The 1153433-nt window shown below is 42.8% G+C and overlaps 20 protein-coding genes, 1 long non-coding RNA gene and 99 other non-coding genes across 130 annotated transcripts; 33 read left to right on the plus strand and 87 right to left on the minus strand.

Moving 5' to 3' along the window:
• Positions 1 to 61410: 61410 nt before the first annotated feature.
• Positions 61411 to 654164, minus strand: LOC134633038 (glutamate receptor ionotropic, delta-1-like). Of its 2 annotated transcripts, XM_063481896.1 has the most exons (18): positions 653698 to 654164; positions 635292 to 635447; positions 320073 to 320357; positions 241848 to 242053; positions 154687 to 154740; positions 139714 to 139887; positions 133536 to 133697; positions 130432 to 130551; positions 102500 to 102601; positions 100646 to 100768; positions 99301 to 99375; positions 98875 to 99214; positions 98015 to 98153; positions 87401 to 87596; positions 82233 to 82399; positions 71653 to 71893; positions 68004 to 68142; positions 61411 to 61904 (listed from the first exon to the last, which is right to left on the minus strand). In XM_063481896.1, exons 1-18 carry the CDS (start codon positions 653777 to 653779, stop codon positions 61438 to 61440), a joined length of 3228 nt encoding a protein of 1075 aa, XP_063337966.1. In that variant the 5' UTR covers positions 653780 to 654164; the 3' UTR covers positions 61411 to 61437. The 2 variants fall into 2 exon arrangements, with proteins under 2 accessions (XP_063337966.1, XP_063337967.1); XM_063481897.1 differs by lacking the exon at positions 68004 to 68142.
• LOC134633030 (microfibril-associated glycoprotein 4-like) lies at positions 246176 to 252253 on the plus strand. The gene is made up of 9 exons (XM_065471609.1): positions 246176 to 246218; positions 246309 to 246489; positions 246655 to 246662; positions 248067 to 248143; positions 250271 to 250429; positions 250515 to 250553; positions 250668 to 250764; positions 250847 to 251014; positions 252000 to 252253. The coding sequence occupies exons 1-9, from the start codon at positions 246176 to 246178 to the stop codon at positions 252251 to 252253; spliced, it is 1026 nt and encodes a 341-aa protein (XP_065327681.1).
• LOC134633383 (sterile alpha motif domain-containing protein 3-like) lies at positions 299202 to 302174 on the minus strand. Its single transcript, XM_063482241.1, has 4 exons — positions 301350 to 302174; positions 300927 to 301079; positions 300662 to 300754; positions 299202 to 300043 (listed from the first exon to the last, which is right to left on the minus strand). The coding sequence occupies exons 1-4, from the start codon at positions 301911 to 301913 to the stop codon at positions 299726 to 299728; spliced, it is 1128 nt and encodes a 375-aa protein (XP_063338311.1). The 5' UTR covers positions 301914 to 302174; the 3' UTR covers positions 299202 to 299725.
• A 100957-nt stretch (positions 654165 to 755121) lies between the features above and the next one.
• Positions 755122 to 789015, minus strand: LOC134633578 (wings apart-like protein homolog). Its single transcript, XM_063482438.1, has 20 exons — positions 788704 to 789015; positions 787568 to 788031; positions 779136 to 779871; positions 777479 to 777852; positions 775559 to 775683; positions 768867 to 768962; positions 768602 to 768772; positions 768378 to 768514; positions 767860 to 767971; positions 767328 to 767573; positions 766908 to 767019; positions 766706 to 766803; positions 765153 to 765229; positions 761932 to 762068; positions 761713 to 761828; positions 761369 to 761542; positions 759986 to 760199; positions 759801 to 759889; positions 759314 to 759409; positions 755122 to 757955 (listed from the first exon to the last, which is right to left on the minus strand). Exons 2-20 carry the CDS (start codon positions 788007 to 788009, stop codon positions 757890 to 757892), a joined length of 3618 nt encoding a protein of 1205 aa, XP_063338508.1. The 5' UTR covers positions 788010 to 788031; positions 788704 to 789015; the 3' UTR covers positions 755122 to 757889.
• A 3501-nt stretch (positions 789016 to 792516) lies between these two features.
• Positions 792517 to 793920, minus strand: LOC135933532 (nuclear factor 7, ovary-like). Its single transcript, XM_065471618.1, has one exon. It carries the CDS (start codon positions 793918 to 793920, stop codon positions 792517 to 792519), a length of 1404 nt encoding a protein of 467 aa, XP_065327690.1.
• A 6165-nt stretch (positions 793921 to 800085) lies between these two features.
• Positions 800086 to 826438, plus strand: LOC134633579 (pleckstrin homology domain-containing family A member 1-like). Of its 5 annotated transcripts, XR_010094770.1 has the most exons (14): positions 800086 to 800176; positions 807689 to 807874; positions 809491 to 809547; positions 810673 to 810718; positions 811429 to 811526; positions 813296 to 813421; positions 814408 to 814545; positions 815010 to 815078; positions 816912 to 816976; positions 817058 to 817121; positions 817490 to 817579; positions 820155 to 820195; positions 821845 to 822031; positions 823275 to 823384. XR_010094770.1 is itself a non-coding variant. In XM_063482440.1 (13 exons), exons 2-13 carry the CDS (start codon positions 807734 to 807736, stop codon positions 823504 to 823506), a joined length of 1200 nt encoding a protein of 399 aa, XP_063338510.1. In that variant the 5' UTR covers positions 800086 to 800176; positions 807689 to 807733; the 3' UTR covers positions 823507 to 826438. The 5 variants fall into 5 exon arrangements, 3 of the variants coding, with proteins under 3 accessions (XP_063338510.1, XP_063338511.1, XP_063338509.1); XR_010094771.1 differs by lacking the exon at positions 820155 to 820195; XM_063482440.1 differs by lacking the exon at positions 821845 to 822031 and having other exon boundaries at positions 820155 to 820228; positions 823275 to 826438.
• Positions 826439 to 838186: 11748 nt separating this feature from the next.
• On the plus strand, positions 838187 to 869487 carry LOC134633581 (serine protease HTRA1B-like). Its single transcript, XM_063482442.1, has 10 exons — positions 838187 to 838790; positions 845710 to 845809; positions 846578 to 846692; positions 847533 to 847622; positions 861372 to 861566; positions 862441 to 862473; positions 862855 to 862969; positions 865031 to 865088; positions 867428 to 867523; positions 868850 to 869487. Exons 1-10 carry the CDS (start codon positions 838331 to 838333, stop codon positions 869016 to 869018), a joined length of 1431 nt encoding a protein of 476 aa, XP_063338512.1. The 5' UTR covers positions 838187 to 838330; the 3' UTR covers positions 869019 to 869487.
• A 26713-nt stretch (positions 869488 to 896200) lies between these two features.
• On the plus strand, positions 896201 to 923313 carry LOC134633432 (ankyrin repeat and SOCS box protein 3-like). Its single transcript, XM_065471619.1, has 14 exons — positions 896201 to 896294; positions 900420 to 900590; positions 900694 to 900806; positions 901223 to 901355; positions 901505 to 901682; positions 901761 to 901850; positions 901969 to 902209; positions 902425 to 902536; positions 902657 to 902836; positions 903382 to 903437; positions 903523 to 903848; positions 906366 to 906504; positions 907210 to 907350; positions 923287 to 923313. Exons 1-14 carry the CDS (start codon positions 896201 to 896203, stop codon positions 923311 to 923313), a joined length of 2001 nt encoding a protein of 666 aa, XP_065327691.1.
• An 8589-nt stretch (positions 923314 to 931902) lies between these two features.
• LOC134633370 (uncharacterized) lies at positions 931903 to 933549 on the minus strand. The gene is made up of 5 exons (XR_010094727.2): positions 933476 to 933549; positions 933211 to 933362; positions 933063 to 933095; positions 932575 to 932758; positions 931903 to 932115 (listed from the first exon to the last, which is right to left on the minus strand). It is a non-coding gene; the product is annotated as an uncharacterized LOC134633370 (long non-coding RNA).
• A 2728-nt stretch (positions 933550 to 936277) lies between these two features.
• On the plus strand, positions 936278 to 936350 carry trnav-cac (transfer RNA valine (anticodon CAC)). The gene has a single exon. It is a non-coding gene; the product is annotated as a tRNA-Val (tRNA).
• Positions 936351 to 937304: 954 nt separating this feature from the next.
• Positions 937305 to 937377, plus strand: trnav-aac (transfer RNA valine (anticodon AAC)). The gene has a single exon. It is a non-coding gene; the product is annotated as a tRNA-Val (tRNA).
• Positions 937378 to 938070: 693 nt separating this feature from the next.
• Positions 938071 to 943381, minus strand: LOC134633586 (gastrula zinc finger protein XlCGF57.1-like). Its single transcript, XM_063482446.1, has 3 exons — positions 943102 to 943381; positions 942577 to 942710; positions 938071 to 940491 (listed from the first exon to the last, which is right to left on the minus strand). Exons 2-3 carry the CDS (start codon positions 942677 to 942679, stop codon positions 939131 to 939133), a joined length of 1464 nt encoding a protein of 487 aa, XP_063338516.1. The 5' UTR covers positions 942680 to 942710; positions 943102 to 943381; the 3' UTR covers positions 938071 to 939130.
• A 1057-nt stretch (positions 943382 to 944438) lies between these two features.
• On the minus strand, positions 944439 to 952123 carry LOC134633583 (zinc finger protein 880-like). The gene is made up of 5 exons (XM_063482443.1): positions 951911 to 952123; positions 949900 to 950005; positions 947862 to 948956; positions 946167 to 947648; positions 944439 to 945903 (listed from the first exon to the last, which is right to left on the minus strand). Exons 2-5 carry the CDS (start codon positions 949976 to 949978, stop codon positions 945476 to 945478), a joined length of 3084 nt encoding a protein of 1027 aa, XP_063338513.1. The 5' UTR covers positions 949979 to 950005; positions 951911 to 952123; the 3' UTR covers positions 944439 to 945475.
• A 2637-nt stretch (positions 952124 to 954760) lies between these two features.
• Positions 954761 to 960670, minus strand: LOC134633585 (gastrula zinc finger protein XlCGF57.1-like). 2 transcript variants are annotated; one of them, XM_063482444.1, is made up of 3 exons: positions 960457 to 960670; positions 958941 to 959214; positions 954761 to 957670 (listed from the first exon to the last, which is right to left on the minus strand). In XM_063482444.1, exons 2-3 carry the CDS (start codon positions 959200 to 959202, stop codon positions 956058 to 956060), a joined length of 1875 nt encoding a protein of 624 aa, XP_063338514.1. In that variant the 5' UTR covers positions 959203 to 959214; positions 960457 to 960670; the 3' UTR covers positions 954761 to 956057. The 2 variants fall into 2 exon arrangements, with proteins under 2 accessions (XP_063338514.1, XP_063338515.1); XM_063482445.1 differs by lacking the exon at positions 960457 to 960670 and adding an exon at positions 959399 to 959494.
• A 2390-nt stretch (positions 960671 to 963060) lies between these two features.
• Positions 963061 to 975943, minus strand: LOC134633433 (zinc finger protein 271-like). Its single transcript, XM_063482278.1, has 7 exons — positions 975721 to 975943; positions 974611 to 974759; positions 972214 to 973635; positions 971307 to 971426; positions 970345 to 970683; positions 965456 to 965892; positions 963061 to 963114 (listed from the first exon to the last, which is right to left on the minus strand). Exons 2-7 carry the CDS (start codon positions 974717 to 974719, stop codon positions 963061 to 963063), a joined length of 2481 nt encoding a protein of 826 aa, XP_063338348.1. The 5' UTR covers positions 974720 to 974759; positions 975721 to 975943.
• A 4107-nt stretch (positions 975944 to 980050) lies between these two features.
• LOC134633041 (zinc finger protein 892-like) lies at positions 980051 to 988450 on the minus strand. The gene is made up of 4 exons (XM_063481899.1): positions 988097 to 988450; positions 986458 to 986544; positions 983460 to 983599; positions 980051 to 983032 (listed from the first exon to the last, which is right to left on the minus strand). The coding sequence occupies exons 1-4, from the start codon at positions 988276 to 988278 to the stop codon at positions 981582 to 981584; spliced, it is 1860 nt and encodes a 619-aa protein (XP_063337969.1). The 5' UTR covers positions 988279 to 988450; the 3' UTR covers positions 980051 to 981581.
• A 4544-nt stretch (positions 988451 to 992994) lies between these two features.
• wu:fb74b10 (uncharacterized) lies at positions 992995 to 1003064 on the minus strand. 2 transcript variants are annotated; one of them, XM_063482448.1, is made up of 6 exons: positions 1002876 to 1003064; positions 997349 to 997494; positions 997199 to 997273; positions 994310 to 994853; positions 994024 to 994193; positions 992995 to 993846 (listed from the first exon to the last, which is right to left on the minus strand). In XM_063482448.1, exons 1-6 carry the CDS (start codon positions 1002994 to 1002996, stop codon positions 993313 to 993315), a joined length of 1590 nt encoding a protein of 529 aa, XP_063338518.1. In that variant the 5' UTR covers positions 1002997 to 1003064; the 3' UTR covers positions 992995 to 993312. The 2 variants fall into 2 exon arrangements, with proteins under 2 accessions (XP_063338518.1, XP_063338517.1); XM_063482447.1 differs by having other exon boundaries at positions 997199 to 997494.
• Positions 1003065 to 1007616: 4552 nt separating this feature from the next.
• abca5 (ATP-binding cassette, sub-family A (ABC1), member 5) lies at positions 1007617 to 1025543 on the minus strand. The gene is made up of 38 exons (XM_063482449.1): positions 1025412 to 1025543; positions 1024147 to 1024316; positions 1022967 to 1023153; positions 1022699 to 1022872; positions 1021290 to 1021387; positions 1020804 to 1021030; positions 1020578 to 1020719; positions 1020230 to 1020418; positions 1019783 to 1019930; positions 1018867 to 1019044; positions 1018501 to 1018559; positions 1017993 to 1018279; positions 1016785 to 1016904; positions 1016558 to 1016696; positions 1015969 to 1016059; positions 1015684 to 1015823; positions 1014968 to 1015087; positions 1014663 to 1014864; positions 1014178 to 1014344; positions 1013593 to 1013720; positions 1013236 to 1013373; positions 1013040 to 1013153; positions 1012688 to 1012858; positions 1012478 to 1012591; positions 1012174 to 1012311; positions 1011971 to 1012039; positions 1011790 to 1011881; positions 1011448 to 1011571; positions 1011161 to 1011278; positions 1010976 to 1011067; positions 1010618 to 1010793; positions 1010366 to 1010441; positions 1009951 to 1010045; positions 1009643 to 1009762; positions 1009403 to 1009555; positions 1008345 to 1008424; positions 1008205 to 1008260; positions 1007617 to 1008113 (listed from the first exon to the last, which is right to left on the minus strand). The coding sequence occupies exons 1-38, from the start codon at positions 1025422 to 1025424 to the stop codon at positions 1007973 to 1007975; spliced, it is 5046 nt and encodes a 1681-aa protein (XP_063338519.1). The 5' UTR covers positions 1025425 to 1025543; the 3' UTR covers positions 1007617 to 1007972.
• A 4624-nt stretch (positions 1025544 to 1030167) lies between these two features.
• Positions 1030168 to 1036611, minus strand: LOC134633589 (ankyrin repeat and SOCS box protein 3-like). The gene is made up of 9 exons (XM_063482450.1): positions 1036320 to 1036611; positions 1033924 to 1034094; positions 1033708 to 1033820; positions 1033157 to 1033289; positions 1032830 to 1033007; positions 1032533 to 1032751; positions 1032140 to 1032442; positions 1031397 to 1031530; positions 1030168 to 1031307 (listed from the first exon to the last, which is right to left on the minus strand). The coding sequence occupies exons 1-9, from the start codon at positions 1036519 to 1036521 to the stop codon at positions 1031075 to 1031077; spliced, it is 1686 nt and encodes a 561-aa protein (XP_063338520.1). The 5' UTR covers positions 1036522 to 1036611; the 3' UTR covers positions 1030168 to 1031074.
• Positions 1036612 to 1036763: 152 nt separating this feature from the next.
• lg8h10orf88 (linkage group 8 C10orf88 homolog) lies at positions 1036764 to 1044956 on the plus strand. The gene is made up of 9 exons (XM_063482451.1): positions 1036764 to 1036913; positions 1038195 to 1038379; positions 1038538 to 1038735; positions 1038843 to 1038912; positions 1038996 to 1039187; positions 1039441 to 1039569; positions 1040499 to 1040622; positions 1040762 to 1040969; positions 1043867 to 1044956. The coding sequence occupies exons 2-9, from the start codon at positions 1038231 to 1038233 to the stop codon at positions 1044087 to 1044089; spliced, it is 1293 nt and encodes a 430-aa protein (XP_063338521.1). The 5' UTR covers positions 1036764 to 1036913; positions 1038195 to 1038230; the 3' UTR covers positions 1044090 to 1044956.
• Positions 1044957 to 1054727: 9771 nt separating this feature from the next.
• On the minus strand, positions 1054728 to 1054800 carry trnav-cac (transfer RNA valine (anticodon CAC)). Its single transcript has one exon. It is a non-coding gene; the product is annotated as a tRNA-Val (tRNA).
• A 614-nt stretch (positions 1054801 to 1055414) lies between these two features.
• On the minus strand, positions 1055415 to 1055487 carry trnav-aac (transfer RNA valine (anticodon AAC)). The gene has a single exon. It is a non-coding gene; the product is annotated as a tRNA-Val (tRNA).
• A 219-nt stretch (positions 1055488 to 1055706) lies between these two features.
• Positions 1055707 to 1055778, minus strand: trnad-guc (transfer RNA aspartic acid (anticodon GUC)). The gene has a single exon. It is a non-coding gene; the product is annotated as a tRNA-Asp (tRNA).
• A 151-nt stretch (positions 1055779 to 1055929) lies between these two features.
• Positions 1055930 to 1056001, plus strand: trnaq-cug (transfer RNA glutamine (anticodon CUG)). Its single transcript has one exon. It is a non-coding gene; the product is annotated as a tRNA-Gln (tRNA).
• Positions 1056002 to 1056475: 474 nt separating this feature from the next.
• Positions 1056476 to 1056548, minus strand: trnav-cac (transfer RNA valine (anticodon CAC)). Its single transcript has one exon. It is a non-coding gene; the product is annotated as a tRNA-Val (tRNA).
• A 614-nt stretch (positions 1056549 to 1057162) lies between these two features.
• On the minus strand, positions 1057163 to 1057235 carry trnav-aac (transfer RNA valine (anticodon AAC)). The gene has a single exon. It is a non-coding gene; the product is annotated as a tRNA-Val (tRNA).
• A 219-nt stretch (positions 1057236 to 1057454) lies between these two features.
• trnad-guc (transfer RNA aspartic acid (anticodon GUC)) lies at positions 1057455 to 1057526 on the minus strand. The gene has a single exon. It is a non-coding gene; the product is annotated as a tRNA-Asp (tRNA).
• Positions 1057527 to 1057677: 151 nt separating this feature from the next.
• Positions 1057678 to 1057749, plus strand: trnaq-cug (transfer RNA glutamine (anticodon CUG)). The gene has a single exon. It is a non-coding gene; the product is annotated as a tRNA-Gln (tRNA).
• A 474-nt stretch (positions 1057750 to 1058223) lies between these two features.
• Positions 1058224 to 1058296, minus strand: trnav-cac (transfer RNA valine (anticodon CAC)). Its single transcript has one exon. It is a non-coding gene; the product is annotated as a tRNA-Val (tRNA).
• Positions 1058297 to 1058910: 614 nt separating this feature from the next.
• Positions 1058911 to 1058983, minus strand: trnav-aac (transfer RNA valine (anticodon AAC)). The gene has a single exon. It is a non-coding gene; the product is annotated as a tRNA-Val (tRNA).
• Positions 1058984 to 1059202: 219 nt separating this feature from the next.
• On the minus strand, positions 1059203 to 1059274 carry trnad-guc (transfer RNA aspartic acid (anticodon GUC)). Its single transcript has one exon. It is a non-coding gene; the product is annotated as a tRNA-Asp (tRNA).
• A 151-nt stretch (positions 1059275 to 1059425) lies between these two features.
• Positions 1059426 to 1059497, plus strand: trnaq-cug (transfer RNA glutamine (anticodon CUG)). The gene has a single exon. It is a non-coding gene; the product is annotated as a tRNA-Gln (tRNA).
• Positions 1059498 to 1059971: 474 nt separating this feature from the next.
• Positions 1059972 to 1060044, minus strand: trnav-cac (transfer RNA valine (anticodon CAC)). Its single transcript has one exon. It is a non-coding gene; the product is annotated as a tRNA-Val (tRNA).
• Positions 1060045 to 1060658: 614 nt separating this feature from the next.
• trnav-aac (transfer RNA valine (anticodon AAC)) lies at positions 1060659 to 1060731 on the minus strand. Its single transcript has one exon. It is a non-coding gene; the product is annotated as a tRNA-Val (tRNA).
• Positions 1060732 to 1060963: 232 nt separating this feature from the next.
• trnad-guc (transfer RNA aspartic acid (anticodon GUC)) lies at positions 1060964 to 1061035 on the minus strand. Its single transcript has one exon. It is a non-coding gene; the product is annotated as a tRNA-Asp (tRNA).
• Positions 1061036 to 1061186: 151 nt separating this feature from the next.
• trnaq-cug (transfer RNA glutamine (anticodon CUG)) lies at positions 1061187 to 1061258 on the plus strand. Its single transcript has one exon. It is a non-coding gene; the product is annotated as a tRNA-Gln (tRNA).
• A 468-nt stretch (positions 1061259 to 1061726) lies between these two features.
• trnav-uac (transfer RNA valine (anticodon UAC)) lies at positions 1061727 to 1061799 on the minus strand. The gene has a single exon. It is a non-coding gene; the product is annotated as a tRNA-Val (tRNA).
• A 614-nt stretch (positions 1061800 to 1062413) lies between these two features.
• Positions 1062414 to 1062486, minus strand: trnav-aac (transfer RNA valine (anticodon AAC)). Its single transcript has one exon. It is a non-coding gene; the product is annotated as a tRNA-Val (tRNA).
• Positions 1062487 to 1062705: 219 nt separating this feature from the next.
• Positions 1062706 to 1062777, minus strand: trnad-guc (transfer RNA aspartic acid (anticodon GUC)). The gene has a single exon. It is a non-coding gene; the product is annotated as a tRNA-Asp (tRNA).
• Positions 1062778 to 1063468: 691 nt separating this feature from the next.
• On the minus strand, positions 1063469 to 1063541 carry trnav-uac (transfer RNA valine (anticodon UAC)). Its single transcript has one exon. It is a non-coding gene; the product is annotated as a tRNA-Val (tRNA).
• A 614-nt stretch (positions 1063542 to 1064155) lies between these two features.
• On the minus strand, positions 1064156 to 1064228 carry trnav-aac (transfer RNA valine (anticodon AAC)). Its single transcript has one exon. It is a non-coding gene; the product is annotated as a tRNA-Val (tRNA).
• Positions 1064229 to 1064447: 219 nt separating this feature from the next.
• trnad-guc (transfer RNA aspartic acid (anticodon GUC)) lies at positions 1064448 to 1064519 on the minus strand. Its single transcript has one exon. It is a non-coding gene; the product is annotated as a tRNA-Asp (tRNA).
• A 151-nt stretch (positions 1064520 to 1064670) lies between these two features.
• Positions 1064671 to 1064742, plus strand: trnaq-cug (transfer RNA glutamine (anticodon CUG)). Its single transcript has one exon. It is a non-coding gene; the product is annotated as a tRNA-Gln (tRNA).
• A 474-nt stretch (positions 1064743 to 1065216) lies between these two features.
• On the minus strand, positions 1065217 to 1065289 carry trnav-cac (transfer RNA valine (anticodon CAC)). Its single transcript has one exon. It is a non-coding gene; the product is annotated as a tRNA-Val (tRNA).
• A 614-nt stretch (positions 1065290 to 1065903) lies between these two features.
• Positions 1065904 to 1065976, minus strand: trnav-aac (transfer RNA valine (anticodon AAC)). Its single transcript has one exon. It is a non-coding gene; the product is annotated as a tRNA-Val (tRNA).
• A 232-nt stretch (positions 1065977 to 1066208) lies between these two features.
• On the minus strand, positions 1066209 to 1066280 carry trnad-guc (transfer RNA aspartic acid (anticodon GUC)). Its single transcript has one exon. It is a non-coding gene; the product is annotated as a tRNA-Asp (tRNA).
• Positions 1066281 to 1066431: 151 nt separating this feature from the next.
• On the plus strand, positions 1066432 to 1066503 carry trnaq-cug (transfer RNA glutamine (anticodon CUG)). Its single transcript has one exon. It is a non-coding gene; the product is annotated as a tRNA-Gln (tRNA).
• A 468-nt stretch (positions 1066504 to 1066971) lies between these two features.
• On the minus strand, positions 1066972 to 1067044 carry trnav-uac (transfer RNA valine (anticodon UAC)). Its single transcript has one exon. It is a non-coding gene; the product is annotated as a tRNA-Val (tRNA).
• Positions 1067045 to 1067658: 614 nt separating this feature from the next.
• Positions 1067659 to 1067731, minus strand: trnav-aac (transfer RNA valine (anticodon AAC)). The gene has a single exon. It is a non-coding gene; the product is annotated as a tRNA-Val (tRNA).
• A 219-nt stretch (positions 1067732 to 1067950) lies between these two features.
• Positions 1067951 to 1068022, minus strand: trnad-guc (transfer RNA aspartic acid (anticodon GUC)). The gene has a single exon. It is a non-coding gene; the product is annotated as a tRNA-Asp (tRNA).
• Positions 1068023 to 1068173: 151 nt separating this feature from the next.
• Positions 1068174 to 1068245, plus strand: trnaq-cug (transfer RNA glutamine (anticodon CUG)). The gene has a single exon. It is a non-coding gene; the product is annotated as a tRNA-Gln (tRNA).
• A 468-nt stretch (positions 1068246 to 1068713) lies between these two features.
• On the minus strand, positions 1068714 to 1068786 carry trnav-uac (transfer RNA valine (anticodon UAC)). Its single transcript has one exon. It is a non-coding gene; the product is annotated as a tRNA-Val (tRNA).
• A 614-nt stretch (positions 1068787 to 1069400) lies between these two features.
• trnav-aac (transfer RNA valine (anticodon AAC)) lies at positions 1069401 to 1069473 on the minus strand. Its single transcript has one exon. It is a non-coding gene; the product is annotated as a tRNA-Val (tRNA).
• Positions 1069474 to 1069692: 219 nt separating this feature from the next.
• Positions 1069693 to 1069764, minus strand: trnad-guc (transfer RNA aspartic acid (anticodon GUC)). Its single transcript has one exon. It is a non-coding gene; the product is annotated as a tRNA-Asp (tRNA).
• A 151-nt stretch (positions 1069765 to 1069915) lies between these two features.
• On the plus strand, positions 1069916 to 1069987 carry trnaq-cug (transfer RNA glutamine (anticodon CUG)). The gene has a single exon. It is a non-coding gene; the product is annotated as a tRNA-Gln (tRNA).
• A 468-nt stretch (positions 1069988 to 1070455) lies between these two features.
• Positions 1070456 to 1070528, minus strand: trnav-uac (transfer RNA valine (anticodon UAC)). The gene has a single exon. It is a non-coding gene; the product is annotated as a tRNA-Val (tRNA).
• A 614-nt stretch (positions 1070529 to 1071142) lies between these two features.
• On the minus strand, positions 1071143 to 1071215 carry trnav-aac (transfer RNA valine (anticodon AAC)). The gene has a single exon. It is a non-coding gene; the product is annotated as a tRNA-Val (tRNA).
• Positions 1071216 to 1071434: 219 nt separating this feature from the next.
• Positions 1071435 to 1071506, minus strand: trnad-guc (transfer RNA aspartic acid (anticodon GUC)). Its single transcript has one exon. It is a non-coding gene; the product is annotated as a tRNA-Asp (tRNA).
• Positions 1071507 to 1071657: 151 nt separating this feature from the next.
• trnaq-cug (transfer RNA glutamine (anticodon CUG)) lies at positions 1071658 to 1071729 on the plus strand. Its single transcript has one exon. It is a non-coding gene; the product is annotated as a tRNA-Gln (tRNA).
• A 1145-nt stretch (positions 1071730 to 1072874) lies between these two features.
• Positions 1072875 to 1072947, minus strand: trnav-aac (transfer RNA valine (anticodon AAC)). Its single transcript has one exon. It is a non-coding gene; the product is annotated as a tRNA-Val (tRNA).
• A 232-nt stretch (positions 1072948 to 1073179) lies between these two features.
• On the minus strand, positions 1073180 to 1073251 carry trnad-guc (transfer RNA aspartic acid (anticodon GUC)). Its single transcript has one exon. It is a non-coding gene; the product is annotated as a tRNA-Asp (tRNA).
• A 151-nt stretch (positions 1073252 to 1073402) lies between these two features.
• trnaq-cug (transfer RNA glutamine (anticodon CUG)) lies at positions 1073403 to 1073474 on the plus strand. The gene has a single exon. It is a non-coding gene; the product is annotated as a tRNA-Gln (tRNA).
• A 468-nt stretch (positions 1073475 to 1073942) lies between these two features.
• Positions 1073943 to 1074015, minus strand: trnav-cac (transfer RNA valine (anticodon CAC)). Its single transcript has one exon. It is a non-coding gene; the product is annotated as a tRNA-Val (tRNA).
• Positions 1074016 to 1074629: 614 nt separating this feature from the next.
• trnav-aac (transfer RNA valine (anticodon AAC)) lies at positions 1074630 to 1074702 on the minus strand. The gene has a single exon. It is a non-coding gene; the product is annotated as a tRNA-Val (tRNA).
• Positions 1074703 to 1074921: 219 nt separating this feature from the next.
• Positions 1074922 to 1074993, minus strand: trnad-guc (transfer RNA aspartic acid (anticodon GUC)). Its single transcript has one exon. It is a non-coding gene; the product is annotated as a tRNA-Asp (tRNA).
• Positions 1074994 to 1075684: 691 nt separating this feature from the next.
• Positions 1075685 to 1075757, minus strand: trnav-uac (transfer RNA valine (anticodon UAC)). Its single transcript has one exon. It is a non-coding gene; the product is annotated as a tRNA-Val (tRNA).
• A 615-nt stretch (positions 1075758 to 1076372) lies between these two features.
• Positions 1076373 to 1076445, minus strand: trnav-aac (transfer RNA valine (anticodon AAC)). Its single transcript has one exon. It is a non-coding gene; the product is annotated as a tRNA-Val (tRNA).
• A 232-nt stretch (positions 1076446 to 1076677) lies between these two features.
• Positions 1076678 to 1076749, minus strand: trnad-guc (transfer RNA aspartic acid (anticodon GUC)). The gene has a single exon. It is a non-coding gene; the product is annotated as a tRNA-Asp (tRNA).
• Positions 1076750 to 1076900: 151 nt separating this feature from the next.
• Positions 1076901 to 1076972, plus strand: trnaq-cug (transfer RNA glutamine (anticodon CUG)). The gene has a single exon. It is a non-coding gene; the product is annotated as a tRNA-Gln (tRNA).
• Positions 1076973 to 1077446: 474 nt separating this feature from the next.
• trnav-cac (transfer RNA valine (anticodon CAC)) lies at positions 1077447 to 1077519 on the minus strand. Its single transcript has one exon. It is a non-coding gene; the product is annotated as a tRNA-Val (tRNA).
• A 614-nt stretch (positions 1077520 to 1078133) lies between these two features.
• trnav-aac (transfer RNA valine (anticodon AAC)) lies at positions 1078134 to 1078206 on the minus strand. The gene has a single exon. It is a non-coding gene; the product is annotated as a tRNA-Val (tRNA).
• Positions 1078207 to 1078438: 232 nt separating this feature from the next.
• On the minus strand, positions 1078439 to 1078510 carry trnad-guc (transfer RNA aspartic acid (anticodon GUC)). Its single transcript has one exon. It is a non-coding gene; the product is annotated as a tRNA-Asp (tRNA).
• A 151-nt stretch (positions 1078511 to 1078661) lies between these two features.
• On the plus strand, positions 1078662 to 1078733 carry trnaq-cug (transfer RNA glutamine (anticodon CUG)). The gene has a single exon. It is a non-coding gene; the product is annotated as a tRNA-Gln (tRNA).
• A 474-nt stretch (positions 1078734 to 1079207) lies between these two features.
• Positions 1079208 to 1079280, minus strand: trnav-cac (transfer RNA valine (anticodon CAC)). The gene has a single exon. It is a non-coding gene; the product is annotated as a tRNA-Val (tRNA).
• Positions 1079281 to 1079894: 614 nt separating this feature from the next.
• On the minus strand, positions 1079895 to 1079967 carry trnav-aac (transfer RNA valine (anticodon AAC)). Its single transcript has one exon. It is a non-coding gene; the product is annotated as a tRNA-Val (tRNA).
• Positions 1079968 to 1080199: 232 nt separating this feature from the next.
• trnad-guc (transfer RNA aspartic acid (anticodon GUC)) lies at positions 1080200 to 1080271 on the minus strand. Its single transcript has one exon. It is a non-coding gene; the product is annotated as a tRNA-Asp (tRNA).
• Positions 1080272 to 1080422: 151 nt separating this feature from the next.
• trnaq-cug (transfer RNA glutamine (anticodon CUG)) lies at positions 1080423 to 1080494 on the plus strand. The gene has a single exon. It is a non-coding gene; the product is annotated as a tRNA-Gln (tRNA).
• Positions 1080495 to 1080968: 474 nt separating this feature from the next.
• trnav-cac (transfer RNA valine (anticodon CAC)) lies at positions 1080969 to 1081041 on the minus strand. The gene has a single exon. It is a non-coding gene; the product is annotated as a tRNA-Val (tRNA).
• A 614-nt stretch (positions 1081042 to 1081655) lies between these two features.
• trnav-aac (transfer RNA valine (anticodon AAC)) lies at positions 1081656 to 1081728 on the minus strand. The gene has a single exon. It is a non-coding gene; the product is annotated as a tRNA-Val (tRNA).
• A 455-nt stretch (positions 1081729 to 1082183) lies between these two features.
• Positions 1082184 to 1082255, plus strand: trnaq-cug (transfer RNA glutamine (anticodon CUG)). Its single transcript has one exon. It is a non-coding gene; the product is annotated as a tRNA-Gln (tRNA).
• A 468-nt stretch (positions 1082256 to 1082723) lies between these two features.
• trnav-uac (transfer RNA valine (anticodon UAC)) lies at positions 1082724 to 1082796 on the minus strand. Its single transcript has one exon. It is a non-coding gene; the product is annotated as a tRNA-Val (tRNA).
• A 614-nt stretch (positions 1082797 to 1083410) lies between these two features.
• Positions 1083411 to 1083483, minus strand: trnav-aac (transfer RNA valine (anticodon AAC)). Its single transcript has one exon. It is a non-coding gene; the product is annotated as a tRNA-Val (tRNA).
• A 219-nt stretch (positions 1083484 to 1083702) lies between these two features.
• Positions 1083703 to 1083774, minus strand: trnad-guc (transfer RNA aspartic acid (anticodon GUC)). The gene has a single exon. It is a non-coding gene; the product is annotated as a tRNA-Asp (tRNA).
• A 151-nt stretch (positions 1083775 to 1083925) lies between these two features.
• trnaq-cug (transfer RNA glutamine (anticodon CUG)) lies at positions 1083926 to 1083997 on the plus strand. Its single transcript has one exon. It is a non-coding gene; the product is annotated as a tRNA-Gln (tRNA).
• A 468-nt stretch (positions 1083998 to 1084465) lies between these two features.
• On the minus strand, positions 1084466 to 1084538 carry trnav-uac (transfer RNA valine (anticodon UAC)). The gene has a single exon. It is a non-coding gene; the product is annotated as a tRNA-Val (tRNA).
• A 614-nt stretch (positions 1084539 to 1085152) lies between these two features.
• trnav-aac (transfer RNA valine (anticodon AAC)) lies at positions 1085153 to 1085225 on the minus strand. The gene has a single exon. It is a non-coding gene; the product is annotated as a tRNA-Val (tRNA).
• Positions 1085226 to 1085444: 219 nt separating this feature from the next.
• Positions 1085445 to 1085516, minus strand: trnad-guc (transfer RNA aspartic acid (anticodon GUC)). The gene has a single exon. It is a non-coding gene; the product is annotated as a tRNA-Asp (tRNA).
• Positions 1085517 to 1085667: 151 nt separating this feature from the next.
• On the plus strand, positions 1085668 to 1085739 carry trnaq-cug (transfer RNA glutamine (anticodon CUG)). The gene has a single exon. It is a non-coding gene; the product is annotated as a tRNA-Gln (tRNA).
• Positions 1085740 to 1086207: 468 nt separating this feature from the next.
• On the minus strand, positions 1086208 to 1086280 carry trnav-uac (transfer RNA valine (anticodon UAC)). The gene has a single exon. It is a non-coding gene; the product is annotated as a tRNA-Val (tRNA).
• Positions 1086281 to 1086894: 614 nt separating this feature from the next.
• trnav-aac (transfer RNA valine (anticodon AAC)) lies at positions 1086895 to 1086967 on the minus strand. The gene has a single exon. It is a non-coding gene; the product is annotated as a tRNA-Val (tRNA).
• A 442-nt stretch (positions 1086968 to 1087409) lies between these two features.
• Positions 1087410 to 1087481, plus strand: trnaq-cug (transfer RNA glutamine (anticodon CUG)). The gene has a single exon. It is a non-coding gene; the product is annotated as a tRNA-Gln (tRNA).
• Positions 1087482 to 1087955: 474 nt separating this feature from the next.
• Positions 1087956 to 1088028, minus strand: trnav-uac (transfer RNA valine (anticodon UAC)). Its single transcript has one exon. It is a non-coding gene; the product is annotated as a tRNA-Val (tRNA).
• A 615-nt stretch (positions 1088029 to 1088643) lies between these two features.
• trnav-aac (transfer RNA valine (anticodon AAC)) lies at positions 1088644 to 1088716 on the minus strand. The gene has a single exon. It is a non-coding gene; the product is annotated as a tRNA-Val (tRNA).
• Positions 1088717 to 1089704: 988 nt separating this feature from the next.
• Positions 1089705 to 1089777, minus strand: trnav-cac (transfer RNA valine (anticodon CAC)). The gene has a single exon. It is a non-coding gene; the product is annotated as a tRNA-Val (tRNA).
• Positions 1089778 to 1090391: 614 nt separating this feature from the next.
• On the minus strand, positions 1090392 to 1090464 carry trnav-aac (transfer RNA valine (anticodon AAC)). The gene has a single exon. It is a non-coding gene; the product is annotated as a tRNA-Val (tRNA).
• A 455-nt stretch (positions 1090465 to 1090919) lies between these two features.
• Positions 1090920 to 1090991, plus strand: trnaq-cug (transfer RNA glutamine (anticodon CUG)). Its single transcript has one exon. It is a non-coding gene; the product is annotated as a tRNA-Gln (tRNA).
• A 778-nt stretch (positions 1090992 to 1091769) lies between these two features.
• trnav-cac (transfer RNA valine (anticodon CAC)) lies at positions 1091770 to 1091842 on the minus strand. The gene has a single exon. It is a non-coding gene; the product is annotated as a tRNA-Val (tRNA).
• A 614-nt stretch (positions 1091843 to 1092456) lies between these two features.
• trnav-aac (transfer RNA valine (anticodon AAC)) lies at positions 1092457 to 1092529 on the minus strand. The gene has a single exon. It is a non-coding gene; the product is annotated as a tRNA-Val (tRNA).
• A 455-nt stretch (positions 1092530 to 1092984) lies between these two features.
• Positions 1092985 to 1093056, plus strand: trnaq-cug (transfer RNA glutamine (anticodon CUG)). The gene has a single exon. It is a non-coding gene; the product is annotated as a tRNA-Gln (tRNA).
• A 474-nt stretch (positions 1093057 to 1093530) lies between these two features.
• Positions 1093531 to 1093603, minus strand: trnav-uac (transfer RNA valine (anticodon UAC)). Its single transcript has one exon. It is a non-coding gene; the product is annotated as a tRNA-Val (tRNA).
• A 615-nt stretch (positions 1093604 to 1094218) lies between these two features.
• trnav-aac (transfer RNA valine (anticodon AAC)) lies at positions 1094219 to 1094291 on the minus strand. Its single transcript has one exon. It is a non-coding gene; the product is annotated as a tRNA-Val (tRNA).
• A 455-nt stretch (positions 1094292 to 1094746) lies between these two features.
• trnaq-cug (transfer RNA glutamine (anticodon CUG)) lies at positions 1094747 to 1094818 on the plus strand. The gene has a single exon. It is a non-coding gene; the product is annotated as a tRNA-Gln (tRNA).
• A 784-nt stretch (positions 1094819 to 1095602) lies between these two features.
• trnav-cac (transfer RNA valine (anticodon CAC)) lies at positions 1095603 to 1095675 on the minus strand. Its single transcript has one exon. It is a non-coding gene; the product is annotated as a tRNA-Val (tRNA).
• A 614-nt stretch (positions 1095676 to 1096289) lies between these two features.
• trnav-aac (transfer RNA valine (anticodon AAC)) lies at positions 1096290 to 1096362 on the minus strand. The gene has a single exon. It is a non-coding gene; the product is annotated as a tRNA-Val (tRNA).
• Positions 1096363 to 1096804: 442 nt separating this feature from the next.
• trnaq-cug (transfer RNA glutamine (anticodon CUG)) lies at positions 1096805 to 1096876 on the plus strand. The gene has a single exon. It is a non-coding gene; the product is annotated as a tRNA-Gln (tRNA).
• Positions 1096877 to 1097350: 474 nt separating this feature from the next.
• On the minus strand, positions 1097351 to 1097423 carry trnav-cac (transfer RNA valine (anticodon CAC)). The gene has a single exon. It is a non-coding gene; the product is annotated as a tRNA-Val (tRNA).
• A 614-nt stretch (positions 1097424 to 1098037) lies between these two features.
• On the minus strand, positions 1098038 to 1098110 carry trnav-aac (transfer RNA valine (anticodon AAC)). Its single transcript has one exon. It is a non-coding gene; the product is annotated as a tRNA-Val (tRNA).
• Positions 1098111 to 1098565: 455 nt separating this feature from the next.
• trnaq-cug (transfer RNA glutamine (anticodon CUG)) lies at positions 1098566 to 1098637 on the plus strand. Its single transcript has one exon. It is a non-coding gene; the product is annotated as a tRNA-Gln (tRNA).
• A 474-nt stretch (positions 1098638 to 1099111) lies between these two features.
• Positions 1099112 to 1099184, minus strand: trnav-cac (transfer RNA valine (anticodon CAC)). Its single transcript has one exon. It is a non-coding gene; the product is annotated as a tRNA-Val (tRNA).
• A 614-nt stretch (positions 1099185 to 1099798) lies between these two features.
• Positions 1099799 to 1099871, minus strand: trnav-aac (transfer RNA valine (anticodon AAC)). The gene has a single exon. It is a non-coding gene; the product is annotated as a tRNA-Val (tRNA).
• Positions 1099872 to 1100837: 966 nt separating this feature from the next.
• Positions 1100838 to 1100910, minus strand: trnav-uac (transfer RNA valine (anticodon UAC)). The gene has a single exon. It is a non-coding gene; the product is annotated as a tRNA-Val (tRNA).
• Positions 1100911 to 1101525: 615 nt separating this feature from the next.
• On the minus strand, positions 1101526 to 1101598 carry trnav-aac (transfer RNA valine (anticodon AAC)). Its single transcript has one exon. It is a non-coding gene; the product is annotated as a tRNA-Val (tRNA).
• A 442-nt stretch (positions 1101599 to 1102040) lies between these two features.
• trnaq-cug (transfer RNA glutamine (anticodon CUG)) lies at positions 1102041 to 1102112 on the plus strand. The gene has a single exon. It is a non-coding gene; the product is annotated as a tRNA-Gln (tRNA).
• Positions 1102113 to 1102586: 474 nt separating this feature from the next.
• On the minus strand, positions 1102587 to 1102659 carry trnav-cac (transfer RNA valine (anticodon CAC)). Its single transcript has one exon. It is a non-coding gene; the product is annotated as a tRNA-Val (tRNA).
• Positions 1102660 to 1103274: 615 nt separating this feature from the next.
• On the minus strand, positions 1103275 to 1103347 carry trnav-aac (transfer RNA valine (anticodon AAC)). The gene has a single exon. It is a non-coding gene; the product is annotated as a tRNA-Val (tRNA).
• A 442-nt stretch (positions 1103348 to 1103789) lies between these two features.
• On the plus strand, positions 1103790 to 1103861 carry trnaq-cug (transfer RNA glutamine (anticodon CUG)). Its single transcript has one exon. It is a non-coding gene; the product is annotated as a tRNA-Gln (tRNA).
• A 474-nt stretch (positions 1103862 to 1104335) lies between these two features.
• On the minus strand, positions 1104336 to 1104408 carry trnav-cac (transfer RNA valine (anticodon CAC)). The gene has a single exon. It is a non-coding gene; the product is annotated as a tRNA-Val (tRNA).
• A 3489-nt stretch (positions 1104409 to 1107897) lies between these two features.
• On the plus strand, positions 1107898 to 1112359 carry LOC134633594 (gastrula zinc finger protein XlCGF57.1-like). Of its 3 annotated transcripts, XM_063482458.1 has the most exons (4): positions 1107898 to 1108201; positions 1109184 to 1109322; positions 1109431 to 1110439; positions 1110893 to 1112359. In XM_063482458.1, the coding sequence occupies exons 1-4, from the start codon at positions 1108047 to 1108049 to the stop codon at positions 1112245 to 1112247; spliced, it is 2658 nt and encodes an 885-aa protein (XP_063338528.1). In that variant the 5' UTR covers positions 1107898 to 1108046; the 3' UTR covers positions 1112248 to 1112359. The 3 variants fall into 3 exon arrangements, with proteins under 3 accessions (XP_063338528.1, XP_063338527.1, XP_063338529.1); XM_063482457.1 differs by having other exon boundaries at positions 1109184 to 1110439; XM_063482459.1 differs by having other exon boundaries at positions 1109184 to 1110435; positions 1110893 to 1111028.
• A 5226-nt stretch (positions 1112360 to 1117585) lies between these two features.
• Positions 1117586 to 1126894, plus strand: LOC134633596 (inner centromere protein A-like). The gene is made up of 6 exons (XM_063482460.1): positions 1117586 to 1117914; positions 1121819 to 1121923; positions 1123656 to 1123751; positions 1124056 to 1124160; positions 1124551 to 1124687; positions 1125108 to 1126894. The coding sequence occupies exons 1-6, from the start codon at positions 1117724 to 1117726 to the stop codon at positions 1126436 to 1126438; spliced, it is 1965 nt and encodes a 654-aa protein (XP_063338530.1). The 5' UTR covers positions 1117586 to 1117723; the 3' UTR covers positions 1126439 to 1126894.
• A 5876-nt stretch (positions 1126895 to 1132770) lies between these two features.
• On the minus strand, positions 1132771 to 1143394 carry LOC134633601 (zinc finger protein OZF-like). Of its 2 annotated transcripts, none has more exons than XM_063482473.1 (2): positions 1142895 to 1143394; positions 1132771 to 1134770 (listed from the first exon to the last, which is right to left on the minus strand). In XM_063482473.1, exons 1-2 carry the CDS (start codon positions 1143013 to 1143015, stop codon positions 1133308 to 1133310), a joined length of 1584 nt encoding a protein of 527 aa, XP_063338543.1. In that variant the 5' UTR covers positions 1143016 to 1143394; the 3' UTR covers positions 1132771 to 1133307. The 2 variants fall into 2 exon arrangements, with proteins under 2 accessions (XP_063338543.1, XP_063338544.1); XM_063482474.1 differs by lacking the exon at positions 1132771 to 1134770 and adding an exon at positions 1135966 to 1138923.
• Positions 1143395 to 1153433: the final 10039 nt, after the last annotated feature.

Consider the following 1153433-nt stretch of genomic DNA (forward strand, 5'->3'; position numbering starts at 1 on the left):
CGCTTCCCAGCTGCACATGTCATTACTTCTGGTTGGATCTCATCTCTCCAGAATATTTCTGTCTCATTTTTATTCATCATTGAAAGTCTCCGTATTTTAATCATAGTTTTTGTCCTCGTGCATCAGTTTTTATTCCTTTGACCTTTTTTTCCTGACCATCGATGAAAACTATGATGAGTACGATGGATCAGTGAAATCAGCACTGCTCCTAACTTTCTACTTTAACACAGACAGCTTTCAAGATGCTGCTACAGCAGATTCAGCAGCACTGTGTTGGGTTTGGGATGAACTGTGAGGTGTGTTCACGACTCGTTCAGACACATTTCGGATGCTGAACAGTGACACCGACATCACTGACTGGGCCTGAATGCGTCTGGCTTCAGATTCTGTGGTGCTTTAAAGCTGGCTCGTTTGCTGTGATTTGATTACTCCGTCTGAGACTGAAACACAACTCGAGAGCTTCAGGAGCCCTTTGAGGAAAAGAACGATGCTATTACAGGTGAGCTAACAGCAGTATTTTTGTCCAACAGTAACAGTGTGTAGCGCAGCTGCACACAGTCCACTGTGTTTGACCCTCTGGGCATTACTTCACTCTGCTGGAGTAAAAAATGTTCGCGATTCTCAAGAGGAAACCGAGACAGAGTTCAAAGACCGAACTGCTTACAGTACAGCTTGGAACCAGAGCTGAGCGAGAGGAGGCCCAGGCGGTGAGCATCACGCCGTCAGAGTCGATTATGAAGCGATCACGTGACCCGGTGTGGGGCTGTTTACTCCCAGAGTTTTTGTGAGGATCGTTGTGTGTGATATTTTGTCCTGCTCAGCTTTTCAAGCGTGAGGAGCTGCTGCTGGCTGTGAGACATAAACACCTCTACCCATAATCCCCTGTGTTTGCAGGTTATTTTGCTCTGACACCTGACAAACAGCTCTGCGGCTCTGTTGTTTGTCGACTCACACTTTGGGCTATTTGGAGCCACCAGCCCTCAGACTGCTGAACATAAAAAACACCTTTCATGTATAGCAGGCTGACTTCTTCCTCAGTTTTCCTTTCATGTTTTCTGCTTTTATTACACTTCTTTTAACATTTCCATTCCTGGTACATCAAATGGAAACAGCAGCAGTGTATTCTTCTCCACGTCTCAAACACCTTTTGGGTCCCTGATCTTAAAAAATGTGAAAGCACTGATGAGTATTTTTCTCTTCATCCTTATTGTATCATCTTATCAGCATCAGTATTCTGTTTGTTAACATATCAAAGAGACTCAGGCTGAAGTTTAAAGTGTGCTCATTTTGGATTTGGATTTGAGCTCAGTAAAGTGTTTCCCAGCTTGATTTACAGGCCCAGCTGCTGAGGCCTCAGTCACACAAGACCGGTTAGCAACCAAAGTCTGTCACCTGACTGGTTGGCAAGTGGTTGCTTGCTGTTGCTAGGTGAAATTGGCTGCAAAGAGGTTGACAGTGCTGGACCGAAAAGCTCTTTGCAGCTGTTTTAATAGAAAATAGATCCTATTTTTATAGTGCCAACAACAGAGGTGACAACAGTCACCTCCAGGTGATTTATATTGGAAGAAAACACCAACAATCAGATGTGAGGAGCAGGATTTTAAATTCTGGACTTAACAGGGAGCCAATGAAAGGAAGCCACGCCTCTTTCTAGTCCCTGTCAGGACTCTTGCTGCAGCATTTTGGATTAACTGAAGGCTTTTCAGGGAGTTTTTAGGACTTCCTGATAATAATGAGTTACAGTAGTCCAGCCTGGAAGTAATAAATGCATGAACTAGTTTTTCAGCATCACTCTGAGACAGGATATTTCTAACTTTAGAGATGTTGCACAAATGGAAGAAAGCAGTCTTACATATTTGTTTAATGTGTGCATTGAAGGACATGTCCTGGTCAAAAATGACTCCAAGGTTCCTCACAGTGTTACTGGAGGCCAAGGTAATGCCATCCAGAGTAAGAATCTGGTTAGATACCATATTTCTAAGACTGACAATAACCTCCGATGTTGAAATTTGAACCAAACAACCTTCTTCTTTAATTTTTGAATGTTCTGTCACAGAGTGCTGAGAGTCCCGGGTTCGAGTTCACAGGATGTGCCGGTTGCACACTTTCTGCTCAGCCATGCGATGGATTCCTTAGTATGATGATGTCGACTTGACCATTAACCTAATCCTTACATAAACTCCTCCTATGCATAAACCCGCGTCTGTGGGGAAACGTGGAACCGCGTCGCTGTAAATACAAACGGCTGATTCTTCACCACAAATACTTCCAGAGACACGTTTCATATTTCTGTCAGCTGTTTTTGTGATATATGAGAAAAGCGAGCCGCTGTGTTGTTTATTCCTGGTTTGATATTCAAGAGCAGACGGCTCACACATCAAGCATCCGACACTGGGAAGAAAAGCCCCCTGTGGGTGCGACTGAGAGCCTTTCCGGGATGCTGTTTTTGTGTCCGGCACCGTCACTGCTGAGCTTGTTTCAGATGTATTTTTTATTACCTGCAGACAGAAGTCTTTTGTTGACCCGTCCAAGCTCGAGATGCGTTTCTGGCATCACATCAATGCAAAATGAGCCGTTTAGTTTTTTTTTTTTTGTTCTTTTTCATTTCTCTGCTTCAGTATTTCATGTTTTTATAGAAATTTCAATCAGATTTGGGGTTTAAATGATTTGCAGATCATTCAGACTGTGTCTGCGTTTCACACGGCATCGGAGGCTTGTTGGGAACGGTGTTGTATAACATTCCCATTTGTGTCATTTTTAAGACATCCTTTCCTCACTGAGCTGTAATAAAACCCCCAGGAAGGCCAAATAAAGCTGCTTCTAACCCTTTTATCTGACACCATGCTGATGACAGGTATTCTGTGACTCCACTGTAACTCTGAAGCGTGTGTGTGTGTATAAGCACCATAATCCAGGCTGCGAGGAGGTGGCAGCAGGTCAGCGGATGCTGTTAAAGTGCTGCTCCCCAGTGCTTTCTATTCCAGGGCCGGGCCGAGCTTCACACGGTGCGCTGCCGAGTCCCGAGGGAGTCTGTGAGGACTGCTGGCCGCAGAGCTCAGCAGCGTCTCGGTCAGAAACGCCACAGAAGCTGAAAGATTTTCTTTTTTTCCATCCTTGGAGAGTCGTGTAGGAAACGATCGGTTCCAGTCGCCTCACAGAACGCAGAGTTTAGGCTGAAAATATCAGAAATGAAAGGTTTCTCTCAGCCACTCGCCCTCCACATTACATCCATCGAGGCCGAGTGTCCGACTGCCAGCACGTCACTCGGCTCATCAGTCACTCAGCTCGAGGCCCACAGAGCAAACCGTCTAATCGCTCAGCCCTCCCAGCTGCCAGCTGTATCAGCCGCTCGCCAAGCCAGCTAATTAGCAAGTATACCCAACAACCCGACTCGCCGGCCTGTCCTCCAGCTGGCCTGCAGGCGGCGAGCTAATCAGCTGCCGCAGCCAACCAGTTAATGTAAGCCGGCGTCGTCCCTGTCGATAAGAGAGCCCCGGCTCCCCCCCGAGGCCTGAATTATGGGCTGTTGGAGGTTAACAAGAAACAAGTGGGCAAACATCCCCTCCTCTCCCCTCCCATCCTCCTCCTCACTTCATTACCTGCCCAGCCGTCCTTACTCTGCCTCCCCTCCAGTCTCTAATTTATGAACGGCGAGCCCCACTCTTCCTCTCTGCCCCGAGAGTCTCCTCCTCCTCCTCGCTCTGATAAAACATGGCCCCTGGCTTCTTTGCGTCCTACAGGTGGAATAAATCGACTCGGCCACCGCCCTGCGCTCCGTCCCTCTGCGCCGCTCTCGAAGCGATGCCTCGAACTGCTTCATTATCCTGTCTGCTGATGGAGAACCAACAAAAGCACCCTGAGAGCCTGTTTAACGCTGCGCTGGATCGCTAACCTGCGGATGTGAGGTCACAGGTTCGATTGGTCACAGGTTTGGTCTTTTTGAATATGTTGGAGTTTCACATGGAAAGATTATGTTGTCTTTTTGTGTATTTATAGTTTTAAATGGTTCTTTAAAGTCTGGATTTGAGCTTGTGCTGCAGGAATCTCTTTGCTTTGTTAATCAGGAGTTCACAGCGTGGATGTGAAGCGCGTCACCTGTCTGATTATCTGCAGGTGTAAAAATAGAACGGGAAGAACGACAGCGTGATGATCGATGGAGGGAGTCTAAGACAGCGAGAAATGAAAAGAAAGTTTAGTGATTGCCAGGTCCTGATGAGCTCTCATCAATCTTATGCACACACACGCGCACACACACACACACACACACACACTCTTGCCGTGGCTCCTTACCTGCCTGATGAGAGCGAGTAATGAAGGATGCACCCTCAGATAAAGATGGGTGACAGTGAGCTCACACACAGATATGAGCATTCATCACTTTGTGGGGACCAGAAGCCGGATGGCCGTGTTCTCATCCTGGGCAGTAAAATAACACCTGCGTCTCCCTGCTATGCACAAGGTGACCTCTGGTTGGTACCTTGACCTTCCGGCCACATCCACGGCCATAACGCTCAGCTTTATAAGGCAGGATGCTGTCGTGTTGTTGGGGGGGACTGTTTCTGTTTCATCTCCAAACACAGGCACTGTCATTGTTTGACCTCTTTAAAACATTATTTTATCACTACACCATTATATGACTTCATAATAACACAAAACTGTTAATAAACGGCTCCAGATTTCCATGTTACCAATGCTGACATCAGCATAAAACACCACAGTGTTAGTACAGCTGTTTGGGGAGTCTGCTTCCCCTCATTGGCTCCCTGTTAAATCCAGAATTCAAAATCCTGCTCCTCACATACAAGGTCTTAAATAATCAGGCCCCATCTTATCTTAATGACCTTGTAGTACCATATCACCCTATTAGAGCACTTCGCTCTCACACTGCAGGCTTACTTGTTGTTATTTAAAAGTAGAATGGGAGGCAGAGCCTTCAGTTTTCAGGCCCCTCTTCTGTGGAACCAGCTTCCAGTTTGGATTAGGAGACAGACACTATCTCTACTTTTAAGATTCATACTTTCCTTTTTGCTAAAGCATATAGTTAGGGCTGGACCAGGTGACCCTGAATCCTCCCTTAGTTATGCTGCAATAGGTGTAGGCTGCTGGGGGATTCCCATGATGCACTGGGTGTTTCTTCTTCACTCACTATGTGTTAATAGACCTCTCTGCACTGAATCATATCTGTTATTAATCTCTGTCTCTCTTCCACAGCATGTCTTTATCCTGTCTTCCTTCTCTCTCCCTAACCAATCACAGCAGATGGCCCCGCCCCTCCCTGAGCCTGGTTCTGCTGGAGGTTTCTTCCTGTTAAAAGGGAGTTTTTCCTTCCCACTGTCGCCAAAGTGCGGAAATATAAGATGGGTCCAGATCTGATGTAAAACATGCGAGTTCTTCTTGTGTACATGACGAGATGTCAGCTGTTCTACACAGATTCAGGTTTTTATAATCAAGTATCCTGCACTTGTCCTGAACGATCCCTGAGCTGCTACTCATGGGTCTCCCACAAACATGTAACGTGTAATTTTGTTAGTATATCATTAGACATACATAAATACACACATGCTCTTACTGTGCCTCACTCACACACACACACACACACACACACACACACACACACACACACACACACACACACACACACACACACACAGTCCGTCTCCTCCTGTGCCGGCCCATTAACGCCCATTCCCAGAGTGACGACGCAGGATGCGAGGCTATCCATTTTGCTCTCGCGGTGTTGGTGGAAGTTAATGATGAGGTGCTGCCACGGCGCAAGCCATCGTTGTGCTGGGGCTCAGATGAAGGATGGAGGGATTGAGGAGGAGGGAAAAGAAGATAAAAATGCATCGTGGTGAGTTCCTCAGCAGATTAGGACCCTGCCTGGCGCACATCGCTCCTCACATGCAGGTCCAGGAACTTTCTGGACCATTAGCAAACAGAGCGATGTGCCGACTCCTGAAGCGTTTGGCAGCACGTGTTTGCAGCTGAAGCCAAAGCTGCCTGTGTTTGTGTAATCCACAGAGGTCTGGTCACTGTGAGGGTGGAGACCATCGACTGTGGGCACATGCAGGTGGAAAAACGGGACGCTTCCTTTGCTTTCACCTGTGAAGCATTAATATCCAAAAGTGAGCGATCACCTCGTGCAGTGACTCTATATAAAATGAACTGCTTCACAATTGGTTTGCAAATTGATTGGTCACATTATTTATATCACAAAAGCCAATTTAATTTCATCTATTTGATTTTTGGACTGTTGTTCAGGCAGAATGTGTAAATTTGCACCTCCAGGCTCTGGGAAACACAACATGTGCTTTTTAATCATTTCTGAAACACGTTTATCCTTTTTCAGTGAAAATAACAGCTGATCATAATCTGAGTAAACTTCTCTCTAAATGCAGTAATTCAGTTTTGAGTCCGCTGAGCAGAGAAATGTGGAGTCTTTCCTCGTCAGTCTGAGGACATACGTTAGCCTGGATAATGAAAGTCAAATCCTAAAGGGAAACACATTTTTGTGTGAAACGGGATCTTTAATATTCAAAGACTTTTATTGCCTTCTAGCCCCTGATGGATGCTGATCTGATCCTTTCATCTAACTTTATCTGATCGCTCTGTCTCAGGAGGGTCTCCTGTCCAAAGACTCCAGGAACTCTCCTCTGATTAGGGAACTTTCTAACTGATGAGGTGTGTTTGCACTGAGCTGCACGGAAAGTAGGTAAGAAAGAAAAAGTACAATAGCATTTACAGTTAAGCAAACTATGCAGTAAGGCAGGTGGAGAGGCAATCAGTGCATGACATTTGGTTTTACGTTGGTGTTGAAGATCTTGATCCAGTCCTCTGCCTCATCCCCGCAGCTTTGGCATCAACTGGAATAGCAGCGATGAGCCAGACCTCACTGAGTCGTTGGCTGAATGGTGACAAAAACTTGCAGGAATAACTCGTAGCAGAAGTACGAAGGCTGAAGAAAACGTTTGAAGCCTGTAGATGTTAAAAAATGTGAAAAGAAAAGGGGAGCTAACAAAATAGTGAGGAGGAGCGTCTGAACATCCATCATCCATTCATTTTCTTCAGGTTATCCAGTTCAGCATTGCTGTGGTTCGATCCCAGCTGCCGTACGCTGAGAGACAGGTCTCACTGATACGTAGGCAGTCTGTCGCAGGGCTAACACAAAGAGACAGACAGCCAACAATCACATCCTCAAACCTCAGGACAGGGACTTTGCTGGCTGGAAGCTGAGCCTTTGGTCAAATAAGGCAGTGAGTTAACAGAGAGATTATTAGACTGAAGGACTTCCTTTGTGATAACACCTTAATGATATCTGAACGTGCCCCCAGGTGGGATTTGTTTTGTTATAAATATAAGATAGTGCCCCGGGACACTGCTGAAGAATCCTCTGGTGAAACATTGTTACTGAAATCACTGGAGAATTTGTTGAGTCCGATTTATGAAGCTGTGCATTTTCCCTCTCGGTTACTTTGCAGAGACTTAAAGGTACAGAGGAGCAGCGTGAAGATGTATGCAGACATGCTAAATCAATTTCAGTCACGTTAACACGGCACAGCTGGAGGTTATACACAAGGATGCATCCCAACCTCAGGCTTCATTTCAACCCCACTTTCACCCAGGTGTCTTTAATTTAGGACAGAAATGTCACGCTAAGTCACTGTCTTTGGTCTTTATCCACACACGTGTCCTATTTATTCTCTGAAATAAGAAAAATGTTGGTGCTGAAGATGGACTGTACCCCCATTCTTACTCTATTCTTATTCTCCAGACAACCTTTCTTTGGTTTTATCCTGAGACAGCTTCAGGCCAGATGACATATAAAATCTGTCCAGCATTGTCCTCCTTATCTCTAAGGCGGAGTCCGGACACCATAGAGAAGCTGATCTGAGCCACAGCTTTGTTCTTTCAGTTACTGCTCAGGCATCATGGCCTCAAGGTGATGGCAGTTCATGAGTAATGAAAAGTGTTTCCTCTGCATGAGTCTTTACCCCACGATACAAAGAGGTGACTGTTGTTGTGATTTGGTGCTTTATAAATAGAACTCCATTGAATTGAATGGAAACATGATTTGTAAACACAAGCACAGACTGCATGTTTGATTCGTGAGCTTATTGTTGTTTACTTTGAATATCATAAATGGCAACAGTCGATTGTGATTTTGCACCTTTGTGGGAAAAAACTGCTCAACAGTTTTTGTTTGTTTTATTTTTATTCATATTTTTAAGAAAATCTAAAATAACTGTGACACTCTAACTTAAAGACAACAGCTATGAACAACTCCGGGCCAGGCTACACTGTGTGTTACTTGAGCCTGAGAAGAGCTTCGACTCCCGTCTCCATGTTTGTTGTATATTTAAGGCTGTCAATGATCTGACCGTTGAATTGACTGATGATATTAATCCCACCAAAGGCTGGAGGCAGACGGCACAGCACAGGCTTTCTTTTACATTAACCTCAGTCATTAGTGAATCCCGCTCCTCCAGTTTTTCCTCTCGGCTGCGACAGCAATTAGGATGTGCCAGACTAATCAGCCAGGCATTTCAACGCTGCTGCTGAAATACTGTTTGGCAGAAATACATAAATATTCATATACAGCACCAGTTAGTTCAAAGATGTAATGCAGCCACCCACCTCTAACTGGTTCTGCTAAATAACCACATGGTTGGAGCAAAGGGCAACTACATATGAGCCTGAAAATAAAGATGGCTGCTGTTACCAGAGCTGCAGATGTTAGCGACACACTGCTAGCTAAAACATATCTTTACTTTGGCCCTGTGGCCATTCATGCTACTCCATTCTCCAGAACATCACTATATGAATCATTACTTCACGAAATGCTGCTTTAATACTGATTTTAAAGGTGGAGTGGTTTATTTGACATGCTGCTTCTGCTAATGTGCTAACACGGTACTGAAGGTGCAGCTGTTGCAGACGCTGATTTATCTTAATAACTCTATGATGATGAACAATGTGACGGTCTGCCTCATATGACAGAGACGTCTGAAGGATTTCTTCGAGTCTCTTGTGCTGTTTTTGCTGTCACCAGAATGTGCACATAACTGCAATGAGGTGACCACGACGATCACGCCAACTCGTCCTTTAGATTGAGCTCAGTTTGGACTCCTTTCCTAATTTTAGCCTTCAAAGTTAGTCTTCTTTATTTCTTTGATTTTACTGTTTAAATGAATAGAAGCATCCATGCAGGAACCTTTTTAGTCGCCTTTATACCACCCAGCCTGCACTTCAGAGCTTCTGCTGGATACACCTGCTGTGCTGCTGGGTGGAAAGAATGCAGAAGGCATAAAAGCAGGAAATAAAGTTGGAAGAAAAAGGAAGTGCTTCCACTTTAATTATCTCTTTAACATGTTCCACATCCCTCTGGGCTTTCTTTCACCTCCGCGCGGCTCTTTGTTAACATACAGCAGCCGGCCGCTTACTTTAATCAGCAGCGGTATAATCAACGTCTCTACAGAGCAAACAAAGCTAATCCGTTGTTTATCCTCTACTAGGAAATGATGTTTATTAATGGGAAAGTAATTCTGGCCTCTGCGGCCGCTCCTCTCCTTCCCTCTGTTCATATTGATATCTCATTACTCGACTTCATCAAACAGAGCAGCGGATGATGAACGAGCCCCACACGATGCAAACATCAGACAGCAGTTTAGCTCCAGTCCAATTATGAGTTCAGGACTGTTGGTGAAGTGTCAGAGGTGATGGTGTTGTCTTACCTACTGCTGCGCTGGCTGGGAGCAGGCATCGTTTCTTGGACTGTTTGTTAAATGACCTTTTCTGTTCCAGCTCGTAAAACTCTGGATTTATGTGTTTGTTTGCTTCGGAACGAGCATCCTCGGGGAGGGAGGCTCGTTCTGTGATGAGCATTCATTAGATCTTAAATCTTATAAAAGATTTTACTGCTTTATTTTTTTCCTATTTGATGGTCCTTCAAACTGCCTGCAGGTGGCAGAGGTTTGAGATCTGGTGCTGAACATTAAAGCTTGTCTTGTTTGTTTGGATGGCGTCACGCTGGTGTTCAGACCAAAGCCGAATCATTTTTACAGGAATTAAAAAGTTAAGCCTCGCCGCTTGAAGAGCGAATGATAAAACCTCTGTATTTGTGGCTGCGTGACCAAACATATCCAACAGTTTGATGGATCTGCACTGTTGGACATCAAAGCACCAAGAACTGGAATCAAACTGATTGCCAAAGATCTTCACCAACGAATCATCGCAAAGCAGCACATTTATCAGCTGTGCTCGGGGTACTACTCTGCACATTGATCCAAACTAAAAGCATGACTTCATTTATCAATCAGTCCAATATGCAAAAAACTGATTAAATAGTAAAACAGTGACGTGTTTCTCGTATGTCATGTCCTGGATGTGGCTCTTACTCCCATCCCAGCATGCTTTGGGATGCTAAAAGGCAAAATCAAATCAATGACAGAATTCTGAACAGCTAAGATGATGGTTGGCCCCACCCTTGCCCCCAAAGAGCCAATCAAATGGCTGAACCGAGAGACACAAGCCAATCAAGTTATTCATCTAGGATGAGGCGATGTCTGGTTATCTTATTAAATATGTAGGTAAGTTAAGTTATTGTTTCTTTATTAAGTCTCTGGTCCAGGTGGAAGGAGCATCACTCTGAGACGGAGCTGTAGGTGAAGCTGCTGAGATACTTTGTGCATCCACAGCTCAGAAAAAAGCCAACGCTGTGCTTTAGTGACGCAGTGACCCAGTTCGTCAAACTGGCCTTCACACCAAATCGGCAGGCACTGTGTCCATCTTTGATATACAGTCTGTCACAGTACCAGGTGTGTGATTGGATATGAATGAACGCCTCAGGTGTTCCTGTTTCCTTTCATAAATCTGAGCTGAGCTTTTAGCTGGGCGGGTGACTGAAAGTTTCTCGATGCTAAAGAAACTGATTTTGTGGCTGAGCCAACGCTGAGACCTCACCACGCCGCATCACTCGCGCCGCAGCAGAGCGCCCCTCTGAGCTGCCCCGTATCTCTGAGAAGCCACCGGCAGCAGCTGCTTTTTTCAGCTGCATTTTCAGTTTTTCCAGAGGCCAAATTGTTTTTAAATGCACTGTCTCTTCCTCTTATTGCTTTTTTAATACCCTGTTTGTGAGCGTGTATTCTATTTGTTGTTGTGCCCTGCTGAATCCCATTACTCCTGCTACTGCAACAGCCTAATTTCCCTACGGGGATCGCTCAGGTTCCATCTCATCTCATCCGAACAGTGAAAGAAAGAGTGCAGGTGATCAAGATGCCCGTCCACGATACAGTAATTGTGTAAACTAGCAGATTTGTGATTGGAGCCGTGTTAACCCTTTGAACCTCTGCTGTCTGCTCATTTTCGTCTGTCTTTATTAGCAGGTTTCCACCTCTGTCCTGCAGGCAGGTGATTGCTGTTTTCAGGTTAATCTGCACATTTCACTTTGGCAAAATCAAACCAATACAGGGACATACGCTTAATGTGAGAGACCCAGTTCCACCAATAATACTCCACCACAAGATGGTGATGTTTGAAGGGCTGGAACCTCTGACTCCAGCAGCCGTGGGAGGAAAAACAATTCCCCCGTGATTGGCCGATGCAGCCCCAGCTCCTGCTGGTAATGCTACATAATAATTAGTTTTAAAACCAGTTGGTGGGGAAAAAAAGTATAAGATGAGTATTTTTGTTGTTTACAGGTGAATCAGGCAAGCTCCTTCGATGAAGTCCCAGAAAATATGAGAACGAGTAGCAAACAGAGTCGGCTCGTTTTTAATGGAAAATGCCTCGATCGAGTGCTGAGGGTTGAAACGACCTTTTCGTTTCTGATTCTGAATCACAACATGCTCGTTTGGAGAGATCCAAACTTCCCAGAATCGTAAAGTCAAAGCGACCTTGCGTGGTTACAGAAGCCATCATCACGGTTGGACATCATCCTGAGAGCGTCCCGAGATGATGCTGCTGTGTTCACGCCGTCTCTTTATGTGAGGAAAACAGTGGGAAGCAATTATACAGAGTAAACCGGAGTGGCCGTGTAATAATTACACCACATCCCCGGACATGAGACGGAGCAGCCGTCCAGGTCTGAACCAAATGAAGTGGGAGATTCAAGAAGCTGAGCTGAATTTTAATCATGTCATTTCCCACGATATTAAGGGCCTGAACACATCGGCGTCAGCGACAGCTCCCAGTGATTAAATATTATCAAAGATAGTGTTTCCCATCTCTGAACCTCACGACCTCCGACCCCTCTCGCTGTCGGTCCAGCTGTCTAATTAGAGGCTGATTAATGGCGAGCTGATGTTTCCACTCAGTTTCCACTGATACAGCTCCCAGAGGATGGACCCAGTTCATGTAAAAGTATTTTAAATTGTGGAGACTGTGAACATCAGAAGAACACTACATTAGAATATGTGTGATTACTGACAGAGGAGTAAAGAAATGCTGGCTGCTCTCAGGCTTCAGAGACTGAGTGTGACTGCTGATTCAAAGAAAAGGAACATTGGGCTTAGTGGATTTAACTACATTTGTTTTTTCCAGTGTAAGAAATGAACACCAGATAAACAGCTTTAACACGACGTCCATGAATATCTCATTTCAGTGACAGCTGCTCACTTTGCTAAGTATCCTGTTAAATGTTTCTTTAAAAGGAGCTCAACAGGTAAAACTGTTTATCCAGTTTTACCTGTTCAGCTGATACATGGCCCACATTAGCGTCACTTCACTGACACGCTGTTAAATTAAATTTAAAGAGCTCACAGTATAACATCATCTCATTAGTGCTCTTGGCTGTCAGACTGTGGACTTACTTGTGTCTCCTGGAGTTTTAAAATGATCCTGAAAATTCTGTTTTAATTTGATTTCTTTCCTGTTTCTCTTTGTTTGAGCACATTTTGTAACATTTTCGGAAGCTACTCCACCAACACTCCTAAGACTGACCCAGACATCCACAGACTATAAAATCAATCGCACATTAAAGAGTCTGAAAAACCTTTTCAGACATCAAATCCAAGAAGTTTCCACGTGTTGACTGATCATGCTAGCTTCATACAAAGTGTTTAATGGCACACGCCGAGTCAGCAGAGTCATTTTTGCAGTGATATCAGCCGTGTGCAGAATCACGTTTTCCTGACTGAAACGTAGCTTCGTTGATGTTGGTGAGAAGAATAAAAACTCCCACTCCTCCCTCTAAAACGCACCTCATCCCACTCTGAATTGCGGCTGATGGCACAGAGAGTCCCCGGAGTTTCCTCGTCAGAGCTCTCCAGCATCCGCTCTGCGTTTGGCGGAGCGAGCAGCTCTCCTGCATGACAAATGGGCTCCATCAGCTCATCGGTGCAGGAGGGGAAACCCCCTGCAGGCTGCCCTAATGCCCAGTCAGCACTCCTCACCATGATGAATTCCACTTCCTGGATAGAGGAAGGAGCTCCAGTCCCCACACACACACACCCAGACACACACACAGAGAGGTCTTCGTATGTGAGTTGGAGGAACCAATTAATTTGGAGATGCTGCGATGAAAGCGATGTTAGCGTGAAGTCTGATCTCTCGTCGGGAGTTGTACGATTTAATTTAGTCTGATAAAAGAAAAGTTGTTCAGTTCGAGGTTTGAATGAAGTTCAGCAGGTCGTGTGAAACATCTTCCCGGTTAAAGGCTGACATCATTCTGTGCAGCAGGTCGTGTTTGCAGCAGACAGGAAGTGCACCATCAGTTTAACATCAAACTGTTGCAGAGAAGATCCACCCGACATGTTTTTCCAGTGTTGTGATCATTTTTTAATCCTGGAGTTTCTGCTTTTCTTTGTCTTTCTGAAATACGGGGGGTTAGAAATCAAACTCCTTAACTCCTCCAAGCTCCTTAGACCCTAGTGTCTGAATGTTGCAGCAGAACTTGAGAAACATCGGACCAGGAAACATTTTTCCATCTTCTGTTGTCCAGTGTTGTGAACCTGTGTGAACTGCAGCATCAGGTTCCTGTTCTCAGCTGACAGGAGAGACCCCCGGTGTGGTCTTTGCTGCTGTAGACCAGCTGCTGCATAAACCCTACAGATGGCCGTGTGGGAAAATCCCAGCAGATCAACAGTTCCAGAAACACTCACGTTTGTCACTTCTGTCACCTTCTCCATTCTGATGCTCAGTTTGAAGACCCTGCAGCATCCTGTTGACTGAGCTTTGGTCTGTTCTGGTAAGAAGGTGTAATTATTCCTGGTGTTCACATGTTTCCAGGTTTTGTATAAAATCGGACTGACTGAGTGGGTTTGGAGTATTTGTTGGTCAAACATTTGCTAAAGTTACACTGATGAAGTCAGCGTCTGACCACGATGAACCCTTCGTACTCACTGATGGATTAACCAGAGTCAGTCTGTCCTTTGGAGCGTTTTCCATTAAGATCAATTCTGCTGTGTTGATGCAGTGAGCTGTGAAAGTCATCTTAAACTGAGACTGCTTAGATTCTCAAAATCAATGTAAAGTCAAAGGTTTGTTGACGATGTGAGTGCTACAGCCCAGCGTGGCGCCGAGGTCCTTAAATATTTTGAAAAGCTTTTTAAAAGCCATGAAAGTATCTTGATTTCAGCTCCAGGAGTCCTGCGTTAGAAGCTGTCACAAAGGTCAAAAATGTTTCAAGTCTTCTCACGTGTCACCTCCTAATCATGAAGTCTGAGTCCTGATAGAAAGTCAAGTGAAGCTGACGGGACTTTTCTTCTCCTTGCAGCTCCTGGAGGCATCGCTTCCTCACCGAGACCACGCAGCATCTGTCATGAAGGCGCAGCTTCCATCCACATGTTTGCAGCTCGGGCAGCGAGCATCTCCTCTTTAACTGCCAAGGTTAGTAACCACCGGCAATGTCAGAGCCCCCCCCTCAGCTCAGATGCAGATATGGATTATTCATGGTGTCGGTTTTAAACAGTACTTAAAAACCCTGCTTATCGACGGAGCGTGTGCTTTCTACCCTGAATCTTGTGTGCTGCATGTTTTTATGGTGCGGTGAGTTCTGCACAATCTGACTCTCTAAACATAATCAGAAGAGAAACAGAGGAAAAATCAGTAGCAGTCCCTGCGCTGATTGTCTGTTTGCACTTAGATTTGATTTTCTTCAAACTCCCCCAGAACCCAGATTTGATTCTTATTCAGCACTTTCACTGATTTTATTTTTCTGTTTGAGAACAATTTTGATTTTCTGGATGTAGATCAAAAAGTTGCATGGCAGGCGTCCACAGTGGAGCTGAGCTGCTCATTGGCTCTGACGGTTACTGAATTCACTGTTAACCAAATAGCATCGCTGCTCCTGTGAGACCTCTCGGACGTCTCTGCAGAAACACACATTTCTTTGTGTTTTTCACTGAATCTTTTCCGTGATGCAAACTCGACTCCTTTCACATGAATCCGGTCAACTTGTCAAGTTATTAACCATCTTCATGTACCTGCTAAACATCTGTGATGGTAGGTTGAGTTTAGTTTTCCACAGCATGTCTTTATCCTGTCTTCCTTCTCTCACCCCAACTGGTCGCAGCAGATGGCCCCGCCCCTCCCTGAGCCTGGTTCTGCGGGAGGTTTCTTCCTGTTAAAAGGGAGTTTTTCTCTGTATGTATTATTGTAGGGTCTACTGACTGTTGTTGTGATTTGGTGCTGTGTAAATAAAGTTGAATTGAAGAGCACGGGCGCCTGGTGATGGTGTGGGCTGAACACTGACTAAAAGCTGTTGGTTCTCACAAACATTCAGGGACAGTTCATGATGGTTTTCTGCTCTCAGCCTCGTCACATGCTCATTTTCAGTGGCTCTGTGAACAATCACAGATTTAACCTTCTATAAATGTGTCCGTCCGGGAGTCCGTACATCCATCCATCCTCTTCCACTATCAGGGTTGTGGGGGCTGGGGCCTATCCCAGCTGCCATAGCTGTGCTCCACACAGAAAGACGGTGATGGATTAGAACCCAGGACCTTCTTACCATCAGGTCACGGTGCTCACCTGCTGCCCTAGACTTAACTGATTCCTGGCAGTTTGTGGGAGTTTTCAGGCTTTGAATCGGTGCACAGTTTCCCATGAGCAGAGCCCGATCTACTTATCTGAAGATCATGCTATAAAATAAATGTTTTTAACTTTCATGCTGCTGGACTCTGAGGTCTCAGACTTCACGCAGTGAACCTCGAAGTGTTGTTGATGTCATCCACATCAGCCAAACCTGTCACATGACTGCGTTTGTCCGATGAAAGCTTTTCATTCATTTTTCATACTTTTTTGTTCCATGTGTGTTCGAGGGCTTCAGGGTCGCTCGGCTCTTGCTGCGATTACGCGACGTTCTGCATAAGAGCTCCGGTGAAATGTCTGAACACAGTCATGAGCTCTGTCACCAACATGACCCGCGTGCTGCTGAGTGCCTCCCCCAAACTGAAATATTGACGACATGCACACAGGGAACATTATTCTGCACTTTAAGAAAAGCAGTCGAAGCCTCAGCGAGGGGAAACAGCCCCGAGGTCCCGTCCATGAAAAATGGATGCACATTAGCTAATGTGGCTAATATGAATTTAAACATGGCCGGTAGCTGTAGAGCCCCCCCACCCCCCACCCAGGAGGTTTATAGGAACTGTTAATTGGCAACGAAGGTAAAAGAGCTGCTTCTTGCATAATTGCATACTGGCTGTGTTGTTTTTAATCTCCTCAGGCTCTCATTTGTGGGTCAGTTTTTCCAGGACTTCCCTCTCTGTCACAAAGGTGGAGAAGTTGTTTTTTAGTCAATACCTTGACGGCCAGCAGGATTCCTGCCTCCAGCCTTCGATTAAGGGAGAATACAAACTTGTGTATTTTAGCTTGTGTTTTGAATCCGGTCCTCCATCCTGTCAGCGAGTCTGTGAAGTGACTGCAATGTGAATGTGATGTTGGAGGAGGTGAAATGATTAATATTTATTCCCCCCAGGCTCCTGATTAAATTGGAATTGGAGATATCTAATTTTTAATTTTTCAGTGGCGGTTCACAGCGAGGTGAATTTGTTTTACAGCGTTTAGAAAATTCCCCGCTCTTCTTTGTCTCTGTCAGGTGTGGAAGAATTTATCGAGCTTGCTTGAGGCGTGGCGAGGTCACGCTGCTGAAATCCAGCTGAAGAATAATTTAGATCCTTTGCTTCGGTAACAAAAAGAGAAAGATGGGGAGGAGTTCCTCACTCGCATAAAAGAAAAAAAAACTGTGAGGGGAAGAGTTCAACAATCCTTAAAGTTGAAAGGGTGAAGACATTTCATCATCATCATCTTTTTTTAGGGGTCTCCACAGAGGATTATCTGCCTCCACCTCCTCCCAGCATCCTCCTCTGTCGCACCTACCCTCTGCATGTCCTCCTTCACAGCATCCTCTGACGTCTTCCTCTTTTCATCCTGCCTGGCCCGACCGTTCTCACTCCCGAGGCGTAACATCCTGACGCGAAAGCCGACCTTCGGTGTTCTTAAGGTACACGCCGGGTTATGGGTGAAATACAGTAGAATTACGGTCCCGTGGTGAAAGACGTTCCAGCCACGTATTCCAGGATTCTGGATTCTGTTTTGCTTCCGCTGACTATCGCCCCTCTTCTTTCCAGAACACACCTCCACCTCTCCTCCACCTGCTCCCTGCTCTCACTACAGATCAGTGTCCATCTGCAAACATCATAGTCCACAGAGACTCCTACCGCATGCCTCAACGCTGTCTCTCTGTCCTCTGACCTTCTCTAAACATCTCCATCAAAGCTCTCAAAGCAAACATCACACCTGCAGTGCCTCTTTATCATCCAGACATCCTGGATTTTCTAACTGCACGAGTAAGAGAAGCAGGATAACTGCACAAATTACAACTTGAGCGAATGTTTCTGTCGTACCAAGAAGGGAACATGGAGAGAGCAGCCATCCGCTGACTCCAGCGTGCTGTCTTTGATCCAGATCCTCACCAGCATTAATGAATCCTCTCTCTTTCTGATGTCTCGGCTCCCCACAACGTTAAACTCATGAACATGCCAGTCAGTCCATTTGACATGTGTGAAACCAGACGATGGATCTTCCAATACTTAAAACTTGTTGGTGCCTTACCCGTGCTGTTTGTGAGGATGTCCTTTGCCTTTTTGTCCCATCACTCTAACATAACATCACATCCCCATTCTTCAGACAGGTTCAAACTGTGGTCAGCAAGCGTTAGCAAAGTCATGTTCAGGAATAATTCCACTGTGAATGAGACGCTGTGTCCTGAAGACGTGAATGAACACCGACATGAGAAACAAGTGCTGCTCTGCATAAGAAAGGCAGACACGAAGTGATTCTGATTGGACGGTGACAGTCCGACCCTGACAATGCGGCTCATCCTCACTGTTTCATGCACAGTGATCTTTACGGAGTAGAATAGAATAGAATAGAATAGAGTTTATTAACCCCTCAGGGAAATTATGACTCCAGCAGAACAACACCAGTTCAGCTTAAATACAAATAATGGAAGAAAAAAACACTAAGCAGGTACAAATAATTAAAAATAGAAAATAAAGAATAAAATATCAGCAGCAGTAGAATTAAAAAGTCACTATTAAAGGAAGTCCAGTGTATACAGTTACAGCTGTTAGACAACTGTCAGAACTGAAGAAGCTTCTCGGATGAAACGTCCTCAAGAAACTTAAAGAAGTCCAGTCGCTTTTCTTTCCAAGGTCCTTAGTGCAGAATGAGGTGTTGATGTCTTTTGGAGAGAGTCCTCTGTCCAAGGAGGAGGGGAAAACCCAAACCTGGCAACGCCAGTGTTGTGCCAAAAAGTGATCGTCTGCCAAAAACTGATTTCCGGTATTTGCCAAAAACTGATTGCTCGTATTTAAACTGCTATAAGTAACTTGTTGGGTTATAATATGTGAAACATGTGTCAAATGCGTCCCTCATGGATGACATAAAGTCATCTTGAGCCACAAACAACATTCGTGTAACAAGGTAGAAGCCGCAATCAGTTTTTGGCAGTGACTTTTATAGAACCTTTATTTATGCAGTTAAAAAAAATCTCATTAACATTAAAAATGTCTTTTGTAAGAGTAAGTTGGCCAAGAGGACAGCAGCAATGGCAGCAAATATTACAATAGTTCTGTAAAAATATTTTAAGTGGGGATAAAGGACCAGATTGGTTATAATGTAAGTACAATAACACAGAGTTGTAAAGATACTTGAAAAACAGATAATTTTTTAATTCTATATATAACCCCTTTGTAAACCCTGTTCACAGAAGTCTGTTTACAAACATACATAAAGATATTACACATAAAAAATACACAGAAACATTGGAAATCAGTTTTTGGCAGGCAATCACTTTTTAGCACAACGCCGGCAAAGTCCTTCCTCAGCAGGAAACATCGTGTTGAAGCCCACGTCTGGCTTAATCTGAATCGTTGTAATTTATTCCTAAACTGCACCAAGTTCAGGAGAACGTGCTGGAGCAACTGACAGGTGAGTCCCAGTTTCTTGTGTCTCTGAGTCCTCGAACAAAGAGACGAGACTCTAACCTCTCACTAATATGTCTGCAGCCCACAGTCATGCTTTGTTTTGTCTGAGTAATTGTTCCAAGCTGAAAACATTCACTTTAGAAAGCTATAAAACAGAAAAGAGACAGCTAAAGATGGGAAATGGAATGAGATTTTAATGCATTGCATGTTTATTAAGTGTAATAAACATTGAACCATCCATAATGTGTAAAATGATTCCAGTTATGTTTAAATATACAGTATCTTGTCGCGGTATTGTTACTTATGGAGCGGTTTCTGCCTGCAGTATCTCAGGTTGTGTTTACTGTCTCCTCACCGAGCAGCAGCTGTTTTCATGTCACAGTTTTCCTGCCCTGGTTGATTTTGTATGCGAAAAGAGTACAAAAAAAAGTTTGTAAGCGTCAAAACATTTCACACTCGCGGGACATTTATCTGAGCGGCTGCTCGGCCGTCCACCGGGCGCTCCAGAAGTATTTGATGGCATTTGTCCTGAAGACTCTGAGAGCTGCAGAGGCCGTTAAGCCTTCCCACTGTGGACAGCGCTGTCAGAAAAATAAGACAGAGGCGGTTTAGTCGAGCGCGGAGAAACAGCCAGCGATGCTATTGTTTCCAGCAAAACAGCAGAAAGACGACAGAAAACAAATGCCGTGGAGGAAGAGCAAAGATCGCGTTGGATCTGTGTAACTGTGCCTGTCGGCAAGCATGTAAGAGGGAAGCGACAAAACATCCACAGTGTGCAGATTCAGTGAGAGTGGGACTCTCTGCAGACACAGAAAGAAAACAGCTGTTTTTAAGGATAAAGTTCATTTTAATCTGAAGGTTTTATCATCAGAGCTGCGATCACATCAGAGCTGTCCATATCACAAAGACCGACCCCTGTTTACACTGGTTTATTGAGTAGTGTAGTATTTATTTCATACAGCACTCTTCAGATTTATTTTGAAAGAAGCATCGAGCCTTGGGCCTTCCTTTCCTGTCCCTCCCGGATAAATCTGTCCAGGTCGAGGCTGTGGTGTTCCTCGATGTCCGTGTTGACTGCACCTCGTGAGGGTGGTCCCTGTTCTGCTCTGGAGGAAGTTTAACCTGCAGCTGGTTGGTGTGCTCCTGATTACGTCTCTGTTATTAATCTGTCAAAAATAACTTAACAAATAAGATATTTGCAAGAATCTGAATAATGGTCTTAAGAAAGCGTGCATGTTTCATCATTGTGATACACACGTTCATTTAACTGAGCTCAAACTGGACTGTTTACTGAGAGTTTTCTTATTTTTAGAATAACACCACTGATTTTTTTCCTTTCTAATTAGTTAATTAAGGCAGATTGGCTGCTCTGTGGTTAGCAGAGAAAGAAGGTCCTGGGTTTAAAAAAACATGCTAGGTTAATGCTGCCTCTCTCAGCCCGGTGCAGTTTTTTAAACGAGATTCTTAATCTCAGTGTTTTCACTTCCTGCTTAAATGAAGTTAAAAAAAAACAACAACAACAACAAAATGTAATTACCAGAAACCTCTGCTTTTATTTTGTGAACTTTTGCAGTGCAGACTTCCAGCTTTAGTCCAACAAGTTTTTATAAAAGTATTAACACAACTAAAGAAGCTTCACTGTTGTGGACAAAAAATGTGGACAGACACATGTCCCATCATCTGTCTGACATGGTGGAGGTGGTGTTATGGTGTGGGCATGTATGGCTGCCATACTTGCCCATGTATCTTTCCTCTGATCAGATCTCCTCTCATCACCTTTATGTCCTTTATGTCCAGGTTCATCCATAAAAAATCTCCAGAAATGCTGTCTGATCTGAGGACACCCGGCGGGAGGAGCCGTCCTGTCTTTCTGCACTAATTTGTTGGATTTAAAATCAGGAATCTGAGCAGGTCGAAGTGGAGGCAGCGGTATGGTATCTGCCATACATGCCCAGTAAGTTCTCAGTGATGATTATTGATGATGTGACTGCTGATAGACGCATCAGGACAAACTGCAGTCTGCTCACATTCAGACCAATACTGCAAAACTGCTCAGACAGAGCTTAATAGGATAATGAGCCAGAGAAATGGGATATTCTTCAATGTTTTTGTACACATGGCATTTAATTATTAGTTATTATTAGTTGTTATTTATCTCTGGCTCTCTTCCACAACGTGTCTTTGTCCTGTCTTCCTCGCCTCCAACAGTCGTTTCTTCCTGTTAAAAGGGAGTTTTTCCTTCCCACTCTCACCAAAGTTCTTGCTCATGGGGGTCATATGATTCTTGAGCTTTTCTCTGTTTTCTTTGTATTATTGTGGGGTTTTAACTGTTGTTGTGATTTGGGGCTATATAAATAAAATTGAATTGAAATTCAGTTGAATTCAATGGTCGAGTCAGCCACCTGATCTCGACCCAGCAAAGCAGATTTTCAGTTATTGAAGATGAAACGTAAACACAGAGAGACCCACAACAAGCAGCTGAAGGTGTCTACAGACCCAGCAGTGCATCTCAGAAGAAACACCTCATTTGGTGATGTCCACGGTGTGACATCCCACTCCACCCACACTGGAGCCCATTGTTGTGGTAGTTCTTTCTGCAGACATTGGGAATGGACACATTTCCAGTCAGCAACACAGGGAACCCCTGAGCCCAGCGTGCTACTGCTCTGCAAAAGCCATTAGAGTGTAGCTGCTGTGTGAGAGACACCTTCAGTTTGGTTTCTTGCACTAAACAACACAACATGCACCATTTCTTCACTCATGCACTCACACCACTGATCATACTGCCTGCACACAGCGTCCTCATTTTAAGTTCTTTCTTTAATTTAAGACAAACAGCGCTGAGCAGCCGGTCCTGTGACAGTGGGTCCAAGGCTTCAGGCTGTCAAAGCATTTTCATCCAAGCAGTTTAATATTTATAATTATGTTTTTCTGATTATGTTCAGGTGTCTGAAAATGAGGCTCTTCTAAAAATGGCTTTAAATCCTCAACAGTTGCTGAAGTCAGCACTGCACTGACATCCTGATAGTTTGATTTAAAATCCACTGTGGTGGTGTGACAGACAGAAGCTACAAAAAATCATCATGTCCAAATACTTCTGGATTTAATTATCTGGGTTTTTTCCTACTTTTCATTTGTATTTTCAGTTTTAAATGAGAGATTGTGTCATTAAAACTGTGTGAGTCCTGGTTCGTCATTAAGAATGAAAACCTGTTGGTTTATTCACCGGGCCTGACCAGCTAAAAATATCAGGCCGCTGTCCTCGACTGTCGAGGGAGGCGGTTGATAATTTAAGCGGTGGTGAGCTGAACGTTCGGGCTGTAAAGTGCTTCTATACTGTAGAAAGGAAATTCATATTTTATTTGTAGACGAGACTCCGGCGAGCTGCGGCTTGCAGTTATTTTTATCCCTGATTAATGATGTGATCTGTGAACATTAGCAGTGAAGTTTTCCATGCTCGCATCTTCAAGCGTCCTTACATCGTTACAGCTTTGTCTCAGACACACCTGTGCGCTGAGCGGTGCAGAGGCCTCACGTGTGTCGGCGGCGCGAGTTTAAAAAATGAGTTTGTCAGAGTCAGAAGCGAAGACGTCTGGAGGAGTTTGGGACGCGCGGATGTTGATATTTCACCTCCAGACTGAAGCCCGGGAGACTCAAACATGAAAGTTTAATGTTTTCCGTCTGAGCGTGTTGTCCGAGCTTCCTCTCCCTGTAGGTTATTGATCACCGTTTCCTTGTTTGTTGCTCGCCCTTCTCTGCTCTCCTGCGACAGCCCGAGTGTTGGAACAAGACCTTTCATCACACACTAGCGCAGACGGGCTGACGCCCTGCATCCTAATCTGGAGATCAGAGGAAAGCTTTGCCCGCTGGGGGGTCGCCTTTATGTCCAGGTTCCTCTGTAAAAAGTCTCCAGTGAGATCGGAAATGCTGTCTGATCTGAGGAAACCCAGAGGGAGGAGTCGTCCTGTCTTTGTCAGGTCGAAGTACGCCTCAGCTTTAGTGTGCATCACAACGTAACCATGGAATACATCACGTTTATGATGTGGCATCACTTTAGTTTAAAAGCAACTTTTTAGGGATCATTTCAGCTGTTACAGCTGTAGACGACACACCTCTCCATCATTCAGGCAAGTATAAAGTGAATTCCAATAATCCAATCAGGAGGAAATGAGGGCACGGGTAAGCTGTTCAGTTACAGCAATGTGCAAAAGTCTTGGATCACCACTCATTTCTTTATGTTTTACTAAGAAAACAAGAAATAAATGCAGTCATTTATTGCAATATGTGAAACAAAGATACAAATACATGATATAAGGCACAAAGGTCCAATTCTACCACGCAGCATGAGCTCACTGATGCAGCGTTCCTTAATTTCTTCAGGAATACTTCTCCAGACTTCTTTGAGTGCTGGCTCAAGACTTTTGCACGCTGCTGTAAATTATTCAGTGTTGGCCTAACCTTTGCAGTATTTCCGATCTGTACAAAGCAAAACATTGACGGGACAACAGACCAAACTGGACTCGGCCTTTGAGGCGCCAATATTGAGTTGTGGATTGAAAATAACGCCTGTGTTTGTAGCAGATTGCTTTGGGTCAGGTTTAAGTTGTCCAAGCTGAGCTGAAGTGACACGAATAAAATACGATCAGGATCAATAACAAAGACTTCAGCTTTGTTAGAGATTTGTCTGCGATGCTCGTGGTGGAAGGCGTGGGTGTGATTAACTAAACCCTGGCTAGTTTGTTAAATTGTACAATCATAAATGTATAGCAGCAGTTAACTGTTGTGTTACGCAGCCATGTGTCAATACAAAAGTTCCTCCACTCTGCACTTCTATCCATGGATTTGGATCTAGCATCCAGCATCAGTTTTCTAACAACTCCTCAAATGTCTCTGCAAAAGCCAACCCTGAAACTGGCACAAGGAATGAATTCATCAGTAATTAATTGTGTGGCGATGATTCATGCCAGCCAACTTTCCAGCATGGATGTTCACGTTGTAAAGTGCGTGTGCTAATGTGTGACCTAATGACAAACTCTACTGGAGCCAAAGTGTTTAACTGTTGCCATAAATCTGTTCATTCCCCTCCTCGGCTTTCACCCACCTCTCACAGTTTCCAGCAGATTAGCGATAAAGACGGTGCTGGCAGAGGGGCACTCGTGGGTACACAGAAACCTCCCTCAGCATCACAGCACCACTTCATTAAGAAAATGCCATTAAGTTCACGAGGTGGCGGAGAGCATTGGGCGTGACAGAGGCACTCCTAAACTTGAAGGAACCATCGAGGGGTCCTAATATTTATGGTTTTCTCCAACAGTGTCTAACATGTGAGACCTGTGTGTCAGCAGGTTTTCATTTCAGCCACATCACTGCTGCTGGAAAATGGAGAAATCAATAGAAACAAGTCTCGAGTCCACAGCTGGCCGGAAAATACATAAAACCTGCAGTGACTGTGGAGGACTCTTTCATCACTTCAGAGTAAAGATGTGACTGTATGCATCTGTGACGTGCACACAAATATGATTGGTCTCACGGTTCAGGCTGGATCAGGTGACCCTGAACATCCTTGAGCTATGCTGCTGTATGCTCAGCTGGAGGATTTCCCATGATGCACTGAGCACCGCTCACCGTGTGTTTCTACAGTGTGTTGCCTTTGTCTTCTGTAGCCTGTGTTTTTTGTGTTTTGTGACTCTCAGGTTCTTCTTTTGAGTCTTTTTGAGTTATTTTGCGTCTCTTTGTGTTGTTTCTGCCTCTTCAGGCTTGTTTTGTCTCCTTGTGTCTGCTTATTGAGCTTTATGGCAGTTTTCAAAGTAATCTTTTAAATCTTGTGGTCATTTGATGCTTCTAGCCAACTAGTCTTCCAGTCGGTCAACACCCTCCATCTTTGGGAGACCACTTTCGACTGCAGGTTTGAGTGCACGGTTTGCCTGATGGGAGGCAACCAGTCTCCAAACAGTTGCTGTCTTGACTGCAATCAGACTGGCAAAAAACCATTAATGGACCAGTTCTTATTTGTGTTTTTCTGCTCCACCTGAGCACTCAAGGTGCTTCATACAGCCTGCCTCATTCACCCATTCATACAAACACATGCTTTTTTATCTTATGCCTAACAAGTGTGCTCACCTGTTCACCTGTTATCACAGTTAATCAGCTATTGTCTCCAACAGGCTGCATGTAATTGCTGTTGTATAGGGCTGCCACGATTAGTTGACTAGTCACGATTACGTCGACTATCAAAATCGTCGACGACTAATTTAATAGTCGACGCGTCGTTTGAAGCTTTGTAAGATCACAAAAGACGCAGGAATAAGTAGTAGGATTTAAGAGTGTAATAACGGACTGAAACAGAAGATGGCAGCACTGCATGTACAAGGATGCCAGCTGCTGTTAAACCCCAAAGAAGAAGAAGCAGTGTCCCAGAAATCATAGCGCGGCCCTGCTCAGTTTCCAACAATGGCGGCAGCTAGTTAGTTTTAATATTACTCTCATTATTATGTAGCTGTGTAAACTTGAAATATCTGCTCAGTTTATCAAGACACCACATATTTTCAAAAGCACTCCGACGTTTTCGGAGACGTCTGTTACCCACCAGCTCGATAGCTAGCCGGGGTTCAAGGCTCACTAGAGCCGGTGAGAACACCGGACTCCCGGCAAATCGTTTTCAAACCCACCGCCGTCTTTCGCCACTCAGGTTAAACATACATAAGTCACTTAGATAACTTAAAAATGTTATTGTTTGGCTTTTTTCAGTATTTTATTTGTTCCTGAGTAAATCGGTTTGGCTGAGATTAAAGTTATAGTTTGTACACAGCTGAATAAGCGCCAAGCAGACAGCTGATTATCAGAAGTGTGAGACGGTCGAGTACTCCAGTGTCCTGTTATATTTTAGATAGCAAGGAGCAGACGGCTGAGTTTATTAAACTCCAACGAAACAATCTGCAGATTTCATTAAAATTTAATAAACTATCATCTTGTCTTTATTTTTAGTTAGCACATACCTTTAAACACTTAAAGCTGTAAGCTAATGATAGTTATATAAGAGCAGATGCTGCTGGTGCAATAAGCTGTACGTTTTACGTCCAATGGTCCATGATCTGATTAGTCGACTAATCGCAAAAATAATCGTTTGTGGCAGCCCTACTGTTGTATCGCAGTCCTGAAGCACCAGAGTCACTTTGAGAACGCTAACTGAAGGCGAGCAGTGGCCTCTGTTTTTAACGTCACGGTGGCGATGATGTTACTCATGCTGTGGTCTCCCACCACTGTGAGCTGTGAGGTTACTGCAGTCAGTCTGGAATCACTTTTTTAAGGTAGACTTCTCTTGTCTCTATTCTTGAGGTTGTTGTGGCGATTTTGGTACTTTGGTCATTTTACATCATATTTGATGGTCATTTTTTTACAGTCATCATGTGATTTGATATTCTAATTATATTTGACGACATTCTCAGGTCCGTTTGTGCTGGGATTGTTACTAAAAAAGTAATATATTACACTTGCATTACTTTTCTTAAAAGTAATACAGGATGTTACTGCCTGAAAACATTACATTACTTTGCATTAATCTGTAACATGACATGTTACCAGTTAGTATAATATAATCCTGAAGCTACAGTCCCACACACCAGCACAGATTCTTATCCTAACGAGTACATGTGATCATCTTTTAGTGTGAAGCATGAACACTGCTGATCCTGACTGCTCATCGCTGCTTTTGTGACTTTGTTAGCGTTGTGTGAGCTCGCTGTCTGTGCTGATGCTTGTAAAGAGCAGCTGTTGTGTTAGCAGTTGTACTGCAGTTGTTTGTGCTGGATGCAGTTTGCTCTGTGTTGTGCGGTGCTGTCAGAATAAAAGCATGAAGGGAAATCAGCTGAGTGCACCTTTCTGTCCATTAGACATGGAAACCTTTTGTAACAGAAGTGAGGACATCATTTTGACAGTGATGTGAATTTGGTCCGGTGACTCGTTACATGACTGCATTACTGAAAAATGTAATGTGATTACAGTAGTGTGACCGGGGGAAAGGATGAGCTCTGATAGCACGTCCTTAATGAAGCCAAACATTTTGTGAGGCTTGTTTGCTTTGGGCCTGTTGTTAACCCGCTCAGCTCACTGATTGGTTTGCTGATTTGTGGGAAGCAGCTGCCGTTGTGCGTGGAAACCTGCACATACTTGAGACCGTAGCTCTGATTTATGGCAGCTCCTCCACCGCGGTCCTTCCTCTCGAGCGCCGCGTCCCGTGGTGTTTATTGGCTTCCGTGGATCTTAGAGGAGTCCCGCTGATCGACCCCGACGCTCCAGATTTTGGATTCAAAGAGGGCGTGAACTAATTAACGAGAGCGAATGGGAGTTTAATCAGCGTCAGAGCAGCAGGTGGGTCACGAGAAGTCTGGATAGCAGGAAGGGGAAAAGGGCGCCGCCCGTGCTGTGTTTAATTTGGAGGTGATTGTGCGGGTAATGGTGTGGGCAAATGTGCAGGGAGATTCTCCTCCCGGGCGTTTTGACACTGAGAGGCTTCCCCGCTGAGATTCGTCGTCTCTGAGCACACGGCGACACGAGCGGCCTAATGATCATTTATTGCTGTTTGTATCAGAGTCGACCAAACAACATCTGTGCCTGCGAGCTCGTTTGGAGCTCGTTGTGATGGATAGATGTGTGTTAGACGCCATCTTCACTGCTGGTGTGACATTTCAAGCCTCCTCATCAGTGGAAGGAGAACGAAGGAGCGACGTGATGCTGAGCATCATGTCCTGATGATCGTTTGTGTCTGATTTTGTTTCATTTTTGTAGTCTTACACCAGGTTTTTGTGATTTTGTGCTTTTTTATGTCTCTTTGATACCTGTTTTCTTCTTGGAGGTTGTTTTTATTCACCGTGTCCCTCCTCATTTAATATCTCTTTGTGATTATTTTCCATCTCCCAAAGATCACTTTGTGGGTTGTTGTGGTATTCTTTGCATACTTAATGTTGTGCTCTGTGTCTTTATGGATGTTTGTGGACATTTGAAGTGATTCTGGGCGATTTTGGACCTCTCTGTGATAATTTTGTGCTTCTTTAATATCGTTTTTGTTTTCTTATTTTCATTTGTGGTGTTTTCATGGTGATTTTGATGATTTCACATCTCTGGATCATCATTCTGAGTATTATTACATAAATAGGGGGTTGTGTGGCACTTTAATACTTCTTGAGTCATCCTTTGCACATTTGGCAGTATCCCACATCCTGTTTTGGTCGTTTGCAGTTATCTTGTCATCCTTTAGTGTGTTTAATAGTTTGTTTTTTTTATATTTGTGGTGCTTTTGTCTGTCTTTGTGCTTACTTTGGGTCATTTTGTTGTTCTTCAAGGTTGTCTTTTCTGTCCTGCTTTGCTTATTATTATTTCTCTGCTCATTCGTGTCTTTGTGGACTTCGCTGAGGGCGTCTGTGGCAGAGGGCATGGACGGTTGAGTCCACATGTCCTTGGGCAAGAGACTGAAAAAAACTGCCACTAATTTATCATCTGTGTGTTTGTGTGACAGATAAAGTGCTGTATGTCTGTGTATGTGGACGGCTGAATGTGGTCATTGAGAGGACTTGAAAAGGCGTTCATGACTGTCCTCCGTTTACCACTCAGCTCTTCAGCAGCTCGTTCACATTTACAGAGATGTAGAAATTATCCTCAGAGAGATTTTTTGTGTGATCCACACAGAGAAGAGAAAGAGCGAGAGAGACGTCTTCTCCCAAAACTGCGTCGGAGCGCGACGGGCGGAGACGGATCTCTCCCCTTTAGGCCTCTGCTGTGAATGATAATTAATGGAGCTGCGTTCCAGTGCTGCAGCACTGCATGCTGGGTAGGCGGCGAGGTTCCCCATTCATCACTGCTGACATCGGCATTTATCTGGTTAGCACCATTCGAGGCTCAGAGCGGTGAGTCGCTGCTGAGGAGGTCGAGGAACAGGACGGCCGACGGTAAAGGAAAAGGAGTAAACGAGAAGACGGCAGCGTGAGGGAGACGACGAAGGGTCGACGGGCAATAAATGCAACTGTGATGGTAAAATAATAGATTGTTTGTAGTCAGGAGTGTACCAGGATTTAAAAAACAAACCACAACATGGCTCAGCTGAATAAAACACTTCAGAATCTGAGCTCCTGATTGGCTTAAATGAGTCAACAACTGATCACAGATTCAGGTTAGTCCATTTTGCCAACTCAGAAGGGTACTCAGTAGTATATGTGGTTGTATCCATGCCAGAAGATCTCATTAGGGGCACGCTCCTAATGAGACAACAGATGGCGTCCCGCAGGATCTCCTTCCAGATCTGCACCAGGGTGCCGCTGAGCTCCTGGACAGTCTAAGATCCACCTGGATGGCGTCGGATGGACTGAAACAAAATGTTCCAGAGGTCAGGCGAGTGTGGGGGCCGGTCACTGTTATCAAATCCTTCATCCTCCGGGAGCTTGCATACCTTTGGCTCAGGGTCTGAAAATAGGTCCAAGGATTTCAACCCAACACCTAATGGCAGTCAGGTGCTGTCGGCTCTGTGCCTCTCCATCACTGACCCAACATCAAACCAATCAGGCTGAACGATGTTACAGACAGCATGACATCACACGGCTTTTCCCGACCCTTTCACATCAGTCACACGTGTGAACCTGATCTCCTCTATGAACAGCACAGCGCAGCAGCCGTGGACCTGCTAACTTTGGTATTCTATGGCAAATGCCAATCAGGCTCCACGGTCTCGGGCAGTGAGCATAGGGCCCACGAGATGACATCGGGCCCTCAGGCCTCCCTCACCAAGTCTGTTTCTTTGTTTAGTCAGAGACGTTCACACCAGCGTCCTGCAGGAGGTCATTTTGTAGATCTGGCAGTGCTCATCCCATTCCTCGTTGCACAAAGGAGCAGATACCGGTCCTGCTGATGGGTTAAGGGCCTTCTATGGCCCTGTCCAGCTCTCCTAGAGCAACGCCTGTCTCCTGGATTCTCCTCCATGGTCTTCAGACTGTGCTGTGAGACACAATAAACCTTCTGGCAATGGCACGCATTGATTTGTCAGCCTGGAGGACTTAGGCTACCTGTGCAACCTCCGGAGGGTCCAGGTATCACCTCAGTGGCACTCACCCTGGCTTCCACCTGTAACACGGTTCCTGTTCCATTCAAACCAAAGCAGCTGAAACTGATTTACAACCTGCTCTGCTAACTAACTGACCAGGTACGTTTACCTGACGATGCATGTTAGATGATTTGGTCCAGTTCTTTTGTTGGTCATAAGGTCCAAAGTCTTTGGATATTTTGGATAATTATGATGCACATATTTTAATGTTTTCTGTAAAAACTAGACAGTAGAGAAGCAGGGAGGCAGATTTTCTTTACGTGGCGTTGTCGTTAGAGACGACTCAGAAGAAAAAAGTAGCTTGGAGGAGCAGGGAATTGGTATTTAGCTCATATTTCAGGAGTTCATGAGGCACAAAATAGCGCTTCACACTTTGTTCTGAGGGCGTCGAAGGTTTATTTTGATCGCAGCGGTCGATTCAGGAGCGGAGGCATGAGGAGAGGTCACAGAGAGATGCGAACAGCTGGGAGAGGTCACAGCAGGTCGTTTTCAGGAGAAAGGAAAGATTACAGAGGTGAACGGGAGACACAGGAGGTTCGGCTCCTCTTTTCCTCTATGCGGCAGCTCTGCATGTTTTCACCTCTTGGGGCAAACACAGCTGAAAGGTGAGCAGGTTCAACAAAGAGCTCCATGCTCTAAAAGTTTTTCAGCAGAGAAAGTTTAAAATATTCGAGTATATTATGTGGATGTTACACTTGTTATGGACATGAACTGTGGACAACGTCCATCCATCAGAGTAAAAAACATTAATACAGGGTCAAAGTTATACATACTGCAGATGTAATATTCTCTGACTGACCCTCAGCAACCTGGACTTTAATCAGACGCCTTCTGTCATCGCTGGATCTTTGAACCTTCTTCTATCCAGAATTTATTAGATGGTCATCGTCTTTGCACAGGCCTGACTTTTAAGGATTTTTATCTGTCTGCATGGCCAGCTACAACTTTGAGTTTCATGGCGTTGATTCATCAGGTCTGCACGTAGTTCCTTGGACTTTAGGAACAACAAGCAGCACAGCTGCCAGCTGTGGTCAGCCTTTACCACACGAGTACGTTCGGCTTTGGCATCGACAAGCACCACGGATTATATAACCTAACCCTGGGTCATCTCGTGGTGTCGGCTGAGGATAGAGGAACTTTAAAAACTTCTTAGTCCAGCAGAAGTCATATCTGTTTGACTTCCAGGGAGAAAATAAAACTCCTCATCCTCCTCGCTGTAAAAGCTTCAAAGTGTTTTTCCTTTAAAGCGTTGCGCCCCCGTGACTCCTCAGCCTGCCACAAAGGAAAAGGACACGAGGTGACAGCACCCACTTTAGCCTGTGGCGAGGAGTTCTTGTCGGGCCACTTGGAGGAGAAAGGAGGCGGAGGTGAAGGGGCAGAAAGTGGAACAGAAAGAAGATGGAAGATGGGAACAGGATGAACTCTAATTAGCTTGCAGCATGGAGGTCAGAGTAGAGGGGTGACGGTGAGGGGGCAGGGGTGAGGACAGGGGAGGAGGTGCCACTATCTCGTTAGCCTGCAGCAAGAAGGTGAAAGTCAGTGCTCGGTAGGAAGGAGGTTGTGCTTCTCTGATTGTCACACAAGCTGCAGTGTTTCTCTGCTTTTTCATCCTGGCTTAACTGCATCCTGTTGGTTTGAGACTCTAAGACTTTGATGACGGTGTGTTACCAAGTGTTTGAAGGGTTATAGAGGGCTGTGATATCCACTGTTTGGCTCACATCTCTGACTTTTGGAGCTTTTCTTAAGTTTAAATAATCTTCTACATGATCCCTGCTGCACATGCATAGCATAGCATTTCCTCCTCAGTTTTGGCGATCTGACCGTGCAGGTTGGTTCTTAACCATTCAGGAGCCAGAGTGAAAATCGCATCTCAAAGACTCTCAAACCCAAGAAAGTTGTGTTTTGTTGGTGGTGTGTTTGTTGATGCCTGATCCAGAGCCTGGTCCGTAGTTTCCCCACTAATAAAGAGCTGAGGCCTGAAAGCTAGCAGAGTTAATGGGCTAGTATCACCAAGAGCTATGAATTTGGCAACCTCTTTAAGTCTGACGTCATTAGCCTGCTGATAGAGCAGCCACACCAGGTGTAACAATGAAGTTTAACATCCAGGCATTCATGAAAACAGAACTGACAAGTTTAACGGAGTTTGAAGTTAACAGTTAGCTCGCTAGTTTCCACCTAAACATGATATAGCATGTTCTGACTGACAGATTTCAGAAAAATTCAAACGTACAGCTCTGCTATCACTTCCAACGTAAATGAAGACAGAAAACTAAACAGCAGTGACGTTTGTAGGGTTACTGAATTTGGGCTAGCTGGTATATAATGATGTGCTACGTGATCGCTAGCGACACAGCTATGTTAGCATAACATAAACACAGTGAAGCTGGAGAAGCTGTTTTCCACTCGATAAAAGTTAACGTGAGGGTTCCTGATGGTTAGGGACAAATGCAATCGCATGGCAGGATGCTGTAAACGGACCAAACTTCAGTCAGGAGACCAACTGAGATAATCCATCCACAGTACGAGGTTAGTCATTAATATACTGCTGCATGGGCTGGGCTGGAGTTACATCGTAAGGTTTTAAAAACTGAGCTTTAAAATGAACAGTGGTAATGAAAACAGGCCGACAGTGATCACTGACTGTTTTTAGGTGCTTGTTGAGATTAAATAGATACAAAACATTAAAATATGATAAAAACACAACAGCCTTAATAAAAGCAGAGTCGTTTGGACCCGGATGCTGGGTTCATACGTCATCACTTAAAGACCGGGTTGGCCCTCAGATCCTTCCCACCATGATTCTGTTCGGACTTCTGCGTTAACCCTGCATGAGGATTGGGTGGTGAACGTGTTGAAACACAAACTGGCTCTGCAGCAGCTCGGGCACAGCTGTGGGTCGAGTTTAGACCTCGTGTTTGCAAATAAATCCTGGAGTGAATACAGCAACGCCACAAACTTGTGCATTTACAGTAACGCTGTATCTCTGAATTAGTTATACTAATAAACACCAGGATTAAAGATCTTTTAAAGAAGGATAATTCAGTTTGAAAAATATGAACTTGTACAAATATGTCACAAAATTTACGCCAAAGGGAAACATCACCCAGAGACACATATGATAGGTTTATATTGTGTTCCCATGAGGCATTATGCACCTGATGGGGCTGTTTTTTTGTTTGTTTTTTAGCATTTTGAGAGCAAAGAGGAAATGGTGAAATGTCCCAACATCTAAATAGTGCCAGTAAAAACAGTGAAGGTAGCAGGAGTGTGCAGGAGGAGAGAAAAAGTGAAACGATGAGAGACAAATGGAGCAGGACGAGGAGGTGACAGTATTAGGTTAGCCTGCTGAGGTGGGATGAGGAGTGACAGGGAATTGAGGTAAACAGGGGCAACAGAGGGGCAGCAGAAACCAGGAGGTACATGGAGGAGCTGTCAGGGTGGAGATGACTCACTGCAAGAAGGTCATCGCTCTCAGACGAGCGAGAGGAGGAAGAGAATGATGGATGGAGCTGGACGAGGATGCGACGAGCAGGAGAGAGGAGGAGGAGGCAACGCTGTCGGGTCGATGTGCTACACAAAGTAAAAAGAGGAAAAGGAAGTGAGATTTTGAGGGAGGGGAGAAGTTATCAGGTTGGCTGTGAGGTGAGCCGATGTGACAGAAAGAGGAGGAGAAGCGGCGTCAGGAGGAAAATGGAAGGCGCAACACTGAAGCTGGCAGATGAAGCTGCGGTGAAAACACCGTCCATGACATCAAAGTGAAGCCTCTGACTGCTGCCTGGGTTTGTCCTGCAAGTGCAAGGAAAACATTTGCTGTTCAAAGCTTCTTTATCAGTCGTATCTGATAAGAAGTCCTTATTATTTCTTTGAGTCTCTTGGCAGGTTACATGGAAGCATAAATACAATAAAATCTCAAATAACTATAAATCAAAGCACCAAACAAAGAAAAAACAGGCATCAGGTTACATTTTGGTGTGGATCAGATGGTTTTATTGATCCCTGCATTTCAGATTACTGTGGCCTCTGGTTGGAGTCGCTACGGTTGCCCTGATTAAACACACATTTAAAGCTACAACATTTGGTTGTGGAAAAGTAGCCCAATAATTTATCTCTGGAGGGAGCTGACTGGAGACCAGCAGATCAAATCTGTGAGCAACACAACATTTGTACAGGTGCAGGATGCGTAACACTGGCTCCTGACATCATTACTGTGTGTAAATGAGAGAAAACCACAGAAAGCACGATGTGTCTGCTTTCATTTGCTCTGTCTGTCTCTTTCAAACTCTTCCATACTCGAATTCAATCCAGTAAATCACATCAAAGAGGAGAAAATGTGCCCTCTGAGAATGTGAAATGCTTTCACTCAGGTAACTTTATATATCCTCCTCTCTGGTTTGCTTCCTCCTCTCCTCACTCATCCAGCTGCTGCTCTCATCCAGTTGCCCCCGAGCAGCAGATTAATCAGATAGAAACTCTTCCTCTCGTCCTCCTCTGATATACAGATCACCTCCCGAGGAGTCTGACTAAACGGTTCCTGTCTCCTCAGTTTGGATCATTTCTCCTCGTCCTTTCTGGGCGTTCAGGTTGAACGTGCTTTGCTTCAGGTGCAGATCCAGAACGAGCAGCACGCTGGCGAGTCTCAAGGCTTTAGACATAAACAGAAATTACATGGCACAAATTCACAACGCTGAATCATTTCTTTCGGCTGGTCGGCCTCTCTGACACATCTGTCTGAGCTGCTGAGGTTATCATGCTCAAAGCAGAAATGCAAACCCAAGCCTGTGAGTCAGCAACATGACCCATGAGTGTAACTCCATCAGATATATATGCAAACATATTCATGTAATTATAGTTTCTTAGACGGCTGGATTCTGGTTCGTGTGCATTTCCGGTGCACGCTGTGTTCTCTCGAATGGGTGGGGATTAAAAACAGTGGCGAGCACACCACGTCCACAGTCCTGCCGGCACTTTAAACAGCTCTACTAGTTCCAGTGAGCCAATCAGGCTTCAGCCCTGCAGTGTGTGACTGTAATCTTAACACAGTCCGCACAGCCCAACCTGGAAACCACATGTAGTCACAGGAGTCCATTATCCACCTGTAAGGTTCCCCAATAAGTCACACCTGCTGACAGGTGAAGTTTCAAACGCTCATCGGTGAGTGGGACGTGTTAGTGTGTGTGTGTATTATTACAGCTGTTATGATGGAAGCAGGAAAGATGGATGTATTAAATCTAATAGCAACTCTACAGAGGGCAGATTAGCATTAGCACTGGACCATGGAGCAGTGAACGCAGGTGGCGTGTTACATCACGCTCTCGTTACACCACATGGACGACAGAGAGACCGTTTACCTTGAAGTGGTGGCGGCACGATGCCCACATGATGACGGTCGACGTTCTGCCGGGACATTTGGGTTTCTGCACATCTTACTTTGTCGTGCACTCCTGACCTCAGCAGTTTTGCAGACGGTGCACGCTTTTGTTTTGCCTGTTTTGTTAAACTGGTCAAACAGACGCCGATGAAACCCTCTTATGAAAATGCAACACTGAGAGAAATAGTTGACCGCCCTGGAAGAAGATCTCGTCCTCATCCAGTTAGCACCGTTAAAGGATGCAGAACATCCTTCATAAAGTCCTGACAGGAGGAAGAGGAGGAGCTTTCTAATGGGTCCAGTGAAGGTAATGGCATCATGTGCAGAGAAGTGGAGCATCATCGGTGATGGATGGAGAAAATACTGGAGATGGAAGAAGAAGAAACTGTGAGGACTGGGATGTTTGTCTGAGAAGATTTATTATTAAGAGAAAAGAGGTGAAACATGAAGAAGCACCAGCGCTCCCTCCTCATGCTGACTCCCTGTGGGCGGCCTCCTGATGTGGACCCAGTCAGTCCCATACGTGCAGCTGGGGGAAAACACGCTGATTAATTCAAAGGATTTCTTGTAAGTCGGTCGACCCCGGGTCGCCGCCAAAAAGCCCCGTCTCTGCGTGCTGCCCTGCAGGATACGCCAAACTCGTTAATTAAACGACCACTTTAATTAAGAGGTCAGCGCTAATCTGGCCTTGTTTTGGTAAAACGTTGTGAAAGGACGGGGATTTCTGTAATGTGCACGCTTAATGGGAAAATACAAAAAAGCTGATTTGCAGGTTTTTCAATTATGAGGAAAAGTCACGAGAGCTCGGTTTGTGTAAAAACAGAAGCATTCATGTCACAAAATATCTGATTTCAGTTGATAAAATTAATCATGACTTTGATTTTTATTCACCTTAAATTAACCAAGAATGGAACGTCATGATGAAGAGACTCTTCATCTCAGTCTTTAGTTTTCTTCCCTCCTGTCGCCGTACTCTGGGCCTCCTCCACCTCCATGTCCTGTGCTATCCTTCCACCTGCAAACACACACACACACACACACACACACACATGTCTGGTTTGCTATCCTCGTGGGGACATCCCATTGACATAATGCTTTCCCTAGCCCCTTACCCTAACCCTAACCATTAAAAATGAATGCCTAACCCTAACCCTTACCCTAAACCTAACCATAACCTAATTGTAACCCTGACAGTAAAACCGCATTTTGAGTGTGAAAATTGCTTTCAACCCCAAGGGGACCTGGATTTTGGTCCCCACGGTGCAGAAAGTCCCCACCAGGATAGTAAAAGTCAGATTTTGGTCCCCACCAGGATAGTACGAACCCGTACACACACACACACACACACACACACACACACACACACACACACACACACACACACACACACACACACACACACACACACTCACACTCTCTTTTTCACTCTCGTCCCTGTAAATGTGTGTCGAGCCACATTCCTGCACCTCTCTCCTCAGGCCCTCCCCTCCCTCTCACGTCCCCGGGCCTCATTCTTCTCCTCCAGGTAAATATTGATCCTCTAAATTACTTCTCAAGGTCGTTAGTGGCTCAGTGGCAAGTGGCACAGCGTCACGATAAGCCCGCAGCTGTCGGTTGGCGTCACAGGCTGAAGGCTCCCGGGGTGAATGCCAAAGTCTTTGCCGTCGATACAAATGTCAAGTGTCAGAAGGAAAGGGTAGCGCTACAGGTGGTGGGAAGGCATCTATCGAGGGGCAGATACTGGGTCTGTACTTAAGTCTGGCGTGTCTCGCGTGTTGTCTCACACCAGGAAACCGTCTCCGGACCGCACACGTCTATTAAACGAGCTCCGAGGCGCGGCTCGTGTTTTCATCGACATTTTATAGAGCTGTTAAACACGGCCACAAACACCCAGGTGTCCCGCTGGATTTCACTGCGCTTTATTGTTCGGTATCTGCCTCAGGCACCCATTAAAAATACAACAGAGGACACGCAGGGCATAAATACATAAGCACATAAAATATATAGCAATGAGGATGATCTGGGGGTGGGAATATTTGTATTTTAGTGTCTAAACAAAGGCCTGGAACTTGCTCCATTATTTTAATTCTGACTGATCTGCACATTATCTCCTTGATTAATTGTTGGGCCATCAAAAACCATCAAGTGGCTTGATATTAAAGTGCAAAATCAGAACCATAATTAGGATAAAATACGAAGTAAAAAGGAGGGATTGAAGCCAGGGCAGATTTAGAATCGCTCGCATCTGTGCAAGCAAAACATGCTCCAATGAAATGATCTGTTCACTCCCATGTTGGAGCTCAAGGACCACATCAGAAGTGTGGTCACTTTGAAAGTCTGTCTGGAGTGTAGACGCCACAAAAATTAGATATAACTGGCTCTGAAGAAGCGCTTTAAACTGCATTCTTTTCAATGGCCAGCAGGGGGCAACAGCTCGTGATGGATGAGTGTGTGAGTTTTATTAGTCTTCTGCTAACTGATAAAAGAACTCGTATTTACCGTGTATGTAAACTGTAATTTGTTAGTTTCTTGCTGCATTAAATTATAAACACGGCACTTAAATAAAATTCAGCGTGGATTTAGACGAGATGTTTAACTGATACAGAACCAGCTCTTCGTGGTTACCACAGAACCAGTCCCAGGATCAGAGTCAAGTCTTGAACGAGTTCTGCAACCGATTTATTTTACTGTCTTTGAACTTGAGCTGATGATTGGAATCGCCCCCAAAATGTATTTGAGTCTTCAGTTTATGTCAATGATGTTATGTCAGTGTTTATGTTATGATTCACTTCTTGTGTCTGATTTAGTTTCCAGACAAGCCTGGAAATGTGCAAACGAAGAACTTCCCAGATCAGGTACTGCTCTCTGACCTGCACACACTGCTGTTACGTACGCTTCAACATTATAAGTCAGCCAGCTTCACTTGGTTTTGATCAGACTTTTCTGTGGACAGGTGGACCTCGTCCCTTTAGGCAGACACGGTGGAGATAACCTGCTGACATTTAAGCAACTCTGAATGTCCCGTGTTTGTTGGTTTGTTGCTGTGTAGATTTATTGAGAATGGTCGGAAAAGAGAAAATATCCAGCGAGCGGCAGTTCTCTGGGAGAAGATGCCTTGTTGGTGATGCCAAAGGTCAGAGGAGAATAGCCAGACTGCCAACAGTAACTCAAATACCCACTTCCTACAAACGAGGTATGCATGAGGAAGCAGAAGGGCTCCAGCAGCTGAAGACTGCACCGGGCGCCTCTCCTGTCAGCTAAGCTAAGAGCTAAAATTCACACAGGCTCACTGAAACTGAACAACAGGATGGAAAAATGATTTCTGCTGTGGCGTTCAGATAGTAGAGTCCACATGTGGTGCTCAGTCCCTGCTGGTATGTATTGTTCAGACTGCTGATGGTGGCGCTGTCTTCACCACAACAGACCAGTCAGTCTGTCGGTCTCCTCTCTCGCCTCATTTGTGAAGAAGACCCTGACATACTTGAACTCCTCCACTCTCCCTGCCTGACTGGAGCACGTTGTTTCCTATTGTGTGCACAGAGTCTGTGTGTGTGATACTGAGCTGCATGTTTCCTGTGTACAGGCTCTTTGGATACTTTGTGTTTGCAGTTATTTCTCAGTGTTGTGTGTCATTCATTCCATGTTGGTCTTGTTCACACAGTGCAAAAGTAAAGGAATTGCAAAGACCCACACAGACAGACACACACACACACACATACGGGCAAGAGGCTAATTATACGGTTCATCATGCTCAGTCTTGCTGCTCTCCCTCCTCTCCTTCCTCTCCTTTAAGCCCGGCCATTATCCTCCTTGATATATCACCTTTTCACTTGCAAATGACTGACACCATTGAATCCGGGCACTCACACTCTGCAAGTGGCACTTTCTCCTCCAAGAATAGAGACCATAATAAGTCTCAGTGTGGTCAAGGACAATAGACGGCTTTTTATCTCCATAATGACCATCACTGCTGCAGAGGGCCAATTTCTGTGAACTTTTAACATGACTGTGTGGCTGCACTGCCGAGTCTGAGAGAAGTTACAGCTTTTATGGTGGAATTACACGATTTATGGTTTATACTACAGAAGACAGCAGGAAGGCTGGGAACTGAGTAGTTTTTCTGTAAATGTGCCAACACGTCTATGTTCTCGTGTGCATATGTAACCCAGGTTATTTTCCAAAGTTTGATATTTCTGATCATTTGGCAGTCATTGAACGCACCACAGTGCGGCCTAGTCCAGCTCCAGGATCTCCTCCCGTGGATCTGAGGAGGAGCGTGCTGTTCTCGTGCCCTCTGCGAGCTGGAAACTTGGATACATTTAACACGAGTCGCTGTCGATAAGTTTACGAAACATTTGCAGTTGAAGCTGATGTTTTAATGTGTTGTTAGAGAGAGAGGTCATGTAGCACTACGAATCACATGATCTCCTGGTGAGTTAGCTCGCAGTGCATGTTCATATTGAATGTTCTGTGCCTTGTTACGCTGCAGCGAGGTGTCAGCTCAGCTACTGCGATGTTTTTTGTTACAAGAAGAAGCTAAATGTTGTAGAATGTGTGAAGGAGGTTATTAGGCTGGATAGCTGATTGTTAGCAAGCTAGCGGCTAAGCAAGCCAGGCTACGTCCTAATGTGGCGGCTGATACAAGGTCAGTTACCCAGTCGTGTTTATGTCTAAGAGATTTTGTTTAACAGTATTTATGTTTATCTGTTTATATTTTTATGATGGTAAGACTGTTAGTGTGATACTGACACAGAGTTAGTGATACTGGGAGTCATATGTTTTGGTTAATTCCTCTGCACACTCATGTGTGGGCTGGTTTTTCCTTTAGTATCCTGTTCCTGCTGGATGAACCATCCTCATCCAGTGACTCCGATGAACCATCCTGAGATGGTCGTTGCTGCGGGTGGATGCTGTTACTGGATACTACAATGTTCCAAGGAACAAAGTGAAGGCCCCAACAAAGTGCTTGACCTTTCCCTGAGCTCAGGTGTTTGGTTTGGCCAAAGGACTTCCAAAAGTTTTGGGGCGGGGGACACTTAAAGGAAAAGGTTACTTAAAGGATATTGTTCTATAATTGTGTTGTAATAAATGTTTTGTATTGTTGAGTGTGTGGTGTGTCTCGTTGTGTGCTACCCTATGGTGGAGCTAGGTGCTACCAAGGTCGTTTGAAGAAACCAGCTGCTAGACAGGATTGTAACCTCGTTCTAGTAGCAGCAGCTTTTTTATTTTTTATTTTTGTGTTCTTGTTGTTGTGGGCCCAAAAAAAACATTGTGGTATCATTGATGATACAGATTTAGATTTTTAAATCGCAGAACGACACGAGGTGAGGTCCAGGTATGGTTGTCTTCAAGGACAAGGAAGCAAGCAGTAGTCGACGAAGAAGCAGAAGCACAACATGAAGCTAGGCTAGGAACAACATCACCCCACGCACACCCCAGCCACTAATACAAGAGTACACAAGGTCCTAGTGGAAATCTCAGCTTCACTAAACCACAGTCAGCTTCTTTGTAATCGTGCTGTACATGTGTGAAGTACCAACACACTGCTACAGTGTAACCCTGTGATCATTTTCTTATGCAAATTAACTGCCTCCTAACCAACTACATCTATCTAGCTTAAAGGGGGGGAGGGGTGATGATACCTCCCCCCTGTCCTGGCGTCCTGGCTCCCCCTTGCCGTAGCATATGTGTTGTACCTCATCCATGAGAGCAACTTCCCTTACTGGACGCCCCACGTGGGAATCAAACCTGTGACTCCCAGCTCCAGAGCCATGTAGTCTTACCACTACGCTATCCAGCTGCTCTACGTCACCTGACCTTAATACTATATATATATATATAATACTAAATATAGTGGAAAAAAGAAGCCAGTTTCTCTGTTTCCCACCATTGTGTTTTTAATTTAAATAAAATATTTCTTTATTTTCCTGAACAGAAGCTGCTGCCTTTCTTTCTGTTATGAGTTTGAGTACAGCTGGAAGAGAGTGCCATTAAAACAGTGCTATTATTTTTCATGCTGACTCCTTTCTTAGCTTCAACCAACATTATTAGCTAACTTACTCATGGACAAATAAATAAATAATCACTCTTGTAAAAGTGAACGGGGAAAGGCTCAGCCTATTGCAGATCATCGATATATTCATCCAATCACCCGACCTTAACGTGTATATGTATATAATCATACATGTTTGTGGTTATATGGCAAATAACTGTAATAAATCTGTGAAAAACAGAGATCTGTTTTCCATCTACGCACACAGAAATCCGAAATTCATATTAATCACTTACATACAGAGTCTTGAAACAGATACAAATAGTGATGTTTAACTGCAAAACTACACATACCTTTGTTTTATACAGTAATATAACCAGAATGTAACCAGCTGGCAGCCAGTTTAGTCGAGTCTCTTACTTCAGAGTCGTGCAGTTTGGTAGTTTGTCATCATTATTTCCCCGACAGGCCCGTTCTTTCATCAAACAATAATAAAATGTGTTTTAGCGATTTGTGCTACATGTGGCTAATTTTACCAGCTGCTTTGACCACGGCCGAGAGCCCTGCGGAAAATGTTTTCAACTGTGACACATGCAAAACTGCCTGAGTGGAGTCTGACTTTACATATGGAGCCAGAAATGAGAAGAACAGGTGTGCTGTGAGCTGTCAGTCACACCTTGATGCTGCTCCGACCATCACAGGCTGTTAAACTGCTGAAGGTAGTCAGAAAACCCAAAGTTCCCTGAACGCTGAATCAATCTGATTACTACAAACCAACGCACAAAAGGTTTCCCTGTGGTCTTAAAGTGAAACAGGTGATGGTTGCTGACAGGTGAGGAGATCCACGTCGTGTCTCAGTAGACCTGTGGGGGTGGGACATACTGCACAGCAGGTGAGCAGTCTGTTCCTGAGAGCCTGTAAAGAAAACAGACAAACTCATGAGCTGACCCGCAAAGCAGACCCCACGAGTCACTCCCATATCACACCAACCTCTGTGGCACACAGTTCTCACCATGAGCTGGACCTACTGACATCAGCAGCCGTGGGAGGAGCTAAAGATTGGCAGATGCTCTCGGGTTCCCTGTGCGGTTTTCTAATATGTAAATTACTCCAACCTCTGCCAGCTTCACTGTGGTACAGCTCAAAGGACCCACGGCTTTTATTTCATAGCAGATATACAAGCTTATTTCAGATATACGAGCTTATTTCAGCTGTGCAGCTGAGTCTATGGGAGTGGAGACAGCCTCTAGTGGCCATTAAAGGAACTGCAGTTCATTAACAACTTTCCTTTGTAGTAATGAAGCCTGGGTGGTGTTTGTTCTTTGTTTATATGTGAACAGCTGATGCACACCTGCCAGGATGCTAACACGTAGCTGAAGCATCTGTCGGTCCTTCTCCGTGTGTTTTTTTTATGATGACAGCACTGATGGAGCCTTTCATGGGTAACTACACCCAAATCAGTCCGCACACACAGAAGCCATGAATCGGTGTTCCTTTGACACAAATCTTTATATTTGTGGTTAATTGTGAACACACACGTCTGTTATGTTCTGTCTGTTTTTAGCTGAGTCTTATCGACCGCCGTAGAGGAGGCCGTGCTCCACGTGCTGTCGCCGAGCTCTGCTCTCCTCTAAGAGGCAGAGATGAGGCCGTGAGGGTGGAGGCGCTCAGCCCACTCGCTCAGACTAACCACGGTGCTTCGCCCTGTTACTACGCAACTACCTGCTGGAGTCTTTATATGAGAGCTCAGTCAGCAGGAGCGGTGGGAGGGGGCGCGCTGATGGATGTACAGTATGTATAGCTGCAGAAAGAGCGTGAATAGCTTCAGTAATAAATAGATATAGAGATTAATGAAGGGAGGCACTCCACAGAGGCACAGGTCGAGTCTGTCGATGTGTTTTCAGGAGTAAGACGAGGATGGATGCAGCTGCAGCCTCTCGTTTAAGAGAGGACAAGCTGCATTCATGCTCCGATAGGCAGATGGGAATAAAACAAAGGCAGAGTAAAGCACAGGCGCGGGATGACTCCCACAGTTTGGGGCTTTTCATGCGGAACAGACGACGTTGAAAGAAGCGAGACAAAGCTGCAGAACGAGACGGAGACGACTCCCTCGCCGTCTTTGCGTGTGGTCAAAAGCTTTGTGGTGATCACGAGTGAATACTCTGAAAATTGCAAAGGCGGTGAAGAAGAGAAGAAAAACAGACGTGTGTCTGTTATTGTGGCCGCTGCATGATAGGAACATGAGCAGAAACACAAAGACTGAGCTCTCTGAAATGTGTTTGAGTGTTAGAAGCCTCTTATTTTTCTCTAATATAGATCCTGCTCGAGCTTTTACATCTGCGGACTTGTGAGGCTCAGAGTGATGGATGTGACTGCTGTGGCCGTATTTCTCCCACACTGGCTTCTCTAAAAAATCTTTTTCATCATATACAAGATCTTAATGACCTCTCAGACTGATGGTTTACTTCTGGTTCCTGGTTATTTACAAGTAAGACTTTTACAGATTAGGCTTAAAACGTTCCTTTTTTATGAAATACAGTCAGGTGACCCTGAATCCTCCCTTAGTTATGCCGCAATAAGTGTAGGCTGCTGGGGGATTCCCATGATGCACTGGGTGTTTCTTCTTCACTCACTTCCTCCCCTAACCCCAACCGGTCTCAGCAGATGGCCCCGCCCCTCCCTGAGCCTGGTCCTGCAGGAGGTTGCTTCCTGCTAAAAGGGAGTTTTTCCTTCCCACTGTCACCAAGTGCTTGCCCGTAGGGGGCTGTCTAATTTTGGGGGTTTCTCTGCATTATTGTAGGGTCTCTACCTTACAATATAAAGCACCTGGAGGTGACTGCTGTTGTGATTTGGCGCTATATGAATAAAACTGGATTGAATTTGGCCAGCAGGTGGACGGCTGCAGCTTCTAGCTGTCAGCCTGGCTTTACCTCAGCCAACTGGAGTCCCTGAAGTGGACCTGTGGACCACGTTTGTGCTGTTTCAGGTGTGACCAATAATATGGCTCCTGTGAGGTTATTATAAACCTCTTCTCTAAATATGGTCACGTCTTCTGTCTTCATTGCCAGGGCTAATGGTGTGCTGCTTCGGTGTTGTAGAAAGGATTGTTCTGATAGTGATGTGCTTGTGCAGCTGATGATGTGTTTTCACCATTATTACCGCTTCAAAAAGACATAAGACAAGAATAACATGATACCGGTAATCCCTCTGCAACCATACAGTCATTACTCTGCAATTACTCATCAGCCTGAAACATTAAGTGCCATGGTGCAGCTACAAGCCCTGTGATCTAAACTAGCAGCTAAACTTCTCCAAAACAAAACCATTTAACTCAAACTCACAGCTACAGATTGTTTCACGGAGCGCTAATGAGAGCAGAGAGACACATGTTAAGAGCTGAAACACATTAGAGGCAGATTTGTTTCAGTTCTCCAGCCTACGGTGGAAGATGAGGGTTGACGGAGGATTATGAGTCACGCTTGTGCGGGGGTGAGAGTTGAGGATGATGATGCTGACGATGAGGCGTGGAGGGCGTGATTTAAGCAGACGGCTGTGATGGAAGCTGCCCGCCTGATCACCTCAAGGAGACGCCCACTCCTTCTCCACGGACACACGGAATGCACTCGGTGTTTCTTCTTCACTCGCTTCCTCCCCTAAGCCCAACTGGTCTCAGCAGATGGCCCCGCCCCTCCCTGAGCCTGGTCCTGCGGGAAGTTGGAAATGTCGGAGCCTTGAAAACCAGGAACCGCAGCCGTTTAGTGAATCGCACTAATGTTAAATCCATGTGGAGCACTGAAAATATTAACCCCACTGTCATTTATTCAGTGATTTGTTCTCATTTAACAGGATCCACGATGTGAGAACGTCAGATTGCCGACCTGTGAATGCTTTTTATTGTTTCCCACCATCAGACCAAAGCTCACAGGTCGACGACCCATAAACACAAAAGCTTTAGTGCATCACATTCATGCCTTAGCTTGGCGCGGCTGTATATAGATATAAAAAAGCCCAAATTAATGTCTGCTATCTTCAGAATAACAAAGGATGTCACTTTGTTTCCTGGGTGGAAAGCATCCTTCTTCATAAAGCAGTTGTGTGCAAATTAAATTGGCCGTCAGCTATAATCTCTTATTCTTTTCTACATAACAAAACTGCAGCTCATCTTTGAGGCCTTTTATCACGGCTTAGAGACAAATACTGCAGACACAGCCGCAGGCGTCTCGGTTTGTCAGAATCACAGTATTCAGCAAAATCTGGCTGCTTTTTGTTCCCCTGGCGGTGTTGTGCAGCTCCAGCAGGGGTGTAGCAGTATGAGGCGCCGTTACATGGGTGTTCGGTGAATGTCTCCTTTGAGGATTTGTTGGGCTGGAGGAGGTTTGCTCGGATTGGAAGCTGTAATCCGTCTGAAGAATGGGATTTAGGAGACCATCCAGGTGCTACAAGGCTTAGACCGAGCCGCAGCGATGCAGATCAGGGTTCTGGCATCGACACCGGCCGAGTGTCGGTTTGTCTGTGTGATGGTGTGAGGGCGTGATGCTGAAACAAGGCAGAATCACCAAAGAACCGGGTGTTTCGAAGGTCAAGTGACTCTTAAGATACAAAAGGACAAATCCTCGAACGAGATTGACCAGCTTCCCTGTCGCCTCTGATTCAGTGACTGAGCGTGCACCAACCCCGAGGCGGTCTCCACTGCAGTTGATCACGAGCGAACGAGCAGCAGCCTCCAGGGCTGGACAATGAAAGCAAACACTGCAGCTCCTCTAATGCCCGGTCGAGCCTCCTAACTACAGCTCTGCTTTTTGTTACTCACTCATTTGCAGTTTTAAAGTTTGGATTATTAGGGGCGTGGCTTCTTTGACTGAGAGGTGGATAGGAACACGGGCAGTTGTAGCTGCGAGCTGTCTGACAGGTTTCACCTCAGCTAAATGGAGTCCCTGAGAAAGACCATGTTTTACATTTCTGATAAATAATATGGCATCCTGTGTGAATAATTACACCAACAGTCCATCACCCGTGAGCCATACACACCTATATGGATGAAGCTTGCTAGCAGAGCTAGCTGGTTAGCACCACCCCGTCCAATCACGGTGACTCCTGCCTCCAAACTCTACATGGCAGCAGCCACAATGCCAACACTGATGCGTGGAGTTCAGAAACCATCTGTGTTTGTGTACCGTCTGTGGGAGAGAGTTAAGACAAACGTTCACCATCACATACAAACACACTAACATCGTGATGTCGTGAAGTTTCCACAGCTTTGTGATTTTTAATGGCAACTTAAAATGTGAAACAAGTTAAGAAGAGCTTCAATGAACGATCAGATCCTTTGAGATGAAAATATTTTAGTTCTTTTTGTTTTAATTGACGTTTTTATTTATCCAAGAATATGTTGCACTACAGAAGCTAAAGACAGCCGCTGCTTCTCACTGAGCCTTTAAAACTGACTGCAGACATAAATACCATCTGCTGGGACGTGAAGGAGATGAACCGACTTCTTGTTATAGGCAAAAGACAGAAATGTAATCTAATTTATGGTTATTTTAAGGCATTTCATCAAAAAATGACCAGCAGAGTTACTTTTATTGTTGACTGTTCTTATATGATCATAACATTAACACGATACACCCATACTTACACTCAGATGACTCCAGTATAATACAATAGTGCTCAACATATGAATGAGAGCGCGTGATCATGTGATGTGACAGCGATCTTACTGAGAACATTAAAGAACGGTCAAACACTACAGAGAAAGAAAAATCAACGTCAAAGTGTTGTTGAAGAAAAACCGTAACTAACTGTGCCTGCAGCCAAACCATCTCCACTGCAGGGGCGTCAAATACCGCCATCGTGTCCGTTGTTGCGTCTCAAGATAAGGTGGTGTTTGCCGTGCAGCAGCAGCAAAGACTGTACACGGAGGATGGAGATCGAGGGTGGATTCTGCTTGTTCTTTGTTTCAGTTTGTTTTCATCCACTCTTCGAAACGATCACGAATTGTTGTTAAATTACTCGATTCACTGCTGTGAACCTGCACGTTAACACGATCGAAGGCGTTCGGGTTTATCATTCAGTCGACATTCGGCCCCTCCCCTACAGCCGTGAGCTCTGGGCAGTGACCAGGAGTATGAGTTTGCTGACACAAACTGCCGAACTGGTCTGTGGTTGAAGAGCTGGGAGCAGATCTACTGGTCCTCTGAGGTGAACAGAGGAAGCTGAGGTAGTTTGGGCATTTGATTAGGATGCTTTCTACGCCCAACTCAGAGGAAACCCTGGTTAGACCAACAACTACCTCTAAAAGCATATTCCTCATCGGACCTGGAGTGCCTGGAGATGTCCCAGGAAAAACTGGCCGACGTTAAGGGGGAAGGGCATGGATCAGTGGAAGAAAAAGGATGGATAGTGGAAAAATGAAGCTTACGTGACACTGAGCTGAATTTTAAAGAACACCTGTCCCTCACTAGAAGATGATCCATCGTGACTTTAAAGAACTTTTAACCAAACAAACAGCTTTTCTCCATCAATGCAAACAATTCCAGTCTGGAGTTGTGTTTGAGCCTAGGACAGGGAAGAACAGGACAGAGTCGGTCATTCCCACCCACAGCCAAATAAGAGTCACCAGAAGATGCAAACTCCACACAGATTCAAAGTTTGTTGCTGTGAGGTTGTGATTCGAACCATCATATCGAGCTGCCGCTCTGCTGCACATACAGCAGCAGAGAAGGGGGGGAGGTGGAGAGTGGAGACTGACGGCTGAAGGGCGGAAAAAGATGTTCAACACAGACTGAACACCACGCTCTGCTTTGAAACACATTTAAAAATCTGATTGTTCCTCACTGAGGAGCTGCTGCAAGTTTCAAATAAAAGCTTTTGCAGCCTGCTTTCATTCTGTGGGGTGCCACCAGCTGGCACAGCGGCTAAACCCCTCAAAGAACCAGTATGGGGTTAAATGGAAGCTATCTTTAGAACATTTTCACCACTTCACCTGCACTCAGGCAGTGCTGAGAACGAAGTGAAGCCATTAACCTCCACCAGACTTCACTGACAAAAACAGTCATTTTAGAGTGCAGAGTCCAGGAGGTGTTTGTTTCCTGCTGCCACTTAGTTTGTGTTAGCGTTTGATTTTTTTGTTTTAATTTGCAGGTTTGGATCCAGTGGGGCCACTTAGCAGCAACAAATTGATGAGAACAGGGATTTATGCCATTTCCATAACCAGTAATAAAATGCAAAGCACAAAGGTATAAACTGTCTCATTTATTTTTGTCGCGGTCAGGTGCATTCATAACGAGCAGATATCCACGATGCAGTAAAAGTAAAAGCAAAATAATAATAAAAAGCTCAAATGTTTCCTCTTCTGCAGGGAAAACCCTTATTTCTCCCTATTAACAAAAAGGGAAAACAAAATATTTGTTTAGCTAGCTACACTTTCCAGTTTGCAATTTAAATGTCACACATGACTAAAGCAGATGAGCCATAAAAAACTGTCATGTACAAAAATGTAGCAAAGCATTTGATAAAATATCAGAAACAATCCTGATATATATGCAGACCTGCAGTGGTCCTAGTATGGAACCCAGGGGGACTCCTGCTAACTAAAAGCTTATTGGTTCAAACCAGTGTTCCTCCCTTGTGTCAAATACTGTCCGTCTATCCAACCATGGATTATCTGCTGTTTATCTGGGTCTGCGTCACGGGGGCGGCAGTCTGAGCAGAAGTGAACATCTATGGCTTCAGGATCTTCTGTGGGGGCACCGATAATCTCTCCAGCATCCTCTGGGTCTCCCCAGGGACTCCTTCTGGTATGACATGCCCAAAACAACTCATGTATGAGCCGGAGGCAACATGTTCAGATGAACCACCTCAAGTGGTTCCTTTGAGTGTGAAGGAGTGTTGATGTCCCCTGATTTCCTTGGAAATGACAGAACTCGTCAACCTTTCCCTGAGGCTGGTCCCAGGGGTCCTCTGGAGGAAGCTCATCTGCCCTGCTTATACCCAGTCTGATTCTGTTGGTCACTACGCACAGCTTATGGCCACAGAACAGCTTTACTAGAACTTCTTCCATTGGGGCAACAACATAGGTGTAGTGCTGCGAGTGCCCACCAGGATGGACCAATGCCAACACTTTGTTCTTCAAGAGGGGAAATAGAAGATTTGCACTTTGCACACTCTGATTAACCTTATATGTTTTAAAGTATTAGAACCCCGAAAAGTTGATTCTGTTCATCTGGACGTTTTCAGTGGGAGAAACGTTTCGTCACTCATCCAGGTGACTTCTTCAGTCTCAGCTGACTCCAGGTTAAACGGTCTCCTTGACTCAAACCGGCGTTCTAATAAAGTATTAGAAGACCAATCAACAAGTAAGCATATAAAAACATATAAAGTTCGATTTAAGCTTTGATTTGACTCAGTCACGCATTCTTCTCATGCACAGAGTATGTTATCTTGGTGACCTGCTAAATAAGCGACACCTCTCACTGCTGAATAGTGAACGCTGAAAGACGAGTGACTTTGCATACCGATGGCCTCCTTTAGTTAAAATCGATACGCGGTGTTAGAGCGATGATGAAAATGCAGCACAGACGGGAAGTGTTCACGCTGCTCTCCTGGCTGTGGGTGTGGGAATGTCTTTACCTTGCAGACAGAGCCCAGCTGCACAGAAGAATCATGGAGGATTCTGGAAATACCTCCAAACTTTGCTAACTGCTGTTAAACCGCCTCGTGGGCTTTTCAGAGATTCTCTGGGATTTCTTTTTCGTTTTAGAAAAACAGATATCGAGAATACAGAGCGGAAATTCCAGCTGGTTTATTTCCCCTCCCGAGCTACTCGTCTTCAGTAAGTGCACTGTGGCCGAGCGATGGCAGGGGTTTGCAGCACTTTCAGTGAATCTGCATATTTATGGCGGTGAAGCAGCCTCCATTTCATGCCCGTGTGGCTTCAGAGTCCCTCCCCTGTATTTCATGTGCACAGCTCAGCCATGATAACATAACCTCACGGCTTCACGCCATCCCTCGCTTGATTTACACACGCTGACCCATCTCCCTGTGTGACAGCGGCTCAGCCTGTAACCATATAATGGCCCATAACTGCCCGGCACAACTGGACTCTTACAATCATATTGGCTTTTATTTCTTCCAGCTGCTGGAGGTAAAGTGAGTAATGAGCTGTTTTATCCAGAAGGCACAACTCAGCAGCAGGGGAGGAGGAGGAGGGATGTGCCATACAAACGCACTAAGTGCTCTGAAACTTAAGTAGTACAAGGAAAGCAGATTATCCATGTATTTTTAAGCAGGGTTTTGCCACAGGGTAGCTGGAGGTTTGGGTGTAACCGACACTGAAAAAGTGAAAAAATCCTTTCGGTGAGGAGGAGAGAGGAAATCTGTGCTGCTGCTCTTCTTCAGCTCAAGCCAAGAATTTATATATGATTGTACAAACCTGCAAACAGAAAGGCCTCAGCCGGCCAGCGGAGTCAGACCTGGAGCTTCTTAGTGTGTGGGTGGGGTTTGTGTTGTCTGGTGATTCGAAATTGGCTGTAGGTGAATGTGGGTATGAAAGGTTGTTGTTCCTGTGAGAGACTGTACCACGGCTCTCACTCTAGCACAGCTGGGACAAACTTCATCCCCAAACTGGATAACGAGGATGGACGGGTGGACAGGCGAACCTCTGTCTCAAAAAGTATCGAATGTGTCAATAAAAATACTTAGAACTATGTATTAGATCAAAATTAGTACAAAGGCAACATATGAAAGGACAAAATTGTGAAACCAAACAACAGCAGGAGATTGAGCGGCCCGTAACCACAGGGTTTTGGTCTGTACTGTCAACTGGATGGAGCAGGTCTGCAGAGAACGCCACTCCAGAATGCAGGCTTTGTGTGTTTTAATTACATGATTCATGTGATACTTAGATACACAGTTGCTGTTAGCTGTTTACTGTTAGCATGTCACTTCTGTGACTTTTCTGTGTTTCGCAAAAATACTTTTGCTGTTATCTGAGATATTGTTTTCTTTTTGTGAGCTTTTACTGTATTTTTTTCTATTTCTGTTGTGTTTTGTGTGCTTTTGCAGTATTTTTCTATTTCAGTATTTTCTTAAGTCGCAGTGTGTTTGACCTTTCAGGGCCACCGTACCTGTATATCTATTCCAATGTCATGCTTGCCTGTAGTCGTGACCGTTCACCTTTCAGCTGCAGTCCTGGATGGGAAAACGTATCTTTAAGAAAGACAGCAGCGCATCTGCTCAGATTTCAAACAGTTGCAGAGCTTTGGTAAACGAAGGAGTGATGTAGCAAAGTGTTTCTCTGTTCCTCCACCTGCTCTTTGGAAAGTTGTGTCAGTATTTGGGGGAAACAAATCCATGTTAATATCACGTTTGCTGCTCAGCCTTATTGTGCATTTGCTCTGCCAGGAAAGCTAAATTTTCCTTGTTGAATTCTTATAGGCTTAAAATTTGATTTGCAGAAATTGACAGATACGCCACATCCATCCATCCACCTATCATTCAGTTAGCAAGAAAGCTAACAGCCAGCTAAGCCATCTTTCACCTCTGGCGTCACTTCGTGTACCCGTCACTTTGTCATATGTCCGACTGCTCAGCAAAACACGACGCCAGCGAGGCACCTCGCCCGTGAAAAATCAGATATTCCATCTGCCGGCTCGTCAGAGCAGGTGGCACATGTAACCATTTAGTCAAGTCGGGCTGTCTGTCTACCCCGACAGTCGCCGTGGTGACAGCCAAACGTTAAAAGCCAGGGGACAGCTGACATCCTGCACATCCCGGTGTGTCGGTTTAAATATTCCTCGCGGTGCATCCGACTAAATCTTCCCCCTAATTGACAGAGCAGAGGATGTTTTCTGCCAGGCGCACTGACGGCTGGATGCAGCAGAGAGAGGGAGGGGGAGGCTCGAGGATCCACAGAAATGTCTCCTCTGCTCACTGGCTCACTGTTACTTATGAACCAGTGATGTTATTTTACCTTACAGAATATGCCAGGGATGTGAAACACGAGCAACATCACCTTACATTCATTCAGACGCAGCAGCAATGTGTGCTGCCGAAGAACAGTACTGTTTCCTGCTGCAGTTTCTCTCACAGCAACTAGTTTTACTAGTTTTTACTTACTAGTTTTACAGTTTAACATGGAAGTGAGAAAACACAGGGCAGCTTTCTGAGAATAACTTGGATGGACTTTGAATAAGGAATATGGATCATGGAGTAAATAAACCACTGTGGGCAGATCCGACTGGATCTGAACTGGATCCAGGCTTGATTCAGTCTGAGCGTCATTCAGCAGCACACACTGTGGGAGGAGTCTGAGAGAAACATGGTTTGTTACCACGGTAACTAACTCAGAGTTTTAGCTACACTGGCATTGTTTACTTTTTACTTAGTATTTTGCTCCTTGTTGTTTTCTCAGGTTTAAGTCACAAAACTGGTTGTTTTGGTTTAAAGACGCACTTTGCTTTAAGTACACAATGCCTGAAACAAGCTGCTTAAGCTCCTCCCACTTTAAGGTAATTTTCTTCTGATTGGGTGCCCCTCACAAACAGTTTGAACAGCAGTGCGTGTTTCTGAAATGCAGCTAGCTTAGATGAAGGAAAGTATCTGAGAATAAACATGATCTCAAAACCCCGAAGGATGATTCCTGAAGACATCCGATCAAACCGGTAAGAAAAGACTTCTAATGTGGTGAGAGCTGCGGAGAATCTCCAGAGAGGAGGTTGGAACAACCACATTTTAAAGGATCTCAAATCACTCTGCATGCATTTATGGGAGGGGTTGCATTATATGGCTCAGAGAAAATCAAAACAACAGAAAAAGTAAAGTTGTTTCAAAGCTGTGAGCAGTGTGGATGAAGCTGATCTCCAGGTTGTTGAAAACAGACTCAGTGCAAGTGCTACATTTTCAGGTTGCTTGGAGTGAAAAGCATTAAATGGCTCCAGGGACCGACTAACACAGCTTCAGCGTCCACTGAAAATGGTGTTGATTGGAAGGATTAGCCTTAGACGAAATAATCTCCCCTTAAAAACAGCTTACAGGCGCACAGTGTGAGACAAATTAAAGTCCGCCCATCTGCTTTCTCTTGGTGAACAACTTGTCCAGCTTCACGTCCCTCCTGGCGTCGTTCCCTTTGCCCAAATAAAATTTCCTGTCTGTTTAACTCCAAACTTAAACCCCCAAAGATTTCAGACTTCTTGGTGACATTTTTCCTTTTGTCTGGCAGTGGAGCGTGACGTCTCTGATCACACGCAGGTGAGTTTGTAAATTAGTGTTTCGGAGATCACGTCTTCGGATATGACACCAAAATGTTCAGTTCGGTGTGATATTTAAAGAGAAAAGCTGAAAAATCTGGCAACAGATCACACATGAAATGATGTGTTTGGCGTCATAAGCAGCGCTCAGAGTCATTGATCACATTTGAACTGGAGATGAGGAGGACGTGTGCGGACCAATATCTCATTAAACGCTGGCAGATCCAGAGACCTTGTAGCTTCGACTGCTGTCATTCTAGCTTTTAAACACCAAAACATTTCTATTATGAGTTTGTAACTGTTTGACATGCACGGAGACTTTAAGGGGAATTTTTAATGTGTTAGTGGCGTTCACCTCTCAGAGAAGAAAATGTTGGTTTCCTGTATCGGAGAGACGTCCTGCTGTTATCAAAGCACGGACTCTGGAGAGGATGCTCACGCTGGGCAGCCGTTACCTGAAACCAGGAGAAAGTGTTTCTGAAGAAAAATTTAAAAATAATCTTTAATGTTTTTCTCCTCGGGCAACAAGACACAAACTTCCAAATCGCAAATGATGTGTACACTTCTGATACTCACCTGTTGGCCTCTTCTACCTCCCTCCCAGTCAGTGCTGCACAAAGCTGCGTTTAAAACCCAAACCTGCGAGGTCAGAATGTATCAGTTACTTTATGAACAATTTGGTTCATTTTCAATTCATTTTCATTTTTAGCACCAAATCATAAAACAGTCTTTACATTGTGAGGTAAAGACCCTAAAATATAACAGAGAAAACCCCCAAAATCATATGACCCCCCTATAAGCAAGCACTTAGCAGAAGTGGGAAGAAAAAACTCCCTTTTAACAGGAAGAAACCTCCTGCAGAACCAGGCTCAGGGAGGGGCGGGGCCATCTGCTGTGATTGGTTGGGGTGAGAGAAGAAAAACAGGATAAAGACATGCTGTGGAAGAGAGACAGAGATTAATAACAAGTATGATTCAGTGCAGAGAGGTCTATTAACACATAGTGAGTGAAGAAGAAACACCCAGTGCATCATGGGAATCCCCCAGCAGCCTACACCTATTGCAGCATAACTAAGGGAGGATTCAGGGTCACCTGGTCCAGCCCTAACTATATGCTTTAGCAAAAAGGAAAGTTTGAAGCCTAATCTTGTAGCTGTATTTTAGTCCAATTTTATTCGATGAGTAATTGTCTGGGTATCAGGTAATGCTGCTTTATCTCAGTTAGACACAAGGTGCCTTTGACAACAGCACGAATCCCAGCATGTTATAGCAGCAGTGACAGGACAAAAACCTGTAATCTCTGTGGCCTCTAATATACTAATGTCAAAATGCATGCAGCATTGGACTAAAGACAACATGTGACACCAACATGTCACAACAATGTAGATTTTCTGGCATCAGGACCCGAGGAAAGTGGTTGTTTCTTAAATCTGTGTGCGCCCAGTGTTTTTAGCCTCTTGATTTGCCTCAAATGTAAAAAGCTAGATTTGAACAAACCTGCTGATTTTGTTGGAAGTCTTTGTTGATGGCTTTATTGAAAGTTGTCTCCCGGTGCTCTTCGACCTCCTCCACCACAGCCACAGGCACAGGACAGATTTATTTCCAGCACCAATCACCAAACTCAATTTCATGAAAATCAGTGGAGAACTGAGCAAAAACTCCAACCTTGAGCCGAGTGTACGTACAGACTACTGAGAGGCCTGGTTTATTTTACTTTCCTTCTGTTTCTTTACACATTATACAAAATATAATCTCAGAATTTTTTCACAGCTAAACGTGATGCATTTATTTTGATTCAGTTAACAGTTACAAACCCAATCATTTTCAGTTCAGCCTGCAGTGGAGGACAAAGAGACGCATTCAGAGCTGATGTTGGAAAAGCTGGTGTTCAGTTTTACTTCATCTTAGCAGCTTGGACACACCGAGGCACTCACAGAACACAAAATGCATGGCTGACATTGAATTATGACATAAACATGTCAGACCTTTTGGTTCCACTTGTCAAACATGATGATTTGCTACATGATGGGAAACTGAGCTGATTTGGACATTTGAAGATGTCACCTTGGATACTGATGGCCACTTTTATGCAATTTGGGGGAATTTAAATTAACAAGGAAAAGTGTTACCTGCTGATTGCTTTAAAGTGGGAAAGAAAATGAGATGGTTCAGAGTTTAAGTTTGCTGGTGTAAGTGTCAGAGTATAGTATATAAAAGATACCATTAGTTTCAGGACTGTTTTGGCTGCTTACACACATTACACATAACACTTTCTTAAAAGTAATGCAGTTCAGTACTTAATTACTCCAAGGAGAATGTATTTGCATTTCTCTGTAAAATGACCTGAAACAGTCTCATCGTTACCAGTTAACAGTATAAACCTACAGGCTACGTAACATACACAACACAAACCTCTATCATAATGAGGACACACACAAAGATGAAAACACAGCACAAAGACACTTTAAAGCCGTTGCCATGGTGATTCTGTTTTAGAAACATGAACAGGTAGAAACGGCGGCTCCAGCCTGGCTGCTCATCAGTTTGTTACCTGTTGAAGTTCAGGGTCTGGCTGCTGGCGTCGGCACTCGCTCAGCTTTCACTCTGGGTTTGTGGCTAGCTTAGCGTTAGCGTGCTGTCTGTGCAGATGCTTGCAAACAGCTGAAGTTGTGTTAGCAGCATAATGCAGCTGTTTCTGTGATAGATATAACAGTAATGTCCATATCCACTGTAGACGGCGCCGCTTTTTCCTCCTGCAGCACACAAACTCAAATCATGCGATTGTGGTGCAAGTGGAACCGATAAGTGGGATAGATACACAAGCAGATACCAACCGGTCTGCTAACACTCTCCAACCACCGAGCAGCAGTGAAAAAGTCAAAGCACACCAGAAACTGAGACCATTTGTCTTCAAAGTAAAAGCCATGCCTTACTGCTTTTACTTTGAAGGCAAACAGTCTCTGCTTCCTGTCGCACTCTTCACATTTTCACAGTTGGCTGGTAAGTAGTTGTCACATGTTTGCAGACCATTTGCAGACTACTGATGACAGCAGCAATCTGTGAGCAACCAAAGCGGTGCAGCACATTTAACAACAGCAAACAACCTCCTGAAAACACTCGCCAAATGGTCACACATTTTTACCCAGCAGCTGGTGGTTACCATGGGGTCCCTGACCAATCTATAGGCCTGTGTGACTGCGGCCTAACACTAGCAAGGTATGGGTACAACGAGCAGACCCAGATACCTGTTAATCAGTGGCAGTGATTGGGGCCATGCCAATAAATCACTGGAACTGCACTCGCCAAACAGACATTTTAATATACAAGTCTACGGGGACTGATTCTATTGGATATTAGAGGAAGTGCCGCTTTTGGCACAGTTTACCCTCGGAGGTTGCTGCTTCTTGACAATATCACAGTAACAGTTTGCATTAAGTAGAAGAGACGTGTTGTCAGTGACACATATCAGAAACAGATTTGTAAACCATATTTCTTTATTAAAGTTTAAGAAACTCCAAGCAGCATATTCATAAATAAAATAAGGGTCTCCCTTAGATGTACTGTGACAGTCTGTATGCTCTGACAGTTCATGTTTTCATCCTCTGTCGGGGTGTTGGAGTTCGAACATAAACAGGACACACGTAGGCCCCTATCGCCCCGCCCTCCCGGTCACTTCCTCATTGCTGACCAATCATAACCTCGCTCTCTGTCCGTCACGTGGTGGAGCACAGTGTGAAAAACAAGTTGGTTCACGACAGAGAAGCAACTACTGACACAGTATGAAAACATCCATATAGAGTGTGTTCAGATGGGAGCTGCGTCAGAGTCGAGGACCGTCACGTTTCTGCGTGTCCGTTTACGCACAGGATGAAACACATGGCAGGTTTTACTTGGTGTCACCGGAGAATTCGTTTTCACACAGACACAGAACATTAGCGTTTCAGGAGAGCTCTAACAGAATTATGGTGAAACTGAATAATGAACATTTCTGCTTGGCACAACGTAAATCTTCACAGTCACACGTTAAACCTTTTCTTCCCAGTTCAATGACTCAGATTTAATACAGCTATGAAAAACAAACCTTGGTCCTATGATCTGAGTGATTCGGCACAGTGCTTTTACAGTCACATTTCTCAAGTGATCAAGAATTAGGAGCATGAATGAACAGCAACACAACCAAGTATTTTATCCACACTCTAAGGTGTTACGTGAGAGCGGTACTGCGTGTATGCGTAGTCAGGGGCAAACTGTAAATGTTACCTTTAACCTGTCATTGATAAGAGCCATAACATGCTTTTGCATGGTGCGAAACAAAAAAGCACATCGGCTTGTCATTGGTGTTGGAAGAATTTATTCCTAAATTTCTGTGTTTTGTGGTTGAGCCTTTAACCTGCAGGACACCGGCCCTCGAGGCCTGGAGTTCCCCACCCCTGGTCTACAAGAATATCAGGACCCAAGGTTTATAAAAACAGAGGCGTTTAATCACATGTCATCTTTTCTAAGGGACTGCCCAAAAACAACTCGCTGTTAGAAGGCTTCAGCTCCAGTATTTCTGCTGTCTGACTGTCTGTTTGTAAGAATAGAGTGGACATACATGATATGGACACTTAAAAATCTTTCAGTCTGTGAGTCTGGGTTTCCCCAGTGTGGAAGAAATGCTGTGCGACAGAACCGGACAGTAAAACTTCCACAGAACGCTCGTGTCTGTAGTTTAATGAACGATTTAATCTGCCACCTGTCCAACAACCACAAACCTACCAACAACACAAGATTCGATGTCCGATCTACAGAGTGAGTTTTGGAACTAAAGCTCTTCATTCTGACATGTTAAGGTTCCTCAGTTTCCTCTGCCCACGTACACGTTCTATAAATGGAAAGATGAGCGGGTCTGCGTTTTGCTGCTAATGTCCTGAAAACTGTGTGTGATCGACATGGATCCGAACAGCCAGCGTCAGGCTAATGAAAATGAAGTCGACAGTCATTAGGCCCATAGATGCACGTTAATCGCGCTTGTGAAAGCAAAAAGGTGGGGGTGATATGGTCGGTTTTATATATGTCTGCTGAAATACTTTTACCATAAATGTTCCTCTTACAGTATCCTATAGAGAAAAAAACAATCCAGTGTTTAGCAAATATATTTAACTTCCCTCTATTTTACAAGCAGTTGAGGTATGGCACCTGCAGAACGGCCATCATCATGAGCCTCTGTCTGCACTTTGGGTAATGACGCCCTCTGTCATCCCTGCAGGTGATAATGGATCTCATTAGGAATGACTTGTGGAAATACGATGCCTCTCTGAGTCGCTCTCTCACTCCTCATTAGAGTAACTGCACTGCTTTGCAAGAAGAAACTTGCGTACGAGAGCGTGACGTTAAATTCTCTAGTATAAAAATTAAAGACATATATATTTAGTACCTTTATATTTTCTCTTAAGGTTAAGGCTGCGTTCACACCGACCGCTGTTGGAACTCGGCCGAGCTTCAATATTTGGCCCCAAACGAAGCATTACGACTGCCTGAAAACAAAAGTGTCGGCCCTCCTTTAGGAACTCAGTGGGAGCGGTTAGTAAGAATGGAAAGGCGAATACGTTTGATTTGTCACAACTTTTCATGTGTTTCAGGTCTGTAATTTCAGACTTCAACTCTGGCAACAGTCGAAGTTTGTTTGAATAAATTAGTAACCATCAATCGTTCTGGCACCAATTTGAATCTGACACTTCCTTCAAATTCAAACAGAAGCTCAAAAATATCAAATAAAATGAATACCAGGCTGGCTGATACTCTGGAGCCGTTTCTGGGTTTTTTTTGTATATATTTGGCTAACAAGAGGGTCTGTCTCAGAGTTGGGAAGCATACCAGTACTTGTTTTAAATTGGTGCCAACTTTTCATTAGTCTAAAAGCATCTGCACAGAGTTTCATAGAAAAGGACTGTAACTGATTTTCACTTGTTTGCTGGCGGTGCGATGAAGAAGACGTACTCTAAAACTATTCATCATTTAAAAGGTGCAAGCATCTCTCAGACCTGAAACCCAGAACACGTGTTTTTGTGTTCCCGATTTCCTCATCTCAAAGTCGGGTTGGTTTCTGTTTGATGTCTAAAGGTTTGTGGTTCATCCAACCCTAAACATGTTCATTTTTTTCCACAGCTTAAAATACAGAAGTAATTCTCTTAATTTTGAAGCTTTAATGTGACCCAGAAAAGGTTTTTGTAATAAGTGGTTAAACGGGACTACAGAAACTGTTGGGAGATTTCATCACGCGACTGCATTTATAGTTCAAAAATATGATATTTGACTTTAAAATTAAGGCCTGTACCGCGTGGGTAGGGAACCGCGGTTCTACACCCTGTCATGTTCCACAAAGAGGCCAGGCTTGCATGATTGCATCATCGTTTGACCTAAAGACAGCGGCCGGTGCGCTCGCAGCCGTGCGTACTCTTCTTCGCTCATTTGCTCGTCACAAACTGAGACTCTCACCTGGACAGTACTGACGCCAAATAAAAACTCGCTATAAAAACAAACCATTGAGCTGTGTGTAAAATATGAACCCAATAAAAACCCACTTGTTTCCCCTCAGTGTTTGAATGAACATCATTTACAGTCAACGTAAGAAAAGAATGTAGACTTTTGCTTGGAAAAAACTATGTATATTATATATTTAATACAAATGGGGAAAAAACAAAGAGTGATTATTTTGTTGTCCGATGCTGAAGATATATATAGGGTTGGTACAGAGGTGCATAACAGTAGGTGTCCAACACTAAAAATGTCCCTACAGCGGTGCATCATGGGTAGTCGTTTACATCAATGAGTTGTGGAGAGACATCGTTTAATTTCGGCACTTAGAAAACAATCACAATGAATTTCGCGTCATTGTTTAATTGAACAAAATTTACAAAGCCATTCAAACAGTCATAACTTTTTCATCAATGTTTATATTTTTTTTTTATCTCGTTTTGTTTGTTTTTATAACTCAACTTCAAAAATTGAGAATATTCAAAATACACTTTAACCTCACTTCGTTCTCTTGGTATTTACAGATATGTACACGAGAAAAATTACACCCTCCAGCCCGCCCGCCCGCTTTTTGTTGTTTTTTGTTAGATTTTTCGTGTGTGTGTTTCTGAACAGATAGTGAGATACAAAATCTTTTTACTTTGTACATATATGTTTTTTTTCCTCTATAATAATTTTCCTCTAGAGTTCCCCAACCCGCCTCGCATCCGAACCTGGACCCAAGTCCAGAGAGCAACCTCCCTCCCACCCCCCCACTGCCCCCTTTTACCCCTCCGATCTTATATCGATGTACTGTGGGTGGCCTCAATGGCTTCGGGTATGGGTCCTGCGGAGACTGCCTGGTAGGACATTGGCATGGGTGTCTTGCCAGGGCTCTGCCGGAAGAGCCCCCCGTTGGGCGCCCTGTGTTTGCACTGCATGGTGCCGCTGAGGCTGGTGCTGCTGAGCGGGTGGTGTGGGGGCAACGTGCTGCTGCCAGGGCCCTGGGATGGGGGTAGCGTCCTGCCTAGGGTCCCCCCATGGTGAGGGTGGGGAAGAGGAGGAGGTGGTGCCCCCTCCCCGGGGAGGAAGGTGGTCACAGCGAGGCCCGAGGGTGGGTAGTCCCGCCTGGACTCCGGGCCCGGGACCAGAGAGGCCTGGCTGGGCTGCATGCTGCCGATGTCCAGCGCAGAGATCTCGATAGAGGGGCCGGGGATCTGCTTGTGGGCCAAGTCCTCGTCCAAAAGACTGTTCATACGACGATGCACCTGTTCCAGATTCACCTCCTTGTCCTATAGGTTGAGGAGTGGGGCGGTGGGGTGGGGATGGAGGAGGACAGTGGAGAGACAGGGGGAGGGAGAGAGGGAGGGAGGGACACAGAGGCTGAGATTGGCGATGGGCCGATTTCTCAGACTTTTTCAGGTCAGCGTGTGCTCCATGCATTCTCAATCTGATATGGGTTTGTTTTTTGGTTTTTTTGAACTGACGAGCTTCTATCAGCGATCCAGCTGATAGACCGGCCCGGTTTCATTTTGTAGTCTGGTTTGAAGAGCCCAGTGGGAACTGAGGCCAGAGAAACCAATCTGAATGTGCAACTTGAAATCAAACTTGGCCAGTGAGCAGGCTTGATGTATGGAGGAAACCGATCCTGGAGCCAAGCTGATTGAAGGTCACGTGCTGTAGAGCTGTTGGAGGCTTGAATATGTCGAGATTGTCATGAATCACATCTGAGATCAATTTTAGATTTATAAACTGAAGCTATGTTTGTGCTTTCTCTGCCCTCGCCGCCCTTGGAGCTGCTACGCTCGTCGCAGGAGGATCAGAGAATTGGTTTCCTATCAGAATAATTTAATCGCCATACTGGCTGACGATGCATCTCCTGCTGACTGCAGACATGCATACTTGTTAGATATTAATAGACCACCGAGTGTTTCCCTGTTGAAGCGCGGGTCTGCTTTAGTACACTGGTCAGGGGAAGGTAAAGGACGAGGGGCAGGAGGAAGGAGGCGTGATTCGCATAGTGAAAGCGAGGCTTCGAGTCTGAGGCCAGATTCTCGACACGTCCGCGTGCGACTGCTGCAGCGCGGCCGGCTGATGATGCGGGTTTTAGGAGGGGGTCTTAAAGCGACCAATCGCTTTACAGCAAACCAGTTAACGTTCCTGAACGCAGCCTGGCCTGGCTCCAGCATCGGGCTCGCTTCAGTCCAGAAACACAGTGAGATTAGTCCCAGGAACTCATCACAGTGACACCGGCGACACTCAGCACAATGCACACGACACATTACAGATTAATACCACATACATATTCAGTCATGGTGCAGTGTTAGCAGCATATAATACAGAAGGCATGCAACTACCCCACCCGACCCCCACCCCCGCAGGTTTGATCATTTCGAGTTTGTGTTACTGTCACACTGTTGGGATTACTACTGGCATGGACTAAAAATCGCTGTTCATGATTTTATTCCACTGATAAACAGATCATGTGACTGTTCAAAAAGTTCTGGGCAGTTTTGTTAAATTCTGAGAGATTTTATGAGCTCAGACTGGATCAAGGTGGATCATTTTAGAAGCTGCTCTTTACAGCGACGATACGTTCTGAGCAAAATCAGACCGTATTCTGGATCCAGGGACTGGATGCATGACGCAAAGTGAATTTTCAGTCTTGGTGAAAGGATGCAGTGTCAGACTGCTGTGTTAAAAATGTTAAACCAGCAAACCAGCAGCCGGCTTTAACTGCAAACAGTGAGAGGGGATGGAAAGAGCTGTTTCTCTGCAGAGCACTCGAGTTTACGCGGTGTTTGGTTGTGGTGTCGATCTGACTGAGAAGCTGAAGGACGCCGCCTGCTCGTACGTTGGTGACCTGCCGATCACAAAGCACACGCACTATCACGCCCTGCTTAATCTTTTCTTCTTGCTCGTAGATCAAATGAGCTGAAGCCTCATTCTCTGAGAGATTTCTATCGACATCAGGAACAGATGCTCCTGTTGGCCATTAGAAAGAATCGACACTTTGTGTCACCAAATCTACCCAGGACCCTGACCTCTTTGTGCTCGGGTGACAGGATGAAGACTTAAAATGAAATAAATAAGGAAGAAGTTTGTCTCTGAGAGTCATTTAAAGTAAAGTGTGAGCTCTGCTGATGAACATTTCTTCATGTAGAGTAGAGTGGTGCAGAGAGCCAATCTGGTGGAAACCCACTAGCGAAGCCTCCGACTCTCAGAGCGTCTCGATGTGCTGCGGTGGAGCAGCGCCGAGGCTAATCGGATACCTTTGTTCCAACCTTTAAGCAACACATGAACATGCAGTGTGTTTGCTTTGAATGATCCCACTCCAGCCTCTGAGAGCTCCTCTCAAAGCCAATTAAAACATCTCAGCTCAGGTTATTGTTTCAGCCGACCAGCGCCTCATTAAAATATGTTTTCAAACTGGCAGCTAGCCTAAATAAATAAATGCCAGGGATTAAACCTCAGCCGGTCGTTAAAGGCAGGCTGGTGATGTAAGTGCAGAGGAAGAAAACAACAGCCGTCTGAAAGTCTCCATTAATTTGGAAAACAAACAGCTCTTTTAATGAGTGCTCCCACTGGGGGGCCTTTTAAATCACTCTGCCTCCTGCTACTTTGCAAATACTGTGACTGTCGAGTGGGTTGTGCTCAAGTGCGATAAGAACAGTTACTGATTGTTTCTGGTTCATTTTCGATTCAAGTGGCCCTGCGAAACATAGCAGAAGATGAGCGAAGGCTGTTCTGCACGGCGATCGCCTCTAACACCGACATGTTCCATCCGATAACATCTTATTAACCAAAGGTCACCATCGACTGTGTCTCTACATCCAACCCAGCTGAGGAGAACTTTGCTAGATGTTGAGATTTGGTGGAAAGATGAAAGGTCAAAGTTGTTTTTTCTGGTTGTATAAGGAGATAATTTCAACTCAAAATTTAGTTGAACAGTGAAAGTACACCTCTTCCTCCTGAACACCTCTGCACCTCTGACCAGCAGCTTATGACGAGGACACCAGTATGTTTTCACTGTCCAGAGGCTTATTATGAATAAGATCAGCAAAGGAGAATAATTTCCATTTAGATGGCGTATACACTTTTATATAGTAGGTAATACTTGACTTTGTAAGTTGGTGACATGGTTGTAACCCACAACCGTGTCAGAACTGCCAATCAAGTGCAATAAAAAAGATAAAAGACAAGAACGTGTGTTTGCATTTCTGTTTTCAAATTAGCAGCAACGCATGAAACTGTATCCTAGTGTTTTCATTGTTGCCATCTCAGCGTTCTTTAAGAGCACTCGACTGTCCAGCTGCATGCTCATTGGCAAGTTTGTGGCCTGGTGAGGGTTATACCCTGGGTAATCCTTCTTTCTTAAACGTAGAATGACCAAAATTTACAAAACTTTGACTTTTTTTTATCCTTTGTGACTTGAAAGTAGCCACTGAGGTCCAGGCAGAGGGCTGTGATCTTCACTCTGATAGGACCAGATGCCTTCGTGCAGGACTTTGTGCAAGAGTCTTTCTTTTCATCTTAATAATTGTTTTTCTGATATCTTTCCAAAATCCTGGAAAAGCGTTGTCACCTTTCAGTTTTCAACCAAATCTCGATTGTATAGTGACGCGTTTTAAAAGCCGCAGCTGACTGACTGACGGATCTGTGCGCTTGCTGGAACCCAAACAAGCCTTTGAATCTTTGATTATTCGTGAGGGGCTCTTCTTGTGCCATGGTCCCGCTTAGAGGGAACCGCCACTGTTGCTCGATGCAAAGTTGTTCAGAGTGATTCGATTTATTGGTGACGAGTTATTTCTATTCCAGAATTAATGGGGTGCTCTAATTTGTAGATCATGAGGGCTGCGGGTGACAATTATGTTAATAATGCTGTCACCTCATCTCAGTCCAGCTAAATGTCTGTGGAAGATTTTGGAGTAAATGTTGGACCAGCGTCTCTCGCACCATCAATAAACACTAGATGAGTTCATCTCCCCAGCAGACTTCTAGAAACTTCTAGAAAAGTCAACGAAGCTGTTTAGAGAGCACAAAGTAGCCCGACATCTTACCAACACGTGTTTCCCATCAGTGCTACGACAGTTCTGTGTAGGTACCAAAAACAGTCCGTGTTTCAGCAGGTTTGAGGAATTTTATGTGGCAAAGAGACGAAGACCAAAATAATCCTTCATGTAGCCATGACTTTAGACCCAGAGTTTCCTGCCAGTGCCAGCTTTCCAGGTGTGGTTTAAAGGGATCGTTGGTTTGCTCTTTAGTTGACCACCAACTGAAGTTAGTTCTCCTGATGACCAGCCAGCATCACCGAGTGCATTTAAATGGAAGAGAATCCTGTTTTACTGCAATACTGATTTTCAAAAACAGTCAGTTGTTTAATGAAAGAGTTAAATTTGCTCGGTCATCACTTAAATAACAAACACAGAAATGCTGAACAAAAGCCACAGACACTTGTTGTCTGGAAACATGACAGATGGCATGCAGTCCTCAGAAAGCAGATAATAATATTTATCGTGCAATGAAATCCAGAACAACATTTCTGTGTCTTCATTTAATCATTGAATCCACAATGTGGTCAAAGCCTCCAGATAAACACACTCGGTAAAGCCGCAGTCAGGAATCATCTACAGCCACGGCAGTGCTTCTGACAGAAAAAACGTTCGCCGTCTTAATTTAGGCTTAGAAACGAGCAATGACCGATAGGTCAAAATTTTATTACCAACTACTGACACCATAAGATGAAAGGTCAAGTGAGGCAAATCGTTTTTTTCAATTTAGATTCAGCTTGGCAAAGCAAAACCATATTTTCTGCGTTCTTCACTGTGGTTTTCAGTCGATCAATGGACATCTTAATCAATAAAGTGCTGTTGACCCAGACGCTTAGGTCAGAAGGTCTTGCTACAAGTAATTAGATGAGTGCATGACTTTCTTAAGCTGTTATTGAGCTCTCAAAGCATGGATCAGAACCTGTGCAGAGGAAAAATGATCCAGGCGCAGGTGCATCATTTTTTTAAGGAGATCCCCGGGTTCACGGGCGAGTGACATCACATGTGAACGCCACACTGTTCAGATTGAACACTTCAGGTTCCAGCTGCCACTTCAGTTGATTGGATAATTTTTACAATGACATCTGAAATGGAGTCTGGCTTTGTGAAGCTAATTTGCTGTTAGCTAAGTGGCTCTCCAAAAGTCTTAAAGTCAAACTTTTTCTAATGCAGTCTGGCTCCATCAGGGAAATTTGCCAGCTGCCACTTTCACACAGCAGCTACTTTGAGCTGATTCAGACGGAGATAATCATTTCTGCCAAAGAGAAACAGAAGGTACGATCAAAAAGACTTTGCCTGTAAAAAACAAAAAAGATTTTCTTACATTTGGGAGTTTTTCGTGTGAGCTTATGTCAAGGATAAAAGCTGGTTCTCCAACTACAACCCAAAGACTCTTCCCCTGAAAACCCAGAGTTTTCAGGGGAAGAGTTCAGTATCCAGGGCTGAAAGTGGCGTAACCAGAAGCATCTTATACTCTCCAGGGTCAGGTGCAAAATTCTGCTATGACTTCCTGAACTGTTTCCTGAAGCTTCTCAGTCACCTCAACACGATTCACACTCACTCCTTGTCATGTTAAAATTAAATTCAAGGCAAAGGTTTGCAAATGCACATGCAGGCCTTCCATGGAGCTTCTTGCTGGTTGTAGGCACGATCACCAATATTCTTAGGGCCACCAACTCAAAACTATCCTTATCAAGCTTTCTGATATTTAGCTGTTCCAATTCTCGTAGATGTCTTGATGAATTTTTAAAGGTTTATGCAAACACTGCTCAATAAAAGCTGTGTGAAAGGTGTGAATTTGGAAGGCACTGAGTTTGTCGTGGACCTTGGTGATTCTGTTCTCCCGAAACAGGTCAAACTGAGGTGTGAGGTCAGCCCTTATGAGATGTGTTCAAACAGTTAAAGATGACCAAATGAGAGAAAGCAAGGAGAAACAGAAAAGGCACCGTGAGAACCGGGAAGGTTTCTAATGATGACGGGATGCAGCGTTAGTAGCGAGTTCTCAGAAGGTTACAACTTTATCATCTGCATAGAGCAAAGTCCTAATTCTTTATTTTATTATTATTCTACACTCCTCTAATTAGCAAACTCTGCTTAATAAGCATTATACCAGGGGAAGAATGAGTTCTAACCTTTAAAATGATCACAGACATAATTGAATTTGTGCTGGAAACTGACAAAAATGACTTCCTGTATTCCTGCAGATTTAGTTTCAGAACATCAGAAAGACTTTAACCCCCGAAATGAAAAAACAAAAACAAAGAGGAGCTTGGCGACGGCACAGATGTGTTTGATTTCTTTTGTCGTATTTTAGAAGGTTGTATATAGGAGGTCTATTCTGACCTGTATCAATAGCTTCTGCTTCATCCCAGCCTCTCTCTCTGTCTGTCCAAATGTCCCTCCTCCCCTCCGATGAAGCAGTTGTAATGTCATTATATGTCAATGGACCAGAAACCCTTGCCAGCCTGTAATCCTTAGTAACCTGCACGAGATCATAGACAGTCAAGTGTAAATCAAAAAATGAAAAGGATAGATGGAGAGAAGGAGAGGAGATAGATAACAGGGGTGTCCACATTGACATATAATTTGCAATAAGACGTGACACAGTGATAGAACCAGGGGTTACGGACGGGGATGTCGGAGACAGATCTTATTGCTAAAGGGTGACACACCCAGCGTGCACACTGCCTGCTCACACTTTAGTTTATGGATCCACATCGAGGCCTTCCTGCCTTTTTGGCCCCTGTCACATGACTGAAGCCTGTCTGGTGGGGATGTTCGCACAGTGAGGTGAGGTCAGCCCTGTGTAGTGCTGGGAGGTGTATGTTGTTGATGTCTGGAGGTAGAACATGGAAAGGCAGGTCTGAGGTCAGTTTCGTGTTCGAGCGGTGTCTTTGGTAGCGCCCGTGTCCCCGTTTCAAACAATATACAGACCACACAATATACTACTGTAACACACAGCACACACGACACGTCAGTGTCAGTGTAACTCCAACATCCATTTTCCTCCTTGTTGGCTCAGACTTTTGGATATTTTTGTCCCACCATCATTTTTAACATTGAATACTTGGTGGTTCTCAACCAACAACAAACGTCATGTATGACTGGAAGGAGGAGTCAAAGGCTGAATGGAGCTAACTCGGGTTTAGCATCGCGGCTTCTGTCATCGTACGTTTTGTGGAGTCAGAAGCGACCACATCGTAGTGTGGAGCGCCAAGCTATCAGCTGATCATTAATATCTTTGTCCCGCCTTCCTCCCCTCTCTCCTAACCAATCACAGCAGATGGCCCCGCCCCTCCCTGAGCCTGGTTCTGCCGGAGGTTTCTTCCTGTTAAAAGGGAGTTTTTCCTTCCCACTGTCACCAAATGCTTGCTCAGTGGGGCTAATCTGATTGTTGGGTTTTTCTCTGTATTATTGCAGGGTCTTTACTTTACAATTGTCTTGAGGCAACTGTTGTTGTGATTTGGGGCTATATAAATAAAACTGAGTAACTCTGGTCACTCAAAGCTTATTCAAATGATGCATGTGACATATTTTCAGTTTCACAGAGGATTGTGGGTTAGAAGGACCAAAACAGCCTCTTTTTTTTTTTTGGTAATTTGAACCCAGCGTGGAAGTGCCAAAAGCTGCAGTTCCTCTAATGTCCACTTGGGGCTGTCCCCATCAGTGAGTCTTACCCCATAGACTCCAAAGTTGACTGGCAGGTGGATGGTGACACAGGCAGCTGCAGCTGCTAGCTGTCTGCTATTCTCCACCTCAGCCAACTGAAGTCCCCGAACTGGACCCGTGGACCATGTTTGTGCTGTTGGAACATTTTTAATGACATTATCTGACCAACTATACGACTGCTGGGACGTTATTGTACTAACAGACCTTTCTAGAAGTCTGAGCTCCAGTTTTGGTGCACGGGGAGATTCTAGGACGTTTATTAGCAGATGTCTGGGTGGTAGAGATTTTTCACTTTACAGGATGCTTTGTGCTGCTGGTCAGTGCTTTCTGATGGGCTGCTTGTTGAGTTGTGATGGGGCAGGCAAATTCATCTGTAGTTGTACGCTGCACTGTGTTGATATTGTGTTAGGTGAGGCCAACTGATCTTTGTTCAAAGCTTTTATCCTCTGACGCTGACGCAGAAGCTGTTGCTGCCTCACCTGTTTGAAGGTTATATCAGGTGTACCTCACTCTGTTCTCTGCAGGCTGATGTCTGTACAAAGAAAGATGCACCGCTCTGTAGCATCACTCTACAGCCACGAGTACAGAAATCATCTGACTGAAGGTGTTTCAGGTGTCAAAATGTCCCATTTAAACTTTCACTCATATCCATATTTCATGCTGAGTGATGTCACAGCTCTGGTGTGAGGAGATTGGCTGCCGCTAACGATTGTGCATGACACCTGATTATTAATAATTTAGTTTGTAATTGGATATTTATTTTAATACTGACTGAAAGTACTGATCTTTGTTACTGGGGTTTCCTGCACGTTTGCTTCTGTGGCTGCAGACAGAGTGAAAGGTTACGTTGATAAGCTCCCTGCATAAATCTGTTGTGGCCCTTTCAGGGAAAAAAGCTCTAAAAAGCCACTTTGCACAGCAGCCAGTTGGAGCTCAGTGAGGTGAGCAAAGTGGAACATTTAGCAGCTAAAGAGCCGCACGTTCACGACTCCAATGGGACAAAACTCGATGAGCTGATGCTGAATTTGTTTTGGAGTCAGATTTCTTATTGAAGCTTTATGGCCTGTTGCAGATGTGCAGCAGCAGTCACTGAAACTGTCAAATTCTCATCTGCAGAGCCAAAGTTTCCACATTGACACTTTGGAATGGCAGCAGGGAGCGTAAAATTACACGGAGCACTTGTATGTCAGAGCCGGTCCATTGTTTGGCACAGGGACAGCGTCACTCTGAGTCTGCTGAGAGGTTAACACCTCGCAGTTTGACAGATTTGTGTTTTTTAATGACGTCGTGTTAAATCGGAACAATATGATCCTGTTGTGACGGGAGAAGTTCCGGATAATTATCCACTAAAGACGTTTCAATTATGGGATGTTTCCAGCTTTCGAGGAGGCAGCGGTTCATTAATATCGATCGGGGGTGCGTTCATCTTTCACGAACCGCAGGTGTAACTATTAGCTCGGCTGCAAGAGCAGCGTGTGTTTCATTAATAAAAGAGCGAGGTGGTCGCTGAGTTCTCAGTGATTTTTATTCAGCAGGCACTTGGTGAGGCTCCAGTTTCCAACAACAACAGCACACGGTTGTTAAAACGCAGGTCGAGCTGCGTTTAATGTGACAAACAACTTTTTTTTCTACACTAAAATGTCCGTAAGTGTCCTTCTCTGCCTGAGCAAGCTCCCACCCTCTCTCCTGCTAATTATAATCTCTTTTAACAACCCCTGGGTGCAGAAAATTACCAAAGCCTTACCACACAAAATGAGTTTATAACAATAATTCAATACCGAGCACTTGAATGGCTACAGAGCCGCCGCTGTGGGAATTAATCATTAAAGTCTGCGGGTGTTTCCACGCTGGGATTTGTCGGGAAGCATGCGGATTGTGCTACGAGCCGATTCCTGACTGGCTGAGCTAATTCGGCACCGTTTGCTCGTAAGGCCTCGTCGTTTTATGAGCATATTAGTAAAGGTAATGGTGAGGTGGAGTGTGCCCTGGATGAGCTCTGGTAGTTCAGGACAGGGTGGGTGGGGAGCGATGCACGGGTAAAATAAAAAAACATGAAGGGGGTGTAGTAATAATAAGAAGGAGAAGAGACCAAATTTGATTTCAGTCAGCGGCACAGAGCACATCTACCTATTCTGCCCTGCCTCCCCGCCCTCTGTCCCCCAGCTCTCCGACACTAGACTGACTCCTAAATCTCTCTCCTCTACAGCTGGGTGTACTGGAGCTCCACTAAGTCGGGGCTCGCGTCTGCGGCTGGATCCTTAAAGTAGAGTGTGGCAGTGTCTTCCCCCCGCTGGCCCGTCCGCCGGGCCCTGTGCTCGGTCACCTCTTTGGGCTGCTCCTGGCGGCAGTGGTTGCTGTTCCACCAAGCCTCCAGCCCAGCCACCAGGCAGGCCAGCAGCAGGCCCGCGGCCAAGATGCAGAAGATGCCGGCGAAGCTGTGCAGCTTGAGGGAACGGCCGTCTGGGTGGGCACTGGCGTGGCTGCTGAGGTCGCAGCGGCCGGCGCGGGGCCACCACTTCTGCTTCATGATGTCCAGGTCGCCTTTTTCCTGCAGCTCCAAGATCCTGGAGGAAGAGACGAGAGCAGGAGGTGAGACGCAGAGAACACAAATTCATCCTTCTTACCTGAACGCAACAAGAACAGTCTGTGACCCTCGGGCGGGACGTCACGCTCGCTGCTATGTCACACAGTCTTACTGCGGCGTCTCCTGCACTCACGCAGCAGAGTTAGTCGCTCTGCAGCCTACTGTGAGAACGCACCTCAACGTCTTGCTTTGTCCAGCTCACATAAATAGAAGCAATTCTCCTGATTCTCCAGGTTTTATTTAAATGAAGTTTTTTAACTGTTAATAATAAAAAGTGTGAGATGTGCCGAAGCACGGCAGACCAAAGGTCTCCGCTTAACACTGATTCCCTGCTTTTCAAAGACAAATACATCCAAACATACGTTTACGGACGAGTCGTGACCACTAAAATGAAAATATGTTTCTTTTTGTCTTTACTGGCAAACAAACTACAAAGAAATAAAAGCTGGTGTTGACTTCTTTAAACATTTCCAACCTGTTCTAGCTTCCTTTGTGCTGTTAGATCTCCCGCTACTGATGCACGGCGTTTTAAAACAGAACGACACAGGAGCGAGCGGACCGACCCACTGACACGTGTGCACTGATCATGCCTACTCCTTACAACAAGAACATACAGTCCCGATCCAAAGTTTAAGATCACCTGAAAAATGGCAAAAAATCATATTTTGCATGGTTGGATCTTAACGAGGTTCCAAGTAGAGCTTCAACGTGCGTCAAGAAGAAATCGCGTTCAAATAGGGAAACACTTTTTTGTCATGACAGTGTGACTACCTGACAATAAATCCACTTTTTTGGCCTTTTAAAAGCACGTGGTCCTAAACCTTTGATCAGCCTGTTTCAGTTTAAGTGTTGTTTTCAATAAACTGCATGCTCAAAAACGTGTAGTCTCACTCCCATTTCTTCTTGTTGCACGTTGAAGCTCGACTCTGAACCTTGTTAAGATCCAACCGTGCAAAATAGGATTTTCTTAAACTTTTGACTGGGACTGTGTTAGCAACATTACACCACTTTGCACCTCTGAAAACAAAGCAAAAGGGAGAAGGTGCAAAAGTTCAGACTGAGTCAAAGCAACACAGAAGAAAGGTGCAGAAATAACAAGAGAGAGACAAAGTGCATAGACTCAGCTTTAAGGATGCTGTAAAGGAAGCACAGTCCCTGAAGGGGACGCTCCATCTCAGCCCTCCACTGTCAAACGATTGAAACCAAATTCAATCATTCGTTACGGTCGGAAGCTCTCGATGCTCTCAGCTTTTCTCGGTCTCCCGTCATCATTGAAGGCATCTCCACTCGACCTCGCGCCCTCTTTACTCAGGAATATCTCCTGTTTCTGAAGTCATGGGAAAACTGGCCTGCAGGCCTGTGAACGTGACTTCAGACTACGTGACTTGCGCTCCGCAGGCTCTGAATAGACACATTTCCAGCTGAGAGAGGCATCGATTTTTTTTTTTCCATTAAGATCTGTTGAAGTAGATCTGATCTGCAGAGGCAGTCACTTTTATTTTTTACACATGGAACAGATTTAAACTGATGATTCAAAACTAGAAAAAGCATCACAGCGAGCAGCTGCGTGTCCGCGTGGCCCGGTTTACCTCACAACATCAGCCTACGACGTGACGAAGAACAGACAGCTCGAGGCCGAGACTTTCTCGCTCTAATTATTTAAATTCGCCAAAAAAAATCCCACAATAGACCCGCGATGTACCTCGGTACGAAGCAATTTACCCCCAGCTCATCACGGCTGTAATTTTGTCATTGACAGGGGGGTCATTATGGGCCATTACACGACGTGTTAGATGGTGCTAATCAATGTTATAGATGAGGGGAGGGGTTCCAAGATTCAGACTTTTCCATAAAATGAGATTGTGAACCATCGAATTTAACATGATGGGGATTTTGCCATCGTTTAAAAATAATCACGGCGCATCAATCGTAATCTTCTGCACTGAGCCCCTTTCCCCTGCTGAGGCTGAATGCAGGTGATGATTTGTGGCTTCATCCTTTCAGAACAGCAGCTGGAATTATTTGTTTCTTTTTCTTTTTTTCGTCCCGGCCCACGATGACTCAACATTTAGTCTGAAACCAACCAAACGGCAGAGAATAAGGTCTTTGACGTGATCTCCGGCGTAGGGATCATGTGACAGGGTCTTTGCCTACAGTGTACGGTGGGGGGATAATTATTTCCTCTCCTGCTGAACGTCCAGAGAGCCTCTAAGTTTAAAGGTAGTTTCATTTTAATGGAGAGACAGAATATCAACCACGAGTCCAGAAAACCCTGTTGCGATACGTAAAAGCTATAACCTGATGTGTATGTGACGGAGCGACCCACAGATTGGCCGTGTGCTCATGTGGCAGAGTTACAGTCAATCAGTTAGAAACACTCCTGATATTGACTCGTCGTTTATGAAGCACACATGACAGAATCACTTTCTTCCAAAGAGCTTCTTCCAAAGTCCAACAAGCTGTTAAAGGATGTCAGGGAGAAGATGCAGACCTGCACAAGGCTGGAATAAACTACAAGACCATCAGCAGGAAGCCTGGTGAGAAGGTGACGGCGGTTGGGGTCAGACGCCCTCGGTCTGGAGCTCCGTTCGAGATCTCGGTTCATGGGGCGAAAATGATCACGAGAGAGGTTTTGGATCAGCCTAAATCTACATGGTAGGAGCTTGTTAATGATTTGAAGGCACAGTCACCAAGAACACCACTGCTAACACACTGCACCTTTCTGTTAGGGGTACAGGACACCACATTGAGGGGACGGGGCCATGTACGGTAAAATCTTGGACAAGAATCTCCTTCTCTCAGCCAGAACACTGAAGATGGGTGGTGTATGGATCTTCCATCATGACAATGACCCAAACCACAAAGCACACTAAGATATGGAGTGGTCTCGCCAGTCCCCAGACCTCAATCTGTGCATGGAGCTGAAGCTTCAAGGGTTCAGAGAGTTTCTCTACAGCAAAATGTGTTTTTACTGAGTCTTTGGTTGAGATCTGCATTAAAATAAATGTAACTCAGCAGAGACTGTTCATTTCTTTGTAAGTCCATCCATCCATTCGCTTCTGCTTATCCTTTTCAGGGTCGCAGGAGGCGCTGGAGCCGATCCCAGCTGTTCTTTGTAAGTGAGGGTATCAAATAATTATTTACCCAACACAAAGCGCCCTGACGCGACTGTCGTTGTGATTCGATGCAGCTGAAAATAAATCATTTATTCTTCAAACTCTGATTTAGCTGAATATCGTTGCGCAGTTAGTGGAGAGGCCGACTTCTGTGACAGGAAAATGTCCAGTCATCCTCCTCTCACGCCCAACTGGTCGCTGCAGATGGCTTCCGCCTCCCTGAGCCTACTTCCTGTTAAACAGGAGTTTTTCCTTCCCACTGTTGCCAAAGCACTCGCTCATAGGGGGCTGTTTGGTTGTTGGGCCGTTGTCTGTATTGTTGTTAGGTCCTTAACCTTACAACATACAACGCCTTGAGGTGACTCTTGTTGTGTTTTGGCGTTGTATAAATAAATCCTGACTGATGAAAAGTTCTTATTGATGAGTTCTTCAGCATTTTGTGTGGAAATGAGAGCGTGACTGTATTCCAACAACCAGGAGCTCGGAGCCTCTGGAAACCTGGAACATGTGGCTGGGTACATGAACGTGTTCACATGGCTACGCGTCCTGTACAAAGACCTCCTGTAGTAGCTGGTGACAGTTTCAGCCAGCAGGCCTGGTGCTGTTGTTAATTTATGTAGTTAATTAAGCAACTCTGCCATGACCACAGAAGTCCAAACAACTTTCAGCTACAGTAAAATCAGAGCCCAATTTGCTATATTTAATCTGCTCAGCTCAGCGTGAACACGCTGAAGGTCAGAGCGCCGGCGTTTCCATCTGTACCCCCCCGAAACAGCCTGAGGACAAAATAGTTTCACAGCACAAATGAGCGGCAGAAGCAACAAAGTCTGCAAAGGTTATTAATGGCAGGATTATCACATGAGGTAATACAGCAGTTATGGGACGAGGTATTAAAATGATGGTTGGAAATGTGGAGATAATGGTTTTTCTGCTGAACAATAGCTCTGCCCTCAATTTAACACCCGAGCACATTATTCCTACACGTCCCCGAGCGCCGTGCTGCCGGGGCGCCTCGGGCTGCCGGATGCTTGCTGAGCCAGGCCGGGAAGGAGCGTTTTGTCTCCATTCAGGGCGCAAATTAATCCCTAAATAAACACCTTTAATTAAGGAGGAGGTGCGAGGAACAGAGGGAGGAGGAGTAAAAGGTGATGCCAGGATGGAGAAGCAGCTTCACCGATCGAACCGTGCTGGAAACACAAGAGGAACAAAACCAGGACGGCAATCATACAAATCCAGCTCCTTTTACAGACTCACACCTCAGATCACAGGTGATGAGGCCCAATCAAAACCTTCTACTTTAACTCTTTTTGCTGCTCGTTGAAGGTTGAATACGAACATCGGCATCGCTCTCAGATCCCAGAGTAAAATATTAAAACACTGCTAAACCCTGAAGTTTAAGAGTGACGACGCGGGGTTTGCTGCAGGTCTGCAGACACACATAAAGTGAACTGTCCGATGCTTCACAGCTGATGGTCGGGTGTCAGTGGATAGTCCAGGTTGTGGTAGCCTCAGTAAGCTGTACAGTAAACCTCTGATGCACAGCGAGTCGCCTCGTTGTGGAAGCAGGTCTGAAATAGGATGGACACCGCTCAGGTCAGTAAGGAGAAGCCCTCCAGGAGTCGTCCAAGGGGAAAGAGCTAACCGAGAGAACTCGGTGGATATACACATGAGGATGTGACTGAGAGGATTCATCCTCTGTGAAATCATGAGTGGAACTTGAGCTGCTGGGTACGATCATTTTCCATCCGCAGATTCCTCTCCTGAAACATTTGGACTTCCTAGATTTGCTCTAATCTGGTCATCGTTGTGTTTTATGGTAAAGTCAGAAACGTTTTTAACATTTAACTGAATAATCATCAGTTCTTGTGTCTCGATGAGTGAAGGTACTCCCCATCCAACACAGACCTCTGTAAAGCTTACTGGTAAACCAAGAAGTCGCGGTGCTGCTGTCAGTCTGTGCTGCTGAGCGGAGGCTGGTGGAGTTTTGACAGTTGCTGGAAGCACACTGAGGTGGTGTTGTGTGGTACCTCCATTACTGCGAGAGGCTCTCTGCATGTAACTGTGAGGGAGACTCACACATGCCAGCTATCACCCCCAAACATCTTGTTAAGCTTTAATACGGAACGGTTATCCGCAGGCAGAGGAGGAAATCCCATCCATGCGCACTTTGATCCGGCTTACTGAGACTCACAGTAAAGCAGCTGCTAGAAAATGTGCGGCGCTCAGAATCACGTGGCTCTTTAATCATTTCTGCTCAAAGGAAAAACTTTCCAGTGTGACATTAAAAACACGATGTGCACAAACGAGTTAGGTTTTTCCCTGCTGCTCCTTCGCCCATCAAACATTCCTGTAACTGGACATCAGCTTTCTCTTGGAGCAGCTTCCTGCTGAGGGTCACCTCTCAGCCGGGTTCTTACAAAGACCAGAGGCAGATTAAACTTGGATTCATCTGATTTATTATTGAGCTGTGCAGGTGTTCCCTGGATTTCAATGGCTGTGTTATCCTGTCCTGTGGTCGCTCTTCGGTGACAAAGCGGACAGTCTTAAAGCTTTAAAGAGAAACGGGATTAGCCCGCTGTGTGAACACGACCTGAGAGGATGAGGAAGCAGAGAGCAAAGGATGAAGAAGACAAGACAGGAGGAGGCATAGTTGACATTTCATGGAGTCGGGCCCCGGGCAACCCTCCCACGCTGCCTCTAACGCAGCCTGAAGAACCCATTTCCCCTGTTCTCTGGTGATGAAGCACTCGCAGCACAGCGGTGCAGCTGTTAATGCTTTGTGTTAAAATCTCTATTAACGCTCACAGCTCACAGTGGCTGTTTGTGGGTTCCTGTTTGTTGCAGGATTACACAGAGAGTCACGGCAGCTCCAGTGTAATCGCTTTCCTTCTCCCAAACTTCACGCGGTCAGTTCAGACCCTTTCAGAGCGGCTCCTCGGACTCCAGCTGCTTTTCATTCCCCACGCCAAATCACAGAGCCGTGCACACCTGGGAGGCCAGGTGAGGAGGCCTGCTGCGACACAGACGAGAGGTTTCATTGAAGTCAGCCGGCGGTTGGACCTAACTCAGATTCCTTAATATGAATTAAGTCGTTCCCTGTGACATTCCCGTGTCTGTGACAGTTGGAGGGGAAACATCTAATGGTTTGAATTCACCACCTGTCCGGCTGGCCTGTCCACTTTCATTTGCCGGTTAAATAAAGTTAAGAAAAGTCTGGAAGAAATCATCGTGAGCTCTGCTGTGCTTTCTGCTGCTGCTGATCTAATACTTGTGATAGACCCACCAGATGTGCTGGAAGCTCACAGCATGGATAATGTGGTTTGAGTTAGCAGTGGATGTTAACAAAGAGCCAAAACCACAGTTAAAGGAATGTGTTTAAATCCGAGTGCAGCATCGAGCCCGTTAAACTCCTGGGATATTGATCCGGTCAGTTAAGGAGCATGAGGTGATACCTGGACCTTCCAGAGTTTCCACAGGTAGTCCAACTCCTCCAGGGTGGCACATCGAGGTTTGCTGTGTCTCCCAGGACCGTCTCCAGAGCCTGGAGCCAGGAGAGCTGGACAGGGCCCACCAAGAGGACCGGTATCTGCTCCTTTGTGCCAGAGCACACCACAGCAGAGGAGGGATGGGCTCCTCTAATGCGTGTGAGCTGCAAACCTCCAGCAGGCCAGTGCAGAATGCTGAGGTGAAAAAATGTTCCATAAAGATGTGGAACACTGTACACGTGAGACCAAAGGGTGATTTACAGCTGCCCAGCTGGAAGCTGCTGTGGATAATATTACCATCACTGCAACTTGATGACTGTTTACCTGAATCTGGAGGCAGCCGTCAGACACTGACTCAGGCTAACATGGCTAACAGGCTACAAACAGCTGTTAGCTTCCAGGATCCGCTGACGTCTGTGCACATTCAAGGAGCAAAAAACCATTTTCACACAGTGTAAAACCACAAGTCTCATACAGCAGGGTCAAAGGGCATTTTGTGCATAAGGTTAGACACAAGAACTCTGGGGTGAGGCTCTCGCACAGCGGGGAAAGGGCTTTGACCGCATTTGCACACACTCAGTGCTGCAGGGGAGGCGGAGCTTATTTGTGCTATAAAAACTTCAGATTGTTTCCTGAGTCGCGACCAATCATCCCTCCTTCACCGTCGACCTGGTTTTGTCTCAGCCTCTGTTTAACGTTTGGAGACAACTTTAAGGATAAATCAAATCTTAGGTTTTATTAAAATTCTGGATCTGCAGACTCAGTGGCAGACGGGTGTTTTCTGTCCATCTGCTCCACTTTTACCTCAGTATTAACGATTTCTTTTCTGGAATGACGTGTGAAGCTCTTAAACCCCACGAAAACTAGCTTCCTGTGATCGGCGGCCACTTTGTCGACGTGGGTCGCCTCTTACATCAACTTCCTTCCTCTTCGTTCTCGGAGCCGATCGATACGAGACGGATGAGAAAGTTTTGAGTTTTCGGGGAGCTCGGTGTTAATTTCATGATGTAATAATGTGGAGATTTACTAAATGATCTACGAGGTGTTTAAACTCGCTCTGGGATCAATTTGCGTTTGGGGCTCTCGGCCTCGCTCATTTCATCTGGAGGGAAGATTGAATTTCCTCAAAATTCGCAGCCCGTGTTGAGACATCTGCCTCGCAAAATCGAGTGAGTAATTAGCACGCGGCCTTCTGTTTACACATCGCACCGTGAATAATCCCATTTGCTTCACAACGCTGCCCTTAATACGGGCTCGTTTCATGTGAGCTTAATTGACTTTAGCGCCGAGCGCGGTTATTGATTTAATGGTGAGCAAACTCTGCCTGCAGGAGGTGTTCCTCACCTCGCACTGCGGCACTTCTCCAACTTTCAAACACCTGCACTCCTCCGTATAGTTTCAGATTAGTCGGCGTGACACCGATTCATCCTCCAGTCAAAGTGTCGCCTCGTTAACGTACGTTTAAAAGCAGCCTGCCGTAATTGGCTCAGACGGCGCCGCTGTGAGGACTCTTCACTCACATCGGAGGATTTACAGCAAGATAATGAAGCCTTAATGTCAGCAAAGGGGATCAAACTCCTGACAAAAGCCTCCAGCCTTCATCATTAACTCCTCCTCAGGCTCACTTTCACTGCACAAAACAAACGGTTTTATTCAAAGTGCTGCTGCACAGTCGCGCCTCCTCCCTCCGACTGTTGTTTAAGGCTCAAACTCAGAGCAACGCCATCACGCCCCGGCGATCGTGTTTACGGCCTCCGTGGAAACAGAAGCCTCATCGGAAAGCAAGAGAGCCCGTGTTTTCAGCACGTACGCATTATCTGCTTTATGAACCCATATCTAGTTTAAATAAAGCTTCCTGCACTCGCAGCGGTGAGCGTGGGCTCCGTGCACCTGGACTGATCAAACATGTAGAAACTGCAGATGTAACATTTACATCACAGCAGCTCAGATCTGCACTTTTTTTATTGAAAACAAGGACAGAAAAATGTTTGAGCCTCCCGGGATCAGGTCGGATGGGTCAGACATCGGAGCGGGCGTTGACATTTCCACGTATCAAACATCGATGATGCAGTGTGGACATCGAATCTCAGGTGTCATCTGGACCCGTGCCACGTGTTCTGCCCTCATGAACGTCTGTTTGTGCACCTCTTGATTTCTGTAATCCAACACCAATGGGGTAACCATAATGTTCCCTGAAGGTACAGTCAGTACACAAAGACTAGTGTGTAGTTACACCTTCCAACAAACTGATGCATCCTCATAAACTTATAATTAATGTAATAAAACCTCCAGCAGCAGGTTTGTTGTTTGTGGAAGCCGCCATATTTGAATGCAGTGACTGGACTCCGCCTTCTGATTGATTGTGTTTTAAGTATGTGGCTGGAGACACACATGTGGAAGGAGAAGCTGGAGACATTTGGAGGCGTATTTAAATTCTGGTATTAAAGATATGAAGGAGACGCCACCGAGCATCCTCTTCCTCCTCATTTACTCCCGATAATGTCACTGTTACTAACGTCAGCAGGTTAGACATGTGACGCTCACATGTCCGGACAGCTGGCAACAACAACAGCTGGTTATAGGCTAATATTAATCCAGCTTAACGTTAGGCTCACGTTATCACAATGTCAGCAGACCCATCAGATCATTCTCTCCCACCGGTACAAGGCTGCAGGAATTAGACCGCTCCACATCAGAATGAAACACGTTTCAGTCGCTGTACAGCTGGACTGCACTCTGCACCTCCGACAGTCATTCACTGTGGCTCGGCCTGCTCAGGCAGATATTAGTCTGAACATCTTCTGTTAGCCGCTTTAACCCTTTAAAGCCCACCATAGAACCAAGTCTGCAGAGCTGATCTTTTTTACTTTTACCTGCTGTAGTGCCATCTTTGGGAGCATGTCAAGTTGTTATGCATCAATACAACAGCTATATCTCAAAATTTAATAACATGCATGCATTAAGTCCATATTAATTACATAAATTGCAAAAAAGTGCAATAAACTACAAAAAACTTTTTTTTACACATGTCTATGAAATTTCAGATGTTGTCCCTCAAAACTGTAAATGCAATAAAGTTGCACAAAATAGTTTCCAAGAACAGGAAATTTACAGGAAAAACAAAAATAAATATTATTGTGCACGATTTGCACAAAAAACAGCATCAAAATAAACGATTTCCAACAGTGCAGTTTGAGTTCTGAGTCTCCCAGAAACTACACAGAAAGGCACAAAGTCACACATGACTCCAGTAAACACCAGCAAACCTTTGAAAGGCCCTGTAGGGAAAAAAACATTTCCCACGGAAAATGACATCACTTCCTGTTTTGGCAGGTAATGGCAGATATGTGATAGCTATGAACAGCTGATCGGATCTGCAACGCGTGTTTCTGGATTTTAATGTTTTTGTTGCTGCGGCACTTTTTACACCATTAGTGGAAAGAAACAAGCTGAGTGCATGTTATGTAAGTTCAACTCCTCCGGTTTCATACGCACCTCCACCCTGACTCCACCCTGACTCCTGCCACCTCCACCCTGACTCCTGCCACCTCCACCCTGACTCCACCCTGACTCCTGCCACCTCCACCCTGACTCCACCCTGACTCCTGCCACATCCACCCTGACTCCACCCTGACTCCATCCTCAGTCAGTTCAGCTTATCACAGGTGCAGTTTGGGAATAAGGAGGTTTCCCTCCTCGGCATCACGAGCTCACTTACTTCTGTGAGAAGAGGTCTCTGTAGGGGCTGCCGTGCTGCATGGCGATGCCGTAGCCTTTACTGCTCATGCTGCTTCCTGACACGGTGACGGTGCAGTCGTCATCCGTCAGGGCCGCGTACTCCAGCACCGCCATGTCCCACAGGAAGGCGTACGGACCCTTCTTTGCCTGCAGACACAGAGGGGGGGGGGGGGGGACATGGTTAATTTGATGGTTTAATATTCGTCATCATCAGCGACTCTCAAACGCCTCCACGGTTACATTACTGGATTCAGACTTTTCTCCGGTGGAGCTTCATCCAGAGCAGAGCTAAACCTGAAGTCTGCTGCAGCTGACCTGACGTTGTGCACAAGAACACAGACCGTATTTACCCTCAGATCCTGATTCCACAGTGACTATGTCACGTGTGGAAATGCACACGGCACCATGGGTATTTATTAAAGTCGCTGTCGGCTTGTGTCTCGACTGCACAGTCATAAATATTTGATAGTGCCTCAGATATCCACGCTTACAGCCTTTTTCTTGGATATATTCTTGAATCCATTTGTTTTCTTCACTTGTATATTTGAAATGTTGACATAGAAACACATTAGCTTATAAATCCTGCAGTGTGATGCGGTGATTTCCTCCCGTGCATGCATATATCTCTATAAATAACATGGTGCAGCCGCAGACAAACGCAGCGCTCTGATGCGCTCTGTAAATGTGTCAAAGTTCTGTTTGTGATGCTAAATACCTGCAGGAGTCTTAGTCAGGCTGGTGTGCTCCTCCCGGCTGGGTGAGGAGGTGACAGTAACATGGATACAGCAGGTGGGGTTTAAGTGGATGAGGTTGTCGGTGTTTTTTTCACTGTGTCAGCAGATCTGCTGCATCTGCCTCCTTCAACCTGTTCGCTGTAACTGAGAACTGTGTGCGCTCCTCTTTCTCAGATCCTCCCCGCTGTTACAAACTAATGACGACGTCACGTCTGTCTGATGATCTGCTGCGCGCAGGTGCTGCTGTTAGCTCCGTCCTCTTATTTAAAGAGAGCAGGGAGGGGGGGGGGGTGAGGATGTGCACCGTGCTATGCTAGGAGAGGACACAAGGACAGCAGAGGAGACGTTCCTCTGAATCAAAGGAGGACGAATCAGGGCACCAAGCACAGAGAGACCCCCGACCCGCTCCCACAACCCCGAGAAGAGCTCACAGCTCGTCTGTATTCAGCCAGCAGGACAGCGAATGCTGAGAAGTGATGTCAGGATTTATCTGAAGACTCTCATCCATCCATCAGTTCCTTTTACAGGAAAGTTCAGTCTCCAGGCTGACTTACAGGAATCACGCTGCACAATGCATACAAAATATGTACCAGGATTTATTTTTCCAGCCTGATAATCCTGCAGAGATCAGAAACTTTCGCTGACCACACAAAGCTTACTGCTTCGTTTTAGCCAATGACTGACTGTCATCTCTGCTGGCCCCGCCCTCTCACCGAGCTGTGGCGAAAGCAGAGCAGAGATTTGCCAGAAATAACACGATGTCACTGAGATCTGATGCATTTAAATGCAAATGAGAATTTCAAACTTGTGCCAAAAAGTCGACTTCCTCCTCGATCGCTCTCTTAGTTTAAACATTAAATCCGTTTCTTCAGTTATGCTGAGGTGCTCTTTAACCACTGACATGTTCATCCCTAACATCCCAAAATATACATGAGTTACTAAAAACATGTATTTAAACATAATATTTCAGATTAATCAGTCTGGATTTTTACTATTCTGTTTTAGTCAGAAATCTCCCCGTCAGAGTTCGTCCCGTCGTCACTCTCCAGGTTTTCACAGAGCGTTTGTTTATCGTTGTTATTCAGAGTCTGATTTATAGAACGATTCTTCCTCCTCAGGTCAGACACTGTTTTCTGATTCGTACAAAGATACCTGCAGTAAAAAGCTTTCGCTCTACGGTGTGAACAAAATGAAGATTTTGAACTCGGAAATTCATTCACGTCACAGTTACTGTAGTTTTATATCTGTCATCAGTTTTTATTCATGAGAAATGTTTGAGTTTTATTCAATCTAAGATTTAAGATGATTAGGATTCATATTACAGCACAAACACTCGGCTCACGCTGATGCAGACATCCCAGCAAAGCGAGCGCTGTGTCTGCACATAACAGACAGTTTGGCAAAGAACCAGGTTTCTATGTCTTTAGGCTCTTTGTTAGTAGCTGCTTATTTACAAACCACATCATTTGTTCCCATTTCTGTAGTTTATCTATGAAAAATGTCAAAGACAACTCAGTTTGTCAGGAAAAAGTTAGTTTGTTTTTCCAGTTTTCCAGCTCAGATCCAGCATTTGACAAACAGCGACTGGATGGGAGCCATAAACGCTCCAGATCATTCAGTCCCTGTGGTCACCTCAGTTCATGGAAAGCTTCGCAGTCGATGCTGATCAAAGCTGAGGATGTCCTGGTTATGAAGAGTCATGCATGAGGTCGTCTTACAGTTTGCACTGGTGCCTAAAAGTCCTCTGACTGCAGCTTCTGGATGTGAGTCTCAAGCAGAGTGTGGGAGGACTGCATTGGAAAAGCAGTCGACAATAGCAATAAAACTGATTAGAGTGTGTGTGTGTGTGTGTGTGTGTGTGTGTGTTTGGGGTGACTGTGGGGAGAAACCGTCAAAGAATCTGTGGGGATGTTTATCATGCAAATGGCTGAATAATGGATGCGCTCGGAGACGATTTGTCTTTGACGCTAATTTGTCATCGGCTTTTTGGGAGATCTATGAGCACAACAGTGTAGAGCAGTGAAACACCACCTCTCTCTCTCTCTCTCACACACACACACACACACACACACACACACACACACACACACACACACACTAATTGGGATATTGTGAAACTGCTGTTGCAATTAAGTAATGGGTAAACAGAGGAGTGTCTTTGCATGCAGCCTGCTGGGAATAACGCAGGAGGAGCGTGTGTTTCTGTTTTCACCATTATTGATATGCGTGTATCAATATAACACACAGACAAATGGTGTCCTTGGAGGAACGACTGCTGCAGGGTTTACTGCAAAGAAAAGGGGAAATAGCAAAGAGTTCAGCTGCTCAGCACGGCTGCTTGAGCTTCATTAGAAAGGGTGAAACTTTGAGCACGACTTCCTGTTACTTTTACCTCGGGGTCTGGGACCCCTCCAATCTGAAGTTGCCCCTGATGAGAAGTGCAGAGGTGGGTACACGTGTATCGCCCTGGTTCATTGTTCTTTGCGCCCTCTGCTCGAGGGACGGGCCCCGACTGCCATTTGTGCTTCTATCAAACAACAGGTCGGAGCATTCAGCCTTCCTCGGGCCACTGAGTGGAGAGTGTCCTATTAAGAGATTCCATCGTCCTGCAGCGGGACTTCAAAGCTCTCATGGACGACGACAGTGAGACCTGGAGGGCTGTGACTGGGAGGAACGGCCTGTCTGATCCGAACCTCAGTGTTGGTCTGTTATTTGTCCATAACAAGCATCACAGCAAGCACATGTGACACCAGCACAGCCTATTTTGTAATCCCTTCATCCGATCTGTGGCCTCTTTGGACACTCAGCAAAGAGAGGAGCTTTCAGCTTGTCGCCACCTGGTGGTGAGTTAAAACAGGTGGGGTAGGATGCTGGGACCATCTGGCAGTGGATCTGGTCTCCCAGGGAAACCGGGGACATTTGGTCCAGTTAGCAGCTACAGCTGCCCGTGGCACTATGGACCTGTCAATCAAAGAAATGTAACAGGAACGCCCCCTTATTTCCCACAGACCCACCTGTGTGGCTGGATATGGATTTTTACAGGATACACTTCAGGTTATCCAGGTTTGTGTTTCCTCCCAGGCTCAAACTGAGGAGATTTCACATGTCAGGTGAATATGCTAACTACTACAACATGAAGGCCAGTGTTGGCCCCCACCTGTCCAGCACCATCACACTCAGCACCGGGTCTCCACAAGGATGTGTTCTGAGTCCCCTCCTGTTTACGCTCTACACATCCGACTGCTCCCCTACCCATCTCTCAAACACCATCATAAAGTTCGCGGATGACACCACCGTGGTTGGACTCATCTCAAGGGGGGATGAGTCTGACTACAGAGATGAGGTCAACAGACTGACTGAGTGGTGTTCAGTTAATAACCTCCAACTGAACACCACGAAAACTAAAGAACTTATCTTGGACTTCAGGAAGGGCAGAGCAGACCCGGCCCCACTTTACATTCACGGGAACTGTGTGGAGAGGGTGCACTCCATGAGGTTTCTGGGCGTGCAGATCTCTGACGATCTCTCCTGGACTGCAAATACCACGGCAGTGGTAAAAAAGGCCCAGCAGCGTCTCCACTTTCTGAGAGTGCTCAGGAGGAACAACCTGGAGGAGAGGCTGCTGGTGACATTCTACAGAGCCACCATAGAGAGCATCCTAACGCACGGTATAACAACATGGTATGCAGGGTGCTCAGCTGCAGACAGGAAAGTACTGCAGAGGGTCATCATCACAGCCCAGAAGATCACTGGCTGCTCTCTGCCCAGCCTGGAGGTCATTGCAAACTCTCGGTACCTCAGCAGAGCTGGCAATATCATCAAGGACTACTCTCACCCCAGCAATCAACTGTTTGAACTTTTACCGTCAGGCCGACGGTACAGGTCACATAAAACCAGGACAAACAGATTCAGGGATAGCTTCTTTCCCAGAGCTATCACCGTAGTAAATAAGCACAAAAACAATTGAACCTGCTTAGCTATACCATACTGTCACTGCCATTATATTATGCTGCTATTCATACTGTCATTATATTAATGCTGCTATCCTGTATATATCATACTTACTATTGTTTGAGTACTTACGATTGTTTTATTGTACTTTTTATATTTTACATTTATATTTATTATTGCATTTTGCACCATGGGAGTGGCACTCCAATTTCGTTGTACTCTGTACAATGACAATAAAGGCTATTCTATTTGAACACAGCTGTTCTCAACTGACTCAGATATTTCATCTGGGTTTTCATTGGATGCCGCTGGTGTTTGACCCCTGCTCTCCCACTAAATCTGCATACTTCCACTGCACGTCCGTGATTTATGAGATATTTGCAGGCCAAACCATGGATGTCCGTTAGAACCAAACCTGATGATTTTACTCCATTATAATCACACACTAGCAACTCTGCAGTACCTTGCGTATTCCCTCTGACGGGCTGGACACGGAGTAATCCATGCCGTTGTTCTTGCTGATGGTCCTCCACAGCTCTGAGTAGGTGCTGTCCTGCTCCAGAGGGTTGGTGCCTTTGTTTCTGAAGTAGTCGTAGACCGCCGAGTCCCTCACAGTGCCGTAGTCCACGTCGATCTGCCTCGCGAGGTCCTGGAAAGACCTGGAGGACAGAAATGGAAGGGTTGTTGAAAAACAAACTAGGTGAAGGTAAGAGGTGAAGCACAGGTGAAGGACATTAGAAACTCTTAGATCCAGATAACTGAGAACATTTGTTAAACTGGAGGAGGCTCATGTAGGTCCAGGTGTTATGTTTCCGTGAACTTTAGGCCATCTGAGGCTCAGTGCACGCGTCAGCAGTTTGCAGCCGTGACTTCAGTCATACAGCAGTGGGAGAGTCCAAAGTAATTACCAATCATAATCATTCACATGTTGTCATGTCATTACATTGTTTGGTTATGTTCATATTTTTATACCTTTCTGGTCTAAAGTCTGTCTCTGTGTTTTCTTTCTACAGTGTGAATAAAAAACTGTAAATTAACTGTAAGTGTGTGGATGTCTCCAGAAGCCTGGTGTGACGGTGAACTGATTTCAGTGTTTTACAGGTTTGTGGAGACGTGGAGCCTGTGGACACTGAAGAGGTGGGAGACTGGTTTTAATCAACGACACCCGGGAGAAGAGCTGATTCGTTTTCCCACCGCCTTCAGGTGTTTGAGCGGCTCGCAGTTTATGTCATTTTAATAAGAAAGTACAAACAGAGCTCCACATAGTTCAACAGGAACACAAAGGCAATTTTAAATCTGTATCAGCAAACCTATGACAAAGAATTCAAATGTCATGAAGAAACAACATCAGTTGAATTTAGAGCTTGCTAGTTGTTCCCACAAGTGTTCAGCTTGGAACGCTAACCTTCAGGATGAGGTCCAAAGAGATGTTGTTGCAAGTGAAGGAGGCCTAAAGACCTAAAAGACCACAGGATCCTCTGAACTAAACCTTCACCAAGTCAAACACACTCTCAAAGAGTTCAGAGTCTTTACAAATACAGAGTTTACAATGAGGTGCAAACCACTGGACTTACACCCAAGAACAAGAAGACATCTGAAAGAGGCAGCCCAGGTCCAGAAAGATGGAACCAAGATGACCTTGTACCAGAATGATGGGAAGAGAAAGGCATGGAGAAAGACAGAAAATCTCAGGATCTGAAGTTTACAACATCATCTGCCAAACATGGAGGAGGTAACATGACAGTATGGAGCCCAAACATGCCCATGATGCCATATTACTGGTTTGCATCAGGTTGGGACCTTTGTAGTTTGCTTTTTGCTTCACTTGGTCATTTCTTCTGTTTTTATTTTTTTTTTCTGTCCAGCTTTGGTTTCATGGTTTGATTGCAGCACTGAAATTAAATTAAATTCACTTTCTTGCCAACAGTAAACCTGCACATGAAGAAAATGACAGACACATCTGATGAAGCAGGGACGTTAAACCCACTGAGCCCACAGTGGACAGAGAAACTCCCCTTTGTGTGTGTGCACAAACCTTTAACTGCATATTTACAGAGTCTCAGTTTTTCTACATGATACAGAAAAGCTGCTGCAGTAAATGAAGGAGACTCTTAAATGATAGGAAATAAATATATTACAGAAAATGTTCTGGTCCCTCTTTACCCACACTGTCCCGTGAGCTAAAAAAACTAATTAATTTTTCCAATTATTGATGGGCTGGTTGTAAATAACAACATGTCTATAGTAGATAGGTAATAGATAAACAATTAATTTATTGATATGAAATATTGTGAAACATATGAAAACGTAGGTTAAGATCCAAACTTTTCCTTCACATTTCCCAAAGCCACCCAGTGGGCCAAACTGGAGTCTTCTCACGGCTGATTCCAGCCCCTGGGCCTTATGTTTGACATACCTGCTGTAAACCAATAGGTTTATTAATGTTTCCATCATAAGACTTTAAAGGGAGGCTCGGTCTGAGGAGGCTTTTGTGGCTGAAGGTGCTGCAGCTAACCTAATGTGGTCCAAACTGAAACAGCTCGATCGCAGATGAGTGTTCGGAGAATTCCCCGCTAGGCTAAAAATACTTTAAACACATTTTCTGCTCAGATACAGTTACACACTAATTTGGCTGTTTTTGCTTTGTTAAAGTCTGTAAATCGATGTGTTTTGTTCTCTGGAGAAGTCGTCTCGGGCCAACGAGGCCTCGCGTTTATTTGTTCCTGCTGTGATTGATTCCATCTCGTTTGTTCTGTAATTATATTTAAAATATAATGTGTGGAATAAACAGAGGTCAGCGTGGGCCATTGGTTGGTTCCCCCGCTCCTCCCTGCAGACGGCTGGGATCTGAGACCGCTTCAGACCAAAGATCGTTGTTTTAAACGAACCGAGAGGAAACTGCAGTCTGACGAGTGCGCTAACAAACGCTTGGTTAAAGTGCCGATCTCTTCAGCGAGGGGTCTATTTTTTTGCTGTGTGTCACCCAGCCAGTGTAAAAGGTGATTTCTGACCTGTGGAGCTGGAGATATGTCCTGTATTTACACCTTCATATTTTATATACGAGGCGAGAGTGGGCGGGAGTTTCACTTCCACTTGAAATCTGAGAAACATCCTCCCCTCGTCTGCAGCTTTGGAGGCCCAAAATGTTACTGTAAATCTGACATTTGTCACTTTCTGCTTGATTGTGTCATGTTTGTTCATATTCTTTAAATGTAACCTCATGCTGTCTGCTGTCATCTCCTCCGTGGCTCTGGTTGATTTAATACGTTTTTGGGGGTTTTTTTTAACATACAATCAAACTTAAATGAAATATTCTTATTGTGAGTAATTTAAAGTCATTTGTTGAGCTCAACACAAAAATTTACTTCAATGTTATTTATGTAGCACCAAATCACAACAACAGTCACCTCACAGTGCTCTCTATTGTAAGTTAGAGATCGTAATACAGAGAAAACCTCAGCGATCAGACGGCCACCTGTGAGCAAGCACTTTGGCGACAGTGGGAAGGAAAAACTCCCTTTTAACAGGAAGAAACCTCCGGCAGAACCAGGCTCAGGGAGGGAGGTGGGACAAAGCCAGGCTGTGGTAGAAATCAAGGAGAACTCATAAGGACTCAGGACAAACGACCAATCAGACGGCAGTGACACTAAACTCCTGTTGCCCTGTTAGATGGACGTTGGTTAATTAATAAACTGGTAATCTGAATAAAGAAGTTTTATTTCAGCTTTAAGGCATTTTCTGCACTGACTTCATCTCTCAGGCCTCAGTATTGATGACAAAGTTGGAGATGAATCGATGGTTTTAAAATAAAAAGTCTTCTTTACGTTGTGGAGTGTGTACTGACCGTTTGTCTTCAGCTGTGAAAATGAAGGTAAATAAAGTCCTGCTGCGCATATCAATAATAAATACTCTGAAATGACCGGCGGGCGTGAGTATTCACTGCTGTTGGTTTTGGACTGAAGGTGAAGCAAACGTAAACGTTTCCTGAAAGGCAGCGAGTTTGATTCGCTGCGCGGTTCGAGGCGTTCGGCGTCAACGAGCTAAAAGGGAAAGCCTGAGTTTGTTAAACGATATTTATCATTATCATATTTTACTTTCTGTTCCTCATAACTGTTAATGTCCTGATCTATATTCCATTTTATAAACAGAGCCTGCTGAGCCTTTGAAATAATAAATCCTGCACAGACATGCGTCATAAATCTGAGCGAGGACGCGGGTTCACGCGTCGCTGTGTCCACACGCGCAGCTGCAGCCGCTGGTTTGATGTTTGTAGCTCTGAGAGGAGACCGCTCTGTTGTCTGAGGAGATTTTAAAGGAAGTCTGCATCACATGCAAATCTGCGAGTGTCAGTAAAAGCAGCATTTCAGCATTTAGGCGTCACGCTCTTCAATGAGCCGCCCTTCACGGAGTGACGCCGCCGGTCTGCTGATGGAAATGTCAGCTGGGATTTGATTCTCGGACGAGTAAAGACAGAAGAGGACGGAGCTGAGCTGATATTAAACAGCTGTTTTGAACCTTCAGACAGGAAGTGAGAGATAACGCTCCGCACGCAGCAACCAGATAAACGGCGACGTACCTGAGCTGTGCATTTGTGCCGAGGGTGTCACAAGTGTACTCGTGCATCCAGAGGGTGTGTGTGTGTGTGTGTGTGTGTGTGTGTGCACGCACGCAGTGAGGACAAGCTAAACTCCTAAACAGAGTGAGGAGCTGCAGGACGCCATGCTGCGTCAGATACTCTGATGGATGGAGCGATCTGAAGGGAGGAGGTCTCTGTTTGATGTTCACATGTAAAGAGTCTGGATCTGTCAGTGGTCAGCACCGTCACCTGTACCTGTCCAAGTTAAAGCTCCAGTTTGATCAAACGCTGATGGTATTTCTTTCTTTCCCCAAAGTTCTCCGTTAAACGATTTCCTCTAATTGCATGAAATCTGCTGATTACAACGCTGATGACTTTTAATCAGCAAATTAATTTCTACTGTGTTTCATTTGTGCACCTGACCTTCATACGGTACATTTTATTTACATGTTTTCTCATCTCAGGCGTAAAGTTTAAAACTAGAAAGAGTTTTGAACCGTGTCTCTCTGCACCTGCTGCGTCGTTACTCACTGAAACACAAAATCACGTGAAACATGTGTCCACTCGTCTGCACGGATCTTCAGAGACGATGCTCACCTCCAGCTTTGTTTCATTGCTCTTGAACTTCTAGAGCAGCTTTCAACTACTTGCAGTGCAGAAGAATCCAGATTCACTTTTTCTCTGACTGAAGTGAGCCGTTTTACTTCCTGTCTCTTTAAGGACCCCGCCCCTTCCTAAAAGCCCACTTTCTCATGATTGGCCAGTTTGCTGTAGCCTGCTGAGGGGCAGTCTTCGGTGTTGATGAGCTGCTCGTTTTGTACTGGAAGCCAGATGTGTTGTACGTGTGATGAAATGCACACACTTCCTGTCAGCACGATGGTTTGACTTTAAACTTTCTCTTGACGTTGTATCAAAATCCTTCGAAATAAAAACTAATTTGAATAAAAATCTGCTTCACTTCAAATTAGTAACGAGAGATTTCAAAGCCTTGATTTCTCCAGTTGTCTAACAGCATTGTGCAACATTAAAGATGACTACAGCTCTAAATAATGATTTCAGGCAGGACTGGCTGTGAGTTAAAACTGAATTTTGGACTTTTGGAGTTCAGGATTGATCTCCGAGATGCAAAGTGAAGGTCGGCCACTGTGAACACCCTGCAGTCCTCCTGGAAAGCCTTCAGACTTCCTGATTAGTGTTTCATCTTCAGTAGCAGTGGCAGCACAGACCCCCGTGTGATCGCCGCCTCGCTCCAGTAGCTAATCGCTGTTCTGATCTGATTGGCTCCGATCGAGCTCGTCCACTGTTGATTGTGTTGTTCGGCCGTGAATGCAGAGCAGCATTAATGGCCACTCCGGATGCCGAACGCTTTAAAGGGAAACGAAGCTGCTGTCCGGTGAACAACAAGGGCTCGGAAGCCCGTTTGTGCCTCAGACTGCAGCAGTTGGGTCTTTGAACCTGAAACCTAGGCAGAGCCGCACACAGAGGGTCGATGATGGCTGAATGACGAGATAAAAAGAGGCTCCGGACTTTGATGTCGGACCACTCGGGTTTTATCGAGGTGAAGACGACAACAAAAAAAAAGAGAAAAAAATGAAATATTGCTTTTGATCTGATGCCTGCGGCGCTGGGTGGGAGGCAAACACTCGCCAACGCTGTTGACACCACTCACGCTTCAGCACTCGAGTGTTTTTGGGTTTCAGTGAGAAAAAACCCACATTATCACTGCGGTACAAAGAGCCTGAGTGGAGGTCTCATACCTGACTCCACTCGGGTCACTGGGATGTGGATTTTTAAGCGATATGCTAAAAACTTTGACACTTGAATGCTGAAAGTCACTAACTAGAAATATTCTTTCAATTAATACATAGACGACTAATTAACCACCTTTACCTCAAAGCAACAAGCTGGGACTGAAAGAAAGCTTCAACAGAAGCTCTTCGATGACATCACCGCGTACTGCATCTTCTTCTTCTGCAGTGTTTCTTTCAGGAATCTGCACAGCTCTGCCAAGATGAAAATTCCCTCCCAACATGCATAGATCAAAATTTTCTTTGAAAATCAAGACGACCTTTTTATTCAAGGCATGGCTGAGTGGCGTGAGGTTAACGTCCTGCGGCCTCAGGATCTCGTCTGCTTTTGTCTTCTCACTTGACTTGACTGGTCAGGTGATGGGAAAGAAAATCAGCACCTCCAGTTCGGAGGTCATGATTCTCAGCCTGAGCACTCCGGGTCGGGGGTGAGGTGCTGCGCTGATCCAGGGAGCTGAACGAGCTGAACGGTGAAGCACAGTTGTTGACTTAGCGGTCGGTTGGGGTGAAGAGTTTCTTTAGTTTCATCACACTCTGACAGACCCTGATACTAAAAAGCATTTAAAACATGAGGAAAGTTGTACTTCTGAATATGAAGAGCTGCTCCAGGCTTCTCTTTATGAACTCAGATTTTATTTAAATTTAAATCTGAATTGTGAAGCAAACGAGGTGAAATATCCTGGAGGATCAAACTCAGGAGCCGTGTCTGCTCAGGCAGGCAGATTTCTTCTGAGTGTGTGGCTCCTGTAAGCGGACGCACTCCTGATCTATGAGCAGTCGCTCACCGATCCCATCTGTGCACATCTGCAGAAAGAAGTCTGAATCTGTTCATTTGATCAGTGAGACAAAGTCAAATATTTCCCACTTTTGCGACTCTTCTTGTTTTTCCAGGTTGTTTCTTTATGAAACGAGAGTTTTTGACCCTGTGACGGGTTCGTGTTCGCCTGTTTGTTCAAACAACACGACTCACGGTGAGCCCTGCTCGTCTGGAACATTAAATTACCGTCGGTTGGTTCGCTGCGATGAAGGGGGTCAGCATTATCCGTCCAGCTTAAAAGCTGCTCATTAGATGTCTGCAGGAAATTTATTGAGCTGTGCAAAAGTTCTCAGAAAGGTTAAAGAAGCCGAGCAGAAGTTTGAGGAGGTGGAAACCGGTAAAATAAATCGTTGTTATCACTCAGAGCAGCTTTTTCCTTTTGGTCATTAAACAAAGACTTCAGTGAATTTTGGTGATGCTCTGTGAAATCAGGACAGTTTTATTTCTGTATTTTCGATGTTTGTTCTCTTCACAGATCACAAGCAGCGTGTGCTGAACTCTGCAGCTCAATTCAGCTAAAGCGAAGAAAGTGCCAGATGCCACAAACTGCAGTTCCTCGAATGTCCACTTGAGGCTCACTTCAGCCCTGAGTCTGTTTTGTTTCCTGTGGTAAATTTTTTCCATAACTCACCTGTTTAAACTGTATTAAAGCCTAAAGTTGGCATTATTAGGGGCGTGGCCTCAGAGCAGACCAAGGACACGCTGGAGGAGGCGGCTCAGGACCAAGACCTGGTCCCGGATGAGCTGAAGAAAATGGACGGATGCTAAAACTCCAGTGGGTTTCCAAACTGACCCGTGTGAGTCGGTGGTCTCCTTCATGCTTCGAGCCTTTTACTACAGTTTCCTGTTGAACAGCAGGTTTCTTCTAAACAGCCTTTTTTTAATTTCCTGCCTCATATTTGGTGAACGTGATGGACGAGTTACTCGATCAGCTCGAGCTCCTGTGTTCGCCCAGAGCAGTCAGCAGCTATCGTTGCATTTCTTGCGTAACACACTTCACAAACCAAACTGAGTATTTTTTTTTAAGTATTTATTCAAATCACACGTGAACTTTCAGCATCTCCAAACTTTCCCTCTCCTCGGCTTTTGGACGAGTTGCAAAATCCGCCAGCGCTCCTCGCCACGAGGTCAGCGCGTTCTTCGTCAACAGCGAGAGTGTTAAATGTGAAAAAGACTGAAGCGGCGAGGCAGCCGGCGCTGGTTAGACGGGCTTTCTGAGGTTTTTTTTGCAGTGCATTAAATACTTGAACTCAGCCGCTGCAGTGTGGCTTCTTCATGAAGAAATATTCAAGCCGAGAGCCTTTTCAGCAAAACAGGTGAGCCTCTCAATCCATCCGCAGATCAGCTGCACCTTCACACCCTCCTCTCTCGGGGTTTGTTAAATCAGAGAGGATGAGCAGCCCCTCTCTGGCCTCCCGCAGCACTGATTTAAATCATCAGTTTCTTTAGTTCCCTCCTTAAGATTAAGAATCGGCGGGAGAAGCTCCCGAGGTCGGCCGAGCAATTAACACGGTGCTGCAGAGGAGCGGCGGCCACGTTCAGCCGAGTCAGGCGTCTCTTTAAGAGACGAGCTTCCCGTGGACGGAAAAACGCTGTGCTCACTGCTAATTAGCCGCCGCAGAGCCCGACGAGGTCACTCAGTTACAATTTTACAGAACTCGTCTTTAAATGTTATAATTTATTCAGCAGAAATTCCAATGTGTTTATCAGCGTAATGAGGAAACAGCTTTAATTAAGTATCCACAAATTTGCTTAATGTCTGGTCTCTGTTTTTAAAACCGTTACATGCCCACGGCTTCTTTGTGGCGGGAAAAGCCAAATAAATCATGGCTGGTAAACACAGTGGGACTCCCACCTCGCAAGACACGTGTGGAGACTGCAGTGACGGCTCCACGCCACATCAGCTCACAGAGACTGTATTTAAAAGATGGACAGAGCCATGTGACATCACTCCTATTAGCATTTTGTCCTCTACTGTGTGTCATCCACAGTTGGTCTCGTTCAATACATGTTCAATACAATAAAAGGCTATTCTATTCTATTCTATTCTATTCTATTCTATTCTAATCTACTCTATTCTATTCTGTTCTATTCTATTTGAAACTGTATGTCACAAATGAGGAGCAGGTGAAGAAACTGAAGAAGCAGTCTGTGGTCGAGCTAAACCTGTGTGTGGTCTGATAGTGGTAAATGGTTAACGGGCTGGTAGTTACAGCCTTTCTCTCTGAGTGTGCTTTTTGTTATTGGTGTGCCTTCTTCACCCAATCATGCACGAGCCCATAATGGCCTCGTCTAACATCGTGCATGCACTCACACTCCGATGGACACAGCATGCAGACTGCAGTAGATGGGCATTGAACCACCGACCTTCTGACTGCTGGACAACCCGCTGTAGCTCAAGAACCACAGTTGCTCACTAACTTTCAAAAGATTTCAGCAATTAGTTGTTCTGCAACGCACAAATCCCTGACCCAGCAATCAATCAATACAAGCGCCAGGTTCTCCACAAACGGCGGGCCGGATATCCGAGACCAACCCAAGATCCACAGCGCTACGGCATCAGTGGTCGAGGCAGGATTCTGATTTAGAGGCGTTCAGTCATAATCCCGCAGAAGGTAGCTTCGCACCATTGGCTCCTCAGCCAAGCACATACACCAAAGATCTGACCCTGCGGTTCCTCAGCACCGCATCATCAGCAGGTGAGACTAACCTCTGTGACGGCGGTCTAAACCCAGCTTCACACTTGGTGAATCCTGCTTACACATCCTGCTTAAAACCCAAAAAGTCAGAAGGATCATGAGGCTCTGCTTTCACCGTCTCAAACTGAAAATCAAGTTCAAGCGAGCGACTGCCTTTCTGCTCCTCGGGAGGTTTCTGTCCTCTGCAGTAAAGAAGTGGCGTGGATAGTGTCTGATACTCGGATTTACTCTGTGGGTTTTGTTGAATCAGGACGTACTGTTGCAGGAACAGTTTAGCTGCAGCTGCAAGTCTTTAAAACCCTGAACCCTATGAATGTACTCTTACTGGACAGAGCTCAGCCTGACCTCTGAGATCATAAAGACTAAATGAACTTCCTCCAGTCCAGCTGCAGAGTCCTCGCTCCCTATTTATCGTCTGAGCGCTGATCCTGACAAAGTGCTGCTGCTTCACAGAGTCCGAGACTCGAAGAACCGGACACAGAACTTTTTCCTCTCATGTGTCGCTTTTTGCAGGGTTTTGGTTATAGTTTAATTTTTGCTTGAGAGCCAGAAACTTGTGGTTGAGTTGGAGTTTGGTTCCCTGGATCCATATTTGGATCTGGATTGGCTCTGGTAGTTAACCCCTCCACCTCTGCTAACATCTGGCTGTAAATCTGCTCAGAATACTTGGAACAATCCTGCTACAAACCAGACAACGAAAAAAATTCACATAACATCATTGGTGGAGATGAAAAAAATCAAGATCCAAAGTGTTAATGAAAATCTTTTTTAAAGTCATTTTTCAGGAAGTGCAACTCTTGTCGGGGCATTAGCATGTTTCTCAGCGATGGGAGAAATCGGCACTCCGAGGAAGAGCTCGAACCTCTGAGCCGTCCAGCAGGATTCTTTCATTAATATTAGCTCAGTTCATTTCTTCTGTCCCTGATGTCTGAGCTCGCTGTGCTTTAGAAGCAGGTCAGCGTCACCGACCCCGGCAGGAAGTGCAGATTGTGGCAGAGCGTGTGATTGGCTGATGGAAGAAACCCATCACTGTGGCAGGAATTCAGATGCTGTGCGTGTCTGCTCGGAGCGCGTGAATGAAAGATGTATGTTTGCAAAGTCGGGAGCTGCAGACAAACACGCTCAGCAAGCTGTTCATGTCAGGGCGAGTGTGTGTGTGTGTTTATGTGAACCTCACCGTATAGCGTGATCCATGCGTGACACGGTGAGGTACGCCGCCAGGTTGGCGGTGTATGATGAACAAACTATGAGCGTGAAGAGCCACCAGCTGCCCATGACGATCCTCAGAGCGACCGATCCCACCACACCGTCCCCACCTGCGCACACACACACACACACACACACACACACACACACACACACACACACACACACACACACACACAGAGGTCGTTATTCAGACGTCAGGATCGGAGTGTCGAGTGCCCATTTTTAGATCACGCAGGTGTTTGTGCCCACGAGCTGGAGCGGGCGTCAGACCTGCGACCTCTCAGTTACAGGTTGCTCTCGGCGACCAGGAGCCCGCCTGCCACCTGATCCAACCGGCAGGTGAGAGCGATGCATCATCACAGCGAGCCGAGAGGCTGCGTCTAATCACACACCGTTAGGCCTAAAAGGTTTCCCAGGCAACCTGCCAGCCCGTAATAGATGCAGCTGGATGCATCTGCAGGGAAAGCGTGCGTGTGTGTGTGTGTGTGTGTGTGTGTGGTTGTGTGTGTGTCTGCACTGTTATACGTCCACACTGAGGACATTTCAGGGGCAGAGGTGACGTTTAGAAACGACAGAAGATTTTGGAGCGAGAGGAAGTTTTTTTTCTGTTAAAGAAATTCTTGGAAAGTGTTCACAGAGAACTTTTTGGAAAGTCATGACATTTAAAACACTGAGGACAAAGTCACAGTCAAGCAGTCGACTGATGATTTCCTGATGACTGCTCAAATTCCTGAAAGAGGCTTTTTATTGAAAATTCGAACACGGGAACGCCTGCCTGCTCCGATTCATCCCTAACAGTGTTTCTCTCGATGTCACCTTTTCGCTCACCTTGCTGCACGAACGCTCCGTAAACGATCCAGATGGCGCTGTGCAGGGTGCCCGACCCTGCTCCGTTAGCTGGCTGACCGGGAGGTGCATTCTGGGACGAGGAGCGCAGCGCCTGCAGTCTGTTGAGGAGGAATATGAGCACTCCCACCACGGGGATTGCGGCGGCAATGCAGGCCCAGACGGCGAGGTCGAAGGGCGCGAAGAGAGAGAAGATGTTGATCTTCTCTTCGGGCTTTCGGAGCAGGATGCCGACGCTGTAGTCGAGGTAGCGCTTGCTGAAATCGACCACGTTCTCCCGTTCTGGCGTGATGGTGATGGCGGACACCGCCAGGTCCGCTCTCTGCAGGACGAGGGAGAGGAAGGGTTGTTGCTCACGCTCCAAAAGTGGCCGAGTGTAAGAGAACAGAAAGGTGGTACAGTCCCTACCTTGTTGATTAGATCACCAATCATGCCGTTCCACGAGCCGTTGGGAAGCCGACTTCCATATTTACTGTCCGCTACCTGAGAGGAAGGAGAAAGAGAAAATCAGCGAGTTTATTCCAACATCTCAGAAGCTCGCTTATATCAGCCCAAAAACAAAAGTCCACATTTCAGAGGCTCGGCCTCATGAGGAACTATAAAATGAAAGCTGTACGTCATCCAAAGCTCAACATGCCCCAAGACCTTTAAACAGTCCGTGGTGGCGTGAGGGAAACATGGCGATTACATTTGAAGGATGGTCCTCGATTTCAGCGTGAGACACGTCTGCCAGCAGCCAAGAACAAACTCTGCAGGTCAGAATCGTGCTGCTGGTATCACGCAGCAGCCTCAGGTGCTGTGCGCTGAGTCAGCTCATGTTTTTGTTCAGTTTAATCCAGTTTTACTGATATAGCACCAAATCACAACGACAGTCACCTCCAGGTGCTTTATATCGTAAGACAAAGACCCCATAATAATACAGACAGGACCCCAACAATCAGACGACCCCCTATGAACAGGGAGAAGGAAAAACTCCCTTTTAACAGGAAGTAATGTCTGACAGAGGTCAGAGGACAAAGGTCCAGGCTCAGGGAGGGCGACCTCGATCTGCAGCGACTGGTAACCTTCACTAAAGCTGTTTCTGTGCTGTGATGAGCTCTGAAACCTGACTTCAAATAAGCCACTCCTCTGCAGATGATCTGTCAGCTGTTTGACAACTACTCTGTCAAGAATCTTTGAGATAACAGGAAAGTTGGAGATTATAATCAAACTATTTCTAAACTCCTTCTTTGTTCAGCCAAAGGTCACAGAAGGTCATGAGCATAACAAAGCTTATCACTCTATTAGAGCACTTCGCTCTCACACTGCAGGCTTACTTGTTGTTCCTAGAGTATTTAAAAGTAGAATGGGAGGCAGAGCCTTCAGTTTTCAGGCCCCTCTTCTGTGGAACCAGCTTCCAGTTTGGATTCAGGAGACAGACACTATCTCTACTTTTAAGATTAGGCTTCAAACTTTCCTTTTTGCTAAAGCATATAGTTAGGGCTGGACCAGGTGACCCTGAATCCTCCCTTAGTTATGCTGCAATAGGTGTAGGCTGCTGGGGGATTCCCATGTGCTTGCTCATAGGGGGTCATATGATTGTTGGGTTTTTTCTCTTGGCTCTACCTTACAATATAAAGCTCCTTGAGGCGACTGTTGTTGTGATTTGGTGCTGAATAAATGAAATTAAACGGTATTTTAAATGGTGAGATTGGAGCTGAAGTGAAGCTGAGTTAGTGCTCAAACCAAATGACAGACTGCTGGTCAGCCCCACCTGGTAGATCTCGTATTTGAAGCCCAGGATCTTGGCGAGGGCGTCCAGGACGTCGATGGAGAAGCCTTTATATCTCTTCGGCTGCCCGAGGATGTTCTCCGCCACCATGACAAAAGGATCCTCCTGCAGTGAGAAAGAGCGACTCAGCAGTGAAGAAAAGGGCCGAGTGATGCTGCGCGTTCAACAAACTGCAGCTCCGAGCAAAAACACGAGAAACAAAGAGAGCGAGATCAACTTTTGTCAGCCTTTAGGAGGAGAGCGCACAAACAGTGAAAACTCTCCAACTGAGTTTGACTAGCTGAAAGTTTCATTTCATGCATCTTAGAAATGGACCTAAAAAATGCAAAAATACCCCAAAGCTGAAGTTATACTCGGTGCATATACTTCACTGCACTGAAGAGAAAATCTGCTTTGCAAGCCCAGAGTGAATATTCACAACAGGGCGATGTGACGCTGCCTTTAATGTGCTGCTCTGTGGTTTTCTCATCACCTGCCTCTTCGTGCCAAAGCAACAAGACAACGTTTCTCTCTCTGTTCAAAGCTTTTCAGCCGTTCGGTCTCAGATATTAAACAGAATCATCTGGATTCATTTTGTTGTTTTTTAGGCTGCGTGCAGAGGACATGTTCACAGGTAGTATAACTGCACGTTTAGCAATGATGCTAATACGGGGCAGGTGACACAATCTACAGGTTATTCCCAGAAAGGCGTCGTCTCTTCATCTTCTGAATGACATGAACCGCCATATTTAATAATCAGGGACTGCGGGGGCTGTTCCCACAGGCCACCCTGAGAGGCTCGCTTTCACTCTGAGCAGAGCCTAAAACAACAGCGTGCTCAGGATAAAGAAGGTTCACAGAGGTACATGCTGTGTTTCTCCGTAGAGAAGCACGGGTGCCGAGTATTGTGGTTAAAGTGTTGTGTGAGCGCAGGTTTCTGGCAGCGTGAGACCTGAAGTGTTGCAGCTGCAGTGGATGAATGGCAGGGTAAAGGTATTAGTCTCGCTCGGTTAGACCTGCGTCTCCACGCCGCTGTGCCGGCACAAGAGGAAGTGCTGGAGGAAGTTGCTGCTGGTGTTTCTAATCACAGCGACCGGAGGAGCTGCTTAGACCGAGGTGCTGAAGGAGGAAGAAACACGAGCGAGCGGGGAGACTCGAAGCTGATTCAACAGGAAACCTAAAAACGTACAAAGCAGTTTTTCTATTGACAGAGCTTTCTGTGGATTCTCTGGGGTTTATTTTGTGCTGTTATTTTTGAGATATTCACAGTTGAACCGACGCTTAAAGGACTGAATTGAAAATGCTGTAATAATAACAAGTACAACAACTCTGGAGTGGATCTATCTATCGTAACGCAAGCAGCACGGATGTAAACACGGAGCTGCGATGCTTCACTGTTTATGCTGTTGATTTTCTCGCGATGCAGCGCCCGGCCCTCCTCTGGATCGCACGCTCTTGGAGCTGCAGGGAGCGTCAGTGAATGCTAACAAGAGATATTCAGCTACTGCAGATCTTTATCATGCACAAAGCATCTGAGCACCAAACCTCGGATTCCAACAAATCACTTATATCTCATCTGACCCAGGACACCAAACACTGCTGAAGGAAGGGACGTCTGAAATACCCTGATTACTCTGATTACCCCGATTACTCTGCTGTCACCGGGACCCTTAAACCTGCTTCTTTCTAATGATCACAAAGGACCACTCCTCTGCTTACAATAAGAAGACTATGAGGAAATGAAAAGTCTTGACCTTTGACCTCATGTTTTCTGATCAGCTTATGGTCTCAGTCACTGCTCTCCTTTCTTACAGGAAGATAGATCGACTGATTGTGTCCATGACAGCGTCCACTTACCAGTAACGTGACCACTTTGACCGTGACTCCCTGCATGCCGTTCTCTATCCGGCTCTCCTTCAGGCTGCCGTTCAGGCCGTGAACCGAGTCCCACGTGGCGAGCTGCGGGGCAACAGGAGACAGACTGTAAACAAACAATGTACAGTGGAGACATCAGCCACAGCACACTGAGATGCGATCGGTTCGTGTGTCCGCATGCGAGCAGCCCTCCTGGGGAACAAAGCGCGGTGGAAACATCATGCCGAGCCCCCGCCGATTAAGCAAACGCTGCCCAGCTCACAGGCTGCAATTTTACTATTTACTCCTCGGCCTCATCAGGTTTCAGAGGAGACGGAGACAATGAGGCCAAAAAATATATTAAATAAATCAAAATAAGAGCCTGCCAGAAAACCACTCCGGTGTGGCTTTATTCAGCACATTTTCAGCCACACACAAAACCAACCTGACCTAATTAGGTCCACAGCCCCCCCTAAAAACCTACCGCCAGCTCCAGCAGAGCTCTCAAAGGCCCAAACAGCCTCTCAGAGAGCATCACGAGTTCATCGAGCACACTCAGACCGTCACACATCACGTCTCACTTAAATGAAGTCCTCTTATAGATTCTTCCCTTTGAAGCTTAACAATGAAAATGAAGTGTGTTAATACAAGCATTCCATAATAGCTTCAATGTAATTCCTATGCCTGCATAAAGTAATCTAATTACAGCAACACCTTCTTTTGAGTAAATTTAAAAAATATAAATACTGCCAGATTCACTGACGGGTCACAAACAGGCGACAAAGTCACAATTCAGATTTTATGAGAGATGAAAAACATTTATTATTTCATGATTTCATGAAAAATCAGTCGATAAAGACACTCCTCGCTCACAGGTGCAAACTCACCTGTCCATCCAGGAAGCACCTGAACACAACTCAGAGCCACAGCAAAGAGTGAGAGGTTCACATTAGTAATCACTGAGCACAGTCTGAGGAGGAGGCGCCATCATTTTAAAAACTTTAACAAAAACCAAACAGGTCAGACAGTTACTGGTTTTTCTTTTGGTCAAATCAAAATAAATACATGAATTAATTAATAAGACAAAAGTCTATGTTGTATTTTATTGGCATAATTACCAATCAGTTAGTCAGTGAGAGACGAGCCGGGCACAAAGTATTCATATCTGTACAAATACTGTAAAAGTCCTGCTGTTTGCACTTCCTTACTTATCAAACACAAGTTTGAAATCAAGTCTTTAATAAGAGCTTCAGATTAAGGTCTGCTCAAAGCCCCGAGGAAAGAATGCAAGCTAACTGCAACACCGACCTCCAGAGACCTTGCTGACTGTCCTCCATGTTTGCACACGTATGAGTGTAGTGTCACATGTTTCATTGTCAGAATCTGGAGACTCACAGAAAGTGAGATTACCTTCTCGCACTTTCTACTTGAAAAAAATAGATGCATCCTGACATTTTCTGCCTTAAAATTTGCAAAACTAAAATTACACTTTTTAAGTTCATCTTATTCTCCTTTAAGCTTCACGTTTGAAGTAAAGACTCAGGCAACTTCAAGCTGAGCGCCCACCTTCATCTCTGAGCTTCAGACCAGACTGTAAGTAGTTACTGTCAGCAAAAGATATTTGACTTTATCACAGTTCATGTGTGACTATCACAAACAGATTGCTTATTACCAAAGCAAGTATGTTAAACGCGTTGAGATGAGAAGGTCACTGAAACTGTATTTCCTCCTGTTAGGTGTGACTGCAGTATTATGTGCGTCTCTAGAGTTTAACCTTAAAAATCTGATTTTTCATTCCATGTTAAATCTGATTCTCTGACAGAAACATCTCTGTGAAGGACTCGCTCTGACTTCTGGGGACAGATTTTCAGAGCAGACCGAGGATCGATAACCTCCCTCAGTCAGAGCAGGCGGCATTTTTCACTTTGATTTTTAGCTCTTTGCTTAAAATAAATGTTTGCCATTAGAGCCTCTCCATCCATTTAGCTCTCTGCGTTCATCCGTGCCTTTTTCAGTTGTTTCAGTCACCATGGAAACACACATACACAAACAGACAAAAGCAGCGTGTGTTGTCCTTCCTGTGCAGGGAGTCGGTGTGTGGGTTTCTGTTTGTTATTGAAGTAAGACACACACACGCACACACGCATGCACACACACACAGATTTATCGATCAGGTGGGATGGTGGAGGCTGAAGGTTTGACTCTCTTCCACATCACTTTGCACACGCTCAGTTTTGCTTCTTGTGAAGGAAACAGAGCTTCATTGCAGCTCCGTGATGAGTGCACGCTCATTGTGTTGCACAATTACACAAATCAGTTCACGAGCAGCTTCATGCATGATTATAATAAACGAGGAAAGAAATCTATAGAAGGAAAAAACAGGTCACTGCTTAGAAACCGGAGCGATGAGCCGTGCAGTGTCTAATATTAGACGGTGGTTAACGTTAGCATGCTCGCTAACCTCTGACAGGACGTTTTAATTAGCGTTGTTGAGCTAAACACGCGGCGTGGTTTGTCGTGTGTGGAGCTGTAAACATCCAGCCGGGGTCGCACGGTGACACGCTGCCAACACGACACGAACGCCTGCAACCAACCGCTTAATGATGGTGCTGCAGTCACATGTAACCGCCAAAGCGCACAAGCAGCTGAAAGCTGCACGACTGAATCTTCTGTATTCAGCATTCACTTTGGACACAGTTTGTTAAAGCATTACTGAAAGACTGGAAGTTAAAAATGTTTTTGTATTTGAACTGCAATAAAACAGCAATGAGACAAAGTCAGTCTGCTATCAGTCTGCAACTGAATGAGTCAACCTGGCAGTCATCTGTTTGGAATACAGGTATTACATCCAGCATCCAGCCAGAACCTCACAGATCTGAACCAGAAGTTTAAAAATCTGCAAATAGTGACGTAAAAGCTGCAGGACAGCAGTTTAACTAGATAATGACTCAGAATACAACCAGCTGAGCCCTCCACTGCAAAGAGACGTGATCCATATGTAAACTGAGCGGGATTTTATGCCACGTCTTAACCACAAACCTTTTTCCACACCCAGTGACGTGACCTGCGGCGTAACTTTGCTCACACTTACAGAAATGTAACAACACGTCAGGTCAATGCGGCCCAAAACTGTTGTGATTGGTCTGTTTGGTACCGCTGAGTTCTCATATGCATTTCTGGCTGCTTTTATTGCAATAATTTTTTAATTTATCAATAAAAATCATCAGAAGTAATAATCCTCATATCAATGAGGACTCACCACTGTAATCAAAGTCCAGGGAATGAAACTATTGGAATGAATTAAATTTTTTCTGTCGTGATTGGCGTTGCAAAACACCGAGACGCGATCACACAGTAATTAACACAACTTACTTACACTTACGTAAGTTACATGGTAGGCTGTACAAAGATTCACCGAAGTCTAAATCAGGCCCGACTGACTGCAACACGTTGGCGATCAGTCTGAGAGTGACTGCCCAACCCTGATGGTTGGAGACAGGTTGCCTCTTACCAGGTGACCAGAACATAAAATAGTCATCGCTGACTTCCTGTTGCAAGTGTTTGCCTTCATTCTGACCAAAAAACTGACTTCTTAGATGTTGTGTTACAGTTAGCCTACAGCTAAGCCAGACTGAACCACAGCCATGCCGAACTTTCTCTTTGTTTGGCTCCAGCCTCAAGTGGACATTAGTGGAACTGCAGTTCTGGTTTCTTCTCAGGCCTTGGAAAAATCCAGCTTTTGATGGTTGGATTTAGCTTTGCACACCAAAAACTGATAAGTGGTACCAGGCGTCAGACACAGCTGGTGTTTATAGTTTAAACAGAGAATGAGGACAGAAATGAGGAAGGAGTCTGTCTAATAATCTGTGTCACACAACATCACGTTAGTCTCAAAGGGCTTCACAGCCTGTACGATCCCCACTCTGTGCTCACGCCCTGCAAACAAACACGATGTCTACACGAGTTCAGGATGAGACGAACAGAACGAGCGAGGCGCCGAGCGAGGCGAGGCTGATGGGGAAGCGGAGAGAACGAGGCTAAATGGAGATGAGAGGAAGGAGGCGGAGAAGGAAGGAAGGAGGGAGCACTTGTTTAATAATCATGGAGCTATTCTGAGCAGCGATGTCCTTTAGATGATCTCAAACCCTCGTTTTTCTTTATGTGTGTGACACAGTGGGGTGGTCTTCATTAACTCACAGACACATAAATAATCTCCACAGTTTGAAGCACCAGCTCCGCTTCAAGTCTTTTCTTATTTGAACTGTTGGACCATCGCAGCGGGCGCTGAAATTGACCAGAAAAGAAGAAGAAGAAGAAGAATATGACCCCCCCCCCCCAGCAGCGATGAAGTGCTTTTTGTTCCCTCTGGATCGTCAGTGACAGTAAGACACAGCAGAGCTGGTGGGACGTCTGTTGCCTGCAGGGCAGAATGGGACATCGCCGTCCCTGTCGCATTATTAAGTGTGTTTGCAGCACAAACTCGTGTACAGATTAGGCGGCTGTGGTTGAAATAAGTCCACGATTCATGTTTGGTGGTTCTTTTAATGTCCTACAAATGCAATACTTTAGGCTTTGCAGGCTCTTAAATGGCATTAAATGTTAATGCTACAATGGAAAGTGTGATTTTCTTTTAAAGGCAGTGTCATGTAGCCTGCACGCATTTTATAATCCTTCATTTAACTTTTTTCCTTGTCCCGCTTCGCTTGAGTAAACACATAGCCAACACACAATTATATTTAATGCCTCGCAAATCAAAACTGATATGAAGACATGCACCAGAAGTTTAAAGAAAAAGCAGAGTGAGGATGATTTCCCCTGGAAGCTAAACACGCACAGCTGTGGTCTCTGCTGGGATTTGGGTTTGGAGAAAGTGCATCACGTGCTGTAAATCAAAGGGAAGTCGGGTGTGAAAGGGAAGACATGATTGGATAGAAGAGAAGGCTCCACAGCAACGGTTAGAGCGCGAGATGCCACATCATCAAGGGAGGAGTGGCATGCTGGGAAAACTGAAGGGTCTAGGACTTGAGATGGCAGATGGCTTTATAAGCTGCTGTGTCTCCCTCAATAGGTCAGCTAACTGAGCCAATGGAAGCTAACAACACGGGAAGAAACAAATATTGGTTACATAGTTACAAAAGCTAGTTTCAAACTTTCAGACAGGAGCGCGACGTCTATGTGAGGATTTAACGCAGCAGTTCATTTAGTGATAGACTGATGTGGGAGAGCAGGCACAGCAACACAACCCAAGCATCTCATTACAGCCCTGCTGTAGTTCTGGGACCGGCTCACTCCCCGGCAGCACTGGTCTCTGTAAACAGGGCACTGCAGCACACCATTGTTCAGGACTGACACAAAGCTGCTGCCAAATGCTAATGTGATAGATGGCCTGCAGGACGGAGAACAAGCCTGAGCCACACAGCCCGAAGGAGAAGGATCCTACTTTTTATTCTGAGCTCGAGATCGCTGTGGAAATGTTAACTGCTGCTGGGAGATCAAAAGAGACAAAACACTTTATGCTAATCAGTGCTGTGAAGGAGCTATGTTTGAGTAAGAGGCAACAGTGACGGGAAACCAAGCATGAACGACAGCAGCTGTAACAGTGATACAGTCTTGGCTGAAGGGGGGTTGCCAAGTGGTTTGCAGAGGCTGCAGTAACTGTATGGATGCCTAAACAGCTCAAATGGCTTAAGTAGCATGATCTATAGTTAAGGTTTGTCAAAAGGCTACGTAGAAGGCTAATCAGTGAGCCATCAGTTAGCTGGCACCCAGGTCAGCTGATCTGCTGGGGTTCCTGGCTGAGGACGACTTTACGTCCCAGCAGAACAAATGCTGAAAAATGTTTCTTTTATCTGCTTTTAATTATCGATAGAAAAGAAAATGGTCTTTTTTCTGGCTATCAACACTTTTTACTGCACTTGAACAAAACTAAACTTTGAAGAAATAACGAAGGCAGTTTGTTCTGCACCAAAGAGGCCCAGCTGCACATCACCGTGAACAGACCACCTATAATTCCTGACAATTATTAGATTATTAATAGCAGAAATAGATTTTCCAAAATGCCAGACAGTCCCAGGCGAACGGCCTGTCTTTCTAACTGCAGCTCGTTCTGCTGACTTACGGCAGCCACGTTGCTCTGTGCTGTGAGGGGAGTCGGTAATGAGAGCACGAGGACACAACAAAAAAATGAGGCGTGCTCCGAGAATGTGCCGAGGGACGTTTGGTGTTTCAGAACAGCTTCAGCACAGAGCACAACCATATCTGACGCTTCTTTTTATTCAATTAATTCATATTTATGTCCCCTGGATTTCTTGAAAACACTCTTAAAGTAAACTGATGATTCAAACTAATATCCACAAACCTAGCTGCACTGTGTGCAGAGTACAGGGATTATATACTGTAAGGATGGACTCAAGCATTACTAACGGACCTGATGTTATTTATCTTTCTGCAATGACAATAAAACAAACGAGTTGGTAAAGGTTACATTAAATGTCGACACACACAAATAGAGAGCAATGCTGCCGAGCATAAACCTTTTAAGGTGTTAAACTCACAGCATAGCTCACACTTTGTGTGCTTTTCTACCATTTGTACATCTGCTAACACTTGGCTAAAGACACATTCCCCCCCATCATCCCTCCATATATCTGACAAACACCAACAATCTCAGTCTAAAAGGCCCAGACCTCGGCTTTTCAGGAAGGTGGCGCCACCCACTGGTTTGTGACATCCAGGCCTCAAAGTGTAACAACGTTACGGTATTACGAGCCAAAGAATTAGGCTAATCAGCTAATGCCAAATGGTTTAAGCAGGGATTATACGTTCTGTGGAAACGTACCCAAGCACACCCTAACCCGGTGACGTACATTTTGTCATGGATGTGATGCACGTGCCCTGGTGGCCACAGCAGAGTATAAGCTCGGCTTTAGATGCGAAGCTACACCCGTGAATCAAATAAATGGAGAATTTCACTGAGCAAAACTGGAGGTCAGACTTCCTGGACGGTCCTTTCGCACCATTAAGCGCACAGCAGATGTATTATTTGTCCAATAATTGCATTAAAACTGCTGTAAAAAGCTCCGGCAGCACCAAAGAGGTCTTTTAAGGTTCATCCACTCACTGTATTGCCCACATACACAGCAGTAAAAAAGAGGGGACTTGCATTAAAACTGCTTGATTTTGACCGAGCATGAAGTGATGAACTGGCTGCTTTTCATTCAGCTGCAGTGTCTGCAGCCTTTCATGCCTCCTGCCATGGAATGATTAGGTTGTGAAACTCGACCTTCATCTAATTCTTCAAAACTCTGAATGTGAACATGTTTCCAAAGGAAACTTCATTACGAGGCTTTCATTCTTCTTTTTTTTATATCCCCGGTTGTCAGTGTAGTGAACCGACCTCAGCAGTAATTCGGTGATTACATAATGGACGTATGAATCTTCACCAGGTGCAGCTTTACCACATATTATTTTATTTCCACCTACTCTGCTCATGATGGCCTTTAAATAACGATAAATGTGAGCAATGGGGATCTTTGGGAGGTGAAGCTGGGTCTTGGATGGATAATAGACATCTGGGGAAATTAGAGGCCAGGTCAACATTTTCTCTGTCGTTGTGCTACTTGAGCCATCCCTAAGCAGTTTCTCTGCATTGTCCAGGGGGTTTCACCACCACGAGGAGGCATATTCTCGGTCTTCAATCATGTTTACCCGGGCGTCCAAGTAACATGCACATGGAGACGAGGCCACAAGCTGCACACTGCCACTGATGGGCCGAACGCTAAATAATGAGAAAAAGGCTCCTATAGCTGCGTCATTGTTCTGCAGTGGTTGGATTCTGCTGGCAAGCCGGTGTTTGGACTCGACTCGGTGACTTTTAGTTAGCTTTTCAGTCTCTAGAGAGGAGGTTTCAATTTAAAACAGACTATCTGATGAAGTGAGGCTTAAATCAAATCCCTGTCAATTCAGGAATCCTCAGAAACACTCCACACAGTGTTCACTTCACATCCGCTTTCTGTCTTAACGTCGTGCTCTCCTCCCCGTGGAGGTCAACGTGGCGGATAAATCTCTCCCTCACTCGCAGCGCCGGCGCTCATGCATTATTCCCGTCCTCTCGGCTTCTTTCCTTTTCCTCAAATGTCAGGCCTCTCCCCCCTCCTGTCATCCGAAAGGCTGCACTGGCTGTATTTCTGTAGCTCACTCCCCCGTGGACAGCAGAGTGAAATGCCAGCGTTTGCTACCATTTCTCACCCCCCACCCCCCCATTTTTTTTTTACTTCCACACCTTCACCTTCACCTCCTCCACATCCCTTTTCTGATTAAAGATTTAAATGGACTTTTATAGGGTGAGATTTACAGCTCTGGGCCTATCTTCCCTCGGCTGTCACTGCAGTTATATATGTCCCAGAGATCCCCCGTCAGTCACACCGTGTGGGCGGCTACTGTAACGTCTTCTTATTTCTGTAATTAAGTGTGGGCTCCTTGTTTGTTTATCTGCAGTAAATCATCTTTTTCCGTCTACCCAGCGGCACTTTGCCGAGCACGTACGGCCAGGATAATCAAAGGAGCCCTGCCTCTTCATTCAAGCCCATTAAGAACCGAACGACCTCTCTGATATCCAGAAAACGTGTCTGCGGTCATGTTTGTTACTGTTGCACGCACCACAGAAAAGCTTATCGGCTGGACTCTTTGTGCTCTGAACTTTCTGCACACAACGATTCAGCAAATATGGACAAAGATAAAGTGATCTCCAGTTAGTGAAGGAGGCCGACCGCTAGAGTAGCTGTGCTGTGTTCACTGTCTGTGCATGTGTTTGTCATCATGGTAAAAATTAGGCACGTGTTGATCCTGTCAGTCTGACGCTGACTAAAAAACGTGTCCTGTTTCATATAATTTTATGTGGATCTGTGCTCATTGCACCACTTTAACACCACCACGCTGGTTTTAGGCTCGAGGCACTGACACTGAACTGAAATTATCATCAATAAACTTCACTCTGAAAGTAAAGCACTTCAAGACAAAGCAACTATGATGTTCCACTAATGGGAGACAGTGTGCAGTAATAACCACGCAGCGTGCACACATGAAGTGCGAAGGCAAAGGCTGGATGAGGAGATTTTGCTGAAGTAAACAGATTTTCTCCAAGGACAGACAAACACAGTAAGGTCAGGTCCACACACACACACACGCATGCATGCATGCATGCTGAGCAGGATTTCTATTTCACACTCTTCACAGGAGACTCTCTGATGCATTTTACTGTTATAAAACCGCTTTGATGTTTCTAATCTACACAAAGTTACGCTCTCCGGGGCCTTTTCAAAGAAAACACAGTGATACGAATGGTAATTAGTGCACACGTGTGTGTATTTGCCAGCTTTTTATTTCTACCTTTTTTGTTCATCCAAAGGACGATTGGTGGGTGGCGGATAATTTGTGCTGCTGCAGGGACTCTGCAGAGCCGCGCTTCATATTCAACCTTGACTGGATTACGAACATTCGGAAAATCCCGTTTTCTGCCGTGTGAAGTCGTCTTAGCTGACTTCATCACAGAATACGTTATGTAGCTGATTTAAATAAATAATGGAGGCCATCAGAGAAACAGCTGAAGGTCCCACTGTGACCTCTGGTCCAAAGCAACTCAACAACTGCTAACGTCAAACTTTCCCCAATTCAACATTTTTCATCTGCTGAACTTTTCGTCCATTTTTTCCTAATTTTTCTGATCGAGTTCACCAAATGAAGCCAGACATGCAAAATAATAACAGCACAACCAGTTTTTATTCTCAGGGCATCAAACATAAGTTTCATAAATGCTCACAGTGTGTCCTTTGGCAATAGCGCCATAACACACCAGATTTATAATACTGAGATGACTCAGTATTGCCACAACACTTCCAAACTGTCACATATGGATGCTCGGATCTCTTGGTGTCATATTTAAATGGATTTCCAAATGTTACTGTTGTAACGGAGCATCATGTAACCCAAACCCAGCCGAGCAGTTTTTACAGCCAGCGAGAGTAAAGAGGGGAGCACAACTGATCACTGATTGGAAAACCAAGTTCCTACATGGGACAATGATGGGCATAGTGACACTAAGGAGACCGAGCAGGGACGGTAACTGAAGCGACAGAGACTGAGGGATTTCACAGATGTGAGTTATGCCTAAAACCTCCAGACTGGTAGCAGGACCGAGTGTTTTCTTAGCTGAAAGGGGAGTTTAACAGAATCCAACAGAGCGCTTTGGAGACTGGATCAAACACAGGCGGACTGGTTTTACACCTGAACATTAATTTAACTCCGACCCAGAATCAGGATTCAGGGATGGATGAATGGGGACGATTTTGAATACGTCGGTGATGTCGGCTTTTGACAGACATGCTGTGCAGCGAGCTAACTTAATCAGCCTGATGGCATTATTGACTGAGCGGCCATTGAGCAAGAACAGCTCAATGGGAATTATGGCAAGCAGAGAAGGAGCAGCTGGGCTTGTCTCACCCAAAGTTGTAAAGGGTAGTTGAGGGCTTAGAGAAGCTCGGAGCCCGACATGGCCGCAGGTGGAGCAGAGGCTTGTTGAAAATGAAGTGTAGAGGGTAAATTTGCTGGAGAAAGCTTTGTGATACCAACAGAGCACCCTCTGTACTGGATAAGCATCCAGGTCTCGCCTTCGCTCTCGATAAACTGTGCAAAAAATGTCAGTAAATGCCAAAGGCAACCGCAAACTCACTGCTGGACAAATGTCTGCACAGGGATGGATCAGATGATTGGAGAACAACTGCTAGGCTAACGTTGAGATCTTTACATTTACGTCAGTTTAATGTTGGAGACACTATGTGCACAGCTAGCTGACCCAAGCGAAGCAGGGATAGTGCAGTGGGGAAGTGGGAGATCTGGATGACAGAGTACACTGTGGTGAGGATGCGGAGGCTGGAGGTCCAGGGAGAACAGCCCCCTGAGTGAGAGTCAGAGATCTGAATCAGGTGCTATTTGTAATCTCAGGGGCTAACGGGGGAGGATCAACAGCATGAAGAGCTGGCACAAAGGCCTGGAGAGACTGTGCTACTGGACAGGCGAAGAGAACCTCCGCTGTATGGACCTCTTTACCTTTACTAATACTGGAGTCGGTTTCAGCAGACTTCCTGGTTCTTCTACATCTATCAGCGATGGTCTTTGATGGAGCAGCGAGAGCAGGAATGGAGGCTTGTTGAGAAAGTTTAACTAAGAGTACACTGGACCTCGTTAACCTAGCATGTTTCACAGGTGAGGAGTCAGATGACTTCCTGATCGTGGCTGGAGATGACAGCAGCATTGAGCATGTCGCTAGCAGAATGAGACATGGTTTAAAAGGCGAGCGAAGCACAAAAAATGCAGATATCATTGCCCGAAAGAGTCGGAGAGCCAAAATGGCAGAAGAGCGCTGAGATTTAAGGGATGCAGAACAGAATCTGATTGGCTCAAAGAAGGCAGGAAGGACAATAACTACACTAAAGCAATGATATCAGCACTGAGTTTGACTGCGTGAGAAATCGGTAGTCATGTAAAGAATAGAGCACGACCTCAAAAACACAACCATTGGTTAAAATCAGGTAACAGCAGCATGTTTCTCAGAGCGCACAATCTCACTTTCTTCTTCCTGCCTCTGAAATCGACCCGTGCAGCTTCAGCTGCCCACAAATAGAAGCAATGAGCTCATCCTCTCTTTGTGATGGTTGGTGGTGTCAGGAGACTCTGTGGGAGAGATTCTGTTTTTAAGCTCTCGTGCTAAAGATTTGTTGCAAAAGGTGAAAAATAGCACGTAGCTTGAAGATGGCGCTTTGCACGGGTAGAACGCAGATGACTTTAAACGTCTGCTTGAACAGAAAAGGAAGATACATGAAACACTTATCGAAGATAAAATAAGCACAAACAGTGCAGTGAAATGATGTGTATGTTTTTTACTTCCACCTGCTCTGCAGCTGATGCTGGGCTAACACTGCTAGCTGTTCCACATCGTTGCTAACACTGGTAACAGCATGTTTCTATAAGCTCTACATAAACCATGAAACCTTCTGTATGTGCTGCACTGAGGTCCAGTATTAGATAAAATAAATACAGATTTTTTTGAGCTGCAGATCACACAGCGACACCAGTGCAGTGCAGAATAAAAAATATGGAGCTGGAAGAAAGAATAGCTGCTGTTTTAGAGAATTATAAGTCTGATCTGACATTTTCTCGCTGCTTTCAGAAGTCTTCAGTATTCTTACCCTTAATCTAATTCATTTAGTCTAATTTTCAGTGCTTTTTTTGCATTTTGCAGGTCATTTCAACCTTTTGCGAACACAAAAATGTCATCGCTTTCAAAATGGACACATTTAGGCAGCTCGTCGGTCTCGGACTGCAGAATTGAAGCCTTTTGATTTCTGCCTGTATTTCTTTTCATCTTGTTATCACAAATGTGTCCGAGATGAATCATCGAGTGCTCCGCAGCGAGGCTTAACATTAGCTTTGTTTGCTCTGAGGATATCTTGATGAAGTAAGAGTTTATTTATCACATATAATCTGACAAAAGGCGTTTGTTTGACAAACGTAGATAAAGAGTAACAGAAGCTGGCTAACTGAGGGGATGGGCTTTATCCCGGGTCCCATCTGAAATCCAAACATTACATCTGCTTTTCATCATTCTGTTTCATTACAGCTTTTTCCTTTTCAGCCCTTCCATTATCAGCTCCCCTAATTTGGTGTCTCTCTATGGGATGTCCAAGATCTCGGCGGTCATTCATCACTGCCCACGCCTTTAATAGAAAAGAAAAAAGACTCCATCTTAGAGGCTTTGAAAAAATAGAAAATAAAAAGGGAGTGAAATATCTATCTTCTCGCTATGTATTATTCATAAAAATTAGGAAGCTTCGAGTTTTCAAAGGCACAAATTGTTGTTAACGACTCCAAATTACCTCAGGGATTAGAAATTAGTACCGTCTGAGGCTCATTTTCGTTCTCCGACATTTCTAATGGATTCATTTCAGAAGGGCCGGTAACAATGCGGTCCCCATTATGGACAAATGGGTGGGTAATTTCTATCCTCCACAAAATAACTGCAAACCTCTTTAGCGTTTCTGTGAGAGAGCAGAGGCAGAGAAGAGCAAACAACAACAAAGACACGACACAGAAAACAGGGAAATGATCAACAGGAAACATGTATATATGATCACGATTCATGCTTGAACACAACAGCATGTCACCCAGCCTTTGCTGGGTGACACAGACAATGAAATCATATCATGCTGAGGCTGGTGGGCATGAGTCTGAATCTCATTTAAAAACAGCTGCTTTATGCTGTTTGAAAAATTATAGAAACAAACATTTTTCTGGGTAAACTGTTGATTGAAACAATAATACAAAGAAAACAGACGAAACCCCAAAATCACATGACATCATATCAATAGTACGTCCTATGAGCAAGCACTTTGGTGGCGGTGGCAATGAAAAACCTCCGGCAGAAACAGGCTCAGGGAGGGGCGCGGCCATCTGCCCCGAATGGTTGGGGTGAGAGAAGGAAGACAGGATAAAGACATGCTGTGGGAGAGAGACAGAGATTAATAATAACTAACCATTGAATCCAGAGAGGTGTATAAAAACATAGTGACTAAAGAAGAAACACCCAGTGCATCATGGGAATCCCCCAGCAGCCTACACCTATTGCAGCACAACTAAGGGAGGATTCAGGGTCACCTGGTCCAGCCCTAACTATATGCTTTAGCAAAAAGGAAAGTTTGAAGCCTAATCTTAAAAGTAGAGATAGTGTCTGTCTCCTGAATCCAAACTGGAAGCTGGTTCCACAGAAGACTAAAGGCCAGGAGAGAAGCCAGTATAGGAGAAATATGCTCTCTGGATGACAGGATGTTTCTAATTTTAGAGATGTTGCCCAAATGGAAGAAAGCGGTCTTACATATTTGTTTAATATGTGCATTGAAGGACATGTCCTGGTCAAAAATGACTCCAAGGTTCCTCACAGTGTTACTGGAGGCCAAGGTAATGCCATCCAGAGTAAGAATCTGGTTAGATACCATATTTCTAAGATTTTCAGGGCCGAGTACAATAACCTCAGTTTGATCTGAATTAAGAAGCAGAAAGTTAGCGGCCATCCAGGTCGTGTGTGTTATCTGGCTTTGTGGACAGATAGAGCTGGGTGTCATCTGCATAGCAGTGAAAATGTATGCTATGTCTTCTAATGATGCTGCCTAAGGGAAGCATGTATAATGTAAACAGAACTGGACTCTCCATCTACGTGAACAAATTTGAGTCTGAAACAAATTAATGACGAAGCCGCTGGCGTGGCTCATTTATGCACACGGCTTCTTTGAGTGGGGGAGCTGAATGCACTGTGTGCAAACATGCAAGCATGTTTCTTCTGAGTTTCATATGTTTTTATATGTTTTAGAAAGTCTATACAGTGTTGGGGGAAGTCATTGTCGCTGATCGGCTTAATACTAAAACATGGTCTTTTTTTAGTAAAAAAGTAAGTAGTTTTGATGTTCATCACTTAGAAAGAATATTCTTTGTTGCCTGATTGTCACAGCTTGAAAGAACGAGTAAATAAAAACCAAAATTAACTCAGGTTAGAATAAGAGTTAGGGTGGTCACGGATGACCTCTCAGACTCTGAGTTCACTTAGAGTCAAACAAAGTGATCGGCACCTCTGGTTCTCTGTTAGTTCATTTATTAATGGCGTCTGGTGGCGCTGGGGTCGTCAGTGGGGGATAACTTTAAAATGATACAATGCATTAATTTAAACTGAAATGAAACTGCATCAAACGACATAAACGACATCGTTCAGCAGCACTAGTCTGCATGTGACAGTAAGAAACTGAACCAATTAACAGTCATTTAGTTGTAACTGAATAGTCCTTAACGCTCCTCGTTTTGCTCCACGACCCGTTAGAACTTCGGGCAGGGCCCCTGACGGTCCTCACACCCTACTTTGATAACCACTGCAGCTAAATTGGGCCCCTATTAGAAGCTGAAGAGGTTATCTGTCTGCTGTAGTAATCCCAGCGGCTGTCCAGTGTCTGATTAAAAACTGCGACTCGCAGACACTCCCTCCGAGGATTGTGGGCGAGAGCATAATGTCTTCCGACACACGTTCAGTCGCCGCTGCCCATCGAAGACGACGGAAAGAATACCAGCTTTTTTTTCCTCCCCCCGTCTTTCATGGGAGGGCGATTTACTGGCAACAAATTGCTGGGAAGACACATCAAAAGTCAATGAGATGAGAAAAGTGAGGACGGATAGATGGGATAACACGCGGGGGAGGTCTGAAGACGCCGAGTGCTGCGGCACAAGTTTGAGGGGAAAGAGGGAAATAACATTTCAATCTCTATCAGTCCTGATCTGGAGGAGGGAGAGGGGAGTGGTGCGTTTCATCTGCGGGGAAAATTTGCTTTGAGAAATGGCCCTGGGAGAGAGAGAGGAGAGGCATGGACAGCACAGAAAGATGGAGATGGAGATTGGGATAACACCAACACTGTGGGGGGAAAATGAATTGAGTGCGAGTCGCTCTTATCGCACCTCCAGCCAGGAAAAAAACATCTACCTGTACATTGGAAACTCCGGAAAACTTTCCTGTGTGTGATCAGCCTCATCTTTGTCCCCCCAAACACATTTAGACTGCCTAAAGAAATGAGATGTGAGATAAACAGCGCCGTCCTCTGTCTGCGCTTCCGGCTCGGTTAAATCCTCCTGAATCGGACAGATCAGACAAACGGGCGGGACAAGATTACTGAGACTGGGGAGGGACGGTCTCAATTTCAGCTTGTAATTAATTTTGTTTGCAAAACAGATGTCAGCTTCGTTCTGCTCTGACGTAAAAACAGGAACAACACGAACCGCCGGCACCAGCAGCCTCGCTGTTACCAGCCAGCCGAAAAGGGAATTCTGATGTTTCCATGTGTAAACAGACTGTAGTGAGCAGGATTTATGAAGCACATTTATCCTACAGTATCATCAATCCAGTCCTTTTTGGTCCCTGTTTGTAGAACTGTCGTGTTATATTTGTTTCAGTATCTGCTGCCCTCTAAATTTCTCTTGAAAAACACATTTTTAATGTTTTAATGACACTTTTTGCTTTTTAAAGCATCGGTATAGTCCCGATCAAACGTTTAAGATCACTTGAAAACTGGCACAAAAAACAATCCTATTTTGCATGGTTGGATCTTAACAAGGTTCCAAGTGGAGCTTCATCATGCAACAAGAAGAAATGGGAGTGAGACGAAGCATGTTTTTGAGCATGCAGTTGATTGAAAACAACACTGAAACAGGCAGTTTTAACAGACAGTAGATGTCTTTTGTGCGGCCGTCTTCACCACTTGGAGAAATATTCCCACTCGTGGAAACGCTTGCATCAAGCACACCACAACATACATACGCTCAACAATAACGGTGGAGCTGCTCATTACTGGGTTCATGTTTGGAACTTTGATTTCTGTTTTGGGGGGTTTACGAGGTTTTTTTGAGGCGTGGTCCTAAGCCTTTGATCAGCTGTAAAACAGCCTGTTTCAGTTGTTTTTAATAAACTGCATGCTAAAAACATGTTTTGTGTCACTCTCATTTCTTCTTGTTGCATGTTGAAGCTCGACGTGGAACCTTGTTTAGATCCAACCATGCAAAATATGATTTTGGGCCATTTTTCAAGTGGCCTTAAACTTTTGATCGGGACTGTTTATCACTTTACCCAAAACTGATTTCAGTTTGCTGGGTTAATGTTGTGTGTTGTGGAGGTTTTTTTGTTGCAGTGTTTGATGAAAAGCAGTAATTGATGCCATGGGAGGAGAACATGTTGGGTTAACATTACAGTAAGTTTTGATGGTTTGCCCAGTGAGTTGCTGGAATCACTTGTGCTTCACTGGAATCTAAACTAAATGGACTGCACTCGGAGAGCAAAATCCATTCACAGTTTCAGAGAAATGATCTTGGTGTGCACCGAAATCCAGTCCACAGAGCTTCAGAAATCCTGACCTATAAATTTTCCAAACTTTCTGGAAGGCAGAAAAGCTCCACTAACACTTTACTTTCCCTCCATCTCGGCTCTCAGCTCGGTGGAGGGAGGGTTTAGGAAATGTGTTTGGTGTGATGTTGCTTCTCCTGAAAATCTCAATCTGAATCTGTTTTAAACACGAACCACTAAACTCTGACATTTTTCTTATGCTTCAGTCACAGCAGGGAAAACAGACGGCAACAGGAATGAGTCAGTCTGTTGCTGCTCTGTGACTGAATGGGGTCAAGTTGGCAATTACATACAATTTGTTTGCTGTTAACTTGAATAAATCAGCAGCAATAATAAATCTGTTGCTTTCTACATAAACAGAAATTTAAAATAAAATTCAGAAACTAAATACTAAAGTATGTAAAAGGTGATGTATTAGCTGCAGGACGAGGATTTATCTACAAAATGACATGAAAGAGGTTGCTGTCCTATTTCTACTGGAGTGTGTCTTTTTAGACAATTTTCAATAAAACAGCTTGAGATGAAATCCAATTTTTAGGTTTTCCCACAGATTTATGTTGGTACATCACAGGACCATGAGCCACTTTACATCAGGCACAACCAACCACTTCTCGTGAACACCTGGAAGTTGCTGTTGTGGTTTAAAGGGACAGTTAATTGTCTCCCAATGTTGTTTAATGCATGTGACTAGACACCGGCCACATATGACAGCTGAGGTAAACAGCGGACTGACAGCTTACACTCACTGCAGACACACAGCTGATGGAGTTGTTGGTCTGACAGCAGCTATCGTAGCTAAGATTAAGCTCTTGAAATGAGAGAGGAAAAAATAGAACTCAGAGAATTCATTCTGCTGACATCTAGTGGTGAGACTTTACATGCTGTACCTTTAATTATTGTCTAGAAACACGCATCACAGCGAGACAAACTTAAGGCTATGTTTTTTTGTTTAGAAGCTGTATGAAGCCTGGAGTCAGTTTCTGTACTGTTTGATTAAAGGAAGTAAAATAGCTCCCAGAGACTGACTCTGCAGTCGTTGTAACTAATCAATACTTCAGGTAGAAGGTAGAAAGACATGCAGCAGTGACACACAGCATGAAAAAACATTTTTATTTCCTCTGAAGATTGAAGAACGTAAACAAAACTAAACCGTGGATCATGAAAGAGCACGATGTGGACACTTATAGAGTATTAGTATAGAGTAGGTACAGCACACAGCCGGGAGGTCAGCATAAACATATAGGCTGTACATTTACACAGTTAATGTGTGTGGAGGCTCTACATATCCATTTTAGATATAGTGTGCACAATATCCATCAGCATATATGTATATGAAGGTACACAATAGATCGCACATGTATTAATATTAATATGTCACAGTGAGAGGGTTACAAAGCAGGGGGCTGCATTATATGTTAAGTGTTTACCGTATATTAGAGATAGATCTCTCTTCTTGTTTGGGGAGGGGGGGGGGGGTGTATTGATACATATTGGTATATGTGTGTGTGTGTGTGTGTGTGTGTGTGTGTGTGTGTGTGTGTGTGTGTGTGTGTGTGTGTGTGTGTGTGTGTGTGTGTGTGTGTGTCAGAGAGTGCGAGAAGCTCTGTGCTTGTTTTCTCCTAATGGCCATTATGCAACACAGGGGGACTCATAACTCAGAAGGAGAAGCCAGGAGATTAAATCTTCATTACTGCAGCAGCAACTGCTCTCACAGTGTGTGTGTGTGTGTGTGTGTGTGTGTCTGCGAGCTGCTAAATCATCGAAATTGTTATGCGTGCTTGTAAAAGTGGGGATAAATAAGAGCGTTCATACGTGTGCATGTTTCCTGCGTTTTGCTGCTTTTTTTCATTCACATTTATTTGATGCAACGTGGAGTAAAGAAATGAAAAATGTGGGTGTTTCATGTTTTCAGCTCAAATCAAAAGCTGATTTGAAGTGAGACTCCCCGGAGCGATTTCCCACTCAGTCAGAGATCTTTCATTTAAAGTGAAAATGGGGAAAAAAATCACCTCCCTCCATCTGTAAACTTATTTTCAGGAGAAATTAAATATTAAAACCACAGACTTGTCTTTAATAGATCAAAGTGTGTGACTGTTTGTGTTACTGAACACGATGGATTCGAGCCCCACGTTCATTTTCATCAGTCCTCATGTCTTCTCATTTTTCATCATCATCATCGTCTCCAGTCGTCTCCTTCGTCCAATCATCAGGCAGCTTTAACCCTGGTTTCCCTCCTTGTGTTTTATTTCATGTCCTTTCTCTCTTTCCTTTCCCATCTTTATTTCATTTCTTTCATTTTCTTTGTCCTGTCCTCATTCCTCCTGCTTCCTCCCTTCCCTGCTGTCCATTCTGTTTTACCCTCCCCTCTCCTCCTTTTGCCATTCCTTTAATCTTTCCTTTCCTTGATTCATTTCTCTTATTTTTATTTTCTTTCATTTCCTCCTTCATTTATTTTTTATTGCCTTTGTCTTTCTATTTTTTCCCCCTTTTTTACTTTGTTTCCTATTTCCTGATTCTTTCTTTCCTTGTTTATGTTCCCTTTTCTTTCTTGCTTCTTTTCTTCCTCTCCTTATTGCCTTTAGCTGTCTTTTTTTCTTTTTCTCTTTGTTGTCCCTTTGTGCCTTTTACTCCTTGTTTTTTTAATCTATTTATCTTTTGGTTCCTTTTTCCTGTCCTTTCTATTTTTTCTCGTCCCTAGTCTTTCCTTTCTTTTTGCATTTCCTTTTTCTTTTTTTTCTTTTTCCCTTTCTATGCCTCCAACTCTTTCTATTATTTTTTCCTTTTTCTTTCTCTCCTCCATTCATTCTTTCCTTTTCCCTTTGCGCTCCCTCTCTTTTTCTTTAATTCTTCTTTCCTTTCAGAGTTTTCCCCTTCCTTGTCTCCTTGTTTCCTTGTCTCCTTGTCCTTTCAGTGTTACATAATAAAGTTGGACCTCTTGAAGCTTCTTAAAGGCAGTGCTGATGTCCTGGTGCATTTCTACATACATTGCTGTGTCATTGAGCCTACAGTCAGACATAAATTACTACGATCGTGTAACACTGTGCATAACCACACACTACATACTGTTCTATCAGTGAATGTGGTTATTGTGCAGGTGAGAGATGACTTCACTTATTCAGGGAGCTAATCAGGCTTTCATGATGTGAAACACCGGCAGCGCGCTGCTGCGGAGGTCAGGGTGACGCAGTGATGTCACGCATGTGGTTTCATTATATCTCCTGCTCCTCTGTGCTGATTAATCTGCTGTAAGACAGCACCAACATGTATTTACAGGTTTGAAATTAAAACCTCATCCATCCTGTTAAATACTAAGTGGTTTGATGTGGAGGAGTGCTCGCTGTTGTGAACGGGGCCGCCGTTAATCGAGGTTACCGTAACATGGTTAACAACTTTTCACTGATTGGAAAAATTAATGAAGTGAGCGGCGTTCGCACACGCTCGCTGTCGTGTGAACGATGGCTGCCTTCTTTCACAAAGGACGGCGCAGCGCTGCACAGCCGACTGTGAAACCGTGAAACTTAAATATGCGACCATGCTGCTGTTGACGAACCGTTTTCACTCTTTCTCAAAGCGACTGTCGAGTGGAGGGTCGATCCACTGATGCTAATGCTAAACAAGGCGTCCCTGGACTATGTGTACGACTTCTTCTCTGCATCATGCAGCCTGGTGCAGAGTTCCTGAGCTCGTGCACTGATTTCATCACACAATCATCTGAAGGCTTCAACATCACGGACATCCAGCACTGATTATCAGTCTTTTCTCTTCTGATGACGTTATGAACTATGTTGAGGGACATTATTTTGAAATGTTTCCATAATCAGTTTGTAGTTTTGGTTTTAATCTTTACTTTTGTTAAACTCGGCCTCTCTCCGATGCTCTTTTTTTACCCACTCATGTTGCTGACCTGCTGCCAGTTAACCTGATTAGTCAGAAAGTTTTCCTCCAGCTGTTTCTTCTTAGTGCCGCCTACTTGTTCCATCCTGTTTCATACACTGTAAAATGTAATATTGTGTTTAATTAAAAATATTAAATAGGCTGAACTCAATTTTTATCAATTTGTTATTAGAACTCAATTTAAATAAGTTACCAGTACTTTTTATGCAAAAATGCTGATAAACTCGATTTATTTGAGCTGTCCTAACTTAGAAAAACTAAGTAAGCTGGAAGTTTTGCTTCTCAGGGCGGAAGGATGAAAGATGTGTTTTGAAAATGCCACGTGACTGCCGTTCTCCTCCCTCCCGGATCAGTCCGCATGTTCATGGCGCCAGCATTTGTTATGGAATATATTGAGCAAACCTGGAGATATTATTGTTGTCATTGCTGTGGATCTTTACTGACTTGGTGAGTAAATGTTTACTCTTATTCAAACTGATTTTGTGGCTTCTCTTAGTTTAGCACCAGGTTTATAATCTTGCTAGCTAGTTAGTGTTAGCCTAGCGTTGCTGCTGCCGCTGTGCTCATGTTACTTAAAAATTAACACCACAGCCTTAAAAACCTTACATAAAACTACGTCGGTGAATTTTTTTGTTGATTGTTTGAAATAAATAAGTGAGATAAGAGCCCAGACAAAATTCTTTGGGAGGTGCAGCCGTTAGGGGTGGGATAGGTGTGGGTGTGGGGGGTGGATAACGGAGCTCTCCGAAAACGTGGAAGCACTTTTGCAAATATGTGATATTTTGATAAATTAAGTAGATATTTGAGCATTATACAGCTACATTCTCGCCTGAAAATATCTTAAAATGTTATTTTGTGACCCAGAAAGGGTAGTCTGGTGAAAAAGAGGATCGCATTTGTCGGCCACGGTTGTCGGAGCCTGTGCGCACTTGTAAGCGCGGCAATGGCGGAGGAGCACTGCTGAAAAACGTATTACTTTTTCTGGGTCACAAAATAAACTTTTAAGATATTTTCAGGCAAGAATGTAGCTGTGTGAATTTCAAATATCTGCTCGATTTATCAAGACATCACATATTTGCAAAAATGCTCCGACGTTTTCGGAGACGTCTATTTTTTCATGCTTTGTGGCAGCTTTAGAACATCTGTGGCATCTATTAATGCCAAATCTAGCCTTTATTTAACAACATAAGCGAACTCTATGTTACAATGATTGCACAGCCATTAAGGATCAAATCAGTTTCTGAAAAATGTTCTGTTTTTTCTCCCTCTGCTTGCTTCTTACTGTCTTTGAGGCTCGGGACCAGCACTCCTGTTGTTGGACAGAAAGACATCAACTCAGTGGTAAGTATTTTGGTTTTCCAATATATTAGCAACTGTCAGTGACATTTATATTAATCAGGCTGAACTTTAATCATACTTTAGATCAGCCTGTCTTACTTATTGTTTTATTTGTGCTTTGGTTTGGGGAAGTTGTTTCTTTACTGATCTTTACCTGTCTTCTGTTATTAGACTTGAGATATGACTGCACTGTGCTGTTGCTGTGACTCCAGTTAATTCTACAAGACATGCTGTGTAAGTAAACAAACAACAACAGTTTGGTCTGCATTTCTTGAAAGATCACATCCCCCAAACTTAGTTTAGAGGGTCTACACTGTATATAGTGAAGTCTGCAAGTTTTCTAACAGCAAAATTTGTTTTGTGCCCAAAATCATTTTGCACATCATTAGAATGAAAGTTATTGCCCATGTTTGCATAGCCCTTTTTAAAATTATTCTTTCATGACAATATTGTGTGTTGCGTGGTGGTCACGGCTATCCAGACTGACAATTTGGGACATTGAATGTCACCTCTCCGGCGGGGAGGGAGCCTGAGATTGTCTAAATTGGAGTCTGTTTTATACCAAATGCAGAAAAAATGTTTTAAGAAAGCAATTAAGTTCATGTTCCAAAAAATATGATTGTTTGCTTGCAGGACAACAGGAGAGATGAGTCCTCCGTCACAGATGGTGTGGTCAGTGAAGATGGTCGCCTGCAGGTTCAAGCTCATTGCATCTCCAACCCACATCCACTGCGACTGTACTTAAGGGAAGTTAAAGACTTTCTTCTGCACTTACATTTGGATCACCTTGATCCATGACAGTCATTCAGGCAGTAATGCCTGGACTGGAAACAAGCCATCCTTAAAATATTACAACATTCCAGCTCCTGTGTTGGAATGAAAAACGAATGTGTTGTTTAAATTAGAGACTGCACTTGTGACAGAACAATAAATATTTTATGTTGATTATATAAATAATGTAAGTACAAAACAAACTTGTGGTAGGCCTAAACTTATTTTCAGAATAATTACATCTAAGACTTTGTTTCGTTGTAAGATTATAACAGTGATGGCAATATCATTTTTATTCAGCAGAACAGTGTCCAGTATGTTGGCTGTTGTACTTTGTTGTGTTTGAAAATAAAAGTTGTGCTCATTTTAACATCATTACAAAAGTGTTGTTAATTATTTTTAATGATATTCATGGTACCACAAATTGTTTTTTCATTTAGTTGAACTTGAAATGTTTGTCAGTAGGTAAAAAATTAGTATTGTCAGAAAGTCAGAAATATCAAGTTATTCTTAATACTGCAGACTTGCAATGTATAAGTTGTCCTAACAGTCATCCTAAGTAAGCTTTACTTAGTTTTTTTGAGGCAACGAGTTTCCATAATTTTTTTGAGTTCTGGGAACTAACACGGCTGTGTACATTTTGAGTAGGGTGTACTCAAAATGAGTAAGTTGCCCAAACTTGGTCATCTTACGTAAACTTGATCCAATTTTTTTGAGTTCTGGGAACAAATGAGCTTGTACAGAATACTCAAAATAAATACGTTGTCCTAACTTAGTCATTTTTAGCTAAGCTTTACTCAATTTTTTTGAGGCAACGAGTTTCCATAATTTTTTTGAGTTCTGGGAACTAATTAGATTTTACAGTGTAGAGACGTGTTGCTGCAATCAAATTCAGAGTCAGCCATGTCTCTCTTAAAGCATGTGTTCAGGTTACACATCGGATATTTTTGGTGTTCTGTTGTGAACAGAATTGAGGAAATTTTTGCGTTCTGTTTGTGTTTTGTTTTTAACATTTTACCCAGTGTCACAAGTTTTTTTGGAACCGGGTTGTGTAACACTACTTGGTGTACGCATATCCAGGCACTGGCAGTACAGACATGAAGCCAGCGTCCTGACAGAAGAGCTAAAAAAGGAAAAAGTCAACACGAAATAAAAAAACCTGCCGTCTGCCGCCGTAACAAGAAAAGGAAAAAGTGCAGCACAAACATGAAAACATACAGACTGTGCATGAAATGAGCGAGCAGATTACTTTTCTGGCATTTACTCAGCCGTCCGTAGCCTTCATGGACACAGACGAGGGAAACGCATCAGAAACAGCGAAGGTTAGAAAAGAAAATCTCTCTGATGATGTTTGGAAGCTTTATAATGTGTAAAAATGTGATTTATAATAACAAGTAAAGAAAAAAATCAGATCAGGACGGATTGATTTAGCTCAGCTTGAATTTTGGATGTTGATGCACCAAAGAGCAGGTAAATAAACACATTTGAATCGTTCTGCAGCGTCCTAAACGATGAGTCACTCCGCTGAGTTTGTAATGCTGTTCGACTCGATCGTCTAAGGCAAAGACTCCAGTTCAGCCAATGGACAGTTTGGAAAATATGAAGGCCATCAGTTTTGGACTGAACTGTGTTTTCATGAGTTTCACAGTTTTTCGTTTCACCGTGTTCATTCATGCTACACTCGTGACATTAAGTAACAGGTTACTAACCGAAACCTTCTGATGATTACAGCCGAGGGTGGGCAGAGAGCTACCACATCTTTTTCTGCACATTTATTTCCTACGAACTATGCAGTTAAACACAAAGTTAAACACAAAGTTTCCTGCAAACAAGCCTTTCATTTACAGTTAAAGTCTACAGTTTCATTGCACGTGTACAATAAATACGAATAAGGGGCTGTTCTATTCTAATTTACTCCAGCAGCATTTTTTTTCCTGCAGATGAAATTATGCACTTCTTTTTCTTGTTCTGAGATATTTCCGGGATCAAACATGTAATTAAATTTCTTTAGAATAGTTTCACTTTCTGGGTCTAAGCCTCGACAGACTGCTGCTCGATGAAATCGGTGACAAAGAGCGATCGCTGCGGTCGCCTGTAGTTTACCTCGAAGACGCCAACGAGACTGAAAAGACTGATCAAACTAAACCAGAAACAGTTCGCCTTCAAAGTAAAAGTTCTGCCTTGGCATTGTAACCAACAGGTTTCAAAGGGTTCCACTTTTACTTTGGAGGTGCACTCTTTCTGTTTCCAGTCTGCAAGTTTGATGTTTTACATTAAAATATGGCAAACTAGCAAAGCAGCAACACTCAGTGATTGGCTGGCTCGGGCGTCCTGGACCTTCATGCTTCCTGATCTCCACCTCTGCGCTGCTCGTTTCAGCACACAGCATAATGACAGCTGCTGAGACGGCGTCACAAAATCATAAGGTTTCTGTGGATATTCATATTTTCTTAATTCATTGGTGCAGATGTGTGCTCTAATGATAAATATCACATTTTGATAAATGTAAAACGCTTTGCTGTGGGTTCATAAAGCAACGAGCGCTCCATCATTAAACTATGCAGTCGTGCGTTTCAGGCAGAGAGACATATGTTTCCTGGTTGACAGGTGTTGACTGGCTCTTCGAGGAAGGGGCGGGACCACAGATTTCTATCAAACATACTTTGAATGTTTCTTCTTTGTAATATCTCCGACTGCTTTAACTTCCTGCTTTGGTTTTCCTTAAATTACAAAAGTGGATTTTAAAGGGCAACGCTCCAGTTTTAGTCTAAATATAATTTTAACCAATAACATCAGACAGGAGCCGGTTTATGTTTGACTGTCAGTTTTAATTTTTCACTTTTTTTAGATCCTTTTCTGCAGATGACAGGTGCCTCTGTAGAGGAGCTATACAGAGACACGAATCAGGCCGATGATTCACTGCAGTCGCTAAATTCAAACGCACGTTTTCTCGTTAGAGTTTAAACTGCTCTTTCTCTGCTTTCGCTTGCTGTTTTTTCCATCCTATAAAGAGTTGATTGTGTTTTTCCTGCCAGCTCAGCAGCAGCAGATGAAGTCAGCTGACATTCATATCTGTGTCATTACAGAGAGCGCCGTTATCAGACACCGATCGTGTAGCGGCAACATTAACAGCAGGCCGGAGGACATCCTGCAGCACTGTATGTGATTCTGAAAATAACCCAGAGTGGGCTGTAATGAGCTATAGCGCTTATAATGTGAGTCGCTGGATACTGATACATGTGCCTGTTATGGGCTTTTTGCACTTTTGCTACTATAATAAACCTTTTGTTACTAACAAAGCAAATCTTATGCTGTCTCCTGCACAAACATGTCACTACAAAACCTGAACAGATTTAAGAAAGATTTCCTTCCTGGAGGCTTATGTAGCAATCAGGCGTAGCATTACCCTGAAGGTGTGCTGTGGTATCTGCACCAACATGTTAGCAGCATGTCCTTTAAGTCCTCTAAGCTGTGAGGCGGGCCTACATGGATCGGACTCGTTTGAGCTACAGCAGCTCGCCTTCGATCTCTACGTGCATCAATGAGCCTGCAATGACCCCTGCAGACCAGAAACACCCTACAAGAGCTGCAGTTCTGGAGACGCTCTGACCCAGTCGTGCCTGTCTGATGGGTGTAATAACTAGCGACCAGCTATATGTGGAGTTTGCATGTTACCCCCTAATCTTGCGCATCATCAGCAACACTGAAAAACACGCCATCATGACTCAGGACCAAAGACTGTATATAAAAGGCGGACATCGCCACGATGCAACACTTGTGACAGTAGTCGCATTGATTCCTGTTCGTTGGGTTAAAATTCCTTCTTTGCCAGGTTAATGCGTTCCACCTGAAGAGTCTCACAAATGAAAACAGAATAAATTACAATTAAATGAAAGGAATAAACAGTGTTCATTTAAGGTCATACAGCCGTTAGTTGCTCTTCTATTGAATACCAGTTCAACCAACTGGGAGTAAAAAAAACACCAATGGTTAGTTTTCACCATCCTGGATAAAGCGAAGCAGCGCCTCAGTTTCCAAACCTGATGGGGATCCAGGTGTGTTTTCCTTCCATTACATCAGCAGTTGTTTTCTCCTCTCCAAGATAAAACTTCAGCACAGAAGCTGCACATCCAGCCCCAGCAGGGCCCAGGTGCAAAAACACAGTCTGAGCATTTAATGTCGTAGCAATCCCCACGTTTAATGAAGCAGAGCCTTCGTGAGGATATTAAAAACGCAGACCTGGCTGGGAGGGGTGGGCGCCAACCGCAGCACTCCACTACGGCCAACGCAACGACCGATGACGCTGAACTCCACCGACAGCAACAACAGCAGCTAACGGCGCTCCTCTGTGCGCCACAGGCTAACGCCGCTCTGAACAAACACGCCGCAGCGACGACGACGGATGAGTCTGTGGTGTGGATGTTTGTCTGAAGCCATTTCCACAAGTTTAACCCCAGAAACGTGTGTGTGTACATGTTTAGACATCTTTGTGAGGACAGAAAATTAGCATGCCACTATACTTGTGGGGACAAAGTGCCCGTCCCCACGAGTTTCAAGACATTTTTGAGACTCAAAATGTGGTTTTAGTCCCAGGGTTACAGTTGGGTTATGGTTAGGTTTAGGCTCAGGGTTAAGGGTCAGGGCACCTAGTGAAACCATTATGTCAATGAGATGTCCTCACTAAGATATGAAAACCAGTGTGTGTGTGTCAGACGGTGGATTATCTGGTTCTACTTCCCCAAAAACACACGTGACACAAACACATGAAGAATTGTGACGTGGAAAAAGGCCTGATTGTGTTTTCCTCTTTACTGAACACAGCGACGTGCTGAAAAATAATCAAAAATCGAATATTTTAGCTTTATTTTTTCCTCCCCCAGGAGGAAAACGTCTTCCGAGATCCGACACACAGTCGGGCGATGTCGACTGCTCATCTGTTAAAGTGTGAACTCACCCTCTTGATGTCCTTGCCGAAGGTCTCGCTGAAGCTCGAGCCGAGGATCTCAAACTGGACGTGGGAGTTGGAGCCGCTGTCCTTAAAGTCCATCGTACCTGTCAGACCTGTGATATTTCCCTGAAGAGGAGGGTGACAGACAGAGAGGAGAGAGACGGGGATTTAGAAGTCACGCAGGATGATCTGTGCTCGCCGTCTGACAGAATCAGGTTTTTCCCAGAACCTTTAGATGGCCCACTTTCTTCTTTTATTACTTTATGACGATCTTTAACTCGAGCTGCTACCTTCTTTGACTCTTTCTGTTGGCGTCTCAAGCTTGACCTGCAGTGGGTTTTTGAAGAAAGACAATCTGAGGCAGACATTATATTAGGTTTGATTATATTTGGTTATTTCAGGAACAGTTTGTAATCCACAACAGCTCGTGTTCAAACGAGACACGAGCTGAGAATGACAACTTCCTGTGCTATTGATGGATTTATGCTCCAGAAATCTGTCAATTTACCTGAACAATGACACAGGCAGCAGCCGTGCTTTTATATACCAATGGCAACCAGTTGAGTCTTCTATATCAAAGACATGTGATTCACATGAGTTGCCCCTGAATTTCTCAGTGAGAGATTAACAATCATAGCATCAACATAAGGACTCATAAATGTCGGCAAATTCTTGGAGGGCGTTTGTGGACACTGGGAATGTACAAAGAAGTGGAAAAACTTGAGGGACAAATATGTTTCCCCCCTGAAAAAACTGACGAGGAACCAGGAGGGACAAAGTCCCAGAACTTTATGTGTTTCTCTCACTAAACGGGATGTAGAACATGCGGTCATTTCCACCAGCACTAGCATAAATCCCACCAACCACAACAGCTATGCTGCTGTGTGTAGGAGCTCCAAAGACCTCCGTCAGGAGTCTGAATCCGGCCTCAGGCCCCTTTTGTACTGGGAACCTCGCAGTAGGGGCAGCGTGTATCGGCACCCATGCCAGGGGATAAATGCAGCAATACTACAGCCGTCTCAGATCATTGACAAACCTTATTTTGATTCTTCTACGCTGCATAGTACACGTCTATGTTAAATATGAACACATGACTATGAGATTTCTTTTCACTTTTGAAGACAAATCCTAAAAGCCTCTCCTGACTGAAATAATGAAAAACATGAGTCATCCACAAGATGACTCTTTCAAATGAGGATAACTTGTATGCCTTTTGGCCTTAGAGTCATGTTTGGGTGCCAGAATTATCCATAAAGGGTGGAGAAGGGAACATAACCCTAACCCCCGTCCCAGCAATCAGGCGGATTAACAGGTTAAAGGGGCAAGAAAAAAGGACCCAGGTGACCTCTAAAACACCTGCTGCTACCCTTCCTGCATCTTTAATACCAACACAGAAAATGTCACGAACGCACTGAATGCCAGAAATCCCAGGGTGCAGTGGGAGCCAATAAATATAGACCTAAATATTTAATGACCATCTTTATCAGTTCCTTTATCAGTTCTGGCTGCTCTGCAGAACGATGAGGCGCCATATAGAATATCATCAGAGTCTGACTGAATGAGTTCAGCTCATGACTGCTGTGCCGCTGCCAGGAAAGGCCATGGATGAAATGTCACTTCATGACTTCCATCAGTTCATGTTGGATGTAAAGCATGACTGAAGACGGTCATCACAGCAGGCCAGCAAACTAAATGTTCCTCTGTCAGCAGCAAAGGTCGCGTTCGTCGTCACCTGGAGGAAATTAATGTTTGAAAATGTTTGGCTCTTTCAAAAATGTGTCCGAGTAAACGCATTCAATACACACACCTGTCAGAGGAAGGAAGGACGACGGTTTTCACGTCTTCGGATACGCGGAACATAAAAAAGTTCTCAGCTTCTGCCATTTTTCACTCAGCGAATGTCGTCCTGTCTTTATCGTCCATTTCATCAGCAAAGTAGCCCAGACTCGTCTGGGGGTAATGACCAACTCTGAGGTGAGATGCAGCAAAAGTGCGTCCATAACAATCAAACTGACAAATGACTGCCTGGTGCACGAAACAGAAGATTTGAGGTTGGACGGGGAACGTCAGAAAGGGCGTGTTTGAGATGGAACAAGACTTCAGATTTCTCCTGAATAAATGTTTCCATCGCTAATCAGCTGGAATAATGGCTGTGGCAGTTTGAGGATTGTACAACTCACACATTCAGATTCATTAAACTTGATATATCCTGCAAGAGTCCGTGCAGTTTACTTTTGTTATTTCCAGAGCAGTTTGTGAAACGTTAAATGCAGCAACCTTGACCTCTGAGCGATGCCGGTCCAGTGCAGAGGCTGGACGGTTGGTCGTGTCGGGAGTCACAGCCTCATCAGCTCGGAGATGAGGCTATTCCTCCTCCTCGTCGGAGGAACTGCTGTTTTCGGCAGCTTTTTGGTATGAAATGAGAATTTTAAGCGACCGCGTGCTCTGTCTGGCTTGTCCGCATATAAAGATAACGTCCACGTTAGATTTGCAGTCATACATCACTGCAGGAGTAATAATCCTTTGGTGGATATTTCTGTCAATATCATTCAAAAACATGATGCATTATGACTTTTCTACAGGAATCTCCGGCAACTCAAGAAGGAGCGCTAATGAGCTCGGCGGTCGTTACTCTGATGCGTGTCAGAAAAGCAGACTCGTGTTTTTTAATAAAACACAACCACGCGTGCTCGGAGGGACTCATCAGCCCAGCCAAAGAGCATCTTTCTCCAATTAGACTGTGAGAACTGACTCCAGGTTGCTGCGTGCAATTTAGCTGCATCTTTGATGTGCGATTGATTTTCTGTTAACAAAGGAGCTGTTTATTCTTTTATTTTGAAAATTGTACAAATCAAATGCTCCTCTCGCTGTGCTCGCCTCGACTTTCTTTAAATAAATAACAGTTATGAGAAAACTTTACTATTTTGAACCAAATTGAATAAGAGGCTGTACAGGTGCTAAAATAAAACTTCTTATTTGCACAGTTTTTTTAATTTTAAAAAAGACGAGTACTCGATTCAGAGTTAAATTCTTCCATCGTAATGAGTTTGATATCAGGGCTTAAACCAGTGGGCATGTTTTGGTCTCCTCTTACTCTGAATGTGTTTTACCTTCTGGATGGTCTCCAGCATGGACCAGCCTCCGTTCCAGGGCTTGGTGGACTTCTTGATGCAGTTCAGGCTGGCCATGCTGTGCCACTTCCTGTCCTCCAGCTTCCTGTAGAACGCGTTGGCAAGCATCAGCACGCTGTCGTACAGGTACAGGTTGGACACCTGAAGGCGAGACACGGGCAGGATGAATACACGTGATCGGTTTTTCTTTTGAACAGTTTTTCATGTCCGACCTCGTTGACTGTTACGTAACATCTGTCGAACGTGACGTGTGAAACAAACGTAAAAGAAGAACGTAACATCACATCTGCAGGGCGATAAAGAAAAATCAAAAGAATATAGATGTTAATATTTACTGTATGTGTGACAAAAATCTACATTTCCAGAATTTTCACTCTGGATCTCAAGAATGAAATCGTAGGTTTCTGTGACTGAACCCTCACACACGTGAACGGGAGATGTGACGTGATTGGTGGAAGGAAGAGAAAATTTATGAACATCTGCAACGAATATCCACAGCAAGCACAGACACTGAGCACATGTGTGACACAGCTGGATGCTGCACTAATGCCACCACCAGCACGGCTGACACACACACGCACACACACACGTCAAATACAGGGCGACAAAATGAGCATCGCTCTCTCCACATGAGCAGAGGTGAGTGGCATACAGCTGCCTGAGGCACACACACACACACACACACACACACACACACACACACTTTTATCATGAAGTGACAAAATCAGCTGAGAATAAATTTACGTGACAGAGGACAATCTGCAGGTTTGTTTTGAAATTTGTGTTCAGAGGTAAATCGAAGCTCCAACATGTCTTCACTCTACTACTCTCTTATTCTACTTTTATTCTACTCTGTAATGTAAAATTATCATTATTTTAACTTTCATGATCAGCTGCATGTTCTTCTTCTGTTGGTCAGGTGAACGATCACGCGAAGATTTCATCCCTCTGTGATGGGAAAGAACATCAAAATTTATGGATCAGACAATAAATGAATCAAGTAATAAAGTTGTTGTTACATCTTATGGCTTCTATCTCTTGTATGTGGTTAGAGTGTGTTACATTTATGAGAAAGCTTCACACTTCATAAGCACCCTCACATCATCTGTGACAGCTGAACTGTTACATGAAGCCTGCAGCACGTTTCCATGTGTCACTGAATCACACATCACAGCAGTGTGTGTCACAGCACACACCTGCAGCGACCTGCTGTGAGGCTCATGTGCTTATTTGTTGGCTTTCTTCCCTAACATGTAGCACCTACGTTCAGCTGTGCTTTCCTCAGTCGCTCTCTGATCCTCAGAGTTGTTCCTGTTACACTTTATTCATGTCTGCACGTGTAGTTTGTGCCCAGAGGTCACAGAAAGCGGGCATGGACGTCCACCTGGAGCCTGACGATGAACTGTATGTCACTCAGATCTTTCCTTGGTTTGCTCCTCTGCCTGCTGTGTGCTGAGCCCAGTTTGCCCAGTAAAAACCCTCTGAGTGCTTATTAAGGCTTGACTCCCGCTTATATTCACCACATTGACCTGGGCCTGACTGAAATATAGATTAAGATGATCTCACCCTGTTTGCATTGTACAGGTGTAACCCAAATTTCTCCTAATCTTCACTTTATCCTGATGGGATTCACATTATCCTCTCTGTGCAGCACCAAAGAACATTTAACCCTCTCTTACACAAAATAGTGAGACACCTCCCTCTGAGTGAACGCACAGCGAAGAAGAAGAAAGTCACAGCTGAGGAGGGAATGAAGCGGAGCGTGGGATGGAGACGAGACTGCTTATTTGGTTTAAAATGAGAGAAAATCAGCCAGAAAGGATGGAGAGGAAGAAGAAAAGGGAACAGGAGAGGAAACAGGTGAGGAAAAGGACACAGTGAAGAAAAATACGACGACGCACGCAAATGTACAAAAACAGGAAGATAATATTCAGAATAAAAAGAAAAATTTTATAATCAAAAAAAGACAAGAACAAGGTGAAGGAGGAAATGAAGGTTTAAAAGATGAGAGAACGACACCTGAGAGAAAGACAGGAGACCGAGAGCGTGACCTCTGCGGGCCGATGCCGCCGTGATGTCGGACGTTTGGTGAAAACTACAATCATCTCCACAAATGTCAAAATCAGGCAGGGAAAGACACAGCATTTGTCCTGAATTACAGTAATTGTTCTGTTTGCCGTCTTTAAATGTCAGCTGCGCGTCACGGTGCTTTTTCACAACTGGGAATAATAGTCAGTTACTGTGTGTGTGTGTGTTCGAGCTTACACAGAGTTTATTGTGCGCACTCTGTATGTCAGCGAGATAAACTTGAATTTGATGGCTTATTTTTCATGAGGCAAACTGGCGTGTAAACTGAGACGCGGGGAAGCGGCTCAGCTTTCGTACATGATTCATACGTGAGAAAAAACTACAGCTCTATGAGGCTGTTTAACTGTGCGTAGTTTGAACGTAAGCAGCGGCCTTTGTGAGGCACGTCCTGGTGAACTTTTACTGTGATCTGATGTCCATAAACCAGAAAGTCCAGACTTTGTCACGTGTCTGCTGCGTCCCCTCGTTGTCCACAAGGTGTCCTTTGGCATCACTGGTGCTGTGGATGTGGCTGTAGTGGCCACTGAGATGTAACGGACACGTTTAACAGGCACACGTGGTCCTCAGGAGGAGGTTGGAGGGGTGTGCGCGGGTCAAGTCCTATTGGAAATGCTGCCTTCTGATCATAAGTTTTTCCTTTGCTTCTTACTCTCAGTTCTAATCACTGGTTAGGTTTACGTACCAAAGACAAAATAAATGTAAACTTTATTTATCTCAAAGTTGGCAAACTCTTCGGGAACTGCTTGTTTGGGGTCAGGCACTAAGGCTACGTTCACACGTACGCGGGTATTTTTGAAAACTGAGATTTTCCATTTTCGTTTTTTAAAAAGAATCCCATCCACACGTGCAGTTTCGAAAAAATATCTCCACATGTAAACGCTGTCAAGGACATGCCAAATCCTAACTGTGTAGAAATGTTGGCCAATCAGAAGTCCAGAAGCCTGGGAGGGAAAGCGTAAACAGGTACAAGTACTTCTGAAAGGTTTTTGTGTTTTTCTGGAAAAGCAGCTAATTTTGTGGAGCTTTTCAAGTGCCTTCATCATTTCAGATGTTATTAACTAAAGACAGTATTTTAGATTTTGTCTCAGTGGCTCAGTTGGCCTGAACATTTTACGTTAGTCTGAGTGATTCATAATCATAACTCACAGACTCACAACTTAGGAATAGACAAAATACATACAGCATACATACATTTAATTTAAATTTAAAAAAACAAAAGAACAACAACGTTGGGATTTGGGTTGTGAGAGCGTCTGTGTTGAATGTAGAAGTTCTCTGTGACGCCTCTGTCTTTGTGGAGGGACAGTAACTGCGTGTAAAAACTGCAGATAGTCAGATTATAGAATTATAGAAATTCATCTCATGTAAACAATAACGTGGCGCATGGCGCGGCGTCAAAAAAGGCGTACACCTTTGACGTTGCGTGACTAAATCTCCATTTTCCTCGTCCACACGTAAATGCAAATACTGAGTTATTAAAAATCTCCGTGTTCAGTGACCCAAAACACTGTTTACGTGTGGACGAAAGCCCCGAACGCGTAGAAAAAGCTGTGTTTTTAAAAATACTCCTGTACGTGAACGTAGAATATATCATTTTTGATCTTTTTAAAAATTATTTTCTTGGCAGTTAAGGGAGAAAAATACTTCTAATCATATTCATTAATGCTATTTACATCTTTCACAAAAAGAGTCATTTATGATGGTTCCCAACACTTGGGGGTTAGGGGTCATCTCCAGGGATGTGTTAGACCTCTGAGGGTTAGGGTTATGGAAAGATGATGGTTTGGGTTAGTATATGCCTATTAACAACAGTAACCTTGACGACATGGGAGTGACCATTATGGCATAACCCACCATGATGCCAAAGGACACCTTAATGCATAAATTAGCCACACCAGAGGTTTGACAGAGTAGGGCTGAGCGACTCCCCGGGGATGAGAATAGGCTGGAATGTCCTTGCCTCGAGGTATATGGAGTACGTGGGTCCGTTACACAAAAATCAATCAAAAGATCTCAATATTTAAAGTCCTGCACGTGAATGTAAAGTACAAACTTTAGTTTCTCAGTAGTAGATATTCTGTGTTTGTCCACAGAGTACACCTCGACACACTAACTGTGGTTTTCTGCAACAACAATAAAAAAACTCGAGGTCGTTTGGGAGAAGGATGATGAAGATGGAGCTAGTGAACAAGGGGAAAAGGAGACGGGCCCACAGGAGGTTTGTGGCGAGAGAGGACATGCAGGTGTTTGACCTGACAGAGAAAGAGTCAGAGGGCAGGAAGTGATGAAACAGATGGTCTGTGATGTCCTCGTGGTTGTTTTGGGTCATCAGCGAGTCTCTGGTAGTGAAGTTTGTCTAAAAGTTCATGTCCTCATTTAACATTAAGCTGATATTTGGATGCTGGAAGCTGATCTGACAGCCCTGGTACACTCGGTGTATGTGCACAGTATTTGAGTGGGTGGCTGAATTTTATGAATGCGCTCATGAATTTATGGATGTGCATCAGTGATTTGTGCAGCAGAAAAAAGTTTCAACACCACAAGTTAAGACAGGCCCTGTGCGTGTATTTGCCCGGGTCGCCATCACAAAACAGGACGTACGACAAGTGGAGAGAATAGTTTGACCGAGGAGGTCTAGAAGACAGGAATCGAAACTCTTCTTCAGAGTACTGATTTTGCTACTCATCACATTTCTCTTTTTCACTTAACTGAATAATTTGCACCCACTAATTACTCAATTCATCCCATCAGATTAATAATTAGTCCCTTTGAATTACTGCTTTATACCCTCAAACATTTTAATTCATTCTGTAAAACATTCATTCATTCAGCACTCTCATTATGGACCCCTTTGATGAGCGAAACAGATATATGTGAATCTTCATGTTTGACTGTGAAACACATCTCTGTGGTATTTTTGCCTTTGTTTGATGAAGGTCTTTGTGACAAAAGGCTGAGGACAGATGGAGCCATTTGAAAGGAAAAAAATGGAGACAAATTCCTCAAAATAAATTAAACACTGACCACACAAACTGTTTGAAAACACAAATTCCTAAATTATAATGACTTATCCAAAGTGTTCCTCCAGACAGAACCTGGACTCCAGTGGATATTTCAGTGTTTATTCCCACTATTGTTGTTTTTAAAGTATCCTAACAGGGAAAAAGTGCTGGTAAAGTGCATTACATGTTGCAGAGGTACCACTTTGTATCAACTCAGGTCTAAGTCATCATCAGTGACGACCTCAACCCTAATCCTAACTCAAACCCATTCATGCACACTCATCGTGTGCAGGGATGTCAATTAATTCTGGTGATTCTTTGCACTGTTCTTTTGTACAGTGGAATGATGGTACACCATACATCTTTAATAAGTTTAAAAAACAAGAGTTGGGTCCCCAATTTTGAATTTATTTTGGATTTTCCCTGATCCACACAGGTTCAAAAGTATGCATACAGGCTAAAATATATTCATAGACACTCAGAAATCTTTGGGTAAATGTCCCTTAGCAAGTTGCACCAAGCTTCTGGCATAATCCTGGACTCTTCTTGGCAGAATTGAGTTAACTTACACTGGGTGGTTTCCTGGCAGAGACACATCCAGATAACTTTTATTTACGTACGGTTGTTTGAACTGATGATCTTGGAATATGCAAACCTTCCAAACTTGTGTAAATGTAAAGTTCTCCTTCTGCAAGCTTCACTGAGTTCCTTGGACTTTCTGTCGTTCTAAGTCTTGGTCAGTCCAACGAGTGCTGTCAAACAAATCCTTTTTATAGTGCAAAGACAGACTACCAGCTGCAGCCAGTCATGATCACTATGAAAAGGATTTAGGCCTTGGCCTCGTTGGGTTAAAAGACACTGCAGAACCTTCAGCACCACTTATTAAAATATTAAAGCGGGCGTTTGTATGTATATATCTGAGTCTGTGTGGATTAGAGGAAACCCCAAATACACTTGTCCACATTTATAACAGAACTCAGGGAGGCATGACTTGAAAGCTAGCACTACTTTCTGCCATACCAGAACCTTTACTGCACACTGAGCTGATTTTTTAATTTATTTATTACCTCCAGGTTCTGCAGGTGTCCTTCCTGTGGGTCACACAGCAGCGAGGAGATCCGGTGGTTCTGCCTCATGCAGCGGGTGCTGCTGTCCTTCAACAAGGGGAAGATCTGCCGGATCACCGTCATGCGCCCCAGTGCACTGTGGGTAAGCTCCAGGATCTCTGTGTCGCTGATTTCCTGTGGCGATGAGACGGTGGGACAAAGTGAAGGAGACGTTATTGACCTCGCTCGGTCTGTTTGTCTGCATATTAACTGCTGGAGGTTGAGTGTTTATTGTCTCCTGAGAATCCGGATGAGGGTTTGGTGAGAGGCAGATGCTGATTGTGGCAGATTTCTCGAGTGTTGTGTGACGAGTGTTTGTTTTCGAACCCAGCGCCCGATGAACAAAATTATGTTTATTTCATCTGCCATGTTAATTAATTACAGAGAATGTGAAGTTTTACGAAGAAAACCAAATGTCAGTGTCAAGCCAAACGGGAAGGACGGTGCACGCGAGCCATTAAAAAGCTTCTTTTGTGCCTAATTGCTTTGACGAGAAGAAAGCCAATTATTTTCTGTGAGGTGTAATTACAGATAGCCTTGGCCGAACTCTAAAAGCATAATTAAAAATATCTATGAAGAATATTAGGTTTATTATGTTTTATAACACCGAACATAATTACAGTCTACATCTTAAGTAAAAGCGAACCCAGTGAGGACTTGCTGCAGTTTATTTTCTATTAGAAAAGTCCACTTTCTTCTATTTCTGTATGTAAGTCACCTTCATCCAATTAAAAGTGAACCTGTAAACAAAAGTCATGCAGACTTGTAGCTCATTTATTGCACGGGTTTGAAAACATGTCATTCTGTCAGGCCGAAGGGTTTAAAGTCAAAACAAGCTGGATTCCAGGTAATTGCAGCGATGGCATTAAGTTCAGTTTGCTGGCTGAAACATAGCTCCTCTCCCTCCTGCTGAACACACAAAGACATACGAGAGCCTCTGTGCTGTCTCCGTACACGGCGTTTCAAAGGTAGACAAAGCCTCCGGGCATGAAAGGGAACCTTAAGCTGCTTAAACCTGCTTTCTTTCTAGTGGCCACCAGGGGGCGATTACTCCTGCTCCAAAAAACATGTGAGCTATGCGACCTATGACCTCGGTTTGGTATTCTTGGGCAAAATGAAAATCATGCTGGCATTTACAGCAAACTGGACATGTTTGTGCTCTGGACTGTGGAGATGCTCACAACTGATTAAACCTGTGGAATTTACCAAAAGTACTTTTTATGGCCTAAAGAACAAAAAATTTAAAAAAGGCAACATTATTACTGAGCTCCTGACACTGCTAATATAAATCATTATTCCACGAATGTTATTTATTAACATGCATCCTGTCAAACTATGACTGAAGTGGAATCAGACTAGTTGAGCCAGGCGTTACAGCCGCCCTCTCTTCGTTCCTGTTTACATCCCAGTCTGGAATAATGTTCCTGAGTAGGTGTGAAGCTTCAGATCATCAGGTTCATTGTTTACTTTCAACTCTTTTCTGTACATTTTTGTGCTGGTCTGCAAAAAGCGCTCTCAGTGAAGTCAGCAGGATGATGCTGGACGCGACAATATCGACATTTCCCCCTCAGTCTGTTTGAGCTAAATGTGATGAATAAAGTCAGATATTTGGGTCACATCATCAGGAATTATCTGCCTGATGATGACCAAGTGTGGCCCCAACAAACCAACAGTGTGCTGTGCTTCACTTTGTGCAGCTTGTTTGGGGTGTGTGGAGGTGACACAAAAGTGTAGACGAAACGTTTGCGACTCGTAAAGTTCTCATGTTCTTTGCAGATTTGGATTACGTTGCTTAACACATGAAAACTGATTTTATGGTCAGCTCTTTGGCAGATACTGAAGCAGAGACTAAGTGGAAGCTGTACAGACGCTGGTATCTGCAGCAGAGTACGAGCTCGGCTATGATGGAACAAAAAACTTTTAGGCCAAAATGAGCTCTGTTCAGATTTGACTGGTCAGTGACATGAGTGTTCATTTAGAACAGGGGTGGGGGAGTCCAGGCCCCGAGGGCTGGGGTCCTGAACAATGTTCCCTCTAATTTTTCATGTGTCTGAGTGAACACACAAACTCCCTGAGCGGTCCCTTGGACCACTGTAAGCGACATCAGACGTGTGCACTGTGGTCACGCCAGCATCGAATGCATCCAAGTTACATGGTTTATTAAAATAATCAAATTACAGCATTTACATTTATGTTAGACTACTTTTAATTAACTGCTTTAGCCCACTTACAATGAAAACGTAAAAAAACCTTGTTCATGACTTGTGTAGTATGTTAACACTAACTTGAACTCCAATTTTGAAAACACAACTTTTTTTTTTTCTTCAGGGGGTTGGGAAGCTCATCTTGTAACCGTTCGATCCCCGGGCTCTCTGTCCTGGTCGTTGTGTCCTTGGACAAGACACTTCACCTACCACCTACTGGTGATGGCCAGAGAGACCGATGGTGCGATATGGCAGCCTCGCTTCTGTCAGTCTGCCCCAGCTGTGGCTACAACTGTAGCTGCCTCCACCAGTGTGTGAATGTGAGAGTGAATGAATAGTGGGATTGTAAAGCGCTTTGAGGATCTCGAAAAGCGCTATATAAATGCAATCCATTATTATTATTATTAATTCTTTGACCTATTTTGATATCTAATTTTAAAACATGGCTTTTAGCTGCGACCGAGTGTTTCGTGCCACGCTTTGATGCTTGATTGATCGCTGAGTGACTGCAGGGACTCGAAGAAATCCAATTCAGACCATTTGGTGGCACTTGGCACCACAGAGCCGAGGCGCCGAAATGGATGCAATATTACAGGGCATGGTAATGACCTGCATTCAGGCACAAGCAGATTTAATGGGAGGGGGGTGCTGATTCTGACAGCGACTGGGAGGGAAGCTGGTGATCAAGGAAAGAATCAGATAAGAGGTTTGGAGGGTAGTTATTTGGTGAAAAACAGTGTGATGTAGCTTTCAGGAACAGGTAATGGTGCTGTGAAGAAAGATGGCATCCTGACCGAGAGCACACGGCGCACAGCTTACTGCAGCTTATTCAGAAGCAATGAGGCTGTCGGTTAACACTTCAGATGATAGAAAACACGCCATGGCGAGCTGTTTATCATAGCCTGCCGTTAGACCGGTATTATACAACTGCTGTTAGGCGTTATTAAGCAACACAAGTTTCTACCATGAGTGCAGCTCATTACACAGCAGAAAACAAAATTGTCACACTGATGAAAAATGGGAGGGCTCTGCAGTGTGGGGATGAGCTGTGTGTGAGCAGTGCAGACATCAGCAGGTTCACAGGAGAGAGCTGCTCTCATACATCCTTACATGATTACTGTGGGATATTAGCATGCTAACACGTCAGCGCAGTTTATTCAGACGGTGCCGGCTCATAAGTTTCCTCAAGGTGCTGCATAATGCGAAGGTTCAACATCAGAGTCGTGCAGGACAGCTTTGACCTGATGATGCACTGCATGAAATGTCAGAGAATCAACAATATTATTATGATGCTTCCTCAGGGAAACATGAAGCTCTGTGTTAGAGTTCATGGTAATCAACTCAGCTGATCACCAGCAGGGTCCATCCTGTGGGGAGCACGCATGACCTCACGGACGCCAAAACAGTCGGCATGTCAGAGCACTCGGGTCTTAAACCACACAGTCCAAGACTACCTGTGCTTGGAAGTGTGGAAGTGAAAATAAATAAGACTGCAGTTCCTCAAATGCCCACTTGGGGCTGACTCCAGTGTTAAAATGTGTTTACAGCCTGAGACAAAAGACTTTTAGTTTTAATGGATAGTTTAGTCAGGGTCCGGGTTTTTTGACCCAACATTTTGAGTTTTATGCCTTTTTCGTATTATAATGTTCTTTTTTGTACAGTTTACACTTCAGTTACTTCTGTCCATAGTGAGTTCTGTTTCCCTGTTTAGTTCTCGTCTGCCCAGTTTCATCCCAGGTCTGTGTTGGTTATGGCGTCGTGTCTTTAGTGTCGCGAGTCTGTCAAGTCCCTTGCGTTTAAATCTCCCTCATCTTTAGGTTAGTGTTTAGTTTTGTATCCCTTCCCCTTTGTTTTTGTACCTTTTCATCAGCCTCTAATAAACAGCTCACTTTCTTAAAATATAGTTTTGTTTCCAGGTGTCTGCATTTGGGTCCTCTTCCTCTCACCACACGGTGAGGGAGGGCACCGTGTGATTACCAGGATGGTGTTTTCATAATGTTCAGAACACTGAGTGTAGAAAGCCGTGACTTTTCACCCTAATTTACTTTGTAGTTTGCACTTTAGTTGCTCAGGTGTAAGGCCGTGTCCAAAGTTCTTCACATGTAGCCGAGGCTAGCATCCAACACCGGCCCCCTGATGGGCATTATTGGTGTAGTTGTGTAAAAGTTGCAAAAACAAGCACCTGAGACAAACCAGCAAAGACAAGTAGCTAATACAAGCAAAAACACACCTGGGACGTGACAAAGAGCTGTTATTAGCTGGTGCTAGTTGTTGCTAAGGCAACAGATATTAACCTTCTATAAACCGGCTGATTCTCTGAAGTGAACTGTAGTTATAAAAGCCGTCAAAAACTCTGCTGCTGGAGACTTTTAAACATGTCAGATTGGACTAATTAAACGAATAAAACTGAGAAAATTAAATATATTTTTTTAAAATTACAATGATGAAATCTCTGTGCTCTTCTTGCTTTGACAGCTTGATTATAGAGGGATGAGCCTGGTTTAATAACAGACACTCAAAAATCATGGCACGCTTCAACACGAGAACTTGGAACCAGTGTCTTACCCTCAATTTATTTGGGTAAATGCAGAGTGAATTTTGATTAAAATCACACTAAAATAATACATTATGGAGTGTTTTTTGCAGTTTGTAAAATAGAACTTGGGGACTAATCGGGTGCAACTTTATTAAATGTCTTTATTGTAATAAATGAGCTGAAATTAACTCACAGTTTGGAGTAGCATGATTAGTCTTCAGTTTGCTTTTTACCTACTAATCCACTGCTGGAAGACTTTCCCTGCTCTCATTACCTGCACTCCATTGGCCTTGGCTTCCCTTCTGTGTGGTGATGGACGGAGATAAGAGGAAGAAAAAGAAAACCGGGAGAAAGAAACGGGTCTCTGATGGATTTAGCCGTCGATGCAGATGGATTGTTTAACAGTCACACCTGCAGCAGCTGTAATGTAACCTGGGGTTGCTTCATGTTCACAAAGAGTCTGATTTGCATTTCAAAGAGAAGAACGGGTGTCATTTACAGTTAGAGTCCATTTTCATCTCATTTGCACCAACTGTTTTCCATTGTGTACTGCAGGTAATTAGGTTTTGTTCAACATGAACTCTTTTTTTTAACACAAATGACTGTTCAGACCTACAAAGACTAGAAAAGCACAAGTGAGGAGGTGGTGAGAGCTCCTTTTGTCAGTTTCTTCTACTCTATGGTGTCAGTTAGGGGTGAAAGGTCTCTGAAAGTTCCTCTGTCCCGGGGTAAGTGAAGAGTTGGAGTCGGTACGCTGTTACAACAATCAATGTCCCATCAACAGCTGATGGGAACATTAACCGATGCTAAATTTACACAAAGCTGGTGAGTGGACTAAAAACCAGAGAGAGCAGAATATTGTGACTGGACCTTCTACAGGTCTTGATGCATGCTCAGTCATTCAGCTAAGTAAATCCCCAAAACTTGATTCTGTTCATCTGGACGTTTTCAGTAGGAGAAACATTTTATCACTCATCCAAGGGACTTCTTCAGTCTCAGCTGACTGCAGGACTGAAGGACTGAAGTCATTATGCAAATGTACTGTTTATAAGATTGGGGAAACCTGCAGTCAGCTGAGACTGAAGAAGTCACCTGGATGAGTGATGAAACGTTTCTCCCACTGAAAACGTCCAGATGAACAGAATCAACTTTTGGGGACCTTCTACAGTTTCTTCTGAGGTATGGCAACAGCACTAAGCAGCACAACATTACACTGTATTATCTTTAAACAGCTAATTGTTGCCATTGTGTTTGGGAATATTGGGATTAGTACTCCAACATGAATTTACCTTGGTAAACCAGCCTAATGTTTACCATCAACATAGTCTGAGAGTGCAGTGGTCGGTACCCATGCAAGGAAGGAACTGTGGTGAACCAGCCATCGAGCATCTGTGGGATGTGCCGGATACACAAGTCTGATCCATGGAGGACCCACCGCACAATGTACAGGACTTAAAGGACCTTCAGCGTTTAATGAAGCTGCTTTGGCATCAACACAATATCAGGCAGATCGCTTATGATATAAAATAATATTTTAAATTCACCAATAGGCTGATTTTTTGCCATACATTAGCTTCCTCTTGGTAAAGTTTGAGGAAGTGGTGGGTGGTCTGGACTGGACGTACGTATAGAGTAGATTAACTGGCTGTTTAAATTTGATACGTGAATCATAGTGAAAGAAAACCGACGCCTCACTTTGGATTCTTCACAAGATCCTGTGAAAACACAAACCTGTGAGATTTCCTAACTTTTTCTCATCTTGTATCTTGTGTCTGTCAGTATCAGCTGACCAAAACAAGTAGAAAGGATTGATTGGCTCAACTTGGAGCAGGTTTTTTTTCCCTTTATTGCCAACACAAGTCATCCAGTAGCTTACAAACCAATCTGGAAGCTCATTGTTAGATACCACAGTGCCTAATTACAGCCTGTACTTTCAGCCTGTTAGTTTAGTTCAATATTTAAAATTTCTTATCAATTCTACTCGTAGGATTGATCGTAGGAGACTAACAGCTACACCATACAGGTTGATACCGACTCATGTTCAGTATTTCTCCACCTGATTTGTCAGTGCTGCTGCTGCCCTGCTGTTTCCACCCGTCATCCATCTGTGTTTTCCAGGGAGATCTTTACTCACTGCTCTCAACAGTATCTGTAAAATAGTAGCCAGGAGTGATGAGCTGCAAATGTTTTCTGTCAGCAGATTAGTTTATATCTGTTTTCTTCAACTAATGACTGAAAAAGCACGGGACTCTTCTTTCAGCTTCTTCTAACTGACAGATGTGAGGATTTTTATTCTGAAGCTGATCACAGACGCTTTGTGACGAGTTATTAATGTTCGTCGGATCAAACTCGACCGTCCGACCGCTAGGCTTCACTGCTGTGCCTCTCACTGCCAGCCCTCCCTCACTGCCCGCTCTTTTCCCCTCTGGTTAATTGTTGCCCTCATCGCTCTTCACCTCTTTCTCTCATTACCGTTACACTGCCTCCCTCTACAGCTCTGTTTGTTCTCGATTCTCTCCTCCCTTCTGCTCTCTCAAAGTCTCTGTCCCTCTCCAGGTCTTTTTAATTGGCATCAGTGGTGTTGTCTGGCTGTTTGTGTTGCCAGCAGACAGAGGGTGAAAAGGCCATTCTCCTTCTGTTGACAGCATGCCTCGCTTTGTACTTTAGTGCCACCCAGCATTACGCTGACTGTGTGGTTATTTGAGCAGGGCTTTCTGGCAAAGATTACAATACCTGGGAAAAAAAGTGAAATTTATAGCTGATCCCTGGACATGCAGAAGCCTTTACGTGCTGGAAACAACCTAAAGTGCTATAAAACAAACTTTTCATGGAGCCGTTTTCTGCACCAGCAGATTTTCTTGCTTTGCTCAAAATGCACAAACAGACTTTTGATAATTCACCGATCCAATCAGTGACATCAAACAGATTGTTATTGGTTGTGTTTACTGAACCATTCATTGTAATGCAGGTCTCTCAGTCGTGCACCCATGCATGGAAAAGCTAGATCTGCGCACGGTGATGTCACCCACAGGTTTGTAGACCGTGGTCGCTGTTTCGAATCCTTGAATTTGGTATTTTGGACCTCAGGATCTGAGTTTGTTGAAGCCAGAAGTATGGGCTCAAATTGTGGTCATAAATATTTTGTACTTGTAAAACAGATTTGTGTGTGTAAAAAGAATTTGTGTGTGTGTAAAAAAGATTTGTGTGTGGACTTAGCCAAAAAATACGTGTGAAACTCTGCACTCAAGTTTCAAGTTACAAGTACGAAATTGTTGTTGAAATGACACAGTCTTCACTAGTGGGGATAGTTACAAAGCTTTCTTCGTTATGAATGAGCATACATGTTTTTACTGAATATTTGAAGAACCAGCAAAAAAAACAGAAACTCTTGCAGAGGACATAAAGTCAGAGATAGAAACGACAAGGAGCAGGTGCATCTAGTACAGGTAGAGCTGCTGCAAAAACCCACAGAGCCCAGCAGCCAGGGCAACAAATTCTGGATCCTTGGCTTTTAGCTAGCAGTTAGCATTAGCAGCACATCCTGTGTCCGATGTGAAAGGACCTTTATGCTGCGCACTGTGACTCACAGCCATGGTCCCGGGTCAGCCCTGACTTTGTGTTAAACTAATCCTAAAGTAATGATGGTATTTCTAACCACTGACATACCACAACTTTATCCTTTCAACAGCTGCTGAAAGTTAGCGGACCTAGCTGCTATCGGATATTTATATAGAGATCCTCCAGCTTCAAACTGTATTACCCTTCAAGGACCTGCAGTTCAAAAAAGCACCCCTCCAACAGCCAAACCCATCTGTTCTCTGATTGGATAGTTACATTTGTGATTGACATGACATTGGCCAATCAGATGAAAGGGAGAAAAACAGTGTTAAAATTCGTATTTTTTGGCTAAGTCCACACACAAATCTTTTTTACGCACACACAAATTCTTTTTACACATACAAATCCTGATTTACAAGTACAAAACTGATTTACAAGTACAAAATATTTATGACCACAATTTGAGGCCATACAGAAGACACTGCATCTTTGAGGGGGTGGAGTGCGAAGTTATCAGCTCATTAGTTCTAAAATATAAATAAGATAGTAGGCACAGACTTTTGGATGGTCTCTTAGCGCAATTAAAGATTCAGTGATTCATTTATGTGTCACATTAATGCTATAAAAACATTTCAAAGGCGACCAACAACACCTCCTTCATGAATCATCACCTTATGGTTGTGGAGGGGTTTGTGTGTACCAGTGACAGCAGGGGCTATGTTGTTGGAGGCCTTTGCCCCTAATAGGGTCTCCCCAGGCAAACTGATTTAAGTGCCCCCCATGAAAGAAAGTCAAAGAAAAATCAAAGGACCAGTTCATGCTGTCCAGGTCAGGATTACCAGGCCTACACTGTGGAGCCCAGCCTGAGGGACCCCACCTCCAGGCCGGTCTTCATCTATGAGGTGCAGCCCTTAGAGCTGACGTGGCCTTCTGTATCCTCAGCACCAGCAGGAGGCGCCATCAGGGTCAGGTGCAAAGTGTGTTGGGCAGAAGCTTAGATTATAGATTATACTCAGTTGCTGACACAGACATGGAGAGCTGGAGGTCCTACAGCAGTGGTGTCCAAACCCAGGCCTCGAGGGCCGGTGTCCTGCAGGTTTTAGATGTGTCCATCACAGCTGATTTAAATGGCTAAATGACCTCCTCAACATGTCTTGAAGTTCTCCAGAGGCCTGGTAATGAACTAATCATTTGATTCAGGTGTGCTGACCCAGGGTGAGATCTAAAACCTGCAGGACACCCGCCTTCGAGGCCTGGAGTTTGACACCCCTGGTCTACATAGTGTTTTGAGTTGGAGTTGGCCAAGCCTATTCTACAGCCATCATGGTTATCCTTGGTTATGGTTATACCCCTTGAAGTTTACTGCAGCATCACTGGGAGCCAAGTGAAGACTGGCAGACAATTTCAGGAGATGGATGGATGGATGGATGGATGGATAGATGGGTGGATGGATGAATGGATGGGTGTATGGATGGGTGGATGGCACCAGAGAGGTCCGGCTCAGGGACTGCAATGACCTGAGGAGAAGTCTAGCAGATAGCTAATGGCTCTTAATGGATAACTTTAAGCCTTAGAACATTTTAAACAGAAGTGTTATATAAACACTCCTGTACAGTTTTTATAAAGGGGGAGATTAGCTATAGAGACCAGCCGTAAACATAGCAGTCTGTGGAGATTGATTCACTTACACTTCGTTTGCACTTTGTATTTTTCAGCCCTGCGTTTGCCATCGATGAGATAATCGGGAAATATCTGCCAGCATCTGAATGGAGATTTTTGGAAACTGTTTAATCTAAATGTAAAATCTGACCAGAAGTGTTATGATAATAATTTTAATTTAAAATGGCAGCTTAAATGATGAATTTATAACTTGTGTGTTTGTGGGTCTGTGTTACACAATGAAGGTGAAAGTCTTTTCCGTGTACCTGAACACTACGCGGGGAGGTGCTGACAGCAGACGGGAAGAAGGAAAGAGGAAGGAAATGGAAATTAGCTCGTTGGCAGTGTCTACCTGTCGGCAGGACATCTGACATCTCACTGCGCCACCACCCAGGACTTGAAACTACCTCTGTTACCTGCCTGAGCTCGGTGACACACTACACACAGAGGCTGCTAAAACTTTAGAGCAAAGTGGGGAACAAGGACAGAACGGTATTTATGAAGCAGGTTGGAGGCTGGAGAGCTGATTTCACATGATGTTTGTGTGGAGGAATGAGGGGGAGGAGGCACCATGGTAACAAGGAAACTGGTGCTGCTCTTATCTATGGAAAAGGTCAATCTTTACCTGTAAGGTTCACACCAACACGCTTCATGTGGTTTGCATTCATGAAGAAGTAAGAAAATGCTCTGGATGTCATCGCTTCATCAGGTAGTGGACTTCTGCTTACACTAGAGCCCACCACCATGAAGCCCAGTGTGACACAGCCAGAGAAGACTGGGGTGCAAACTCCAGGTTGGGAATGAGTTGCTGCTCCAAGTGGAGGAGTTCAAATACTTCAGGATCTTGTTCACAAGTGAGGGGAGAGCGGAGCGAGGGACTGATGGATGGATAAATGTATGAATGTGTGTCAGATGTGATGAAGAGAGAGACGTGACAGTGAAGCTTACTGGTCAATCTGCGGTCCTACCCCCACCTATGGTCATGAAGGCAGATAGAAGTGGATGGAAATAAATATCCTCCGAAGCGCAACTGGACTCCTACTTAGAGACAGGGTCAGTCATTCATTAAGGGCTCAGAGTAGAGCCGCTAGTCCCCCACATCGAAAGGAGGTAGCTGAGATGGTTCAGGAAGCCTCCTGGACACCTGGATCTATCCCTGGGGTAGATCCAGGGCAAGCAGGAGATATTATGTCTCTCAGCTTGCTTCGAAATACCTCAGTGCCCCCCCAGAAGAGCTGGAGGAGGTGGTTGTGAGAGACGGCGGTGTCGGGGTCTCTGATTAGACTGCTGCCCGGTTAAGAGATGAAACTGGAAACCCACAAAACTCCTATACCAAATAAGTGAAGGATCAAATCCCCACTAGGGATGGGTACCGGTATCCGGTGCCATTATGGCACCGGTTCTGACATAAACGGTAGTAACCAGACCGAAAAGCAGCGCACATTTCGGTGCTTTATTTCGGTGCTTTTTTTCCCCCCTGAGATGTCATACACTTTGGATTCTAGCCAATCATTTTACGTTTCCGAGGATAGTAGGCGGGCCCAGGTATGTACGTTCTTTTAGAGCAGAGCTACAGATTAAAAACGCCCAAGGCGAAGCGGTCAAAAGTCTGGCTGTACTTCACAGCAAAAGATGCAAACTCAGCAGCCTGCAACAAGTGCTTTAGGGTGATACTGTGATACTGTGCAAAGGAGGTAACTCCTCGAATCTGATGAAACACCTAGCGACGTATAGCACCGTATTTGATAGCTTGCTGCGAGACCTCACACCGAGCACATCTACTGCGGGTGTGGTGCCTGTTATCGGACCCGGAGTTAGCAACATCCCCCAAGAACCCGAAGAGTAGAGTCCTGGCCCCTAGCCCTGCCAGTGTAGCAGAAATGATGACGATGGCAGCAGCAGCCGTTCTTCTCTGCGTGAGTAGCTTAATGTTGTTCGTGTGTAATTTACGTTGAGTAGGCTAACCACGTTATTACATTAATGCATGTAAGGTGAACTAGCAAACATCATCATAGCTACATGCGGCTGTCTTCTTGTTTGACGGCAGATACCTTCACCCTGGCCAAAAAGGCTAAAATGACCAAAGAAAAAGAGAGAAACAGCTAAACATGAGAGGTTTTTGGACAAAGTTTGTGTTTTTTTCCATTGTTTAAGCACTGCTTCCAACCAAGAGTGATACCATATATGCCCTATAGCTGATTGTTATCTTTTTACAAAAAAAACAGCTAAACATGAGAGGTCCAAAAACCTCTCATGTGTGTTCTCCATTCTTTAAGTACTGGTTCGAGCACCATTTAAGCACCGGCACCGTTTCAAAAGTACCGGTTTGGTACTGGTATCGGATAAAACCTAAACAATACCCATCCCTAATCCCCACCAGTAAAGTGTACATTTTAGGACATCCTCAGGTCTCAGGAAAAAAGTCGTCAGGTCTCAGAGACCTGACAACTTTTTTCCTGAGACCTGACATTTTTTTGTCTGAGACCGCTTCCCAGTTTTACTTCTGAAATGGTGCCTCTCTAAGATGCTCTTTTTATATCCAATCACTGACCTGCTGCCAATGAACCTGATTGGCTGCAAATGTTCCTCCAGCTGTTTCTTTTTAGGACCACTTACCTTTCCTGCCTTTTGTTGCCTACCATGATCTCTCCAGCAGTGAAAATAACATGAAAAAATAATTTAAAAAAAACTTAAATTAAATTTGGATAATTAGGAAATCCAGAAATCATACATGCAGTAGACTGAGTTTCCCCACTTCTTTTCATGGGAAGTTTAAATCCCACATTAATGAAGATAACTGGAATATTTTGAGGAATATTTCTATGTAAACATCATAATTTGCTGTTAATCTAATTAAAAGCATATTGGAAGGAGAAGAGGAGGTGGCAAAGTGGAGAAAATGAGCAATAAAAAATTCTGAATGATTAAAATAATTTCCTTTGATGGGTACAGGATATTATACTACATACACAGTGTGAAAGGACGAGACGCACGGGCGTGTTTATCAAAGGAAATATGTGTGATCACAAAGTCTAACGTGCCAAAAAGCCCAAACACACGCTGCAGGATCTGAACATTGTTTCAATCTTCTGGTTAATTAAAAACGCAGTAATTAGCTGAATGATGACTTTGAAATAAAGGAGATAATTTGAAGTGAATGAGGAGGCTGTTACCAAGCTGGGAGCTGAAAAATGGGGGAAAAAGGGAATCTGGCATTGAAAGTAAAGCTCTGAGGTTTTTGTATTCAGCCTTCAGCAGATGACACCAACAGCCATCTCTGAATTATGCTGTTAACACTTGTCAGCTCAGTTAATTGGCTGGGTCGCTGCCTGAATATTGATACTGGGAGAGCAGAGTGAGCAATTAAAAAGGAAAGATAATTTAAAACTATAAAAAAAATAAACCTGTAACCAGTTGGCAAGAGCAGGCAAGTCGGGAGAAGTCGCGGCTCTGGAGATGTCGGTATTTTGTGACTGAACACAATCCCGGCTGCGGTGGAGGGTGCTGTCATTTTCTCTTTTCACCTCCACTCATTTCAATTTTACTTCCAGCATGGAAAGTTGCCCACGCTCGCCGATCCCCGTCAGAGGGGAGAAAAAAGGCCAGCCGCTGGAGAGAGGCGGCGTCAAACCCACTCAGCTTGTGTTTGTATCCCACATATAAATGTTTTCCATCAGAACAAGCACACAGGACGGGGCTCTTTAACTTATCTGCCTTTTTGTTCTCTGTGCAGCCCGTCCCCGCTGTTCTGGTCCAAAATCAGCCGTAATGAAAGCAACATCATCAAAACTCAAAGCCGACATGGCGAGAAAACCTTTCCAGAGGAAACCAAGTTTGGTAGTTCGGTAGTTTTTGGCGCGTTGTGATCTAAATGATGCTTTAAAGGAGCTCATTTGTGTTCTTTTCAGAGCAACATTTAAATCGAGCTGGGATTTTATCCAAACTGATGCAGACGTGTGGGGAGAAATGGTTAAAGCAACAAGCTAAAGAGGTTAGCACAGACGCCGCTATTGCCCCAGTTAGACCAGAACTACAGAAGATTTGTTAAAGAGCAAAGAAAGGCACAAAGCATGCCATGCAGGAGGCCATAAGTCTTTGTCAAAGGAGTCCGACATGAGTGGAAGAGTCAGTGAAGCTCACTTCTGTCCGATGACAGTGATACTGAGGTGAGGCGTGGCTGTTTTAAGCGTATCTAACGTCGGTGGAATCAAACTGAATAAACTCTCATATCATCTGGAATGTACTCAAACTGGTTATCAGAGGGAAAGTTTGATATTTAAGGGCCTCACAGCTAACACTAACTGGTTTAACCAGCTGTTGTGTAGCCGGCTCTGGTCAGCTGTCTGGAGACGGGAGGGTCACATGTCTAATCTGCTCGCAGTAAGTAATCCTGACAATATCGGGATTAAATGAGCGTGTTCATGTGTTACAGTCAGCTTCAAACTAGCTGCCAAAAAAGCATAAATAAGTATTTGAAAAGCTAAAAACAAAATTCTAAAACTGAAAAAAACCCAAAACAAACATAATCGATAAAAATAAAAAAATATTGAGGGATGCTTGAAAAAAGGCTAATTGATTGACAGCTGGCATCTTATTTCTATTCTTGGACTCTACTAGAGTAGCTTTGCATGATTCCCTGCTTCAGTCTCTTGATCCATCTGGTGTCTGAAACAAGCCGTCTTAGTTTCATTAAAAGCCATTCTACCTTTAAGCCATCTTACTCCTGATTGGCTGCCTCTTGTAAACAAAACAATAAACAATGTAATTTACTCCAATCTAAACTAGTCTGAAAACTGACTTATATCTAATGATTGGACCTCATCTATCAAAAGCACGAGTTCACATTTCCTCAGGGCCCCATTGGTTCTGCACTGTTTCACAGCACCAGGAGTCGGGAACGATGGACTTCCTCCCATCAGAAGTTCACTGATGGAGAAAGTTTGTGTCACATGCTCTGAATGTCTCGGTGTGACTTACCTCGTTGACGAACACCCAGTGACTGTCTTTGGAGGCCAGATTTGTTTCCACTGCCTGCAGACACACAGAGACAAAGAGACGAGGGGTTAATAACGGGGACCGCCCAAAGCCGATTTAATCACACGCTGCTTCTCAGAGGCTGACGCAGCATTTTATCACACTTCAGGTTCAGCAGCCAGATCTTGCAGTGTGGCCTCCGAGGAGCAGCTGCTGTACCGACACCACAGCCGCCTCGTCTGCCTTTGTTCTCGCCTGTGTCACTGCGGCGTGCACGTTTGAAAAGTTCAAGTCGCCCTCCTCCTCTTCCTCCTCCGCTGTCACGGCTCGTCCTGCCAAAATGTCGCACAACAGAGGCTTTTGAGAGAGCAAGTGGTTTGCAGTTATCAAAGCCCCCGGAGCTCGGCCGGTCCTCTGCCACCATGTGATAATCCTAATAACACGCAGCGTCCTACAGATGACGGCCAGCCTCGCAGCTGATAGCACAAAGTGGAGCAGAGCTTAGTCCTGCAGGTCAGCCTGGACCAGCTGGAACATGTACACAGAGGAAGCTGCTAATAATGCAAACGCCCCCAAACATGACAGAACTGTGGAGTTATCTCAAATAATGACGAGATATCATGAAGAAGAAGTAAAATCACTGTAAAACACCCATAATGCTCATTGCTTCATGATTCACAGTTTTAAAAATAAACCTTTATTCTCCCTGAGTGACCCTTAATTCTGACATTTACACTTGGCTCCACCCGAGATGGTTAAACAGCAAACCCTGTATTGTCTCAGAGGTGAAAGGTTGATGGAGGCAGGGATGTATTTGAGTGCGTGCCCACACGACGCCGCACGCCAGCATATGGTCTGACTGCAGAGTCGTGTGGGTGTTGTTCTGCCTTCTGGCTCCATATTTAGAAACAGCATATTTAAACCAACGAGCTCACAGAATCGTTAACTAATGATCGAAATTATATGAAATATGAATATTTCATAGTGATAATAAAAGAATGAGAGGAAACATCTGGTCTGAACACACACGTGCTGTACGTCTCAACCCATCGGAAAAATGTGATCGTGCTACTGAATGAAAAATGAAATGAGAACATTCCTGTTTTATTATTTTTATTTATGCTTTGTAACAAATATCAAAGTTTGTTTGCCGAGGAAAAACTGCTGCTGTATCCTGATAAAGGTTTGAGTGTCTATCTGCGTAGGACTTCAGTCCAGGTCACACTAGTCCTGAGAAGAACTGGACTTCTTCAAGTTTCACCTCTCATCCAATCAGCTTCTTCAGTCCGAGGTATTCAGCCTCTCGTGGGGGTTGTCCTCTGAAGCCATCGATGTCCACTGAATGCCGACCAGTGACCAGACGTGGTGGCTTACGACACCAGCGATCAGCCACTGAATCCCTCCCCAGGTGCTTCAGCCTGAACAAGTCTAGTTGCCTCCTGTAGAGAGTGCAGAGGTGTTCACACCTCGATGGAGAGCAGCTGTCAAAAAGTTGTGTGTTTCATTACACACCAAGTGTGCTGCAAAAAACAGCACGAAGTTCACATTTTTTTGAGATGCAAAAATAAAAAAAAATAGAAATCGTTGAGCTTCTGCAAAAAAATCGTCTCCAAAAAACACTGAAAAAAAATGAAGTCGATATCAAATGATGAAGAGCTGGTGCTGATGTTTCTGAACAAGATCAATAAGTAATATTGGGTTCATCCAATCGTCAGGAGAAGGCATCAGCAGGGAGAATTTCCTGGTATGATCCAGAAGTTTAAAGTTTCATACATATTTCAGGATGTCAGGTTGAGCTTTTGTGGGCAGAATTGGAACCACATCTGAGGAGGCAGAGGAATCGTTTCAGAGAGCCCACTGACCCGGAGTATCATCTAGCTGTGTGTCTGTGTTGTTTCCATATGATTGTGAGCTACAGTGCACTTGTTGCCACATGTGGTCTTATTGGTCATATCTGTTTATTTGCCTTTGAAACATCAGAAAAATCTAGCTTGGTTTGAAAAACTAAATGCCGCAAACTCTTACAGCATAATTATGCAGTCATTGCGAACGGCCAAGCCCGAAAAAGTCTGGTGTGTAATGGCCTTCTTGGCTAAGTTGGGGGGTAGGGACCACCAAACACTTTTAAAGCACTTTTCAGAGGATAGCCAACAGCTAGCTACCAGTAAACAGCTAGCTAATTTTTCAGCCATTCAAAAGATATGTTGCTAAAAAATCATATATCTCATCAAATGCCACAAAGAGCACAGAAGATTATATTTTTAAATAGATATACACACTAATTTTTATCATGTCAAAATTTAACGTGTTACCTATGCTAATGCTAATATGTCTGCATATAGCATTCTAAAAGCCTGCTGCCTGAAGCCTTTTCAGACCTTTTTCACGTGTCACATCAGGTAAAGCTAATTTCATTTCCAGTGGCTCCGTTCCAAGAAGCTAACCGTCAGGCATGATGATGAGCCAGCATGCCTGAAACTAGCTCACCTGAACGGGGAACGGTGCCAAACCTGCCTGCTGTTCAAAAGCTCTGCGTGCTGGATTCCTGTCATAGCTCCGAGCTACACCTGAATACAACAGAGCCATCGCTCGTTCATCATTAGCATTTTACAGACATCCTCTAATGAGCAGGACCAAACCTCGTGACAGATTATAACAAAACCAAACTGTGTCCAGTCCTGACTTTGGGAACAAATACCTGAGACGAGGCATTTGAAACAGGTTTTCCATATTATCCATATTAAGACAGTGGAACGCAGCCAGGAAGCTGGTGGAGACAGAAGAAAAATCTGTGTTTGGGATATTACATCACTGAGTGCATTCACTTCACACACACACACACACACACACACTCACACTAAACAAGAGTATTCCCACACAGCGTTCGGCCATGAATATCAGTTCGTGTCACGTCTTTGCTCTCTGTCCTCGGGGCTCGGACTGACAGATGTTTTCTAACAGGTTCCACATTCGGCTTCCAGATCAACAAACGCTGACACACTCGTGAAGCTCCACACAAGCAACAACCTCGAGGATAAACAGCTCGTGAACTGCATGTCCACAGAGCTAACGCGCACAGACGTTTTTAGAAAGAAGTGTTTTTCCCACATTTTATTTGTACACATCTGCTATGAGCAGATACACCAGTCAGCTGCACGATTCATGTGCAGAGCGAATGAGGCTGATCGTCATGTGACAACGCAGCGTTCTGCTGGGAGTTCTGCCCTTCATGTGGCATACATCTCATTGCACCCCACCCACCTTAAAGACTTACAATCAAATAATGAATGAGAAGTCAATACTGATGCTCTGTGAAGTGATGGAAACCAGTCTGTGTGTGTACATGATGTCAGGTTAACCTATAGCAAAGGCCACAGCACCTGTTCTCATAACACACTTCACATCTCCCTGTGGAGATGTCACCATAACCTTTATTGGACCTGGATTGAGTGCGAGCGTTCTCACGAACGCCTCGATCGCCTCCGTCCTCCCATCCAACTCCGTTCTTCCTCGCTGGTGTTATTTAGATTCTGCCTCTGGGTCCTTACTTCCTGCTCGGTCATTAAAATGCAGCCCACATTGCCCTCTGGTTTATTTTCTGCTACTGTGGGCACAGAAATTGGTTATCAACAACAATTACCCGTCAACCCTGAAGGTAAAAACATGTATATTGTAGCTTTTAATGATGAGTGTGGGTGAAGAGGGGAGCTTGCAGAAACACGATGAAGCAAAGGCTGAAAGGAAAATAAGAGAATAAAAATGTATGGAGTGGAATTAATTCACGATATAAGAACTGGCAGAACATGCTGACCTTGTTGTTCCCGACAGACTCGCCGTGCACCGTTCATATAATTGCATTATCCAAAATATTTCTTACATCAATCTCGCTATTTTTTAAGAGCCGTCTTCGGTTAGTTTGGCTGCCGTTCAGATGTAATAAATTTATGCTTTTAACTCACGGCGAGAATCGACAGCTGAATCAAACAACATGGAGGCTGCGAGTCTAACCAATCAGAGAGGAGTTTCAAAATTCAAGCTGCGTTCAGGAGGATTTTTTAAACCACACTCACATTCTACCATTAAAGTTTCTCAGCATCCTTGAGACCAAATAATTGGCTTTTCTATGTTTCTTTACTCATAAAACATTTGTGAAAGCTATTTTTGGGGTTTCTTTTTTCTGTCTGGCTGCCAGAAGCCATCTTCTTCCTGTTTTTGGCGGTTTGCTGCACATCTTGGCACAAACCTCCAGCACTAACTGTAGATCGCTGGAACAGTGTCGTCGGCAAAGTGTGCCTCACCACAACACAGGAACGAACACTGATACTAAGCCTTAAAAACACAGGTCCATGATGGCGTCTTCAAGTGTTTAAAACCTGCACAAAGCTGCTGTGTTTAATCCTCCAAAGAAAATCAAACAGAGTTGGATTTTTCTTTCTTTCGGTCACTTAAAATTTTTCCCGTCTCACAGATGCTCGGATGGAGGGTGATCATATCGTAACATTGTGGATAATGAGTCCAGTGTAATTAAAAGCTCAGTTTCACACAGTTTTTTTTCTATTCTTGACGTCAAAAGCCAATCAGATTAAAGCTGTTTAAGGGCCTCGCCCCTCGGTAGGCTCTTTAGACCAGCAGGATAAACACAACTAAATAAAATGATACGACCAAGACAAAAACTGTGGTATTTTGTAAATATAATAATAAACGTGAATTTACTGTGTAACTTTATTAGCAGCTTCCTCCTGAAATGCGCCAACAATATTGAGAGTAACATCCTCCTCTCTGCCCCTTAATGCTCTCTGGTCGCTATGGTAACGCGTAAATATTTCTTTCAAAATAAGACACACAGCTACAACACGGGAAAAGACCCATGGAAACCGAGTTAACGATAAAAACCCTGAAAACCATAAATTTCACACCAGAGCCTCAACTCTCGCAGCCCGGTCCGCGGCCCGGGGGGTTGGGGACCGCTGACTTAGAACGACCTGCTCTTTTACAAACGTTAGTACAGGCGGACTGTGTGGCTACACATTTTATATACCTGTGGTAAACTTGTGGCTATAACTCATATTTCCACCATCTGAATGTTCATTCGTGTCGTGCTCAAAAACAAGAGTCCGATGGTGCTCGTGTCCCATCACGAACTAACTCAGCTGGTAGTTTAGGGATCGATGACTATCAAGAGACCTGCCATCATGTCAGTCAAGCTAGTTCGGGCCACAGGCCCAAAACGGTGACAGACTGATGTCGCCATTTTCTGGGTACTCGGGGGGGAAAGCGACACTGTTTTGATTGTGAATATTTCCTGGAAGGTCAGGACGGTTAAGCAGCGACGCACGAGCCTCCGCCTGCTCGCCCCGTCTCATCCCTCTCGCTGAGCTGTCTGATGAGGTTACATCGTGACCTCGACCCATCGTGAAGAGCAGTCGGCCCGGGGGGACAGTACAGGGGGATGACGATGATGAAGGCTGACTCACATGACTGACAGCTACACAAATGTGCGAGAAGCTCAATGCGACTGAGAGCAGAGAGGCAGACGACACGCTGAGGAAATCATACAGACACGAGGCCCGGGGAGAACTGTGGCTGTAAACAAAGCGTCCTCTTGACTTTAGACAGTTAGCCTTTTTTCTCCTTCGTCTCATACGTGACATCACACAGGTCAGGACTTTTGATCACTTCGTCTGTCTGAGGAATGAAGGCAGTCGCTGCAGGAAGCATCCGCTGCACATAACAAACTGAAATACTGACTGACATCCAAAAGCATCAGATCAGAACTGCATTCAAAGGGAACAGTTGTACTGTGCTAACCTAAACTCCAGGTTGGAAACACAGACACATCTGCAGGCTTAACCCTTTCACCATGACTTTAGAGCACCAACACACAGTACGAGATACAAGTTAGGATAATCCAACTGCTGAGCTTGCTGCTAATCATCATCAGTGTCCAACGACCCAACGGGGACACGCAGTCATGCATCACAAGACTTTTTAACCTCTTTGACACACAAGGTCTTGAATAAGATAAGAACAGATAGATCTTTATTGTCACTGTAACCAGAACAATGACCTCTCTCCGTTGGCAGCATGTTGGTCGAATAACCAGAACCCAATGTATCCTTAAGATCTCATAGTCCCCTGTTGTCCCTGAACCTGGTAAAAGGGAGTCCTTCCACTGCTGGAAGAAACCCCAACCCCCCCGTGACCATTTAGCTTCAGCTCATGTTGGATGTTGACAGGCTAAAGTTGCAGGATGGTTACAGCAGCTGGCAGTTTGGTAGTTTTTAGTTTGTGTAAGTTTTGTGGAGTTGTGTCTCGTCGCTCTACAGCTGACTGCTGTATGGATTGCTTGCATCTTTTTGCATCACTCCTAGAGCGGTGCTTCTGCTTTTATTCAGTAGTTGAAAGCACAAAGTCAGATGGGAAACATGTCAAGAGAGAGAAAAGCAAGATATAACAGGCTGGGAAACAAGTGAGTGTCTGTTGGACTGCAGTGGGTTGTGTTCTGTGGTTTTGACAGCAGCTGGTTTCTGATACCCAGGATCAGCACAATCACTTCTGCTTGGTTATCAGTGTTTAACAGTTTCTGTACAGACCCATACTAAACAAATCATGTGAGAGCAGTTTTACTTTTTACTTTACTAAATCATCTTTCTTTTTTCCATAGGTTCATAAAACTCCACAGAGAAGACTTTTCAGACTTTACTGAAGTTTTTTCTTCATATTTTAGAAATATTCTCAGTCAGCTGCAAGAAGGGAATGAGCTCGACCTCGGGAAACCATCACTGGCTCCTCAAGATTACCCCAATCTTGCCAAATGTGATATCCATGTGCTCAGCTAATCACTGTTTATTCATTTTAATCTCATACGGTTATTATTTAAAGGTTAATTTTTGCATTATGATGTTATATTGTATCAGATATATAACCTGTTACACTGTTTAAAGGCAGTCAAATTAAAACTGACCAAACCACACAACTCTGAGCGGTCTTAGAGGTAACTCGCCTGAGTTTGAATTGGCCCACACCTCTGAGCAGGTATGCCAACATCCAGTGGAGACCAGTTAAGAGGAATAAATAACCAAATAAATAAATATTGTATCAACAGCCTGCAGCCAGTTCTGTACCGAGGAGCCAGCGCAACAATCTTCTGTTGTTGAAAGATTGTGTTTGAATCTGTCTTCACTTTCCATCATGCAGAGCAACATTTATATTTAACGCACTTCAGTTAAGAGTCCTCTGACCCTCTGAACAAATAACTTTTAGAGCCACTCTCCGACTCGTTAAGAAAAACATTTAGTTTTTATTTGCAGGTTTGACACCGGCGTGTTATTACCAAGCACAAACCCTTCCAAGTTTGCTTTAGATTATAAGCCACACCGTCAGTGGCACTGTGAGGTTGGCAGGCTAATTAAAGAAGCCGCTCGGCAGCCAAAGATCGTTAGGATTACAGCGAGGCTTTTTCTCCGGCTGACGCGTCGCCTCCCAAAGACGCCACCTCGGCACAGATTAAACCGTCTTCTCCGGGTTTAAAAACGCCTCCCGTAAACTGATTTTACTGAAGAGACAAATTAAACCATTATCAAGAAAACCAAGAGATCCTGCACAGCCAACAGATATAACAGGCGTGGTTAACGTTCCACACAAAGAGTCTGCAGTGCTGGACGTATTAGTAAGAAGTACTGCAGTTTTTTGTGAGGGTTTCTTTGGCCGCAGATCAAAAATGCTGCCGATAAATATTCAGACAGAGAAACAACAATAAGAGCCTGAAGGCTCAGAGAGAATGAAGACAGCGTGGAGTTGGAATAGCAGTATTTTTCCCTCCACAGCAGACGGTCCAACTATTCGTTAAAATCCACCAGCAGCACCTCGACCTTACAAGGTGCTAATGACGTATCGATCGGGAGAGCAGATATACATGGAAGCTGTGAAACAGAATCAAGGTTACTCTGCTAAATATCGAGTGACGAAGCGCTTCTAGGTAAAGACGGTTGTTTATTTTTGGCTGTTAACTTGTCGTGTTTCTGAATGTTGATGAACGAGAAGCTGCTCTCCTCCCTGAAATGTACTACTGGGGTACTTTTATTATATAGTATTAGAAATAAATGTGGGTGTCATTACATAATGCAGTACCCACGAGCTAATTGCATATTTCCTATTAACAAGCCTGTGTGTGTGTGTGTGTGTGTCAGAGCCTTATATCTGTTATTCCTCTGTGCCACAGGACTATTTAAAACACCGAAGAGCCACACTGTTGTGCTGGATGACATTTGCTTCATTACCGTGGAGTTGATTAATCTGTCACTGGAAAATAATAAAAATTCTCCCCTATTTGCTGAAAATAAGTATTTTTGCAGCCTTCAATTTCAGAAACTGTGAAATTGTGAGGTGTTTAAAAGGCCTAAGCAAAAAACCAACAGGCTGAGCGCCTCAGACTGTTCTGGTGTCAGAATTTGCTGACAGTGAGAAAAATACTGAAAACAACATTAACTTCCCAGCTCTTGTGTTTGGATTTAGCTCAAGCAGCTCATCTAGGAGTTGTTGGGGAACCTGGTCAGACGCATAAACCACCTCAAACTGCTGTTTTCAGTGAGGCTCGTCTTCTGGGTCAGAAGGAACCAGCTGAGGAGGTTCAGGAATCATGGAAACCTGCTATGTGAGAGGAGATCCTTGGGGATGATCCAGCACATGTGAGATTACTCCTGGATGACACAGATGAAGGCAGAGGCTCTGGACAGGAAGTTCTCAGCTTGGACTGTGATAACTAATTAAACGTGGATGGATGGATGGATGCTGACAATCCAATGTGCTGAGTTGTTAGAAATGCTCCTGCTTTATATCTGAAGCCAGCAGCAGAGCTCAGGGGATGCGAGTGGTCCAGTGCAGCGGGGATTAGGGAGTTAGCTGGTTTATATTTCGCTCCACTGCCTCGCAGCCTCTCTCCTCTCTCTATGGGTTTAATATCCCTGACAGCAAACATTAATGGGTGGTGGGAGCAGTGGGAAGCAGGGCCATTACACTTGAGACAGGATGCTTTTAACACCATGTTAATGTAAAAGACTCAGATCAGGCTCGTGTGGATGGACCTCCGTGTGGGACATCCCCCCAGGACTCTAGAGGTGGAGGGGAAAAATATTCCCGTCAAAGCACAAAATTGAGTTGTTGCTCCAATATGATGGAGATACAAATGGAAAACCGAGTGAAACAGCCGTCCGGTCCTTTATGGTCGGTCTCTTATCGACTCTCTTTCAATCCTTCCAAAAGAAAAAAGAAAAGTTTTTGAGGGAAGCTTTGAAGAGCAAAGACGACTAAAAGCTCAAGGCTGACTGAAGAACAGAGACAATATTTAGTTTGAAATTAATACCAGAGAACATCTCCACACTGAAACGAAGAATAAAGAACATCGGCGGTCGACTCAAGAAGGCAGACTGACGGCGCTGTGTTTCACTTCAGATCAAAGGTGTGTCGGCGTAGTGCGGGGGCTGATCCACGCCGATCCGGAGACGGAGGTGCTGAACCAGAGGGAGTGCTCAGTGTGCACGTTACTCTGCTTTCCAACCCTTACTCAGCACAGATGAAGACGGGCTCAGTCACACGTGTTCTTCAGTTATTGTGAAGTTTGCCACTATTACACACAGATGACGCTGTCCAGTGTGTTTGCCCACTCTGTGAGCAGTGTGTGTGTGTGTGTGTGTAACGAGAATCAGCTTTGCGAAACATGAAAACCCTCTTCAGGTTGAAATGAAAAGCAGAGGATATCATCAATCTTCGATCTTTGTCTGCTTGACATCGCAGAGCTGATGAAGATGAAGTGTTGTTGACATTCAGTCCCTGATGTGGATGGTACTCTGCCGTGACATCAGGCTCGTTATCCGTCTCTATTTCTGTACCACAGTGTCCTTTACATTCAGTTTACAGACTAACAAGCATCAGGAAGGCGCACAAAGAATAAACACAAAGAAAACCCATCCACTGCAGCCAGCAGCGATGCTCACATCTGCACCTGCACTACAACGAAGCACACAAACACTTTTTCCAATTTCATTTGAAGACGAAGGATGCGGATGCCCACAATCCAGGGTGTCACTGTACTTAAGGGAGCTCTGCTCTTAACAGCAACGTCATGACCTCCGTCCATCCAGGCCGCTGAGACTCCCAGACTGACTGCAGGTCGAGTTGATTCTGTCAGCACTCATCCCGCTCGCTTTGACAGTGTACGGGAAAAAAACGGCCGCCTCGCCATCCTTCTGAGTGTTAAAGCCCACGAGAGTAGCGCTAAAAGCAGCTCTTCACAACGTGAGAGTTCAAGAAGAAAGCTGAGAACGAGGAGGTTTCATGTTTTTGGTTTTGTGATATGATGTTTAAAAAGTCAAGATGGTGTCAGTTCACCGAGAACACTAAAAAAATAGTCAGGCAGCATCTCCTTCACGGCTGCGAGAGCTCTGCTGCTTCGTCGGCACAAACGCTGTGAGGCTGACGGCTCTGTGGAGGTGAGTGGAAGCAACAGCTCCGATATGAAGCTCCAAATGGGCTTCAGAGTAACTCGTCAAGGTTTTTGGTCCTATTTCTTTATGAACATGCAACAATCAGTGCAAAGATGCAGGCCTCAGAGGGCTGTTTCTGCTATTTCAGCTCATATGTTACAGAAATAATTCAGTTGGAAATGATCTGATTTGAATACTTATTATAACTCCTGGCCAGTTTATTGAAATGTACTACTTGAATAATTAAGCGCTCGCTGTCGTGGATATTTCCTATAGGTATTTGCCTGCCGATGGATCGTCTACACTGCAAACCTTAAATACCCCATCTATGCTAAATCACTTCATGGTTGGACCGGGGAGGTACGTGGTCTCAAAGGCCAAGTGCAAATGCATCCAAGATGAATTCAAGAGGGACTGAAATCTGATTGCTCAATCCGCATCAAGAGGAGCTTTAAATGCCTTTTAGCCTGATTTTGAAAAGGTCCATTTCTCTGTGATGGATATGTAATGTTTTTTCCCCTTCTGAGTGTAGCTACATCATTCAGCAGGCCTGTGGAAATACAGCCTGTGTTCTGAGATAACAGCAGCTGGATTTCCTGTGAAATCATCAGCACCTTTCTCTTTAGCTGCAGACAGAAAAGCAGCGTGTCCGTGTTCCCAGAGACCTGTGTTTTATCGTATTATGTCTTTAGCTGTGCTTTAGTGTGTCCTTGTGAGGTTATTTATGTCTGTCTTCTTTAGGTAAAGCTCTTATGCTGTTACAAATTTCACCTCGAAGACCATAAATGTTACTGCGTTACATATTTTGTTGAGGGACCCTCGTTCCTCCAGGTAACATGCGTCACATTAACCCTCCCATAACCCCAACCCAACCTTCCATCATCCTCTTGTCCCAAGAAGAACAAGAGCTGACCGATGTTGAGGGATATGCTGTGGTTGGTTCAAGTCTTCCTCTTTATATGGAAATGTAACCATTTTTTGCAACCAACCAGTAGGATTCCTGCCTTTGGAAAGGGAGGTCCAAAGGTGGGGACCTCCTGTTTGGACCTCCCGTTTCGATTATCCCAAGTCAGCCAACATAATCTCTCCATCGTGTCCTGGTGTTTTCTGGGATCTCCTCGTAGTTGGGCGTGCCCAAAGCACCTCACTTTGGTGGCATCCAGGAAGCATGCGAGTCTGATGCTTGCACCAGCTCCTTTCACTGCCTTTCATTTGAATGTTTGAACATCTCGGCCTCAAGCCAGACATCCTCACAAACTCTACCCTAGGTTTGGTGATTGAGGAAAGAGTTCTAGAAACTATCTTCACCCTCAAGTCTTCCAAAAATGGATGGTATTTCCTCTAACAGAACTACAAAAAGATTCCTCTCGTCCAAAAGAAGTTTAGAAAGAAAGCAGAAAAACAAGGATTTTGACTTTTTGTGTCTCTAATGCGACAATCTTGAAATGCAAAGTCTCACAGTTTAATTTGAAAAGCCTGTAAGCTTGGTAGAAGATGTGGAAGGTGAGAATGAGAGGAAGGTTTTGTGGTCACATAAACAAATGATATCTGTCTGTAAAGTCACATTAATAGTCAGTGTTTATGAATGCTATTTCTCACTGAAACTACAAAAGAAATGAGCTCCTGAATCACCCAGAACATCTCATTTATTTGGTCGGACAGACAAATATGACTTTCTCCAACATTTGACACATCTTATCAGAGCTTGTTGCAGCACATAATGATGCTGATATTACAATGAATATTAAACTGATAATTTACTGACTGCAGCGGGCTTCGATGACATGTTTCCCATTTTTTGTGAAGCCTGCAGATAAATTTTTATTCATTACTTCCTTCAAAACATCTTTCAGATAAATGGAGAAAATACTAATTTATCATCATCTGCTGTAACAGACGCTACCTTTTCAATTTAAGCTTCTGTGGAAACACAGACAGTGGAAAGCAATTTGATAGTTTCATTCCAAGTGCAAACACTTGAGCTCAGAACTGAGTCGCACTGGGCAGTAAGTCAATTAGCACTTTTTGTCCACAACACAACCAGCTTTTTGAGAGGCCTGGGTCACGTTTAAGGAAGACTGAGGAACTTGGCGGACACGCATGTACTTTAATGTATTAACAGGTAGGTGCAGGTAGTCAAGACTTCTTTCAGATGTACCCAAGAGCTTCTTCAGTTCTAAGGTCAATTGGTGGAGGGTCCCAGATTTAAGCCCTCTGGGAGTGTCCCCCCAAGAGGGACATGGACCCCCTAATGATCCTCTACCTAATCACATGAGCCAAGGTCTGAAACGTCTTCAAGCAACTTAAAGAAGTCCAGACGCTTTTCTTTCCAAGCTCCTTAGACTATGATGACCTGGATGACTGAGAACCTTCACAGACATGCCATCAGATAGATTTGCTGTGTCTCCCTGTGTAGTCTGAAGAACATGGAGGAGATTCCAGGAAACAGGAAGTTACTCTAGGAGGCTTGGACAGGGCCAACAGGAATATCCATAGAAGGATGCACAGAGGTGAACAGGCTAGGCAACGGCAGCCTGACTGCATTAAGGTGTTGGGATAAAATTCTTGGACCCGCTGTCAGACTCTGTGCTGGGTCCTGGCTTCCTCCTGCTGCACAACAATGCCCGGCCTCGTATGTATGCAAGAAGATCCTGAAGGATGGAGGATTTAAAACCAGTGATTGGCAATGTGAATGGTGAGAATGACCTTGCAAAGACTCAGCTGAAAGTTCAGCTTTATAGTGAATAATTAGCTCATTGTTTGGCCTTCCACTTGTAGGTTTGGTTCTCTTGCAGAGCTTCGAATATTCCTTTAGGAGCTGGTACTGAAGGAAAGCACAAAGAAAAGCGAGAACTGCTGTACAGCCACAAAGTGGAAACACGCAGTTAAATGATCGTGTTGCTCTATAGCAATAACGTTCCATTTGGAAGGTTATTATGTAAATATCAGTGTCATATATATATATCATAGTTTGGAAACTAGTGTCACCACATTAAAGTGGAAAAAGATCATCTTAAAAATGATGTTGTTTCCACTGTTGCATGTTATTCTGAGCAAAAACAGACTAACCTTTGATCCATCAATCAAAATCAGAATGCTTTATTAATCCCAGAGGAAATTATGCAAGCTCGTAACTCATTTTCAAGAACACCTGAAGCTTTACTGGATTTATCCTGCTCAGTCCTGAGGGGTGTGAGCAGCCTCTGCAAAACTCACTCTGAGACCCGGTTTTAACCGTTTGCTGCGTAGGCATGGAAACCAGTCATCTCCGCTACCTCGGAAGCTGTTTCGGTCTCACGCCTCCTCTGCTCTGCTGGAACGCCGCCGAGTACAAGGATTGTTCTGACACCTCGGTGAGCGAAGCAGAGAAAACAGAGGAATGTGAGGATAGATGTAAGACGTGTGCAGATGCGAGGAATTTTATAGATCAAAAAAGAGCAACCTGATGATTAATAGATTCACAGTTCACAGTTTAGAGACTGAGGGATTTAATCCATGTGTGAAAAGTGTCAGATTCACTGTGAAGTCAAATCCACGATGAGTCATCAGTGAAGGGATGTTGCTGCTGAGCTTTAGAGCTCTACGGGGTCAAACAAGATGTTCCAGAATGTGTGCATCCAATCAGACGCCTCGTCAGCCAACCTCCTGACTGCTGGTTCTGATCTGCTTCACTGTGTTAGCTGTTGTTCTCAGGATGGAGAGATGATGTGAGTGAGTTCAAGCTCGTCTGATAGCATCTTAGTTCAGATTTTGTTGATATTGGTGCGAACGAGTCATTAAAACAGCTGTTCAGCTGCAGGCGCTGCGAGTAGTGTTGCTCCAGGAAATGAATGTAAGTCATTGTAATGTTTTCTAAAACATGACAGCTGAGCTTTAAATTGCCTGACTTGTGCGCGTCGGCTGAACGGAGGAAAATAAAAACAATATCTGCAAAAATGCGAGCCACTTGGTGTGAGATCCAATTTTTCACCTTGAAACAGGTGAAGAAGACGACATGTAAGGTGGGATATTTCTGTTTTGAACTTGCTTTATAGTTTCACGTCGATGCAAACAAACACACACACTGCCTGTGGCGGCTTGTTTCATGTCGCGGGGGCTCGGTGTATCTGAGGTGAGAGAACCAACCGACTGACCCGCAGCTCAGAGGTTTTCCCTCTCGGGCTTTAATGTGAACAACAAACCTGTTTCAGTCACAGAGTTCTGCACGCTGCCATCGACCTGTTGGTTTAATTATAGCCTAACCAACAGCTGACGGGGAAGTAACTGAAAGAGTCTTGATGTGTTTGGATTACAACAATCAAAATATGCCAAAAATGGCTAAAAATCTACCCGACTGTGTCCCAAATCATACTGTCATTCCAAACTGGGTATGTAGGGAATCCTGTGCAGACGAATGCTTAGTGAGGGTTTTAGCACGAGCCAACACTTTTGGACACTGCAACCTTTGGCTGAAACTGCTGTTCGGGATAGAGACACATTATACCAAGCACGATCCTCCAAATGATTTTTTTTCTGCACAGTGCATACAAATATACAACCAGCGAACATTACAGTACTTCCTGTAGTTATCAGGAGATCCTCCACTGTACAGCTACGGTTCTACCATCTGTGCATTCACACATGAACACCAACGCCTAAACACCAGCTGGTAACATAACATTTTACCCTGGGTTTGCTAGGTTTTGTTCTTGATAACCATAATAACTCCTGATCATACTGATATCTTCAGACAGTCGTTACATCACAAACAGCTTTATTGGCCAAATGTGTACAGAAACAAGGATGGGCTCTGTTTTTCTTTAGTGTACTTAAACAGAAACACAATACAGTTGGATGTTGGACTAAACTATGGAATAAGTATGGGATGGATAACCAGTTACTATGGGAACGTGACAGTATTATATGGAAATGCTGTAATTTTCACTATTTAAAAAAACCAATGATACCATAAACATGAGGCCTGCATTAAATCTTGACTGAATTCTGTACTGCTCACTTGATTGTCAAATATTGATTAATCTGCCACTGAAAATAGTCACCAATCAAAGCACTGCAAACTCCTCTTTGACTGTTTGGTAAAAACTACAGCGTCCATTTGTTTTTAGAAAATCATATACTGGCCCAGGTGTTCTTCAGTAAGATGAAAGATTATGTTTGGTGTTTTCATGGTGTTTGTCAGTATCATTGTCCCTATTACAGAGTTTTATAGAGTGAACCACCGCACTGCTCAGTACTATGATTACATTAAACCATCGGCTGCTTGATGGAAATTAGAAACTAAAAACTGAAAGTAGTCTTTGGGGAAACAAAGCTAAAAGTTAAAATATCACATTGATTAGTTTAACATTGCTAATCAATAACACGTCTTCACGAAGCCGGCCTGCTGTTTGCTGTGGAGCAGCTGAGGGTTAAATGCCATGTAGTGGATGTTCTTACTCATTTACCTGCAGTTGAGATTTTTGGGCCATTCTCAGAAGTCTGCTTCTTAAACTTCTGCTCTTACAACAAAAAGTGATTAAATTTAATATTCCAGCCACTCTGCCTTTGATTATAATACTGATATGAACCCAGCATCACATGCACGGCTTTGGAATAAGTGATTTTTTGGGGAAAGTATTTTGTTCGTCTGTATTTAGGATCAATGTGTGAAAGTCAAAGACTTTATTTTTGAATCGTGAGGGAAGAAAAACAACCTTCAGAAATCACTGTGGCTGTCTGATCAAACAGCTCTGAAGCTGATTACTAACAGCTCTGAGATCTGAGACCAAACGTGTTTGTCTTTGGAGCTTTGCCCATAAAAAAAGAAAAAAATATCTTGTTTTAAGTGTTGATTTTGAAAGAACTGGCTTCTGTAGTCTGCTGCTGTTCTCAGACTACAAGCTTCAGGCTGCAGAAGCTGCTCCTGTATTCTAACAATGTGAAGGGTAAAGGTCGAGTATTCGATTAATTGTATGACTACTTACCAAATATCACACTTGGCTGTAGTTAAATTAACAATATGCTGTAAAAAACATCTCAAACTGACTGGCATTCTGAATCCTCAGACCCAACTAGATTGTAAAGCAGGCAAATCTTGTGATCTGGCTACATAAATCTGTGATTATCACTATTATTTTTCCTTTACGGGAAAGTCCTGGGACTGTTCTGGAAGGCTTATTGGTACAACCCTCCACAACAGTCCCAGTATGTGGCTCCACCCCCGCTCGACACCTTTCACATTACTTCAAGTTAAAGTCTGAAAGTAGTCAGAATGTAACAACCTAGAAACAGACAGGCAGCAGTGCAGTGTTGCCCACAGAGATGACCATGACATGTTTGCACCGTGTAAGAGATGCTCTGTATCTCATTGTACATCCGAATAGTGACAATAAAGGCATTCTATTCTATTCTAGTCTATGAAGGTGAGGTTAGTCAAACTAGCTAGCTTTAGTGCCCTTTGTAGCTCATACCAGCATGAAACGATGAAAACCAAAGACGTTCGAGTGACTTTGTTCTGGTTTTTTTACACCTTTGTTGTCGAACACGTTACAGCTTTCTTTTTCGTGCTCTGTGCAGAACTTTGAGCTGCACGTTTGGTTTAATATCGCTGCTTAAATAAATCCATACAAGGCTTCCTTGATTTTTGCAGACAGGTGTTTGATACTTTGCACCTGAATGACATTTATGGGTTTTTTTCTTCCTGATTAGTGAACAAGAAAAATGTCTGCCATCTGTTCTGTTCATGCTTTCAACTTTTTTTGTCCTCATAAAGTAATTTCTAAAAAGTGAGAGATCCATCGGGACTGAAAGCTTGCAGTGCAGAGTGCCTATATGAAGAGACATATGGAGGATAATGATAGCTCTTCTGAACATGCTGTTATTATTTTTATACATTAGACGTCGTGATGGCCTTCAATTGTCCGTTTTCGCTGCTGCAGACGCATGCATGACGATCCTTTCTCTCTCTCTCTCTCTGACAGGACGAGCCGGGCCTCGATTGCCCTCAGCCACTCTCTCATATTTATTTCTGCCTCTCTTCTTCTTTATTGTCCACCGCCGTCACTCATCCCTTGTCCTATTATAACTGCTCGCACTGAGGATGGAGATAGAGATTGAAGAGGGACTGAAGTGTCCCATTTTAAAGAGCAGGTAAAGGTGTGCCGCTGCATGATAATAAGGTCTGGAGAGGGCGATGGCAGTTCATTACATCGTCTGAGGAAGTCTGTGTGTGCATGTGTGTGAAAGGAGGCAGATGGAAAAAACAGGTGTGGTTTGTGTGTTATGTAAAGGGATTTAGTTGGGCTGGAGATTGCCTTTTGTCACTGTAACATGACTGATGGATCATCATTATCCAGTTAGGAGCAGCTAAACTTTAAGAATCTGAGCCAAAATCTGAAAACCCATCATGTTTGTTAGATTTCTCTCACTACAGTCTTTCCTGCCACTGCAAACCAAGACAAAGTGTCCAGGATGCTAAGGAGTGCTGACGATGGCATGATGTGTCGTTAGTTTTCAAATGTGATTCAGAACGAAGGCAAAACACACAAAGTCCAAAGGGAAGTACTGAAGACATAAAGCTGGGAAACACTGAGGAGAGGCGAACACGCTCTCACTCAGGAAGAAGAGAAACAGCAAACACCCTCTCCTTCTCCCAGGAGAGGTGTGATTGGAGCAGAGAGGAGACACCTGGGAGACACAGCCGAACTAAATCAGAACAACGTACATCGACACACGGCTATCAAAGTAATACAGGAAGTGAGTAAACAGGAAGTGAGTAAACTTCCAGTAAAAAGCCCAAACATAAAATAACTAGACCCAAAAATCTCACAACATAAAAAACAAAAATTAAAGCAACAACCCAGAAATGTCAAATGATACACAAGAAACAACTCAAACATAAAATACACTTAAATCCAAGCGGAAACTAAACTTACAAACCGCATCAGAACCTTTCAAAGCACACGGCTGTCTTTTAAGTAAGAATTAAAATGCCTTTATTCACGTGGCACTGTCACATTTAACACAACTCATCAGGGTGTTTTCATAGACACAATGTGCTCTTCCACTGCAAACATTTCTGTTCTTTTTAGGGACGTTCTTGTCTTTAGAAAACAAACAAGCCGTTACAGCTGATTCAGTCATTAATGCTAAACCCCTGATCGTTCTCTAAGTTTATGCAGCGTTGCAGTGACTGCGCTGCAGAGTTTTACTGGGTGTTTGGCTGAAGATGGCTGAGTACCCGTTTATCTTATTAAAGGGGTGCTGGGCATTAACACTGATTAATGCTTCCTCTGGGAAAATCTGACCGAGCACAGCGTAACTCCCAATAACACCCCAGTTTTTATTGCGATGTATTTGATCTCTCACCAGTCACCAGGTTTAGTTTTCTCATCATCAGTACGAATGTACCTGCCGGGTAAGCTGCTGTCTTTACAGTCAGTGTAAAGTTTGTGAGCAGTTCCTCTCACAGTGTTGTTCTAATGTGACGTTAATCTTAGACGGTCACTGGGCATCGCCTGGAAACAGAGCAGGAGAGTCGGAGAGTAATTTGCGAAAGGGAATTCGAGTCGGTGTCAGAAAGAACGCAGTTTTTAACCAAGCCTTCATTAGTGAAACTCCAACTTTTCAAGGATTTATAGATGCGTCGTAGCCCATCTTATGAAGCATATGCAAGTCCAGTAATGAAACTTCTGACAAATCAGTTGTGAAACGCTCACGGTTTCCCTCTGACACACACAGACACTGCACAGTCTTTCCCCGCCTGCCGCTGCTTCTCTAGAACAGCTTGAGCTCTAATTATCGCGGATTCCTGGAAAATATATAGCAGGTAGTCAAATTGTCAGATGTTTGTGTGAGAGCGTAACATCCGGCACACAGAGGCACGGCGTGTTCTTTCTATAGGCGAAGTGAACAGGTTGCAATCGGTTTGCTAATAGATCACCATCCTGCAGAACAGTAACTGTCAGACTTTTACTGGTCTTACTGGGGTTGGTTGCTTCTGCTCAGTTGGAGAACCACAGCAGTTCTGGGGTGAAATACAAACTGCCCGTATGAGTTTCAGCTGGCAGCGGGCCACGCACGGCCTGAATGACGTCACATCGGGCATTCGCGGCGGCTCCGGTCGAGCCTAATGACAGAAAATGTTTCAGGAACTGGGCACTGACTGGGAAGTGTGGCATCACTTTCCAACCTGTCTCCCTGCTGGAGAAACTCCCTACAGGACGAGTATTACTCGATCCAGCTGTACGAAAATGGCACATGGAGGCATTCTGGGACTTGTAGGAAATGAGGGAATTCTACATGTCAGCTAAGTCACTCGTTTAGAGGGAGGAACCTGATAGCAGCTCATTCAACATCCCACATGGAAAAGCTTATAGCACAAGAACCACGAGGCGAAAATTAATGACAACTTCGTCACGTTAGCACGTGGCTAAACACAAGTTACCCAAAGCATTTCAAACATGACTTAAAAGCGATTGCTTTCTCTTTTAATCATGCCTTTAGCTGGTTACAGCTGAGTTATATATGATGTCACTGGTTCCCTCAAGCCTCTTCAGAACGTCTTATTCCAAATTGTCCCGTTTGTTCTCACTGACTGCTACAGCAGCATTTTGACTATAAATCATTTTACTATTACTCTACTCATTGATGGTCTGCTTCTCTTTCTGCTAATTATGCTGCAGACATCTGCTGCTAAAAGGAGCAAAATCACCACAATGAGCTTGGATGAACTCCAAACCAAAGTGTCCATGATTGCTGCTGCTGGAAAGGAAAAAATTAGGAATAATGAATGTGTTCAAAACCAGTGACATCTTATTCTATATATGGCCACAAAGGACGCGTGACAGGCTAATTAGCACCTGCAGAATGGTGCTTGCTGTACTTCTTAGGTTTGCCACACTGGGGTTGAAACTGAACTTTGGCCCAGAAACAAACATGTCAGCAACAGGACACGTTTGCTCTGACATGCAACATCTGATCTGCATGATGTTCTCACTCAGATTCTTTAGGTTTAATCGGCTGTTTGGAGTTAAATTGAGCACAAACAGAAACTTATAATTGGACAAAAAGTCTTTGAAAGTGAACCGATAACAACTTCTCAGGTTTCACACTTTCCTTCCACTTCACCTGCGCTCTCAGGTTAAATGCTGATGCGTTCAGACTTTAGAACGCGTACAGAGTCAAACTGTGTGTCTTATCCTGAGTGGGTGGCTAGCTGACAGAGTGCACATGGGTAATTACTGTGGAAATAGTTGCTCAGAGTGAAGGATATTTCCATCTCTGACACGTCTCTGACATATCTTAGACTTCGTTTGGATCTTTTTTTTCCCTGACTCAACAGTTTGTGTTTACCTCCACTCAGTTTGGAAGAACCTGAACGCAGCGCGACCATCAACCCCGTCCAAAACCGCTGGGATAAACTGGGCAGTCTCTGCAAGTCTTTGTAGCATCAATCGGAGGCGAGGGTGTTCTTGACTTTTACAGATAATTTTAATTAAAGGGGTTGTTCCTCATTACTGAGCAAGTCACAGCTCTCAGGCAGAGAAGTAAGACTTGAAAGAGAAAGTGAAGGGAAAAAGTTCTCTCTGGATGAAAGCATGGAATAAAGTGAAATATCATGCAAGAGACATGGAAACCATCGATATTTTGTGGAACCTGAAGGGAGAAGCTCGACCTGTGACACAGAACTGACAACGTATAGAAACAAAACAGCCGCTTTGGACCAACCTGGGAGCTTATTGGCTAATTTGGGCACAAATCTTTTTGGGCCAAGACTTTTTGTTGGTCACTGTTTCAAATGCAAATTATATTAAAGCAATATCTGAGAAAATCTGAGTATTCTTTTGACACTCTACATGACCTGACATCTAGATCTGGAGTAGTTAGTAATCTTTTAATTGAACCACAAAGCTGATATATCTCAATTTTACTCATTTGAGTTTACTATGGAGTGAGCTCTTTAGCAAGCAGGTGGCTGGAGCCAGAACTCATCCTTACATCAGTGGGAAACGGTGGAAACGTCTCTGAGAGACATCTCTGCACATTCTTGAGACAACGAAGGTGCTTCTGACGGCAGAAGGGGTTCAACAGGGACTACCAGGTTCAGCTCAGGTGTGCTTCAGGAACATTTGTGCTTGTATTCATTGATTTTTAGTCTACAGTTTGCTTAATAGGTTTTATTTTTCAAAATTCAGGCTTGTAAGTTGTAAATGTTCTGTGAGTGGGACACACACACACCAGCCCGTTAAAAGTACCCTCTGTGAAACTCATGAACCTGACATCTTTGAATAAAAGGTCTGTGAGAAGGAATCGAGCTGCTGCACAGGCGTCATGACAGACACACGCCTGTACTGTGTGCACGTCAGTGACCAGCAGCACATTTCCGTGCTGCATCCTCGAAACTCGTCGCAGTAAAAAATATACGGCAAAGAAAGTAAACTTGTTGCTGCATAAATTGGACAAGTGAAACTCAAAGTAGATCCTCTTGAATCCAAAACACTCAACCAACACCCCAAAGTCCAATCACAGCGTTAAAGCCACTTTGGCATTCATCAGGCTCGATTTATTCATAGGAGTGCGGCGGCGGCGTGCGAGACAGACAGAGGCGGCGGCAGCGAGGGTCATTACCAAACATCTCAGACAGACATCGCGGAGATCGTCGAAGTTATTGATCTGTCTCCAGGAGCCTCACTATCGCGCGGCCTCACCCTCCGAAACTTGGGCTTCGATTGGCCGAGGGCGTCCAAGGGCCAGCTGTCATCTCATTTGCATACAGAGTGAGGCGAGCGAGGCGCGTAATGACCACAGAGGGTGGGTCGCCACGGAGGAGCAAATATATACAGACAGAGAATGTTTTTGACCTCAATTATAATATGCAGATGGGACAGTGCTGAAGAAAGACGGAGGCAGAGGAGGATGAGGAGGGAACGAAGAGGGCGGAATTTATGAGCTGGATCACAAAATAAGTTCAGACCTTTAAAAGAAAGACAGGAAAATTCAAAGAAGACTGGGAGAAGGAGAGGCTATACAGTATATGGCATCATCTGAGCAGCATAGATTTAATCTCAGCAGCCATGCAGGAGGTGGTGCACAGGTGCGCGAGGAGATCACCTGAAATCAGCCAAATTTACACATCGTGTAGAATTTTATGAAACTAAGAGAAGAAAAGCATTACAAAGTCTGTTTGATGAAGCAGCTGCTGATATAAGTTAGTGCTGAACTGTCAGTCTTATCATTAGTTGGAGTTGTTGTGCTTTATAATCCATTTTTCAGCTCAGTGTGAATTTAAAATGATTCGAGGCTAAGAACGGACGTTTGAAATATTGAAGTGCACTGATGATTGATGCTTCTGTGTGTGCAGAAAACTGTACGAGCAAGGACAAAAAATTCAAACTCTCAGAGAACTGAATGAACTCATTTGGCATCCCAATAAGAGCTTTGATGGATTTTTTTTCTCCTATTACGGGACCTTGCATGTTTACGCCGCAGAGCCATTTTCTCCCAAGGACTGATGACAAAAATGTCCACCGCAGAGGCAAACTGCTCGGCGCCGACACCGAGGCCTTCATGGCTTTGAAAAGAAAAAAGACATTGGTCTGTTTTTGTAAGGAGCGAATATCAGACAGGACGGTGACAGAGTGGGAACGTTTTGAAATGCAGAGATCCGGATTTTGTTGAAAACCTGAACATTTTTGGAAATTCAGATAATTTATTTATATAGTGTAAATCCAGAAAAACCCCAACAATCACACGACCCCCTATGAGCAAGCACTTGGCGATAGTGAGAAGGAAAAACTCCCTTTTAACAGGAAGAAACCAACAGCAGATCCAGGCTCAGGGAGGGGCGGGGCCATCTGCCACGACTGCTTTTTGGATTTTGGACGGTCCGTTTACTTTGACATCTATGAAGTGTAGAAAGACTGGATTTTATTTAGAAAGTAAGGATAATGTGACACTTTTAATATCTACAGATTTATTTTGCTTTTTTGAAATGTCTGGTTGTTTTTCACAAGCAAACTTTGAAAGTTTGGGTTGTTTCGGGTGGAAATGGGGGCAAACCCATGAAATAAGAACAAGACATGAAGCAGGAAGGTTTTGGGAAACTGAGCACGTGTTGGAGAGTGAGAGCACATCCGAAGGTTACGTTCAGGAATAAGGGAATTGGTTATTTCAGTTGTGTAGGAGTCCACAGTTGTCGGTGAGCGTTTGCATGTGCACTGAGACCTGCTCGCCTCAGAAACAGATGCCTGAGGCGGGATTCAACACATGCCTGTTGTACACTGGCACATCGCCTCCGAGTCTCTGTGCCTCTCTCTCACCGTGTGATATGCATACAAACACGCACCTGTTGAATTAAGCAGGACATTAAAATGCGTGCCGCTCCTTTACGCTCAACCACCAGCGTCACTCTGCGAGAGGACAAAGACATCTGGGACGAGTACCTGGAGATAAGCTGGTGCGTGCACGTTATTTAAGGCCGCAGCTCTGCCTCTCCTCGCCGCTGTGCTCGGAGTCTCTGGTGAAATCAGAGCGCTCACTCAGCCCGCGTACGTGGGGTTACAAAAACAGACATTCACCTCTACTCGAACGCCGACGATCCTCCAGTGGACCCCCATTACTCTGCCGCACACAGTTGCTAGGAGATACGTGATGCAACTGCAGGGACTCCGTCCACATTTGCATGCAGCGCCATGAGCAGCGGGTTTAATTTAGAGCAGCTCTGCCTTTCTTACGAGCCCACTGATGCTTTTAATCTCCTCCTCCTATCTTCGCTTTAATCCTGGGGTATTTCTCTGTCTTAGCCATTGGCTTTCCTTTGGAAAAAGAAATTCGTGGCATGTGTGTGTGTGCTTACTTCCATTATGGGGCCTGGGTGGCTGATTACACAATATGGGCAGAGACAGAATGGGCCATTGATTCCCGGGGTAGAGCAAAAATGGCTGCTCTGGTACGACTTGACACCATCTGAGTGGCTGTGTTCCCCTGTGTGTGTGTGTGTGTGTGTGTGTGTGTGTGTGTGTGTGTGTGTGTGTGTGTGTGTGTGTGTGTGAGATGGAAGAGATAATGTGGATAAAGAGGGCCAGAGAAAACAGAATGGTTCTCTGTGTTTTGTGGGCTTTTACGTGCCACTCCACAGCCAAATATCAAGCTCCATTAAAATTAATGCTTTCAGTGTGTGAACATATTTTATCTCACGTATAATTTTATATTTGTGCTCAGAAGTAGGAAGAAAAATTCTAAAAAGGAAGTGAAAGAGATGCTCCTGATCATTTAATCATGAATATAGATTACATTTGTTTTATAGTCTTCTTCACATGTAGAACTTTTCATTTTCCACCAAGATGCAAAGATGAGACGCTCTTCCACCGACACCAACAGGCAGCAGAGCTGGGCTCACGTACCATTTTGCTAGATTTAATATTGGCTAGGGTACACGCAACCATTAGCCAACTAGCTGCTACTTAGGGTGACTAGCTGCTTGTCACCCTAAGTAGCTAGGTTAACGATAGCTAACATTAGCCAGGAAAAAAGGCACTGGGGCATCCCAGTGTGAAGTAGCCGGGATGAGAATTAGCGCCTCCAATCTGACGCCACCGTTCTCACCTGGAAAGGGTGGAGTGCATACTCAAGGAAGCAAACAAGTAAGGAGTTAAGTATCTCAGAGTGAGTTCAGAGGGGAGGGAGACACTGACAGAAGGACATGTACAGACACTGTACTGGTTTGTTGTGGTGAAGAGAGAGAGGAGCATAAACGTGAACCTGTCGATGTGCACCTGTGCCCTCACCTATGGTCCAAAGCTCTGGTTAGCGACTAACAGAGATCAGTGATACAAGAGGTCGCAGTGAGCGTGCTCTGAACGGTGAATCTTTCAGAGCGCTGAACTCAGTCATTTGGGAGAGGCTTGGAGTGGAGGTGCTCCTCCTCCACATTGAAAGGAGGCAGCTGAGGTGGTTTGGGTATCTGACTAGGACGCCTCCTGGATGTCTCATATTTGTTCCGGGCATGCCCTGCACGGAGGACGCCCTGGGGCAGAACCAAGACACGCTGGAGAGATTACATGTCTCGGCTGTATTGGGAACGCCCCAGTGTACCCCGGAAGAGGTGGAGGAGGTGGCTGTGAGTCGGAGGTCGGGTCATTCCCACTTAGGCTGCTGCATGACTCGGTCCCAGACAACTGGCAGAAGATGGAAGGACGGTCTTGTAAAATGAGAATATCATTGACATCAGGGCAGAATTAGAGTCAGCATCAGCAGGGTATTCGGTTCATGGAGGGACCTCAGTGTTAGCTAATACAACAGTTAATATAGAAGCCTCTACAATAGCAGGCAAGCTAGGTTAACTGATGTCATAACTGTTAGGTCTAATTGTTGAATGTTGCCATTGTGTTTCTTAAATTTGTACAGTCTTATTTCAAGCAGTATTATCAAAGCCATTCCTTTGATCCTGAACACCTCTAACCACTTTGTGTTGGGGGAGGTTTTATTGTAGATACATCCTATCTGAAAGATCTGTTTCTTGTGTTGTAAGCTTCCTGCTTTTATGACCCTTTTGGTCAGCAGGAGGTCACACACACACACACACACACACACACACACACACACACACACACACACACACACACACACACACACACACACACACACACACACACATTCTTACTTACATACAGAAGTTCACACACAATGCCTTGTCTTAGAAACTATGTGGGCGTTACTTTTTGTGTGAACTGTCTCTCAATAAAAGGCAGCGAGAGGAGGCCATCGTCGGGGTCATTCGTGATGAGCTAAGATACCGACGAGACCTCCCTTGCGCAAGTAATCGATCGAACGCTGTTGCCTTGTTTTTCTTTCACGGGAATAAGACCTGGATACAGCGGGGTCTAAGTTTAGACCCAACAATAACTACTGTTAGTGAATCATTAGTTTAAATGGTTGTTGGTTAGTTTGCCAAACTGGGTCACCAGCTAAAGATAATTACTTTTTTATCATGTCAAAAGTTGATTGATCTTAGCCATGTGTAAGGTGGTTACACAGTACTAAGTAAAAGCAATGCTATAGAGGTGCCGTTAGCGCCCTCTGCTAACTTGGTCACACCTGAAGAAATCTGCTGTCTTTATACTGACAGTGAGCCATACAGTATGCAGGTGTTGTTACACACATGACTTACAGTAGTGCAACACACCACTGCAGGACAGTCTCATGCATGTCTCGTTGCTGTTTTGGCCGATGCTAGCTCATACATGAAGTGCAAACATGTGCTGCAATCAACAGAATGCTGACAGATCACCAACATTTCGCCCTTTAAGGAAAAGCAGAGAGAAGATTCTGGAAGTGCAAACTTCTGAGCTCTGCTGCAGTGCTGTGACTATGACTCATGGGAGCTGCAGCAATTGAATGCTAACATAATAATCACTTAATGCTATGAACAATGGTATCATTGTAATAAAGGTTTCTGCGAACAGCGTTAGCAGGAAATTACACGAATCAATCAGACTGCACAATAGCCCGACACAGTTCGGCTTCTTTTAATGGCTTGTTTTTCCCCCTGACCTTAATTGTTCAAGTCCAGGATTCAGAAATTGCATTTTCAGCACAAGAACTGTGCCCAACGTGCAGAGAGGAATCGATTAGAATAGAAATATTATTAGAAATAATAGAGTTGTGCACAGGCTGGAGATGAACCAGGTGGTGATCTCAGGCCCCCAGTGGAGGGGAGGTGATGAGCTGTATGCTTCCATTGTGCTGGCATACAGTGAGTCCAGCTTTTTATTGTCTCTGGTGTGGCAGGTAACATACTGGCTGAAGGTGGGCCGAGTGGAGGACTTGCAGACATGATTTAAATCCCCGGAGATCAGGAAAAGGGCCTGGGGGATGTTCGGAGTCTGCTGGTAACAGTATGGATATATCGCATTAGCAGAGGGGCAGGGGCATACACTGGTATCATGATAACATGTGTAAAGTCCCACGGCCTCATGCTAACAGCTAGCAGCTGATTGTCCCTGCAGAGCATCTCTTTGATAGTTAAGTCTGTCATTCAGACAGACACCCTCCTGTCTTCTCACGGCTCTCCTTGGTTCTGTCACTGCAGAGTAGATAACAACCGTCCATGTTTATGCCTGTGTCCGGAGTTAGCACGGTTAGTTAAACTGCTCTCTCTGTAAGCTCGCCGATGCGGGGTAAGGATTCACTTTGTTCCCTCGATGATGGACGGGATGACGAGTCTGTATCTTCTCTGGTTTCGGCGTTCGATGCTGGCGCGGGTCCCTCGTCTCTTCCTCCTCAGCTCCTCGGAGGCGGGGAACATCAGGCCGCTCGGTGGGATGCAGCGCCGCAGAGCTACGGCGAGCTAACAGCTGATCCTGGTATAAATAAAGGGAGCGTGGCGCCTCACACAAGAACCGTAAAAAAGAAAATGAAAACATTGTCCAGACAAAGTTCCAATGTGCGTAAAAGCAGACCGGAAGCCAAATTTAAAAGAGAAACTTACTGAGCACGAGCTCCTGAAACAGGCTTCCTGCTCACGCGGAGATGACGGTGCTGTTACAGCTTTATGGCAGAAATAAAAGCAAAATACCTTTTAAGGATGCTTCTGAAGCGCAATGAATGCACCTCACTGACGCTTATTCACACTGAATCTTTTCACCGCTGAAGCCCTGATACAAAGGAGGCTGTTGTTCTGTGTCATGAGAAAACAGCCACGCTGACATGTTAGACGGAGTGCTGCAGATAGGCTGTTACTGCTCAACCTTTTTCCTTGCCTCGATGTTCTGTGGAAAACCATTTACGCCATGCCAGCACTGTTTTTTCTCTCTCTCTTTCCTCCCCGCTCTCTTTATTTGCAGGCTTTTAGCAAAATGGTTGCCTGTACTGGTCAGGTGTACCCTGTAATTTCACTTCCTGGAGAAGTTGTACTGCACATGTTCTGGAAAAAAAATCTGTGCTGCTGTGTAGATATCTGCAGAAATTCATCTGTGGCACAGCAGGGGGCGCTTGCAAAATATTCCTCTGTGAATAGAACTGAGTGAATTATTATTATTTACAGCCGTACATGAAACTCCACGTGTTATGTATGAGTCTGATTCAGTCGCTTTAGCAGCAATAATGCAAAGTAATGGTTTCCTGTATGACTTGTTTCAGCCAGGCTGAGGTCTGGACTTTGACTGGGTCATATATATGTATGTATAGGGTTGTGACCATGTTGACTAACAGGTGGCATAAGTGGGTGTAGTTTCTCACCTCGGCTAATTGGAGTGAAGTAGATCTCAGGACTGTGTTTGTGCCTCCTGGAACATTTTGCATGCAATGACCGATAACACGCCGTGAGCTCTGTTTTACCATCAGTCTGAGCTGCGTTTGAGTGCAAACTGCTGCTGCAGCTGGTTACTCGTGAGTCAGCTGTGCACAAGTACCCCTCAGCTAAATATGTCAGTAATGCTGGAATAAAATGTCCAATTACTACACATGCAATTATATATTTAATTTCTATGAATTATTTATGATCTGATATGGCCCATTTAGCGATGCTGTTTACAGATAAGTTGAGCAGATTGTGTCCTGCTGCGATCTGAGTCATTACCCGTGATGATCCGATTTAACGAGAGATATTCAAACGAAGGATTCTTGTAAGCACTTTGGGAAAATGTGTGACACCGAGACTCTCAGCGTGCAGTCACCTCCACCTGATCCTCACACACACAGGTTGTCTCGCCCGTGATGATGGAAGCTACTGGGCCAACAGTCAAAATGCAAATGAGCAGCCAGCGCTGACGGACACTCGACCTGACCACCGCCGCAGCATCGCAAACAGCACGGGGAACACACTTAACCAACAGACGGTTTATTTCACCTCAGACTCAAACATAAAGTCAAATGTGGTAATCTTACCGCGGGCCAAATTCTTCACCAAACATGAAATGAACAACGGAGAAGACGGGACGAATGTTCGCAGCCAGAGGGACGAGACAAGATGGATAAATAACAGGCAGGCTAACGAGAACAAAAAACAAGGTTTAAAGAATTAATCTTTTATTCTCGGGTGTTTTAAATCCTTCATAAGCTGCTAATGAAACTCAGATCATCTGCAGACAACAGGTTTCATCCATCCAGAGGGCAAAACCAGAGTATTTCTGTGCCAACACGAGAAAACACAGAGACGATTCAGTGGAGAAAGCTAGTAAAACACGAAGGCGGATTATTGCTCAAAAGCAGCATGACCGAGCTTCATTATCAGCTATAGATTTACTATAAATTCCCGAGAGCAGCAAGGTCACCCTCTGCGGTCAGAAGTGTGATCAGGAAGGGTTCAGGGAAGTCGATAAATTTGTATAAACACACAACACAGCCAAAGGACGTTCCCAAAGAGCTGTAATTTACAGGAAACGCCTGAAGGCACCAGCAGCAGGAGAGTAATCTGGATCCAGGAGTCGCCGAGTGTTACTGGTTCTAATTTGGTTTGCGGTCAGGTCACTTAAGGTAATGAAAATCCTCCACGGTCCGGGGAGCCAGAGGCAAAACATCCCCAACTACTGAGGGAGGCTCGGCTACAGCCGTGAGGGTGAAGAGAAGCCGGCACCAAGAGACGAGGAATCTGTTTGCTGCAGCGAGGTTCATTAGGCTGGAAACAGACTCTGCTGTGCGATGTGTCATCTAAAGGCAATAATACAGTAGGCGCGCTCTCAGGCCTGCTGTCACAGACTCTCTCCAAGAACTCCCGCCGCTGTGATGAATGGGAGCAGACACGGGTGTAAGACGGTGCGCTCGGCTGTTCAAATGAAAAGTGACGGAGAAATTGGCTCCAAGAGAGAACTTCAAAGCTTCATTTAAGAAACACATCCCGATAATGAGAGACGTGAAATCTGCTTTTAAGTTTGAGATCACGTGTCGCCGTCATGATGTTTTTACCCTCTATTTGAATCCCCTGAAGCCTAAACATTTAGACAGTAAGTGTATTTTTTTAATAATAATAGTAATTTTGAATGATTTCCACCTCTGATCCAGGCACCTGCATCCCTCTGTGGGAGCAAAATGAACCTGCAGTTCCTCTAATGTCCACTTGAGGCTCCAGAGAACTCCCACATTAAAATATTCCAACTTTTCCAGGAGAAACAAAGATGTTCCCAGCCTGATGCAGACATCTATCTTTACACGTCACCCCTGACACGTCTGTTTCCCTCCACTCACGTAAAACACACAATAAAAACATTAGAATTCAGCTGTTTCATCAATCTGATCAGCTGATCACAGCACTTCAAACATTGGAGTAAACATCATCACTGTCAGCGTGAATTATCATGTGATTAGGGTTAGGGTGCGGCAACAGGAAGTGACGTCGTTTTCCCGGGAATCCTGCTGATTGACTTTGTGCCTGTTTGTATACGAGGACACTTTGAACTACTGGAAATAGTTTCTTTTCATGCACGTGCTGTCTTTTTGCAAATTGTGCAAAAATTGTGCAAAAAGACAAACATTTTGTGTGGTTTGAAAGAATTTTGTGTAACTTTGTTTCCCTTTACTTGTGGCATTTCTGTAAAATGTGTGTAAAAACAGGGTGATGTCACAGTGGCTACCTCTGTCGTCTATATACAGTCTTTGCACTGATTTAGAGACGAGTGATATCGTCTGGCTGGACGTCAACAGGACAACTGAGTAATATGAGTGAATCAGCCGAGAGGCGTAAGAACAAAACTGACAAACAAAGAGCGTGGAGCTGAACGCCTTCAACCCTGGACGAGGAAGCAGAGGAAGCGTGATTAAAGCCCGTATTTCCGATCACTTACTTCTCCATTAGGGAGATTAATGAGGGCCGTGCGAGCTGGGGACGCCGGCTCTGCTGTGAAAAATGACGCTATTACCTGTTTGGGATGAAGGAAAAAAAAGGTGTGTGTGTGTTTGAGAAAGTCTTCATGCTCTACTATTCAGCGCCGCTGCTCGGAGGAAAACTGGATTGGAAATCGTGTTTGTGTGCTTTGTTTGTGTGAAGCGTAGCTGTGTGCAGGCTGGGCGGCGCACAGTACGTCAATCAATCTGCCCCGAGTGTGGCAGATACTTTAAATGCAAAGTTTCTATTCCGGGCGTCGACACACATTACTCTGTGACAGACTGCTGCGGAGGCCTCAGGTAAGCGAGCGAACTGTAAGAGGAAAACTCGAGTTCACTTCGTTCGAGTTTATCCAACCAAGAATTTTAATTTCTGCTGAGGGAATCACCATCACAGTACCACAGATACCTGTGCGGTACACACAGGAAGTACTGCAAACATCTGTGAACTTGCAAATCTGACTAAAATTACATAAAAATAGAGAAAAAATATCCTTAGTTTGAGTTAGTTTGGTAAAGATGTGACTACAGCTGTGCCGATGAAGCACTGACAGACGTGTTTAATTAGTCTGTGGATGAGACTGAGTCTGCTGTGTTCTGTGTTTCTGCTGTCATACCTCTGACATGTGCTCTGCATACAATAATAAAACAGATTAATTAATATAATAACGAAAATGACTAAAATCAGCACTGACATCAAACATTTTCAAATAAAAAAAACTAAAGTGAAATAAGAAAATCCACTTTGGAAACTAAACTGAAGTGAAAATAAAACCTGTTAAATTTCCGGTTTCACATGAGAATTAATGGTTTAATTCAATGGTCACTCTGTCTGTCGTTGCTACAGACGCTCCATAATCTCTGCATGTTACTTTGCTGAAGTCTCCTTCTGCCATGCTGGAGGATCTCCCAGCTGTCACAGGGCGTCACATCCACACCCACAGCTTCAGAATCACCATTAACCACCACCCATGTGTTTGGACTGTGCAGGGAAGCCTGAGAACCCAAAGGAGAACATGCAAACTCCACACTGAAAGGATTCGAACCCAAGACCTCCCTGCTGTGAGACAGCAGTGCTAACCTCTAATATTTACTCATGGTTAAACACAACAGTGTTATGGAAACATGTGGTGAGTGGAGAGGAAACGCTCAGCGCATCATCCCAGCGGCCGGAGCCGCTTTACCAAAGAGAGAGATGGTGTCTGTCTCCTGAATCCAAACGGGAAGCTGGTTCCACAGAAGAGGGGCCTGAAAACTGAAGGCTCCGCCTCTTTTTGGATTAACTGAAGGCTTTTCAGGGAGTTTTTAGGACTTCCTGATAATAATGAATTACAGTAGTCCAGCCTGGAAGTAATAAATGCATGAACTAGTTTTTCAGCGTCACTCTGAGACAGGATATTTCTAACTTTAGAGATGTTGTGCAAATGGAAGAAAGCAGTCTTACATATTTGTTTAACACACTAAGGTAATGCCACCATCTGGTCAGTCTGCTGGTGTTAGAGAGATTTATTTAAGAACTTCCAAAAGCCTCTTCAGATCATTGTAAATAAAAGACTGCAGGTTCGTCAGATGTAAAAATGATGTTATCTCGTAGAAATAACCTCCCTCTCTCGTGCACTGTTCATGCACATACGTGAACGGTGCACGTAACACGTAAACAGCGATGCGGCTGTCTGTGTGTTCGTGCTGGAGGTGCCCTTGAGTGCTTTAAAAGGACGGGCACGAGGGAGCGGAGGGTCATGTTCAGCAGCTCAGCTCATTATCTGACTGACAAGATGCTGGGCTGATAAATGAATAGTGGGGGGGTGGAGGTTGGGGGGGGGGGGGGGGGGCTTTAAAAATAAGCCTCCATTGAACCTGCAGAGCTGACAGAACAGCAGGAACATCCACTTGAATGAAAGCAGCTTTATGTGCTGTGAAAAGGCTGAAATGATAAATGTGATAAACGTGTGCTCGGGCTGCGCAAATTAAGCTGAAAAACACACTCTGGGTAATGAAATGAACAGAGAAAGAGCGAGTTATGAAATAAACTCGAGATGATGGGGAAATAATGGCTGGGACCCGAAAATGTCAAAAACAAAGCGAACGATGGCAGCAAGAAGAAAGGGAAGAGGACGAGAAGATGAAGATGGACAGAAAGCTCTTCGTCTCCGGCAGGCACCTGGATTCAGTACAGCTTTGGGCGGTGTGCTCATGGTGCATTATGGGTAATGTAGGCACACGAGTGAATGTGAGGCGTTATAATAGGGTCCCAGTACTTTAGAATCAACTTGTGGCCTCCTCTTAATAAACACGCATAATCTGTGATCAGCTTCAGCGCTAATAAAGTCTTAGAGAGACACCTTGAACCAGATGTTCACTGCAGTTTATTCACCTGGATGCAGCGAGTACATAATTACTGCAGAGCGGCAAATCACCCAGTGCTAAACCTCTCACACGCATGTCAAGCATGTAACATACATGAGCATTAAAGCAGCGCGTGCTGGTTTGAAGACTCAAGGTGAAAATATATGAGCCTAATTTGCTTAATGACCAAAGACTCGATGGGTTATCGCAGCTGGAATTCACACACACGTGCACTTCACATGTTTTTAACAACTGACACAGGACGGATGTCTGGGCATTGAAACCAGTGAAGTGAGAGTCACTGCAAATTGAAAACGGAGGGAGGAGAGAGCAGGAAGCTGGTCCTGCAGCTCGGTCGGTTCATCCAGAGAGCGGACGGGCCGCCGGACGCTGGGGGGAAAGAGAGACCGGATGAAGCAGAAATCCAATAAAAGCAGCAGACAGGTTGAAGGAGGCACCGCTCCCAGCTGTCAGGAAGCTTTGACGGCTGTTATTGCAGACGGCAGCAGAGACGAGTCGGTGGGAATCCAGAGAGCTGGTTGCGTCAGGTGGTGCTTGTGGTTAACCGGGCTGTCTGCGCTGCGTCCTCCTTTAGACTCTGTGAAAAGCCACAAATCCACAGAGTGATGTGTGAAGTGCGCTGACTGAAAGGACTGCACAGCATCGTGGAGTCCTTTAGATTCCTCTGAGCCGCGGGGGGTCTGAGAGCAGTGATCTGATGAAGTGTTGTTGATCAGATGCAGCCGATTACTCATCATCATCATCGTCATCACCAACACTGAGGTCCTGGACTCATCACAATCTGTCCCCTGTTTATTTGGTTTATTCATGTTTGTCTGTGTGTGTGTGTGTGTGTGTGTGTGTGTGTGTGTGTGTGTGTGTGTGTCCATCTGTCCTTGTTTCACTGCATGGTGTGTTTGTGTGTGCAGCTCAGTGCTAAACAGCAGGAAGCTTCAACAGCAGGGGGCCACTGTGAGGAGAGAGCAACATGTCCTCTAAATACCACACACACACACACACACACACAGGACACAAACATGGATGTAGCCACCGTGACGTTACCCGTCGGTTAGTTAAGTCTCCTCATAAAGCTGAGAATTTCTGCTGTCGCCATCTTTGTGTGTTTGAAACGGACACGAGTGACGGATGTGACTGAGAACCAACGGCGGGTTGTTAAAGTAGCCATTTGTTGATGATGTCATATGATAATCTCAGATTTGTCCTAGTGTGGAAACAACGGTTGATGACACCTGATATCAAGGAGAACAGGAAGTCATGGTCATCCAATGACCATGCTAATGAACATGCTATGCTAACATGCTACGCTAACATGGTTAAGCATAAAGACTGGGGTGAAACTGCGATTCTTGCTCCAACATTAAAGAAATAAAAGTATAATGTCTGGTTTACAGATGGTGGTTGGACACAGTCACTGTGCCCCTGCACAACCACCCCCTCTACAACCCCCCCTGCTGGCTCAACTCCTCCTATACAGTCCTGACACAGTGTAGGAGGTTAAAGGTCACACAACAGAGAATAAGAGAGTACACCTAAATAAAAAAATAGATTGGTGAGAGACAGCGAGTCAGCAGGAAAGAAGTTTGGATAAGTGTGAAAGAGGAAAGATTAGATAGAGCGCGAGAAAGGGAGTTTGTCATTGTGTGTGATTGCCAGTCAGCAGAGCAGCAGCCATCTGGCTGATGGGTAAACAAAAGCGATGATTAGAGCCCCGCTAACATCACTAATGACACCGGGACACTCAGCACGCCACAAAGCGACTGTGTGTGTGTCTGTTAATGCGAGATTAAAGGATGGTAGCAGCAGAGAAAGAGACAAAGCAAAGAAAAGATAGAAGCTGGCGCTCAGCGGGAACGTTTACACAGAGCAGTCAAAGAAAATCACATGTAAAAACTTTACCTTGGAAACTTCTGTGATGAGCTACAGTTTCAACCTCTTAACAAGCAGCAGCCTGTTGCTGGGTCATTACGCATTCATGCTGCGCAGCCAGACTCTGGCCAGAACAGTGTTTCACATTCAGGTGGAGATCCCAGCGTCTCAGACGTGTCAGGAGACATCGGGAGGAGTTTTAGTGAGGTGGAGTAATGCAGCCACGAAAACACCAATCCTCAGCCGAAACACGCTGGATCTAAAGCATGCTGTGTTCGATCATGATTTTAAAAACGCCATGTTGTTTACGCCCATCGAGGCCTGGACTACACACGTCTTTTACGGCGTCCTGTATTCAGATGCTGAGATGTCAGCAGCAGATCTTTCTGCAGCCTCCATTAACAGGACATGTTCTTTCAGAAAATACAACCAAAGCTCACTCAGGCTGAGAAAGGGGATCTCCTCAGAGAGGTTTGACTTGCTGACAGGGAGCACCATCGCTCTGAAAGAGGCAACTGTGCAGGGACCGGTCTGCAGCAGTGTTTATGCAGGTGGTAAACATCACAGTAACATCCACAGAGCCCAAGGTTTCCCAGCAGAACATCGCTCAGAGCGCTCCTGTTCGTGCATCTTGCATTTTTTTCCTTTCATTTCTCAACTTCTAATTTTGCTGTTTTCTCAGAGCCCATGGTCTCTCCGCACAGAGAGTCCATGTAAGGAGGCAGGGACGCTGAAGGCGATGTAAATCACAGGACTGGGCCTAACTTGGATTTGTTCTCACACCCTGTTTGTTTCAGTCAGGACTAAACTGTATCTGGTGCTGTTTAGGAACACTTCCTGTTTGGGTTTCAGAACGCCTGTTCGCAGTTTTCAAAAATGACTCAAAATGGTATCCAATGAATTACAAGCTGGTTTAGAAGCCGAGGATTGGAGGACAGGAGGACCTCAGCCCCCAACTTCCACCTGATCCACACTGCAGCGGTGGAAATGAGTTTCCTTACAGACAGGATGAGGAAGTTGGTCATTTGAGAGGGATTCATTGTAGAGTCACTGCTCCTCCACATCAGGTTGTCTCAGGTCTCCTTGACACTTCCTAAAATTGTTCCAGGTAGACCCAGGACTCGCTGGATAAATTATATCTCTCAGGTTTCTTGGGATTGACTCAATGTCCCCGTGGATGAGCTGGACGTGGAAGCTGGGGTGAGGGAAGTTGGAGATGTGGCTATGCTTCTCTTCCCCACGATCCATCGGACCGAAGCGCCTTCTTCCTTTGCGCTGGTCCAGTTCTGTGATCACATGCCCACTGGAGTTACTCGCAGTGATGGACGGTATTTAACATGGACTCTGTGATTGGTCAGCAGCAGGTTTTCAGAGGTAGCTCTTTGGTAGGAACATCCGAGCCCCCACAGTCATCACAGGTCAAAACGACAATATATTCTATTGAATATATATATGATCAATAACTTCAAAATATTCTGAAGAATCAGGATGATTCAGCTTTCTGCCTTTTCTTTGTAAAAAGAACTGTGGACAAATCAGTGCTGCCATCCCAGCATTCGAGCTGAGGTGTAGAGCCAATCAGACGGAGCGGATTAGTGGAGCTGCTGTTCGGGAACACGAAACCATCAAAAGGCTGTACTGGGAGAGAGAGATAGTGGAAAGTCTGTTCCAGAGGAGGAGAACTTGGAGTCTTGTGTGTGTGAGAGGTGGAGATGGAGAAAGAGATAGAGGAAGGTGGAGCGAGGGACAGTGAGATAGCGTGGAACGGGCTCGGCACAGCAGCCAGAAGTCTTTTCAGCCCCGAAGGGGGCAGAGCAATCAGTTTAATCAGCCTCTGATTGGTTGGAATGGAAACCTGCTAACAGGTTGGCGTGATTGGAAACTGAAGGTGAGGATGGAAATGTGCTCATTTGTTGATAACAGAAACATCCTGTGGACACTGATGGCTGTTTTTGGATGTTGCACTCTGAAATCTGACTTTGAACTCTTTTTTTTTTCTTATCTTCTTTGAAAAAAGTCGGCACACAAAAAATCTCTTTGTAGTCATTCTTTGTAATTTCCCTCTACTTTTGTATTTGATGAAACTTTTCACCACTTTTAACTGTAAGATGTTTGAGTTTCCTTACGATGTGCTGTTTTAAATCCACCCACAACCTTTCAGTGGGATTCAAACCGAGGCCTCGCCCACCCCGTTCTCTAACCCTTCGATTCTTCTTTGGAAATCATTCCTTGGTGAATCATTATCCCGGTGAAAGGTTCACTTCCTCTTCGGCTCTTCAAACTAACTGGCCTCACATTACCTTCAAGCTGTTTTCAGTGCGATGCAAAAATCTGAGCTGACCTGATTGAAATGCAGAAAGCTTGCTCTTTGCTACACGCTCGTTGGTGAACGCTGTTTTTCTTGGCATTCTGATTGCACACACATGAACGCTGAGCTACCTGCAGAAATGTTTGGATTTCTGTTTGCAGATGGAAAGAACATCGTTCAGCATGAGGTCTAAGGCAGGTCTTATTTATGGATTTTCTCATGTAACAATTGGATACAGTTCTGGATCTATCACACATGTTTTTAATGTTCCAGTCCTACAAAAACACAAACTACTCAGCATCAGACCTGTCGGTAGTATCTTTGTAAGAAAATCAAGCCTTTTTTGAAGAAAAATGAATAAAATAACATAAATTGCAATAATAAATTCAACTAAAAGGTTCATTTTAGACTTTTTCAGTTCTCCCAGCGTAAAACATGAAGTGAGATATCACACTAATGCCATCATTTACTTCCAGGTCACATCTGGTTTTTAAACTTCCTCCTGAAGAGCCGCTGTGCTTCCGTCTCCTTGTCTTTTTTCCATGCGCGAGTCTAAAGCTCATTGTGGAAGTTTCCGGAGGTGCATCCATACATGAAGTTTAATTGCGAGGATGCTCACAGTACTCGAGCGGGCGAGCGGAGCTAAGCTACAGCAGTTTTCACTAGTTTCATGCAAGGCTGCCTTTAATAGCTGCTGCTCGACCAGTTGCCCACTGGGACAAATAAAACTTGAACTTCAAAGTGCAAGTGAGCAAAACAGGGAGAACGAGGGATTAAGAGATGGCGAAAGAAACAGAAAGAGACAGACGGAGCCTCCGGGCATACAGCTGATTTAAATAACAGAGCCGAGCGGAGATGTTGAGGGATTACGACTCACTATCAAACCTCCCCCCACGTCTCACTGTTGATGGAAACAGAGAGGGAAGCAGGGGCAGGTCAAGAGGTCGGTAATGGATGGATGGGGAGAAGATGGCGTTCACGGAGCTGTTCCTGCTTTTTATTCAACAACTTGCTATCGGTTTAGAGGAACAATTGCACCTTCAAGGCAGGTGTGCTTTTTAATTGGCTGGATTTCAGTCCTAACCTGCACCAATCAGCATTATGAGGGAGGAAAAGTGAACAGAGAAAATCTGCACATAAGCCCAAAAACCCAAACCAGACTTTAGCAGAACATAAGAAGCAAAGGAACTTCCTGCTGTAGAGTCTGAATGCTAAACAGGAACCAGAGCCAGCAGGCAGTTAGGTTAGCTCAGCACAGACAGGAAATGCAGCGCGGGTGACACGTGCAGGTACGTTTACCTGCTGCTTAATGAGACGCAGCTAATAATACGTCCAGCTGCATAACACCTGCAGCTTCGGAGCTTCAATGTTTGTTTGACTGTTTGGGACAAGATTATAAATTACAATGAAATTTGAATGAAAATAACATTTTCTGCCTTTCAGGCTCAGAATTTCATGTTAAAAAGTATTCTCTGTGTTTTAGTTTGCATTACTGTGAAGTACAACTACAAAGGACAACCTGATTCGTTCTGATGGGAGGAGAAGACAGTGGAAAGTTCAGCCTTTTATCTTTGGTAGTTTTTGAAATATTCACGTTCAAACATGGTCTCAGATTTCAATCTGTGGACGTCCTGGAGATGAAGAACACCTGATTTACTCAGAAGCAGATCTGGATCAGTTACATGAGCCTGAGACTGCGAACAAACCTGCAGACCTGTGCACAGGTGTGCCACTAAAGTCATGAAGGCTTGAACTTAAAATAAAGAAATGTTAAAAATGTCCAGAATAACAACACCTCATCACCTGGCACAATATCGCCCCGTGTGGTCATTTACAGAACTACAGTCCTGTAAGTTTTTACTTTGCTTCAGCAGCCACAGACAGTCACGTCTTTCAGGAGTCACACTGAGATTTTGCCCAAAACTCCAACTTTCTACTTTCATCCTTTGAGGGACGGATGGAAGTCACACAGCACATCAACTACGGAGCAGAACCCCCCCCCCCCCCCCCCTCCCGGTTCCTGCAGGCCAAGAGGCTCAAGTCAAGTCAAACTAGTGAACATGTCAGACGCCCCCCTGATCCTCGTGCTTGAATCTGACTACTTCCTACTTTCCTGTCCTCCCTCTATCAAAATAGAAGACAAGGCCGATGAATCACCCCGCTTCAGTGTTCCCGGGTTAAATTTAGATTCCCAGAACCTGGATCAAACTGTAATGCAGCGCTGTACGCACTCCGGGAGCACAAATGTGCACGTAACAGCCTATTCATAGAGTCGAACCACTGAACCTTTCAAAGGAAGACGCCGCACGTCAGAGGACACTCGTGTTTTTCTGCTTCCTCTCACGCTGGTGCAGACCTGATGACAGACGTCAGAAAACATCCCCAGAAGAGCTCATTTCATCGCTTCCTGTTGTTGTATGAAGAACGACGGCTTTTAATGCTCAAAACAAAATGACACACTGTGGGGAAAAGTACTGTGGAAAAAGCTAATGCCATGAGAGGATACCAAATGGCAGCAGGGTGGGTGTTTACACGTGACAGCCTGGAGTTGAGTTTGGTATGAAAATGCAGACTCGGTGGGAACGCTGAGTGGAAACACGGCTCGTTCCCTTTTTAAAATTTGGATTACAAAAAAGGCCCCGGGGCCAAGATGTGGGGGGGAATTAAAACCCCGTTCCCGAGGATCAAGGAATGCCGAACAGAGTCTGGAAGTGTCACAGTCTGACTCCAGGGCTTTTTTTTGTAACCAGCTTCTGAGAAGAAATAGACGAAAAGACAAGGTCAGACATTGCTGGAGAAGAAGGAGCGCGCCACAAAAAGAGAGGAAGGATACAGTGAAACTGATATATGTATGAAAACAAGTCTGTAACCATCAGCGTAAACACAGACTTCATATCCAGCAGCAGCCCTGCAGACCCTCCAGGCTCCTGTCAGCTGTGTCCCCAGCACCGAGGCCTCCAGCTCAGGCAGCGGCATGGCCACGCCAGCCGGGTCTGGACAGACAGTCAGGCTGTGTTTGCAGCCACCGCTAACACAGACGCACAAACTAGGCCTGGAAACCAAACCAGCACATCAGAGTTCTCAGGATGTTATTTTGTGCTGCTGTTGTCGACTTGTAACATCTATCAAACCAGGATTTAGGAGATTCTCTCTTATGGAAGAATGAAACTTAGTGTTATTTCGACCGCCATCACACCCCTGGCAGTAATGAATGCTCAGTCCACATGTGGCCCACATGTGTATTTTTCTCTGGGCCACATTTGACCTTGACCAGTGTCGCTGACTCAGGGCATGTGTGGGTTTGTCAGACAGCATCTGCAGTGCTACAACTGAAGCATAAGTGGCCGACGTTAGGCCTGCTGGTATCTGTAACTGGGCCCAGGAAGGTGATTCTTGTTCTCAAGGCCAAACCTCCAAAACAGAGCGGGTAATGTTAAAATCACTCATTATTTTCTCTATTTCCATTACAAATCTGTTTTATTTTGAAAGGATCTTACAGACCACATTACTGAAAATGTTGTAAAAACAGGGAGCAACAGGTCAGACCAACAAGAGGTGCACAGGACTGTAAATACACACAATCACAATGGAAAGAGGAAACAAAGACACACGAGACAAATGACTCAAACAGAAATATCAAACAGGAAACAGCTAAAACAGACAAGTATATGGACACACGCACAAACACGGATATGTGTAAACACACACACATCACCGGGGCATATCACTCATGAAGAGATGCACAATTTTGTGTACAAACTATGAAGAGAAGGGCTGCTGAGGATTAGGGAATCAGCATCTATTGCTGTAAGGTCGGGGCGTCCAACTCCAGGCCTCGAGGGCTGGTGTCCTGCAGGTTTTAGATGTGTCCTTGATCCATCACAGCTGATTTAAATAGCTAAATGACCTCCCCAACATGTCTTGAAGTTCTCCAGAGGCCTGGTAATGAACTAATCATTTGATTCAGGTGTGTTGACCCAGGGTGAGATCTAAAACCTGCAGGACACCGGCCCTCGAGGCCTGGAGTTGGACGCCCCTGCTGTAAGGTATCTGATATCAAGAACAACCTTCTGGTGTTCGTACACTGCCAGCAGTTGTTTAAGATGAGATGATGGACAGCCTCAACATGCCTGGCATCTCTAAAGACAGCATCCACCCCAGCTTCTCTCTTTGACTTCCCTGGTGCATTAATACGGCACCTAATTCCAGGCAGTGGCTCCATGTGTAATCAAAACATGGGTCAGGCCGGCTCCCAGGAAAATGGGCACGCTAACAGTTTTCCAGCATCCTTGCTCATATCCGGGGCCAAAAGGTTCAGAGATCATATGCTCATCTCAATTTTCCACCTCAGAAGAGAAGATATTGCCTGACCGGCCTTTAATAGTCAGTCACCTGGCGGGTGAATGAATTCCCTCTCTGCAGGATCCCACACACAACAGCCTTATTTGCTTGAGAAGTCAAAAACCAGCAATGCTTTCTAAAAATAGGAGGGTCAGATCTCTCCTCTGTGAGACCAATTACACATCAACAGCAGACTCCAGTCGCTCCACATTTCTGATTCTTCTCTACATCCGAGTGCACGTTTCCGTACATTTCCCAACACTAAACCTCTCCGGCCTGGGAGGGAATCTGAAGCCCTGCTCTATTAATTTTTACTCCGGATCTGATTCATCTCGCTCCAAAATTCCTCACAGAGTCTCTGCAACATCTTGTCTTTCCGTGTTTTCAAAGCTCTGAGCATGTTTCCACGCGCTCTCTCGTTTTCCTCGCCATTTTCATATTTCATTCATATCTATTTCCTGGCTGGCGTCATCAGTGGCTGCACAAACAAATATAACAGCACTACAGTTTGTGATTTTCAACACAAACTGTTTGAATTCAATAACAGAGCTGCAGAAAAGACGAATGAGCTGATTATGGAGAATATTTCAGTTCTGATTTTGTCATCTGTAATCATTAGATGAGTCCTCGCAGGCTGTTAGCTGAAGTGCTCAGATGGAAATCATCCCCCCCCAAATATTATCCAGTGTCTTTGGGGAAAATGGAAAAATGAGCCCCTCGAGATGACGTGCCTGTCCTGAGAGGCAGCAGCTGAGAACACAAAGAGATCCACAGAATCAACAGAAAACCACTGATGTGTGACGGGTTCTTAATTAAGATGTGCTTAACATGAAGCTTTTGTAACCCACAAGTTCTCAGGTACAACCGACAGGTTAGCGACGTGTGATGGTGTCAGAGGACGGCCAAAGGAGCGAGCGGCACCTGAACGTGCTGAACGGTGGTGAAAGTTTCTGATTTGTTTCTGCAGCGATCAGCGAGGAGCTGTTTGTTCTGCAGACATGTTGGTATCTTTCATTTACAGACCATCACGGCAGTCCGGTCTGTCCTAAGGACTCACAAGGAGGTTTTCAGTGCACCGCCTTCTTTGTGAACAGCTTCACCTAGCAACCGCCAGCAACCAATCACCAAACGGTTAGAAAATATTTTTCCCTAGCAACTGGTGGTCGTTAAGGTCCCAGACCTGTCTCCAGGCCTTAGGTCTAATGTATACCAGCCTACTCGTCATGTTTCTACACAGTTGATACAGGTTTTAAAAATCCTCTTTATAAATACTCAGTACTTTAATAATGATAAAGTGTTTGATAGTCTTTGTGTTTACTCAGAGAACAAAAGGTAGAAAGTGTGTGAACATGGATTTACACGATAAATGCACATTTTTGTGCTTTGCTACAAAAACTTTAACATTTCTAAATGTGGCAGTTTATAGTTTATCCTGCATACCCGGGATCCACCCTCAAAACCACAACAAATACTTATAGATATATAAATTGGTAGTAACAGATAAGAATCCTGTCACACAGTCCCCGTTGTTTTAAATATTAATATTAATTTCTCACTCATTTAATTTCTGTTTTTTGGGGTTAACAGATGTCCACAGAATATCTAAGAGAGTTGACCTGTGAAATATTGTGATAAAACACAGGAAACAGCAGGACTAAATTCAGTTTTTCCAGCAGAACTGAGTGAAAGTTGTTAAACCTTCAGATCTGTGTTGGTTTCTGCTGAGCCGCAGATAAACAGAACGGAGCCAGATGAAGGGGCTGAATCTTTAAATGTCAGTGTATGCTGACTCATCTAATTATTTGAACCTGACTCAAAGTTCACCTGCAACCGCTAATCTGTGAGGCTGGCTGATGACGGGTTGTATTTATGAACAAAGAGGCCGTCTGAGCAGCGCAGTAGCTGCTGGGACTGAGAGTAAAAGTCACGATTACAGCTGTGTTTCTTTAATCATTATCTGCAGAAGACGTGTAACCTCGGTTAGTACGTAACCAGGGGTGGACAGAGGGTGTTTATCAAATGTCACTAGCTGAGCAGTCCCTACTCCATCATCCTCCACTCCAGTCATCTCTTCCTTACATCTGTTTCAATTCCTGTTTTAGCCTCAATGGAAAATTAGCCGCTCTACCTTTAGCTAGCAGACACAATATGATCCCGACTGCACAGAAATGTGTGGCTGGTGATATTTAGTTTGACATCACTTTCGATTCAAACTTTAAAAAGTTTACTCCGTGTTTGTTTGCTCCTCTTTGCTACAGCTAGCTACAGTCACTACAGTCACAACTTTATTGACATCTAGAGCATTAACAGGTGACAGGGACGAGCAGGAGCGTGGTCATGTGCAGGCAGGACCACGTGCTGACTTACAGTAACTGTCCCCACAGCATCAGTGCTTTTTATTAAATGTCCAATCACATTGAATTACTCATTATTTGATGGGAGCTGGAATTCTGTTCCTTTTTCCTGGCGCTCATTAAACAAAGTGAAATGAGTTTCTTATGACACTGTTATCCAGTCCAAAAAGGATCAAACCTGCTGTGCAGTTTTTTGGTTCTTCTTGCTTAACAAAACCAGTCAGCCTTTGTGTGCTATGTGAGTAGCTCCCAGTATGACCCAGAGCCTGTAACCTGCACACTATAAAAAACTCTGCACATCTTTTAACGTTTAAAACTCCTTCAGAGCCAACAGATCATGACTCCAGTGACATCGCCTCAGGGTGTTTAACAGACGGCACTCACCCGTGGAGACACGAAAGGCTTGTTGCTCTGATACGAGGGTTACAAGGGACAAGTCCAGAGCTCATACCTGGACTTGAAGACAAGTCTGGCTCCAAAAACCACGATGACTGCAGCTTAAATGCTAACACTGAGCTCCATGGGCTCCACCAGCCAATAGGGGCAGGTTATTGTTCTTTCAGCAGCTCGTGGGCAAACATACAGCAATACAATCTGCAGTGTAAACTTGAAACAATCTGAAGTTTTCTGAAGATTGAAGTTTCAATTTGTGTTTTCTAACTTTTTTGAAATACCGCAGCAATCGTACGTCGCAGAGCGACAGAGTGTGGAAGATGGAAACGTCTCAGCTCGAGGAAGTGTGTGTGAATGACTTCAGCTTTAATTAAAAGCATCAACATGTGGTATCATATGAGACGTTCAGGGTTTACGCACAGCAAACAGGGCGATGGTAAACCCTGATGACTCTCACCTGATTCTGGGTCCTTTCCTTTTTTCCCTTCGATCGTCTGTTTCTGTGTAAATTCAGTTTTTTTCTTCACTTTCCTCTTTGTTCAGGCTCTGTCTTCCTCTGTCTGACATGCTGCACCCTCTGCTTTGTGTTCTTTATCTCCTGCCTGTGTTAAATCATTTCCACTCCTACATTACATCTTTTATACTGGGACACCCTCCTCTCCCTGAATTTACTCCATAACTCCTCTTTTTCTTTGTATGCACTTCCTAATGTCTCTGTCTGATGCCCATTGTTTCATCCACCAACATCTCTTCCTGTCTTTCTTTCCCTGCCTTTGTCTCTCTCTCTCTCGTGCTTTCTTATCGCCTTCATTCGATGTCAGTCTTCTTCCTTTCTTATCTTCACTCAGAAGCTCGAGAAGACTTGTGTTGGTTTTCTTGTCTCTTTCTTTTGTTGTGTTTCGTTATCTGTCAGTAAGCTTGTGAGCAGATTTCAGTGACATTTGGAGAAAGGTGAAGTTCAGCCATCGCAGGAGTGTCTGGATGGAGAAACATCGTCATCCTACCTTTTGTAGATTACGCTATAGTTATGTTCCCAGTTGGGATTTTTAGGTGGAAGTTAAGTTGTTAACAGACTCCTAACAGTGTTTCAGCAAACATCAGGATGGACAATAGGTGGCGCAGTCCCCGGGTCCGATAAATGACGCTGGCAGGAAGTGACCAACATTGTAATTCATCTGACGTCCACTTGAGGCTCCAATGTTAACGTTGGCGTGACACCAAAATCATGCTAATCATGAACTAATTTCTCTCTTCATATCAGTTTTATGGTGGACAAATTGTTTTTAAACTATTTTGGCATTTCCTGAGGGTCAAAGTTAGCCGTTAGCAGAGAGGCTGCTGAGACTCACAGGTGTAGCTGCGAGCTGTCTGCTACGCCCTGATTCACAGTGTGTCTGTTGTCCCGTCTTCCTGAGATGGCTTCAAACCGCCACACACGAGCCAGAGATTTGTTCCTGTCAGAAAGGAGTTTTTTCTTCCCACTGTCACCAACTGCTCTGTCATAGGGGGTCGTCTGATTGGTGCGGTTTTCTCTGTATTATTGTAGGGTCTACCTTACAATATAAAGTGCCTTGAAGTGATGTAGTGTTACACAAGTAAAGTTCAAGTGAATTTAATCCCCACCCTGTTTGTTTCTGCGTTTCCTCTCTCCTGTCTCTGTCCATTGCCCACCCTTATTTCTCTCCCTGTTTTTCACGTCTCCACCTCTGTCTCAGTGTTGTTGTTTGTGCTGAGGGCTACAGAGGCAGAGAGAGCGGAGAGGTCGGCAGATGAATCAGCTGCTGGAGGGCAGATAAACATGGTTGTAGAGCGAGAAGAAGGAGAGAGCCGTCCGTATGGCCCGTGGCCTTCGGAGAGACAGAGGGAGAAACGAGCACTTCTGCTTTTTAATGTGGTAACGCCTTTATTTTTAGCACTGTGCTATCACTACTGTAGTGTTCCTGCACTGAACTTCCCAGAAATCACTTTGAAATCATGTCTGTAGAGAGTATGCTGCTGCTGCTTCACCCGTCTGCGTTACTGTGGCTGGTCAAATGAGATCAAATCAGTGATTCCAGACACGGGGCCAAACGATAAAGCTTGTAAAGAAAAGTCATTTTTCACAGTTTTACACGAATAACCTCAGCGCAGAGAGGACAAAAAGTATTACTGAGTGAGGTTTGTTTTAAACATTACAGTGGACCTGCTCTGCTTCTCCTTATTTTCTACATGCAAACAAGTTCATGTATACAGATACACAGAGGCAGGCATTGCGCAGGGCTGTGAAAAAAGTCCACCCCAGGATTCTGCAGCTTGTAGGACCACATTATGCAGCAGCAACCTGCAGTAACAGTTTTCTGTGTGAGTATCAGGCCCTCACATCACTGTGGATGAATCCAACTTAATTCCATTTATACAGCACCAAATCACAACAACAGTCACCTCAAGGTGCTTTATACTGTAAGGTAGACCCTACAATAATACACACAGAGAAAAACCCAACAATCATATGACCCCCTATGAGCAAGCACTTTGGCGACAGTGGGAAGGAAAAACTCCCTTTTAACAGGAAGAAACCTCCAGCAGAACCAGGCTCAGGGAGGGGCGGGGCCATCTGCTGTGATTGGTTGGAGTGAGAGAAGGAAGACAGGATAAAGACATGCTGTGGAAGAGAGACAGAGATTAATAACAGGTATGATTCAGTGCAGAGAGGTCTGTTAACACAGTGAGAGGTGTTTGGTTCCCTCCAAACGTGCTGCTGATGTTTATGGACAAACATCTCCACTTTGGTCTCGTCTGTCCAAAGGATGTTGTTCTGTTATTAGAGGTAACAGTTAGCATGTTACCTCTAACATGCTAACTGAGGCCTGCAGAGTTTGAGAAGCAGCTCTCGGGCTTTTTGGCCAGCCCGTCACTTTGCATCATCGGACCATTTTTTAACTACTATTTTTCCACAGTCGTGTGAAACCTTTTCTCGCATGACTGTATATACCTCGCACAGAGACAGCTTTCATGGAGTAATTTAAAAAGCCAGAGCAGACCCTGCTGCAGGTCATTTACGAGCACTCCGACACAATCAAAAGCTGAAACTCTGGACTCATCCGAATCTTTCTCCAAACCCATATCAGATCGGACTGAACAATGGCTTCTGTCAGCCTGTAAAAATTCACTTTTGATGAGTGAAATCAGACATTTAGAAGGCTGTGCTGCGGTGGTGGATTCATCTAAGTGCTGTCTATTTTCAGCTGTTTGCCATCACAACATAAAGCTGCTGAAGTCTGACCTGAGTGCTCCTCGGTGAGGTGCAGATAATGAACGACTGTGTGCTGTGCTCATTTGGTGACATTTCAGAGGACGAGGCTTTCACAGCCACAGACACACATTAATGGCGACACTACAGTCACATCCACAGACTGTGAGTGGCCGTGAGGAGTGCTGCGATACAGGATGCAAGCATCTCTGCGCCCGTCTGTCCTAGCAACGCTAACGTAGTGTTGCTAGTATGATTCGGCTTTGCTGTTTCACAAACCTCGAGGAAGAGCAGAGAGTACGGCATCGACACGCTGAGGGACAAAGAGCTGAGGAGTGTGTGGGTGCACACAAGTTGTAATGGTGTCTGAATACTGATGAAGCACCAAGCTGGTTAGTGAGAGTCCACGGGGTCATTTTTGGAAACAAGGGTCAGAGTCTTTATCTTCACCCACTGCAGCTAAATGCAGCGTCCACTTGAATCTACTGCTTCTTTTGAAAACCTTACAAACATCTACACTTAAGGCCTCATTCATTTTGGCCTAGCTCAGAAATGTCCTGCTGAAAGTCCAGCGAGTGGAGATCTTGTTGGATAAATTTGTCTTTTTTTCACCAGCGTGATCTTTCATTCGCCTAAATGTGCGCGAGTAAGAGTGAGCTCACAGCGGTGAGACGACTGAACTAATTAAAATCTAAAATAATGATAAAAACCTGATGATAGAAAGTTCAATAACACAGAGAAAACCCCAACAATCAGACGACCCCTATGAGCAAGCACTTTGGGGACAGTGGGAAGGAAAAACTCCCCTTTAACAGGAAGTAACCTCCGACAGAACCAGGCTCAGGGAGGGACCTGCTGTGGGAGAGTGGAGGAGAAGGACAAAGACACGCTGTGGAAGAGAGCCACAGATAAATAAGGATTAAATGCAGAGAGGTGTACGAACACAGAGAGAGCGAAGAAGAAGCACTCAGTGCATCATGGGAAGTCCCCAGCAGGCTACACCTAGTGCAGCGTATCTAAGTTGTAGCTGGACTCAACACAAACACTGTGACAATGAGTGAGGTCAGCAGCTTCCTCGCCTAAACGACAGGAAGTCTTTCCTGTACTGCAGATGAGTCTGAGGTGGATACTTCCTGCTGTGAGCACAGGTAAGAAAGAATTACCAGCAGCTCAAAGTTCATGTGTGAAAAAGGTTTTGTTTTTCCTGTTTGGCCATCTGCCGATCTCTCGTGTCGCACTCGAATCTTTACGAGCAGTGCGCGTCGGGTTTAATCGGGTTGGACGGCACAGAGCTGCTCCACATGGAATAAAGCGGCTTAAACATTCCGGTGTCTTTAAACAAGGATAACAGTTTATCAGCTGTGACCAGGATTCACTGTTTACGCTGGCAAATATGTAAGCAGCAGACAGAAGACTGATACAAGTGACACTGGAGTGCATGTAAACACACTCTGGTAGTGTTTGTCTTTATGCTCGACACACACACACACACACACACACACACACACACACACACACACACACACACACACACACACACACACACACACACACAGAGTGTAAGAGGTTGTAGCGGTGTATCCGCCCTCGGTGTTATCAGCACTATGGTAAACATTTGTCATTCAGCTCAACACCTCGGGCTGCGTTCGCTTTACATGGGTGCTGCTCTGTGTGTGTGTGTGTGTGTGTTGTGGTTATGCTTATAATGTGTGTGTGAGAGCTCTCTGAGCTGAGCAGGCTGCTGCTCCAATGTCACTCTGCGATTATTGGAGGCAAAGCGTCTAACTCACACTCACTGACAGCATCATAAAGCTGCCTACCTGACTGTCTGCGCAGACAGTGGGCGGGAGGTCAGAGGTCAGCGCTAAATCATGTGGCAGTGCCAGGTGTTGGTGATTTCCTCCTAATCACAGGGACAGGACAGGCTGACGGGAGCCCCTCTGACAGATTCATGCAGACATAAAACTTTGATTTGATCGGGGATATATTGGGAATTTTCAGGTGTTTGATTCACAGTTGAACTCGACTCCTGTCTGCGCATTAAAGAAAGGACGACGCAGACCGCAACAGTTCATACAGAAGGCTGCAGTCAATCAGCCCGCCTCGAGGTCAGACTCAGGGTACAAGTATCCCTTTAACTCGTCGTCCCATGACCCACAAGCTTCACAGCTCATACAAAAATTATAAGACCAACAAATCATTTGCAAATGTGTCAAGAAGAAAAGCATCCGCTCCCTCCCTCCCGCCACAGCAGCATGCCCTCCTTCACTCCACCATCCTCCTCTCAGGTCTTCCAACCTTGCTCCCGCCTCTCCATCTTCATCATCCACTCTCCCTCCTCTGCACAAACCATCTGAGCCTCTCTGACTTTGTCTCTGGAATAAGGACGACATACTGGTGTTTTACTGGAATAATACAGTTTCCTGTTCAGAGACTTCCCTTTATAAACCAAAAGCATTGAACCAAGATTCGGGAAATGAAATCCAATCACATGGCTGTTCTTGAAATAGTCACAACTTCTAACCTACTGCTCCGTGTTTGTTCGAGCTTCATGTTTTCTAAAAGTATTTTCATGTTTTTGAACACAACTTTTTATTGTCTATTTCTGTTGGATTTGCTTCTGTTTTCTGTAGTTTCAGTGTGTTTGACCTCTCTGGGCCACTGTAGTTAGACTGGTTTGGGAAAAGTGCCACTTCTCATAAGGCTTCCCTTGTTTGATTGCCGTACTGAGGCCTCCGCGTTCTCTCTGCACAGAATAATCCCTACTCATGCAAAAATGTTCCCTTGACATGAATTATTTACACATTTGTGTTCATCGATTTAAAAAAACGTGCTGGTTTGTGTCCATGAGCATGTTTTAGCCTCTCTCTCGTTCTGTAAGTCTCACAGTGAACGCAGCCCGCGGACTCAATGGTTCATGAGAACACGTGGAACTCCTGCCAAACTATATCATCAAAATGAGAACATACATCAGACACATGGGGTCAGTGCAGAGGGGCTACAGGAGCACTGTGTCTGTGGAAACATTCAAAGGGTTTTCTGCTCGACTCAAATCCAGAAGGACATAAAAACATATGCAAACATTAAAGAATCTCAAGAAAAGAGACATCAAGAGGCCAAATGTTACTCACTGAATAAGACAAATTATGCAAAACCGTCCACTACAAGCAAAACAGACGTGTTTAAAGGACAAACGCGAGGTCGGGGAACCTTTCTGTGAACATTGTGGGAAATAATTGCTTGTTTTAAACCTCACAGTTTTTTCTGGTTTTGTTTTATTTTCTGAATTGCTCGCATTTTTTAAAATGAATAATTCTATTTAGAAAAGTCTCTCCATGAGGAAAATGAGTGTTGTGTTAATGAGTCTTGTTGCAGGAGCTACTTTGAGCTACGTCTTAATCGCTGGCCAGTAACAATCCTCGGGGATTTCAGAGGTCTGAAGTGGACCTGTGGGGTAATTCTGCCACCCTGACACAAAAATCAAACATACCCACAGAGACTTCGAATTAAAATCCTGTGGAAACTCGCAGCCAGCGTGAGTCAGCTCCGGGTCACGCTGTAAGAAAAGCCATCAAAACGTTACGGAGCTGCCATCCTGCCCAGGTTGGGTGAGGAAACGATGTGTCACCATGGTGATGCAGATGAAGGGTGACGTCACCCCGACCTAAGCGCTGTCCTCTCAGCCGGGTCATCGGACACAATCAGGATTCATCAGCAGAGGCGCTCTGTGACATTTCAGCTCCTCGGCACTTTGTGGGAAAAAATTTGTTGGCGCGGCCGAAAAACACAATTTATTTTTAAAGGCAAAGCTGAGACGTTCCTCAGACAACTCATTTCTCTCTCCAACATAAAGAAAACACAAAGTGACCTGCCGGGTTTTCTCCCAGCCCACAGAAGGAAAGTCTCTCGTTAGCATTGTTCAGTAAATTAGCGAGTACTTCCAGTGAAAAGTCTCCCTGCTGTTACTCTGCAGACTGCCGCAGAATCACAAAGGACAAATTCATTTTTTCTTTGCTGCTGTTAATCAGAAAAGAGCAAAAGTTTCTGCATTCAAATGAAGTCGTGACAGCTGAGAGCGAGATGTGCCGCATTCAAGCACCTGCACCCGACGTCCCCGCTGCGGCGACAATTCATGTGCAGCTGCAAGATGATGTTTCGATAAAAACGCTCAGATGTAACACATTATTTTGTAGGGCAGTCTGATTAAATTACTCTTACACGACGCAATCAATAAAAGTATTAATCGTAAAATTCCTCGTCTGAATTTAAACATACTGCCAGAATGATCCGGAGAATCTGAGAAACAGTGACACCAAAATCTTGTTTTAAAGAGGTCAAAACGCCCACAGCTCCTTCCTTCCCAACAGCAACAGCAGCTACATCACCGAGTGAAAAGCCTTGCAGTGATAAATCTCGAGAGAATTCGCAGCTGAATCTGCTTCTGCCTCACGGAGCTTCGCTCTGATCGCTGTCTTAGCACACTGGTTTGGTTTACAGCACTGTTTTCAACTTTCAGTGTTTGGCAGGAAAAACATCTAAACGTTCTGTTTCACAGCTGCAAACATGAGAGTTAAAGAGCAGCTGGTGAGCAACGTGGAACAGCTAGCAACTAAAAAGGCAGGTATTTGATTTAGGATGTGGTGGAGCCCAAAACAGAGCTAAAAGCAGAAGACACATGTAACTGAAATAACTAACACTATCACCGTCTCAGCTGATGATTTCTCAGTGCTTTCTCCACCTGTTTAATACGTCTGCACCATAACCTCTTTGCTTTCCTTCAATATCAACAATTCAGTTTCATTCATCAAGTGCACATCAACATTTGTGTCAAGGAGCTTTATACTGTAAGGAAAGTGCCTAGAATAACAGAACGAAAACAGTCATTTGAGCCCCTATGATTCAAACGCTTTGGAAAAACTCCCTTTTATTAGGAAGAAACCTTCGGCAGAACCAGGTTCAGGGAGGGGCGGGGGCATCTGCTGTGACTGGCTGGGGGTGAGGGGAGAGACACGGGACGATTCCACAGTGGCTAAAGCAGAAGAGCATCGGTTCATTCTGCTTCTCTTACATCATGATCAATGGTTAATCTGTCCCACCTGCCACTGTCTCTCTCCACCCGACAGCAGCCTTTCTGTAACACTCACACAGCTACACTCACTGCTTGTGTCTTGACTTGTTGTTTAATTCATTAAACCTCTGTGGACTTCTGAACGGTCACCTGAGCCAGCTTGTAACATGCTGTGGTATTCCACTGTAAGCAGTACGATGTCACCTGATGGGTCTGAATTACAACCCCGTCTGGCTCACAGTCACCGCTGACTCAAAGCCAATAAGGAGAATGTGAAAAGTTTTTCATTTGTGCTTTTCAGTGAGTTTTTGAACACAGTGTGTTCTCGACTGACAGAATAACAATAACGAGAGCCCACAGAGGATCACGGAGGAGCTGGAAGTGCATCAATACTGAGAAATGGAGGGAAAAAGTCAAAAAAGAAGCACAATAGAGTCTGGTGGTGTTTTCTGTCTGATGTATGCAGCTGCTGTAAAAAGCGATCAGACTGCAGGAGAGCAGCAATATTAGAATTCTGATCAGCTGCTGGAACAAAATGCTCTTATTTTGATTGAGGGTGCTGGACGCTCAACATCTGAACAACCAGTCAATATTTATCATTGGTCAGAGAACGCAATAGAAAACATTTACCAGGCAACCGAGATTTTTCCTGGCTGCAGAGGTTTCTGTCCTTTTTTCAACCTTTAGCTAATGTTAGCTGCCTTAGCATTAGCTACAATACAACCGGAGCTTCTAAACTGAGTTATGCTAGCTTAGCTTTGCCCTTAAGCCCGCTAATTAGCATCCATTTATCTGTAGTAGTTGTAGTAGTCGGCATGTTAGCTGTGAGTGTTTTACTGTGTCCGAGCACCATAATCGGCTTCACTTCACTTTCTCACTTTTGTTTTCACACAGTTGTTCATCTTGTATTTAAATTTTAGAAGTGGATGCACTGACCTCTTACGTTAAGTATAAATTTACTTATGAGCAGTGATTTTCATGCAGGTAGCTGTGTAACAGCTGTTTCTTTGTTTCTTTAACAGCTGTTAGCTGTTAAGGAAACATTTCTTGGGAGCAGTTAGCAATCACACATTTAAAGGTAACTCGTTGGGGTTTCCAGGTATTAATAATGCAGCAGTCAGTTAATTTAAGCTAGCCCTATAGAGCTTGATATTTCTAAAGAATATCGTTAACGTAGGTGACTGTGAATAATATCAATCTGAGTCAGCTTTAAAGTGACGCTAACATCACAGTGTTTGTTGGGCGCACTTTACCAACTGTATTTGTTTTAGAAGTTAGCATATGAGTTATATCAGAAACAAAAGCTAATATAACAAAGGCTATCATATTACCTTAATCTTACCTCTAAGCTAACTGGGGTGGCTGTAGCTATAAAAAAAGAACCTGGGTTACACTCTCCCATTTTTCCACATTTTATCATCCACTGGAGGAATCATTTAAAAACAATCTGGTTCACCACTTTCCTTCTACTGCAGCTTGCAAACAAACCACGGGGAGCTGCAAAATCCAAAATAATAATGTGAGTACTAGCAGACTGGTAAGACTCATGCAGCTGATCAGGTGATTTAAGGACAAAGGCAGCAAGTGGCAGAGCAGGAAACATTAACAGTATTAGTGCATGCAAACATGAAGCAACCAGGCTAACTGCGTGACTAAAGGAGGATAAAAAATAAGAAACTACAGTTTCTTGTTGTCATATGTGTAAGGTCAGAGAAAAACAAGCCTCGTGCAAGGAATCTATGCAAAGGATTTTCAAGCTAAACTTAACAACAGCTGTTTCTAGCTTTCACAAAAGACAGAAAACCAGACGATAAGTTAGAAGTTAAAAAGCCTTTTGATAAAAAAGGAATCAGCATGTTGTCTCTTCTATGATGTGCTCCGAATCTGTTTAGGTTACGTAGGAAGAACAGATGCTGCACAGCTTCTTTTTTTTCCCCACACCACATTTTCACTGAATCTCAGTTTATTTTCAGCACACAGTTTAAGGCTAAACGTATGCCAACTTTAAAATCTCTGAACCTGGATCTGCTGCACCAGAACACCTGAGTGTCATGTGAGCACGTTAGTTTAGTTTGTTACCAACTAAAATTATTGGTCATATGTAAATTGTGACTGGGTGTTGGCTTCATCCTAAGAATTACCTAAACTTATGTAAAAATAAAAAAAAGTACAGTGTATTACAGCTCATTCAGAGTCAGTGAGATGAAAATCAAAGCATGATTACAGTCTGTAGGATTCATCCTCTGAGGAGCATGAGTGTGTCATCATCAAGTTTCACTGGAATCCATCTAAGCCAGCGGTCTCCAATCCCCGGGCCACGGGCCGGTCCACGGCCCGGGGGTTGGGGACCGCTGGTCTAAACTGTGCATCTGTATCAGTGTCCTCAGGTGTGCCGTACTCATGCAGCACAATGAAAAATTAAGTTTGAGTGCTCAAATGTCTGTTTTATTTCCTGTGTGCATAATTAGCCTCCAGCATGCACACACATAAATTCCTTCTCGGGTTATGGTTATTGTAACTGGCCAGGCAGTATTTCAGCCTGGTACCCTCAGACCATAAACACTGGGCTTTTTCTACATCAGTCTAATTCTCCATAAACAGTGAAGGGCATGTTGTTACTGCAGCTTGTGCTAAATGGAATCACATAAGCAATTAAACTCGTCCTATTAATCTAAACATATGTTCTCTCACATATGCTCTGTCTGTCTCTCTCCTGAAGTCGATAATCTTCCCGGCAAACACAGAGATTTGGAAGGCTGAATGAAATAATTTAATTAAACTTCAGGGAAATGGGCTGAATGACAGATTTATAAGAAATCACTGTTCAACGGTTTCTGCATTGTGAGTTTCCAAGTATAACACGTTCAATAGTACATGTAGATGTAAGCAAGTCTTGTCTTTAAATATTTAGTGCTGTGTAAGCCTGCTGTATATGACCTGTGTGTGACAGCGACATGTTAAAGGAGGGAAAATACAGTCAGGGTCGGAGCCTTTAGTCATGCTCGGTGACGTATGTTGTCGTGTCTTTTCAGACCTTTTCTGCAGAGTTTGTAGAGCCTCAGTGAAAACGAATCTCAAAGACAAATCTTGGCTCTCATAAGGAATAAAGTATTCATGTGGTATTTGTATCCCAAACGCTTCTGTTGAATAAAATATGATGTGGCGTAAAGATTTCTGCAGACGGGGAGAAGTGAAGTCCATTTATCAGCTGGAACTTCCACATTTCCAGAGTGCTTAGTCATAGGAGTTTCCCATGAAGCAATGAGTCAAGCTCAGTCCAGGCTCACGCTCACTTTAATCTTACACAAAGAGGTGAAACCTTTTCTGCTGCGACTCTGATGCATGTCGCTGGTTGTTAGACTCTGCCATTGTTTGCATAGTCTATATAAATGTAGCCAGACTTCCTCGATGAACTGGTTCCATTTATTTTATACTGGTTGCAGCTCTAAATTAGTTCTAGATTGCTTTTTTTAAACAGGGCTAACACCGGGTCTTAAGCTAAGTCAGGTTTGTGTGAAAGCAGAGTAACAATGCATGGTGCAGCTGTGACGTGCGGTGGAGATGATGGAGGTGTGCAGGTGGATGAATGAGCAGCAACTTCTACAACAACAGAGATGGTACACACCGAAGAAGAACACAAAGGGGGTCAGTCATAACACAAGAGGAGCCACAATGCTGCGCTCCACTGCATTACAACAGCAACTGTTACACAGCGTTGCAGATGGAGAGATGGGGCGTCTAGCTTTCAATATCTGACTAAAGGCTAAAAAGATCTGGTGTCTCTGTTTATGCTTCAGAAAAACCTTTAAACTAGTAATAAGAGTTTGCTATCAAGCTGCTAGGTTGGTTAGAGGTGACCGTGCACGTGCAGCTCAGTGTCTGCTATGTTCTAAAGCAGCAGATACTCACTAGTGGCATCGACTGTTCACTGTGCAAGTGCAGCACAAACTCTCAAAAACAGTCTTTGTATTTGACTCGCCATCAGTTTTAGCAAGGAGCAGATCTGAGGTCAGAATCTTTCATTTCCATGAATGCTTGTAGTCTCTCTGTGGTGTTCACACTTCTCGTACCTGTTTGAAACACCAACACGGATCTACTAATGACCTGGTGAATGTCAAAGAGGGTAACAGCATCAGAGGTGTAGAGGAGGGTTTGTGAATATAGAGGCTCTCGGCGATGGCGGCTCTGCTAGCATTGGTGTGCATGAATTGGTGAAAGAGTCTCTTTGTAGACGGCTCAGATAAAAAGCTCAGCATAAGTGCAGTCCATTAACCATTTAGTATCGTCGGGAGCAGATTTGTGTGATTGAAACAGCCGTGGATATTCTGTTCACTGAGTGCACCAGAAGAAAAGGAAAGATCAGGCAGAGTCTGTGAGACAGACGTCAGGAGCGTATAAATATTCACCATCCACTTTTATTGAATCAGTGTTTGTTTTCACTGATATACAATAAATGACTACATTTTGAATGCAGCGTGGCCCACGAGCAGTGGAGTCCACAGAGGCAGCTCTCTGTTGCACGCCTCCACCTCTCTGCTGTTTTATGCAGTGCTGAGTGCTGAGAAGTTTGCACCTGTAACACCGTTGTTCTGTCAGAGCTGCGAGGCTCAGCGGCATCCTGCCCGAGGTTAACAAACTGCCTGAGCCTTTGTCTCCTTTTAAATGTTTCCTCACAACACATTTGTATTGTTTTGTGTTCTCAAGTTTTATTAAAATGCCCGCTGGCCTTTATTCTGCGTCGTTCATTGCTCTTTTTTCCTCTGATTTATGCTCGGTGGTCTTATCTGACCTGATTTTATTTTCTAACTCGTGTTCCACGGAGGCCTCGCTGTTAAAGCGCTCTGTAATCTTTGTGATTTTGAAAAGTGCTACACAAGTACGGTTTTATTATAACTAGTCCACAGGAGCAGACCTGAACACAGATTATTTTTACCTCCAGATGAAACAACGCGGCTGGAAAAATATTAGATTGCAAACGTGACACGAAGGTTCATCTTCCAGCAATAACCTGCACAATCCCCCGTCTCCTGCCTAACTAGCAGTTTGTCACACGTGGTCCCTCTTTACTCTGGAAACTGTTATAGAAAAGCTGTTGTAACTAACGCTTGGCAGAAAACATGCTCTGAGGGAAAGTCGACAGCATGGTTACATTTTACACACAGAATCAGGAATTGCAGTTAATTTGCATGCTTGGGAAGTCGTACATTTCTGAATATTGGCCTACTTTACAGATAAATCTGCTGTCTAAATTCAAGCGAACAGGAAAGATGACAGATGTGACTCTGGATATGATTCATGCTGTTGTGAGGTTTCTTTGCCAGCCATCCGCCCCAACGTCTGACGCCAGGAACCCCGATGAACATTCATCCAGAAATGAGCCAGGCACCACTCAGCAGTCATGTTGCCACTATCATTTCTTTAGCAGTATAAAGGAAGGAGATAAATAGCTTCTCTACAGTGACGTAAAGTCGGAAAATGCATGAAGCAAATTTAATTTGACCAGATTACATAAAATGTAACGTTTCTATACGTAAGCAAAAAACATTACATAAGTTTAGCTCGTTGAAGGCAGCAAGTTTTTGTTGAGTGTGTGCTCCTAAAGCATCCTGGAGATCCACACAGGAGGCTTCTTGACAAATGTGGACGGAGGAAACGTGATTTATACAGGCCTCACTGTGGGAGTCTCTGAGCAACCCACCTCCACCCTCTCCTTTCCTTCTTTTCCTGCTCCTGGAGTTTTCTCCTTGTCAGTATTTTATTCTTCCCTCCCCAGACTGACCAGCGTTCCCTCGTCTCCGGTCATCAAAGTGACCCGAGAGAACAGAAATCACATTCATGAGTGAGCGTGAGACAACTCGATGAATAAAATATTAACGAGGTGAAATGAGAAATCTGTCCTCCCAATTATCATTTTTATATTTTTCTATGGCCATTTTATGATCTTTTATGGTTATTTTCTCCCAGAGGCTGCAATAATCTGTGACCCCGTTTAGTTCAACGGACCGCTCGCTTCCCGTTTCTCGGAAACTTGCTGATTCTCTTCCAACGGAGCAGAAATAATGAACAACTGAATTTGGCGTCTCACCTTGTCGGCAGGCCAGATGTCAAAATATCAAAATTCACAAAATGTAAAAGGAAAAAAAAACCCACCCATGCAGAGAGGCACGGAGCTGCCTGTGCCAAGCCACTGATGTGCATTTTATAGTTCATGCATCGCTAACTTCCTGCGCTCAGGACAAATCCCACCATCTCCATCCAAGCATTTTTATTTGGTTTCAAAAGTTCAGTTTAAAAAGCCTCTTCAAATTCTGCCTACATGAGAAAAGATGTAAGTGGAGCATCCAAAAACTGCTGCAAAGACCGAGTTCACCGAGTTCTGCCAGTCAGGGAACCGTGTGAGGCGCCGCAAGGAACAACTGAAAGAAGTCCGGAGAGGAGGATGCACGAACATCAGCGGAAACTCGCACTGAAACCGGCCACATCGCCGACTCCATGAGAAGCAAAGGAATCAGCCAACTTCAAACACGACGGCAGAGACAGAAGATCGACGTGACCAAAGTTTCATCTTTAAGAATCACCAAGTGATGCCAAAGACACTGAAGACAGGATCGGGTATTTACTGTAGTTTCTATGAAAGCAGCACCTTTAAAAGTAAACTGAACAATATGACCGAGTAAGAGTAATTTCATACGTCACATCTTAGCAGATCATTTCTCCATTAACCCCCAAACATCCTGGTGTTTAGCTCAGCTGTCTCTCTTGATTATGATTGGTGGGACGGTTGAGCGTGACGTGGAGTGGCAGATTGGTGAAGTGTCAGCAGTAATTCGGACACTGTTGACGATTGTTGTGGTGAAGAGTGAGCAACAGTCGCCTCAAAGTGCTTTATATTGTAAGGTAGACCCTACAATAATACATGCAGAGAAACCCCAACAATCATATGACCCCCTATGAGCAAGAACTTTGGCGACAGTGGGAAGGAAAAACTCCCTTTTAACAGGAAGAAACCTCCGGCAGAACCAGGCTCAGGGAGGGGCGGGGCCATCTGCTGTGATTGGTTGGAGAGAGAGAGGAAGACAGGATAAAGACATGCTGTGGAAGAGAGACAGAGATTAATAACAAGTATGATTCAGTGCAGAGAGGTCTGTTAACACATAGTGAGTGAAGAAGAAACACCCAGTGCATCATGGGAATCCCCCAGCAGCCTACACCTATTGCAGCATAAAAAACTCAAAAAAACAGTCTTAACAAAGAACGAGGACCCATGACACTAGGACATGACCGAAAGGTAAATACCAGGTAATACACCAGCACAAACGTAAATGCCAGCGATGATTCGGCCACTTACGAAGGTTATGTCATAGTCTCTCTGCGGACGCTGGAATTACTATTATAATAATAACTTTGTGTGGTTTCTTCTTCTGTGGTTATTCTTCTTGCAGGACAGCAGACGAAAAGAAGTGAAGCTAAAGGAGAGAAATTTAAGCTTCAAATGAACTAAAGTTAAAATTAATCAGACTAAATTCTGATGAGCTCCAGCTTGTGTAGCGCCGCCTTAAAACATCTTTGGATAAGACCTCTCTCTGAACTCTGCTGCTTTGCTGTCTGCTGTGTAAACTCAAACTGCTGTGCTAGCCTGTGCAATTTAATAATGATGTGGCATTTTATCTGCTGCTGCAGGGAAGCACTCCTGCTTTTCTCTCACATGCAGTTCAAAGGTCACCCACAGTGCAGCGCTCCAGAAGCCAGCCCAGATGGCATAAGGTACTCAAGGATGGCTCAGCAGGTGGATGCTGGATTTCTGCGCCTCAGCTGCAGTTACCTTGCTTCCCTGCCCCCCCGTCTGTATGCAGCGGCGGTCGCCGTGTGTCTAATTAGAGCGTCCCACTTTCAGCGGCATGCGGCCGTGCAGTGCGAGCTCTCCACAACACATGCAAACAGCCTGAGGTGCATGATTAAGTGCAGTCACACTCAGCTGCATGTTTACATGAAACAAGACAAAAAAGTCTTAACACCCATTATTCTGAAGTGTTTTTGGATTAAGTCATTAAATGATGCATAAACGTGCAGTGGCCTTTCAGTACTACACTCCCACACAGTGTTCAAGTTCTCTTTATAAAGTGCCAGCTCACAACTGCTGTGTCAGGCTGCTTTAGATATTAACAAAAACATCCTACAATATTACAGAGAACCCAAACAAGCAAGAACTTGGCAAAGGTGGGGAAGAAGAACTCAAACAGACGCAGGTTTGTGGTGGGATGGCCTCGACTGGTTGGAGAGCGAAGGGGAAAAGAAGGAAAAAAGAAGAATGGAGCAAAAGGACAGAACTACAGGAAGGAGTAATGACATGAGGTAGTGACTGCTAAACGAGTGAAAAGAGGGGACCAATGCATCATGGGAAATTCTTCAGCTCTGTGCACAGCTTAAAAAAAACAAAACACAACAGTAGCTGCGACTGGAAATCCAAGTTGAGGGGGCGTTCCAGATGGAAATTCCAACTGTGAACTTTGTAATACTGACTTAATCTGGAAGGCCCTATAAGATTCAGGGTCACCTGATCCAGTCCTGGTTTATAAGCTTCATCAAAAGGGTTTGAATCCCAGTCTTAAAAGCAGAGAGGGTGTCTGTCTGCTGAAAGCTCCCATTCTACTTTTTAGAAACATTAGGCAGTACAAACGAGCCTGAAGGCCTTTTCACGCACACATGTTAAATTTTCTGTGAATATTTTCTGTGTTAAAAATACTTTTTGGACTCGCCTACTTTATTCTTGCAGCTGTCAACACCGTTCATCTCATTTCACTGGACGATTAAGCCTTTATGTTTTTAAACTTGAAGCTTCATTTTTTGGATGTGAAAACATTTTGGGAACGTTCTCAGTGTGTAGTGCCCTCAAGACTGAAGCGCTCTGTTGGGATAACGTGAGACTACGAGGCTTTTAGGATATGACGGAGCCGGATTGTTCAGGAATTTATATTAAATTAAACTCTAAATCTGGCAGAGAGCCACTGAAGAGGAGCTATTAGAGAAGAAAGACTGTAGAGTCATACTGTGGTCTATATGACTAGTGTAGTAACAAAAAGCAAGAAAACCTGAGGGAGCAGAGTGTGATGGATGACCCCGGGGTGAGTTTAGCTTGTGAGGTCGCGGGTGTATCAGCGCCGGGCCTCTGGTTGGACGGGACGAAGCAGCAAACTGGATCTTATCAAACGCTCGCTGAGCGGCAGAGGACGCGGTGGCAGCTCTCCGGGTGTCCCTTTGCTCTGAATGAAAACTGTCAAGAGTTTTGGAACTTGATGCTGAGATAATAGGTGAATAGAGAAAAGATAGCAGCGCAGAAATAACTAACAGGTCTGTGCTGTGGAGCAGAGGGTTGGGATAAAACCTCCATCTTTGTATCATGTTGTTTTGCTGTCTCTCAGGCTCTCCATCCTCCCCTCGACCAACGATACGAGGTCTGCCATGCTGTTTTATGCCCATTTTTGTCGTTTCTGTTCAAAGGGAGACAACTGTTTAAGAGGCCCATTTATTTATCTGTGGAGAGTCAGATATGCCGCCACAAATCTGCCAGCAGCTCATGTAAACAGGCACAATGACAAGCCTTTGGAGAGCGGGGAAACCGCAGGCTTTTCAAGCTTCGACATCACTGTTTGAATAGTGAAACACCTCGCTCTCCCCGGGGACCACAGCCAACTTTGTGCTGCGAATCGATAGAAAATACAAAGCTCACTGTTTCATCCTAAATCCTGATTTCATACAGCAAGCGATGCTCCAAAAATGCTGGAAATGTTTGGGTTTATAAAGCGAGATCGGATATGTCAGTGATTTTGTTAATCTTCTCTCACCGGCCGTGTTCGAGTCCTGACCTCACACAAAAGAGTCAAAGTGCATCTGTTTGATCTAAATAAACTGTGACCATAACCAGCAGGTGCTCAGAGCGGTGGCACTTTCTCAGAAGCCTTTTTCTCTCTGTTGTTCTGTATATCCTGTAATGAATGGCCAAATGTATGTGGACGCCTGAACAATGCAGCCTTATGGGATAAATATGGAGTTAGGAATGGAAACTAAATATATCAACAACAACTGTAGACAAGTACTACTTCCAGGCACTTGTACTTGTACACAGCATTTCCATATATATTTTATTCATGGAAACATATTGCAGTTTTTAACTGCATGATAGTTTATTATATACCTTACTGTCCTGTAAAGGAGATACAACTCTATCCTATCCACTGCTATACAAAATCATTTAAATTAGCCCCGCCTTTACCAGCTAAACCAATAAAAGGTGACAGAATTATTACACAGTAATACAATGCACACTAGCAAAGCCATATAATATGGCTGCTGTGGGGTTAACTGGACTAACAAATTAAGTCTAAACTCCAAATTTGGTGAATAGATTTTAAGGATTTCATTTGCATGCTAGCTAGCAATAATCTAGCTAGCAGCAGCTTGCTAGCCAAACTTGCTAAGTGGAACCTAGCTAGCTCCATCTGTGACTTCTGGCTCCAAACATGGCAGCTCCCAAAATGCTAATGTGTGGTTTCTAAGCACAGTGCGTGACATCTTGGTGGTTTTGGTGATCTTTTATATGCACTGTGCGCTGGTTGACATGAGGGGTTAAAATCTGGACTTCTGGAGTAAAAGGGGAAGAAATGTCGTGTGGGCAACACGTGAGAAAGAAAAACTTTGGCCAACGTCTATCAATCTATCGTCTATCAAACTAGATTAGTTTGTAAAACTTCTATTAGTTTGTAACTTTGTACAAACTAATAGAAGTGCAATGAAACATTGTAGAAATGCACTGACGTCTTGGTCTACTGAACTAAATGCTTACTGCAGGCAATGATGGGTTTCTTTGCTACATTGAAGAGAAAAATAAAATCAATAATTATATTAAAATGTATATAATGCAGGTGGAGAATGGTAGAGAAAATACACATTAATGTGGACACGTCGGCAGCTATAAGTGATCAAACCCTCCCGTCCCCTGAAGTTTTATTCCAGAGACTGTCGTTGCGTTACTCCTGTGTGGGACTCTCATGTCAATCGATGCCTTTCTCAGGATGCTCCTGAAACTTAATCCCAAGAGTTTCAGGCAGTGATTGGATTCTCAGCATCATCTCAGATCAAACATGACAAGCTGCACGCTTACGAAATGATCGTTGAGATTTGCGACTTGTCGACTGCCGGCAAATACAATGCTAAACTGTTGCACAGTAAACAGTATATGCAGTCTAATGCACACAGTGAACATGTGCTACTGCATGTTTAAGAACAGTGTCTGGAAGCATCTGCAGCTAGCCTGTTAGCTAGCATTAGCACTGTGGGCAGAGCTGATGATGTGTCTCAGTAACCTGGTTAAACACTTCTGGGTAATCCCTCCCTAAGAAAGCTACCACCTCGAGTAAGAAAGGCAGAATGTTCAACACTCGGCTTTTTGACTTGAATGGCAATCTGGGTACTCGTAGTGCCAGATGGTGCGCTCCAACCGTACGCAGCCAGAAGCCCCTTGTGCAGTCAGAACAGTTGGTGCTTGTGTTAGAGGGCGTGATCTGAGCCACAGACAAACATGAAAGACACGTGACAATTGACTGACGCTAACAGAAGAATGCACGGCTGTAAGGAACGGCTTTTGCTTCTGGCTTCTGGACCTCTGGAGACCAAAGTGGAGATGTTTGTCTGTAATGCACAGCAGCACGTTTGGAGGAAACCAAACACCTCACAGTCATAATGGTGGTGGAGGGATGATGATCTTGGCACCTTGCAGTGGCCGAGTCAACCACGAACTCCTCTGTAATACTGTGGGAAGTATTCTAGAGGCCATCTGTCCCACAGCTAAAGCTTTGCTGAATTTGGATCATGAACCAGGGCAATGATCCAATCACAGCAGTGACTCTGTAGAGCTGCAATGGTCCAGTCCAAATCCAGAACTCAACATGATTGAAATGCTGTGATGGGGCCTTGCATGAATGATACCTGCAAAACTCAATGCAATTTATTACTGACAAAAGCGGTTCTACATGCTGTGACTCGTAGGCTGTGTTCAAAGTGTTCTGTCTGAACTTTTCCCCCCAAAACAGAAAAACAACCCAGAAACCGAAAGGTTTACAGTGAACTGCTCCACACAAACACTGCCGTAACTTCTGTGGAAAATAACAGTGACCAAAAATGAAATGTCAGCTCAGGGTAATCATCAGTTTAGCCACAACACAACAAGAAAGAGGTAATTAGAGAAGACGCATATGGTGAAGAGGACAAGGTGCCACCCCACTACTTTGTGTTTCTGTCCTTCCCATATGCTGCACTCTGTCCCTTCCGTCCTCTGTCCTTTTCAGAGTTTCAATAATAGATGGACGATGACAAAGAGGCGGTGGGTGGAGGTGTTTGAAAGAGCGGTGAGGCTGAAATGGTGAGAGGTGGGCTGTTTTTGTTCTCTAACACTGAAGGGAGGCAGGAGACAAAGAGTCTGGAACGCCAACATTTCAGAAGTTTCAGCGCTTACGAAGTGGTTGATATCGATCAACAAAAACATCGATCTCGGTCCCACAAAGGTTTCAAACTATTTAGAACAGCTTTGTTTGAGCCGCGAACAGCCTAAAATGGGGAACATCAGCAGAGACCGGCCATGTAATAGCAGATATTAAATGCCCTTGAACAATACGCAAACCGTAACAAGGGGAAAGATATCCATCTATCCAAACTTCCACACACTGAGGAACAAATGCAAAGATGGCTTACGCTATCAAAAGACATGAAAAAAAATGGGGTTGAACTGAATAACAGCCAGAGAGGAAGAGATCAAGTACAAACTGAGATGAGTGGCAGATTTTGGATCTTTGAGCTGATGTAACTGATGCAGACGGAGTGAGCTGAAAGAGACCTGACATAAGACAGAGTGCACTCTGTGGGCTGATCTCCGGAGGAGCTGCTTTATAAAGGATACAGGTATGGGCATGAAAAGGGCATGAAAGGTCCTGCTTGGGCTTAAAAATAGACAGTTTGACTGCTGAGGGTTGAAAACAGGAAGCATGATTTATGCTTCCTGTTTGTTTCCCGGCTGGTTGTGATGTTATTCATCTGTCCATGCAAGAGGACCACTTAAGGTTGATGACCTGTGGCTTAATCGTGGTGTTTTAGGATCTCTTTGATGAGAGTGTTCGTCATGACAATAGGCAGCACTAACTTAGCACGTTTGCACACCTGAAAGACCAGAGCTCACAATCCAGGTGGTACATCGCTGATATCGCCATGGTAGCAACAGTAGCAGCATCCATACGAGCCCACAGTTTGCTGTGCACATTAGTTTCCCTGTAACAGCCCATTAAAGCATCTATTTCCAAGCTTTCAATATGTTGAATTTAAAGTCAGAACTTTGGGCTCGTTATCATGTTCTATGTTTCCAAGCAGAGACCACTGCCCCTGGGGAGTGCCTGTAGCTTGGGGCAGCGGTGGGCTTGGATTACAGCAAAGTCAGGGAGGTGAGCTTTCCCAGCAGGACATCGGGTTGTGATCAGTGTTACCGCAACATGTTTGTCAAGGCGGCTTAGCTGCACAGCTAAAGTAAAAATCAGTCCACGCAAGAACTTTTTTCTAAATCAATCAGTGTTGGATTATTTAAGGGGGAAATCCCATTTCCCTGCTCCCCGTGTGAGTTGGAAATGGGATGCATGTTGGCCGGTATGGAGCGGTGGAGCAGCAGGAGGGAGGCGCAGCACGGCCTTCAGGATGCAGAGCGAGCACACGGGAGGAAACATGATGACAGCAGCAGAAAACAGTGACGCCGCTCAACCTGACTGACTCATCTCCCTCTGACAGTGTGACCAATCAGGTCCTCTGTTGTTCGTACACTTTTATTTCTCCATCCTCTCCCTCCGTTCGCCCTCCTCCCAGCCCTGTTTGCCGTTTTCTGTTCTTTCCCCTCTCTCTGCAGCTCAAGTCGTAACAAATTGCATTCACATTATTACATTTCAGAATAATTGCCAGGAGCTGCCATCCAGAGAAAGTCACAATACCTACAGCCCTGAGATTTAATTCTTCTGTCAGCAGCGTGACAGACAGCATAAACGGGAAAAATGGGCCAAAGGACGATGCAAAAAAAGAAAAGCTGCAGATCTGCCGCTGGATGCCTTTTCCCTCTGATCCCACTGTGACACCAGGGGAGGTCTTGCTGTTTTACGCAGCGCTGCTACCTTCTAAGAAGCCGTGTTGGTAACTCTCAGACAAACAGATGGTGGAAACGTTTCTGCAGATAAAAGATTGAGGGTGTATTTATGACGCTGCCTTACAGCATAAAGTTTCCAGACTCTGGGGGAGAGAGGAGCTATTTTGGGAACCAGACTGCTTGCTGGTGACAAAGCAGATAACACAGCTCAGCATCACGGAGGTGTGATGTCATCACCGGAGGTCAGAGATTGGCCACTTTAGTCTGAAACATCGATATGCACACATTTGCTTTTTTTTTTTTTAATATTATTAAGGAACCTAAGCTTCCTTTAAATGTTGCCCTGTATGCTGTGACCCAACATTTTAGCCCACTTGTTCCCACCCTTACATAACATGAATGTCTTTAACGTCAGCTCCTCCATAATATTCCAGCCACTAGAGACTGCTGCTGCACTGAAACAACAGTGGGCCATACTAACATGTGACCTATAAGGTGGAGACGGACACCAAACATGAACATGGGTTTTATTCTAAATGACTTCATAAGCTCAAGGAAAACAGCTGTGACCCAAAGGACATAAAGGCAAAACGTGGTGTGGCTCCAAAGCTCACTGCGGCATGCCTTTATCTACACCCAGGCAACACCTGAAGACTTTTGCATTGGGTGCAACACTATTTAAAATTTGGAGAAACATCATCAAACTCGGGCAACTTGTGAGAAAATAAAGACATAGCAGACAGAAGGTCCTCAAAAATGAGCTAAAGTGGAACAAATCTTATTGCCTGTTCTCATTCTAGCAGAGTTTTAACGTTCAGTCCGCAAAGATAAAGAAAATGTTAAGTGCAAGAACAACCAGCAGACTTCTGACCCATGCATCCGCCCCAATCACCTCCCAAAAGAGACTCGAGGGACAACGTTTTTCAAGAACGACCTCCAAACTGACCGTGCAAAGACTTAAGACATCCGCTTTGAGCAAATGAAGAAAAGGTAACTTATGCATGTATCTATGGCTCAGAAAGATGAAATGCTCAATGTTAGTGCATCAAAATATGACTGTTGCTTGGAAAATTATAGCTGCTGTTGTTGCCTTTGTTGAGTTTATTAGTCAGCTTCAAGCCCTATCCAACAGCATGCATCAACAACAGGGTTTGGGGAGTACAACTACTGCTATAAAGCTACAATGTTACTGTTATTAGCATTTAAAGTGGCTCGACTCGTTATCTGCACCATAGTGACAGCTACAGCTCAGGCTTCACTCTTTTATTATTTGGTGCTTCCAAAAAAGAGCCTCTGCTATATGCTAACAGAAATAAAACTCAAACATTTTTATCACCCAGCCTCTTGGTTTAAAAGTAGAGCTGGAATAAAAAGTCTCTGTTAACAGCCGATCTGCAATCAGCGCGTAATTACTTTGTTTGTTGAAAGCTATGAAAACAACAGCTCCACCAGCAACAGAAGAAGAAGCCTAATGAGAAATAAGTGCTGTTTTGGAGGAATACGAGCTGCAGCTGCATCAACACAATCTTTTAAAGAGACATATTCGCACAGCGCTGCCTTCTTCTTCTTCATGAATGCAAATGAAGATGACATCCTGGTGCACTTTCTGGGAGCAGCAAGAGGTTACATCCTGACAACAAGTGTTAGCTGTTGACACTGAATAAAAAAGCCAAAGAACCAGAGTGCGTTTGTTTTTAGCTCCAGCGTGCACCTCGGTGGACTCGGCTAAAGGATGATGTTGTCCAGAGAAACTGCCAGAGTCTTTCTGTGTGGAGTTTACATGTTCTCCCTGTGGGCTCTCTCCGGGTACTCCAGTTTCCTCCCACAGTCCAAAGACATGCAGTTGGTGGGGTTAGGTCACCCCATCGACAGTGACCGGTCCAGGGTGCAGCCTGCCTCTCGCCCTAAGACAGCTGGGTTAGGGGTTTATAGCAGGCACATTTTCCTGAATGAATAATTATTTGAATAAATAAACCTTTGATTTGATCATTTATTTAGGAGAGCAGGTGGGGTTAGGTTTTCAGCCACATGCTAAACAAGAATACTTCCAGAAAATAGAAGCAGTCACATTTCCAGTGGAAACGGACGTTAACCAAAGCCTAAACTTCTTCCTCAATGATGTATCCGTAGCACATATGCTTGAAAGTTGGTCCACAACGTTAACCAGTCACTGTAACATCACTGGAGACACTTAGAGGATCAGGGGAGGTGAACATCCACCTCTTTATGCAGAATGTTCATGCATCTGAAGACAGATTAAGACAAACTGTCGGCTCCATATTGACGATGATAAACAGACACAAAACTGAGTGCTTTGTAATTGCTTGTCATTTCTGCCATCTCAGACATTTTAATTAATGCTTTAAAAACTAACCAGAGGTCTGCTTTTCATGTTAGAAATCAACAAATGGAAAAAGATTTTTTAATGCCGCGCCTCTCTGCACCTCAGTGATGCTGAAAGACACACAGCAGGCAGCAGCTGCTCTTCATCTCCTCCATGTTTCTGTTAATACTACAGCAGCACAGCGACAGCACATCAGGAGTCTTTAAGCCACGACTGAAACTGTTTGCTTTACACCGATTAACGTTCATTAAAATTATTTGTTTGGCCCAGAGAAACGTTGTTGGTTGCAGTTTTCCACACTCGCTCATCATTTGAAAGTCTGGAATATCCGTCTGTACGATTATGGAGCGTAAACCATGATTGCATTTCAGCTGCTTTGGTGCAAATGAAAGTGACAGGTGCAGCAGAGAGGTAACAATAAGACACGCCCGGCAAAGGGAATGCTTTAGCAGCCCATTGCTCTCTCCTCACGGTTCCCGACTGATTTTTCTCCAGTTTGCTCTTTGCAGGGGTGGAAATCACACAAAGGTCTGCTGCGTCTGGAGGAGACACCAGGAGAAGCTGGACGGGGCTGTAGCGGTGCATCGGCCCAGCAGCTGATAACAGGTACACCCTGAGCTCGTGTGACAGATGTGAGAGAGTCTGGAGACGCTGTGGCATCTGTCACATGTGCTCAGCGTGCTCTCATCTGTGAAGAGAACAGGGCTTCGGCGGCAGACCTGCCAGTTCTGATGTTCTCTGGTGAATGCCGATCGAGCTGCACGGCGCCGGGCTGCGAGCGCCGGACCCACCAAAGGACATCGGGGCTGAGAAGCATGCACACGATCTGCCTGCAGGGCTCTGGCAGTGCTTCTGGCTGTTCCTGCTCACACTAAGTAGCAGATACTGGCCATGCTGCTGGGCTGCTGCTCCTCCACAGCCACGTCCAGCTCTCCTGAAAACAATCAGTCAGGACGGGTAAGGAGGGAGCAACAGTCTGAGGCCAACACTTGGAGTGTTGTCCCCTCTCCACTGCACCTGTTACCACTTTGATTTGCACCAAATCAGGTGAAAGGGACCAACACAGTTCAGCCTTCATGATATCCCTGATGGAGCTGACTGTGTGTTCTACTCTGTACCTGCTTAAAAAGAGCAAAATACCACAACTACATGTGCAGTAAGGAGGTCAGACACGCTCCTCACTACATGTTTCCTTGAATGCAAAGGTGTCATTGCCCCGATATGACCCACATCAGTACCAGGCATGCTGATCTAAACAAAGCTTATACTGCAGCGTAGCTTTGCTTACGCGTATTCAGCCGTGCATGCGTTCAGACGTGCGTGCTGAGCTCTGTGAGCTGCGCTCCATTCATCCTCTCTCTGCTTTGGGACAGATATAAAAAGAAGTGTGCAGTACGTACACGCGTGTGCACACTCTGGAGTTACAAGACAGATGGAATATGACAAAGCAAAGAGAGTGCACAGAGAAGTGTGTGTGAGGGAGGCGGAGTGGGCGCGAGAGAGAGGAAAATAGCGAGAGTCACAAAGTGGGCGGGCAAGGCTTGAGAAAAAAGTGTGGCGAAGAAGGGGGGGGGGGGGGGGGGGGGATGAGGAGACAGAGATGGATGACTGAAGCTCACAGCCTGAAAAAAGATGAAGAAAACAACAGAGAGGAAAACAATAAGAGAGGGACATGTTTCCAGGGTCCTGTTATGTGGAAGCTACCAGTGTGTGTGTGTGTGTGTGTGTGTGTGTGTGTGTGTGCGTGTGTGTGTGTGTGTGCTGAAAGAAGCAATCTCTGTCTCGGCAGGTCGGCGTCGAAATGTTACCCAAATTTCCAGCAAAATCCCAGAAATAAGAATCAGGTTGTGTTTCCATCAGCTGGAGATGAGGACGGATTATTTTTGGGAACGTGTCTCTCCACACGTCAGATGAATATTTATTTATTTTGAAGTTTTCTTTGAGGAAGTGTGTGCGCGGTGGGGTTGGGGGTAACAGTAGGGGGCGGGTGCTGGAGTGAAAATATGATGAAACATTAAAGAAATCTGTCTCATTCATTTTTCATCATTTGGCCATCCAATCACATGAAGAGTGAAAACAGAGACATGAAGGCCCACGTCTCGTTTGCTCTTCATCCAATCCTTAACGCCCCTCACAGCGGACGCTGTGCCTGAGGGTCCAGAGGAGACTCAGCACGACTGACAGACCTGAGTTATGTCAGTCAATGCTTTGTCTGTGAATATAGATCAGGTGGTGCCCCGTACACCGCCCACTGTTACCCCAAATAACAGTTTAATATCACACAAGCTGAACATGGAGATTTTACAGGTGTGCCTAATAAAGTGTCTCATTAATGTATACCAAGTGCGTGCCTTCTATTGCATTTCTGAACTGCTTCTAGTGTTTTGAGGAGGAACATCAGGAATTCTGGTGGTCCCAGTGTAAAGGCCTGACCCTTACACCAACACGCAGCATATGGCATGAAATTCCAAATCATTCCCCTGGCAGCAGAAACCTTCACATGTTTTCTGCGTGTTGCGGTGCAGGTGTGAGTACTGTACACAGAAAGTCCATGTGCATAAAGGAAACAGTCCCTGAAGCAGACATGAGACCTACAGTTAAAGATGTCGGTGCCTAATAATAATAAGTAAGGTTTCTGAATGCGAACCAAGTTCTCATAGGGAGGTGTCAGCACTCATCAGCTGCCGTGGTAACAGCCGTTATTTCAGGGTAAATGAACGAAATGCTGAAAGTTGCAACTTTATTCCTACATTAAAAAAAATGATAGAAACTTGAAGCCGGACATCGTTCGCTCTTTCATGGTACGCGCCCCAGGGCTCCTCTGGTGTCCGCTTTTAGGACTCGGCCCTCGTCGGCGCACAGGTGCGTGTCTACAGTTCGTGCTCCGAGAGATGATTCGATACGTTCCCCGCACGTCACTGCCCCGGGCGCCGCCTTGTGTTTCCTCGGCTCTCTGGGCCGATATCAGATTAGCCCTGTCAGACCGCTGCTTTATCAGCCGCGCTGTCCGCCAGCCAAACAAATGACAGCACCCGCCGCCACCACTCCCTCAGTGACAAACGACACGTCAGCCCATCTCCTATCCATCTCTCATCCATCTCCTATCGCTGCCAAGGGAGAGGTTGTCACGCGAATGCCCTTACATCAGCTGCCGGCCGTGAACACGGGCGAGCGGGTCGTCTCTGCAGCTTTTTGGCAGCGACGTGCTGCTACTTTCACAGCGACGAGTCGACGGGATGGAGCGGAATATTACGGGAATATAGATTAGATGCAAATGCATCAGCTCAGTTTCACATGCTATATTTGATCTAAGCAGGCTGAGTGTGGCTACACACAGTAGAGGTCCTGGATGGTGTTCAGCACAGAGCATGCAGCCTTATGCATTTATTTACTTTACAAGTGGGAGACTAATTTTCTACAGTCATTACTTATGTATTTTTGCATTACGGTGATATTCCCGTGTCCTACCACTGACAGCAGACAGTGAAGCCCTCTCATCTTACTTCATTGTATTTTTTTAATTGAACAAAAATAATGGCCTAATTCAGAGGTGCCCAACCCCCGGCCCTCGGACCGGTACCGGGCCGCGAGAGTTGAGGCTCGGGTGTGAAATTTATGGTTTTCAGGGGATGTTACTCTCAATGTTGTTGGCACATTTCAGGAGGACGCTGCTAATAAAGTTACACAATTATATAGTGAATTTGTGTTTATCATTATATTTACAAAATACCACAGTTTTTGTCTCAGTCGTATCATTTTATTTTGCTGTATTTATCTGCAACACCTTAAAGGCCGGTCTGTGAAAATATTGTCTGACATTAAACCGTGCTTAAAAAAGGTTGGGGACCGCTGTACTAAAATAAGGAAGTCAGGTTCCTACAAAATAAAATTAAAAAGCAGTCAGTTATTATCCCAGAGGAATGATTTTCACTTTTCCTCACTCGATATTTTGACTTCATTAAGTAAAACTGTGTCCATTAGTTAAGCATGCTACTTTCTTCCACTTTTTACTTTATGTTCACCAGTCAAGGAGCCACACTGGGACCATGTTGCTCTATTATCAGTGCATCAGTGTAGTATCATCGTGTCTTACTTCTGGAGGTTTTACCAGGACAGACAAAATACATCATCTCTGCAGTGGGTCCAACCCATCCTGATCATATTCACCTCAGCTCCTTCCGACAATCATGGTCATTAAGTGAAGATGTTCCAAGTGGAACTGCTAGCTTTGGTGTGGGAGATTCTCTAGTCCTCTGCCCATGTACCAAGTCAGGCGCCCCCTAGCATGACCTTCAGCTGTAGCTGCCAAAGACAGCCTTGGCTCAGCGTTTGAAGTCTCACAGTGCACTGAGTTATCAGGATGTTTCTGCCTTCCTCGTTTTTATGCTTGATTCTTTCTCAGCGTCTGCACAGAACAACGTCAGCCCGTCCAACAAGTCCTCAGACAAAACTGGCATCTTTTCCTCGCTCTTTAACGCGTGTCCTTTAGCAATGACCTGCCTGAAGCATTCAAAATTACGCATGCAGGTCACCTTTCGCTCTATAATCTCAGTTTGCATGAAGGCTGTGACCCAACCAGCCAAAGTTGACGTCTGCTGCGCTGATCTCCAATCAGCGGTAATGCTTGTCAAGTATTCTCCACCTCCGCCTCCTTCCAGGCAATTAGACAGAGGCCGGGGCATTTACAGTGAGTGCTCCAATTATAGCAGAGAGGTGATGTGGGTGAGATCAATTATCGTGCCGCACGCAGGATGACTACTCGCTTTTCTTTTGCTGCACGTCACTCTCTGCCCTCTCTCCTCGCCTGATGAAGCTTTAATTGGTTTGTCAGCAGCAGAATAAACAAAAAACTGTTAAAAAAAGACAAAAAACTGGAAGGTGTGTTTAAAAAAAATGACAAAAACGAGAAAACAACACGAGTGACAGGAATGATAAGAAGTACCAGAGGGTCAAAGTGACCTTTTCTGCACATACCCAGCCCAGATTATGTTTTATGTTTTTAATCTGCGAGCGTGAGGTTCTGCAGGAGAGGAGTAACCCAAAGAAATATTTGATGTTCTCCCTGAACTCAGACAACACTATTTTATTTATCCACAGTTTGTGTCATAAGATAGGATGATAAAAAGGAAGCACTGCTATGCCAGTGCTGAAGAGCCTTCAGCCTGCATTCTTTCTCTCGGCCAGCAGGGGCAGTCATCCCATCTGCTGTCCTCACTCAACAATAAGCTGGGTCTGTGGCATCTGTTGCTAACTTATTTACAACACAAATACAACGTGATGCTAATTTCATCAATTATGTTTTTTATTACAATCAGAAAGCTCGATTAGACCGGGTAATCTGATTGGCTAACGAGCTGTCAGTCATAAGTAGTTATGCAATGAGTAAGATAAGATAAGATAAGATAAGATAACCTTTATTAGTCCCACACGTGGGAAATTTGTTTTGTAATCAGAGTAATCGGTCCATCTGGCAGCCCCATAGCTCTCTCCACATCCAGCCACCTACATCACCAACAGGCTTTACAACAGGACTTCACTAACCAATGGATGGTGTCGGTCTTGCATAGGAACTCCATCGCTTCTGTTATAAAGATCACTGGTGTCACGCGTGTCAACGAAAGCCACCTCTCTAAATAAAACACATATAAAAAACCACAACACAACACGAAGCCAGTAACCAGTTGTGCCATCACACCCCATTAACACGAGCGTGCATGTGTTAAATTTATCCACTGTGTGTCCAAACGTCAGTCCACTTCCTGCTGGTTATCCGTGTCGGAGGCCTTGAAAGAATTCCTTTACTGTAGACACCAGATGATCTCTGTGCATCCCAACAGCTGGAGAAATCAACTATTATAAAGAAAGTGTTCTTCACACGATTTTATTGATCTTATTTTGCATCCTTTAGGCACCAAATACTTTCACGTTTAACCTTTTTAAAAGTTCCCTACGCACCCATGCAGGCACTCTTTGCACTGCACGTGATGTCCTGCGGTTATGTCAACGACGGTAAAAGCTGTGACGGCGTCCGCAGACCGCTGCTGACAGGGTCGGTGTAGGCCGGACACCGAGGGGCGTAGACAGCCACAGGTTACCTCCACTGTTTTTCCCCCCTGGTTCAACTACTTTAACTCGCTGCCGCAGCTGGCCACGAAGCCATGGCAACGACTGAAACCACAGTGGGGGGAAACAGTAGAGGAGCTGATGCTACAGGTAACTTGAGTTTCTCCTCATCACCAGCAGCAGCAGCAAAAACAGGCAGATCGATGAAGAGAAGCAGGACTGGAAGAACATCGGCCTTCAGTCTGATCCTCCCATCGGGGACGAAAATCACGTCACACAGATCTGTTTTATTCACTTTAAGCTTTAATGTGCTCAGCTCCATGGTTGGAGCACAGGTCACGTCTGTAGTGTGCGAGCCTGCCGAGCCGGCTCTGTGTCGACGGCCTCCAGGGACCTACCCGAGGCACCGCCGCATCACCTGCACCGCTACAACATGCACAGAAGGACGAGTAAGTCACAGTAAAGTGACGTCACAACGGCAGCGTGTCAGGTTCGCAGCAAAGAAGCACTTCTTGTTATCGGGGAAGTAACAGCTGCCAGGAACACGAGATGATGGGGCCAAACAACAGTTACAGAATAATAACTGAGGCTCGAGGGGGAAAGTCCAACCTCGGAGAACACGAGCCTGAACACAAATACTGCTGTAAAGACCGTTATTATACTGACTCATTTGTTCTTGGCGAGCACGTCTTCGAGTTGTGATGACTGCCCGTTATTACAGAATATTTGTGTGGCGCTGCTGTTTTCATGATTAGAGGGTGAACTTTCACCCCCAGCCCACATGGACGGAGAAGACCTAGCCTGGTTCCAGATGACCGAGTCACAGATTTCATTGCTGATTCAGCTGATGTGTTTCCAGTGTCGGCTTTACAGCTTTGTAAGATGGATTAAAAACGACAAACAGGAGACGAGCACGGACGCGTGAAGCCTTATCGGCAGATTCAAGGAGTGAACGTGACCGAAACCTGAGACAGGTTCAACGCTGACACTCATCCATCACTCAGTGGGAATTCATTATGGGGACAAAGTTTGATTTCATATCCATGATGGATGTTTGAATCATTCTAAACATGAAGCAAAGCTTTAACAGGACTCTTCTTTAGTCCCGTGCTGAGGCAGACGTCACTCCTGATTATTCCTGAAGTTTCCTCCTCGCTGAGATTCAGATCAAACTCGGATTTTTTCCTTTGTCTCGTTTTCTCTCTTCTTGTTCTATTGAAGTTACACACAGTGGTGTGTGTGTGTGTGTGTGTGTGTGTGTGTGTGTGTGAGAGAGAGGTTTTTCTCCTTGTTTCCTGCTTCCTATGGATGCTGAGAGGGTTTCGCCTTTTCTTGAATTCTCCTCTCTCCTCCTTTTCTGCACTTCATTAGCGATGCCGTCCTTCTCGCGTGTCCCACGAGGACTATCTTGACGGGGAAACAAATCTGAGGGCGATTAACGATGATTAAGAAACACGCTCGAAAAGTGGAACTAGCAACCTTGTCTTTGAAAGCTCTCTAATCCAAGAATTTACACGCCTAACAGCTGGGCTGCTCTTTGCATCCGAGTCGTGCTGAGGACAGACTTGCCTCTCAGAAACACACGAACTGTACCGACTCTCCTCAGACACCAAACTCTGAAACTCAAAAGGTCAAAGTAACGCTGAAAGAGCCTCATTGACTGTGCAAAGGTTTCTTTGTGTTCAACCTTTTAACTTTTGTTTCAGGAGGCAAGTCAATTAAGACCGACCTGTTGTTCACGAGGCAAAGCAAAATGTCTCGGCAGGAGAGGAGGAGACGGCCAAGCTTCTAATCATCACAATAAAAGGTTAGAAATGCTCCTCAGCTGGAAAAGTTTGACTTCAAACTTTGCAACAAAAGGGCGGGGCTGTGTAGTACACTGAGCATCAACGCTGAGCAACAGCAGCGTGGTTCAGCGACACGCCGTCATCACCACAGAGGAGGTCCAAACACCAACAAAGACAACATGACTGCCTCACAGACTCCATCGCCAAGGAACTCAAAAACAACAAAAATGAATAAACTGGGATGCAACATGAGAGCAAGAGCCCACCAAAATAAAACAGGAAATAACTAATACTGAGACACAGAATTGACATGCAGACAAACATGGAGACAGAGGCTGACTTCATCAAAACACAGAGAAGAGACTAAGCGAACTAATAATCCAACTAAACTACAGAGACAAATATGAGAAGAGGACGGATCAGAAATCTGCTCAATCTTACGCGCACTTTCATACATCAAGCTACTTTTTGCACAACCCACTGTCATTGTTGCACTTTTCTATTGCACTGTTGTATCTGCACTGTGCTGTATCATTCTGTTCTGTTTAGTGTTGCACTGTTTCTTTGACAAATTTTGCACACTTGCACTTTATGCAGTACTGTGTCGATTGCCTGTTACATGTCATAAGTAGCACCATGGTCTTGGATGAACCTGGTCGCACTTCACTGTGTGCTGTACCACTGTATATGGTTAAAATGACAATAAAGCCACTTCACTTGAAATCCAAAAACCCGTAACGGCATTACAGACCTCAAAACCATGACTCTTTGTGTGATGATCAGAGTTTAAAGTCTGAGTGACCCTGCAAACAACCTGAATCTACACAGGTGAGTACATGCGGTCAAACTAAATCACATCTCCATAATTTATCATTCATGGACAGAGCTCAGACTCCTCAGACGTGAGGAGAGCATTGAGGTCTGAGAAATCATAGAAGAAACCATCTGTCAGGCTGCCTGAAAGATGAATAGTTTGTGCAAAGATGAAAAGCTTAAAAATCTACTAATGGAATTAATAGTAAAGGATCCTTTCTTTACTTTTAGTGTTTAATATAAACCTTTGCACAGATTTCTTTCTCCACCATGAGAAAAAAAAACCTCACAGCGTCCCTTTAACGAGGAGAACAAACAACAGTGTGCGAGTCTGTGAGGAGAAAATGGCTGTTTGTGTTTACTGAGGTCATTTTCTATTTGCTGTAGGAGGGTTTATTGCCCCGAGGACACACACACACACACACACACACACACACACACACACGGAGTAGTTGTCGTCACCCATCATTGCTCAGCAGCGTGATAGGATCCCGTCAGTCAATGTGTCTCCTCTGGCGACCGAGAGCTTCGTCCCACCTCCCAATCTAAACTTCACTCCTCTGGTGATTTATCCTCTCTGTCTCTGTCTCATACTCTTCACCATCAGATAAAAGTCAGAGAGAAGAGGAGAAGGAAAAATAAAATAACATAGTGAGAAACAAGGTGAATTCAAAGGAACAGGGAGGAAGGCAAGAGGGCGAGGAGGATGCAATGGAAGAAGGATGTAAACAAGGGCATGAGAAAGGAAGGAAGTGAGGGATGAGGAAGAAAAAATAAATGAAAAATGGATAAAAAGAAGATGAGAGAAGATGGACATGAAAACAAGAGGAACAAGGAAGAAAGAAGGGAGAAAGGACACAACAGGACAAAGAGACGCGAAGCAAGAGTGCAAAGAATAAACAGGAAGCCGAAATGTTGGAGAGGAAGGAAAATAACTGAAACAGGAACGAGAGGAAGAAAGGAAGGAAGGAAGGAAAAGCTAAAGGAAAGGTCAGAAAGGCCTGGAGGTAAATAACAGGAAGAGAGGAGGCAGACAGAGCAGGGACTGATGCCACAGCAAAACGCTGGCACACATGGCAGCTCGCAGTGTGCGCACCTCTGCATGTGTCTGTGTGTGTGTCTGTGTGGATTCACACACACTCTGTAATGATTCACACAGTCTACTCACAGCTGACTGAGAATTATGGAGGCGCTAACAAAAGCCAGCGCAGCGTCCTCGTGATGCCGCCATCATTGTTATAACAAAAAGAAATGACACATATTAGGATTTATGAGCAGCGCCGGCGCCACCTGACACGTGCCTCAAAATGTTTCTGCTCCGCCAAAGCAGCAACGGAGGACGGAGGCGTCAGCTGAGGCTGCCGGTGTTTTCATCAACACCGTTCCGCTGAGAGTGAAGTCAGGAGTCGTGCACGGTGCCTTCTGCAAGCCGCTTGGCAACCCACCACCATCCTGCTTCCTCCTCATGCTGAATTATTGTCTGTGTGACGTCACTGATGGTTCCATCTTTTCCCCAATGGTACCTGCTTGGCTTGACTCGACTCAACTCGGTTTTTATTGTTTTCCATTGCAACTGAGTAACATCCCAGTGTGCATGGGGTTGCTATAGCAACGTGACATGATCTGGATGATGATGTTGAGGCTGCTCGAGCTACGGCTACAGCTGAGCCGCTGTTTTGGTTTGTGTTTCCCCCGTTTGCAGGTTTCAAACAATGGCGGTTTTAGTTTTTGTGAACGCTCTCATGACTCATCGCGTGATGCTACTGACTGGCCAATCGGTGGCATGCGGTCTGTTGACCTTACAGATCAACTGACTCGTCCTAGATCCAACCCTGGCCAAGCAGGTATTAAAAACCTTCTAGATTTCCAGTCAGCTCGAGTCGAGCCGAGCTGGGAAAAGAGGTATAGACGTCCCTGTGATGTCAGAGGTGTACGCAGAGAATCATGTGATGACGGGAATAACAACGTTTTGTTTGATCAGCGCGATCCCGACTGAAGTGCGTTCCCGTAAACTGGATTTGCAGCATGTGCAGCAGATCTGTGGTACACATTTGCATAATTTTCGAACATTGGCGATGAAGGCAGTCAAACTCAATGAAGGAGGAGTGAAAGCGACAGGCTCAGGTTTGGGAATCAGGCTGTTGAGCACCTACTGACTAAAAGCGACTCTCCTGCTGACTTGTGTTTGCTGGTAGAGGAGAAGAATGTGCAGGGACATGTTTTCAGTGTTTCAGTGTCAATAAATCAGAGTTTATGAAATGATTTCATGCAGTTTTTATTACATTTTAGCCCCAAACCTTTAACTATGGCATAGCCTCACAGTCTACATGCACCTAACAGTGCATAAAACATCTTGAAAATGGAAGATCACGTTGGGGTAAAAAATGTGGTCTGTTTGTTTTTTCTTTATGTTTGTGCTGCATTATGAAAATAAGCTTTCATGTTAAATATTACCAAAGCTTAAAATTTTAGCCAATCGCTCACAGGTACATCTCTAAATGTTTACTTTCTGAGTAACACAGACGGTGGAGAAGCTCCGCCCACCTCTTGATCACACCTTGTGTTTGTAAGAAGCCACAAATCAGAAGAAGCAGGAGCTCAGAGCTTTTTCCTACAGACGATGAACTGAGCAGCTACACCAACTTTTTAACACCGAGTCTTTGAATTAAAATAGGAAAAAAGCAGAACTTCCACCTTAAGGGAAAAACTCTCTTTTCTCTTTTTTCCCCCCACCCCCAAACATCTAACAAAGCAATTCCCTACTCACCACGCTGCACCCACAAACCTGTGCACGAAGCTGCAGGTAAAATCAAACAGCACAGGCTGGAACGAAACTCCATGTTCAGTGTAGCGGAGGACGAATCCACAGGTGACCCTCAGCAGTGAATCACATCCTAATCTAATGTGCAGATAATTAACAGTGTTTGTTCAAAGGAGAGGCGAACCTTTGAATCAGCCATGATTACACACCTGTATTCGATAATGACACAAGGTCATGTTAACTGTTCTATAAGCAAATGAACCACAATCACAGAGAGAGGGACTCACTGTCATTAAAGCGCGCCACGGTCTCATTAGGTACAAACATGGTGTTATAATGCCGACTTTTACCTCTTAACATCTACAAGGTGACCAAACCCTGAGCTCCAGGGTGGGGTGAGGGTCTGGGCCACATGATAAAAAAATCAGGTGATGGTACCTTTGAAATGAAGTCTCTTACATGCATTCACATGCCTCATAAGTGTCCTGCTGGTGGATTTAGATTAGGGTATGCAGACCTGGTGGAAATCCTGAAAATGACCTTAAACTTGCTCCGTTCACTTTCCCAGATTTTCCCAAAGCCTCCACCCTCTTTACAGCAGAGCGGGGGCACCCTCTGGAGGACGTGCCATCATACTCTCCCAGTATCATCACCACAGGTGAAGGCAGAGATGTAAACAGGCCGTTTCACACTCGGCTCTCTCTTCACCAGCATCCACAGCACTGCTGATGCTGCACCGATCGCTCCGTCACACCATACTTTAACTCCTCCAATCAGAGGAGCAACTCAGGCCCAACCTGGAGTGGGTACTAAAACCCTTCTCAGCCTCAGACTCGGAGGTGCTAATCTTCATCTACGCCACTTCACACGTGGCTGCAAACAGCCTCACAGCGTGCTGGAGGTCAGCGTTTCATGAGGCGAACACGAAAAGCAAAGCACACCAAACTGGAATCCTCCGCCCTCCCGGGCACATCCAGAGGTTTACTCATAATGTGATCACCAGTCACATTTACCAGACACTAGCCCACTTCTTTCACTTGTGTGCTCTGCAGCTCTCAGGTCTCTGAGCTCAGAGCAAAATTCACAAGAAGATGCTGAGAGGAAACCGAGTTTATCCCAAGCCGACTGTAAACAGGCAGGAAAAACGCAACTGAAAGGAACAAGCTCTGGCTGCAAGATTCATGGATACAGTTTTTTTAATTGTGTGTGTGTGTGTGTGTGTGTGTGTGTGTGTGTGTGTGTGTGTGTTTGGCAGTGTGAAAACTTGGCAAAGCTTTTAACAGGTTTCCATGACATTACTGAAGAGTGCAACTTTCATTCAGCTCTGTCTCACCCTCCTACGCCGTCATGTCGCGGTGCTAATGAATGTCTCAGCATCAAAACACACACACACACACACACACACACACACACACACACACACACACACAGAAGCCATTTGTGTTTCTGAGCCCAAGCCTCCCACTCTTTTACAGACACATGCTGTCAACCATGGACATTAACTCTATTAGATAAACACACCTGAGAGAAGTGTCTAAGCGCGCACACACACACACACACACACACACACACACACACACACACACACACACACACACACACACACACACACACACACACACAGCAGCAGTATGTGTGTATGTTTAGTGTGTGTATTTACAGTGTAGTGTTTCTCTGTAGTTGTTCAGTGTTTTTGTTTTAGGTTACATTTTATTCTATTTATTTTCTTCTTTTTTCACTTTGCTGCTATAATAATAATGATCTCAGTTTATCTTTAAATGATATTTTTCTGAGTTGAAGCAACAAATCGCTCTGTTTTGAATAGTAACTAGGTTTTTTCCTATCACACCTCCACCTCTCCCGACTCGTGTTTGTGCACGTTCGAGGGTTTGATGAAGCTGAAGCACGTAGAGGTGAAACGAGTCTCTTTGAACTATTTGCAGCATAAAGGTAAAAAGAAGCACAAACACACACTGTGCAGGCGAAATATTTTTAAAAAGGAGCAGCTTCTTCTCCCTCCATCTTTGCGCTCTCTGAATTCCCAGAGTGCCGTGTTTCTCCGTGACAAAGCCTCGGCCTCAGAGTGCCGACACGGCTGCACATTCTTAGCTTTGTTATCAGCGTCCTGCGAGCGGGCAGAGGAAAGTCTGACTGTTTCATCTGTGCAGATAAAGAGGGCCGAGCCGCTGACTGACAGCTCGGGACATTTATAACACACCTACTCATTGTTAGCTCTCAGATAAGAAGCTTCCAGCTGTGGCCGTCCTCCCTCTCTGTCTGTCCGTCTGTCTTCACACTCACAGGTCAGTGTGTACAGTATGACCCAGAGGAGCACCTGACCACGGAGGCAAACAGGGGGTTTTACGACATAGCCTTATATCACCCTGTGATCACTGTAATGACTGACACTTACAGTAAGCTTGATTATGAAGCTCAGATGTTAAACACCAAAGATTAGAGCCGGTGCTCCAAGCACACGCATCACGGAGGAGCCTTCATGCTGCACCGCGTGCTGGTTCCCCGTCCCCGCTCTGCACGGTGCATCTCTCACTGCCAAGTAACAGCTCTCACCAGAGTGGTTTTCTTTGTGCGTGTGGCCAACAATCACACATGAATTATGATCACTCACCCCGGATAAATATTGACCGGATCAAAGGCAGAACATCACAAAAATACAGTTTCATTCCTGATCAGAAACAAGCCTTAAGATCAAACTCTGTGTCTGTAATCAGAGCTTTTGTTGTTTGATCAGCTGCAGGTTTTTGGTGCTGTGTCATGTGCTCAGACACACACACACACACACACACACACACACACACACACACACACACACACACACACACACACACACACACACACACACTCCTGGGAGGCAGAGCTGTGTGAGATGCTCACATCTATGAGGTCAGAGGTCCTGAAGACTGAGTCACACACACTGCCACAGAGAAGAATAAATCATACAGTAAAGTGCTCACACACACACACACACACACACACACACACACACACACACACACACACACACACACACACAAACACAAACTGAACACACGACTTCCTTCTTTATTGTTTTTTATTCTTTTCCTCCTTCCCATTTCTTACCTTTCCATCTTTCTCTCATTCTTCATTTTTCACACTTTTCCTCCTCTGTCTTTCTTTCCTCATGTTTTTCATCCTTAACTTGTATCTTCATTCTTGACCTTCTTTATTGCTTCTCCTTCATTTCTCTCTCGTCCTCTGTGCATCCTGCTCCCTCATTTTCATTTTCTTATCTTTGTGTATCTTTACTTTTCTCTCGCTCGTCTTTATTCTGCACACAAACGTTGGATTTTTTAGAAAGAGGATCACTGAAAAGTGTTTCAAAAATTACATACTTTTCTTCCTTTAAATGATCACGTTAACACGCTTTATTGTCTCCACACAGAGATGAAACACTTTAAAGCTGCAGTCAGCACACATATCTGTATGTCACATAGATATCATGCCTCATATCTGCAGACTTCCTGCACAAAATGATGCTAATGCATGTCAAACGTTCCAGAAATCCATTAGCCGCTGCTCCGCAGGTGGGGATGCTTCAAGCGGCTCTGCTTCCCGTCCGCAGGGTCCAGAATAAACACGTTGGAGCAGCTTTCACTTTTTACATCTATGGAGGAGATTTGCTGATAACTCGACGTCTCCTCGCACTTGCTTCTCTTTGCTCTGATGCTTCCTTTTATTAAGCCGCACATCTAATGATGTTTTCATCACTTACACTGCTCTGTGCTTCATCATCCTCCCGAGTTATTGTTGTTATAGTTTAAGTGTAGCGGCTTACACATTCACCTCACAGGCACAATATTCCTGGTTCGATCCCAGGAGCGTACACGGATCTGCTGGGTGACGTTCATCTGACGGAGCTTCCTGCTGCGGTGACCCAGCTGACAGTAGCTCATTTTCATTTCCTTCTTTATAAACCCTGCTGACGTGTGTGCGTGTCTTTTGTTGATGTTTTGTGTTAAGAAGGTTGAATTGTCGAGTTGTTCCACAAATTCAAACTTTCTGATAAAGAGCCTGAGCTGCTGTTTTTAATGTGCCACCCTGTGTGCATTTCACACACACACACACACACACACACACACACACACACACACACACACACACACACACACACACACACACACACACACACACACACACACACACACACAGAGTCACGCTTCAGTAAATAATTCAAATTATACATACGGCTGTTTGATCCACGGACAAAAGTCGCTGTGAAACATGAGACAGGACACAAATAAATATACGAAGTCAGCTTCGTGTGTGTGTGTGTGTGTGTGTGTGTGTGTGTGTGTGTGTGTGTGTGTGTGTGTGTGTGTGTGTGTGTGTGCCAAAAGCCTCCATCTGTCACTCCAGGTGGCCGCTCACACCTGGGCACACACAGGCTTACAAATGATCAGTGATCCCGGCGGTGAGCGTGGACGGGCAGGTTGGACAAACAGAAAAACACACACACACATTTTTCACGTCCACTCGCTCCACCTCTGCACGCGCTCGTTCGTTACTGCCACTCATTATTTTTTGATCCATCTGCAGACTCTATTTTTCCGCCACAGGCTCACTCGGCTCGCTGCTCAGGTACGCTCAGGTGTTTGCTTCACACTCTGCTCTTCTGTTATTTTGCACGCTGGGTTTTTTCCACTTCGTAGACGAGTTTTCTTTACACACATGCTCCATGTTTTTCACCAGGTCAGCTGTTTCCTGCATGCACTCACTCTTTTCTTCAGCAAATATTTTTGCTCCCTGTGCACTCGCTCACTTGTTGCACACATGCACTCAGAAGCACTCACTCCCGGGCTTAAGATTAGTAGGATTCCTCCTGCATGGTGTTTTCCTACAATGTTGAACACATTGAGAAACCTGGAAAATCCGCAATAAGTGGTCAGAATTGTTTCAGCGGCAGAAGCACAAATCTCTGCCCGACTTTTTTATGCACTTGTTTTTTTTCTTTACTTTGGCTTTGACTTGCTGGTTAGATTCAGCCATTAAATACTACTTCAGTTGGTTGAGGAAAGCTTCTGGGTCTGGGTTAATGATGAAATGATGAGTTAAAGATCCCAGTCACTGGGGCTATAACCCAGCAGGGCACAGACACCCAAAGGAAACCAGCAGGTTTGACAAACAGGACTAACTGATGCCTCGGGGATGAGAACTGGACGCCCCAACACACGAGTTCAATGTGGAATCCCAAACTACAAGCACAGAGAACAAAAGCCTGACTTCATTTAAATCTGGTCAGTTTTTCCCTGATGTCCAGACAGACTTTGAAATCTCTCTAATTCTCTGCACTCAGCACTTTCACCATGAACCTGAGCAGAGGGCAAACATCAGCTTCTCTTTCAATCTGACCTGAAATTCATCCTGAGGATCATTATCGACGATGAAATCTGAGACAGCGGCTAAAACCAGCATAGTGCAGCATACTTCAGTTTGCTGCACGTCAGGGGAAGAGCAAGACCTGGAGATTTTCTTTCCTCCCAGAATTCACCCCTCAGGGTCACACTGCCAAAGGGGTAGCTTCCCGAGGTGTCTGACTGGGAGCTCAGAAAAGAGTGAAAAGGCTCCAGTGGTGCACACAAAGATGAGACCAGCCAAATTTATATCAGGCCTGGATTTAGATTGTTAGGCAGTTCTTATGTGACAGACTAGCTTGATGTATTTTAAAACCTGCAGACTCGCACTGCAGACGTGCAGTGTTGTGAATCTGCAGGTGTTCGTTAAACCCTCTGCTGTCAGAAGATGTGAGGAGGGAAAAATGAACTGACACAGAAAAATCTATAATCTAAAGTTAAACACGGTTAAATATAAAGTTAGGGTTACTAAGACCTCAGAGGGGCCTTGTGGTTACAGGGAACCATTTGTCTTTCTTCAGATACCTTAAGCACAACACACTCACACACTGATCACACTCATCTGCTCACTTCATTGCACTTTTAGGGGACTTTTTGCAGTAAACACGCCAGAAAAACCAGAGATGGACCGACCTGCTGGATAAATGTGTGCGCTCCGTGTGGGCTGAGCAGCAGGATGGCTCTCCTCAGTGTGTCTCTGTACCGATTGAGCTCCTCGGTCCTCATGGTGGTGAAGAGGTTGGTGAAGATTTTACTGATGTTCCTGTCCACTCTCTGCAACGCCACGTCGACACCCTGGCGGGACGTCTGGTCGAGGAAACCCTGCAGGCCGCGGATATCTGAAAGATGAAAACACAACACAGAGTCAGATACACACAACTGCTGATGTGCTACTAACTACAGAAGAGAGACAAACACAAATGATAGTAAATGTCTGCAAAGACATTACTGCAGTCTCATACAAAGTAAAGAAACGATCGTGGCCAATCAGCAGCCAGCGACAGACACTTGAGCCTAAACTGATCAATACAGTCTTTACATGTCAAAGTGACGCCTGTGTGGCATCTGTCATCTGTTCCATCAACCACCCCACGTGTCCTGCCTTTGTTAAAAACATATGCATCAACAGCAAAAGTCTACAAGATACGAAGGGCCATTAGTGCACAGCACACAGCAGGAATATCAGCAGCAAGCTCTCAGATCTCTTTTACATGCATGACTCACTGATGGTGTATTTGTAGCTCAAACTTCAGCAGGAACTGAAAAGGGAATGATTGTCTAAATCAACATTTCTTCCACTGAACTGACAGAAAAAAACAGACTGAAACCTCGTGACTTCAGCCATGAGCGGACCAGGAGGAGATCACAGCATGAACCCGTCTATTCAAACATCTAAAGCTCTATAACTCCATCTGCTTACAGAAGAAGATCGGTATCATGATGCAGAAGGAAGGTTGTAGGGAAGGAGTCAGGATGCATGGCAAGACAGAGGAGTCTTGGACATAAGGCGTGCCATCACTGAGGCTCTGAGTTGGTTGGCATCGCATTTTAAACCACTGTACAGGTATCAGGGGTATATCAGCGTTAATGGATTAATATGAACAGGCACATTTTCATCCAAACCGTGACCTTTTCCTGACCTACTGAGTAATAACTTGCACTAAACAAAGAGTGAAATCAAAGAAAAACTGATCCCAAGGCCCAGAGCTCTCAAACAAGATGTAAACAGCAATCACCAGGTTAACAATCCTGTGATTTATGCCACCGCTACACTCCGACGGCCTCCCACTGTCGACTTTATTGCTCTTTTAGATCTGCTACAGGTGTCCAATAGTACCTCAGCTGGTGTATCATTAGATCATTAGCACTAGCATCAAAGAACACAAGTGTGCACCTTTAAACAACCAGTGACTCTGTCAGAACTGCAGGATTTAAACATTTGTCCACTTCAAATTAACAGTCATCTTCATTAAACATCATTTAGCTAAACGCAGCTTCGACATCAGAGGGGAAATTTTCCTTCAACTGGTCATTGAAGCTAACCAAAGCTAAAGTGTCCACAGATAGTGATGCACGACACAGTCTCTCTTCATTCTGTGTGAACCTGCAGGAAAGCCATTGGTGCTCAAACTGGTCAATGCTATCCCAGAAAGCTTCATATGCAGATATCTGCTCATCAGAAGTGCAAGAAGCTAACGCCCTGTTGTCAACGATTGTTCAAAGCTCAGAGATTCAAAAGTCTCCAAACTTTATTTCATCTTTGCTGATTTTTGGACATCCTTTGGACATTTATTCATGACCAAAGTGAGCAAAAACAGACTATCAGAGAAAAAAAGGAGGGAGCTGTGATGCTGATGTGAAGGACATGTCGGAGCTAACTTGTTCTCAGCAGATCTGACTAAGAGCATCATTGCTATTCTGGGCCCAGCCCTGCCACTGAACCAGATAGCATCTATCCATTTGAGAATATCGTTTTGCAGACTCTTCTCCAAACTGCCAGGGAAGTTTCTCTTTCTGACATTCAGACAAGGCAGCTGTGTTGCGTTATGCTCCGTTATAGCTAGTGACAGGTTGTTTGGCCTGAACATCTCTTCCTATTTTCCCTCCTTTCCCCTCCCTCCATCTTTTTCTGTCTATTAGCACTGACAGCTGGCTTGTACCAAACCCTGAATGACTCTGACCGCCACTCTCCACTCCTGGAGTCCAGCTGTTACATCTCATCTTCCCTACCTTCGCAGGGCTTTTCCCCCCACCTTCACCACCACTGCTCTTATTCTCTATTACATTTTCTGTCTATCCACTCATCTGTCAGCCAGCCACACTTTCTCATCACCTGCCAATCACTGCAGTGGACCAGTCACTTAGCTGTAATATAATATCTCAAAAATCAGAGCCCTGAGGTAGTTTCCCACTAATTACAGAAACGTTAGTAGTAGCAGACACGTACTAAAAACAGCTCTGCGCATTATTTGTGAAACTGTCAATCTTTCTACTTTTCTTCTAGAAATTATGAAAAAAAAAAACCCTGAAAACAACAAACTAAGCTACATATTGAGCAGCTTTTTCTTAAGCAAGCTATAATTACCTAAATTATATCTACTTAAGGTGATTAACATACACTATTACAGCTTCACGTGCACCTTTATTATGGTTTGGCTGCACATAGGCTGGAGGCGGTCTGTTTAAAAGGCATCAGGTGCTGCTGTTTTAGCTGAAAACTCATTATTATAATAAAATCATGCTCTCCTCACCACTATCAAAAAATAAACCAGAAGAATTCAGGATATTTGGCTGTGTTGCTTTATTTACACATATTCTGCCCCCTAGTGGTCAAAGTTTGCTCAACACAGCTTTAAGTGTAGGGCAGGTGCAAACTTTCTAATGTCTTTTTCAATGATTAATGATATTATGAGTATTCATGTATCATTTATCATTTTTATGTTGAATCATACCAACCGTGCACATTACTGTTGTAGATTATCTGAAGCTCATCACTTTCTCACAGAAGAAATATTCAATAACACATCTTCATACTGCAGTTTGCAACTATATGGTAACCACTTTCTTCTGCTGCTCCACTATATTTTCAGTGTCTGTCATCAGACCTCTTCAGAAATCTGCTGGAGGAAAAGAAAAAAAGAAAAAGCCCTCATTTTCTTGAGCTCAAGCACTGGAACAACACAAGTGGAGGGACTCGAAAGCAATTTAGCGAGCTCCTCACCAGCCACAGTTCAATTTCTCCACAGCCACTTTGAGCAAGGCACTGTGGGGAACATACTCCTCTCTCCGCAAGAATGCCAGCACTTATCTCTGCCCCGTCACCGTCACACCGACCTCTCCTCTGCAGCCACTTCAAATTGCCAGATTGACCACCAGTCACAGAAAGCACTTCAGATTCAATTAAGATTCACACCGTGTGGAAATATGTGGGCTGTCTCTCGGGCACTGTGCAAATACCCCACAGTTACCTTGTTCAGCTGTGCAGACAACAGTAGTCGTATAGCAATAATATAAGACAATTAAAGGAAAGTGAAAGTCATGCATTTTGCTGCCTATATTTGGCAGATTTCAGCACACTTGGGGAGTTTTTGCCCAAGTGCCCTACATTTCCCAGAATGCACAGTTTTGTAAGGTTTTTGTGGGTTTTGTCCTCGCTCTCTTCCCCAGCCCTGCCTAAAATTTCTTCCCCACAATGTCCAAAATCTGCCGCCCGACTCCTTTCATCCATCACATACAGTTTCATGCCTGCTTTTCCTGTTGTCAAAGTCGGGTTATTTCTTTGTATCTTTGCAGTTGCAGCTATAAGGTCTCACACTACCTTGCTGGCCCAAATAACAATCCATGTTATGTTCACTGTGATGGATTATTGATCTGTGGCAGTTTCTCTGTAACAGAAACCAATGGCTGTGTGGAAAGAGGGAAAGCAAAAGGAGAAAACATTTTAAAAGTTAACGATTGCACAAACCAGCGGCCAAGCTGCTGGCCAATGGCGAGTCCCTGGTTCACCTCCTGGCTGGCTTGACGTTTGCTGCTTGTCATTCACTTGCTCCGTTCCCCAAGTTTCATATCTCTATTGCATCTATTCAATAAAGGCAGAAGGCCAAAAAACAAGCTTTAAAAAAAATGAGAAACAGAAGCATTACATTATCGTTTGGACAACAGCCATTGGTGATATAAATCATCCATGATTTGGATGCCCAAACTGTAAGGGTACAAGGGCACACTGGTTGGATCTGCCTGAATTTTTAATCTAGATTAAAAACCTCTTTGAAAAGCTCTCATACGGCAGCGGGTTCGCGTGCATGCATCATTTGGTCCTGAGCTAAAAGTTCTAATTTAAATGAGTAGATGAAATAAATCACCCTGAGCCAATATGCTGAAAGTATTATTAAACTAACAGAGACAAATTACAGCGTCCAAGCCCCAGAGTTTACGGGATAAAGGAGATAACACGAACTAGAATGAAGCTCATCTCGCCTGCTGTCAGGAAACACTGCAGGAAAAGTTGGCATTTATCCACTTTGAGGATTTTTCACAATAAAGATTTCTGGGTGAGTGCCATACCCGTCTATGTCACCTGCTCTTCTCTCCCAGGAATACATTACTACCTGCTGATGATCAAGAAACACATTAAACATCTTCCCGGCTATGAACAAGCACTAGGCGAGTGGCTCCAGCAGATCCCTGGAACAACATCCAAGATCTCTGTCCAGAAGAGCGCAGTCCTAGAAACAGCTAAGATACTGCGCAGGACCCTCAAGCTCCCAGGCCTCTGGTAGAGGACCCGAGCTTGAAGGATAGACCAGCATATGTCCTGAATACCTGAGTATGAGTGGAATGTCATGATGAAGCTTGTCAGACACGTGCTGTATGAAGTTACAGGAGCCTGTGCTAAAGAAACATGTCTTAAACAAACTCTGAAAGTTTTCTGTCCCATCAGTGAAGAAGGTAAATATGTGTGTTTGAAGACAAACAAGATATGGAAGAGATGCTGCAATGTATTTACTTTCAAGCAAGATTTTATCAGCTGTTTTTGAGCTGCTGTCTAATTTATTTCCTCATCCCTATCTCTAATAATGGACCATGTGCCTCAGCAGTAGCTAAACCATTACTTATAAGCCATCTTGTCTTGTGATTTGGTGATATATACTGTATATAAAATTGAATGTCAACAACGCTGACCTGGGTGTGATGAAATTTACAGGTAGCTGGCCACGTGGAAGTCAGGAGCCTGTGCTAAAGAAACATATTTAAATAAACTCTGAAAGTTTTCCATCGCATCAGTGAAGAAGATAAATATGTGTGTTTGCAGATGAACAGGACGTAGACGAGGTGCTGCAGTGAAGGACAAACACTCCAACAGTCAGTTGTGAAGAGTACGAGGAAATAAATTAGACAGCCGCTTCAAATCAGCTGATAGAGTCTTTGTTTGAAACTGTGTGTGTGTGTGTGTGTGTGTGTGTGTGTAAATAGCCAGCCTGCTCTGCAACGTTAGGCCATGAGCAGCGGTTACAGAAGTTTATATACTAGCACATTATCAGCACCGTGATGTCGTCTGGTGTAATCGACCAAACAAAGGTACACTTTTCTCTGGTCATTTTTCTGACCTGTTCTTAAACTTCTGCCATCAGATAAATCTGAAAGTAAAAGTATGCTGCTTGACTTGGATGCTGCTGTTAGGACTCTAGACCTCTGTTTAAGTTTTCCAGTGTGGGTGTTGATGTTGGGCATGATGGTTCTCCAGGATGTTGTTGCCAGGTCCACTGTTCCACATCCATGTGGAGTTGGTGTGTCTGCTGAGCAAGTTTGGTGGTTGGCTTTCTCCTAACTATGCCCACCACAAAGAGTGCTCTAGAGCCTCAACACCAGCCATCAAGTCAATCAACAAGAGACAAAAAGTACAAGACACACTGCCCCCAACCTGCCCAAACTATACCACAACTCAGTGGTAGCCCCGCCCCCACCTGAATGGCCCACCACCCCAAATGGCCTGCAGGTTCCCCAGAATTAGGCAGAAATGCTTTGAATTCTAAATCTTCATCTTCAATCTTCACTCACTGCGTCCCACGTCTTCATCTTTGAATTCTACAGAACTCACTGAATTCAAGCGGGTCAAGTAAATGAGCTCTCCTCTGCACTGTCCCATGATGCGTGCATCACAGCAGGAAGTATCGGAGGCGTTGCACTAAAAGATAAAATCTGGCATATGGATCAGCAAATAACAAACATGATATGTGCTTTAGCCTGAGAACATCCTGGTTGTGTTTTTTGGGGAAACTTGGAGCGTGTAATTGGAGACAGTGTAAGAGTGGTGTGACTCTGATGTGTCTGCCCTCCTGCAGATATAAGCAGGGACTCTGGGAGACTCTGACACACTGAGGGAGAACAGCCGTGTGGTGTCTCTGAAGCGTGTTCAGCTCCAACTGCAGGTGAGTTCACACAGGTATCTGTAGTAACGTAGCAGCAGTGCTTTAATATTACTGCCAAATAGAGTGTATGAAACTTTCAAGATATTTTAACCAAACATTGCTGTAAATGCATTAAACACAGATTATATTTAAATGATTGAATGAGATGATTACTTACAGCCTCACAGCTTTCTTCACAGTAATCCTTTCCTTTCAGATCTACATCAGCAGATACTCACTCCCACAGAAATCTGACCATGAAGGTAAGTTTGTGACCTTAAATATTTCTGATTAAGTATCAGTGTAGGAGTGAGTGGTGGTGACCCTCCTGCCCCTCCAGACCACCTCGGTCTGCTGTGATCGCCTCATTAAACGGTGTTGATACCTAAAACTCAGCCTTCATTCTTGAATGTGTCTGTTTGATGACTTTACCTGAGTAGCACTTATTATCAGAGCCTGATGCCAATCATGTAATGAAGGAAGGGAGACACAAATTATACTGGATATCATTTTAAGAGGTACTAAAGTAATAATACATAGAGAGTGAATAACTTTATGTAGAGTGTATGTCATTTTAAGTAGTGAATAACTTAGGTGTTTTACGTGAAAGAGGGCAGAATTTACACGTAAATAATTCAGTAATTTAACAAGTTCCTTAAGTAATTTTTAAGGAGTGTGTAAATGACTTCATGTTAAACTGCATACAGGTGCAGCAGCTGCGTGATGTAGACGTTTAACATTACCTTATGACATTTTTGTTTTTGCACAGATGTTGCAACAATCAAAGATCTTCTTCCATTCCATAGAAAACTGTCAGCAGGACTGTTCCCCCTTTACGACTTAGCAAAGAACAGTAGGTTGATTGATCTGTTATTGATTGCTGCTGGTCCTGAGGACAAATGACACCAGAGCAAGTATTGCAGTTTTGGTGGGACGGGTCTTGTGCCGAACTCGCCACATGTGGACATTTGCACAGGTCACCACATTTTAACACACTGGGTCACCTCAGGTGTCACAGGCCAGTTATCTAATCTGTGAATATTTGTGATAATCATTTATTTATTTTATTTAGTTTTAATTAGTTTTAATGAGCCATCAATGTTTCATTTATGAACACAAGTCATTGAAGGTCTCAGTGGTAAACTGTGAACCTGACAAGTCTTTTTGTAGTTTGATCTTTTTCACACATTCATGTTTTAGTTAATGTTAATGACACCGATGAGCTATTTCGTGCACTCTTTACATAATAACAAGAATTCACCGACACACATTTGCTTTCTGTGCACTAACAAATCGCAAGCAGAAGTATGACAACGTTTCAGCTCAGTATAGTTTCATGTACAAGGCACCAAATCACAACAGCAGTCACATCGAGGAACTTTATATTGAAAGCTAAACACAATACAAACTGATCAGAGCCCCTGTGGTTTCATAACATTGGGCATGTTGAAGGAGACGTGCACATCGCTTCAGTTTGTCGCAGATCAAAATGAAATGAATTTGATTGTGTTCCAGTTTCTGTATTCAGTGTAAAAGACACCTAGCAGCACATTAGGACCACGTATATCACCATGTGTACATTTCCTGCATCATCAAATGTATACGCGCACATTTCAGCAATAATGTGATTCATAGTTTTAGCTGCTGTAACTTCACAGCTGGGCTTCAGTCAGTGGTTTAGTAGATTTGAGCTTAACAAGCTGCACATATAAAACAAAGCAGCAGAGAATCTAAATGACATTAAAAACATGCTGTAAATAAAAGAATCAATGAGAACACCTCCAGCTCATCTTCACTCTGAACATAGCCTGCTCCTGAGGTCTGTGCCACCAAGCAGGATTTCCTCTTATCCAGGTAACTTAAGCCTGGATTTTCTGGGGATGGTTCAGAATGGTTCTTGTTCTGTGCAGGTCAGAGATCAACAGGAATACAACAATATAACAATGCATGAACTCACTTTACAATGAAAAGCAACAGGACTATACTAAGAAGTGAGCACAGCGAGGGGGGTTTGGCCTAACCACACCCTGTGCAGACTAAACAAGACTTCAGCACAGCTGAGAAGCAAAGCTGAGGGAGAATCACAGGCTTGTTGAGCTTGGTAGGAAGTGAATATTGTGCAAATGAAAGGCTTCTTCTCTGTTCCAGCTGCCAGCGGTCTTCATCGTCCTCCTCCTCGCTCCTGTGTTGACCAGCTGCACGGAGCTCATCCAGCCAAGGGACTGCAGCGACATCCGCCGCCAGAACAGAAGCCAAAGCAGCGGCGTGTACACCATCTATCCCCTTGGAGAAAGGTCTGCGGTCCAGGTACAGTCCACCCTCTCTGGGACTCTGGGTCCTGTTCATGTCCACGTCTTTAAGCAGCTAGAGTGTGACAGGTGTTTGTGTGCAGGTGTACTGTGACATGGACTCAGAAGGAGGAGGCTGGACGGTGAGTGCTTGTAACTAAAAAGTGTCAGCGCGGGAACATTTCAACAGGAGCACTGCTGTAAATCCAGATCTGTGCTCCCAGAAACCAAATATGTTTTTGCTGCCTCCTCCCCAGGTGTTCCAGAGGAGGATGGACGGCACGGTGAACTTCTACAGACCCTGGGATCAATACAAGATGGGCTTTGGTGACGCTGCTGGAGAGTACTGGCTCGGTGAGAGTTTTATTGGATGATCTGCAGCTCTGTACCAAACAGCACATTGCATGTTTCTGACTGTGTGCTTGTGTGAATGTAGGTCTCGATGTGATCAACATTATGACATCCAAGCAAAAATGTGAGCTGCTGGTGGACATGGAGGACTTTGAAGGGAAGAAAGTGTTCGCTCGTTACTCTTCATTTAAGGTGGATGCTGAATGTGACGGATACAAACTGACTCTTACTGGATTCAAGGATGGAGGGGCAGGTGAGTGAAGTGACACAGGGTCAGTCTAGCATCAGAATAGAGTAGAATAGAATAGAATACGCCTTTATTGTCATTGTACATGTACAATGACACAAATGAACAGGAAAGAATAACAAAGAAGAGGAATGGGTAGAATGGAACAGGTGGTGGGCAGGATGTGAGGGGTCGCCTGTGATTCTCTGAGACAGGAGGTTCTGGCGATGGCATTACCTTGGCCTCCAGTAACACTGTGAGGAACCTTGGAGTCATTTTTGACCAGGACATGTCCTTCAATGCACATATTAAACAAATATGTAAGACTGCTTTCTTCCATTTGTGCAACATCTCTAAAGTTAGAAATATCCTGTCTCAGAGTGACGCTGAAAAACTAGTTCATGCATTTATTACTTCCAGGCTGGACGACTGTAATTTGTTATTATCAGGAAGTCCTAAAAACTCCCTGAAAAGCCTTCAGTTAATCCAAAATGCTGCAGCAAGAGTCCTGACAGGGACTAGAAAGAGAGAGCAGATTTCTCCTGTATTGGCTTCCCTTCATTGGCTTCCTGTTAAATCCAGAATTCAAAATCCTGCTCCTCACATACAAGGTCTTAAATAATCAGGCCCCATCTTATCTTAATGACCTTGTAGTACCATATCACCCTATTAGAGCACTTCGCTCTCACACTGCAGGCCTACGTGTTGTCCCTAGAGTATTTAAAAGTAGAATGGGAGGCAGAGCCTTCAGTTTTCAGGACTTCATATGTGAGGTTGTCAGGACCATAAACACGCCTGCAGTTTAACTAGTTGGCTTGTCTGATGTGCCTTCAGGGATAAATAAAGCTGGTATCAGCTACATACCAATGAAAATGACTTTAGTGTGTGACGAAGTCTCCCAGTTCACATGAACAAACTGGAGTCTGTCAAGCACATATGGTACAGTACACATGCAGACCAGTGTGACTGGGATTAGTGGTGATGTTGTGATTATTCATCTGTGTTTCTGCAGGAGACAGTCTGAGTGCTCACAGCGGACAGAAGTTCTCCACATTTGACAAAGACCAGGACAACTGGAGTGGGAACTGTGCCAAAACATATCTGGGGGCGTTCTGGTACAACAACTGTCACTTTGCAAACCCTAACGGGGTTTATCGTTGGGGGGCTGATGGTAGTATCTTTGCTGTTGGTGTGGAGTGGTACCAATGGAAAGGTTATAACTACTCCCTGAAGACCATCAGCATGAAGATCCGTCCTGTGCAGTAAATCTGCAGAACATTTCATGTTGATCTCTCTTTTCTCTCCTTTATCGTGTAATCCAAGACAATCTTTAACTTTCAGAGTCAGTCGAAGACGTAAATATTTCAGGACAGCAGTCAGAGTGTGAGTGAGCAGCTGTCAAACAGCTGCAGGTGGAGTGAAATGATGGACGGAGACCAGTTTGAGCTGATGTAGTTCACCTGTATGAGAGCAGCTGCAATGAACACGTTCCTCCACTAGAGGTCTCTGCTGTGAGTCTCGGTCCACTGAGTGCATGTGTGTGCTTTCTGGGGGACCCGGACTCCACGTTGAGCCTCACGCTGTGACAGGATGTTACTGCTAGTTTAGGTTTGGATGTTGTCGGCTTTCTCAGAAGCTCTCGGTTGGTCCAGATGTTCCTCAGTCTGCAGCTCAGCACACTCAGATTTAACGTCTCACTGACTGTTTGGTGGAGGTCTGATAGCTGGTGTGAATCATTATCTGCTGTATCCTGATAATAAATGAGAAGCAAACAGCTGAGGTGTTCTCTTGGTCTCTGTGTGTTTCTGTCTAGTTTCTCTGTGCTCACGAGTTTGAAAGAGGGAGCCGCCCTCGCACTACAGCTCCACCTGCTTCAGGGTGAAGACACTGATATTAATATTCAGTATTTCTATTACTAAAGTTACACAATTGGATTGTACAGGGTGGGCTATTTATATGGATACACTGTAATAACATGGGAATGGTTGGTGATATTAAAGTCCTGTTTGTGGCACATTAGTATATGTGAGGGGGCAAACTCCTCAAGATGGGTGGTGACCATGGTGGCCATTTAGAAGTCGGCCATCTTGGATACAACTTTTGTTTTTCCAATAGGAAGAGGGCCATGTGACACATCAAACTTATTGGTAATGTCACAAGAAAAACAACGGTGTGCTTGGTTTCAACGTAACTTTATTCTTTCATGAGTTATTTACAAGTTTCTCTCTGTTCACAGCCATTGACATGTCGAAGAGGTTAACACGTGAGGAGCGGATCGAAATTGTGTTGATATTTGGTGAACGCAGTAACCGGGTCATTGCAGCAGATTTCAATGCAAGACACCCTACGAGACCACCCATCTCCCATGCTACAGTTAGCAAACTGCTTGCTAAGTTTCGTGAAACTGGTTCAGTGTTGGATTTGCCAAAATGTGGACGCAAGAAAACTGTCACTAATGAAGAAACATCAGTGGCTGTCCTAGCTTCATTCAGCAAGAGCCCACAGCGTAGCAGTCGAACATCCCTTCGGAGGATTTTAGCTACTCACAAATGGCACCCTTACAAACTCCAGCTACTGCAGCATCTCAACGAGGATGACCCAGATCGGCGCACAGAATTTGCAGAATGGGCAAAACAAAAATTGGAACAGGACCCTCAGTTCACGCAGAAGATTTTGTTCAGTGATGAGGCAAACTTTTATGTGAATGGTGAAGTTAACAAACAAAACCACCGCTATTGGTCTGACACTAACCCACATTGGATGGATCCCTCCAAGACTGTTGGAACAACAAAAGTGATGGTTTGGTGTGGTATATGGGGTACAACGATAGTGGGTCCATTCTTCATCAATGGAAACCTCAAGGCCACTGGATATTTGAAATTGCTACATGATGATGTGTTTCCCTCTTTATGCACTGAAGCTGGCACGTTCCCTGAGTTTTTCCAGCAAGATGGTGCACCACCACATTATGGGTGCCAGGTCCGAGCATTCCTAGATGAACAGTTTCCTGGAAAGTGGATTGGTCATCGTGGGCTAGTTGAATGGCCCCCAAGGTCTCCCGATCTGACCCCCTTAGACTTTTATCTTTGGGGTCATCTGAAGGCAATTGTCTATGGTGTGAAGATACGAGATGTGCAGCACCTGAAACTACGGATACTGGATGCCTGTGCTGGCATTTCTCCTGCGGTGTTGCTATCAGTGTGTGAAGAGTGGGAGAAGAGGGTTGCATTGACAATCCAACACAATGGGCAGCACATTGAACACATTTTATAAGTGGTCAGAAACTTGTAAATAACTCATGAAAGAATAAAGTTACGTTGAAACCAAGCACACCATTGTTTTTCTTGTGACATTACCAATAAGTTTGATGTGTCACATGGCCCTCTTCCTATTGAAAAAACAAAAGTTGTATCCAAGATGGCCGACTTCTAAATGGCCACCATGGTCCCCACCCATCTTGAGGAGTTTGCCCCCTCACATATACTAATGTATCACAAACAGGACTTTAATATCACCAACCATTCCCATTTTATTACGGTGTATCCATATAAATGGCCCACCCTGTACTTGTGAGAAGTTCATACTGAGCTTTTGTCTCAGACTTATTAATGAAACAAGCAGAGCGAGTACATGTACAGCACATCTACAAAGTATTCAAAGATGCTTGTTGTTCCAAAATGGAGTCAATTCACTAAGTTCTACCCACAATTTATTAAAATTAAAACACAAACTATGACATATACATAGGCATTCACAGCCTTTCAGAGGTGAGCTGAGGTGTTTCCACTGACCTGCGTCGATCTGTGGAAGCAACGCCCCAACACAGGAAGTGTTGTCCCGCCTATGATCCTACGAGTATTACCCAGCAGGCAGTGCGGCGCTCGGGTGGAGCCAATTCAATTCAATTTATTTATACAGCGCCAAATCACAACAACAGTCGCCTCAAGGTACTTTATATTGTAAGGTAGACCCTACAATAATACAGAGAAAACCCAACACTCATATGACCCCCTATGAGCAAGCTTTGGCGACAGTGGGAAGGGAAAACTCCCTTTTGGAAGAAGCCTGTTACCAGGCAGGTAGAGAGAAGGAAGATGGGACAAAAGACTTGCTGAAGGATAGAATATACTAAAATAAACATTTGGTATATTTTCTGTTTTGTACTGCAAATAAAATTTGGCTCATGAGATCTGCAAACCACGACATTCTGTTTATTTACATTTTACAGCTTACCAAATGTTTCAGAATTGGGGTTTTATAGGATATAACCATGTCTTGCTCGCTAAAACGACCGCAGCTAATGGGCTCAGTCACATCCTGTTTCTGCAGCCAGAGCAGCTCCGGCTTTGCTCTTGTTAAGTTCTGCTGCCTGGAATCATAAAGTTCATAGAAAGTGACATTTTCCTTGTTTGCACTTTACCGCAAGTCACACTGAACAAAGCTCCCTATTAAATGTTTAAACTGTGATCAAAGTGGGTCACACCACTGAGGTCGCCTGACGCCAGACCGAAGTGTAGACCCGCTAAACAACGTTAGCGTAGCCACTTAAATCAGTTTAAATGCAGGCGATTTTTCCCTGTAATTATTCAAGCACAATATATGCACCTGAATATAAAATCATTATGGGACTGATGAGTAACCATGACAACATATTGGCTTTGCACCAACCAAGCTAGCTTTTTAAAGATGCTGTTGGATAGGCATTCAAAAATTCACCAGCCTGTGCCCTTCCCAACAAAACAACATAGATTTTATACATTCCTATATTTCGCCCCCCAAAACGATTCTCCCCCTTGTGGCCAAGTTTTCATGCTAAACCTGCATCGGCACTCTTTGGAACATTTAAACCATCCAAGAGGCTTGTCTCTTGTCTCTCCAAGCACATTTTCTTTATTCTGACTGCCTTTTGCTTTTTGTACTGAACAGGTTTTTAATAATGACTCAGAAAACAAAACCTGAAAGGGTCAAGACTCTGCAGGAGACTCGTGCCCCTCCTCACTTACCACACCTGTGGCAATGAGTGAGGAGGGAGAAACTATTGAGAGCTCTCCTCTTACATATTCTATTTTTGACTTGCTAGCAGGGGACACAAAATTGCCACCGCTTGGGGGAAGGAAATTGAAGTCAACTTGACAATTTCAAGGAATGAAAAAGATGCTAAACATTTCTGAATATTTGACTTTTGTCATTCTGTGAGGCACAATCATCTATTTCGCTCAAACATCCACAACGCGTCACGCATTTTTCTGCCTTTGAAATATTTCACACTTGATCTTAAGTGTCTGTGTTCAGTTTTTCATGATTGCCATTCTTCAGCAGTTTCTTTTTTCAGTTCAACGCGCCTCAAAGCAAGCTTCCCCCTGGTGTTTCTCAACACGCCATGCCTGTAAATATTGATTAGAGGCACCCAGCAGCGGCTCGCTTCCTGTTTCACGGCTATGGATTAATTACAGGAAGAAGCCCACAGGCTGCAAATATTCATTAGTTTATAAGACAAAAGTTTTAATTAAAACACAGAGATGATAAGAGTCTGTCCTGATAGACGTCACCTTCAAAGTATTCCAGGACATCTACGGTCTCTGTGAGATCGTGTAGTTGGAGCTTACTTAACAAAAGCAAACTGAGAGGAAACTGCAGGACGCCTCCACGCGGATGCACCTGACCGCTAGAAGGAGCAGCCTCGAATTATTTTAACTCATCTGTTCATCTCTTCTGTAAGGACTCCATTTTTATAATTATTATGTCAGTGTGATGGCTTTTAGGAGTTAACCCCACCATCAGGTGATGTGTCACTCTTAAGAGTGACCCTGAAGAAGCTGATCGTTTTGGCTTTTCCAAACACTTCACAGACATTTTAGATCCTCTTTGTTTGAGGGCACAAGAAAAGGAAACTTTAGAAACACACAGTCATATGCTTCTGCTCTGACATGTGATCATCAGTCACCTTGACATCGAGCGTTGTCATAATATTTTTGAGTTACACCCAACGATGCTCGTATGTGTGGACACGCAGAGGGCAGGAGTGAAAGAGGAGGATGCACCGGCGACCGATAATCCGCTGTGGTAACCTCCGAACAGGGCAAACAAAAGGAGATTACGATTCGGGGATAAGTACACTTATCTTTGCATTTCATCCAAATTGCAACTGTACAAAGTGCTATACAAATAAAATGATTATCTTATTATTATGATAATAATAAGGTAATAAGATTATTATTATTATGTCAGTTTGAAAGGGTTTAAAAATCTGGCATTTAGTCTTCCATTTGCAGACTACATACACATGAACTTACTGTCTCAATATAGAATTTGATATATAATTTAGCTAAAAAAAATTAAATAGGATCAATGTCAGAGGGCCGAGTTAGATGAACGTGTTTATTTTGATTGCACATGAACTTAACAGTGTGCTGTAGAGCTCCCAATAATTCAAACACACTTTATACAACTTTAGTTTGGAAAAAAGCTTCCAAGGTTCCTCTAACTGTGCAGTGTGTGGGGCACAAAAGCATATTTATGTCCTGTTTCTAATAATAATTCTAAATATTACATGAAAATATTCCTGACTAAAAAAAAGAAAGGTCATAGGCAAAGGTGGGAATACTTGGAATATTTAGGATGCGTACTGACAGACAGAAAATCTGGTATTGTGCCCCATACACCGCACAGTTACATGAAATCTGGTTTTATTGATGTTTGAACAACAACCCAGATCAAGAACAGTGAGAGGGAGTCTCAATCACAGCTGCCCAGAAATATACAACAGCACAACTAATAAAAAATACTTTAAGGTAAAATGATGCTGTAATAATTTTAAATATTTATGAGGCTTATTTACCTTTGCGGGGCATTAAAGTTTAAGTTAAAGACAGGAAAGAAACTCCCAAAGCACACAAAAACAGTGCTGTCACATCTAACGTCCTTTATTCTAAAACTCTGACCCATTAATGGACAAACAGCATCTGACCCTTTCGTAGCTGGCAGAAAGTCTCGTGGAAGTTCCTGCCTTTATTGTAACACGATTTATTAAAATGTAAATGTTTTCTTTCCCTCACAGAGGACCCGAGGAAATCCCTCCCCAGCAAATTTAATTGAAAGCACCACGTCTGACTCTGCTGCTTAAGCCCAACTTCTTTCTCCAGCCTTGTGAAGTGTGGAAATGCCTTGATGTGTGTTTTGTACACTTGCATTTGCCGCCACGCACCCGTTTGTGCATACAGAGAAGCCGTGAACACTAATGAAGCAGATTCCCTGAACCGTGATGGCAAAATCAAATCCCAAAAAAGAAAAAAAAGGACAAATCTGTGATGTAGTGGGAGGCGTTTCCCTGACAGCTCAGTTCATTTATCACAAGACTGGTGGAGAGGACGTTTTAATTACCTACACACATCATGAAGAGGCGAAGAGGAAGAATGGTGAAATTTGGGAGGGACGAAGGATGAGATGGAGAAAAAGAGACTGATGGGATAGAAGGATAAAAGAAAGAGGAGAGCTGGTGGACTGTGTGTTTGTGAGGAGGGATAATTGAGCTTTTTCATCCACATTGCCAATGACAGGTGTGACATTTAGCATTGGAGCACACACTCTTCCTTCTGTGTGTGTGTGTGTGTGTGTGTGTACAAGTGCTTTCTCCTCTATATTCAATATCCATAAAACACACACACAAACACACACACACCTGCTCCAACCTTTTATTCTGATAACTAATGGGCAGGAAGCTAAGATGTGTGTGTGTTCCTCTGCCACACACACACACTCCTGTTTACCATGCTTACAGGGACCCGATTTGACCAGAAAGACCACCTCCATCGATGCACGGAGAACTTTTAATTCAGTCGTGTCATTTAAACCCTTCAAAGCTTCAAATATTCTATTAGCTCGCTCTTGTTCTGAACAGTGTGTGGTCGGCTCACAGTGGGAGGTTCTCCATCGCAGCTAAGCCGAGCTCTGGGCTTGAAATAGATCTGTCAGCGCGGTCTGTAAGATCTGTGTTGAGTTAGTGGCTGCTTGACGAGATGCTTAAAGTTCACTTTGGAGTTCAAGTCGGCGTCTTTTTTGTTTTTAATAAATATACTTTTGCAGACTAAGGGAGTGTGCACGTAGGAAAAGACGAGCGGCCATGTCCCAACCTGGGAGCACAGACTGTCAGTTGAAATAAAGATGTTAGCGTCAGATGAATGAAACTGTAAAGCAATGCAATTGGAACATGCATTCTTTCTAATGGCCAGCAGGGGATAACGCCGCTGGCTGCATAGGGAAGTCTGACCTTGTAAACCCTTTTGTGGTCTTAGTCTCTTGTTTTGAGATGCTACATTTGACACTTTATGGCCCCTCTTACTGTTTAGAATTGCATAATGCACAAGTCTCTATCAATGAAAGAAAAGAACAGGAAGCAAAGTGATGATGACTCTTGCGTTCATGCAGCTCTTCCCTGGGTGTTGTCTTTAGCCTCTCAACATCTCTGCAGACTACCTGCACATCCACAGGTCTCGTACTAACGAGCACGACGTATAATTTAACTGCCGGGGTTCTCCTCGTGATCAGAATACGATGGTGGTGCACGGAGCGTATAAAATGCAAATGCGGAGCTCCTGAACGCCCCTTGCTGCTTAGCTGCTGCTCCCCTGCCAAGGTGCTATGTAAATGAAGCCAATCAGAGGGCCTGGGAGCAACTTTACAGCCAGCATCGCAAACCTATCAGATCCCATCCGAGGCCTAAGGCACGAAGGCAACAGTGCAGTGATGGCAGGAATAAAAAACATCAGGCACATTCCACATATTAAGCTTTTATTTTTTTCAATGAAGACTTGGTCGGCCTTCATTATGATGTATGTTGATAGTAGCTGTCAGCTTGGCTGTCACTACAGCTGGATCCTATTTATCACTCCAACCATGAGCAGAGCGAGGGCGAAGCCATCTAAATGAAATCTACCAACTACATTATTCATGCAAAACAGTTTACCGCGTTTCTCTGCTGGCATTAATCTTTGTGACAAAAATGGAAAGCGTGTATTGTTGTAAATATCATCGAGCTGATGAAATAGGTCGCGTGAGAATGAAGTCTTCAAAGAGAAATTACGGCTGTGGAGCTGGTCGTTTTCAGCCAGAAGATCACCGACTCAGTTTACCTGTTCTTTTTATTTACCTCTTCATCAAAGCTGTCAGCTGAACAACTCAAAAGTATCAAAGTTCTCAAAATAACGGTGGAACCGTTCGAGGCAAAAGTGGCTCCCAGGTTGGAAGACAGTACATTTTCTAAATCGAGTCGTTGGGGATGAACTTATTTCCAAGGTTGAATTTCTGACACGGAATTAATCAGCATTTGACTTTAATTTGCCGTGTTCGAGATAATGAAAGAACATGACATCAATTTCTTTAATCTCATCTGCACAAATTAGGCGTTTGTATCTCATTTGGGGTCTTTATCATCTTATCACTTTGTCTTCATCTTCATCTCTGTGGAAATAAACTGGAGGGACTTGTAACAGCTGATAATGAGCTTAAATAAGTATCAGATAATACAGCCTGACAAAACAGGATAAGAATATTCTTCTGAGTGGAAAGTAATTTTGATCGTCGGCCTCTCGAGCACAAAGAAAAGCTCAAATGAGGACTGAAACTTTCCCAATATTTAGTATTTCATCAGTGCTCTGTTGCTTCCCATTGGCTCAGCTGCGTGCGTGTGCGTGCGTGTGTGTGTGTGTGTTCGTGTTCCTATCCATGTGTGGACTGTGTGATGGGAGATGCAAAGCGGGGACCGTTTTCCAGCCCCATGCTGGTCACGCTTTAAATACCATTAAAATCATGTGACGCCCTCCGGTGAAGTTAGCGAGTGTTTGAGTCTTAAAGTTCACGCTCAGCAGCTCCTCCACAGGCCAAAGACGGTATTTCAAGCACCAAATCCACTGTTTAAACACAAGTTGCTTCAGGGAGTCTGGGCTATTTAACAGAATATTAACTGAAAAAAACCCATCAGCCTTTTAAGGCTCAACTGTTGTATATCCTCTATCTTGTTTCACACTTCAGATTACACAGAAACCTCACAAATCCACTTTGTAGCCTTCAGAAATGCTTTAATTTTTCATGGCACAGATTCATCCAGGTGCTGGAAATGTTCCTCACAGCTGCTGCAGACGGTTTCCTGTTCAGGTTGAGATTAGGGGACGGTGGGGGTCATTTGAGTTCAGCTTTGTGACACAGAGTATTATATTACTGGAAGCAGGCATCAGAAGATAGCACACTGTGGACACAAAGGGACGGACAGGGTCAGCAACAACACTCAGGTAGGCTGTGGCTTTTAAATGGTGCTCAGTTGGTACTGAGGGGCCCAAAGTCAGCTGGTAGAACACACTATTACACCACCACATGGTTGGATGTATTCACACTTTAACACAGTTTATGACTAAATCTGACCCTACCATTCAAATGTGGCAGCTATTGAGACTCATCCGACCTGACAATCAATCTTCTTTTGTCCAGTTTTTGTGAGCCTGTGCAAACTGCAGCCTCAGTTTCCTGTTCTTAGCTGACAGCAGTGCACCCAGTGTGGTCTTCTGCCGCTGTAGCCCATCTGCTTCAGGATTTGATGTGTTGTGTGTTCAGAGATGCTCTTCTGCACAGCTTGGTTGTAACAACAAGTTACTTGAGTTCCTGTTACCTTCCTATGAACTCATTCTCCTCTGACCTCTGGTGTCAACACGACATATTTGCCCAGAGAGCATTCTGACGCTCAGTTTGAACTTCATTAGGTCTCCTTGACCATGTCTACATGCATCAGGTTGTTTCCGTACGACTGCTCAGCTACACAGGTCAACCTACAAATGTGAGGAGTGTATTTAAATTTCAGTAAAACAGGAGAAGAAGAAGAAGAAGAAACACCAAGAAAAGAAACATAATTTCTTTTCATTTTTAATTTAACACATAAAGTTTGGATCAGTTTTTAAATGCACAGGACTGTAATCTCAGTGTGAGAATGTGTGTTCATGCTGCACATACAGTGGAAGAACATTCAGTCACACTGGAACGTGAGTTAAAAGTATATATAAGAATAAAAGAATAATAATGTAAGGCTACTGTCACACTCTATTAGTGTGTACATCACTACATTTGTGCATACATTTTAATATGAATTACAACAGTCCCTGCTGTTAGAGAGAGAGAGTGTGTGTGTGTGTGTGTGTGTGCGCGCGCGTGTGTGTGTGTGCACAGAGAGGGCCGCAGCTGTGGTGGTCCAGGCGATTTGCTGTGCCTAGAACAAAGCTTGCTCCAGTAAGAGTTGAATGTGGGACTGGGACAAATGTCTCTCTCTGCTGAGCCTGCAGTGAGTCTACATGAAGCGACGTTTGGGTCGCAGCCACGATGAAATGAAGCTGTTTAGCCTGCAGTCGGCAGCAACCATGTCTGTGTGCAACAGCATCTCTAAGGTCCTGCAGCGTCTGGAGGAACGTTTTAGACAACAAACACAGGATTTTTGCATTCATAGTCTTTTGATATTATTTTTATTTATCTGTTTGATGAAAGACGCCGACTCAGCTGAAATGCTGGAGAAAAACATGGCGGACCTTGAAGATGCCATTTTTTGCCGATATCTACTATGGTCAGAAAAAACACTACAAATTCTGAGTCCTGTATAATTTAACTGCTGGGGTTCTCCTTGAGTTCTGAAAAAGCCATCTTGACTACAGACCACACAAAGTGAGCTGAATTGTGTTACCAGCGTTTTGTTATGATGTTTTGTGTCATTCAAAGAATTCTCTCCAAGGAAAAAAATCAGGATTTTTTTTTAAGACAACTTGAAAAAATGGCAAAAAACTCATATTTTGCACAGTTGGATCTTAACAAGGTTCAGAGTAGAGCTTCATCATGCAACAAGAAGAAATGGGAGTGAGACAAAACATATTTTTGAGCATGCAATTAATTGAAAACAACGCTTAAACTGAGGCTGTTTTACAGCTGATCAAAAGTTTAAGAGCACATGCCTTTAAAATACTAAATCTGTGCAAAAATGTGGATTCATTGTCATTTTCTGCCGGTTTCTTCTTGTTGCACGCTGAAGTGCTACTTGGAACCTCGTTAAGATCCAACCATGGAAAATCGCTAGCTCTCCATACTAAATATGTGATAAAATTGTGTTATTGAATAACTTTATGCTGGTGTTTGAAAGTTGAGATGAACAATAATAAATCTGAGCTTCATGTGCACGATGGAGCTTGTCCCTGCTGTGACCCCGTTGCAAGTGCATGTGTGCTTTGTTTGCCTCAGTAAGGCGTCCGTGTCTGTGCTCATATCAGTGCCAACGCAGCAGATCAAGTACTAAGTATGTGGAGGATTAGAAGGATTTAGTTTGACTACTGTGTACGTATGGATTTACTGTTTGTAGGCAGTCAACAGTAGCTTCCAGTATAGACGTGAGTCTGCGGGAGCCCAGAAGGGACATAAAGCACGGTATGGATTTGATCTTTGAATGTCAAGCACAAGCTAGTGGACATTTTCCATTGACTATTTTCTCCCTCTCTCATTCACATGTTGGAGATTTTCAACACTGAGGATCCAATAAAAGGATTTTCTTTTGTATGTATGTGAAATTATATTAATGCCAGCATCTACAGCAGCGGAGGCCTTGAGTCTGTGCTGCAGCGTATATGTGATAATAAGTTTTAATGAGTCGCTAATGAAAAGCAACCAAAAAATGCTGCATATTTGAGCAGATGTGCTGAATTTCTGGTGTAATTTTTCACGCTTGACCTTTGAGTCATTCTCGTTCAACATTCGACACAAATGGTTATGAGGACGAAATGCATCCAGTGATTATTAATGTAGGGTCTGAAGAGGCAGGCAATTTCAATTACCATCACAATAATGGACTCATTTGGAGTCTGTGTTTACGGTTAGGTCAGTGGGGCCTCTGTCGGGGCAGGTGGAGTGTGGATGTGGGAAAATATAAACATCATTATTACAGTTTTTGTCCATTCAGACAGGTTGGTTTACTGTTGCATTCAAATGTTTTGGGGATTGAGGTTCAGCAGGATTATTCCCCATGTTAACGATCTGTTCTGTTTTCTCACCTGTGCTTATACAGGTGAGTGCTGAACGTCAGAGACACAGCAGTGAGCAGGTCAGCTGATCATGTAGGCTTTCCAACAAGAAGACAGGTGAGTCACCCACCTGCCCAATCCCATTTTTAACCCCATAAATGGATTTTGTGTTTTAGCTTTTTACCTTGTCAGTGAGAGAGCTGCACACTCTCGCAGCTTCTTTTGTGAAATCACAGCTCGATGGTTCATTTATTCTGCATATGCACTGAGAAAGTGGAAGAAAGACTGCTGTCAGGATGTGACAGTCGGATACTAAAAGTACAACCAGCCCTGAGGCACGGACTCCATTAGACCCCTGAAGGTGTGCAGGGGTATCTGCACTAATGTTAGCAACAGATGCTTTAAGTCCTATAAGGCCATGTCAACACCACAAACTCAATGTTGTGCTCCTCAAACCGTTCCTGAACCATGTTTGTTTTGTGTGGCGTTATTTTTGTGCCACTATTCTGAGCGCACGTAAAAAGAATTTGCAGGTGCAAGTGTTGCATTCTGAGGAGAAATTTATTTTGAGCGAAGAAAAGCTAAATTTGAGTGAACAAAATTCATTGCTGCATGCAAAAAATGTATTTCAGTGTCTGCTATTATCCACACACACACACACAATAGCAGCCCCTCTCGCTCAGTTTTTGCATTTGCGCTTGCTCACAATGTGTTGCTCGCTTTTTCAACATTTCTGCCCATGCGCGTTCAACTCTTTCTGTACACCGTTATATTTGTGCCACAAAACCAGCCAATCACAGACTTGGATGCAAAAAAAATCTGATTGGCTGTTTTGGTCTCCAATCAGCTCGAAATGACGAAATGCAATATCCCAGAATGCATTTTGTCCAAAACTCAAACAAGGCAGTGGCGGAGGAACACAGAGTGGCGGAGTTTGAAATATTATCAGGTCGTCTCCTACCATTGCGCCGTCATCCAGTTCTGATGTTCAAGTGCCCACTGTTGGTGAGTTTGATAGTGGGCGGGGTCAGCATGGCTGGTCTGCAGCTCAGTACACAACAAACTGCCATGCTCTGTATGTTCTGACGCCTTTCTATCAGAACCAGCATGTTTGAGCTACAGCAGCTCGTATCTTGGAACCAACCCCATGGGCCAGCATTCGCTCCCCACATGGATCAGTGCGTCTTGGCTGCCCATGATCTTGTCACTGGTTCTCCACAATTCCTTCCTCGGATACTGACCCCTGCAGACCGGATGGTCTGACCCAAATGGTCAAACTCGCTGAAATCCTTAGGCAACTTTGCAGACAAAATGTTCCCTTGCTCTGTGATATATCCCACCCACTAACAGGTGCCATGAAGAAGAAGAGTAGATAATCAGAGTTATTCACCTCACCTGTCAGTGGTGTCCCACTGTTGATGCTTCTATGGAAAACTTGAGCACAGGACACGTGCTGTGTTAACGGCTGAAGTGATTTGAACCACAAAAGTCAAAATTCATCTGAGGTATCTCCGCGCACTGCCTGTTTTACTTGGGCGATTTGTGACACACCTGCTCGGCCGGCGCTTAACGGCACAACCCAAGAGGAACACGCCGCCGTAATCGGTCGGTGCTCGGTGCTCGGTGCCCTTTTCAAGCTACAGTGAGAACAGTCGCCGCTGCCAGCCTCAACCTGTTCCCACTTTGTTGTTCTTTGACTGAAACTTTTTTATTTCCACAGGCTGCTGAGCGTGCATTTATCAGGGACTCCTAATAAAGGTCGCAACAGAATAAAAATGTTTTCAATTACAAAAACGTTGATTCTCTGTGTTATTAAAGTCATTATTTACAACGTGACAGTGCTTTTTAGAGTTTATTCAGGCTCGGCCTGATAAGGAGACTAAAATGAAACCTGATAATGGGCACGTGGACGAAATGCCAAACACATTACGCCGTGCCTGTTATATATTCAGCTGAATTGTATCAGGAGTTCTGTTTGTGCATTGTTGTAAGACTAAGAGAGTCTTCGCTTGGTGGATGCTTTAATAAATGCACTGTCAGGTCCATTGTGTAAAGCACATTGTGTGCATTGTGAAGTAGCCAACACAAACAATACATCCCATAAAGGCAGGCGGTCCACATAACGAGCTGATATCATCGATCCAGAAAGTGCTGAAATCACAGATGTTTACGGGCTCAGTGGAGGAACATCAAACCGAATGCAGATGAGTGTCGACGCTCCCCCGGCGCACAATGAAACATCAAATGTTCTCATTATAAAGCAATGCAACAGCAGCGAGCTTATTTGTTTCATGTCTAACAGGAACATACAGCGCTCATGCATCATTACTGAAAGCAGCTTGCCCTTTAAAATCATCAAGTGAAATGGAACTTGATCACTCAGGTTTAGAAACGTGCTGCGCCCATAGCGTGAAAGCAGATGAGACAAAGAAAACCTTGAGTACACTAAAAGGTTTTCTGCTCCTCCTGCTTTAATTTGAGCCATTTTCAGCATTTCTTGCAAGTTTCCCAACTTTGCATTTTTGCAGAACTGTTTAAATGAGCTCGAAAATTAAATTAAATTAAATTAAACCGAATGATCCGAAGCTAATTTCACTCTCCATAACAACTGCACAGGGGTTCAAGTGTTTTATAAAGTACCTGTTTAAACTGCACTGAGGCTTAACCTCAGCTAACCGGAAGAACTGAAGTGAACCTCTCAGGTCCGTTTGTGTTTTTTCATTCCTGACCTGATGCATAATATAACTTGTGGGGTTACTTGTACTAACAGCCTGTTCAAACTAAAGGGTGGGGTTGATGTTTGAGTTATAGCTTCAGAAGATGGGACAGAGTATGAGGGGAAAATGACGAAAAATAGGAAAGATATTCCACAGGGATCAATCCTGGGGCCACTGCAGAAGACTCCCATAGGACAGGAAGTGTTTTGTAACCACAGCTAGAGTTTTAGGCACTTCCACACCGGCTTGTCTTGATGCATGTTTGATGATCCAGGTAATGAAATCCCGTAAATGTTGATGTCATTCATCTGGACATTACCTTTCTCTCTGAACAAGAAGCTACATCCATGTTTTATGTTGTTTATCTTTATAAAGGCAACTAGCACAGATTGCAGATGTGACATTTTTTACTACAAAAGTCAAAAGTTGGCTGAAAGAAGATCAGAGCTGCAGGTATTTTTATTATTTAGGCTATACATGATTAATAATTCATACTGGGAATCATATTTTAATCACTGCATCTTTTTATGTGTATTTACTGTGACTTTGACCTGCACTGCACTGTGCAGGGATTTGATGTTGGATATTTATATATAACAGTATTGTAGGTTCAGTTCCATTGTGCGTAATTATTATAATTCATTATTAAAAGTAAAATCACAGGAAGCTTTTTTCTACACTGACAGATCACAACAGAAGAAACTTCCCAGAGAAGCATCGCTGCTCCATGCTGCTTCTTCTGAATGAAGGAAGCTCTTAGTTCAGGCAGCTTATTGTTCTCTGTCAGAGCTCGCTCTCTCTGCAACGTCACAGATTGTCGATAAAGTCCCGACTGCAGTCAACAGATAAAAGGAGTAGTGTGGCTGCCATTTCTACACACACACACACACACACACACACACACACACAATACAAAATGCCGTGGGCTGTTGCCCTTTAGAGCGGAACAATCAGCAGCCACAGAGACGAAAATTTGAGACGTGGTGGTGGAGAGCTACATTGTGCGTGAACGTCACAGTGAGAGCTGTTAAGATACACAAAGAAAGCAAAGGAAAGGAAAGGAGGAGGAAGGACAGAAGAGAGCAGTTCATGGAGGTTAGAGGTTAGAATAAAAGAGAACCTGTACATTAGACAGACTGAGGACTATTTCAAAGCCATTCGTGATCTGCTCCATAAATGCTGGGTAGAAACTGCGAATCGTCTCAAGGCTCAGTTCGGTTTTTCACAGTCATCTGTGGCAGGCAGGACAGATTGGTTTTGACCCACTGAAGATCTGGAGATATGTAAAAACCAGCGTGTGCATGAGGATTTAGCCCAAAGCGGTGCACCGAGCAGCTTTCGGGAAAAATCTGACCACGAAGCATCAACTGCAGAGAAGTGGATTATACTGCAGGATTGATCTGACGGTTGTCAAACAGCCCTGTCTGCTTGAGAATTACACCCATATCTGATGGTTCTGCTCCTCGTGATTAATGCCCAAATCCAAGGTTTAGTGCCAGTGCAGGAAGCAGCGTGTCATTTATGCAGCGGGATGAAGAGTGAGACTCTGGAGCTGAGATGAAGCACACCTGAGTCCATCCAACAGAGCTGCAATAAGCCTTTTTATAACTTCAATCTCCTCTTAACTGAGTTTTAGTTATATTTGACAAATCAGACACTTCCTCTGGTCTTCATTATGTTATAATTATATGTTTTATATGCTGCAGATGAAATCAGGTGTTGGCATCAGATCCTGGATTGCATTTATATTTGATGACAGGATTGTTATTCACAGCAAATCACTGTAATCTCTGTGGATGGAAGATTAGACTTTGATATTATTTTTGCAGGAATGTCATATGTTATCCTCCACATACGGCGACGGTTGTTTTCCTCTACACGTTACACGCGTGCATCATCACTGGAAAACACTGTAACTGTCGTGAGATTATTGTTTAACTCTTTAAGACCTGGCAACGCCTCAACTGAGAGCCAACCAAGCTGTCTTTGTGCTCCCGGAAGTCTTCAACCAACTGTGCCGTCGCAATCATTTCACTTGCTTCTAAAAATAGCTAACAATCGCTTATCACATGATACGGGCGAGCCAATCACAAAAGCATGGCGGCGCGATACACGCTTACGACACGATGTTGACCTGTCAGATCGTGTGTACTGCTGGCAAAGTGGGAGTGACAGTGTAGAGTGTACAGTTGAATGAATACTAAAGATTTAAATAATAATACAAATTATAATAATGTCACTATAATGACCACAGCAGTGATATCTATGAATGTGTGTCAACCAACTCCTAGATTTGTTCATTCATCTGGATTAAATTTACCATATATAAACTTACAAGTACTAATAATTTATTATTAATAATAATAATAATAATAATAATAATAACAGAGTTCTTGGTTTTTCAGGACTGAAGGGCGGATAATCGGTCTCATTTCTGACTTCTGTAACTTGTCAGTGTGCTGCGAGACAGAGACGATGAAGTGACCTTTAAAAGGCTCTAAAGAAGCTGCAGTTTGGTACATTCACAGCGCTGCTCCTCAACAAGGCTCTCCAGAGTAATTTAGGGAGGAATAAAGGCAAATCTTAAAGAGCAGCTTATTAGCTCAAACTCTGAAACAGACGGGATGAACCCTCATCGTGATTCCAAAACCCTCGAGGGTAAAGAGGAGCTTGTAGTAATGAAGATGATGATGATGGGCTGGTAATATGTAATCTCTCTCGCTCTCTTCATTTCTCCCCACAGATGACCATCTGCATCATAATTGACCACTGCGCTGCTTTAAAAAGATGATCAATAAAAACAGAAACAGGATGGACACTGTTTTAAAAAAAAAATAATCTCGTAGCAATTTTCAGTCCAGCTCAAAACATCCTTATCTTTTAAAGGCAAACCTGAGGCTCTTTATTGATCTGTTTGTTGCCTGCCAAACCAAGAGACCCAAATGAGATGGTAAGGGATTAAAAAAAGAAGCGAGGCAAAGACAGAGAGCAGACCGGTGAAGCCTCTCTGCCAGCAACACAAACGAACACGTCTGTCTAAAAAGATATGGGCAGCGAAGACTTTTGTTAAAGCTTCTAATATTACAGAAAATCACTGAGGCCTGGCAGAGATAAAGTAAAACAAGACACACCAGTAACAGCAACAGGGCTGCATTCGAAATTCAAGGTTAGCGTGGAAACTCTCATCATGCAGGCTCACTGCTGTGTTTATGCCAAATGCAGGAAAGTGAAGAAGGTAAAAAGTCCACAATTCAAATCTTTCAATAACAAGCTGGAGGTAAGTTCAGCCAACGGGTCATATGAGACAAGAAATATCTGATCCACTTTAGAGAAACTCAAGTCTACTTTTACTTGTATGTTATTTAATGGCAGTTATTCAATTCAACTCACTTTTATTTACACAGCGCCAAATCACAACAACAGTCGCCTCAAGGTGCTTTATATTGTACAGTAGACCCTGCAATAATACATACAGAGAAAAACCCAACAATCATATGACCCCCTATGAGCAAACACTTTGGTGACAGTGGGAAGGAAAAACTCCCTTTTAACAGGAAGAAACCTCCGACCAGGCTCAGGGAGGGGCGGGGCCATCTGCTGCGACCGTGACCATGAGAGACCCATACAGTCCATGCATGCGTCTCCCTGATCAAGGTCATTAGTGTTAGCTAGTAACTTAGGTTTGCTGGCTGACCTTCCTCTTACATGGGAGTTCTTCCTTCCCACTGTTTCTGAGTGCTTGTCTATAATGGATCATGTGATTGTTGGGGTTCTCTCTGACATTGTAAGGTCCTTAATGGACTATATTGTGTATTTACTGTAATATATTCAAACAACTGTTATTGTAAAGTTTTATAAATGAAATGTATTGACTTCCAAGATGGTGGCTAACCTAAATACCCAAATAAACCCTTTAATAAGGGAAAACAAAAACGGTAACTAACTGGCATCAAAGTGGTTACATCCATAAAAATATACTGCCAAAGGACAAAAGGTAAAACTGTGAAACAATTAACTGTAGGGGTGCAGCTGCTGAAAATGCAAACATCAAGGACAACGGTGGAGAAAGTACTGATCACAAGGATACAGGTGGAGAAGCTGCAGGGATACAGGTCGTGAAGCTGCAGGGATACAGGTGGAGAAGCTGCAGGGATACAGGTGGAGAAGCTGCAGGGATACAGGTGGAGAAGCTGCAGGGATACAGGTCGTGAAGCTGCAGGGATACAGGTGGAGAAGCTGCAGGGATACAGGTGGAGAAGCTGCAGGGATACAGGTGGAGAAGCTGCAGGGATACAGGTGGAGAAGCTGCAGGGATACAGGTCGTGAAGCTGCAGGGATACAGGTGGAGAAACTGCAGGGATACAGGTGGAGAAGCTGCAGGGATACAGGTCGTGAAGCTGCAGGGATACAGGTGGAGAAACTGCAGGGATACAGGTCGTGAAGCTGCAGGGATACAGGTGGAGAAACTGCAGGGATACAGGTCGTGAAGCTGCAGGGATACAGGTGGAGAAACTGCAGGGATACAGGTGGAGAAGCTGCAGGGATACAGGTGGAGAAGCTGCAGGGATACAGGTCGTGAAGCTGCAGGGATACAGGTCGTGAAGCTGCAGGGATACAGGTGGAGAAACTGCAGGGATACAGGTCGTGAAGCTGCAGGGATACAGGTGGAGAAGCTGCAGGGATACAGGTGGAGAAGCTGCAGGGATACAGGTGGAGAAGCTGCAGGGATACAGGTCGTGAAGCTGCAGGGATACAGGTGGAGAAACTGCAGGGATACAGGTCGTGAAGCTGCAGGGATACAGGTGGAGAAGCTGCAGGGATACAGGTGGAGAAACTGCAGGGATACAGGTGGAGAAGCTGCAGGGATACGGGTGGAGAAACTGCAGGGATACAGGTGGAGAAGCTGCAGGGATACAGGTCGTGAAGCTGCAGGGATACAGGTGGAGAAACTGCAGGGATACAGGTCGTGAAGCTGCAGGGATACAGGTGGAGAAACTGCAGGGATACAGGTGGAGAAGCTGCAGGGATACAGGTCGTGAAGCTGCAGGGATACAGGTGGAGAAACTGCAGGGATACAGGTCGTGAAGCTGCAGGGATACAGGTGGAGAAACTGCAGGGATACAGGTGGAGAAGTGCACCAAACGGCCTTGAACATGAGTGCTGCACAGCTCAGCCTGCGTGGCCAGCTCCCATGCATAAAACATTCACTTCCATGACTGAGTCAGAGGCAGATGAACACCAGGGAGAAAAGCAGCTGGGACTTAGTTTATATGAATTAATTTCATTTATTGATTTTTGTTTAATTACTGCTAAAAACGCAGTGATATCAATGTTATTACATCTCTTTCTGCTCCCTTTCACTTCATTGTTCTTCCCGATTCTCCTTTCCCGTATTTCCCCCTCATCCTTCTGCCTGTTATTTCTCCTCTCCCCTCCAATCTCAGGTTGATGTGCAGGCAGGCAGGCTGTTCTCTAACCAGGTCAGAATAGCAGGGATAGACTGGCGGGATGGTGTGTCCATAGACAGGCCATTACACCCATCAATCAGCGAGCCCACAGAGGCACTCACCCGGGACGGGACAGCAGGCCGAGGAGAGAGAGAGGAGGAGACAGATTTAAGAGGTCGCCACTGGGAGATTCATTGCTGCTGACTGAGTCCTCCATCAGACAGGGGAAAAAAATCCTCTGAAATCAATTTGACTGCTGATTCATTATCTCTCTGCAGTGGGAATGTGCAGTCTTGATATAATTATGAGTTCTCATTGCATTCAGACAAATTAGTCATTAGTAAGTACTGACTGTAAACTATATGTGACTTCATTTTGAAGCTGAAGAGCTTTAATCAGCGGCCCTCATTTCTGGGCTGTTTGTCAAAACTGCTGGTGTTTCTGGTGTTTGCACAAAGTGGCCTTTGGCACGTGCGCCGCCATGAACCGACCACAGCAGTGTTGTTTGACAGAGCCACAGAGTCTGCATATGATGAATGAAAAGACTGAACCAGAAGAACGTGGCTGATGCACTATGGCTCTGTTTGCAATCAGCTTCACCTCGTTTCTTACTTGGTTCAGGAAACAAACTCCGATTAGGTTTAGTCCTTCCCCCCTTGGAGCTGTAACCCTTATTGTCTTTTCTTTTTTTTGCTTCCAGGACAAAATGACTGGATGTGCATCAGAGGTCGGTGAGGGTGAGCTCTGCTTATACAGCTAAACAGCGTTACCCTTGGAAAAGGCCAACACCTTTTCTAATGGTCCTCAAACAACATCTTTACTTATATTTACTATTAAGTGCACAGGAGAGGTCATCAAATGCTGCTTTTATGGAAGAAGTAATGAATGTAGAATACACAGAAAATTAAAATGTAATGTCTGTTTGCTGAGTGTGGTTGGCGTCAGCAGGGCTAACAGCGAGTGGTTGTTTGCTGCTTTGCTTCGACACAGCCGTTAACTTCCTGTATCAAAGACCTGCAGGACACCTAGCTGCCTTTGGACTTTAATAAAATGTGAATAATTAGTTTCACCGACTAATATTTCTGCTGCAGACTATCAAAGGCAGCAGTGTTTTATCATCCCTACTATGTGTTGATGAGTCGGGAGCACACTGATCTCCTAATCTCCATTTACTAATTTATTCACAAAGGAACATTTTGTCCAAAATGTCTTCATATTGATCCAAATATTTTTCTGTATAATATGTGAGGATTGTTTTCTGTCTATAAACCTCAAGATAAACTTTGATGATCTCATTTATCATTTCTGTCCTTCCATATCACCACATCAGAAGCAAAAAAACATGACCACGGGGATAAAACGACCACAAAAAAATCATAAACATTTAATACTGAGTACATGATACAGCTTTAAAAGTTCACTAACAGCCTAAGCTGGCCAGCCATGACATGTAATGGACAGGTGGCCTTAGAAATGCTTATTTTCCTGTACTCGGTTTGCCCGAGCTCTCTTTGAACACTGTCAGGGTAGAAACTCTGAGTTGGAGACCTGCAGTGCTTAAAATGAGCGAGTTCAGCCTGGCGTCTTGACAGCTGAGAAGTGACAACCGGTACTCTGTTAAGTACAGAACGGCACATTAGGTTTATGGAAATTTCTTCGAAATGTTCCAAAAGATGAAAACACTATTATACAGCCCGATCCAATTATCTCATTTAACAAATTCAACGTCAGAAACGTCACAACTTTGAAAACAGCGGGCCAAAACAATGCCGAGGGCGCCGTCGGGGCGAGACGTTTGAGGCTCAACCGCTGACATGTCTAAAGGTGGAGAATATCGCTTCAGCTGTTCAATTAAGTTTCGTCTCAGACAGACAAAGAACACGTTGAAAGAAAGAAAGCTTAATTGATTTACTCATAGAAAGTTCCACGGACCGACTGTTATGACTACAGACGGCAAAGTGTTGTTCTTCATGCGTTGGGTGCTTTCTCTATCAGGTAGAAAACCCACTGAGCAGCTAATTGATAAGCAGCGCAGACGGCTCACTGACAATCAAATAATTTATCAACCATTACACGGCTAATTACCTTCCCAACCACCCTGCATGAATGTGATGAACTTGTCAAAGCATGTCGTTCTGATAAATGCCCGATCACGCCTGGTTATCTGCGATTCGTCTAAGGTTTTATTCTGCCAAGGTTTTCAGCCGTGTGGTGGCAGCTTGCATTCACATCTTTGTGTTAGTTTGCACACAAAGGAAAGTTCAGGAATTTCTGCTTCCCAATGAACGGAAATGCCTTCTTTACCTTCTTTACGCTTCAGCTTGGGACAGACAGCTCAAGCATCTTTCTGTGAATTAAACGACAGACGAGCACCAACTTTCTGTGCTCCAAGCTAAGTAAGGTCATCGCGTCCATCACTTCAGGCCGGCTGCAGCACAAATCCAACTTTTTTCCTTCAGCCGGGTCAATAAAACATTCTAAAACCTGCACGGTGTAAAGATTAGATATCGAAGAATCACAGCTGACAGTAAGAGAACCTGGATTTGAAAGATTGTAAACAACACAAGCTTCAATAGAACTACTCAACCATGAAATTTACAGTGTGCAAACACATGCAGGACTGTGTGTCATGCGTGACTGTGGAGACTGTGGTTCAGTCCAGTTATCACATATCATGCTGTCCAAGCTAGCCACATGTTGCTAATTTTCTTTGCAGACATCGTCAGGTTAGAGGGTAGGGTTTCGCCCAAAAACAGTCGCCTCGTGACGCGTTACATTGTAAGGTAAAGACCCAACAATCATACAGAGAGAACCCAACAATCAATTGGTGACAGTGGGAGGGAAAACCCCTTTTAACAGGAAGGAGGAGGGATGGCCCATGGTTTGTTAAAACAAACTGCGAAAAGACTGTAGTTTCTTTTAATTTGCACACTGTCACGATTAAGGAAAAGTGAAAATAATACACAGAAAGCTTCATTCTGTCTCGACTGAGCTCTCACAGCACTTTCATATAAGAACGAGCAGATTTTTATGCATGTACGCCTCTGGGCATGCATTAGTCTACATGTCAGTCATCCACGGGCATCTTGCTCATCTTCACGCTGATACCATCTGTTAAAGCTAGAGTTAAACCCGACTGGACGAGGTGAAGCTCTTTTTATGCATTTCATCTTGAGAAATGAAACCCTCTCACCTCGGCCAAGAAACCTGCAGCCCGAGCGACCGACTGACCAAACAGCTCATTAACCAAACAACTGACCAACAAAGCAACAGACCGTCTGCTCAGCTGACTTGCTGGTATTTGAGAATGGGATCTTGCGTGCTGTTCTTTGTGTGTGTGTGTGTGTGTGTGTGTGTAGGAGTGATCTTGGATCTATTTATTTACTGTGGGTGTTAGCAGAGTCTGACTTTCTAGCAGCTTCACCACAACACTGTATAAATCTGCTTTAAATGCAGCAGAGATGACTCATCACGCCTGTGTGTGTGAGTGTGTGTGAACACACTGTCGCTTGCTGCAGCAGTACAGTCGAGGTACGTGTGTGAGTGTGTGTGTGTGTTTTGGCAGGTGGGGGCAGAGGGAGATGAATTGCACCCAATGCCACTGAGAATTGTTTAATAAACATTTTTATTAGCTCCTTTCACACAGCCTCTGTGTGCGAGCCGGGCCTCAGCAGCTGAACGCAGCGTCATCAGCAGCAAATCCCATCATGCACTGCAGCCAAGATGTCACCGAGCAGAGCTGGTCGCACTTTAAGCCAAGTGAAGGAGAAGAGCAGGTCGAGACACCCGTCAAAGCCCACACGATGTTCATACTGTGTTCATCATGTAACAAATCCATCTATTCATTCATCCATCCATCTTTTAATTCATCCTTCTATCCATCCATCCATTACCTGTAAAGCATATACTGATTACCACATTCAAGAACAGCCCACGTTTACCGTCCACATCATTAGTTACACGGTGCTAGTATCAGGTTGGAGCTGCTTTCATTCTTCATGGCACAGATTCAAAATTCCTCACAGATGTTGATCACACGGTGGCTGCAGATTTGTTGGCTGCGTTCATGATGCCATCTGAGCACAGAAGTCATATTTAAGAAGCCAGTTTGAGGTGATCTGATCTTTGTGATGCCGTATGTTGTCCTCCAGGAAGTAGCCATCAGGAGATGGTGAGCAACAGTACCAGTACTGACAGACAGGATGTGGTCTTTAAATGATGCTCAGCTGATACTCAGGGACCCAAAATATGCCAAAAAACTACCTGCATCATTACACCAGCCTGAGCTGCTGAGCCAGATGGATGCTTTCAAATTATTTACGCCAAATTTTGAATTTACCATCTGAGTGTTGCGGGAAAATCTTCAGACTGGGCAACATTTTCCCAGTTTTCAGCCATCCAGTTTTGGTGAGCCGTTGGAGCTGATATTGATATTATACTGGGAGTTATTGTCATTGTTCACGTTCAGGTGACCTATCACAGGTGATTTAAGGTGATGTCACCCTGCGTTTCACTGTCCGGTGTGGTCTTCTGCTGCTGTAGCATCAGCTTAACGTTTGCTATGTTCGCATTCAGAGATGCTCTTCTGCATACTGATTATAACAAGTGGTTCCAGTCAAAGTCCCTTAAATCACTGTTCATCTTCATTCATTCATTCTCAGCTTGTTGTTGTCTTAATCGCCTCTACATTTCTAACTGCACTGACTTGCTGCCATGTGATTGGCTGATTGGACATTTGCATTAACGGAGTTAATGGAGCAGTTAAATAGGTCAGTGTTAATGTCACAGTCCACGCTGCACGAAGACAAAACTGGTGGGTGTTTGATGAATGTACTTACTTTGTGGGCAGAATGAGGACGTTTCTAAGGACATTCTAAGAAAAGTAAGAACATTAGATTACAAAAAGTAGCTAAAATCCAACAGCAGGAAGAAGAAAATCTCTCCGTGAGCTGGTGTGGGAGTGTTGGTGTCTGAGTTTCAGGCACCCTGCCAGTCAACCACTTAGCGCCTCAGTCTGTTGGACAAGACCATGACAAAGATCCACCTCCTCCTCTTTTTTCCTCTATTTAGCTCGCTGCCTCCCCCACCTTGCCTGGTTTCTCCTTCCTTTTATCCTGGCTCCTCTGAAAGACAAGACGCTGACTCTTGAGCCGTGCCAGAGCAGATTTATGATCTGACCAATTGACAGAGAGCAGTTAATTGCCACCTTTTGCTTGAACACCCTTCAGAAAGATGAAATGCTAGTTTGAAAATAATGTAATAAAGGTAGAGCGTGGCAGATATGGCAGAATGCCACTCCTCATTAAAAGTCTGCTGTTTTCAAAGTACCGGCGGATGTGCAGACGACTGTCACTGAACTGCTGTGCAACTGAAGGAAAATCACGAGAGCAATAAATCTCAGCCAAGTCATGAGGAGTCTTTGTTTTCTAGGATTTCTAAGTGGATTTACGGATTTTTTTTACCATGAATATAAAGTCAAGCAGAATTTTGATCTTCTGAATGACTTAACGGTAATTGGACACCAAAGTCTGTGTGAGCAGCTCAATCAAACGCCAGTTTCACAGCGTTTTTAGAACCTGTGGAGTGCTCACATCGTATCTCTGCACTGACACGCGAAGCTCCTCACGTCTCAACAACCCAAAGAGCAGAATTCTCAGAATCTAATTGGAATGAAATTACTTTGCAGTCAACACGTTTGATGGTTTGGTTTGCAGCCAAGTTAGGACACGCCTCAGCATGTCCAAATGGAAAACAGAGCTTTGCATTGCACACGGTGAAGGACAGTGAAAATGTGCACCGGAGACCTGGGCATCAGCTGGCCTTGTGGCTGAAAAGTGCAGCCTCACTCTGCTGCTGCAGCAGCTACAAGGCTTTAGCCTTCATCTGTCAGTACTGCTTTGCTTCTCCAGGGAAACAAATTTGAGTCGCGGCACGGAAAAATATAAAGCCTGAAGAATGCTGAAAGATATGTTGCAGGGCAGCAGGTGGGATTGTGCTTCTCTGTATAAATCTACATCAGATAATCCAAGACTAAATTAGGCTAAAGTCCTTGGTCTCTGGCTGTGTTAGGAGCCAGAATTTAGGAATGACCCCCATGAATGCAGGAAGTCATTCAAATAAAAGGAAAACTGCAGAAGCTCAAAGCAGTCGTTGACATGTTTACGTCGACACCCAAACACCCTTCAGCCTGCACCTCGGGCCGTCACAGCGGCCTCATCGACATGCAAAGCATCGCCCAGCTGGTTGCTTGCTGCTGTGAAACCCCGCCCGTACCCGACAGCTCACCTCTTAAGAAACGCAAATAATCATTAATTAACAGCGTGAACTTTAAGTGATGCTTGTTTGTGAGTTGATAGCAGATGGGCTGTAAACCATAACCTTCAGCTTAAGGTCAAAGGCATGAAATATTTTCAAAAATCAACCAATTACATTTAATAAGTCATTTTCTTGCCGATAACTGGCCTCCCTGTCATGTTTAATTAAGTGTTCGATGCTAGCTTCAGACAGAATGCTCAAACGCTGAGCTCTTTCTCCCTGATTAATGAGTTTTGTGAACAGACCCATTATGAGGCAACCTGCTGATATTCACACAGCGCGCACTTAAATTAGAAAGTATAGGACTTCGCTTTTGTTCCGAGTTTGGGCCCGTGTTTCTCAGAGTTTCCTGCGGGTGGCTGATCTGCTGTCACTTGTGGACATTTTAGAAAAAAACTATGAATTAAAGCAACCTGTGGCCACTTTGAATTGCTAGCATTAGCAATAATCTTTGATATTACAGTTGCTATAATGTGGTGATGGTTTTTTGAGATACCTACACACTGCAATTTTCCTCTACGCTCTGTTTACAGTCCTGTTCACTGACTTCCAAAGGAAAGCACAGACTGCATTTCATGAATTATAAGATGAAAGTCAAGTTACAGAAAGCCGAATAAGGCCACTCATCTTTCCTTAAACAGCCTGGATCAATAGCAGCTCTCCATTAAGATGGCCTAAACTAGGGGCTCAGTTTTAAACAGCAGCACATGATGAAACTGCAGGGAAACCATTAAAAACAAGAAAAATGCTTTACAATAATCTGTGTCTATTCCACGCTCATGTATGAAATAACAGCTGCTTGTACATGACTTTGAATATACTGAGTAATGAAGGAATGAGGAGATTAATCTGTGATCTTATTTTACTCTTTTGAAGTTTTCAGGCCCCTCTTCTGTGGAACCAGCTTCCAGTTTGGATTCAGGAGACAGACACTATCTCTACTTTTAAGATTAGGCTTCAAACTTTTCTTTTTACTAAAGCATATAGTTAGGGCTGGACCAGGTGACCCTGAATCCTCCCTTAGTTATGCTGCAATAGGTGTAGGCTGCCGGGGGATTCCCATGATGCATTGGGTGTTTCTTCTTCACTCACTATGTCTTTATCCTGTCTTCCTTCTCTCACCCCAACCAATCACAGCAGATGGCCCCGCCCCTCCCTGAGCCTGGTTCTGCTGGAGGTTTCTTCCTGTTAAAAGGGAGTTTTTCCTTCCCACTGTCACCAAACTGCTTGCTCATAGGGGGTCACATGATTGTTGGGTTTTTCTCTGTATGTATTATTGCAGGGTCTACTGTACAATATAAAGCACCTTGAGGCGACTGTTGTTGTGATTTGGCGCTGTGTAAATAAAAGTGAGTTGAATTGAATAACTGCCATTAAATAACATACAAGTGAAAGTAGACTTGAGTTTCTCTAAAGTGGATCAGAGATTTCTTGTCTCATATGACCCGTTGGCTGAACTTACTGTTGTTGTGATTTGGCGCTGTGAAAATAAAACTGAACTGAATTAAATACATTAAGAAACTTAATAAGCTTCAAAGCGCTGGTGTTGATTGAAGATAAGGCATTTGTGTAGATTTGGCACAGATCTGTAAGCAACCCCAGCACCCACTAATGAACCAAACCAATCTACCTGTAATTTGTTTCAGCAGGTAAAAGTGGAGTTGCTGACAGAGACACGTTGGTATTTTTCTCTCAGCACTTTGCAGCACTTTCCCTTCATGACTCCAGTTTATTTATTTTTCAGACCAGGTTTCAGACTCCTTGGAAGAACCATTTGAAACTTTAATGAGTATCCGAGTTCATTCATACAGCTTCCACACTGTAGAGCGTACATCACGGTAAAGATGTTCCTCTTGATCTCAGAACACACCATTTATCTAAACTAATAATGATCAATGCATCTCTAGAATGCAGATGATAAGCAGGGGAGACAGTCTAACCATGTTAAATTGAAGCAATTTCATTCTAATGTGGTCTCCGGATATCTGCTGAACGCATTTATTAAATGATATTAAGACATATTACCTTGAAAGGGCGTGGGAAGCAGTCAGATACATATGAACCAATGGTAATGATGCACTCGACTCAAAGGCGTAGTGTACAACAGCTGTGAGACTTGGATGAAATGATGAAGAATAAATTCAAACAATAAACGATGCAGAAGAGAATTAAGAAACTCATTTCATATTAGCTTTGAGTTTGATTCTCACGGGGTCAGTGATCAGGTTTCTTTTTCACGCAACCATCGAGTCGATTGGATGGCCATACCAGATGTTCATGTTCTTGCTGATAATTGTGGAGATTTTACATTTTCAAGGGTGAATCTATTACTGAATAGAAAACCTAGAAACTTCCCAAACATGGATGGATGGTTCGCCCTCGTTAGCAGCTGCTTTTCAATGATGAGATGGTATCATATCGAGTTAGCAAGACCTTCTGTGCTGAAAGATTTCTTCTAAACCACTGATTCTGCCACAGCAGGGTTTGGCGTAGCTGCTATCTTCTGCTTCCCAGCAGGGAAGACCGGATTGTATGAGAGAATGAGCGGCGCGCCTATCTGTTTCAGAATCATACTGCATTTTTTGAGCTAAAAACATAAGCCGGGTAATGCTGTGTAAGCTCTGAATAACTCTCGGCTACACTCGCTGCTCCCTGTTCACACAGTACGATACAACAACAATCTCTCGAAGGCAGCTGTTCCGGAAAAAAAGAAAAAGAAAAATCACAATGTGTCCGACTAAACCACAAACTTTGGATCCGAATCTGTCTGTTTCCTTCAGTCCTGTTATGATGGACACTGCATACATCGTCGTATTTTTTACTTATTTATATTTTTCATATCTATGCTTTACAGAAGCAAACGAACCCTGAAGTCCTGCAGGCACTGAAAAAGGAAAGTTTTTCTGAGGAGAAACTTCATCAGGAAGCAGAGCGGAACATGAAGAAGCGCCGATATGAAAACACTCGACGCGGCTCGGCGAACAGAAGAACAAAAGCAGGAGTCGAGTTTTGCTCTGTTTACGGTGCCGGGTTATCTCATCTCTCTTCTCTCGTTCTCTGTAAATGTTCTTTATTCAAAGTCGACACTGGATGCAGAAGGAAAACAGGACTTGAAGCTATCCACGAATATGGAGACTGGGACGCTGAATGCTAGACTCGAAACCTACAGTCAAGATGGGAAATATAAATATATGTTATCGTAATTATTCTTTTTAGATCTTTACAAGTGGAGCACAGAGGTTTATTGGAGTGTACAGCCAGAAGAAAACACTTCTTAGTCATTTCCAGAAAGAGTCGGTATAAAAACTTCTGACTCTGTTTTTTTTTTGCAAGCTTCAAAAACTTTATTACAGAGGATTACCCCAACCTTCATAAATTAAGACGGATCTTTCTCGTCCTCTTTATTTCAGTGCTTCCTCTCTCATCTCCTCACTCAGAACAATATTTAAACTCAAGAGAAGAAAGTTTTATGCTCACTGTAAATTAACACGGGAAGCTGCAGATCTCTCGATTTGCATTACATTAATGCGTTCAGCATGCACCAGAGATTCAGAGATATGACCTACAGAGTTCTGTGGCTGAGTGTGAAGAAAGTCGGCTGAGGATCAGCGATTTTAAATCTGAAGCAGGAAAAGTGGTGAACACCTTGCAGGAAAAGTGCCAGCTGAAGTGAAAGAGTTAAAGCGTCTCAGAGCAGAGAGCGAGTGCAGGCGTCCGGATCGGGGCTGTGCCTGCAGTCATGTGTACACTTAAACTCTCTAGCTTGCTGATCGGGGAGCTAAGATGAAAAAAAGCAAGACTTTTAAGTTCCAGCTGAATTATTATTTGCCCTCACCCTGTGGACCAAAGCTCTGCCCTAACAGGTTTTCTTCAGGGTCTGTGGACACTGAGGGAGAGAATGAGGAGCTCATACATTTGTAGGGAACTGCCGCTCTTTCATCTTGAAAGGAAGTAGCTGAAGTGCTTCTGGCGTCTAACCAGGATGCCACCTGGACACCTCATTAGGGAAATATTCTAGGCAGACCCAAATGGGAATAGACCACAAACAAGATTATGCTGGCTGCATTATCCCTTTAGGCCTGGAAATGACTTGGAATCCTCAGGAGGAGCAGGATGACACGACGAGACATCAGGACACCTGGGTCTTTCCTCATGTACCGCCTCTGTGATCCGTTTCTGTGCGGCGATGATGACTTCCAAATCTATCTGGAATGCACGGCATCTTTGAAAACACTCGGATCGTAGCTAGAATTAAGATTTCTGGTAAAACTGTATAGAAAGAAATTCAGCATTATGAAAACCCCATGGGTTCATCAGCTTGGAAAAGAGCTGGGAGAAACAATAAGTGGAAGAAATTGAGACAACACAAATCAGCACAACGGCAAACACAAACACACACACAGACAAAAAAAGAGTAATGAGTGGAGGACAGGGGAGAGGAAGTGACAAATTTCTCCTCAGTTTGGCCTGCTTCCAGTTTCCAGCCATGGCAGAGAAGATAAAACTAATCTCACCGCTCCAAATTTAGCCACAACCAATCATTACGCACCAATATTTGTATAATGTCAAAGCTGCTCCTCTAAAAAAGCCTCTAAATCTCGTATCAGGAGAGAAAGAAGTCGCCCCCAGAGAAATCAGTGAATGTGTCATTCTGCAGCTCGGAGACGCTGCTCAGCATCCCCTTCACACTCTGCAGGTCTTCATCCTTAATCTTACTCTGTGGGTCAGTGTGGCTGAACAGAACCTCAGAGCAGGACTGTTTTTAAAGCCTGTGGCCTGATATGACAGCAGGGCTCTCCCTGAATGTGACCGCCTCCCGACTCAAACCGATTCCTCACGACTCACGAGTACTGCGAACACTTGTGATACTGAGAAATGCAGATACGTGGACAAAGTGACTTTTCCAGTTTATTCCACACTCCAGATGGTTCCCGAGCAGCCGATATCACCGCTGTTACTCGCCGGCAACCACTGCTGAACTGTAAAGTGGATTGCTTTCAATGCAGACAGGCAACTAACATCAACCCTAATCCTCTCTGCTATTCATAAGAATCTGAACTCTGGGTACATTCAGTGCAGGGGTGAGAGTGCACTCTGTTTTCATCTATGGAGTTCTGAACAGGCTCCTGGCTAACGCTAACAGATGCTCAGGTAAAGGAACATGAAACGTTTTTTAAAAACAGACTTTATTATTACACGGTTTTAAAATGTGATCCATTATTGGATCGTTTATTTAAATTTTAAAAATGGACCATCAGAGTCACTTTGACTGATTCTGTATTAATTCAGATAATTAATAAATAACATAAGAAGTATCCGTCTCTCCCTGCCTGCACTAAACAGAAACAGCAGCAGTCTTAGTAATACTGGTGCGATTGGATGCTGCTAATGATCTAATATGCAGTGAAACCTTGAAACCTTCTTTCTTTGAAGCTGAAGCTATTCACAGGCAACATGTTGCCCTTCAATGAGTTTATTAATTAATTACCAAGAAATAAAATTCGAGCCACGTGGTTCGGTCTGACCTTAAAGCTTCTTTTTTGGTAGTGAACTTGGAAAAACTGGATTAATGACATTTTTCTGCAGTTCTTCAGACAAAAGCAGAACAGTTCCCAGTCAATACTGACTCGAGTATTTCAGCTAAGTCCACACTTATTCTGTGTATCGGAGGCATTAAAAGCTAATAACAGCTGGGACTTGGAAACCGTGTTCATCTATTCAGTCCAGTTACAGTGTCATCACACCGCAGCCTCATCACTGAGGGAAGAGTTGAGTCTATAATGAAGGACTGAGGCAAAGACTGCAGCAGCAGCAGCAGCGAGGCCTCCTGAGAGAAACCAAACCACTGAGCTCCATCTTCCTCACCGAGGAGACAAAGAGCTCTCGGCTTGTTCCACAACGATTTCTGCAGGAGAATTAATGAACAGTGGCCAGAGTGATTTGTCTTCAATTGATTGTTTTTTCTATATTCAGTTTAGCTTTTAACTTTATGTTCACTCCACTTTGCACAAGTGAACTGAAGCAAAAATCTTCTATTTGCTGTCTGCTGTTCAGCTGTGTGATTCTGCTGCCCATGTTTTCAGTACGACCACGAGCACCACGAGTCCAGCTGTCCTACATGTACATGCATGTTCACAAATACTAAAAATACCTGAAAAAATGCACCCAGCAACACAAAATAGGTGGTGACACTCATAGGCAAACAAAGACACTTAGGAGGGGATGATCATTGTGCTTCCTTTAAAGTGACAGTTTGAGACTTTGTGGGTGGGGAGCGGAAGGAGAAGATCAATACTACTGTGTCTGTATGGCAGCAAACAAAGCAATAGTTAGCTTAGCTCCCCAAAGAGTGGGGCAGTAATTATGGGTAGATAGCTAGCCCTCCTCTTATTCAAACAATCTGAAACTACTGGGAGAGCAGGGGCTGTATGCAAATGATCTATAGATCACATAAAGCTGCAACAGTAGGAACAGCTCTCTACCTGCAAAGAGTTTTAAGGTTAAACGAATCATAAACAGATTAAATGATAATATGTACTGCATTTATTTAGTGGCTGTAGTGGCTGATACTGATGGATGCTGGAGCCCAGTGAAGCTGCAGCATTTAAGATGTTCTTATACCTTAAATCATGTATATGTTGCAACAAGTATTCACTCAGCCATCCAAATCACTGAATTCAGGTGTTTTAATCACTTCCATGATCACAGGTGTACTAAATTAAATTCTGCAAACCTTGATGAAAGAACGAGTCGCTCTCAGCAGCTCAGTGAACTCAGCGTGGTACCGTGACAGGACGCCACGTCCAGTTTCCTCACCACTCAGTATTCCACAGTCAGCTGTTAGAGGGATTATAACAAAATAGAAGTGACTGGGACTTTGTGTGGGCTTCAGATTTGCACAGGGACAGCGTGTAGACAGCTTTATGGAATGGGTTTCCATGGCGACCAGCTCCCTCCTTGCTTTACATCAACAAGTGCAATGCAAAGCGCTGCGCTTGTTGATGTAAAGAACGCCGCTGCTGGACTTCAGAGCGGTGAAGACGTGTTCTCCGGGGTGACATATCACGCCTCTCTGTCGGGGTTTGGCAGTTGCCAGGACAACAGGACTTCTGACTGCAGTGTGCCAAGTGTAAGGCTAGGTGGGAGGTGGGGGGGTTGTTTTCAGGGGCTGGGCTCGGCCCCTGAGTTCCAGTCAAAGGAAGCCTTCATGCTTCAGCACACAAAGACAATTCAGACAGTTTCATCCTCCCGACTTTGTGGGAACAGTTTGGGAACGGACACTTCCTGTTCGCACATGACTGCACACCAACGCACAAAGCAAGCTCCATAAAGACATGGATGAGAAATAAAGTGTTAGAATTTAATAAATGCAAACAAATGCAAGCACCTTTAATCAAACTGGGCCACTAACGTCTGAAGGAGTCCGCTGTTCACTGTTGCTGCTGCTAACAAATAAAATTCATTTCCTTTTCTGAAAGTTAAACTTGTGTCTGGCTGAGAGAACATGAACCAGACATTTAGCCACATACACTATAAATCATCTCCTGTTTAGTTTCTGCACTTTTCTACTTTATACCTCATGCCTCTAATCATCCATTCACATCCAGCACTCATGCACACTCACACTTAGAGGATGCTGCACAGCACACAGAGTGGAGCAGCCAGCGATCAGACCTGCTCCACCTCGTGACCTACAGCCAGCCCCAGTGATGCAGATACAGACAAAACTACAGTTACCCAGTTTAGCTTAAACAGACTGGTGGGTACTGTCACTGCTACCCCTCAGCCTTCCAGTAGATACGACTATGGTAGAAAGCCTGACCTCTGACCTTAAGGCCAAGATCAGCCTTTTACAGGTGAAGGGTAAAAACAGACTCTGATTGGTCCATTCTGAAAATGAATACACCCACAGTCACGTGTGGCTGATGAAGGACGTCTGTTGGACTTGCTGTGAAAATAAAATCAAGAGCTGCTCATTACAGTAAAAGTGATGTCAGGGCTCCTGAGTGGCCGCTCTGAGGCCACCCTGTAGGTGTGCTGTATTACACACTGTACTGTAACAGAATACAGATGACAAGAACACACACACACACTAACAGGAGGAGATGGAGGAATAGCAGGTGGTCCCATTACCAATGCGACACACTCCTACTCTCCACAGCAGGACGATCATCTCCCTGTGTCTCGCCTCCCTCTGGTTCTCTCGTGTAGGCCTGATGATAGCTAAAATTGTGCTGCCTTCTCCTCTGAGAGCCAACAGCAATACATTAAGTGGAAAAGGCAGGAGGGAAGACACAATCATTTCTGCAAAAACAAACATTTCCAAAGTTGTTTCAGACTCCAGCTTTTCTTTGAGATTCAGCACAAAGTGGTTTCTTTAATGCTACAGTGACACCAGGCTTTTATCTGTACAGCAGAGATCCATCATGTTTCCCTTCCTTCTACTTTAAATATTGTTGTTTTGGTGAAGAGTGTTTCGTGACGTTACTAACAATTATCTAACTTTGTCCTGCTGCTGCATTTAAAACCAAACGTCCCAGTGTTTCTACAGACATGGAGAATGTCAGTGTGAAGTAATGGCAGCACGCAGGTAAAGGTCGTGTTCACCAGAGAGTTTATGTTAAACGATGAGTTCTCTGTGCTGGAGCCAGAGGTGGGCAGAGTAGCCAAAAACTGTACTCAGGTAATAACAGCACTACCTCAGCATAGTTTTACTCAAGTGAAAAGTCCAAAAAAAAAAAGCATTTAGTAAAAAAGGCTACTTGAGTAAAGAGTAACTGATCATAACATTTAATATTTAAAAATGAGATCATCAGAGAGATGAAAATATAAAGTTTGGTGCACCATTAGCGAGTTAGCGCGGCTCGCCCCGTGCGTGGGGCTGCATGGCGTCAACACGTTAACGAGCTAACCGTGCTAACGCGTTAACGCACTAACATATAACAAGAAGTCTCACTTTGATGTAACCTGTAGGTTTGTGTCTGTGTCTCATTGAATTTTCGGTTAAAACGTTTTTATTATTCATTTACTGAAGTTACTGAGATGAGTAGCCAGAATTTTTTCTCAAGTAAGAGCACCATTACTTCATAATAATATTACTCAAGTAAAAGTAAAAAGAACAGTGTAGCAAAACTACTCCCTAAAATACATTTTTACTCAAGTAAATGTAACTGAGTAAATGTAATTAGTTACTACCCTCCTCTGGCTGGGACCAGTGCGTTTCAGTGTATCTCGCCTTAACATACGCAGTATTATTAGGAAGTACTTTCAAACTGCAGAACTATCCACACGACACCAACTTGGATTCAAACTAACCATCAGTTAGTCGATAACAATGAAAGCCTGTACGATCTGTCAGTTTCTTTACGGCACTACTGTGGCCTGTTGGGAGGAACCTCGGAGCCACTTTTCACCTGGATATGTCCTTTAACTCAAACAATTCACGATGACTGTCATCTTTCTTCAGTTTGGAGCATCGTCTCTCAGACTGAAGCTGAAAAACCAATTCATGTATTCGTTGCTTCAAGGTGGGACCAAAGCTGCAGTGTGACACTAATGCTTGGTGTGTGCATGGACTTGAAGTGGGCCACACCTGCTAACGTGTGTAACCCTGAGGATAACACAGGGCAGCTACTGTGTGCTTTGCTATTTGTGCTGTTGCGTGAGTAGTGTCAGATTATTGGTGGATCACATTAAAAATGTGTCACTGAGGCCCGTGTGAGTCAAGTGTGTGATTTATATATTTGGAATAAAAGGCTTGCATTGTAAAAGTTCTAATGTGTTAGCTAATCTCAACACATCAGCTCATAAAAAGCTAAATAAAAACGTAGTGCACCTGAGATTTGTTGCATTATTTCATTTTGAGGATCTGCTCCTCGTGTTTGCTAGCATAGCATTCTGATGGATTTTACATTTCCACTGAAGATGAGCTGCTTTACAACAACCTTCAGACTGAATCGAGCGGCGGGTCGACGTGTCAGGAGGAAACATCTTTCCCCTCGTCGCTGTTCTACGCCGCCGGCTACTGTCAACACCACGCAGACTGCTGCTGAGCGCTCTGCAGGTACACCAACTTACAGAATAAGCAGCACACATCGCTGCACAGGTTCAATAAGAGGGTAAGGATAGAGCCAGCCAGGGGAACGGTAATGAGAGGAATAACATGTTATATGTGGAGCCTGGAAAGTTTTTAAAGGTTGTTATTTGCAGTAAAACTGAAGCTTTGAAGACCAGAAGAAAATGAACGACTGACATTTTATAGATGAAAAGATTATTTATTGATCAAAAATATCAACTAGATGATAATTTGAGTGATTCATGATAATCCTTATTTATCTTTCTATGGCCTCTAGTTCAGCCTCCATCTGAAACAATCCAAGTTCCTCCACCTTTGTGTGGATAAAAACATGGACGGCACTTTGATATTAAAGCACAGTAGAGTACGTGTCATCAAGGACAATAAATGAATTTACTTCAGAGGAACAACTGCCAACCCCAGATTTCCATCTTTTCCTACACAGGAGGCCCCTGCTTAGGATTCATTCATATTCTCCAATCATCACAAAAACAGGGCTCTGTCCACAGGAGGATCACATCCAGCGTACTCCCCCACCCGTCCTGACCAGGCGGTTCACGAGCGCCCCAGCCCCAGTTATACAAATGACAGATGTTATTGATAATGAGGCAGAAAGCCAGGCCGCAGGCAGCGACTGCCTGGCTCTAGGAACTGATTTCAGACGTGGAGGAGGAGTGAAAATCTAAATGGTGGCGGTTCGATGTGCTGCGGACGAGCACAGGAGCAGCTTCCTGAAACACTCTGAAACATTTCCATCTCATTTATCCAAGTGAACAAAGACGAAATGGGTGAAACGCACTAAACAGCTTCCTGAATCTCCAATCTCGAGGAGACTACAGTTACCCAGTTTAGCTTAAACAGACTGGTGGGTACTGTTACTGCTACCCCTCAGCCTCCCAGTAGATACAACTATGGTAGAAAGCCTGACCTCTGACCTTGAGGCAAAGATCAGCCTTTTACAGCTGGTAAGCAGGCATCAGGTTGTTTCAGTATGTCGAGGCCCTGAAACGACAGAGCGTCCTCTGAGCGAGACGATTCGTGCGTAGGTAGGACACGGAGCTGTCACGCTCAGCTCCCCGGAGCGCTTTAAACAGCCCCACACATACATGCAAATTTATGGAAAGAGGGACAGAGAGGACTTAATGAAGACAAATGTTCAAGAATTTGTCACATTTTTTTCCTTATTTTTGTCTTGCCAACAATGGAGAGCTTGGCACGCACACAAGCGCTATTTTCTCTCCCTGTTGTCTCCTTTCACTCAGCCTTTTCAGCCAGCTGTCGATGGCTCACTCCAGATGTTTTTGATTTTTAAATCTCAAGGAGACTCACAATCGCTGTTTTTTTGTTTTTCAGAGGGACTTTTCTGAATCATCTGTCACCTGCATGGATACACTTTCTGTGGCTAAATATGCATCTTCATGAATTTAGATAATTAGTAGTGCAGCGTGATCAAAGACTCGGTTTAAGTTCGGCCGATCGGCCGTCTTCTTTGGGCCCTTCCACTTGTGGCTCGTCTTCAGCTGGATGCTTCACCTGAGACTGTTTGTTCATAGCCTGAAATCCAGCTGTCATCACACGCAGTGATCCTCCAGAAGACATGTGGGCGAGCTTGAAGAGGTTGATGTTTGCGTTCAGGTTGGAGCGTGCTCAGTGCAAAGGGTCAGAACGTGACTTCCATGGAGTGACTGGAAAACAGCTGCTGGGATCTTGGTGGACATGCCCGAGAAGATCAGCCAAATTTAAACCTCCGAAGACTTTTGACTTTTGTGGACGTGGACATGTGCAATCTATATTTAATTATCTGTTTCTCTTCCATGATTCACATTTTCTTATCTGAGTATTGAGACAGATGTGAGGAACGTTGTCTCAGCCACATCTGTGATATTCGACTGTAAAACAAAGACGTGAAGATATGATAAGTCAGACTCGATCTCCGCTCTAAAATACATATTCCTTCACACTCACTCACACGGCAGGAGGCCCGGCGTGCGTCATCCAGCTTTCCAGGGCCTTTCCTCTCTTATCGCATCACATCACAGCATCGCAGCAGCCAATCAGAGACGCAGACTTCCAGTCATCTTCACGGGAAAATTCTTATTTTAGAAATAACCAAGGAGGGGAACGGCTCAAAGAAGAGTGCGAGGTGGGAGAGAGACAGAGAGAGAGAAGGTAGAAGGAGATAATTTAGGAGCACGACGGGGAGAGATGATGATGGAGACGGACAGATGGCGAGAAAGAACAATAAGACCGAGAAAGAGCGTGCAAAAAATAGAGAAGCAACATTCACGGGGAAAAGGAGAGAGGGCAGAAACGATGGGTAGAGCGATTAGAAAGATAGTAATAGAAGATAATTCTCAGTTCTGGGAAAAATACACCTTCGTCGTTTCACATTCACCTATTTTTCTACTAAAACTGCAGCTTTGTATTTGTGTGAAACGGTTGTAACAAGTAATCAAAGCGAAGAGCGAAATCTGCGAAGCAAAGCCGAACACGTACTTCAACAAGTGGCTCGATCAGACGCGAGGCATCAACCGCAGCCAATTACATCGACGCTACGACAATAATCTCCACGTACCTGGGGAAAATCACTCTGACTCTTTTTCTGCTTTTAGATTTATTTTCACTAAAATGAAAAGTGTCTTTTTTTGTCTGTCAACAGACGAACAACCGCTGGGCATCATCTCAGAATAAAGTCTCAGTACGTATTACTGGTACTACTTATTTTGGAGATAAACGAGACAAAAGAAAAGCTGTATTTCATCACATGCATGGGGTGGGGTGGGGGGGTCCTGCTGCTCTGCTTAGTGAGCCCAAATGCAATGAAGCAAAAAAGCAAATCCAAACAAATTTTGCTCTGGATCAAAAGTTTAAAAAGCCTTTATTTTGGAGGCCTGTCACAAGAGGTTAAAAGCAGCCGGCAGGGTGAAAAGAGCAGCGATTAACTGGCTGAGGGAGGCTGAACAAACCATTTACTGGTTACACCATGAAAATAGAGTCTTATTTAAAACAAGAGCCCTTCCTCCCAGCCTCATCATCTGAGGCAACAAGCTGCCCTCCTTCAGAGGTCTGAACACTTTATGCATATTTAGCAGGATGGAAAAGAAGCCAACATGGCGTCTCTGCCACTGATCCTTCTCCCATTTATTAATGTTACACATTGCAGCTAAAATACAGACAGACAACACGCAGTAGGGAAACGTCAGTGAACCTAGAGCCAGTATTTTAAGGTAGTATCTGAGCTGTCTTCACTTGATCTCACTGTTACTGAATAAATTAGAGGCGATAGAAAGAGAAATAAATCAGGCATAAAAGCACTCTTCCCATCTCTCAGTATAATTCCTTGCTCCTGCTCGCTCTGGTCATCTTGTCCCTCTCGATCTGCATCAGACCATCGGGGAACTGCGTCTGTTCATGCAGAAGACGAGTCATGATGCTTGGCTACAGTTTGAGAACCTCCATCGCCTTAAAATTTCCACAGCTGATGGTTTAGCTGTAGGAAGAAAAAGAGGCTTTTTTCCTCCATTCAGAGTTAAAACACTGGAAATGATTTGTTTCAGTCTGATAACAACACATCATCCCAAATATAATAGACCCCAAAACACGCATGCAACCTTACTTTTGTCCTAAAATGCTATTCAGCTACTTTTATTAACACTATTCATGTGCAGCACATCTTTGTTGGTGCAGTGACATTAGGGATCGCTGTTTTCACAGCAACGTTGGTGCTTCGAGATGATAAAATGAGACTGAGATGGAGTCAGGCTGCTTTGGTCTTCAGTCTCAGATTGAATGGCATCTGAAGCTGCAGTCTGTATTAATACAGCAATTAAATGTCATAAACTGGGCCCAAAAATGCTAATCTGTTGCTAGTTGCATAGAGAAAAATGAACAATAACTGCTTGCATTCAGAGCCAGAAACGCGTGGATTTGAAACAAATTCCTCAACAGTGACGTTTAGCTGCATGATGGATATTTACCAGTAAAATTATAGATGAGTCTATTATCAGAAGCCCTGCAGATGCAGTCACTGGTGCAGACGAACTCAGTGATGCTAGCAACCAGTTTGTGTTTGTAAGTCAGATCATCATTATCTGCAAATGTCTGCCCGTCTGTCTGAGAGTGATCACAGTCTCCTTGTTGTCCACAGGTTGAGGATATTTCACAAAGAGGTTGCTCTCCTATTTTTACTGTAGCATGTCGGAGCCATTAGCTAAAATTTTGAAACTCCGCTGTGGGTATTGCTCTGCATTTCTTTTACGTCAGCTAGCCTGCAAACTTCTAATTCAACTCATCATTCCTCTTTTACATGGATGCCTGGAGTTATAAAAACTCGTCATGCATCATGTCTGTGAAGGTTCTCAATCATCCAGGTCATCTTAGTCTAAGGAGCTTGGAAAGAAAAGCATCTGGACTTCTGTAAGTTTCCTTAAAGACGTTTCATCCGAGAAGCTTCTTCAGTTCTAAGAGCAACTGGTGGAGATTCCCAGATTTTAAGCCCTATGGGAGTGTCCCTCAAGAGGGCCATGAACCCCCTGTTGATCCTCTGCCTAATCACACGAGCCAAGGTGTGAAAAAAGGTGTGGGTCAAAATCAGCCACGGTTTGGGTGAACCCATTGTGAGATCTAGCCCCACCCTATCATGTGATTTACTGAGGTCAGATGGCCCAGGATGTGAGTGGGCGATAAGCGTCACCCATCACTCTTCCTAAATCGAGTTTTGCTTGCAAAGCGAAACAAACAGTGAGTGAAAAACACAGGAAACCTCAGTCATGTGGTCAGAACTCTATCTCCTGTGCCGCCACTTCAGACCCATCGACAAAAAAACGTCACTTCATTAAAGTAAAGCATGCCTACACGGTTTGCTTCACACACGAGGAGCAAACAGCCAGCATGCTCGTTTATTTCCAGGCTTTTCAAAGTATAGCTCAGCTCAATGCCAGGCCTTGGGAAGATTTTGTGCAGCTGCTATTTTATTACCTATTTTATTACAACATACAAGATCTGGGGTGCACTCCTATTTCAACCCTCAAAGCAAGGCTGTACCACGACAATGAAAGCTTAAAAATGCCTCTTATATAGTTGGTTCATATATTTGCTCAGCTGACACGTCATCATGTAAATTCATGTAAAAAGTCCTGCATGAATCGAGTATGTGAAAACAAGCCGTCATCACATTTTCAGAGGTTACTCAGACATTGCATGACTGGAATCAACAGGCAAATATGATAGAAAGGTGTGGGGACGTTATTAAAAAGCTGTTCTTTGAGGGGACGTGTAGGTCCCACGCTTCTGCCTTTAATCCACGTTTAGGTCATCAGATGGTCACTGGGCTACATGCACCGATACTATCCACTGATTAAGATTCATTTACTGAAAGCTGGGCCATCACTAAAGCTAGGAAATTTCCTTTAAGACGACAGGTAAAATAAATTTAGCGATTGTTTCAACTCTGACTCAGCACTGTGCTCAGGAGGACTTCGACAGTCAGCAGGGGATTCGGCTCAAGGATGACTCCAGGGTTCTCGCTTTTCATGCCTTCAAAGAAAAATCATTCTTTTATCTCCTTACCTTTTTTTCCCAAGTCTAAAAATCAAGGTGAAATATGTGAAAAACAGCTGCTGCACCAATGAATAATACCCATCATGAGGTTTTCTTGAAGATGCTGAACCTTGGACAGACATTTTTGACGAACCGTGTCTGAATAAAATTAGAACTACTTTTAAAGTCACCGACTCTTCCAAGGTCTTACTTTTCTCAAGGCTTCAATTTTTAATAAATTACAGAAAATATTTGAAACTGTTTATTTTATACAAGGTGGAAAACTAATTTGACTTTTGGTGATGTGGGCAAGAGAATAAGACCAACAAGCTCATCTTGTAAACATGTGTCCAAAGATCCCACAGTCAGTCTGGTTAAGTCCTGCTCCCAACAAGACTCTCTATCAAATTAGAGACTACAACAGAGGACTGGAAGCAATTTACATTGACATTTGGCTGACATTGCTTCCCCGAGATTTAAAGGCAGCAGAATACTTCTTAAATTACAACAAGTAAAGGACGCAAGAGTCAAAGTTTCTTAACGATCTATTACATGCAGTAGTGAGAAAAAGTGTTTGCTTCCTTCCTGATTTCCTGTTTTTTCAGATCATCAAACAATATATTTAAATATTAGACAAAGATAACACGACTAAACACAAAATGCAGTTTCTAAGTGAAGGTGTTTATTATTAAGTGTGAAAAAGTTATTGCCCCTAAACCTAATAACTGGCTGGGCCATTCAGAGGTGGACTTGACGCTGCAGAACCCAAGACTCAATAAGAGGTCTGAGCCATTCAGGTGTGTAACACAATGCCAGTCTTCCCCGGAGTGGACCTCCCAGCAAATCCATCCAAAGGTCAGACGATGCTCTGAGCACATATTGACACCTTACTAATGCTTAATAAACAAAAGAAAACGACTGACTGTACATTTAACGTTAGAAAAAAAACCATTATTGCACTGAGCATACATAGTAGATTAATTTTAATCTTTCCCACAGAGCTTCTTAGTCAAACAATCCAAGTGTGGTGAGCAGTGCTGGGATGCAGTAGGCTGCCATAGATGTGCAGAGTATACGAGCTAACAACTAGCTGCAAGACTAATATACCTAAAAAATTAAAAGTACCCAATAACAGAGCAGCTTTTTCTTGTACCAACATTTGTCGCTCCTGCCTCAGCTGACCGCTAACAGGCTAAATGTTCTCATTTAGTTTGTAGAGACAGATTTTGGTTCACTTTTGTGTAAAAAAAATAAGAAAAAAAGAAAGAAAAAGAAACCAAATCACAGGAAAAAGCTACAACTTTACTCGGACGAGAGTAAACCAACTATACGTGGCTAACACTTAGCCTAGCCACCGCACAAAGGAAGCTCATTAAAGCTCCTTTTATCCAGAGTCTCATTCTTGTGGTCACTGCCCACAGCTCCTGACCAGTGGCAGGAACGTACTTTAAGCGGTCAGTGGACAAACTTTCCCTGCCAGTTCAGCTCACTCTCTACCAACATTTGCACCACACCTGACGCTACGTCACTCTAATGCTTCATCTTTATCATTTAGTGAACAAGAGCCTGGGATATTTAACCTCCAATGATTCATGCAGCAGCTTTAGACCCAGAATTCAGTTTCCTGCTCAGTCTTGGCCCCAGTGCATGATGGTCACATTGTCTGCAGAAAGAAGCGATACAATTGTGAGGTTCCCAAACTAAAACCAGAAACCTTTCTCACCTCAGCTACACCATGAGATCAGAATCAGGGTCAAAGACCGGGGCAGTGTTAGTGAACACATACTATGCTTGACATCACGGCAAAGATACAGACACAGCTCTCACTTTGGTTAGACAAGGACCAGATGGCTACTAACTGCAGTCTTACTAACCCTAACCTGGTAAACGGCTGCCTGGGGGCTAAATCACATGTGGCCTGCCCCGTCATACTCTCATGGCATTTGCAGCAACCACACATTTGTGGAGAGGTCGTCTGATTAGAAGAAGACAAACTGTGTTTGCACAGCCGAGCACGGATGTTGCTGTCTAAAACTTCATTAGCATCGGGTTGCCGGATTCATGACATGCAGAACCACGTGTATGAGGGGGAGGGCTTCGACAAGCTGCCCGCTCGAACAGACCACCGTGGCAGCATCAGGTATCAAAGAGGTTCATGTTATCACGGAGAAACACCCTGTGACCTTGCCTTTCTTCTCGCAACGCTGCCATCAGCAGCCAATTAGAGAACATCTTAACAGAGACATCAAAAGGATGAGGCGAGAGAGAGGACATCAGTGGACTACATATGGAGGCAGCAGGTGTCCACACAATATGACTCCAAAGCATGCGGGCCTGCACAACGCCTTATTAATTAATGACTACAATATACACAGCAGGACTTCAAACAGTTTCACTCACACCAATTGAAAGAACTGAGGTTAAAAAGGACGGCAGCACGGCGGGTTTTATTTAGAGGTTCATTTTGTTGGATAACCACGTCTTTAACAGCACTGATGGAGACTTCATTTCATCACCGAAGCTGCTTCGATACTCTCAGAGCTACACAAGCAACGCAGGAAGAACAGGTCTTTCAAGGGTTTTGGAGGTTTAATATTATAAAAAATATTTCAGCATGAATTGGACTCAAACAGAAGGACCGTTGTGTTTCCAGTGTAGCCACGACAGGCCGAGAGCTAACAAGCTAAGAGCCAATGAGCCATTGTCTAACAGCGTTTTGTCTTGGCTTGTGCAGCCTTAAATATGTATGAAGCAACACGAGGTTCTCTCTAAGTGGCTTTCAGACCGGTTTAATCCTCTTGGAGAGTTTAGCCCAATGAGGGGTGAACAGGGGCCATTTTAAAGTGCAGTTAAATTGACAGAGAAGCATCCATTCATTTCCTTTGTAATTAAAAGAAAATCACAGAGGCCAAGAGAAGGACTGCCAAACAGAAGCGATGGACTGAAAGCAGAGAGACGCACTAAATGGCTTATTATTTAATGGATGTAACAGTTTAGGCAGATCAGACACACGAGAGGTTAAGCGCTCAGACAGGCTGGCAGAAGTTCACCATTATCAGAAACTTACACACTTCCAGGCCCTGCAGCCGGTTTAAAGAAGCCTTTGTTCCTTGTTTGCAGGAAGATGAAAATGCTTCTAATACGAGTATTAGCCTTAAAATACTACTATACAATATACGGGACTCAGATCTGATGTGCTCGAACTGTTTCTGTTCATCTTTACAGACAAAGGAAATTGTTTGAACACGGATAATGAAATTTCGATATCATGCGGTTTTATAAAGGGATAATCTTTGTCTAAATGAGTCAGTTTTCAAAGCCAAACAATAGATTAATGACCCATTTTATTCTAAAAACATTTACTCCTCTTCTTCCTCTCACAAAATAATCTCTCTTTATTCCAAACACAGCTTCTTCCTACAGTGTTTCTGCATAAAATGCATGCTGACGTCTCCCTTTGGTTTGGATCTCGGCCACTTTTCAGTTCAACTTTATTTACACAGCGCAAAATCAAAACAACAGCCCCAAGGCGCTTTATATTGTAATGTAGAGCCTACAATAATACATACAGAGAGAAACCCAACAATCATATGACCCCCTATGAACAAGCGACAGTGGGAAGGAAAAACTCCCTTTTTACAGGAAGAAACCTCTGACAGAACCAGGCTCAGGGAGGGGGGGCCATCTGCTGTGATTGGTTGGGGTGAGAGAAGGAAGACAGGATAAAGACATGCTGTGGAAGAGAGACAGAGATTTTCCCCACACCTGCTCTCCAGTAAGAGTTTTGTGTGGGAATACGTCCAGAGCATTATTTCCCTTTCTGTCACATTTCTTCACCCCTGAAAAATCATTCCTTTTGGTTCGGTTTAAAAGCTAATAAACGTGCAAATAACCAAAATGACTTTTTGGTCAGTTTATCAATTATCTCAAACACAGTCATCACAATATCCAATAAAGCCAGTTAAATCTGAGGGATCGATGTCAGTCCAGTTTAGCAGTTTAGAAGCATGGACCATCGTCAGCTGCTTCGGTGCAAACAAGTGACCACAGGTGCACTGGAGAGGCAACAACCCCACAAAGGGATTGTTTTAGCAGGTGGTGTCCACAGACCATTGCCCTCACGTTAACCCTTCTGAGTGATTCTTCTCCAGCTTTGCTTTCTGTTGCTGCTTTTCTCGTTGCTCGTAGCCTGAGACCTGCAGGCTGCACAGGAAGTCCAGCGCCCCCAGGATGGCGCGTCCATACATGCTGCGTCTCCCAGGACAGTCTGAAGAGTACGTATGAGATACTGGGAGATGGACTGTTAGGTGAGGAGAGGACGGGGGTGTAGATCCCAGCAACAGGACCAGTATGTTCCTCTGTGTGAGGAGGAACAGGACGAGTACTGCCAGAGCCGGACTTCTAAAGACAGTCCAAAGATACACTCTTAACCCGAATTAGTTGACTTTACTCGCAAATTGCGAGGAAACCCGTTGCCTTATACCACTTTAGTTTTTACACAAGCTGAAACTAAATACGTTTAGTTTAACTAACATGGAATGTTAAGTTTTTACACAAGCTGAAACTAAATAGGTTTAGTTTGACCAACTTGGAATCATAAGTTTTTACACAAGCTGAAACTAAATATTTTTAGTTTTATTAACATGGAATACTACGTTTTTACACAAGCTGAAACTAAATAGGTTTAGTTTAACTAACATGGAATGTTAAGTTTTTACACAAGCTAAAACTAAATATTTTTAGTTTTATTAACATGGAATACTACGTTTTTACACAAGCTGAAACTAAATACTTTTAGCTGTATTAATATAACATGAATTTTCATATTCATATTTTTTTGTGTAGTCAGAATTATTGAATAACAAGATATTACTTGTTACTGGTACTTACTAAAAAAATTAGATTGTATTTTCCTCTAACAAAATAACTTTTTTATGAATTATAAAAAACATTGTTACAATGAAGTTGGATAGGAAAAAAAACAAAATCTTCAAATGCTCCAATGCATTTTATTTTTAAGAAAAAGCCACAACAAAGCCAATGTTAATTTGTCTGTGTGGTAGTTGAATGTGTGTGTGTTTGTGTGGTAGTTGAATGTGTGTGTGTTTGTGTGGTAGTTGAATGTGTGTGTGTTTGTGTGGTAGTTGAATGTGTGTGTGTTGTGTGGTAGGTGAATGTAACAACCAACAAAAAACAGAATTCCCAAAAATTCCCTGTTACAAACAGGATCTGCACCATCTGCCTACATTAAGGCAGGTCAACAGACATACTAACAAAGACTTTCTAATTAGAACAATATCCAACTCCATCTACAAAGACTTATGATGCAACAACTTAAACAATGTCTGTCTTTCAGGTACAACTCTTCAATTTTTACTTTCACGTCACATGCTTCTGCTCACTTCTAAAGCATCTAAGTGTGTGTGTGTGTGTGTTTGTGTGTATAGAAGTTTATGTGTAGTGTTTTTTGTTTGTAGGTGTTGTATGGGACTGTTCTGACTGGGTGCTGAATGTGTCTGTTTCTGCGTTTTGTGCCTTTTTGTTGGGCTGTTTTACAGAACCAAAAAGGTGAGGAAAAAAAACAAACATGTCACAGTAGAGATGACATCACTTTACATTGTAAGCTGATTTTTCAAAGATTGTATCTTTGGCTTTAGGTCAGTGTGGCCTAATGAGAGCAAAATCTGTTGGATGAACAGAAAGGTCAGCTTCATACTTTTAGGATAGTTAAGATGGAGTGCATACGTGAGTCCAAACAGAATGCACATTGCTTTAGGCAGATCTTGGATGTTTTCCATCACGACTTCTCCCTCAATGATAATTTTCAACAAGGTTGGACTTGGATGCTGGGCAGATGTGAGCACAGCCTCTTCACGCTCAGTGAGAAGAATCCCGATGTCAAGGTCACGGAAAAAATCAGCATCTGATTCCTTGTAAAACAAAAGTACATAATCATTAGAATACTCGTTACAAAAATAAACTTCAATCATGATACCATGAGAGTGTCATAGTGAAATGTAAAAGAAAAGAGTGGAATAGAGGCTTCGGGAACACTTGGAAGTGCTATAAAACAATCTTCATAAGTAGATTGACAGGGTTATTGAAACAAAAAACAACAACCAACCAACCAGCGTTTAAATATGCAGCATAATATAGGAAGGAACGTCGATACACCAATCAAAATGTAGGGGTGGTACCTTCAATTTAATTGGGTCAAAAGCAATTTGAACTGGATCAGTATAAGTGATTTTTCAGACTTGATCCGGTTCTAATTCCATTCTAATTGTGTTAATTACTTCCTTTTATACTTAGACATTCTTTCTTTGCATTCCTTTTGATATTTTATTTTTCATATTATTTTTCTTTTGTTCTTTTTTCCAAATATATTTTGTGCATTTCCAGGTTGATTATTGTTTCCTATAACCTCAAAGCGTTTTATTTACTGCAGGCGTCTGTCCAATCAACTCTTGACCTTCTCTGTGCACCTTGCATGTGGGTGAAGCTGTGCCAGGAGACGTTTGGCTAAAAGAACACAAGAGTGTACTTACAAAGCCTGCTTTGAAGAAGGTTGAAGGATTGTCCCCCAGGATGATTGGAAGCCCTCTGAGCACCTGTGTCCGGATTGCAGTTGGGTCAGTAGTCTTTGGGAATGAAACAGAATAACAAATTAGACGACTAAAATAAAACAAAATAACTTATCAGTAAGAAAGCTACTGATCAACAATAAACTGAATTACACAAACTATAGACTGGGACTATGATGTTTGTAAAACCTGTAAAGAACAATACTAAACATAATTTGTATGAACTTACATTGGTCTGTTGTGAAATCTGAGTCAACAACTGTCCAACATTCCCTCTCTTGGAACGAAATAACTCAAGGAAACGAGGACTGTGCCGATCGATGTTCTCATAAAATTCCTGCTTGAGGTTCTTGCCCACAATCCTGCTGAACTCCATGAACACCTGAAAAATACAGAAAGAGAGAGAGAGTAAAAAAAAAGCACTTAACATAACCAACCTGTACAAGACAAGCCATCTGCAAAGTAGAGCTGGAGAAACAGCCATGAATGTCATTTTTGTGGAATTTTAAGTTTTGATGTTTCTATGTATAAACGACATGCTCCACATTAAAGTCATCCATGTTTTCCTTAAAGGGGTCAAAAGAAATCGACATCTAGGCACATTATATAAAACACAGATAGTTATTAGTTATCTTTGCTTTTGTGAACATACCTGATCTTCTGTGAAGAGGGCAGGCCAGCGTTTCACCATCATGTTTATGGGGGGTTCAGAGTCCACAACCTCTTTTCTTCTCAAAGCAAAAGTCTGATCCATCTTTTGTTTTACAAGAAGTCCATTTGGGGTTCTCTTCTGCATTTCATCAGCCAAGTCCTTACGGGCCTCTTCCAGGGCAGCTTGATCAAATCCATCCGGAAAGTTGGGCAAGTAGTTGATTTCACCTTTCTTTGCCTTTTTTATCCGCTTGTTTGCTGGTTGTCCATCTGATGAATGCCTTCCCCGCTTACCGGCATTTACTGCAACATCAAGGCATCCTGATTGCCTGCGCTTTGTTCTATAATTTCCCATTTTATGCTTTAGACTATTTTTCCAACCACAACAGCGAGTGACAGAGCCTCGCTCCTGGAGACAGGGGTGTTTGTTTATCAGTGCTGTTGCAACACTTTCAAACTGAGCAGCAGTTGGGTATGCTGTGTAGCTATACATGCTTTCTGCCAGTCTCTCTAGTATCTCATGTTTCAGCTCTTTTGAGACCTTAAGGTGTGTTCCTTCACTCATAAACAGCAAATCTGCTTGCCTCAGTCTATACTCCACATCAACAGAAAATGTTGGAATGTCAAAAAATTCTGGCCATGGTTCACGTCGATCCTGAGGTGAATGTGAGAGTATCTCTGTATCTGCAGTACTTGTGTCGCTAAAGACGTCATCAGATGAGACAGGCACCAGGTCAAAGACAGGCAGGACTTTAATGGTTGGTTTTTCTGGAAGTTCTTGAAGATCTGTTAGATTACATAGTTCATTATTGAATTCAGGGTCTTGGAATTGGAGACTGAAGTTGTATTGAAGTCCCAGTGACTCTCGAAGCTTGGTTATCAAGTCTTTTACTGTAGAAGGCCTTGAATGTAGGATGACTTTCCTTATATCTGCCTCTGTTAGAATGACTCTCATGGTCATTTTCTGGTTTGCAGTCATCTTGGAAATAGAAACAACAATTAGAATATAACTTTACATATAAAAAAAGGAATTTAACGGCTAAACAATCACTATGTGCATCACAAAAATAGTTGATTAATGCATTTGTTGCCTAAATTCAGTACACTTTTTTTTCCTTCAGAAGAAACATCACTATGAAAATAATTAAGAAAACTTAAATGATAGAAGTGTTTATGATTTCAAGTCAAAATATTTGAGAGCATCATACTGGGCTTTGGAAAACACTGAACAAGCTGAACTATCACCAACACAGAAACAAGTTATGAGTACTATCCAGAGGGGGAAAAAACTATGGATGTCCATGAGATTGAAGTTGTACATCCAATAAATGTGTGTTGTTTTTGTTGGTGTTGCTTGTGTCTGTGTGGTACATGACTTTGTTGTTTGTCTTGGTGTTCTATGTAAGATAAGAAAATTATGATTTATCCTGAGATTTAAGTGGTAATTCCATTTTTTAGTCTATTTCTATAGAAGCCCCCCTACTCAAATGTACAAGAAAAACATTTACTAAAATAGTCAGACATTTATGAAAAAATATAAAACCCTTCTCAGACTGTATTATTATATATTTCATCATGAGCTCTAAAATTAGACAAAAAACCTTACAGTCTAGACTGATTGCAGAAACCACACTTTTGCTTTTTAGCATATAATATGACGCTTGAGGGTCACTACTAAATGTTGACCATATGTGTATGCTGGAAGAGGGAACACATCATTTAGATCTTTCAGCTGCACCACACACAGAGAGGGGTTCCTGCTGTCACAGATGAGTTCAAAAGACCTCAGATGCTCGTGGTACCAAGCAGTCATCTCATTACAAATAAACAGGATCTCGGTGTTGAGTGCCACTATCTGTTTGATCTGCCTAAATGAAGGTAGCCCAGCGCATGAACCAACAGAGACTATCATGCCAGAACGATATGTAACTCCATCTACAGAGACTGATGATGCAACAAGCACTGATGTAAGCTGAGGAACTTTCCGGCAGAAAACCTGTTGGACATCCTCAGGATAAGATCTGATTGATGCTGTAGTGACCTTGTCCATTTCAACTGATGGCCTGAAAAATGAACTTGTGTCCAAATAGTAAGCCATCATTTTCTGATGCTTAACAGCCAATGTCAGAGCTACATTTTTGAAGTTGTGGGCATTACGTATGACCCGTTTGAAGAATTTGTGTTTCCCCTCAAATCGCATTGTCCAAACGTCTGAAAGGGGACCAAATGCTTTGATCAGCTCGGGGTAATGCTCGAGGTAGTGATGTTTTGGCCGTAATCTAAAATCTGGGAATGTTGTTTGCAACAATTCTCTGTGTTCTGACACTTTGCAGTCAAGGAAATGTACTGACTCTTCAGTGTGCTTTGTTGCAACAGCCAACTCAACAATCTCTTTTAGGAGCAGTAAAATGTTCCATGCATCGTCTCCCTCAGGGACTTTATGGCCAATGATAAGTGGGAGCAGCCTAAGTAGAGCCCAGTTCTCATGGCCATTGCCACCAATGGTCCCTTTGGTAGAGAAGCTGTGGGAAATTGGCTGAGGCTGGTCAGTTTTGTCATCAAAGGCATATTCAAAAGCTTTTATAGCATAGTTCAGTGTGTCTATGGTAAAATATTTTTTAGAAATCATGTTTGAAATGCAGAGTGATAGCTCAACAGGAACAATCCCTTCCAAAAGGTCATGGAGGATGTCGGGGGGATACCCATGGACAACGTGAAAATGCTCCAGACCATCAGTCAGTACACACTCTCCTTTAACACCATATTGTTTTGCCTTAGTAGGATCCTGCTTTACCTCCTGCACCTGCTGATTGTGAGCATCAATAGTGCGGGGTTCAAAAGCACCTGAATTTACCTCTTTGGCTTGCATCTCGTCCCTTGTTGCCATGCAGAACCTGCAGAATCTGTCCACCGTAAAGCTTTCGAAGAATCCTGCCAGAGAATGAGCAGCCAGGTTATCTGCAGCCACATATACAACTGTCCCTTTAACACATTCTCCCAACTTCTCAACATAGACACCATGTTGCTCCAAAGAAGCTAGATCTTGAATGAGTGGGTGGAGAATTTTTGCATAGCCAAATTCTTTCACATAAGAGGCTTTACACAAGACAGCAAGCTGGATGGAGTGGAGTGTGGATCTGTACTTTGATGGGACATTAGCTATCACCCAATACACTGCACTCATTTTGTGTTTCTTTCTAGATGTTCCCAAAGGGTTGGACACTTCAAAATCATCTGTATATAGTCCAACAGCGATTTTGAATTCATCCCCTTTAAGGAGGTCATTTTCATTACAGTATGTACCATCTCTGTATGAACTGTACTCATGTTGCACATGCTTTTGGATGGAAAGAGCTTTATCCAAAATGTCTGCCCTACTCAACATCTTCTGTAGCATTGGATGCAAAGGTACATATACAGCACTACATTTTTTTCCTCTTTCAATAAGGTACTCTACTGGTTTAACCTCTGTAAAGTTTTTATTCACATATGCTGCTCTCCTTTTTGTAGTTGATAAGGGGCCATTCTTGCCACAGAATTTCATCATTACATTACCCTTTTCAGCAGCCCTTACTAATTCTTCCACAACAGAATCTTCCACATTTGTATGTGGTTTGAGAATTTCCTTGACTGCATTATGCAGCAGTGGCTGGGCTAGTTCACAAATCTGTAGCAGCTGTTTTATAACTTCTTGTACTGTATTTTCTGGAATGTGTAGCACTGTTTGCATCTTTAAAAAAAGAGCAGCAAGATTGTGCTCCAGCTGTTTTTCTAAATCATGAAGATCTTCATTGGTAGAGTCCTCATTGTCTTCCGATTCGGAGGTGTCATTGGGAGGCTCGTGATATTCTTGTGCCATTTCATTAGTTACATTACCAGCAACAATTTCCGGCCTGAACATCCTCCAGTCGAGTGTTCTGTGCTCTTTACTTCTGTGTGCATTAAATGTAGAATACACACTGGTGTGAAAGTTGCAGCCATTAAATGGACACTGGACTCTGTGATTTACCTTCAAATGTGTACTGCGCAAGTGAGTGAGGAAGACTGCTTCTGTGCAGGGTGCAGAAAAGTCACATGACTGACACTGAAAGGTTACTTGTGCAGTATATATTGGCTGTGGAACCTGGGTTTTTTGGTGGATCTTTGCTAAGTGAACCTTGAGTGCATTCATGGAGTTGAATGTGCACACACATTCTTGGTGTAAGCAGGGAAATGGGGCTGTTCTTCCATAGTTTCCGTGTTTTAACCGGTAATGTTTTAAAAGGTAACCCCTTTTCTCACACATAAACTCACAATACTTACACTTCCACAGCATCTTCACAACACAAGGATCTGTAAAACATAAAACAAGAAAACTATCAGACCAAAATAATATTGCTGTATAACACAAAAAAGTAATAGAACCAAAATATATGTGTTACCATAAAACTGGCACGTAAATAGGTAAGAGAGAGTGAGGGAGAACGAGAACAGAGTTCCTACAGGTTAGTTAGTCTTTTTAAGACCTTTTATGTTAAAAATGAAAGGTGGCAGTATGTGTAAAAGTTGATAACAAGCCAAGCAGAGTTGTGAAAAATTAAAGAACACTTCAGAAGGCCACAAGAAAGTTTGTCTAACAATGTTGTTTTTTAACGTTGTTACATTTTTTTAATGTTAATCATTTCTCTAAGACATCGTGTTCTGAGTTTCTGACCTGGGTCATCATAGTGTTCTAAATCGTTGATTCAGCAAATATAAACTTATGTTACCCTATATATCAAAGTAATTGTGGTTGACAAATTAAACTGACTAAATCTAACTTTATTATTCTGCTGACAATAATAGATGGACTCTAGCTAGCAATAAGTAGCCTATATATTACCGATATGCACCAAGTTTAAACCGTACAGTAAGTGACAGCGTCAAAAAATACCTCCAAGCTTTTTGGTGTTGCATGTTCCAACAAAGATATTTATACTACTTATTTTACATACTAACCGTTCAAGGCGTTCAATGCTGCTGAGAAAATGTCGGCAACAGTCTGCTTTCTTCCCTCCCGCAGAGTCCGCGTTGAATCCGTTGCAGAGGCCTTGTGGGGCGCCCAGTGAAGTTTTGAATTAGGCCCCTCCCCTTTGTTATAAAACTAAACACACCAAGTTAATTCTACTAAACCGGATTAGTGGCACTTACTATTTCAGCTAAAAAGTACAATTAACTAATGTTGTTTAGTAATGATAGCAGGTTTTTACAAAACATAACAGTATAAGTAATGATCACTCAGAAGTTTAACTAGAAACAAAATCTGGGTTTACAGTGTAGCAGGAGTGAATGTGAGTGTGAATGGTCGTCTGTCTCTCTGCGTTAGCTGTTTGATAGACTGCTGACCTTCCCAGGATGTACCCCACCATTCACCCTCTGATATCTGGGATAGGCTCACAGGACAATACCCTGCCTATTTCAGTGTTTCTGCATTTTAAACCACAGATAATGTTTCCCCCTGATGATGATGACTGCATATGGAAAACAAAAAGAAAGTACAAGCCATTTTATTTCCTGCAAAGAGCATGTGAAGCAGACGAAGAATGTGGACTGAGAAGAGTTGAAAACATTTGCTGTGAAATCTTCAAAGCTTGTTTGGTCAGACTCGATGAAGCTGAGGCAGTGAAGGCTGAGCAGTAGCCACAACCTGCTCACTGCTTTGGTTTAGTCCTTTAATTTAATGAGCAAAGCATGGATGAAGTACACAGAAGAATTCACACAGCCACACAGATTTAAGCGAGAGCGCACTCGGTATGCAAACAAGCTCTACGAGGAGGCCGAGACATAAATGCATCCTAACAGCGATGGGCCTCGGGCGCAGCTTTCTTCACGCTGTCTGGAGCTAATCCACCCTGTTTCTCCTCCCACTCTACCCTTTTCACCTCTCTCTAATTTACTGCGCTCTCTCTTTCCTCTCCTCGTTCCTCCCGGTAACTCCGTATTTTAATATTTTATACTTTAATCATTTTCATTTTAATCTGATTCTTTTCAGGCACTTTTGCTTGGATAGAGAGCTTAGTACTCTGGAGAGCTGCGGTTCATCTGATCATTCTTGTCAGTGATGAAACATTCATAAAATGTCAACAGAAGTGCGCAGTATGGTTTAGTCGCACGGCGCCGCGGCACAAAGAAAACACGAGCCGTCATCGCCTTGAATCCACTGAAGAGGAAACACGCTGACTGTTAACGCTCACTTTTCTGCTCTGTTTGTGATGTGAAGAGCTCACAGACTATGTGTCATGCATTTACTGTTTTTACAGATGAGGCTGGTGTAATTTTACCTTCTGTTTTTAAATCAAGAGCCACATAAAGACTGCAACACCACTGAGTAATGCAGCGTTTCAAATCATGTTCTCTTTGTCTTTTTTTTTTTTTTTTTTAAATTTCAAAGCCAATAATGTATTAATCTCTCAGCCTGTGTCCCCCTCAGGATGGTGCTGTCATAGTTAGGTATTATTTATGTGACTAGTTCAGTGTGGGGTCATTTAGAGAGAATAAAGGACACAAAATCCACCAGTCAGGAGTTACCGGAGCAGTAAAGGAAAGATCTGACAACAGATGAGTTCGAAACCTGGTGGTCACTGTGTGGTACTGCAGGTAAAACAAAGCGAGGAGGGATTTTAATGCTAATGAGTTTCGAGGTTGCTTCTGACACATGCAAATCATTTTCCTTTCCCACAGATTGTACACTTTCACACGTGGGTATCTGTGCGTGGAGATGAACCTCAGATAGTCTCCATGCTCGATGTTGTGGCACAGAGGCCTGAGGATGAGCCTGAAATAGACTTTGGACAATAATGGAGATGTACAGCACAGACAAATAAGCTACATCATACTTCTCAGTAGGATTATAGTGTTGCTGATTTTGTTTGTATAATGGGATATGCTGATAAGAAGAAAACATAATGCCATCTGACTTATTATTTAAGTGAGCCAGTCAGCATTTTTGCTGCTGTACAGCTGCCTTGTCTTGTCTTTGCTGCAAATAAGCCGTTACATTAATGTGCAGCTTGTTCCTCTTTGCTGATCTCCATTCTGAAAATGATTACAAAGCCTGGAGAACGCATAAAAACAAATCAGTGTCATACCTACTTCTGCCGCTACTCTCAGTGCTGTGACTCAGTTTTTATACTGTGCAGCGCTCCGTGGAAAGACAGGATGGCTGTTCAGAGTGATGAGCACACAGAGGATGAATGCATGTGAAAAACTGAGGGGACAAAAATGATAATGAGATGTGAAAGTCCACACATGTGGGCTAGCGTGTGGTAGGTCTCAGGATGAGCCTCACAGTTGTTAATGCAAGTGCAGCCAATGAGAGTCAACATCATCAGTCAAGCCAGATGCAGTGCTGCCAGTCGGGTTAGTTTAAACAGTGGCCAGGTGAAGTCATCCGTGTGAAGCACAGGTAGAGGTCTATTTTATCCAAAGCGCTCTATAGACTCTGCAGTAATGACTGAAATATGTCTGAATGTCTTTTAGGACCTCAGTAAGTCCGTTTTTCTTCTTTTTGAACCGTTAGCCACCGAGGTTCCTCTGAACCCGTTTCACTTTATATTTAGCATCTCGTTTTGAGCGGCGGTCCGTGGGGAATGTTTTTTTTTATGCTACCTCAATTACAGAAACTGCTTTTGGAAATGAGCTCGAGTCACTTTATTTCCTCTCTCCTTTCCTCTGGCCAGCAGCTTGTGTGGCCCCGTGAAATACTTTTCACAATTTATTGGCCTCTACCGGGGGTGTTTTACAGAAACGCTGGAAAAGAAAAGAAGAGGTGAGTGTGCTTATTTACCCTCCCACACACACGTACGCACTCTGGCCTCTCTGTCGATATCTTTATCAGCGTTTCTCTCCGGGACGGCCGTCTGTTCCGCCTGACAGCTGCCTCTGATTAGGTGTTGATGAAAAACACAGTTTCCCAGAGCGCACTGCAGCTCGGCTGTCCATCCGTGCGCTTGGCCAGCCGGTGTGCGGCCAGCGTGACATTTGGAGTCTGCAGCTTTGATGCGCCTGAGCTGCTGCGTCACGCTCAGTGAAGCCATGCAACGCCGGCCATATTGATACCCACGTAGAAGGGCAGAAATCAATCGTCCACTCTTGTGCTGTGTGTGTGTGTGTCTTTATCTCCACATCCTTTCTTCTGCCAGCAGCAGGGCTTTAGAAAACCTGCGCTACCCCATTTTTCAGGTCGTTACTCTGAATTTGAGAAATAGAAACTCTGACATGTTGCACTCGTTCACCCCGTGGTGGTAAATGCTGGATAAACTCTCGAGGTCAAGGCAACTTTCAATAAGTCAGATGCTATTTGGATACACTGGTTCAATAAATCCTAATGATTTCATTGACCTCTGACCTTTTCTTAAGCATCGCCCTCGCAGGAGTGTCAATCTCCCACAAAGTAATTCTCACTGATGAATAACCCCATGACCCTCCTCGCTCTGCAGCGGCTGGAACATGTAGTCTTTTCATCATTCCTCTGTTGATGAAGCCCATTAGACAATTTAAAATAACAAAGACGCTCTCCATTTTAAAGACGCTGCTGATTAAACTCGAGCAAACATGCGTAACCACAGAGAAGAAGTGTGAAACTCCTCAGGAGTTTATTTGTCAGAGTGGAAGCAGACGCCGTACGAAGCTGGTAAAAGGAAATAACGCCCTCTTTCACTTTGAAGGTATCAGAGCAGAATAAAACACAGTAAAGCAGAAAGATTATTATTGTGATAGAGGTGAGGTGCTGAGGCAACCGGAGCACATGACTGACATCGCTGCTGTGAAACTCGGCGTGGGGTTTAGGGCTAGCTCACCAAACTTACCATGTAGTTAGTCTAAATGGGCTTCCTAAAAATCTTTGAAGATTCTTTCAATGATAACCAGAGGGACGAGCACACAGACTTTAGTACTTGTGTTCACCTTTTACCCCTCAGCTGTAGGCTAGCAGGGCATCGTCGTCACCCTGCCGGGCAGGCAGACAGGCTGGCGGCGTGGACAGTGAAGTCTCGAACAGCGAGTCACGAGGCAGGTTTGAAACTGTTTGAAATTGTTTCATAGGTTTATCTACTAAAAATCTAGCATGAGGTCGAGTCCTGGTGAGAGGTCAGAGGTCAAGTTTTCAAAGAGGGCTTCTCTGTATTACTGTCAGATCGCTACCTTTCAAAATAAAGCACCTTGGAGCGACTGCTGTTGTGATTTGGTGATACATAAATCAAACTGAATTAAAAACCTTGTAAATGCAAAAACTCAAGCAGGAAGTCATCTAGGATTTTTACATTCAGACCAAAGGTGCATCTGCTAACAATCTCCAATGAGCTTGACCTCAGAGGTCAGGTGACGTCAGTATTTTGAATTATGTGATAGTTATTTCTGGACCGTGAATGGAAAAGCAGCTGCACAGTATAAGCAGGGCTGCTCGCACGTTTTGGTGAAATGTGTCACCTTAGTGTCTCAAAGTGTAACTAACGCTGTGAGGAGGTCACAGTGTAGGTTACGGTGGAGTAGCATCAGTGCTGTTGCAGCATCACGTCGGCTCCCCGCTGCTGCGGCCTGCTGCTGATGCTCGTACATATCTTTATGTATTTGTTCCCAGCGATCACGAGCTTTGATGCTTTTTCAGTGAACATCTGGATGTTTACCACAGGCCTCATGTGGATTCGGGTTCCTGTTATCCCAGGACCTGATGGTGTGTGTGTTTGGTGGGGTCTTAATGACATGGTTTGGGTCCACATGCCCCCTCAGAGGGAAGGCTCACTTCAGGTCATCCCAAAGTTGTTCCGACCTTTTTCCTATGATGAGACATTTCTGTCCTGATTGAGTGATGCTTCATCCACGGGGCATGCTGTGGCCTTTACGGTCAAGCAAATGGACCAACACGGTAGGAAACAAAGCAATGAAAGACAAAACGAGGTGATATCGATTTGAAGATATGACGTCTCTGGTTGTTAGCACCGCGGCCTCACAGGAAGAAGCTGCGGTCAAATGATCAAGCATGAATGATGATGTCAGATGATGACGCCCTCCCTGTTTGTGTCTCTGTGTTTCGTTACGTTCTGGACACCAATCATGTGACCCCCTATGAGCAAGCACTTGGTGACAGTGGGAAGGAAAAACTCCCTTTTAACAGGAAGAAACCTCCGACAGAACCAAGCTCAGGGAGGGTGAGGAGAGGATGACAGGATAAAGAGACACTGCGGAAGAGAGCCAGTGATTAACAATAACTAATGATTCAATGTGTATAAACACAGAGTGAGTGGAGAAGAAGCACTCGGTGCATCATGGGAAGCCCCCACGCCCTCACGCTGTTTGCAGTCCCCACAGCGGCTCAGACCAGACCAACTTCATTTCTGTGTTGGCTTCCAAACGTGGCCACCAGTGGAGAAGTTTAGGCTGCTGCTGCAGAGCCTTCACAGCAGCCTCAGCTTCTGGAGAAATCTCCAACAGGGAATTCATCTGGCTCCTCACATCATGCTGGGAGCTCTGGGCTGGCCACTGCAGCTCGTGATCAGGAGCAGAAGATCCCCGAGGAAGTTTTGTGGGAGGGAAGTGAAACTGTGAACACACGCTCAGCTGCACATTTGCACTGAAGCTACGAGGGAAACGATGTCAACACAGCACAGCTGCGCTAATATTTGTTTTAAGAAATGTCTCCGATTACCCGACGAGATCCCACACAGACACAACTTTATTATGTGTTAATAAAACATTGTAATTTTTAATAATGTGCAGGGACGTTCCATTAAATTACAGGAGAATTATGCTCTAAGTCGCAGGCTGTGTTATAAAATATTAATGTAAATGTTCAAAATACAGAAATGAAGACATCTGAGGAAATACAGGGGGTGAAATATGTGCAGGTAAAATAATAACAGATAAACCAGTCTAGTGGGAAAAGGTGAAAAGCTAAATATTAATGCAGTAAAAAACCTTGAGAAAATATCTTCAACAGTAACTTACATCAATAAATAAAAAAGAAATAGGATGTAAAAAATGATTTTTAAGTCAATGAAATTTGAAAACATTGGGTGGATGCAGTTACCCAGCAGGAGCACAGGAGATGAGGATGCTGTCTGAGTGCAGTGGGATTATTAAAAACTCATCAGGAGACTAATAACCTTTAATTATTAATCTTCACTGAGATCTTCTACCTGTTTTATGTTTATTTGCTCCCCGTGTTGCAGCAGTCGTCTGTGCCCAAGACTACTCATAAAAATGACTCCCAGCTATCAAAAATAAAAAGTGCACGACGTCTTCTCTTTATTCTGGCTCATGAAGGGCGATTCTTCTACCACGCAGCGTCCTACCACGGTTATGTTTGTGCTGCGAGGCAGCAAACATCTTACTTATTGCCCTTTAGGACAAAATTGCACCAGAGACGTTTTTTTGAGCTCTGAGGCTTCGGATGGATGAAAAAGTAAAAAAACGAGGGCGGAAGGAGGCGAGCCAAGGAGCTTCTTTAATCATCATCACGGCCGACTGACAGTCCCGGACGGTCGGTGCAGACTCGGCCAGACAGCCGAACCAAAAAGCCCATCTGCTCCTCGTATCCCTCAACGATGAGCCTCTAATCTGAATAAATGGGCCTCCTCTGCTCGGCTCGCGCTCATAATGGCCTCGCACGTCACGCAGAGCGAGGAGGAAGAGATGAAGATGAAGAGGGGTTAGTAGACTTGTGCACGTGTTCAAAGTTGGCATCAAAACTCGTCCTCAAACTTCGATGGGGTCGTATCTGTTTGCTTTGCCTTTTCTTGCCTTCTTGTTCATTTGCCTCCCTGCTGGACTCGTCCTGCTTTACAGCGCTGCTCATATATTCAGGCGCGATGTTCACCAGTGAAAGATGTTACATGAAATCCATAAAAGGACAGATTTTCAGAGAAACGATGAATGGTTGAGAGAATACAGACTGACAGAAATTAGGGAGGATTAGTATCAACAGGAAAACAAGAGGATCGATACGCGTGTGTGATTAAGTCCAGAGAGGAGGCCTGTCTTTTTCCGCGTGTGGCGTAGCAAACCAAATCTGCCCTCTGAAAGGACAATTACGCTTGAATGGAAAACCGATAAAAGCTGGACGGCGATGAGGAATCTGTGCGCTGTGAGGAAGCACTACCGACAGAAAACAACGTACCAGCAGCTAAGCAACATTGCGGTCTGGCAAAGCTCACTGGACGTGTGGGCTGAACGTGTGCCAAGTGTCAATTCCACTTTCTTTTAGGCTTAAAAAATGGCACTGCAGCGTAAACATCAATTTTCTCCTAAATCTTCTGCCAAAATCTATTTTTTTCTGAAAGAACAGGCCGATGATTACACGTCACGTCCTTGAATTTGCTGTTCACTCATATTTGAAGGTTTTGAAGTCACATCAGAGAGAAAGGAAAAGTCCCCACGGTCCACTTATTGATGTGGCTTCCAGCCGCTGGCCTCTTCTGAGCCAGAGCCAGAGCGCCGCCGGACGCCGCTGACCGTTCACAGCTCTGTGAGCAGCGTCTTGGTGTTGCATCCAGGTGAACAGACATAAACAAAAGTACGAATGGATCTCTGAGCTTTTCGAAAAAACTGCAAACTGCAAAGCTTGAAATCAGCTCATTCATCACAAAACCTAAAGTTAACTTAGAAATAAACTCCTGCTATAAAAGCAAAGACTAAAAGACACAAAACACAAAGCGTGAGGGAGACGAGACACAGCTGAAACCTCAGGCGTGCAAACACTCTGAAAGCGATGAATTCAAACCCAGAAACATCCAGCCGCTGTAACGATGATCGATATGCACACAGCCGCTCCGCACACACTCCGACGCCGCCTCGACTAATTGGTAAGCGGTGCGGTGGGATCACGTAGCGCAGCGTGTCTCCGCCACACCAAACACCAAAAACATTCAGTTTTTTCTCACTTAAAAGATGATCCTCCACAGGCTGTTCCCAGCTACCTTTGAAGTGAGCACTTCACTTCCATTTAACAACTAAATAAACACCAAACAGGCCCATTAAAGAGCTGCGAGCTGCTGTGTTATTGATACAATTAAAGATTCATTTACAGAGGATTGTAAAGGACGCTTTTATGACACTGAATCTGTGGATGGGAAACACCACACTGTCACATCTGTCAACACGTTACATCGCTGGTCTGAAGCTGGCAGAGCTCAGAGTGAACGTTATCATTCAGTCTAATGTTTCATGTTTCATTTACTAAAGTTTGAGCTCACAGCGCTGCGGTGTCATTTTTCTGCTACAGTCCAGCATCCTCGACATCCACAATCCTTGCACGGCCGCGTACGCCACCAAAACAGTCATACTGTGTTTATTACTAGTCTGGCCCCTATTTTGGGCCAATCAAAACTCTTACATGACGGTGACTCATCTCATCCATCTGTCGTGAAATAACTGGCTTCTCTCAGAGTGCAGTAAACATGTCTGTCATGCAGCGCGGCTTATTAGTCAGCTGGCTAGCTGGCGAGCACCCATTCAAAGCCCAAGCCAGAGTTTGGGTTATTACAGGGTTCTCGGAAAATTGTTGTTCCCTGTAATGTTCCCAAAAAGTCTGAGCACAGCTGAATTAGTCTGCTGTTACAGTAAAGGAACAGAGCAGTGTGATTCACAGCTTTGTTTATTCTAAGAACTGCAAGAAGAATAAAATTTCCTCTATGTTTTCTTTCCAAGCTGAATTTCTACAACACAAGAGAAAAAACATTTTTGCTCATTTCCAGCTCCATGCTCTTAAACTTAGAGTAGCTTTGCATGATTTTCAGCTCAAACACACCCTGACTCATTTCACACAGGGCCTCGGTGATGGAGGCGCGGCCTTCTTTGATATCATACAGATCATACACTGCTATCCATACCTTTCCTTCATGTCCTGCTGTCCTACAGCGCTGGTGGAAAGAAAGTAGCCAGACTGTGCTATAACTTCATTAAGGCTGGAGTGGAAGCAGCAGGAATTTAAAAGCCTGGATAAATAGATTCAGCCGGCGTGGCTTGGTGCCACTACAGAGGGAGAGAAGAGTGTTTTTGCAGTTTTAGCAAAGCACACCTTTACCTCCTCACGTGATAGTAATTACAACATTCCACGTGAAATGATGCGTCTACTATCAAATCAGCTGAACATGGTTTCAAAACAGTGAAATCTGAAAGCTTCTCAAACCTTCAGAAACTCGAATCGTTCGGTTGGTTTAGCGAGGAGTGAAAATCCATCAGTTTCTTTCACACAGTTATCCAGCAAGTTATTAACAGGAGAGAACATGATGCAATTAACTGACAGCTGTATTGAATTTGGCAGTTGGATTGATTTACGTCTCTCTGTGTCCTCTCTAAAGTCCAGTTTTGGTAAAACAAAAACACCAATGCAGTCCGTTTGTTGTTAAATTACGCCCATGCTTTTACTCCTTTCTCATAGCGGCCCATGTCCAGTCCTCAAGATCTAATGGCTTTCCCAGCTTTTGCTCCCCTTGCAGCTCCGCCTTATTCCATTTTGTCACATATAATGTCATCAGCCGGCGTGATCCTCGACAGCTCGTCCATTTGTTCACCTCCTGCAGCCACAGCCAAACTCTGCGCTCTGCACTGACAGCGCTGTTTTGTGAGGGAGTCCCCGCTGACCCGAGCCGGATCAGAGGTTCACTCGGAGCTCTCGCCGCTCGACCTGATGCTTGTTCATATCAGAGCTGCAGGGCAGCTTCACACCAGAGCACGGCATCCGTTAAATCTGTCCAAAGACCCGGGCTTTTACACCCCCCGACTGTGTTCACTTGACTATTCACAGCAAAATGCAGAAGAAAAAAACCTGAAACACTGGCACATCGCTGGTGGGTTTTTGTACTCGTAGCTCTATTTCTTTCAGTTTTTTCCTTTTGTGTGGAAAACTGGAGAACCAGCCCCAACGTTACCGTTCAGGTACTTTGAGCCCCGACGATGGAGTCTGATCAGAACACTCTGATTTATTCTGTTATTCGAATTCTCACATTCATTCTACTGTTCAGCCAACTGCAGCAATATGATCAGCAGAAATGACAACAATAAGCCGAACGCTGCAGCATTACAGGGAGAGCAAACAAAATCATAATGAAAACATCAAGAGTGCAGCGTCTTCACAAAGGGGTCCGGCTATTACGTGCGCTGTGTTTGCTTTGTGGTGCTGAGCTTTGCTGTGTTATGGAAGCTATTAAAAGGAAGAGGCGGCGACAGCTCGTGCTCACTGAAAACATTATAAATGATCCACTAATAGTTTTTCACATCGTCCAGTTGCACGCGGTGCACTAACTAATGCAAACCTTTCACTCGGAGCAATGTTCAGACTCACAACCATGACAGCTATGCTAAGGTTGGGGTGGTTCCTGTCACATAGATGGTTTAGTGTTGAGGAAGTGCAGCCAGCACATGTTGCAGCCTGTGACAGCTCCACGCTCTGCAGGACTTTCTGTATTGAACCCTAACCCTTCCTCCACGATGAGAGGTGTTCCAAACCCAAAGCTGTTGGGACAAATGACTTGCAAATTTCATAAAATCATATTTTATATAAACCAGAGAAAGCATATTAAATCCTTAAAGTGAGAAAATTTACCGTAATTAGCTGAAAAATGTTCGTCCAGCTGTTTCTTTTTAGTACTACTTCATTTCTGCCCCCATTACATTTTTTTTTTTTTTTAGATTTTATTGCTTTCATAATATTTTGTATGAAATTGTAAAATGTCTGAGTTTTGTTTGGTGTTATAAGATCTGACGTTTATGAGATTTGGAAATCATGATTGTTATTTACATTTTACAAAGCGTCCCATCTTTTCTGAAGATGCAAAAGTCTGTTAAATCCATTCTTTAGTGGATCGTCTACACCAGGGTCAGCAACCTTTAACACCCAGAGAGCCATTTGGAGCCGGTTTCCACGGAAAAGAAAACACTGGGAGCCGCAAATACTTTTTGCATCTAAAATGAAGATAACACTGTTACTGCTTTTTACCTTTATGCTTTGTATAAACACCTAAAGTGTGTTGCTTATCAAATCCATGAAGTGCTACAGAGAAAATTACATTTTATTTATGTAATGAACACATTTTGAACTCTTAAAAAATATAACAAAAAGGAGATACACCCAGGTGAAGGTGTCCTTTAAATGAATTAAAAAGTTGAACTTAAATTATTCATATAGCAAACAAAAAACTGTAGTGAGGCGTCATCCTTATATCACCTTTGGGATTTCGCAGCCTGTAGCGGAGCCTTGACCAGAATTTTAAAAATAATTGGAAAAAAATCACTCAACTGCTAAAAAAATGAAAAATAAATATTTGCAAAATATCTGAATAAATATTTATTTTATGTGGTTAATGTGTGTGGCGGGGCGTGGTCTGCAGTTCTGCTGCAGGGGAGGCGGACGCACCTGAGCGGCATCCACAATCACGCCTCGCCGCCTTAACGTCTGTGCTATCTGTGCTGTTGTGTTGGTATGTGTCGGGCTGTGAGCTGCAAAGCTACAGCCGGCTGTATGCGTACAGCAACCGTGTGTGAAAAGTGGTCAATAAAGAAAAAAGCGTGTTCATGCAAACACGTTTTAAAATGTTTACAATGGGACTTCTGCTCCTGAACCCCTGCGCACAGCGTCTGCAAATCGGGGCTGTACGAAGTCACTTTCATCTTTACGCAGGACTGTAAGCTGTCATCTGTGAGGCGTGAGCGGTGTTTGTTGTTACCATAGTTCATGGTGGAGAATAGCTGCTGACATACGTATGTGGATCCGAAGCTCTATAATTGGCCTGCCTGGGGTTGAAAGTCTCCATAAATGCACAGCGTTTCGGTGGGTGTGGTTTATGCGAGTGTGATAACATATCATTTTACTTTTATATTTCAAGATCACAATAATCTTCCAATTTAGAGCTACAAGTTTAAAAAGAACTAACACAAATAAAATACACTTCAGTTAAATACTTAATGTTTTTCCAAACCACGTGGAGCCGCAGTATAAAGACTAAAGAGCCGCATGTGGCTCCGGAGCCGCAGGTTGCCGACCCCTGGTCTACACGCTTCAGTGCACTGAGAAGCAGCCACATGATTGGATGATTCGAGCTTTAGATTAAAGAACAGTTAAACAGCAGTACCCTGAACCTACCAAGCCAACCTATCACCATCTCTGAGGTCTGTGAAGTTTCTGTATGAACTAATACTGTAGGTAGTTTTGAAACAGGTATTTGAGAAAGCACGCCTGCAGCTGCGTTACGCTGTGTAGCTGCACGTTTGCCTTTTGGTCTCATTCTTCACCGAGTCGCCGGTTCGTTAATAAAGGATTCAGATCCTGGCCTGCAGTTACTGATGCACTTACTCTAAATCACTCTGGGTAAGAGTATCCGAGAAGCTAAATGCCTGCATCTGTCTATATCCTTATATTGTAATTGCCACCATCCTCTATTGATTACACTCAAAAATCCATTGAGCCTAATGTGATTTCATTAAGATACAGTCCAACCGAGCCATTCCAAACAAATCTGGCGGGCAGCAGAGTCGATCTAAAAAAGTTTTTGTTCCAGCATTCTGAGGCAGACACATTGAAAATCGTTTAAGTAGTCGGGAGTTATTCCTAATGGTTTTCCAATTCTATGTCAACATGTGTCCCATGTGAGTATACAACGGGAGGTAAATGTTAAACAAAAGCAGAGAGGCTATAGCTGAAAGCAACTTATAGAAACATAGTTTTGAACTGAAATCCATTTTTGTTCAGATGAACAAGGTTATTTGTGTTCTTGAAATAAAATGATACCGCCGGCTATAAAGAGATCACACTCTCAAACGCTGCAGTTTGATGCTGTTTGCATTACGAAGCCCAAAAATAGATGGAGTGCTATGACTGCCAGAGGGAGCAATCCTGGCACGTATCAAACAGCTTCATCTGTGTAAAAGAGCAGGTTACTCATCAAGGAGCCGTGGCCCCATGCTACGATACTTAGTCTGAGATAGGGCATTAAAGGATCCTCACCGCTGAAACCCAAAGGAGAAACAGGCACCCAGCAGAGTTCAAATACCAACAGCCTCATCTCAGCAGCAGCAAGAAATACAGTCAGACATCTAGAAATAAGACTACCAACAGATTCCAAGAATATAATGCAATGTTTTTGGGGAAACTTCCACTGATGTTTTAGCATTAAGGAGGAAAAATCAGCACATGAAGCTGCAAATCCCACAGCATCGAATCCATCACTGTGGCAAAAGTGCAAATCTTCACACTGGAAGATTAAACAAGATTTGCAGAAAGCTGAACTACAGCAGTGTCACAGGTGGTCATTTGGTAGCGAGCCAATTAAAGCTGCCACTGAAGCTGGAAGTGGAGAAGTTTTATGTTCTCCACAAGGCTGCAGCTGTTCATATAACTAGCAGCGTTACCACATTTGACAGATTTCAGTAGGATCAGGATCAGTTTGACCCCAAACGAGACCACAGCTTCCAACAGAGTTCCATTCATGCCCCTAAACCAGGGGTGAGGAAGTCCAGGCCTCGAGGGCCGGTGTCCTGCAGTTTTAGATCTCACCCTGGGTCAGCACACCTAAATCAAATGATTAGTTCATTACCAGGCCTCTGGAGAACTTCAAGACATTTGAATCAGCTGTGTTGGATCAAGGACACATCTAAAACCTGTAGGACACTGGTCCTTGAGGCCTGGACTTCCCCACCCCTGCTCTAAACTTTCTGTGAGGCTCAATCAATGACCAATAACAGGAACTTAAACCAAGAGAATCATCCGCTCACTCACCGTACTCGATGTCATAAAACACGATGAACTTCTGCCAGCGCAGCTCCTCCACCAGCGTCAGCATGACGTCATTGAGGCGTACGGGTGGCCGGGCGGCCAGCGTGTAGCGCTGCCCGCCCGGGCTCGGGTTGAACTGGCAGGCAGTGCGAGGAGATCCTTCGCTGTTCCTCTGGATGTACAGGTGTGGGATGTGCATGGCGTCCGTCAGGGACTGCAGGGCACTTGCTGAGGCACAGCCAGTGGAGGTCACCAAAGCCAGGATGCCCTGGTTCATCAGCTCACAGGCTGGAAGGGGGGAAGAAAAATGGAAAAGTGAGCTTTGGTAGACAAATGAGCATAATTATAAACTGCAACATAACCAGAAACATTATTTGAAAATCTGGAGCAACCACAAAGGCTGCAAAGAGTCCTGCAGAAGCCCAGCTCTAATTTTAAATAATGCCTCGACCTTTCCGCACTGAAAATTAGGCCACATAAATCTAGAAGAAAGCCTGACAGGTAACACTAATGTTTACCCTGCCCTGACCTACTTTGAACTCTTAAACCTGCATTCTGCTTTTCAGGCAGGAGAGTCGATACGGATGATTAAACAGGCCACATATCCACTCTGCTAAGGCTAAGTTAAAGGTTAAAATTTGGCTGGCCTCACTGGCTTGACTGGCAGGTCCCAACCATTCCAACCAACTGCCAATAAACTCGAGCGAATACTGCACACACTACAATATCCCGCAAATAAGAATACACTAAACAACACATTGAGAAGAAAATAAAGGCTCTCATAAACCATCCTGTGAAGACACGAGCCAATCAGATCAGCACTTAGGGCAGGGGTCGGCAACCTGCGGCTCTTTAGTCCTTATACTGCGGCTCCGCGTGGTTTGGGAAAATAAATTAGAAGTATTTAGCTGAAGTGTATTTTATTTATGTTGGTTCTTTTTTAACTTGTAGTTCTAAATTGGAAGATTATTGTGATATTGAAATATAAAAATAAAATTATATTCTAATATTTTTTTATCGCTCAAAATAAGCGTCACACTCGCGGAAGCCGGTGTACCAGCCGAAACATCATGCATTTATCGAGACTTTCAACCCCAGGTAGGCCAGTTATGGATCTTCGGATCCACATTATGTCAGCAGCTGTTCTCCACCATGAACTATGTTAAAAACAAACACCGCTCACGCCTCACAGATGACAGCTTACAGTCCTGCGTAAAGATGAAAGTGACTTCGTACAGCCCCGATTTGCAGATGCTGTGCGCAGAGGTTCAGGAGCAGAAGTCCCGTTGTAAACATATCACGGCAGACCCGACGATGTTTCCATGAACAAGCTTTTCAGCTTCTCTTTATTGACCACTTTTCACACACGGATGCTGTACGCATACAGCCGGCTGTAGCTTTGCAGCTCACAGCCCGACACACACCAACAACAGCATAGATAGCACAGACGTTAAGGCGGCGAGGCATGATTGCAGGTGCCGCTCAGGTGCGTCCGACTCCCCTGCAGAGGCGCAGCAGACCACGCCCCGCCACACACATTAACCAGGTAAAATACATATTTAGGCAGAATTTTGCAAATATCTATTTTTCATTTTTAGCAGCATAGTGCTTTTTTTCCAATTATCTTTTAAAAGTCAGGTCAAGGCTCCAAAAGCCCAAAGGCGATATAAGGGTGGCGGCTCACAGTGTTTGTTTGCTGGATCATTTTAGTTCAGCTGGGTGTCTTTCCTTTTGTTATATTTCTTTAAGAGTTCAAAATGTGTTAATTACATAAATAAAATGTAATTTTCTCTGTAGCACTTCATGGATTTCATAAGCAACACACCTTAGTTGTTCACACAAAGCATAAAGGTAAAAAACAATATATACAGTGTTATCTTCATTTTAGATGTCAAAAAGTATTTGTGGCTCCCAGTGTTTTCTTTTGCGTGGAAACCGGCTCCAAATGGCTCTTTGGGTCTTAAAGGTTGCTGACCCCTGACTTAGGGCTTCAGAACCAACCCCCTCGCCTCGTCGTCCCAACCTCCAAGTACGAGCAGAAGCACCGCAGACCTCACCATCCACAAATAAGGAACAACAACACAACAACGCAAATACATTCTGAAGAACCAGGACCCACACAGCCATTAGCATACCTATAACTATATATACACACAGATGCTGCATGTGTCCTGATCTTTATCTCACTCTGACGTCGATCCTATCCTGTAAATAATCAGGCCACGGATGGATATCAGACAGTTCTAAGGTGATGGCTGTTTTTGTTTGGATGAATTAATTGAATTAATTAATTAATTAACTTTACGGAAAAATGTGTTTTTTCAGTTCTTTTACCATCCATCCATTTTCTTCTGCTTATCTCTAATTCAGAGTCACCCTGGACAGGTCTTCAGTCTGTCGCTGGGCTCAAACAGACAGACACACTCAAACATTAACCCCGCTACCTGCATGTGACTGGACTGTGGGAGGAAGCTGGAGAAACCCACGCCAGCATGGGGAGAACACGCAAACTCAGAAAAGCTCTGGTCAGAAGGTGGATTTGAAGCCCGAACCTCCATCAAGTTTCAGGACCACGGACAGCACGCAGGGGTTTCAGGGTGATCCATGAGCTCTATCACATGACTGTTTTTAGTGTTGGACCTAATTCAGCTGCAGGCACTTTGACAGTACATGAAATATAGATCACAGATACATGCACCACACTCCTCCGTGAAATCTGCACATCCAGTTTTTACTAAACGCCCCCAGAAGGGCAAGGGCTATACTAAAACTTTGACGTTTTATCAAATCAAATAAAAAGTGCATTGCAAAGATCTCTCCATGTCCTGTCATATGATTTATTATTCGATATTGTTTCTTGACATTTTTCTTCAAGGTCTGCTTTGACATTGGGCGCTAACAATGAAGGTCAAAGTCAAATTTGAACCAAAATGCCATCTTGAGAACTGTGGACGTCAGGCTGCTAACAAACAAACAGAAGTGATTACATACTCCCTATGAAAGATGTGACGTTACAGTAAAGAGCATAGAAACAAAGGTTTGTCAGTCTGGTTGGTTTTACCTCTTGAAGTAATGTCAGTTGTCTTGATACAAGTCTACAGTCTTACATCAGAGCCTGTCAGTTACTGAAGCCTGTTTCCATTCTACAGACTGCCAGACAACAGTAAGTATGTATGATGTATGTATGACATACGTTTATATTCTTTTCTGCTTGCGATGAGCCAGCTGCTCCCATCCTGTTTGTAAATTACTCACAGCTGAATATTATCTCTTATTTCGCGACCTTACAGTAAATTATGTCATGTTGTATTGAAATGAAGTTCCAGCACAACCATTGTAAACCACCCGTAAACCTAACCACACTTATCAGCACTGTTTTGGTCCATCCAGTGATTCTGGCCCTCGGTGAGTTCTGGGAAGCCTCTGCCACCACAGACATTAAGTGTATATGTCTATGTGCACTGCTCGCTGAATAATGTATGCTAACATCATTACTGGCAAAACTTCCAAAAGCATCAACACTGACTCAGATTTGTCAAAGCACACAGAGAACTCACATCAGCTCATGTGAGGATGCACAAGTGTAGCAGCAGCATCGCACCCGGGGCTGCATGAACCTTTGACCCCTGGCTTATCACCTGGTTTGTGCAGTTGTACCACTCTCTTCCCTACAAACCCCCGACAGCACAGGCCTCCCTATCAATCCTTCCCTTTCAGACCTCTCCCTGCATCCTCCCGTGACACATTAAGCTCTCCAAACTACACGAGCTGCCATGTTTTCTGAACACAACATAAAATCTACTCTCTGATACGGCAGTCACGCCCTCCAGGGACTATGTCTTCCCTAAATCTGCTGCCATCATCCGGTGCTTCTGCGCTTTCTGCTGCCCTCTCCCTGCTGAAAAATATTTGGGATCAGGACCCGTGAGGAATGAAATCCAATCGAGTGTCTGCCAGATAAACGTCCCGAGGGTTTTCATGCTAGCGCTCTGCTATGTTTCCAGGTTTGTTGAAATACTAATTTTACTCCCTAAGAAGACCTGACCCTTCATCTGAGCACAAGGACCATGTGCACCCTTCATTTATCCCCTGTTAGGGAATATATATGTTTTCTTAGTGCTTATTTTCTGATTATTTTGTTTATGTATTTTGATAACAGGCCAGCTTTGACTCACAAACAAATTGCTCAGCCATACTGGGACTGTGCAGAACAGGAAGTCTTGTGCAGAGCTGCAGAGGCAATATATTAAGAACAGGAAACCCATGTACAGACAGAAAAGCAGAACTAAACAACACACACACACATCAAGTAAGGGCAGAGGTAAAGAAGTTGTTTTGATCAAAACTGTGTATGACGTGAGTACCAAAATAACAGACTATATTATACATATCCGGCTTAATGCTTCAGATCTGCCAATGCTTAGCAGCGTGCACATCCCCTTTCCGGAAAGTAATGATTATAAATACTTTGACCACTCTGAGTCTGCGTCTTCTCTGTCCAGTAAAAGAATAAAAAGAACTGGGTTCAATACCCCCCACTAAGACTTTGGGGAGATTAATGCAAAAGTCTCCAACTCTTCAATTCATCCACTAACATTGTCATATAATAGCTGCTTTTTTGTTGTGAAATGGCTTTTCAACCTTTTTTGTCTCTTTGCTGCTGATGTGACCCCTAAAATCTGCACTGTTTCCAGTCCAGCCTCCAAACACCCATGTAGCTCTCGCTCTACAAGCTCTCTAAGTGCTGCCTGTGAAACTGTCTCATCTGAGCTCTGCTTCCTACTGAGACAGTTGCTCTCTGTATTTTTCCATCCTCAGACAGCGACACTATCGTCTCCGACCTCACCTCTCTACATTTAAAATCATCTGTTAACAAAGATGTGGAGCTCAAAAATCCTGCTTTTCCACAGTGCTGAGGCAGCACAGAGGACCCAGCTAATCGTTCCCTCTGAGCTCTTCCCTTGTTTGAACGAGGTACATCAAACCCTGTTCGGACCACAGAAGTCAGAGCAGGAGGCCAAACTGCAGACGCCACGGTGTAAGTTTCCTGAAAGCCCTGATTTCTTCAGCTTCGCATAAACAAATTTAATGTTCGCAAGATGTCACAGTTAATCAAAAGAAATCATGCATAACAGATCAATGATGACAGAAGTTCATCGTGTTTTATGACATCGAGTACGGTGAGTGAGTTACAAAATGAATTATCAAACTGACGTTTGAATAAAAGCCACACATGAAGACAAGTAGACATGTTTGATCATACAGCACACACACGTCCACACTCACAGTTTCAAACTAAGGCCCATAATAAAGGGTAAGAGCTAGCCTATAAAAACCTTCTGTTGTTTAAAACAAATCACAGAATCTGTGACCTGATAGGCTGAGGAAGACCCAGTGAGGAGACCCGGTTAGAGGATTGGAGAGGCAGCATTTCAGACGGGGTGCAGTGAGAAGCTGCACTCAGGCCCAGTGTAAAGTGCAGAAGAGTTATTTTGAGCCATGAATCATGCAAAGCTACAGTCAGCAGTGAGCAGAACAGGTGCCCTTTAAGTGTTGGGAGGTGTTAAACAGAACACTAAATCATACTTAGGAGAGCATGTTGCATGAAAACAAACACTGGGGTTAAGAGAGGCTGTAAATTTTGCTGGTTTGAAGGTTCATTAAAATGCATCTCCACTTAACACGATAGCATTTATATTCAGGGCAGAAATACGCCTCACCCAGAGCACACTGACTGCTGATGGCAGCTTACAGCGTTTTTTAGGAGACAGGATATGGTGGAGGGGTTTAAAATGGACATCCTGTTGCAAATGAAAGCAAGAAGTCAGGATAGGTAAAAGTCCATGTGGATTATTTTGAACATATTAAGACTGCAGCAGTTTCTTTCTTAAAGATGCTGCAAAGTAAAACTATGTGCTTCCTGGTTCTGGTTCCTGGTGGATCTTCAGTTATTTTGACTGCTTAAAGGTGCCAGCTCCTTTCAGACGATCTATTTTCACACATATTTTCTTTAAAATGTCATCTGAAGCTACACGGAGATGTTTTCCCTCCCGCCTTCTCCTCCGACACTTAGACAGCCGTAGTTTAAGCCTCTCGGAAGGCCTTGGTCTCCGGTTAGAGCCCAACTTTCTCTGCAGGAGAAGATCTGTCCAGACTGAAAGGTCAGGAGATGCTCCAAAGGGCAGCAGGCGTGTTATGACTGAGCACTCACGGGGGGAAATGTGAAAAATGCTGCTGGGGTAGAAGAGCGTAAAGCACAGCCAGGTAGTCCTCCACAGAGGAAGAAAAAGGAAATGCCGTAGCAGAACAGCTGGCTGGTCACAGGGACCCTGCTTCTTAATGTTTGACGAATGAAATTTGGCTGAACTCGGGCTGAATGTCTCCGAGCTGCGAACAAATGGAGGACGGGGGAGAGATCATCAACATTCAGCCAATTTCTGCATGCACGAAATTCATCTTTATTAACAGAACAGCGATCAAGTCCTGCTTCGTCAGCATCCGACAGCTTGGAGAAGCGATGACGGGGCAGTAACGGCACCAACAAAATGGAAATAGTTTCCGAGATAATGAGACAAATGTCGCCGCCGTGAAAATGGAGCTAATGAACTTGCACTGAAGGATTTAGAGTGTAATCTTGTATTAAATTAGTAAATGTTTTTTTTGCCAGATGAGATTGGAATCGAGCTCATAGGTCAATTTAATAAAAATAAATCAGGGCGTCAGGGCTAATCCAGCACACTGCTGAGGTCAGGTGGTCCTTAGAACTGAGGTTTAAGGAGCTGCTAATCCACCTGCAGGAACGTCATCGCCGCTTTCACATCGGCTTTCTGGGCAACAGTGCAGTTCAGCTTCAGTGGCTTTATTGTTGTTAGTATTTTCAGATTCATAGACACAGTCTGGTACTGTGGAGTGTTAAACCAGGGGCCCATTCTTATTTTTCATGAGATTTCAACACTGATTATGTGCCTGAGCGCTCTCCATCATTCCACGTGATCATATGCAGTTGTGTAGAGGTTGGAGATGTTTTGTGTAGCTGAGGGGGAATCAGCAGTGCCAAACATGTGATGTAGTCTCTTGTAAAACATCAATTAGCACAGCTTTAAATTTATATACAAAAAAACAAATCCCCTGCAACCTATCAAAATAAAAGCTCCCTTAAGCTGAGGTTCTGATCTGCGATTAAACAAAGATCCACAACAGCTGACGCGTCTCTTGTTGACGTCTCTCCACATGACAAGAACAATCACATGTTTAATGAGCCTCGGAGCATCGGGGAGTCCAATCTGCAGTCGGTCCAGCCCTGAAATCATCGAGGACCAATTAACATAATACACCAGAATGGGACTAATAGGTTTGGAGGCTTCAGAAACACAATGCCGGTAGCTGTTGGGATAACTCACTCAGCAGCCGGCTAAAATGATTTGGGTTGCGACGTGACTCACTTGCTCTATGAGTCCACAGTGAGTCATGGTTTCATCTGTGCTAAATGAAGCCTGCACAATATTTAGCCGAAGCGACTCCCCGTGCATCCTAATGACACTTACAGAGTGACTCCTACCAGACGGCGGGAGACAAAAACCATTAGAGTCAGAGCGAGACAAAGATCTCCCTCCCTCTGCCCGTCTCCTTATTAGTGTGATTTTATCAATGCCTCGCTTTGAAATTATCTACAGGAGACAAACTCTTCTTATCCTTGAGTAAGGGGGTACGGATTTAGACAAAAGTCCTGTGTTAACAGTGAGTATCCACGTACCACATTCAGGAATGCTCACTCTGCACTTGGAAATTAATTTCTTGATGAAACATGACACATGGACACCTGGATTTTCTAAACGAGGCAGCAAACATGAGCGAGGTGGCTACGTAGGCCTGGTATGTCCGCTTGGTAACACAGCAACTTATAGTGTAACCCCATGACTTTGCCAGCGATGCATCTCACATTTCTTTTCACGACTCATCATCATCCAAGAAATATAGAAACGTGGAAAATGTTGTATTCTAGCAGAAACTGTGATTTTTCCCTTTGCTGCCCAAAGCTAATGACCACCTCTCTTCAAAGACTAACCAGGGCCTTTATTTACTTCAACTGCAGAAAGTTACGAGCCTTTATTTGAAGTAGGATTGTAATTGCTGCCGGTCGGTCTTTCTTTCTCTGTTGGATCGCTGTAATTGGTCATATGAGTCATTTTTCCACTGCAGGAACTCTATTTTTATAGAAAGGCTTATTTTGGCATTCGCTCCCACTGCCAATTTAGTTTATTGTCGTATACAAACACAGCACATTCTCACTTCTTCAAATGAAAAGCCCTCTAGTCCTTCAGCACAGACGAGAAAGGTTTTTATAAACGCGGTTTTATTGTGGGACATGTATAATGACACCGACAGAGTATCGAGGGACCACAGAATAAACTCAAATGCAAAGAACTGCAAAGTGTTGAAAATTGAATAAATATATTATTGGACTCAAATTTAAGTGAAGAAATGTTCAGTATGCTTGCCCAGCATGCACAGTTTGTGAAATATACCATAAGTTTATCAACCTTTATTTTTCTGGCTTGCATTAGGAGAGCAGTTGTTCCGTATCAGTGATGGCCACACCATCTCCCACTATCAGAAACCTGTCCTCCTGAGAACCAGCCTTTTCTTTATGTCGTGCGTAGGGCTGCATGGTGCTAACGCGTTAACGAGCTAACCGTGCTAAAGCGTTGACGCCGTGCAGCCCAACGTACGGTGCGATCCACGCTGACTCACTATCAGAGATTTGCCGCGGTTATGGCGTTAACGTCATTTTAACGAGATTAACGCTGACAGCACTAGTTTTTAGTCTATATCTTTTGACTTATTTGAGTCCTGATGTATTAAATAGAAGACATCCTTGGCTTGCCATTGATGTGTTTGGGTGGCCTCTTCCAGCTCCAAGGAGGAAGGAAATCACAAAAAAGCTACAATGGGAAGATTCTTTTTCCCTCGGTTCTCAGGAGGATATGACAACTTTTCTGGGACGAGGGGATACAGCGAGCTGTTTTGCTGCTGAAACTTGGCCAAAGATAAGGTAAAAAGTTAGCTGGGGTTGATGGACTGTCCTTGTGACCCACTGTAGAGCTAAAACACCAGGTGACAGCGGCAGATGGAGGTCATCGCACTCATACAGACGTCACTGACCTTTTTACAGGCCTCCAAATACAGAGGTGCTCACCCCAAAAACATCCGTCACGCAGTCAGGATTCGAACAGTAGTCTGAAGGGCACCGAGCTGCTAGCACAGGTGAATACATCCAGGTTACCATTCCCTGAGATGCTGTGAGACTGCTCAGGTATGTCATGTTTTATCAAGCTGAAATCAGAACAAGTGTCCAAAATCCCACCAGCTCGCTCAGCACATCTCATTCCCTCTCACAGTAAACTGAGAAAACAAAGCTTTTCATTCTACCCTCTGATTATCGCCACTTAATTAGACCCATTTGCAAAGAGGTGGTCTAAACAGCGATTCATCTGCTTTATCAAATTATCACGGCACAAACAAAACTAACAGGTTGCCAACATATCAAGGCTTTAACACCAACATGATCCGAGTGTGTTTCCGCCCATAAATCACACCAAGGACATCAAATTACAGCTACTTTGGTTTCTGCGGGGCTCGAATACTTAATTATCCCTAATACTCTGCTTTAACCTTGGACTTTCAACGTTACAGAGAAGAGTAAAAGGTCTGTAAAAAGTGTACACACTCTATCGTCAGCAGTTTTTCAATAGGAGAAGAAAAAAAGCACAACTGTAGACCAAAATAGACTCATTAAATGGAAATAACGAGTCCTTTGGGATAAATCAAATTACAAATCTATCAAATTCAGGTCTTTCCCAGGAGTTTATAAGCACTGAATGAACTTGGCATGAGTTGTCATTGATACTTGTTGACTGGAGATAAAAATAATATCAAGAATTCATGAGCGACTTGGTTCTTGTGATATTTTTAAACAACAACAGGAAGTTGAAAACTGACTTTGGAAGTTCTGAAGCAGTCAGTGGCCTCACTGTGACCTCTGCATGTTCATCTAGTTTTGGACGTGCAGCTCTGTCATCTGCCAACTGTCACTGTTATGTGATTGTTTCCAGATAAAGTGGTATCAAGAGTGAGCAGAGGACTTTTCAGAGCTTGGCGACTGAGCCCTGAGTTTGGAAGTTTACCAAGTCCAAGAGGAAAACTGGGATTTACTGACCACTAGTTGCACCTCAGATATTCGGTAGATGTAAATTTTACAAGTCACGTGGGACGTTTTAGAAGAAAAGATGAAACGACTTTCTTTCCTCGCTAATACAGCAGAGGCTCATATCAGATCGCCTGCCACTCCTGAAAATCCAGCGGCTGCTTTTAATCCCACCTCCACCTTTTCAGGGTTTCTGGCTCCGTGAATTAAGACGGCAGCTGGATTGTTTTTATGTTACAGGAAAACAATAGGAGGGGAAATGAGATTCATTCATGTGCCAAGCGCAGGGGCAGGGAAGCAAAGATAATCGATAGGCTTTGAAAACAGATAGCCAGACTGGCACAACAAAACAAAAGGATTAGAACTACCAGGCAAGACCTTATTGAACAAATCACTGGCATGAAACAAAGCAGGGAGATGAGGGGATCCACTGTTTCTTAATTACTATTTGTCCTCCTCTGCTATCTTTAAATTCCCCAAACACATCATCTATTTTCTGTAAAAATATGAGTGAAAATGTTTTGCTGGTGCTTATCAGTTCAGCGATACAGCACGAGGTATGAAGAGCGTGTTTGCCCCATCTTGGCTCAAACAATATTTCCCAAGTGTGTTTTTTAATAGACTAAATGAAAATGATTACAGTGTCTGATCAATTAGAATAAAAGTGGAAGAAGCAGCCCGGGTTTTAAATACTTGTGTCAGAGATGGACCTCTAACTCTCAACTTGTTAGCTATGGAACGTTAAAGGGCCTCTTTGCATCACATCTAAACATTCTGGGTTGGCGGGTACGTTCAATATTTCAGTGTGCAGTGCTTTTCTGAACAAGTAACCCAGCCGAGCACAACCAAAGCCTGTAATTTGTAATGTGAATTATACTTATTTCATGGTACCGTGGTCGTGTCTGTTTGTGTAGGTACTTGGCTACAGAAAGCCAATGAAGAGGAGTTTTCAACCTATGCAAATGTGTTCCCTCACTAAAACCTGACAGTGTGTAACTTGACTGTGTGTAGGTTAGATGCTGATTGGTTGATAAACCATCCAGAAAAGGGAATGAAGGAACAACACAAGGAACAGGAGACAGAACATCAAGTTCAAACTGAAAAAGTGCAGACAGTGCGCGCTGTCAAATAAATTAAATGTAATTATATAACGAAAAATCACAGCAACAGCCACCTCAAAGTGTTTTATGCTGTGAGGTAAGCCAACAACTACACGACCCCCTGCCGTCGGCTCTTTGTGTGTTCTAACTTTGCTCTTGTCTGCAGCTGACTGATGGACCAACAACAGCACAACAAGGCTGCTGCCCCCACCTGGCAGCAGACGCTCTCTGCAAGTAGAACAAAGTCTTAAAGTGAGCCATCAGTTATCGTTTTTTATATAAAACATTGGTTATAGACCTACATTCATTTACTTCAGTTCAGTTCAATTTAATCTATGTAGCACTATCTGACAGGTCTTTCTGTGTGGAGTGTACATGTTCTGTGTGGGGTTGGGTTAATGCTGATTCTAAAGTCCCCAAAGATGTAAATGTGTCTGTATACCCAAGGCAGCTTGGATGGGCTTCAGCCTCCTGTGAACCTGAACTGGATATGTGGAAGGATGGATGGACGGATGGATGGATTACAGATGGATGGACGGATAAGTGGGTGGATGGATGGGTGGACAGAAATTTGATGGGTGGATGGATGGTAAAAACAGTCCAGAGAGAAAACCCCAACAATCAGACGACCCCCATATAAGAAGTATTTGTCGACTGTGAGAAGGAAGAACTTTCTTTCAACAGGAAGAGACCTCTTACGTGAGCTCTCTCTTCATTTTAGTTTGCATTTTTGGGTTTTAATTATAATAAAATCTTAAAAACAGCTATAAGAGCCAAACCATCAGCCCACAAAAAGTGCATTACTTGCAGCAGTGTTTGACAACCTGGGGACGACGGCACATCTCACTGCTGCCATGAGTCACAGCGTAAAAACCTTGTGTGTAAATGGGTGACGTCAGACTGGAAATGCTTGTGCAACCAAGACAGTGAGCTCAGTATGTACGTTATGACTTTATCATGATGCTGTGCTCCCAGATATTACCTGAGGCTCCAAAATATGTTGTTAATGGAGAAGAACATCAGACCTGCGTGGTAATGAACTGTGCAGAGTGAGCATGAGCAGTGATTGCCACCATGTCTGAACCATCACTTCCCCCCATACGGCACTTTAAGGTCATTTCACTCATCCTCCTCTCCTCTCTTTCTTACATCTTCACCATCTTGATGTCTCAGTCTGTCTTGCTCCCGCTGGGATTTCTGTTTTGATTCCTGCTGTTTCTTTTCATCCTTCTGCTTTTCACCATCCTCTGAAGTTAATATTGCCATCAGCGCCTCCCTCCTTCTCCTCCTCACTTAAAAGTTAACATCTCCAATTAACCATCCCTCCTTTTTTCCCCTCCTTCCCTCAATCTTCCGAACTCGATGTCTATCTTAGTGCCGGTTTCCTGTCTTTCATCTGAATGCTTTTTGCTTAAATGTGGTTAAAAGTTAAGTCCAGGACGGTTTAACATCAGTGGCTTCAGGATGAGCTGAACCACCTGCTGCAAACTGAGCAAAGAATTTAAAGGAAAAGTGAGGATAAAATTAATCAAAATCAGAAGTTTTTAAACAATTACTCTATTTCATATCACTCATATTTTTATTGTATTATTTTATTTATTAGTTTGATTTATTTTTGATTTTATTGGACTGATTCATAATTTTAATGACTTTCTAAAAGCAAAATGCTTAAAATATTTTACAGAAAACAAAAATTAAAAATTAAAAAGATAGAAAAATGATTGATGAGTGATGAAAGCAGTCACCCAGGTGGCCACTCGCAGATGCTCTATGTCAGACCAAAGGATTATTATATTACTATGATAAACCATGGCTCCTGCTCTGAAGGTTTTGGGTTTTTTTTGGCTTTCTCTGTTTTACTTTAATTTATTTCTTACTCTCAATGTATTACTTAGTTTTCTTAAATCTGTGACTAACACTGCTAATGAGCAGAAATAAAATATGAGAAGCTACAAAATCTATATAATAATGATCCTCCTGCAACACCTCAACAAACAAGACTCTGACACAAAACTCAAGATGTGTTAGTCTATGAAGGACAGAAGTCACTGCAGAGCTGATGAAGAACTGCCTTTATCCATCCATCCATCCATCATCATCATCCATCCATCCATCCATCCATCCATCATCATCATCCATCCATCCATCATCCATCATCATCATCCATCCATCCATCCATCCATCCATCCATCCATCATCATCATCCATCCATCATCATCCATCCATCCATCCATCATCATCCATCCATCCATCATCATCCATCCATCCATCCATCCATCCATCATCATCATCCATCCATCCATCATCCATCATCATCATCCATCCATCCATCCATCCATCCATCCATCCATCCATCCATCATCATCATCCATCCATCATCATCCATCCATCCATCCATCATCATCCATCCATCCATCATCATCCATCCATCCATCCATCATCATCCATCCATCCATCCGGGCTGGGGTCACTGGGGCAGGAGTCTAAACAGAGATGTCCAGACCTCCCTCTCCTGGTTCTTCGTCCAGCTCATCTCTGGGGACACAAAGGCGTTCCAAAGCCAGATGAGACATATAATGTCTCCAGCATGTCCCGGTGGGACATGCCTGAAACCATCAGTTGGCTCCGATTCTTTCTGATGACAAACCAGAGGTGGTGGCACAGCTGTGGGCAAGGACGTAGCTTTGCTTTAATATGATACAGCGTCTGCACCGCTGCTGACACTGTGCCAAAGTGATTTTAGTATATTTTTTTGGCAATTTAATTTCCTTTTCCAGATGACAAGGAGTTATCTTTAATTTGAATTTAATTACATTATCAAAAGCTCCAACAAGGGAATGCAAAGCATCAAAGCTCCAGGCTGAAGAGTTGAGTTGGCTTAGATTCAGTTTGAAATTTAAGACTAACGATTTGCATTGAACAAATCACTGTCAGCTCTGCCAGATACACTTCAAGCTACAAGCTCGAAATCTGCATAAAGAGACTGAGTTCTTTTTCTTTACCTGCATCATTAAAAATATTACATTTGATTGACATTTAATAACCAAATCCATTTAAATATGTTTGATGTACACAATGGCAGCAGTGGTGGTTTTGTCTCTTTATCACCGCCATCAACACACACACACACACACACACACACACACACACACACACACACACACACACACACACGTGCCCCACCCTCTCTGTTCAACATGGCTTCCTCCACCCTCAGAGCTCATTTTTCACCTCGGGCCGATGGGGTCTTAATTTCTCTCATGCTTAATTAAACTATCTATCTCCATGGATCTGTAGCCCCATTACCCATAATGCCCTACACCCCCACCCCCACAACACCACCCCTCTCCCACCCTTTCACTGTTCTGAGCTGCTGCTTGACAATGTCGCTGTTAATAAGGGGGTGAAATGAATGACCTGCAAAGCTAATAATGCTGCAGACCCACACTTTATTATGGATGACAATCCCCAGGCTTCAGCCTCCAACCAGCCAAAGCCCCGTGGATGCTGGAAGTGTGCGCATGCATGCATCACAGCATGTGGATCTTTTTTCCCGTTAATGGAGACAGATGCAGTGAGAAGCAGCAGTGTTGTCTCTGTTAGACCTGCAGTCGTGTCGGCCTGGAAGCTAAACTGCTGAAATACTGATTAGGAACTCGTCTTAGGCTCGATTCATGACTAATAGAGGGTTCGACTGAGAGGGAGCAAAGGTGATGCAGTCACGTGGTTTCCTGATTAAAATAATCAAAAAGTAATCATCAAGTGTGCTGCTGGTAAAAGCAGAGGTTAGCATGTTAGCAGGAAATTAATGTGTGGATTTAGGTCTGCTCAATGGAAATAAATGCATCTGCACGAACATCACGCACATCTGGATTCTTTATGAGCATAAACGATAAAACATAGTTTAGGCTGAAATGATGTCTCCTGTGTCTCCTGAATGCGCACTTTTTCCCACCATTGCAATCCAGTTTGTTTCCTGCTGATATTTCCATGACAGTTATGCACAGACTGATGTCAGCTGTGAGTAACAGCAGAGTGCACACAGACTGCCTGTCCCTGTTAGCAGTAGTAGTTTTATAAACAAGTACAATTTACTGAAACGATTGAGTATCAGTGCGAGGAATACGATGCTAGCAATCACCTGTGAGCTTGCTTCATGCCACTTTGATAGTATAAGCCTCCAGTTTACACAGAGTCCCACGTGTATGGGAGAAGTAGTGCAGGATTAAGAGACCAGACTTGTTTCCAATCATCCATAAACAGCGTTTAACTGGTGAAAACTTTGCAGGAGGTGGACCCCTTCTTGAGAAAGGTGTTGTACATATTGGACCTTTAAAGTACAGCTGCGTTTCAGACCCAGTGTAGAGTTTTTACGTCATTCATACCACAAACAAGCGCTTTAAACGTTACTGCAAACATAATCAACGTATAATGCTAATTAAAAAACAAACAAACCAAAAAACCTGATTTCCACTTGAAAGAACAATGCGACAAAACTCAGAAACACGTGGTCCCCACCAAGGTTATTATCGTTAACGAAAACTAACGAAATAACGAAAACTAGAAGTGAAAAAACATTTTCGTTAACGGAAATAAAAATAAAAACAAAAAAAGGAAAACTAACTAAAACTGTAATGAGTGTTCACAAAACTAACTAAAATTAACTGAATTTATAGCAAAAATGTGTTTAGTTTTCGTTGATGTGTGTGTGTCATACAATAGTCAAGGGTGAAAATGAAGTTTAGTTTCCAGGTTTTTTTCTTGCTGTGTCTCATTATGCCAGCAGGTGGCAAGTACGTTAGTCGAGTCGTCTGTGTCGCTGCTCCGTCCACGCGCAGAATCATGTCAGGAGAAGTCGGGAGAAAGCGCCAGCTTCCAATTTGGGATTACTTTGAATATGACTGTGTTTTGGATAAAGCAAGTGTCTTGTAGTGGAAAGAGACAAATTATGAGGGACATTTCTAAAGGGAAAAAAAATCCCACAAACCTTAAAGTGCACTTGAAAAGCTCACACAAGAAGGCTAAGCTAGCTTACCTTGAGAAGGTAAGGGAGCACACTCAACCCTCATCCCCAGAAAACAGAAGCTAACCCCAGGCAAGGCAGCGTGATGCATCCCGAGACAACAGGACTGGGATATCTACATAACTGTGTGAGTCAATTGCCTTCAAAAAGTTAATCAATTAACTTGAACCAAAATTACGAACACCCGGTGCTGCAAGAGTTAATAGTCTCATTGGGGCCAAGATATACATTTTATAGTTGCCTGGTATCAATGGTTGTTCATCTGCCTTTATTTATTTATTTAAAGAACCCATAGGTGGGAATGTGAGTTGTCTGTCTCTGCGTGTTAGCCCTGCGACAGACAGGCGAGCTGTCCAGGGTGCAGGGTATGCTAGCTGGAATAGCAACATACCCAAGGATAAGCAGAAGAGCAGGACTGATATGATGAAACTGGGATTTTGTTACACTTAATTATTGCAAACACAACTAAAACTATAACTGAAACTAATCAAAACTAAACTGAAACTAAGGATTTTCAAAAAAATAAAAACTAAACTAAACTAGCAAACAATTGGTAAAAACTAATTAAAACTGATATAAAATTGAAAATCTGAAGTCAAAACTAAATAAAAATAAAAACTAATGAAAATTGCAAAACTATTAAAACCCTGGTCCCCACCTCATCCCCCTCACTGCACTCTTTGACTGTTCCCATGTTTAATGTGAACATCGTAAGCAAAAATAAATAAACACTTTGCTGTTTAGGTGTTGGATTCATTTCCAAATTCAATTCGCTGGATTACTTTTACATGGATTGTTCTTGTTCTAATATTTGTGTTTCTTGTTGTATTTCTTTTGTACCTGTAGTTTGGAAAGTGCTGCGTCGAGACAGCAGATGAAGTAGTAGGTAATAAATGATCGGATCATCCGCCATTCATCAAACGCATCAGAACCTTGTTTATTTTCCTGCTGCAATATTGATTTTTTCTCTTTCATTTGAAGGGCCTGTGCATACCTGTGTTTCTCCTGCTGTCAACAAAAGCAGACGGGTATTGAAACATAAATAGCCAGAAAGTTAATATAATTCATTTCTAAATAATTAGATGAATATAGACTGTCAGAAAACATCAGCCTCTGCAGGTTCAGCCTGTAAATATCAGCAGTCTCAGTCTGAGCCTCAGTGGATGGATGGAGAAGTTGTGTTCAGTAATGAGTTTCAGGCCTGGACAAAGCTAATGTGCAGCAAACAAAACAAAACCATTAGCTGTATTGAACCTCCATCTCGTCTCATCTCGCCCCGTATATTTCTTTCTTCATTTACTCAGACGCAGCTTCGAGCTGAACGTGACCGTCGGAGCGTTTTCGACTCGGATCACTTTTACTCAGAGAGATGTCTGACTTACCCTCTACAGCACGGCTCATATTTAATAAAATAACAAAAAGAACTACAGGGATGAATTCATTTGTTTACCATTTACACTGCCTGCATGTCTCTAACACAGTTTTGTTTAATCCTTTGTGAGGATCCAAATGACTGTAGACAGAGCATGCCGTCTGTGAGGGGTCTTTTATTTTGCACTAAGCAGATTCCCAAAGCTGATCCTGGCCTGGACTTCCTTCCCTGCTCACCTGCTCTGTCTAGCTTGACATTCTTCCATAAAATAATAGACTGGTGGTGTTTTAATCAACGTGGAGCTGGGATATGCTTCTGAGACGCTCTGCAGCACATCTGATGGAAGTGGAAGCATCTTCTTAAAGATCATTAATCAGCTCCAGCATCAACATCAGAGTCCAACGGCGACAGAGCCGTGTTTTCCCAGGTGTCTATGACAATGTAGGGGGGAAAATTTGGACATAGCCCATTTATTTGGAAAGTGCAGTTTTTAAAGCCTCCAGCTGAAAAGTTTGACCCTGTGCAGGAGCGTAAATTACAAAATTACTTTATTGGGCTTTAGTGAAACAGCGTCTCAGCCAAGTTAAGCTCAAGACTTAACCCAGCATGTCTTCTGCTGGAGGTTTCTTCCTGTTAAAAGGGAGTTTTTCCTTCCCACTGTCGCCAAAGTGCTTGCTCATAGGGGGTCATATGATTGTTGGGTTTTTCTCTGTATGTATTATTGTAGGCTCTACCTTACAATATAAAGCACCTTGAGGTGACTGTTGTTGTGATTTGGCGCTGTATGAATAAAACTGAAGACTGATTTTTTTTTTATCTTTAAACAATATTCTTATTGGCGACCTCTTCGTCCTGACATCCCACTACAAAATATCTTGATGCAGTTTTAAATTTAAACTTTAAATCAAAGCATTAAAGCTGTAAAAGAGCCCAAAAACATGATGCTCCCCCCACCGTGCTTCAAAGCTGGTGGGGGGAGCTGAGACGTTTCCCTACAGCTTTGACCAGTTTAGGCTGATTTGAATGATTGCTGGACTTCTACAGACTTCAGCCTGTAGGTTAGTGTGTTAGCCCCTCTTGAATGTGACAGTATGAACATTTCAAACTGCTTCATTGTTGATCCTGTGAGGTCTAAGTCATGACTCCAGCTTTAATTAAAACCCAGTGTTTTAGACTGAAGCAATAAAGACTTAAAGAAACCTTTGATGTGAGTCAGTTAGTGTAACTATTGTGGAGCTGCACTTTCTGGCCCACAGAACAGGGAAAGAACACCTTAAATGTAATAGCTCCATGTCATTTGGTGATTGTTAGTGGTATTTGTGGAGTTTCCTGCCCAGTAAATTAAAGAAAGATGTGGCATTAAATGCGTAGGCACCTGAGTGTTTATGAGCGTGTATGCATGTGCGAGACAACGGAGGAGGTGGAGAGTGTTAGGGCAGGAGCTAATGATATATTATGGAGAACAGGATGGTCCCTGAGTGTCATTCATCACCGTGAGACAGCTGAGGGACAGAGCCATCAGTCAGCCTCCACTTCAACACAACGCAGGGCAGACACAGATGTGCGGTAGAAGGGAAGCACACCTGGAGACTGACAGGACATGCCGAGAGACACACAGGGAAGTGTCGAGACGGAGCGATAAAGGAATAAAAGATTAAAGCTGGTGGATGGGCTGGTGGGATGCAGGGACGAGTCATGTGGGCAGAGGAGGGGAGGGTAAGGAGCTGAGCAGACTTGTTTATTTGATTATTTCCTGCAGGTGACCTACTTTTCCTCTTCCCGTCTTACCGTCATTTATTTCATACTAATTTCCCATAATCAGTTTCCACAAAGCTTAAGCAATAAATAAGGTTTGTCACTGCTGCTCAACAAGCTGCAGGAAAAACACCTGTTTTAAAATGTCCAGTTTCACAACAGCAGAATAAACGTGTTTACGTCCTGATTAAAAAAGGGATTTTGATCTCTACAGCTGATCTGCACCTTTATAACAGCTGCACACCAAACATGAGTTCTTATTGGAAGGTTTGAAGTTTGGTGAGTGACTCCTTTCACTGGCTGGTGTGCCGGTAAGGATGGCTTTAGCTCCTTTGCTTACTGGAGTCACCGGACTTCTCAGTTCTGTGTGTTTGAGTTGAAAATTCCAACTGGGAGCTCGGAAATCCTACTGGAACCCACAAAGAGGATAGCTTGCTACCCAAGCTAGCACTATCTACTAACCCTCATGTGATCATTTCTGGCTCCATGTAGTGTTGAAAAGTAAAGTAGAGATCATAACCTTGCACATCCTGGTTTACTTGTAACAACAGCGAAAAGTGAGCGACTATTAAAAAAGTTGAAACATGTTTTCCAAAGTGGCCCAGCTCCAAGGAAGGTGACCAGAAGGGCTCGTTTATCGAGTCTGAAGGTGATTTTGTTTCTCAGTGCTTTTTAAATGTCACTCGTTTTATTAAGTGCTGTGTTTTTGTGCCTTTTACATATATTTTTAAAAGAACTCTGTGCTTCCAGAGAAAGCTGGCCTCAGTTTTACACTTCAAACGCACACATGGGGCTGGCTGAAAGAATGAGGTTGTGTGTGCACCTGTTGAATGTGAAGTATCTGTGCTACCTTGGCTTCTTGACTTCATTTTGAAAAGTGAAAAAAAGCCTCTCTGTCAGTCACTTCAGCTCAGGTTATTAAGACTTTCATCAGGTGAAATTCTTACAACAAAAGATGAAAGAAAGGAAAAGATTTTACATGATGAAGAACCAAAATGTCAAGTGATTTCGAGTGATTGGCAGCGTGTGGGACTTTTTTTCCCCTTTTGAAGTGAGGAGTTTTTGATCCTGCATAACTGAGACCTTCAAGAACTTCTTTTAAAGTTTCAACACGGCTCCAGCTGGAGGTACACAATCACCTGAAGAGGTTTCCACACAGGAAACACGTGATAATCATTACTGATAAGTGTTTATTAAATAAATGTTATTTTACAATAAAATGATAATTAGTGATCTTCACTCCTCATTAATAGTGTGTTTAGATTAAGAGTACTGACACGGTTCTTTGCTCCCTGTTAAATCGAGAGATGACTTTAAAATCCTGCTCCTCACATAAAAGTCCTGGACAATCACAGCTTGTCACATCTTGTCTTGTAGTATATTTTTATCCCATTAGAGCACTTCGCTCTCACACTGCAGGCTTACTTGTTGTTCCTAGAGTATTTAAAAGTAGAATGGGAGGCAGAGCCTTCAGTTTTCAGGCCCCTCTTCTGTGGAACCAGCTTCCAGTTTGGATTCAGGAGACAGACACTATCTCTACTTTTAAGATTAGGCTTCAAACTTTCCTTTTTGCTAAAGCATATAGCTAGGGCTGGACCAGGTGACCCTGAATCCTCCCTTAGTTGTAGGCTGCTGGGGGATTCCCATGATGCACTGGGTGTTTCTACTTCACTCACTATGTGTTAATAGACCTCTCTGCATTGAATCATACCTGTTAATAATCTCTGTCTCTCTTCCACAGCATGTCTTTATCCTGTCTTCCTTCTCTCACCCCAACCAATCACAGCAGATGGCCCCGCCCCTCCCTGAGCCCGGTTCTGCTGGAGGTTTCTTCCTGTTAAAAGGGAGTTTTTCCTTCCCACTGTCGCCAAAGTGCTTGTTCATAGGGGGTCATATGATTGTTGGGTTTTTCTTTGTATGTATTATTGTAGGGTCTACCTTACAATATAAAGCGCCTTGAGGCGACTGTTGTTGTGATTTGGCGCTGTATAAATAAAACTGAAAATTGAATAGAACAGTAAAAAAGCAACTATTAAAAAAATGTAAGACATCTTTTCCAAAGTGGCTCAGCACCAAGGAGGGTGACCAGAAGGGCGCATTCATCGAGTCTGAAGTTGATTTTGTTTTTTAAGATTAAGATTAGGCTTCAAACACTGAACATTTCATCTGCCCACATATCTGCACAGATCATTGTCCTAAAGACATTAATCATTTGTTACTGTAAGGTGTTTTTATAACAGAGAGCATGAAATGTTATAGAAAGTGACACAGCTTATTTTCAGCGGTGATTCACAATTTGCAAATCTCATGAAGCCATATTTTATTCACAAAAGAATAAAAATCAGAGAGATTTTACTATTAATGAAAATAATGAGCTCATTTTGAGTTTAATGAATGCAACGTCTCAAAAAGTTGGGACGGGGAAAAAAAGCTCGAACAGACAGCTGGAGGGAGACCAGGTCCACTGGCAGCAGGTCAGTGACATGAGTGGGTTTAAAAAGAGTTTCTGAGGAGTAAACATGGGCAGAGGGTCACCATATTTAAACATTATATTGGTCTCTGTCAGTATCATACACAATTATACTGTTCTGTGCGCATTCGACTTGATCACATGACTGTCAGCATGTACAGGGCATCTTTAATTAACTCATCTGCTGGTTTGCCAGTGGACACAATCAAACCAGAGATAAAGGATGAGCATGTGCATGACTAGAATCTGTAAATATCCTCTAAGAATAATCACTTGGCTCCATGGGAGATTTTCCAGAGGCAATCTCTATCCCGACTGCTGGAGAGTCTGAATGTAGGCGAGCGATATCTGCGGGAAGTGTCTTCATTCTGTTTAGAGTCACGTACGCTGCTCTGTGCAGCAGGAAGCACATTTCTCTCACTTTTCCTGTTCAGGGTAGTTTTTGAATTTCTGGACATGACATTCTCATTAAATTTCATGAGGTCCGGCTGGTGCAGACATTTAGAGAGCAGGCAGTATGGATTAGATATGTTTCCTAAATATCCAAGATTGAACCTTCAGCGTGCAGTTAGCAGAAAAAACACACATCCTGCTTTTTGCTACCGAAAACCTTGAAAAGGTCGCGCAGTTCGATTCAGTACACAGGACTTCAGTAATGGCTGCTGATGAATTATACCTGAATCATTTATGTCCAGCGAGCTCGCACTAATGGCTCGATCGGTGCTCGGTGTGTCTGCAGTTTGCAGCGTAAGTGCAGTCAGCGAGTGTGCACCATTCAAAAGTTTCTAGAGAAAGGTTGACGGCATGACGAGTGGCACCGAATCCAAACACTTGACTTGTTTATCCCCAAAACACAGACGCCAAATTGAGCACAAACTCCTCAAACAAGCAATATACAGACTTTGTGAAGCTTAAAATATTCAACAGAAGCTGTGCGGATCTGTGTTAAACAACCAGCGGCTGCTTGTTGCTTGTGTCTACACGGCGAAATGAAGTGACTGCGACTGTAATTGTGAATCTTTGGTTTTGTTTGGCCGCAGCTCTTAGATTCCATCTGTTTGGTGGATTACGGTTGTGCGCTGCCAACAAACATCAGCCTCTTTGCAATCAGTCGTCTCACTTGAACCATGCAGACCTCCTTCATGGCGGCGCGTGGCGTTAAAGTGCCGATGCTGTGGCACGAAGGCAGAGGGACAGCTTAGTGGCAGAGGAGATTTTTCTGTCTTAACGTGTCAGCTTTTGTTATGTTTGATGTGCCATTTTTATCTACTGTGTCCTTAAAAAAACAGAAAACCTCAGCCTGCATTACCTTAGGACACAGGCTGATATGACATCATTCGTAGGAGATCATTTATGAGGGTCAGAGAACATCTAATGGCAAATCAAACGAGAATAACCGCCACAGAGGCTAACTAAGGGGCAAACCTGATTGTGCAGGTGCTGTGCTGTAATGGAGAGCAGTGATGGTTGGATAAATGCACTGATCAAAGGAGAGCTGAACCACGGGCCAGTCAGTCGGCACAAAAAAGCTGCAGGATTAAAGTTATGAAAAAGCATTCAAGTCATCGTCTTCTGTTTCTCAATGATATCAAACGGCTTAAAATGTACTTTTTGTACATGCCTGTGTTTCAAAAATAGCTTAAAGTCTTCCAAGGAACACTCAAAATGTTAACAGAATCTGAACAAACAAGTGTTACCGCGTTATGTCCAAAGTATGTACTGAAGAGATATCGGTGAAAGTCCAATTAGGGCCAAGTTGTACTTTCTGTAATACCACACTCCCACACTGTAGTGAGTCAGTGTAACCTCTATTTAATCATGAAGAACACTTACATCGGTGTTCAAAAACAAAATGCAAAATCTTTGAGGAAATGTGAGCACCTCAAACAGCTGCATGCATCTGGGAAAATCTCAACACATCATCTAATAGTGCTGCCCCCTAGTGGCAAACTATCAGGTAAATTCTTCAAATTATAATATATACCATCTAAGATATGTTTCTTTTTATTTGAAGCACAGAACAAGCAGAAACCTCCAGAACTGAAAAACTGAAGCCCAAAGTGACAAAAAGTGCAGTTCCTCTAATGACCACTTGGTGTTCCAGACGTGAACCAATCCCCACAGACTCTGATGTAAAGATAATAAAACTCAGCACCTGGAATAAACTTGTCCACAGTCTGCATCATAAAAACACTGTCTTCGTGACTAGTTTGTTTATTTGGACAACTTTGACTATCATCAAAAACTCAACTTCTTCAAGGATGGGATGGGAGTGGGAGACATTTAAGAAACCTCAATGATAAAGAGCGCGAGAGAAATGTTTCTGTGCCCAAAGAGCACAAAGAAGAAGAACTAACATACTTTTTAAGTGTGCATTTTTTAAGATATTAAAGCTTGGTGAATGTAGCGACACACCCACCAAGTTAGCAACACTGAGGTTAGCAACACTGAGGTTAGCAACACGAAGTTAGCAACACAGAGGTTAGCAACACAAGGTTAGCAACACAAAGTTTAGCAACACAAGGTTAGCAACACTGAGGTTAGCAACACGAAGTTAGCAACACAGAGGTTAGCAACACAAGGTTAGCAACACTGAGGTTATCAACACGAGGTTAGCAACACTGAGGTTATCAACATGAGGTTAGCAACACGATTTTTGCAACACAGAGGTTAGCAACACAGAGGTTAGCAACACGAGGTTAGCAACACGAGGTCAGCTAAAGCATGTTAATTAATGCTGTGAATATGAGCCAGCAAATGAATATCTGTATAGCCGGATGCTTGGGCACGGCTCAGCTGACAGATATGTTAGATATGTGTGAAAACAACCCGTTCTCACTCCCAAATCGTAACATTTTACGCTAGGTGACAAATCGTCAACATATTACGTTTTCGGGCACCCAAGGCGTTCCTACGTCACAACATCGGAAAACTGCGGACACATGAGAACCGTTTGGACTCAATCTACACATCTTCGCTTTTTCCCTTAAAATCGCTTTAGAAAACACTATTTCACCTCATTAAACTGCTGGTTAAGGTTAGGAATAAGGTTATGGTTAGGTTTAGTGATAAGGTTAGGTTTAGGCTTAGGTATACGGTTATGGTTAGGTTTAGGCATAAGGTTATGGTTAGGTTTAGGGATAAGGTTAGGTTTAGGCGTAGGGATACGGTTATGGTTAAGGTTAGGAATAAGGTTATGGTTAGGCATAAGGTTATGGTTAAGGTTAGGCATAAGGTTATGGTTAGGCTTAGTGATAAGGTTAAGTTTAGGGCTGCAGTACAGGGCTGGAAACCGCCGCGTACCATAACAACGTGGAAGGTCACCTTTCGCGTTCCTCAGGAACGCCGCAGGACGTGACAAAACGTCGGGATGCTAGGCCTCGGGAGTGAGAACGGGCTGGTGAAAAATGAATTTCGGTGCTCCGGGTTTGGTGAGCAAAAGTCTAGTACCTCATTAGTCTGAACTTATTAGCTGTTCTGTGTGTGTGTGTGATTCAGCTAATGATGACAATTTAGTACTCCACTCTCTGGTCATGAACATGTTCATTTCTGGATGGAAATAACTTGGCAACCAGTATGTAGTATCTATATCTAAATATATATATACACACACACTAATCTAGTGCATTATATACTTCAAACTTCTAGCAGCGTTTGTGGCAGTGTGACTTTTCTATCAGAAGATTATTTTCCTAATTAAAGAGATGATAATAATAGTGATAATAATGATAAAGATAAAGCAGCACAACACAGCATCGCTGTAATAGAGGACAAGTTTTAAATGGTCTCATTACTGTGCAGCTCACACAGGATCTGATCACAGTTCTGAAAAATTAGCTTGGCTGCTGGAAGATGCTGTTGGCAGGTGCATCGGTTTGTTTACCAGCTCTTGGCAGGTGAACCAAGAAGTTAATTTTGGACCCCACCAAAGGCCTTTTTAACATACATCTATCACCTAATTATGATGAACGACCGGCTAATCAGTCCATCCCCGACAACAACAACAGCAGCGGCGGCAAAAGGTTCGGCTAGAGTCCAGAAAGCCAAAGCTGACCAGACAGATCCAGACTTCAAACAAAATCCCCTGCTCAGCCCTGAGGGGAACCACTCCAACACGATTGTGAAATATCTCTGCCTGTCGGCCTCCTCCTCCTCCTCTCTCGTCTCGCTGAACTCCCCGAGGAGCAGAGCAGGCCGGTGGTTCCTGTCAGCCTTCACAAGCAGCCGAGAGGAGGGTCAGAGGTCAGTGCCTCATCCCAGAAACAGAGCACCGCCTGGGGGATTGCAGGGCCCGGCGGAGAGCCTGCAGATCAAGGACGCACTCGCTTGTTCGTGACAGAAGAGAGTGGGAAGAAGACGAGTAGCAGGAAAGAGAAAATGAAGGAGATGGAAGGACTGAACAGGAATGAAACAAAATGAGATAATGAGAAGAAAATCAGGGAAAAGGTGGGAACAAACTGAACAAAGGAGAAAAGAATGAGGAATAAAAGACATGAAAAGAGGGGCCGGGAGGTAAAAAGAAAGGGGGGGTAAGATGAGTGAGGAGATTGGGGGGAGCAGTGAGGATTAGGAAAGAGAAGAATCAGAAGTTGTAGGAGGAGGTTGAAAACAGAAAGACGAGAAAGGGAGAAGAGAATAAAATGGTAAACAAGAGCCGAAGATATAGAGGAGAAGAGAGAAGACCAGCACAGAAGGAAGAAAGGAAAAAGACATGAATACAATGAGGCGATAGGAGGAGAAATATGAGAGGAGGAGAAAGGAGTGATGGAGAAGAGAAATGAGATGGGGAGGAGAGAAGAAAGTGACAAAGGAAGATAAGAGGAAAAGACTTGACAGATTGGATAAAGGAGACAGTGGTGAAGAAGACGAGGAAAGGAAAGTGAGCTGTGAATTTCTCTGCAGATCTCGGTCTTTGAAAGGAGGAGTAGCGAGGTTACCATGAGGACTGGAGCGCTCCATATTTTATTGATAAGAAGAGCCTACAGCTTCAAACAGTGTTTGAGCAGCTCCAGGAGATCCTCCGCCCTCTAGAGTGCGTGCAGGCTGGGAATTGATAAGAATACAGCAATTCTGATTCAATTACTGATATCACTTATCGATTCTCACTGGGTTCTGATTGGCTCCACTTTGGAAGTCACCACAATCGCGAAATATACAATCATGCAAACTAACTGCATGTTGTGTGGTCTTAGGTTTGTGCGTGTTTGAGGTATTTCCTCTATTAGTGCTGGTGTCTTACTCAAAAACAGTAATCTATTACATGTTACACAGAGCACTTTACTTTGAAATAATGCAGTATGTCACTTAATAACTCCCAGAAGAAAGTAAATCATTACACTACTCGCTACATTATTTTTTCGTTTCTCTGTAAAATGACCTGAAACACACCGTCTCATTTAGCAGTGTAAACCTACCGTCCCACACACAACACAAACCCCTACCCTAATGAGGGCACACGTGTGAGCTTTCTTTTAGTATTTAGATATGAACAAAGCGAAAATGAAAACCAGCACAAAGACACGTTAAAGCGGTTGCCACAGTGATCGTGATTCTACAGGCTGACCACTCATCAGTTTATTACCTGTTGACGTTCAGGCTCTGGCTGCCGAGCTCGGGACTGCATACACTCGCTTTAGCATCGCTCTGGATTCTTTGCTAGCTTAGCGTTAGCATGCTGTTTGTGCAGGTGCTCGCAAAGAGCTGAAGTTGTGTTAGCAGTATAATGCAGTTATAATGGATGTATAATGGATTCAGTTTGCATTTTACCATCATCCTTTGTGCAACATAAATATAAGTAATTTCTATATCCACACCACTATTCTCCTCCTCTGGCACACAAACTGAACTCAGCTGATTGTAGCATAACTGCAAGTGGAACTAATAGCAGACTAACAATTCCAAGGGAACTAAGCTTATGGGAACTGGTTCTCGATTCCCTTCCCTAAGTAAGTAAGTAGCAGCCAGAGGTGCTGCTGATCTAACGCACCTAAAAAGCAGATTTCTGGTACTTTGCTAGTCCAGAGCATTCAGGTGTATTAACACACTGCCACAACCTTTCCAGGAGCACAAATCCCAGAAAATTCACCCCAAACTCAGATCGTGTATTCTCAAAGAAACTGCAAAACACCCAGAAACTCCATCTCAGACTCTACAGGCCTCAGTTAGCATGTTAAATGTTAATGTTCATGACGGTACAATTTAAAACAGACAGAACGGCTTGGTTGGAAGGCTTGCCAGGAGAAGAATACGCTCTATAAAGAACCACACAGCAGCACAGCTTAGGTTTGCAAAGCTGCATCAGAACACACACAAAACTTCTGGAACAGTAGTGCTGCAGTGGACCAGACAAAGTTCAGACCTGACTGAAACGCTGTGGTGGGACCTTCAGAGACCTGTGCATGAATGAATGCTGCAAACCTCGATAACCTGGAGCGACACCGTAAATAAGATTGGACCAAGATTCCTCCACAAGGATATGAGAGACTGAAAAAGTCACACAAAGTATCATTCTGCAGGTTACTGCAGCTAAAGGAGGTACTTTCTTTTTCATATGACTTTATACAATGACATAAAATAATAGCATCTGATCATTTCTCTTGATGACAAGACAAATTAAGTTTTAATCAAAATCAAATTATGCTTTGATTAAAACTTAAAGTTTTAATCAAAGCATAATTTCAGACTTTACACTTTATCTGGGATCTGGCCTTAAAATTTCTTCATCACTTTGGCAAAACAGCATTAAAAATGCCCTCATATTCTGGTTATTAGTGTGTTTGTTTTTTTGTTTTTTTAACTAGTTGATTTTTTTTGCCTGATTTTTCTTATTTCGTCTACACTCAAACACAAAAGACGGATAAACAAATTGAATGAATGACTGAATAAATTTAAAAAGTTTCATTTCCGTAAAAGCTAAGCTCCAAAAATCTTATCCCATAAAAACACAAACCACTGCAATGGAGGCAGCTAAAAAAGCACGCCTCCTATAATGCAGCTTCATTTCCTTCAAAAGGACATTCAGCAACATCTGACGCACTGAAGCCAAGGACAGGAACCTGTAATACCCGCTGGAAGTCTTAAACAAAGGCTATCAAACATCTTTACCGACACTGGTCGACACAACAGAAACGACTCTGACATACAAATGGAGCAGAAACAAGACATTACATGTAATCATTCCTGTGAGAATGCTAATGGAGTGATGTGTAATGTTTGCAGCAAAGTCAAGGTCGGCAGCGATTTATGAAGAGAGTGCCGTACAGCGAAGCTGCAAAGCTCAAGGACGAAACACTGAGTAACCAGGAGACGTAAAAGAAGACAAAATAATGCAAACATGAGGCTGTGCAATAAAATCAGTTCATAAAAAGATTCCTGAAGTGGACCAAATCAGAGTTAAAAGACCCCGTTATGGGCTGGATGCACACCAACAAATATACAAGAACAAAGGAGTTAAAAAATAAAATTATGCTCTGTAGGACAAACCTGGACTGAAACATCAACGAATGATGTGCCAAACAAGACCTCGCTGAATAAATATGGCTTTAAAGTCTGGGTCTCGTCTGGGTAAAATACCAGAGAAAACGCACCAACAAGACTCCAGGGTACACATGCCGAACCTAAGCTAACACCTACCATCAAAGCTAGAGCCAAAATATACCTGGATCCTGTATAAACACCATTTACTAGCATCAGAAATAGGGATATGTTGTTTGATGCTGAGCCCACCTTCAACACGACACATTAAAAGGAGACTTTAAAAGAAGACATATGTCTGTACTAAATTGTGTTTGGACTACATGTTGGCCTACTTTCATTAAGCTGTTGAGCCAAATATCTTCAAATGTCAATGAAGACTCGGCTTCAGTGTTGCTGCAGTTTAAAATAAGCTCTTTGACATTATCCTTCCTCCAAGACTCGACCAAAAACAATTCTAACCCACAAAGAGGTTAGAAGTTTGACGATAAAGGTCAGGAAGTGAGAAGTTGGATGTGACTTTTTAATTACTTTTCATTTTCATTTCATTTTCTTGTCAGTTAATTAGACTGTGTTCAACATGTTGTCATCGGTTTCTCTGACCTTCGCTGTGGGCTTTTTTCCTTGACGCCGGTCTATTCAACCAGACGAGAATGACAAATTAAAAACACAAAAGAAGACAACCTCTTTTCACACCTCTAATAACTGAAACATAATGGGATTATTAGAAGTGTGAATGCAATTCCTACCAATGATAGGCAACACACACTGGCATCATGAAATGACTACACTTTTTTGATTCTGATTGCACCATGTATGACAGCCTAACCCTGACCTACACAATCTGATATTAGCAAACACCATACAGTGACTGTTACCTTCTTGAGTTATTAGATTCACAGGATTTTCAGAAACTTGACCTCTGACCTTGAGGTTATGGTTACTGAGATCTGTAGGAGATGTATCTAAAATCATACGTTACCTCATTCTCAAGTCATTGTGTTCATAAAGTTGGGTGTCCACGCTGCCCACACAGCAGAGTGCCACCCATACCCCATCAGCCTTTTACAGCTGAGGGGGTGTGTCCAGTAAACATCCTACATCTTATCACGGTGTAATTTAAATGTATTTACTTGGATTCCAATCGATCACTTTCAGTCCATTACAGAGCTATCAAAGTCAATATTTCCATTCCCAACTGCTGTACATTAATCATGAGTGTGGTGGTTGCTTGAAGGCCTAAATGAAGAATGCCATAGATGGAAGTGCACAAAAAGTGAGCGTTTATTGCCGAATTCCAAAATGGGATTGAAGGTCCAAAAACAACACAAAATCAGAGAGCCATGAGGAATAACTGGGAAGACACTTGGGAGCTTTTAAGAGGAACGACTCGACAAAGGACAAGGGGAGACTGAGACAGTAAATACAAGAGCCAATGAGGGAATTTTAATTCAGTTTAAATAACACCAAATCCCAACAACAGTTGCCTTGAGGTGCTTTATAATGTAAAGACCTCACAATATTAGAAAAGAACACCAGAAATCATGTGACCCTCAATGAGCAAGCACTTGGCGATAGGGGGACAGAGAAAAGCCTTTAACAGGAAGGAACCAGGCTCAGAGAGGGGCACCCATGTGCCGTGACCGGTTGGTGATGAGCAGGAAGACTGGACACATTGGGGAACAGAGCTGAAACTGATCACGAACGACCGGACAACTAAATACTGAGAGGAAACAGTAAGAAGGGCTAAAATGACAAGACTATACCAAAACCCCCAAAAGCTGAACACTTACATAAATAACTAAGAACAGCGTTTCACGATACTAACAAACTAACCAACAAATGGACATTAGATAATAAAGCTGAAAACCCTGGATCCAAACTCCCGGATCAGGAGACCGGACGTCTCGATGTTAGCTGTCACATTTCCCAGCAGGAACATAAAGACAAAACACAGTGTAGTAACGCTACTGCGTTAGCAAAACGAGTTGGTGTGTTGCTGTTAAGCATTTAAACACTACTCTATATTGTATAGCACATGTGCGGTAATAACATTTATCAGTGCAGCACAGCTGTGGAGATTTCATATATCCACAAAAAACTCTAACAAAGACATGAAATCTATTTAAAGTCCTAAACTAGAAAGTGTAATAGGATGTGACTGCAGCATTAGGGTTATGTTAAGTCTTCATGAAAGGAGTATAAATAAATATTATGCCCACAGTGTATGCTTACAATGGCCAAGGCTACAGAACATCTTTAATTATCATCTGATTTATCACAGACATCTGCAGCATTCACTGAAAGCACAGTACAATGCACATGACAGGTTTTTTTTCCACAGTTATTCATTATAGGCACCCTCGTGTTTGCAGAGCAGGACTCTGACACATATTAAATAGGGACACAAACATAATTAAAAGTAACTGATTGGAGGAGAACGCTGGGGTAACAGCAGTTTCGCTTCAGATGTTTCCAAAAATGGTCCGAACCACAAGAGAAGCGCGCTCATAACTGGTTTGCAGACATTTCACAGTCTGTGTTTCAGTTTGTGTCTGCATGCAATCAGCATAAAGAAGAATCACACAGCAAAACAAACACTGAGGCTCGCAGGAAGATTCAAAAAAAGGAAAAATCTATCAAAATGATGATAACAAATTGTGATATTTATGTGCAAATTTGCTACTTTTCAGTCGTCAGAGTGTGAATTTAATATCTTTGCATTAGACAAAGCTAAACTACACAGCTGTTGACAGCAGAGGGCTAGACTATGAAGTCCAGCAGCCAAGCTGTCTTTACAGTAGACCAAACCTGAAATCCCAAGCAGAGATAGCGCCGCCACGATGCTGGTTATCAACTGTTTTTGTTAAGCCGGGCCCTCCTGCTTCAGCTTCTGAGCACGCTCGCACAAACGAGGCACTTCACGTATCACATGACTCATATTCTCCACAAAATGATCTTTGTGAGTGCCGCCTGCTCCAGTCGGAGACGTTATCAGACGATGATGATGATAAAATGGGGAAAAATGTGCATGAAGAACACAAAGTGTAACAGCACAATGCAACACAGCTACAAATAAGACAGGAAATGAATGCTGCAGCAAAATCAGGAATCTTTGGATTTATCACACAGCAGTAAAATAAGCATTTTATCTCAAGTTTACTTTAATGCTGCTGTTTGGTTCTAATGTGACGGGTGCTCATTCATTTTAAAGCAGATATATTTACACATTAAGTTTGCTGTCCCATCGATTACTGAAGGAAGTGTGAAACCGCTTTAGTCTGTCAGCAGATCAAAGTGAAATTAATTTTACTGGTTGAAGAGGTGGAGCCGAAGATGTTCAGATTTTCACTGCGAGTAACCAGGATGGACAAGATTAGAAATGAGTCCATCAGAGGGAAACTACTCTGCTCAGCTCAGCTTGGAGATAAAGTTAGAGAGGAGAAGTGGAGATGTGCAGAGGAGGGACAGTGGATGTGCTGAACAAAGGATGATGAAGATGGAGCTCCCAGGCGGGAGGAAAAGAGGAAGACCTCAGGAGTTCATGGATGTAGTGAAGGAGGATGTGCAGAGGGTTGGTGTGATAGAGGAGGATGCTGGGATAGGAGGAGATTATCTGCTGTAGTGACCCCTAAAAAGTAACTGGAAGAAGAAGGAGAGGAAGTAGAAAAGGTATTCTTATGACATCATCAGATGGTACACGGCTTGCTCCTGACCAGATTGTTACCACGGTGATTTAGCCAGGTAAAAAGAGATCCACTCATGTGACGCAGCTCAGCACAGCTTGAGCTTGAGGCACTTGTGACTACAAAAGTTGGCATTTTAAATACATCGGGGAAAAACAGAACCCAAAAGGACAGAACAGCAGGACAGAGAGGCTGTGACGGACAGCCTGACAGGAATTTAAATGTGAGTGTGTAGTCCTGACAGCGGACATACAACGTCCTCATAAGACTGCGATCATTATCTTCCCTCTGTGATATCCGCACTCATATCTCCTTCACGGAAGACTTGTCACAGAGGGACAGACTATTGTGTCAGTGGTAATTTAAAAACACAACCTATCTCCATACAATCAGCGCACGTGCACACACACACACACGCACACACACACCTGCTTCTGTAAATCAGTGCAACAAGCAGCAGCAGCAGCAGCAGTCTCTGCAGGAAGGAAGGAGGAAATAACATGAAGGACAAACAGATACAGACTCTGGCAGCTGTAATAAATCCTGCCGCAGCCATTTCTCTCTTGTTTTTGTGTCTGCAGGTTAAATCTATATGTCAGACCCACAAACTTTCATTTCATCTTAGATTGGTATTAATGACAATTTGCTGAGAAAAAACCCCAAAGCAGACACACGATGGGAAACTCTGATGAAGAAAATTCATAGTTTTCCACAGCGTGGGTTTTCAGCTAATATCAAAATGCAAAGCAGTAAGGCTAATGCGACTGAGGATCATCGTGCTTTGTCTGTGTAGACTCAGCTGGGAAACATTTATACCCCAAACTGGAGTTCAGACTGAAAATCAGCCCTGAGTTGTTCTACTTCAAGGCGCAGCATTTGTTGAAAATGTGTTTGCATAAAAGCCAATGAGCCATAAAATAAGCGCTCACAGGTGAAGTGAAAAATGCAGATTATCTTGTCGTCCCCGTCAAGGTCTGGAATCTATTAGATGTTTGATACAGGAGGAATCAGCACGCATTTCAAAGACCTGAATGACTCTGAAAAGAGCCAAATGATTGCAGCCAGAAGACTGGATAATGGGCGGGGCTGTGAAGGGCTGCAGATCCAAAGAGGGACACACCGTGAACCCCACAGGGGGCGCTGATGAGCATGGACAAATCCAGCTACGACTTCCAGTGCTTACAGAATCTGCATTTTTGTACCAATTATCACAGACAACACTCAGAGGTTAATTGGGCAGGAGTGTCCTTAATGTGTTTGTGGTTCTCACCTGTACGTTTCAGCACACGGCGTGCAGCCATTGTTCAGTAAACACGCTCACTGCCATTTTCACTGAAACTAGAGCATCGCTAAAACTTTACTTGAGCTGTGACAAATGTGGCCTGAATAAAGACGGCATGGATGACATCCAATTTGGTGTCTAATTAGCAAGATATCAGCTAAAATCTATTGAGGTAGAGCTCAATGCGTGGAAGGGCGGCGTGCCTTTCTGGTAATTAGGCTTCTGATCAATTAACCGAATGAGCCACAAGACATGGCGGAGATAAATGATGACAATTGGTGCTTTCAAATGAAAAAAAAGGGTAAGTGACCATGAGAGAGACCCAGAGAGAGGGGCCCAGGGAGAGCTGATTGTGTGACTCTGAGCTGGAGAGAGGATGAGGGACGAGTAAACACTGAATGGAGATGGTGGGAGGAATATGACGAATACATACAACCAAATCCCTAAAAATTTGGGGAAAACCACAATTTTGATATGTATTTTGGGCATGTCCTTTAAATTATGGGTAGAATGATCAAAAGCTCAGCCCTGATCCCTGATCACCTTCAAACTGGGATTGTAGTGCAATATGCAGTCTGACAATTATATCAGGAAGGAGTCAACATGAAGATCTGAAAAGACACCAAATCTCCAGTCTGGTTCCAGTTAAGTCATTACTGTTTTTACAAAGATTCTCCAGTTATCTGCACGCTAGACAACTGCAAAAAGCTGCACAGTTGCACTACAATCAGCTGATTTCAGTCCATGTGTGGGACTGTGGGGAAAATGATCCACAGCAGAGTCCGCTCCATCATTTTATTTTTATTGCACCAAAGGACAAGAGTCCAATGGTGAAGTGCAAACTGCATTCAGGACAGAAACAACTGCATCATGCTGCAAACACAACTTCAGCTCTTTGCAACCATCTGCACAGATAGCACACTAATGCTAAGCTAGCCCAGAACCCAGAGTGATGTTAAAGCTGAGCGTATGCAGACCCGAGCCTGAACCTGAACAGGTAACAAAGGCAGTGATGAGCAGCCGGGCTTCGGCCTCCGTTTCTACCAGTTCACATTCCTACAGTAAAATCTGTGTGGCCGTCACTAGGAAGGTTCTTTGGGCTGGTTTTCAACTTTGCTTTGTGTTCATAGGTAAATACTAAATGAAAGATTGTATGTATGCTCTCATTAGGAAAGAGGGTTTGTGTTGGTGTGTGGAGCTGGAGCCTCAGGTTTATGTTGTTAACTGTTAATTATGAGACGAGAAACAAGGGAGTACTTTTTACAGTGACTAATTATGTAACATACTTTTAAGAAAAGTAACAAATAATGTGTAATACATTATTTTGTTGTATCACTGATAAAGAAGAACTTCAGATAAAATATGTCTTATGCAAATTTGACCGTTTGTGAATGCATACCTGCAGAAGAAGCAGCATGCCACACTCAGTATTTCACTACTTTTTACACACACACATACACACTCATGTTTCCATAATTCCTAAAAATGTGACTGTAAGTAGTGACTTACAGTCACACATGTACCAAACACGCTCTAAGAAATGTAATATTTTGTGCTACAGAGACTTGAACTGTCCCCACAATATAAGTAATGCAAGTACACACACACACACACACACACACACACACACACGCACACACACACACACACACACCATTAGGAGAGTGCGAGGTGCTGACTGAGGTGTCAGACAGCCAGATGAGGTCTGAGCCACTCTCGTGTCTTCCCGCCTCATTTCCATCCATTACTGAGGGACAAGGCTGAGAAAGCTCATTTGGCTCCATTAGAGGTCAGAGCGCTCTGTCCAATCACAGCACATTCATTTTAGGAACGCACGACTGGATGAAGGTCATGTGCATGTTTCTAATAAACACTCAAATAAACATAATGTGCCTCATGTTGAAGACGAGAACGACTGATGAGAAAAAAAATCCCTCAAACAGAATTTTAAAAATCAGTTAGCAGAGGCAGTGATTAATGAAACGCTGCAGATTTTTCTGCATTGTTGTTGTTGTTGTTTTTCAGCCTGTGGTAAATGGATGTGAGCCACTCCAAAATGACATTAAAGCCTCTCCTGTTATCAGATGCCATAAAACTTGTGCTCGGGGTCTCAAAGCACTAAGAGATCCAAGCACTCTGCCGGGCTGAGATGCATCGGGCTGTGTTTTAAATATTCCATTATAGGAGCCATTAGGATAATTACAACACAGCCTCTTTCACTGATCTGACTGTGAATCCTTCTTTTTATTCCACACGACTGACAGACACTTTTTTCCATCCTGCTCTGGCTCAGTTTGACTTCGCTGAACAATGGCATATGACGGGGAAATGCTAACTGGGATATATGGCTTTAACCGGAGGAGACTTTAAAGAGGGGAGCGGGTGGCAGGTTGGAAATTGAAAGTCAGTGCAGTCTGTATGTGTATGCTGTTTTTGCTGCTTCCCTGCGTGTGATGAAGAGGGCCACGTGGGAGATGTTTATCACGTCTGATCTGGGCTGTAGAGAAAGGAAAATGAAAAGGCCACATCTGCCTGGAGACAGTGACCTGCTGTATCAGTACCCCGACACTCTTGTTTACAAAGCACCATTTGAAAAGGTGGCAGCTAATGAACAGCATACCTTCTTTTCTGTGCAAGAAAATAATAATTGCAGCCCTCAGAAAAATGCAAAGAAACTATTTCCTGTTGCCCAAACAACCTCGATTTTACACCCACTGGGTAACGAGAAACGCCGGCTCCTCTGTTTCTTCAGCCTCATTTTCCATCCGCGATGACACGTGAACAGGAATCCACGAGGATGCGGAGAAGAAACGCGTGAGGCACCGAGAACGTGGATCTAATATTACAAACACGCCTGCGTAAACGACCGTGTGAGAAAACAGAATGACAGCTGAGGGTTTGGTCGAATCCTATAACATCAGCTTCTCATTGGGACGGGTTGTTTTTAGCCTCCCAAAAACATGAGAGTTTCAAAATTTGATTACTTCCAAGTTCGTTTAGGCTGCTGCAACACTAAAATATACATTATGTTATTAATTTCATAGCACCCTGGGTGTGGAAAATGAATTCTGCAAACCAAACCAGCAGCGACTCGCAGGAAAACAGGCCACGTTTTCCTCCAACAGTGTTTACATCAGTGCTTCTCAAACTGCGATTGGCATGCCCCACTTCAAAGTGTGCACACCCCTCCACTCCCACCTCAGAATGTTGATCAGTAATTAACAACAAAAGTTTCATTTTCTATAAATCTTTCTCAAATCCTGCCAATCACCAGCAGCCAAACCAGTAAACAGGAAGAGTATCAGACGAAAGTTATCAAGAAGTCTAATTGACCTTTTCATCACCACTCTGCGCCTTACAGCCAGGCCACGATGTGGAGCCTCCACAACCATCGACTCATGAGGAGGCTGTGAAACTGAGTCCGATATGAGCCGATGAGTCACCGAAGCTCGCCTCTGCCCAATAACAGTGACTGAGGTGAGCTGCTGAGCATATCCTGAACTTTTCCATCAGTTGCTGCTGTTCTTGCTGCTGTTAGCTAGCGCTACGTTGTTGGATTCTTTGTGCATAATACTCATACGATGTGAGCATGTAATCAAACTGTTTATGTGAAGGAAAGTGGGACACTAGAGGCAAACATCAGCTGACACAATGTCAGCTTGTTGTTGTTTAGCTGGCTTTCAGCCGCTCAGAGAGCAAGGTCACATGTCTAATCTGCTGACAGTAAGTACCTGTGACAATATTGGAAATAAATAAGATTTTTATCCACATTTTCATGTATTTAATTGCCAGGACCTGACTTCAGTTCAGTTGTTTTATTTATTTATTTATTATCATTATTATTATTATTTTACCAATCTCCAGTTCTTCCAGTAACTGTGGCTGCTGGTGAGCCGTCACTCTGATGAAGGCTGGAGGACAGCTTGAGTATCTGTGTGTTCAGAAACTCTGATCCCAGGTCAGTTTTACATGGAACTAAACAGACGTTCCAGTAAAGCAAAACTGAGATGAGTTTTAAACCATTTTAATGGCCTCTGTGCATGAGCACTGGGTTTGCTGTGGCTCAGGAGGCAGAGGAAGTCTACTAATCAGATGGTGGGTAGTTTGATTCCCAGCTGTGAGAAGCAGACAGAAAGTCACCCAACATGAGAGTCAGGCCCTCTATGGGGCTAACATGTTTAAACAATGGGACTATGTCATAACAGCAGTGCTTACTACCACTGAAGAAAAGCACTTTTTGTCAACACAAACCCCCTTTCTTCACATCCCAAATGTGTTTACAGGCTCCTTCGAGTAGTATTTAAAATGAAGCAGATCCTTTTTTTTGCACTTTCCTGCACTCTGCTGCTGTCCAAACGTCTTCCACGGTCTGGTTTTAGGTCCTAATTAGCAACAGCAACATTCAAATGCTGCAATTTTCATCAGCGCTGGATAAACCTCTCAACTGAAAATATGTGCAAAAGCAACACTTTATGGCAGTTATGGTAATTTGCGGCAGGCCCATTAAAATGTGACGTTAAACCTGCAGCGTAATCTGGTGCTGATGAAGTGGAAACATTTGCTAAAATTATTAAAAACTGCACTGGAATGAAGTAAAAGTAGACTCCAGCTGAAGGAAATAATCAAATAAATAGAAGCGATGCTAACCCAGCTGAAAGCAGCTTGTGGCAGCTAACTAGCCATCACCTCCACTTTCTGCAAAAACACAGATTTTAATTTCCTGCTCTGCCAGTGATTAAGAATTAATTAGTGAATCCAGATGCATTCTCTGTTTTTTTAAACCGTGTAATAAAACAGGCCTAATGACTCCATCTCCACCAACCCCCCACCCCACAGTCTCTCCCCCCCTGTGGGGTTATTGATTAGTCTGACACTTGGGTTTAGTCCTACCTGTGTGCTTCTGATCACTTCATTTCAGAATAAGCAAACTAATCAAATAGAGCTCTGCTACGTCTGTGAAGCCAAAACCAATCAGAAGCTGGAGAACAATATTTCTGTCTATAAGAGATGGGAGAAACAGCCAATCAGGCGCAGGCAAATGTGCATCTTTTTCTTTCTGTCTTGTTCTACATTCTCACCTCCTCCAGCCACATTTTCTTGATTGCACCCTCGTCTTTCCCTTTCTCACTCAATCTCTTCTTCTCCTCCACCTTCCTCATTCATCCTCTCTCCTTCATCCTCCTCCTCCTCGTTCCTCCCTCTGCCTCCCTCACACGGGCCACAGATTTTAATGAGCTCACTCGTCTCTCTCCCTCTGCAAACGAGCAGCCACCCTGCTGAATCGCTGTCTGAGGCCAAACCTTAAATAAGCCATCATGGCAGCTGAACTCATCCTCACCCAACACACACACACACACACACACACACACACACACACACACACACACACACACACACACACACACACACACACACACACACACACACACACACACACACACACACACAGGGAAAGCCACTGCTGAAGGTGAGGCCTAATAACATTGTGTTCTGACTTCATTTGTGTCCAGATGCTGACTTGCACACACAAACACTGCAGCTGCAGGGTTATAATTGGAGTGTTTAACAGGGTTTCTCACATGGCTTAGTTCAGCTCAGTCTGCATGTGTGCGTCACGTTAAAGTACGCAAACAAATTACATGAAAGAAAATTCATATGTGAAAGGAACCATCTTCTCTCCGCCCCACACCCTCCAGCTCCTTGACTCCTGTCACATTACCCCATCTCATCGCCCCTTCGTATGACTCTACAATACACTAAAAACCTTTTTTTTTGCATTTCCGCACAACCATTCCTTTGAGCCCGCCTTCATCTCTTTATTCGTTTCTTACCATTCTTCCCTCTCCATCTATTGACCAATTCAGTCCTCCTGTAGTTCACTCAGTCGCTCCATTGTCACGTTTAACTTCTGTCCTTTCTATCCTGTTTGGCTGAGCCTTCCACCGTCAGCTTTTCCTTCCTTTGACTCCCTAACATCCCCTGAATTGCTCCTTTAAAGTGCCCTATCAGATCTTAGTACCCTTGTAACAGCCTTTTACAGCCTTCGATCATCCCTTTCATCCTTTTACCATCCCACGCAGCCGTCCATCTTCAATTGTAACTTACATTACTACAAACATGTTTTTGTATGCCACTCTACGGCCTCTTCGACCCCTCTATTACCCGTTATATCCTTTATGATTCCATTACAAGCCTGCGTGATCGTTTTCACCCACCTGTGTCCTTCTATGGTTCATTGACGCCTCGCTGCTGTCATAACCACTCCAACAACCCTCAATAAACTCGGGTTATCCCCTCAATCATTCATGTATCATTCCTAAAGCCCAGTGTCCCTAACAGTTAGTAACCATTTTATTACTCCCATGATTTCATAAAGTAGAAGAGAATTAAACTGAATAGTGTATTACCATTCCTTCTACATCTTTATCAGATATTTTCACCCGCCCTCCATTGATATGACCATCGATAACCCTCTTTATCCTCTATAAATAATCTTCAGATCATCCCATTTACCTCTCATTAGTCATTAATCAATACTCCTTTATCATTTGTTTGACCCTTTAATGAATCCATCTGATCACTGATCTATAACAGCAGTTTCTGTCCCCGCTGACCACTCCTTTAACATCCGACTCCATCACCTCTATCATCCCCTTTATCTGCTTGTATTCATTGTTCAGTCATCTGGCGGTCCTTTATGCTGTGCCGTAACCCTTCGATCATCTCTTTAGCCTCTCACTGAGTGATTTCTACATCTTTATCTTCCCGTTGACCTCTGCATGAGTCCTGTTCACCTATCTATCTTGGCTCGTGGCCCCGTTCCATCCCTCTTTCAGAGTTTAAAAGGTCAGCTTTCCAGTGGAGAAAGTGTTTGCTTTGGGATTTGACAGCTAGTCTATAAAAATGAAATGAGCAAAACAAATCATGGCCCTCCGTTGTTTTTCTCCCTCCAGAGCATGTACGTGATAAAAGTTGGCCATCTGAAGTGCTCTAATGAGCCGCTGACAACAAGCCTGTTGCCGCCTCCTCCTCTCAGGACAACAAGCTGGTTATGTAACCAAACTAATGAAACAAGGCTACTGTGTTAGGCCCCGTAAAAAAAGCAGCAGCAGCACCAAACTGCAGCCAGTCCCTGAGACATAGAGGAGAGGGATGTGGATCCCTGCAAAATACACCAATCAGCCTCCACATTAAAAGTGTGAACAGGCTAAGTGATGACACTCACCGTCTTGTTACAGGGCAATTTTCTGCTGTGGAACTTTGGGTCCTGGCAATTAAATAGATGTTACATCACCGTGGACCTAAACATCAGACCAGCATGCCCCAGCAACATCCCACAGCTGGACGATGGTGGCAAAAACACTGAAGTGGTGAGGTTAGCCTGAGCATTAAAAGCCTGACCCCAGTAAGCCCTCCCCATTTATTTATACAGCTGTTACTGTATAACTGTGTCTCATTAGCCTGCTATTAAAAATGATGAAAACATTATAGTTTAGGACTGACTGAACTTTTCATCTTTTTACAGATTACATTCTCTGCCATTGGTCGATGATGCTAATCTGGATTTCCTGCTCTCTCATCATCCCCTGTGATGAGGCCAGTAAAAGTTTGTCTGTGTCTCAAAATCAGCCTGATTCAGCTGACCTCTAATGTCCCCATATCCTGATCTGGTCACGTGATTCAATGGATTTTCCAGCATAAACCATTTCCTTCTGGGCGGCTAGCTCCATCACCAGCAAGAAGGTCTGAATCTGCTGGTCCGGTGCTTTTCTGTGAGGAGTTTGCATAACATCTCTGCACCTGCGTGGTTTTCCTACAGGGTCACACAGTCCGAAGGTCTAAAGGCTGTGGATGTGAGGTATGTACGGAGCCACTGGATGAATGAATGGTTAATGCGCTTTTAGTGATGAGAGAATAAAAGAGCTCCATAAAAGCCAGTCCATTTCCACCCCACGGGATTCAAAGGATCCACTGCCAGCACCCCACTGCGAGACGCCACAAGACACCCCCGAGGTCCATGTTCATCTCCGTGCTCTGACATACAGACCTGTTTGATCAGAATGAGAGACCGGAGATGACTGGTTACTCCATCTTTCCTTCCAGTTCTCCATTTTGATTTCTTTCCCGGTTCTCAGTTTTTTGCTTTGTTTTTTTTTCTCTGATCCTCTTTATTGTTCTTATCATTTGTCACTTGTGTAGTTAACAAGTACGGCAGGCGATTGAGGGAAGCCATTATGTGCGTTTATGTTTGCAGCAGAGTTTATCTCCAGGCAGCAGCAGGGCACTGGGACCACTGGTGTGTTCCTGCTATCTCTTCCTAATGCTCCGCCGGCAAACAATTTAAATAAAAAATGATGACGATAACAGACCGTAAAACATACTAACATGCAGCGTGATCGCTGCAGATACTTTCTGTCAGTCATACACGGGGGACGGCGTATCGCTTCGCAGACACGCGACACAATATTTTAAAGTTCATAACAAACTGTTGTCGTGGTGAATATTAAAGATTAATATCAGACGTGTTCGTGCCTGATGCTAATCTGCACAGCGCTGCACGCAGCAGTCGGGAATCTTGGTCTCATTGTAACGTGAAATTATTCAGCATTTGTAATCTGCGCCGTTCTTAATTCACGGAAACACAGCGCAGCACAGCAGTGGAAGCAGGACTGTGCACGAACAGGGAGACGACGATAGTCCAAGAAATGATGATTTCCACTAGAAACGGTACAGCTGTGTCCTTGTGGACAATATTTAACCTTCAGACATGAAACTCTTTGATATATATGATGACGTGGAGTGGTCGGGCCTGTGACATTCCCATCTGTTTCAGGCAACCGATATTTATTTCATCTCTTAAAAGTAGGAAAGAAACTGATTTTTGAGAATGTTTGGAGAACGAGGGATCAGCACGCACCTACCCAACTCTGATCCGTCCTACAACCTGCAGCACATCAGACCTGCCTCAGACAACATCAGCGTTTTAATCAGAACCCAAACGACAGTCAGACATGCCTGCTGCTATATGCTGACGTCAGTAGAATGAAAAGTATTTTCTCTAGTGAAGACGAGTGAAGCCAAATATTTATTCTGGGAGGTTTTGAGCAGAGCTGTAACAATTAGTCCATTTCCACCTTTGCTTCTCGGAGAAAGGTGGCTAATTACATGACCACAAAAGGTTGCCGTGACTTCGTTTGAGCCATCTGAGCAAATGACCTTTCAATTTGTGTCTCCGATTTCTTTTTCCCTCTCTGTGAACTTCATCCTCCTGCTGCTCTTCCCTCACAGCCAGCACATAAGGTGGGATTATGCTCTCAGCAGCAGCAGTTTCCATAAAATGATCTTGTCTCCTCATTTTGGCCATTAAATAATATTTAACATAAATACTAAACATTTTTGCCTTTTTCTCAAACTTCCTGCCATGCCGTGTCTTTAGGGCCTGTTTGAACCGGATGACACTTTTACCACCTAAAGCTTCTCTCTGATGGGATTTCATGCTCAGGAGGATAACTCTAATTATTTCTTGATCTGTTTGTTAATTTTAATGCCATCCCTAATATCCGTCCGTTTGGCCGAAGAACTAACTTCAGCTTCTGGTGGTCTAATCAGTCTCAGTGTGAAGTGTTTGAGGGGACTTCTGCTAATGTAAAAGTGGCAGAACAGCTTTAATAAAACATCTGCACATTATCTTTGAGACAGCGGTGTGATTACGGTAAAATAAAGGGAACGTCGCTGAACTTTTAGGAGTCTGAGTGTTATATCAATCTGAGCGTCGGTGGAGTTACAGAAGACTTTGATGGGGTTGGATGTTTCATGTTTGAATCCACAAATGGAACAAAAAATTAGGACTTTATGATTCTGCATAGGGCTGGGCAGTGTGTTTAAAGTTCTCCATTATTAGTCTTAAGCTTACTGATCACTGATATTCATGGAGGGTAAGTGTGCATGAAGCAACGCAGTAAAACAAACAGAGGACAGGCTGTAAGGTGTGACGGTGTCTGAGAAGAGCTGACAGCAAGACTTGCTCCGTGGCAGCTTGTTAGATGGAAACAGAGCCTCCACATTGTTGCTTTGCTCTGCAGCACTCTGCATTTACAATACAGCAGGTCTGCCCGACACAAAGAAAACTCGATGAGAATACAGTACAGAGTCTGTGTGCACCTCTCAACTCCAACAACAAAGAAGGAGGAGGAGGAGGAGGCAGCTGCAGTTCAGCAGACGCAAAACCAAAGTCATCACAAACAATAACAATCCACAAAAGGTGTAATGCATGGCCAAATTATGTTAGCTGATGTATCCTCATCAACCACCACACAGCTGTCTGGTTGGTTCACCAGCTGCTGCTTGTCTTTCTGGAGCTTCTGGAGTCCCATCCATCCATCCAATCGGGGGCCATGTCACAGGGAGCAGCAGTCTAAGCAAGAATGCCCAGACGTCCCTCACCCCAGCCCCCTCCTCCAACCTATCCAGGGGAACACCGGGTTTTTCTAGGCCATCTGAGAGTAAAGCCTCTGCAGCGTGTCCTGGGTCTGCCCCGGGGCCTCCTTCTGGTGGGACATGCCCATAACACCTCACCCAGGAGGCATCCTTGTCAGCTGCCTGAACCAACTCATCTGGCTACTTTTGATGTGGAGGAGTAGCGGCTCTACCCTGAACCTTCTCTCTCTCTTTACCGAAGCAGTGACCGCATCGCTGCAGCCGCGGCGCCGGCTCGGCTATAAATCCCTCCTCCCCTCAGCAGAGAACAGGAACCCGAGATACTTCAACTTTTCTACTTGAACCTGAACGACGTCCCTGACCCAGAACAGGCACTCCACCTTTTTCACTCCACTACAGTCCCACCATAGTCCTGTTGTACACACACAATAAATTATATATACATATATACACACAGACATAGACTGGGGACTACTTTGGTGACTTTTCTGTGTACAGAAAGTCGGCCAATACAGGTTTTCAGTTCATCATCATATCTTTCCTGTCAGCAAAGCGTTGTGTTGATTCTGATGGATTGGACAATTTGGGGCTAAGTTTTCATCTATGCCCAGCCATTAATACCTATTTCTTGTGAGAAAGGTGAAATTTCATGACAAACGAGCATTCCTGCCTCGTAAAGCTGACGAACGGACAGATGAGGAAAACAAAGACCGCAAACTCTGAATGAGGTCGGACTTACTTCATGGTTACTTCACTGCAGACTTACTTTTCATTGTTAGTCAGTTATCCTGTTGTAATTTGTCTTCTAAATGTTATGAAGCAAGAAAGACAAAGTAGAAAGAGGAACACAAAACAGCCACAGGAGAAAAATGAATGAATGAGTAAATAAAAAAACTGCTTACAGGTGTATCCATGTGAGGTAAATGCCAAAATCCAGTGTGTGGTTTTATATATATATATATATATATATATATATATATATATATATATATATATATATATATATACACACATATAAAAATACATATATGTTTTTTGTTTTTGTGTTTTTTCCCACAAAATCCACTTAGTTTTCACATTTTATGTCAGAATTTTATGTGGATTAGATCTTTTTATTCAGATTTCTTAAGACACTGAGACTCCCCTCTGCAAACCCATCTTTCCAACCTCAAAAGAGACGGAGCAAACCAGAAATAATAAAATATGTTGATCACAAATTTGTCCTACATTAAAAACAGTGCTGGTGTCAAAGTGAAGACCAGTGTCAGTTTTCACACTGATCTCCATAAACAAGATGACAAAGCTCAAAATATGAACCGTTGTGTTGTTTAATCAAACTCTTTCTTTCAATTATGCACAGAACACAGTACCCCCTGCTGTTACTGAGATGTAGACGCTGCTGGAGCGATGCCGTTCACCTGAAATTCCTTTTGTGCATTTACGTTCAGCAGCATATGCACTTACTGCAGCAGAGATGTCGTACATCTCACATCTGCTGGGCAAATTAAACGTTTAAGAGCAGAAAAAGACACACATTGTACTGTAAAGCCAACAATGAGCCGTCTCCTTCCTGGCGTGCAGACCGTTTCCCTCTTCCTCCTCTTAGCCATCACTGGCTCTTTTTAGTGTCCGTTTTCCTCCCTCTTCATTTTCTCACTCTCTCTTTCTGTATCGCTTTCTATCCCAATTCTCTCACTCTGACCCTGAAATGAATAGGAAGGCACCACAGATAGACGAGAGCACGATGATGGGAAATGGAATTGAAATGTTATGGAGTCGAATTTAAAGGCGGCAGTCGGGGAGAGGAGGGGTGGGAGACAGAAAATAGTGGATGAGGGAGGTGAGGAGGAGGAGAGGAAACAAGGCCAAGGATAAGGGGGAAATTCAATGAGGAAAGAGGCGAAGGAAACAGGAGGTTAGGAGATGTGGAAAATGAGAGGAAAGGAGAGACATACAAGAGCGAGGTAAAGAAGTAGGAACAGGTTGGAAATAATAAAGTCACGAAAGTGGAAAAGGAAATGGAGCAGGAGAAAATGGAAAAGGAAAAATAGTGAAGATGAAAGGAAGTGAGGAAACAATGAGGAAAGGTGTGATAGGAAAACTGAAAGAGGCAAAGAACAAATGCAAAACAGACTCAATTAGAGGCTGAATGACTGATTATATACAGTCCAACATCTGTATTTACACCAAAGAAGCGTAAATGTGCCAGACTTGGAAATGTTCTGAGAGTCAGGAGTCAACATGTTCGCTGCTGTGATTGTACCAATCCCTAATGTTCACTCTGGCTCATTTCATTTGAAGTGCTGTGCTCCTGTCTGTCCAATTGTTAAAGGAGAGCTGTTCAGCTCCACAATTTCGTACTCGGGCTCTGCTGCAGTAGCTTTGTGTGACTCATAGTTCAGGCTAGTCCCCATCTTATACTGGGCAGACGCAAGCTGTTTTAGCTCCTCCCCTTTGACACAACTTTCCTCTGACTGGCTGCTACGAGAACGAAGAGACGCATGAGGAGAGATGAGAAACACCGCGGTGACAAGTAACAGCTGAAGCTAATGAAAGACAACGAGACACAGCAAGAAAAATAAAAAACGATGCACACTGGAAGTTTTATTATTGGTTTATTATTAGTCTGGTGCTTAACACTAACTAGCAGGTATGTTGCACGTCATGCAGTTTGCTGAGGAGGCGGGAGTTCTTCAATAACTCGGTCAATGGTTTAATAAAGGCTCTGTAAGCCTGTGGATAACTGGTATCATATGGAGGTTTGAAATCACCTCTGAAAACACATGGGGAAAGTAGATTTGGCACTGTATGTATACATATATATTTTTTATTTAGTTTTCAGGTTAAATTATGCATAAATCTGCAGGGAGTGCATCCTCCAAAAACTTGGGTTCGTGAGTCAAACTTCAGGCCTCGTCGGTTTCACCCGGGCTGCTTCATAATGAGCACACATCCACGTTTTGATGCCTGCGATGCAAAGAAAGTGCCCAGAAACATCCTGTATATCGCGTCCTCATCACCTCCAGGTGGCTTTGTGTGTACAGTGCAGGACAGCGTAGGAAGAACAGAAAACGTTTTCACATAATGGTGACAGGTAAAACCCGTCAGATTTTTCCAGGTTTGCTTTCTGCTGCTGTTTTGTTTCTGAATAATGAGCCACTGTCTGCAGTCGCCACTCATGCGCTGAGGACAAACACAGCTTTTTCTCCATGTAACCTCACTTCCCACATTTCACAAATGCCTCTGTCATCCTCGCGCACCGCTGCTCTGAAGCTGCGAGAGTAATCACATGTGTGAAAATGCTTCCAATGATTCTAGCCGCCTCAATAGACGAGTACAAAACAGTGTGCTGAAAATAAAGAGAGGGTGAAACTTTCACACCCGGTCGCTAATGGGTGGATGGCGTCTGCAGGAAGCCATCAAAGCAGTTTGCGTATGCTGTCTGAGGTGGATTTGAAGTCAAATATTTGGCTGGTTTCCTCCTGGGAGGAGATTTCTGGAATATCCCGTGCACTTGCAGGGCTCTTCTGAAGACGAAGAAGGTCGCAGAGTTTCTGAGACTTTAGAGGCAAGTCAGCAAATATTAAAGTTGGGAGGTTTGTTTTTTATCTTCTGCCTCCCTCATCTACATTCAACAGAGGTAATTTTATAAAGCTGAAGGGCAAGAACATGACACGTCTTGCCTGATAACACAAATTGTACACTCATTATAATATCAGAAGCTTAATGGAAACAAGTGGCACAAACACAGTAAGCCCTGTAACTCGGGATGCATGCATCACGTTTGGGCTGAAAACAGGGAGGTAGCCGAGGGTTTGGCAGAGCTGACATTACACAAACACCAACAGCAAGGGCGCTCATCTATTTGCAGGTAGAGTCCATTCTGTCCCTCCATGTAAAATCCACATGAATATACCCCTCTAACCAAAACCATACTAGTACAGCTGTACAAGTACAAGAGGGTCTTTCTTCTAGATGATGAGGTGCATCATCAGGAGATACTAAAATAAATTTGGTCAGGTAGTATTAGAAGTCCTGGAATGAAAGGCTACCTTACGTCAAATCAGGATAACCTCTCTGTTTTTGACTTAGTGACCCAGCAGAGTTTTCCCTCTGGGCTGGGAGACAGAGACTTCCCCAAGAGAGGGCGTGCCGGTATCCTGGGGTATTATTCATGATGATGGCAAAGTGGACCAGAACGCCGGTCCATTCGCAGACTTGTATTTTAGCGGGTTATTATGTTGAACCGAGAGATAAACTATAAGATGAAGCTTTCAATTTACCAGTGCAGCGATGTTCCAATCCCACCTTTATTGATCTGTGTAATAAATGAAGGAATAACGCTACAAATACAAGCAGCATCAATGATTTTCCTCGATAGGAGGCCATTTTTCTAAGGCCTTAGGCTTAGAAATAAGGAGCTTAAACTTCTGGATGGACCCCAGAGTACAGCAAGAACCCACGTTAGAACCAGAACCTGATTGAACCCTATGAAATTTAGACTTGCGAAAACAAACTGTTGATGATTACAAAGCAGGAGGATATATAAAGTTAGTAAGAAGTCTCATCAAGAGCCAACCAGTACAGGACAAGCCTGGCAGAGGTAGGAAGCGACGTGTCTCAATACCCTTAGAACAACTGCCAAGACACTTGTGAACTTAACCGAGTCAGGAATTGAAGTCTGAAAGAAGACAATCATTAGAACCCGGATAGAAACCCTGACAGTGAGTTTGGAGACCAAGAAAAACAGAAAAGACACCTTAATGCCAGACATATGCTAAGGACAAACTGGACAAAGATTATTGACACTGGAAGGACATTTGCTGGTGAGGTGAGAGAGGGGAGGAAGAGAAAAAAAGGAAAGATGTACAACCCGAAGAACAGCATCACCACAGTGAAGCATGGTGGTGGGAGTGTTATGCAGTGGGGATGCTTCAAGTGTCTACAACTGGGAATCTTGTCAAGGTGGAAGGAATCATAATCTCTTCTGGTTTGCCAAACAATCAGAATCCACCTTCTACCACCAGGTAGATTATAACGGATGATTCTAAGCGTACCATGAGTCCTCGCTCCATTCTGTATCAGACGCAAAGATCAAGACACGTCTACGTAAGTTACAAACCACAATGATGCGATTGGTAGCCTAATGCAAGGTCACCATCCCAGGGTCGTATTACTGCAGCCCGAGTGGTAGAATAAGGTACACAATCATCTGAGCGCAGCCCCACCCCAACACTGGCTGGAGTGCGATAAGGCTCTGCTGTGCTTTATTGTAGTTCAACCAGCAGCTGTAGCTCATTTTTTGTGGTACAGGGCAAAGGGAGCTCTGTGTTGATATAACTCTCAATAGGAGATTGCTGTTGTGCAGTTATTGAAGTCATATAAGCTTTACTTTTTTAGCCGCAGCAGAAGTTATGAGTGTATGAGAGAGTGCCCCTGCGGGAACAACAGGTCCACTGTGGTAACAAACATGAAGGATGTAATCAAACATAATTTTCCCAGACGAGGTAATTCTGTTGCAGTGATCACAGTGGGGAGAATACTGCAGCGGAAATAGCTTAGCTTGATTTCTACCCAGTTCCAAAGTATAAAACTATTTCTAACAGGAACCAGCACAAAAATAAAATAATCAAACTTAGTGTTGTGTTTCTATGTGCTGCTGTCATGTGAATATTAGGCGGTCGGGTTAATTCTCAGTGATCTTGTGAGACATCTGAGGCATCTTTCCAAGACTCGGGCTATGAGCTTTTAGCCACACCGCAGGTTTTTGGACCAGCCAGTGTCTTCTGAGGAACTACTGGCAGCGACGCGCATGCTGGCCCATGACGGATGGCGCTAGGCAGATGGTTCAACCAATCACATGCCAAGTATTTTTAGAACGCTCCTGCCCATTTCTAAATAGTTTTTAAGCAGTATTGCAGAAAAAACACCCTCAGACTCAGGTTACATAGACGATAAAAGGCTAGCTGACTTTTTAACAATGTGAACTGTGGTGAAATGTGACATTTATTTATTTCCTCTTTTTTACTCATTTGACAAAGACTACACAGCTCATCCTCACAGACCTGCTGCTTTTTGTTTGCCATTACTTTTACTCCTACTACTAATAAATATATAAGCTGTAAAAAAGAAAAGAAAAAAAAGGATGACCTTTTTAAGCTAATCAAAGGCCACAAAACAGGAATCTATGGGTGCACATCACAAAAAACATGAGGAATAAACAGAGATAATTACAGAGAACACAGACAGAAAACAAGAAACATTCACAGAAATGAGACTGAAGGAGGAACAGAGAGTAAAACAGGCATCTCAAACTAATGCTGAGACAATAACCATCAAAACGGGAATGCAGAACTCAGACAATCCTGAATTCAGCGGATGGACGGATAAATGGACGACTGCAAAACAGAAAGTTACCAGAAAACCATGAATTCAAAATAAAAATCAATAACTTAACAATAACTAAAGTTAATTTTAGAGTAATGAAGGAATCAAATCATAATAATTATAAAACATAAACACAAAAGAGGAAGCTGAGGGTGGGCCCTGTAGAGGCCTAAACAAGTGGAGCTGTTGTCGTCTGCGTCAGAAAGCAGCTTCTGATTTTAACGTCTTTGGCGTCAGCGTGTCTGTACTTTACTTTCTGCTTTGTCTGGTTTTCAAGACTTTGGATCGTTGGGAAACTCTTCAACACAAAATCACCAATTTGACGAGACAGGATTTTTCCACAGTCTTCACTCAGACTCTGTCACAAACACGTAATAAAGTTTCACTTCAGCTCAGACTTTCTGTCAAACTGGAAAACTTTAACAACTCCCATCTTTCCAACACAGTTTTGTGGAATAAACACTGAGATGGATTTTTAGTTGTGAGATCAATTAACAGCTACTTTGTGTTTCCTGGACAGGACAATGGAAACTAAACTAACACCACCAACATATCCCTGAAGGGGCATAAAAAATGTACTGTCACACATTCGCACCCAAAGAGTATTTGGAATAAAAGTCTTTTGACACCTCTGATGTCCCACCCCCAGGAGCCACTTTTTGTTTTCATGCCACTAACAACTCTGTTGAAATAGGTCTCACTTACTCCGAACGGGAGACAAGAAAGACAGCTGTGACTTTGAGCACTCTTTCATTACGGTTTGTCTTTTATTTAAGCCTGAAGTGGCACTTTTTTCACATACCTGGCTCTCCTGATCAAAAGGCTCACATCCAGCAGTTTGTAAGATGCGACTTGAAGTGTTTTCAGACGCGAAGGGTTACGGCGAGTGCATTTCAACAACACACAAAAAGACCTGAGCTAGAAATGTCAAAAACAGAGTGTTAACTTACCCAAAAGGCAGATAACAAACTGCAAATAAAGACAGGAGCGCTGCTGAAGGATTTATTTTGGTGTTCGCATTGAAGCGCTTGTGTTTTTCTAACCCTAAACCCATCAGTCGTCCTCGTACCGGCGGCTCCGTGAGCACGCTCAGGAATGAAAGATTTACCAGGTCGCGCTGCTGGTCTCGAGCAGGGGTTATTTGCTGTGTGTTGTCAATAATTTAGAGGAAAATCTAAGAAAATCTCCTTTTCAGTGCTCACGTGGAATACTCGGACGAATGATTTCATGAGTATCAAGTTTTCATGTTGCTCCACCTTCTGAGTGAATCTTTGGTAATTATTATTTGATATTTGCAGAGTAAAGAGTTTGAAGCATCCTTCATACTTCAGTGCCAGTCCACACAAAGATCTTATTTTTTGTCAGCTTAGCGCAACTACAACTCTTTAAGCAGCAGCATGCTAACATCACCAGGTGTAATGTTACACTGTCATTTTACCCAAGCATGTTCACATGCAAATATTATCTACATAACACCAAGCAGCAATCTCCAGGCTGGAAAATGAAGCCAACAAGGAAGTGGCAGAACCTGAAGTTACTCTCATGGCCACTGGAGGCTCCAAAAGCAAGTCAAAAACTGTTTATTTATCCCTCTAAACAACTTTATATTCAGTTCAGTTCAGCACCAAATCACAACCACAGCTGCCTCAAGTGTTTTAAAAGACAATAATACAGACAATCAGAGGAAACCCTTATGAGAAAGCACTTGGTGACAGTGGGAATGAAAACCTCCTTTTCAACAGGAAGATACTTCCATCTGCTGTGGGGTGAGGGGAGGAAGACACAGAGTGGAATAATTAAATGTAGAGAGGTGATGAACACAGAGAGCGAGAAAAGCTGAGTGAAGAAGAACCAGTGCATCATGGGAAGCTTATCATACCCCTATAAGCTTTATCAAAAAGGAAAGTTTTAAGCCTAATCTTAAAAGTATGTTCACAATGTGTGAATATATATATCATGGATACAAGATCTGCAAACAAATAAACAGACACACACAGAAGCTAAATGGTTTGTAATCCTGATTTTGAATAAGCCAGTAAAAAAATGTGATCTTCAAAGTCGGAGAGTTTCTGGTGCTCGGAACAAAGAAACTGAAAAGCAGACCAAGCTGAAAACTTCCCCTTCCTGTCGCTTAATGCTGTCACTTCAAAAAACAAACACAAAAAAATGGCAAAGGTCACAAAGACGAGATGAGAATTCAAAATCCGACCCCACAAACCAGCAGGCGACTTCCTAGTGGCTACACTTTATGAATAGCAACAAAAAGGTATTTGCACAAACCAGCATAATTCACACGTAAACCTGGCAGTGCACCCAGTTCTCACCCAGAGACATTTCCCCCAAAACCACAAATGTCAAGCGTAACGAAGGCGCGACAGGAAATGTCAGGTGATCCCGAAAGTCATTACATTTCATCCTCTGGGAATCAGTGATATCTGTGCTAAATTTCATGGCCACATATGCAATAATGTCAACCTTATGATAGCAGCAGAGATGAAAAGTCTACAGGACTCATCGCTCTGTTCAACGTTGGGGTATTTCGGTCTGGACCGTGCAGGTGAGCTGGACCAACATACGGACCGATTTCAATTCTAGCTCGTGATGATCCAAATCATTTACGTTCATATGTTCGTTACAACAGACCCGCGCTGCTGTGTAGAGGCTGGGTTGGATTCTTGATATGAAAACCACAAATCTTGCTTCTTAGTTGTCAGACGAAAGTGAAGTGAGCTGGAGCAACTGTCTGCAGAGCAACCTTCTTTTTTTTTTAGCTACGACAGTAAATGAGCTGCTTTTCTCTTCTGGCTTCAGCTTCATGTAAATAAAGATGACACTACAAGTCTCACTGTCACTGTTGCCATGGATGACACGTTTACTTTTGTTTTGCTGGATAAAAGCAGCAGGTGTGTTTGCTGCTGCAAGTGGAGGAACTTTTAACTTAAATCCTTGTGGTGTGTAAATTAAAGCAGAGCATATGCTGATAATACGATGGCAGCAGTAAAGAATAAACCTTTGTTCACACTAACCCAGGGTCCCAGATCATTGATCCCAGTGTTTGTCCCGATTTTAAACTACAGTGCGACTGATAATGATGTATTGTGTGTGTGTGTGTGTGTGTGTGTGTGTGTGTGTATTAGTGAGTCTGTCATATGCTGTCCAGGGGTAAAGATTTACTATAACATACATCAAATCAATGCTGGTTGTGGCTTACAGACAGCTCGATACACTTCTGCTATGAATTATGGGCTGTGATGTTCGATCCTTATCCACAACGTTAAAATTACTGATAGGTGAAGTGAAAAGAAAATTGATCTGCTCATTAGAATGCAGCGTTATGCTGGGAAACCCTGGGCCACAGCCTTCATGTATAAAACCCACCCAAACACCCGTGCAGTTATAGACTGAGCATGCCCTCCATGAGAACGGCACTCTCTGCTAGCTCCAGAACAGCTGGAGGATAAAAAGAGCCCACGGCACTGACCGGGCCTCCAAACTTCTCAGATTCACGTTCGATAGATCTACAAACATCAGTCAGATTCACTGTGACAGAAACCAAGAGACATCCTTACAGTCATATGTCCATGCTCCAGCGGAGCAGCGCCAATGTGGCAGGACAAGGACCTTCTGACATACAGTACAAAGACCTAAACGATCAGGCCCATCACCCCATTTATACAGCGCCAAATCACAACAACAGTCGCCTCAAGGAGCTTTATATTGTAAGGTAGACCCTACAATAATACATACAGAGAAAAACCCAACAATCATATGACCCCCTATGAACAAGCACTTTGGTGACAGTGGGAAGGAAAAACTCCCTTTTAACAGGAAGAAACCTCCAGCAGAACCAGGCTCAGGGAGGGGCGGGGCCATCTGCTGTGATTGGTTGGGGTGAGAGAAGGAAGACAGGATAAAGACATGCTGTGGAAGAGAGACAGAGATTAATACTCTAGGGACAACAAGTAAGCCTGCAGTGTGAGAGCGAAGTGCTCTAATAGGGTGATATGGTACTACAAGGTCATTAAGATAAGATGGGGCCTGATTATTTAAGACCTTGTATGTGAGGAGCAGGATTTTGAATTCTGGATTTAACAGGAAGCCAATGAAGGGAAGCCTCAGAGAAAAACTCACTGAATCAGATAGTGAGATGATCCAGTCGTCTGATAGGTGAGTCACAGCCCTGTCTGGCCTCCCTGCACTCTAAACAGATACAGAGGATGGCTTTATCAATTCTTAATAATGGCTCCCATCATCTATGGGGTGAATTTCAGCTTCTGTCCTCTGGATGGAGGTTTTTAGTCCCAAGGTGCAGGACAAAGTTTTTTATCACTTGTCTAATTATTAAATATGTGTTTGTCAGGTTGAATGGGTCTGTGTGTTTTGCCAGATCTTATCATTTTTTTTCTGTAAAGCAAATTTACCTACAGGTATAAACACAGTAACCTCAGCACAGGGATGGACTGGCAGTCTGTCTCAGGTGTCTCCTGCCACCCACTGGCACTCACTACTCTGAAGTATGTAAGAGGTTAAAAATGGATGGATGCTTTTAATGTTTAATGTTTGTGCTGTATCTGTGTGGCATTATGGTAGTTTGTGAAAAGCCTGTCAAAATCAAACCAAAAGCTCGAACAACAATCTCTCTGGTGCTTTAAATACAAACTTTAAACTGTTGCTACATTTCAGTCTTTGTCAAAAACATACACAAGCACGGAGCCTTCGGGGCCTCTCGGCTTTAAAACAAAGAGACCAGAGTACAAGCTGGCATCGTGGTTAACATTTAAAGTTTGGGTGAACTTTGAAAATCTCTTTTGTTACATGCAGACTTTCAGACAATCTGACAAACCTACAAGCTGCCAAGCATACAGCAAACGGTAAAGGCCAATGAATCTGCAGATCTGCAGCCACCCTGACGGAAAAACTTCTTCCCAAAGTTGGCAAAGTACACTGTGCCCTCTTATTCCCACCTACACAGCAGCATTAAACGACTGATTTAAAAACCACAGCTGCTAATTATATTTCTGATAATTGATTTCTCTTGTTGGGGTCTTTCATTCAGTTATTTTAAGTTCAAAGGAAATCAAGGAAAAACCAGAAGAGATTTTTCACAAGCAGGAAATAGAAACATAAACTGGTGCCTCATTGCTTTTGTAGGGTGTTTTGGGATGTGTTTAGGAGTTAAAATGGGATTTTGCAGGTTGAACCCATAAAATGACCCCAAGATGAATTAATAGTGTGAACTTCGGTAAACTGCAGTTTGTGGACAGGTTGCTGTGCTGTTGCTTGCTCCGAGATTTATTCTCCTTTGTGGGTTACTTAGAGTTACTGCAGTGCATTTTATCTAAAGAAGATTTTATCATGGCTGCTTTCCAACTCCACTCGAATTTGGCGAGTGATACTAAGAAGCATCATCAGCTTTATTATTAATTAACGACGGCTACCACTGACCTTACCTAACCGCGAGCACGAACACCAAAGCCTGCTCTGCACCAGCCAAAGTCCAGTACTGCTAACTATGTGTACTCCTGTAGCTTTATTATTACACCTTTTGAGTAACACAGAGTTATTATCACCGTTTGCTTGTTTTTGCGCTTGAATGCACATATTTGGTTCTTATTTTATCAAGAAGCTCTTTCACTCACACCACATCGTGGCTGGATCATTGCATCAGTGCAGTGAATGTGCACACTGCCTTTAAGTGTGTGGATCATTTTCTTGTTGTTACGTCTATAAATGCTGAACACATTCCCGAGTTATTAAGAAACAGACATGATGGGAAAACTGAAAAGCTGGATTTGACGTTGTTCACAGGGGAAGACATTTCAGTTTTGTTCAAATACACAAATGTTTAAGTGATATTCTTTTGCCTGGGGATGTAATTATGTGTCCACTGTAAGGATGTGGGCCACAGGGAAGAGACTTGCTCCATGTATAATGATACAGTAAGTGCTTTGCATGAAGGCACTAAGCCCTACTGAAAACACAAATATGACACATGTAAAATCAGAACGTGTTGGAATAATTGTGTAGCAGAGTATCACACTGAAGCTCGGAAAGCATTGAAGTCGTAAGATTTGGCTGGTAGAGTTCAAGGCTGAGAAAGATAAATACGATGTTCATGAACAAGCCATCAGGGCTGACGGAGAAGCTACGAATGACGTCACAGGTTTGCGGAAAGAGGTTCGTAGTAACTGTGAAATATCTCTAAAATTACAGCAGAAGCATTATAGCATGTGACTCCGTGGTTATGATGGCATTACATATATGCATTAATCATGTTAAACATGCAGGTGGGACTATGTGTGTGGGCGCGTGACCTCTGCATGGCTTCTTTTGGAGGGACTTGAGTTTTGTGGATGTCTGCATGATTCTGACCCACTTTCAGCCCTCCAAAAAAGGCCCAACCTTCCCCCCGAATAACTCCTTTTCCTCTGGTGTGTTTGGATTATGTAACTCCTCTGTGCCGCTCAGATGACAGCGAACTCTATCTGCTCCAAAGAAACAGGTCAGGAGTTGCGAGTCCCAAACGGACCTTTCTCATCTCCAAACACACTCGGATGTGCTTGGTTTACCCCACTGTGCCCCGTCAGGGCGGGGCCGTCCCTGCAAGGATGTCCCTGTTTAGAAACACGAGACAAGAGAAACAAGGCAAAACCGAAGCAGCTGAGAGATCAGCGGGGAGTTTAAGCAACGGCTATCTGCCGTGTTCACACAAATGTACTTAATAATGTTTTTACTGCATCATTTGGCTCTTTTCCTGCTTCATGAAAACAGATTGGGAACATGTTAAAACCCTTTCATGCTAAAGCCCTGCAGATGAGTGGAACTGTCTACATACTTTCATATTCAGTCTTATTTTTCCACCACTACGTCTCTGCATCTGTCTCCCTCGCTCTCCTAAAGTCTTTCCATATTCCTCTCACTCTCTTTTGCATCAGGCCTGACTCAGCAGTGTTTTCAGAGGCTAATAACAGAACCAGCCAGTCAAATTAATTACTGCTGGCCCTGCAGCAGTCGTACCTCTAACACACACACACACACACACACACACACACACACACACACACACACAGGAGTATTTCTGGGTGCTCAGAAGACCGAGGAGCCGATTCCAGACATTAAATACCTTTGGGGCACTGAAGTGAATGAGACTACACACTTCCCTCTTCCGTCTGGAGCCTTAAAGGGCAATTACACCCTAAAACCTTAATGCTACTAAAATAACATCACATGTGAGCATTTCGAGCTACCCCGGCATTTTCAGAGTGTATCTCTGAAGCATCATTTGAATTTCCAGGTTCAGGTGTGAGGCTGGAATTCACTTTTCTGAGCTCGTGCTGAACTCGTCTGTGCACTTCCAGCCTCTTTGATCTCAGCCACTGTAGATAACCTGACACCGCTCGACTGCTTATCACATTTCCCACACTCTAAAACAGAACTAAGTGTGAACACAATCCAACTGTCCTTATTTTTGCATAAACAATCACTGACGGTTGAGGTTGGAATTTGGACATACGCTTAATAGATAAAAGTCCTTCTTCCTCTTTCCTCGTACTTTTTCTTTGACCCGCTTTTCCGAATAAACGCTGCCTGAGTGAGAATAGTTCTTTCTGTCTTAGTCGACAGCTTCCCCTCGTTTGTTCTCAAGTTAGAGATCAGACTGTACACCTGTATTGATTCTTACTTTCTAATGTCAGTGTAACTGAAATAGCCTTCATGTTTCCTGCGATCCTTTACATTTGCAGCAAATTAGCAATGAGAAATTAGCAAGATCGTGCAAGCTGCTAGGCAACAGCCACCTTCAAGATCATCCATAATAATTAACATTGCTAAAATGAGCCACAGCTAAGCCTGGCGTTAGCTTTTAGTTGTTGCACTTGCAGTAAAGTTCATTAAAGTCCAGTTGGTTAATTGCTGTTCCACCGTTTCCTCTAAAGTCTGGTGTAGCAGCATGACTGCAGATCTCTGAGGTGACCTCTCTGTGTTGACAGTTCAAGCCTCCTGCGTGTGACGGCTCTGCGGCGTCATGCGCTGTGAATCCAAAGACAGACGCCCGCTGACGTGTGACTCTAGTTTCACTTACTCCAATCGTGCATAAATCTCACCTCAACAAACAAACATGCACAAAATCTCACCGCTCCCTTCTGTCCAGGCACTTAGTCTCTGCCGGCACACTTGTCATGTTTTGCCTCCGGCGGCATATGGCTGCCTGTTGGCCTGCCTTACCCAGTTGACTGCCTTCCAGGATCTGATGCAAAGATGTCCACCAAGAGACGCCTGGTGGTCATTTCCCATCCAGCACAGAGCAAATGTCCAATTCCAACTCATGAAATTCCTGCTTTGTGCCGGTTTTATGTTTGGTTAGTAAATTACGAGGAAATTAAAGTGAAAAAGAGCCATCAGATTTGATTTTGAGTGGGGAATATTCAAGTGCAGTCTATTCTTGTAAGAACTGCGCTCAACAGTTCAAAGATCGATGTTTTGTTTCACATCACTCCCACAGAGACCTCACTTAAAAGATCATGTGCATATCTCAGTAGAACACGCTGTTAAAACCAGCAGAGGCCAAACCTATCCACCAAGATCTCACAGACTTTTGATTACACTCTACATCACTCATACCAGGCAACCAGCTGATGTAAGCCTGTGTAACAAGTGATGCTGTGTACGTTAGCCATGAGCCAACTGGGCATTGATTAGAAAAGAAGCAAAGAGAATTGTTTGGTGAAGAATCTGAAGCCAGAAAAGAAAACATGTTTTTTTCTTTTAAGGTCTCAGAATAGACACGCTGCTAAATAACTCAACAATACTGTAGGTTTATATTACGGCCATAGGTTAATAATTTCTCAATTATACATATCACAGACTGAGGAAAGTCTTGTTGAAAAGGTGTTCAACTCTCCACGAGGCTTCATATGTTTTCTGTTTACCAGGTGAAATGAGAAGCGCTGTTGTCAGGCGGTCGTCTCGGCCTCTGCGACACCTCTGCAGAGTCCTCGGACAACCAGTAGATTAAAACCAACACTGTTTTTGTGCTGTGTTGTGCTAATCGTCACAACACTGTGCCATATTAGCACAGAAGACTTTATTACCCATGCCCACAAGTTCATCTCAATCCACAGTGCCGTGCTTTATGTAGATGAAACACAGTCTGGTGATCAGGGGAGAGATTTACTCCGAGTTCCTCTGCGACACTCAGTGGACGTCTGTGGTAGAGCCTGTGATTGGCAGACTGAGTCGTGAGTCCCAGTTTTAAGAAGAGGGACCCAGTGGTTACGATCCAATTATCGGGGTACCACAGCCCTAAGGCTCCCTGGGAAGGTCTGCACCCAGAGGACCAATGCTGTTGTCATTCTGGTAGCAGAACAGTGGACCGACTCCTTCTCTACCAGGGATGTTGAAGGTTGGATGGGAACCAGTCTGAATGATTTTTGTTGACTTCAAGAAGGGTGAAAAACAGATTTTTTCACCTAAACAAAGATTTCACCAATTTTCTTTCTTATTTGACAGAGGGTATCACACCTTGCAGTCCAGATGAAACAGCACAACTATGTGCCTTTACTGCTTGGGAATATATAGTATGTGCTGTTATGGGACTTTAAAAGGATCACATAGTCCAATAAATACCCCGAGGGTGCACATTCCTACCAGCCTGGACCTTTAAGGACAGACATTTGACTATCCTTTTAGTTCTGAGAGCGTGCACAGCTTGGATGGTATAGCTGTAGCTCCAGGTCTGTCGGCAGCTTCCCACACTGCTGCCTGACCTTCCACAGAAAGACGTCTCCCAGCTTGGCTGTTTGTCAACTCATCCTGGTGAAAGAAGGCTTTATTATCCTGCACTCGTGCTTGGAAACTGAGCTTTGGCTCCCAAGAGTGACATCCAGATGAGTGAAAGTTTGGAACGGACGAAAGTTTGCAGACCTCGGGTTGCCAGAACTCTCTCAGATAAAACAGCAGTGCCTGGAGCTCGGGCAGAAAGAGAGTTATAAGGACGGGCGCTGCCAGCCTGTCAGCAATGTGACAATAATATCCCCACTTCACACATTTGTGATGGGTGCACTGATGCACAAATGTACTGTTACTGCAGTGTGTGTGTGTGTGTGTGCGAGTGTGTATATACAACACAAAAGTAGATCCAACCAAAATACACTCAACCTTGGATATCCTTTCCATCTCTCTACATCAAACCCCTGAAGGATATAAATAGTTCTGTGTGTGTGTGTGTGTATGTGTGTGTGTGTGTGTGTGTGTGTGTGTGTGTGTGATGATGTAAGGCAGTGTCGTGGGTCATGCTGTCAGCCATCCAGAGGACACTGAGTGACAGCTCTTGTACTTGCACGGCAGGATAATGACTTTAGTATCTTGGGAACTTCTGTGTGATCCTGTTTTCTAAAATTTATTATTAATTTATTTTTTTAATTTATTTATTTTTTATTAATTTATTTTATTTTTTTGTGAGGGGGGGGGACTGGTTCCTTTCAAAATAAAAGTATCTGCCTTTTGTAAGAAACACCATGATATAAATCTTGTTCTAGCAGACAGATCTGGAGCTCAGAAAACAGAAAATGTTTCCTGGTGAATTTGGACAGAGGTAGAGATTACTCCCTCCAAAATAAGTCATTCAGGATCTGTGCATTATACCTGCGATCGCATGACTGCATAGCAAATGTTCAAGTTTTAAATATTCATTTCTTTATGACAGCATATTAGGGACATTTAAGGTGAAGTAAAAGGAACACTGCAGGTGTCCATGCAGGTAGTTTCTGTTCTGTTTTCAGGGGAAAGATCAAATGTGTGCATGAACCCTTACTTCTGATTGGATCAGTTTCAAACTCGTCCCGCCTCTCGATACAGTTTCATTAGTTCTGATTGGATCTCCTCTGTAGAGAGTATTTTCAATTATTTTATTTATTTATTTATTTATTTATTTATTTACTTTTGGGGGGGGGGGGGGGCGGTATTTATGCTTTTTATTACTCACTGTCTTGTTTTACTCTGAGAAAAAAGGTAACTGACAAAAACTATGACAAAGCATATCGTTCTGCTTCTCAGAAATGTTATTTCCCCAACGGTGCAGGGATAAAATCAGAGATGCATCCTTTTTGCATCCAGTTGTAAAGTACGATTAATGAAGTCACAAAGTGCTCATGTAATGAGCAGGCAGATGCATCTGACAGACTGAAAAAAGACAATAAATGAAGAGAAAGCTTTTTTCTTGGAAATTTGTTATATTTTGTTTTACTCGAATTGATAATTTTAACCTTTAAAATCATGCTACTAGACCTTTACCACCACTTTTAGATTTATCACCCCAAAGTTTTCTTCTCCAAATATAAATCATGATTATTTGCAAAAATAAAGGACTTTATGAAGTCAAAACTGAAAAAAACCCACCACCTGAATGATTTGAATCCAGACTGGGAGTTTTATTTTGAAGTCTCATGGTGGCAGCAGGGCTGTGGTGGGCGACGTTTTCTTTCTTTTCTCAGGAAACCGAAGCAGAAAAACAAGTAAATTACATACAGTCGGTATAGCCGAAAATATGAAGCAGAAAAGTGCCACCAACATTAACTGTGGAGAAGCACTGCAGCAATGAGCACTTAGCAACAGAAGTGCCACTAAGACTCTCCAGAAGTGAAGATCTTCACAGTCACTTCTTTAACAGTCTATTTTTGCTCCTCAGAGGCACGGCAACCTGAAACTTAACTTTTATTTTTCCATTTCAACCATTTAGTGACTTGGAAGGAGTGCAGCGGTATGGTATGCTCCAGTTCCTTGGAGAACATTTCAAGAGAAGTGCTGCCGTGTCCCAGGGAAGATCTCGTACAGAGAGAGTCGGTGGGAAGAGAAATAAAACATGAGATGTATGAGAGGTCGAGGGAATTTTTAAGTGCTGAGAGCAAATTGAAGTGGGAGGATTCGGTGGGGAGAAGGCGATTTAAGGTACAGTACAACTTTTTGTAGAGTTTTTAGCTTGTGATAAAAGTTCTGGTGACTAACTACTTTTCTGCCTGGAGCCCCAGTTTGGGGTTTAACTTTCAGCTGGAAGTTTATTAAGTTACGTGCGCAGATCAAATCAGGGACAAAATGTGCACCAGAGTATCTCCTTTAAAAGTTTCACATCAAAACTTCATAATCTAGTCAGTTTCTGGAGACAAAGTGAAGTACTGAGAGAAAATATAGCATTTAATATCTGCAGCGGTGATTAGAAGTGATGGCAAAGATAGTGTTGATATTATTAGCTGTATGCTGCTGGCTCCACCTCACAGGAGACAACATGAACACAAACACCTCCTCACGTATAAAGAATTAATCCTAAAATCTTGAACATTTATGATGAGAATAAGTTTATATTAGATGCCAAAAAGCACTGCAAGCAGAATAAATACTGCAAGACAAATTCCAGAATAAAAATCAACCAACTGCTGATTTCAAGTCTACTAACAAAATCAGCAAATTCTGAATTCGGTTCAGTCAGTTTGATGCCATGGTTGTTTGCAGGAAAATAGCAAATTGCCCCTGCATTGGTGTAAAGTTACTACATCAAGTGATAAAGGTTAATCTCTGCATTTTGTTCAGACATCACAGTAAAAAGGAGCATGGCATGGAAGAAGGCCAGAGTGTTTGATTTACCAGCCAATCTTTACTGGCGGTCATGAGCTCTGAGCAGGACCAATAGGCTCGGGGTTACCCGATGCTCCTCCATAGGCTGTATGTGCTCAGGCTTATAAAGGAGGTAAAAAAGCACAGCTTCAAGTCAAAGGGTCCAGCTTGATACGGGCGTCTACCTCTGTGGGTTTTGTGGGTTGACCCAATTAAAGCACACAGGTAGCCCCAGAACTCACTGCAGGGATTAAACATTCCACGCAGCTTGTGAACATCTCAGTGTCTTCTAGGAGGCGATGGACAAAGTGTTTCGGGTTAAAAGAAATATGGATACCCAGCTAAGCTTGCTGCCCCTGAATGGACGAATGAATGAATGGACGGATGGATGGATGATGGATGGATTAATGGATAGGCGGACTCATGGATGGATGGGCTTAAAGTTTGAGTGGACTAAGACTAGAAAAGTTCTATCGATGTGCAGTTCCACGCCGTTAGCTGAACGAACACGCTGGTTCATCATGATGCAACACTGGCGTGGAACAGTTTAAGAAAAATGAACATTTTGTATGATTTCGACAAGATATTTGTAGGAATATGAAGGTGAAACTGAAATCATTCATTCAACAGAGCAGGCTTAAAATTTGTGTATGTTTTTGGAACTTTGTAAGAGCTCGGCACATTTCTCTAGTATGGAGGGTTTGCTGGAGAAATTATTCATAAACATATTTTAAACTGGATGAAATAAAGGATTTTGGAGATGTCTCAAAATAAAAGGTTAAAGTGAAGTGAAAATAAATGTAGGCCTTGTTTAATAAAGAAAAGTTATACATGAGTGTTTAATTTGTTTCATACAAAGAGTGAAAGAAAGAGCTCGACCTGCATTAAATGGTCCAAAACCAAAGAAACGCTGAACATATTCAAAAGGTTATTAATAAATCAACAACATGAAACTATTTCCTAATTTAGTAGAACTCCAGGACGATATGACACGCAGCCTTACGTGTTCTTTTAACAGACAGATAATAACTGACTGTGATGTCAGCTGGTGGAAACAAGACAAATAGAGCAGAGAGACCTGTCACAACAGCTTACTGTCACTGCAGAGCGCCTGTGTGTGTGTGTGTGTGTGTGTGTGTGTGTGTGTGTGTGTGTGTGTGTGTGTGTGTGTGTGTGTGTGTGTGTGTGTGAGCTGACTGTGCGAAACACGTCAGACTAATATGATTTTGGCAAAGAAAGCCCATTATACCACTACGTGCCCCCTCGTCCTCGTGGAGAGGATAAGATTACATTTGTGTAAAATTACTCCACCTCCTAATTGTATCAATGGATGGTATTTGTCTTTGTGGAGTAAATGGATTTTGGTTTTCCAATTAGAGACTGTTAATAAAACTCCACAGCTGAACGGTTACGTGCAAATAAGCTGTTTGAGGCATCGTCTCCATTCACAGACAGATGACAAATGAAAGGAAGAGAAAGTTTTCCTGAACAAACTGCCGACTCGCCACGCAGCTTCATAACATTTAAAGGCCGTATCGTCAGATTCACTTCATGGGTGGGGCCAATGACATCCTGGAAGAGCGCACCTTCATCCTGTATTTCATTACAGGACAACGGTGAGGTCTCTGTACTGATCTGCAATAACGTTACCTCAAAGGGAACAGGACGGCTGTCATAAGATCAGATTTTCAGATTTCAGTAGTAATAATATGATGCTACCTACAGAACATTTGGAAAAATTGCCAGCGGTCGATTTATAACTAATTAATAATGAAACCGGCAAAGACTTTCAGTCTAAGTGTCGAATGTAGTTCTGTGTAACAGCATAATCTCACAGCAGTCTGTGATATAATGACAACCTTTAATTCATTGATTTATGTTGCCAGACACATATGCCATTTTCCCCGTCAACATAGTTTTCCATCAGTCACATACGGATTCAGTAATGTATATACCTTTACATATTGTACATATATTTATTACTTTTCAGATTAGCCATTTTTATATTTTGCTTGTTTTACATTATTGTATTTTGCACAACTCTGTTGCTTGTGAAGCTCGCACACAAGAATTTCACTCACATGTACTGTACCAGTGTACCTGCACATGTGATGTGACAATAAAAGTGATTTGATTCGATTTGATTTGATTTGGATTGACTGATGGAAAGAAAACGTCTTGGAATGCCGGAGCGGTCGTAGAGGAGAAAATTGTGCTAATTTAAATTTGCAGAGACTAAAGTTTGAATCACACGCCAATTTTTCATGCGTCGTTTCTATGATTTTTAAATGTTATTAATTGCAAATATGGTTTAGGGTTAGTCATTCAGATCTACTTAGTTACAAAGGTTTTCTTCATTCAATGGTTGCCACGGCGACACCTCAGTTACAGATGATATTTCCTGTTCAGATAGATTACTGACAAATTCCTGTTCAATGACAAAAAGGAACAACAGTAACAACCTGGGTTCATAAACAGGAAACAACATTCATTCATTTCATGAGACCGGCCCGTGTTAGTCACCTGGCTTCAGTCCTGGAGCTTTGCCATCGTGTACTTCCAATTAAGGAATCTTTTGATGTTTGATCCGTTCACATTAGGTTATAGCAACAGCGATACGGTTGGGTTGGGATATGGTACTTCAACCAAACCAGGACCTTTACTTAAACCTAATCAACCAAAGTGAAAAGTGACCAAAAATAAAAGCAAAAAAGCAAAGAAAACACAAAAATCCAAATGGGGGTGGACCGTGGTTACCTGGCTCATACACCTGGAACTTACCTCAAAGACATACTGACCAGATATACAATTACACAGCAGCCCTACAGTACATAGTATTTATAATGAGCAGTTTTAAAAAGGCTGTTTGCCTGTAAAATAAAAGGAACAGCACGTTCCCATCATCTCTTCCTGAATTTGATAAAATGAAGCCCCGACAGGCTTTTGGGTGCCCCCAGAGACTGAGGGGCGTCTGAGCAGATACCCTAAACTCAATGCGAGGCTCAGGTCACTTCAAAGATATGATGCAACCTTCTGATAGAGAGACCTACTCTGTATACTAGTGTTCATAAAGCTTGACAGCTATGACACCCAACACACAGCCGGAGTGAACAAGAAAGAGAAACTGCACAGAGATAAAGAAACTGTTTTTTTAATATGTTATGAGTCAACAGTGAAGTAATGCCTGCCTGGGCAGACTACCACTCTGTGTATTTATGTATCTGTCACCTCTTATAACTGTATTTACTTTCAGGCCATGTATCTGAGTGTAAAGTGATAACACAACACTGTAATATGAGGCTCTGTGTGCGAGGCAGGCAGCAGAGTGAGGCCACCGTCCCGTCGAGGGTTCGTCTCGAGTGATTCGTGCTGTTCTTAATGCTTCCACCTCGGCGTCTCCTGTCACATATTCTGCCCGCTGACTCAAAAACACAGAGCTGCTCGCGGCTGTGAAATGCTGATATGAGATTAGAATGAGATATCTGAGGGAGAGTAAATATAGTCGGCATCTCAGAGGAATACGAACCTGGAGTGCAATTCGTTCAGGCAATCAGCCCAGAATCAGACGGAGGGGAAGGCTGGGAGGAAAGATGTGGCGACGGAGGGAGAGAGAGAACAAGAGGGCTACTCAGGGATTCTTCCAAATGAGATGAACAAGACAGGCACAAATTAAAAAATGCAAAGAAAAACAAAATCAGGGGATGCCCATCAAACCAAACTGACAGTAAGTGTCTCTAACCTGAATTGTAAGGCCACTCTAATCGAATACAGTGATCTGGATTTGCTCATTATGACTCTGGAGGTAAGTTTGAAAGTAGCTTGCATATGAAGAGCAGATGTGGGCATACTTTTTTTTGATAGCTACATCTCGTAGTCATCGTCCATTACGTAATGGACTGGTGACCTGTCCGGGTGTCCAATGACAGCTGAGATAGACTCTAGCCTAGAGGTGGGCAATTCCAGGCCCCGAGGGCCGGTGTCCTGCAGGTTTTAGATCTCACCTTGGGTCAACACACCTGAATCACATGATTAGTTCATTACCAGGCCTCTGGAGAACTTCAGGACATGTTGAGGAGCTAATTTAGCCATTTAAATCAGCTGTGTTGGTTCAAGGACACATCTAAAACCTGCAGGGACACCGGCCCTCGGGGCCTGGAATTGCCCACCCCTGCTCTAGCCCTTTGTGATCTTGAATTGAATTGGTGGTGAAGAAAATAGTTGTCAGCTGTCAGCTACCTGACATACAAGAAATAATCTCCAATCTCTGGGGTCGTGTGACTCTATCAGAAGTCCTGGCTATGCGTTGTCTCAGAGGGATCTGTTTGTGTTTTGGAAATGATTATTCAGTAAACCTTTAATGTGTCAGCATACAGAGATCTGCCAAGTGGATGCACTGAAGCTAAGCCATCCGCCGATGTGGGATAGCACTGAGATCCACCCATCTGCCGTGGCATGGCTGAGCTTGACTTTTTGGCTTCAAGCTTTGCTCCAATGGCTTCATACAGTGTGTTCAAAAAATCCTGGTTATATGCTTAAAACAGGTAGCAAAGGTTAGTAAGGACCTCCAACCGGCTGATTCAGAGCTACAATCCACAGCAGTCTTCCTCCATCAGAGTGAACTGCGTCCGGTGAGGAGCACTGACATTCGGCACAAATGGCCTGAAATGTGCCCGATGAAGTTGTTGCGATTGCTTTGCAGCTACGATACATCAGGTGGGGTTTTTGATTGTTCCTTCAGTTGTTGCTTTGATTCTAGAGATTCTACTTTCTGTGTTAACTCTGGGTCAGACTCAGAAACAAAGGTTGGAAATGATTCATGCAAATGTGATGTTTCTCCGAAATGTCTAGAGGGCTCGAACTGTCTGCACTGAGAGGTGGAGATTGCATCCATGGGAAATTCCTGAGGTCAAAATAAAACTGAGTCATTCTCTGATTAGATCAACCTGCAGCTTATTGTACCCTGTGGGTATTTTCAGTGTACAAATCAGTTCAAGTATATCTTTAGCACAGACCCAAAGGACGATAGCTTTTTGTCAGGGCACCGGGAATAGACAATAGACAGTGAAACACAATTCCAAGAAAGGAGGAAAAAATACAGAGGTGTGTGATGATGAGTAAAGAAGACAGGAGGAAATGAGTGGAGGATAGAGCCGAAAGCAAGAGGGAGAAGAGTAGAAGAAGAAGAAAGAAGAAAACCAAGATGGTAGGAAATGAAAAGAGAGTAAGACAGTGGTGTCCGGGATCAAGGATTTACATATCACTTTACATTATCTGTGCTGTTAAACCTCCTTTTATGTCGCACACATTCCAGCACACAGACCCACACAGACTCCTAACTTCCCACATTTCTCTTGCTCATGTTCACTGCCTTAATCTTGGGTTTTGGCGTAGCCAGCACTTGTCATTTCCATAATTCTTGTGATAGTGCAGAGGGGAGGGGGGATGTGAAATAGAAAGCAGGGGGGAGGTAATCTGGAAAGCGAGCGGCTGCTCATCTGTCAAGATTACAGCTCTGAAATCCTGTGAAATTCTTTTTTATCTCTCAAAGCAAAAGCAGACCTCCACCTTCTGCTGTGTAATTGGTAGAATAAGAGCATTAGGTTTCAAAGGATGGAGATGCGTGGTTAGGATCTAAGTCAGAGGTGAGCAGCCAAGTCACATGACTTGGACTCCAGGAAGAGTCGAGCCAAGTAAAGGCTTTAAAACTCGACAAAATCGCATCGCATTCACTTCACAGCAGTCGGCGTGCCCAAAAGTTATCCAAATCCATATCCTGCTTGTAATACATGCAAATTGTCTCCAGCTACTTTGATTCACATGCTTTGAACCAGATCATTTGGCACACAATCTCACTGTGAATCTGAATAACTCTGAATATTTATAACGATGCTGCCTTTATAGGTCTGCTGCTGCATTCTGTGCCTCTGCAAAGCTCGTGTTACATTCAAAAGTGCTGTTAGCATTCAGTGCCTTTAAAAAGATGGGAACATATCTTAACCCATGCCCAGCACACACAGTTACACGTCCTACTACATACACCACATTACTTTAAAACATTAGCCTATATGCTACATGCTGCACTGTGCAATCAGCTGTTCACTGTGAAACTGTGTGGTTTTATCGCTGCACGGTCTCATCAAATGGAAATACTTTAATGTCTTGCACATTATTTGAAAAAAGCTGCCTTGAATTCTCTAAACAGCCAAAACAATGCTATTAAAAATCATCTGAATCTTGCTAGCTTGTCACAGCGTAGCAACAACAGAAATGCTGAGTGAAAATTAGTGTCTGGAACATCTGGCCTGTGCAGACGGACACAGAAGTGTAACATGCTGCAGAAGTAGGACTGAGATGGAAAATACATCCCAATAAAAGGACGTGAGAGGCTGACCACAGCTGCTGCTGCCGCTGTACCACGCAGCTTTTTCACTCTGTTTCAGTCTGCAGGTGATGATTCAGTCTCCATACGGGCTGTAAGAGCTTGTGTGTTTTATATATTTTCTCTATTCTATTTACTGCATTTCTTTAAAAACAAACAAACAAAGCCAAACCATGATAATTAGCATTGCTCTAAAACTTTCTCACGTTTGGCTCTCGGGTCAAATCTAACAATGTCCGACCCCGGTCTCGCTCCCAGCTCTGCACATGGATGTCTTTCATTGGTTGGGTAGCTTCTTTGATCAGTTGGCGATGCTTGGACCACGAGCTTCTCCTAAATCTCACCATGTCATTTTGCTCCCTAAAGCAAATAAACACCAAGCGGCAAAAATGGAAAACGCCCACACAGGATACACACTGCCGTCTCCGGGAAAATACTGGATGCAGGCTTTGTCACCCTCTGCCTCCTTACGTGGAAACAAGTGTGCTTGCTGTCAGCATCCTGCACTCCCATGGACCCGAGGACACCGTATCACTGTGTCAGCTGCTTTGACAAAACAAGGGTGAAACTTTTTTGAGGCAGACCTTAATCCTTCTTTCTGGGAGAGGGTTTCCAGTATTTTTCACTGACTGTGCTCTCATCTGTCGGTCTCTCTCTGGACTGGCTGTGTTCAGTATGTGGGTGAGAGAAACAGCATGTTCAGCCAGACAGATTCATGAATAGGCTATGTACACATATACCAAAATAAACTAACCACATACCCACATTTATCTGAAGGCCGCGGGCTTAACAGTCCATATGATAAAGCCCAGTCATGTTTCTTCTTCAGTTTACACAATCCAGAAGAACACTGCACAATAACGTTAGCTTGTACCATCCAGCTACTCCAGCAGATGTTAGCTACGTCCAGAAGATTTAGTCTAGAGGTTTGACTTATTTATTTATTTGTGTATTTTTTGCAGATCGTTGCAGAAAATGTTCACAATGATAGATTTTCTTAGAACATTTGATCTGTTTTATATGTTCTACTGTAAAATGGGGGTTTATAACATTTGCACATCATTACATCCTCTTTTTATTTAAATCTTTAATTTTGCAGAACTGGGGCTGTAATTGGCCAATCATAGTTGCATTGAGCAAGAGGCCTGTTTTGAGAATGTGGCTGTAACAGCGTGGTATGTCCATTAGTCTTTTGGGTAACAATCAATTTTAGAGTACAATATTGGTCCACACCTCTTTATCTTTGAATTCAGGTGTCTTCAGCCAACACACCAGGTGTATAAAATGCAGCACCTAGTCATAAAGACTGCACGCAGCTGTGAAAGGATGTGTAGCTCTAAAGACCTCACTGGACTTGAGCCTCGTACCGTAACAGGATGTCCGCACTGGAACAGGTCATTGTGTAAAATTTCTTGCCTCCAACATATTCGAACATGTATTATTGTAAAGAGCAAGTGTTAGACCGCAGTTACAGATGGAGCTACAGTAAGGTTACAGAGCACTGATCCCAGCCGTCCTCTCACATTAACATCAGCATAGTAACTGTGCACCGGGAGCTTCGTGCCATCTGTTGGGTATCACATGGATGACTGCATTAACATTGCAGCCGGTCTACAGAGAAAGAAAACAGCAAACTAACTTGAAGTAACACATTTTGAGGACAGGTGCAAAGACACAGGGTCATTGTGACGTAGGTTCAATTCCCCACCTTTGCTTCATGACTTGGCCTCTGAGGCCCCTGCGGTACCGACTCTGACACCACTTTAATGAGCAGTGTACAATCCTGTGTAATTATAACAACATTAGCCCGAGCACATTGTTAAGTTATTACGGAGGCACTTATAAATACAGCTTCATTCCATTTAGAAAAACAGCTTATTCCCACTCTGCCATGCTATTACATTATCGCCCAGTAATTAGATATCACTTACAACAATAGACTTCATCATTTCTATCGTAATATAATACAATCACAGATTATTACTTTCCACCCACACCCACTCTAAATTTAACCACATTAACACAGCTTCTTTATTTATTTTAACTAAATTAAAGTACTACGATCATCGAGGTGGATGTTGGAGTCAATGTCAGTGCTCCACAGGCAGCTGGTGGAGCTCCACGGAGCCTCCTGAGACCAAAGCAGCACGAGAAGATGAGGAGGACGAGGAAACAGAAAGCTTCAGTCCTTTAATTATGTGTGAAGAGCCATTTCATGCCCGATAGAGGAGAAGGTAAATCAAACATCTATATGTGACATATGCATCGGTGTATTCATTAAGACTGTGTGTGTGTGTGTGTGTCTGTGTCGGTATGTAAGAGTTCTGTGCTCAGAGTCGTTTTGTGTGTATGAGTGAAGGTGTCACTTTTGCTGTTTACGCCTGTAAAGAACCATTAGTGACACTGTGATTACCATTACCAGGCTCCATGTCACACACACACACACACACACACACACACACACACACACACACACACACACACACACACACACACACACAAAATTAACTGGCAGCTTCAAATGCTTCCTACATACAGAAAATCCCTTTCTATCCCGCTGTGGCTTTCCCTCCATGACGCTGCTGAACACAGAGCCGAGCGCCAGTTGACACTAATCCTTTTCAATTAAAATACCTTCACTGTTAAAGGGAAAACATCTTGCATCGGCACATTAACTCTGTAAACAAACCGCTTCGTTGAGTCTGTTCAGCAGGCCAGTGTGACGTCAGATGTCTAAATGTGATAACTAGGCTTGCGCTTCATATCAAATTGTGTTTCAGCAATCTACAATCTATTCCTAAACCTACACAGAGCTGCCGCTTGTTCTAAATAGCAGTCATTCACAAAGAAGCTGCGTCTATTTTTGGTATTATACTGAGAAGTAGCCAAGAAGAAAGTCGAGCTCTTTGTTATTTTGCAGAAAACAGCACAGGGAGGAGGTTAGGGCGGATGCACGTGGACTTTTAACCTCTTTCGGTCAGCACTCTTTAGTCCTCACCATGGAAACAGCAGAAAAACTGAGGTTATCTCCATCACACGTTTACATCCACAAGCATTTTTTAGCTCATTCAATCGAGAGAAATTCTGCAGTTCATTTCAGCTCGTCTCTGACGCTGAACCAGCCGTCATAACCTCAGCACTCCCCTCCTGCCATCTCCTGTCCTTCCATCCTTCCCTTCCCCAGGCCACAGCTCCTCTCCCCTCATCCATCAGTCCATCTCCTCTCCACCCTGCAGCTGTCCCATCTCCTTTTCTCATCTCTTTCGTCAGCTCGTCAATCACATTTCCTCCTCTGGCCACTTGTCCTTCTATCTCTTCCCTTTTCCTCCTTTCTGCCACCATCTCTTTGGCATCCATCAGTACTCTCTATGTGGACTGGCGCTGAGGCTTCATTATGTGCCCCCCCTCCACACTCTCATATTTATTTCATCGCCAGCAGGCTTGAGAGGACGTGAGCCCCGCTGGCAAATGAAAGGGTGAATTTCCACATGCATTATTCTAACGTTGAGTCGCCGTGGGGCTCGTCACAGCCCGAGACGCCCCGTGGCGCTCTATGGCATGGAGACACAGGCTGAGAGCGCTCCTGTAAATGCACACAGACATGCAGGAGGGCTCGTAGTTCAGGAACTTTCAAAGGAGAACTGAGCAGAAATGTATATACGTTACTTGCTGCGAGGGATTATTCTCGTCTTTATCTCAGGTGAAATAAGTAGGTTAGAAATGAGCACATTGACATTTAGCTTGAGCAAAAATAAAGCAAAGCTATCCTAAGCACTAGGTATCCTACTGAGAGCTGCTTACACTTGCTGACAGCACGATGATGTGGAGCCTGAACCGCTGAAGTTGCCATTAGTCATATCCACCACTCACCCCAACGCTGGCTCCATGTGCATACTCTGAAATTTAGTCCTGATGGTGCCACTGAGCAGAAGTGCAGACACAAGCGTTCTCTTTGCTTTACTAGCTGCTGAGAACAAACCGAGTGGCTTGTTGTGCATCCAGCTGAACTACGAGTAGACCACAGAGAAGAGCCCAGAAAGTTCTCTCTGCTTTCATTTTGCACACTTAAACCTGTTTGTCTGGACAGCGTGAACAAGGTGTGAATCAAATCTAAACTGCAGGCAAAAGTAGAATTAGACTGAAGCACAATGACAGAAAAGGAAGAAGATGGATTTTTAAAAAATGTTATTTTGGTGTGAAATGGCTCCACGCTGCCGTTTGAAGACTTTATATTATTGAGTCATGTTTGCTTGTGGGGACATGTAATTGACACAATGCTTTCCTTAGCCCAACCCTAACCATAACCCAATTGTAACCCTGACACTAAAACCACATTTTGAGTCTAAAAAATGGGGACCGGGATTTTGGTCCCCATAAAGATACAAATACAGGCTCTCACACACATATACACACACACACACACACACACACACACACACACACACACACACACACACACACACCCACACTCTAAACCAGCCCAAAACCGCCGGAGAGAAGCGTCTCCTCTCTCAGCAGAACTGCTCATTTTACATCCTTTAATGGAACAAATAACAGGCCGTCACAGCATTTTGTCGCAGGGATATCTGCATATAAAATTTCCTAACATCCGTGTAAAATGCCCGCGTCTGCTGCTTTTCTCTCCCAGATGATGGAACTTTTAAAGACCTCCTAAAAAGCCCCGGCGTCCCTAACGAGCCAGAACGAAAAGCGAGAAGAAAAGGCAAGGAGAGGAACAGGCCACGGGTGAGCAGCCCGAGTCCCCATTAACCTTGTAAATGATTCAGCTGGCCGGTTGGAAGATTGAGGCGGCTCTGCTGTTTATCTAACAGATGATATTTAGAGTCAGAGAAGCTATATGGATTTACAGAGCGCCCTTCAAGAAGCCGCGGCTGACCGAATATCGACGGACCTCGAGAGCCAATTAACCACGTTAGCACGTGCACCTGAACCGTGAGGCACAATAACGCCCCGCTGGAGTAATTAAAGCTCTGCGATTAGAGACACCGACACTCACGGGTGGAAACTTTAAAACTCATTTTGCGTAGCTTTCATGTGACGGCAGCGCACCAGCCGTCGCTCTCACGTTAGATAACACAGTCGTATCTACACCGATTCCTGGATCAATAGGTCTCCCTACTCCACTTTGCTCTAAGCACCGTCACCATGGCAACCGGTGACTGTCATCTCTGCGAATCTGTAGCCTGGTTACAGAGTCGCACACACAGCATCGTTTTCATCCGTCGTCAGTTTTAAACTTCCTGTTTTAAGAGATCGATGGGAAGCAGCTGGAAAAGGGTTTTTTTTTTCCTAAAAGGCATCAAAGTGACACTAATGAGTCTTCACGAGCCCGGTCTGGACTCACGTGTAGCCTCTTTCAGTGCTAAGGACAGCTCAGGATTGGCTGGAGCGCCTTCGGATTCCCATCGGATTTTCAGATTTTCCAGATTTCCTTTGGTTGGTTGGTTAGTTTGTTTTTGTTCTGGGAGAATCAGAGCGCAGAGCGAGCCGGGGATCATGCTGGTCAGGTCACAAGTCTGAGAATGAAAACGCTCTATGTACACATTATACTGAAGGAGTGACATCCGTACAACGACTCAATAGCTCGATCTTTGATCACTCTGGCACACGCTCCAAAATGAAATAATGCTAAAATATAACAATATGTAACTGATTACAAGAAGAAAGACAATAAGAGAAGAAATGAATGCAGAAATGAACTGAAAATGAAAAGCAAAGGGCAGACGGGGAGCAGGATGTAGCCACAGAGATTGAATGAAACAGAATCCGTTTAGGTTTTCTCAGGACGAGATTTAATAAAGTTCCAGGGCCCACTAAGCCCACCAGGACTTTCCTTGTCTTGGAGATTTAGAGGCTGTTCCACTGACAGAAAGTCTGTAATGTCCTTATGCCAGTCCTCCACACTGACACGCGTTGGTTTGTGTCGTTTCTGCTTCACATAAACGATCCTCCAGGGAGGTTTTAGTCATTGCCACCGAATGTGGAAGTCTAGATTCTAATTTTATGGATTTAGTGATAAATCCTGGTTTAAGTCTGTTTTATTAGGCCTGAATTTAATGTCCTAATGAATTTAACTTTTAGGAATGTTCAGTCAGCTCGGATGCTCAAACTAAAGTTTGTGGATTAAGTAATTGTCGGATTATAGAACTGTTTTATTTATCATCGTACCTCGCCTAGTTATTGGTGCATTTTCTATTCGTGGTTCTGAATCAAATTATAATGGCAGAAAAATAATTTATTGAAAAGCGCGGTTTATTTTGCTGTCAGACTTTGCCTGTAACTTTTCTCTGTGGTGCATTCAAGGACATTCCAGCATCTGAGATTTAGATGCTGCAAAGCACAGCCAACAAGCTGCGCTCTATGTGGAGACGCTGAGCCCGAAACAAACAAGTGCATTGTGAAAAATACATTTTTGGGGGCAAGTTCTTGCAACGAAAAGTTGCTGCAGAGCTCCTGAATTATTGAACATGTCAGAGTTCTTGAATTCATCGGCAGGCAGAGATGTCTGCACGATCCCTGTGAGCAGCTGCAGTTTGATAAATAATGATATCTTACTGTTGACTGTGATGGATTATCGACGACACACTGGTTTGAAAGTCTGGAGTTTTGATTGCCAACCTTGGGCTGAGGTGAAAAACTAAAAACCAAAAGGTTGCCAAATTAAAATGCCTGGCAGTACTACAGTATGTACTACAGTATGCAGTATGAAGCAGGGAATGCAGTAACACAGGCAAAGCGCTACAGTAGACATGTTGTTTCACCACACCACCAAAAAACGTAACAAAATGGACCAAATCTCAGCACAAACTCAACACATGCAGCTTTGGAAAAAGAGAAAATGACAGAGACGGGGGGGCTGACATTTCATTTGCATTCCTGCTTCTGCATGTTTGGCTGTGCGAAGGCCTCAGTGTTGCTCGACTAGCTGGCTTAGTTTCATTTTAATCTACTCGTCCTCTCCATAAAAGCATGTGTCAGTCAGAATGCAGCGCCAAAAACAGTAAGAGAAGGCGAGAGGAGCAAAATTAGATGACACAAAAGACTGAAGTTTGTAGAAAAATATCACCACAGAGACAGTTTGGAGACAAAAACGCGTGAGATCAGCAATTTAAAACTGAAAGAGAAAAAAAACAAGAAATGAAAGAACGAAGCAGAAAGAGCCCTGCTGTGCATGCGTGTGTGTGTGTGTGTGTGCATGTGTGCGAGTATGTGTGCATGCGTGTGTTTGCTTGCCAGGGTCCGATCTATTCACACGGTGCTCGGTAAGAAAACCGCAGCAACCGCAGAACCAAAATAAAAAACGAGCAGAGAAATTTTCATACATTCTGCTTTTCCATCAACGTTCATGTTTTTTTTTGTAGAGCTGTGAGGTTCAATAAAGCCTGTTTCTGTTGAAATGAATGAAGTCAGCTGACGTTTGATTTGCAGATATGTTTGTAAAACCCACCAAACAACCAAGTCCGCCAGAGCTTTATATTTTTTCCTGCTGTAGTGCCATTTCTGGGAGCATTTCAAGTTGCTATACATCAATACAACTGTTATATCCCAAATTCTAATAATATGTATGCATTAAGTCCATAGTAACTAAATAAATTGCAATAAAGTGCAATAAACTTTGTTTTTTTACACATATTTCTGGTTACAGAAATTCCCTCTGAAAATGTGAAAAAGTTGCAGAAAATAGTTTCCAAGCACAAGAAATTTATTTTGAGTGTCTTCATAGTTTCATTTTTGAGATACAATAATTTTTATAAACTGCAGGAAAAATGAAAATAAATATTAGTGTGCACGATTTGCACAAAAAACGATTTCCAACAGTGCAGGTTGAGTTCCGAGTCTACCAGAAACTATACAGAAAGTCAGACATGACTTTCCAAACACCAGTAAACCTTTGAAAGGCCCTGTAGGGAAAAAAACACACAACTACGTTTCCCATGAAAAATGACGCCACTTCCGGTTTTGGCAGGTAATGGCAGACGTGTGACAGTCTGCGCTGACGTGATTATTAGAAACCAGTCAGTCAGAGATGTTCACACACTGGTTCAGGATGCACTGAGTAAAGATCTGAATTGTTGGGAATAACCGAGGCATGAATTGACTGTCTGGTTAGAATTAGAATCATCAAACGTCAGCACGTCAGGATCTGCGTTTGTATCAGGATCCACAAACCCAGAAGAAACATCTTCATCAGAAATCCCGACATTCAGAACCAAAGGGTGCTGAAGAGACAACCCAGGATCTGTTTAAGGGACACCATACATCTGAGTACCTGGCAACACAACAGAAAGGCTGGCCTTGTTGGAAGCCCTCAGTCTCAGACTGTGGAGGACGAGAGTGACTCGATGTACTGAGCTGACTAATCCAGTCCTCAGAGGTCATTGTTGTTCCTGTATTAACCTGCACGTTGACCTATTGACTAAAACTGAGGTTCACAGTCCCTCCAATAATCATCATGAACTCACAAAAATATACCAGCACAATATAATTTACCAGTAAAGCACAGGAGCTTGAAATAATAAGACAGAGTGCCCTAAAGACAGCACTGGTCAGCATATCGTGTAGGCAATGGGATCCAATGATTCAAAACGAGCCCGACAGAAGACCACCTTAACATGAAATACAGAAACAGCAGCTGCAGATAAAGAGGTGGATTTGGTCTGCTTACCTTTATTGTTTAAACCACAGGAGGAGGAAGAGGAGGAGGAATCAAAGCAGGTGGACCGAGCGGCACAGCAGGGCAGCATAGAAAGAGAGAAGATAGATTTTATTAGAATTAGTGTGACAATGGTGTTTGAATCAGCTGCTCGTTGTTCCAAACCAGGCTGAAAATAATCTCTTAATCACTCCAAAATCTCTTATTCTCCTCTGCAGCTAACCCGTCTGCATGTGGACCTGCTCGAACAGCGACAGCAGCTGGTGCGGCACCCGGCCCGGCTGTGTCGTGATTGGTTGGGAAAAGTTTTGGTGCGTGTTCCTGAAAACGTTTGCTTCCTGTCCAAACGCTGAATGATTCAGAGTTTTTAGGTACAGGCGCAGGCAGGAGGTCGTTTCCGTAGCAAAAGCGCCCCGACTGTGCCAACGCCGTGTCATTTCCATCGCAGTGATACCGGCCATCTGGGGCCCCGACTGGATGACAAACCGCACGCACAAAAAGAACACAAACACACAACAGTGAAGGGCTTTTCACACAGACCTGTCTGCCATTTAATCGCTCGCTGGTTCCATCGGTTCAAAACAAAAACCAGGCTGATGACTGACGCTTGGAAAAAAAAACTGAGAAAAGTCCTTTTTAATGTGTTTGTTTGCTTTCTGATCCATACTCACTACAAACACGTAGCAGCAAAGGTCAGGGCCAGTGCTGCCAATATTGGCCTTCTCAGCTTGCAGCTGAGCAATATTGAACAAACTAAAGTATGAATCTGTGTTTGGTCAAATACGTGAAGTGAAACAGGACAATAGTCTGAGGGGAATTCTGGCTCGGGAACTCGGAGCAGAATGTTGAATATCTTTACCGAACCCATTACCTGAGCAGACAATACAGGCTGCCTGCTGTCCTTCAGGGTTTCCCCATTCATTCTTTTATTAAATCATTTATATGCACACTGTCAACCTATAAGTACCTTTAAATAACAGTATTTATTGCTGTTATTAACCTCTTAACATCCAACAAGCCACCAGTGACCAATCTAGGATTTGGGGAGAATTTTCACTTATCTAAAGCAACCAAATGATAAATATTAAAAACATTAAATTTAAATTAATTTTAATGGGCTGGCTCTTAAAACTGGCCTCATTTAATTTCAGTTCAATTAAATTATAATTATATAGCGCCAAAACACAACAGCAGCAACCTCAAGGTGCTAAAGACCCAACAATAATACACAGACAATCCCAACAATCATATGACCCCCTATGAACAAGCACTTGGTGACGGTGGGAAGGAAAAACTCCCTTTTAACAGGAAGAAAGCTCCAGAAGATCCAGGCTCAGGGAGGGGCGGGGCCATCTGCTGTGATTGGTTGGTCGTTACGCAAGTTCATCTGTTCTTTATTGCAAATATCTGATCAGTCAATCACATGCCAGCAATTCAATGCAATCACGTATATAGACATGGTAAAAACAACCTACTGAAGTCTAAACTGATCCACAGAATGAGGGAGAAATGTGATTTTTGAACGTGGCATGGTTCACTACACAAACCATTCAGATGAGATGATGCTGGTAGATCAGCATTTCAGGTACTGCTGATCTCCTGGGATTTACCAACACAACCATCTCTAGAAAAAACCACCGAGCGACAGGTCTCTGGTCAGAAATACCTTGATGTTGATGTCAGAGCAGAACAGCCAGACTGCTTCAAACTGACGGAAAGGCAACAGTAACTAAAACAACCACTCGTTCCAACCAGTGCAATGAGAAGGCACAGCACATCAGACGCTGAAGCAGCAGAAGACCACACTGGGCTGCATCATGCACGTGCAGGATGTGATGTTATTAATGTCAATAAGGACCAAAATCTCTGAGGAATGTTCCCAGCACCATGTTGACTTTGTGCCATAAAGAATTAAAGCTGAAGGCAAAAGAGGGTTCAACCAGGTACTAGTAAGGTGTCATTAGTTAAGTGTCCAGTGAGCATAGGTGAGAAACATTTATGCATCCAAAAATGTAACGTTTTAGATGCTTATTTATGAGACTATGAGACTACTTTATGAGAATATATTCACCTTGTGCGATTTCTTTGATTTAAACGTATCTCATTCAAATCAAGTGACACTGGATTTCCCCCTGGGGTGATGTGCTTGGTGGGGAGTGTCTCTTCCACTCGCCTTGTACAACGATCCACTCGTCTTAACTCGTCCCTGATCAATGAATTTAAAAGCTAAAGCTTTGACGAGCTCTTTATCCTCTTTCAGCTCATCGTTTTGATCTTCTGCCACATTTACTCTATCATGCAGTGTTGATATAGTGTTGTTATGGTCTTTCACAATTTCCACAAAAGATTACCACATGACACTCATAAAGGTATAATAAAGAGCTTTAACTCATCCGAAGAACACGAGGAATCCACCCTCCTTTTAGAAATGCCATTTAACTGACACAGGGGACAGAAACTCATTTAGAAGTTTAAAGGATTACAGGACCACACAATCCTACTGGGAAGCCTGAAAGCCATTCATTAGTTCCTTCATGAGTGATGCACTAGAAATCCTCAGACGGTGAGTCCGTCCACTGAATGGCTAAGCAGGCTAACGGGGCAGTGGTAAGGCCAGAGAGAGAGAGCCAAAGATGGACGGAGGGCAAATGAGAGCGATAGTTGAGAAGCACTGCCTTCAAGAAAAGTGAACCTGGATCAAAATGCTGATTGTAGTGCTCTGGTTCTCCTACACACACACACACACACACACACACACACACACACACACACTAAAGCCCTGAGGCAGGTAGATAGCAGGAAGCTAGCATTAGCCAATCAGCAGCTTCTATTACAGTCTCAAAGCTGTCAGTCATCCTTTAACACCCCCCTCATGTGAACTCACACACACATTACGGCACCAAGGTCAACACACATCCCATTTCGAGGTCTGTGTCTCTCTCTCTCTCACACACACACACACACACACACACACACACACACACACACACACACACACCAGTGCCAGTCAGCTGAAAGCCTTGCAGCTGTCTGCAGCTCGCTGTCAATCAATCAGCAGCGTTATGAGTCACACAGGTGAAGGTGTGCCATTTGAGGAGGAAGCTGAGATCAAGGATTAAGAAGAATGTATGTAACCTTTCATGGACAGATTTGAAGTCCCCTGGTCCTGGAACCAAACCACCAGAAGCTGTACCAACAGTGAGGGTTTTACTAAGCTGTGCCGTGGCTCAGGTGGTCGTCTACCAAGACGTCTATCGGTGTGATCGATCTTTGAGTCCTCCTGTCTTATGTAAGAAACCAAACCCCTGGAATGCCAGTGGAGCTCACCAGCTGCTCGGGTTGTTGGCTGAGCGTCTTTCCCCCTGTCGTCTCCCATCCATCCTGTCCACTTTCACACTGTACTGTCCTAATCAAGGCTAAAGCCCCCCAAAATATTTCAGACCTGCACTAGAAAGCTTTGTGTTTTTCCACTGAGTAGAAAAACACAAATTCTGGAGGAAGGAATAAAAGGTAAGACGGTAAAAAGTCATGTTGAGGCAGAAAAATAAATCACACAAATAGCGGATTATTATTCCTCGCAGTGATGCGAGATGGGTGTCACGACTGCCTTCAGGACTGACACGATGTGAAGAGAGAGGAAGAGATTTGACATGCATTTCCACACCAGGCAGGTACAAGCTTTTCTTTGTGCAGACTTCCAAAAAACACCAGAAAGATTTAAAGAACCTTTACAGGCTTTAATCTGTTCCTACAGCTCATTTAACGCGTTTGTTGTCTCCTGCTTTCCAAAAAGTATCTCTAACGAATGTTTCTTTTCTTAGATTAGATGCAACGACATGGCAGGGTGACCCACTGGTTTGTGAACTTCCTGAAGCCCATATTTTGCATTGCAGAGTAGTTTAGCAGACAACTAGTAGTAACATCTAGCATGTAGCAACAACACTGACACGCAGCAGCACAGACTGCAAGTCGCCCTCCTCTGCGTCCAGAAAGCAATCTATTTGCAGCATTAACAAGGCTAACTTCATCCATAATTGAGGAGCAGTGATCTTGACCCAGATACACAGTGGGTGAGATGATCGCTGCAGGAGGAGGGGTTCTCATTAAATATCAGAAATCAGCTAATCGGAGCGCCTCACCCTCTGACTTCAGTGTGACTGATGACAGCGGCCGCCGACTGCGGGGCCAATCGATGATGCACGGGCTGTCTTTGTGAACGATTAATAAAGCTTTCAATCGGATTTCAGACAAAAGGATGTCATCGGTGGAGAATTTTAGATTCAAACTCTTCGAATACTCGGGAAATATTCCTGTTAAAAGCTGAAATTAATGTCTACGTTTGGAGAAAGTCTGAGTCGCTGGAGTCTGTTTTAGAGGAAAAACGTTCACCACAAAGTCTCATGGTTATTTTGTTTGGCTGCCATATGAAGATTGTGACCTTCCTAAACTAATGGGAGCTGCACACTTCTTTTAAAGCTGCACAGAAAATGCCTTCTGAGCTGTAACAGCCATAAGCACAGAGAGGAAAACTTACATGAGAGAGGCTTCATAAATGAGGACTGAGGCTGAGCTGTAAGGTTTACCTGGCAGCTGAGGAAGAAATGTGTCTCACACAAATGCACTAATAATTTTTATGATTATTGTTATAATTAATGCATGGAATTCATGAAATACCCCCAACAATGAGATATTATTAATGGTGACAACTGAGTTTTGTGCAGTTCTTCAAAATCCTACTAAAAGTGATCCTTGCTGCAAAAACAGACAGCTGATGTAATCACACCCTGCTTTAAGTGGCATGAAAAATGCCGTGTAAGGCGTTCTCCTGCAGCTTGCTTTTGCTTTATTGTTCAGAAAACAGGTGAGTTTTTGTATGTGCTCGGTGCATGCTGGGTGTTTTATCTTCTCTTGTTGCTTGGCTCCGTTCAAATGCGTTCACACTGGGAGATGAAACGCAGCCTGCCTGGGCATCAGAAAAGGAGCAAAATGAAGGCTGTAAGCTGGTGTGAGAAACGTCTCCGTACACCAGCGTTAGTTCTTCTTGGTATCTGTGTGTTGCTTCTCCTCCCTGTCGCACTCTTCATCGCTTTTTTTCTGCCCTCAATCCCTCTCATTGCCTCCTCCTCCTCCTCCTCTCCATGGAACAAGTGTTATTGCCTGCAGCCACCAAACTGTGCATGACCGCAATATAAACTGCTTTTCACTACAATAGGTTACATTTCATTGTGTTTTGTAATGTGTGTGTCTGTGTGTGTGGTGATGTAACGGGGTCAGTGTTGTGGCTGGCGGCCCATCAGACAGATTGAGGAACAGTTACTCCGGTCCAGTCGACTGTGTGATTGGCTGTTCAACCGACCAATGGCGCACCAGGCTGTCAGTGGCAGCAGCGCTGAACCTGACTGCCTCAGCAGACTCATGATGAACGCTCGCTCTGGGACTATGTTAGGATGCTGTATATTAGACTGTGTCCTAGTGACCTTATAGTGATCCTCGTCACCTTGGTAACGTTGGCAACACTGTTGCATTTCAGGGGCTTTTGTTTTCGTGAACATCAAGTTGTGCGCCACGTTTTTTTGTGTGTTTTACACCTTATTTCTCGTCTTCCTGTCTTTGTGTGTCCTTTGAGTTTCTACAGTGCCCTCTATGATGTTCAGGACAAAGATTATTTTGGTAGCTTTGCCTCTGTGCACAACCACAGAGCCCTGCACATCTAACATCTACAAGCATCTGAGGTGCAGACTTTTAGTCTTAATTCAAGGAGTTTTACAAAAATCTGAATAAACTGTTTTTTATACACAACCCTCCATTTTCAGACGTCAAAATTGATGGGCCAAATAACATAAATAACAGCAACTTAAGTAAAAATATTTATTACTAATACCAGTGACTGCCTGAAGTGTAGACATCACCAAATGCTTCTTCCTGCTTTGCTCTGCTAGCGTCTGTACTGCAGCTTCAGGTGCTGTTTGTTTGTTTGTGATTCAACTTTCAATTCAAGTTTATTTATACAGCGCCAAATCACAACAACAGTCATCTCAAGGTGCATTATATTGTAAGGTAGACCCCATGATAAAACATATAGAGAAAAACAATCATGTGACCCCCTATGAGCAAGCACTTTGGTGACAGTGGGAAGGAAAAACTCCCTTTTAACAGGAAGAAACCTCCGGCAGAACCAGGCTCAGGGAGGGGCGGGGCCATCTGCTGCGACCAGTTGGAGAAACAGAGAAGGAAGACAGGATAAAGACATGTGCAACACCAAATTCTATGTGCAGTAACCCAATTGTATATACATAACACTATTTATTACATATTGCTTTTTAAAACTGGCTTGTAAACAAATAATATCATATCTGAACCCTTCTCTCTATTCCGGGGAACAAGACAGGGGTGCCCTTTGTCACCCCTGCTCTTTGATGTGGCAATTGAACCCCTTGCGATAATGCTGAGACAGGCTGCTGAATTGGTAGGGATACAAAGGGGGACACAAAACCATAGGCTGTCCTTGTATGCTGACGATCTCCTCCTTTTCCTGTCAAACCCTGCCATTAGTATCCCGGTGGCCCTTGGTATTATCAAAGATTTTGGGAGGGTGTCGGGCTATAGAATTAATTTGGACAAAAGTGTTCTTTTCTCCATTAATAAACAGGCGAGGAAACTTTCTTTCCGGGCCTACCCCTTTGCAATACATAAGGATAAATTCACATATTTAGGTGTTAATGTAACTAGTAAATATAAAGATTTACTGGACAATAACTTTAAAGTCACACTGGACAAAGCAAAATTAGATATGGAAAGGTGGGCATCGCTCCCCTTATCATTAGCAGGGAAGATAAATTCTGTTAAAATGAATATAATGCCACGGTTCCTCTATTTATTTCAGACGATACCAATTTTCATTCCTAAATCATTTTTTAAGGAATTGAACAAATGTACATCTGCCTTTATTTGGAAAAAAACAGTCCCCAGGATAAGAAGAGAGTTTCTTGAGAGACAGAAAGAAGAGGGAGGCCTGGCTCTGCCGAACTATATGCACTATTATTTTGCTGCTAATATACATAAGTTGTTATTTTGGGTCAAAGAGTTAGATGAGGATGAAACCCCAATATGGGTTCATATGGAGAGGTATGTCTCTAGCCCAGTGTCCCCGCGCTCCCTGGTCTGCGCTCCTCTACCCTTGAGCAAACATCTTTACACAAACAACCCGGTGGTATCTAATTCTTTGAAAATTTGGACTCAATTCAGATCACATTTTAAAAAAAGAAACACCCTCCTATCTGCTCCCATCTATGGAAATCACTTGTTTTCCCCAGCCCTCGGGGGAACAGCCTTTAGGGAATGGCATAGAGCTGGGGTGGAATGTGTCAAACATCTTTTTAAAAATGGTACTTTTATGTCTGCTGCTCAACTGGAAAAGGACTATGGAATCTCCTCCAAGACTAATTACTTTAGATATTTCCAGGTTCGGGACTTTGTGAAAAAGTCATTCAGCCCCTCCCTCGAGCTTCCACAAAGCGGATGGATAGACGAGCTGATGGACACAGATCTGACTGCTAAGGGGACAATCTCCACGCTATATGCAAATATTCAGAATGTGGCCTCCCCCTCCCTGGATAATGTAAGAAGGAAATGGGAGGAAGAATTGGGGTTGGACATTTCAGAGGTTGACTGGGGAGGGGCAGTAGATCTAGTACACTCTGCTTCTGTATGTGTGAGACACGGATTGATACAGTTCAAGGTGTTACACAGACTCCACTTGTCAAGGGAGAAACTGGCAAGAATGTACCGGGGGGCCGATCCAACTTGCCCCAGATGTAAACAGGTGCCAGCCAACTTATGCCACATGTTCTGGTCTTGTCCCAGGCTGAAAGACTTTTGGGCTAACATTTTTAGAACATTCTCATTCATTCATAATAAAGATATGGAACCGATGCCTCTGACAGCCATCTTTGGTGTGGCACCGAGGGAAACTCAACTTACAGCCTCTCAGAGGAAGGCAATAGCATTCACCTCATTGTTGGCTAGGAGACTGATTCTATTCAACTGGATAAAGGCAACACCGCCATCCCATAAACGCTGGGTGGAAGAGGTGATGGCACACCTCAAATTAGAACATCTCAGATTTACTATACAGGGCAACACCAAGAATTTTTTTAAGGTCTGGCAGCCTTTCATTTCCTATTTTGAAGATGAGTTTCCGTCTACTCCATAACTGGCAACTTTTTACCTCTTTTTTTTTCTTTTTTTTTTCTTTTTTTTCTGTCTGGGTATAGTTTTGTCTTACACTGTGTTGTAGGACTTGAGTTCGAGCTTTTCTGTATGAATGATATGCTTTTTGAAAACTCAATAAAAACACTCTGATTATTATTTAAAACTGGCTTGTATATTTGTACATTTTATATATTTTTTCTCTGTTAATACTGTCAATATGTATATAATGCTGCAGAACTGTGCCCCCCCCAAGCATGTTTGCACTGAGTAGGAGATGCTCTGTATCTCATTGTACAACTGTATAGTGACAATAAAGGCATTCTATTCTATTCTATTTTGTGGAAGAGAGCCAGAGATTAATAAAAAGTGTGATTCAGGTGTATTAACACAGAGTTTACATTGTGAGTCTCTCTGCCTTCAGTTTGTATTTAATAACTAAAAAGCTGCTCTGTTGGGTTGAGATCAGCTGACTGACTTGTCTATTGAAGAATCTCTCATGTCTTTGCCTTGAGAAACTCTTGGGCTGCTTTTGCTTTATGTTGTGAGTCCTTATGTGAAGCTTGTGTGATCGGTTTTGTCTGAATGTGTGCAGAGAGTATAACCCTGTACATGTCACAGTTCCTCCTGCTGCTTCTATCAGCAGTCACTCCATCAATAATCACCACTGACAGCCACACATTTAAACTGAGCTCCAGTTTTTTACCTTCTAATGGACAAAACCCTCACAGTCCTTTCAGTAACTATGATTTCGTTGATTCGAGACCAAAGGGGACCGAAGTGTAGGCGATGAAGTACGGCGCTTATTGAGCTGAATCCCAAGTTATTTGTTTTACTTCATATCCCCAAAATGTGGGTGTGATGAAAAAGGCTCTTTCTTTAATAACATTACAGAATGTGCAAAATCCCCACAGCAAGCATAAAGCAGAGCCCAGGAAAACAGCAGGCAAACAGGGGAGACTGTGACAGACAGAGAGACAGGACTATTTATGCACACAGAAACTTAATCAGGGGGAGGAGAAACAGGAGGGAAGCTAGACACAGCTGAACACAATCAGGCAAACAAACAGAGAGGAAGAAAACTCAGGAAAATACAAACCAATGAGCATAAACACTAAAGGACACAGAAGGCTGGAAAACACAGAGGGGAAGGAGACTGATAAGGAAAGCACACAGAGTACATGTAGGAGGGATGGTATTCATAGCCAAGGAGAACTACGAATGCAGAAGAAGAATGAAAATCTAAGACATGAAACAAAACAGAGCGTTATTATTAGAACAGTAAAGAAGACTAAATGAAAACTAAACAATAAAAAATGATATTCAAGTCAGAATAAATACAAAAACCAGGATAACAATGAGACCCACACTCAGAAAGCAGGGACCAGACACTGAACTAGGATAAGCGATCGTTAGAGGTGATGACCTCGGATACCCTGGGTGGAATTCAGTTTACCCAGAATGCCTTGCTGTTCAGAAGACAGCACGTTAAACAGTGACTGTGTAGATGCATTCTCAATCATCCAGGAAAGTAAATCTCCAAAGGTTGAGTCTGTTCATCTGGACGTAGCGTTTTGTGGGAGAAACGTTTCGTCACTCACCCAGGTGACTTCTTCAGTCTCAGCTGACTGCAGGTTTCCAATCTTATAAACAGTACATTTGCATAATGACTGAAACCAGCCCACTGAAGGAACAATGAGCTGTGAGGTCAGTTCCTTAATCATAATTATGCAAATTCTCATGACCATTGATCAACAACCACTGACCAAAACCCACTGATCAAAGACCACTGATCAATGGCCATGAGTACCATCCACAGAGAGTTGGGGAATGGCTGCAATCACAGCATTGTAAGATGGTGACAGATGTACCCTTAGGCCCCCTCCTCGATTCAGAGATGGTCTTTCCCTTTTCACGTAAATGGCCTCCTTGACTCTGCAGTCTATTTACACCTACAGGCCAGTGGACACTCTTTCAATGATGAGGATGTACACATCCTGGACAGGGAGGAACGCTGGTTTGAGGGCGGAGTCAAGGAGGCCATTTATGTCAAAGGGAAAGACCATCTCTGAATCCAGGAGGGGGCCTAAGGGTACATCTGTCACCATCTTACAATGCTGTGATTGCAGCCATTCCCCAACTCTCTGTGAATGGTACTCATGGCCATTGATCAGTGGTCTTTGATCAGGGAGATAAGGGAGAGGTGTTTGTACCAGGGCTGTGTTTAAACTGTGTGTTAGCACAGTGTGTGTGTGTGTGTGTGTGTGTGTGTGTGTGAGGATAATGAAGGTCATTTTCAGCGTCCTGCAGGTTAAAGCAGGGGCAGTGGCTCCAGCAGTATTGATTGTTTCCAATAAGCTGCCGATTGAGCAGCTGATTGAGGCTGGAGCCGTCAGGTCAGGTGGAGCGCGCTCCATCCGATGCATCACAGCGGTAGATGAATTAAACACGACATGCACTGAATAAAAAAATTAGAAGAAACTGATAAAGACCTAACCCCACAAGCGAGAACACCAGCTGTCAAAACAGAAGGAGAGACGGTGTATCGTTGTCCTGTTTTTGTCCTTCACGGTGTTAAACGCTCTGACACGTATGATGACAGACAGGCTTTGACTTTAATGGTAATAGCGAGCTAAGTGGATGTTGAATCTCTGCTTCTCGTTGCTGTAATGACGTGGTTACAGAGCTGCGACTGCAGACATGTCATAGAAGCATGTAATTAATGACGTGAGCTGTGAGCCATGTCTCATGTGGCTGCATTTTAAAAGCAGGAAACCACAAAGTGGGTCTCATTCTTCTTTGGAAGCCGACGATTTGTATTTTTATTCCTGGTGAACGGACGGGCACACGTTGAGTGACGCCTCAAAGCTCTTTTTACCACGTTCACCTGTTCATGTATTCACAGCTCTGTTTTACGTGTTCTGACCACTCGCTAACCATCGTGCATTTTCTTGCATATTTTGGGGATTCAGTGATTCACTTCAACGTGGACACTGGGATCAAACTAGACGAAACACTCGGTCGCCCATAAGCTCTGGTGTAATCAAACGGATTATAACAAACCAATATATGAAGTTATCCACTAATATCCAGCCAATAAAAGAAGTGTAACGTGAGTGTAAGTGAAGTGGAAAATGCTTTTCAAAAAGCCAACATGACAGGAATCACTGTGAGCACTCTTAAGCAAACTCATCCACGACTATTTTAAATAAAAAAAAACAAATTAAACAGGAAAAAGAAACTCCAGTCTGCAGGCAGATCAGCAAAAATAAAGACGAGATATCAGGAGTGAGGTGTAGATAAAATGAGGCCGTTAAGGTGAACATCCTCGGCAGGATCGCCTCCTGTGGAAACACATTTGTGCTGAGAGTAATAGATGCGGAGGCGCGCTTGTTTCATTACATGCACAAACAGCAACAACAGCTCTCCTGACAGCCGTACAGACGGGAAACTGACACCGAGGTTAGCCTCTTTCATTACTCCTCCTCCTCCTGGAGCGCTTTGACTAAGCATGCAGCTGCCATGTGGAAGACTTAACAAGTCGCACGTGACACCGGTGTCACGTCTAAAACATGAGTGCTGCCAGAACGAAGGCAGCTGCGTGATCTACGCCTGAAATTAGCCTGAAATGCTGCATATTTGCACAAGATGAGGATGCACATCACACATGACTCAGTATCGCTGCTTTCAGTAACAACAAATCTATCCTCCAACAAGAGTTACACAATTATAAACTCGACAATAGCAGCACTGTTTATTGATATTTGTGGGAATAAAGCTGCTCTCTAATTAATGGGATTAGCAAGTATAGCCATGAACACAAACATCTAACAAGATATAAGCTTTTATATATTTCTATAGAAGTGTGTCCTTTGTAATGCATTTAACTTTGCATTTCTTTCCACGGAAAAGTTTTTTTCCTCGTGTTGTATGTGTGAGAGTGTGTTGGGCTAAGCTCACAAAGGCTCACGTTAGGTCTAAATACCGACCCTGTCCTGTTCAGAAGGACAAACAGCTGAATACACGACTCTGTTCCTGCTTTGTTAAATACATTTGAATACAAGCAGCTCATAAATCTGCTATTATGTGAAATATGTAGTTTTTTTTCCTCAGGCTTTCACACTGAGGCCATGTCCACACTAATACATTTTTGTTAGAAAACGCATCTTTTTCTCTCCGTTTCGGCCCTCTGTCCACACAGAGACGGCGTTTTTGGTCAAGGAAAACAGAGCGTTTTGAAAACGCTCTCCAAAGTGGATACATTTGAAAACACCATTTTTGCGTCACAGTGTGGACAGCGAAAACGAAGTCTTTCGAAAGCGATGACACACTTCAGTCATATGATGCAGTCATGTGACCAATGCAACTAAGACGGCGGATGGCATTTTGTTTGGTCTCAATTTTGACAGCCCTATTAAAGATTAATATCAGTTTGTACATGCTCCAGACAGCTCCAGATAAAACTCGGCACTTCTCCTCGTTTTAAAGAGCCGTAAAGTAAATAAACGGCAGACGGAAATGACGCAGGTTGAATTGTCTTGTGTTTCACGCATGCTCAGCACAGGAATGTAGCATTTTCAGTGTGGAAAGTGTGAAGCAGGGAATTCAAATCATGGGAATGAGGTCTTCCTCCTGCTGTAACAGACAAGAGTTCAGATTTACTGTTTGTTTGTGTCTCTGCAGCGCTGTGATTAAATCTGGATTGGGTCACACCGCTCACATGAGTGAGGGAAGGTCAGAAAAGGGCATCTCAGAATAAACAAACAAGACGAGCTTCCTGTGAAGGACGCCAGAGTGCGCACACTTTTAATTTGGGGTCCTGAATGAGGTTCTTTCACTGTGAACAGCAGCAGAATCTTTCAGCCACGGCTGAAAACAGACGCACGAGTCATCCCTCCTGAACGATGCCGGAGGAATCACAACATGAACAACGGCAGAGTTTTCAGTTCTACTGACTAACTCTGGATTGTTTTAACCTGTTGAGCTCCACGAGTGTTTCTGAGGTTCCTGCTTGAAAATGAAACGTCCAAAATTAAATATTAGTCTGAAATGAAAACTAATCTTGGAATCAAAATAAAGCTAACACCCGTGAGACTTCATAATACGCATCAGAGCAGATGTCACTGCGTTAAAGCGACTGAGGACGAAGGATTTTTACTTCCATATTTTGGTGTATTTTATAGAAAATAACACGGACGTCACATCGATGCTGCTGAAGTGAAACAGCACAGCTGCAGAGGTTTTAATAAATACATAACTCTGTACAACATGTTAGATTAGTGCACAATGTGGATAAACGAGTGAATAAGACAGAAAACGGTTACACTTTTTGCTCTTGAAGCAAACTGTGAGATGGAGTTCAGGAATGCAGTTTCATCGTGGTGGGTTTAAGCAAAGGTAAGACGGGTTTCATGACAATGAATCCCGTCGTGGCTGCTTTGATGTACAGTTTAGAGACGGTGGCACTGAAGAAAAGACGGCAGGCCCAGCTGAAGATGTCCAATCTTCACTGAGAGCAGGATGGACTGGATTAGGAATCAGTCCGTTGTCCCTCCTCGTCCAGTGAGACACGGCTCAGAGACATCTGGATATGGATATGTTCTCCTACTTTACAGAAATTTCAGATGGAATTATATAAATAGGGATCATGTAGAAAGTCTATCATGTCATGCTTTTCTGAAGAGGTTTTAATTTCATCGACTTCAATGAACTGACCTACACTCAAACCTGACACCGTCACCGCGACGGCCCGTCACCTTCATTTGGTACTTTTCCAAACCCGCACGCTCGCTTTGACTGCAGCCACTCTGCTTTCATTTCACTATTGTATCACTTCATGATCTCTTATCTCTGCGAGTGCAACGACAGGAGTGACACAGATGAAGTTTTATTCACTCAGAGCCAGAGCCTGAACAATATCCACTGAAGGCGCACTCAGAAATGTCAAAACCATCAAAGAGAAACCTGCTTTTCTTTTAATCTCCTGAGCAGGTGATCTGAGCTGCTGATGTGAGGGGAATATTTTCCCTGTGATGAGACCTTTCAGCCAAACAGGCAGACCCGAGCTGCGGCAGAAATCCATCCCTCTAATCGCACACACGGTCTGTTTGTGTGGACTCGTGTTTGTGTGTCAGAGCTTGTTAGCAGGCATGTTGTCTTGTCCATCAAACATCTCTATCCTGCCGCTCCCTCTGACCTTTAGCTTAATTAACAGCCTTTTTCTCCATTGAGCCTCAATTCAAATGGCACCACAGCCCACGGTGGTGTGTGTGTGTGTGTGTGTGTGTGCGGGGTAATGAACAAGATTATACTTATATTATTATTATTTTAACAAAAATAATTGAATAAACAAATGAAATATTTCTACATGTGAACTGCAGCAGGTGATTAAAAATGTTTACAAATTTATTTTTGCACTCACAGAAAATTCAGTGTGTCAAGATGCTTTAGGTGAGGTGAAGGTGCTGCACTATCTGGTCTTGATCAGTGATCACTGTCGGCCTGTTTTTATTACCACTGTTCATTTTAAAGCTCAGTTTTTAAACCCTAACGATGTAACTGCAGCCCATGCAGCAGTATATTAATGACTAACCTCGTATTGTGGATGGATTATCTCAGTTGTTCTCCTGACTGAAGTTTGGTCTGTTTACAGCATCCTGCCATGTGATTGCATTTGTCCCTGACCATCAGGAACCCTCACGGTAACTTTTATCGAGTGGAAAACAGTTAGCGTTCATCCTCCAGCTTCACTGTGTCTATGCTATGCTAACATAGCTGTGTCGCTAGCGATCACGTAGCACATCATTATATACCAGCTAGCCCAACTTCAGTAACCCTACAAACGTCACTGCTGTTTAGTTTTCTGTCTTCATTTATGTTGGAAGTGATAGCAGAGCTGTACATTTGAATTTTTCAGAAATCTCTCAGTCAGAACATGCTATATCATGTTTAGGTGGAAACTAGCAAGCTAACTTCCGCTAACTTCTAACTGGATGTTAAACTTAATTGTTATACCTGGTAAAGCAGCAACACTGATCATTTTATTAAAGATGAAAGAATAAATTCTTTCATCAGTTTGATGCTGCAGTGTTCGTTTGACTTTGGGACCTGAGGCAGAGTTTGGACCAGGAAACGCTAATGGCGTATCCAGTCAAAGGAGCCCCAATGATCAGATGGATGGCAATCTGCCTGGAGTGGTTGGGGAGTGGGGAGAACAAACACAACGCTGTTGTTGATATTGTCTCTCTATTCTGTTAAATACACTGACACTAAAGAAAAACTGCCACCCATTTCCACATGCATGGTCAATAAAGCTGACCCTGAACCACATACTGTACATCCACACAGAAACAGCACAGAGGCCAAACTAGAAACAGTTACAGCTTCTGAATTCATGCAGTCAGTCTCTGCAAACATTTTTGAAAGAATAGGTCATCAGTAGTTCTGAAGAGCTCGCTGAATTCTATTGTGTGTCTAATGTCACCAACACCCTGCATATTCAATAACCGCAGAGCTCCAAACCTCCTCTGGCATAAACATCAGCACAAAATCTGTGCACTGGGAGCTTTGCTGCGTGGGTTTCCACGGCCGAGCAGCTCCTGCAGGCGTGACGTGTAGGTGGCACACTGCTTTTGTCCATCTAGTGTGTATGATATTTTGATTTTCAAGACGTTTTACCTCGTGGTCATTACTGAATAGTCTTCCATACCTGTGATAAACAACAGCAAATTTGTTGATACCATTCTGTACAAAGTTTTCCATCACATCTCGTTTGTCCTGACCTCTAAATGAAGCCACTTTTGAGCAGAAACAATGGTAGAAATGTTACTTTACTGTCTGAAACAGAGAGATGGGCAGCAGCTGGGAGTCACGAACATGCAGCAAAAAACCACAACAAAAAAAGCACATCATCGCCGAGCCAGGGTAATTAGCTCGCAGACAGTAAATGGAAATCCTGATTAATAATGTGCAGGAAGCGAGCAGAGCTGAATCGCTTCCAAACGCTGCTGCGGCACTGCAAACCGAGGGCGGCTTTCTCAGCGTCAGTTAAACAATATAGATTTCTCAACCAACTAAATTGTATCTCTCACACAAAACACAAACAACAAAATTCATTTCCTGCATTGTGAAACAATCATCATCCATCCGTGACAGTTATCAGGAGAAAGCAAAAGTCATTCAGGTGAAATTGGAGAAAAATGTGTTTTTGTCTATAATTAGGCCGCTGCTGGCTGACAGGCAACAATTAGAGGAGAGATGAGAGGAGAAAAGAAGGGAGGAGAAAACAGGAGAGGGGGGTGGAAGGTGAAATGAGATCACCCCTGAAGATTGATGGATTTTAATGATGCACTGAACTCCCAATTTTGGATAATCACCAAAATGTCATCTGCTGTTTTACAATTTAATAAAACGAGCACCAACTCTGAAAATTGCTCTAAAACATGCAGGAGACATCCACCTTTAACCCCAGCGTGCTGGCGTTTCTAGCACAGTCACACACCTGCTGCTGAATCACTTCGGCTTAATTCTCTCAGCCGATGGAAAACTCAAGCCCGTCTTTCTTTCAGAGACTTGGAAAACCACTTTCCAGCTCCTGTGAGTCAGGGAAGAGTCTAGTTTTAGAAATTCACACAGCAGATAAATGCTCACCGAGAACTTGATTGGAGGCTCTAAAGGTCCCGCCTCCCCATTCGCACCGAATGCATTACGCACAACAAAGACATAATAACGCTCCGTCTCTTTTCACATCATTTCCACAAACTATACACTTTCTATCTGCTTGTTCCATTTTTCATGCTTATCTGTGTCAGAGTTGCACGAGCAACCTTAGGGCAGACTAAGTTTTCCAAGGGGACACGGAGGCATTCCCAAGAGACGCAATCCTCCCAGCATTTCCTGAATCTGCCAGAGTCGGAGACATCCTAGTCACCTCAACTATCGGTGTGAACAAACAGCCCCAAAGTCTCCAAGGAGGAGCTCTGAGAGTCCACTTACAAAGCTTTAAGTAATACGACACCTGGCTGCCAAAACTGTGCTGTGCATTTAAAAAATAAATGCACATGATGCCATGTGACACAGCAGTTGTTGATTTTGATTAGCTATTAAGCTAACAGCTAAGGCCATGTCCAAATGAAGGTCAGTGGAGCAGTAGGACAGTATAGGACAGTAGCAACTTTGGAAGGAGCAATCATGACGAGTGCATCTGCTGATGCTATGTCACAGACGCCCAGACTCGAGTCGGTGAAACCGAGGTAAGCGATGTTAGCCTGGAGTCTGTCCGATTAGAAAGCTACGTTAATGCTACCGAATCCCTCTCTCTTTGGGTGGTGAGAGGTAGAACGTAGATAAAAAGCTAAGAGCACCAAGTAATAGAAACGAGCTCTTCCCAGTGAGCAAACACACGTCTACCATCACCTGTACAACACACATAGGTCAACAATGCGTTGCTGTGATGTCTGGGACGAGGCAGTCAATGTTTCTCCTTTCACAGCTGACTGTCCTGAAGTGATTCCTGCATCAGGGTTAGGAATTCTCCAACAGAAATCCGATGGATAAAATCTTGAAGGAGTTCCAGAAACCATCCAAACCTGGGTAAAATGATCCCAGCGGGATCGTTGGAGTGTTTCTGGAATTTCCACCACAACAGTCTCTAGAGTTTATCTGGGAAATGAGAAAATAGTCGAGTGAGTGGCTACTCTGTGGACAGCAACACCTTGTGGATGAGAAAGGTCAGAGGGGGCTGGTCAGACTGCTCGGAGCTGACAGAAAGGTTAGTGTAACACAATTAACCGCTCTTGACAACTGTGCTGAGAATAAATGATCTGTTAGGACTCTGCATGTGAAAGCTTGAGGTAGATGGACAACAGCAGCAGAAAACCACACGGCTGGCATCTCCATCCATGCTGAAATCAAGCCTCGGTGGTGAATGCTATGTTTTCTTAACATTTAAGGACCCTTAACACCAATCGGTCTGAATGCCACAGCCTTTTAAATGTTGTTGCAGACCACGTGCAGCCCTTTATGCTCACATCCTCTAATGGCTCCTTACAGCACAATGATTCTTTATGTAGCTGAAAAATCTGCAGCGATGTTGCAGTGAAATCATTTCAGAGTCAAAGAACAACAAAGGAAACATCCCATCAAGAACTAACAGGCAGAGGAAGACTTATTGTGTCAGTCGCTGTTTCAGCCTCAGGTTCTGTTTCAGTATTTTCAGTCTTGCGTTAAACATTTTAAACCGTTTCAGTTGGAGGTACTTCTCAATGCCAAGACAACTTGGCCTTGTTAACCCCAAGTTTTATTTATTTTACTACAGAATACTGATGCACAATGTAATATACTACTAGAAGATCACCCAGAAGCTTAGCTTTCTGGAGTTTGTACTTAAAGTCTGTGTACCTCTGCAAAACTGAGAAATCTCTCCACACTGTGCACAAATCCAGTCGCTGGATCCAGAAGGCCAATTAGAAACAGGACAAAGCTTGAATTTGCCCCTTCTGCACAGCCACATTTCAACAGGCACAACATATAACTATCACACACACACACACACACTCAGTATCCTGTACCTGTCCTCTTTGCAAACCTAACAAATTGCCCGTGTGGGTTATTTGGTAAAACTATATTTTTTACAGCGTACTGCATTCTTGCACTTTTTACTGCGTTTAGAGTATGATGATTACCAGCTCGGTCACGTTCAGCTTACCTTTATTGCCTTTTTCCCCCTTTCAAAGACTTTGCATGGCTGTTTGCTGTAATGGAGGACTGATTTGTAAAGAAGTGTTTTTATCTCATTCAGAACAATCAGGTCCCCGGAGCACCTCAATGCATAATGTACACAGATTTTCTACAGTCACAGCATATTTGTATGCATGTTTACTATTATAATGAGCTTAGCATTGCCTTTCTGTTTGTATTCAAGGAGCTCATTGACCCTGATTTGTAGGCACTGTGGGAGGGGTCAGTGGTGGCTCTTTATTGGAGACTTTAGCTCTCATATCTGCGGTGCTGTTTGAGCAGGTGGGTTTTACATGAGGACTGACTTACTGTCTTAAAAATCAGCTGGCCTGGCTTTATTGTTTTTCACTGGTAAATCAATGCACACTTCAGACGAGTGTCACAAGCTGATCACTCTCCATTTCCTCTTTTCGAGTCGCGTCTCACTAAAGCCTCTGAGCTGCGAAACCTCGTGGATTTCTCATCTTTAGACGAAGGCAGAGATGGTTTCTGTCACTGTAACAGTACTGACAGCGATGTGTCACAGCTGGACAGGAGTCAGTCAAAACACCAATTACAGCCACACACACACTCGGGGGTCAAATTAATTAGATCTGCAGTAAAGTCTGTGAAGCAGACAGAAACAACGCCTCGCCAGGAACACAAGCACTCAGCTTCAGGACCGAATCTTCACATCTGTGGAACATCACAAAAACTTTCTTTTTTTATTAATATTTGTGTTTTAATTATCATTTAATTTCCTTAATGCATTCTCTGAACGGACTCACTGAACCAGTTAAACAATGAAAACAAATTAAAATGTTAAAGTAGCAATAAAAATGTCCACAGACGTTCTGCTTGTTTTGGTGGTTTAAGGATTAAGAAAAAGAAAACTATGAATTCATGTATTAATGACAGATTATGCAGGAGTAATGAGGAAAAAAAAAGCATTAAAAGCGCCTTGATTTTAATGTGATTTCCCATTTCTGATAAGAAATGGATCCTGCGGGGCTGCGAGAATAAAAACTAAATGGGCTCACATTATCCAAGCTGTCAGATAGCGAAAGTGCAGAAATAAAATAAAAATAATAAATTCCTCCTTAGTATTTATCAGCGAACGCGTCTTAAATGGAACACGATTCGGGCAAGAAGAAGCTCTCCCGCTGCGCTTTCACACTTTAACTGGGTCCTATTAATCATTTGTTCACAGAGGTGTCATAGTTTTTCAGAAACCTGCCAGGCGGCTCGGAGATATGACTAAACTTTGGGATAAAGAATCCAGGAAAGTTGGTTTTCGTCTTCTTCTCTCGTGTGTTTTACTGCCGGGCTTTGGTCTGCTGCCGCACGGCTGCTTCAGCTCTTCGTTAAAAACAATCCACGCGCGAGTTTTAAGACAGCTTCTGTGTAAATGGAGGCGACAACTGAAAAACCCAACTTTACACCCACAAACACACAACATGGAGAGAGATCCATGTCTTCCTCCGTCTGAACTGCTGCTTTTCCCACTTTTCTTTCACTTTATTGTTTGACTTCTTATAAAACATTAGACATCAGCACATGAATAAACTTCAGTTTTTGCTCTTGAGGTGCTCACAGTGAAATCGATACATGTAATTCATTTATGAAGAGCTGTTAAAAAATGAATACGTTGGATTTAACAGGGATCGATTCACAGACATGTAACAGTATCAATAAGTCTTTCCCAACCAATCACTGCAGATGGCCCCGCCCCTCCCTGAGCCTGGTTCTGCTGGAGGTTTCTTCCTGTTAAAAGGGAGTTTTTCCTTCCCACTGTCACCAAAGTGCTTGCTCATAGGGGGTCATATGATTGTTGGGTTTTTCTTTGTAAGTATACCTTACAATATAAAGCGCCTTGAGGCAACTGTTGTTGTGATTTGACGCTATATAAAAAAACTGAGTAGAATTAACAATCAATGATTTTGTTCTATTAGTCTTTGAAATCTGCCACAGTGTTGTGATCCGCATCATGATTTTGTGTATGGTGTCTGCTCCTCCGTACCTCGGGGTGGTGCTGTTCACTTCTTGCCGTCCATCTTTCCTCTTTTCGATTATATAAGCTCCAGGTGACGAGGCCACTTTGCTTCTGCTTACTTCCTGTTTCCGGGCAGGCCCTGCTGTGTGTATACTGCATTGTGTTGTGTGATGAAGTATCAGGTCAGGTCAGTTGTAGTGGGAGTCATGTTTGTGTTTTGCTCTGGTTTCCACGTAGTTGGGTCGTCACACATGAAGCATGCCATGCTGTACCGTTAAGCATTAATGGCACACAATCCACAAGCAGTGTTGTGAGTAACAGCATTCATCCAAATCCACACTGACGGCGAGGGAGAGTTAAAAACATTGAACCTGTTAAACTTTACCCGGAACATCACCTTCATATTTCTGCTCTCATGTTGAGACTACTGTTATCCCGGTTTGTTAGGAAAACATTATTTTGTGGCTTCTTCTTACTTCTGATCTGGTCCAGGGGAATGACTTCACAATAGGAGTGATCTGGCTGACCCCCACCTGAGAGCAGGTAACTGGTTTTAACTGGTCTCGCTGCAGCAGACGCTCTGACCTCTCTGCTCACGCTCTACATATAAATCGACTGGACGCCACGTGGAGTCAGACTCACTTTGTTCGCCATCGTTGCAATCTTTCACCCTCATTTTTATATTTCATGGCAAACGCTCACAAGTGACACACAACATGACACTCATGTCCTCTCTCTCACACACACACACACACAGAGTAAAATTGTATATTTGTTTGCATACCTCTCTCTGCTTTGCCTTTCAGGTGCTGTGTATGGTTTGAGTGTGCTATGTTACAGAGACTCAGCATGTCTGTTTGCTTCATCCTCCACTTTTTCCATCCTCTTTCTTTTCTTCCCCTTCTTCTTACTTTCATGCAGTCTTCTCTTTTTGTTACAAATAGATATCGATACACCTTCCTTGTTCACTTGCTTGGCTTTTGTGAAGAGGTTTCTCTTCACCATGGAAATTATTCTGCAATCATCCACCGCTGTCGCCTTCTGTGGATGTTCAGGTCTTTGTGTGTTGCTGAGTTTACCAGTGCTTGCTTTCTTTCTCAGGATGCACCAAACTGTAGATTTTACTGCTCCTAATATTGTAGCCATTTTTCTGGTGTTGTATTTCTGTTTTGGCAGTTTAAGGATGGCCTGCTTCACCTGCATGGAGAGCTGCTTTGACCGCATGCTGTCTGTTCACAGCAAAATCTTCCAAATGCAAGCACCGCGCCTCAAATCAACTCCAGACCTTTTATCTAATTAATTGATAATGACATAACGAAAGAACTGACCACACCTGCCTGTGAAATACCCTTTGAGTCAATTGTCCAATTACTTCTGGTCCCTTTAAAAGAAGGTGGCACATGTTAAGGAGCTGAAACTCCCAAACCCTTCATCCAGTTTGAATGTGGAAACCCTCAAATAAAAGCTTCAAGTCTGCGTTCATTATATAACTATAATTGGAACATGTTTCAGTACACAGGTTAAAAAAAAAAAAACTTGGGTCAGTGTCCAAATATATAGCATCACATCTACTCCTCCTTTTAAAGCAGGCTTTAAAAAACTCAGCACAAGCTTCCACTGTTACCAAAATCATTGGATGGTAAAGTTGTGATCTCATAATAAAGATGGAACAATTTATTATGAACCACATGGGCTCACTGTTACCCACAAACCCACACACAAACACAGCAGTTCCCTGTCTGTAGTTTTCAGCTACCAGGCCAGCCCTGCTCTTCTGCCACTCTCCTCTCACACTTCGTTCCTCTCTGAACTGAAAACCTTTGGTATTCAGCAGCTTTCTGCTTCTTCAGTTATTTTTCTGATCGCTGCACATGCAGAGGGGGATTGTTCCCTAAAAAATACAAATTTAAATAAAACACAGTGGCGTAGTGAAGGTTCTGAACTGCTGTAATTCCTCTCAAATACAAAGAGATAAAACAGCAGAGATCCCTCATTATTAAAATCCTGCAGTGTGTCTGAAAGCTGGGATGCTTTCTCGCTGCCTTTAATGTGCATCAGAAGCTGAAATCATTTTGAAGAAGCAGGGAAATATTTTCAAAAGCAATAAGAAAATGTTTCAATTCTTTAAAGTGAAAGATTACATTTTCCCCACATGGTGAGAGGCTGATGTAGGAGGGTTTGAGGGTTTCATGGATGTTATCATCCAAACAAGCTTCAGTCTTCGGTTAATACAGAGGCAAAGTTAGCCTGCTCCACCTGGGCTGTCTGCAGGTGGATAAACAGCTGTTCAAAGAAGGTCCTCCTACTGCTACAGCACAGATTCAATCCTCTCAGTGACTCCAGCAAACCTGCAGACCTGTCAGTGGGATCACTGTCTGCTAGGCTGAACTGAAGCAAAGTTACTTTTCCTATTTGAAAAGATAATAGTGTGGAGGTGAAATGGCTTAAAAACTTTGAGTAGTAAATGGGGTGTGGAAGGGTCCATCTAAAATATGATGGTGGTGCATTCAGGGACACTCTGACTCACAAATGCCAGACAGGTTCAGATGTGAGGAGAAATGTAGTCTTTAATACAGTCACCAGCAGGACTGCAGCTGTGACCAGCATCTTCCCACGCTCTCCACAGCCCAACAGCACCATGTAAGGACCTCAGCTTAAGTGCCCTTTAGCACTACGCTATTTGTAAAACCATTACACCACTACTTATGATTGTAATATTTAAAATCCCGCCCACCAGTACGACTAATAAATACTAATAACTGCCAATGAAAATCAAATAACAAAGCTCTCCTCAGAAACATGTCAGGCAGGTGTGTTGGTTACAGCAGTCATGATTTTAAAAAATAAAAACCGCTTACATCAGGGGCGTCCGGCTCCAGGCCTCGAGGGCCGGTGTCCTGCAGGTTTTAGATGTGTCCTTGATCCATCACAGCTGATTCAAATATCTAAATGACCTCCTCAACATGTCATGAAGTTTTCCAGAGGCCTGGTAATGAACTCATCATCTGAGTCAGATGTGTTGACCCAGGGTGAGATCCAAACCCTGCAGGACACCAGCCCTTGAGGCCTGGAGTTCCCCACCCCTGGCTTACAGAAAATAAGCTTAGCCTTGACTCCTGGTGCTCATCACCAAAAAGTAGAAAACGTGACCCGAGGTCATCTTCATATCGTAAGTCTGTGAAGGTTCTCAGTCATCCAGGTCATCGTAGTCTAAGGAGCTTGGAAAGAAAAGCGTCTGGACTTCTTTAACTTGCTTGAAGACGTTTCACATCTCATCCGAGAAGCTTCTTCAGTTCTAGGGTCAAATGGTGGACAGTCCCAGATTTAAACCCTGTGGGAGTATCCCCCCAAAGAGGGACAAAGGACCCCCTGATGATCCTCTACCTAATCACATGAGCCAAAGTGTGAAAATGTGTGTAGATCACAATCAGGCAGCGTTTCAGGTGAGCTCATTGTGAAACCTGGCCCCACCCTATCATGTGATTTCCTGAGGTCAGATGGCCCAGGATGTGAGTGGGTGTTAAGGCATCTGGGAAGGATCTCAAAACTGGATTATAGATGGCAGACAAGCTCCTTTCTTTCCAAGCTCCTGACTTTATATCATAAGGTAAAGACTCTATAACAGGGGTGGGCAACTCCAGGCCTCGAGGGCCGGTGTCCTGCAGGTTTTAGATGTGTCCTTGATCCACCACAGCTGATTCAAATGGCTAAATGACCTCCTCAACATGTCTTGAAGTTCTGCAGAAGCCTGGTAATGAACTCATCATGTGATTCAGGTGTGTTGACCCAGGGTAAGATCTAAAACCTGCAGGACACCGGCACTTGAGGCCTGGAATTGCCCACCTCTGCTCTATAATGTAGGGTAGGGGTGGTGCTCAGTGCATCCGTCACCCAGCAGCCTGAGCTTACAGCAGCAACACCGACGGGCGGCCTGATCCTGCACTATGCTTGAGGCTAACTTAAAAGTAGAGAGGCTGTCTGTCTCCTCAGTAGAAGTTCCCACTCAGACAGCCACATCTCCATTTTGTTTTGTTTTTTAAATAAAATCTCATTTACCCAGAATGCACTGTATGGCACTGCTGCATAATTCAATTTAATTCACTTCAGTTTTATTTTTATAACATCAAATCACAACAGCAGTCATCTCAAGGTGCTTTTTATTGTAAGGTAAAGCGCTTACAGTGTTAAAGAGAAACTCCAGCGATCATATGACCGCCTATGAGCAAGCACCTGGCGACAGTGGGAAGGAAAAACTCAGTTTTAACAGGAAGAAACCTCAGACAGAACCAGGCTCAGGGAGGGGCGGCCGGGTGGGGCGAGGATAAAGTACGTGCTCTGTGCAGCCGAAAGATCTGGACATCTGGACTTTTATCAGTGCATCTGGGCGGTGGTTAGCATTGCCACGCCACGGTAAGGAGTTCAAATCCACAAAAGATGGAGGCAGTCTTTGTGGAACCGGCTGTTGGTCTCCACAACATGTTTTATTTTGCTAAGTGTTGACAAGATGAAAAATTAAATAATTTGTTGTCAACACAGTGACATGAATATTCTCGGTGCATGTAGTTAGTCTTGGTTTAAATGCAGGAGTTTTCACACCTTCACTGCTGCGCGATGAGGAGGAAGAAATACCATCAACGGGACTGTGTGTGTGTGTGTGTGTGTGTGTGTGTGTGTGTGTGTGTGTGTGTGTGTGTGTGTGTGTGTTTTTCCTTGTTAACAATCCTGCAAAAACACCAGACCTGCCCTTTAAAAAGTTAACTTGGTTAAACTCGACTGTTTTGGATTCAGCTAGCTCCCACTTCCACCTGGCTTGTTCACTTCACTCTGAATAGCGAAACAGAGAGGAGGAATTATCCATTATCCGCACACAAAGGTTTCTAATCGGGGCCTAACGGGTGTCATTGAAGCGGCGGGGCTCCACCGGGCGCTGCTCATTGTGTCGCTGTTGTCTGACTCCATTGTACGAGCTGATATTTGTATGAGAAATACCCCGGCTGGCATTTGGTGAATAGATTTCTGCTGAAAGCTCCTGATGTGAAGGTGCTCTTCCATAACTGACCACCGCCGCTGCCGCAGCGAGTGTGTAAAAGGGCAGAGTGGTGGGTTTAAGCCTGCATGACTGATGAGTGTAAAATCATATTTCCACTCTGATTTTTTTGGCGGATATCACAGGCTGCAGCAGGTGGACGGGGAATACAGAAGCTCAGTCTGATACCTGCCTCTCTAAGCCACCAGCTATCCTTTTTCTCTTTTTCCTCCTTTATCTCAGACTGACTGTCAATCTGTCATTATCCACATTAGCCTTTTACTTTCAGCTTATATAGCAATTCTTTTGCTCGCCTTCCTTTTCTATTCTACCCTTTTAAATCTATCAGTGGGAAAAAACGGTTTCCAGCAGTCCTCTGAAAAACTAAGATTCCTCCATGATTCAGTAGCTCATGGGAGCAGCTTCTCTCTCACATCATTGTGCAGGAACTTTGGTCCAATCATCTTTAGAGCATTGCTTCAGTGCGTTGAGGTTTGTGAGCTTTCGCTTATGCACAGGTCTCTGAAGGTCCCACCACCTTCTGTTGGAGATTTGCTGCTGTGCCTGCGATCATTGTCCTCCTCTATGAGCCAGGTTCAGCCTAGCTTTAGCTGTGGGACCGATGGCCTCACATGTGACTCCAGAATACTTTCAATTCAATTCATTTTTATTTATACAGCGCCAAATCACAACAACAGTCTCAGGGCACTTTATATTGTAAGGTAGACCCTATAATAATACATGCAGAGAAAAACCCAACAATCATATGACCCCCTGTGAGCAAGCACTTTGGCGACAGTGGGAAGGAAAAACTCCCTTTTAACAGGAAGAAACCTCTGGCAGAACCAGGCTCAGGGAGGGGCGGGGCCATCTGCTGCGACCGGGAAATGCATACGTTGGTATAAAGTTCATGGCTGCAAGAAGCTCCACCGTGCTGACAGCAGGTATGAGATCCCTCCAAACGTGCTGAGCATTACGATCAAACATCTCCACTTTGGTCTCGTCTGTCCAAAGGACGTTGTTCCAGAGGTCTGCTGTAGCTTTGCAAACCTAAGCTGTGCTGCTATGTTGTTGTGAGAGAGGCAACAACTCCAAACAAGTCACACATGTTGAGTCTTTTTCTAATTGTTGTGTCACAAACTTCAACATTTCACTTACTAACTGAAACCTGAAGGGTCCAAGATGGAGCTCTTGGGTTTATCGCAGTTTCTCTCTACATCTGAACGTGGGGTGAATGTGCTGGGACATCCACTCCAGCAGGCTAGCACACCTGAACGCTCCAGACCTGCAAACTGATGAAATGTCTGCTTTTATAAAGGCGGTTCGACCTCCTGATGATCAGTTAATCAAGTACTTTAGCTGCTTTACCTGCTCAGGGACACTTTGTTCCCCATCAGTCTCCCCTAACTTACCTTCATATGTCAAACTTTCTCCAGCTGCTCCTCCTGCTGCTCCGACTTCTTTAACCTTCCTGTCTTTATCCCTCCTTCCTATTTTACATAACACATTACATACATTTTACATACATAACTTTCCCTCTCTCACTCTTTCTTTCATCCTCTCTTTTTGATAGGTGAATCCAATTAACAGCCAAGTAAACAAAAATGTGTGTGTGTGTGTGTGTGTGTGTGTGTGTGTGTGTGTGTGTGTGTGTGTGTGTGTGTGACTGTTCTAATTAGAATCAGGTTTCTTATGTTAGCAAGTCAAGAAAGGCCCCTGATTTCTGACAATAGCGAGACTCATTATTATTCCCACAAAGTATTGATAAAAATTTGAGGTTGCATATGAACACATTCTGAACTTTGTGTTTATTCAGGCCAGAACGAAATAAAAAAACTTTAATGAACCAATATCAGCTAAAGGCATCGGCTCAATTTAACCAGTAAACACTTAGGCAAGAGTAGCGGTATCTCAGCTACTCACGACAGCCCGCTTTCTGTTTTTTTAAATATAAGGTCAAATATAAGGTCATGTGTTTCTGTGCTACTTATTTGCATAAATATGGTCTTTGCAAAGTTGTGATTGGATGCCAGGATGACCAACCATCACACTTCAGAAGTCTTTGCATCGTAACAGCATGATACTGAAGTCTAATGCACATGAATCACACAAAATCAATGCAAAATTCAAAGATGATGATTGATGCAAACACTATATTTTATGAAGTGATGTGTGTTTGATTACAGCTGCATGCATCACTCACAGACTCGTCTTTTCATTTTCAACAAGAACGCAATGATTAAAAAGACCCATTATTAAAGAGTGCGGTCGTCCTGCAGTGTGATAGTTCTTTAGAGGCTTTATGTTCAAACTGCTCATGGGTCGTTTACAATGAGTTTAGCCCAGCAGTGTCATACTGTTGAGGACACGCTGACACCTCGAAAGGTAACTTTGTGTCATAAACGTGACGGCGCCGAGTGAAGCAGCTCAAACGAACACCTCTCAATGTCATTTATGATTAATGAAAGAATTCCAGCGATTACCTTGTGTTAAAGGCTTTCTGAATAGATCGATGCTATACAGTATTTCTACTCAACCTGCACTTTAAAACGGATGGCCCTGGCTATAAAGCAGAGAGGTTTAGCACGTTACAAGCCATCTGAGTTATTTCCTGCACATAATCTGTTCCATAAGTTATAAAAACGGCAATAAAACTAAAAAAAAAAGTGACAAGTTTGGAGTTAAAAAGGCAAATGAGTCCTGCAGTCAGGAGCTGGAGCGTTACCGTGATGCCATTACTGCAGCTGTTATTTCCAGTGAGGCCCTGGGCAGTATTAATCTCTCCCAACTTAATGCGATGATCTGCTTTGATCTAAATACAGTGGCTCGCCGCTAATTGCTTAATCAATTTCCACGCTATTAAACGAGTATGAGGATAATTCACACAGAAACAATCACTTCCAGCAAATAGGAAAGTGAGAGATAAAGAGGAGGCGAAAGGATGAGTTAATCTCAGCCGCCTGCTCCGCCCCACTGCACGCTACAGCCACTTCGGTTTGAATCCCACGTCTGACTCATCAGATCAGTGTGAATGAATTTTCACCAGCCTTAGAATGAAAGCAGCAGTGATGAAAAGGGGAAATAAACAACACTAAACAAAATCCTGTCTGGGATGAGGAGCGATTCCCGTATCCCGAGGCAGCTTTGACTCAGTGTGATTTTAAGAACAACTGCCTACTTTTAGCTTCTTTTCATTTTAGTGTGCGGGGAAAAAACATCATCTCACAGAGAGCTGAATGTTGGATAATATGGGCAATCCATCACAGGGATATTTAGCCATCTTAACTTAATGATCATCGTTTACCCTCACGCTGTAAAGAAGCTGCATTCAACACCTTTTTCTAAAGTGTTTAATGACCTTCTGACAGGCGCAGTTTATAGTTAGCGACACTGAAAAGCACCAAAGTGACAACCGACACATAAAAGAAGAGAAGGTGTAGGTTCTGCTGTTAGAAAGCTGCTGGTTTGTGACCGTAGACCGAGCACAGCCACATTCCTGCATGCACCAACGGAGCCACAAAGATACGCTTACGTGCAAGATTTTCAGATCAATGTGGCAGAAATTCATGAAATCTTTGTCAATTCTGCTTTTGCAGAATTGTTTGTTCGCTTTGATGTTCAGTTTGTGGACTCTGGCTGGAAAAAATGATTCACGAGTCAAATCAAAGGGACATTTTAGCTTGTTGTGTTAAATGAACCTCTGACAGACAGAAGATGTTAAAATAAAGTTAAACTGTGGCGTTTCTACGGGGTTCACTATGGAAGTGGTCTTAAAACAGAACCATGTGGAACACCTTTGTAAGCCTGTGTCCTTCCACAAAATATTAAGACCAGCTCTGAGTCCAACACAAAGCAAAACAACTTCTTCTTACACAAGGGAACCTGTCCTGCTCATTTCCAGCTCCTGTGTGTGTCTGTGCTTTGCAAACAGAGGGTTTGGACAGGCTGCTGAGGTTCCTGAGGCTCAGACAGGGCTGTGCACATTAAACTGCGTCCACACTGGTAATGATGTAGCGACTAGAGACCACAGAAAGTGAACGATATTCCTCACCTTCCACCAACTACAGGCGAAATAACCACAGGCGACAGGAAGTGGGTGGCACCTGAGATGAACTTTTCTCAACTTCCAGTGAGCAACTTAAGCCGCTGCCACTGTGCTGACTGACATGTGTCATCATCATAAATAGCTAGAAGGTTACCTAGGCAACCAGAAGCTGGAATGTGCATAAGTGATGAGAAATCTTTATGACATCATAAAGATTGGAGATTTTAAAATAACACCTGAAACTGAGCGTTTAGACAAGATTATTTTACATTATGTGAAACTGGCCGTGCTTAATCTCAATTCTTGCCATTAGAGCAGCAAATGTGCAATATGAGGGGAGATGCACATGAGCAGAATCGGTCCCATTTCAGTCATGTGGACCTCTGACATGGTTTAACAGCGTCTCTCACTTGCAAAGCAAACAAAGTGTGAAAATGTGAGAACATCTACGTGACGCAAGCTAACCCTGAAGTCTTTATTTAGCTGGCCTCTGGACTGCTTTGGGTCAGTGTCAAGCCATTGGTGCAAACACTGGCATCATTTAATATTACCCCAGTGAGCAGGCATGCTGATCCAGGGCTCCGCTGGGCTAAGACATTTAAGCTACCAGGGATGTTCTTGTTAGCACTATACTTGGTTGTCAGAATTAATCACGCAGCACAAATTTTCCTCATACATGACAGCACTGCAACCAGAGCAATTACTGCAGAAAAGAGAGTGTGTTTGTTTCGCTTACCTTGGATATCCAAACGATGGAAATGGGAAGGGGAGGAAGAAGGAGGAGGGCCACGGGAGGAACAGCCGGCACAGCGGGACAGCACCGAAAAACAGAGAAAGAAAGACGCATTTATTAGAATATGAGCGAGAAAGGAGCATGATTGGAATTTCAATTAGCTACTCAGGGCTGTAAACAAGAAAGAGCCGTGAACCGCCAGGCAAACACAGGAATATCTTATATCCCGGCAAACAGCGGACCAATCGGCAACCGCAGCTGCACCGAGTGGCTGTTTAGCAGTCAGAGCGGCCGGTTCATTACCCAGGTGAACTGGTTAGTTTGGTAGGTAATCAGGCCTCCAGTCTGCATTGCTCACCGAGGCTAAAGTTCAGACCTGAACGGCGTTCATCACATCACCGACGCTCTGTTTACTCAGCGGAAACGCAGCCAAACAGAAAGCAGATGTGAACGCAGCTCAGTGTGTTATTGGATGATGGACTGTGCTTCCTGAAGGACGAGGCGACTGAATACAAAAGAATGGGAGCAACATGGCTGCAGCTGACACAGTGAGGCCCTGCTGTGTGTGTGTGTCTGTGTGTGTGTGTTACAATTCTGCACATTTGTTGAGGTTGCTGAATAAAGCACTTCTGACTCAGAGGTAAAACAGAGATAAAAAACAAACAAAGGAAGAGAAAATCACAGCTGGAATAAATGTCTGTGATAGGTTATGAAAACTGAGATATGAGCGGACTGGGCCTTCTGATGCCAGTGATAATCAGCTGAAGTGTGACCACATGGCTCTGGCTGATGCAGGCTCTGAAATGTGAGCAGTCCGACGAAAGCGGTTGGTTTGTACGGTTAAATCTTACGGTTGTCATCATCATTTGACTCGGGGAAATGTGAGACTCGGGGCACCGGAGGATGAAACTGTGTTGCTGGCTCAGAAACACACACACACACACACACACACACACACACACACACACACACACACACACACGGATGGCCTGACAGGACTGAGCAAAGTGCTGTAAAACTGTAAAAGCAGTCCAAACATGATTCATTTTTTATGTAAAGTTCATGTTTTCTGGGGCAACACTGGGAGGCAACAACTACTGAGGAGAAGCAGAAAAAGAATCCAACTGGAGGCGGCGTGTCGTCCAAACGTGTAAGTCGAATGCGTCTTTGCAGAGCCAATGATTTCAGAGTATCATCATCCAGTGAGCACAGATTCGGTGGTTTGTACACAGAGAGTTTGTCCTAATGCCTTAAAGTGGACCATTCTTGCTTCTTTACACTGAATCTCATAAAGCAAATGTTATTCTGGTGTGCGACTGCATAGCATGCTGCAAGAAATGCAACAACATGATGTATGAACGGGAGCGCTGTCACTGCACGGTGCAGGCTGGGCCGTCTGCACAAACATCGGCTTGTATAGAGGGCAGCTGAGATTTTTTCCTCCAAACGATGATTTTTCCTTCTCACTGTAGTCAGAAATCAAGCTCACACCTCTCCGTTACAGCGGCCTTCCCTTAGAGCCCAAACAGTTTTGTTCAGCTCGAGGACGGTACGACACAGAGAGGGTCACAGGGGGAAAAGTCACAGCACTGGTTTGATAGGTCAACCTGAGAGGAGAACGCGTGCCTCCGAGGTCGGCAGGAAACACGATTGCCCCTCACTAAACAGCACCTGCTATTCCAGGCCTGTAGCCCTGCTGCTCACCCGTGCAACCTTCACCACATCCAGCTATTGTTTTATACATTTATTGATTTACTTTTGGATTCACTTTCAATAAGCTCTACTATAAAATGTTTTAAAATCAGTAAATATTGTTTTTTGAGTCAACACGTGATTAAATTAAATCTAATTTTGGAACCCTGACATGATTTTCGCCATCATTTTATGACTGTTTTGTTTTCTTTTTTGCAGAAATCATCTCACCCAAACCCCGTCTGCATGTCCTCCTTCACTACAAGCTTCCCGAGATCTTCCTGGGTTTTTCCCCTCCTTCCTCTTCTGCACATGTCCAAACCACGCGAGCTGATCAACTGATATATACTCATTTCAAAAGTTTTAGACACAAAAATGGTGCATCAATCTTTCTCTGTGATAATCTCTTGTTTCATAGGATTTCATAGGATTTATCGCTCTGTATGAAGTCGATATCTTTTCGCTCTGGTGCTGTTGGTTGAGCAACTTTGGGCTCTGGCAAACTGTGTGTGGCATTTTTCAATACTTTTTGACAGTTCTCTGCTAAATGATTAATGGCATAACAACAGGGAAAAAGGACGCCATATAGAAGAGACACATGTTGGGCCTGTTTTATTGCTTCACGCAAAAAGCAACTTATAGCATCAATAGGGGACATATTTTCATATTTTCACTGCGATGGACGGAATAACAAAATCAAATTTAAATTTTAATAATGAAGCTTTGAACACTCAACCTTTACAAAGCAAGAATTTTTTGAAGGACAAAACATGGCAGGACTAAAGTTTGTGCAGCTTCTCATTGACCGTCTGCATCATTAATGTCTTGAAGAGAAGCAGCTGTTCAACGTTTAACGCCAAAGTTAACAAAATGTTATGAAGTGTTGCTCAAACAGAGCGGCGGGGGGTTGATTTCCCTTATGTTAGCAACTCACGACCACCTGCCATTAATTAGAGGCCATTAATTTTCTTGATTAATCACGTCGGTTTTAAAATATCACAATGAATAAATAATTTTTGAGAATTCAACATGTTGGTTTTGAGCAAACATAAATCCAACGAGGAACTAAAGAAGACGTTACTCTGAAGAACCACCTGTGTTTGCTGATCAGGGAGAGCTCACCTGTCAACTGAACTTCTTTGGATTCATTTTGACAAGATTTATTTCATTTGGGCATTTCAGAAACTCCCTCATCCTTAAAAACACTGACGTTAACAGGCTCAATCTGCCAACGGAGACAGCACGAGGTACGAGGGAGGACCTGCTGCTGATTGGCCAAAATGTAATCCGCGGATGTGACAGGCGGTTTCCGTGACGCACACGTGCTACACAAAGCAGCGTACTCGTCTTCTCTACACGTACTCACACATTCATCGTGAGGTATTTGATAAGCATGTTATGCAGCCTCCCCATAACAACCTGTGTAAGTAGTGGTGACATAATAACAGCCATTTGTCAAAGCTAATGACTCCTGCTTGTCAACGTCTCAGCTGCTGTCACTTTAACGGATGGCCTCGGCCCGCTCGGCTGGTGACACCAAAGGTTACGCCGCTGTTTGCTGGTTAATAATGAGAGCCGACGCTGCTGCTGATGGGAGATGAACGAGCTGTGTGCTTCCACCGTCCCGGCCTCTTTTTCTCCTGACGGATCGTCCTCTGGATTTATACGGCTCATCTGGAAGAGCTTCATTGTGCTTCGATTTGGGTCTCGTCGGGTGACGCTGGTCGCTTTACTGCGCGACTCACCAGTCAGTCGTTAGCTAGGTCTCAGAAGAGCGCCGGTCCAAGCCAGTCACTGTTCCACACAGATCTATTACGCGAGTCGTTTTTCTCCACGCTCTGAGATAAATGAGTTACTACTTCTGTTCCAGATGACAGGATTTAAACATCTGCTGCCTCCAATAATAAAAGAGATTATTTTTGTCATTCTAGATTTAATTGATCTGAACAATTAGCACTTTTTCAAGCACCCGTGGATGCTTATATCTTCAGTAAAGCCTTTAATGACAGCCATTATCCTGATTCAGTTTGGTACCATGGAAACATTCCTCCTCTTGGGGATTTGACACTGTTGACAGATTTTGTTTCTTCCCTGGCAGCAATATATATATATATATATATATGGGTCTGATGAACTGGAAGCATTTTATATTTGAAGCTAATGATAGAGAGAAAACCCAAACTATCAAATAAGTCCTCATCACATGGCCCTCTATGAAAAAACACTTGGTGACAGTGGGAAAGAAAACTCCCTTTTAACAGGAAGAAGCTAGTTCCAAAAACGGGGGCTGAGAGCTAAAGTGCATTGCAGTTTAAGTGTTTCAATATATATCTGCAAGATAACGAGCGACTGAAGAGTCAACAAGAAAAAAAAGGCACCAATGAAACCGTCATAACAAGCTAAACTGATGTCAACAGATGTCCCTCAGAGGGAAACAAAGCAAGATATGCTCACAGTCCAAGAACTCATGATTATAGAGTAGAATTCAGAATTAGAATAGAATAGAATTCAACTTTATTGCCATTGCACATGTCACAAGTACAAGGCAAGGAAATGCAGTTTGCATCCATCCAGAAGTGCTCTAGCAATAATATAGATATATTACAGAATATAGATCTATTATAGGTATGTTATATAGATATATTTGAGACTCTTTTGGAATAAAACTGCATATAACTGGCAAAGAGACCCAAATGAAGCAGATGAATGTCACTTTGCTTGGCAGAGTGAGCAAAGGATGCACAAACTGTGTGGTAATGTTGCAGAAGAGCTAGCAACAAGCAGCTAGCTTAACTAGCGTGAGCCATAAATTAGTCTTAGAAAAAAAGGAAAGCAAAAACAAACCAACAGTGTGTCCATTCATCCAATCAGCTAATTATATAAGAAGTGATTTTGACTGCTTTTTAAAGCCTCGGGTATATCGCTTGGAGCCAGAAGTGCACACCCACTGAGTAGTGACCAGTCATTCACCAGGCAGTCATTCCCTATGACGTGCCCTGCTGTACTGACTAGGAGCATAACCCAAAATAGAAAAGACTAGGACTCAATACAACATTTACTGATGTCACAGCTCTGGTGAGAGGTAAAGCCATAATGTCATGAACTTCAATACAATGGGAGTTTTCTCTGTAACTGGAGCACTGCCCCCTGTTGGCTGTTACAAAGAAAGCAGTTTGCTATTTGTGCAATTGTTCATGCAGATCATCTGCAGGTGCGGATCGACCTGCAAACTGATTTCTTGATTAACTTTTTTTATTGTTATTTAAAACCCCTCATTTGGCCCAGTATGACAGGTTATGAAGCCACAGGAAGCTTTTTATTTTTTAAAAACGAAACATGAAAATAAAACGCCGTGCTGCCAGCCTGCAGCAGATGGATGGACAGCTACTGAGATAAAATCACACTTGCAGGAGATGCTGATGCATTTTGGGGAAAATGGTAAACTTATGCATTAGTTTCCTTTAAAAAAAAGTTGAAGGTGCCACTTTACCCGGCAGCCTGAAATGGAACTGAAGAAAATGGAAGAAAGCAGGCTGTTTGTGAGTTACACAAGAAGAAAGAGCAAGCTCCAAAAATGATTCACCGTCTCTGTAGGGGGGATGTGTCAACTTCTCTTTAGCGTTCAATAATTCAAGCCAGCTCGAGCCACTGATGCCTTGTTTATATGTGAAAAGTCTTGAGATGGAGTCGCTGAACACTCCTCGGCGAGTTTAGCTTTAATGCCAGCAAACACTTCATAAGAGCAGGTTGTCACATTGATCCGAACGCCGACATGTTGCTTTTGGAAAGATGCCCCTCTGTTGTTTGACAAGTCGAGCTTGTGTTTGCTGTGAAGCTTCTGCAGATTCAACCGAGTAATAAGCTAAGAGAGCGAGTGTGTTACTTTGTAAACACGGACCAGCCACGCTGGCGCCTCTTCACTTTCTTAAATTTGTGTCCTAAATTTGCTTTCAGCCAGGACAGCGTTTCAGTGCTTCCTCCCACCGCAGTCAGCCCATAGATCACGCCTCTGAAAGCTCCTGCTTTCTGTTGGAGGGGAAATTAAACAGGCTGCCTGTCATTTTATGTATGTAGATGTGCAACACTTTGCTCTCCTCTTAGAGCAGCAGACAAAGATATGACAAGTTGTGACACTTTTCTAAATAACCGAAGCCTCGCGCGCTGCGATGACAGCTTTATCACGCCCGTCTTTTCAAAGTTTGACACCCCAGCTTCGAAACGAAATGAAAAAGTGTTTCTTGTTAATGACCTAAATCGGACACAGCACAGAGAAGGAAGATTTTCCATTTCACCTGGACTCACTGTTGCCAACAGCGCCTCATCCTACAGAATTTAACATTACTTGACATCATTGAAGATTGTTCTGCTGCAGATTATGACCTTAAACCTACAGCAGAGATCTGATGAATGTATACGCATCAGGGTGACCAGGTCCCAACAAACTAAACGTGAGACACAGTGGGACACATTAACAGTGCCACGAGGTAGTCAAATATATTTGTGTATATATATATATATACACAAATATAAGTAAATATAATAAAGTGAAAGACAGTGTGAAGTTTGTCTTTATGGTCTCAATTCAATTTAGTTTTATTTATACAGCGCCAAATCACAACAACAGTCGCCTCAAGGTGCTTTATATTGTAAGGTAGAGCCTACAATAATACATAGAGAGAAAACCCAACAGTCATATGACCCCCTATGAGCAAGCACTTTGGTGACAGTGGGAAGGAAAACGTCCCTTTTAACAGGAAGAAACCTCCGACAGAACCAGGCTCCTTTGCCCTAGCTAACATTTTCAGCCATTTTTAGACATTGATCACAGACGTACTGCGTCGCTCACTTTAAAACATATTTTCAGCCCTAACCAATCGCCGCCCCTCCCTGAGCCTGCTTCTTTGGAGGTTTCTTTCTGTTAAACTGAGTTTTTTCTTCCCGCTGTCACCAAGTGCTTGCTCATAGATGGTTGTTTGATTTATCTTATTTTAGTGTCTTTACTTTAAAATTTTAACCCCTTTGAAGTGACTCTTGTTGTCATTTTGCGCTATTTAAATGCATTTTGTGAACTAAATTTTCTCCTTTTTCCTGCAAAAGCTTTTCTTGATCTCATTAGACCAGCGTACCTTCAGTTCAGGGAAGCACAGCCATGTGTGACGCAAATGTGAGACGCGGAGAGATAAGGATTAAAAATGCTGTGCAGCGCCACTTAGAGACGAACAGCTGGTCTAATGTATACAGTACATGTGGGAGGGTCTTGGTGCCTAAACTCAGGGTTCTGATAGTTACAATCTAATAATCCAGGTTTTATTAATCTGCAGATGATACTGTGTGTTTTGCATGTTGGTTTTAATTTGGGGTTTATTTGTTTGCTTGTTTTCACTCAGCTGTCAGTCACTTCATTTACAGCCCAGAGCAGCATGTGTGGTGTCCTAAACTCATCACAAAGGAAAATGTGCCAGTCTGCTTGGTCCACCATAGAAATTACTGAGTCAAACCTGAGCTTTTAAGCCGATGCATTGAACAGGATTTGAAGGGAAAATATCAGCTTTATATTAAAATGCTGGGAAAGGTGGCAAAAAGCCGACTTCACATCTGACATGAGTGTGGGAGGAACTCCACAGATGACAGGCGGATGTAGCTGACAGATTCTGCCTGCCACTGTTTTCTTGTCGAGAAACTAAGCTGACATTTGGTCACACTACAAAATCGTTGGTTTCCAAACCTGTCAAGACGTGGGCCGGCTCTTCAAATCACCCAATTTGTTCCTAATGTTCATAAAGTACCGCTGACTTTGATAATTGCTGATTCAAAATGAAATCTGGAGCAACGCTTCCAAGTAATTCAGGCCTTTAACTTTTCTGTAAAAGCTGCAGGAGCGTTTTGTTTCAATCAGCTGCTAAAAGCTTCGGCTAGACAGGAAACGTCACGCGCCTCATATGTCACACAGGACAGACAGGCTGAGAAAGATAATAAGAGTTTTTCTCTTTGTAAATGAATTCTGGATTTAGTCATCACAGCTGAACTTTACTTTCTCTGCAGTGTTCTTTAAAAGGTCAACATCTTCATCTGTGATGGAGCTTCAGTGTGCTTTACTTCACATGCCGCTCTTTGACACACAGAAGTAATGCATTCAAAAACACTGAAATCCCACCAACAACCGTGTAAATGAAAACCATCGCATGCTTTCAGTTCAGTCGCTGAGCAGGCGCAGCGTTCGGCATTTGGCTTGCTCTGCTGATATCCATGCAAATCAAATGAGTGAGGATATTATGTATCTGTTTGCAGAAAAAAAGGGAATCAAGAAAGCAAGCTATCACGTCTGAACTTTACTTTCCTGCCAGCAATCGGTGAAAAAAGAGAAGCTGGGACATTTCACAAAAGGTCAGCTGAAACCTCACGCTGTATTTTTAAGGCCGAGGGAGCGGCGGCTTTAAAAAACAGAAGCTGACACTCACACCCAGCAGGACGACGAGTCCTGCGCTCCACTGAAAGCTTTTCTGCGCGTCACTTTAAATGACGTGTTTGATGAAGGCACGCTGTTGCTGTTGTTGTTAACAAACCAGACAGGAAAAAGGATCTGATGCAGTGACAGAGTGAAGCAGCACGCTCAGGACGAACGTCTCCACCGAGCGCTGAGACGCTGACGTGTCCAATCAACTATTACAGCTGGGTAGCAGTCTCATAGCTGAGACACACCCGGCACGTTAGCAACAGCAGACCATAACGAAGGATTGTGCTGCTGAACTCGGTTTTTATGTTTTGCTTCCAGCGAACCAGACTTTGTTACTTTTTTTAGGTCTTTCTTTGGTCATTTCCTGCTTGTGTCTTTCATTTTCAGTCCAGTCCTTGTACCTGATGTTTTTCTTCTTTGCTTTTTAAGCTGCTTAGCCCTTTAAAGCCCGAACCATGAAAGAATATATATAATACTGTATGTACAGACGACAAGCACAACATTAAAACATAGCGCTGAATGTCCTTCAGTGATCCTGAAGACTACTTAAATACAGTTCAGGCTGTGAAAATGAATAAAAAGTGGTCTTACAATTGTTTCTTATATACTGCACTTCCATGTATATTTGCATGTTTCAGTGAATTCCTGCACCCACTTTCTAATTTCTTAGTAAAATGTGAACAAATGAGGGATGGCTCAAGACTTCTGCACAGCAAGTCAAAACCCTCCCACATGCAATACATCAGAGGGCAATGTGGCTCCAGAGGGCAGTTCCCTAATGTCTATAAACACATTTGCACAGGAATATGCATTAATATGTAATATATGTGCCTCCTAAACCACTCGTGCAGCTCTAGTTGCCGGCTACAACTTCAAACGTTAAAGACCAAAGCGTAGCTCACACACACATTTTCTTCATCTTAGAGATAAGCAGCTGTGTGTCACTGCTAATAACGACTGACATGAATATTATGTTGCCTTCTGAACATTAGCGAAGACGAGGAGCATTGTGAATGTGTAAAGCCGGCCCCAGAGAGTGTTTTAGTCCCTTTTTTCACCTCGGACATGTTAATGAAAAGACAGATAACCCGGTCCTAAGTTTAAGACCAAACAGCCATCGATTCCCCACTTAGCCTTCGACTTTCGCCCTCTCAGAGCCGATTCCAGCGACGTAGATCTGCAGCACTTTTCAGTGCACTTTCCTGCATTTTGTGGGAGCTTGAGGTGGATGTGCTGCCCTCTGCAAATGAATTATACAACCGGTGGTGATGCTTTGCCCTGAAGCAGACCGCGGATCGTCCTCCCACGCAGGAGAAGCACTCACATCACAGACAGATGGCGAGAACAATGTCCACCGCTAACCAAGGTCAATTGTTATTCTCCAGCACAGCACTTGCTCGGTGCGCTTGTGTGTCCACCTCTTACACACTGTGTGCACGCACACATGTACATGTGTGTGTGGGCATATGTAAATATGCGTGAGGTCAAGCTTCGACCCCGCGGTGCTCATTCAACACCGAGGGAACATTTCCGGGAGACGCTTTGGGATTCGAGGCCAGAGGATCGTAACGTAGCCGATGAGTGCCGTTCTCCCTGCCTGCTGGGCTGTTTCATGACTCCCTGGTTACGAACCTCTGCAAAACAACCACAGCGGCCATTTGTAATTCTAATGGTGCACCTGTAAGTCACAGGTGTAACGGGCACCCTGCAGCTGCTAATGCGCACTCCGTCATCTGATTGTGTCCCCCGCCGCGCATTTAAAGACAGGGAAACGTGTGGCGACGCTGGATAAATCACTGGGTGGTGTCAACCTCTGAAACCACAACATTTAAACGCCTATAAAATGTCTCTGCAGGGCCACCATACTACTCTGCAAACAGGTTTCTGATTGGCTACTGCTTCATACAACCTGTAACAGTAAAAAAAACATTTTGTGTGTGCATTAGTAAAATTATCAGTGTGATTTATTATGTCAAAATATATTTACCCCCATCCTGGCTTCTCTCCATTGGCTCCCCCCACATTTCAAGATTTTTCTCCTCACTTGTGATCTGAGCCAGCTGGCAGCCGTACATCCTAAAGTGGGGTGGGGGTTCCACGCAGCTGTACCAAATCTAAAGCTGACCACGTTTTTAGCGTTTTAACGACCTACCCGAAATGACAGGGTTTATAGTAATTTCCATCTGATCCGTTTAGTGTGTATCCAACCTCTCGCATATGTGACAGGCTCCACCCCCATCACAGTCCTAAACAGAGAAAGTGGATGGACGCTCGTGTTGTCTGCAGTAGATTTGGCTTCTACGTTATGCAGGGATATGTGTGAAATGCAGCAGATGGTTTTTTTGTGTATTTAGAAGCAGTGGAGTTAAGTGTTCCCTGCAGACCGAGTTAATCGATCATCTCAGATCAGCTCTCTCCAGAGCTGCTTAGATGTTTCCAGGAGCCACAGTGTCAGGAGCTCAGGTTGTTTAGTTTGGATTTGACTGGCCTGGATTAATTACACCAAGGTTCCAAGGAATGCAAGGGTCAAAGGTCACGATCAAGCAGACCATCTATTCCATACCTGTTCCCACACTCTGTCTCCTCTTTTCCTTCTCTTTCATTTACCTTTCCCTCTCTTTTCCCTTCTTCATCACCTTCCTTCATAACCCTCTTCAAACCACTTGAATTGTATAATACCTTTTCCTCTCCTCCACCACTTTTCCTCTTAAAGCCCTTGAATCCTGACCTCGTGCCTTGTCATATCTTCTTTCCATCCCTGCTCCTCTCATGAAAGCCCTTGAATTATCTCTTGCTCTTTCCTTGCTTCCTCTTTCTTCAACTTTCCTCACTTCCTCTGCCCTCCAGTAATCTCCCACCCGCCATCCAACCCGTTATTAGTCGTGTTCATCTCTCCAGCTCCTCTCCGCCCCGTCATCGTGTCCTCGCTCTCGCTCACCTCACTTCTAATATCACGCATTACTTTATGATGCTATCTTATAGATTTATCAGATAACTTTGCTTCCAAACTGGGCTGCAGCTCTCTCTCTCCCCTCTATGCCTCTTTCATTGTTCATCCTGGGAAACTGATTAGCTTTAATGAACTATCCTGCTCCGTATGAGAGCGTATATATGCGCCCTCATACGGAGCAGGATGTGTGTTTTAGAACTAGACAGCAGATCCAGGCCCTGCAGTGAGTCTGTGTGTGCTGGATGTGTACATGGAGGTTTGTTTGAGGTGAGGTGTAAGGATCGGAGACTGGACCACAAAGAACTGTCCACACTAAAGTCCTGTTCACTGTCTTTGCATTCACTCTGCATTAACTTTAACCTGCCAGTGGATCTGCCGCCAGATGTAGTCATTATTTATATACTTTCCATCAGCAGTTGAGGCGGTCGTAAGCATAAGCGAGGCTAGTTTATTTACTGAATATTACCGATAGAAAGGTACTTTTTCTCTATCAAAAGGAAAAAGCACTCAGTACCCCCAGATTGATGTTTTGATGGAAATATATGTTAACATCACAACATCTGTTGTATGCCTGCATTCGTTAACCCACTGCAGTGGCGTAGAGTTCAACTGAATGGAGTACCACATGCACATCGTGATGCTAATACTAATACTAATAAACCAAGAGGCTACCGCTGGTGCCACAAAAATGAAGATGCAGAAGTGCATGAAAGTGCAGTTCCTCTGATGGCCACATGAGGCTCCAAAAACAAGCCAATGCCAAACCGAACAGTGTAAAGCAGCGGTCCCCACCCTTTTTTGCCCCACGGACGGGTTTAACGTCAGACAATATTTTCACCGACTGGCCTTTAAGGTGTCGCAGATAAACACAACTAAATAAAATGATACGACCAAGACAAAAACTGTGGCATTTTGTAAATATAATAATAAACGTGAATTCACTGTGTAATTGTGCAACTTTATTAGCAGCGTCCTCCTGAAATGCACCAATAATATTGAGAGTAACATCCTCCTCTCTGCCCTTTAATGCTCTCTGGTCGCTATGGTAATGTGTAAATATTTCTTTCAAAATAAGACACACAGCTACAACACGGGAAAAGACCCAGGGAAACCGAGTTAACGATAAAACCCTGAAAACCATAAATTTCACACCAGAGCCTCAACTCTCACGGCCCGGTACCAAACGACTCACGGACCGGTCCGTGGCCCGGGGGTTGGGGACCGATGGTGTTAACAACATGTTTACAGCCTGGTAGATGAACTGGTTTGAGAATAGCTCATTTTCTTCACACTAGACTTAAGGGCGCGGTCACTTCAATTAACAAGCGTACCCTATAAATCCAGAACCTTCATCATGTTTGTGCCGTTGATGCCGTCTGGTCAGAAGGGCTTTAAACTGTTGATCAATCCACATGCGCTCACTTCTGGTTCAGCTGCAGAGCTGGGTAACTTCATGGTGGCTACAGTCACAAACTGAACTTACAATATCTCAGAGTAAATTTCCTGCACGCAGAGAAACGTGATGTTGACCCCGCCCTCGCAAAGCCGACCTTTTTATTTGTTTCATATGTCGCTGTGGTGGCGAATTCGACTGGGGACTTTAATTGCAGCTCAGCTGAAGTGAGATTCATTTCTGCTCTCGTCTTACAAGCCCACAATGTCCAATTAACATGATGGTTTTTGAACTTCTCACCTCATCTACATAATGGAATATGGATAATGTATTAGGGCTTACAGTATTTCAATCTACAGAGGGCAGAGCTGCTGCTGGCAGATATGAGTTAACCCGGCTGTCTCCATGTGTTCAGCATAATATCACAAGTCTTCCTAACGGTTCTTCAAGTGACAGGGCAGACCTCAGGATGATTAACAGCAGAGATAACAAGGAGGCTGTGAATTACACCGAATAAAAGGACGATGAAAGGTGCTTTCTCAGGAGGTGGTTTTCAGAACTGTACCTGAAACATAAAAGATTTCTAAAACTCAGGCAGGACATATTCAATCATTCACTGGGGTAAAGTGAGATATCAGCATGCATGTGTCAGCTGTTGAGTAGCCGAACTTTTCTGTACATTTTCTAGCGATAACATCTGATGCATCGCTTTGTTAGGACAAGAGAGCTTCCACTGTGAGACCATGTTAACACTCTCATAATCCACAGAACCTAAAGAACCATGAAACTTTAAAGCTATGGTGATATGACTCTTTACTAAGACTTCCCCATGTGTGCATTAAATAAAAAAGTGAATACATGAGACAGAGAAGACATAAATGACAATAAATGCCATACTGATAGAGTAACTGGAATAGAGGTGGGTTGCAAAGCAGCTTGCATGTGCAGAAGCTGTGGGTTTGACCAAGCAGCTCAAAGCTTGAATGAGATCGGAGCCACCATGCTGGTGACTGCCTGACATTTAATTTCTAAGCTGTCACTCTGATCTGATCCTTGGCTTTAGACATGATCTCCAGTTTTGGTAATAGGGGCCCACAACAAATGGCCCACATTAAAACAACGCCAATCCACCGCACCACGTGTTCGCTGATTCATGTGACTTTTCTAAATCCTATTTCTTCTATCGGCAGCTTTGCTTTTCAAACATAGTCTGCTCACAAAGCTTTACTGCCAGGCTGACGCAGCAGTTCCCTTTCACCATCAATTTGTTCCCATTTTGAGGAGCAAACTTGTACACGTCCTTGTTTTTAGAGGTTCAATGAAGCAACAAAAAAGGTGAAATCCCACAGCAGCCGAGGGGGAAAAATACTCCCTCTGAGCCCGGTGTTACGGGCCAGAGCAAGACTCTGTGTGATTTAGTGCAAAATAATGCTGTTGTTGATAATGTCAAGGACAGAATGATTGTCTGCTTGTAACATTTCATAGTAACACACATGCACAAACAAAGCATTCAGGCCTGAACACAAACCAAAGCCCAGATGGCAGCGTGATCATTCTGACCGGGCTGAAAATGGACAGAGAGAGTGTGTGTGTGTGTGTGTGTGTTTGTGTGTGTGTGTGTGTGTGTGTCTGACTGGGTAGCATAGGAAACTGGAGAGGGTGCAGCATTGTTACCTTGGAAACATTCTAAGTAATTATGTGTGCCCTGGACACCACGATGCCGTGTATGAGCACGACAGTGTGTGATATTACCAAAATGAATGCAAATATATTCTCTCCAGGATTATTGAATCATATAAAGCACCTAAATAAGAAGAGCAATGGCACACGGGCACAAATATAGACAAGAGCAAGAACGAGCAGGGAAATGAATGGGAAAATAAAGCCGAGGAAAAAGCTGCCACAGAAGGTCGGAGTAAGAAAGCAAACAGACAGACAGCACCTCCTCGGGGAGGTGTCCTCTCCTGAGAGCAGAGCTGTTCAGATCACTCATCACCTGCCTGCATCGGCTCGTGCATGGAGCAGAATATTAAAGCTGCATCCCAGATCTCCAGGTGGACTCAGCCCCCCGAGGTGCTTCGCACACTCAAAGGTAACTGGGAAAAACAGAGTGGTTTACAAGCTTATGGCAGCCTTTTGAGAGACTGACAAGCATGCATTTATGTAGGGGTATTATTTTGTTCTTTATGGGCATAAGGCCAGTAGCACCCTCTACTTTGGTTAGAAGAAATATCAGCTGTTCAGTTTCCATTGCAGACTCATGATTACCTCCTGGTGCAGGACAGAGCGGCACAATACAGAATACAGTGGTGCATTATCTTGTCTTTTAGGGTATTATAAGGTCCACCTATTATTGCCATTACAGGGTGTACTTAATTTTACTCGTTGTCTGTACTTTCAGGAGACCAGTATTGAACCTCTGGTGGCGGTCGTGTGCCAAGTCACCACCAATCTGTTTAGAGGTGGGGGTAAGTTTAGGATTAGGTATATTTACACCCTTTATATGAACATTTCAACTCTTTGGCAAAAACCAAATAACACAAGAACTTTAAGGAAGATCTGAGAGGGAACATATTCCAGTTTCTGAAACTATGCTTAATTAGCATTGATTAGCATGTGGCTAAAATGTTAGCAAACCAAAAGTCTACCTGTAAGAGTAGACATATTTACATTACTCGTAGCCCTTTCAATACACTTGTTGACTTGGAGATATCCTTGTTCCTAATCAGTGGTTAGCCACTTGTGATTAGCGCGCTGGCTGGGTGATTAGTACTGTTGCCTCACAGCAAGGAGATCCTGGGTTCAATTTCACCATCAGGCCTGGGTCTTTATGTGTGGAGTTTGTGGGTTCTCTCTGGCTTCCTCCCACAGCCCAAAGACATGCAGTTAGTGGGGATAGGTTAACTGGCAACTATAAATTGCCCATAGGTGTGAATGTGAGTGCGAATGGTTGTCTGTCTCTGTGTGTTAGCCCTGCGACAGACTGGCGACCTGTCCAGGGTGTACCCTGCCTCTCGCCCTAAGATAGGCTCCAGGACAGGCGGAGTAGAATGGCCTTTTTACAGCCTTCAATTGGAAATGGACTGGTTGAACTCTTGTATAACTTTTTAAAAAATCTTATAACCACATTTGTGAGAGGATGAAGACCAATGGATGATGGGTTTTCAAAATCTGCTGTCACTGGATTACTCTGACGCAGACAAAAATTGGAGCAATTCTCAAGAAAGTTCCTGCATCTGAGTGTCAGCTCGTCGAAAGGTCAGCTTTGGCTCTGAGCAGTGACCAGCTAAAATAAGCAGCCAGTCTCTGCTCTTGACCTCCCAGATTATTTCACTTAAGTAGAAGCCCGAGGAGGTAATAAAACTATCCAGGGCTGCAAAAAGGAAAAAGAAGAGGCCACAGAAAAGCTGAGAGACAGCAGTACTAGCTGTTACTTAACAACTTTTATCTGCCTCGTTATGATCTTGGGATTTTGCTGATTACCAGCCGGACTCAACCAATTGAGGCCAAGATCCTCGGGGACTTAAAGACGGAGATAAATGCTGTTTAACTGCAATCCAAACATTTTCTTAGAAACAAACTTGTGTATGTTTTGCTGTGCTGGATCGTCCGTCCTTCAGCAGAGGGACTGTAGGTAATAATGCACTTTTGAAACCTTCATTGTTGTATCCCAAACACTAAATTATTATTTTTTAGCTTCTGTCTATTATTAACCCATCGATTAACAATTAAAACGTACAGTGGAGCCATATTTTACCATTGTAGCATCATCTGTAATTATTTTCATTACAAATATGTCGTTGGCGTCGTTGGTTTAGGGTAGGGTTACTGTTAATTTATCACCTGACCCTGCATTTCAGAATAAAAGTATGTCAGAGATTTCAGTTGATTGTGGCTAAAACACAAACAAACTACCATAACTCTGAAAGGAGCAGAATTTAAACCACCTGACAGATACTAAGAGTTTGGTCATTCATCGATTGTCTGACTGTCTTCACCGTTAAAACTCAGAAACGAGCAGATCTTTACCTGATGTGATTTTTTTAAACTATTAAATGGTGCCAGCTAATTTTCAACTGCCTTAGGAAATCATAAAACTGTCTGTATAACGGAGGTCCACCATAACTCCTAACCTCCACAGTGGAAACCACCGGCTCATATATTCTCATTTATCATCTTTTGTCCTGTTTGACCATCAGGTGAAGAACATCTGTTGGTAATTCTCCTCTAACTTATTCTCAGCTCCACTCTGTGATTTCAGGCCTTAATCAATCGTGAAGTCAAGATCACATCAGCCCAGAGACACGTCGACTGCAGCATCGAGACATCGATAACACTCGCACATGTGTTTGCTCCCACTATTAAAACCTGCAGTCGGCTCGCAAATCTGTCTGCATGCTGATTGCTGCTGAAATTTGCTTTGTGTTCAATCAATACTTCTGTTCTTAATAAACTTGCAGCGTCGGGACGCTTTGCTGACGCGCTGCAGACGAGATGTCTGTTCGGCCGCTTTTACTGTGAGTTGGTGTTTTATGATGGAGTCATATCCATCTGTGATGTTTAATTTAAAAGCCTGCACAGCACTGCGCACACGCACGCTTTTATCGTAGATACATTACCAGAATTAGCTCTTGAAAATTCATCAAGCCAATAAATTTATACTCGAGTAAACAGCCAGCGACTGTCACTGCGGGAGTCAGCTTCACTTCAGCATCAGCACTGTTTGTGTGGATGGAGGTGGTGGTTTGCAGATGCTTTCATTTCCAGTAAACTGGTTCATCGGGGCTTTGATTGGATGTCAATCCAACAGTCGCATGAGGTGGAAAAACAAAGACTTCCAGTCATTAAAAAAAGTTCTGTGTGAAACTTTCAAAAGGTTCAAGAGGGGAAAAAAACGTTCAGTGAAACTCATCCAGGTAAAGCTAATATATCACAAGTCTACCATAACTTAGCCATTTCAGGGCTGAATGCTCATAGAAGAACCATGAATATCCAACATTAATTTGGCCTGAAACTCCCCATTCCTCCTCCAAACTGCAACTTCCAGGACCATAAAGGATCTGCTGCTAATGACGCCTGATAATTCCAGACACTCTCAGAGGTCCTGCAGAGTCCAGGAAGTGTTAACAACGTGTAGTCACAGGAAGTCATTCATACAGCAGATAGACTGCACATCCAGGCCTATTCTGGGCTACTCGTCACACTTCGGGCTCAGTTACGATGCTGACAAATGTCACAACACGCCTGACATGAAAAGAACCTGTTACTGAGCTGAAGCAGCCAGACTCGTGTCTCTTGTGTCGGGTCAGTCAAAGCCAAATGTGGCCCAGTAAAAAGTGCAAACATGGATCATATTTGGCCAATGCTGTTTGCTATATGGATATATTATTACACTCATTGTGAAATATTGCTTTGTTGATTATTATGGGTGTTAGCTGTGCCCAGTGCTGAGCTTTCATTGAGTGATTGATGTGGTTAGTCATACCTTTAGTTTAGTCTGCCCACACTGATTCATGGCAGAAGTTTCCAGTAGGAATCAGGCTTCTGCACGCGAGCTCAATATCATGATGAGCGAGTCTCATAAAGCACAGGAACTGGTACATAAAGCTTTATAGCTCATATGTAAAAAACATATGCTGCTGCTTTGATAGAAGTGATGGATAAACAGCACATAAGTGTTACTGCTTTGGCCATTCTGTGCACATCGATAAAAACAGGATAAGGAAGATCATCTTTACTATTTAAAACAATTATTAAATAAAGACCTGGACACAAAATGAGTCCTGCAAAGTAAAAGAACCACTGCTGTAGTATCAGATACACTGTAACCAATATAAGCAGTTCAGACAGCATAAAACTGTAATATCAACATTAATAAAATAGGTTTATACAGCAAATTACTTTATTTAATTTGCAGTGAAGTGACTGTAAATTAAATTTACAGCAGATTTATTGTAATTACTGTAAAATCCAGTTAACACACCTTTGGTTTGAATGCAGTAACATCAGGATCTTTGCTGTAAAAAGTTTTTACATTAAAGTTAACACTTTTTACAGCAGTGAATGCGTGCACACACAGACACACACGGAGCTGTCCAACATCATTGATGATCACAGAGGTTCGCACGGCTGCAGGCCGCTGTTATTAATGAGATGCTGACTTCAATTAAATACCACTGAGAACACATGCGCGAACAAAAAAATGTGTATACAAGTGTAGGATTCATCTTTGTGATTTACATTCACACGCGCCGCTGACAGGCTGGCTGGCGAGTACTATTCTGGGAAGTCGGCCTGATGTTGTTTCTGCGATCTGACGATGAATTAAAGATGATGCGATCTCGAGCAGAAACAAGTGTGTGCGTCTCATTTCTTATTAACACGTTCACCGTCATTAGCCCGACGCCGTGTCCACCGTATCTTCTGGACCGAAAACCTCAGAAATCACCAACACGCCGGCGTTTATTTTTCTCAAGGATCTTTAATGATTATTTAATGCAAACAGAAATGTAATAAATGAATTCTACATGAAAAGCACAACTTTCATGTTGGAATGATAAAAATGAGTAATTATTGTGATCACAGTCCTGTATGTGAAGGGATTGTCAGACTGCTCCTTGAACGTTCTGACTGCTTCCACGTGGACCTTAAACCAGCACAATGCACCAACATCAGCCCATCGAGCAACGATACAGAGATGCACCAGTGGTCAAACCAGGACTCCCAAGGCTAACCTAAAAATATCCCATTGATGTGTGTGTGTGTGTGTGTGTGTGTGTGTGTGTGTGTGTGTGTGCGCGCGCGCGCGCGCACAGCTTGATTGAAAGGTTTCAGTCTCTTTTGATGGCAGCCGCCTCTTTGTGCCATCACAGATCGGCGTTTAAGCATTCTTCTGGAAACCTCTGTGTGGCATCACAGATGCATACAGCAGTTGGTCTCGACACTTGGCTAATCCCACTAACAGCCCACTTGTGCACGAGGATTTGGGGGGCGGCAGGCCTCTTTCCTTTTAGCTAAATGCCTATTGGCAGAGCGGCGTGTCTGTTGGCAGGCCGGAGTGTCCCGGTAGCAGGAAGGAGCTCGGCAGCTGTCAGTCAAATCGATTGGAAATTATGCAGCCTGGGGACGGCGGCGCTCCTCCTGATCCCATCCATCCTTCCGCCCCTCCGTCACTCTTTTTTATTACACTTAAATCCATATGTGGTGCTCTGCTCTGCCTGTTTGACCTCTGTGTGCCAATATGCTAACCTCCAGTCTATGTGTAGTATCTCGTATGCAGCAGCAGCTTCAGCCCATTGCAGCTGAATCTCTCTATTCAATCTCCACATTCAGAAAAGAGACTCGACTCCTTTGTTTAACACTTAAAGTGATCGTTATTGTGCAGTGATTAAAGAGAAAATGAATTTAATAGAAGTTAAGCCAGAAATGTTGCTTTAGCTCCTGCCATTACATCACTGTCATCACACTAAGCGGATTCATTAATACATTAAAACTGGCGGCGAGTCGAAGCATGAAAGTCAGTAATTCAAGACATTCTGAGGTTAAATTAATTGAGACGTACAGCTTTGAAACTATGATCGCTAACAGCATTACGATTGTGATCTTCAGCACCCATCCTTCCTCTTCCTCACCTCTCCCCCACCTCCTCCTCTCCCTTCCTCCTCCTCTTCCCATTGATCCCCGAGTTGATTTGCTGCCAGTGTCTTTGAGAAGTCCCTTTGTGAGGTCTCGTGATGCAGCACCCTGCATTTATTTATGCCTTTTACTGTCAACTGCCTCTGCAACCTCCAAGAGAGCGGAGGATGACCGAGACCAAAAAAGATGAAAGGAGAGCGACGAAAGAGTGAAACGGAGTTCGACCTCTGGCTCTTATATCGGTTTCTTTTCTTCTTCAGATAGCAGCACTTTGGTTCTGGCAACATGAGCTGCCTAAGTCTCTTAGACTCACTCTCTCGAGCCTCTAACCAATCACTTTGTTCTGTGTGTGTGTGTGTGTGTGTGTGTGTGTGTGTGTGTGTGTGTGTGTGTGTGTGTGTGTGTGTGTGTGTGTGTTTCTTCAGTAATCAGCTTAATAAATTCGAGTGCTTTGATTCACCTTTGGAAAAAACCTAACTGGAGTAAATTTTCCTTCATTCCAGGAAAACGACACTGATGTATCCAGAGTACGTCAACACATATACTTACATTATGAGTGGCCTCTTTAGCAGCTATTCAGTAAGCTTGTTTTACTATTAAATGCATCGTGGTGTTTGTAAAGTGCAAAGCAAACAAAGAGAAGAATTGGTATTTCCAAGAATGACGCTGTGGTTCTCAGCTGGAAAAGGACTGGGAAGGTGTTGCTGCCCCAGAATGAGCATGCTCTGAGGGGTGCGTGGGCTCAGCCTTAGAGATGGGGTGAGGAGCTTAGTCACCGGGGACAGGCTAGACCTGCTGCTCATTCACATCAGAAGATAGTTTTACAGTATCCATCATCCATCACTACATCCCACTATACTTAAGGTTTGGTCGGGCAGTTATTGGCCAATTGATCTTTGATGATAGCATCCTAACAAGTTCTAAACACTTCAATTCAGTGTTTCTAAAGTGTTGCTTTCTACCATTAGAAAGCATCTGACATCTATCCAGACTCATAAAGAACTATTTTCAGCCACAAAAAGAACAACAGAGTCCTGCAACAGATGGTCTGACCCCCACAGAGTCCTCATCCCGATATGGAGTCAGTCTGGGATCACATGGAGACACACAGCCTGAATCCAACAAACCTGCACGTGCTGGATTTAAAAAAAGCAAAGTGTATCTTCCAAAAATAAAGATTTGATCTTATTCAACACTTTGACTTTGACTGAAAGAATTGAACAAATGTTTGAATGTCTCCACTATGGATTTAGAACCTAAAGCACAGCACTATATGTTGTTGTATAAATTGACACAGTGAACAGGGATTATTTTAACAGAAGATGATGTAGTATGTATGTATGTAGTATGCTTCATATAGTCACACACACACACACACACACACACACACACACACACACACACACACACACACACACACATGTGTGTATTTATATCCTTGTGGGGACATCTCATTGACACAATGCTTTCCCTAGCCCCTTACCCTAACCCTAACCATCAAAAATGAATGCCTAACCCTGACCCTTACCCTAAACCTAACCATAACCTAATTGTAACCCTGACACTAAAACCACATTTTGAGGCTCAAAAATGCCTTCAAACTCGTGGGGACCGGGATTTTGGTCCCCACAAGGGCTGTTTGTCCCCACAAGTATAGTAAACTACCAATTTTTGGTCCCCATGAAGATGTTAATACCCGTCCACACACACACACACACACACACACACACACACACACACACACACACACACACACACACACACACACACACACACACACCACCTGCTCAGAATTACTTTTTACAGTAGAGCCTACAGACTTAAACAGAACAGAGCTGATCTCGGTGTCAGACTACATCATCACATCCTCTGATGGCTCAGCTTATATCCTTTTACATGTCCGAAAATTCACTAATTAGGTTGTTCATCCTGCTGCAGGCCACTTTGCAACCCAGGTCCTCCTTTCATATGAGGGTCTGGGCCAGGGGTGGGCTATTCCAGGCCTCGAGGGCCGGTGTCCTGCAGGTTTTAGATCTCACCCTGGGTCAACACACCTAAATCAAATGATTAGTTCATTACCAGGCCTCTGGAAAACTTCCACACATGTTAAGGAGGTAATTTAGCCATTTAAATCAGCTGTGTTGGATCAAGGCCACATCTAAAACCTGCAGGACACCGGCCCTCGAGGCCTGGAGTTGCCTACCCCTGGTCTAGGCTCATGTCATGACAGTTTGTTCCACACAGAGGTTTCTATTGTGTATTCCATAAATCCAAGTGGGACAGCAGGGAAGTCCTGGAACATTTCCATACACCAGCAAATACATATTACTGCAGATGGAAATTATCTTTAAACTAAAGACTTCTTTAGAACTCGGAATGACTGAAACTGCTTTCCTGAGGTTTGGAAATATCCACACATCCCGTCTCTTTCCTTTGAAGACTTTGTGGACAGCCTGAAAGCTAAAAGCTACTTTCTGATGGTTCAGATTCAGAAAGCCAGTGTAACTGAATTCATTGTTCACCGACTCATTTAAGAGTTTTGGTGAGTTTCGGTGCGGGGGAAGTTCTGCCACTGTCACTGCTGCTTTGTTCCCCCCGACAAACCTGATTGAAGGCAAACGTTAAGAAAAAAGGCTTGAAGTAAAACTGCTTTAACTCTTTGCATTAACAAACGGCGCCTGGACATATATAACAATGTGTTCCACTTCACATCATCAGCTTTTAAAGTTTTCCTCATAACCATAAACTTGAGCGGCTTCCCTCTGAGAGTTATCTCTATCTGTGAGCTCCCTCAGCAAAGAAACGTTCCCACCGCTCAGACACAGGAAAGAAGAAAAGACATTAGGAGAGAAACAGTGAGGCGAAAAAGTGATGTGTCTTTTTTTTCAGGGGAAGTTGGACAGATTTTTACCCGTGAGCACTTTGAAACTTTCTTTCAAGAAGCGCACAAACAGAGACGTTACTCTTAGAGCTTCACTCGGCCTGCTGGAGGCCGAAAGTGGCTACGGACCGCTTCCTCGCTCCACAGATGAAGTTGATGTAGCTTCACGACATCCACCTGCCCGACCCTCTTGAGACACCCAGTGTCCTTCTGCCGCATTTAAGGTCAGCAGTGTCAGTCCAGCTTGTTGGCGGTTTTGTGGTAAAACACTAATTCGTCATGGCAGGATGCTGGGAGCGCTCTGCGCCGTCCCCCCACAGTCCGGTCAGCATTACACGACCCCCGCGGCGGCGCTGACCTCTCGTTTATCAGCGGTACCCTCCCTGCCGGGCGCAGAGTGTTTCCAGCTCGACTCAAATAAAGAATGTCTGAGGGGTTTAAAGAGCTGAGCTCAGGCTGTTTCCCCTGAGTGCTCTGCTGGACTGTGAAATACACCAAACTACAATAAAGCTCGGACTTTTCTCCCTCTGTGGGTTCTTCCAGCCGAGCGGCCCCACAGTTTGTCAGCGAGTCCATTTTCCACCCTGTTCTGTCCAAACGTGACGAAGCAGAAATGATGTCATTTTGGTTCCCTCAAAATAAAAAATATCTTTTTATTCAGGTTAAGGACTACACCTGAATTCCTCAGGAGCATTTTAAACTACATGATGGTCTACACTGTATGTCACAGTCTCACTGATGGCTAACACTTTGGGTTAGTTGTTTTGCCAGGTCATTCATCCATAGCTGGAGCTGTCAGAGAAACACTATGAAGATTAAATACAGAGTTTCGGAAAACTGTACTCCCCGTTTCTCTTTTTCTTTGTGTAGCATTGCTCGATAGCAACACTGCAGCCGAAGCAACACTGTGGGCTTTTTGTAACGTGCTGTCACAGAGTATCAGGATGTTTAAGTGGTTGACGTGTATGTGGCATGCACAGAAATGCCATTATGAGCACTGTATGCTCACTATTATCCACATCACCTGCTCGCTCTTTAATGCAATTGCTATGTGCACACATTTGCGCACATGTCAAAAAACGAGATTCTCGTCTGTCTGGGGCCTCGATGGGTGTTGCACCCCAAACCTCCTTGGGGTTGCTGTGGTCATTAGCAGACTGCTGTGAGGAAACTGGAAACGGGGGCAGTTCGCCTTCAAAATAAAACTCAAAACTTTACTGTCAATTCAAACAGTCGGGCTGCGTTGCACTCGTCACAGTTTCACAACCACATAGCATGTAGTTGGTGAGTGCTTACAGACAAGTCAGTGTCTTATCATTTTACTTGTATTACCAGGCACTCACCAACCATTCTTTAAGCCCGTGTATTTAGGGTCTATAGAGTTGAGCAATAATAATAAATAATAATAATAATAATAAAGAAGACTGACTCAGGAGGATGACCTTAAAGGGGACATATTCTGCTTTCACATCATGTATACATATTATTTTATTAAATTCTCAATTTAAACACGTTAAAGATTTTCAATTAATGTCTCCAACAGTTTTTGAGCAGGAAGGTCCCCCCCCCCACCTTTTTATAATTCCTTCATGATAACTTCCCCTCGTCAAATATCAAAAAGAAAAAAATTTCCTGGGCACACATTAAAGATGCAAACATCACCACAGCCTGTCAACACCTGCTGACATGCTTTCTATCTGCCACTCCTGCACAGACTAATGAAAGTGTCAGGGTGAAACACGCAGGAAATTGTTTCACCTGTGCTCTGCAGGACGCGCGAGCGTGACCCGCTTTCACCGCTGAGACCTTTCACCTCATCGAGGAACGCACCGTGGGGAATAAACTCGTCATCCCGTTTCACACATCTGCCGCTCGGACAGAATCTTCCACTTAGCCGATCCACTCCCGATCCTCTGAAGAGCGTTTCACTGAATGCATCCGATCCTTTTCTCACGTCACTCGCATTGTTACGCACTGAAACTTGAAACAATCATACCTTCTGTTGAATGTGGAGTAAAAGTCATCTGTCCGAGATTCACACACGCCCTCTGAAAACATTTAAGAGATTTCATCCAGAATGACAAAACACTTGTTTGTTTTTCCTCCATAAACTTATTTGGCAAAACTTTTAAATGTGATGCCTTTATGCTGTGGCATGAATCAGCTGTAATGACCGTCTCTCTTTTTTTAATGTACCATCTATCGATTTCTGCACTCATAAAGTGCACGTACTGCTCTCCAGAGAGCATTTGTGTTTTTCTAAATGCAACTCAAACTGCATTTATTCTCACCGACTTCCTCTTTCTCTTACTTTAGTTTCTTCATTTAGAAACTATATATATATATATATGTATAATAAAATCAGCCTATGTTAGGTCTGTACTTTGAGCCAGGTTCGAGCTACATTATCTACTTGAAGTGTAAGTCTCGATGAATGCTTAGCCGAGCTTTGATTTGCCACTGTGGACACACAGCAGCCCCGAGAGCAACTTTGTTGAATGCAACTCTAACTGGTTTCCTTCCTGCAGATTATCAGATGTTCAAACAAACATCAGGTTCATCTCTGCAGACTGAGAAATATTTTTAGTGAAGTTGAGCATTTACACTTTCATAAATCCTCCTGAGCATCCATTGTTGCTCTTGCTGGGCGTACCTTCTGTTGATCTCTGCTCGCTTTAAGTTAGAAAGCAAACACTCCTGACAGCATCGGCTCTCTTGAGTTCATCCCACCCGGCTTCCTTTCTCCGTGGAACACCGTGAAAGCTGAACCTCTTCCCTTGTTGACCGCCGCCCGTGTGGAGGACGCGTTTGGAAAGAGGTTCACCTGTAACACTTCTGAAACGTCCCCTGTCATGGAGCGCAGCCCATGTGGAGGATGCGCGCTGACACGAGGCCCGGGCCGGGGCTCATCACGGAGGATTAGCTCTTATTAGAGCTGAGTGCGGACCATAATGCACCACAGGTGGCTGGCTGAGCGACCCGCCAGCGTTTGGCTCGGTGGCTGAAGTGGATGGAAGGCCAATTATCGCCACATTCACACCAGAGCCAACGCTCTGCCGTGGGCGGCCCCGCTGCTTTCTGCTGCGCTCCGAGGGTGAAACAAGGACAGAGTGATGCTTGACAGCGCTGAAGCTCTGCTCTCAGCTGCTCCGATTCCTCAAACAGCAACACGAGGGGATCGGGTCATCGTTAGCTGTGCTGGAGTTTCAACAGTCCAATGTTTGCGCTTTTAGTTTTTATTGCCAGCCTGACTCGTGTTTGATTTTGAATACTGATGATAAACATTGGCTCGGTATCCAAGGAAACAAGTGCGAGTTATTCATTTTATTTGTTTGTGGTCCTTTTTATGAGTAATTGTGCAGGATGGAGACGGTCACTGATTCTCCTTATTAATAGAAGCTTACAGTTTTATCTCTACTGGGATTCATGTGCCTGCGTTCATTACCAGCACCAGCATAGCTTTGCATGATTCACAGCCTGAAATGAGTCTTTAATGCTTTTGTGGCTAAATTATAGCCTAAGCTCAAGCCTAAATGTCTCACCAGAGGTTGCACATTTAAAAGTGAATCTTTAAAGGCGGGGTCACCACTGTTGGTAGATGTAAAGGGACTTTAGAAAACCTTTACTTTTACTCTAAATATGATTAATTCTTAGTTCTTAGTGCAAACATTTTAAATGTTTAAACATTGAAAATTCAGTTTTGCAAATAGTGGAAAAAGCATCGAATGAAATCATTTAAGTAGTAAATTGTGATATCCAGCGTGTAACCATCTAATTTGTGCTTTAACTTGTATCAAACGCCTCAATTCAGAATGCAAGTGCGTCCCGTCTACACCGCAACTTTTAAAATTACATCTCTAATCTCTTAAATCTCTTCATTTGCTTATATTTACCGCACAGAGCGCTACACGACGTCTCACAGCCACGACGAGGTAGGTTCCAGTCCCTCCGTGCACTGTGGAGAAAAACATCCTCCTTCTGTCAGAGCTGCCCTCGTCCTCCCCCCCTCGGTCAGAGCACAGTGGCGTTAAGCTCCGTAATGAAACTCTGATTGTTTGTCGCAGTGAGCTCGCCCAGGTTTGATCTGCCCTGATGGGAAATAACACGGGAACAACCGGAGAGCCGCTTCCCAAAAATTGCAAATTTGCTTTGAGCGAGAGGACAGCTGAAATATTATCATATTTGTCTATTTGGTTGTTTGTTTGGCTTCTTACAGAAGAAAGAAGGAAGATAAAAAAAGAACATGGAGGAGTAAAGTAGGGAGGGGACGCGGGGAGGTGGATGTAACAGCACAGATGTTTTCCAGCAGATGTGGGAGATGGCTGCAGGGGTTTTTGCTCCTGTTCAGACAGAAGACTCCGAGCGTTGCTGAGGTCAAACACTGGAGCCAGGTGATCACGTGCGGCTCACACTTGGTGTGCAACTTCATCCCAAAGGTGTGGGATGGGAGACGAGTTTAGACCAGTCTAAACTCACCTCTGTGTAAAATATCACAGCGTGCTGTGGAATTCAAATGTAGCCACAGTGGACGGGTAGACTGCAAACAAACCGAGCATGTCTTTGTTGAAAAAGAGAAATGTGAGTGATGACACTGAATCTGTGAATCACTACAGAGCAAAGATGTGTGGAAAATGTTGGTTTTAATCACCTCACTGTTTTTCTTTTTCTTTATTTTACAAAATGATATGAAATAAACTTTTATTTCTTAGTTTAAATTGTTCTGTTTAAATTGTTCAAATTCATGTAGCAAGGAGTCAGAGTGTGTTTATTCATTATGTTACTGTTACGGCCCGTGGCCATAAGAAGTCTGTGTGAGCTGCTGTGTTTCTGTCTCTTTACTGACTCTCTGCAGGTCCTTACCCTAATGAAAAGTAGTGAGCTGCTGATTGGACCGTGGAGCACGTGACTGCGTTCAAAAAGCCGCTCTGACAGCTGCCGGGAGAGAGAGAGAAGCGAGCGAGCAGTTTTTGACAGCAGACAGGACCTGGCCCTGGTTTCCAACTTTTTGGTTTACTCTGTATCTGTGTAAGCGTGCTCTGTGAGAGCCACCGCTTGTGGGTAAACTCAATGCTTATGTGTGCATAGGCTGAAGCTGAAGGGGTGAGCCGCCTTTTCTTTTAAACTGTTTTCTCCTGTTTCTGGGCTAGGAAGCGAGGGATAGTATTGTCATTTGTTTGTTTTGTTTCTTTCTTAGGGTTTAGTTAGTTTCCTCTGGCGGGACTTAGTTGGTTTTGTTTATTATTTTGGCCTTGGTTCACCCTGGAGCTATGCTTCCTGACATTAAATAAAAATCACCTTTTTTTACTCATAACCGGTTTCGGATGTTTGGTTTGGGACCCAGGGCGGGTACTTGCTTCTCTCTCCTCAAATCTTATGTGCGTCTCTAGACACCTAGACTAGGGGCGTAACAGTTACGCACAGAGATGACCCAGTGCAACGTCCTTGGCTCATTTTGCCAAGTGTGACCTGCTGTTTGCTGATTTTCTTTATAATGACTAAAAAATAGAAAGAAACAAACAAAAGTCAATCCAAAATGTAATTTTCATAATAAAAGAAGTTATTCGACTGCACTAAGTTCAAATAAAGATTTGACAATAAAAAGGTTTAATAATTAAGTGAAAATGAGACTTACAGGTTTGACCTCACTAAACAAAAACAGGTTTATATATCAGAGTCAACATCAGTTACTGACAGTGTTGTGTTTATAAGTTCATTTGATAACAGGACACTGACCTTTTTTTGACTCATGTATCATTTTCCTCTCACAGTTTTGATCCGTTGCTCATACCGAGGCTGCTAGCTTGGGCCGGCTCTGAGCTCTGGCTAGTTTTAGCTTAAGCTATTTTCCTTTCATTAGTGTCTTTAAAACAAAGTTTCCTATTAAGTTAGTTTTACATGTATGTATGTTTACAGAGAGGATGAATGAGTGAGAACCCTCAGTCTAAGCTGAGAACTTGCAGAAACCTGATTTTTGATGTTAAATCCACAAAAACAAAATCTGGAGCATCAGAATGAACGCTTCAGTTGAACGACAGTCTGGAGAGAAAATCTGGAGATGATAGCGTATATCGGGAGCGTTTGCATTTATTCATGGAGGTAACCACTATAACTCTGGCTGCAGACATCACTAAGATCCTCACAGCCTGGATTTCGTCCTTAGCTTATTTTATGCTCACTAGTTAGTGTTTCTGTGTTTGAGGCTAATAAACTAGCAGTTATCACCCCTTGTGCTCAGCAGGTTAAGGTCAGAGGTCACTGTCTATGTCTGACCTCCAGTTAATTATTCGCATAATTTCACAGCTCAGCTTTAAAAAAAAAAAGCCTGGATCCTGACGAACACGTGAAGACTCGGAGAAAGCGAGGATGCTAAGCTGTGAGCGCTGCGTGTTTACCAGACTGTGAGCTGCTTATGTCACACATGAATAATGGATGAACTTGTAATTATTAATCCTGCTTCCAGCGGGACTGCGGTGTAGTGGAGCGGCGGGAGTGCCAAAGGCAGGACAGAGCACAGAAAACAGCCCAGCGGCGCCGGAGCCCGACAGCCGGAGCGCGAGGAGCGAGCGCGCAGTTTGTCTGAAGGAAAAGAATCCGAGTTTGAAGAAGAGCGTGAGTGATGACGGAGCTGTTGGGGGAATCGGCGCCGATGTGCGAGCGCAGCTTTAACACGCACAGTAACGCACGGGGTGTTTATCGCTTTTGAGAGTGAGCAAATTTGTGTCACAGCGTTTAATCTGTGAGGCCGCGATGGAGCTAATTAGAGGGTTTCACAACATTTAGGAGCTCTTTTCCACTGTGATTTGTTTCCACTGTGGATAATGTGTTTGGAAACATGATCTCGTTGTGCTGAATCAGAGACTTAACGGCAATAAGGTACTTTAATTACTGACAATTAGAGCCGCGAAGCCTTTATAGTCTTCTTCGCCGATACTGCGTGCATTATTATATGTGCAGACACCAGCAAACGACAATAACTGCAAATTACATTTTCAGCGTTTTACACAATCATCATTTTCAGACAGTAATTAAAGCAGTTTTCTTAAACATCTCAGAAACGGCAAGGACCTCTCGTGTCGCTTACACCGTTAAATAAAAACTCAGAGGAGTCAAATCAGGATCAGGTCGGGTTTTTGTGGCGATATAACCGAGTCAGCAGCCGGCCGGGTCACACCCGTCACTCAGGACTCCCAAACACATATTTCATTTCCTCACTTTGGACTGAGTCAGGTGCACCCACCGCCAAAATAAGTGTACCGTCAGCAGGTTAAACACACACACTCTTTGGCTTTCCACTAACCTGAGAGAGAGGAGAGCAAGTACACAATAATCACGTGTTCACAGCGAGATCAGAAATGAATACGAGAAACATCAAGAAATGAGCGTGTGACTGAACAAACTCAGGTTGTCGTTTCAGACGCTGAAGCCAGAACAGCAGCTTTCAGTCTGCTCACAGGAAACTGCTCAGCTCTCAAAACAAAAAAAGAAAAATATGTTTTTTCAATTTTAATATCTGGAACCTGCATCTTCTCCTGTTCCACTGAAACAGCCCAAATCTATGGATGTGCATCAGATTTCTGACCTCTCGGGCTTAACCATTACAGTCGTGGCAATGTCATAAATCTGAACGTGGAGCAGCTTTCCTTCATCCTCAAATCAATCAGTGACAGTGAAGCTCAAACATCCAAGGACCAAACAATGAAAAGGGTAAAGAAACTACAATAACTGAGAGATCCAACAATCACATGACTCCCTTTGAGCAAGCACTTGGCAAAAGTAGGAAGGAAAAACCCCAAGAACAGCATATACACACATCCTTTTTCCCCACAGTGCTGTTTTACAAGTCAGGGATGAACGCTGATCCACTGCAGCAGAATTACAACCTTTTTATTTAAATGTAAATGTAATGTAACTGCAGATCAATACAGAACTGCTCTGAGAGTTCACCTTTATCCTCTCATGGAGCATCTGCTGTAGCACACAGGGCTTTTGCCTTTTACCGTCCCCACATCAAAAAACACTAAAAAAGCGAAGGGAGCGCTCCCAATGAGGAAACATCTTCTGGAATAACGGCGTTCATCCCATCAGTGGAGTACCAGACACTTGAAAAATAACTCCCAGGTGCTCTGAAGCTTTTTTTCCCGAACAAGACTAAGCAACCAGAATCTTTAAAAGTTAAAGAGAATGAAAGTGCCTTCAAAGTAAACTCTCAGAAGTCTTTAAGTTAAATTTGGATGATATAAAGAGCTGTTTGCAAAACGAACGTCTGGCCTTTGTGAAGAAGGAATGATAAGTGGAGGTTTATAACAACAATAACTGGCACAGGCGCGGTCTATCTGAAAACACAAGCGGCGGTGGCAGATAATGGCTGACGGAATCTATTTACTGTACACGAGATGTAATATCTCGGAGCTTTCAGCGCAGGGATAATTTAGAGAAAGGCAGAGATTAAGACCGAACGAGAACGAAAGGATTGGGGAGAATCGAAAGGAGAGGAATTGAGACTTAAAGCGAGAACGAGCTGCTCGCTGTGTTTCGGTCCACATTGTTCTCACGTTAAATGCAGCAAAATGCAAATTCAGCAGGGAAGCAGAAAACAAAAGAAAATAATAATACAAAACGAGCCACGATCACTTTTTCCCCCTGCTTTCCTAAAACTGTTTAGCTCCAGCATCTAGTGATGACTCACCCGCCCTGGGCCACGCAGGGGGAAAACACAAATTCATTAAAAAAATACAAGAGCGAGTGTTTGTGGTCCCAAATACTAAAAAGCTACACTCCAGCAAAAACCCATTATTCCTCATCTGCCTCGGATAATGACTGTCAACAAGCGTTTCGAGCAGGCGGGATGTTTTACTGTCACACAGCAGCGCGGCGCTTTGTGCTTTAAAATAAAACCTACTGACGACTCGCGAGGAAAGAGTCATATAGACAATAAATAAAAGAAAGGAGCCGTTAAAAATCTGCTTCGATTAATGGTGCGTCAGGGGATTTAGACTGGATTTGTGAAAGCCAATACGCATAACAAGGTACTGGAAGTCGAGTCAGTTATACTAAAATGACCCAGTTCCAGGATTTTTTTTTATAGTCTGCAGAACATGACACGGCCCCTGTGCATACATCTGCAACCCAATCATGGAAGATACTTCTTCTACTTCTGATGGTGACTGTAGAAGAAGTGCAAATCTTCAAGGATTTCAAATTAAAAGCATCTTGGAATAACGTTGTTCTTTTGGCTTCATCAGAAAAGGCGTAAGGTGAAAAGATGCTGCGATCGGCCTTAGCAATAAGCTTCATAAAGAGCCGCCTAAAGGTTGTCTGGACATCCTATCAGAATGCCTCCCGCGTACACCCCCTTAGAGGTTTTGTGGGCACACCAAGCTGGGAGGAGACCTAGGGATAGACCCCAGAGAGAGAGAATATTTCCCATCTGCCCAGGTAGCCAGATGGGATATCGAGATCTCCCAGGAAGAACTGAAGACCATTGATGTGGAAAAGCATGCCTGCAGTACCAGCTGCTGCCTAAGGTGCTAAAGCCACGACGTGATGTCAGGTAGGGATGGATCTTAAAGCTCCTTCCAACCCCCTCCATAACTGCAGAAGTGATTGCTTTTATTGGTATATTTGTGTTTAAAACATGGCCAAGGTTTCACAGGTCAGATTCTTAGAACTGATATAAGCTTTGTAACAGCTCACCTCCCTTCCTTAAATCAGAAATGTGTCTTTTCAGTTCTAGTACGTAGATTATAACTATGACTAATTAGAAGGAGGAATTCAACTAGCAAATACCTGACGTACTGAAAACAGGCACCATTTCCTTCAAATGTCCAACACCTATAATTTTCTTGCAGACAATAAATCCCTGCAAGGAAAATAATCCATTCACCGAGGCTTGAAAAGGCAGCTGGCAGATTAGCAGAGCTCAGTATAATCAGAAAAGTGTAAGAGAAAAATGTAATTACATTTATTTTAAGGATTTTTTAAAAGTCCTTTGACAGTGAAGACAGCTTCCCAGTACTTCAATCTAATCTCCGATGTAATCAGTGTTAAATACTGACCTGTGGTACTAAAGCAGAGATTCTGACAACCTTTTTTCGAGCCATTGTTTTGACTTAATGCGATGTATATAGTTCCATAAAGACGATGTGGGACTGGCAGGGCTTCGTTCAGGAAAGCCACACCGACTACGGTCGCCCTCATTAAACTGTCAGGTGCCTCGGGTAAAATGATCCGACGAATGGAAAATGTGAAATGTTAATTGAATGAGGAAGCCAATAAAGTCTGATATTCAATAGATAACAGCCTGCTCTTTTCTTTTCCATTACTGTTTATAAATGTTAAACCCATTAAAGCGAGGGCTTCGGATACACCAGCAGGAAGACAAAAAAAAAAGAAGAAAAAAAGATTCTTAAAGAGAAATTCAAGAGTTTTCAGCAAGAATAAAAAAACAATATAACTTATATTTCATTGAGATTCGTTCTGTGGTTCTTGTGAATTGGTGGTTATCTCATTCAATTAACAAGAAACGGAGCCAACTGGGTTTTCTGCCATCAAACCTTCTAACCCTGAACGTTCACTGTAAACCAACCAGTTGGCGTCCTACAGTTCAAACAGCTGAACAGACTCTCTACTTCCTTTTACCACAAATAATGGAGGCACAATGAAGAGGCTGTTGCCTCTGTGCACACATGCTACTGTAATTGTAGAACAGCATTTCCTTTGGTTTTGATAACAGCATCTCTGGAAATGAAAATACCTGAAGGCTGGTTATGAAGAGGAAATTGAGTTGTTGCCATTTCATTAAAAACCAGAACGAGAGCACGAGCACAACAGAGCCGGCTCAAATGACAGTCAAACAAGCAGCGGTCCCAATAGAAGTAGAGACTGATGAAGGGATCTAATATAGTGGTTACCTCGACTGCTTCAACCCTGCCCACACAAACGAGCAATTAGATTTCAGCACCACACGCTCGCTTGTCCATCAAAACGGTGGAAAGATGCACGCAGTGGACGCATCCATAATGCAACAACCGCCACAGCGCTTGGCTTTTGAGAGTGTCAGACTGTGTGAGTAATTAATACCACTCAGATGTGGACGTGAGCAGCGTTCACAAATCAGAACCAGGCGATTAGTTATGAAGAGTCGGTCAGAAGCCAAAGAAGGTGACTGGAAATGGCAGGTTAACCCCTCAGGTAATAAAATATGAATTAGCATTTTTACTTGGTAATTACAAAACCCACTGAATAGATTTAACCCAAGTTACTAAAGTGTTCAAAGCGTATATGCTGATTGGACTAAGTCATGGATTTCCAGGGCGTTCCTCACTCAACCAATAAATAATCAATCAAAAAAATGCTTTTTTTGAATAGTTAGGCTTTCAAATGGTTGAAAGGGCTAGCTTAATACGAGACATAAACTCTTAAACTTAAGCTAAAATTCTGAATAAAACTCAAAAGGGTGAGCTAAAAGCATGGCTAACAGGTAATGTTTATATTTGAAAATATCTACGGAAAAATTATTGAATAAAACCAAGTTTGTATTTGGTTTGTATTGACTGTCCATTAATCAAAGCTTGATTGACAACTTATTGCTACCAAAGATAACAGAAGAGCTTTAAAATTTACTGCCAACTGAAATGAAACTGGATGTAATACAGTAAAGGAAACGGGGTCTTTGTAGTGTTTCCTTCGGCCCGTGATCAGCCTGAGGATCTTTCCTCAAGGCCCTAGATCAGAGTCCCCAACCCCCGGACTCCGGTCCAAATCCGGACCGCAAAGCGTTTTCTCATTTACCATGTAGGTAAATATTTTATTCCTGGCCGTTGCTGACTTTTGAACAGGCGCGACGGGCAGCTATGTGGATCAGCGACATTCAGGTCCACACTTCAAGCCAGCTGGGGGCAGTATTGCACCGTCAACCACCAAAAAAACGACAAAGAAGAACTAACTTACTAGCTTGGGAGGTGCAGAGATGACTGAGTAAATAAAGTTGGCTTTGTCAAAAATACTATGAAAATTGGAAATTTAAAGATGAATAGACAAAATTTGCTCACAGCTGACTAATGAACATTTGCGTGCATGCTTAAGAATTGCATTGATCCCATTTCACCCAAAGTTTAAAATGCAAATTTCTCCCACTGAAGTTTTAAGTTGTGTTGAGTTTGTCAAACATGTTTCCTGCACAGTTTAAATTACTTCTTAATTTTCCTGAATATTGAGGGTTTTTTTAGGTGAATTGTTTGCACCTTAATGTTGGTTTATGTGCAATAGATGTCACAAAGACTACTGCATAATTTCATTGTTAAATTGTTGTTTGTTTAATGTTGGTATTGAACTGGATTGCACTTTTAATGGACATATGAATAATTGATCAGACAAAAATCTATGTTGTTAATAAATATAAAGTAAAAATGAAAGAAAATTTTTTTGTTGGGTCATTTAAAATGTTCGGACTCCAGATTGATTGGATGACGGAGGGAGTGGACCTCCTTTTAGCCGGGGAGCCCTGCCCTAGATGGACTCTGGATGTCGTTCCCTCTCCGAGTGTTTCTGTGAATAAACCCTCTGTGGTGTTGTCATCTTGACTTTGTTTCCTTTGAGGTCGGGTGTTTCTGTCGCGCCCTGCCGGCGCTGTCTCTCTGACACGCCTGTTTGTGTTTGCCGTTCCCCTCCCCTGTGGTTTGTCCATTTTTTAAAAGTCTGAGTACATAAATTCTGAACTATGATCCTGCAGCAATTCAAATTTTCATCCCGGTGCCGGGGCTTTGTAATGTGCCGTACTTTCCAGATGCACGGTTCAGTTCAGAGGCCTATTTGCTCCACAGCGAGAGGAGGAGGTGCAGAGATTTATAGAGGAAAATAGTAATGTGCACACCGGTGTTTGTGTGTGAATATGTATGCGGTGCATTTCAAGCAGCTCAGGTGGCACAATGGTGTGAACGTTTAAACACTAAATAAATCATGTAGCACAAACACAGGGTGCTTGTAACACGCCTCCTGACATGTGGTCACTGCGCTCTTGTCACGAGGTGCTTGCGAGAGGCAGAGAGAGAGGCTGTCATATGTTTGCATTGGACAGCGATTATGCATATGTTTGTATGCATGTATGCCTACTTAGAAGCAGCAGGTTTGCAAGAGTGTGCAGAGGAGGGGCCGCGTCTCTGGGCTCTGCATAATGGATGAATTCGCTGCAGCGAGCAGAACAGGCCAAGCTGGACTCATTTCAAAATGCCTCGAACGCTGCTATTTATACAGAGAGCTGGAAGGACTTCAGGAGCAGCAGCAGGAGGAAGAGGAACAGGGACCACTCACAGGCACCTTAGCTGTGCCCAAGTACCACCCAGGTCCATGTTCACTTCTACAGGCCAAGAACACAAGCTGAGAAAAGATCCTGACTTTTTATTTGGTTTCTGCTTTGTTCTTATTCTAATAATAAACCACTCATAGAGATGAGTCTCTTTGGTGCCATTTATTTCATCTACTCTGAATTCTGCTTTTGCTGGGTTTTTTTTTTAATTGGAAGAGTCAAGTATCCTATAAATCCTAAGATAACTTCGCCTCATCCAGCAGGTTAACCTAATGAGAGTTAGGGGTTTGTGGGCGGGGTGGTGGTGGTGGGGGTCAATCTCAGAACCGAGATCTCTTTTTTCAAGTATGATTCTTGCTTGGGTAGCAAGAGGTCCAGGGTTCAAATCCCGGACGAGCCCCCATTTACGTTACGACCCGGCTCCGGAGCTGCAACATAAATATGGAGACTAACACCAGAATTTCACAGAGAAGAGGTTTTATTTTAAATTATATAATAAGTTAGCTAAAATAGCTGGTGTGTCTACCCGACAGCCTGCCTCAGCCTTTATCCACACCTCACCACGTCTGGTCAGTTAGCAACAGCTGAACACTCTTGCACTGGCAGTGCTGAGAGATTAGGGGCTTTCTCCTAAACTGCTCTTTTCAGCTAGTAAGAGAGTAAAAGCAGGAGACACTTACAGGTAATCAAAATCACACTTTATTCACTTTATATTTAACTTGTAGGTGAGGTGATTTTGTACAATGGCTGCCAGAGGAAAACCATTAAGGAGCTGGGCAATGCCAGCACGACGCTGTATGTGAGCAAAGCTATTACTGAAAATGTGCAGACAGGCCCTGGACCCTCTCACAGCCACCTTCACATAGCACATAGCTGTCAGTGTAGGTGTTCTCACAATACTTTTGTTTTTGATTCTCTTTGTAAATGTGTTATTGTTTCATACTATTCAGTGTTTTTTTTTTATTTTTCCCCAAATTTTAGATTTTGTCCCTCCAGAAATAGTTTTCAGGACTTCTTTTATAACTTTTGTATACATTCTCTGTAGATTAGAAAGGTAAACAAATGTCTGATAAAATATAACATTTTTCAACGCAGCACCTGTCAGTCATCTTTACAAACATACCTTCACTTTTTGGGTTGCAAAGTGGCTTGCACTTATTTACTAACTGTGGGCATGCTGAAGTAGTTTAAATCACACTCCCTGTGTGGAGGGCTGACAGCTGAGCACGGTCTGCGGATGCTGTGGTCATTTTATTGAAGGCATTTTCTCGGCTTACACTTCAAATTTCTTCAAGCTTTATTTTACTGTAGCCAAAAAAGTCTGGCAAGTAACGAATTCATAATTTGTTAAGGCTGTTTTGAGTCAAGCTGAAGGACTGAAACCATCATGCTTAATTCTGGTGAACGTCGATATCACAGAAGCATGGAGAACAGAGAACAGTGTGAAGTGCTTCATTTCGAATGTCCGAGATTTTCACTGTGGGCTTTAAACGGAGAGAGCGATTCTTTCAAAGCCGTAACTATGTTTGAAAAAAGGCTTTTATTTCATTTGCTGAATAAAAACTTCACACATTTCCTGTCACTGCTGGCACAATAGAACCAAAAAGTCTTCGCAGCAACAGGAAAGAAACAAATAACGCACATCAGAAAGATAATAAAGCTACGGTCGACAGGTAAAAGGGATCGGGGTGCTAATTTTAATGACTTATTTGGGCGTCACATCCCAGAGGCACGTCACCGACGGCCTGCAGCCGAGCCGCCGTCAAAGCCTCATTTCTTTAATTTCACATCAGAGTGAGGAGTCACAGAGCTGTTTAGATTTGTCAACAGGGCTGATTAGAGGGGAAGAAGAGGAATAACAAGGATTTAATGAGAGCAGTACAATGCTGAAGGATTCTGTTGTTCCTATTCATCCTGCTGAACAGGACGAGACTGACAAGTTTCCTTTCAACTCTGACAGATTTCAGATGTTTCAGTTCATCTGAGTGTTTTTGTCTTAGTGCTTCACTGATTTGTGGAATTCATCGTGCTTGACGTGCTTTGACTGTGTGTGTTTTAAGACATCCGGTCCTTTCTTAATATCACAGTGATGATATATTACTAGTGCTTTGTAGCACATTTTTAGGTTTTAGTTTAACTCTTGTGTTGTATTTAAGTGTCTCATAGCTTATTTGTTACTAATATTTTTATTACTTTCAGGTACAGTTACCTGTACCTGCAGGTACAGTTATTCAGCGCCCTTCTACCTCAACTCTCCAGGTCAGTAAGGAGTCGGGCTCTCGTTGTGGCCCACTGGAGAGCCGAGACACCCGGCACCATCAACTAGACAAAGGTCATCCTACTCCCAGAAGCTCCACTAAAACCAGTCTTTGTTCAGAACTTCCTATCTAAAGGAGCCCGCGTTAAAAAAGTCCATTAACCGCATTCATCAGCTAGCGAACAAGCCAAGCTACGCAGCCGCGGGAACGAGCCGTTAACTGGTAAATGGATTATAAAAATGGGTCTAAATGTATGATGTGAAATGAATGACCGCCGGGGTTTAGAGCCAGGCCCTCAGTCGGTGCTTTAATATTAAAAATTCCCCAACTTTAGGAGGTAGGGCAATAATGAAACACTAGAATACTAATTTAATGGTGTATAAAAACTGATGGGCAAACTTGGGCTTTTAACATAGCGAGTATGATTGATGCCGCAGAGCAGTCACTGTATAATTAGCTGCTGTTCTCCAAAGTTTTAATGTGAAACTGAAAGTTTCAAACAGCAAATATGCCTCTGCTGTTTGCTCCAGTTTAATGTACCGTCTTCTTTTTTAGTACTCTGTGAAATTGGTGCGACTCTAAGGTGTTTTACTGGCTGTGCGATTCCTGGAAAATGAGCGAAAATGAGGTTTCAGAGACGAGAAACAACACGGCCTGCTGGCACGCCTGTCTGCCTGTTTGTTAGTGTCCCAGTAACCGACCCCCGACCTTCACTGCATCAACACACACACACACACACACAGGGCGAGGGAGTGTGTGGGAACCTCATGGGGACTGAGTGATCTGATATGCATCAAAGAGAATATGTTTTACATGTAGCACCGAGCCCAGCAGAGAGCTGCGCAGCAGAAGATCGCCCGCTTCTTCTTTTTCTGCGAGCAACTTTTCCTCCACGAATCACAAACTGATTTCCATCTCGTTTATCCTCGGCCATTTTGATGTTAGCACGTACGCTGAAATCTGACTCAACTTTAGACTCTGGTGGAGCCCAAACACAGACTTTGCTTTGGCAGAAAACACAGAACCTCAGTCAAGTTTTCTGAAAAACCTTTGAATGTAATAACTTGATAAGGAAGTCCCCTAGGATTTTCAAATTAATGGCACAGGTGTATCTGCTAGAAGGCTGAGCGGTGGCGACCACCTGTATTTTTTTTCCCTCAGTTCAAGCAATTGATATGTTTTATATATTGTGAATTAAATATGGCTTTATGAGACTTGAAAATCATTTTATTCTATTTTTATTTACACAGCATCCCAATGTTTTGTGCAAATGTGCAAGAACAAATTTGCAAAGTTACAATTTTCATTTCTTTTTACATTATCTGTGTCATTTTTACTAACTTTTTTCCCTTTGTTATGTTTATATTGTTGGATTGTCATTTATGCTTAGAAACATATACTCATTTACGCTTAGAGGTATATAATCAATTGTATAGTGATAGGATGTCTGATCCTTAGCAGTCTGCAAAGACTGTGTGTGCCTTCCAGAGTGTTCTGGCATATGCACACACATCCTAAGGTCATGAGAGAGGTCGTACCTTCTCTTACTGATTTATGGTATAGGAGGACACCTACTCTGTATCTGTTTAAGTATAAGAGCCCTTTGTTTTGGTGGACCGCTGGACTCCTGGCACCGGTTTTTTAAGGAGGCGTTCACAGGGCCATATCTACACACACACACATACCTACACATACACACAGACCGGTACTCTTTGTTCACATGTATGCCTATGTAAGATGTCATATGTTAATGAACCTATGCATATTCATGTAACCACAATAAAGAGCAGTGCTACGGGGGAGCTAACTGAGAGTGACTGGGGTTCGAGCGTCAGGAGCAGCGCTCGTCACAGTTCTCTCCCTCGTGCACGAGATCACACAAAGAGTTCTGCCTGGTGTTCAATGCTTTTTGCCATTGTAGTAGAATTGTCTCTAAATGTTCCAGCAATAGGCCTGTGCTAGACAGACCTATCACCCTTTAACCTGTTCACATATCCTTTTCACCTTCACTCCACACTCTACAACCTCGCCTCATCCGTCTTTCCCTCCATCTCCTCTTGTCCGGATAACCAGCGAGCACGGTAAAAGCCAGGTTGTAAATCGTTCCACTCACAGACGTAACCGGGCTGTCCTTGCCGACTCTGCCGCTTGTAAACCTCCCAGGCAGGCGGCGTGTCTGATAAGGTCATCCTCGGGGGACGGTCATTACATTAATGACTCAATGGAGCTCTGTCCTTCCACCTTTCATTAAACATCCTGCAGGTGCGCCTTTGTCATAGAAACGGGACTATGAACAGCAGCTAATGCAGGATCAGGAAGTCCAACAGTTGAACCTTTGTGAGTTAGTGAACTTGTGAAAGTACATGCTGTTTGAGGCAGTATGTTAAGAAAGTCTCAGGAGTTCAGTTTCTCTCCAAAAGTAAACTTTCTATCAAATGACAACACTGAAAAGTAGCAACTTTATCCTTTGCCGAGGAGGATTACTTCCTATGTTACGGGTCAGAGTAAGTTTAGAACAAACCCAGAGTTTCCTGAATGTCTGTCTGACAACGGAGCTGCAGCCAGAGTTCATCACTGCACCACAAACTGCTGCTGATGTTGGCAGAAGTTCAACGTTCCTTTGTGTGCGAGTATGTGGGTTGCACAGGTAGCATCCAAATTGAACAAGCAACTGCCAAAAAAAAAAATCCAAAAGCAAAACTCCAAGAAAGTTTTGACGGATCTACATTGAAAACTTCTCGATTCAACACAGTGAAACGTCTCTTTGTGCAGTATATGCACGTTTAAATGAGCACGGTGAGTGCTGTGTTCAGTGGTTGGATTACTCATCTCTAAAAATCAGGTATTTTTACATGCTGAAAGGACTTAATATGTACCAGCTGTTCAGTATTGTGATTCTTCACAGAAACTGGTAAAACGTCCGTTTTTTAAACTGTGCACGGCAGGCTTGAATTAAATACATGTCGTTTAAAAAAATGCAGCTTTCATATCAGGAATTCAAGGAGAAATGTAATTGTGTTCACAGCTCAAAGCTTTTGGCTCGAGATCATTGGGTATGTTGTTTTCTGTGAGTGTTGTGAAGTAATACGTAATAGTTCTGCTATTAGAAAAATATCAATCCACCTCCCAAACCACAAACTGAATATCACTGATTAAAGTGATAGATCTATATGAATGTTACACAAACACTATGGTACCTGTCAGCAGGAGTTTTCTGGGTTATTTTCCTCAGTAAACATTGAAAAGTGGAGCCAAAAAACAAGTAATTTGTCAAAGTAACAGCTCTGAATATCATTTGGAGTAAGAATGTGAACGGTTAACAAACGGAGTAAACAAGCATCCTGTACCAGATTCAGTCTGCCAGGAGGACTTTCTGCTGTTGTTGGAAGGTTCACCCTTGTTGAAACACAACTTTAACCTTTCAAAGGTAAAGACAAATAAGGCAAAACCACAAGACAAATTTGTAATGTCATCACACTCGCGCATCCATCTATCTCTGCAGTACTCTCCTGAACGACAGGCGTCACCCAGCCGACAACACCGACTCCTTAGCGCTGATATATGAAGAAAATAAGTCTCATCTTTCTGTATAATCCATGAATCTTTGAGCTTCTGTACTCATGTAGCATTAAAATGCTGTTTTAAAAATTCTACTTATCTGGCGCCAAATTAGTCACCTCAAAGTACTTTATATTGTAAGGTAAAGACTCCACAACAGAGAGAACAGAGAGAAAACACCAACGATCAGACGACCCCCTATGAGAAAGCACTTGGCAACAGTGGGAAGGAAAAACTTTTAAAAGGAAGACACCTCAAACGGCACCGAGCTCAGGGAGAGGCGGGGCCATCTGCCGGGACCGGTTCAGGTGTACAAAATCGTACACTCCTGTTTTTAACCCAGCGGCAGCAGAAACGGCGGCTAGCGATAGCGGACATCGTGTGACTTTGTTGTAAAGGTGCTGTCTTGCCTGCACATTTTTCAACAACATGTAATCCTAATAATCATTCAAACTAGCCCCTCCCCCATACTGCACAGGACAGGAACATTAGCATTACTTAGCTAAACCAGGAGCTATGTGGTGCATTTCTTAAAGACATGCGTTTTGTTTACTTTAGCAGCCCCAGTCAGCACCTGAGTCCCCCAGGCCCAAAACAGCCAAAATATTTAAATCAGGGTTTCTACACTGTGACGCCGCCCATGTCACTGGTTTAAAGTCTGCAGCACGCCGCCATGGCTGATGAGCAAAGCAGCTCAAATAACAACACCATCACCCAACCCCCTCCTTTCCAATCTAATGTTCAGCTACAGTGCACACATGATTTCATTTCACCTGCGCTAAGCTAGCATCTGATTAACACAGTGTATAGCAATCTAAAGCCTGAGTGAGAGAGTGGTAGGAAGAGTGAGAGGAAGAGGAGGAAGAGGAAGAAAAATAGAGAGGTGTTGTTTATTTCCCAGCTACATTTTTATTCCATTATTCTGGGAAAACAAGCAACAACAAGAAGCCCATTACAGTTTCATTCCCCTGCAACTTCCCTGAACTGTGAAATCTATAAGCCAAGAGTTCAGAGCAGAGGAGCAGGGAGGGGAAGGCGAGGACGGGAGCACGGATGAGAAATTAATTATTTGGTGGAGGCGACACGGTTCATTTGGCTCAGAAAAGGATGTACAAGGAGCCGACGGCACGCCGGTGTTCATCACAAGCAGCATCGGCTCGACTGAGAGAGAAATGCACGGACGAACCGTTTTCATAAGCACTGGCTAATTCAGCTTACATCAGTCAAATTTGATTTAATTCAGGAATCACAAAAAAGAAGGTGGCTAGGAGGCGAGGAATCCAGAGATGGAAGGAGAGTAAAATTATTAAAAACCAGCAGGATGTCTCTTCCTTAAGGGGCAAACACTATCATCAAAAAAATAGCATTAAAAAAGCAGAACGCTGCCAATGCCCAAAATAATTGGGATTGTTTTCACAGCTGAAGGTGAGCAGAGCGAAGGGCAAGGTAAATACAAATTAGAGCCACAATGCAGGAGTCAATAGTGCTCTTGAAACACATTATGCTGGACAAGCGGTTAAATTATATACCTTCACGGTGAATTCTAATTAATGCTCACGGCCACCAGCAGGGCTTATCCACTTGAAGCACGGCTGCATTTCAGACGACTCCTGGAGAAACGGTATGCAAAACAACTGATTGCCCACCTCCGGCTAACAAGTGGGAAATACTTTTTTTTTCTTTGCCATGCAGATTGGATTGAAACGGCGGCCTGCAGGTAAGTCAACAGAAACAAAGAGCTGAGTGTGGTTTAAAGTTTATCTGCAGGCGAACGCAGGAGCTCTACCGGGAGGTCGCCTTGTCTGGATCCTGATACGAGACTGTCTCAGGCTGTGGGATTACACTCTGCTCAATGGCATGCTAGAAGTTTCTGCTGTGACTGATGCAGGTTTATTTACATGTTAAACATGGGAAACAGTCAGATAACAGTTTACATTAAACTACATTTTTATTGGCAACACAAACTGTCTAGCGTACACTGTAAAAACTGTGATTGGGGTTAATTAGTATTTAATAGGAAAGTAATAGTAATTATTACCCAGTAAAAACGTGTATGTGTCGTTTTAATTAAATTTAAGCAGAATTCAACATTTTTGAGATGTTCAGTTATTTAAATTTACACACTTTCGCTTGGGGTAAGTTAAGCAATGGTTTGTTGAGTAGATTTTAAAAAAATGTATGAGTACCTAGAAAAAATTAAGAAATCCAATAGATTTAACTGAAGAAAGCATTTTCCTTTTAATCATTGTACACTTCCGCCCATGATCCTTTGTGCCACGTGCAGGACATACACGCTTCATGAGTGGACGATCTCCATTTTGTCAGAGGTAAGACTTCTTAATTTGTTCGAATATAGGACACGGTTTAAACAATAACGTATATCCGTTTTGAGTAAAGGTTTTAAACAGTATGATATGTCAAAATTAGATTAATAATGATCACTGTAATGATAGTATCGTATTTTTACACAAATGGCAGTTAGTGGACTGCTAGCACAAGGTCACTTTCCAAGCCTTCACGACTGTGTTACTGAACAGCTTTAACTAACCACATGTTTTACCGTATTAAAAAATATATCAATGTATACATCAACACTACATATGAGCGGGTAGAGGGAGGTTTGGAGTCTTCTCACACCCCCGGTCTCTGCAGCCTGCTGGAGCGGGGGGGCTAGGAGGAGGAGTTGGCCGTCCGACTGGGGTCTGGTGTGTGGGGCCTCCCTGCTGCTGCGGAGTCGGGGCAGTCTGCTTCTCCCCACTGCAGGGAAAAGGGTAACACCACCTGGGTCTGGGTGCAGTTTCCCCCTCCAGGGGCAAGGGTACCTAGACCCGGTTCTTAGAGTACGCTTGGGGAGTGTGATTGTGTGTACAGCGTCTCTTTATGTCTGTCTCCACGTTGGTTGAGTGTGGAGTAATTGCCTATGAGAGCATGAGGGTGGGAATGGATGTTTGTATTTGAGTGTGCCTGTATGTCTGTGTCTATATGTCAGGTTGGGTATCAGACGCCACCTCTCTGGGGACATCTCAGGCCCTCCAAGGTTTGGAGGCCTATCTCCCCCCACCACTTCCCCTGCCGGTGGCAGACGCCCTCAGACATCGATGCGTTGGTGGTTCTTTGTGTCCGGGGGTGGGCGTCCGGGTACACACCGGCTCACTCCTTGGTGGCTGCTTATCGGGGCCTGGAACCTGGGGCTCGCTCGGGCCACTTCGGGGGTGGGGTGCCCTCGGCCTCTCGGCCTGGGGCTCGGTCACTCAGGCACAGCTGGCTGCCGGCGGAGCTCACGGGCACGTCACTGCAACCCCCCCTGGCTTCTGCTCCGCGGCTGCTGAGTGATCCCTCATCTGGGACTCTCCTCAGCTCTTTTTGGGACAGTGGCGCGGCTGCCCCTCTGTTGGTCTTCCTTGGTCTCTTGTGTTCTGAGGGCCTCTGGATGTCTGGAGTTTTGATCTCCTCCATACCTGCTTCATGCCCTGGAGGATGGGACTGTGGCCCCCCACACCCTCTAGCAGATCATTATATTAAGGAACCTTTTAAATACAAGCGCGCTCATGCTCACAGGTGTACACACAGGTGATCACACACACAAACTACACCCTTTTTGGCTCCTACCTCAAAGCACACTGTGCGCTGTCGATCTTACGTGCTGCACAATAATGTTTAATATTAAGTATTTAGTGTTATATTCCCATATATCATTGTGATGTTGTTTATTCTATTACTCTCGTTTTCTTCTGCTTGTTTTCTTTTTTTTTCTCAACAGGTGATCCAGGTGATCGATATATGTATTTTTTGTCTGCTTATTTTGTTGGTTTTTGTTTTTTGCCCTTTATCCCCGTCCCTCTTCTCCGCTGTTTTTTTTTTGTTTGTTTTGTTTTTTCCCCCCTCTTTCTTTCTCCCTTTTCTTTTCCCCTGTCCCGTATCTAGCAAGTAAAAAATAAAATAAATAAAATAAAATAAACAATAAAAGGTAAATCAAATGGACCATTACGGCAAGGCTGGGATGGTCCATTTGGTAAAGTAAATCCGTTGGGCATCTTTCTTCGCCTTTAGACAATAATTCTGATGGCAAAAGAACCAAACGGGACAGGTTTAAAAAAAGAAAAAAATATATATATATATATATCAATGATATATTCCGATGAGTTTTAACGTCTTTCATCAGCTTTTAAAAGTTCATGAAAAAGTTTTGCGCTCAGTGGTAAGTGATTTAGTTAAAATTATTTGTGCCGGATTTTGTCAGCCACAGTCAGTTTTGCGAAGCTTTTGTCTCGACGCAGTGGTTTTCAGTTGTGGTTAATGAAGCTAAAGTGGCTCAGTCCAGCGACATAACTGTTTTTTCGTGTCATGCTGTTGGAGCCCCGTGACTTTATGGCGTTATTTTTGTGCCACTATTCTGAGCGCACGTAAAAAAAAAATGGAGGTGCAAGTGTTGCATTTTGAGGAGAAATTTATTTTGAGCGAAGAAAAGCTAAATTTGAGTGAACAAAATTCATTACTGCGTGCAAAAAAATGTATTTCAGTGTTTGCTATTATCCACACACACACAATAGCAGCCCCTCTCGCTCAGTTTTTGCATTTGCGCTTAAATCGCAATGTGTTGCTTGCGCTCTCAACATTTCTGCCCGTGTGCACTCAACTCTCTGTCTACACCGTTATATTTGTGCCACAAAACCAGCCAATCACAGACTTGGATGCAAAAAAATCTGATTGGCTGTTTTGGTCTCCAATCAGCTCGAAACGACGAAATGCAATATCCCAGAATGCATTTCGTCCAAAACTCAAACGAGGCAGTGGCGGAGGAACACAGAAGAGTTTGAAATATTACTCTTTCTGGGTCACAAAATAAACTTTTAAGATATTTTCATGCGAGAATGGTGCTGTATAAACTTCAAATATCTGCTCGATTTATCAAGACATCACATATTTGCAAAAGTGCTCTAACGTTTTGTGTTTGTTTAGAGGCGTTAAGCTAGTGTCAGTGAGTTTATATTTACTGTTAAGAGTAAATATCTCACCAGAAAATTTGTAGAATCATTATTAGAAAATAACAGTAAACATCCTTATATGTTTTGGAATGTGTTAATCTATTGGAATGACTGCATATCAAGTGCTCACATTTGCAATTTTGAAAAAAAGGTGGAAGAATTATCTTAAACATCTTTAGTCAGAGATTTTATTACTTTACCTAATACTGTTTAACAAATCTGTGATATCTAGACTTATATATATATATGGGGGGGAGAGTTATTTCATGTTGTGATCTGTCACCAAATTGCTACAGAAACCAGGGCCTATCCCCTTTTTAATCTAACAAAGAGTTTCCTTGTGTTATATATGAACCTCACCTTTAAAATTTTAGCATTAATTTAAATATGTCTTTAACAAGCTGCGTGTGTTTGTGTAATTTTTTTATTTTGGAGACTGCTATTAATGATAATGTTGCTTTCCTTTCAGGTATTGGAAGATCCCTCAGCTTAAATTCAGCTGATCAGTATGTAGACTGTGCATTATAAAGTAAGTTGTGATACCATGTTGTATTAAATTAAGCTAATGGTTTTGAAATTGAAGCAGCAGAAAATTACCAAGTTGACCCCACTTAATCTAACTTATTTGTTTTTGTAAAAATAATAAGTAGAAAATAATTGCTTATTATTTGTAGGATTTTTTTCTTCTTCTCTATAATCTCAACATCAAATGTGTATAGATACCCATCCTCTTACATTTGTCATGAAAAACTATTTAGATTCTTAGATATATATTTTCCCATCACTTTAGGACCTGGCAAATGGGATGGCAGTGTAAGATATGCAAATCTTTTTCTACTACAAAGGGGAATCTACTACGTCATTACAGATTACAACACGCAACATTTGGTCGTTTTCAACTGGAGGACACTGGCAAGATCAGTCTTTTGGAGCAGCAGAAACTTGGTGACATGTGGCCCTTGACATCATACAATGTGGGAACGCTTGGTAACCCTGAAACGTTACATCTGCGCTGAATAATAGGTAAAAAAAAACAAAAAACAAAACGACAACAACAAAAACTCGATAACATGTACATCTCCCAAGTATTTGTTTTTTGCAACATTTGGTGTGTTGAAGTGTGCTTTTTGTTTTATAGTTTTATATCTCAACTATTGGATAAATGAAAAGTAAAAACTAATTTTATTTAATTGAAGGGAAATTTAACTCTGCCCATTTACATTTTATTCTAGGTTGAACGAGATGGAGGCAAAGCTTCGTGTAATTAAAGATGACCAAATCGAGAAGTTGGTTCTTCCATCAGGGATCCCACCAACAGTGGAGGAGCTGCAGAGTGTTGTGAAGGATACCTTTGAGATTTCAAACAACTTCAGTCTTCAGTATTTTGACCCAGAATTTCAGGACTACTTCACTCTTCACAGAGCTGACCAGATAAAAGACAAAGACCCTGTGAAGGATTTTGGCATCACCCCGGTCATCCTAAGCTTGACTCCGGTTGATGACAGTTTTGGCAGCCCCTCTGGCCAACTGTCTGACTATGACTCCTCATATGCTGAGTCAGTTGTATCCAGTGCAGACTCTGCTGCAACCACTTCTTCTCAGGACACCGTTATTCTCAAAAGGCAGAAGACCACAGAACGTTGTGAGCCCTGGCCGAAGCAGTTTCCCATTCCACAGTTTGCATATGAAACTGAGATGTACCTGGAAAGAGCCACTGAGGAGTATAAAAAGAATGGAAATCTTCTGCCCACCTCCAAAGTAAAGACTGACATTCTTGAGAAGTTGGCTGAAACTATATTTACATTTACAGCCTATCCTTCAAGTGCACAGGTTAGTTATGTTGCTGAGGCACTTGTGACAAAATACCCTTGTCTCAAGGAACCTGGCTCTTTCTCAGGTTATTATGTTTGGCAACAAAGCATCAAATACAAGATGGCCAATTATCGTACAAAACTTAGAGGGTTTGGTGTTCCTGAGTTGACATGCAATGCCATGAAACACAAGAGTCCAGGTGACCAGAAGTCTGCAAATAAAGTGAAAAAGCCTCGGATAGCAGAGGTAAATTACCTTCCACCATATCCAGCAGGTGAAGATGAGGACAGTCAAGAAGAAGAGCGAATTCAGTTGCTTACTGAAGTCAAGAAAAGAGACAACAACAAAGTGATAAAAGAAAAAATGGCTAAAACATTTGCACATAGACGACATGAAATTGTCAACCTGTCCCCCAGCATTGAGGACATCAAAGCCAGATGGCCAGCTTTGTTTGAGGCATCTCATGTGAGTTCCAAATTCATTTTGGGTAGGCTTTTGTGTTGTTTTTAATGTAATGTTTCAAGTTTCAAATAATTTGAGGCTTTATCATGTTTTATTTGTCATTCAGCTGCAGGATGAGTTCTACAGGATCACCCTGGTACACCTTGAACCCAAATTCATGTCCATGCTGGATGAGTACACTCCCAAACTGTTGGCCCTTTTCCATTCCAAGGGGGGAGCCATGGGATTGAAGTTGCAGGCTATCATAGCCAAGGTATTTTCCACAGACATTTCAGCTTGGAATTTTATTTAAAGATTTTTTTTGTCAAATTTAAAGAGTCATTTGCATGGTGCATAGCTCCACTAACTTGTTTGCATGTTTTTGTCAGTGCAAGAGGACATCAGGACGTCACTGATATAATTAACAACACAATTATGGGTTTCATGTTTTAATTGTATTATAAATACATGTCTGTTCTTAGTAAAAAACAAACAAACAAAAAAAAAACCAAACACAAGTACAGGTATTGCTGGGTTTTTGTTTTGTCCTACAGTCTCACAGGTTGTCTTAATAAATGGTCACTTATCTGATGGTAATTTTTGGAATTCTTGCTCATTTTCAGTCACCAAGCAATCCTAGCAATAACATAACCAGAAATCTGGTTATTCAGTGCTTGATGGTGTACCTTGGGGAGTCCATTGATCAACTGATCAAAGAGTACAGTGTAAGTGTTGAAATAGAAACATTCTGTTTTTGTTATTCATACGTGTTTGTCAAGTTTCAAATAATTTGAGGCATTATCATGTTTTATTTGTCATTCAGCTACAGGATGTGTCCAGGAAATATTTCATGTGTGCAATTACAGTCAGAAAAACCCATGTTTTTGTTGTTTCAGGATGCTGATGAGGATGGTGTGTCACAAGATCTTTCTGAACAGAGTATGAAAATCTACAAAATCAAGGCTGTTGGATCTGAGGAGGATGACATTGGCATTGTGCTGGAGGGTGTGAGAGTTATGCCTGCTCTGGGTAATTTTCCAAGAGCATGCGCAATGCTGGTTGGATTGACATATGCAGTCGATCTTGCCTATCCCAAAGAGCTAAAATACACCTTGGAAGTATTCCAGAAACTTTTCCTTGAACTGGATTGTGCTAGGCTCTCACCAAAAGTGAACAGCCTCAAGAATAAGTTATTGGCTTAAACGAGGACTCTGAAAGAATGAAAGGGAAGTAAGCTCACCAAAAACTTTTGGTTTGTCTTTGTTAGATGCAGCTATCTTTTCAGACCTGCAATGTGTCAGGCTGTATTTGTGCTCTTTATTTTAATGTTTGTTTTTTTATTACCTACAAGTTTCTTAGGAATGTTCTGTTTGAAAGGCAACAAATTGGAGGAATCACTACTGAAGCTTTTCTTTGTTTATAGTGTATGTTACTATAAAACATTAGTTTAAAACAACTTTAAAATTTAACAGAATTGCAGTCCTGTAACTGTAGAAATGCTACTTCCTCTTACATGTGTCTTAGATTTTCTCAGGTTAAACATCCAAATTGGGATAAAAGGTTGATTTACATTATTGATATACCATGTACATGAGTGATAAACCTTTGTTCTACAGTTATATTGAGTGATTCATTTTTTTTTTAAGTTTTTGTTAGTCAATCATAAATAAGTAACAGAGATAAAGGAAACAGAGTAAAGAATATTCATATTTCAGGTTCATGTTGACATTACAGTCTAATCTAACGATTCATTTCTTTTTTACAAAACTGGTTAACATTCATGTAGTTTCTTTATGTTGCTGTTGCTCTGTGTGATAAACTGTTTATCACACTAAAACAAATTTACAGCAGGGGAATGTATTTAGGAGATCAGGAGATTGTTGATAAGAATTCAGTGTATAGAAGCAGAAAAATGTTATATTATAAATTACCGTGTTTTATTTTCCACAATAAAACAAATTACTGCTTTGATGTTTTCTTTGTGAAATTGATTCATTTTACTCAGAAAATAAGTTAAATTCTTTTGATTTTCTCTTATTATTCAGTCATTATTTATAAGGTTTATTTGGAAAATTATTGAATCCAATTTGAGTTTTACTGAAAAAACAAAAATGTTCATTTCTTTGTACTGGATATTTTAGGAAGTTTTTACTAAACCTTTGCCAGATAGTTAGTAAATTCAAAGTAATTTTTCTCAGAAATTTATTTCATATCAATTATTTTTTTTGTTAAAGTTGGGCAATTTTAACCTTCAGTTTGAGATTTTGTCCCTAAATCCAACACATATTTACAGTTTAATTCAATTAATATCTACTTTTGTTTTCTATTTGAATTTAATTAAAATTTTCTCTACATTTTACATAAATCTTTTGAAATTAAAATCTACTTAATTATTTTAAGTGTCACTTTGTTGCCATAACTTTTTTAAGTAACCTCTAGTCACAGTTTTTACAGTGTACTAAACCGGCCACTTCAGTAGTTAGACGTTGTTAGCATCACCTTAATACTTCATGGCAGATTCAACAGGGTGCTGGAAACATTCCTCAGAGATTTTAGTGCATATTGACTCAATAGCATCACACAGCTGCTGCAGAGTCATGATCCAAAACTACCGTCCCACCATATCCCACAGTGGTTTACTGAAGTGAGGTCTGGACACTGTGGGAGCTGTTTGAGTTCAGTGAGATGGGTTAGAAAAGGATAGTCATCAACAATATTCCAGCAGGCTGTGGAGTTTAAGTGATGCTCAGGTTTTACTCAGGGGCCTAAAGTGTGCCAAAAACCCACCAGCACCACCAACAGTTGATACCAGTAAGTGATCCATCCTTTCATGAAGTTCACACCAAATTCTGACCATTAAATCTGAATGTTGCAGCAGAAATCATCAGACTAGCCAGTGTTTTTCTTTTTTGTGTAGTTTTGGTGAGCTTATGACGATTATTAGCTCACAGGAGAGGCGGTGTGGTCTTCCCAGCTTCACTGTTCAGGGATGCTCTTCTGCATACTTTGGTATGACGAGTGGTTAATTGAGTTACCTTTGCCTTCCTATCAGTTTTAGCAGTCTGGTCATTCTCTGACCTCTGGTGTCAACAAGGCTGTTGTTCACTGGATCTTCTCTTTTCCACATCACTCTCTGTAAAGTCTATAAATGATTGTGCTGTAAAATCCCAGCTGAACAGTTTCTGAAAGGCTCAGACCAGCCTGTCTGACATCAATAATCAAGACCCTTAAATCCCTTTTCTTCCCCATTGTGGTGTTGACTTTGAACATCATCCGGCCGTCCATGTCTATAGGCCTGAAGCTGCTGCTGTGATTGGCTAATTGGATATTTGAGTTAACAAGCAGCTGAACAGGTGTACCTAAAAAACTTCTTAAACTTCTAGTGTACCATAAGTCACTAAGAGCGTGTTTTTTAAAGGGAAGATATCAGTATTTAGTGAAACTGACCGTGCCTTGCACTACCACCATGTACAGCTTTTCACCAGGTCTGCCAAACACGTTATTCAGGTAAGAAATCAGGCAACATTTCTCTGCCAGTAAACTTCTGCCAAAGCAGGTTATGACTTGTAGGTCTGTTACTTCTGAAAAACAAACCTGCTAGAGGAAAAAAACTAGCCTAAACAGTTTATCCTTAAAGAGCAACAACAACTTCTCTGCAGTGTACTAACAACCTTCATCAAGGTCTTCTTTCAAGTCTTCTGCCTCTGGAGTCCCCCCCCCTCCCCTTACTGGTTAGTAGACCAGTTAGTGGTAAGGGCAATCAGTAATATACAGGTATCACAGCCCTAATAATAACCTGCCATACTCTCAGGCTAGATTGTCCCCTATCGGGCGGTAAATGATATCCTACAGCTGAACCCGTAGCTCCCCTCAGCAGCAGGTGGCCTCTGAGGCTATCAAACAGGACCTGCTGTCCAGAGGAAATACAATAAACTGTTGGTATAAAACTACTGCTGAGATAAGTATGATGCAGCAGCATTTAGACATCAGCAACCCCCTTCTTCTCGTTCAGTTAGTCTCTCTGTCACTCGTCAATCTCCACTGGTCTTTTTTCTTTTACATGCTACTTTCATTGCAAGTCTGCGTTGGTCAGATTCTAGTGGCTCTGGATCTAGCCTTGGAAACCTTGTGGCCTGGAGCATTCCCAGTTTGTTTCAGGTTCTTGTAGGTCGGCCTCTCTCAGAATGAGTTCTGCAGAGGTAAGAAGGGATTTACTCTGATTATTAACAGGTGTTTATCCAGTTGTGACCATGTGGACAGTTTTAACTGAGTAATCAGATGTTTAACAATTAAATCCATCTTCAATTGCTGAGTTAACAGGACAAAAATAACCATCAGCTCTTCGGTTCAGCTGATTGTCTGTCTTCTTTATGTGTTTAACTGTAACGGTCTGAAAACTGAAGGTCTGCAGGTCTCAAGCTGTAAACTTACAGCTAGAGTTTAGTCAAGCTGCTGATGGGGAAAAAAAGAGGAAAATGACTCTTTATGTTTATAATGAGTGGAGATAGTTGTCTGACACACTGAGCTGTGTCCAGAAATGAGCCTAAAATATTTTACCTTTATTACGTTCCTCTAATGACCATGCACGCAGAGACAAAATCAAATTACAGTCCTGACCTATTAATACTACCGCTAAAGACTCAGCGGAGACAAATTAACACAGAGCCCCTTTTCATCTGCCGTATTTCTTCCCTGTATTCAGCCTCCCACTCTTCTTTAATATAATGGTAGAACTGTTGAAATCGATGAGGATTAAATGGTGTCAGTGTCTAAACTGGCCGTGGAGAGGTCGCCGAGTTCAGTGGCTCTGTAGCAGTGCCACGGCTGGACCGCTGCCACAGCAGCGCTATGTGTCAGCTGCTGAAGCCAAGGCCTGATTTAGAGATTTCCAATCCACCAGTAACACACTGTGCTATACTGAGAACCCATCGCAGCCATAACTCTGCATCAGCAGCCTTCAGGTTTGTGCAAAGCGAGTAGGTGTAGCGCCGTGAAGCCGAGCAGAATGAAATACAAGGACCGAATATGTTTGGGGACCTGACTGGTCAGCAAGCTGCTGGTACACCAAATGCAATCAACCAACACCACAATGACTCAATATGCCATCGAAGCGTAGTACACTCACAACAGTGAGGGAAACTGAGTCATGAGACACTTGGCAATAACTGACAATAAATTCAAGCAATATTAAAATATATTAAAGGAATTAGTCCTTATTAAAAACAATAAAACGAAGGTGCGAATTCAACAATTTAGACACAACTGGCTCGTTCGTTTCCTTGAAGAGAGAAAATGGGTGCCACAGGGATCGCTACTAGGCCCCGTCCTATTCACTTTCTACCTAAATGAGCTCAAATCGTGAGTGAGTATGAGCTTTATTTGTTCCTCGGGTGCTTTTCTCATCAGTGTTTTCTTCTAACAAATAGTGTCTCCCTAAAATTCTGATTCATACGCATATTAAAAGTCTTGTTTTGATATTTTTTTGATGTAAAAAAATTACCAAATTACTGAAACGGAACATTTGGACGTTAGTCTACATTTCTTGGTGCAGTGCTTTGGGGTAAGAGGAGTAATTTGGTTCCAAGCAAGAAGCAATTTAAACAAATCAGATGTGGGTGAATAAGGTCACAATAATTCAGCAACATGAGGCAACAATCTGCAGAAGAAGATGGATGAGTGGCTGGATGGAGGGTTCAAGTCCAAAGGTTTCGAGGTATTCTCAGCTACACATGATGGGAACAGTCACAGTTAAATAAACAGTTAAAAACCAACTGAAAGTCCAGTCGGGTACGTTCCTCTAATGCACGAAGCCTTCCTCCACACTCGGAGCACGCTTAATTTCATCCGGCGTCCTAATTACCCTTCCGCTGCCGCTTTGTTTTATCCCCCCTCTAACTTGAACGTTCAGGACATAACAGGACTGTTCAAGTCAATAAGGTTTAAGAATTAGAAGCTAAATTGACCGTCCAGAGTCCAGTGACTTCAGCAGAGGGCCGGCGCTGCCACTCCAGAGCTGGTGCCAGAACAATTAGAGGCAAAGGCAGGATTTGTGCGTGAGTTTGGGTGGCAGAGGGGGGGCTGCAAGGGTTTTAATTACACAGTAAAATGATCCTGAACATCCCTTAAGAGAGTCACTGTGGACTGCGGTGTCATGGTGTTATCCTACGAGCAGCACAAGCTGAAGAGGAACTGAGGAGTTGCTGATTTTACATTTAGACTTAATGGGTAAAGATGTCACCAAGGACACATTACACATTTGTTTTATCTACTTAACCTTTATTTAACTGGCTCGTCCTACTGAGATTAATGTCTTGTTCAAGGAAGACTGAGTGAAGCCAAGAGAGCAGCACCGAGACAGACATTAGAGTTGAAGACAGGCAATAAAGAAAAATGCACAAAAGCAAAACTACAGATCACAGACTCCAGTTTGCTTCCTCCGGTATTAGGAAGGACATTACCCACTCCAGCATCTAAGAGTCAGCAGCACTTAGTATTGTTTGCACATGTTTGATATATGACCCTTAAAAGCCCAGCCCAGTTACCTTGGCCAAGAATTGCAAAGGTAAAATTGCAGTTGAGAATATTTTCAATCTTTCTGTTCCAAACATCTGCAAACAACCTATCGTAGTGTTCCTGAAATGGTGTAAGTGGTTCCAATAAAAAAAGGACATAAAATGTAGAAATGGGGTAGAAAGGCCATTGTGGCACAAATACCTGACTTTGAACCAGGACACTGGAGCTCGAGTCTGCAGTAAGTGCATTTTCCCATTTTGCTTTCACAAGCTTTCATCGTTTTTTCGTTTTAGGGACACAAACTACTTGGTTTGAATTGAAAAAGATGATCAACGTCATCCAACTTAGTAATCTCAGTTTTCTAGAGTACCAAACAGCCCCGTGACACATCACAGGTCATAAGGACAGCTATCACAATCAGAGACCCGCCACAGCTTTGACCCGTCAACAACTACATCTTCTTAAACGCGCTCTGCTAACAAACACAGTAACATCTCTCCACGTTCACACCCCACTCAGTGTGACTCGACATTGGGCTCCAGGACCACCGCCCTCTCGCCGTTTATCTTGTGGATCTCCCAGCGTCCATTCCTTAAAGCTTTTTCAGCTCCCATCTCCTGCCGGAGCCAATCCCGGCACTCAGGTGATATTAGTGCTAAGCTTCCTTCTTAATGCCTCAAAGAAGCTGGAATCAAAAGTACAGCAGCCATCAAGGAGCCGCTGTGACCTTCAAAGTCTCATCGGGAACGAGCTTGCCGGATCCACAGGAAAAAAAACAGATTTCCACTGCAGTGAAGGAGGTGATTAGGAAACAGGTCTGCATGATGACTGATTAGGATGAGCCATGTGTAGAAAAAAAAAAAGAATAAAGGAAATCATTAAACAACAGAAGACTAAAAAAGAGGAAACTTTGAACCAAAACCAGCCATATTTGCATTCATTTGGCATCCATTATTATAAATATTATTTTAATGTGACTTATTCTAATAGTGGAAATAAAAGGATAAAGTAAGAGATTTAGGTCGGGTTACAAACGTCCTATAATAACAGAAACAATCTTAAAATCTTCGTAACATTTAGAGTATTGTATCACCGGTAACCTGCTGTATCTACAGTTGGGCTTTCTCATATACACCCTGTAATTGCTGCACCACTGTGTAATGCTTTAGTGATGACACATCGCTGTGAACATTGGACTGGACTATAATTTAATCTGAGTGCAGATTTTACTTTTAAAGCTTTTAATGACGCATTTAAATACCTACATCCACTCCTTTCCACTGTCCTACTTCCCAGCGTGGACATCTGTGATTGTGCAAGAAAAGATTCAAATGTTCGTCGTTTTCTGGTTTCTTTACATTTCTAATTAAATAAAAAACCTGTGACTTCTCTGCAGAGCTGCAGGCTCAGCTTAGAAATCTTTGCATCCTGTTTTTGCTCAGATTTTATTCTCAAAGCTGTGAGATGAATGATGTTGGGCTGCAGTTCTTCTTCTGCCATCCTGACCTCTGTTTAAAGAAAAATAGTGTCTCAACCAACCATGTGTATGTGAGTATGGATTTTGGAAATTCTGTCAAGTATAGCGGAGTTGGAGTCGAGGGATAACAGACTCAGTGGAGAGGCAGCTGAATGCCGGTGTGCAGGTAGAGAACAGTGAAGGACCACTGTCAGCTCCTGTGATCCAGGAATGTGGAGCTGGAATCCGTCCACGCGAGGAGACTCCCTGCAGAGGCAGCTGAATGACACTGATGATGACACAGAAGCCAAAGGGAGAAACACCTGACAGGACGGCAGAGGCTGATTATTTATCAGTGAACAAACTGGCATGAAGCACCCAACGCCCCAATCGTTGCTGTTACTAGAAACATGTAAAATGTATCAAAATAAGGTTGTTATCCATAGACAGGCCCCCACCCCTAACAACAGATCACTGTGATATGAAACATGTGATATACAAATGAATTGACTTCATTTTCTGTCTCCTACAAACGTTGTTGTGACAATCAGACAGCTCTGAAAACAGCGACAGGATGAGAGATGACAAATGACATAAAAAAAAAATCTCCGCCTTGTTCTTGGAGCAACTGTGCAATACAATGAATTATTCAAAGTGCTGCTATTAAAATTTTTAATTAGCCTTTGCTGGAAAGAGTCTTCCCACCGAGGGTAATCTGGGCAACCTTTGCTCAGACAGATGGCTGCGGTAAATTGCTGCTTTCTGTTTGGGATTTTGACTTTTTTAAGCCTGCATGCAAAAATGATTCCTATTAAAAAACACAAAGTCACCGGCTTTGCAATGATTCCCAGGAAGTGTGCGACGTACACCGTCATTTTAAATCGTGCGTAAAAGAAAAGTGTCGGGTCAGGTCACTCCACCATCTGTCGCACCGGATTTGGGAAAAAGGCCATGTGTAATATTTTGCTATTGTCAACCAACAAGAGCTGAGTCATGTCGACTCATCTCTTTCTGTGCCGCTGATCTGCTTTTACAACTATTCAACAAAAAATGTAGAGCCGGAGCTTGTAAGCAGCAGCTCCACCTAACAGAAGGCAACATCTGCCGGTAAATCCCAGCACTGTGCTGTGTGTAATTAATACTTGCTCTTTGCCACATTTCCCACCCACAGAGTCTAATTTAAATGCAATAACGGCACTGACTCCACTCGTCCACAGTGGACTACAGTCAGCGTGTTCCATCATCAGTCTGAGCTGCTGTATTTAAACCTGTGTCCTCGTTATCACATCCCAGATATACTTTGACATCGGCTATAAATATCTGGATGTGATGCTTATGCATATGTATGCTCATGCCATCCAGTCCATGTTTGTATGATATCCACGTTTTCAGTCCAGTCTTTGCTGTCGATGCTTTGAGATTGAGAGTATTCGTCTTCTTGAATGGGCTGATCACAGACTGCTTTACAGTTATAGTTATTGCTTACAGGTTTTTGCAGATAAGCAAACTTTTTCTAATTAACAATAACCAAACTTCAAACTAAACAAAAAAAGAGTTGCATAAGGATACTCCCGAGGGGGGAACAACTGGAGCTGACTTCAGCACCTGCACATCCACCAGGTGTGCGTCTCACGCGGGGTGTTAGAAGTCGTCGCTGACAGCTTCTCCATCTCAATCGCTGACCTCAGAGGATGAGTCAAAGGTGATCCATCACACGGGGCTCTGCAGTGACTTAAGCTGTGCAGAAATCGATATCGATGAGCTTTGATTTACACGCCAACTATCCAGGAGAAATATCTACTGTGACGCCCGTATCATAGCAATCAATAATCATCCCAGAGAGTGACCCACGTCAAAAACATTTAGGAGGGGAGACGATAAACCCTCAAACGCATGTTCAGCAGGCTGCAAATGAACGACATAAGAGCTAAATTAGCTAGGAGGATCATCTGTTAACGATGACATATTGTATAAATAATATTATTAATAAATATGGAATAAATTTAATGTAGTGTGTAGGGATGAATGCACTTATAGACATGAAAACTGTCATGGTTTGGGTTAAATTTGCCTTTTTGTTCTTGTGTTTAGCTGGAAGATTTGCAGGGATATAAAATCGTAAGACCTCGCTTTCTGTCCTGTTTTTATTCTCTTCTTTTCTTTGAGTGGGATCCTAAGAGATGTTGGAGTGTCTACGCAATATTCCAGCACCAAGCCTGGTTCTCCTGTGTATATCACCACCTGTTGCCCATCCAAAGTACGCGGTCACAAGCTGCAGGTCACGAAAGGCACCAAGTACAACCGTAAGTAAAGTCCTGAGAGGCTCAAGCTCACAGAGAGCTGCAACTATTGCATTCTGGTTTCCAGTCGAGAAATACTGGACAGGAAGGCTGAGGGTAACTTCAAAATAAGAGCAAGAGGTTTGAAGTACATAGATAATTTTAAAAATGCTAAAATAGTTTGAAAAATATGCTCAGGCATCCTGTGTGAGTAGAGCCTGTGTGCAGGAAATGCTCTTTAGCACAAATCTTTAGCTTGTGCATCTCACAACTGTACATTCAGGTGCTCCGACTTCCAAAACCTTTTAATTTGTCCAGAATCAGAACCAGTTTGGGTGAGAGATAAAAATTCTGGCACTACTTTAAAGCAAGTGAATGATCAGTCAGTATGAGTCACATAAGTCACAGAGATTCCAGCAGCGGTGTGCACGATGTGAGAATAATACATTTCATTTTTGTGCACTGAGAGGAATTCATCCAGCTCGAAAAAGCAAAACTGCTGACATCTGTAAACCGGGGTGTGAGAACATTGTACCTCAACCTAACTTAAACTGACTGAATGAATTTTGGTCTCAAGGAGGGAACAGAGCTCTCAAATGTTTCCATTAATACACTCAGATCATTTAAATAAAGCTTAAAAATTCAGCCTGACAAAAGGAAAACGCCGTGTGTGCAGATGTACTCGATGGGACGATCAGGTTGTAATAAAGACATCATGCTTTGCAAAGATAAATAAGAAATGTTGCTCAGATACAAGAAACACAAAGAAGAAAACAGAGGAGAGCTCAGCGGTGAGAGGATTGAAAGACGACTGATGGAGTGACTCAGCAAGAATTCAAGATAGTGGAAAAAACCTGCGGAGAGAAGCAGGAATGACAGATACGACGAGAACCAACCAGAGAAACGTGCACGAGCTTCGTTTTCATCAAGCAGCTCGCACAGAGGGGGATTTCCATCAGGGCTGCCTGCGTGCCGCCACCATCAGGTCATCAATCCCTCCCCAGCCACCCTCGTCCTTTCCCTACCCAGCATCCCTTTCTCCTCTTTTGATGACAGCCACTTTCTGCTTCCCTCTCCTCCGTCCCGAGGTCTCCTCCGGTTGTGCGAGCTTGTAAAACCCTTCAGCGTGATGAGGCCGAGTGCAGGATTGATTTTCAGAGGGGGTGGGGGGGGGAGTGTTAATTTTAGCCCACCGCCCAAGTCTGAGATCTGTGATATCGCGGTAAATGATGGGGAGTGATGGTTATGTAGGTGGTGCATCATGTGGGGGAGCTAAGAATGCCTGAGGTACAGTTTGCCTCCCAGGAAGCCTCAGGAAAAATGGGATTTGTTGTTCAGTGACAAAGTGCCACCTTAGAAAATGGGAACCAAAGAAGAAGAAAAAAACCGCACATATGGGTAATTTGCATGCGCGAGAGAACCGCTGTATTCATCCAAAAACCGGGCCTGATGTGAAGGGTGACAGCTTTGCTTTGCAGCAGTCTCACAGGAACAAGGAGGCAAAGAACGGAGTGAAATTAGACACAGACGTCCAGCCTAATGGGGGAGAGGAACCCGAGAGCATGGAGGGAAATTACCATCCAAAATGAGCCATTTGTGCTACTCAGATCCCTCATTTGTGACGCCAGTTAACTGGTAAAGACGCAGGTTTTAAATACTGCAAAGTAATCTTCTATTGTCTCTAACTGAAGACACTGCAAACGTTGTTTTGCTATTAAATTAGAATAAACATAAATTGTGATGCATTATAATCAGCTGAGGTTCAGCGACTGCTGCGTCACCATCTTGTGGATAGTGGACCCAACTCTGCTCTACAGCCTTGGGGACTAACCCAGTTCTACACCTGCTGCAGGTTCCACGTAGAACAGCCAGCTAGCATCTTTGCAGCAGAACAAGGAGAGTTGCCAGCTGCAGGCCAGGAGAAGAGAGCAGCTGGAGAGGCAGCTGATGGGTATTCAAGGACAACCTCAAAGCCAACAAGGAAATAAAAAATAAAAAAATAGGAAAGACTGGGGCCGGGTAGTTAGCGAGGGCATCGCCCTCTCAGATGGATAAAAATAAATAAAAATAAACTGCTGGCCTATTAGAAAAAGAAAGAAGAAATAAATTCAAGGTCATCATCTCGTGCACCTCTGGATTATTTTTAGCACAGCTACCTCCGGCGTTTTAAAGTATCGATCCTTCTACTTGTTTTCTTTTGTGAGAGGAGAGGGCAGAGCCACAGGGAGGGAGGTGAAAGGAAAGGCTGTGTGGTTGTGTGCTGTCTGCTGACACACGAAGGCATGAAACGCAGAGCTCGTTACCTTTGAATATTCTGCAGGATCATAGAGTAGTTTGTGTCTGGTCTCCCTCTTCATGTGAACTGCCCAGAAACTGGATTCCTCCAGCAATGACTGGACTAAAAACTGGTCATCATAGCCAAAGAGCCAGCTCCCATCACCAGGGCTGCTCCCAGCAGCTGTGCGGTGTGTCTGGAGATGCGATGGTCCAAAAAGACTTTGACTGAAGTAAGTTTTTGTTGTGTTGTAGCTTTCTGCTCACACTGGTTCATTGGAGGCTCGCTGCTTGTTGATTCTAATGTTAAATATTTTGCTTCGCTGGTTCGGAAGCTTTTGCTCTCCAGGAGTGTGTGTGGGTGTTATTCTAACCTCATTTCTCTTGTTGTTGTTTTATTTCTTTATTTTGATTTTTTTATAAGGTAGACCATAAATCAGTCTAATTTTGCTACTTTGGCTTCGCTGCATTCATTACCCTCCCTGTTAAACGTGTTTTCTTTGTTACGCTGCCCTTTGCCAACCCTGGGGGAAATTTCAGCTGAATCGATGGTAACACTTTGTGAATACAAACATTGGGGTGTTGAACTCAGTAATCGGATGGTTCCTCTGTTATTTGGTGCCTCGTTCACCTGATTAACTCTTGCCTTTTAACAAAAAATAGAACCTAAATGTGTTAAAATCAGAAGGTGATCCATCTGATGTTGCTACTGATGCCCAATAATCCCAGTGGAAATGAAATAAAGTCACTGACTGCCATTGTAATCACTCCCCCCACCCCCGAGCCACGGGAACATTAATCTGCTGGTTCACACTGTGGGATTTTGACAAGGGATTCTCAACATGAGGCTTTGGTAAAGGTCCCCTACGGAATAGTTTGCACACGTCCTTTAATCCCAATCACGGGTGAGCAGCAGGAGAGAAAGTGCTTACAGCAGAGGAGGTCACAGCAGGAATCAAACCCTCAACCATGATAATACCGACGCTCTGCACTATTCATTAAAATACAAAGAGAAGTGAATGCCTCAACAACGCAGTGTGCATGCTTTGCTTTTCTCCAGCATGCCAATACTATCTGACTCAACACATACGTGAAACAAACGCACAAACGCAAACAGCATTTTAAAACAGGCGTTCCTGTGGTTGCATTGAGCTGACTGCAGGTGCATGAAAAGTGATCTGATGCATCTTCAGTTTCTAATACTGCATTTGAACGAGTCCTTGGAGGACCATGTTGACTTTTGCACTCGCTGTGGACGCACACAGTCACGCCACAGATCCTCCTGCTGACAGAAGCTGAGAGGGGCTTCTTCACACTGGAGAAGAAAAGTGCGAATGGCGGGAGCCAACTATGGACTACGGATTGAGACTTAAGAGTCTTACTGGCACCGAGCTTATCTCCAGCCTAATCCAATTATAATAACCAACAGCCCAGTCATAAGGCTGTCAGGACTGTAAGCCTATTACAATAGATCCTGTTCCCTCAGATTGGTGGCAGGGAGGAGGAGGGTGAGGGCTTGAGGGGAGGAATGCAGAGAGGGGGATTGAGAAAGAGAGAGAGAGTAATTGGCTTTGGATAAGAGGGAGAATGGTAAGAATAATCAGCCGTGTTGTTTGTAGAGGAAAATAGAGAAAAACTGAGCCTGACAACGAGCTCATTGTTTTTATTCTACATTGCTGTGACGACACATCATATTCTGAATATCATTGAAAATATCAAAAATGAAAATATCAAAAATGAAACGTGTAACTGTCAGAGGTCAGTCTGCCTCCCTCTGGTTGTGTTAAAAGCCACATGAAAAAGTTTGTTGTACAAACCGAACGTCCATTCCTTTTAAAACATGGCTTTGCAGCTGCAGGCTGGGTGGTTTCCAACCCTCTCAGGTCCTTTCAGTCCACAGGTAATGATCTGAAACTCATTACTCTGCCACTGCTCCCTGCTGCTCAGAAAAATGGGATTCATAAAACATGAGTGTTTTTTCCCACCCATTTCATTCACACTTGAATCCTGAGGCGTCCCTCAGGGTTCAAGTTTGGGTTCTCTTGTCTTTTACACTAACTAGAGTTAGAGTGTGATCCTAAGACTCAAGACTTCATCTTGCCTGAAAAAAAAGCTGTTTAATGCTTTGAATTTAGCTGAAATCATTAATTGACGGATACATTTGTAAATTTTAAGTATAATTATATTCCCTTTGAAATACAAGGTCATGTGGCAGTGTGGGTTGATTACATAAAAAATAATAATGCAGTCAATTTTTATAAAATATAGTTCTTTCCAGTAGTGTTAAGGCCAATTGCACAAAAGAATAAGAAGCAGGGCAGTTTTAAAACCACTTTCACAATATAGCATATATATTGATGTCATCAAAACCCAACAGCCTGAAGTTCAGTAGATATCACCTCAATAGTCAGGGTAAGTCAATATGTTGGTAAGTAGCCAACCTTACACCCTGACCTTACGCCTAATGGCTCAGTTGCCCTTCAGTAAAAATAGGATTGCAACCTGATTGCATTGATTTTTTTAAAACATTAAATTACTGATTGCAAGTTGCACCACCCAACTGGTCAGCAGAGGTCGAGTGTGTAGCACCCACAGCAATCAGTGATGGTAATCAGATTACCAACATACTAAAATCAGAGTCCTGTGTTTCTTTATAACTCAGCTGGCTGCAAACTGGATCTATTCTGGTTACATAAAAGCAAACACCTGTGTCATTTTGCTGTTAAATCACAGTTTAATCTGTGGACATCTATGTTTTTCTGGTTGGACTGCCAGCAACTACTATGGATTTCTCTTTATTAGGCAGCAGCTGACTGCGAGTAGTTGCAGACTCGGTTCCCCTTTTCAAAGAAACCATCTCAAAGGTAACAAGATCACAAAACTACTGTTTTCTCTTAAAGGACTGTATAACAAACAGTCTAACAGTGGTCAGTGGTGACCCATCAAGGGTAGGGGTGAGTTTTAATTTAGCCAAAAACCAGAAAATATTACTATTCAAACTGAGGTCGACACTTTTTGGCATTTTTTCCTGTTAAACACTTTTCTTTTGGGTGTTTCGAAGGTAACAATCATGGCATAAATTTTAATTGTGTAAAGCAGACTTTGTCTTGTTTCTTTATTGTAACACAGCATTTATGGTTCTCGTTAATAGAATTCTATAAATGATTTGATGTAAAGACAGAGAGGAACAAGGGAAAAGCAGAAGAGAAGGACACTGAGCACGAGTGCCAAAGCCAGACGGCAGCCAGTCTGATAAATACACCAAACACACACACACACACACACACACACACACGCACGCACACCTGCTCTCTAATCCTGGTTGACAATCTTTATCCCCAGACCTCTTAGTGACCCTCCATCACACAGAGGTTACATCAGAAAGCTGTCAACCTTCAACATACCAATTTCAGGCCTGAGATAATCTAACACACACACAAAGATACACAGAAATACCTCTGATGGCAGGTAACACACACACACACTACACCAAAACAGACATTTTCACCACACACACACAAACAACTGTCAGATGCTAATGGAATGTAATGAAGCCTATAGCACATCCATCCAAAGAGAAGAGCCATCACTTCAGACCTCCATGTTGTTGTGAGGTCCCGTAGATGGCAACACCATTCGAGACAAACAAAGGATCCTAAAATAAACAGACCCAATTCCATCCCATAATGCACCCTTTTGCAGGCTGAGGCTTTTGTGTCATCCAGGTAACAACCTCTCCTATGGTTCTATTCAGAGTTGTGTTTATCACCTTTGCTGAAACAACAAGTTGATTTTTTTAGAAAGTTTGATGAAGGTGGCATCACAGACGAGCACCTGATACATTTCTCTGTTGGACTTGTCAAAGGTCTTCTTAGTGCTTTTTCAATTCAGGTTAATATATATGGCACCAGATCACAGCAACAGTCACCTCAAGATGTTTTATATGTAAAGACTATAGAATATTAGAAAGGAAGCCCAGCAATCAGACGACCAAGAAGAAGAAAGGAAGACAGGAAGAAACAAGGGGCAGCCATCTGCCACAACCAGTTGGGGGTGAGGGGAAAGAGATGAACAAGAAGAGGAAAGAAAAAGAGGCAAAACACAGACTTATCCTACGTACACACAGGAAGTGACGACCAGAGACTAGAAAGTTTATGACCTTTCAAAATAGGAGCTGGCAACAGGAAGTGGACGATACCTGTTATAATCTTCTCACAGCGACTAAACATGCCTGTGAAGAATTGGGTTAATGAACTGGTATTAAATACATTAGAGGGTTACCTAGGCAACCAAATCTTGGAATCTCTGCAAGCGATAAGTGAATGACTTCCAGCTTCAGGCAGAGAGAGGACCAAAGCTGTAGTGACGTAACCACACGTGACGAGTGAAGAAGAGCAGCAGTCTGAGCCTATAGCAGCTTATCTAAGGGATGGTTCACAGTCACCTGAGCCTTTACAAGAATGGATCAGGTGACCTTTACATAAGTAAAGAGTAAAAATTATACTCCTGTGTATGTATCTAGCTAAACACTACACAAGTTGAAATGTGATGTTTTAAAGAGCTAAAGTAAATGTTCCCATGTGAAACTATGATATGAGGTTATAATTATTGACTGATTGATGTTTGTATGTCTAATGTTGCTGTTTACAGTCATTTATATTGCTGATGTCATATGGATAAAGTCAGTTTTAAACCGTTTTAAAGGGGTTTTTTTGTCGCTGTTGAGTTTTAAGAACATGCCAAGAAATGCAAATCCATTTTTATTTCATTCCACATGCAGGTAAATATGCAGCTTGTGAATTTAACCTTCTCTTCTTGACCCATATCAATTATTTATTAGTGCCAGCTTTAGAAATAGAGATGCAGTCCAGCTCCAGGCTTCATCTCTGGACCTGCAAGCGTGAGGTCTGTGCTCACCACTCGCTTTTATTTAAAGCGCACAGACGAGTTAAACGTTTTCACATCACAGGTAACTCTTCGATTCTTTTACGCTTCCAGAAAAGTCATAAAACACACAGAGTTTTATGGATACTCAACAACTTGAAGTAATTATATTTTCCCCCAAAATGGGTTTTCTGCAGAGCGTGAGAACAAAGTACGCAGAGCCAACATTCAATTAGGACTTGCTGTACAGAAACTCAAATTACAAGAAGCAGTGTTTCTCCTTATATAAGCATCGGTTTATTTCTCTCAGCAAAGATTTCGCTGTTGGTTCAGCTGCTTGTAATTTTAGACACATTCATTTGCTGTCTAATTAGGCTGCAATTAGAACAAAGGTGAAAACTGGAAACTTCAAATTATCTATATACGTGTCATTTTGAAAATGAGCTCTCCCCCTCCTGCTCTCTCTCCGCACCCCGTGGACTGCCCGGATCACTTGGTAATTAGGCATCCAGATAAGCTCAATCAATCCTAATGGTATGAGTGATTGGTAAAATTAGCTGCGGGGATGAAGCGGGAGTTATTCAAAGCCGTAGAGGGTGTCGGCATTGCATACAAGTCACAGGCCTCCTTCTGGATTTCTCGCTTTGCACTTTTAGATTTTGCAGTTTATTTTGGTGTTGAACAAATTGAGCATCCCCAAAGATCCAAACAGACTTCAGTCCAAACTCCATCAACCATTTAAGCAGCAGAGCTACAGCTTTCACACGAAACCCCAATATACATATCTATCCATGTATCTGTACCTTACACCAGTTATAAAACAGAGCATTTAAAAGAAGTTGTTTCTACATGGGAACAATGAGTGCAACAGGCGAAATCACAGGCGAGAGGCAAAGAATATGCTTCAGGACCCACAGCAGAAGAAAATGAAATCCCACGGGACTAATTATTGCATGCATTAACAATAATAAATTTAAACACAAGCACACAAAGATTAATGGTATCACTGAAACCAAATTCACGCTGCACACAAACAGACTTCCTAAAACCTGCAAGGCCTAAAACTCCCAAAGGAAGTCGGGGACTGTGAAACTCCCCGTCAGCGATACGGAACCATGCAAGCAAACAAACATGACCAAAGTAAATAAGCTGAAAACAAAATGCCCTTTGCTCGAACTAAACTAAACATGAGAGGAAAACCACCAACACGATGACCAAAGGACTCAAACTAAAACGGAGAACATTTTTTACAGTGCGCTGATACAGTCCATATACAGCAACCATATTTACCCTGTACGCGCTCAGATTTAATAACATAAAGGATTTTTTTCAGGTGAATATGTTGGGTTCAAAGCATCCATCACTGCTTCATCTGCATACCCGTCTACCTCCACAATTTTCATACCGGTCAAGTAAAGGAGTTGGAGCTAGCTAACATTTCCACTTTGTGTGTTCCCGTTAGTCCCCCGGCTTCCAGTTACACTTGTAATACACCCATCAGGTCTTCAACACGGATAATAATTAATATTGTAAATAACCCTACATACTTTTATTTAGTTCCTTGCACCTTATTTTGGCGTTTATCACCATTATCTACTATCAGCTTCCTGTGTGAGTTTTGAAGCTATTATTTTGAAGGGGCGATTTCCTGTTAAACGGTTTGAAATCGCGAGAGTTTGAAGGGGGATGGTTTAACGCCTTTAGATTGATAGAGGCACAAGGTGTTCATGACATAGATAAGGACATGTTTAGATCTCCAAAGGTTGATTCTGTTCATCTGGACGTTTTCAGTGGGAGAAACGTTTCGTCACTCATTCAGTGGGCTGGTTTCAGTCATTATGCAAATGTACTGTTTATAAGATTTGCTACAAGCATGTTATTTTCTGTACATTGAGGCTTTCAGCAGGATGAGGCTCTCTCGTTTGTGTCTGAACATAATGGAGCAGCACTAGGGTTAATGCTAAACTCAGTGTGAGAATCTGTGACACACTTGTGACCACATGAAGCTGCTCGGGGCTGTAAAATCAACACCTCGCCACACAGAACCCAGCAGTATCCCAATGTGGGAATCGTAGCAGTGGCAGGCAGGGATAATGTGACTACATACAGCAGAAGAAATGCAGAAAAACATAAATACCTGTCCTGAGCTCATGGTGACATTTTAGCTTTGTTTCCAAAAATCCACAAACCGAAGAATAAAAACAAAACAAAGACATGAATTAAACCCTTACATCTGGAAACTTGGAACTAATGATGTTCCCCTTATTGAACAATTAAAAAAAATTCAACTAATCAGCTAATTAGTTAACTGTCTACTTCAGTGAAGTCTCAGCGATGTTGACTTTTTCAACAGGTTTCAATCATTCAGCCAGCTTTGATCACGCTCTCTGTCCCACGTCTTTCATATCTTCACCGTATTCGACTTGAAACCAAAAACGTACTCTGAACTGGCAAAAGTGTGATTTACCTGAAAGTTTTTATTGTCAGTAGAGTTCTGATGGATTAAGAATTGATTGTTGGCAGATTTTCCGCTGAAATCAGAAAGAAGAAAGGAGTCGTGTTTGTGCATATGCGAGTGAAAAGTTTACTTTTTCTTCCTTGGAGTGTGTCCAAGACTCCTGCCGCTATCGTTTGGCTCTCGCCCCGGTCGGCCCAGTTTGCGTTCCAACAACAGAACCCTCCAAGCATGAAAAAGTAACACCAATTGGCTTTACTCAAAATTATTTCAGTCGTTTATTTGTTGAATAGAAAAAAAGGGAACCTGTCTCCTGGCTCCACTGGAACCAATTGGCTAAAACATAAGCACCTTTTTGTTACTGGGAAGGGCCCGAAAGCTCACGTTAAACTCAGCCTTACCTCACTCGCCCTCAGTACCTCTCTCTCTCTCCCTCGCACTCAGGCCTGGCCGGCCGCCATCGGCAGGGCGAAGAGCTGTAGGACATTTGTACACTGCGGGGCACATCTCTTCATAGTGCACCATGCAAGCACACACACGGCCACACACAGCTGAGGCGGAAGAGATAACGGCTAAAACGACTGCAGTGAAAAGGTAATCAGGTCTGTTCAGCCATGCAGAGTGTGGTGAGAAAACTTCAGTCGAAAAGTGTGGAGTCTGATTTTCAACATCGAGAGCGGGAGGGGCACGTCTGGGATTTAAGCTTTGCAGAGGTTGAATCCATAAACTGTCCTCATTCTTGTACAAACCACAGACAACGTAAAGACTTTTGGTTTAGGTACTCCTGCATCAGCCTGAAGCCATCACGTATAAAAGCAAAGGCTTTTAGATTTAATATGATGGCAGCATGTTTGGATATTGGCTGCAGCATGAGGTCATCACTGATGATGCACTTCCTTCCTTCCATAAAGTTCAAGTAGGCATTTTATGGGGTCTTTAAAGGTGTTAAACATCTATGTGTATGTCAAAGAGGTTGGTTGTGGTGAAAAATGTCCCCTTTTTTAGGGGACGTTAAGCTCACCAGCACCAACAATCATTCAGACACAGTAGAAAGCCGTGCTGACGAAGAACCCTGAGCCTCAGCCAGAGCGTACATTTACTGTTGTAGGAGAAACTAGGAGCGGTTTCTGGCCATAAAGCCTGTTTCCTGACGGTGACCCACAGTCTCTGCCACACTGCAGCCTCCGCCACAGACAAAAGAAGTTAAAGTGTAGGTGTGAGCAGACTGTGCAGGCCTGCCTGGAGGATGAGCACACCCAACAGCTGACCACTGCTAAGGCTGCACATCACTTTAAATGGGCAGGGTGAGACCCCGGGGACACCCGGGGACAAAGACAGCTGCTGTTAGACTCACCAACGGAAACCTTATGTGACCTTTTACTTCTTCTTGTTTGTCCTGGCTGACCAAACACTCTCCAGAAGTAATTAGTAAAAAAAATATTTGTTTTATTCTGACTTCTTATCTTGTTTTGATAAAGATTAGAAGTGAAATTCATAACAGTAATTAAAGTCGCATTTATTGCGTGGCTGTACTTGAAAGGAGCAACATAAGTACAGAAATAATATGTTTAACTGAGTCCTCTTCATAAAGCAGCAAATCACAACAACATTCCCTGTGATGGGGCTTTGCAGTGTGAGCGAAAGACTCTACAATAACACATCCCAACAAGCATAGGAGCAAGCACTGGCAACAGTGGGAAGGAAAAACTCAGTTTTAACAGGAAGAAACATCCAGCAGAACCAGGGAGGGGGAGCATCTGTTGGAGTGAGTGGAGGAAACACATAGTGTGTGAAAAAAGGAGAGAGAAGAAGAAAGACTCATGGGAATCCCCCAGCAGCCTACACCTATGGCAACGTAACTAAGGGAGGAGTCAGGGTCACCTGATCCAGCCCTAACTATATGCTTTAGCAAAAGGCCTATGACATATCATTAAGATAAGAGGCGGCCTGATTATAGGAAAATAGAAAGATTAAAGTAATCGGAGAGATGAGACAGTACTCTTAAAAAGGCTTTACTGGAACTGTCCAAGGTGTCTATACAACAAGCCAGACTTCACTCTTATAAAACAGTGGTGCCAGTAGGTGCGTAAGAGAGCTCATGCTGCAGTATGAGTGGCTTTACAGCACCAGGCTATATAAAAGCTGCTTGCTTATCAAATTCTTTCTTTTAAGAGTTTGATATTTCCAAAGTGTCAACATGAGGACGTCTTAAGATAAGCAGTAAAGACAGACACTTGTAGTAGCAGCAGAGTGGCACTTGTTCGCAGTATGTGTCAGTCTGCAGCTGACAACAAACTGATTAAAATGTCAACTATGAGAAAAATAAAATCAGGAAATTGAAAGTCAGACACTTGTGATTTCACCTCTTTATATTCACAACAGTATAGAAAAATGACACTTTATTGCTCACACTGACAGGCAGTATTACTTCCTTTTTTCCTTGCTTAGTGCCACACACACACACACACACACACACACACACACACACACACACACACACACACACACACACACAGTGTTTACCAAATATGTTAAACAGTCTATTTTCTGCAGTGGAAGAAGAGAAGCTTCCTTCTAAAACTTGTCAAACTCCTTTTTTCTGTCTTCAAGTTGCTCTCTGAAGTTAACTGTGTCTGCGAGAAAACAGCAAATCTGAGCTTTGTCATTTGTAGCCTGTCGAAGAACGCAACAACATAAGCAACACATGGACGCTTTGACACACACACACACACACACACACAGAAAATCTGACAGCACATCGAGCACCCTCGTCAAGCACGCTCATAAACATTTGGAAGGCTGGCAGTGGCTCCTGGCATTGAGGGATGGTGTGTAGTGTGTCTGTGCTGTATCTGCTGAATGATGATCCACTCCACAGCGATCAGTGTTCTGTACACACACACACACACACACACACACACACACACACACACACACACACACACACACACACACACACACACACACACTTTAGTGAAATGGAATAGTTTTAATGGCAGATAGTTTTGTTCTAATGAAAAGCAGCTCATTATCTGTACAAATTACTGCCTCTAACATCTTTACATCCATCACTGAGGACCCCTCATCTATGGTTAGGGTTCATCCATCCAACCAACCAACCAACCAACCATATTCTGCCATTTTTTCAGGTCTGGACAGAAAGTCCTCCAGGACTTTCTCACCCAGGCCACCCAGTTGTACACCTACCCAGAGACCTCACCTAGCAGGTGTTCAGGAGCCACTCTGACCAGATGTCTGAACCACCTCAGCTGGTTTCTTTCGATGTGGAGGAGCGCTCTTCTCCGAGTCGCCCCTCATCATCAGAGCTCGACAGCTTCATTCGTGCTCATCCTTCTCTTCTCCAGAACAGAACAGTGACACACTTTGTACTGGATTAGTCAAAGTGCTGAAAACTTCTCAAGTAGCAAGTGCAAAGACACACAAGTGTCTGAGACTGATAGTGATTAATGATTCCAAGAGTCAGAGCAGAGTTTGCTGTTGGGCCAAGTAAATGTCTCATATTTAAATATTACACAAGAGGAAGAAGTCACAATGCTGTGATTCTTGGAAACGATTTATAAAAGACCTCTGATGGTTTGAAAATCAATCATCCAACTGTGAAGATCATCATCTACAAGCGTTACAGAGATCAAATAGCTGCCAGCTTCAGCAGACCAAAGACGGACCGCTTGATGTGAAAGCGAGTCTGCAAGGATGCCAAAATGTCTTCACAGAACCTGCAGGTAACTGTTTTAATTGTTGGGAAAAGCCACCAAAGAGTGGTTGTCCAAAACGGTGTTTGGCAGTCTGTTCTGGAAACACGAATCAAAGATGGACTTGCTTGTCCACAGTAAGAGCAGTTCACAGACGGCTATCGGGAGAAGCCTGGTGCTGGGAATGGTTTGGTTTGGGGGCAGCATGTACTCGTTTATTATTGAGGTTTGATCATATTAAAACACACCTGAAGTTAATCTGTCTGAAGCTGGACCATAGATGGATCTCTGCTACCCGCAGACATCACCAAAGGAAAAGCTCAAACTGGAGGAATGGTAATTGGTCATGGTGGAATGGTAAAAAATGACCTTTATTGCTCCGCTGTTATCGTTTGATAGTTATTACATTTTTATCGCAGAATGCAGCATGGCCTCCGAAGCCGAGGGCGCACTTATTTTTCCACAGGAAAACCATTAATGGAAGAATTGCTCTGTCAGTGACTAAAGCTGATATCCTAAACTATAACAGCATGGATCAAGTCAGAAGCACGAGAGCTCAGTCATTAACAGAACGACCCACATCGCAGTAAAAATATCACCTCAGTCTCTCAGAGACCATAAGAGGGAAACATAAATGAGCAGAAATTACTTTCAAGTCTGATTCTCCAAAGAAAAATAAATAAAACAAATGTAGAATAAAAATCCCCACAAACAACTTCAAGGCCAATTCTTCCATTAAGAGAGAAATGTTTAATCGTCTCTGCGCTGCAGTGATTTCATTCAGGCCCCGGGTACCTGAGCAGCTTTATCACGACCGCTCTTTCTCTCGCGCTGGCTCCGTGATACGACGAAAACAGCCACTGGACTCCGAGGGGAAATAACCGACGGGTAGGGCGAGGCAAAGAGAAGCAAGAGAAGAAAAGGCAAAACAGAAGGAAAGCAAGAGGAGGAAGGAAAGCGTGGAGAGACGCCAACCTGGAGGGGAGGCTTATTTCTGTCCTTCACATCGCAGCAAAGGCAGAGCGAACGAGGGAGCGACGGCCCAAACAGGAGAGAGGAAAGCAAAATGTCACGCACCCACTCCCCCCGCCTGACTTTTTTTTTTCAGCTCTCGATTTTCTTCAGAAAATATTGCTTTCTGTTCCTGAGCCAAAACTCAATTAGAATCTCCAAAAGCTCGGCTGACAGGGGTTGGGTTGTTTTTAAAGCTGACAAAGAGCTCCAGAACCAAAATAGAAAGAACCCAACAAGTCTGCATGAATAAATACAAGCTGTGACATCATTAATATGAAAGAAGCAGGACTGAGATTTGTTTGGCGTCTTTCAGCCAGTCACTCATTTTTTATTTTATTTTTTTAATGATGGGTTTAAGTTTTGCAATTAAAGTAGCTGGTTGAAAAAAACAAGACTGAGGAAGCTGTTGAGCAGCGTACCTGGCCTCTCAGGTGTCACGATCACCTGTAAGGTTCAGTGTTTGTTTTTCTGAAAAAACAAATGTAGAAAAAATGATATAAATCATTTGAACTAATATGTACAAAAGGCTTCAGACTCTGTTTTGTCTGCTCTAAGCGCTGTCTGAAGTCACAGGGAGGGGAAATCCTTATATAGTGATGTCAGGCAAAGACCCGCCCATTCATCTGTATGAGAGAGTCAGCCAATCAAAAGAAAGCTGGCTTAAAGGGAGCGTGGCCTGAAAGGAAGGGGAGCTAAACAGCTGGTTTCTTTTAGGCCCCTGTATTTAAATGTTTGGATCTCTTGTTCTGACGTTTCAGCTAAAAAAAACAAAAAACTATGAATGAGGTGAATTTTGGAGTGTCGTGCTGCCAGAGAGGACATTTTTATGTGCAGTGCACAGGGTTAAGAGCGACGGCTGCAGAGGGCAGGGTTCGTCTTATCGCGTCCCGTGTGAAAGCTGCTTCCATCTTCAGCTCTGGCCTCCAGATCTGCCCACCTCTGTCCTCTGCTCCCTGGGCAGCGTTGGGCTCCGAGGCCCCGCAGACCGGCTGGACGGACACGATAAGACTGAGGCTGCCGAGGACACACACACTCACATATACAAAAACATAAGCTGCAAACACACACACACACACACACACCCTGGGGAAACACAGGCCAGCTATTACAGCAAGAGACTTCCATCTCTGACTCTCGCCTTCTCTTCACAAGCTCATTTTTCACCCACCAGCTCGGCTCCTCCTCAGGCTGCTGTTTGTTCTTGTGTTTCTCCAGCGCTGTGGGAGTGTGTACGCATGTGTGTGTGTGTGTTTTCTCCTTGTCTGTACCTTGACTAATGATCTAAATAAAATTATTCTGCCATCTTCATTTATTCTCGCTGTCAGAGCTTTAACACTCAGATGCTGTCACAGCTAGTACATTTCTCAGACTACAGGTCAAGTCAACAGTTTGATGCCATAATTTGTATAAGTGCAACGAAGGCAAAACGTAATGCATGAAACAATGAGTGAGCCTAACATTATTTAGAGACTCATTTAAAATGAACTCAGTGGACAGTTTCACTGGTGTGTGTGCTCCTTTTCTGCCCTGAAAGGTTGAGTTTGGGCTTGAAATGTCCCCACTGATCAGCTGTATATATCACCTCTGTACCAGAAGCCTTTTACCTTTCCCCGAGACAAAGGTGAAAACATCATGTCTTGTTTTGTCTCATTACCAGCTGAAAACATGAAGATATCTACATGTATGAAAACATGCTTCAAACAGCTGTACACTGTTTCAATTTAACTGAAATTCTCTGGAGTCGAATCAAACTAAAAAAACAAAAGGATTCCACAATACCGTATCAAAATGATGTCATTTCCTTATATTTTGATAATAGGAAATAAGATGTACTGATGTATTAAAACATTCAAATTTAAATGGAAGTGCAGTATATATGGTAAAAATAGAGTTTGTATAATTTGAACGAGGTTGAAAGTGAATATTTGGTGTGAGCAGCTCAGTCTAAACTCTGTGATTCAGCTGTCTTTAAGTCATCTTTAGAAATAGTTCTCCAGGCTTCTGGAAGGACATTCAAAGCTCTTCTTTGGATGTTTCTCCCTTTTGCTCTGTTCTCTGTCAGGATGATCCCACACTGCTTCAGTAACGTTGAGGTCTGTGCTCTGGGGAGGCCGATCCATGACTGATATCCAGGTTTGGTTTTACTGTTTTGCAAACTTGTCATGCTGAAAAATGAACCCACTGCCAATCAGAAGCTTAGTGGACCATAACCTGACAGGATACTTTTTGTGTTCATAATTCTACCAAATTTGGCCAAATCCCAGCAGCACAGGCTGGAACACGACACCCAGAGACTATTTGTCTGCTGGATGTCGTGTTTTAGACCTGCCACTTCTTTTTTTGTCCTCTGTTTGTCAGTCATGTCAATTTTTAACGGGCACCAGGGCACGCAAGGTTTTGTCTAGTTTTTGTCTTTTTTAGCTGAACAGCGGAATCGCCTTGTTGAAGCAAAAACACTGTTTATTCCTTTCAAACTGTGTTATCTTTGACATTTTGATGCATTCTACAAACGACACTGGAACAAATTCTGCCCTTTTATGACAGCCTGTTAGTTACAAAGTGGGTAAAGATATCATTTAAAATTGCTTCTTTGCTAAGTTGTCTGCTCTGTGTAAACAAAACACCGGTTCATGCCTGGAGTTTTTTCATTTCTGAATGATTCACAGGTCGATGCTAAATGATCCAATAGAAAGTATTCAGGCACAAGGACGGCAGAGCCAGTGTGTGAAAAAGCAGCCAATGCCCAAGGAAACATTTTCAAAGACCTTCAGAAAGCTTGGAGACCACTGTTTAAAAATTACAAGCACGTCTGACTGCTTGGAAGCAAAATATAAAGAAATTAGGTCTGGCTTTGGCACAGTACTGTATACTCAGAGGAATTTCTCTTGAAGGGAATGATGAAATAAAAACTTGTGACCTGACAAATATCTGTCCCTGATGCTGAGCCACTTTCGGTGACCGTGAATGTATTTGTTTGATGAATAGCTCATGAGCTACCAGCATTGTGGGAAAGATGAGGAACGAGTCACGACTTTGATGAAGCAGAGAAGAAACTACAGAGAAAAAAAGAACGGGTGAAGACGGAGTCACGGCAGTCTCACCAGCACTAACAAAAAGAAAGATATAAAGACACGAAGAGATAAATTATGACCGGGTGAGGCGAGAAACTTTCTAATCAAACATTAAAAACATTGCAACACCTTCATACTACTTTCCCTCCCTCCTTCATTTTGTCTATTTAATTTCATCATCTATTAGTTTGTGGCGGAGTCGGGGAGCATGGCGGACTATAAGCCTCCCACTTGAAATGCCATTTGAGTCACTTAGGGTAATAGCTGATAGCTTCTCTTTTATTATCGACTGTTTTAATACAGGGGAGCGTGGCGAGGGACCAGTTCTGTATAATGATGCTGTGGCTAAGTGCTGTGTAGATGGCACTTTGAATGCCGCATCAGGATTGCATTCATAAATACTGATGAGGGCGACTGATGCGCAGTGCTGACATCTCGCCGTTGCAGAGAAGACGGCGAAGAAGAAAGTCTGTCCGTCCCACCCCGCGTCCCCTTTAATCGACCAATCAGGGCAGCTTCTGACATAGTTTTGGAAAAGTTAGGAAAAGTTTTGAAAGAAAAGTTTTGGTTGGATTGAGTAAATAGATTTATCTGGGAGGAATAAAAGGACAGAGCTGATTGGTATTTAGGAAGCTTTATCATTGCTGTCAGCAGCTACAGAATATTTCATTCTGTCTGGAGAAAAACAGGGAAATATGTTCACCAGGATTTAAATGTGTGAATCTGGACATGAAACTGTGAGAGGAAGAGGAGGACGGACAGATGGAAGGATGTATGGATAGATGCTGGATGGATGGATGGATGGATGGATGGATGGATGGATAGACGGATGCTGGATGGATGGATAGATGGATGCTGGATGGATGGATGCTGGATGGATGGATGGATAGATGGATGCTGGATGGATGGATGGATAGATGGATGCTGGATGGATGGATGGATAGATGGATGCTGGATGGATGGATGGATAGATGGATGCTGGATGGATGGATAGATGGATGCTGGATGGATGGATGGATGCTGGATGGATGGATGGATGGATGGATGCTGGATGGATGGATGGATAGATGGATGCTGGATGGATGGATGGATGGATGCTGGATGGATGGATGGATGGATGCTGGATGGATGGATGGATAGACGGATGCTGGATGGATGGATAGATGGATGCTGGATGGATGGATGCTGGATGGATGGATGGATAGATGGATGCTGGATGGATGGATGGATGCTGGATGGATGGATGGATGCTGGATGGATGGATGGATGGATGGATGCTGGATGGATGGATGGATAGATGGATGCTGGATGGATGGATGGATGGATGCTGGATGGAAGGCTTCAGAAAACCAAAGAAGTGGGGTTATTTGCTGTATTTCAGGATGTATGACAGAAACGTTGTCCTGTGGAATTAAATAACACTTGTATCGTGTGTTGAGTTGAGCGAGTATTTTTTAACCTCTCGTTTTCACTCCTTTTTTTAACAATACCTACAGAAGACTAGAGCGATCACTTTTAGTGAAAACCACGCACTCCCTTTAGCTTTGTAACTCTGCTTGCTGCTGTGGTCTCTCTAAACACTTTGTGCTGTTCAAACTGTAAAGATTTGACCTTTAATAAAATGTACAAATCTGTCAGATGTCAAGCAGCAGAATAATTTGCTGTTTGTTATAAAAGACATTATAAAAAGGCAGACGTGCCTCCTGAGTCTGAAAAGTGAACCAATGCCAAAGTACTCAATGACTAGTTTTAAGTCTTATTAAATACAGATGATGTTAATTTAGCAAATTATGGCCCTCATTACATTGAAAATGGAGCATTATTATTATATTCATTGGCTAATGTCAATCACAAGTCATCACACAATAAGCGTGCACACTTCCTCAGTTTCACAGTCCAAACTATTTTAAGATGCCAAGATGGAGGCAGCGCAAACGCTCGGCTCCAGGCTTCACTGATCTGTGTGTGATGATGTGCTGGTTACGCGTGTGACAGTTGAATTCAGTGGAAAAACAACATGTTGAAGCTCCTTTTCTGCCTGTGACTGTGATAGCGATCATACTGTTTGGCACACTGCACACTCTGGTCTTGATTGAGTGGACCGCATGTCTCTGTTTTATTACGAATGCAAATCTGCATTCTTGACGGATCACTTGGTAGACTGGCCGTCACCGACTCCTCAAAGAAAACAGCGCTGGTATATTTTTATCTTTAAGCCAATACTGGGCCAACTTTCACCCAGTTTAGTTCTGTAGCTTTCTCCACCTTGGCACCAACAGCTGCCAGCTACACTCTTCCAAATGGTTTGTTTGATATGCTCGGGGTCTTTGGCAAATCTGGGAATCAGCATTTTATTACTACACTCCCTGAATATGGAATGATTTGCAGGAATATCCCAACGTAAGCATGCATATATCTGCTGCAGAATTTAAAAGCATTATAAGGGATGTGGTGAAGAAGACATGAGGATGTCTACACCAGGGGTGAGAACTCCAGGCCTCGTGGGCCTGCAGGTTTTAGATCTCACCCTGGGTCAGCACACCCGAATCAGAAGATTAGTTCATTACCAGGCCTCTGGAGAACTTCAAGACATGTTGAGGAGGTCGTTTAGCCATTTAAATCAGCTCCTCTGAGTCAAAGGGCTTCAGATATGGAAGCCTGCAAGGGACACATTTGCACCTAGCTAAGCACCTAACAAAGCAAAAATAAAAGTAATAAATGGCACAAACCCAGGCCTCCTTCCACCTTACTGAATACTAATGCAGACTTTAGTAGCATCAAGCTCTGAGTCTTTGTGTGATGAACATCAATGCTTGAACCTCTGGGCTAAAAAAAACTTTGGATATGAAGTTTTTTTGTTCATATGAGAAGAAAGAACACATCTACAGCGTTTCAGGAAACACTGTTGTCTCTCAGATGTTTTCAGCTGGAAGAATACTGAAGTAAAACACGAAATGAAAGAATGAAGTGATGATGTAATTTTCACATTTTCTGAGCATTTCATTGCTACGTGCTCATTAACCAACAGCAGCACATGCATCCTGCTGTTATCTGTAAACATGTGAATTTTAATGCAGATTCAGGTCCAGATGGAGGTCCCAGATATCTAAATATTTTCCATTATTAACATAATTTGAGAGGATTTTTGCATCCCTGTTAGAGGTGTGAGCTCTACTTTGCATAACTGCATTTGGACAGAAAGCCCGCCGTAGCCCTCCCCTCCTCTCTGAGCCTGACTGACACCGGCAGCGCTGTCAAACCATAAGGCACACGAGCTTTAGAGATAACGAGAGGTAAATATGGACATATAGACATGAATAAATAAGTTCACATACGCCATTTGAGTCGCCGAGTCTCTAATAGCTTGGCTCTTATGAAAGATTCATGAGGATTCATGAGGTTCGGGTAATGAGGTTGACATGGATTCCTCTCATCTGTGCTGCTGGATCTACATCAGCTGCACGAGCCAGCTCTGATGTACGAGGTGAATCAGAGATAGACCCGACCCGGTCAGCCGAACCTCATCAAACATGCTGAACATGCTCGCGCGCACACAGTAGAGGGGCCACAGACAAGCTCAGAGATCAGCACAGGCAGAGATTGAATATGAATTGCATAAATTTAAATTTGTCATGCTTGTGGTGAAACGCTCAATTGGGGGAAGAAGAAAGTTCTTTGTGTAATGAATGAAATCAGAAATGCAGTTTGTAAGGAGACTGACAGCAGACTGTAACAGCGCTCAGTCCTCATGCGGGGGTGCATCGTCTTTACTGAGGTGCACACCGGGCTGCTCAAGGTTGTGAAAGACATTTTTAATCTTTCTGAACAGAAAGATTTTTGGGCGGAGCCAAAGTGATGGCAAACGTATCTGATCTGCATTAGTGAAAGCTTACAGATAACAACATAAAGATTTCTCTGGCTATGCTGAAGATTTGTTGAATGATCGTTGTGTAACAGATCGACGTGCTACCCACGATATATCTGGACGCCAGCAGCCATGGAAGATGTTTGCTGTGATAAACAAACTATAAACTCTCAAAGCTTCTACTCTTTACAAATCGAACCCCGAGTATAGACAGTCTGCATCATCTTGATGTAAGAACCCAGGTGCTTTGCTTTTTGCCATGCCAGCATTGTATAAGAGTGTTTATGAAAACCTGCCATGGCTAAATCAATGTCACACCAACACACTGATCCATCCTATGGGATAGCCTGGCCTTTGTTTCAGCTCACATCTCTTCAATAAGATGTTTTGGAGTAGACGTCACAGCAGGTGGTTGTTGACTTTCTATAGAGAGCTTCAGATCATCCTGGAAGGCTGGAAACTATTTTTAAGATGAGCAGTGTTCATTTTTTTGACCAGTAATTTTTGCCATAGTTTACATCAATGACAAAAACAAGACTTTAACTAAATTAAAACTAATGCACAAGGACAAAAGTAATAATAAAAATGAAAATATTCTGGAGAGACAAGAATCAGAGGTTACGTCCGTGTGCACTGAGATTAGAAGCTGCTCCCTGTTTTTACTGAAAACCTGACACAGTGTGAACGCTCGGGTGGAAGAGCAGATATTTGGACACATTCGGATTTAATGTCGAGGAAAATAAGGTGCTTTGTAAAGCCTGTGCTAACTCTCACCCATAAAAACATGACAAACTTTTTTACACTTTGTATTTTAGTCAAACTGAATCAATATTAGATTTAGTCTGTTATAATCTTATGATATGTAGTCGCCTGGGTGAGGTGTCCCGGGCATGTCCCACCGGAAGGAGGCCCCGGGGCAGACCCAGGACACGCTGGAGAGATTATATCTCTCGGCTGGCCTGGGAGCGGCTTGGTGTTCCCCCAGACAAGCTGGAGGAGGTGGCAGGGGAGAGGGAGGTCTGGGCTTCTCTGCTTAGGCTGCTGCCCCTGCGATGGGGCCCTGGATAAGCGAAAGACAGACGGACGGATGGATGTATAGTTGACTAAAACTGGTCTGCTGCATAAACACATATTAATGTCTTCTTCACCTCCCGAGTTTCAGTAATGCTTCACTTTTTCTTCTTGCACTGTGAGTCCGTCTCTGTCCTCTCACCTTTCTTTTCTGCTCTACCTCTGAAACCGAACACCAGAGAAAACTCTTAATAAGAATGCAAAGGAACTATTTGAGGTTATTAAGACTAATTGGAGTCCTCAGAGTCTCTGCATGTAGAGAGGTTGAATAAAATATGTAAAACCGCTCTGATGACCCACAGCGGATGCATCCATTAATCTGTATGGAAGCTGCGAGCGGAGAACGTGAGCTTGCGTTTGCTGAACTTACAGTGGAGAGATAAGTGTTATTGCTCTCATTACGCTGAAGTCATGATATTCATTTCTTTGTGCAGAGGCCGACGGGGCGTCTTCGCTGTGCTGAGTCAGTTTGGGGTCTTAATGGAGTTTCAGTTTGTTTAGTTCGTTTTATTTTACAGCTTTATTGGTAAGTGCTGCGATTGGAGTCTCGAGCCCCATCGCGGTTCATATGCGGGTGTTTGATCAGAACAGTTAAACAGATGCATTATGCTGATCTGCGCCTCCTCCTCACGGCGTATCAGCATTCATTACCTGGATTAGTTAAAAAGTTTCTTGTAATTATCGACTGAATTTAACCGGAGGGCATTTTTAAAGAAATGGATGCGGTCGTTCCAAGAAAGGGACTGAAAGTTCTGAAGTGAACAACGCTGATGTTTCTGCTTTTTGTAACATCACAGAGAGAAGAAGCCAGACGCGTTCTCGCGAGGTTCACATAACGGTTCATGTAAGTGACTGTGCCATTTAAAGTTTGGCTGCCATCCTCCTGACAGGAAGCCCTCTGTGCTTCTTCCAGAGTTCCTCCAACATTTGGGACACTTCTTGGAAGTCTGATATCTGCAGTGGCTGCTGGATCTCCTCCACTGTTTTAAAATGGGAGCCAGAACTGCCAGGTAGGCAGCAACTGTGCACATTTTTCTACAAGCTTTCTTGGAAGGTTCATATGATGGTTCATATAAGAGGTGAGAACACAATAGTTTGCCAATAAAAAACAGAAACCTGATCAAATTTTGGCTGCCGTCTGTCTTAAAGGAAGTCCTTTGAGCTCATTCCAGCTTCCCTACAATGCTTGGAATGCTGGAATAAGTCTGGTTAACGCAGCGGCTGCTGGATCTCCTCCACTGTGTTAAAGAGTCGACTCTTTGACATAAATTTCATGGAAAGACGTCGATTCTGGAAGCCAAAACTGGCAGGTGGAGTGGGTGCTGAGTGTGGATTGTGTTGATGTGGCCAGTCGGGAAAAGACGGGGATCTTCCCAGTTGCGCTCCTAACACAACACACCGTCACTGCCTGGGATCCAGACGTCATCACCGGTGACATAAATCATCAGTTTGACACATAAACTGATGTTTGCAAAGGAAACTTGGAGACTGAAAAGAAACAGCAGAGGTGCAGGTGTGGCTGACTTTGACAAGGAAATCAGGTAAGTTCTGAATCCTTCGATAAAGAGACGACTAAACCAGACAGCTTCAATAAACAGGGAATTTTTAGATATTTTATTTTATTCATTCATGAAAACCGTGATGAACTCAGATAATGTTTTTCACAGGTCGTCACTCATTAACCTTTAGATTGATTTATTTACACTGGGTCGTATTTTCGATTAGATATTTGTGTTGTATTCAATTCTCACCTCACCTTTTATACCTGTTAGTAGAAAATATTAGTATAAAAATAATATTGCATTTAGATTTTCATAGTTGTGTCTTGCATGGATAAAACATTGGAACTGGTTATTTTTTCTTTAGTTTCCCTGAAGAATATTTAATGCCTAATAAGTAACAAACATTTTCTATTTTTAATGCTCTGTCAGAAGAATATTATGTCCTTAATAAAAAAAAAAATCATCAAATAAAAAGTCTTTTTTGTGCCAGTTGATCATCAATATTCATTTCCTGCTGTCTGTCAATCAGCATCTTAGCAGCCCAGGTGTGACTCTCTCTTTCAAGCGTTGCTCTCTCTCAGAGGTAAATTCTCCAAATTGATGCAGCTTTTCAGATTGATAGTCATGAATGTATTAATGCTCGTAAACAACGAGCGTGGCCTCCCGCCCGTCTGCCGGCCAGCTTCCTCATTTGCATTTCAATCTCTTCATCTGCGATCCCCGTGCTGGCCCGACTCGCTCCCTCTCCTCTCCGTGTACACGCCTCCTTCTCTCTGCTCATTTGTCTACTTATGACGAGGATCAGGCTTTGATATTAGAGGAGACTGGAGACCTCTAGCCTTAGCTGAAAGATGTAAGGAGGGAGCGGTAGATGGACAGCTGAGGAGATGAAGGTGGTGACAGAAAAATCAGAGAGGAAGGACGACAAAGAGAAGAAACGAGATGCTTGGCTGAATGACACTTAATGCTAATCATCACTGACACAGTGCTATGCTAATACTGCAGCACAAACTGTACCTCAGTTACAACCATAAATGCTTCAGAGCTTGGTCTGCCACATTCAGTTTATGGATGCAGATTGCTAATCAAGCTAGCTAGCCTTAGCTGATAACTTTGCACTTCAGCCTGTCATCCAGATGAGGTCACTTCCTGTTACAAAGCAGGCAGATTGCCAACAACAATGCAATCCATTTGATTCGGTCTCTGCTGATCAGTGCAAGCAGATTGTTGAGCGCAACTCAAATGGTTGCCGACTGCTCGTATTCTGGTCATATATTAAAACAAGGTTTTATTTTGGGTCTTATTTTGCAGTTAAACCGCCGTCCTGCAGCAACTTTGTCACTATTTGTGGAGGAAATGGTATCAAAGGTACTTTGATGACCACGAGTGGTTCCAGCCCAGGCCCCGTGCTCAATGCAACCATTTCAAAGACAAGGAGAACAAAAGTTCATTGCACAAGGTTAGTTAGTTTGCTCATGCCACAGTCTCCAGTTACCTCTAGTGTTACTGTAGCATCAGGATCTGAAATGCAGAAACCAGAAATGATTGTTCTTTAACAACATCATGTGACTATGATGTTGTTTTAACCAGTTCACTGAGAGTTCACTGAGCTGCGTTTAGATTGGTCAGTTTATCAGAAAACTTACCTGTTGAATGTTGGGTTCAATATGAAGAGTCACAGCATCAAAGTCTGAAGGTGATTAGCTGAGCAGTTATATTATTTTGGGTTCCTATTAGGTTGCTTGTTTTATCACCACACTGAGCTCCTGTGCTCGCTCTGATCGCTCTAACAGGTTATGGACAGACATGTGGACGTTTCAAGAATCTGGATTTGAGTATTTGAGTATTTATTTACTTACATGGGTTTTTTTTTGTTTGTTTGTTTTTGTTATTAACCTCCTAAGACCCTCACTCTTCCACAGCATGCATTTTTAATTTCTCTTTGATATTTGGGCTGATTGGGACCCAATGAATGTAAAAACAAAGAATTACCAGATTTTTTTTTTTACCTGATTTTTGTTTCCAAGAAAAATGAGAGTCAGATATGAGGATATTCGTTTAAAATTTCAATAGAACAGTAGCAGTATAATGTCCCCGTAAGTGGATATCAGGCCCTTGTAGAGCAAAATTGAGTATTTTGGTCTAAATAACCCAAAATGTGATGTCCACATATGTGGAAGCCAGGTCCTAGGAGGTTAAGACATAAAATGCAAAATGCTAACTCCTTTCTGTGACACTCGACAGACACACACACACACAGAATTTCTTAAAGTTCTCTCTTTCTTTTATATTTAATAAAACCACACTACAGACGGACAAGTGACTGTTTTTATGTGTTGTCGTTAGCAACGACGGTAAAACCATCACGTGTCCGCTTCTTTGTTTTCCATATAAACCTTTCACAATAAAGCTGAAGATCCTGTTTATTTTCTCAAAATAAACTGAATCACGTGAAATAGTCTGCAGAGTGTTTACGGACGAGAAGATAAAAAAAGCCTCAGGTGCTAAAAAATTAAATCTTAGAACAGGCTTTTCCCCGCAGCACGCCGTGTAATAAATACTCACAAAAAAATGGTGGCCATTTCAACTTATGTCTAAAAATGTATCGTTTCATGCATCGGTCAAAACACTCGACGCCCAGCTGAAAACACTTCACACAAGTCGAGTTGCCCGAGAGTCAGAGAATTTACAGAAAATGTAAAATTGTGGGGACGATAAATGTCTTATATCAGGATATGAGATTTTGGTCATATCGCACAGCCCTACACACACACACACACACACACACACACACACACACACACACACACACACACACACACACACACACACAATAACAGAGATGGATGAGAAAGTAGTAAAGGAGACAGATGTTTGATGGGAAATGCTGGCTGGTGGAGAGAGAATGATGAGAAGGAAAAGATTGTGAAAACTAAAACAATGCGCGCACGCACACACACACACACACACACACACTGCTGTGGTTGCATGTTTTTGAAGATCAACTATCAGCAGTCTGTCAGCATTTGCCTGTAAACTGTAACTGAGCTGACACCAGATCAGCTCCCAGGGTGTGATGAACTGGACGAGACACACACAGCTGTGTGTGTGTGTGCGTGTGTGTGTGTGCGTGTGCATGTGTGTGTGTGCGTGTGAGAGAGAGAGATAAAGAGTGCCTCTTTCTTTCTTCATATCACTGTAAAGACCCACAGCTGGGAGCACACGTGATACCTGAGGGCAGCAAAGAGACAAACTAACAAACTGTAGATGAGAATCTCTCCCATGTGTTAGCACGCTACTGTGAACCTTTGGTTACTCTGAGCTTTAGTTTTGTATTTTCAGTCATTTCACAGACCAAATTAATCAAGAATGATAAAAGTTACAGATTAACAAATGAAAATGTTACACCATTGATATTTGGCAGCCATAGACTGTATATAAAAGACAGACTTAAACGTTAGCCCCACGGGTGTCTGAGCTCCGCTTCTGCAATGCAAAGACAAACTCAGGCAACATGAGCTGTACTTGACAATGACCAATATATTCTATCAGATAATGTCTTTAAAAACAAGGTTCAGGGGTCCAGATCAGTAACTCCAGTTAGCTGAGGTGAAGCCTAGCACATGGCTAACAGCTACAACTGCTGTTTCTGCGCGTGTATCAAATAAAGCTAAACAAGTTTTAACATGTGTATTTTTTCTGTTGGATATTTTAACATGGAGGTCTTTAGGACTCCCTCTGAGACAGCCTCGAGTGGACATTAGAGGAACTGCAGTTTTTGCTGCTTAATGACAGCAGGTCTACTTTTGCATGATGCTGCCCGCCAGGTGGAGGCGACAAGGTGAGTGTGCAGCAGTAAATCTAATCCACTAACTCCTGCTCCTCCACCCTCACTTTCATTTATTCAGCCCCTCTCCGCCTCCACTGTGTTCTCCTTATTTATGCCACACAGACCTGATTTCATAACAAACACAAGGAACACAATCAATCACTTACAGGAGGCTGCCACACACACACACACACACGCACACGCACGCACGCACGCACACACACACACACGCACACACACACACACACGCACACACTTCACTGTACGTGCTCTTACATACAACCTCCAGGCAACATTTTAATCAGAGTCCTCGTCTAATCCACATCAAAGATAAAATTCTGCTTAATCCTTTCACTGCCACCGAGTGTGTGCAAGGTGTGTGTGTGTGTGTGTGTGTGTGTCAGATGTACGATCACCTGACCATCTGCAGGGGACTTTGATAACCTGATCACAGCAGCTGATAATAACAGTATCACTCTGGCAGAATACTTAGCCTCTGCCCCCGTTTATGCATGTGCTCACAGCAGGACAAAATAATAGAAACACCTCAGCAGTATGGGATATTTGTGGTCGAATAAATCTGCGGTAGCTCTACTAGTAATAGCATCGACACAACCCAGTGCACTTTCACATCAAAATCTGGTATAGACACACATTCTGAGGAATATGTCCGATGATCTTTTAAAGCTGTAACTCTGATGGTTTAAGATTCACTGAAACCTGGAGTCAGCCTCACCGTCTTTGTGCTGCAGGTGCTGTAAGGCCAACCTTACCACCACCAATCCTCTTACTTGGAAAACGTGAGTGCAGCTCTCTGCGACGCCCACAGCCATTACTAACGTAACACTCCCACTCCCACTGAATCCCACTGCACTGCTCCTGCTACAACTCCAAGTTTGCTTTAAAGTCTTCTTCACCCTGAAAACGAACTGCCCTGCTGAATAATTAATTCAACTGTCATCCATCATGAGCGTTTGACAGAGAACTTCATCTGCACCCCCCCCCCCCCCCACCCCCCTTGTGTGTTTTGCTGAGCTGCTAAATATAAAACGTGTTTGAACGATACGCGCTTTCATGTCGGCAGGAGCGCGGAGACGAGCTGACCGCGAGGCATCGTGACGTCCTCCTTTTTCATCCTCGGATCAAAACCACAACACGTTTAGTTCTCGCTGCGTACACTCCTTTGTGCTTTCAATATGTTTAAAAAAAGTCATAGAAGAAACTCAAAACGACCTACTTTTGCTCCACTCTCCCTGCTTTTTTTTCCCTCTTTCTTGAAATAGCTTAAAATACTGTCTGCATCTTGATCCGGATGACAGGAAGGAAGTTAAAGCAGGTTATTTTTGTCTCTGGTGGAGATCTGTCAGATACCTCTTGGCCTCCGTGCTTACATAACTGCCGCCTTTTTTATGCTCCCGTTCAAATAAGGCAGGGAAAAAAAAAAAGGAAATAAAATGACAAAACCAATTCCAGGTCATTTGAATGTATAAGCCGACCTGCTTTCCTGCAGCTGCTAACCAACTGCTACAGCTGTCAGCGTGAGCGGTGGGAATGTGAAAGGCCAGCGCCACACCTCTGCTTCATTATTTATCTGGCCTTTTATCCCTTTGCTGGGTTATTTATGAGCTTCAAACAGGTGACCCAGTCAGCTAGTAAGAGGAGAGAGAAAGGAGGGAGGCTCAGAGAGATGCTGGGGGGGAGGTCAGGAGCGGGGGTGACCCGGGGAGGAAGTGGAGAAGGTTTAAAGTGAGAAGGGAAGAAAAGCGAAGAAGAAAATTTAAGCAGATGAGGAGCAGAGGGAGCAAATCAGGGAGCTGAAACATGACAGAGTGGTGGCAGCAGAAGCTGCAGTTCCTCTAATCACCAGCTGTGGCCCCGTGGACTGATCAAAGGGACAAATTTGGTGTTGAAAAGCACATTTACAGCCTGGTGCAGATACAGTTTTGGCCTGTGTGGACAGTCTCAGCTCTGAGTTAACGGTGTAGGCCTGCATCCCGGCTGGTGTCTGCTTGACCTCATTCCTGACCTCGAGTCATTGGGCCGGACATCTTCAGTGTGTGTTCTCTGCAACATTTTGATAGATTACTAACCAACACTGACACATGTTGTAACCACGTGTGCCAGTTTGAAATCCTAATAGTTTCCTAATCTGCGTCTCTGCGTAGCATCCACACATTTACGCAGTTTGCTAACCAAGCCTGTGAGCGTTAGCTGAGAACTTAGACCTCCATGTTTTCATCCATACAGAGTAACATTAAAGTTTAACTTTGAATCTTCAAAACCAATGGTGAGCGTCACCATGGCAACGTCTAGATTTCATGCCGTGTGTGGCGACATATTTACCTTTACACAGCAGAGTTTCACAAAATAACAGATTTTTTTTAATTGTACTATTTCTGAACTTGAGTAAAATTATGTGATTAAAGGAGTGAAAATTACTGGCAGGACTTACAGGACATGATGGGATGAACAGAATCAAACCTCTGATGTTTCTTGAACGTTTGCAGCTATTTTCAGTCAGTAAATGTGTAGATATGATTTATTAAACAGCATTGCACAGGTCCAGAGATTATATCCAGTCATCAGTACATTAATGCTGTTATTACTGTTTGTTTCCTACATGTGTGCACAGCTAAACATGTGTGGTAGTTATTAGCTGGACACACTGGAAATATACATGACACATAAATATAAGAATGTAACTTGCTGTTAAAATAATGATAATCCACAAAGTAATTTGAAGTTATAATGTGTTATTACTGATAAATCTATTTTCATTTCTATGTTCTTGTTGAATGAAAAAAGCCTCAGGCAGAGAAAAACTCAACACCACAAACATCCAGTAGAAGTGACGGAAAGATACATCATTTTTCTTTCTAAAAATGACAGACATAACGTGTATGAAACATTAAAATTTTACCTCTAATCCTGTTGTATATTAAAATATAAGTGTGTCACTGTCATTTTTAGAAGATTTGTTGACCGATTATTAAATGACTACAAACAGAAACGGTTCTGAAGTTTAACATGATTTTATAAAACAGATATGACGTTCACAGAATCCTGCATTAAAATTTATGGGAGAAACTTTTTTCACAGCAAAGATGGTGACACACGGTAGCCCACATACAGGAGTGTGCAAAGTGTTGAGCCAGCACTCATTTCTTTTTATTTTCCCCAAAGAGCCAGACTTTTAAAGTTTTAACGTGATCACTGAAAGTCTCTCTTTAAACAGTCACTGCTTCTCACTACCTGACCTGTTAAGTCACTTAACACTGAATCATTCAACGAAAACAATCAAGTGAAAGAAACTAAGAGTTGAATCGTGTTCTTCAGCTTTTCCAACTCCTGTCAAGTAGCCCGGGCTGAGGCACCAGCTCTGATGGAGTGATGACATCGACCCGAACACGCAGTCATCGCAGTGAAAACATACGTGGATAGAAACACAGTGAAACGCTATCGGTCATGGATCGGCCCAGACCTCAACACTCCAGTGCAACACCGTGATGGAGAACAGAATAAAAGGCAGAAACATCCAAAGGAGAGCTCTGAATGTCTTTAGAGAAGTCTGGAGAAGTGTGCAGGTAAACAAAACACAAGAAAAGTGAAGAATAAAGCAGGTCACACCAAATATTGGCATTCAAACCCTGTTTTTGCCTCGTTTGCCTAATGAGACAAAAACATTCGCCTAACAAATTAGATCAGAAATAAGAGGCAGGTGAGCCTCAGTGATGCAGTGCACTCTTACATTTACAGAGGACGGTGTTGGTGACCTCGTGCTCTAACTCTTCTACACAGCTGTGTTTGTTGGTCATGTGTTTCCTGTTGCAGCTGTGACTTCTTCCTCTGTGGTTGTAGTTATGTGACTGTTGCCAAAGACATATATGGAATTTAAAAAAGAACAGTCTATTGTATAAATGCTGCTCCAACTACCACCAGCCCAGTGACTTACTAATCTAACAGGTTGGTTCAGGTTTCACCTCAGACCAGTCCAGTTATATGGATAATTTCATTTGGCAGCTGAACAACCTTTGGGGTTATTTTCAGGCGATTAGAAAATTAATTGGATGAATTGGACTGGCTCAGCCTCCGGCTCTTACACCTTATTTTCTGATCTCAGACTGCTTTCTGTGTCTGGTGGCTCGTTCCCCCTCAGCACAGGTCTGTCTCCGTCTGCGAGTGAAGCTCATTAGAGTCAGATGTTCACGTTAAACAAATCCAAAGCATTTTTTTCTCTTTACATGAATCATGGAGATCTATATCTTTCTGATTTCTTGCAGTGATTACTTTATCGTGCATAATCCGGATTATCGCTTGAACTCAACGTCTCGTTTATATTTTTACATGCATATCGGTCCATCTCACAGTGTAGATCCTGTTCCTATGGCTATGAGAAAATCACCCTCTCCTGAAAACCTTCATGTGTATAAATAAGGTAAACTTTTACCAGTAATAGAAGTGATGGTCCAGAACTTGTGTGTCATTATTCTGTGGTTTGCTTTAGGTCAGTGGTTGGATTAGCTTTGGGGAAAGATGACTGTGCAGGTCCAAATATTAAAGTTCAGGATTTCATAAAAAGCTCTAGAAGAAAAAGGAGGAAGGCAGACGTTAAGGAAGTAAGGATGGAAGGGAAGGTGTCGAGGATGCAGAGAGATGATGAAAACTATGGTTTTTTTTAAATGAAAGTAGACAATGAAACCAGAAAAACAGGCGAGTCTTGAAATAGACAAACCACACAGTTTAACGAGTGACCTGATTTCATATCATTTCCTCGTTTTGTAATTTCCTTTCTCAATTATGAGACTATGAACTCTGGAAGTCAGCTACACCAGAACATAAAGCACTTTTTTTTTTTCCTTTCTCCTGCTCTAATGGATGGGAAATGTGTCTGGCTGGTTATTCATCCCTCAGTGTAATCAATGAGCTCCGGCAGCTGATGTACACACAGTGATACTTGAGCACTTTAACCCTGAAACTGATTACATTTGGAAGGTTTTTTCCCCTGAGACAGAGAGATAAGAGGAAGAAGGGAAGAGGAGAACGTGTTTCTTCAAGTTGATTTCATATCCCTGAAATAGTTGCTGCTAGTAATAAGACAGTGGTTGTGAAGGAATGGAGGAGTGAGAAAAAACAAACTGCAGCTGAGCTCTGTTTAAATATTTGAGCTTAACTTTACGTCTGCCTGTCAGGCTTTAACCTGCGATCTTCTATTTAAAGCAAGTGTAAAACTGGCAGTAGATGTCATTTGTTTCTATTCAGCTCCACTGAATAAAATCAGCTCGATATGTTCAGTGCGCACTGCTACAGCACGAACAGTCCAACCAAACAACATCTGATCAATCAATTTAGCATTGTTTGTTTTCACTTCACAACATCAGTTCAACAGATAGAAAACTCCAAAATTAGACCAATGATTTGGTGAAAGTGGGGAGGAAGAACTTGCCAATTAAATTATTTGCAGCGGACCTCCTTGTACATCAAAGTTTGAATGAGCATGTGCAACCCAAAGCTTCGGCCATACAATCTGTGGTATCAGATATTTGGACACTATTTAACCTAAAGAGCAACATAAACCACTAATGGGGGATTAATAATACCATATTTAAAGCAGTTTCAATCAAATGTCTTCAATATTCAAAAACTGAACCTCATTTTTTCCTTTGTCTTGAATACTTGTGCACATATTTTAGGTTGACTCTTTCTGTTGCAAAGCAAAGTTTACCTGAAACAGTTTGGATGAAGGCGGCGCTTTCAGTGTATCCATCCATCTGCATCCCGATCCAGAGCGATCCACATGAGATTAGAGAAGTGACGAAAGAGTAAGGCTACAAATATTGGTACTAATTTGATCCTCAGGGTGAGGAACTCGGATATCTGGGCAGGTCTCCTCTGTGTTGAAAGGGGATGGTCGGCTGAGATCGGGCCTCCTGGGTGAATCCCTTTGGAGGTTTTTTGAGGAGACCCTGAGGGAGGCCCTGAAGCTGCTGGAGAGATTATATTATATGATGACATTTGGAATAGCCTACTTATCCTGCTTGCAAAGTAAGCAGTGGATCTCTAAAAGGTCTGCCAGTGGACACAGAGTCATCAATAAGAGACTGAGCAGCCATGTTTTGGCCCGTAACATCTCGCCATTCTGTCCTTTACAATTACTCTCGTGTGAAGCGTTCGCTCCGTCCTTGGGGTTTTTCCGTTTTTCCTTAATTCTTTTTTCCTGAAGTTTATGTTTCTGCTCATCCTGTGAGCAGCAGGATTTAAATATGTAACAGTTGCTCAATAATACATGTTGCTGCAACTGCAAACAACTTAAGATCACTCTTTGCAAGCTCTGCTCGCTGGTCGTTTTCCCCTGTGTTGGCTTACCGCTGACTCTTTCCCCTAACGTGCCCAAAAGCAGCTTTAAAGAGCTGTCATCCAAGACTGTAAACACACACACACACACACACACAGTGTGTGTTTCAGGAGCTGCTAGAAACATGATAATGGCAGCCATTGTTGGCAACGTTTGTGTTGAACATAATCTAATATTTGGAGACGCACACATATACGGCCCTCAGTGATGTTATTTGGTCGTATGCAAACAGTGAGGACACAGACGGGGAGTGTAATAATGACAGGCACTGTCAGAGTGTGTGTGTGTGTGTGTGTGTGTGTGTGTGTGTGTGTGTGTGTCACAGCTACCCTTCTGATAGAGGAGTAACCGCTTTTGTCCGCCTCCTGCAGTAAACACATTTAAGGAAACGTTATCCATCTTACTGCGACTGCTCATTGGCTGTTTGAGCGTTTTCATTTCTCGGTAGTTAAATGCTGATGTAGTCATAAAATGTGGGACGCCAGTTTGCAGGGATAACGCCCTCACTAGCCTGACGGAGGGCCCTCAGCAGATACCACACACAGTGACACAGTGAAGAAATGTTTTACAGTATAACACCACCAAGGCCCTGTTTGCCCAAATCTACTGTCCAAAGTTGCTCTGAGCTTTCTCTGTGGAGATGTTGGTTTCTGATGACAGTGAAGTGTCAACACAAGCAACAAGAACCTCAACAGCAGCACCTGTAACTGTTCCCTGTTTCTTTGTGTAAGTGGAAGAACGACGTCCAGGAGACTTTTTCTGTCTGTGGTCACCATGTGTGGATCCACCATGTGAGACTGTTGGAATTACGAGTCTTTCAGGGGCGTATTTCTGCTCACGTTCACCTAATTCTAACTAAACTATCTCTGATTTTTTGAATAGCTTGTTCTTGTAGTTCTTGAGTTTGCATGAAACTTTGAAGTTCTGCAGTAGTTCAGAATGGTTCTTTATCATCCAGCTCGTTGAATGGTACTCTTTGCTGTGGACAGACTGTGATGGGTTGCCTGTTTCACTCTTGCTGGGACCATAATTAGGACATTTTCGATCACTGCACGTTGAATATAAAACCAGCATTTGTGAACATAAACTGGTCAGGAAAGAGTTCATAGAGCTCACTGATTCAGTGTGTGGAAGGACTGTTTCTGTACCGTCAGAGCACAGGTCGGTTCCTTGGAGGCGTGAGGCTCAATGTGTAACAACAGTGTCCCTCAATGTTACATTTCAGCTGCTGTCATCAGTTATGAAGGAAGCAGCAATTACAAATTCAGACTGGTGCTTTAAACATTTGATGTTTCTTTGACGGTTAGAATGAAACCCTGCTGACGAGTAAACTGGACTGTTTTTGTTCAGGATTCTGAAAAGGACTTCTTCACTTTAATGAATTTCATATTATGCAAAATTGATTGACGTGGAAAGTCTTCAACAACTGTTTAAATGCAGTCAGAATATTTTTTGCCAGAGAAGGAAATTTGCACGTCAACGAGCAGCAACTGGAACAAATGACACGTGATTTAAATTCTTTAGCGGACTGTGTGAGTTCAACCTGACCGTCAGCACAAACTGAATCACTTTGGTTCAATCTGCTGTAATCCGTAAGAAGAAGCCATAATCTGCCCAAGAACCCTAACACACGTCTCTGCTTTTATGTTGTGTAACAGATATAATTTTTAACATGTGCAGTAAGATGATGGTTTTATGAAACATGTACAAATGTATTTATTTATAGTTCAGCGAGTGAAAGCACATCAAAAAGCCATTCCAGGAGGAGAGTAAATGACTTGCACACATAATGGAAATGTTCTCTCTCTGACTGGAATTGTTATGTTAAACACTGCTCATTCCAGTCAACGCTCGGTCTCTCCCGCTGGGTCGTGCGCGGTGTCGCCACGGCGATGTCCCAGTTTCCCCACAGCCTCGTCTCATTTTATCTCATCCCAGCATCTCTGACAGGAAGAGAGCTTTTTCATTCTCTCTGTGATCTTTTTGGTTTCAGTGCAGCCACCTGCTGCATCAGAGCCACACCAGACGCCACCCGCTGAATTATTAAACGCCATGCCTTTAAACACTACCACTTCACCCGTTTCTTTCTCCGTCTCTCCATCCTTCCTGCCTCCCGCGGGCTGCTCGCTGAATTATTAAACAGCAGGACTTTAGCTGATGTCATTTTACTACGCCATTTCTCATTCTGTTGCTTCATTTCCATCCCTGTTGCTGTTTTGGTTTCATTTGCCATCTTCATCTGGACCTCTGCTCTTCCTTAAGAACTTTGATCTAATCAGATTTGTGTTTTACTAAAAGAAATCTGAATTTTGCATTGTAAGCATTTACTAACATATATATCGCTCCAGCTAAAGCTTTACAAGCTTTCAAATCTCGTGAGAGAATGCAAAAGTAGAGATGCTGTGATTTCATCTTCAAAATGACAGCAAGTGAAGCTAAACTAGCATAACTCGCATTTCTTGCAATAGATTTCGAAGCTCTTTCCCAAAATTCAGGTGAACGACATGGATTTTAGTGATTCGGAGAGCAAACACCATCTGGAATCAAACCTTATGACCCCTTGGACCAACTGCCAGAGAGAAACCACGCTGCTCGTGAAGTAAAACACGATATAAAAGGAGAATGGGGAATTGGGGAATGCACGATTATGCTGAACTTTCAACCTGTTCAAATAAAAGTTTAATTTTTTGTGGATTGTTTTTAGAGAAAATATTACACCTGTATGCAAGTAACAACATTAAAGTTTCACTGATATTCGCCAAATGGGGAGAATCACAGTTTATCTCTCAGCCACGCTAAAACTTCTGGGTAAAACACTGCCCCCTGGTGGTAAATGTCAAGTTCAATTTTGCAGAGTACTTAGAAAAGCTACAGTACTTGTACTACCTTAACTGGGCTGCGCAGCCTGATGCACTGCCCTTATGATAATCTCCTTTAAAATATAAAGATGACCTCACTGTGTGTCTAACTTTGTGTCCACTGTTTAATGTGGATATTCAGTAAAACCGAGGCAAAGCCAGGCGTTTATGAAAACTGTACAATTTTCACCTCTGACAGAATAGTTTTCTCAAAAAAACAATAAAAAACCTAAACTTTACTGCATGTCACCAACTATGTTGCTAAGTAACAGAGCTCTGTAAGGCAGGCAGTATTCAGATTAAACTGAACATCAAAGTCTCTCCACACAGAACATGTTTTTATACCTCATTTGGTGTGATTTTTATTCAGCGCCAAAGTGAGTTTTTTAACACTGCGGTCACAGTGTGACTGGAGCTATCAAAATGGGAAATGCTCATATACATTTTCCCCTGTTCTTTTGATGTCATGGAGAGGGGGTATCATATATAACATCATAGCAAAGGCCAGTCAGAAGAAAGTTTAAGCTAACTTTAATTCTAGCTTAAAGGAAATGAAGTAGAAGCTGTTCTGGACTCTACTGCAATGGTAACTAAATTATTTAATGTAGCTGGAAATGCACAGAAAATGTCGACTTTATGAATTTAGGAATAAGAAGTAATGGCAACAAATTTCAAACACTCGACAGCAAACTTTTGTTCTGGTCTGAAACGTAGATCTGAGTCATCAGAAAGCTTTGACCCTGTCCACTCTTCCTCCTTTCATCCTCCTCTGTGCCGGCGTGCTTGCAGTGTCTTGCGTAATGAAAGCAGCGGCAGCGTCTCGGTTTGAGCCGCCGTACCACACCGCACGACCTCACACCAAAGGCAGAGTCGAAACAATGGAGGAGGATTTACGGTCGAGTGTGTCGTCCCTTTGAGGACGAGCAGCACACATCTAATGGGCGGCCGCTGCGTCCTCCCTCCTTCATCTTTTTGTGTTGCTCGTTTGATCGCTGCAGAGAGTCCTGCCCGCCGGGCTTTTACGGGCAAACGCGTCACGTTTGCTGCTGATAGGAGATTGTTATTTTCTCCCCGTCTGTCTCACGGTCACATCCCAGAGAAGAATCTTTGCTCCGAGTTTTTTCCGATTCTTTGGTCTTCTTAATTATTTCTTTTCAACTGTTCCTCTTTCACTTCCTAACCTTCGCCATGGCAACACCGTGCGTTCTTATCCTTGGATTAAACGTAAAAGACGAAGGCTATGTAAGGACTAATAACAGAATGACGAATTACAGAATTGCATCACTCTTAAAATAAACACAGATCTGATTGTGTGTATCAGACGATAAATATGCACTAATATAGAAATTTGTAGCTACCGAACACAAACAGAGCGATGCCTTATTAAAGTTAATAAGTCGTTTATTATACACTCATTAACAGTTAGTGCTTTTCACAGCTCTCTCATCTTAATTGATTTCTTCCACTGGACCACAGGATGAGAGCATGGGTAGGACCAGTGATGGAATATACATTTACTCAAGTACTTTACTCAAGTATTGCTTTAATATACTTGCACATGAAGTATTTCTGTTGTTTTGGGCCACAGAAAGATTAACAAGCTTTTGAAAACTGAATTTATGTCTGCAGTTTTTCTAATGGCCAGCAGCCCATCTGCAGTCATGTTGCTTTAAAGCCTCTGAGAAGATTACCCGATTGCAGTTGATCTACAACCTCAGTAAACACTTTCCTGATGATCTCATGGACTCGGTCCGATAGCTTCAAGTCTGATCGAATACACCATGAGGTTCATTTTGGAAATTATGGTCCCATTGGAATCCATAAGGATGATAAAACAGGGTATGCTTTATGCTACAGTCAAACAAGGAAAGCGGTGGAGGGAGACCGATACGAACAAAATGATTGTTAGCGTGTGCAAAAAAACTTGCAGTCTTGTAGCTTTGACGAGGGGGACCGGGTCTAGTTGCAGTCTGTAGACGCCTTCAAGGCAACTTTGGTGCGTAAAGATATCAATAAGAAGGATTCAGTCGGCTATCGGTTTGCAGTTAAACAAGGTCAAGTTGGCAATTACATGCTATCAGTGTGTGATAACACAAACAACTACATGCACAGAAATTACCATTACATAGATTTTAAAGAGAATTTAAGAGATACCTCCACAATAGTGACGTAGCTGCTGCAGGACAGACTACACTGCAAGGTAACAAAGTCATTTGGCACCCTTGATCTAATATAGACATAAAACCAGAATACAACCAGGCTGCAACCAGCTGAGTCCAGACTGAACCGACTCAGGTTGAGTGGAGCGTGTCGGTAATCTGTCAGCGTGGCTTTGTTTGCACAACCAGTCTGAGAGCGATGCAGTCAGTTCAGTTCTACCTGTCCAATCAGCTTCCAACTAAAGTGGTTGGACAGACATTAAGGTGTTGCACGACCAGCTGATCAGTGCAACTATTTACCCTTGGCTCCAGAATCTAGAAAAATTTTTTTTAAATATTTTTTAATATTTTGGTTGTTCTGTGCTTAGTACAACTTATTATTAGGCTTTAGTGTCTAATTATTCTGCAGATTTTAAAGTATAATGCAGCACTATTACAGAGAAAGCAGCCCAGCAGTGCACAATATCAGAGTTCCTAACATGAACCATCCTTTACTTTCTGTCTAGTTTTTAACACACTTTCACTTCTAACTGTTCATTTCCATCTTTGTGAGAGATCAGCCCATCTCAGGGTTTATAGAGTATTTCTGTAAACGTCTTACTGTCACAGATTTGTGCTCATCATCTCTTCTCCTGTCCTATTTACATTCAGCTCTTTGTTCTGTTTCTGTTAACATGGCACAATCTCTGTTTCCACCATCTCTTCATCTTTCCCATTACTCAACTTAAAAAGACTATCCTATTCCAAGGAAAATTGAGCTATTTCAGTTGTTTTATTTTTAGGTTAACACACACACACACACACACACACACACACACACACACACACAGGAGGTGATTTCCTGTTTTGTGTCTCTGTCATTTTAGCAGCAGGTGTGGACAGGCGGAGGGCAGGGACGTGATGTGGAGACTGAACGGTTGTTTTCCAGCTAATAGAGGAGCTGCAGTCTGAAAAGGTGAAGGGGTGTCAAGGATGAAGTGGTGCAGTAATCTCAAGCGTACCTGCAAAATTTCAACACAGTGAGAAGGAAGAAAAAGTAGCATCTCCCCACAGCGCTTCACCGCTCTGACTTAACGTCTTATCCAAAGGCTTTTTCAGAGTAATCAGAGTATTTATGCTGATAGAAATCAAACAAACACAAAAACAATCATTTCTCCACCATTCGCTGAACTTTTACCATCCTTTCAGGTGACTTATCATAACGGCAACACCAACTGAGCATGAGGGGAATCTGTTTTATGACCATGAGCAAACCAGTTATGAGGATGATGTTTAACAGATACAATGCACGAAGCAAAAAATCCACTGAGAATAGAGAAAGACGACTTTGCTGGACCTCTAAAGGATGGTGAGGAAATCTCTTCATCAGTAAACTCCTCAGATAATCAGACTCAAACCCAGAAGCGTTCTTTCTTTGAGACACTGTTAGCAACTATCCAATGCTGTGTATACATCAGACATGTTAGACCTCTAATACAGAGAAAAGGGCACACTGGGTAAACGTGAATTGTTAAATGACTGAAATTAGATGTAATTCAAATCTTTCTGATAGCCTCAAAGACTGAATTTTCACTTTTAAAGCGACTTGTTTTGTTCTCTTAACCAGAGTATCCAAGTGGCTCCAACACCGGCTAACACGATGTTAGCTTAAAACCAGCTACTGTTGCTTAGCTGGTTCAGGGGGGGTCGCAGATCTAATTTCCTCACAATAAGTAACAGTGACAACATCGAGTTGATGCATCTGTTGGTGGGTTAGAGCCCGGACTCGAGTTCAGGAGAGGAAGCAGAGGTGGAGCAGGAGAAAGATGATAAAAAATGAAATGAACCAATCATAAATGGTCATATATACTTATAACCAGTTTTTCAGATATAGTTAGGAGTTCTAAACCTCTAGACTAAAATACACGTCTGTTAAATTAGTAAAAATAAAGAAAATAAGGACGAATGGAATCGTTTTCTTCTTAATATTTTTATTTTCATCCTGAACTGCATGATCGTATGAAAACAGCACTCAAACTATTCTTTTCCAGCACATCAGCGTTCCTGTTCAGATCTCATTTTCTTTAAGGGTTCCTGAGGAGATTTATTGGAGCGTTGGCGCATCTGTTTCACAAAAAGCTGGATGCAACTCGAATGATTTCTGTGAAAACATTATTACTGGCTGAAATTCAGCAGCAGAGGTTCTTCAGACATAAATGTATTTTTATCTGATTTACTGATTAACAACAAGGGGTACTTATAACACAGAGGCAGTGGGAAAAAGCTGCCTTATCGGCACTGGGCTTTGAAACAACATGGCACACATGAGTTTTGGCGCTGGAACAGAAATATTAGCGCTGCTTTCTATTTCTAAAATCAGCTATCGCTGTCATCCAGTCTGATTTAACAGAAGCCTGCAGAGCTGTGAGAGGACTTCAAACGCTTCCACCGTCCGAGGCTTACGATTCAAACAAACCACAAAGGAATCCCTATTATTCCACAATGCCATTATCATTCAGGGCCTGCGATGTGAAATGAATAAAAAGGAACTACGACGAATTTGGAGTCAAAGGAAGAAACGGCACACAGAGGCCGGATTGAGCCGTGGGTCATCGCTGGTGGAGATTGAACCTCGGTATCCGAGCGGGTTGGTCACAGCAGCGGATACACCGACCTACAAAGAAACGCTCTAATGGGAATAAGAGACTTTGAACTCTGCTAAACCTCCAGCAGTATATCATACATCACCACTGTCAGCCAATAATGAGGAAGAAGGTGATATTCCTGGATCAATGGATCAATAGGCAGAGCTGTGGAGTGCTAAAAAAAAGCCAGTGAATTATAATCACGGCAGAAAAAAGAAAGAAAATATTACAAGCTGCCAGACAAACAGTGTTGATCCATTAGAAACAAACAGGAGCTTTGTGTCTACAAACAGCTGAAATCTGACATGTGAGTGCATCATACACAAATTGTTTCGAGCTGCATCGGCACAGGGAGAGTAAATCGGATCCTAAACCCTCCGCGGCACATCGCTGCCGTTTTCAGTGCAGCCTAAAGAGGACGGATGCCTTTCCCAGGGGTCTCCTGCTGTTTCTGCTGCATCCAAACACACTGTAGTCAGACTCTCTGTGGCACAACAAATGACGTGACCTGTCCTTAGATTACTGTTCTCATCCTAAACTCACAGATGAGCCTGATTAGAGCACTTTCTGGCTTCAGGGTTTGTCACCGCTGATCATCTGCCTCCATCTCACCATGTGTCACCAACCCTCTGCATGCCCTGCTTCATTACATCCATGAAACTCTGAGGCCTTCCTCTTTTCCTCCGCCCTGGCAGCTCCATCTCCAACATCCAACCATCCTTCCTCTGCACATGTCCAACCATGTCAGCCTTGCTTCTCTAACTTGACCCAACCCTCTGATGGACTCCAGAAGATGAGCACGGACCAAGAAAAGTGCTAAACTGAACTAATCCTCCTGCTTCATCATATCCATACAGCATGGCTGCACTCAGTGCAAATACAAAAGGATTTAAACAGCTATTTTCAACCAACCCATAAATAATCACCAATAATCCTGCATATGTCAGGACCCAAATGAATAACATCCCAGTTTCAGTAAGCGTGCTATAACCCAAGTACTCAGATATTTCTTCTGAGTTTTTTATTTTGGAATTGAGATTTCATATCCAGATGAAATAAACCATCTGCCTGTAACTCACAGAAGTAATCATCAAACTTCAGTTCACTGCATATTTGGTAAGTTAGACCCTTCGTCCACAGCTTTAGCCACTTTTCACAGCCCATTTGCGATGCTGTCTTACTGCTCAGTCACCCAATGAACGCAGCGAGACTTCAGTGTGTGACAGAGTCCATTTGTTGCTTCTAACTTTCCGTCTCATTGATCATTTTAAATGGAAATGGAACCAAAACACTGGCTTTGACTCGTGCATTAGATGAACATCAGACACCAGTAATTGTCGCCGTCTCCCAACCCACCTCCACCCCTCCATCGCCGGCAGGTGGCGCTTCAATGATTCACGGTCGATTGCCAAAAAGTGGTGTTCAGTACCGTCCTACTGGGATGAACAAACAGCAGGTTGGTGTGCAGCTGCCACCTTCAGCAGGTAAGGAAAGTTCTATAGTGCTGGTGTCACCATTACTGAAGGTCCTCGACCAGAGAAAGACACGATAGTGGTGCAGAAGAAGAAGATCGAAGACTGTCTACAAGTGGAATCACAGCTTATCTTAGTGTTTTCCTTTCAGACCAACAGAAGATAAAAAAACAGCTCAGACAGTGTGAGGAGGGACGGATGGACGGATAGATGGACGAATGTCCTCTGTCCACACAAACACACGTTAACATAAAGCACCGCTGCACATTCAGAAGTAGTTTCTCAGACATTTTAACTTAACTGCTACTTTGTCCACGTTCAGTAACTCGAGGCGTGTCTGAGGGTCACCACAGTCGGGCTCTTTGGTTCTCGTCAGCGCGGTGACGTTTCCTTCCTCATGTCCATCGATCCTTGACGTTTCCGCCTGTTTCTGTCAAACTGTCGTACTCTGCTTATTTATTTCTCCAGTTTTTCTTCTCTTATATAACCCAAACTTCTTCCTCTAATATCTTCAAAGTGTGTTTCTCTTTTTCCTGATCATTCACTCTCCCTCCATATAATTATTTCTGGATCCTTCCTTTTGTTAATCACCTGCATCTGTCATCTTTCATCTCCTTTACGCTGGATTTCTTCTCCATCCTGCTTCTGGCTCTTTCCTTTAACACCAGTAGTTCCTTGTCCCCTGCGATCATTCCTCCTCTTCATCATCTTTGCTCCCAGTCTCCCCTCTTCCTCGTTTTATCTCCTCTGTGAGGCTCAGTTGTCTTCAAAGTCAAAAATGAAGCCATCCGGCGGCAGCTTATCATCCTGCTCTGGGACCGAGGACACGGTTCATATTTTCTGGGTTTGGACTTTTGTCTTGAGTAAATGTTTGAGCACGGCCCTGGTCCCTCTGCTGAAACTCAAACCTCAGCTGAGGGCCTCACCGGCACCGCAGAGAGCCGCAGGTCAAAGTGCCGCAGGAGCTCCAAATTTCTAATTACACCTATCTGATAGGAAGTGAAAGTAGATGGAAATGCTCCAATACCACTGAGTTTGAAGAACTTTTCTGCTGCAGGTTATGAACACAGGAAGTTAATATTTAAGGGCATTCATTTTCCCCGCTTCATTACAGTTTCACCTTATTTCCACCTCCTGCTTTGGGTATTATATCTAAGAAGTGGAGTAAAAGCAGCGCTACGTGTGGTCTCGGCTTTAACTCTGGACGTTAATATTTACAGCAGAGCAGCCTCCAATTTGTCTGCACAGAAATAAAAAGCTTTTATTTCAGCTGCTCTGCTGAAAACAAATCTCTGCTGCAGAGATAAATGAAAACATCTGAATGCAACAAACTTTTTCATTTTAAAGTTTTTTTTAAGAAGTAATGCATTAAAACCACTTTTGGTTTTTTTTTAGAAACTAAGCTTTCTTCATCAGTCGGCTTGTTTTGTGCATCATTTCTAAAAATGTTTGTCAGAAATGAAAAAATAAAAATGTTACAAATAAAAATGTTTGTTTTAATAACTGAGTTTGGCACACCTCTGTACGAGTCGACTTTGTGTTTATGAGCAAAATTTCCATCTAAATAATAAAACAATTCAATTTTCAGTTTTATTTATACAGCGTCAAATCACAACAGCCGCCTCAAGGTGTTTTATATTGTAAGGTAGACCCATAGGATGACCCCCTATGAGCAAGCACTTTGGCGACAGTGGGAAGGAAAAACTCCCTTTTAAGAGGAAGATGATAACTATGAGAAATCTTTTTGCTCGTCTTCATCCATTCCACGTTAAACTTGGCTGCTGTGTAGCTGGAGATGCAGGCAGTGCTGACTGTGAGCCCTCAAACAGGCCTCTGCAGGGGTCAAATAATAATCATCCATCCATCTTCTTGCAGTTATCTAAAGTGAAGATGATGTAGTCGGAGGCAAAGCTGGGTGTTGAGAGGAAATCTGTAAACAGCAGTCATAAAAAGTGACCTGGTTGCTGTGATGGACTAGTACTGAGCCAGGATGTAGCGTCAGGGTAGACTAGTTTGGTATTATCACACCAAATTCCCTGTGGCTGAAACGCAGGCACAGTTTTTGTAGACGGTGACATTTACTTCAACTTTCAGAATGTGGATTGAAAACTGACAGCCTGCTTAACCAAATCCACTCATGGAGCTGTTAAAGCTAATAGAAACTCACCAAGTCTGCTTAAAAGGAAATTATCTGAATATTTTCTGTGAAATACTGTTTGATAAATCATTCAAAATGAAATTATATGAAGATCTGAAAGGGATTTGGCCGCTTTCCACATGAATCGTTAATGGGATGGATTATATATTATCAAATCAAATTTCAATTTTGGCTGTAATGAGAACATTTTCTGGTGTTTCATCTTCTGACTTTAAAAACTCAGCATCTCGACAAATGAAGTTTCGAAACGCGTCGTGAAACAAAAAAGTCAAAAGAGACTGAAGAAGGAGAACGAGGGAGTTTAAAGATTTATCAACTTCACTCACTCCAAACAATGTTTCCTCTCAAACTGATGAGTCGGACACACACACACACACACACACACACACACACACACACACACACACACACACACACCAGCTACTGCTGCCAATGAGGACGTGAGTGTGTTTAAATTCTCAAACAGGAAGGAAACGGAAAATGTGAAAGAGGAAACGAGGAAAATGAAAGAATGGAGGAAGAACTGTGTGTGTGTCAGATATGAAGAGAAAAAACAGAAACAAAGGGCTAAAGGCTCGTCATGGGAGGACCCCGGCTGGCTGCTGATAACACACACACACACACACACACACACACACAGACACACACGACAGAGTCGGTTAGTTTCACCGACATTTTTGTGGCTGATTATTTACTGGCTGCTTGCCGTGTTGCCAAATTATCCAAATTCACTGAAACCTAAATTGACCTTATCGTGTGTGTGTGTGTGTGTGTGTGTGTGTGTGTGTGTGTGTGTGTGTGTGTGTGTGTCAGAGAGAGAGGCCGGTAGAGAGAGGGTAACAAAAAAATGAGGCCAAATGTAAATGGGCTTTGTGTGTTTAAATCAAGGTGAGTGTGTGCTTTCACTTATCTTCTGTCTCTCGTGTGTCTCGGTGTTTGTGTTCCCTGTGTGTGCGTGCGTGTGTGTGTGTGTGCGGGCTTTGCATAGACTGAGAGACATTTTTGCTTTTCCAATCTCAGCCCGCCGACAAGAACAAAAACGAATTGCCCTGTCAACACAAATTATTCTGTCAACACACACACACACAGGGACACACAAAACCCACCATCAATAGGCACCCATCCCCTTGAGGTAATTGGATTTAAAATTAGAAAAAGCCAACAAATTGATTATCAAGGCCATTAGCTGGGCTGTTGCAAGGTGATTGGCACGCAGCAGTAACCTCCTCCGATCACAGAGCCAATCACATGCTGCAGGTTAAATCCATAAGTTCAGTTATAAGAGGAGAAGATGGGAGTACTCCATCTCAAAGGCAGCAGGAAAGTCCTGGCGTGTGTGGGTTACAAAGTTCGACATTACTGCTCCTCACTTATATTTCAAATTAGAGCTTGAGGTTTCTCTCCTCTGCAGAGGGAGTAATCAGACTTCTCCCCAAGTAACTCGTTATGTTACTTTAGGTGCAAGAAAGATGAATTACTGCTCGTTTGAAAGCCTCATTCTGGGGGAAGTTTGCCCTCATATAGAAGCAAACACTTAACACCTCAACTTGACTTTGTGGACAGAAATAACGAAGCAAGCAGCAATATATCAGTGTTCATTCAATTTGGGCCTCCTCACTGCTACTTTTTCAGTGGGTATTGAGAATTGAATTCTTTTTTCACACTACTTTCTTCCTTCTTTCCAGTGTCCACTGTTCTTTGATGCCTACTAAATTCAACAAAATATAAGCAGTGTGTGGAGTCTGCATGTTCTCGCTGGGTACTCTGACATCCTGGTGACTCTAAATTGCCCACAGGTGTGAATGTGGGTGTGAATGGTTGTCTGTCTGTGTTAGCCCTGGGACAGACTGGTGACCTGTCCAGGATGTACCCTGCCTCTCGCCCTGTGGTAGATGGGATAGGCCAAGGAGGATAAACGGAGGAGGATGGATCTCATGAAACATCTGACCTCCTTTTATGAGGTGGGTAGAATTCAGGGACTGAATCTAATCAGCATCATCGCCGTAACCTAACATTGACCATGAACACATCTCTGCTTTGAACCAGTCCAACATACCAGTATCAATACCAACAACACAGTGCTGCAAGCTAACCAGTTTAGCCTGTAATGAACTGCTTGCAGGCCTTACTAACGGTGTTTCCTCTCCCTGGGGAATAATGTACCCGTATCTTTAGCTCACAGACACGTTTGTGATAAACATGCTGCTTTTTGAGCCGCCTGAAAAATTGTAATTGAAATTTCAAAATATGTTACTCTGTTTATGCTCGCTCCTCTTCTGCAGCAGCAAAAGCACCACAACAGCAGCTTTACATCTGCACCGTGAACAAAGCATGTGTTGAGGGTGTAAGCAGGCTGTGGCTGTCATTGTTTCTTCTTATTAAGCAGGTATCTCCATGCTACCATTGGCAGCAACGCCAGGTTGCAGCACACATATAATAAATAGTAATGCACGAACCTGCCAATCACATTTATTCATTATGTGAAGGGGCCAAAACTCCAGATCATTCTGGCCCAGTTTAACCTCTGGAAGTAATATTTTTACAGCAAGACAAATGCAAAGAAGACTTTCTGAAATTATTTAGTGTCTCTAAGCTAGCGGCACAAAAACCCACCTGTTCAAACAGATACCCTCGAATCTGCGGTGTGATCAGGCTGCACCAGTTTAACACCAAACTGCAAAATGAAGCCAGTAATCCTGCAGAAAGTTCATCAGAATGTGTGAAAAGTTCCTCCTTAGGACACCGAAAAGCTTCTCAGGTTACCCATCAGCCATCTGTCAGGCAGACACCTGAATTCACCGGACACTTTTTTGTTCCATCACACACTAAATCAGACTTCTGGAGCAGGAAATAACCTCCAGCCATCGGTCAGTTACCTGCCATCTGGTGGAAATCAGCAGACAAACTTTGTGTCATTGCAGCTCTCCTCCTGCCGTCTGCTCATTCACACCTTCCTGTGTTTCTCCCTCTGAAACAACAAACCCGGTTTTATGATTCATCAGGATATTCAGGCTGTTTCAAACACAGAAACTTTGCACAGGCTCTCTCTGGAGGACCCAACATTTCAAAACAATATTCCTTATGGCCTGAAACTTATTATTTCATCTGCTGCTGATTCTCTGAGCCTAATTTACTCAACAGGAAGTCTGCAAAGTTCAGGGGAATAATAACCCGGTCGCCGCTATCGATTTGTTCTCCCAAATAACTTAGGGATCCATTTTAATCTGTTTGTAACCCGCCTCGGGGAAATAACAAATTATAAAGCAGTTCACTTCATAAATTCACAAAGTTTCCGCAGCATTCATTTGGTGACAGGGCGAGACAGCGATATTAAAAGAAAGAAGAAAGACTCATTAGTTTGATTTTCCTTGCAGGAGAAAATTAGATTCAAAGCAGAGTGAAAACTAACGATTCTCAGACAGGATTTCAGATGATCTCCTAAAATGTAACCTGGAAGGTCGATCCCAATCGGAGCCGGCTGCTTCGGCTGACGAACGATAACGTTGTTTTAAACTCGATGCGGTCTGATCCGTCAGACGGCTGCTTCTGTTCGGACAAACGCCCAGCTGCCGCTGACTGACAGGCCTGAGATGAAGGTCAGGACGCTCGGATACCTGTATCGACCGGCTGTCATCATCTCACTTTGATCAATGGCTGTATGACACATGGGCTGCCTGATAACGCCCTGCTGCCTCCATCGGCTCTGTGTGCGTCTGTTTAACTTAGCGTCTTATCTTTGTCACTGTGTGATTGTAAGAAGTGAAACAGCAGTGCTGTCAAAAGGGACAGTCTGTGCCGTCATGAGGAGAACAAGCCTGGGGCTGAAAGCAGAGAGCGACATGCTGCACTTCCACTAATGGCCACTAGAGGCTGTTTCCAAAATGGGCTTATCTGATACCCTCGAGCTGGTGGTGTTTCTGCTACTGGTTCCAACAAAGCAGCAAATCTAAAGTTTTCGCATTTGTCCGTTCAATTATCAGCTAATCGTAATCACGCAGGGAGCTAATGTTGAGGTTTCACGGTGAGATGTGTGCAACGGTTTTAGCTATTTGTACTATTATAAGTGCCAGACACTCGAGCGCTCTGCTTTGGTGCAACGATTCAGCTTTTTACTGATTAAATAATCATCTCGATCCATCTTTCGATCAACAGAAAGTCAGAAAAGCTCTCAGTGTAAAAACAAGAAAAGCCAAACAAATCATCATTTTCATAATCTGAGAAATAGAAGGTGGGAGTTTTTGTTTTAATGTCACTTAACTGATTAACACTGTTTACATTAATTGGTCCCTCGGGGGCTTCATACAGTTCAGCTTTGCTTTTTTTTTTTTTTTTTTAATTTACTTTCATTTAAAATTCACGATCAGCTCGATACTTCTGACGCACGTTTTACTGGATAAAAGTTCTGTTTCTGATATAGAAAGAAATCCAGCACTAAGTGGTTATCACCATCGCCCTGACCTAGGTTCACCTTCATCGGCCCCAAAGCCTCAACCTCAGGGCCCGAGCTTGATGGTGAGCTTTTAATTGACATCTTGTTACAAAGAGGATTATGGGACCAGTCGGGGACCCTGGCTCGCCACAGAAAGATTATACTGGACATTATCGTGAAAGAGAGGAGGGATAAAGAAACACGACACTGCCGGAGAGCTTAATTTGTTCTTCAGCGTCTTGCATGCATGAACATGTCATAAACCCCACTAATGAGAAGGACAGGACGCGAGGATGAAGTGGGGAGTGGACGTGGGAGGGAAGAGGAAACAACTGGAGAAGAAAGAATGCAAAGTTATGAAAGTGAAAAATGAAGAAAATAAAAAGGAAGAGGAGGAGGAGAGAGTAAAAGAGACAGGCAAAGAAGAAGAGAATGAAAACAGCGGAAACGAAATTTAAAGTAGGAGAAAGCAAAGAGGGTTAGGTGGGATACAGAAAACATAAGGAGGGGGGCAGAAAGGAAGGTGGAAAACAGACCCGATTATGAAGGAAGGAAGAAGCAACACTTGGAAATATTCAGGAAGGAAAACTCCTGCTTCTTCAGCTTAGGCTCACCCCCCCACCCCCCCAGGTGTCCCAGATCAGAATAAATCGGAATAAGCCCCCAATATCAATTTAGGTTTCGCTAATTTTCCAGAAAATATTTATTGATTTGAAACAATCAGTCAGCCACTTTTAATGAATTCTGGATCCGTCTTATACTTTGCCATTAATAATCCTGTAAAGGTGCACCAAAAGCAACAAAACCTCCCTAATTAACCCACAAACAACTCCCCGATAATCCACAAGAATCACTTTAACGATCTGAATGAATCATTAATCAGGATTTAACGAAAAATCCAAAGATGTTCCACAAATAACCAAAAACCATCTGCAGCAAAAACACACAGACCTCCAGCAACCGCACACTGACACAAAAAATATCTGTTTTTAAACACAGTGTATCCATCATGGCAACTGCTGGTGACAGTTCAACACGCCTACGACACCTCACGTTAACACACACACACACACAAACTCTGGGTCTGCTGAGCTCGATGAGTTAATCATTGAGAAAATAATTAAACTCAATAAAGCAGAACAGATTGAATAAGAAAAAAAAACAGCCTGAGGCTGACGGCTGCCTCTGACCACAGAGCGAGACTCGATGACAGAAGGAAGAACAGAGGATTCACTCAGGCCAACAAACCGTGGCGACTTCCAGACAGGTACACCGGGAAGTGGGACGACCATCGGATCCTAAATGGGTGGGTCAAGTGTGAAAGCCCGGGCAATCTACTCATCATGTGATCTTTCCTTTAGTGCCATCTTCAGGTAGAAAAAAATAATAATGATGATAATGTCTACAAATGTCTATATCGATGTATCAAAACCTGCAGTGAGAGGAAGAACCTCTAGGGAGCACTAACAAGAAATAAAATACAAAATATCAAAATGTTACTGTTATATAAATAAATATGCTGAAATAAATGATGTAAACCAGAGTCCAGCAGCTTAGTTAATCTGGTGAAGTGAAGGAGTTCACTAATAAAAGGAAGGAAACACTGAGGAAGACAGATAAGAGAACCAATGAGGAGGAGGAGTGAAAGATAAGCAGAGGAGGGCAGCGTGGGGGAGAGAGGCCATCCTCAAGAACAAAAGAGTAATTTGAAGAGCTGCGAGCGGAAAGCTCAGGGGTCCGACACTGAAAAGTTCAGCAGTAATCAGAGTTCTTAAAAACTGAGTGACAGGCTCCGGAGATGATGATTTAACATTTAAAGCTTCGGTTCTATTTCTGTCGGATACCAGTGAAGTTTTCTTTTTCCGCTGCTGAATAAATAGACTGCGGCTTTGTTCTCAGAGCAGATATGTGCTCTTTGAAATGGAAAATGAGTGACAAAATGAACACACTGTGAGAGTGATTAAAAAAGTGTTGGCTCTCTCCTGGGAGAAGGCCAACTGGGCTACTGCCACTAAAAACACAATCAGACACACTAAAGGAAAACAATTTAAAGTTACACTAAATGATAATGTGGACGTTAAATGTTTATTCTCATTAGTACTATTAGGGGGGCTTTTTAATGCAAGCACCCAGATGATACATGAATCCGTTCATTTCCAGCTACATTAATGTACATTGGAGGTGTCACTCTGTTCTCGACCTCGTGCCCTTCCACCTGCACGCTAGGACATTCAGAGCAACCACCAACCACAGGTGTTACTTTAATTAGGTCAGACCACACAGGGAAAGGTAGAACTATGGTGGAGGTGGGTTGCAAAGCAGCTTGCAGATGAAAATCAAATGTTTTCCAGACCAAAACAACTTTTGTAGCTCCCCCTATGAGAAATCTGTCTGTGTAAGGTGTTTGGAGGGGTGGACTGGTAATGAGATCAGGCCTGAGCTCGACTTTGAGGTCAACTCTATCCTCCATCAGAAAAATATACAACTCTAAAGCCGGTAAAAGTAAGAAATTCAAGAAATAAAAGGAAATGTTTGAAAGGTAATGATAATTTGAACTAAACGTAACATAACCTTACTGGAATGAACAGCTGTGCTCTGGATTTCATTCCAAACAACATTCAAATAGTCACGTTTTACTGGGAACACACAAAAAAGGAATCAGCCAACCAAAATTACAGTGATGGCAGAGTTGTGATTTGATTTCTTAAGGTTCAAACAAAGAGGAAAACTAGGACTGAGTGAATCTGAACTTTGAGTCAAGTAACTGAACTATGAAACCACAGTGTAGAAAGACCTCTAGCAGCCAGCTGTTGTTATGAAGCAATTTTAGTTAAATGGCTTCAATTCACAACAGCAGTAGTCTCAGGGCTCTTTATACTGTAAGGTCAAGACCCTGCAATAACACAGAGAAACCCCAACAATCATATGAACCCCTATGAGCAAGAACTTGGTGACAGTGGGAAGGAAAAACTCCCAAACTCATCAACCGCAACCGGCTGGGGCGAGGGAAGGGAAACAGGCTAAAGACACACTGTGGAAGAGAGCCATTAATATCTAATATCTCAGTTTTAATGAGTAACTTTGCCTCATATGTTTTTGTCTGCTTCAGCTTTGGTAAATAAACTCAACTACAATTCCCCAAAAATACTTCTAAAAACTCAGAAACTCAATCTTGTTTCATGGATTTCTCCAGCTGCAGCTGCTCAACACTGTGACAGAAGTGAAAAAGTGAGATTTAAACCCAACACTTTGTTCCCTGTTCATTTTTTGACATCAAACCACTGGGAAACAAGAAAATATATATCATCCAGATGACAAATACACCCAGATGCTCAAAGAACTCCAACACTTTCTGTTTTGTTGTGCGCTTCGGCTTGGATTCTTCCCTTCGGCGCACAAATTCGTCACTTGAAATCAAGAAAAAAAAACTGCCAATAAAGGCTGAGATTACAGCTACGGGAACGAGCAGAGGTGCAGACGTGAGAGCGAGGAGTTATTAAAGATGAATGGGCGCATGGCGTTGACTGACAGCGGCGTACGTGCTCCCAGCAGGCCCAGCATGAATGTGATTATCACGGGATAATGCTGTTTCCTCTTAGAATAGACCTCCACTGTCTCTGAGGGGAAGGATTAGATTTAATTAGTCTCTCTCTCTCTGCCTTCGACTTGCACATACATCCCGATGAACGGAGGAACGCTCACACCTCCGCATCTACAACTTTGGCTACAAGGAGGGAGGGTGGCACACAGCGGGAACAGAAGCTGATGGAGGAGGTAGATGGAGACCTCGTGGCCCAAACTTTGTCATTCAAAACTCTTTTTCACCCTTGCTCATCCATCTGCCCCCCTCCCTGCGCTGCCCCCATCAGTCATCCATCCTCCTTTAGTGCTGAGTGCAGCCAGTGACGGCAGTTTAGCAGTGGAAAGATTGCTTTATGTGACTTGGGTACTGTAAACCCTCAGATATCATGAGTCAGCACCAGGGGCCTGCTACTCTTTTGTAGTGTTTGGTACTTACCCACATCCGCACTGTAAGATCATGTACACAGTTTGTTTAGTAAAAAGCTTCACCTTGGAACGGTGCAAACTCCAACATATTAATCAGCTGGGGATAAAAACAGAACAAATAGAGAAGCTTAGAGAAGCTCTACACCCCCCCACGCATCACGTTATCACCAGATCACTAATTAATGATCTTGTTTTGAATAATAAAGTTACCTTCTCATATCTGGTTAATTATCTCAAAGGCTGTGCTGTTTGGAAAATTATTACTTTATTTACCATCCATTTCACTCTGTTTCGAAAACAACAGATGGTTGATGCGCTAAAACCAAATGCTGCGTGAGCTGACTTTAACGTTTTTACCCAGCTTCAGTTATATAAAGATCCACACGGCAAAAACTCATGCACGTTTCAAATGTTACCAGCATATTAAAAGTCTCGTCTTTTCCACTCTGCATGTGTCGCATCAAAAGGTGCGTTCCATACTTTCCAACCCGGACCTCTTGCACTCGTGCACGTAAAAACGTATGCAACACGTGGATCATGCCAAAGCTTAAAACTGATCATTGACTTGGAACGTAGAGTCTCCGGGTGCCGCGTGCACTTCTGCACGATCTTAGTCCAGCAAGAGAACACCACTGAGGTTCAGATCAGGCAGTTGAAGTCTCCCAGTAGGAGACTGGAGTCCCCTGCACCCCAGTCCGTAAACCACCACACCATAAAGCCACTTTGAATCAATAAACTCATTATAAACTGATACAGGCTTATTCATTCCACAGTGGGATTTAAAAGCTTTAAATCACAATAATCAGAATCAATTAACTGGATTTCTACAAGCACAGCCGAAGACGACTGTCATTATAGGGACACTGCTGCTTCTGCATCTCAGTACAGTGTTTCACTGTGATGAGAAGCACTCTGACAAGAACTCTGAGCGGTTGTTCTGGTGTTTTCTGCAAGTCATGTATAGGACTGTTCTTTTTTATAGCTCAGATATTGAGTCTACTATGCAAAACCCCAGCAAGCTGCTTCACATCAGCCTCGTGAGCCAAATGGAGTTGGTGTGCCAAACGATCGCAGAATATCAACAACGCACTTCTAAAATAGGAAAATGCCAGTTTGTGCCTGTCATAGAAATGAACTGAGAGCAGTGTTCAGTCAGCAGGGAGGCCTATTTATAGACCACACACACACACACACACCCTGCAGATATAATATGATCAAGTGCATCCCATCAAATCACATTAAGGCACCTCGCCAAGAGAGTGGTGGGGTCAAGAGCAGCGTGTGTGTGTGGATATGGCTGAAGCTCAGTCCCGTGCTAACATTACTGTCACACACACACACACACACACACACACACACACACACACACACACACACATACACACACACACTGCAGGGGAAACGTTGGGAGCTTTAGGACCAGATCAGAGCTGGAGGCCTTATTTAGCTCTCCATCAAAGATGAAAAGCGAGCGAGGTGCACACCCAGACACACACCAGTTGTGGTACCACCACCACCACCCACCCACTTCATCCTCTCTTTGAAGACAGCTGATGAGTCAGAACTCTTTCAGTGAATACTTTCTACCATGTACTCTGAGACGTACCGACTGAAGAAAGGGATACTTCAGTATATTTGACTCCCTGTTGTCAGGCAATGTTCGTGCAGTCCAGTGACGACAAATCAAAGAAGAGGATGAATGCAGAGTCTGGAATGAAGCCTGATTATCTTGTTTTTATAATCAGTGTAAACCAAAACTCATATTTACAATTAACTTAATCTCCTCGCTGTATTCAAGGCCAAGGCTGGTAGTTAACGCTCATTCCTCACTTGCATTTTAGGCTTTATTACACTGCACTGCAACAGAGTGCTAATCACACACAGCCTTGATTGCTACAGGCTGTAAACAAGCTAACAGCCCTGCATGTTCACCACATGCAGATTTGTTGTATTTAGGCTGCAATACATTTCTTTGTTTTGCACATCTTACTCCTCATTTCCTCCGATCATTTAACCATAACAACGCACTCAGCGTGCTTTACTTTGTATAAGCACCGTGCTACCTCGTGCTGTCTAATCTATGCATTCTCTGAACAGTAGAAGACTCTGGAAATATGCACTTTGAACCTTGCAAATTAGGAGGAAACAACAAAGAAATAGTATCGCACTGATTTTTCTCACCATCACGGTGCTTACGGTGCAGTAAACAAAGGAGACACTGAGATGTAAAGCAAATCTATCTTTTCCAATTTAGCTCTCAGTAAAGCAAAAGAAAGCCTTCAGCTACCAGGGGAAATCTGAGCTGTTTGTTTATGATCAATCAATGCAGGCTGACACCAACCGAGGATTTAAAAACAGGAAGAAAACCTCAGGATGCTGGAGGAGGAAAAGCACTGTGAGGAGCTGTCTGACGAGGCAGCGTAAGAGTGTAGCAGAGGACACAGCAGCAGGAGCAGAAGAAGAAGAAAGAGTCGTATGAATAGCGAAGCCGCGCTCTTCTGCCCGTCTGCTTATCGACTGAAGAGCAGCCGGTGTTCCTCTGCGGCCGAGTTCAGACACGGAGAAACGAGGACTCTTCTGACACTTGTGAGCCAGCAGAAATCTTATCTCTGGTGAGGAACGACGTGTCCTCCGTGTGAACTCTCCATCTGCTGCCAACGTGGAGTATAATCACCACTCAAACGCAACCAAGAGACCCTCCAGGGGTAGGAGAGGCTTCTGATCGCCTTCTGGAGAAACTTTAATAAAGCGAAGGTCTGTGAATCATCTTAAACTGGGAACACTGAGCTCATATCTCTTTAGTGACATCTGAAGATGGTTTACGTTTGTGTTATTGTTTCGCTCCCTTCCTTTTTGCACATCTGCACCAGGCCTAAACAAATCCATTACACTCACACATGACATTTTGTTATTTTGCAATCTCTGCACTCGGAGCAACTTGCAAGTACTGCAGAAGCAATAAAATAAAGGTCACAGCTTACTTAGAAAATAACAGCTTTTAGAGGAAGTGGGAAAGAAGATGAAAATCTCATTTTATAAACATTTCTACTTACATCTTTTGGTAGTTAGAAACACTGACCTCTGACATAGTTGGTTTAGATTCGTCAGAAGAACATGGCATCGGTAAAAAACGTTCAAAAGCTCACCTGCTCGAGAAAACAAAGGATAGAGTTTAGCTGGTCTAAAGCTTTGTGCAGGAGCAGGTACAGGAGAGAGATTATGGTGAAAACTAGAGGGCTGTGCATTTATATTATGAGTCCAAACTATGTTTGCCGTCCTCCGCTGGCAGGGATCAAAAGGAAATTAATTAAAAGATAAAGCTGAAGCATTGTGAGGCTTTAAAAAAGAACAAGTGCCGTCACTATTTTTAATAAACTGCACTCAAAACAGCTAAAGATAATTTGTTGACTGCCTATCAGCAATGACCGACATAAAGGAGGTAAACATAACGGTCATAAGACCAGTCACACCAATTAACTTTCAGTGAGGGAGGGGCAGAGTGCTCAAAGGGAGGCTGGGAAAATAAACAAAGAGCCAGGTATCATCGCCTTAATTTGAAATGTTAGAACATTTCCAAAGATTTAGATAAAGTGTGTAAAGGACAGTCTGAGCTTTACGCTCATATGGGAGCTTGAGCTGATTTCCGATATTAAAAGCAAAAGAAGACAAATATCGGCAAAATGCATTCAGGTAACTCGTTCATCGCTCCTTCACTACACATCGAGCATCTCGTTGGTTACAACAAATATTGATCGCACCAACTAAATGATCACACATCCTCAGTAAAATGTTATGAACTTATTGATCCCTCTATTTAATGAATATTTTTGCTCATTTTCAGCACTTCCATGTTTTTAATTCTTGAACTCTGCTAGAGTAGCTTTGCATGAAAAAACAGCTCAAAATAAGCCTTAAATATGTCATTTATAGCCCCAGAGGTTCATCGGCTCCCTTTAAGCCACCTTTCCTCCGATCGGCTACGTCTCATACATTTGGGGTTACAGTTTGTAAGAATAGACGATTAAGAAAGAGCTTTAAAACATAACTGTAGGTCATAATAACAGCATGCACCACTGATGTATGGTGTTTTCACATATACATATATTTACTCCAGTGTGCTATGTTCATAATAAACAAGGCCAAATTTTAAAAAATGAGCTCAGTTAATGTACACGTACTACCTGTGAGCCAAACTTCAGGGTGCAGACTGCACTAAACACTCAGTTTCACACCATTTCCTCTAATCTTGCATTAGTATAGTGTCATGGCAAGGGGATATCTCCAATGTGTCATCCATAGCACAGAAGCCCCACCCACCTGCTTTCACACCTTCTGTTTGCAAAGGGACGGCCAATCAGAAGGGAATGGAGGACAGAGGAGATAAAACTGCAGATGATAAAATAAGCCAACATCACTTTGAACTGTGAATCATGCAAAAGGACAAAAACACAGAGCTGGAATTAGGTCAAGAAAGGGACCTTTTATGCTTTTAATCAAACATCATCGATGACCATCAAAGTTTGCCTCACTTATGCTATAGGAAAATAACGAATGGATGGTTTTCGAGCTAGCTACCTATTCGATTGCTGCAACTACACTAAAAAGTTGCTCTGCAGGTTTATTTGACCACTTACTCCTAAAAAAGCACCGACAACAGCCAAATGAATCAGACCCCTTGCACAAAGATGAGCGACACACTGCAAATCCTTTCACAATCCAAAGATAAGCAGGAAACTTCCTGTAATGATAATCTCTCCAAATTAGTTTAGAGCTTCTGAGAGCTCTCCCAGTGAAGGAGCTACGCTCGACAGATTCAAAATGCATTTGTTGGGGAGAATAAGGAAGTTTATTAATATGCAAACCAGACTGTTGGTGTCAAAGCTGTTTAGGAATACAAATTACACAACCTTTCCAGATGGTGTTTCCTAAACAACAAGCGAAAATGAGAATGTAATGATGTTTTCTTGTCCTCCTTGAATCCATTACAGCTGCCTTGTGTTAAACATCAAGCATCAGTACATCATTCAAACCTGAGGATCATTTTTCTAAACCTGATCTCTTAGGGCTTCCTTTCACGTGAACCCTGTGCTGGCAGTGAGTCGGGGAGGGCTGCGAGATCCATTTCAGCCAACGTCTTGTGCTTTGTTTCACTCCGACTTCTCCACAGTTGCCACACAGGTCCTGTGGGAGAATTTAAATCTGATGCACTGAACTGACACAGTTCAGTGACAGTGACACAGCGAGCGTGACGAAGAGAGAGCAGCGGAGAGACCGAGAGATAAAACTGAGAGGGAAAGCGATGAGACAGAAGAGAAGAGCGTCTCCAAATTTTTCTGTGTTGCATCCCAAATTGAAAAATAAGTGTAGCAGCCAAATCCAAATGCTGTCAAAACATGACTTAATCTGCACCAAAGAAAGCTCGCAGTGGTTTGTTACATCCAAGAGCATCTCAAACTAAAACCAAAATACGCCAACTTATCCAGGTTTAAAGTCTGTCTGCAGGGGTTTAGACAGAATTCAAGCATTGAGATCCTTTTTGTCCTCTCAGTCAGTGCTGATACTTTGGTTCTAAAGGAAAATTAGAACGGATAATCTGCTTGTAGTATTTCCTGTTGTTCCTTTGAGACTAAACATCGTGTCTACTGTTGCATTTTGGGAAAAGCTCCTCTACATTCTGATTATTATGCTGTTCACAGTCCGACCCGTAGCTCAGGTCTGAAATTAACCAGCCTCTGCAGGAGGCCGATGAGCGAGAGCTACATGAAGATGGACGCATCTGGAAAGTCCAACCCTGCTACAAGGTTCAGACACTTTTGCTGCTCCATGACACGCAGGCTGTCTAGAATGTGCCTGAGGAGAGATTTCAACAATCAGCTGTTAAACACAGGATGAAGACTACAGAGCAGTCGTGGCTGCTGGTGGAAACGGGGAATTTCAGGGGTTTCCCTGCATATAGATTTTATAAAACTGTATAAAAGGACTCATTATTACATAGTGCTTATCTACTCCACCTAAGCATGCCTCGTTCACCCATTCAAAGTACTCCAATGAAGACACGGGAGAGCAACCGTGCTTTAATAAGGCATTCAGACTGGAGGATTGAACCACCCAGACCACCAGTGGGAGCCAAGCTAAAGCCTAAAATGTCATGTTAAATATGTCAACCCATCCCGACCAGAAATGAAGTAGCTGATGTTACTCAGATGATGCCGTGGCTCCATGTACAAACTTACCTCTGAGTCTAAACTCATTACGTGTTGTTTGCTACAGAGCAGCAAGTCTTTCCCATATTTTGGATCGAAAATCCAAAAATTGTTTTTGCACTTTACTGTTTTTCTCTTTTTAAACTCTGCTGAGGCTGTAGGTGCATGCAGGAACCAAAACTGGAAATGTGCATGTGTGTAGTTATTTCCCAGTGCGAACATCTGCCCATATAGATACACAACAGAACTGACAGACAAATAGGATAGCATGCAGAGCCAGAGGCAAATGCACACTTGCTGCTGTAATATCCAGTTCTATCAGGTTAGAGCAGGAATCAGATAATGACTTCTATCAAACAGCCCACCAGAGTCAAATAAAACCTCCTCGTCTTCCTCCACAAGTAGCTTACAGTGTGTGTGTGTGTGTGTGTGTGTGTGTGTTTGCAAACCCGTGTGTGTGCACAAGTGAAATGGAGTCTGTGTGAGTGAATCTAACGGCAGCTTACGTAGGAGGATTTGTAGCAGCATAAAATTTACTGGATTTTGTGTCGTGCATCTATATGTGCTGAGTGTGTGTGTGTGTGTGTGTGTGTGTGTGTGTGTATTGGCAGCTGTGTCCTGACAGAACGTCAGCCTTCATGATCCGATGGCCTGAGACGTCGCTTCTGCTGCTCATAAATCGTCTCCTCGGGAGGACAGACAAGGAGAGGACAGAGTGTGTGTGTGTGTGTGTGTGTGTGTGTGTGTGTGTGTGTGTGTGTGTGTGTGAGACAGTATAAACTGATGCTGGATCATGCACAATGATTTGTGACAGGTAGTAACTTTTTTGGTTCCTCTGCAGTGAACCTGTTGAGTGTGCAGGAGGCGGCATTAAAGAGCATTTCAGGTGTTTCTTTCTCTGAGGAGAAAACATTTTGACACATTTCTCAGCTTCCTTTCAGAGCTGAGGTGCCTCAGTTGTTTTGTTTCCTGGCTAATTAAAAAGCAGGAGCTTCATGGCGGTCTTTATCGTGTCCAAGATTCAGCATGGAGAAGAAAAAAAAACATTCATGATTTCTGTGAAACATAAAGATCCCAAAACACTGACAGCTTGTTTCTGGAGACATTTGTTATTAAGAGCTTTAAATTCTTTGATATATTGCTGACAACCTGAAATCTATACTTTTATTGTTTTCTGCTGATATAAATACACATCACACAGTCGAATGTCAGTTAGAGCCTCAGCTTGTTGATTATCCTCTCAGAACTAATCTGACATTAGGAACTGAAAAAAAGCCTCGCATAAGCAGCAAAAGTCCAAAAAGATATTCAATTCATTTTTATAGTATAATCAAAATAATAAGAGAATTATTATTTTGACAATTTTACCTGAAAGTGACTTGAAGCATAATGACTTTGAACCTCTTTCTGTTTGAAGTGCTACCAAACACGACAGTCAATAAACTGAATGAATTTCATAAGAAGAAACTGAATATTAAAGGAGTGCACTCACAACGTGCTATATTTATCCATTTCCCAATTTCCCTTACATCTTGAAAGCATCTTGAGGATGTTTCATTAATATAACCTCCACAGGAAAGAAGTGATAATCTCACAGGATGTGCGATGCATCCAGACACAACCCTGGAAATGGAATGAAATCCATACAGCAAGTATTTATTGGTGAAATAAAGTCCTTTGTGGTTATCAGCACATTAGGATGCAAACGACATCAAAGTTTATGTATCCTCCTTTCACATTGTGCTGTTTCACTGTCCGGTGACTCTCTGGTTTGTGTCTAGTAGCATATTTATAGAAGATAAGTACCCATCATCCTGCTCCATTACCCCCATGCAGCATTTATTCTGCTCAGGTGCCCGAGGTTTGAACCACGTTATGTCCTGACTCAGCCCGCTGTCCTTCACCCGTCCTGCTGAGACTCTGTGATATGGAATGGGACCCAATCTGTGCGAGGACCATATTCTGAGCTCAGGCAGGAGTAAACATCTGGGAAGTGCTGAGGCAGTGCGGTAGGACTGGTTAGAGGAAAAACAACAGACAAACAACAGGCATTGCATCTTTGGAGGCAGTTTACATTAAAAATGTTTCCTCGGTCTGAAACCACTCAGTGATTTTTCCTCATTTAACACACTCATCTCAGTTTCACCAACTTATTCCAGAAATGTCACAAACTCGATGCTGCCGGGCTGAATCATCAGCCAAAACTTTAGCACGTTTCAAATTTGTCAACTCTTTTTACCCTCACGTAATCAACCCTGAACTACACAACCAGCATCACAAGCTGAACATACTGGAAAAGTGCATCTTAGTCCAAGATTTATGTAGTTGTAACTGCCACATGCAAACAGGTTAGTGGTGGTCTGTTGATAACATTTCCCCAAAGTATCAGGACATAAGGCTGAAACATTGCAAACATTAAAGAGTAACTGCAGACTGAGTTTCTGGCCATCTTTAAACCAGAGATGCAGGCTGAACTTGCTTATTGTACATAGACTGAATTCTTCCCCAATGAAATAAGTGATTGATGAAAGATTCTGCAGTTAGACATCGATTGCTGTGCATGTGTGACACGCTCTCCAGTTTTTGTGTTGCCAAGAACACTGAGGGGATTTAGCTAGCAATGGGCCACCATCACATCTGGCCAGCTGCAACGGAAAATTCAGAGCAGAAGGACAAGAATATTCAATTCACTTTTATTCATTTAGCCCCAAATCACAACAAACAAGTGCTTTATAGTTTAAGGTAGAGCCCCAACAGTAATGCAGAGAAAGCACTGCAGTTATATGTTAGAGTAATAAGCACACTGTGGGGAAATTACAGTGGGAACAGCAGCGTAAGAGCACAACATATTGTACACAGCAGGGTACTGCACATTTAGATTACTGCAGGCACAAATAATAGCAGGTAGCACAGGTACAGCTGCAGATGTGTTTGTAACTTAGTGTTGCAGATGTTTTTATAGTTCCACAAACCTCTGACTGTGTTTAAAAAAAAATTCTTCCAATACTTTAGTAATTTTACTTGCTGTGTTGAGGACCTGCTTCACACTTAAAACATCTTTTCAACTGCAAAATATCAAATGAATTGGGTTAATCATGAAATCAGATTTCCTCTACAAGGAATCTGCTTCAGAGTTATTCAAGTGTATAACTGCTAATTACTCGATATAAAATCCTCTCTGAAGGGATCTACGTACATTAGTGCCCCACAAAAAAATGAGAGGAACTACTTCATACTCTATTTCAGAGACTGACCTTTAGATAAAATTTTATGAGTGGTGTGATTGTCTATTTCCTGCTGCCAGAAAGCAAAAAAAAAAAGAAGTCCTGGATGGATTTTGGAAGCGCCATTAGCTGCATTATCTCCTGTGCTGTGGATGTGATTCAAGTGGAGAAAGGAGCTTTGTAGTGAGTTTCAGACGGCGGCCTTCAGAAAGACATTTTCCATTTATCAGCAGAGCCAGACTAACTGCATGAACTTTTATATTGACAACAACTGCAAAGGAAAGATATGCATCTGTTCCACGTGGTGCACGTGTATAGCGTGGAAGAAATTATTCACCCTCATCTCTTTGAAGGTTGTTAAACCACAATCCTGTTTTGCTCTTTGTTCTAGAAAATCTGCTGTGATATTATGTGCTAATGGGTGGAAATTAGGTCAGATGACTCAGACAAGCATAATATTTGTGAGTTAGTTGACATCCACAGCCAACCAGGATCCCGCACATGTCTTAGGAAGACACATCGATCATATTTGCTTTAGTAAACTGCAGCGGTGAAGCTGAGAATCTGTCCGAAATCTAGTTTTCTAATACAGTAAGTCGGAATCTGTGAATGTGTTCTGGAAACTTTAAAGGTCACATAATTCTGATGAGACTTTGCAGTAATGTGAAGTTGAATTGGTAATAGAGTGACGTAGGAGAAGCAGCAGTGAGCACCTTCACCTCAAATCAAGAAAGTCCAGGGTTTGAATGAGCCGGGTTCTTGCTGTGTGCCAGAGGCTACTCCAGCTTCCTCCCACAGTCTTTGGACTGTGGGAGGAAGCTGGAGGTCCACTGACTGTGTGTGAAGAGTTGTCTGTGTGTTAGCCCTGTGATGGATCGGTGGCCAAATTTGGGTCTACACTGTCTCTCACTCAGTTGAGTTATTTCAATTCAATTCAGTTTCAATTCAGTACTTCATTGTCCCAAAAGCTGAAATTAGTTTAGCAGCAAGAGCAACAATAAAAATAAACAAAACAATGATAAAAAGCCACAAGACAGTTATTTACCATGGAGGAGGCGGGTTGCAGTAGGGGTAAAAGAAACCTGGAGTCTTTTGGTCTTCGTCACAGCTACTCTAAAACGACGGCCAGAGGGCAACAAGTCAAACTAACTGTGAAGTGGATGGTTGAAACAATTAACAATACAAACAGCCTTCCTCAGCACGTTTCTTATAAATGGCCAAAAGTCAGTCTTGCCAATACGCTGAGAGTTCGCTGGCAGATTTTACCCATAGTCCCAACAGATTCTTGTTCTTCAGAGTCACGTTACCAAACCAAGCAGCGATACAGATTCAATAAAACTTCTGTAAAACAAGGACAACATTTCAGATGAGACATTAAAAGATCTCATTTTCCTCATTTTGTGAACTTTTTTGGTAGTGGCATCAGCATGAGGCTCAAAACACAGTTTGTGGTCAAGTCCAACTCCTAAATACTTGTAACTCTCCACAATCTCAATATCAGCAGCTTTAATGATAGTAGGTGATGAGCTATAAGAAGACTTCCTAAAATCAATAATCATGTTTTCTGTTTTTGACACATTTAATGAAAGGAAGGATTCATCACACCAAGCCACAAAATCTTCTTAGGTTCTAGACCCCCCCCTGAAATTGGTGGAGGGACAGATTAAATTGGACATCTTTGCTGTGCAAACCTATTTCTCCTCTGTACATGTGCTTTAACTCTTCTGCCTATAAAGATGACTCTTGACTTCCCATTATTGACGAGTTTGACAAATCAGTATATCAATAAAGTAAGGCTGTCAATGTTAACACATTAACGTGTATTAATCCGTCAACACAGTTAACGCGATTAAAGTTTTTAATGCAATTAACCCACCTGGAGTGCAGAAAGAATCAAACTGCCTGAAATGTCTCTTTCAATGCATTTCAGGCAGTTTGTCCAAAGTTTGTCCATTCTGTACTCCAGATGGGTTAAATGGGTTAAAAACTTTAATCGCGATGACGCGTTAGCACGTTAACGTTGACACCCCTGCAATATAGGTGTGGTTTGAGAACCATTAGAATAAGTTCTCCTGAAATATGACAGAAAAGACAAACAAGGGTAACTCATAGTAGGCGTCCAAGTTGGGAAAAGGAAAGTTCATTGATCATCTCTCACAACCATCCAGCCGGCGTACAAGTGCCGGTTCCTTTAATGTCCTTTAAAGTTTAAATGTGTTTTCAGCCTCCTGTGATTGTTATGGTTTACACCAAACCTTTTAAATTCAGGTTCCATCTAGAAACGAGCGTCATCGCACAAACATCTCCACATTTATTTTATTCACTTTAACAAAATGATTCCTTTAGATGAGAACTTTTTAAACCTTTCAGCAAGGTTTTATCACCACAGTGTTTGTCTAACTCGCACAGGCTGGTGAAGGGAAAAATGCTAATGATGCCCAAAAGCTAAAGCTGAAGTTTCAAAATGCAAGTACACAAACGAATGAACAATGCTAGTCACAGCAGCCATCGTCTATATATAACCCGAGCTCCCGAATGAAAGTCTTTACCACCGTGTGCATTGCTGTGCAACCTTGTGAATGACCTAGACGTTGAGTGACTCTGCTTCGAAAGGACAACTCTTAAGTTCTTGGATTAAGGCCTCATCCTGTACAGTCCTCTATTGAGATGGAAATTAATATTTCAGCCTTTGACAAATGGCTTTGTGAATGCTTTTAAAACTCTATTAAAAGCTGCCTTTGGATTTGAAGGAAATGAGAATCTGTGCTACTTCAAAAATTTGGAGACTGTTTTTAAAAGCTGACTGACAGAAATGGAAGAACTTTTGGTACTTTTTGGGGATAATAGGTAACTCAGCTGACAATAACTTACACGCTCTGTCCTCGACGCTTTGCACCGACTTGAAGGGGAAATCTGGATATTCTGTAATGGTCTTTGGAAGCAGATATGCTGAATTTTTTCAGCAGATATGAAACAGAGCGTCTGTGCCTTTGTTCAATGAAGGAGACAAAAATAAATATTCTTCTGCCCTTACTGCAGAAAGTCCTCCATCCTCGTCTTTCCCTTCTATTCCTTACTTCCTTCTCTCCTCTCATTCCCTTCATTAATAAGAACAGCAGACTCGTTTCTATAACCTCACACTCGAGGTGCTTGCCCTTTCCACACTCCAAGATATACAAGCTACTTTCACCTGACGAGGTTAATTGAGATGTGAAGGATCGCAGCACAACGAGCGGCGTGGTCACTCCTGGGCATCAGGGCTGCACTGAGCATGCCTGGTTACCTGCCCTTTCTGCAGCTGTCAAAAATGAGACAGACGCACTGATTAACGCGGCATTTTTGCACAACCCATTCAGGCCGTTTCACACACTCGCAGTAAGTAAAACAGGAGGAGGCAGCAGCAGATCCACAGCCTCTAGGCCCTGTCAATATTTCATTCGCTGTTAAATATTCAGCACGTGTTTCCTGCCAAAACCTCAATAATCCAGTTATGACAAAACAACGAGATGATCTGTGTTCGGGAAAAAGATCCTCGGTGTGTTTTTTTCTGTGAATTTCCCACACTAGTGTCACATGTCTGGGACACAACTACAGTTTTCCTCAGAAAACTCGACATAATCGTTCCACCGCAACGAAGCTGAAGAACAAAATGTTCCCTCTGAAATCAACGCAGCTTTTAAATCTGTACGAAATTATCTGAGATTGTTCCAAATAATATTCTTGTCACGCCAAAAACTATAAAGCCACGCATAATAAATTCATCAGCACACAGTTAGTACAACCAAGGAAAGCACGCGCTTGTGAAGTGGCTAACTTCACAAGAGCCACTTCACAAGCGCATGGCACAACATAGAAGAGCCACCTCCACAGGACAAGACTCAGCAGTCCATCTGCATCTAAAGGTCAAAGGTCACTCTTTCGAGGATGCCAATGTTCACATTTTGGACAGAGAGGACAGATGGTTTGAAAGAGGAGTGAAAGAAGCCATCTATGTCCACTGTGAGCGACCATCTTTGAACAGAGGCGGTGGTTTACGACACCAACTGTCTGCCATCTATAATCCAGTTTTGAGATCCTTCCCAGACGCCTCAACACCCATTCACATCCTGGGCCATCTGACCTCAGGAAATCACATGATAGGGTGGGGTTAGGTTTCACAATGAGCTCACCCGAAACCCCGGCTGATTGTGACCCACACCAGTTTTCACGCCTTGGCTCATGTGATTAGATAGAGGATCATCAGGGGGTCCTTTTGTCCCTCTTTGGGGGGATACTCCCACTGGGTTTAAATCTGGGACTCTCGACCATTTGACCCTAGAACTGATGAAGCTTCTCGGATGAGAGGTGAAACGTCTTCAAGCAACTTAAAGAAGTCCAGATGCTTTTCTTTCCAAGCTCCTCATACTGCTAATGAAGCTGTAGGCCTGGTTTCTCTGTGTTTCAGAGGTGTGTGGTCCTCACAGAACAACCACGCTTTAAAAGTTTAATTTTATAGAATAGGATCCATTGCTGCAGATTCAACTACCCAACCGATTACAAAGTATTTAAATGCAGCAATAATGATACTAAGTGCACTGTACCCATTGGTCGTGCAGCACTCAGCTCCTGAGGCTGGGGATTTTTTCCAAAATGTGAACATTTTTTGCATTTCACATTACTGAAACTGAAATCTTTGAGTTTGGACTGTTGGTTTAATAAAACATGACATTTTCCAGACACCCTGGAAAATGTTTCCAACCTTACCTTCTGACATTTCATACAAGAAAAGATCTGAAAGTGCGGCATTATTCAGTGTCATCATGACATGGTTAACGACTGTTTAAATCTTATTTTCCAGTGGGGTGGGGGGTGGATGACACCACAGGGGGGACCAGCCGCTCTCCTCATTTCCGAACGCTGAACCAGAAGTTTGGTGATTTTTCCAGTCGTGAGACTCACATCAGCTCAGAGCAGCTGTTACGCTCAAAGCTCTCGAGTGTGTCTGCCGGCCTTGAAACGCTCAACATCCTCGGCTTTTATTAGTGAAGGGAGGCAGCGTGTTTCTGATTCTGTACCAGTGTTTTAAAATACCAACAGCCTCAGTCTGGAGCCTCCCACAGCAGGGCTCATTAAGGATTCAGGAGAGGAGGCTGTGCGTGTGAGAGAGAGGGGGGAGGATGATATAAAGGGAGTTTTAGCACTAAACAGGCCTTGAGTATATCTCACACACACACACACACACACCCTCTCTTGCCTCACCCCTTATCCAATCACACTTAAGCGTGATGATATTGTCCATTAGCATTGACTGGCTTTGCTGATGTTAGCACAAAGCGTGGTACACGCACACACTGCCTCACCTCTCCCCTTGAGAGATTCATTAGCAGATCACAGCAGCCGACTTCGACATGCTGGATGTTAGAACGCAGAGAGACATGACGAGACACAGGAAGTAGTTTCAGGATGAAACAGAGCGTGTCAGGATGTGAACACGAGCAGAGGAGATGCTCGAAAATGTACCCACTTAACCCCAAAAAACCAACGACGGTGATTTTCATCCACTCGATGAATAAATGTGGTCATTTCCAAGTATGTTTTTTTTTTTTAAGTTGTGTCTTCACTGGACGAGACTCACATGGACCAAAGGACATGTTCCCAGTTTCATTATTTATTTTTTCTTAATGATTCACTTTTTTTTCAAACTAATTTTGGAGTCTTTTTATAGGATCATGATACATTTTTCATCGTATAGGGGGAACTATAGGAAGAATGCTTCAGTTTGTTAAATTTGCCATGTATTTTTGTCCTTCATTGTATTTTGATGGAAAGTGTTTTTTGGGGCATCGGGTAAAATAAGCCTAATGTTTGGGACTACAAGGGCTAACCATGCTGAGCCAAACAGTGACTCCACCTTTACCAACTTCAGAAGCTGACCAAAAGCACAGAGACACAACAAAGAGTGAAGGGTGAGCAAACCAAATAAGCAGGAAGGACAGAACAAGCTGATCTAAGCAGACGTTAAGTTAAATCCAAAGTGAATTTAAGTGAAATACTGATAAGAAGGTAAGGAAAAGTTTAAAGACTTCCAGAAAGGCAGTGTGAAAGTATAAACGTCTCCAAACTTTCCTAATTTGAAGCACTTTCCCACCTGAATCCACACCTCCAAGTAGTTAAGTCATTTACGAATGCAGCAAAAGTCTCCCATCTGAGCACCTACACGGCTGAGCTCATTTGCATTTGCACAGAATAATACCCGACTGTGCAGTGTTTCTGCATCTAATGACCCTCCAAACTCACTGATCTATCGCTCAAACCAGAATTCACTGGATTGTGTTTCTTTGTCTCAGCAGTACCAGAGGAAACATTAGCAGTTCGGTCCATTAAGAGAGGGGCTGTTTCCCCCCCGAATGTTAACTGCTGCTAAAGCTAAAGTGAACGCCGAGGTCAGAGGCGCCGGCGTTCAGGTCGGTTTCCTGTTTCAGTTCCACTTCCGTCATTTACTCCCCCCTGCTGATGCTCTGAAATGGGATTTCAAGCCGGCGCACAAAGCAGCGAATGAGAGTGCTGGCAGACACTGGAGGCAAACTTATAATACACTTACACGCTGTAATGTACTTGGACTCGCACACGCAGCTAATATGTTGGGGGTACGTGCGTGTGCTCGATGCAGGTTTTTACTCATGCACGCATGAAAAAGTGTTTGTCACTCAAACACGTGACGGTTGTGATTGAGAGGAATCATTTGCATCCTTGTTGCTGTAAGCGCATCCACATTCCACTGTGTGTGTGTGTTGCCATGGTGACACAGTGAAGTTATTGCCGTATGTGCTCTTAGTGATGTTAATTCAACTAATATGGCTGAGTGGAGACCAACACCTAGTCTGCCAACGAAGGGAGGGAGGGCGAGCGAGAGAGGATCAGTCTGAATGATATCACAAAGGGAGAGAGAGAAAATGAGAGAGCGAGGAAGGCGATGTATAAAAAAGGGGAAGAATGAAAGAGTGTCTTGATGCATGCTCAATCATCCAGGTAAGTAAATCTCCAAACGTTGATTCTGTTCATCTGGACGTTTTCAGTGGGAGAAACATTTCGTCATCATCAGATGACTTCTTCAGTCTCAGCTGACTGCAGGTTTCCCCAACATGATAAACACTACATTTGCATAATGACTGAAACCAGCCCACTGATGAACAATAGGCTGGGAGGTCAGTTCCTTCATCATAATTATGCAAATTCTCATGACCACTGATCAAAGACCACTGATCAATGGCAATGAGTCCCATTCACAGAGAGTTGGGGAATGGCTGCAATCACAGCATTGTTAGATGGCGAAAGATGTACCCTTAGGCCTACAACAAAGAGCGAACACCATCCCCACAGACACAGCAGCCAGGGAGGCAGAAGAACAGCACATCAAGAAGGCCCTGAGTAAATGTGGTTATCCCAGCTGGACTTTTGTCAAAGCTGGGAAGGCACCTAAAGAAAGCTCCAGCCGATCCAGGAGAGAAGGACAACCGCCGCCTAAGCGAAAACCTGTAGTGATCCCGTATGTGTCAGGAGTATCGGAACAGTTGAGACGCATTTTTTTCTAAACACCGGGTCTCTGTGGCTTTTAAACCCCAAAACACGCTGCGCCAAAAATTGGTCCACCCCAAGGATCGGGTCCCCCGACACAAACAGAGTAACATAGTGTACGCTGTTAAGTGCCAGGAGGATTGCCAGGATTTATACATCGGGGAAACCAAACAACCTCTGGCGAAGCGGATGGCACAACACAGAAGAGCTACCTCGTCAGGCCAGGACTCTGCAGTCTGTTTACACCTACAGGCCAGTGGACACTCTTTCAATGATGAGGATGTTCACATCCTGGACAGGGAGGAACGCTGGTTTGAGCGCGGAGTCAAGGAGGACATTTATGTCAAAGGGAAAGACCATCTCTGAATCGAGGAGGGGGCCTAAGGGTACATCTGTCACCATCTTACAATGCTGTGATTGCAGCCATTCCCCAACTCTCTGTGAATGGTACTCATGGACATAGATCAGTGTTCTTTGATCAGTGGGTTTTGATCAGTGGTTGTTGATCAATGGTCATGAGAATTTGCATAATTAAGACTGAGGAAGTCACTTGGATGAGTGACGAAACGTTTCTCCCACTGAAAACGCTACGTCCAGATGAACAGAATCAACTTTTGGAGAATGAAAGAGTGGTAACAAGGTAGTGAAAGGAAGGATGGGAAAAGGTGAGAAAGAGTCCAGACTTCAGCGTCAGTTCCTGCAGGTGTTAAAAAAAAAAAAAAACAACACTCCCCCTGAAAAACAAAAAAACACGGGTCCATCTGCCGGTTGTCTGTCAGAGAATAAACTGGTGATGGGCTGGTGTCCAGGATGCAGACTTCATGGCATCTGTGATTTAAATAACTTTTTACTCACATTTTAATGAACTTTTGAAACACCGGTCGTGTCCAGGTGCTGCTAACCGCTCGGTTAGGTACTAAAAGATTGTGCTTTGGTTCCAAACACGGCTGTTCTTTTGGAGAAATGACACGCTGGAAGCCAGCGCTCCCTCTCGTTAATGCCATAACTCGGCGTGCCACGGTGCATACGCGGTAGGATTTGACAAAACGGCATTAATCAGCGGGATGAGAATGGGCCGGCACACCAACAGGATCGATTTTTAGTTCAAGTTGAACTCTAAGAACATTTTTAAAAATATTCCCCCGGGAGTTCACGTCAAAGTGAAGGATAAATGTGACAGCTCCAGACTGTGACGCTTTTTTTCTGAGAGCACAAAATGTCAGATCTGCTCCATCCATCCACTGTCAAACACAAGTGCAAATACTAGAAGTACTCACATCAAAACTACATCGAAACTACAAGTAAAATATATATAGGTATATTAAAAATAAGACAAGCTTTTACTTGATTGACATGATAATATCATTTGGAAGAGCTTTCCAAAAGGCATGTATTGTCATTTGCTTATTTTCCATCCATTATATTACAGTGAGTTTAAATGGACTCATTTTGCTTAGATTCGATCTATGGACTCCATTGCAGGAGCTTTGACTGACTCACAGTTCAAAATCATCCTTATTAGTCTTATATCTCCTGTTCCTCTTCCTTTAAGGCCACTTTCCCTTTAACCCAGATGTCTGATTACCTGCTCCGTGCACACACAAAGCTTAAACAGCAGACGGAAAAGGCATCTGCACTCTTTCTGATATCACACAGTGCCTAGAGTAGAAAAAGCCTTGACACTGAGTGTTTAGAGCAGTCTGAGTTCACCTCTTGGATTACTTGTACATGCACTGAAGTCAGTATTTGAAAGACGATCATCCACGACTGGAACGGAACAAATATGTGACAGATAATACAGAAAAGCAAAAACGTCCACCTTAAATTCTCTGCTTAGGTTGGAGAAAATCAAGATCAGGGGAAAAACTGAGTGCTGGCAGGAAACTGAAAAACAACTCCTGATCTGAGAGTTTGTTGACTTCCAACCTCCTCCCACGTGAAGCCTCTCAGTTGACATCAGTAACAGTAACACAGCAGACCCCCATCATGTGACAGGGGTCTGTTATGGAGCGCGCCGAGCCTGCAGTTGTGAGGCAGCACTAACTGCATCACAGTACATATGCTGCTAGCTGCACAGAACAAGGTGCTCCGCTGTACGTACACTTTTCCCCGATGATATTCTTGTAAATATCAGGACTTATATCAGTGAACTTTTTGAAAAGATTTAGTGGCGAAGCCGAGGAGGAAGGATAAATGTTAAAATTACCATTATCTCCTCTGCTCAGTGACAGCACAGCCTCAACGTGGGAGCGAGCGGCAGATAAGCGGGCCCTCGGCCTGTGCAGCCTGTTTGATGTATAATAGCTGTGATGTGTTATGAAGCTCTCTAAGCATTCATTAGGCCTTCATGCCTCCACTGTTTTTGCAATTATTGTTGACCTTTAAGAGGAAGGATTGATTCTCAGAACAAAGCGCGCGGCTCCGCTGCTCCCATCTGTTATACTGGAGTCATGCATGCAGCACACACATGCACAATTCATCTCTGAAGCAGAGCCTCCCTCTGTGTTTCTCTTACTAAATATCACACAGATCAGCTGGAAATAAAAAACACAAACTCACATCCTCTGGGAATAACAATATGAGAAATCATATAGCGCGGTTCCTCCCGGTCACGATCAACAGGACACATTTGGAAGCATGTTTTTATTCTGTGACTTTGGCATGTAGTGATGGGTCGACCGAGTTTCACGTGAACTAAAAGTGAGGTGCATGAGGTACCCTTGAGCAAGGTAGCTGCCCACTGCTTCACTGAGTGAATGGGTTAAATACAAAGGACTACAACATTTGCCACATGTGGGACCATAAGGGTTTAAAAATAAAAATAAAAATAAAATCAAAAAGTAAAATAAAATCCTGCAAACACAACTTCGGCTCTGCAAGCATCAAGTGAAAGCATGCAGTGATGGAGAAAATGTAACGAGTACTGTGTCTAATTATTTTATAACTACACTGCGTTACTACGACTCCAGCACTGGTGGTGACACGGGTCTGTCGTCATCATCGCAGGACCTGTTTACTCTTCACCCAGTGCACTTCAGCATGATGTAAATGTTGCAAAGGAACATATTTAACCACAATCTCTTCCTGAACATAATCATGTTTTCACTCGTAAACACTGAGTGATGGGTTTCTGTGCCAAAGGCCCCGTGGCACGCTGGACAAACCAAGCCAATGCTCCGACTCCCTGCTTGATAATGTGTAATCACGTCAACTTAGGCTGGAATATTTGCTGCAAAGGTCATTATATTAAACTGGCTTCAGTTTAGGTTTGGAATGGATTTTAGGGCTTTAATGTTTGCTTTTAAAGCTGTGTGCACACTTGAAGCGATGCTTTGAAACCCAAAGTTTCTCTGATCCCACACTTTGTGTAACCAGTGGTTATTTCTTCCACAGTTGCTTTCAATGGCCTCTGATCATTAGGCTGTTGCGAATTGCTTCCTGAGTGGATGCAGCTTAGAGTAGTGCATGGTCTGGGACCCCCCATCACAGTTTCCTGTGACATGCTATCGCTACAGGACGCCTGGTTAGTCCCCCAATCTCCACCAATACTGGCGAAGCTGTTTTTGCCTTTATCAGTGTTTAACCAAACTATGACTTCTTCTCTTATAGAGATGTCTGTTTAGCTGTGTCTTCCATAGGTCCTATTTTTATTCACTTTATCACAATTACATTTTAGTGGTTTTACCACTGATTTCAGTTCGTTTGACTGGTCTATTGTTGATTTAAATTTTTACTTTATGGAATTTCTCTTTCCTTTAAACCAGGGGTCTCGAACGCCAGTCCTCAAGGTGTCCCAAAACCTTTCCATGTGTCCCTGTTGCAACACATCTGGATACAATTAGTAGGTCATTAGCAAGACTCTATAGAACTTGACTGAATGCTGAGTTGGCAATTCAGCCATTTGATTCATGTTACAGCAGCTGAGTGAATGAACACGGTGCAATAAAAGTACTTTTAGAAGTACATTTTTCCAAACACTTAAATTTACTTGAGTAGGGTTAGGGGTTGCCACTCCAGCATGCAGTCAAGTTCTATACCATTGCTAATGACCTACTAATTTTATTCAGGTGTGTTGGACCAGGGACACATGGAAAAGTTTCAGGACATGTCGAGAACTGGAGGTTTGAGACCCCTGCTTTAAACTGTGCCACTGCACCATTAGCAATTAGCATATAGCAGGTGATAACAAAATAAACAGTGGGGAGGGGGCAAAACTGTTACCTCATTGACAAATACACTGCTTACTCCATAAGCACCCCCTCCAACCTGCAAAGCTGCAACTGCTTAAAACACGACTCTTACCTCACATCATCCAATACTGCTGTGGCTCGTGGATCAAGGCACCCTGTGTGTATCTGCACAACGCCATCTGACAGAACAGCAGTGTGTGAAGCCCTGAGATAATATTAAACTACAAATAAACAGCTGGGCAGTAAGAAGGAAACAGATGAAAGAATGTAAATCATTAAAAAAATAAGATTATTCTCAGCAAATCCACCTGCGGTGGTTTAATAGCTGCAGACCGCAGGAGGAAAGTGAGGTCAAGATGACAACAGTTCCAACGTGTTCACTTTCATTCATCGGTTGACTGAAAAACAAGCAGCTGCTCTAAAAGAAGGCAAAAACTACGAACCAACCGTCTGCGTAACTGATGGCATGACAGATTTCTAATAAAAAATGGCTCCGACATGCTTAATATCAGTAAGTGCTGCTGCAAAGTAATTATGACTTTAAAAAGTGGAACTGCCCTTTAGATAACTACATGGACGTGACTCAGGCTCTGCTCCCCGGTGCTCCCAGTCACAACATTTCCCTTTCATGTGCCTTCTTCCTTCCCTCTTCCTCCTCCATCCCTGTAAAACTCCTGCATCACCATGGTAACAGGCTAAATAGTGAGGCGGTGTGGGTTAAGCATCACTCATCCGATATTTATTATCAGCCACTTAGGCTTTATGGCCTTATGATGGGAAATCATCAATGCTGCGACCTGTGGGTGGAAACGCGTGCATGTGTGAACGTGGACTGCTCAGATAGTGGCGACATAAATGCATCTACACAACCACACCGTGTGAACGCTGCATGACAAGAACAGCTTAAAGGAGTCCTGGCTGCTCATTTTCAGCTCCGTGTCTTTAGTCTGGGAATCTACTGGAGTAGCTTGGCATGAAATCTGAACAGCAGGTGGGTGTGGCTTCTGGGGTATCTGCACTCTGTGACATCATACAGATCCAACAGCAGAAAATACAGTTTCAAACGACATATTTAGGGATTTAGGGCAGTTTTAAGCTCCATTTAAAAGCCAGCTTTCTTCTGATGATAAGTACAAAAGTTGAACAGCAGGTGGCCATAAGGGGATGTCCACAGTGACGTCATACAGAGCCGAGTGTGGGAGAGCTGACTGTGAAACTGTGCACTCGGAGAGCTCCTCAGTGTTTGGCTCACATAAAATGAGGAAGAGCAGAGTGGGTTTATTTTAGGTTGGGTTTGGATCAGCGCTGTTCAGTGTCTCTAGAAAATGACGCTAAGTTTGTCAAGACAGTTTATTTATATAGCGCACTGAAACCCAACAGACGCCCACCATAGTGCCGCACAGCAAGTACACCGATCAACAAACAGTGCCTCACGCTGAAACATGACATCAAGAGAGGGGGGTTGTGTTTCTGGTGAAAGCACAGGAAGAAAAAATAAAAACAAGGCAGCGGAGAGGGAGCAGAAAGCGAGAAATAATAAAGCACCTGACAATAAAAGCAGCTCACACGGAAAATAACAAAAAGAAAAACCTGAAAAGAAACTTTTCTCAATAACTCGCCGCATCTCCTCCCGCCTCCCGTCTTCTATCCCACCTCTGCTGCCTGCAGCGGGAAACATTAGTCTGATATGAACTGATTTCTGCACTGATTACACCTGATCCTGCAACACTTAAGCCACTTCAGATAAATGAGACGAAGCAGCGTCTCAGTGCTTTTATGCACTGGTGTGTGTGTGTGTTCAGGTGTGTGTGTGTGTAGATGGCCCATTGGTGGAGGCAGGTTTTGATAGATTGCTCTGGACATCCCTCTAATGACTCGCTCAGGTTCACTCCTGCGAGCGAGGCCTGTCGCTTCCGCTAAGAGAAGCCTGTGATTGGTCGGGACGCAGCCCGGCCGCCTGCTGCGTCCCGTGCGCGACCGACCCGAGGCTCGGCTCTCACTTCCTCCATCACACGCATTATTTTCAAAGCAGACAGTTTCAACGACAGGCACGAAGTATTTTTTATTGAAGTGTGAAAGGCAGCTCGTTGAAGTGAAGACGGCGTCCCGCTGTGAGGAATAAGCACCAGAGAGTGAGCACAACACAATCACCTGTTCATCCTCTGAAGAGCCGAACACGCAGGTTTGATCAGCTGCGGATGATTAACTTTCTTCTTTACAACTGTTTCAGTTCCACATTATTCTGGTTTGTTCTTTCTTTTTGCAGATTTAACAATAAGATGAGCCCGCTGAGTTCTAATCTTCCGACAGAAGAAAGAAAAATGATTGTCGGTAAGTCTGTGCAAATTACCGTAAATGATTATCAAGACGCCCTCACAGCCCCCTCCTTCCATGTAAATGAAATGCTACGTAGCACGAGCATGTGTGCTTGTTTCCAAGGTAAAGAATTATTTTTGCTTTTCATTCACTGCCTGGTTGTTTCACACAGCTACTCTTAGTATGCAGCGCTTTTTAAGGCAATGGTCTGCTTCCATCTTGTGGCTCTGGCAAAGACCCTTCCCTGTTTAAACATGACAAAGCCAGCTCCATAAAGAAGTGTTATTCCCAGAGCATGACCCGTCTTCGCTGACCCCTCCACCCTCAGCCCCATTCAACATCCGTGGGCTGACATGGAACACCAGCTGTGAGCTTTATCATCCAGCATCCAGGAACCAGGAGAGTGGAGGCTGTCGAAGAAGCGCGATAATTCCCACGGAGCCAGAATCTCGCTTTCTCCCTCCCTCTGTGTTTTATCAGTGTGCAGGTCTATAAAGCCGACAGCCAGGAGATGGGAAAACGTGCTGAGACTACATGTTCTCTGCCCGATGTATTCCCCAAAATACACAGAGAGGGCTAAAAACAGAGCGGGACTTGGCGAAGGCTGAGGATGGGGGGGCGATCTTTAAACACACCGAGTCTGATCTGGGTTATATGGACTCTGCTGTGCAGCTCGCTGTTTGTCCTTCTGTTTAACAGTGAGGCATAAAATAATGTTGGCACAGAGTTCATGAGCCGCTTTCAGAAACGAGGTTTGAGGTTTGGAGAGGAAGCAGAATGATAAAGCAAGAAGGCACTTGTCATTGTTTTCACACATATCGACAGCGCATTCATATAATTCATAATTCAGCACAGAGTGCTGTGCAGAAGTCTCGAGTTTCCCTTCGTCTTTTGCTTTCAGGATGCCAGAGTTTGAGTCTCCAGGTTTTCTGAAGGTCTTTCAAGGCTTTTCTTTAGACGTTGGCTGCTTTTCACTCACTTTTAGTCCAGTTCTTGTACCTTCTCAGAGGAATGTTTTTATTTGTTGGATCACTTAATGCTTACCTATGATACCATAAATGACATATTCAAGTATTTATTATTATTTTTTTTTAAAAAGCTCATCTGGATCTTCTGGTACATCTATTGCTGACCCAAGCCTCATCAGAAATGGTCTCAGTGGAAGGCTGACTGTAAAGAATTCATTTTTAAGGAAGGGAAACTGGGAGAAAAGGCTGATGTATGAAAATTACAGAAGAACTGCATTGAAGATCAGAGGCCACAGGTCTGATGAATCCAAATGTGAAAACTTTGGTTCTAAAATAATCGGGAATCCTGTCAAAATTGTTGGAGTTGTGAAAGGATGTGACCCAGCATGCAGCACCATCTGGAAAGCTTCTGATCAGCAAAAGCTTCATTTGTCGCCATGAAAATGATCCCAACCATCTGCCAATGCTGTTTTACATGTCCAAAACACATCACCCAGAAAGCATTTCATCCAATGTCCCAACCATCCAAGTGGCTCATTTAGATGTGGAGAGCAGCAGCTCTGCTCGGAAACCCATCCCCAAGGGTGAGTCCGCACACCCGTGAAGATAACTCGTGCTCTTTGGTGTGTTTTCAGTCACTACTTGCATCTCCTAGTCAGAATTGAGTGTAGATAATCTAGAACAGCCAGTAATCTTCACCTCAGCTGGAACAGAGTTTGCATCTCTATAGATCGAGTCCCCCCGCTCCACTCTTTCTCTCCTCAAGATTAAAGACCAATCTGGAGCACACGAACCAAGAACCATGGCCTCAGACTGAGACATGCCGACTGTCACTGCAGCCCTGGCAAACTGCCCGAGAGCAAGGTCGAGGTTAAGCTAAACAAAAGTACCAGGATCACATCATCTGAAATAAAAGAAAAGCTATGTTCCTGTAACTACAGAAGCACACCAGCCTGCACTTCTTGGCTGTGCCTTTAAGCTCTGAGTAAAGGTTGACAGAGGGCCAACCCCAAACACCGCAGAGCTGCACGTGAAACCGTCAGTATTTTAAAATCATTATTTACTGTCTAATTCAGTATTGGATGCCCATTATTCTTAGGATATATGCTTTCCATAATGATTGTTGAAATGTATGCAAATGTAACAAATATTAGTTTGGCAGTGGGGAGGGGGGGCTATAGTTCTCCTTCCCTTTAACTCTCCTGTTGACGCTGTTATTAAAAGCTCGGGTTTTGCTCAGTTATATCAGCATTAGCCCTCCATAAATTCTTATTTCCCCTGATATGATTTCCTCTGAAAGGATAGTCTCCTGTTCAGCAGCACTCGGTCTCAACACAGACCGGTCTTACTGCTGCTCAACTACTCAACGTGATTACACTGCATTATTTTCCTGGCTTCAAAGGCTTCTGTAAAGAGCGCTGCAGATTCAAATGAGGAGCAGACACATCCTCAAAGCCTTTAATCATAGTTTTGTGCCTAATGCTGATCCATTTTTCTGCATTTCTAAATGTAAATGAAATGAAACGTGGCATTTGCAGGGACCTGTTGGAGTCCAGGTGGCGTTTGTGACCGGTCAGCCGACCAATCGGGGAAGCCCCACGCTGTGGGTGCACAAATGAGTCTTCAGATGAGAGCTCCTCCGAGCTTTGATGCCACAGCAACTGCAATGACTGAAATTATATGTTCCATTATATATATGTGCACAAACATAATGCATCTGCATGTGTGTGTGAGTTGTTATGTAAGAGTCCACAATGTGATATGTGATATGATGATGCTTTGTTCCCACGCATGGAAATTAGATCTAACAGACTAACAGGCTGTAGAGCTGAGAGTGGGTGTACAAGTGTGTGCGCACCTCCATCACATCTACGCATCTGAACATTTCGAATTTTTGCTTAAAAATATGACACTATAAGTGGAAACCCACTCCCACGCAAAGGCAAAAACTGCTCTTACTAACATATTAGCAAATCTCAGCGTTAAATATCACATAAAATCTAAGTACTTCATGGCATCATTGAATAATCACGGCGGTATTTAATATCCACACCCACTCAGATATTTGCAGCATTTCCATATTCTCTTAAACTCGTGTTTCCACCTCCTGATGACACTGAATCACAATTAGCTTCCCATCGCACAATAGATGCTAAAACGTTAGCCAGTGGGCGACTGTCACTTAGCATGTCGTCCAGATTCTCTTTATGGTCCATGTCTCTTGTTATAGTTGAAGCTGCAAACGATTAGCAAAGCAGCAGTAGCTTCACATTAATCATGACTGGTCCCATTAGTCAACAGGAGATCAGTGTTACAGTGTTACTACCTAAGATACCTGCTAAGATTAAAACTCATCAGTAAAGTATTGTCAGATATCAAGCCAGTGATGCTGTGTGAAACTTTACCAACTGAACTTTAATTTAATTATAAATTATCAAAGTGCACCAAGCTGTTCTGTAGCGACGGCGAGAACATCTGCCGTTCTGCAGGATTAGGCCTTCATCGCCGTTGCCTCTCGAATGATTCGTCAATCAAAACAAGACAGTTAAAGACATCATTCTGAACATGGAATTTTTGACTTCAAGACTTTTGTGCTGTTACAGAAATAAAAGGGTGGTGTCAGTTGTCAGTTTTCAGCTTTTAGCCAAACCAGAGTCAGCGTCCTACATGAAACTGCTGACCAATAAGGTCACAGCTATGTCTTATTTTAGGATAATTCTTCCAATCACCTGAATTATTCCTTAAATTTGACTATATCTTTGGCCACTGCTGTATCTTAAGTTAGTAACCTTTGAAATAAGAAACAGGAAGCACCGATTCAGGCAGACCTCTGCCCTCTGCCTGTATGTGATTCTTTATGGCCACTCATGGTTCACGTGGTCTACCTGCATTCTGTATTTCTATTGGTCACATGAATGTACATCACACTGAGTCACGGTCAAAGCTGAGCTGTGTTGATTTCTGACCACGCCACACACGATCACTTCCTGGCTGGTGCATTTTCACTGTGCTTAGCTCGATGCAGCAGGAAACGTTTGTCTCTTCTATCAGATCAATAGAAAAGAGTATTTCAGAACGCAGCACGTGACGTTTCCTGTGTGAAAAGGCCTTTACGGCGGTGCTCAGAGCACGCGCGACTGTTTCTTTGAGCCAAAGGCTTCAGGCTGCTGCTTATACTCCAAACTGTTTCCAAGGATGTCAAACAACTCATATGATGTCTCAGGTTTGGTACTGTGTCGATTCAAGAATAAAAACAAATGATATAACTCAAATTATTGTTACTGCACTTTATGACAGAACTGCACACGTAACATTTGATGCAGTTTTCTAACAAAGTGTTTGCATAAAGACTGTTTTCATTCCAAAGTCTATATATATGGTACTTGAGTCTTAGCACTGCATATACAGAGTATGGGGTTAATCAGCTGAATGCACCTGATCCAAACAGTCGGCTGTGGACAAAATACTGAAGGACATGTATATCATTGCTCTGAATGCTAACATGAATCCTTTCTATCACTGAAAACATCTTAATGGATGTTTTTGTTTGAGTGACTCCATCACAAAGCCTGAATGTAAGCTAGAGTCCTGATTTTACCACAATTATAGTTTTAGCATAATTTTACATTTAAATGACAAAGTTATGGCATACACTGTTATCACAGCTGCACGACTGACCTCAGTGAACTTTTGTTCTAGTCCCATACTGAACTAAATGAGCTGTTATGCTATTTTCCTTTTTTTTTTTAAAGAGACAAACAAAAGTAGAAGTCTGAAATCATGAGTTTTCACATCACCCCCCAAAGGCAGTACTAACACACACAGCTAGTTAGCACGTCTAAATCTGTGCACTCGGTCTCGTCACAGGCCTACGTTGTCAGAAAAAAGGTAACGACGATCCCTGTACCGATATTTTCTATTCCTGTCCAGTCACATCCATCCACACATACTCTCCCATTGAACACACACTTTGGAAGATATGAAAAGAAAGAGGAAGGAAATTTCAGACCGAGTCTCGTGTTAAATGAAAGGAACAGCAGCGGGGCACAAGCAGCAGAAAGGCCATGAAAGAAGAAGACGACTGGATGAAGAAGATAAAGTTGAAGAGCAAACGAACACAAAAAAAGCATCTGCAGGATTCAAAGTAAGAGTTTAAGAGACCATTTTAAAGCAGCCAAGAGCCTAGTTTAGAGCCAGTTTAACGACTGAAATAAAAGAAGCAAATCTCTTGGCTCTTGCCAGTTTCCGGAGAACAGATAATTAAAGCTGTGAAGCGATAAATGGGCAGAATAACAAAAAGGACAGCAGGTTAGCCCTCAGGACACCAGTTCAGGTCAGATCTGACTCCTGAAATATAATTGTCTTATTATCCGATAGGAAGTCTGAGCTCTTTCCAAAATTTCTTAATTTTGAGTTAATTGACTCATCTTTTATAAATCCTTGCCTCGTCTCCAAATTGGACATGAACTGATTACGTGTCTGTTATGAAACCGTCGTGGACAAAATGTACGTGTGTGTAAAACACTGAAACGTCACTCGTGATGGTAGGGTTAGATTTACATCTGCACATACAGAGTATATATGCAATATAATGAAATGTGCTATAGGAATAGGACTGCCACTGTCATAAAAGAAGCTAGAGACTTGGTTAGAATGGTAACATCATCCAGGTTATAACATTATGCTGAAGGTTAAAGATGGACACCTAGGAGACTGGTTCTCATGTCCCATGTGTCATCATTATTTTTAGACTCATTTAGTAAATTTGTTGTTTTTGCCTTGGATCAAGCTGGTTTACATCAGAAAAAAAAAAATGGAGACAGCTACGTTGGTTAGGAAAAGGAAAAGAAAAACTGCAAGTTTGAGCTTCTTGTCATTTTCCATTCAGTTGAGTTTTATTTGTTTAGCACCAGTTATAAATCATAACGTAGAGAGAAAACCCAACATTCCAGTGATCTTTGAGGACAAAAAAATTCCCTTAAAATGGGAAGATTCTCGAGGCTGTGGGATGGCGGCCATCTGCCGTGACAGGTTCGAGGGTGAACGTAAGATTAGAGAGAAAGCATGATGCAGTTATATTTACGGTAGCATCTCATATAAGGAGCCTAAAATAACCAACAGTCCAACACACCTGCCCCATTAACCCTGGTGATGCATAGACCTGTACTGATGTTTTGTGAGTGACGTAAGAAAACACAAACCTACATTCAGCCCAGCAGCTTTGCCCCGCCCTCCTCCTACCCAGGGGTCGAGCTGCTGCTAGTGATAGCGTGGCAGACTAGCTCAATATTAAGAAAACAATGACATCCCACAGCCTGCTTATTAACACATGCTTGTTCTCTGTTCATGCTGCAGACATAAGGCTGCAGTCGCAGCACGTCAGCTTCTAGCTAGCGCTACAGAAGAGGAGCGAGCACACGGACGGAGAAAGAGGACGCTTTGGGGAAATGTCTGTAACTATAATAATTTTATTTAAACTTGCTATAAAAACCCTGCAGGCCTGCTCAGTGGTTAGTTTGCAGTACTGTGGTGAAGTTCACAGTAGCAGCAGATGTGCTGTTTATGGTCTGTGTTAGCTTACACCAAAGACAGCAGACATCTTTATATTTACGGTGATGATGCTGATTAGATTCACTCAGGAAATGCGACTTTTTATACTAACGTCATCGTTACTACGGGTGGAAAAATCATCCGCACAGTTCATGAAACATCGGCTAATAGTGAATATAGGAACAGTAGTGCAGGTCAGCTGATCACAGCCTCTCAAAATAAGTTATACGACTGGTTGCTAAGTAATTATTTTTCCCACACTGCACTGCTACACTCAATCCCAGGATTCCCCCACCTGCAAAATCCCACTTTAACCCCAGCTTCTGCCTAGTATCCATCAATATTCTGCGTGGGTGGGTAACCGATATATTAAGGCTTCTGAGACTCCCGGCACACGTATGTGGGCCCAGGGGCATCACAAAAACACGGAGAGATGTGCAATTAAACAGATTCAAATGCAATATTTCCAATAAGGCCATCACCCCTGGCAGGGACACCTTCACCAAAACCAAAGAGCAATCAATAGATGCATCTGATGCTCCCTCTGCACCCTCTCTGGGAATATCCGCGCTCTCGGTGGCGGTGGGCATTTTCATAAAGATAAAAAAAAGAAAAAAAAACTGACTCTCCCTCCTCTCTCATCCCTTCTCGAGCTGCAGAGGCTGGAGCTTGGCAGCCGCCTCTCTCACTATCCTAATGAGAATTCAATCTCCCTTCAGCACCTCCATCCTCATCGTTCTCTCTCCACAGTTCCCAGGCACATGCATTTATTCATTTATGGGTCTTCCTCATCCATCTGAACCATTACATCTTATCTTTATATTACAGTATTTTATATGCCTCACTCTTTGCCTTGCTTCTCATTCTGTAGCACCATTTTGCAAACTGCCTCGGGCCGCGGTTGGAGCTTTTCCTCCATTGTCCAACATCTGACCAAAAGGTTAATTTGGGAAGGATTATTGAATCCATCCAGCAATAACACCAACTAACCTTTGAATTCCCCAAACTAATACTTAAGTAAAACATCTTCCAGATGTATTTCCTGTGGATATCCTCGACACACAGATCCTCCCGAGTGGTTTTAATTTTCTTGCGGCGACCGCACCGTAACATCACGTTCCTGTGCACGACTACCATGTTCCGATCTAATTATTGCTTTTTAATAATTTGTTTTATCATAGCTGTCTGCTTAAAGGTTAGCCTCTAATAAATAAATGATAAATGGATTCTCCGTCGGTTTACACACCATCCCGGCCAGCTCGATCCATCACGGCTCAGCAGACATATAAAAGCACGTTTCTCTTGAATAAATCCACGTGAAGTGACACGACCGCGGTTCAGAGAAGAGCAGCGCCACAAAGGCTTCTTTACTTTCAGAGGTAAAGAGAGGAGAGAGGGAGAAAAGCTCCCATCTTTCACTGCTTCTGAGGGGCTCTTGCCTGTAATTGGGGTTTTCTGCAGTAATCCAGCTCTGATGGCTACTTATCCTTCACGGAACAAGCAGCAGCCATCTTGGTAATGAGAGGCCACGCTGCCAGCTCTGACACCTAATGGTTTTGCCTCATGAAGCAAGTTGTTTTAATGACATCAGGAAGTCCTCACCTCCAATCCTGACCTCAGAAACAGACTTTTTTCCTTTTTGTTGGCTTCTTCTTGCTTCTCCTACGACATCAGAAATCTGTGGTTACTTTTAAGTAGCATAAAAATCTACATCCAGAGACTACAAAGCGCTGCCAGCATGTTTGATATGTCTTTAATATAATGAGCTTTAACGACCCCTGAAATCATTAAACTGCAGTTCCTGTTAAATAATCTGCAGCAACACAGGAGTATTTCTTTCAGCGGCACAAAGGAGGTGCAAGGAAAAAAAAGGATAGGAGGAGGAGATTGACAGGATTACTGAAAACAAGATTTTCTGCAGGCTCCTATTGACCGAGCTCTTCAATAAAACAATCACTGTCATTTTGAGAAGAGGGGTTAGTCGGTCAGAAGGGCTCCCGTTCTGCAGCAATCAGGAGAACCGCTTCAGAAATCAGGAGAGGAAAAGAATGAGCACGCCTCAACCTGCGGCTCGAGGGTGCCACAAAATTGGTTTCAGATTGTAATTTTTCTAATTTCCCTGCATGATTCATGCATCAGACACAAGTCTGTGGAGAAGCTGAACACTTTCCCCCCAAATAGAGTCTTAAAAGTGATTACTGTTTGCAGCAGCTCTCCAGACATGATTAGTGCGACTTGTTACTGTACAATGTCACAGAACTTCTGTGATTGACACTTCAGGGTTCTGCACTTCGTTTAATACATTTTAAACTCGCTGATAAAAGATTTCTGCGGCTCCTGAGAACATCGCATTCACTGAACTGAACGGAGGGAGCGATTCTGCCGCTTTGCATTCATAACAGCTTTTGTTTGGACATGTAAAGCTGACATATAGCTGAATAATACACCCAACGGGGGCGCTTAACAAACCGAAGGAGAGTTACTTTATTTCCTGTTTCACTTATTTTCAGTTTTTTTGCACAATTCACCTCATTTTTTTATTAATTTGACGTTTTCTTCATGAAGACCTGGGTGAAATTTGACAGTATTTAATAAGCTATTACAACACAAACATTTAGACTCAAGGCTGCAGAGGGCGGTTTTGATGAAAAATCTGACCAAACTGATAAAGAATAAAACTACAGACACATGTTTGTATTTGATGTCCATTTTCCCTACAGCAGGGCTATACGACTCAAATTTAAGGAGGTCCAGTTAGCTTTTGTTTCTCCACAAGCAAAAGCTTTAAAATATCAAAGTTTCACATGTTTTATAATTCAGTGAAATATAATTAAAAATGGCCTGACACTTCATTTTTCCACAACTGGCGATCACATAAAAGAAAGTAGAACTCAGCAGAATATCAACAATCTTTTTTATTTTTTGTGTTGGTTCTCAGTCATCCAGGTCATGGTGATCCAAGGAGCTCGTTTCTCCGCTCTCCTTCAGTTCAATGTTTGTTATTCATTTTCACAATAAACTGGAGGATTCTCTAATATTAATAACACTAATCATGATCAAATGTTCTTTGCTTTCAAGGTTTGCATTCAGAAATTAAATAAACCTTTGAAAGGTTGTCCTCAAAGAAAGTTCTTAATTTTTAAAAAAAATGTTTTTTACTCGTGAAACATCTCAGTTTGAACTTCTTTCCCCTCGCTCACTTCGGCATGAGCTGTCATGTTTTCACAGACGCTGTGAATAAAGCGTTTCATTGGCTGAGTGTCATCATGTGGGATCAAAGCACTGTGTGTTACATACAGTGATGACTGTGAAGCTGTGCTGTTTTGCTACAATCAGAATGAGGTTCATAAACATGAACTGTTGATTTTAATATTAACAAATATTTCCATATAAGGGTGAAATATGATGTCTTTAAGCATCTTTATAAGAACTCCAATCTCATTGGTTATTTCTTTGTCTCTCCTGCCTCGAAAGGAAAAAAATGCTTTCGTTCCCATCAGCTTTTTACTAAAAAGGGTGATCCACCGTCTGGTCAAAGGTCGTCTTGAATGCTTACATTTTTAAAAAAATATAACAAAGGCTGGCAGTACGGTGGCACAGTGGTCAGCACTGTTGCCGCACAGCAAGTTCAGTTCCACATCAGGCCGGGGTCTTTCTGTGTGGAGTTTGCATGTTCTCCCCGTGTTTGCGTGGGTTCCCTCCGGGTACTCCGGCTTCCTCCCACAGTCCAAAGACATGCAGTTTGTGGGGATAGGTTAATTGATTAATCTAAATTGCCCATAGGTGTGTATGTGAGAGCGAATGGTTGTCTATGTCTATGCAACCCTGAAAAGGATAAGCGGAAGCGAATGGATGGATGGATAACAGGCTATTTAAATGGATGGTGTGTTAGCCAAAACTGTGGATTGTTGCCTCAGGACAACACCAAGCCTAAAAACGAGAGGGAGGAATAGTTTGAGACCCGGGAGAAAGAAATGTGGAGGAAAAAAAAGACAGTAGTGATCAACAGGAAGAAAAAGATAACGATAGGAGGGATGACATTATCGTAGAGTCTTTATTAAAACTAAGTTGAATCAACAGCAAAAGGAGGTGTGAGGGGTAGCACGTGCACGCACGCACGCACGCACGCACGCACACACACACAGATTAGCAGATTCTCAGAGCAGCTGATTGATAAAAGCACTGATGAACCCTGATCAGTTAATCCCCGTCTCACACAAACATTAACCACAGGCAGTAACTGCTAATCCACTTCCACTCACTCTGTGTTTACCCACTTGATGGACTGCAGTTTTTTACCCTGCAGATTATAATCTGACAGAATTGTGTCTATTGTGCGTCCGTCTGTAGGTCGGTGCTTATGCAAACAGGTGTGAATTCTGGTGTCTGTATACGCTGTATCAGTGCAGCAAAGCCTCAAACAGACCTGAAACAGTCCGGCATGCAGGATTCTCAAAAACATCTGACCTCTCAACTGAAATAAATACATAAATAAAAGCATCGTCTTCAGCTTCGGCCGACAGAATGCTCTTTTCCGGCTTTGATTTCTTCCACAGTTGTTTATTACAGCTCCCCTCACAAGACGCTCTGCAGGGCAAATATAATTTAATATTTCTGTACAGAACGCTGCAAATTCCCTCCAACAGATACAAACCACATTAGTGTGTTTTAAAATTTACATCAGGCTGTGAAGGATGAGCAGAACTATTGCTTTTCAGATCCATCTCCTCACTAAAGATATATTAGCCTCTTAATAAACACAAGGCTGCAGGCAAACCACTTCAGCCACGCGTTAAAGAAGCAGCAGCGCTTCACAAACTGGAAAATATTAACCATTCAGATCAAGTGTTATGTGTATTTTAGCCTTCTCGTTGGACATGAAACTAACCTTAACCCTACTCCTAATTCTAAGGAACTCACAGATGTTAAAGCAGACCTATTCAGCTCCATTTTGGACTCTCATATAGTAGCTTTGGATGAGTCGCAGTTCAAAATAATGCTTCTTTACCTTAGTGTGGACTGATGAGCTGCTCTGAGGCCAGCTATGACTGAATCAAGATGCTTTCCACCCTCCCACCTCCTCTCGTCTTTTAATTAGTTGCCCGTGGCAAAACAAAAGGTTTGAGCCGCTGGTGGGTGGGGCTTCTTTGCTCACAGCTGGAGGTATGTGAGGCAGAAGAGCTTATATCTACTCTCTGTGACATCATACAGAGCCAAGAGCAGATACAAATGTGTGAAACTGGGTGTTTAAAGCGTTCTGCAGCCTGAGCTTTGGCTCATCTGTACACTCACTCACCACACACTTTAATCTTAGCATCCTACAAAAACAGGAAATATTAAAAAAGCAGAGCAGGTCCTATTGAAAGCTGCGTTACACATGCACAGAAGAATGAGAACAGTTTATTTAATACATTTATGGTTCACCAAGTTGGCCAACTAAACGCATCTTTTGGCATTTAATACTGAAATGAATGTAATTTGTATCCGTTTTATGAGTATGTGGTGGGAAACCTGCTGCAACAGAAAACTTTAATTATTGTATCATTTTTTAACAGGTGGCGACTCGTTGCAGGTCTGATTCATACGTTTTTGTGAAAGCACACAAAGAGTCTTTGAAGAGCATCGTTCAGCACAGCAGACAGACAGCAGCAAGAGCCCAATTTTAGATTGTAAAACATCTCCTGACAGCCTGCTTTCAAAAAAACCACACATTTTCTAACTAACAGTACTACTCACAACAAGTCTTTCAGCAAATTCAGTTGAAAAAGTTTTCCACACGTATCCTAAACGGATGATCTGGAAAAACAGAGAGACAGACGGGAGGGGAGAACACCGCAGAGTAAAGAGAAAGACGGGAGAGTGATGACGGAGGTTCAGGTGGAGGGAAGGAAGAGGAGAACGATGATGGATGGGGGGAAAGAATAAGATGGAAAGATGACAAGTGTGATGTTGGGAGGGACGGTGGAGTGAGTGAGTGGTGTGACTGTGAGCAGCTGCAGAGTCTCACACATGCACACAGCTTCTTTTGCAGTCTGGCGGTTGCTCGATTCATTCATCTGCAGCTGAAGCTCCTTTAGGCAGTGTGTGTGTGTGTGTGTGTGTGTGTGTCCGCCTGGCAGAAGTAGACACACACATTTACTTGACTTGCAGACAGACACACAGAGTGACTGATATGATTTCGCGTCCCTGTGATGAAGCTGCGTCTTGTTCAGATGGAAAATGATTGGCAGCAAAGTGTCTCCTGTTTACATTTGAGCCGTCTCATAAATCCATGACATGTAAAGACTCTGAAACACACATGATGTTGGATAAAATCTACAACTGCAGGAGACGCGAACCATGGTTACACTAGTGATACCATAGACTGTATACAAAAGATGGCCACAGCTTCCAGGCCTGTAAATTGTATCGTAAACAATCCCACTGCTCATGTGATCGATGACCTGAGTGAACCTGATGGGTTTGTGATGTCAGGAGCTAATTTCAAGTCTTGAGCACAACATCATGTCTGCTTTGTGACTTATGACCCCCACTGGGTTAAAGCAGAATAAAGCATGTGAAACTTGTGACTGACAGATTATTGAGTGTGCAGAAGTAGCGACATCAATCTTTTGCATCCAGTCAGTGACTGATACATAAGCTCAGTCCCTGCTGGTGACTCCAGGAGGCTACAGTGCTCATAAAGCCGGATAAAAATTCATTCTAAGCCTGAGGGAACAGATTCATTTGATTTTGAGAGAGGGCCACGCAACAGAGGATTCATTTTAGGCTTAAAATCTATTTTCATTTATTTCTGTTCGTGGGGCTGAACTGTGCTGATGATGTCACGTATGCAGACTCTTAGCAGCTGCATGGAAAAGTTTCTCTTGTGGAAGTCGAGTCATTCTGCTTAGGATTAAGACTCCTTTAAGCAACATGTATTGCACAAATATGCTCTAAGAAATATTCCAGCCCTGAACTACAGAGTTATAGTTGAAAGCTGGCCAGATATGAGTAATTACCACAAGAGTCTCCCACATGGTGGTTATTAACGTGTGTTTTGGTCACACAAACTTAAATAATTATTTTAAATTGAAAAAAGTCTTTGTGCTCACCAAAGAAACAGAAAACAGATCACAATAAATGATCAGTGGCTTGCTGATCACTACATATTAATGTACCATTTTACTATAATTGTACAGAAGGGGCTTTAAATACCAGTCACTACAGGCAGGGATCAGTAGAAGCAAACTGCATCACTATTAAGATTTAAATAATATTCTTTATGTGGTCCATGAATAAAGGCAGAGCCACATCAACCTCAGCACTAAACTCATTCATACAAGTGATCTCCATGAGACTGTCCATATCTGATGACACACAGTGACTAGAACCTCGACTCTTTAGCACCTCCGGTGCCGATTCCTGCTCACAACAAAGACGCATCCATCCAAGTACGCTGGTTTGAAAACGCATAATAACCAGTGCTGACAGAGCGGCTCGCTGAACACACGCTGTTCTCCCTGACAGACTCACAATCATGCAGAGACATGCCCGGTCCTGATGCAGTTATACACACACTCATGACATTATGAGCAGGCGTCGTAGCGAGAGCGAAAGGCCAGCGCCCGCCGTGCGAGTGCATGTGGCCGGCGGCGGTAAACCACAGTCATCATCTTTTCACAAATTTGCCGGCACACAGACGCTGATAAACTGAAGTAGCTTTAAAATGGAAATACTCAATAATTTACATTTCTGTGGAGTGCCACAAGCAGCACAGCTGATTGAACTGATTGATTAGATTTTGACAGCGCCTCAAAGCTGGAGGGAAAAGTTATTCGCCACGTATTGATTGATGAACCCAGAGGAAGCAAATGAAAGATTCATTAGGAGACGTAAAGCTTATGTTCGTTTTACAGTTGCAGGTATCGATCGCTATTTTTGTTCCTTTCTGCTAATTATAAAGAAGACTCTTGAAGTGTATCTTTACCACAATAATTGTAGTGATGTATTAAAACTATTGTGGATTTGCTCCATTATTAAGATGATGACGCCTTCCTTTTTATGTGAAGTGCTTCCTTTGCATAAAACTGATGAGTTCTACCTTTGAAGCTTAAAACTGCACAAAGTTTCAAATAATGTGTACTCTTATGATTTTTTTTTTTGTTTAAAGGAAGATCCAAATGCAGAACACCAGAATGCTGCGAGTATCGAGGGAACCAACATCGAACTTTTCTAAAGATACAAAAGCCCAAAATAGTGAACATGGAAAGAAGCCAGGCAGGAAATGACCTGGAAACAATGGCAGTAGCTTCCATGATAACTTAGTGACACTGAGATTGTGTCAATCCCAAACCCAGGTGTTGTGGTGTGAGTCAAACTTGGGTTTATGGCATGAATGTCACAATGACTTTCTCTCCCACCAACCCTCCATCTCCAAATGTGGATTCATTTATTTTTGGCCTTTATTTGCTACATATGAGAGTGAATAATTACACAACAATTAAATAACTGGGAGATTTCTGTTGACATCAACACAACAGGTCAACAGATCAACACACAAAGGCCCCAGATGGCTAACCCCTGCACACTAAGGGAAATAGAAATGCTATAATGGTAACACCAGGTATTAAACCTACATAGTTGAACAAAGGTTAGGGTGTGATGTGATGTAACATGTTTGAATCTGTAAATGTCAGGCTGTCAACCACCAAAGAGCAAACTGCTCAACTCTGAATCGGGTCCCAGCAGCCTGTCCTTGGGTAAAGTGTATATGCATCAGGAAAAATCAATGATTGTTAGTGTACCAACAATTATGGCTATTTTCCCACAACAGCACAAAACAAATAAAGGGCAGGAGGCAATATTGGGAGGGTAAGGTGAATATTAATTCAAATAGAGAGAACAGTGCAACAATGAGGTAGCTGAAACTGGATTTAATTTGATATTAGTGGCCGTTGAGTGGATGTTTTATGAACATCTGTAACGACTGTCTACGGACATACATGAGTTAGGGAGGCAAATTTGCATATAACCACCAAGCTAAGTCCATCGATAATAGACTGGGGAGAACTTCATACAGATTAGATCCAATTCAATCTACTTGATGGACTATACAACACGTTTCTGTTCATCAGAGAACCTAAAACTGTATTTCAAGCACATGCTTCATTTTTTGGATTGTAATGCAAATGAAGAGACCAATTCACAGTCTGAAAAGAAACGTTTGCTGCCCACCAACACACTGCGCCTCAAGTTTAGAGCGATGAGCAACATTTAACGCCCAAAACATCTGTATGATCAGAGCATCACATTCACACTGACACCAAACTAACCACCCAACAGTTCCTAAGAGTCTATAGTAAATATCAGGGAAATGTGTGCACTTGTGCAGCATACAAAGCAGTGTTCGCTATTAAAAATCACTTATTGCAACTTTGAACTGTAAAAATACTGAATTTGTACATTTAGTATTTCAGATGCTTGAAACACTCAGTATTTCAGTATTATTTGCTAATTTTTGTCTTGGACATAAACCAGTTAACCACAATATTAAAACCACATCCCTAATTATTGTGTAGGTGAGGTAGTGGAGTTCCTCAGTGACCCCTGGTGTGTGGTACCACTAACCTGGGATTGGACACTTGGATCCTGGTGGTTATGGGTCGCTCGACCAAACTGGGACCTGGAGACTCAGGCAAAAAGTTTGAGCCGTGGACTCACTGTTGGAGGGAGACACTGCCGGTGAGGGTATGTTTGATCTGCTAGAATGTTTCAGGTGGTCTAAGTAAGACCCGCATAAATGCTGCGACACCAAGTTTTACAACAGGACACAGCAGTAATCATATAATCAATGCTGTCCAGCTTACCTGTGTGCTGCATCAATGCTGAGGCCTATAATTTAACATGATACATGATTTAAGCTCGCAACACCCACCAGGTCTCTAGAAACCTGATTAAGTATAGAAATAGGGCCATTGTTAGGTTCATATCTCCCCCTACGATATGTAGAAATGTGACCTAATGTGAATATCCAAATGGAAGTCCTACTACAGCAGAACTTTCTGACTATGACTTTAACACCTTTAGTTTCTGTAACTGATAGTTTAGCATGTCGGCAAAGTGTAAATTAGCCCTAAGTGGTTCCCCAGTGATCTGGTGGAAGTTTTGTTTTTTCAGCAAAAGTTCGATAAACAAAACTAAATTTTGAACTTTTACAAAGGTTTTTTCTTCTGGAGGGAATTTCTGTTTCTGAAGCTTTCATTACTCAGTGTGAGGCTGCATCAGACTGAACAATGACAGGACACAACAGGAAGAGGCAACAGCAGAAAATGACAGATCGCGCCACAGAAAACACAAAGAAGCAGAAAAACAGAGGAAGGATGTCCCATCCTAATCAGTCATGTCAGTCGCTCCTGCCTTTTCATCCAGATAATGCATCTCCATTCAAGGTGAAGACATCACCTCTGACAAACCAGCACTTCCTGCCAGATTAATTTCTGCAGACTATCCCTTTAAGTGCCACTAGCCCTTACATTAATCCAGCCTGAAATCAAAAGACGGCACTTTTACTAAAAGAAAAACCCACAACAAATAAACACCGCCATCAGTAAAAATCATGGCCGTCTCTAACTGAGCGTAAGGACTCTGACGTTTACCAAAAGGCACTTTAAATCATCAACATCTTTCAAGGAGTAACAGAGATTGAAAGAAACAATGGCTTATTAAAGAATGGTGCTTTAGGTTCAAGAAGAAGGCCACTGTTTACACACTGTGGAGGTTGTTAGCAGTGAGGACTAAATGTGGACTGAAACTCTGTCAGAGTGCCGTCACTTCATTTAACGGCCACGTCTCAAAGTCAACAGCAATCTGAGGCGATGAAAGTCAAGGAGAAACACTCCTGTTCCCTACATTTATCTCTGAGGTGGCTGGAAGAAAGATACTTAATCCACCACTGCTGCCTGAATGTAAGAGTCGCTGCATAAAATATGATCCAACTTCAAAAACCACAAAACTGACCAACCTTTGAAAGTCAATAGTGGACTATTTGAGTGCATGTGCGCACGTTTTATCACCAGTGACCTTACTGCTGCTCATTTTCCATGACCTGTGGTCAGCATTTGGATTGCAAGCCAGCCACTGTTGTCCCTTTATAGCTTAATATCAGACAGAACCGTCACCTTGTACACTCCATCCCCATCTGACACAGTCTTTAGTTAGTGGGAACTAGATTTTACCTAAACCACAGGTGTCGAACTCCAGGCCTCGAGGGCCGGTGTCCTGCTAGTTTTAGATGTGTCCTTGATCCATCACAGCTGATTTAAATGGCTAAATGACCTCCTCAACATGTCCTGAAGTTCTCCAGAGGCCTGATAATGAACTAATCATGTGATTCAGGTGTGTTGACCCAGAGTGAGATCTCAAACCTGCAGGACACCGGCCCTCGAGGCCTGGAGTTCGACACCCCTGACCTAAACCATCAGTGGAAGCCAACAGATTTACCTCAATCTAATGTATCTGACCTCAACATCTACCAGGTCACCATCACCAAGTCTAGGCTTGGGGGTGGGTTAGCCAAATTTAGGTTAGAAGACGTAACGTTCAACTAAGGTCAAACATTTTAGTATTCCAGGCTTCTATTAAAAACTTTGAGTGTGTTCCAAATAGTAAAAGACTCTATGAAGCGAGGTGCATGTGAACCTCACCATAAGTTTTATTAAACGCTTAAAATATCAAAGACATCCAAAAACCAGAGATACTGAGCATACAATGATATAAGAAACAGAAATGCAAGAGTGGAAATAGAATGTTTGACATTTTTAGCTTTTTCAATAACCGTACGAGTTTAATTGTTGGAAATTAACTCTGCCAGCAAACTAAATTTTCAATAAATTGGTCTTTATTAAGCATCCACTTTTAATTCTCGTGTTTATTGGGTTCAAATTTAAAACATCAGGTGAACATTACGAGATAATTCTCCCCGGTTGCAGTGTCCATGAGTGCACCAATAATAGCAGAATGTGTTAGAAGTGAAACAAATGTGTGTCGCCTTTATTGCTTCTCAAAATAAAGCTTCAAGTCCTCTGCAACAAAATCCTGTTCAGGTAAGGTTCATCACAGCCGGACCAAACAAACTGAGAATACACGAGAAAAGCTAAAAAGTCCAAAGAATCACTAAGAAGCCATAAATTTGAAATGTCAAGCTTCTCTGCTGGAATACTATTTCTAAAAAGACAAATGAAAAGACAGTCCAGCGATCTGGAGAAAAAAGTCAAAGGACTCATGAAACATAGATGAAGCCGTCCCCCAGCATAGTCTACATTAATTAGGTAATTAGTTAATATCTGGCATTTAACATTTTGAGACAGTGGAGCAGGAAATGTCACTTTTTCCCCTTATGCTCAGTTTGGTATCCAACATTTTTTTAAGCACAAGCAATTAGGTTTTTACTGCTTTCAGGAGTGAAGGCATTAGCAAATGGGTGCTGAAAAATCAATCTGAATAACACAGCGCAATGAAAAAAATAGTGCCGGTTATAATAGTTAACATAATGGAAGACTATAACTGCGAACATGCATAAATTATTCAAAATGCTTGAGATGAGTGAGGCACTTAACCTCTGGCTGGCTTCCAGGTGCAGGGGAGGGTAGGACTACACAGTAATTTTGTTTTCAGTGGTAGGTCCGATGGCATCCATCTCCATATTTAAAAGAAAAACATCCTCGATTTCTCGGTTTTTACTGATGTTTTAAAAGGGTGAATAAAACTATTCTTGAAGCAGCTCAGTAAAGTCAGTGGTTCATTTGAAGTACCCCCAGAGTCCTGTCAGGCAGACTCAAGATCCCCTTCATCAACTCCGTCTCTTATACTCGGATATTTTTAAAGTCATTTTCTACCACTCCCATACTTTTCACGAGGTTTTAGTTGCATGTCATAGTTCTCCCCATCCTTCTGTGTCTGCTTTCCTCCTCTGTGCTTCATTGTTTCTTGTTGTTTCTACACTCATTTGGATTTTCTGACCTTTTGTTATTGTCATATCTGGATTTTAGTTTATCAGCTTTTTAAATAAAGCTTGTTGTTTTATTCACTGTTCAAGTTCTGGTAAATTATGACTCTCAGGATTTATCTTTGGTGATTGCATTTAAATTAAAATTTATCAGTTATGGATACTGAACTGTTTCAGGTCTTTATTCACAAATATTAGTTTGTTATTTCAATGATTATTCCATTATGGTTCCATGCTCCGTTTAACAGCCTTTGTGATGAGTGAATGATTTCCAGTGTTTACTCGTTATCTTTAAAAAACAATTTTGCTTCTTTATACATAACAAAAAGATCTTTATACATACTTTTCGACTGTTAATGATGACAGTTTAATTTATTAGTGGATCAGGTCTGCAACACTGTTGGCTAACAGTTCCACCTCCTTATCCAGGTTTCAAGTAAGTATGAGGTATCCAGGCTTCTGATAGTTACATGTTGAAACAACTTTTAATCACAATGTTAGCTCGCAATTTTAGTTGTTTGTATGCTAACAGTTTTCATGTTCGATACCTTAAGTAGAACAGTTTCAAGCTAATCTATGCTAATAGCAATCAAATTGAACTGTCCGCTAGGGCTGTTCGATATAAAGATATATATCAGATGACGATATAAAAACGTCTGTCGTTTCATTTTACGCTATCGTTTGTTTCGTGGTGTCGCAAAATAAACTGTTTACGGCAATATTTTTTCACCGTTTTGATGGTCACTGTAGTGGCTATATTAAGTTCTCTCTTTCTCTTATATTTAATATAACCACACTACGGACGGACAGGCGACTGTTTTTATGTGTTGTCGTTAGCAACAACGACGGTAAAACCATCGCATGTCCGCTTGTTTATTTTCCACATAAACCTTTCAGAATAAAGCTCAAGATCCTGTTGAGACTTTTCAAAATAAACTGAATCACGTGAAAGAGTATGCAGAGTGTTTACGGATGAGAAGCAACAAAGAGCCGTCAGGTGCTAAAAAATAAACCTTAGACTCAAACGTTAGAACAGGCTTTTCCCCGCAGCACGCCATGTAATAAATACTCACAAAGAAAACGGCGGCCGTTACAACTTATGTCTAAAAATGTATAGTTTCATGCATCAGTTAAAACATTGGACTCCAGGTACACGACGCCCAGCTGGAAACACTTCAGGCAAGTCGAGCTGCCCGAGATTCACAGAATTTACAGAAAATGTTAAAGTTTTGTGATTTATATCGTTATCGGGACGATAGATGTTTTATATCGGGATATGAGATTTCGGTCATATCGCACAGCCCTACTGTCCGCCATTCTTTCAGATGGCTTTATTATTATGATTATTCTTCGTTTTTGTCATTTCTTATCTGTTTTTATCATTTCTTCTAAGATGACTGAAATCTATTCAACTTGCTCTTGAAATCAATGCTTCAGAAACGGGGATCAGGTGTGTGACCACAGTCTGCTATCAGTTTGAGATGAAATGGGGGCCGTTGTGTAATAATACAATGATCAACTGTGACAAACAACAAAGGGGCCGGTTGTTGTCATCTATATCATTACATCAGCCAGCGGTAGAGTGGCCAATTATGAACTCCAACTGATTGCAACATGTTGGCAATCTGTGTGACAGTAATTACCTGCTAACAGCTGACCAATTTCTCCTGAAGTGATTACAGTCAGTCTGCAATTGTTTAGACACAAGTTGTCTCAATCAGGTTACCTGTGCAGTCACCTTGTGGTCAGCAGTGGTCACAGCAACCACTGGCACACGGTCACCGACAGCACAATAAAAATGTTGTGCAACCACTGATTTTTTTTGCTAGTTGTTTTTGCTCTAGTCTGACTAAACCTTTCCTTTTGCTTATTCTTGGTTAATCTTTGTGCTCCACTCAGTTATTAAAATGTTATTTCTGGTTTTACACATTAATTGAGCCACTCTTGAAAGCTTTCCTCAGGGTGACATGTAGCCCTAATTGGTAATCCTAGCTTTACTGCATCAGATCCTCCTGAAGTTCCAACGGCTGTCCTGACAATAATTCCGATCCAATTCCGATTACCAAGTGAGTAAACATCGGATGAAATCTATTCCAATGAGCTGAAAGTTTGAGATGATTTAAGATTCAAGACGGAGAAATATTTGAGCTTCACACTGATGGAATCCATGTACACGTGTAATCTCCAAGTCAAACCAGCATCTGTGTGCGTGCAATGCATAATAGAGTGAGATGGCAGGAGAGGGCTTTGAAATGAGGCTAGACAAGACATCACGTCATGCTGAAAATATATTCACCAGTAACAGAAGAGCAACATCAAAGGGTGGATGGAGAGATAGAGAGAGACCCTACTCTCCTCTGTCGTCGTGTATTCCCATCTTTTGATTTAATCATTCTTCTTTGCAAGTCTGACTCACACTTCCCTCACCTCCCAATCTCTCTCTTTGCTAGTCTTTCTATCCATTCCTACATATTTGCTTGCCCACCTCCTCTTTCATGGTTTGTCTGTTTATCCATCTTCTCACTTAGTTTGACCATCCATCCATTTCCTGTAATAAGACTAAAGGCAAACTTCACAAAGGCCACCGGACATTATGTGTGTGTGTAGGCACAGACCACACAAGTACTGACACAGATCTTTACATTACCCATATTACACATGGCTGAGTAATAGGTGTGAGTTTGTGTGTCATCCTCCAGACTGAATGTGATTTATTTGTAAAACACTGGTTGCCTGCTGGCTGTTAGTAGATAAAGTGGTAGACTAAGGCTGAACACCCTTTAACGATTTGTCACACACCACTGCCGTGATCCTCACTGTTAATTACCCAATTTACAGCCAAACAGTATGCGCACTGGCAAGACGAGTTTTGGATAAAAGGTGAACAACTCCTGGATGCATATTCATGTTGGCATGATGTCCCTCTGTGGTTCCTCCTCTGTTGACAAGGAACTAAACAAAAGTTCATCATCTTGGTCTGTCGTGTCACGACATACATGCTGATGGATGCAAAGGTCTAAACAGCCAAACGCTGTTAAAGCAAGCTGCAAATGTCCCACAGTGTGTGGGAGTATTTGGATCCCACTCAGTCAGGAGTTTCTGATCCCGCTTTCCTGCTGCTAAGACTAATTTCCCTGCAGAAACAGCATCTTTATAGAGACATAAACACTGATGTGTCTCACAAATCAAGCGTGTTTGAAACCGTTTGTCACTGACAAACAGAAAAACACATTTCTCACAGCAGATGGGATGGATGTGTTTAATATGTCTTACTTGAACCTGTCTGTCACACAGCTCTAATTGATTGGCTGGGCAGAACCCGTCTCAAACCTCCGAGCAGCAGTGAACACTTTGCAGATTAAGTTTGCTTCGAAATGTCCTTGTTTGTAAAAGCAAACCATATTTGTTTTTATCTAATAAAAGTTTAAATAAATCCTATTAATGATTAATGGCTTGCTATTCATAAGTCATGCTCTGTAATGGAATAACTACGTAGGTATACAGATGTTTGTTTTCAGCAGCCTTCACACGCCCGTGTTCCAGCATTACCTCACACACGATTATCACATTTTTAAAAAAGGCCTTTTTTCCAATTGTGTACACGTGACTGAAACCTGAGCCGCACTTTCTGCAGCATATACTAATGAAAAAAGCCATATATTTAGCCCTTTGAGTGTCTGGGTCAACACTAACAGGCTGTTTTTATTATAACCTCAACATGAACAAAACAATAATGACTCCAGGAAATGATTGCTGTTCCATGCTGTTCTATAATTACCAAAAATATAGCGAGATTCTGCACAATGGTGTGTACTACTCCCTTTACAGAACAATACACACATATATCTAGAATAAGTGGGAGGCTGACTGACCGTCCTTAGAAGTCTCTAGTTTGAGAAACAGACCACTGACAGGTCCAACGTTATTACAGGATACCTGTATGAAGGAAAGGGAGTAATACACACCAGGGTTAGTGTCCTAATCTTCACTTCTTAGAATAAAGAAACACTTTCAGGGTAAAACATTCTGAGAACAAAGCACAAGAGATTTCAGCTTTGTGAGCCTATTACAACAGTTTAGCTGTCTAACACGATAAACTGGTAAATCTAGATGAACGGTTATCCAGTCACTGACAGTGTGCTCATACTGCATCTTATGATGTAGTTTTGCCTTCTGTGTATGGGCACCTGTCCATTTTGCCATATTACCACAATAATACACACACACGCACGAATTCCTCTGAGGTTTAACAAGCCCAGAATTTACAGTTAAAATGGTCACATTCATAAATCAGTAAGCAAAAATTGACACATCTGTGCTATTTTGGAAACACGGTATCTTCCAGTAAAGTTACCCGACCCTCAACTAGATCCATCCTGTCAGCATCACTGGAACATCCTCTGCACTGACAAATTTCAAAACTTCAACAGTTCTCATAATAGCCCTAAAAAACTACAGTGTCACCTGATCTTCCCATGATTGCTGTTGCTACATTTGTAATTTGTCACATATTTATGTACAAATATTATAAGATGGTATGAGCTGACTTTGTTTTTCATTCAGCTCTTGTTTTGGGCCAGATTTTAATCGTTATACTGCAAAGGGATGTCCTCTGTGTACATCTGCTTCTTTGTCTTTCAGGCGCGTTTATTGCTTTCCAGCTTCAGTATAAACAAAATCAAATATGGCCCGGCGTGTAAATAAAACCAGTCGTGTCCAGCTGGTTCTCACCGCCCCGAGACTTCGGAGCAAAAATTTACATCTAGATTGAATTAAATGGATGGAAGCTTATTTGGACTTTAGTTGCTGAAGGCAGCGATACACACACTCCACTCTCCCCTTGTAGATTTGATAAGGTGTATATATATATCCATCTGTTTCTCACACACACTTAGGAATCAAATGAAGCAGACTTTATAAACATTTATACCACGCACTGAGACAAAACATCTTTTTGTTCACATGAATATGCTGCTGCTTCGCCTCCTCTGCATCAAATAAGCACACAGCAGCACGCACACACACACACACACACACACACACACACACACACACACACACACACACACACACACACACACACACACACACACACACACACACACACACACACACACACACACACACACACACACACACACACACACACACACGCGGAGATAAAATGTGGATTTATGTCACTGCAAGCCTGCATTTGTCAAATTCATACACACACACAAACACAACCAGCTGTTATTGAGCATGCCGGTCACACCGCACAAACATCACAAATAAGTTTTCATCGAGTCACAAAGCACAAGCCAGACTGCAGTTTATGCAGCGAGCGGCGGCTCGACGACTTTCCAAAGAGTTTATAGAGCCAGACAGCACGCTGGTCTGTCGCAACGCGTCACGCTCGACATGCGAGAAAATAAATAAATAAATGCTGCGGCAAAAATAACAGGATGCTCTCCAAAAGCATCACATCTTCTTCACCAGGAAATCCACCCAAAACACACAAGTTTCAGTGCTTTGTGTTTTCCCTGCTGGATCCTGGGCTCCATGTTAAGTGCAAAATATCAACTCATTTTTCAGCCAACTTGACGTTCACAGCGATGCTCGACTCCAGATGATGGATGATTAGCTGCCAACTCCTTGACACTCTCCAGAGCTTCTTCATGGCATTGGAGAAACAGGTTCTTGTGTCTCCATCAAACCAGCTCTAAAAGTTTTTAAGAATACCAGAGGAGCCTCAGAGATAATGAGTGAGCAAATCGAAGACTTCAGTACCTGTGAAACCTGTATGTGGGTGGCTACATGTTGAAACAGATGCAGATTAGATGAAATGTGGAGATTAGGAAATCCATTCATTTTCTACAGGACATCAAAAGGAGAAGAAGTGCAGGCCTGAATGAACTGGTGGACGAGGGAAGTGACCGTGTACCTGTCTAGCTGGACTTTATAACATTTTATATCGGCATTTAATTAAGTTAATTTATGACATCTTGTAGGTCAGACTTTCTTCTCTAGCAACATTTACAATCAAAGACTAAATGCTTCTTTTTAGAGCATTCAGTCTAAGCTTCCTTTTAGACTTTTAGATAAGATACTACAACATTGTAACAGTTGTCATTGTTCTCTATGTCCACCATCTCTAATTTCTGGCAACTTGTACCAATGAATAGCAAAACATATTGCAGCAACGTGGGCACGTACCTGGTTGAACCAAATTAAAAACTGCAGCTACACGATTGGACTGACTACCAATGTGAGCAGAGGAAATGTTGACTGATGTATGATGGATAGGAAATATACAACAGAAGAAGAGTCTGCAGTGTCCACTAATGACTAGCTGTCAGATACAAATCAATGGGCAACCAGCAAATCACTTTAAATGCACACAGGGTCTCAGATCATCATAAGTCTTCTTGCATAACGGCGAGGCAGCAGCAGATTGTAAAAACAACATCTGAAGTGTAGTAAACATCAAACATATGTAATCTTTATTACATTTTCTCTGATGGCTTTACTAAGCAGCACATGATGTTGACCAAGCAAAAGCTGAAGTTTTTTCTCAGCATAATCGTCTCTTTTGCAGCCAAAACCTTTTCTTGTACACAGGCTGTAATGTGACCCGTATTAGGTTCTTCAAGCCATGTCCTACTACTTCATGTTGTCTTAGAAATTAGACATTTTCTAAATCATTTACCAAATATCTTTAAAATGGTTTCTAACCACATGAACAAAAATGAGATACAGGGTCTTTAAGTTGTGTGAATTTGGAACTAGACACCCTGTTTTAAAAGAAACTGTGAAGGGGGGGTCAGTTAGCGAACACTCTTGACAGTACCTAGGGAACGTTATCTTCCAACACGGCTGCGACACGATGCCAGTTTGGGTGTAAAAGCTCAGCCGGCCGTTCTGCGAGTCCTTCAAAGTGTCACTTGGCTTCAGTCTGTTCAGTTGGAAAAGTGCTGAGCAAACACAAAGGCACAAAGTCAAAGGTTGACTTTATTATCTCATTAACTTTACTTTTTGAAGGACTTCCTGAAGCCAAGCTCTAATGGGCTTCTGCTCAGAATAAAAATGGCAATAAAAGGTGTGGAAGTGCAAATACTGTACTGCTGGAAGAAATTATTAAAGGAAACCTGAGTAATGACTGCTACATGAACCAACACAAAACATAGGTGTAAACTACAAATCTGTTTACATGTTTCATGTTTTCAAATCCTATTTTTGATGTGTTTCTTTGTTAATTAACATGTGATTAGTAAAAAACAAAAACATGAGATTGAGAGCTAGTTTTTGCTTGGATGGATGAAATATTAGGTGTGCTAATACTTTATTTTTGACTAACCAATTACTACATCAGTTACAGTTTTATAACATTAAATCAGAAAATAGTTGCCTCTTATTCTTATTTACAAAGTATAAAAATGATTTGCAACTACACAATAGAGATACTTTAGTATAGAATGGGAAAGTATAGGAAACATACTTTAACAACAAATGAAATCAAGTTGAATTCACTTAAAATGTAAATACAAACCAAGTCACCATTTATCAGTGATGGTTCAGCACTGTCCAGCTAACATGTCAGGTGAGCCTATGTATGGAGGCTGTAGCAGGGGCTATTGCTAGCTATAAAAACAGAAGGTTAGCTTTCACTGCTAACACGTGATACTCTCAGGGGAATGCTGATGGCAGCAAGGTAAGCAAAACAAGGGGAAAGACCTTCCCCCCTGTATATTGTCAGGGCTGGATGATAATCACGCTCAGTTACTGATAAACCTAACTGACTGCTACATGATGGCTAGTGCTAACCTTTGACCAGTGCCTGTTACGGCCCTGGCCATACTTTGAATCACGGTGTCTGGATTTTGTTCCGTGTGTGTTCCGTACCTTTAAGAGTCTCTGCAGGTCCTCTTTCTCATTGGAGAGCTGGCAGCTGCTGATTGGTTCGCATGATCAAGTGGCCATTTTAAAAACATTCTCCAGCAGTTGTTCCCTGGCAGCAACTGACCAAACCCTCTGGGCCTGTTTCAATATGCGTACTTGCGTTCTCGTGTACTCGTGATACGTCATCAGTCGGAGACCAAGTACTGTTCCAATTCAAAGTACGCATCAAGTCAAGAACGCGAAAAATTCCCGGATGTGTTCTCGCTCCGCCTGTTTTATCGAGCATGCATCGATGGTGACTTGTGTGTACTTGTGTGTACAAATTTCCCACGTGTGGGACTAATAAAGGTTATCTTATCTTATACTTGGTACACCGAAATATCCCAGAATGCATTTCGTCCCAAACGCGACAATGGCGGAGGAGCGCAGCTAAAAACTTTTAAATATTACTCTTTCTGGGTCACAAAATAATCTTTTAAGTTATTTTCAAGCGAGAATGTAGCTGTCTAAGCTTCAAATATCTGCTCGATTTATCAAGATATCATATATTTCCAAACGTGCTTCGATATTTTCGCCAGCTCCATGGCAGACCGGGAGGTCGAGGATCACTAGAGCCGGCGAGAACAGCGGACCTCCGCCACATCGTTTTCAACCCCCCCGCGGTCTTTCGCTACTCAGGTTAAACATAATATATAAGTCTCTTAGATAACTTAAAAATGTTATTGTTTGGCTTTTTTCAGTGTTTTATTTGTTCCTGAGTAAATCGGTTTGGCTGAGATATATTTCAATTCAGGAGGAAACATTTTCACCGGGAACAAAAACAGCATGTTAATACGTGGAGATTCTGAAGGCTGTTTCAAAATGATCAGATTATATTTTAAATATTTGTTCAGTTCTCTTCCAACCCCCAGCAGCTGTCTATTGTCATTTTTGAGTGTCCACTAAAATAAAAACAAAACCGTTCTAACATCTCGCTTGGTTGTTTTTATTAAGGCATACATGTACACCATTTTTTACTAATAGAGATTTCGCTACTGAGGTTAAACATGATATATAAGTCACTTAGATCACTTCTAAATGTTAATGTTTGGTTTATTTCAGTGTTTTATTTGTTCCTGAGTAAATCGGGTTGGCTGAGATTAAAGTTAAGCTTCATAACATATTACTCACAGTTAAATTAAGAGGGGACGGCAGTAAAAACTCCGGACCTGTGACATCATCAAGTACGCTGGTGTTCCAATTGTACAAATTGTGAGTCCGTGCTCGCGTTCTCGGCGAGTCTGGACTTGCGGAGAATTGGGTACTTGAGAATTGAGAAAGGGCCTCTGTGACCAATTTTCACACGTGATTTTACAGAACCATTAAGTTTTGTATATAGTGTGTAGATACTCTTTCAGTTGTATATAAGCACTGAAGCTGAATAGGTGAACTGGCTTATTGTTTTCTGTATTTTTTCACTTGTTTATTAAATCAGGGAGTTAGGGGTAGCGCTCGTCTTTTTGTTTGTTTTTTGTTTCACACAGGGTTTAGGTAACACTTTCCTTTTTGGAATAGCTTATTTTGTTTGTTATTTTGGCCTTTGTTCACCCCGGAGTTAATGCCTTCAGTTTTTTGGTAGCAACAAACACCTTGAACTGTAAATTGGCTTTTTGGGTATGGCTATGGGGAAGAGCAGGGACACCTTTTTTTAACCCTTATGTTGGCGCTCCAGTAACCCTAGACCAGAACATAACAGTGCCACAAAAGTCAGTCATCACTTGGCTTTGCCACAGAAAGTCCAGCTCAGTTTCCATAAATTCCCAACAAAAACACATTTTAGGATTGTCTTTCTCATTGTGGAGTTTTCCTTTGTGATAAGAACTAGAACACACAGTAGAACTATGTATTCTGATGTAAATGGAAGATAGTCCATCAAATAAATCAGTCTTTCATTATAAATAAATTCAATAATATCAAAATACTTTTTTAAAATGATGATTTCATGATGAAGACTACTAGCTCATTTGTCCTCACTCCCTTTGCCAACCTTTGGACTTCCCAGCTCCAGAAATCTGAAGTGACGTTAGGAGGAAGCCAACCTGAACTCCAGACAGAAATGAACAGCTAGAGAGAAAAACCGAGTTCTTTTACAGCAATACCAATTTACAAGAGATGCTGTGACACAAACAGTTACCTGCAGCAAAATTCAAATGTCGCCCACACATGCCAATGCACATCAGCGACGCAACTGAGGCAGAGATGTGAAATTTGGCTGCTAAAGTGAGAATTAAGTGTAATAATGCAGATCTTTGTTTTGATGGTTTGAAGGCTGTTTCAGAACTTTCGTGCCAAGATGGAACCCCCACCCCACGCAAAAGGCCTGGTATTTCTACAATAAATCACAGTAATTGTATAGAGAGGCTACCGGTACAAGAAATTGGTTTTTGAGGATTTAAAGAGCTTCACTTTTTTATTCTGGCACAATGATAGCTGGCACAGGAGTAGAGCACCATTTGAAATGACTGATATGAGCCAGTATCTACATTGGCTGATGGAGACTTTGCAATGTTATTAGAATGACTCAGAGGGGCACTTTTATTTAAATGCTGGAGTATGTGCATGTGACATGAATGTTTATGAACTTCATTTCTGCTTCGAGTCTTTGTGACAGACACAGAAATTACTTTCAAGCAATGAAATCAAAGCGGGAAAGAAACAACGGTTTATGGTGGTAGTGATGGTCAGTGCAAGACTGTGTCAAATGATATACTTCCATAATTACTCTCACTGCTGAGAACATAAGTGCATTCACCAAATGCTACCAAATACATGAGGTGCTCTATGAGCCAAGGAGTTAAGTTAAAGGCCGAGTAGAAAGCAGGGCATGTCAAGTCTTCACTTTAATGGTCGCCAGATTGGCTATGTTCGCAGAAAAAGAGAGGCCCCCAAACAAATTACAGAGAAGAGGAAGAGGAGGAAGAGGAGGCTGGGCCATCAGCACCAACGATGATGTCACTGCTTGGTAGCTTAAAGTTGAAAAGGTCGAGTGACAAGAACTTCAAATTCCATCCCAACGCAGATATCTCTAACTGAACATTAAAAACAGGCTGAGCCACATTTTTAAAGAATGTTACCTCTCAATGTTTTCTCAAAGTTCAATTCAGTCCAGTTTTCTTTGTATAGCACCAAATCATAACCAAGTCAGCTTTAGTTGTATAGTGCTTCTTCACTACTGCAGTTTTATCAGAGCACTTCAGGATTAGAATATTAGAAGAAAACCCCAAATATTAGACTATAAGCAAGCAGTTGGTGAAAGTGGAAAGAAAGAACTCACAGGAAAAGACCTCCAACAAACCCAGATTTTAGGAGAGGAAGCACCAAGTGCAACTACTTGGAAAATTAGAATCCTGCCTGCAATTCTTTTGGAGAGACTACAGCTTACTCTGGGCCCATTTCCTGCTTTATTATAGAAAATGACATGGAAATAAAAACAACATTTCAATTAACCCATCTGAGAAATATGTCATTAACATCAGCTCATCTTTTACTAGTCACAAACAAACATATGTTGCCAGGCATTCCCAAACTCTTGAATGCTGTTGTATCGTGTGTGTGTGTGTGTGTGTGTGTGTGTGTGTGTGTGTGTGTGTGTGTGTGTGTGTGTGTGTGTGTGTGTGTGTGTGTGTGCGCGTGCGCACGCGCGTCTGTCTGCAGTGGATGATGATCTAATTGATCAAAGGAATGAGCAGGGACAAGCCAACAAGAACTAATTAAATCCTAGCCCTCGCTGCCATCGCTTTTAGCCCAATCAGGATGCTGCGAGAGGCCTGAAGTGTCGCCTATGTGCGCATTTGCATGCATGCGTGGGTGTTTGTATTGTGTGCGTGTGTTTGTGTGTTAGAGAGTGTGAGAGAGTGAGATGCCAGCTGCATTCAGAATCTCTCCGTGACACTGGCAGTCTGGAGTGTACATGAGGGTGTGTGTGTGCATTAGTGAGTGTTAAAGCTTTCAAGTGTAGCTTGCATCAGTGATGGGAGTCAAGCAGCTCAGAAACAGCTCAACAATCAACAACATAAACACATCCACAAAGCAGATACTTGTGTGTGCTTGAACTGTAGAGACACACATGCACACAAACACACACACGAGCCACAAAATTAAGGGTGACAGACAGCCAAAAAGAGCGAAGCAGCACAGAGAGGAAGAGCGTTAGAGAGGCAGATGAAAGCCGGCAAGAGTGCTGAAAGCAGTGCAAAACAATTTTCTTAAAAAAATATCAATCTGCAGTCATCTTCTCATGTGCTCCGTGTGTTTACATCACAACAAACATCGAAAGAATGAAGCTTCAGTTACGAGAAGGCGCAGAGAGGCAGGATGAGATCAAACAGAGGCTGAGAGGGTTTGAAGGCCAACGCGGAGTTGGGATCTATATTTGGACGTGGAGGCTGAGGAGTCGTCGATCTCTCAGCGGCTTGTCTGGAAATCACAAATTGGACCTGGCTCACTTTTAATAAACTTATCAGATGATTGTGCACTGAAACGCAGCTACATTGTAGCACCGACAGTTGTCATTTGTGGTTGTTTGGCAAACATGTCACCTTTGCCGTTTGCTTTATATTAGATGTGGTTATTGGTTTGGATTATTTAGTGTGGTGTTATTGGTTTGTGTTGGATTCCAGTTTTTGTTTGGTTTATCAAAGCGTAAAGATTAGGAAAAATTAGGTTAGTGGGAATCTGTTAAAAGTCTAACCGGAGTGACTGAACATGCAGACTCCTTCTAGGAAAGTCTGTAGGAGACAAAATCCTAATTCACCTTCTCCTTCCCTATAAAAACATCAACTACACCGGGACTCTAGACATGGAAAAATACTGAAGATCATGTTTTCAGAATAAAAATATGAAGTGATTTTAGACAAACTTCATAGCAAATAGCACATTTAGAACCGTTATATCAGGTACAACAAGGGCAGAATACACAGGACAGAAGGGACTGGAACACAATGAATAATTCACAGCCTTTAATTGTGCAAACATGCTAACATTTCAAGCAGAGCGGAGAACAGAGAACAGGTCTGACTCATTCCCGGTGGGTGTTGGATTCTGTCAGGACTGCCTTTTGTCACTGATGCTCTTCATAACTTCTATGAATAGAATTTCTAGGTGTACCGAGGAGCAGAGGGTGCCTGAGGGAGCCCGTTTCTGCTTTTTGAAGATGATGTCGTCCTGTAATGACCTCCAGCTTGTACTGATGAAGCAGCAACATGTGGAACAGCTGGGATGAGAATTTGTCTGAGGCCAGGAAAACGATGGAGTGGACACATCCTCTTGGCTGCCACAAGTGGAGGAGTTTTGGTGTCCTGTTCAAGAATGAGTGCAGGGAGGGGGGAAACAGCTGGATCAGTGCAGTGACTGCATTAATGCACAACTTTAATGCTGAACTGGTCAAAGACAGAGCAGCGTGAAAGTAAAGCTTTCAATTTACCTTGGTCTGCATTCCTGCCTTCACTGTGACATTATGAACATGAGCTGTGGGTAGTGACTAAATATGGCAAAGATTTCAGTCTTTCAGGAGGGGGTCAGGATAGAGGCATTACTCTCCACATCAAAGGGAGGCAGCAGAATAGCTGGCTAGAATACCTCCTGGACACCTCTTAGATAAGGTGTTTCAGGCATGTCTAAATGGGATCATAGGATGTAGACTCAGAAAACAATGGAGCGATGGTGTCTCACTGCAGTGTCCAAGCGGGTGAAGCTACAACAAAACATCCAAACACAGGCAGAGACATTCTCTGGAGAGGCAGCTGATTGCATCCATCCATTATTAATTCACTACACTGTACTTCGGCAATTAAAATATTTGCAGGGCAGTACCTCAAACTGTTTTTATTTAATAATTCATGTTGGAAAGTGTCAATGAGGCCCCTGTAGCCCCCCGCCCTCCAACACATGGACACACAGAATCGGTTCTGTGGGAAAAACTGGGGTCACAGAGTTAATGGGTGCTACATCAGCCGGTTTCTCAACCAGAGAGTCAGTGGGCAGAGTTAGGGGAAAGAGTTTCAGGCAGCATTCATTATAGACTAAATCTGCTTTAAAGTATGACTGTTAAATGATTCAAAACATTAAATCAATACTATTAATATCATCAGAATAATAACGACCGGAGCACCATAGTCAGTAATAAAACACTAACGTCTCGTGCTGCCATTAGTGAGCTAAGCTGAACCTTTAAAGTGTTTGATTACATATTCATGAATGATTAAGTAATTATTTGTAAATCATAAACAAATCATCAGGTCAGCGTCTTTAAACTAAAATATCTCTTCATAATTAATACATGTGTCATAAAAGATGAACGATGCTTATTCTGAAGCTACAGGTCATTATTAATGCATGATCTATTAATGAAGCTTCTTCTGAGAGTCACAAAGGGTTCTTTGAATCACTCTGAGATGCTGAAGCGTGAGATGGTTTTAGTTACTAAAGAACTGAGTTAGAATCACAGTTTCTGCCCTCTTCTTTTTATGCGTTACTTTAATTTGGCTTTAATTATACAGTAGGTGTGCAGTAAATAATGAATGGTGGCAAGTGAAGAGAGAGAGGAAGAGGAAAAACAAAAGCCAAAAAAAACAAGGAAGAAGAACTGAAATCCCAGAACCCGTTTCCTTTCTCAGCGCTCGTCTCAACGCTTGTCTGCGATGGCTACAAAGATTAATGTGACTCGTATTTTGATCAATAATTCATTTGTGGCCGTTCACCGTTTCCATCAGCCCATGCACATCAGAAAGACAACAAAAGATTAATTCCTGCAAATCTGAGAGTTATATTTTTTAAGGGGAAAAACAGCAACAAAAAATAAAGTCTTCATGGACTAAAGTGTGTGTCTTTATGTGTGTTTGCAGGGTGGAGTACAGTCACAATCACTGGCAATCTCACTGCAGCAGCACTCCGGTCAGTCACAGAATGAAATGGCAGCTCTCCAAAGTCTGCAAGAAGATCAATTTCTTTTTTCCTCTCTACGGCAAAGACACAATCAAACTTCATCCATTCCCAAAACAAAAACAGCAAAACAAGAAGAAAGTGAAAAACAAACCCCTGAAACGGCCAGACCTCACCATTACTTATTTGACGCCCTGCAGAGTCTCCCCGAGGGCTGAAAAACAACAACAGCTATTTCTCCTTGAGCGGTGGATTACCTCCTTTGCTGAAATAAATCCATCCTCCCTCTGTGGAGACAATGAGATTTAAGAGCAAGTGGAGGCGACCTGCCGACCCGCGGAGCCTTTAATTCTATTCAGAAGAGGAGACAAAGTGGCTACACTAATTCTGCGAGGTCTAACACGGCGTTCGGTGATTGAGGCTGACAGTGAGACAATGTGGACGACCCTCAAAGCGTCTCTCGGGAAAGTTTTCGTGCAAGCTGCAATTGGGGATTACCAATATACTGTTTGTGGAAGCATATATCCACAAATATATCCACATGACATTTTCAGTGCATTCACGGCAGAGCGTGGTGGTTAAAAGACTCTGTTCCAAAATGTATTATGTTTCTGTTTTAAAGCAGATAAACTCGCCAATAAAAAGGACCTCAAGGAAATTCTTAGATGAAGGATGTTTCTACTCGGAGCCGCTCAGTGAACCGGCTCGTGGTGAAATCACATGCTTTTACATTAAAACACAGATACAGTTCAGGCAGGATCATTATTGTCAAATGAAGGTTGTTATTTCAATCTGCAGTCATTTATATTTGTTGCTCGGATGCACTGTTTGTTCGTGTCCCTTTATTACAGCAGCTAAAGCAAACAAAACAATAACATGAGACAAAAAGAACTCAACGTAAACAGAATGTGCATATATGGAAAGCAGGAGAGGATGAAGGAGAAGCAAATGGGGTTCAGGTGGGTTGCAAAGCAGCTTGCAGATATGCAAAAAGGTTTGAAGGCTACAGATGAAACGGCGAGCTCTAGATGAGGTTCACCAGTTGGAAGAGCATCGGCTGAGTCATATGCTAATGCAGCCGGCTTTGAGATCAGCTACCCTCAGATGTTGGCTCCGCTCGACTTTGTGGCCTGCCAAAATTAACGCTACGCTCAATTTTTCTTTTTAGTTGTCGGATATCATTTATAAATTGATATTACTTTTCGGCACCTATCGATCCAACTACAGGCTTAATTGGCAAGCAGTCACTGTTCAGTCTAGAGTACTTGCTTATTTTAGAAGGACTGACCACAGCATGCATTACATAGTGAAGCACATTCATTTTACTTTTTTGTCAGTTATAATACTAGTATTAAAATGTTAAATGGCCTCTAGTCCTGAGTGTTGGCCCAGCCTGAGCGTGTCAATATTTAGGATTGATTAACTTGATGGGTTTTTGATAGCTATGCCTATAAAACATATCTTGGATGCTTCTTAACTGCTGTATGTCCAACTGAGAGATGACCCAGGACCGTCTGCAGACATCATGCACCACCTCTTAGAGAAAAGCAGGGTCACACTGGCCAGGAAGAGGGAAACACAAGGCTTCAAGACACTTCTGAACTCTATGACCTGACATGGACTGCATGAATATGACATCAGACTGAACAGCAGCTATGTCCAGTATCATGAGATCCTCTCCACACGTGAAAATCTCTCATTACAGCCAAATCAACAACACATGAAGTCTTGAAAAAGTGGAGTTTTTAAAGAAGCTGTCTAGGGACTGAAAAATGTTAGAGGCTTGTGTTTGTGATACTTCATGGAAAAAGCTGTGAAATTAAACATCCTGTAAGAAAAGACTTTCGACAGTTTTCAAGTCCCAGCCACATCTGTGGGTGCACCAGTGTTGATTTCTTTTAAAGATGCTGCCAAACTGTTGCAGCGTCAACATTAGCATGAAGTGTAAGCGGGGTTCGCACTTTATACACCTCATAAAAGCAAACGCAGATAAATTAGAGCTCAGACGAGCCGATGCGCTCCCGAGCTCCAAACCCTCGTCATTAGCTGGCGTCACTTTTCTTCCACGCCGCTTTCGTTACAGTCATCGTGCGCGTGTTGTGGTTTCCATCTCTTTGTGCCTGATGTGTGTTTACATGGATACACAAGCGGTGCACAGAGAGGAGACAACAGGTGGCTCCCACACGGACCGGTTGCTCCGTCTCCCCGGAAACTGTTGTCATATCAACTGCAGAAGAGAACAGTGTGTGAGTGTGTGTGAAGACAAATCTGCTCTCTGGAGACTGAAGCAACCACAAAACCACAAAGCTTTATTTAAAAAAAAAAAAACAAAGAAAGTCCAGTATCAAGAAACAAATCCGAAAAAATTATTTGAGGGTCAGATTAGGGAGGAAACAGCAAGACCACACGTTTAACACTCAGTTAGGTGTGAATAGATTTTTAATTACAGCAATAAAATGTCTCTGCTTCTTAAACAACTTCTCCTTGACCCATTTTACAGACAAAGCGGCGCCATGAGAGACATCACAACGGGGACAATCTGTAACTCTAATTAGTTACCCGCTACACCTGGCAGCTTGTCAGTCTTTCTCCAGCACCACACTCGAAGAACACCGGCTCACTGTTTTTCACCAGTAGGGGAGAGTGAGGTAAGATGAACCACCCCTTGTATCTAGGTAACTGTGTTCATGTTTTGTCATGTGACCATAAATCCAGGAAGCACTCATCATTTCCATCCTGCTATATTAAAGAGGACCACATTGGAGAAGGGGTAAGTCTGTATTACACAAAAAAATGTTTTCTGCTTGTCAAAGTAAAATTTCTGCATATCAGGTAAATTGACTGTAATATTAAAACAAATGTATCTGTGTCTAAAATGATATATTATACATGTTGGTGGGTTTCTAAAATATAATATCATCTGAAGAAGTTTTCTAAAGATTAGCCTAAATTGCTAAACTAGCCCGTTTTTTTCAAAATGGTGGCTATGGGGCAAAGTGAGCCAAAGGCTATGGGGTAAATTGATCCAATGGTTCAACCTACCCCACCATAAGGCACTGAAATTTATTTAAGGCTCTGACTTATTAAATAGTATTTTAGTTCAGTATACTGAACCCTTTTGTTGTATTTGTCATATGTTAACTATTATAGAAAAGATATCATGCCAAGGACCTACAGACGGAGGACCAGCTGGGGCTCAACACCCCTGGAGGAGATTGAAAGGGCAGCGAATGAAGTCAAGGGAGGAAATTCCATAAGATCAGTGGCTAAAGAAAGACAAATTGACAGGTCAACACTCAGGAGATATATTAAAAAGAGGGACACACAGGAGGTCAAATCGGTTGGCTATAGTGGAACAGCTTCAGCAAAGAGAGTCTTCTCTGAGGAGGTGGAGAAGGAGCTAGCAGAGCATATCAAGAAGCTTGCAGAGCAGTTCCATGGCATTTCCCCAAAGAAATGCTGTGAACTGGCATTAGAATTGGCAGGCAGAAACAACATTCCTACTCCCAGCAACTGGACAGAGAAAGGTTTAGCCGGTAGGAAGTGCAAGAAACAACATTTCAGTAGGTTGGCACAGACTAATGTATTTTGTGTAGTTTACTACTTTACCATTACATTTTTTAGGTAAAGAATGGTTTTTTGGCACGCCACCATCTCTCTTGCCGTATGCCTGAGGCAACATCTTTGGGAAGAGCTACAGCCTTCAATAAGACTACAGTTGGGGAGTTCTTTGACAATCTGGCTAAAGTGATCGACAGGTAACAGAAGTTATCTAATTGAAAACATTAATAACTATTTATGACAACTACAAACAACAGTTAAGTGAATAAATATGCGTACTCTCAGCTAACATTTTTTGCATTACTTAAAAATTTAACTAATCATCATTGCTCTTTTTTTGTTTGACAGGTATAAATTCCCCCCAAACATGATTTTTAATGTTGACGAAACAGGTGTAACAACAGTACAGACACCAAAGCAGGTAGTGGCAGAAAAAGGAAAAAAACAAGTGGGCTCCATCACATCTGCTGAAAGAGGCGAACTGGTGACTGTAGTCTGTGCTGTCAATGCGACTGGTAACGCAGTCCCTCCGATGTTTATCTTCCCAAGGGTTAGATACAAAGACCACTTCATTGCAGGAGCACCTCCGGGATCAATTGGTACCACTACAAGATCAGGCTGGATCAGTGAAGATGTCTTTGTTGTGTTCCTTGAACATCTGGTTCAGCAGACCAAGTGCTCCCCTGACCTGCCACTGCTGCTAATCATGGATAACCATGAAGCCCACATTTCACTGAAGGCTTTGGACATAGCAAAAACAAGTGGTATTGTAATGCTCACAATTCCACCCCACACTTCCCATCGCCTTCAGCCTCTGGATAAGTGTGTGTATGGTCCATTTAAAACCTATTACAACAGAGCTCTTGATGGCTGGATGAGGTCCAACCCAGGCAAAACTGCCAGCATATACCAAATTGCTGGTTGTGTGAATGATGCTTTCATGTCAGCAATGACACCACGAAATAGCTCCTCGGGATTTAGAGCCACTGGGATTTTCCCTTACAACAGAGATATCTTCTCTGATGCAGAGGTTGAGCCATCCATGGTGTCAGACAGGCCCAACCTGGAGCAGCAGCCTGCCGCTGAAGGTGTTGCACCTGTGGTTTCAGCCTCTCTTTCTGCTGAGCTACCTTCACCAGACCCTGTACATGCATGTGGTTCACGAAGTGACCCCAACCATGCTCGATATGTGTCTCCCACTGATATTCTACCCTTACCCAAAAGTCAGCAGCCCAGGAAACAAACAAATCGAAAGCGTGTGAAGACACGAATCCTGACTGATACACCTGAAAAGCAGGCAATTCAGAGAGCCCATGAAGAAAGGACAAATAAACTGAAAGGCAAAAAAGAAATAATCCACAAAAAGCAAGGAATGTGGAAGAGGAAACAAACCCAGACAAAAATTGCAGTGGAAAGCAGCTCTGAGGAGAGTGATGTTCCCATCCCATTTGAAGACACTTCTGAGTATGAGAGTTCCAGCGATGAAAGAAGTGAACCAGATGTCTCAGACCTGGTAGTTGGTGACTTTGTCATCGTAAGATTTGCATCCAAATCCAGGAGCCACCATTACATTGGCCTGGTTGACAGCTTTGCAGACAACGAAGTGAGTGCCAGATTTCTCAGAAGAATCCGAGGGATCACTAGCAGTAAGAAACCCACGTTTGTGTTCAAGGAAAATGATGAGGCATCTTTCCCACGCAAGGATGTGCTGAAGAAGCTACCTCAACCTCAACAGGCTGGAGGAACTGCAAGGAGGGAGCAACAGTTCATATTCCCCTGCAACCTTGATCATTGGAATATTGAATAGTTCTTTTGAATAAATGGTTTTGAACTGGTGGTTTGTTTAGAAACCACCAGTTTCCAGGTTTGTTCTCACAGGTTTACAACTGTTAAAATGGTTTGTTTTCACAATATGATCAGTTTTACATTTTAAAAACTACATGGTCAGTTTGCCCCAAGATGGCTCAGTTTACCCACTGACTAGGTTCAATTTATCCCTAATCTGGGGCAAGTTGAGCCAAAGGAGCATTTTTTTTAATAGGTCATTATTTTGGGCAGCGTCATCAGACATAGATTCTGATCATTACATTTGAAAGGAGACATCCTGAAATAAAGGAATATGTTATCATTCTATTTCTGTGTCATTTTTTTCTCACATCCAGGGCAACATGAGTAAAAAGTAGCTCATCTTACCTCACTCTCCCCTACATCTATTTTAATGTATTTTAATCCCAAAAATCTTTTCGTAAAATTAAAAAAAAAAAAAAACTTTATTTGTTTAATTACTAAGTCCGTATTTGCTTTTTCCATGATGACCGATATCTCGAGGTGCTAACCGTTCTGACGTCTCACTCATTAGTGTTTATTATTTTGATCTTATGATTTACAAAAACAATTCTCAAAAGCAAAACTCACATTCTGCCCGATAAAGCCCCGACCACATGTAAAGTAGTTCGTTTTTACCTCAGGCTGTAGCTGTGTAGACAACCCTTTGATGCTTACCACCCCTACACATGACTATCAGCATTATTCTTCACTCCCATTGGCAGTTGCGTGAATTCCTTGCCTTAAAGCTGGGATATTTTTCACTCCGGTCCACTTTGTGTCACTAACAGTTATTTCGTCATTGCTACGAGTTGCTTGGTTTTGACACTCTGTGGTCTCTGGCCACCATGTTGCTGTCAATGTCTTCTTCTGTGGAAGCCCATCTAGGGTTAGGCACATAGAGACCTCTGAGAGCAGTATTGATGCAGTCTGTGTTTTAAGGCACCAACGCCACGGGACACTTTATGTTTAGTCTGACAGATTAACAGTATTTGCACATTTCCATTGCACTGTCTTGTGTCTGTATCGTCCTGTTCTGTCTAGTGTTGCACTGTCTTGTCTTGTTTATTTGTGCAATTTTTTGCACTAATAAACAATTTCTTTGGACTTTATGTAGTCTTGTGTTTTTGTGTCCGTTATATGTCATATGTAGCACCAGGGTCTCAGAGGAACGCCGTCTCATTTCACTCTGAACTGTACCACTGCACATGGTTGAAATGACAATAAAAGCCACTTGACTATGTGACACCACAGGATCAGAACACGGTAGAACCAATGAGATGCTCTGTGGATGAGGAACATGCGTTTGGAGAAGAACTGTTGTAGCACTGAGTAAAACTCAACTCACACTTCTATCCTAAAACTGTGCACTGACGCTGGTTAAATCATCGTCTCCTCACCCAGATTCTTCTGAAACATCAAACATGAAGGATTCCTTTGGGTATCAGTCATGGCTGTGCACTGAGGTCATCTGGATTACTTATGTTTCCAGGGGAAGAGCCGAAGGTTCAACTGCTTGATTTACACATTATTTTAAACCCTAATAGGAGATTCTTACACCTGATGGACATGCAAGAAAAGGGCAGAGTAAAGGGTAACGCTCGCTGACTCAGCGTTGGCTGTAATGTCTGTGCATTATGGTCTGACAGATTTATGTCACTAATAAGAGGTAAGAAAAAAATCATGTCCTCCTTATAAAGAATGCATAAAGGTGTGAGCTGAATGAAAAGAAAATAACCACCCACATAACAGTCTACTGAGGATTACGAGCATTTTGAGAGATTAACAAGGATAAAAATACGATGAAGCTCTGACACTTAGAAAAGTTGCCTTTGTGATGAAAGCAGGCAAAGTTTCATTTTAAACCTGGACATCGTTTAAAAGTAAAATCCACACAAAAACAAAGTTAACAATGATGTTTATGACATTAAAGCACAGAACTATCGAGTATGGTCCATGTAAACTATTCCATTCCCACCATGTCTGAGCTAACAAGCTATCCTGGAGCTGGTTTATTTCATACGCTTTGTTGGTAGTTTTTCCTGCCCAACACCACCCACATTATAAGTTATACACCCTGACCAGTTAATAGCCTGTACCCCCATTTTTCTGTCTGTTTAGAGACTTGCAAGGCATCTTTCATCCATTTGTTCATTTAGGACACTCAGCATGCTGGTTTCGCCTCAGTCTGCCCAAATTTCATGGCGATGGAAGGCTATTGGACGCGCCAGGAGCCGGATGGTGTGGAAGCATGACTGAGTTGGAAGCAGGGTTTGGGTGATAGGGTAAAATGGTAATCTTCATATTTTTAGAACAATTGTGTTTCACCAAGCAACAGATGAAACCAGGTTGTTTTCCTCTCACCCGCCTGAAAACCTCAAGCTGCAGCTACATCCACAGATGGAGATATTCACTCTGAAGCCGTGAGGGTTGGATGTTCCAGCAGACACTGCCTAAGTGTGAGTCGCTTCAAGAGCTCGTGTCAAAGTTAGGATTGTATCTCAGGACCTGATCAATTTCCATGGCCAGTAGAGGGTTTCGCCCATCATCATTTAAATGTTGTTGACACCAAGTCACTGCGAATCACTAACGTGGACTCGGATTAAGAATTCTGACCATTACAGTCTCTGTGTTTTAAACCCATGCAAGCCAATCTGACTGAGAAGCTGAGGCACACTGTACATGCATATGGTAGTGACTTTTCAATGACATTGTAAGAAAAAGAGCCGAATTTATTATTCTTTATGACTCCAGTGGGATCAGAGTTTGTAAAATGAACATCATGTTTTATTAAATAAGACCTGAAACTCCTGACTGAGACTCAACTCACCAGGAAAGAGTTAAGGTCAAAAAATGTGTTTGCTTTATGCATGCGCTCCTCCAGAAACTAAAATTATTTATGCAGTGTTCCTCAGTGTCAATCACTGTACCTCTGATATGTCAGAAGATCAAAGTCTGAGGATCCTCTCCAGTTCTGACGCAGTGTGCTCCAATTAGACCGCCTCTTGTGGCTAAAAATGTCTGACAGCTTGATTGTAGACGATGCAATCATGAAAACAGATGATTAATAAACAGAGAGCACACTGAAGTATTTCACTGATGTTCGAGATGTTGGAGGCAAATAAGGAAAAACACAAAAACTGTTATTATCAGTAGTGCACGAGGCATGAAAAGTCAAGCTCCTTGTGCTGATTGATTCATGAAGCTTTCCAAGCTGTTCTGGAACCTTTGTTGTTTTCAGTTTTTGCTTATTGTACAGAAAATGTCTTAAAATTCCTCAGTTATCAGAATTGTCAGACATTCTGTGTCCTGATGTCACTGCAAGATGTTGATGCCAATATGCTAGCTAAGCTTTTGCACGCACACCATATGCTGTCAGTGTGTGTTGCTCTCCAATGTTGAGCACTGGTCTCGCGGCGGTTTCACATCCTCCAGTCAAAGCTGACCTGACTGCTGGCACAAGAGTCCGGACAAGCAAACATGCACTGAGATCCTAATAAGTGCTGGAGTGTAAATTCATCCCGTGTCTGTGCATCATCCTCTCTCACAAAAAGATGGAACATGACAGGCGCTAATGGAAAAGTCGTTTGGTGTGATTTTCTCTTATCTTTATGTTTATTGCTCTGCTGTTTAAACAGCACATGTCCCTTAGTGTTCAGTATTCCATCTAGAAAAAAGAAAATGACATGACAGGATATTTTTACCTTAAAGACTGGTCTGTTAATTTATCCTGAAATCATCAAATGTAAAGTCTGACATTAAAACTAATTAGGAGTAAAAACATGTCCTGTGTGTCTGAAAAGCCTAAGCCTCATAGACCGAGGTACCAAAGAAAAGATGCATGTAGCCATTACGAGGGCACTTGTTTGTTGAAGTCCTGCTATAAAGTCTCGACTGAGTGTTTTTGCCTTGTTTGTTAGAAACTGGATGTCACAATGAGGACTGGATCTGACTGAGAAACTTAAGGACACTCCGTCAACTTCATCTGCTGATAAGTTGTGATTGAAAAGTCATTAGCCAGTGTTTTTGTTTACTCTTTTTCTCCTTCTAACAATCACTATAACTGAGAATTAACTTACGCTGCAATCTGTACGACCTCCAACTAGTGAATGAGGCCAAAAGAATAATTTCCCATAGACTTCCAAAGGTTCTTGCGACCAAAGAACTGCTGGTTATTCAAATAAATGCAGGTTTACAACAACAGCGAGCAGAATCTTGAGCTTCCAGGTTTACCTGAGGACAGACATGCACAAAATGTAGATGACTTTTCAGCCCAGCTTCCAGCCTCAGCTGAAATGGTCATTTCCTACTAGTCACACTGCATTAGCAGTTTTTTTCCTGTTTAGTATTTGCTGGCTGCTGACTGTACTATCCTGACCCTGTGCAGGCCTCAGGAGACGGTGAACAGACTGAAGGCGTTGAGAAAGTGTATGCTGCACGTCGATATCAGTGGCTACAGCCAGCCGATGTGTAAAACTGAAACCCCGATGGGGTTTTTTTCTGAGATATATGAAATATTTCTGCATGTCGACTATGAACGCATGCGTGACTCAAACCCCGTGGGGCTGGTCTGTGACTCATTATTCATGTTTTCACATGCTCGCAGTTAAACAATAGGGAGGAACTTCAGTAGACTGCATAAGTACAGCTCTATCTGCTGTATACTGTTTTGCGTACATGTTAATGGCCTCTCTTTATACCCATCATTTTCTGAAAAATATATTTTCACCCTGACTCCATTAAGTGACCCCACTGGGCACTTTCAACATGCTGGGCACTTTCCAAAGGCTGCTGTTCACTATAAATTTACATACCAAGAGCTGGAATAATAGTAATTATCTATTAAAGCGTAACCTGGTACCGAGTGCACCAGCCTACCGTCTGCCTTATGGCAAAATTAGCAGGAACCTTTAACATCTGCAGCATGTGAGGGTGACAGAGAGTGACTGTATCAGGGTGGAGGCGATATTCATCCACCTACCTCAGGGCCGCTAAAAATTAATTCTATATACGCAGTGATGTAGTGTTAGTAACATGTAAGGTGCTCAGTGTTAGAGATGAATTGAAGGAAATTTGTCTGAATTTTACCATATTTACTTGTTTAAAATGGAAATTCAGGAGATTCTTCTAAATTAGGGAGTTTTTTTACTCTAAATATTTTAGATGTTTTTCTCTTAAATTTTTTTTCCCTGCCAATGATGAAATATTCCAGCAACCAGTGTTTTTACACCATGTGAAAGAATTTTTGTACTTTTTATTTTAAATCATATGTATGGAAGCCAGTTTCCGTCACTTAAAAAAAAAAAAAAAAAAAGAAAGAAAAAGTATCCATAACTCGAAATTTCAGCTTATTAACTTTTGAGAAAAGCAACTCGAAATTTCAATTTAGCGCCGCCAATCAGTAATCTACATGAATGATGTCATTTTCTCTTTCTCAAAATTTTGAGTTAGTAAGTCGAAATTTCGAGTTATGGATACTTTTTTTTTAAGTGGCGGAAACGGGCTTCCATAGGACGTGTATATATAGTCATAGAACAAAAATATTCTAGGTTTTTAATGATCAGCAATTAATGGATGTTTATTTTTCTCAGAATTCTCTAAGTGTTTTTTTGTTTTGTTTTATTTTTTGAGTTATTCTCCTTATTTTTTTTCTGTGAATTTATATTTTTCCTCATAAATTTATCCTGTTTAATCTTGTAAATTTCCACAACTCTGTTTCTTTCCTCTGTCAACTTGTGAGCTTTAAGTTTAGTTTGAGTTTTATTGTGAAATCATTTTTTTAGTTCAACAAGTTCATCATTGAAAAAAGTTTGCTGACCTACACAAGCAGAGCGTTCTCTGTTAGAATTGAGCTAAATATCACTTCAGGCTCTTTACAGTTATTCACTTCAAGGTTTATGAGCACAGTGCTGCCCATTATTGATTAAAGGAGTCATTTTTTTACGGTGCATATATTTCCTGCCTGTCCTTCAGATTTAAAGGGATTAAAAAAAACTTTACCCTAAATGACTAAACTGTTGTTCAATGTTAACTTTGCATGTCACGCTTCAAATGAGTGGTACCGTTCAAAGATAGAAATACGAGACGGGGAAAATAACGATGTGCACTTGCAAGCAGAACAGATACAGTCACATTGTATTTTCTCTTGTGTTTGTATGCACATCCATAAAGCTACAGATGACTCGAAGTAATTGAAAAAACTTGTTTGGATGAACCCTTTGAGAATACCCGCCCAACAATGCTGCTGGGACAGGCGATAATGCGAGCGACTCTGAAAGGTTTGTTATGTCTCCGGATTCTCGGGAAAGATCCCCGTGCACCTCGGCATATCAATTGTCTGCTCATCATGCAAATAAAGTCGCACTGCGAGTGTGGGAAAGAGAGTATGAGAAAGCACAAGAGGAAGAGAGCGGGTGAGAGAGCGAAGTGTACGACTGGCTGCAGGAGGCAGGAGGTTGGCTGGCTGGTCGGCTCTTTGCTTTACTAATGAGCAGCTCATTTATATGAAGCAAAGAGTTCCTGCAGCGAGAGCGACACAGAGAAATCCGGTGGGAGAGGAAAAGGGGAGAAAAGAGTGAGGGGCAAAAGAGGGAAAACGGGGGAGGGAGAGGCAGATGAGAGATTCACAAAGAAGGCAAACTAGAAGAGGAGGAATAATGAGACGGTCATGGGCTGAAAGGAAAAGATGGAGACCACACTCTGCCATCTAAAGCCACTAATGGATAAGGAAAGCCCACACAAGTATTTTCAGAGCATTCTCCAGGCAGCACAGAAACGGACATTTCGTGTGTTTCATAGTTATGACGAGCGGAAGTCACAGTTTTCAAAAAGCTGCGTATTAGAAAGAGGCCGGAGTCTCCAGATTCCAGCTCTGCAGATGATTTCTGAAAGGGTCGGCTGTTTGTGAGAGCAAAAACAGAGCAAACATTATGCTTTCTTGCTTACTTGGCTCGGTGTGGACATGGTGAAAAGCAGAGGACACGGTGAAGTCATAAATGATTCAGCTGAAATCTCAGGACCACCATTAAAAGGCTTTGACAGCTGAGAGCAGGGCTTTCCCCAGACCGACGGTGATTCTGTGGAGTTCATGTGGGTTCACTGTGAGTGAACTTTTCACTTTGCTACTTCGAGTATTTGAGCAGAAACGTTTGCTTCTACACACCGTCCCAAGAGCTCAGGAACAAAGCGATCGAGCTGCGATTAAATGCAGACTTTCAGTTTTAATTAAAGGGGTTTAACAGAAGTAATTAAACCCCAATGAGCTGCACATGTTTAATGCATGCTCAGAAGTAACTGGACAGTTGACCAATGAGTCATTTCATTATGTAGTTATGCTGCTGTCCAAATGCTGAGTCAGTCCCCACAGCCTCCCAAAATGTCTCTCTGCTCAGGATTTAAGTCTAAGTTGGTGTTAGGGACAAACTTAGAGAAGAGTTAGGGGTGTAGCTGCTTTGATTTACAGGTGGATGCTAACCACTAAACCATGTGTGCCTTTAGACTTTGTAGGATTATCTACACTCTAGTATTTTGTTACTACTTACCAGATTCCCCTGACTTTTATTATCCAGAAAGTCATCTTTACTTTGCTTTATTTGATTTATATGAATATTTGTTGTTGATTTTGCGACTGTTAGTCATGGATAGTCCATATTTTGCATACACTGTACACCAGCGGCCCTCAGCCTTTTTTGTGCCACAGACCGGTTTAACGTCAGACAATATTTTCACGGACCGGCCTTTAAGATGTCGCAGATAAACACAACTAAATAAAATGATACGACCAAGACAAAAACTGTGGCATTCTGTAAATATAATAATAAACGGGAATTTACTGTGTAACTGTGTAACTTTATTAGCAGCGTCCTCCTGAAATGCGCCAACAACATTGAGAGTAACATCCTCCTCTCTGCCCCTGCTCTCTGGTCGCTATGGTAACGCGTAAATAAGACATACAACTACAACACGGGAAAAGACCCAGGGAAACCGAAAAACCCTGAAAACCATAAATTTCACACCAGAGCCTCAACTCTCACGGCCCAGGTACCAAACGAGTCACAGACCGGTACCGGTCCATGGCCCGGGGGTTGGGGACCGCTGCTGTACACCACTTTGATCAGCAACTCTACAGATGCTCAGAATGATGTAAAATGGTACAGAAGAGTATGTGTTATGTATTATGTGTGACAGATATAAGACTACTGTCAAGTTAAGAAATGAAAGTTTGTATATAATAATGCCCTTACTGCACTTTCCCATTTCTTTCTCAGAAATGGAGCCGTGTATATTCCTGTTTTTCACTCATCTGTCTGATGCTGCTGTTTGTTTGTTCCCCGCTCTCCATCAGTTCCTCTGTGTGCGTCGTGCTGTCTGGATGGTTATTGCTTCACTTGCATTCATTGTCTTCTGTATATAAGCGATGGCGTGTTACGCTGTGTCGCCTCAGTATAAAAGCCATTCCGAATAAATGACTTTTAAAATGTGTTTTGCTGTACCGCAGTAACACTTGTGCTCTTCGGGGGGCTTCTACCAACAATGATTCATGAACATCCACTTCGGCTGTTTGCTCCTGCCTCTGAGAGGTTAATAAATCAGAAGAACGCGGGGCGACCAGGACCGCGCTGTCCGAGCCTCGCTGAGGTGATGACTCCATCTTGCTGATAATTGCACTGTTTAACCAGCGGGGCATGTTCTGGATAATTGGAAGCACTTGCCTGCAAAGCTGCGGCGATAGCTAAGCAGCGAGGTAATTCTTACAGTGTATTCTTCAAGGTTTAATCACTTTCATCTCTTTCTCTTACTTGTTGTTTCTCACAGAGGATCTCATAAACACAAATGAATGCACCCTGGGCAGGAAGGAGGACGGCGCGGTGGCTCATCTCAGACCTGGTAGGACTGTTGCATTACCTGATTCTGCTGAGTCATTACAAATGATAATTTCAGAAGACACAATTATTCATCCCCAGAACATCTTAGAGTGCACGCTGTTTGGACTAGCTAACTGAGAAACACTAATACAGGTCATCATTTTGTAGAGTCATACTCTTCTTTAATAACCTTTATCTGAATGAAGCTTACTGTTGTTATATCATGTGACTCAGAGTGTACATGCCCACACCTTCACCATGATGTGTGTCAGAGTCAAAATTCTTTGTTATTGTCGATTTAATCACGTTCAGAGAAATTTCGTCTCTCTTTTCTCTACCCTGATCAGCCATCTTCAGCTCATCTAATTCAGGGTCAAGGAGAGCTGGAGCTTTCCCAGCGACGAGAGGTGGGGTACATCTAAGACAGGTCCTGATCTCAAGTCTTCAAAGAGCACGTCTGAGTTTCTATATGTTTAAAGTACTTAAATACTTTGATACTGGCAGATGGACCTGGGGTGGGTGTGTGTGTGTCAGACATTTCTCCCACTCATCCTCTATTCCTGCACATAAGAACCATGTAAAAACTCTCACTTCCACTACTTTATATGATGTCACTAATTATGTTCTATAAATGTATCCAGTGGTGCAAGCTTCCAAATCTGCAAATGGTGAATATCTCGTTTGACAGAGCTAAAATTACAACATCTGGCAGGTTCTTTTCCATCCGACTGTAAAGCAGAATCAATTAGTTGATTAATAATTACTCACTTGACAGAACTCATTTAGGAGTCGATTACAAAAAAAGCTTTTGTAATCGGGCTTCTGTTGGGAGGATTTCTGACAGTTATATTTTACTATTCATCTGTGTCTCACAGGCCTAATAACTGGATAAATAACTGAGAATATAACATGCCGATTGGTAAAACTTGTATTTTAGATTTAATTTTGCTTCTTCATTCGAAAAAATAACTAGTTTATTTCAAATTCCTCATGTACTGTAGTTTAAATACTTCAGTCCAACAGAACAGTGCTGCAAATAAGCCATAAATGCTAAAAAAATTCATTACATCTTTTAGAATTAAGCTCCAGATGGTTACCTGGCCGTTTGAAGCCCAGATGAGGTGATGTGTTGCTTTTTATGTTCTTTGTTGATATCTTGAGCTCCAGCTGTAACACTGTGACGTCTTTCTTTAGTATGTCAAGACAGGTCCGGCTGGGGCTCTTATCAGTTTGCCACACTGGTTGCTAAAAATGTCTGAAAGAGACAGGAAATGACCTCAACCTCATCTACCTATCCGCCCAGAGCATTTTCATCTCCATGTGGCAAAGAGAGGCTGCGAGGCAAACAACGAGGACATGAAGTGTAGACTATCAAAACAAGAACAGAAATGTGCTTTCTTCTAAAGTGAGCCAAGTCTCAGAAAACAAAACATCAAACAAACTCTTTATCTGCAATCTCCTACTCCACAGAGTTGAAGTCAAACCAATTTGCCAAGTCCCTCACCGCCACCATCCACTCAACCCCCTTCAGCAGTGTTAAATCCAGATGCTTGAAAAATCGCAGCAAACCACTCTGTAAATCTCATCTGTCATGTTTGTGCCAGAGCAGATCTGTCAGAAGCATCGTGGGCCTCTGATCCACTCCCCCCACGAAGCCCTTCCCTCCCGCTGGGAAGCAGAAGAGCGTGTCATCACTGTAAATAAAGACGGTCCACCATCCAAATAAATGAACTGGGTGTTTCTGCTGGAATCAAAACAAATCCTTCTGGCAGGCCAAGTAATAATCACCAGACTGTAAAATGACTGTCTAGCAAGCCAGCAGCCAGTTACAGAGCATGACGTAAGCTTTTTATTTATTTATTGGAATATTTTCTGTCCCATCATGTGATTCTCACTGCCTTCATCTTAAATGCGAGACAGTCCCTGAGCTGGGTGGACCGAGTTACACAGCTTTAGTCCCTGGTGCGGCTTACAAGATTTAGAAAATTCCCTTCTGGTCCTGCTCAAGGCACTTTCTAGTAACAAGTCCATGTCTGTTTGCAGAGCCTACGCAGGTGAAAGGTTGCTGCGATTACAGCAAAATGTAAAAACACCTTTAAAAAGCAATATTTGTGGCACCTAGAGGTTAAAGCCCAGTGTTTCCAAAGGTGTAAGTAACAGAGTTTGTACTTTCATTCTTCAGAGTCACACAACACCACGATGTTGCCCTGCTTCACTTCAGATTTGGGAGATCTGCTTCAATAATATTCATCATTTGTATAATTCCCACTAAAGCCAAAAAGTCAGCTGTTACTAAGTAACCCACAGCTAAACTGAAAACCGTTCACACCAAAGAGAAAATGAATAAGAAATGTCGCTTTAAGTTTTCACCGCTTATTGTTCAATTCCTGAGGCCCCTACACAACACGACCTCTGAAGGTGCCCTGTGATCTGGCACTAAGATATGTCTGCAGGTACTGTGATGGCAGGGGTCCCCAGGATCTGTCATTCACACCCTTCTGATTCAGTCCATCTGATTCGACATGCAATGCTGTGTTACAGTGTTGCTTTTATTTTCAAGGGCACGGCGGCAGCACCTTCGAGGATCCAGTGACGAGCCACGGCACCACTGACATCGACTTGCTCCACAAACATCACCGCATCCTTACTTTGTACACTTCAAATCCATCAGAAAATTAGTTTCAAGTTAACCCACCTATCTAACGAACCCACAGTGGGTGGTAATGGAAAACTTCAGACAGGCTTTGGAAAGATGTACCTATACTTTAAAACAGTGCTTTTGGGCAAAGTTGGGCCCCTACAGTATTGTTATGTGCCAATTAAGCTATGGAAAGGATTCATTGTATCAGCAGCTGTTACACGGACAACCCACGCAGCTCATTATTTTTCTAACAGTCTCACCCTTACAGTTCCTCACTGCCAGCACCACCAACCGTAGCACCACCACCACTCCGTCTCTCCTGCCTTTCATCGCCTACAGATATTATATGCCAGCTGGGTGGCTGCTGTTTTAAATAAGGTAATTGTGGTTTTGATCCTAGGTTGTTAACACTTTGAGTGGCCCTGGCCATCACAGTATTAAACCCAATTGTGCCTGCTGTAGAAATTTGGCAAAATTAAGCTCATTTAATTAGTTCAAGTGTTTAGTAGCTGCCTGTGTGAAGTGAGAACAATGAGCTGTGGTCCACAGAGCCGGGACAGATCAATTGACTCAAGTAGAATTAAAAGGAAAAATGTATAATCCCCATTTGGCAGCGTCTCTCTCTTTCCTCACCTCCGTACAAACTCCTGGACATTCCCATCTGAATGTCCTCGGTCACCAGCGACTTTAAAAGACAGAGCGTTACATTTATGTCCCCAATCAGAAATGACAAGCAGATGGCCCACTACTGATCTATGATACCACTGAAGCTCTTACTGCTGTCAGCTCATCTCCAGTTAGCTGTGACGAACAGAAAAATGAGCCCATTGCAGATCCTGCGGTCTTACGGCGGCTTGATGTAAATTTCCCACGTATGAGTGAGTTGGGCAGTTTAGGACAGGCCATTACAGCTGTTGGTATTGACAGAACACAATTTATGGAGCAATAGGTATTGGACCAAACTGTAGTCACAGACTGGAGGAGGAACCACGCGGACATAATGAAGAGGCACATTTACAAAGAATCTGCACAATAAAACATGAGACGCTATGTGGGAAAATAAGCACATTCACAATGTGGTGTCATGAAAAGATTTGTGTAAGTATCAAAGAAACTGGCATTTTGGGAGTTTGAAGCTCAAACAGACATAAAACATGGATGAAGTTATTCAAAAACCATTCATTATTCATTCGAGAAAAAGTCAAGTGGACCATTTTCTAATATTTTTCTTTTGGGTTTTGAACGTGCAGCTTAAATTCAGAAGCTGACTGACTCGTTTTAAGCTCGTCGCTGTCGAGTGCTGTCAGTATGGAATACACAGCCTTTATAAAAGTGCGTGCGTTTAGTTTTTACTGCTTTCTGGTTGGTCATGTGACATGATTTTGACATCCTGTGAGTCTTTTGACTTTTATTTTTACTTCTATTTGATGCATCAAGACTTTTTTTATTTTAAAAAACGTATACAATAGGGTTGGGAGATTGGACGAATATATCAAAAATCAACTGTCGATTGACAATTCTCGGTTGGAAAATTTTTACATATCGTCCAACCCTAGTATAGAACCAATCTCAAACCCTAACCCTAGCTGGGTTGCCAGTGGCCTGGGGGATGTTAAGGGATGAATCCACTAACTACTTCCCATTGCATAAACTTCTAATAACTGAAGAAAGGATACATGTGTTTTTATTCATACCCAGAACTCAGAATAAAATCTTCCAAATCTGTGCTAAAGTCTGATGGATGCCTGTTGGCAGTAGTTTTTTTAACTGGTGTAGAGTTAGCTTTAGCTGAACAAGGCTAAGATAGCAGGTGGGTTAGCCTGGTCCTGTGTTTCTATGCAAAAAGAGCACATTTGTGGCCAAATCTACAACACAATAAAACCAATAACTGCAGGAATAAGACATCGGGAAACAGATTTTAGGGCACTCTTCCCAAACGTGAGCTGAAATCTCTGCAAATACGGTGAGAGTAGAGGGGCGTGACAAACTGCAGAAGGAAGAAGGCTGACAGGTTTGATTGAGCTTTAGGAGAAAGAGGGGGAAACAGAGGTAGGCAGAAGGAAGTTCAGCCAAAACGGAGACATAAACTGACAGGATGAGACGAGCTGGGGGGAGAAAGCAAGCAGCCGAGCGACATCATCTGTTCTTTACTTGCTTTCTCCCCCTGCAGAAAGTCGAACTCACTCAGATCTGCAACTTGCCCTCCCCTGACTCTTGATGAGTCCCTGGAGATTAATAACAACCAGCTAGCTGCAGAGTAAAAGCCTCCATCACAGAAAAAACAGATGGTACTTTGAATCAAGGATAATTTAGCTGTTATTATATTGTGCCATTGATAAACTACAAAAACAAGCTAATGGTGAGTAATTGCCATGTGAAAGGAGAGCAAAGAATACTAATGAAGCCATTTTGGGTGTTTCTGCGGAAGCCTTCAGTTTCTCTTGGGCTGTGTTTTCGGAGACAGAATTAACTGCTGGAATGGCTCGGTTCACTTTCATTCAATAAATGAGATTTCGGCTGCTGTAAACGTGTCTCCATCTCCCACAAAATGATTGTTAGAATCAAAGTGGAGCCATTACTGGTTACAAAAGGATTTATGGCCCATTTTAAGACCTTTGCTTAAAAACCTGTTATAGTTTAAATGAGAAACGCATTAACGTTTATGAAATATTGACCTCTGAATTTAAAGCCAACGCCCACTAAAACCACAGCACATAAAGCCAAATTTAACACCCATGACAAAAAAAAAGCTTTAAAGATTATCGCACGGCATTATCAAGAGTTTAAAAGGATTTCCGTGTCACAGAACCGCAGGACGCTTTTGATAACATTATCAAAAACGGTATTAACTACATCAAACGACCTTCGGGGAACTTTAGATGATCTCTTTAACATCGTGGTTATCTTCTCCTTCAGAGAGGCTTTAAAAGAGAAAGATCTGACGTGAGCACCTTTTGTTTTAAATGTCAGCCTCCTCGTGTTATCCAGCTGAGCTCATCAGTATGCATGAACTTGAAAACGCTTTTTGCCACCACAGAAGCGAGACTTGCTCTGTGACCACATCTGGCTTTTCCCCGTGCAGAAAGTCTACCGAGAGTAAACCGAATACTGCTAAAGCATTATCCTCTCTCAAACTGTTATTATGGTAAGGTGACATGAAGCCAGTGTGAGCTCCTTCGTGGGGGGAAAAAATAGTCACCATCCTGCTGTGAATAATGGGATCTCACAGTAGAAAAGAATGGCAGAAAAACCTGTATTTAATATAGCTCAGTCACGTTATGGGTAATCGATCTAATGAATAAGGTCAGTAAAAGCATTGTTATAGACTTTTGTGCCTAATATGTGCTCTCCTGCAGGAAAATCTATTGTATAATAAAACAGTGCAGTGATATTTTTACAAAAACAAGGAGGATTTTATGTAGATCACACACTTCATACTCTAAAATTATAGCTGCGGTTACTGTACAACATTGTCAATGTGTTCATGATATACACAGCATAATTTAGCCTAAATTACTTTGACTTTATTCTATTTTTTGTGTTCGTACATCAAATCAGTTTTACTTCCCTTTTCTACTTGACCTTGATTAGTTTCAGCTGTTTTTCAATCTTGTTTAAAGTTTCCCACTCATGATTAGTCCTGATTTTGTGCGTGTATGTGTGTGAGCGTGCATTCATATCTTTGTGGGGACCAAAAATCAGAAGTTTACTTTACTTTTGGGGACCAAAATCCCAGTCCCCACAAATTTGAAGGCATTTTTGAGACTCAAAATGTGGTTTTACTGTCAGGGTTACAACTTTAGGTTTAGGATTAGGCTCAGGGTTAGGCATTCATTTTTCATGGTTAGGGTAAGGGGCTAGGGAAAGCAATATGTCAATTAGATGTCCTCACAAGATTTGAATACCTGATGTGTGTGGGTGTAGCTCCAGTTTTCTTCTGTCTTTGTCAGAATGTGTTAACCTGTTAACGTTTGGGTTTTTTCCCCTATTCCTGACTGTCTGAGGGTGTCGTGTTTGGATCCTTCCTTGCAAATTATTGCAAATAGAATAAAGAATTTATTACATGTGCAGAACTTCTCAATATGTCTCAGATAAATCTTCCAAAAAGCATCCAGACGACAAATCGTGCATAGAGTTCCAGTTCAGTGACCAAACTTAGGCGAGTTGAAGAGCAGCTCCAGCTCTCTGCATCAGCACAAAGTAGCCACGCACCAAACTTAATAAAATCCAAATGGATGATCCATTATCTTCCACTTATCTGAAGTTTGCAGCAGAGTATTTGAAATTATTTTTTGCCCATAACAGTTTCCTGTTCCTCCTGGAGGATCCTGAGGCATTCCCTGGTCAGATGAGCCGTCGTGTGTTTTCTGAGACACTTGTCTCTGGCTTTTATTTGTGAAGCTATTTTGTACCATTATCTAAATTTCAGTTCTCTACAGGGACATGAAAAATGGATGTTTGGAACTGCTCATCAATTTTGGCAAAAAGAACTTGAGAAGTTTGCTCATTGCCCCAAAACACCATTTTTAAAAAATGTCCCCCCTTAGAATTACATTTCTATCACACTGTTGTTTAAAAGGCTTCAGTGTGAAGGGCTGTTGTACTTTTGATGACTTGGGTGGAGAATTTTTCTCTTTCTTAGACTCCGTGACAGCCTAACACAGAGTCAGCTAATCACTGACGACATTCTTTGGCAACTATTAATTAAGTAATCATTTAGTTATTATAGCGTTAGCCTTTTTAAAAAAGAAAATCCTTAAAAGGAGGGTAAAGTTACATAAAGACTATCTGAGGTGCTCAGACAGTTAACAAACGTTGCAACAGTTAACCACAGCACACTGAATCTGTGTGTGTGTCATGTGTGGGAGGGAGTGAAGGAGGAATTGCAGCTCGGCCTTGGGCCTCAGCTTCAAATCACTGTCCTTGTGGATTTTTTCCATCCTTTCTCATCTTCAATCTTGCCTCTTGGTATCACGCCACCTCCTCAATACAACATGGAAGATGAGAACATTTCTAAAATTCTGACTTAAAAAGTATTTTTAGAGTTGGTGTAAAACTCTGGTGTTCCTACCGTTTGGGTGTTCATTATTGGGGTATTTTTCACTGGTCTTACTCTTCACTTGCATACCTACAACTGAGGAGTGGAGACTGTCAGAAAACAACAATAACAAGACAGCTCCTTAGAAAACAGAACCAGCCTCACCCCTGATCAGATCTGCACACTGTTAGACCTCTGATTTACCACCTTATATTTTAAATACAACATAGGTTTCTACAGACAAAAACATGGATGTGCCATGGGCTCCCCGGTGTCACCCATCGTAGCCAACCTGCATGGACAAAGAGGAAAGTGAGGCTCTTGGCTCTTTCACAGGGACAGCACCTAGCCACTGGTACAAGTACAAGAATCACACCTGGGTCAAAATCAAAACCAAAGAAGTAGAAGCCTTCACTGTTTACATAAACTCAGTGGATAAACAAAGTTCACCAGCGAAGACCCAAAGGATAACAGTTTGCTATTTCTGGACTGTGCGTGTGTGCTGTGAAGGGAATGGAAACCTCAACAGTTTACCTGAAGCCCCCACACACATCTAGTACCTGCTCTTTCATTCCCATCACCCTCTGGTACACAAACTTGGAGTAATCACTAGCCACTCCATGTGTGGTCCTCACACATGGAGTGACATGAAGATGGAGCCGGTGTGTGTGGCTGCTCGTCTGTCATTGCCAAGGTTGTTCCTGCTTATATTATTTCTAACTTGTGTCATCCACGAAACTCTGCTGAGGTATGATCGCCAGACACTACTGGACCTCAAACCTGTGGTCCAAAATATTGTGTCGTTTGGAGATGGAGAGGCAGCAACCCCTGCCCCCAGTTGTATCGGCAATCCCGGGTTCCCACGCTACCTTCCCGGCGAAGGCGCCACCGTCGCCGGGGTAAACAAAGCGGTCGGCTGGTGAAGCTAAAGGTTTATCTAAGCAATTGCTCTGCTGGTTTCCGACCAGCGCATGGATTATTTCCAAGACTTTTTGTGTTTCGGCGTTTCCTGGATCCTGTTTAGTGCCTGTGGTCGGCTTTGATGATGCTCCTCGGCCTCGCTGCCCATGCCCTCCCAGGCTAAACCCCCGCTGTCCTGCGTCAGGTTTCTCAATTTCACGAGCTCCAGCTCCTGCCAGGATTGGCCTGGTGAACGCCAGATCACTTTTAAACAAAACTTTTATTCTACGGGACTTTTTCAGTTGCCGTGATCTGGATTTTCTGTGTGTGACTGAGACGTGGCTGAGTGTTGGTGAGTGCTCTATCTGAACTTTTACCTGTGAATTGTTGCTATTTTAATTCGCCACAGAGGTCAGGCAGAGGTGGAGGCACAGTGACTATTTACAAAAAGGATTTTAAATGTAAGCAGTGTTTTCTACAGCCTTCGTTCTCCAGCTTTGAACTTACCTCGTTTGAGGTGAGTTGCACAAACCCGGTTTTCTGCGCTGTCATCTATCGCCCCCCGAAATACAATAAGAACTTCATAAACTACTTTTCTGATTTTTTAGCTGGGATTATGCCCAACTATGATAGTGTTCTTATTGTTGGAGATTTTAATATACATGTATGTTGTCCTGATAAGCCACTGGTAAAGGACTTTTTAAGCCTTATTGACTCTTTTAGCCTGGTACAGTCCGTGCCTGGCCCTACACATGAGCACGGACACACACTGGACCTTGTTCTGTCATATAGTCTGCCTGTCGCTAACTTGGAGATTTGTGACTGTGCACTCTCAGATCATATGCCTGTGTTATTCAACGTTGGTTTTAAACATAATGCAGTTAAATCTGGCTCTCCTGCTCGGCGCTGTCAGCTTATTAACCCCTCTACTGCCGCGCAGTTTTCTGCTGCTTTTAATCAGCTCGTTGGCCCTTCTGACTTTGTTTCCTCTGACACAGAAGAGCTTAATTCCTGGTTTTATTCTTGCTGTCAAACAATTATGGACTCTGTGGCTCCTTTAAAAACCAGGCAGCCCAAGGCTAAACCTGAGCCTTGGTTTAATGAGAACACTCGTGCTGTTAAGAGGGAATGTCGTCGAGCAGAACAGAGGTGGAAAAAGGATAAACTGCATGTATCATTTCAAATTCTAAAAGACTGCTGGCATCGCTACCAGAACACTGTTAAAGAGGTAAAAAGGGAATATTTTGCAAATATTATTTCTTCCAACGGTCATAACCCACGTGTGTTATTTAGGACCATTGACACTGTTCTTAATACGCCACTGAATGTCTGTTTGGAAGTTTCTCCTGAGATTTGCAATGATTTTCTGAACTTTTTTATTGAAAAGGTTGTCACCACCAGGGCTCTTATCACAGCTCCTGACTCTGACCCCTCTGTCTCTGTCCCTTGCGCTGCTGTTTTTACTCAGTTTGAACTTGTGACGCTCTCCACTTTAGAGGATGTGGTTCGCCATATTAAGCCCACAGGTTCCCCTTGGGATCCTGTCCCTCCACAATTTTTAAAGAAATTTTTCCTAGTATACGACAGTATGTCCTTGAAATTATTAACAGCAGTCTGTCTTCTGGTGTGGTTCCTGCAAATTTCAAACATGCAGTAGTGCAGCCACTGCTTAAGAAACCTGGCCTTGATCACACAGTTTTAGCGAACTATAGGCCTATTTCCAAGCTGCCTTTACTTTCCAAGGTTTTAGAGAAAATTGTTTTTAGTCAACTGAAAGATTTTCTAGATGATAATGGCATTAACGCCTCAGTCATATCTTGGGTCAGTTGATCTCAATAAGTCACATGATAGGGTGAGGCAAGGTCTCACAATGGTTTCACATGAAACCTACACCCTTTTACACACCTTGGCTCATGTGGGACCCTCTTATGGGACACTCCCACTAGGGCTTGAATACCTGGGACTCTCCAGCATTTGGTTTTAGAACTGAAGAAGCTTCTTGGATTAAACGTCTTCAAGAAACCTACAGAAATCCAGCAGCTTTTCTTTCCAAGCTCCTTAGATTACATGACCTGGATGACTGAGAGCCTACACAGACATACATGGTTACAACCAAACCAAGTTGGTATCTACCAATGAAAATGTTATTCTCCAAATTTGAACAATTCTGGACTACAGGCATCTGCTCAGACCACGTTTTGGCACACGAACGGTAGTATTTTATCTGCAGCGTCAATCAGCAGCTGCAGTAACCTTGAGGTGAGCGAATAAAGGCCATAAATGTGCTGGTTCAGCCCCACACATGCAGAATAAATAAGGTTAAATTAACACAGTAAATGTAACGCTGTTATTGCCATAATTAAAGCTCAGCGCATCTACTGGGGGCTACAGTTTAAAAAAGTAGGTCTGGCCTTCAAATCCCCTTGTCGCTGGATCACTGACATCTAACAAGGGCAGATCAGAGAGTGAAGTGATTACCGACTGCTGTCTGGCTGAGAAAAACAGCAAACATCAGAGGTGTTGGTCTGGATGCACAAAGACCACAGAGTGAATTGACAGTTCAGATTAGCGGCATTAGAGCAAGATCAAAGTCTATAAAGTCTTTTTCATTCTTTGTAGATCCACACTTATCAGCAGCAAGATGCAACGAGCGTGAGAAGTTACCACAGATGCTGGAGTGCATGACATGAAAACACAGCTTACATCATCCTTTAGGGGGTGAGTTATCTTCGAGAAAATGCTGCCGGCTCGGCTTCAGATGTTAAATATTGTATTACAGAAAACATGTTTCAGGCTGTAAACACCGGGGCGAATGCTACGACTAAAAAAAGATTTTTTTTTTAAGCAATTTTGAAGAATTATTGTGCATGCTTATAGGTTATGCTTGTCCCTGTCAGATGCCTTCACTGGAGCCCAGACACGCAGTTTAATAAGCATACATACCTAACAATTTGCTCCTGTTTACGTTTCCAGGCTGTGTGCATACCCTTTAACTCTGCTTTATCTTAGGCACAATGCAGACTTTATGCAGTGCTCAGTCCTCATGCATGCTTTAACTATTGTTAAAGCATGCATTGTAACCATGGATAGCACAATATATGGCCGATACAGGTAGACTGACATGCAGTCGTTACATTCTGTGTCTTTGGCCATCACTGTGCTGCCTTCACACTAGACTGTGAAAGCTGGCTGCCATAAAGCCACAAAACCTTTTTTGAAGTCCAGCGTGTCAGCCTGGCCTTCCATTTCATCCAAAAATATCAGATAGGATTAAAAAAAAAACAAAAAAAAAAAAACAAGCTGTTCTAGAGAAAGTCTTGGCACTTAGCAGCCTGTGAGCTTACAGACCATAGCACCAGTTTAAGTCTTCTACTTACGGCTGCTCGTTTTAGGGGTTGCCACAGCGGATCATCTGCCTACATCTCCTATCCTAGCATCCTCCTCTGTCACACCAACCCTCAGCATGTCCTCCTTCACTACATCCATGAATCTTCTCTGTGGTCTTCATCTTTTCTCTGGCAGCTCTAATATAGCCACCATCCCTCCTGTGCACACATCCAAACCACCTCACCTCTAACTCTGTTTGTGCCATTTCACAAAGTTGCATTAAAAAAAGCATCTCGATGTGAAAAACCAACACAATCAGCATCTCTGCTCATACTAGTGACCTGTGCAAATGTTTTTTACTAAGAGTATGTGGGGTGACTGTAGCTCAGCAGGCAGAGCTACTAATCAGAAGGTTGGTGGTTTGATTCCCCACTGCTCCAGTTTGCACGCTAAAGTATCCTTGTGCAAGATACTAAACCCAAGGTCCTCCAGATGTTCATCATTGTGTGAATGTCAGAAAGCTCATTAGATAGAAGGTGGCTTCTATAAATGTGGGTGAATGAGACATGTTGTATAAGGCACTCTGAGTGTTCGAGTAAAAAAAGCGTTTTCCCCCCTTTTAATTTTTTATGCCATCTGCAACATATTTGCAAACAATCTTTTCTCATTGATAATGTTGAGGTGTTGCTGTAATGTCTCCTCCCACAGTTGGACATGCATGAACTCCTCCATCTTGCACTGCAGCTGGCGACTGTAGTTATTCTGTTTCAGGGATCTGCTGTGAGCTGGAGAGTCGCTCAGCAGAACCTGCAGAGGAGCTGGTTCTGGTGTTGCTACAAAGATCTCACTGAGGGTGCAGAGAACGAGGAGCGACAGCAGCCACTTATGTGTCTTTTAATAAATAAAAGCCAAAATCTTCCTTTTACAGCACAAATATGAACATCATCTAACCTCGGGTAAGAGACGGTGCTCTGCTATAAGAATCGAAACTGACAGAACTCATCAGCGGAGTTCGGCGGCCAACAGACGGCTCCAAAAACCTGCTCCAAATCCAACAGAAACATGGAGAATAAAACCAAATTTACATTTTTTACCCAGTTTCTCTGATCACAGTCCCACCTGCTGCACACACGCTAACACGTCTGATCTTGATCAACCTTGGCTGAGTGTGAACCTGCTGCTGTGGGACAGATGAGACCAATTTGTCTGCTGGGATCCAACAGCAGGAGCTGCCACTCAAACCAATGCAGACAGACAGGGAGGCAACACGCACGCACGCACGCACGCACGCACGCACGCACACCTTAACTAAGCACGTAGTAACTGACTAAGTTAATAAGCAAGTAAACAAATTTCGGTCTATGACAACAGAGCGTGTGTGTGTCCACGAGTAGCTAATATAAGTTCTGGAATGCAAAACTGGATAGTGTAGGACAGCGGTACCCAACCTTTTTGTGCCACCGGTTTAATGTCAAACAATATTTTCATGGAACAGCTGTTAAGGTGTCGCGGATAAACACAACTAAATAAAATGATACGACCAAGACAAAAACTGTGGTATTCTGTAAATATAATAATAAACGTGAATTTACTGTGTAATTGTGTAACTTTATTAGCAGCGTCCTCCTGAAATGCGCCAACAACATTGAGAGTAACAGCCTCATCTCTGCCCCTTAATGCTCTCTGGTCGCTATGGTAACGTCTAAATATTTCTTTCAAAATAAGACACACAGCTACAACACTGGAAAAGACCCAGGGAAACAGAGTTAATGATAAAACCCCCTGAAAACCATAAATTTCACACCTGAGCCTCAACTCTCGCAGCCCGGTACCAAACGACTCACGGACCGGTCTGTGGCCCGGGGATTGGGGACCGCTGGTGTAGGAGACGTGTTTGAAAAAACTGTTTGGCTATAGTAAGAGACATTAAGGAGTAACCACAACGAACAGAAGCACTGTAAAATAATAATAATAATAATAATAATAATAATAAAATAACTTTAATAATGCAAAGAGGAAGCACCCAATACAAGACATCAAGAGACATAATTAAAACTGTAAAAGGCACAAAGGACTTCAGAGGCAATTAAGAACCAATGAGACCAAAGAAGCATTAAGTAAAGAATTAAAAAAGAAACTGAGTAACAGAAAGGATACAGACAAAAGAACAGGAAACAAACAACAGAAATATGTGAAAGGAGAAACGAGTGCAAACAACAATACAGAAGAAAAAGGAGAATAAAGCCAAACTGAAGCGTCAAATTCCATCACTGACTTCCCAGGTCGAGTCATTTCTCTTCCAATTATACAGTTATTGAGCCGAGTCGGACAGACCATAATAAGACAATTAGCCTAATTTGTTTGAATTGAAAAGCCAATTAAAGAATTAGTGAGCAGCGCTGAAAAGTTCATCACATTATACCCGTATTACAGACGGCGGGTCAGAGAGGCCCGGGCCGCCCGGCGTCACCGCCGCGTCGTTGCCAAAGCCAAACGCGCGCGGGATAACGGGGCGTCTTCAGTGAAAACGCAGCTGATACGAGTTAAAAGGATTAGCGTCGGTGGAGAAACAGCTCTCTGTCTTGGCGTCTTTGTTGAAAAACTCGAGGCGTGTAATCCGAGCGGATTGGTTTGACAGACGGATTCAGTGAGATTTTCCTTTGGAGGGTTTGTCGATAGCATTAAAGTGTTGCGTATCTGCGAGTGCGGATGAAGAGCTGCTCCTATCAGAGTAAACAGGCTGATTACGACAAAAGGAATCTCTGTGAGAAAGAGCAGTTAATGAGATGAGCTCTTTTCAAGCAGTGGATGGATGTATGCATGATGGGAGAGAGCCCGAGGGTCGTCTGGAGGAGAGCCACTCTTGTTGGATGTATAGATGTATACTTACATTTAAATCCAGTGACGTTTTCTCACAGTTTCTCTACAGCAGTGAGGTTTAGCTGCTGTCTTTAATGTGATTTGATCGTGAAGATACTTCTCTGTAATATTGGACTTCTATTTCAGATTCAGAGTTTGCTTCTGTCAATCAATCGTATTCTTGTAAAGTGAAGACTCGACAGTCTATGACTATGGCAACAGACATGATCAGAAAGTTTGGATCCAGTACCAAAACCTTGGATTTGGTCATTTGTTGGCACCTGACAATATTAGAGTGAAAACAGACATAATGTGGGGAAAATAATGAACTGATATTATTCATCCAGTTTATTTGCTGTAGTCTCATTTCAGCTTCATGTGAGAGTCTTCAGCCATGCTAGGTTCTCATTTCACTGCTCCCAGTCTCACTGGGAGAACACCTCAGATGTCACCACAGACAGACAGGAGATGCTCATCAAACTGCCAACAGCACAGATGTAAATAAAAGGTTTTCCACACCAGCCATGATGAGAATGAAAGGACGTTCCTGTAAAGTAAACTCACTCTGACTGACTTTGTGGCAAAGTTAAAAACACGCTAAGAAAAGCTGCTGAATTCATAGGTAGAAAACAAAACACTGTTAGCTTACTCCATGCTTTGTTAGCGATCCTGCTACAAAGCGTTACACTACTACCGATGCGTGGCCATCGATGGTATAAGATGATCGCATTTTGAAGCTTCACCATTAGCATTTTAGCCTGCAGCTATGAAGGTGAAGGGCTGGAGTCGTAATTTAACAGCTGGCACTAGCTTCACAGGTTGCACCGGCTTATAAAGTGATCCGCATGTCTAGAACTGATGTTATAAAACAAGCTGCACAAAGTTGTTTTTTTAATAATTTTAGAACAACCACGTGATCACTTGGTCACACTTAGAGAGATAAATATAAGCACATTTACATTCACATGAGGTCACACGGATGTTTTCCTTTATTCCTCTTTCATGATGCCAACACATGCTGGCTCACTGGGTTTCTCCTATTGTGTGACTGGTTTTCTATTCAGAGGGATATTTTTATTAAGTGAGGAAGTAAACCCGGGTCATGTGAAAGGTCAAAGGTCTTATCTTACACATAAGAGGACAAACACACACAAACTGAGAAGAAATAATAAAGGTGACGGGGCTCTAAGTCAGCTGACAACACAAAAACTTACACTGACCACCCCCCGCCACCGTCTTTCTCACACACACGAGGCAGGGTGTGAATCCATGTCTCATTACCCATAATCCACTACAGCCCAGGCTGTCAGCAGAGTCTCTCCAGACGGGGATCATGGGAGATCTGCAAAAGGTCAAGGCGAGAGAAAAACCAGCTGAGTTATGACACACACACACACACACACACACACACACACACACACACCTTGTATCAGATGTGTTGAATATACCTTCTTCCTTTTTGTCCCACTTTAATTGTTCTTCATCTGCCCCATCATTCCCCCGTCTCCCACTCATCCTCTTTACTTTCTCCCTCCCTCGGTTTCTAATGTCCCTTTGGCTTCTTTGCCCTCCCCTCCCTCATTTTCCTCTGTCCTTAGATGCTTTACTTCCTGCATTTATCTCAGCTAAAAACATTAGAGATCATCTAATTTAATACTTTTGGCTTCTATTTAGGCCGTTATCTAGAAAACAAAACAAGATGCATGTACAGCATGATAGATTTTACTACTGTTAAAACTATTACTACTACTATTATCCATTTATTTTTATCCATTTATTTTTAATAAATAAGCCGCTTCCTCCCAGATGTAAACACGGCTCTCTGCTGTGCTGCTGTTGTCGGGTCAGAGGAGGAGATGAGCTGGCAGAGGAAATAAAATGAGTGTTTGTGTCGTCTCTAACAAAGAGCAGGAGGTCTTACGCTAAGCTGACACGGATCTGATTCAGACAAACACATGTGAGTGGCTCCCGTCCACTCGAGACCCGACTCCGTGCCCTTTGAAAGGGCAGCACTGATGCAAACACACACATACATATTCATGCGCGCCATGTCACAGCCATTAAAATGCACAAGGACACACCACCTGATATCATGCTAATGAGCTCTCCTGTGTGTCTGAGTCACTGAATATGATGTCAATAAATATCAAAATGTTTTATTCCTGTAAGTTTAAAAGTACGTTTTCATACGGCTGAATTATTTCGACTGCAGGATTCGATGAGAATATTTTCAGAAAATTTCAGCTTTCCAAACTTTCACTGAATATTGAACAAGCTCTACTGAATCCTGTTTTCCATATATTGATTATTATGACGAGGTCATCACATTATATTTGAGACCTCTGCATGGAAATCTCAGGAATTATTATTTACTTATTAATTATTTATCATTTAAAGATTTCCACTGGGAAAATGTAGTTTTTTCTGTCTGCAGGGTTAATGTTTTAAAGGAGAATATTTTGGCACAAACAACAAACCGCACTAAATAATGAAATGAAATAAAATCCAGTTTGGTGCCAAACCTAACCACGTGAAAATCTCTGATGCCAGCGGTTTCTGAGAAAAAGCAGAAGAGGAGGAACTTTATTGCATTCAAGAGCAGAGATGTGCACCACGACTGAATAGACAGAGCACCACCTACAAACACCACCTTGTGGTGTGCAGAAACACCCAATCACTGAGCAACATGTACGTCTGCACAGCTAAAGAACAAATCCAGTGCAAACAAATTTCCAACATCTGCTCTCAGGATGATTTTAATCGAGGCTGTTTCCACTTGACATTTTGCTTCAGGGAGTCCTTTGTGCTGTAAAGGATTTATTTACATCCGTGACAGAAGAGTGAAAAGTCAACATGCTGTTGTTTCCAGTCACCATCACCGTGCTAGCATCAGGTGCCGCCTGAGAGAGTGGTGTCAGCTCAGTAATACGAGTGCACTTCACAGTACAATCAAAATGCTATTAATATTGTAATTAGATTTCTGTTAATTAAAAATTACAGGACGTATGCAGCCTGGGGAGATTTATCTACCCTCATTTCCCTCCGTTAACCATCTTCAGGAGCAAAACTGACAGTTTTACCGCAGCTCCTCTGAAACACCTGTTTGCACGTGATCCAAATCTTCTGGTCCAGGCTTTCAAATGAACAAGTTCAACGCCATATTTTCTCTATTATATTTACCTCTACTGCACCTCGTTTCCCTGACATAAGGAAGAAGTCCACATTTTTCAAGTTCCACTTGAAAACACAAAGCTAATTAAGGTGACAGCTCGGTTCTGTGTGGTCTGACTGACTCTGATGAGCTTTCTGGAGGAAGTAACCAATTAAATCTGAGCTAGTCTTACAGCTGATTAATGTGAAGGTGTTCATCACTACCTGAGTCACCTGCTTTCCAGCGCTGCGACGGGCACTAAAGTGATTTCGCTGATGTTAATTTGCAGTGGAGACAAATGCACACTGTTGTGACATGATTGTCAGCCGTGGGAGGTTAGACCACGCACATCAGAGCACCGAGGTGATCCAAACAGAACAAAACACTCGGAGGAAAGAAAAAAAAAAAAAGATTATGTGCTGCAAAGAAAACTTGCAACCTTAATCTTTGAGGTCCATTTCTCACAGCAATGAGCTGATGCATCCCAAAGTTATGATGGACGATGTGACAGTGCGGACAGAAACATTCATACCATAAAACTTTATTTATAAAGCACAACAACAGGGCTGACCGAAGCGCTGCACGGTCACAGCGCAAACAGAGCGTAAAGGTGAAACACACGTCTTTCATCTTTTACGCTCTGGCCTGCGAGACTTAAAAACAACTAAAAGGATTTTAAAATGTTCGTAAACAAAAACTTGCGCTCTTACTTGCACCAGATAAAAATTTATGTTTTGCACCAGCTGTGACTGAGCAATGGAGGCCCGGCTAACTCTGATACAAAGCAAGCTGCAGCAATCGAGACGAGATGAGGCTTGATTTTTGACAGCAGCTACAACTGGAACAAAATCAGGATTTTACCCGTGCTTACATGTACTGTTGGATCATTTTCATACCTAAATTTGTCTGGTATGAGTCTGTGGAGGTAAACTTGGTAGAAACTCTCTTTGCATTGCTTATCCATTTTTATTCTATCTAGCTTCTACTGAATCTGCTTTGTCCTGTTGTCTCAGTGTCACAGTTTGGATCCTCATCTGTAAAGAGCAGAAACTCATTCAGTCAAATTGATAGATGGTGAACCTAATCAGCTGATTGGACAGCTTAACCCAACATCCCTGTTCATGGCACAATTACAGCAGATATTTGGTTTCACTTCAGGACTTCATCACTGTTTGCCCACTCCACTGAGATTTGGTTTCTTCCATCTGGACAAAAGCTTTTAAGTCCCAAAGTGCTGAGCGGTTTGGAGTATAAAAACAGCTTTGTTCCAGCAGCCACCACTCAGATGAACAAATCATAGCTTTTATATATCTTACATGATGTGGAAGCAATTTTTCCCCAGCACTGTGTTGTAATACGCTTATCTGTTGTTTGTGTCGCTTTGAAAAATGTGCATTTGAGGATGGATGACTCACCTGCTGCAAACCAGATCTACCTGTGGGTGCAAATAAAGAAAACCGAAGCTGAACTTGAGATATTTTCAGAAAGAAATCGTGTCGAAATGAACACCGGCTGCAACAAGTGCATCATCACCATCATCCTCGAACGGCAATACCAACATAAGCACCACACTTTCATCCTCTTTCCTGTCTGCGACGGCGTCACCTTCCCCCCCGGCACATGTTAATACCCCTTAATCATCTTCAGCGTCATCCTAATCACTGCAGGGATCCTCATCCTCGACACTCACATTATAATCAGAACCATCGTAACATTCATCAGCATCATTATCAATATCAGTTATATCCATTATCGTCACAACAGTCGTCTCATCACCAGCATCAACATCAGCGTCATTAACTGCAGCAAAACAATCAGCATCCTCCAGTCTAAGCTTCATCATCCACATCATCACGGCCTTTTCTGCAGCCACGAGCGTACACATAAACAAGTTCGGCAAATGTGTTCACAGCCACACGAGCTCCTCTCAAAGTTGAGAGGCCGTCTGTGCAGCTGGGCTCAGTGCTTCCCCCTAGCTTCCTCTGCAGGGAAAACAGCGAGGGAGAGAGAGAGAGAGAGAAGAGAGAGAATGAATCTCAGAGGAAACCCTGAGAAACAGGAAAGAAGAGGCAAAGGACGGGCTCTGTGGAGCTGCATGAAAGACAAACAGCATCCTCTGAGAGCTCGGGCAGAGCGGCTGCAGCTGCCGTGATTTAAACAGCATTTAGGAGGTTGATACCTGGGTCATTAGCTGTGAGGATACCTCAGCGAGAGGCGGCACCCGCACAATCTAAAGATTAACAGTCCAAGGCAGGAGTGTAAGAAGCAAGGAAACCAGGAAACTGCAGAAAGCACTGCGGTCGAAAATCATCTGACACTCCCGCCATCGCGTGACGTAAACGCAGCAGCGGCCTTACCTTCCTGCACCGCCTGGAAAGGGTTGTTGGGCGCGATGAGTTTAATCGAGTGTGTGATCTTCTCACTCTGCAGGATGTCGTCGTTCAGACTGAGGTCAGACACGGCGAGCTGGAACACCTGATCGTCCTGCACTGCGTTCTCCTCAAATATCGCACCTGGACAGGTAGAAACAGGGAGTGTAAACAGGTTAAGGACTCAAACACTGCTCTACTGAAAATACCACCCAATTATCATTTTATTATCTCCACAGAAAAAATATATAATATATCTCAGCAAAAATCAGTATTCAAATTTCCTGTCAGCTAGAACACATGGTCTCCGGTCCTTTATCAGTACAAACCACTGAACTCCTGCAGTCACTAACAGTGTTGTGTATACCATCACCAAAGAAGCACCATAGTGTAATTACTCTAAGGTATGAATGCACTAAGCATTCTCATGAGAGTTACTAATCAAAGAATTGCATGTGGTTTATCGTTTCTTCAGTCATATCCACGATGGGTGGACAGAGAACGACAATCTGAGTTCATGCAGGACTTTGAACAAAGACGTCAGAGCTGCCTACCCTAGGCCCGGACGATATGAGAAAAATCTAATATCAAGATTTTTTTCGGGTGGGGGGGCTATATCGCAATACATGATATAAATCACAATATGTTTAAATATCCTTGAAAAATAAATGTTATTTTTAACCACATAGTACCTAAAACTGCACTGGTATACTCATTCAAATCGACTATTCAGTATTTTTTTTTCTACTTCAAAAAATCTGAATAAAATGTTTTATTTTAACCAATTTTTTAACCATCACTTACTGTGACAGTAAGTCTCTCTGTGGTCAACAGCAGACCTTTAACAAACAAAAAATACATCAAGAAAGAATTCACGAGACAAAATAAAACTATTGAAACTAAAAAAGGTGTTCTTTGCTACCTGTAATATATAAAATGTATAAAATATAAAATGTGATGAACTCAAATTACAGAAATAAAATCTAGATAGTGACTAAAAAAAACCGACTGATCTAGAACAGTCACGGGTGGCACAGCTGGTTTAATTAACGTTTTCTTTGGTGTGTGGGGAGATGCTGACAGGCAGTTTAAGACTGTTTTCATTATGCAGTGTGTAACAACCCTTATGGTGTTATAGCACCACTAGGTGGGAGGTTGCCCTACTGTTGTAGTAGTTGGGGGAGTCTCCTAGTGGGTGTGTGAGTATAGCGGCAGCCATTACATGCTGCTCGTGTTCTGTTCTCAGGAGAAACCTTACCGGTGTAACGGGCTGGCGCCCTGTTGTTTGATTTAACTGACTGGCTTCGAGCTATCCGGCTAACCTCCACACCACATGCCCGCTGGACCTGCTAGCCGCTCCTTCCTCGCCAGATTGCTGTTACAAGTGGAATAATTTCAGGGTACTGCTACCCTTTGTGGCAGTAGTTTCACGTTTTGCATTTAGTTCGACATCCAAACGACAGCGAGTCTCTTACTCTCGCTGCAGTCGCCATATTTTTCCCTCTCTGGTAGCGTATAAACACACATGCTCAGCGCAGTGCGCCAGGTAGAACATTTTCAGGTTGGGAGGGGTTATTAATGACGTATTCGCAGCGTGTGGGAAAAAATACTTACAGTGAATTACATGCAGATAGCTTAATATTGCCATGGCAACCTATATGGCAACAGTGGTTACGATAAAGCCATTTTAACTATGGCACGCGAAACAACTCGCGATACATCGAGTATATTCGATATATCGCCCACCCCTACTTCCCCCTGTTCCGTTTTTTGAAGCGACAAGAATGATGCTAAAGAGCAGACCATGTTCAGCCACCTGAAAAAACCCAAAACAAGAACTCCTTTCTTATGCAACATCGATGATGCAAACACAAACCACTAAAAACCCAAAAGCGCTACACAGAGTTGATTTCAATCGTGTCCTTGAATCCGTCTCCTCACATACAAGCACAAGTTATCGAATAATCAGACCACATCATAGCTTAAAGACTTCGATAGAGCTCTTCTCTCTCAGACTGCCGGTTTACTTGTGCTTCCTCTGGTTTTTTAAAAGTAGAATGGGAGGTAGAGCCTCCAGCTATCAAACCAGTAGCGGGGTCTGATAGTAGATATCAACAGCTGCTGCAGCTGAGAAAGACTTCAGGATCTGGGTGGAGTGTTTTACTGCACGATGCTCACGAGTCCCATCGTTGAGCTGATGCATGCATTTCATTTTATGAAAAAGCCAAAGGGGAATCCGTGGTGAGAAAATGAATAATAAACATATATAAAATGAGCTTCTGTCCTGTTTTAAACATCTACGCAAGTGGATCGAGGGCAGAAATGGACCGAAAGGCCTACAGAGGGGCAGACGGGTAGACAAATGGACGGGCTGATGAAAATTTCCAGATTCTGTTTGGGAAATTTGTCATGCACAATTAAGAAATTCCTGCCTACGAGTGAGAATTCAATTTGCCAGGCTGCTTGTGCTCATTCATCTCTCCGAGTATCCAAATGAACTCTGCTCAGCCTCGCTGTGGATTTGAAGGCCTTCCTCGCAGGGGACGCTGTCTAGCCTCTGGGCTTGATCAATCAATCATCCATTTTTGAAATTGCAGTCAGTCGGGCGTTTTCAATTAAGAATGAGGCTTGTTGCACCTGTCAGAGACACGGTGGGGGGATTGATGTGAGGTTTATATTTCTGCTCGCAGCCACAGCAGACTGGTGAGCCTCAAACTTCAACAAGTTTAATTAATAATGAGTGCCAAGGGGAGAGGAGGTGGACTGTATTTCTGTGAGCTCACAGTCGAACCTCCCAGGCTCTCTGCCACTGTCTGCTGCAAGGAAACTGGCAGAATTAAAGGGCAAGTTCATCCAACAGGCTAAAATACACGACTCCCCCACTAAACACCAGCCACACCATTAAAGGGGGCATAAACTCATCGTTTACAATGATCCCATTACACTGATTTTTAGTTTTAGTGTCGTTATTTTCCTCTGTGTTATCGGTTCTGTCACTGGTTAGCTAACATAAACGAATGCAAGTCTGTTAATAAAAAAGCATAGCATTATTGAGGCACTGCAAATTATTTAATCCCAACAGCCCCAACCAACCAACCACATGACGTCACGTTCCACACTGACAGAAGATGGCGCTAAACATGTTTTGAAACTTTAAGCTCTTCTTTCTTAAATCCAGCTTCACAGACAGAGTTACATCTATGTCAGGTTATGAGAGCAGGGCTCAGTGGTGCCATAGCCTTCATGTCCCCTTTAAAACCTCTGACTGATAAAGATAACAGTGAACACAATCATCTGCCGGGGAGTTAGACAGCACCTAAACATTAGTGCAGACCAAACACTCGGTGAAGTGGTTTCCAGAACGACAATGCACTCTAAAGTCGAAGGAACACAACAAAGAGTTGAAGGCTGATTAATGAGCCTCAAAACTCTTTGATCCCAATTACAAAGGGCAGATTTTAGAGTTGTTGACTCGGCACTTTTTAGTGGCAGAAAGTGGGGCTGACACAGTAACAAGCAGCCGGGTTGTAATGTTGTGACTGAAGAGTGGAGTTTAAAGTTTAAAAAATAAAGTATGACCGCATGTTCTGAAGATTATTCACATATGTAGGCTTCTTCCTGTTAAAAGGGTGGTTTTCCTTCTCACTGTTGCCAACTGCCTACTCATAGCGGGTGGCATCTGGGTCGACCATCTTCCCTGGGATTGCGCAGCTCAGTAAAGGAGGACCTCGGGGTTTCTCCAGCTGAGCTGGTCTTTGGTCAGCCCCTCCGTGTTCCCGGGGAGTTTTTGCCTGAGACCCTTTTCTTTTCCGGGCCTCGTGCACCACTGCCTGCCTGACGTTTTTGTTCCGAGATCATTGGACTCCTCTCACTTTGTTTTTGTCAGGCATGATGCTCATCAACCTCCCTTCCGTCCTCTTTATGACAGCCCGTATAGAGTTATTAAGCTGGGCCACAATCATTTCATTTTGGACTTTGGGGGTTGGCAGGAGGTAGTTTCAGTGGACCTGCTTAAACCTGCACACAATCTGCAGGATAATCCGTTGGTGCCAGCCCCTCGCCGCGGCTGCCCACCTACAGCCGGACTGTTGGATTCTGCCCTTTCCTTGGAGAGCGCCCTGCGCCCACCGGTGATTGAGGAACTTATGGCGGTCTTGACCCATCGTTTCCAGCCTGGTCCCCGAGCTAGTGGGCCCTCAGCCTCACCCAGGGCACTATTAAGCCCCGGGCCTTGGAATAGTGGATGGTTCTGCTGGGTGTTGGGGGGGGGGGGGGGGGGGGGGGTCTGCTTGCTGCTCTGTTTAAGGTGCAGCTCCCTCTTTGTGACTTGATGACAGACAGCAATCCAGTTCAGAAATACACATTTTTCCCCAAGCATAGCTGCTGCCAACTGATCTCCAGTCCTGTGTGGCCGAGGCCTTAGGAGGTACTAACCAGGGGGTCCGTGGTTCAATCTCAGTCTACCTGGCTGCATGTCAAAGTGTTCTTGGGCAGATAACGAACGCCTTGTTTCAGATCTGTAACAGACTCAGCAGCTAGCATGTGGGGAAAAGCAAGTTTAAAGATGTGTGGGTCCAAGATGTGCTGATAACTTTTTAAAATTGGGAATCCAAGCAGCTGACTCACATGTGAAACCAGAAAAGCTCCAAAGGCGCTCGAGTCTTTCATGTCTGCCGTTATCAGCCCCGTTCAAACACAGACGTGCGCGCCGTTCAGCTCAAATGTTTCATTAAAGTTTGCTTTAACCGTCGCTGCACTGAGGCCTGAGATGTCACGGCTCCTGCTCATATTAAAGTCAGCACCATTTCTATGAATCGCTCTGCAAGCACGTTTCAAGGCTGTGTGTCCTGAATCAGGACAACTGAAGACATTTGACATTTGTAAAAACACGATTTGAAGTTTCCACCAACCCTGATCCAAATGTTCGGTTCACTACATCACACTGAGGATATTAAACTTTGATTTGAAATTATGACTGTTCACTAAACGGCTGTGCGGATTACTTTATTAATGAACAGGTGAATTGCATCTTACGGGTTATTTTCATCTCTCTCACGGCACAAACCTCCTCCAGTGTAACTCCACCCATCCTGTTTCCTGCTTCTTCGCCATGCTGTTCCCAACAAAAGCAAACATATGTCCTGCCATACATGCACCGCCTGCAAACTCTTTAGTCTGCCTACACTCGAGTCCTAAAACCGCAACAAAAGAGCCGTCACATGTTTAACACCTGCTATAGTGAGTTGCACAAATCACCCCTGCAATCCGCACTTGTTTCAAAAATCCCGGCGTCCATCTGTCCTCACATACTCCACTTTAAATTGGAGGACAGCCTCTCTTTGGCAGGAGCTTCTTTCCTTCTGCCATGGCGGTCCGTCTGGTGAGACAAAACTGTGCAGACTGAAAGCAAATTTCTCTCCTGGGACAATAAAGATTTTATATACATGACTGTAAGGTGAATACAGTCTGAGAACAAATGCATTTTAATCTGACAGGCTTGCTGTTCCAGCAACAGGGGGAAAACAGTCTGGCCTCTGCGAGCTTTAATGAGGAATGACGATTATAATCGAGACATATTACACTCACGATACTATCTCACATGCATGAAAGCTGGGTATCGACCAGTATTACATGAATGCCTTAAAAACGTGTTGTCAAAGTATTTCTTGGCATTTAAACCACAGTTTATTGATATCCACAGAACGGCTTACAAACTTTGATGGATTATTGAATTTTATGAATAAGCTGAACGGTTAATAAAGACCACAGAAATGTGGGAATCCTGTTTAAGTTGGAAAATTAATGTGTGGCTTGGCTGACCTTTCCAGCATATTTGCAAACAGTCCTACGCCACGTACAAGGTGGGAACTTCACACCAGCCAGCAGCCAAAAACCATTTATTTGCCACCGATGCAAATACAATGTATTGGAGCGGCTAAGTTTATCAAGCCCCCGCCTCTCGCTGGCAGGTAATCAACCAGGAGTCCAGGGCTGTGAGTCCCAGAGCTCAAGCTGGGTGGGAAAAAAATATATATACCAGAAAAAGCAGCTGCTTTATTTGGGGATTTAGCAGCTTCTGAGAGCTGGGACCATAAAGTCTGGCTTCTTGCTTGACCTATTAATCTCAGAAAGGCTTTATAGCGGCTGGGACTCTCACTGGGTCACAACGTTCTCAGATTTTATTTCCCACCACCTGCTGCCAGCAAATAGATTTTATTTAGAAGAACATTTCCCTCCAATTATTTATGCATTGCATTTGTAGCAAGAAGGCAAATGATCGACAGCAACGTCAACAGAGGAAAAAGTGAAGCAGTGTAACCGTCTCCATCATCTACACACATTTTACTCCAAAGTTAAAACTTTCAGTGGAGATACTTTAAAACAGGGGGACAACGTGGAGCTGAGAGGCTTGTTTTTCAGTTTGGTGAGCAGTACAAGAGATTAAATAATTATTTTATTTTTATATTAAAGTTTAAAAAAAAAAAAAACAGACACTAGAGCTGAGTGGGAAAATATGCTTTTTTTTTTTTCAGGGCAGTAATTACACTTTGTGGTTATGGATGAGGATTTTCAACTCTTGTCCTTGTTTGTGCTTTTCTGTACACAATATACAAATAAAATACAGTTTTCAGTCAGACTAAACTGCAGCAAACTGAAGATAAATAAGGAGAATGAAGGCTCATTAACTGGGTAGGAGGAGGAGGGGGGCTGTTCTTATTTTTAAATCTTTACCTGTATTTGGTTTAATCCAACCTTTACAGATTCTCAAAGTCCCCCAAACCACACACACACACACACACACACACACACACACACACACACACACACACCCACCAAAAAAAAAACCCATGTAACAAGAGCGCATATAGAGATGGGACAACTGGAAACAAAACTCAAGGAGATGGCAGAAAGCACAAGAGAAGACTCCACAGAGACGGCACAGGTGATCTCAGTTTAGACGATAACAGGAAAGGTAACAAAGGTAAAAATGAAAATGAAGCCACGTGAGGGTCTAACATTCAAAACAACACAGGAAGTGATGTAAAAGACTAACAGAGCGAAAGCAACACGAAACATTCACAATCACATGGCCGAGGCTGAGCCCACCCAGGGTGCAAAAAAACATTTCTGCAGATATTTCAATTCACATTCAACTTTCTGACACCAAACAGTGACTGTGAGGGAAACCTGGGGGGAAATCCACAGTGTCTGACTGATATATGTGTAATTCATGACACCTCCACCCTGCCTTTGCAAGTCTATCAACGCATGACCGTGACAGTATGTCTATGAGCACTCACACCATAGACAGCTTGTGTGTAACGCTGAGGCCTCAATAAAAAGGGATGAGAATGCGTCTTTCATTTAGGACTGAAATCTCTGTGTTACGCTGATTGACTGCTTGGTGCCTGAATACTTTTTATTATGTATTGACATCCTGATGCAGGCTGCATGGAAAGGATTAGCTGAAGGAAAGAAACAAAATCCAGCGGGCTTCAGGTCTGTTCAGGAAAACACTCGTACAGCTGCCTCCCTCTCAGCACCAAGGACAGCTCCTGTGACTTCAGGCTGGCTCACACATGAGATTTCCTCACATTAGCTTCTCAGCATCCACCAGAGTGCCAGCAAATCACTTTGGGTGGGGTTAGGGTTAGGCAGCATGTTAGCCACATGTTAAAGTAGATTTCCACTGAGGTTTGCCCAACAGGTCAATACGCCACATAAAAAGGAGTGGAAGCAAATATAACCCCGACCTGTTACTGAAAATGTGGATGTTAAGAAGTTATGAATGACATCCATTTACTGTGAAAATCAGGACTCCTATAGATCATTTACTGTTCTGACAGCCTGCATCAACAACAGCAACAAATAAATAAATATAAATATATATATAGATGCTGTCAGTCATGGTGCGTGACGCCGCCTGCCACAGTGGGACTTTTATGATAGTATCAAGACGACGCCGGCTTTGGTCTACCTATCCTGGCTCTGATTTCTGTTGGGCCGTTAATCAGCGGAAGAGGCCGATGTCGGCACCCACAGTCATTGCAATTACACTCACTCCTTTCATCACCCTCATACAGGAAAATCCATTCCTATTAAAGGTTTAATAAGTGGTAATACAAAAGGTGCCATTTATCTTTCCAGCAGCCCATGTGGCAAATCCCTGGTAGGCTAAACTACAGGGAAATAAAACATACGTGGCAGAACACTCAACTGTTATGACATGCAAGAGTGCAAATTATTCTTTACATTGTCCTCCAGCCTCCCTCAGCGAGAGGTGGTGTGGTGGATACCGTCCTGCCCTCACCAGGATGCTAATGACAAACAGGACTCTACAATAACCGGTTTAAAAAGCTTAGTGCTGGATACTAATACTGTACATGTTCATTTGTTGTGTGACTGTGGAGCTCATTAAATACAATTTGTTATGAGTATATGAGTATGTTATGTATGAGTATATATTGTGCTGAAGTATTCTTATACTCATGTGTAATTACAGAACAGAGGTGAAATTAACTGGGATGAGGAAAGCAGGCGAAAGAAGAATGAGCAACAATATAAGTCCTTCAAAGAAATGTCAGGGAAAGAAACACCAAAGGCTAAAATGATTAATGCTGAGCTCAAACTTCCAAACAAACCTGGTAGGTTGATAACAAATTTTAAAATTCAAAACTTGAACCAATCCAAAGTTTTCTGGCTAAATATATTTAATCAAGAAAGACCACTAATACCATCAAGTCTTTAAATAGTGGAAATATTCAAATTAAAACAAACCAACATGTTGCTCCATCCTTTGTCAGTGCCATTTAAATCTGCCTGAGGCAAAGCTAAAGTTTAGTTTGGGTCAAAGGTCACACACAGTTAGTCTGTCAGCTAGCAAACACCACATCTTAGGGGCAGGTATAAAATAAAACTGACTATAGACCACAGGAAAGAAAATCACGAGGACTTATTCATGAAAAAAAAAAAAGTGATTGGGAAGCCGAACCTCAAAGAAGGATCGAGTATTTATGCTGTCAGTGATTGGCTTATTGAACACAGGTCGGCAAGACAACTGGCAGGAAACAGAACAATGAGCAGAAGCCACTGTGAAATGCATGAAGGTGGATGTTTATGAAATAAAACAGGAAATGGATTCAAACCCAAGACAAGCATAGACGTATAGGAGTGGTGCAAAACGACGACAAATTAGAGAAGAAAATGTGACAAAGCTGAACTCGTCCTGTTTTTCTCTATACTACAAGTACCACTGAAGAGGAAAAGCTCCATTTAGCAGGTTTGCATCAGTAATGGCAACCAAAACAGAAGCTATTTGCCAATCAAGGTCAGGTAATGTGGAGAATTAGTCTTCACACCCGCTCTGTGGAAACTGGATATATTATTCTGATCCCGATCCTGGACACAGTGGAAGTGAAATGAATAATATGGAGGTTTAAACACAAAGCAGCACAACAACGAGAAGATTTATAGCAACCAGGAGTTTGGGCGACATTTCCCCAGAGTCCAATGGAGGATGCAGCGGAGCTATTATCATAATTAAACATCCAAATAAGCGACGCTGCAGCACCGTGACCTTCAGGCGTACAAGGGGAAAAAAAACTGTCACAGCAGCCCAGCTCCTCCTGCCTGTGAGCACAGAGCATGTTCTCACAGTCAGACATCAGCGGCCTGAAGCTCGACTCCATCCTCAGCCTTTCACTCAAACCCACAAACTTTCACCTGAGATGTGAAGCACTGAGCTCCTCTTCCTCATGTTCAACAGCCAATAATCTTTAGCAACGCTGATGCCAATGAAACGTGCATATGTGCAGATTACCTTTGGCTCTCATAACAGACAGTCATATACACGAGATCAGTTCTGCTGTGGAGACATTAAGGCATATATTAAGATCCACCGAGCTGCTGCAGCTGGAAGAGCCTGTTAAACATCAGCGAGCAGCAGCATCTAATACAAGAAATCCAACACGAGAAGCTTCAAATTAAATCGGAAGACATGACGGGCCGTGTAAACTGGTAACGTGTTGTAATGTACCGACGCGTCAAAGCTTCAGCATCTCAAAACACAGCAATCATTGGGCCACGCTTAGAATTTAAAAGATGTATCTGCAGGACGGGGTTCTAAAATCTATCTCTGCCAAGAGCTACCCAAGCAGAGCCTGTGCACGTGGGCATGTGACTTCAGTTTAGCTGGATTAAAAAATAAATAAATGAAAGAACTAAAAAAAAAAAAAAAAGTAAATGCCAAATAAAAGACTCCAAATACATTTACAGAAAAAGGGGTAAACATTGTGTGTGAGATGTGATGTGAGTTTGTGCACCTCTGCAGCCTCTTTACTCGAAAAAATTTCATCTATTTGAACATTTTTAAAAGGAAAAAGCTCAAGTGTTTGTTTTCCCCTCATCCTGGTTTATTTTTGTTTTTTTCCTTTCAGGCCGTCTGTGTTTTCCTTCTAATTGTCCTGTAGTTATTCAATTGAAAACATTATTTGTCCTCCAAAAGGCCAATTTCAGACAAGTAGGTTTGAAAACACACACAAAAAAAAAAACAAAAACAAAGCATCTGACCAACAACAGCCAAACTATGAATTATTCAAAACGGAATTTAAACTGGGGAATAATAACACCGATACTGTAGATGGGCAAAACATTTGAAACCTTTATTCAAATCAAACCAAGCAATCAACATTTCTCCTAACCGCTCCATCAAAAGCACCATTACCAACAACAATACTGGTTTGGTCGATAAACATGACCAGAGACCAAAGTCTAGCTTGAACCGTGATGTTCGGTCTGAAGTGAGGAGCAGTGAGGAGAGCAGAGGGCACAGGAAGGAGTGTGAGGATGAAGGAGGTCTGAGAGGAGAAGATCAGTGAGAACTTTGAAGGTAAGAAGCAAAATCTAGTATTGGACACGTCGAGGAATCGGGAGCCAATGAAGGTGGATGACACTGGATGTAACGTGCTGCAGAGTTCTACGATTTGGAGGATTTTTTGGGAGAGCAGAGAGAATGGCACTACAATAATCCAAACACAAGGTGAGAGCATGAACCAGGATCGAGTGCTGTGTTGACAAAGAAAAGGGCAAAGTCTAGAAATCGAATCTGCGGGGCTACCGATTCTGATGAGGGTGGTGAAGAAAAGAGCATTGCCCGAGATGACTCCAAGACTTTTGACACTATGGGAAGTGCGGACCTAACAACCGGTTCAACAAAGGAGCGCACAATTTTTTAATGTCTGACTTGTTTAAATTAAATGTTCAGTCGGCTACTTTCACGAGGGGAGCTTCTTCTGTCAGTCGCTTGAATCACACACCAGAGTAAGGCGGTTTACCCGAGCAGCTGTTTTGAGTTACAGCAGTAAGAAAAGTGGAACGTGGAAAAGTTCAACCCAACTGTTGAAATGACCTTTATTTTTCTTGAGGCATCTCAGGACGATCACGTAGACAGTGTATAAGATGGACGTAGCCACGGTGACGTCACCCACGGGTTCCTGATGCCCCGTTAGTCTCAAGACTCAACGTTTTCACCACCACCTCGATGTTTTAAAGATGGACTGGTGCACGCTCATTAATGAGCATTTCCTGCTGAATCCTCCTGTCTGACTCTCAGGATGACTTTGCAGAGTCTCAACTTAATATTTCATTCAGAGTGACGTCAAGCGTTAGTCTGAGCCCATGAAGTCATCAGGAGCATGTTTATTGAGTTCACCATGAAAGGAGCTGCTTCTGGGAGCCCACTCTGGTACGTCGTGTGGAATCATGAGCACTATTTTGAATTGGCTCCGGCAGCCACATCAGAGCTGGCACGCAAAGCAGCCGTGCCGGGCGTATTCCCGAGGTAAAACAGGCTAAACACAGAAAAGACTAAATGCCGACAATGTGAGGTTAATGTGAGAAATTAACCTTCGAATTCAAAGCAGCAAGTAACAGACAACGCTAAATTTTGCTAGCATCATCATATTTTAGTTACATGCTCAGATTTGCATAATTAACAGCAAAGAACAGGGCTGTGGACGTGTTGATGAAGAACACTGATACACACGTGTTCATCAGCACATCTCACTTAGCGGCCATGTGGGCTGAAACAGTCAAGTTTAAAGCGAACGGTTCTCCGTCCTGGTAAAACAAACTCAATTTTAAAACTGAGTTAGCATGCTGAGGATCAGTCGCATGACTTCTTTTAGTGCGAATAAATCAAATGTAGAGACAATCATCACCAGTCTGCACGGCAGCTTAAAACGGACCAAAAATAATGAAAGAAACATCAGCAGCAGCTTTCAGAAACCTGTTATTAGTCAAGCCGGCTCCTCTTCCAGGCCTGCTCCTGCCGACCTGCCCACACAGTCGCCTCTCCTCCTCTGTTTGTCACAGAGAATCTGAAGCAACACTAATGTTTCTCTGCAGAGTATTTTAATGCCCTCGCAGGGTCAAGCACTCTACTGCAAGCCACGTTCATTCAGTCCACAAAGTGAGGCTGCTGCATTATGTGAAAGAGACGCCTGCTCTTTGTTCAGTGTGTGCAGGTGGTGGAGGTAAATGGCCTGGCTAAGCCTTCACTGAGACAGTGCGGGAAGCCTTTTGCGTTGTTCCCTAACTGGGTTAGTTTATCTTATTTAGCGGTGGGGCGAGAAAAGGCCGCAGCTGTTCATTCGCGTTGCCAGCCTCAACAGATTGGATTCCTGCAGTTTGAGATCGCCTTTCCAAAGCCAGGCGACGGATGAGCACGGCTCTCTTCCTGCTAGCCGCCACACTGATGCCGTAAATCATCCCGAGTCAGCTGCCTGGCTCGTGGGATGGGGTAATCTCTCCTCCTCAGGCTCCTTATAAAAAGTGACTTGTTATCCGTTTGGCCTGAGGGGCGTTTAGAGGACCTTCAGATCTGGAAAACAGCCCACAGGGAACAGCAAGAGCTACAACCTGAGTCCAGCAGCATCAGGGAATGAAGGCAGACACCGACAATACGAGCTTGCATAGATAACATCTTTTACATAACAACGTCTGCATCGTATCCACAGCTGCTGAAGAATCTGTCACAAAAAAGAAATGGCTATGAGCAAGCATTAAAAACCTCAAAGTAAAGTATGACCACATCCCTGACTCTGCTCCTTCTTCAGGTTGTTTTGATTTCACATAACGACCAGTTTAAAAAACCATTACAATGAAATAACACCAGATATAAAGATGTGTTTTATAACGAGACTGAAAAACAGACAGTGGTGGGTCCACGCTCTCCGCTCCAAGCCAATGATAATATGGTCTAACTGGTGTTTAAGCAGGTGACTGTAACAAAGGTGTCGCCTCAAATCAGGAAGGCTCTGGGTTCAAATCTGCGTGGAGTTGAGAATCGGAAAATATTGGAATGGAAACAAAATGAAGCCACCTGCACGAGCTTCTGCTGCTAAAAGCAACACAAGAGGAAGAAACGCCACCTGTCCAGTGATGACCTCTGAGAAAGCACTCTGTGACAGTGAGAAGAAAAAAAAACCCATTTTAACAGGAATGAACCAATAACAGGACGAGTCTCTGCGAGGATGGCGATCCACTCATCAGCTGTGGTGAAGATGAGCGGGAAAGAAAGAGCCAAGAAAAGCACGTTGAAGCCTTCACTTCAGTTTGCATGCATGCAGCGACCCTCCGCTGGGGGAACGCGAGTCTTTACAAATCACACACAAACCTAAACTGATGATTTGTGCTCTGCTGTGCTGAAACAGGAACTCTGAAGCTGGCCTGAAATGTTATTGTGAGCTGTGGTGTTTCAAATTTCCCTTCAGCGGAACGAAGATATCTTTTATCCATTAAACATAAACATATGGGATATGCTGAGCTTCTCCTCTCTGTTGAGTAAGCTGAACGAATGTATTTGTCGAGTTCTGTCAGACACAAATGTTTGTCACGTTTCCTACAAACAACAGCTCGATATTGTCTCAACATGGCTGATTCATCGGTCTGCAGGCACGTCTGCGGAGGTTTGACAACCTGATATTTTGTCTCTTTTCATAATGATTTCACCTTCCTCTTCTCTGGAAAGAGATGTTTGCATGAGCCCCCTGAGAGCAGCCATCATGTCAGGACTGTAGCTCACTGACAGCTTGATGTCTGATATTTAATTAAAGGCCAACATTAATTCCAGCCCCATCCCCACCCGTTTGCAGCTCCTGCCCCTGACCTCCAATCAGACAAACTGATGTTCCTTGACCACAGCTTTCCTTCCCAGGCAGCTGTTTTTACTGATTTTGTGCACATTCAACCAAAGAGGAGGGAGGGCGGGGCTAATTAGAGAAGCCAGCTGCTGCTGGGAGGAGATGAGACGAAAACCTGCCCGGCCTCGGACCTCACAGAGCAGGATTTTACTGCACAAATGCCCATAGACACATTAAGTGGGTCAAAGGCTGAAGCAGGTTGAGTGAAGGTCACAAACCTTCACGTTTTCATCCGAATCGGCTTTTTCACAGATCAACCCTCCGTCCTGCGACACCCTCTGCCTGCCACTGAGCCACTACAGGCAGCAGCAGCAGAGAGGAAGGGACAAACAAACCGGGATATGTCACCGACGATAAGCAGCGCGGCCGGACGAGACAGATGCTCGGGCAGGGGTTTCAGGGGCCGACAGTGGAACATGTCACATCTGATCTAGGTTCAGCTGTGCTCTGCTGCCAAGCCAGACTGTCAGTAGGTTCAGGGAACAACGAAAGCCGAGTGACACAATCAGACAAAGTGTCTGCATCTACAAGGATGAGGCCAATCTGTTTTTACTGTATATTTATCCATGTACACATTTTTGCACATTTAAGGGTCTTTGATGTGTAAACAAGCTGCAACAACGATCATTTTTCACGCTGGGATTATGATTTGCAATGAGATATTTTGAGCCATCAAATGCACTGCGATCAATAGCAGACACAAAAGTGACACAATCCGGCCCCTACAGCCTCTCACTCGTCGATGAGTGCAACATCATGTTGAGTCACACTTTTTGAAGGGTCTCTTAATTAAGGGGAAAAGTGGAAACACAGCACGTCCTCACCTCAGAAACAGGAGCTTCAGCGCATGGCTGACATCATTCTGTCTTACTCTCTTCCTCCTTCTTGTTCTTTATTATTAGAATTTATAGAAATAAAAATAAACACTAATAGCATTTTTTTTTTTTAAAAAATCATATATCAAGCTTCACCAAAAGCATTTTTTCTTTGTTTTATTTATGTGAATTTCCTCAAATAATCGCACATAACTTATAATCTGTGGCATTTCTTCCATATTGGACACAAAGCAGGTGCTGTGGGGTTAGTGACCCTCCACTGGTGCTTATAACCCACTTAAGTCTACTTGGTTCCAAACGGGACCTGATGCTGGGGAGTTGAAATAAGAGCCAGATTGGAGCCAGTGTGCCAGAGCCTCCCTCTGATTCAAATTCAACTCTTAGTGATTCCTGCTTGAAACATATGTAAGTCTCCAAAGTTTCTGCAGTGTGAAGCCATCACTCTCTTTGCTCCAGATTTATTCTGGTCTGCCAGCTCTCCGTGACACTTCCACTGCCACCTGCCTTTCAACTCTTTCCCCCACACACTGACTTGGCCATAAACCCTCTTAGCTCCCAGATCAACCAACGTTAAAGTCTTTTCTCATTTAAAAAGAAAATTACAAGAAGTGTGAGAATAAATTTGCAAAACAAACCCAGGTGCAGCCACAAAAGAGGCCGACTGTCTGGTGTGAAAAATCCCAAAATAGCTTTAATTAAACTTACAGGAAGGAGCTCACAAAACAGGAAACGCAGGATGAGCCAAAGAATCCAACACACGGTGCAACTACAATCAAAGCAGGTGAGACGAGGCTCTGTATGAACCCACACAGGTCTGAGGAAGCACAGGTGGAAACAGTTGGGGTGGGAAAGACAATTATAAAGCCAGGAAATGAAACAGGAAGCCAATGAAGAGTTACACAAGAAATACTTTCAAAATAAAACAGGAAACCAGAGAATAACCAAAACTTTAAGTCTTAACTAAACTGGACACCACAATTGCCTCTTCATGGCAATAAAAGAAGAGCATCACTGGTTCTCTGGATGAATGATAAAACCGAGTGTACTCGTATGAAAGCTAAAGAACTCTTCATAGATTTTGTTGTTCTCTGTAAAGCCTTTAAACACTGTGCCACCGGGAAGCCTCGTAGCACCAGGCAGGAAGGTTTTATACAAAACTGTGGGAGAATAAATAAACCCACAGACGATCAATAACTGTGCTAACGCTTGTGCAGGGATCAAGGAAGATTTTCTGATATATTTTTAATGCATATGATTTGTTTTAGCAGGCAGGCGGGGGCCTAGCCTGCAGAAAATCACAGACTTGATGAGAATCTGGTTTGAAGAGTACAGTACACGCACATCCTGGTCAACAAAGAATCTTCACGTGTCTGTGAAGCAGAATCTGCAGGGCTCCACCACCAAGACCAACACCACATATATGGACACGCAACAATACGCCAGAGGTTGCAGGCGAGATTTGCACTCACAAGTTGCAACATTTACTTTCATTTTTCTGTCAGCTGGACACGAGCTCCTCCTCGCGTGGAGAGAACACTCTGAGCTTCTTTCTACCTGCAGCTCCGACATCTCTAAACTACTCTGTGTGGAAGGAGTGGACTCTTACGGCTTCTATTTTTCTTCTTTTAGCTCCCAAATTTGCTCATAAATAACACCAGCAGCACCAGCTGCATGTTCACGCCTGCTCTGACTGGCATCACCCCCCACCCCCTCATCCTACCCCTGATTTGTTGCATTTACTGTTCTGTGTTGTGGATAATCTGGTATCACTGTTCTCTCTTGTTGCCATGAGCCGAGTGAATCCAGATTTTCTCCCGAGGGACAGTGAAGTAGCCATCCATCTGTGCAGCCCTCCATCTACACTCTGAGATTCATTCTGTGGCGAACGAGGAGCTGCTGAAAAATGGCCAACAACAGGTTTTAATTCCTCTAAGTGTCATCTGTGCATGTACAAATAAGGACGAAGCCAAACCTAAAGAGCTGGCACACAAAGCAATCTACCACACGAGCCATCTCCATCTCAGTGCTGACACGAAGACTCACCTCATGTTAGTGGTGTGTGTGTGTGTGTGTGTGTGTGTGTGTGTGTGTGTGTGTGTGTGTGTGTGTGTGTGTGTGTGTGTGTGTGTGTGTGTGATGATGATAATGTTTTCATCAAAGCAGGAATGACATTTTTCTTAATGGAGATGCAACGTTTCAGAAGCAACATGTCACAGTGTCAAGTAGAAAGTGCATTCATTTGAAACTCAATAGCTGTAACACCCCCCCCCCCCCCCACACACACACACACACACACACACACAGAGACCACCACCAACCCGTGCTCTTTCTACAACCTCCTCCAACCACATCCGCTTCTCTCTCTCTCTCTTCCCTCTCCTGGCTCCAACCATGAGGCCACCGCAGTGCTGCTGCCGGCCCTGTTTGATGGCCGAAGCTGCAGTAGAGACCTGATTACTCTTATTTAATTATTTAATATTTGAAATTTCTCCTTTTCGAAACTGGTTTGCAGGCGTGCTGCATCCAACCACCTCAAGGCCGAGCGGAGCCTCTGAGTGGAATTAGTACAAACTGGGGAGTTTAAGTGAAAAGTGCGTGATTGCTGTGAGTTTGCGTCTCAGCCTCCCCCCTCTCACTGACTTCACTGCATCCCCCCTCAATTCTTTCGACTAAAAACAGAAAGAAAAAAAGTGTCTTGACTAAAATCCGGATCATCATATCAAGAAGGAGGCACGAGCAGAGAGCGGCGCTCACAGCCCGAACAGTCGGTGTTTGTCCCCTTTGTCATCTCTCCCCCTAGTGCTTTATTAACATTTCACTCACGTCCAATTCAAAGTTCAGGCTTATAGATGAGGGGAGGCGAGGGAGTGGGGAGGGGGGGTGGAGGAGGAAGAAGGAGAGAGGGAGGCGGATGGGTGAAGCTAAACCCTCCAAACACCCACGACGGGCCAGATTTTCCTGCCAGCCTCAGGTTTGGGGTTTTTTTTACGCATCCTTCTCCGGGAAGGATGGAGGGGTTGTGGATGAGATGCAGGGGTGGTGGGATGGCGCGGCGCAACACTTTGCGGGCACTTCTAGCAGGTCTGCGCTGCGTGGGTCTGAGGCTGGATGCAACCCCCCCCCCCCCCCCCCCCCTTCCCTACACGTTACCCTGGCACGGATCGGAATGATAATCAGCTGTGAGGTCGAGTCTCTTTTCGCCGGAGGAGAAGAGGCTGACTGACTGAAAATCAGCACCGAAAACTCAGCACTGAAATTCTTCAGCGACTCAACTTAAAACAGCAAATTTCCCTCCGTGCGTGGAGCCGTGGACACGGCTCTGCCTGCAGCAGGAGAGGCGCCTCGGCCGGTTCTTACCGATGTGAATGATGGAGTCGGCGCTCACAGTGTTGCATTGCAATATCCACAGGGAATGAAATAACAATATCAGCGTTTCCATCTCCAGCGTGAGCCAAAGGGGCGCATCCACGGATCCACCTCGCTGTTCTTGCTTCTTATTGTCTTTCTCTGTTTTTCTCCAGCGGTGCTGCCGAGCAAATCCAAAATAAGCGTCGGTGCGTAAAAGCGGCAGCGGCGGCAGAAGCAGCAGCGGCGGCGGCAGCAGTGAGGAGCAGTGCTGAGTGAAATCAGCAGCGAGTACTCATCAAAACGTCCAAGAAGAAAAACCCAAATCCAAAAAGAGCAAACTGTTGGCCGAAGTCGAGAGAAAGAAGACGTAGAAGCTCCCGCGGCTCCGGAGAGAAAGCAACCCGGGTGAGCGAGAAGGGAAGAGGGGAAGGATGAGAGAAGACACGGGGGTTGGATTCAGAGGTTGAGATCCGCCGGACGAGCAGCTCTGACTCTCTACCTCCGAGTATGAGACATAACACACTGCAAACTGCGGAGGAGGAGGAGGAGGGACGCTCTCTCTCTCTCTCTCTCTCTCTCTCTCTCGCTCTCTCTCGGTCCTTCTCTCCTCTCCTCCGACCCACGTGACTGCAGAGCCTCTATCTACGGCGCTGTAAGCCCGACCGGAGAAAAGAGAGGCGAGGGCTGGAGATGGATATGGAGGGATGGATGAGAGCGCAGCGCGAAGGAGACGTGCGGAGGTGGTGGCGCCCTGGACTCTGGCTTGGTGGCAAGTGGGCTCGTGACTCGTGGCTCGCTTTTATTTGTCTTTACCCCCGCCCGGGTCGAGCGGGGAGTGGAGCCGGTGATGAACTCGCGACAGCCCGGCGCGCTCTGCCCTCCGTCCGGAGTTCACGGACACTCTGCGGCCGCTGCGGTGACCGTGCTGCCCGCGTGTCGTTCGGTCACGTCGCGTGACTCTGACCGCGGTGTCCGTGCGTAAATCCAAGACCCACGCGATGTGTCGCGTTTTTCTTTTTGCTCTCTGGTGACAGAAAGACGAAGAGCACGCGGCTCCTCTGTCGCAAACGTCTCGTGCTTCTCGTGGATCTGCGTGGGTTTGTATGAATGAATGTGTTGGAGTGGAGTAGCAGCGCGGATCTGCGCTTCCTCCAGGCGGCTTGGATAGGTCGTGGGTGACGCGCTGCGCACTGACGGAGGTTTACACCACCCTAAAAACCAAACAAGTTCCTCTTTCAAGCGGTTCCCTCGCAACCGCAACACCTGTAACCCGTGACGTACTCAGAGCTCCGGGTGTCACACACGCAGGTTTTGGGCGTCGCAGCGTGCGTAAAATCTTCCCCCAGCGCTGAGTGGAGGCTCTACAGAAACGGTGCGGGGAAGAGCCAAACGCGGAGATTCGTGGGGTTTGGTTTTATTTTTGTTTTTTTGTTTATGCGTGGACGCACCGTGGCACGGACACGCTGCGAGGGAGAGTAGGGGAGTGATGAAGGCAGGTGAGTGTCTCCCAGCAGCCCTGAAGCTGCGGCTCTCTCACACCGTGAGGAGGATGCCTCCACTGCACGCGTCACTGCGAGTTTTCTGGTGACTTGAAACCACCGACTGTGACTGTGTCGCTGTGACGTCATGACCTCTCCCCCCGATGTCATTATAGGTGAACGGGGGCTGTGACGGACTGTGGATGGCTGCCACCCTGCGTGCAAGACTGCTACACGTGACCTTACAATTAAAGGATATTTCTTGTGAATCACTCAGAAATGTCTTTTAATTGTTCGGTTAAGTCTAGCTCTGCTGAGGAACCCGAGAGGAAGCCGAGAGGAACCTTCCAGCTGACGGTTTCAGCACCACGCGGGTCCGGACAGCTCCTCTGGATTCCCCGCACACTTTCTTTGTACGGAGTGTCAGAAGGGACAAAAGTATCTGCAGGGGTATCTGACGAGTCAAATGAATAAAATAATATTCACCAGCAGAGAAAAGCAGACCGCAGTGAGATTCGTTTAATAGATTCTTTAATCAACTCAGTAGAATCTGCAGGAACAAGAGTGACTGAAACAAACTGAAGCATTACTCTTATTGCAGTTCGTCTGATTTGTACTCCTCCCGTTCTCTCACTGAACAGGTGCTGATGAGGTTTCACATCAAACTGAGTGCTTGTGCAGATACATCACAGCATAGAGTGAGTTTATGTGAGCGCAGATGATGTTTTGGTTAATGAGGCTTCACCATTAGCCTTTGCTAATTTGTTAAAATGTGCATGAATGAGTGTGTTTATAGCAGCTGCTGGAGTCTGTACTGGGAAAACTGTGGAGCTTATTATTACTTCTGCACCCAAATATGTTTCTGAGCTGACGAGGATCTAAAATGAGCTCCGACTGATTGCAGCTCTGTCACTTTTATGCAGGTGACTGTGAATCTGTGGACAAACGTGCACTCTCCAGCCAATTACAAAATCAGCCAATCCACGTGTACCTCGCAAATGTTTTCAGTTTTGAATGTAAGAGGGGTTCACACTGTCATCTTCATCAATATACATTTATAAAGTCAGTACCCTCACCGGTAATAATCGTTACAGTCATCAGTGCTCATCTAAATGACATAATCCCTCCATTATAATCCTTATCATTAACATGAGGCATCATCATTCAATCAATACTCTTTAAAACAAATAAGTAGAAAAGTGCTGTGTAGCATCTGTGAGCAGGAATTAAACTTCTAACTGCAGTCATGCAAATAGTGATATTAGGATATGCCACATATCTAATATATGTTGTATTAGACGTCTTTATTTTACCACTTGTAAAGCATGCATCACTAAATTATTAAAATTAATTCAGAGTTTAATGGTTCCTCTACGGGTTGAGAAAATTCTCCTTCCTCTTAATTAGAATCAATTATTTTAAAAGTCATTATGTTAACTGAAAAATGTATTTCCAGGAGGAGTGAGCAGGTTTTCCTCAGCTAATGAAAACTCAGGCAATTTGGAGCTACACGGGTTCCACGCGACATTATTAGATGATGATATTAGATGTTTAATATTCCTGATGATTGAAATCTTCATAAGTAATTGACTTTTATTGTACCTGATTTCACACACACACACACACACACACACACACACACACACACACACACACACACACACACACAGAGCTGACCTGAAATGACACAGGCTTGTTAAAAGGAGTCTCTCCATTGGTGGAACATCACACCTCCTACTGGCAGCAAGCTGTTACTGCGGGGCTTTTATTCTGAAGGTGAAATAAAGCGCCTGAAGTGCAAATTATGGTCGTTACTTGTTTTGTCGGACATTTATTTAAATAAGCTAATAAAAGATAAACATTTCCTCAGTGTGACGTGTCAGTTAAATGATGTAACCTGTGAACATTTGTTTCCAATACAAAAATAAAATGAATTTTATTTGACTTATATCTCAAGGTCAGTTAAAAAAAAAATCATATTTTGAGCACAAAATCTGCACCTCGGTGTTTCCATTCATATTCTGAAGGTTTTTACTGAAAGTTCATTTATGACAATTTTATAAAACACCTCATTCATTAAAAAAACACTGTGAGAATTGAATTTCTTTTTGTAAAAGTATTTCCTGATTCATGAAGCGGATAAAACATATCCCAAACCTCCCTCTGTAAAAACCTTTTGACTCCAACATGTAAATCCACAGAAATGGATTTTAAATCGTGTTTTATTCATGTTACATTTCTGCTCTGGGGTATAATAATTATAAGTTAAATTAGTACCTCATGTGCATTTTCAAAAATTAAAACTGTAATACGAAATTTGTTATCATAATTTCAGTAATTAACTGGGGAGGTTTCAGAGGGCTATGTAGTACTTTTTAAAATACATAAATTTCGTAATACACGATCTTTAAAGGACATATTTTTGATTTTTAAGAAAGTACTATTAAACTCCTCTGTGTAAACCTTCTAAACTGGATCGTTTGATACTGTTGAAGTGGAGATTACTGGCTTGGTTTCGGTTTCTCTGTTTTTTAGAGTAGGCGTTGTTCATCATTATAATTCAGAAGAAATATAAATTATTCAATATTGTACTAATGCAGACTTTTCTTTAGGGATCTGCACTTTACGTGAGTATTTTTTCTGACAAGTTTTTGTTGTTACTCCCCACAGTTTAACACAAATGTACTTTCTACTATTTACATCTTCAGAACAGACTCAGTACTTCAGCTATAAGACATCTGAGGGGAGTTATTATTTCCCGTAACTGAGCGCCTTCAAACATTCAACCGATTTAAATCTAATTTGAGGGAACAATTCTGCTGGCGTATCAATCACGTGTTTAATTCACACAAAGAGGGAAAAGAGGCACAAATCATAATCTATGCATCATGTACTGTACTGTAGTCAGAGATCGAAGTAGTTCAGAACAATCCTGTGTTCTGGGAATCCATCCTACCTCAAAAAACATCCTACCCAACGTTTCTGCGCAGACGCGGCGCATGCGCACAACACCACACCCAAATTAACTTCTTTTTCTCTCACCCATCCAAATTGAAGTATATTAGGTTTGTAGTATTCAGAAACCTGAAAATACCGGATACTTTACTGCAGACTAAACAGGTTAGTTTGTGGATTCATTACTTCTAGGCTCGACTTCTGTAATTCATTATTATCAGGTTTCTTTAAAAGATCCCTGAAAAGCCTTCAGTTGATCCAGAATGCTTTTATCCTTTTTAAAATAAAATAACTTTGAGTTTTGCTTGTGTTAGCCCTGGAATAGACTGGCAATCTGTCAAGGGTGTAAGCACCAGAACAAGATGGATGGTCTTGTAGTCTGAAATCATTCAGTAAAACAAACAAATAAAGCAGTTTTTTATGTGTTCAAATGCAGGTTTTCTAACATGTCTTTATGCATATGCAAGATTTTACTCCCACTTGCTCTTGTTCTGCTTTGTGTGCATCACAGACATGTGGTCAGGGGCAAGCATGGCCGGCAGTACTTGAAATAAGTATATTAACACATGTATTCATTAGGTATATGTATTAATATTAAGAGAAATAATAGCGCCAGAAAGGTGAAGATGCAGGAGAAAGCCTGCCAACACAGGAAAGACGGGCAACAGGAAATCAATGAGCGCTGTGTTTTAGTCTGGTTAGTTTGGCTTGTGCATGTGTTACACGACTAAATCACTCACTAAGATGGCATAAGTCACCACACACTGACTTCCATCATTCTTAAAACTCAGCTCGTAGTATTTTTCTTCCCGCATTTTCTCTCTGCCGCCCACACTTTAAAAGTTTGATTTATGCCGCTGCTTTTAAGCACTCATTTACGCACTGAGTGAATCTGCCACTAAGACTGAACAGTAAGTGCCTGTAGTAAATCTGGAGCTCCATTCAAAGTGAAGTCTCACTTTTGTCACGAGAGCCTTGATTTTTCTATATTTTTTTTCTTTTGGAGAATGAAGCGACTGAAGAGGAGGAGGGACTTTATTTCTCCCAGATGTAAACTTCATCTGCAGCTCGTCCTTTGAACCCGACAGTCGGATCGAGTCGGGACGAGCAAACAGACCCACGATGACACAGCTGATCACACTCGATAATTATCATCTCTCAATCATTTGATGTGATGTCAAATGTCTGCGCAGACATCACTCGTTCACCCTGAAAAGACTCATCTCCCTCCAAAAATAAACCTCCCCTCCTTTTCGCTCCTTCCATCTGTTTTGTCGGCAGTAACTCCAGTGTGGATGACAATCTAATTGCATCCTCATCTCTCTCCAGTTTAATGGGCTGTCAGGTAGCATCATTACACACTTTCATTGCTTCCCTGTGCAAATCACATATTGACAATAACCGACGATGTGTGTGCGTGTGTGTGTGCGATGGAGGAAAGGAGCAAATAGAGGGTTGTGTGAGTCCTTATCGCTTAAAACAAATGTCTGAACATCAGTTACAGCAGCCAACTGGTGCGTACGCATGAGTAAAAGTTTCAGATTCTCCAGATTTATGAGCATTAACGTCCTCACAAGGAGGAAACTGTCAAAACTTTGGGAACTATTTTTTATCCGACTTCTTCGTGAGTCAAAGAGGAAATGTGTGATCTAAACACCTATGGGTTCACTATATGTGAAACTATGTTCGAGGTGACCGCATCTAAAAGTCTTTCTTTTATTCAGACTGTTTCTATTTGAGGTGATAGGCTACATCATCAAAGAACTCCACGACACTCTCATGTCAAATAAAATGAAAACGCTGTTATTCTCCTACATGTTTGTGTTTTAAAAAATCTCAACCTGGAAATACTAGAAGCACGCTTCCACCTGGGGTGAGAGTGGAATATTAAAACTTGCAGTTTAACTCCCTGATGAGGCTTACACGCTGAAAAGTGGAGGTTTTCTTTAGCTTAAACATGACCATGCCAAGAGAATAAGAGTGCCGTGGAGTTTGATTTGATTTGGCTTTAATTTGACACCTCTTGATGGTTTGGCAAACACTTTGATGACCCTTAGAACAACCCACTATCCAGACAAGACGTGAAATAGACATGTAAGCAGAATTTGCAGTAATCTGCAGTAACCGAGAGGGAGATATTTCATTTCAAGCCAACATGAAAATAATCACGGAAAAGTGTTTAAACAGACTTATTAACACATTTACACGTAAATACACATTCGCCACCTAGCTTAATAGTTTACGGTGATTAAGGACCCTGGAATGAATTTCATACATATTTTGCTCACTGCCAACTTTGTGGGTTTAAATATATTATCTCCACCTCTGCTGGTAATGCATCTTCTCCATGCGTGTCCATTTTACGCTTTGAAAGGCAAAAAATGACATGGACATCGTGGACCGGTGTGTCTATTACACGTTTTAGACATAGTTTGTCCAATTCTGTTTTATATCACAACAACAGTCATTACAAGGTGCTTTATATTGTAAGGTAGACCCTACAATAATACAACAGAGAAAAACCCCAACAATCATATGACCCCCTATGAGCAAGCACTTTGGCGACAGTAAGAAGGAAAAACTCCCTTTTAACAGGAAGAAACCTCCGGCAGAACCAGGCTCAGGGAGGGGCGGCTTGCTTCATTCAGTGGTTTTATTAAGGTACGACTTACCGAAGCTGCACATATGAATCATTTCCCCCCAGCGGAGAATTTACTTCACACCTAAAACATGCAGCACATAAAAGAATCAGTGAAAACTTGGCACTTCCAGATGATTTCAAACCAAAACTCCAGACATAACCTGCTCCTGACAGCTTCAGCTTTTATTCCCTCAGCTGCAGACTTGGTGTTGTTTAAGGGTTTGAGAGTAAAGATTAAATATGAAAACAGAATTCAGACATAGGCTTAGTCTATGCACAAACATGATATATGGTCAGCACGTGCTGCCTACAGGAAAAAATAAAATAAAATCAAGGAATAAAGTTGTGTCTAAGAATCTATATTTATTACTGCTGCTTATCAAGGAAACATACAGACTTTGGACACTACTGAAAAACTTTAGACCTTCCTTCTTTCCCCGTAGAGGTCTGAGGGATCTTCCATCAATGGTAGAACTAATTGGTCAGTAGGCAGGGATTGCATTCTTGTTGATCAAGTTGTCATTGTCACGGTCTGTGTGGAAGACCAAGTGGAGAGAGTGAGGTGGACCCAGGAGCAGACACAGGCGAGGAGGCAGAACTGAACTTTAAACAGAAGGCGAGCTTTTATTGTGGCTGATACAAAGGCAGACAAAACAGCAGGGACAGTGGCTAACCTTAACTAAAACCTAAACTGGAGCAAACTAGAAGTGACTATGATGAGTGACTAAGATAACAGTGAACAGGACTCTGTGCGGATGCATGAAAACTATGAATACATGACTATACTACCTGACTTGCCATGAGGGATACAACACAGACGAGGCCACACTGACAAAGAGAAACACGGAGGGATAACGAGGGGAACGAGGCACAGGAGGAGAACACAGCTGGGAGTAATCAGACATGACAAGACCAGGGGGAAGCAAAACTCAATACATTGAAATAGGACACAGACTTTCAAAGTAAAACAGGAAACATAACAGATGCGGACTTGACAAGGGGAGACAGCAACCATGGAACACAGAAACAAATGGTAAACAGACTGATTCTTATATAGTGCTTTTCTACTCTCCCGGAGTACTCAAAGCACTGTATACAACATGCCACATTCACCCAATCACACCCATTCTCACAAGCACTTTCTCTATACTTAGTGCTTTCTAACGACATTCACACACATTCATACTCCGATGGATGCATCGGAGAGCAACTTGGGGTTAGGATCTTGCCCAAGGATACTTAACATGCAGACTGGAGGAGCCAAGGATCGAACCACCAACCTTCCAATCAGTAGGTGACCTGTCCTACCTCCTGAGCTACAGCCACCCCTAAACAGAAACCAAAAGACTAGAAAAGATAAACAATGACAAAATCAAAGTTCAATAATGATACAAAAACTCAAAACACTAGGTCACCGACCCAGGACCATGACACCCATGGTGATATACCCCGGTAAGAAGTGAACTACCTTCATGGTACAGAATATCCAGAGTTAGCCTTAGGTTACCTGGAAACGATGAAATCTGCCTGTGATGCTGAGACAGGACTGAGCTGTGCCTAACACATAACAACACCTGATGGTGCAGTGAGTCAGTGTAGCTTCAAATATGAGACCATGCATGACATCAGCATTACTCAAGCTAGTGTTAGCATACAAAATTCGTCATCCTTATTTTGATAACCAAAGCATAAAGTAGGAAATTTAAAAAGAAAATAAAAATAAATAAATTCATTGGCTTGACGTTATCTTTCAAAACAACCAAAACAACGACAAAAAACATTTGGTGAAATGCTGCCACCTTGTGGTGAAACTTTCAGTTGGTCTTTACAAAAAGGACCTTTAAGGATAAAATCACGATTAAATCTGAGTATGGGTACGGTACTGAGTTTATCAGTACTGATACTGCTTATCATGTCGTGGTATGAGTGCTTTGTAAGTATTATTATTCTTGTTTTTTTGTATTTACCTTTTCCCCCTGATTCTTGAGGTCAGATCTTAGATGTGACACATTTTGGCATTGCAAATTTTCTGTCAAAAAATTGTAAATTAGCTTGTTCCAAACAGCCCCAAAATTGTATAACAAGGGGAGGATGTTAACAATAACCATAACACTAGATCAGTCACAAAAACAGGAGGATGCTCTCACATTAAACAAGTCTCTAGGACCGCCTTCTTCTATTCATCCATTCCTTCATCTTTTTCCACTTATCCGGTCTGGTTGGGGTGGGAACGGGCTAAGCAGGATATTCCCCAGACACATTTTCCAGTTCCTCCTCCTCCTCCTGGTGAGTCCCAAGGCATTTCCAGGCCAGAAGAGATGTATAATTTCTCTGTCGACCTCTGGGTCTACCACCAGAGGCTCCTCCCAGTTTTCCAGGAAGTCCTCCAACAGAGGTGCACAGGAGGCCTTAACAAAGAACAGTGACTGTAATCTGAGATGTCTGAGCTGATCATTGTTTCGCTGTATTTTGTAATCAGAGATGTGTCTTATGGATCAGAAAAAAAGGTAAAAGGAGTTAACTATTGTATGAGATTGCCTAACCACAGTAAACTCTTAACAGTGAGACTGTAAAAGTGAAATATGGATTTAATCCCTCTCCCCAGTTCACCAATTTCCATACATTTCCTTCATCGCACTGGTCAGATGTTCGGGGCTTCATCGGGCTCATGGATTTAATATCAATACTAAAGGCTCAATTTAAGTGATATGAAGCAGACAAGGAGGCAGCAGTGCCTTGAAATGGATGCACCGAATGAAGTGTAGTAAGATGAAGATGCATGTTAGTTTCTAAAGAGACTCAGAGGATCATTTGGCTGCCGACCGACTGCACCACATTGTTCTTCAACCACCAGCGGAGGAGCTGTAATCAACTTTCCAAACAAAGCAATAATGTTGTGCAGATTAGGCTGAGCCGCGGGGAGCAGGAGACAGATCAGATGGCATCCATCAGCAGTGAGATGGCTGTCTGAGGCTGACTGCAGTAAGGCTTGGGCGTAACTATAAATACTCCTGTCACTGTTACTGAAAAGCTTTTTCATGTATTAAAAATAAAATCTAAAATAAACAATATTGCTTTCATTTTAGTGACGCGCTCATCTATTTTTGGAAAACCAAGAATCAGAGGCCAGCGAGCTTACGCTTCAGTCAGAAATGTTTTGCACTTTAAAGAAGCTCTTTTCCCTCGAGAGCGAACTGTGGAAAACAAGATGAGGCGCTCTGCTAGGACTGCTTGCTCTACACAACCCGGCAAGCAAATGTAACTGGATGCTTGGCTCTTCCTTTGTATGGTGTGCTGACCAGTGGAGGCTGCAAAGATTTATACACAAAATATTCACTCTGACGCCATCAGCACCGTGACTTTGAAACTGCTAAACAAGGTTCAGAATCTTGTTTCTTTTTTATAAAACCAGTAAGTTGTGTAACTTTTTAAAATAAATTCATAAAGTTTTAATTTTTTGCTAAGTAATCTTAAGGAAATGTTGCTGGGCCTTCTTGTCTGATTTTTGGCTATAATGGACAAGAATTGCCATATTTTTCCTTAACAGTCAGCAGAACTTTGAAAGTAATGGCTTGTATGTAGCATAATGGCTTGTATGTGTTGTAAGCATATGTAAAATATGCTTACAACACATTTTTATCCAGATCACCATGGTAACCAAGAAAATAGCCATAAAGGAAGTGGCAACTATCGTACGTTAACCAAAGCCACGATCTTCCACTAAAGGCCACTTGAAAGAATCAGAAGTCATTTCAAACTGAAGTCAAAGCTTTAACACTTTATGTATCATCTAAATCTTAAAGACCCACAAAAATCGAGCGCATGACTGAGAGATGATTAAAAATGAGCTCATGAAAACAGTGCAGAAATGGATGAAAACACAACGTGACCTCAGAACCAGCAACCACACGTGGCTTTCTCCTGGCTCTAGTTCCAAACACCTGTGTCCCCTGGAGCACAAGTCACACTACTGCTTAAACATCGACAACCTTAAAGATAAACCTGATGACAACACAAGATGCATTAAATTACAGATAACTAATATCATTCCGGAAATTAATAATGCATAAAAAAGCAAACAATATGACACTCTGCTGTGAACGTGGAAATGGAAGTGTGTAGTTACCTGAAAATATGATTTCATGTTCGTGGTGGGTAGCCGAGGTATGTTCAGAGGTCAGGTTCCCAAAACTGGAGCTGAAACATTCTGGTGATAAGTGACCAATGAGACGTCCTTTCATGATGAGCAGGAGTGTCTGTAAGGGAGCCGCTGAGATCAATCAGGAGCCTCCAAAAGGAGGTCACAGCGATGGTAAGTCTAACACACACACACACACACACACACACACACACACACACACACACACACACACACACACACACACACACACACACACTCATACCAGAGGGGAAAGCGAGGGAGAGAAAGACATACATAAAGAGGAAAGAAAGCGGGAGAAGCAGGGAGGGACCGTGGCAGAGGGACATGACAACAATAAATAATAAATATTTCATGAACTGCCAGCAGACTCCGCTGTGTTTGCAGATATGTTATTATCTTAGATTATTCCTAAAAGTCACCCAGAGCACAAGTGGAAGTGCAGAAAGCTTCAAACATGCGCAGTAATCTTTCTCAAACACGTTTAAGCTGTTACAGTCTGACAGTTTATGAATGAAGGTGAATGAATGAATCCCTGAGGTGGTTTATGTCTTCACTTCTCCAAGAGAGACAAAACACAGCCTGATGTTGGATATAATCGACAGCTTGTTACATTTTAACTCTGAAACCAAACAAACACAGAAGACGGGAGATTTATTCATGTCTGTAAACGTGTGTGGTGACTCAGCAGAGGTCATAATGAGAAGACAGGAGAATAATTATTTAAAAGCAGTGCAGACTGTCTTAGAGAGGATGCTGAGCTCCAGGAGAACCTTGAGCTGCAGCTGCAACTTGTTCTGGGCTCTGAAACAGTTGGACTGTAACGAGGAAACAAGTGATTTTGGGAATGCAGGGCCGTGCTGGTGAGCAAACTGTAATAGACAGGGCTCAGCTGCTGATTGGCTACACGCTGTCAGCTTTTTGTTAGACTTTTCATGCAACTGAGGTCTGTGGGGATGTTTCTTCATACTGATCAGAATGTAAAACAGGGAAACTGTCATTTATGGCAAAAAAAATAACGGTGTGAAAACACAGCTGACAGACATGTTGTAATAAACCTCAGTAATAAAGTGATATATTTCCCCACGCTATATTCATATAGTGCACATAAAACAGGTTATTCCTTTACAGATTTTTTTCTTCCTCAGTAGAAAATCTGTACAGAATATGAAAAACAAAAACAAGATTTAAACCAGATTACATAATATCATTTTAATTCATTTATTTATTTTATAACCACCTTTTGCACTTAAATAATAAACATAATGATGATTAAGAAGGTAAACAATGGAAGCTTAAACAACAACAACACAAAGAACAGTTTTGTGTCTAATTAAAGATTACACAAGATGAAAAGCAACACTTAAAAATGATATCACATATCAATGCTCCTCCAGTGTCAGGGTCGCTGTGTGGCTCAGCAGACGAGAAGTAAACTCAAAAACAGCTTTACTGCTGGGATTTAAAATGCCCACAAATCTTCTTGGAGAACACAGAACAAGGAGGAACACTATGAGGGAGAACCCACCAAAGGGAACCGAGGCATTTTGTACACACAGGATAACGACGGATCAGGAGATAGGTGAGAGAAGAGCTGAAGCAGAACTATAAAAATACAAAGCACAAGAGAATAATAAGAAAATAAGACAGGAAATAACTGACAGACTAACTAACATATGAACTCTACACAGAGACAGAAACAACATATGAACTAAAGCGAGGAGAGGACAAAAGCCACAGAAAACAGGATCATCATAAGCACCATGAACGCAAACATAACAGCAGAACAGAAGGCTTAATAACGATTATCAAAAATACACAACCAGAGAAAACATGACATGCAGAGGATCACGAGCTGGATCAGCGTCCCATGAGACTAAACGATTCCTCTTTGGCATCTTACGCTTTCCTGAAAATGCAGAATAGTCACTAAAATAATGAAAAAGTTCTAAATGCAGAGATGCATGTAAGTCTTTGTTAAAGGATTTCTGACTAAAGCAAAAAGTCTAACTTTGCCTCTTTGATCAGGAAAGAGAGAGAAAGTGAATAAAACATAGTAAACAACCAAATAGCTCCTCCTGCAGCTCTCTGAATGTTTCCCCCACAAATAAATTGAAGTGTCCTAAAGCTGAACAGAGAGTTGTGATTCAGCGCTGCCAGGGAACACTGTCCATCACAGTGAAAACCTCCAGCTGTGGGAAACATTCGCCTTGCTGCACACGTATTCGTACAGCACTTACCTTTACCTACGTGCTTTTCTAATATTTACACACTGAATGTTCAGCAGCCTGAGGTTACTTTGACAGGCAGACTGGAGCGGCCAGGAATTGATCCGCCGACCTTCCGGCTGGTACACAGGCCGCTCCGACACTTGAGCCACATTTGCTCCGAGGGCAGATAATAAGATGAGACGCTCAGAGCTGAAGACTGCACCCACACAGCTCGGGTAAGGAGTGTTCGGTATGTTCGATCTGTTCCTCGCTGCTTTTGTGAGCTGCACAGCCCGTTCGTCTATTGTCTGTACCTCCCTGCATCTCTCCTTCAGAGTGCTTCAGCTGCATGTCTTTGTTAGCTCTGCACAGTAAATCAAAACCAAATTGAAACAGCAGCTGGACTCTGACATCCTTCTTCAGGAGAAAAGAGGATTTATTAAAAAAAAGAAAAGCTTTTCTGAGCTGAATTTCATGGACACAACCAAGAACAAGGTTTTTTCTTAAATCTGTTTATCATCAGTTAAAGAACAAAAATAGAATTAGCTCATAATGTAAATTAAGGGAAATCAAAAGCTCAAAAGCCTCTGCAGCAGTTACAAAAAGTAACTGAGTCTTTAAATGGATACACGTCTTTGGTCTTTGACAAAGGTAAGGTACGACTTACAGAAGCCGCACATATAAATCATTTACCCCAGCAGAGAATTTACTTCACACCTAAAACATGCAGCACAGAAAAGAATCAGTGAAAACTTCCCTCAGTGGCAGATCTCCAGCAGGTGAACAGCAAAGAACTGAAACAGGACCTGCGAGACGACTCTAGACCTTCAGCTGATCCATCTAGTCTTCTCCAAAATCATTCTCACACAACCGGCCTCAGGGTGGCTGTCGAGAGGAGGGCAAACAGATAGAAAAGCTGAGGTTTGCCACATCATTAGTCATGGATAGGCATCTCCAGAGCCTGGGCCTCAACATTAGTGAAGCAGTGTGGGATCATCTCGACTGAGAACAGAGCAAAAGCACAAACATGCAAAGAAGAGCTTTGAAGGACCTTCAAGAAGTCTGGAGAACTATTCCTTAAAACTTACAAGAAAGCTGCCTCAGAGGGTTCAGGCTGTGCTGAAGAATAAATGTGGTCATACTAAATATTCATTTTTAAGCTCATAAGAAGTGAACAACCTCTGTGTTTGCCTTGCACACTGTATTTTTATGCATGTTTGAATATTTCAGTTTAGATTTTCTTATCAAAATATTTTTTAAAAATGAGGAAGAGCTCAAGACTTTCACACAAAACAGTCTTGATTTGGAAGCATGCAGATTACTACATCCATCAGGATGTGCTGCTATGGTACATTTGTCTTAAAGGAGAACGTTAGCTGTGGCTTTATCCTGGTGCAGGTTTAAAGTTTTCTTATTTCACCTCTAACCTCAAGAGAAAACCACGAGCAACAAATATATTTGTCATTATGGACAACACTGAATAATCTCTGTATATTATGAGTTTTTTCCTCATGTGGGAAACAAGCTGCTGAAATTTTAATGCGCCTTTATGCATATTGCTGTCTAATATCACAAAAACGGCGGTTTAAGATGTTTTTCTGTTTTACGCAGTCTCTTGGCTCAGATTTTCCACATAATCAGTCTGAGCCACAGAATATATTAGAGCATTTTCATCTTTATCACAAATCTACTCAAACACTAATAAAACTCATTAATATTAAAAATAAGTTGTCCTTTTCCTTTGTGCCAGACATTCGTTTATTAAAGTTTCTTGTCTCATATTTTTAATTTGCTTTGAGGAAAGAAGATAAAATCCAAATTATTCAGTGGAAAAAAAGTATCCTTGTTCTTTTTTTCCTGTTCAGTATAAAACCCTGTTGAACAAGAAGAGAGAAGATGGTAAAGGTAATTATACAGACACACTCTGTGCCAATTTGCAGTCATCTAACATAGAGTCGTGACTGCAGAGACTAATTCATTTAATCATTAATGTTGCGGTCTTTGGATAAGGAAAGAGGCAGCAGCACCTCCTGGTATCAGAGCAAAGCGTGCTGCTTCAGGCTGGACTAAACTGCATTAGTCAGAAAAGATGGTAAAAAAATATATACATATGTCTGTCACCTCGTGGCTGTGCCTCTGTGATGGGTACCAGATCTCCTCCATGTCAGAACTGTGATCCTTCAACTTGACTTTAATATTCAGAGACAAATCTGGTGAATGTTTTAGATGATGAATGAAAACTGTCCTGGTGTGGTAAAGAACAGCAGGCTGGGTTGACCAAAGTGAACAGACTTCAAGCTGAGAAAATGTGAACACTTCTACACGAGAGGTCGGTACAGCTGCACCCATCACCACTCTGTCACAGGGCCTCCACATCATCTGCCACATACAAGGACAAGATATGACTCTGACCTAATGAGCCCTGCTGTCCTGCCTGCTGACAAGGAAAGAAAATGTTTTTAGTGAGTTGTGTGTGAAGCTGGACACTGGCACAGAACTTGTATTGATTGGCTGGACAAGTTGGAAAGGACAAGTGACAAGTGAAGAGTGTGCTAAAAAATGGTGGAAGGAGTATTTGAGGAGTGAAGAAGAAAAAGAAAGAGAGGATGGACGGAAGCTAGTGCATCAGGAAGTGCAGAGGAACAGCGAGGAGGAAGAGGAAAGGCGGCTGGTCCTGATGACATATTCATGTTGACCTGTGTCAATTTCTGACCCTGCTTGTATCACTACATGAGTGCATTTTACCAATATATCCGTTTGAAAGCAGGACGTTTACCACACTGAAACAGAGAGGTAGAGCAAGCTTGTCATCTGCACCTTTAAGTAGTTTCTGAGGAAAGAAGAGGACTCTGCTGACAGATGGGAGTCTGTAACTCATTTCAGCACAAAAGAACCACACGGGGAAGCGTTTGCACTGAGCTGTGGCTGCTGCACATTACTGCAGACAGAAGGCTCCAATCAAAATGAAGATGTTAAGTTACAGGTGGGTTCGCTGTGAATTAAGGCGAGCGGCAGCATGCAGCCACGGGGGAGTGAGGAAAAGCTCTGCAAGCGTCTCCAAGATGAGCTGATGGCATTTGCAGATGTACCGCTGTGTATGTGCTGACATCACTGTCAGAAGGATGTTACAGCGAGAGAAACTAGTGCCTGCAAGCAGCTGAGCGGCCTCCTGATGTAATCGGTCCTGACTGACTGACGGACCTATCGTGCCCAGCTAAGGTCGTGACATCATCATCAACAAATCTTCAGCCCGTGTCTTGGTTTCGCATAAAATTCACAAAAACTAATTGTAAGACTCATGAGGACTGTTTTGACCTGTGAAACATGCAAAGCTACTCTAGCGAAGTTTAAGTATAAAATATGGAGCTGAAATAAGCAAAAAAAAAGATCAATTGTTCAGTTATTTGATCATAGCTGAGTGGCACCAGGAGAAAAGAAGAGAAAAATGTCGATATATTTTAAATTCCTTTGAGTTTATGGTGTGTGGTGACATATTTGATTTCCCCGTCAGGAAGAACATTAATGCTTTTATTGAAGAATCACGAATCTTTTGCAGTTGTTGTCTGAATAACATGTTACTTAGGGTGGATTTATGGTGTCTGTTTGTTCTTTGGCCGTGGAGAGAGAACTGCAGGAAGACACACTTGTGTGCAGTCCTCCAAAAAGCCAACCATATGGAGCTCGAGGCTGATGCTGTTTGAAAAGCTGGCTTTGATGACCTCAGTGAAGGCAGCAAGCTGAAACCTGTGGGTCAAAGCAATAAAATTGTTCTTTATACTGCAAGTGTTGCTGGAGCTTTAACTTTCTCAAAAGTTGGCTTAAACAGGGAGGGGAGGGGATGGACGGCAGAGATCAGCAAAAAGGGCAAGAATCACAAAAAACAAATAAGAAAACAAAGTTTTCTGCTTCGTGTGGCTTCTGTCGTGTTGGTGGCTCGGACAAAGTGAAAGGACATGCAACAACACAAACAGTTGCCAGCCGTTCCACACTGGTGATGCATATGTATGCAGGTCTGCAAAATCCTGTGTCCAGTCTACAGAACTGTACGTAAACATTTTAAAAAGCAATAACTATGATGTAAAAATGAAGAACTAATCTTTTAAAAGACTGTTGAAATAATGGCTTTTGGAAAGAAGCAGCTGTTAAGAGTAGATCAGTCGGGTATGGTCTCCTTATACGGCTGCAGGTCTCAGATGTGTGTGCCAATATGTCTGTGACACTTTCATGGAAAATAACTTTTATTGTTGGCAGAGGAAATGGAAAGGAGCTGGAAGTGTCGGAAGCAAATAGAAAGCCTACAACATGCCAAGAATGAGCCTGGTGAAGTCGGACTCTTTGACTGAGTTCATCCTGGTAAGATTTTAAAATTGCTTTAAATTAGTGTTAAATCATTTTCCCGACACAGACAAAATCCATTTGTCTCAACAAGCTAAAAAAATAATGTAAAAATTTCAAAGAGCACTTTTCACAATGATGACACGACTTCCGGAGTGTTTTTCAAAGTTCAGTCGAGCTCAAAGCCTCGGGAAAGAGTCAGCACTGAATCATCAGCTGCAGACTTCAGTCGATGAGGAGCGGACAGCAGCTCGATAATATTCATTATCGAGGTTACTGAACCAAACACCTGAAACATGGGTGGAGAATATAGAAGACTGCCCGGTCACCATCTGCCAAGTGATTGGTCACACAGTTACTCACAGATGAAGCTAAACAGGTGTGTTCTTTAAGGCTGATTAGGGTTCAGCTGATTTTAGGCTTCTGTAGCTCTGTTGCTGGGATCTACAGTCAGGCTTTGGTGTGGTTCATTACATGATAATTACCTGTGGCCAGGAAATAAACAGAAAAAACTTTTTTCACAACAAGTGTCTTTGTCCCTCACGTTTGTCCACGTCTTTGTGCGTTTCTAATCCTCCAATCTGGTTTTATCTGCAGGTCTCCCTCCAGGGACTTGCAGACACTCCATATACTGTGGTGATGATTAGTATTCTCAATCAGTCAATCAACACAATCAAGAGCACTGAAGAGGCCAATCACAATAGTTATGGGCTGCATGGACACAACGTGTAGTTTCTATGATAGTTTAGGTTCTGGATCATCAGGTGTAGGATTACAACGAGCTCACGGCGTAGATTTAAACACAGAACAAGGCCTTTAAATTTCATTTAGTTCTGCAGTGATTCCCACACATGCATGTTGCTGCCATGGGTTTGCTCAGGTATATTACCTGCCACTATACCTGCCAATACAAATCCAACAGAAACAGCGATGCATGACAAACAGAGGTCCCGTCCCATCGGTGACCTGCTCTGAGTAACGCTATCAGTGAGGTTTTTGCCTCAAACCACCAAACCTTTATTTACATGAAACACCATACGCTGTGAGGCCAGACGTCTCACTTCGGTCTGAACCATTACAGTCTGTAGTCATTAATATTTGGCAGTATGAGCAGAAAGCCTGCTTTGAGAGTGATTCAGTTTAGCTTTGAGTTGCCTGAAAGATTCAAACCCTTATGGGCGTTATGTGCTCATAAAAATGTCTGGTGCACAACACATCTATTTGCATACATAATTTCTCTTTGCTTAGTTATTCCACCTCCATAATTCAAGCTCAATTTCTTAAGTTTTTCACATTTAACAAAAGACCCAAAGGGTTTAATCAAGTCAGCAACCGAATACAGTCATGCACCAGCAAGCCACAACCTAACTCCAACCGTCACATCCTTTACTTCTTTTTATGCAACATGTAAGGTAGTGTTAAATATATTTCCCTCTCTGTACTGTGACCTCAGAGCATGCATACACAGCCTCCTGCTTCTACAGAGATGCTGTGCGGTAATTTTGAGGTGAAACATTCAGAGGGAGATAAGGAGAACTCGCTGGCTGCATTACCTCGGAGATTAACACCCACTCTGAAGCCGAGTCTCTTCACACGGCCGCCTAAAAGCATGAATCGGCTGAGAAATTACCACAGCTCGGTGCGCCGGGCAGTCAGCTGGACACGTATTGATAACACTGCAACTACTTATTACCTCATTCTTCTTCCCCCACTAACTCTACACCTCCACCTTCCTCCCTTTTTTTGTTTCTCTCTTTGCTCACTCTTGTTTCATGCATATTCACGACATGAAATGAAGATATCAAAGAGATTACAGGCGAGCAGAGAAAAACAGCTTTCTCTGGACAAGTGTTGTGATTTTCCCAACGTATTTAACACCAATTGAATTTAACCGGCTAACATGTGTGGCAGGTGATACATATGACTTTCCTCCTTCATTTCCACTGTGGAAACAAAATCTTATCCAAACCACGAGGCTGCGCCACATCACACTCTGTCCCTTCTGCTCTGTACATCCACTCAGTGAACCTTTTGTGTTTTGTGGCTAAAACACTGGGAATGATCTGCTGCTCCAATTAGAGGAGTTCAGGTATCTTTGGATCTTATTTATGAGCGATGGAAGGAGCGAGCTATGATTGATGGATTTACTGTTGTTCTTGTTCTGGATGCTGTGCGACTGAAAAGAAGCCAGAGCGTGAAAATGAAACGGTTCAGTCACCGGTCGATCTGCTTTCCTCCTCTCACCTGTCGCCATAAGCTCTGGGTGTTTGTGACCGAATCAAAGACATCGCTGATGCAGGCAGCAGGAATGAGTTTCCTCCAAATGCCCGTCAGAGACAGGCTGGAGAGCTCCATCATTCACCAACAAAAGGAGCTGGTTGAGGTGGTTCAGGTATCTCCCAGATTCCTCATTGGTGAGATGTTTCATGTGCAGCTGGGAGGAGGCCTTGAGAATCCCTTGGTGTCCCACCAGTGGTAGATTAGACTGCTGTAATCCAGGGAGGCGGGGATGATTAATTTTAGGATAGTCACTAATATTTATGTGGGTCTGAACACCGTCTGGCTGCACAGTAAGTGTGCAGTGATGCACAGGCTCTTTGAAAACGTTCCAGTATATCTAATAAAAGAGGCACAAATAGCAGCGTAAGAGCAGTAACACTCATAATAAATATTTCTAAACTCATTCAGGAGTTGACTGTAGATTTATGAGCTACGGAGCAATAAGTGGTTTATGATGATTTATGAAGTGCCAGAAGGCTAATATCTATGTTAATAAGCATCTCGTTACTGGTTAATTTGGTTATTTGTAGCCTAATATAAAGTGTTCTCATTTTTTAAATCACAATCACTTGTTCTTTGGTTAATTCACCAGTTTAGAATTTCTCTCCGTGCTTGAAACCGCTGACCTTCCACACAAATGGGACTAAATTAATAACCAAAGAGTAAAAAAATGAATACAACAGGCTCCATTCTTTGATAATAAAACACAGAAACCTACATGATGCTCAGATGAGAGGGTGATAGTGATTTTCTGTCCAAATCCAACTCTCTTGCTCCTCTAGCTCCTATTTCTTCTTCTTCTGCCTCGCCTCTTTCTCTCTACCTCATTCTTTATTCAATTCAATTACCTGTTTAGTCTCCTTCTGTCTGTGTTCTACCCATTTTCTGCCTCAGTAGCTCCTCACAAACACAGACAGTAGTGGCATGTACAGAGCACTGCACTGTAAGAGCTGCCCTCCTCCTGGACACACAGCATTAGTCACAGAGGTCTGCATACACAGCCGGCTGTAACGACACTGCTTTAAAAAGACTGTCTGTGCTCCGGCATGAAGTACGATCCAAACAAACCTCGAAGGAAGAGCAGCCGCAAGAGCAGGCTGATATTATCTGACTTCACTGGTTTCCACCAGAAAAAAAAAACTGCTACTGTGGTAACTGGATGACTCTGGTTCAAACCCTGATTACCCAGAGAGACAAGTGGAAAAGAGCGAAAGGGCCAATCAACTGACCGGAAAAAAAAAGAGTATAAATAAATCCTACAATTATAAAAATAACAAAATAAACAGTGAAAAGAAATGCCAAGAAAGAAATAACACAAAACCCAGCGAAACCCAAACTAATTACAAGATACAAAGAACCACACGCAGCAAGAATACAATTCAAGCTGCTGCATGAAGATTAAAATAAAGTGAAGAAATACGTGAAAAAAATAGTGAAATAAAGTTTGTTGCATCAAAATGAAGTTCAATCCAAATTCATTCATCTGTTGTAGAAACTTCTGAACACATGTTGATGGTCTGAGGAGCTTGGGAAGCTTGGAAGGCTCCTTAGACTACGATGACCTGGATGACTGAGAACCTTCACAGACAACACGTTGATGTGCTGAATGTGGACAAGATGATTTCTGCTCATGATTCATGATTTGAACCCAGGATCTCCGAGTTATGATCCACAGAGAAACACAAATGAGAAATCAGAGTTCAATAAACCTGCTCTATGTTACAGAAGCTTATACCTCATGCTTCTGATTCTGACTCTAAACTCTGTGCCGATTAACTCAGAGATGGAACAGCTGCTCAGAGTTCAATCAGCTCTGAATATGTTTACTCGGAGTCAAATCCACATGAAATCCACGGGAGTCGTGGGTAGTCTGGATATGGTTTCAACACCGTCTGCATTCGATTCAGTTGTTCACAGACTATTTGGACGTTACAGCACAAATCTGATATATTAAAAATAACTCTATCTTCAAATATCTGCAGACCTTTAACAAATCTTCTGCTGTTTCTTTGTGACATCCATCTTTTAAAAGGTCAGAGACATCTGTGTGACTGACAGCATACTGACACTTTCATCACGTTCATGTGGAAGTGTATCGTCCCTGATTGTCCTGGTTTTAGAGGTACACGTGCCCATTTTGATGTTTTAAAAAAGTATTTCGAGTAAAACCTTCTCAGCTTTTAAAGATATTTTCACAATGTGGGAACTGATCGAACCGGAGGCTGATGAAAAGAGCCGCTGCTATTCATTTGCTGAATTGTTCATTTGCAGGATGAATAGCAGCGCGCGAGGACACCGATTTGTTTGTGTTGTGCAGCATTTTTTTTTAAAGTACAATTTACTAAATGAAGCATTTAAGAACCTCCAAGAACACTGGGAAGGAATAATAGCAGTGATTACTACGACTCAATCCCGCTGTCACTAACAAGTCAAATAAAGACAAAGCGTCGTCACAGAAAGTTTGACAGATTTGCTTCCTGCACGTGTGAACACTGCAGTGGATACAAAAATATATTGCAGGCTGTACACCTGCGACTCACCGACAGACAGATATGCTTTCTGATGGTTTTCCACCTAAAACTGCACTTTATTTTATTTTTTACCACAGTTACAAAATAAAGTACAAACAAGTGCACTGATGAGGTGCAACAAACGGCAGTAACTCAGTGAGCCGTCTTCCCTCAGACACATATCCTGAGTTTCAGGGAAATTAAACACAAATCTCTGAACTTCCAGAGGACAAAGCGCTGACTCACTGTGGAGCTTTTCCTCTTGCTGGGCAGCGCGATCACTTAGTGCAGGGACTGTTTTGTCAGTGGAAATTACACCTGATAATTTAGGCTTGAAACTTTATGGCTTGTTTTGCTCTCCTTCCACTGTCTGCAGACTCTTATCAAACTTGTAGGTTAGTGTATTTCAGACTGAGCCCGCCTTACAGCCACTATTTCATTTCAACTTTACTTTCTTCACTGGATCTAATTTGTAGTCTCATTGTGGCCATTTTGTGGTTTCATCTGCCACTGCATTGTTACATCCACTCAGTAGGACACATTGTTTATTGTGTGTTTTTCTTTTTAACTACTTCCCCATAAAAGGTGACATTTGATAAGTTGTTACACCTTAGTACAATGTTTCCCAAACATTTGGACCAAGGCAAATATTTCACATTAGAAAAATCACACGGCACACCACCAAGCAAAAATGTCACAAAAAGCATTTTGATCATTTTTCCCTGTGCACGGGGCATAGCGGACTTGGTTTGGTTTGTCCCCACTATACCTTTTTTGCTTTCCTCTGACCACCACTCATGCTAGGGCCTTCATCTCGGTCAGATTGACTACTTTTTCTTTTCAAATATTTATCTATTGTTATTATACCTTGTGTTGTCTCATGACTATTATGTAATCTCATCTTTATCTTCTTCTGTTTTACTGGCAGTTGGCAATCCATTTAATTAGTGCAGGTAGTTGTACTGCCCTCTAGTGGAAGAGAATGTAATTGTTCTGCCCATTACTCACGCCAATCGCTTAGAGTGCTAATCAGGTGGAACCAGATAATCTTCCACGGCACACCTGTGGGCCGCAGCACAGTGGTTGGGAAACACTGGCTGTGTCCCAATTCAGGGTCTGCACGCTTGAAGTACGCATTTCAAGTGCGAATACGTCACCGCCACACGACGACGGCTGTCCCAATTCAAAGTGTACTTCAAATGCATACTCCAAATGCGCCGTCGATTTCCCCAAATATCAAGCGTGGTCCGGTGCACGCTTCGTGGTCCCATATATCCCACAATTCATAGCGCAGCGGTGGGTGTGGATAATTTTGTCGCAAAATACGGCAGAAGGGAGCGGCTGAAGAGTGAACTGTCAAAAGTAAGTACTGAATATTATGTCACTTATTTATGTGCGAATGTTTAATAATGAAGAACATTAAAACATTACTGTTGGCCACATGTCGGCAAAGTTATGTGACATCAGTGATGTTTGCACTTCCAGCGTTAACTTGGTTTTAAAGCCTTTACTCCTATATATATATATATATATATATATATATATATATATAGTCGACCTTAATCTCACAGAGAATGTGATGATTTTATGGATAATTAAAGTCAGTCATATATCCACAAACACAACAAGCTGAAAGTCAGTGATGCTGCTCGGTTTGCAGTCCTGAATATCACGGCACAAGCAGGATTCACTGCACTGTTAATGTTAGCTATGTTATATTGCTGCCTCTGTTCGGTGGTGTCGAGCCAAACGGACTTTAACGTGTGTTTGAACGAGCTGACGGTTCACTCGTTAAGCTGAAAGAAAGATGCTTTAATCACAGGAGTCACACATGTGTCCACTGTACCATCTGGGAACTCTTCTTGTTTAGCACTCGTAATAACACAAACACTAAATCCTCCTTCTCTTGTGCTGTTTTGTAGCAGTGTATACACCTGAGACTGTCACCTGTCTGTCTGTCCTGCACTCTCTCTCTGTTTCTTTCTCTCTGATTGTAGAATAAAAGTATGAACATGTATTTATAAGTTACACTTGTGTTTGAATCCTGCAGCTTATCACACATTTGATTTCCATGTGTGACAACTGCAAGTGTCCAGAGTGAGGACAGACTGAGGGACCCACTGCTGCACATCATCTGTGAGGCTTTGCACCCCTGATGATCCACCAGGACAAAGTCAGCAGTGTGTGAGGAAGAGGAGGAGGAAGAGCCAGCAGCAGCTGACAGATGGAGAGAATAGACAGACTGTTCCCTGTTTGTGAAGGACTGCTAGGAAAGTTTAACATAACTAATTATCTGTCCTGAATCAGTCTTATTAGGTAATGTTCAAATAATGTTATCATTCCAGTGTTTTCAGTGTGGGAGAAAGTACTCAAGGCCTTCAAGTTACACACTATGAAAGGCAGCAACAAGTTTAATGTTCAGAAACCTAAAGTATGTATCAGCAGCAGAATGGAGCTAAAAATAAATGTTTGTTTCAGTTCTATGAAGCTTTGAGTATTTTGGATTAGTAGCACTGCTGTGTTTGTTGCATCATATTGCTGTAATTGTTTATATGCTTTATATATTCTGAGGTAAGTTGATCTATAGTGTTACATCATATTCTATAAGGATGTTATGTGTTTGTTTACTTTCTGCCCAGTTTGACCCATTTAGCAGAAGTCAGCCTGTTTAAGGCTCTGATATCTATTCTGTATGACTTAAAGCAGTTATGACATGGTCTGATTTTCTCACCCAATAAAGGAATATTTAATATATCAGTCTACTCTTCATTCTATCAGAAACAGTTTTCACAGCTCGTACATTTTCCTTTTTACACATATATGTAAGAATTGAGCCAAATGTAATAATGCCAACATATTAAACGAACAATATTTGTCTCTTATATATAATACATCTATATATGCACTGTCAAAGATACTTGTCTTTGAGTGAAGATTTAAGGTGATAGGAAATATAAATAACTGCAACTTTAATCTTTGACCCAGAGTTCAAGCTCACTGCTGTAATATATATATATATATTAAAAAAAAAAACACCCATCTCGCCCCTGCGGGCGGTTTATCCTTCAAGCTCGGGTCCTCTACCAGAGGCCTGGGAGCTTGAGGGTCCTGCGCAGTATCTTAGCTGTTCCCAGGACTGCGCTCTTCTGGACAGAGATCTCCGATGTTGTTCTCGGGATCTGCTGGAGCCACTCGCCTAGCTTGGGAGTCACCGCACCTAGTGCTCCGATTACCACGGGGACCACCGTTACCTTCACCCTCCACATCCTCTCGAGCTCTTCTCTGAGCCCTTGGTATTTCTCCAGCTTCTCGTGTTCCTTCTTCCTGATATTGCTGTCATTCGGAACCGCTACATCGATCACTACAGCCGTCTTCTTCTGTTTGTCTACCACCACTATGTCAGGTTGGTTAGCCACCACCATTTTGTCCGTCTGTATCTGGAAGTCCCACAGGATCTTAGCTCGGTCATTCTCCATCACCCTTGGGGGCATCTCCCATTTTGACCTCGGGACTTCCAGGTTATACTCGGCACAGATGTTCCTGTACACTATGCCGGCCACTTGGTTATGGTGTTCCATGTATGCCTTGCCTGCTAGCATCTTGCACCCTGCTGTTATGTGCTGGATTGTCTCTGGGGCATCTTTACACAGCCTGCACCTGGGGTCTTGCCTGGTGTGATAGACCCCAGCCTCTATGGATCTTGTACTCAGAGCTTGTTCTTGTGCTGCCATGATTAGTGCCTCTGTGCTGTCTTTCAGTCCAGCTTTGTCCAGCCACTGGTGGGATTTCTGGATATCAGCCACCTCCTCTATCTGCCGGTGGTACATACCGTGCAGGGGCCTGTCCTTCCATGATGGTTCCTCGCCTTCCTCCTCTTTCTTGGGTTTCTGCTGCCTGAGGTATTCACTGAGCACACTGTCAGTTGGGGCCATCTTCGTGATGTATTCGTGGATGTTTCTTGTCTCATCCTGGACTGTGGTGCTGACACTCACCAGTCCCCGGCCCCCTTCCTTCCGCTTAGCGTACAGCCTCAGGGTGCTGGACTTGGGGTGAAACCCTCCATGCATGGTCAGGAGCTTTCTTGTCTTTATGTCAGTGGCTTCTATCTCCTCCTTTGGCCAGCCTATTACCCCAACAGGGTACCTGATCACGGGCAGGGCGTAGGTGTTGATGGCCCGGATCTTGTTCTTACCATTCAGCTGACTCCTCAGGACTTGCCTGACCCTCTGCAGGTACTTGGTGGTTGCAGCTTTCCTAGCGGCCTCTTCATGGTTCCCATTTGCCTGCGGGATCCCCAGGTACTTGTAACTGTCCTCTATGTCTGCAATGTTGCCTTCTGGTAGTTCAATCCCCTCAGTTCTGACTACCTTCCCTCTCTTTGTTACCATCTGACTACACTTCTCCAGTCCGAATGACATCCCAATGTCATTGCTGTATAGCCTGGTAGTGTGGATCAGTGAATCGATGTCTCGTTCACTCTTGGCATACAGCTTGATGTCATCCATGTACAGCAGGTGGCTGACAACCGCTCCGTTTCGTAGTCGGTATCCGTAGCCAGTCTTGTTAATGATCTCACTGAGGGGGTTCAGGCCTATGCAGAACAGCAGTGGGGACAGAGCATCTCCTTGGTAGATCCCGCATTTGATGGTGACTTATGCTATGGGCTTGGAGTTGGCCTCTAGTGTTGTCCGCCACATCCCCATTGAGTTCCTGATGAAGGCTCGTAGGGTCCTGTTGATCTTGTACAATTCTAGGCATTCCAGTATCCAGCTGTGGGGCATTGAGTCATAGGCCTTCTTGTAATCAATCCAGGCTGTGCACAGGTTGGTCAGTCTGGTCTTGCAGTCTCGGCTGACTGTTCTGTCTACCAGTAGCTGGTGTTTTGCGCCTCTGGTATTCTTGCCAATCCCTTTCTGTGCCCCGCTCATGTATTGACCCATGTGCCTGTTCATCTTAGCCGATATGATGCCTGACAGGAGCTTCCATGTAGTACTGAAGCAGGTTATTGGTCGGTAGTTGGATGGGACCGGTCCCTTCTTGGGGTTCTTGGGGATCAGGACCGTCCGACCTTCGGTTAGCCATTCCGGGTGTCTCTCGTTAACTAGCAGCTGGTTCATTTGTGCTGCCAGACGCTCGTGGAGTGCAGTCAGCTTCTTCAGCCAGTAGGCGTGAACCATGTCGGGCCCTGGTGCTGTCCAACTCTTCATACTGGAGACCCTTTCTTGGATATCTGCCACTGTGATGGTTACTGGACCCTGTTCAGGGAGGTCGCTATGGTCTTCCCTCAGATCCACTAGCCACTGAGCATTGCCGTTATGGGTTGCGTCCTTCTCCCATATGTTCCGTCTCCAGCCTTGGTGGTGCTGTTCTCTTATTGTTCCCTTGCCACTGAGAGTACACCTTTGCTGGTTCTGTGGAGAACAGCTGGTTTATTCTCCTGCCTTCTATCTCTCTGGTGTACCTCCTCAAGCGGCTGGCCAAGGCTGTGAGTCTTTGCTTGGCAGTTTCCAAGGCCTCAGGTATGGACAGCTTGCTGTATTTCTTATGCACCTTCTTTGTCGCACCTTTCTGCAACTCCGTTAGTTGGCTAACCTCCCTCCGTGCTACTTTGATCTTGCCCTCTAGCCTCCTTCTCCATGGAGGGTACTGCCCCTTGTGGCTGTTCAACTTGTAGCCAAGCATCTCATTGATCACTGCTGCCGTAAAGTAGATCAGCTTGCTAGTGTCGGTAATCGTGGTTGTAGGTATCGTCTGTAGTGCTGCATTAACATAATCTAGCAGACCTTCTGAGGGTACTTCACGTAATCTTGGTAACCGGCTACGGGGGATCCAGGTTTCAAGCTTGGCCATGATCCTATCTTTCAGGTCAGTTCCTCTCGCACTCAACGATCCTTCTCCTATCGCACTTGGGGCTATGTACCAAATCTCGGGTGGGGTGATGATATCTCCCCCCTGACCTGGCATCCTGACTCCTCCTTGCCGTAGCATTTATGTTGTACCTCGTCAATCTCTAGCTGTGAGAGCAGTCCCTTCTTTCGAATGTTGGAACACTGAGCTACTAGTTGTTTTGCCGTCATTGTGGATGTTGGGTATCGAAGAATCCATAGGTCCCTCATCCTATTCATGTAGCCCGTTCCACCAGGGTTACTTGCGTAGTAGCATTCCAACAACGCCCTGTTTTCGTCTCTTGCCCACCGATGCCTTCTTATTCCAGTAGCCCACTTGTCGTCAGGGTGCCCTGGTTCCTCAACACCTGACGCGGACCTTGTTGATCCGGGCGACGTCCGAGCCGGCATGCCTTCATATTTATCTGTCTCGCTCATGTCTGCGGTAGGCTCGCTTAGCATAGGGGGTCTAGCCTTAGGACCCTTACTGGATACAGACGCCCCAGGCAGGAATCGAACTTGCGATCCTCTGCTCCAAAGGCATGTAGTCTATATTATATATATTATATAGTCCATATTATATTTACATTACCACAGTGAGATGATTTTAGTCTCATGAACAACATGAGCTAATTGTTATTTACTAACTAATCTTGAAATGACTGTTCAGTACAGAAATGAAGCCCAACAATCATGTTTTACAGTCCCGTGGTCTCAGCCTCAGATACTCAACTAATCAAAGTGATGTCATGACAAAAATGAATGACCAACAGAACATTTTTTCTCCTTCATTTCTGTCACACGATGCTGTATGACACGTTTCTCGCGGTTAGTATCATGGTTGCTAGGCAACCTGAACAGCGCGACGAAGGCTAGACCGTCCCATTTCACAAGCCTCTCACTTCCGCACTTCCCGTACTTATAGTACGCACCGTCCGTAGTACGCGTAGTGTGCGTACTTCAAGCGTGCATACCCTGAATTGGGACACAGCCACTGCCTTAGTGTATAGCAGTAAAAATGTGGTTTTGCCACTGCTGAGCAGCTTGTGTGTTGTGGTGTGGACCCAAAGGCAAAGCACATGTGAGGCAAAACTGAAATATAAGAGAACAAAAAGAGAGCCGTTTATTTAGGCTGATATCAACAAACAAAACAAAGGCAAGAAGAGGCAAAGACTAAATGATAAACTAAACTGGGGACAGCTAGAACTAGACATGAAAACTATGACATGAACATGAACCTAAACACTGAACCCGACACTGAACAAAGGGAGACAGAGGACCTAAATACACAGAAGAGTAATGAGGGAAGTGGAAACACATGGGGAACACAGCTGAAACACAAGGGAAGCTAAACTAAACACACCGAACATGGAAACACGAGACTGTCAAAAATGAAACAGGAAGTGTAATGAGACGAAGACTGTGACAACACGAGCTTGACAATAGGACGTGGAAAACACAGACATGAAACACATGACAGACTGGGAGGGAACACAAGGTGAGGAACATGGGAACAGATAAGGAGGACGAGGCACGGACGTAACTAAGAGACACACATAGTGTCATGATCCTGGGTCCTTTTGACCCAGCGTTTTTGTGTTTTCTTTTATTGTAATTTTGGTGCTGCTTTTCCTCTGTTTAGTGTTTATTCTGTTCTGCCATGTTTTCCTTTGTTAAGTCTGCATTTCTTAGTCTGTGTCCTTGCATGTGTAAGTTCCTGTTTTATTGTGAAGGTCTGCCTCTTATGTGAGTGTTTTCAGTTTGCCTCCCTAGTCTCGTCACGTTAATCACTCCCAGCTGTGTCCCCCACCTGTGTGTAATCTCCCTGTGTTCTCTGAGTGTTTTTAAGTCGTGTCTTCTGTCTTAGTGGTTGCTGGTTAGTCTGCGTTAGTCCCCTCCGTCATTCTGTGTTGTTTCCCCTCGGTCGTTTCTGGTTTGTTTTGTTAGTTTTACCCAGTTTAGGTTCCAGTTTCATGTTCCCAGTGCCATTGTTGTTTGTATTTCCTTACGTTTAATAAATACTCACCTGCACCTGAGCTGCCGCTTCCTGGTCCTAAATAATTCCCACACGGCTTGCCCTGGCAGACCGTGACACATAGAGGACAAGACAGACTTACACAGGAAACAGGAAATGACGCCTAAACAAGGAAGCATGAGTGATAACGCTAATTAGATTAAAACCTAACTAAGACATACTAATAATAACCACTAGAACTTAACATTTCTCCGATACATCACAAACAATCAAAAATACAAAACAAACTCAAAATGATGGGTCATAGACTCAGCGCCCCGACAGGTGTGATGACCTTTAGATGAGTTTCCAGGTTTTTCCAGGAGCAGCTGCACAGGCAGAAAGCACTGACACTAACTTATTCTCATCCAGTCATTCAGTTTTGTAAGCAGGCCTGAAATATGAGGCCTGAAATATGCCTAAAAGACTTAATGTATATTATCTATCATTACATTATTTATTCATTATCATTATGATTTTTATCAATTCTATTTCTTGTCTAAATCTTCATAGTGTTATATGCACTGTTACTGCACTGCCTATAAATACAGTTTACTGTGATGCCTTTTAAATTGATTGAAGTTTCTTTCAGTTGCTCCTTTGTCAGAAGCGTTCCAAGAGTTTTATACCAAATGACCTTCCTGATGCAACCTCAAAGGGGATTTGTGATTTTAAAGTGTATTATTGTGTCTTATTATCAACTCGTCAGTCGTCTGTAAAGCGCTGAACTGATTTGACTGATCGTAAGCTCCTCTCAGATCACTCACAAGCCGAACACCACGCGCTTGCTTTCATTTGACTGAACCAAAACAATCTTAAGGTTACATAAAGTCAAATATTGACAAAGTTCTGTAGAGTCATTACCATATGAAAACATAAAGAGCGAGTTTCTGAGGAGCTTTAGGGTCCAGATAATCTGTCAGGAAAGCAGAAACTGAGCCGGTGAAAGCTTCGCACCAACAGCAGCATCAGAGAAAAGAAACACTGAACACGACACAACCAGGCTAATCATTCCCTTTACTCGCCATCTCTGCAAAACTCAAATCATATGACCCTTTATGAGCAAGCACATAAATATTTAATGATACTCATCATTTGTTGTAAGCATGTTATATACTGTCCAGCGTTGTGCAAAAGTTTTAGCCATTAAAGATGTTTAGATTCTTACCATTAGATCCTCTCGCAGTGATTCTGGAGCAAAAACATAGAGCTGGGCTCCTAATAACAAGGATTTTTTGCGTTCTTGTTTCCTGCTGCTGGTCATCTGCCTGTAGCTACACAGTGTAAAATGCTGAAATAAAACACTGTAGCCAATATGATGTCACCTACCTTCTCAGTGATCGCGTTTTTGCTTCAGTCTAATGTTGTTCAAGCTAGAAGTGACCACAAGTGGACAAGAAGGCGAAGAACCATGTAATCAGCCGATGCTCGGGTGCTTGGTTTAAGAAGATGCATTCATAAATCAAACAGGTGCATTTGTCAGAGTCTGGTTTATTTACAAACATAAATAAAGAGGATGTGTTCTCCAGCTGGTCGGCAGTGTGATGTATACATGGATGAGTGGCAGCATGTGGAAAAGCAAGAGAAACCCAGGAAATGCTGAGAGCTGGTGTCAGAGAGACAGAGAGAGAGTGTCGATTCTAACTCAAATATACAGACCTACTGTAGTTTATGTTCATACCAAACTTAATGAGGTTTGCAGTAAACCCAAACCAGTCAGCCTTCCAAACCAACTGAGCAGTCCCAGTGCTCGGAGAAAGACTCAACGAGTAACAGGAGGAAGAAAAGGTAACAAACTAGGAAGCAACCACAGAAAATCACGAGAATGAACTCAAGAACGAGGTGCTCTTTACAAAGCATCACCCACACTGCTTTCTGGACCGCTGATGTGGCAGATGTCCAAGCAGGATGGCTGCAAATCAATGAATCAATCTGCAATCTGGGCTACAAAGGCTGCTGAAGCAATGCACACTAAGAAAGTCGGACGGAGGCTGTAACTAAAGTCACTAAATATACAATATATTTCAATGCAGACAGATTATTAGAAGGAACTGAACAGTTTTTATTGACATAGAAAAGTTCAGTCATGCTGTTTGGCGATTCTGACTCTGATGGCTCATCACAGCAGAATGAAATCCCAGCAGTGATGGAAATTGGGGCAGAATCCCTCCCGGAGTCTAGACGCTGGTGGTGCTGAAGATAAGATGGAGGCTTGGATGGAGTGACTGCATGAGGCTGATATGGAGAGGAGTTGGGCTGCAAGGAGAATGAGAGATGAGCAGTGAGATTGAAAGTATGCAGAACGGAGACTGATTGGTTTAAAGAAGGTGGGCAGAAAGATGATTGGACAACGGCAGGTTTGAGGTTTACAGTGTGGGAAAGTGGAAGTGATGTAAAAGAACAGAAAGGCAGCCAGACACCTGGGAAAGCAGACAGGTGAGTGAATCCAGATCTTCCTTATTGAACTCACACATAAGCTTCATGGATATGAAAGTACTTGCCATGGTTCATGTGTCTTGAACTCAGGGGTTTCTTGTAGCAACAGTTCTTGGTTTCTGTCGGGTTTATGTAATCCAAAAAGCGTAAAATGTTGAGGATTTGTCCCCTAGCGCAAAATATTACGCTTAGGGAGTGAGAACGTGTTGGTCTGTCTTAGTCTTTGTCTCTGTGTTTGTGTTTTGGTCAGGTTGATCCTGTCTCTCCATTCAGTTGTTGCTTCCTGTTTTATTTTGGTGAGTCTTGTGTCTGATGTAGTTAGTTTCACCTGTGTCGTACCTGTTTCTTTACTGTGCATAAGACAATAAAACTTTGAAAGCATCTTTATATAAATGTGCTACAAATGATAGATAGCACGTTTCTATTCCAGTGCTGTATAAGTACCACTCCGTTTAGCCCATTTGTCGGCACACCTGCTAATCAAGTGATCAAAGAATTGCACACGTTCTGTAGGTAGGATGTAAACATGCATATTAAAGCTGGACATATTAATCTGGGATTCCATGTTAGAGGAACTACAGAACATGACACTGGATAAGCAGACAGGTACTGCTATTCTCAAACACCTCTGCACACCAAGATTTGAGACGTGCCTCACATTTGAAAAGTCCCCACAGGGACACTCGTATTGCGATACTGTTATCTTCACCACCTCTCTGCCTTTCCTCGATTTCTCCTATATCCTCCTTCCTTCTCTTCCTTCCTCATATCCTCCTCTGTTAAACCTCCATCATCCTCTCTCTGCTTCACATGTTATTTTTTCTGTATCAAGGGTGACTGAGTGGACAAGTGGCATTGGCAAATCACACAGAGAAGGCGAGTCTGGTTTCCCTGGTAGCAAAAGATCTAACCTCTGTGTTTTAACCTAACTGTAATTATGTCAAACTTAATTTCTATGTATTCCTCATAGTAGAGAGTAGGAGGCCCTGCTCTATCTTCAGACAAACACATTAAAATTGAATAAAGGGAGTTTCTGTGAAAGCATCCAGCCGTCCATCATCCTGACTGTCACGCTGCATCTGCAGCCTTTAAACCTTCTGCTTTATTTTTCCCTCTGCAGGACCACAAGTGAAATTAGAAGCAACTGCCCTGGATCACCTCCCACCTTCTCACTGCAGTTTTAAACTACTTTTAACCTTTTTATGTGTGTTGCATTTACTTTATAGTTTGATCACAATCGGAAGGCTGAAATAAAAGTCCTAAAGATGACTGATGCCAGGTTCAGTGAGGTTAGATAACTTTGCACACAGTCTCTGCACCAAGATGAGTGCAACTTTGTAACCATATAAATGAACAGGTGCTTCAAAACAAACTCATGGTGTCTGAATCATCCATCCACAAAGAACTAACCCTGTTTGTATGGGACTAGTATTACAAGTGGAGATCTTGTGTTTTCATATATTTCATTGTTTATGTGTGATCCTCTGAGGAATCGTGAGGAATGATGGGATGGACAACAAGCTGAGAAATGTGTTTTCCAAGAGACTAAAAGAGGATTCCTTTCTAAATAACACTGTCATGATTAGCTGTGTGGCAGGCAGGATGTAGGACCCAAATGCAGGAATAAAAACAAAGGAATGAACCAAGGGAGGTATCAAAATATCCATACAAAAAACCTAAAAAAACAAGCTAACAACTATAAACACAGAACTCAAACTAAGAAATTACTAATAGCACAGAGGAACGACACAGCAATGAGGGTAAACAACAAAAGGAGGAAAACACAGGGTTTAAATACACAAGGGAGTAATGAGGGAATGGGAAACAGGGGGGAAACACAGCTGCGACTAATCTGATATAATGAGACCAGGAGGAAGCAAAACTGGATACACTGAACACAGGACAAGGAACTATCAAAATAAAACAGGAAACACACAGAAGAAACCCAGACTAAAGACACGCAAGCTTAGCACAGTGACTGGGGAGACATCGGGAACATAGAGACATGAAACGTGGGACACGGGAACAGAGACTAACACAGGCCAAGATAAACACTGAAGGAGGAGAACTAAGATCACTGAGAATAAAGATAACCAAAAACACGAATAACAATAATCAAAGAATATAACTTAAACACAAAACACTGGGTCACCGACTCAGTTCCATGACAAACACATTTTAATAAGTGACATTTTTAATGTTTAGTTGGTGTGATCTTAAACTGGACAAGTAATAAAAGGTGTGGGGAGACCTTTGGAGACCTGCCATGTAAACGTATCTGTCTCTGAAGCACTTTGGGCGAGCTTCTGTTCTTTGTATGGGCTATAAATAAAACATGAGAGTCAGCACAAGGCTCAGGCCTTTTTCATGGCGCATGTCTGAGGTTTATTTTTTTAAACAAATTATTTACATACTGAACTTAGAGGACAGAAGCAAATCTACCACTCCATTACTTTTATGATATCAATACTAGCATTGGTATTAATATTATTAATATTTGGATGAATCCACCCCCCTCTAATGGAGACAGATGATGTACAGATAATGTAAACCCCACATGGAGGAGCTAGAAGATTTTTAAACACAATTTTTCATGATGTACAACTTTGTGGCAGTAAGTTACCCAAAGAAATTATAGTTTAGGTTTAAAATATTATGAAAGATATCTCTGCTGTTCTGTTGTAATACTCACTCCGTTACAAACTGTATAGCAATACTAGTCCCAGTAGAGCCAAAGAAGTCACAATATACAAAACTAGAGAATCAGGGCATAACAGTATTGAAGACATAAGCAACAACTTTTATTCTCAGCAGCTTTGATTGTGCTGAGATCAAAGAATCTTCCAGTAAGTTATTTTACCCGTTTGCTCAGTCAGGTTCAGGTTTATTCTTCGTCCACACAGACATTCATATCTGTTTGTTTGGTACATTGTAAGAATAACTAAAGGCGAGCCTCAGTAATTCATCACCAAGCACATTTACAAGCATCATGAATATGTAACAAAGCTTTGTGGCCACATCATCGTCATCAAAACACTACAAAAGCTGCATGTTTTTACCGTCTCACCATCAAACTCAGGGCATGTTTGATCATTTTTCAAAGCTGTGTGTTTTTACACAACTCGGACCAGGTATTTTTATTTTTGATGATGAAGCTCAGTACAGTAATTAAATATTCAGAGCTATAAAAGCCGCTGAGTTGCTGTCTGATTTTTTTTCTTCAAATTTATTTTTGTGCTTTGAGATTTTATCGGCTCAAAACTGGGAAGCAGTGATATAAAAGTCTTTTGAAGCTGGTGTCAAAGCTTAATGCACTAAGCTAGATAACAACACTGATATCTCCTCAGTACCTGCAGAACCATGCAGGTAAATAATCACCAGCTGCCACTGATTGAAGCTGATAAACTCTTATCACCACTGATTGTTATTTCCTCGTAGCTGCCCAGATGAACTTTTACCAGCAAAAAGTCAAGAATCATTTCAGATTTCATTTTTAGTTTTCATACGATAAAATAGTAGATGTTGCAAATGGAAAAAAGTCTCCAGTATCAGAGCAGCAGGGCCAAAATATTTTCATGTATTGTGCATCATGCATCCTGCACTCTGTACACCACCACAACTTAAGCCGAAGAAACACGATGCAAATACATTTCTGACTTTTGACTTTAATTTAAGGAGATTAATAAAAAAAACAGCGTTGACTGCTGCAGAATTATACAGACAGGTTTAAACTATTTATCATTTGTTTATGAACTATGCAGTAAAATGTCTGGAGTTCATTCAAGGTCTGGCATTTTGAAGCTGTGACTGACCTACGGTGACCAAGTGTCCACTTAGTGTGGATTGCACAGCATCTCCATCCCTCATCCATCATCCCATATTTTGTGCCCGACATTTTGAGTGTGCCAAAGACTCGAAAGACTTCCAAAAGTTTAGGATTTTTCAGTGAAAACCAATCAAAATGATGACTAGCAAGGAAGATCTGCAGGTAAGTACTACAGCAGCGGTTTGGATCAGGTGGGATTCAGGCGGGTAAGTACAAAACTGAAGAGAAAGAAAAAAGCAGGCGAGAGTGAGAGAGTGAAGCACCGTTCTAAAGTCTGCTGGACAAGTAAAGAAACCGGGGAAGGCCATTACCGCCCTGCCTATCCTACACCAAATGGGGAAAATTGAAGCCACTGCAATTTTGGAGATTTTTGGCTGAATATGATGGAAACTGCCACAAAGAAAAGGAAATGCAGCTGGAATAAAGATTGGGAAACTACTGGCTGAACCACAGTTCATTTTGCTCCAGTTATGTGTTATTTTGCACAGATGAACATGAAGTGAAAATGTGCCTCAGACACACATGTGCACATCAATGGATGCGACTCTGCTGAAAACCAAATAACAATTTCCAACTTCGTGACTTCTTAAAAAGAGTAAGGACAAGCCAAGCCAAAGCACCTTTGTACTTTACTTTCTTTTCATTCTTTTAATTAGCTATTTAAATATTTCAGTTAGTACCTCACATCATTACTTATGTCACCCACCTTGTTTTTCAGGATTCCAATGACTTTCCTATGAACGCAGACAAAGAGCTTCTGAAACGGTGAACAGTTAAGAATTTGGTACATTCTTAGATCTGTGGTGGTGGAGGATTGCTAGATCCTCTCCACAGGCCCTTTGCACATTTCAGGCCAAGCGAAGAAGATGCTCTTTGACGATAAATCATCATCTAAATCTACTTTAAAGAGAAGAGACATGAAAAAATACAGAACGTTCACAGCAAAGGTCAGAAAAACGTATCGTTCTTAAAAACAGAAGACTAGAAGGGCCAGATTTGACCAATTCTGGAACAACCATATTTTAAAGATGAAACAAAGATCAACCTGAACCAGAATGATACCAAAAATAAATAAATAAATGAATAAGAGTCATAACAGCTTGTGCTCTTAAGATACATCATCTGTAAAACATGGAGGACATATTGACAAGCAAGCCTTTCAGTAGCACTGTGTCACCAGCAATTATTGGTGATGTGACAGAAGCAAAATTTTTGAAGTATTTTCCACATAAATTCAGACGAACGCAGCAAAGCTGGTCTGATGACACGTCACAGCGAAGGTGGAACAGACGTTAAACATTTTCAAATCTTACTGTATATCATAGGTCGGCAATAATCAACTTTCATTACTTTGCAGGTTCAACTGATTCAACGAATGCACTTTTTCAACTCAGCAGCAAATGTGATCTGACTCTGACACAAACTACTTTCCTCATCATCGTAACCATCCGATCCAAACTCCCTCACCTCTCTCCAACCCTGGTCTTCACCCGCTTCCCTGCTGCTCCCCCTGATCGTGCTTGACAACAGTGTTCACTATTCATTAGGCAAAGTTAGCTGGGGAAGCTGCACGGCAAGCCTCAGGCACAGGTGGGGATGGAAAGGACCTCCAGCAGACCCAGAAGAATACAGAGGATCTTAATATGATGACTGAAGAAGTCATTAGAGCAAAGACAAAGTTATGACAACGCTTAAGTGTTTGTTAAAGAGATAGATGTTTTGATATGAGGTCCATAACAAGGTACATTTACAACACTGTGGAGCTTTATTACTGCCCTTCAGAGCACTTACACTAAAATAGTTTATCCTGTCTTCCTTCTCTCACCCCAACCGGTCGCAGCAGATGGGCCCGCCCCTCCCTGAGCCTGGTTCTGCCGGAGGTTTCTCCTTTTCCTTCCCACTGTCGCCAAAGTGCTTGCTCATAGGGGGTCATATGATTGTTGGGTTTTTCTCTGTATGTATTATAGTAGAGTCTACCTTACGATGAATTCTGTTTTATTTGTGTTTAGCAATATCTGTTCCTTTTTGTAGATGGAAGCACATCTTTACATTTTGCTCCATAAGTAGGAAAAGTAAAAATTTGAGAGGAATAAAAGACCAAATGAAAAGAAAACCTTAATTTGTTTTTAGCCAACATTATGACTAAGCATTCCTCTAAAAGTCACATTTACTGATGAGCCATCCATCTACCCCCGCCTCCTCTCAGTGTAACCCAATACATTTTATTATAGGACAGTTTCGCACAGCACCTATTAGCTTTTGGATTGTAGATACTAAATGATGAGCAAAGACACGTAATGCTTATCCAACATTTGAAAAAATACTGAAATCAATTTATTTTACTTTGCTGTTTATTTATTCAAGGATAGAAACTCCAGAGAGCAATAAAAGAAAAAATCTATACGTCTGGCCCCAGTGGGAACTTAAAGCATCATCTCGTGCTGTTGTAGCCATGTAAACAGATGGAACACAGACACAGGTTAGTGCTGCAGTATGATAGTCAGCTTTGCAGAGCAGAACAAATCCTAAAAATGAATTATTGATTTTGCTCCTAGACTCAGCTCTGTATGTTTACTTCCTCTGTGGTTCACTAATCCTGCAGCAAACATGACACCTCGGTGTGTTGCATCACTTCAGGTTTCTGTTTGTTGTACATTTCACTCACAATCATCTTCATAATAATTAATAAACAAGTGAAGCGTGTTACCAGACTGTGAGGCTTGTGCTGATTATTCATGTCGGTCGGTGTTAATGTTCCAAAAAGTTGATTCTGTTCACCTGGATGAAAACATGCATCAAGGCATTTTAACCCATGTGTACTGTGTTTGTATTTCTCTTGCAGCTTGCAATGAATATCATTTGGAGTTTCTATGTGTCGACAATGATAAATCACAGGAGTTAGCGTGAAAATGTTTGACAGATCACACCTGTAAAAAGTTTGGACTTTATAGCCTAATTTTGTGGAACGAACTGAATTTTCAAGGAACTTGTTAGCAGCACAGGAAATTGAAATCACAGCATTCACGGCATTTAGCATCAGCAAACAGTTCTCTGTTTTACACATCCAAGCACACAGTCATTTGGAGGTTAGGACAAGTTCAGTATTCCCCAAACGGGAACTGCTATGTAACAGCTGATCAAGAAACAGAACACAAGAAAGCGGTGGAGCACTGGGAGTGTTGATTCTCACAGCAACAGAGAAGATGATGTCGCGTTTGCTTAGGAGGAAGAAGAGACCGACACAGCATGTAAAAAGGCCCTGAGTGTGCAGGGCAGCAAGTCCTTTTCAGTTTGAGAGGTGGCAGTGACTTAAGCTACAGATTTTTAGGTTAATATTAAAGCCATAACCGGCACCCACGGCCGAGGAAGAGCAGTGGCTGTGTGACAAAGATGTCAGTAATGGAATGTGAATGAGCCCGATTCCCATGTGCAAAAGTAAGAATACAATAAATTGTGTAGTTTTATGATATATAAATTTAGTGTTTCTTTTTCATTTGTCAGTGTTACTCATTTGTTCTGTGATGACCGGCATTGCATCAATTGACACATTCTTGGCTCTTGACTCTTATCTTTCCTGCTTGGCTTCTCATGTCTTCTTATCTCTTGTATAGTCTTGCTTATTCTCTAACCCTAAGAGTCTCCCAGACTTGTTCTCTAAAAACCTAAAGAAGAATTATGGATTTGATCAACTGGTCCCTTAACGAAACTGACAAAACTCCTGGGCCGGGGAGAGCCTGATTGTCCTGCGGAGACATTTGCTGCCGGATACTCGATGGTCGGTTCCGTCATGTGTCTTGCGACACTCTTGATGGAGGACATTGATGACATCTACCAATTCGGAACCACGATAACAGAGTTCTGGCTGATTGGAGCTGGCTTGGACCTGTCTTATCGAAGAACAAGAAGCAGCTACAGCTGTTCAAAATCCCACAAGGCTGGCGAACATGATAGACGATGGGCAGGACTGTGAGTACTCAGACTTTGTTTAATGGATAAGACCTTGGAGAAGAACAACGGGAATTGAGAGACCTGGTGACCAGTGACAGACATTAGACCTACTGTAAAATTGGAAGCAGTTTGTTCGCACTAACCAAAACAACTACCATCTTTATCTCATGCGGCCCCCCTGGCGCCAGCTGGATGCTCAAGGCAAAAACTGACGGGAATAACAAAATTCTTCCTTAGATAACAAGACTGTGTTGTGACTCCCCCCCCCCTACATGGCCCCATTACTCAGACGAACGTCACCCAAAGAATCACACTACCTCCACCAGCTTGCCTTCTTCCCGTAGTGCACCCTGGTGCCAGGTGTTCCCCAGGTAAGCGACACACACAAGAAAACCCAAATGCATCAGTGAGCCTTGGCCTTGCATGATCACCATTACGAGATGCTTGTCCGGCCACGGTGATCGTTATCATTAAACACCTGTAAAAATACCTCAGGAAAAAGTGGATATCTTGTCATAGTTTAAGAAAGATAAGACCCTGTTCAGCCCGAGCATGACACATTTCCACTATGCTCACCAGCTTCATGCTTATTTTATCGTACTGTTTGGTGGAAGCGTGCAGCAGCTTCATCAGACTATTTAGGCAGCTGGTCAATGAGAGACAGAAGAAGCACACACTCATCTCATTCTCACTCTTCTGCAAAAGGATAGTTGTGTGATCTCTTTTTAACAAACTAATAATAATAATAGTTTAGTGCAACTTAACTTGGCTGCTCACTTCTTTCTCACCACTGACACTGGCTGTCAAAACCCACAAAGTGAATTTGTCATAATGGGACATTAAATTAACATGCGAGTCCACGACTTTGTAAAAGTAGCTTTTGAGGGAAGTGAATAGATGAGGGTCGACTGAGCTCCAAGTTGGCAGCAGCGTCGAGGAGGATCGGAGCGAGCGGCCAGGAGCTAACGTGAGCTGTGCTGTCACACTCTGACAGGTGAATCCAGCTGCAGGGCTTAAACACAAACACACGCAAAGGTACGTGCAAAACGCCTGATGCACACACACACACACGTTGGGTATTCATATCTTGTGGGGACATCTAATTGACATAATGCTTTCCTTCGCCCCTAACCCTAACCATCAAAAATGAATGGCTAACCCTTACCCTAAACCTAACCATAAGCTAACTGTAACCCTGACCAGGATTTTGGTCCCCACAAGTATAGTAAACTTCCAATTTGGTCCCCACAAAGATATGAATACACACACACACACACACACACACACACACACACTCATGTGCAGACATTGCAATAATAATTACTGCAATGACCTGAAAATCATGCCCTCATCTAGCACCTTCACTGCATTAAGAGGGAAAATCGTCCATCAGTTAAAATATTTAAACATAACAGCAGAAGGGGTCAGACACACAGTCCCTTATAATTACTGAGCCGTCCGTCTAATCTGACCTCATCTATAAGTCTCACCATGAGTCCTAACTCAGCTGCCTTCACAGTGTCACTTGAAAGCACAAAAGCTGCACTTAACCTCCTGGACTGAGGGTAAGGTTACGTGATTGGTTTGGTTTGCTTGTCTGTTTATTGGCAGGTTTAGTCAGGAGCTATGGGTGCATGATTACATCATTGTTTTGTAACTAAACTGAGTTTAGAAGAGATTAACTTTTGCAGTCGATGCAGATTATATGACCCCCTTTTTGACATCACACACACATCAACCTGAAAATTTAGCATGAGCCTCTGGACAGTAAAAACGTGTTGTTTCCAGGCTGATGCACCCCTGTGGGTCTGCCTGTTGTATGAGGATGAGGAAAATGTAGCTTTCAAATTAAACTGATTGCATAAATACATGGATACATTTTTCAAGATGTCTTTTCAATAATGTAAGAATCAGATTTTTGATTTTGATTTTTGATCTGTCCTGTCGGGCAAAGTTGCTTTGAACACCTTTACAGCGAGCTTTTTGGTGGGTGGATGTGCAGCCTCACACCACCCTTGTTAACTGTTTGTTTTAGCACTGCAAATACATTGTCTAAATACAATAGTCCTTAACAGTCATCTGTGAAAATGCTCCACAATCATGCGGCGTGAGAGGCTGCAGACGGGCTCACACAATATGTCGCCTAATGAATCCACTTTCAGACACTTCATAACTAATCAACAAAAATAAAAACACAACATCATTTAATTAATGATTTAATTTAATTAACTGCCTTACGGGCAGTGGAGCTACAGTAAAAATGTAAAGTTTGTCCTGACAGGTGAGACAGGAAAAAGGACTCATCTTCATAGTAAATTTTCAGGTTTCTTTCAGTATTTTCTGCACACGTCATATTGTAGGTAGTTTTGATTTACAAGAAAGTTTCCATTGAGTACCAACATTACATCCAAAGAAAAGTTTTAACTGTAAATTTTGTAGAAATGTAGGCAGCACTTGTTCAGAAACAAAAGACCAGCCTTAAAGCTGGTTTAACTAATGTTTGTCCACTTCGGGGCTGCACTCACACACTGAACTGAAATCTGTCTGAGGACAGTGATACTGAGGATATCCTTAACTTTTCTGTCAGTAAGTGCTGCTGTTAGCCCCTGTTAGCCTTTGTTAGCTGCTGTGTCATAACCTCAAATAAGGGACTGACAGTATCTTTAACATCCTCAGACCCGAATTTCTCTTTGCTATTCGGACTGATTACTGATTACAGCCTGATGGATGTAAAAACAAAGAATTATCTTTTTACCTGATGTAGTTTCTGAGAAGAGGCTATCAGGCCCTTGTAGAGCAAAATTTATTATTGTGGTCTAGAAAACCCAAAATGTGATGTTCAGATATGTGGACGCCTGGTCCTAGGAGGTTAAAGACAAATATTAAGGTGTGAATGTGGGTGAACACTCCAGATTTGAGTGCATTAGAAAGTGCAACATGACCTCCGCTGTATGGACGGATGTAGCGACTTCCATTATGGTTACTGAAGTCCAGTTTTGAATCTTTTACTTTAACATGTCAGGTTTTTTTAACATATATGATTAAAAAGGTGGATTATTTGAGTTGGTTAGCAAGGTGCCTCAATGTGCTTAATGGGTGCATGATAGATATGTAGCAGGTAATGTGCAGAGACCTCCTGAACATCCAGCAAGTTCAATTAACCACATAGGAAAGTGCGTTATTGGCCAGAGAGCTGTCAGGCTTTTAAAATCAGTCATAAAACATCATATTTTTAAACAGAAAGACATGTCCGTTTATAATGCACTCCTGCATTTCTTCATATTTCATCCGTCGGAGTTTCTGACACCTTGTATGGAAAACATCGGTCTCTTACAGCTGCTAAAAGTTGCACTCTGTACTCTCTCAGTGTGTCTGTTTGGTGCTGAGCAGGTCGTGTACAGTTGGTTTACAGCTGCTGCTGGTTGAAAATGATGAAGATAGAGAACAGTCTGTTCTGGATGTGATTTTGGTTTTTCTTTCTTTCCCCTCCCTCACAGTGAAGTCAGGCACGACCGAGAAAAAGATGTAGAGCCAGCCGGGGTTGTTCAGCAGTCAGTGAACGTCTCAGCCTGATTGGCCGAGCAGAACACCACCAGCTCATCAATAGTATAAAATGAATGAGACAAAATCAGAATACTAAAACAGTCGGGAGCATCAGATGGTATCACAGCGACACCACACGCTGAGAAAATCACACGAGACGGCGTCAGCCCGTCACACGAGCACATCAAGCTTACAAAGAGAGAGTACAGCCAGTTTTACAACACAGATCAGTCAGAGTGTTTGTGAACTTTCAGCTTGTGCATAGATAAGCAAGGAGATTAAAAAAAGTGTTATTGAAAGAAAGAACGGAGAGATGATGGCACAGAGAGAGAGAGAGAGAGAGAGAGAGGGATATGAAGACAGATCTGCTCGCTTATAAAAAATTAATTTCAAGGCAGCAGGCCATGCCTGAAGCAAGTTTGGCTTTCAATTATTAATTTATCTTTACACCAATCCCACAGGAGTACTGTGTGTGTGTGTGTGTGTGTGTGCGCGTGTGTGTGTGTGTGTGTGTGTGTGTGTGTGTGTGTGTGTGTGTGTGTGTGTGTGTGTGTGTGTGTGTGTGTGTGTCGCCCCAGTACTGTAAGACAGTACAAACTGTTTACAGCAATTACACACATCTTTATCTTCACAACAGAGAACACATCTGCACGATGTGATTTAAAGAATGCGTCTGTCTGTGACGCCCAGCTTCCCTCTTTGGATCGATGCCTTTAGGCTTCGACATTAAAGGCTCAGATATTGTCTCAAATACTGTATACGGCATTTGCTGACCTTTAGATTCATGGTGTATTAATACTGAGTAGGAAAGTGTCAAAATAAAAGTTGGAAAGTGTCAAAATAAAAGACTGTCAAAATCAGTTTACAGGAGGATTAAATGCTGATAAAGGAGAAAGTGAAGAAAAGTGAGTTTAAAGGTACAGTCTGTAATTTTTTAGGTTCTTTAATAGAAAAAAATCTGTTATACTCATAAATATACATTGATTCGTGTGTAATTACATTTTCCAACAAACTGGCACATTCTCCTCTCATAAACTCTCAAACCTATAAGTGTCATCTTCGTCGTCCTCATCTCCTGACCTAAAGTCGGGGCTCTAACACACGAAATGTGCATAAATGTGCTCATTTATTCCCGATGTTGTTGCAGTTACTTATTGTCAACAGATCAGACATGCAACTCTCCCATTTCTGGACAGCTGACAACATCTGGCTGTAAGCTACAATTAATCCAGCCGATTATGCTCAAGTGTCCTAAAATACAATTTCCCTCTGATAAACACTTTCATTCTCATATTGTGTCAGAGTTTATTCACTAAGCGTAATGAATAAACTCCCTGGTAACACTCTTCAGAGTTTCAGTAATGCTGACTAGCATCAGCTAACAGCTTCACTGACTCCTTTCAAAGTTTTACAGCCTCCTCCACAGTGTATAAAGCTCATCCAGCACTGACAGCTGAGGTAAACAGTGGACCGAACGCCTTCCACAGGTAGGGAAAAACTTCTGGTCCAGAGTCACTTTGATATCTGAGAACAGCTGCAGATGAGCCAGAATTTAGGAGGTGACTCTGGGATAAAATAAAATTTAAAAAAAAAATAGTGCAAATTATATAACTGACTGTTTTTTATTTCCTTATTTCTTGCCAAGTTTGATATTATATAAACATTATTCAAATATTTTTCCAAATTCTACAAGCATGTGAAATAATGTATTTTTTTTATCCAAACAGCAGCAGAAACAGGCCATGACTATTATGTTGAATATTATAAATTTTATGTTTTTGATCTTTCATGGTTGACTAACACATCAATCAACAGATATGTAGTGGTAAAAAACTTTGCACACTACAACTTTAATAAAAAGCTGATTACTAAAGTCAAGTGTGAGCACAGACAAAGAAGCAGTTAGGCACCAAGAACTGAGACACACAGGTGAGAAACAGCCAGTGCACAAAAAGAGAGAAGACGGGACTATTTATACACCAAAATAAAGGTGGCATTAATGAACAGTGTGAAAACACAGAGGGTAGAGCAGACGGTAGAAATCCCTCTTCTTAGGTTGCAGATGTGGAAGAACCCAAATGGAGACTCAAGGGAACCAAAAATAAGCTGAAATACTTCAAGTTCAACAAGCCAGAGTCCAAACTCACGAGTACAAAACAGCGCAGCAAAGAAACACAGAGGCCAACGAGGCGTGGCTGAACATAATCAGCACAGGTGAATACAATTAGTGCAACAACAAAGCAGGAAAATAAAGTAGTGCGAAAGTATGAAAGTAAAACAGAATAACTGCAGCTGATAACAGAGACAGCAGAGCAGGCAGGAAACACAGAGGGAGCTGAAACCCAGAACAGAAACTGAAACTAATAAAGAGCCGGGACTCACAGCTAGGACTAAAATGTAAAACAGAGGAGACGAGGTAGAGCTACGCACACAGAGGAGTGGAGGCAGCGGGTGAAATTAGACGTGGTTGCTTTGGAGCCTCATTTTAAAGTGATGTCAGTTAAATAACGCTTGACAGGAGAAAAACAATGAAGTACTGGCTGTTTTTTGTTTTTTTTTCCAATCTCACAAGAAACAGTGCTCAAGATATGTGACCTTTTCTGAAAACCACACAGCAAGAGTGAAGGGCAGAACGTTTGATCCTCTTCATCATCTTAAAGATCTGAAACACCAGATGAATAAAAAGATGAGCTGTTTGAAGAGTCCTCCTCCCACCGTGGCTTTTACATTCCAACTGTAAGCAGCAGAAAGACGTGCATCGAGGGTTACAGCTCAGTGCACATTAGGATATGATATCCCTGAGATTAACTTCCAGGTCACAGGCCAAGGAGACGAGGAGCAAATTAGTTCTTTATCCATTGAAATAATCTCTAAACTGAACTCTAGTCATCAACAAAGTGATGATGTGTGTATTTTTCATGCACAGGCCTCAGTCAAATGTTGGCTCTCTAATAACACCCTCAAAACCGCCTGACGACCTCACGTTAAACGATCCTCTCTAGGTGAGCGCTACCAGCATTACAGCACTGTTTCTAAAACTTGTTACTCGACTTTATTTCAGATACACAAAGAAAAAATAATTTTAAGAAACAACATCATAAAGTGATTAAAACACAAGCGGGCCTTTGATCCAGGCAATTAAATTTTCAAAAAGGCTAAACAAATTCTATCTGGAAGGCTGCGACTATAAAAGAAATTGACATTTTTATTGGTATTTATTCAAAACTTACGTTTATGTTGTTACGTCTGCAGTCAATTTGTCAAAAGCACTGCACATGTTTAATCACCCATCGATTGGTTTTCCACTGCTCAGCTCACATCAAGCCTTCGCCACAGACTGATTTACCAGCTCCTCCTGGTGGCTGTCTGGCTTTTTCCAGGCCAAATAAGAAGTGCAGCGTGTTCCCTGCAGCATGTTCAGGATCTGCCCCAGGGCCTCCTCCCAGGATACCTCCCAACAAGACTGTCTGCTGATCAGACGTGCGCCTAATCTGAGCCCAAAACTCGGCCATGAGAAGCTCTCTGGCTCAGTGAGGAAAAAAAGACTGAGTTTGTGCTACAGCACACCAGCCCCACTCTAAATGCTATCATTTGCACTTTAAATCTCATATTTAATTGAAAAATGCCAAAAAAAGAAACACGGCGGTGGAGTAGACCGGCCTCATGGCGAAGCGTGAGTCAAGGAAACTATTTGTTTACTTAGGTGAACACAAATGGACTTTTTTCCTGTTACAACACAACCTTGAAACATCGTTATAAACTTCAATAAAGTTTAATTATTGCAGTTTAATTGTTTTGGCCTCTATGGATATGTTTCTTTTTCGTTAGAGGTTTATGGCAGTGAATGTTTTTATAACTCATTCATCTGAATGAAGCGTGCTGTTTGGATTTGGACCCTGTGAGGTTTCACCATCATGTATGCGAGTCACTGTGCTGGACCTCTTCACTGTGTTTGTGCTGTTGGCGCCTCTTGGAGTAATTTTAATGGAATTACCTAAAATTGCAGGGCTTACAGTGCCATCCGAGAAGTTAGAGCTCCAGTTTGGGGAGTTGAGTTTTGGTATTTTATTAGTGAGTTACTAAACTAATGTTTCCTGATAACGTCCACACATTCCAGAGCCAGACTGGACCCTGTTACAGCCCCAGGCCTTTGATGAGCGTTTGCTGTGCAGGTGTTTGCTTTGTGGAGTTTCCTGGGTGGAGATGCAGGAGACCTGGCCAGGGTTCTGCAGGGCGATTTGAGCCTTGTCCCATCTCCACGCAGCAATGTCCCACTCACCGGACTGAGTGATCCAGGTGACTGAAGCTGAAGTACAACCACCAGAAACCACCATTTCCTTTATTTTCTAATTCCAGATTTTAGAGATGGATATGAATTTCTAAAGTTTCACAAACTGCTGCGACACTGTGTTGGATGGAAAGACACCAGAAGAGTGAAAGCTTTATGACAGTTCACACTCATCGAACCATCGGATAGAGAGAAGGTGGAATATTCTGGTGTCTACATACTTTTGGAACATTTCCGTGCAGTTTCCTCCTCCTTTCACTGAGCCAGTCTATTTTCACTTTGTTTTGCAGGACCTCTCTCTGTGTGCTCCACCACCTCACTCCTCTTCTAACATTTTGAAACTTTTACCTCTGCAGCGCCGCAGCCACAGACTGTTGTGCAAAAACTTGAAGAATTCCCCCGACTCTGCTCGTTCTCCTCCATCTCCTTCATCCGTCTGTCGATATGTCTCTCTGTCTGTCCGGGTTCTCCCTCATCGAAACTGTGGACAGGCAGGGACCTACTTTTCTATCCACAGAGAAACTCAAGGGGGGACAGATTTCAACATTGCACGATAAATTATTGATGACTCCCCTTGCTCTGCTTTTCTTCCCCCCCTGAGGCTTCGTGCTGAGGGACGCTGAGAGAAAACCAAAGTCTCAGAGGACTCAGTCTACATCTCCGCACACTGCAGATGGGCTCTTACATGACGACACACATATACAATTTACATGCTCTCTATGAAATCTTACTAGAAATAGTACAAAACACACACACACAATATTGTGTATTGCAGCCCAAATGGAAACAGTGACCCCTTGAGGCTGCAGAGTTCACAGCACTTTATATTAAAAAAACTGTTGAATGAAAGTTACGGTTTCTTTCTCAGAGCTCTTATCTGGGCGCTTTCAGGGCTTCATGTGCGCTCTGGCTTAAAAGAAAAGTTCAAAAGTCGTTCGCAACCTGAGAAAAAGCTAGTAGGACAAAAACATCTCAACTCCAGGTGAAGAACTTTTGCATCATCTTCAGTCTTAAAGGGCCACTTTCAAGAAATGATTTTAGCAGCGGCACTAACATAGAAAAACTGTTTATATAAAACCACAAAGTAATTCATGATAAAAAAAAATTGAGAATATAAATATGGAATATTCGCTGTTGCTGGCATCCTCCTACCACCTCAAAAACCACAGCTTGGTATGCATTAATTATTCACCAGTATATTTACCCGCCTTATTTTTTATTTATGTGCTGGAAATTGGAAACTCTTCAACCTTGTGTCAGATCTGCAGTCTGTGTTTAACAGATCTCGACTCGCTGGCTCACATGTGCCCAGAAGATGCTTTGAAGAGTTTCGGTGCAGAAAGCATTTTTTTAGCTACTTAGCGTACAGCGCTCCTAAAATTAGTACTAATTATCTCACCGTCCACATGAATGCAGTGGTACACTTGAAAATATGTTCACATGTTGAGGCGTTACTGAATAGTTTTGATAACGGGTTTATATAAAAATCTAAAGCCTTACCTGATTTGAATTTGGCCTTCTCTCCCTTTCAAGATCACCTTCTAGTGCATCTCCTCATGGAAATATGCTTCTGTCCATTTACACTACTCACTCTGTGTTGAGCTCAGTCTCCAACTGACAACTGTTGCAGAGACAGTAACAGAGATGAAGAGGTTACCGTCTCCAAGCCTGAGACAGCAGGTCAGGAGTGAGACCTGATGCATGCTCGGCATTTTTTTCCTGACATTCACGGGTTTGTTTACCAAGAATTCGTCCCCCCCGATCCAGACAGATTCTACTGTAATGACCTGAGGGAGCACATTCAACAGAAACCATCCAATCTACTCTGCATGTCCTCCTTTGTCTCCTCAGAGTGCATTTAAAACTGGAGTTCTGGTTACACCAAGACAAGAAAGTTAAAGTCAAGATGAAGGATTGCTGCCCAGCACAGAAGCACCTAAACATGCTTAGCAGAGATTTAAACATATCATCAGTAGCATTAATAGAAGTAACACACAAGAAACATGGAGGATATTAAATAGCATAATCAAAAAGGGCTCAAAAAATAAGAATTATCCAGACTATTTTAAAAAAGATAAAGATATTGTGCTTGATAAAACTAAAGACATTGTAAATGAATTTAATGATTTCTTTGTAAATGTTGGCTTTAATTTAGCAAAAGAAATTCCAGAGTCAAGAAATAATAATGACCTAAATAAACATATTACTCAGAATGTGTCCTCCATGTTTATTGGTGCTGTAACTCATAGAGAAATAATTAACATTGTGAAGACATTTAAAAATAAAAAGTCCACCGACTGTTTTGGTATTGACATGAAATTAGTTAAGAGTATTATAGAATATATAGTGCAACCTTTCGCATACATTTGTAATCTGTCCTTTCGAACTGGTGTGTTTCCCTCACAAATGAAAATAGCAAAAGTTATTCCAATCCATAAAAACGGAGAGAGATGTCAGTTTACCAATTACAGGCCAATATCACTACTCCCACAGTTCTCAAAAATTTTAGAAAAGTTATTTGTTAATAGACTTGATAAATATATAGAGAAGCATAATCTCCTAAGTGATAACCAATATGGCTTTAGAGTGAAAAGGTCCACTTCGATGGCAGTGATGGAACTTGTAGAAGGGATATCTAATGCTATAGATAATAAGGAATATACTGTTGGTGTTTTTATAGACTTACAAAAGGCGTTTGATACAATTGACCATTCTATATTAATGAATAAACTAGAGAGATATGGCATAAGAGGGATAGCATATAAGTGGATGAAAAGTTACCTGGATGACAGATATCAATATGTTGAAATCAATAATGTAAAATCTAATCAGTTGAAGGTAACTTGTGGTGTTCCTCAGGGCTCTGTGCTGGGCCCTAAATTATTCATATTATATATAAATGACATATGTAGTGTTTCCAAACTGTTAAAATGTGTATTGTTTGCTGATGATACCACTCTGTATTGCTCAGGTAAAGACCTAGAACAGCTTCTGACTACAGCGGAAAAGGAGTTAAATATATTAAAAAACTGGTTTGATGTAAATAAGTTATCATTAAATATAAAGAAAACAAAATTGATTATTTTTGGCACTAGACAAATGAAAAATGTATCTAAAATCAGGGTTAATGGAATTGAAATTGAAAGAGTGTATGAAAATAAATTTCTTGGAGTGCTAATTGATGATAAGCTGAGCTGGAAGTCTCATATAAATCATGTGACAACAAAAATGTCAAAAACCATTGCTATTCTCTACAAAACAAAGCATGTCCTGAACAAGAAATCATTATACACACTTTATTGTTCTCTGTTGCTTCCATATATGACTTATTGTCTGGAGATATGGGGTAATGCATATAAAACAAATACTCTTCCTATTTTCAAGTTACAAAAAAGAGCTATAAGAATTATAAATCAATCAAACTATATAGAACCAACTAACATTTTGTTTATTAATCTGAATACCCTAAAATTTTATGATTTAGTCGAATATAAAATGGCACAGATAATGTATAAAGCACAAAATAACTTGCTTTGCCGCAGTAATCAGAAGCTGTTTAAAGTCAGAGAGAGTCAATATGACTTAAGGGGAACAGATGTCTTTAAAAAAAACAAGATAAGGACAAACATAAAGCAGAGATGTGTTTCTGTTAGAGGAGTTAACCTGTGGAATAGTTATGACAGTGATTTAAAAAGGTGTAGTTCATTTTCCTTGTTTAAAAACATGTTTAAAAATAGAGTATTAGAAAAATATATTAATCAAGAATGAAAAGAGCAAAAATAATAATTCTGAAACTCTTGATTGTTTTGCTTTGATGTAGTTACTTATCTAAGGTGGAAAGTTTTTTTGTTTGTTTGTTTGTTTTTGCTTTGCTTTGTTTTATTCTTTGCTTCGAGCCCTGTGTACAGGAGCTGCATGCAAAAGATTTTTTGTTAAAAGGGTTGGCGTAATAAGCAAATGCTTCAGCCAATACCTTTTGATTAGCCTTGTCTCATGATTTTTTGCTTTGTGGTAATCTTTATTCTGTATTCTATATTCACTGAGATATTTGAATGCTAATCAATAAAATCATATCAAATCAATCAAATCATTAACAGCTCGAAATCGACTGGTAATGCTCAAGAAGACGCTGTTGGAGTAGAGACTGGACAAGTGTAAAAATTGGGTTTTATTTGGCTTATGACCAGAACTTTTAAAGTCTTACCTTCTATTTGAGTTCCACACATTCCACTCAATCCTCATACGAGGTTTATTTCTATGATCCAATACACAAAAACAGGGATCCACATTTCAACACCTCCAACCCTCAAGAAAAATTAATTAATTAAATTAATAATTGAAAATATCACAAAAATAATTCACAGCCTGCTGCAAACAACGAAGACGCCTCAGGATATAATTCAAAGAAACGCCCTGCTAACGTCACGAGGGGCCGTATGTAGTATTCAGTAGACATGATGAAATGTGCCAAAAGGGCGAGCCTTCATTTTTAATGGCATTTTGACCCATCACTTGGCCCTGCAGCGGGATGCACTTCCATCTTTCATCCATTTTTAAGCATTTTCTTCATGCCTTGACCTGGTGTACCTTTAGTCTGCGTCTGAAACCACTTTAGTCTCTTTTTTAAAAAATCCTCGTGCAGGCACTCTGCATGTCGACCCAGGTTCAGAGCTGCACCACATCATTTTGCTTGTCATGTTTCTACCAGGTAGATTGCTAATATCCCTGCAGATACCAGATTTCTAATTAAACTCTACTCAGCAAATGGCCTCCTCCCTCCTCCATCTCTTCAGGGGGAAGACTGAGATGCTCCCAAGCCAGCACGGAGACAAAATCTCTACAGTATGAAACATGCATGAAACACCTCACCTCAGAGGCATCCTAGTCAGATATCTAAACCACCTCGCTTCACTGAGCTCAATCTGAATGAACAAGGTCCTCACTCTAAGGTTCACTGCCTTTACTTCTAATCACGACAGCTTCACTCTCACACTCAACTCTCTCTAAACCTCAAACAACAGAGTGGTGCAGGCTCTGCAGTGGCCACTCTTATGAAGAAGACCCTGAGATACCTCCACGTGAGACAGCAAAGCCAAGATGCTCATTCTCATTTCCGCCACTTTGCACTTGGCTGCAAACCATGCCAGCGCGAGGAGTCAACAGAATCACACCTACTATTAACATTAGATGATGTAAAGAATCATCAAGATCCTGAACTTTTAAGTAGACGCCCTGCATTTGCTGATTTTTTCCCTCCTTCTTCTTCAAATTTAAGCAAACAGATGTCGAGCTTGTTGAAAATGGCATCAGTCATCACTTCTTCTTCTCCACAGCCTGAAAGACTCATTAGACAAAGATTCAATACAAACGTTCGATATTTACGCTAACATGGAATTGGTTTGAAGTACTCAGAAGACCAAAACAGGAATGCTGCAGTGATAGTTTGTGCTTTTCCACACTGAAAAAATGTGTTTCAACTCACTTATTTAAACTGTTTACAGCTGTGAAACATTCATCACGGCTGGTACGTACAGAGGATGGAGGAAGGTCACAGTATCGACTGAGGTATTGATCTTTCCACAAAACCTGGAGAAAGATATTTTGTTTTATTTATCTGTACATTTTTATTCAACATGGAAAAAAAATAAGAACAAAAATTTCTCTGACTCCAAGTAGGAGAAGGAAAGAAACGAACACTCGGGAGGAGGTAACTGAAAACTGAAAACATGACAGTCAGAGAATTTAAAGCAGCATTAATAGGTTTTGCCCACATGGGGGCAGTCTAATGACCAAAGAGTGGCTTATTTGAACTGTTAGACTCAATAAATTAGCACATTTAAATCTCTATTTTTGTTCTCTGTCAACTCCATCTGATCCTTCATGTCCTAAATTTGTGGCTACCTTGATGAGCTAGTTATTAACGTTGATGCTTCTCCGAAACAGTGACTGGAAATGACAATGAAAACAAGCTTTAACCTTGTCTGTCTGTAACTTCTCAACAACTGTTTATTTGATCCTCTTCAGTCTTGATGGGCGTATTGTTGAGACCCTGAGTAAGTGACTGTTGAGCAGTTTTGTGAGGACATTTAATGGCAATGATTTCTCCCCAAGTCTCCAATTTTGTCCAGCACTTCACCCTGATTCTCTTAATCCTCAAACAGCCGTCAGCAAAAAGGTCTAACTTTGGCCAGATTTAACAATAAAGCTCCTACAGAGATAACTGAGATACATTCATGACACATTTTTTGTTATATATTACTGTAATTAGATTTTTTGTGTTTCATTTCCTTTGATAAAATTACTTCAATCAGCCAATCGTGTAGTTCAGACAAGACGTTCTTTAAAAGCAGCGTTGTTGTTATGGACGAGCCTCGGGGGGTCCAGACCCGCCCAGTAAAGTCACTCTGCCCCCTCAGCTGAATTCTACTGACACACTTAAACTACAGCTTACAGTAATTCACTGACATTGAATGCACCTTTTCTTTTAATTGGCATTTGTGCGCAGCTCCCTTTCTGTCATGCCAAACACCACACATGCCTCATTTGAACCATTACTTTAACTCTGGAGTCTCTGTGGAAAGAATCTGCACGTGCATCGGAGCCATTTATCAGAACCCAGGGTGACATTTTTGAAGACACGCTCTTCGCCCTCTCTGGAGAAGTTCATGCATTTGCTTTTATTTTAGAAACTCTTAAAACACTGCTTTTCTTTCGGAAACCCTTCTTTCTGAACCCTTCAGACTGTGGCCTCCCTCATTATGAAGGTTGTGAAGGGTGTAAACAACTGGAAGTTGGTCTGGAAACAGATTCCTTTCAATGAAAATGGGCGCCTTTAGATGTGTGTGTGTGTGTGTCCCTGCTGAGCATTAAAAGTGGAACAGCAGCTGGTTTAAGCTGCACTCTCAGTCTGTCAGCCTGGTTATTAGACAACACTGCCTCACTAACACAATGCTGTGCTGTTTACTGCCACAGGGGAGTTCAACGGATGAGCACGCACACACACACACACACACACACACACACACTCCTGAGAGCACAGACAAGAACAAAGACAGTCATTCTTTCCCACCTCAGAACTGTTCGTTACGCTTTCAGAACAGCCTAAATTCACTCCAAACTTATTTTCATTCCACATTAGTCACTTGATTTCTGCTCCCATTGTTTCATTGACTAATTAACCATTAATAAAGCGATTGCGGACAACTTTTGAACTCTCCCGTCGGTCCAGATGGTGAGTGTCGCTTTGTTAAACGTGCTTTTTGATTCACGCTGGTGTGTGCAGAAGGTGCGATATTTGTCTCGTCTCCTTTCAGGCTGAGAGGAGCATCGTCGCTGTTTAATCCCACTGTCCCCGCTGCTTCATCACGGCTACACAAGAGAAACTGTAAAATTTTCCCTCATCTTTCAAAGATTTAATGGACTCCCAGTTTGCCCATCTTCTTCTGCTGCTACACCAGTGTGTTCCCCAAGTCTGGGGATAATATTCAGACTCACCGTGGTGCTTCATGTTAATCTGAGAGGAGGAGGAGGAAGAGGTGCTGTACCCTTTCTCATTGATAGGCACATTTAGAAAGCTGATGACACTCACAGCCCTCCATGCATTTGAAAATGCTACAACAAAACTCCAGCAGTTCTGATTCCCAGGACCGAGAAAATCCGCTTATGTGGAAGGTCATTCGTGATGAGGAAGTCACTCCCAACTCTGTTACAGTTAAGAGGTTTATTTGGTCATTTCCTGACCAATTAATAGAAATTCAAGTTATACCGCAGCCATACCTGTAACGTCCTGACATGGCCTGGTAAGATTTATTAACACAGCATGTGAGAATCCTGGGATCTGTAGTGAGATTTGGCCACTAGCATAGTAACACATCCTTTAGATTATAACACTGGACAGACGCATGCATCAAACAGAGACTTATGCAAACGCCCCACTGGAGTCTGCGCCCACCTGAGGGATCCAAATCCAGAAAGAATTCATCCAAACAGATCCTGAGTAGAATGGAGGCCTTTTTTAAAACGTCAAATCTCACAAGTTTTCAAAGTTTTCATGAGGTTTGTCTGGCGATTCTTTACATGAAAGGAAATTTATCGACGTCTTGTTTAGGACGGAGCTTCAAAATAACTCACCAGATTTGTTCCCAGATGGCTGTTGAGTTACTCACAGAGGAAAAAGACAAAGGTAAGTGATTAACTGGCTGGAAACAGATGCAGGAAACAAAGGCAAGAAGAAGAAATAGATGAAGTGTGTGAAACAGAATAAGAACCATATTTGGTTTGTGTTTGTTTTCCCTTCAAAGTGAATGTGTGTGCATCAGACGGCCATTAGAGCAGACTATTATAGTTTGATTTTCTTTTCTTGTAAAGATCTGTTGTTAAATCTTCTCCCTCAGTGACATTTTAAAAAGTTGAAAATATGTACAAACAGGTTTCCAAATTAAACAGGAAGTTGCCAAACAGAAACCCAAAACCATGACCGGATCGATCAAAGGTCAGATTTTCTCTGATTGCCTGTAAACTGGATTTTGGTCACTTATGTCTTCATCTCGCCCAGATTCCAGCTGGAACATCTTTAAATTACGCAGTGTAAATGACAGAGGTAGAGCAGCAGGATACACTGCAGGAATTCTTTAGTCTATGAATAATGAAGGTTTTGGAGGACGCTTTGACAGGACGTCAAAACATGTCATATTGGATTCACTAAAAAGTTTGCCTTCGACTGCTGAAGAAACACCGACTCCGTTTCCTTCATCGCCGCCCTGACAGACCCGTGAGCAGCAGATGCAGAGCCACAGCTGTCAATCAAACGCGTCGTAGCCGAGGCCGCGATGGAGAAGGGAGAAGCGACTAAATCGCTTTTTTTTTCTCCCCACAGCAGGAAAACAGAAGTAGCGATGACACATCTCAAACCCGGATGCTGCTGAGGAATATGTGATGAGATCTGGTATGCCAGTGAGCAGGAGTTACTGTTTAAGAGGTGAAAACGAACAAAAATAAGATATATCACAATATATCTCAGTATATACAGTAATATATCAGTTATCCAGACAGTCTCCAGATGAGAAAAGCGCGGAGCCACAACACCCGTCAGACAGAGGTCACCTCGCTACCAAAGGCTCCACTGAGAGTTCAGGCTTCACCGTAAAGCAACACATCACCAAACAGAGACTTTAACCAAAGAAAACCCAAAACAATCAAACACCTACTGATGTTTTAATAACAGCAAAAATAAAGTTTAAAAAAAGAGGACGACACGGGGTTTCCTTTTTGTTGATGATTAAACAAGAACATGACCTGATATTAGGATTAAGACTAAGGACCACACACTCTTCCTGGCACATCTAATAGTCTCAATGCTTTTTCATTTGAAATGGTCTCCATTTATGTGTCTCCTCAGTCTGGTAAGTCCCCCTGTGTCCGAGTCCAGTACATGGCTGTGCATCAGTAGTCTGTAGGTTCTACCTGGGTTATCACGGTTTTGTGCTTTTTAATCAGTTTTTCCTTTATTTCATTGTGACTTTGAAGTTTTTCAAGTTTTTATGTTTTTTGTTGTTGTTTTTAAGTTTCAGCCCTTTTAATTATTATAGCAGGCATATGTCATTTCTCATCCAAGCCATTTACACACACCACCACCATCAGCAGCAGCACCATCAGGCTAAAAGCTGTTTCCTTTTTTGGAAGACTTCATGTAAACATGCAAAGGTTACATTTCCACAGTCCTGATTTTTGTTGCGACGTTCTATGTTGTTTTGTCAGATGCTACCCTCGTGCACTGCACATGACGCATCTTTGGTGTCGGTGTTTTGATGCAGAAAATATTGGCTGCCAAGAGATAATAGGCTTAGTCTTAGAGATTGGGACCTGGTTTTATGATTCCACTTGCTTGGAGTAATAGTCACTAACAATGACTTTGCTATTAGGTTTAAGTTGAATACACTCCCTAAATGACAGGCTGGGAAGGGACATCCTGTCTTTTTTAGTGACACGATGCAGCCAACATTGAAAATTTCTTTGATGCCTGGCAATGAGAACAGCCTGGAAATAAACCAAATAAACCTGAAATAAGTGGAGCTGAAATACAATAACCTTTAATAAGCAGCGGTGAGTGAGTTGGAGTGATTTTTGCCCGGGGTTTCACTTCTAAGGTAAATCAGGTTGACCTGAGAGGAAAATTACTGCTGCTGCAGCTGCAGCCCTGTGTTTCTTTTTCTTGATGGAAATCAATTCTTCAGTAAAACCAGTTCACTGCGTGTCTTTGTACAACTTCACTCCTGCTTCTTCCTCTCTGACTCCAGCTCTTTAAATAAAGTTTCGCACTCCTGTGTCAGACTGACTCACAAGAAGGTTGAGGCTCCAACTCCGTCAGCGTGCAGTCTGTACAAGCCAACACTCGACTGGTCACCGAGCAGGCCGTGGCCTTTTGTGACCAGGTGGAAGCCAATCACTGCTCATTAAGCCTGTACTGCTTGTTTACCTGCTGCTGAGAGACAACACACACAGAAGCAAAGTCTGTTACATACACGAACACCCACAGGTATCAAACAGAGATGGACAGAATTACCCCCAAGGCTATTCAACCCAACCCACACACACACACACACACACAGACTACTGCACACTGCCAGTCCACAGCTGCAACACACTTTAATGAGTTTTTGTTGTATAATTTAGCACACATGTCGTCCTCAGTTTGTACATGAGGATCAGTCTCTGCATTGCAGATACGCAGAGTTAGAAAACTAACTGCAGAGCTGAGTTTACTTTCTCTGGCCTCAAACTGAAACACTCCAACTGTTCTGCAAACGATTGTTTTTATTTTTACTGTACATCCGATGACCTGTCAAGGGTTTTCTTTTTCTTTTTTTTTAATTGTTAGTCATCAAAATGCATGATGTGATTTTTACATCTTATGTCACCATTTCTGATTTTTCAAGCCTCATCATTTGAGCTTTGGCTGCTGCCATGTTGGGTTTGCAGCTAAAAGTGACCATATCTGCAAAGAACACAACGTTTTCAGTCAACACTAGCACATGTTAATCAGTACAAACTTCACGGATGATCTTTACTACATGCCATCTTTTCTTTAAAAATGCTCAGCTCAAACTTGCAGAGGTTTGCAAGGAGTAGAAGAAAACAAGTCCAAGAAAAATAAAAAGTGAGTGAGAGTGAAAATAATTGGCAAGTGGGCAAAAGGCAAAACCGAGTACAAAGCGCTGAGATCTGCAGGGGATGAGAATCGCGCTCCCCTGACTAATAAACTCGGGACTTATTCCACTGCTGCCCCTCCAGCCTCCTAATGCAGTCTTTGCAGGTCTATAAAATCGGGCTGTTATTGTCGGTGCATCAAGGCAGCAAAACAAAAAGACACCTTGTGTGAAACGCTGAGATGGACGAGGCATCTGGTAAAGCTTTTTACAACGTTAACTAAATGTTAAAAAGCTCACTTTCCGTCTTTTAAAAGGGTAACTGCCACATCTAAAAGGGGAAACCCCAGTCATCGCGCTCTGCTCGTCCAGACTCAGGTCCTTCTGCTCAGTAAAGCTTTCTAGTTCCTCCTGGTTATTCCTGAGGCCCTCTCGGGCCAAATGACATATAAATATAATCTCTCCCGGCCCGACTCAGGGTCTTCCCCCAAGAGGAAAAAATTCAGGACTGAAGCAGCTGATGTTCAAGCTCCGTCCCCTCTAAGGTTGAGCCCAGCCACCCTAAAAACTTCAAATATTTGTTCTAGAGATCGATCATCTTTAAAACACAGCTATAGAGCACTAAGATAGTTTTCCAAAAATGACCCATCAGTTCATCAGTCTCTGTTCACACTCGGAAGCTAATAAGCCTAATATCAGTGACGGGAAAAATTGGGACAGGCTGTCTATTTGACGGACATTCTGCAAACCTCCCGTTTCCTGAAATCCAACCCACCGTAGCAGGTGATGGAACCAGTCCACTGATTTGTCTCCTTCCTGTGTGCTCCATTCTTGAGCTCAGAGTGTAGGTACAGTGCTGTTAAAGCAGCGAGGCCAGGCACACCTTCCAAAAGATGTCCAGTGTTTTAGATTCCAGCTGCCTCGCCGGGCACTTACTGATATTACCTGTAACACCCCTGCTTCTATGGTAACCATTCAACCACAGCCTGTCAGTGATATAATCTCACTGAAAACACCTGAGTGAGTGGATCAAGTCTCTACTGCCACTTTCAGTAATCTCACTTCATCGGCTCTTCTGTTTCCATCAGAGAAAATGCTGCTGCAGTCAGCGTGGTGACAATTTGTACGATTTTCCCCTCAAACAGACAAATTGTCGCCTCATTTTTTCGGCTCAATATTTGCCTGCTTCACTCGCTTTTCCACTGAACATTCACATACACACTCACACACGCGCACACAGCTAGTTATGCCAGGCAATCAAATCAGCATCTCATTCACAGCTGGAGCTATAGCAGCAGGACACACTCACACACACAGAGCTCATCACCGGCCCTACTTTCAGCTCCCTGCTGCCTTTAACTAACCTGGAATGCAAAATTGAGGAAATCGATTTTGCACACACGGTACTGTACGGCTTTAAAAACACCAATGAGCAGGGTGCTTTTAGTGGCGACTGCCCACAGGTGCACCGTTCAAGTGACTGCAGCAGAAACTGATGAAACCGCTTCAGTGCCTGGCTCAGTCATTTCAAGCCACACGGGTCAGGAAAAGGAAATGCAGTCGCAGTTGGATCCAGAAACAGGTGCGGTGTCATTTTTTATGAAACGCACATCACAGACTGAGCAGTGAACCACACAAGCCTCTAGGTGCCAATTTCAAGCTACATGCGCATACGTCCACGGGTCTAATGAGAGTGTTAGCTGTTGTATTAGGGTGATTAATTAGCAGAGCTCCTAAACAGACAGCATGATGAGAGTGAAAGGTTGGCTTGAAATGACAAAATTCTATATGTTTGTGCAATTTAGTAACTGCAGGAGCACAACAATCACAGAGACTGTGCTTCTGTGTGTCTGGGTGTCTGGCAACATCACAGTTCAAGCTAACACAGTCAGCAGAGTCCAGAGCAGCAGAGAGTCAGAGGGTTGACAAGTTGACAAGTGACAGTGGGGAAAGTTCAGTGGAGGATTTGGTACTGAGAAAAAGTTGTGTGTCAAGCAGAGACCATCGCGTCAGATGAGCTGACTAAAGGGGAGAGCGGAGACGGTAAAGAAGAGGTCCAAGCACAGAACCTTGAGGGACTCCCTGGGAGACTCTCATAGTGACAAACTGTGTTCAGAGCTTGGACCGAAACCAGGAGAGCTGTCAGCAGCAGTGAGAGTGTCATTAGTTATTTTGACGACATGTGGAGATGGAGTTGTGTGGCTGCTGCTTTTTCCATGACCCTACATTTAACCTGGTTATCTTCATAACCCGACCACCTCCAGTGTGCTCCGGATGATCGCTTAGCTACAAAAGTTACATGTTGATACGAGGTGTGAATAGATTAATGCGCCTTACTGTAACCAGAAGACACAGCTTTCTTAACCATGAACATGAATATAGTAAGCAGTTAAAACTAGAAATTTCTCACTCTGGTACACACACACACACACACGTCTTAAATGAGTCTGACGGTCAGAGCACAATCACACACAGACAAAAACACACTGACAAACATCAGCATCACTACTTTTACACTTAAAGTGTGAAAAGTGTTTAATCCATCAACTCTGTACAAACAGTGCCCTCTATTGGCCAACAACACTTTAAAATGTGTGCAGGTGGAAATCACGTTTCTATATCTAAAAGAATAAAACTGATGGGTCAATATTTATTATTTATTTTTCCATAACCTGTCAGATATTTGTTTGTCATAGCCCTTCAGTCCTTCTGGTACCCCTGCCTGTTTTTCACGCTCTCCACCTTGGCTCTCTCTCCTCTCTGTTTATGTGTGCATGGTAACAGCACCTTACCTTTCAGAGGCGGGATCCTCTTAGTCCCCGCCTTCCGGTCTGTCACACCTAGAGTAATCAACTCACCTGCTCTTCATCTGACCGATTGACTGAGAACATTCCTTCAGCCTGTGATTAGGTGTTAAACTAGTCGCAGTAGATGCTCACCTGTGCTCACGTGTTTCCGTGTGTGCGCCTCTCATCATTCTCTCTTCTGTCCAGGAGCCTGCCCTGTTTTCCACAAGGAAAAAGAGACGTAGTGGAATCTATCCAATCATCAGCTTGGATATTGTACACAGAGACAGTGGATGTTTTCCCTTTTTGAAGGACACTGTAAACTGTTTCTTCACATCACTGTAAATAAATTCACCGAACTGCATTCCAAGTCTGTGTTTTCAGTCCTTCCCCCTCTCGGAGTGACGTTGTTTTCCCCTGATTACAAGGCACATAAAGTGCATAAAGAGGTCTAAGATTAGTTTTGTCTTTCCTTTGACTAAATGTGTACTTAACTTTCTTAACATTTTTTAAGATAGGAAGTCAACAGAAAGACCCAGGGGGTCCAGGCCCCGCCAGGGAGGGAGCTAGTGAGCCGACCCCAAGGACCTATATGCACGTGTCATGAGGATATAAGTAATGAAAGTGTCTAAGCTGTGGAATAAAACTAAGATAAGGAGGCCATGAGGGCGCAGAGAAGGAGCACGCTCCGCCTGGAGCAGTCCTTACCTTTAAATCTAAGCTCTCTTCTTCCTCTCCTGTCCCATCTTTCTTATCTTTCTCCGTCTCTGAGTGAAGTTTGCTCTCCTTCTTTTCTCTCCCTGTGAAATACAGCAGTTTAGCTAGCAACACACTGTGAGACAAACTGCACATAAGCATCCTAAAAGGTTGAGTCTGTTCATCTGGATGTAGCGTTTTCAGTGGGAGAAACGTTTCATCACTCATCCAAGTGACTTCTTCAGTCTCAGCTGACTGCAGGTTTCCCCAATCTTATAAACAGTACATTTGCATAATGACTGAAACCAGCCCACTGAAGGAACAATGGGCTGGAAGGTCAGTTCCTTTATCAACAGCCACTGATCATTCATCGATGGCCATGAGTCCCATTCACAGAGAGTTGGGGAATGGCTGCAATCACAGCATTGTAAGATGGTGACAGATGTACCCTTAGGCCCCCTCCTCGATTCAGAGATGGTCTTTCCCTTTTCACGTAAATGGCCTCCTTGACGCCGTGCTCAAACCAGCGTTCCTCTCTGTCCAGGATGTGTACATCCTCATCATTGAAAAAGTGTTTACTGCACACAAACAGTTTGTGTGTTTGCTGATAGAAACGCTGCATTTCAAATTACCTGACACTTAAAAAACACTCATTTATTTTCTCTAGCACTAGCTCGATGCTGAGGTAGCACAACTTATGGGACACCTGCAGTCGTTCCAGTGTTGTGCCAAAAGAAAAAGAAAGATAACCCGACCCACTATGGCACACAGTTTTGCTTCTTTGATCTCTTTTTATGCCACACCTCCTGGTGATTAATAAATGAACAGCACTTCCTTTCATGTTTTTCCTGTTTAGGCTCAAATCAGTTTGATGTTTGGAGGCTCGCAGTGACGTCAAACAATAACTCCACTAAAATGCGTTAAACCAAAAGCCTGTTTTTAAAATGTGAGAAGTAGAAACTACAGATACTTGCTTAAAAATTTTGGATGGACTTGGTTTTCCTGACTGTTCCTGTGGGTGGCGCTGTCACTTGGTGTTTCGCTCGCTTTGTGGTAGAGTATCACTTCCTGTTCCTGCTCAAACACAGTGGTGTTTCTGAGTAGCTTTTCTGCTTAGCAATTTAATTGAAATCTTTTGATACATCCCTTTTCATAGTATAATCTTAACGTGCTTCATCTGAATCACCCTTTCTGTGTACTCACTACCTAATTTATAGCCAAAGTATTCACTCACTGTCTCTTTACTGTTTCGCTAGCTTAGCTTAGCTCGTAGCCGACTCGTTAGCACCATGGCTACTTCACCTGTCCCTGTTGCACTTTCCTGCTCATTGTGTCAGATGTTTAGTTACTCCTCGGCCTCCTTTAGCAGTAATGATACTTGTAACAAATGTAGCATATTTGCAGCTCTGGAGGCCAGGATTACTGAATTGGAGACTCTGCTTCGCACCCTTCATTCACCCGTAGCTAGCCAGGCCCCTGTAGCTGGTGCAGCCGACGATAGCGTAGGCCCCGCTAGCTCTCCCCCGGCAGACCCCAAGCAGCTGGGGAACGAGGGCGGTTGGGTGACGGTGAGGAGGAAGCATAGTCTTAAACAGAAGCCCCAGGTACACCACCAACCTGTTCATGTGTCTAACCGTTTTTCCCCACTCGGCGACACACCCGCCGGGGGTCATACTCTGGTAATTGGTGATTCTGTTCTCAGACATGTGAAGCTAGAGACACCGGCAACCATAGTCAATTGTCTTCCAGGGGCCAGAGCAGGCGACATTGAAGGAAATTTAAAACTGCTGGCTAAGGGTAAACGCAAATTCAGTAAGATCATAATTCACGTCGGCAGTAATGACACCCGGTTACGCCAATCGGAGGTCACTAAAATCAATATAGAATCGGTGTGTAACTTTGCCAAAACAATGTCGGACTCTGTAGTTTTCTCTGGTCCCCTCCCCAATCAGACCAGGAGTGACATGTTTAGCCGCATGTTCTCCTTAAATTGCTGGCCGTCTGAGTGGTGTCCCAGAAACGATGTGGGCTTCATAGATAATTGGCAAACCTTCTGGAGGAAACCTGGTCTTGTTAGGAGAGACGGCATCCATCCCACTTTGGATGAAGCAGCTCTCATTTCTAGAAATATGGACCAATTTATTAAATCCCCCAAAATATGACTATCCAGAGTTGGGACCAGGAAGCAGAGTTGCAGTCTTACACGCCTCTCTGCAGCTTCTCTCCTCCTGCTACCCCCCCAAAAACCCATCTCCATTGAGACTGTGTCAGCTCCCAAAAAGACAAAAAACAAACCAAAAAACCAGCAATAAAAAACTTAAACATAAAAAATCAAAAAGAAAGAACAATACAGAATCCACATCTGAACCAAAGAGTAAAACAGTGAAATGTGGATTATTAAATATTAGGTCTCTCTCCTCCAAGTCTCTGTTAGTACATGACTTAATAATTGACCAACAAATCGATTTACTCTGCCTTACAGAAACCTGGTTGCAGCAGGATGATTATGTTAGTTTAAATGAATCAACACCCCCGAGTCATTCTAACTACCAGAAACCTCGAAGCACAGGCCGAGGGGGCGGTGTGGCAGCAATTTTTCACACCAGTCTATTAATCAACCAAAGACCCAGACAGACTTTAATTCATTTGAAAGCCTGATGCTTAGCCTTGTCCACCCCAGCTGTAAAACTCAGAAACCAGTCTTACTTGTTATCATCTATCGTCCACCTGGGCCTTACACAGAGTTTCTCTCTGATTTCTCAGACTTTTTATCTGATTTAGTGCTCAGCTCTGATAAAATAATTATTGTGGGTGATTTTAACATCCATGTAGATGCTAAAAATGACAGCCTCAACATTGCATTTAATCTGTTATTAGACTCAATTGGCTTCTCTCAAAATGTAAAAGAACCCACCCACCACTTTAATCACACGCTAGACCTTGTTTTAACATATGGCATAGAAACTGAACATTTAACAGTGTTTCCTGAAAACCCTCTGCTGTCTGATCATTTCCTGATAACATTTACATTTACAATGATTGATTACACAGCAATGGAGAGTAGACTTTATCACAGTAGATGTCTTTCTGAAAGTGCTGTAACTAAGTTTAAGAATATAATCCACCCACTGTTATCATCTTCAATGCCCTGTACCAACACAGAGCAGAGCAGCTATCTGAACGCTACTCCAACAGAGGTCGATTATCTTGCTAATAATTTTACCTCCTCACTACGTACGACTCTGGATACTGTAGCTCCAGTGAAAACTAAGGCCTCAAATCCGAAGTACCTGACTCCGTGGTATAATTCTCAAACACGTAGCCTAAAGCAGATAACTCGTAAGCTGGAGAGGAAATGGCGTGTCACAAATTTAGAGGATCATCATTTAGCCTGGAGAAATAGTTTGCTGCTTTATAAGAAAGCCCTCCGCAAAGCCAGAACATCTTACTATTCATCACTGATTGAAGAAAATAAGAACAACCCCAGGTTTCTCTTCAGCACTGTAGCCAGGCTGACAAAAAGTCAGAGCTCTACTGAGCGAACCATCCCTTTAACGTTAACTAGTAATGACTTCATGAACTTCTTCAGAAATAAAATTTTTATCATTAGAGAAAAAATTACCAATAATCATCCCACAGATGTAATATTATCTACAGCTACTTTTAGTACCATTGATGTTAAGTTAGACTCTTTTTCTCCAATCGATCTTTCTGAGTTAACTTCAATAATTAATTCCTCCAAACCATCAACGTGTCTTTTAGACCCCATTCCTACAACACTGCTTAAAGAAGTCCTGCCATTAATTAATTCTTCAATCTTAAATATAATCAACCTATCTCTAATAATTGGCTATGTACCACAGGCCTTCAAGGTGGCTGTAGTTAAACCCTTACTTAAAAAGCAATCTCTAGACCCAGCTGTCTTAGCTAATTATAGGCCAATCTCCAACCTTCCTTTCATATCAAAAATCCTTGAAAGAGTAGTTGTCAAACAGCTAACAGATCATCTGCAGAGGAACGGCTTATTTGAAGAGTTTCAGTCAGGTTTCAGAGCTCATCACAGCACAGAAACAGCTTTAGTGAAGGTTACAAATGATCTTCTTATGGCCTCTGACAGTGGACTCATCTCTGTGCTTGTCCTGCTAGACCTCAGTGCAGTGTTCGATACTGTTGATCATAATATCCTATTAGAGCGATTAGAACATGCTGTAGGTATTACAGGTACTGCGCTGCAGTGGTTTGTATCATATCTATCTAATAGACTCCAATTTGTTCATGTAAATGGAGAGTCCTCTTCACACACTAAGGTCTATTATGGTGTTCCTCAGGGTTCAGTGCTAGGACCAATTCTGTTTACATTACACATGCTTCCCCTAGGCAGCATCATTAGAAGACATAGCATAAATTTTCACTGCTATGCAGATGATACGCAGCTCTATCTATCCATGAAGCCAGGTAACACACACCAATTAGTTAAACTGCAGGAATGTCTTAAAGACATAAAGACCTGGATGGCCGCTAACTTTCTGCTTCTTAATTCAGATCAAACTGAGGTTATTGTACTCGGCCCTGAAAATCTTAGAAATATGGTATCTAACCAGATTCTTACTCTGGATGGCATTACCTTGGCCTCCAGTAATGCTGTGAGGAACCTTGGAGTCATTTTTGACCAGGACATGTCCTTCAAGGCACATATTAAACAAATATGTAAGACTGCTTTCTTCCATTTGCGCAACATCTCTAAAATTAGAAATATCCTGTCTCAGAGTGATGCTGAAAAACTAGTTCATGCCTTCATTACTTCCAGGCTGGACTACTGTAATTCTTTATTATCAGGATGTCCTAAAAACTCGCTGAAAACTCTTCAGCTAATCCAAAATGCTGCAGCAAGAGTACTGACAGGGACTAGGAAGAGAGAGCATATTTCTCCTGTTTTGGCTTCTCTTCATTGGCTTCCTGTTAAATCCAGAATTGAATTCAAAATCCTGCTCCTCACTTACAAGGTCTTAAATAATCAGGCCCCATCTTATCTTAATGACCTTGTAGTACCATATCACCCTATTAGAGCACTTCGCTCTCGCTCTGCAGGCCTACTTGTTGTCCCTAGGGTATTTAAAAGTAGAATGGGAGGGAGAGCCTTCAGTTTTCAGGCCCCTCTTCTGTGGAACCAGCTTCCAGTTTGGATTCGGGAGACAGACACTATCTCTACTTTCAAGATTAGGCTTCAAACTTTCCTTTTTGCTAAAGCATATAGTTAGGGCTGGACCAGGTGACCCTGAATCCTCCCTTAGTTATGCTGCAATAGACGTAGACTGCCGGGGATTCCCATGATGCATCGAGTTTTTCCTTTCCAGTCACCTTCTCACTCACTATGTGTTAATAGACCTCTCTGCATCGAATCATATCTGTTATTAATCTCTGTCTCTCTTCCACAGCATGTCTTTATCCTGTTTTCCTTCTTTCACCCCAACCGGTCGCAGCAGATGGCCGCCACTCCCTGAGCCTGGTTCTGCCGGAGGTTTCTTCCTGTTAAAAGGGAGTTTTTCCTTCCCACTGTCGCCAAAGTGCTTGCTCATAGGGGGTCATATGATATGATTGTTGGGTTTTTCTCTGTATTTAATATTGTGCTATCTACTGTACAATATAAAGCGCCTTGAGGCGACTTTTGTTGTGATTTGGCGCTATATAAATAAAATTGAATTGAATTGAATTAAAAATGTCAGGAGTCATAGTATAAAGTAGTCTGAAAAATAAATACTCAAGTAGAGTACAGATACCTGAAAATTCTACTTCACTACTTCCCACCTCTGCCGGCATCTGATGTCACCTATTTTAAAAACCTTGTCATTAAATTCCTCATTTTTAAAAATTCAGGTCAAAGTTTTCTTGAGTTGTTCATAACTGATGTAATATTTTTTACTTCATCTGCCTGATTCTACTTGTTTCACTTCCAAATGAGTGGACTGAGCTCCTCCACAGTGGAAGGATGACCCAAAAGTACCCCAAACCACCTCAGATCAAAGATCTTTAACCTCTTAAGCCCCAACGCCCCCTGATACGGGGGCAAAAGGCTGGAGATCAGTTAGGCTTGGGGCTTAAGAGGTTAAATGTGATTTTTAAGAAACATATTTTAAGATAAATCTACAATGGAGAATAAGAACCAGGAAACTAAACTAAAGCTCATTTTGTGGCCATAACTCCACACGCTCCCTGAACACAGCGCCCTGTCTTCATTCAGGGTATCGACCCGGCGGGACGGAGACACACACTGTCACATTAAACAGGATGGATGCTCCTGGACCGCACACAGGGAGCTATTATTCCCAGTACAGCATCATTTATAACCACAGTGCACAGTGAAGGGGAGGTGTTGTTTCCAATTTATTAGAAACACATAATACGACACATCAGAGGCAGATTTATCCAGTCCTGCCATCCACCTTAAAGCACTGTACTTCCAGGCTGCCAATAATTCTACTTCATTTTAAAGAATATCACCTTCTAACACAGTCGTTTACCTCCTTTTGGTGCATTCAGGGACCTTATGACACCCGATGTTTCCTGTTTGTTTGTGAACCATCCATGCTAAATTAACAACAATGAAAAAATGAAAATTAACAACAATCAAAGTGTTAAAATGGTCAGAGCGCACTATTCACTACTAAATCCTCTCAACATGTTTCTGTGTCTCTCCCACAAAGCCCTAAAGACTCCCATCCTCCTCCTCCTCCTCCTCTCAGTCCTGTCAGTTTCTCAGAGCCACAGCTCCCTCCTTCGGATCGCTCGTGCACTCTTTTACTTGTGAGGACCCCTCTGAGGTAACTGTATAATTCAATTCAATTCAATTTTATTTATACAGCGCCAAATCACAACAAAAGTCGCCTCAAGGCGCTTTATATTGTACAGTAGATCGCACAATAATAAATACAGAGAAAAACCCAACAATCATATCATATGACCCCCTATGAGCAAGCACTTTGGCGACAGTGGGAAGGAAAAACTCCCTTTTAACAGGAAGAAACCTCCGGCAGAACCAGGCTCAGGGAGGGGCGGCCATCTGCTGCGACCGGTTGGGGTGAAAGAAGGAAAACAGGATGAAAGACATGCTGTGGACGAGAGACAGAGATTAATAACAGATATGATTCAATGCAGAGAGGTCTATTAACACATAGTGAGTGAGAAGGTGACTGGAAAGGAAAAACTCAATGCATCATGGGAATCCCCGGCAGCCTACGTCTATTGCAGCATAACTAAGGGAGGATTCAGGGTCACCTGGTCCAGCCCTAACTATATGCTTTAGCAAAAAGGAAAGTTTTAAGCCTAATCTTAAAAGTAGAGATAGTGTCTGTCTCCCGAATCCAAACTGGAAGCTGGTTCCACAGAAGAGGGGCCTGAAAACTGAAGGCTCTCCCTCCCATTCTACTTTTAAATACTCTAGGAACAGCAAGTAAGCCTGCAGAGCGAGAGCGAAGTGCTCTAATAGGGTGATATGGTACTACAAGGTCATTAAGATAAGATGGGGCCTGATTATTTAAGACCTTGTAAGTGAGGAGCAGGATTTTGAATTCAATTCTGGATTTAACAGGAAGCCAATGAAGGGAAGCCAAAACAGGAGAAATATGCTCTTTCTTTCTAGTCCCTGTCAGTACTCTTGCTGCAGCATTTTGGATTAACTGAAGACTTTTCAGCGAGTTTTTAGGACATCCTGATAATAACGAATTACAGTAGTCCAGCCTGGAAGTAATGAAGGCATGAACTAGTTTTTCAGCATCACTCTGAGACAGGATATTTCTAATTTTAGAGATGTTGCACAAATGGAAGAAAGCGGTCTTACATATTTGTTTAATATGTGCCTTGAAGGACATGTCCTGGTCAAAAATGACTCCAAGGTTCCTCACAGCATTACTGGAGGCCAAGGTAATGCCATCCATAGTAAGGATCTGCTTAGATACCATATTTCTAAGATTTTCAGGACCAAGTACAATAACCTCAGTTTTATCTGAATTAAGAAGCAGGAAGTTAGCGGCCATCCAGGTCTTTATGTCTTTAAGACATTCCTGCAGTTTAACTAATTGGTGTGTGTTACCTGGCTTCATGGATAGATAGAGCTGCGTATCATCTGCATAGCAGTGAAAATTTATGCTATGTCTTCTAATGATGCTGCCCAGGGGAAGCATGTATAATGTAAATAGAATTGGTCCTAGCACTGAACCCTGTGGAACACCATAATTGACCTTAGTGGGTGAAGAGGACTCTCCATTTACTTGAACAAATTGGAGTCTATTAGATAGATATGATACAAACCACTGCAGTGCAGTACCTGTAATACCTACAGCATGTTCTAATCGCTCTAATAAGATATTATGGTCAACAGTATCGAACGCAGCACTGAGGTCTAGCAGGACAAGCACAGAGATGAGTCCACTGTCAGAGGCCATAAGAAGATCATTTGTAACCTTCACTAAAGCTGTTTCTGTGCTGTGATGAGCTCTGAAACCTGACTGAAACTCTTCAAATAAGCCATTCCTCTGCAGATGATCTGTTAGCTGTTTGACAACTACTCTTTCAAGGATTTTTGATATGAAAGGAAGGTTGGATATTGGCCTATAATTAGCTAAGACAGCTGGGTCTAGAGATGGCTTTTTGAGTAAAGGTTTAACTACAGCCAGCTTGAAGGCCTGTGGTACATAGCCGATTATTAGAGATAGATTGATCATATTTAAGATTGAAGAATTAATTAATGGCAGGACTTCTTTGAGCAGTTTTGTAGGAATGGGGTCTAAAAGACACGTTGATGGTTTAGAGGAAGTAATTATTGAAGTTAACTCAGAAAGATCAATTGGAGAAAAAGAGTCTAACTTAACATCAATGGTACTAAAAGTAGCTGTAGACGATATTACATCTGTGGGATGATTATTGGTAATTTTTTCTCTAATGATAAAAATTTTATTTCTGAAGAAGTTCATGAAGTCATTACTAGTTAACGTTAAAGGGATTGTTGGCTCAGTAGAGCTCTGACTTTTTGTCAGCCTGGCTACAGTGCTGAAGAGAAACCTGGGGTTGTTCTTATTTTCTTCAATCAGTGACGAATAGTAAGATGTTCTGGCTTTGCGGAGGGCTTTCTTATAAAGCAACAAACTATTTCTCCAGGCTAAATGATGATCCTCTAAATTTGTGACACGCCATTTCCTCTCCAGCTTACGAGTTATCTGCTTTAGGCTACGTGTTTGAGAATTATACCACGGAGTCAGGTACTTCTGATTTGAGACTTTAGTTTTCACTGGAGCTACAGTATCCAGAGTCGTACGTAGTGAGGAGGTAAAATTATTAACAAGATAATCGACCTCTGTTGGAGTAGCGTTCAGGTAGCTGCCCTGCTCTATGTTGGTACAGGGCATTGAAGATGATAACAGTGGGTGGATTATATTCTTAAACTTAGTTACAGCACTTTCAGAAAGACATCTACTTTGATAAAGTCTACTCTCCATTGCTGTGTAATCAATTATTGTAAATGTAAATGTTATCAGGAAATGATCAGACAGCAGAGGGTTTTCAGGAAACACTGTTAAATGTTCAGTTTCTAAGCCATATGTTAAAACAAGATCTAGAGTGTGATTAAAGTGGTGGGTGGGTTCTTTTACATTTTGAGAGAAGCCAATTGAGTCTAATAACAGATTAAATGCAATGTTGAGGCTGTCATTTTTAGCATCTACATGGATGTTAAAATCACCCACAATAATTATTTTATCTGAGCTGAGCACTAAATCAGATAAAAAGTCTGAGAAATCAGAGAGAAACTCTGTGTAAGGCCCAGGTGGACGGTAGATGATAACAAATAAGACTGGTTTCTGAGTTTTACAGCTGGGGTGGACAAGGCTAAGCATCAGGCTTTCAAATGAATTAAAAGTCTGTCTTGGTCTTTCGTTAATTAATAGACTGGTGTGAAAAATTGCTGCCACACCGCCCCCTCGGCCTGTGCTTCGAGGTTTCTGGTAGTTAGAATGACTCGGGGGTGTTGATTCATTTAAACTAACATAATCATCCTGCTGCAACCAGGTTTCTGTAAGGCAGAGTAAATCGATTTGTTGGTCGATTATTAAGTCATGTACTAACAGAGACTTGGAGGAGAGAGACCTAATATTTAATAATCCACATTTCACTGTTTTACTCTTTGGTTCAGATGTGGATTCTGTATTGTTCTTTCTTTTTGATTTTTTATGTTTAAGTTTTTTATTGCTGGTTTTTGGTTTGTTTTTTGTCTGTTTGGGAGCTGACACAGTCTCAATGGAGATGGGTTTTTGGGGGGGTAGCAGGAGGAGAGAAGCTGCAGAGAGGGGTGTAAGACTGCAACTCTGCTTCCTGGTCCCAACTCTGGATAGTCAGATTTTGGGGGGTTTAATAAATTGGTCCATATTTCTAGAAATGAGAGCTGCTCCATCCAAAGTGGGATGGATGCCGTCTCTCCTAACAAGACCAGGTTTCCTCCAGAAGGTTTGCCAATTATCTATGAAGCCCACATCGTTTCTGGGACACCACTCAGACAGCCAGCAATTTAAGGAGAACATGCGGCTAAACATGTCACTCCTGGTCTGATTGGGGAGGGGACCAGAGAAAACTACAGAGTCCAACATTGTTTTGGCAAAGTTACACACCGATTCTATATTGATTTTAGTGACCTCCGATTGGCGTAACCGGGTGTCATTACTGCCGACGTGAATTATGATCTTACTGTATTTACGTTTACCCTTAGCCAGCAGTTTTAAATTTCCTTCAATGTCGCCTGCTCTGGCCCCTGGAAGACAATTGACTATGGTTGCCGGTGTCTCTAGCTTCACATGTCTGAGAACAGAATCACCAATTACCAGAGTTTGACCCCCGGCAGGTGTGTCGCCGAGTGGGGAAAAACGGTTAGACACATGAACAGGTTGGTGGTGTACCTGGGGCTTCTGTTTAAGACTATGCTTCCTCCTCACCGTCACCCAACCGCCCTCGTTCCCCAGCTGCTTGGGGTCTGCCGGGGAACAGCTAGCGGGGCCTACGCTATCTTCGGCTGCACCAGCTACAGGGGCCTGACTAGCTACGGGTGAATGAAGGGTGCGAAGCCGAGTCTCCAATTCAGTAATCCTGGCCTCCAGAGCTGCAAATATGCTACATTTGTTACAGGTATCATTACTGCTAAAGGAGGCCGAGGAGTAACTAAACATCTGACACAATGAGCAGGAAAGTGCAACAGGGACAGGTGAAGTAGCCATGGTGCTAACGAGTCGGCTACGAGCTAAGCTAAGCTAGCGAAACAGTAAAGAGACAGTGAGTGAATACTTTGGCTATAAATTAGGTAGTGAGCACACAGAAAGGGTGATTCAGATGAAGCACGTTAAGATTATACTATGAAAAAGGGATGTATCAAAAGATTTCAATTAAATTGCTAAGCAGAAAAGCTACTCAGAAACACCACTGTGTTTGAGCAGGAACAGGAAGTGATACTCTACCACAAAGCGAGCGAAACACCAAGTGACCAAGTAAAATAATCCCACTCTCCAAAACTCTTCACTTCCTTTTTTTTTTTTTTTTTTTGACAGCATAGTTGATATTTTAGTGTTTTCTACAAAATAATAAAAATACAGAGAAGTTGCAGTAACAGCAGGCTAAGCAGATATCCATCTATTCTAGACATCCTGCTTCCCAGCAACACTTCCCTGCGGGATCCCCAGGCGTTCCCAGGCCAGTTCTGCCTGGAGATCCAAAGTTAGACCCAAAACCCAGTCAATAAAAACTCAGCAAACTAAAGAGTTGTCTGACAAATAAATTTCCAAAGTGTCTGTTACATCCCTACAGTAAGATGTTAAGCCTTTTGTGAATAAACTGTTTTGCTTAAAATGTTCTGATGCATGCTCATTAAGTCACTTGGATGAGTGATGAAACATTTCTTCCATTGAAAATGCTGAACAGAATCAACCTTTCGGGACGTTTTGCTTAAAGGAAAGACTTTATCAGCACTTGCTAGCAACTAAATGACATCAATATATGAATGTAAACACATCTTATAATGCTAATAATGATATGCAATGCTACAGAATAAAAACAAGAATTCGAGAGTGGATGGGCATGTTGGGGTTTAAAAAAATCCGTCTTTCTCTTCAAACGAAGTAAAATGCACGTGTCGGTTTTCTCCTTTCATTCAGGTGATGGTGTGCACTGTGGATTACAACCTGTTAGACTTTCCCAATAAATCCTTTTTTTTTTTTCTTTTTTTTTTTACCTGTCCCGTTTGGTTCTTTTGCCATCAGAATTATTGTCTAAAGGCGAAGAAAGATGCCCAAAACTCTTCACTTCCAAAAGGATCTCGATCTGATTATCACTACTTTCCGAAAATGTCCTCATTTTGGCACCACACTTGTTAGATTCCCATGTTCTCTCACCTTTCTTAAACTTCCCAACTTTCCAAAAATTATCTTGACATTTTATCCATTTTTTTTTTATTTTGAAATTTTCTGTACATGTCCTCATTTCTAAAACATTTCCTTCCCTTTTTTCAAGTTATGTTGGTTTCATTGGACATCATTAACGCAGAGAGGCTGGGAAGCATGGAGGTGAGATAGAATGACATCATCATCATCATCGAGTCATTTGTCGTCACTGTTGGTTTTTAACTTATCGGGTGCCATGTAAGGCCAGCCTCGAGTCTAACCATAAGCTGCTTCACATACTGTAAGAATACGTGTAAAAAGATGAAAATGCATTGGCATGACATGTTAACGTGTCACTGATACAAATGTAACATAAATACTAATTATTGACCCATCATATGTGCATAAACTGATGTTACTGATTTAATTGAATTCTTTCATTTTCCTTTTTTATTAGTTCTTCTATAAATTCACTTTTCCTTTAGAGCTTTGTTTATGCATATGACCGCCCTAATCCTCCGTCTGTCTGCTGCTTTCGTCTTCTTCTTGCAGCTGCTCCTTTTAGAGATCTCCACACTGGATCTCCTGCTTCACTACATCCATGAATCTTTTCTGAGATGTTCCTCTTTTCCTCCTGCCTGGCAGCTCCAACAGCTTCAACATCCATTTTCTTCTGCTTATCCTTATCTGGAGTCTATCCCAGCTCACATAGGGCGAAAGCTGGAATACACCTGGACAGGTCGCCTGCCAGTTCAGAACCACCTGTTAACCTGACATGCAAGCCTTTGGGCTGTGGGGGGTGGGAGTGGGGTAACTGGAAGGTTCTGCCCACACAGGCAGAAACTGCGAAATGTATTATTCAAGAAAGTTTTGAATCTATTATTCTCACATTATGTGCTATGGGCAGCACTTGGAAACTGTAGGGAGAAAGAACTCCCATTTAACAGGAAGAGACCTCAAACAGGACCAAGCCCAGCCATCCAATGACCACAGGAGAGGGGCCTGATAGCTGAAGGCTCTGCCTCCCATTCACACAAGAGAGAGCGGTACCTCTGTCTACGAGGTATTTAAGATTTTGTATGAGCCAATAAAGGGAACCTAATATGGCAAATGGCGCTCTTAGAAGACCATCGTAAAAATGGATATCTGCTATCCAAGCAGGCTGACTGTGCTTGCAAGAAAGAGCCATCTTGATGACCTTGGACAACAAAAGAAGAGTTTATACAACCCAAAAATCTAGTCCCTTGCTTTCCAGATCTACATATTCATATCCAAACATCTAACTATGAACATCCTCCATTTAATTTTGCTTACAAACACCCAGAAACACATTAATAGAAACACGAAGAGAAAAGTGAACATTCAAAGTTGTAATTTGACTCTGCTTCCTCTGATGGACTCTCTCCTCTCAGGCAGTATTCATAATTCAGGCTGACGTTTCTGTCATCTCCTCTCCCTCCTGCCTCGCGCTTCTATAATTAATCGCTGGTTGGTGAAGGTTACAGGAGCAGCGTCAGTCGGGGAGAAACAGGTAGAGGTCAGAGGGTCAAGTTATCACAGTGAGAAAAACACGGATCGTCTGTCAAAGGCGGAGACAGCTGAGAAAAGTGGGAGAGACGCAGAGTTCAGAGTGGCAGGGAGGAGGAGCGGGGTCAATAAACAGCGGATAAAAGGAAATCAGAAATGGCAGCAGCAGGAGAGGAAGGGTGGGATGTGAGGTACAAAGGAGGAGGTGGGAGTGGCGTCGGTGCAAAGACAAACACTGTTTGTTATAGCTGCAGTTTGCAGATTTCTGCTAACATGTCACATGCAGGCAGTCATAACATGTTTCCATCTCAGGACGGCGTCTTCTGGTGAAAGTGGGCGTTGGCATTACACTCTTACACACCAAAGTTATGTTAGTTTCATTCTGTGAGGACATTGTTATGGCTCAAACATTCAGTATGACTCAGCAGATGTGTTTGTAAAAAGCCAGCTCACTCCTCATGTTCGGTGGCTGAGGAATAAAAGAACTGACTCAATCACACCAAACATAGGATGACAACCTCCTTGTGACAGGGATAAATCGGCTGTTGCACTGAATTTTTTTGCTTTCCGAGATGAACTGCAGGTAGTTCTGGTGGCCAACCAGAGGCTGAGCATGCAACATCTGCACCCGCACCACCTGTTTTAATCGCAAGGTGATCACACAGGTCACCTGGTGGGAGGCAACCTGTCTCCAAACAATAACAGTCTGACTCAGACTGAGTTCAATTACACTCTATTTTGCACGTAATTGCATTTCAGGTTTTAAATTTAGACAGATTGGCAACACTTCCAATCGATCTGAGTCAGTCTTTGTTGATGAGAGTGACTCATCTGCAAAACATTTGCCTACTAAGACAAAAAAACAGATCACATCCCTGCAGTGTTAGAGCCTTGCACTGGTTCCCTGTGCACTACAGAGTCCTGTATGAAGTGGCGCTGTTTGTGTTTAAAGCTTTAAATGATTTTGCACTTAAATATGTGGTGGATATGCTACATATAGTTAGTCATTTTAAGAGGTTATTTAATAGAATAAAGGATACTGTGCTCGCGAATATACATTCCAACTAATCATGTTTTACATATCTGGCCAAAAACCAGACACATGTGTAGTATGCCACACCCACAACGTCCTGCAGCTAAACAACAACAGCTGGTTATAAGCTAACATTATGCCAGCTAATGTTAGGCTCGAGTGTCCTAAAGATCACAGATTCCCTATGATAAACAGTTTGATTATGTTCTGACATGATATGAGAGTTTATTCACTAAGTATTAAAAGACAACAATGTTAGATAAACTTCAACGTCAGTTTCATTGATGCAGGCTAGCAGCTAACAGAGGCTAGCAGCAGCTTACCAAGAGAAAAGTTTAGGCTATGCTCGATAACCCACCGCAGTATCAATGCCACTGGACAGAAGTGAGCTTCACTGACTCTTCGACTCATATTAGACTCCTTTCCCAGTTTTACAGCCATCCCCAGAGTAGATAAAGGAGGACATTGTCAGCTGAGGTAAACAGTAGCCTGACAGCCTTGCAGAGCTATGGAAAAACTTTGGATCCAGTCCAGAGTCACTTTGCTATTTAAGTGCACTTACTACAGATGAAGGCTTGTCAGGGACACTGGGGTGAAAAAAGTAAAATACTGCAAAATGTGTAACTCACCATCAGAGATGGGCAGTTACAGTTACACACCGATTACTTTTTTTGAGTAACGAGTAAAGTAAGGGATTACTACTGCAAAAAAGGTAATTAGATTACTGTTACTTTCCCGTAAGCACGCTGCATTACTGCGTTACTAAAACCGTGATTTTTTTTGCGAGAGTGTCTCATGACAATGACGTAAGCGAGTGCGACGTTCGTGGCAACAGCTGTGTGCAGATCAACAATGGATCATATATCGAATGCGGGAGAGAGTATGAGCGTGCAGCGTTTAAAGCGTGGAAGTACTGACCTTACTTTGAGTTTGATTCCGTAAAAACATTAGCGTCCGCTGTTCACTGCGTGGGAAGAAAACTTCTTTTTACAGCGAAAAAACCCCTAAACGTCCGAGCAAGCACCGAGTGTGCTGCCACGGAATGGGAAATTCACAGACAAACTGCCGTATCCTTCCACTGACCGCTGCGGCACACCTGCACCAGGGCAAACATCCGCCTGCCCCACTCCTGCTATACAGCTGAAAATAGAGCAACAGGACCGCTGAGTCTTTGATTTTATTTATTTTCTGCTGTGTTTTACTCACATCTATTTGAAAGACTGAGTGTAAACACAAAAAACTATTTTATTTTATGTGCTGGAATGTGCAGAAAATAGGTTTAAATGTTAAACAAATTTCTTCCAGTCAGAGAATGTTGCATATAATTTAATGTTTGCTTGATGCATAAAGTTAAAATATTAAAACTAATAAGACAAGTTTTAAAAAGAGACTTTTTCATTTGATTACATTTTATATGATGGATTATGCAGAAAAAGTAGAATTGGGCTGAAAGATCTATTGCTTTATTACCTATTCAGGTTGTAAATCATGTTTTTAAAAAGTAACTAAGTAACTAATTACTTTTGAAAATAAGTAATCAGTAAAGTAACTGGATTATTTCGGGAAGTAATCAGTAATTAGTTACTGATTACTTTTTTCAAGTAACTTGACCAACACTGCTGACCATTAATGGAGATCCATATCTTATTTCCTGATTTAGCTGTGTTGATATTAGTGTTGATATTATTCAACAGTAGGAGGAACCAGCAAGCACAGTCTGTATTTACTATCCTTGATCTTTCTTGACTGACTAAAACTTGTTTGTCCTATAACAGCCACCGTAGTTAGGATTATTCACCTGAATTGGGAGGTCTGTCCTCTGTCTTCATGCTGTTTTATTACTGCCTTTATGCACCAAAGTCTCTTTGAAGATGGCAACTGACCATGACACAGGAATTATACTTCTATAGCAGAGATATGTTGTATTCAATTCAGTTTTATTTATAAAGCACCAAATGAAAACAACAGCTACATCTAGGTGCTTTTGCCATGATGTAACTTATGCCACAACTGAAACCCCATTTTAACCCTACACCGCATCCTTCTACGTAACCTGACGTGCAGCTCCTGATAAATTTAAGTACACATCAGGTCCACAATGACATGAATGCTGTGGAAGGTTGCGGTGTACGGATAAAAGGCATTTCCAGTTACAACAGGGGTGTCAAACTCCAGGCCTCGAGAGCCAGCGTCCTGCAGGTTTTAGATCTCACCCTGGGTCAACACACCTGAATCAAATGATTAGTTCATTACCAGGCCTCTGGAGAACTTCAAGACATGTTGAGGAGGAGGTAATTTAACCATTTGAATCAACTGTGATGGCTCAAGGACACATCTAAAACCTGCAGGACACCGGCCCTCGAGGCCTGGGTTTGGACACCACTGGTCTAAATGAAGTTTAAGTGATCACAGACAAAGTCCCCGTTTTCGAAGCAACTATTGCAACTTTAATGCACAGCCACAGGGATTTTGCTGCAGTCTCCAGCTGCTGTTTTTTATAATGTGACTGTGGCATAAGCCAACAAGGAGTCTCACAAACACAGAAGCACAAATGTATATTTGTTTCAGGAGTGACAGTGAATGCATCACAGCACAGCTGAGAAACAAACCATCAATAAAATAAAGACTCACTTTTTACTCTCTAACATGCGCACACACACACACACACACACACACAGACTGCAAACGTCCTGAGGGGCCGATAGAGGAGGCCGATCTTTCATTAGTGGGGCAACACGCCTGATTAAACGCCTCGTGGCCACACACACACAACACTGAGCTGGACTGATCAATGATTAATGATTGGACCTGCAGGGAGAGAGAGCAGGAGGCTCCTGTGATGTGTAGTGAAACAAATAAGTGTGTGTGCATCTAAAGAAAGACACAATGAGGGAGGAAGGAAGGATCAGTGGTGTGAAATGAGACAAATGAGTGTGTCGGGGGCTTTGTGTATGTGTGTGTTCACTGTGGTGTGAGGCTGTTCTTCCATAGGTGTTTGGCTATTGATCTGCGCTTGTTTTCTGTGTGTGTGTGTGTGTGTGTGTGTGTGTGTGTGTGTGTGTGTGTGTGTGTGTGTTGGTGGTTCCTGTGTAATCACAGTATCAAAGCGTTTTTGTCACTCCGGAGTCCTGACACACACCGAGCCGGCGGCCGTCGTGTGTGGACGACCGTCACCTGTAGCGCTTCCTGTGTGGCTCTTTCAGCATGTCAAATTGCAGCTCTCTGATTGGCTCCCTTTTCTTTCTTTTTCATCTTTTGTGCAGCCGAAACTTTGTAGTCATGTTTGTTATATGAGACAGATGACACACACAGAACATGGTCGGCTGGTTCGGTTTGTTTCCTTCTTTCTTAGTTCTGTCTCCTCGTTCAGTCCAACATCTTTAGATATTTCCAGCTCCGAACGCTTCTTCAGTTCAAAATCAAAACTTCAAATTGGTCAAAATTCCTGAAATAAAAGATCACTGTTCTCTCCACAGCTGTTACAATAATGTGTAGAAGACAGTTAGTGACATACAGTTATGGTCAGAAGTTTAATGACTTTAAAAAACAAGAAATAGGTGCACGAGTTTGAATTTAATTTTAATTTTTCTACAGGGTCTACAGGAACAACACAGGTTCAAAGGTCTACATAGAGGCTCAAATATACCAACATTTGGTTAAATTACACCTCGATCAGACAGTTTTGGTTTCCATCAACAAGTTTCTGGCATTTTCTTGCTGGATATTTGATTTTTAGAATTTATTTTAATTAATTGGTTTATTGGCACTGACAAGGCGTTTAGGTATAGTCTTAAAGGCCTTAGTATAATTAAGTATAAGTATAAAAAAAGAAAAATGACTACTCCATGTGAGGTATTTCTACTGTTATGGTACTTTTATTTTTAGTATTTATATTTTTTCTTATTTTATGTTCAGCACTTTGGTCACTGCTCACTGTTTTTAAAGTGCTTTATAAATAAAGTTGGGGTAAGGTAAGCGACCAGGTAAGCGACCCATGTTGTAGGTGACGTCAGACGCCGGAGATTTGGCGGAAAAAAAGCGAATGGTAGCGTAGAATTTAACAAAGTTTCTTTATCTTCACTATTACCAAATATACTAATCAAATTGTCATATAACTAACTACATCTGTCATATCACCTCTAACACCCTGGAGGACAACGGGGAGAGTTTAGACGCTCTCCAGGATTACATCGACCGCTGTTTCCAAGATATAGTAATGAAGAAGGCCCAGAGTGCATCTTCCCCGGCCAAAATTGAGACGCCGTCATCGAAGAGATGTCGCCCGGCAGACTCCCCCGGAACAACATCGCCCGCCGGCAAAGACATTGCAGACACCCTGGAGTCAATCGACAGGCGATTGTCCAGTTTCGATGCGAGGCTGTCTCTGGTGGAGATTTTACACCGGGAATTTAAATCTCTGAGAGAATCCCTGGAATTCAGTCAGCAGCAGGTGGAAACGCTTGCCGCTGAAAATGCCACGCTACGGGAGTCGGTCAAATCTCTCACCGATAACGTGACCCAGCTAAACATAGAAAATAAAAAAATAAAAGAGTCCGTTATCGATCTACAAGCCCGTAGCATGAGAGATAATCTTGTGTTTTCTGGTATTCCAGAATCTCCCGGAGAGGACGCGGAGGCAACGGTGAAAAGCTTCATTAAAATCCACCTGAAGCTGCCGGAGGACACCGTAAAGAACATCGCCTTCGATAGAGTGCATCGCTTGGGGGGCGTGAGGTCGCCGGCCAGGAGACCACGTCCTATTGTGGCCAAATTCGGCCAATTCAAACAGAAGGAGCAGGTGAAGAGTCGCGGCAGGGAGCTGAAAGGAACGGACTTCAGCGTGAACGACCAGTTCCCCAAAGAAATCCTGGAACGACGCAAGGTCCTGTTTCCAGTTCGATGTAACTTCATCCAGAGAGGCTCCCGTGCTGTCATCGCCGTGGACCGGCTCTACGTGGACGGACAGCTCTACCGCGACCCCGGCACCACTCCGTGGTTATATTGACTGCACTCCAGATAAGAACCCGCTACACTCTTTTCTTATTCACTCACACGCTCTCCTTTGACATGTATTTAACCTAGTAATATCAGTATGATGTCATAGCAGATATAACACCGTCACCCTCCGTCATTGCTTTAATTGGAATGTTTCCGTTTCTTTTCTTTTTTTTGTTGTCGCTCACAGTTCACGTGGTTTCTTTCTTTCTCTTTTCTTTCACTGCTGTGATCACCTACTTCCCCACTCACCTACAAACAACACCCTCTATTTCTGCATATTCACACACCACGATCACGCAAACACATGCGCTCAACGGCAGCACATTTACAACAGCCTCACAGCGCGCACAGACTTACAGGACACATAAGCAAGCCACGCCTGTTCATATTAGTGAATATTCACACACATAGTCAGACTTATGGAGCCTCTCACCACACTTTTTTTTCTCTTTCTATTTACAAACAAGTGATGTTTCCACATTCTCTTCACCCGTCTAAAGGAAACACCCAGCGCACATCATTAGACATACACACAATGTTCCCTCTAATTTTTCATGTGTCTGAGCGAACACACAAACTCCCTGAGCGGTCCCTTGGACAACTGTGAGCGACATCAGACATGTGCACTGTGGTCAAGCCGGCATCTAATCCATCCAAGTTACATGGTTTATTAAAATAATCAAATTATAGCGTTTACATTTATGACTACTTTTAATTAACTGCTTTAGCCCACTTACAATGAAAATTTAAAAAAATCTAGTCATTGACCTGTGTAGTATGTTAACACTATTGGAAGTAAAAATAACTTGAACTCCAATTTCGAAAACACAACAGTCTTTTTTTTTTTTCTTTTTTTTTTTATAAAGCTCTGACTTGTATTATGAGTCTGTGGTCTGGGAGAGAGTCCTGTAACTCTCTGTCTGCAAAATACAGTATATAATGACCAATGCTGGGCAATTAATTATATAGTTACTTCTTTAAAAAAGATGCCACACAAATTATTTGTGCCACTCCAAAAAATAATTTCTGTCCACTATGAGATAAAGGAGAACAACAGCCTGATACCTGCAGGCCTGACAACAGGAGATGTATCACTCCTGTAACACCTGTAACATTCAGCAGTCGCCTCATTGTTCTGACACACACAATAAAACTATTGACTACACTACACACTAACTACACACTAACTACACAAGATTTGCGCTAAACGTCTCAAATCTCTCACATCTCAAAACACCGTCACTCCTAAAACTTCCCCCCGTTTCTTAACAACTAAATGCCACGTTGCCATATCATTTTTTGATTGGTCGACATGGTACTTTTTTGGACGAATAGGAAAGGAAGAGGGGGTTGGAGTTTGTCTTTGCTCACAGGCGGAGAACGCTTTTGAGCGTTTTCCTTATAAAACGCCGTTTTTACCGTTTCTTCCCGCAGTAAATATAAACAACGATAGTATTCAGGAAGAAAAACAAACATTGCAGATATTTTTATCATAACTCTGGTTTTACGTGGCCGATCTTGGAGGCGACCTCAACCTTGGACTAAATGAAGAAATGGATAGGCTCAATACAGCAGGAGCTCAGCGTAATTGGCAGTCCATAAATATAATCAAACAGTATATGAGCGACTATGGCCTTTGCGATGCATGGCGCTCCCTCCACCCCAACAGTAAGGAATATTCTTTCTTCTCACATGTTCATCACTCCTACTCTCGTCTGGATTATTTTTTGGTCAGCAGCTCACTGCTGAGTGACATTTCAGACACTGAGATTCACCCTATAGCTGTCAGCGATCATGCTCCTGTATCTTTAACACTAATGCACAAGAATAATACCACACCAAGTAAAAACTGGAGATTTAACACATCACTGCTTAAAGATGAAGAGTTTATCAAATACTTTAAAAAAGAGTGGACTTCATATTTAGACTTTAATGACACTCCCGGAACATCAGCTTCTGTTCTATGGGAAGCAGGGAAAGCTGTGATGAGAGGTAGAATAATTTCTTTCTCATCACATAAAAAGAAAGAAGAAAACAAAAATATTCAGGAATTAGAAAAAACCATCAAATCCTTAGAAGAAGCCTACGTGTCCGACCAAGATCAAGAAATAATGAACAAAATAGGCAAAACAAAACTAGCATTAAATGAAATTATTAATAAAAAAACAGAATTCCTAGTACAAAGACTTCGCTTGCAGAATTTTGAACACAGTAACAAATCCGGTCGACTTCTAGCTAACCAGTTAAAAATAAATAAAGAAAAAACAACTATATGTGCTGTTAAAGATCTATCGGGGAACACAATATATGACCCTGGAAGAATAAACAACATTTTTAGGGATTTCTATGAAACTTTATATTCACCACAAATAAACCCATCTAATAATGAAATTGATCAGTTTCTTGACAACGTAAATCTTCCGAAATTACTAGACAGTCAAGCAATGGCACTGGATTCGCCACTGATGCCAGGTGAACTCCAGGAAGCCCTGACAAGTATGCCCAATAATAAGGCTCCAGGTCCAGACGGCTTTCCTGCAGAATTCTACAAAGAATTCTGGACAATTTTGGCACCAGTATTCCACAAAATGTTGCAGGAAATCAAGGAAAATGGCAGACTACCACCAAATATGAATTCTGCCAACATTAGTCTCCTACTAAAACCAGGCAAGGACCCTTTATTTCCCTCAAGCTATCGTCCAATATCTCTTATAAATGTAGACCTCAAAATAATCTGCAAAGCTCTCTCAAAAAGATTAGAGAAAATAACCCCCCTCTTAATTCATCCTGACCAAACTGGTTTCATAAAAGGTAGGCACCCATCAACAAACACTCGTAGATTACTTAATTTAATAGACTACTCATGCAGTAAAAACATTGAAACCATAATATTATCTCTAGATGCAGAAAAAGCGTTTGACAGAGTTAACTGGAAATTTTTATTTGCAACTTTACACAAATTTGGTTTTGGAAACTCTTTCATAAACTGGATAAGAATATTATACAATTCCCCAACAGCTTGTATCAGGACAAATGACCAGACATCCTCCAGCTTCTGTCTCCTGAGGGGCACCAGACAGGGATGCCCACTCTCCCCTTCACTTTTTGCAATTTTTATCGAACCACTAGCAGCAGCATTTAGACAGGCTACAACAATTAAGGGCATAAAATGTAAGAACATAGAACATAAAATCAGTCTCTATGCGGATGATGTGTTGCTTTTTCTGCAAAACTCACAAACCAACCTTTCTGAGGTAATTACTCTAATAAACTGGTTTTCAAGAGTTTCAGATTATTCAATTAACTGGCCAAAATCTACAGTTCTTCCCATTAACTGCTCCTTCCATAATTCTTCTTCTGCCCCACTACAATCTGGAAATATTAAATATTTAGGTATTAATGTTTCTCCTAAGCTTTCAGATTTAACTAAATTAAACCACATCCCACTTCTAAAGAAAGTAGAAGGCGATCTGACTAGATGGAAATCTTTACCCATATCACTCATGGGAAGGGTCGCCACTATAAAAATGATGATCTTGCCAAAAATAAATTACTTATTTTTAATGATCCCTAACAAACCATCACAAGATTGGTTCAGATCTCTGGATTCATATATTTCTAAATTCCTTTGGAAAGATAAACCCCCGCGTATCAGCTTAAAAACGCTACAAAGAACCAAGGATAGAGGAGGATTAGATCTGCCTAATTTTCAACAATACTTCTTAGCCAACAGGCTTCAGTTCATTTCAGAATGGTTAAAACATACCTTCTCAGATGAACCTTGGCTAGATGTTGAACAGGCACTATGCAATGATCTAGAGATTTCAGACCTACCATTTATCAGCTCAAACATCAAAAGATATGAATGCTTCAAAAGTGTTAACATCAGCTCTTCTCTGACAGCATGGTGGGAGTTTCTAAAAATGACAGAGTCCTCATTAATCCCATGCAAACGTACACCTATCTGGAATAACCCTGACATATTACAAAACAATAATATGATTAATTTTCCAGAATGGAGTTGTAAAGGAATTAAATACTTAGAACATATATTAGAGGGAACAGAATTTATTCCATTTGACAGACTAGTTACACAATATGGGATCAACAAGAAAAGATTTTTAGAATATCAACAAATTAAATCCATAGTAAAAAAGAAATTTTACCTCAGTCAAGCTGAATTACAAACACCACCAAGTGCGGTACACTTTCTTACTCTTAAATCCCCCAAATTATTATCTAAAATATACAGAACACTTTCTAAAATAGATGAATCAGTATCCCTTCCTATTGCAAAGTGGGAAGCAGATTTATCAGTAAGCTTAGACCAAAACTTCTGGTCTCAGGTGTGCTTAAAAACCTTTAAAATTGATTAAAAATCCCAGTCTGCAATTAATACAATACAAAATACTACATAGAGTGCACTATACTGGTCATCGGATGTTCAAGATGGGCTTTACATCTTCCAACAACTGCTCACACTGTCAAGGCAATACACCAGACAATTACATCCACGCTCTTTGGTTCTGTCCACCAGTGCAGAAGTTTTGGCGTGAGATATGTGAAGACTTATCAAAGTGTCTGAAATGTAACATTCCAGCCTCCCCTTTAGTATGCTTGTTGGGAAAATTGGATGATGTCACTACAGAAACTAATACAGTCCACATGGTTTTTACTGCCCTATGCATTGCCAAGAAAACGATCCTCATGAACTGGAAAAATAAAAATAATCTTAATCCTAATCATTATAAAAACCATCTAATAGATCACATTAGTCTCGATACAGCCTCTGCCACCACATTAGATCAATCCCTCTGGGCTCCTTTGATCGGCTCCATCACCTAGCGGGGGTGGGGGGTCGTGGTTTGGTCCCGCCTTAGCTATTGTGGTTGATGTGGAGGTTGGGACGGGCTTAGGGCGCCTGGAGAACCCCTAGAGACGTTATCCCTGGAGGGCTCAACCCGGGGGGTTGTGGTCATAACCTGGTTAGTGGCTCTGGTCGCTCTTAGAGGGTGTTCTCCTCGTGGCTGCGTGCAGCGGGGTTGGGGGATGGTCTGTACTGGCGGACGTAGGTTACTGGCCTGGTAGCCTGGCTGCCCCTGAGTGGATCCGGGGCAGGCGGGGGGGCTTGGGGTTCGGGGGGCTTCGTCTCCGTGATGGGGCTCTGGCTGGGCCTTGGGGGCTTCGGTCCTCGTCGGTGTGTCGCCGAGGTTGTGGGCGGGTGGGCGCACAGGGGCTCAGCCCTGGCGCAGGGGGCCTCTGGTGCATCGGCCTAACTGGGGGGCTCTTCAACTGGCAGGGAGGTTGTTCCATCCTTGCAGAAGTCCACTCTGCAGGTGGGGGAGAGACATAGGAGAGGTGGAGAATAAACCTAACCTGGGTGTCTGTTGTCTTGTGTAGTCTGGGAGATGATTGAATGTTGGGGTGGGTACAGTTTCCTCTGCGGTGGGGTAGGGTGGGCTTCCCCGGGTCCTGTGGAGCTTGGCGGTGCTGCTGCCATAGGCCCCGGTCTGGATGGGCCTGGGCTCCCTTGCCTTGGTGGGTACCAGAGGACGGGGGTGCCTACTGGGGTCAGCGGGGGAGCTGGCCCTAGGGAGGGGCATCTTGCCCCTCCCTTCTTTTCCTCACCATCCCCGGCTGCCTCCCTCTTCCCGCTCCACCACACCCACCCACACAGGTAGGGCCTTGGGGTGCGGGTGTGTCACCAGGGTGCAGGGGAGGCATTCCCCCCCCCTCTGTCCCCTTCTGGCCACCTGTGCCTCAATTTTATTCCACAACTTAGACATCCACATTCCTCACACTCTCATAACACACACATATATTTAGGGCCTTGAGGGTGACCACGTTAACGGCGTCCAGTGAACGGGCTGTGTATTCAACCCTACCTCTGGCACCGGTGCCCACCTCTCAATTTTAAATCCATGTAGACATTGAGGGTTCTCGGGAGGGGCCGTGCTAACACCTGCTGCTCTCTGGCAGCAGCACCATGCCCTCCCTTGTTTTAAATGCATTTTAGAACAACACGCAGCAACACTACACATGAGCGGGAGGAGGGAGGTATGGGGTCTTCACACACCCCCGTTCTCTACTAGCCATCGGGGCAGGGGGCTGGGAGGAGGTGTTGGCTGTCCGATGGGCCTCCCTGCTGCCGCGGAGCCTGGGGCGGTCTGCTTGCCTCCATCCCGGGGGAAAGGGTCACATCTCTTGGGTCTGGATGCCGTTTCCCCCTCTGGGGGTGAGGGTACCTGGACCCGGGGTATAGAGTATGTTTGGGGAGTGTGATTGTGTGTACATGTCCATGTATGTCTATTACTACGTTGGGTGAGTGCTGAGTGTTTGTATATGTGTGCATGAGGGTGGGAATGCATGTTTGTGTCTGTGTATGCCTGTTTGTCTGTGTCTATATGTCAGGTCGGGTCTTAGACTCCACCTCTCTGGGAACACCCAGGCCCTCCAAAGTGTGGAGGCCTATCTCCCCTCACCACACTCCCTGCCAGTGACTGATGCCCTCAGGGGTCGGTGCATTGGTGGTTCTTGGTGTCCGGGGCTGGGCGCTCAGGTATGCACCAGCTCACTCCCGGTGGCTACTTGGCGGGGCCTGGTGCCTGTCGCTCGGTCAGGCCTCTTCCGGGGCAAAGGGGACCCCCCGGGCCTCTGGCCTCGGGGTCTGCGGCTCGGTTCACTCTGGCACAGCTGGCTGCCGGCAGAGCCGGCGGGCACACCAGTGCAGCCCCCTCTGGCTTCTGCTCCGTGGCTACTGGGTGACCCCTCGTCTGGGGAGCTCCTCAGCCCTTCCCAGGAGGGTGGCACGGATGCCCCTCCGGTGGTACTCCTTGGGCTCTCGCACTCTGGGGCCTCTGGATGTCTGAAGCCTGGATCTCCTCCATGCCTGCTTCATGCCCTGGGGGACGGGGCTATGGCCCCCCACACCCTCTAGCAGACCGTTACATGGAGAAACCTTATGAATACAAGCGCGCTGATCCACACAGGTGTGCACATGGGTGTTCACTGTTCGTAGACATAAACTACACCTTTCTTAGCTGCTACTTCAAAGCACATTGTGCGCTGTCTGTCCTGTGTGCTGCACAACAACATTCAATATTTAGTATTTACTGCTGTTCACACTTAGCTAGATTAACGTGATGGTGTTGTGTTTAGTATGTTGCTTTGTTTTGGTTTTTTTTGCTTGTTTTCTCTTCTTTTTCTCTCAACAGGTGATCCAGGAGATTTTTTTTTTCTTTTTCTCTTTGTCTTTGTAAGTGCCCTTTCTCACTGTCCCTCTTCCCTTCTGTTTTTCTTTTCCTTCCTCTCTTTCCTATCCCCCAGTCATGTCTGTCCCATCTGTAACAACCGAAAATAAAATAAATAATAACAACAAAGGTTGATCAAATGGACCAATACGGCAATGCCATGATGATCCATTTGGCAAAATAAATCCATTTGGTATCCTTGTTGGTCTTCAGACAACAATTCTGACGGCTAAAGAACCAAATGGGACAGACAAAAATAAATAAATAAATAAATAAATAAATAAATAAATAAAGTTGGCTTGGCTGTTGTCCATCTAGGCGTTAATTTGAGGTGAAGTTAAAGAATTTGGAGGTGGTCCTTCTTCTTCTTCTGCCAGCGTCACCAGTACCAAAACAGCCCCTGAACACGATGCTTCCACCACCATGCTTGGTACAGCAGTTTGTGGGTGGCCAAACAGCTCAGTCTTTATCTGACTGTACAAAACTTTACCAAAAGACAGTTTGGTAAAGTTGCAGCTGTTTACCTAAAAATGCAGCCAAGGCGTTTTTTAAAATAAACATTTCAAACTATTTACAGAACAATCAGCTGTTCTGCATCATATTTGATGCCACACAAATTATTTGTGCCACTCCAAAAAATAATTTCTGTCCACTATGAGATAAAGGAGAACAACAGCCTGGTACCTGCAGGCCTGACAACAGGAGATGTATCACTCCTGTAACACCTGTAACATTCAGCAGTCGCCTCATTGTTCTGACACACACAACAAAACTATTGACTACACTACACACTAACTACACACTAACTACACAAGATTTGCGCTAAACGTCTCAAATCTCTCACATCTCGAAACACCGCCGTCACTCCTAAAACTTCCCCCTTCCTAAACAACTAAATGTCATGTTGCCATATCATTTTTTGATTGGTCGACATGGTACATTTTTCCACCAATAGGAAAGGGTGAGGTTTGGTTTTGTGTTTGCTCACAGGTGGAGAGTGCTTTCGAGCGTTTTCCTTATAAAACGCCGTTTTTACCGTTTCTTCCCGCAGTAAATATAAACAACGATAGTATTCAGGAAGAAAAACAAACATTGCAGATATTTTTATCATAACTCTGGTTTTACGTGGCCTATCAACACAATTTAAAAACTGGTATAAAGTCCACACTTTTTCCGTCAATTGTTCTGTCTGTCCTGCTCACATCTCCAATGGTTGTACACGTTGTCATTAACGTGCCTTCACTCCACATCAGCCACGCCGCTTTGCTAGCTAAAACACCGGTGTCGGCACATAAGGACGCTGTCATAGCCTGTCAACCACGTTGCTTAGCTGCGTATATGCGAATGTGAATCGCATCATTGGCTGAACTATGGGATAAGGTGGCATCGTTCTAATCCCATACGGGAGCAGCCAGTCACTTACTGACTAACACTGCAAAACACAATTGTTAAAGTTTTAATTTTAATTTCAATTCAGGTTAGATTTTTTTTTTTTGTGCGCAACGCAGATTTTGTGTGCGCAGAGACCGTGCCAGCAGTGCGCAATTGGGAGCTTAGAGGGAACATTGGTTCTGAGTATTGGTCAGTCCAACGAGTGCTGTCATTTTTATGCTGCAAAGAGAAACTACCAATGTTAGTCAATCACGGTCAAAGATATCGTAGAACCTTCAGCATGACGTGAAAAAAAATTAATTAAAGGCCCAGAATGACTCTGACCTTCATGCCGATGGTTGGACAGAAATGTCTGACCACAACTGAAATCCTGCTTTGTAGGCCTCGGGTGTGACTCAGAAGTGATGTGCCAATCTATGGACTGAAACCCAGAAATTACCAAACAGAACAGTGTTCACACTAAATCAAACCAGTTACTGTGATAGGCAGGAGGGGGACACGTACACAAAGACCTTGAAAATAAGTCTTTAATTCCATTAATGCTCATTGAAACTGAGTCTTGGGATTAAACATGTCCAGTCACCTTTCTCACTTAACACGTGTTAATAGACCTCTCTGCTGAATCACACTTGTTATTAATCTCTGTCTCTCTTCCACAGCATGTCTTTATCCTGTCTTCCTTCTCTCACCCCAACCGGTCGCAGCAGATGGCCCCGCCCCTCCCTGAGCCTGGTTCTGTCGGAGGTTTCTTCCTGTTAAAAGGGAGTTTTTCCTTCCCACTGTCACCAAAGTGCTCGCTCATAGGGGGTCATATGATTGTTGGGTTTTCTCTGTGTGTATTATTGTAGGGTCTACCTTACAGTATAAAGCACCTTGAGGTGGCTGTTGTTGTGATTTTGTGCTACATAAATGAAATTGAATTGAATTGTGAATTAAATACATTTTAATGTCTTTTTTAATGAAAGTGTCAAACTTTATGGCAAACTTCAGACTTTTCTCAGCATTAGTAACAGCTCACATCATCCTACATGAACACACTCTTTGCTCCACATTCACTATTTGGGATCTGGTCACTCTGCCCGGTGTGTACTATCACATTAGTGTGTTTGGTGCTAAATTGACTCAGACTGGTTTGCTTTTTAGCCAATTTGGGTGACTTTTAGAGTGTAATGGTGCCTGGAAAAATGAGGAAGCTTGTTAAGATTTCAGTTTTTGGCAGATGGGCTTTCAGGTCGACAGACTGAGTGAAAATAACCTGCAAAGAGAGGCAAAAAAAAGTGTAAGCATTTATCAGACAGCTGGTCTCTGACGCAAGACACTGAAATGAACATTAAAAATTACAGAGCGATACCACTGCGGTCATGGTGACTGACATCCAGCCTGTCTGTTACTGACACGCTGGGCTTCATGTTCACACTGCAGGCTTTTATTCCAAACTCAACAAAAAGAAGCAGACAAAGATGAAACACATGCTTCGCCCAGGCGGACATTTATGATTTTAGAAATCTTTTTTTGGTCCCAGTATTTACAGCTGTGAGATAATTCATGTCTCTTTGGTATTTTATAGTTTTTTGTCAGCAGCAATGAAAATGGAGTCATTGTGATAACGTGACCGTCTCGAGCCAGGGTCAGGTAGCTTTGAACGGCGGTGAATAAATGTGGGGTAAAAGATCTGAGTTTATCTGGACAAAAATGACTTATTGTGTTAAAGTCCACTGTGGAGAGAAAGCTCAGCTGTGTTGCTTCACCGACTGTGGGAAAAGGGTTTGATCTGCAGCCCATGTCGGTCCACTGGCTCCAACGAGCCGTCTCATTGGGTTTAACAAGGCGCAGCGTGTTAACGAGTGAAGCCAAACCTCTTACCTCTAACTAATAACCGCTCGTTCCATGTTTGCTTCCCAAACAGAGGAATGCAAATGTGCTTTCTGTCAGCATCAGAGAGCAATTCATTCTTTTCATTTCAGGGCTTTTTGTTGTTAAAATACCTGCACATCAGTTTAGGATAGCAGCTCATGAACTGAGGGTGCCTCAAAACCTGATTCTCATTCTTTTACACCACAGAGCTCAATTTTGTCCAAAAACTAATGGAAACACCCTCGTATTGCACTGTGACGTGTTCCTTCATGACCACAAACTCACACACTAGTTTCTCTTAAGCCATATCCTGCTGCTGCAAATATGGAGACACAAATGGGGATTCATGCTCTGCAGGAAATGCAGTTTATCTTGTATTTAAGAAAAATTAAAGGGTAAAGACTGCAGTGACCACATGTATAATAACTTAAAAATAATAAAGCTGAAGGTGAAAGATGTTTCCACCTGTAGCTGGTGACACATGTGACATGTTTGCTACCTCTTTCATCTACAGGAGCAGAACACCGGTATGCTTTCCTCTCCTCCCAAATAATAATAATAACAATAATAACAACAATAATAACTGCATTGGCCTACAAATACTTAAAGGCAAACAAAGCAGAATAACATGTCAGGTTAGGTTGTGCATAAATTATTTTGAGTACTGTGTAATTTCTTGGTAATTTTGTGGGAAAATACAATAATTGCACATCTTACTCTGCAGGTAGACTGCAGCGTTTGTCGTGGCCTTAATGATAAAGTTTTCCCAAAAAACAATAACATGCTAAAAAAAAGACCCCTCAGTAATTCAAATTAAACAAAAATAATCAGTTTAACTTGAAAATATCAGAGGAACGTTTTAAACATGTGAAGTGAGCTTGTGCTGTTTCAGATCTGTGTGAAATCAGCTGAAACACACACAAAGTGTTTTTCTGTTTAACTTTAAAAAAATTAGAAGTGAAACTTTTTGCAACAAGACCAGAAAAAGCCAAACTTGCAGATGTGCAGCAGGTCGGTGTGGCGTGTATGTGTCATCTGCACGGGCGCGTCACAGCGGTGGGAGGGTTTGATCTGCGGCCTGTGTCCGCTCTCTGGCTGCAATGAGCCGTTTCATTGGCTTTAATAAAGCGGAGCGTGCCAGCAACTGTCAGCTAAGGCGTGAAGCCAAACCTCCCCACGTGCTCCAGATTGGAGAATAAAAGGAAAATGAGCCAGGGGCCCCAGACAGCGAGGGTCCCCCCCCACCCCCGGCCATAAGGAGTCCATTATGCTCCCGTGTGTCACGCAGCCATTTTTGTGGCATCTCGGTGGCACGCTGTGGCGTTTGCAAAGGCCCGGCCCGGCAGAGCGCTGGCACACGGCGGCCGGGACACGCTGCTATATCCCATTAAGAGTCTGTCCAGAGGATACGAGGCTGCCAGCGGCTGTCAGTCATCGTCAGGCTTTAACCTCCGGGAGCACAACACTTTTAATTAACCTTAAAAACAAGTTCCAGTGACGAGCTTTAATACATCAGACAAATGTCTCAGCAGCCTGCAGAGGGAAACTCAAGGACGCTACAGCCGTGAAACACTGAGCTTTTTAATCAAGTGTGTGACGCTAACATCATCCCCCAGCCATTTAGGAAAAAATACTATTAAACCAAGAAAATGTCTTCACCTACGTGCTCTGTGTGGTATTTATTCATGTAACTGTTGCATGAATAATTAATGCTCAGCTCAAAGTCAGACAGGATTACAAGGCTGGGATGAAAACCAAAGGCTTTTTCTTCCTTAGCCCTTCGATGGCTGGAGATCTGAATCTATATTTACACAAGTTTAGTTGCAAAGTGCTTCACAAGAGGAACAAAATAAGAATGCATTCAACTGCAGTCAAAATGATTTCTCCAGTGAAAGTGTGGTTTAAGGCGCAGCCTCAGGACCCCAGCTGGAAACAGAAATGTTGTTTCAGGGACCCGGAGGCGATGCGAGGTCAGAGATGTAGTAATAATCATGTCCTCTACTCCACCTGTCCAGGTGACTTGTCCACCTGTAGAGAGGCGGGGAGGCATTTTTGTCCTTTGCTGAAACAGAGAAGAGGCCTAACTTCATATCAGACCAAACGACTGTGCTCATCACAGCCGTTTCTTCAGTCTGGAAGCTTTAGCTGGTTCTGGAGGTATTTCTAAAGATGATCCAAACATCATTTGTTTCACAGTTGCTTAAAATGTAATTTGTTATCAAACCAGAGTTCTCTGCTGCAAGCTTAAATGTCCCAACACAGGTGTGGAGGGAGAATCTGTTTAGCCTGGACACAAAAAGAAGGATTGAAGTTTTCTCCCAGCTGAATACAGACAAAACTTATGATTAATTCTGATCTGAAGGACAAATGTGTTCGCAGAATAAAAAGTTACCTGAATCATGTGGGGAAATTACAGGTAACTTAGAAAAAAAGCCACATGAAAAACGAGATCCTATATGACCGATCATGAGAAAAATTATATTTCTGTAAGAAATATAAACACTGTGGACTCTTCTTCACTGAGCGCGCCGGTGTTTCATCACCACAGAAGTAAGAAAACAAGTAAAATCTTGAATTTGAATAAAGTTTCAGCCTCAACACGTGAAAAAGAAACAGATCTGATGTCAACTTTCAATCAAATAACAGAAAATAAGACAAAAACCAGTGAAAACATCTGATTAATCACGATTAGAGATCATTAAACATGGCTGCTGTGTGACAGGACGGCCTCAAATTTTTTCATTTAAACATGCGCAGATTGGGAATTTATTAATTATTTGCTCCCAAACCTTCACTCGATCGACAGCTGAACCTCAGAGTTAATAACCTGCGTCTCTTTTACAAAGTTCACATTCAAAATTTGATTTTCTGAAACACAAAACCTCCAGAGGATGATGATTAAAAAAAAAACCCATAAAAAACAAGAAAAAAAAAAATTGTTGATGCAGAATTTCCTTCATCTTTGAGTACTGAATGAATGATGCTCCGTCCTGTGTGGACCACAGTGCGCCCTCTGCACTGTAAAATCTAATTAGTTCCCAGAACTCAAAAAAATTATGGAAACTCGTTGCCTCAAAAAAATTGAGTAAAGCTTAGCTAAAAATGACTAAGTTAGGACAACTTATTTACTTTGAGTACTCTGTACAAGCTCATTTGTTCCCAGAACTCAAAAACATTGGATCAAGTTTACTTAAGATGACCAAGTTAGGGCAACTTACTCATTTTGAGTACACTGTACAGCCTTGTTAGTTCCCAGAACTCAAAAAAATTATGGAAACTCGTTGCCTCAAAAAAACTAAGTAAAGCTTACTTAAGATGACTGTTAGGACAACTTATACATTGCAAGTCTGCAGTATTAACAATAACTTGATATTTCTGACTGTACAATACTAATTGTTTACCTACTGACAAACATTTCAAGTTCAACTAAATGAAAAAACAATTTGTGGTAACCTGAATATGATTAAAAATAATTAACAACACTTTTTGTAATGATGTTAAAATGAACCCAACTTTTATTTTCAAACACAACAAAGTACAACAGCCAACATACTGGACATGTTCTGCTGAACAACAAACAATTATATTGCCATCACTGTTATAATCTTACAATGAAACAAAGTCTCAGATGTAATTATTCTGAAAATAAGTTTAGGCCTACCACAAGTTTGTTTTGTACTTACATTACTTATATAATCAAAATAAAATATTTGTTGTTCTGTCACAAGTGCAGTCTCTACTTTAAACAACACATTTGTTTTTCATTCCAACACAGGAGCTGGAATGTTGTAATATTTTAAGGATGGCTTGTTTCCAGTCCAGGCATTACTGCCTGAATGACTGTCATGGATCGAGGTGATCCAAATGTAGGTGCAGAAGAAAGTCTTTAACTTCCCTTAAGTACAGTGGCAGTGGATGTGGGTTGGAGATGCAATGAGCTTGAACCTGCAGGCGACCATCTTCACTGACCACACCATCTGTGACGGAGGACTCATCTCTCCTGGTGTCCTGCAAGCAAACAATCATATTTTTTGGAACATGAACTTAATTGCTTTCTTAAAACATTTTTTTCTGCATTTGGTAAAGAACAGACTGCAATTTAGACGATCTCAGGCTCCCTCCCCACCGGAGAGGTGACATTCAATGTCCCACTTGTCAGTCTGGATAGCCCTGACCACCACCCAACACACAATAATGTCATGAAAGCATCATTTTAAAAAAGGGCTATGCAAACATGGCCAATAACTTTCATTCTAATGATGTGCAAAATGATTTTGGGCACAAAACAGATTTTGCTGTTAGAAAACTTGCAGACTTCACTATATACAGTGTAGACCCTCTAAACTAAGTTTGGGGGATGTGATCTTTCAAGAAATGCAGACCAAACTGTTGTTGTTTGTTTACTTACACAGCATGTCTTGTAGAATTAACTGGAGTCACCAGCAACAGCATAGTGCAGTCATATCTCAAGTCTAATAACAGAAGACAGGAAAAGATCAGTAAAGAAACAACTTCCCCAAACCAAAGCACAAACAAAACAATAAGTAAAACAGGCTGATCTAAAGTATGATTAAAGTTCAGCCTGATTAATATAAATGTCACTGACAGTTGCTAATATATTAGAAAACCAAAATCCTTACCACTGAGTTGATGTCTTTCTGTCCAACAACAGGAGTGCTGGTCCCGAGCCTCAAAGACAGAAAGAAGCAAGCAGAGGGAGAAAAAACAGAACATTTTTCAGAAACTGATTTGATCCTTAATGGCTGTGCAATCATTGTAACATAGAGTTTGCTTATGTTGTTAAATAAAGGCTAGATTTGACATTAATAGATGCCACAGAAGTTCTAAAGCTGCCACAAAGCATGAAAAAAAAAAATAGAAGTCTCCGAAAACGTCGCAGCATTTTTGCAAATATGTGATGTCTTGATAAATCGAGCAGATATTTGAAATTTACACAGCTACATTAAGCTGTGTAAATTTATCTTTTAAGAAAATATCTTAAAAGTTTATTTTGTGACCCAGAAAAAGTAATAAGTTTTTCAGCCGCGCTCCTCCGCCATTGCCGCGCTTACAAGTGCGCACAGGCTCCGACAACCGTGGCCGACAAATGCGATCCTCCTTTTCCCCAGACTACCCTTTCTGGGTCACAAAATAACCTTTTAAGATATTTTCAGGCGAGAATGTAGCTGAGTAATGCTCAAATATGTACTTGATTTATCAAAATATCACATATTTGCAAAAGTGCTTCCACGTTTTCGGAGAGCTCTGTTATCCACCCCCCACATCCCACACCTACCTACCCTACCCCACCCCTAACGGCTGCACCTCCCAAAGAATTTTGTCTGGGCTCTTATCTCACTTATTTATTTCAAACAATCAACAGAAAATTTCACCACATAGTTTTATGTAAGGTTTTTAAGGCTGTGGTGTTAATTTTTAAGTAACATGAGCCCAGCGGCAGCAGCAACGCTAGGCTAACACTAACTAGCTAGCAAGATTAGAAACCTGGTGCTAAACTAAGAGAAGCCACAAAATCAGTTTGAATAAGAGTAAACATTTACTCACCAAGTCAGTAAAGATCCACAGCAATGACAACAATAATATCTTGAGCTGAGGTTTGCTCAAGTTATTCCATAAAAAATGCACCGTGAACACGCGGACTGATCCGGGAGGGAGGAGGACCTGTAGTCACGTGGCATTTTCAAAACACATCTTTCATCCTTCCGCACCGAGAAGCAAAACTTCCAGCTTACTTAGTTTTTCTAAGTTAAGACAACTCAAATAAATGGAGTTTATCAGCGTTTTTGCATAAAAAGTACTGGTAACTTATTTAAATTGAGTTCTAAAAACAAATTGATAAAAATTGAGTTCAGCCTATTTAATATTTTTAATTAAACACAATATTACATTTTACAGTGTGGCAGGCCAGGTCTGGTCCCAAACCACATGTAGCTTTTTTTATTTTTTACTTTTCGGTTTCATTTTCAAGTTTGTTTGTTTATTTTAATTTTACTCTGCAGAGTAATAATGTTTGAATGAAGAAGAGAGACAATCTATTCATCTGCTGTTTGTTTTACAAATGATCCATTTTCACTGATCTTCATCAAATTAATTAATAACTCAAATGAAATTTTGACTTTTTTTTAAATTTGTTTGCATTAAATTGTTCGGGCAGCTTCACAGCATGAATGATTGTTCCAACTGTTCCGTGTTGGGAGAAATGTTTCTGTGTGAGAAAGAAACTAATCATGCAGATTTCTGGTGACAGAACAGAGAAATACTTCATTCACTAACATCTGTGTGGCGATGGAGGCAGTGCAAAGTGTACCAGCTGTACTCAGACTAACATAGAAACACCTTTTTTTTTTTTTCTTTAAACCTGAGTGCTAAAATGTTTCTCCACAGTTTAGGTTCACTTCAGTGACGTCACTGCGGTCTTAAATGATCTGCTGCATGACACAAGTTTGCTTTCAGGTCGAAACTCTTATTACAAACTTTTTATAATTGAAAAACTTAACGTGCAGAAACTGTACGTGAAGTTTGTGTGAGTGAAACTTCACACCGTGGCTGCTGGCGCTCTCCGTCCTCCTCTTCGGCCCTCAGCGGCGCACTGAGACGCTTCTAATCCTCTTTTGATGAACTCGGTTAATCGACTTCCAGCTGCGCATCTGGCAAAGTTCACTGAGCAGCACACGACCCTGTCCACGCCCCCGAAGCACGCAAGGCCCCCCACTCCATAAATTCTCCCATCAATGCCGAGAAACGTGAAGGGTCCCGGTGAGGCTCAGCGGCTGTGGCCGTTTGGTGAAGGAGAAGAAGACAAGAGGAGGAGAAGAGGAAGAAGGAGAGGAAGAAGTAGACAGTAGGACAAGGAGACAGAGGAGAGGAGAAAGGGGAGAGCGGAGGAGGAGCAGAGATGCCTCCGCGTAAAAGCCTCTTCGCTCCCTTCGTGTCCGTGGACTCTGAGTGCGGTCCCGGTCCCTCGGCTCTCCACGCGGATCTCCACGCGCTGCTGCAGCGGAGCCTCGCACCGGACCGCTCCGGGGACTACCGGGACCCCCCGCGCGCCATCGTGGAGCTCCGGCTCGGTCCCGCCGGGGGCGCGCTGCACTACCTGCCGCCGGACACGAGCGCTCTGGAGCGCGCGCAGAGACGCCGGCGCCTCGCGGCCAATGCCCGCGAGCGGCGCAGGATGCTGGGACTGAACGTGGCCTTTGACCGGCTCCGCAGCGTTATTCCCAACACGGACAGCGACCGGAAGCTGTCCAAGTCCGAGACCCTGCAGATGGCGCAGATCTACATCTCCACCCTCAACGAGCTGCTGCAGCAGGGCGCGGGCGGAGCACCCAGCCCGGGCACCGACAAAGCGCCAGCGGCCGGGGACCCGCCTCGGCCCGAGAGGCACTTCCACACGGCCAGGAGCAGCGGCGGAGGCCCGGGGTGCCCCGAGGAGGACGTGCAGGGGGGACGTGAATATCTGTGATTCTTTCAGAGTCAGACATTAAAGGACCAAAACGTGTTTCAGGTGTTCGAGGACTCAAATACTGAGGACGACAGAAAGAAAAACTCTGTGCCAGAGTTACTCAAAGTATCAATTTTTATTATTTTAAAATTATGTACAGGTAACCAAAGACATCGGTCTGCAAATTGGTACAAAGATCAAGTTTTCCTGCAGGCGGCTCGTTAAGAAGCTCTCTGTCTGTCCAAAAACAACAACACGGCTGGGAGAAAAAGGCTTAGAAAAAAGAAAAAATAGAATCAGATTCAGAAAAGTAGAGTCTACGGTCTAAATTTAAATTTAACCCCGGCCCACCCGCGACCCTCCCCAAACTGCCCCCTCCACCACAAACTCCCTCCATCACTCCCCTCCTACATGAGGAGGTCCAATCTATTTACAGGAAACTATGTACAAAAAGCTCTTCCATTCATTCTTCCAGACGTCTGTGAATAAAGCTCTTGTAAACTTTTCATAAAGGAGTGTGAAGTTTTAACGTGTGTGTGTGTGTGTGTGCTAATGTCCACAGACAAACAAATACAAAACCACATGAACAATGACACAATCTTTAAACTTTAACAGGTCAATTCAATGTCATTTTTTTCCAGCTCTAAAGATGAAATCAAACAGCAGCAGGAGCTCACGGCGCTGATGACAAAACGCCAGAGAGCAAAAAGGAACAGACAATTTTAAGTGAAAACTTTAAATGTTAGCTTGCTCAGACGATGCCCTCTCTCTCTTAATCTGGACTTTTAAAAAATCTGTTTTAGAGAAAAGAAATTCAAAGGCGAATCTTTAGCTTAAAGCAGGAACGAAGTAAACGACGCTAGCGTCAACAACTGCAGGTCCTCTAGCATCCACTTGAGGCTCCAAAAGAGGTCCCCACAGACTCGCATTAAATGCGACAAATTTACAGCAGTAATTAACACGCGCAGCCTGCTGGAATTTAAAAACCTGTTTTGGTCTCTATGGACAGCTTCTGTGTCCTTTATCTCACAGCAGTGACCTTTAGTGTCACAGGTTTGCGTTTCAGTGTTGATGAGCGACTGTGGGGACCTGAACATGGCTGCAGACAAAGAGCCAACACTAAAACGATGTTCACGGCCATCTTTCTTCTTTTATTTCTTATTCAGGCTTCCTTTATAACAAGCTTATTAGCTGGAGGTTATTAAAGGGTTAATAAAGCAACTGAAGGGACGCCTCAGTTTGAGGCACCCGGTGAGAGTTAGACCGTGGCTGTATGGTTTGAATGGAGTGGGCGGGGCTTATCCGAGACATCTTCCAATGAAATTATTGGAAAAACAGTGTTTCTGCTGTGTGAAAGACTCACATGTTCCCCTGGAGTTTCGCTCTTTTGAGAGTCTCCAAACTGAGGAAATGTGACACTAAACTTAAATAACTTTTTTTTTTAGCTTTTTAACAACAATGAGGCTGAAAATCTTTTCAAACTAAATCATATCTATTTATTCTATTAATAAAGCCTTTAGTTACAACTCAAACGTGCTTCAAGAGAACGCTGCACTTGAAGGAAGAAGGAACAAAAATGACTCGTTTAAGGCTCCAGACTTCCCTTTCCCCCATCAGGGAACATTTCTGGAACTTCAGCTTCACTGACGGTGCACAGAGGACAGGAAAGGCCAGGGCAGGTTAAAGCTACAAGTGCAATGGCTGACGTGTAATGAGTTGCTGTTTGTACTGTAAGCGCTGCTGGAGTTTTGACTTCTTCACAGGTGTGCCATCTGAAAAGGCTTCAAAGATGAAAACCACAGAAGGCCTAACGGAAAAGCACGGGGCCGATTTCTATCATTTGCAAATTCCCAGTCCAATCTCAGGATCGCTGAAATGTACGTTAGAGAGTGATGCACTCTTGGAAAGTCCAAACACACAGGATTTGAAGTTAAACTGCGGGTTTGAGGATCTTGAGCTCCAGCCAAAGTGTTTCCTCCTAAAAACACCTGAGCAGGAGGGACAAATAATCGACCTCCTCTGTGAAAACCCCTCTGCTGGCGGCCCAGTTCAAAAGCAAAGCGCCTGGCCTTCACCTCTCAGACTGGGGGGGCTTCCACGGCCACCTTTAATGTAATTGAAGGCTCCACCACGAGCGGCGAGCTCAAACGCCTGGCGGTAATTGAAAGGAGCAGGAGGAGGACAGGTTCTGGCCCGGAGGGCTCGGGAACCCGCTGAGACACGAAGCTTTTGATGTCGAGCGAGGGCGCGATCGATCGTTTGAAAGGGAAAAACTTTCTGCTTTTTGGAAGAAGAGGTTGTCCAAAGTTTCTAAAGCCCCCAAAAGCTTTGAGAGTCAGGTGTGAAGTCGGCACAAAGGCGCCGCGCGTCTCTTTCGACGCCACCACGAAACGAGGTGTCATGCAAAAACAAGCAGTCCCACCTCGACTTCACCGCGGGTCAGGCTTCCCACCCTCCGCTCACAAATGATCAATACACGTGGTTTCTCAGCACTAAAGCACCTGCTTCAGACAGAGCCAAGAGGTTACAGCAGCAAAGAGAGGAGAAGAACACAGCGTGAGAGAAATGAGGCGGCCTGTGAGGAGCCGGGGTCGACGTTTTCAAAGTAAAAGCCATCCTTTCTTTTTAAAGAGCTCAGCTTGTTTGTTTGGCAGTTATCAGCTCCAAAAGGCCGCGCTCAGGGCCGCGAGGCTTTGATGGCAGGCTGGGGGGGGGCAGCTTCACTCCAATCTGCCATTGCTCGATACGAAAGGGGTTTTAACGAGGGAGGGGCTGAGAAGGTGAGGAGATGCTTTGAAATGGAATTTATCAGAGAAGAAGAAAAACATCGCTCTGAGCAACTTTTTTAAACTGAGGAAAAAGGAAGAAATAACAACCAAATACTGACTTGGATTCTTCAGAAAAACAAAAGCATGTGATCTCTGCTGCAGCTTTAAAGGGTTTATCCTTTAAAGTCACAGAGGAAACGAGCCGTTTCCAAAGTGCACGCTGACGAGGTGAAGCTCCTTTAAGAGGAGGAAGAGGACGACGTCCCGTTAGTTTACTCCAGCGGTCGACTGAGGTGGTGGTGGTAACGATGATGAAGGAGATGGTTGTGTTGCATGTGTCTTTTTGTGTGAGTACGTATTTGAGACAGACTTCTCTCTAGCAGTGCTCCAGATAGTCAATGACCCGGGAGATGGACTTCTGTCCTGTGGTGCCGACGTCACACTGCAGAGAGGAAGCAGGGGTCAGTCATGAACACACACACACACACACACAGACACACACACACACACACACACACACAAAAGAATCCATTACAACTGGAAAATTAGACGTGCAGATCGTTTCTTTCTTACCATTTGAACAAACTCAATGCTCGTTTTTTATTTAAATCACAGATTTTACTCTTGAATAAACTTGTCTGATAATCATCGTTGAATAATGAGAATTTTCTCTCATTAGTTTGCCTCTGACAGACGTCGGGCAGAGAGCAGCACAGGGCAGATGAAGGATTATGTCGAACACTAATCAGAATATATCAGTTTGATATTGTGGAAAGAGTTTCTTCTATCAGTGCTGCATTAGTCTGGACTTACAGCAGCCTCGCGTCCACCTTTGTGAAACAGTGACTACATTTCGCAGTCAGCAACAGCTGTGATAGTTCTGTTTGGAGGTAATGATGATGTATAAACACATTATGTTGAACAAGCAAATGCTGGGATTGTAGCTAATGTGTCCATTAACGTAACACATAACAGCGAGTATCCTGTCAGAGTAAATGTACGCCGTTTTTATTGCCTTCACAGTGAAAACAAGCGTAGATGTAGCTTCATTCATAAAAACAAAGCCAGTTCCGAAGTGCCTAAAAACCTGCATTCTATCTGATGGCCACCAGATGGCGATAACTGTGGTTGCAAGTCGACTTCTGGTCCTAAAGCATCCTATGGGAAAATGGCTCTCCGTCTAAGCCTCAGTACACAATTTCCTGCTCTTGTAAATCTTGGTCATACCACGTTTCAACAAAGCCAGTGGTGCTTGCTCATTGGCTAATGGCTTGTGATTGACAAGTCTTTAGCCAATGAGCAAGTGATTTCAGGATGAGACCCACCCCTCCTCGTCACATCCAGTTTTTTGTGACAAGATGGCTTCAGAATAGTTGGCGTCAGCGTAGCGACGTCCATCCTTTATACCGTGTTTTTTCGCAGCTCTGATGTGTTTCTACAAACTCGCTCAGTTCTGAAATCTTCCCTCCTTCATGTATTTGGGTAAAACGACCCGCGCTTCCGGATTTATGTGTCCAACATGAGTAGGATATACGGTAATTTGATAAACTAGCTTATAGAAAGGCCAGGGGTCAAAATTTTGATTTTTTGTGTCTTATCTGCTTTAGCAACATTTCTTTATGTAAAACGATGATCATCTCCACAAGAAGTTTAAAGCTTTAATTTAAAAAAAATAAATGAATTATCCCCAAACATATTCAGAGTACATTTGGATCAGAGTCATCAGGACTTTTCTCTCCGTGTTCACTAGAACAGAACTAAACACATTACAGGGATTCTTTTATTGAAGCTGTGACTCACAGTGAGGTTCATGAAGTTGAGGAACTTTTTCAGCATTTCTGTCATGATGGAGAAATCTCCTTTAGGCAGGTTCTCTCTCACAGTAGTCACATTCATCTGCAGGACAGAGTCAAAAGAAATCAATCAAACACACGAAGATAAATCAGACAAATCCAAACGAGCTCTGAAGCCTCATAACAACAAGTGCTGCTGTGAACTGTACGCCTCAGGTAGTGTGTGTCATGAGGCTGTATTTATGTCTTTTTGAGGGTAAATGTGTTTCTACTGTGTTTAAAATGCAGGTGAAAACTTTGAGAAGCTCCCTACAGACACACAAATCTGTCAGAGTCGCATTATGGGGACAAAAAGCACATACCCAGCATGCAATTCAATCATGTTTTGATGTTAGTCTCCAGGAAATAAATGAGTCAGGGTGACGTGTTCTCAACTTATGGATACACAACTGTGTGTGTGTGTGTGTGTGTGTGTGTGTGTGTGTCAGACTCACCGGGCTCCCCTGGCATAGGCAGCCCAGCAGCAGTGCCGTGTAGGAGGCCACAATACTGTCCTCCATGTGCTTCCCTGCATGCTGCAGAGCTGGGACAGAGAAACGAGGATCATGTTTCACTTTTTGCTGCTCGATGGTAACGATCATCATCAGCAGGAGTAATCAAAGCCACACTCTGGTTGTACCTTTGTTTAGGTCCAGCTCCTCGTCCTCCTCGTCATTCTTCTTCTTGCCTTCGTCCTGTTTGTCGGAGTCATTGTCGTTGGCGACCCACTGGATCTCTCCGCCCGTCTCCTGCCACTCGCCGCTCTGGTCCAAAGCAGCTTTCGGCGCCTCCTTTATGAGGTCGTCGGTCTGGGCCTCGGCCAGGACGGCGGCCCGCTCCCGCTGCAGGAACAGCTGAGGGCGACAGAGAACATCAGAACCAACGTCAAGCGATTTAAAGGCTGTACACAAACGATCATCATTTTGTATTCAATAAGATTTGAAGCTAGCCACTGAGACCATCAAGTCATCAGGAAAGTTTCCCAATAACTTCCTCTCAGATTTCGATACCATCTGACTGTTTTTACAGCAGAGGGGTCGCCCCCTGCTGGACAGGAAAAAAAATTGCAGGTTTAATGTCACTTTTCAAATGCAGAAACTGTATCCATAAAAACAGTTCACAGATGGTTTCCTGACAGGTAGTGACTGATATTTAGGACCGACTCCCCTCCCTGAAATCTGGATGCCGCTGCAGATTCTTCCACTGGCCTAACTGGAACTCAGTCTGCACAAGGGGATGATCCCAATGTGATTAGACGGCTTGATTTGATTTAGATCAAGTTTTAATGGTGCTTATGGGAAACACTGAATAAGACGGCAGAAGAGAACAAAACGCAGACGAGACAAACTCAACTCCAAGGATCGCGCGAGTATTAATTTTCACGCTAAAACATAAAAGTGAGCTTGAAATATTCCTCACAGCAGCAGCTGCTGCAGACATTAATCACACCATGTTTGTGCTCCATTAATCAGAGACGCAGTGAGGGAATGATCAGCCTTTTCTTTTAATGCTGTGAATCATCCAAACACCAGGAGACAAATTCAATTCAGTCTGATCTTAACTGTTTTAGAGGGAAGCAGAAAACTAAACTCTACACCTGACAAATGACACCAAAACTACCCACGGCGAGACGTCGGTCATACAAAGGTTCATTTTCACCTTCCAGACCGGCTGAGAAGGGTCCACACTGAGCACCGAGATGAATCTGAATGAAGGTCAGCACGTGAGAAAGAATTTAAAAGCATCCACTATTATTTTAGAGCCTATTCTGGGAGGGAAATTTCACCTTTTCTGGTGAAATAAACCAACTGAAGTGACAGAGAGTGCAGTAGATCCACACTCGCTCCTCTCTGAGCTGCAGAAAGTTTTAATACAAACGAAAACTAAAAAAATAACCTGATTTACAAAAACAAAACATTTTGATAGTTTGTTCCTAAAATATGAGCATTTATGTTTGTAAAGTGGTGACTTCACTTCAGTCGTACTCTTCTTTGGGTTTTTCCATCCACTCCTGAGTTTGTACCTGTACAAGAGCAGCGATGGCGCTCAGCGGGCCCGTGCTGGCGATGTCCTGGTGCTGAGGGTTGAGCAGGACGGTGGAGTCGCAGGGACCCTGGCCTCCTTCCATCTCCATCTCCATCAGGCAGTACCTGTTCCTGGCACTGTACTCCACCAGGTTGATGAGCAAACCCAGACCCTGAACGCAGCAAACACACACAGTGGCACTCATGGGTCAGTCATTTTAACTCTCAGTTTTCACTGTTGTCATCATATTCCTGTTTCTTAAAATACTTTTAATAACTTTAAGTCTAATTTTAACCCAAACCTGTGATGGAAACGGTCACATCACTCGTGTTTAATACGCACCAGTACTCTGATGTCGAACCTCTGCTCCTGAGGAAGATACTGAGGGACTTTGAGAACACAGTTCAGAGCCGTCACTATCAAATCCTCCTGCTCTCCCGTCTTCGTGCTGCCCCACTCTGCAGACAGAGTTTCACACGTATTTATCCATCAGATTAATAATGTTTAAGCGTTTCAATAAGCCGCAGTAAAGTGTGTTTGGAGTGTTTTTGGTGCACTAACCGTTGTCATGTGTCAGGTTGAGCAGGACTCCTATGATGGCCCTCATGCAGTCCTCCACCGCTTTCCCCACCGCGGCTCTGTCGGACTTCACCTCCCTGCTGTAACGCTGGATCATCTCCTCACACCTCCTCAGCGCCCTGATAGACAAAGAGAGGCCTGGTAACTTCACAGAACTAGACTCAATATTTCTTCCAAATAATTACTGACCTTTCTTACCAAGTGCTAAAAACATAAATGAAAGTGCTGCATACTGATAACTCTGAACAAATGTCCCATAAACCTTAGTGTTACCAAGAAATTCAAGCTAAAATGAGCCGGTCTGTGCGGGTTCACCTGGTCCTCCTTTTCATTTACAGTCACTCGATCGTCATCAGTGCAAACTACGCTCACATCCAGATGTCTGAACATGACTCGCCTCTTTCCTTTTCTACTCCATCATAAAACAGAGCAGCATTCACACACACACACACTCTTTCTTGAGGCCGGCTGCAACCGCAGAGGGGCAAGGCAGGGCAGCAGCTTCATGTAAATAACCAAATTAAATCTAATGACAGTGGTGACTGAAAACAGAGCAGAAACCAGAGTCTGAACATCAGGACACAATGAGAGGAAGGAAAAAAAATGGCAGGTGGTGTGTCACAGGAAACTGATTGTGGGGTACAGAGGAGAAGGGAAAAGAGGAGAAATTACTTACACATGAATGTAAAAATGAGGCAGAAATACTTGGTCCACCTTTGGAAAATTAAAGTGGAAAATTGCAAATGCTAAAAACTGCAGTTCCTCAAATGTCCACTTGTTAATGCAATTGTCTGTCAAATAATAAGACCTGCTGTGCAGTTAATTTTGCTCAAAGACCATCCGAGAAGTCTGAGCTCCAGGTTTGGTGAATGAAATTCTCAGGTTTTAATTGGGTGTTAATGAGCATTAGCAGTTATCTGTGTGATGAACAACACTGTTTGTGTTGTTTGATAAATCAGCTAAGTGCCTCTGGGTGGAAAACCCAACATGATTGTGACCAAAATACTAACACTGAGACAAAAAGGGGTCAAAGATGTGACTGTATGGTGGCTACATCCATCTGTTAAAACACACTACAGAAGGCACTGTTAGCAGGTTTGCTCCGACACAGATTTTATGCCGGGTGTCCTTCCTGCCTTAAATGTCCCATTTATGGGGTGTGGAACCGACACTAGGACTGAACGAGCTCATTGCATTCATTGTCTCGCTGCAGCTCAGAGGTGCTTCATCAGAGTTCAACAGTTCGAGATTTGCTAAGTCAGGCCTGAAGCTGGGCTTTCACTCTTCTGGTTTACTTACAGTGAAATACAGTCAAGACAACAAGTGCAGGCAAAAATAAAACAAGGAGCATCATTAATTTCCTTTACATGATAATTCTATCAGCAATGAGTCCGGGTCAGGAGAAAAGGGTGCAGCACACAGCTGGGCGCTCTGTGACAGGCTTCATATTCACAACTTTTACATTTCGCTCTGCTTAATTTAACACAGAGTGATGCGTTTGTGTCCAGATGCAGACGAGGCTCGTCAATAAGCAAAAGGACGGGTGTGTGTGCGTCTGTGTGAGAGAGAGATGGGGTTGTTACGGGGCTTATTAAATTAATCCTGCAGACAGCTGAAAGTCTCAAAGCAGCTCAGGGTCGAGTTTGGTTTGAAACAATGAGGGCAGCGTGTGCGGGAACCAGGAGGAGTCAGGAGGAAGAGGAGGAAAACAGGAGTGAGTGATGAAGAGTAAACACTGTTGGAGTGTGTGAGAATAACTTCACGTGTGTGTGTGTGTGTGTGTGTGTGTGTGTGCGCGCGCGTGCGTGCGAGAGAGAGTTTAGATGGCGGTGCTCGCTTGCTCTCCCACTCACCCCGCAGTTTCTGGGGTTAATCGAGTTAGCGCAGCGGACAGCTGAAGGCTCAGACTGAGGCCTGTGTCACCCGCCCACTGGAACAGCAGCTCTTTGTCGAGCCATTCGACCTTCATCCTCATCATCCTCGACCCCCACCCTCACTGCAGACCTTCTGCAGAGGGCGAAGGTCCGGTCACACAAAGGACGCAGAAGGAGCGAGAAGGTAAATTAACTCAGCGCAGCGTGACAGATGCTGGAGTTTTACTTAATGAACAGTGAGTACAGAGATTTGTGCATCATTCTGCAGCTGAGAGGAGCTTCAGTTTACCGACGGAGGGACCCGACGCTGGGCTGACGTCAGGTGCTCACTTGACTTGTTCATGTTTACGTAGTCGGATGAGCTGGGCCTCACTGTGCGGCGCATGTTCTCCAGGTGACTGCGTTAATCCCCTCCCACAGGCCAAAGATTCAGGTGAGATTAAATGGTGCAACATGGCCAGATGTGTGAATGTGAGAAAGGGTGAATGTGACTTGCTGGATAAAGTGGTCATAAAGACCAGAAAAGCACTTTGTGCCGGTCGTACATTTAAAACCTGGAAAGCTGGTGGAAAATCAGATGTCACAGGACAGAAATGTGATGAATCCACAAATGATTAGAGGGGAGATTTTAACTGTTTATTCTTCAATACAAAACAGAGCATTTCACTGCTGTAGACAGCAGCGCTGACACAGCCAGCTGTAAAATTAAATTCATTTACTTAGAGTTTGTGGAAGCTCACTAATAAGTTTTCTTTGTTTATTAAGTATGAATTATACTTAAATTTAACCCATGTATAAAACAAACCGTAAACGCACAAAATCTGGTCTGTCTGTATGAATCAGAACACCTCGACGACTCGAGGACTAAAACACATTAAAGAATGAACAGAGACCACAGCGGAGACTCTGCTGACAGCAGGGGTCAGGGTCAGGGTCGAAAGGTCACCGCTATGACTGACAGGATGTCGCAACCAGGAAATGAAGCAACAAAAAGATGACACACACACACATAGGATATACAGCAGCTGAGGTAATCTGGGCTCAATGTGACCGGGTTTAAAGATTCTGCTGTTACATCACCACATTTACTGATTTTCACAATAACAGTGGAAAGCTTTCGTCCATCTCTGCTCAGAAATCCGACTTCAAAGGCACAAAAAGATGATAAAAGAGGAAAAGGAAAAGGCAACAAAACAGCGAGTACAAAGTAGAAGTTTTCAGCAGACGTGCCACCTGATAAAAACTGCTGAATCTAAGCAGCACACTAAGCAGAGCAGAGCGGCTCCACAACGAACACATCAGGGGTGAGGACCGTGTGTAATCACTCACTTTGCAGAAGAGATGATGAGCAGCGAGTCCTTGTAGGCGATCAGGTAGCTCTGGTTCTCGGGGTTGTGGACGGTCACCTATGAGTGCAAACACAGCAGGAGAGCAACAATGAACTCACTTATTTTCCTTTAACTTGACTTCATATTTTTCCCCTGGCTCTCTGCTCCACAGTGTGAGGACGCTTCTCCAAACAAAATAAGTTTGAAACACCATCATCACGTTCAAGCCAACTGTCAAATTTAGTGACGGTTTTGATTTTCAAACATCAAAACAGGTGTTAAACCTTTTCTGAACAAACATGTCGGGAAACGTGACGACGAGCATCCAGCCCGAAATCTGACAGAAGCTTCAACGTGACTGAGCGGGTGGGACCCAGACCACCACATCTAATGCAAACTGCCCCAGCTGTACGATCAAAGAAGTCAGCAAATTCAAAAGAACCAGTAGTTTTAAGCTAGCTAGGAAGAACCTAATTCTTCATCAGTATCATCTTAAGCCTCTTTTCCACAAGTACCTACTCAGCTTGGCTTGACTTGGTTTTTAGCGTTGCTCATTAGGTGGTAATGCCTGGTACCAGACACTGTTTTTGGTACCTGCTCAGGTGGGGCTCCAAGCAAGCTGAGAATGCAATAAACAGACAGCATACTGCTGACTGGCCAGGGAGTGACATCACTAGATGAGTCATGAGAGCGGCGACTCCGCAAGAATCAAACCCCCAAACAACGAGGGAAATGACCGCACACAAACCAGTGCCATGGTCCAGCATTGATTTAGCACCACCTCGGCGTCCTCCATTGCCGTGACGGTACGGGGCTTTCGGTCTGTGTTGCTATAACGACAGCACCCTATTTAAGTGGTACTCAGTCGTAACGGAAAACTACCAGAGGCGAGTGGGGCCGAGCAGAGCAGGTGCTAGTGGAAAGGAGGCATTTATCTTGTTTGGATGTTTTTGGCCACACCAAACTTTTTGGTGCTTTCTGGCTCAGCTGTAAATAAATAAATAAATACAGACTACAGATTTAACGTAGTCCTACTATGTGGACGGGAGGGGCACAGGGGTGTAAACAGCATTTGTGCAGCGATGCCACTTTAAGACTTTTTAAAAGGATTCACTCAAAGAGCTGAGTGGTTGTAGTCGGTGGTCTGCTTGTCACGGTCGTCACTGGTACAAAACATTTGAGCAAGTGGACCTCAGCAGGCCCAAAGATAATTGTAAAACTTTAATAAGGTTTCCTCACAGTTCATTTCCCCCTCACATAATTTAATTTCTGTCTTTGTGTAGAACAACAAACATGTCTCCCAGCGAAGGAAGCATGTCGGCTCAAACTTCCTCGCCTGTTCACACCAGCAGAGTTTAACTGAACGCTTCTTTTCACTTTGTTACTTTATATTCTCTGTTTTTGGCATCAAAGTAATAATGTGTGTTTATTGCTGTTTTTTTATTTCCAATTACATTTCACTCTGAGCCTTGCAGGCTTATAAAAAAGAGAACACAAGTGGACTTTAAAAACAAAACCCTGTCATGTCTTTTCTTATTTTGATTTGGCACTTACACTCTCCAGCACACGTAAACACCTCTCAGCTCCCCACAAAGACGACACCAGCTTCTCCTTATCGTCCTCTTGGTTCAAGTTATCCACACATTCCTTCACTGTGGGCAGAGAAACCAAAACAAGGACACGAGGTGAGAAATGAAACGCTTGACAGTTTTCCTCTTTCTCCTGGAGTCTGCTGGACTTCTGTGTAATGGTCTACCTTTGTCTACTATGTGGTCCAGTCCTCCCAGCAGCCGCAGCTCCTCTTTGAACCAGTCACCTGCTCGTTTCGAAGTCAGAGACAGCAACGTCTCCATGGCCAAATGACCCGTCTGTAGGGAGAAGAAGGAGGAGTCAGGAACTTAAATCTAAACTGTCAAGTATCACTTCACACGTTTAACACATTGGAGTTATGCGGGGGTGCACCGTGGGCCGCTTCCTGTGGTTGTAGAAGTTGAGTTTTGTGTTTTTCTGGCTCAGCTCTAACAGATCTGTGAGAAACACCCTGACACATGTGGGAGTCTGTGAGTCACCCCGACCGGAGCAGTCGAGATAATCGCTCAAAGCTTTTTCCGCCCTCAAAATAAACCCCCTCTGAACACGTGAAATTTTAATGTCGCCGCCGCGTGCGTTTCTGTACCGTGATGTTCTGCAGGTCCAGGTGCTTGTTGTGCACCGTGTCACACAGCTTCCTGATCTTCTCCTTTATTTTGGCGATCTCCTTGGCACTGAACTGGACCGTGGAGTCCGCCCCATTCCCGCCCCCCTGGTCCTGGTCCAGTTCGAGCAGGCGGATCATCAGGTCCAGGCAGGACCGGTCCAGATCCATGTTGAGCCGGTCTCTGCTCAGGATGTACATGAGAGAGGCTGTACACAGAGCCAAGTTCTGCAGAGGAGACAGAAAAAGAAACTTTAAATTATTTACTGTTGTTCTCAAACCTCCTTCAGCTCTCTCAGAGGTCACCTTCTTTGGTTTTTTTAAACATCTGTTTCCAGATTACAGACACTGGATTTCAGCATATTTACTCACTAACCTGACCCAGAATCAGTTCTCACCAAATTATTTGTTCATTCTGTTAAACGACAAATTCTGAATTTTGGATGTAAAACAACAAATAACAAAAGTGAACAGCACTGAGTCTGGGGCTCAGTGCTCAGCTGCTGATCCTCACCGGGTGTTGTGGGGCATCGTTGAGCGTTTTGAAGACCTGAGCCACCTTCCCTCTGGCCCTGAGGTGCATCCTGAAGCTGGGCATGGCGCAGCGTGTAGCCAGGCTGATCACACTAAAGACACAACACAGAACATCAACACAAAATAACAATCACACAAAATGAGCTTTTTTAAGTGTGAAAATGAGGTTTAAATTTTGAAAATGTATCGCTCTGCCTCCTTCATTAGCGCCCCGATGCTGGTTTTCAGTGATTTTGATGTGAGATGATGTCTCTGAACCTTCTGCCCAAATTTCAACACTTTTTATATCCCACTTCCCAAATCTGAACCCTGATGCATGTTAGACAATGCAAGACAACCTCCACAGCTGGTTTCATCTCATTTGTATTGTTGTTATAACCAGAAAGTGAGTGTATGAAAGGTGCTCTTTGTAAATATCACCTGTAATCACTGGCTGTTGGACTGTTGTTGGTAAATATGGGAAAATTTTAACTTCCCATGGGCCGTGGAGACTCTCACCTAAGGCATCGCGTGTTGAGAGGCTGTCCGCTCTTCAGACCAGTAGCTAGGTATTCAAAGTCATCGGTGAACTCCTGGTTTTCCCCGAACTCCACCACGTCGTTGAAATGCTTCACGTGTTGGACGACTGTGTACAGCTGCAAAGCACAATGAGAGACAGTGATGTTTCTGGTGTTTCTTCAGCGTGATGTGGAGTGAGCTCAAGGAGAACATTTTCTGTGCACCTCTTTATGTTCTTTGTGACACTTGAGTGCAGTGACGGTGTCCTGGTATGGATCTGTAGGGACAGTGACACACTTTGTGACCTTTGGAGGAGGGGGCGGAGCCTTGAACACACCATCGTCCTTCTGAGAGTTAGAGGGCTCCTTACTGGAGCCTCCAGCCGAGGCTGAGGCCTGGAGACGGAGGAAGGTTGACATGAGTAAGCTGCAGCTGCTTTGTTTTTGACGCAGGCTGAAATCTAATATTTGGTCTGAAAGCGAGACTTACAGGAGTCGTCTGTGATCGTGCGAAGAAAGGTGGAGGGGGCTCTTCTTCGCTCTCCAATGTCCAGTGCCTGGCGTTGTACACCGCTTTGGTGGGAGACTGAAAAACAAACACAAGCATATAAAAACATAAACATCGCAGAAGCTGGAAACAGACATGCAGTTCCTCAAATGGCCACTTGAGGCTTCAGCGTGCACTGTGCTGTGGGTGCTTTTTACAGCAGTATTAATGAAATACCTGACAAACAAGCCCTGCTGTGTCTTGGGATGCTACTGAGCACACAAATATCTGTGTGTTTGCACAGCACCAGCAAAAGGATGCACTTCTACAAATCCAACACCGTACTGTAAACTCAAGGCTTCAAAACAGGAGCCAACAAACCAAACAAAACTAAAGTCTGAGAAGATTACACTGAATAACTGAACTGTTACTAAAGCAAAGCCTCTCAAATTCAGGAGATTTTGGTGGATAACAGACAGAAACCAAGACGCTCGATTCCAGACTTGTTTAGAAACCAAAGTGTTTAATGTGAGAACCCACAGCAGAGGATTTTTAGGGCAATATGGTACAGGGTCGATATTTATAAATACAGATCCATTTTAAAATGAGAACAAAATCTAAGCAGCTGTTGTGAACTCCGCTCCATTTACCTGGAACCTGTTATAACCAGTATGCAGACATTTCTGCACACGTGCAGTCGACGTCTCATCCTTGGTAAATCTCTCGGTAAATCATTTCAAAATTAGAAAAAAAAAAGAAAGAAGAAAACTGACTTAATTTATATCTTTTAAACCTTTTCTGACTCCTGATTTTCTCCAAATTTCTAAAAATATTAAATTCAATATTTCAAGTTCACCAGACAGAAGCCTTTGCTGTTCACCGTGGACCAACTGTTCTTTTGTATCTTTATGATTTTTAAGAGAACTTTGAAATAAAAATCAATAAATAAAATAAAATAAAGTCAACTTGAAACAATCGAGGAGAGCAGATAAATAAAAGCGGATATAGTGGATAGAAACTGATGCTGAGAGTGAAGCAGAAACGGAGGAGGGGGAAGCGCATTAAACTGAGCAGAGTTTGCCAGCGTTGATCAAACAGCAGGACACACACACTTAAAAAACAAACACACACACCCTCCCACGCCACCGTCCACCCTCATCCTTGGCTCATCTCCTGTCCTCTTTGTATATTTTTGCCAAACCTGTGGTTGGTGGTTGCCGGGGCATTCATAATGAAAAACAAAAGAGGACGAGCGGAGAGAGTTGGCTGAGGAGAAGAGCGGTGAGGAGGTGGGGCGGGAGGGGATTTCTGCACCGCGGGGTTAATAAGCAGAGACAAAGGGGAGTTTGGGGATGAGCTTTGCTGTGCTGGAACATCAACACACCAAATTAAAGCCTGCGACAGTAATCTGAATGACACAGGCAGACACCCAGCCCACCCGCCCCGCCCACCTGCTGCTAAGAAGTATGGGACAGATGAGAGGGGGGTGAACGTGCCGTGTCTCTGCTATGGGCCAGATTAAAAATATAAGAAAAAACAAAAAACACGCTGTTTTTGGCATTGCGGGGTGTGCATTAGGAGCAAACTACAACTTCACTGCCAAACCTCGTGAATTAGTTATCCCGACTTCACCGGAGGAAAACGATGTCCGCCATGATCAGAATATGAAACAAGTGTAGAGTGGGGAGCATATTTGGTTCGGACAGCCCTCTGATTCTGGCTTTCCCGCTAGCGCCCAGTGCCAGAGTGAACATGGTACTGAGAAAGCGAAGAGCAAAGGGCCAACAGTTTGGAGACATTTCACGCATGCCTACAGATTTTCTTTGATAAACTTTGCTCTCCCCGTCAGCTTCTCCCTCTCCTTATGCTCGGTTACCACTGATCGGGAAGCTTTCGCTGCACTGGCGCCAACGTAACACGTTGCTGTTAACTTGATGAATATCGTTTCATTTCTCCCGTCTGTCTGCTCCTCTCTGCGTGTTTGGGCCATAAATAACACTCAGTCTGCAGTAAAGACTCCAACAATGAGCTGAAATTAAACTAGTGCAGATAAATTGGGTGAATAACGTCAGTTTATTTTATATAAAACATCAGGACTGCAACAACAAAAAAAACTTATCTCTAAGCTTTGCTGTGGCGACGTCATCGTGACTGTGTCCATCGGCAGGACGGGTGATTACTCATTCCTGTCATCCTTCTCTGAAGCTCACTGCTTAGAGCACACGCACAGTTGATGCTTTGCCACCTGCACAGCAGCAGACTCACGGAGGCGGAAAGTAAAACCAAATCCTATGTGAACGTCTCCATCCAGCAGATACCAGCTCCGTGTGACCGAACCATGGAAGTGTTACTTTGTGTTAAAGAGCAGGCACGCCCCAGTTATGCTGTTGTGTGCTTGTTTCAACCCCAGCACCCATCCTCGTGTGTGTGTGTGTGTGTGTGTGTTAATTTTGTAGATTTTATACAATGATAATGAGTCTTTATGGTACAGCAGTGGAATGAACGACATTAGGACAGTGGAGAGGGTCACTGTTATGGATGTAATAACCGCTCGTCCCTTAAAAACATTTCCCAAACAAAGCCAGCGCCATCTCCTAAATATGGATGAGCCTGTCCAAGTGTTGTCATTATGGTAACATCTAATATCTCCCAGAGTCCTCAGCTCAATAACCTAACAACGCCTAGGCTCAGCTGATGGCACAGACGTACAGTTTACTGTAATCAAAGCAGAGTTCTGACGACTCCTCCGTAGGCCGCTCACTTCCGAGGGTTATTATTTTTATAATGAGCTGCACTCCTCTCTCGCTCTCGATCACGTTAATGGGAGATGGAGCGAGATCTGGGATGTACTGCGCCCGGGGGGTGGGGGGGGGGTTAATACAGGGAGGTAAAAAGTATGATGAAGCGGTCAAGAGAAAGCGATGGAGACAGAAATTCAACTGAGAGGGAGGAAAGTTATTTTAGGAGTCAGAGCATGAAACTGGAGAACAAGAGAGGATGAGAGAGTACATTAAGTGCGTTATTATGCTCCTATGGGCACCGTGTCTTCTAATGCCATTACTGCTTGTCTGTAACAGGGAGGAAATTAACTTCATACTTTGGCACTTCAAAAAGTTCTCTGCAGGTGCACAGATTCAAAAGCTATCTCATACTCAGGACAGGCTTCAGACTATCAGAGCAAACCAATCAGGTCATTTAAAAGTGTGCAACTAGACTGCAGTGCAATAAATAAGTTTGTGCAGAAGACACGAGGAGCAAAATGAGCAAAGCATTTCCCCTTTCTAAAGCAAAGTCTGTATATAAAAGAAGGCTGCAGAAAATATGTCACCCAAAATGCCATGCTTTTTTTTTTCCCCCTTGTAGCCAGAATGAACCGTGACAAGACAGGCTGCTGGAAGTGCTGTGGATTCTGAAGCATTTCAGTTTTAAAGTGTCTTGTGATTCGGTGTGAAGTTAGTACGTTTCCCACCTCCAAAGTTCCTTTTTCATGTCATACAACCTGTATGTATCGGAGATCTATGAGGTATGAGTGTAAAATTTGGATATAATTAGTAGGGTTGGGCAATTTGTAAAAATTTTCCAACCCGCAATCGTCAGTCCAACAATCGCAGATGGACGATATATTCGCGCATGTGCAGACTTTTTGATGGGCGGAGCAATGTAATCATGCACGGACTGATTTGTGCGTTTACAACACAGAAGTCCAAACATAGATGAACTAATCTCTCTCTCTCTCTCTCTCTCTCTGCCCCCCCCTAAAAAGAAAAAAAACCCCAAAAAGGCTGTCAGCGAAAACACGGTCAACGCGATTAAAATTTTTAACGCTCTCGACCCATCTGGAGCGCAGAATGAATCAAATTAGGAGAAACTGCCAAAATGCGTTGACAGAGACATTTCAGGGATTTTGACTCAGTCTGCGCTCCAGATGGGTTAATTGTTAATTGCGTTAGTCGTGATGACGACGCGTTAACGCTGACAGCGCTAAAAAATAAATAAATAAATAAAGTCACAAAGTCACCAATTTGGGATTTCTTTGGCTTTAAACCAAATAAAAGAGGGAAACCTAAGGATGTAACCAAAGCGGTGTGCTGCTTGTGCAGACGTATAGTGCAAGCAAAGTACTCAAACACGACTAACTTGCATGAGCATGCACGTGTCCACCATCCGCCTGAGTATGCTAGGCTATCACCAGCTTCTGCAGCTCCATCAACAAGCATTTGGGCGCACACTGAGAAGGGGGCATTTGCTCACAGATGAAAGAGGGTGCTGTTAAAACAGCGCTATTATTTTTTTTTTCTGTTGACTGCTTCTATTAGCTCCATCATTATTAGCAAACTTACTCATGGGCAAACAAATAAATAAATCACCCTTGTAAAAACTAGTCGATATATTCGTCCAGTCGCCCAACCCTAATAATTAGAAAGGATGAGGCCATGAAAACTCAAAAGGCTAAAAGACAGCTAGCTATCACTGAAAGCAGTCATGCCTCTATAGGAAGAAAAATAAACAGGTGAGCAATAAAAAGAAGAACACCATGGAGTTATTCTTTGCCTGCTGCAAAATTCAACATTTTAACTTTTAGAGGGAGTCTCAAGTGGACATTAGAGGAACTGCAGATTTTTTTCTTAAGGGTTGTTGACAGTATAAGAGACATCAGGCATTCAAAGAATCCTGAGCTGAAAGCAAGTCTCCAGCTGCAAAGATGGGATGGAAGAAGAACTTCCAGGGTGGAAAACGCCTGCCACTGAAATGAAAGTTAATTTAGATAATGCCTCACATAGATAATTTTGGCGTGGGACCCACCTGACATGCTGGAAGAGCATATGAGGTCGTATGAGGCAAATATGGGGCTAATTAGGCAGATATGATCAGCTGCGATCAACACATCTTTCTTTTTAATCAAGTTTCAGGATTTCTGCTACAACTTTAATTCCTTTATTGGCTCTGCTGAGTCTGCTCACAGTGCTGCAGAGGTCCTTTACCTTACACGACCTTATAATAAGATGAATCCAATGCATTTGCAGCATGTTAAAGTGAGGGAAACAGTACTGGATCAGCAGATTCCCAAAGATACGGCACTAAAAGGACAATCAGCGGAGCAAAAACAGCCTGCGTTATTAACTCCAGAGGCAGAAACTCTGGTACAAATTACGACATTCCAACAAATCCTGACACGCTGCCGCAAAACTAATTTGGATGCAGAAATCAGTCTTACTAATTAAAACGATAATCACGCATCACCTTTTCAAACAAAGTTAAAACGCCTGCAAACTAAAGAGAACACAATTAAAAAGCGGCCGTAATAGAGAGGCGTCACAGAGCTCATTAGGACAAACTCGGAAAAGTACGGAAGCGGCAGAGAGGCCTGATTAAAAACACTCCTACAGTTTAACGCCAGTAAGTCCAATTAATCTCTCACTTCAAGTTTTTCACCTGATGAGAGGCTCTGAACGCAGAGGCTTGCAGACAGGAGATAAACACCGCCTCAGGTATGAGACGCTGGCAACTCATTTACAGTAATATTAAGATGTGCACTTCCACCGCTGCGGCTCGCTAGCATCGATCAGTCTCCGCTATGAAAAGGGGACCCGGCTCTTATGAGATCAATAGTCTGATTTGCAGATGGGGAGGTAGAGGCCATTAGCAGGCGGATAAATAAAAGACTAGGAGTCAAGAAATGTTCAGAAACAACTCTGTCCGTCCCTCATCGATGCACTGATAAACCTCAGCTCTGCCCGCACACGCACGCGCGCACACACACACACACACACACAGTACTGAGTCATACAGGACGTGGGTGGACAGTCTCGTCCCCACAGGTACATTGAGATCTCTTTCTGTAACGAGTCCCGGTTTTACATTTAGAGATTAGGACGTTTCTCTGAAGAGGTTCATATGGATTAACGAGCTTCTTCATCCGTCAAAGATGAAACTCCTTTGTGTTTGGTGTCAGTTGATTTTTATCCGCTCATTCTGTCTGAATTCTTGTTTTATGAAGATGTTCACTGATTGATTTTACGGGCACTTCACTCTCAGAATAGGGACTAATTCATCCTACAAATGTTTGCTATCAGGTTGGATGACACGCTTTCTTCTAGTGAGCACTTTGTTAAATGCTCCTGATTATAATTATGGTGACACTTTGACTCTTTGCTGTTCTCTGCATATCACAATTCATGTTATCGTGCTCATTATCCAGCACGAATATTACCACTGTACGTCATGATCTGCTACTTGGCCTCTAACTAAGCCTAAAGGAGACAACAGCACCAGTAGATTTTTACTAATCCATAATGTATGAACCTTACTATGATTTTGACTCTTCTCAGTGGCTCCTCAAAGACTAACTCTTAAGTTTAACTAGACAATTATTTGTATGATCTTTAGTGTGTAACTGCTACTGCTAAGCCAGACTTTCTATTATGCTCCTTGTTTTCTGATTTCAGTCTCATGTCTGTTTATGTTTCATGTCTTTGTAGCTCTGTAACTGTGTGCTTCTTTGGATTTTACTGCCAAGGGGCTTCCTGGTTAAATAAAGGCAAAATAAAGTTTTAGTCTGGCTCTCTGCACGAGATTTCCTGGCCCACACGTTTGCAGTGCATCCAGGTGACATTTCAACACACTTAAGTCACTCTCAGCCTGTCACATAAACACTGCGAACCCTCATGTGACTCAGCAGCGGTGTCACGTCTGACCTTCTTTTGTGCACTGAAGATCCTCCGGAGGGTGTCCGGGTTCTTCTCTGCAGGTTTGCCCTGAGGCAGCCTCCTCGGGCCGCTGGCCACCACCCTGAGGCCGTCCTCTGAGAAGTCCAGGACATCTGCAGGGAAACATTTTTTTTAAGTAATTAAATTTGAGATTATGTCACATCTATTTATACTTTTAAAGCCATTCTCCTGGCCAAACTAATTATTTTTAACAGGACACATAGAAAGAAGCGATATGCTCATGAGCTGCCTGAGTCTGAAAGCACACACTTCTTCATGTTTAAATCCAGGAGTTTTTCCACATGAGAGAAAAAAAAAACATGTTATTAGAAACAAGGTCAAATGAAACTGTCTGTCTGTTTGTGAGCTTTAGCTCATTTCCAGCAGTCCTGCTGGATGGTGAAACAGGATTAGCTGATTGTGTTTGTTGTTAGAGTGTGACCGTTTGTGCATGTGTCCGTGTGTTCAGTCTATGCTGGCGTGTTGGCTTTCTCCAATGTTTATCCATACACAAAACAACAAGAAAAGGACACACAGCTCCAGTTTTATTCCACCCGATCGTGCCATTTTTACTTTATTCAGCTTTTTTCGTCTTGTCATATTGTAAATATATTCTATTGAGCTATTATATTCTTCTGCATTTAAGATGAGTAATGTGAATGCCCCTCAAACCACCTGCGCTCATAGAAGGAAATACAGTAAGAAAAAGGAAAATCCAGATTCAGAGACTCAGAGTTTGATGTAATAAAAGGCGTTTACTTTAGTGTGCAAGAGACACAAAAAAGAAAAAAACCCTACAAGCTGAATGAGGTGCAGGGCAAAATGTGTTTGTGTATTTAGTGACGCTAACCCACTACAATAAACTGTTCAAACCTATTATAATCTTTCCATTTTCCTTTTCACCAAGCTGTGCTTACTGTTTTGTCTGCTGTTACACAGTAACTTCCTTACTTTTGGAATAAATGAAGTATATCTCATCTTATTTCATTTCATATGGAATTACGGCACACTGTCGTAGCTACAGAGTCTATGATGGCCGTTTCACTGTGACCTTAAAATAATGACAAAAATCAGTGTTCACTGGGGGACCACTAATAATCTCACTCTCTCTTTAAAAGACTGTTCCAGAAACAGCGCGATGGACAAACTGGTGTCAGAGGGTTTTCTCAGTCAGACTCAGAGAGGCATGTGTCAGCAGGCTCAAGGCAGGCGTGCAACAATCCCGTTTTATCATCGCTTCACATATAAGGCAACGTCCAACTAAACTTGAACATCGTTTCAACTTTGCAAAACAAATAAATGTTATTCGACCAATTTATTTGCCAGAGTTTCATTTCAGCCTTCACTGCTGTCGCTGCAGTCCATTCCCCTCTCCCTGCTCTCAGCTCACTGAGTACACACCTCACACACAGTGTGAAGCAAACAGAGGCGCCAGACATGAAATAACACAACAGGACCAACAAGTGTTACACTGAAGAGATCGAGTGAGCGAGTGAAGCCGACGCTTTTCAGTCGTGTTGGCTTACGTTACCACAGATTATACTTAAATCAGAAATTTTAAATATGAAAAGACAAAAAGCATTCTCTGAGTGCTTCTTAAGTAGTTCTTTAAATCATTATTATCACTTTGACCTGCAGATCAATGGGTTGACCTTGAAGGAGAGGTCCATAATCAAGACACCTGATCCAGGGCGGCGAGTTGGGATCAGGCTGTTATTTGATACACGCGTCAGCTCAGTCTTTCCTTAATTAATTGGATGATATGCACAGGATTAAAACAACAAGCCTGCTCATGTTACTGTAACACTTTGCACACGGCTCTTTGTCTGATTTTGTAAAAAGGTGGTTTTGCTAGATATCCTCGTCACTACATCGGCGTTATCAGTCAGACAGTGTTGGTGTTTTAACCTGTTCGTATCCTGCTCTCCTGCTTCTCCGAGTTCTTCTTGCCCTCCTTGACTGCCGGCCTTTCCTGGACTTCCAGCCTTTCAAACGGATCTGGCGGGTCATCAGCTGGCATTTCCTCTACGGTGACCACCGGGGTCACTGTGGTGTTGGCGGCCTTCTTTTTGGCCCTCCTCCTCTCCTTAGCTCTGCCGTCGTCGTCGTCTTCAGCGCCGTCGCTGTCGCTCATGTCGTCAAAACCAAAGTATTTGATTTTGTAACTGGACCGGCCATCCGCGCTGTCGGTACTGTTCTCCTCCTGCTGGGCCTCCGAGTCCTCAAAGCCAAACAGGTCCAGCTTACTGTCCTTCTTTGACTTGGTCTGTGTCTGCCTGAACCTGCGGAGAGGACATCCAGAGGAACGGCGTTAATATTCTGCTGAGACGACTTAATTAAAACTGAATTTTAATGTGTAAAAGTATACTTGTGGAGAGGATTTTTCATCTCAGGCTTCAGTCTAATGTGTTTCATGATTAGCACGAACATGAAATGGCAAACTACCATATTCTAATTAACACTTTCTCAAGCCTTTCCCTCATAAAATTTATCGTTTTCAGCCCAGGTAATGAAAGCAAATTCAATTTAAATTTGATTTCTTGCAGCATTTTAAAAGAAAAAACCCTGCGATTCAAATGGATGGACTTTTATCTGTGACCAAGGTCCTTTCATTCAAATGAAAAAAATAAATAAAATCACTGAGCGCTCGTTCTTCTTGGCAAAACAAAGGGCATTACGCTTAACTGCCAAAATATTACAGCGGAGTGGAAGTAAATGAAGTCTCAGCAACTGAAATGAGACCAAAGAGGCACATGGCCTCACGCTGAGACGGAAATATGGTAAAGATGTAAAACGTGTGAAATGAAAGGCATCATAGATTGGTTTTCACTGAATAATATGTCCCCGTGCCAGTGAGAAGTCACACAGCATAAACAACTACCTACATACATTTTTATGTATTTGCTTTATGTTTTTCTCCTCTCAAACCTGATAATAAATGGCTTTTCGCTTGTTATAATAAACTACTTTCACACTGAAACAGTCTCATTTAAATCTGTATTTTCTCTCCAAGTCTGTTACAAATATTTTATTAAGCAGTTTGATATAAAATATTACAACTCAAAACATGCTTTTAGTGGCTGCAATTTCAAATGAAGTACTCTGGGTGTTTCGTGCTGGCATGTTCAGCATCCAAGTTCTGTTTATGGACCTACTGAATCACTTTCTACAGGTCTGCTGTGGATGTGGACTAAAGATAATGATCATTAAGCTTTGTGTCCATCACCAGATGTTGCACACCTCAGTTACTTTTAAAAAAAGAGAGAGAGAGAGAGAGAGAGAGAGAGAGAGAGAGAGAGAGAGAGAGAGAGAGAGAGAGAGAGAGAGAGAGAGAGAGAGAGAGAGAGAGAGAGAGAGAGAGAGAGAGAGAGAGCACGAGTTGTTTGTCTGAGGGATGAGGTCGATCTGTTAGATGAAAAATAAGTCTACCTATGGTAAAAACTGGGATAATTTAGACTTCCTGTAGTTCTTGTGGGACATCAGCAGGTGTAGGCAGTTACACATCAAACTGTCCACACTGTGGAACACCCTGACACACAGGGTCCGCCGGTCCCCGTTAACCAACCTTGTATTCTGTTGTTCCGGCTTCTTCCGCTGCCATCCGGCTTCTCCCAGCTGCGTCGTGCTGCCTGAACCGGCGCTACCGCTACCACAAGAGGGTGCTGCATCAGTCCCAAACTCCTCCACCACTCGGTCCTGGATGGTGACGTTACACATAGATATGGAGGATGGGTGCAACACTGTGTAGTCCCTCGTCCTGCCCCGGCTCCCTCTGCCACCTGTTTTGTTATTGCTGTCAGATGCGGATTTGGGAAGATCTGAGCCAAAAACAGTGGCTGCGAAGCTGCTGGAGTCCGAGGTTTTGCCCTGTTTGTTGGGCCTCCTGTATGTCCGACAGTTCGAGTTCCTTTCAAGTGACGATGAGGTCGACATCTGGGAGTAATCCGACGTCTCAGTGAGGTCAGGGTTGCCCTGCAGGTCCTCGCTGTCGCTGAGGAGCAGCTGTGGAGGAGAGGGGGTTTTCTCGTGCCGGGTTTGCACCGGGTCACAGCCACCTGCCGTCGTGACGCCCACCGAAGCCCATGACAGAGTAGGGGCAGGGTTGCGGGGTTCCTGTGTGGGAGAAGGTGGCCGGAGGCCCATTATAACATCCCACGAGTCATAGGTGGATTCTGCCTTTGAGCCCGTCTTCAGGGTGGTGGTCTGGGCCAGGGGCTTCTTGTCGCTCTCAGAAACGTTTTGGTACCACGTGTAGCTGTGCTGGTTCTCTGACGACGACAGCGAGCTCTGCTTGGACTTTCCTGAGAATGAAAACAGAGTCAGAATCAGTGCATCAAAGTCACTGAAGGCATCGGTCATCTTTATGCTGGTCGAGTTCCAGTTTTCACAAGCAAATTTGTATTAAAATCAAATCAAATGGACTAGACTTTAATATTTGAAAGAGGAAAAGGTGCTGCACAAATAACTAGAACAACAATGAAAATGCAGGCAAAAAAAAACATCTTTGCTGACTGAAATAACAGATAAAAACTAGATCTGTGTGCTTATAAAAATAATGAAAAGAAGATAAATATATACATAAAATGTCAGTCTTTATATGCCTGGAGGGGAAAAAAAAGAAAAGACCTTCATACAGAACATTGTCTGAAGCCAGAAAGTGAATTAAAAACAGAAAAATAGTAATAATCATAATAACAACAACAACTAACTAAAAAAAAATACAAAACTATAATAACTCTGGCAGCAGCTTCATTCTCACCATGACAATGAACCCAAACACACAGCCAATGCCTTAAGCACACCTGGATACAAAAACATACGTACAATGACAGAGAGCCCGACCTCAACGTTACTGAAACTATTCCTGAAGACTACGATAGGAAAGTTGCCTCAGAGAGTTCAGGCTGTGCTGAAGGTTAAAGGTGGCCACACCCAATACTGACTTTCAGGTTCATTAGAATTTTAACTGGAATTTATGCTACTGAAGGAAATTTACCCCGCAGTTTGTGACTATTACTATCAATGGCCTGTTCAGTACTACTGATTCTTCCTGTGCATTTCCAGCCACTTTCACCAGTTTTTGATTTAATCAGTAAGAGAACAACAATCATCGTCTCAATATCAAGAAACACACACAAAAAAATCCTAAGAATCACAAATGCCAGCAAATTCCTGGAGGGAGACTCCTGAAACCATCAAAACTGACTCAAAGGAATTCACTTCAATTTTATTTATCTTGCACAAACCACACCAATATCCGCCTCAAGGTGCTTTTAAGGTAAAGACCCTACAATAATACAGAGAAACCCCCAACAATCAAATGACAGCCTTTAAGCAATCACTTGGCGACAGTGGGAAGGAAAAACTTCCTTTTAACAGAAAGAAATGTTTGCCCATAAAAATTAAGTAAACAAACAAACAAACTCAAAGAGTGGGGGGCCCAGGAGGGAACAAAATCACAGCATTTTATTTCTTTCTGTCAGCTGCCACTGCATATAAAGGACAAGACCACAATATAATTAACACATAACACACCAGCATAAATACCAACAACAATGTCCACCACTTACGTAGGTCAGGTCGTTAGAAGTGTAAATCAGGCCTAAGAACTGCAGTTCCATTAATTAATAAATCACTGCACCAATTTCCCATTTTTCTACACCAAAAAATATGAGTAACAAGACTTTTGCGCAGTATTTTAATCAGTAAAAATAAACTGAAATTTTTTTGTGAATGCAAAACTACAACTTAAGGGTTTCAAGGTGAGGCTTTGCTTTTGAAACCTTTTGTGGTTTGTCTACAAACCAGAAAACACAGAATTTTTAAAAAACCTAGACAAGAACATGTTTTTCTGCCAACTTCCAGCTCCAATGTTCTCTGACTCAAAGGACTCAAAGGAATGAGACACCGCGTGGTTCTGCATGATGTGTTCTTGAAAACCGAATGCTAGAACTTGTTTAAGCAGCTTAGATCTGCTTAAACATCTGCTTGCCAAATAATTCCCCCTCATTTTATTTCTTTTGAAAAAAAAGAAAGCCTCCCCCCCACCACACACACACTCTATATGCCCTACATTCACTTTACATTTTACCGCCGCACTTCACAGACACCTTGGCTCAATGATGATGCACCCAACGATTGCACCATTTCAAAAAACACCGTTACGCAATAAAAGCAGGTCACACACACACACACACACACACACACACACACACACACACCTGGAACAGCAGCCAGGTCTCACAGCAAACAGTCATTCGCCAGCAGCTGTAATTCTTCAAGAGAATCAAAATGGGTCTGGAGCCACTTCCAGGACAATTCATGCTGTTTGGTTATTAGCACCCCCGGTTATTTGTGTCACTTCTGCCGTGGCACATAACTCACAATGCTTCACTTTCCCCTCTGAGCAAACAGGAAATTGCTTCACGCTGTAGCATCACATAATATCAGCTTCTGCGGTTTTTGATTCAAGGTTGAGTGGTAGCAAATCTGGAAAGGAGGCCATTTCAGCTACTTCAGCTTATGATTCAGACTTTATTTGACAAATTAAAAATAAAGAGAGAAGATCAAACACACAGAGAACAAGCGAGGCCCCCAGAGGACTACTAAAGGTCCTTAAAGGCCACACACTAAACGACACCGAGCTAAAATCATGTATGTCTGTGGACACAGGTCTTTTTCTGGTTAAGATCTAAATGCCGTTTGTTAGTTTTTTCCCCAAAGTGTTTATGCTGATATCAACTGAGTGTAAAATGTATAAAGTGCTATGATTCCTCCATTACTTCAACTATTTTACTGTCCTTTCGAAGCGTGACGTGAACCGAGAGCTGCAGATGAGTCATTTAGTCTCTTCTTCTCAGCGCTCCAACGATTTCTTCTAACTTTATCAAAACAATTCCACGTGAACGACGCTGTGCAGCTCTGAGGGTTTCCGTGGCTACAACTCAGGTACAGACACAGGTTAGCTATTAGTGTCTGCCAGTTCTACGAAAAACACTCAAGTTATTCTGACTAAATTAACCTAACACGTAAATTAACTTTTTATCGGACATGAGACGATCACCTTCATGACGGCCAACCACAAGCAGTGTTGGAAGCAGGCCTTTCTGAGCGCACTCCAATCCCCTTCTTTTGAACGTGTAAAATGTCACGTCTCAATTAAAGGATCCCAGATAAGCTCTGAGTTTGGCGTTTTTGGAAACCAAGGGTTTGTTTTTCCAGTCATGTGCTGTTTTTACTGCTGACGCTGTTGCAAAATGTTCTAGTGATTAACACACACTTTCAGTTCTTCGGCAGATGGCAGAGCGAGGAGCAGCCTGTACACACACACACACAGTGTGTGTTCTGTAGCCTATGAGAAACTCAAAATGTTGCTCTGAAGCCGTTTGATGATGGAAGCTGATCGCCTTGCATTCCTTTAAAGCCAGGCAGATAAAAATAAGAGTCTGGAGAGGTGACACCTCGGGAAGGTGCAAAGCTGGCAGTTTGCGTACTTTGGCTTTGCGAGGCAGATGGGGCTTGATGTCAGTATGTGTTCCAGCCTGTGTGGGTGTGCGACTGTCTAAAGGGTTTGCAGAGCTGTGTGCATTAAAAACAAAAATTAAGCAGCACAGAGGTACGCTGTGTTTAATCTTTAACCAGGTAAGAACCAGTCAGAAGGACTCTGGGCTCCCACCTGCACGAGCCTCTGAATGTTTGTCTTGAACTAAAAGTTTAAAGATTCCTTCACTAAAGGAAGAAGATTCCTACTCTATGGCATTTGTTTTTGCTGCAGAGCTCTCCGTTACCCTCAATATCGTTTAATAACCCGTGTTCATTAACTGTGGAGCCAGCCATTTTCCCCATCAACAAAGACTTGGTTTATCACCAGTCGACTTCATTAGTTTCCCTTTTTTTATCAGCATAAGTTTAGGACAGAGTTTAGTGTTTGGTTTAGGCTCTCGTCTTTGGCAATAACTTGTCTTCATTTTATTAAAATGCCTTCAAATGCAGCAACTTTGTGAGCTCCAGTAAGTTGGATTCTTTCTACAGCAACGTCACAGAAAGTGACTCTAAACTCGGAGAGCACAACACGTCTGTGACGGGCAGATAAGAGTGGATGTAATCATTAAGAGTCTCTTCTTCTTAGATTCATAGTATCTGAACTTTCCCAGCAGGACAAGTCCTTAAGAAAAAAAAAAAATTGTGTGGCAGATAAAAATTTTTTTCCTCCCAACGGTTTTAAACGATGACGCAGCACCGCTCCTAAACGAACGTGTGTACGGGGTGTAGCGTCTCAGAACACTAAATATGACAAACTAAGCAAATTTTCTCATTAAAGTTCAAAATCAAGCTGCATCTTTAAAAAAAAGAAAGACTTCACTCTGACTCACCCTCACACTGCAGTAGTACAGTACAGTAGTTTGCATTTGTTCAGCTGATTATTAACCACCTGCTGGCGAATTGCTCAGTTTACCCCTTCAGCTTCAGAGCGCCCTTTCAAAAAAGCACAACTGCACCAACACCACCACCTTCTTCCCCCGACTCTGACTCTCTGTAAATGTTGACACAAGAAGCCCAATTTCTGATCGTCTGTGGCAACAGAAGAATCGAGGTCAGCTGAGTGATTCCGCTAAAACATTTTCTCCTGCAAATTGAATTCTGAACTGTATTCTCCTCTGTTCACATCAGAAGGTGCGAGTTTTTGATGGTTTCTATCGTTACCTGTCACATCACCACATCGCAGAAAGCACTTCCTTATCATTAAGTGTGAACACTATGGGGAGAAATTTGACTCAAAAGGTTCGCTAATGCTACGGTATGATCCACAAGCGTAAGCAAAGATTTACAAATATGTGTAGTGATGTGTGTGCAACGTTTGAGGACTCGTAAATGTCTGCGGCTTACGATGCAATTTAACTGCGCGTAGAACCGCTTTAACGTGCCTCAATGCAAACCTGAATAAATACTGATCACTTAAACACAATTTCTGAAGTTCAGCTTCACTAATCAGATTATTTTCTCTTTCTAAGACCTTTCTTTGAACGCAAATGTCTAAAACTAAACGTAGCATCCCAGTCACTCACTCACTAAAGCTTCAATGCGTGTGGACGAATCGCCTGACACGCACAGATCACGTCACATGCTCTCGTGGGGTTTGGACACAAATTTCATGCTGCCAGCTTTGCACAGATCCACAAATGTAAGCTGCTGCTTTATTGGTTTTCTTTGTTTGTTCAAAGAAAGCGGGCAGTCCTTCTAAATAAACAGAACAGCCTGTGACCCTCAACTAGAAACACAGTTAACAATTACAGAAACTACTCATTAGCCTGTGACAGTTAATATATGGTTTAAATAAGCTGCTGCATCCTGAAATGTTCAGGATTAGCCATTAAGCTAACAATAATGTAAGCCTGCTGTTATTACAGAATAGTAAGATTAGCATCAAAGTGCTATTTCCATTACCTGGATTACATCTATATTCAAAAGGTACAGAGATTAGCTGCATATACTTACTGTGGAGCACGATCCACAGTAATGTACAACCATTACACTCCCTCTATCTCGAGCTGTGCACTGACCCAGCAGAAGAACAACCAGCACGTAGCAGCAGCTTATTTAAATAATGTTTTAACCTTTACAGCCGGGGTAGGCAACTCCAGGCCTTGAGAGCCGGTGTCCTGCAGGTTTTGGATCTCACTTTGGGTCAACACACCTGAATCAAATGATTAGTTCATTACCAGGCCTCTGGAGAACTTCAAGACATGTTGAGGAGGTCATTTAGCCATTTAAATCAGCTGTGTTTGATCAAGGACACATCTAAAACCTGCAGGACACCAGCACTCGAGGCCTGGAGTTGCCTATCCCTGCTTTATAGGCTCCTGCAGAGGTCCCAGTTTCACACTGGGACGTAAGGAAAGCCTACATTTGTGCATCTGTGCACCACGAGGACATGTGAGGTGATCTGTGTGTATCGGGCCATTCGTGCACTCGTATTAGGTTTAATAAGTGAGCGAGATGGATGTTATATGAAGTTTTAGACAGTTGTTTCCACAGAAAGCTTTTTGTAAAAGAAAAATTTGTTTGGTGAAACCAAACTTAATATATCGTGTTTAAATGACCAGTAATTATTCAGGTTTGCATGTACACATATGTAAACTAGTCCTGCATGTGGTCAGATTGTTTTGTATTTGCGTTGAAGAAGGTAATCATCTGGGAGTCTCCCAATGCTGCTGAGGATCAGACGACATGGACATAAAAAAGGAGAGCATTCGGGGAAGAGCGGGAAAACAAATCACAGAACTTCCTGCAATTTCTAGAAATGTTTCTGTAACTCGAGTCCAGCTATGAGTTGTATGCTGGCGGCGAATATCTGTGGGTATATGAGGCAAAACCTCACTTCAGCGCACTCTTAAATGTAATTTATGGTTCCACAAATGTGTCTGTCTGCGTACACGTTTCCATTTGTATACTGAGCGGAGAGACATTTTTAACTATCGCACTCGCTCCTGTGTAGTTCTCACTGCACATCGCTGGATAAGGAGTATGTATGCATCTAGCAACCCGCTGATTGGTTGACATATGGGCCAAAACAGGGAACAGAGCGACGGCAGAAACGGCAGAGTCCGTGGGAAAAACTTTGAAGATCAAAAATGCAGCCTGAAAAGCAGATGGTGGTTGCAGTGGACGCTTTTCATTGTTTTTAACACTCTTCTTCACCTCAGCTCGTTGCATGTTATAACTTTCCTCTTCTTCACAGCTGACTGATGGACCAACGGCAACACAAGCAAGTGTAGCTTACAGACCTGTGTAGAACAACCTCAATCGACAACAACTTTCTCTGCAGGTAGACGGACCATCCACAGACCGCCAGTGGACTGCGAAGACGCTAACCCCACTGAACCATAATTCTACTCCAGAGGGTGAAGAGCTCAGAGTAGAGCTGCTGCTCTTCCATGAGGCTGATAAAGCAGTTCGGGAATCGGACAGGATGCCTCCTGGATGAGGTGTTTCAGTGACATCTTAGCTGAAGGAGACCTGAGAGAGGTGTGTGCCTCTGCTCATATTAAATCCTTGTTAAATACAACCACACTAATGTTATGTAGGTCCCATAAGACATTATTAGAGTTTGAAAGGAGGAAAGTGATGAGGGTTAGACATTTGCCTTCAAGAACAGGAAAGTAATCAGCCTGCAACCAACCTTGCTGGAGTCTGTTTAAAAACCACAATGCCCCTCATCTTACCACTTCAAACACAACGGTGGCACATTCAGCGTACCTGTGGTGTAATAAAGCCAGCAAAATGTGCTTGTTACTCACAATCTTTACAGCCCTTTGTAAGCTGACAAGCTTAAATGTACTTTTTCTGATTCACAGCCACGTGCTATTGATTTGTTTAACTGTACAAGAATACCACTCTGAAAGAAGCAGTCGTCAGCCCCTTATTTTACAAAAAAGAACCATTTTATCAATGACATTTTCATATTTATCGAGTCAACATCTGCAGCCTTTGTATGCAGATAAACCCTGCCATAAACATGTGTATTAACTTTAGTGTCATGTTAGCTTCGCGTCAGTGTGGCTCAGTGTACCATCAGTGTGAAAACAGCCCTCTGAGCCATCTGAGGTGCTCGCTGGGGCAAAGCTCGCTGTGAGGAGCGAGCTCGCATCTCTGGCAGGCGGCCAGAAGCAGTCACAGAAAGCTGAAAGCGAATCAAGCTGACAGGGAACGGCTGAGAGGGGGTACAAACGGGGAAACTGATTTCTCTGTGTCTGAAATGATATCACTGCCAACTGAAAGGGAAGCAGCTGGAAGAAAATAACGAACATTAATAGACTTTTCTTCCAAGTTTAAATGACTTCACCCTGATGTGCTTGACACGCGATGCAAGACACCCGTGTCCTGAGCTTACTAGCTGGCTCATTTAAACTAGCACCGCTGTGAATGTCACCTCTCTGGCGTTACACTGACACACAGCAGATTTAACTTTCAGGAAAATCTTAACAAACTGTGTATTACCTGTGCTGGCACTGCTGCTGTTGAAGAACCGAAGGGTGTCGTCCATCGCCCTCGGCTGGGTCTTAGATGCTCCCTGGAAGCTGGACCTGCTCCCTGTATCCGGGGACACCCCAGGTCGTTCTGCCTGGGGCGGCTCTGCTGAGGCTGGCTTGGCGGGAGACGACTTGCTCCCGCTCCGGGACGACACGGGCTTGGATTCCTCGTCACTGTCAAACCCAAACGGGTCATCCAAACCGTCCCCGCATGGACGGGGCCTCTTATACACCTCCAGGACTGAGTCATTCTTGGGAGCACCAGCACGCTTCGAGCCCACCTTGGCCTTGTAGGTGGTGTCACCCCATTTGGTGCTCAGGGTGCCTCTCTTGGTGGAGAGAACTTCGTCAAACTTGGACGTGCCCTCACCACCCTTGCGGCTGTAGGTTTTACCAAATCTAGATGTCATTGTTGCATCTGGGTCATATTCTCTGAAAGAGGAGGACCAAGGAGTAGAAAGAGAGGGCATCTTAGGCGAGACAAACATGTATGTGATTCTCTAAATATAATTTCTGGTTTACAACTTGATCCGGAGCCGCCAAGAGAAATACACACAGAATCAATCAACATCTGTAAAATGCAGCTCTGCTTTTTTAATTTTATTTACAGGCAAACTGACAATTCACAAAAAACATATTTTTTGAAAAAGAAAGTCGTTTATTCTTAGGTTAATACAGGGCAGAAGTGCCAGCTAACAGCCGGAGTACTTCTCAGCCAGCTGGTTATACAAAACAAGGCTACCATTAGCTTAGCACCATGCTAACCGTGCTCATTTGCAGCTTTCTGCACAGGTTGGTCGCTAGCATAAAAATTAATGAAAACATAACAAATTTTACAAGTGGATATCACGCAGAACAGACTGGGTATCCATTTAAATGCGTGGTGAGAGCTCTTCTAGATCCCTGAAGTTGGTATTCAAGCAAGTCGAGTGTCAGCCGTTAGCATAAGCAGTAAGCTCAACACAGAGAGCGGAGTTAGCTCGAGGCTAATGGCTAACAATAACTAAAAACTGACATGGCGTTACGTCGAAACTCCAAAAGAAAAACTCCGAGAATATCCTGCATTAAAACTGGCGCTGTCTGTTTTCTGGTATTTTCACTTACTTGGTGAGCTAAAGGGCCGATCCGCACAAAACACGCTCCAGCCGCAGGACGGCCGTTAAACGGGCACAGGAGAGCCGGGCCTGCTTCCCCGATTCAAGCAGCCCTGCACAGTATAAACAAGGCCGAGCGGACGCCGTTAGAGGCCGATCGGTGAGTTTGAAACCGAATGTGACAAACCACAGATCAAGGCTGTTGAGAAAAGGCGCGGTTTAAAGACCCATCTAATGAAATCAGCTCCGCTTTCGAGTTAAATCTCACTCGATTGTCTCCTCCGGGCAGCGACGAAGGCTTCCATTGGACTCCCCCGCGGTGTCAAGCTAGCCGCGAAAACACTGTAACCGGAAGTCATGCGGCCGACATTTCAAAGTAAAAGCGTAAAATTGGTGCATGTGAACGTAATTTCCTTTAAAAGTAACTGATCTGAACGCTTTTGTAAAGACGGAGCAATTCGAAAATGTGGATTTAATGGTGAACTATTCGTCTACATATTATTCACTGTGACGCGGATTTATTATTTTGCTAAGTTTCTGTAAAAGCGAAGTTTTTTGTTCAATTTTACATTTTCTACATTAAGCGGAACTGCTTTACGTCACGTTTCAAACTTCACACAAGTGGCTTCATTAATCTTATCGTTTCAAATGCTGCGTTCAGGTAAACTCGCAAAATTCCCTCTTGTAGACACTAAATGCGACACAAATAATTGTAGAGGCTTTTAAAGTCTGCAAAGTAAAAAAAATCCAAACGAGTTCAAGAATCACCAAGTTAATAATTTAAACCAATCTAGTGAATTACTAACGTATTGTTAGTAACTTATTGTTAATAATTCACTGAAAATGCAAAACTACTCTACTTTTTATTTACTTGGTAGTCACAGTTTAAAAAAGAAAAACCAGAGTGATTGACAAAGCAATCGTCCACTGTTCACCAGGCTGTTCATCAGCTTTTAAATAAAAAGCAACAGAATCAATGCAAAAATACTCAAGTTCATTAGTGCACCTTGTTTACCCGTTCATATAAATAATACACAAACCAGCATCAAACAACCAGCAGTGTTCATTGTTGCCTTCTGTAAACAGATCCCTACTATGATTTATACAGGCCTTATAAATATTTTCATTGTTCATTTAAGGTACAACATTTGGCAAGATTACATTTAAAGTCAAAATCATTTGTTGTGCAGCACAAATAGTTCCTCTGTTGTGTGTTTCATGCAACAGCTGTAACCCAAACTGACCCAGTTCTGGATGGAAATATTCAATATCCTCTGCTGTGTCCCGTGGTGCAATCCCACATGAGAGAGCGGTATCGATCAACCAGACTGAGGCCACGGCAGTCTCCGCGTTACTTGTTAGAGGCTTGAAACTCGTTAGCTGGAGGAAAACAATGCCACTGTCACACCTGTGCTGGGTGGAGGGGGTAATGTCCTGTCTCAAAATGGAAAAGCTACACTGTGTGACAATTTGTCCACTGTTTCAAAGATGAGCTTCCCCTTATCGATAAAATATAACACACTCTTCTCTTCTCTCTTAAATCCACCAAACACAATAGAAAGAATAACATCTCAGAACATGAAGCAGCATCTTTGTTTTTGTATTCTGGACTGTTGAGTGCTACTTTGATTATGTGATATGCCCTGAAAATCAAAAAGATTACATAAGATTAATGGTAGCATAAAAAGAAACATTAAGATGATGAAAAAACTGAACACTAGATGGTAGTTATACTTCATATAATTGTGTCAAAATCCATAATCATGATGGTGATGAGTGTCTTTTTGAGGAACAGACAGAACGATGACAAATAAAAGGGTCTTAAGAAGATTCGCTGTTTCTGGTCCCCCATTTGGTGCTTTGACGATCAAGGTCACAGCATATGATCACTGAGCTCTTTATGAACTGTATTGTCATCCTGGAAGAGACCCCTCCCATCATGATAGGATGCTTTATCAAAGATTAAAAATAATCACTTCAAACAACCTTGCATTGATTTGTAATGAGCATTTCCTCTGTGGTGACCCAAAACATGGGAATATAGGATTTTCAGTCCAACTGTGTAGTTGTCACAGAATATGCACGGAGAAGCCTTTTGTGTGCTCTCTTTTTGTTTTTCCAAAATTAATGAAGTTCACTAGATGTTTGCGTCACAACTTCACCTGTTGGTGCATGGAGCACAAAGTCTGAAGAGTATAAAGTTCCAGCGACACTGGAAGTGCACTAAACAAATCCTTTACTTACTCGTTTCATCAATACTTTAAACTACGAGTGCTGCTTCTGCTTTAACCTCTTCAAGTTACTGGAACTTCCTTGGAGAATATCAGGGCCATCATCAGTATACGGTTATTGTTGAAAGGTTTCAGCTCCTTTTGAAGGCTGTCGCACTTGGTGCTGTGTTGCGTCAGGAGTGTTTCCACAGAGGGTGTCACCGGCTCACCTGGAAATATAATTTGTGCCCATACCACCCACACCCATGCTACTGGGCTACTGTTAATCTTACAGTGTACAACACCACTGAATAGTAGCGTGGAATTTAACTCAGTACTTTTAGGCCTCAATCACACAGGCCTAGAGACCCGCTAGCAACCTCTGGTTGCTAGGGAAAAATCTGTATTCTCCGACCATTTGGAGAGTGATGGTAAATGGTAAATGGCCTGTATTTGTATAGCGCTTTACCTAGTCCCTAAGGACCCCAAAGCGCTTTACACTAGTCATTCACCCATTCACACACACATTCACACTTGTTAAGCAATTACAATCTCTCAAAGTGAAGAAACGTTCCTTAATTAATACCTTTGTATGATTCTTGTTTTAGTTTTCCTTATTTTCTAATGTTTTCACCTGTACCAATTTCACCTGGTTGCTAGAGCCTTCTGGCTGTCACCAGGTGAAATTGGTAGCAGACAGTTCTGCAACAGAACTCTCTGTGTTATTGCTGCGGTCGCTGGCAGCCTGCTGCTGTTAACTAGAGTTTGCATTAAGGACACAAAAACTTCACACTTACTCTCCGAGCTTTAGTAAAACGTTAGTAAAAGTGTGAGAGTTGGCAAATGCCTGCAGAACATTTGGCCTTCTCTATGGAAACTACTGGTTACTGCGGCAACCTGCTATGATCAAACAATTTAGAGGAGATCCTGGTGCAGCTCCATGCACTTCTTTAAAAACAGTTTCGTGCTAGCAAAGTTTGTGAGCCACTCATGGACAACCCAGGGGCTCACTGACTTTAGGCCTGTGTGACGGGAAACTTATTTAAATACTATTTACTATTTCATTCTACTTACAACCATTATATTCTACACTTAAAGCTTAAGCTAATTCTTATTTTTCACATTTTAAAATATAAATCTATTAAATTATTGTGCTGTGTTGTGGGGGATAAAGCTTCACAGTCGTATAGACGTTGGTAAAATCATCTGCTGCTTAAACTTTTGTACTACTATTACTTTTGCTTAGGTAAAGAGTCATTGTAAAACAGTTATTGACTACACTTCTTATCATCTGCACGAGTCTGTTTTCTGCTCCAGTTTTGGTCACTGAACAATCCTGGAAACACTCCTGGTAGCAAACTACGATAAGTCAACTAAGGTAGCACAGTGTATATTTGCATTTCAGCTTGCCAGCATGTGCAAACTGAAATGCAGCAGTATTTACACAGTAACAATGCGCCCTGACAAGGCTTTATGAAACCATTTCGGGCTATGAGCACGTTGACGAAGGATGCCAGATTTGTGTAATCGTGACTGTGCCTCGATCTGTCCTGTTTCTAATCTGTGATCTAAAGCTGTGCTCTTACATGGTAAAAGCCCAGCTAGCCGTAACTTCACTCCTCCTGATCTGTCAGCTTTCTCACACACACTTTTACAGGCACTATTTTCAGAAGCTGTGGGTTCCTGGTGCAAAGATAGGGGCACAGTTTTTCAGTGAATGTGTGTGTGAAAGTGTGCATGTGTGTGTTTGTATCAGGCTCCAAAAAAGACAGCTTCCCTTCGTCCCAGTCCAGATGAACTCTGACCTTCTTGACCTTCTCTGTGATGGAGAGAGCGATGTATTTGTTGGTTGGGGAGTACGCTCTGTATCCGGCATGGCTGCATTCTACGCTCCACACTGTGGAGCCCACAAATTCTCTCCTGCACATAGACTCTGCTATCACCCCAACCTCCCAGTCCTTGTTGTCTCCAACCTCCACGTCCCAGCTGTGAGTTCCCGAGTTAAAGCCCTCAGAGCCCAGGACAGAATCCCAGAATTCAAACCTCTCTGGGTTTTCTGGAAGGAGCCTTCTCTTTCCGTGCCTCACGCCAGTCAGATCTTCAGACAGAATGAGCTCTGGATTGGCTGAATTTGGATCCAGAATCACAGGACTGTAGGAGACCATGTCTGTCATCTTATTCCAGATGTTGAAGGTCAGGTTGCCCAGGTGTTTGGCCACATCTATCAATGCTCCTGAGCCCAGCTGTGGATCATCCAGCTGGGGGTGCTGCTGGACTCTTTCCACCACAGCCTTGTAGGTCCTCAGGAAGGATGGATCTCCAGCTCTGAGGTGCTCCTCTGTGGCTCTGACTGTGTCTGAAAGAGCCGCCATCTCCCTGCACAGAGCCTCCATCTTCTCCTTCATCACTTGGCTCTTCTGCGCCTCTTCCTCCCGCAGAGCTAACATCCGTTCCTCCTCTTCCTCCTCTAGGAACTGGTGAAGCTTCTTAAACTGCTCCTTAAGCCTCCTTTCTATCTGCAGAGCCTGCACTTTAATGTGCTCCGCTGTTTGATGTAAGTTCACTTTAACTTCATTAAAAAGCTTCAGCTTGTGCTGCAGAGGGTTCAGGAACGTGTGAAGCTCCTCTCTGTGTTCCTGTGCAACTTCATCAATGGGTCTGAACTGATGGTCGGCGTGGATTTTTGCATCCCGACAGATGATACACACGGGCTGCTCATGGTCCAGACAGAAGAGTTTGAGCTTTTCAGAGTGCAAACTGCAGAGACTGTCAGGCCCCGATGAAGCTCTCTGACTCTGCAAAAATCCCTCACAGAGGTTCTTCAGTGCCCGGTTACAAGGTGGATCACTCCACTCGCACACTGTCCGACAAACCAGGCACTCTTTGATTTGCTTCTCTTTCCACCAGCTCTGCAGACAGGCTTTACAGAAACTGTGGCTACACAAGAGGAGGACGGGATCTTTAAAAATGTCATGACAGGCAGGGCAGCATAAATCCTCCTCTGAACGGAAAGCCATTTTCCCCTCAGCGACAAAGACACCTGGCAGGGACGGACAACAGGGAGGAGGCAGTGCCAAAACCTTCCCAACAAGTCTTCGGCAAAATCTTTCCTTCAAGCGTTCTTTTTCAATTTGTAAAATCCCAGTGCTCCCAGTATTCTTGCTGCTGCTCAGCGCGTCAGTGTAAAGGTGACGCTTTCCTTCCCTTTACTGTCAAGAAGTCGTGTTTCCTGATAGTCGTGTTTGTCAGGTGAGCCAGAGTGGGTGGAGCTCTGTCAAATAGCTGTAACACTCCAGAGACTTCTCTCACACCGCTCTCTGGAAACTGCAGGTGCTTGCATCTTCCACATGCTCTTAGCTTTCAGTCATGCACAGACACCAGCGGCATGTGTGAGCATGCTGTAGATCTGTTAGATCTACAGCATCTCCTGGATGAGAGAGTGGACTGATAAGTTCAGCTTCCTCCATAAACACAGATATCTGCTAATCAGTGCAAAGTAACAGAGTAATAAATAAGAAAAGTGTACTCTCTAAAACTGGAAGCTTCTGTACGCCACAGAATTCCTTTAAAGAAATGCTCCAAGGGGCACAAGCACATTGGAGAGGTCCAAGCTGTATCAGAACACCTGTCAGTCAAAGAGACCACGCACTTAACTCCAGTATCCAGGTGAACCTGCAGAAAGAAACTATTCAGGCTTTAAATATGTTTGTTTCAGCTGTAAATCTCCAAAGGTTGATTCTGTTCATCTGGACGTAGCGCTACGTCCAGATGAACAGAATCAACCTTTTGGGATCTACTTACCTGGATGGTGGAGAATGCATCAAGACGTTTTAGCTGTAAAGTTTTCATCTCAATAAGTGTAAGCAAACTCTTTTTTGGTTAGTTTGCCACAAAAATCACTTTTATTGAACTTAAATTCACAATGATTTCCTATTTTTCTGCCTGGCTGTCTTTGCCTCACCTGCTGCATGTCAGTGGGGCTCAGCACACAGTTTGAGGAGCATTGTCTCAAAAGCAGTTCCAGATATTTATTTTGTCCATCTCACAGCGCACCCCCTGGTGTCATTTCACTAAATTACAGTACAGTGGCATTTCTAAGAAGAGAGCATGCTGTCTGCAGACACGCTCTGCTGCTCTGATATCTGACATGGTTTGTTTTGCTTGAAAAAAGTAAAATTATGGGAGCTGAAGATGCTTCCCTGTGGTTGCTGCATGTGCAGAGACACGTGGCAGATGTTAAAGTGGAAAGTGTTTCAGCTTGAACACAAAGCTTGCAGGTATGCTGACTCAACTTCACTTCAAAAGGAAGAAGGTGTGGAGGAGGCAAAAAACTGGGCTATCCGGTATGTTCTAAACTAACGCCAAGTCAGACCTGTCTCACACACACCCAGCAGGCTACATGTTACATGTTACTGCATTACACCATAGATTTATTACCATAAAGCAAACAAGAATTTTCAAGAAGCAAAATTTTTCCATGAGGTTGAAGTCGTACCTCCATTATGTGTCACTGAATGTGATCTGTTCTGCTTCTCCTCATATTCTGCCATGTGTACACCTCTGATGGTGGATGTTTGTATTAAATATGGCCAGAGATTCAAATTATAATGTCCATAACATGGATGTGGCCCAGATTAAGATGCAGAATGATTATTTTTGAGCACCAAATGAGAATTTTGCATTTGAATGCTTTGTGAAAAACTAGTTTTTGAAGAGAGACGGGGGGACAACATCAGAGATGGATGGATGTCCCAGTACTTGTTGACATGCACCCCGCTGTGGCTGTCTGTTTCTCTGGGCCACTCAGGTCATGTTGGCAGCCACCCTGAAAAATCTTTCCAACAGTTACTGAGGAGCACTAAGCCTGGATGAAATCCCTGAGTGGCATGCTGTGGCCCCTGTGCCAGCTTCAGCCTTCCTGCCAGCCTTCAGACCAAAAGTTACTGTACCGGGAGGAGGTGGGGGTTTGATATTCTGACAATAAACAGATTTCAGATCTTCACGCTGTTGCCAAACTCTCCCTGAGCAGGAGCTGGTTGTTGAGAACCTGGCAGAGCTTTGCAGTGACACCTGGAGAGTTCAGGCTTCACACAGCTCTGAAGAATAAGCTGGCACAGCAGCTGGCATCAGCACTGGCAGTGGCTTCTTTAAAAACAATTAGGCCTTTGACATTCAGCAGACAGACAAAGAGAAAGATGAGTGCAGCCAAATGACTTACCACCCAATCAACTCACTTTCTTAAAGAGATTAAAATAGAGGATTCTGTGCAATACAGTCTGTCTGCTAACAGCCGACAGAACGAACATCTAAGGGTTGAAACTGACATATAATATATCATCGTCTGCATACAAAGAAACTTTTAGTTACAGAATAACCATTTGTCAAAAAAACAACCAAAAAAACCCCAAAAAACTAAACTAACAAAGACAACTTGGTCACGAAGCAAAACATCACACTCACAGGCAGCCTTTTTGTTTTATTACAGTAGTTTTTATGTAAAGTAAAACTGCTTTGTTACATTGCTGTAAAATCAGGGGCTGGATCATAGTGTTAGTGATTGCTTTTACCAAAGGAAGCAAAACTATCTGAATAAATGAATCTCTGCTCCTGGCTTTTGTGATAGTGAACCAATATAGATTTTATTTTTTTGTTTTTTGTTTTTTTGGCTAACTATGCAACTAATACTCTGTTAAAGTTTGATTTTGAGACCCTCAGAGCTGGAAATATTAGGCTTCTGGACAAAAAGTGACATGGAAAGCCTTGTTTGGGCCCTTTTAATAGGTGATAAAACACATACATAGTGGCTGAAAACCCATAATATCAGCAGCTAAAACATACCGAACAACAGCCAGGACACAGAGGCGTTCCCAGGTGTAATCTCTCCAGTATGTTGTAGGTCTGCTCCTCCCAGCTGGACACGAGGCTCTACCCTGTGGGCCTCTTCAATGACTGTCAGGCTTTCAGTCACTATTTACAGTCTGTGGCTGTGCTGTAGGTGAAGGCAGGAATGGTGATCGACCCAAAAGTGGTTCTAAATACATATTTTTTCCCCTCAACACATCCTTCCACACAGATATACACAGGTACATCCTCCTGTTAGGCCTAAATCAGGCCTTAGTGATGGATTTATCACTGCAGTGATGTCGTCACAGAGTGAGTGAGCTCAAAGAAAGCTTTTAGCTATTCTATGCTGTGATTGAACAGTAGTCTCGGGGAAATTTGGATCAGTTTTGCAACACTTTCAGCCGTAGATGTGAAAGAAAAGAAAAGGCATTTCGTCACTGTGATTCTAGTCTTTTACCACTAGATGTCAGAATTTACAAATAATCTATTTCTGCTTCATCGTCTTGTTCTTCTGCCTTCAGCCTTTTTATTTTTCCTTCATTTTGGCACCTGCTGATGTCTCACTTTCTGTCAGTGTGTGTGTTTCGGGGGTAGAGATGTGCATTGTAACAGCTTCTCATACTAATAGCATATAAAGGAAAATATTTAAAAAAAAATGCAAAAAAAAAAATAATATATTGAGCAAAGTTGCATTTAAAAAATCAGTGATAAATTAAAATTTTGGATATTTGGAGTGGGAGGACAAAATGCACAGTTGAGCAATGAAGCGATGATTGTGCCTTAATGTTACCTCTCGTTGGTTTGAGGCTTAGGGTTCATGTGTGGTCAAGTTTTCACAGGTCTCTCTGCAGTGATGTGAAAACTAAATACAACCCACAGCTCAGCAGCTTGGAGAGGCTCCTTTAGCAGCAGTAAGTCAAAGTCATTGATGTCTGCACGACTTTATTGCTGTGGAGGAATTTTGTCTCACACTGCTTGACTTCAAAGAGGTTTTCAGTGTTCATTTATGCACAGCTCTCTGAAGGTTGCACCACATCAGTTCTTTTTCAGCCATTTTCTTGTAGACTTGCTGCTCTTCTTTCATTTTCCTGTTGCATGACCTCATTTTGGCCAAGCTTTAGCTGTGAAGCAGGTGGCCTCACATTTGCCTCAAGAATAATTTGGTATGCAGACGAGTTCATGGTCGAATCAGTGACAAGGTGCCCAAATCATCGTGCCTACTCCACTGTGCTTATAGGTGCTGTGTGTTCTTTTTAGACAGCAGATGTTTTCTCCTGGCAGCCCTTCCAAACATATTATGTTCATTTCCTTTTTTTTTAACTGTACTGGCATGAACATGAACCTTTAACATGCTATCTTGGGCTTGTAGTCTGAGCTGTAGCTCTCTCAGTTTGTTGCAGTCTCTCTGAGCGCTCCACGTTCCGGTCTTGGGTGAATTTGCTGAGATGTTCTGTCATTCTGTTAACACAAATCCTCCAAACCAGCAAGGTGCAAAACTGATTGATTGATTAATCAAGTGCATTTCATTAGCAGCACTTACCTTAATTCCTGTGGAAGCAGCAAGGATGGAGTTTTATGTCTTTCAGTTAATAATAAAGTATTACATTTGAATCACTGAGTAAAGCACAGAATTGTTTTTAGCACGTATAGAAGATGAAAACCTTCACGTTTTAACTGATCTTTGAACAACATAGAAGCAAAGTTAAAAGACATTTTTTGTTGTAGGCTGTAGGTCCTGGTCTGTATCTATATATATCACAGTTTCACTGTGTTTGTAATATTTCACACAGGAAGTGTAAAAGATGAAAACCAGACTGATAAGAAGATGTTGTTTAGAAGGGAGGGTTTTTATTAGAAGTGCTCGCAGCCTTTAGTTTAGACAAATGAAGACAATCAGGTCTGAGAGAGGTGACTGTAAACACCGCCTGCCTGTGTGTGTTTGCACGTTTGTTCGCCCACCTGTTTATTCGGCTCCGTCCTGTGTGTGTGTGTGTGTGTGTGTGTGTGTGTGTGTGTGTGTGTGTGTGTGTGTGTGTGTGTGTGTGTGTGATGGTTTTGTTTTCTTCCTCCTCATCATCGTCCTCACAAAGAGACTATCCACATGAGGAAACAAATGAAACAACACCCACACACACACTTAAGGCCAGTCGTGGGCTCTGGGAAGTCCCCTGGTTCTGTATGAAATGGTATACCAGATCATGTGGGGTATGCATTTATGTTGGATGTTTGCAGTAACATAAAACATCCAAGTCATTAGTTCCAGGCCTCAGAATTGTAACATCAGAGCTTGAAACGTTTCCCTGTGAACACAGATCTGGATGAATACGTCCTGCTGAAGAGCCCCTCTTAAGCACGTCGCAGACTCTGTGCTCGCTGTCCTTCAGCTGACCTGCTGACATCCTGCTGCACAGGGCATCCGTGCTTACAGCGCTCTGTTATTGTTTCTGTGCATCTACCATAATCCTTTGCAAAGAGAGCGAGAGACGAGGAGGGAAAAAAACTTCATCTCAGTTGATTGGCTGGAAATCTGCATCAGGATCAAGCTGCCAACAGCAGGAATGTGTCACATCTATTCTCCCTTCAAAATAAAAGCAGAAATGTGACCATTCAGACAAAATTCGGACTACATTTATATGTTTCTATGAATTATGAGAACTGGAAACAATATGTGAAAATTTTAATAAAGAAAGAAATGTAGACCTATGTTGATTCATTCACTTGTCTGTCTTGGATTGTATTGCTATTTCAAAAAGAAATGTGAATAAAATATGACATAGTTTAAGGTTTTTCTTCTTTACAGCAGAAATTTGACATTTGTCAAAACATTCTGCTCAGTGTTTGAGCAGTTTTTCCACCATAATCACTGTAAACTAGGAAAAGATGAAATAGTCTCTCCATTAGCACCCTTTAAATAAAATAAATTTCCCCCCATAAAAGAGAAAAATTGTTTCATTTAAACTTTGTGCATTAAACTCATTAAAGGTTTTCGATGAGGTAAGATGACTTCAGATGTCTGTGTTACAGGAGCCAAAACAGTGAAGAAAACAGTAACAAAAAAAATAAAAAGGCAATAAAACAGAATTACAAAATAAAATATCTCATCAGTATTAAAAATAATAATAATAATAATAATTTAAGTATTTTAAGTTTAGATAATAAAACTGAATGTAATCCAATACAATTACTACATCGAGTAGGAAAGGCTCAATTTAAAAAGAGAGCAAAACTATTCTCAGACAAAAGAAAGAAAATTAAAGCAAACCTTTACTTTATTTACTTTATTTTGAAGTCCAGACGGACGTAACGCGGTCGTCAGCAGAAACTTTTATTTTTAAAGGCTGTAAGCGGAAGCAGTGTGGGTTTATTGTGGTGTAACTTGACGCTGGTGCCGGACAGCTGCCACACTGGACTCGGACTGAGCCGGACTGTGTAAGTAAACCTGAAATCCGTCGCTTTTCCTGCCGCCGGACGGTCAGACCGTGTTTGTAGGGATGGTTTACCCGGGCAGCAGCGGCCTGGTTCAGGGCCACAGGCTGTCGGAGAGACGGTTAATGTAGGCGGGAGAGGAAATGGGTCGATGTTTTTAGGCCTGTGACTACAGTTTGAGCTCCACGGGGAGGAATTGAGCACTGGTGACAGTTTAATAGGCATATTTACCACGGTGAATATTATATCTCTACCAAACACGGCCAGGTACAGAAAATGAAAAGCAGCGGATTTACAGCAGTGTAATTACACCTTAAATGATCCAGGTTGATCTGATTCATGAGGTGAAAGAGCTGTAAAATCAGGGTTTATTCAGCTTTTGTCTGTAAAAAATTAATATATTACCAGGAGCGATTGTAGGATTCTCATGGGACCAAGAACACAGTACTTATATTTAGTGTACTTATATATTGTACTTATATATTAGTGTACTTGATTTTTAATATTTGTGCTCCTTATGTTATTCAGCTCTTACATTGTGTATTCAGATTTTTTTTGTCCTTTATGTTTTATTTCTCCTTTTTCTGTCTTTAACTTTATTAATGTTTAATTTACTTTAGTTTTTTGTTTTACTATTTGTTTTCTTTTTGTTTGATTTCAGCTGATTTTGGCTGTTTTGTTTGTTTTAGTTATTCCATCTTTTTTAATAAACAAATTATTATATATTTAAGGCCCAGAGGAAATCAGAATACCTGATCTGAAATAAATACAATGTAGAAAATTAGTGTTAAAAAGATTAGGCGGTACTTTTAGGCTCACATGCTGCCCTGTGGCTTCATGCAAATGTTCTTACAAGAGAAGAAGTGAATAATTTTTTGTTTTGAATAATTGTTCAGGTCGTGAAACGAGTATTTAGACTCAGAGCTTTCTGTGGAATATCACTAAGAGTGTCCAATCGAGTGTACTTCTTGTCCTTCCTTTGTGTGTATTGTGTGTATTTTAATTTATACTTTTTATTTTCCCTTTACTTTAAATTATTACATTATTTTATTTATACATGTATTTTATTTGTTTCATAAAGGAAGTCTTTGTAGGGTCTGTATAAAGTTTTTATTTGATGTGCCGTATTTGAATGCATCACTCGGGCAGATGTTCTGAATTTCATTGTACACCTGTATGATGACAAAAACATTCATTCTATTCTATTCTGTTGCTTAATCAAAAATTATAGTCCTATATAAGCACAGAAGTTTTAAAGTCAAAGTTAGGGGTCATCAGGTAGCCTCAGAGTCATATTTCAAGTAAATATGAGCATTATTGTGCATTAGTAGTCACCCAGCAGTATGTACTGTGACATCATCAGTCAGATGTGAGAACAAAAGAATAGCCGTGTTTTCCCCTGAGAATTTGAAGTAGCAGTTGAATGTAACTTCTTAACAAGTTTACAGTAACAATACATCAACCTTGTAATCTCAACAGAAAGCCTTCTGCACGTCATAAAACTGAAAGTGAAAAATATCATTGTGGGGGATTTAAAAAAAATCTTGGGTCAGGATTTTAAACCTGTTGTTTAACCCCCATCAGTAATTTCCATGTACTGTTTGCTCTTCCTGTCATATAGAACACAGCTATAGTATCAATACAGGGATACCAAATATCAATATTTTATTAATTAATAAGAAACGCTTAGCTAACAAATCTACCTGCTAATTCAGAGCAAGCTAATTACTTTGTCACAAGGGTAAACATAGGACAGCTAGCTGAGGCCGAGGGTGTTGCACACTCTTTTTTACGAAATCATCATTAGGGGCTTAATAATTTTCAGTTGTAGACCTCATAAATGTGAATACTGTTAAGCAAATAGCTCCAATAATAATAATAATAATAATGGATTGCATTTATATAGCGCTTTTTGAGACCCTCAAAGTGCTTTTCAATTCCACTATTCACTCTCACATTCACACACTGGTGGAGGCAGCTACAGTTGTAGCCACAGCTGCTCTGGGGCAGACTGACAGAAGCGAGGCTGCCATATCGCGCCATCGGTCTCTCTGGCCATCACCAGTAGGTGGTAGGTGAAGTGTCTTGCCCAAGGACACAACGACCGAGACTGTCCGAGCTGGGGCTCGAACTTGCAACCTTCCGATCACAAGATGAACTGACAACTCTTGAGCCACGATCGCCCAATACTTACTATGTACTTATAAATATGCAAAATAATAAGAAAGGAAAAGCTGTGTTGGCACCAAAACACTAGTTGGCGGTAGAATTGCTGCCTTCAAGTTGATCCATTCTCTTCTAGTAGTTTGGACAGTGGAATAATTCGATGGAAATGCATCATCTACTTATATTTCTATTTACAGTGTAGGGTTTCAGAGTACAACACAGATTTAACACAGAACAATAAATTCTCTGTAATTTGTGCTAATTTAACTAACAAAGGGGGAGTTACCTGAGTGTCACTGGGTTTTTTGGTGTTTAAGATTTCAATCACTGAGGAGCTGCTGAGCCGGAAAAAACGTAGACTTAAAATAGCCACCATGACATCACTTACTGGTCTGTGGATTATGGTTTTGAAGCTTTGCATCTGCCATTGTTGAATTTGAGAGCTTGCATGAATGAATGACAAATGAAAGTCAATATGTGGTATGACCTCTTTTATTATTTAACACAGTCTGAACTCTCTGAGGCGGCTTTCTTGTCCCTTCTTTAGGTAGTCTTCAGGAATAGCTCTCCAGGCTTCTCCAAGAACATTCAGAGCTCTTCAGTTCCAGTTATGGGATTACATAATTCCATCAGTTTTGACAAAGCTGCCGTCAAACTGTTACAGAGCCTTCACTGTGTTTCACAGATGGCTGAAGACATTGTAAGAAGCATGAGGGGTGTCTCGAGACTTTTGCACAGAGCCGTTTCTTTTACTTGATTCCAGTTTGTTTTACTCCTTCTCTACTCGTGTGCTGAATATTTGCACATTTCCAAAAATAACCCAAATCTTTTTTTCCTCGAGTAATTCAAAGTGAAAATTCGAGGAACTGCGTTTGTGTTTTTTAACATTCTATGTTGGCGTCATCCAAACAGTCATAACTGGTGACACCAATACTTCCCCTGTTAGCTGAGGAAGGAAAGGCAACAGTATGAAGCTCTTAGAGACTTTTTAGGAAGAGAACTATATGAGTGTCTGCCACTTATCTGCTGTACAACTCAGACCGGGGTAGGTGGAAGAAAATGAATGGATAAACGGTCTTGCATTGCTAACATTCATTCACACTTATTGTGTTCTAAATTTGCATTCCTGTACCTTTGTTCGCTTTCTGTCTTTGAGCAACTCCCGTGTTATGTTATTTTCCTTTAATCAAACAAAAGGTTAAAGTGGAAAAAAAAAGCTAATTTTTACTTGTTTTTCCGATTTTTGTGCTACTCTAATACTCTTATGGCTTCATGTTTTCTATTGATCTCTAAGTCAATAGAGATCTTAAAACTGTAAGATCTCTATTCCCCCTTAAAACTGTAGCATCACTTCATTGTCAACCTTGTACATTAAACTAATATTCATACAAGTTTGTCATTGTTTGGGCATTTTCACCAAATTTTAAGAAAGTTGAAGAAATCTAAAGGCATGAAATCAGATGTAAGATATATTCATCCTTCGGCGGTGCTCTGAACTGTTCCAACAGGAATTTTTTTACTTTGAAATTGAAAATGAAAACCACAAAGTTGAGCTCTGTGACAGCGAGCCGCCTCCCTGTGAAACTTCTAACCTGCTTCTGCTGTTTTTTTGGCTTAAAGTCTGCTTTTACGGACCAAATTTTACTCATCCCATGATGGGTGGGTCTGCCTGAGACACTGAGGAAATTGCATGCTCTTACAGCGGTGACTCGTCAGCGACAGGGTAGTCACACCCTGAAGCAGTGGTTTTCAGGCTTTTTGTGCCCAAGCCACAGCAAACTGTCTGCCATAATTTGAAGCCACACCTGTATTCATATCTGCTCAAAATAACATCAGAGTCATCTAGCGTGCCATCAGTTGTTCTTTTGATTGTCTTTTGTGGTTTCTTGACCGTGCACGGCTCTTTTATGCCAACGCATTAGCATAAAGGTTGCCTCCGACGTCTTATCAGACACACAGCTCAGTAGACCAGTCCTGCAGCGTCTGGTTCCGATTTGACTAGACCAAGTTGGTCTCAGAGGGAATGTTTGGTTTCAGAGTGGCTGTTTAGTTTGTTCGGCACTATGTTAGCATTACCCAGATAACACACTCTGAAAATGACTGACATCCCCACTCCAGCTTCAAGTAGCTTTAGCTTTCCCCCTACTTCTTAGTTAGCTGCACCAGCAAATTGCAGTTTTCCATTTAAGAAAATGATCTATTTCCCTTTTATTGTCAATCAGGGCCTTTGATGTGTTATGTTCTAATAATTCCCACCATTGTGCAATAATGGGAATGGGCTGTGGTTTTCCTTTGACAGACATTTTTTAAAGGAGTATTTTAGGGGAAGTGACTGTGTATAAAGTACTGATACAGTACAGTATATTATGCAGAATACAGCATGTGATATATGGCTGTCAAAAAATTCAAGGCACACCTACACTTGTCTCAAGTCACACCATTGTTCCTTGGCACACCATCTGGGGGTCACTCCCCTGAAGCATGCCTGGCCTTATTGCCTGTTTAAGTCTTAAGAAAAGTCTGCAGAAATAGAAAACGAACATCATTGTTGTATTGAAGAACTTTGAACTAGCGATTGAAGCCTTAAACTCTTCAGGAAACTGTTTACTCAAGTACTAAATTAAGTTAGCAGTTGGACTATGTTTAGAGAGTTTTTTGTGGGTCGTTAACATTTTTTTTCTCAACGTCCATCTTTGTTATCTGCTTTTTAGATGCTAACATGTGAATATTAGCCTAACCATAGCTCTGTAGGTCACCTAGCATCACTAACCTTTCAAGTATTGCAGGTTAGTTTCCATCTTTGTTTACGTCCAAAGTTAAAGCAGAACTGCATATTTAGTGTTTTTGGTTTTTTTTGAAATACTTAAGTCAGATATATCATCTTCAGATGGAAACTAATTAGATAATTTAATTGTAATTGTAACTTGGCTTAATGTTGTATATTCCCTTTTCTTGTGAATGTGAGAATATGTTTATAATATCTATTTATTGTAACACCCGTGGGAGTAGCTAAACTAGTATTTTGCAGGTATCTGAAGTCCAAAAGTGCTAACTTGAATCTGGGTGTTAAAACTCTTTGTTGGCCAAAATGCTCAGGCAACAATTGGAAAGAAAGGGAACACGTTTGGCTTTTCCTCCTGCTTTAAAGGAAAATTGAGCAAAGCTGGCCATAACATAAGAAACGTGAAATGCAAAAATCTCGTTACTTCTGATAGCTGGAGCAAAGTTGAAGTTCAGTTTGGACCTGACATTCAAGGCAACTTAAACCTGTCATTGAAAATGTTGATACATGGTGAGGTTTGAAGCCCACTCTGGGGTGAAGACACAAAATAAATGTCTGTATGATTGATTTCAGCAGACATGTTGATTCTGGCATTGCAGTGTGAGAGTAAATCACAGAGCTGGAAATGGAAAACAATAGTCTTTTACCTCTTAGGGTGTGTGTGTGTGTGTGTGTGTGTGTGTGTGTGTGTGTGTGTGTGTGTGTGTGTGTGTGTGTATTACTCATATTGTCACGGCATGAATCTGTTTGCATAGCCTCTATGGAAACAAAAGACAAGTCCCTGTAATGTAAATCATTAATTTTCATCCTGAAGTCCTGGCAGCGTTAGGGTAAGGTTTGGATTAGGATTAGTATAGTTAAGGTTAAGTCTGTTGAATGTAAATCAATCTAATGTCCTCTGAAGTAATGGAAAGACAAGGGGGTGTGTGTGTGTGTGTGTGTGTGTGTGTGTGTGAGTGTGTGTACGGGTTCGTACTATCCTGGTGGGGACCAAAATCTGACTTTTACTATCCTGGTGGGGACTTTCTGCACCGTGGGGACCAAAATCCAGGTCCCCTCGGGGTTGAAAGCAATTTTCACACTCAAAATGCGGTTTTACTGTCAGGGTTACAATTAGGTTATGGTTAGGTTTAGGGTAAGGGTTAGGGTTAGGCATTCATTTTTAATGGTTAGGGTTAGGGTAAGGGGCTAGGGAAAGCATTATGTCAATGGGATGTCCCCACGAGGATAGCAAACCAGACATATGTGTGTGTGTGTGTGTGTGTGTGTGTGAGTGCGTGCCTGAAAGTTTTTAGTGTGACAAACCACACTTTACATCTGCATGTTTCAATGACACGTTGTGTATTTGATGTGAAGAAAACTGTCATTTATGTATGAAAGGAATCCGATGCACAAAGGATTCTGCACAGGAATGATCGTTCACGTTTTCCCTACTTGATGACAGTGGTATGCACTATGCATGAAGGAAACTGTTGAAGAAAAAGTAGATTCTGAAAGTGAAGGTTGGATTGCCTGAGCTAGCATTTATCACCACAGGGATGAGTACTATCTTCCTTATCTGGAAAACGTCATGCCGGGCTTCATTAGCTATGAAAAGGCTGCAGGCTGTAGGCGTTTCAGCGACTTACCTGCCAGTAGAAACTCAGAGGGGACTGAGGCTTCTGAAAGACATGAATCTTAGCAGCCGGCAGTAAATTGCTGTAATTGTTTTTTATTTAAAATTAAACTTAGGTTACAGTTAAAAGCAGGTGAAACATACAGTCCAGTGAAGTCCACTGCCACTGGAACAGTGACCCTTCAGAAACATTAAAAAAACTTTGGGGACAGAGAGTGCACAGAGAGAGAGCAATTTATGTGGAAAGGTAAAGACGATACAGTAATACAAAGAAGAAAACCCCAAATGTGCAAGCACTTGGCAAAAGTAGAAAGAAAAAACTCCCCTTTAGAAGGAAGAAACCTCTGGCAGAACCAGGCCAAACCAACTGAATTGGCTCCTTTTACTGTGGAGGAGTTGCAGCTCTACATGAGTTCCTGCTGAAGGACTGAGCTGTGCAGCCCCCACTCACAAGCAGGAACCCAAGATACTTGAACTCCTCCACCTAAAGCAGCAACTCCTTCCCACTACAGAGTGGGCACTCCCTGACGTCAGACTTGCTAATTCTCATTCCTGTCAGTTCTTACCTACTCAGCTGCAAACTGGCCCAGTGCAAGCTGGATGTCATGAAAAACCAGATCTGGTGGGCAAACCAGTCTTCCCATCCTTACTGGAAAAATGGAACACAAACTTTCACTTGTTTCATTTTCTCTACATGTCTTTGGGATACAAGTTTACCAATAAGATAAAACACAAAAGCAACAGACTTGGTAAAAACAGAAAAACACCCAAGCTGGCAACCACCGTTAATTAGACCCGTATGTCTGTACTGAGTCAGCAGTGTAAAGAAATGTGCATCGTTCACTAGTCATAGATCAGCCGTAACGCAAATAAAAACCTGAAGTACAAAAATGCGACGTCAAACCTAGCACCTTAAACCTGCCTTGACGCTTGTGTCTAAATGTCTGTGCAGAGTTCCTGTGATGCCCCAGAGCGGGCTGAGCTGGTCGGGGTTGCGATGCCTTACGTGGACCGACAGAATCGCATCTGCGGCTTCCTGGACATCGAGGAGAATGAGAACAGCGGCAGGTTCTTGCGCCGTTACTTCATCCTGGACACTGAGCAGGGCAGCCTGCTGTGGTACATGGATAACCCCCAGGTAAGGCTGTTTATGAGCTGAAAACATCTTTATCATCTAAAAAGAAACTGTTTTTATAGGTGTTTTCATCTGAGATCTGGGTCATGATGTCTTGGGGTGTGTAGTAAGAACATAAATGTAGGCCTTTTATTTTGAAGTTCAGAAGCCATTACAGGTATTGACTTTGGTTTTCTTACCTCCAAGTGGCAATAAACAGCTCGTGAAAATCATCATGCAGGGACTTGAATCGCTTCAAGGATGTAATCCATCACATTGTTGCACAGCTCATATTTTAGATGCATCTTAAGAATCAGCTGCATGAAGCATCAAAGTCTTTATGCTACAGCAACATTTTTCTATTGTTGTGTACTGACACAGTGAAGCTTGGCTCTCGTATTGTTCTGCATTTTTCTGCTACCTGAAAAGATGCTGCAGATGTCTCTGCCCGTGACTCTGAAGCCCACTGCTTTTTTGCAACAGGAGGAAGTAGGAACTGTTGCACCGGGGAATATATTTTAATTCACTTTCACACTCTGCTGTGCAGCAGGATGGTGTGTGTGGGAGTGAGTCAAAATTAACTCCTCTGTGTGCGAGCTCATTGTGATGAAGGGACATGTCAGACACGTGAATCACACCACTGATGTGCTTAAGCAGTTTTAACAGTTTTTCAAAGGCACTGGAGCCGTACAGCCCCCTGAAACCCTCTCTCCTCATATGAGGACATTACACTTTGGCTTTTCTGCACCTTATACTTCATTAAAGGGTTTTGTTAAGCAACGGTTACTTTAGAAAGAATGCAGGATTAGGGCACTTCCTCCTTGGCTTCACTGTTCAAATCTGAAAGCTTCATCCTCATAGAGAGTAGTAAAGCTGATGATGTGCACACAGAGGTGGGTGAGGGATTAACAGCTCAAAATAAAAAAGAAAAAAAAACAAAAAACAAAAGTGAAGACAGAATGAGGAAGTCGTAAATTTGTAGGACAGAAATGCACTCGGCACAGATTCTTTTTCACTGCTGATTGAGTAGTCTCACCTCTGCATGAAACCAAGCAGACAAACGGGAACCAGAACAGAAACAGGTTAGCGATAGCACTGAGATTTCCTACTGTTGGGGAATTTCTAAAACACATCGCATCCTCATGCAGAAAGCTGGTCGGACTGCCAGCGCACAGAGCTTTGGTATTTTCCGGATGATCTTCCCACATAGATTATGTTCATAACAAGTATTGTGAGATCAGAGAAGACTGAAACAGGTTTTGACCATTTTTTTTATTCATATCTGACTCTTTGGATAAAGTTAAGCTCTCTTATGACTCCACATCATCGTCTTTTACATTATTTTGTCATTTTTACTGAACATTACTGAAAGGGGAAAAAAGCAAACATGTTTGCACTCTTCTTAAGAACATAAATTTAAGAAAAAGAATAATTAATCTTCAAATTAAATGTTTTTAAATATCATGTTGTGAAATCTGTAAATAAAAGCATGAAATACTGTTGTTGATTTCCATCATAGCAGGCAGCAGTGATGCTAGCGCTACTACCTTGTTTACTTCTGTTAGTTCTACTTCTTCTTGATACAATCACGAATGGCTGATGCTTATACATTTGTGTACATTTGTGCTTTTTCTCTTCAGAATCTGCCCAAAGGTGCAGGAAATGTGGGCTCTCTCAATCTTTCCTACATCTCCAAGGTTAGTCCTCACTCTTCCACACACACTGTTTCCCAGAGGTTTCACCTGTACTCTCTGTGCGTACAAACGTGCTTAAATCTGTAAAATCCGTTGTTATTTTGGCGTGTGATTTCTCTTGTTACCAGCTGTAGATTGAACAGAACATCTGCTTGATTATCGCCTCTTCCTTTTCATGACTCTATCCTAAAGTCTGTCGAATTCCTGTGGCGTCAGCCAGATTTTAAACACAAAAAAATTAAATGTTATATCACAACAATCAAATAAATTCAGAAATTCATTTGAAAATCACACAGTAAAGAGCTGCTTCAGAACAGGAAGAAACCTCCAGAGGAACAGGGCTCAGGAAGGGGCAGCCATCTGCCACGACCAGTTGGGGGTAAGGGGAGGGAGACAGGACAGACGATACACTGTGGAAGAGAGCCAGAGATTAATAATAAATTGGACTTTTCTAATTTTAGAGATATTGCACAAATGCAAGAAAGCAAGCCTACAGTTTTTTTTTAAATATGTGCATTGAAGGACAACGCCAAGATTCCTCACAGTGTTACTGGAGGCCGAGATAATGCCATCCAGAGTTAGTATCTGTTTAGATACCACATTATTATATGAATTTTGAAGCAGGAAGTTAAACCTTATTCTACGATGAGTATAATCTGCATAGAAGTGAAAATGTATGCTGTTCCTTGTAATAATACTGCTGAAGGGAAGCATGTATAATGTAAACAGAATTGGTCCCAGCACTGAACCCTGTGGAACTCCATAATTAACCTCAGTGTGTGAACTCTCCATTTACATGAACAAACTGGAGTCTGATAGCTAAGATTCAGACCACTGCTGTGAGTGTAGCATAGCATATTTATAGTATGATATGTAGTTTTCCTGATGGCTGAGTTTTTCCCAAATAGCAGTGAAAGTTTTGGCCAAAATGTGTCTTCTGTGTGGTTTTCTGTAGGCCACATTTTTCTTGTCCCAGCCACAAGTCCACCTTACATCGGCTAAATGACAGCCGTGCCAGGATTTATCAGTCCCGTACTCCCGCAGCATAGAATTATCACAAATGTGTGGGTTCATGTTTTTGGTGGGTTGTGCTGAAACATTTACCCTTTACGCTTGTCTCTCGCTAAGGTCAATGATGCCACCAAACAAAGACCAAAGGCAGAGTTCTGCTTTGGTAAGTTCATCTTTATTCCCTCTCACCCTACACTGCGTCTCTCTGCCTCCTTCCTCTTTACCTGCATAGTAACTCTAGCCACATACATTTCTCTTTCCTTTGCTTTTGACCTGTTTGTGTGTGGCTTTGTTTCCAGTGAGAGGAACTATCGGTGCTCCAACACGCTGACGTTTTAAACAATAGCGTGCTTGTAACTTTGTGGCAGCAGATTGTCCCTTTCCTGTTTCAACATCACAATGTACCTGTGTGCAAACAGCTGTGTACAAGAACACAACCGGCCTGCACAGAGCCCTCAGACCCCACTCCTTCCTCACTTCCTTCCCAGTCTCCTTTGTTCTCAATCCTTCCTTGTTTCCTTCCTTCCTCGTTGTTCTGCCCTACCTCTTTTCTTTCTCACTCCCTTCCTCCCTCTTTTCCTCATCTGTACGGTTTATTTCCTCTCTTTTGTCCCTTGCTACTTGTTGTTCCTCTGCTGTCAAACAGTAGGCCTTTGTCACTCAATAGGAGGAAACTGTACAATGACAAAGACCTGACCTCTGTGTGTGTATTTGCATCTGGATGGGATAATGGCACACAGACACACACACATCCTCTGGCTCTGAAACAGAAATAAGACGATATTTTTAGATACCCATGGAGCTCGTTTCTCTTCTTCCTCTTGTGCTTTCGAGCCTTACACATTCCTCTCTCTCCCTCTCATTCGTTCACAGTTATAAATGCAGGAATGAGGAAGTTTTACCTACAGGCCAACGACCAGCAGGATTTGGTAGAATGGATCAGTGTTCTCAACAATGCCATCAAGATTACTGTGAGCCTCACACACACACACACACACACACACACACACACACACACACAGATCCATCGTTGACCCTGTTTGTCCTCTTGTTGTGTGTTGCTCTGTCTTCAGCCTCGGGCTGCAGCAAATGGAAAGTTACACATCAGGCCACTGTGATAAAGATCAGTGCAGGCGTAGCAGCGTGTAAAGACACAACAGCATTAAAGCCACCTGCAGCTGCTGTGGTCTGCAGTCAGCCGACAAGTTTTCTGTGCACACTTTCATCTTTTCAAACTTTCTGCCTCTCTATAATCAAGGAATCTCCGAACTCGTGCGCCGATATCGACGCACGTGCTGCGCTGACCGCTGCTGAGTTGAGCAAGCGGGCAAAAATCTGTTGGGTTGCAAATGAAGGGTCCTGTAGAGATGCACCGCCAGCTGAAATGACACCGAGACGTCGCTTGTTTCAGCAGATGCCATTTTCCTTTTTGTGTGCACCATCCTTTGCAAGGGCGACAACAGCAAGTGCATTAGGCTAACTAAAGGACTCGCAGCATTGGTCGGGTTATGTGCAAACAGTGACGTCGCCACAGCTCTGTACCATTTATACCAGCGCTAAGGTCCTTGGGGTATTCTCCTGAGTACATCCACGTCAGCACAGGAGATGTTAAAAACCAGAAGCACTGAAATCACTTTGCTCCTGATTTTGACTTTCGTGTTTTGGTGGTAAAAACTGACAGTCGTACACTCTAAAACCCAGCAGGCCACCTGCATGAGATTACAAAAGCAGAAAGGCACACTTACTACCAAAACTACACCACAGTGTGGTTTTCACCAGCAGATGTCATGCCACTATTGGCATGTGCAATCTCAGTAGCAGCTAGAATAGGCTGACCAACGCCATGCTGTGGATGGATAACCTCAGACGCTCTGGCTGAAGTCTGAAATCTGTTTTCAGTGTTTACCTCTGCCTGTGCTGATGTGCTTATACTAGGCTAACAACAGCTCTATAACTCGTCACCAGGTCAGTCCTCATACAGTTTAGACCACCTGTACGTGTAACGTCATGTTTTCTGTGAGGCTTTAGTGCCTTAACACGCAGGGTGTTACAGTATTGGCTGCTAAACTACAAAGTCCAGGACGAGGTTATTAAATCACAGGGGTGGAGGGAGGATAGTGGGAATTTGCAGTCTATGTTAAAGTAATGCCCATCACAGCAGTAACACTGCTTACTGAAAAATGATTAGCTGGGAGTGGCAGATTCATGCGTCCTGCTGTCGGCAGCATTCAGATGCTTTGACAAACAGTCACCGATTGGCGCTCAGGGAATGAGAATGGGCTGGTTCAGATCAAGATTCTTCACGTGCACCACCCATCCTTTTATCGTTTATTCCTTTTCCATCTATCAGAGTCCAGGAAGGAGTCTAAAACAGCACTGATTTTAAAGTTAATTTCTGGTGTCTGCTTGTTATTTTAAGCTGTGCTTTAGCCTGCGAGCACCTCTGCTTTAAAGGAATGGTACATATGTAACTTGCTGGTTGCAGAATGAGCTTCCTGTCAGACTTAGACCTCTGCTCCAGTTCATGGTGTGAAAATAACCATCGTCACTCTTTAAGACCAAAGCCAATAACTGATCCTAATAGCTTTTATCTCTATTTAATTAGCATTGCTAATGTAATGTGAATTCCTATGATAAATAACATTCAGAGAGTTAAGAAAAAAGGTGAAATAAAGCCCAAGCTCTTAAAAATAGTGAGATGTCGAGCCTTTTTGAAACACGACTCCTGCTCTGTTTTCAGGTGCCAAAGCCTGGCGAGGGCCACAACACCCACGCAGAGACTCCCCAGGAGCTGCTTGGAACCATGAAACAGGTCTCCTACAAAACTGAGATCATCGGAGGAGTCCCCATCATCACGGCCACTCAGGTAACGCTCACAGCTGCGAGCGGCAGGAGCAGCACGGCAGGTCCGGTCCTGCCTGTGCTGGTATGCAGCTGCAAATATGAGTCAGCTCGCAGGAACACAGGCGAGTTAAGGCTGGTTTTATTATGAGTCGGAGGTTTTAAAAATATCGGGGGGAATGCGCATTGACATTTAGCTGCTGATAGCTGAGGTTTGTTTTTATTTGTTAAAGGGGAACTCTGAGAGTTTTGCACATCTGTGATTGTTACGCCGGTTTTAGGAAGTAAAACTGCAAAATCTTTGTAATCCATCGTTTGTTTATGATTGAGACTAGAGACTCCAGTCAGAGGAGTTGCATTATGGGTAATATATCATTGAAAACAATGACAAGAACAGGAAGAATGCATGGATTAAAAATATCATCGCTGATTGTCATCTTATTTTTATTCTTGAACTCTCTTAGAGTAGCTTTGGATGATTCAGAGTTCATAATAATCCTTATTTGTCTTACACCGGGCTTTCATCCTGCCCCTCAGTTCATCCTCTGTGTGAAAACAACACGTTTAGCTCCTCCCTCTTAAAGTCTTTCAGCTTTCTTCTGATTGGCTGCCCCTCAAAACACAAAATTGGATCAATAGGCTGGCAGGTGGCCGGTGTGTCGTGTTAGGGGTATCCCCTCTTGATGACATCACCGGGTGTCAGAAGTAAAAAAAAAACTGTGTTAAACTAAGTGTTCAGAGCAGTTTGAAATGGAGAAATGAAGTGTGGACGTGCTGACTGGACACGGCTCAGTGTGGAAGTAAAAAGTCCACAAACTCTTCAGCAGAGGACGACTTTAGAAATCAGTTGAAACTTTAAGACTTCAGTGTTTTATATATGTGAGAAAATCCCGTCCTGCATTAAAGTTTATAAAGTTTATTTCATCATTCTGATTATAAGCAGTTAAAATGAATCCAAATGAAGTCTAATGTTCGTGTGTGTGTGTGTGTGTGTGTGTGTGTGTATTTAAGGAGCAGGGAGAGGGGCACAATGGAGCTGATCGTGGAGCTGTAAAGCGGGCTCAGAATCAAATGCCCTACTTCCTGTCCAGAGGAGCGCAGGATCAGGCCATCATCAAAGCGGGATACTGTGTCAAACAAGGAGCTGTGGTGAGAGCGCGCACACACACACACACACACTCAGGGTTATTCAGTGTCGTCATAATGAACCATCACGTTTGGTTGGATAAAATCTCACACAGTAATCAGATAAAAATACTTTTGTGTTATTAATGAGAACAATCGATGTTCAGAAGAGAAAAATGCAGATCTTTGAAAATAACTTGGTCACTGGTTTCAATCTTAGAACGTGCGACTGCAAAACAAAGTAAACCCTTTCACTGCAGTTACCTGCCATATTAAAATAATGTTTTTTAACAGAAAATATTTCTTTCCAAAAATGAACAATAACCACAGGCACAGTAAGAATACAGTCTGGTGGCCTTATAAATGGCACAAAAATGGTAGAAAACAGAAGGAAGTGGCAGGCGTAGAACTAACCTAGCTGTATTTCAAAATAAAACAGGAAGCAGCTAAACAGAAACTTTGAAACATGCTTTGCTTTCTCCTCTCAGATGAAGAACTGGAAGAGACGGTACTTCGTCCTGGATGAAAATTCTCTCAACTACTACAAAACTGACATGGTGAGGAAACGGTGAAGAGCTCAAACACGGTGACATCAGTGCACAAAGACACAGCACGTTGCTCCGAAACAGACACTGAAGAAGAAGAGAGTGAAAAAAATCTGTGCTTGTTGCAAAACTTGCTGCATGTCTCCACATGCAGAGGCATGCGTCCTGAATACCTCCTCATGTGATCTACGTGTGGACAGATTAGCCCTAACTACGGCCCGTCTGTGCACATATATGGGCACACCCCGTGTGTGTGTGTGCGTACATATATGTGTGACTGGCTGAGTGTTCACACCTTTTTTATGTGTAATCATGTCCTGAGTGAGTGCAGCTGTTGCAGAGTGTTTGTTCTTCAACTGAAAGCTGAAGAAGGAAAGTTTGTTTGAATTTCAGGAGATGGAGAAGCGAGAGCTGAAGCTGGTCTCAGTGATCCGTCTCACAAGCATTTTCCCATATTCATGCAGGATAACGTATCCACACTGGAGGTTTTTGGTAGTCTGATTAATCCTGTAAAGCGAACACCTGAATATCTCTGTAAAGTCCGACGTGTCATTTATTTGCCGCTCTTCGTTAAAAGCTCGTGAAGCTCGTTGACGTCCATGTTTACTCATCGCCTTATTTGTGTTCACCTTCCTCGACACACGCTGACATTTGTTTGCATGCTATCGCCGCTGACTGCGAGTCATACAGACTGACATGATCAAGCATTTAGATCATGCATATCATCAGCACACGTGTGTCTTCATGGATGCTGATCCGAATGACACACGGGCGAACTATCTGACAGTCAAATAACCCCAGCCTTCAACAATAGCACACACTGAGCACCGTTTGTAGGTAATTTACTTACTTAGCGTCGTCAAGTGCTGATTATAGGCAGCTCATTAAGCCAGGTGACGGATGCTGCACATCAGGGATGTCAGACTAATCTTCCATCGTGGTCACATGCGCCCCAGTTTGATCTTAACTGGGCCAAACCAGGGAAAGTGGTGTTTCTGACAGCGTAAAGACATTTAATTAAACATTTAATCCCTGAAATGTCTTAATACATGAAATATAAGTGCAGGTTCAACAATACATCTCAGTTTTCTACCTGATAAATGTGTAAAATTACAGAAAATGTTCTGGCAGCTCATTGCTCACACGGTCCTTTTTTAACCGTGGACCCACTGTAAAAAAATCAAAAACGTCTGTAGCAGAGTGGATAGTAGAAAAAGAGGAACTTTTCTGTCATTTAATTGTTTAACGATTATTTTACTATTTGGTGCACCATGAGTGTCCATGGGGGAGGTCTTTATTGATTCAAAAATACAGTTAAAAGTCTAAAATTGATGCACTCGTTCACATTTTATTGCAGTGGGCCGGATTAGAGTAAGGCCCTTGGGCCTTACGTTTGACACCCTTGCTGCGTATGTTATGTATGTATGTTGGTGTAACCCGAGGTGATGACCTCTGATCAGTGTAAAAGCATGCCGCTCACTGCCTTCTGTGGTTTGACAGAGTGTGAATATGAAAGTTCGTCAGCTCAGCTGTGGCGTGAGTCGTCCTTTGATTGCAGTGAACCCGCCGCGCTGCAGAGCTGTGTCGGATATCTAAACGTCTGACTTAGAGTCGCGTTTCCAATCGCTGTGAGACAACTAACTTTTTGTTTACTCGACTGACCAAAGCAAAGATTTTAACAGAGGTTTTTTTCTCACAGGTGAATGTGTAACGCAGGCTCAAAGTATTTAGAGAAAAATTTAAATGAAATCAAACACAGACACTAAATATTACCCGACCCATCGTGACGAGGTCGCGTGTTTCAGTTTGCTTTTGATATGTACTTTCTCTCCTCTGTCGTCTCAGGAGAGGGAGCCGCTGAGAGCCATCCCACTGAAGGAGATCCACAAAGTGCAGGAGTGCAAACAGAGGTCAGTCAGCCTCCCTGTCAGCTCTGTGTTTGGGTTGATTCAGGGGAAGGTCACTAAAACCGTCTCCTCTGTGTCCTCCAGCGAGCACATGATGAGGGACAACCTGTTCGAGATGGTCACCAGCTCAAGAACCTTCTACATACAGGTAACACGCATGAGGAGGACGCGGTCATCAGTCAGGAGAAGCTCTTTCTGCACCGTTGTCTCATCTGTTCTGCTTTGAGCCAAATGAGTGTAAATTAGATTAAACATTTGGATGATTGTTCCATGCCTCCATTTTCTGAAGGACTTACTCTCTCCGCTGTCTCCACATGAGATACTGATGAGGATGTACTGATGGTACATTTGGTCGTCTTTGTTCTTTCCAACTCTTCTAACTCAGCTACTGAGAAGGAGCGATTTACTGACAGGAAGACTTTGTTTAATTGAGTTAAAGTCACCGTATTATGTCATATGTACGTGTTTAGAATCATGGCGTGCATTCATTTACGTTCCTGTGTTTCTCTCTGTCAGGCTGACAGTCCAGAGGACATGCACAGCTGGATTAAGGCCATCTCAGGCGCGATCGTGGCCCAGCGTGGTCCCGGGCGCTCCGCTAACACTGTATGTATCATCTCAGGTGAAGCTAATTGGTAAAAGAGGTTTAGGTGACATGGAAAAGGATGAGTTTGAGTTAACATTACAGATGTAGGAGTTTTAGAATCTCAGTAACGGTGCGAACATGAATAATTCAGTTTAACTAAGATGATACAAAGATGCTGCCATAATTGAAGATGCATTCCTTCTTCTCATTGGTCTTTAAAATTACTTTGAAGTGTTTCTTCCTGCTCACTTCACGCTGCAGCAACATGTGGCTGCATGAGCTAGTGCAGCAGTGCCACCATGTGGCAGAAACACAGCACTGCAGCAGCTTAATGAGGTCTATAACTCTGTAAATCTTTATTAGATTTCGTTAATTAACTCAAAGATTTTTATTAACAAAACAATCTTCAGATGATTTGGGTGCTTAACCCAGTGTGGGAATATTTTAATTGTAAATCTGTAATTAGGGATGAGACTGAGTGTGAAGTAATTTGTGTGTTTGTGATTTTAATACCCTGCTTGTTCATGATTTTGTGACACTTTCACAGATGATGATGACCGTGACTGATGCATGTGTTTTTGTGCATTTCTGTTAAATCTTTCTCGCTCACACACACACATACACACACACACACACACAAACATGCGCACCCAAAGAGTTTCCTTCCCAAACTACAAAAAACTATAAACATTCAAACCGAAGCTCATCTGCGTTACTGAAACGAATCTGGATCACAGTCTGAAGCTAAAGTCTTTTAACTTAACGCAGCGGTAAACTCCTGGAAGGATTTAAAGGAAACCTCCTTGTTTTGTAGCTTTTTTGACTGAGAGCCAGTTTTGATTTTAACTTGCAATATTAACCAGATACAGTTTGTTCAAAACCTGAAATATTGTTTCACATGAGACCCAGACGCCAGACTGACATGAAGAGGAGTGGTGATTCTGCCAGTGATGACAGCTGGAAAGTAAAGCGATGCTGCAGTGGAAATCAAACTGGTTTGTAAGAGAAAAACAATATAGTTTATGGAAAAGCTCTAAAAGACGTCGATTTCAGACATTTTAAAGGTTTCTGATGCAAAACAACATTGTTATCTTTACCCTTGTAACTGGTGGAAGAAGCAGACCACAGACAGCTCAGACAACAAGCACCTCTGGACAGCTGTTATCTCAGATCTCTCTGTGAAAGTCCCGTCATGTCCTCTTGTACTTGTGCATCTGTGATTGCTGCAGTGTATCAGACCTTATAAAAACCCGCCATTCTCCCGGTAACGCTCCTCGCCTGAAGCTGTAACTAAGTTTGGAAACTATTAACTCTCCAAGTGAAAACTGCTCAGCTGTAGTCAGAGGTCCCCCCCTCAGAGGAAATTCAGGCCGACCAAAGCAGAAGTCCATGACTGATGGTGAAATCGCCGTTTGCACAGTGCAAGTGTTCAGAACGGGACGTCCGGGCACAGATTTCACAAACAGCGGCAGAGCTGGAAGCTGTGTGAACGTGCACGGAAGAGGATTACAGCCGCTGAAAAAAATGGGGGAATTTGGGGATTTCTTTCTCAGAATTCTGGGAAAAAATTCCAAAAGACCCCTCACTCTTTTCACTGGCCCTAAACTTCCAGTAACCATGACCCTGAAGGGGGATTAGCAACTTTTAATTGAGCTGTCCTCAGAATGTTTGGATCACACCTCACACAGATGTTTGTCACAAGAAACAAAAGCAGGTACTTCTGGTTTCTGTCTGTGTAAGGTGTGGATGGATGGATGGATGGATGGATGGGTGGATGTGTGGATGGATGGATGGATATGTGGGTGGATGGATGGATGGATGGATGGATGGATGGATGGATATGTGGGTGGATGGATGGATGGGTGGATGTGTGGATGGATGGATATGTGGATGGATGGATGGATGGATGGATGGGTGGATGTGTGGGTGGATGGGTGGATGTGTGGATGGATGGATAGATGGATGGATGGATGGATATGTGGGTGGATGGATGGATGGATATGTGGATGGATGGATGGATGGATGGATGGATGGGTGGATGGATGGGTGGATATGTGGGTGGATGGATGTGTGGATGGATGGATGGATGGATATGTGGGTGGATGGATGGATGGATGGATGGATGGCTGGATGAATGGATGGATGGATGGATGGATGGATGGATGGATATGTGGGTGGATGGATGGATATGTGGGTGGATGGATGGATGGATGGATGGATATGTGGGTGGATGGATGGATGGATGGATGGATGGATATGTGGATGGATGGATGGATGGATGGATGGGTGGATATGTGGGTGGATGGATGGGTGGATGTGTGGATGGATGGATGGATGGATGGATATGTGGGTGGATGGATGGATGGATGGCTGGATGAATGGGTGGATGGATGGGTGGATGGATGGATGGATGGATATGTGGGTGGATGGATGGATATGTGGATGGATGGATATGTGGGTGGATGGATGGATGGATGGATGGATATGTGGGTGGATGGATGGATGGATGGATGGATGGGTGGATGTGTGGCTTCGCTTGGATAGGAGCTCTGTTCCGCGCTGTAACTGAGTTGTGCTGTAAACTGTTGTTTTCAGATCCGTCAGGCCAGAAGGCTGTCCAGTCCTTGTATACAGAGGTATACGCCATTCTGCGGCGGTGAATGCAGCACGTATGTGACCCCCGTGCCCTTTACCCCCAACCCCTGCACCCCGACCCATTCACCACAGCTTCCCCCTCACCGAGCCTTCACCCTGCGCACCACAACAGACGCGTTGTGGTCCTTCCTCACTCTGAGCTCTCTGTGCGTCGACGCTGTAGTGTTCATCCATCCTAAAGCTACAGCCAGGCTGAACAGTCACTCCAGCTGTTACTCAAGCAGCAGGTCTTTGTAGCCACATCTGGAGCCTGCAGTACGTGCAGCTGGATAGTTTGTGCGTTTGGATGAATCTCAGAAACATTCAGAGTTTGAGAGTTTACTGTTCATGCCTGGATCTCACCCAAACCTTTAGTCAGAACTCTGATTATCACAGAAGCATAAAAATCAAGTATTTCCTTCCTGTTTACGTGATTTATTCAGATCTTCTGTTGATTTAAGTTCTTTTCAGCTAATGAAAAGATATAAGACTAGTTCAGTATCAAAAACAGGTCAGAAAAAGTAAGAATAGTAATAAAAAGGGGATTTTAAATCCATAGCCTTGTTTCATTTGTTCAAATCTAAATGTTTAATGGCAATTTTAACTTATTTACAAAGTCAGAGAAAGTAGTCTAGACATGCAAAAGTGAATCTTATAGCACAGATTTATTCTACAGGATTATGGTATCTGAATCTAATTAAATAGTTAATTGAATTTATAAAGAAAAAGTTGAATTTATTGGAAATGACCTATGTAGACCCTTGTGCAGTACCTTTAAAGCCCACCAGGGGGTGACGGCCTGCACTTTGTGACTCATGGCTCTAAATAGTGAAAGTTTCAGATTTTCTTTCTGCCTTCATCGAAATGCATTTTGTTCAAGAAGAAGACACTTTATGGAATAATTCAGGGTTTTATTCAGGCTTTTGGGTTTGACGCTTCATTTCAGACCTTCTGGATGATTCACATCCAGATTAGACTGAACTTAAACTCATGATAAAAAGTTAACAAACTAGATTATCAGATTATTTCCAGGTATTATTCAGTCTTCCGTACATATTTATATCCTGTGGATGGGTTTGTGCCACAGTGATGGATGTTGTCCAGTCACAGTCGTGCTGCCCTCAGCTTGATGCAGCTGGAAAAAACTCTGAAATTGAGTTGATCAGCTGACCTTTGACCTTTAACTGTAGCTCACAGGCTGAGATGCTTCCTCAACATCGACACCTACGATTTCTTTGTACACTGTTGTTTTGGCAGCGTCCTCGTAACACGTTGACTTTTCTCTCTGGTCCTCCATCGACTGCCTTGGATTAACACGTCGATCCTCTCACATCACAGCTCGTCTCTCTCTGTCTTTCTTTAATTTATCCAACACGTTCTCGTGTAGGCAGAAACTTCAGCTCCACCCGCTCATAAACATCATCCTGCACCACCTGCACCATCATCTCTGAGCGTTTCACATTGTTTCATTCTTCACTCCTGATTCAGATTTACAGCGTTCCCGACTCCCAGCAGGATTCCACAAAGAGCCTAACTCATCCCGAGTCTCTCTTTTTTATCCCGCTAACACTCTGTCATTTTGTCTTTCTGTTTTTCCTCCGTGTGTGTGTGTGTGTGCGCGCGCGTGCGTGTGTGTGCGTTTGCCTTACAGAGAGTAAGGTGTGACAGTGACGTACTAACCTTCCCCAAATGAGCCCCACCGCCGCCTTCTTCCCGTCCCTCCTCCTCCTCCGCCTGCTGCTGCTCATCGTCCAATCACCAAGCCCCGATGCCTCAGCTTCTTAGCACCTGCTGCTTGATCCCGCCCTGCTCCCCGGCGGCTGCGGCGCCACCCATTCGTACGTGTTGCTTGTATCTGCATGAAGCCTTGTTTAAACTCACAGCATTTCACTCGTGTGTAACTGTTTGTCCATTGAGAGCAGGTTAGCCAGCTGGAGGATTGTGGGTACTGTAGTGTTTAGAACCCCCTCTCTCCATTAAAGTGGCAAAAGAAGGTCACGGTGCTTTAATGTGGCTGCCCGTGCTGTTAAATCATCAAAGAGAACGTCCTTGGCTTCACCTCTGTAAGCTTTCTTTGCTAGAGTAACTTGGTTTGTCTGCTGTTACTGATCATCATCTTTTACAGTGTTTATAGCACCCTTCCTGAAAGCTTACTGTCCAAGCACTGCCTAATAACAACTAATATTATTATTATAATACTGAGGAAGCTTCTTTGCTTTTGCTGCCATTTGGCTCTGTCTGTCTGCTACTTTTGCCTAGCGATAATGATTAGTGTGCATTTAATGGGACCCCTAAATATGCAGCCTGATCAATCAGGTCTGATTCTAATCTAAAATAAGGATTAGAAGATGGTGATGACTGATGAACATCTTTAATATCAAGCAAGCAGCTTTCGTTTCACAGAGCCTGATCCGGATGTTTCAGATTAAATTGGCTGTAAGTTCCACGTTTTCACTGATTCTGTGACTCGAGCTTTACATTTTACTGAGCCAACACAAGGAGTCTAAATGGTAAAAATGGTAAATGGCCTGTATTTATATAGCGCTTTACTAGTCCCTAAGGACCCCAAAGCGCTTTACATATCCAGTCATCCACCCATTCATGCACACATTCACACACTGGTGATGGCAAGCTACATTGTAGCCACAGCCACCCTGGGGCGCACTGACAGAGGCGAGGCTGCCAAACACTGGCGCCACCGGGCTAATGTCAATACTTTCCAGAGCAGTTTCAGGAGTTTAGTCTACTTTAATCCAGGGGGCTGTGGTCACACAAAGACACAGAGTTTTAGTTTTAATGTTGTTTTGAAGAAAATGTAGGAAACGTCAAGTTTTTAGCAGCAAAGTTTTAGTTTAGACTTTCAGGTTTCTTTAGAGGAAGAAAAATAATGTGGGGCTGAGCTGCAGCTTGATGAGAAGCTCAGGCCTGAGTGACTCTGACAGCGTTTCCTCTTTTCCATCTCCATCACACACTCATCCATCCATCCACCCACCGAGCCCTCCATCCATCCATCTCTCCATCTGTCATTCATAGTCACCACTTCTGCCTCACTTCCTCCTTCTCTTCCCTCCGTCTCCTCAGGAGCACAGTGACCACTCCCCTTCCACCTCCACCTTCTACCTCCCAGTCAATGAGGAACCCCAAGACTCGCAGTCCTCAGAGAGTGCTCAGCCTCGCTCTGGACACGCGCCATCGGGACAACTTCCTGGGCCTCCTCCCCTGGAGGCTGAGCGGGGTCCAGTCCGTGATGGTGCCCCTTCCCCCGGCGCGCTCCCGCCTGTCACTGCAGGAGACGCTGCAGCCTTCAAAGTGAAAGAGGAGGACAAGCCGGCGTGGGGAAGCCCCAGCGGCCTCTCCGGGTCCCAGCTCCTCCTGGCTGAGGATCAAGATGTGCACATAACCCTGTTCTGACAAACTCTAATGGACACACACACACACTTGTGCACACTGTCAGACTCTGCGTGTCCTGCTGAACCTCCTGGGACCAGTTCTTTGTTTTGTTTTTTTGGGATGGGACCTTCTTCCTCTGCTGTTTTCCCTTCTCCTTGTCTTCCCTTGTATCCTACAGTCTGTCACTCCAGGCAAACGACAAACACGGCTTGCTGTTACACGTTTCAGCGGCGCCACGAGTCTCACGTCCTGTGATGCACCAAAGTTTGTGTGTTTGCTTCCAGCAGCATTACTGTTTCAGAAACTGGAAGACTGACTGAGAGACTGACTAATCCCGCATCTCGGTGTTTTTCATTTTAAACTCATGTAGAAAAGCTCGTCGCCGAGGTCCAGATTCACTGAGCAGAGGTCCCTGAGCGGCCAGCTTTCATGAGCAGGTTTCCAGAGGTCACGCTTACTGAATATTTCCCGTCGTCAGTGATGGAAAAATGTGTCATTTTCGTAGATTAGAAAAGATGTCTGTCTCTTTCATAAGACAGCACTGAACACAAGTCACCCAGCAGGGTCATGCAGGCATCTGTGTCCGCCACAGGTGATCCTGCTGCAGGGAAAGTCCCGCATTGAGAAACTTTGGGTGGCTTCTGATCCCTGAAATGCAGAGGGACGGCCTAGCCTTGAGAATAAAATAATAGCTGTTTGTCTGAAGGAAAATAGAGGAAATACGCCTCTGTACAAGCCTGCCCCGATAGAGTTGATTAAGCTTCCAGCTTTAGTTCATTTACTTCATATTTGGTCACCGCGACTACAGTGCTTTAGAGCCTCTGCGATGAAAGACAATCATCTGCTTCATGTTTGCTTTGGAAGATTTAAAGCTCTTTAATGAAGCAGACATTCCCAAAGTGAAGAGTGCTGCAGCCCGTTTAAAGACAGGAAACTCAGCACGCCCAATCTTAAATCTTCACCAAAAATCAAAATACAAGTGATGTATTTGCTTAAAAATTTTATTAAAAAAAAAAATACAAAAATCAAATTGGCTCCAATGTGTGAAACTTCAGCACCGAGCAGTAAATTCAGGTCAGAGTAATGAGTAATATCACTAACTGACCATGTCATATTACCAATTTTAAATCACTTGTTATATAAAGAAATACATTTATATTAATATGTAAATATACATACTGTAGTACCTCTGGAGTCCACCAGGGGGCGCACACTTTCAGAATGACTGTAATAAAGAATTCAAATAACCGGTAAAATTAGGCTATGATGGAACTTCCGTTTGTCAAGTGTATCGTGACCTCTGCTGGTATCACCACAGTTTGCAGCATTTCCACCTCCTTTTTTAAGCGCTTATTTAACCAAAGAAGTTTATTTGAAAGCTGCAGTCAGTGGAGGTAAAGTCAGCGTGAAGGTTTATTTCCGTTTCTCATCACCGTCCTTCGAGAACACTGCTAACGTCTGTGAGGTTACTTCTTCTTTCCAGCATGCTAACTGGTATCTCCAAACCAGCAAGCTCAGCAAACTTTTTTATTTGTCTCTCCAGCACCAGCACGTTACCAGTTAGCTTGCTAAGTAGCCGCCAAGGTGCTCCAAACATCAGCAAGACTCCAGCGCAGCTTTGAAAGAAAGAAAAGCAGGTCTCTGGTGGTAAAACGCGTCGCTCTGACCTGTTTTAAGCGAGTGAAGCCTGATCAAGGAGGTGAAAAATCTAAGATGGGCTTTAACAGAAAGCTTCTGCTGTCCTTTGTTTTTATCCAAGGTCAAGTCCTTCTCCTGGCTCTGTTGGAGGCCTCCAGCTGTTAAAAAATGAGTTTCTCTCCGTTTATTTGCTTGTAGGGGATTGTTTGATCGTCTGGGTTTTGTCTTAAAGCGCCTTGAGATGGCTTGATGTGAATCGGTGCCTCTTACTTTGATTCCTGTTCATGATATCTGATCCTCAGACTTGCACATGAGCCTAACATTCAACCATGATGACTAAATAAACCCTGAAGCACCCGAGGCTTTATCGATTTTTGTGCGTCCACACAGTTTTAGTCGTGAATCTCTTCAGACGTTTACGCCTCTGAAAGCTGCAGTTGGGAATCTTTGTTCTGGTGTCAGGACTGAAAACGTGCTCGGCTGTTGAAACTGCAGCAGCTGTAATTAGTGAGATCGCACAGCACTCTTTGTCTCAGCTCTGTCCAGTTTCGGCAGTGAATTTAATTTCTTATTAATAAAGCCAATCCTCGCCGAAACCTTCCATCTGCGGTCCAGTTGCGGCTTTGCCACATTTCCAGATTTATGATATTTTTTTAAAATCCAAACTTCAGAGGCAGGAAGAGAAAATGAGTCTGGATGAAGCTGTGTTCAGACCTGCAGAGAATCTGGGCTCCAAGTGTGACTGTTGCTTCTGTCCTCTCGCCTCACTGCACATTCGCGCCGCTGTACTGCTTTCTAACTGATGACGTATTTGTTTCTGATGTCTTTTGCTGTGGGGACGTGAAACCAAACTGGACGTGTAAATGAGACTCTAAAGCTCAGCGGCAGGTTTTCGTTCCTCTCGGCGTCCGGCTGCGAGCTCTGGTTGTGGGTGTTTCTTTTTCTTCGGTTTCGATGTGCTTTTAGTTTTTATGATAATATTATTTACAGTGATGAAAAATCAAAACATATATGTTGTTTACTGAGTTTTTTAAACACGTGTGCACGAGTGCACGCACACGGCCCTCCTTCCTGTTGTTCCCCGTTCACCATAAGCTGGTTAAAGTGCCTGCCTTGTTCTTACTAAGAAAAATGATAACGATGAGCTCTTTTGACCCTTTTTAGTGTGAACATGATTCTAAAAACATGTGCTCTATTTATTAAAAGAAATTTGGAATAATTTGAACTGGGTTCATGTGTCTGCTTTACTTGACTTTTATGGACTGCACACTAATTATTACACAGACAACATTTCTGGCACTTTTACCAAAGTCGAGAAGGAAATTTAACAAAACAAACAGGAAGTGGGAGGCTGAAGAGACCATCCAATGAAGACAGAAGGAACAAAATAAAACATGAAAATGATCAAGCTTCAGAGGGCTGAATTCAAAGAAACCCTGAAAAAGTGATGCAGAAGGTCAGTTTTTCTGAAATGTCATTGCAGCAACAGCAAATGGTCCTCAGTAGTTTGGATAGCCCTGATGTGCTTGCATGCATGTCTGAGAACATCGGGGTATACTCCTACTGTGTGGGGCTCAGTCAGTGGCAGTGATTGCTTCATCCTCTAGAATCTACCTGCATACTCTCAGCACGTGACTTGGCCAGAGAGGAGGAGCCCAGCACTCACTGCACCAGCGTGGGGTCTGGATTCCATCCTGACACGTAATGGTAGTCAGGGTGCTGTTGCCTGTAGAGGTCTGTACATCATCGAGCTGAACGATGTTACAGCCAGCGTAATGTTCTCCACGGCTTCTCCAGACCCTTTCATGTCTGTCACGTGTGCTTGGGGTGAACCTGCTCTCATCTGTGAAAAGCGCAGAGCAACAGCTGATGTTCTATCGGCCTCACGGTGCCGGGCAGTGAGCACAGAGACCACTAGAGGGTGTCGGGCCTGATGGTTTGGTCAGAGACATACACAACAGTGGCCTGCTGGAGGTCATTTTGTAGCTCTGGCACAAAGGAGCAGATACCAGTCCTGATGGTGGGTTAATGGCCTTCTATGGGCAGCTCTCCTGAAGTCACTGCCTGCCTCCTGGACTGACTTTAAGACTGTGCTGAGAGACACAGCGAACCTTCTGGCTGCTGGACTACCTGTGCAACCGACCAGATCAATATCCCAGGAGTTTAACTGACTTGATTCTATAATCCAATTTGTTGCTTTCATTTTTTGCGCAGTATATAATGCAAAAACTAAACTTCAAAGTAAAACAGGAAGTTACTGTAGGACAAATAACAGGGCAAAGTTTAGTCCTGCTGGAGCCTCTGAGGTTTACACCGACGTGCAGGCTGATTTCACAAGACCTTAACAATTAAAAGCTGCTTTTGATTTTAGACTTTAGCTTCTGAATTTTATCATGAATTCAATATTTTATGACATCTCTGCACCTATTGGAGACATATGAGAACCAGTCATTTAAAGAAGTATTCAAACAGGAAGTATCATTTTCTACAGGACTACAAAAAAATAAAACACCTGCCTAATGTTTGTGTGGGACCTGCATGTGCCTGTGCATGGAGGTGAAACCACAGGGATGTGCTGTGCTGGCTGAGACTGGGAAATGACAGCAGATCCTGAGGGTTCAAAGTTTGCACTTCTGCTCCTCGAGTGACTGATCGGTGTATGTGTGATGCTGCTGTGAGAACTGGACTCACTGAAATGGACCTCTTTGTGCTGTTAGTGCATTTTTAACATTTCTGATAAATCATATGACTTCCTGTGTCCTGTAGACCAACTCTGACCTCTGGCTCCAGTCTAAGGCTTCTGTCTTTTATATACAGTCTCATGCTGAGGTAAGCTCAGAGACACTTTGTAATCATTCCGAGTGGTGAAGCGCGGATAACAGTGAATACAACACATGCCAGAGTAGACAGAGAAATAGTAGTGCATGTGCAAGTGTGTCCACTAGGTGTCACTGAGCTGTATGCTGTGAACCTCCTCACACACACGTAGGTGCCTCCCTTTAAGCACTTTGTCCTGACTTACAGTTGGAAGAAGCCTCCATTTTTCATGCAGTGGTCTCATCGGGTGGAGGCTCTCCAAACGAACTCTTGTGAGGTGCTCGCTGGTCATTAGATCATGATTTCCTGAGCGTCAGTCCCTGAGCACCGTGAAGAGTTACATAAGATGAACACGATCATGTGTGATTAATCTGAGCGGACGCTCGATGCAGAGAGCACGTCCCCCATTGGCTCGCTCAGACTGCAGTAGTGAATCTAAGTTTGACTGCTCTCTGAGGGGGTGGAGGGCTTGTACTGGCCACGTCTCAGCCAGTGACCTGACTGCATAACTGTGGGGAAGGATAAAGCAGCTCCATACAAATCTGTATGACATAAAAACTCATTGCCTAATAGTGTGTTGACCTTGTTTCACCAGCTCAGCTATGAGCCATCAGGGAGTGTCTGTGTTCCCGTGCATGCTGAGGATGTTCAAGTTCTAGCAGACTTTAATCTGTTTGTAAGGCTGGCGAGTATCTCGGGTTCTTTTTATGTCACGTTTCATGGCCATAAACCTGCCACTGCCACGTGGGACTTACAGTCACCAGTGTAATAGACAGTGACCATTCAGAGTGTATGCTGTTCCACACTCAGCTTTAAAAGCACACCACCATCCAAGTAGTTGTAGTGTGACCTCCTGGGCTCAAAAATGAAGGGTAAATGCCAAAATTGCAGTTCCTCTATTGCCCACTGGGGGCTCCAAAAATGACTCAGTCCCCATCGGTCCCCATAGACTCTCATGTTAAAATGTACAAGTTTAGAGCAGAAATAAACATGTTTAGCTCCTGCTATAAGTAATGGTTTTGATTTCTACGGATAATTTCCTTTCATGATAACTGTGGAGAGGCATGACTTTATTCATAAAACACTCCTTTGGATGCTAGTAAGACCTAAAGTTCCATCCAAAAAGCTTCTGCCTCAGTTTGGTATTACTGTCTCAGAGGAGTGGCGTGTAACACAGCCCAAAGACAGAGCTTAATACATACAACCAAGTATAAAATGAATGCAGGTACCTTTGAAAAAAATAAACTTCAAGACTGAAAATAATAAAATTGGTTTAACATTATTTTAAAATAAGAAAGACCAATAAGGGAAACGTCTTCACATTATTTAGATGTGGGAGTGAAAATAATAATAATATTAACAGCCCCTCTGCACACATCAGAAGCTGCACATAAATGGAAAAATACAGCAGTTTAAACGTACATTCATGAGGATAAAGGAAAACTGGTTTAGTCTGATATGTAAAGGTGCCAGGAGTTAATGGAGCTGCTGGTGTCTAAACACTGTCCTCACCTCATTATGGAGCAGCTGCTCTTCTCCAGCTGTTACAGGCAGCTCAGTTAGAGGAACTCTGGCTTCACATTGAGTTTATCTAAACTTCCCAAAACCTCCGTTATTCGTTTCTGGGGATAAATCAGACACCCGGCGAGTCTCTGAGGTCTTTTAAGCATCTAATCTGTGTTATTATTAGTTAGCAAGACACAAAATAATAAAAATAGATTCACTGCTTTGGAAAAACTCGAGCTCCGTGTTTCACTCTGTAAATACAGATGGAAGTAAATCAGATGAAGTGCAGGGTTTGATTGGAGGTCTGTCAACAAATCCCCAAAAGGGACTTTTTATTTCCCCATTTATCCGCCAACTACTCCCGACATGAGCTCTAAAACTGAATACAGTGTCTTCTTCTGTATTATTTTTGTGCTTCTTTCTCCAGTGACTCATCGATCCATTTAAACCCAAAGCTGTTCAAAGGTTGATGTGGCTGAAGTTCACTTCAGGTCAGCCCCTCAGCTCAGCCAAAGACCAGCTCAATCCAAAACTCAGCAAGTGCGGGTAATCGACCTTTTGGAGCGAGCAGCCTTCGTTACAGATGCTTCACTCGTGTGGACTGTCTGTTTCTCCTTATCAAAAAAAAAAGAGACCTGAAATCTCCTCCAGATGAAGTTGAGATGTTAGTTTGTCAATGAAAATAAGAGGATGTGATGCAACACGATGTGGAGATCCGGCCTGACCTTTGATTCAAGTGTGTGTGTGGTAGATCTCTCAGCTCAGCATGACCCTACTTCTCCAACAACAGAACACAGCGTCCTACTGCCGCCATCTTTGATGCTCACCAGTTAATGCTTATTTCTTGCTTGTGGTTCAGCAGACTTTTTCTTAGCTGGGCGCTGTTACTGCCTGGAGTGCTTTCCCAGTAAAACCACAGCAGTTCTTGGTGCATAAATGCTCCACCTCTGGTTTTAGTACTTGCTTTTTTTTCAGACTTCATCTATGTTAAAGAACACCACATGCTGTACATGCCACTTTGATCGTGAGTGCTCCAGATGAGTGGAACTCTTCTTTCTGTCAGTGTAAAGATGTTTAACTGCTGAGATATTTTATTATAAGATAAAAAAAGGGAGGGACCGGATTGGAGTTTTTGCCAGCCCAATTCTGGCCCCCGGACCTTATGTTTGACACTCCCAGCTTAAAGAGAAATTAAAGAGATAAATTATTTTTCTTTTAAGGCAACAAAGAACGTTTGTCTGTCCGCCTGTCGGTCCTCCCGTGTTCTTCTAATCTCACCTTAAACTCAGTCTTCTGGTCAGGCTGACCTGATCAGAGCTCGTCTCACAGTCTTAATCTGACACACGAGGAAAGTTTTTTTTCTCGTTGTTGCACAACCTGCCGTCCTCCCCACGCTGAATTAGATTCAGTCTATGCTGATGTTTTATTAGAGCTGGACTGCAGCCACCTCTCATCTGTTTAATGAAGACAAACTTAACAAAACAAATGGGAGTGAAGGATGGGCTGGCCCGGATTTATATTTCAGTGGTCCCCTGCTAATAGAATTTAGGGGAAAGGACCTCGTGTTCCTTTACTGAAAGAGAGAGCGAGACCGAAACCAACCGGTGCTGCCAGCTGATGATTTAAGAAAAAACTGTGACACCGCCAAGAAGAGGAAAGTCCCACTTCACTTTAAGGCGAAAGCCACTGCTTCATTTAGAAGACCCATGAATCCATGTATCTCCACCTCAGAGATGATTTAGTATGTAAACAGAGGTGGTGATGAGGGAGTGAGCAGCTGGCGTGCAGGTGGGTGTGGAGGTAAGGTGATGCAGATGGCGAGAACAGCGCAGTAACTACAGCCTCCGAAATGACCGCACAGTCATAAGCTCTCCAAATAGTGACCACACTGTTGTTTTGTTCCGACTCCATGGAATGACCACGCAGCTCCAGAATTCCAAATCCAGTGGTTGTGATGGTGGCTGCTGTCAGCACATATATATATACAAAATGACCAGAGGGTATTTAATAACCGATCCATGCCGATTTATTCAAACTGAAATCACGACGAGCATCATTTCTGGCTGTTTTGTCAAACTCTTGTCCTGATTTGACCAGCATGGTGAGGAAACTGCAGCTTCTTCTATGTTTTTCTTGATTTCAGAGTTGTGAAGTCTTTTTGTGGCCAATCACTTGCAGTCAGTGTGAGTAAGTGAGTAAACCTCAAAGACGATGCAGCCGGGAAGCAAAATGCTGCAGAGCGGCTCCATTGTGAAGACTTCAATCGGACTGTTTGGGCAGATGGGAGGAAGAGGAGGAGGTCTGCGTCATCTTATGGACAAACACACATATACAAACAGCCACACATATACACAGCACACTCTGTGCAGGCGCGACAGCTGCACGTTAACCTGTGCCAGCTCTGACTTTGTTGTTCTCTCTCTTGTCTTTTTCACACTCTCTCGCTCTCTCTCTGAAACTCGGACATGCACATGCATAAATCAAATCGTTATTGCTGACTGACTCAACTTGAGCGGAATTAGAGTGATATTTCACACGCACACGTGCACGCTCTGTGTTTCTGGGAAAAGAAAGAGTGTTTGAATTCCCTCCAACGGTCTTCACATCATAAACACGAATGATGAGCTGTCCAAGTGAAGCTGGAGCCGGGAAGAGGCAGGAAGGCCGAGGACAATTCCACCGGGACTGGAGCTTCTTGTACATTTGTTATATTTTATCTGTTTAATGTTAATTCTGACTCATTGTACACATGAGTCACGCTTCAAAATCATGCCTCTAAAGTCAGTCATGAACTTCCAATCCCAACCACAGAAATTGGTCGGGAAAGCTGGAATATGGTGAACATTTGAAAACATCTTGTTCTGTTTCATATTCACTTAAAAGCTGCAAAGAAATAAAATACTGCAAAAAAGCTATTTAAAAGCATGGGATATTTGCCATGTTTGATCCTGAGCAGAGAGGAAGAGGAGTTTATTGCTCCAAAGTGGACATAATTTAATTAAACAGTGGAAAGGTTCTGATGAATTCAGCCAAACTGTGTCTACTAAATGTTCTTTACAGCTACAGCACAGGATCGTGTAACAGCAAATTACAGATCCAGCAGTTGGTGTGCTAGCAGAAGAATCACATTATGCTTGTTTCCTTTGTGCATCCAAGATTTAAAAACACGTAAACTCTTGGCAGGATGGACAGATGGTAAATTATTCCTCATGCTGCCGAGGATCCATGAACTCTTTGAAAAGTCAAAGACCATCAAGATGACAACTTTTTCACTCACAATAATTCCACATCCACAACTGAAGACGGAACTCTACTGGTCGTAGTAGTTGTCTGGTAACTCTTGAGTGACCACTGAATGAATTGTTTTGGGGATCACAGCCAACTAAATCCCTTATAGGATCACAAACCCCTCCGAAGATCTATACGAGCTGGTCAAAGCTTCTTAAATCTCTCCAGTCACCAGTAGCAGACCTTAACTGTCCCATGGGAGCCCTTCAGTGACCACAGAAACTGAAGGGCCCCTCCTCCTCCAGTTAGGAGCAGACCTGCATTAAAGTCCAGTGAGTGCTCTAAGGACCATCTGAATCACTTAGATCATGGCTTTCAATGATTCCGTGAGCACTGGATAAGACCAGGCACATTCAGGCCTGACAAAATGTGTCAGAAGTTCTTTGATCGATAGAAATAGGAGGTTTATATTCACACCTGAGCAAATGAGAGCAATCAAAGTCCATCACTGAGCCTGGAAACTGTAGCAGAAAATCATGCAGGCCCTTCAGGCACCAAGCCCTCCAAGAATCCATGAAACTCATTCAAGAACACGTGAAACTTAAATTTCCCATTCAAAACCCACATGAACCCTAAGCTCCTTCAGCAATGACCAGCCCCCCACTACAGCATCACTGTAACATTTTTGAGGATAACTTTAACGTCTCCATCTCCTTCAGTGGTCCAGACTCTCCCTCAAACACCCTTAAACTCCCTTTAAAGAACATTAAAGCCTCTCGAGGTCTTGAAATACTTAAAAACACGTACACCCACATCTTCGTCTTGTTAAGTCGCTGAGCCCTGACTTCATCCATGCAGACCCTCTCAAGTGCGTCTCTATGGCGACGAGGGTGGCAACAGGAACACACAAACACAGAGACAGAAAGATGGATGAAAATCCCCTCTGCATCATGTTTTTCTGGAGGTGAGGGGCTGCAGCAGGAGCAGCTGAACTGCCCTGAGGGTTGATGTCTTGAATCATTTGACAGGGTGTTTACGAAGCCACACCGAAAGCCTATAAGCCTCTCTACTGGCCTCCAGAGGCTGAACCGCTCATTACAACATCACCACACAGACCTTGCATTCAAACCCTTTGAGTTTTGAAGAACTCACCCATTATGACGTCCTTAGAGTCACGATTACAGGTTCATTTGATGTGAGTTTGTGAAAAGGGAGCCAGCTTATATTGATCTGTGCTCCTCTATATAAAACAAATCGTCCTTCTCATATTAAAAAAAACTTTGATCATGTTTAATTTTAAAAAAATGGTGAATGTGGAAAATATGGAAAAGCATAACAAAAAAAAGATGTAGGTAGTGTTTGCTAGTTTTTCTCTACTTTAGCACAGGAAAGATGGAGGATGAACTTTGTTGATGGACTCTGGTGGGTGGAGACAAACGCCATCACACGGCAGGAAGAAGACACTGGAAACAAGCCAAACTTCAGCCAAGCGAACATCACTTTACACAGGTGGATTTCCCATCATGCTGAGAGGAGAGAAAGCTGCTTTTTATCCTGTTTAACCAGATAAAATCAAACCAATCATGAGCTTTGATTATAAACCCAGCTGAACACCTGACGATGCTCTCCACCATTATCATCAAACAAACTTCATCTCTCCAGAGAACTGTGAAGTTTATATGTGGAGAACAACACCATCCCGAGATGTTTCATGCCAGCTTGTCCTTTCATTTGTCCTTGGCATTAGAGTGTACTATAACATGTGTCAAGATCCAAACTGTGTTTCTCACACATTTTAAATATTTCATGGGGACAGTTTATAGTCTGGAAACAGAAAAAAAGAATTATGATCCAGGAATGTCCCGATCGTGCCGTGTGTGTCTGAACTGTTTGGCCACTAAAATGCATGCAACATTCAGATTCATCAGAAACTATTTAACACATTAAAACCTGGACCTCAGCAGGTTTCAGCTGCATGTCCACTTAACACACACACACACACACACGCACACACACACACATTCACTCTTGTGGTCAAATAAGTACATAACTCACTGCAGAGTACACACACTGTGTGAAGCCTGGTGTAGAAACATTAAAATCACTCACTTTATCACAGTTGTGGGCAGAAATAACAGCTCTCACTTTCACCCTCTCGCTCAGATTTATGTCAATCAATCAATCAATCTTTATTTATAAAGCACTTTTCGTACAAAACAAACTGTAGCACAAAGTGCTTTACATGGTTAAAAGCAGCCCACCCCACCCCACCCTCCCACTCATTCCCCGCACTCTTATTAACAGAAACGGTCATGGATACACCCCCCCCCCCCCACACACACACACACACATATACACACACACACACTTAAAGAGTAAAATTGGGCTGGGTACGCATTAGCCAAGTGAGGAAACACTATCACAGGGAGCCGTCTGCACCGGGAACCGGTCACAGACTGCAGCCTCCAGGCTGGGCACACAGCAGGAGGGCGGCAAAGAAGCCCCCCAGCCAGGCTGAGAGGATCCACAGAGCCCCAGCAGCCACGGTCGATCACAGCCCCGGTGCAGAGAGCCCCCTCCGAGGAAACACTGGAGATATAACCTAATAAGAATATAAACAGGATAAAAAGATAAAATAAATAAGAGTGGGATACAATATAAATATAAGTATAAACAGAGTAAGAAAATAAAAAATGAATAAGAATAAAATCAATAAATATTAGGTAAAACTAAATTAATAATATAAATAGAATAACAGGATAGAATAAATAAGCATAAAATAAATAAGCGTTAGTTATAAGCTAAATTAAAAAGGTGGGTCTTGAGCCTGTTTTTAAAAACATGAACGTTCTCTGCGGCCCTGAGCTCCTCCGGCAGGCTGTTCCACAGTCGAGGACCATACGACTGAAAAGCTGCCTCTCCGTGAGTATGTGTCCTGACTTTAGGGACAATCAAAAGGCCAGTACCAGAGGACCTCAGGGTCCGCGAGGGTTCGTATGGTAAAAGCAGATCTGAAAGATAAGAAGGCCCAAGACCATTAAGACATTTAAAAACCAATAAAAGAACTTTAAAATCGATCCTGAAACACACGGGGAGCCAATGCAGCGATTGTAAAACCGGTGTAATGTGGGCCCGCCCTCTGGTCTTCGTTAGCACACGAGCTGCAGAGTTTTGCAAAAGTTGCAAAACTCCTTCATTCCAACACACACACTGCAGTGCACACACACATACACACACACCCATCGGGGATTGGACTCTGGGTGGGTTTCCTTGGCTTCCTCCTGCATCGATAAGTCTGCAGCTGCTGGAGAGGTCTGACTCGGCAGTGAGTCGAGTCTGACGGGAAGGAAACGAGCCCAGCAGAGGCCGTGCGCTCATATGCAGAGTCGATTGTGGTGGAATTACGTGCGAATATTTACCAGGCAGACAAGAAGCAAAGAACTGAGCGAGGAAGCGTGTTGTTCTGAGCCTCACAGCAAAACTCAAACTGGGCTTTCATTATCATAAATGTGTTTCATAAACATGAACTGAAACACCAGCCTGCGTTTCAGCACCTCCAGCGCTGTCGCCTGCAGAGAACCCAAAGATCTGTTTGTCTACCAGAGTATCAAACACTGGCATGCATTAATCAGATTATGTCACGTATGATGTCAGAGAAATGCTTTTCATTGAGCGTTCAGAGGTTTGGGACAATTGATTGTTTCCGTAACGAAGCTTCAACCCAGCTGTGACGTATCAGCTGTCCTCTGCACAGATGTTACTGCTGCAGTTTCTGAGCAGACCGGAGCAGAGAGGAAGCAAAGTTCCTGACAAGTCAGAGACCGGGCTCGTAGAGAGCTGAGAAATGTGTTTTTTGATGGAGCTTATGTGATTTGAGAACTCAGAGAGCAAACATCTGTAACTGTATCTGTTCATTTCTGCTGGTTTCACAGTGTAATTTATAAAAATTTATAGCTGGTTGAAGAGAGATTACAGGAAATGTTTAAAAGAACCAAACAACATACAAACAGCCTCTAAGTTTAACCAAAGTCCTTCCACACCAAAGTCTTGCCACTTAGCAGATACATTGAAATCCTGCCAGGAGCTTAACTGGGCAGCTATTTTTACATTCACTTAAATTTCAGCGGTCACAGGACACAAAGAGGTGTTTATAGACTCAGCAGCAAAATCTGAAACCCTGGTTACAAAAAAGTGCTGAATTTGCTCTAAACTAAGTTTTAAGAAAGCTTATTTGTTCCCTTGCAAGGATCACCACAATGTCTGCAAATCCACAGATTTCAGTTCATGGTTTTCTTGATTCTCTCTCTCATAATGGATCTGTTCATAAAAAGAGCAGCAAAACAACAGTTTTCTTGCACATGTCTGCAAAACAAATGCTCCTGGTACATTTGGACAATTCGAGCAGGCAAACATTTCAGTCACAGTGCTGATCTTTCTCTGTTTTGCTGGAAAAATCAATCACTGTTGCATTAACTGACTGCAGGTCAATGATAAAGGGCTCCCAGCAGCAGTATAAAATTACAAAACAAAAATGCATACAGAGGAATGAGAAGAGGAATTATAAAGCATCTGTACACTTTGTTTTAGCGCAGGAGTTTATAACAACTACCTGTATTCTTTTGCCCATAAAAACAGTTGTCATCCACATTTATATTAGTACTACTTCATACATGTATTTTTCTTTTAAAAACAAACAAACAAATAAATAAATAAATAAATGAAATCATTTTCTGGAGATTTTTGAATAAACTTTTAGATTTATTAAGTACTTCTAAGTTGAACTAAAAAAAAATCTAACCTTTCACCTCACTTTATTTATAAAACTCCAGTTCACAACAGTTGTGTAATATTGTGTAAAACACTTGATTATCAGACAGAAGAGCCCAGCATTTGCATGATCCCCTTCCAACAGCTCTTGGCGATGGTGGAGAGGAAGAACTCCCTTCTAAAGGGAAAAGACTTCCAGCAGGACCCAGGCTCTAGCAGGGGCAGCCTTCGGGCCAATGATTTGAATGTAAAGAGGGAAGAAGATTTGACAGCAAAATTTATTTAAAGCATCAAAAGTCAGCAGTGTGCAGGCCGTGTATGTGATGTAATTTGTTTTTATAATGTTTAAAATACTTTATAAACCTTTTATGAACCCTTAAATCAGTGGCAGCATGTTTCATAGGCTGGTCACATCATAGCTGCACAGCTCTGAAATCAGATCCGTGGAGTTAAATGTGCAGCATTTGAAATAGCAGAATTTGAAGTTCGGGACAGTTTTGAACACAATTCAATGTAATTTTTCTAAATATGTGTGTGCACAGCTTCAGTCACATACACCTCCACCTCCTCCTCCCTAACAGACGTCACTCAGGCCCACCAATAGCCTCCTGTGTTTATCCTGCAGCTTTTATAAACCGGCACGGGGAGCGAAGCGCCACACTGCGTCAGCCAGTCCTCCGGTGAAGGTTCCCTGAGCTCCACGCTGCCCCAGAGCACACTTTAAGACTCTTACAGCAGAACTCCGTGTAAAAGTTAACTGCAGGTCTGAGTTTCTGTCGGACTGTCCCATCATGAGTCTCCGGTTTGTCCTGTGCGTAATGGCCCTGTTCGCCTCCTCTAGTCTGGTGGCCGAGGCGCTGAGAGCCAAACGCCTCGCCATCGGCTGCCCGGAGAAGTGCGACAAGTCTCAGTGCGCTCCCATCCCCGCGGACTGCCTGGCCGGCGACGTGCTGGACCGCTGCGACTGCTGCCCGGTGTGCGCGTCCGGCGAGGGCGAGCAGTGCGGCGGCACCGGAGACCGCGATTGCGCCGAGGGGATGGAGTGCGTGGTGACTGACGGCGTGGAGGTGTCGGCCACTGTCCGGCGGAGGGGCAGCGCCGGCGTGTGCGTGTGCAAAAGCTCCGAACCCGTGTGCGGCAGCGACGGCGTCTCGTACCGGAACATCTGCGAGCTGAAGCGCGTCAGCAACCGGGCCATGAAGCTGCAGCAGCCGCCGGTGATCTTCATCCAGAGGGGAACCTGCGGGAAAGGTACGTGTGAGTGCGCGTGCACGAGAGAGATTATAGCTTAAGAAGAAAGAAAAGGTGAAGCAGGACTGTGGAAGTTTAAGTGCGCACACACAGAGCCTGAAATACGGCAGCAATGTGTGTGTGTGTGCGTGCGTGTATTCATTTCTTTGTGGGGACCAAAAATTGGAAGTTTACTATACTTGTGAGGACCAAAATCCTGGTCCCCACAAGTTTCAAGGCGGTTTTGAGACTCAAAATGTGGTTTTAGTGTCAGGGTTACAATTGGGTTATGGTGAGGGTTAGGGTAAGGGGCTAGGGAAAGCAATATGTCAATTAGATGTCCCCACAAGAAATGAATACCCGACGTGTGTGCGTGTGTGTGTTGGCTCTGAACTTGTATGACCTCAGCAGGAGTCTGAGACTGAGCTCTCGCCCAGCAGAAAATCATCAGGCAAGCATCCAGAATGAACCCAAATCGCGTGAAGAATGTATCCTTAGATCTCAGACAGACTGGAGTTAACCCTGAATCTGCGTCTCCTCCCAGCAGCAGATTAAACCATAACCTCCAACATATAGTGTCTGATTAATCTGGTGGCCTGTGGTCTAGTAAACATCAGGTTTGGTCTCCAGATACCTCATTGTAGTTTTCACATAGAAAGTAGAAGTAAAGCAGCAGAAGATTGTCACGTTTAAAAGCTGCAGTCACACAAACTGTACCATTAAATGATCTCCCGATAAATAATTTGACTTGTGACGTCACCTTTCTGAGTCAGAGCTGCAAGTGAAACTTTTGAAAAACATCAAAGCCAAAGCTGGAGTTTTTTCAACTGCGTTTCTTCGGATGACCACCAGATGTCAGTCCCAATGAACTCTGCTTGTATTGAAGAAAATGAGAAAACTATTTTTAAAGAAAAATTCTACCAGGACCTTACAGGTGTTCAGAGGAGAAACAGCATATTTCCAGCGTGACACCCCCCCCCCCACACACACACACACACACACACTTCACTACATTTCCCTGTTTATACAGCTTAGAGATAACAAGGTAATTAGTGATTTCTCCCAGAAGACAATCATGTTAACTAAACCTAAATGTCTGCGGTGGTACAGCAGGAAGTGTTTTGGAGGTTTATGGGGAAAAAGCACTTTTGTTAGATGTCTATAAATAAAATCACAGTCTGTATATAAAAGATGGAAAGATGGATGTGGCCACTACAGTGTCACCCACGTCATTCTTGCTGCTTGAGATTCTTTTTGAACATTTGAGTAAGAGATAAAATGCTTTCATTTAACTCTCAGTATCCTTAGTCCTTAAGCTTAGCCCCTACCTCTGAGAAGCAGAAGTCACAAGGCAAACTTGTTTGTAGTGAAGAGAAAGGCGTGCTGCCATATCGTAGCCACTTCCTATCTGCTAGGCCTGACCTATCCTGATTGGAGTCACTGAGCTGGACCGCTCCACCGTGTTTGAGTCTTGCTGTGTGCTACAGCCCATCCGAGTTTGTGTCACTCTGTTGCACCTGTACAGTTTATGAAAACAAGCTAATCTAACTGGTAGCTGATAACTTCTGCCCTCTTGTTCATGTTCAGCCAATTCTTTCTTGCAGGAAGCCAAAACATTTAAAAGTGAGCCTTCAAAGTCAGGTCCAAAAACCAATGGGTGATGTGAAGCTGGCCATCTTTTATTTACAGGCTGTGGTGCTTTGACACCAATGAAAACCTCTTAGTGACGAATGAGGCTCTGAGTTTTTGTAGCTGCATGTTACAACAGCAGACAGTTTAACTGCATTATAGTAAGTTAAGTTAAAGCATTTATCTGACATCTGTCATAGCAAACTGCTCTCTCATTACATCTGCACCCTTCTCTCTTTCTCAGTGTCTCTGGCAATTTTACATCTTCTGATTGGCCCAAAACGCTGACATGGAACATGTTTCCACCCATAAACCTGCCTCCCTCCTTCCCTCGCAGGCTAATGTTATCTTAACGAGGCCATAATTTCTTGAAATTAGGCCAGGAAGTCCTGAGTGACTGCCCTGTGCTATGAAAACAAATAGGTTGTCCTGTGAGACTCAAAGAGTCATGAAAGGATTTTAAGAAGTGAAGCCACACAACCTTCAAAGCTACAGCTGTAAATACAGCAGTTTGCTGATGCATTTTGATTCAGATTGTGTGGGGTGGACTTTCTCAAGCAAGGTCAGTGTCAGCCTCCTCCTCCTCCTGCGTCTTCTTTTCCTTTTTTTAAAACTTTTATCCATCTAATGTCTTTCTCCCGTTCCCTTCCTTCACCTCTTCCCTTCCCAATCACTTCTCTGACCTATTTCACTGAGAGGGATGTCCAAACCTCTAAAACGCCTCTTTGCATTTGATTTGATTTGAACTTGAGTTTAGGAAAAAAATCTGGACGATGCCACAATGAGTCTGTGGTGATTCATCTCTTGGAGCTGATTGGCCAATTGTATAACTTCCTAAACAGACACAGATCTAGGTCACACAGATATTTAACCCAGATTTGAGGGGATTAAAATGTCTTTCTCCCTTTTTTGTCTTTGACTGCTTCCATGTGCAGACTTGCAGGCTGTTTGCAAGATTGACAGGCTTGGATACAGAGTCAACAAAACACAGTCGCTTGGTGATTCAGCTCCTTCTTTCAGGAGCCGGAGGGCTCACTGCCTGAAAACCAGGCTACTGTTTGATGTTTGAGAACAGCACATGTAGCTCCGTAAAAAAAATAAACCCACAAAAATACTAAAATCATGTTACTGGAACAGGTTAAAAATAGTTTGGTACAGCTATTAAAAGCATCCATATGTTTCATTTTCATAGTGTCAGAGACAAATCTTGCTCTTATATAAAATCAATATCCAATAAATAAGCATTAGTTACAGTTTTTAATTAAGTTACATGGACATCATGCTTTACAAACTATGTGAGAATAGCAAACAGTCTCTCTTTAAATATGTCCTGACTTTGTCACACTCAGAATTAGAGGTGCAGTAGAAGAACATTTCTATCTCTGCAAGTACAGTATGCAAAAATGAACCTCTAAAGCTCATTACTGTACCTCAAGGTAACCATCTGTACCTTTCTGAGGGGAAAAACAGCACATATCACCACTGCCTCTTGATTTTAAGGAGCAGTGTCAGTAGATATCTTTGCTCAGCCAAATAATTTTTAAGTTCTGGCAAGTTTCATTCTGCACTTGTCTTCAATATCAGCAGCGCAGTGGGTCAGTGACAAACACTGTCTCCTCATAGCAAGACCATCTTTGTTTTCTCAGCTCGACTCAAATTTACTTGCAAAACACATTTAAAGACAACTCGCGTTGACCAAAAGATAGAATGAATTAAGAAAAACCACAATAGATAAGAAATGACTAAAATAATTGTTAGTAGCTGATAAACATAGATGGTTGTGGGCATCACAGGTTTAAGGCTGGTTCCTAAGAACAGGTCCATGCTTATCTGCTTTAAAAACACTCAAGGTCATCTTCATGTGCACTTCTGGATTGTTTTCAGTGGCACTTCTATGGATCGCCCACTACTTGTTCACATTTCCCCTGAGTGTTCTCCAAAGGACAGCTCAGGACTATACAGCAGAAGTCCACTCTGATCATCTGACCCCGGGGAACAAATTCATGGTGCACACTGCTGGTCGTGGCTGGAGACCCAGCTCTCGGCACACTGCCGCGAGCAGTGGTATCACTGCAGAGGCTGGGTTTGCTTAAATGAACAACATCAGCCATATCCATTTAAACTCTGTCATCATTTGTGAGCAGAAACTGCAGTGAAAGCTCTCCTTGTCGGACCATTCAGGGTCGCTGACATGTGAGCATTGGTTGTTTACAGTGTGCCGGCTTCAGCGTCGCTCACTGCGCCAGTGTGGACATGACCTCTGTTGACCTCACGGCATGCAGCGCTGTTACCGACACCTGCAGTGCGTTTCTTTGCACGTCTGACTGACTCCATTCAGTTCACTTCAAAGCTGCAGCAGCTGGCAAACCGCTAATCTGCAGCCAAACAGCCGAGCAGCCAAACCCACATCAGCGCATACTGACGTTCATCTGCAGCAGAGGCTGAAGCTGGGCCTCAGGAAAAGTCATCACAGACTCAGACTGACTCAAGCCTGGACTGGACGGATGTGAGAATGTGACAGCCTCAGACCTGAGTTGTGTCCAAGTGCGTGTATCCATAAACAGCTTCAAAATAGTCTTTCTTCTTCTTTAACACTTTTTATGGCACATCTGCATCATCTGGACCTAGCATCGCACCTTCATTGTTTTAAGCACACACTGTACCTTTATCACATTTTAAGACCGCATACCACCGAACAGTCTTGTTGCCTCTGGTTGAGATTAAGTGTGTTTTTGATCAGCCAAGTTCCTTTTAAAAGGGATCTTTGTTTTTTAAGTGCCCACCATGTTAGCATTAGCCAACTTCTGACAGATGATGCAGTCAGGCTGAGGGCTGTTGACATCCTCAATCCAGCTAAAGCCTCAAAGCTTAGGGGTAGCTTTCACCATAGTTTGTGCTGACAGCATTTCTTCTTTTCTTAAAAAAATTGGGATTTGTGTGGATTTTTGGGGGACTGCTTCACACAAGAAAGTGATCTGTTTCCACTCTGTTTTCTTTGCCATGAGTCAACGTCTTTAATGTGTCCATTCATTGCTTTTTGCACAGCTGCAGTAAAAATTGTTTGCCTGAAAAAAGTTACATCTTCATGTGGCTGTCAGTGTTTCCTTCCCTCCTTTGTTCTCTTTCCTTCCCTCGTTAGTGTCTGATTGAGTTCACCTGTCCCTCATTGCCCTTCTCCTCTTGGTGTTTGCATTTCATCAAAATGGCTCCACAAGTTTTAGTACCTCCCAACAAAAACTCGAGAGGAGAAACATGAGGGCAGAGCAGTGGAGGCAGCATGAGACTAACAATATAAAATCCACACTTAGAGTCTCATTTTAAAGTAATGCCATTTAAATGCACAATAAACTGTTTCATTATGGCCGACTACCGCTGTAGAGGCTCATTTACAAATACAGTCTATAATCTATTTTGAGGTCAAAGGACAAGTTGTTTCTTGTCTTTTTTCCAAGTGAAAGCAGCGTTATCAGCAGAGCTGGTATGAACTGCAGCGAGGTGATCGCTATGAAGAATGAGATCGGGGATTCTTCATGATTCATGGAGATAAAATCTGCAGACATCTGAAATATGTGGAGGGAGTCAGCTGAGATATGATACAGTATGATCCTGAGATCAGTGACCCTGAGGACAAACAGAGATATGCCTTCACTGTCGCTCTGCTCTGTCTCGTGTAGTTCTTTCCAACGGTTTGCTCAAAAATGTCAAAAGGAACTCAGGTCTGTTCACACAGCTGCTAGATGGTGGGAATGTGACGCTTCAAAGGCCCCGATTAACATCAAGGAGGTTAATGGTGGAGAAATTGATCACTTTATGGAGCAAACCACAACTAAACACCAATAAAGATGAATCACCACCTAAAAAAGTATTCTGAAAAGTCTCTTTTAACTTGATCACACAGCCCGCAGCCCACCACATGGTGGGGGGAAGTGGCCTATTACAAAGATGGTGCCACAAGTTAAAGGAAGCACTTGAAATCAAACATCTCTTCTGAGAGAAACCTGGAGCATTTAAAAAGAGCTGGAGACAACAAGAAGATCCTTTTTTTAACTTCAGTGGTCAAAAACTACACGTATGGATTTACCAGTCAAAGTGGATCAAAACAGCTTTACAAAAACCATCCATTCATCCATCCACCCATCCACCCATTAATCCATCCATCCATCCATCCATCCACCCATTAATCCATCCATCCATCCATCCATCCACCCATTAAGCCCTCCATCCATCCACCCGTCCGTCTGTCGATCCATCCATCCATCCACCCATTAAGACACCCATCTATTAACCCTTCCATCCATCCATCCAAAAAAATCTTTTTTTCTCATAAGTTGTAATTCTTTAGTGCATGCACACGATTTCACTTCACAGCTTCTTTAACAGCAGTACGATAATGAGACTGCATGCCACAGAGCTGAACCTGTCAGTGCAACCATGTCACTGGCTAATATTTTTGGTCACCATCTTTGGCATTACTGAGTTCACCTGTATATGTCTATGCAGTAGCTCCATGTCTCCTCACTTAAAAAAATAAAGCTCTCTCTAGTTTGTTTAATGTTCACACAAGTGAAGTTTGAATGGTGACTGGAGTGTAAGCACTGCTGTTTAACAACTGCTTTTATGTCACACCGCTCTGAGGAATCATGTTTACGACACACACAGATGGCAGAGGCTGTCTGCTAACTGGCCCCGGCAGATCTGAGCCGGGCCGGCCAGTTTCCAGATGTTGCAGCACCTCTGGGTTGAACCAGGAGGGGGTTATGTAAGGCGACAGTGACAGTTATGCAGGAATAGCCCCGCCTCCCTCCCCTGATACCTCCGCATCTTCTGAGGCGCTGAGTCATTTCCTTTGTTTTCTAAGCATCAGTGGGAGCAGCAGACAGGCTGCAGCTGCTCGCATACGTGCGCTTCATATACACTGCACTCCACATCTGGATGTGGTTTAACACAGCGGCTATGGTTTGGGTCTCCTGAACCGCATGCAGTCACCACACTGAAGCTGAAAGTCTGACTAATACTAGATGATGATTGTTTGCAACATTTCGATTTTCTTATCCAGCCTCTTATCTCTTCTGTGACTGCGGTCGGCCAAAAGCCACCAGATCTTTATTTAAGACCACAGATTTACAGTCCTCCCCTGCAGCTGCAGCAGCTGCTGATCGTAATCCCTCTCAGAATGCTCACAGTGGATTACTCTGTGTGTGTGTGTGTGTGTGTGTGTGTGTGTGTGTGTGTGTGTGTGTGTGTGTGTGTGTGTGTGTGTGTGTGTGTGTGTGTGTTACGATACAGTGACATGGTGTTTTACTCCCTTCAGGTCAGCAGAACCCCGACAGTCTTCGCTACAAGTACAACTTCATCGCTGATGTGGTGGAGAAGATCGCGCCTGCTGTCGTTCATATTGAACTGTATCGCAAGTAAGAGTGATCCAGACATCTGTAAACCTTTAAAATATGGATGGGAGCCTTTATAAAGTTCTTAATTGTCGGTTTAAGCAACGCATTGCCTCAGTGGTTGCCTGCCTGGATTTTTTCCAGGAGTTCGAGTTTCTGTGGCCAATGAAAAACACTGGGTTAACCCGGCCTGTTGTTACCGGGACAGTCTCAGAGAGCAGAATTTTCTTTTTCTGGTTAAATCAATCAAAACAATCATAATGTGTTGAGTTCTTCAGGGTTTAAACTACCAGTTCTTTTCTAGAATGATCAGCATTTGTTTGGTTTTGGTAGATTCACCACTTTTAGTCACAGTGGAATGTGATGTGAGAATCATGGATGCTGTCTTAATGATTTTAATGATCCTTGGACCCTTCTTCTGTGGCTTTAACAGAAAATAACTATAGTTGAATGGATTGGAGTACATTGTTCGGTGATGTTTATGTTCCAGAAACAATAAATCGAGACATTGTTGGGTCCTCTCACTGAGTCAAAGCTCATTTTATTTTACAGCCAAATATCTTAAAACTAATGACACATGTTCTTTTCTTTCCATGCTGAAGAGTAAATGTTAAACCTACAAGCAGAACTTTAGACTTGGTTTTTCTTAAATACAGTTTAAAATACCTCTTTACACCCTTACATCAAAGCCTGCTCTTTAGTGATCGATCCATCAATTGATCATGTCCACTTGATGTTGTTTGAGATCAAAAGTCAGAGCCAAGCCTTTCGTCTCTCCCTCTCTCTTCTCAGGATGATGTTTTCCAAGCGGGAGGTTCCCGTAGCCAGCGGCTCCGGGTTCGTTGTGTCAGAGGACGGACTCATCGTTACCAATGCCCATGTGGTGGCCAACAAGCACAGAGTGAAGGTACGCAAACTGTTGGAAACGTCTTCACAACATCCTATTTTACTAGCCATTATGTTAAAAATGTATAGCAATGTGTTCACATCATCACTTTATGACTTGAAACAACAATATATGAAAACTAACTGAACTCACTTAAGCTACAATCCTTATCTTGTAAGATGCAGTGGCTGCACAACCTGCCATATAGTCAGGACCAATAGAGAGTAACATCAGTGACAACATATGAGACTAAAAAAGTCAAAAACAGCATGAAAAGAACAAGCTGGGGTTGGGTGGGTTGCAAATAAGCTTGCAGACCTACAGGCAGAATTGTGTAGCTTCATTTGGGTTTGATATGTAGAAGTTTTGTGGATAATGGCCTGAAATCCGTCTATGCTGGTTTAAACATCATCATCATGAGACAAGGTGGATGCTGTGGACGCATGGACTGTAAATAAAAGATGGAAGTAGCTTTTGATTCTACTGTACTAAGTGAAGCCAGTGTGAAACTGTCGTGAAACTGTATTCTTCTTATGGGCAATTTCTTTGGCTGTAAACGATTTATAGTCTCTGGCCATTATTTTCTCGTCCTATTGAACACAACCTAATACATTTCTGTAAGTTTTAATCCCGTTTAATGTGGTCTCACATGGGCATGCAGGATCCCCCGGTGTCAGAGTCAGCTCCTCGGTCATCATCTGGTTACAACAAACAACGACGCTGATGGCCAAAAATACTCACGGCTTTAAAAACAGGACTTTGTTAACAAACTGGCAACATCCTGGTGGCCTCATCCATCCAGTTTATGACCATTTTGGATCAGGGCATTGAGTTCTGATCAGATCTTTTAATTTCCTCCAGGTGGAGCTGAAGAGCGGAGCCACATATGATGCCAAGATCAAAGACATCGATGAGAAGGCAGACATCGCTCTGATCAAGATCGATACACCGGTAAGCAGACAGACGCTTGGAGAGCGAGGACGCCCCTATTTCATTTTCTTTTTGTTCTTTTTTCATCTTCACGTCAGCTCCATCTCAAAAGTTCGTAGTTGCTGGAGCAGAGAAAGCGATCCGAGCGAGTTAGCTGGAAAATTTGCTTTTGCATCTTCATTTTTCCACCTTTTTTTTCTTTTGTGTATTTCTGTATTTTCTGTTTTAAGAATTATCAAGAATTATCAAACTGTACTCTCATAATCCCTCATTTCTTCTCACCTCTTTGCTTTCTTTCGTCCCACTCACTTTCATTTTCCAAAACAAGCTATTGAATTTGCATTTATACCTTGCTGTGAAGCATGCTTTTTGTGAACATTTATCTGAACTTCTGCCTTTGATTTTGGCTCTGAATGATTGTTCTGGGGCAAAATAAAGTGATGAGTCATGAGAGTGGGCGTGTGTGGGGCAGGTGGAGACAAACGGAGCGATTTGGTTTGGGGTCACTTTGAGTTTTTGCTTTCTCACACTCTTTGTTTTTTTCTCTGGGATGACCGGGCAGCCAGATTCAAGCCAGGAAGAGAGGTTTTTACCGACATTTATGTAATGGGACGACATTTTTAGAATGAAAGGGTGGGTGCGTCCCATTTTGTCCAGACAGTCAGAGCTGCTACATCCTGTGCAGAAGTCTGTCCTCAGAGGTCAAATTCATGTATTAAAACCTTTTATGTGAAGTTTCAGATTTAATACTAAAGTGAAAACAGGACAGATGCATCTGTGTGCAGCCTTTTCAGTCTGTTTGTGTTTAAAGACAGGTAGTTAAAGTCTTTCATCTATAAATAGAATAAGAAAAAGAATTAAGGCAAATGATGTCCAGCTGTACTGAGTTGCATAAAGCAAACAGAGTGTTTTATGCAACTGTGATCTGGACTGCTTTCATAAGACTGGAAAAAAGAAGAAAAAAAGCCATAAAATGTAGATACCACAAGACTCTGTAAGAGTTCGCACACACAGGAGTTATAAAAGAATTACTGTAGCAGTTCTAGGGGCTCAGAAAATGTGAGAAAACAGGAAATGAATTGAAGGAAATGAAGTCCAGCTGTACTTATGAAAGCAAACAGGGCGCGTTATACAAGCTCTGAGCCACACGCCGTTTTCACAATATCAAAAACACAGAATCCATGTGTTTATGCATTTGGAGATTAAATGATTATTGCACTACTAATCACTAATACCAAAGAATAAAAGTCCACAGTAACATAATAAACACACACCAACATAAGGGGCTGACTACAAAGGAAGTTCATATTCAGGCTTTCAACCAAAAACCCCAGTTTTAGATAACGGTATCACGATATCACTTATTAAAGTCTCTGCTAAGCCGGACTTTCTGCTTCAGCTGCTGAGCACATTCACACGAAAAGGGACGTTTCACGCGTCACATGACACCTGCTGCCTGCTCTAACCAGAGACCTTATTACAGGGGTGTCCAACTCCAGGCCTCGAGGACCGGTGTCCTCCAGGTTTTAGATCTCGCCCTGGGTCAACACACCTGAATCAAATGATTAGTTCATTCCCAGGCCTCTGGAGAACTTCAAGACATGTTGAGGAGGTCATTTAACTATATGAATCAGCTGTGTTGGATTAAGGATACATCTAAAACGTGCAGGACACCGTCCCCAAGCCTGGAGTTGCCGACCCCTGCCTTATCAGGTGAGGATGGTAACATGGTTATTAGACATTTTGAGCTGGAGTTAATTAATTTTATCGTGTGTGCGCTCTGTGGTGCTGTTTATTTCTAACACACTGGGAGCTCAGAAACTTTAAACATTAAAGCTTAATGCCCGACAGCCTGATAAAGGAGAGGTGGAATTCCCAACATGTGGGAGAACAACAGCACTAAACAGACACCGTGATTGGGAGTATACAGTATATACACACCTGTGTCTAACTGACAATTAGACACAGGTGAAGACAATCAAGAGGAAGCCAAAGACGACAAGATTGTTGCAAAACCCTGGAATGGGACTTTACATCCTCAGGCCGTGGGTTTGAAATCACTTGTAGAGCTGAAACAATGTGAACCATTCCATCGACTTCTTTCTTGTAGTCAAAGCAAATCAATCTGAATGTAAAGTCCAAAACAAACTCTGTGCTTTTCTTTGTCCCGCTGGCACACGGTCTCTGCTCTGTGGTCTGTTAGGACGTTTAGACCTCCAAAGGTCAGGTGCATGCAGGAAGTTTTAGGAAGCTTTAAACACGAGTATGACTGGGACCCTGAAACTGATGCTGCAGCTGACTTTATGATGAGCGAACAGGAAGTGCAGAAACTGCAAACTCATTTCCAGATTTGAGGGCTGCTGAATGTGACACGATTTAGAGCTTAACCACGAAATCTCATGAAATTAAGCAGGGTAGTGTAAACCTTTATGAGTACTCAGAGGTTTCACCAGTTTATTCTGGTGTTTCAGCTTTGCAGCTTTCAGAGTGAGACATGATTGGACTCACTCTATTCCCAGAAAAAACCTTGAATCCAGTTACGTGTTCCAGTTCTTCACACTTACGTGATAAAGCTCCACACAGAGACACCGTTGCTGTAGGATGTGACGTCACGTTTTGCCCGTCAAAAGGAGATGGTGGTGGTTTCAAGTGGCGTGTTTGGCCGTCGGCGGGGTGTAACTGGAGCTTCGGGAGGTGAAATTGAGTCGGAATCCACAAATTGCTGAGCATTAGCGGTTTGTGGTTTACATGCACACAGAAACCAAAAAGGCATTTGTACTCCTGTGCAAATCACTTTCAGCCCTCCACCCATCCATCTCCACCCTTTCCCATTGTGTTACACTCTGACAGCAACGCTTATCTGGTTCCATCTGCTTTCATTAAAGAAGCACAAAGGCTTGAAGTGATAGCTGTTTGGCACGGCATGCAAGAAAACCAGAGATTTTATTTATTTATTTTTATTCACAGCTCACTTACCACAAAGAAAATGTTCACATTAGGCAATACTATCAACCTCTCATCCTGCCTTCAGCACTGAAGTTCCAAATAGGAAGTTTGGATGCTGTGGAAAATGCAAATAAAACCAAACTAAATGGGTTTGCAATTTATTTAAAAGCTGGGTTTACTGAAAATAGGATATGCATGCTTCCCCTCGATGTTGCATAAGCTCTTTTAGCAATACTCTGGGAGCGTTTGGGAAGTCAGGAGACCAGCCGCTGTGGTTTTGGATCCAAGTGTTTCCTTGTTCTTGCTTAATACAGAAATTCAGATGTCAAACTGGGCCTGCTTTGAGGTTCCCAGTTTTTAATATCACAATTTGCCAAATTTTTGTTCAGCATTAATGACTCCATCACAGATGAGTAAGCTAATGCTCTGTGCAGGAACACTCACCCAAAAGTGTGCGCTGTCTCCTCTTTTTAGCAGAGGGCGGTTTTCCTCTCGGTCTGAGGTTTGAAGTTCATGCGAGTTTGCAGCGATGAGCTGCAGTCACTGACTTTAGTTTTCCAAATGATGTTATGATAAAATCAATGAATTTTTTCCTTAAATTGTTAAAAATTTCCCCTCGCTATCTTTTCCTTCTGAAAGACTCGACCTCTCCGGATCCTTTTTCCACACAGACATGATATTAATTGACCTGAGTGGTTGGGAGTTGTCTCCTCCAAGTTTTTGTTGCATCTTTTCCAACAGTTTTTGTATTTGGCATGCATCCAACGCCAGATCATTATGCATTTTGTCATTTACAGCATTTGATATTTTGTCTTATGTTATTCAAATTAAAACAGTTTATATTATTTGCAACCCATTGCATTCATTGGAAACATGGTTATATGATATGTAGGCGATCTAAGCTACTGTGTGTCAGCAGGACAAACCTCTAAAATGTCCTTAAACTGACCTCTGACCGCCCAGATGTGTGTTCACAGTGTGCGTCGGTATTAAAAGATGTAATTGCAGCAGTCAAGTGCAGACAAAGCAGTCAGACGTGTAGCTGCATGTTGATGAGCGATAAGAGTCCTGACTATCAGAGGAGGTTGGATGAAAGCAGGACACAGAGAGACGGAGGTTTTGTTCACTTCCTTTTATGCTCATGTCTGATCGTCCACTTCATTCTTTTCCATGTCAGGACAAAAATGCTTCTTACCCCAACGACACAAACTTCATCATCTCCAGAAACTGATACAAATTTGAAGGTTTTTTTGACTTGTAAATGCAATTCTAGCTGCCTGCAAACAAACACCATGGGTGCATGATTTTGCGTCACCACCACTAAGCTCCCGTGTGCGCTGTGATGATGCTGAACGTCCCCCGATAATGTCTTACTCAGGTGTTTTATGTTGTAGAACAGAACATGAGTATGTCTAAAGCTTGTGTTAACCACAAAGCTTATTTTAGGCACCTAACCAAAAACCCAGAAAAAAAGCTGACTCGAGGGAACAGGCAACTCATTTGCAGGTTTTCGCACTGATTTCTCTGGTATTGTTTCAGCACCTTGGTATGCCGTGTGGGAAAACCCAGAGTCTATAAAAAAGCAGCAATCAAAACTCTTGGATGACGTTTTAATATTTGATTTGCTGATTGATTTTTTGGTGCAATGGGCGAGTGTACAGTGCTGTCTAATTTATCGTAATTAACACGAACGCTTATTATTCAAGTTAAAAATTCTCATATGAGGTCCAGTTAACCTGCTAACACCAAAACGTTTCCCTTCAGAGCATTTTCAACTAAAGCACTGCGGAAAACCAGCATCTTTTTTTTTTTTTTAAATATTCCTATTCTGACTTTCAGGGACACAAATTTTTTTTGACTTTTCCTCGGGTCTCTCCTGTTCTTTCCTGCGCTTCTGCCACCAGAATGTGCGTGCACCTGCAGTGATGTAACCGCGACATCCTCTGCAAACTGGTCTATAGTCACTCAGGTCTCTGTGTGTGCACTCTTTGAGACTGTGTGAGGATGCACAAACTCACAGGGTTTAAGAATATCACATAATTTGTGACAACGGTGACTGGAAGCGTGTGTGTGTGAGTGTGTATTCATGTCTTTGTGGGGACCAAAATTTGCAAGTTTACTATGCTTGTGGAGACCAACAGCCCTTATGGGAACCAAAATCCTGGACCCCACAAGTTTGAAATGTGGTTTTAGTGACAGGGTTACAATTAAGTTATGGTGAGGTTTAGGGTAATGGGCTAGGGAAAGCATTATGTGAATCAGATGTTCCCTGTGTGTGTGTGTGTGTGTGTGTGTGTGTGTGTGTGTGTGTGTGTGTGTGTGTGTGTGTGTGTGTGTGTGTGTGTGTGTGTGTGTGTGTGTGTGTTTCGGGCAGTGAGTGGTCGTGTCTTTGAGCGAGCGGGGTTCGTGTCCAGTGAAGCAGTGAGCTGGAAATGAACATCAGAGGCTTTATCAGCTTGTTTTTACTGATAAATCTGATCAGAAAAATATCGAGTAGCGTGCAGAAGAATCCAGAAACGTTCAGGTTTCAGCTCAGTAGAGACAGATTTGCATTTGAATCTTAAGTTTATATTGTTTTATAAGAATCTCTGTTGCCTCTCAGGTATGCATCATGGAAGCATGTGCAGACAGGAGCTACTGGGTGTTGTTTTTAATGAAGCCTTGCGGTGATATTCCACCTCAGTCCAACACTGATCATTTTCCCTGACACGTGCCCACGAGCAGCTTACGGGAAATGATCAGCTTTAACAGGCCAGGACGTCTGAAGGCCAAAGGCAGATTTGATCTGTTCTGTTAATAACACGGCACCGACAGCGCCACTGCAAACACTCCAAGCTTAGCATATAAGATACATCAGATGAAGTGGTGATAATAAGGAGTTAATGTGAGAGAGGGAGAGAGATCATTTTAGGGTTACAGAGATCTGCAGGAATTCTGCTGACACCATTGCTTCATGTCATTAATTACGAGGTTTGAATTCTCTGGTGTTATTTTTCCTTCACAGGCTTTATCCCCTCGGTGAATTCCTCAGAAAGCTGGCAAATCTCTGCTCTGTTTGTTTAATTCAACAGTTGAAAGGTCTGTCTGTGCCCTGCATGAAAGACAAGAGAGAGTGAGAAATGAGAGGAGTGAGAGACAAAAGGAGAAAGCAAGGAAAAGATGATGTTTTATTTGCTTTACATGTTTGTGAGATGTCAGGGCGCTGAGACAAACTGGGTCAAACTGCTCCATTAGTCATATTTATACTTCAGCTACACTTTTCATACTGTGACATGTTGGATTAACCTTTATCAGAGTAAGAGGCAGGGTGGTCTCAGTCAGGAGCGGTCTTACAATGGACTTCTTCCTGCCCACCATCGCTGTGCGCTTGCTGATCGGGGCTCATCTAATTGTTGGGCTTCTCTAATGTTGGAAGGTCTTTACTTATTTAAATTCTCTGGTCCATTTCAACAACAATAGTTTTCTTAACAGGGACTGATTCTGTTCATTTCCAGCTTATTTTTGCTCATGACTCCACTACAGTAGCTTTGCATGATTCACAGTTTGAAATAATCCTTCTTTATCTAGCAGCCGCTCATTCGTATTCTGCTTATTTTAGATGTCTTTGACTTCAGTCCACTTTCCTCTGATTGGTTGCCCCTCATAAGCAGAAAGTTTGAACAGCTGGTGGGTGGGACTGATGTGCCTGAGATGACCATGTTTGCCAACAGTAGAAAAATTGTGAAGTTTAGTGTTTTGAGGAGTCTGAACTTCTGGGTTACAGGAATTACTTTTGGAAACTTTGTCCATCCACCACTGTTGCAGAAGATTTCTGTCATTTCTGACAGAAAATGAGGAAAAACAGAGCAGATCCTCTTCAAAGACTGAGCAACACACGAAAAGCAGAGGAAGCAGTGACGGATAATGAAAAGGAGAGGGTTGATGATGACAGCAGAGGATTAAAGGGATGAACCGAACTGCTGCTGTCTTGCTTGTTGTGGTTCGTCTCGCTCTCTGCTGTGTCGCTGTCTCTGAAATTAATACCGACCCCGGCCCGTTGACTTTGTAATCTCACCCCGGACAGCGCGCCGTCATCCTAAAAACCACAGAGGGGTGAACACGGTCATTTTCCTGGTGGGCGGAGCTCGGCGGGCGGTGCGTTGGATGGTGGCTTCAGATGTTTCGAGCTGTTTGTGGTTTAAAGGTCTGATTAGAACAGCTGAACGAATCCTTTCATAACCTGACTCACATTGTTTATGTCTGTATATGTTTGACAGCGAGTGAGTTAGCGTGTGTTTGTTTGTGGGGACTGACCTCATTGGAATAATGCCCACAGATTCCTGTTGGGATTCATTATTTTAGCATTCTGTTGTTTACGTTTTCAGGTATTTGGGTCACCCTTTTAAATACACGTTAGTTTCAAACAACAAAGAAAAGGAAATAAGTGAACAACTACACTGAATTTTTCTGTTGCCACCCTGTGGTGTTCACTGCATTTTGCAGAGAGCTTTTACAAAATGTACCTTTAAAGCATAAATACTGAGAAGTTTAAATATCAGGTTGTGTTGAGAAATCCAGTCGTCACTTTGTTTATTCCTATTTCAGTCATGTCAGCTGTCGAGATGATCCCACACTGAGGTCTGCTGTCAATCAGATCCTTTGACCATACTTTTCCAACTTTTCCATTAATTTTTGCAAGATCAGCTCCACTTCTGAGATGCAAACAATGACAGAGCTTCCTGTTTTACAGTTGGCTGTAGACACTGTTGTACCTCTCTCGTGGCCTCCTCTGTGATGATTTGAACCAAAAACATCACATTTGGATTCCTAACTCCATCAGACCCGTTCCCCATTTCTCCCTGTTTGCCTTCCTTGTGAATGGCTTCCTGACAGCCGCCCCTCCCTGAGATCACTCTGATCAGACTTCAGTGAACAGCAGATCGATCAGCGGGAGCTCCAGATGTGTCAGGTCTTTGCTGGATTTTTTTCTTATTTCTTAACGTCATGACATTCAGATACTGTTCATCTGCTGTACATTTTTTTCCAGGCCTGACAATTCTTCTTTTGTCCTCACTTGTCCAGTTTCTTCAACTTTTTTAAGAGCACGCTGCACCCCGTGCCAAGAAATGCTACATTTTTGGCTAATAGCACTTTGTGAATCACCTTCTTGGCACCAAAATACAACTTAACGGTGTTATGTCTGGCATTTTTCATAGATTCAACTAAAAAGAATGTGAAAAGGGTGTGCTCTTGCATTCATATGAAATGCATTCATACAAAAGCACAATAACAGTTTTACAATACAAATACTGTAAACATTAACAAATAATAGAGTAAAACAACATCTGACTTAAAGTCTGTAACAGTGAATGATATCTTTACATGTGCTACTAAGAATTTTTTAATGATTTAGATAATTTGATTTGTGCAAAATTTGGTATTTTATAGAATTTATACACTTTTCAAGCTCATTTCAAGCCTTCACTGATCTGGGTGAGCAGAGTGCAGGGAGACTGAAATAAAGAACAGATTTCGATCTCACACTTGGCTTCTGTTTCAGGTTTCACATTTTATTTTGTTTCGTCACCTGCCATGACTCATCCAGACCGCAGCATCCACGGGCCCGGGCAGCAGTCATGTACAGATGTGTCGAGCATACCTGTGCTTTCGGGCAAGCTTTCACTGCACGCCCGGTTTCTGCTCGAGCTGAGATGCCTCCACATCTGTCACATCTGCTTCCATCCTTTCTGTTTTTTGCTTCATTTCATCTACCCTTCATTCCTTTCTGCCCTCCTCCTCACCTTGTCCCTCCTTCACTCTCTCCCTTCAGAGTTTTTCTGTGTCACTCTCTCGCTTACAAAACCTTAAGCAAAAGTGGGTCAGAGCCTTCAGGCTTGTTACTTAACGGAGGAAATTGGCAACACATGTGTCTGTCAGCAGCAGGCAAAACAAACCACACACACACACTTACAGAGAAACAGACATTTGTCATGCTTGGTGGAGTGTGGTGTTGATGAAAGTTGGGTCCGAACATCATGACTGCTTTATGTCTCAGTTTTTCTGTTCCACGTCATCCATGTGGGGCTGAAGTAGGTTAGTAGGACGGCGTGAAGTGGGCCAGCGGGCAGTTCACAGAGGGTTGGCCTCCACACTGCTGTGGGCTGGAGCCAAAGGTTCTTAGGATTTAAAATGCATTGAAGAAGGTGGGAATTGAACACCGAGTCAATGAACAACATGAAGCTACACTGTCTTTAATAGCCATTTTTAAAGTTTGGATTTTTTATTTTTATAAATCTATAAATATTTTTATAGGCAGAAAAATTATGTTTTCAGGTACCTTGTGACTCAGTGATGTCCTTCTTCTCCAGCAGAATATCAGCCTTGCAGTTTGATGGTGAGGTTTAGGTTGTTTTACGGTTAGATTTTGGCTCGGATGTGCTACAGGAGCACCACACAAGCACAAGAGGTCTCTGCTGTGATATTTGCTGAGGACAACAGTTTGTCAGATAAGGTTAAACCCAGATTCCACTTGGCATCACCACAGTGCTGACATGCCTTCGCCTCAGAAGACAAATTCTCAGTAAAACCCGTGTTGAGCTTTAGGTGATATCAGCATATCTGAAAACCAACTGCATGCCTCTAGATAAGAATTATGTGCATGGAAGGAAGAGGAGTTCCCCCAGGAGTGAAGCTTGTGGCGTCAGTCTGCAAGGCTGTATGGCTCTCCATATCAGATAAACTATATATAAGAGGGATGTAGTCTCCAGGTCATTACGGACTCTAATGACGACCTTCATGTAAAAAATAAACTTTAAGGATGGAGAAGGTTAGAAGTTCAGGGGGAAAATGCTCTGGGTGGTCAGTGTGAGTCAAGCAGTTGGAACTGGGTTAAAATCAGTCGTTCTTCTGGACATTAAGTCATCGCCTGTTGAGATCAGCCCAGCATCTCCTTTGGGGGAGTGTGAGCAGTGTTTGCAGCGGTGTGACTCTGTGCATGAGATGCCAACATTGTGTTGCAGTTTTTGAACAGCGAGTATGCCAAAGATGGAAGGAGACCACCCTTTTTTGCCTTTTATGAATATGAAGAAATTCAGTGTAAGGAGGTGGTGTCCCATGTATTAGTCTTGTAACATTAAGGTCAAACACCTAAGTGTCATTTTCCTTGTTTTTTTTCCAAGTGTTTCACTGTGTTTTCCTCAATGAAACTTTAAGGTCCTGAACTTTAAGCTTCCTGAGATGTTGTGATTTGGCACAACGTACATACAAGTGAATTGAATATTTAGCCTTTGTGTGTGTGTGTGTGTGTGTGTGTGTGTGTGTGTGTGTGTGTGTGTGTGTGTGTGTGTGTGCTCAGTCTGAATGTTTCCTGGATTTAATGAAAAGACAAACAGAGGAGGAGGAGAGAGCGACACTGAGTAAGTCAGGGAGTAATAAGAATCTATTAAAGTGCATTTAAACCAATTATTACTCATAAAAGTCCAAACAGTTCACCTTCACTGGCAAAATAAACTTTGCATTTCCAGTAGCAGAAAGGTGCGCTCAGCTTTTCTTTTGCTAAACTGCAGTAACGAGGATGGAAAAACTCCAATTTAGGAGCCAGCTAATCAGAAGTGCAACCTGCTGCCATGCAAGCAGTACAAATAAAAATCTGCTGGATTTAACCAAATGCATCCAGCTGGATTCATTTTCAGCCTCGATTCGCATCCCAGCAATTTGTTCGAACTCTAAAAATCACCTCACACTTGTGCTTTAATAACACAGCAGTGTGACTTAACTTTTTTGGCAGCGTGAGCTCGATCATATTATTTTATTTATTTTATTATTTTCATTTTTTGCAGTTGTACATGTGGCAATAAAGCATCAGCCAGGAGTACTGCCACATGTTGGTGGGAATCGATGGATATGATGGAAAATGATGTGGAAACTGTGCCGAGGAATAGAATATGGACACCAGCCTGCCTTTATGGAAGACAGTTTTAGCAGAACTTCATGTCACTCTTTAAAAGAAAGATTAAGATCAGGAACAGTGTGTTTCATGATTTAACACAAACTGAAGTGAATTGTGTTTCATGATCAGCACCTTATAAAAGTGCTGTGTTTGTAGTGTTGTCAGCACATACTCTCTGCATCTTTACAGCTGTGAAGCAACTCATTAATGTACAGGCAAATGAGTAGTGGTCCCAAAACTGAACCTTGTGGAACCCCCGCGAGTACTGCTCCTATTACGTTACAACTGTCTGGAAATATTTAATATTTTCCTTTAAGATGACACTTTCCCTTTCTGTTGGCCATCTTAATCAAAGTCCAGGTTTGGGTTTTTTTTGGGGGGGTTTTTTGAGAGGTGAAGAAGCTTATTTCTTTCAAGAAAAATGGATGATGATGGTCAGTGGTAGGGATGGGTATTGATAAGATTTTCACGATTCCGATTCCATTTTCGATTCTGTTTAATGATTCGATTCTTTATCGATTCTCTTATCGATTCTTTTTAAAAAAGGAGAACACTAAGGTCGATAAGCTTAGAACTTTGTTTTATATCTTCTCTTTGAACAAGATAGAAATTTAGGAGTAACATGGCCTTACAAACCCAACAGTGAGATCTTAAGAAATCCACAGCCTACGGCTCTTCAATGGGGTGTCACCAGGTCCCCAGGAAAAAAAATTGTAAATGTAAAATAATAAAATAAATATTCTTCCGTAGCAATAACAAAGTATAACATAAATTATTTTGTAGCAATTACACAAGAATATCCAGTAATGTCCCTGCCTACAATTAAACACATTCACTTACCGAAAATCGGGGGCATCTGCTGTGGCAAATGGGTGCAAGCTTTTTACCACAAACTTAGTCACTGCTCAGTGACATTCGTCTATCCTGGCCTGAAAGGAGATGCTACCGGTAGACTGCAGCGAGAACTGCCAGCATCTGAGCCAGCCAGACTCTGTCTGTCTCTCTCATCATGGTCACCTAAACACACAGTAATGGCAGGTTTTGTAATAAGGCAGATCGCGCTAACATAATATGCACTGTTAGTTGATTATTTACCTGCCACATTAATGGGAGAGGACGTGCAAACGTTACCGCTGCTGCTGGGTTGAGATTCACGAGTCCGGAGCGGAATTAAAAACACGACATTCATTTAAGGTCATCGCATGTTCTGTGAGCAAATGTTTTTGCATATTCGTAGTGTTTCCTCCCTTAAATGAAATATCTACTTTGCAAGTATTGCAAGTTGCCCTGTTGTCATCCGTTCTCGTAAAGTATAACCAAACTTTTGAGCATTTGAGCCGCTTAGGCGCCATGTTTCCTGCCAGGTAAATGACGCTCTGCAACGTGGTGATGTCATTCGGGGTGACTGGAATCGATAAGGGAATCGTTTGCAAAAATGGCAAACAATTCCAAGGAATTGAAACAGTGGGAACCGATTCTCAACAAGAACCGGGTTTCGATACCCATCCCTAGTCAGTGGTGTTAGTGATGCTGAGGGTGAAGGTGGCGGTGTAGTCACTAAAAGACAAAAGCTGAAACGATCCAAAACCAAGAGGTGTAGCTCCAAAGAGGAAAATCTAACTAAAGTTACTCCAGCAGGGGGCGGCATTTTACGTAAGCTGAAATATATATATTTTTTTAATGCTAAAGTTCTGTTTTTACTTATTATATTATATATTTCTTTCATATTCATTTACCCACATTTCCTCACAATGTTTTGCCTTTTTCTGGTCGCCATTGTAGTTTAGTCTCCATGGCTTAACTGGTTAAGTCCACAGACTCAGTGCACCACCTAGTGGTACAAACTGGTATTACACTAAAGTACAACCTGGTCCTAGTTCAACTTCTGTTCGCACCTCATTAACACAACACTGTTGAACATTAGGTCATAACTGTTGTTTTGTCATAGTCTGTTTATCGCTTGGTTTGGTTTTGTAAGGTTTACATCAATTTGCAACACAGGAATATACAATAACTGCCTTGTTAACTGGCAAACCTTTGTAAAAGATATATTAGAGAATAAGAGAAACATCTAATGTTTTTACACATGTCAGATATATTAAGGTGAATAAGGTGAACTTTGCAGGCATGATGTACCAGAATCACAGCTTCAGAGAACTACTGAATGAACCTCAGTTTATGTAACTGTAGGGCTGAATAACTAAATACTTGTTACAGTTTGAGGTTTAACTGCAAGAGAGCGGTGATGCTCAGGGGCAATGAGGCTGCATGACTGAAATGGTGATTTGTATTTAAGAGTTTGGGTTTTGGGGTTAAGAGGAGGCTTCATCGGAGTGAGAGAGCTGAGTCAGCTCTCCACAGGAAACGCGTGTCTGTCTCCACCGGCCTAAAGAGAATAAACTGCTGTTTACCTGTGTGTGTGTCTGTGTGTGTGTGTGTCTCTGGTAACTGGGCTGCTGCTCCTTCAATTATGGTGCACCATCAAGGTTTTTCCCGCATGGAGGCATTTCTCATGTTCAGCAGCTTTGAAGTGAAACTGTTTACTTCTTGTTAAATAGGGTCAGTCGTAATAGTCATTTCTGATAATCCAACGATTAGAAAAAGAAAATGGAAAATGCAGATTTCTGTCAAACAAAGAAAGACACTCAGTGATTTTTACTGAAAGAGGATCAAAGCTGTCACCCTTCTGAGCCAGGAAAAACTCGGATCATTTGTTTCACTTTCTGTTTTCTTTGCCCAATTTAGAAGAAAAACATGTAAAAGAAGACTTTAAACAAATCTAATGTAGCTTTGTGCACCAAGACCAGCACAGAAATAACCTCTTCCTTCTGTTCGATCAGCTGATTCGCATGTGTGGTGTCTCACTCTGTGTCCGTCTCTTCTCTTTGTTGGAACAGATGAAGCTGCCGGTGCTGCTGCTCGGTCGCTCGGCAGACCTTCGTCCCGGCGAGTTTGTGGTAGCGATAGGCAGCCCGTTCTCCCTGCAGAACACCGTCACCACTGGCATCGTCAGCACCACCCAAAGGGGAGGCAAAGAACTTGGCCTGCGCAACTCAGACATGGATTACATCCAGACTGATGCCATCATCAATGTAAGGGAAGGGACAAAGTGTGTGGGTCTTATCAAGTCTGAAAAACACCTCTAATAATTCAAATTTAAGTGTTAGAATAATTTCAAAAAGGGAGACATATTTATATACTATACATGTAAGGAAGAAATTAACTGTTACCAGTGCCGAAGTGCCTAAAATCATGCATTCCACCTGAGGGCCACCAGATGGCGATAGTTGCAAAGGATCTCTGGTCCTATAGAAGTCAATGGGAAAATGGCACGTTAGCCTGACCTCTGTATACAGTTACTGCTGACTTTATGGGCTCGGTCATTCATTTTGGGTCATGCTGTCATACAGTCCTGGTCATACCATGTTTCAGAGTGAGGGATCATCTGTGATATGGTTTCACAGTTTGACCCGCCCCTCTCGTCACATGATGGCCACAGTAAAAGAAACAATAGTCCCGAGGCTTCAGAGCTCTTCAGAAACGGCGGATAATGTTGCCTCAAGTGGCCAATAGAGGAAGTGCACTTTCCAAAGCTTCTATGTTTTCGTCATTTTTCAGCCATGGAGGTCGTAACTCTTTCCCCCATAAAGATGATTTATGAAGACCTCCCCTGCACCCTTAATGATGAATTTTGACACCTCAATATGTGTCAATAAGGATGCATTTTGATGACCATTACAATAGGAGGGTTGCTGGATAGGAAGAGGCCACCCTCAGCAACCACCGATGCACACCCAGTCGGTTTGTTCTATGAGCAGGTCTGAAATATGACAGAAACCGCTCAGCTCAGAAAAAGAGCTGCAAAAGTTTCTCCTAGTAAGCTTTCAATTGGTAAAGCATTAAATAATTGTTTTAATAATATTCACTGAATTCACGTTAACTGTTTGCTTGTTTGTTTTCTTGCAGTACGGCAACTCTGGAGGACCACTAGTCAATCTGGTAAGTGAAGGAGAAAAAATGAGATGACCTGTTTGAGCTGTATCCGTATCATTTTAATTAAGAATGATATCTGTGAAGCAGAAACAGAGCTCTGCATTTACTTGGAACACATCCACGTGTTGCAAAACGGAGAAATACATAACCTCATATAAATAAAGACCAAGAAGCATGAAGTCCTTATTAGGAAAGGTAAATAAGGAGTTTAGGTAACGCTTGGCGCAGGGTCCCGGTCCACAGCTGACTCTGATTAGAAGCTTGTTTTCAGTCAGCCACAGAAAAAAAGAGGCGTCAGATTGACTGTTTCACAAGCTTCATGTGGGACTCTGGCTTTTACTGAGAAACGCTGGCAAAATAAAGTTTGTTCCTGTGTGTGTGCTGCAGGATGGGGAGGTGATCGGCATCAACACTCTGAAGGTCACAGCAGGAATCTCCTTTGCCATCCCCTCGGACAAGATCAGACAGTTCCTGGCAGAGTCACACGACAGACAAGCTAAAGGTTTGTAGCAGTGTTATCACAGAGCTGATGTCAGAGAGACGGAGCAGACGAGGCCAAAGAGAGCAACACAACGTGGCACAAGTCTCACATGCTCGAACACTCACACAAAGCTGTGCGTTTAAAAAATGGATCCAGCCATTTCCCCTCATAATTTACAAAAAGTAGACAAATGTCTCTTTAAGTTATAGAGAAAGACCCGTGCAGTTTAAAAAGCAATAAAAGCTCAACACAGATGAAGAGAAATTCCTAACTGCTGTGAACATGCAGTAACATTAAGTCAGAATATTAGGAATATTGAGGTCATTCCTTATGAAATCAAAATAAACGTTCACACCTGAAATCAGATTTTTTAAAACTACATTTTCAGCTCAGATTTAAAAGGAAAAACTTCTTTATGAACTAAAGTTGTTTTGTCATGTGATATAAGGGTTAAGGTTTCTCTCAGTTATCAGCTGCAGTAATCATTCATTACTTCTAAATTGAAGTTTATTTAAATGGCATCAAATCACAGCAGTCGCCTCAAAGAGGTTAAAGCCGTGGTTAAAGTTCCGTCATCATTTGGTGAGAGCGTGTGGACGTCCATGTGCCTGCGTGTTTTTTGTGGCAGCTCAAGCTTGTCCGTAAAGAATTTTCATTACAATGCACAAGCACGCACAACACGCCCCCACGAGCAAGCATTAGCTGACAGTGGGAAGGACAAACTCCCTTTTAACAGCAAGAAAGTAGAACCAGGCTCAGTATTTAAGAGGCGAGAGGGAAGAGAAAATAAAAAGGAGAGTATCGGGAACCACAGCTAGAGGATGAGCCTGGGATTAAATGTGGGTAAAAAGGAGACCTTTCATATGTTATAACTTATTTTGACGCCCGCCTATCCCAGGTGGAGATGAGAGCCCTGAAAGTTTTCTCCAGTAAATGCTGAGAGAGCATCAACACTTATTGTTATCACTCTAAGAGACAAATTTTTTGCAATTTAGCTTTTAAATTACAAACAAACCCCAGATTTTGTCTCTTTAGATTGAAATACCTAAACTGGATCTGAAATTGACTTGAGTACAGTTTTTAAATAAAGCTTAAAATCTGTTTTTCCAGCCCAAAAAGTTTCATGTGGGTATCTGTGGATTTTAGCTGCTTCGCTCGGTTAAATAAATCTCGGGTTTATTTTCCCCCTTGATGAAGTTCGTTTGTTTCGGTAATCATGCTCGGTAATCATGTTTTGGTCTGCACCTCGGGTGCAGACCAAAACAACTGCACTGAGACCCTTTCAACTAAACTAAACTCCAGAGTGGTTCGCTCATGGCCAGAACGTGATCTGACCAAACTGTCAGATGTACGCAGCAGATTTGAGCTAACCCAAAACACAGCACCTTTATTTCTCTCACCCCAGACTGATTTAGCCAATAAGAAGACTGATGGTGGTTTTCAGTGATGCATTTTTCGGTTGCTTCGAGTTTTTCTGTTTGAAATGAAACCAAATCAAGAGAAAAAGCCACACATTTAAACACTCATGAACTGATTCTGACCAGAATAAACAAGCTCCAGGCTATATGTGCCACATCCACCTGCAGTACTCGTACCTGTACCTGAAACTCTGAGATGTTTGCATGGCTACGTTAAGTTATGGTAAATGGCCTGCATTTGTAAAGCGCTTCACACTACATTCAGTCATTCACCCATTCACACACTGGTGACGGCAAGCTACATTGTAGCCACAGCTGCCCTGGGGCGCACTGACAGAGGCGAGGCTGCCGGACACTAGCGCCACCGGGCCCTCTGACCACCACCAGTAGGCAAACATGGGGTTAGTATCTTGCCCAAGGATATTTGGCATGCAGCCAGGAGGCAGCCTGGGATCGAACCACCGATCTTCTAGTTAGTGGCTGACCTCCTCTGCCACCTGAGCTACTGTAGCTAAAACTCAAAGACAGATTTCAAAGCTGCCTGTTAAACATTTCACACTTCACTTTAGACTCGTTGATTTTAAAACTAGATAAACGTGATAAAAGAGGATGATGATGTTGACCATTACATGGACATCATGGGTATTTTTGTTATGTTCTGCAGGTAAAACACCACAGAAGAAGAAATACATCGGTGTCAGAATGATGAGTCTCACTTCATCGTAAGTCCCAGCTTCCCTCACCTCTGCTTCTGACATCCACAGAATAATCATCTAAGCTGCATTTAAACAGGATTAAATAGTAAGATTATTTAATGTGTCGATTTCTGTGAGAGCAGCCTGGAAAATCTAAATCCTGACTCAGTGTGTTGTTGAAGCTCCCTGGATCCCTAAAATGGATGTTTCTCAATCCTGACTTTCATACATAATCAGGGCGGTGATCATATCGACAGGGTGACGTTAGCTTTCGATACCCGCTGCCAAATGATCGCTTTAAGCAGGAATGTAAGCCGGGCCAGGCCGCGTTCACAGCCTTCGGGTCAGAGTAACCGCCTACGCTGGCCGAGAGTCACAGCAGGAAACTCCCCAAATAACCAAAACAACCCTCACTTTATGACAGCTTATTAATTTTAAACATGCCCTCTGGTACTTTTAAAATGAACTGCCATCACATTTATGCTTTTCAAGTTTCACCCTCCATCCAAGTACCAATTTTTCTACATTTCACAACACTGCGCAAGAAGCCAAGATAATAGGTAACCTCCTCGAGTGATCATCAGTCAGCTTTATTCATGTCAAACCTATCGTGTGGTAATGCACTTTCAAGCCTGCTGCAAGTGAAAACATGCTGCTGCTGCACATTGAGTCACGATTAGCTGATGTATATCAGTCCTTACATGTTGGAGCTTCCTTAAATAAAACAGCCAGAAAAAAACACAAAAGCTGAAATTTATCAATATTCATAAAAGGCTGAGTGCAAAAATCCAACGAGCAGACTTGAGAGTGTAACAGAAGCTTTGAGAAAGGGAAGGGGTATACTCTCACCAGTCACTTTGTTGGGGACACCTACTTAACTCCTTCTTAATGCAAATATATTGTCAGCCAATCGCGTAACAGCAGCTCAGTGCATTTAGGTGTTTGCACATGGTCAACCTGCTGAAGCTTAAACTGAGCATCACAATGGGGAAGAAAGGTGATTTCAGAGACCTTGATCATGGCGTGGATGTTGGTTTGAATAGTTCAGATTGTCACAACCATCTCCATGTTTACAGAGAATGGTCTGAAAAATGGACGATGTCCATCCCTGTGTAACCACAGTGTACCATCTTCTGATGGTTGCTTCCAGCAGGAGAAAGCACCTTGTCACAAAGACTCAAATGGCCACCACAGCCACCTAAACTTAATCCTGTAGTAGATCCTCATGATTTGGTGGAACGGAAGATTCACATCATGGATGTGCAGCTGCAGCAGCTAAACGATGCTGTCGTGTCAATAGGGACCAAAATCTCTGAGCAATGTTTTCAGCACCTTGATGAAGCTTCGGCACAAAGAGCAGTTCTGAAGGCAAAAAGGAGTGCTAGCAAAGTGCAGCTAATAAACGGGACCCAGGCGAGAGCAGGAGGTCAGTAACATCAGGGGAAACAATCAAGGAATCAGTGACTCACTGGGATATAATCCAATCAGAACAAGGCCCCAAACCCCCAAAGGATCACTCAAAAAGAATGAAAAGAAGAATCAAAACTCATAATTACCCATAAACTCAAATACAACCATACTGATTTCAAGTATTAAAAGGACTTGGTGTGAAGTAACAGCTCTGAACACACAACAATTAGAAAACACCTCCCAGGTTTGACACCATTTCTTGTGAAAGACATTTTCAGAGGGATTAATGCTCTCAATATGGCTCCAGTGTGGAATATGCTGTTTTAGTGATAATGCAGTGTGAAGCACAGATGCCTACTCTCAAATCATTCTGACTGCTGTGAATCAGGACTGGCAACACAAATGTTATTATGACTGAGAAGATAAAACGCTACACAACATTTCTGCTGGTTTGGAGCACCATTTAACCTGCTGGAGATGCCAAATGTCCTTTCACTGATCAGCATAATGAGAAAAATGCTGCATGTGTCATATTTTGCAGTATCTTCATCATATTTGGGGCAGTTAATCACTTTTATTTTTGCTTACAAACCACAGAATACTTGACGGAGCCTTGGCCACTTCAGAATAAAATACTCTTGCTTTCTGACAGGCCTTAATTATGCTGACAGTCAGTGTGGTTCAGGCACCACAGACATTTAAATCTGGGCCTGTCATTTCAGACATTTTGCTCCAGAATGGTGGTGAACACAGTGACTGCATGATGCAGGTCATAGTTCATCACCATCAGCTTTGTTGAAGATGCAGCTTCTCAGAGTTTGCCCTGTCCTCAGGATGTCACTTCTAATCTGAGTGAAGTTTTAGAGCCCAGAATGAATCAAATGCATCAGAATGACGTGCTGAAAACATTCGATGCAGAAGCTCATGTTCTCACTGGTTTTCTCCTCTTTTCTCAGGCTGGCTAAGGAGCTGAAGGAGCGGCAGTCAGACTTCCCAGATGTCACTTCTGGGGCGTACGTCATTGAAGTCATCAGCAGAACTCCAGCTGAGGCGTGAGTGTTTCATTTCATCCTCTTATTTCCATTTTATTTTAGTGTTCACTGTCTACTAAGTTCACATCGGGGTATAAGAGTTCAGGATATGGACAGGATAGTTCTCTATCCAGAGAGTTTTATTTCCAAGGCACAAGTGGCACATTTGGCATCGGCGGGGTTCTCGTATGTTAAAGCAGGTACAAGAGTGCACGCTGGGTGGTTACAAACATGCTTCTGCAGACTATACTCTGTCTGTGGAGCGGTTTTTGCTACTCAAGCGTGTTGAAAGCAAACCGCAGCGGCCCACCTGAGGAAACAGCAGGCAGAGTTTGTTTTCTTGTTGTCTGCTTGGTTTATGCAGAACATAGACGACACTCAGGAGGAGCCTCTGATCGTGCTGACTGCGGGGTGTGGAAAGTTCACCTCTGATTTTAAAGCTGCTGTTTTGCTTTTTGGAAACATCTTGGAAGCTGGCAGCAAAAACAGAAAAACGAGTGTTTCCCACCCAGAGCGTCGAGCTCGCTCTGGCAGGGAGGACAAACTGCTTCAGTCATAGCTGCGCAGATCTGGGTTTCTCTTTGGCATCGCTTCAGCTCTGAAAGTAGAGCCTCTGTGTTTAAAGGACTATAAGAGGTGGCTTTGGGTTCGTTTCACTGAACAGCTGGGAAGCACTCGGTCCTAAATGTGTTTTACCAAAAAGTAATCACTTCTTTGTCTGTACTTTTTTTTTATTTCCTGGTGCTTCTCAGTCTAACCAAAGATGCCTGACGTCCCACATTTTCAGGGGGACAGTAAAGTATTCCCAGTAGTTGCCAGCTAAGAGCTATAATCTCTGAAGACTCTGTCCTTGGGCCTCGTCCCAGCTGTACATGACTAAAACATGTCACTTTGCAGGCATGTCGCGTGTCCGAACCACCTCAACTAGCCTCCTTTTGGTGTGGAGGACTAGGTGCTCTACTATGAGCTCCTTGCAAATTAGTGAGCTCCCCACCTTTTCTTTAGGCTGACTTCAGACCCCTTTAGAGGATTTAGAGGAAGCTCATTTCCACTACTTATGTCAGTCTCATATTTTCAGTCACTACCACAGCTAATAATCTCTATGAGAGCAGAAACACAGATACACGGTTTCAGTGTCATTTCCATCTATACATTTTTATTCTTGGACTCTACTACAGCAGCTTTGTATGATTTGCAGTACAAAATAATCCTTCTTTGTATTACACTGGATCTTGTGCAGCACTTCAGTTCATCCTCTCCCTGGAATAAGGAGGTGTGTGTCAGGAATACCTTTTTATTCTTGGTAGTCCAGAATAACTCGTCTTTTCCTTTCATTCTTTGTAACAGAGCTGGCCTGAAGGAGAGTGATGTCATCATCAGCATCAACGGCGAACGAATCACCTCTGCCAGCGACGTCAGCGCTGCCATAAAGCGGGACGACACGCTTCGAATGGTGGTGAGGCGAGGCAACGAGGATGTCATCCTCACCATCATCCCCGAGGAGGTCGACCCTTGACGTCTCAGCTGACTGAGCTACCGTTCAACGCAAAACCTTAACCGCTCACGCAATCTCGAGCTGGCTCTCAGTGTTTTTCAGCCAATCATGAACACTTAAAAAAAAAGAACAAATATGTTAGGGTGTGTCTGGGGCCACACCTAGAATTTGTAATTATTAGTACTGCTACTCGTCTTCCATTTTTATAACGCTGACACACCTTCAGAGGTTCGTCACTCTGGGATCTGATGCTTCACCCCTGTCATTGTACGGCTCATATTAGCTCTCATCTTTCCTCTTTTCCATCCTCACAGACCTTTTATATCCTACTAACACCATCTGTCGCTACAAAGAGGTTACTGCAGGTTTCCGTAGTATCACTGTGTACTGTATGTTCTCCATGGGATATTTTTAATAGTGTTTTTTTTTTTCAGTACGTGTTTGATGACAATGTTTTCAAAAAAGGGAATAAAATTATTTTTAAAAAAGTCTCTTTATTAATAATCATGATGCCCCCTAAAAACACTAACAATTTATCCAAGTATTTTTTTTCTATATTTATATTTTCTTATATTTACCCAACATTTGTGCAAATATTCACTACAAATGGTGCATCGACAGAAACCGCTGACCTTCTTAGTCTCAGCCAGTCCCAATAAGAACGCCAGGCTTTGAAATTTGTGTCACATTTTTGCTTTTTCTCACATTTTAACTGTTCCTGAACTCCAAGGATCCGTGCTGGAGTCCCCGAGTATTCCTCTTCCTCTTAGTTTCTCTTACATAAGTCATCATGATGAATTTTCATCACTTCCTTGTCATAACAGGAAAGTTTTCGAGCTTTACTTTGTTATCTTTACAAACCAGTAGGAGCTTATTTAAACTGACTTTTCCTAACATGACAAATTATATTTTTATAACAAGAGTTTCGTTGCCTGAGGAGCCTTTTAAAAAAATACGGATTTAATTAGAACAAGAAGTAGAAAAGAAGACAGTGGGTCTCGTTCACTAATGTGGGCAGGTATTTATGACCAGAATATTTATTCTTAATTCTGCGTTTGTGTTATTGAATCAGTTTTATTCAAAATCCTCACACTTGTGTCCACTCTTGTAATGTCATGCACCCAGTTCTGTATTTATAAGGAAGAACAAATATCTCACGGTGCATCTGGGAGAAAGTGGTGGAGTTTCTCTGAGAGAGAAGCCCGCACAACTAAACAACAACAGCTGGAAGAAACTCCAACAAGTGTCTGAGAAGGACAGCCAAAAAGGCAAACCTTTCCCGAGCTCTTCCTCCGGAGTGCAGATGGCTTAAAAATTAAACTGTGTGATAAATGTTGACACCAGACTGTGGCTCGAGTTAAAAACAAAAGACTGATGTGAAAAAGAGGTTCGTGAATGAGGCCTTTTATGTTACAACAGTCTAGGAGCTCATCGGCGACTCTGCCTCCCTCTTTCTGGCCTCTGAGGACAAAGGTCAGTATTTGAGCATAGGCTGTATATTATACATGCAGAAAGCTAAAGTGATGCCACATAGTGATCTGTGACGTGTTTTGAAACCACACATGACAAGTGACCACCCAAAACCATTGGATCCTGCTGTTTGATTCTAATGAGGATGCTAATTTACAAAGTCAACTTCTTTATATATTTAACAAGACTTTAAGCTATTATTTGAGCTCATAAACTCATCAGAAAAGTGTTTACTGGTGGCACAGAGTATAACGTGAAGTGTACAGGTCTACAGTTTCTGCTCAGATTTATTCCTGCAAAACTGACTGAAGATAAAAATCTTCACAATGCAAAAGACAACTGGTAACAATTCCTGAATAGTATATAGTTGAGTTTTAGAATACTTACAAAACTATCAGTAGATTGTCCGATCCAAATAGAACAAAATTCTGGAGTTTGATGTGCATATTTTTGATTTTCGTGATTTGGGTCCTTCCTTCTCTAATGGAACATGAACACAAATATGTAAAAACTAAACTAAAATACTGAAATTTTCAGTTCTTTGTTAATGGTCTTTTCCCACATCTCAGTGGAGGAAATTTGGAGAATTCCGTGAATCCAGACAGTTGATCTGATTTCTGTGGGTGGCGCTGTCACTTGGTGGAAGCTGTGATTCCACCTGTAGCGTAAAGAGGTAGCTGGTCTTATTACATATGTTTTAGTTTGTGAGAAATGTTGCTCCGAGACACACCTCTTCTATTCTAAGGTTTGATAAAGATGATTTCAACAGGTCTTACTCTTTGTGTTGTTAAAAGTAAATGGTCTGATGTATAATGTTTTTTGGGTAATTCTGGCATATGTTTGTTTATTGTTTGCAAATGTTACATATATGGTTGAATCTGTTAAGATATAAAGAATTTCCAATGGTAATCATAAGCAGATTAATCGCAGTGCTAATGTTACTGCACAGAAATATTGTTGATGCTGGACAGCAGCAGAATTTAGCTACAGATTTATTGTACATAAGGAGACGATCAGAACTGTTATTGTTCCAGGAAGCTGGACCCTGCCCCTCTTATCAGATACCTGCAGAGCATCCCAGACGGCTTAGAGCATTTCACACCTTGACTGAACAATACCAAAAGTGTGAATGGGTGGGTCAACAACTCTCTGAGGCATCAGGAGAGGTTAAAAACCTGAGAAGTCAGTCAGAACCACAGGACGAGAGGGAAAATGTCTTCAACCTTGGGTAAGTCCTGGCTCCCTGCTTTTTAGCACTTAGATGTTCCCTAAACATATGTCATTCTTATTACAAATGTACAAAGTGATTCTTTTAATTCTTCAATTTAATTTTGTTTCTCATTGCATTGTTGCTCATACATTTGTGATGTTTGTACCTTTCAGATATTCAGCAGCTGTTAACAATCAAAGAAGAACTTGATGAGTGGAGCCCTGATATGGAGCAGCAAGTCCCACAGCTCCTCAGCATAAAGAAGGAAGAGGAGGAGGAAGCTGACATCACTGATTTCCCGCTCGCTGCTGCTGCGGGGAAGAGTGAAAATGAAGGTAAAGTGCACTCACTGTTTCATCATGTTAAAAACGACTATAAGGACGAGGAGGAGCCTCAGACCAGCAGCTCAGGTAAAAAAAAAAAGCAACTTAAAGAAACTGTGAACTATGAAACTGCACCGACATTCTTTCTCTGTGAGGAATCATATATTTTATATTTTGTTAGTTTCCATTGTGGCTGTCTTAGTTTCACTTCAGTGTTAGTTTTTATTATTAAAATATGGAGGGTATTTTTTAGGGCAAGATTTAAGAACACGTGATGAAATCCAAACAGCTGAAGACACTACTAGCAACCATCACGATGCCCCGGCAAGCTACCGGCTCCTTTCACCGCTCCAGCCCAACACACCAACCTACACGTCTATGCAACGTCCCCAGCAAATAGAGTCTGTGTTCACTGTCTTCTATAATGAAGGTATGCTTTGAAAAATTTGTTTCATCACAATTTCATTGTAATTATAACTTCTAAATACTCATTTATATTGTTAGATATCATATTTTGATTTTTTTAGATTCCAGAGAGTCTGTGAGGCAACAGGATTTCATTTATATGTGAAAGGGATAAACCTGTAAACAGTATGAGCAGACTGAACTAAAACCTGAATTCAAAATGTGAAACCATAACTTATGGATATACTTGTTTTTCTCATCACAATGTTTATCCAGATTATCACAAGCCAGTATTCTCAGTTTTATAGTTCTTTTCAACAGATGTAGCCTGCCAAAAACTGCTAACCTTGTTGACAGAGCTGACCAGGGAAGTCAGGGACCTCTGTGAGGAGGTCAGAGCTTTCAATCAATCCTGCAGCAATGGACCTCTTGATGCTGGGGGTTTGCCTCTGGATTTGCCTTTGCACAATATGGATGAGCTGAACAATGCAGAGGCAACTCTGCAGTTACCAGAATCATATAAAACAATGGTAAGTTCCTAAAGGTTATGTAACTTTTGTAACTCAGAACTTTATAAATCGTCCAATTTGGTTAAACTGCTTAAAAATGGCCTGCTGCTGTATGTCCTGCTTGAATATAGCAGCAGGCTGGCATTGGAAGATCCAACAAACAGGATGTGAAATACATTTCACTGCAGATATTTCAGTTAATTCCTTTTAACTCTGGAAAATTGGGCTTTGGAAAAAAAAATTATGTCTCTTTCATCTATTTAATGGTGTGCATAGTCATGCACATTTAAAACATAATTATTATTTTTTAAATATCTTGATAGGTGAGACGCTTTTCTTTGATTGGAGGGACCACACTGGAGGTGCGAGTCCGCCGTATACTAGCCTATGCCGTTACAAACGAGCTGGCCTCTGGACTTAACTGGGCTGGGAAGAAAACTAAGGACCAGACCAAGCAAAAGAGGGCATTTAAAGAGACAGCGCTCTGCAGATGCGTTTTTGGTAAGTATTATTGTTTATTGTAATTTTATATATAGTATGTTTCTGTTCTGTGTCCTGTGTACTGTTTGTTTGTATATGTGTCTTTCTGGCTGCTGTTACAACCAAATTTCCCCTTGTGGGACAATTAAAGGATTATTCTATTCTATTCTATTCTTTATGAGCCTTCAGTAAACAGTAGAGGGATTGAAGTGCTCAATGCATCTGTCATTTCCTGTGTCAGGGCTTTGCTAGATTATTTCCTCTTTCTCAATAACATGATGCTGTGTTAATCTGGAGATAGTGTTTTAGGTCTTCCACTTCTTTCGTCCTCCATTTGTTCAGTTTCTTCTCTTTTTTTAAGGATACTTGGCACACCGTGCTAAGACATGCCAAATTTTCAGCTAATATCTTTTTGGGAATCAAAAATATTATTTTATATCTATCACACCGGCATTTTTCATGATTCAACTTGACAGTTTAATTATGTATTTGGCACCACTGAGTTGGAGTAACAGCCAAAAATTTTCTTTGGACAAGCCCACTTACATCTAGTCTCAATAGGTCACATGAAAGGTCCTCACAATGGTTTCACCCGAAGCCTCTGCTGATAACGACCCACACCCTTTTTCACACCTTGAAACAGTCAGCTTTCATGCGATGAGATACATGATGAATAGTGGGTCGTTGACCTTCTTAAAGGACAGCTTGCACTATGGTTAAAGCACTTTGGACTCTCAACCATTTGACTCTCAACCATTTGATCTTAGAACTGAAGAGGTTTCTTGGATGCGAGGCAAAATGTCTTCAAGAAACTTAAAGAAGTCTATTTTTTCCCAAGCTCCTTAGATTTCTCTGAAAATGGTCGGCCACAAGGACTGGGCTGAAAATGAGCAAAAAAGCAGCCAATGCCCAAAGAATGTTGAAAGACTGGAAACCATTACTGCCAACAAAACAAACTAGTCTGGCACCTTGGAAGCAAAAAATCAGGAAATAAGGTGTAGCACAAGACTTTTGCACGGTACTGTACATGCCTAGAAGCACTGCATCTCTGCTATGTGATTGGCTGATTAGAAATTTGAATAAAGGATTTTGAAAAGGTGTACCTAATAAATTGCCCACAGAGTGTAATTACAGTTTTAACATACCAGTACAAAAAACTGTGGTGAATATTTAGAGACTGTACTAGAGTGGCTTATCAGGATGCAGCAGCTCACAATTCTGACTTTTAGCAGACTACAAAGTTGTTGGGTGCTGCTCCTTTAACTTGGTCACTAAGTATTTCTTCTTCTGTTGCCGTGTTTCTAGGTGCTGCTCTGTTGTTACTTTGCTAGCCTTAAAGCTTTTAGTTTGCTGCAATATCTGGTCCAGGGTGGGGCACAGAGAATCCCCTGCAATGGTCCTGTCACAAACTCTCCACACTGCTGGAGTAGATGCCTCACAGAGCTTCAGTGATGCTTTACTCCGGGCTTTTGCATTAATAAACTTGGTAGACTTATTTCTATCTTAACCTTGGCAAGGTGATAGTTGTGGCTTGCCCCGTGCTCCTGAGGGATACAGGAAAGTGTTTAAGACACTGCCTGTAATTCCAGGCCACGTGTTTGGTCCTGCAGCGAACCAGACCGTGGAACATAGCACACTGGTGAACAAAGTGAGGCAGCAGTTTGCTGATTTCTGCCTTGTGACTTTCATGCTAAGCAGCCTAGTAGTTTATAGGCTTTCAGAATCAGAATCAGAAAGGGTTTTATTGCCAAATGTTGAGAAGGTTTACATTACATTAAGAAATTGCTTCGGTACTTAGTGCGAAACATACTGTAAAACAAACACCTAAATAAACATAAAAATAAAAGTGCTAAGCAAATAGATATATATGCATTAATGCAGGTGATGATCCCTGCTAAACTCTTTTGACAAGAGGTTGTTCATATTTAAGCTCTAATTAAGCCTCTCTTTTTTCTGTTTATGTTTTTGTTTGTCTTTGTCCTAGATGGCCTGACTCAGCAGGTGGGGGTAAATGCAGTTTCTGAGTTTGCCTTTGCCCAAGCAGTGCAGAAATGGCTCTGCTATGCTCCAGATCGGATGGGTGGTGCAGGACGCAGGATATCCAGCCCCATCCCAGAGTAAACTAAATACAATGACTTGTAACGAATACATTTAACAAAAAACGTTTTGTTTTGTTTTTTTAATAAATTGTTTTTTTATTGATGCAAAGATGTCTATTGTCTTTTTTTAATTACATAATGCCCAATGTTTAATATTATAGGCATGTTATTATGGACATAATAAATTGACAGATAATGTTCAACATATAATGGTTATCCTGTTTTTAGATCATACACAAATGTCTTTTTCACAGGTTTAAGTATTTATGGTCATTTGCAGTGGTTTAGTATTGACTGAAATACCTGTTAAGTCCTGTTGATTTTTAATCATGATTTTATGGTTGTTTCAAAAGAAACCAAGGGTGCAAAACTGGTGGAAAATCAACATCAGAGTTCAACATTGATTCAATATTAACAGTGTTTGAAAATGTGATGTAAAATTAATGTTGATTCAATGGAATTGCCTCAGAATCAGAATACTTTATTAATCCCTAAGGAAATTATGTGGGTAACAGTTGCTCCAATATAGTAACAGTAACAGACTAACCTATTTAAACAATAAAATATGGTATAAATTTATAATTTAAGAAATATCACTAATATATACAAATCACTCAATAATAAATATCAAGGATTAACAGAGGTGATTATAAAAAAAATATCAAGAATACTGACAGGAGTATTACAGAGCAGAAAAGAGCGTGTGTAAAAAGGATGTAACTATTGCAGCGTTTACAGTGTGTTAGATGGAGGAGTTGTACAGGGAGATGGCCACGGGCAGGAATTACTTCCTGTGTCGTTCAGTGGTCCTTTTTGGTAATCTCAGTCTCTCACTGATCGTGCTCATGTGGCTAGCCAGCATGTCACGGAGTGGGTGGGAGGTATTATCCAGCATTGTCTTTATCTTGGACAACATCCAACTCTCCGACACCACCTTAAGGGAGTCCAGCTCCATCCCCACAACATTACTGGCCTTGCGGATCAGTTTATTCAGTCTGTTGGCATCTGCAACCTTCAACCTGCTGCAAAATTACCAATAATCATCTCACGGATGTAATATTATCTACAGCTACTTTCAGTACCATTGATGTTCATTTAGAGTCTTTTTCTCCAATTGATCTTTCTGAGTTAACTTCAATAATTACTTCCTCCAAACCATCAACGTGTCTTTTAGACCCCATTCCTACAAAACTGCTCAAAGAAGTCCTGCCATTAATTAATGCTTCAATCTTAAATATGATCAACCTATCTCTAATAATCGGCTATGTACCACAGGCCTTCAAGCTGGCTGCAGTTAAACCGTTAGACTCAGCAGTCTTAGCTAATTATAGGCCAACCTTCCTTTCATATCAAACATCCTTGAAAGAGTAGTTGTCAAACAGCTAACAGATCATCTGCAGAGGAATGGCTTATTTGAAGAGTTTCAGTCAGGTTTCAGAGCTCATCACAGCACAGAAACAGCTTTAGTGAAGGTTACAAATGATCTTCTTATGGCCTCTGACAGTGGACTCATCTCTGTGCTTGTCCTGCTAGACCTCAGTGCAGCGTTCGATACTGTTGACCATAATATCCTATTAGAGCGATTAGAACATGCTGTAGGTATTACAGGTACTGTGCTGCAGTGGTTTGTATCATATCTATCTAATAGACTCCAGTTTGTACATGTAAATGGAGAGTCCTCTTCACACACTGAGGTTAATTATGGTGTTCCACAGGGTTCAGTGCTAGGACCAATTCTGTTTACATTATACATGCTTCCCTTAGGCAGCATCATTAGAAGACATAGCATACATTTTCACTGCTATGCAGATGACACCCAGCTCTATCTATCCATGAAGCCAGGTAACACACACCAATGAGTTAAACTGCAGGAATGTCTTAAAGACATAAAGACCTGGATGGCCGCTAACTTTCTGCTCCTTAATTCAGATCAAACTGAGGTTATTGAACTCGGCCCTGAAAATCTTAGAAATATGGTATCTAACCAGATTCTTACTCTGGATGGCATTACCTTGGCCTCCAGTAACACTGTGAGGAACCTTGGAATCATTTTTGACCAGGACATGTCCTTCAATGCACATATTAAACAAATATGTAAGACTGCTTTCTTCCATTTGTGCAACATCTCTAAAATTAGAAATATCCTGTCTCAGAGTGACGCTGAAAAACTAGTTCATGCATTTATTACTTCCAGGCTGGACTACTGTAATTCATTATTATCAGGAAGTCCTAAAAACTCCCTGAAAAGCCTTCAGTTAATCCAAAATGCTGCAGCAAGAGTCCTGACAGGGACTAGAAAGAGAGAGCAGATTTCTCCTGTATTGGCTTCTCTTCATTGGCTTCCTGTTAAATCCAGAATTCAAAATCCTGCTCCTCACATACAAGCAATGTTCCCTCTAAGTCCCCTCTAGTTAGTGTGTAGTGTAGTCAATAGTTTTGTTGTGTGTGTCAGAACAATGAGGCGACTGCTGAATGTTACAGGAGTGATACATCTCCTGTTGTCAGGCCTGCAGGTATCAGGCTGTTGTTCTCCTTTATCTCATAGTGGACAGAAATTATTTTTTGGAGTGGCACAAATAATTTGTGTGGCATCAGATTTTATGCAGAACAGCTGATTGTTCTGTAAATAGTTTGAAATGTTTATTTAAAAAAACGCCTTGGCTGCATTTTTAGGTAAACAGCTGCAAAAAACTTTGTTTGCATAACTTAGTTACTTTTTTGAAGAAGTAACTATATAATTAATTGCCCAACATTGGTCATTATATACTGTATTTTGCAGACAGAGAGTTACAGGACTCTCTCCCAGACCACAGACTCATACTCATAATACAAGTCAGAGCTTTAGAAAAGAAAAGAAAAAGAAAGAAAGAAAGAAAGAAAGAAAGAAAGAAAGAAAGAAAGAAAGAAAGAAAGAAAGAAAGAAAGAAAGAAAGAAAGAAAGAAAAAAGAAAAAGAAAGAAAGATAGAAAAAAATTGTGTTTTCAAAATTGGAGTTCAAGTTATTTTTACTTCCAATAGTGTTAACATACTACACAGGTCATGAACAAGATTTTTTTTTTCATTGTAAGTGGGCTAAAGCAGTTAATTAAAAGTAGTCTAACATAAATGCTGTAATTTGATTATTTTAATAAACCATGTAACTTGGATGGATTCGATGCTGGCGTGACCACAGTGCACACATCTGCTGTTGCTCACAGTGGTCCAAGGGACCGCTCAGGGAGTTTGTGTGTTCGCTCAGACACATGAAAAATTAGAGGGAACATTGCGTAAAAGGTCTTAAATAATCAGGCCCCATCTTATCTTAATGACCTTATAGTATATATCACCACATTAGAGCACTTCACTCTCACACTGCAGGTTTACTGTGTTCCTAGAGTATTTAAAAGTAGAATGGGAGGCAGAGCCTTCAGCTTTCAAACTCCATCTCTTCCCATCTCAAACACAGAAAACATGCAAGTTTACACAAAGTCTTACAGACTCGTGACGCACATACACGCCATTTCTGTGTTTCAGAAATGTTCGGAGAGGTGTCAGTGGCTTAAGTTCATCTGGACTCGACTATTTCAACAGTCTTTCTTCAGGTGTGAACCTGTCACTGTTCACTAAACTATAGATGGTTCAAAAAGCACAGTTATTATCTGGAATATGGAAGCAAGACCACATATCTCCTGTGCTGGCTGCCAATCAGCTTCAGAAATTATTTTGCTGATTCTTTTAAGGGTTGCACAGTTTAGCACCTTCTTACCTGTCTGACCTTTTCACTAGATCACCAAGGTCTGCAGATGCTGTGCATTAAAATACTGTGACTGCTGACTTTAACTAATTTAATGTATGTACATGTAAATCTTCTGTGTATTTTTGGTGTGTAAAGATTGTAAACAGTGGTGCGTAAAATGCACTTGATTGATATACATTAAAATTATACCACATTTTCCTTAATGATTAAATAAGCCCATTTCAGCTACTCAGAATTATTGCTTCCTGTTGACTGAGGGTGAAGGATCATTTTTGAGTGTGTGAACCAAACTGCCTTTCACATCAGGACAACATTGGACACTTTTAAAATCTTTCTAAATGTCTTTTACTCGTCTAACTGTGGACGGTTTGGTTAACGGGTGCTGTTTCTTTTTAATGTGCTTGAAAGTAAACTTGACTTGGCAACAAAGGAAAACCAGCAGCTGAGGTCAGGACCCAAAACTCCATCTGCACCTGAATGTAGAAACACATCAGAGCACAACAATTGGACCATTATGGCCTGATAAAGTTTCACTCATGTGCCTTTAATGTCTCCCACTGCTGTTGGGTGTGTCGGAATTTAACACAAAGGCAAAATGAGTGAATCAACGACTCTCAACGACCCGGTCAGATGAATAACTGCCGCCCTGCACCAGCTGTAGAGCCCTTTGAGATCTGAGTTGAAGGGCTTCAGAAACTCAAGTCCAGTTGCCTCATTTCAGCACAGTGTAGACCCAAATTCTCAAAATTATTTAACAGATTAATTAAATTATGTTTTTAGAAGCTCTAATCAGCACATGTGACATCAGGCACCACAAGAGTTTGGCCATTTTTAAGGTTGACCTGTCGATCAACAGATGATGGTGAGTTTTCATTCATTCTGTTGTCTAAAACAACTTCCTGCTCACATTAACACATAGCTGAGGAAATGAAATATTGCGTTTGTGTAAATGATTTAAGGATTACATTAGTACTTGGACTAGTTATAGTGGACAGGAAATATTTTCATTCAATGTAATGTTCAGTTACGTTCAACCCCCTGCAGATTTGGAAACTAGGACACTGATACAAATGGCTTCAACAGCATCTTTAACAGATAACGAAGAACCTTTGTTCCAGTGATTACATTAACATTTAAGCGTTCACTTTCAGTTCACGGCTGTGTTGTGAAAGATGAGTGAAAGAAGTAACGACAGTTATGCTGGAGTAACTGTTATTGTTCCAGGAAGCTGGACCCTGCCCCTCTTATCAGATACCTGCAGGGCATCCCAGACGGCTCAAAGCATTTCACACCTTGACCGAACAAACCCAAATGGGTGAATGGGTGAGTCAACAACTCTCTGAGGCATCAGGAGAGGTTAAAAACCTGAGAAGTCACCAGAAGTCAGTCAGAACCGCAGGACGAGAGGAAAAATGTCTTCAACCTTGGGTAAGTCCTGGCTCCCTGCTTTTTAGCACTTAGATGTTCCCTAAACTTAAGTCATTCTTATTACAAATGTACAAAGTGATTCTTTTAATTCTATCACTACTTTCATCATCATCTATCATCATCATCACCTAACCTAATTTCTTCCAAAAAACTTATCAAGTTCAGAAATTACCTTAACATTTATATTTTTCTGAAGGCTTCTTTTTAAAACAAAGAAGAAACATTTTATTTTTAATAGTTGCTGAGATGAAGTGATGCAAAACCATCAGCATACATGTGATCTTGTCCTGTATCTTGATGTTTACCAAAGAAACATCATGCAGGCGGCTTTGCTAATGATAGAAACATCCAGTTTGAAGCTCCAGTCAGTGTACGATAACGATAACTAACGGTGATAACTCATTTTCCTAATGAGTAAAGAAACTTTGATTGTGTTTCAGGGCCACACAGAAGAATTTAATTTTGTTTGTCATTGCATTGTTGCTCATACATTTGTGATGTTTGTACCTTTCAGATATTCAGCAGCTGTTACCAATCAAAGAAGAACTTGATGAGTGGAGCCCTGATATGGAGCAGCAAGTCCCACAGCTCCTCAGCATAAAGAAGGAAGAGGAGGAGGAAGCTGACATCACTGATTTCCCGCTCGCTGCTGCTGCGGTGAAGAGTGAAAATGAAGAGAAAGTGCACTCACTGTTTCATCGTGTTAAAAACGAATATAAGGACGAGGAGGAGCCTCAGACCAGCAGCTCAGGTAAAAAAAAAATTAAATTGAACTATGAAACTGCACCGACATTTTTTCTCTGTGAGGAATCAGGTTTTATATTTTGTCTGCTTCTGTTGTGGCTTTGTTAGTTTCACTTCAGTAATGTTATTATTAAAATATGGAGGGTATTTTTAGGGCAAGATTTAAGAACAAGTGATGAAATCCATTGAATACAGTCACCTCACTAATTTGATTTGTTTTATTTTAGTTTCTCTTCGTTTTAACTTATACCCAATTTTAATTTAGTTGGCTGTGATTAGATTGGATGATGTAACTCTGTGAGATGGGCTTTAGGTTAGAGTCCATTCTGCAGGATACTGGAAACCAGTGTCCCCATACACCCAGCATTTTGGCTTTTTTAAAATATGCTCATCCATCTGTGTGTACCTTGCAGGTGTCCATCATCTGTTTGATATTAAAGAAGAGGTTTCCCATGAATGGAGCCCGAGTGTGAATCAGCAGGACTCTGACTTCTTCCAGGAAGAAGAGCAGGAACGCTGCATTGACCAGGATGGACTGCAGGAGGATGACACACGTGCAACAGCTCCCAGAACCTTTCCAATGCCAATATTCAGTGTTGCGTCCCGCAATGCATTGCAACGCCTCAAATTTGAACAGAGAGAAAAAATCAAATTCTGCGTGAAAACCAAGATATCTGTGAAGAAAACCTTCCAAATGCTTCAGGAAGTTTACGGCAGCAAAGCAATGAGCCGATCAAGATGCAACGATTGGTATTTGCGTTTCAAAAATGGCAGAACATCCGTCGATGATGAAATGAGGTCAGGGCGATCCAGCACGAGCACAACTCCCAAGCATATCCGAGAAATCGATCGACTTGTGCACCAGGATTTACGGATCTCCATGAGGGAGATTTCTGCCATTCTCAACGTGTCATTCGGAACAGTCCAGGCGATCCTGACGTCCACTTTGAACCTGCACCAAGTGGCTAACAAGTTTGTGCCCAGGCTACTGACTCCCGAGCTGAAGCAATATCGTTTACAAACCTGCGAGGATCTCTGTCAACAGACGCGAGATGACCCAACGTTCATGTCCCGGATCATAACTGGCGATGAAAGCTGGGTGTATGGCTGCAAGCCTGGAAAAGCAAGGAAGGTGAATCCGACAAGGAGCAAGATCAAGGTCAAGCTCATCGTCTTCTTTGACATTCACGGGGTGGTGCATCGGGAATTTGTTCCCGACGGTCAGGCGGTTGATGCCCCGTTCTACCTCAGCGTTATGACGCGTCTCAGGAAGAACATCGAGGCCAAACGACCTGAACTGTGGCAGAAAGGCGACTGGCTGCTCCATCACGACGACACACCCGCCCACAACGCACTGAAAGAGTGCCATTATTTCTGCTACACCGACACAAATCTCATTCTTCACCCACAGCACTCACCAGATTTGGCCCCCTGCGACTTCTTCCTCTTCCCCAAAATCAACGCCAAGTTGAGGGGACATTTTTTTGATACAGTGGAAGAGCTCCAGCATGCGTCACTGATAGTACTGGATTCACTGGGAGAAGAGGACTTCCACAGAGCTTTCAGAGCGTGGCAGCAGCGCTGGGTGTGGTGTGCTGCTGTGCAAGGCAGCTACTTTGCAGCTGATGGTGGCCAGATTTAAATTGAATACATTTTTTGTATATTTGTTTCATATTTTTTGTATTTTTATTCTTTTCTCTTTTTTGCCATTAGCATGCATTTTTACTGGTGTTTGATCTTGTTACATATAACTTTTTATTGTTTAAGTAAAGTGAAAATGGTAGGTGGTACATTGCCATTGTAAATATGTCAGCATGTGCATATTTACAGTTGGATCACTTTATAAAATGTAAATAAAAACAGAACAACAACAAAAAAGAGAAGGATGGGTCTTATTGTCATGATCAGAGCGATCCAATATTAATTCTCCAGATCCTCTGAATCTTTTGATGATAGGTGGTGTTGATGTTTAGATTGTCAAAGTCTTCAGTTTTACATTGATAGTTATTCTGAAACTGTTCCACAACTTTTAGATGTGGGGGGGGGGGGGTGTTGTTATTTTTTGCAGACTGGTGAACCTTTACTTGAGAAATGTTTTTTTTATTCCAGTCATGTTGTTGACCTGTTGCTGTAATTAGTCACGAAAAAATTCCTCCAGCTGTTTATTTTTAGTCCCTCTTGCTTTTCCAGCCTCTTGTGTCCCTCTCGCAGCCTTATTGAGATGTGCTGCTGCCATAAAAGCCAAACTGAGCGAATGTTTTTCATCTCAGGTCAAACATTTGATGTATTTTGTTGTGTTCTTTTGTGAATAAAAATATGGATTTGTGAGATTCGGAAGTCACTGCATTCACTCTTTATTTTACACAGCATAGTTTTAGTTTGTAGTTTGCTGGGCTCTGGGAACATAATAGAATATAATAGAGGGTAGATTTTGCAAGAAATTCATTAAGTGACTGTCAGTAGGACTGAGTACTGCTCCCCTCACACTCCTCTTCCACATAATGAGGAAAAAAACTCTCCTGTGTCCAAACTGGACTAAAGTAAAAAAAAAAAAACACACTGTAACTGAAACATGATGGACCAACACAGAAAGACAACCATTCATTCTCACACACATATCCAATTTTGAATTGCCAGGTATTCTAATCCAAGCATGTCTTTTGACTGTGGGATGCCCAGAGCCCACACAAACCCCGGACCCTGTGACTGTGAGGCAGTACTGTTTACCACCGCTCTAACATGTCAGCCTAAATTACTGTCAGTACTTCTTTTCTGTTTTTTGTACACAAATAAAAATATATTTTATATATTATTTGCAAGATGATACTTAATCCTCTAAACTGTGTGAAAAATCATTTAAAAATAAGCAAATGCAAATGTATCATGTAAACTGGTCACATGGTAAAAAATGCCCATATTTGAACAGTCATATGCAGAGATTTTCTTCATGTGGTAACAAATCACAACGACTGTTGCCTCAAGGTCCTTTATATTGTGAGGTAAAGACCTTAAAACAATAACACCCCTATTAGCAAGCGCACATAGGGGTCAAGGAAAAACTCCCTTTTACAGGAAGAAACCTCCAGTAGCTCAGGCAATCAGCCCAACTTTGAAACAAATGAATCCCAGCATTTTATATCTGCAGTCTATATCTCCAGACAATCTGAACAAGGTTACAAGGGAAACAGCTCAGGGAAATGGGACACAGGTGAAGTCAATCAGGACAATAACAGAGGGGTAGCAAAAGTCAAAGCCACAAGAGACGACTAACTATCAAAGCAAAAGAGGAAATAACCCAAAAGATAGCAAGAAAGCACAGAGACCAGAAACTACCGCTGACCACGAAACACTGACGATGCAGGGAGAATAAAGAGAGGATAACTTACAAAACTGAGCGATTAAACACAAAGCAAAACTCGGTATTCCCAGAGATCCACAGCATACTGGAATTTAAATGGGAACAAATAAACATGAGCCTAAAAATACAATAAACAGAAAAGTGTAAACCTTGAACACTGGAGACGCAGGAAAACCCCCAAAGCTCAAATTCAAACATATAACCAAAAATTTCTAAACTCCAGAGCACAGTGAAACCCAGAGACCTGGTTTGCACCGACTAGCAGACATTTTTTCCCATCATTCTCCACTGCTGATTCAGTGTCTGTCCTCCACATGCCCAAGACAACATCCACACATCATTCTTTAATTTTGCATCCTCCTTATGTAATCTGTGACCCGTTTCCCTTCTGCTGACTCAGCTCACAGCTGCCAGTGGGTTTGCTGCATACCTTGGCAGCGTCCATCCGCCATTTCTTTTCCTTCTCTTTGGGAACCAGACCTTTAAATCTCTCCTGGACTGGACCAGCAGCTTTGGTTAGCGTGGAGCACTTTCAGTGACCTTCATGGTTAGTTTCTTAGCCATTTATGACTCAGCTGCTGGAATCGCTGACGGGAAACATTGGCTACTTTGATTTTGTCTTTTGGGAACATCTTGTGCAACATTTTCCTTCAGCTATTGTTGTGAGTAATTTTGGGCGTGTGTTACAGTTGGAAAATGCACCGCTGGATCCCAAAGAAACCAAATCAACCACCAAACTGTACTGCCTGTAATAGCTGCCACTGTATTCTTCAGTTTCCCCTCATTTTTATATCTGAAACTAGGTGTGTTACTGTCTCATGTCACCAATGGTCTGAAATTATTTATTCACATATATCTCTGGTGGTGGCACCAGAATGAGAGATGTGCAATTTTTATCATGATCAGAGGGATGCACGCTAACACATCTGGAGCTGTGAGCCTGAAGCAGCTCACAGGCCTCGCTCGGTGTCTTGCACGCAGCCTTCTCAGGATTTCATGAGAACTTGTTTGCTTTACCAAATTCTCCAGAAATAAGAGAACCTGCACAACGTTTTAAAACTTTATTAAGCTGTATAAATACATTTACTTTGACTCACATCAGTACAGGTAAACATCACAGGTCAGCACAGTCATTTTAATAGTTGACAGACATGTACAGTACTTAAAACATTACAGTGCCGTATTAAAATACAGTTAACAGTTCCGAACAGTAACAGTAACACTTTTTGAGAAAGTTGGACTTAATAAAATCTGGGTGTAGCAGCCGCTGGTGTTGCCGATTTATGAGGAGGTATACAGCTGAAGCCACTGTCAGACAAGTTGAAGTGTGCAAGCTGACACTGAATTAAAATAAAGGGGACTATTTAAGGTCAGTCAAACCTTTGCCTGATCATCACTAATCAGAGGTGAAGTTTTTTGACCAGGTCGCTGGTCTGTATGTGTATTTCTACTCTACTGTGTGATTCTGACTTAGTCACTAAATGAAGACAGAGTGGAGTGACTGTGGGCGATTCTTGAAAATGAAGCCACATCGAGAGACAAAAGCCTAAACATAAGCTAAACCACCCACACGGTCGGTGCCGACCATCATCTTCCTCAGACTTCACAATCCTGCTGCATCCACACTCTGATTCAGCCAAACCACCAGGAGGAAACTTTCTAAACTGAAAACACTAAAAGGATAAAGAAATAATTTTTTTTCCACCTTAAATCTTTTCAGTCTTTTTGCAACATTTCTGTTTTGGGGGGTTTACATGCAGAGTCCAACAGCATGACTATTTTGCCCTCAATGATCCTGAAAAATCCACAAAATCCTCCATTTTTTCTTTCCTTGATTCAGTCACACCAGTCTGGCAGCTCCAGTAACTAAACCAAGGAAACTCCTGTTCAGTCAGTGAGCGCTGTCTCTGATCCTTGTCTGCACACTGATGGTTACTGTACGTCATCCTCACAGGGCACTCTCCTGCTTTATGAAATATCAGAAGGTAAAAGTATGACAGGCTTGATGTACTGCCCTTCCATACTGGTAATGAAGGCCTCAGTCATACAGGCCTAGAGACCGGTTGCTGACCATGTAGCAACCAGGTGCTGGGGAAAAATGAGTATTCCACAACAAGCTGGCAAGTGGTTGCTGGCAATCGCTGTTAAGCTAAAGCCCCTTCACGCAGGCTTGGAGACCAGTCAGTCACCGCCGAACAACTACTCATCACTAGAGAAAAGTGTGTATTCTGTGAGTGATCAGCAAATAGTTACTGGAAGTTTCAGGCAGTCTCTAGACTGACATCCATTGTAAAGAGATATGCAGAAAACCTCCTTACATTTCTTTGGTCGCTAGCAGATGGCTGCAGTAACCAGACGTTTGCATGGAAAACACCAACTTATCTGCAAAAACTACTCAACACGCAGCAGTGAATCTTTAACACAAACTGGAAATGGAGACAATCCACCTTCAATTTTAAAGCTGGCAATCTAATTATGCATAATGAAGACTAGTTTAAAATGTCTCTGTGAAACTCAGACTAAGACGAGTCTTAGTTTAGAGCAAATAAATGAACCCATCTCAGATTACAGCAGACCTAAAGTCAGATAATCTACAAACAAGCTGTTATTAAAAATGTTATTAACCTTCACGCTGTGATAAAAAGGCAGTAAAAGGTAAATGTGCACATGAACTCCAGACAAACAGCGTCAGGGGGAAAGAATAAACAAAGGAAGTAAACACACAGAGAGAAAACACAAGGAGCTAAACTTCAAAATAAAACAGGAAGCAAACAGAAATGGAGACCAGGAATAATCTCACATAAATACAAATAAACACAAACACATGAGAACAGAGGAAAAACTACAAAAACACAAAGGAGCAGAAAAACTAACAACAGCCAAAGACGATTATAAAAACCAAGACAATTAACGTCTACTGTTCAAAGCAAGCAAAGCCTTTAAGTAATCTACACCATTTATTACTTTTCCTCGGTTTTCTGGCATCACGCCTGAAGTCTTAAACTCTTTAAATATTTTAGTCCGATGACTCGTGGGAAAGACGTACCGTCGTGTCGCTGTCCTCGATGTGGAGTCACGCTCTGTCAGCCCACATGTGCTGCACAGATCTGACAGAGAGCCTGATTTATTGTGCAGTTTAACTCACAGAGACATTTTTATTTGAAGAGTGACACTAGGGTCTGCTGGAAAGTTACTCCAGCCACAAATAAATAAATAAATAAATGATTCTGTTTGTTCTGATGCAGCTTTTCAGATATTTTAATGAGTCACACAAACAGTAGTCCTGATAAATGACCTCTATTGTTTCAGTATCAGCCAGCCTCTAACCAACACCAGAGCCTTCTGCCTACCTGTGCCTGTCAGCTGTTTAACAGCCAGAATGATTTTTGGGAATCACCACAGGAGAGATCCTCCCAGCAGATGTCATGATATCCATGAATATTCCAGCATGTAGGAAATGTTTGGGCGTCTGCTCATTCTTCACTAACACTATCAGCTAAAAATGTGACCTCAGACAATCAAAAGCATTGTTCTGTTGGATAAACGAGTCTCTGTTTAATCCACACGCTCAGAGCCTCAACAACGTGACTGTGCAACAATCACACAGCTGTGGTAACCGAAACACAGCAAACACAAATGCTTACTGTTCCGGTAACAACAGCCATACCTCACAGTTTTATGTCATTTATATCATTAACAAGAAGAAAGTTTCACCAAGTGGCTCCGCAGTCTGAGGAAAATGTGACAGGCATGTGGTGAGCAAACACAAGTGTGAGTATGTTTAATGACGCCAGATGCAGGAGGAGCTTCTGGGAAGAAAACAATTAAATCAGAAGAAAAAGTCCCAAACACAGCAGCAGAAACAGGAACGACTGACAGATCTGTGCATGTGAAAGGCCACAGCTGATAAAGCTGTCCAGAAACACACATGTTAGGTTAGGTGTTTATTCTAAATGAGCTGGGTGAGGTAGACAGAAGTGCGTAAGATAAAGTGCTGTATAAATGAATGTATGGTTGAAGTGTTGTGTTGAAACAGCTGGTTTAATGTGGGAAAAAGTACAATTATGATGCATTTCTGCGTTAAAAAAAGAGTGTCCCTAATATTCCGTCTGTGAAGACTTCTGCAGCATGTACACACTACTACACTACAGCAAAACCTAACATGGATTTCCAAAGAAAAAAAATCTGAATACAAAAACTGAAAACTGAACACCTACCAAGGAACGTGCATTGGACTCGTCCAATTTTAAGACACAGCTCCAGTTAAAAGCAGAAATCTTTGAGCCATTAAGAACCAAAGTCTTTAGTATTATGCAAAAAGCGGCTGCAGGATTCCTGTAATGATACTTTTCTAACACAAGGTGGAGCCAAAGCATCTGATTCCAACATGGAGCTGCTGTAGGAAAAGTGCTCGCTACACTCGACTCACCACGTGCCGTTTCTCATCATCTTCTCCTTCTCTGCTGCAGCATCATCCAGTCTCAGCTGGGTCACCTGACCGCAGACGTTCTGGAGCATGGGCAGAAGCTCCGGACCGGAGCCGAACCCCTGGTTGACCCCCTGTCCCTTCAGGAAGTGCGACAGCATCTCTGTCAGCTGAGTGTGGCTCATCGGGCCGCCGTTCTCACTGGGACCCGCTGGAGACGGGTAAAAGGTTTTATCCAGGTGTTTGAAAATCTACCACAAATAAGTTTTTCTACAAGTAGAAGCACAAATCCACTCCTTATTGACTACCATGTTCATGTATGTGACCATAACAGACATGATCATCCTTACTAGTGTTATCAGTGCTGACACTGGACATTGGCAGGTCTACGGAGGAGGGTGTGGAGCCCTCCGACATCACTCCGTTCTGGGTCTGTGAATCTTCATCTGCAGGCCTCAGGAAGCTGTCTGGAGGCTAGCAACATTGAAAAACATCTGACTTACAGAGTGTTTAAACATCTTCTGAACACACATTATATCTGCGTCAAGCTGATAGAAGCATACAGACATGAAGGTGGATTTGTGTGCATAGTCTCTAAAAGGATATCTGACTTTACTTAACTTTAGTTGTGAATCTGAGCAGCTGGTGGAAGATTACCTGATTCCTTTACTGCTTTAAGCTTAAATACACTCACTGCACATGTGGACAAAACAAGCTAAAGCCAGAATCTGACTTTCAGATGTCTCTCTTATCATACATGTAAACAAGACAAATCTGAAATAATACTGTAGCACAAAACTAGTGGGACTAGCTGAGCTTAGCTAAAGAGCCTCTGATCACAGTGGCTTCTTTTTTTATGCTACCTTTAAATCACATTAGAATTTATAGCTGTGGCATCTAAAGGTTCCAAGAAAACAGAGTTTGATTCCAATACAACATAAAAACCTCTAAACGTCAATCAGCTTTCTTCTTTCTGTAGCTACAGTCTCTGAATTTATAATTTATGCCTTCTGTCCTCACAGTCTTGAACTGTGCTTAAAGTCTGGGTTGTTTCTCACGTTTTGTTTTTCATGTCGGCCAATTAGAATCACTCAAACATTTCACATAATAGAAAAACACGATCATCACAATCACAATCAATGAAGTGGTCCAAGGTTTTTCTTTGAGTTCATCAAACAGGCAGCATTAATGGATTAAAGTTCTGGCAGACACTCCAGACCAAACCTCAGACTCCAGCCAGTTTAGTTTTTCTGAACTTTCTTTGTTAATCCAGGCTTTCTGCTTCAGGCTCTGTTCACACTCACAAAATCACTTCACTCCTTTCTTCTGCACCAAACTGGTGTGGGCCGAGTTTTTAAATGGTCTAATCTAAGAACAAAGAACAGCACAAATGGGTTGTGTACCTTAAATTCTGTCAGCGCTGTGATCCACAAACAAAAGAAGAAGCATCACTTCTTAACATCAGACAATCAGCAGCGTCTTTATCAGAAGACCGAAAACCCTTTGCTCATTGGCTCTTCTGTGTACCTGTCTAGCTGGATGCTGTCGTCCTTCGATCCCCGTACAGTCCCACAGTACTCTCCGGTCTGGCTGTACACCTCCATGGTTCGAGCCTCACTTATAACGAGCAGGCGGCTGATGGTGGCAGGTAAGCTGGGGTTGCAGTGGAACTTCAGGACACAAGGAGACCCTTCCTCCATCTGCTCTAGCAGCACTGGATCACCACTGTGTGTGGCAGATAAGTGGGAAATGTACCATTCACTTAAATAAAAGGAAAATCCACTTCTCATCTTTGCCTTCTGTGCGAATAGACAAAGATTAATTGCAACTGCCTATTAATTATAGCACTAACTGCTTCTTAATATCAGCTAAAAGCCTCTTACCAGTGAGTTTCTTCTCTGTCCAACTCACTGACTTCATCTTCTTCTTTGGCCGTGTTATTGATGTGAACAGGAAGAACCACGTCAGCCAGGCGACGCCCCTGAGTGTGACAGACCCAAGCAGCTTCACTTTTCACAGAGATGTCCACCATGATGTTGCGGCTTGCTGTAACCTTTGAGCCAACGACCTAGGATACAAAATTGGAAACAATTAGGAGAACAGGTTACAGATACAAGACAAGATTAAAGACTGATTAAAGCCACTGTAAGACTGAAACAATAAGAGTCATATGCTTTTGTCTTTGGCAGCTGAATTAATGAACAAATTGGAGACGGGAGATGGAATTACGATAGTCCAAAGGTAATGAGATAGTGGATATATTGGAGCTGCAGCTCCAGTATATCCACTATCCTTCCTCTGCACACATCCAAACCATCCCAGCATCACTCTCTCTGTCTCCAAACCGCTCAGCCTGAGCTTCCCTCTGATGTACTCATTTCTAATCTTGTCCATCTTTGTCACTTCCAGTGAAAATCTTAACATGTTTTGCTCGTGTTGTCTTTTTGTCTCCATCTTCTTCTTGTGCACTGTCCGTTGCTTGTATGGTTGACCCTAGGTATTTAAACTCATCCACTCACTCAGCCTCTTCCACCTGTCTCCCTCTCATTCATGCATGTATTCTTTCTCGCTTCTTCCAGCTCCCTCGTCTAACTGCGGATCACAGTGTCGTCTGCAAACATCATAATCGACAAACACTGCTGTCTGACCTCATCTGTCAGCCTGTCCATCACTACTGCAAAGGAGCTCAGAGCAGATCACTGGTGTAATCCCACCCTCAGCCCACCTGTCTCTCTTACCGCACACCTCACCACTGTTCTCTGCCAGAGTGCCAAAGTTCCTCTTTTGACACACTATTTTCCACTTTCGCTGATCCATAAATAAAGTGAAGCTCCTTATGACCTTCTCTATATTTCTCCATCAGTACTCTCAAACATCACATTTCTAGAGTTCTTTCTCAGCATGAAACCATACTGCTGCTCACCGATCATCACGTCTCTGCTTAACCTAGCCTAGCTTTAACAACTCTGTCCCAAATCTTAAGATATGACTCGTCAATTTTTTTTACTCTCTGTAAACTTTTATTTCAACTAAAGTTTGCTTTTATCGTCATTTTTTTTCTACTTTAAGTAATAAAAATGCTGTGCAGTCCCACATAAAGCGGGACCGCTGGTCTCCCTGGTCCACAGTTAGTCAGGTGGGCCAGATTTCAGATTTAAATGAATATGATGATGAATGATGAATATGTGATATGTTTGATTTCTGACAGTTTGTTTTAAATTACAGGCACAAATGTTACTCTGAATGACGTGTAGTGCCGGAGTACACACAGTACTGATCAGTTGTATGTTGACGGTCACATCCGATTCTTTGCTACAGCTGCAGTAACTCTGTGAACGTCTCGCTGTGATGGGAACCCATATGGTAAAAAAAATACATTTTTCCTGGCCAAAATATATTTCAAATATATGTTGTATTTGTGATGCTCAAAAAATATATTTTTAAAATTGAAAATATATTTTTTTCAAACCAAAATACATTTCAAAACATATTTCAGGGTGAAGAAAATAAATTTCCAACCTTACAGTAGAATGTATATCAAAGTATCCTTTATTTAAAATGTATTTAGTGCAATAATGATGATAATAATAATAATAAAAGTAACAACATGTTTTATTTACATCTGCAAAAAACAGTTGGATTCAAACAAAACAGAGTCAAAGGTTTAGCAAGAATTAGGTTGTTTATTCATTTGCTTACAGTATTTCACATTACACAATATCTCACTATAATGTAGCAGTCACTTGAATTTGAAATTATCTGTCAGTGATACAGTAAACAAGATACAACAACTGCTATGTACACTTTAGTTTTTGACAATATATACAATATAGTACTTAAAGGAACACACTCCACATTTTTGGAAATAGGCTCATTCTCCATCTCCCTCAGAGTTACAAATGCGTCTTCTTTCTAGATCCGTACTTTAATAGGGCTCTGGAGCGTGATCTTACGGGATGGGGCATAGCCAGGATTTTTGGTCGAGGCCAAACAAATGCTTGCTGTGTGGTCGGTTGTAATGTTAGACTGCACTACTGGCAAAGAAATAAGCTTGAAAACGGGCTCTCTTTTCATTGTTTCCTCACCTGGAAGCATCATGAGGGAGCTTATGTGTTGGATGTTACCAAAAGAAGGCGTCTAGCCTGGATAGCAGCTGTGAGACAAGCTGATATTCAGTTCTGTAACATCCCCAGATATCTGTTGGTGTGCTTCAGTATTTTCATTCTGGTAAGTTCTAAATAAGTTCATATTACTCTTTTTATTTTCAATGCGCTCTGAGGTCATAGCAAATTAGAACAAACATGCAGAACTACCTTTATTTATAGAGTTGCTAATTATTTGGCATTATTGCAGGCAAACCAGTCTATGAAATGAATGAAACAAATCCTGACTGGGTTCCAACACTACACATGGGGCACTACGAAATCTTTGTTTCAAACTACATGCTACATACCACCATGCCAATCAGATTACTGAGGGTGAAAAGGTGACCCTCCTGGATAAGATGGTGAAGGTTTGCTGCATTTTGGTGAACATGTGCCCCAGTGTGGTAGTAAAACCAGGGGAAAATACTCTTGTTAAATACTCTTAAAAATCTTGTGCTGTATATGTAGTGATACATTTTCAAAAGAGACAGTAAATGACAGAATGCTAGTAGTGGGTGATATTATATAAATGCTGTCATGATTTTATGTAAACATTTTGTCATTTGTAAACTATACATGACATTGATTCTACAATGTAACTGATGTGATGTTCTACAAAGTGCTTTTAATTTTATTCAACTTTTGAACAGTGGTAATTATTAAGTACATAATCAGTAAATGCAAATTATTTACATGGCCCCCTAAATTAAAACATTATGGGTTATTCAGAACAGAACTATGCTTGGAAAAATATTTTCCCATCAGTTGAGACAACTCCTCCACAGTAGCAGGTGGAATTTTTCTGTTTTGAGGACGGCTCCTTTTACCTGTCACTACAGATGGTCTGTTTATGTTTTGATTGAGAGCCTTTTTTTGGGCAGCTGAAGAGGAGAAGTCTATCTTATGGCCAACCTCTGGCTGTATTCTTGGTCATATTACCAGGCAAAACCCAGTGTGCAGGTTCATCTGTAACAGTCCTTGTGCCACAGATCCGCACTGTTGCTTCTACTTTAAACAGAAGAGCAGGGACATGGGTGCAGGTCTCCACGACTCCGGCCATACAGCTGCAGTGGGCGGCTTCAACCTTCCCTGTGATGCTCACAATGACCCATGGCTGCAATTCTGATTGATTCAGTTTTTGAGAGTGCAGTACCTGAAACACACACAGACAAAGTTCAAGACAAGAACTTTAATAAGCCAAGGCCGACACAAATGTGTTGTATCTACGTTCAAATACATTAATCATAAATGTAACAAATAAAGTGTTTTTATGTATCCATCTATAGAAAGCTGCATGTTATATTTTAAATCTGCATGTTTCTTTTTAGAAACCTATCAGCAAAAAACTTAAGTATGTAATGCAAGGATGTAATCACTTTCAAGAGTGAGAAAGCATAAAGTTTGACTTTAAGTGTAATTAGGATTATTTATAATGAATATGAATTAATTAGTGCAATTTCTTTAACCATAGAGAATAACTAAATCCTTCAGAACAATGTCACATCAGTGCACTGAACTCACTATGTTATCCATCTAACAGAGCCTCCACATGTTCTCACTGTAATCTCCCCCTCATGAATGAATTTATGCTGCACTAATCTGAATGTTTGGAGGCAAATCAAACGCATTTTACTCGGAGTACTCAAGCTGACTTACCTTTGTTTGAATGACGGTGTACTCACAATTATACCCAGTCCTTGGTGAATTGGATGTGCACCTCCAGAGATTTATAATGGCGAAATTGGTGCGCCGTGTATGCGCTGACTTCACAGACAAGGTACAAGAATATATCAGGCTAAGTCAATAGCGGTTTGGTCTTCAGGGTTTCTACTCCGCTGCCGGATTTCATACGGGTCCACATTTCCAATGCACGCTATTTTTTTCCAAGTACCGTCTCTTTGCATCTGGATACAATCTGTCTCTATACCGTCCTTTTTCTTTTGAGCTACTTTTCAGAATTGCTCCTTCCAACACAAAGAGTGTGTTTGTTTTGATTCGTGGCCTGCCAATATGGTGCTGCGCTCCCACAATGGATTGCGGCGTTACGTCAACTCCAAAGCCCGTTGCGTGCAGTAGTGATGTGCGATACCACTGATTTCCTTTCCGATCCGATACCAAGTAATATTCAGGGTGGTATCGACGATACTGATCCGATACTTTGTACAAAAATTTATTTTATTTATTGTATCTCAAATTATAGCGTCATAATGATTACAGGACATCAGATTACTTGTTCTTATCACTTAATAATGCAGAGTTCATCATATAGAAATAAAAAACTGAAGTTGTGCGCTATTTGAACACCTTGCCAGCCTGCAGCACTAAAGGACTCCGTGAGAGAAGTCTGTCTCGCCCTAGCAGCACCTGTCCCTGTCCTCCTCTTCAGTTCGCCTCAACATACGCTCGTCATATTCTGTGATATGATTTACTCTGAGGTGTTTGACAAGGTTAGTGATGTTGCCACAAACATACATGCCAACCCTCCCGATTTTTCCGGGAGAATACCGAATTTTTTTATTTTCTTTAGACCGCGAAGCCCGGGTCCTCAGGTGGAAGCAGCCTCTGAATTTGGACACCCCCGCTGTTTCCGGGTCGGCCAATAATAACGGTGACATTTAACGTATTTTATCTGATAAATAAACACTGTAAAATTTATTTATCACCCCCCCACCGCAACAGCCCTTTTGAATGTCTCCCTAATTCTGAGGTCTCAAGGTTGGCAAGTATGGCCACAACACCTCACTTTTTTGCCACATGTATCGTAAACCACGTCTCAGCAGTTTGTGGAGGTAAATACATCCGCACATGACTCCAATTACCAAAAGTTGATCAACTTTTGGAGATTTACTTTCCTGGATGATTGAGAATGCATGTCACTACCCGATCCGTACCGGAAACCCGATCGGTACCCCGCATGCGCGAAAGGTGTCTACTTCCGGTTGAAGCGTTTTACGATAGTTACGGGTCAGAGTATCTGTTAAGATGTTAAGAATAATAAGTATCTCTTAAAATGTTTCCGATAATGAAACATTTCAATATGATGTAGACAAAAACGAAAAATAAAAAGATAGTTACGGACCAGGACTCCCCGATCCTTACTGCGCATGTGCAAAGTCGGACCGTACAAATCGGGTCTACCCGATCCGTACCGCGCATGTGCAGGGGTTTTCTTCTTCTTCTGTTCGTTTAATGGCAGTTTACTCCCCAGTGTACGAGGATACTGCCACCTGCTGACCGAGCGAATGAACCCTATTATAAACTGAATTACCGTCATTTCAAATGCGTGTTAAATTTGATTTAGCGATAGTCCAGTGTGTTTAGGCTTGTCTGTGTGGAGAGGATTGATTGGAATAGTGATGATGATTTCCACTATCACTGTCAATTGTCAGTAAACACTTCATCTGGCTGATGAATCTACACGTGAGATATTACAAAGTCTGTATTATTAAGTCTGTAGTTAGGCGCCATTCTTCTTATTTTACGGCGCTGTTATTCATTCGGGGAATGCTCTCTGTTTTGGAGAAAAGCATGAATTTATTTGTATACGGGGGTATCCATTGTTTAAATGTCCCGGTAGTCGAAAAGGAGGCAGAGCTGTTGAGAAATGCTAGGAGCAGTGTTGCCAACTCCTCAGTAAGGAAAATCGCTATTGGCTGTCCTAAAAGTCGCTAGAAGTCGCTAAATGACGTCATCGCCTAATTTGCATAATTGGTCATGCTAATGTATTGGTAACCTTGTTGGAGAGAGAAATAACATCGTGGAAGAGACATAAAGTGAGTAAAAAACGTCTTAAATGCATTTAGAGTTTATTTAGAACTACAAATTAAATTTCTTTTAGCAATTATTGTTTTTTTTAATGTCACAATTCCAACCCTGCTCCTTTACCCGGGCTTGGACCGGCAAAAGTGACCCGAAATAGGCTCTGGTGGAGTTACTTTGTGTGTGTGTGTGTGTGTGTTTATAAGTAGTTTTAAACCGTGTGATCCACAAAACAGCATAACAGTAAATGAAGAAATGACAGTGCGGGAGCAGCGGCTTCGCTGATGCGCGATTCATTTGCAGTTTGGACGCATAGGTGTGAACATCTTCTGCCCTGATAGCAGCTTGGGGAGGACTATCCTCCGCCCGTGAGCGCTTTGAGCCGGGTGAGGTGCACACGGCAGCACCCGCTGCTTGTTGAGAGTAAAAGCGATACGCGCTTTCACGTCAAAAAGTCGTCATAAATAAGTCTCCAATAACACCAGAAAAAGTGGCCAGATTTGTCGCTGGTCGCTTTTTATAAGTCGTTAAGGGGGTCTGAAAACTCGCTAAATATAGCGACAAAGTCGCTAGGTTGGCAACACTGGCTAGGAGCTAACTGGGCGCTAACCGTATCATTCAAATATATTGAATGTCGCAATGCTGGCAAAGACAGGACGTGACGTAAGATTTGCGCATGCGGGGTACCGATCGGGTTTCCGGTACGGATCGGGTAGTGACAATGCATCAAGATGACTCCAATTACGCTCAGCCATTGTTGTGAGTGCGCACGCCAGCGGCTGCGAGACATTTATACAGCCGTATTTCGCACATGACTATGAAAGGCGGAAGAGGAAGTAGTTCCTTTGAATGTAGACAATCCGAATGATATAGTTTCTTTCCACTGTGTTCCTGTTAATGATAAACTACAAATTTACCCTAAATTACTAAAATATCGATATTTTAATGTGAGAATCGATTCTAGAACATAAATGACTGGTATCGGAGGAATCGATATTTCAGGATCGATCCGCACATCACTAGCGTGCAGGAGAGTATGCGCATGCGCATTGCCATGGTGATTTTAAAAATAAAGATAAAATGAAAAGTAATTAATAAAAAGTAAATATTTAAACATTCCCACAAATGTGCAATGAACGTGCAAAAATTCTGTTTAGTGGTTGTTGCTGTTTTTTTCTTTCTTTCTTTCTTTTTGAAAAATAACGATGTCTCTGAGGCGCGAATTCCGACGGTGAGAGGAACGGCCGGATACAGGAAGAAACAAGCCGATTATGTTCGCGTTAATTAAGTGGTTGGAAGATGTAAAATTCTCAATTCTGCCAACTGAACATATACGAGATTTTATTGAGGATGAATAATTAGCCGGCATGGAGGAAACAGACCTTTATTTCGTGGAGTGGCGACAAGGAGCCAAAAGGCGGGTGGCCGGTCTATGAAGCCTCCATCATCAAGCTAGCAGGTGCCTTTTCCCAAATATAATATTACTTTATTCTCGCTTATTTGGCACGGAAGCGTAGAGCTGCCACCCACGCAAAAGAGAAATATAAGTATATCACGTTATAACGTGAAAAGTATATCGTGCTAACAATATACTATCATGTTTATACAATATACTTTTCACGTTTGAACAATGTAATATCACGTTATTACAATATACATAATTATCACGTTCGTACAATAACGAACGTGATAATTATGTATATATGTATATTATAATAACGTGATATTATATTATACAAACGTGAAAAGCATAATGTTAGAACGATAAACTTTTCACGTTATAACATGATATAGCTCTATTTTGCTTTTGCCTGGGTGGCAGCTCCTCGCTTCCATAATTTGGTAATCAAAATATGTAACTTAATTAATTATATTGTGACGTACCTTTGCCTTTTCTTATTATTCTGCCTTCTCAGAAAGGGAAAAAAATTACAAATAAAACTTTTTACACTTGTTATATACAATAACTCTCAAAACCTATAAATATATTTTAAAATGTATTTTAGCGCATATATTTTTTGGCCATTTTTTGTATATTTTGAAATATATTTCAAAATATATTTTAAAATATATTTTTTACCGTATGGGAAATTTAAAAAGCTCTCTTTGCTGCTGACTGCACTTTAGATGTGTGACTTTGTCGTGAAACCCAAACAGTAAGATGACTATAGTGAAGGGTTAAAGTGGGATTTTACAGATTTTGTGCACAGCCTGTCATCAGCCGGCCTGTCCTGCTCCTCTTTATCGATTTATCCAGCAGGATATGAGCTGATGTTACATGAGCTGTCGTTTTATTGATTTACATGGATGCTTCTTTGTGAAAAAGATGTACTTGTACTTGTATTGACAGGCAGAATCTGATACTGTGGAGCCTTCCATTGAACCAGGTCAGCTTGACACTGAAAAGAGCAGAATCCTAATATTTTCCATTACATGCCCTTCCCATTGACAGCATAAAGCTAGTGCAAAGGTGGAATCCAGTGTATGAATCAGTTTGTGGCTTTGATGATATTTCTTAGAAACATTGCATTTAAAATGCCCATTATAAAATGTTAGTCTCTCCTCCTCTTCTGTAGCACAAGCCGCAGCTTATGGGCATCTGCACCAAAAAGATACCGTTCCATATCATTTAAGCCAGGAGTGAGGAACTCCAGGCCTCAAGGGTTGGTGTCCTGCAGGTTTTAGATGTGTCCTTGATCCAACACAGCTGATTTAAATAGCTAAATGACCTCCTCGACATGTCATGAAGTTCTCCAGAGCCCTAGTAATGAACAAATCATGTGATTCAGGTGTGTTGATCCAACGTGATATCTAAAACCTGCAGGACACCGGCCCTCGAGGCCTGAAGTTCCCCAAACCTGATTTAAGCCTGATTGAAACCCAGAGTTTACTGAATAAATAAATGATGCAAACTGTATTTTTTTCCTCTTTGATCTCTTCATGTGCGAGCACCGGTGATGGATATTGTTCCTTCTGCTTGGGGTCTGATTAGTTCGATGTCTGGAAAGTACCCAAAGACAGGAAATAGTAGCTCACATATGTTAAACCTAAAAAAAATCAGCCTGGTTAGAAAATGTAAGAAGTAGAGAAATTTGTGTTAAAATAAAGAGAGTAAAATTCAAAGTAAAGTAAAGTACAGAAGCACAGTATCTGTACTTCATTACTTCCCACCTCTGAGGGTATTTCTACTCCTTCTACTTCTCTGCTAGACACTAGTTGGATGTGAATGATTAATGGATAAATCAGTCACTTCAGCAGCTGTTTTAAAGTTAAATGTGGGTTTCTCTCATTTGCATTTTGTTCTTCCTCTTTGGTTTCCCCTGTGTGCAGCAAGCTCCTCCAGCTGTAGTCATGTTTATGTGAACCATCTGACGCATGAGGGGGAGTCTGCCTGCTACCTGGCAGCGCAGCGTGGACACCTGGAGGTGGTCCGACTGCTCCTCAAAGCACACGCTGATATCAACCAGCTCACTAATGACTTGTCCTGTCCTCTTTATGAAGGTATTACAACTGCGCTTCACTGATGTTTAATTTTTTTCTGTTTTTGCTTGTCTAACCCTTTAAGCTCCTCTAACCAAATGAATGTCCCAAAATTTGCTTCCAGCTGTTAGCCACGGGCACACAGATGTTGTAGAACTGCTGGTAAGCAAAGGTGCTGAGGTCAACAGAATACACACAGAGTCCAGCTGGACCTGCCTGCACCAAGCTGCATATAAGGTAGGCATTAGCATTAGCACTCACGTTCTTAAACGAACATTTTTCATTTAACACTAGATCATGACTTTTTGGTTTCGGTCAGGAAAGCATGGTCACATCTGTTGGGGATTTTCCCTTATTTCCCTTATGTTTTCTGACTGGCTGCAAGGCACAGAGAGAGAGAGAGACTTTGTGCATGTATTAACCTTTTTATTACATTTCAATTATAAATGAACTAATTTTTTACCTTTAAACACCTGCAGAAAAGGTGCAAACTGGCACATAAAATTTCAGCAGAATGCAGGGATGCAGTGATTTCTTGTGATGCTCACTGTGAAGAATGTAGGGCTTAAACGTTCCTGCTCTCTGCTGCCAGCGTTAGCTGTGGGGTCCTTGTGTGTTTGCTGATTGTATTTAAGATCATGTTTCTCCCAAAGGGCCACACTGAGATCGTGCGCATTCTTGTCAACAAATGCAACCTGGAGGCAGTAGATGATCACAGGATTTCCCTGTTATTTGTGGCTGCAGCGTACGGACAGAGGGGGTGCCTGGAAATACTCGTTAACGCCGGTAAATATGATTTACTTTTAATGGTAGCTGTACATTTTTTTCCTCCTTGTTAAAGGATCTCATGCTCCAAGTCCTCTTGGCCTCTTCTTTAGGAAGTAATTAAGTAAAATAGATTACACAGTCAATTTTTTAACCTGCTTTCACTTCAGGTGCCAACGTGAACACGCAGGCAGTTGATCTGAGTACACCTCTGTTCATCGCCTCTCAGGAAGGACACCAGGCCTGCGTGGACTTCCTGTTGGACCACGGGGCTGACCCTAACATGGTCTGCAGTCACGATTGGCCCCAGTTTGCCATTCACGCTGCAGCCCAGTTTGGTCAAATCGGGTACTGACTCATAACTTAACCTCTTTTAAAATAAGGCTGATTGTGTATTTTTGACGTTTTGATATTCGGTCACTCCAGAATCCTCAGGAGCCTCATAGCTGGTACGGATCGTGCGTGCGACCGCGGCGAGAGCATGGTGAGTCCCCTGGACCCCCCTCCCAACTCACTGTACATATATATATAGCACTGAGGTGATCCCTGTTGTAAATAAATTATCTCCTTTTGTTAACAAAGAAATAACTGTCTGCGCGTGAGTCCGTCCAGTAGCCATGACAGAACATTCCAGCCAGAATATGGACTCAGCAGACCAAGACCCAATCCAGCGAGCCCTCGCGTCACAGGAGCCGCTGCTGGTCCGCCACGAGGCAATGCTCTCACACCTGCTAGGCCAGATTGCGTCTCTAACCCAGGCAGTGGCTCGGCTTACACTGCTGGAGGGAACACCCTCGGTGGCTCACCCCGCCCTGCAAGGAGCCGAAGCCCCAGCTGTGGAGCCGGCTGCAGCTGAGGTAACAGCCCCTTCTCTGGTGAGCTAACCAAGTGTGCAGGATTTTTAATGCAATGCTCTTTGGTTTTCCGCCAACAGAGACGTTTGTTTGAAGATGATGGAGCAAAAATTGCATTTTTTGTTCAGTTGTTACGTGACTGCGCGCTGCTGTGGGCTCAGGCAGCACTTAAAGCCAACCCTGACATAACCTTTGCTGTTTTTTTCCTTTCAAAATTTAAAAATGTTTTTGAGAAGGGATCCGGCGCTGAAGAAGCAGCTCATCGGTTGCTGAACCTGAAGCAGGGGAAGCGGAGTATGGCAGACTACTCCATTGACTTTCAGATTCTGGCTGAAGAGACTGGCTGGGGTGAGGATGCATTACGAAGTACCCTCCTAAATAATCTTTGTGAAGAGTTAAAGGATGAATTAACCATGCGGGATTTGCCCACCTCGCTAGATGCTTTAATGACTTTGTGTGTAAAAGTAGATGGCCGCCTGCGTGCACGATGGAGTTCCCAGTGTTACAACCTTCATGAGCCTTCGGGGCAGCCCAGAGGAGCCCAGGCAGAGCTCCGTGAGCAAAGGGAGGAGTTGGATCAAGAGGAACCCATGCAATTGGGGCACTCCCGGGTCAATTCCACTGAGCGCCATCGCCGTTTGGTTTCTGGTGAGTGCTTGTTTTGTGGCAAGAAAGGACATTTTGTGGCAACCTGCCCATTGCGATCAAAAGGGCGCGCCCACCAGTAAATGTAGGAATACTGGTGGGCGAGCTCTCTCAAGATTCTCCTCCACGTCTTATGCTGCCAGCCAAGATAACTAATCAAACCATGACACACTCCCTCTTAGCTTTAATAGACTCTGGCGCTGAACAAAACTTCATTGACTCAAATCTCGCCAAACGTTTAAACTTGGTCTCTGAATCATTGCCACACCCTCTTCATGTTTCTGCTTTGTCGGGACAGCGCCTACCAGACATCAGTCACGTTACAGAGCCAGTTACCCTCACGTTATCTGGAAGTCATTCTGAAACAATCAGCCTTTTTGTGTTTCAGGCTCCACACACACCTTTGGTTTTGGGTCACCCCTGGTTACAACAACACAATCCTCACATAAATTGGAAGAGGGGGTGCGTGTTGGGGTGGGGGGAGGAGTGTCACATGAACTGTCTTAGATCAGCCCCTCCCCTCACTTCCACTGTTAAACCGCCCCTAGCTTTTGAACCACCAGATCTCTCCTCTGTGCCGCCAGTTTATCATGACTTGGCCGAGGTATTTTGCAAAGACAGAGCACGGTCGTTACCCCCCCACCGGCCATACGACTGCGCAATTGAATTGCTTCCTGGGGCTATTTTAGTTTGATATTAAAATCTCTTTCAGTGAGTCGGTGAAACTGCTGATAGCTGCAGGAGCAAGGTTGAATGAGGAAGATTGGATTTATGCTTTGGCCACTGACGAAGCAGACCTGCTGCAGCTGATATTTGAGCACCGGTGGATACCTCGTCCAGAGGCTGTGACCAGCGACGAATGTGTACTGCAGCATGATGGGAAAACTGAGCTGAAGCTGAGAGAACTGAACGAGATGCTCTGTGTGGCTCTAAACCAAGTACATTTTGCTGGCTGCTGGCTTCCTCTTCTCCTGAAGGCAGGACTGGAACCATCTTTACTGCTTCAGCCCCACATGTAAGGTGCCACACCACCTCTGTCTCCTTAGTTATCAACAAGCTGTAATAGGTTTGTTCCAGGAATGGGCCTCTAAAAATCAAAAACTTGACTTTGTTTAATTTGGCCAATCACAGTTTCATGGTCACCCTCTCACGCACAGCTGCTGTTTGGAGAAATCACAGAGAATATTCTAAGTAAACAGTTCTCTAACTTTCTGACTCGCCCCACTTCAGAAGCCAATATAAGGTCAAACCCCACAGTTAACAGGTTTTATTAGTCAGTGATGCTGCCTGAGGGAAGCAAAGGACACCTACAGGAGGAAGGTGGAGCAGAAGTTGGAGAGGAACAATATGAGGGAGGTCTGGAATGGTGTGAAAACCATCACAGGCCACAACACCAAGAAAGGCACAGTGGGGGGGGACTGTGGAGAAGGCAAACGAACTCAACAACTTCTTCAACAGGTTTGACCAGCCCACAACCCCCCCACCCTCACCTTTACTACAGAGCCCTCTCCCCACTCTCCTACCTCCCTCGCTTCCCCCCCTTCCTGACACTATGACACCCCCCTCCTCCAATCCCTCTCTCAGCAGCAAGACATCTTCTTCCCCCCCCCCTCCTCCCAATCATCTCCCAGTGTCACAGTGGATCAGGTTAGGAGACAACTGAGGAAGCTTCGCTCCAGAAAGGCAGCAGGCCCAGACAAGGTGTGTCCTAGGATGCTAAAGGCGTGTGCTGCTGAACTTGGGGAGCCGCTACAACGAGTCTTCAATCTCAGTCCGTGACTGGGGAGAGTGCCCGCCCTATGGAAGACATCCTGCATCGTCCCGGTCCCCAAAAGGAACCGGCCCAATGAGCTGAATGACTTCCGACCGGTGGCACTGACGTCACATCTTATGAAGACTCTAGAGCGGCTCTTCCTCAACCTCCTCCGACCACAGGTACAACATGCCCAGGACCCACTACAGTTCGCATACAAGGCGGATGTCGGAGTGGAGGATGCCATCCTGTACCTCCTGCATAGAGCCCACTCACACCTGGATGGGGGAAAAGGCACGGTCAGGATCCTGTTTCTTGACTTTTCCAGTGCCTTTAATACCATCCGGCCCTGTATGCTTCAGGAAAAACTGAAGGAATTTTGTCGCATGGAGTCACACAAACCACCTGCAACTCAACACCTCAAAGACTAAGGAACTGGTTGTGGACTTCGGGAGGTCCAGAGAAGGTCCACTGCCGGTTCACATAGAGGGGGAGGAGGTGGTCAACAAGTACCTCGGGCTGTGGGTGGACAACAAACTGGACTGGTCATGCAACACAGAGCACCTGTATAAAAAAGCCCAAAGCCGACTGTACTTCCTCAGGAGGCTGAGGTCTTTTAACATCTGCAGGAAGCTCCTGAGGATGTTTTACCAGTCAGTGGTTGCTGGAGTACTTTTCTATGCTGTAGTGTGCTGGGGGAGCAGCACAGCAAAGGAGGACTCATCCAGGCTGGAGAAACTGATCAGGAAGGCTAGCTCTGTGGTCGGCATGAAGCTGGACACTCTGGTGTCAGTGGCAGAGAAAAGGACACTAAAAAAACTGCTGGACATTATGGACAATGCTGGGCATCCTCTGCACACGGCCATAAACAACCAGAAGAGTCTGTTCAGTGACAGGTTGCTTCTCCCAAAGACAAGAACCAACAGACTTAAAAACTCCTTTGTCCCACATGCCATCAGACTGTTTAACTCCTCTCTGGAGGGGAGAGGGAGGGGAGACAGGAGGACAAAGGAGGGGGGAACAACTAAGCTGTAGTGCCTCTTCATTTCATTGTGCAATACCTTTTGTGCAATACTTTTTGTTAATAGTCAACGGTGCAATAGACCTCAATACTTGAAATGTGCAATTCACTTGCATTTTTATTTTTATTCCTATTTCTTCTATTTATCCCCTTCGTATATTTTATTTATATATGTCTCTGTATTTATATATGTGTGTGTGTGTGTGTATGTGTGTATATATATGTGTGTATGTATGTGTGTGTATGTATATGTATATATATATATATATATATATATATACATATATAAATAAATAAATAAATAAATAATATTCTGCTCACGCTCTGTAACTTCTGTTGGTGCTGTGCTTTTGGAAACCGAATTTCCCAGAGGAACCCACCCGAGGGATTAATAAAGTTTTATCTTATCTCTTATCTTAAACAAGGATCCCAATTAAATTTTAGTGACATTAAGATCAGTACAGTAGCATTTGTATCAGCCTGTTTTTGCCTGCAAAAATCAAATTCACTCATCTTATTTGCTCTCAGTTTATTTTCCTACCTTCACTCACCAGCAGTGGCCGTTTTCCCCCACCAGAAGAGGACTTCGGGGGAATAATCTTTAAAAAAAAAAAAAAAAGCTTCCGTATTTAAAGCTGTCTGGATATGCCTGAGAAAATTATTTTAAACAGGAGATCGGCTAAATTTAAGTCAGGATCCAAAGCTGGTTGATCACCCATCATCATTATCTGTTCCTTTGTGTCATCTGTTCTTTGTAGGTTAGAAGAGGCAGACAGCCAGGTGTTAAATTACCTCCTTCAGTTTGTAAACTGGTCGACTTTATTTCCCCATTTGAAACATATTCTGGATCGAAGGGTGGCAGAAAAGTCCTGGGATCCACATCCATGTTTTGGTAGAGTAGTAAATATGCACTGCAGAGTTTAAATAACCTGCTTCATACACACACGCGCCACCATTACCAATTTCACAGCGAATCTGGGTATATCCCAGTATACACAAGCACAGACATAACCATATCCATATTATTCCATTAAATGCAAATATTCGAGTCTGGTTCATCATTTTATGCACCGGGCTATTGGCTGCCTGCGGCGTAAGGTGTCGGGAAACGGGGTGAGGTCACTGGAGAGGGGCTGCCAGTGACCGAACAAGCCGAGTAGTCCCCAGCACACGCCAGTTTTGCTAAGACCTCAAGCGTGGTGAGACCAAATGCACCCAGTCATGCACCACCAATGAAACCCACTGCTCAGCTTATTGGAAACAGATGTATGGTCTCATGTGCCATCAATGGAGTACCACTTAAGATGCTGCTTGATTCAGGGGCCCAAGTGACTATGGTATCAAGAGCGTGGATAGAGAGAAACATCACCCACATTAAGATCAAGCCACTCGAGTCCCTCCTTCCAGACCAGCCTCTGGAAATAGCGGCAGCTAATGGTACAGACGTTCCATTTGATTGTTGGGCAGACACGGAACTTCAAATTCAGAGTGTGAACTATGGGCATGTCACCATACAAGTGCCAGTGCTTATCAGTCAGCACAACCTTAACTGTCCTATTTTAGGCAGCAATGTAATAGCTGAAATCCTAAAAACCAACAAAGAACAGAGAGGACCTGATGAGGACCAATGTCGTCCAACAGTTTCCTGTCCCCAACCGGCTTCATGATTTTCTTAAATTCAGGGACATCCCAGAAGCTTCATACACACACGTGCCACCATTACCAATTTCACAGCGAATCTGGGTATATCCCAGTATACACAAGCACAGACATAACCAAATCCATATTATTCCATTAAATGCAAATATTTGAGTCTGGTTCATCAGTTTATGCACATTCCTATTTGGAGTATGGATGGATTGGAGGTTTAAACAGAAGAATGTCAGGTACAGAAGAGGGACAAATAGAAAAACCAAAAAGCCTCTTACTAAGGTGTTGGATCACCAGAACAGCACTACTGCTCCTTTATGTTTATTCTTGAAATGCCTGGAAAGTCACTGGAGCGCTGGACACTATTCTTCCAAAAGATATTCCCTCATATGTTTTGATGATGTTGGAGAGGACTGTCTAATGGTCAAACATCTCCCACAGGCGTTCTTTTGGATTGAAATGTTGTGACTGCACACGTGTGATTCACACCATTTTCATATTCTTCAGTGACCCTTGTGCTCTATGGATGAGGGGAATTCTCACTCTGGAAGAGAGCATGCATATAGATAAAAGCCAATCACATAGACAAACTTTGTATTGATTTGCAGTGATCCCTCCCCTTTTTGTGCAGTAAGTACAGCTAGTGTCAATAAACAGCTCACTAGTGGTCAAAATAACAACAAAGCAGCCAAGAAATATATAACATACAAATAGATGTAATTATCCAAACAAATTCATATTCTTCCTCCCAAGGGCGTAGATTTGGTTTTGGCATTGGTGGGGACGGATGATTCAACCACCAAACCCTGACGTTTCTTTTTTTCCCCCGTTTTGTCTTTGCTTCTTGATAAAAAAAGGAGAAATATACTTGCCTACATATGCTATTCTACAGGCTTTTAAACCATTTAAAATTACAATTCATAGTTTTATATGTGAATTATATAATGTTAAATTACTACTAGAAAGTGCATTTTCTGAAGAAACTGCAGTGTGAATGCTTGAATCTGAATGTATGCACTGAAATGAATTAATTGCTGAATTTTGAGTTAAAAATTTTGAATGAGATGAAAAATACAGAAAATCTTCGCCTGAAAACAAATGTGCTGAACTGCTAAAAGCTGACATCCACACAGAAGTAGGAAAAAAGTTGAAAATTTTTTAAATGTAAATTAGAAAAACCTAAGAAATGAAAAAAAAATTAGAGTCAGAAAACATCTGAATTAATATTAAAAGTTTATATTCTTTGAATCACTGAATGACTAAAATGTGATCCCTCCACTTGGATCCATACAGTTTAAAAAGATTACATCTCTGAGCTTTGAAAGACACGCTGTTGGAAAGAGAACAACGATGGCGATGTTTTGAGGGTAAAATTATGGCAGTAGAGCAAACAATGTGGACACAGCAGCAGTTGACAGCGAAGTGTTTAAGATGAATCTTGGCACAGTGAGAGACAGAGCTCGTTAGGCAGGCAGGTGTGAGCCTGGTTGCTATAGTGACTGCACCCAATGGCTCCATACTCACGCACACAGACATGCGCCTCACTTTTGCTGCTTAAAATGAACAGAAAAGTCAGCCCGAAACAAATCGCTCCCAAATGAAAAGTACATGTTGTATTGACAAAATTCTTTCACCGTGAGCGCCAGCAAAGTCCAGTCTACCAAATTCTCAGTTTTCATGCCTGTGGAGTTTAATGCTTTTACAAGCATTCACACTAATTAAACAAATGACTAAGTATTTTAGGCTTTAGATTACTTCAGCCATATTCCATATATATATCAGGTATCATACAAAAATAAAAATAGCTTCAAATACATTCATGACAATAAAAGAACACGACTTCAAGGACTTACCAACATTACTTCAGTTATACTACACCAACATCTCTTATACATTAGCACTAAGGGAACACTGAATGACCTGGTGGTTTTTGTACATAAAACTACTCATCTAAGATTACCACAAATTAAAAGACCTCTCAGCAAAATTATGCAACATTTTAGGCACACTATTGCCCCTATCAAATCAGTGAGCTGGGATTTTTTATTCTAAACATGAACTACTGTCACAGCAAGAGACATGGACTACTGGTGCCCCACACAACAACTCAATGTCTACTATGTGAAAGAGCCAAACACATTCCTTCTCCTCTCGTTAACTGAGATAAACTGCTGGCATATTGGTTTTACATCTATACTGTCCAGTCTCTCCTGGTGGACATGGCATACAGCCGCATTGTTTAATCTCATTTGAGTCATTGTTGACCTAAGCCATTTTTTTAGTCTTCTGAGAGCACTGAAGCTTCTTTTAGCCTCAGTACATGCATTTTATCCTCAGATTAAAATAACAATAATAATAATATTATTATTATTATTATTATTATTATTATTATTATTATTATTATTATTATGTGCCTCACCTTTGGCCCTGGCTCTTCCCCTCTGACTGCACTAGGACGTACTGCCACCTGATAAAATAACACACTGATTCGTGCCTGTTACGACCCGGCTCAAAAGCCGCAACATAAAAAAGGAGATGAATACCAGAGTGTAGGTGAGAAGAGGTTTTATCTTAAAATGGAATACCAGGTTGGCTAAAATGGCTGGTGCCACCAAGGCAAAGACAAGTGAGCTCCCTGGACGCTTGCCTCAGGTATGCTTTTATCCACACCTGACTAGGTGTGGCCAATTAGCACCAGCTGAACACATTGAGATGATTAGGGGCTGCAGAGGGACGTAACAGTGCCATATAAAAAGTGAGACATGTCAATTCAGATTCTTTGTCAAATATACACTAATGAATCAATTTACATCAGCAGCCTAACAATTGTCATGATAATAAATACTAGTTCATCTATACAGTAGGGGTGCAACAATACTCACATCGATATTGAACCGTTCGATACAGTGCTTTCGGTTCGGTACGCATATGTATCGAACAATACAAAATTTTTTATTTATTTTATCAACTTTTCTTCTGACGATGCTGTCTGTGTTGAGCGCTCAGTGAATCTGCGTTCGACTACTCCGCCTAGGCTGCACTGTCGAGTGCAGATCCACTGAGCGCAGCACAAGCTAGCAAGACAGAAGCTAAGCTCGTTGCAACATGGCAACTGCCTCAACGCTACCCGAAATTGAACCTCCCCCACCCTCATTCAGATCTGGCGTTTGGAACTATCTTGGTTTTCATGTGAAGCATGACCCTGATGGTAAGCGCATCATGGACAAAAGTAAAACAGTATGTCGGATGTGCCACGCAATGCTCAATTGGTGGGAACTAGTGCGTTAGCGCAGTTAGCTTGTTAACGTGTTGACGCCGTCCAGCCCCACGCACGGGGCGATCCGCGGTAACTTGTTAATGGAGATTTGCCGCGTTATGGCGTTAATGTCATTTTAACGAGATTGACGCTGACAGCACTAGTGGGAACACAACGAATATGACTGCACATTTACTCCGACATCATCCTAGTGCAAAGACAAGTGGAAGCAGACAAAAACAACAAGCACGCATGCTACAAACTTTACCCGAGTCATTTAGACAGCCGTTAGCACATGATTCTCCTTATGGGGACCTGATATGTTTAATATGCTGCTGAGAGTATACCCCAGAAGAAGCGTATAGTATAGCTTTTATTTTGGAAAGAGCCATTTCTCTGTAATAAACTCTCTTTTCCAAAGATGAGTGATTCCTCGATCAGATAGATTTATTATTATTATTATTATTATTATTATTTTGTTGTTTCAGCAACATTAAATTTAAAAACTGTACTTTTGAGTTAAAATATATATTTATAATTTTAATAAATGACAAATTAAAAAGGCATGAACATTTTTTTGTATCGAAAAAATATCGAACCGTGACACCAAAGTATCGAACCGAACCAAACCGTGAATTTTGTGTATCGTTGCACCCCTACTATACAGGGCTCTAGAGTGCGACCAAATTTTTCAATGGTGCGACTAAAAAAAAATATTTGGTCGCACTGGTGCAACAAACTGTTCGGGTAACAAAAAAAAAAAAAAGAAAAAAAAAATCTCTGCAACTCTCCGTGTGGTCAACAACAGACACACATTATGCCCCTATCGTGGACTAAACCAATCTGATAGTCAGGGGCGGGACTTCTCTGATTGGCCGTGGTCCAGTTGAAAGTGCAGTTGGAAGAGGGAGGTGAGTAGCTTGAATAAAGCGATATCAATTTATTAAATCCTGAATCGACTTTTAAATATAACTGTGTTTTGCCAGAAACGCCAGAGTCTCAGATTAAAGCTCACAAAACTATTTCAACAACCACCAAACAGCAAATGAGAGCAGGCACACGGATTCCACACAAAGACGTAAACACAGCGCGGACCCGACGCATCAGAATCAGCTTTGTCTTTCTCGGCTTTCTCACCCGACAGCACGTAGACGGATACGCTGTCGGAGCTCACCGATTCTGATGTGTCGGGTCCGCTCTGTGTTTACGTCTTTTTGCGCTGATTCTGAGCTGCAGGTTTTGTCTCTCTCCAACCAAAATTCACCAAGCCAGCAGCAAAAGAAGCAGCGAACTACGCTTCATATTTGATAAATGTCGTCATGAATTCCCTCTTACTTTTGCTGTTTTGCTTCCACCACAATAAAAATCACACTTCCTGCACAGCTCTCTCTCTCTCTCTCAGTGTACTTCAAGAACAGTTTCCCATCTCAAATCGCTGTTTTCTGCATTATTGATTCGCTTCTTACCCACCAGTCTACCGTTGTTTACCAGTGGTGTCGGCCGCTGTCATTTTCTTTTCTTTTTCTTTTTTTCACTTAAATGATCTCGGACTAGAAAGCCTAGTTTCTGCTGTTCAATACTGAAGAAATTTAAACTTTTTAAAATTATGCAAAATTGCAGAATATTGCAGAATATTTTTAAGGTTATCTACTATAAAAAGCCAGACCAGAAAAATCTCCTTCATGTTTTTCTGTGTTTTATTCTCAGTTACTTTCACACAAAGGCATCTGCTGTGATGTTCACAATTCTGATGAAGTCTCACATGTATCAGTACTGATAAATGATCAGAATTATAATATTTCTGACTAGTGCTGGGCGATATGGAAAAAATATTTATCACGATATGAATTATTTTATATCACGATAACGATATATATCACGATATACGACCTGACCTGTGGTCATCTAGAAAGTACGCAGTCTGTAAACAGCGAGTGCCGAGGGTGCAGTCTTTGTTTTGAGTTACCGTAAAGTATGTCGCAAATCCGGGTGCACGTACAGCAGCACCAGCTCGCAAACCACGAGACGGAGTTTCTTTGCGAAAAATATCTTTTTTTTTATACTTTCCTTATTCGTCATTAACTGTTATATATACCACTCCTTATTTTTGTTCGGGGGAGACTGCCTTGAAAAGTGTGACGATACGCTTCTTCCCCACATATATATGTGTTTAATAAAATCACTATTTTTGACATCTACTGGGACTCTGCAGTCGTTTGTCCTTTCCTCAAAATACGAACCACGACATCTTGCATAAAGTTAAGAGCATGTATAGTGAGAAGACAACACTAATATATTTGCCACAGGCTATTTAACCCTCTGGGCTTGTTCAAAATCACTACCCTTTCAGCTTGTTCGTGGCCAAAAGTGGCCACCTACAGATTAGGCCTGTAATTTTTTTTTGTTTTATTTTTTTGCCATTTTTTCTGCATAAAGCTTTTAAGTAACTTCAGTTCTTTCCATAAATATTAAATAATTATTACTTTTTCATTTTTTAACCCTTTAAACACCAGTTTGTTTGTCCACTGCACCAGCTGGACGACAACCTCAAATCTCGCAATTTTATATAATTGAATTGCTACTGAAATTTCTTGTATTATTAATAGTAGAGTCTGGGGCATATAATTGATTCACATCAACATTGATTATAATGCATTGTTATTTTAGTGCAGAGAGAGCAAAAACAAAAAAACTCCCTCTCAGCTTGTTCGTGGCCAAAAATGGCCACCCCTTTTTTACATTTACAAAATGCTATAAAATTCATATATATTAAAAAAAAAAATGTCCAGTTTTTTTACATGATTTTTTAGATTAGCATCAGGGCTGTTCATGAAAATCAAAATTTCATTAAAATTCTGCAATAATACCAGTTAGAGCACATAATCATAACAACTCATAAATAGAGAAAATCATAAAATCCCAGTTTTTTTTCTAAATAATATATGCCATCTGATTTATTTGCTAACCATGATGAAGGTTAGATGCATAGCAATAATTAACAGCATCAATGACATTTATGCAACATTGTTTTTTTTCTGCAGTGGCAGAAAAATAAAAAAACTCCCTCTCAGCTTGTTCGTGGCCAAAAATGGCCACCCCTTGTTTACATTTACAAAATGCTATAAAATTCATATATATTAAAAAAAAGTGTCCAGTTTTTTTTTACATGATTTTTTAGATTAGCATCAGGGCTGTTCATGAAAATCAAAATTTCATTAAAATTCTGAAATTTAACCCTTTAAATACCAGTTAGAGCACATAATTTTAATGATTTACATAGGGATAAAAGCATAAAATCCCCATTTTTTTCTAAATAATACATGCAAACTGATTTATTTTCTAACCATGATGGAGGTTAGATGCATAGCAATAATTAAAAGTATCAATGAGTTTTATGCATCTTTGTTTTTTTGTGCAGTGAGAGAAAAACAAAAAAAAAATCCCTCTCAGCTTGTTCGTGGCCAAAAATGGCCACCCCCTGTTTACATTTACAAAATGCTATAAAATTCATATATATTAAAACATTTTTCTACTTTCATTGACTTGATTTTTTAAATTAGCACCGCTTCTAGTCATAAAAACCAAAATATAATTCAAATTCTGATATTATACCCTTTGAATACCAGTCAGATTATGTATTATTATAGTAAAAATAGTAATAAAGTTCACATCTTTTAGCATATAAATGGTGAAACCTAATATGTTTTTTATCATCATTGCAGGTCAGTAACAGTAACTGTTACAATGATTTATTTTTACTTTATTTATTTATTTATTCTTTCTTTTTTTGGGGGGGGGGGATGAATGGCCAAAAGCAATGTCAGTTAGAGGCCAGAAAGGCAATTTAATGACCAAATAATCCCTGCAATCACCAATAAAATGATCAAAATTTATATTCCAGTATCTGTGTGCTTCTGTGTGCATCCTCATTAGCAGCAAGATGTACTAACCACATTAGAGTGGTTTTTGACCCTATTTTTCTTCCTTTCATCTGATTGGTCAATGTCATGTCAATCACAAATGTAACAATCCAATCAGAGAACAGATGGGTTTGGCTGTCGGAGGGGCGCTTTTTTTGAACTGCAGGTCTTTGAAGGGAATAAATGCCCTTTTACATGCCAACCCAGCGTTTTCCTTCATCACCACGAAGGAAAACAGTCTGTGGTCGTCTGAGTTTGGTGATTTTTGTGTCACAGGTCTACGTGCTTAATACAGGGACTTCCACAGCCTTTTCAACAGCGCTGCGGGCCGCGGGGGGCGGGCAGTGTTTTGGAAATGACAGTCTTCATTACAAAGCTTTCTTCCTTATGAATTAGCATACATGTTTTTATTGAACATTTGAAGAACTAGCAAAAAAAACGAAACTCTTGTAGAGGACATAAAATCAGAGACAGAAACGACAAGGAGCAGGTGCATCTAGTACAGGTAGAGCTGCTGCAAAAACCCACAGAGCCCAGCAGCCAGCGCAACAAATTCTGGATCCTTTGCTTTTAGTTAGCAGTTAGCATTAGCAGCACATCCTGCTTCCGATGTGAAAGGACTTTTATGCTGCGCACTGTGACTCACAGCAATGGTCCCGGGTCAGCCCTGACTTTGTGTTAAACTAATCCTAAAGTAATGATGGTATTTCTAACCACTGACATACCACAACTTTCTCCTTTCAACAGCTGCTGAAAGTTAGCGGACCTAGCTGCTATCGGATATTTATATAGAGATCCTCCAGCTTCAAACTGTATTACCCTTCAAGGACCTGCAGTTCAAAAAAGTGCCCCTCCGACAGCCAAACCCATCTGTTCTCTGATTGGATTATTACATTTGTGATTGACATGACATTGACCAATCAGATGAAAGGAAGAAAAATAGGGTCAAAATTCGTACGTGTAACTTGCAGGGGTTTTTTGGCTAAGTCCACACACAAATCTTTTTTACGCACACACAAATCTTTTTTACGCACACACAAATCTTTTTTACACATACAAATCTTTTTTACGCACACACAAATCTTTTTTACACATACAGATCTTTTTTACGCACACACAAATCTTTTTTACACATACAAATCTTTTTTACACATACAAATCTTTTTTACACACACACGAATTCTTTTTACACATACAAATCCTGATTTACAAGTACAAAACTGATTCACAAGTACAAAATATTTATGACCACATTTTGAGCCCATACACTTTCTACACCTGGTTCAAGGGGCTGCTGTTCCGTTCCTTTCACGCATCCTTTATTCCCCATCACCGACTGCTGGTTCCTTGTGTGTTGCTGTCAAAAGAAGCATATTCCTCCGTTGCTTTGGCATGTGGGATATTGCTGTGGTAGTTTTGGTGAAGCCAAAGACAGACAAGAAAATCTTCCTCTGTTGCAACTGGAGGAGCTGAGCAGGAAGCTCTGGGTTGTTTCCCCTGTGCCGGTTTTCATCTGAGGAGTTTCTCTGCCAATGTGACCGAAGGAAAGACGTTGTCCTCGGAGCTCCTCCGTCAGTTGGAGTCTGAACCCCATGCCTTTTTTACTTCCTGAGAACTTCCAGTGTTTTAATCCAACATGCTATGTATTGCTTTATTCTGGTTTAGGCTCACATCTCCACTTCATCTATAATCCTCCAATTCTCACACCTTGGCCTCCCGTGCAGGTTTGTAAGGGTGCACAGCAGCTAAAAGATCTCCTTTGTTATAAAAAAGTCAAAAGTAGATCTCAGGCTGCTAATGCAGGAAACTGCATACAGGGTGACCCCTAGTTTGATACCAGTGGGTACTGGATTGTGGTGCAGTCTCTCTTCAGTAGTGGGACCCACATGGTTTTCCTTTCATGAGGGATCCACTGAGTCGCCGGCTCCTCGGTCTCAGAAAATGCTCCTATGTTCTTTTCTTTTTTTTTTTGGGGGGGGGGGGGGGGGGGGGGGGGGGCTCCACTTCCATGCCCCCCAACCCCAATCCTCCCCCAAAGAAGAGGATTGGCTAGAACTCAACATCAGTGGTGATGCAGTCAGCCTCTTTGAAGATTGTCCCCTCATCTTCTGGAGAGGAGGTTTCTTCATCTTGGGCAGATGTATTTTCTTCAAGGGCAGAGGACTGCTTGCTGTCCTTGCTCTCTGACCAGATCATATAGGCAGTGCTTGAAGCAGTGATGATCTAATTGCCATATTGCCAGAATAAATGATCTGGAAGCTGTTAGGCTTACTTACAGCAGTAGCTCTGTCTGCACCGGCATAAACTCCAGGACACGTTTACAAATAGTGTTTGTTGTTGTTTACGCTCCAGCTGCAGCTGCAGGTTTGAACTCTGCAAAATGTCCTGTGATTGGGGTTTTTTTTGTTTTTGTTTCTAGAGTTGATATTTTGGGTATGGTATCTTTTGATGAAAAATACAAGAGTAAAAGTGCTTTTAACATGTGCTTCAAAGCTAAGTTTGACTGGGAACCTCAAAGCTCAATATCCTGCATCCACAGAAATTCACTGCAGCCTATGTAATGTTTGAATTTATTCCAGTCTATCTTGCAAATACATGTTTGTACTGCAATGTCATGCACAAACACAAACTATTAGATCCTTAAGATCAAACCTATGTCAAAATTGTTTCATTATTTTGGTCCACTGGAGTGTGGTAGGCCATCAAAGGCCGCTACTAGAAACTCAGAATATTACATGAAATTGCTTGCTTGGCCAAAAATGGGTAAATGATGTAATTTGGTAAAAAATATTAAAAACTACAATTTTCATGTGTTGAGTTTAGAATGAAAGCAATTTTACCTAAATCGCATGATATAGTACTGTCAGTAACAAGGAATCAAAAAAGGTGGTTATAATGGGTTTCAATTGGCCACAAATGGCCACGATAGAGCCAAGAGGAACAATTTGGTGTATAGTGAATATTATTGATATTATTAAGGAGCTGATGTTGAAAATTAAAAAATCTGAAAGAAATACACACCTTTGGGAAGTTTCATTCCATTTGCATTAACAGAACAAAAATGGTTGAAAAGCGAAAAGCAAAGTGGCCACAAATGGCCAGGATAGAGCTCAGAGGGTTAACCCTTTAAGACCTACCATAGAACCAAGTCCGCCAGAGCTTATCTTTATGTTTTTACATGCTGTAGTGCCACTTGTGGGAGTATTTCAAGTTTCCATATATCAATACAACCGTTATAGCCCAAATTTTAATAATATGTATGCATTAAGTCCATAGTAACTACATAAATTGCAAAAATTTGTAGTGCAATAAACTACAAAAAAATTGAAAATCGTTTTTGCTTTGTTTTTTACATATATTTCTAGTTAAAATAAAATTTAAGAGGCTTATCCCTCAAAACTGTAAATACAAAAGTTTCCAACCACGAGAAATTTATTTTGAGTGTCTTCATAGTTTTATTTTTGAGATACACTAATTTTTGTATACTACAGGAAAAATGAAAATAAATATTATAATGCATCAAAATAAACTATTTCCAACAGTGTAATTTGAGTTCTAAGCATCCCAGAAATGATACAGAAAAGCATAAAGTCAAACATGTCTTTTAAAAACACCAACATAGGCTTATAAGGCCCTTTCGCGAAAATGACGTCACTTCCGGTTTCGGGCAGGTAATGGCAGACATGCGATAGTTCGCGCTGACGTATATGCCAACATAGGAAGTCTTATGAACGTCGGCAAAGCATGTTTCTGGAATATTATCTTTTTGTTGCTGCAAGTTTGGAATATTATGTTTTTGTTGCTGCAAGTGCTTCTTATGCAATTTTTGCAAAGTTATATGTGGAAGGAAACCGTGACCTTGGACAAGCTAATGGCATTAGATGTAAGTACAACTCCTCCGGTTTCACATGCAAAAAAAAAAAAAATATTGCACTACCTTACGTGGTTCCAGTTCTACAGGGGTTTAAAAATAGTTAGGTAAAACGGAGTGTGCCTGCTCCGACCGGTTGTAAAGGGTTAATTATATATTTTATGTAATAATTTATAAAATTTGGGTTAGTACGATATAAACGATAGAAGACAAATGGCACGATAGACACTTTTCTATCGTCCACACGATATATATCGTCATATCGCCCAGCACTACTTGTAAATCAATTTTGTACTTGTAAATCAGGATTTGTATGTGTAAAAAGAATTTGTGTGTGTATAAAAAATATTTGAAGATGACATTGACCAGTCAGATGAAAGGAAGAAAAATAGGGTCAAAATTCGTACTTGTAACTTGCAGAGATTCACACGTTTTGGGTTTTTTTTGGCTAAGTCCACACACAAATCTTTTTTACGCACACACAAATTCTTTTTACACATACAAATCCTGATTTACAAGTACAAAATATTTATGACCACATTTTGAGCCCATAAAGTAACGATATGTTATTACTGCTTTGTTATTCTGTCTGTCTGCCAAAAATTAGCTTTTTAATCAGTTCAGTCACAGATTTATTTTATACTGTTTTTATCATAGCAAAGAAATCAATAAATTAGGTAAGAGAAGATAATCGTCTTCTGGGTTAATGTCTGTATCACTATTTACATTGTTGTAGGTAATAGTTAATCATGACTATTTTAAAGTGTCTTATCTTCTCTGCTAATACGGAAGTCAAGTAATCTATGTGAACGAAAAGAAAGCAATTTTAGTTCAATGTAGTGTTTTTGTAAGCGGGTATAATGCTTGCAAATTAAATAGCAATTAATCTAAGCTTTTAGAATTTGTTTTTTTAATATTGTTTTTCCCTTTTTAAAGCTGAAGTCGCAAGACTGTTTGCCCCTTACAGAGCGAGGCCTTCCTCAGCACCACTTTCATCTCTGACCCCACAATCTTCCAAGAAAGCATGCCGCTCCATTTACACACACACCTTCTTCTGTTTACATGATCATATGTCAGACACAGTGCCAGCTAAAGCAGTCAAATCTGACCCAGCAGCAGCTGGACTTGGAGAGAAACGGATTTCATTCCAAGGTGATGCTACATGTCATTTGTTAATATTTCAAGATTTAGTTTAACTACCTTTTTACTCTTATATGTACCATTTTTGTTGTAATGTACAGTAAGTAATGTGTTTTACAGGAAGGGATGATGACCCAGAAGTGGTCAAGGCAAAGATTGAGGATACCTTCCCTCAGCTAAAAGACACAGGAGGGTTTGAACTGCTGAGAATCTCGGGTACAACACGAAGCCGTAACCTGTGTACAATCCCAAGCCCAGACACTGGATATACAGTGCGATATCGCTGCAGTCCATTGAGTGGAATTGGACAAGCTCTGATCTATATAAGGCCACTGCAGAAAAGTATTGATTTGGAAGACGTGAGTAATGACTAGGGTCAGAATATGTTATTTGCATGTATTAATAAACTAGTTCAAATGGCTAGCTAAGCTCAACTATGTGTCAAATCACTTTAGCTGTCAGCTGGTTAGAAACATGACTGCATATGAGTAATAATGGTTCTGAATGTGTATGTAAGTGTAACACTTCTGGAGTCGTTACAGTATACTAGGACCAGTTAGGTTTGACTACTAGAGCAGTAATGAGTGTAGCATGTAATAAAAACCACAGACCAGAAAATAAGTTTAAATTGCCGGCTTGCTATTTTTCTTTAGCATTAAAATGTTAATTAAATGCAGGATTAAAATGTAGGGTTGACCAAAATAAATAACAAAAAACATGTAAAAACTGAAAACAATTCAGCAAAAGGCTGAATGACCCCTTAAACAAATGAACAAACAAAAGAAAGTTGTCTCTGTGTCCTTTAACTATTAATCCTGGAATTGCTCTGAATGGTTATCCAGTGCTTTGAAAGTCCACTGTTCTTTTGCAGAGGTGTATGGATAAATCCTACCAGTTTTTTTTTTAGCGAAAGAGCTCAACGTCCAGCAGGGGGCGGTTTTCCCTTTTCCTGCCCGGTACAGTTCAATGGGTCCGTGGGTGGCTCGCCATCTTGTTTCTCGCTCAGCGGATCAAACTCCGATTCTAGCTCGGCATTTCCCGATCCAAACCTTAATGGCCTACCATAACAACAAAGCAATATGCATAAACATTTGAAAATAACACACGGGTAGCCCTTAAATAACAATAATAAGTCCGTTTTTCCAGCTTATTTAGTCCTAAAATGAGGTGACGCCAATATGGCGCGCGGAAACAACGTCAAAGGCCTTTGAAGTATGACCTGTGTGTCGGTTAAGCACCGATTCACCGTTTTTTAACATAAAACAGCATAAATCTGCTACCTTGACTTTCCATTTGCATGAAATGAGCATTGTAATACAACAAAACATTTCTTGCATGAAATAAAATATAATTTCTGAACTCACCAAGTCCCGTTCAGTTATGTTCACAACGTCACGAAAGCAAGGACAGGTCGGAAAACAAAAATATATTCTCCAGAGTACAAAAATGGCTTGTTTTTTTAATATTTTTTCACTCGTTTAGGTAGCAGCTCCGCAAGGACTGTCTGCATTTCTCCCTCTCCAGCATCAAAAAGAAGGAACAACCCGATTGTCCCCTCTCTCTCACGGACAATAACCATATCCAACTTCTAAATATTACTTGTCATGTTGTATGTTGTTGCTTAGGATTGTTTTATTGCACTGGAGTCATATTTTACATTTATTATTATTTTATTCACGGGTGTATGGAAGCTCCAAACGCAATTTCATTGTTTTTTTGACAATGACAATAAATATTTGAATTGAATTGAATTGGGTGCAGTGTTGCCAACTCCTCAGTAAGGAAAATCGCTATTGGCTGTCCTAAAAGTCGCTAAATGACGTCATCGCCTAATTTGCATAATTGGTCATGCTAATGTATTGGTAACCTTGTTGGAGAGAGAAATAACATCGTGGAAGAGACATAAAGTGAGTATAAAACGTCTTAAATGCATTTAGAGTTTATTTAGAACTACAAATTAAATTTCTTTTAGCAATTATTGTTTTTTTTAATGTCACAATTCCAACCCTGCTCCTTTACCCGGGCTTGGACCGGCAAAAGTGACCCGAAATAGGCTCTGGTGGAGTTACTTTGTGTGTGTGTGTGTGTGTTTATAAGTAGTTTTAAACCGTTTGATCCACAAAACAGCATAACAGTAAATGAAGAAATGACAGTGCGGGAGCAGCGGCTTCGCTGATGCGCGATTCATTTGCAGTTTGGACGCATAGGTGTGAACATCTTCTGCCCTGATAGCAGCTTGGGGAGGACTATCCTCCGCCCGTGAGCGCTTTGAGACGGGTGAGGTGCACACGGCAGCACCCGCTGCTTGTTGAGAGTAAAAGCGATACGCGTTTTCACGTGAAAAAGTCGTCATAAATGAGTCTCCAATAACACCAGAAAAAGTGGCCAGATTTGTCGCTGGTCGCTTTTTAGAAAAAAAAAGTCGTTAAGGGGGTCTGAAAACTCGCTAAATATAGCGACAAAGTCGCTAGGTTGGCAACACTGATTGGGTGTGGCTGGTCACAGGAGTCACGCTGCAGCGTGCCCTTTCACAATAAGAGTCTGAACACATATTTTAGCCATTTTACCTGAATTAACATAAAAACACCATGAATTAGCAAGTTTTTTAACCTTTTAACATGTTTTTAAATAAATGAAATACTATACCATGAATTATATCATTGCTGATGTTTTTTAATGAATTCTTTAACTATTATCATCTATTTATTGACTATTTATCACCTGTAATATATTTCTTATGACTGTTTTTACTAACAGGCTTTTATTTATTGACAGCTATGTTAACCAGGGTTACATAAGCAATTGTTAGAAAAGGTTTAGAAGGACATGTCATTTTGTATTTACAATTTGTTTCTGCTGCTCACATGTTGACAAATGCAATTGCAGAACTGTCAAAATATTTCTTATCACAGCATGCACCAAATCTGTGTGTGTGTGTGTATATATATATATATTTATATTTTTTTCTCCATATTGTCTGTAGAGCCTGACAACCTTCCAGCAACAAGGACCCCCCACAAAATGCCTGAATTGTGACATTAACATTCCTTTAAATAAAATGAAAAACCACATCACTAAATGCACAAGGTAAGGAACATCTTTGATTTTCTATATATTTTAGTATACAGTGTGGAAACTAAGTAAATCCACTTTATATATTGGTGATGGATGTTGAAACCTCTGCCAATCCCTCTCACAGTTCATTGAGTGGTGCTGAACCTCAGTCTGTTACTGAAAGTCAGGCTAGGCAGACTCGTAGTACAACAGCAAGGTCAGAGGTCCCATCCTGTAGCAACAGTGATGCCTGGAATCTGTCCTGCGGGGTAGAGGAACCAGATGCTATCATCTTGGACTCCACCATAACCTCAGCAAGAGCAGAGCAATCATCAGGCGATATGGTAGTGCAGGAAGATGCATCTCATCAAGATGAGGAAAAGTCATTTCTAGGGGAAAAACCAGGTAGTGACAGGAATTAAGTTAGGAACATACCAGACAAATGGCAAAAATTACATATATTTTATTTCTTTTGATTGATCCATACAAATGTGTACCTTTCAGAGTGGAAATGTGAACAAGATGCAACCAGAGCAGCCTGGCTCTACAAGTCCGAGTTACTTTCAAAGTATGAGACCAGAAAGGCAGTAGTCCTGCAAATGGACTTGCGGGAAAGTATTGTGGATCAACAGAGGTCACTTATCTCCCTCTACAAAGCCCCAAAGGTAGAGTGGGCGGGCCCTGTCAGATGCAGACTGGAAGTTATTGTTTCTGTATTGGGAAAACAATAGAAATCCAGTGACTGACTAATCCGAAACTTCACAAGTTTTTTTTTCTTCTTCCTTTAGGGGATGTTGCTGTTGGAGAAGTTGTGAAGAGATTGTTCTTCTCAAAGGCAGTTTCTCTAGTACAGTCTGGTTTGCATTTGAATTTTGGTATGTATGTATGAAATAGACTGGCCACATGTATAGTGGATTAAATAAGAGAATATTTCATCATGTAAAGAAAATGTGTTTATGTAAATGAGTTAATTGTGTTAAAATTACTGCCTGGATTTCTCATACGCAACATAACCTAGCTGTACTCTTTTCAGGGAACACAGATCTTACAAGACTGTTTGACGGTGAGCCAGAACACTTGACTCCATCCACTTGTCAGACCTTGCTTGAGAGTGACATGTTTTTGGTGGCAGGTAAGAAAGTTATGTACAGAAATAAGAGGAAGAGTAATTTAAAATAATACATGTGCAGCACTAAAGGAAACAGCATTACTTGTGTTACATTATCCTAACTGTAACCATAAAGATGAAAAATAGATTGAATACAGTTACAAAACTGTTTGTTTTTACCCCCATGCAATGTTAGGCTAAGTGAATTTATTATGTTTGATCTTAGGAAGAATAATGGGACATTCATTCATTCATGGTGGACTGTGTGTGTCTGGTATAAGTCCTGCAATCATCCATGTCCTTTTTGGTGGCTCACCTGAAACAGCTACAGTTCAGATTGAGGATTGCCCTGATATTGATATCCGCAGCACTATTCAGCTGGTTTGCATTTTTGTACCATTATTTTAAAGAATTACTATTTCACTAAATATTGAATTTAGAGACATGATTGAATAGCCATCAGTACCTACTACTGACTTTCTTTCGCCATCTAACAATGCTGTGATTGTAGCCATTCCCCAACTCTCTGTGGATGGTACTCATGGCCATTGATCAGTGGGCTTTGATCAGTGGGTTTTGGTCAGTGGTTGTTGATCAATGGTCATGAGAATTTGCATAATTATGATTAAGGAACTGACCTCCCAGCCCATTGTTCCTTCAGTGGGCTGGTTTCAGTCATTATGCAAATGTACTGTTTATAAGATTTGGGGAAACCTGCAGTCAGCTGAGACTGAAGACGTCACTTGGATGAGTGACGAAACGTTTCTCCCACAAAACGCTACGTCCAGATGAACAGAATCAACTTTTGGAGAACTACTACTGACTACTAATTTTTTTTCTCTGTCCTAGCTTGATGGCACTGCTGAATTAACAGAACTGGAACGAAGAAATGTTCTCGAGCTAGCCCTGGCTTGGGACCTGCCAGGTGTCACACAAACCAATAGAAAGTGGCTGTATGAACATCTGCTATTCCACGCTGTGAGTACTGACTTACTCTCCCCAATAAATTTACATTTTAAATAGAAAAGCACATCAAACCTTCGGATGTGAATAAGTACATTTTTCATATACAATTAAAAAAAATCTCTTTGGAGGCCATTTGAAATGCTTTTACCAGTACAGTGCATGTTCTTTAAGTATTTAACATTTAAAGTGTGTCTCAATTTACGGACTCCAACTTCAGTTTTGGTTTGGTCTCACCGTTGTAGGTCATAACACGAACAAGCCATCAAGTCAAGCAGCTGAGGAAAGGGCTTAAGGAGACCATGGTATGGCCGCTTCTGACAGAAAGATCAGACATCATTCCTCTTTTCTTACCAAGGGAATCAGAGACTGCTCCCTGTTGTGAGGTAAAGTCAGGTCACATCTTTTAACATCTGAACAGTAAAGGTATTTGGTTAATTTATGAAGGATGCACATTAATTGTTGACACAAAACATCAATACACTATTTTGTATGCTTGGGCTAGTCGAACAGCTGGGTTACATTTAATAAAAATACACCTAATGTTGCTGACGCTCTTAAGACTACAAGATAAGTAAAGCTATAAAAATGACAAATTCAGCTAATTTTATCTAGTAGCATTTAAGAGAAACATTTATCCAAGGTGAGCTGTTTTATACAGTCTATTCTAGAAAGGATAGTGTGGCCTGCCACAGAAGATGAAGCTGAGGAGGAAGAGGAATGCTCTCTTGAGGATAAATGCAGAGTGGCAGGTTACCTTCGGTCCTTCATTGAAAATGGTAAGTCTGCTGCGTTAGGTATTTTGCTATTGGTTTTCTCTGATTATACTTTGGTAAATTACATACACTCCAGTGATCTCAGTTTATTAACAAAGTACACTATAGTATAATTTTGTTTTGTTATTTGCTCCATACTGCTGCCATGCAATACATAAAAAAACAGAGTGGTGGCATTTTCAGTTGCACTATAATTGTATGTAGACTACTTTTAGTTTTGTTACCATAGAAATATCTATAACAGCTACAACAACAATTTGAGTGGGGCAAAAATGTCTGGTGCTCTTTTATGGTATTTCTCCCAAAAAAATTCAAAATAATGAATATAGGATGTCATTATAGCTCAAAACAATGTTCTGTTGCAGCATCTTGTGCACAACGAAAAGCCCTCATCAAGTTTTGGACAGGATGGGAGGTCTTGCTGAGAGAAATGACTGTGGAAGTGGTCAACAGCAGTCTTCCAAAATCTTCCAGCTGTTTTGAAGTTCTACGTCTTCCTGCACACTACTGTACCTATGAGTCATTTCTGATGGACATTGAGGTGTGTCTCAACTCTACTGACTCAGTCTTGATGCATTCTCAATCATCCAGGAAAGTAAATCTCCAAAAGTTGATTCTGTTCATCTGGACGTAGCGTTTTGTGGGAGAAACGTTTCGTCACTCATCCAAATGACTTCTTCAGTCTCAGCTGACTGCAGGTTTCCAATCTTATAAACAGTACATTTGCATAATGACTGAAACCAGCCCACTGAAGGAACAATGGGCTGGGAGGTCAGTTCCTTAATCATAATTATGCAAATTCTCATGACCATTGATCAACAACCACTGACCAAAACCCACTGATCAAAGCCCACTGATCAATGGCCATGAGTCCCATTCACAGAGAGTTGGGGAATGGCTGCAATCACAGCATTGTAAGATGGCGAAAGATGTACCCTTAGGCCCCCTCCTCGATTCAGAGATGGTCTTTCCCTTTTCACGTAAATGGCCTCCTTGACTCCGCGCTCAAACCAGTGTTCCTCCCTGTCCAGGATGTGTACATCCTCATCATTGAAAGAGTGTCCACTGGCCTGTAGGTGTAAACAGACTGCAGTCCTGGCCTGACGAGGTAGCTCTTCTGTGTTGTGCCATCCGCTTCGCCAGAGGTTGTTTGGTTTCCCCGATGTATAAATCCTGGCAATCCTCCTGGCACTTAACAGCGTACACTATGTTACTCTGTTTGTGTCGGGGGACCCGATCCTTGGGGTGGACCAATTTTTGGTGCAGCGTGTTTTGGGGTTTAAAAGCCACAGAGATCCGGCGTTTAGAAAAAATGCGTCTCAACTGTTCCGATACTCCTGACACATACGGGATCACTACAGGTTTTCGCTTGGGCAGCGGTTGTCCTTCTCTCCTGGATCGGCTGGAGCTTTCTTTAGGTGTCTTTCCAGCTTTGACAAAAGTCCAGCTGGGATAACCACATTTACTCAGGGCCTACATGATGTGCTGTTCTTTTGCCTCCCTGGCCGCTGTGTCAGTGGGGATGGTGTTCGTTCTGTGTTGTAGCGTCCTGATGACACCCAGTTTGTGCTCCAGTGGAAAATGAGAGTCAAACCTTAGATACTGATCCGTATGTGTAGGTTTACGGTACACGTCAGCTTTTAGATGTCCCCCATTACTGATGGAGATCTCACAGTCTAAGAAGGCTAACCTGCCACTTTTCATATCCTCCCTGGTGAATTTGATGTGTCGGTCCACTGAGTTAATGTGATCCGTGAACTGTGGTACGTCCTGAGATTTGATTTTCACCCAGGTGTCATCCACATACCTAAACCAATGACTTGGTGGTGTTCCAGGGTGTGGAAAAGAGGGCTTTGCTATCCTACCCTGGAACACCTCCTTATATTAATTCTAGTGAAAGTTGGACACATATTCCTGCTTGGCTCTAATCACCTCTTATGATCTGTAAACATTAAAATCAGACACATTAACTATGCCCTCGTCAAACACACGAACAAACAAACCCCCCAGGAATTATGTTCATACTCAGCAGTCACAAAGTCTAACTGGTCATTGAGCTTACAACCTCAATAAGTTTTCATTCAGCGTACTCTCCATTTTCATTTTTCAGACATACCTGATCTTCTCCGGCAGACTGGACTTTCAAAGTCACCATCAGAAAGCTCCTCTGGTTCCTCCTGAGGGAAAAAAAGCATGTTCTACATCAAATCTAATCCAGTTGCACCAAATCCCCGGTAACACAGAGCCACATGGCTGCACCCAAAACTGTTTACACCTGATAAAAGTGCAATATTAATTATGAAAAATAAGTTAAAGGAACAGACTCACTTTTTAGACAATAAATGCTGCCCAAAAATATCTCTGCATAATAAAATGTTTACCTGTGCAGGTTTGTGTATCCCTGCCATTATTTAAAGGCAGGTGGTGGAACAAATCGAGGCCTGTCTAATCTCTAAAGGCAGATCTTTCCACAGTTTTGGAGCTGCTCCAGCACAAGCACCATGTCCTCCCAGTATGGAGAAGGCATGGTGGGGAAGGGGAAGGTCCAGTGTTTGTGTGCTGGACTGGTGTTTGTACAGAGACAGATCTACATTTTAAACCAAATCACATCTTTATTGGTTCTCATCAAGAAATCGGTCACTCAAAGTTCCTCTCAAAAAAAGGAAAATCTGAAACTCTACATTCAGCAAAAACCTCGACATTCATTAAAAAGTTTAGAAATCAGTACGTATGACTGAATAACAGAAATGAAGGAAACCGTATTTGATGAAGCAGTTTTCAGGTCCACGATTGCCAAAGACATCAGAGATTTCAGTTCATTAATACTTTAGCTTGGTTTGTTTTTGTTTTCCCTTTTTTTCTTACAGTATTCGGCCATATTTTATCTAAGCATTGAAGCCTTTAAACCCAGCCTTCTTCTTTTATGCAATAAATAAAAATATCATACTCAGCTGAGACTCCTTAAAGTCAGATTGGTGAAAGTGCAAAAACTAACGTAGAATTTTTGTGCCTAAAAGGCCCTAAACAACATTTGCCTTGTTGGTGAAGCAATAAAGTAAAATGTGTTTTTTCTCCAAAGAAATTTACAAGGAGGGGTGAAGTGAAAGCACTCTGAGCCACAGCTGCTTTCAGTTGTAAACAGCAAACTGATGTGGAAAAGGTTTAGCTAAAGAATAATCAGATTTCAGGTCATAAATGCAATAAAACAAACAAAAAACTACCAATAAACCGCAAATATTCATCTTTCTAGGTCTTCATTTTTTTTCTTCCCTCTCAGGCTTTCGAGCTCTCAGAGTACGTGGGGAGTAGTGATGGGATTTCCGGCTCTTTTTAGAGAACCGGCTTTCGGCTCGGCTCACTAAAAGGAGCCAGCTCTTTCGGCTCCGAAGCGGCTCTTCAGGTTGTTTTGTTGCTTTAATTAATTTATTATTAACAATATAAAATTATGCACAAAAGGAATTACTAATTTAAAAAAAAAGTGGTTTTATTTATATATGTTTATATATAAATATATGCGGTGGCCCCTAGAGACAAAGCAGGTACAAACTCCAAAAAGCACGTACAAACTCCAAAACACATTTCTAGCGTTAACTTCCAAATCAGAGCTACCTAGATCACTTAAATTACACAATTGAAAGCATATGTGTATTGTTTGTGTATTTATACACAAGCACTCACATATATATAAATAATTTTAAAAAAATGTTCATTTACCTGTTACTGCCACACACCAAATCCGGTCGTTGGTACTTCCTGGCTTGTGTAGCCACTAGGTAACAAAAGCTCAACACTGCGCCTAGCATCCTGGAGCACTTCTGTTGTCTTTTGTACGTGTTTTGGAGTTTTTACGTGTTTTGGTGTTTGTACGTGCTTCGAGGTTTGTACGTGCTTCAGAGTTTATACGTGCTATGGAGCTTTTACGTGTTTTGGAGTTTGTACGTGTATTGGAGTTTGTACGTGCTTCAGGGTTTGTACGTGCTTTTGAGTTTCTACGTGTTTTGGAGTTTGTACGTGCTTCGAGGTTTGTACGTGCTTCGGAGTTTATACGTGCTATGGAGCTTTTACGTGTTTTGGAGTTTGTACGTGTATTGGAGTTTGTACGTGCTTCAGGGTTTGTACGTGCTTTTGAGTTTCTACGTGTTTTGGAGTTTGTACGTGCTTTGTCTCTAGGGGCCACCGTAAATATACTTTTATTTATTCACTCCACATAAAATGTAATAAATAAGTCATATAATACAAAAACCAACTATTCACATTTCAACTTTTAACTATTTAAATTTTCAGCTTTTTCCTTTTAAACAAATTTAAAGTGAAACTACACAAAACACTGCAAACCACAACACAATTAAATATAAATTAAAATATGAAAACAAAAAGAAGATGCACATTCTCTGTCATATGGGCCTGCATGAATAAACTTTCTGAATCCTTTATCATCCACAAATGAAAATAGTTGTGGATGATTACTATACCTTTTTAATGTGACGTTGTTGTCCCTGGCTCTCTTTCTCTGTCTCTCCCTCTGGCGCTGTTCCTGTGCTACTGCGGGTGTAACTACCGCCCCTCCCCCCTCTTCCCAGCGCAAAGGCTCACGTGCAGAGTGAAGCGGAAAAAAGTGCGTGAGAGAAAGAAAAAAAAACCCCACGGCTCGCGATAAGGAGCCGGCTCGCGTCGTTCACGTCAAAGATCCGGCTCTAAGAGCCATTTCGTTCGCGACCGACACATCACTAGTAAAGCCTACCCTACCACGCGCTATGATATCCCAGTGGCAGGTCTTGTCGGTCCAGATGCATTGTTGGATTCCTAAGGAAATATTTGCATCAAGAACGACTGTTGCCTACCAAATAAATAAAATAAGTTGTATTTTGTTCGATGTCTGTCTGCTGCCTACCCTACCAAATTTAAAAAGAAAAAGTGAGGACTAGCTCAGTCATTTAGCTATGCTAGTTTAGCTAACGCTGCTATTAAGCCGTCCAACATGCTATACAATAAACTCACCGAGTGCTGCAGCGATTGTGAAGTGGACACTGCAGCTGCTGAGGGTGCACTATTGCTGAACCTTTGGATGGCCGACAAAACGGCTCTTCCGATATAGGTTTACCGGCACCATAACGTTTTTCCAAGAGATGGAAGCCATATTCACGGTTAATCACGTGACCTTTTGAATGCGCCTCAAGTGTGTCTCACTGTTCCCCGTGTACAAGCCTTGAAGCAGGCAGTGTTGCCAACTTAGCGACTTTGTCGCTATATTTAGCGAGTTTTCAGACCCCCCTGGGCGGAGGATAGTCCTCCCCCAGCTGCTATCAGGGCAGGAGATGTGCACACCTATGCGTCCAAACTGCAAATGAATCGCGCATGAGCGAAGCCGCTGCTCCCGCACTGACTGTAACGCAGTCAGTTCTTCTTTTACTGTTATGTTGTTTTGTGGATCACACCTACTACTTATAAACACACACACACACTCACAAAGTAACTCCACCAGAGTGCCTATTTCGGGTCACTTTTGCCGGTCCAAGCCCGGATAAAGGAGTAGGGGTGGAATTGTGACATTAAAAAAACAATAATTGGTAAAAGAAATGTAATTTGTAGCCGTAAATAAATTCGAAATGCATTTAGGATGTTTTTTCACTCACTTTATGTCTCTTCCACGATGTTATTTTTCTCTCCTACACCGTAGGTAGGTTCCAGTGTAGAAGTGATAACAATCGCTCTGGGCCAGGGGCCCCCCATCCCATTTTATCTCGTTTTTTAAATATAGGACTCTTTTAATTCTTTATGGATTATGTGTCTTAAATATATATATTTTTTTACTCTACTGTTTTCAACTTAATCATTATGCAGCACTTTGGTCCTGTGCTGGGTATTTTAAAGTGCTATATATCATTAACCCTCTGGGCTCTATGGTGGCCATTTGTGCCCAGTTCACTTTTCTTTTAGTGCAAATTGACTGGGCCACTAACTTGCTCTTTAACTGACTAGACTCTGATGCTAGCGTGTGCTAATGCTAATATACCTGTGGAGTAAAGTGCTACAAAGCCAAATGAGATTCTACTGAGACTTGAACTCAGATTGCTGGATTCAGAGTCCAGAGTGCTAACCATTACACCATGGAACTCTGCCTGAAGCACAGAAAAGCTCTGTGTCAAACAGGCATAAAAGTGTAGTTCCTGGTAAACTGATGGGGATTTCTACACGGCCAGCCAAATTTTACCTGTCATACCTGCTGCGAATCCCAGCTTGACGTGACTGTGGAAACACTTCCCAGATAGCAAGGAAACATTGAAACAATGTTGAGTCAATATCAGGCGACGTCATTGAAGCAACGTTGAAGTGTGACGTTGACCCAACATCACTCTTGCACCCATTTTTAACGTTGAAACAACGTCAGGTTTTGATGTTGAATCAATGTTGAAACCTGACATTGATTCGACGTTATATTTTCTAACACTGTTGACATTGAAACACTGTTGAGATATGGTATTGATTTTCCACCTCTTTCGCACAGTTGCTTTTTATTGAAAAAAACCAAAACACCAAAAAAGGTCAATAGACATGTATCATTTGCAAAATACTTTATTAAAAGACAAAGTTTCCTATTTACATTTCTATGTTTCACGTCACTTTTTATTATTTACTCCGGGATGGGGATGGATGATGTGTGTCCTGCGCGCCACCCGTACGATCTGGAGCATATCTGAGCCATTTCTGGACTGCTTGAGCAAAGACCAACTCAGACATAGAGTTCGCCCCTACCTGCTGCGCCAGGCCATCTAGGACAAAAAATAGACACACACACAAAAAAAGGGAATTAGAGCACATGAATAAGCTCTTGTTAATTGTCTTCAGCAGGGAGAAAGTATGTAAACTCCTAGGCTGATAAACATGAAAGTCACCAGGCAGAAATCAGCAAACTGCCGCATTTGATTCCCAAAGAGCTATAAGCTGAAAATGTGATATGTCTTAGCATGGTGTGCCGTGTATCCTTTAAAAAAAAAAAAGAAAACATGGGGTCGTCGGGCTGTACAAAGTGTACAACCCGAGGACAAAACAAGCCGAAGACCAAAGACTCCATCTCCAGATTAACCGGACATGAAAGTCTTGTTATTAAGAAAGACAAAGTAATATAGCAAAAAACAGACATAGGAAATGTGAAACACACCCAGCACATCAATTGATCCCTTTATTGTTCACTTTAGGCTCATAAAACTACAATAAATGTTAAAACTTACCAAATATGCATCTACACAGCGCTGTCTCTTTAAATGCCCTTTTTTGCTTTGTCTGGTCCTTGGTATTTTTTCCCTGCCCAGTTGAGTACAGAGGCCAGCTCCTTTGTAATGGCATAAACCATTACACAGCGGACTCGCACCTCCAGTGTGGTCCAGCAGCACCAATCAACGCAAAGCGTCTCACCTATAGACACATTTTATGAGATGGAATTAGCGTGTCTCATGTCTTAAATGTGTATGCAAGTGCTTGTGTGTTTACTTCATGTAATTGATGATAGAAACATGTCATTTGGTTTTCCCTAAAGCCTGATTTTCAAGTCATACAAAGAATAAACCAAAGTATTGGCAGTGCAATGTATTTCTATTCACTTTTGTTGGATATTCATTTGTTAGTTCTTGTAACTGCTAAAAGTGTTTACTAGTTTTTGCCTGTCACATATATTTGTTATACCATGTAAACTGTGAAATTCCAAGATTTTCAAACTTGCCTTGTAATAGTGGCTTCACAGAGTCTCTGGAATCTACAGAAAAAAAAATCACAACAAGATGACATTCAGGAGTATAAATTGGGTTTTCTTTTTAGATAAGAGTACAATGACATTGTGATGCAGCTTTAAAGCTTTTTTAAAAGCATACCATCTATAGGGAAGACATCAGACTCTGCATGCTGGCGAGATCGCAAAGCTGTGTCGGTTTGTGCCGGAGTGGCGAAAGGTGCCGGAAGCTGGGTGGGGCATTATGATGGTTGCTATCAGTGGGCTGGGGGGCAGACTGCGGAGTGATGAGGGCTGTTTAGAAAAAGATAATTTTTTAAGTATTTAAGAATACAGACAACTTGTCAAAAAAGTTTCCTTGTGTCAGACACAGATATGTACACAGACACTAGACAGTATTTTATTACCTGGTATTTTCACTCGAGGGGCCTGGGGAAACCGTTTTTTTGTAGGCTGCTCATCCTCTGAGTCCGTATATGTGTACAGGGGATTTGGTCTAAAGAAAATAAATTAAAAACGGTCTTAAGTAATTGTAAATATGCTTTTGGCATATTGTTTCCTAAAGTTAGTTTGATTTCTAACAACACACACAGGAAACAGAGACGTGCAAGAAGGTACAGTATACAATGAATTTTTGAAGTGCACAAGTGTACACGGCTTTGCATTTTTAAAAAGTTTACAAACTTCCACTTTTTGGACTATATTATGTGGTGATATTGCAGTATGCAAGCACCACAGATATGTATAAAAGACAAGATCATAAATTCTTAACAATCAAAGATATGTTTGTGAATATAAAGGTTTTACTTGTGCTTTCTTTTAAGACTGATCTGGGTTTCTTCTTCGGACTGAAGGTCAGACGTATCACAGCGTTCACGTGGATATCTCTGAAGACTGCGTTCTGCTTCGTGAAATGTGCCTGGAAATACAAACACAATGTACGGCCAGACATACATTACGTGTGGACAAAAGGTGCAAACGCATAGAAAAATCAGCGGTTTCAAAAATACGCTGGTACGTGTGGACGTAGCCTTATTCATTATTCAAGGCACAAACGGAAAGTCATGTACGCGTGCAACGTAAAGTTAGTTGAGCGTGCAACGTACAGTCACGTGGGCATGCTGCGTGAGCTTTCAAACTGAGTCTAAAGTTTTCGTGTGGGCATTGAAGCGAGTGCTCTCCAATCATCAAAAGTAACAAAGTCATTGAACACGTTTATACAGTTAACTTTACGTTTATCAATCATATATCACAGATTTAGAATTTTTTGTAGTACTAAGCAACTACAGAGCGAAAGTCTGGGTCAAGCGCCGAGGCGACGGCAAGAACAAAGGAAACCTCGAAGCGTTAAAGCTAGCTTTGTAAGGGAATATAACAAAGAAATTATGAAACGAAAATGTTTTCTTTGTTGATATACTTTGTCCGCAGTGCAATTTATTTGTTGCCAGATTGTAAGAAGTAGACACAATTTAAAAAACTCGTTAATGTACAACATTAACGAGTTTTTTTTACTGTTATTCAAATGCAAACATGGAAATACCGAGTAGGAAAAAAAATCATTCATTCTTACCTTATACTAATCGTGGTGCAGGCCAGTGCAGTGCATGAACTGATGCCTTCTCCGGTCAATTCCGCTGAGAGTAAATTAAATGTCCCGCTCTACTGTAGAAGACAATGAATACCGGGGGGGGGGGTGTACCAATGTGAGAGGGGTGCTGCGGAATAGTCCAAGTGATCGCTGCTTTAATTTCCCGGTCAACTATACATAAATTGCACGTAGACACGATTTTTTAAAGCTGGTGAACCACACCAAGGCATTGATAACAAATGAACAATAAATCTACTTTCTCTGGTACTTTATACCCGATCAGTTGCAATGCAATTTAATGCTCAACTACAAATCGATGGTTTTTGATGGTGACCGGAGCCGAATGATCGTCAACTATAAATAGACGTTTTCTCGACGTTGTTGTTGTCACCTGGTCGACTATAAATAGATCAAATATCAATGACAAAAAAACAACGGTGAATCAACATCGTTACAACGTCTCTATAGTAAGACCGTCGGTTTACCACAGTATTTCAATGTTGTTACAACATTGGCATTTCAACCCCGACCATATACGACGGTTCGGATGAAAAATCAACATAGATTCAATGTCGTCTTGCTATCTGGGTTCAGAGGTCCTCGTTAGTATAGTGTAGTTAGTATAGACCGGGGTTCGATTCCCTGACGGGGAGTGAGCAGTCTCCTTCTCTGCTCTGCCTTTTACCTGCAATGACCACGCACACCTTAATCGCACACCAGATCCTAGTCAATCGAATAATCTCGTCCTATAATGGGCTTGACGAAACATGAATTCCACCTGTGCGCTCAAAAGTCTTCTCAGAAAGAGCTCCCATCAGAAGAGATGCTAGTCCAAGAGAACTCTGCTTGGCCAGCGTTTTCTCTGTTTTACTTGCGTCCCTACTGACAAATAAGTCTCTTGGTTTTGTCTTCTGTAGATTGTGTGCTAGCCAAACAAAGGACATCAAAGAGCTTGTCAACGAGAAGATCAGCTCCCATGACAAGAGATGCTATCTCGAGATCACAATTTGCATTGTCAATATAGCCGTAAGCAGAGGAGTGCTTGAAAAATGACACAAATGGGAGTTCCCTCCTTCTCACTAGTCCTACGTGATCTGTCATAAAAGTCCACAACTGTAAGAAAGCATTGAAATGCTCCTTGAATGACTGCAGGGTACGCAAGCGCCGTTTCCATAGTGTAGTGGTTATCACGTTCGCCTCACACGCGAAAGGTCTCCAACACATCTCCAGTCGCCATATTTCCTGAAGATGGAGGCACAGACTAAGCTCTTGGAAATGAGTGGCTCTAGGTTGCCTGCACAGGACTTGGGCCTATTTTCAGCCAATGCACAAGGCAATGAAACAAATGGGCGCTTTAGGCAACAGTTCTGCTGCCAGAGCTTCTGGGGTTCTTAGGGCAGCATATGTTGAGCTGTGCTTGCTTTAGTGAACTCCTAAATGTCCAAAGTTTAAGTGAGCCTAACATCGAGACTACAGTTCAGACTCCTTGCTAGAGTGCGTCTGTCTCTTCTCCATGGCTCCTTTTTCTTCAAGGCCATGATAGGAACATGCCACCAGATTTGTCCGATTGCGAGATTACTCAGTGAGACACATTGGAAAGCCAAACAAGCTGCCATTCGGGGTTTCCATAGTGTAGTGGTTATCACGTTCGCCTCACACGCAAAAGGTCCCCGGTCCGAAACCGGGCGGAAACATGGGTCTTTTGCTTCTTTGGTCACAAGGGAATTGATGTTCACTGTTTAGACAACTCTGCTTGTCCAGCATTTTCTCTGTTTTACTTGCATCCCTATTGAGAATTAAGTCTCTTGGTTTTGTCTTCTGTAGGTTGTGTGCTAGCCGAACAAAGGACATCAAAGAGCTTGTCAACAAGAAGATCGGGGCCTTCAGAGGTGGCAACAGGATTAGAAGTGAGAAGAGTGCAAGAGGAAAAGTTGACTTGAGTCAAGGTGGCCAATGAACGATACAGCAGGAAGCTGAAGTGGAAAGTGCAGCAGAAGAGCATGAGCGAGGTTTGGTGCAGCATGAAGACCATGTGCAGATGAGATCAGCCAACACAAGAGGAGTGGAATTGACTGGGCCACTAACTTGCTCTTTAACTGACTAGACTCTGATGCTAGCGTGTGCTAATGCTAATGTACCTGTGGAGCAAAGTGCTAGAAAGCCAAATGAGGTTCCACTGAGACTTGAACGCAGCTCGCTGGATTCAGAGTCCAGAGTGCTAACCATTACACCATGGAACCCTGCCTGAAGCACAGAAAAGCTCTGTGTCAAACAGGCATAAAAGTGTAGTTCCTGGTAAACTGATGGGGATTTCTACACGGCCAGCCAAATTTTACCTGTCATACCTGCTGCGAATCCCAGCTTGACGTGACCGTGGCAGCGCTCACGAACGTCGGTTCGATTCCCCAACGGGGAGTGAGCAGTCTCCTTCTCTGCTCTGCCTTTTACCTGCAATGACCACGCACACCTTAATCGCACACCAGATCCTAGTCAATCTAATAATCTAGTCCTATAATGGGCTTGAAGAAACATGAGTTCCACCTGTGCGCTCACAAGTCAAAAAGGTCCTACGTGATCTGTCCTAAAAGTCCACAAATGTAAGAAAGCATTGAAATGCTCCTTTAATGACTACAGGGTACGCAAGCGCCATTTCCGTAGTGTAGTGGTTATCACGTTCGCCTAACACGCGAAAGGTCCCCGGTCCGAAACCGGGCAGAAACATGCTTCTTTGCTTATGCGTCCTGATATAAAAGTGTCTGACTGCAGGCACTGCTTGAACTTGTGGGGTTCTACTGCTGTTTGGGACACAGACGAGAGAAAGTACTCAAATCTGGTACAGGCCTCTGACATTTGTAACCTTTGGATGCTCGTCTTGCTAAAGAGTTGTCTATGGCCCAAATTTCAGAAAACTCCACAAGCAGTAGCAGAAGAATGCATTACGACTTTAGCCTGAAAACTGAATTTACTATTTTAGAGAACATTAAATAGTAAGAGCCGTGTTAACATGGCTTAATCTCACCAACACAGAGGTCTTACCTCTCCAAAGGTTGATGCAGAAGTAAAGTTTCCTTAATGAAGTTAAGTATTTCTTGTGAAGTTTTCAAGCCGTTAGAGAGAGTCAAGTTTTGTCATTTCATTGTTACCCTTAGCTGTTTATTTCTAAACAGACACTCACTGATCCCACAAGAGGAGGAATTTAACTGCAAACGCTCTCAGACCTATCAGTCCTGCTTTTCCCGGATCAGTGTTCACAGTTTAGTCTGCGGTGTCAATTTTTAAGCCTCCTTTATCAATATAATCATTCCTGTGCACTTTTCAGGGTCCACGTCATTACAACCTTTTTATCATTAATCAAATAAAAATGACACATCATCTGGATTAATAAAAAGAAAGAAAGAAAAACCCAAAGAAAACTACTGAAAATATTTTATTTATCATGCACAGACTGCTGGACAATAGAGGGCACTAAAACACTGTGCTCCCTGAGCCACACCAAAGTTTGAAGTGTCAATGTGGTAAACCAAATCTGGTTTAATGTGGGAAAATTCCTGCCAAGTTGCAGCAATCAAATTGAAATTCACAGGGAACAAATGTAAAAACTAAAAGACAGAAAAAATGACACTGTTACAAAATACGAACACAACAACCTCATAATGACAGATTTAACCTTCTATGACCTGAACTCTTCCATGGCAAGCATTTTTGATTTCTCTTTGATATTTGGGCTGATTGGGACCCGATGAATGTAAAAACAAAGAATGACCAGATTTTGTTTTTTACCTGATTTTTGTTTCTAAGAAAAATGAGAGCCACATATGAGGATATTCATTTGAAATTTTGATAGAACAGTAGCAGTATAATGTCCTCGTAAGCGGATATCAGGCCCTTTTAGAGCAAAATTGAGTATAAATACAAAATGTGATGTCCACATATGTGGACGCCAGGTCCTAGGAGGTTAAAGAAAAAAAAGCTATATACTGTTACGTTAATGTGAAAACATATTCCTGATGTTGGACTAAGATGATACAGATGATTACTATTTGCAATTATCAGAGGGACAAAAGCTATGGATTGTTTAATATACATTTTCCATCTTGTGATCAGATTACTGTACAGTACAATCTCTGTTGTCTCTTCACATTTTCTTGTCTCGATGCATGCTCAGTTATCCAGGTATGTAAATCTCGAAAGGTTGATTGTGATCATCTGGACAAAACTTTTCATCACTCATCCAAGTGACTTCTTCAGTATTTGGGGATTCACAGTGGTGCTAGTTTCGGTCATTGTGCAAATCACTGTTTATAAGGTTGGGGAAACCTGCAGCCAGCTGAGACTGGGGAAGTCACTTGGATGAGTTACGAAATGTTGCTCCCACTGAAAACGCTACGTCCAGATGAATAGAATCAACTTTTGGGGATTTGCATTTCCCTCTTAGGATAAATCTTTTCCCACTAACCCCACAGCACTAAAGTAATTATTCTCCTGTGTGTACTCTCATGTGCCTCTTTAAATCCCCTAATTGTAAAAATCTTTTATTACAAATGTCACAGCCAAATGGTTTGTCTCCTGTGTGAATTATCATGTGCCTGTTAAGATTTTTCTTATAATTAAACCGTTTACCACAAAGATCACAAGCATATGGGCTCAGCCCTGTGTGGATGCTCCTGTGTCTCTTCAGAACACCTGGTTGTGAAAACCTTTTACTACAAAATTCACAGCTGAATGGTTTCTCTCCTGTGTGGATTCTTTTGTGTGTCTTCAGATTGCCCTCTCGATTAAATCTTTTACCACAAACGTCGCAACTAAATGGCTTCTCACCTGTGTGAACACTCAGATGTGTCTTGAAATGAATCCTCTGAGTAAATCTTTTACCACAAACATTACAATCAAAAGGCTTCTCTCCCGTGTGGACACTTCTGTGTCTCTTCAGATCCCCCAGTTGTAAAAATCTTTTACTACACACACCACAACTAAAAGGTTTCTCGCCTGTGTGGATTCTCATGTGCCTATCCAGACTATACTGCTGTCTAAATCTAGTTTCACAAATGCTACAAGTAAACGGTTTTTCCCCTGTGTGGACTCTCATGTGAGTCTTAAGATTTGCATTTTGATTGAATCTTTGTCCACAAACACTGCAGCCAAATGGTTTCTCTCCACCGTGGACTTTTGTCTGCGATTTTACACTTTTCTTCACTCTATTAACCAAACAGCTGGAAGTTTTTTTTCCTGAATGATGTGTTGAATAATGTCTCTGAAGACACCCTTTGTACTGAAAGCGTTTACCACACTCAGAGCAGCTGAGCGGTTGTTTGGCAGAGATACGTCCCGCATTATCACTCTTTACACCAGAGTCATATTTCATGCTCTCCTTCCAATCACTACTTTCACTTTCAGGTCCAGACAAAGGCTCTTGCCAATCATCATCATCCTCATCAACAGTGACTTCATTCTCGAAATAGTCTGAAGCTTTTCCATCAGTATTTGGTTGTAAAAGACTGTTTAGATATGAAGTATTGGTAGGTTCTGGTCCTCCACAGAGTTCTCCACCAGGTTCTCCTTTTATCTGCTTGTATGAGCAGCTGGCTGGAGTCTGTGTCTCTCTGTTATCTTCAGCTGGTTCTTGATGAAGCTCTAAGACTTGAGGTTTCTCTTCTTCATCTTCAGTCTTCAAAGTAACAGCACCCAGACCATTAAGCTGCTCTCCCTCCTGGCCGGTCCATAGTTCCTCCTGCTCCTCCTTTATGTGGACGTGGCCTATGTCCTGCTGGTCCAGACTGGGGATCGAGGGAACCTCTTCTTTAACTGGCAACATCTGCTGGACATCTGCAGAAAACCCTGAAACACACATCACAGGTGCATCACAGGAAGCTGTGAGCTATGCATTTTTAGTTCGAGAATTCTAGTTCTAAGTCAGGGATGTCAAACTTACGACCAATGGACCACATCCAGCCCACGATACAATTATATCTGGCCCGCAAGATAATTTCATATGTCAATTATTAATATTCTTTATCGTGTGAAAAAAACATTTAAATGCAGAAGTTCTTTATTGACAGAAAGCGGAGTGTTACAGGTCCGGGCTACTTAGGATAAAAGTGGGCTGTATGTGGCCCCCGATGTAAAATAAGTTTGACACCCCTGTTCTACGGTATTACACATCAAGACAAAACAAAAACAAAAAATCATCTGCTCTCTACAAGGTTCTAAAATCATTTAAGTACAGCCTTATAACATATGACACAATGTCATTATTTACTGAACAAAAACTAAGCCAAACTTCAGAAGCAGTGTGTTTAAGCTGTGTGTGGAAAAACTAGCTACATTCTATATGATTCAACAGCTTGTAGAAACAACGTTAGCACAAAAACAGTGAAGTACAGTGGTCCCCCGTTTATTGCGGTAGTTACGTTCTAAAAAATAACCCGTGATAGGTGAAATCTGCGAAGTAGCCAACTTTCTTTTTTACAATTATTATAGATGTTTTAAGGCTGTAAAACCCCTCACTACACGCTTTATACACTTTTCTCAGGCAGGCATGAACATGTTCACACTTTTCTCTCTTGTTTAAACACTCTCAAAGTTCAAACCTTCGTAGAAAAATAAGTCCAGTATTATGAAATGAAACCAAAGGCACCTGCGGCTGCCTTTGACGGTGCAAAACGTTTTGTCGACAATGTTGTGTTTTGGGGGGATAAAACTTACGAAACTACAGTACAGCACTTCAGAGTCACACTGCTAGCGATCGAAGATTTATGTAAATTTGACAAGCTGAATGCATTCTGTACGGTACAGGAGACGCGATACGAGATTGATTGACAATGGTCTACAGCCAATCAGGACGCAGAACACAATGCACTGTAAGCCAAAAAAAAAAAAAAGCATGCACAATTGCACACAAAAAAAATCCACGAAACAGCGAGGCCACGAAAGGTCAACCACGTTATAGCGAGGGACCACTGTAATGGTTTTCTGTCCGGCTGTCCAGTGGCGTATTTTCGATAATCTTTGTGGTTTATTCAGATGACCTTTTCAAATATAAGCCAGCCAAGTTATATTTGAAAAGGTCTGTTCATGCTGTACTGTCGTTAACTTTAACATTTAAAATGCTAACTGAGGCCTGTAGGGTCTGACATGTAGCTCTCAGAGCTGCATGGTTTGACCTTGAGGTGAATTTGCTGGGACATCCATTCCTGAGAAGTTTGGCAGCTGTCTTGAATGTTTTCCACATGTGAGTAATCTTTCTCACTACAGAATGGTAGACTTCAAATTGATTCAAATGGACTTCAGATCTTTGAATATAAACCTTACCATACTGATAGGCAGCAACAACTTCTGAGAAAGATTACTTTACTCCTCAGCATTGTGCTAACACACACAACCAGTCCAGCAAAATGCCAAAACCTCTGTTTTTATGGAGCTTCTCACATTTAGTAATGATCAGTTACTACCGACTGCATTACTGCATTTTTTGCAATTTCCTTACACTATTTTTCTAGTATATCTAATTCACATTTTCTTTCTGAGCCTAGTTTCCCCAGAGTAGCATTAATAAAATCTTTATTTATCTACAACTATACATTCTCTTCAGTGAGAAGTGGTCGAGAACATAAACCAAAGCACATTGTCTCACACACTGTGTTAGTGCACTGAGTAAAGAAATGACTCACACTGGAACCACACAGCTAATCCTGGCTCATAAATTTCAGTTTCATGGACCATAAAGACAAGCTCCAAGTGTTTCTGGAGCTTTACCTTTACTAACTTCAGATTTTATCCTCTTGTCCATGAACCTCTGAAGTGGTTACCAAATACCTGAATACAGCATCATTACACACTAATTGTTGTGTTTTATAATTTAGTTTCTGCTGTTTGACCAAGAGAATGAGTTACATGTTAATGAAACAAATGAACGTCACCCACCTGCCTGTGCTTCTGCCAAACCTGATGTAGCTGATGCAGATACAAGGGGACACAACCTGAGACCTCTGGGGTCGTCCGGCTGGAGGATCTTTAATTGAGACATTGCAACTCCACTTGTGATTTTCAGGTGCAAGCTGTAATGACACAAATGAGCCACCCGAACATTTACTCATTCATTCTCAGGCAGTAGAGGGGCTCAATTACCAATCAGAAGCTCGATAAATATAACCATGACTGCTCCGGTCTGTGCGCCAAACTATTAACTCTGTGTTATTCTTGGTGCATCTGTCAAAGTGCAAATGTTAGATTAAACCGAGATGATCTGGCAAGAGTTGCAAAACGTTATGAATTCACTGCATCACTGTTACTGCCAATAATTTAGAGCAGCTCTGGGTCCTTTGACAGGTTAACTTATAAAAATTAAATTCGAGTCTAGGTAGCAGGTCTATATTATTGTGTAAAAGCCCTCTTGTGCTGGCCGTATCCATGACCGTGTGGCTGCTGACTCTACTGGGAATAAATTACCTATCCAGCAGAAAACAAGTGAGTCCTCTTCAGCTATGTCCACCTGGAGGAAGTGACCCCAACGTGTATTTCTTTTCCTCCTTCATGTTTTTGCTCGTTTGGCGGCGTCAGCTGACGCCCGGTTTTATTTATTGTGCTAAATTAGAACTGTTACCGTCTCAGTGTCTCAAAACCTCGTTACACCATAAAAACGATTCTATTTATTATTCGGCACCGCAGGCTTTCCTCGTGAGGGGATGAAAACTCGTCTGGAAGCTCCGCACAGTCTCAAGACGGACAGCTTCCTGCCCGTCAGTCCAACATTTGTTTTGTTCCCCCTTACAACACAGTATAATAGAAGGTTCCTAGAGCCGTTTTTTCCTGACGCAAAAAGATTCCTGAGGAATGCACGAAGAAATAATTGTTAAAGTTTAAAAAGTAAAATAAACCTCCAGCTCCGATTCATGCAAAACAGTCTTTGTGGCGAAATAAATCCTAAGAAGTCATTTTAGTTTGAGGACAACATACAGCCAGATCAGGTTCACTGTTTTTCATTTATTTTCTGTTTTGTGTCTTATCTACTTTAAATATAAGCTGAACAAAATATATTAAATAAATAGTTAACTGATGAACAGTTTTCCAATTTCAGGCTGTCTGACATCATTACAAAGAAATGTTACGGCAGTATCTTTAGCTGGCCATCGGGCAACTGTGTTTGTCTCTTGCTTTAACTCTTTATCATTATTTGAACCCTCATTATGCAAAAAGCCATTTAAGAATCACAAACATTTAATTTGTTGGGTTATGACTGATGGTCCCTTCAAGTGTATAATATTTAAATATTGCACCTGGAGCTAATATGAATAGTTTTATTTATTACTGTACAAATAAAGCATAATTTGACATTTTTATTGCACTTTAATCTTGAAGCCAGTAAATTTTTTTTAAAAAGCAATGTATGACTCCACCCATGAAACTCAGATTATATTGAGTGCACATCTCATCAAATGTGACCTTCACCAAATTCACTCCGTCTTTCAGAATGAAAAGTTTTTATCTTTGCTAATCAAACGGCATTGTGGATGGATGGTTGAATTTTCCTTAGGAAAATTCCTAAGCAAGTGAAGTAATCTTTGTCTGCACAGCAGTCATCAAAACAGGGTGAAATTCTCTAAATACTAAAGAGTAGTGCTTCCTTTATTACCTCCTTTATCTTTATACACTGGACCATCCTTTATGAAAGGAAAGATGCTTCATCATCTGAAACATATATCATGGGAGACAAGTGATCTTTTAAAATATATATTTATGTTTTGTACTGTGGAAAAAATATGTTCTAATTATGAAATATGCTTCAGTTACATCCATGTCCTTCACAGTATGATATAATTAACCTTTGACCTTGAGGAAACGTTAGTTCTCTAACTTTGGTCTCAGGTTGCAGCAGGTGAGCAAAGGTCCTAACACACCTCATGAAGAAACAGACACTGGCAACTAAAACATCAACTGCCCACGTAGCAGTAAGTAAACCTGTAACACTGTCAGACCAGAACTGGTTTAATGGTCCAAGTTCATAACTGATCAGGACAAATACGAACAGTTGAGATCATTTTATTATTTTGTGAACATTCAAACTTCCTCCAAAAGTTGCAATTTAAAAGACAATCATGTAGCTAAAAATTAAACTGAGTCTTTTCTTCCTCCTTTCATTTTCAATGACAGAAAGATGATCTGCTTCCAGAACATCCAAGAACGAGAGATGGTCAGTTTTCTGAAAACCACTGAAAGAAGATTATACTTAAGCATTTCCAAACTGGTTCCCTCGGCAGAATTAGTGTAATATTGCATATTTAAGACTAGTTCCAAATAATGTCATGAAATTATATGATGTGATTAACACTAGAACCATAGTGGGGAGGAGGCAGATTGAACTGGTACCTGCTTCACCGTGCCTACACGATTTTTAAAATACCAAAGGATCAAAATAAACCCTATTTGGTGGCTCTAGTGGTAAGTGTGAGAGTGTTTTTGAACTCATGGTGAAAGAAAATTTGGACACAATAACAACTTAAGATAAAAAAAAGAAAGAAAAATAATTTAGATGCAAGTTGTGTGCTAACATAAAAATTCATTATTACTGACATTAATGACTTTCTATAACACACTGAATCTCCTCCTGTGCAAATCTTTTACTGCAAGCACTACCATTTGAGTGCTTTTGGTTCTTGGTGTGCTTTAAAATTTGTATTTTGGTTAAACTCTCATCCACATAAACTAAACAGCTTGAAGCCCTTTCACCTAAATGACTTGTCATCTTGAGTTGAGCAAACTTGAGAGCAGGAAAAGGATTTTTCGGGCAGTGTTACATCCCAGACTCAGGAGCCCTGATCTCCTGCTAACCATTTCCTTTGGTTTCAGGTTCAGAATCTGACACCGGTTCCTGCCAGTCACCAACATCATCATCATCTTCATATTTATCATCAATACTGACAGTTCCAGCATTATGTGGCTGTAAATGACTGTTGAGATCTGTGTTTTTGCCTGGTTCTGGTCCCCCACAGTCCTCCCCATCTGTTTTCTGTTCAGCTGGGACACTGGGTGGAGGCTTTGTGTCAACATTGTCTTGATGAAGGTGTGAGAACTTGGGTTTCTCCTCCTCTTCATCTTCACTCTTAACAGGAACGGCAGTAATTGGGGACATGGTGATTTTAACCTCCTCCATCAAATATAACTTCTTGTCTTTGCAACCAGCCAGAAGTTCCTTGTGTTTCTCCTTTACACGGAGGGGCTCTGGATCCTGGTCCGCTTCTGTGTGCTCGACATCTGCAGGAAAAAAAGAACAACAACCAAATATTGACTAATTCAAGAAGTTTGGAAATAACTGGTAAAATCAATATGCAAAAGAAAAAAAAAAAATCGTGAAATGTAGAATTTTGGAACGGTTCCTCAATTCTCATCTCCAGTTAGAGCCAATATTGGAAAAAATCCATATGACACCCAAACATACTGGAGACAGTGCTATTACAAAGTGATTTAATATACTTGATGTACAGTAAAAATTGTTTACACAAATGTGTGTCACTCACCTACACTTCTTTTCATCTGCACCATTTCAGACGTGGCTGGTACCAGTTTTGGGGACTTCGAACCCACGGCGGTGGCTTCCACCGGGCGAACGCTCTTTTCTCCAGTGTGGATGCTCATGTGCCTCTTCAAAATCCCAGATTGTGTAAACCTTTTACTGCAAACATTACAACCGAATGGTTTCTCTCCTGTGTGGACTCTCATGTGTGCTGTAAGATTTCTCTTACACTTAAATGTTTTATTACACTTATCACAAACAAACGGCCTCTCTCCTGTGTGGATGCTTGCATGTCTCTTTAAAATAGCTTGCTCTGAAAATCGTTTACCACAAACATCACAGCTATATGGTTTCTCTCCTGTGTGGATTCTGATGTGCGTCCTAAGATTTCTATTACAATTAAAGCTTTTGCCGCAAACATCACAAATGAACGGTTTTTCTCCTGTGTGAACTCTCATGTGTCTCTTAAAATGGTTCCTTTGCCTAAATTTTTTACCACAGACATTACAGCTGAATGGTTTCAAACCAGTGTGGACGGCCTTGTGCCGGTTAAGATCACCGAGCTGTGCAAAACGTTTACTACAATCACTGCAACCAAAGGGTTTCTCTCCTGTATGGATTCGCATGTGTCTATCGATGGTATACTGATGTCGAAAGCTTTTTCCGCAAACATTACAACTAAATGGTTTTTCTCCGGTGTGGATTCTCATGTGTGCCTTCAGATTTCTTTTACTGGTACATTTTTGTCCACAGAGATCACAGTTCGGTGGGTTCGCTTCTCTTTGATCTCTGGCCTGTGATGCAGCTTTTTGCTTTCCTCTAAAACACGCACTATTAACCAAACAGTTCGAAGCCTTTTTTGCTGAACGGCGTGCCACATGCCTCTGAAGAGACTGCTTGTAAACAAACTGTTTATCACACTCAGAGCAGGTAAATTTCTTTTTGGCGGTTTTACGGTCCACATTGCCTTTTACTACTGACTCAAGTGATTTCTTCTTCTTTAAACCCTTCTCATTGTTTTCAGTCCCACATCCACAATCTGACAAAGGCACCTGCCATTCGTCACCATCAATACTGACATCGGTCTCATAGGACTCTAAAACTATTCCATCAGTTTTTGGTTGTAAATTAATATTTAAATCCAGGTTCTTAGCTGCTTCTGGTAATCCACAGTTATCAGTTTCTGTTTTTATCTGTTTTGCTGAGCTACTGGTTGGAGGCTCTCCCTCTGTGTTGTTTTCAGATAATCTCTGATGAAGTTCTGAGGACTGTGACTTCTCTTCATCGCCTTCAGTTTTCACAGGAACAGCTGTGATTAGGACCTTGGTGATGTCAGCCTCTTCCTGCCTATTCAGCAGTTCCTCCTGTTCCTCTTTAATACAGAGGATGTCTGGATCCTGTTGGTCATGACTAGGGCTGCAGGAAACCTCTCCTTCAATCTGCAACACCTGGACATCTGCAAGATGTCCAGGTGTTGCCGCTGTAGCTGAAACACACACACGATTATGGAAACATATGACACAAATCCTATTAAAGTTTTTAAAATTACACAAATGATTTTGGAATCTAATACAAATTTTAAAATGAAAAAAAAACCACACAGAAAACCAAGTGTTTTCCACTGAAAACAGTGGTCATAGATATTTGTCATATTAGATATTTGTTGTATATTATAGACAGACTGATGTATGTCACTTACCTAGATCTCTTGTGTCTTGTGTCTGAACCAGCTGTGATGTGGGCCATGCAGTTATGGCACCAGCCAATCGGAGATCTCTGGTTTGATCTGGCTGAAGACTCTTATTTCCTGTGTGAACGCTCATGTGTCTCTTTAAAATTCCTGGCTGTGAAAAGCTTTTTTTACAAACATCACAGCCGAACGGTCTCTCTCCTGTGTGGACTCTCATGTGTGTCTTCAGATTTCTCTTACAGTTAAATCTCTTACAACAAACATCACAACCAAATGGTTTCTCTCCTGTATGGACTCTCATATGTCTCTTGAAATGAATCCTCTGTCTAAATTTCTTATTGCAAATGCTACAGCTGAACGGTTTCTCTCCCGTGTGCACATTCTGGTGTCTCTTCAGAGACCCTGGATGGGAAAATCTTTTATTACAAACATCACAGCCAAACGGTTGCTCTCCTGTGTGGACTCTCATGTGTCTGTTTAGATTATACTGATTTCTAAAACTTTGTTCACAAATCTTACAACTAAATGGTTTCTCTCCTGTGTGAACTCTAATGTGCGTCTTAAGATTTGAGTCTCTCTTAAATTTCTGTCCACAGAAATCACAGCTGAATGGTTTCTCTTCTGTGTTTTCTGTCATCTGTGAATCTACAGTGTCACTGTCTTCAGGTCCAGAATTGGATAAATCCTCCTGCCAACCATCATCAATGCAAACTTCAGTCTCATAAGAGTCTAAAGGCTTTCCATCAGTACTTGGATGTAGATGACTGTAAACATCTGGGTACCTGGTTGATTCTGGTCCTCCAACAGTTTCTGTTTTTATCTGTTTGGCTGAGCTGCTGTTTCGAGGCTCTGCCTCTTTGCTGGCTTCAGCTGGTCCCTGATGAAGTTGTGAGAACAGAGGTTTCTCTTCAGCACCCTCACTCTTCACAGCAGTGATTGGGACCTTGGTAATTTCAGTGTCCCCTAACCCATTTAGCTGCTCTGCCTCCTGAGTCATCAAGAGCTCCTCCTGTTCCTTCTTTATGTGAAGGAGGTCTGAGTCCTGCTGGTCCAGATTAGGGATGCTGGGAACTTCATTTTCAATCTGCAACATCTGCTGAACATCTGCAGGAGCATTAAAACACATCTGTACATTATGCTCAACTGTCACTTTGCGTAGTCGCAAAGAGCCATACCAAATTTGTAATTTCTTTAGTGTTTATTTTTTTTTAAATGTAATTTGAAATTGATTTGTGATTTTGAACATTTGTGCAACATTCTGATATTGGGGAATGACTTTGATATCCATAAAGTAGACACAGACACTGTGCTGGTTAGAGCTCGGCCGATGGAGTATTTATAACACCAATAAAAATATCTGGCAACTTAAAAAAAATCAGATGTTTTATTTTCTTCAGACACATGATATCAAAACAGCTTTTCCTAACACTTTTTATGCGTAGTTATTCATTTACTCTGTTCAGATCAGCTGGTTGCTGTGTTTTTGGTGTTCCAAACATGTGCATTGCAAACAGGGAAGATGCTTTTACTTTACTTTATTTATATAGCACATTTAATAACAATAAAATGTTGGCCAAAGTGCTGTACAAAGATTTAAAAAATTAATTAATTAATTTAAAAAAAATGCAGACTGCCCTCTGGTGGACTGTCTATGCAACAGCAACACTTATAAAGTGTTTGAACTGTGTTCCTCCTGTCTCTTCTTTACTTGTTCAACTTTCAAATATCATTTGATTTATCAGCCATTGTCAGTCTGATTGGCTGGCAAATAGCTAATATCAGCTAATAATATCAGGCCATTGATAAGTTTTAGTAGTAATCAGGCAGTCTCACTTTGTGATTTACATTTAAAATGAGTTTTAACAACTGAAAAAAATTCTGATGAATAATGAAAAGCTTTTCAAAAAAAGACTAAACAAATCTACTGTATAAAATGATTAGTGACAAGTATACATTATTAATTATCACTTCACTCTTTAATAATGCTTACCGTAATTTACACTTATAGCTAAGTGTTATTCAATCATGTTATTATGGTGTCACTCACCAAGATCTCTCCTGACTTTTGCCGACTCAGACCTGAACCGTGTGTGGTCATCAGGATGAAGGCTCTTTATTCGAGGCATCTCCACTGCAGAGCCCCTCACAGCTGGCTGAAATTATGATTGCACAAATGTCAATAATAAGTCGGTTCCTCAATATAACCACTAAGAAACCTATGTATACATGTAGATAAATTGTCACTTGGACAAGAAACAGTGATAGTAAAAAAAATTACAAGATTTTTTTTTAAGTGCCAATCCTGTATATGGGAATAGTTTATGTGCAAAAACAAACAGCTGTTTGCTTTTAAGTGTTAAAAGTGTCAAGTAAGATTTATTAAATAAATGCAATAAAACACAGACAAGCTCATTCATTTTTATTTTTCTGTGAAACCTCAAAAGAAATAGTTTCACTTTAAAGTTGCCTACAATGTGTTTACGTTCCCTCTCTGAATCTACAGTTGCCTATTGCCTTTATTCATCTTCAAAAACCAGACACACACAAACCAGGGCCTGTATTCACAAAGCTTCCTACACAAAGAATTATTCCCGATGACGTAATTCTAATAAAGTTATGACATTTTCTAAAGATGTTTCTGTAGAGTTTAGACTAAACCCTAAATCTCTTTTTTAAATTTTTTAAAAAGAACCCAATGTGAAAAATGTTTTGAAATAGGATAGTTCACAAGTTTCTTAAGTTGATTGGCAAATGGTAGAAACAGAAGCATTCTCTAGATGCTGAATGGCATGAAGTTAATGAAACGGAATAATTCGTGCAGAGATGTTTGTCACTAGTCTAATAATGGATACCTTTACAAGTCTTAAACATCATAAATCAGGTACTTTTTACACGTGAGATCAAATCTGTCTGTGTGCAGCTCATGAACTAAAATCAGTTCCCCACCCCCTCAACTGCTCTCTGCAGAGTTTTCAAATACTAATGAGCAATAAGAATAAATAGAAAGATTTTCAGCAGGACTTTTGTGTAACTTGCTTATCATTTTCACATTTAGCACAAAACATTGATGCCAGATGACCCAGTGCGCAGCCTCAGCTCCTCAGGAGCCAGCCCTCCTATCGGGTCCAAAATCTAAAGGTGACCTCGACTTTGAAAGAACCTGCTGAGCAGATAAGGCTCACAGAATCAGTAATCTCCTTTAAATTACTTCTGTAATTCTCATTCTCACCCAAAGCACTTTGTAAAGTTAATTTCTAGTGTTTCTGCATATATAAAGTGCGAGGTTACTGGCTTGTGATTTGCATTCATATGGTGCATATGAATGCAATGGCAGCATTTCTGTAATTAAACCTTTAATTTTCACTCTTCAATAAACAGCCGGTTATCTGTGCAAAAGGACAGAGTGAAATAAAACGCTCTGAACTGCTCTGATATCCTCTAAGACTTTGTTTCGGCTCAAACACAGGACCGAGTTTAAGCCTGGGTCCAGATCACGTGTTAGTCATAAAACACACCAACTGTGTTTGGGGTCCCTTGAGAACAAATAACGAGGATAAATTCCAAAAAAACAAAACAAAAAAACTTTTTGTTGTGCCAAAAAGTGATCGAATGGCAAAAACTGATTTCCAAAGTTTCTGTATGCTTTCTTTAAGTGTAACATCTTTACGTATATTGGTAAATAGACTTCGGTGAATATGGGTTACAAAGCGGTTATATGTAAAATAAAATAATAATAAAAAAGGACCTGATTTTCAAATATCTTTATAACTCGGGGTTATTGTACTTACAGTATAACCAATCCTGTACTTTTTTGTCAACTTAAAATATGTTTACAGAAATATTGTTATATTTGTTGTCATTTCTGCTGTCATCTTGGTCAGATTACTCTTAAAAAAGACATTTTAATGTCAACGAGACTTTTTTTTTATCTGGATAAATAAAGGATATATCAGAAATCATCTTTTTATAGACGATCATTTTTAGGCACAACACCGGTCCATACAGGTAAAATCGGGACACCTGTTTGCTGTCAGATATTCGCAGGAAGGGTAATTTACCTGTACAGGAGGAGGAAACAGGCAGCATCAACCTGCCCGTCTTCCGCGGGCTCCTCCCGGGCGAGTTTCATTTCTGATCTCCGTGTTTTCGCTCCTTTAGTTTACGATCCTCCTTTCCTCTGAATGTAACTTCTCAAACCTCTAAAACACAAGATGCGTGACACAGAAATGAGGAGAAATCCCTCTACAAGCGAAACACAACACACGGCTAGTCAGTCCGACCTTTGTTTTGTTCCCCTCCGAAACACAGTGCACCCAGTAGACGGTTCCTACCCCCGTCATCACCCGCAGTAATTTACTGAACAGTAGTGCATTCAGCTGACAAAAATATTCCTGTTGTTATTAGTCAATCAGATATGTTTCCCAGAAATCCTAAAATGTCTTTTAATATAGTAAATAGAAAAAAAAATCAATACCTGCTCTTTTTTTCTTCGACTTTCTTTGATAATTTTCTTATAATTTTGAACAGTTTTTATGCATTATGCTTCAATGTGGTACAAATACTGAAAATAATATTCATATTTTTTAAGAAAGAAAAGAAAAGAAAAGAAAAGAAGAGAACAAAACGTATGTCTCCCTATATAGGCCACTTCATTAGGTACACCTTATTAGTACTGGGTTGGAAAAACTTGCTGGAAACATTTTTATCATTTTGAGTGCAGTGCTCATTATCATGTTCACCAGTCAGAGTTTTTCAAGCCTTGTGACATGGTGTATGTCATGTCGGGAGCAGCCATCAGAAGATAGGAACCCTGTGGTCATGAGGTGATGGACATGGTCAGCAACAACACTCAGGTAGACTGTGACATTTGACTCCCAGTTGTTATTAAGGAGCCAAACAATCACCTTCAAAATCCCTTAAACTGCTTTTCTTTATTCTGTTGCTCAGGTTCATATGCAGCAGGTCATTTTGACCATGTCTACATGCCTAAATGCAGTGAGTTGCTGCTTTATGACTGGTTAATTAAATATTTGCTTTAATGAGCAGCAGAACAGGTGAACCTAACAAAGTGGCCGGTCAGTTTGCTAGTGAACGAAACACTTAGAGATCAGTGGTTCCCAAGCTTTTTTGCTAGCCCCCCCCCCCCCCCCCCCCCCCTTTATTTTTACAATAAAATCTGCTTTCTTCCATTTGCGCAATGTCTCTAAAATTAGAAATATCCTGTATTAGAGTTACGGTGAATAACTAGCACATGCATTTATTACTTCTAGGCTGGACTGCTGTAAATCATTATTATCAGGAAGTCCTAAAAACTCCCTGAAAAGCCTTCAGTTAATCCAAAATGCTGCAGCCAGAGTACTGACAGGGACTAGAAAGAGAGAGCAGATTTCTCCTATATTGCCTCCCCGTTATTGGGTCCCTGTTAAATCCAGAATTGAATTCAAAATCCTGCTCCTCACATACAAGATCTTATATAATCAGGCCCCATCTTATTTTAATCACCTCATAGTATCACCCCATTAGAGCACTTTGCTCTTGCACTGCAGGCTTACTTGTTGTTCCTAGAGTATTTAAAAGTAGAATGGGAGGCAGAGCCTTCAGTTTTCAGGCCCCTCTTCTGTGGAACCAGCTTCCAGTTTGGATTCAGGAGACAGACACTATCTCTACTTTTAAGAGTAGGCTTAAAACTTTCCTTTTTGCCCTGCTTGACCCTGAATCCTACCTTAGTTATGCTGCAATATTTCTTCTTCAGTCACCTTTCTCACTCGCTATGTGTTAATAGACCTCTCTGCATTAAATCATACTTGTTATTAATCTCTGTCTCTCTTCCACAGCATGTCTTTATCCTGTTTTCCTTCCCTCACCCCACAGGTCACAGCAGATGGCCCCGCCCCTCCCTGAGCCTGGTTCTGCCGGAGGTTTCTTCCTGTTAAAAGTGAGTTTTTCCTTCCCATTGTCGCCAAAGTGCGACAATGTGCCAAAGTGCTTTCTCATAGGGGTCATATGATTGTTGGGTTTTTCTCTGTATGTCTTATTGTAGGGTCCACGTTACAATATCAAGCGCCTTGAGGCGACTGTTGTTGTGATTTGGTGCTGTGTAAAACAAACAGAATTGAAGTCCCCAGCCCTGAGTGCATCTTTGATGAAAATGGTATTGACACTGAAGTGGCTACTTTTCAAAAGTCCAAATAATAAAAAAGCAGCTCCTGCACCATGAACGAGTACTATGCACAGGCAATATAATATAATATTTTATTTACATATTTATGTAGTTGGTTTCATCCGAGGAAAGGAAATGGCCAAAGAACAGTGTCATAGATTCTGCTGCCTCTCTTTTACTGTAAAAATCCAACAGCACTGCCATCCTACATTTGTCTATCTACCTCTATGACCTGAAGTTCTCATACTGTCATCAGATTCCAACAAGAAACAAACAAGTCAAACTTAAACAAAAAAAGCAAAAGAAAAATGAGATTTTTTAAAAAAACTAAATAGATATGTAGCAAAGTAAAACCTATTCTAATCATGCAGACTTTATGAACAGCAGAGTGGTAAATGTTTTTTTCAAAAAGGCATAAGGTGTTTGTTTTAGACACTCCACAAATTGTAAATTAAAAATCCAGTGACTCCTTTTGAAATTGCTGGTTTGCAGCTTTTTCAAATGATCTTCTATGTTTCTCTGAAAATCTGGAACGTCTGTCTACAAGAGGCTTTTCTAGAAGTCACTGCTGCAGTGGTTCACTTACATTTTCTAACCTGGTCTCCGATTGACTTCTCTGTGTTTTCAGTGTGGAGAAATAATAAATGTTGAGGTGGAAAGCTGAAACCAAATAAAAGACTTTGAGTCTCCAAAGTATTTTTTATATTATTTAATGAACCTTTGAAAAGGGATCAGATACAAACCGAACAAGGTCTGTGAAGGCCTGATAACAAAGGCCAAAGTAAGAGAAACCCTCAACATTTAAAGCACAATGTCTGCAATTCATCATCAAACAAAACTTTAGCAGTTTACTCAAGCAAACCACAGAAGAATCTCCTCCTTCTCCATAGAAGCTCACACAGGGAGAGCATGTTTCACAGCTCCTGTGTGCATACACAAGTCAGATGACTGCTACACATAGAACAAAGAAGACTATCACATATCAGCAATTCATATGTGTAAACATTATACATCAGTGATCATCTTGTGTTCTTCTGCTACATGAGCGTTTGTGTCTTATATTAGTTAGGTGTGTTTATATAGCTGCAACTTGATTAATATCAGAGTACATTTTATGAATGCAAATGTTTGCCCTCAAATGCATGCAATTAACTTTCTGTATCTCATATTTTAAATCACTTTTCTACATTTCTTAGACAGTCAGCAGTCGCTTTGCATCACATTTTATTTAAAGTCGTATGCTTAATATCACAACTGAAAAAAAAGCTCTTCATTGTGTTCTGCTCTGCTTCTCAACCCCCATACAGAGCTTTTATTTTCATGAACAGTGTTTCCAAACATGTCCTGTTGCTTTTAAAGTGACAGCTGCATAAATCAAAGTCATATTTGCCATTTTTTCTAAGCAAACCAGGCAGAAAGTTTCCAACAAAGCAAACATTTATCTGGACATCTGGACATGGTGAGATCAAGCAAGGCCAATGTGACATTGTTATGTTAGTCACTGATTCGACATTAAATTTAATGTTAATAGAGCTTCTTTGCCATTATTAATGCTGAGAACTAACAGCCTTACGGTGAGCTCACACTGTGCTTTGCTACAGGTCCAAGCACATTTCAGTTGTTCTGAACATCTCAGCTCGAGCACATTGAAGTTAGCTGATCACCCAGTGTGAGTACACTCTTAGTGTATTCATGTTAACCTATAGCTAGAGGTTTCTAGTATGATTTAATAAAGGCTCTGGTCATTCGTCCCTAAAGTTAACACTGAAAATAAATACTATATGTATTTCCAGATCAGTTCCCACTATAGCTTTGCTTTGAACAATGTTGCATATTTAAGATATGTATCTGTCATACAGTAAACACAGATTTGGTCATGGTAAAATTTTCCAATTAAAAACCCCCCCAACAAATTTTCATTAATCTTTCATCACAACCAGAGGGTGGTATTTAGCATGATCACAACAAAACGATTTCCCTCAGGTATGTCTTGAAATGTTTTTTACATTTTAATCTTTCACCATATTAAGAACAACTGAATGTTCTTATGTGTGGATACTCTGGTGTCTTGTTAGATCCTCTACTCGTAAATATCTTTTCTTACAAATGTCACAACCAAATGGTTTCTTTCCTGCGTGAATTAGCATATGTCTCTTCAGTATTCCTAGCTGTGCAAACTGATTGCCACAAACTTCACAAACAAATGGTTTGTCTCCTGTGTGGACTTTCATGTGTGTCTCATAATTCCTCTTATTGTTAAATCTTCTATTGCAAATGTCACAACCAAATGGTCTCTCTGCCATGTGAACTTTCATGTGCCTCCTTAAAATTCCCATCTGTGAAAATCTTTTACTACAAACATCGCAACCAAACGGTTTCTCTCCTGTATGGACTCTGGTGTGCATCTCAAGATTTCGCCTAGTGTTAAATCTTTTACCACAAACATCACAACCAAAAGGTCTCTCCCCTGAATGGACATTCATGTGTCTCTCGAAATACTTTTTCTGGGTAAAATTTATACCACAAATACTACAGTTAAATGGTTTGTCCACTGAATGCACAGTCTCATGTCTTTTGAGATCACCTAGTTGTGAAAATCTTTTATGACACACCCCACAACCAAACGGTTTCTCCCCCGTGTGGAGTGCTTTGTGCATCTTCAGATTTCCTTCTTGGTGAAATCTTTTGCCACAAAAATCACAACCAAATGGTTTCTCTCCTGTGTGGAGTCTTTTGTGCATCTTCAGATTTCCCTCTTGGTTAAACCGTTTCCCACAAAACTCACAACTAAATGGTTTCTCTCCCGTGTGAATTCTCATATGCGTCTTGAAATTTAAACTCTGTGTGAATCTTTTGTCACAAACACTGCACGTGAAAAGCTTCTCTCCAGTGTGGATTCTCATGTGTGTCTTAAGATAATACTGATCTCTAAATTTTTTTTCACAAACATCACAGCTAAACGGTTTCTCTCCTGTGTGGCCTCTCATGTGTCTATTAAAGTTGTAGAGATCTCTAAATTTTTTTTTACAAACATTGCAGCCAAACGGTTTCTCTCCTGTGAGGACTGTCATGTGTGACTCTGCATTTTGCTTCACCCTAAAACATTTCTTACTAACCAAACAGCTGGTAGACCCTTCTGCTGACTCCCTTCTCATATCACTTTTTACTCCCGACTCATAAGTACCGCTCTCCTTCCAGCCACTGTCACTGTCTTCTGTTTCAAGTTCAGAATCCGACCAATGTTCCTGCCAGTCATCGTCGTCGTCTTCATCATCGTCATCATCAATACTGACTTCAGTTTCATAAGAGTCTGAAGCCTTTCCATCAGCCCTCGACTGTATATGACTGTTCAGATCTGCGTTCCAGGCTGTTTCTGCTGCTTCACAGTCTTCTGCATCAGTTTCTGTTTTTATCTGCTTAGCTGAGCTGCTGGTTAGAGGCTCTGTCTGGAAGAACTTGGGTTTTTCTTCATCATCTTCACTCTTTATGGGAACAGCAGTTAATGGGAACCTGGTGATGTTATCCTCTTCTGGCCTATTAAGCTGTTCTCCCTCACAACCAGGTAGGAGTTCCTCCTGTTCCTCCTTAATGTGGAGGAGGTCATCATGGCATGAGCTCCAAGGAACCTCTTCTTTAATCACCAAGATCCGCTGGACATCTGCAGGTAGCAATAAAGACACAAGCACAGCTGTGACTGTGTACTGACACATTTCCTTGGACCTCTTATTAAAATTTAGAGCAATATAAATATTTTTTGCAACTTTTCTTGGAAACTGAGTAAAATTAATAATTGTGTAATTATGTTCATCTCACCTTTATTGCTTCATCAAAACACTGACAAGGGCTTTAAAAAAATGAAAGACTATGTAGATCAAGTTATACGTTTCCATAAAATGTGTAAGATATTTAGATATTCTAACATTTGATCTGAAGATATCCGCAGACTTCAAATATTAGCCTTTCAATTGAGTAACAAAAAATAAATATAATTGAAAAAAAAGGACTATTAAGCTCAGAACAGATATCTTTTCACATTCATGTATGGGTGGGATTTGACCAGGAGACAGATCAAATGAAATGATTGAAAACATATAAAGAGCTAATACAAGTCTTATCAGAACTCCTGTTCAAAGAGTTAATCATGAAGATATTTACATCAATACGAGAAAGCTTCTGATCATGCATGGAGGGTTTCACCCCAAGTGCAGCACCAAGAGATAGTACGCTATGTGGAAGGAAGGAGGCCGGGGACTGGTCAGTGTCAGTACCACAGTCCAGGATGAGACAAGTACATAAGGTGGCGAGAAGATGGCCACGACACCTCAAACAGCAAAAACCCAAGAAAGAGGAGGAAGAGGAGGCACCATCACGGAAGGACAGGTCCCTACACGGTATGTACCACCAGCAGATAGAGGAAGTGGCTAACATCCGGAAATTCTACCAGTGGCTGGACAAAGTTGGACTGATGTTGAAAAGGACCACTGTCCTTTTCAACATCACCTAGTAGCTTTGAACTGAGTGTGTCTGAGCTAGGGCGCTCTCACACAGTGCTTTGTGCTGTGGTTTACAGACCCCCCAAATACAATAAGGACTTCTTAAATTACTTTTCTGATCTGTTGGCTGAAATTATGCCAAAAATACGATCATGTCCTTATTGTTGGGGACTTCAATATTCACGTGTGCTGCCCTGACAAGCCAATGGCAAAGGACTTTTTAAATCTTATTGACTCTTTTTTTTAAATCCCAGGAACAACATCCGAGATCTCTAGCAGCAAAGATTATGCACAGGACCCTCAAGCTCCCAGGCCTCTGGTAGAGAGCCCAAGCTTGAAGGGTAAAGACCACCCACAGACGCGAGAGTGGAATTTTTTTTTTTTTTTACTGCAAAAATAATGTTTGCAAGATCAAATGAGCCAAATTTCTGATACCTGCAAGCTGTGAAGCATCACCAGCAGCAGAAGAAGACAAGCCTGGAGGCTCTCCCTTGTTTTTCTCTTCAGCTGAGCTCTGATTACTCTCTGAGAACTGGGGTCCATCTTCATCATCTTCACTCTTCACAGCAACATCAGTGACTGAGAACCTGATGAAGTCAGCCTCGTCCGAGTCATTGAGCAGATCCTCCTGTTCCTCCTTAATATTACCGAGGTCCAGACTCATGCTCCAGGGAATCTCTTCCTCTGTCTGCAACATCTGCAGGAAACACTGAAACACACATGCACACTGTGTATTCAAACAGGTCCTCAGTGCATAAATTGCAGCTATAACTATTTGAAACTGTAATTACACAATTAATTACACAAATATCGCTCAAAATTATATTAAAAAAAGGTTGTTTTTTTGCCACTGCACACATTTTTGCCATCTGAGAATGATTGTAAGTATTTACCGTCGCCTGCTGGAAGGCAAACCTGTCCGGCTCTGATTCTTGCTGACTGCGATGACTCTCACAAAGATTGTTGAAAGGTTTCAATTAACTGTCATGAAATTCATGAAAGCAGACAGATTGCCAGCATGTTGGAATCAGTCAGAGTCAACTCACCCACTCTATCAATAAGGAAATACTCAAACCTGAGTTTCTAAGGTCTGTGTCAGGCATGTCGACCTTCAGAGATCAGCGATTTCTCAGCAGTGAGCACACAGAGCGGCATTCATGTTTCGTTCTTTCTTTAACTTCTCCATAACAGAAAGATGACTTACTTTATACATTAATAAGCACTGTTACATAACATATATCTGTGAATGCAGCTATTCACCAGTCTGTCTTAGTACGTGAAAGTTACAGTATGTTAGAGTTGGTTAAACTAATATGCAGAGTACTCAGTACAATCAAACACAACAATACGATTGGTTTAACATGCCAGAATTAAACCCTTCATCCACTCAGCACTATTTGATTAGCTGTGACACTTAACCTCAGTATTAAATATAAGAAGACGCCAAAATGCAACAGCACAGAACGGACTCACAGAAAACCTCAGTGAAGGCGGAAAACTGGATTATCTCTTCAGCAGGACATTACAGGGTAATAAATTAATGTATGTTTCTATTTATTTAAAATGACAAAACTGGTAATGAGGTGATAATGCATGCATTAAACAACATATTGCAGACAGGTTGGGCTGCTTCTTTCTGCAGCTTCACCTCAGCAGAGCCACTTCCGCCCTCACACTAATATCTGACTTCTCTTTCACACCTGGACTGCATAACGTTTTTCACTGAGGTCGAAGGGAATGATTAAAAAAAGAGGTAGGACATTATTATTACTATTATTATTTGGCTTAAACGACCACGCCCACAGACTTCTCCTCGGGATTTCCCGAGTGCCACGTCTCCTCCTTACATAATGTCTCTGAGCACATGTGTTGCCTGCTGCAGGTTTTCACCCGTGAACATGAGCAGCTACCATAAAACAAACTGCATCCACACACAGACAGAATAAATTACCTGTGCAGCAGACCCTGACAGCTTCAGCGTCACTCTGATCTCTGTCCGTCTTCACTGACGCCCACCTTGGTGAGCCGCTTCCGGCTGATGCCTCTCCAGGTTTGTGTTTGTGACGCTCTGAAACTTTGCTCCGTGTTAATCAATCACGAGGATTTTCCTGCATCTATCTGCAGCATCGATCCCGCAGCAAGAAGGCCAGCTACATGACAGCAAGTCCCGCTTTTATTTTCTTCCCTCCTGCAACACAGTCCAGACAACAGACTGTTCCTACGCCCGTGCTGTGTCATCATAGAAGATGACCAGCATTAACGGTGTAAGTAGAAAAATAGTCAGTATTAGAGTCATATTAAACTGCCAAGTCATGATGACTCATTAAAGCCCACACTCCTACTGTATATGGTGATGCACTGGATTATTTTAGATACTGCTGGATAGTTTCACATATAAAAAATATGGTACAATTTAAATGTGTTCATTCATATCTTTTAAAATCTAAACTAGCAACTAAACATTTATTCTAAATGTTAGGTGCAGTAAAAACATACAAGAAAAAACTTACACAAACAAGTTCACCTCACTCCAGTCTCAACTTTAACCTCCTAGGACCTGGCGTCCAAATATGTGGACATCACACTTTGGGTTATTTAGACCAAAATACTCAGTTTTGCTCTACAAGGGCTTGATATCCACTTACGAGGACATTATACTGCTACTGTTCTATCGAAATTTTAAATGAATATCCTCATATGTGGCTCTCATTTTTCTTAGAAACAAAAATCAGGTAAAAAAAAAAAATAAAAAAATCTGGGAATCCTTTGTTTTTACATTCATCGGGTCCCAATATGCCCAAATATCAAAGAGAAATTAAAAATGCATGCTGTGGAAGAGTTCGGGTCTTAGGAGGTTAATCAAACCAACAGCAAAAAATATGGAACCACACATTCACCGTATCATCATCATAGACGATTTCAGGAGCCTCTGGTTATTGCATAGTAATGATAGGCATTATATTTTCCTTTGCAACCAGGACATGGGATGCATGAATTCAAATTTTATTAATCAAATGAATTCTTTTGATTTCAGTGTACTGGTTTGAATCACAGGGTGGAGTAGGTGACCTGTGTACTTTATCAGCTTGATAGCAAGTAACAGTTGTTAATGGGATCGCTCAGAGTGGACTGGCAGTGTTGTCTCACAGCAACAAGATTCCTGGTTGAGATCCTAGCAGAAGTTTACACGTTCTTCCTGTCCCTGGAGTCTCCTTCAGCTACTCCAGCTTTCTCCCAAATACATGCACATCAGGAACATCTGTGATTGTAAATTAGCCAAGATTTTATTTAAATAAAGCCTCTAAAGTGTACAGAAAAGCATGATATATACTACGTTCAACTGATGCAGGCTACAAAACTGTACTGTGTAGACAATCCTAACCAAAGCAGTGATTTGCTTTTGCAAATGTGTTACCCATTTATACTGTTAAATATTGGTTTGGTGTATATCAAAATTTCTTTCACTATGGTACCTGTTATTGACAAGAGGACAACTTAAGTGTGCAGTTTTCACTATACAGTGCTGTGTCAAAGTATTTGCCATCTTCCTGATTGTTTAAAGAATAAAATAAAATAGATTATAATAGAATAGAATAATTTTTTTCACTGCTGATCCCCAGACCCTAACTACTACCCATTACTGCCCTCAGTTAAACTCAGAGTTTATGATTCAAGAAAAAGAAAGAGACTGGGCAAAAATGGCATTCATGAGGCAGCTTCAAGGAGAAAACCACCGCTGACCAAAAAGAACCCGAAATTCTAGTTAAAATCTGGACTTAAATAACATACGCTCTGGTGTGATCTTAAACAGGTCGTTCATGATGGAAAACCCTGCACTGTTGCTGCCAGTGGTGGCACAACCAGTTATCAGGTTAAGGAGCCAATTACTTTTTCACATAGGGTCAGGTTTGGATAGCTTTTTTCCTTAATAAATAAAATCATAATTTAAAAAAAACTGCATTTTGTATTTACAATTGTTATCTAGGTCTAGTATTAAAAGTTGCTTAATAATCTGAAACATCTAAGTGTAACAAATATGCAAAAAAGTAAGAAATCAGGAAGGCGGCAGCACTGCACATTATGCAATTTCATGAATCTGGTTGCTATGGCAACTTGGCTAATAGACAACTTCAATTTGTTACATTATGAAAACAATTATGAACTCATGTATAAATGATTTACCTAAATGGTTTCTAATATTAATTTGAAGATAAACATGTTTTAATAAAGGAGATGGTGATATAAATGAATTCATAGTTTTTTCTTTAGCAGGAAAGCAAACATCTGTTTGTATTTTTGACGAGTTTTCCTTTAATACATGTCTGCATAAAAGTTTGATGTTCTGTAACCTAGCACCACCTTTAATAGAGCAGATAGGATGCATCAGGTTGTGACGATAATTAAGTTTCCTAGCAACTGTTGCTAAGGAACCTGGTGGCTCCATGGCTCAGTCTACTTAAAAGAACACTTGTGCCAAGATTCATGTTTTCTTTCACTAATTGAGCAATTCTGACTCTACTTTGCATCCATCACACAGAATAAGACATCGCCTCAATCAGGCGATGGGGGTATGTGGTGGGGCGTGTTCTGTGGTGCCGTGAGGACGCACCTGCACGGCATCCGCAATCACACCCGCCGTGTTAAAACACGGGGACTCGGGGCTTGGTGGTTGTTGTGGTGGTGTGACAAATGTTAAATAAAGATGGCTCAAAACACAGATCTGTGGTCCCCCCATGACTTAATTCCACCACAATCACCTTGGGTCAACACACCTGAATCAAGTGATTAGTTCATTACCAGGCCTCTGAAGAACTTCAAGACATGTTGAGGAGGTAATTTAGCCATTTAAATCAGCTGTGTTGGATAAAGGACACATCTAAAATCTTATCCCTAGATTTGAACCCAGAAATTTTTTGCTGTGAGGCAACAGGTCTATCCACTGTTCCACTTTAATATTATTTTAAAATTCACAAAGATGATGTTGCCATTAGCAGGAAATGCCACTGTTGTGTAAAATGGTGCATGGGTGAATGTTTCTAGAAACAAAACAGAGTTTATAAACCAAGATATTTTCTTTATTCCATCAGAGGCTGTTAAACTTATTAAAACTGTGCTGGTCAGACAGTCTTGGTTGTTAGATTATGTTCCAGAACAGTTTACTGAGTGACCATGCAGCATCACCAAAAAGCAAACCTTTGGATGACATAACAAACTAAGCATCTGTAGACTAATTTGTTCCAATCCATACAATCACTGGAGCCATGCGGTCAGAATGCATATGAGTGACAGCTTCCTACAGTTTTCTACCAGAGAATTATGTGAATGGGTCGATTTTAACCCTGACCTGGCCTGGTTTTGTTGCCTAAAACTAACCAAATGATTTTGTTATCAAAAGACATCAAAACCTAGATATGAAATAGACTTTTAAAAGAAAGTGATACATTAATTAAGTTAAACAAATGCTGTTTTTTTGGTTTCACAAAGAGCCCAGTCTCCTGGGACAAAATGCTGTGAGTGACCCAGAATGAATTCCTCCCTGCTTTGACTCTGTTACTTTTCATGCCACTCCACCTGATGCGTAGACTTTCTAGCAGAACACCATGGAAGCAACATCTCCATACTCTTACTGCAGACTTTATTTAACTGACGAGTTCCTAGTTTAACTAAAGCCAAAATTGCACAGCTTAGATCATCTGCATATTTTCTAAACATTCAAATTTTCTTTTGGAACCGGCACTATGAAATTTCATAAATCTTTCTCCACAATTACATGACAGTGTCTCATGTGTCTCATCAGACTTCCCTCTTCATTAAATCTGATGACACAAATGTCACAACCAAATGGTCTCTTTCCTGTGTGAATTCTTAAGTGGTTCTTAATATTGCTGTTAGACTTTAATCTTTTGTCACAAACATCACAAACAAATGGCCTCTCTCCTGAATGAACACGCTTGTGCGACTTAAGATTCCCCTTACAGTTAAATCTTTTACAACAGATGTCACAACTGATGTCACAACATGCCTGTGTGGATTCTCATGTGCCTCTTCAAAGTCCCTGACTGAGAAAAGCTTTTACTACAAAGAGCACAACCAAAAGGTTTCTCTCCCGTGTGAACGCTCATGTGTATCTTAAGGCTTCTGTCACACTTAAGTCTTTTACCACAAATTTCACAAACAAATGGTTTTTCTCCCGTGTGGACGGTCTTGTGTAGTTTAAGATTTCTGTTACAATTAAACCTTTTACCACAAGTATCACAACAAAATGGTCTCTCTCTTGTGTGGACGCTCATGTGCATCTTGAAATGTATCCTCTGTGTGAATTGTTTGTCACAATCAGCAGATTTGAATTGTTTCTCCACAGTGTGAACAATCATGTGTCTCCTTAGATCCCCTGTTTTTGAAAATCTTTTAGGACAAACTTCACAGCAAAACAGCTTTTCTCCTGTGTGGATGCTCATATGTGACTTCAGAATCCTGAGCTGTGAAAATCCTTTGCTACAAACATCACAAACAAACGGTCTTGTGCCAGTGTGAACACTCATGTGTGTCTTTAAATGTATCCTCTGTGAGAATTTTTTATCACACAAACTACAACCAAATGGTTTCTCTCCTGTGTGGACTCTCATGTGTGTCTTAAGACTACAATGATACCCAAATGTTTTTTCACAGATGTTACAACTAAATGGTTTCTCTCCTGTGTGGACTCTAATGTGGACCTTAAGATTTGCATTTTTGTTGAATGTTTGTCCACAAATATCACAACAAAACAGTTTCTCTTCTGCATTTTGCTTCACTTTAAGGCATTTCTTATCGACCAAACAGCTGGAATTCCCTTTTCCTGATTGACATTGTCTGTGCTGCTGAAGAGACTGATTGCAGAAAAACTGCTCACCACACTCAGAACAGCTAAAGGATTTTTCAGCAGCCTTACATCCCACATCACTATTTACCTCTGATTGACATGGCCCATTCTCCTTCCAACCCTTTTCACCACCTTCAGTTTTAGATTCAAAATTGAAAAGAGGCGCATGACATTTAACATCAACTTCTGTCTGGTGAAAGTCTAAAGCCTTTCCAGTAGCATTTGCTTGTAAATTAGCATTTGGTTCTAAGTAGGAGGCTGGTTCTGGTCCTCTCCCATCCTCCTCATCACTTTCTGCTTTAATCTCCTTAGCTGAGAAGCTGGTTGGAGACTCTGTTTGTCCTGTGCTTTGATGAAGCTGCGCGAACTCATCATCTTCACCAGTGAATGGAAACTTGATGATATCAGCCTTATCCAGACTGTTACGCTTCTGTCCCACCTTTATGTGGAGTGGGTCTGGGTCCTGCTGGTCCCAACCTGGAGTCCATAGAAGCCCTTCTTTAACTGGCAACATCTGCTGGACATCTGCAGGGAACAGTGAACCATCTTGAACCATCCTCAGTTCAAGATCTATTATTAAATGTACTCTAACTTGCTGGTTAAAGTCAGGTCAATTATTAGTTTAATTACTAGTTAAGAGTACATTTGACACTAGATCATGAACCACTGGGTCACATGACAAAAGCAATAGCTTTATATTTGAGGAAAATAAGGATAAGTGGAAGAAAATGGATGCAGGGATGGAATATAAATATATATTTATCAATGTGTGTGTGATACATGACACCATGCCTTTATGAAACAGAGTTTGAACATTTTAAAATACCCCTAATAAATATTTTTCTGATCTTATGAGCCCTAGGCTCTTTTAAATAAATTTCATTAATTCTATCTTAATAATTTTATATTGGTCATCATCTGGGTTAACCATAATTGGTATGTCTATTTTTTCTTTTCTAATATAATATTGTACAGGGTGGGCCATTTATATGGATACACCGTAATAAAATGGGAATGGTTGGTGATATTAAAGTCCTGTTTGTGGCACATTAGTATATGTGAGGGGGCAAACTTCTCAAAATGGGTGGTGACCATGCGGCCATTTAGAAGTCGGCAATCTTGGATTAGAGATGGACCAATCCAATATTACGTATCAGTATCGGTCCGATACTGACCTAAATTACTGGATCGGATATCAGCGAGAAATAAAAAATGTAATCCGATCCATTAAATATCAAAAAAGCACCTCACAAAACTTGCGACATGGCGTAACTCGGCTCGTAACCGTAGCATGTCGGAGCAGTATGCCTCACGTGATAGAGCGGCTGTGTGTATTTGTAGCCTCGCTACCAAACCAGCATTTCATCTCCGAGGAAGTTATCCCAGAGAGAAGTAAAGCAAGTGTGTAAGTTCATCTCTGAATGTTTGTAAAGCATTCCCGCGTTAAGCTTAACAACCGATATATGGAGCGACTGCCTCTCTCTCTCCCCCTACCTCTCCTGCTGCTACTTCAATCGATGATCAGCTGATCAGCTTTTCTGTCGCGACTCCGTCTCTCTTCTTTGTTTTTGGCCCACTTTGCACCAGAAAGAGGAAACCAGCGGCTGAACAACAGCAGCACGTTTAAGCTTGATAAGCTGTTGTTAGAATTTATTTAATATTAGTTTGTACACCAGGATCTTTTTCTACGCAGCTGACGGCTGGTAACTGTGCAGGGGCGGATCTAGCAAAGCTTAGCCAGGGGGGCCGATAGGGCATGAACAGGGAAAAGGGGGCACAAAGACATACTTTTCTTTCTTATTCTCATTTAAAATATCTAGCTTTTAATAAATAATTATCCGAATCTTACACCCAAAGTTTTAATCTGATGTAAAATGTATAGAAGTCCATTACTGTATATAGTAACTGTTAAGTCTAAGCTATAGTACTTTTTCCTTTGGGAAGATACCATCTGTGAATTCTGTTGAAGAAAGATGTTGAATCTATTTAATTATTCTTGAAAAATAATTGATTTCTGTGCATTTTTTTTCACCCTGCATCAAATTAAAGTTGATTACGTCGATTAAGCATCGTGAGGTGGAGGGTGGGGGGTGGTTCCCTATTTTTTTTTGCTGGGAGTTTGCAACCCTATTAGTTAGGTTGCTTAATATTTCTGCTAAGTACTCTTTGAAATACCAGAATAGGGAGGATGGAGTAGGTTTAAGTTAGGCTTTAAGTTAGGTAAGGTTTATTAGATTGATCAGTGTTGCTGAACTATGAAATATTTTGGGCGCAGTGTATTTTTTACATACAGGTATAACAGAATAGCTTTAGTGTTGTTGTTTATTTAAACTTGAGTATGAACTTATACAAAATGCAGCAAGATATTAAAAAAACAGTTTTATTGATTAAAAAACACACTATATCGGATTCATATCGGTATCGGCAGATATCCAAATTTATGATATCGGTATCGGACATAAAAAAGTGGTATCGTGCCATCTCTATCTTGGATACAACTTTTGTTTTTTCAATAGGAAGAGGGCCATGTGACACATCAAACTTATTGGTAATGTCACAAGAAAAACAATGGTGTGCTTGGTTTCAACGTAACTTTATTCTTTCATGAGTTATTTACAAGTTTCTCTTTGTTCACAGCCATTGACATGTCAAAGAGGTTAACACGTGAGGAGCGGATCGAAATTGTGTTGATATTTGGTGAACGCAGTAACCGGGTCATTGCAGGAGATTTCAATGCAAGACACCCTACGAGACCACCCATCTCCCATGCTACAGTTAGCAAACTGCTTGCTAAGTTTCGTGAAACTGGTTCAGTGTTGGATTTGCCAAAATGTGGACGCAAGAAAACTGTCACTAATGAAGAAACATCAGTAGCTGTCCTAGCTTCATTCAGCAAGAGCCCACAGCGTAGCACTCGCCACATGTCACTGGAGAGTGGCATTAGTCGAACATCCCTTCGGCGGATATTAGCTACTCACAAATGGCACCCTTACAAACTCCAGCTACTGCAGCATCTCAACGAGGATGACCCAGATCGGCGCACAGAATTTGCAGAATGGGCAAAACAAAAATTGGAACAGGACCCTCAGTTCACGCAGAAGATTTTGTTCAGTGATGAGGCAAACTTTTATGTGAATGGTGAAGTTAACAAACAAAACCACCGCTATTGGTCTGACACTAACCCACATTGGATGGATCCCTCCAAGACTGCTGGAACAACAAAAGTGATGGTTTGGTGTGGTATATGGGGTACAACGATAGTGGGTCCATTCTTCATCAATGGAAACCTCAAGGCCACTGGATATTTGAAATTGCTACATGATGATGTGTTTCCCTCTTTATGCACTGAAGCTGACACGTTCCCTGAGTTTTTCCAGCAAGATGGTGCACCACCACATTATGGGTGCTAGGTCCGAGCATTCCTAGATGAACAGTTTCCTGGAAAGTGGATTGGTCGTCGTGGGCCAGTTGAATGGCCCCGAAGGTCTCCCGATCTGACCCCCTTAGACTTTTATCTTTGGGGTCATCTGAAGGCAATTGTCTATGGTGTGAAGATACGAGATGTGCAGCACCTGAAACTACGGATACTGGATGCCTGTGCTGGCATTTCTCCTGCGGTGTTGCTATCAGTGTGTGAAGAGTGGGAGAAGAGGGTTGCATTGACAATCCAACACAATGGGCAGCACATTGAACACATTTTATAAGTGGTCAGAAACTTGTAAATAACTCATGAAAGAATAAAGTTACGTTGAAACCAAGCACACCATTGTTTTTCTTGTGACATTACCAATAAGTTTGATGTGTCACACAGCCCTCTTCCTATTGAAAAACAAAAGTTGTATCCAAGATGGCCGACTTCTAAATGGCCACCATGGTCACCACCCATCTTGAGGAGTTTGCCCCCTCACATATACTAATGTGCCACAAACAGGACTTTAATATCACCAACCATTCCCATTTTATTACGGTGTATCCATATAAATGGCCCACCCTGTATAATATCTATCCATTCATTTTCCACTGCTGGTTTGGAACACAGGGGCAGCAGTCTGAGCAGAGAAGCCCAGACTTCCCATCTTTCCATAATTTTAGATTTATTATCTGTATCTGAAGAAATTATCTGTATTCTGGCAATACAACAAAGCAGATAAATAAAAGGTATAAATATTACTATGTGTAAAGTGCTATTCACTTGTTTACACACACCTGTATAATTTAAGAACTTTTTAAAGATTCTAATATTTCAAATAATAATAGACAATATAAGAGAGCGAGACACCCAATGACTCTTTGGGAGAAGAAGGTTTAACTTCCATACGAAAAAGGGTTTTTTTTTTTTAGCCTAATTTTCAGCACAGTTTGCAAATGTTTTTAACAGATCTGATTAACACTTTTAAACTGGTAGTTTGGTAAGATGTTCTTTAAGGAGGACTTATAGTAGGAGGTAATTTTATCATAACAACAGGAAGAAGGAATCCAAAAATTAATCTTGCAAAAGTTAGTAACCTTTTGTAATCTTTGCCAGTAATGTAACAGCAAGAATAGACAAAGCAGTTTTAACACAGTTTTGTGGAAATAGTTTACATTTCTTTAATCTCCATCAAACAAAAATATCTCACTTACCTACATCCTTCTTGACTTGTGTCTGCACTAATTCTGATATAGCTGATGGAGAAATAGGGGCCACCTTATCAAGATCTTTGGGTTCCTCGGGTGGAAGGCTCTTTGTGTGAACACTTTTGTGTCTTTTCAGATCCCACAGATGTGAAAAACCTTTACTGCAAACATCACAAGCAAAGGGTTTCTCTCCTGTGTGGACTCTTATGTGTCTGTCGAGACTGTACTGATGTCTAAATATGTTTCCACAAATATTACAACTAAAGGGTTTCTCTCCTGTGTGAATTCTCATGTGAGTCTTAAGATGGGATTTTTGATGAAATCTCTGTTCGCAAATATCACATCCAAATATTTTCTTGCTTGTGTCAACTACATTTTCCTCCAGTCTGGAAGCTTTCTCATTAACCAAACAGCTGGGAGAGTTTTCTGCTGAATGACTTTTCTTGTGCCTCTGAAGAGATCGCTTGTAGAGGTATTGTTTATCACACTCAGAGCAGCTAAAGAATGGAACATCTGCCTTGCAGTGGTCCTTGGTCAGTCTTTGATGAAGCTGTGAGAGGCTGGCCTCCTTCAGACCATTAAGCTGCTCTCCTTCTTGACTGGTGATGAGTTTCGCTTGTTTCTCCTTCATGTGAAGGAGGTCTGGGTCCTTCTGCTCCAGACTGGGGTTTGACGAAACACCTTCATCAACCTGGATAGCTGCAGGACACATTCAAACAAATGCACATTATGGATACCTGGTGTAAGTACACATATCCTCAGCAGCTTTAATATATAAAATAAAATGAACAACAAATTGTTGCTGATCTATTTTGTGGATTTTAACAACAAAACTGGACCAAGTTTTTTTCCCTGGTTCCACCAGTTGTCTTTTAATCAGCTAGTCATCATTGTTGGATTACAAATTATAACAAACTTTGGATCACATGGCATCAAATGCATTTGTAAATAAATATTTTATTACAATTTTCCTTTTTTTTTCTTCTTCCAGCTGCTCCCTTTAGGGGTGCATAGAAGATCATCTCACCCTATCCCAGCATCCTTCTCTGTCACATCACCCCCTCTGCACATCCTCCTTCACCTCCCCTGTGGTCTTTCTCTTTTGCACCTGCCTGGCAGCTCCATCTTCAGCATCCTTTGTCCAGCTTATCCACTATCCCTCCACTGTCTACCACCTTTTTGTCAGTCCCACCATCTCCAAATGATACTTCCATCACAAATCACCCCTGACACTTGCCTTCAACCACTCCACCCTGCCTGCACTCTCTTCTTCACCTTTGGATGGCTGACCCCAGGTATTTAAACTCATCTATCTTTAATACCTGTGCTCATTGCAGGTTCACCTTTCCATGTCTCCTTCTTATTCACACATTCCTCCATAAGACCACCACTCCATGCTCTCTTCCGCCTGGTAGCTACTCTCACAATGATCACAATGCCATCTGCAAACATACAAATTGCAAATGAAAATACCACTATCGTTTTTAAAATTGTTTAAAGGACATCGCCTGCACCTGGTAGTATCAGAAGGCTGCGTTCAGAGGTGGTGCTTTGTAGTATTAGATGGATTTAAAAATGGATATTTCTGCACTTTTACAGGTGTGGCTACATGCATACTATGCATTTGTGTTTGTAATCATACTAATGGGTTCATGATATTGTTTCAATTTGGTTGTTTACCCTTAAATTTGTTGTGTAGGCTACGAAGGCATCTCAGACTACAGGTAAAAATGTAAATCTGCTGTTCTGTTTTATTGTGCATTTTAAAATATGAAATCAGTTTGGCAGACATAGCAAATTTTACTGTGTAAATTTTACTGCCGAGTAAGTGCTGCCATTGTTGTCATTAGGGTTTGCTCATATTTAAAATTTGGCAAAAAGTTTCTTAACACTGAAACGTCATTTCCTCCTGTGCAACATGTTTCTGGGCCCACACAGAATCACAGGCACATCATTAATCTTATTTTCACTGCTGGCCTTTTTCTAAACTGTGTCTCACTGGTGGTTCCATTGACATCCACATTAATCTGACTTATGAATCCTTCCCTTTGGATTTGTGATTCAATTAGGTCTCAGTCCCAAAGCTTAAATGGCACTGACACTGGAAAAATTCCCATGGTACCGAGCCTTCCTGAAGAAAGTGCTGTCATACATTAAAGAAACAGCACTGGGAGAAATTGTTATTTAAATGGTATTTAACCAAGAGTATGAGGAAAGTAAATGCCTTACCTTGTCTGTTTCTGATGGCTAGCTGCTCCGTTTCTGATGTGGCTGGTTTAGATTTGAGCAACCTCAAATAGACTCCTCTTGATTTACCGGGTACAAATTTCCTAACTTCTGTGTGGATGTTCATGTGTCTCTTTAAAATTCCTGGCTGTGAAAATCTTTTATTACAAACATTACAACCAAATGGCTTTTCTCCCGTGTGGACTCTGATGTGTGTCTTCAGATTTCTCTTACAGTTAAAGCTCTTGCCACAAACATCACAACCGAAAGGTCTCTCTCCTGTGTGGATTCTCATGTGTGTCTTGAAATGCATCCTCTGTGCAAATCTTTTACCACAAACACTACAGCTGAACGGTTTCTCTCCCGTGTGGACACGTTTGTGTCTCTTTAGATCACCTAGTTGTGAAAATCTTTTACGACAAACATCACAGTCGAATGGTTTCTCTCCTGTGTGGACTCTCTTGTGCGATTTCAGAATCCTCAGTCGTGAAAAGCTTTTACTACAGACGTCACAAAAAAATGGCTTCTCTCCCGTGTGGCTTCTCATGTGCGTCTTTAAATGTACACTCTGTGTAAACTTTTTATCACACAGGCGACAGCCAAATGGTTTCTCTCCGGTGTGAATTCTCACATGTGTCTTAAGGTTACATTGATGTCTAAATTTTCTTTCACAGATATTGCAACTAAATGGTTTCTCTCCAGTGTGGACTTTCATGTGCACCTTAAGATTCACATTCAGCTGAAACCTTTGTCCACAAACATCACAGCCAAATGGTTTCTCTTCTGTTTGAACTGTCCCCTGTGAATCTGCATTTTGGTTCACTCCAGAGCTTTTATCACCGACATCACAGTTTGAAGCTCTTTTCCCTGACTTAAGTCTGATGTGTCTCTGAAGTGACCAGTCATGGAGAAACTGCTTACCACACTCAAAACAGATCAAGGGCTTTTTGGCATCACTATTTGCAAATGACTCTTCACTATCTTCACTTTCAGGTTCAGGTTCTGTCAGGGGTTCCTGCCAATCATCAGCTCCATACAAGTCTGAACGTTTTACATTAATATTGGGTTGTAAATTATTATTTGGATTTGGGTTTGTGGCTGGTTCTGGCTCTTTGTAGTCCTTTCCATCACCTTCTGCTTTAATCTGTTTGGCTGAGCTGCTGGTTGAAGGCTCAGCTTCTCTGTTGTCTTCAGCTGGTGTTTGATGAAAATGTAGGAGGTGAGGTTTCTCTTCATCATCTTCATTCTTTACACAAACAGCAGTGATGGGGAAACTGGTGATATCAGCTTTCTGTATACCATGAAGCTGCTCTCCCTCCTGGCTGGTCAAGAGTTCCTCCTCTTCCTCCTTTATGTGGAGGAGGACCAAATCCTGCTGATCATGACTTGAGCTCTCTTCTTTAAGTAACAACATCTGCTGGACATCTGCAGGCAACATTGAAACACACATTTATATTATGGATAGATGTGACTACATTCACACATTTACCCAGCAGCTTAAACATGATTGAAAGTTGTCACCCGTTTAGAAAGAATTAATAATAATTTAATAATCAATAAGAACTAAAACGTTTCCATCTCCATTCAGATTTCATTACCCAAAAAGTAATCCTATAACACACTAATACCACAGAACGCATTGCCAGTCCATGAATCCAGCTATGACCTCACATTAAAACAGGTGTATCATCCTGCCTGACAATATTTCTGAACAATATTTTAATATATTTAAAAAAGGCTGAAGAGGAAGAAGACAACAGAAGGACAGGTACTGAAATACTCCACCCCCTCATATAAAAACATTTGCATGTATTAATTTATTAGATATTTCTTCATGGAGCTCTTTAATTTATTCACTTTGTTTATGACAGGAATTCTTTTAATTCTTTGACTAACATTTTTCATTTTTTTTCCAGTGAGAAAAAATTGTAACTTGTTGCAGCTGTAGGGATGTCCTGAATCCTGTTTTAAAATTTCTTCATCAACAAAGGACAAGCTGTGATCGGGAGAGAGCTACACGCTGTGATGAATTCATCACCTCGCTGTACTGGAGGTGTCTTTCACCTTCCCCCAAGTATCCTTCAAGACTTACTGAGCTCAGCATTTGAGCCATGACTGCAGTCACACATGGTCCAGAACACAAAGAGAAATGTTTTTTCTTTCATGATTTGGCAAGTAAACTTTATTGATAACTGTAGTTCACTCTGTCTCTTGACTGAAATGTACAAAACTGAGGGAAAAAGAAAAAAAAGACAAGAAATTAACAAATTTTTAACAGGTTCCCAAATTCCATCCTGTCCAGTGCTGGAAAAAACCTAAACGATATCCAGAAAGGACAAAAATATGAATTAAACATCAGAGTAGTGTGTTAAAAGAAAAGAAAAAAAATATCTGTCTTACCGAGACCTGTCCTAACTTGTGTTGGTGCCGTGTCTGATGTGGTTGGTGCAGATATCGGGGGCAGCAGCCCTTGGAGGTCACCCAGTTGATGGCTCTTTCTTCGAGGCATCTCTAGTCCACTGACAGTTTTCAGGTACAAATGTCTGAAACTGTAATTAAACAGACATCAGTATTTTAATATATAGTATATCTTTGCAGATATAACTGACTGAGCACTTGCATAGAAAACACTGTGTCAGCTCTCTGTGTGTAAAACATCCTGTGGTGGGGTGTGGTTTGTGGCTCAGGTGCAGGATACGGCTGGAGCAGTGGGTTCATGGTGCCGTGTCAGGGGAGGCTGATACACACCTGAGCTCCATCAGCTGGGACCTGAGGTGGTATCGTGTGTGTGTGTGTGTGTGTGTGTGTGTGTGTGTGTGTGTGTGTGTGTGTGTGTGTATGGGTGGCAGCTGGAAAGTTGGAAAGCTATATGCATGACAGAAGCATGTTTTTTTCTTGCTGTTAATAAATATGATGAGTTAAAATATTTAGAACATTTAATTTTTTTTCAGAGCACCTTATATAATACACCCTCCCTGCCACCCCTGTCATCAACAGCTGCATATATTCAATCTTTCTTTGACAAACAGTGTATAATAAATTTATAATATTGTACATGTACTTTGTCACATTATCCAACATGAATCTACTATAACAGTAAAGTCAGTCAATTACTTTGTACTTATATGCAGATACTTTTGCTGCATTCATATTTAGGCTTGTGCACTGTATTTGCATAAATGAGTTTTAATGTTGGCTGTGAAACTCTCAGAAATTTTGTCTCGCCAACAATATTGAGACACTTTGCAGATGAGTTCTCTGTTTTGATTTATTAATTAGAAATGTGAATAGTTATTGAAAATACTTGTGCAACAGGACTGGTAATTGTCACGTTTGGCTGTCATGTTTGGCTGATTTGAGCTACGGAGATTTTGGGTGCGGTTTATTTGCCGTAATAGTCATGGGCAGAGCAGTGACACCACGGCGGGTCTTTTCCTTTATTTTCAGCGCAAATATTTGTATATTTTCTCTCTCGTCGCTAATTATGCTCATGGCAGACTGTAGAAATACCTGCTGAGCAGCAAACAGGTAACTTCCGCGTCACTGTGGGAACAGCTGTGGTCCAGCTGTGGGAGAGCCGCTCTGGTTCCTGCGTTTGACGCTTCTTCCTATTTAATTCCTCCTTTAATGTCCACAGTTGTCGTTTTTCTGTGGGTTAAATATGAAGTATTGCATGCAGTTGGTAAAACGTGGAAAAATAAAAACACTTCGAAAGGACCGACACTTTTCTGTGGCTCCGTCCGTCCTTTGTTTTGTTCCCCCTCGCAATACAGTACAACAAACCGAAGGTTCCTACACACACCTTTTTTAGTTTCCTGCTGCAGTGATCGTGTACTTTATAACTCCAGCATTCCTGAAGCGACAATAAATACTGATAACTTTAAGTCTTACATTTTGTTCATATTTCATATTTTCACAGTTTGGTGTGGATCAGTTTTGACCCAGGTCAAGAATTCCATCCTAATAAATATGTAAACTAAAAATTTTCTTATTTAGGATGTATAAAGAGCCTATAAATGAAAGTCAGTGATTCTTTTTAGGTTTGAAAGCACTTTTCTCTGGAGAAAAACATATGTTATCACATAATTTCATGTCCTGTTTTACGTAACACATGACAACTATAGCAGCGACATATTGAGTCTGACAGTGATGTCAACTCTGGCCCTGGTTTATCTTGGTGGATGTTTATTATATGAGGGTATGTTTTTGGTAGTGTGTTCATTCATGTGTCTTTCTTTCTGTCTGTAAACATGATGGCTCGAAAAGTTTTTAATGAATTCTGATAAAACTTTGCAGGAATGAGGAGTGAGGTGATGTTAACAATCCAAATCTGGCTTAAATACACCGAAGTCAACGCAATGATTTATTAGTCGAAAACTGACAAAAAGCCTTATAACACTATAATTACTCCTATGAGTGTGCTGTGTATTGTTAACATACAGAAAGTACAATAACAAGAATAAAAATGTTATGAAATATCACATTTGACCTCTGACCTCTCCTTCAGGGTTAACAGACCTGTGACATTATTGACACCAGGCAACAAATAGGAAATGATTCTGGTACATGTGGATTCTAAACATCACATTATTGTTTGCATCCAGATATTACGTCAAATTTGAGCTCTGACCACACTTTTACATTTTACATCTTTAATTTGACCACAAAATGTGTCACAGCTTAAAACGCCATATTGTTAAGAGGATAAATCCACTCGAAGAAAAATTATTAAAAATAATTACTAATTATGTCAAGTATATTAAAATGAGTTTCAACAGAGCAAACAGCAAAAACTTGTATTATCCAGTTATTTTCTTCTTTTATTGCACTACAAAGTTTTGAAATTACATTTAAAAAGAACAAAGAAAAAAACATATATACAAAATACAATGCTACTCCCTTAAAAGTAAATACTGCACAGAGAGGGAGCTGCAGAGGTTTGCGCTCTCTGAGTGGTTTTTGTATTAGATATTGTGTCACCATTAATCACAGTGTCAACATGTAATTCTAACATTAATTTTTTCGACTACAAAAGCAAACACATTTTTACGACAACCTTTAGAGATAAAAGATAAATAAATAATGGTTCATCAGTTAATGGTCAAAATCTCTCTTTTGGAGAGGGTCCTGTCGGTCCAGACTCCAGGGCTACTCTTCTTTCTTCTTTCATTTGCAGTATCTGCTGGACATCTGCAAGTAACACAGATCTTCATCAGATTCAATATTGTCTAAAAGCTTGCACTATAAGTTGTTTACCTTTATTGAGAAAACAATAAAAAGAAATTAACTTTTCACAGATTGGCTGTGTGCCCATGTGCCACATACATTATAACTAATCTATGAATTTCAGATACTCCTGATCTCAACGTGTTATATGTATAAAGCACACCTGTCCACAGAGTCCGTCTTTACATTCCAATCTCTCCACCAATCTGATGTCAGGGTTGCAAATCTGGAGCCAGAATAATAAACTCCATCTGATACATCACTTGTAGATTCCGTCTTTTAGATCCAATCAAAAAACTATTCAAAAAGATCTTCTGAGTAGTTTGTTGAGTTTAATGAGCAGAGCCACAAAGCTAAGCAACCCCAGGATGTAGAGCCTTGAATACAAGCAGCAGACAGACACTTGCCTACTCTACCCTACTCTTAACCCTCGAGTTGCTCTTTTCTGGGGATTTTTGCCAGACCTTATCATCCATCTTCGTTACAGTCAATTTGACAGGTTTACAGCTGAGGTTAGAGCATAGTGTCAGGAATAATGGTTGCTATGCCAGCCTTACAAGAAGAAGTAATTAATCCCTGTCAAGAAGATGGAGCTCCCTCAGCTCAGCTCCAACCAGAAGTAAAAGGCCTAAAATTCAGCCTTTATGGGTGTAATAGAGCACAGAGTGATTTTTATGTGTGTGCTTTTGCTGATAGTTTTTCCTGCTTTAATCAAATCAGAAATCTAATCAAGAATCAATCAACTTAAATAAGAATAGAATCATTGCAATTAAATAATTGTAATGTTTAAATCTTTCAACCCAGACTGTGTGTGTGTGTATGCATCTGTGCAGCTGTGACCCTGAGTTTGTGTATGTGTGTGAGGGAAGTGGAGCAGGCAGAAAGAAAGAGAAATAGAAAGGTTTTTGATTTTATTACGCATGAACAACCAGAAGGAGTATTCAGAAATGAAAAGTGCTTCAGTAGACTGAAGTAGCCAGCGATCAGCGTATGTAGAAACTAACTGTAACTGTAACTGCATGAATTACTGTGGTTTGACATATTTCCCAAAACAGAGATGACAGGTTTTTATAAGAAAGATCAATAGTAGTTGAGCCTTCATGATTCTGTCACAAATTACCATCTTGTTATCTTTATAGAACAAAATGTAGTTTACAATGAGTAAAATATTTAAGTATAGACTTACAGACACCTCGTTTGATGTGCATGTGAAAGTTTATGATATTTGAATGTGGGTGTATTTTAATTCACTTCTCATAAAGGATTATACCTTTCTTTACTTTTGGATTATAAGAAAATAAAATGCCCTGCAATGTATTTTACTTCTTCCTTCTTCTTTTGTCCCTAGCTGGCGGTCAGTGGGTGAGGTCGTCCACGAAGCCAATACATTGCTGTGGGTAACGCAGGGTTTCCATCTTGGTCAACGATGCACTTCCAGGCCTTGTGATCTGTGGCCTTGACCTTTGCTTGGTCAAGGGTTAGACGTCGTTGTTTAAGATCATCTTCAGTTTGCTTGATCCAAGTGTTCTTGGGCGCATCGTGCTTGATTCTCCAGTGGGCGGAGCGCTGCTGCAGCAGAAAGCGGTGTGGCATGCGATGGTTGCTCATGCGGCAGACGTGGCCAAACCATTGCAGTCATCGTTTCTGGATCAGCTCTTCCATCGAGGGCTGATGGTGACATTGACTACGTATTGCGCCGTTGCTGAGACGGTCACAGAGGGACACGGTGTATTTAACTAATTCCCTGAACTTAACTGGGTCATTCAGATTTCATTTGAGCTAATAATCAAATATGTTAGAAGCAATTTTGTACATAATTTATTATTCTATATCCAGGCCAAAGCTGTAGCTTTTATTCTTTCCTTTAGATGACAAAGTTTATTACAAGATGAAATAACTTCACCATCCCAACGATGGTCTCCAACAGGCTACACCAGCTCCAGACACAAGAACAAGGAAGGTTTGTCAGTTTGTTTCCTTATTTCTAGAATAACTAATCTCAGAGTGTTTCTGTGACAGCACTGATGTGTTTGATAGGCTACCTGAACTTGTTGTACTTCCTTGGTAGTATTTGTGCTCTGTTGCTTTTTTTCTCCCCCCAAAGCGAGGTTCGAACATTGGCCCAAATAAATACCTGAAGGATGGAAATAAAGTATCCTACAGTGCTACTATCGATCTGATATCAGTACCAATGGTTTTGATACTACTGATATTTGGATCGATCTGCTTCTAGTATCCATTAGAACACCTATGCCCTACAAAACAGGTAAGGCTATTTCACTCATGTAAGCATCGTTTCTCAAAGCTTTAATATTAAATGTTACTGTTTCTTACATTTAAAAAAAATTACTAAAAGAGTGAAGTGATTCCATCCAAAAAGATGGAAATGTAATGGGAACTTTGCATTTCATCTCATTTAACCGGTTCATACACTGATGAAACTAAACTTGCAGTCAGCTGTGTTCAAGGTCATGATACACGTTTTGAGGCTTTCTTATCAAGTAAACATGGAAAGACTGCAAGTACAAAGGAGCTGTCATGAAACGCGTTCATGCTGTGTTTATCCTTTTCCAAAGATTTCATCAATAAATCTCAGAAAGACAGTTTGGTTTCAACTCTCAGTTTATTTTTCCACAACAGTGAGCAATAAGTTATTTCTGTTTGTGTCTTTAGCAGTGTTGTTGCTAGTTCACTGACTAATCCTGAGGTCACATCGCCCGCCCTTTTGGTTTTCAGTCTGATTCAGTTAAAATGAAGCTGAACTTGATTCCTGACAAAAACACAGATATATACGACGCGTTGTGAATGTGCAGACAGATTAGAACATCCAAAAATCCAGGTGTTAATAAATTATTAAAAAAATAAAAATAAATTCATTATGATATGGAGAGAGAGACATTTAAAGAGGACAGTGCAGACTACAAGAGTATAAAAATTTGGAACCATATTTACAATTTACTTCATTATACTTTATGTTTTCCTTCACATAAATAAAGACCATCGACGACCAGGTTTTATTTTTAATGACTAAAACGAGAGCATGATGGGGTCTAGCCAGCCTTAGATATCCCTTTGTCCACAAAGATCACTTAAACAGCATTAATACCACACATTACATACCAGTACCACATGGTCCACCAAAAGTGAACTAACTTCTCCACAACACTAAAGGTCACAGTACAAAACACTCAGGTCATTATTCAAAACGCATCCATAATAACAACATGATGCTGATGTATGACCACTCAGAGCCTTTACACAAGCCCACAACAGACTGACACCAGAGTTTGTACAAACTTTGGTTTTATTTTAAATGACTAAATATTCTCTGGTAAAAAAATGACAGCCAGGAGAGCCCAACAGCCAACCTCAGGCATGTCTTTAGTCACACCTTGTTAGGTGCAAACAGTTACCAATTAAGCTAAAGCTGCACCCAAAGACGTATACTGCTGCTGCAGAGGGGTGTGACATTCAGAACTGGGAAAAACTGGTGAATAAAATTGCACCACAGTGAACAAATACCCTTACACTACTGGTAGCATGAGGCAAAACCTAGATCCTACAAAAGTTGCACAGGTACTCCAACTCCTCCAAGATGGCACATTAATACGTGTCTCCCAGCACAGAGAGCTGGACAGGGACAGAAATAAGATCTGCTCCTTTGTGCAAGGAGAAACAGGATGAGCACTGCCAGAGATACAAAATGACCTCCAGCAGGTCACAGCAGGTGTGAATGTCTCTGATCAAACAAAGAAACAGCTGACACCCTGTACTTTTCACAGATGAGAGCAGGTTCACCATGAGGACTGATGTGAAAGGGTCTGGAGAAGCTGTGGAGAACGTTATGTTGCCTGTAACATCGTCCAGCATGACCGGTTTAGCAGTGGGTCAGCGGTGGTCTGGGGAGGCGTATCCATGGAGGGACGCACAGACCTCTATAGACATGTATACAAGCACGTGCGGAACGTACAAGCGACTGAGCATCATTTTGAGTTGCTGCAGCAAAATTATGTCACTTTGATTTTCAGGCACTCTTTCATTCGTCACACACTACATAGTTCATATGAGTATAGATATTGATCCTTGTTCCTTAAGTTTTTTTAAGCAGTGTATTAGTAATGTAACATTAAGTTATGAGATTACAGTTAATCTTTCACTGCATGCAAATGGTTTATTGCCTTGTTCCTCATATGTCTCTTCAGGCTTCCCTCTCGGGTAAATTTTTGTCCACAAATGTCACAGCCAAATGGTTTCTCTCCCGTATGAACCCTCTTGTGCCTTTCAAGATTACCCTCTCGGTTAAATTTCTGTCCACACAAATCACAAGCGAATGGTTTCTCTTCAGTATGGACGCTCCTGTGCCTGTTCCGAGCCCCTACCTGTGAAAACCTCTTACCACAAACACCGCAGGCGAATGGTCTCTCCCCCGTGTGGACCTTCTTGTGTATCTTAAGATTTCTGTTGCAGTTAAACCTCCTACCACAAATGTCACAACCGAACGGTCTCTCGTCTGAGTGGCCTCTCATGTGTATCTTAAGATTTCTTTCACAGTTATATCTTCGACCGCAAACGTCACAACCAAACAGTTTCTCATCTGTGTGTATTCTCCTGTGAGTCTTCATGTGGATCCTCCATTTAAATCCTTTCCCACACACATCGCAACTAAAAGGTCTTTCTTCGGTGTGAACCATGATGTGTTTCTTAAAATGTGACTTCTGCTTAAATTTTCTACCACAAACACCACATCCAAATGGTTTTTCTCCCGTGTGAACTCTTTTGTGTATTTTCAGATTTCCCTCGCCATTAAATCTTTTACCACAAATGCCACAGCCAAATGGTTTCTCTCCTGTGTGGATTCTCATGTGCCTTTTAAGATTATACTGATCTCTAAACCTTTGTCCACAAAGACTGCAGCCAAATGGTTTCTCTCCTGTGTGGACTTTGATCTGTAAATCTGCAGTTTGCTTCACTGGAAAACATTTCTTATTGGTGAAGCTGCCCAAAGAGGTTTTTCCTGAATGGCGTGTCACGTGTCTCTGAAGAGACCACTTGTACTGAAACCGTTTACCACACTCAGAGCAGGTGAAGGCTTTGGCCCTGCTCTTCTTACAGTCACTGTCACTTTCTTCAGTTTCAGATGCAGAATCTGACAAAGGCTCCTGCCAATCATCTGTGTCATTATCCTCATCATCAGCACCAATACTGACTTCAGTTTCACCAGAGGTAAAGGTCTTTGCATCTGTGTTTTGCTGTAACAGGTTATTTGACTCCGGGTTCCCAGCTGGCTCTGCTCCTTCACTGTCCTCTCTGTCAGTTTCTGTTTTTATTTTTGTTGAGCAGCTGATTTGACGCCTCTCTGCCTCTGTGTTGTCTTCGGTTTGGCTATGAAGAAGCTGTGAACACGGAGGTTTCTCTTCATCATCTTCACTCTTCACAACAACATGAGAGAATGGAAGTGTGGCGTTATCAGCCTCCTGTAGACCATTAAGCTGCTCTCCATCCTGACTGGTCAAGAGTTCCTCCTGTTCCTCCTTAATGTGGAGCAGGACTGAGTCCTTCTGGTCCTGCTCGACCTGCTCGTCCTCTGGAGGGAAAACTAAAACAACAAAAACATGCATACATTTAATATTTAAAACATTAGCAGAGATTCTCTGGAGTTTAATAATATTTTAAGGAGCAAACATTTCATGGGAAAGCATTTGTCTGCCTTTACGCTATTTAGCCAATAATGACTATGAACTCTGACACGTCTTTCTCTGTTAATGTCTGAGGTGTATCTAAGGTGTCTCTGTGGCTGGAAGACTGCATTTACTCACTGAGCCACAGTCTAGAATGTAAAAAGACTGCTTCTTTGTCAGTATACCAGACCACATCTACTATCACGACTGGAAAAACTGGGGTAAAGATAATGCAGTTACAAATTAACTTAATTACATTAAATTAATTTTTGTTTAACCAAAAATTTACATTTTTTCTATGCTTATAGTCTAAAATGAAGGCAAACAAATGTGTGCGTCTTTTACCCAGACTTTTCCTGGTGTGTATCTGTGCTGAATCTTCTGATTTGACCGGTGTGGGAGACACAAAAATGTCGACTCTGGGCTCATCCGGGCGAAGATTTTCTATATCAGACACTCCGCTTCGTACTTTTGAATACAGCTGCCTGAAACATGAATATCAATCATTAATATTAGTATTTCTTACAATTGGCAAACCTTAGGCATGAATTTAACTAACTCATCACTTGTACATAATATATGTGCAGTATACAAGTGTGTACCACAACTCTGTACAAAGCGGTCACGTGTCCAATTGACTGGATTTATTTGTGAGAGACTAAATATGTCTGAGCTTAAGATCCATAGTTAGGTCCATAAGTACTTCTGCACACCAAGAGAGCGGATTTTAAGTCAAACAGTGAAAAAGAGTTTCTCTTTCACTTGACCTAAGACTGACTAGATTCGAGCCTCTGCATTACAGTCAAAGCCAAACGTATTTATATAGCACATTTAAAACAACAACTGTTGACTAAGGTGCCGTACATTTAAGATAATCAAAAGAAATAAAAACAAGAAAAAGGAGGATAAAATGAGAACGTTTGAGTAAGTAAGACAAATAAAAGTTGTACAAACTCATTCTGATTTAAAAGCCAAGGAAAAAAAGTGGGTTTTCAGACGGGTTTTGAAAGTGAGGTTGGGGAGGTCCTGATGTGAAGGGGGCAGTCACAGCAAAGGCCCGGTCAACTCTGTGCTTTAAACTGGACCTCGGGACAGCTAGGAGCATTTGATCCGCAGACCTCAGTGAGCTTGCAGGAGTGTACCAATTTAAAAGATCAGAAAGGTATGAGGGTGCTAACCTGTGCAACACCATAAAAAAACAAATAATAAAATCTTAAAATCCATTTGAAATCTAACTGGCAGCCAGTGTAAGGATGCTAGTTTGGGAGATATGTGGCCTCGCTTGTGTGGGCTGCAGACGGCTAACTGATGACAGACTGACACCTGAGTAAAGACTATTACAAAAGTTGAGGCGAGATGAAATGAAGGCATCGACACCTCTCTCAAAGTCTCTGAAACAGAGGAATGGCGTCACTTTTGCAAGTAGCTGGAGATGAAAGAAACTCGTCTTGATTACAGCATCAATCTGTTTATCAAACGTTAGATTACAGACAAAAATCACTCCTCTTTGCAAAGGTTTTTTTTTAAAATAAATTTCTAAAGGGCCAGTGTCGTAGTGGTCACAGGGACCAAACACAATCACCTCTGTTTCCTGTTCATTCAAGTTAAGAAAGTTTAAAGCCATCCATGCCTTAACATCCTCCAAACAATCTAGTAAAACCTTCAGAGGACTCACAAATTCATGTTTCAGTGGCAGGTAAACCTGTGAGTCGTCTGCATAGCAATGGAAAGAGATGTCATGTTTTTAAAAAAATGAACCCATAGGGAGCATGTAAATTGAAAAAAGGACTGGGCCAAGAATGGACCCCTGGGGGACCCCACAAGAAAGTGAGGTTTTTGAGGATGATGTATTTCCAATCTACCCTGAGACTTTCCCGTTTTCTCTCTCCACTGTCCAACTGCAATCAAGGCTGAAAAGCCCCAAATATATATATTTTTTTAAAAAGCGTCACTGTCTAAAACCTAACTGTATATTACACTTAGAGGATATTATAAATAAAACGTGATGATTTTACACTCAAACTCTGAACCTGCTGAAGGTAAAGTTACACGTTCAGTCCAGGTTGCCGTGGTGATCCAGCCACATAAAGAGACAGCAACCTTTGTGGATCATCTGACTTTAATCTTGACATTGCTAACCCATTTATCTCTCTTCCTCTGGTAGAGACAGGGTTGCCTCTCAGAATATGTGACAAAGAGCAGACTTCGGAGTTCATTATATTTAATTTGATTTCTTCTTCTTCTTAATTTGGCTGCTCCCTTTAGGGTTCACCACAGTGCATCATCTGTCTCCATCTCATCCTGTGCCAGCATCCTTTTTCTGTTTCACTAACCCACTACATGTTGCTCCTTCACTGCATCCACAAATCTTCTCTGAGGTCTTCCTCTTTTCCTTCTTGTCTGGCAGCTCCATTTTTTTACATCCTTTGTGCAAAATATCCACTCTCCCTCCTCTTCACCTCTCCAAACTATCTCAGCCTCGCCTCTCTGACTCTGAGCTGTCACTCTGATGGACTCATTCCTAATCTTGCCCATGCTGCTCAACCCAGATGAAAATTTTAACATCAGCTCGGCCTCGCAGACCCACAAAACCTTTGTACAGGAAGTTGATTTTGGTTCTCTGAATAAAAAGTCCTAATCTCTGATCCTTTGAGTCTTACCCAGTAGATATTGCAGAGTTCAGCTGATGTGGGTGAGAGGACTCGTCCAGTATTAACTACCTCAAAATCGTCCAGATGTCTTCCCTGCTAACCCTGAAATGAAGAGACCTGAGTAGCCCTGCAGGTCAAATCCTATCAGCCCCACCTGTTAATGGTAACTCCCCTATTGATCGTGGCACTTGTAACTCCTGTGATGATTTTAGTGGCCTGGGCAGAAGGCTCCAATAAAACGACACACACTTCAATCTCTTTCTACCCCGGCTTGCAGGATACACCGTCTCCAAACCATCAGATCTCACTGCCATCTGTCACAAATCACCCCGACACTCGTCTCCACCCACTCCACCCTGCCTGCCCTGTCTTCTTCACCTTTCTTGCACCGTCTGTTCCTTTGAATGGTTGACCTCAGTCATTTGTTTAATTCATCCTGTTCCCAGCTTTCTTGTTTACATTGTTTAAAAACTTGTAAAGACAACTAAATGAATATGATTGCTATTAATCTTAGTTTGAGAAACTCAGCCCTGCATCATTTGTAGGTACACAAAAAACAAAAACATGTTAATGACCCAGAGATTTGTGCGTGAGACATTCATATGCACAGTTTATGAATGAAGCACATCGCCCACGGTTGTGCTTTCTCACATGTGTGACATGACAGGAGCTATTTCAGAGCGATGACTCACCTTTCTGTCCCTCTAGAATCATCACATTGAGAGACTGCTGGAGGTTTTCCATTCATGGAACTTGATGTTGTGACTCTGCTCTCGTAACTGCAACAACAAAAGCAAATTAAGAGTTTCAAGAGCTACACGACTCATCTGCATAACACTGAAATACCAGCTGTGGCCTAACCCGGCTGTCATAGGGTGAAAATCGGGATACGTCCTAGAGAGACTGCCAGGTTGCATGGCTACATTCACACCTGAGCATAATTTAGAATCAGAGGTTAACCTAACATGCATGTCTGTGGACTGTGGGGAGAAGCAAAGGAAGAGAATGGAGAGAAATTTGAATTCCGGCTGGCCGGTGAATTCAAACCCAGCATCGTGCCAACACTGAGCCCCTCACCCACAGCACACAGTCTGATCACTGCAGGCCACAATGACCCTCAGGCCATCGGCAAATGAAAAGAGCGCTCCTGATAACCAGCACGACCCTGCAAACAACAGTTTGTTTATCTGACCCTTTTCTATTTCAAGAAGTTCGGTCAGAGTTGGAGGTCATTCTTCGTGTAGCAGCAGCAGACAGCTGGTACTATTAAAAAATGAAACACCATGCTTCTATATTAAAAAATAAGGAAACACGTATGTTGCTTCCAAAGAGCCAGACTTTCTTTTTTTAAGCGAGTTGAGTCTGTGTTGTAGAATAAAGGTGCTCTCACCAAATATTCACTTGTAAACTGTTTCTGCCTCATATCCTGCATTTCTATATATGCTTGCACATATTTCAATAAATCACTGCACATATGTCTCATTTTCTAACAAAATGTAACTGTTAGTACTTTTCTTTTGTTTGTTTTACATATAATTTAATATCTTCTTATCTATTTACTTTTAATTATAATTCTGAACAGTAGGATCCACAGTGTAGAGCAGCTCAGCAGTATTGTGGCGAACACATGCAAATCTCCAGGTTCGAGACTGGGAGGAGAGAGCAATCCCTGGCGAGGGTTGAGTCGTGGAGGCCATCTGCTGTAAATCAAACATGCGGATCCATCTGCTCGAGCAGCCTTCTGAGAAAAAGGGAGCAGGCAAGCAAAGCATACTCGTAGATGTGGTTGTTGTTCAGGTAATAAAGTAGAAATGACACATAGGTTTGTGTGAAATTTTCATACACACTACCGAGATTTAGGCCCAGCGTTACATGTGAACATACGGGCAGATGCTTCGCTCTCCTGCGGTCTGTGCTGCGGGATGCAGGTCAGCTTGACTGACGGGCTGAGTGAGCGACTGTGACTGTGTGTGTGTGTGTGTGTGTGTGTGTGTGTGTGTGTGTGTGTGTGTGTGTGTGTGTGCCTCTGCAGGCTCTCATCTATCCATCTCTAACCAGCAAGCAAACCAGTCACATTCATGTGTGTTTGGGACATAAATATCTGTCCAATCATGTAGCAGCACAGGTGTTAAAGGACTAGCTGACACTTTTGTTTCATCAATTCCGTGCAGTATTTAAACATTTAAATAATTTGAATAAACTGATCATTAAATCAATCCCAACCAATGCGCACAGATATTAATTTTACATTATTCGGTTAATTTGATCCTGTTGTTGATCTTATTTTGATGCCTACAACCTATTTTTAATCACACAGGTAGATTAAATTACCAGTCCAGCAGAAAGGCGGCCAGTTCAGCGTCAGTCTGGAAGCATCTGTCCCTCTTCAGTGCATCCCACCTGGAGAAAGCAAGCCCGAGATCTACCCTGGTGCTTCCCTGAGGCGTCCTTTCCAGGATTAGTTTTGCTTCTTTGTATTTTCGCTGCTCTGACGGTGAGGTCTGCAGCTCCATCGCTTTTCTTCCTCTTAAAAATGATTAATCTTCATCCTCAGTTTGTTTTCCAGGCTTCGGCTTTCCAAACAAAGCGATTATCCAGCTCCAGCGGCGGTTCTACAGGGACAATACAACCCCTCCATCAGGAGGGTCCACACGAACACAGAGCCGACCTTTCTTTGATGACCAACCCGATCCGTATTTTGTTCCCCCTAGCAACACCGGAGAACCAGCAAAAGGTTCCTACCTAGTCTCTGCTAGCTAAACGGTTTCCTCAGTGGGATGCATGAGGATGCACATGAAAAAGATGATGGTGAGAGGAATGTTTTCATGGGTCAAGTACAGTTCTGTGCAAAACTTTGAGCCATCCCCCAAGAAAATATAAAATAGGTGCAGTGACTTATTAAAACGTGCAAACATACATGGAATATAAGTATATCTAGTATATAAGGATAAAAATACAAAATAAAAACAGAGTTTTCATGGTTCTAATGAGCTTAAAAGGGAATATTTGGTGTGACCACTGTGATGGACCGAGCAGCGAAGGAAAGTCAGGCACAGGTTAAAGTCCAAAATAAAAGGTTTTTTTTATTTAACCCAAACACAGTTGGTTAAATCATACAAAAAATCATAATCTTGGACCCATAAAAGAGGTCAAAATAACAGAACTCTACTCAAAGTTAACAAACAATACTGAAAAAATACTCAAACAAACTGACCTAACTAAACGACACAAAGGGGAAAATTAAATAGTGGCTGATCAGCCCACAACAAACACAAAGAGGGGTAAAACACACAAAAAACCTAACTGAAACTAACATAATGAACTCTAATCCCCCCCGGCATGGTCCCGAGTTATGGAATGAGGCAATTTGCAGTTTTCCATCAAGGCTCGCTTCGCCCCTTTTCCAGGGACTGGAGCAGCTGCAACTAAGGTAACTCTAAACAAAGATTAAATCATACATAACAGTGTAAACTATAATGTGCGCACTTATTTTAGAATACAGTGTCATGTGAATTAATTCTAAACCAAACCGGTTATTTATTATCCTGTAAATTAAACCTTATATTTAAAGAAAGACAAATGTGAATGCTGTGTTGTGTGCAAGCCTCTACACTGATATTACCACTGAGTCGCTCATTTATCAGCTCTGAAAGGATCTTCAGGAATAGTACTTCTTTAAGAACATTCGGATGTTTCTGCCTTTTGTTCTGTTCTCTGTCAGCATGATCCCACACTACCTCAGTAATGTTGAGGTCCGGGCTCTGGGGAGGCTGATCCATGACCGACAGGGCTCCACTCTGTGCTTTTCTATCCAGGTATGTATTTACTGCACTGGCAGTGTGTTTGGGATCATTTTGGGATTATCACCATGGTGAAAAATCCGAGCAGTTAATTTTAATTACTTAATAAACTGCTACCAAACTTAATAATAACACTGTACAACACATTTGTAGAATAATATTTTATGTATTTTTATGTAGTGGATACAGAATACATTATGTCGTTTCAATATATCGAGTAGTATGACATGGAGCTACTTAAGCACACATGTGTTCTAATTGTGTTTAATATTGTTTGTGATTAAAGGTTATTTGCACTTACAGTTTTTTAAAAGTTTTTTTAATGTAAAAAAACAACAACAACAAGACATTACACAGTGACAAACAAAGCATTTTAACGTCCATATTAAGAACAATAAAAACGCAAATACAGTTATTAACATACAATAAACACATATGGTTATATAACACATGGTTATATAACACATGTGGTTATTTGTCTTTTATATACAGTATAATGCACTGTGTGAAATGTGCACAGCGCACAAAAACATACAAGAACACATTTAAGATGCATAATGTAAAAATAAACCAATTATTGTTTTATTTTTGCTGCATCCATAGCTATTTAATAAAACGGCTTCACCTATTCAGTACATCTTAAATCGTAATTTATTTTCACAGTCATTATTTTTAAATTTTTAATTTTTTTTTATTAAAGAATAAAAACACCCCAAAAGAAGCCGTTTTCTTTCTTCAAAATACAAATTTGAGCATTAAAAAAAACAATCCGGTGGATGCTATTTTTAATCTTAAATATTCAAATCTTCCTCTGAAGATGTGTCCTGTAACAGGTCTGTGCATGTAACTATACTGAGCATCCATTTAATAAAATTTGAATTAATGAAGCACTGTTTATAAAGTACGCAGTTCCTCTTCTACCCACTTTTTTAAATTAAACTTGTTTCCAAATGTTGGAATACAACATGTAAATAAAATTAGAATGAGGCCATTTGCAAAGAGTTTAAAACCTCAAAACTAAATAGTTCAAAAACAAAACACATGAAATGTTGATATCAGTAATATTAATTACTTTTTGAAAATGTTTACGTTGTTTCAAAACAGCTGGGGGGAAAGGAGGCATTACCTCTTCTATTAAAAGGTATCCTGTGGAGTTTTTGTCAGCTCTATACAGCAGCTCCTAACAAACAAACAAAGCCATTAAAGAAGAAGACTGGTGACTACAAAACACAGGTCAAGTATTTAATGTTGTTTTATGAAAGAAAATGCATTCAACAACACGACATACACATTCTGAATTTTTGCTTCATAAAGAATTTTAGTTGCTCAACAGTTAAGAATTTAAATGGGTCTAGTTTACATTTCATCGTCACAAAAAGAAGACAGACGTAAATGTTTCAAGAAACAAAGAAAATGAAACAGATTTATCTAAATGAACATTACAAAGTCAGCAAACTGAGAAATAAACACAAAAAGCAAATACAAGAGAAGTATCAACTGGTCACATTTTACATGTTAATTCATGCCTACTTTTATTTTAGCACTCTTTGTTTTAAAAGCAAATTAATTTGTTTGTTTTAGTCTTTTATTTATTTTTTGTTGGGAGCTCTGGTCCTCCACAGTCATAATCATACTCTTTGACATTACACATACATGACTGATTACCCAGTTGCTAACAAATACACTCAGCCAGCTGGAGGAACCTTTACAACCAGAATTACACTGCTTTTGCCATTTAAATTGCAATGCTCATGAAAAATCGTGAAAATGAAAAAAAAAAACCCCATGTCATCAAAATTTTATAAACTAAATTTTAACAACATTGAAATACACCACTGAATTAATCTGATATTGAGTTCTGCTCACTAAACTTTGTCGTTCAGAGTTAAAAACTGTTCCCAGGCCAACCTGGTGCCCAAAATAAGCGCTGGTTCAGCAGATACATCCAACATACTGGTACTGGTAAAGCTTTACCTAAGGTGCTGCTGATTTACATCCATAATGAAACAAGTATTGCATTTTTATTAAACTTTATTAAAGATCCCACTCACTGTGTTCGGTTTAGCCCAAAACAGCTGCTGCCTTCTGCAGAAATCAAACCTGAGGGTTTTCTGACAGAAAGGCTTTCTAATATGTTGAGTTTGTGTTTTCTTTCTGAAAATGTGTCTTCAGTGGTTGACAATGCAGGTAAGCACGAGTGCTGCAGATAAATTTAATGCTTCAGTCACACAGGTGTAGAGACCTGTGGGCAGCCCCAAATACTCATGACCTCCAGCAACCACTAAATCAAGTGAAGTTCATATTTTCATTTGCTAGGTGGTTGGCGATTGGTTGTGCAACTGAATCATCTCAGATCGGTTGCTGGTTGTGGACCTCCCCTACCAATTGGCAGGTAACTATTCAGTGGTCAGCACCTGGTGGGAGATCAACCCAGACTGGGTATATGTAGCAGGATCCTCAGAGCAACTCCAGTCCTACTCACCTTGCCGGACAATTCAGATCTCATTATGTCTCTTTACTCTCCATCCTTAGTGTAGTGATGGCTATCCTCAGGCATTGGTAACATGCTGAATTCAGTAGTTCAATAAGAGAACTTGATGGCAGAATTGGAGAGGGTTGTCTTTGTTTAATCCCTGAGAATTAAGTCTGCCATGTATCACATGCTTCTGCAGATCGTCTGCCTGACAAAGGCATCTTCTAACTGCAGCTGTCCTTTTAACCTGGCTTGAAAATGGCATCGACTGCCCAGTACCTGGTGACTACCAGCAGCTATCGCACTCTAGTCTTCTGTCTGTGGTTAGTATAGCGCCATTTCTGGTGTTGCTCATGAGGTCTGTGGTGCCACTGTAGACACCCCGAAGATGGTGTCACGTCTATGCCAGGCACCCTGACAGTTGACAGGAGGTGAGTAAGAAGTTTGGCACTTAATGGAGTGCAGAGTACTGACAGTCAATGCTTGACAGTTCACCAGAGAATCCTTAGCTACCAACTTTCGTCAAGCATAAATACAGTGGAAAACAAAAAAGAGATACTTGGCCACAGCTTCTGTTGTCTCTCCACAGAACTTCAACAAATGCCAGATGCCATTAGTTTGATTGTGTCCACATGTGTCTAACTGTTGTGTTCAGTCCTGGATAATGAGGAAAATGCCAAACACATTATCCCCAAAGCCTGGAGAGACGAGGCAGTCATGCAAGATATTTGTAGCAGGAAGTCATGATGACAAAAGGCAGCGAGTCTACCTGAAGCATGACTATAACACTGCTGGAGCTCTAACCTGGTAGGCTAACTTGTGGCTGTGGAGAGATTTGAATGAATAAGGCAATTATTTTTAGCTTTTTTGGTATCCCTATATCCCAGTGTAATAAATAAAAAATACAAGATAGTTCACTCACATGAAAAGAAATTGAAATTTTAATTTCAAATTTAGAATATAAGAATTTAAAGGTCACAATGGTCCATATATAAAGTACAATATAATGAGAAACATCTGCTTTTTCTATTTTTCAATTTTACACATAACACCGACAAGAAACTGAGACCCTCCGCCTTCAAAGTAAAAGTTGCGCCAATTAAAATGTCTTGCAGCTGTAAGGCACAAGTTTTACTACTGTGATACAAGGAATCAAGAAGTAAGTACCAGTGAAACATGATTGTTTATTAACATAAACACTCAGCTATGATCAGTAAATAAATTGTGAAATAGTTCACAAAGTCAATAAAAAAATTAATTTGCTGGGACAGAGGCTACTGGGGTGGTGCTGGCCGGGACTGGAAATAGGAACTGCTGAGCAGAGTGCTGCTCGGGCCTGGAATCGACTCCATGGAGCCCGGAGGGAGGAGGACTGGAACTGAGGGCTGCTGCCGCTGCTGACGGGCAGTACGGAAACGAATAAGCATCCCCATAGTCTCCTGCTGAAACATTGACCACTGTTCCTCTGTTAGCATGCCCACCTCGGTGCTCAGGTATTGACAGTACATGACTCGGTTGTTGCTCAACCCCCCAACGGCCGCCTGCAGGGACTCCATAGCTACCTGCAGGGACCTCATAGCCGTCTGCAGTGAGGACATGCTGTTTGGGATTTGAAGAACTGCCTTGTTGACGCAGCGGCTGGCGAGCTTGGCCTTCTTGCCCTTTAACTTTGGGGTTTGACTGGAGGGAACAGGAGACGGAGACCCAGGACGACTTGATGACCTCGCAGGCTCTTCGTCTCCTTCTTCTTCTTCCTCTTCCTCCTCCTCCTCTTCCACTCCGGTATTGGTGGACTGTGCCCCTTGAAGCTTTTTAAACACAAGCAAACAAACATTAACATAAATATCAAATGCATACAAGGCAAGTGCAGACATTTTATAGCACATTTACTTTTGCTTAACTACTTCACCTGCTGCTGAAACGCCATTAAACAGAGCAGTTACAAGGGAGAGAAAACAAACAAACAAAAGGGCATATTACTCTACCTTTCCCAGGCTGCTCCTGCGGATGGTCATGTGCTTGTCCAAGAATTTGAACATATCTGAAGTCCACCGCTGCCTGGCTGTCAGTGGTCTTGTCGCCTGCTCATTCTTCTTCTTCCTTAGTTTACCATAGACGGTCCGCATGTTGCGGAACCACCCCCAGAGGAAGTTCCCTGAGCACAGTCAAAAAAAACCCACAAACATAAATGTCCCGTTTAAAAAAAGATAAAAAACGTTAGAGTGTTTTAAGATACTGTGCATCAACAGAAATTACAGAGACATAGCTCACCGGTAACTCCTAGCTCCTCGGCCTTCTGATCCAGCAGCTGCTCTCGCCTGCGCTTGTCCTTGAAGTCGCGTGCTGTCTGGTCGTAGAAGAAGGGGTGAGCTGCAAACCACTCTACGAGGTGGTCTTCCTGTTCGGGCGAGAGAGTCGCCTCTGGCTCCATCCGGATCCTCTTCTTGGCCCCGGGCCAATGCGACACCATTGGCTTTTCATCTTCTATCTCCAACTCTGGCTCCCCGGTCACAACTCTGTGGCCAACACGTCCGTGCAGGCTGGCTGAGGAGCCCGGCTCCAGCATTGTGTGTGACACGTTGGCAATGAGTGACAGCGAGGGGTCACTGTTTTCATCTGAGTCCTTCTGGTATTGAGAGGTTGCTAGAGTGATGTCCGAACTGGAACTGGCAGGCAGGCACTTCTGCCATCTCCCTCTTCCCTTCATGGATCTACGTGCAGTCCTCCTTTCCATTGGCGGTATGCTGAATCTTGACACGTTTTTTTGCATCATGTTTGGTGACTGGCTGTAGACTTGTTGGCGCTGTCGACACACCTGCATTTACAGTTAGAGGTCAAGTGATTAAAAGCTCTCAAGGTTGCCAACCAGTCCCGCTGACCGCTCGGCAAGTAGTCATTGAGTGTCTGCAGACAAGTTGGGGTCTTCCATGCAAACTATGGGTAACAATCTGCTAGCAACCAAAGCAATCGCTATGAGGTTTTTGGTGCAACACAATACACCTCTTTGCCATTAATTTTAGCTAGTGACAGCCAGCAACCACTTGCCAAGCAGTCGGGGATTACACATTTTACCCTAGCGACCAGTGGTTGGCAGGATGATCGTCAACTGGTCTCTAGGCCTGTGTGACTGGGGCTTAAGGCAACGAAAAAAACTATATACAGTTTCACATTGTTGGTCATGTAATTAATAAAATTATATTCCAAGTTTAAGTACATTAAACCTTATTTAAAACTATATATAGCAGAGTACTGATGATTTTCTTTTGGTAGAAATCCAAGGCCCAGAATTATAAAATTATATAAAATATAAATAATATAAAATATATAAAATTATATTTCCAAGAAAGTTTGCTTCAACTCAAATCATCTCAAACAAATTCTTTTAAAAAGTAAACACAGAAATAGATACATTTCACAGTGGGATTAAGGCTCACTCTAATTTGTAAAAGTCTTGTCTTTCACCCATTTAGCCACCAAAGCCTATAGTGGCTTTCTTGATCATTATGACTTCCAGGAAGCTAACAGAAAGTCCTAAAGGCGATCTTCTCTAACTATCTCTCCTGATATAAATTAACTGAGGTCTAATTTCTTACCTATAAGTACTGATTTACCAATGATAGATTGTATATTACCCCAAGTACAACTAGTATCACTGTTTTATATTTATGTAGCAATTAATTGTACAAAATAATGGAAATGTGAACAACTGGGGAAACAGTATTAACATGTCCCCATGTGTCTCAGACTTCCCTGTCATGTAAAGATTTCTGCACTACCAAACTGTTTCTCTTTTACATTAACTTTCACATGTCTTTTCAGTTTTTCTGATCATGTAAAGTTCTTCCCACACACTTCACAGCCAAATGGTTTCTCTCCGACATGAAGTTGCATGTGTCTCTTTAGATTGCCTCCTCGGTTGAATCCTTCGCCACAAACACCACAGCCATATGGTTTCTCTCCAGTATGAACTATCTTGTGAATCTTCAAACTTTCGTGATTAGTAAATATCTTACCAAAGACATCACATCTAAACAGTTTTTCTCCTGTGTGAATTTTCATGTGTTTAGTAAAAGTAGAAGAATGTCTATATTTCTTTGTACAAATCTTACAACAGAAAGGTTTCTCTCGTGTGTGGATTCTTATTTGAGACTTAAGATGAGTGTTTTGGTTAAATCTTTTGCCACAGACCTCGCAGCTATATGGCTCATAACCCAATGGCCTCTCTGCTGTGTGGACTTTTCTGTGAGCCTTGAAATGCATCTTCTGCTTGAATCTTTTACAACAAACACCACAACTAAATTGTTTCTCTACTGTGTGGACACTCTGGTGTCTTTTCAAATCTCCTGAATATGAAAAATCTTTTGCTACAAACATCACAACCAAATGGTTTCTCTTCTGTGTGAACTCTTGTGTGTCTATTGAGATTAGATTGATTTCCAAATCTTTTTTCACAAACATTACAACCAAATGGTTTCTCCCCTGTATGAACTCTAACGTGTGTATTAAAATGTGCCTTTTGGTTAAAACTTTGTCCACAAATATCACAGCCCAATAGTTTCTCATCTGTGTGGAGTCTCATGTGTTGAGTAAGATTAGACTAATGTCCAAATGTTTTTTTTTTTCACAAATACGGCAACTAAATGGTTTCTCTCCTGTGTGGACTCTCATGTGTCTTTTAAGACTATACCGCTGTCTTAAAGATGTTTCACAAACATTACAGCCAAATGGTTTCTCTTCGGTGTAGTCTGTCCTCTGAGACTCTACATTTTTCCTCACTGTATGAAATTTCTTAATTTCCAAGCTGGAGCTGGAAGATAATTTTTCTGAATGGCATGTCATGTGTTTTTGAAGAGACTGCTTTTGGAGAAATTCTTTATCACACTCTGAGCAGCTAAAGGATTTGTTTAAAGTGTTAAATGCCCCCTGACTCTTTATGCCTGACTCAAGTTCCCTGCTCACCTTCCAAACATCATCACTGTGTCTGGTTTTAGGTCCAGAATCTGATACAGGCTCCTTCCAGTCATCATCATCATTACTCACTTCAGTCTCAGAAGAGTCTGAAGCCTTTACATCAGTTTTTGGTTGTAAATAAATATGTGTATCAAGGTTCCCTTCTGATTCTGGTCCTCCACAGTCCTCTTCATCAGGCTCTGTTTTTACCTGTTTAGCTGGGCTGCTGGTCAGAGGCTCCATCTCACTGTTGTCTTCAGTTTGGCTTTGATGAAGCTGCAAAGACTGAGACTTCTCTTTATCATCATCTTCACTCTTTACAGTAACAATAGTGAATGGGAAAGTGGTGACATCAGTCACCTTCAATCCATTATGCTGCTCTCCCTCCTGATTGGTCCAGAGTTCTTCCTGTTCCTCCTTTATCTGCAGAGACTCTCGGTCCTGCTGGTCCAGACCGAGGCTCCATTCAGGGTGATCCTCTTTCATCTCCAGCAGCTGCTGAACTTCTGCAGAAAACAGCCAAACACATGGAGTTAAAGTATTATAAAGGCAATTGTAGCCCTGAAGTATTCTAGGAATCTGATAGAAATTAGAAGAAAGAATGAAACTATACTGAGATGAGTGAAAATCTTTAGCAAGCTTGTGTTTCTAGTCGGTTTTCAGCCTGGAATAAAAGAAATGCTTTATCATTGTACTTCCAGTGAGTGTTTTAAAAGAAATGTTGTCAGGATGAAGAAGTTTGTGAAAGTGAAACAAGTTGGGTTTTTTCCCCACTTTGCTTCAGCAGAGTTTATAAGAGAATTCCTGCTTCAAAGCCATCATATAAATAATAATTTAAAGGTACAGGCCATAAAATGAGATATATATGTTATACCCATAAATATAGAGTATTGAATAGTGTGTAATTATGTCTTCCAGCAAAGAATGAATCAATTACAAAACTATTACAAAATTACACGTTTTAATGCTCAGTTTTTAAAACCTCACTGTGTAACTACAGCCCAGCAGCTCACAGTTTGCCAGGCATCAAATATTTGATCAGGTTAGAAAAAAATCATTCTGATTTGAATGGGTACATGAAGCTGAGGATCGGGATTTTTAAAATTATGAGTAATACAAACCATGCAGCAGTATATTAATGACTAACTAATTCTGAATGGATTATCTCCTGAGTGACGTTTGGTCCAATTAGAGCATCTTTCTCCTGCCATGTGATTGCATTTGTCCCTAAAAATCGTGAACCTTCATGTTAATTTTTATCGATGGGAAAAAGATTTGCGTTCATCCTCCAGCTTCACTGTGTGTTTATATTATGCTAACCATAGCGCTGTAGCTAGCCACCACATTAGGGCTGCACGATTAATCGTTAGAAAATCGCGATCTCGATTCATACTTATGTGCGATCTCATTTCCAAATGACAACGATTTTAAAAAAAAAAAAAAAAAAAAAGACGACGACGATTGTACCGCATTTTGATCCGGGACGTAATCTGCATGAAAACAAGCGCTCACTCTTCCTGCTCAACAAATGACAAGGGCGGAGCCTTATACCATGTGATACAGAAGCTGTGCCGTGATGCTCAAATTGGCAGGGAAAAAACAACGGAGAACACGTCAGGGATGACGAGAAAGTGACAGGAGAAAATCCGTCCCGGTCAACCACCCAAACATCAATAACGGGAACCTTATACAGCGCTTCCCCATACCCGTCGAACTCCCGCAGGCACAAAGAAATTACGGAGGCTATTACTTATCACCTGACCAAAGATATATCAACACTGTGCAAAACGAGGGATTTAGGAAAATGATCAACACCCTAGACAAATGCTACACAGTGCCGTCCCGCAACTATTTTTCTATTGTTGCACTACCTGCTCTATACACGCAGTGTCGAGCAAAGGTGGAGACGGAATTTCAAGCAGTACAACATTTTACGGCAACCACAAAATGTGAGGCATTTATTGTTTTAATGTTTATTTATTGTTTTTATGTTCAGTTTCAACTGTTACGAAGTTGATGTGCAGTTAATAAGTGCAATAAATATTTATATTGGAAAAGAAAATCGTGATCTCAATTCTAAGCAAAAAAATCGTGATTCTCATTTTATGCAAAATCGTGCAGCCCTACACCACATCATTATACACCAGCTAGCCCAACTTCAGCAACCCTACAAACGTCACTGCTGTTTAGTTTTCTGTCTTCATTTATGTTGGAAGTGATAGCAGAGCTGTATGTTTTAATTTTTCAGAAATTTCAGAAATTTTTCAGAACTTCAAACTTTGTTAAACTTCATAAATCCTGTTTCTCATGGATGCCTGGATTTGAAACTTTATTGCAGAGCAGCCACACTGATCATTTTATTAAAGATGAAAGAATTTAGACAGTTTTTATCTCTCAGTGTTTGTTTGGGACCTGAAGAGGAGTTTGGACCCGGAAATGACTCATGACCTCAGACTTAATAGGCGGATAGCTAGGATTATACACTTAACTGGGAGGAGTAAGATGACAGAACACAGCTGACTGCAATCTACTCTATTCCCAGGAAATATATTTAACATACTGATATAAATACATAAAGAATGTTAACATATTCATCACCTGAGCTAACTGCTCAGTTTAGTTTAGATTTTTTTCCCTCAGTGTGGCCACCAGTTGGCACTGCATTATATGTGCGCTTAAAAAACAGATTCAAATGGTCACTAAATCCAATTCAGTCCAATTCATTTTTATTTGCCTCATACATAATCACATAAAGAGGCTCAAAGAGCTTCACGGGCATAAAAAAAAAACAAATAAACATAAGAAATGAGGTCACTTACATATTAAAACAGAAGTTTAAACAAACAAGCAAAACCATCAGGAACACACAAACATAACACATTAGGAAAAATAAACTGCATATAAATTATAACTCAGTCCAATTCAAGAGAAACGTCCATTTTTTCTTTGTATGACTTTGTCATGGTTACATATCCATTAGTGCTATTTGGCATGGACCTGACTTGTAAACTGCAAACTGCAAAAACAAACAAACAAAAAAAACAACAACAACCACCAACAACAACTTTTATTTGTGTGTTTGCTAATGGTTTTTTCATAAGCTTCCCTGTCTTTCTCATTATGTTTGGTGCACCCCTATAATATGCTGCTACCCTCACCTATGGCAACGAGCTGTGGGCAGTGACAGAAGTGAAATAATGACACTGCAGATAAAAGTAGAAGAAACAAGACTCATCTGAAGGATGTCTCTGCTCTCTGTGTAAGTGTGCAATCTCTGGCTTATCCTGACATGCACCTCCTGGGGAATGTAACTACATGTCAGGTCAAAGTTGCCAACTAATGTGATTGTTCTGTTCAGCGCTGTTGATTAGTGAGAGAATAACAATTGCTGTCTTGATACAAGGAATAATAATTACAGCATCAATATAACGACTCACAAATACCAGCAAATTCCTGGAAGGAGAATGCTGAAACTACAAAGAATGGGGGAAAACTACAAGGAAAAACATGTTTTTCTGACAAAGGTGAGGACCCAGTATTTTATTTATTTCTGTTGGCTGGCACTACATATGAAACACCGGGACAAACCACAACTAACCCATAATGCACCTGCACAAGTGTAAATGCCAGCAAAAATGTCAGCCACTTATGTAGGTTACGTCACCGGCTCTACAAAGATTCCCCACAGAAATCCAAATCAGCCCTTAGAGACAGCGTGGGCTTCTGTGCTTAGACTGCTGCACCTTAAAAGTGGAGCTAATTTGATGCCCTGCTCCACCAGCACACAAAGGCACACAGTAAGAAGTGGTGTGTAAATGTGTGAATGTGGCTTGTAAAGCAAGTAAAAAGTAATTTGAGTGTTCAGTCAGAAGAAAACACTGCTATGGTTACAGTTCTGGTCAGAAGTTTCCATCCACTCATCAAGGGCATGAACACCATGGTGATTTTGGCCTTTTAATGAGTGATGCCAAAGGTTCTGTAATGTCTTAAGTTGTCTAGATCAAAGCCTATTCAGATTCAGAGTCATCTTTATTTGGCCGAGTTTGTGCATACAGATGAGGAATCTGACTCTGGTTCCCTTTGCTCTCTGTATACAAAAAGAAACCATTTTAAATAAGCAATATATTCACAAGGAGATAATAATATAAGGATACAAGTAACAGAAAGTCTTAAAAAACTATACAAACTATAACAAACTTCTATATACTGGTGAGTGCAACCTTGATGAACCTTAGATATTAATTTTAAAAGTGCAAATTGTGTAGTACAATGTGCACATGGCCTGAACAGTGGGTTATTTCAGTGTCCATCCAGCCTGGGGGAAGAAGCCATTGCTGTGATGACTGCTTTTGTAAACAGTGCTCTGTAGAACCTGACCTAAGGATGCAGCTTAAACCAGGATGTTTAAGGATCTGCAGAGATGTTTTCTATTAACTTCTCATTAATGATCATGATTGATGACAGCTGGTAGTTTCTCTTTGCAGCATAAAAAGGATTTGTTTGACGCCGCTCAGTGGACTGACGGATACTGAGAACATAGGGAAAGTACAAAGAATTCAGTTCTGAGAAGAATGATAGATTTACAGAAGCTGGGAAGCTCGCTCTGAGCCATTTTTTAGACAGCTGCATATTCCAAGATCAATACGCAAGTACAAATTATTCAGACGTGTCACCACTTTGGTCTTGAAGAAGAACTGTCAGACTCAGAAAGGAGGACTATGGTTAGGATGTTCAGGAACAGCCCAGGAACCATCGAGTCTCATACCTGCCATGAACTGGAAACTACTGTAACACCAGCACAACTGTCCACAGTGAAGCCAGGGTTACAGGGTACCGACCAACAAAGAAGCCTCAGCTACAAAATCAAAACCTTCAAGCTCAACTGAAATCTGCAGCTGCCCACGTGGACGAGCCAAATACCTTCTCGAGAAAATTTTTATGGTCAGACGACACAAAGATTGAGCTGTTTGGTCACAAATACAAGAGTCAAGCTGAAGAATTCAAACCTAAGAAGACTGACTGTCAAACATGCTGTGGCCCGTTTCCTGCCAGTGGTACTGGTATATAACACAACGTGAATAGAATAATTAAGAAGGAAAACTACCTCCAAATCCCTCAACTTCACATCAGATCAACAGCTTGATGGTTCAAGCTTGGACATGGTTGGATGTTTCCGCAGGAGAACGATCCCAAACACACCACTGGTTTTGAAATGGATAAAGCAGGCTAGCATTAAACTTCTGGATTTACGTGGCTCCGACCTCAACCCTATTTGAGCACTATACTTAAGAGCTGATCTGTGCCAAGAAATGAACCAATTTAAAAACAAAAATTATGCCAGGAAGAGTGGTCAAATATTCACTCAGAATTATGCCAGAAGCTTGTTGATGGATACAAAAACAACAAAAAACTGAAGTGCAGTTCGTTAAGGGACATTTAGCCAACCAAAAGTTTATATTTTATATTATTTTATGTTTATATTTGAGTCTGTATGTATATTTTTCACCCTGTGTGGATTAAAGAGGAAAAAAAACACGCATTAAAAATACAATCATTCCACACTGCAAAAAGATCAGTTAAACTCCATATTACAGTGACATTCGTGCCCATGATGAGTGGATGTAAACCTGTGACCACAGCTGTAGATGCATAATCAGCCCTCCACCCTGAAGCAGATCGGAAACTGGGAAAGATTGGATCGCTGCACTCCTCCTCGTAACCAACCTTAACTCACACCGGTGTTACTTGTGTCCTACGAGCTGTCCCAGGATAATGTGAACTGATTTAATGAAGTGAAGGAAAAAAAAAACACACGGCCATCCCGTCCCTGTTTGGTGTGTTAGCAGCTAGCCCGTTTCCTCCACATTAAATCTGTCGTTATTCTCACCGGAGGTTTGGCTGCCCTCGTCTTTTTGCTGCTGATGGACTCCGAGCGGGTTAATCTGCTGCATCTCTTCGAAGGACAGACTCTCAGCGCTGTGCTGCTGCAGATAATCCGCTCCATTCATGGTGTCCGCAGATATTTTCTGCTTCACAATAAACTGCAGGCTCCTTCGGAGTCAGCACAAAAGATCACAGTCGCACACTTACACGTCACTGCTGCTCGGGTCCCGCGTCTACAGATGACATCATGCGTTATAACTGGAGACATCTGTAAACATGAATCCGATACGAATTTATTGACATATTATTATTATTATTGTATTTTTAAAAAAGTAATATAATCGAGCTCGAAACAGGATAACTTTTCTATTCCAGATTAATTTCAAAATTAATCTTAGTTTAAAAGTATTAGTATATCTGCACAAAAATACTTTAGTGTTCCTTTAGGTGACATCTCTAAGATGAATGGGTGTGATTTAATAGAATAAGGTAATGATGTAAGATGCAATCATGCTAGGCGAAGGAGTATTACTGATGATGTAGTATTTCACAGTGGATTTTTCAGTAATTAGAATATTGGTTTTGGTTGTGATCAGAGTCCCTGGGTGCGTCCTGAGGGTCACTGTGGTGCTGGGAAAGGTGTTCCTGAGTCTGTTTGTTCTTGGTCTCAGCGGTCTGTAGCGTTTGCCAGAAAACATGTTTGGCCCTGCTGAGGGAGATGAAGGTACCCAGGAATTTGAAGGCTGGCACCACTGATGCAGAGGGGGCCAGGTCTGCACCGCTGCTCCTTTGTTTTCCAATCTCAAAATCTCTGTAGGCAGAGTCAGTCATTGTATCACAGGCGAATGTGATGATGGTACTGTTGGGATGTCCAGGATGATAGTGTTGTATAGTCAGTAAAAAGCATCCTCTCAGAGCTCCTCTGGTGTTCTCCATGTGACTCAGTGCAGTGTGGAGAGCTGTGGCATCCTCAGTGGACCACTTTGCTCTGGTAAGACTGCTGTGTGTTGAAGGTGGGAGCGAGACAGCCTGTGCTGATCTGGATAATGGTTAGACTCAAAGTTGGGGACATGGCTGGTCTGACAGTGTTATGCTATAGCTGCCTGTGACAGGAAACATCTGTCTGCTATTCATCACCTCACTGAAACGTGGTGCTGGTCCCTTCTGGAGCATTTTAATGGAATTATCAGACAAATAATAACCACAAAAGAAGCTCATTAATCTGTTTTGGTGACTTAAATTCATAGTATTTTATTAGTCTGTTGCCAATAAACCACCAGGTAACTGTGTCTGTGCATTAACACCACCATTGGCTGCTAATTTAACACACCACTTAAATATGATAACTTCTCCAAGAACCCTAATTCAGTGGCAGCCAAATCAGTAATATTTAGGCTTCAAAATGCAGAGTCCAAAAACAGTGAGTGACATCATGGTTACGACTCCCATCTTTTAGATACAGTCAAGATTTAGTGCTATCTGCTGTTTGGTGACGCAGTGAAAGAAACCAACTCAGGTGCATAGCTTAAAAAAGAAAAAAGAAAAAAAAAAGAATAATTGAACTCCTGAGTTTATAAACTTTGTTGCAAGTGTGTAATCTTTTGCTATGAAATAAACTGATGTGCAAAAGTCTTGAGCCAACCCTCATTTCTTTATATTGTGCTTCCAAGGAGCCAGATGTCCTTTAATGTTTGGAGAATTATTCCAGAAAGAAACGATAGAAAGCTGCCTCAGAGTTCAGAGACTGTGTTAAAGAATAAATCTGGTGACACAAACATTCATTTTCTAGCTAATTATACTTGCATAAACTCTTTTTGCCTCGTAAACTATATTTCCACATATGTTTACAAAATATGAGGAAATGAGGAGCTGCTCGAGACGTGCACAGTTCTCTGTACTGTCTGCCTTTGGTGCATCACTCTAAACATCTCCACACTCCACCAAACTGTCGCTGCCTGGATGGTCTGTTACAAATAAACCAAAAACAAACAAAAGGCCAAGAAATATTATACAGTAACATTTAATCATGAAAAGGTCGAGTAGAGACCATAGAATGACGAGTGTCCATTCAAACAAAGGGGCGCGATAGGAGGAAAATACGGCACACAGCTAAACCACAGTCTTTTAAAAAATAAACTCAGTGCACAAATAATCTTACAAAGATTGCATAATATAAAGAAAGGTTATAAAATTTCCCAGAAATAGTGCAATTTTACCACCACCAGGAAAATAAAATAAAACCTGCCCCAATGTCGATGCCAGTCGTCTAAACGCTCCGCCGGAGAGTATTTTGGTTTTCGTCACGCGAACCGTTTTGAACTAAATGCTCTGCGGTCTGGAGGCAGGGCTGGGAGTGAAAAGAGAGCAGATGTTTCTGGATGGCTACATGTTACTGAGACACAACACACACATGCAAACAAACTCTTCATTGCACTTGGGAAAATGAATATAAAATGAGTTTCTATACAATAGTGTATATGGGACAGTCCAGAGAGGCCCACCTGTCGATACTCAGCACACACATTTAACTTAAAGCAGAGCCAGTGTTTCTACTCAGTCTGCAGACTAAAGGCTACATGTGTGCACAAACATACCCACAGGGCTTCAGTTTTCACATTTAATATAATAATAGCAGAAATCCCACTCATTTCCTCCACCAAAGGTATATTTCAATGTTTCTGAAGAAATCCAAGAAAAAGGTAATAACTCTGTGCTACAGAGTCGGACCACACCAACACGCCAGCAGCACACAAACACACCCACACATCCTCTGTCAGCTCAGATAATCCAACTGTGAGGACTGAGTTTGTGACGTTGCTGCACAACACTTCTGTTCCAGATATTTGATCCACCCCTGTGCCGGCACATCATTCTGCAACGCTCTCAAATTAAATAAAAATACATGTACTCATGATCTGCAGAAAAATCTCCCTCCTGGCTGCATTTATGATCACTAAAGAAATAAAACAAACATCATAAAAAGTGTCTTAAATTCCCTTTAACCCAAAATCCTCACACCTGAATGTCATGAAAGAATTACAATTTGTCGGTTTGCTGATAGGTATTGCACCAACACTGTTACTCCCTAGTACAAATCTACTAGATCAGGGGTGTCAAACATAATGTGAAGATTAAAAGAAGCTTTACAGCTTGGACTGTGTTTTGTGCTTAAGAAAGTAGAGTCTGACTCGTCCAGTTCATCTGAGCCAGAGGTCGCTTTACCGCCTTCTTCCTAAAACTAGTTCTGCCCCCCCAAACTAAACTATGCCTATAAAGTAAGGATGGTTTTTCCTAAATATAAAACAATTTGGCACCACTTTCCCTAAAAAAAGAACATATCTTAAATCCCTCCCCCCTTTTCATGAAATGACTGAAATAACAAGGAAAGAGAGATTTGTTAATTAAGGTAGCACAGACTTCTTATTGCCTTTAGTGTAATGTGGAGTAATTGTGCTTACATGCATCGTCACCACCTAAAAATCCCATTCTGATCCAGGACGAATCCTGGGAAAATGTGCATTTTTTTCCACTGTACAAAAAGAAGAAGAAGAAGAAGCAAAGTAAAATTCTGGGAATTAACTAAAAGTTTCTGTTTTCATTACAGATCAAAGTCCAGGCAATGTACTTTGTTATTTTAAAGACTGATTTCTTTAAGAGTTTAAACTTCTTTATACCAAATAAAAAGGCAAAAATCTGCTTTCTTTACACGTTTGTAAGGAACAGCATCAGAAAAAACTGGACCCAGAATCTAAAATGAGTTTGACACCCCTGTGCTAGAATACACTCACAAACACTATAAACAGCACAATATACACACATCAAATAAGCTAGACAGAGTTAACAAAACACAGCTGCATGATCCAAAGGGGCACCAACGTGAAACACGAGTGACGACAGGAGCTCCACGGAGCGGTCACTGAGTTACGAACCCTCCTCTCGCCGGAGGCCAAGCGTACATTCAACATCTGTTACGAAAAGAACGCCTAAACGAGCCCCGTCTGGATCCAACGTATCGCGCCACCTCGGAGGTCGTTCGTCTCTCTAGTGTCATGAGATGAGGGCGGAGTGCTACATGTACTGGTGTGCATATTCTACACTATATTCCTGCATCCTGCTGCCGGGCGACGCTCATCGCTCGCCCCAAAGAATCCGGCTACCACTTCTGAAAATAACCAGCCTCCTCTTTGTGAGTGTGCATGCTGAAACACTATGGAGAACGAAGGTCCGTTACGTTAAGATGAGGATGCTAGTGTAAGATGAGGAGAAGGGACTTTTTTCTTCAGCCTCAGAAGAATAAAAAGCAAACACGGTGTTAGTTTTTTTTAAAGGTTTAAAGAGCTGTTCCATGTCTCTTTAGGCATGTTAGTAGATAGGCGTTCACTTCACAGGATCACATCAACGACAGAGCAATTTCTGCACGTGCTACCGACACTAATAAACCAAAGATACTCGTCAGTGCCAATACGTGAGGAGGTGTGGTTCAGAGATGTGCTGCTTTGGTACGATTATGGACGGTAGTGCTTTTAAAAAAATAAACAAACAAAAAAAAACCCACACCCAAAGAGACGAGAAAACACATTTACAGTAACACTCCTGCTCAGGAGGACGGACGGAAAGGATTACATATATATATATATATATATATATATATATATATATATATATATATATATATATATATATATATATATATATATATATATATATATATATATATATATATATATATATGTTTTTTAACCCATTTAACGGACTCCCTGTGAAGATAAAAAACATTAGAAAGAGGAGTAAGTGTGGCATCAGCGTGCTGAGAAAGACTGCAGGCCCCTCGGTCAGTGCCATTCAGAAAGCACCGAGCACCGATGGACGACAGCAACATACACATGCGCTCCCACAGGCCCACAGGAAGAGGCCACAACAGCCCAAACACACAGTCAATCCCAGTGTATGCAAGCCCCACCCCCTCCACCCACTCAGGTATCATTTTAAAGGCGGTGGGCGTGCAGTTTGCGGAGCAGTGCTGGCGTGAGCCCTCAGGCGCTGAAGCCTGGCAGTTTCGGGTTTCTGGTCAGTTACCGGGCAGCTCCCTCTTGGGTGGAGTTCAGAGCTGGTGCACGATGCTGTCTGTGTGGTTGACCGAGACGGAGCCGTCCTGGCGCAGCCGCTGCCACTGGAAAGTTGTGCTGAGGGAGCCCACCTCGTCCTCCTCGTTCTCCTGCTCCTTGGCAAACTCCATAAACACCTGCAGGACAAAAGGAAACGAGGAAAGCTTGGAGTGAATAATCCAGAGGTCCAGTGGAAGTACAAACTGACCGCCTGACCTGTAAGCCTACCTGCTCTAAGGTGGACTGGGAGAAGTTGTACTCTTCAAAGTTGAAGGTTTGCTTGGCTGAAGACACAAAGAAAGAAGATTAAGTACACGGGAGAGAGAGCAGAGCTGTGGAGGAGAAACGATGGGTCAGCATTCACTCACCGCTCTCTAACTGAGAGAAAGACTTGGCCAGTGATTGGACGTCCTCCATGGGGATCTTGTAAACCATCAGCGTAGCAAAGCTGGAAAAACAGCACGCATACATACAGAATTAAACAGGGACACACAGAGCAGTAGCACGCGTCTGTGTTTCCACAGCTCGTTCACAGCTCTATTTTCCATAACGCTTCCTCCTCTCTTTTTTTGCTCTTAGTTGACTTTTAGTTTTGACTCTGAATTTAATCAGTGGTATAATAAGCTACAAAAATACATATAAAAGCTCATGTTTTGCCTCATTTATTGATTTCTAACATTTTTATTTAAGCGCTTTTGCATTTGTTTGAGTCTTTAGGGCTGCTACACCCTCAGTAGGTACATTTACTTCTACCCCAAAAACAACCTCGAACAAGTCCCACACGTTGAGCGAAAAAACGTGAAAGCACAGGATATCTACTCCCAACTGTTATTTTAAGGGAAAAGTTAATTTTATTTTACTTTACAAAGTGTTTAACTTCTAAAAGCTCGACTTCCACTGTTCATTGTAATGTTTGTCACAGTTTTTGTGAACAGTAATCATATTTTAAACACAAGCACAATTCTGTCTTTCAGTCAGGACAAAATTCTTACTCTGGATTTGATTTTCGCTTTCTCGGTTTTATAAGGTTCACTGCTTTCCTTTACAGTGTGCTGTTGGCACTCATTAAGTGTCCATCACTGTGTAGTTGAAGTGGAAGAAAGACCGGTATTATCAACTGGAGCCATCTACAGGAAGAAAACACTGAAGGTTTCACAGCTGGACTAGCTGCTGTGGAGTTATGTGACCGCACTCCCATCTGGTACTCTCTCCACCGCCATCGGTGCTCGCTGGCTTTATTATCAAAAATATACAATCCACACTGAGACACACTTGAAACTGCACAAGGATTAAATGTGCAGTTAAACTTCTTCACAATGACAGAAAAAGGATTTTTACCAATCCAACTCATTTAAGATCAAAATGGGCTGTAAAACGAGTCTGACATCCCTGAACTACACGCAGACACAGACAGGTCAGGGCTCACCTCTCCTGCCGAGCGGCGTGAGGGAATATTCGTAGGATCTCCTTATGCAACAGCGCCACCTGCTGGAGCCCCGTCAGCTCTTCTCTAAGTTTCACCTCCAAACTGTAACCGCGGCCATATTTTCCTTTTAAATGTTGGATGGAACCGATACATCTGCAGGAAAGAGACCAAGCATTAAGAGGCATTATGCTGAGACTCAGAAGTTTGAGAAATTATCGAGAAAGCAGCTGTGGAGCGAACCTCAGCTGCCCAGAAACCATGATGGCGACGCGGTCGCACACAGCCTCGGCTTCCTCCATGTAGTGAGTGGTCAGGATGGCTCCGCGCTGACGGTTCTTAAAAGCGGCTCGCATGGCCCTCCTACACGAAGGAAACGCAAACGATTTACGTACTTTTGCTTTTTTAACGGTAGCATTGCTTATGAAATTAAACATATATTATTTGGCTGTGAAAGAAAAAAAAACATTTATTTGAGAGAACTTCAGCGCTTCACATTTGAAACAAGTAAAAGGCAGAAAAACGTTTCTGTAAGGAAAACATCATCTCACCACATGCGCTGTTTGGACTTTGGATCCATCCCTGATGAAGGCTCATCCAGTAAGACGATCTGAGGATTCCCGATCATGCTCAAGGCAAAACACAACTGCAGACATACAACACAATAATATCATACAAATACTGTAAAACTATAACAGAAAAGATTAGAAGTACCGCATGTGTTGCATGACAGAACATAAATTTAAGGCTTTTACATTTGAAGTGAGACGTTTAAACGCCACTGCCGCGAAAAATAAAATTAAACTTAAAAAGCTAAAATATTCTGAATCGTTAGGACGGAGTAAAACGTAGATTTTGCTGTTAAAGCCAACAGGTTTCTGATAAATACTTTATTATCAGGCAGGATAAACACAGCATTAACATTTTAATCGAGCAGACTAATAGGCAAGCGGAGGGTCTCCTCACCTTCCGCTTGAGTCCTGCAGACAGAGTCTTGGCTTGTTTGTGTAAGTGGTCCTTCAGCTCCAGAGCATTCACCACACTGACAGCAACGGCAGACACACAACAGCTGTTATTAGCTTTACACACTCACTCTCTCTCTCTCGAAAAGATTTAAAGATCTACATCATCTCTGACTGTCTGACTGTTTAAAAAAAGAAATCACTGTGGTCAAACGTCAGGGGGAAACCGGTACTGAGGATGAGACCGAGACTTTACCGTTTGATGATCCCCGGCACGTCCTCTCCTTTCAGGCCTTTAATGGCGGCGTAGATCTCCAGATGCTCCTGCAGAGTGACCCGAGGCCACAGAGGGTTCACCTGTGGACAGTAGCCCACGTGCTCCAGAGGATTGTCCACTGAGCGAAACTCAGTGCTGTAGTCTCCCATCAGCACCTGGACCAAGACGAGCAAAAATTCAGAGTGTTTTCTTGGTTTAATTTGGGGGGGTTGGGTTCAGCTGACAAAAACAGCATAAATAAAACACCAAAAAGAAAAAAAAAAGTGTTCCATGAGTTACATGACTGAAATTATTAAACAAACAGACAGAGGAATGCTTCAGTATCATCCTACTGTACCTGGCCTGCAGTGGGGTCAGTGTCACCTGCCAACATGTGCATGATGGTGCTCTTTCCTGCTCCGTTGGGGCCCAACAGTCCAAGAACTTCACCTGAGGAAACAGCAGGTTAGGATTCAGACTGTGGGTGAAGTCGGCCGGTTGGGAACCACGCAGCATAAGAAAAAGCAGCAAGACTAAGCGTACCTTTACGGACACAGAAAGAGACGTTCTTTGTGGCCAGCTTCCTCTTCTTGCTTAGAGAAAATCCTTCTCTCCTGCCCTTGTACTGCTTCTTCAGGTTACTCACAACCACGACTGGTTTCTAAACAGACACATAAAAGACAGAAAAAGTAGCAAAATGTCTTCAGATCACTGATGAGAAACAAAAAACTAAAGATGCCTGGCTAAATTAATCTTTATTACACCTTGACTCTTCGACGGGGACCAGGGACTTCAACAGTATTCTTAATTTATGTATTATAAATATTTACCTCTTCACAGGACTGACAGCTGAGGGCCTCTTTGACTCTGGCCCTTTCCATCTGGACATCTTCGTCTTCATTCTGGCCTTCTTCTAGGTTCCTCTCCACCTTGGCCTTGGACTGGGATGAGATCCTGTGAACATTTTAAAAGAACATCAGGTCTGCTGCATTTAATGTAGGCATCAAGACCTATATGTTTTTATTGCAGTAAAACGGTTGCGACCACATTTTGTTCAGGGATCTGGGTAACTCCAAAAGCCTCACAAACTTTTCTACCTTTATCAAAGCAATAAACCTCAGAATAAATAAACCAGAGGTTCCTGTAATCAGAGTTATGAAAGCGATCATCACCTGCAGAGCTGATCGTTTTTCATCGTCCTTCCTCCAGAATGGATCTCCAGCCAGCGAAGCAGGAAAAGCAGAACGATGCACTGGAGATAGGGCTGAGCACAGACACACAGTTACAGTTAAATACAGTTCTGACATTTGTTTATCACATTTTTTCCCCCACGTCTTGAAATATGATACATACGGCTAAAACTGAAATGAGCAGGTTCTTCCACAGGAAGTTCTCCTCGTAGACAGTCGGGAGGAAGGTGGCCTGAGAAATGGAGAAATGCTCTCAAACATGACTCCAATAACGGCCTCAGCCCCAATGATATATGATCGCGTATTTATTTGAAAAACACAGCTGTATGCTTGACAGAGAAAGCAGCTGTTGCCCTGAGCTCCTACCTTGGTGATGCAGTTGAGACAGCCCATGAGAGGGTACAGCGGGTTGAGCAAACACAAGACGTTGTGCAGGGTTCTTGTCAAAACTGGATTGTTGTTTACGAAGGACAACTGAACCACCGAGGCTGACACGACGCACACCTGAGGTACAAGTAATTAAATTAAAATACAAGTCATTTATTTTTAATAAAGGTTTCAATCTAAAGCATTTTTGTTGTCATGTGAAGAACAAAGAAAAGAAGAAGAAAGAAGAAGAAGAAAAAACAGCAGCAGCAGGCTTGTTCAGGATCACATGTTTGAGTCTCACCATCATGGAGATGACAGAGAAAAAATCCCTGTTGCTTTGGACTCGGGTGAAGCCGAAAGACGACACGTAAGTGAAGAGAATCATGGCTGGGCTGAAGCCAACGGTGCAGAGAACCTAAGGCGGGGCAGAAGCCATGAGATGAAGTCACATACGTGTTGTATTACAGAGGAGTAAAGTCTGCGATACAGCGCTTTAAGCAGCTGGACGCACCACCGCAGAGAGGTTGCTGGAGTTGAGCAGGTTTCCGGTGTGGAAGGAGAAAAGGATGATGGACATGAAGGACAGGATGAGGTAATAGAACGGGATGTCCACCGCTGCCTGACCGCACCAGTACGCTGACGGTACGAGACCAGAGATGCGCAGAGTTGAGCGACACTTTATCTGCAAAGGGGACAAAACCCCCAAAACAAAACACAGAAGTGACGAGAAATATGTAAGAAATGTGACTGTGTGGCCCGATATTCTCACTGTACCAGACAACGTTTCTTTTTTTCCCTCTTTTCGTGGTAAATCTTTTGTTGAAAAGATTAATCTGTTTTTATCTCTGTGACTAACTGGTTACCTCTCGGTCTCGAGTGTGGTCCATTGCAAAATATGCCGGCATTCCAGCTGCCAGCATTCCCAGTATGATCGCCTCTATGTACACCAGCGCGTAGGATGTAGCATCAGGGATTTGCTGATGGGCATCACAAAGGGAAAGTTTAGTGTCTTGGAAACGACCTCTGTTATCTGACTCTATATTTGTCAAAGGCACTCACATATTCAAAAGGTTTGGTCCACGTTCGGATCTGCCCGGTCCCATTCAGACCTCTTAGAAGAGCATTGCTCAGTATATTGACAGTCATGGGCAGGGAGTGAACAGTCGTGCTGTTAAATGCAACGCTGTATCTGAAACCCTGTTAACAACACGTGAAACAAAGTGTCAACAGCATCTCATGAACTCAGCACTCCATCTAAACAGAAAGCTCTCAGTTAGAGGAGCCAGCAGCCCTCAAACAAAGAGCACTTTGCCTGGAACACGAGCACCGTGACACATTAAATGTAGGGGGAGGTGCCCCAGTTTCATCTAATCTGATATCAGTAATTAAATTCAATCTATGCAATATTAAAGTGACCTTGCTGGATCTTGTTACGTTGATGGCAGCGCTGTGGGGAGCCGCCGCCATGTAGTCGCTCTGCTTCATCATTTCCACTTTGATGTCCTGAGACTCGATGTTGTGGATGAAATCGGAAATATCAGAGCCTGTAGGTACGAAAAAGGCACAGCTAAAATCATCCATACAACCACTTTCTGCTGTGTCACAGGGGCAGCGGTCCAAGCAGAGATGGGCAGACCTCCTTCGACATAATCTGAGTTTGTTGCCACTCAGCGTGAGCCCAGACACCCCTCAGAGGAAGCTTAATCCTGGTTGGGGGGCTACAGCTCATAGGTGTCAATAAAAACAATTCAAATCAACATCAAGGAGGTCGGTTAAATTACACCCACGGGACATATTGTAATGATTATGGTTAGTGGGATATTTCACACTTGTGCAGAAGTGCAATGCTTCATCACAGTGTTTACATCATGTTGTGCTTTGTGATAGAGCTGAGATCTCGAGTCTTATTCAGGGAAAAAAACCCACTGAAAGTGAAACAAGCCTTTTAACTCAGTTACACAGAAACCGTCAGGCTGCCGTGTTTGCCTCTGTGACACTCACCAGTTGAGTTCTGAACCAGGAGGCTTGTGGCGTATCTCTGGGGCGCCTGGTTACTCCTGAGGAGGTAAATTGGCAGAAATTGGCGGTCTGAGGAGTGAATCTGGATGTTTCCTGTGGCCAGCGACAAAACCAGGACTGCAGCCACAAACACCAGGAACAAGGCCAGACTGGAAGAGGAGGAAGGGGGAGGTTAGAGTCAGGAAAGTCTCGATAAATGGGAGGAATAAAGCCTCAAAACACATACCCATTTCTGTGACTTTGTCCAGTCACAGAAAACAGAAAACTATGGATGTCATTTAGTTCTTTAACTCTAAGCTACAGGAGCAGATGGAGCATGTGTGTCCATCATATGACAGATTAACATACAAACAACAAAAGCAAAAAACATATATTGTATTAAGGTAATAAATAAGAAGCCCGGTTTACCCATGATATCTTCAAAATAAAGAAATTGGCTAATAAAGTAAAATAAAGAGAACACTCACGTGTAAATGAAGGCCTTCCTCTCCCGGCGCATGTTGAGCATGTGCAGCCACGCCACGGTGCTGAACTGCTGCCGCCACAGGGCGTGACCCGTCACAACGTCCGACTTTGTGTCGGAGAACGTGAGCAGCCTCTGGTCCGTGTCGTCCAGGGAGGCGGTGTCGCACTCGTCGTCCGCCTGCTCTCGATTAAACACGCTGTAGTCTGAAAACATGAAACGACTTTTACTCAACACCAGAGCTCCTTTGACTTTTTCCATTCGAAAAACTTAAATCAGCAGCAATCTTCAGTTTGGCGACACACTCACCAGCCTGATCCACTTCAGCCTCTGCCTCCAAACGTAGAAAAACATCTTCCAGAGTTGTCATGGAAACACCATAGTTGACTATTCCCAATCTGGGTTGAGAGTCGAGCTCCGAGAACAGGCCTACGAAAGATGAATTCAGGACCGCTCAGCGCGCTGCGTGGCTCACAGTCAAAGCTGAATCATAACTGAGTCATACTCTATTTTTAAAATACTGTCTGGATATTTTTAAAGGATATTAAAGAAACCATGAAGGCCAGGAGTAAGTAAACTTTCCCCTTTGAGCAGGGACAACTGTTCCAGTATTACTCTGCTCTGCCCCAGTGCAGATTCAGAGTTTCAAGAAATTGCTTTATTTGCAGTTGATTGCTTTGGAGTTATGATTTTTAAAAACATTTTTATACAATGCACAATGTCAAAGCAAGGCAGTTAAGCCAAAAAATGCTGATGGGCACGTTTAGGAGTACATGTCTGTGCACAGCTGCATGCGTGTTGCTACAGAAAGCAGGCAGCTATCAGAGAATCAGCCTTCAGCACAAAACAAGAGTCAGGATAAATGTGCAAAAACGTGACCCGACTGTAAACTAAAAATATAATCAGTACAATTTAATGCTCAAAAAACAAACACGCACAAAGGAAACCTTTGTATGGTCGACTCATGTCATGATTTTTTTTTTAATTTTTTAAATGTGACCGACGGACGTTCCTGTGAATCGAACCTGGGAACGTGTCCACGCTCTCAAAGGGCAGAGTGAAGGTCAGCTCCGCCTCGTGCTGTCGGGATAACTTGGCTTTGGGAACGTGCTGCTTAACCAAAGACGTGATCTTTTCTGCGTCACATGCCTCGCTGATAGACATTCTGCAAAGGATGAAGAAAAACATCTAAATCTAGTTCGATAAAGACGCCTGTGGTTAATACACATTCTAAACTCAGCAATAACAAAAACAATCGAATTAATTATTCCTTTTGGGTTCTTGTAAGAGTCAATTAAAGGGGTCCTTGCCTTAGATGATAGCCCACACCACACTTGATCTTGAGATACAGAGAGGAGCCAACACACTTCAGCTGACCTTGAGAGATCACAGCTTTGCGATCTGCAGAAACAAACATTCAAAAAAAATAAATCAGACATGTTTTCAACTCACGTGGAGATAAACCTTTGTGCTCATATGGGTCAAGTATAAAACTGGAGCTGCTGCTCGGTTATATAAAGCTGTGCTGGTGTTTTCTGCTCGCCTCTGCACCTTGAATCTCACTCTTGAAATTCTCCTGCAGCAAGGAAGGAAACTCAGCGCTGACCTCATGATGAATAATATCACCAAGCTGGAGCATATGTTAGCAGTATACTTTAAAATATGCATACACAACAAACCTGAGTGACAACTGTTCATCCGGTCAAATGGTTTTATTTTAAACATCATCAAGAAAAGATGGAAAATTTTCTGCAACACCAGCTCCTGATTAAAATATTGATCAAGCTAGAAGATCCTGAGATACCATCATCCAGGATAAAAATAAAGCACAATTTCTGGTCTATATTTCCAGTCCAAAATGTGGGTTTGTGTATCTTACACAACAAGGAGCATTCGTACCAGCAAGGATGTCTGCCTCGTCCATGTAGTGCGTGCTGAGCACAGTGACTCTGCCGGTCCGGCGACTCTTCAGCAGAGACCACACCTGGTGCCTGGAGTAGGGGTCCATGCCGGCCGTGGGCTCGTCTAAGAGCAGGATCTGACAGAAACAACCACAAACCCACGTTATCCGAGAAGGACTGGTGTCTGGATTTTTAAAAAACTGAAGTAAGATTGCACACAGGTACCTTGGGATCTCCTAGAATGGCGATGCCCACAGACAGTTTCCTCTTCTGGCCTCCGCTCAGATTCTTGGCCTGAGCCGTCATGATCTTCTCCAGGTCCAGGTCCTTCAGCACCTTTGTGACCTGTCAGAGAAGGAAACATCACACTAAGGCTCAACAAGCACTTATTACTGAAACAGCTTTTTAAACAACCTCAAGAATGTGACATATTCTCCTGCTGGAATCACTAATGCACAAACATGACAACAACATGCTCTGGAGTTTAGCCACGTTCCAGATCTTTCTATGAAATCTAAATCTTAAGGAAAATAGACACAGACTCCATCCGTGTGTCATTTTTACTTTTTAAACAGTGGATTTAAAGACCTTCTAGAAGCAAGTCTCACAACTCTGCAGTCATCTTTACAATAAATTTGAGGTTCCCATCTAATTTAAAGCATCATCACTTACTGGATATATTAACTGTATGAATAGAATCACCAAAATGTGGCAAATTTGTTCACAAAGAGCGCTTTTTCTTATACATACTTCTAACTTATACTTCAACTACATCTGCGCTTCATTAATTAATCTCGGGGTCTTCAGTCTAACCCTCCAGAGCACTGAACAAATGTCAGTCTGATGATTAGCAAAGAACATTTCTAATCTACCTACAGCTTTGCTGTGAAAACCACAGATTAGGATGGTAAGAAGACGTTTGCTACCACACCCTGAAATTATAGGAAATGAAACTACTGTGTGTTTGTGCATATGCCAGTGCAGCAACATGATTGGCTGATAGTTTCCTGGTTTCAGTGGGTTATTAGCTCTGTGGTGATGGGTTTCATCAGCTAAAGATGAAAAGAGATTTCTTCTCAAGATTCACAGCCACTGTTCAAGTTTCTGCTTGCCGTCGAGTTTAAGCACATTTAGTTTATATGAACTACAAATCACCTTTTAATGCCGATCAACCCTGGTGTTGAAGGTTGTCACCGATAGTTTCCCTGCTCCGGCCCCAATATCTTGTATTAGGTTCTTCTATTCTACTCTATATTTAAGCATACCTTCATCTGATGGAGAAACACACTGATGTGCTTTTTTAATGTCAGTGTTTCCATGCTTTGTCTTGTTGTAGGTTTGATGTCATGTTTCAAATGTATGGTTTTAACTTTGATAAATGTCAGAATGCTTCAGACTTTGCACTGCGGGAACATTTCGATCGTCACATTTACCTCGGCGTCGATGTCTGCTCGTGGGATCCCTTTGATGGCAGCAAATATCCTCAGGTGCTCCTCCACCGTGAGCACATCAAAGATGATGTTGAACTGAGGGCAGATTCCCACCAGCTGCTTCATTTCGGACGTGTCGGCAATCTCTGCCACAGGGGAGCCGTAGATGGTGGCCGTGCCGTTCGTCGGCGGGCAGATCCCACACAGGATGTTCATGAGGGTGGACTTTCCAGCCCCACTGTGTCCCAGCAGAGCTGTAATCTGTCCCTCATAGATGTCAAAGGTCAAACCTGAGAAGGAGAGGTAAAGAAACAGGAGGAGATACGGGATGTTATTTCAGTCCGTTGTAGGAATGTGGAAAAATATGTAATCTAACAATGTAAATCAGGCTGACGGGAAAACATTTTCTGCTTATTACTGAGGTTGGATCTTTACCCCACATTATACAGCACCTTCACATGACTCATGCTGTAACCTTGAACAACATGTATAATCATAGAAAAGCACTCACCCCTCAGAGCCTCCACCACGTTGTCCTTTTCTTTGTACACTTTGCGGATGTTATTGATGCTGTTGGAGACAAAACAAGCGAGCAATGAAGAAACAGTGAAACTGAAAGGAGAGAAGCGTAAACACAGCAGCAGAGTCAGTTGAAGAGCAGCTCTCAGGTTACAGGCTGGACCTCCAGGCTCTCCTTAGCTGATGCTACAGCTGAGCTGGTGTTTGGCACTAAAGCAAGAGCTGAGCCTAACGCTGATCTACCGGAAGCTCTCAGAGCATCGATCTCTCAGTCCTCTGAATCCATACTTTTAGTAAAGGTACTCTGTGAGCACTGACATAAAAATAAAATGAAATATTGGTAAGTTCAGGCTTTTACCGGATGGCTTCTTTCCCTCTGAACTCGGGAGAAACCGGCTCGATAGACTCGTCCCCACCAGGAGCGCCGTTCAGCTCAGTGTCGTACACCGAGCTCACCTCAACATAGCGCTTTCTGCGTTTGGACCAATAGGACGGCTTCAGGAAGTAAATCAAGGACCTCCGCATTCCAAACTCACCTGCGTATCAGAAAATCATCATGAAAATAAAATGAACACAAAACAAAACAAACAGAACTGCTAACCCAATCAGCTTCGACCAGCAGTGGGGCGATTTAATGCTGCAGTCAATTAAAGCAGCACGGTCAATGTGGTGTAACGCTAATTGTGAAGTACAGATGGATCTGCAGAGCAGTGCTGCACACACTCAGTGGGTGAAAAGGGAAACATCTGACATCTGACAGTTTATTTCCCACTCTGCAGTCATGCGCAGCACTCGCTGCACAGCACACCGCTGGAGGGCTTTTCAAACTTGCTGTGGGATCTCAGTTTGTTCTTTTCTTCAATGCCCAAAAGCTTCTACTGATCTGTAGCGCTATTGGAGAACATCAAGACATGTTGAGGAGGTAATTTTAACCATTTAAATCAGCTGTGTTGGATCAAGGACACGTCTGAAACCTGCAGGATACCGGCCCTCGAGGCCTGGAGTTCCCCAATCCTGAACTAAAGACAAAATTCAAATGGTTCCTGAAAATTTTACATTTTTGGCTAATTTTACAACCAAAATAATTCCAGGAGGGCTGTATGATACAGGGGGGAATAGAGGGTAAACACTCTTTATTTTCAGCTGTTTTGCTACTATGTAAAAGAGAAAAAGGTGACTACAAAAACACACTTTTACTAACTTAATAGCTACTGGATTTGTTCTGGCAAAAACCAGTGTTTGACCACACTGAGTTCAAATATTTTTGCACTTACCAGGCAGGACCTGGTCCAGGTAGATAGCCAGCAGAAGATAAAGGATGCAGTCCACAACCAGCATCAGCAACGGCACGTACAAAGGATGAGGCCCGTTAGTCAGAGAAGAAAATACAGCACCGTCTCCCTGTGCCTCCAAATAAACAACCTAAAATAGATATTAGACAAATACGCACTGAGATCAGCCTCGGTGGCATCTACTGCACAAAGCTTCATCTTTCTGAAAAATGAAGGCTGGAAAACTGCAGAGATTATATTGACATTTTTGTCAAGCTGCAAAAAGAACCTAATATCACTTATGATGCAATTAATAGAAAAATGATTTAAATTAATTAAATTAACAAAAACAGGATCAACACTGAGGTAAGAGAGGACTGCAACAAGCTGCGATTTAATTTATTCCAGAAGCAGGAAAGTACTCCAGAGGAGACCAGAGCGTGTTTGTACCTGTGCAATGCCGATGGAGAAGGCACTGGGCGACAGCAGGCACAGAAGCCACACCAGCGGCTGTGGGAAATCCTTCACGAGGACGGTGAAGAGTGACAAGCAGCCAAACACCACCGTCAGCATGGATCCCACCGTGCTGGCAAACTTGGGCTTCTTAAACAGCGGAGTCAGCATGAAGGAGAAGAAGATCTGTGGAACAGAGTCAGGATATGGATGAGAGGAAAGAACGTTCACTACTAACAACACAAAGGCTGGAATCAAACAGCCATAGCTATGTTTTATTTCTTTATTTCCCCAAAGCAACACCTGTGTGTTGGTTTGCTTTCCCTCCATCCCAGCTCTACTCACTGATGATATTCCATAGAGGAATATGAGGAAAAAGATGACAAGGAAGTTGCTGTTAGGAAACAACGCTGTGTACGTTGCGATGATGGCCATCAGGATGGACATGGTGGTCACCAGAGCAGCGTACAGGAGGCCCCATGATAACCTGTCAAACCACACGTACACATGAACGTGATTTTCTTTGGTCCGAGTGTCCGAATGTGCAGCGGCCAAAGCCGTTTCTCCTCACCAGAAGGCTGTGTCGTAAAGCCCCATCATGGTCATGGTGTCTTTGAGACGATGCTCCTTCTCAGCCGCCACGTTGACGATGAGGAAGGTGACGAAGGGCGTGAAAGCCAGGACCAGGTAGATGGAGATGAGGGCGTGGGGGAACTTCTGAACCTCCACAGAGCCGGGCTGACCCATCATCACCGCCTTCAGTTCGAGCTCGCTCAACACCGAACGTTTTGTCTGCATCTGAGCACAAAAGATGATAAAAGAGTTTAAAACTGGGACTTTTTTCAGTAATGTAGTCAAAGAAAATCCATGTGTGAAAAATACAGTTCAAATGTCCGAAATTCAACAAGACAAAACAGAAGATGGGCACAAACTTGCAGCAAAAAAAAAATAAAAAATTAAAGATGTTTGGTGTCTGCTGTAATAAATAACTAAAGTCCCACCATATAACGTATCTGTGGTTAACACACTGTAGCAGCTGAGCTTCAGCCTGTCTCACCTGAATAATGGCTGCGTCGATCAGAGACTGGAGGTGAATGAAGCCGGAGTACCAGTAATTTGCAGCCCTGCAGTTTACCGAGCTCGACAAGCAGCTGGCTGCAGGAGACGAAGCAACGACAGCAATCAATCAAAATGTATTTGTAACGGACCTTTGTTAAAGGTGATTCAATATAATATAAATCATAACAAATAATATACAATGACCATCAATATAGAGTAGATTAGAAAGATGAAACATCACAGCAATAAAATAAAATTTAAACTAGCTTTTCAATAAAATAATACAAGGAAAGATTAATCAAAAGTAAATGATCTAAAAATCTAATATAGTAAAAATAGAATAAATACACTTTAAGTCCAAAAAACTAAAGTAAATGTGTAAGAATCAATCTAAATCCAGGCTAAAAGTTTGAAGATTTCAACACTTCTGTTTTAAATTTGATCATTTCTGTATGAAATATAAAACAACACCACAGCACGTCACACTTCAGCTCTAAGAGGGAATAATCTCTTTTACAGTTCTGTTCATCTCTTCCTCCACTCCATCTAAACCAGAGTCATGTGTTCTTCCATCTTTTTATATTCCTTCATACCAAAAGAGCTACAAGTCAGGATCCAGAAAGCTGAAGCATGTTTAAGATTTAAATCGACTTTTTCTCTCTCTTCGATGTCTGATTAATGGAGAGGAAATGCTCTCAGACGTTCTGGGTGACAGCCAGATCCAGTGTTGATAGTTCCAGCTTATTTTCCCTTCAACATCTTCATAACAACAAATTATTAGTCCATGTTACGTTCCCCTAAGTGTCTAGGTGAAGCAGGGATATTAACAAAAAGTGGGTAAAAAAAAAAAGTAAATAAAGGAGGCAAAACTAAAGGAAAACCCAGAAGTTGGCCACTAAACAAAATAATAAGTCAAGACCGTAAAAATCACCAACACCCAGGAGTAAGCAGCCTTTAACCCTTTAAAAAATAAATAAATAAATAAATAAATACTCCAGCAGTAGAAGGGTGGCACCTACAGATGGAGAAAGAGCAAGACGCACTCACCAGGGCAAAAAAATAAGTAACAATCACAGCAGAGCATTGCTGCACCCTGCCAGGGCTACAATGATAACTCATTTAAGGATTTTACCACCATGTGCAATGCCCCCACTGACTGCTGTTTCTTTTAAAGTAGCACGAGTACTTTAAACGATTCATTATGGAGGCTTTTTACACCAAAGGACTCTTTCAAAGGCAGTTAGCAGAACATCTGAAGATGTATGTAAGTCTACAACACAAATGAGCTTCTGATCTGTCACAGTGAGGGACAAAGTGTAGAAATTTTGTACCCATTTAAAATAAAGTTGAGCCAATCCATAAAAATAAAGCAGGAGTAGTATAATAGTTTCAATAATTAGGCTTTACCAATAGACTCTGTGTAGTCACTGGGTAAAGGCAGCTGGTTGTGCGGGAAACGGAGTTTGTAAGATGTGGCTGAGCTGTCCATGAACACGACGCCAACGTAGCTGGAGGGCTCGTAGAGGCTGGCGTTCTCCAGATCCTCCTCACTGGAGAACATCTCCAGACGATCCTGCATAACTGAATGAGGGAAAAAAATGCTCGGTTTGCTCTTTTCGAACCCTCTGCACAAACCTAACGGACACAGAACCCCGCAGATGGTTTTCAGACTTACGCATATTCTGAGCCACCTCTTCCATGATGTGAGTGGTGATGTTACTGATTGGTGTGTAGCCGAGGCCTTTGAAGAAGTGGCTGTCACTCTCCAGCTCCGTCGTGCTGATTCCGCCATAGTAAACATGAGGATTCAGGGTGCTGATGAGTATCAGGAGGCCCAACAGGAGCAGAGGGAGGATCAATTCCTGTACAGACAGGGACACAGAAGGAATGTGAATAGGTTTGCTCAGTAAACCCTGATATCCCCCAGGTCAGATCAGATATAGCGTCATCTCTTAAATATGTTTTCTTGTGTATGTCCAAAGCATTACAACCCAAAGTTGGTGAAAATTCATCCTCTGTGGGACAGAAAATGAATTTACAGGTACATTTTAGTGAGAAAAGACATTGCTTTCACTGATGACTGCATGCACACAGCTGCTCTAACTGCAAAACCAAACCGCGAGATAAAAAAAGAAAAAAAAATTATATTCCTATTGATAAACAACCTGCAAGGCTGAACTCAGAGTGGGGCATGTCAAGAATTTGAGGCTTGTGGTAGACAGTACCAGAGAAGAGAGATGATTATGTATTGTGAAGCATGATCTAGGTAATTTGGCATCATCTGTGTACAAAACTCAACCTAAATATGGTGTCAACATTTTCTTCTCCCAACTAAAGCTCAAGTTTCCTGTTGAACAACTACACTTCTCACAAAAACACTGCAACAGATTACTAGATTCTAAAAATGTAGAACAAATCCAGTCTTTGGGGTAACGGCGGGTCTGTGAGTGAAATAAACACGCTGTGTTATTCACAGCGGAGCTTAGGGCGGCCCTGACTGCTGTTGAGGAAGATGGAGGCGGTCCCAGAGAGCTCCAAGTCAAAAGAAAAGCTGATACACAGGCACATAAAAAATGCATAGACGCAACTTAAAGCCGAATAAAAAATGCATGGTCTAACAAAGCAGAAATAGAAAGCAGAAAGAAGCAATGGTGAAGCTTCAACTTTTAGCGACTTTTAGCACACAGGCGTAAAAACACGACCTTTTCAACGACTTAGTGACACAAGCCGAGACCTCCCCAGAAACCAGAACACACCTCGACATCAGGCTGCTAGATTATGGTAAAAATCGCATGTTTCAGAAACTCTGGAAACATTAGTTATTTATTGGATTTAAAAAAAAAATGTTTCTGCACCTGCAGGCTCTGCTGCTTGGTCCTCCATTTGATGAGTAGATTCTTGTAGAGAAGACTTCTTGTTTGGTTCCAGACTCCAGCGTCTCTTCTGTACACGGGCTGCATGCTCCCAGCATTCCTCATGTGGATAACGTACGGACGAGAGGTCCTCTCACTAATCCTGGCCTCAGCTGCAAGGGACATAGATGGCAGAGAAGAAATTAAAAGCCCCGGACATTATGCACTCGAGCAGGAAGACTTCAGACAGTGAATCAATACAGCAATCATCAGTTAGTCTGCATCAGTTAGGTCTGCAGTTATCCCGCAGACTAACTGATGCTTTATTTCCCTCTAGCATCTTAAAGGCTGCTTTACTTTGTGATGATGAAAGGATTAATATTAAACTTTCAGCTCGTTCTGACTCCAAACTGCTGCAAAAAATATTAACAAATTCTCAGGGGGAGGATTCATTTATGTGACCTGGAGGCAGTTACTTTAAGGATGTCTGTTTAAACTGCAACATATTCTGATGATTCAGGTTTCCCAAACTTTGTTTAAATTTTGGATGTTTTACCATCTAACTCTTGATTTTCTTTATGAATGTAAAATCCAGTGACGTGGTGTTTATGTGTTCGTTACATTACTGGTCTGCACAAATACTGCTGACTGAAGTGCTGCCTATCTGGGTCTTTTACAAAAGATTTCTGACCACAAGAGCATCATGTTGGTGGTTACAAATATATAGTTATAGGAAATTATTTATTTTTTGCCTGGCTGATTCATACAATAAACTTTCATTTGAAGGACTTTCCGCTCTGCTTAGAGTTTGCTGCAGTAATATATAGTATTATATATTAGTTAACTAACAGAGACCCAGTATCGGTGTATACAGGCGTACTATGACACTTGTCAGAAGCTTCTAATAAAGCAAATTAAACCCGCTTCTCTTGTTTTCGCCAACAGCGTTCCGATGTTAGCTACAACTGGCGCTAACCTGCTACCTGCTGATATTTCCATATGCTAAAGAAGAAAAAAAATCGACAGACATTAGCGTCGCCGCTTCGTCCTGACCCGGACTGGAAAACAGGACAGGTGTAGGCAGCTGAGTGAGCTAGCCTCTGCACAGAATTAACCGCGGCTGATTGAGGGTATTTTTCTAATCTGACGCGCTGAATGGCAACACAGGCACACGGAGCAGCATCGAGCTAACAGGCTACAGCAGCACAGCGTGTGTACGCCGGGCTAAAAACACGTCCGCTCCAGAAAAACAAGCACAACATACTCACGTATGAAATACATTAAGACATATCCTTCCTCAGCTCGCGATTTAACGGCATTACATTACAGATTTTATTTTGTAAGTATCAGGTAAACACCCCCTTAAACGAGCTGGTTTCTTGCGTCTCTACTTCCTTCTGTCAGATGCAACGCCCCGAAATGTGATTTCGGCCAATCAGATTTGGTCTCGGTGATGCTGACGCTAGTCTGCGCCAATCAGAATGCAGCAGCAGGCATTTATTTTCATTTCACAAACAGAGCATGTCGTTTGATAAATGAAGCGAACAAATATCCCTTGTTTGGGGAAATTTTCACTTTAATTAGAAAAATAATTTTATTAAATCATAGCATTAATGCCAAAGGCTCAGCCATAAAATGTATTACAAATCACTTAAGCACAATACAATTTCTAGAAAGTAACAGGTGAAGTAAGCTTCGGATAGATGACAAATTAAAGGGAACCCCCCCCGAAATCCTTCAAGCCTGCAGTGCGTAGACTTGTACGAGCCATCTAATCGTCCCCGTACAGCTTTTGATGATCTGGTGCCAATAAAACGGAGGAAGAATATGAATGAGTTTGGATAATTACATCTATTTGTATGTTATATATTTCTTGGCTGCTTTGTTGTTATGTTAACCACTAGTGAGCTGTTTATTGACACTAGCTGTACTTACTGCACAAAAAGGGGAGGGATCACTGCAAATCAATACTGAGGCTGTGTCCCAATTCAGGGTCTGCACGCTTGAAGTACGCATTTTAAGTGCGATTACGTCACCGCCACGCGACGACGGCTGTCCCAATCCGAAGTGTACTTCAAATGCATACTCCAAATGCGCCGTCGATTTCCCCAAATATCAAGCGTGGTCCGGTGCACGCTTCGTGGTCCCATATATCCCACAATTCATAGCGCAGCGGTGGGTGTGGATAATTTTGCCGCAAAATACGGCAGAAGGGAGCGGCCGAAGAGTGAACTGTCAAAAGTAAGTACTGAATATGATGTCACTTATTTATGTGCGAATGTTTAATAATGAAGAACATGAAAACATTACTGTTGGCCACATGTCGGCAAAGTTATGTGACATTAGTGATGTCTGTGAAGGTTCTCAGTCATCCAGGTCATCGTAGTCAAAGGAGTTTGCAAAGAAAAGCGTCTGGACTTCTTTAAGTTGCTTGAAGACGTTTCACCTCTCATCCGAGAAGCTTCTTCAGTTCTAAGGTCAAATGGCCGAGAGTCCCAGATTTAAACCCAGTGGGAGTATCCCCCCAAAGAGGGACAAAGGACCCCCTGGTGATCCTCTAATCACATGAGCCAAGGTGTGAAAGCGGGTGTGGGACCTAATCAGCCAGGGTTTCGGGTGAGCTCATTGTGAAACCTGGCCCCACCTTGTCATGTGAATTCCTGAGGTCAGATGGCCCAGGATGTGAGTGGGCATTAAGGCGTCTGGGGAGGGAACTCAAAACTGGATTATAGATCTGTCTGCCATCTATAGTCCAGTTTTGAGTTCCCTCCCCAGAGGTGAAACGTCTTCAAGCAACTTAAAGAAGTCCAAACGCTTTTCTTTGCAAACTCCTTTGACATTAGTGATGTTTGTACTTTCAGCGTTAACTTGGTTTTAAAGCCTTTACTTCTATCTATATATATATATATATATATATATATATATAGTCGACCTTAATCTTACCGAGAATGTGATGACATTATGGATAATTAAAGTCAGTCATATATCCACAAACACAACAAGCTGAAAGTCAGTGATGCTGCTCGGTTTGCAGTCCTGAATATCACGGCACAAGCAGGATTCACTGCACTGTTAATGTTAGCTATGTTATATTGCTGCCTCTGTTCGGTGGTGTCGAGCCAAACTTACTTTAACGTGTGTTTGAACGAGCTGACGGTTCACTCGTTAAGCTGAAAGAAAGATGCTTTAATCACAGGAGTCACACATGTGTCCACTGTACCATCTGGGAACTCTTCTTGTTTAGCACTCGTAATAACACAAACACTAAATCCTCCTTCTCTTGTGCTGTTTTGTAGCAGTGTATACACCTGAGACTGTCACCTGTCTGTCTGTCCTGCACTCTCTCTCTGTTTCTTTCTCTCTGATTGTGGAATAAAAGTATGAACATGTATTTATAAGTTACACTTGTGTTTGAAGCCTGCAGCTTATCACACATTTGATTTCCATGTGTGACAACTGCAAGTGTCCAGAGTGAGGACAGACTGAGGGACCCACTGCTGCACATCATCTGTGAGGCTTTGCACCCCTGATGATCCACCAGGACAAACTCAGCAGTGTGTGAGGAAGAGGAGGAGGAAGAGCCAGCAGCAGCTGACAGATGGAGAGAATAGACAGACTGTTCCCTGTTTGTGAAGGACTGGTAGGAAAGTTTAGAATAACTAATTGTCTGTCCTGAATCAGTCTTATTAGGTAATGTTCAAATAATTTTATCATTCCAGTGTTTTCAGTGTGGGAGAAAGTACTCAGGCCTTCAAGTTACACACTATGAAAGGCAGCAACAAGTTTAATGTTCAGAAACCTAAAGTATGTATCAGCAGCAGAATGGAGCTAAAAATAAATGTTTGTTTCAGTTCTATGAAGCTTTGAGTATTTTGGATTAGTAGTACTGCTGTGTTTGTTGCATCATATTGCTGTAATTGTTTATATGCTTTATATATTCTGAGGTAAGTTGATCTACAGGGAGTGCAGAATTATTAGGCAAATGAGTATTTTGTCCACATCATCCTCTTCATGCATGTTGTCTTACTCCAAGCTGTATAGGCTCGAAAGCCTACTACCAATTAAGCATATTAGGTGATGTGCATCTCTGTAATGAGAAGGGGTGTGGTCTAATGACATCAACATCCTATATCAGGTGTGCATAATTATTAGGCAACTTCCTTTCCTTTGGCAAAATGGGTCAAAAGAAGGACTTGACAGGCTCAGAAAAGTCAAAAATAGTGAGATATCTTGCAGAGGGATGCAGCAGTCTAAAAATTGCAAAGCTTCTGAAGCGTGATCATCGAACAATAAAGCGTTTCATTCAAAATAGTCAACAGGGTCGCAAGAAGCGTGTGGAAAAACCAAGGCGCAAAATAACTGCCCATGAACTGAGAAAAGTCAAGCGTGCAGCTGCCAAGATGCCACTTGCCACCAGTTTGGCCATATTTCAGAGCTGCAACATCACTGGAGTGCCCAAAAGCACAAGGTGTGCAATACTCAGAGACATGGCCAAGGTAAGAAAGGCTGAAAGACGACCACCACTGAACAAGACACACAAGCTGAAATGTCAAGACTGGGCCAAGAAATATCTCAAGACTGATTTTTCTAAGGTTTTATGGACTGATGAAATGAGAGTGAGTCTTGATGGGCCAGATGGATGGGCCCGTGGCTGGATTGGTAAAGGGCAGAGAGCTCCAGTCCGACTCAGACGCCAGCAAGGTGGAGGTGGAGTACTGGTTTGGGCTGGTATCATCAAAGATGAGCTTGTGGGGCCTTTTCGGGTTGAGGATGGAGTCGAGCTCAACTCCCAGTCCTACTGCCAGTTTCTGGAAGACACCTTCTTCAAGCAGTGGTACAGGAAGAAGTCTGCATCCTTCAAGAAAAACATGATTTTCATGCAGGACAATGCTCCATCACACGCGTCCAAGTACTCCACAGCGTGGCTGGCAAGAAAGGGTATAAAAGAAGAAAAACTAATGACATGGCCTCCTTGTTCACCTGATCTGAACCCCATTGAGAACCTGTGGTCCATCATCAAATGTGAGATTTACAAGGAGGGAAAACAGTACACCTCTCTGAACAGTGTCTGGGAGGCTGTGGTTGCTGCTGCACGCAATGTTGATGGTGAACAGATCAAAACACTGACAGAATCCATGGATGGCAGGCTTTTGAGTGTCCTTGCAAAGAAAGGTGGCTATATTGGTCGCTGATTTGTTTTTGTTTTGTTTTTGAATGTCAGAAATGTATATTTGTGAATGTGGAGATGTTATATTGGTTTCACTGGTAAAAATAAATAATTGAAATGGGTTTATATTTGTTTTTTGTTAAGTTGCCTAATAATTATGCACAGTAATAGTCACCTGCACACACAGATATCCCCCTAAAATAGCTAAAACTAAAAACAAACTGAAAACTACTTCCACAAACATTCAGCTTTGATATTAATGAGTTTTTTGGGTTCATTGAGAACATGGTTGTTGTTCAATAATAAAATTATTCCTCAAAAATACCACTTGCCTAATAATTCTGCACTCCTTGTATAGTGTTACATCATATTCTATAAGGATGTTATGTGTTTGTTTACTTTCTGCCCAGTTTGACCCATTTAGCAGAAGTCAGCCTGTTTAAGGCTCTGATATCTATTCTGTATGACTTAAAGCAGTTATGACATGGTCTGATTTTCACCCAATAAAGGAATATTTAATATATCAGTCTATTCTTCATTCTATTAGAAACAGTTAACACAGCTCGTACATTTTCTTTTTACACATGTATGTAAGCATTGAGCCAAATGTAATAATGCCAACATATTAAACGAACACTATTTGTCTCTTATATATAATACATCTATATATACACTGTCAAAGATACTTGTCTGTGAGTGAAGATTTAAGGTGATAGGAAATATAAATAGCTGCAACTTGAATCTTTGACCCAGAGTTCAAGCTCACTGCTGTAATATATGTATGTGTGTGTGTGTATATATATATATATATATATATATATATATATCTCATAATAATCTGACAGTACATATAATATTGGCCATATTATATTTACATTACCACAGTGAGATGATTTGTCTCATGAACAACATTAGCTAATTGTTATTTACTAACTAATCTTGAAATGACTGTTAAGTATAGAAATTAAGCCCAACAATCATGTTTTACAGTCCCGTGGTCTCAGCCTCAGATACTCAACTAATCAAAGTGATGTCATGAGAAAAATGAATGACCAAAAAAACATTTTTTCTCCTTCATTTATGTCAAACAATGCTGTATGAAACGTTTCTCGCGGTTAGTATCGTGGTTGCTAGGCAACCTGAACAGCGCGACGAAGGCTAGACCGTCCCATTTCACAAGCCTCTCACTTCCGCACCTCTCGTACTTATAGTACGCACCGTACGTAGTACGCGTACTTCAAGCGTGCAGACCCTGAATTGGGACACAGCCAAAGTTTGTCTATGTGATTGGCTTTTATCCTTATGCATGTTCTCTCTGAGAATTCCCCTCATCCATAGGGCACAAGGGTCACTGAAGAATATGAAAATGGTGTGAATCACACGTGTGCAGTCACAACATTTCAATCCAAATGAACGCCTGTGGGAGATGTTTGACCATTAGACAGTCCTCTCCAACATCATCAAAACATATGAGGGAATATCTTTTGGAAGAATAGTGTCCAGCGCTCCAGTGACTTTCCAGGCATTTCAAGAATAACCATAAAGGAGCAGTAGTGCTGTTCTGGTAGTCCAACACCTTAGTAAGAGGCTTTTTGGTTTTTCTATTAATTTGTCCCTCTTCTGTACCTGACATTCTTCTGTTTAAACCTCCAATCCATCCATACTCCAAATAGGAATGTGCATAAAATGATGAACCAGACTCCAATATTTGCATTTAATGGAATAATATGGATTCTTGGGTTTGAACATAAGACACCGATGTGGTCACAGAACACGTCTGTGCTGGTGTGTATTGCGATGTTCCTCGATTCGCTGTAAAATTGGCAATGGTGGCGCGTGTGTGTACGAAGCTTCTGGGATGTCCCTGAATTTAAGGAAATCATGAAGCAGGTTGGGGACAGGGAGCTGTTGGACGACATTGGTCCGCATCAGGATATCTGGTCCCAGCAGTGCTCTGACCTGCAGCCGGCAGATGTGGGAAAGACAGGGGACGGAGTCTGAAAGAAGGTGGAGAGAAAAGATCAATCGCTGCAGTGTTTCCACGTGCAGGTTATTTAAACTCTGCAGTGCATATTTACTGCTGTACCGAAACATGGATGTGGATCCCAGGACTTTTCTGCCACCCTTCGATCCAGAATATGTTTCAAATGGGGAGATAAAGTCGACCAGTTTACAAACTCAAGGAGGTAATTTAACACCTGGCTGTCTGCCTCTTCCAACCTACAAAGAACAGATGACACAAAGGAACAGATAATGATGATGGGTGATCAACCAGCTTTGGATCCTGACTTAAATTTAGCCGATCTCCTTTTTAAAAGAATTTTCTCAGGCATATCCAGACAGCTTTAAATACGGAAGCTTTTTTTTTTTTTTTTAAGATTATTCCCCCAAAGTCCTCTGCTGGTGGGGGAAAACGGCCACTGCTGGTGAGTGACATTAGGAAAATAAAATGAGAGCAAATAAGATGAGTGAATTTGATTTTGGCAGGCAAAAACAGGCTAATGCAAATGCTACTGTGCTGATCTTAATGTCACTAAAATTTAATTGGGATCCTTGTTTAACATCACTGACTAATAAAACCTGTTAACTGTGGGGTTTGACCTTATTTTGGCTTCTGAAGTGGGGCGAGTCAGAAAGTTAGAGAACTGTTTACTTAGAATATTCTCTGTGATTTCTCCAAACAGCAGCTGTGCGTGAGAGGGTGACCCTGAAACTGTGATTGGCCAAATTAAACAAAGTCAAGTTTTTGATTTTTAGAGGCCCATTCCTGGAACAAACCTATTACAGCTTGTTGATAACTAAGGAGACAGAGGTGGTGTGGCACCTTACATGTGGGGCTGAAGCAGTAAAGATGGTTCCAGTCCTGCCTTCAGGAGAAGAGGAAGCCAGCAGCCAGCAAAATGTACTTGGTTTAGAGCCACACAGAGCATCTCGTTCAGTTCTCTCAGCTTCAGCTCAGTTTTCCCATCATGCTGCAGTACACATTCGTCGCTGGTCACAGCCTCTGGGCGAGGTATCCACCGGTGCTCAAATATCAGCTGCAGCAGGTCTGCTTCGTCAGTGGCCAAAGCATAAATCCAATCTTCCTCATTCAACCTTGCTCCTGCAGCTATCAGCAGTTTCACCGACTCACTGAAAGAGATTTTAATATCAAACTAAAATAAACCATCTGGTTTATCTTGCAAATATGTGCAAGGTGGTAAAATCGGCATTCTTACACACCTGTAAGGTTTCTGGGGTGTGCGATACAAGGCCAGGGAGAGCGGTGAGAGGAGGCCATGGGTGTGCGAGCAGTCCTGGGCGTCTGGGCTGTAACCTTCCCTCAACAGCAATTCCACACTCTTGGTCTGATCGCTGTTGATAGCCACATACACCGGACTCACCATGCTCTCGCCGCGGTCGCACGCACGATCCGTAACAGCTATGAGGCTCCTGAGGATGCTGGAGTGACAGAATATCAAAACGTCAAAAATACACAATCAGCCTTATTTTAAAAGAGGTTAAGTTATGAGTCAGTACCCGATTTGACCAAACTGGGCTGCAGCGTGAATGGCAAACTGGGGCCAATCGTGACTGCAGACCATGTTAGGGTCAGCCCCGTGGTCCAACAGGAAGTCCACGCAGGCCTGGTGACCTTCCTGAGAGGCGATGAACAGAGGTGTACTCAGATCAACTGCCTGCGTGTTCACGTTGGCACCTGAAGTGAAAGCAGGTTAAAAAATTAACTGTGTAATCTATTTTACTTAATTACTTTCTAAAGAAGAGGCCAAGAGGACTTGGAGCATGAGATCCTTTAACAAGGTGGAAAAAAATGTACAGCTACCATTAAAAGTAAATCATATTTACCGGCGTTAACGAGTATTTCCAGGCACCCCCTCTGTCCGTACTGTGCAGCCACAAATAACGGGGAAATCCTGTAATCATCTACTGCCTCCAGGTTGCATTTGTTAACAAGAATGCGCACGATCTCAGTGTGGCCCTTTGGGAGAAACATGATCTTAAAAACAATCAGCAAACACACAAGGACCCTACAGCTAACGCTGGCAGCAGAGAGCAGGAACGTTTAAGCCCTACATTCTTCACAGTGAGCATCACAAGAAATCACTGCATCCCTGCATTCTGCTGAAATTTTATGTGCCAGTTTGCACCTTTTCTGCAGGTGTTTAAAGGTAAAAAAAATTAGTTTATTTATAATTGAAATGTAATAAAAAGGTTAATACATGCACAAAGTCTCTCTCTCTCTCTGTGCCTTGCAGCCAGTCAGAAAACATAAGGGAAATAAGGGAAAATCCCCAACAGATGTGACCATGCTTTCCTGACCGAAACCAAAAAGTCATGATCTACTGTTAAATGAAAAATGTTCGTTTAAGAACGTGAGTGCTAATGCTAATGCCTACCTTATATGCAGCTTGGTGCAGGCAGGTCCAGCAGGACTCTGTGTGTATTCTGTTGACCTCAGCACCTTTGCTTACCAGCAGTTCTACAACATCTGTGTGCCCGTGGCTAACAGCTGGAAGCAAATTTCGGGACATTCATTTGGTTAGAGAAGCTTAAAGGGTTAGACAAGCAAAAACAGAAAAAAATTAAACATCAGTGAAGCGCAGTTGTAATACCTTCATAAAGAGGACAGGACAAGTCGTTAGTGAGCTGGTTGATATCAGCGTGTGCTTTGAGGAGCAGTCGGACCACTGACAGGTGTCCACGCTGTGCTGCCAGGTAACAGGCAGACTCCCCCTCATGCGTCAGATGGTTCACATAAACATGACTACAGATGGAGGAGCTTGCTGCACACAGGCGGAAACCAAAGAGGAAGAACAAAATGCAAATGAGAGAAACCCACATTTAACTTTAAAACAGCTGCTGAAGTGACTGATTTATCCATTAATCATTCACATCCATCTGGAGTCTAGCAGAGAAGTAGAAGGAGTAGAAATACCCTCAGAGGTGGGAAGTAATGAAGTACAGATACTGTGCTTCTGTACTTTACTTTACTTTGAATTTTACTCTCTTTATTTTAACACAAACTTCTCTACTTCTTACATTTTCTAACCAGGCTGATTTTTTTTAGGTTTAACATATGTGAGCTACTATTTCCTGTCTTTGGGTACTTTCCAGACATCGAACTAATCAGACCCCAAGCAGAAGGAACAATATCCATCACCGGTGCTCGCACATGAAGAGATCAAAGAGGAAAAAAATACAGTTTGCATCATTTATTTATTCAGTAAACTGTGGGTTTCAATCAGGCTCAAATCAGGTTTGGGGAACTTCAGGCCTCGAGGGCTGGTGTCCTGCAGGTTTTAGATATCACGTTGGATCAACACACCTGAATCACATGATTTGTTCATTACTAGGGCTCTGGAGAACTTCATGACATGTCGAGGAGGTCATTTAGCTATTTAAATCAGCTGTGTTGGATCAAGGACACATCTAAAACCTGCAGGACACCAACCCTTGAGGCCTGGAGTTCCTCACTCCTGGCTTAAATGATATGGAACGGTATTTTTTTGGTGCAGATGCCCATAAGCTGCGGCTTGTGCTACAGAAGAGGAGGAGAGACTAACATTTTCTAATGGGCATTTTAAATGCAATGTTTCTAAGAAACATCATCAAAGCCACAAACTGATTCATACACTGGATTCCACCTTTGCACTAGCTTTATGCTGTCAATGGGAAGGGCATGTAATGGAAAATATTAGGATTCTGCTCTTTTCAGTGTCAAGCTGACCTGGCTCAGTGAAAGGCTCCACAGTATCAGATTCTGCCTGTCAATACAAGTACAAGTACATCTTTTTCACAAAGAAGCATCCATGTAAATCAATAAAACGACAGCTCATGTAACATCAGCTCATTTCCTGCTGGATAAATCCATAAAGAGGAGCAGGACAGGCCGGCTGATGACAGGCTGTGCACAAAATCTGTAAAATCCCACTTTAACCCTTCACTATAGTCATCTTACTGTTTGGGTTTCACGACAAAGTCACACATCTAAAGTGCAGTCAGCAGCAAAGAGAGCTTTTTAAATTCCCTTTCTTTTTGTTCTTTTTTTTTTGTTCAGCATATCAGGAGTTCAAGCTGAGTTAATTTATTAGAATTTGAATTTAAGTTGAAATAAAGTTTGTATAAATAATATTTTATTATAATATTAATATGGAAGGTGGAAGTTTGAGCACATATCAGAGTGTGTACTTTTGTGTACTTTTTCACCTTTACTTGAGTAAAGAAGCACTTGTGTAACGTACTTGAGTGGTCCCGACCTGTCGTCCATCTGAAATACCACATCGAGCAACAATGTGAAAGCACTTTACTTTTCAAAAGTTTGGCAGTTGTTGTTAAATGTTTTTTGAACTAAACATGCTGCTGTCTTAAAAATGCAAAATGAGCATGTATTTATGAAAAAGCAATAAAGAATCTCAGTTTTCTATCAAGTGAAAGCTCCCTGGTTCTATCCCGGGAGTAGACACGCATCCCTTTGAAGCTGCTCCAGGTACATCTGCCAGTCAAACATAGTTTGACTGTAATGGGCCCAAACCTTTTGTGTTACTGTATGAGAACATCAGGAGTGGCAGAGAAGTATGTGAGGCTGGTGCAAGACATGTTAGAGGGCAGTGAGACAGTGGTAGAGGAGGGTAGGAGTGACAGATGGGTTGAAGGTGAGGGTGGGATAAGATCCGGGATTGGCTCTGAGCCCCTTCTTGTTTGGAGCGATGGGGACTGTTGGACACTAGGGTCTCTTCTAACTTTGCATCCAACGTTAGAGAGGCAAGGCTGAGACCTTTCGGACATGTGCAGAGGACGGACAGTGGCCAAAGGATGCCGAAGATGGAGGTGCCAGGCAGGAAGAAAAGAGGAAGACCTCAGAGGAGGTTCATGTGAAGGAGGACATGAAGAGGGTTGGTGTGACAGAGGAGGATGCTGGGATAGGGTGAGACGAAGGAAGGCAGATGATCCGCATGTGGAGACACCTAAAGGAAGTAGTACTGGATACCTGTGCAGGCGCCTCTCTTACCTCTGACAGTTGACAGGATTTCCTGGACGCACGCTTTTCTGCCAGCTGCCGCCGCCTCGTGCAGGGGGGTCCAGCCTCGGTTGTCCCGACAGTCCACACTGCAGCCTCTCCGAATCAGCGTCCTCAGCCGCCTCCTGTAGCCTGAGCGAGCAGCAGCAGCCACACTGGACACCGTGTCTCGGTAGCACTCAGTGAAGTCCATGCCCAGGTTCACAGAGACATTCGTTATTTTAACTTCAACAAGGATTAACAGTCAAAACACAACCTCAGAGTTACTCTGGATGATTTTACACAACCCGACGTACACGTTTCTGTTGGATCCGGAAAAGTTTTTAATTGAAATAAAGAAATAAACGTGTCTTTAGTTACCAAACAGACGTTAGGAACGGAACAACGGCATTCCGAGCGGCGCCTGTTGATGACGTCCCACCACAACAATCCTACGATCCAGCGTCGCGTGTCAGCTGTAGCTTCAGCTAATCGTTTAGCCGTTAGTTATTGCTAAAATTAGCAGATTTTCAGACATGTTTGGAGAAACGTGAAGAAGAAGAGCCTGGAAGCTTCCTCTCAGTGGGATCAGGAGGCACTCTGAAGGTAAACGCGCTTTATTTCCCATCACAGCGAGACGTTCACAGAGTTACTGCAGCTGTAGCAAAGAATCGGATGTGACCGTCAACATACAACTGATCAGTACTGTGTGTACTCCGGCACTACACGTCATTCAGAGTAACATTTGTGCCTGTAATTTAAAACAAACTGTCAGAAATCAAACATATCACATATTCATCATTCATCATCATATTCATTTAAATCTGAAATCTGGCCCACCTGACTAACTGTGGACCAGGGAGACCAGCGGTCCCGCTTTATGTGGGACTGCACAGCATTTTTATTACTTAAAGTAGAAAAAAATGACGATAAAAGCAAACTTTAGTTGAAATAAAAGTTTACAGAGAGTAAAAAAAATTGACGAGTCATATCTTAAGATTTGGGACAGAGTTGTTAAAGCTAGGCTAGGTTAAGCAGAGACGTGATGATCGGTGAGCAGCAGTATGGTTTCATGCTGAGAAAGAACTCTAGAGATGTGATGTTTGAGAGTACTGATGGAGAAATATAGAGACGGTCATAAGGAGCTTCACTCTTTATTTATGGATCAGCGAAAGCGGAAAATAGTGTGTCAAAAGAGGAACTTTGGCACTTGTAGAGAACAGTGGTGAGGTGTGCGGTAAGAGAGACAGGTGGGCTGATCTGCTCTGAGCTCCTTTGCAGTAGTGATGGACAGGCTGACAGATGAGGTCAGACAGCAGTGTTTGTCGATTATGATGTTTGCAGACGACACTGTGATCCGCAGTTAGACGAGGGAGCTGGAAGAAGCGAGAAAGAATACATGCATGAATGAGAGGGAGACAGGTGGAAGAGGCTGAGTGAGTGGATGAGTTTAAATACCTAGGGTCAACCATACAAGCAACGGACAGTGCACAAGAAGAAGATGGAGACAAAAAGACAACACGAGCAAAACATGTTAAGATTTTCACTGGAAGTGACAAAGATGGACAAGATTAGAAATGAGTACATCAGAGGGAAGCTCAGGCTGAGTGGTTTGGAGACAGAGGGAGTGAGGCTGGGATGGTTTGGATGTGTGCAGAGGAAGGATAGTGGATATACTGGAGCTGCAGCTCCAATATATCCACTATCTCATTACCTTTGGACTATCGTAATTCCATCTCCCGTCTCCAATTTGTTCATTAATTCAGCTGCCAAAGACAAAAGCATATGACTCTTATTGTTTCAGTCTTACAGTGGCTTTAATCAGTCTTTAATCTTGTCTTGTATCTGTAACCTGTTCTCCTAATTGTTTCCAATTTTGTATCCTAGGTCGTTGGCTCAAAGGTTACAGCAAGCCGCAACATCATGGTGGACATCTCTGTGAAAAGTGAAGCTGCTTGGGTCTGTCACACTCAGGGGCGTCACCTGGCTGACGTGGTTCTTCCTGTTCACATCAATAACACGGCCAAAGAAGAAGATGAAGTCAGTGAGTTGGACAGAGAAGAAACTCACTGGTAAGAGGCTTTTAGCTGATATTAAGAAGCAGTTAGTGCTATAATTAATAGGCAGTTGCAATTAATTTTTGTCTATTCGCACAGAAGGCAAAGATGAGAAGTGGATTTTCTTTTTATTTAAGTGAATGGTACATTTCCCACTTATCTGCCACACACAGTGGTGATCCGGTGCTGCTAGAGCAGATGGAGGAAGGGTCTCCTTGTGTCCTGAAGTTCCACTGCAACCCCAGCTTACCTGCCACCATCAGCCGCCTGCTCGTTATAAGTGAGGCTCGAACCATGGAGGTGTACAGCCAGACCGGAGAGTACTGTGGGACTGTACGGGGATCGAAGGACGACAGCATCCAGCTAGACAGGTACACAGAAGAGCCAATGAGCAAAGGGTTTTCGGTCTTCTGATAAAGACGCTGCTGATTGTCTGATGTTAAGAAGTGATGCTTCTTCTTTTGTTTGTGGATCACAGCGCTGACAGAGGGCCTTTCTATAAGAAGCAGCTGATCATTGAGGAGCCATCCTCTGCCTGTGAAGTGAAGGTAAAACTGAACATTTTAATTTATGCAGTTTGTTACACAGTCGTGGTTGTATGAGAGTCTAACGAGCTGCTTCTCTCTCCCAGTTACTCTCCCTGGCAGGTAGGAGCAGTGTTATGGTGGCTAAAGTCATCGTGAGTCTTCAGCTGCTGCAGTCCTGCCCAGCCCCAAACCCGGGCATAGACATGCAGCGAGTGCAGTGTCTGATGGAGGAGATGGGAACAAGCCTGTCGCCAGGAGCTCAGAATCTCATGGAAATGGTGCAGTTCCAGCAGAAGGTAAATTAGCTCAGAGATGCTCTCTCTGACATTTAAAATGTGGGCGTTTCCAGTAATATTTCTGATAAAGTGCAGAGGAGAGTATGTCTTATGGATTTGAGTTTCTGTGCACCTCGTCAGGCCTCTGTCTCAGATCTCACTGTTACTGGAACTGGAACAGCTTCTCTGATTGTCCAAAGCATAAGAACTAACCGGACATAAAGAATGAAACAGGGAGCTGGACTGAAGCATGTGTTGGTGTTTGTCTCTCCAGAATCAGACCGGCTCTCTGGCTGGTTTCCTGCCTCTCCTGATGGGCAGTGGAGCTTTCTCTGGTTTGGGGAGAGAAGTCAGCATGTGTCCAGGAGCCGGCAATATTCTGCCTCGACCTGCAGAATTTAAGGTACACAACCCATTTGTGCTGTTCTTTGTTCTTAGATTAGACCATTTAAAAACTCGGCCCACACCAGTTTGGTGCAGAAGAAAGGAGTGAAGTGATTTTGTGAGTGTGAACAGAGCCTGAAGCAGAAAGCCTGGATTAACAAAGAAAGTTCAGAAAAACTAAACTGGCTGGAGTCTGAGGTTTGGTCTGGAGTGTCTGCCAGAACTTTAATCCATTAATGCTGCCTGTTTGATGAACTCAAAGAAAAACCTTGGACCACTTCATTGATTGTGATTGTGATGATCGTGTTTTTCTATTATGTGAAATGTTTGAGTGATTCTAATTGGCCGACATGAAAAACAAAACGTGAGAAACAACCCAGACTTTAAGCACAGTTCAAGACTGTGAGGACAGAAGGCATAAATTATAAATTCAGAGACTGTAGCTACAGAAAGAAGAAAGCTGATTGACGTTTAGAGGTTTTTATGTTGTATTGGAATCAAACTCTGTTTTCTTGGAACCTTTAGATGCCACAGCTATAAATTCTAATGTGATTTAAAGGTAGCATAAAAAAAGAAGCCACTGTGATCAGAGGCTCTTTAGCTAAGCTCAGCTAGTCCCACTAGTTTTGTGCTACAGTATTATTTCAGATTTGTCTTGTTTACATGTATGATAAGAGAGACATCTGAAAGTCAGATTCTGGCTTTAGCTTGTTTTGTCCACATGTGCAGTGAGTGTATTTAAGCTTAAAGCAGTAAAGGAATCAGGTAATCTTCCACCAGCTGCTCAGATTCACAACTAAAGTTAAGTAAAGTCAGATATCCTTTTAGAGACTATGCACACAAATCCACCTTCATGTCTGTATGCTTCTATCAGCTTGACGCAGATATAATGTGTGTTCAGAAGATGTTTAAACACTCTGTAAGTCAGATGTTTTTCAATGTCGCTAGCCTCCAGACAGCTTCCTGAGGCCTGCAGATGAAGATTCACAGACCCAGAACGGAGTGATGTCGGAGGGCTCCACCCCTTCCTCCGTAGACCTGCCAATGTCCAGTGTCAGCACTGATAACACTAGTAAGGATGATCATGTCTGTTACGGTCACATACATGAACATGGTAGTCAATAAGGAGTGGATTTGTGCTTCTACTTGTAGAAAAACTTATTTGTGGTAGATTTTCAAACACCTGGATAAAACCTTTTACCCGTCTCCAGCGAGTCCCAGTGAGAACGGCGGCCCGATGAGCCACACTCAGCTGACAGAGATGCTGTCGCACTTCCTGAAGGGACAGGGGGTCAACCAGGGGTTCGGCTCCGGTCCGGAGCTTCTGCCCATGCTCCAGAACGTCTGCGGTCAGGTGACCCAGCTGAGACTGGATGATGCTGCAGCAGAGAAGGAGAAGATGATGAGAAACGGCACGTGGTGAGTCGAGTGTAGTGAGCACTTTTCCTACAGCAGCTCCATGTTGGAATCAGATGATTTGGCTCCACCTTGTGTTAGAAAAGTATCATTACAGGAATCCTGCAGCCGCTTTTTACCTCACCCAGCTCATTTAGAATAAACACCTAACCTAACATGTGTGTTTCTGGACAGCTTTATCAGCTGTGGCCTTTCACATGCACAGATCTGTCAGTTGTTCCCGTTTCTGTTTGGGACTTTTTCTTCTGATTTAATTGTTTTCTTCCCAGAAGCTCCTCCTGCAACTGGCGTCATTAAACATACTCACACTTGTGTTTGCTCACCACATGCCTGTCACATTTTCCTCAGACTGCGGAGCCACTTGGTGAAACTTTCTTCTTGTTAATGATATAAATGACATAAAACTGTGAGGTATGGCTGTTGTTACCGGAACAGTAAGCATTTGTGTTTGCTGTGTTTCGGTTACCACAGCTGTGTGATTGTTGCACAGTCACGTTGTTGAGGCTCTGAGCGTGTGGATTAAACAGAGACTCGTTTATCCAACAGAACAATGCTTTTGATTGTCTGAGGTCACATTTTTAGCTGATAGTGTTAGTGAAGAATGAGCAGACGCCCAAACATTTCCTACATGCTGGAATATTCACGGATATCATGACATCTGCTGGGAGGATCTCTCCTGTGGTGATTCCCAAAAATCATTCTGGCTGTTAAACAGCTGACAGGCACAGGTAGGCAGAAGGCTCTGGTGTTGGTTAGAGGCTGGCTGATACTGAAACAATAGAGGTCATTTATCAGGACTGCTGTTTGTGTGACTCATTAAAATATCTGAAAAGCTGCATCAGAACAAACAGAATCATTTATTTATTTATTTATTTGTGGCTGGAGTAACTTTCCAGCAGACCCTAGTGTCATTCTTCAAATAAAAATGTCTCTGTGAGTTAAACTGCACAATAAATCAGGCTCTCTGTCAGATCTGTGCAGCACATGTGGGCTGACAGAGCGTGACTCCACATCGAGGACAGCGACACGACGGTACGTCTTTCCCACGAGTCATCGGACTAAAATATTTAAAGAGTTTAAGACTTCAGGCGTGATGCCAGAAAACCGAGGAAAAGTAATAAATGGTGTAGATTACTTAAAGGCTTTGCTTGCTTTGAACAGTAGATGTTAATTGTCTTGGTTTTTATAATCGTCTTTGGCTGTTGTTAGTTTTTCTGCTCCTTTGTGTTTTTGTAGTTTTTCCTCTGTTCTCATGTGTTTGTGTTTATTTGTATTTATGTGAGATTATTCCTGGTCTCCATTTCTGTTTGCTTCCTGTTTTATTTTAAAGTTTAGCTCCTTGTGTTTTCTCTCTGTGTGTTTACTTCCTTTGTTTATTCTTTCCCCCTGATGCTGTTTGTCTGGAGTTCACGTGCACATTTACCTTTTACTGCCTTTTTATCACAGCGTGAAGGTTAATAACATTTTTAATAACAGCTTGTTTGTAGATTATCTGACTTTAGGTCTGCTGTAATCTGAGATGGGTTCATTTATTTGCTCTAAACTAAGACTCGTTTTAGTCTGAGTTTCACAGAGACATTTTAAACTAGTCTTCATTATGCATAATTAGATTGCCAGCTTTAAAATTGAAGGTGGATTGTCTCCATTTCCAGTTTGTGTTAAAGATTCACTGCTGTGTGTTGAGTAGTTTTTGCAGATAAGTTGGTGTTTTCCATGCAAACGTCTGGTTACTGCAGCCATCTGCTAGCGACCAAAGAAATGTAAGGAGGTTTTCTGCATATCTCTTTACAATGGATGTCAGTCTAGAGACTGCCTGAAACTTCCAGTAACTATTTGCTGATCACTCACAGAATACACACTTTTCTCTAGTGATGAGTAGTTGTTCGGCGGTGACTGACTGGTCTCCAAGCCTGCGTGACGGGGCTTTAGCTTAACAGCGATTGCCAGCAACCACTTGCCAGCTTGTTGTGGAATACTCATTTTTCCCCAGCACCTGGTTGCTACATGGTCAGCAACCGGTCTCTAGGCCTGTATGACTGAGGCCTTCATTACCAGTATGGAAGGGCAGTACATCAAGCCTGTCATACTTTTACCTTCTGATATTTCATAAAGCAGGAGAGTGCCCTGTGAGGATGACGTACAGTAACCATCAGTGTGCAGACAAGGATCAGAGACAGCGCTCACTGACTGAACAGGAGTTTCCTTGGTTTAGTTACTGGAGCTGCCAGACTGGTGTGACTGAATCAAGGAAAGAAAAAATGGAGGATTTTGTGGATTTTTCAGGATCATTGAGGGCAAAATAGTCATGCTGTTGGACTCTGCATGTAAACCCCCCAAAACAGAAATGTTGCAAAAAGACTGAAAAGATTTAAGGTGGAAAAAAAATTATTTATTTATCTTTTTAGTGTTTTCAGTTTAGAAAGTTTCCTCCTGGTGGTTTGGCTGAATCAGAGTGTGGATGCAGCAGGATTGTGAGGTCTGAGGAAGATGATGGTCAGCACCGACCGTGTGGGTGGTTTAGCTTATGTTTAGGCTTTTGTCTCTCGATGTGGCTTCATTTTCAAGAATCGCCCACAGTCACTCCGCTCTGTCTTCATTTAGTGACTAAGTCAGAATCACACAGTAGAGTAGAAATACACATACAGACCAGCGACCTGGTCAAAAAACTTCATCTCTGATTAGTGATGATCAGGCAAAGGTTTGACTGACCTTAAATAGTCCCCTTTATTTTAATTCAGTGTCAGCTTGCACACTTCAACTTGTCTGACAGTGGCTTCAGCTGTATACCTCCTCATAAATCGGCAACACCAGCGGCTGCTACACCCAGATTTTATTAAGTCCAACTTTCTCAAAAAGTGTTACTGTTGTCTATATGTGAAGTTTCTTTTATGTCCCTTCAGGGAGTTGGACTCAGCTATGGAGCGCCGTCTGGAGGAGATGGAGAAGAGGCTGAAGGAGCACATGGACCGCCGCTTGGATGCTTTGGAGCAGAAGCTGGAGAAGGCCCTGCTGAGTGCTTTGCCGCTGGTCACCCTTAACCACGGAGCCATGAGCAGCTCAGCACGAGGAGCAGCAGATACCGGACCGGCAGAGCAGATCGCCCCGACGCCAGCCATGCATTGAGTCCAGAAGCACTAAAAAGACTAACATTGAACCCTGGAAGCCTTAATTCTCTTCTTCATCGTCCTCAAACCAGACCCGAGTGTCGGATGGAAGCAGGCCGGGACAGAAACACCAACAAAGATGGAGCAATAAAACTAGAAGCCTGAAATATGAGGTTAACATGTAAAACCAGCAGTGTTGCTGTAAGTTCATATTCTGTAGAAATGTTATCTCCTGTAAAAAAAAAACAAGTGACTGTCTTGTCAACTCGCGACTACAATGGCTGCACTGCATTTTGAACAACATGAGAAGTGTACAGGAAGAGGACAAGACTCTTTCAAAAAAAGTGTTGATGTGCAGCAGAGCTGACTTACATTAAGTGTTCAGCTGAAATGCAACCCACTTATCTCTCCTTGGTCTTCTTTTTTCCACTGTATATGCACTGAAACTCATCATTGCACCAGTTATTTAAACAGTTAATGGTTTGGTCTGTGAACGGCACTAAAACAAAGTCATCTTCAAAAGTCTCAGTTTGTCTAATCAGCTGTCTCAAACAAATAAAACAGAAAAGCAGCAGATGTTCACATGTCAGAGAACATTACATGGTTTACGTTAGAAATGACTAAAACGACGCAGCTCTAAATGACACTGATGTGATGTGAAGGGTTTTCGGGCCTGACCTGCTCAGATCAGTTTGTTTTAAAACTTGCTCCTGTTAAGGAGACTAAATAGAACGTGTAACTGTATTTTAATACGGCACTGTAAAGTTTTAAGTACTGTACATGTCTGTCAACTATTAAAATGACTGTGCTGACCTGTGATGTTTACCTGTACTGATGTGAGTCAAAGTAAATGTATTTATACAGCTTAATAAAGTTTTAAAACGTTGTGCAGGTTCTCTTATTTCTGGAGAATTTGGTAAAGCAAACAAGTTCTCATGAAATCCTGAGAAGGCTGCGTGCAAGACACCGAGCGAGGCCTGTGAGCTGCTTCAGGCTCACAGCTCCAGATGTGTTAGCGTGCATCCCTCTGATCATGATAAAAATTGCACATCTCTCATTCTGGTGCCACCACCAGAGATATATGTGAATAAATAATTTCAGACCATTGGTGACATGAGACAGTAACACACCTAGTTTCAGATATAAAAATGGGGGGAAACTGAAGAATACAGTGGCAGCTATTACAGGCAGTACAGTTTGGTGGTTGATTTGGTTTCTTTGGGATCCAGCGGTGCATTTTCCAACTGTAACACACGCCCAAAATTACTGACAACAATAGCTGAAGGAAAATGTTGCACAAGATGTTCCCAAAAGACAAAATCAAAGTAGCCGATGTTTCCCGTCAGCGATTCCAGCAGCTGAGTCATAAATGGCTAAGAAACTAACCATGAAGGTCACTGAAAGTGCTCCACGCTAACCAAAGCTGCTGGTCCAGTCCAGGAGAGATTTAAAGGTCTGGTTCCCAAAGAGAAGGAAAAGAAATGGCGGATGGACGCTGCCAAGGTATGCAGCAAACCCACTGGCAGCTGTGAGCTGAGTCAGCAGAAGGGAAACGGGTCACAGATTACATAAGGAGGATGCCAAATTAAAGAATGATGTGTGGATGTTGTCTTGGGCATGTGGAGGACAGACACTGAGTCAGCAGTGGAGAATGATGGAAAAAATGTCTGCTAGTCGGTGCAAACCAGGTCTCTGGGTTTCACTGTGCTCTGGAGTTTAGAAATTTTTGGTTATATGTTTGAATTTGAGCTTTGGGGGTTTTCCTGCGTCTCCAGTGTTCAAGGTTTACACTTTTCTGTTTATTGTATTTTTAGGCTCATGTTTATTTGTTCCCATTTAAATTCCAGTATGCTGTGGATCTCTGGGAATACCGAGTTTTGCTTTGTGTTTAATCGCTCAGTTTTGTAAGTTATCCTCTCTTTATTCTCCCTGCATCGTCAGTGTTTCGTGGTCAGCGGTAGTTTCTTGTCTCTGTGCTTTCTTGCTATCTTTTGGGTTATTTCCTCTTTTGCTTTGATAGTTAGTCATCTCTTGTGGCTTTGACTTTTGCTACCCCTCTGTTATTGTCCTGATTGACTTCACCTGTGTCCCATTTCCCTGAGCTGTTTCCCTTGTAGCCTTGTTCAGATTGTCTGGAGATATAGACTGCAGATATAAAATGCTGGGATTCATTTGTTTCAAAGTTGGGCTGATTGCCTGAGCTACTGGAGGTTTCTTCCTGTAAAAGGGAGTTTTTCCTTGACCCCTATGTGCGCTTGCTAATAGGGGTGTTATTGTTTTAAGGTCTTTACCTCACAATATAAAGGACCTTGAGGCAACAGTTGTTGTGATTTGTTACCACATGGAGAAAATCTCTGCATATGACTGTTCAAATATGGGCATTTTTTACCATGTGACCAGTTTACATGATACATTTGCATTTGCTTATTTTTAAATGATTTTTCACACAGTTTAGAGGATTAAGTATCATCTTGCAAATAATATATAAAATATATTTTTATTTGTGTACAAAAAACAGAAAAGAAGTACTGACAGTAATTTAGGCTGACATGTTAGAGCGGTGGTAAACAGTACTGCCTCACAGTCACAGGGTCCGGGGTTTGTGTGGGCTCTGGGCATCCCACAGTCAAAAGACATGCTTGGATTAGAATACCTGGCAATTCAAAATTGGATATGTGTGTGAGAATGAATGGTTGTCTTTCTGTGTTGGTCCATCATGTTTTAGTTAGTGTGTTTTTTTTTTTTTACTTTAGTCCAGTTTGGACACAGGAGAGTTTTTTTCCTCATTATGTGGAAGAGGAGTGTGAGGGGAACAGTACTCTGTCCTACTGACAGTCACTTAATGAATTTCTTGCAAAATCTACCCTCTATTATATTCTATTATGTTCCCAGAGCCCAGCAAACTACAAACTAAAACTATGCTGTGTAAAATAAAGAGTGAATGCAGTGACTTCCGAATCTCACAAATCCATATTTTTATTCACAAAAGAACACAACAAAATACATCAAATGTTTGACCTGAGATGAAAAACATTCGCTCAGTTTGGCTTTTATGGCAGCAGCACATCTCAATAAGGCTGTGAGAGGGACACAAGAGGCTGGAAAAGCAAGAGGGACTAAAAATAAACAGCTGGAGGAATTTTTTCGTGACTAATTACAGCAACAGGTCAACAACATGACTGGATTAAAAAAAACATTTCTCAAGTAAAGGTTCACCAGTCTGCAAAAAATAACAACAACAACAACAACCCCCCCCCCCCCAAAAAAAAAAAAACAACAAAAAAACCCCCACGTCTAAAAGTTGTGGAACAGTTTCAGAATAACTATCAATGTAAAACTGAAGACTTTGACAATCTAAACATCAACACCACCTATCATCAAAAGATTCAGAGGATCTGGAGAATTAATATTGGATCGCTCTGATCATGACAATAAGACCCATCCTTCTCTTTTTTGTTGTTGTTCTGTTTTTATTTACATTTTATAAAGTGATCGAATTGTAAATATGCACATGCTGACATATTTACAATGGCAATGTACCACCTACCATTTTCACTTTACTTAAACAATAAAAAGTTATATGTAACAAGATCAAACACCAGTAAAAATGCATGCTAATGCAAAAAAAAGAAAAGAAAAAAAATGAATAAAAATACAAAAAATATGAAAAAAATATGCATTCAATTTAAATCTGGCCACCATCAGCTGCAAAGTAGCTGCCTTGCACAGCAGCACACCACACCCAGCGCTGCTGCCACGCTCTGAAAGCTCTGTGGAAGTCCTCTTCTCCCAGTGAATCCAGTACTATCAGTGACGCATGCTGGAGCTCTTCCACTGTATCAAAAAAATGTCCCCTCAACTTGGCGTTGATTTTGGGGAAGAGGAAGAAGTCGCAGGGGGCCAAATCTGGTGAGTGCTGTGGGTGAAGAATGAGATTTGTGTCGGTGTAGCAGAAATAATGGCACTCTTTCAGTGCGTTGTGGGCGGGTGTGTCGTCGTGATGGAGCAGCCAGTCGCCTTTCTGCCACAGTTCAGGTCGTTTGGCCTCGATGTTCTTCCTGAGACGCGTCATAACGCTGAGGTAGAACGGGGCATCAACCGCCTGACCGTCGGGAACAAATTCCCGATGCACCACCCCGTGAATGTCAAAGAAGACGATGAGCTTGACCTTGATCTTGCTCCTTGTCGGATTCACCTTCCTTGCTTTTCCAGGCTTGCAGCCATACACCCAGCTTTCATCGCCAGTTATGATCCGGGACATGAACGTTGGGTCATCTCGCGTCTGTTGACAGAGATCCTCGCAGGTTTGTAAACGATATTGCTTCAGCTCGGGAGTCAGTAGCCTGGGCACAAACTTGTTAGCCACTTGGTGCAGGTTCAAAGTGGACATCAGGATCGCCTGGACCGTTCCGAATGACACGTTGAGAATGGCAGAAATCTCCCTCATGGAGATCCGTAAATCCTGGTGCACAAGTCGATCGATTTCTCGGATATGCTTGGGAGTTGTGCTCGTGCTGGGTCGCCCTGACCTCATTTCATCATCGACGGATGTTCTGCCATTTTTGAAACGCAAATACCAATCGTTGCATCTTGATCGGCTCATTGCTTTGCTGCCGTAAACTTCCTGAAGCATTTGGAAGGTTTTCTTCACAGATATCTTGGTTTTCACGCAGAATTTGATTTTTTCTCTCTGTTCAAATTTGAGGCGTTGCAATGCATTGCGGGACGCAACACTGAATATTGGCATTGGAAAGGTTCTGGGAGCTGTTGCACGTGTGTCATCCTCCTGCAGTCCATCCTGGTCAATGCAGCGTTCCTGCTCTTCTTCCTGGAAGAAGTCCGAGTCCTGCTGATTCACACTCGGGCTCCATTCATGGAAAACCTCTTCTTTAATATCAAACAGATGATGGACACCTGCAAGGTACACACAGATGGATGAGCATATTTTAAAAAAGCCAAAATGCTGGGTGTATGGGGACACTGGTTTCCAGTATCCTGCAGAATGGACTCTAACCTAAAGCCCATCTCACAGAGTTACATCATCCAATCTAATCACAGCCAACTAAATTAAAACTGGGTATAAGTTAAAACGAAGAGAAACTAAAATAAAACAAATCAAATTAGTGAGGTGACTGTATTCAATGGATTTCATCACTTGTTCTTAAATCTTGCCCTAAAAATACCCTCCATATTTTAATAATAACATTACTGAAGTGAAACTAACAAAGCCACAACAGAAGCAGACAAAATATAAAACCTGATTCCTCACAGAGAAAAAATGTCGGTGTAGTTTCATAGTTCAATTTAATTTTTTTTTACCTGAGCTGCTGGTCTGAGGCTCCTCCTCGTCCTTATAGTCGTTTTTAACATGATGAAACAGTGAGTGCACTGTCTCTTCATTTTCTCTCGTCACCGCAGCAGCAGCAAGCGGGAAATCAGTGATGTCAGCTTCCTCCTCCTCTTCCTTCTTTATGCCGAGGAGCTGTGGGACTTGCTGCTCCATATCAGGGCTCCACTCATCTGGTTCTTCTTTGATTGGTAACAGCTGCTGAATATCTGAAAGGTACAAACATCACAAATGTATGAGCAACAATGCAATGAGAAACAAAATTAAATTCTTCTGTGTGGCCCTGAAACACAATCAAAGTTTCTTTACTCATTAGGAAAATGAGTTATCACCGTTAGTTATCGTTATCGTACACTGACTGGAGCTTCAAACTGGATGTTTCTATCATTAGCAAAGCCGCCTGCATGATGTTTCTTTGGTAAACATCAAGATACAGGACAAGATCACGTGTATGCTGATGGTTTTGCATCACTTCATCTCAGCAACTATTAAAAATAAAATGTTTCTTCTTTATTTTAAAAAGAACCCTTCAGAAAAATATAAATGTTAAGGTAATTTCTGAACTTGATAAGTTTTTTGGAAGAAATTAGGTTAGGTGATGATGATGATAGATGATGATGAAAGTAGTGATAGAATTAAAAGAATCACTTTGTACATTTGTAATAAGAATGACTTAAGTTTAGGGAACATCTAAGTGCTAAAAAGCAGGGAGCCAGGACTTACCTAAGGTTGAAGACATTCTTCCTCTCGTCCTGCGGTTCTGACTGACTTCTGGTGACTTCTCAGGTTTTTAACCTCTCCTGATGCCTCAGAGAGTTGTTGACCCATCCATTCACCCAATTGGGTTTGTTCGGTCAAGGTGTGAAATGCTTTGAGCCGTCTGGGATGCCCTGCAGGTATCTGATAAGAGGGGCAGGGTCCAGCTTCCTGGAACAATAAGAGTTACTCCAGCATAACTGTCGTTACTTCTTTCACTCATCTTTCACACCACAGCCGTGAACTGAAAGTGAACGCTTAAATGTTAATGTAATCACTGGAACAAAGGTTCTTCGTTATCTGTTAAAGATGCTGTTGAAGCCATTTGTATCAGTGTCCTAGTTTCCAAATCTGCAGGGGGTTGAACGTAACTGAACATTACATTGAATGAAAATATTTCCTGTCCACTATAACTAGTCCAAGTACTAATGTAATCCTTAAATCATTTACACAAACGCAATATTTCATTTCCTCAGCTATGTGTTAATGTGAGCAGGAAGTTGTTTTAGACAACAGAATGAATGAAAACTCACCATCATCTGTTGATCGACAGGTCAACCTTAAAAATGGCCAAACTCTTGTGGTGCCTGATGTCACATGTGCTGATTAGAGCTTCTAAAAACATAATTTAATTAATCTGTTAAATAATTTTGAGAATTTGGGTCTACACTGTGCTGAAATGAGGCAACTGGACTTGAGTTTCTGAAGCCCTTCAACTCAGATCTCAAAGGGCTCTACAGCTGGTGCAGGGCGGCAGTTATTCATCTGACCGGGTCGTTGAGAGTCGTTGATTCACTCATTTTGCCTTTGTGTTAAATTCTGACACACCCAACAGCAGTGGCAGACATTAAAGGCACATGAGTGAAACTTTATCAGGCCATAATGGTCCAATTGTTGTGCTCTGATGTGTTTCTACATTCAGGTGCAGATGGAGTTTTGGGTCCTGACCTCAGCTGCTGGTTTTCCTTTGTTGCCAAGTCAAGTTTACTTTCAAGCACATTAAAAAGAAACAGCACCCATTAACCAAAGCGTCCACAGTTAGACGAGTAAAAGACATTTAGAAAGATTTTAAAAGTGTTCAATGTTGTCCTGATGTGAAAGGCAGTTTGGTTCACACTCTTAAAAATGATCCTTCACCCTCAGTCAACAGGAAGCAATAATTCTGAGTAGCTGAAATGGGCTTATTTAATCATTAAGGAAAATGTGGTATAATTTTAATGTATATCAATCAAGTGCATTTTACGCACCACTGTTTACAATCTTTACATACCAAAAATACACAGAAGATTTACATGTACATACATTAAATTAGTTAAAGTCAGCAGTCACAGTATTTTAATGCATGGCATCTGCAGACCTTGGTCATCTAGTGAAAAGGTCAGACAGGTAAGAAGGTGCTAAACTGTGCAACCCTTAAAAGAATCAGCAAAATAATTTCTGAAGCTGATTGGCAGCCAGTACAGGAGATATGTGGTCTTGCTTCCATATTCCAGATAATAACTGTGCTTTTTGAACCATCTATAGTTTAGTGAACAGTGACAGGTTCACACCTGAAGAAAGACTGTTGAAATAGTCGAGTCCAGATGAACTTAAGCCACTGACACCTCTCCGAACATTTCTGAAACACAGAAATGGCATGTATGTGCGTCACGAGTCTGTAAGACTTTGTGTAAACTTGCATGTTTTCTGTGTTTGAGATGGAAAGAGATGGAGTTTGAAAGCTGAAGGCTCTGCCTCCCATTCTACTTTTAAATACTCTAGGAACACAGTAAACCTGCAGTGTGAGAGTGAAGTGCTCTAATGTGGTGATATATACTATAAGGTCATTAAGATAAGATGGGGCCTGATTATTTAAGACCTTTTACGCAATGTTCCCTCTAATTTTTCATGTGTCTGAGTGAACACACAAACTCCCTGAGCGGTCCCTTGGACCACTGTGAGCAACATCAGACGTGTGCACTGTGGTCACGCCAGCATCGAATGCATCCAAGTTACATGGTTTATTAAAATAATCAAATTACAGCATTTTTGTTAGACTACTTTTAATTAACTGCTTTAGCCCACTTACAATGAAAAAAAAAATCTTGTTCATGACCTGTGTAGTATGTTAACACTATTGGAAGTAAAAATAACTTGAACTCCAATTTTGAAAACACAATTCTTTTTTTCCCCTATCTTTCTTTCTTTTTCTTTTCTTTCATAAAACTCTGACTTGTATTATGAGTATGAGTCTGTGGTCTGGGAGAGAGTCCTGTAACTCTCTGTCTGCAAAATACAGTATATAATGACCAGTGTTGGGCAATTAATTATATAGTTACTTCTTCAAAAAAGTAACTGAGTTATGCAAACAGCAAAGTTTTTTGCAGCTCAAAACTCCCCAAAAAATATGCCGAAGCATATGGTTTTTTGGGTTTTTTTCCAGCAGGAAACCACAGATACTAAAAGAACATAGGCTGATTGGCTGTTTGTGACTGACATAAGGATATTTAGGATATTTAAGGATATTATTTGTACTGTATTGTGGCGGATTTTAATAGGTCTCAAAAAGAGAGGGTGGGCAGCTCGCTCCCACGGGCTGCTACCCTCCCTTTATTTTGGGATGTGTTGCTATGGTCTTCCTTGCTCCTTCCTTCTCTCTCTTCTACGGCCTCAACCAGTGAAAAGCATGCTGAATTGGGTTAAGATCCGGTGACTGACTTGGCCATTGAAAAATATTCCACTTCTTTGCTTTAATAAACTAATGTGGCGTTCATGTCACACATGTCACATCACACAACATGTTGTACAGATGATGTGGTATGCTTTGTATCATGAGCCGTTCCATGCCTTCTCCATACTTGGAGGACATGGTGCTTGTGCTGTAGCAGCTCCAAAAACTGCTGAACGATCTGCCTTTAGAGATTAGACAGGCCTCGATTTGTTCCACCACCTGCCTTTAAATAATGGCAGGGATACACAAACCTGCACAGGTAAACATTTGATTATGCAGAGATATTTTTGGGCAGCATTTATTGTCTAAAAAAAAATTGTTCCTTTAACTTATTTTTCTGATTTAATATTGCACTTTTATCAGGTGTAAACAGTTTTGGGTGCAGCCATGTGGTTCTGTGTTACTGGGGATTTGGTGCAACTGGATTAGATTTGATGTAGAACATGCTTTTTTTCCCTCAGGAGGAACCAGAGGAGCTTTCTGATGGTGACTTTGAAAGTCCAGTCTGCCGGAGAAGATCAGGTATGTCTGAAAAATGAAAATGGAGAGTACGCTGAATGAAAACTTATTGAGGTTGTAAGCTCAATGACCAGTTAGACTTTGTGACTGCAGTGAGTATGAACATAATTCCTGGGGGGTTTGTTTGTTCGTGTGTTTGACGAGGGCATCGTTAATGTGTCTGATTTTAATGTTTACCGATAATCACAGGTGATTACGGCCAAGCAGGAATATGTGTCCAACTTTCACTAGAATTAATATAAGGAGATATTAAGGCTCTGTTAAGATTACGAAACAAGTCGTGCTGACCTTCTTTCCTTTATTCAGTGCATCGTGCGTTGCCCAGATCACCAGGTGAAAGTGAGGCCAAGCATCAGGAAACAGAGGGCTGCACTCAGGACAGTGAAAATGAGGAACAGGCAGAGTGACAGCAGATGTTTCCATATAATGTGGCAGAATTTAAAGAAATCCTTCATTCCAGATGTTGGTTAGGATATTGTTTTGATGCAGATTTGCAATTTGCATGTTTGTTTTTGTTGAATCACTGCAACTTTAAGATTTACATTTAATCATTATATTTTTTTGAAAATGATGCAGTGTGAGAAATTCTTCAAGGCTGACATGTTTTCTGATTCCTCATATCTCCATCTTGTCTGCTTAGCCCTCTTTTTCTGGAGGAAGATGAAGCTCTTGAAGAGGCAATTCAGCATAGAAGAGTCTGATAGACCGAGTGCAGTTCATGATTCAAGGTAAGATTTGAAAATAACATTTGATTATTGAATATTTCATTTGCTTAACTTGCATCATTTCTTTAAGTTAAACAATTACAAAGGTATTTTTTGACTAAGTTAAAATGCACAATCACAGCATAATTTTCTCTTGTAACTCTGTGCACTTGGGTCAGCTGTAGAATAGAAAAAACAGAATGCCTTTGTATGTCTGTATAATGTGCAAGTCTTTAATAATATGTATTTGCTTGGGTATTTTAGGAGTTTTTTTCTAAACATGGAGAAAAAAGATGGAAGAAACCGATCTGAATTTCCCGTCTCCTGCTGCCGACGATCGCTATTCCTGCTGTATCGTTCATTGGCCACCTTGACTCAAGTCAACTTTTCCTCTTGCACTCTTCTCACTTCTAATCCTGTTGCCACCTCTGAAGGCCCCGATCTTCTTGTTGACAAGCTCTTTGATGTCCTTTGTTCGGCTAGCACACAACCTACAGAAGACAAAACCAAGAGACTTAATTCTCAATAGGGATGCAAGTAAAACAGAGAAAATGCTGGACAAGCAGAGTTGTCTAAACAGTGAACATCAATTCCCTTGTGACCAAAGAAGCAAAAGACCCATGTTTCCGCCCGGTTTCGGACCGGGGACCTTTCGCGTGTGAGGCGAACGTGATAACCACTACACTACGGAAACCCCGAAAGGCAGCTTGTTTGGCTTTCCAATGTGTCTCACTGAGTAATCTCGCAATCGGACAAATCTGGTGGCATGTTCCTATCATGGCCTTGAAGAAAAAGGAGCCATGGAGAAGAGACAGACGCACTCTAGCAAGGAGTCTGAACTGTAGTCTCGATGTTAGGCTCACTTAAACTTTGGACATTTAGGAGTTCACTAAAGCAAGCACAGCTCAACATATGCTGCCCTAAGAACCCCAGAAGCTCTGGCAGCAGAACTGTTGCCTAAAGCGCCCATTTGTTTCATTGCCTTGTGCATTGGCTGAAAATAGGCCCAAGTCCTGTGCAGGCAACCTAGAGCCACTCATTTCCAAGAGCTTAGTCTGTGCCTCCATCTTCAGGAAATATGGCGACTGGAGATGTGTTGATTTGTGTGAAGTCTGTGGAGTTTGCTGAAATTTGGGCCATAGACAACTCTTTAGCAAGACGAGCATCCAAAGGTTACAAATGTCAGAGGCCTGTACCAGATTTGAGTACTTTCTCTCGTCTGTGTCCCAAACAGCAGTAGAACCCCACAAGTTCAAGCAGTGCCTGCAGTCAGACACTTTTATATCAGGACGCATAAGCAAAGAAGCATGTTTCCGCCCGGTTTCGGACCCGGGACCTTTCGCGTGTTAGGCGAACGTGATAACCACTACACTACGGAAACGGCGCTTGCGTACCCTGTAGTCATTAAAGGAGCATTCCAATGCTTTCTTACATTTGTGGACTTTTATGACAGATCACGTAGGACCTTTTTGACTTGTGAGCGCACAGGTGGAACTCATGTTTCTTCAAGCCCATTATAGGACTAGATTATTAGATAGACTAGGATCTGGTGTGCGTGGTCATTGCAGGTAAAAGGCAGAGCAGAGAAGGAGACTGCTCACTCCCCGTCGGGGAATCGAACCCCGGTCTTCCGCGTGACAGGCGGAGATACTGTCCACTATACTAACGAGGACCTCTGAAGCACTGCCACGGTCACGTCAAGCTGGGATTCGCAGCAGGTATGACAGGTAAAATTTGGCTGGCCGTGTAGAAATCCCCATCAGTTTACCAGGAACTACACTTTTATGCCTGTTTGACACAGAGCTTTTCTGTGCTTCAGGCAGGGTTCCATGGTGTAATGGTTAGCACTCTGGACTCTGAATCCAGCGATCTGAGTTCAAGTCTCAGTGGAACCTCATTTGGCTTTCTAGCACTTTGCTCCACAGGTACATTAGCATTAGCACACGCTAGCATCAGAGTCTAGTCAGTTAAAGAGCAAGTTAGTGGCCCAGTCAATTCCACTCCTCTTGTGTTGGCTGATCTCATCTGCACATGGTCTTCATGCTGCACCAAACCTCGCTCATGCTCTTCTGCTGCACTTTCCACTTCAGCTTCCTGCTGTATCGTTCATTGGCCACCTTGACTCAAGTCAACTTTTCCTCTTGCACTCTTCTCACTTCTAATCCTGTTGCCACCTCTGAAGGCCCCGATCTTCTTGTTGACAAGCTCTTTGATGTCCTTTGTTCGGCTAGCACACAACCTACAGAAGACAAAACCAAGAGACTTAATTCTCAATAGGGATGCAAGTAAAACAGAGAAAATGCTGGACAAGCAGAGTTGTCTAAACAGTGAACATCAATTCCCTTGTGACCAAAGAAGCAAAAGACCCATGTTTCCGCCCGGTTTCGGACCGGGGACCTTTCGCGTGTGAGGCGAACGTGATAACCACTACACTACGGAAACCCCGAAAGGCAGCTTGTTTGGCTTTCCAATGTGTCTCACTGAGTAATCTCGCAATCGGACAAATCTGGTGGCATGTTCCTATCATGGCCTTGAAGAAAAAGGAGCCATGGAGAAGAGACAGACGCACTCTAGCAAGGAGTCTGAACTGTAGTCTCGATGTTAGGCTCACTTAAACTTTGGACATTTAGGAGTTCACTAAAGCAAGCACAGCTCAACATATGCTGCCCTAAGAACCCCAGAAGCTCTGGCAGCAGAACTGTTGCCTAAAGCGCCCATTTGTTTCATTGCCTTGTGCATTGGCTGAAAATAGGCCCAAGTCCTGTGCAGGCAACCTAGAGCCACTCATTTCCAAGAGCTTAGTCTGTGCCTCCATCTTCAGGAAATATGGCGACTGGAGATGTGTTGATTTGTGTGAAGTCTGTGGAGTTTGCTGAAATTTGGGCCATAGACAACTCTTTAGCAAGACGAGCATCCAAAGGTTACAAATGTCAGAGGCCTGTACCAGATTTGAGTACTTTCTCTCGTCTGTGTCCCAAACAGCAGTAGAACCCCACAAGTTCAAGCAGTGCCTGCAGTCAGACACTTTTATATCAGGACGCATAAGCAAAGAAGCATGTTTCCGCCCGGTTTCGGACCCGGGACCTTTCGCGTGTTAGGCGAACGTGATAACCACTACACTACGGAAACGGCGCTTGCGTACCCTGTAGTCATTAAAGGAGCATTCCAATGCTTTCTTACATTTGTGGACTTTTATGACAGATCACGTAGGACCTTTTTGACTTGTGAGCGCACAGGTGGAACTCATGTTTCTTCAAGCCCATTATAGGACTAGATTATTAGATAGACTAGGATCTGGTGTGCGTGGTCATTGCAGGTAAAAGGCAGAGCAGAGAAGGAGACTGCTCACTCCCCGTCGGGGAATCGAACCCCGGTCTTCCGCGTGACAGGCGGAGATACTGTCCACTATACTAACGAGGACCTCTGAAGCACTGCCACGGTCACGTCAAGCTGGGATTCGCAGCAGGTATGACAGGTAAAATTTGGCTGGCCGTGTAGAAATCCCCATCAGTTTACCAGGAACTACACTTTTATGCCTGTTTGACACAGAGCTTTTCTGTGCTTCAGGCAGGGTTCCATGGTGTAATGGTTAGCACTCTGGACTCTGAATCCAGCGATCTGAGTTCAAGTCTCAGTGGAACCTCATTTGGCTTTCTAGCACTTTGCTCCACAGGTACATTAGCATTAGCACACGCTAGCATCAGAGTCTAGTCAGTTAAAGAGCAAGTTAGTGGCCCAGTCAATTCCACTCCTCTTGTGTTGGCTGATCTCATCTGCACATGGTCTTCATGCTGCACCAAACCTCGCTCATGCTCTTCTGCTGCACTTTCCACTTCAGCTTCCTGCTGTATCGTTCATTGGCCACCTTGACTCAAGTCAACTTTTCCTCTTGCACTCTTCTCACTTCTAATCCTGTTGCCACCTCTGAAGGCCCCGATCTTCTTGTTGACAAGCTCTTTGATGTCCTTTGTTCGGCTAGCACACAACCTACAGAAGACAAAACCAAGAGACTTAATTCTCAATAGGGATGCAAGTAAAACAGAGAAAATGCTGGACAAGCAGAGTTGTCTAAACAGTGAACATCAATTCCCTTGTGACCAAAGAAGCAAAAGACCCATGTTTCCGCCCGGTTTCGGACCGGGGACCTTTCGCGTGTGAGGCGAACGTGATAACCACTACACTACGGAAACCCCGAAAGGCAGCTTGTTTGGCTTTCCAATGTGTCTCACTGAGTAATCTCGCAATCGGACAAATCTGGTGGCATGTTCCTATCATGGCCTTGAAGAAAAAGGAGCCATGGAGAAGAGACAGACGCACTCTAGCAAGGAGTCTGAACTGTAGTCTCGATGTTAGGCTCACTTAAACTTTGGACATTTAGGAGTTCACTAAAGCAAGCACAGCTCAACATATGCTGCCCTAAGAACCCCAGAAGCTCTGGCAGCAGAACTGTTGCCTAAAGCGCCCATTTGTTTCATTGCCTTGTGCATTGGCTGAAAATAGGCCCAAGTCCTGTGCAGGCAACCTAGAGCCACTCATTTCCAAGAGCTTAGTCTGTGCCTCCATCTTCAGGAAATATGGCGACTGGAGATGTGTTGATTTGTGTGAAGTCTGTGGAGTTTGCTGAAATTTGGGCCATAGACAACTCTTTAGCAAGACGAGCATCCAAAGGTTACAAATGTCAGAGGCCTGTACCAGATTTGAGTACTTTCTCTCGTCTGTGTCCCAAACAGCAGTAGAACCCCACAAGTTCAAGCAGTGCCTGCAGTCAGACACTTTTATATCAGGACGCATAAGCAAAGAAGCATGTTTCCGCCCGGTTTCGGACCCGGGACCTTTCGCGTGTTAGGCGAACGTGATAACCACTACACTACGGAAACGGCGCTTGCGTACCCTGTAGTCATTAAAGGAGCATTCCAATGCTTTCTTACATTTGTGGACTTTTATGACAGATCACGTAGGACCTTTTTGACTTGTGAGCGCACAGGTGGAACTCATGTTTCTTCAAGCCCATTATAGGACTAGATTATTAGATAGACTAGGATCTGGTGTGCGTGGTCATTGCAGGTAAAAGGCAGAGCAGAGAAGGAGACTGCTCACTCCCCGTCGGGGAATCGAACCCCGGTCTTCCGCGTGACAGGCGGAGATACTGTCCACTATACTAACGAGGACCTCTGAAGCACTGCCACGGTCACGTCAAGCTGGGATTCGCAGCAGGTATGACAGGTAAAATTTGGCTGGCCGTGTAGAAATCCCCATCAGTTTACCAGGAACTACACTTTTATGCCTGTTTGACACAGAGCTTTTCTGTGCTTCAGGCAGGGTTCCATGGTGTAATGGTTAGCACTCTGGACTCTGAATCCAGCGATCTGAGTTCAAGTCTCAGTGGAACCTCATTTGGCTTTCTAGCACTTTGCTCCACAGGTACATTAGCATTAGCACACGCTAGCATCAGAGTCTAGTCAGTTAAAGAGCAAGTTAGTGGCCCAGTCAATTCCACTCCTCTTGTGTTGGCTGATCTCATCTGCACATGGTCTTCATGCTGCACCAAACCTCGCTCATGCTCTTCTGCTGCACTTTCCACTTCAGCTTCCTGCTGTATCGTTCATTGGCCACCTTGACTCAAGTCAACTTTTCCTCTTGCACTCTTCTCACTTCTAATCCTGTTGCCACCTCTGAAGGCCCCGATCTTCTTGTTGACAAGCTCTTTGATGTCCTTTGTTCGGCTAGCACACAACCTACAGAAGACAAAACCAAGAGACTTAATTCTCAATAGGGATGCAAGTAAAACAGAGAAAATGCTGGACAAGCAGAGTTGTCTAAACAGTGAACATCAATTCCCTTGTGACCAAAGAAGCAAAAGACCCATGTTTCCGCCCGGTTTCGGACCGGGGACCTTTCGCGTGTGAGGCGAACGTGATAACCACTACACTACGGAAACCCCGAAAGGCAGCTTGTTTGGCTTTCCAATGTGTCTCACTGAGTAATCTCGCAATCGGACAAATCTGGTGGCATGTTCCTATCATGGCCTTGAAGAAAAAGGAGCCATGGAGAAGAGACAGACGCACTCTAGCAAGGAGTCTGAACTGTAGTCTCGATGTTAGGCTCACTTAAACTTTGGACATTTAGGAGTTCACTAAAGCAAGCACAGCTCAACATATGCTGCCCTAAGAACCCCAGAAGCTCTGGCAGCAGAACTGTTGCCTAAAGCGCCCATTTGTTTCATTGCCTTGTGCATTGGCTGAAAATAGGCCCAAGTCCTGTGCAGGCAACATAGAGCCACTCATTTCCAAGAGCTTAGTCTGTGCCTCCATCTTCAGGAAATATGGCGACTGGAGATGTGTTGATTTGTGTGAAGTCTGTGGAGTTTGCTGAAATTTGGGCCATAGACAACTCTTTAGCAAGACGAGCATCCAAAGGTTACAAATGTCAGAGGCCTGTACCAGATTTGAGTACTTTCTCTGGTCTGTGTCCCAAACAGCAGTAGAACCCCACAAGTTCAAGCAGTGCCTGCAGTCAGACACTTTTATATCAGGACGCATAAGCAAAGAAACATGTTTCCGCCCGGTTTCGGACCGGGGACCTTTCGCGTGTTAGGCGAACGTGATAACCACTACACTACGGAAACGGCGCATGCGTACCCTCTAGTCATTAAAGGAGCATTCCAATGCTTTCTTACATTTGTGGACTTTTATGACAGATCACGTAGGACCTTTTTGACTTGTGAGCGCACAGGTGGAACTCATGTTTCTTCAAGCCCATTATAGGACTAGATTATTAGATAGACTAGGATCTGGTGTGCGATTAAGGTGTGCGTGGTCATTGCAGGTAAAAGGCAGAGCAGAGAAGGAGACTGCTCACTCCCCGTCGGGGAATCGAACCCCGGTCTTCCGCGTGACAGGCGGAGATACTGTCCACTATACTAACGAGGACCTCTGAAGCACTAACACGGTCACGTCAAGCTGGGATTCGCAGCAGGTATGACAGGTAAAATTTGGCTGGCCGTGTAGAAATCCCCATCAGTTTACCAGGAACTACACTTTTATGCCTGTTTGACACAGAGCTTTTCTGTGCTTCAGGCAGGGTTCCATAGTGTAATGGTTAGCACTCTGGACTCTGAATCCAGCGATCTGAGTTCAAGTCTCAGTGGAACCTCATTTGGCTTTCTAGCACTTTGCTCCACAGGTACATTAGCATTAGCACACGGTAGCATCAGAGTCTAGTCAGTTAAAGAGCAAGTTAGTGGCCCAGCCAATTCCACTCCTCTTGTGTTGGCTGATCTCATTTGCACATGGTCTTCATGCTGCACCAAACCTCGCTCATGCTCTTCTGCTGCACTTTCCGCTTCCTGCTGTATCGTTCATTGGCCACCTTGACTCAAGTCAACTTTTCCTCTTGCACTCTTCTCACTTCTAATCCTGTTGCCACCTCTGAAGGCCCCGATCTTCTTGTTGACAAGCTCTTTGATGTCCTTTGTTCGGCTAGCACACAACCTACAGAAGACAAAACCAAGAGACTTAATTCTCAATAGGGATGCAAGTAAAACAGAGAAAATGCTGGACAAGCAGAGTTGTCTAAACAGTGAACATCAATTCCCTTGTGACCAAAGAAGCAAAAGACCCATGTTTCCGCCCGGTTTCGGACCGGGGACCTTTCGCGTGTAAGGCGAACGTGATAACCACTACACTACGGAAACCCCGAAAGGCAGCTTGTTTGGCTTTCCAATGTGTCTCACTGAGTAATCTCGCAATCGGACAAATCTGGTGGCATGTTCCTATCATGGCCTTGAAGAAAAAGGAGCCATGGAGAAGAGACAGACGCACTCTAGCAAGGAGTCTGAACTGTAGTCTCGATGTTAGGCTCACTTAAACTTTGGACATTTAGGAGTTCACTAAAGCAAGCACAGCTCAACATATGCTGCCCTAAGAACCCCAGAAGCTCTGGCAGCAGAACTGTTGCCTAAAGCGCCCATTTGTTTCATTGCCTTGTGCATTGGCTGAAAATAGGCCCAAGTCCTGTGCAGGCAACCTAGAGCCACTCATTTCCAAGAGCTTAGTCTGTGCCTCCATCTTCAGGAAATATGGCGACTGGAGATGTGTTGATTTGTGTGAAGTCTGTGGAGTTTGCTGAAATTTGGGCCATAGACAACTCTTTAGCAAGACGAGCATCCAAAGGTTACAAATGTCAGAGGCCTGTACCAGATTTGAGTACTTTCTCTCGTCTGTGTCCCAAACAGCAGTAGAACCCCACAAGTTCAAGCAGTGCCTGCAGTCAGACACTTTTATATCAGGACGCATAAGCAAAGAAGCATGTTTCCGCCCGGTTTCGGACCGGGGACCTTTCGCGTGTTAGGCGAACGTGATAACCACTACACTACGGAAACGGCGCATGTGTACCCTGTAGTCATTAAAGGAGCATTCCAATGCTTTCTTACATTTGTGGACTTTTATGACAGATCACGTAGGACCTTTTTGACTTGTGAGCGCACAGGTGGAACTCATGTTTCTTCAAGCCCATTATAGGACTAGATTATTAGATAGACTAGGATCTGGTGTGCGTGGTCATTGCAGGTAAAAGGCAGAGCAGAGAAGGAGACTGCTCACTCCCCGTCGGGGAATCGAACCCCGGTCTTCCGCGTGACAGGCGGAGATACTGTCCACTATACTAACGAGGACCTCTGAAGCACTAACACGGTCACGTCAAGCTGGGATTCGCAGCAGGTATGACAGGTAAAATTTGGCTGGCCGTGTAGAAATCCCCATCAGTTTACCAGGAACTACACTTTTATGCCTGTTTGACACAGAGCTTTTCTGTGCTTCAGGCAGGGTTCCATGGTGTAATGGTTAGCACTCTGGACTCTGAATCCAGCAATCTGAGTTCAAGTCTCAGTGGAACCTCATTTGGCTTTCTAGCACTTTGCTCCACAGGTACATTAGCATTAGCACACGGTAGCATCAGAGTCTAGTCAGTTAAAGAGCAAGTTAATGGCCCAGCCAATTCCACTCCTCTTGTGTTGGCTGATCTCATTTGCACATGGTCTTCATGCTGCACCAAACCTCGCTCATGCTCTTCTGCTGCACTTTCCGCTTCCTGCTGTATCGTTCATTGGCCACCTTGACTCAAGTCAACTTTTCCTCTTGCACTCTTCTCACTTCTAATCCTGTTGCCACCTCTGAAGGCCCCGATCTTCTTGTTGACAAGCTCTTTGATGTCCTTTGTTCGGCTAGCACACAACCTACAGAAGACAAAACCAAGAGACTTAATTCTCAATAGGGATGCAAGTAAAACAGAGAAAATGCTGGACAAGCAGAGTTGTCTAAACAGTGAACATCAATTCCCTTGTGACCAAAGAAGCAAAAGACCCATGTTTCCGCCCGGTTTCGGACCGGGGACCTTTCGCGTGTAAGGCGAACGTGATAACCACTACACTACGGAAACCCCGAAAGGCAGCTTGTTTGGCTTTCCAATGTGTCTCACTGAGTAATCTCGCAATCGGACAAATCTGGTGGCATGTTCCTATCATGGCCTTGAAGAAAAAGGAGCCATGGAGAAGAGACAGACGCACTCTAGCAAGGAGTCTGAACTGTAGTCTCGATGTTAGGCTCACTTAAACTTTGGACATTTAGGAGTTCACTAAAGCAAGCACAGCTCAACATATGCTGCCCTAAGAACCCCAGAAGCTCTGGCAGCAGAACTGTTGCCTAAAGCGCCCATTTGTTTCATTGCCTTGTGCATTGGCTGAAAATAGGCCCAAGTCCTGTGCAGGCAACCTAGAGCCACTCATTTCCAAGAGCTTAGTCTGTGCCTCCATCTTCAGGAAATATGGCGACTGGAGATGTGTTGATTTGTGTGAAGTCTGTGGAGTTTGCTGAAATTTGGGCCATAGACAACTCTTTAGCAAGACGAGCATCCAAAGGTTACAAATGTCAGAGGCCTGTACCAGATTTGAGTACTTTCTCTCGTCTGTGTCCCAAACAGCAGTAGAACCCCACAAGTTCAAGCAGTGCCTGCAGTCAGACACTTTTATATCAGGACGCATAAGCAAAGAAGCATGTTTCCGCCCGGTTTCGGACCGGGGACCTTTCGCGTGTTAGGCGAACGTGATAACCACTACACTACGGAAACGGCGCATGTGTACCCTGTAGTCATTAAAGGAGCATTCCAATGCTTTCTTACATTTGTGGACTTTTATGACAGATCACGTAGGACCTTTTTGACTTGTGAGCGCACAGGTGGAACTCATGTTTCTTCAAGCCCATTATAGGACTAGATTATTAGATAGACTAGGATCTGGTGTGCGTGGTCATTGCAGGTAAAAGGCAGAGCAGAGAAGGAGACTGCTCACTCCCCGTCGGGGAATCGAACCCCGGTCTTCCGCGTGACAGGCGGAGATACTGTCCACTATACTAACGAGGACCTCTGAAGCACTGCCACGGTCACGTCAAGCTGGGATTCGCAGCAGGTATGACAGGTAAAATTTGGCTGGCCGTGTAGAAATCCCCATCAGTTTACCAGGAACTACACTTTTATGCCTGTTTGACACAGAGCTTTTCTGTGCTTCAGGCAGGGTTCCATGGTGTAATGGTTAGCACTCTGGACTCTGAATCCAGCGATCTGAGTTCAAGTCTCAGTGGAACCTCATTTGGCTTTCTAGCACTTTGCTCCACAGGTACATTAGCATTAGCACACGCTAGCATCAGAGTCTAGTCAGTTAAAGAGCAAGTTAGTGGCCCAGTCAATTCCACTCCTCTTGTGTTGGCTGATCTCATCTGCACATGGTCTTCATGCTGCACCAAACCTCGCTCATGCTCTTCTGCTGCACTTTCCACTTCAGCTTCCTGCTGTATCGTTCATTGGCCACCTTGACTCAAGTCAACTTTTCCTCTTGCACTCTTCTCACTTCTAATCCTGTTGCCACCTCTGAAGGCCCCGATCTTCTTGTTGACAAGCTCTTTGATGTCCTTTGTTCGGCTAGCACACAACCTACAGAAGACAAAACCAAGAGACTTAATTCTCAATAGGGATGCAAGTAAAACAGAGAAAATGCTGGACAAGCAGAGTTGTCTAAACAGTGAACATCAATTCCCTTGTGACCAAAGAAGCAAAAGACCCATGTTTCCGCCCGGTTTCGGACCGGGGACCTTTCGCGTGTGAGGCGAACGTGATAACCACTACACTACGGAAACCCCGAAAGGCAGCTTGTTTGGCTTTCCAATGTGTCTCACTGAGTAATCTCGCAATCGGACAAATCTGGTGGCATGTTCCTATCATGGCCTTGAAGAAAAAGGAGCCATGGAGAAGAGACAGACGCACTCTAGCAAGGAGTCTGAACTGTAGTCTCGATGTTAGGCTCACTTAAACTTTGGACATTTAGGAGTTCACTAAAGCAAGCACAGCTCAACATATGCTGCCCTAAGAACCCCAGAAGCTCTGGCAGCAGAACTGTTGCCTAAAGCGCCCATTTGTTTCATTGCCTTGTGCATTGGCTGAAAATAGGCCCAAGTCCTGTGCAGGCAACATAGAGCCACTCATTTCCAAGAGCTTAGTCTGTGCCTCCATCTTCAGGAAATATGGCGACTGGAGATGTGTTGATTTGTGTGAAGTCTGTGGAGTTTGCTGAAATTTGGGCCATAGACAACTCTTTAGCAAGACGAGCATCCAAAGGTTACAAATGTCAGAGGCCTGTACCAGATTTGAGTACTTTCTCTGGTCTGTGTCCCAAACAGCAGTAGAACCCCACAAGTTCAAGCAGTGCCTGCAGTCAGACACTTTTATATCAGGACGCATAAGCAAAGAAACATGTTTCCGCCCGGTTTCGGACCGGGGACCTTTCGCGTGTTAGGCGAACGTGATAACCACTACACTACGGAAACGGCGCATGCGTACCCTCTAGTCATTAAAGGAGCATTCCAATGCTTTCTTACATTTGTGGACTTTTATGACAGATCACGTAGGACCTTTTTGACTTGTGAGCGCACAGGTGGAACTCATGTTTCTTCAAGCCCATTATAGGACTAGATTATTAGATAGACTAGGATCTGGTGTGCGATTAAGGTGTGCGTGGTCATTGCAGGTAAAAGGCAGAGCAGAGAAGGAGACTGCTCACTCCCCGTCGGGGAATCGAACCCCGGTCTTCCGCGTGACAGGCGGAGATACTGTCCACTATACTAACGAGGACCTCTGAAGCACTAACACGGTCACGTCAAGCTGGGATTCGCAGCAGGTATGACAGGTAAAATTTGGCTGGCCGTGTAGAAATCCCCATCAGTTTACCAGGAACTACACTTTTATGCCTGTTTGACACAGAGCTTTTCTGTGCTTCAGGCAGGGTTCCATAGTGTAATGGTTAGCACTCTGGACTCTGAATCCAGCGATCTGAGTTCAAGTCTCAGTGGAACCTCATTTGGCTTTCTAGCACTTTGCTCCACAGGTACATTAGCATTAGCACACGGTAGCATCAGAGTCTAGTCAGTTAAAGAGCAAGTTAGTGGCCCAGCCAATTCCACTCCTCTTGTGTTGGCTGATCTCATTTGCACATGGTCTTCATGCTGCACCAAACCTCGCTCATGCTCTTCTGCTGCACTTTCCGCTTCCTGCTGTATCGTTCATTGGCCACCTTGACTCAAGTCAACTTTTCCTCTTGCACTCTTCTCACTTCTAATCCTGTTGCCACCTCTGAAGGCCCCGATCTTCTTGTTGACAAGCTCTTTGATGTCCTTTGTTCGGCTAGCACACAACCTACAGAAGACAAAACCAAGAGACTTAATTCTCAATAGGGATGCAAGTAAAACAGAGAAAATGCTGGACAAGCAGAGTTGTCTAAACAGTGAACATCAATTCCCTTGTGACCAAAGAAGCAAAAGACCCATGTTTCCGCCCGGTTTCGGACCGGGGACCTTTCGCGTGTAAGGCGAACGTGATAACCACTACACTACGGAAACCCCGAAAGGCAGCTTGTTTGGCTTTCCAATGTGTCTCACTGAGTAATCTCGCAATCGGACAAATCTGGTGGCATGTTCCTATCATGGCCTTGAAGAAAAAGGAGCCATGGAGAAGAGACAGACGCACTCTAGCAAGGAGTCTGAACTGTAGTCTCGATGTTAGGCTCACTTAAACTTTGGACATTTAGGAGTTCACTAAAGCAAGCACAGCTCAACATATGCTGCCCTAAGAACCCCAGAAGCTCTGGCAGCAGAACTGTTGCCTAAAGCGCCCATTTGTTTCATTGCCTTGTGCATTGGCTGAAAATAGGCCCAAGTCCTGTGCAGGCAACCTAGAGCCACTCATTTCCAAGAGCTTAGTCTGTGCCTCCATCTTCAGGAAATATGGCGACTGGAGATGTGTTGATTTGTGTGAAGTCTGTGGAGTTTGCTGAAATTTGGGCCATAGACAACTCTTTAGCAAGACGAGCATCCAAAGGTTACAAATGTCAGAGGCCTGTACCAGATTTGAGTACTTTCTCTCGTCTGTGTCCCAAACAGCAGTAGAACCCCACAAGTTCAAGCAGTGCCTGCAGTCAGACACTTTTATATCAGGACGCATAAGCAAAGAAGCATGTTTCCGCCCGGTTTCGGACCGGGGACCTTTCGCGTGTTAGGCGAACGTGATAACCACTACACTACGGAAACGGCGCATGTGTACCCTGTAGTCATTAAAGGAGCATTCCAATGCTTTCTTACATTTGTGGACTTTTATGACAGATCACGTAGGACCTTTTTGACTTGTGAGCGCACAGGTGGAACTCATGTTTCTTCAAGCCCATTATAGGACTAGATTATTAGATAGACTAGGATCTGGTGTGCGTGGTCATTGCAGGTAAAAGGCAGAGCAGAGAAGGAGACTGCTCACTCCCCGTCGGGGAATCGAACCCCGGTCTTCCGCGTGACAGGCGGAGATACTGTCCACTATACTAACGAGGACCTCTGAAGCACTAACACGGTCACGTCAAGCTGGGATTCGCAGCAGGTATGACAGGTAAAATTTGGCTGGCCGTGTAGAAATCCCCATCAGTTTACCAGGAACTACACTTTTATGCCTGTTTGACACAGAGCTTTTCTGTGCTTCAGGCAGGGTTCCATGGTGTAATGGTTAGCACTCTGGACTCTGAATCCAGCAATCTGAGTTCAAGTCTCAGTGGAACCTCATTTGGCTTTCTAGCACTTTGCTCCACAGGTACATTAGCATTAGCACACGGTAGCATCAGAGTCTAGTCAGTTAAAGAGCAAGTTAATGGCCCAGCCAATTCCACTCCTCTTGTGTTGGCTGATCTCATTTGCACATGGTCTTCATGCTGCACCAAACCTCGCTCATGCTCTTCTGCTGCACTTTCCGCTTCCTGCTGTATCGTTCATTGGCCACCTTGACTCAAGTCAACTTTTCCTCTTGCACTCTTCTCACTTCTAATCCTGTTGCCACCTCTGAAGGCCCCGATCTTCTTGTTGACAAGCTCTTTGATGTCCTTTGTTCGGCTAGCACACAACCTACAGAAGACAAAACCAAGAGACTTAATTCTCAATAGGGATGCAAGTAAAACAGAGAAAATGCTGGACAAGCAGAGTTGTCTAAACAGTGAACATCAATTCCCTTGTGACCAAAGAAGCAAAAGACCCATGTTTCCGCCCGGTTTCGGACCGGGGACCTTTCGCGTGTAAGGCGAACGTGATAACCACTACACTACGGAAACCCCGAAAGGCAGCTTGTTTGGCTTTCCAATGTGTCTCACTGAGTAATCTCGCAATCGGACAAATCTGGTGGCATGTTCCTATCATGGCCTTGAAGAAAAAGGAGCCATGGAGAAGAGACAGACGCACTCTAGCAAGGAGTCTGAACTGTAGTCTCGATGTTAGGCTCACTTAAACTTTGGACATTTAGGAGTTCACTAAAGCAAGCACAGCTCAACATATGCTGCCCTAAGAACCCCAGAAGCTCTGGCAGCAGAACTGTTGCCTAAAGCGCCCATTTGTTTCATTGCCTTGTGCATTGGCTGAAAATAGGCCCAAGTCCTGTGCAGGCAACCTAGAGCCACTCATTTCCAAGAGCTTAGTCTGTGCCTCCATCTTCAGGAAATATGGCGACTGGAGATGTGTTGATTTGTGTGAAGTCTGTGGAGTTTGCTGAAATTTGGGCCATAGACAACTCTTTAGCAAGACGAGCATCCAAAGGTTACAAATGTCAGAGGCCTGTACCAGATTTGAGTACTTTCTCTCGTCTGTGTCCCAAACAGCAGTAGAACCCCACAAGTTCAAGCAGTGCCTGCAGTCAGACACTTTTATATCAGGACGCATAAGCAAAGAAGCATGTTTCCGCCCGGTTTCGGACCGGGGACCTTTCGCGTGTTAGGCGAACGTGATAACCACTACACTACGGAAACGGCGCATGTGTACCCTGTAGTCATTAAAGGAGCATTCCAATGCTTTCTTACATTTGTGGACTTTTATGACAGATCACGTAGGACCTTTTTGACTTGTGAGCGCACAGGTGGAACTCATGTTTCTTCAAGCCCATTATAGGACTAGATTATTAGATAGACTAGGATCTGGTGTGCGTGGTCATTGCAGGTAAAAGGCAGAGCAGAGAAGGAGACTGCTCACTCCCCGTCGGGGAATCGAACCCCGGTCTTCCGCGTGACAGGCGGAGATACTGTCCACTATACTAACGAGGACCTCTGAAGCACTAACACGGTCACGTCAAGCTGGGATTCGCAGCAGGTATGACAGGTAAAATTTGGCTGGCCGTGTAGAAATCCCCATCAGTTTACCAGGAACTACACTTTTATGCCTGTTTGACACAGAGCTTTTCTGTGCTTCAGGCAGGGTTCCATGGTGTAATGGTTAGCACTCTGGACTCTGAATCCAGCAATCTGAGTTCAAGTCTCAGTGGAACCTCATTTGGCTTTCTAGCACTTTGCTCCACAGGTACATTAGCATTAGCACACGGTAGCATCAGAGTCTAGTCAGTTAAAGAGCAAGTTAATGGCCCAGCCAATTCCACTCCTCTTGTGTTGGCTGATCTCATTTGCACATGGTCTTCATGCTGCACCAAACCTCGCTCATGCTCTTCTGCTGCACTTTCCGCTTCCTGCTGTATCGTTCATTGGCCACCTTGACTCAAGTCAACTTTTCCTCTTGCACTCTTCTCACTTCTAATCCTGTTGCCACCTCTGAAGGCCCCGATCTTCTTGTTGACAAGCTCTTTGATGTCCTTTGTTCGGCTAGCACACAACCTACAGAAGACAAAACCAAGAGACTTAATTCTCAATAGGGATGCAAGTAAAACAGAGAAAATGCTGGACAAGCAGAGTTGTCTAAACAGTGAACATCAATTCCCTTGTGACCAAAGAAGCAAAAGACCCATGTTTCCGCCCGGTTTCGGACCGGGGACCTTTCGCGTGTAAGGCGAACGTGATAACCACTACACTACGGAAACCCCGAAAGGCAGCTTGTTTGGCTTTCCAATGTGTCTCACTGAGTAATCTCGCAATCGGACAAATCTGGTGGCATGTTCCTATCATGGCCTTGAAGAAAAAGGAGCCATGGGGAAGAGACAGACGCACTCTAGCAAGGAGTCTGAACTGTAGTCTCGATGTTAGGCTCACTTAAACTTTGGACATTTAGGAGTTCACTAAAGCAAGCACAGCTCAACATATGCTGCCCTAAGAACCCCAGAAGCTCTGGCAGCAGAACTGTTGCCTAAAGCGCCCATTTGTTTCATTGCCTTGTGCATTGGCTGAAAATAGGCCCAAGTCCTGTGCAGGCAACCTAGAGCCACTCATTTCCAAGAGCTTAGTCTGTGCCTCCATCTTCAGGAAATATGGCGACTGGAGATGTGTTGATTTGTGTGAAGTCTGTGGAGTTTGCTGAAATTTGGGCCATAGACAACTCTTTAGCAAGACGAGCATCCAAAGGTTACAAATGTCAGAGGCCTGTACCAGATTTGAGTACTTTCTCTCGTCTGTGTCCCAAACAGCAGTAGAACCCCACAAGTTCAAGCAGTGCCTGCAGTCAGACACTTTTATATCAGGACGCATAAGCAAAGAAGCATGTTTCCGCCCGGTTTCGGACCGGGGACCTTTCGCGTGTTAGGCGAACGTGATAACCACTACACTACGGAAACGGCGCATGTGCACCCTGTAGTCATTAAAGGAGCATTCCAATGCTTTCTTACATTTGTGGACTTTTATGACAGATCACGTAGGACCTTTTTGACTTGTGAGCGCACAGGTGGAACTCATGTTTCTTCAAGCCCATTATAGGACTAGATTATTAGATAGACTAGGATCTGGTGTGCGTGGTCATTGCAGGTAAAAGGCAGAGCAGAGAAGGAGACTGCTCACTCCCCGTCGGGGAATCGAACCCCGGTCTTCCGCGTGACAGGCGGAGATACTGTCCACTATACTAACGAGGACCTCTGAAGCACTAACACGGTCACGTCAAGCTGGGATTCGCAGCAGGTATGACAGGTAAAATTTGGCTGGCCGTGTAGAAATCCCCATCAGTTTACCAGGAACTACACTTTTATGCCTGTTTGACACAGAGCTTTTCTGTGCTTCAGGCAGGGTTCCATGGTGTAATGGTTAGCACTCTGGACTCTGAATCCAGCAATCTGAGTTCAAGTCTCAGTGGAACCTCATTTGGCTTTCTAGCACTTTGCTCCACAGGTACATTAGCATTAGCACACGGTAGCATCAGAGTCTAGTCAGTTAAAGAGCAAGTTAGTGGCCCAGCCAATTCCACTCCTCTTGTGTTGGCTGATCTCATTTGCACATGGTCTTCATGCTGCACCAAACCTCGCTCATGCTCTTCTGCTGCACTTTCCGCTTCCTGCTGTATCGTTCATTGGCCACCTTGACTCAAGTCAACTTTTCCTCTTGCACTCTTCTCACTTCTAATCCTGTTGCCACCTCTGAAGGCCCCGATCTTCTTGTTGACAAGCTCTTTGATGTCCTTTGTTCGGCTAGCACACAACCTACAGAAGACAAAACCAAGAGACTTAATTCTCAATAGGGATGCAAGTAAAACAGAGAAAATGCTGGACAAGCAGAGTTGTCTAAACAGTGAACATCAATTCCCTTGTGACCAAAGAAGCAAAAGACCCATGTTTCCGCCCGGGGACCTTTCGCGTGTAAGGCGAACGTGATAACCACTACACTACGGAAACCCCGAAAGGCAGCTTGTTTGGCTTTCCAATGTGTCTCACTGAGTAATCTCGCAATCGGACAAATCTGGTGGCATGTTCCTATCATGGCCTTGAAGAAAAAGGAGCCATGGAGAAGAGACAGACGCACTCTAGCAAGGAGTCTGAACTGTAGTCTCGATGTTAGGCTCACTTAAACTTTGGACATTTAGGAGTTCACTAAAGCAAGCACAGCTCAACATATGCTGCCCTAAGAACCCCAGAAGCTCTGGCAGCAGAACTGTTGCCTAAAGCGCCCATTTGTTTCATTGCCTTGTGCATTGGCTGAAAATAGGCCCAAGTCCTGTGCAGGCAACCTAGAGCCACTCATTTCCAAGAGCTTAGTCTGTGCCCTCCATCTTCAGGAAATATGGCGACTGGAGATGTGTTGATTTGTGTGAAGTCTGTGGAGTTTGCTGAAATTTGGGCCATAGACAACTCTTTAGCAAGACGAGCATCCAAAGGTTACAAATGTCAGAGGCCTGTACCAGATTTGAGTACTTTCTCTCGTCTGTGTCCCAAACAGCAGTAGAACCCCACAAGTTCAAGCAGTGCCTGCAGTCAGACACTTTTATATCAGGACGCATAAGCAAAGAAGCATGTTTCCGCCCGGTTTCGGACCGGGGACCTTTCGCGTGTTAGGCGAACGTGATAACCACTACACTACGGAAACGGCGCATGCATACCCTGTAGTCATTAAAGGAGCATTCCAATGCTTTCTTACATTTGTGGACTTTTATGAGAGATCACGTAGGACCTTTTTGACTTGTGAGCGCACAGGTGGAACTCATGTTTCTTCAAGCCCATTATAGGACTAGATTATTAGATAGACTAGGATCTGGTGTGCGACTAAGGTGTGCGTGGTCATTGCAGGTAAAAGGCAGAGCAGAGAAGGAGACTGCTCACTCCCCGTCGGGGAATCGAACCCCGGTCTTCCGCGTGACAGGCGGAGATACTGTCCACTATACTAACGAGGACCTCTGAAGCACTAACACGGTCACGTCAAGCTGGGATTCGCAGCAGGTATGACAGGTAAAATTTGGCTGGCCGTGTAGAAATCCCCATCAGTTTACCAGGAACTACACTTTTATGCCTGTTTGACACAGAGCTTTTCTGTGCTTCAGGCAGGGTTCCATGGTGTAATGGTTAGCACTCTGGACTCTGAATCCAGCGATCTGAGTTCAAGTCTCAGTGGAACCTCATTTGGCTTTCTAGCACTTTGCTCCACAGGTACATTAGCATTAGCACACGCTAGCATCAGAGTCTAGTCAGTTAAAGAGCAAGTTAGTGGCCCAGCCAATTCCACTCCTCTTGTGTTGGCTGATCTCATTTGCACATGGTCTTCATGCTGCACCAAACCTCGCTCATGCTCTTCTGCTGCACTTTCCGCTTCCTGCTGTATCGTTCATTGGCCACCTTGACTCAAGTCAACTTTTCCTCTTGCACTCTTCTCACTTCTAATCCTGTTGCCACCTCTGAAGGCCCCGATCTTCTTGTTGACAAGCTCTTTGATGTCCTTTGTTCGGCTAGCACACAACCTACAGAAGACAAAACCAAGAGACTTAATTCTCAATAGGGATGCAAGTAAAACAGAGAAAATGCTGGACAAGCAGAGTTGTCTAAACAGTGAACATCAATTCCCTTGTGACCAAAGAAGCAAAAGACCCATGTTTCCGCCCGGTTTTGGACCGGGGACCTTTTGCGTGTGAGGCGAACGTGATAACCACTACACTACGGAAACCCCGAAAGGCAGCTTGTTTGGCTTTCCAATGTGTCTCACTGAGTAATCTCGCAATCGGACAAATCTGGTGGCATGTTCCTATCATGGCCTTGAAGAAAAAGGAGCCATGGAGAAGAGACAGACGCACTCTAGCAAGGAGTCTGAACTGTAGTCTCGATGTTAGGCTCACTTAAACTTTGGACATTTAGGAGTTCACTAAAGCAAGCACAGCTCAACATATGCTGCCCTAAGAACCCCAGAAGCTCTGGCAGCAGAACTGTTGCCTAAAGCGCCCATTTGTTTCATTGCCTTGTGCATTGGCTGAAAATAGGCCCAAGTCCTGTGCAGGCAACCTAGAGCCACTCATTTCCAAGAGCTTAGTCTGTGCCTCCATCTTCAGGAAATATGGCGACTGGAGATGTGTTGATTTGTGTGAAGTCTGTGGAGTTTGCTGAAATTTGGGCCATAGACAACTCTTTAGCAAGACGAGCATCCAAAGGTTACAAATGTCAGAGGCCTGTACCAGATTTGAGTACTTTCTCTCGTCTGTGTCCCAAACAGCAGTAGAACCCCACAAGTTCAAGCAGTGCCTGCAGTCAGACACTTTTATATCAGGACGCATAAGCAAAGAAGCATGTTTCCGCCCGGTTTCGGACCGGGGACCTTTCGCGTGTTAGGCGAACGTGATAACCACTACACTACGGAAACGGCGCATGCGTACCCTGTAGTCATTAAAGGAGCATTCCAATGCTTTCTTACATTTGTGGACTTTTATGAGAGATCACGTAGGACCTTTTTGACTTGTGAGCGCACAGGTGGAACTCATGTTTCTTCAAGCCCATTATAGGACTAGATTATTAGATAGACTAGGATCTGGTGTGCGTGGTCATTGCAGGTAAAAGGCAGAGCAGAGAAGGAGACTGCTCACTCCCCGTCGGGGAATCGAACCCCGGTCTTCCGCGTGACAGGCGGAGATACTGTCCACTATACTAACGAGGACCTCTGAAGCACTAACACGGTCACGTCAAGCTGGGATTCGCAGCAGGTATGACAGGTAAAATTTGGCTGGCCGTGTAGAAATCCCCATCAGTTTACCAGGAACTACACTTTTATGCCTGTTTGACACAGAGCTTTTCTGTGCTTCAGGCAGGGTTCCATGGTGTAATGGTTAGCACTCTAGACTCTGAATCCAGCGATCTGAGTTCAAGTCTCAGTGGAACCTCATTTGGCTTTCTAGCACTTTGCTCCACAGGTACATTAGCATTAGCACACGCTAGCATCAGAGTCTAGTCAGTTAAAGAGCAAGTTAGTGGCCCAGCCAATTCCACTCCTCTTGTGTTGGCTGATCTCATTTGCACATGGTCTTCATGCTGCACCAAACCTCGCTCATGCTCTTCTGCTGCACTTTCCGCTTCCTGCTGTATCGTTCATTGGCCACCTTGACTCAAGTCAACTTTTCCTCTTGCACTCTTCTCACTTCTAATCCTGTTGCCACCTCTGAAGGCCCCGATCTTCTTGTTGACAAGCTCTTTGATGTCCTTTGTTCGGCTAGCACACAACCTACAGAAGACAAAACCAAGAGACTTAATTCTCAATAGGGATGCAAGTAAAACAGAGAAAATGCTGGACAAGCAGAGTTGTCTAAACAGTGAACATCAATTCCCTTGTGACCAAAGAAGCAAAAGACCCATGTTTCCGCCCGGTTTCGGACCGGGGACCTTTCGCGTGTAAGGCGAACGTGATAACCACTACACTACGGAAACCCCGAAAGGCAGCTTGTTTGGCTTTCCAATGTGTCTCACTGAGTAATCTCGCAATCGGACAAATCTGGTGGCATGTTCCTATCATGGCCTTGAAGAAAAAGGAGCCATGGAGAAGAGACAGACGCACTCTAGCAAGGAGTCTGAACTGTAGTCTCGATGTTAGGCTCACTTAAACTTTGGACATTTAGGAGTTCACTAAAGCAAGCACAGCTCAACATATGCTGCCCTAAGAACCCCAGAAGCTCTGGCAGCAGAACTGTTGCCTAAAGCGCCCATTTGTTTCATTGCCTTGTGCATTGGCTGAAAATAGGCCCAAGTCCTGTGCAGGCAACCTAGAGCCACTCATTTCCAAGAGCTTAGTCTGTGCCCTCCATCTTCAGGAAATATGGCGACTGGAGATGTGTTGATTTGTGTGAAGTCTGTGGAGTTTGCTGAAATTTGGGCCATAGACAACTCTTTAGCAAGACGAGCATCCAAAGGTTACAAATGTCAGAGGCCTGTACCAGATTTGAGTACTTTCTCTCGTCTGTGTCCCAAACAGCAGTAGAACCCCACAAGTTCAAGCAGTGCCTGCAGTCAGACACTTTTATATCAGGACGCATAAGCAAAGAAGCATGTTTCCGCCCGGTTTCGGACCGGGGACCTTTCGCGTGTTAGGCGAACGTGATAACCACTACACTACGGAAACGGCGCATGCGTACCCTGTAGTCATTAAAGGAGCATTCCAATGCTTTCTTACATTTGTGGACTTTTATGAGAGATCACGTAGGACCTTTTTGACTTGTGAGCGCACAGGTGGAACTCATGTTTCTTCAAGCCCATTATAGGACTAGATTATTAGATAGACTAGGATCTGGTGTGCGATTAAGGTGTGCGTGGTCATTGCAGGTAAAAGGCAGAGCAGAGAAGGAGACTGCTCACTCCCCGTCGGGGAATCGAACCCCGGTCTTCCGCGTGACAGGCGGAGATACTGTCCACTATACTAACGAGGACCTCTGAAGCACTAACACGGTCACGTCAAGCTGGGATTCGCAGCAGGTATGACAGGTAAAATTTGGCTGGCCGTGTAGAAATCCCCATCAGTTTACCAGGAACTACACTTTTATGCCTGTTTGACACAGAGCTTTTCTGTGCTTCAGGCAGGGTTCCATGGTGTAATGGTTAGCACTCTGGACTCTGAATCCAGCGATCTGAGTTCAAGTCTCAGTGGAACCTCATTTGGCTTTCTAGCACTTTGCTCCACAGGTACATTAGCATTAGCACACGCTAGCATCAGAGTCTAGTCAGTTAAAGAGCAAGTTAGTGGCCCAGTCAATTCCACTCCTCTTGTGTTGGCTGATCTCATCTGCACATGGTCTTCATGCTGCACCAAACCTCGCTCATGCTCTTCTGCTGCACTTTCCACTTCAGCTTCCTGCTGTATCGTTCATTGGCCACCTTGACTCAAGTCAACTTTTCCTCTTGCACTCTTCTCACTTCTAATCCTGTTGCCACCTCTGAAGGCCCCGATCTTCTTGTTGACAAGCTCTTTGATGTCCTTTGTTCGGCTAGCACACAACCTACAGAAGACAAAACCAAGAGACTTAATTCTCAATAGGGATGCAAGTAAAACAGAGAAAATGCTGGACAAGCAGAGTTGTCTAAACAGTGAACATCAATTCCCTTGTGACCAAAGAAGCAAAAGACCCATGTTTCCGCCCGGTTTCGGACCGGGGACCTTTCGCGTGTGAGGCGAACGTGATAACCACTACACTACGGAAACCCCGAAAGGCAGCTTGTTTGGCTTTCCAATGTGTCTCACTGAGTAATCTCGCAATCGGACAAATCTGGTGGCATGTTCCTATCATGGCCTTGAAGAAAAAGGAGCCATGGAGAAGAGACAGACGCACTCTAGCAAGGAGTCTGAACTGTAGTCTCGATGTTAGGCTCACTTAAACTTTGGACATTTAGGAGTTCACTAAAGCAAGCACAGCTCAACATATGCTGCCCTAAGAACCCCAGAAGCTCTGGCAGCAGAACTGTTGCCTAAAGCGCCCATTTGTTTCATTGCCTTGTGCATTGGCTGAAAATAGGCCCAAGTCCTGTGCAGGCAACCTAGAGCCACTCATTTCCAAGAGCTTAGTCTGTGCCTCCATCTTCAGGAAATATGGCGACTGGAGATGTGTTGATTTGTGTGAAGTCTGTGGAGTTTGCTGAAATTTGGGCCATAGACAACTCTTTAGCAAGACGAGCATCCAAAGGTTACAAATGTCAGAGGCCTGTACCAGATTTGAGTACTTTCTCTCGTCTGTGTCCCAAACAGCAGTAGAACCCCACAAGTTCAAGCAGTGCCTGCAGTCAGACACTTTTATATCAGGACGCATAAGCAAAGAAGCATGCTTCCGCCCGGTTTCGGACCGGGTACCTTTCGCGTGTTAGGCGAACGTGATAACCACTACACTACGGAAACGGCGCATGCGTACCCTGTAGTCATTAAAGGAGCATTCCAATGCTTTCTTACATTTGTGGACTTTTATGAGAGATCACGTAGGACCTTTTTGACTTGTGAGCGCACAGGTTGAACTCATGTTTCTTCAAGCCCATTATAGGACTAGAATATTAGATAGACTAGGATCTGGTGTGCGATTAAGGTGTGCGTGGTCATTGCAGGTAAAAGGCAGAGCAGAGAAGGAGACTGCTCACTCCCCGTCGGGGAATCGAACCCCGGTCTTCCGCGTGACAGGCGGAGATACTGTCCACTATACTAACGAGGACCTCTGAAGCACTAACACGGTCACGTCAAGCTGGGATTCGCAGCAGGTATGACAGGTAAAATTTGGCTGGCCGTGTAGAAATCCCCATCAGTTTACCAGGAACTACACTTTTATGCCTGTTTGACACAGAGCTTTTCTGTGCTTCAGGCAGGGTTCCATGGTGTAATGGTTAGCACTCTGGACTCTGAATCCAGCGATCTGAGTTCAAGTCTCAGTGGAACCTCATTTGGCTTTCTAGCACTTTGCTCCACATTTACATTAGCATTAGCACACGCTAGCATCAGAGTCTAGTCAGTTAAAGAGCAAGTTAGTGGCCCAGTCAATTCCACTCCTCTTGTGTTGGCTGATCTCATCTGCACATGGTCTTCATGCTGCACCAAACCTCGCTCATGCTCTTCTGCTGCACTTTCCACTTCAGCTTCCTGCTGTATCGTTCATTGGCCACCTTGACTCAAGTCAACTTTTCCTCTTGCACTCTTCTCACTTCTAATCCTGTTGCCACCTCTGAAGGCCCCGATCTTCTTGTTGACAAGCTCTTTGATGTCCTTTGTTCGGCTAGCACACAACCTACAGAAGACAAAACCAAGAGACTTAATTCTCAATAGGGATGCAAGTAAAACAGAGAAAATGCTGGACAAGCAGAGTTGTCTAAACAGTGAACATCAATTCCCTTGTGACCAAAGAAGCAAAAGACCCATGTTTCCGCCCGGTTTCGGACCGGGGACCTTTCGCGTGTGAGGCGAACGTGATAACCACTACACTACGGAAACCCCGAAAGGCAGCTTGTTTGGCTTTCCAATGTGTCTCACTGAGTAATCTCGCAATCGGACAAATCTGGTGGCATGTTCCTATCATGGCCTTGAAGAAAAAGGAGCCATGGAGAAGAGACAGACGCACTCTAGCAAGGAGTCTGAACTGTAGTCTCGATGTTAGGCTCACTTAAACTTTGGACATTTAGGAGTTCACTAAAGCAAGCACAGCTCAACATATGCTGCCCTAAGAACCCCAGAAGCTCTGGCAGCAGAACTGTTGCCTAAAGCGCCCATTTGTTTCATTGCCTTGTGCATTGGCTGAAAATAGGCCCAAGTCCTGTGCAGGCAACCTAGAGCCACTCATTTCCAAGAGCTTAGTCTGTGCCTCCATCTTCAGGAAATATGGCGACTGGAGATGTGTTGATTTGTGTGAAGTCTGTGGAGTTTGCTGAAATTTGGGCCATAGACAACTCTTTAGCAAGACGAGCATCCAAAGGTTACAAATGTCAGAGGCCTGTACCAGATTTGAGTACTTTCTCTCGTCTGTGTCCCAAACAGCAGTAGAACCCCACAAGTTCAAGCAGTGCCTGCAGTCAGACACTTTTATATCAGGACGCATAAGCAAAGAAGCATGTTTCCGCCCGGTTTCGGACCGGGGACCTTTCGCGTGTTAGGCGAACGTGATAACCACTACACTACGGAAACGGCGCTTGCGTACCCTGTAGTCATTAAAGGAGCATTCCAATGCTTTCTTACATTTGTGGACTTTTATGAGAGATCACGTAGGACCTTTTTGACTTGTGAGCGCACAGGTGGAACTCATGTTTCTTCAAGCCCATTATAGGACTAGATTATTAGATAGACTAGGATCTGGTGTGCGATTAAGGTGTGCGTGGTCATTGCAGGTAAAAGGCAGAGCAGAGAAGGAGACTGCTCACTCCCCGTCGGGGAATCGAACCCCGGTCTTCCGCGTGACAGGCGGAGATACTGTCCACTATACTAACGAGGACCTCTGAAGCACTGCCACGGTCACGTCAAGCTGGGATTCGCAGCAGGTATGACAGGTAAAATTTGGCTGGCCGTGTAGAAATCCCCATCAGTTTACCAGGAACTACACTTTTATGCCTGTTTGACACAGAGCTTTTCTGTGCTTTAGGCAGGGTTCCATGGTGTAATGGTTAGCACTCTGGACTCTGAATCCAGCGATCTGAGTTCAAGTCTCAGTGGAACCTCATTTGGCTTTCTAGCACTTTGCTCCACAGGTACATTAGCATTAGCACACGCTAGCATCAGAGTCTAGTCAGTTAAAGAGCAAGTTAGTGGCCCAGTCAATTCCACTCCTCTTGTGTTGGCTGATCTCATCTGCACATGGTCTTCATGCTGCACCAAACCTCGCTCATGCTCTTCTGCTGCACTTTCCACTTCAGCTTCCTGCTGTATCGTTCATTGGCCACCTTGACTCAAGTCAACTTTTCCTCTTGCACTCTTCTCACTTCTAATCCTGTTGCCACCTCTGAAGGCCCCGATCTTCTTGTTGACAAGCTCTTTGATGTCCTTTGTTCGGCTAGCACACAACCTACAGAAGACAAAACCAAGAGACTTAATTCTCAATAGGGATGCAAGTAAAACAGAGAAAATGCTGGACAAGCAGAGTTGTCTAAACAGTGAACATCAATTCCCTTGTGACCAAAGAAGCAAAAGACCCATGTTTCCGCCCGGTTTCGGACCGGGGACCTTTCGCGTGTGAGGCGAACGTGATAACCACTACACTACGGAAACCCCGAAAGGCAGCTTGTTTGGCTTTCCAATGTGTCTCACTGAGTAATCTCGCAATCGGACAAATCTGGTGGCATGTTCCTATCATGGCCTTGAAGAAAAAGGAGCCATGGAGAAGAGACAGACGCACTCTAGCAAGGAGTCTGAACTGTAGTCTCGATGTTAGGCTCACTTAAACTTTGGACATTTAGGAGTTCACTAAAGCAAGCACAGCTCAACATATGCTGCCCTAAGAACCCCAGAAGCTCTGGCAGCAGAACTGTTGCCTAAAGCGCCCATTTGTTTCATTGCCTTGTGCATTGGCTGAAAATAGGCCCAAGTCCTGTGCAGGCAACATAGAGCCACTCATTTCCAAGAGCTTAGTCTGTGCCTCCATCTTCAGGAAATATGGCGACTGGAGATGTGTTGATTTGTGTGAAGTCTGTGGAGTTTGCTGAAATTTGGGCCATAGACAACTCTTTAGCAAGACGAGCATCCAAAGGTTACAAATGTCAGAGGCCTGTACCAGATTTGAGTACTTTCTCTCGTCTGTGTCCCAAACAGCAGTAGAACCCCACAAGTTCAAGCAGTGCCTGCAGTCAGACACTTTTATATCAGGACGCATAAGCAAAGAAACATGTTTCCGCCCGGTTTCGGATCGGGGACCTTTCGCGTGTTAGGCGAACGTGATAACCACTACACTACGGAAACGGCGCATGCGTACCCTCTAGTCATTAAAGGAGCATTCCAATGCTTTCTTACATTTGTGGACTTTTATGACAGATCACGTAGGACCTTTTTGACTTGTGAGCGCACAGGTGGAACTCATGTTTCTTCAAGCCCATTATAGGACTAGATTATTAGATAGACTAGGATCTGGTGTGCGATTAAGGTGTGCGTGGTCATTGCAGGTAAAAGGCAGAGCAGAGAAGGAGACTGCTCACTCCCCATCGGGGAATCGATCCCCGGTCTTCCGCGTGACAGGCGGAGATACTGTCCACTATACTAACGAGGACCTCTGAAGCACTAACACGGTCACGTCAAGCTGGGATTCGCAGCAGGTATGACAGGTAAAATTTGGCTGGCCGTGTAGAAATCCCCATCAGTTTACCAGGAACTACACTTTTATGCCTGTTTGACACAGAGCTTTTCTGTGCTTCAGGCAGGGTTCCATGGTGTAATGGTTAGCACTCTGGACTCTGAATCCAGCGATCTGAGTTCAAGTCTCAGTGGAACCTCATTTGGCTTTCTAGCACTTTGCTCCACAGGTACATTAGCATTAGCACACGGTAGCATCAGAGTCTAGTCAGTTAAAGAGCAAGTTAGTGGCCCAGCCAATTCCACTCCTCTTGTGTTGGCTGATCTCATTTGCACATGGTCTTCATGCTGCACCAAACCTCGCTCATGCTCTTCTGCTGCACTTTCCGCTTCCTGCTGTATCGTTCATTGGCCACCTTGACTCAAGTCAACTTTTCCTCTTGCACTCTTCTCACTTCTAATCCTGTTGCCACCTCTGAAGGCCCCGATCTTCTTGTTGACAAGCTCTTTGATGTCCTTTGTTCGGCTAGCACACAACCTACAGAAGACAAAACCAAGAGACTTAATTCTCAATAGGGATGCAAGTAAAACAGAGAAAATGCTGGACAAGCAGAGTTGTCTAAACAGTGAACATCAATTCCCTTGTGACCAAAGAAGCAAAAGACCCATGTTTCCGCCCGGTTTCGGACCGGGGACCTTTCGCGTGTAAGGCGAACGTGATAACCACTACACTACGGAAACCCCGAAAGGCAGCTTGTTTGGCTTTCCAATGTGTCTCACTGAGTAATCTCGCAATCGGACAAATCTGGTGGCATGTTCCTATCATGGCCTTGAAGAAAAAGGAGCCATGGAGAAGAGACAGACGCACTCTAGCAAGGAATCTGAACTGTAGTCTCGATGTTAGGCTCACTTAAACTTTGGACATTTAGGAGTTCACTAAAGCAAGCACAGCTCAACATATGCTGCCCTAAGAACCCCAGAAGCTCTGGCAGCAGAACTGTTGCCTAAAGCGCCCATTTGTTTCATTGCCTTGTGCATTGGCTGAAAATAGGCCCAAGTCCTGTGCAGGCAACCTAGAGCCACTCATTTCCAAGAGCTTAGTCTGTGCCTCCATCTTCAGGAAATATGGCGACTGGAGATGTGTTGATTTGTGTGAAGTCTGTGGAGTTTGCTGAAATTTGGGCCATAGACAACTCTTTAGCAAGACGAGCATCCAAAGGTTACAAATGTCAGAGGCCTGTACCAGATTTGAGTACTTTCTCTCGTCTGTGTCCCAAACAGCAGTAGAACCCCACAAGTTCAAGCAGTGCCTGCAGTCAGACACTTTTATATCAGGACGCATAAGCAAAGAAGCATGTTTCCGCCCGGTTTCGGACCGGGGACCTTTCGCGTGTTAGGCGAACGTGATAACCACTACACTACGGAAACGGCCCATGTGTACCCTCTAGTCATTAAAGGAGCATTCCAATGCTTTCTTACATTTATGGACTTTTATGACAGATCACGTAGGACCTTTTTGACTTGTGAGCGCACAGGTGGAACTCATGTTTCTTCAAGCCCATTATAGGACTAGATTATTAGATAGACTAGGATCTGGTGTGCGTGGTCATTGCAGGTAAAAGGCAGAGCAGAGAAGGAGACTGCTCACTCCCCGTCGGGGAATCGAACCCCGGTCTTCCGCGTGACAGGCGGAGATACTGTCCACTATACTAACGAGGACCTCTGAAGCACTAACACGGTCACGTCAAGCTGGGATTCGCAGCAGGTATGACAGGTAAAATTTGGCTGGCCGTGTAGAAATCCCCATCAGTTTACCAGGAACTACACTTTTATGCCTGTTTGACACAGAGCTTTTCTGTGCTTCAGGCAGGGTTCCATGGTGTAATGGTTAGCACTCTGGACTCTGAATCCAGCAATCTGAGTTCAAGTCTCAGTGGAACCTCATTTGGCTTTCTAGCACTTTGCTCCACAGGTACATTAGCATTAGCACACGGTAGCATCAGAGTCTAGTCAGTTAAAGAGCAAGTTAATGGCCCAGCCAATTCCACTCCTCTTGTGTTGGCTGATCTCATTTGCACATGGTCTTCATGCTGCACCAAACCTCGCTCATGCTCTTCTGCTGCACTTTCCGCTTCCTGCTGTATCGTTCATTGGCCACCTTGACTCAAGTCAACTTTTCCTCTTGCACTCTTCTCACTTCTAATCCTGTTGCCACCTCTGAAGGCCCCGATCTTCTTGTTGACAAGCTCTTTGATGTCCTTTGTTCGGCTAGCACACAACCTACAGAAGACAAAACCAAGAGACTTAATTCTCAATAGGGATGCAAGTAAAACAGAGAAAATGCTGGACAAGCAGAGTTGTCTAAACAGTGAACATCAATTCCCTTGTGACCAAAGAAGCAAAAGACCCATGTTTCCGCCCGGTTTCGGACCGGGGACCTTTCGCGTGTAAGGCGAACGTGATAACCACTACACTACGGAAACCCCGAAAGGCAGCTTGTTTGGCTTTCCAATGTGTCTCACTGAGTAATCTCGCAATCGGACAAATCTGGTGGCATGTTCCTATCATGGCCTTGAAGAAAAAGGAGCCATGGAGAAGAGACAGACGCACTCTAGCAAGGAATCTGAACTGTAGTCTCGATGTTAGGCTCACTTAAACTTTGGACATTTAGGAGTTCACTAAAGCAAGCACAGCTCAACATATGCTGCCCTAAGAACCCCAGAAGCTCTGGCAGCAGAACTGTTGCCTAAAGCGCCCATTTGTTTCATTGCCTTGTGCATTGGCTGAAAATAGGCCCAAGTCCTGTGCAGGCAACCTAGAGCCACTCATTTCCAAGAGCTTAGTCTGTGCCTCCATCTTCAGGAAATATGGCGACTGGAGATGTGTTGATTTGTGTGAAGTCTGTGGAGTTTGCTGAAATTTGGGCCATAGACAACTCTTTAGCAAGACGAGCATCCAAAGGTTACAAATGTCAGAGGCCTGTACCAGATTTGAGTACTTTCTCTCGTCTGTGTCCCAAACAGCAGTAGAACCCCACAAGTTCAAGCAGTGCCTGCAGTCAGACACTTTTATATCAGGACGCATAAGCAAAGAAGCATGTTTCCGCCCGGTTTCGGACCGGGGACCTTTCGCGTGTTAGGCGAACGTGATAACCACTACACTACGGAAACGGCCCATGTGTACCCTCTAGTCATTAAAGGAGCATTCCAATGCTTTCTTACATTTATGGACTTTTATGACAGATCACGTAGGACCTTTTTGACTTGTGAGCGCACAGGTGGAACTCATGTTTCTTCAAGCCCATTATAGGACTAGATTATTAGATAGACTAGGATCTGGTGTGCGTGGTCATTGCAGGTAAAAGGCAGAGCAGAGAAGGAGACTGCTCACTCCCCGTCGGGGAATCGAACCCCGGTCTTCCGCGTGACAGGCGGAGATACTGTCCACTATACTAACGAGGACCTCTGAAGCACTAACACGGTCACGTCAAGCTGGGATTCGCAGCAGGTATGACAGGTAAAATTTGGCTGGCCGTGTAGAAATCCCCATCAGTTTACCAGGAACTACACTTTTATGCCTGTTTGACACAGAGCTTTTCTGTGCTTCAGGCAGGGTTCCATGGTGTAATGGTTAGCACTCTGGACTCTGAATCCAGCAATCTGAGTTCAAGTCTCAGTGGAACCTCATTTGGCTTTCTAGCACTTTGCTCCACAGGTACATTAGCATTAGCACACGGTAGCATCAGAGTCTAGTCAGTTAAAGAGCAAGTTAATGGCCCAGCCAATTCCACTCCTCTTGTGTTGGCTGATCTCATTTGCACATGGTCTTCATGCTGCACCAAACCTCGCTCATGCTCTTCTGCTGCACTTTCCGCTTCCTGCTGTATCGTTCATTGGCCACCTTGACTCAAGTCAACTTTTCCTCTTGCACTCTTCTCACTTCTAATCCTGTTGCCACCTCTGAAGGCCCCGATCTTCTTGTTGACAAGCTCTTTGATGTCCTTTGTTCGGCTAGCACACAACCTACAGAAGACAAAACCAAGAGACTTAATTCTCAATAGGGATGCAAGTAAAACAGAGAAAATGCTGGACAAGCAGAGTTGTCTAAACAGTGAACATCAATTCCCTTGTGACCAAAGAAGCAAAAGACCCATGTTTCCGCCTGGTTTCGGACCGGGGACCTTTCGCGTGTAAGGCGAACGTGATAACCACTACACTACGGAAACCCCGAAAGGCAGCTTGTTTGGCTTTCCAATGTGTCTCACTGAGTAATCTCGCAATCGGACAAATCTGGTGGCATGTTCCTATCATGGCCTTGAAGAAAAAGGAGCCATGGGGAAGAGACAGACGCACTCTAGCAAGGAGTCTGAACTGTAGTCTCGATGTTAGGCTCACTTAAACTTTGGACATTTAGGAGTTCACTAAAGCAAGCACAGCTCAACATATGCTGCCCTAAGAACCCCAGAAGCTCTGGCAGCAGAACTGTTGCCTAAAGCGCCCATTTGTTTCATTGCCTTGTGCATTGGCTGAAAATAGGCCCAAGTCCTGTGCAGGCAACCTAGAGCCACTCATTTCCAAGAGCTTAGTCTGTGCCTCCATCTTCAGGAAATATGGCGACTGGAGATGTGTTGATTTGTGTGAAGTCTGTGGAGTTTGCTGAAATTTGGGCCATAGACAACTCTTTAGCAAGACGAGCATCCAAAGGTTACAAATGTCAGAGGCCTGTACCAGATTTGAGTACTTTCTCTCGTCTGTGTCCCAAACAGCAGTAGAACCCCACAAGTTCAAGCAGTGCCTGCAGTCAGACACTTTTATATCAGGACGCATAAGCAAAGAAGCATGTTTCCGCCCGGTTTCGGACCGGGGACCTTTCGCGTGTTAGGCGAACGTGATAACCACTACACTACGGAAACGGCCCATGTGTACCCTCTAGTCATTAAAGGAGCATTCCAATGCTTTCTTACATTTATGGACTTTTATGACAGATCACGTAGGACCTTTTTGACTTGTGAGCGCACAGGTGGAACTCATGTTTCTTCAAGCCCATTATAGGACTAGATTATTAGATAGACTAGGATCTGGTGTGCGTGGTCATTGCAGGTAAAAGGCAGAGCAGAGAAGGAGACTGCTCACTCCCCGTCGGGGAATCGAACCCCGGTCTTCCGCGTGACAGGCGGAGATACTGTCCACTATACTAACGAGGACCTCTGAAGCACTAACACGGTCACGTCAAGCTGGGATTCGCAGCAGGTATGACAGGTAAAATTTGGCTGGCCGTGTAGAAATCCCCATCAGTTTACCAGGAACTACACTTTTATGCCTGTTTGACACAGAGCTTTTCTGTGCTTCAGGCAGGGTTCCATGGTGTAATGGTTAGCACTCTGGACTCTGAATCCAGCAATCTGAGTTCAAGTCTCAGTGGAACCTCATTTGGCTTTCTAGCACTTTGCTCCACAGGTACATTAGCATTAGCACACGGTAGCATCAGAGTCTAGTCAGTTAAAGAGCAAGTTAGTGGCCCAGCCAATTCCACTCCTCTTGTGTTGGCTGATCTCATTTGCACATGGTCTTCATGCTGCACCAAACCTCGCTCATGCTCTTCTGCTGCACTTTCCACTTCAGCTTCCTGCTGTATCGTTCATTGGCCACCTTGACTCAAGTCAACTTTTCCTCTTGCACTCTTCTCACTTCTAATCCTGTTGCCACCTCTGAAGGCCCCGATCTTCTTGTTGACAAGCTCTTTGATGTCCTTTGTTCGGCTAGCACACAACCTACAGAAGACAAAACCAAGAGACTTAATTCTCAATAGGGATGCAAGTAAAACAGAGAAAATGCTGGACAAGCAGAGTTGTCTAAACAGTGAACATCAATTCCCTTGTGACCAAAGAAGCAAAACACCCATGTTTCCGCCCGGTTTCGGACCGGGGACCTTTCGCGTGTAAGGCGAACGTGATAACCACTACACTACGGAAACCCCAAAAGGCAGCTTGTTTGGCTTTCCAATGTGTCTCACTGAGTAATCTCGCAATCGGACAAATCTGGTGGCATGTTCCTATCATGGCCTTGAAGAAAAAGGAGCCATGGAGAAGAGACAGACGCACTCTAGCAAGGAGTCTGAACTGTAGTCTCGATGTTAGGCTCACTTAAACTTTGGACATTTAGGAGTTCACTAAAGCAAGCACAGCTCAACATATGCTGCCCTAAGAACCCCAGAAGCTCTGGCAGCAGAACTGTTGCCTAAAGCGCCCATTTGTTTCATTGCCTTGTGCATTGGCTGAAAATAGGCCCAAGTCCTGTGCAGGCAACCTAGAGCCACTCATTTCCAAGAGCTTAGTCTGTGCCCTCCATCTTCAGGAAATATGGCGACTGGAGATGTGTTGATTTGTGTGAAGTCTGTGGAGTTTGCTGAAATTTGGGCCATAGACAACTCTTTAGCAAGACGAGCATCCAAAGGTTACAAATGTCAGAGGCCTGTACCAGATTTGAGTACTTTCTCTCGTCTGTGTCCCAAACAGCAGTAGAACCCCACAAGTTCAAGCAGTGCCTGCAGTCAGACACTTTTATATCAGGACGCATAAGCAAAGAAGCATGTTTCCGCCCGGTTTCGGACCGGGGACCTTTCGCGTGTTAGGCGAACGTGATAACCACTACACTACGGAAACGGCGCATGCATACCCTGTAGTCATTAAAGGAGCATTCCAATGCTTTCTTACATTTGTGGACTTTTATGACAGATCACGTAGGACCTTTTTGACTTGTGAGCGCACAGGTGGAACTCATGTTTCTTCAAGCCCATTATAGGACTAGATTATTAGATAGACTAGGATCTGGTGTGCGTGGTCATTGCAGGTAAAAGGCAGAGCAGAGAAGGAGACTGCTCACTCCCCGTCGGGGAATCGAACCCCGGGCTTCCGCGTGACAGGCGGAGATACTGTCCACTATACTAGCGAGGACCTCTGAAGCACTGCCACAGTCACGTCAAGCTGGGATTCGCAGCAGGTATGACAGGTAAAATTTGGCTGGCCGTGTAGAAATCCCCATCAGTTTACCAGGAACTACACTTTTATGCCTGTTTGACACAGAGCTTTTCTGTGCTTCAGGCAGGCTTCCATGGTGTAATGGTTAGCACTCTGGACTCTGAATCCAGCGATCTGAGTTCAAGTCTCAGTGGAACCTCATTTGGCTTTCTAGCACTTTGCTCCACAGGTACATTAGCATTAGCACACGCTAGCATCAGAGTCTAGTCAGTTAAAGAGCAAGTTAGTGGCCCAGTCAATTCCACTCCTCTTGTGTTGGCTGATCTCATCTGCACATGGTCTTCATGCTGCACCAAACCTCGCTCATGCTCTTCTGCTGCACTTTCCACTTCAGCTTCCTGCTGTATCGTTCATTGGCCACCTTGACTCAAGTCAACTTTTCCTCTTGCACTCTTCTCACTTCTAATCCTGTTGCCACCTCTGAAGGCCCCGATCTTCTTGTTGACAAGCTCTTTGATGTCCTTTGTTCGGCTAGCACACAACCTACAGAAGACAAAACCAAGAGACTTAATTCTCAATAGGGATGCAAGTAAAACAGAGAAAATGCTGGACAAGCAGAGTTGTCTAAACAGTGAACATCAATTCCCTTGTGACCAAAGAAGCAAAACACCCATGTTTCCGCCCGGTTTCGGACCGGGGACCTTTCGCGTGTGAGGCGAACGTGATAACCACTACACTACGGAAACCCCGAAAGGCAGCTTGTTTGGCTTTCCAATGTGTCTCACTGAGTAATCTCGCAATCGGACAAATCTGGTGGCATGTTCCTATCATGGCCTTGAAGAAAAAGGAGCCATGGAGAAGAGACAGACGCACTCTAGCAAGGAGTCTGAACTGTAGTCTCGATGTTAGGCTCACTTAAACTTTGGACATTTAGGAGTTCACTAAAGCAAGCACAGCTCAACATATGCTGCCCTAAGAACCCCAGAAGCTCTGGCAGCAGAACTGTTGCCTAAAGCGCCCATTTGTTTCATTGCCTTGTGCATTGGCTGAAAATAGGCCCAAGTCCTGTGCAGGCAACCTAGAGCCACTCATTTCCAAGAGCTTAGTCTGTGCCTCCATCTTCAGGAAATATGGCGACTGGAGATGTGTTGATTTGTGTGAAGTCTGTGGAGTTTGCTGAAATTTGGGCCATAGACAACTCTTTAGCAAGACGAGCATCCAAAGGTTACAAATGTCAGAGGCCTGTACCAGATTTGAGTACTTTCTCTCGTCTGTGTCCCAAACAGCAGTAGAACCCCACAAGTTCAAGCAGTGCCTGCAGTCAGACACTTTTATATCAGGACGCATAAGCAAAGAAGCATGTTTCCGCCCGGTTTCGGACCGGGGACCTTTCGCGTGTTAGGCGAACGTGATAACCACTACACTACGGAAACGGCGCATGCGTACCCTGTAGTCATTAAAGGAGCATTCCAATGCTTTCTTACATTTGTGGACTTTTATGAGAGATCACGTAGGACCTTTTTGACTTGTGAGCGCACAGGTGGAACTCATGTTTCTTCAAGCCCATTATAGGACTAGATTATTAGATAGACTAGGATCTGGTGTGCGATTAAGGTGTGCGTGGTCATTGCAGGTAAAAGGCAGAGCAGAGAAGGAGACTGCTCACTCCCCGTCGGGGAATCGAACCCCGGTCTTCCGCGTGACAGGCGGAGATACTGTCCACTATACTAACGAGGACCTCTGAAGCACTAACACGGTCACGTCAAGCTGGGATTCGCAGCAGGTATGACAGGTAAAATTTGGCTGGCCGTGTAGAAATCCCCATCAGTTTACCAGGAACTACACTTTTATGCCTGTTTGACACAGAGCTTTTCTGTGCTTCAGGCAGGGTTCCATGGTGTAATGGTTAGCACTCTGGACTCTGAATCCAGCGATCTGAGTTCAAGTCTCAGTGGAACCTCATTTGGCTTTCTAGCACTTTGCTCCACAGGTACATTAGCATTAGCACACGGTAGCATCAGAGTCTAGTCAGTTAAAGAGCAAGTTAGTGGCCCAGCCAATTCCACTCCTCTTGTGTTGGCTGATCTCATTTGCACATGGTCTTCATGCTGCACCAAACCTCGCTCATGCTCTTCTGCTGCACTTTCCGCTTCCTGCTGTATCGTTCATTGGCCACCTTGACTCAAGTCAACTTTTCCTCTTGCACTCTTCTCACTTCTAATCCTGTTGCCACCTCTGAAGGCCCCGATCTTCTTGTTGACAAGCTCTTTGATGTCCTTTGTTCGGCTAGCACACAACCTACAGAAGACAAAACCAAGAGACTTAATTCTCAATAGGGATGCAAGTAAAACAGAGAAAATGCTGGACAAGCAGAGTTGTCTAAACAGTGAACATCAATTCCCTTGTGACCAAAGAAGCAAAAGACCCATGTTTCCGCCCGGTTTCGGACCGGGGACCTTTCGCGTGTAAGGCGAACGTGATAACCACATCACGCGTACCCTGTAGTCATTAAAGGAGCATTCCAATGCTTTCTTACATTTGTGGACTTTTATGAGAGATCACGTAGGACCTTTTTGACTTGTGAGCGCACAGGTGGAACTCATGTTTCTTCAAGCCCATTATAGGACTAGATTATTAGATAGACTAGGATCTGGTGTGCGTGGTCAAAATGCTGGACAAGCAGAGTTGTCTAAACAGTGAACATCAATTCCCTTGTGACCAAAGAAGCAAAAGACCCATGTTTCCGCCCGGTTTCGGACCGGGGACCTTTCGCGTGTGAGGCGAACGTGATAACCACTACACTACGGAAACCCCGAAAGGCAGCTTGTTTGGCTTTCCAATGTGTCTCACTGAGTAATCTCGCAATCGGACAAATCTGGTGGCATGTTCCTATCATGGCCTTGAAGAAAAAGGAGCCATGGAGAAGAGACAGACGCACTCTAGCAAGGAGTCTGAACTGTAGTCTCGATGTTAGGCTCACTTAAACTTTGGACATTTAGGAGTTCACTAAAGCAAGCACAGCTCAACATATGCTGCCCTAAGAACCCCAGAAGCTCTGGCAGCAGAACTGTTGCCTAAAGCGCCCATTTGTTTCATTGCCTTGTGCATTGGCTGAAAATAGGCCCAAGTCCTGTGCAGGCAACCTAGAGCCACTCATTTCCTAGAGCTTAGTCTGTGCCTCCATCTTCAGGAAATATGGCGACTGGAGATGTGTTGATTTGTGTGAAGTCTGTGGAGTTTGCTGAAATTTGGGCCATAGACAACTCTTTAGCAAGACGAGCATCCAAAGGTTACAAATGTCAGAGGCCTGTACCAGATTTGAGTACTTTCTCTCGTCTGTGTCCCAAACAGCAGTAGAACCCCACAAGTTCAAGCAGTGCCTGCAGTCAGACACTTTTATATCAGGACGCATAAGCAAAGAAGCATGTTTCCGCCCGGTTTCGGACCGGGGACCTTTCGCGTGTTAGGCGAACGTGATAACCACTACACTACGGAAACGGCGCTTGCGTACCCTGTAGTCATTAAAGGAGCATTCCAATGCTTTCTTACATTTGTGGACTTTTATGGCGGATCACGTAGGACCTTTTTGACTTGTGAGCGCACAGGTGGAACTCATGTTTCTTCAAGCCCATTATAGGACTAGATTATTAGATAGACTAGGATCTGGTGTGCGATTAAGGTGTGCGTGGTCATTGCAGGTAAAAGGCAGAGCAGAGAAGGAGACTGCTCACTCCCCGTCGGGGAATCGAACCCCGGTCTTCCGCGTGACAGGCGGAGATACTGTCCACTATACTAACGAGGACCTCTGAAGCACTAACACGGTCACGTCAAGCTGGGATTCGCAGCAGGTATGACAGGTAAAATTTGGCTGGCCGTGTAGAAATCCCCATCAGTTTACCAGGAACTACACTTTTATGCCTGTTTGACACAGAGCTTTTCTGTGCTTCAGGCAGGGTTCCATGGTGTAATGGTTAGCACTCTGGACTCTGAATCCAGCGATCTGAGTTCAAGTCTCAGTGGAACCTCCTTTGGCTTTCTAGCACTTTGCTCCACAGGTACATTAGCATTAGCACACGCTAGCATCAGAGTCTAGTCAGTTAAAGAGCAAGTTAGTGGCCCAGCCAATTCCACTCCTCTTGTGTTGGCTGATCTCATTTGCACATGGTCTTCATGCTGCACCAAACCTCGCTCATGCTCTTCTGCTGCACTTTCCACTTCAGCTTCCTGCTGTATCGTTCATTGGCCACCTTGACTCAAGTCAACTTTTCCTCTTGCACTCTTCTCACTTCTAATCCTGTTGCCACCTCTGAAGGCCCCGATCTTCTTGTTGACAAGCTCTTTGATGTCCTTTGTTCGGCTAGCACACAACCTACAGAAGACAAAACCAAGAGACTTAATTCTCAATAGGGATGCAAGTAAAACAGAGAAAATGCTGGACAAGCAGAGTTGTCTAAACAGTGAACATCAATTCCCTTGTGACCAAAGAAGCAAAACACCCATGTTTCCGCCCGGTTTCGGACCGGGGACCTTTCGCGTGTAAGGCGAACGTGATAACCACTACACTACGGAAACCCCGAAAGGCAGCTTGTTTGGCTTTCCAATGTGTCTCACTGAGTAATCTCGCAATCGGACAAATCTGGTGGCATGTTCCTATCATGGCCTTGAAGAAAAAGGAGCCATGGAGAAGAGACAGACGCACTCTAGCAAGGAGTCTGAACTGTAGTCTCGATGTTAGGCTCACTTAAACTTTGGACATTTAGGAGTTCACTAAAGCAAGCACAGCTCAACATATGCTGCCCTAAGAACCCCAGAAGCTCTGGCAGCAGAACTGTTGCCTAAAGCGCCCATTTGTTTCATTGCCTTGTGCATTGGCTGAAAATAGGCCCAAGTCCTGTGCAGGCAACCTAGAGCCACTCATTTCCAAGAGCTTAGTCTGTGCCCTCCATCTTCAGGAAATATGGCGACTGGAGATGTGTTGATTTGTGTGAAGTCTGTGGAGTTTGCTGAAATTTGGGCCATAGACAACTCTTTAGCAAGACGAGCATCCAAAGGTTACAAATGTCAGAGGCCTGTACCAGATTTGAGTACTTTCTCTCGTCTGTGTCCCAAACAGCAGTAGAACCCCACAAGTTCAAGCAGTGCCTGCAGTCAGACACTTTTATATCAGGACGCATAAGCAAAGAAGCATGTTTCCGCCCGGTTTCGGACCGGGGACCTTTCGCGTGTTAGGCGAACGTGATAACCACTACACTACGGAAACGGCGCTTGCGTACCCTGTAGTCATTAAAGGAGCATTCCAATGCTTTCTTACATTTGTGGACTTTTATGGCGGATCACGTAGGACCTTTTTGACTTGTGAGCGCACAGGTGGAACTCATGTTTCTTCAAGCCCATTATAGGACTAGATTATTAGATAGACTAGGATCTGGTGTGCGATTAAGGTGTGCGTGGTCATTGCAGGTAAAAGGCAGAGCAGAGAAGGAGATTGCTCACTCACCGTCGGGGAATCGAACCCCGGTCTTCCGCGTGACAGGCGGAGATACTGTCCACTATACTAACGAGGACCTCTGAAGCACTAACACGGTCACGTCAAGCTGGGATTCGCAGCAGGTATGACAGGTAAAATTTGGCTGGCCGTGTAGAAATCCCCATCAGTTTACCAGGAACTACACTTTTATGCCTGTTTGACACAGAGCTTTTCTGTGCTTCAGGCAGGGTTCCATGGTGTAATGGTTAGCACTCTGGACTCTGAATCCAGCGATCTGAGTTCAAGTCTCAGTGGAACCTCATTTGGCTTTCTAGCACTTTGCTCCACAGGTACATTAGCATTAGCACACGGTAGCATCAGAGTCTAGTCAGTTAAAGAGCAAGTTAGTGGCCCAGCCAATTCCACTCCTCTTGTGTTGGCTGATCTCATTTGCACATGGTCTTCATGCTGCACCAAACCTCGCTCATGCTCTTCTGCTGCACTTTCCACTTCAGCTTCCTGCTGTATCGTTCATTGGCCACCTTGACTCAAGTCAACTTTTCCTCTTGCACTCTTCTCACTTCTAATCCTGTTGCCACCTCTGAAGGCCCCGATCTTCTTGTTGACAAGCTCTTTGATGTCCTTTGTTCGGCTAGCACACAACCTACAGAAGACAAAACCAAGAGACTTAATTCTCAATAGGGATGCAAGTAAAACAGAGAAAATGCTGGACAAGCAGAGTTGTCTAAACAGTGAACATCAATTCCCTTGTGACCAAAGAAGCAAAAGACCCATGTTTCCGCCCGGTTTCGGACCGGGGACCTTTCGCGTGTAAGGCGAACGTGATAACCACATCACGCGTACCCTGTAGTCATTAAAGGAGCATTCCAATGCTTTCTTACATTTGTGGACTTTTATGACAGATCACGTAGGACCTTTTTGACTTGTGAGCGCACAGGTGGAACTCATGTTTCTTCAAGCCCATTATAGGACTAGATTATTAGATAGACTAGGATCTGGTGTGCGTGGTCAAAATGCTGGACAAGCAGAGTTGTCTAAACAGTGAACATCAATTCCCTTGTGACCAAAGAAGCAAAAGACCCATGTTTCCGCCCGGTTTCGGACCGGGGACCTTTCGCGTGTGAGGCGAACGTGATAACCACTACACTACGGAAACCCCGAAAGGCAGCTTGTTTGGCTTTCCAATGTGTCTCACTGAGTAATCTCGCAATCGGACAAATCTGGTGGCATGTTCCTATCATGGCCTTGAAGAAAAAGGAGCCATGGAGAAGAGACAGACGCACTCTAGCAAGGAGTCTGAACTGTAGTCTCGATGTTAGGCTCACTTAAACTTTGGACATTTAGGAGTTCACTAAAGCAAGCACAGCTCAACATATGCTGCCCTAAGAACCCCAGAAGCTCTGGCAGCAGAACTGTTGCCTAAAGCGCCCATTTGTTTCATTGCCTTGTGCATTGGCTGAAAATAGGCCCAAGTCCTGTGCAGGCAACCTAGAGCCACTCATTTCCTAGAGCTTAGTCTGTGCCTCCATCTTCAGGAAATATGGCGACTGGAGATGTGTTGATTTGTGTGAAGTCTGTGGAGTTTGCTGAAATTTGGGCCATAGACAACTCTTTAGCAAGACGAGCATCCAAAGGTTACAAATGTCAGAGGCCTGTACCAGATTTGAGTACTTTCTCTCGTCTGTGTCCCAAACAGCAGTAGAACCCCACAAGTTCAAGCAGTGCCTGCAGTCAGACACTTTTATATCAGGACGCATAAGCAAAGAAGCATGTTTCCGCCCGGTTTCGGACCGGGGACCTTTCGCGTGTTAGGCGAACGTGATAACCACTACACTACGGAAACGGCGCATGCGTACTCTCTAGTCATTAAAGGAGCATTCCAATGCTTTCTTACATTTGTGGACTTTTATGACAGATCACGTAGGACCTTTTTGACTTGTGAGCGCACAGGTGGAACTCATGTTTCTTCAAGCCCATTATAGGACTAGATTATTAGATAGACTAGGATCTGGTGTGCGTGGTCATTGCAGGTAAAAGGCAGAGCAGAGAAGGAGACTGCTCACTCCCCGTCGGGGAATCGAACCCCAGTCTTCCGCGTGACAGGCGGAGATACTGTCCACTATACTAACGAGGACCTCTGAAGCACTAACACGGTCACGTCAAGCTGGGATTCGCAGCAGGTATGACAGGTAAAATTTGGCTGGCCGTGTAGAAATCCCCATCAGTTTACCAGGAACTACACTTTCATGCCTGTTTGACACAGAGCTTTTCTGTGCTTCAGGCAGGGTTCCATGGTGTAATGGTTAGCACTCTGGACTCTGAATCCAGCGATCTGAGTTCAAGTCTCAGTGGAACCTCATTTGGCTTTCTAGCACTTTGCTCCACAGGTACATTAGCATTAGCACACGCTAGCATCAGAGTCTAGTCAGTTAAAGAGCAAGTTAGTGGCCCAGTCAATTCCACTCCTCTTGTGTTGGCTGATCTCATCTGCACATGGTCTTCATGCTGCACCAAACCTCGCTCATGCTCTTCTGCTGCACTTTCCACTTCAGCTTCCTGCTGTATCGTTCATTGGCCACCTTGACTCAAGTCAACTTTTCCTCTTGCACTCTTCTCACTTCTAATCCTGTTGCCACCTCTGAAGGCCCCGATCTTCTTGTTGACAAGCTCTTTGATGTCCTTTGTTCGGCTAGCACACAACCTACAGAAGACAAAACCAAGAGACTTAATTCTCAATAGGGATGCAAGTAAAACAGAGAAAATGCTGGACAAGCAGAGTTGTCTAAACAGTGAACATCAATTCCCTTGTGACCAAAGAAGCAAAAGACCCATGTTTCCGCCCGGTTTCGGACCGGGGACCTTTCGCGTGTGAGGCGAACGTGATAACCACTACACTACGGAAACCCCGAAAGGCAGCTTGTTTGGCTTTCCAATGTGTCTCACTGAGTAATCTCGCAATCGGACAAATCTGGTGGCATGTTCCTATCATGGCCTTGAAGAAAAAGGAGCCATGGAGAAGAGACAGACGCACTCTAGCAAGGAGTCTGAACTGTAGTCTCGATGTTAGGCTCACTTAAACTTTGGACATTTAGGAGTTCACTAAAGCAAGCACAGCTCAACATATGCTGCCCTAAGAACCCCAGAAGCTCTGGCAGCAGAACTGTTGCCTAAAGCGCCCATTTGTTTCATTGCCTTGTGCATTGGCTGAAAATAGGCCCAAGTCCTGTGCAGGCAACCTAGAGCCACTCATTTCCAAGAGCTTAGTCTGTGCCTCCATCTTCAGGAAATATGGCGACTGGAGATGTGTTGATTTGTGTGAAGTCTGTGGAGTTTGCTGAAATTTGGGCCATAGACAACTCTTTAGCAAGACGAGCATCCAAAGGTTACAAATGTCAGAGGCCTGTACCAGATTTGAGTACTTTCTCTCGTCTGTGTCCCAAACAGCAGTAGAACCCCACAAGTTCAAGCAGTGCCTGCAGTCAGACACTTTTATATCAGGACGCATAAGCAAAGAAGCATGTTTCCGCCCGGTTTCGGACCGGGGACCTTTCGCGTGTTAGGCGAACGTGATAACCACTACACTACGGAAACGGCGCATGCGTACCCTGTAGTCATTAAAGGAGCATTCCAATGCTTTCTTACATTTGTGGACTTTTATAACAGATCACGTAGGACCTTTTTGACTTGTGAGCGCACAGGTGGAACTCATGTTTCTTCAAGCCCATTATAGGACTAGATTATTAGATAGACTAGGATCTGGTGTGCGATTAAGGTGTGCGTGGTCATTGCAGGTAAAAGGCAGAGCAGAGAAGGAGACTGCTCACTCCCCGTCGGGGAATCGAACCCCGGTCTTCCGCGTGACAGGCGGAGATACTGTCCACTATACTAACGAGGACCTCTGAAGCACTGCCACGGTCACGTCAAGCTGGGATTCGCAGCAGGTATGACAGGTAAAATTTGGCTGGCCGTGTAGAAATCCCCATCAGTTTACCAGGAACTACACTTTTATGCCTGTTTGACACAGAGCTTTTCTGTGCTTCAGGCAGGGTTCCATGGTGTAATGGTTAGCACTCTGGACTCTGAATCCAGCGATCTGAGTTCAAGTCTCAGTGGAACCTCATTTGGCTTTCTAGCACTTTGCTCCACAGGTACATTAGCATTAGCACACGCTAGCATCAGAGTCTAGTCAGTTAAAGAGCAAGTTAGTGGCCCAGTCAATTCCACTCCTCTTGTGTTGGCTGATCTCATCTGCACATGGTCTTCATGCTGCACCAAACCTCGCTCATGCTCTTCTGCTGCACTTTCCACTTCAGCTTCCTGCTGTATCGTTCATTGGCCACCTTGACTCAAGTCAACTTTTCCTCTTGCACTCTTCTCACTTCTAATCCTGTTGCCACCTCTGAAGGCCCCGATCTTCTTGTTGACAAGCTCTTTGATGTCCTTTGTTCGGCTAGCACACAACCTACAGAAGACAAAACCAAGAGACTTAATTCTCAATAGGGATGCAAGTAAAACAGAGAAAATGCTGGACAAGCAGAGTTGTCTAAACAGTGAACATCAATTCCCTTGTGACCAAAGAAGCAAAAGACCCATGTTTCCGCCCGGTTTCGGACCGGGGACCTTTCGCGTGTGAGGCGAACGTGATAACCACTACACTACGGAAACCCCGAAAGGCAGCTTGTTTGGCTTTCCAATGTGTCTCACTGAGTAATCTCGCAATCGGACAAATCTGGTGGCATGTTCCTATCATGGCCTTGAAGAAAAAGGAGCCATGGAGAAGAGACAGACGCACTCTAGCAAGGAGTCTGAACTGTAGTCTCGATGTTAGGCTCACTTAAACTTTGGACATTTAGGAGTTCACTAAAGCAAGCACAGCTCAACATATGCTGCCCTAAGAACCCCAGAAGCTCTGGCAGCAGAACTGTTGCCTAAAGCGCCCATTTGTTTCATTGCCTTGTGCATTGGCTGAAAATAGGCCCAAGTCCTGTGCAGGCAACCTAGAGCCACTCATTTCCAAGAGCTTAGTCTGTGCCTCCATCTTCAGGAAATATGGCGACTGGAGATGTGTTGATTTGTGTGAAGTCTGTGGAGTTTGCTGAAATTTGGGCCATAGACAACTCTTTAGCAAGACGAGCATCCAAAGGTTACAAATGTCAGAGGCCTGTACCAGATTTGAGTACTTTCTCTCGTCTGTGTCCCAAACAGCAGTAGAACCCCACAAGTTCAAGCAGTGCCTGCAGTCAGACACTTTTATATCAGGACGCATAAGCAAAGAAGCATGTTTCCGCCCGGTTTCGGACCGGGGACCTTTCGCGTGTTAGGCGAACGTGATAACCACTACACTACGGAAACGGCGCATGCGTACCCTGTAGTCATTAAAGGAGCATTCCAATGCTTTCTTACATTTGTGGACTTTTATGAGAGATCACGTAGGACCTTTTTGACTTGTGAGCGCACAGGTGGAACTCATGTTTCTTCAAGCCCATTATAGGACTAGATTATTAGATAGACTAGGATCTGGTGTGCGTGGTCATTGCAGGTAAAAGGCAGAGCAGAGAAGGAGACTGCTCACTCCCCGTCGGGGAATCGAACCCCGGTCTTCCGCGTGACAGGCGGAGATACTGTCCACTATACTAACGAGGACCTCTGAAGCACTGCCACGGTCACGTCAAGCTGGGATTCGCAGCAGGTATGACAGGTAAAATTTGGCTGGCCGTGTAGAAATCCCCATCAGTTTACCAGGAACTACACTTTTATGCCTGTTTGACACAGAGCTTTTCTGTGCTTCAGGCAGGGTTCCATGGTGTAATGGTTAGCACTCTAGACTCTGAATCCAGCGATCTGAGTTCAAGTCTCAGTGGAACCTCATTTGGCTTTCTAGCACTTTGCTCCACAGGTACATTAGCATTAGCACACGGTAGCATCAGAGTCTAGTTAGTGGCCCAGCCAATTCCACTCCTCTTGTGTTGGCTGATCTCATTTGCACATGGTCTTCATGCTGCACCAAACCTCGCTCATGCTCTTCTGCTGCACTTTCCGCTTCCTGCTGTATCGTTCATTGGCCACCTTGACTCAAGTCAACTTTTCCTCTTGCACTCTTCTCACTTCTAATCCTGTTGCCACCTCTGAAGGCCCCGATCTTCTTGTTGACAAGCTCTTTGATGTCCTTTGTTCGGCTAGCACACAACCTACAGAAGACAAAACCAAGAGACTTAATTCTCAATAGGGATGCAAGTAAAACAGAGAAAATGCTGGACAAGCAGAGTTGTCTAAACAGTGAACATCAATTCCCTTGTGACCAAAGAAGCAAAAGACCCATGTTTCCGCCCGGTTTCGGACCGGGGACCTTTCGCGTGTAAGGCGAACGTGATAACCACTACACTACGGAAACCCCGAAAGGCAGCTTGTTTGGCTTTCCAATGTGTCTCACTGAGTAATCTCGCAATCGGACAAATCTGGTGGCATGTTCCTATCATGGCCTTGAAGAAAAAGGAGCCATGGAGAAGAGACAGACGCACTCTAGCAAGGAGTCTGAACTGTAGTCTCGATGTTAGGCTCACTTAAACTTTGGACATTTAGGAGTTCACTAAAGCAAGCACAGCTCAACATATGCTGCCCTAAGAACCCCAGAAGCTCTGGCAGCAGAACTGTTGCCTAAAGCGCCCATTTGTTTCATTGCCTTGTGCATTGGCTGAAAATAGGCCCAAGTCCTGTGCAGGCAACCTAGAGCCACTCATTTCCAAGAGCTTAGTCTGTGCCCTCCATCTTCAGGAAATATGGCGACTGGAGATGTGTTGATTTGTGTGAAGTCTGTGGAGTTTGCTGAAATTTGGGCCATAGACAACTCTTTAGCAAGACGAGCATCCAAAGGTTACAAATGTCAGAGGCCTGTACCAGATTTGAGTACTTTCTCTCGTCTGTGTCCCAAACAGCAGTAGAACCCCACAAGTTCAAGCAGTGCCTGCAGTCAGACACTTTTATATCAGGACGCATAAGCAAAGAAGCATGTTTCCGCCCGGTTTCGGACCGGGGACCTTTCGCGTGTTAGGCGAACGTGATAACCACTACACTACGGAAACGGCGCATGCGTACCCTGTAGTCATTAAAGGAGCATTCCAATGCTTTCTTACATTTGTGGACTTTTATGAGAGATCACGTAGGACCTTTTTGACTTGTGAGCGCACAGGTGGAACTCATGTTTCTTCAAGCCCATTATAGGACTAGATTATTAGATAGACTAGGATCTGGTGTGCGTGGTCATTGCAGGTAAAAGGCAGAGCAGAGAAGGAGACTGCTCACTCCCCGTCGGGGAATCGAACCCCGGTCTTCCGCGTGACAGGCGGAGATACTGTCCACTATACTAACGAGGACCTCTGAAGCACTGCCACGGTCACGTCAAGCTGGGATTCGCAGCAGGTATGACAGGTAAAATTTGGCTGGCCGTGTAGAAATCCCCATCAGTTTACCAGGAACTACACTTTTATGCCTGTTTGACACAGAGCTTTTCTGTGCTTCAGGCAGGGTTCCATGGTGTAATGGTTAGCACTCTGGACTCTGAATCCAGCGATCTGAGTTCAAGTCTCAGTGGAACCTCATTTGGCTTTCTAGCACTTTGCTCCACAGGTACATTAGCATTAGCACACGCTAGCATCAGAGTCTAGTCAGTTAAAGAGCAAGTTAGTGGCCCAGTCAATTCCACTCCTCTTGTGTTGGCTGATCTCATCTGCACATGGTCTTCATGCTGCACCAAACCTCGCTCATGCTCTTCTGCTGCACTTTCCACTTCAGCTTCCTGCTGTATCGTTCATTGGCCACCTTGACTCAAGTCAACTTTTCCTCTTGCACTCTTCTCACTTCTAATCCTGTTGCCACCTCTGAAGGCCCCGATCTTCTTGTTGACAAGCTCTTTGATGTCCTTTGTTCGGCTAGCACACAACCTACAGAAGACAAAACCAAGAGACTTAATTCTCAATAGGGATGCAAGTAAAACAGAGAAAATGCTGGACAAGCAGAGTTGTCTAAACAGTGAACATCAATTCCCTTGTGACCAAAGAAGCAAAAGACCCATGTTTCCGCCCGGTTTCGGACCGGGGACCTTTCGCGTGTGAGGCGAACGTGATAACCACTACACTACGGAAACCCCGAAAGGCAGCTTGTTTGGCTTTCCAATGTGTCTCACTGAGTAATCTCGCAATCGGACAAATCTGGTGGCATGTTCCTATCATGGCCTTGAAGAAAAAGGAGCCATGGAGAAGAGACAGACGCACTCTAGCAAGGAGTCTGAACTGTAGTCTCGATGTTAGGCTCACTTAAACTTTGGACATTTAGGAGTTCACTAAAGCAAGCACAGCTCAACATATGCTGCCCTAAGAACCCCAGAAGCTCTGGCAGCAGAACTGTTGCCTAAAGCGCCCATTTGTTTCATTGCCTTGTGCATTGGCTGAAAATAGGCCCAAGTCCTGTGCAGGCAACCTAGAGCCACTCATTTCCAAGAGCTTAGTCTGTGCCCTCCATCTTCAGGAAATATGGCGACTGGAGATGTGTTGATTTGTGTGAAGTCTGTGGAGTTTGCTGAAATTTGGGCCATAGACAACTCTTTAGCAAGACGAGCATCCAAAGGTTACAAATGTCAGAGGCCTGTACCAGATTTGAGTACTTTCTCTCGTCTGTGTCCCAAACAGCAGTAGAACCCCACAAGTTCAAGCAGTGCCTGCAGTCAGACACTTTTATATCAGGACGCATAAGCAAAGAAGCATGTTTCCGCCCGGTTTCGGACCGGGGACCTTTCGCGTGTTAGGCGAACGTGATAACCACTACACTACGGAAACGGCGCATGCGTACCCTGTAGTCATTAAAGGAGCATTCCAATGCTTTCTTACATTTGTGGACTTTTATGAGAGATCACGTAGGACCTTTTTGACTTGTGAGCGCACAGGTGGAACTCATGTTTCTTCAAGCCCATTATAGGACTAGATTATTAGATAGACTAGGATCTGGTGTGCGTGGTCATTGCAGGTAAAAGGCAGAGCAGAGAAGGAGACTGCTCACTCCCCGTCGGGGAATCGAACCCCGGTCTTCCGCGTGACAGGCGGAGATACTGTCCACTATACTAACGAGGACCTCTGAAGCACTGCCACGGTCACGTCAAGCTGGGATTCGCAGCAGGTATGACAGGTAAAATTTGGCTGGCCGTGTAGAAATCCCCATCAGTTTACCAGGAACTACACTTTTATGCCTGTTTGACACAGAGCTTTTCTGTGCTTCAGGCAGGGTTCCATGGTGTAATGGTTAGCACTCTGGACTCTGAATCCAGCGATCTGAGTTCAAGTCTCAGTGGAACCTCATTTGGCTTTCTAGCACTTTGCTCCACAGGTACATTAGCATTAGCACACGCTAGCATCAGAGTCTAGTCAGTTAAAGAGCAAGTTAGTGGCCCAGTCAATTCCACTCCTCTTGTGTTGGCTGATCTCATCTGCACATGGTCTTCATGCTGCACCAAACCTCGCTCATGCTCTTCTGCTGCACTTTCCACTTCAGCTTCCTGCTGTATCGTTCATTGGCCACCTTGACTCAAGTCAACTTTTCCTCTTGCACTCTTCTCACTTCTAATCCTGTTGCCACCTCTGAAGGCCCCGATCTTCTTGTTGACAAGCTCTTTGATGTCCTTTGTTCGGCTAGCACACAACCTACAGAAGACAAAACCAAGAGACTTAATTCTCAATAGGGATGCAAGTAAAACAGAGAAAATGCTGGACAAGCAGAGTTGTCTAAACAGTGAACATCAATTCCCTTGTGACCAAAGAAGCAAAAGACCCATGTTTCCGCCCGGTTTCGGACCGGGGACCTTTCGCGTGTGAGGCGAACGTGATAACCACTACACTACGGAAACCCCGAAAGGCAGCTTGTTTGGCTTTCCAATGTGTCTCACTGAGTAATCTCGCAATCGGACAAATCTGGTGGCATGTTCCTATCATGGCCTTGAAGAAAAAGGAGCCATGGAGAAGAGACAGACGCACTCTAGCAAGGAGTCTGAACTGTAGTCTCGATGTTAGGCTCACTTAAACTTTGGACATTTAGGAGTTCACTAAAGCAAGCACAGCTCAACATATGCTGCCCTAAGAACCCCAGAAGCTCTGGCAGCAGAACTGTTGCCTAAAGCGCCCATTTGTTTCATTGCCTTGTGCATTGGCTGAAAATAGGCCCAAGTCCTGTGCAGGCAACCTAGAGCCACTCATTTCCAAGAGCTTAGTCTGTGCCTCCATCTTCAGGAAATATGGCGACTGGAGATGTGTTGATTTGTGTGAAGTCTGTGGAGTTTGCTGAAATTTGGGCCATAGACAACTCTTTAGCAAGACGAGCATCCAAAGGTTACAAATGTCAGAGGCCTGTACCAGATTTGAGTACTTTCTCTCGTCTGTGTCCCAAACAGCAGTAGAACCCCACAAGTTCAAGCAGTGCCTGCAGTCAGACACTTTTATATCAGGACGCATAAGCAAAGAAGCATGTTTCCGCCCGGTTTTGGACCGGGGATGTTACGTCTAATTGTTGAATGTTGCCATTGTGTTTCTTAAATTTGTACAGTCTTAGTTCAAGCAGTAGGATCAAAGCCATTCCTTTGATCCTAACCACCTCTAACCACTTTGTGCTGGGGGAGGTTTTATTGCAGATACGTCCTATCTGGAAGATCTGCTTCTTTTGATGTAAACTTCCTGCGTTTACGACCCTTTGGTCAGCAGGAGGTAACACACACACACACACACACACACACACACACACACACACACACACATTCTTACCTACATACAGAAGTTCACACATATACTTATAATGCCTTAGAACCATGTGGCCGTTGCTTTGCTGTGTTTTGTGTGAACTGTCTCTCAATAAAAGGCAGCGAGAGGAGGCCGGATTTGGGGTCATTGTCGTGCTGGACACAGATGAGGCCTCCCTTGCGCAAGTAATCGATCGAACGCTGTTGCCTTGTTTTTCTTTCATGGGAATAAGTCCTGGATACAGCAGGGTCTGAGTTTAGACCCAACAGGGGACATTTCGCGTGATAGGCGAACGTGATAACCACTACACTACGGAAACGGCGCTTGCGTACCCTGTAGTCATTAAAGGAGCATTCCAATGCTTTCTTACATTTGTGGACTCTTATGAGAGATCACGTAGGACTTGTGAGCGCACATGAGTGGAACTCATGTTTCTTTAAGCTCATTATAGGACTAGATTATTAGATTGACTAGGATCTGGTGTGCGTGGTCATTGCAGGCAAAGGGTAGAGCAAAGAAGGAGATTGCTCACTCCCCGTCGGGGAATCAAACCTCGGTCTTCCGCATGACAGGCGGAGATACTGTCCACTACACTAACGAGGACCTCCGAAAAGTGGAATTGTAAAGCGCTTTGAGGGTCTTGAAAAGTGGTATATAAATGCAATCCATTTTTAAAAAATATTACAATTAGTAACAGAACATAGATATATAGGGAGGCACTTCAAGTCCTTGAAACGAGGAACAAAAGCTATGTAAACCGCGTGTTCTCAGCGATATTAATAGGTCTGAAGTTTGTTACAATCTACTTGGCAATTGTGTCAGTCAACATTAAACAAAAATGCTTGTCTTTAATAAGTATTATTGTTGTTATTATTTTTCTTCTTATTATTATTATTATTTCTGTAAAACTTGTTAGCTGTAAAACTTTATAAATGTTTTGTTGGTGCCTGTCCTTAGAGTCCTGGGTTTTTCTGACCCAGTGTTTTGAGTTCCTGTGTTTTTTGTCATTTTGTATTATGAATTATGTATGACGTTCTCTTTTTTAGTATCTAGTTTATTTCTATAGGTTCTCTTTTCTTGTGGTCCTGGTTTAGTTCCCTGATTGTTCAGTAACTTCCCTCCGTATAGCTGACCACTGTGTCTCCCCATCCCGTCATGTCCGTGGTTTCTCTCGTGCCCCTCCGTGTTCTCTTTCTTCCCCCCTCCAGGCTGTCTCTGTGTCCTCCCCGTTTTGTCACATGTGTAATTGCCCTCAGCCATGTCTCCCCAGCTGTCCCCTGTTTGCCCCATTCTCCTTGTGTATTTATTGTCTGCGCTCAACACCTTTTGTTGTCACGTCGTTCCCTCATGCTGTGTGTTTTCCACCATGCTTCCTAGTTCCTTGTGCCCAGTTTAGCTCCCTAGTATTTTTTTTTTTCGTATTTTTGGTTTGAGTTTCATGTTTGTAGTTCCTTGTGTTTAATTTTGGTAGTAGTATAATCCTTCAATAAAGCTGCCATTTTGAGTTTCATTCCTCCCCATGTATGACTCCTGCATTTGGGTCCTATTTCCTGCCTGCTGCACAGCGACAAGATCAGTTCAACAGATGCATGAAGCTGCTTGAAGAATTTACAAACCCCCAGTTTTTAAGCAGTTTTGTATCCTTAATGACACATCACAGCCTGCATGTGTGTCTACAGTCCCTGTGTGTTCTTTTTGTTATTTTAAAGTGATGCTTCCTGTATTAAGCAGCTATCCCCCTTAGGGTTAAATATGTTTTTTTTCCGTGCTAATAACTGTTTGTCATCAGTGATTTGGAACTTGCTTTTTGTCAGTATTTTTTGTCAGTATGTATGTTCGTAATAAAAATTGTATTCTTATCAACTACTTTCTTACCCTTCATTGATATTTTTTCTCCACTTAATTAGACTATCTCCAAAATGATTCAACAATGACAGATTGTATAGAAACACTGAAAATGATGTCTTAAGATACAAAAACAAATTAACTCAGAGGATCCTTCCTAGAAGAAAGAATCCCAGCTAGGATAGGAGTTAGCAGAGGATACGACAGAATCTTTTTACTTTTGCCCTATTGGATAGGAATAGTGAAGACACGTAGCAAAGGGCTGCAGAACAGACCTGAACCCGGGCCAGCCGCTCTCAGCCATATGGCATATGGTCGCCTACTCAGAACCTCAGCTGTGGTTGTGGTGACTGTGAATGTGAATCTCTCTGTGTTAGCCCTGCGACAGACTGGTGATCCATCGAAGGTGTACCCTGCCTCTGGCTCAATCTTATCTTATCTTATCTTATCTTATCTTATCTTATCTTGAGCTATATTTAAGCATTTCAAATTATTTCCACCTACAAGATTAAACATCATTAATCCATAACTTTGATCCAGTAATATAAATTATGTTTATTATTCTGTATAATGAGTATGCTTGCTGCACGTACTTTAATTATATTTGCCTAAATCTTTAGTACTCTTAATCTATTTCAGTAAGATTGCGGCTTTTAGTTAAGTTAAAGTTTAGAGAAAAAGGAGGCTTGAATGTGTTGAAAAACCAGTGTAGGAACCTTCGTTTTCTTGTACTGAGTTGCAAGGGGGAACAAAACAAAGATCGGAATCACTGGCATGTAGCTTATGGAGACGTTATGGAGACGTTTTTTGCGAACCGTGTTGTGTTCTGTGAATTTTGAGGAGCCACAAGCTGACAAATGGAGGACCTCAGCGTTTAATAAACTCACTGGAGCGCGAATCTGAGCCGCTAATGAAGCCAAAACACGAAGATGCGGAAGTAAATGTGGAGGGGCTGCCGCAGGAAACCAGGGTGAACATCGGTGCTGCCTTCCCCATGTGGAAAGCACTGAAGAGGGACAAATGTTTCCAGACTGACGCTGAACTTGCGTGTTTTCTGCTGGACAGGTAACCTCTGCTACCTATGGGGGAAATATCTTAACCCCGTTGGGATGCAGATTGTACGTACGATGCTCCAAAAGTTTAAACTCAGACTTGGGGTGTAACAGGTGTAAATGCGTCATGCTGCTTTTCTCGGGTATGTGTATCAGTGTGAGGTGAAGTCACTCTGGTATAAAGGGCAGATTGGAGCCAGTTTTTAACTCTGAAGATTTTGTGCTCAGCCTGTTCAGCTGCATCTGTCTGTGACAATAACTTTCATATGAAGGCCTGATTGGGGCCAGTTTTCAGCTCAAAATAGCCCAAAATAATAACAAAAAGACAGTATTTATTCGATGTGCAGTTAAAAGCTTCACTCAGGCACTGTTAACAGCAAATTGTGACAGTCTAGACCCAGATTAACTTGATATACATTCGTGAACATATGCATACGTCTGTATACGTATCACAACACAGCACTTTTTTCCGTTTGTCCTCTAACGTGGAGACTTTTGAAAACACTCCTTTGTTTTATTTTGATAATTCTGTCTTGCAAGGATCACCACTTCTATCAGACAGATGTAATAACATTGTTTCCATCACTTATTCAAAAATTTTGAATTAGCATTTAAAACGTTTTCCAAAGTATCCCACTAATATAGCTTATTTTCTGTTTTCTTCTCCTTTGAATGTGTTTTTGGAAAAGCTTTTTTTTTAGAGTCATGCAAAAAAAAATGCAATTTCCCCAAAAGATGTTTCATGTTGTATTTTACTGACACAGTCCTGAAGTGACAAAGCTCAGATCTCCATATTTGTGGACTTTCCTTCATATCAGACACAAAACTGATGCTGTACATTCACAGTGTGTGCCTTTTTATCTGTCCGTGATTGTTATTTATTCATGTTTTTTGCACACATGAGCCCACTGTTCCTTTTAGGATAAATCATAATGAAGATGAATGGTATGTGACTGTGTTATTTAAGACATATCCTGTTGTTTTTCTTTATTCAGCTATGAGAGAAGTGCCACACCATCGTCTGCTATGAATGGAAAATTTTCAGATCTTCAGCAGCTGTTGCCAGTTAAAGAAGAGGTTCGCTGGAGTCCCAGTCTGGACCAGCAGGACACAGACCTTCATCACAAAAATGAGGTACATGAGGGAGAACAGTTTGATGGCCTGGTTGAGGCTGATATCACCAGGTTTCCAATTAGTCCTGTGAAGAGTGAAGATGATGATGAGAAACCTGACTCCTTGCAGCTTCATCAAAGGCCTCTGACCAGCTGCTCAGATAAACAAATGAAAGCAGAAACTGATGGAGAGGACTGTGGAGGACCAGGATCAGCCACTGACCCAAACCCACAACCGAGTCCTGATTCTCTTGAGATGGAAGTCAGCTTTGGTGATAAATTGCAGAAACCTGAAACTGAAGACAGTGATGATGGTAGAAAGAAGAGCAGGACACTTGAGTCAGGCAAAAATGAATATCTGGAATTTAACAGTGCCAACACATCCTTCAACTGCTCTGACTGTGGTAAACATTTCCTTTACAGGCAATCTCTTCAGAGACATGTGACAAGTCATTTGGGAAAAAGGACAAATAAAAAATGTTTTAAAATGAAGCAAAATCCACATTCACAGATGGCGGGCCACAAAGAAGAGAAACTGTTTGACTGTGATGTCTGTGGACAAAAATTTAAGAGAGAAGCAAATCTTACAACACACGTTAGAGTTCACACAGGCGAGAAACCATTTAGCTGTAACGTTTGTGAAAAAACATTTAGACATCAGTATAATCTCTATAGACATTTGAAAATCCACACTGGAAAGAAACCATTTAGTTGTGCTGTTTGTAATAAAACATTTTCACAACGGTGGGACCTGAAAAGACACAAGATTGTCCACACAGGAGAGAAACCCTTTAACTGTAGTATGTGTGGCAAAAAATTTACACAGAGGATGCATTTTAAGAGACATATGAGTGTCCACACTGGGGAGAGACTGGTTGGTTGTGATGTTTGTGGTAAAAGATTTAACTGTAAGAGAAACCTAAAGACACACATGGAAGTTCACACAGGAGCGAAACCATACAGCTGTGATATTTGTAATAAAAGATTTTCACAACCAGGAATTTTGAAAAGACACAGGAGCATCCACACAGGAGTTAAGAGCCTTCGACCAGATGAACCAAGACGTCTTGGTTTGATGGCACTTGTGACACAATCAGCTGCTTCAGAACTGGTGCAGACACAAGTCTTGAACAGAGTAGGTAAGTGAAGCACATTCATGTGCATTTGTTGTAGCGTATTAACATATAACTCGTATGGGTTATCAAAACGCATTATTTTCACAATAGTGTATAGCAGCTAGTTGTCCTTTTTCTTCCAAATGATTAGGGATTTTCTGACAGCGGTGATTTACTCCAAAAATACACTGTCTGCAGCTGCATGACATTCTGGCTCTGACACGGCTAGGATGATGCTTCTCGTTCCAACAGATGTGTTTCACAAACATCCCAGAACTGACACGCTGTTCCATTTGCTTAAAATAGACTTCTTTTTTTTTTAACTGAAGCCATGTCAAGCTGCACAGATCAGTTGGGGAGGACAGGCAAATAGCCAGATGAGTGACAGGGAGAATGCAGTAAATATTGAAAATAAAAAAACCCACACATGCTAAATACTCCAGTCTATGGACATTTGTGTTTCTGGGTTCCCTGCAGATGGTCAGCAGATGTTCCTGATTAAAGAGGAGTTTCCCTTGAGCCCCTTTGTGGACCAGCAGGACTCAGACCTCTACCAGATAAAGGCAGAACAGAAGGAACTCTTCACCTGTCGTGAGGGAGAGCACTTTAATGGGCTGCAGGAAACTGATATCATCAGGTTTCCAGTCACTGCAGTTCGAGTGAAGAGTGAAGATGATGAAGAGAAACCTTACTGCTCGCAACTTAATCAAGACAACAATGATTCAGAGCCTCCAAGCAGCTGCTCAGACAAACAAATAAAGTCAGAAACTGATGGAGGGGACTGTGGAGAGCCAGACCCTGACAAAAACCAGTCTGGTCATTTAAAACAAAATACTGATGGAAAAGCTTCTGACTCTTGTGAAACTGAAGTCAGTATTGATGATGATGATGATTGGCAGGAGCCTTTGACAGACTCTGGACCAGAAACTGAAGTCAGTAGCAATGGTTGGAAGGACGGCAGGGCTCTTGATTCAGGTGTAAAGTGTAAACGGTCTGTTCAGAAACATGTGATCAGTAGTTCAGGGAGAAGGTCTTCATGCTGTTTAACTAATAAGAAATGCTTAAAAGTGAACCGAACTGATTTAGAAGGAATCCAAACAGAAGATAAACCATTTGGCTGTGATACTTGTGGACAAAGATTTAATCAAAACGCACATCTAAAGACCCACATGAGAATCCACACAGGAGAGAAACCATTCCGCTGTAACATTTGTGAAAAAATATTTAGACATCAATACAACCTTAACAGACACTTGAGAGTCCACACGGGAGATAAACCATTTAGCTGTGGTGTTTGTGGACAAAAATTTAACCGTAACACAAATCTTAAGACGCACATGCGGATTCACACGGGGGAGAAACCATTTGGTTGTGGTCTTTGCAGTAAAAGATTTTCACAGCCTGGGGATCTGAAAAGACATAAGAGTGTCCACACAGGAGAGAAGCCATTCAAATGTAGCATTTGTAGTAAAAGATTTACGCAGAGGATTCATTACAAAACTCACATGAGTGTTCACACAGGAGAAAGACCATTTGGTTGTGACTTGTGTGGCAAAACTTTTAACAGAGAAGGAAATCTGAAAATCCACAAAAGAGTCCACACAGGGGAGAAACCTTTTGGTTGTGATATTTGTGGACAAAAATTTAACCAAAGCACAAATCTGAAGACACACATGAGAGTCCACTCTGGAGAAAAACCCTTCCACTGTAGCATTTGTGGAGAAAGATTCACGCGAGAGGGAAGTCTGAGGAGACACATGAGACGCCAGGGAATGAACCATTTGATTCTAGTGAAAAGTTTACATGACAGTAATCATAATGTAACTAAATGAATATTTTTTAATATATGTTGACAAAACATATATAATGCAATGGTGGTTTTTCAGTATTTCTAATTATGTTATTTATTATAAATCTGTAAATTATATAATATTAAACAATAAAACTGGGGGAAGAACTGGTCTGACAGTGCTTCCTTTTTTGTGGTTTCTACATTTCAAAAAATTGATTCATATGTGCTGCTTGCAGGTTCTTGGATTTATGGCACTTCAAATTAATTTTAGTGTTAAAAAGGAAATGGAAGAAAGACTGGGACCTTTTCGTCATTGTTGCATGACAGAAATGCTTTCAACAATTAAAATTTTATGATTTATCACACAAAGTAACCAGGGAAAGGTGCCGTTAGAAGGGTACGTTCTTTTTGCCAGAAACCTTTCCTGCAGCTTCCTTAAGTGCTAACATGTTATAGATTCAGTTGACTTTATTTTCACATATTTTCAGTTTTCTAGGTTCAAGTTCCTAACCCTAAACCACAGGGGGAAGTTTGTTGGCTACAGAATCAGTTACGTTTAGGAAAAAATAATGATTTGGGTTCAAATAAATTTTAGGGCTTTTTTGTGTCTGAAATTCTAAAAAGGTATTTTCTTTTTCAAATGTGTTTTGAGTGGCCAAATAGGCTAACAGATTTTGAACAGAGCCTCCGTAGTACTCTTCATAACATTTGACCTGCTGCTCTACAAATTTTGGACGGTTAATGGCATCAAAAAATAATTTTTACATTTCTAAGTAAAATTAAAAAGAATACAGTGAATAAAGTGTCTGATGTATCCAAAGGTCAGCCTGTGTGAAAAGACAGGGCTTATGTAAGTTAAAGCACTGGTTATTGAACAGTCTGTGCTTTTGCGACTATCGTTTTAGAACAGACAACAGGCATCTACATCAGTTCATGTGATCCAGCCCTAAATATATGCTTTAACAAAAAGGACGTTTGGAGCCTAATCTTAAAAATAGAGATAGTGTCTGTCTCCCGTAACTACTCTGGATATTGGTTCCAAAGAGGAGGGGCGTGAAAACTGAAGGCTCTGCCTCCCATTCTACTTTTAAATACTTTTAAATAGTGTGAGTGTGAAGTGTTCTAATAGGGTGATATGGTACTATAAGGTCATTAAGCTAAGATGGGGCCTGATTATTTAAGACCTTGTAAGTGAGGAGCAGGATTTTGAATTCTGGATGTAACAGGGAGCCAATGAAGAGAAGCCAATACAGGAGAAATCTGCTCTCTCTTTCTAGTCCCTGTCAGTACTCTTGCTGCAGCATTTTGGATTAACTGAAGGCTTTTCAGGGAGTTTTTAGGACTTCCTGACAATAACGAATTACAGTAGTCCAGCCTGGAAGTAATAAATCCATGAACTAGTTTTTCAGCATCACTCGAAGACAGAATATTTCTAATTTTAGAGATATTGCACAAATGGAACAAAGCAGTCTTACATATTTGTGTAATATGTGCATTGAAGGACATATCCTGGTGAACAATAACTCCAAGGTTCCTCACAGTGTTACTGGAGGCCAAGGTAATGCCATCCAGAGTAAGAATCTGGTTAGATACCATATTTCTAAGATTTTCAGGGCCGAGCACAATAACCTCAGTTTGATCTGAATTTAAAAGCAGAAAGTTAGCGGCCATCCAGGTCTTTATGTCTTTAAGACATTCCCGCTGGCTTCATAAATAGATAAAGTTGGGTGTCATCTGTATGCTATTCCTTCTGATAATACTGCCTAAGTCAGGGGTCTCGAACTCCAGTCCTCCAGTGTCCTGTATGGGCTCAAAATGTGGTCATAAATATTTTGTACTTGTAAATCAGTTTTGTATGTGTAAAAAGAATTTGTGTGTGCGTAAAAAAGATTTGTATGTGTAAAAAAGATTTGTATGTGTAAAAAAGATTTGTGTGTGCGTAAAAAAGATTTGTATGTGTAAAAAAGATTTGTGTGTGCGTAAAAAAGATTTGTATGTGTAAAAAAAGATTTGTGTGTGCGTAAAAAAGATTTGTATGTGTAAAAAAGATTTGTGTGTGCGTAAAAAAGATTTGTGTGTGGACTTAGCCAAAAAACCCCTGCAAGTTACAAGTACGGATTTTGACCCTATTTTTCTTCCTTTCATTTGATTGGTCAATGTCATGTCAATCACAAATGTAACAATCCAATCAGAGAACAGATGGGTTTGGCTGTCGGAGGGGCACTTTTTTTGAACTGCAGGTCTTTGAAGGGAATAAATGCCCTTTTACATGCCAACCCAGCGTTTTCCTTCATCACCACGAAGGAAAACAGTCTGTGGTCGTCTGAGTTTGGTGATTTTTGTGTCACAGGTCTATGTGCTTAATACAGGGACTTCCACAGCCTTTTCAACAGCGCTGCGGACCGCGGGGGGGGGGGGGGGGGGGGGGGGGGGGGGCAGTGTTTTGGAAATGACAGTCTCCATTACAAAGCTTTCTTCGTTATGAATTAGCATACATGTTTTTATTGAACATTTGAAGAACTAGCAAAAAAACCCGAAACTCTTGTAGAGGACATAAAGTCAGAGATAGAAACGACAAGGAGCAGGTGCATCTAGTACAGGTAGAGCTGCTGCAAAAACCCACAGAGCCCAGCAGCCAGCGCAACAATTCTGGATCCTTTGCTTTTAGTTAGCATTAGCAGCACATCCTGTGTCCGATGTGAAAGGACTTTTATGCTGCGCACTGTGACTCACAGCAATGGTCCCGGGTCAGCCCTGACTTTGTGTTAATCTAATCCTAAAGTAATAATGGTATTTCTAACCACTGACATACCACAACTTTATCCTTTCAACAGCTACTGAAAGTTAGCGGACCTAGCTGCTATCGGATATTTATATAGAGATCCTCCAGCTTCAGACTGTATTACCCTTCAAGGACCTGCAGTTCATAAAAGTGCCCCTCCGACAGGCAAACCCATCTGTCCTCTGATTGGATTGTTACATTTGTGATTGACATGACATTGACCAATCAGATGAAAGGAAGAAAAACAGGGTCAAAATCCGTACTTGTAACTTGCAGGGGTTTTTTGGCTAAGTCCACACACAAATCTTTTTTACACATACAAATCTTTTTTACGCACACACAAATCTTTTTTACACACATACAAATCTTTTTTACGCACACACAAATCTTTTTTACACATACAAATCTTTTTTACACATACAAATCTTTTTTACGCACACACAAATCTTTTTTACACATACAAATCTTTTTTACGCACACACAAATCTTTTTTACACATACAAATCTTTTTTACGCACACACAAATTCTTTTTACACATACAAAACTGATTTACAAGTACAAAATATTTATGACCACATTTTGAGCCCATAGTCCTGAAGGCGACTGTTGTTGTGATTTGGCGCTGTATGAACAAAAGATGCACTAGAGGGGAAACAGTGGCACCGCCTCCAAAGCTGGAATGTTTTTACAGGTGGAAGTCATTCTTGTGTTTTTTCCTCTACATCTTTTCTGACTGTCGTGAAACTTTCCCATGTGTCCCTGTTGCAACACACCTGAATACAATTAGTAGGTCATTAGCAAGACTCTATAGAACTTGACTGAATGCTGAGGTTGCTATTCAGCCATTTGATTCATGTTAGGCAGCTCATGAGTGAATGAACACGGTGCTATAAAAGTACGTTTAGAAATACATTTTTCCAAACACTTAGATTTACTTAAATTTACTTGTGTAGGGCTAGGGGTTGCCACTTCAGCATGCAGTCAAGTTCGTGAGTAAATCGGTTTGGCTGAGATTAAAGTTATAGTTTTAGTCATAGTTTTCACACAGCTGAGTAAACATGACACAGAAAACTGATTAAACAGAAGTGTGAAATGGTAGAGGATTTACTCCAATGTCCTGTTATATATTAGCAAGCGAGGAGCAGATGGCTGAGTTTATTAAACTCCACCGAGACAGCTGGTGATGCAATTCTGAAGGCTAGACCATCCCATTTCACAGCCTCGCACTTCCAGCCTTCTCGGTCTTTGAAGGACCCGGCCCACTTAGAGGGCGAAGGCCGGGTCCTCCGAAGGATGCAGCCTAGGTTTTGGGACACAGCTACAGTGTACTTTCAAGAACAATTTCCCATCAAAAATCTCAATTTTCTGTATTATTTGCTTGCTTATTATGCACCACTCTACCGTTGTTTACAGCGCAGTCGGCCACTGGTTTTTGGGGTTTTTTTTTCCAAAAATGACCTCAGACAAGAGGACAAGAAAGCCTCATTTCTGCTGTTCAGTACTGAAGAAATTTTAACTTTTTAAATTATGCCAAATTGCAAAACGCTTAGCTGTGTCTCTAATGAAACCTCTGTAACTTTGCTCTGTTTCACTTCAGCAGCATCAGGTAATGATCCTATGTTGATTCATGGTTTTCTTCAGTTTTTGTTCTCCTGTAGAATATTTTTAAGGTTATCTCACTTACCTGCTATAAAAAGCCAGGCCAGGAAAATCTCCTTGATGTTTTTCTGTTTTATTACTTTGACACAAAGGCATCTGCTGTGATGCTCACACCTCTGATGAAGTCTCACAAGCGTCAGTTTTGTTTTTATACATAGATATAAAAATATGGATATGTACTGATAAATGATCAGAATTATAATATTTCTGACCAGCTGAGTTAAAGTTGAATCGAATCGGATTTAATTGAATCGGGACCTTGTGAATCGGAATCGAATCGATTACAGAAATCAAAATCGATACCCAGCCCTACTCTGGCTTCCTCACACAGTCCAGAGATGTACTTATTGATACAACTGGTGATTCTAAATTGGCTGCGGATTTGAGGTGCTGTATGAGCGGTTTAAATGTGACTGATTATGCTGCCTTAATGACATTAAACAGTAGATGTCTTTAAAAAAATTTAATTAAATGAAAACAAAACAAGAACCCCAGGTGGTGTATGGATGCTTCCCGACGCTCCTTATACTCGCGATCAGTAAAGAATATGTTACCATCACTTTGTTATCTTAATTATTTAGATCATTTATGCATTTTCCCTTCTAATGAATCATTACTATTTTACTAAACCATTTTAGATTCTGTAATAACTTACTTTTGGTATAGTAGAGAAAACTGGTCTCACTTTGCATTGAGGCTCTTATTTTATTCACCTTTCAAACTTTGTAAACAGCTCTCTTTTTATTCAATTTGAAATTTTTAAAAATGGAAACCTGCCTTCTTTTTAAATTATTTGATATTGGATAAAGATCAGATTATCTGAGTGAGCTACACACCCTTTACCAGGTCACACCCAGAAAGGACACTACTGCCGGGTAAAATTCAGGGGTAGGAACGTTCTGTTGGGGGATGTGTGTTGCAAGGGGGAACAAAACAAAGTCCGGACTGAGGGGCACGCTGCTGTTTTGGTCATGTGCTAGTCGTAAAGTTTTTATCGTCCTCATGGGAGAATCGTCGCTTGTGCCTTAACTTTTTGTGGTGTCGTGGGGAGTTTGAGTGTCCGCATTTGGAAAAATGCAGGATCATAATTATTATTTCTCAGGAGAAAAGACCAAGGACGTGCTGTCCAACAAGCTGGGGCACGAAGAGGAAAAACTGGAAGAAACGAAAGTGTTCTTAGGCGTCGCTTTCTCCAGGTGGACCTCGCTGAAGAGGGACAAAAGTTTTCAGAGTGATGCCGAAGTGGCCTGCTTTCTGCTGGACAGGTAATTCAAGTTGTGCCCGAAAGCGACGCGTGAATCGGTGTTACTGTTAGAAAAATTACCTTACGAAGTGAGACACACAGCGTAACAATTGCGTTTATTTGCATGCGAGGAAGCAGTGTTAACGTCCCTTCGAGCCTCTTTATCTTTCCAACGCTGTGCTGGGAACAGAAACGTGTGAGACGCTTTTACAGGAAACACATTTAGCTACGTGGTGTACTAGTACAGGGGTATTCAACCAGGATTTAGAGGTCGAGCAACATAGAACTGTACACACATTATAACCATTGAAACATGATAACTGTGCATGTTCAAGTGTGAAGGCTGTGTATAGTTTTAGGGGCTCATTTTCTTCCGCTCTTTTAATCAACTCCCCCACTTGTTTGCTCGTTAAGATAATTGAGCTCCAGCTTGTCCTTCCAGGATTTTTTTTTAACCCGGGCTTACATGTGGAGGTGCCCATTCATGAGCTGGGATGACATTTAGCTTTGAGCATGTTCACTGTGGAGAAAATTGCATGGCTTTTTTGTGTAGAGCCATTGCTCTGTTTTCAATGTCCACTTTTCTTTTTGCACAAAACGTTTGTTCTTTATTCTTTCTCCGTTTTTCTCAGCTTTCTCCGGCGCACTCGTCTGTATCGGTCCCTTTCTTTTTCTACTTGTATCGCTTTCTTTCTGCCGTCTTCTTTTATCTAATCGCTAAAGCCCCGTTTTCTACAACCCAGTAATGGCGGTTTTGTTTTCGTGAACAAGACGCTCTCATTACTCATCGAGTGGGTAGGGTTACTGACCAGCCAATCGGTGGCATGCAGCCTGATGACGTCATATTTCAGTACCTGTTCAGATCGCTTGGAACCCCGGGAGAGCAGGTACTAAAAAGTACTTGCTACCAAGTAATATGATCTAACGGAAAACCCTAAAAAAAGTGCTGACGCAGTCTGACTAGGTACTAGTTAAAAAAGGGCTTAACTCCGAGCTGTGGCACTGTAGAGTCTTAGTATTTACCACCATCATTATTGCATTACACCTAGGGCTGCTACAAACGATTATTTTGATAGTCGACTAGTCACCGATTATTTTTGCAACTAGTCGACTAATCAGATCATGCATCCACTGGACATAAAGCGTACAGCTTATTGCACCAGCATGCATCTGCTCTTATATAACTATCATTAGCTTACAGCTTGAAGTGTTTAAGGTATGTGCTAACTAAAAATAAAGACAAGATGATAGTTTATTAAACTTTTAATGGAATTTGCAGGTTGTCTCCGTGGTGTTTAATAAACTCAGCCGTCTGCTCCTTGCTCACTAAAATATAATAGGACACTGGAATAAATTCTCGACCATCTCACATTTGTTTAATCAGTTTTCTGTTTGACGTTTATTCAACTGTGTGAAAACTGTAACTTTAATCTCAGCCAAACCGATTTACTCAGGAACAAATAAAGCACTGAAAAAAGCCGAACAGTAACATTTTTATGTTATCTAAGTGATTTATATATCATGTTTAACCTGAGTAGTGAAAGACCGCGGGGGGTTTGCTGTTCTCAGTGGCTCTAGTGAGCCTTGAATCCCCCAGCTAGCTATCGAGCTGGTGGGTAACGGACGTCTCCGAAAACGTCAGAGCACTTATGCAAAAATGTGATGTCTTGATAAACTGAGCAGATATTTGCAGTTTGCACAGCTACATTCTCGCCTGAAAATATGTTAAAAGTTTAGTAATATTAAAACTAAATAGCTGCTGCCATTGTTGGAAACTGGAATTGGCTGGGCCGTGCTACGTGTCTACGAATTTAAACAGCCTTCGTCGCGTCGCTGTAGCGTAATGAGCCTACAAATGCGGCCTCCGAAGGATGCGGCCCCTGAATTTGGACACAGCTACAATACCGGAGATAGCTGCTTCTTCTTCTTTGGCGTTTAATGGCAGCTGTTTCAGTCTGTTCTTACCCTCTGAAATCCTACTACTTATTCCTGCGTCTTTCAGGATCTTACAAAGCTTCAAACAACACGTCGACTATTAAATTAGTCGACTAATCGTGGCAGCCCTAATTACACCCCAGTGCTGTCTGCAGCGTCATCATAGGTCATCTGTGCAGTCGTCCACCTTCTGCCCTATTTGGTGATACATGATGGTCTTGGTTAGAGCAGTTTCGATCAGTGTCTCGATCAACCAGGGATCAGGCAGGGAATGCAGCAGCATTCGCAGACAGTCAGTAAGGCAGTTGCAACTGCTTACTTGTATGTTAGATGGAGGTACATGACCACCAGCTTCCTTTGGGATAACAGTGCGAGTAACGGCAGTGTCACAAAGAACAGTTATTGGCTTACTTGCAGCCAGCAAGGATACTTGGGGCAGTTTTTCAGCTGAATTTAAGGAAACCACTACATCTTCAAAGACAACACTTCTGATTTCCTCCCATCTAGTCTCCCTTCCCACTTATCTTGGTGGTTATCATACCTCTTGCGTTGATGTGCATGGCATAATAATTTGACACTGTTTAAACTACAACTTCCAGAAGATGGACTACAAAATGCACATCTTACCCCATGTTCTTACTGCATTGTCACAGCTGGTCTCAGAAACAATGGTGTGAAATGGAAAACACATTATTAACTTTGTGCTGTTCAGCGGTGTAATTTTAAAAATGTGTATTTATCAATGTTAAAAAGGGTTCAAGTTTCACATTGGTGTTTCGAGTGTGTTTTGATGTTTGATCTGTACAACAGTGTTAGTTGTGGGTTAAATGTAGAGCTGGGATAAGATTTTTTCATATCACGATATGTTTTTTTCATTTCAGGCGATAACGATATATATCACGATATAAGCCAAATAACTATATTTGTAAGATTTAAATGTGCCGTTGCTCACAAGTAAAATGTGAAATAATCTGCAGCTTGTTTTGATTTAAATATTTATTTCCCATAATAAGTTCAACAGAGTAGATGTACTTAAGGAACATGAGACTTTAGTTTCAGATAAATAAAGGCAAATATTGCAAACTACACAAAAGGCAGCCGCTAAAGCGTTTAAGTTTCAAAATAGAACAAACAAAACAGATTACTAAATTGTCAATTCCACTTAGAAACAAAATATTAATTCTAAAAATAAATCTTAATTTGTTTTACAGAAGAACAGACAAAATTGACTAACTTTTGTCAATATCAAATAAACTGAGAACTAAAAGGAAATTGTCAATCTCTCCTTGTTGTATAGCTTAGCTTTTCAAACAGTTTTAACAGTGACTTTAGTCTGACAAAATCCGAATGACGAATTAGCGCTTTCAGTCAGAGATTGAGCATGCACCGGTTTATTGTATTTCCAGACTTGCTTTCGGCACAATTTACAGTGCGCGCTACTCTGTTTTTTGTCAGACTTGAAATAGCCGAAATACCTTCACACTACGGAATTTCTATGGCCCTTCCGTTCGACAAGCTCTCCGGAATTGGAACCATCATCGGTTTTTTCTTCGGTAACCTTCGCTCACGCTCTCGGTTGATTTTTCTCTAGTCGGCAAACTCATTTCCTTCATTACCTGGGCAGCCCGGCTGCAAAAACAAATACACATGTGCGCCTTGGCACTTGTGCTGTACGTAACAAGTCACGTGACGTGACGCTGCGGCTGTGATTGGTTCGGCTCTGCACTACTTAATTTGGATTGGCTGTTCTTTTCCTTTTTTTTTTTTTAAGAGGACAAGAGAGATGAGGCCTATCGCAATAGTTTAATTTTTCTATCGAGAAAAAGTTATTTCGCAATACATATCGTTATCGTTCTATCGCCCAGCTCTAGTTAAATGTTGTTTCATTTGATTGATTCATATGACAGGAACAGTCAGAGAGGAAGGTTAATGCCACAAGCAGTTGTGTCATGTAGAATTTAACATTTTGATGTTTCTGTTGTTTCCTCCAGCTATGAGAGAGTTGTGATGACATCAGCGCCCACAAAGGAAAAGCCTTCACAAGTCCCAGCTCCAGCTACCATTGGCACCAGTCATTCTTTCAATGATGCCAACAGGCAAGTCCTTCCATGTCAGGAAATTCCATATGTTTTCATGAATACATATTCATGTATATGTACACTACCAGTTTAAATTTTGGACACACCTTCTCGTTTAATGTTTTTTTTCTTTATTTTCATGACTCTTTACATTGTAGATTCTCACTGAAAACATCAAAACTATGAATGAACACATTTGGAGTTATGTAATAATTGAAAAAGTGTGAAATAACTTAAAACATGGTTTATATTTTAGATTCTTCAAAATAGGCACCTTTGCTTCTTCAGGTTGTTACCTGAAATGGTTTTCCAACAGCCTTGAAGGAGTTCCCAGAGATGCTGAGCACTTGTTGGCCCTTTTGACTTCAGTCTGCGGTCCATCTCATCTCAAACCATTTTGATTGGGTTTAGGTCAGGTGAATGTGGAGGCCAGGGCATCTGGCGCAGCACTCCATCACTCTCCTTCTTGGTCAAATAGCCCTTACACAGCCTAGAGGTGTGTTTGTCCTTTTGAAAAATAAATGGTAGTCTAACTAAACACAAACTGGATGGGATGGCATGTCACTGTAGGATGCTGTGGTAACCAAGCAGGTTCGGTGTGCGTTCAATTTTGAATAAATCCCCAATAGTGTCACCAGCAAGGCACCGTCACACCTCCTCCTCCATGCTTCACAGTGGGAACCATGCATGTAGAGACCATCCATTCCTCTTTTCTGCATCACACAAAGACACGGCGGGTGGAACCAAAGATCTCAAATTTGGACTCATTAGACCAAAGCACAGATTTACACTGGTCTAATGTCCATTCCTTGTGTTTCTTGGCCCAAACAAATCTCTTCTGCTTGTTGCTTTTCCTTAGTGGTAGTTTCTTAGCAGCTATTTGACCATAAAGGCCTGATTCGCACTGTGTCATCTGAACTGTTGATGTAGAGACGTGTCTGTCACTGGAGCTCTGTGTGGCATTTTCCTGGGGTGTAGTTAACTTGTGATTTCTGAGGCTCGTGACTCGGATGAATTTATCCTCAGCAGCAGAGGTGACTCTTGGTCTTCCTTTCCTGGGGTGGTCCTCATGCGAGCCAGTTTCCTCGTTGCGCTTGATGGTTTTTGTGACTGCACCTGGGAACACTTTCAAAGTTTTTGCAATTTTCTGGACTGACTGACCTTCAGTTCTTAAAGTACTACTTTCAGGAAAGCTACTTTCAGGAATGTAAAATAAAAGATATATTTGGGATTATTTATCAGTTTTTACTTTGCTACACAATTACATACATCTTGCTTCATATATTTGAAGTCTTCAGTATGTAGGTGAAGGGGAATTTATAAGCACTTACAATGAGAATGTCGTTGTGTACTCCAGACTCTGTGATTATGTGATGGTGTTAAAACTACAATTTCCAGAAGATGGACTACAAAATGCACATCTTACTTCACCCCAACATGTTCTTACTGCATTGTTACAGCTGGTCTCAGAAACAATGGTGTGAAACACATTATTAACTTTGTGCTGTTCAGCGGTGTAATTTTAAAAATGTGTATTTATCAATGTTAAAAAGGGTTTGAGTTTCACAAATTAATGTGTGTTTTGATGTTTGATCTGTACAACAGTGTTAGTTGTGGGTTGTGTTTCATTTGAAATGTTGTTTCATTTGAATGATTCATATGATAGGAACAGTCAGAGAGGAAGGTTAATGCCACCAGCAGTTGTGTCATGTAGAATTTAACATTTTGATGTTTCTGTTGTTTCCTCCAGTTATGAGAGAGTTGTGATGACATCAGCGCCCACAAAGGAAAAGCCTTCACAAGTCCCAGCTCCAGCTACCATCGATACCACTCGTTCTTTCAACAGGCAAGTCCTTCCATGTCTAAATTTATAAATGTTTTGCATATATTCAGGCTGCTAGTTTGGTTTTATGATAAATGTAATGCTGCATTTTGTTGCCACTGGCTCAGAACTAACACACTTTGATGCAGTCAGTTTGGACTTTTTCTTCCAACGTCTGTACACAAAACCAATGGCATGAAATGAAACAAATTTATATTTAACTTAACTTTAAAATAAACCATCTCTTGATATGCTCCTCATTGTTAATGCCACCAGCAGTTGTGTCATGTAGAATTTAACATTTTGATGTTTCTGTTGTTTCCTCCAGCTATGAGAGAGTTGTGATGACATCATTGGCCACAAAGGAAAAACCGTTACAAGTCATAGGTCCAGCTGCCTTTGGCACCACTCGTTCTTTCAGTGGAGCAAACAGGTGAGTATTTCCTTGTCCAAATTTGTATGTTTTTGTATATAGTCATATATACATTTTAAAGCCTCGCCTCTGTCAGTGCGCCCCAGGGTGGCTGTGGCTACAATGTAGCTTGCCATCACCAGTGTGTGAATGTGTGTGTGAATGGGTGGATGACTGGATGTGTAAAGCGCTTTGGGGTCCTTAGGAACTAGTAAAGCGCTATACAAATACAGGCCATTTACCATTTTAAAGATTTAATTCCATGTCTGCTCTAGCATCTGTTTTTGGATCAGTTGAGATCAACAGAAAACAGAACAATGCGTAAACACCTAATTAGTATTTATAAGAACCATTAGTCTCACACGTTGTGGGGAATAACTCTGAATATCTCGATGGCTTATTGTTTTTCAGATTTCCGTATCCAAGATTGCCAAACGGAGTGGGGATGCGTCCAGTGACTAACCTTCAACCACCTGACCCCAGAATTCTCAAAATGGTTGTATTTGTACCTCCACGAGCAACATCAGGGTTAACACAAGTCAGGAGAAGTAAGTATTAAATTATTTTTTATTTTATTGTATCCTATTAAATTACCATTATTCCCACAAAATTATGTAAAAACTATTAGATGGCACAATAACATAATATTTGATGGCACTAACTTACAGATGGCTGGGCATTATTTTATCCATAAATGACTACAATTGACTGTTGTAACTGCTCTCTACTTTGTGATTTAAACTAAAGAAAGGTAAATATACAACAACTGTCAACTGGGTCCATCAGCTGTGAACTGGAACTGAGACCTTTTCACCAGTTTTAATAAAATAAATGCTGTTCTTGGATAATTTGTAATTTGAAAATCTTTCCAAAAATATTTTTTATTTTTATTTTTACTTTTATTTTCAAAATAATATTAAAACTGTAGACACACACTCATCCGTTATCCACATCTGTGTTCAATGCAGATGCCCAAGATGCTCCACCTCAATTAAATGCTGGTCTGAAACAGCGGGTCATAGATCATCTCCAGCTAAAGAAAAAACAGGAAGAAGGGCCCACAAAGATGGAGCTGGAGGAGCGTCGTATAGAGGAGGAGTGTTGTATAAAGATGGAGCTGGAGGAGCGTCGTATAGAGGAGGAGCAGGAGGAGTGTTGTATAAAGATGGAGCTGGAAGAGCATCGTATAAAGATCGAGGTGGAGGAGCGTCGTATAGAGACGGAGCTGGAGGAGCGTCATATAGAGATGGATCTGGAGGAGCGTCGTATAATAAATCAGCAGGAGCGCCATGAAAAGGAGGAGCAGGAAGAATGCCACTTAAAAGACGAACACAAAGAACGCCAAATAAAGGAGGAGCAGGAGGAACGTCACATAAATAGCGAAGAGGTTGAAGTGAATCTTAATGGGATAAAGGAGGCTGATATCACCGGGTTCCTGCTCACTTCTGTTCATGTGAAGAGTGAAAATGATGAAAAGAAACCGCAGTCCCCACAACCTCATCAAGGCCCGCCTCTCAAAAACATGGAAGGGCAGACACAAACCAGAGGATCAGGTAAACGAATGAAAACAGAAACTGAGGACGATGGAGGAAGCACAAAGGCTAGGAACTCTTATCACAGTAGCTGTTTACCACAGAATACTAATGTACAGGCTTCAGACTTCACCGAGACTAAAGATGGTACTGTGGATGGTGATTGTGATAATTATTGGCAGGAGCCATTGTCTGCTTCTGAACCTGAACCTGAAGATGGCAAGAGTAAAAATTCTAACCTGCATCAATCTCTGTCAGAATCTGGATCTGAAACTGAAGACAGCAGCATTGATAATTATAACTTGCACAGATCTTCATCAGAATCTGGATCTGAAACTGAAGACAGCAGCATTGATAATTATAACTTGCATGGATCTTCATCAGAATCTGGCTCTGAAACTGAAGACAGCAGCATTGATAATTATAACTGGCACGGATCTTCATCAGAATCTGGATCTGAAACGGAAAGCAGCAGCAGCATTGATAATTATAACTTGCATGGACCTTCATCAGAATCTGAATCTGAAACGGAAAGCAGCAGCAGCAGCAGCAGCAGCGTTGATAATTATAATTTGCACAGACCTTCATCAGAATCTGGATCTGAAACTGAAGGCAGCACCAATGAAGATGATGGTAAATGGCAGAAACCGTTGTTAAACTCTGAACCTAAACTTGTAAACAGTGGTGCAAATGGAAAAAAGCGATTTCACACACCAGAGAAACCATTTCGTTGTAAAATTAGACGTAAAACAAGTAAAATATTTTAATAAACCAAAACAGATTACTTAAGACGCATAGGACAGGACAAACAGTTTGCAGCTTTTGTAAAAAAAAAAAATGATGACAATAATAATAAGGTTAAAGTGTCAGACGTAGGGGTTCACATGGGGCCGAGAGAGAGACCATTTAGTTGTAGCGTCGGCGGACAAAGCCACATGACTGATGGCATGACATGATTAATTATACATTTTTAGTGTTATGGTCATTGGTGTTTCTGATGGATTTCTAGCATGCACGGCAGAGTAGGAAATTTGAACAAGGGGTTATCTTATCACATTCATGTTTCTAAATTGTTGAATAGTTAGTTGATCAGTACAAGGGAATAATTCCAGATGATGCTGTGTACATGGTCTTTTGGTAATTATTAGTGGCAATAATCTGATTTAAACCATTTTTTTTGTTGATGACTAAGGTAACATCAATAAAGCACACTGAGAAACTGCCTCCATGCTTTTTCTTTACTGGAGCCTATCCCAGATGATACAGGTCAAGAGAAGTGGGTACACTTTGAATAGGCCTTTAAGGTGGAAGTCATTAAACTGTGATTTGACCAAGTTTTCGTAGCTGATCTCCAACCTTCCCTTTGTGGGGAAAAAAAAAAAGAAAAAACATATATTTAAAAGATTAGTTGTAAAAAAGCTAACTGATCAGCTGCAAAGGAATGGTTTATTTGAGTTTCAGTCAGGTTTCAGAGCTCATCACACTACAGAAAACAGCTGTACTTGGAGAGTCCTGATGTGTTCAGTTTTTTCAGAAGAAAGTACAGGAGAAATATCTGTCGTTTAAAAAGATTTAATTTCAACTGCCGAAGCTAATTAAAAGTTATAGCGCTGGACCTCTCTGTGAAATCAGCCATCTGTCTTCACAAAAAAGGTTGACCCTGGATAGGGCCATACAATTTTATACCCCAATAATAACAAGTGTTATTATGACATACTTCTTACAGAAGGGACGTGGCAGTCCTGCTGTCTCCCTACGAGTCTTCTTTCTGTTCATGTCCAACCTTGCCTCATATCTGCTCCTCTTCCTGGGATAACAAAGACAGAAAAAGAGAAACCACCTCCCTGCTTAACCTTGATTATTAATATTATCCTATTGATTCCATTTAATATCTAAGTTTGAGACATTCTATTCAGACTCCCTTGGCCCAGAAAATATCATCTTGACTGTTAACCGACGTGATGTGTATGTATGTTGCAAAAAACCCGTCACTCTACGTCAATCGCAATATTTGAATTCAGTTATGGCGCTGAATGAAGCTTCCGACCCTCAAAACATGGAGCACCAACACTTTAATGAGCACATCGCAGTGTGTTTATAGAAAATCATAACAACAGCTTTATTTAATCATTTTAATCCTAACAGTCCTTCTCACATACAAGGTCTTGAATAATCAGGTCCCATCTTATCTTAATGACCTCATAGTACCACATCACCCCATTAGAGTGCTGTCAAACATTCTACTTTAAAAGTAGAATGGGAGGCAGAGCCTTCGGTTTTTTAGGCCTCTCTTCTGTTGAACCAGTCTTCATCTTGGATTTGGGAGACACCCTCTCTCCTTTCAAGATTAGGTTTAAAATTTTCCTTTTTGATAAAGCATATAGTTAGGACTGGATCAGATGACCTTGAATCCTCCCTTAGTTACGCTTCAATAGGTCTATGCTGCTGGGGGATTCCCATGATGCACGTGAGTGTTTCTTTTTCACGTACTATGTCTTTTATACATCGCTCTGCATTTAATCATTAGTTGTTATTAACCTCTGGCTCTTTTCAACTGTTTTCTTTTTTTTTTTTTTTTTTGTCCCCCCACCCCAGTCGTGACAGATGGCCACCTCTCCCAGAGATGTATGTATCTCAGTTTTAACAGGAACAGGTCAGGGAGAAGTGGCCATCTATGTGTGTGTGTGTGTGTGTGTGTGTGTGTGTGTGTGTGTGTGTGTGTGTGTGTGTGTGTGTGTGTGTGTGTGTGTGTGTGTGTGTGTGTGTGTGTGTGTGTGTGTGTACACACACACACACACATATAGATATATATATAGATAGAGAGCTGGATAGCGTAGTGGTTAGACTACACGCCTTTGGAGCAGAGAATCGCAAGTTCGATTCCTGCCTGGGGCGTCTGTATCCAGTAAGGGTCCTAAGGCTAGACCCCCTATGCTAAGCAAGCCTACCGATATGAGCGAGACAGATAAATATGAAACCTGGATCCCCCGTAGCCGGTTACCAAGATTACGTGAAGTACCCTCAGAAGGTCTGGTGTTAATGCAGCACTGCGGACAATACCTACGACCGACACTAACAAGCTGATCTACACTACGGCAGCAGTGATCAGTGAGATGCTTGGCTACAAGTTGAACAGCCACAAGGGGCAGTACCCTCCATGGAGAAGGAGGTTAAAGGGCAAGATCAAAGTAGCACGGAGAGAGGTTAGCCAACTAATGGAGTTGCAGAAAGGTGCATAAGAAATACAGCTTGAGGAGGTACACCAGAGAGATAGAAGGTAGGAGAATAAACCAGCTGTTCTCCACAGAACCAGCAAAGGTGTACTCTCAGTGGCAAGGAAACAATAACAGAACATACTTCACGTATATTCATTGAGTTCATCCACACCGATGTGGGTGAAGTCTAGAGACGGAGCAATACTGGAAGAGCATATGGGAGAAGGACGCAACCCATAACGGCAATGCTCAGTGGCTAGTGGACCTGAGGGCAGACCATAGCGACCTCCCTGAACAGGGTCCAGTAACCATCACAGTGGCAGACATCCAAGAAAGGGTCTCCAGTATGAAGAGTTGGACAGCACCAGGGCCCGACATGGTTCACGCCTACTGGCTGAAGAAGCTGACTGCACTCCACGAGCGTCTGGCAGCACAAATGAACCAGCTGCTAGTTAACGAGAGACACCCGGAATGGCTAACCGAAGGTCGGACGGTCCTGATCCCCAAGGACCCCAAGAAGGGACCGGTCCCATCCAACTACCGACCAATAACCTGCCTCAGTACTACATGGAAGCTCCTGTCAGGCATCATATCGGCTAAGATGAACAGGCACATGGGTCAATACATGAGCGGGGCACAGAAAGGGATTGGCAAGAATACCAGAGGCGCAAAACACCAGCTACTGGTAGACAGAACAGTCAGCCGAGACTGCAAGACCAGACTGACCAACCTGTGCACTGCCTGGATTGATTACAAGAAGGCCTATGACTCAATGCCCCACAGCTGGATACTGAAATGCCTAGAATTGTACAAGATCAACAGGACCCTAAGAGCCTTCATCAGGAACTCAATGGGGATGTGGCGTACAACACTAGAGGCCAACTCCAAGCCAATAGCACAAGTCACCATCAAGTGCGGGATCTACCAAGGAGATGCTCTGTCCCCACTGCTGTTCTGCATAGGCCTGAACCCCCTCAGTGAGATCATTAACAAGACTGGCTACGGATACCGACTACGAAACGGAGCGGTTGTCAGCCACCTCCTGTACATGGATGACATCAAGCTGTAGTGTACCAGACATCGATTCACTGATATACAGCAATGACATTGGGATGTCGTTCGGGCTGGAGAAGTGTAGTCGGATGGTAACAAAGAGAGGGAAGGTAGTCAGAACTGAGGGGATTGAACTACCAGAAGGCAACATTGCAGACATAGAGGACAGTTACAAGTACCTGGGGATCCCGCAGGCAAATGGGAACCATGAAGAGGCCGCTAGGAAAGCTGCAACCACCAAGTACCTGCAGAGGGTCAGGCAAGTCCTGAGGAGTCAGCTGAATGGTAAGAACAAGATCCGGGCTATCAACACCTACGCCCTGCCCGTGATCAGGTACCCTACTGGGGTAATAGGCTGGCCAAAGGAGGAGATAGAAGCCACTGACATAAAGACAAGAAAGCTCCTGACCATGCATGGAGGGTTTCACACCAAGTCCAGCACCCTGAGGCTGTACGCTAAGCGGAAGGAAGGAGGCCGGGGACTGGTGAGTGTCAGCACCACAGTCCAGGATGAGACAAGAAACATCCACGAATACATCACGAAGATGGCCCCAACTGACAGTGTGCTCAGTGAATACCTCAGGCAGCAGAAACCCAAGAAAGAGGAGGAAGGCGAGCAACCATCATGGAAGGACAGGCCCCTGCACGGTATGTACCACCGGCAGATAGAGGAGGTGGCTGATATCCAGAAATCCTACCAGTGGCTGGACAAAGCTGGGCTGAAAGACAGCACAGAGGCACTAATCATGGCAGCACAAGAACAAGCTCTGAGTACAAGATCCATAGAGGCTGGGGTCTATCACACCAGGCAAGACCCCAGGTGCAGGCTGTGTAAAGATGCCCCAGAGACAATCCAGCACATAACAGCAGGGTGCAAGATGCTAGCAGGCAAGGCACACATGGAACGCCATAACCAAGTGGCCGGCATAGTGTACAGGAACATCTGTGCCGAGTATAACCTGGAAGTCCCGAGGTCAAAATGGGAGATGCCCCCAAGGGTGATGGAGAATGACCGAGCTAAGATCCTGTGGGACTTCCAGATACAGACGGACAAAATGGTGGTGGCTAACCAACCGGACATAGTGGTGGTAGACAAACAGGAGAAGACGGCCGTAGTGATCGATGTAGCGGTTCCGAATGACAGCAATATCAGGAAGAAGGAACACGAGAAGCTGGAGAAATACCAAGGGCTCAGAGAAGAGCTCGAGAGGATATGGAGGGTGAAGGTAACGGTGGTCCCCGTGGTAATCGGAGCACTAGGTGCGGTGACTCCCAAGCTAGGCGAGTGGCTCCAGCAGATCCCGGGAACAACATCGGAGATCTCTGTCCAGAAGAGCACAGTCCTGGGAACAGCTAAGATACTGCGCAGGACCCTCAAGCTCCCAGGCCTCTGGTAGAGGACCCGAGCTTGAAGGATAAACCGCCCGCAGGGGTGAGATGGGTGTTGTGTATATATGTGTGTGTGTATATATGTATATATGTGTGTATGTGTGTATATATATATGTATATATATATGAAAGGTTTTAAAAACGGTTTGAAAGACCTCCAGGATGCTATTATCAGCTAGAAAATATTTCAGTTGATAAAATACTTTCTTCTCTAAAACCTTGGAAAGAAAAAGCATCTTGGAAATAGGCCTATTGATAGAAAAATTATTAAAGTTATGCAACGCTTGTTACAGTAAGCCAAAATACATCTCTCTGTCCCTCTAATCTGTCCTCTTCTCAGGCCTTATTGTGATTCCTCTGCCATCTGTAATCCAAAGCACAGTTAGAATCATGTACAGTACAAGTACAAAATGTAACTGAATTGCTTTTCTGAAAGAGCTTTACACATATATCTGTTCCTGTGATAACCACTGGAAGAAGTGTATCAATGAAACTTGCAGGATTGCCCCATCCCCCAAATTCTCGAATTAATTAATAACGTGTAATCAAGGCCAGGTTTCTTAAGCAGTGGCTACACTACTGCATATTTAAAATTTACAGGAACTATACCACTGGGGTGGCTGTAGCTCAGGAGGTAGAGCAGGTCACCTACCGATCAGAAGGTTGGTGGGTCAATCCTTGGCTTCTCCGGTCTGCATGTCAAGTATCCTTGGGTAAGATACTAACCCCAAGTCGCTCTCTGATGCATCCATCGGAGTATGAATGTAGTTAGGAAACAGTACTAAACTTGTGGCTTCTTGTATAGAGTGCTTTGAGTACTCCGTGAGAGTAGAAAGGCACTATATAAGAATCAGTCCATTTACCAGAGGAGAGACTGCTCTATACTGGGATTGTTTGGCTTCAAAGTAAAAATTGTGGCTTTTAAAATGTTATTGCTGTAATGTTGAGGCACAACTTTTAATCTGAAAATAAATGTTTTGTTTCCAGTCTGTGCTGCACCTTTTGAAGCTGCTCGGAGAGTAACTGGTAAGAGTTTGAAGACAAGTTAACATCTTCCACACAAACTTGTTTGGGAAATACACATTTCTCCCCTTGTGATTGCCAGATGGTTGCCAACCAATTAAATGCAATAATTAATCATATAACCAAGCAATAAATGGGTTAATCTTCTGCAAGATGCTTACCTCCAGTGTTTACAGTACTATCTACTGTGTGTCATAAGCTTCCATTTTTTGCATTGCAATTCAACATCATCTTCAACCCAAGATCCTGTTTCTGTCCTTCATAACAGTTATATCCAACAATGCCACAGGTTATAAGCATTGTGAAAAATGATGATAATTGATGACATCATGATGAAATATTTTATTAATCAATTAGTTGGTAAGTTACTGTTAGAGCAACCAAAAAAGAAAGCAATTAAATACAAAATCTAAATACAATAAGGAGTTAAAATTAAAAGCAAAATTAAAACCTACATAACATTAGTTGATATACTCCATACCAGAAAAGCTATCAGGAGTAGATGTGTCCATCTGGTTCTATGTAATCCAACACCACATAGCTGCTGTTTGACTGTGGTATGCTGATCCAAACTTATTTTGGTGCACACCCACCCATTTCTGGTTTATACAGAAAAGCAAAATGCTCAAGGATAGATTATTATTAAAAATATCATGACTAAACATGGTTACGTACCTTGGATATAGAAAATGTATAAATAAATGCTTTCTTGAATTCAAGTAATATATTTCCCAATTACAATATAGCTTGCATCACTTTGAGCACATGGTACCACCCCTACTATAAATGTCACCAGCCATAGTCTCTATTTTTTCATACAGTACAGGGCATCCTTCAAAGCACCCAATAGTGTGAACAGACATAATTAATGACCAAAAAAACAACCAAACAAACAAAAAAGATCCATCCAAATTATTCATTAGCAGGTAAGTGCATTCACAAAACCTTCAAAGCTGTTACTCCGTGTGGGTTTTCACATGTCTGTTTAGATTTCCCTTCTGAGTAAACGTTTTACCACAAACACCACAGCTAAATGGCTTCTCTCCAGTGTGAACTCTCATGTGTCTCGTCAGAGTTCCCTGATGGGTGAATCTCTTCCCACATACAGTGCAGCTAAACTGTTTCTCTCCGGTGTGAACTCTGATGTGGATCTTGAGATCGCGCTGATGTACAAAGTTTTTGCCACAGACATCGCAACCATGTGGTTTCTCTCCCGTGTGGCCTCTTGTGTGGGCTTTGAGATGTGATTTCCTGTTAAATCTTTTGCCACAAACATCACAGCCATATGGTTTCTCTCCTGTGTGAACCCTTGTGTGTGCTTTAACAAGTGCCATCCGGTTAAACCTTTTACCACAAATGTCGCAAGCAAACTGTTTTTCTCCTGTGTGAACTCTCATGTGTGCACTTAATTGTGTTTTCCGGTTATATCTTTTACTGCAAAGATCACAACCAAATGGTTTTTCTCTTGTGTGAACTCTCATATGTCTCTTCAGGTCCACCTGTTGTGTAAATCTTTTTGTGCAAACCCCACAACCGAATGGTTTCTCACCTGTATGAACCCTGATGTGCCTCTTGATATTTTGCTGTTGTGTAAACCTTTCACCACAGATGTCACATACAAACGGTTTCTCTCCTGTGTGGATTCTGATGTGCGCCTTGAAACTATAGAGATGTCGAAAACGCTTTCCACAAAAATCACAATGAAATGGTTTTTCCCCAGTGTGAATTCGGATATGTGTCTTAAGATTTTGTTTTTGTGTAAATTGTTTTCCGCAAATACCACAGATAAATTGTCTGTTTTGTCTGGGTGAATCTACATTTCCCAAATGCCTGGAGGAAGTTTCCATTGAATGGCTTGTCATGAGCCTCTGAACAGGCCACTTGCTTTTTGGAGATTTGAGTCCATTTGGACTTGATGTAGGAGCTCCCTGATTTTTTTCACCGTCATCATTTGGAGGTCCAGAATCTGACAAAGGTTCCTGCCAATCACCACCACCATCGTCACTATCATCATCATCATCTGAGACGTCAGTCGCAGAAGAGTCTGAAGCCTTCTCATCAGTATTTGGATCTGGGTTCCATGATCCAGGTCCAGGTCCTTCACGGTCCTCTCCATCACTTTCTGTTTTTATCTGTTTAGCTAAGCTGCAAAGTGGAGGCTCTGCCTCTCCCATTTGATTCTGAAGGAGAAGTAAAGAGTTAGGCTTCTCTTCATCGTTTTCAGTCTTCACAGGACCAGCAGTGAGTTGGAACCTGATGATATCAGCCTTCGTTAGATCATTAAGCGGCTCTCCCACCTCACTGTTCCTGAGTTCGTCTTGCTCCTCCTTTATAAAGAGAAGATCTGGGCCCTTCTGGTCCGGACTGTTGCTCCATTCATGGGAAACCTCTTCTTTGATTACCAACAGCTGTTGGACATCTGCAGAGAACACAAAAACAGACACGGGACAACTGTGACTCCATATTCTTGTGGTCAACAGAAGAATTTGTATACATGGTGATGGTGCATACTGATGCCAGCTGCTGTAGTATCATAAAGTGCTTGAACAAGAATATAATGTGAAAATAAATTAACTTTTTTTTTTTTAAATCAAGCCTTCCAAATTCAACATATGACTACATGACCTGCAACAAATATGATTATTTCCAGCTGTGAAAGCGCTATTAGTGTTTGTCATTAACTTCCAAATGCCAAATACTAAAAGTACTTTTCCATTCTTAAAGAGCTTCCAAAGGTAGAAAACACCAGAGCCCTGTACCAGATTTGAGTACGTTCTCTTCTTTGTGTCCCAAACAGCAGTAGAACCCCACAAGATAAAGCAGTGCCTGCAGTCAGACACTTTTGTATCGGGACGCATAAGCAAATAAGCATGTTTCTGCCTGGTTTCGGACCAGGGACTTTTCACATCTTAGGTGAACGTGATAACCACTACACTATGGAAATGGCACATGCTTCTACTGTATTTGTTATTTATTTCTGGGCTGAAGAATATGTTTTCTTTAAAAAAAATATTTAAAGAACTGAAAGGGTTTAGTTCTTTTGACAAGCAGTTATCAACAAATTAAGCAATTTCTAAAACTGAAATGAAAGAGCAGTCCATTTAAAAAAAAAAAATCTTTTTTTTCCTCTTTGATTATTTACTTTTTTCCAATAACAAGACCAAATTATTTCTTATTCAATTAGCTCCAGGCCTGGCTATGGTTGTTGTGAAAAGATGTGGGTCATTAGGTTGGTGGCAATGTGAAGGATAAAAATACATATAGCAACATAAAAAGTATCTCCAACTGACCAGAGCATATTTCAGTTGGAAATACTCGCCTCGATAACCAGTAAACTTGTTAGTGACTACTGTCAGCAGAAAACAAAAAGACTAAATACACATACAAAAATAAAGTAACTTGAGAGTTTCATGTGCTGTTTAGTAAAATTATATTCTTTCTCTCAACTTCAAGCCACCAAATCCGTAACAAAAAGGGAAATCATTTATTTACCATAAAAATGTCAAAAACCTGAACCTTAGACTTTAATTTTTTGATTCTGTATTCTTTGTAAACAACAACAAAAAAGACAACTGTAGCTATGTTGCTTGAAAAAATACATCTTTATTTTTATCACCACAGACATCTTACACACTAAGAACTATTAACTTACAATGTACAGGTTTAATTAAAAGAAAACAAGAAATCCATCAAAGAAGTTAAGCATGACAAGGCATGGCCCGGGCTGCTAGCTGCATTGACTTTTTGACAAGATAACTAATCAAAAACAGATCTGGACGGGATGAGCTAGGCAATGACCGGAGCCAAACCAGATCCAGGTGTGATCCAGTCTGAATCCCCGATCCATTTTGGATCCATCCTGCCATAAAAACATACTCTGACTGGGAAATGATCTGCTGATCCAGTTCTGGTTCTGGGTCGACAGTCTTGGTGGGTCAGACTCTGAATTTCAGATAATGAAACTTTAAACTGGTATTTTATGTCATTTAATGACTGAATTCCAACCTGTGGACACACTTCAATATGAAATGTAATTAGATTACAATCAGACTGTCTGCAGCTGGATTTTAAAAGTCACTTTAACAACACATTTTGTTCAGTTTTAGAGTTTTAAGTCATTTCAGAGCACACTATCCAGCTGCATCACTGCATGGTACGGCAGCAGTACTGCTATGGACCGCAAACGCCTGCAGAGAGTGATAACAACTGCGGAGAAGATCACCCTCTCTGCAGAGCATCTACCATCACAGAGTCCAGAGGAGAGCTGCCTCCATCCTCAAAGACTCCACACACCCTCAACACAGACTGTTCACACTTCTGCCCTCGAGACAAAGGTTTAGAAGTGTGAAATCCAGAACATCCTGATTCAACAACTCCTTCTTCTATCAGATTCCTGAACAGCTGACCTACCTCAACTGCAATTTGCACATCAGGACACTTTGCACACTAAGTTCATTTTGCACATTAAGCTCCTCTGTACATCCATTTGCACTGACATCTGCATACCTCACTTGTCTTCACTTATTTTTTTGTACTTATTTATCTTTCACTATTTTTTATCCTTATTTTTTTTTATGTTATTTATCTTAATATCTTGTCTTATTTGCATCCTTATGTATCTTGTTCCTTCAACCCTACCTAACTTGTGTGTGGACAGCAAAGGAAGAATTTCATTGCACAGAGAAATGCTATTTCTTCTGTACACATGACAACACTTTGAATCTTTATACAGGTGATTTTGATGTAAACAGTGATTCTATAGTAATGTACACTGTTTTCCAGTCTAATTTAACTGACTGGCTGACAGTCTGACACCTGCATTAAAATTCAAAGACTCTCACAGTTAGAAAGATGGATTTAATTCTTAGCTGATAATAAATCAGTGAGATATTCACTTTCTTCACTCATACAAATTGACCACTTAAAAATTAAAAAGCCATCATGGTAAATAAAAAAAATAGTGAATTGACACATAATCAGCATTTTAGTGTTTATAAAACATAAACTTGTCCAAATTCATTTGCTCCACCAAGTGGTTTGATAGCAACTTTTGGAATAAGGAAATGTCAGTTTGTTAAAGAAAACTTGTCAGTGAGTAGGTTTAGTGTACAGAGTCTGAATCAGTTTAAGTTAACTTTCTTTGTGAATCAGAAATCCTCAAGTTTATCTCATCTCAGGTTTAAAAAACACAGATTGGTTGGTTAAAACTGTTTCAAATTGTACTAAGACCCGGTACAAGTTCTACTGTGTGTGGCTTCTCGTGTGCCTATTTAGACTTCCCTGTTGAGTAAAAGTTTTCCCACACACATTACAACCAAATGGTTTTTCTCCAGTGTGCACCCTCATGTGTCTCTTGAGGCTTCCCTGCTGAGTAAATCGCTTTTCACACGCAGGACAGCTGAACTGTTTCTCTCCAGTGTGGACTCTGATGTGTATTTTGAGGTCATGTTGATGCACAAACTTTTTCCCACATGCACCACAGCTGAATGGTCTCTCTCCTGTGTGCACCCTCATGTGCCTCTTCAGAACCCCCTGCTGTGTAAACATTTTATTACACAGATTGCAGCCAAATGGTTTCTCTCTCGTGTGAACTCTCATATGTCTCTTCAGAACGCCCTGCTGTGTAAATCTTTTTGCGCAGACAATACAGCTGAATGGTTTCTCTCCTGTGTGAACCCTCATGTGGCGTTTGAGATTTTGCTTTTTTCTAAATTTTTCACCACAAATGCCACAAACAAACGGTTTTTCCCCAGTATGGATTCTGATGTGTACTTTAAAACTGTAGTGATGTCTAAAGTCTTTTCCACAAAAATCACAGTTATATGGTTTATCACCTGTGTGGACTCTCATATGCGTCTTCAGATTTTGTTTCTGTTTAAATCTTTTTGCACAAACACCACAGGTAAATGTTTTTTCTCCTGTGTTGACTTTCATCTTTGAAAATTCACTTTGTTTCACTCTGTTAAATTTCTCATTAGCCAAACAGCCATGAGGCCTTTTGAATGAATGAGATATCTTCCTTCTCTGAAAAGAACACTTGCTTTTCAGTGATTTCAGAGTTTTCAAGTTTGATTTAGGTATAGGGCAACCACTGTCACCATCTTCGTTTGCAGGTCCAGCATCAGACAAAGGTTCCTGCCAATCATCTCCATCACTGATGTCTGTTTCAGAAGAGTCTGGGCCCTTCTCAACAGCATTTAGTTGGAAATGGAAATTTGGATTAGAGTTCCCAGTGATTTCTGGTCCTCCACAATCCTTTTCATCAATTTCATTGTTGATCTTTGTAGCTGAGCTGCTGTTTGGAGCTTCTGCTTCTGCATCGTCTTCAGTCTGACTTTGATGAAGCTGTACAATCTGAGGCTTTTCTTCTCTTTCATCTTCACACTTCATGGAAATAGAAGACAATGTGCACCTAGTGCTAACAGCAAGATGCGCTCCCCCTGTACCGATCCACAGCTCCTCGTGCTCCTCCTTTATGTGGAGGTGGTCTGTATTCTGCTGGTCCAGACTGGGGGTCCAGGGTAGCTCTTCTTCTTTAATCACCAACATCTGCTGGACATCTGCAGGGAATACTGAAACATACATGTACATCACTGACTGTAGGCTTCTATATGTTCACCTTGATTTCAGTAACTGTTAATGTAATCTGAAATTCAAGTTACAGTGGGGATTATTTTGAGACCAAAAATGAAACACTATCCATCACCAGTCACCCTAACAATTACAGTAAAGGTAAGAAGTTTAAATCCACTTCTCATGGGTGTGAATGTCATGGTAATTTTGGGTTTTTATTTTTAATTTATTTGAGCTGTTCTTTTAAAAGTAAAAAAACCCCAACAACAGCGGAGTTCACAGTTTAATTTTATTTCATTTATTTGAATTAATTTAAAAGTAAAAAAACCCCAACAACAGCGGAGTTCACAGTTTAATTTTATTTCATTTATTTGAATTAATTTAATTTATAGACGGCATTGCATGGACACTGTACCAACAGTCATGCATGGTGATTCATGCGTGACAGTTTCATTGTCATCAGGCTGTTTTACTGCCAGTGCTAAATTCCACCAACAGAATGGAATAATGAAGGAAGACTACCTCCAAATTCTTCAACTTCACCTCAAATCAACAGCTAGATGGTTGAAATCGGGACACAGTTAATGTTCTAACAGGATAATGGGCTGAAACACATCAAAACTGGCATCGGGATGAATAAACCAGGCTGACATTAAGGTTCTGGAATGGGCAAAGCCCAGAGATCCATCCAATTGAAACTTTGTGAACTATGCTTACACTCGGATCTGTGCCAGGAAACCAAACAATTTTAAATAAACTCTAACAATTCTGCTGAGAAGAATGGTCAAAATCCAGCCTGAATTACGTGAGAAGCTTGTTGGTGGATACCAAGTCTGGTCAAGGTGCATTTAGCTAAGGGACATTTAACCAAATATTAATGTACATATTTCAACTTGTATGTACACTTACGACCCTGTGTGGCTTAGAACATTTTTTAATCATTAAAGATGTATGCTGTACGGTAATTCTAACCTGGAATTTCAAAGAAATCATTAAATGACCAAAATCACTATGACACTTCATGCCCATGATGAGTGGATGGAAGCTTTGGACCACAAATGTATCAATTTCATTTTCCCCTCTTCTGTGGAACCAGCTTCCAGTTTGGATTCAGGAGATGGACTTAATCTTTACTTTTAAGATTATTCTTCAAACTTATCTTAGCATATAGTTAGGGCTGGATCAGGTGACACTGAATCCTCCCTTAGTTATGCTGCAGTAGGTGTAGGCTGCTGGGGGATTCCCATGATGCATTGGGTGTTTCTTCTTCAGTCACCTTTCTAACTCATGTGTTAATAGACCTCTCTGCACTGAATCATACTTGTTATTAATCTCTAGCTCTCTTCCACAGCATGTCTTTGTCCTGTTTTTCTCCTCTCACTCCAACCGGTTGCGGTGGTTAAAAGGGAGTTTTTCCTTCCCACTGTCGCCAAAGTCCTTGTTCATAGGGATTCATATGGTTGTTGGGTTTTTCTCTGTATGTATTATTGTAGGGTCTACCTTACAATATAAAGCACCTTGAGGCGACTGTTGTTGTGATTTGATGTATGAATAACATTTTTTGAGTTGAAATTTCGGTAAACCACAGATCTTTATCTTGGGGATGTGGTAAAAATAAAGCTTAGATATAATTACTTATGAAGCAGTAAAGGAAGCAAAAAGAAAAAACTCAAATGGCTAGAGACAAAATAATGATGGCTTAATAGACTGCCTATTTTCATTGAATATAGGAGGTTTTTCACACCTGTGACACCAAAACCTTTTCTTTTGTTTGCATAAGATCTGATATAACCGCATGTCATCATGATTCAGTTACAACAATGCTTTCACAATGAAAAGATTGTGGTTTAGAGTGCCATCCAGTATGGAGATGTCAGGGGGATTTGTAATGTGGGTCAAAATGATTTGGTCATATTTCTCAGCAAGACGGAGCTCCTTGCTACACTTCGGGTTCCATTTTGAAGTTTCTCAAAGTGAAGAAGCTCAAAGTTCTTCGGGCTTGGCCAGCAGTCTCCTGATATGAATATTATTGAGTACATCTGAGGACAAAGATGGAAATATGGAGGAGGAAACCCAAGAAGCTGGAGCAGCTTTGGGATGCCTGCAGGTCAGCCTTTGATTTCAAACCTGATGACTTCGTGTCAAACTGAATAGCAATAGTTCTGCAGTTCTGTAAGCTAAAGGAAGCCGTATAAGACATTCAGTTTCATGTTTATACTGTGATAAAATGATGCACTGATTTTCAGTATATAAAGTATTTACTTAACCCATTTAATCCCAAATGTTTCTCTGCAAAATAAGTGAATGCATTTTACTCCTTAGACTTCCCCTACACACAATATGTTTATTTTTTTAATGTCATAGGCAGTTAAAATGGCAATAGTTTTTGCCAGTGAGATTAAATGGGTTATTAAGTAAAAACATAAAATGTTTTGACTGTTTGATTGTTTTAATATGCAGCAGAGTGTTTGTTCAGCAATAGGCTGACATGTTTGTGATTATCATATAGAAGCAAATCTCAGTTAAATTAATACTTTTTAGTAGCCTTTAAATAAACTGGAGATCCTCAACAAAAACATGAACAAAACAAAACAAAACAAAAACTCCTGACTACAAATTTTACTCAAAATTAAAAGTAATATATTAGCTCCTATAATTGTGATGTACCCATCACAAGACTTTCCTCCAGGAATGCATCAGCTCATCAGGAGATAAATCCGAAGCATAACGTAAACACTGATATTCTATTGGAACTGGAAAATGTTGTAACAGCTGTAAGCTCACCTAATTTCCTCAGCAGATCCTGATACACTGCAAACAGATTTATGAGCATGCAGAAAGACATTTATTGTTTAAAGGAAAATCTGATCATTATTGTTATTAAGTGGCGAGAGGTGCTTTGCATTACATGATCCAGGATGAAATCTTGGAATGTTAAAGTGTACAGACACAAAGTGGTTATCTATTCAACCCCATATGTAATGATAAACATAGGGAAGGCATGTTGCTCTGTGATGTTTTCATACCACAAATATCTTTGTTTCATGAACTAAACTTAACTTTAGGGAGAAAACCGTCCATATTTTTATATCTAAAAGCAAAAATCATGAAAATTTATGTAAAGACATTCAAAAGCTGAAGAAGCTCCTTTACAAATGACTAATAATATTTATTTTTATAATGAAATTCCTAGAAAAAAATAAAGATAAAAAACGAGTTTAATGCTTAGAACATTTTTTTTATTTGGTTGTACTTTTTCTTTGAACTTTTAGGGAACCAAAAAACTGGAGGTCTGAAAAATGTTTCAGTCAGAGCGACGGTTACAAACGACCATGCCACGTTTAAAGTCACCAAAATCAACTTTCGCCTTCATTCTGATGCTCGGTTTCAACAGCAGGTCGCCTTGACCACTGAGATGCTGCTATGTGACTGACTGATTAAAAATTTGTATAAATGAGTGATTAAACAGCTGTACCTAACAAAGTGGCCAATGAGCGTATATCAGCTAATTAATGTAGCCAAACAAACCATTTAGATTAATGTCAGACATTTTAAGGAAGGAGTGAAATGCATAAAAACCCCAAAAGCCTTAAAACAGATAAGTTTATTTGTATATATATATTTCCTTTTTTAAATTTATCTCTTGTTTGCCCCTTATATCATTTGAAAGTTATATAGATTTTTTTTTCTTTGCTCAAAGGTAGTTTTTAAAAAGGAATTACTTTAAAAACTACAAGATTTCTTGCATATGTGCGCGGTGTAAAGCGGTCGGGTGCTACACGATGCCCAGATGAGTTCCGCCTTTTTAACTCCGAGAACACAAAAAGTCATTAATAGCAAATACTTTTGTTATTTTTACAAATTGAGATTAGCAGATCGTGAGAAGATGTGCGATCGTGATCTCCACCCAGCCCCACAGCGAGTCAGCTGTTAGCAGATTTCTTCGCATTCCAGCTGTGGTTATTCTTACCAGCGGTTTGGTTTATATCAGCGTCCTGCAGCTGTTCAACATCTGGAGGTTTAATGTCCGGCTTTTCTTCAAACTCCAGACTCTCAGCTCTGTTATGATCAAGATAATCCACTTCATTCATGGTGTCGGCTGCTCTTTAAAATAAACTGCAGGCTTGTGTGACACGAACCAGGCCTGTGCAGAATCGAACACCGCCGATCACCGTGAAACACGCGCTGGTTACATTTGTCTGTCTCGCTTTGATCCATGAACGTGTTCAAGTACTCAAAGGGGGATCGTGCTCTTCTGAATTATTTTGGAAACGAATTATTGACGTCTGCTGGGTTTTGAACAGGCATCTGCACGGACAGCTTCCCTCTTCATTCCACACAGCGTCTCCACCGGCTTTTATTCCCACTGCATTCACGCAGTTTACCCACTTTGTCATCCACTCACCTCGAAAACACCGAAAGCTTTAAAACACAAGAGCACACGAACTAATTCAGACTATTAAAAAATTAAACGGACCAGGGTTTACATCAATGACTGTAGAAAACAGTCATTGATTTTCTACAGTCATTGGTTTACATGTGCGTTTTATCACGATGGTTTACTGGCCTCTAGCGGCCGATCTAAAGAAGTGCATCACAACATAACGAGACGCACTGACACTTCCGGTGGGTACGTTCAAAATACAAGTTAAAGTATTAACCAGCATTAAGATTTTAAGTTTGTAAAAGAAAATAACATACTTAGGGGATTGTCTTTTTTGTGTGTGTGAAAAAATTGCCGATACACAAAATAATGTTACAACACATCATTCTTATCTTGTAAAATAAAACCAAATGTTATGTTTTCTCTAGAGAGGGAAACAGAGATTGATTAAATATTTGGTTTTATATTTACAATCTGTTTTTATTTATATAAACAAAAGAAACACAACTAGAACAAAATTTTCTCATATACAGTATCAACCGTTCCTTCCTCATTTCCTTTTTTCTTCCACCCATTTATGTCTCTCTGCTTCATAGAAGGGAGATTCCTCAAATTCTTCCAGGCCATCTCCTTGGCCATGCCTTTATCTCTGTATAGAGAGTACACTTTTATAGGGCAGTAGATATATTTCCCTGCCACTTCAGGGAAGCCCATATGAATGTGTGGGCTATTTGGTCCCTGTTTCAGGTCCATGTGGCAGAATCTGCAGAGGCGGCCTGTTTGTTGGGATTCTGGCCTTTTCCTCTTTTTCTCCATCCTTTCCTCCACCCTCTTCTTGGTAGCATCCAGTTCCCTCTGTCTGAACAAAAGGGTATTTTAGGGTTATCATTCCCTTAGCAGCTTAACTTTGATGCACCTTCTTTCAACAATAGAAATACTATAGTGGATGGAGGCTCCAACTGTCTCATATTGGGACTCGGGCTAACTACAGGCAAGGCTACTCTTTGTCTGCCTTTTTTCCTCAGGCTGCTGCTGCTGTTGGTTCTCTAAGATGCCTTCCATAATATTCTCTATTGAGGCTTGTGTCAGAGATGTAGACAGGGAAGGAGGAGGTGGGTTAAAGACAGCTGGCTCCATGGAAGACTACAGGAACATTAGTTGTGTCACTCCCTTCTGTTGAAGAGTGCCACGTTGCTGAATCTACAGAAGTTTTTTCTGGGCTTGTGTTCAAAGAAGAACTGATGTTTAGAGGTTTACCTAAGTGCTTCACATAACAGGATATGTACAGTTTGAATGTGGGGTGCAGAAAGATGGACCATGTTTGCATAATCTTGATCCACAAGCTTCAGGATGTCCTTCTTCCCGTGGTGCTTTTGCAAGAAGTCGTCTATTGTCTCTTTCATGAGACAGCGTTGTGTGGTCCAACACAAAAACCCGTCCACCTGTCTTCATAAGTCCAGTGTGAGCACTCCTTGGTGAGAACCACATCAGCAAAGGTAGACGTTCAGATATTTCTAGGAAACAACAGTAATACGTCACTGGTTGCTCATATATCACGTAAGGAACTAATTCATGAATTGATAATAATAATAATAATAGTAATTATGCAAAATTGTTTTGAAAATACCATTATGTTAACTTACCCATTACTGTTGTAGGCTGCTGGATGTTTTCTGATAGTATCTCCTGCTTTAAAGGTGCGAATGGGTGGGTGACAGGTGGTGCTGGTGCAGGTGATGCAATGCCTACCATTGCCCAGCTGGAGGAGGGTCCAACTGCTGGAACCTGAAGTTGGGGAGACACAGGTTTTTGTAAAGAGGATAGGGGCTGAAGGTAGGGTGACCATATTTTGATTTCCAAAAAAGGGAACACTTAGCCCAGTCGTGAAGAACTTTATTAAAACTGTTTGCTTAAAGAAAACTTTAATATATTTAAGCAATGCCTTCTCTGTGCAGTTAATGAATGGTGAAATAAAAAATGTCATATAGGCTTTTACAAGTCAACAAGTGCAAAAAAAAAGAGGACGGTTGGTCACCCTAACTGAAGGGCAGCCAGCTCATCTTTCTTTTGGATTTTGTGTTTGTCCCAGTCAATGTTCCCTCTAATTTTTCATGTGTCTGAGCGAACACACAAACTCCCTGAGCGATCCCTTGGACCACTGTGAGCAACATTAGACGTGTGCTAAAAAAAAAATCTTGTTCATGACCTGTGTAGTATGTTAACACTATTGGAAGTAAAAATAACTTCAACTCCAATTTTGAAAACACAACTTTCTTTCTTTCTTCTTTTCTTTCTTTCTTTTTTAATAAAGCTCTGACTTGTATTATGAATATGAGTCTGTGGTCTGGGAGAGAGTCCTGTAACTCTGTCTGCAAAATACAGTATATAATGACCAATGCTGGGCAATTAATTATATAGTTACTTCTTTAAAAAAGTAACTGAGTTATGCAAACAACAAAGTTTTTTGCAGCTGTTTACCTAAAAATGCAGCCAAGGCGTTTTTTTAAATAAACATTTCAAACTATTTACAGAACAATCAGCTGTTCTGCATCAAATTTGATGCCACACAAATTATTTGTGCCACTCCAAAAAATAATTTCTGTCCACTATGAGATAAAGGAGAACAACAGCCTGATACCTGCAGGCCTGACAACAGGAGATGTATCACTGCTGTAACATCTGTAACATTCAGCAGTCGCCTCATTGTTCTGACACACACAACAAAACTATTGACTACACTACACACTAACTACACAAGATTTGCGCTAAACGTCGCAAATCTCTCACATCTCAAAACACCGCCGTCACTCCTAAAACTTCCCCCTTCCTAAACAACTAAATGCCATGTTGCCATATCATTTGTTGATTGGTCGACATGGTACTTTTTTCGACCAATAGGAAAGGGTGGGGGTTTTTTTGGTTTTGTTTTTGCTCACGGGCGGAGAGTGTTTTTGAGCGTTTTCCTTATAAAACGCAGTTTTTACCGTTTCTTCCCGCAGTAAACATAAACAACGATAGTATTCAGGAAGAAAAACAAACATTGCAGATATTTTTATCATAGCTCTGGTTTTACGTGGCCTATCAACACAATTTAAAAACTGGTATAAAGTCCACACTTTTTCCGTCAATTGTTCCGTCTGTCCTGCTCACATCTCCAATGGTTGTACACGTTGTCATTAACGTGGCTTCACTCCACGTCAGCCACGCCGCTTTGCTAGCTAAAACACCGGTGTCGGCACATAAGGACGCTGTCATAGCCTGTCATCGATTAGCTGCGTATATACGAATGTGAATCACATCATTGGCTGGACTATGGGATAAGGTGGCATCGTTCTAATCCCATACGGGAGCAGCCAGTCACTTACTGACTAACACTGCAAAACAGAATTGTTAAAATATTAATTTTAATTTCAATTCAGGTTAGATTTTTTTATTTGTGCGCAACACAGATTTTCTGTGCCCAGAGACCGTGCCAGCAGTGCGCAATTGCGCACGCGCGCAGCTTAGAGGGAACATTGGTCCCAGTTCAGAGGTACTGGACGGCAGCCTGGCTCTCTGTAATGAAGTCCAAATCTCTCTCCAATATTTCTGTCAGAGAGGTGAAGTGCAGGGAACTTCTCCTGACCGGTCACTCTCCTGGAGGTTGCATTCAGCTCCACCACTAGAGATGGAAAAAGCAGGAGGGAGAATGACACCTGGCTGCTTAAGGTCCACCAGTCTTTGGTAGTTCTATCGTGTCACCTCTGTTATGCCCTGGGCCTGGAATAATTGAGCGGATACATGAGTCCCACTGGGCCTGGTGAAAATGGTAACCCTCCTGCTGTGAAGTGCCTTGGACAGGAATCCAGATGGGGACCTTAGTGCCTTCCCCAGGGACATGGTTTAGCTGAAGAGTCCCACCGTACCTAAACATTACACGCTCGGAATGTTACGGATCACTGAGGCAATCAACGAGGAATGTGCACTCTCTGTATGCTCTGTATATGCCTTATAAGCATCATGGAGCCTCTTCAGACCCGCCTGATCAACCACTGAGAAGGCAGCAGAGAGAAGCTGGTAGAAAGTGCTGAACAGAGGACTATGCCCAGAGGTGCATTCCCGCAAAAATGGAAAAAACTTGTCCTGCTCAGGGAGTGAAATAAATGGTAAATGGCCTGTATTTGTATAGCGCTTTACTAATCCCTAAGGACCCCAAAGCGCTTTACACATCCAGTCATCCACCCATTCACGCACACATTCACACACTGGTGATGGCAAGCTACATTGTAGTCACAGTCACCCTGGGGCGCACTGACAGAGGCGAGGCTGCCGGACACTGGCGCCACCGGGCCCTCTGACCACCACCAGTAGGCAACGGGTGAAGTGTCTTGCCCAAGGACACAACGACAGAGACTGTTAGAGCCGGGGCTCGAACCGGCAATCTTCCGATTACAAGGCGAACTCCCAACTCTTGAGCCACAATCGCCCCAGTTAAATCCAGTTTCACAATAGTGTTGTTATCACAGTGGTGGCACAACTGTTTGCTACTGCTCCAGATGTGGCCCCAACAACAATAGCAAGAGTAGTTTTCCAGTCAAGCCACGATAGATTTTCACCAGGAATGCAGTCTGGGATCTTAAATGGAGCACAGCAATCCTTAAATGCGAGAAATACAAATATATTTAAGTCTATACAATACTATGTGTGTGTATTAAATTAATCTTAAAAAAGCAACTCAGTTTTTCAAGACAGATTAGCAATTTAAATGACAATGAAGATTACTGTTTTCCCCTGTCCAACCAGTGGTAGCCAGCCTTTTCCACTTCAGCATCACTGTACCTCTTGGCCATTCCCTGGTGGGTTCTAAGGACTTCTCTGTCTCAGATTAATCAATGATCCATGAAACAATAAGCCAGTTTTCCTTTATAATGGCATAACTGGACATGACCCCAGATGCCAGCGTGACGTTTCGTGCCACCTTCCTGGTTTGGTCAGACCTGAAGATGTGTCCAGACCTGCCTTGGAGGAGTTTGGATATGGCTGGATGTTGATGTCGGAATTCGTCAAGCAGGCAGTAAGTCACGTAATGGCTGGACATAGAGATGCCACACCAGGCATGTGGGTCTTCATAAGACCTGAACTCCTGTGGGGGTTTTTTCCTTCCTCAGAAACTGCCCAATGGTCCTCTGTCCATGTGCTCCTACCTCAGAGGCCCAGATACATTCTATGGCATGGAAGTATGCCAGGTGAAATCTCTCATAGTTGAGCTGCATGAGTTCATTTATTTGGTTTGCCATGTCTGCTGGAGATTTGCCAGACTGCCTCAGCTCATCCATAAAAGACTTGCAGATGACAGAAAAGCAGGGAGAAGGTTGGGAAACTTTTTGGGCAGTTTCTCCAGCCATCGTGGATTGTCAGTAAACCAGTTTCTACGAGAAGCGTGAGTCGTGACTGTTTTGACAACTCTGCTTCTCCAGCATTTTCTCTGTTTTACTTGCATCGCTACCGAGAATTAAGTCTCTTGGTTTTGTCTTCTGTAGGTTGTGTGCTAGCCGAACAAAGGACATCAAAGAGCTTGTCAACAAGAAGATCGGGGCCTTCAGAGGTGGCAACAGGATTAGAAGTGAGAAGAGTGCAAGAGGAAAAGATGACTTGAGTCAAGGTGGCCAATGAAAGATACAGCAGGAAGCTGAAGTGGAAAGTGCAGCAGAAGAGCATGAGCGAGGTTTGGTGCAGCATGAAGACCATGTGCAGATGAGATCAGCCAACACAAGAGGAGTGGAATTGGCTGGGCCACTAACTTGCTCTTTAACTGACTAGACTCTGATGCTAGCGTGTGCTAATGCTAATGTACCTGTGGAGCAAAGTGCTAGAAAGCTAAATGAGGTTCCACTGAGACTTGAACTCAGATCGCTGGATTCAGAGTCCAGAGTGCTAACCATTACACCATGGAAGCCTGCCTGAAGCACAGAAAAGCTCTGTGTCAAACAGGCATAAAAGTGTAGTGCCACCTCTTAGTTGTTTTACTAGGCATGGTCAGTTATTTTGATAAAATCGCTTCTTAATTTTTTAACATACTGGGTCCATCTCGACCAGAGTTTGTCGAATGTCTCTTTGAAGCCACAAAGGCATAGTAAGCCTCTCCATTACAAATATTTGGTAGACAGTATTGTACAGTGCTTATATTCTTGGTACATCTGTTTGGAACCATTTCCTAGTCAACTTTTTCTTAGCTGACATTAAAATAATTATCAGTAGATATTTATCTGCTGGAGTAGTTATATTTGGGATTTCCAGGCCTAACTACATATATAAGAAATCAAATTGGATTTGGGTAGAGAAAATCTTTTCCAAACATTTGTCAATATCTTGTCAGAATGAAGTAATTGTGGGGAAGGACCAGAATAGATGGTAGTAATTAGCCTTTTCACTGCCACAGTTTCGATCAGCCTGTACTTATATTTTGGTGGTTTTTTGTTTGTTTGTTTTTTTGTTTGGGGTAAGGAAAAAACTAATTCTATTTTTCTAACCAAACTCTCTCCAATTGGATCAGCAGGTTGTTTCCCACTGCATTTTACATAACAAATAACAATTTTTATCATCTATAACTGAGCCTGTTTCTTTCTCCCATTTCTTTTTAACATATAAGGTACAGGTAGATTTAGTTTCTCCTTGATAAAACTTTGCAATAATCTTCCAAACTATAATATTAGCGTTATGAGCCATTTGAAATATATTTAGAAATATATTTAGAATTCTATTGCCCTTTTCTCATTGATTTTTATAATCTCATTATATCTGAAATCTTGATTATTTAAACCATGTTTTGCCTTAAGACTCCGAAAATCTGCTAGCTCTCCCTCATGGTTCAATGTAAAATAAGAAATAAGGGTTTTTTTGTTTTTTTTAAGTCGGAGGTGCCCGTGCTAGGGGAGTCCACGCCACCGAAGCGAAGCAGAGCAGAGCGGCCTCACCTTCACCAGAGGCCGGCGTGTGGTGTGGTCCGGCGTGCTGGACACCTGCCCAGCCGCCCATGAGCCCCGGCTCAATGCCACACCGGCTGCGCCGCTGCTTGCCACATGGGTGGCCTCCGGTCCAGCTCCGGGGCTGCCATTTAATACGTGAGCGACCCCGGACCCACCTCATCACCTGCGTGGGCGGCAACCAGAACAGATACCTCCCTGTCGCTTGGCCAGGGCCCGGGGGCACCGACGTTCTGGGCTGATCCTCTCTCCCGCTCGTGGTGGGGGGAGTAGGTTCGGCCGAATGGCTCCCCGGCCTCAGTCGGGCGATGGGGGTATGTGGCGGGGCGTGGCCTGCGGTGCCATGCAGGGAAGGCGGATGCACCTGCACGGCATCCACAATCACGCCCCCTCGACTTAAATATTGTACTGGGTTCTGTGGTTGGGGTGTTGATGTGCACAGAACAATAAAAATGATGAAAATGCCACTGGGTCTGCCGTGGTCGTTTACAATGGCCATTATTGACTTGTTTTTCTGTGTCTTTCCACCTAGATTGAAACACTGAATCGCAAAAACTAACTTTTTTTTTTTTTTTTTTTTTTTTTTTTAATCGCAAAATCGCAAAAACTAACTAATGGCCTTAGCTGGGCAGAATAATATTAGTCCTTCAAACATGGTAAAGATAGACCACCCCTGTCCTTTGGCAGTTGTAATGTATTGTATTGAGAGTGGGCAGCCCTGTCGGCATGATCTTTCAAGAGTAAATGGTTTTGATAGATTGACATTTATTTTAATTTTGGCTGTTGGTTTACTGTAGATTGATTGAATTGTTTCAATGACTATGATGAAATCCAAACTTATCTAAAACTTTATAGAGAAATGACTATCTTACAGAGTCAAATGGTTTTTTTGGCATCCAAACCCATCAGCATTGCCTCTAGATTATTATTTTTTATATGATGTATGATGTGAAGACTCCTTCTAATACTGTCTTTGGTCTGATTCTGATGGATATACCCAGTCTTTTTCTTTTTTCTTTTTTTGCCTGTCCCGTTTGGTTTTTTTAGCCAACAGAATTGATGTCTGAAAGCCAACAAAGACACCCAACGGATTTACTTTGCCAAGTGTAAGTAAGTAAGTAAGTAAAATTTTATTTATATAGCACATTTCTAGATAAAAGATCACAAAGTGCTTCACAAGGTATAAAACAGAAGCAGTCCAAAGTTAACAAAATGCAATTCTAAAAAGATGTGTTTTTAGCTGTTTTTTAAAAGTAATCAATGAGTCTGCAGATCTTAAGTTCTGAGGAAGACAGTTCCACAGTCTGGCGGCCACAGTGGCAAAAGCTCTATCACCCTTGGTTTTCAGCCTAGTATGCTGAATAACAAGTAGGCCCTGATCACAAGACCTCAGGGACCTACTAGGGACATAAGGCTGTAACAGTTCAATGATATAGGCTGGTGCTTGTACTTGAAGAGCTTTAAATGTCAGAACCAGTATCTTAAAATGGACTCTGAATTCAACGGGGAGCCAGTGCAGCTGTATAAGCAACGGTGTCACATGAGAGTACTTAGATGTTCTTGTCAGAAGCCTTGCTGCAGCATTTTGGACAATCTGCAGGCGCTCCAGGGAGTTTTTGTTTAGACATGTAAACAGTGAATTACAATAGTCCAATCGTGATGAAATGAATGCATGAATAACAATCTCCAGTTCAGTGTGAGATACTATGGGGCTCAGTTTAGAAATGTTTCTTAAATGATAGAAGCAGGACCGAACCAGAGATTTGACGTGAACGTCCAGGGTAAGAGCAGAATCAAAGGTTACTCCTAGGTTCCTGATAGACGATTTCACAAATGTTGAAAGAGGACCAAGAGCATTCATTATGTTAGGTACATGTCTGTCTGGAGCACATACAAGGACTTCAGTCTTTTCTTCATTAAGTTGGAGGAAGTTGTCAGCCATCCAACCTTTGATGGTTTCTAAGCACACATTTAGAATCTGCAGCTTAGAAACATCTTCTGGTTTAAAAGACATATATAGCTGGATGTCGTCTGCATAGCAGTGGTAGCGAATGTCCTCAAAAGGGCTCAAAACATGCTGGAGAGGAAGTAAATATATTAAAAACAATAAAGGCCCCAGCACAGAACCTTGTGGCACACCATAGGACAGGGACGTAGAAGATGACCTGAACTTAGAGACCGCCACAGAAAAGTATCAACACGGCCTTGCCGTTTTGGTCCATTTGATTGACCTTTGTTCTTATCATTTATTTTATTTTATTTTCAGTTGTTACAGATGGGACAGACATGGCTGGGGCATAGGAAAGGGAGACGAAATGATGAAGTAACAGAAAAACAGAGGGGATATAAAAATTGTAATCCCGCTGCGGTGCCCAGATTTGTATAACGATAAATAGACATTCTTATGAAAACCTTCTTGTGGCTTTTTTTGTTGTTGCGTCTCCTGTAGAAGGGCTACATGAACCATTTCTTTCTTTAGTTTAGACAGCATCTTGGACCTTTTTTGTGGGCTGATTAATCCATTTACATTAAAGGAGAGGATATTAACAGTGTTTGCCATTTTTAAGGTGGAACATTGTTGTCAAAATAAGCATAACAATACCACTTTGTCCGAACAGTGCTGCACAGAACCACTGCTAACAAGATAACAATCAAACAGATAATAAGAAAATTAAACAGGATTTCCACTTGTGGGTGTTTTTTTAAAAAAAATAAAAATAAAAAAGGAAACTTATAAGACCTGGTGTAACAAGTCTTTAAGGGGGTCTGCCACACACTTCGGAGTGGGCCCCCTGATTAGAAGTCAATTGTGCGAGGAGTACGCTCCCACACTGAGCATGAGCAAGTACTCCCAGCATCTCAGTTAAGACAAAGCAATAGTTCTAAATATTACACCTTTCTCTTTACTTGTCATTATCTTGTCTCTTTTTTCAGAAATCAGGAAAGTTTAAGAAAAAAGCAGTAGATAGTTCAAGGAGAACAGATTATGTTACCTGTAACCAGACATGGGCAGTAAAATGTTACAAGTAATGCTTTACTGCAATCCAATTACTTTTCTCAAGTAACGCGTAATATAAGGGATTACTATTGCAAAAAAAGTAATTAGATTGCTGTTACTTTCCTGTAAGCACGCTGCATTACTGTCGTGATTTTATTTGTGAGA

This window comes from Pelmatolapia mariae, linkage group LG8 (genome assembly GCF_036321145.2).
Source record: "Pelmatolapia mariae isolate MD_Pm_ZW linkage group LG8, Pm_UMD_F_2, whole genome shotgun sequence".
Taxonomy (NCBI): Eukaryota; Metazoa; Chordata; class Actinopteri; order Cichliformes; family Cichlidae; genus Pelmatolapia; species Pelmatolapia mariae.

What these genes read in the sequence shown, in the direction of transcription:
- LOC134633578 (XM_063482438.1), bottom strand. Translation starts at nt 788,009, where the DNA reads ATGACATCTAGATTTGGTAAAACCTACAGCCGCAAGGGTGGTGAGGGC. An exon ending in TCTTCAGTGCACAAAAGAAG is followed by an intron (nt 768,963 to 775,558) that starts GTCAGACGTGAC and finishes TTTGTTTTTCAG; the next exon opens with TCTCCCACCAAAGCGGTGTA. An exon ending in CCATCGCTGCTCTTGTACAG is followed by an intron (nt 760,200 to 761,368) that starts GTACAAACTCAG and finishes TGTCGCCCTCAG; the next exon opens with CTGTTCCTGCAGCGGGAGCG.
- LOC134633601 (XM_063482473.1), bottom strand. Translation starts at nt 1,143,015, where the DNA reads ATGAATGAAGTGGATTATCTTGATCATAACAGAGCTGAGAGTCTGGAG. An exon ending in TGATATAAACCAAACCGCTG is followed by an intron (nt 1,134,771 to 1,142,894) that starts GTAAGAATAACC and finishes TGTTCTCTGCAG; the next exon opens with ATGTCCAACAGCTGTTGGTA.
- LOC134633041 (XM_063481899.1), bottom strand. Translation starts at nt 988,278, where the DNA reads ATGGAGCTGCAGACCTCACCGTCAGAGCAGCGAAAATACAAAGAAGCA. An exon ending in GATTCTAGAGGGACAGAAAG is followed by an intron (nt 983,600 to 986,457) that starts GTGAGTCATCGC and finishes TTCATGTTTCAG; the next exon opens with GCAGCTGTATTCAAAAGTAC. An exon ending in ACACACCAGGAAAAGTCTGG is followed by an intron (nt 983,033 to 983,459) that starts GTAAAAGACGCA and finishes TTGTTGTTTTAG; the next exon opens with TTTTCCCTCCAGAGGACGAG.
- LOC135933532 (XM_065471618.1), bottom strand. Translation starts at nt 793,920, where the DNA reads ATGGCTTTCCGTTCAGAGGAGGATTTATGCTGCCCTGCCTGTCATGAC.
- LOC134633038 (XM_063481896.1), bottom strand. Translation starts at nt 653,779, where the DNA reads ATGGAAACGCTGATATTGTTATTTCATTCCCTGTGGATATTGCAATGC. An exon ending in TTGGTGATCTAATCAACAAG is followed by an intron (nt 99,215 to 99,300) that starts GTAGGGACTGTA and finishes CTCGTCCTGCAG; the next exon opens with AGAGCGGACCTGGCGGTGTC. An exon ending in AGAGACCTCTTCTCACAGAA is followed by an intron (nt 71,894 to 82,232) that starts GTAAGTGAGCTC and finishes CTCTTCCTCCAG; the next exon opens with GATCTTGGAGCTGCAGGAAA.
- LOC134633585 (XM_063482444.1), bottom strand. Translation starts at nt 959,202, where the DNA reads ATGTTGCAGACAGAGGAAGAGATTCCCTGGAGCATGAGTCTGGACCTC. An exon ending in TGATGCTTCACAGCTTGCAG is followed by an intron (nt 957,671 to 958,940) that starts GTATCAGAAATT and finishes TGCTACCTGCAG; the next exon opens with ATGTCCAGCGGATCTTGGTG.
- LOC134633433 (XM_063482278.1), bottom strand. Translation starts at nt 974,719, where the DNA reads ATGCCTCGAAGAAAGAGCCATCAACTGGGTGACCTCCAAGGGCTGCTG. An exon ending in AGCCATCAGAAACAGACAAG is followed by an intron (nt 971,427 to 972,213) that starts GTAAGGCATTTA and finishes GTATGTTTGCAG; the next exon opens with ATGGCATTGTGATCATTGTG. An exon ending in ATGGGCCATGTCAATCAGAG is followed by an intron (nt 963,115 to 965,455) that starts GTAAATAGTGAT and finishes GATGCCGTGCAG; the next exon opens with GTGCGTCCTCACGGCACCAC.
- LOC134633579 (XM_063482439.1), top strand. Translation starts at nt 807,734, where the DNA reads ATGCCTTACGTGGACCGACAGAATCGCATCTGCGGCTTCCTGGACATC. An exon ending in CCATCATCACGGCCACTCAG is followed by an intron (nt 813,422 to 814,407) that starts GTAACGCTCACA and finishes TGTGTATTTAAG; the next exon opens with GAGCAGGGAGAGGGGCACAA. An exon ending in CAAGAACCTTCTACATACAG is followed by an intron (nt 817,122 to 817,489) that starts GTAACACGCATG and finishes TCTCTCTGTCAG; the next exon opens with GCTGACAGTCCAGAGGACAT.
- LOC134633583 (XM_063482443.1), bottom strand. Translation starts at nt 949,978, where the DNA reads ATGCCTCGAATAAAGAGCCTTCATCCTGATGACCACACACGGTTCAGG. An exon ending in AAAAGTCAGGAGAGATCTTG is followed by an intron (nt 948,957 to 949,899) that starts GTGAGTGACACC and finishes ATGCTCCTGCAG; the next exon opens with ATGTTCAGCAGATGTTGCAG. An exon ending in ACAAGACACAAGAGATCTAG is followed by an intron (nt 947,649 to 947,861) that starts GTAAGTGACATA and finishes TGTGTGTTTCAG; the next exon opens with CTACAGCGGCAACACCTGGA.
- lg8h10orf88 (XM_063482451.1), top strand. Translation starts at nt 1,038,231, where the DNA reads ATGGTGGACATCTCTGTGAAAAGTGAAGCTGCTTGGGTCTGTCACACT. An exon ending in GACAGAGAAGAAACTCACTG is followed by an intron (nt 1,038,380 to 1,038,537) that starts GTAAGAGGCTTT and finishes TGCCACACACAG; the next exon opens with TGGTGATCCGGTGCTGCTAG. An exon ending in CTCGACCTGCAGAATTTAAG is followed by an intron (nt 1,039,570 to 1,040,498) that starts GTACACAACCCA and finishes CAATGTCGCTAG; the next exon opens with CCTCCAGACAGCTTCCTGAG.
- LOC134633589 (XM_063482450.1), bottom strand. Translation starts at nt 1,036,521, where the DNA reads ATGGACTTCACTGAGTGCTACCGAGACACGGTGTCCAGTGTGGCTGCT. An exon ending in AATCCTGTCAACTGTCAGAG is followed by an intron (nt 1,034,095 to 1,036,319) that starts GTAAGAGAGGCG and finishes GCCTGTGTGCAG; the next exon opens with CAAGCTCCTCCATCTGTAGT. An exon ending in GCCCAGTTTGGTCAAATCGG is followed by an intron (nt 1,032,752 to 1,032,829) that starts GTACTGACTCAT and finishes CTGTCACTCCAG; the next exon opens with CATCCTCAGGAGCCTCATAG.
- LOC134633594 (XM_063482457.1), top strand. Translation starts at nt 1,108,047, where the DNA reads ATGAAGCCAAAACACGAAGATGCGGAAGTAAATGTGGAGGGGCTGCCG. An exon ending in GCGTGTTTTCTGCTGGACAG is followed by an intron (nt 1,108,202 to 1,109,183) that starts GTAACCTCTGCT and finishes TTCTTTATTCAG; the next exon opens with CTATGAGAGAAGTGCCACAC. An exon ending in ACAAGTCTTGAACAGAGTAG is followed by an intron (nt 1,110,440 to 1,110,892) that starts GTAAGTGAAGCA and finishes GGTTCCCTGCAG; the next exon opens with ATGGTCAGCAGATGTTCCTG.
- LOC134633030 (XM_065471609.1), top strand. Translation starts at nt 246,176, where the DNA reads ATGAAGCTCATCTCGCCTGCTGTCAGGAAACACTGCAGGAAAA. An exon ending in GAGAAAGGTCTGCGGTCCAG is followed by an intron (nt 250,430 to 250,514) that starts GTACAGTCCACC and finishes GTTTGTGTGCAG; the next exon opens with GTGTACTGTGACATGGACTC. An exon ending in ATTCAAGGATGGAGGGGCAG is followed by an intron (nt 251,015 to 251,999) that starts GTGAGTGAAGTG and finishes GTGTTTCTGCAG; the next exon opens with GAGACAGTCTGAGTGCTCAC.
- abca5 (XM_063482449.1), bottom strand. An exon ending in GTCTCAACTGCATCACCAAG is followed by an intron (nt 1,012,040 to 1,012,173) that starts GTAGGAGCTCAG and finishes TCCATTTCTCAG; the next exon opens with GCCACCTTCCTCCCGACTGT. An exon ending in CTGCAGGACTCAAGCGGAAG is followed by an intron (nt 1,010,046 to 1,010,365) that starts GTGAGGAGACCC and finishes GTATGTCTGCAG; the next exon opens with TTGTGTTTTGCCTTGAGCAT.
- LOC134633581 (XM_063482442.1), top strand. Translation starts at nt 838,331, where the DNA reads ATGAGTCTCCGGTTTGTCCTGTGCGTAATGGCCCTGTTCGCCTCCTCT. An exon ending in CCAACAAGCACAGAGTGAAG is followed by an intron (nt 846,693 to 847,532) that starts GTACGCAAACTG and finishes AATTTCCTCCAG; the next exon opens with GTGGAGCTGAAGAGCGGAGC. An exon ending in ATGATGAGTCTCACTTCATC is followed by an intron (nt 865,089 to 867,427) that starts GTAAGTCCCAGC and finishes CTCTTTTCTCAG; the next exon opens with GCTGGCTAAGGAGCTGAAGG.
- LOC134633596 (XM_063482460.1), top strand. Translation starts at nt 1,117,724, where the DNA reads ATGCAGGATCATAATTATTATTTCTCAGGAGAAAAGACCAAGGACGTG. An exon ending in ACCACTCGTTCTTTCAACAG is followed by an intron (nt 1,123,752 to 1,124,055) that starts GCAAGTCCTTCC and finishes TGTTTCCTCCAG; the next exon opens with CTATGAGAGAGTTGTGATGA. An exon ending in TCTTTCAGTGGAGCAAACAG is followed by an intron (nt 1,124,161 to 1,124,550) that starts GTGAGTATTTCC and finishes ATTGTTTTTCAG; the next exon opens with ATTTCCGTATCCAAGATTGC.
- LOC134633586 (XM_063482446.1), bottom strand. Translation starts at nt 942,679, where the DNA reads ATGTCTCAATTAAAGATCCTCCAGCCGGACGACCCCAGAGGTCTCAGG. An exon ending in TTTGGCAGAAGCACAGGCAG is followed by an intron (nt 940,492 to 942,576) that starts GTGGGTGACGTT and finishes TGTGTGTTTCAG; the next exon opens with GGTTTTCTGCAGATGTCCAG.
- LOC134633383 (XM_063482241.1), bottom strand. Translation starts at nt 301,913, where the DNA reads ATGAGTGAAGGAACACACCTTAAGGTCTCAAAAGAGCTGAAACATGAG. An exon ending in CCCTCTTCACAGAAGATCAG is followed by an intron (nt 301,080 to 301,349) that starts GTATGTTCACAA and finishes TGTATTTTTCAG; the next exon opens with GTGTTCATGGAGTTCAGCAG. An exon ending in CCTTCTTCAAAGCAGGCTTT is followed by an intron (nt 300,044 to 300,661) that starts GTAAGTACACTC and finishes TTGTTTTACAAG; the next exon opens with GAATCAGATGCTGATTTTTT.
- LOC134633432 (XM_065471619.1), top strand. Translation starts at nt 896,201, where the DNA reads ATGTCACTACCCGATCCGTACCGGAAACCCGATCGGTACCCCGCATGC. An exon ending in GCCCAGTTTGGTCAAATCGG is followed by an intron (nt 901,683 to 901,760) that starts GTACTGACTCAT and finishes CGGTCACTCCAG; the next exon opens with AATCCTCAGGAGCCTCATAG. An exon ending in CAATTTCACAGCGAATCTGG is followed by an intron (nt 907,351 to 923,286) that starts GTATATCCCAGT and finishes TTCTTCCTTTAG; the next exon opens with GGGATGTTGCTGTTGGAGAA.
- wu:fb74b10 (XM_063482447.1), bottom strand. Translation starts at nt 1,002,996, where the DNA reads ATGAATGGAGCGGATTATCTGCAGCAGCACAGCGCTGAGAGTCTGTCC. An exon ending in CGAGGGCAGCCAAACCTCCG is followed by an intron (nt 997,495 to 1,002,875) that starts GTGAGAATAACG and finishes TGTTTTCTGCAG; the next exon opens with AAGTTCAGCAGCTGCTGGAG. An exon ending in GCAGGAGCAGCCTGGGAAAG is followed by an intron (nt 993,847 to 994,023) that starts GTAGAGTAATAT and finishes GTGTTTAAAAAG; the next exon opens with CTTCAAGGGGCACAGTCCAC.